The following is a 1,110,240-nucleotide window of genomic DNA, read 5'->3' on the forward strand; positions in this document are numbered from 1 at the left end:
TTAGAAAAAGATTGTACAGAGGAAGTTGACTGGTAGGAGAAAAGTAATGCATCTCTCAGAGGAACATGCATCGCAGAGGAAAGTCAAGATACACTCAGCGGCTATTTTGCAATCTATTGTGTTCCCACACCCTGTGATAGACACAGGCATTTAGCACGTAATCTCCCAAACCTCATGTCATTCTGGACTTAGGTTCTGGAGTTCCCAGTTAATCATAACAGTTCTAAGCTTCATATCCTATTGACTGCGTGACCCAAGTCTTCACAAGAGCTTTTTGAAGAAATTACCACCAGCATTTAACAAGTTTGAATGTTGAATCATGATTTACTCGGCGAGATCCCAGCCCAGACAAGTGACACTTCTATGTCCTATTAACGTGCCTGAGTGACAAGACGGTGCTTCCTCCCACTTTCCAGAGGAGCAGCCTGTTAAAAAAAGAGATTGTAACCATAAGCATACTTTACTGAATACTGAATAGCTTGGTTTTGCCTCTCGGGGGGAAAGATGTTGGGGGCGAAGGAGCACCATGCATGTATTCTTTTGCTTAATGTCTGTGGATGTCCCTGGAGCGCCTCAAGAACACTTGTATTATTGTGTGCTTATTAAATAACTTGCTACGCGGAGCAAGGAGCACTTTCTCACTGCCAGTGCAGGGGAATAGAAAGGGTATGCACAGATATGGGCCCTGTTATCCTTGTGATAAAATATGCGTAGAAACAGTGTGGTTTTCTTTCACACACGCACCTGGCCTTGCAAGCATTGGAGTAAAATGACCAGAACGAGAACAGGACTGTTCACAGAGAAGCCAAGTGGGTTCCGCTGATTTTGGGGGAGCAGAAACGAGGGCCAGAGCCCCGGAGGTGCGCCCCTGGGGAGCGGATTTAATCCCCGGAGCGAATTCGCTGTTGCTGCTCCCCGATAAAATGCCTCAGTCCTTCCTTGCCCCGCTCCCTTCCCTGGGGACTGCGAGGACCCTGGGGAAAGGGACGGGACAGGGTTTCTGCTGCAAAACACCCCGCGGCACCCTCGCTCCCGCACATCCTCTGCCCACCCCGGGGGCCCGGCCTCCCCCCCGGGAGGGGACACGGGGGGGGGGCGGAGGCTGTGCCAGGGCCACGCCGCTTTTTTGCGAGCAGCGGCGCAAAAGCACGCTCATGCCTTTGGCAGCTGCCGGGCAGAAGCCGCCGGGAAGCGGGGCATCCCCCCACCCACCCGAGCAAGGAGGGGCGGCTAAACTGCCTCCTCCCCACTCACCCCTCCTCTCACCCTATATCCCGGGACAGGTGGCGGGTCCGCCTCTTCCCCACCTGGGCGGGGAAGGCGCCGCCGGTTCCTCCTCCCCCCTCCTCCTTGCTCCCGCCCCATCCTCCTCCTCGGCGTCCCCAGAGGGAGCCCCTGCGCTCCGCGGTCGGGCGGAGAGCGTCGCCGGGCGCGCCCCGTCCCGCAGCCGGCTCCAGCCGCTCCGCAAGCCCCTGCGCACCCGCCGCCGCCTGCAGCAGGAGGAGCAGAGGGAGGAGGAGGAGGAAGGCAGCAGCCCGCCCGCAGCGGGGCACGCACGTGTGCGCGCAGCCCTCGACGGCCGCCCTCCAGCATGCTGCGCGGAGCCGCGCGGGGCAGAGCGGCGGAGAGGAGCTGATCGCGGCCGCGGGAGAAGAAGAGAAGAGCAGAGCAGAGGAGCGGCTCCGCGGAAACCTCCGTGCGTCCGTCCCGTCCGACCCCCTCACCCCTCCGAGGGAGCGGCGGTCCCGCAGCATGGGCGGCCGCAGCCCCCTCGCCGCCGCCGGGCCCCGCGGGGCCGCTGTCCTGGTGCTGCTCCTGGGGCGCGTCGCCCTCTGCTCCGCCGTGGAGGAAAAGAAAGGTAGGGGGGGCAAGGGGGGCGCGCCGGGCCGGGGCGCGGGGGTCCCGCCGCCGCTTTGCCGGCTGCGCCCCGTGGGACCGCGGGAGGTGGGCTGGGGGCGGCGGCGCGCCGCGGCCTCCCGTGGGGAGCGGCGGAGGGAAAGTCCCAACTACTTCTTTCCTTAAAAAAAAAAAAACAAAAACAAACCAAAAAACGGAGAGAGAGGAGAAAGGGAAAACACCCAAACCTATAGCAGCGATCACGCAGCTCTGACTTCCTGATTCTAGGCTTATTTTCTTTTGTGGGGGTGGAGGAAATAAAAGGGAATAAGCCTTGGCACATCTCATCGGTTGTGCTTCTCCCTTCGTGTCTTTTTTTTTTTTCCTTCTTTCCCGTCCTTCCCGCGTTGCCCAATCGCTCCCCGGAGCGCGTTCCCCGGCCGGGCGGAGGGCTCAGCCCCGCGGCGGCCGCCCGCCCCGCACCGCCGCTGCCGGCACCCCCGCCGTGGCGGCGGGGAAAAGCCGCGCAGCCCCCGAGTAAGCGCCGCTCAGGTAACCCCGCCTGTCGCCCTGACCCGGACACCTCCGCTTGTCCTGTTAATAACTAAATAAAATAATAAAATAAAATAAAATAAAAGTATACACCTGGGGAGGGGGGGGGAGGCGTGGAAAGAGGGGAAACTTCATGTGGGTTCTGGTTCCCCAGTAATTAAAAATAGGAGCGATTTATCCTCTCCTGACCCAGCGCGAAGAAGCCGTCCCGACCTCGCCGGCGCTGTCACCCCGGCAGTGACTGCCCGGCACGGCGGTGCGTGGGAACGGCGCGGAGCGGGCGCCTCCGGCTCGGGTTGTCTGCTGGGGCTGGTGGTTTGGGTTTTTGTTTGTTTGGGGTTTGTTTTTTTTTTTTGAGAAACTGGTTTAGAGGGTGAGAAAACGTTTCTCGCTGGTCAGATCCGTCGCTTTTTCTCTGTGTGTGGTGTTCTCTTTTGTGAGTTTCGAGAGCAGGCCCCGGCTGCTGTTCCAGGCAGAGTGCGGTCCTCTTTATCTTGGAAATCTGCCAACCAGGAAAAAATGCAGATTTGGGTGGGTTGTTTTTTTTTTTTATCCTGTCTTTCTTTTTAAAGAAAAAGCGGGAGACGAGGATTAATAGTTTTTAGAAGGGCTGATGCATGGCTTAAAGCAACTGAGTTAGTGTTTCGTGACTGCAGATGGTAAAACCGTCCTGAAAGGGACGTCCGAAAGAACTAGTTGCACAACCTTCAAAAAGCTGAGAGATTCTCTTGTTCCAGAAATCGAGTTCACACCTGTTGTTGATGTAACATGGGCAGTTTTCCTTTCCCGGTTCGTGCCTCCCCCCCCCCCCCCCCCCCCCCCCAAAATGATGAGAAGCAAGGTGAGTCCATCTGCTGTGCTTGTGTTAAAAGTCTTTTGAGCTGCAGTGTCAGGTGCACATGCCCTGTAGGATATATAAAGTGTGAGGAGAAATACCTTGTTTATAGTGTTTAATGCTGTGTCTCATAAACTTATGAGGGTGCCAGGTATTTGAGGATTACTAAATAATCAACAGCTAAGTGATAAAACCAATAGAGATTATTCTCTATGTTCTGTTAGCAAATAACTGTTCCTCTTAGGAGAGCTGGAGGCTCAGTGGCAGAGGTAGAGGCAGAAGAATTTCTTCAGGAAGTGTGAATCGATTGATTGGTCTTTGTTAGTTCCTCCCCACACTTGAGGATAAGCAAGAAAATAAGTCAGGGGTACAAAATGAAGTGGCTTTTGAGAGTTGTGAGATACTGGTTTGAAGCGACAGGTCCAATAGGTAATAGAGCGTCAGTGTATGTTGAGGACCTGCCTCCTTGGTCAAGTGATAGGACCCAGCACCAGAATTCAGAGTAATTCTGGAAATAAACGTGCCATAATAAATATATGCAACACTCTTAAGTTTTAAGACCAAATTCTGTGGATTTTAGAAGTTCAAATTGCATATGAAATTACACTTTTTAAAATTTAAACCTGATTTGCTCTATTACCAAAAAGAGACATCTCAAAAAAAACCCCAAAAACCCCACAAACCTGGGCAAATGTTGTTTTTGTTAGAAGAATGTCAGAATCCACCTATAAAATCTGATCAACATAATGTTTGAATGGAAATTTAAATACAATTGTGTCTTTTCCCAAAATTTTAGAATGAGTTCTTTGAATATAGATGAGACAAAACTGGCTTAGTTATAACACTGTAGTCATTAAGATACAACCCCCCCCCCCCAATTGTGCATATTCCAGAACCAAATGGGATTGCTGGAAACTGAAATACACTCCCAGGGATCAATACCTGCCTCTATCTCTATCTACCTGTTCTGATGTTGACCCAGATTAACCACAGTGGAACTAATCTGGATTTCCATTAATGCACCCCGGATGGCCTGTTCGGTGGTACCTGAGATAAATACCTGTGACAGCCGGCATGCCACATACACAGGATGCATTTGACCCAGTTTCGTGTGTCAGTGCTCGGTGACAGCACTACAGTTAAGCGAACTGCTTTTTGTTGCTATATGTTGGTTTTTATATCTCTAGTTTTGATCTGTAGCTACAGCCGTTATGGGATGGCAACATGCTGCTCTATGTTGGGAGCGTGCATGCAAGCATGCTGGGCAGCTTGGTAGCTGCAGAAGTTGGCTGCGATGACCTTGTGTACCTGATGTCTCGCCTGGCTTTCTGAAAAACAAAGGAAAACTGTTGAAGTAGTCATTTTCATGTGAAATGAAAAAGCTCCATCTAAAATCCTGTGCAGTGTTTACATGTGGGCTACGTGTGTACTGCTATTATGTATTGCTGCCCTTTACATTGTTTTGTAGGTTCTGCACTGTATATTACTCCATACCTACTTGCGACAGGTGTATCCACAATCTTTGTGGATTGTGTAGGGCTTTATCTGGTTATGCGCAGGCATCCAGTGCCTTTTCAGATGCCCTCTGGTGTAACCTGCCCGCTGCTCCGTGGGAGCAGAGATCTCTGTGAAATGTGCCTGCCGGTGGGGACTGCCGTGGGAGCGAGCGCGGGGGCCTCCCAGGAGCAGGCAGCTGCCCGCGCACCTGCAGCTTGGCTGAGGAGTGGGCAGTGTCCTCCGCCTGCCTGGTGCCAGGCACCGGGTCGCAGGTGAAGGACGTCTCGTGCTCCTGTTACAGTACCGGCGTTGCTGGTATGCTGTTTTGTCATTCCTGTATTTGTATTATCACTGATGCAAGCTGAGTTTTCTATGTGGAGACAGGAGCGGATATGTGTGTCTGTAGGTATTTGTTTATTATCGAAGGTCTTGTCGATGCACCCATTTATTTTTTTTCTCCTTGGTAAATGACCGAACTCTTTTGGATTTGGAAACTAAAATAAATCTGTGCAGGCTTGGCAGTGAATACAGTTAGAGATATGGAAATTTAGATACTGATACAGTCCAATTTGGTGAAATAATATCATTAAATAAGCAGTCTTGAGTATAGACCTGCTCTCACTCCAGTGCCTCAATGTGTGAATGATTAATCAAAAAACCCAAAGCCCATCATTAAGGGCAATTTCTGATAAGCAGGGAAGGGAAGGTACCAGCAGTCATCTCCTTAATTCGGGCAATCTGCAAAATACAGTGGCTGTGTGCAAAATGCTACAAAACAGATTGGCCTCTCAGCAAAGTGTGTGCGCGTGGTGAGCAAACTACACACAAAAGTGATAGTAGTAAATACAAATGTGTTATTTCTTGCATCAAGAGTATATTAAGAGATTTGCAGATAAATAAGAAATAAAGATCAATGCCCTGGAGACTTTACAATCGGAGTAGTCCGTTGTAATTCATTTGTTAATTTATAGAGAGAGACTTTCAGGGAGTGTCGCACAATGCCATTATGGTCCTCAGGGCTGACTTTTGCATTCGGGTATCCCTGTATCGCTGAAATCACTGGGATATGCTAGCTTTAGCAGCAAGATAGCTGACTAGCCAAACCAGTTCCTTAAGAAGGTGTCCTTATCTTCCTTGAGCACAAACTGCCTTTGCTTAATAGCTCTTCGGAAACAAGCCTAGTGAAAGGTTTACTTCATTTTAGGGAGGATGACAGTACCTTCATGGAATGGTTTTGCATAGAAACTGTTGATATTGCCACAAACTCCTGGATTAGTCCAAGTTTCCGTAGCATGTGTGCATCAGAAGGTACAATCACCCTGCGTATGAGTGGAGTATCCCAGGAAGAGCTAACGTACATTCAAAATTAGTAGTCAGCATGTTGTGTTATAAGCATTGGCATTTACAGGTATGAGAACTTGTGTCGAATCTCACATTAGACTCGGATCCGTATTGCAAAAGCGCTTGTGTAATGCAAACGGGGTTGTACTGTCAGAGAAATGCTTTGACTTGTAGAACTTTAATTGGGGAAGCCAGAATTGGCTGGCATCCTCTGGCCAGTCTACATGAGGAGCACTTGCTGGGGCGACCTGGCTGACAAACCTTTTTAACTTAGATGGTTCAAAATGGGGACGAGATCTTATTCTGTAAAAAGATGACCTGCTAGCTGGTGCAATTGTTATTTTGGAAGTGTGTGAATTGCATTAGGCACCTTCTGTTTGTGTTCATAATTTCTCAAAACCCCATTCTGCTATACTGCTCTCCTTGCACACCTACAAGGGAAGAATGCAGTTCTGTCAGTCGGGGCTCAGCTGGCACAGGAATCGCACTCAATCCAGCTAGGATTTTGCTAGTTTTAGCAGAAAGGGAAAGTTATTAGGAAAGGCAGCAGAGCTTTTATTTGCTCCTCAGTGGAAGGCACGTTCTCCCTTTTCATTTCTCGGATTTGCTCTGTAGCACTTGTAGAAGGTGTGTAGCCTCCAATGAATACTCAAGCAGCAGTTATTGCTGTGATGGGGATAGTCACCTGCCTTGCTCTCGCCTCAAGGTTAGCTTGAGCAACACTTCTTGCCTAAGTGCGGTTGGCAAAGTTAGTGCAGAATTTGCCTTTCTGGGTCCTAAGCAGCGCTTTAGCCAGCACCTGAGTTGGGGACAATGACTGAGCGGGAGCTGCTGCTTCTTGGAGCTAAGAGGTATGGCAGGAGAGCAGGAATAATGATCAGGGATTAGCAGACGGGCCCTCACCTCTGGGATGCACCTGTTGAATGAGGCTGATGCAATGCCACACGTCTCTGGGTCTGGGTGATGAGGGTGGGATAAAAGCTGCCTTGGATGTGACTCATGAGAAGTCCTCCGTTCCTGAGGACCACTGCTGTTCATACCTGTCAGCTCTGGAGAGCTTCTGAAATGCATGAGGACATCAGGAGTCTGCACTACAGATTTATCAGTGTTGTGTAGGTGGGGGTAGAAAGTGTTCAGGTGAATTTTTTTGCCAGGAGTTAATGGTACGCAGCGCGGGAATCCACCGCTTGGTGTTTTGTGTGGACTCTGAAAGTCGTTGTTCAGCTCGGTACAGTACACGCTGACCCTGTTAAATGCGTATCAATTTGACCTTCTCCTGTGCGCCTTAACTTCAAGGAACGCTTTATTAGTAGGGGCAGTATGAGATCTAGTATCGTTCCTGCCCATTTTGGTTTTTGATGTGTTACTTCTTGGCTTCCATCTACAGCAAACGGGACTGTAATACTTCTTTTTTAAGGGTTGAATTCTGCTGACCTAACAGTATTGAGTAATGGTGTATTTTTTTTTTCTTCAGAAATAGTTACAGAACATTTGGCATGAATATTGGCAGCAGAAGTCATTCCTAAAGGAAACGTGGAAAAAAAAGATGTACTCCTCTGTACAGAGAAGTTGTACCAAGAGAAATGTCTATTCCTGCTGAAGCAAGATGGTTATTTATTGGGAGCTATGACATGAGTTCGTAGTTTGTCTCAGAGGGTCTTTTGCTCTCTGTCCTTAATAATGTTACTGAGGGTTGCTCACAGGGAAGAAGGGTGAGAAACCTGCTTGTGAGATTGTGCATTTGAAGAGGAGAACTTTCTGATGATCAGAGTGAAAAGACGAGGCCACGTGGGTTGGCCATTGAGCTAAGAAGTACACTTGCACTTTGCACCTTTTTTTAAGAACAGAAGGCATTGCTAGGAGAGTGCAGCACTGGATTTATGTAGACCGTGAAGGCGTGTGAGCTTTCGTTTTGAAGTTTTAATGCAAAGTGCGTTTTGGCTGTTGACAGATCCATGCAAGGCAGATGCAAGGTTCCTCCTCCTGCCAGCGTGCCTTCTCCTGCCCAGTACATGAAAGTAAACAGCTACGTGTTCACATGCATGTCTTGCTATTAGAGTGCGTCAAATCATGGGTGGGTTTTGTTTGTTTCAGCAGTTGAAGAAACAAAAAAAAAAAACCTGGAAAAAAAAAATAGCTTCCAGTCAAACTGAAACAAATATGTCAGGGTCATTCTACTGAAGTGAAGGGGAAAAAAAACCCCCAACAACAAAACACCAACCAAGAACCCCTGTTTTAAGATAACCTGGAAGATTAAATTTGACCTGAGACCTTTTCTTTTCTTTTTAAGTTGGGTAAGAAGGAAAATGAAATGCAGTTTGAAATGAAAACCTGCAAATGCAGGTATATTTTGAAAATACCAGACCACCACTTAATTTTCTTACACCTCCCTCCCACTCTTTTTTTTTTTTGACCAAGGTGCGTTTGCTGAGTTTGGCTCAAATTAATGAACTTGCTTCAATTCCCTTCTTCCCCTCCTGAAAAACTTCAGGTTTTGGGGGTGGGGTAAGCTGTCATTTATATACATGCAAAAAGCACCACTCCAAATGTTAAGTAGAGAGATAAATGCATTCTGAAATGTTTGTGATCACTTTTCCACTTTCATCAAATAACAATAAAAGTAATAAAATAATAATGAAAAAAATAAAATAATAATAGAAGTAATAAGAGAATGAGAATTAATAATACAAATAATAATAAATAATAAAAAAGCACGGTATCCTTTACCTCCCTGACCTCCATATGTTTGGTGCCTTCACCATACCTTGCTAGCCTCCGACCGGAGGAGGAGCTGGAGGCTTGCAGCTCCTTGGTAGAGATGCACAAGCAGGTGGGCCCGGGCTTTGGGCGGGTGGGGTGAAAGCTGCCGAGCAGCAGCAATGCCCCAAGGGCCGGCAGCGCTGCTGTGTGGGTTAAAAGCCTTCTCCTCCGTCTAGCGGTTACTGCTCTGTGGTTCCTTTCTGTTACAAAGGTGCCGTGTGAAGGGCGGGTAGCCTCCCCGGGTGTACCCTCCAGCTCCCTGGAAAAGCGGTGGGTTTGCCAGCCCTCTCTATCCCAAACAGAAAAAAAAAAAAAAAAAAAAAAAAAAAAATATGCAGGACCAGCAAAGGCGGTTTTGCCAGAACCACCCTGCCGGGGTAGATGGCTCCTCCTGGGGCGTGGGGGCCAGTGGGGCTGGGCAAGTCGGCAGGGACCATGTCAGGCGGGATGTTTTCCGGGGAAGATGTGGAAGGAAGGAGGACAGGATATAAACCAGCTGTCTTGATGACAGGATAGTAGTATTTTAGCTCTGGCTTTTACGAGAAGAAAATTATCAGTTTGTGGGAATGGGGTTTGTGTGTGTTTGGTAATCAAAACGCAGTGGCATAATCCCTGCCTTCCCGTCACCAGATTCAGTAGTAAATGTGAAGATAACCAGAAAAGCCCTGGAAAACAGCTGCTCTTGGCACTGGGGCACTGCGAGCTCGCACAGCACTTCTCCTAGGTAGGGAAAAGTATTATTTTACCTATCGGGAGCCAGGGGATCGGAGCCACAGAGGCTTTGAACGGTTGCCTGAGGCAACACAGCTGGCCGCTGGTGAAGTTGCCTGCTAGGATTTTGGCCTCTCGCCCCATGCCCAAGCCAATGATAAACACTGCCTGCAGTTGAAGGTAACCAACATCCTGCTCAGGGCTTATTTGCTAGCTTTGAAACGATGTCTCACACAGAGCATCGTTTCCCCTGTTTTCTGAAGGCCCTTCTGCATGTCCTTCCCTGGGGACATGCCTCTTGATGGAGGTTGGCCGTAGCCTGGGATGAGGTGACCTATGGTGGCATGCATCTGGCTTGGCTCCTTGCGACCGAAGCGTGCTCATTCCCCGCCTGTGGTACAGCTCAGCATGCCTGGCCCCTTGCTCCACCACCCTGGGGAAGCCCCAGCACCTCCTGAAATAACAGTGGTGTGAGACAGTAGCTGCAAATCAAGGTTGGGTGTAAGCAGATGTAAAGTCTGAATTGTTTCCTAAATTATGCTTTCTACATAGCTGCAGCACAGTTGTGATGGTAGTTTTCGTATTTGCAAAGGCCTAACTTAAAAAAAACCAAAACAAAACAAAAAACCAAAAAAAGGCTACAGCTGCTTCTGTCTGGGGATATGTATTCACCCCCCATTAAGATCTGAGAGACATACGTACACTTCTGAAAGTTGAATTGATTCACATCTGAGGTAGTAAACATTTCTTTTTGAGAGCTGGGTACTTAAATTCTGCAAAGTGCAATTATGGCTGCATGTGCAGTTCCCTATTGCTAAGCAATTCTCTGATCTTGGAAATACCAATTTTTTTCATTGCATGTAATTGAGTCTCTTTTTTTTTAATTCTTAAGTTCAAAATGCTTTTGTAAAACAATCGTGTTTTCTGAAGTTCACTCAGGAGGTAAGACTAAGGAAGGAGGCAGGGTTCAAGGAAGAAGCTTGTTTTAGCAGTTGGGTCAGTTATTTCAACAATGCCTGTAGCAAAGAAGTAAGAGGCTGTTTGCACAAATCAGTAACTAGTTCCCATGATTCAGATTGAATCACGTAGTTCAAGTCATTTGAATAAATAAATGACTTCTAGTAAATGAGACAACCTCTGCAATTAGGATGGCATGCTGCATATTTCATGTTATTTATTATGTGGTTTTCAATAGATATGATTAAGTTGGGTTATACTTGGAATGCTAGGTGGCATTTCAACACAAGCCACTTAACCAAAGCTTACATTAAAATGAGATACACATTTGTTTTGTACAGGTGGCATTGTGCTGTATCATCTTCAACACTTATGTTTTCTTATTAATTTTCCACAAGCAGATACCTAACAGGGAAAAGGAGTCACCTTGCCAAGTGCACCTCCGTTTTCTTTAATTGTAGTGGGGAATTCTCAAGCAGGTGCTTCCCAAACATTTGCAATTTGCTGCAGTCATAGCTTTCCTTCATGTCTTCCTGGGCCATCAACTCCAATGGATGTGCCATAACCAGAGATGCAGAAAACTGCTTTTCTCACATGTGCTCATGGGTTACGTGCTATCCCTGGTGTTTCCAAGGGGACGTGCTTCATGGTTCACCTCCAACTTCTGCTGTTGGGTTTGGACTTGTGATGAGCGCATCATAATTTGGTGTAGAAGACAGGGAAGAAGAGGTTGTCTTGGCCTTTGTTTCCTAATGTTGTTATTTTGGAGTTTGTCTTAATTTTAAGTAGCTGTATTATGCAATCGAAAAATCCCATGTGGTTTTGGCATTGTGAAAGTAGTATTTTTTTTAAAAAAAAGGTCACTTTACTACTCTGTCATAACTGGTTATACCGTGTACAAAGCAATGTTGATTAATTTAAGTAAATACACCCTGAGCTATCAAAGGGAATAAGCAGCTCTGGCTGATGGTGCACTCTGGGGATATGGAGAATAGATAAGATTTGGGGACCTACTGGCCAGATGACCATCTGCTTTATTCAGGAGACAGTTTTGTTATCATGTTTCTTTCCAACCTTTTCACTTAATGTAACATAAAAGATACGTAAGACACTAGGAATACCTATTTGATAAAAGAGCCTTTCAAAGTAACGAAGATACCAGATCTTCAGTGCCAGATAAAAATACCATTTTGCATACGTGATCACCATTTCTTCTGCAAGTGGAAGTTACTGGTTCTCCTACCTGAAGGTGTTGGTGGTGAACTTTGCACAAACTATGGCTTTGGAAGCTGAAAAAAAAAAATCCTTCTTCATTCCCTTTAATCATTGGGAAGGGAAAGCTGTGGTAAGAGCAGATATGACCAATGTTTGACAAGCTTGTTTCTCATGTGTTAAATCTGGAGGTACAGAGATCATCTACTGGGCACGTGAAGACAAGGAAACCTTTCCCCACAAAAAAGTGAGGGGGACATGTCCTCAGGTCCCTGAGTGAGAGCCCATCACTGGTTGGCACGACGTTGTTGGGAACTGCTGAACAGAAAGTGCCTTTAGTCAAAAGCTGTTACATGTGTGGAGTGTTTTTTCTCCTCCATTTTTATTGCAGCCTATTTCTCATTAATGGAAACTTGACATTCTCACTTGTTGAACAGGATTCAATTTGTTTTGCTGCTCTTCAGACTAGTTTTGCACCAAGTCTATGCCTCCCCCCCATGAAAAACAAACAGAAAACCCCAAGCGAAAAACCGATGAAACCAGAACAAAACAAACCAATTTTTTGGAAACAGAAGTGTTAGTTGGCAAAATCCTGACTCTGGAAGCTGCTTTGTCAGAGCTAGACCATAATTTAAGCTGTAGGATTTCCACATGAACATGGGTTTTGCACCACAAAGCAGTGTGTAGTACGCGGGGCCCTTGATGTTTGCTGAGTGTTGGGAAGTGGTGGCAATGTGCCTGTTTTCAGAGCCAGCCTAAAGGAGAGAAGTCACTCCCTCAAAAACAAGCTGTCAGAAAACCTAGTAACAGCCCCATCTACCCTCCCTCAGGTACTGATCCAGGTCTTTCCCAATGGAGACCTGTGGTAATGTGAATAGAAGATGAATTATGCCCAGGAAGAGTGTATTTCCCTCTTCAGGTTCAGTATTTGAATTCTGACCGGTATCTGGTCGCTCACAGTGGGACTGTCCTTACCGAGGCACAGTAGCTGGTGGGGCATTGATCACCCATACAAATGGACCATTTAGTGTTTGGCTTTCTAATGAAAATTGTTCTAGCTTGTCCTTGTGTACACATACATGTTTGGGACAGAGCACAGCTTTCCATTTGAAGTTTCACTCGTGGAGCAGAGGAAAGCCACCATTAGAATTGAGCTGGTGTCTGTGCAGCAGACTGAAGGACGTGCATGAGGCTTGCAAGGTGGTGTCAGCTCCGCACTTTGCTTTTATTGTCGTGGTTGTAGCATCTAGGTAGATATTGATGCTGTTATCACTTCCGCAAAATTAATGGCAGAAGTTCAGTCTTTGGGAGTGGGAGCAGGGACAAGTATTTCACTGCAGATTCAGAAAGGGAAACATGCAAGTCATGTTTATGTTGCGTGCTCGGCTTCCACCTATCTGGAAAGGAGGAAAAGTAGTTGAGTTGCAGCAGTCTTAATTCGGTGTAAAAGGAAAAATGTGATCCCTTCCGTTTGTAATTACTAATTTAACCACTTGCAATGAGGATATCTGCAGTAGGAGGTGAAGTCAAAACTTCAGCATCTTCAGTTATCTGGTAGGACCTGATAATTTCTTAAAACATCTGTGTTAGGCTATATGTCCAATTACTGGATCAGTTTGATATTTTTCTTTTTGTTTGGGATTTGAAAGGATTATCATTGAAACGCTGTCTCATTTCCATCTGGTCTTCAAAAAGTAATTAAGTGTTGAGCAATTGTATTGTCAGTCTGTTTCCTACCTAATAAGCTCTGCAAGGTGCTCTTGTTAACGATTTTATTATTTCAGAGCTGCTCTTCTCTTTCCCTCCTTAATGAGGCAGATCCCCTAGGCAGCATCACTTTATCACAGTTGTCTATGGTAGATGAACTAATCCAGCACCATGGAAGTTTGTGTTCATCAGTGTGTAAGATGCTCCCATCAGTATGTGTGGATAATTCTCCCTGACACTTAAAAGATTTGTCAAGCACAAAAAAAGGAAGAACAGACCCTTTTTCCAAATGAGGGTCATCTTGATTTGAACAGCAGCAGTCTGGTTTGCATCAATAAGCACATGGTATTCAGTGAATTAAGAGTAAAAATAGCTAATTAACACCTTCTCTGTTTCTTTTGTGTCTGGTCATTAGTTACTATGAACCAAATTAATTCCTGATAGCATAGGGCATGGAAGGTGCCAATGCCAAGCTCAGGTCAAGAACTGAATTCTTTGAGGTTCTGGAGAGAAATATTCCCTTTTTTTACTGTATTGTCTGTTTCCCAGAGCTGCCTCCGCATATCATGGAATTTAATACCTGTATGCTTGTATGCTCAGCTAATGTCTGTATTTTGTATTGCATCATATGAAGAGAAAATCTGAATTGGTTATGAGCACTTGAAAGGGACTCGGGCTATTTTATCCTGATTTAGTATGGTACCGATGGGATCCTGTCTATGAACTAAACTCAAACACTGTTTCAAAGACTCGGATCATTTCCGAAGTAGCAAACATATGACTTCTGAGTAAACAGGCTAGTTATAATAGACAAGATTAGAAAATGGATTGTTCTGGGCCAACACTGTACTATTGAGAGTGATGATATTGTACTGGCAATCGCACTGTTGGGCTTAATGGCCCATAAACTTTGATAAAAGCTTTTGTAAAATTGTCAGCAATAATTCCCTCCATTGTTAGATTGCCAATGAACGTCTTCAGCCCCTGGAATAAATTGCTACCATCAATTGTGTTTATGTAATTATATAAAATAAGACTTTTTCACTCTGAAGGTGTAATAACTCAAATTAAAAAAAAAAATACTGTCAGCTGACAATTAATGGGTCAGATCCACAATTGCTGTAACTGCTGAGAACTGTCTCACCTGGGTTGGGCTGGGGTAGGTTTACACCTGAAGCTGTAGTCCCATGTGTGGAGCATAGGCGCCTTTTCATTACCTCTGCCAAGCACTTGCTAGGTCAGCAGAAAGGGGAAACATCATTGCGGGTTTTGTATGAGAATTGAAAAACGGTTGAAGTTTACTATAGTTCTACTCTGTTGTTAGTTTTTTCTGTGTTTTTTTTAAAGCATGACAGTTATTAGAACGTGAACATTAAAAAGGTGTAATTACTTTCATAGCCATTAATATGCCATTCTAAAAAAATGCAGAAGCACTTAAATTTTCTCCATAACTTACAAGTTGTGTTTATGTATGGTCAAATTGTTTTCACGGCTACTAACTTCCTACCTTTCCTTTTTCCCCCCTTCATCCCTTCCACATGATTGGTTAAATAACAAATTATCAGCCACAGCGGGATGCAAAACGGGCTATAATCCAAAGCGGGAAGAGAAGGAAGTTCTCTTGCAAGAAAATAAATAGCACGGGGTATTTAACAGTGCATTAAGCAACGTAGCCGTTAGACTGCACTCATAACACAGTGATGAGAGCAGGAAAATACTCTGTATGTCATTAGTTTAGTCAAGTGGTGAAATGCTCCGGCTCTGATGTTGTTGGTGATATTCAGCATATCTAATGCAGTGGCATTGATAATGCAAAGCGTAGTGAAGAGTTGAACATGGACTTTCCACCTCTGCAGCATGGGATGCGAAGGAGGAGCTGCCTTACCTGCCTGTAGGTGGAGTTTATGTGGATTTATACTCTAGGGAGGAGGGGAACAGAAATGTACCTATTGCTAAATAGACAAAGGGTCTGTCCTCCTAGAGCTACCGCTTGCCCACATTTATTTGCTTAATTTTCTTTAGGGGATGGCGGTAGAGGTAGGAACGTATCCTGGGGGAATATATTCTCCAATCTCCACCTATGCAGCTTCAGGAGTGCTTTACCCCAGAAAAATGTAATTCTTAAACTAATGATCTTGACTGGCCCACTAGCTGTGATAAAATTGCTTGCTCCATCTCCACCTTCCTGATGTATTTGGCAGCGAGTGGTAAAGTGGAATTCCAGGAGGGCCTCAAATTGAGTCTGGCTCCCCAGCTTCAGAGCGTGCAACTTTGGAGAAAAGCACTGCAGCTACGTGGAGGGACTTTATGGAAAAGGTAAAATTATGAAGAGCTGGAGGAGAAAGAAGAAAATCTGGAACGCTTGCTTCTCAATTACAGTAACGCTGCAGCAGGGACATGCATCTTCTATTGAGGCGCGATCCAGCAATCCTTAGGCATAATATTCCTTCGAAGTCTATGGATATTTTGCCTGTCAGGACTGCAGGATCAGGTTTTTTATTATTTTATTTGCCTAAGAAAACTCTTCTCATCTAGTTTAAAGGGAAAAACTGATATAGAATACCACGCTGTGTTATATGAAGGCTATGCCAAAAAGTAATTCTCCTGAAACAGAAGGTATTATAATCACATCACAAGGTATTGTGGTGTCAGTGTTATAACTTGAAATGAGTCTTTTGACTGGGTATGCTTAAAAGCAAGTCTAGTAAGTACGTGTTCTGGTAACTGTCCTTCCACTTTCTTTTCCTAAAAGATTATTTCTAGATATATTGTTGGATGGGATTAAGGTGGGTGAATTCTTTAGGTCATGTAAAGTGGTGTGGCTTCAGCATTGATTTCTGCCAGCCAGAGTGGTGGTCTGATGGTTTAGCAAAAGGGAGATGTCTCTCAACTTGCTGGAATGAACTTGACTGAGTTGAGTGGTATTTCACTCGTACACTGGATGTGTTGGACCCAAAACTTTTACATGGGAGTTCTTACAAAGAAGCGTGTGTGTGTATGTGTATACATGTCTCTCTCTTTCTCTCTCTGAAATAAAAGGAATTATTTACTATAGCCCTGAGACGTATGTTAATATGCAGTTCTTAGTTTATAGGGGCCTCTGGCACTCTTGCTTTATACTTAAGGAAAAAAATGGTGTTACCACAGCAACTGCTATACCACCCGGTACTGAAGCAGCTCCTGTCTATGTAGCACTTGTAAAAGTACATTAGACAGATTTTTAAAGTGCACGTAACTAAAGTGAGAGTAGGAACTTAACACTTGCTGAACGCTGCAGTCGAAAGAGGGCATGAATTTGTTCAGAAGTTGAGAAAAGTGGTTAATGGAAATAATTAGCAATAGCTCTGATTTAGCAAGCTGCTTTGGCAGATGCGTTATTTCAAGTCTATGTGCAATCCATTTGAGATCAGTGGAGTTGTGTGTAGGCCTAGAGTTTGTACAGGCTCAGGAGCCTTGTTTCACAGGGGACAAAAATTATATTGTTTAAGGGAGTGATGGTTTTGAGAGGCTCAAGTGATGACACTTTTGTAGGGCGTGACTGGCAAGGGCAGATACTTGGCATTTCTCGACAATGAGCTGCTGAAGATGATTGAAATGGAAGTCATGAGTAACTGGAAGTATCAGAAGTTTTGATTTATGGGTGTGAATTTGGACAATATTGCATTTGTGCATCACCTGTATTTGATAGCAAGGAAACGGTGTTGAGGTGTGTGCGTATAATGATGTTTTGCTGTCTATTAAACCTTAGAGTGGTACATTATAAATGTTTCTGTACAATAAAATGTAATTGTTGTAGGAGAGGCAAGAGACCTAGGAGAGACTAGGAAAGGTTTTAAGCTAGTCTGGACTCAGTAAGACTATACCTTATCATTGAAAACCTGGTAGTATAAGGTCAATATCCTATTTAGGAGTTTTCCTTTTAAGGCACTGTGGTATAGGAAGACCTTTTATGCTAATGAATTTACTACATTTCTTTGTATTCTTAATCCTTATCAACTCTTAGAAAGAGCTGAGTGTGTATTAATAAAACTATGTGCTTAGAAAAAGCATACTTGGGATTATGAGGAATTACTTATTACTCTCAGTAGCATTGTGTTTGCTTGCAAGACTATTATTGATTGCTGTTCTCTTATTGATTTTTTCCCCACAGCTACTGTTTTTATCAGATTGCATAAAACAAAAGCACAAAAGTAGTTTTCTAATTCTTGAAATAAAAACCAGAAAAACGCTATGCACGTATGCTGGTCGCTTTCCCTCTTGACAGGAATTTCTGGACAGCACCTTTAGTCTTTGAAAGTGTTTTGAAATCACCATATGGACAAAAATCTGTATAGATGCTAATTCAAAACTACATAAACATGAGTCCTGTGCTTTGCAGCCTGAATTTCAGTTTCTTCTACTAATGTTCACCAGTGAGCTGTTGCTAGTTGTGAGATAAATGACGTGCAGGGCTGGAGGGAGCAGCTCTTATAGTGGTGTCTCTGCTCCCGCAGGGTTACTGTGCTTTCCCTGGTACGCTCCAGGGCTGGTCCTAACGATCCACCTAAGGATAGGCAGCACTGGGGCTCGCATCCTTTCTCTTCCCCATGAGGGTCCTTAGTTGGATAACTTAGGAGGGAGCATTGCAGAAGTTTGTCTCATCTGCTGTAGCTGGATGTTCAGAGCTGAACCCAAGCCCTGGTAAAGCCAGGGTGCTGTTAAAATGCCTGTGAAAATTCACAATTTTTGCGTGAAAGCCGTATGGGTTTGGAAGGCAGCCGGCCCTTTCCCCTCCTAGACTGAGTCAGGTAGGCATGAACGCTTAAATATCACTTTTGGATGATTTCTGAACCTCTACTTTTTACACCTTTACTGTGGTATAACCTCCAGCGCTTGTGCTGATACTCCTTTGTAATCCCATTCTGATCTTCACAGATACTCTCCCTTGATTAAGTACCTTTATTGTGGCTTGTACTTTAGGACGGTGGAGCAGGTTTATACTCGATAACCGTCCTACAGCCTTGGTACATTTTGTTCGAACAAATGCCAAAAGCACTTTGAAGTTCACTAAGCTAAAGGCAGTGACAGTGGTTGTATCCTGGGACTGGAAACTTCGCATGGGGCACCTTTGCGGTGCTACCCAAAGGATAAGGAAAGCTGAGCGAGGTGGTCCCCAAGAAGTCTCTTCAGTAACTGAATTTAGTTAGGGGGCTCCAGTGCATGAAAGATTTTCCATGCATATTGCAGTACTGTATTAAATTAACAGATTTTTAGCAAAGGTGCTCAGACATGTAACATGTATGATAATTTGCCTGAAACATAACAAAAAAAGTCACTGTAGTCAAAAGTAGAATTTTTAAGAGACCTTTTGTTGTTTGCATTCAGTGTTTTGAATGCGGTACAGCAATAATTAGGCAGGCAGTGATTTATCTCAGAAATGTACATATACCTTTAAAAATGCAACCTCTGTCTGCCTGGTTTCTAATTAATCACTCACCTCTGATGATAAACTTGATGTTATGTGATGAATGCTTTCCAGCACTAGCAAGATTTTAAAAAAGCTGCTTTAGATGCATATTAAAAATGCTTTTGGAGGCAAAGAGACAGAAAAGCTTAGAAGTCTGATGACTGTTTATCTGAAAGGAGTTCCCAGTGGCAGAGGAACTGGTGATTTAACCAGGCAGGGAATTTATTTGGTCGTCTGCTCACAGAGACATTGAGGGGACGGTCTATTTTAAAATTCAAAATTAAAGGCAGTAAGATTATTCCAGTACATGAAGTTCAGGGCCTCGCTGCAAGGATGCGGTGGTAGCTAGGGTTGATATCTGAAGACGATGTTTTATCCATAACTCACAACCTATGCACAAAGTGAAAGCAAGTGACTGATGTCAGGAGGAGGAAGCTTCCCAAGGCTTAGAAAGTTATTTCGTAGGCTCCGTATTTCATTGCACCAAATTTATTTATAAAGTTTGGTGGTGCTTGTTTAAAATGCATGCGTTCCCTTGCTGTGTTTCCTGATTGTACGCGATGTGGTATGCTAAAAAGAGAGAGCTTGCTTTAGCTATGGATAAACACCAGAGGCTTCTGAAAGTCATGTAAGAAAGTCTTTAGTTTGATATGGTAGTTTCATTTATAGGGAGGAATAGCAAACATTTACCTGTGCAGCAGGCAGCTGCATGGGCAGCTGTTATCTAAAGCTAACACTACCTCTACGTGCGCAGGTATGGAAGGGGAGAGAGTATGTAAGTATCTGCAGCATCGTGGTATGAAAACACGAGGTCACATTCTGCCCTCAGGGAAACCTTCACAGCCCTGCTGAAGTACGGAGGTAGTGTACTTAGGACTGAAAGTAGACCTGGGTCTACAGTCAGGAAAGCAGTGCTCAAAAGTAGGGATGCAAGTCTTTCAGGTTTGCTCCCGGTCTGTGCTGCCTGGCGCAAAGGGCTTGTGGCAAAAAAAAAAAACCCAAAAGTTGTTTGCCCTTTATGAATCCAAGCCCTTGTAGAGAAGTCCTATGCAGTACTCTTTAAATTACTTTTTGATGTTTTGAGTATTTATTTCAGGCCACTGTATAACTGCAATAAAGAATTCTGCATGGAAATCATAATTAATCTGTTTCAGATAAAACAGGGGATTTTGGTTTAGTGTTTCAGAATAAGTGCTGGAAGAAGTATGGCCAAGAAAAAAATACAGCAAGGAGGAGCTAAAATTACCCGAATTCAAGTATCAAATCTTCAGCAGGCTCTGGATTTCGGGGAGGGGTCGGGGTTATTTTTTGTTGTGTTTGTGTGGGTTGGACTGACTGTATAGGGATCAGAATAATGAATTTCCCATGAGACAGTCAAAAGAGGATTATAAAATCAGGATCTGTGTATTATAACTGTCTGCACTGTTATATAGATTTGATATGGTCTAAAATCCGCCCTGCCCCCAACCTCAAGTAATTGTACGTAATCAAGACATTACGTGTTTCGATACAGGGCGCATGGGCTAAAGAAATTACATTTTTTTCCTCCGGCATTTATTTAGCCATAAAACAAAGGGTGGGTGAAGCCACAGCAAGATGTAAATGCTGGGGTCTTAAAAAGTGTCTGTGTGTGCATGTTTGGAAATTACCACGAAATCCGATGGTTTCGGGAAATGTGTCCATTGTTAATTGCCCCCGACTGTCCAAGGAGTGGGTAGGCACCAGCCGGGGCCAAGCACTTTTGCCGTTGGGTGTGAGATGCCCCCATGGGGGCCCCTCTCCGGGGATGCCGGGGAGGAAGGGCTCTGCTTGCCCCGCGGTTCCCGGCACCGCTCGCAGCCTTGCCTGCTGGCCCAGCTGCGCGTTCGCTCTTTGGCTCCGGCTTGTTGGCTGGAGTGGTTTGAGTCTCCTTGATAAGCTGGGAGGTTGTGTTTGCATTAAGCGTGGTTCACCGTGTTAAAACTCGGCTAGGGGAGGGATTGCATAACCTCTTCCTCAGGGTCCTCTTAATTTATCCATCAATAGCATCTTCTTGCAAAATCTGTCAGGGTTTGTAAGTTGTGGAGCAATAGAAAACAAAAAGGGGGGGGAAAAAAAAAGAAAATCTATTAAGCTTTGAACTACATGTTGTCTACAAACTGCCATTAGCCATGACTGCATATTTATTAGTTCACAGCTTTGGGATATTCTGCTTTCATTAATATTGAGAGTTAATCTGCGCTGTGTTTTTCTGCAGCATTAGCAGCAATCCTTCTGCTGAATACAAATTAGATTTTTTGCTGCAGTCCAAATTCAACTATGGGTAAAGGTTTAAAGAGGATATTTATGAGGCACCTGCATGGAGTAGTGGGTTCTGTTTTGGGTGTTTGGGGGGGTGGTATTTGTTTTGTTGTTGTTGTTGTTGTTGTTTTTTAAGTGACACTACTTTCTGCAGCATGCCAGGATAACAGGTGGGATATTTACATCTCCTTTCTTGCTTTCTTTTTTAAAGCGTTTGATGCCATAGAGGCTTATTTCCATCAAAAGAAAATTTGGTCCTTTTATACATTGGCAAAATCTCAGGACAATAGTTGGTTTGTAGATCTTACATGATTTCTGAAGACAAAAGGGCTCTGTAAGCAAAAACTAGCCCTGCAATATCTAGGAAGCCTGCAAGAGGTGCTGAACAACTTCTGCACTTAATTAATGTGTTACAAGGATACTTGCAAACTGGCCGGATTGAGCCCTGAAGAAGGGGGGTGGAGACTTCTCCCTGGCCAAGGAACCCAATGCCAGTCTTGGGCGTGTTGTGTTTGCTTGATTTTTCTCCCAAGCCAAGATGGGCGTATTCCTTTGCCCAGCCACTTGCCCCGTTGCCCTTGCCAGAAGTTTTTGGGTGGCTGAGCGCATGCAGGGCTGATCTGCGCCTCCGGACGAAGCTCCGTAGGAAGGAAAAGCAGCTTATAGCTGGGTGGTTTGGGCTTGCTCTCCCCCAGGCAGCAGTGCCAGTTAATTCGCTGCCCCCAGGGTATTTGTACCTGCAGCCTTTTTCTTTGGGGAGAGGAGTGGAGAAGAGTGCCATGTGATGGCTGTCCATCATGTGATTTGATTCAAAAGGCGCTCCCTCACCACAATTTTTATTTATTTTTAATTGATTTTTTTTTTTTTTAATTATGTGCATTGAACAGGCAAGACAAAATCCCCTTGATCTTCATAGCGTTTTGCAAATGAATGATGGAGGGAATGTTTGTTCTAAAAACTTTGTTTTGCATCTCAGTCCTGGGCCCCGTTCTATTGGCAATTTAAATCCATTAGAAAGAAACAAGTCTCCACAGATCCTGTTATGCGCAACAGCTTCCCATCTAAATTTGAAGCGTGATCATGCACAAACATTGACTTGACCAGTATTGCTAGTGGCGTTCATGTTAAGTGGATAGTTAAAGGCTTAATGACCCCTTTGAAACCAAGTGCTTGCTTTCTGTCACGTATTGACGGTACTGTGCGAGGCCGGCAATGGAATTTGTTTTTTCTTCTCGGTGATTTTTAGAAAACATTTCAACTGCTGGCACGGTTTGTCCGCTCCATTTCCCGTGCTGGTTAAGATCGAGCTGGACAGGGCACGTGGCCGTGTGCCATCAAAGCCTATCTGGTTCCTATAGCATCCTCGGGGTTTCTTCTCAAATTTGGTGAATGCTCATTAACTTGCTTTCCCAATCATTGTGGCAAGAAGAGAAGGTGCCAGTTGGATGAGAAATTTATATGATGCAAGGGAAAATCCCTCAGGCCGGGGACCTACATAGCATTGAATGTTCTCTTTGGTGAACCCAGTCACCAGGAGGTCTGCTTGTGGTGAGGTCTGAGAAGTAAAGGCAGGGAGGCCCTAACACTGAGTGTTCCCCCTTGACTTTTTCCGTAGTGGGCTTTTTGTGATATGGCTTGAGGGTGAGAGAGCAGAAATCGCTAAGTACCTGGTGTCTGAGTATCTGTGACAAATGAAAAAGTAGTGCACAGAGGTCTGAAATGCAATTGATCGAAAAAGCAGCTGCTTTGAGGTTTGGTAATGGAACAAATTGCTGGAAGCTTTGGGATGAAGGATGTAGGAACACTCATTTTTTATGGCACTTAGCAGCAGTTTAACACAGGAGAGTACGGCACAGGCCAGATGCTGCATGCTTTTTACATGCAATTGGCACTTTAATGCTTTTAGTCTCCTGCTTTTACCAGACAAACGTCTGCATCACCCACTGGCACCGACTGAGGCCTTGGGCTATTGGGTGAACATCTCCAGCTAAACACTGAGGAACCTGAACAAAAGCAAGTGAAGCTTTCACACCTTGCTATTTGTAGTTTCTCATCCCGTTACGAATTAGATTAATTTAATTAAGGCGGCTGGTAAAACCAAGAACATACTGAACTTGGTATTGGTCCTCTTATGCAAGTCTGGGACTCATAAAAGTCTTGGACACGGGATGAAGCACCTTCAGCAAGAGCCGCTGGCTGCTGCCCAGGACAGCTGCACGGACGCTGCAGCCTCCTCTGCCAAACAAGGGTGTTGCAATATGCAGCCACTCCTGAGCACAGGGGGTCTTTCCTGCTAGCTGCCCTCTTCCATGGAAAAACATACTCCCAAAAGCAAAGACCGAGAGCCGTTCTCCTGGGACCAGCCTGGGAGGTCAGATAGCATCTTTCGAGATGCCACCCTGCAGCCAAGAGATTGAATAAGCATTTAGATATGTCAGTCTGCTCTTTGGGACACTTAACGGTTGCAGCATTCGGCATTCCCCAAAGATGTGTGTGCGTAACCAAAGGCAAATGCGTGCTTGTGTAGACAGCAAACCTCTCCTGCAAAACCTTGCTTTGTTCATCCATCATGGTATTAAGGGAAACCGTGCTTCCAGATCAAGCACCATGCTGTGCTGTGTCTCGAGGAGATCATTCTGCCTCTCGCCAAAGTGTTTGCATGCCTCTTCTTCTGGAGGAGCACTAGGGAAAGTTGAAGGAATCCTTAGGAAAGGCGGGGAGGGTTATTGGGGTTTTGGCAGTCCTGTAACCAAGGAGGTTTCTGAAGTCCCGGTTCTACCTTTGGAAAGTTTGTCAAGTTATGCAGAAGAAGCTCTGCTTATGAAGGAATAACTTGCTGCCCTCGGTTTATGGAAATGTACAGTGGGTCTGTACCCTTGGATGGTTGATTCTAAGACCAGTAGAGCTACGGTTTCTTTAAAGTCCTAAATTAAAGGGTAACTTTTATTTTTCTTCTTAAGCTGTGCAATTTGGCTGTTTGCAGTATTCCGGAGAGGCAGCAAAATTACTGTTGGCTTTCCCACAATAAATCCTTGACATTCCCCACCATTTAAGCATTAGCAGATTCCCTGCACTGTATATGGGGGTGGAGAAAGGAGCTGTGGAGTTACATGCAGATACTGACACGCACATGTTTGTTAGTAGCTTCTAGCAAGCACTTGGCCTGCAATCTCAAGTCAGTGTTTGGGGTTTTGTTTCCTCCTCTGCACAATACTGGGTGTAAAACAGTTATGTTGCAAAACAATATTTTACAAATTATGTCAAAACTGTCACTCTATACAACTCGCATCACATTCGGCTCTTAAGTTCCCTGGGGGAGATGTGTAACATTTGTTGGTGTGCGTCTGTGCATCCTCCTGTGCCCAGCCCAAAGGGCTCTTGTGGTACTTGGCTTCTTCCTTCAAGGTCTCGGTGTTCACGCACTGATCCATCATCTGGCAATGGTCGCAGAAGTTGAAACCTCATCTGTGCGTGATGCCGATCACAGAGATGTAGTGTGAAATAGAGTTTTTCCCCCATACGTTTCCACAAGTCTCAGACTTCAGCAGCTTGTGAGCTTTATGTAAGCTGATGGATGTGAAAGGAGTGCTGAGCGCTGTAGGTGTAGGGTAGGGAGAGGGGCAGGGAGGATGGTTTCAGGGCTGCACACATCTGTTACCTTTGTGCCATGCTCGCAACAGAGCAGCGGGGGCTTTTTGACACTTCGGATTTTTTTCAGTTCAGTTGCTCAGTCCCCGCTTTTGTTTTGTACATTACTGTAGTTTCACATTTCACTGTAAATTATTCACTCACTGGGCCAGAAATGGGAAGTTTGGAGAGAATTCCGAGCCACCTGTGAGCAGGTTAAGGAAAGATGAGCAAATACTTGTGTCGGAGGTGATTAGCTCTGTGAGTTACGCTCCTGTTCAGACAGAGCAGATGAACCTTGCGTGGCACGTTGGAGTCAAGCGTGAAAATAACGGGTGTGAGTCGCATCCATGGCAGATCCCAAGCCGTTACCTTTGAGAATAAACCAGACAACACAGCGTCTGTACGCTTCTAATGGCTGAAAGACCTTATAAATTACAGAACACGTTTAAGACAGAGTAAAAATATACGGCGTATTACAAATCCAGAGAACTATTGCTAGTTACCCGGTTTGCTAGGCTAAGGTTACATCCAGGGATGGAAAATAAGAGGTTCTCCTTAGCCTGCATGTTCTGCAATAACATTTTATCAGCAGGCAAACTCTCATTAAATACACCCCATCGGCTGCGCTCAGGCTGCCAATTTTTGAGTGGAAACATTGTATTAACTTGGCTGTTCCCTGCAGGATATTACTCTTGGAAAATTATAACAAAGTGAACAATCCCCAAATCAGCATTTTTCATTTATAGCAGGCCATAATTTACAGTACGGTATGGATCTACGCCTGCCTGGAGAATTCCCTGTCTGCTGTTGCAGGGAACGATGTAAATTTCTGTATTTGCCCAGAGAAAGCATTTGTCTCTTTACTTAAATGTACATGGCAGTTTGGATCTACGCGGCCTCTGCGTTTCGCTGTATGTTACATGTAATGACTCCATTATCAACTGTCTAATCCCAGATTGCACGTCCTTTTTAGGGCTACAGCTTATCTCCTTCGTGTGAATGACATACACTTCCAGGTGCCAAAAGGAAAGGACATGGTTGTGTCCCTCAACCCATCAGATCCCAGCCTGCAATAACCCATTTGAGGTGAAGAATTTAGAAGAGAAGGGAAAAGAAGTTCTTCAAATGCTAAATAAAAATCCAGCACCAAACGTTTTAAAGAGGAGTTTCAGGGCATTCCAACTAAAAAATCTGTCTCTTTGCATTCTAGAAATTTCATACTTGTAGCTTCTATAATAGTTTACTTAACTGGATAAAGACAATGCAGTGGTTTCATTTAAATTTTGGAAGGTTTAAGTAAGGAATGTCCTGAATGTCTGTGAGAAGAGTAGCAAATTTTGCTAATACAGGAAAGGGAGAAGAAACCTTTTTTTTTTTCCTTGCCCTGTGAAGTTTTCTTTGTCAAAGTTAAGTGACTTACTGCGTGTTTGTAGGTACAGTCCTCAGAGTAGTTGTTCCCTTTTGTTTGCATAACAATTTGTATCAGCAAATGAAAACGCAGTTCAAGCTATTCACTTTGGCAGTTTCTTTTTAATGGAGGGAATGCAAATACTAAATTGTAGCGTGCTGGAAAAGTTCTGAGTCCTATGGGGGGAACCAACCCCTGGTGTCCACAGAGGTGTGGTTGTTGGTGCATTTCTGTATGTATTTACTTACATGTATCCATGGAAATGTATGTATATGTATATTCACATTTTCACACATTTGCTGCATAGAAACCTTGATTCTTTAAAAACATTACCCTGGTGTTTTTTTTTTTTCAAGTGGCCCTAGCCTAACTCGGTATCAGTGATTTCACGACAATGGGAGGAGAGCTATTCCCGTGCCAGTACTTCTGAGAGTGCCAGCCTTAGATACACAGTCTGCGGATATTGTTGTATGTTAAAAAATAAAATGAAATAAAATTTACTTGGGGAAGTATTGGTTTTTTCCATTCAAAACATTTTTTTTTTTCTTTCCTGCTGGAGCATTTTGCAGAGGCTAGATGGGATAGTATGCTTCCCTTAATAACATTATAGATGGGGAGAAGGGGGCAGATATGGTCTGCGTTAGCTTCGTTTGTTCCCATCGACTCCAGTATGGCCTCTCTCTTTCATATTCAATTTCATTTGACTTAATATTCCACTTCAAATGAGAGCAATTAAACAAAAGGTCTGCGCTTTGTGCCGGCGTTTTTGAAGCGAACCATGAGACTCCATTCCCAGAGGATGAAAGATAATTTCCAAGGAGGCCTAAAATTCCTAGTGCGTAAACGAAGTATGGTTGGTTTCCATCCAACCAATGGATGGTTTTACTAAATGGCTGTATTTATTAATAATTGTATTAACTGCCTGTTATGGGTCTACACCTGTTGATTTTTGCATTATTGTTCTGGTAACCAGCTCAGGCTTTTCCACACCGGGAGGTGTAGTGAGTGATGGCTGGTGCTGTTTCTGCCCGCCTTGTACTACTGCCTGGAGAACAGGATGGAAGTGAAGCTGCCAGATTTTTTTTTTCCCAAAATTTTTTTTAAGAAAGAAGGCAGCAGGAATAGTTAGATCTACCCTGCACCCTGGCAGGTAATGAAATTGTATGGAGTGACCTTTTGGGGACACTGGAAAGTCACATTACTTTCATTACTGTCCTGTGGTTGTGCCATTAGAGAGAAGGGACCTCTTTGGCTGCTTTATTTTTCTTTTTTTACATTAAAATACATTCAGCATTCCAAATTTGTTATTAAGAGTCAGCGTATTTGATGCCTTTGTGGGTGGGCTCATAAAAACCTGATCTTGCTTCACGTTCTTTGCATAATGAAGAAGAAAAAGTAAAAACACCTCTGGGGGATCGTGATAATTGAAACCTAATTCCCAGGTATGTCTTTAAAGACAAGGCCAGAAACTGATGGGAACATCCAAGGACTTTGTACATATTTGGGGGGGGGAGCTCATAGCCTTTACAATTTTTTTTTTAATCCCATCTTCTCAGTGTTTCTTGAAAACATAAGACAAACTGCTGGATTAAATAAGCAAAGGCAGCGTATAAAATACTGATTTTGATTTTCAGCCCTACCACTCACTGAGGGGAAAGTAGATGCTTCCTGTGCGATTGCATCTCCATTGGAATTCACTTTCAGCTTTGTGGTGTTGAGAAGAAGAGGTGCCTTTCCGTACTTCACAGGTGGAGATGCAATGACCTGAAAGGCCCACGCCAGAGCTCACCCCCTTAAGCTCATGGGCTATTCACAATTACGCTCTGCAAAGTTGTTCGTGCCCCTTAAAGATATGTGGGATTACTAAGTGAAGATAAGGTTGGTAACTAGCGCAGTGTAACCTGTTAGCCCGATTCGAGCCTGCTATGTAAAGAGAGAGGGTAGGAAGCTGAGGGAGGAGACAGTGGTGTGGCTAAATGGAAGGTAGATCTTGCTCGCTGCTTTTCAGCTTAAAGATATCTCTACTTTACACGTTCCAGAAGAGAAGATAGGTGTTTTGGTTAGTCACTGGATTCAAAACCTAAGCTTTGGCTGTAATGAAGTGTAATAAATAAATAAATAAATAAATAATGAGAGAGAACAATTGTTTCCCTAAGGCTAATTTGAGGAGGTTGATTAATCATCTTTCAAACATGCAGTGATACAATTCAAAAGACTCCCCCAGCAGTTTAATACCAGAAATTATTTTATAGTTAGTAGAATATGTATGCAAAATAGAGCAACTTGCTTGTAGCACCCGATTTTGACCTTTCTGGGGAACTTTTCCCTGCCAATAAAAGTGCTTTATGAAATTAAACTTTTTCATATACTCCTTTTCGATCCTAATCCTACATTTGCAACACAAAGCTCTGCCTCACTAAGCACAGTTAGGACCAGAGGTCAAGTTCAGACACGCGCTTCTGAGTCAGGCTGGACTGGTTGAAGGAGCCCCCTCTACCCGACACTGCCGACCGACCCCACCAGAGGGTCTGCAGAGGGAAAAGTGCCTCCATTTCTGGAGTGTGAATCTAACACCTTCATTTAAATCGTCAATGAGCTAACTCCAAACTGTGTACAACTGGCATCAGTATAATAAAAGCAAGCACTCAGAAAGCCTAGGAAAGCAATTCGGGTTCTTTAGGATAGAGATGCTCACTCTCAGCACAGACTCTGAAGTCTTATAGTAGGCTGTGTGAATTGTAAGTGATCGGCAGTGTTGACTTCTGTAGTGTTGACTTCTGTAGTGTTGACAGTTGCCTCCTGGGGTAGCAGTAGGATTAACAGGGCATCAAAGCTATGATTAAGCCGAAATGATCAATCTCTGCGAACAGTCTATGCAACCAGCAGTCAGAAGGCTGCGTGCGTGAGGGCTTTTGTTGTGATGTGGAAGAAATGGCCATGCTGATATGCAGGATTAGGTTTTAATTAATGAGAAATCAGGATGTGCTGTGTGTAGTGCCACACCTGAAAAGCGTAATCTGACTTTTAGAGCTGAACTGAGATTGAGTGGGTGATGCTGAAGAGAGTCCACTTTTATATAAATCTCTGGGGAGTGGCAGGATGGAGGAACTTCTTATCATGACTCATGTTTGCAGTGGATCTCTATCCTACGTTTGATAGAGAAGTCATTTGCTGGACTCACTGGCCCACAGGACTCTGTCTGCTAGCAGTTTTAAAAGCATGTAGGATTCCTGGATCACATAAGTATATTAGGATTTAAGGTGCTTCATCTCTTCCAGGAGAGAGGCAGAACATGGCAGCTGGAGAGCTATTGGACAGTTCCAAATGTGTATTGGCTGCTCTGCCTTTACGGGTCTTCTGGCCCACCCTTTAAAAAGGAAAATTGTTTGTATACCCCTGGCTTTGAAGTTGTTAATGGTTTCTCGCTGCCCTGGTGAGTTCTTGGGCTTCTGATCTTCTGTGTGGAAGCTGGATGCTTGCCAGCTGCACAGGTTGGCGTGAGCCATTCCCACAGGGCTCTTGCTGAAGCATCAGATATGTCAAGGCTGTTCTAACCTGTTGTTGGGATGTCTCCAAGTTCTTGTAGATAATGTGGTTGAATTCCGTAAGTTTGTCTTTGGGGAGACATTTCTGGGTCCCTTCCCACATTTCAAATTGGTACTTGCCTGCATACGGTTAAATGCCCGTGGCCAACACTGCAGACTGTTGAATCCTTTCTGCATAAGACACACAGAGGTCTAACGCTTAGACCTTTGTTGGGGGAGTAAAGCTATATGTTCTGCTTGTGTTGTCTCATTCCTCAGCATTTGGAAGGGCAAAGGGTTTTGAGGAGGGGGGGGGTCTTTTTGGTGTTCCTGATTTTTAAAATGCTGTTCCATGGGCAGCTGATGTGGAATATGGGATCTGTTAGACATCTCTTATACTAGCACTGCTTCTCTATCAGGGAGTTATCTTTAGGTTTTTCAAAATGTCTGCCCTGGGGTCACAGACTCCCTCTAAGGCTACCTGTGAAGAAAATTACTGTAACCAATCTTTTATGAACGGGAGACAATGAAGTCAGGAGAGAGAGACTCATAGTTACTGGCTTTTCCTACCTTTCTCTGGAAGATGTGCCTGTTGTAGAAGAACCATCTGGCCTCTTGTGCTGAGGTGGTAGATCTGATGAGTAACTTGCTACCTGGCAAGATCGTTATGTGCAATTAGGAGCTATAGTGCTACTGAGACTAATGCTGATTATCCTGTTTTGTACAGGCAATTGTATCATGTTTTGTATTTCATCTGAATATTGTTCTTGCATGTCATCCTGTTTCTGTTCCTTTAGTCCTTTACAGGTGACAGCATGCTCTGTTTGCATTACTAAGCAAGCATGAATTTTCCGTAGACCAAATCTTTGGCTTAAGCAGGGGGTGTCTGCTTAAATCTTTGGACTTTGTAGTCTGAACTAAAAGCCAGAAAACAACAAAGGCTTCAGACATTGCGGTGGAGGAACATTTTAGTGGAGACATTTCAGCCCAGCCAGTCATTAGTCATCCAAATTCAGTGGTTGCACTTAGCCCATGTGGGAGGGACACTGCAATCCCATACTGTAGACAGGAAGCACAAATAAGGGATATTGCCCCAGAAAGAAGTTTAGATTATTTTCACAGTGAAACCATGTGTGTGTGTGCTGTTGACCCTGTGGCCCTGATACCAGTGGAGGATGCAACTTTGACTGTTAACTTCAGCAGAATTTTGGTTAACAGTTCCTGTGCTTAGTTTTAAAATGAAACGATAAAACTGTAAAGAAGTGTTTCTGCAGCAGCTTCATGTCCTGAAGTCTCTGCTCCTTTTGCATGCAGAGATCTAACATCCATTCTGCTTCACCTGCACTTTGCTAAAGCTTTGGGATTTTAAAAACTTCTCAGGTTTGTTTAACATATGTGTTTTCTTGAAGCATTTAAAATAAGACAGTGTATTTTCAAGTATCTTAAGAGATGGAAGGAGGCATGGAAGTTAGAAGTATGAAATTATTAGGAGACCGAACAGACCCTTTTACACTGAAGCCGTGATGTATCTAGCAAATGGCTACAGGTAGGAATGACAGATTAATTAAAACTAAAATGGAAAAACTTCTATATTATTAAAAAAAAGAAGAAGAGTAAAAGCTATGATGGACATGTAGAGCAGACACTTCTTTTACTCTTAATGAAGAGCTCAGTCTGATTAATGTAGAAGGCTGGAGTGACTTTTCATCAGAGCTGTACGTGCCAGGCCATGTCTGAGCAGGAATATTTTCTCTCGGTTAATAAACATTTGTTCTTTGCCCGAGGTGCTAAACAACCCTGTTGTTCTGTTCCGCCATGTGGAACACCTCGGTGAGCTTTACAAAGGAGACAAAAAAATTTCAACTTGGCTGTGCAGAGCTCCTCGTGTTTATATCAAAAGCTGGAACACGCTCCCCCTCCTCTGCCTTGAACTTCTTGATTGGTGAAACTACTCCCTGCCCTCTCTGAAGAGCTTCAAGTTGAGACAGTTTCTCTGCAGCAGCAGCAGCCCTCACTGCCAACGTTTCGGCTCCAGGATCCCCTGCAGGAACGGTGGAAGCAGAAGCCAGCATTCCCTTCAGATGATCTGGTGGCAGAAGGATGATGGGGTCAGAGTAAAGGGTAGTGCCTGCAGCCTCCATGGGGAAGGGTCTCCAGAAGGAGCCCCTGGGCTTTCTGACCCCTGTATTTACGTTATATGCAGTTGCATCTCGCAAGCAAGCGCTAGCCTTGATAGAAGAGCTGTACCGGTGTAAGCAAAGGGGTGAATGTAAACTGATGTATCAGTGTAACTTCATGTGTGGTCAAATCCCCTCTGAGAAGTCAAAGCAGATTAGGAAAGCGGAAAGCTGTCTGTTTAACGGCGAGCAGATACTTCTGAAGAACACAATATGTGGGTGGTGGTGTAGCAGAGTAGCAGAATAGCAGTGTGTGTGTGCAAAGCTGAGCAAGAATTAACTCAGTCTTAAAGCAGCCCTGTCGATTAAAGGCTTCATATTAATGTATTTATTTCATGGCGCTTAGGAAGGGCTTCTTCTGTTATTGTGACCATGGCACTAAGAGAGCTGATACCACATACTGTGTTTTTATAATTTTTTAGCAGCACAATTTTCTCGCGAAATATTTTCTACTGGAAAGAAAAGAGAAGGAGAAATGATGCTACAAACCCTTTACTAATGCACTAACTTATTTTTTTTTCTGATACACTCGTGCCTTGCATGCTTTTTAAATGTGGCATGCAGTTTAATATCTGTTGTGGACTTGTATTTGTTCGTTTTCAGAAAATCCAAATTGGTTTGATCCTCACTTTTAATTCAGGAGGAAGGCTTGAAAAAATCACTGTTAGACAAAACCCAACCAAAATGGTAAAGTTAATGAACTTTATATATTGCACGGGCATAAAATGGAGAGCTATTCATACGCATCTAAAAATCAGTGAATCATGTCCACTTAAAGTAAATTGAATTGTATCTTCTGCTCTGGCCTCTAAGTAGCAGAAGTTTAGCACTGCTTTGTTGCAGTAATTCATATTCAGAACATCAGATAACAGCAGATATCACAGAACAGATAAAACAGTTCACTTGAGGGTGCAACTCAGTAATATATTGTGTCTACTAAGAGCACCTTAGCTTTGTTAGAATGAATAGCATCCTTTATCTAGGTATTTTTCATGCAAATTATAATAATGTACCCTATGCTGAGAAAGATGGTCTGATTTCATTTCTAATTGTAAGATGGCAATTATTCAAGCATTATTCTGGAAAATCTAAGAATGATGCAGTACAGCTTGGATTCTCATCAGACTCAAAAGGCCCAATTCGTTTCCCTGGTAAAGCTATCAAGCCCCAAATCAGAATTTCAATCAAAACCGTGTCCGCTGCAGGATGTTAAATGGCTGGTTGAGCCCCCTCTGCCTATCTTTTGCAGTGTTTAGCAGAGGCGATAAGGCATTCAGAGCGGTATTGCCCTTCCCCGCCTCATCAGCAGCAGATTTTTAGCGATTCACAGCTTGGAAGAGAATGTCCCCGAGGCTTCCCAGCAGGGTTTGAGAGCAGCATTCCCCAGCCCACAACCATTTCTCGACCTCTCTGGGAGACTCAGTTGCACGGGAACTGGGTAGAAGGTTTGGTGGGTTTTTCGCTTTAGTTTATTTATAGTGCATCTGGAAGCATTTGTAATCTAGCAAGGATTTTCCTGGTTGTGCCCCAAGCTCTCGGGAGCAGGGGAGCAGTGTGGCTGCAGAAAGCTGTTTCAGCCATCAGATGTAAATAGTTTTGCAGTGGGAGAAGGATTCCTCCTGCCTCCCATCCTCAGCACTCCCGTCGGAAGTTCACTCTGGGAATTGTGTTACTGTATTTGGCCAAGAGGACCACGCTTATTTTAAAAACATCCTGAAAACGAGCCTTACTGAAATTTTGTTGCTATCTGATACTTCTTTTTTATTATTATTATTTTATTTAATCTTCATTGCAGCTTCTTCTGAAATAAGATCGAGGTTTAAACTTTTGCCTTTGCTCCATCCCTGAGTTAAACATAACTAAAGTCCATGCCATCGGTTGAACGTTCAGCCATTAAGCAGAACTTAAGCTAATTGCTGTACTGATTAAACAGCAGTTGTCACCACTCCCCCAGGTGAGTTGCCTGGGAGATATTCTTGTACAGCAATAATAAAACAACCTCCGAGAAAGCAGAGGTAAATTGGTATGCATGGGTGTAATTAAATATAGTTATTATGGAATCTGTAACAGGACCACACTTGAATTTGTAATTTTACTAGAGTGTGTTTTTTCTAAGTGGAGCTTTTTCAGTATTTTCCTAAAAACACATGAATTTTATTTCTACAAATCAGTTTTGCAAATAGCATGTTTTCTTGATTGTTTGTTTGTTTAAAAGCAGATGAAATGAAACACGTAGCTGGATGTTCACACGTGCAAATGTTTGAACTGAACAAGCCCAGAAGGTGTTTGTTTGCAGTTGTACACATTCCTGAGCTAAAAAATCTGGCCTATAGTTCATAAATACCCCTTGGATCTCTCAGGATAAAAGATACTAGGTAAATAGAATTTGTATAATTGCTCTGCAGTGCAGCAAAAGTCATTATCTTCTAATCCTAAACAAGAGAATGTACTTAGAAAAGCCCCAAACAATCCCTTTTAAACCTTCTGCTTTCTTCTTTGCCCTGTATCGCTGCAGAACAGCTTCGTAAGCACCCCTGGAGAGCTCTTCTCTCTTCTGGGGAGCTTGAAACCCTGCATGAAGAAGCTGTTATTCAGGACTCAAGGTGGTCATCTTCCCTGTAGTTACATGCTCACAACAGCATTAAATTCATGCTGCTTTTCCACAGTTTACTTCTCAGGCCAGAGGAAGCGCCGGCAGCAGTGCTGGCATAGGCTTTGCTCCTCTGCCACCTTTCCCATCCTGGTGTATCCAAGACATTACCACTATGCTTTGAAATGAATTGCTGTGCTGGCCAAAGTCAAAAATGCTCCCTTACCAAGACGAACAGGCTGGTCCCGTGCTACTCCCCAAGGGTTGGATTGGCGTGGCTGGGAGGAGCGCTGCCGGGTGAGGACAGGAGCAAGCAGGCTGGCGGAGGTGTGCAACCACTCCTCTCAGCCAGTGTTTGCTGCCAATGCCCCTCTAGTGCAGAGCTAGAGCCTCAGTAATGTACTATTTAAAAAAAACAAGTGGGTAAGCTTTTTACATGGGCCATGTTGGAAGTGGGTAAGTGCTCTGATGCCCAAACCCCAGGGAGATGTGTCTCCCTACAGCTGTCCCACTGCTGCATCCTGGCTTGGGCCAGGGGTGCTGCACTCAGGCCCCTGGGTTTTTGTGGTGCTTTGTGGCACAGGGACTGCTGGGCCATACCTTGTGCTTGCTAAATGCCTGACCTGGCTTTGAGCTTCCTCCTGCCCCGCGAGCACATGGGGATCAGGGGGGAAGTGCCAGGGACGTGGTGCTCACGAGGAGGTCTTGCTGTAAAGGTTGTACCAGTCTGAGCTTCAGGCCATGTGTCTGGCAGACAAACTCTGGTTCATTAAACCACCTTGAGTGGCAAATGAGAGGTGTCTGTATGTGCATAGTGCTTGCATCAGGGGATAACACTGCATCTGTAATTCGGGACAGCTTTGCTGTTCCAGCAGTCTTTGGACGGTGGCTGGTTTTATACAATAGTGTTGTGTAGTACCATGTCCAGGGGCAGGGGAGTGAGGTAAGAGCCTGTCTCATGCTTGTTTTATTTTATTTTATTGTTATGACTAGAGGAAGAAAAACTATAGAATATTTTTAAAGACAGTATTTGGAAACGGTAAGCTTTTCCAGTGTACTGAGCTGTGTTTCTGAAACAACTGTGTATTGCCAGAGGCTTTTGATGCTGAAAGGGGCTCAGGTGACAGGCTCTGAACCAGGAGAGCGAAAGATGTGAATTCTTAGCATTTCGTTAACAGGTCTGTTCCCTTGACCTTCCTTTGATGCCGTCCACCTTGCTGTGGGATCCAAATTCTGCTGAATCCTTCTTTGAATAGGAATGTAACATCTCTTTGAGAGTCCCCAGGTTGCCCAAGGCAATAACAAATATTTGGTGCTCTTACAGTGTCAAACATTAGCAAAGGGGCATTCTTCAAACATTTACACACTTCCTTTGCTTTAAGCATGTGAGGAATCCCACTGAAACTGTGCTGGCATCTAAATGTTTGCAGGACAGGTCCTTTAATCATCCCTCGAGGCCATGCCTCGAGGGATGGTCACTAATGAGTTTCTTCCTGCAAAAGGGGTCGAGAGACAGGCCCATGCCTTCCCTTTTCAAAGCATACACTGATGCCTTTAGCTTTCCTGTGTTTGCTTTTTCATAAATACCACTATATTGCACCAGTACATTATAGTCTATGTCATGCATTTGACAGCTGTGTCAAGTTTTATTTAGTTTTTTTTTTTTAAACCCTTGAACTCATTACCACAGTGTTTACATGGGTTCAGAGAGCAAGCAGGGGAAATTTGTAGACAAAATATCTATCAAGTGCCATTAAAGACAACTACATCCCCTGGTTCCAGAATTTGTTTAGCAGCAGGCTGATGGAAAGACAGAAAACATCATGAGAGAGATCTTTTGTTCTTCACTGTGTGCCTGGCTGCTTTCCTTTGCTGCTGCTATTAGTGGAGCAGGGAACAAGATGGAGAGGCTTATGGTCCAAAAGATCAGAAGGCTCTTACGGTTCTGAGACACACCGAGCTTGATTTATTTGAATTCTGCACAAGTTAATGGGGATTCAAAAGGTATATAGAAGCATCCTTGGAGATGAACCTGGTACTGAATAAAATTGGCCTGGCCTGTTCTTCTCCATGAGTAGTTACCAACCCAGTTTTAGCATGGTAGTTCATTCAAACGCAGGTGGTTTCCTGCTATAAGTGATATTGTGGACATCAGGCTGGTATACAGTAGGGCGATTTGACATCAGGAAATGGATGATCAAAGCAAAGATTTTGAGGACTGGTAAAACTTGGTGATAAATTTCAGAGAATTTCCTTCTGCCCTCTCGCTATTTCCAGGAAAAGAACTTGGGTTAGTTGCCCATCCTAGAGCATTGCCCCATACAGCAATCTTTAAATTTCTAAACGTGATTTTGGATTTTTAAAAGGAAGCTCAATCCAAATGTGTGAATGCTGTTGTGAAGTTTCCACCACCAGCCTGATGCCTATATGATTTATAGGATTGTGCTTTTCTTATTCTGCTGATCTGTAAAGCCTTCCAAACAATTAGTCTGTTTTAAGATGTTTTATAGTTAACCAGGACATTGCTGAATGGGCTAGAGGCTATTAACCTGCAGTCCTTCAACTGGTTGAATGTGATTCCTGCTGATTTGCTGGTGCTGGCTAATGCAGTCTCCTGACCTCTAGATGCTTCTCATAGCTGCCATAAATGGCTTTCTAAAGCAGCTCCCTGAAGTTACTGGTATTCCCAGGAACAAAAATTCCTGAACCAGTTTCAGTTTTCCTCTTGACAGCCATATTCAGACAGGCAGAAGATGACCCTACTGTTGTTTCTGTGCTCTCTGCCTTTTAGCATTCACTGGTTGGAGCTCCAGGAGACCACCTGTAAGATGATCATTATGCTTCTTCCAGTTAAAGCCGCTTTCTTGGATGAAAATGTCCACCTTCCACACACTAAAAAAAAAAAAATCTCCAGAGTGCTCATATGCTGGTTGTTCAATTCAAATGTCTCTGCTCGTTTTTGAATCGGTGCTAGTTGCTCAGAGGAGCTGGGCAAATTGCCACTGTCTAGTTTGCAAAACTCAGCAAATGCCTCGAAGAACCAGCAGTACTGATTCAGAGAGAGTGTCCTCCTGTTTGACATCTAGGAACCTTCTCCGAATTGGAAGTAGACCCTGCGTTTTGCCTCTGTAGGTCTGGCGAACCACAGATTCATTCAGTTACCGGCGATAATAACTGATGATGCAGATACTGTGGAAATCCTGTGGATTTCAGCAGCACCAAAGCATCTGTGCTAAAGCTGCGTTCACTGAAAACCAAGCTTTAGTTGTAAAATTAACTTCCCTTTCAATAGCATAGAAATGGCGTTTATCATGGAAGTATTATCTGTTTATTTACTAACGGTATCCTGCCTGCAAATGCTTAAAGAACAGTTAAAAGTGCAAACACAGCTGTTTCTTAGGGCTTTTCTGGGGAGGCTTTGAATAACTTCAGCTCACACTGATTTGAAGACAGCAAGTCTATGCATGGGTGTGACTTTTAGGATCAGGCCCAGCGCTTTGTAAATCAGACATCTCCAGTATATTAATGAGTATTTACTTTAGCATAAGGAAATAATACATCTGTAGCATACTCTTTATCTCTGTAACAACTTTTTTTTTTCCTTAAAGCGTTTGATAAAGATGTAACTAATATGGGTCCAGAAGCCTGTGAGAAGCCTAAAGTGAGACTTGAAGCTCTGTTATGGTCAGATGAATGTTACACAGATTTTGTATGTCTCTGCTGGTGCCTGTTCCAAAAGCTTAATCTTTTTTCCTTTAAACAGTTAAAGTTCACAAACACTTTGCCTGTTCTATAGTGGTGGCATTATATGATGTTTGTTTGTGTGATGGATATGGTAGGAAAATCTGATCTGCTGGACAAGACATAATTGTGCAGTTGTGTGTTTTACCTGTTCACATATGTACTTGGGGGCACCCAAAAGCCAGAACAAGGAGCTGGACCTCAAGCACATGAAGCGTTCAGACACACTGTGTGTGGCTGAAGGCATGGTGCCCCTTGATAAGAGGTAGGAGGCAATCACATTCAGTCATCAATGACAGAAATGGCTGTTTTGTATAATGGCGGTAGAAGAATGTTATTGATGACTTGTGCAATCCAAACGTATGACGTCAATGCAGCTGCAGGGCTTTTGTTGTTGTTCTGTGTCCTGATTTCAATCTCGAGTACATGCTAGTTATGTTTGGTCACTGGAAGTGTTCCTGGACGCACATGATCTCTGTGTGACAAAAATGCCTCTTTTCTCAAAGGTGGGAGAGTACCTCCTTTGCTTTGGCACAGGAGGGCTGCCCTACCTGCCTTCCACTGACCTCCAAAATGGCAAGTGTCAGATAAACACCCCTTGGAGAGGGCTTTGCTATTTTTGCCAGTGTTCTGGGGATGCGGGGTTTCTCTGGTTCCCATTGTCTCCCCAGGCTCTTTGGAGATAAGTCCTTGCTTTTCTAGAATGCATTCCCAGAAACTGTCAAAAAAGCACAGTGGTCTCTGGTTATTGAGAGCTTTCAGATATTGGTTCATGCTGTGGCTGATCAGTTAATCTCAAGGACACTGACTCTTTGACTTGTTCAAGGCATTTCAACGCTGTGATGGTATCTGCTAAGTTTATCAAGAACCAAATAAATAGTGTTAAGTGAATAAGGGCTAATTTATTACTGCAGGAACACATTTGGGGCATTTGGACCCTCTAGTCTGAAAGCTGTCCTTCCTAATAGACAGACATGAGGTTGGATTTTCAGTCGTATCCCCAAACCAGTAAACCCATTTCATGGATCTACCTCAGAATTTATCAGAATGAGAAAATTGTTTACCTAAATTGGAAATAGTCTCAAATGTTGATGGGAATGAGTATGAGAGAAAGATGGCATTCACACTCAAGTAAGAGGTTTCCATACCAGAGCAGCAGAGGAATGCAGATCAAGATCAGGGTGTCATCAAGTTGTGACACAGCATTGCTGCATGTGGTGGAGCAAACACAGTTCGACTCTTAACAGTAGGCGCTTGGACATGCAGCGGTGGCAGTGGTTGGTGATACAGAAGGGTAAGTGTCTGCTAGGACCAGAGTCAAGTCATCTTAGCCTCTCTGATACATGAGTGCTCCTGGTGACTTAATGTCATGATGGCATCACTAACGTCCCTGCTTGGTTTTGACCTCGTGGTTCAGTCAGTGGCTGGATTAAATGATATTTGCAGTCATTAGGGATAGTGATTATCATGTTTAACCTTACTCCAAAGCAGCAAAAGTGAACCTTTCTCTCAATCTCTCTTTTGTCTGATTACAATGACTAATATTTTATCGCTATTTGACTTTCTGGGAAGCATGTTTTTGAGAATGGCTGTTTATAAAAGTGAAAAGGTGTGTACCCAAAGTTGTGCCTGCTGAGGGTGGGCAGATTTTGAAACCAGTAAGCGTGATTAGACGTGCAGGTGAGAACCTCTATATATCTTTAATAAACACTGTCTAGTGCAGCATGGTCTGTGTGGTTTTCTCACTGAATTAAGCAAAATGCAATGCTCTTGCATTTTTCTAAAAATTCCATGAATGGACCTGGAAAAAGATGTATAAGAGGAGACCTACGAAGGAAGAAGGCACATTAGTGGGAGGACTTATCCTGAACCAGGGCACTGTAAGGAACTGGTCAAACTGAGTTCTTTTCTCAGGTCAATCAAGATACCTCTTCCTTCCTCTCCTGGTCTCTGTAGCTGTCTTTCCCTCCAATATGTGTTTTTTCCTCTTTGGGAGCATCAACTGAAGTATCATAGATAAAGATATTTTTGTCTTGATGAAATACACTATTAAATCTCCAAACATTTTGCAGTGAAAGTGCTTTCTGTAATTACTTGTCTTGAAGAAGATCCACTGAGGAGTGAAGAATATAGAGAATTGCACTTGGAAATGCAATTGTATGGCAAAATATTTCTTTCTTTTGCTAATCTTCATCTTTCAAAGTATCAGCACGTTAGCACATGTGCAGTTCTGTGCTAGATACAATGGACAAGCTCTTAGCACTGTTTGAACAAGGTACAAATCTCAGCTCTAATGCACTGATGTATTTTGTCCTTGCCAACGAGATAAATACAAGCAATTTTTGTTCTAACGCTACTGAGCAAATAGTGCTGTCTAACTGTAAATTGCTTTAAGGGGGAATCAATAAGGTGCATCCACTTTTAATAACCCATTTGCCAATGTTTTCTTAAATCTATTATAAAGTTTGGGCATGGATGATCATTGTTCATTTTACGTCACAATATTGTGTATAACATGCTACAATTCAAGGGCACGGTGAGAAGGTCATGAGGTTTTAAAAGAAAATGACAACTGAGCATGGCAAAGGAAAGTTGATTGTTTTACAGTGTTTTGTAATTAATCTTAATAGAGATTTGCTCCGTATAAAATAGCCTTTCTTTTATTGAGTTGTTATGTAGTGGCTTTTACCTCTGAGGACTCAGAGCACCTCCTTTCTATCCTTCTTTTATAAAGGAAGTTTAGAGGAAAATGGGTTATTTGATCATGCTGCTTCCTCCTTGGTAACTGCGGATTTTTCCCACTCCTCCATTTCAGTGTACCCCTTTATTACATGCATTTCCATGGGAAATACAATATGTCAAAAGATTTTTCAGACTTGATTTCCTATCTTGGCTTTCTTTTATAACTAGCTGCATCCAACAATTGTTCCCAGAAAGTACCCAGAGAGTGTTGTTATTTCATCTCCATAAATTTTTGTGGACACATACAAGTCTCACTGAACCAAACTCCTCCTATTGTGTTTTTTTTATTTTGTTTTAGTAGAACTCGCCATTGACTTTGACACCCTATTGAAAGCAAGAATTTCTACTTAAAACTTGATTGCCTATATAGCAAAAGAATTTGTTTCTAACTGCAGGGCTGAGAGGGAATGCTCTGGAGGCATTTCTCTGCAGGGTGGACAGTGCTTGGCTGTTCTCAATTTACACATGCTTGAATTTTGTGTTTCCAAAAATATATTTTCCATCTATACTGACTGAAGTTTTTCTAATATCTGGGGGGTTTTGGAATCTAATGAAAAGTCATCTGATTTGTGTGGTTTCTGTTCTATTTTTTTATAAGATCTCTGCTTTCCCAGAAAAAATTTGAAATGGGATTTGTGTCTGTGTCCCAAAGCAGATGGATGCAGTTAGATAGGGGAACAGCTTTCCCAAGGACCTGGTGCCGAGTTGTTTTGATTACATCCCTCATGCTCAGAAGAGAAGGGCCACTGATCTCTAGGACTATGTGTTGGCACCTCTGCCTCTCAAAAAGTATGAGGGTATGTGCCACGGTGGCCAGTGCTAAAAAAGGGGCGAAGGCCCCTTACCTTTCCTCCTTTCTGCTTAATTCTTGCCTTTGCTTGTGGCCTTGTTTGTGTTTATGAGAACTGTACTTCAGAACAGATGTGATGGTCTTGACCAATTTCACCAGCGCATTAGAAACAAACAGATTTTTCCTACAACATCTGTGTTGCGCATGTGTTTTCTATTTTATTCCTCCCTTTCTTTCAAATGTTTTTATTATGAACTGGGTGATGAAAACTTCCTTTTTTGAGCCTGTTTTCAGAGCTGGGTACCTTTCTTAGAGTATCCCAGGGCAATAAATCACTTTGTGCTATATGATTGTAACCCCAAATTAGAACACCAGAGTAATGTGGAGGGCTGAATGCCTTAGTCCCAAAATGTGGGGGAGAAATATAAATGATAAATTTTTGTTTTTAAAGAAGAGGCTATTATAAATAAGTTGTGGACAGGACTTGCATCTAAAGCAAGTTCATAACGTCCATAATCAGTATTAGAAGGACTATAATGCAAATAACACGGTGGGACTATTCTGTCCACACCAAAGGTTTCGGTCGATATGCATGTAGCTGTTAAAAAGTCGTATTTTCAGTCTTTAACCCTGAAAGCTTGTACCCAAAGTTGACTGGTGTAAAAGCAGACTCTTACATGGGTTCCTGTGAAGTGGTGAAGAAATGTTTGCCTTTATTTGAATAAGGAGGATGGCCACCTCAGCCAGGCAGGGGCTCAGGTGGCTTTGATGGCACTCCTTAAGGGAGACCTGGTAGCATTTGGCCATTTATTAAAAGGAAATTCGAACATTATGTTGCAGAGTTGCCAAAAGATGGTTACAGATTTCCTGTTCCATAATGTTTAATTTGAAGACATTTCAAAGGAATGATCTAGAGAGACTTTTTCTACAATACAGTATCCTTGCTCTGTGACTTTCTCACAGTGTTACAAGGGCTCCATGGTTACCATCAAAATTCATGGCAGGAGTAGCAGTGGGAAAGTCCTCTCGCTGCTTGCAGCCATGCTAGAACTAGCCTTCACAATGTATGCTCTTTCTTTGGTCTTTAATGTTGGATTATATTTGTTTTGTTCTCCATTCTGCTGTCAGTTCACTCTTATCCTACATGTCTCTGCAAATGGATATTGCCTGTCATGTGGTACTTTTACGGTCTTTTGTGTTGTCCCTCCTTCTTCTACTTTTTGGAATGATGTATTGAGATGATGGTGAATTGCCATGTCTTGTGGGAACTTTGTTATTAAACTGTGGCCCATATTCTCCCTTCAGGGGTTGAATGAAAAAAAACAGATGGGGTCAACTGACGCATGAATAAAAAAATTAAGAAATAAATGAACAGGAAATAACCACTGTGCTTATATTGCCTTTTGCTCATTTCCGATTCTTTTCCTTTCACTATTACTCCCCTGTGATGTCAAGTCTGCTTGGAGTTATTTGGGTTTGGGGCTTTTTCCCCCCTTGCCATGTCCTCTCTGTTAAAGTTGCTGACTTTTGAGTCACTATAGGTACAGCTACCTATATAGACCATGCCACCTCCCTTTGCAGATGGATAGACAAGGTGTTTTGGACAGTCCTTGTAAAAGATGAGGGAGGTAGTCTGCAGGAGAAGACTATTATACAAAAACTCCTGAGATTCACTTCCATTCTCAAGCACTTGCTGGTGTGTTCCTACCTGGGTCACTCAGCTGTCACTACAACATTGCTACCCCTGGGGAGCTGAACCTCATAACCAGCACTATCAGCTGGATTGTCAGAAAAGAAATGGGGGACAAAAAGAACTGGTATATAAACTACATAAAAGAGCAGGGAGAAATCACAGGTTGGAAAACGCTTTTCCCTAACTACTATCTTGATTTTTCTACAACAACGCTCTCTTCTTGTAATGGTTTTAACCTCTGGTCTATAGTTTGCTTCCTGCTAACATCTGCCAGCAGGCTAAATGCACACTTGTGTTGGAAAACAGGGATAAACCAATGAGTTTAGGATTAACTCCATTTTCATAGAATCATAGAATAGTTTGTGTTGGAAGGGACCTTTAAAGGTCATCTAGTCCAACCCCCCTGCCACGGGCAGGGGCATCTTCAACTAGATCAGGTTGCTCAGAGCCCCGTCCAACCTGACCTTGAATGTTACCAGGGATGGGGCATCCACCACCTCTCTGGGCAACCTGTTCCAGTGCTTCACCACCCTCAGCGTGAAAAATTTCTTCCTCATATCTAGTCTAAATCTACCCCGCTTTAGTTTAAAGCCATTCCCCCTTGTCCTGTCGCAATAGGCCCTGCTAAGAAGTTTGCTGCCATCTTTTTTATAAGCCTCCTTTAAGTACTGATAGGCTGCAATGAGGTCTCCCCAAAGCCTTCTCTTCTCTGGGCTGAACAACCCCAACTCTCTCAGCCTTTCTTCATAGGAGAGGTGTTCCATCCCCCTGATCATTTTCGTGGCCCTCCTCTGGACCCGCTCCAATAGGTCCATGTCTTATGCTGAGGGCTCCAGAGCTGGAGGCAGTACTCCAGGTGGGGTCTCACCAGAGCAGAGTAGAGGGGCAGAATCACCTCCCTCGACCTGCTGGTCACGCTTCTTTTGATGCAGCCCAGGATACGATTGGCCTTCTGGGCTGCGAGCGCACATTGCCGGCTCATGTCCAGCTTTTCATCCACCAGTACCCCAAGTCCTTCTCGGCAGGGCTGTTCTCAATCCCTTCATCCCCCAGCCTGTATTGATACCAGGGGTTGCCCCGACCCAGGTGCAGGACCTTGCACTTGGCCTTGTTAAACCTCATGAGGTACACACAGGCCCACTTCTTAAGCTTGTCCAGGTCCCTCTGGATGGCATCCCGTCCCTCTGGCCTGTCAACCGCACCACTCAGCTTGGTGTCATCTGCAAACTTGCCGAGGGTGCACTCGATCCCACTGTCTATGTCATTGATGAAGATATTAAACAGTACCAGTCCCAATACGGACCCCTGCGGGACGCCGCTTGTCACCAACCTCCATATGGACATTGAGCCATTGACCACTACCCTCTGGATGCGACCAACCAACCAATTCCTCACCCACCGGACAGTCCACCCATCAAATCCATACCTCTCCAATTTAGAGAGAAGGATGTTGTGGGGGACTGTGTCAAAGGCCTTACAGAGGTCCAGATAGATGACATCTGTAGCCCTTCCCATGTCCCCTGATGTAGTCACTCCATCATAGAAGGCCACGAGGTCAGTCAGGCAGGACTTGCCCTTGGTGAAGCCATGCTGCCTGTCTCGAATCACCTCCCTGTCCTCCATGTGCCTTAGCATAGCTTCCAGGAGGATCTGTTCCATGATCTTCCCAGGCACAGACGTGAGACTGACTGGCCTGTAGTTCCCCGGGTCTTCCTTTTTTCCCTTTTTAGAAATGGGGGTTGTGTTTCCCCTTTTCCAGTCAGTGGGAACTTCACCAGTCTGCCACGACTTCCCAAATACAATGGATAGTGGCTTAGCAACTTCATCCACCAGTTCCTTCAGGACCCGCGGATGGATCTCATCGGGTCCCATGGACTTTTGCACCTTCAGGTGCCTTAGATGGTCTTGAACCTGATGTTCTCCCACAGTGGGAGGCTCTTCATTCTCCCAGTCCCCACCTTTGCCTTCTGTGGCTTGGGCAGTGAGGCTCGAGCACTTGCCGGTGAAGACCGAGGCAAAAAAGTCATTGAGTACCTCCGCCTTCTCTGTGTCCCGGGTAACGAGGCCCCCCTTTTCGTTCCAGAGAGGGCCCACATTTTCCCTTGTGTTCCTTTTATCCCCAAGGTACCTATAGAATCTTTTCTTGTTGCCCTTGCTGTCCCTGGCCAGATGTAATTCTATCAGGGCTTTAGCTTTCCTAACCTGATCCCTGGCTGCTTTGACAATTTCTCCGTATTCCTCCCAGGCTACCTGTCCTTGCTTCCACCCTCTGTAGGCTTCCTTTTTGTGTTTGAGTTTGTCCAGGAGCTCCCTGTTCATCCATGCAGGCCTCCTGGTGTTCTTGCCTGACTTCCTCTTTGTTGGGATGCATCACTCCTGAGCTTGAAGGAGGTGATCCTTGAATATTACCCAGCTTTCTTGGGCCCCTCTTCCGTCCAGGGCTTTGTCCCATGGCACTCTACCAAGCAGATCCCTGAAGAGGCCAAAGTCTGCTCTCCTGAAGTCCAGGGTAGTGAGCTTGCTGTGCACCCTCCTCGGTGCCCTAAGGATCTTGAACTCCACCATTTCATGGTCCCTGCAGCCCAGGCTGCCCTTGAGCTTCACATTCCCCACCAGCCCCTCCTTGTTGGTGAGAACAAGGTCCAGCATAGCACCTCTCCTCGTTGGTTCCTCTATCCCTTGGAGAAGGAATTAATCATTGACGCATTCCAGGAACCTCCTGGATTGCTTATGCCCTGCCGTGTTGTCCCTCCAACAGATGTCGGAGTGGTTGAAGTCCCCCATGAGGACCAGGGCTTGTGAGCGTGAGGCTGCTCCTATCTGTCTATAGAGGACCTCATCCGCTTGGTCTTCCTGGTCAGGTGGCCTGTAGCAGACCCCCACTGTAATGTCACCTGTCCCTGCCTTCCCTTTAATTCTGACCCATAAGCTCTCGGTCGGCTCCTCATCCATCCCCAGGCAGAGCTCCATGCATTCCAGCTGGTCACGGACATAGAGGGCGACACCCCCTCCTCGTCTCCCCTGCCTGTCCTTCCTAAAGAGCCTGTATCCCTCCATCCCAACACTCCAATCATAGGAGCCATCCCACCACGTCTCTGTGATGCCAATAAGGTCGTAGCCCTGCAGGCGTGCGCACGTCTCTAACTTCTCTTGTTTTTTCCCCATGCCACATGCGTTTGCGTAGAGGCATTGAAGTTGGGCCCTTTTAGTGCTTTCTGCTCAAAGAGAACCTTGCAGTACCTGAAAACATCTGAAGTTCATGCTAAAGCTCAGCTAATGACTTAAAGATTTTACTACTAAATTTAAGTGGGACTTAAATCTTTTCAGGTAATTGTGACTTTTTAAGCCCAAAATTCCAAATGAAAAAAGTAATTTTTATGTTACCTTAAATGTCTTTGCAGTGATGGTTTGCAGGTGAGGAAGACCACGAGGCTTCTTGAAGTTCCTTTGTTGGCACTATGTTTGTTTAGTGCTTTAAGGTAAAACGAGGAAACTCTTTAGGCCAGCAGTTCAGAAATACAAGGAGAAAAAAGGGGTAATTAGTATCAAGATTGATGTCTTTATTATAGTTCTCACAACTGGAGAGACATCTGCTGTGATTACAGAGGATCCTTTCATAAAATACAAGGTATTCCCAAACATTTACAAGTACTGTGCATGGAAATGCATATTCATTTCCCAATAAAGAGGCAGACCTGGACCAAAAACCTGGTTCAACCTCTGCAGTTTAGGCTCATCACAAATTCAGTTGTAGGAGGTGAAAAGCTTGACTCTAGCTCTTGTCCACTTGCTGCTTCAGGCATTCTTCAGCAGTGAGGTTGCAATTTGAGGATAGTTGGGTTTGGGGGCCAGAGGGGATTCTCCCAAGCTAAGTCTGCAAACTGCTCTGTGTATCTGCAGTAATCTACTTTTTAAAAACATGTACTTCCATTTCCTTGAGTCTAAACATCTTCTTTTAAAGATGCCTCAAAGAAATGACCGAGAATGTTTAAGAAAAGAAAAAATCTAGTTAATGTCTGTGTTGTGCCTTAGCTTTGAGACCCAGGAATAGGCAAATTATTAGGTATGGCTTTATTAATTAAACAGAATTGCTTAAGAGTTTAGGTTAAACTGAAGGAGATGTGAATGACCTTACTGCACCAGCTGAAATAGGAGTCTCTTGAGTGCCTACAGGAGAGCTTCTCTTCCTTGGCAAGACATTTTGCATGCTGACTAATTTTTCCAGAGCCCTTTGGACCAGAAACTGCACTGGAATAGCAGAGTCAGAGGTCTGAAAACACTGCGAATACGTTAGGGACACGGAGCCCTGTCTGGAGCTCCCTGCGAGTGCCATGCTCCTCTGGCTCTGTGCAGGGACATGCCATGCCAGTCCCACCCAGCCCCACGGCGGAGGGCGCATGGCACCCCGTGACTGCTACACACCCACCTCCACAGGAGGCATGGTAGGTGGCATGTCCTGGCATTGACAGGGAGGACTTTTGTCAGGGCATGTTCCTGTAGCTGCTCACAAGCCCTCAGCCTCAGGACTGAGGAGAGCCTCAGGCTCTCCTCCTGAGAGAGAGGAGAGCCTCACAGGAGCCTCATGCTCTTGTTAAGCCTTTTGGCAGGCTGGAAAAGTCATGTTTCTTGTGGGAAACTTTTGTAAGGTATGACTGGAAGGGTAGGGGTCAGGTATGTTATTAAATAGTGGCCAAGTCTGATGGGCAGTTCAGTCTATATTGTGTAGGCACCCCTCCCAGGCTTACTGTCTTTTGCTGTGATGGCTTCGTGATGAGGTAAATGCCAGTTCATTGCTCCTTGCACATCCAGTCTCAAGACTTCTATTTAAAAATAAAAAATAAGAAAAGAAAAGTTGAATTATCTAATTCAGTACCGGTTAGCTTGATGCCTGATCAGATACTAGCTGTTCTTCTACAGCTGGCGTGAAGATGGTATAAAGACACTTAGTCAAAATAATTGTCCTATCATGTGTCCCAGCTAACCCGCCAGAAGTGCTGTCATGTGCCCGTGGCTGATCTAAACTCCACGTGTCCTCCTTTGGGACGCTCACCATGGGCGATTGAGAAGCCATGGCTTTCCTGTCCTCTTGTTGAAACCAAAGAGGGAGGTGGGAGTGTGTCAGCATGACCCACCATGGCTCCAGCAGCACTTTCTTGAGGGGAAACCAGACATTGGACATGAGGGTAAGGGTCCTGCCCCTCTCCAGCTCCCCCTTCGTGCATTTGGCACTCGCCCTGTGCCTTCTGTGGGATGCCATTAGTGGACAATCCTCAATCCTCTAGTGTATTTTTAGCCTGATATCAACCTCTTTATATGCAACCAATAATGTATCTTTTCAGCGTTACCAACAGCTCATTTTTCCTTGTCGAACATCTGGCTTTGGCATCTCTTCTTTTTTAATGTGTTGAGAACAGGTATGCTGTGGTTCTGGAAGGAAAAAAAAGCCACTGAAAGTCTCTGCCTAGTTCCTGATCTGCAAGCCAGTGAAATTTTGTGGCAAGTTGGTTCTTGAGTGAAGGCTAGATAGCGAGACCTGGGTGGGGTTCACCTCTGCCTTCAGAAGTAATGTGAATTTTCTGTGAAGTGCCAAAGTGACTTTTCGTTCTTTGATGAAAGAACCAGCCAGTTCTGGACAGCCTTGACTCTTCCTGTGAAAAATGAATACAGCACTGGCCTTGTTATTAAAAAAAAATATATATATATAACCAGAGTTAGGGTTTGTTTCAGAGGTCATTATGCCCTTTTGTGATGTGAAGTATCTGGCTCTGGTAAAATAAACACAACCGGTGCCAACAAGACGAGCGGAAAAGAGGAGCCATTTGCCCTCTGCTTCCCGCTGGTGACCTTGCCTCCTGCCCTGATGAGGTTTCTTTCGGCCATCGTTCCCTGCTCAAAATGTGCCTGGTGTGGGTGCTGTGGCTTTCCTCTGGCACTGATGTGCACAGTCATAAAGCTGTCATCTGAGGTCGGCCCTCTTCATTACTCCTTCCAGTATTTTATCTGCACTAACTTGGACTTCAAAACAAGGATAGAAAACTCTCTCTTCAATCTGGATGATGAATATAGAGTTGCTATCTTCATCTGTGAATTGGAGAAGAAGAAACCGCGAGGCTTGCCTGAAAATTGCTCATCAGAAATGAGCAAAAATATCAAATTCTGAGAAAAAAACAGGGAAAAGCGGAGCTCCTTATGCCCGTGTGATAGTCTGCGTCGCCTGTATGGTACATATAATTTTGGCTCTTTAAATAAGATACAGAAACTGAAGCTGCTGTGAATTAAAGCCCAGGTGACTACATCCAAGTCTTGGAAGTTGGTGCTCAGGATAGGAAGGAAATGTAAACTGAGAGTGTGTCAGTGTTCAGGTGTAGGTCCGTCAGCCCTTGCTAGCAGAGCCAGGGCCAGGACAAGCCCAGGGCGGGAGGTGGGGGCATGCTAATTCACTTCAGCTGTTTGCTAAATGAGTGCATGTCTGTGGGTCTCTGCCACAGAGCAATGAAAGTGTGAAACATCTCAGTGAGTTACTGTCCACCTGAAGATTTTTTCCCCCTATGTTTTAGAGAACTGCGAACCAAGAAAGTTAAAACCCATGGTTAGGTTTTAACCCTGGCTCTCAGTTGATGACATATTATCCAACTGCAGTTCAGCCTAATGGTATGAAAAGCAAAGATAAATGAAGAGGAAAATCAAAGAGATGGAGAGGAGACCTGCAGTACTCATTTTTTTTTCCCAGCCTGTGAGCTGAGAAGACTGTAGGGGTAGGGGCCGGGTAGATATCCATCTTGCTCGTAGGCAAGAGCCACATCTCCTTTTAAGGACTCTGTTGTATGTGGGAGTAATGAATGGTGGGAGTTTTCTACTGGAAAAGACAAAAAAAATTGAGGTCATTCGTTCAGTTGAAAAGTAATATATTTTTCTGCTTTACTTAAGGAAAGCTAGTACCAAGATTTCAGTCTTCATTTAATTGGTTATTTCCATATGGACTGACTTTCTGTGCTCAACTAATATTAATCCAGCTGAAAACTAAGCAGCTCTTAATTCTCGTACTTCCCACTGCAGAAAATGCACTCTCTTTGCGTGCACGTTAATTGCATGTTAGTGCAGTGTCTGTCGTGTTTTTGGAGGAATTGCTATAACTGTGCTTAAGAACAAGTTACTGAAATCACTACTGGGCTGCTGCAGTGGAGTAGGGTCAGTACCAAACAGGAGCCTTTCCAGCATCCCAGCAAAATTCTCTGCATCTTGTTCATCGTTTAAAGATGTTTCCTTTTTTCTGTATTTAGGATACTAATGAAATTTAAACTAAACTAGGAAATTAATAGAAATATTTACAGTGCAGTTGAAATAATTTGTGGTGTTAATAAAAAAGTAAACATTCCCAAGAAAGGATCGGAAAGCAGGATTATATTAAAAAAATAAAAAAGCCAGCATATTCTTTTTGTCCCATCTCCCAACTTGTCACTTGTGTTTGTCTCTCCCAAATGCCGTGGACTCTTTGCATGTTTATTTAGATTAAATAAAACATACAGCTCTATATTTTTTTCAGATTGGGTCAGAGAGCATAACTGGCTCAATCTGTAAAGCATAAATGAAAAATATAAATATTTTAACAAGTGAGCAGCTGCTGCATTTTCACTTCTTACTGTGTGCGGCTATTCTTGAAGGGAATGGAGAGGGATATTGGGCTGCAGGGGAAGGAGGGAGGAGAGATGGTATGTAAAGAGAGACTGAGAAAACGTGTTAAAATGACACATCTTGAGAGAATCTGTTTGAACAGTGGAGATTTACAAAGTTTTGTTCTACTCCATGGCAACTTGGGTACACAGATCAAACATGTCATCAGAGTAACATCGGGCAGGTAAGCCCTGTGCCAAAAAATGAGAGGGAGCGTTGTGAGGGGGCGGGTGAAGCTGCAAGATTTGCGTGACCTCTGCTTGCTGAACGTCAGCAGCAGGCCTGACAGAGGAGGTAGGAGGAGTTTGATGCCCATCATGGGCTGCCATTAGCTACAGCTGGAGGTTTCGCTTCATTTTTAGAAGAGTAGGCAGTTACTGATTCTTCGGGGTTTTTTGGACAAAACCTTTATTTACCAGTCCCGTAACGCTGGATTGAAGAAAAATACACATTTATTTGCTTTGCTTTGCTTTAGAGATGGGGCTTGCTCTTCACTTTCCCATGGTCTGCCATGTATGACCAGAACACATTACTCCATGTTGCTGCTTATTTTCCAACATGTTCTAAGATTTGTCTTTCAATTTTGGGGCTTCTTTTCATTTATTTTTGCTTATGTGTCTTGATATGTTTATGCTGTGATAGTGCTGAACACCCCAACCATTGACGTAGTCTCTGTATGTCAGAAACTAAAATTGAAGCATTCGTGTAAATTTGGTGCTTTAAGACCTTTTTGAGCAACACCAAAAGTCTTAGATCATTTCTAATACATCTTGATTGACAGGGCCTCCCTTGAATGGAAATTACAGCATGAGATCACACTGAGACACCACAGATTTCTCATGGCAGCTTAGCGTATTTTCAGCTCAGTGTAATTCTTGAGCTTGTACCACTCAATATATGCCATTATCTTAGCTCAGTGGGTCTATCTCAATTGACAGATTAATGACAAATTGTCTGGTTTTGTTCAATTTCATAGTTGAGTTTGGGAATTAAAAAAAAAAAGAGAGAGAGAGATGAGCCGACTTCTTAAAATAGTCTTTATTGAAGCTTAGTGTCCCCTGCAGCTAGAGAATGTACATGAACTGAAATGGGAAAGCACGCCTCTCCATGACGTTATTGGAGTTAGTGGATTAGTGCAGCTGAAACAAGAATTTGATGCATGAAATTCTGCCTGTGTAAAACTGGGTCTCCACTACCTGCAAGTGTGATGGTCAGGAGGCGAGCTCCTGTTATGTTGATTTCTGGGGTGGGTTACCAGCGGTCCCAGACACGATCGGGGTGCCTTTAGAAAAGATACTGTATAGGCAGATAATTAAGTTCAGCCCTAAAGATCCTGTTCTAGGTCAACACATGGAAGTGCCTGTAAGGAAAGTAGGGATGAGACATGCTTTATTCCAGCATGGCCCATAGTGCTAGAGCAAGCGAAAGAGCTGCGTTTAGTTTCAGAGTCAACTTCCCAGGGTGAATGTCGGAAGCGTATTCCCCTCTCTGCACTTCTTCCTCTGGCCCATCGCATGTTGTTCAGATTGACTTGGTTTGAAGTGACCCAATAGCTAGGTCTGCCCTGTTTTATGTGACAGTTTGGTTTCTGATGGGAGATGGCTGTCTATTTTATCAGAGCTCCAGTGGGCTGGAAACAAAGCAAGTAATAAACAGGAGCGCAAATTCTCCCTATGCCATCCAACAAGGAGGGGAGAGGGGGACAATCGGGGAAAGTTATGGGACAGAAGGAGACGTCCTCCTCCCATTACTTCAAATTCTGATGATACTTGTGAAAAATGGGGTGCTTTTAACTATATTCTTCCGCTTATTTTCCTTGCTGCGTTTGTGTGCATTTCTGTCCTTTACCAAAACATGTTTGAAAATGATAGCTGGTCATGAGTTCCTCTCAAAGCTTTTCATTAGGTGCCATCAATACCCGACCCTAGCTAAGTTCCAAGGGGAAAAATACCCAAAGCAGCATTACTGCTTTAAAATATTAAGTAATTAATTACCAGTAACAACTCACTCTTTGCCCTAACAGAAGGCAGAGGAGGAGCAAGGTGGGCACCATAAGGACATCACATTATTTCACCAACCTCTCCAGCCCCTTCATCTGGGCAGTGCTAGTACTATGAGAGAGAACATTTGTCCACTCAGGGAGGACCAATTCAGGTGGAAACTGTCTTCATTTGTTCAGTTTGGTTTGTGGGTTTCTTTTCTTTCTTCTTGAAGGCATTGGAATTCAAACAAAGGATGAGAGAGAGCAAAAGACGGTTCCATCCTTCTCTGAGATAAACTGAGGTTTTTGGTTTGTGAGAGATGAAACATTCTTGCAGCTCCAGAGACTAAGGCAGTTTTTAGGCAGAGAGTGGTAAACAGGTGGCTGATGTTAAATAAAGAGAGCAAGGAGGAAGCCTGTGGTTAAAGAACGATGGGGTGAGGCTGGGACACTTCTGCCAGGTTCTGAAAGTGGACTATCATTGTTTAGTCTATGCTGTGTCCAAGAGGCTGGGTCATTCTTGTGTGACAGCCCAGCTGCTCAGCTCCTTCAAGTAGCAAAGTTAGCAACACAAATCCAGAATATTAAGGTTTTGTAAGACCAGTGCCTTGTTTATGTAAGTTTTTGTACTCTTTTTCATACACTTTGAACAAAATTCTTTTGGGCAGTGGACCAGCAGGGTGTTTGCTGCTGCTTTCCTAGCAGGCTCGCTTCTCGTGAATGAGTGGCATCATCTTTTTATAGTTACGCTGCACTTCTGAGCAGTTAATTTCTAGCTGAATGAACCTAAGAGGAGGCAAGAAAGCATCAGAAATTGATACAGCTTCCAAAACAAGGCACTTCCCTTACTATGCGGTTCATAGGAAAAACATTGTCCTTTTTTCCAAGACCTTTTTCAATAGTTTATCTATCCAAGAAATGAAACCAATCCTTTATTTTTTAATCTAAGACAGCATCTTTTGAATTCTCTTGAGCTTTGGTTAGTTTCCCTGGGATTTATGATGGCTTGAGTATTATAAATGCTAGGAACATTTCAAAAGATAGGTTGATTTCAGCCCCTTTACTTAATACTTGACCAGAGAGGACACCTTACTGTCCAGGCCACTGTTGACTCCACCCTGCTGCATGGTTGGAGAACTGTCCAGCATCTCCCTGCAGCTGCAGACGTATCAGGGCCGACCTAGGGATGGGGGCAAAAAATCAATAGTCCTCTTAACCATGACTGTGAAAACCAATTATTATGTCTGCCTCTTCCTGTTCTTGAGAATGAATGGGTTGGGAGACAGCACACGTGAGCTCATCTCCACAAGAAAACCCTCTAAGCTGGTCCCAGCTGCTGGTTCCACTGGTGCCCATTGACATGGCAGCCGGGGCAGGCTCAGCCCCGCAAATGAAAACTCGAGGGTGACTCAAGTTTAGGGAGGAAAGTGAGAGGCGTGGAGCTGATTGACTCAGAGGGATGGCTAGTATCGGTGTAGCGGACAGAGATACCGTCGGCTGCTCCACAGCCTGGTGTGACTGAGTGGGAACATCGGAGGATGATGGAGGCAAATGTGATCCATCATTGCTTGTGTTCTTCATAGGAATTGTAGTTGTCGCTAAAAGCAATTCATGGGACTGTGGATATATAGATTAGCTTTGAATTACTCTCTATGCTCTGCGCACTATATTGTTGTCCTGCATTGTAATGTGTTACTGGAGTCCTTTCTTCTTGTGCTTCCTTCAGTGAATGGAGAAAACTGTCAAAGTCTTAATACTAGTACTTGCAACAAAAGACAGCACACAAATACATTTGCATATATATTTAAGTGTGTTTTCTGGAGCATGTTTTTTGAGGGTAAACATTGTTTACTAGTTAGTACTGGTCAAAGCCAAATAGAAGATCCTGTATGTACTTGCAAACCCTTTTTTTTCCATTGTCAGCACTGTCAACTGATGACACTTGACATTTTCTTTAAAGCTCAGTGTCCTGGAAGCAAGTGATTAAATGACAAAATTATTTTAAAAAAGCCTCACAAACCCAAACAAGCCCACCCAAAATGCTGGGTTTAGTCTTCCTGCTTATAGAGAATGTTTTGAAATAAGACATCAATGCTTCCTAGGGCTTAAAATGTAAATAAATACAGCTATCTCCACATTTATTATCATACATTTATTTTTCTAAAACTCCTGTCTGGAAGCCTGTTTACTTTATGATTTCTGAAAAGATCTAGGTGATTGTAGTAGTCTATTCAAAGGCATAGGGGTTTTCTTCTGATTAAGCCTATCTTCTGTTAATAGTACATGTATGTATAATTCCAAAATGTTTCTTAATCCGTATAATAGCTGCAGGTTTCTTCTTAATAGGTTTGAAATTTCCCCATTTGAAATTAGGTTTATTTAATTATAGTTGGATTAGCCACAGGAGTGTGTATTGTGGAGCAGCCTTAAAGGCAAGATTTTTGTCATACTTGGTGGTGGTACCAAGCAGGATGGTGAACCAAGCCTGAGCACAATCTCCAGAACTGGTTATTTCAGTATTATAGGGTGTGCAAGCTCCTGTGTAGACTCACTTTTGTGTTGTGTTGCCTGACTCCTGATTTCTCCCAGCTTGCTCATGGCTTGATGTTTTTATCAGCCCTGAATATAAGCTCCGATTCCCTGTTACGCTCAGAAGAAGGTAAGCACACCAGGACCGAGATGGCTGGGAAGGGGGATTGTTACTGAGGGAGTCCAGCCTGGTGTTGGACTTTTTTTCCCCTATTTTTTGGCCAGCTCCAGCGCTGCATAAATGAGAGCAGGACTTGGCAGCCGTTCAAGGCTAATGTGCCAGACTGTATTTTCCTTTCCCAAATTAAGCATGCTGGTAGCGTGTCTGCGAGAGGTAGTGGCTCCTGGCTCCTAGCTCTTGCTGAGTTTGGAAATCGCTGGAAGCCAGGAGCTATTGCGTGCCAGTCAAAACTGGCCTTCGTACCGCAGCATGCCAGCTTGGTTTAGAGCATCCTGGAAATGATGAAGAGCCCTGTGTGAAGGCTCATTTTTAAGACATTTTTACCTTGCCTGTGCTCAGACTTTTCCTCCAGCATTCCCTGTGAACTTTTAAATAATTCCTGTATTTGCTCACTTAATGCTAGCATACTTTTTTCTGTCCAGATTTTTGCCTCTGAAATGAGGGTGCAGACATGATGTTATCTGTGTCTCAACCCACCCGACTGGCTAGTCAATGAGTGAGACCCACAGCTTCCACTAGGTCTGATAGCAGGCTGGCTCGCTTTCTGCAGGATGCTGAAGAGATGCTTTACTCCCAGCCATTTCCAAATCCAGGTCCTGGTCTTTCTAATTCTTATGTGCTTATACTTTCCAGCCTTTTTAAAACTTGTGGTCTCTAAAAAAGCTTTTTGTAGCAGAGGTGCAAGCTTCAGAAGTATTCTTCAGACTGCTGAGGCTTCATCTAGCTGTCCTTTCCTCCCATCCCTGTGGAGTGATACTTGCAGGCTGTGATGCACAAATCACAGAACCTGGAGTAGGAGCTCAGCAACTGGTTCAGCTGCTCCTGGGATTCCTGGGTGCTTAGAGATAAACAGTGGTCCTGGTATCTTAATCCCAGTCATCAGCCTAAACCTTTAATTACTTTGGCTCTGAGCTATGCCCCTTCACTTCTTCCATCCCTGTTAAACCCGTGGCAACTAGAAGCCGCTTGGCGAATGCTAATGCTGTTATAATACAGGGCGCATGTTTGGATTTATGTTGCTGTGTTGCTTGCCGTGCTCAGGCCAGTTGCGAATGCTGTGCCTGGCTGATGAAGCACGTTTCAGGCTCTGCTGCCTTGCCAGTTACATGGTGTAGCTAAAAGTCTTTTCTGCGCTTTTCTTTGCCTTTTGCTTTCGATTTACTGCTGCCATGGTATTGGTGTATGTCATTGATCTGCAGCTGGTTTCCTTTTATTCAAATTAGGTGTATAAATGAAAAGCAGTAGTAAGCGTTATAGTGAGGTCACGTGAATTCTCCCAGCATGGGAGCTCCCTGAGCACTTTTCAGGTTAACAAAGCACAGTTGCTAAGTCCAGTTGCTATTTTTGTAAGGATTCGTCCATCCGTTCCCATGTTCTGTCCTCAAACCCTCTGAAGTTTAGTCCAAGCAGAAGCTACCTCTGATGTTCTGGGTTATCTTTTTCCACACAGACTTGGTCAGCCTCTTCCGTAGCCATCCACAAATAAACACAGGAATCAAATTCTGCTCGATTTACAAGTAGGTCAACCTCATTGATTTCAGTGGGACTGCAGCAGACATAAGTCAGCGGAATATTTGCTCCATGTTTTGCTAAGTTGTTGGCAGAAGGCGGATTTGTATAAGCTCACCAGAGCAGAGATTGTCCTTACATGAGAAAAATAACACTTAGTACAACGGTCCCTAATTTGGTTTTCTCAGAGGTGCAGCAATAACAAATATACTAGCCCTGGCTACCAGCACTTAAAAGGATAACCTCATCCCTGTTTCTTCACCCAGATGTAAGGGGGAGATATATTTAGAATAAAGCCATTTCCCCCACTATCACCACATACAAACAAAGCTCTGCAGTTGTAGAAATACTTGAGGTGATATGTGCAACTCATTCCCACTGGGTTCGGTAACTGAGGAGAAGCATGGTGGGAACAGCTTGGAAGAAAATCTTCAAAGACTACTTAAGGACAGTAGGGCCTTTGCAGTGGGAGCCCTACCGCAAACTTTGGCTTTTATAAAACCATTCTGACACTTGCGATCTGAAGGAGAGAGAATCACCAGGTAGAAAGGAAAAACATATCAAAGACTTCCTTACTTTTCATTGTCCTCTGTGCCCAAGTTTCCATACTATCCTCCTGTAGACTAAGTCACCAAAAAATGAACGGGCTGTGGAAATTCGCAAGGTAAAATTCACAGTACTTCAGTTTTTCCCCTCTGCTTAGCCCTGTGAGAAAGCCTTAGAGATGCTCTCTGTGAGCTTGATAGCTGCCGAATATGCTTTGGGACACCGTAAGAGTGATGTGGACTCTGAACCAGCCCTTTCTCTTCCCTGAGACATCCTTCCAGGCAAGGGCAGCACAACTCTCTGAGATGCCAATGGATGCCCTCCTCTTGCAAACAGGCTGCAGATATTTGCACCATCGCCTCTTAAACAGCTTGGGCAGTACCAAAACATTGGTACAAGCCAGAAATATTCCTGTGAGCGGAGGATAAACCATCAAGGGCTGCTTGATTTCTTCCCATACATCTTCCCAAAACATAAACTGAAAATAGTAATTGATTATTTTTTCCCCTATTTATACCTCCCCTACAAGAACTATGCACAGAAAGCATATAGATGACACCTGCTCTCCAAGTAGCATCCAGGTAGGTGCATTGTACACCCACCCATCATCATGTTGGCAACCCTCCAAATCTGTCTTTATTTTGCGATCTTCTTCAAGGTGAGCGCTCCCCGGTATTACATGTAGTATCTCTGTGTGTGAGGAGCTGAGTGTGCGAGAGGAGATTAGGTCGTGGGCTTTCAGAAATACCCTCACATGCTTCAGCTCCCCTGCCCTGAAACTGCAAAATGTACTTTAGCATTGGAGTCTGCTCCCCCCAGCACAGTTCAGCTTCAAGCAATAGTGCTGGGTTAAACTCCCTGCAAATGAACCCACTGTCGAAAGCAGCTTTTGCTAGCTGAAAAGACCATTAAATGAGGTGCTTGGGGCTTTCAAACGCCTATGTTCTCAATACGCCGCTGCGTAGCCTCTCTTCAAAAGGCTGTAAGCGTATTACATTCTAATCCCAATTAAATTCAAAATATCCCTGGGTGTTTACTGCTGTTACCTTCTCTTTTTCATTCTTAATTGTATTGTAGCTGAATAACTCTGTATCCACATTGGGTTATTCATGAATAGCATATTGAGTTGTACTCTTTTTCGTTTCGCAACAGGGATCTGCTGTTACAGGATTGGTGTAGTCTGAAGCAAGAAACTAATCTATGCGTTTCAAATCATTAATCTTGTCATGAACCAAATAATAAGAGTTATTTGGGGTTTTTTTTTTCCTTTAGGTATGTGGTTTCCCAATGAGGTGTACAGCTTGTAGAATAAAACCATGGTAAACAAGATCTATGACAGATCAATATTGATTTTGGAGATTATTTGAACATCTACTTATATACATTTAAAACTTACATATGCTGATATTTTGGGAGGAAACAGTGAGACTGTGTAAAACAGCACCAGGTTCTTTGGCTGCAGTAACATTCATGTATGGTATGGGGGCAGAATATGGGGGGGAGGAAACCCACTCATTTTTGCTTGCTTTGTTAAACACCTAGACCACAAGTTCATCCCTATGCCATGTTACCACTGGCTGTTGGGCCTCTGCAAAATGAATGGTGGCTGCCCTTGGGATGGTGGTTGGCACTGCTCACTACAGCCGCTGCGCAGAGGCAGAGGAGTGGTCCTCGTTGCCGAAGACAGGGCCTCCTGGGGTAGCTACCTGGGGTAGCTTCTGCTACATCCCTTCCTTGTAGTTCTTCCGGAGATAAACCAAATTTCAGTTTCTGCAGCTATTGCAATCTGTCAGGTGCTGCATGGGGTTTTTTCTTTTTCTTTTTTTTTTCTTCTAAAAAGCCAGCTTGCTCATATGTTCTTTTAAGTTTTAAGGAAATATTTTAAAGTTTGTTTTATCATCTTTTTACCCTATGCAATGGGGAGGAGGTGCAAATACCGCCAGTGCTGAAAATAAATGCTGCGTGTATTTTCATCAGGTGGTTCATGTGGACATGTCTCCCAGAGATTTTAATGAGTGGCACACGTTGGACAAGGAGAATAAGCATATGCGCAAGTGGGGGGCAGGCTTTGAGGAAGAGAAAGAGCTGCTTTTGGGGTTAGTAATATTAAAACTGATCAGCTTTGCTTTTCGTTTATGGGTAAGAAGAACCTTTTCTCGTAAACAGGATGGAAATTGAAACTCCAAGAACCTTGCAAGTCACAGTGCGTTTTGGGGTTTGAGGGGGATTTTAGAGGAGAAGGATGGTTTTGTTTATTCTTGACTTTAAGTCCTCAGAGAGGTGGGGTCCTGCATGCAGCAAAGCCTGCAGAACAGATCTGCTTTCTGACCCGGTCACCTTCCCATACTGTCATGGGATCTACTTGAGCCTGTGTGAAGCAGCCGCTGGTGGATAGTGCTATGGAGAGGCTCTCAAGACAGGTTTTGCCACTTTTCCCCTTTGATTTGAGGGGCAGGGGGATGTTCCTCCTGACCTGCTCCAAAGTAAATACAGTACAATTAAAAGGACAAGGCCACACGTGCTGGCTCATGCTGTCATGTGTAACCTGGGATGCCCAAGCTGCTAAGCTCTTAGGGATATGGGTCACTTGGTAGAGGATGGAGGGACTGTGGGAGTCAAAGCTGCTTCAGCTGAGACTGAGGATTGGAAGAAAGGTACTGAGCAGGTTTGTGAGGTCAAGGTACACTGACTGTGTGCATAGATATAAAATCAAAAGTTCATGTCAGTGGTTTATTTGGATTCTGTTGACTTTTTTTGCTGAATGTTTAGCACTTCATCTAGATTTTTCTGGTTTTTCCTCTCTTCATCATTTCCATTAGCTAAGTCCCTTTCTGAAACGTTTCTTGCTGCTTTTCATTTTAAAAGCACTTTGAATTGAATGGAAGTTGTTTTCTCTTTCCCCTTTTGCCAACCATGGCTATGTTCCCCCTAACTGACTGGAGGAAACCGTTGCTTCCTACCCAAGCCGACCCTGGGTAACCCTGCCGCAGCTGCTCACACGAAAAGCCTGGGATTTTCTCAGTACAAACTGAAAGGCACATGCAGGAAAACTTACTTCCCCCCCCCTTTTCTTTTTGCTGACTAACAAAAACCCGCTGGGGAATGGGAAGATTTCCCATTTGGTTTAATTATGGAGGTCTAATGAATTGCAAAAGTTAAAGAGCAGGAAGAGTTCTTTAAACGAATCTCAACTCTGATTTTTTAAATTGGGGGGTTTCTGTAGCCTAAGCTGGCAGGAAGGGAGGAGACTCTCCAGTGAGAAATGTAGAAAGGCGTATCAATGTGTATTACTCTATTAAGCTTTAACCAAAATTAATCAGAAGCACCCAGGGGAAAGCATTTTATATGGAACAGACCCTTAGTTAAATAACCTCCATTACTTTATTTAAAACGTTTGTAAGTACAGTGTATGAGAAGTTGACATAGACAGTAGAGTAGAAGATACAGGCAGTGAATGAAATGCCAGTACAATTTATTGTATACATGTATTTAGGAAACTGCTTCCAAGACTTTTCCTCATCCACAAAGCTGGCTTAGGGAATACCTACTCTGCCCCCTCACTCATAGCCACCTACTGTAGTTTCCTACCTCCACCCCATGCCTGCACGACTGTTCGTAGGGCTGTGCTGGAAATCAGGTCTCTGGTTGTTTGGTCAGAGTAGTTAATTTGTGTTTAAAGTAATAAGAATAAGAATAAGAAGAATAAGAATGTTTTTCTTTTGGGAGTTTGGGGAGAGGCTAGAGGATAGTCCAGTGCATTTTTGTTACATGCTAGGGAAAATTATTGTAGAACTACACTGAAGTGGGAAATCTTGCCATGTCATGGGTGACACATGGGATGTTAAATCCCATCAGCTGCCCCCAAAATAAGCAAGAACTGAAAGCCTTGGATCCCTTTCAGAATCCGACAATGAGATGGTGGGGTATGGATTGGAATTGGGGCAAGGTTTGCTGGTAGTAGCCAAGTGCTTTTGCTCCCTTGGGAGCTCAGCACAGCTCCTTTCTCCTGCTTCTCGCTCCCTACGCTCCTCATATATACAAACATAGGCATATAACCTGCACTGCGTCTGTCTCTCCACATGCAAAGGGTACCAAGATGAGCATACCAACAAAACAAGGACAGCCTTTTTTTTTTTTTTTTTCCTTCCCACTTTCTTTGGTGTAGCTGCTGCATATACTGGTGCTGGATGGAAGGATTTGAATGTCCCAGTATCCCGTGACAGAGAATTGAAGTAGCTTATGGTTGCAGTTCATTAGAGAAAGGGATTTTAATATCTAGAAGAACATGATGGCTAATACAATGGAATTTATATAATAGCAGTCGTATAGATTTGCAGTACATCACTCTTGTCTGTACACCGGTGTTTCTGCAAAAGAGTGTATGTATGTCCTGCTCTCAATTTTGAGTACCCTTCGACAGCACTTAGTGTTTATCCAGTATCTTCTGCTTTCTGAGGAGATACAGCTCCATTTATGCATTGATAACACCTTTTTAGAAACACAGCCAGAAGCCTTTGATGTTAAGTGTATGATGCCTATAGAGAAAACTCATCTCTAATTGAGTTAGTTTTGTAAAAAGAGCTGCAGTTCAAATGGCTGCTCTTAAAACATGCCATTTGCCCTCCATAATTTCATGATTACTGTGGTATCCATAGCAGTTCCTGTAAAGAGCATTGAGTATAGCTAGATGATATGACAGTAAAATTAATTAAAGGCAACTGCAGCGTTTTCAGAAGGACTGACTGTATATATTGCATTTCTGGCAGAGCTTGCCATAAACTCTGCAGGTCTGCTTTGCTGTGCAGACTGCCAGCTAATGCCCTCTCTTGCTGAAAGCATGTTAGATCCAAATTTTCTTCTGTTTTTACTTCATTTCGTTGCTAGCAACAATTTCAGCAGCATTGAAAGAAGAAAGTGCTTAGAGAGGAGTTTCTTACAACAAAGCCAAGTAATCCCTTTTAGGCTTTGACCGTCATGAGTTTAGCCCTTGTGCCACTTGTCCACACTGCACCCTCAGTGGGATTGTTCTGATGCAAATCCTTTGAGTGTTATTTTTGGCATCTTCGTGGCATTTTTATTTAAAACAAATAAACAAAAGCCTCAGCTACACACCGGAATAGCCTCATCTTTGATCTTGGTTGTAGTTGAGAAGTGCAAGGGAGAAGGAAACAGAGAATTGATGAGAATGATGCGTTTTCCTTGTGTGTATTATTTGATATTATTCATGTCTCTGGTATGAAGGAATGCTGGTTTAGGCTGCAGCAGCTTACTGTTTTCCAGGCAGTAACTCGTGTACGCCGACACCTGCTTTTGTTTCAGATCATTTCAGCTCAACCGTTCCCGCTTTCCTTCCCCCTCCTTCGGAAGAGGCAAAGGTCAGACAGAATCACCCTTCCCCTTCACTTGGATTAAAATCTTGCGGCCTATTAGTTCACAGGGACTCTTTCCAAATCCTTAAAAGGGTTATTGGCAGAGCCTCAGTCAGTGCAAATCAGCACAGTACCATTGCATCTCGGTGGCCCTCTGCCAGGCTCTGCCAGCTGAAGGGCTGGCTGAGGAGCCCAAGTGATTTCTTATACCTCATTTCACCTTACTGTCAGGTCTGAAGAAGTCCGTAATTCGCAATGGAAAACCTCCTGGAAGAAGAGGGGGCCTAAGAATGGGTCTGTTCCATGCTGTATGTAACTCACAGCCTTTTCTTGATGAGAGCTAGGCTGGAGGCGTTGCTGCACGGAAAGCTAAGTGAGGCAGCAGCAGCAGCAAGCAACAGCAACTCAACTGCCAGACTTCTGGCTCTTCGGCCATATGTGGGGGATCAAGCGGTTTGCTGCTAACTTGCTCTAGTCCTGTTAGACACATTAAAAGGGAAAAAAAATAAAGCGAACAAAGAAAATCTTCTTACCCTGGGTTTAGATACACTGAGGGAATGATTCATACTCTTGTCCAAATTGAGCTGGGGTTACCCTCTGCCTTTGATGCCCTGGCTGCCCCTGGGGCTTTGTTTTCCCTGTCCTGGGGGTGTCAGAGGTGGCGGGCACTGGGCCTCCAGCCCCTACGGCTGGCCTGATCCATTCCAAGGTACTCATCAGTCAGCAAGCTACAGCCAGGCATCAGCCAGCCCGGCTGGCTCCACTGCGAGACAGGCTCGCAGGGAGGAAGGGCAAAGAGACCGTCGGGGCTTTAGTATAATAAACCATCCCAGCGAAGTCTTCCAGAAGATGGTGAGTGAGAGCCCGTTGCGGCTGTCTTTCCCACAGGAAAGGAGAAGGGAGGATACTAACCACCTTCAAGGAATGTGTTTAACAGATCGCAGGAGCCTGTGCTGCTGACAACTGCAGTTGCAGTTCTGGAATCAATACAGTCCCAGAAGTTCGGAGTGTCATGACAAATCGCTTGTGAATGAAAATCTCTCCTAGATAAAGTGATACATTTCAAGCAAGTACTGGGTTTAGGAAGAAAAATAGCTGTGAACAAAATCCCCCTGTGCTGCTTTGATAGCCTCGTCCTGTTCCCAGCAAGTTACAATCTGGCTGACATTATGAAAGCATTGAGTAAAAGTCTAGCTGTTCTCTGCTATCATCTTAACAGAACCAAGGTTTAGGGTTGTTTGGAGCTGAAGGTGACGTGGGGCTCCACCAGCATCCAGTGCCTGCTACATAGATGTCGAAAGCAGGCTGGAAGGTCCAGGTTGCTATTAGATTCTGCACTATTACTAAGCAAAAGTGACATGTTATTTTAATTACTCCAGCTCTGGTAGTGGGATGAATAGCCCATCTTTCTGGATATTCTTTTGAATGGGCTCATTTTGCACCACAGAATAATTCTGCTCCCTCAGTCTTCTGCTGCCATTTACATTTATGCTCTTCCTGGCATTATTTGCTTCCAGGCTGTTTGGAGAAAACCTTTGTCATTGTGAGTCATAGTATAAGATGTTTTCACTTTACTCCATCCCTACAAGTTGACTGCATGCAGCAGCAGAACAGCTGAAGGAAGAACTTGTAATGGTCTCCCGTGTTTGCAGAGCTCATTCTTCCCCCTTTGTATGTATAAAAACTAACAATGGGGGAAAAAATCACAGTGACACCAAATAAACTCTTTTAATTGACTCGGAGTTTCCATGCCGCTCAACATAAACACAGTGGAAGTAGAGATTTGTTGGCCCTTAAGTTCAACCACGCTGCATGGTGGGGAAATCCCACAAGGTGCAGGGATTTTTCTTTTGGGGAGTCGAAGTTTACGGAGCCGTGAGTAGCTCCTGATGTCACAGGAAGAGCTCCAGACAAGGGAGGCTGAGGAAGATAAAACTCATCAGTCAAGTAGTGTGGCTCCATACTTCAGTCAACGTGACGTAGGTTTTGGAAACCAGTTTTGGTTTAAATGTAGCAGGCAGTCAGCTTTGCAAAGTCTGGGCTTAAATTTTAGCCTCACTGAATTTCAGTTTAATAGGGCTGGGATATTGTTCTTTGAACCAAATATTGAAATCTTTAGCCAAAGGATATTTTTAAATGCTTCCATGAGGACTTTACCAGGAAGAGTAAAAGTTGAATGGGGACCCCTCTTTGTTACTCCAGGTTTTACAGTGGCATAAGCTACTGGAAGGCTTTATAGTGGCATTGAATATATGGTTGGGGAATATATGAATCAAGTAGGGATCCATATTTTAAAAGAATAACCTTTAGTCCTGAAGCACAAACCATCGCTGCATTAGAATTCAGTGTGTTACAGCACAAGAGCTTTAAATGGGAAAAATATTTTATTTAAAATCTAGGCTTCACATGAGGACAGATTTTGACCTTTATATTGAATGGAGGAACTTTTTGTTCTGAGCTCCATTTCAGGGTTGCTGGTTGACATTCAGATGGCATCCGGAGCACATGCAGGTGACTACTGCCTGTGTGTTTAATAGTGAATGTATATAGCATCCCACCTGCATCACCAGAAACCCATCTGTAATAGAGGGGGTATTTTAAATATCCATTATGAACTCTAACAGTAAACGCTTAGCAGCCCATCTACCTTGATGTGTAGCAAAGATGATAAATTACATTAGCAAAAAGCCAGTGAGACAACTCAGAATTTTTTCCTTCATGGATTTTGAAAATCGTTTCTGCTTCCAAAAAGCCTCACAAGCTTAATATACAAAGGATTTAGGTGATAGCTTCTTAATTTCTCCAACTAAAACTGCTTCCAGGGATGGTAGTGCCAGTTCATTTGCCTGTGTCTTTACTCTGTCCTTTGCCAAACACAGTGTCTTTTCCCAGGTACTTTCAGACAAAGTGATAATATAAATGATGGCTGTTCTATGCCTGACTAGCATTTGATGTAGTGCCTCCTGGTATAAATCCCTACCAAAGAAGACATTTAAAAAAAAAAACAAAACTTAAAATTCTGTGTCTGGTTGGCTTCCTTCCAAGAGTTGGTAGATTTGTTTAAATGTTTTCATGAGTCAAAATGTAGAAGTTTGAAGAAATTAGTAGTAATTTAAAATGCCTGTGCTAGCATAAAGGCTAATATGACTCCAAAATCAGGCCATCCTAAAAGTGACGACAGACAAAGCAGCAGCGTGAACTCTAATGGAGGAGAAAGTGAGGCCATACATTTCATTTGACAAAATCTTTCCTGATGCTACCTGCTAAGAGCATCCTCATTCTCCTCCTGCCCTTACTTTGTGCTAGTAAGTGCCACCCCCTCAGTCGTACCTGCCGTGTTGTGCAACATTGGAGAATTTAAAAATAGCTTGGCAATTAAAATGGTTTTGTTTTTTTTCTTTGGGAGCCAGACCTGTTAATCCAGTTCACAGAACATGGCTGCTGAAACAGTTGTGCTGGCGCAACAGAGGGGTGGCAGACATACAGTGTTGTGGGGACAGGCGGGGATGGAGGAGCAGCAAGACAGCAGTGAACCAGGACACATGGCTGGTGAAGAATTCACTTGGAAAGCCACAGCCTTAGCGCATTCTCGTTTTCTGCCTCTGCTCCTTCTGCCTTTGCATCCTGGTGGTCTCCATCTCTTTGTGTGAAGACCCCTTGCCACCCCTTCTGGGGCTACACGTCTGAGCATTTGTCTCTTTCTAGACTCTGTGCAGGCTGGTCTATAGGGGGTGATTAATTTTGAAATCTTCCCGAGGCCACTTACCTACCTACGGAGCATCTGAGGAGAGCTGTTTACAGGAACCACCATACCCATTTTCATACAAATTAGCCATCAGCCCGGCACTTGTGATGAATCTCAAACAGACTTCTCTTCGTCCTGTTGGATGGGTTTGAAAAGAAAATTTATGGGTTTTGAAGTTAGTGCAGCAAATTATCAGCCGCTTGTCCAGTTTCTGGTGCATAATATTGTTGTGTTGCAACAGGTTTGTGCTGGAGTCGAGAGGTACTGGTACTCAACCAGGCTTCGGCGATGCACAAATCCTTCCCGGCCACTTGTTCATCTGTAAGTGCGTGTATCGTAATGAGTGAAACCCCCCTTTCTCCCCTCCCCTTCCTGAGCTCCCTCCTTTGTAGCTCAAATGCCCCCAAAGCATGTTGAATTAGCATTGAATTTCTGGTATGCAAGCAGAAAGTTCTGAACAAAATACAATCCTACTGTAGGTAGCCTCTGCTCACTTTGTTGCATGTGTTGACGGAGTGTGGGAAAACAGATGGACTGAGCTTTACCAAATGCAATTTGAAAAGCATGTAAGCATGTAGGAACGAGCAGCATAGGCAGCTATTAATACTGTAAACACTGGAGTTGTAGTTAAATAAGACAACTTTTTTTTAAACAAATGCCAGGGGTTTTTTTTTCATAATACCACTAATTGTTAGAACACACTTAAAAGGTGTTTAACTTGCTCCAGCTACTTCATAATGGCATCTTTCCTACTACAAAACCTGGAAGGAATGAGGCAGACTTGCCCACACAAGCTCTTTTTAATTTACTAGTCTGTAGTTTGTTTTGATTTTTTTTTTCTTCAATAGCTCACCAGTCTTTTCACATGGCTCGCAGTTTGTGTGCTCTGTTGCAATCATGCACCACCACCGCGCTGATATGGGTTTGCACGGTTCTGTAGCAATTTGTTAACTTTTTGTAGCTGAGCCTGTTTAACAAGATGAAATGAGATTTCTGTCCCACAGTTCCCTCCCCCAGCATGGCAGTGCTAGAGCAGGTCTCACCGGAGGTTGATGAGGTTTTTAGGTCAGCTGGTTATTTCACAAACCCTCAGCCGTGGAGGAGAAGAAGTATATCTCTGCAGCGAAGCCGGTCATCTCTGTAATAAAGTATGAATAACAATTCCCAGCTATGATCAATGAGTGCTTTGCAAATACTAGCGAATCCAGTTTTGATTCGACTCTTCCATGCCTGGCTCTGCAAAGATACAGGGAGAGCGATTTGCTTACCCAACGCCATGCAGGAGATGTGTGATGGGGCCCAGGCTGGAGCACAGAGGTAATGTTTCCCTATACAGATCATTAGCTACAGCATTTTAGCTACTTTTCTCCTGAGGTTGCTTAGAAAGAGGTGTTTCTTAGCTGTAAGAACAGTAAGAGGTCCCATTGGCACATGATGAAAGTGGTGCTTGAGGAGATTAAAGTGTTGGGCATGGAACAAAAGCAATGCTTTGAGTTGGGCTAGGGATAAGAACAGGCTTGGAGAGAGAAGTGGAGAAGACAGGGTTGTCAAAGGGCTGGAGGTAACCATGCTCTGGCAGGCTAGAAAAAAATAATCCTGCTTTTTATATTGTGCAACATCCTTCTGTTGCAGAATTGGAAATGCTGGATGGGGCTATGGCTTTCCATGTTTTAGACTTCAAGTGACTTGTTTAGCATTCTGGTTGACACCAAGTGGCTTCAGTGGGAGAGCATTTACAGTGGGGAAAAAAAATAAACCCCATAATCTTAACCAAGCAACACCAGAGTCCTCACGTGGGCTAGTGGTAAGAAAACAGCGGAAGAGCATAAGAATTTATGTCTGATGGAGAACAGATCAGGCCTTGAAGATAGCGGGCATTCAAAGTGCCGCATTGCCACCATCTGAACAAGCAGTCGGTAGGTGTATAGACCATCTCTTTGCCAAAGCTGGTGGTCTTATGTCATTATAGCTGACAAACCATTATGTTCAACGTGGTTTGGGAAAGAAGTCATCTCCTTTGGAAACAGCAGCCTGAAAAGTCTCGTACCAGGAAAGCTTTAGATGGAGGGTGAGCTCCACCCACACTCCCCAAAATGTTTGGGGGTTGTTAGGAGCCTGCTGTGCCCCAGTGGCTGCATTCTTGTCCTGGAGGAGGAGAGATAGGCTGAGGTTTCCCATGCTACTGGCAGTGATGGAAATGGTGAGGGTTTTTTGACATGGGCAGGCATCAAAAGAGATGCTTTGCAAATCGCTCCTACCTCATATTCTTGCTATTTCATTGGGCATCCCTATCGTTTACCCTCAATAATCTGGAACATGTATTTTATTCAGCTTTACAAGGTATGAACTGTGTCCCAAGGGATTCTGGGCACTTATATCTCTCACTGAAAATTTCAGATGTATTAGTGTACATTATTTATCAATAACTGGGTCTGTGGTGTTCTCTTGGGGGTTTTTTGTTTGGTTGTTTTTTTGTTTGGTTTTTTTTAATGCTGTTTCCTAGAAGTAGATGTGCAAGACACAATTGTTGAAGCTTTTCTTAGTGGCTATCTCAGTTTGATGCTAAGAAGCAGAAGCATTTCAGATTTGTGCTCTCAACAATTTACAGGCATCACTCTGTGCTCACAGGAAGCCCCAGCACAGAGTGAATTAAGAGAGTGTGGTGACCTTCTGCAGCCCTTCCCCTTGTGATTTCATATTCAGAAACTTATTTCAGGTTTTACATTTCTGTCCTGTTTCTTATATTCCCTTTTTCATCATTCTGGTAATAGTATCACTTGGTGAAAAACTGGGATTGGGATTCAGCTTCATTTGGTAGAATTATCCAGGTAGAGTGACGATGATCCCTGTGAAAGAGGATAGCTTGCCACTGCTTCAGGGGGCTGAGGACAGGAAAAGGAAACGTGCTGATCAGATAGCTTGAAACAAGAAACTAGAGTAAAACTTAGGAATTTTTTTTTTTTCATTCATTCATTTTTGTCCAAGTTCCTTAGTTATCCAGACTAATAGGACTCGATGGAGTACTTTCTTTTCATTTAAATGAGCATAAAGGTAAATGCATTCAACCAGAAAAATTTTATTATTAGCCAGTTCAGACGTGTTTTCGTACTTTTTTCCCTTTTAAAGTTACTTAACTTTAACAGTGTGTTGTCAAGAATACTCCTCTTAATGCGCTTAAAAGACATTTCATTCCAAGTAATATGGATGCAAAGCTGCACAAAAAAATCCCCACCTTACTGATGTGCTGCTCCCACAAGCCTGGAGCGAGCATCCCTTGCTCAGGGAGGTCTGATAAAAATAGAACATGGAAAGTCTCTGTCTTCTTTTATTTTTCTTACATTGAAATGCTTGCATCAAGAAGGTATGAGTCTTGCTGCAAAGAACATCTCTTTCTGAGGTTATTTTTTCCAAATTTGCTTATGCCTTCTCTTTGTGGTGACACTCAATTCAAAACACCTAGTGCAGTTATGGGAATATTCTTTCCAGGCTTGAATAAATGGACAGCCACTGTCAAGGTAGCCCTTTCTGGTAATCATTTACCATGTGATAACAGACACCAACCCTTGCACTGCACACAGCCATGGTAAATGATTTCATCTTTATGGAGGATTTTCAACAGTTCCTTTTTCAGAGAAGACAGTCAGATACAATACTTGGTAATGGCATAGGCAAAAGTCAAGGTTAGCACTTAAGACAGCTTTGATATATGATTGCAGCTTCTCAGCCAAGACTGGTGACAACCAATTTCTAGTGTGTTTACTGGTCTGGACCCATCGTTTTTAGAGCAGTCGCTTTCTCAGAGCAGCCCTGATGAGCTCTGAGTAGCCCCAAAGGCTTCAATAGCAGCACAGGTCCTTGGTTTTCAATAAGCTACTGGAGCCCATAGGCGAGGCTTCACCAGTGTCAGGTGCACACAGGAGTTGGTAGAACAATCTTGTTTCTTAGAAGACTTTACCAGCCAGCTCTTAGGGGAGAAACTCAGCGCAGGCCAAAGACCAAAGCCAACGTGCTGTATTGGCTTGGTGCTATTCACCTTCACAGGGATGGGTCTCACCCCCTCCTGGGGACCCCGTGAATGCACTTGCAGTGTCCGGTCCTGCCTGTACCACTGAGATGTCACAAAAGGAGCCATTTAACAACTGTTGTAGCAGTTTAACACTACAACACGTGCTAGCCAAGCACTAAATGCTAGTTGGTGTCCTGCAGCTCACACAAGCACTTCTGGCTCCTCTATTTTACCCCCACCACAGGTCTGCGGCATATCAGCCAACTGCCTCACTGTAGGTACCCTACGAGGTCTTCCAAACCACAGGCCGTGTTGAGGCTTGATTCAAACCTGTGGGATGCAGCGACAGGGCTTCTCACGAGCAAGCCTTGGCTTCCTTTCTTTCCTCACCTATTTTGCATGTAACAACTTTGTTTTCTCTGGAAAGGTTCATTTCCCCTGTTGAGTCCCGGCTGAGGTCAGTCATTAGGGCTTGGAGGAGCATGTCAGACCTTGAGTCATATCCGACACCGTCCTCGTCTCTTGTTCAGTTGCTCATTTTAGGAGCTTTTGGAATTGCTTTCTCTTTGTTCAGGTTTGAAAGATGTCTGTCTTTTCGTACGTGAACCCTGTTGTTTATTTAATGACAGCCTTTCTGGGAACAAAAAAATTAAACAGCCACTAACCAGGAAAAAAATTGTTTAGGATCACAAGGGCTCCTGAATTGACTTTTCAGTGTTCCTAGGAGGATGCCGAAACTGGACGAAATGAGCTTAGACTTCTCTTAAAGTCACTTAAAAGTAAACTTAACATCACTTTTTCCAGTCCTGCAGAATGACTTTTCTACCTCTTAAGGTTTTGGATGAGCTCAAGGCTGGTGGATGTTTTATGTTGGAGGCTTACTAAAATACAAGTGCAAAATTTGCTTTCACTCCATTTTTTCTTCGTTTCTTTCTGGCTGTTCATTTCCCCATCCAGGGGCAGGTATTTTAGGAGGAACAATTTGGGGGAATATCAGAAAGGAGTTATGAAAAATTAAACCACGATTATTTGCACCAGAAATCTGTTTAAGCATTATTTTCATCTTGTCTGCCACAAGCTCAGTTTTACATTTTAGCAACCTGCTCTTCCCACTGTCTGTCTCTCTCACCTTCCCGGTGCCTTCATGTGGTCTCCTGGGTCTGGAACTTCTTTCCCTTCCTCTACGATTCTGTTTTTTAAACATACACCCTGCTCGAGTGAGAAGCATCATATTAAGGCCACTAGACCAAAACTGGAGCATTTAAGGGTTTGGTCTTTTCTTTTTGTTTGGTCTTTTTTTGTTTGTAATGTATGTGTCTGTGTTAGCTGCATATTTTCTGTTCAGTTCTCAGCACACAGAGATTGGAGGTCTCTGTCCGTAGAGGCTGTCCCCTTAGCTCCAGTTACAGACCAGTACTTTCCAGTTTGACATTCCTGTTCAGTGGTCGGCACCAGTCAACCTAGTGGCCAACCTGATGCTGCTCAAAACTCAGGAGCAGGTGTTAGGGTGCGAGGAGTCCTGCGCAGATCCAGCCCACCCTTCCTTTGCCAAAGAGATGGTTGTTTCCGGTGGGGTTTTATATTGAATGCTGCAGAAGAAAGGCTTTAAAGTGGATTTGTGGGGAAAGAATTGGAAATGCATGTACATGTAAAGAGAGTATGGAGCAGTGGGGAGCTGGGGAAGAACTGAAAACTTCTACGTAAGTGGGTGGCTTAGACAAGAGCATGAGCACAACAAGGACTGTGGAAATAAGTGGAGAATAACGGCATGATCTGACAGCGGTAGCAGAGCGCAATAGGTAGAAAGTTCACATTGGTACAAAAGCTGTTGAGCAGATTTGAAGAGGTGAGTAGCGTCGCCTGAGAGGCAGCGCAGTGAGGTGGTCTTAGTTGCTGCATTTTGTAGCAACATTTGTGTAGATGGAGCAAGCTGAGCAGCCAGAGCGGGAGCTCACAGCAGATGGGGAGTGCTTGATGGACCAGGGGAGGTGGAGAGGAAAGAAGTTTGTAACAGTTTGGGAGAGGAAGATCAGCTGGCACTCCAGATCTAAGACATACCATCTTCCAAATGTGGTGTTGAGTGATCTACTTCTCACTGCTTTCACCTTAAAAGAGAACAGCGGATATAAACAGCACAAGTTAGTGTTTTCGTGACAGTCTGGAGCATCTGGTTTGAGCCTGAGGAATTGTAATTATACATCACTGGTGTAGATGCTTTCCTAATGAGTCTAACAGCTTTAGCACACCAATATCATATATGCAATCAAAAGGTTAACAACAGTGAATATCCTTGACTGAGGTGACTTAAGTGAGCAAAAACCTTTTCAAAGTTCTGAAAGAATGAAATGTCTTTGTGCAGAGAGGTGATGTATTGGAGGGAAAAGGAAAGATACGGGAAGGGGCAGAGTTTTTGCACTTGCCAGCCAGTTGTTTTAGTATAAAATCTGGGGAGGGGGAACTAACCCTTCATAAAGCATGCATATTTTTAATTGCCTACTGTTAAAAATTATTATATTTCCTCAAAAAGCCATTTTCTTTCCTCCTATTTTTACCTTTTAGTTCTTGTAATTACCTGGGGTGCTCCTGTCTTTGCTCTGTTTGCTCTTGTCGCTGCTTCCCAGGTGCAGAGATGCTGCCAGGGAGCTGTGGCTGTTCCCTGCCAGCGCTGCCGGGGTGCTGCTGGCAGCACGGTGGGATACATCGCCTTGCAGCCTGAGCAGCTGGCAGCCTGCGCCCAGCGCCTGTGCAAAATGTGTGGGTTTTACGTCCCGCAATAGAAACTTAAAGGGTTGGGGGTGCATGAAAAGAGGGTCCTCCTGGCTTTGGCTAAGTATACAGCGTGGTTTTTAAGTAGGGAAAAAAAAAAGAACAAATAAAAATTAATGAAAAGAGAGAGAAAGAAGGAAGGAAGGAAGGAAACAACCAGAGTTTTCAGTTGACATACTGGGCACTGGTCCTTGTGTTTCCTTTCCTTCAGGCAGGAACAAGAACTGTCTCTGTTTTTTCTAGGCCATTCAGGAAGTCTTACAGAGCAATAATAGCCCTGTTATCTAATGGTCAAAGTTTATTTAGGCTTTCACTGCTTCCCCTGCCCACTTGAACCCTCCCCCTCACCCCCCCCATGCAGTTTGCTGGGCTGCTCTAGCCTGAGCTCAATTTGACAGCCAAATGGGGGAGGGAAGCTGTTGCCTGCTTGTCATTTCCATTACACTCACGCATATTTTCATCTGGAAACTTCCCCCCCCCCCCCCCCCCCCCAAGACAATAATAACAACAGGAAGAGAAGAAAAGCTATGGCAATAAAGCATCCCATTTATCTTCTCAGGCCAGCTCTGGGGACTCACCCGCATGAGAGACCCCCGAAGCGTTACGTGCATGCTTTAATCCAGCAGCACTGATAATTTTGTATGATGTTGATTGAAGAAGTCTTCACCATTAGGGCTTCCCAGAAGCTATAGATATTAAATGCTTATTTTACTTGGGTATATTTCATCAACAGGAGAATCAGATAAGAGCGCTTCTTTATTAATCATCGCAGAAACCCTTATCTTTTCCTTCCTTTCCTCTACTTTGAAGCATGCTGGCAATATTGTGATAAATTTGGATTAGGCAGTGAATGATAAACCCCAGAGGGTGTTTTGGTTGTTGTATTTGCTTAGAAGTTGTCATTCAAGTGTTTCTGATACTCGGAATTAATTGGGAAAATAGCTGATGTGGACTGTGCCATACAGTAATATATGCAGCAACACTGCACTGAGGGAGAAAGCAAACATTCAACTATTTTGCCAATTTCTCTTCAGACTCCACTTATTGAACTGGCAGGATGCATGGATCTGAGACAGCAAAGACCAAGTCAGAAATAATTTGAAGCCGGTTAGCCCTCAGCCCTCCTTCTTCCAAACAACACAGCAGGCAGGTTTGGCTCTGAAGGTCGAGGGGATATTGTATGCGATATTATATACAATATCATATACAATACTGAGAAGACCCTCTAAGTTTCAGGAGTGGGGCTTAAAATCTGATATCACTAATCTGGTTTTGATCGTTTTCTCATCGTCCATTTGATATCTTCACACACTTAGAAGGTGGGCCTCGGCCGGCGGATGATGCTCACCTTCCAGTGGGCAGCTCTCAGACAAGGTTATTCCCTTCCCAAGGTAATTCCCTCGTCTTCAGGCAATGAGCAGCTCAAACATGTGTGGCTAGTCACAGCATATGCACAAAATTTCAGTGCAATTTCTAAGTGAATTGCCAGGTCTTTTTAACTTTAAAAATAAAATCTGAGGGTGTTATTTTGTTAAGGTAGTACTACATTATAGAGCAAATTATAGTACAGTGGAACACCTATGGGCATGTGACATTTACAGTAAAGTCAAGTAAGTGCATTATAGTGTGAGCTATCCCTGTGATTACCACATCAATTGGCACTTGAAAGAAATCTTCCCTTATGTGACATATGTGAAAGAAAAGGTCCAGTCCACTCCTTTATGTTAAATCAGAGTCTTTGCAGAGCTACCGTTTCAACTCCTCTTCTGAAATGCTGACATTTGTTGCTGTATTTGGTTTATCGTGTGAAAGGACTATTTGGCAAGTCAAATATTTAAAGGCTTCTAGTTGTTCTTTCTCTTTCTATAGAGCCAGTGAGTTGTTTGGAAGCTTAAATTGCATTTCTGAGCAATCTTTTTAAAATAAAAAAAAAAAAAAGGCATGGGGTTCTGGCATCTGTTTTGCAGTGTTGCTATTACAAGTAGTAATCACCTTGTGACATTACTCAAGCCAAAGAATTAGATGTGTACTAAAAAAAAATATGCATAGGAATTATCCTTTTTATGTTTGTTCCTTCTCAGTTTTTGTTGAAGATGGTTAGGGCTGAGATTATCAACTGCAAAGTTTCACCAAGGGTTTTTCTCCTGGATTTCCATGTCCTGGCACCAAAGTGGGACCGCTGTGTCCAAACATGCAGACTGGTGGAGGTCTCAGGGTGGGCACAGGTACGCTCCCAGCAAAGGGGGGTGCTGGTGCAAGGCTGCTGCAGGCTGGCCCATCCTTTGCTATTGAGGGCCAGCTATGCTGCCAGCCAGCAGCCTGCGTGTGCAAATGCACACTCACTGGCTTCCATTGGTGCGTGCTAGGTTTAGCCTCATCCCAGTGATGCTGGCTGGCCTGGGGTGTGGGCACTGGCAGGACTTGGTGGGTTGTTCCCTCTTTGCCCTGGCTGGATTTGGAGCAGAATGCATGAATGCATATCCTCCATAAAAGCAAGTATATATATTTGAACCGGACTGTGTTGATAATGTATATTCTGCACTCCAAGCACACAGCTCCCCGAGTGATCTCAAGGCCCTTTGTGAACTTGTCCATCTGCAGTCGATAGCTGGATGCAGAAATTGCATTTGCATGTGACTGCCCCACCTGCACTCTACCCGCTTAATCCCCGGCGCCCCGCTCACATTCCTGACTGCTGAGCCGCCACCACCAGCTGCCCTTGGTTGTTGGCCCAGCCAGTCCCAGTGGGGATTGCACTGCTGTCTCGCTCCAGGGGCTGCGGCCGGGAGCCCACGGTTCCTGCTCCACTCCAGCAGCAAACTGGGGGTTTGGGGGGTGGGGAGTATTATAGTGCAAAGGAAGACTGAAAGGCTCCTCCTCTCCTTAATCTACTATTTACAAGATATCAGTGGGACATAAAATGACTATTATTATTATTATTATTATTATTATTATTATTATTATTATTAAAACTGCTTCAGAAGTTTGCCAAATTTGCAGCTTTAGCCTAATTATCCCCTTCTGTGGGTGCAGTTGCAGTGGGTCTTTAACATGTACTAATGGGAGAGTATGAAAGCTATTGCCAATAACATATTGTGAATCCTGAAGCAGGTTTTCTCGAGATTATGGAGCAAAATAATTTGGGGGGCTGCAAATCAAGACTTCCTTAGCATCCCTTTGGGATAACCTGTGGCTTTGGTTTTGCCATTTAAATATAATGGAGGTAATCCGGCCAACCTGTAGGTGAGCCACTGGAAAAATTGTTGTGCATGAGGCAAATCACAGGATCTGCTTTTTGTCAGGAACTTTGTGCTGCTTATTGTAGAAGAGGAAGGAAAAGGCATTAAGTTATCCGTGTTACGGCAAATGGGAAGGAGAAGATAGTTATGTGATCTTTGAACCCCAAATTTACATTCATGTTGTACAATTGATTTCTGTTGTTCTGAAAGCAGGTTCAGGATGAGCAGTGGGACGTTTTGGCCTGTAAAAGCATTGCGAGTACATGAGTGTGCACACATACCAGCTCTTACTGCATGTATGTGCTGTTGTGCCAACCATGCAAGTCTGCAAAGCTCTACTAGACAAATAGCATTTATTCTTTGTTTTTTTAAGCTAAAATGCCCCAAATAAAGCTAGTGACTGCTATAGTAGTTGAATGCTAATTAGATTAATATTTGCTTAAAATTATTTGAAGGGGCTTTGTAGAAGACGGGCAAGCAAGGGGTGAAAAAGAGCTCTCTCCCCTCCCCATGTGTGCTGCAAGTGAGTCTGGAGTATGTTTGTGACCAGGAAGAAGCTTATGCTGGGCCCCAGTGGGGTCTTCTTCTGGGCCATGGTCCTGAAGGAGAGGGGCTAGGCAGCACCGCTCCCGGGGTGGCCTGCCCCCTCATCATTGCTGTGCCCAAAACCCGAGTGAGTTGCTGGGCTCTGTCTTGTTAAGGCAGCTTTAATGGTCTTAAAAAGATATGTGTAAGCCATCTGTTACCTAAACTCTTAGTGAAAACATTTTGGAGGCTAGGATGGATGTGAGGGCATGCAGAAAGAGCCTTCCTGGATTTGCAGGATGCAAGAAACAGTTCTTGAACCTCCTCTTTCTCCTCTATAGCTTCCAAAACCATCTGAAGCACCAGTAGTAGAACCACTACAGTCATAGTTGCCAGTATGTTACTCTTAGAGCTGGTCTTGGCTTTTCTTAAGTGCATCCAGTTGCCGTAGTGAATCCTCTTGTGTTCATAAGTCATGCCTTAGGACTCTAATAGATGTCCTCTATGTGTACCCAAGGAGAATAAGGTGAGAGGCGTATTTTAGCAAATGCAAACTCTGTCATTTATTAAATATGTTTCTCAAGTTAACGAGAGAACATGCTGTCCACAACGCTCCCAGAGATGCCGCACGCTGAACAACTTTCCACATTGCAAGAGGAGAACATAATTCCTGAGGCTGCATCCCAGGGGATGACGTCTGGTGATAACATTTATTCCTCTGGAACTTTTGTTTCTGTGCAAATGGCAGTTGCCATTGATGGAAAAAAAATATGTTGGTACAGTATCAAACTGCACACCCACTTAGGACATAACTCATCCTCTCTATTACACAAGAATATTGTTAAGTTTCAGATGTCTCCTGGAAATGGCAGGCTTTAGACTTCAGGGAAGGTTTGGATTAATTTTGCTGAACCAGATGCAATGATGAAATGATATAAAAGTCATGTATTCTTTTCACTGTGGTCAAGTGATATTAGCCACAGCCATCTCCCAAGCATGAATTCTCAGCTCATTGTTTAGAGAACATGATTAAATTTTTTAAATTAATTAAGACTTCTAATGTAAGTAGTGTTGAGCTGCACGCAAGACATTCTAGTCCAGGGTAAAAACCCTGGGATATAACCAGTGTAGTGCTGTATGCTGTATTGAACTCTCTAAGAAAGACAATCCAGCACACTATTAACAAGATAGGTTAAATAAAACGTGTGCTGCTGCTCTTTAATAGAGTACTTGCCCTGTGCATTTGTTTCATAGCTGATAAAGTTAGAAGAGCATTGACAAATGTTTACTTTTGTCCATCTACTCAGAACATTTAAAAAAACACTAAAACTAAAATTTTCATGGAATGTTATATGGAAATAACTCATCAGATAGAAACTCTAGATTATCTAATGTTTGCTTAATACAAATAAAACCATGTTATTTACAAGGTGGCCTGGGTGACATTTGCCAGCACAGAACCCTTTCTGATGAATTGGGTGTTATTCCAGTTTCCATATGAGTCTCTTATTTTCATTTAATGGGCATCAGAGTCTCATCTCACAGCAATCGCATCTAAGCTGCAGTCCAAGAATCCAAGACATCTGATACACAGAGCAGAAAATGGTCCAGTGCTTTAACAAACTGATGGGAATTTAATTGTTGAGTCTAATCTTGTCCTTGGTTTAAGGCAACAGGAGATAAACCTGCAAAGCAAGGGCACAGATGGACACTTAAAAGTTTCTAAGGTGATAAACACTTTCTACTTTCTTTGATATCAGAGGGAGCTCTAAGGCCAGAGCTTACAAACCTTATCATCTATACTTCATTTCATTTACTCACTGATGCTCAGAGGACTATTTAAAGCTTCCAAGTCAGGTGAATAAGAGCGTTCATAGCTGAGAAGTAGAACATAAATTGCTTGAATAGTCCCTGAAAATTTGTTCAATGTAATTCCCTTTTCTTTCTGTAACCTGGTTCTCTTTTCTCATTCATCAGCCAATTACAAGTTTCTCTAAATTGTTTGGATGTTGAGGATTTTTCTTCACTTCCTTAACAAAAGAGCAGACTTACATTTTGAAATAAGATCTGAGATCAGTTATTCGTATTGTTTCTGTTGTCTACTTTGATTGCATATGTAAGCAGCCAGCATAACACAAATTGCAACCCTTATGACCATGCAATTACCCGAACAATCATATATTTAAATGTTACAGTGGTGTTCCTTTGATTCTCTCAGCTGTGAGCAGGATTGTCATCACTTGCCATAGTTGCGATAGTGTATTTATTATCTATCACGTGCCTGTGTAATATGCTTTGGCATGTGCCTCACAAAAATACTCCTTTTTAGAAATCCCACTGCATGTGTAACCGTGCAAGGACCATCACAAGGATGCTGTACTTTGGATGACTTTGCTGATATAACGCATTAAGTTACTTATTGTTCATATACATGCTTGCCTTGGCTTTGCTGATGCTTAGTACGAGGGTGGTGACAGGAGCATGATGTTATCCCCTCCCAGACAATACAGCCCTCACTGACCAACTGTTCCTGAAGAGGAGGATGGACGGACAGACCAGTGGAAGAGCGCTGCATGTGCCAGTCATAGGGAAATTCTTCTCATGCCCCTAGAAAACAAGGCTTTCACCTTAGTGGGTTTTCCCCTACACGGTTAATAATGAGATTAACATTTTTTCCCTTTCTTTAATTAAAATTCCACCTACTTATATGGGGACCTGGTACTAAAGCACTACTGAAGTGAATGGACAGGCCTCTGCTGATGCCCACGGGATTTGATGGAGCCCACCAGCAGCAGGAGAGCGTCTGATGTTGGACATGCTTCTTGGCATTTGGGGGACAGCAGTATCTGAGGGAGGACTCCCACCCAGGCGTCTGACCTTCTGACGGCTCTTAACTTTATGTGTCTTCTCCTCCCCCTCCGCGTATCAAACCGTCAACACTGGACTCTTCCAGCCCCTGAGGGAGTGGACGGGGAGTAACACCTTCTGTCTCCCTCCAGCTGGGCTGTGCAGCTGGAGTGACTTTGAAGCCAGTGGAGTTTCTTTTCTTTTGTTTTAAGTTAGTCTATCTGGAAGAGGGCTGGAATTTTAGAAAAGTGAAATGTTCTCATTAAGTGTGAGATTAAAACTGTTTTTGAAAACATTAAAAGAATCTTTTGGTGTCTGATCTTTATTAAAAATGCTTCGTTCAAGCTTATGTTTTATTAAAAAAATTATATTAGTGTGTGCAGTATCTTGGAATTACACACATACTTTTCATTTGAGGAGTTGCATTCATTTGCCTCCAAAATTTCCATGGATATGTTCATGCAGAAAGAGAAGCATCAGGGAAAGAGCACCTTGTCTTCCTAGAGTGCTACCCTTAGCTAAGGCTCACCAGATGCACACTGTTAGTAGGGGAACTAATAGAGACAGAAAGTGTTAGTCTGACAGCCATCCAAATAGAGTGTTTAGGTTTTTCTTTTAATTAAAATTGAAAGGATTTTCCTTTTTACTGCCTTTGACTGGTATTTCTGCTGCTACACTTCTTTGCTTATAAGGTTAGGGGGGTTTTTTGTTTGTTTAGTTTGGGTTTTTACCTGTAAACCAGCAGCAGAAATTGATACATACGTCATAGACTTTTTCAGGCTAAAAGTGACTCTTAACATCATCCAGAATAACATAGACCATTTAATTGCATCCAGTTGCTCCTGAAGTGTTACTTTTTGGGTTTTATCTTTCCCTTCTCAATATTACTTTTGAGCACCAAGGACTCTAGTGAGTAGTGAAATTAAAGGAGCTTCTTCTCTATTGATGTTTCCTGTCTCCTGGGTGTGGTACCTCATCACACTAACCCCAGTTGTCCTCCCTGTTGGGTTCTCATGACCTCCTCTTCCACCACTGGTGGCCTCCCCTTCCATGAACTGTAGCTTGCAGCTGGGCAGGAGATGGTTCATTCAACTTGCCCAGTGGTGGAGAAATGGAAGAGCCAACTTCATGCTGGTGCCCAGGGAGAGAGAGGTTAAAGTTTTGACCTACAGTGCACCAAGGTCAATGGAAGTTTTTTCTGTTTTGGCTCCCTAGAGCCTTTGTTAGCTAAATAAGGGGGCTGGCGGGAGAACTGAAAGATTGTCATGTGAAGCTGTACTTTTTTTTTAAGCCCATAAGTTTATATGTTTTGTTATTACAGTAATAGAAGTTATAGATGAGGTCACATGCAGCAAGGCTTGCACTCATGTTTGGTCTGTATGAGTGACTTTGAGTGGAGACTGGTTTCTCTGTCGTCTTCACTGCTTTTTTGCTTGTTCTGGGCAAAATACAGGCAAGTAAACAAAAGCATCATATTGGCAAGTGCTCTGTGGTTTTGAGCACTTTATTGGCCGAGAGCTCAGATGGAGATACTGAGGACTGCTGCCTTCAGGTGCTCTTTTACATCCCTCAGACTGTGATGTTTTTGGAAACAGGCACCTAGAAAAATTGAAAGAAAGGTGCCTCAAGTTGGGTGCCTAAAAAAGGAAACCTCCCAGATGGTGATTGCAGTTGAAAATTTAAGCAATAGAGGAGAGAGAAACGCAGAAAACTTATGACTAAAGATCTAGGAAAGAGCTCCAGGCTTAATTGTCGTTGGCTTTTCCAAACCTATGCGAATCAGAGTATGTGTTTATCCGTGTTCCTGGAAAGAAAACTTTGCCACAGCTGAAAAAGTGGTCTCTTGGTTTTATTTTTCTTCTGGACAATTCCTTTAAAAACAAACAAACCAACAAAAACTTCAGCTATTCAGGTTTTTATATTAATATCAGGTATTCTTTCTTTAAGATTATTCTCTAAATGCCATTATTTGATACACTGGAAATCTGAAACAGCAAGAAAATCCCTGGGCAAATAACCAGCTCTTTTTCATATTTATCTAGTAACTTTGATTTTTTTTAGGCTTTTGAGCCCTTTGGTAGGTTTGTATTTGTAGAGGACAGTGCAAAGAACAGTCAATATTTATTCTAGTCAACTGATAAATAACTGGGTGATTCAGGGAAACTTAGTCAGAATACCCTTGTCACGGTCATTGCTGACGTCTGAGACAACGACAAGTTTATTGCTCATTAGGTTTTTGCAGGAGTCTGTAATAAAAACCCTAAGCACAGATGAGAGCTCCTAATGTAGGGGCTGGGCGCATAGTAGATGTGGAGAGAGTTTGCAATTGCAGAAATGGAGGGAAGGGATCAGAGGTTCGCAATTAAGCTTAACCCCCAGCACTTCCACTCACCAGAAAGGATTTGTTGTTTATGAACTCCTCTGCTTTACAAGGACTGGGCACATAATTAACATCTTAGCTTTTTAATTCTTCATCTAAAAGACTCTCCCTCCCTTTTGTATGGGTTATTCTCTGTGTAGTCACGCAAGCAGAAAAGGTGGCGTATTTCGTATTTTCACTTAGCATACGCTTTGCAAAAGGAAGTTTGGGAAATATTGGTGGAGCTTTTCTTTTTAACTAGCTGAAGCTCTTCAACCAAGCTTTAACTGTTCCCTTGCCACCACCACAATCTCTTCCAGCCCTTTCCCGTTATCACCAACAGCCAGTACAGTACGGTCTGCTAGAGAAGCTGTTGCTATCTGAAAAGTCTCCTGCTCTGAAGCCGCTTTGATTTCAACAGCTGAGCTTCTAGCCTTTGTAGACCAAATGTTAGAAAGCTAAACAGGGCTCTGAAAATACAGAAAAATTAATTATAATGGAAGCTTTTCAGCTGCGTATTGAAACAGTATAATACAGTGCTAGAAGCTGGAATGGCCTCATTAGAATAGATCCATGTTTGAAATAAAGCTGCTAACAACTTTGGTGTGTAAGTTAAAGATGTGTGCCAGATGGTGTATGTTTAGTGTTTCTCTTCCCTAACAATATTTATGGTCCATACATTGACAAAATAAATCTGTGGCTTTTTAGTGCAAAGCGCTCTGGTTAATATTTCTATTTGTGGTATATTGCTCAGCTTCTAAATAGCTGTGTTTGGCAGAGGGAAACGTGATCCTGTTATTAAAGAGTGGTTCTGGTCCACTCAGATTGGTAAGCATTTATTTGTAAAAATCTCGTTGAAATGCTCTCGTGATATTTTTTGAAAGTTTTTCCGTATCTGCAGTAGAGAAGAAAATCGTGATACGCAAAATGACATCTCATTGCCTTCGGGAGAGCAAACAATTATGCTGGTGGCCACACCTTCTTCTCTGTCCTATTTATTACCTTCACATGTTCTTGATAAATGTAAACCTGAAGATCTGGCATGGGTTGTGTAGGGAGGTGTTTTGTTTTTAATAAAACTCTGCAGGGCTGCTAAGTGCTGTTAACAGAGCTTGTATCTCACCTTGCCTCACAGACAAGGGCCATCCAGATGGCATCCCACACTCAGATCCAGTCTACTATCAGTTTCCATTCTGCTTGTGAATGATTTTGGAGATGTCCATGTGCTCTTGGGCACCGGGGTCTGTCTGCTCCTGTTAGGTTTGAACGCTACCATACAAAATGGTGAATGTCCTCAGAGTTGGTGCAGAGGCACGGCTACGTCCTTCCACTGAAATGTTTGAGATCTTAAATCTGTCAGCCATAACGTGCCTCCATTTAAAGTAAATTGAGTTTAAATAAATTAAGAGCAGAGTTTCGTCACCAACAGAGAGCGCAACGTTCCTATCTGGAGAGGGTTTATAGTCAGAGGAGTAAGTTGTGAAGGCTTGTGCCCACATGCAGCTCAGTCAAGGGGAAGCATTGCTGCGGGGTTAAAATTGGTGGCTTCCCAATAGAGGCCATTACAGGGTGGCAGGAGGCTGATGCGGAGAGGCTGTCTAGGGAGTTGGGGACGGTGGTTTTCAAGAGAGAAGCCCGTGGTATAGGGAGAAAATCCCCCAGGGAAGGAGAGAAATGGGAATAGTTTTCACTCTTGGTTTGGTCTCTTTATGCTTGAATTCTGAATGAAAACTTAATGATTTAAAAGGTTTGGCCTCAAACTTTTGGGGAATAATAGGCTAGGGCTGTTAGAAAAGCAAAACATATGTATTTCCTAATGTATGCCAGAGCTGCTCATCTGTGGTCCTTCAGAGGAAACATTACTTTCTGCAGCGGAGGGGGAGACTGGTGCCGCTTGTTTCCCATCCCTCATCGTGCGAGTGTGCTCATTTCTCCTTCCAGCTTTAAGCCTTAGGAACAACACTGAAATTTTATCCAAATATATTACTAACGAGTACAGAAACATTCCTGGAAAATCACTCGCTGCCTATAAAATGTCACCTGACTTAATTCATCTGGTGAGGCATTTTCCTAAAGGTTAATGAATACAGTTGCTCTCAAAGATGGGTTTGGCAGTGGATTCAAAACTCCTGAGCGGTGGCGAGAAGGAAGAGGACTTGACTGGCTCCTGAGGGGTGGCAAGAAGAAAGATTATCCCCAATTGTCTTTCTCAGTGATCCCTTCAATGTTGCTATTGCACCAGCTCACTGATGAGATCGCGGGGACCATGGTTGCAAGCTATGGCTAAACCAAGTTATTAGAGCACAGCGGGTGCTTTCTCTTTCCAGGTCTTCTTCCACTTTCATGCTGATGCATCAGGCACATGTGAAGGCTGCTTTTGTGCCAGGGGACAGGTTCTTGTTCCCTGCGTAAACTGAGGGAGTTTGTTTTGTGGTTGGACTGATGATTTGCATGGGGATTTGGGAAGGGTTGCTCAACTTTGAGCCTAAAACATAATGCAAGGTGCTCAGCAACTAGATGGTCGCTCTGTTTTCTTCAAAGCTAAAATTCACTGTGTAGCTTGCGCAAGGCTCTGCAGCCTTTAAGTGCCATTGAAACCCTCAGGTTAGGCTTCTAGCATGCCTTGTACAAGACTGGCTTGTGGCTTACCCTACAAACAGAGTAGGGGGAAGGAGTTCAGTTAGATTTGAGGGTAGGTCGCATGTGTGTCCCGTCCCTTAAATGCTGCTTTTCCCTCTGGGTGGTGAGGAGAAGCCACCCTGGAGTCCTTTTGCCAGCCTCTTTGCTATTCATTCCCCATCATTATGCAACTGAGCTACAAAGTTTCCATCATTTTCCTATACAAATATTTGGCTAATTATATTATCTCTGTTGTAGTGCCTAAGTCAAAGCCTTATGCTGTCCTTTTTCATAGTTGTAGAATAACAGCAAGAAAAACCATCCCCCCAATCCGGAAGCTGATCAGTGGAGACTGAGCCATCAGAGGTAAAATAAGAGGATACGTTCTCTTTGGTTTCCTGGAAATACACCTTTTTTTCTTGCATCCAGCAGTCTTTGTACTCAGTACTTATTATATTTCTAGGCATCTCTCTCCTTCCCTCTTGAAGAAACTGCTCATGATGTTTCTCTTTGCCACGTTTTTTTGGACTTGTGTGACAAGAAGGAAAAACTGCAATATAAGAGTTTCCGGAGAAAGGCAGTAACACGCACATCTGGTTTATTATGGTACTGTTTAGAAGGAGGAAATCAGGGGGCATGGGGTGAGGTTTTGTTTGTGTTGCTTTTTCCTTTGGCTTCTCCTACCACATGCAGGCTCAATCCCTGCCACTTGAATTGACCCAGGTGCCTTCAGATTGTCCTTACACTGCTAATGCGGTGGGTGTTCAGCACCTGCATTACTGACTACTGCAACAGGGGAAAGCCTGGAGCCTTTTTTGTCCCTGAATTGTTGTGGAGGGAAGTCTAAGAGCATGGTATCCCCATGTTCCAACATGGTACCAAGGTGCAAAATTAATGAGATATTGGGATATGCCTCATTTCTGCTGATTGGCAGGAGATACAATGAGACTGGGGCCTCTGCCTGAGGCAGTGTGCACCCTGTGGAGTCGGTGCCAGGATCAGTCATCCATGCTGCACTTATAAAGCCCAAAGGAGCGCTGGGGAGGGGTGTGTGTTCGTGAACCAAAGAGACTTCTTCGCTTACCAGCACATCCCTTGCCTGACCTGAGGCACTAACATGGGCATGCTCTTCAGAGGGAGACCTGTCCCTCCCCAGCTGCTGCAGAGATTTGTGGATGTCTTGGTGGCTTATAAGGCCACAGAATGAGGTCTGTGGCTTTTCTATTAAAAAGGAATGTTATAAACGCTTTGGTCGGTTGGGGCCATGCTGGTGGCCCATGAGGTACGCTGAGGCAGGTGGCACCGCCTTCCAGTCCTGAAGCCTGACCTTCCCTTGGAAAGAGGATTTTCCCCTTTATCCCTCTGTAACGCTGAGTATTTTGTTGGTGTTTGTTGTCTAATACCACTGGCTTGTTTTTAAAGGTCAGGCTTTATGAAAAGCCACTGTACACGTGTTAGGTTTAATGGTGTGATGTTCAAATAAGGAGGGGCTGGTCCAGAGGCTTCTACATGGACTTAAGCGTAGGTCTCACTTTTTCCAGTAAAGTTACCGTGTCACTCCACAAGATAATGCTCCTTATGCTTAAAGCACTGCAGATGCTTCAGCCCTTTCTTTAAGCAACAGGCACGTTATCGCTGCTGTTATTGAAGCCTAATGCATTAATATAACAATCGCTTCCCCAGCTCAATCATGCCTGGTTAAGAACTGTGTGTACTAACCTTCCCCTCTCTTTTTTGGGGAGCGTCAGACCTCACAGCTTGTGGTGCTGGTGGTGGTTTGCTTGGAGAGTCCTGTTATGTTCTACCTGTAGTGCATGCAATTAAGCAGAAGTTCTCCCAAGCTGAAGGCCCCAAGCAACAAAGAAGCTTTTTTGCCTAATAAATCCTCAAGACTGATTTGGCCAGAAAATTTATCTTTTATTTTTCCTTTAGTTGTAAATTGAATTTTCATTACTTCAAGAACTTTGTATAGTTGTACATTTTCATTTGTGAATCATGACATCGTGGTCATGAGACTGTGCAATCTCAGCTGGCTTTTGCACACAGGGACTGTATTTGGTTGTACAGATGTTTTCAGCAAACAGTTGTATCAGAGATATCTTGTAAGAACATTTCTTGTAATTTGTATATCTGGGTGTTGGTGGTTTTTTTTTTTTTGCTTCCCAGCAAGATAAAAGAAGAACTGATTTGATGCATGAAAGGAATGTTGGTCCTAAACCAATTGTTTATTATTTTCTCCAGGCCAGTATGAGAGAGAAAATGCATTGGGTAACAGCAGTTGACTGATCTGCATTCTGTTTTTCTTCAGCATCCTCAAAGTCTCTGAACTTTCATCCAGTTCTTACTGAAAAAAAGGATAACACCTGTCTCATAGAATTAAGCTTTTTGGCTCTTCTGGTGAAGGGCCGAAGAAGAACAGAACATTTTTGTTTATAGTTAACATTTTGTTGCTCTTATGCTTTATCAGTACTACTGAGTGAAGTATGAAGTATCTTGAAAGAGTGTAAGGGATTTGCAGCAGCAATAGACATATTTAAATAGAAAATAGGGAATAAAATCAGCTGTGTGTGCAGATTTCATGGATGTTCTTTCAAATTACTATTTTAAATTTATTTTCTGTTTGTAGTCTGTTTTTAGGATAACTGCTTTAAGAACAGATGTGTAAGTACATGAGTTTTGTGCTAAGCCATTATGAAGAAGGCAACTTAGGAAAACAATTTGAAGCTGAAACTCATAACAGAAGTACATACTAGATGTACTTCTTACAACCAGCTACTTTATGGCAGAATTATTGGATTCTCTATGAATGCATTTTTCCAGATTAGTAGTATTAGAAGCTCGGGAAAGATGCTTAGCTTTTGTATATGGGTGTAACTTTGTTGCTCAGTATATATTAGGTGCCTAATTCTGCTCTTCTGAAGTCATTGGGATCTTGGCTGTATGTAAGATTAAGTGCAGCTATGAAGCTGTTGTGTGTATATTTAAATACATGTCTGATGAGCCTCTTGGAAGTTAATTCTACCCTTGTTATTTGGCATGAGAGAACCAGTTGTGCTCAGTATCTAATTCACGCATCGCAATAAAAGAGTCAAAATGACATGCCACTATCTGTAGAGCCCTAACCTTAAGGGAGCTCACATTTACTGTTTTCTTTTGTGCTAGGTCATGACAAACTCGAACAAGCATGTAGCATATAATATCAGTTCAGTCTAGTCTGCAAATAACATTAGCAGAGCTGGAAAAGATTGTTTTCTTTGGTGGCAGTTTTGGTTGTAGTTCTCGAATGGACATAGTGGCTTTTGTAGCTTATGAGGCCTTTTTCATGATGACGTCTCTATAGCTCAAACTTTGAGAAAGGATGAAAACAACCTTTGAAGATTTTTTTGTGTGTGCAGATTTTCAAAATATTTTAGTATTAAAGCCTTTTCTCCTTCTTTTGCAATTGTATTGTTTACAAAGAAATAAGATGATCATAAATTTTTGGCAAAGGAGTTTTCTGCGGGAAACTGCCTACAATTGAAATATAAGCAGATCTTCAACCCCAAAATTGTCACTACTGTGTCTGGGATCCAAAAGAGGTGCAGATCTCATTCTGGGCAGATTCTGCTATTTAGGATAATTGTGTTGATAACAGCAGTCTCATTGATTTGGGATTTTAATGGAATCTTTAAGTGTCTTTAACAATCTTTAACAGTAAGAATGTGCAACAGCTGGAACTGCACCATAGGTGCTTTTTAACTTATGTGGTCCCAAACCACAAAACGTAGTTGGAAAGCACAAAGAGGCACACTCTGTCCTCATACTACAACACCTTACCCTTTCGCTATCCCTGTTCCTATATGCTTTCTTGTTTCTTGTCTTTATATTAAATCCATCCAGGTTTAATATAAAGAGTATTAACGTAAAAGTCCTATCCAGTCTGGGAAACCAAACATATGAGAAAGCCTGGTGTATTCATTGTCACTTTCAGTGCCTTCCAAAAAGTTATTTGATAGTGAGTGGGGGGAAAAAGAGAGAAAGGATTTTTATTGTCCTGTATTTTTCATTAAGTTTAGGCAGAAAGGATTTCAGCTGAACTTCTAATATACAGGACAGAGGAGAATACTGTGAAGATCCTCTGGGTACTGCAGAGTGAAGTGAAAGGCAGGAGAATGGTAGAGGCAACTTCTGTTTTTCCTTGCAAACGAAAGGTCACATTTACCAACTTGGAAATGCTTTGGAAAAGTAAATGATTGCCTGTTCATCAATTCTAGGGCCATTTTGGGAGCTTTTTAATAGGCTTAGTCTTTTACTGCCTACAAGTCATTTTTGCATACCAATAGGATGTGAACTTTCTTTTCAAATACATATTTTAAACCGTGCCAGAAATGTACTTTTTTGTGTCATAATATGAGTGATGGGAAAGAGCCTGTGTTTCTGGTTTTGAAGGTAACCATCACAACCCTGCTAGAAATACTGTGTCTGGGAGCACACATTTCAGCAAAGTTGCTCCTCTGCCGAAACTCCGGAATTTCAAGCAGGTTTTCCAGCAAGCTATGGTTTGATCATCTCGGTTGGACACTAGGCAGACGTGGCCATTTTGATGCCGTGCCCCCTTCCAGAAGCAGAGATCTGCCAGAACCCTGGTTCAGGCAGGTCAAACCTGCGGAGCCTGGGAGAGGATGCTCACCTGGCAAGTCTGGAAAGGGCTTCTCTTCCTGGTCTAGCAGAAACTGGAGCCTGTTGATCTTCAGGCTGTGGTTTGAGCCTGTCTAGTAGCAGAGCGGATGCTATGAAGAGACTTGAGTATCATGGTTGGGGGAGGGATTTGAATCATTCAGCTTGTTGCTAGTTTTCTAAATTTATGATGCTGTTCTTTTATAACTGATGATACACGCTAAGCAATGACCATAAAGAGATGACAGCAATGTTCATTTGACAATCAGTTTGACAGCTTTTCAGGATTTCTTTTCAGTTGTTAGGCACTGAAGCCTCACTGACAGAAGGCAACATGCCATATTTGCTCACATAATGGTTGCCAGCATATAAAGGCTGTCCAGCAGGTGACCTGTCCCTCAAGACCAGGAGGAATGGATGTGTTTGGGTTTATCTCAGCTTTAGATGAGATGCCTGCAATGGCTGCTTCCTAGAGTTTGGGGGGCGGGGGGAAGGAAAGGATCGGAGGAGTTGCAGCCATGGTGTGAAGAGGTGCAGTGGTCCCAAGGTATCTCCTCCCAAGCCCTGTACAGAAGCGTGTCTCCTTCCAACTCATCTAAGCCCTGGGGCATGTCCCTGGCTCTGTTAGTCGAGGACTTGGTAGGTTACTAAAACAGGCCATATCCTTTCTGGTTGAGCAGTTTAACTGAATTAACAATAGCTGCGTGGAAGATAGCTCCAGCAGCAGTACATTAAAGAAATTTGGGATCCTATAGCCCAAGCTCTTTGATGCAGACTGTGTTTGTATTTTTTGTTTAGATACTTTGTTATAGGGGTTCTGGTTTTTATTTGTGCTATTCTGAGGACACCAGGATGAAAAGCTGGAAGTATAAACACATCTGGAACTAGGATTCCTTGGGGTCCTTGAGTCAACCTGTTAGAAAACAGGAGAAAAAAAATCTTGTCTTGACTGATGACTTACAAGAAGATTTAGAGCCTGCAGTGCAACGCCTCCATGCTTTTCTGGTACCCGACCATGTTCAATTCATTTCATCGGGATTTTAATTTCTTAAGCAGTAGCAAGTATTCAGGTCTTCGTTTTTCTAGGCAGAGAATAAAATCAGATGCTTGACTTCAGTATTGAAGCCCAATTTCTGTATTCACATTCATCATCTGAAAGATAATTTGAGCTTAGACATGAACATTTTGCATCTACATTGGCTTTTTACAAAGACAGGCAACACAATTACCCACAATCAATTTTTCTTATTAAGACAGAGGAGAGGGCAAGTTCATTTCTCACTAGTGTAATTCTGAGATTTTCTTTTAACAATAAAAGGACCCAGGAGGAAAGCACAGAAAATGAAATTTGTATCACCTTAGTGGGAAATTGATTCATGAGAGAAAGAGGAAAAAATTCATGTAGGTGTTTGCTTCTTTGGAAGTCATACAGGGCTGTGTTGTTTTTTTTTTCTGTTGGCTAATTAAATGCAATCTTTTAATAACACACTGAACACTGATTTCTCTCTAACAAGGTGAAACACTGTAAGATGGTCTCTCGGTCATCTCAAAGTCCAGCATGTTGCCATTGGAAATTATCATTGCAAATACGAAGTAAAGAGCTCCTGTTGGGCTGATCCCCGCTCTGTTAGCCCTTCTGAGCAAGCCACAGCCAAAACCTTGCTCACTTTAACCCATGCTCAGAGGTGGGATGTGAGCAGGCTTTGTCAGGGACAGAAAGCAGTGTCAAGAGGAGTAGAAGCATCGTTATAGCTTGGTTCTCTGTGTGTTTCTGCCACCTGAGAAGACAGTATCATTTAATGCTCTGCCCAGCAGTGTCCAAACAGTATTTTATTGTACCAAATGGACCTTGGCTAGGATTTAGAAAGCAGCTAAGAAACTATGATCAATCATATCCAACACCTTAATATAGCAAGGACAGTTTGTGTAGGAAAGAGGGGACAGGCGCGATCAAAGATACAGCCTTGCATGTAAAGCTTTGGCTATTAAGACGTGGCTGTGAAAAACTGGTTTATACCTCTCTGCCTGAATAGTGCAGATCAGCTGGAAGAAATAAAAAGGTGGAAGGTGGACTTGTTCCACCAGCGATAAAAGTCCATCAGTCAGTTTGGTGGAAGAATCTCTTCTCTGCCATAACTCTCCTCCGTGTGGGGAGGATTGGGGTTTTTTTTCTTAAACATCTGGTTCACTCAAGGCAGGGGAAGATCTCATTGTTTACACAGAGCGGTTCATATTGCGAACACAGACACTTTAAAGTAGTAGCTCTCTCTTTTGGTATGTTGTTCATGGAAAGGCTTGCTTTCTGGCATTAAATAAAAGGGAAAACTGTGAGAAGCAGCTAATTATTGGAAGAATATTAATACAGGAACGACAGCTTGGATCCCCCCTGCTAGGCTAGGTTGCTAAACTGAAAAAATGGAGCTGAATGTCTTTATTTGAAGTGTATTATCATTGCTAGTGAGTCACGAACTCCTATAGAGTTAAAACAGTACAAAGCCTGTTATTTCAGGTGGTTGTGTAAACTGCTTAGTTTCTGTGTAATTCTGCCACCCCTGGTAAACATGAGGCAGAGGGGAGAACGGGAATAACCACCCCTTGTACTCAAACCTTCCCCGGTGAAATTCTACTTTTATTTGAGGAGACCTAGCATGAGTGGTTTTGTTAGGAAAAAAGGTACAAAATGAAGTTCCCCCTTATGCCCACCAGACAGATCTGTGAGGCCCTGAAGCAAGTCACCGCCAGGCAGGATGGACTGTTTGGGAGCTAAGAAAAATATTTAAAGGCTGTGTAAATATACAGAGCATCAGTGCATAAACCCCTCCTGGTAACTAGATGCGGACTTTCTGTTCACTCCACAAAAGACTGAAAATGAGGCATCTGCCTGCAATTGAAAAAGAAGAAGAGGTGGAGACAGCTTGCTGTCCCTTTCCCTGCAATACCCACCCAGATGAATTAAAATGCTCTCACTAGGTCACCGACACAGCTTTGGCTGCCACCAAATTCCCATCCCATGTCGCTGTGGGCAGCTGTGTTGGATTTAAGCTGAAAGGCCGGGCTCTGCAAGGTCCGGCAGGGGCAATCTCTGCTGCAGAGAGCTGCAGGTGCTGCACAGAGGTGTGCCCTTCGCAATTAATGGGTCATGAATAATTTGCATTTTTGAAGGTATTTTCATTAATATGACATGTGTCATTGCAGACATATTCATGTGCTGGTGCCAACAGTGAGCTCTGATAATTTGCTAAAAGGAAAGGAAAAGTTGCTAAAAATTTGTAAATTTTTAGGAGAAGTCCCTGTGTCGTGTGTCGTCCCGTCCCGTCGTGTGTCGTCCCGTCCCGTCCCGTCCCCCCCCCGTCCCCCCCCCCCGATTCCAAGAATTTCTCAGGTTTTGGTTTCAATAAGTTTTCATCCATAAAATAACTTTTGAAAGCAGAAAGAATGGGGAAGCAGACAGGCTTATGCCAATGCTGAGAAGGAAAAAAAAGATTAATCTTGCCACAGCTCATGCAAAGCCCCTTCTGTGTGCAGAGATGGGCTCAGCTGTGTATCTTTGAGAAAAAAAAGCAGGTGATCTCAGATCACTTTAAAAAGGAAGGTGGGGTGGTACACACACATTATCTGTTGGTTAATAGTTGCTCTCTTCTTTACAAGTAATAAGCTGCAAAGCAAGAAGGGACAGGTACAAGAAAAATAATTGGGAGCTCTTGCTTTTTCCCAGATGAGTCAGTCTTCCTGAGAATATTACCTTTGCTATTTATGCAGATGATCAAGAAAAAGAGCGGAGATTTAAAGAAATACTCTCAAGTTCACATGTGGATCAACCATACTTTGAAACCTGCTTCACACTGCCCTTGCTCATGTTCCCTAATGCAGTTTTTTGCATTGCAAAAAAAGCTTAAGTTACCTAATTTTTTAAGGCAATCCTGAAATTGGGCCATAAAATGTGTACCTGGATAAGCACTACCTTGCATGTTTTAGGCTATGTCCAGAGACCTTGTTGCCAGGATCACTTGAGCATCCGTAGGGGAAACCCCTCCGGTGTTCTTGCCAGTGCTGCAGGCAAGAACACGATGTGAAACGCTGGGATGGTAGTTTGAACGAGGTAGTTTCCCATGGCAGGCAATTCAGGGAGATGTGTTTGCTTTGGGGCACAGGTAACTGCATTTATTGTTCCTGTTACTTACTGTGTGCTCTGGACTGTGTTCTGCCCTGCATCTTTTTCTCTGCAAGTCAGAGGATAGTGTTAAATGAGGGCAGAATTTGGTTTAATAACCCCAAGCACGTGGCCTGTGGCACCCCCCTCATGCTGTCATTCAGAGGCAGTATTAAGGAAATTATTCTATACGGAGTATTTTTCAAAATATTTCAACTTTCATTGTTGTAGCACTGGAAATTAGAAAGGGAACTGTAGCATACTCCGCAGGAAAATTCACATTATACCCAGTGTAATGTCAGCTACGCGTGTGTACATTAGAGCCCCTTTGACAATTAGCAGGCTTGATCAGCTATACAAATCAGCCCCACATGCTATAATTTGCTTTGTTTCTGAGGGAGAACAGAGATGGGTGGTGAGTCTGTGCAAGAGCTCTGTGGGATTTCTATGCTGTTATTCTCTTCTTGCCCTGCTTGGTGCATCTGCATCCTGGCTGGTACCGCCCTGGAGAGAAGGGATGGCAGGGTGGTGGAGATGGAGGTGGCGGAGGTGTTGGGCACCTAAATGGCTCTAGCATGTATTTCGGGGAGGCCTGAAGAAGCAATAACTTGCACTGACTTCAGACTTCCTCAGGCTTTGGCATCAAGTGGACCAAAGTGACCTGTGTTTCTTCATAGTAAAACAATGTGTCACACCAAATCCTATGAGTAGTCCCCGTTCGGCCTCGCATTGGCTGCCTGTGAGCTATACGTGAACGGTACCAGCAGCAATACAATCTTGGGTAATACCTGACATGTAGCTCCCTCGTCCCTCGCTGGGCGTAATTCTGATTCGTAATGAGACACAACATATTTACTGAGGACGGGTTTTGTCCTATCAAATTTCCAGTGCCGCCCTGGGTAGCAGCCAGCAACGTCAGAGCAGGAGTGTACCTGCAGGTGGGAAAGCCAATGCCATCCTGTGTTCCAGCTGGTGTTGTTACCCTGCTTTCCTCTCATCCCCCAATACGTAAAAAGCAGTCTTGAGCGGGTGACAGATCCAGTGAAAAATCCGTCTCCTGAGTGGGTGCCTGGACATTCTTCCTGCATGTATGGTTGGACTCGATGATCTTAGAGGTCTTTTCCAACCTTAATGATTCTATTCTATTCTATTCTATTCTATTCTAAATGTAATGTTTTGCTGCTTGTGGTTTGGATTTTTCTTTTTACAGCCCAGAAGCTGAGTCAGTGGCCGTGCAAACCCAGGCCCACGTTAGCGCGTGCTGGCGAGCAGCTGACTGCACCTACTCTGGCTGTTCGCTGCCCCCTCCCCATCTCTCTTCCCAAATCCCATGTACGTAACTCAGTATGTGAATTTAATTTTTTTTAATTATTATTTTTGATTTAACGAATCTGGGGGATGCACTGTATTGCAGCAGAATGCTGGCTTCTCTGCTCAGCCGGTCCGTGGCTTGGGATGGCAGGGCAAGAGCTCCTACAGCCCGCGGTAACCTTGACTTCAGCCAGCCATCACGCTCAGGCAAGTTTCGTCTTGCTCCGTGATGCTTACCTGGCCTTTTGTCACAGCGGCTGAGGCCCAGCACTGCCTGTCAGGAGCCTGACTACACCATGAACCACCAGACGGCAGGCAGGACAGCTCTCAGCACCCTGCGGCGGCTGAGAAACCTCCCAACATGTCCTTTTGGGGCTGGAAATGGAAATCCAGTAGAGCGGAGTGAGCTGGGTTTGCTTGGCTTGCTGCAGAGGGTCTTTAGTGGCCCCAGATAAATGTGAGCTATTATAAGAAAGCCAGGGCTGTAATGAAGGATAAAACCCAAGCATTTTAGTAATTGGAAAAGTACTTGCAACAATTTTTTCTTTCTTTTTTTTAACAATACCCACTCAGCATGACCGGTGTGTTGTTTAGAAAATAGCGATCCTGCTTTGCTCTGGGTAACTCTCTTACCGCCTGATGCTCAGCCAGCACCAGGAGCTGAGCCAGGCGCAGCCCCAGCAGCTCTGCCAGAGGCATGGGCAGCTCATGCTGCTTCAGACAGGAGCTGATGGACACAGCGTGAGGCAATTCAGATCCTTTGGGATCTGGCTCCTGGTTGTGCTCCCCAAGCAGAAGTGTCACCTCTCCCCTCTGCAACTCACTTGGTGTCCACGCATCGGGAGGCTGCGGTGCTGCTTCGCACATCCTTGCCATCACAGATGACTGCAGCACCTCTTTTTCCTATAGCTGCCATTAAGAAAACCATTGACCACTAAAAGTAAAATGCAGCCTAAAACATAGCTGTCTTGATTTTTGCATATTTTCCTGTTGTTATTTATAGTGGGGTTTATTTATTTATTTTTCATTTGGCTCAGAGAACTAAATAATCTAGTCTTTTTTTTTTTTGTATGTTCACAAGGGCGTTTTTGCTCATGGCTCCTGGAAATTGGCACTTCACTAATGCCTAGTACTTTGTAATATCAAATATTGGCAGGGATTCGCTATTAGTGGTCACAGAGGAGATTAAACACCTCCTGAAAGTGGATAAATACATGTAGACATTTTAATAAAGCGATAAGGCACAAGACCCCACACATTAACAAACAATAACTCCGCTGTTAGTTATTAAATTTACTCTGGGTAAATTTACTCTGAGCATGTCACAGCCCTGATTTTCAGCTTGCAAATGGTTTTGGATGGCACAGATAACAAGGCAAAGGATGTTGCTTTTGAGGGTTTCTGGATAATGATGTCAAGCAGTGGGAAAGGAAACAGTGTTGGCCCTGGAATGGGCACAAGGATGCAGGAGCGATGCCCCCCAGCCCATGCCAACCCACCCGGCTGCAGCCCATGGGCGTGCTCCTCACCACATAGTAAGCTCATGCCTTCTTCGCTCCTGGGCTTTGCTTTTCTAAAATGAGACCTTTCTTCTTTTTGCCTTTTTCTCTTTGCTATATTGAGAGAGGTTGGGGGAGAGCAACCTTCTGGTTCACTGCTTTCTGGCTGCTCGTTTGGAAGAAAGCAGACTGCAGAGGGTAGATGTTTAAAAGGAAAGAAAAAGCTGAATCTCAATGGGAAAACGCCAAGTGAAAAGATGAAATCAGGAAGAGCCCAGGACGAAGAAACATGTAGAGAAAGCCTTGGATGTGTTAGCAACAGACTGACGGTGACTGATCACAAGGAGAACAGCCCGGCTATTGATGACAGGAATATTTGTCTTTGCAGACTTTTGGCTCTTCAGTACTGTGTCCTAGTTTAGGCGGGGGTGGGGGTGGGTGGGTGGTGCATATCAAAACAAATGATGAACTAAGATTTGCAAGATCGTCATTCCTTTCTCTTGCTTTTGAGATGTTGATGCTCATTTGGCCTTCAGATTAGCACATTAGGACAGAGTTTATCCTTTCTGGTGTGCTTGTTTCTCTGCATGGCGCTGCCCAACTGTGAGTGGTACCCGAGTACATGATAAACTACAGGATAGTTTATGTTATGGGCAGTTTTATCACTTTTTTTACTCATTTGAGCATCCCTTTTGAGGAGGAAAGCAAAGATTAGAAAGCACTTTCTGATCATGTGGTTATTCTAAACAGTGCTGGCTGCTTTAAGCCCGGGTGTGTGTTTTTGGAGCAGGGAGGGAGAGGCACCAGGGCAAGGCACGGATGCTGGGACAGGTAGCTGGCAGCACTCCTCTCCCTCCCCTGCCCCCCTCATGTACCATGGATGCACGTCCTGATAATTGCATAAGCAGTCCTATATGATATCCTCCCTTTCTCCCAGCACTTAAACCAGGGCCCTGAGAGGTCTGCAAAAATAAGAAGGATTTCATTTCGATGGTGAAGACAGATGCTCTCACTTTCATCCAGGAGAGAACATAGTCCCAGATGCCTTCAGTGGGGATAAGAGTGGTAACACAGGCTGCGGAGTGCAGGAAGATACAACTGCCAAAGAAGTTGTTTTGACTGCAAAAGAGAAAATAAAATGTGAAAGCCATTAAGGAAATATGAGGGGGAATTCAAGGCTGTTGCCCTCTTAGAGGGTAACTTCTTACTGGAAGGACCGTTTAATCAAAACTCCAGATCAACCAATTATCTAAGTTAGGAAAGTTATTCTCCTTTCTGCCATAGCTTCGCTGCTACAATGTATGTGCACATTCATCTTGGATTTAGGGGGTTTTTATAATGCTTCATGGCAATGAGACTAACATGCTAAGACTAGTTTTTCTTCTTGCTCTTAACTTTTAGAAGTATGATGAATTTGGATTTAATTAACTGGATTGTCTTTAAACTGTTCTTACTCGGTGCTGTCCACGAGAGAGATGTAAATCTGGAATAATTTTGCCTCAGTCAGTGGCATTGCTTCTGTTTTGATGTGGATATAACTGAGAGCAAAATCTGACCATCCCTGAGAAAGCCATCATCTGCTAGTTTAAATGGAAGCTCAGTAGGTTATGGAGAATATTATTAACGGTCTGTCATGCAAATCTCACAAATTTGCTTTATTAAGAGGTAAGGCAGGGTTAATTCAGTTAATAAAAAGGACTTTTTATTTTGTAATTTTTTTCAATTCATTGAATTTGTCATGGATTATCAGAAAGCAGAAAAAGAAAAGCTCTGATTCTGGCAAGTCTGGGGCGTGTGGTTCATTTTATACATGTATATGAGCTTTCCTCCTCCCTCAGGGGAGTTAATATCTTCAAATGCACATTTTTTTCACATTCCCCTTTTAATGCAGCTTGATTCTACAGATAAATCACTACTCACCGTTTATGTTATCACCGTGGAAAAGTTTGTGAAATCACAAATTTGGCAGCATGGTTTCACAAACATCCTCGAATAGGAGAGCACCGTCTGGGAAAAGTGAAACGTTCTATTACAAGTTGAGCTCTCGGCTTAGATGTCTGCAATATCTGCTGAAACACCTCCGCCCCCTGAGAAAGATGGGAGTAAGACTGATCCGCCATATCATCTTAAAGTCTCTTTTACATTTTTTATTTCAGCTGTAGTCTGGGCTACTTTTGGCACCGTTAGTACAGAAGTTGGGTTTATCTCCTTTAATTTCTGGCGATTTTTAGACATGGGGAGATGAGAGTATTAACCACGCGTGACAGCAGTGTCTCGGAGCAATAAAGCTGTGTCACAGGTGTAGCCCTGCGGGTCTGTCCCAGGGACACCGCAAGGGGGACAGAAGCCATCACCCCCATTGTTAGAACAAGCGGAGGTGCCAGCAAGAGGTCTGTAAAGGATGTAGAAGTTGTTGGTAGGATGTGACATCCGTTGCGCTCCAGAAATATTTTGTGGCTTGCTGCTCAGAAGCAGCCAGTAGAAAAGAAAGAAACCAAAATTGGTCAGTAGCATTGCAGTGAATTTTAAAATGTTTTCATCAACCAGTCTTGAAAACAGCTTTTTTTCTCCCTGAAACATGGATTACATACCACCGTGCAAATAATACTTTTTAAGAAAGCCAATAATGAACAGAAAATTATGATTCTGATCTTCCACTCATCTCCCTCTAATTTGCAACCAGCAATAATGAACAAACTACTGCCTGTGGAAATAAAGCCTTATTGCTTCCCCTGACCTTGCTGACCTTGCCTGAGACAACATTTGCATTTGGCTTACTGAATAAGTTTTGGTTTTCTGATAAATACTTGGTTTGTTTGGAAAAAAACCCCATCAGTTTAATTGTGGTTAATAGTTAGCCAAACAGTGACAGGTAAGTAAACAGAGCTTTACAAACAAGGTGTACGGGAAGCAGCACTGAGTATTTTCTGAGGTATTGCAGACAGGTAATTTATCAGGTACAGCTCATAGAACCTCAGTGACACCGGTGTAACTGTCTGGGTTTTGTTTTTTTTAAAATCATATCTGCCCTTAGAAATTAACTTGGATTTAAAAGACCAACCTTCCTTATTTCTCTCCAAAGGGTGTGAACGCCAGAACATTGCATTGATTAAGAAGGAAATGAAACAGGTTAACTCAAAATTGCGTCAGGTTGGATTTTGCCACCATAAAATGTGTTATATGATACTGGAGACACACAGGATGTTTAAGTGTACAGTAAAAGGTGTATGGCCAGGAGAGTATCTGTAGGAAAGTAATTCTTGATGGAATTTCACAAGCTTAAATCTTCACTGAGAGAAATGTATCATCTCCAGTTTTCCCATCGCTCCCCAGTCACAGCATACCCGGGCCAAGCTCCTATTACGTATAGTTTAGAAGGAGTAATAAATACTTTATTTAAAAAGCAAGCAATTTAATCTGTCATCAGGCAATCATGATTCTACATGCCTATGCAATAAAACGAGGTCCCCATATTTTTGAGGAATGAAGAAAGCCACGCAGCTATAGAACCTTTATTCTGCCTTTGAGACCACACTCAGCTTCAGAAAGTGTTTTGAAGGAGAGGAAAATTAAAGTTAATAAAGAAATGGAAAATAGTCAAAAGCTTTAGTTGCGTTAGCAAAGATCAGTCCTACCAGGTTGTCTTTCTTGTTGAGATGGTTGGGGTTTTGCTTTTGTTTTATTTTAGGGAGATAATTACTTACTTGGACTTCAGTAACCCAAGTGAAATAATGAAACGGTGGAAGTTACTACGTATCTTGAAGGAGGTGAAGTTTAGTAGAAGAGTTTAGATTTGGATGAAGAGCTGATTAAAGAGAACACAACAGATTGTATCAGAAAAGCTCTGGAGACAGGTGTCTACTGGGTATCCTTAAGGATTGTTCTTGGGACATGTCTAATTAAATATTTTCATTAAGGATCTTGGCATAAGACGTAAGTTTGTCCCAGTGACGTTTCACGACGGAGAGCTGAGAGATATGGAGGAGGAAGAGGAAGGTCTGGATGGCATTTAAGTAGAATTGGAGGATGCTAAGAAATGGAATAAAAGCTAGATAAAGTTGCACAGAATACAAAAGTACATCCTGACTCTGCTTTAAGCTGGAATAACAGTGGAGCCCTTGTGTATATGCAGAAAATAAGGATACGCTGTACAGAATGTCCCAGTAGGGATAAAGCATTAATACCATTTACAATGCACTGCTAAGTCCTCTCCAGGAATACTGTGTACAGTTCTGGTCCCCAGCTTAATGGAAGATGGATATTAACTGGACAAGATATAATAAAAGGAAAATGAGGGAAAGTACACTGTTTTATGAGACAGGGCTAAGTGAGTCTGGCGAGTTGAATAAATCGAATTAATCTGGGACTTGGTATATGCATTGGAAAAGATAATAGCGGACTGGGGAACAAGCTACTTTAACATAAAGAACAGAGGGCCCCTCTGCCTCGCTGGAGCTCCGTGTGGCTCCAGAGGGGGGGTGGCATGGCACAGCTGAGCATTACACAGGGAACCTATAGGAATATTATATGACCCTATAGGTTCCAATGGATAAATAATTTGCTTATAGCTATCACTGGTGTCATTCATTCCTATTAATCTACGAGTTGTTTCTAAATTAATAAATCACAGGCAAGTTAGGTCTCATTATAACCCAGATGTTTGTAGTGAAATATGATTTATGTTGTGTCTCTATTGAAATCTTTAGCTTTCTGCAAAAAAGGGACACGGTATCCTGTGCAGAGGAGGTGAATAGTTCTCTGGGTTTCCTTATCTCTCCCCGTTGACTGCAAAGGGTCTAGCGACAGCTCATGTCGATGAGTCCTTTGAAAGCAACTGTGTCTGTTGCTTCCTTTTCCCCGGCGTGGGTGATTCAGCAGCACCCAGTCGGTAGGAGCGGTAAGCTTGGGGCGTGCCATGCATTTTCTGCCCTTGCAGAGACAGGGATTGAGCCCTACCGGCAGGGAATTGGTGGGGCTTGTGTATATTTGCAGTACAGTTGGACTTGATATTTGTTTGTCCTATGGCTGGCATAACAATGGGCGATCTCTTCTTCCATCTGCAGCACTTTGCATATAATATCACTGTTACAGTCCTTTTGGCCCTTCCAGGAGGGGAAATACCTCGATAGCTGTCCATGACCACATGAAGTACACATTCATTAAGGCCCTCTGTGCTAACGTGAGGTCAGAGGAAGCGTTGATTTTTTAAATCCCATGTGAGTGAATCACTTTGAGAAATACCTCAGAGTCTTCAGAAATATTTGTAAGATTGCGAAATCGAAATGTTTCCTGCAATTAGAAGGCACTCAGAAAGCATATGTTATATGTCAAAGCCATATCATAAGTTTACACTGTAACTTTTGACCTCTTAGCCCTCTTGAGCAAGAGATTCCTAGGCTATTAAATTGTCTTTATTGCTCTGTCATATATTTGTAGCATGTGTTCAGTAGGAAATATCTCAGAACTAAAGAAAATCCTGTGCTTTCTTCAAAAAAACCACAAACAAACAAACAAAACCCTTTTCTTTTTTCTTAATCAAGACAGGAGCATGACCCTAGAGGAAAAAATACTGGCTGAAGAATTCAAGCTTTGTTTTGAGTCGTGGTATTGGGCTACAGAGGATAAAGTACATTTTTAAGTCACTGATAAATATGCTGACTACTTTCATTTAGGGACACACTGTTACATACTAGTGCTGAGAAATAATTATTGCACTAGCTCTGGCATTTATCATAGGGGAACGTAAAAAAAACCCCTGTAATTTCCCCCCTCCTTTTCTTCCAAGCAATTGGTGAACAAGGACAGAAGCTTTTCATGTCATAGCAAGGAAATAGTTACAGTGTCTGGGTTATGTGATGATAAACTCCTGTGGAAATCAAGACAGCATTGGTTTTCACTTGCAGCCATGTGTGTGTTGGTATCATATATAGCTATAAAATACATTGAGTCTCTGTTCTTTCTGAAACTGTTCCAGAGCACTTCCTAGCCCACTGTGTCTTCACCATCGGGATTTTCATTATAAAATTAGAGGAGTGTTTATGCATCTGATCTGGAACTTTAATTGCTCTGTATAAATTAAAGCTGATGACATGCATTCGTTGAAAATAAAAGAGGAAGAAATGACAGCAGCTCTGTGGGGAGACTCATGTAAGCACGTGCATGATTGGGAGTATTTGCTTGCTAAGGGGTCTGCGCGTTAGCACCCGAGACTTTATGGGAGACCACTAGGCACTGTACATGCTCGGGGAGAGCTCAGAAATCAGTGTGAAATGCTTATACTGCCTGTCTGCCCAGGGGCAGCCCTGAGGAACATCCGCCCAGGCTGCTGGAGCACGGCTTTGGGTGAGCAGCACTGTGCTGAGAGCTGTATGACCTACCTGAGCCTGGGCTGGGGTGGGAGTCTCCAGGGAAGGGGCATGGCCCTTCGGGGTGTGCTGCCTGCCTCCCAAAACCAGGCTGTTGATAGCTGTGAGTTGTTACTGCTGGGATCAAGTAAGGTTTTGTGCATTCAGAACATGTCAGCTTCTTTATGTCGGTCAGGACATGAAGTTTCATGTTAGGAATGGGAGGCAAGATTAGGATATAGTTACTGCACTATTTCCTTTTTGGCACTGGGTTATTAGGGTGGGACAGAAACTTTTTTCCCCTTTAAGAACTGCAGCCCTTAAGAGAAAAAAAAAAAATATATATATAGATCAGCTCAAGAGGGTGTAAATAGCTTGTTCACGTATTGCTGATTTCTACTGTTGCAAGCTGAAGAGTCACCTTGCCTCTGCAGTCTGCTCATGCATGTGTTTCCTGAACAAGAGGTGTATTAAAATGGGATAAAGAGCATTTAGCAGCATCTGGCAAAGATAAAGTGCCTAACAATGCCTTTTTGATAATAAAACACACTTTCTCTCTGGCCAACCGAACTCCACAGGAGTGGAGGTACCGTGGTGGGAGTGGAACTGTCACGGTGTGGCAATGGTAGCTTTGCAGCCATGTGCCTTCATGGGGAGTACTGATGGGGTCAGCGAGCAGGGACGCCATGGGCTTGTGATGGTTAAATGGAGCAGAGCTGACGTTCTAGCAACTAAGTTATTTATTCCCTGCATTCACTTTTCTATTTTTAATCGTAATTAGGTATGTGCATTCTCTTTGTCTATGAAATGAGAATTTATACTTATCTTCCAAGCCCAAGAATTGCAAGTTTAGTCTCACTTTTAAGTACTTCAGGTAGACTTATAGTGGCTTCAAGAGGCCACTTATGATATTATATATATTAAAAAAATATATATATATGTATGTGTGCATATGCAATGCTGTGGGGGGGAAGGCAGCGGAAGGACTTGCTTTGAAGGAGTTCACAGTACATTTGGAATGGCAGTATGCATACCAGTGGTTTCCAGCATTGCTCAGTATGCAGGCACCTACAGCATTTCTAAGGGGGATGGAGTACAGACCTCTGTCTAGCGAGTGTAAGTCTGCTTTTCATTATTTACCTTTCAGGGGCATGAAAATAGTCCAGGGACTCCCAGGGAGATGCAGGGCACAGGTTGAAAATCACTGGTGAGGAAGCACTTTAAATGATGCCTTGGAATGAATGAGATAATACACTTTTGCAGTAATAACCACAGAGACCTAATAGCATCCATCTACTAAAATACAGGCAAAACATAAGTTTCCAGTCCTCCGTCTGGAAAAGATTTCACTGCTTCTGAAATCTTGTTGCCTCTCCGTAAGTTGTCACATAATGACCACGGTGAAAAGCTTTCCATCAAGAGATGGCCTTCCAGTTCTGTGGTACAGGGTTTGATTACTTATAGCCAAGTTGGGATCTAAAAAAGAGCTTAAAACCAAAAAAGAATGGAGTAAGGCTTTAAGGCAGAAGTTTCAAAAGCGGCAGTATTGCCATCAGAGCTTCAGCAACATCATCTTTACATGGTCACTGATCTAGGCCAACGCAGATTTTCCGCCTTATGAGTTTTTTATTCTTGAAGGTAAAATGTATTTTACCTTGCTGATGGAAAGCCAAATTTTGAAATAGACGCAATTAAATGGAAAAAGAAGAGCAGACAATTTTGCATGCTTGAAGACATGTATTATTAGGAGCAGGTATGAATGTGTTTGCTGTTTATGAGCATCCCCACAGTTCTGGGTAGGATTAATTCCTCCCGAGAACGTGAGCTCAATCCTGAGGTTTCAGAAAACCAGTATTTTGCTGTGTCCCAATGTCCTGCAGCGCATCAGTCACCTCATGCAAAGTGCAGTTGCAAGGGTTGTGGGACTCCTCCTTGGAACCGTCAACTCCAACATGTGGCAAGAAAAGCAACACCCTAAATACCACATTGGAGTTGCTATTGGACCCACATTTTCTTTTCTGGGTTGTGTTAGTAGCATATTATCTGGAATAGATGCACACTGACAGACCTTTTTCCCGCAAGGATAACCTTGTTGCCATTTATTGGGAGAGTTCAGTAGAGTATAGCAGAAACTTTCTATAGACTGTTTTGAGACTTTTAATGGAAACTTATTTTGGCAAAGCCCTGAAAGTACTCAATAATTTCCATTATGAGATCCAAGAGCTAAAACACAAAACCCTTTTATCGGAGGCTGCCTCATAAAAGCAAACCTGGTGACAGCAGAGACATCCCATAGCTGTATAACATATTCAGATCACAAGCTCGATTTTCCCATGGGTTTTCTCAACTCCTGTACCAGAACCTTTTGGGAGCTTGTAAGCTGCGTGAGGATGTAATGCATCTACCAGCAGCTGGTTTCTGTCTCTTCTAAGCCCATCTTTCTTTTTTTTTCCTTTGACCGCTATTATTTTTAAGGCTGTGTTGCATTCTGCTTAGTAACGAGGACACCGCTTCAAGGTACTGCAGCCCAGTGCAACTAAGTGAAGTCATTTTGGAGTGAGACAAGTTCTTGAAATGCCCTCATGCAGCACTGATATCAACACAGTAATTTGGTGTTTGGTGCAAAATTTGTGCTCTTGTTCCTTCAGAAAGTTCCTTCATGGAGGCATAGTAGGTTTGGAAACTTTACTTGTCGGTGGCAGAACTTCCATCCTTGTTTGAGCAGTACTGATCCATGTTAAAGAGGGAATTTTCAAAAGCCAGTGCTGATGGCCACCTCCCACTGGTGTGCCATATAATTTGCATGCTGAACTCCTATTCCTACTTCAGAAAATCTCCGCCTAAATGCTTTGCCATTGAGGTTTTGTAATGCAGACCTTTATTTCTAGTTTTGGGAAGAGGATTGTTCTGCTTTATTTTTCTGAGACTGGCCATACAATCCAATGTAGCACCACAGTCTGACATTCCACACTGCAAAATTTATTTCCTAGCCCATGGAAGAAATAGCTTGATTTGTTCAAGATGAGTATTTTTTTCTTTTGGAGGGTGAAGACGAAGGCAACACAAAGCTGCTGAAACACAAAGCTGCTCTGTTCTCCAGAGCTGGTAGTATTTCATCGCTTGCAGCTAGGTGGTTTACTGGGCTCACAAGAACTGCTGCAGCTCCTCCATGAACTGATAGATAGCAGTGGAAGACTGGTGAATGCATCAAAGGCAGACAAACAGACCTACGGCTTTAAAAACTTGCTAGGTGTCATTTTTCCCAGATAAGGTGGCTCTGGTTTTAGTAAGGCTTATCAGAAGATACTTAACACAGGGACCAGCTTCGCAATGGAGTGGGAGTGTTGGCTGTGTGACGTGCATATTTGCTCATGAGGCGACTGTTTTGCAATTTTGGAAACTTTCTGGGATGCAGTGGCCAAAGCCAGATCCTTCCGAAGTTAATGTCATGTTGTGGAAAACTAAGTGTGATTTATTTTTTTTCAGCTGAGGTTCATAAGTGCCTGCCTTGCATAATTTTTTTCTCTGATATTTTTAGTACTCAGTAAAAGTCCATAAAAGCTTAAAGATTCAAGCATGCAAATTCTTAGAGTGGTGGATCTCAAATCTTAACATTGCTTGCCTTTAATAACTTCCCAGCTTGCTACTCCACCAATTCTTTCTTTCTTTGAATTTCCACATAAGAAACGGGCTAGAGAAAAATGTGGCACCTCTGCAGGGTGTACCAAAAATATGCCAGAATGTGATTTTAATTCTCCTGCTAAAGAAACTTCTCACAACAAAAAATTGAAGGCAAGGAAATGCCAGGGACACGAAGTGCAGTGGGTTTCTTAGGCAGATGCAGTTGTATTTTGAAAGGTGGGAGGCATCCTAACAGTGCTTGAGTGATTAGTGTGTACACGGTGTATGCGCTTGGCAGATGAGCAGGGGCCATCCTCCTGCAACACGGCTGAGATGCCCCACAGCAGTAATCCTGGTGCTGGAGCTTACACTGGGGTATTCCCAGCTCTGTCCCCCTCCGTTTTCTTCTAGAAAACAAAAAAAACGCCTCTGGCTTTGTGGAGGACAGGACTAAGAACCGTTCTGCTGATCCCTGGCACGCCGTCGGTGCATGCAGGGGAAGGATGGGTGTGCAGCAGGACTTGCACAACCGCTCTTACCCTCTGGTTGCCCGCGGGTAGGCAGTCGCTTCGCTGCCCAGGGACCCAAACTCGTGTACAGCAGCGAGTTTCTGAAATGCTGTAATATAGTAAAAGACAAAAGGTGATTATTTCTAGTCAGAGAGTGGAAAAAACAAGAAAAAAAACCCCAAACCCAGCGGATTACCAAAAAACCTCCATCCATCAAAACACTTGAGTGCAATCTTTTGCAGAAGAAATGTTGCAGCGACAGAGGAGCAGATGGGAACAGGAATGAATGAGATCAGTTTTACAGTCAGGCTTTCATGTCTCTACATGCATTTTGCTGCACTAGTAAAAAGGTTCTTTTTTTTTCCCCCTCAAGACGTCTTTGGCAAAGATAAGCACAGTCCAACCGACTGCTACCGATAACATTTTTACATTTTGTGCTAGAGCTTAGGTTGTAGCTAATTTACCAGCTTTTTGTATACAAGGGGATATTTGCTGAACTGATGGAGCAGTTTCTTTCTGGCAATTTTTTCTGCAGGGAGTGGAATGCATTAAAGCAGGTTTGTGGTGCTTATGTAAGGGTGGATTTTTTTTAATCCTTATCTGCATGTCGTCTTCTGGATTTTCATATTTGCATGTAGGTGTTTTTTTGTGTTTGAGAAAGCTTCACAGCATTTTGCCTGCCTTGTTGCTTAGAACAGATCCATGAGGAAGACAAAAACAGTACCGTCCCTCAAACTTTGGGGACAAAGGAGTTGTAGAATCAAATTTAGCATCTGCAGTCATCTTCATAATGGTTTTAAACTGATCACAACTAAACAGCCACAAATTCTGAGTATATATGAAATAATAATTTGACCTAAAAAGACTGGTACGGGATGATGTATCGGCTTTTGACAAATCTGTATTTTCATTATTTTCAGGAAAGAAAATAATTCCATTTACCCATTTGTTAATATGTTTCTTTTATTAGTGTTTTCAAAGATGAGATAAATAAGGGGTCCTCAAAAGTCTGCCACAGTAACAGTTGCTTTACAGGCTTTTGTGCAGCCTTTGCATGTATGGTCCTCAAATACTTTACGCAGAAGCAGAAATGTTTCTTTTAAAGAACTGGAGAAAAAGAAGCAGGAGGAAGTGGAAGGGTTGGGATGTTTTGGCAAGGTCAGAGAGAAATAAAACCTGTGCCTGGGCCCTATTCTATAACCAATCAAAACAAAAGATAAACCCCATCATCTCATTTTCTGGGACCTGTGCAAATGGGCGTTAGGATGATACAAGTCTGAGAGTATTAGCAGAGGTTTATCCAGTATAACATTATATTTCTGGAGTTCAGATTGCAGAAGTTCTGGGCTCAGTACTAAGCCATAGAGCAGTTGCTTTGCTGAAGAGCGTGAAAGAGCGTGAGGAAGGCTGCCTGCCTTCCAGCTCAGGTTGCATGGCAGAGGTTAACTGTGCAAATCAAGAAACGGAGAAGGAACTTTTTCAGAGTTTGAACAGCATCTAACATACCATAATCATGCATTTCAAGTACCTTTTAAAATGTTCAGACTTGTTTACATTTCTTCACAGAACTAAACTCTGGCATTAAATGTGGCTGAGATACCCTGTTGCTAAATAAGACCAACTCTAAAAGCAGTCCACTTGCTGTAACATGCAACATTTATAGTACCAATGACTAAATTCAATGTTTTTTCTTCCCAGACTTTTGAAGATAAATTGGTCTCCATCTTCAAAACTTACCCAGGTGCTGTTAAATCACTTTGTGGCTTTTTAGCTGTGCTTTCAAAACGTAATTGTAGTTCTCCTCCTTCCAGAAAAAAGGGCGGTAGAAAGTCTATTTACCTCATTTATTGAATTTCACACAGTTAAATTAAGTGAAATAAGAGCTTGATTCAGATCCCATTGGTTTCAATGGCAGTCTTTCCATTGAGTTTTAGTTGAGGCTTGAATGAAGATCAGAAGGTGATCCAGAGCTCATTTACATTTAATATGCTCTTCAGCTATTCCTTTTAAACTTAAATATTATTGGAGGCTTTTCAAACCCAGTAGCGTGTATTAACTTGCTTGCTTGGCAACATGTGCAAATATCCAAATTTCGGCTGGAAGCCCTAATGTAAGTGTTAACCGTAGCATTCATTCCCATGAATATGTAGTAGCTGGAGACAAGCTTTTAAAGCTTTTTATCGGCTTTTACTTGTTCTTTGTAGTTAGTTGACGGGCCATTTGCTACGTTAGTATAGATAACTTAACAGTACCTTTATTGTTTGAAGCAGTAAATATTGTTTATCTTAGTCCTGTCTGCAGTTTTTGTCTTGTTTTAGCCTCACTGGAGAAGGCGATCTCATGCCTAAGGCGCAAGATGTCTCCTGGGGAATTTTGGCGCATAGGTCCTTCTTTCTGTAGCTTTCCAACTTGAATCCATAGGAGGCTGGAATTTGCTATAGTTCCTTGTTGTAGACCAGCTTCGGAGGAAGCATCGTGCAGTGATGTAGCTATACGGGCCCAGACACTTGATGCAGCATCCACTGTGGTTGCTGGCAGCACTTGCCGTGACTTCAGTGGGCAGAACCACGCACAGAAGTAGATGGGATTATCGTGGAGGTGGGCACACGTAGTTCAAGGCAGTGAATAAAACTTGCACAGTTGCTGTTGTGTTTTCAGCAGTTCTCCAGATATATTGCAGTCTCTAGAGATGTCAGTCTAGTCATCCGGGAGAGCTACATATATATGTGTATGTGTATATATGTATTTACTGGTAAAAAAATAAGAATGTGTTGCATTTGTAATAGCAAGCTTTTAGTCTTCTACTTGGAATCAGATGTAAGTGTTTTCTCTTGACCTTTTTGAGTCAGTGTGTGAGTGCTCACATAGAATTTACACCTCAAGGGATTCAGAAGTACATGTATGAGCACCACGACTTATTTCGACATAAGATTTGATTTAATATAAATAAAGAAAAACATGTGATTTCTTTTCATTAGAAGGCACAAATGAAAATATGCAATTGCAGTGTCTTAAGAAATCCCACGTGGTAAAATGTTCACAACATAGTTTAATGCTTTTAACTCTCATTTCTCAAATTAACTCATTTTGAAACAATTTTAAACAATTCAATGCTGATGTAACTAGAAACCGGTCCCACATTTTCATGGGCACACATCTTCAGTTTGTTTTTATTGTGCTATAAAATCCTGCTGCTCCATAGATGTTGCCAGAACAAACAGCAGCGAAGAATGTAATTTTTTTAGAGCACAGAGCACAGGCTCACATATCCGTTGTCATCCCCTTGTTTTCCCAAATATTCTGGTGTAGATCTTGAGATGCCACACCCCTGCCACACATCTCACCAGATTAAAGGCTCGGTGAGCCATGCCTGTTGTCAGAGGTCTCTCATCTGCTTGCTGCTGTGCTCTGCGCAGGCTTTTTACACCACTTGCAGCAACACGGTAATACAAAGTTCACCGTGGATGCCAAGAACCGTTGCGTTTCTCCAAGCCATTTCCCAGGGCCTGAATCTCACGTGGATGGGGCTGCGTGACGGCCCTTCTCCCGCTCCAGAGCTCTGCCTGGCAGATGCATACGGCTTTTTTGTAATGTGCATAGTAGCTATGCCAGTGCGCGAAGCTGGAGGGCTGCAGCCGTGGACTGTTAGCCAGAGGCTGTGCTACCTGGTGGGCCCATCCCTGGGGGAAACCATTGGAGGGCACAGAGCCTGCTGGGACTGACACCAGGGTCTTTTGCCCCTTGCATGGTCTTGTTTGGGGTTGTCTTCCACAGTACAAGACAAACTTATTTTGGTCAGTATGTGGGTTTCACACAGCATAAAGATCACTGCCCTGAAACACAGGCATGGGCAATGCTTTCTCTTGGAGGACCCAGCATAAGTGGGATGGCAATACTTCTATCCAGTGTTACCAACAATACCACCAGCTCTGCCTTTCCCCCCTTCCCGATTTCCTCCACAGTGGTTTCCAAAGTCTCGTTCCTCTCCGTAGCACTCGGTGGTGTTTCCCTGTGCTGTACGCTGCTTGGATGTCTGAGCTGCAGCTGGTGTTTTGACTTGAAGAGCTGCATTTTGCACCTTAAAGCATCCACCTTCAGTCGTTCTGCTGTATGTAGGGAACCACTGGCCTAAAAATGGCAAGCTATGGCATGAACTTATCACTTTGCGCATCCTGGTCGTGATAGATTTGTAGGGCCAAGCTCATCACCCTGCTCTGTCGGGCTCACATGGAGAAACTTCTGGGAGGGGACCTCAAAGTCAATGTTGACTTTAAATAACACAGTCAGTGTGGCCTGAGTTTCTATAAAGATGGTTAAAAAGGCGGGGGAGGTGCCTGTGTGGTTTTCTGTGCAAAATTTATTAAGTGGTGTGTATAAAATCTATAAACAGTTTGTTATCATTTGTGTATATATGTGTGCGTATGTTTGCATAGCGGTCAATAGATACGAAGTTTCCTTATTCTTGGGGTTTCCTCACTAATAAATCATAGAAACAGCTCATTATTTGAGTTCATTGGTGATTGCACTTGAGATAGTCCTGGCCATTAACCTTGAGCAACAGTTCAACAGAGAAAGCCCCACGCAAGCGCTTGGTTTCCTTTATAGCAGCCTCCCCAAAGGGTGCCAGTGGGAGCAACAACCCAGCAGTAGCACCCCAGCTGCTGGTGAGGACATCTTGGGAAGCTTGACTTTCCAGCCATCACTCTCGATAAATAGCCTGCAAAACTCAAGGCAAAGTCATACTGCACTAGCTGTTGGCCGTGTGGTGGGGACATGGGCTGAAATGCAGCTTGGAGAGGGCTTGAAGTCCAAGTGGAGAATCCCGGTGCCGTTGGGAGTGGGAGCTGCGCCCAGCGGCACCCGGTTTGCCAGGAGAGGAGAGCCCTCTAGTGCAGAGGCTGCCGCTCTTGGGCATGCTGGGGCACCGCTGGCGATTAATGCTGACTCCTGCCTCCTCCTGCTCAGCATTTTCCCACTGATGCATCCAGCAGCTGCGGTTTTCTGTTGCGTCAAGCGATGTGCTGGTCACCTCTTATTATCCCCAAGTCCTTTTCAGGGCGATTGCATCCCAGCACCCTGTTTTCTGTCTAGTACGTGTTCTGCAGTCTTTGATGTAAGACCTTGCCTTTGGCTATAGTTCAAATAATGTTGTTCAGAGGGCTTATTTTCCTAAATTATACAAACCAGCCTGTGCAGGTCATCTGTCCCTCTTTGTTATTTAGAACCCTGGCGATGTTTGTGTCATCTGCAGGCATCCTCAGCAGTGATTTGATGTTTTCTTACAGACCACTGACAAAGCCAAGTGAAGAAAACTGATCTAAACCCGGGTTATCTTTCACTACGCTGCTAGAAACACCCCCTCCAAAAATTCCCATCTATTATTCACCTTTAGAAATTGACCTTTTCCCAAACTGTAGAAAATTGCAAGGTGACAATTCCCATTTCTTTGAAATTCTGCTGGTATTTACAGAAAATATCTGTATCCCTCCCACAGTTGCATCCTAAGGCATTCGGAGAGGAAAGCTCAAACTCTGGGCTAGCCCACCCTGTCCTTGTAGTTGCTCCAAATTTACACTGGCGTCAGCAAGAGAAGAATTTAATCCCCCATCCAGTTCACATTGAAGCCAGTGGAAAGACTGATTTCAGCACATCCCGGTCTGGCCTTAATCTGGAGGATTAATGAAGATACATGCTGAATTAAATAATGGCAACAGGGAAGAAAAATAGAAATACTACTAAATGATATTGGGTAGGGGAAAAAAAGCACCCTAGGGAATTAATAAGGCTGAATCCCTTGTTGTCAGAAATGTTCTGACTTTGGAGAGGTCTTCATTCAGGAGCAAGTTGTTTTGTATATGATTATTTATTCTTTCAGGTGAAGGAGCTCATCAGCAATTGGGCCATCCAGCTGTCACTCTGCCTATGTCCCTTGCAATTCAGGACGTGACTTTTGCCATCAGAGGGCAGGTCTCCACTCCTAACCGGAGCAAGGGAAACTTAAAATCAGATTTAGCTGGAAAAGTTGCTTTCATCAAGTAAATAGAAATAAGAAACTGTCTGGGAAAGCTTTCCCTTAAGGCATATTCTTTTTCTCCACTATGGCATTAGTTTTGGGTCACTTTTGCAACTGCAGTTTCCATCTAAGTCTTTTTAAGAGCTCTGTCATTGTTTTTTTCCTAGTGTGTCTAAAAGTAGGAATTAATCTCAGTAACTGCATTACTCTAAACCACACTGTTTGAGGAGGGACTTAGTACAGCCACATGAGGCTATTTTTCATGATGTTTTAAATGAAAGTATTTGAATATGTGCAAAAATTATTATCTTCTGCGGCAGCGTTTCCAGTGCCCGAATGCTGCTGTCGTTAAGCTGAAACGGGACTTTTTAGGCATCATACGCATTTGCAACCACTGTTCTCAAGGGAAAACATCTGCCCATGTCTGAGCACTGTTTGTACTCCTCACCTGTTTTCTAGCTTTTCCTTTCCTTTTCATAACTTCCCACAGCACATCGCAGCAGATTTAGTTTTCTTTTTGTGTCACGTGGACTTTCCTCCCCCTTGAAATTCTTACTCAGTATGTGAAACACACTCAACCCAGTAATACCAAAATTTCTCCATCACATCTCTCTCTAGTGTTGAGGAACTGGTTAATAGAAGAAGTGTTTCTATTTAAATGTTTAATCACATATAATGTAATGTCGCTTTCTTTTTCCAACCTCTGACATTTCCTACCCTGTTTTCTTTAGGGAAAGCATTGCATGCTTCTTTCTCTTTCTATCAGAAATACGCATTAGACATGATAAGAAATGTCCTGTCTGCTCTAGGACTTCCTTGTGAGCTTAAATGCCATTATTTTGATCATTTGACAGCACTAGCTACACTTCTCTGGTTTCCACAGTAGTATGGAGAGGTTATGGGGATCTGTTCGATAGCTGTAAGGGAATGCTTTGAGGTCGGTTAAAAAAAAAACCCTGATATACAGGACCTGCCCTTATAGCTGATGTACAGATTTGTGCTTGAATGACACAAGGATTTTCATTTAATTTCTGAGGCCCCATTAGGTGAAGGTCAGTGCACCCTCAGTAAGTTTGCAGACGACACCAAGTTGGGCGGGAGTGTTGATCTGCTCGAGGGTAGGAAGGCTCTGCAGAGGGACCTGGACAGGCTGGATCGATGGGCCAAGGCCAACTGTATGAGGTTCAACAAGGCCAAGTGCCGGGTCCTGCACTTTGGCCACAACAACCCCATGCAGCGCTACAGGCTTGGGGAAGAGTGGCTGGAAAGCTGCCCAGCGGAAAAGGACCTGGGGGTGCTGGTTGACAGCCGGCTGAACATGAGCCGGCAGTGTGCCCAGGTGGCCAAGAAGGCCAATGGCATCCTGGCCTGTATCAGAAACAGTGTGGCCAGCAGGAGTAGGGAAGTGATCGTGCCCCTGTACTTGGCACTGGTGAGGCCGCACCTCGAATACTGTGTTCAGTTTTGGGCCCCTCACTACAAGAAGGACATCGAGGTGCTGGAGCGTGTCCAGAGAAGGGCAACGAGGCTGGTGAGGGGTCTGGAGAACAAGTCTTATGAGGAGCGGCTGAGGGAACTGGGGTTGTTTAGCCTGGAGAAAAGGAGGCTGAGGGGAGACCTCATCGCTCTCTACAACTACCTGAAAGGAGGTTGTAGCGAGGTGGGTGTCGGTCTCTTCTCCCAAGTAACAAGCGATAGGATGAGAGGAAACGGCCTCAAGTTGCGCCAGGGGAGGTTTAGATTGGACGTGAGGAAAAATTTCTTTACTGAAAGAGTGGTGAAACATTGGACCAGGCTGCCCAGGGAAGTGGTTGAGTCCCCATCCCTGGAGGTATTTAAAAGATGAGTAGATGCGGCACTTAGGGACATGGTTTAGTGGACATGGTGGTGTTGGGTCGATGGTTGGACTCGATGATCTTAGAGGTCTTTTCCAACCTCAATGATTCTATGATTCTATGATAAGTCAGTGGAAGCCCTCATAATGGGAAACAGTTTTTCTCCTAGAGAGGAGCGTGGAGGCTCAGGGCATGGCCAGGATTCCCCATGCGAGGGGCAGGGCTTTGGGATGGTGTGATTGCCCATACAGACGCATGTTGGGCAGTATTTCTTACAAAATTATTTCATTTCACTTGAAAGGGTTTTTTTCCCCATGCTCTGGTTAAGGTGAATTGGTTGTGGGTAGCGCTGATGGTGGGACACCAAGTGCCATTATCTCCCCTGGCCTTCACAGCCAGCTTTGTATCTGGACCAAGTGCCCGGGAAGGTACTGCTCTTCCATGAAATACCAAAAAAAAAATCAGAAGTGAAATTACCGCCAATGAGTGAGGAGAGAGGAATATTTACAAATGTGCTGGCAGATTAAACAAATATCTCTTGTCTGCAAGTTTTGTGTTGTTGTCAATAATGGCTGGAAAACATGCAGAAAAAGTATATAAATTTATTATGCTAGGTCGTATAGACTTATAAGTGATATATGAAGTGGGGAAATGGACTTGCGTGTCTCTGAAATTGCCTTTGTGAGTTATTATTTTGATATGTCTGTCAGAGCTGCAGGGAGACTAACAAAGGCTAAGCATGGACAGAAAACAGCTGATGATTTGGGGATTGGTGGCAATTTGGTTTCAAAGCATTCTCGGGTTTTTCTCAAGTCTGGGACAAATATGCATGACGGGATTGGGACTTCAGTAATCAGATTTTCTGAGGAAAAGATGAAAACAGATTTCACTTGTATCAGGGCAATTGCTGCAGAGACCGCTTAGTTTAATCTGAGCTTGTATGGATTTGGGAGAATACAGTCGCTTAGCATTACAGCTGGACGGAGGCATTCTCTCTCCCTACCATCACTCGTGGAAAATTTAGGAAATGCTTTGTTTTCACTCCGCTTCTTTGGGCTGCACAAGAAAAGAAAGGCCAAGGAGCAGAGGGTTGCAGAGAGTGAACCCTCAGAAACTGTCCCAGGAGATCCAGCAACTCAGAGAGGATAGGTCCTACTCCTCACCTGTACGGACCAGTATCTCGGCTATTAGGAGTCAGCGTTCTTTTGCTCAAGAGACAGAATATAAAGGGTACACACCACGGGGCACCCTATGGTTTTACCTGTGTGACCACGGAGAGGACATGAGGAAGTGGGATGGAAAACCTACCTCAGCCCTAGGGGCACGGGTACGTGAATTGCAAGGGAGAACAATCACAGAAAGGGGTTCTTCCAGGAAAATTGCTGCTCCAGTTTCCAGCAGGCAGTTCCCCAGACAGAGTAGAAGGGCTGATCTTACTTCTGATCTTAATGAAGAAACTTCTGACTCGTACGTACAAGAAATGAGAAATGAGTACTGTGATGAGGATTAGAGGGGCCCTGCCTCCAGCCAGGGGGAGGAAAGGGACAACCGGGTTTACTGGACTGTGTGGATTCAGTGGCCTGGCACGTCAGACCCACAGAAGTATAAGGCTCTAGTAGACACCAGTGCACAGTGTACCCTAATGCCATCAAGATATATAGGGACAGAACCCATCTGTATTTCTGGGGTGATGGGGGGATCCCAACAGTTAACTGTATTGGAAGCCGAAGTAAGTCTAACTGGGAATGGGTAGCAGAAGCACCCCATTGTGACTGGCCCAGACGCTCCGTGCATCACTTGCACATCACTTGCAGAGAGTGAACCCGTTTGCATCACTGAGAAATACCCCTTTAAGGCCAAGTTTGAGGCAGAGAAGGGGAGCAAGCATGTCTGTGGACAGAGGGAGGATTTTAGTATCCAGGGCAACCAACCCTGCACTTTTCATAAGCACTAAAATTCAGCAAGTTTGCATCTATCAGTAGCGTGCCTCTTTCTTCGGCTCTTTGATCGCTGCTGTCTTATATAGCACCTGTCATTTTGGCTCATTTCAGCAATATCTGCCTTTTTTTAGGCTGTCTGTTGAGGTAATACTGTAACTGATTCAAGATCAACATTACTTTGGCATTCAGGAAGCACAGCATGTGTGCTAAGAGCAATATCATATAGAAATAAAATGCTTCGCAGTGGTAATCCCATGCTGCTGCCCTGCAGACATTTTGGGTTGCCTCAGCGTCGCAAGGGTGATGGCTGGGGCTCTGGGGGTCCAGCAGGTCGCCTGGGCTGGGGCAGGAGAGCCTCGTGCTCCCAGTGGGCAGCCCCGCTCTCAGCGCTGCTGCAGACACTGGCCTCCTGGGACATCCTCTCTGTGTCAAAACTTTCCAGATTTTCCAGACTGGCTGTATTTTTATTATATTAACATCATAGATAAGAGCAAAGCTTTCGTCTTTTAGGGATCAGCCCATGCCCTGAAGTTCAGTTCTGGATCTCAGCTTTTGTACTGGTCAGGGACATTCTCACCCTGAATTTTCATCAGGAAACTTCTCTGGTTTTTTTACTCTTCTTTATAGCTAAAATGTGCTGCAGCCATGTGTGAGTGTCCACATGGGACATATATTGTGTGGTACATACTACCACCACCCCCAGCAGTAGCACATATACCCACCACTGACTCCTAAACCTGGATAGTGCTGGCTTTGCTACACGTTGAAACAAAAGTATATAATGCATGTATGTGGCATCAAAATCTGTCCTTTGGAGGGCAAATAGGTCAAGCTCAACAGAGGTTAAATCATAATATAATCCATCCACTCATGCATGCACGTCCCACTTAAAACTCTGTGGAGCGAGGCGAGCACCGCATTGTCTGTGCTTTTCCCTCTGGCCAGAATGGCATTCACACTGTAGTATTAGGTACAGATAATTATAGCATGTATCTTTTCAGAACACAGTTTTCGTAAGCAAAGAAATTGCAGGAATGGTATTATTCATCAGATGCAAGCAGGCCATTTTCTTTTCTTTCCAAATGTTCTAGCTGGAAAATTATTCAGCACCTTTGCCTGAGTTCAGTAATACTGCTGCAGGGGTTTAGCTTGTTTTGTTTGGTTTGGGTTTTATTTGCTCAGCATATACTGCTTATGACCCAGATTCTTATTTGGTAAATACTGCTGTGATGAAGTTCACTTTTTGGATGTACTTAGATCTCTTTGCAGCAAACAAGGATTTGGCCTTGTATCTCTTTGAACAAACAGAAAATTGTGCACGAGGAGGAAAGCTCCTATAGGGTGGTCTGACTGACGCTAGCCATATACTGTTGAGATCTTAACAGAAGCAACCCATTTTCTTTTGCTCTCCGGATCTTAACGAACATCTCATCTACATCTTCTGTTTACTGCGTAGAGGATGTGATGAGCCTGATGGAGGGGTCAAGTGGTTTTGCATGTGGCTTAAGACACCTTTGGTAGAGAGCCATCAAAGCGCTCTCTACTCACAGAACAGGGGAAGAAAGTAAGTCCTGGAGGACCAACCTGAAGCCTTTTCAGAGCTTGTTATGTCTGGGTTTCCCTCTGCAGCTTCACAAGCTAGCAAGCTCCTTCTCTTGACTATTTGCTCCTGCCTCCTCGCTGTCCTCGGAGCAGTTTCCAATGCAGCGGGTTCATGGGGCACCATGGTGAACCAAATCAGCGAGCTTTCCTGAGCTAAAAATACCCTCTGTCCATTTATGTATTTATTTATTGTTCTGCATTATTTGTAGCTTGGATCAACTCTTTGGCATGGTTCACTGAGCGGCCCTATGGGAGAGGGAGAGGGAGAAGTGCAAGAGTAACCATGCCCTCCACCCACTGCATCGGCCTTGACCTAGTAAGCAGTGAAAAAGTCTGTGTTTCTCGGGATGGCTGAGCCAAGTTCAGAGCTCCAGCGCTTGTCCGATCCCAAGGGAAACACGTTCAAGTGTGTGCAGTTTCTCCTAGAGCTTGTTTCAGTGAGCTGGACTGTGCAATCCAACCAGTGCCAAGCCGCGTAGGGTCGATGGTGGGTATGGGTGGCCAGGAGGACGCTGCCGCAGAAGGCTCCTCCTTCTATCCTTCCTTTGGTTCAGACGTAGCATAAACACTGCAGCTTTTGCACAGGGCCTGTCTTGAGTACCAGGGCAGATCTTTGCTGTTAACACCGGGGATGCAGTGAGAGCATCAGGCCATTTGTGGACCCCGAAGATCAGAACAGGCTGACTTACATGTCTTCGTCTCTCTGAGCAGTCTAAACTGCACCTGCTTCTGCATTGTATTTCAGTGTGTTTCAAAATCACACCATTTTATAGATCGGATCTGAGATGCCTAAACTGAGCATCAAAGCTGAGGTTTTGAACCATCTGAGAATCTTTGGTTACTGGCTTTTTCCTTTGTTGGAGGAACGCAAATGCTGATTTTAAGCACGAGCATATTGGAACAGTAAAGTTTGAAACTGGAACAGAAAATTCTGCTTAGGAATTTCTCGTCTGTTACAGAAATTCAAGGCAAATGTAAAAAGGATCATTTTCTACACTTGATGCTCATGTAGTAACAAGCGGCTTAGACAGTGTAATCACAGTCCCTGTTAAACTGTCCCCATTTATTAGCAGTTGCCACTCTGATCGCAAACACCATAATGTTTATCTAGACAATGAGAAATAACTGAGGAATGTGAGTGAATAGCCTTGCTTTAAACATGGACAAAGACTATTTAATGTGTTATCACTGCAGCTCCTTAATGGTGATGACTGTACTGAGAAGTAACACATGCTCAGTGAATGGTTTTGACGATTGATAAGTGTGTCTTTATCACTGCTTATTAAGTTATTTTTCCTACTAATAAAACATCAATTGTTCGGTAAATCTTCAACAGGTGTTGTCTTATGTTACTAGCTCTGAACCTTATTTCCAGCTTTGTCAAGAGTCTTTTGCTTTATAGCACCCCACACAATGGTGTTCCAGTTTGTGAGTGGTGCTTCTAGGAATTATGGCTCTACAGAAGTATCATTTCATTAATTTTTTTCTCTGAGTTAAAAAAATGCAATTCTTTCAGTGTCTTATGGAAAGCTATGAGGTCAGGCTTGGGTTGCATTACAGCAACGATGAGATAAAGGCCTCCTCGTGCTCCCACTGAAGAGCAAAGTTGGGCTGAAGCTTTCCACCTGGAAGGTGTTGTGAAGTCTTTTACCGCGTTGCCTTCTGTATCGTTCTCCTTTCCTCTGTATTGGCATAACTCAGAGATGTTTTAATTTTAGCCATGCAGGGATAGCCCGGGGAATGTCTGGAAGAGTACAGAGTTTCTGGGGCTTGTGTGTGGTGTTTTTTTCTTTAAAGCAGTTTGCATTTTGCTTTTTTATTGCAATCAAATATAGTGGTGATAACCTGACAGTTCCTCTAGGTTTGGTAAAGCCGAGTAATAGCATTTCAGGTGGGGACTAATTTTTCCACCATGCCATTACAAAAGTTTGTAATCTCAGTGGTGCTCTGTATGGCACCGCTTCCTTCCCCACCAGCAAAGCAGGCTTAGGTGGATTTGTGTGCCAAAGCTGAATATGCCAGGAAGTCTCCTGAATCTATCATCCTCCCATATGTCAGAGTGACAAGAGATGTGTGAGCCCTGGTGGTTCAGTTTGCCCTTAAAACCCAGACTTGTAGCTTGAGGAGTCCTGCAGGACTCCCTCCCACTGAGCTTACAAGGAGACCCAGCGCCTCCCAAAGTATTGTAAGTGGGTCTTCAGAGAAATCGCCTTTGGTGATACCTGGCAGTATACCACTTTCCGTAGTGTTTGATGGAATTGTATCAATGCCCTCTCCTCAGGGACTGAGTTATGTTTGTGGTGCAGAAAACTTAGTGCTACTTATGTACAAAAGCCTCATCTTGGAGTTTTTTTATGTAACAGGAAGTGATGAAGGGTTATTCCAGCTCTTAATTCTGGTACATCTCTGTGCCTGGGAAATGTCACATGCTCCCTACATTATTGCCATTAGGGTCATGCAAGATAACATTCTTGTTTCTTATGAATCTGTGCTGATGCTTCACTTACTGTGGTGCTTGTAAAGATAGGTGGGCAACAAGTCTTCACCCTGTACTTATTCTTGCTTTCCTTCATGGAGTTTTCTTCTTTCCTCCACAGTTTGTCAAGGGACAAATAACAAGCTGACCCAGCTGGGACATGTGGAAGACCATTTCACCAGCCTGCAGAGGATGTACAACAACTGCGAGGTGGTACTGAGCAACCTGGAGATTACATACGTGGAGCACAATCGTGACCTCTCTTTCCTGAAGGTTAGTGTTCTTGGCCAATGTGGCCTTCCCTGCTAAAGGAATCTTACTGCATTTTTTAAGTGCAAAGGATCACCTACCTATAAAATTCTATGGTCATCCAAAAACATAGCTAGCTAATGTCAGAGAAATTGCAGATCACAGTCTCGGCATACCTGTAGGCTGCAGGATATGCTCAACCCTACTATACTAAATCAGGTACTTTGAGAAATAGCTTTTCAAGTGCCTGCCAACCTGTGCTGGCTGCCATGCAGATGGGTTTCTTCTTATTTATAAATATCATTACATCCTTACCCATTGCCTCACTCCTCAGAGGGCAAAAGGCTTTGTGGTGCTGTTGGGCAAAGCAAATCGCAAAGTGAGTGGCAACCCACTGATGGCAGATTTTGAAGTGTGGAGGCCCTTCCCCTGCCCTCCAAGCTGGGACCCCTTCCCCTGCCGTGGTGGTGAGTGCCCCTCCGGCCTGCAGCGCCCGCACCCCAAGCAGGCAGGCAAGTCCTGTACAATAACTTCCCACGTGGACGCTTCAAGCAATCTTCAAGATAATCCTCTGTGGTTGACCCACGGGCTACTCCCATCTCAACATTTGTTTTGTGCACAAGTGCATAAGCGACCATGGCAAGCTGAGAGGGAAACAGACAGGGGATGGATGTTAAAACGCAACTGCAGCATGGGGAGGAGCATTGTCTGCCATGGGGACCTCCAGGCTCTCCACCAGCAGAGACTGGGCAAGGGGTACAGCTCTGCTGCCCTGCTGCCCCGCTGCCACCAGCAGCAATAGTGTCGTACCTTAGGTTATTATTTTTTTTTTGAAGAAGGTGTTTTAAATGCATTGCTTTTCACATGCCTGGTTATCAGATTAGGAGGTTTTCAAAGGAAGAGGCAGGAGAGGTAGCAGGTTTTTTGACATGATAAGTGTATGTCTAGTATCAAGTGCTCTTGTATGGTAGCTTTGAATAAACAGGTCAGTCCTCCAGTTTGAGAGGAGTAATCTCTTTGTGTGAGCTTTTCTTCTCAGGGAACAAAGAAAGGGAAAAAACCATTTCATTATAGTAACAAAAGAGAACATCAGAAAAGAGATGGTTCAGACATATGAGTTACAAATATGATGGTATTGCCGTTTTTCTTTCCCAAGCACAACTTGACCATGGAGCTCAGTGTTCCCAGGAACATAACAGGTCTCTTGAAAACTCACTGGTGGTCTTCATAGAATAGGAAAATATTCTAAGTGGTAGCCTGAGGGCTTTTCATTTATGGTGATCTTTGTATGAGATAGAAATGCACACATTTCACAGTACAAGGCAGGAATTAACCTACATCCAGGGACAGTGCCTCACTTGTCTTGTTGGCCTGTAACTACTTATTACTTAAGAGGGAGAAGGTTACCTGATCTTCTCCTCTGCTGGGCAATGGAGGATCCGCAAGGGAAGGGGCACAGAAGAGAGAGTGTAAAAGCCTCAATCAGATGGTATCTCTGTGCTGCCAATGGTTGGAGGCTGGGCAAGTATTCAGGGGAAGCATCACACTTGGTTGCCATATCATACATGCTTGCCCTGTTCTCCTGCATCCCCTAGGCAGCCCCACTTGCCCTTGCTTGGGGACAGAACAGGGGTAAGCTGGACCTTTGGAATGAGCCCCTGGTAGCTGCTCTAAGGGTCAGCTTATACCTGCTTAGACAGCAAAATTTTCCACATAGTCCCTTCTTGTTCTCAGATTTAATTTATTTTTTAATGAGATTAAGTGGCTTATCATTCCTTAAAATTGAAAGATGGTGGATTGGAGGGGTGGGAGGAGGAAAGAAACTCTGTCAAGAGTGGAAGAGTGCTATGGATTAAGCACCTTGTTTCTTCTGTTGTTCTCTCAGACAATACAGGAGGTTGCAGGCTACGTGCTCATCGCACTTAACATGGTGGATGTCATTCCCCTAGAAAACCTCCAGATCATCCGAGGCAATGTGCTGTATGACAACTCTTACGCCCTGGCAGTTTTATCGAATTACCACATGAATAAAACCCAGGGACTCCGAGAGCTGCCAATGAAACGGCTATCAGGTGAGACAAGGGCAAGAGGTGGAGGCACCTGTAAAGCAAACTTCAACTGTTAGGTTATTGGTATCAAGATCCAGTTGAAGATCTCCTCTCAAAGTCATATGCCATCAAATCCTGCTTTAAAAACAAGGATCTGAATGTAGTTTCCCAGTTTCCTAATTGCTTTCCTGCTAGCCAGCCTTCTTCAAGAGATGAAGAAAGTTCTTAATTTCCCATTGCAGAAAGATCCGGAAAATCCAAAACATCAACAGGGTGGTGAGATTTATTTGTGTCCCCCAAAATGGCAAAGAAGTATCCATTCATTATTTTGGATTATTTGATTCCAGTGCATGCACATCAGTATTTTCTGTTAAATTCCAGTAGGAGCTGGTGGTATGTGAGTTAAGGGTCTTACACGGTGTCTGGCTGATGGTCTCTGGCTGTGTACACCAGCAGTGCCATCTCTGCTGAGTGCAGTGGCCTCTGGAGGTGGCACCAGGCAGAAAGCCACATGTAGTGGCATCTTAGTGGCAGCCAAAAGCAGCTGACCCTCCAGAACCCGTCAGTCTGAGCCTGGTGTTAGTTGCACCATCAGGAGTGCTAGTGCCGTGCAGATTGTCCTTTTCTGTCAGCATAGTGTGGCTGAGGCGAAGAAATATGTTTTATTTCCTTTTCTTTAGATCAGAGACAGAAGACTTAGGCAGTTTGCTTGACTTACCAATTTTTTTCCTTTTCCTTCCATGGCAGAAATTCTCAATGGAGGTGTTAAAATCAGCAACAATCCCAAACTGTGCAACATGGGCAATGTTCTCTGGAATGACATCATTGACACAAGCAAGAAGCCTCTCATGGTGCTTGAATTTGCAAACAACCTGTCTTCTTGTGAGTATTGACTTACCAAAAATGCTGTGCACTCCCCCATTTCAGAGAGAAGAATGAACATCCCATCTTTCGTGCGGTGGGTTTCAGGTCCACCAATTCCTGCATGCAGGTCCACCAAGCCCTCTTCCAAGGGAAGGCCATTCATTTCTTCACCACTGGCCTAAGACATAATTTTTCATGGTGGTTAGGTCCTTGACGCATAGGTCAGCGAAGTTCTTGGGAAAGCTTCTCTTGATTTCAGACAGTACCCTATGTATGTGTTTCTTCAAAGACAGCTCAGAATAACGTGCACTCGTTTGTTTTCCAGCAATCTTCTGTTTACAATATAAGGCTCTGGTCTAGAAGACCCATATGGGTACCTTCATGGAGTTACTGGGGGACCTGAAGCCCTTTTAGCGCTAAGGCCAAAGCTGAGTGCCGTAAAACGCCGGTGCTTCGGGCTGCAAGGATTATCCTTGCAAAATTAATGATAAACAGGCAGATAGATCTGATGCTTTAGATCAGCAGGGAGATGAGCATATATTTAAGTTTGTGTAGCATATGCTTTGAGTGGGCTCAACCTAATCCTTCAGCCTTACCAATCCCTTGTAAAATCCCCAGTCATTTTGTAGAAAGGAGAGTTTATTTTCATTTCTGAGCATTTAATTTCTGGCACTGTAAATTGGCAGAAAAACATACTTTCTTTATCTTCTTCCAGTTGCATAATTGCCTGAGAGCTAATAGCCAACTTCCGTGTAGACATATTTTTCTGCAGAGCCCTAGCATAATCAAGGGGCTGCGAACAATACAAGTCAGCACAGGAGTTTGACTCTAAACACCACAGAAATGTTAACCTTTAACTTTTCAACTTTAAAAAAAAAAAAATAGTTCTTTGGTCCCGCACCAAATCAATCAACTCTTGGACAAGTATTGGCATTTGCTCAGCTATTTGTTGGCGGGGGGAGGGAGAATCACATGTTGTTAGCAGGAAGAATCACTTTAGTAGGAAATGCCTCTTAAATGTAGTGAATTCCAGATTAATCTGCTTAGGCAGCCATTTATGGTTTTAATAACGATCCTGTAATCTAAAATAAGTTGTTTCTCTGGGACTTTGCTTGTCATTAAGAGAAAGAAAAAGAAGAAAAAGGAAGAAAGGAGTAAGGAAGGAGGGATGGGAAAAAGCCTGGCACTGAACCTTCCAGGTCAGGCAGAGTGTCCATCCATCCTGCCGCCTCTCCATCAATTGTCCATCTGCCGTGTAGTCCTACGCTGAGGAGTATTTTTGGCAGAGGGCGGGAGGAGCGTGCGAAGCAGACAAGTCGAATTACTTTGTGGTCGGAGTAGCTGGCAGTTGCCTGTGAATCCAGTTGGGTTTGTTTTCTTTTTAGAACCGCGTTGTTCAGAAACATTGATTTACATGTGGCCTGTAGCGAGCAGCTGGCACATGCCCGGCCGCAAGCCAGCGATGACTTGCTGTTGCATGCAAACTCCAGCAGAAGGGCCAGCCAGGCAGTAGCCGAGATTCCTGTTCCTGGGAAAAATATGCCTCTTTCGTAAGCTGGACTGGCTGGGTATTGCACTTGCTTGCTCAAAGGTGTGGAGAACTGCACGTAGGAAACCAGATATGAACAAAGGATAGGGATTTAAGGTCCAGCTTTCGAAATTTTTGAGCACTGGTATATTGGTCCTTCCTCCCCTGATTTATTGAGAAGGAAAGCTCAAGTCCCTGTTTTCGGTGACTCACATGATGTTGTTGTTGTCCATGTTTATAGAATATAATACTCTGCTCTTGTGTTTTAGGTCCCAAATGCCATCCGAACTGCACAGAAGACCACTGCTGGGGCCCTGGCGAACAGAACTGCCAGACATGTAAGCCTGCAGATTAATTAAGAAATATCTCGTGTGCTCTGACATACTAAATTTCTATCTACCGAAAAACTAACCTGTCAAGTGCGAATTAGTGACACGTGCTTCACATCTGTCCTTCTCTGCATCCCGCTATGCTGGGGCTCCTTGAAGCACACCATGTCCCTCCGTGGCCTGCTTCCTGCTCTGCAAAAGCGCAGTCACAGGGAGGACGGCCGTGCCCACTCCCCCTGAGTAGCTCCATTTCTGGAGGGGAAACCTCGAGGTGGTTTGACTTGGGTCTGGGTTTCCCTGCAGATGTGCTGTTCCTCCAGAGGGAAGAGACTGCAGCCGCCTCCCGTCTTTTGTCTGTTGCCCACAACTTTTCCCCATCTGCACTTGAAAACATTTATTCTTTAAGTTATTTTACCATGTAAGAGAGAACGCAGTAGCTGTGTGGTGAATTGTTTGCCTTCCTGCTGTTTCCTGCAGAGTCATTCTACAGGCTAGTTAATGATACTTTGGATTAATTTCTACTATTAGAAGCAACAACACAACCCGATTTTTGCTGGCTTTAATTCCTCTTTTTGGAATCCCCGTAGGTTTCTTTTGTAAACACAAAAGATGTCACCTTCATGTGGGTAATCACACCACATACTGTACTCGGAGGACCTTTGGAAGGCTCTCAGAAAATGCATAGCCATTTTGTAATTTGTAAATGGAGGTATTTGGCATTGTGAGGTTGTTCAGTTTGGTTGCCTGTGCTTTACTGTAAACTTTTGCAGGTAGGATGCTTGATATTAAGAGAGATGCTGATATTAAGAGAGCGACACAAACATCCATTTAGAGTGCTTGAGATTTTGCAAGGCTTTCTTTCTCCTAAAGTAAAGGCTGAGGAGGAAGCCCATCTCAATTTGTTTTGATACTTCATTATTTCCTTTTTCTGTAATGAGTAGGGAAATGCACTGTTTCTGATTCTTCTTTCCTGCCAGTTTTGTGTAAAGTTCAGTGGAAAGACACTGATCTAGACATAACGCAAATGAAAGCAACGTCCTATCTTCAGTTTTCCATTGCAAATAATCACCTAAACCTAAGTTCCTTGCTTGCAAGTATCAGGCCAAATCTGTATGGCTTCTACAGCTTGAGGAAACAGGAACATACAGCTTCTCTCTTCTCATTTAGTACAAGCTTTAGGGTTTTTTTCAGTCAGCTCTGCAGTTTGGCTCATGCCTTGAACTGCTCTTGAGGTGGACAGTGGCTGCGCACACAAAGCCCTTCTCAGGTTGGTCCGGGCAGCTGAGACCACACAGCTGTCCTGGGGGCTTGCAAAACCTCAGGTCTCAGCCCTGCAAGTTTCCAGCATTTACAAACTCTTGCTAGCTTTGGGAGGATGACAAGGAAAAACGAAAACCGTTTGCAGGCTCTGGCTCTCCTCTCGAGGCATTTGAGAATCTGGCCAACTGAAAATGTATCCCACATTTCCATATGTGGGAAAGTTAGGGGTGATACATATCTTTCTCCTTCAACAAACGTGAGATATTCTGTATGAAATATAAACATTTGCTGTGATATATGTTTCCAGCAGGAAGCTCTAGTCAATAGCTATCAAAGTGATGAGCTGTTTTACTCCCCTGGTGATGCTTATGAAAAAAATGATATCAAAATGCTGTTCGTGTAGAACAATGTGCCTTTTATTCCCCTGTTTCTAGTTGAACGGACGAGTTGCTATCAGAGAAGCTAATGCATATTGTAGAAATAATCTGTTTCCTTGAAAATATAATATCTTGCTTACAGACCTACAAGAAGCATGAAATAATACAGGTTGGGTATAAAAGTGTGTAATGGAAAAAGATAGGAAATATGATTTAAACAAAAAATCAGTTATATATCCTGTAGTGGGCTACATCTTCCAATAATTTTCTGTTAATTAACAACCATGTTTTGACTTACAGGAATTCCTGATGATATTGTAACTCACTTGTGCCAACTGTGAAGCTGGTAACAGTTACTGTAGTGCACAGCCGAAATGCTCAGGGTGCTGTAATGCAAAGGATTAGCCATCAGGTTTCTCTGATGTCTAACGCCAGGGTCTGTGGATCAGTAATTTTTTTGTAGAGAACAATCACATTTTGGGTCTCTGGTACAAACACATGCTAGCCATTAATTTCTGGGTTTTTTTTTTAATTGTTCTGATTATCGTTTTCTCTGCTTTGATATTCAAATGGAGACAATTTCCTGATTCTCAACAAAATGTTGCAGGCAGTTTTTGCTTCCCTGCAAAAAGCTGACTCAGGGCCAGTTCTTACTCCGGGTTGCTGCACTGGTGCAAACCCTGTGGGAGTTGAGTAATGAAGATAAAATTTGGCCAAGGAATTGGAGCCTAAAGAAAAATAATATGATATGCATATGAAATCGGTTTGCTGAGTGGGTCTCCCCTCTCTCTGCAAATTTCAGAAATATTTTTAGAGCATTGAAGGGATCCTAACACCACACCAACAATGTGCGGTTTCCCGTTATAGTACAGAGTCCTGGCAGTTCTCCTGTTGTGTTGTTTTTCCCAAATCTAGCACCAATAATAGCAGATTTTCTCAACAAAATGGAGCCAGATCCTGCTCTATTGCTCACCTGTAAGATGCAATGACTCCACAGAGTTTTTCTTGGTTTAGGCATTGATGCCACAGGGACCTGGATGCTCTTTCTAAGCAGGACATGGTTTGCTGGCTGGGACCAGAGTGCTTAGCACCTCACAAGAGTCAAGATAATTACGGGCTAAACACAACCCCTTCTTGCCACCACCCACACCAGCTCTCACCCCTCCCGAGCTTTGGCCTTATGTGAGAAAAGAATACACATTCCATGGGGAAAATCTAGCACAGATCCCGCACCAGACCTTTTCTCCATATTTCTTGATCTCATTGCACCAAGTACAGCTTAAACGTTCTTCATTCCTGATGTTCTTCCTTTTTTCTTGTGTCTTCCAGTAACAAAAGTCATCTGTGCCCAGCAGTGCTCTGGCCGGTGCAGAGGAAAGGTGCCCAGCGACTGCTGCCACAACCAGTGTGCTGCGGGGTGCACGGGGCCTCGGGAGAGCGACTGCCTGGTAATGATGCTACACTACCACCGTAATTGCTTAAATCCCTGGGCATGGCGAGGCAGGCTTTCAGCTGCATGTCCTCTAGCCTTCTTTCATATGAGAAGGCCCCTGAGAGATGCTGACCTGGAAGGTGCCCCGGGGCTTCCCTGCACAGGTGTTCAGTGGGAGGGAAGAGGACATGAACTTCACAGCACCCTTAGCTGGTCTTTACTGACTCTGCAGGTGGACCTTCCTAATGCATGCCAAACTGGCATTAGTGCCTTCGAAAGCCCAGTGAGCTCAAAGCTGTTGCAGTCCAGCTAAGTGTTTGCTGTAGGGCAACTTCCCCACATAAGCAGGTCCCCAGGTCCCACCAGCTGCCCAGCTGCCACCATGGTGCAGTGCCATGCCAGCACAGCTTTGCCATGTGCTCCTTAATGCTAGTCAGTAATAATCTTAGTTTACCAAAGCAAGAACTTGTAAGGGGAATCAAATATGATGGATCTTCACTCTTTCTGCGTTTCATTGAACTTCAGACACAAAATCAAGGTTTCCCTTTCTGGTTTTCTCTTGCTGCAAAAGCACTGTGTTTGGGGGGCCCTGGGGCAGTGGAAGGAGAATGAGCAAATGGAGCTTTTTTAGGGAAAAAAAATCCTATTGCTTTTCTACAAGAGTTTCAGGGGGTTGGTGCACGCTGTGTTTTTAACTCTTCCCCATGTTTGCAGTACACTTCATTCTGAATTAAGTGACACTTGAGTAATTGCCACAGAAACCATCCAGTCTGGGTTTTGTTGTTGTTATCTGTATTCCCGGTCCCCTTACAAATTGCGTGGCTATGATGCCCTTACAGGCTCACAGAGAAGACAGTTATTCTCTCTCTGGAAAGCCAGGAAAGAAAAAAGGGGAGAAGAGAGTGATTATTAATTTAATGCAGAATTAGGTCAGAAGAACCAAAATGTCCTTCATAAATGCCTGCTAAATTGTTCATTACCTGCAGCCAAATATAATGGCTTCAGTTTAATATTTAGCCAGAAAAGTCAGTAATGGGCAGGAAAGGACTTGATTTGATTTAAGTTATTAAAAAGCAGCCAAGAAAAGTACCGTCTGTCTTGATCTGGTTACTGCTTGTAGGGAAAATTCTTCTGTCTAAGGCATGCAGATTTGCTCCTGTTCCCACGTGAATCCCAGCAGCTCTCCACCAGAGTGCCAAGGTTCCTTACTCAGAACAAGAAAACCTCATGTTCTCTCTTTTTTTCCAAATACTAAGCTCAATTGCCCAGCCTGAAGCAACCTTTCACCTTCAAAACATGAGGGACCATCCTGTAGGTGCTTGGGGTTTCCATTAGAGCTAAGCAGGGAACAGATGAGCCCATCAGAGTGTTATTAAAGAGCTAATGTAAAACCATTGTCGCTTTTTAAGGAGAAAATAGTTTAATGGGTGCTGTTGTTCAACGACAGGCATGTCGCAAGTTTCGAGATGATGCTACATGCAAGGACACGTGTCCCCCATTGGTCCTGTATAACCCCACCACCTATCAGATGGATGTCAACCCCGATGGAAAATACAGCTTTGGAGCCACTTGTGTGAGGGAATGTCCACGTAAGTTTATTTCAGGTCACAGCCACAGAGGAGGTGGGGGGTTGGAGGGAAGTGAGAAGGGACCTGTGTCATCCCTCTGCATTATGGCCAAGTGCAAAAGCACTTCTTGTTCTCCTCAGCTTCTGTGGGAACCGGGAACAGATGACAAAAATGAGAGGATAGCTGGTAAAGAAGACAGCCGCTTTAAACTGGCTGCATCCATCACCTTCCCTGATTTTTAACCATTAAATTTTGACCTCTGAAGATTTTTCTTTTGATGGGGGAAAAAAACATCTTATGAGAATCATCAAAACAACGGCCAAACAAGTCATATGGGATCAATCCTGTGGATTACCAAAGCATTATCAACTCTTAACTGGTTCTTAATTAGGACTGATAGAAAGTAATTGGTTCAAATACTCCCTCTCAAGGCCTGTGATCATTGCTTCCTCTACAGATGCTCGCTTTTTCTTTCATGCTATTCCATGTCCATGGTTTTTTAACCCATCAAGACATATGTAGGAGAGGGTTTAGCTTACAGAACTGATATCCCTTTCTGAGGTTGACCGTTGCCCTGCCTGACCCTTAGCCTGGAAGAGGGAGTGAAGGTGAGGGATCAGAGGTGCTGTGTATTGATCCCGATTATGGCACTGCTGCACAGCCTGACCTTGGCAATGTTGTTTTATCCTTCTGTGACCATTCCCCTCTCTGTACAATGGTGATACCATTGTATGTCTGTCAACCTTCAAAGGATGTTTGTGAGAATTAATAATTAATGCCTGTACTTTGCCAAGTATGCCAAAAGTTCAAAAACCCTTTTTCTTCCTAGTACTGAAGTGCCTGTGCAGCCCCCAATGCATCCGTCTTGTATTTCAATGACCTTTGTATTCTTGTTTTTCCAGACAACTACGTGGTGACGGACCACGGCTCATGCGTTCGCTCATGCAATACTGATACTTACGAAGTGGAAGAAAATGGTGTTCGAAAGTGTAAAAAGTGTGATGGGCTATGCAGCAAAGGTATAAAAAGCATGGAATAAACCAGTAAGGCTTTGAGATGATAGGTAACTTATTAGAAAAAGTACATGGAGTTCTGACCTTAATTAAGTGCAAATTCAATAATAAATAACCACTGATAGTTTGGAGATCTGACAAGTGGTTTGATCAGGAAACATGGCTGTGGAGCATGCTCTCCAACTGGGTTACACCACAAGTACAGTAGATAAACTGTGCGTCATGTGCATGTGTATCTTGCACATCAGCCGCCTTCTTCATTTGTCCTTCCCAGTGTATCATCAAGGGGAATAAAATGAAAATGAGACAAAGAGAGACAAGGGCATGTGCCAGAGCCTGTGTGCAGAGATGCTCAGACCAGAGCTGCACAGCTGGGCAAGCAGGAAGCGTTTGTCCTGTGGTGCTTTCTGAAAAGCAAAAGTAGGCAAAAGATCTATGAAACTCATCTTACAGTGATAGGTTTGACCATATGGGAGTGCTTTCTGGACTAATGGCATCTTCATGTTTGTTCCCTTCCATGTGATCGGGCTTCACTCTTCTCCCCCCTGACTTTTGTATCTCTCTTTTAACAGTGTGCAATGGCATTGGAATAGGTGAACTTAAAGGGATACTCTCCATAAACGCCACAAACATCGACTCTTTCAAAAACTGTACGAAGATCAACGGGGACGTCAGCATTCTCCCAGTTGCATTTCTAGGGTGAGTTGCACGCTGGTCATTTAGCACTGGAGGAGAAGGGCTAAGGAGAAATTCAGGCTGAGCCATTCTTTTCACGATTTCTCATTCTGTGTTTTTCAGCGATGCTTTCACGAAGACCCTACCCTTGGACCCCAAGAAGTTGGATGTCTTCAAAACAGTCAAAGAAATATCAGGTCAGCAATGGGTTTTAAGTTGAGATGGTCTCTGATCGGTACTGCCAAAAACACAAAGGGAGAGGAGGGAAATTTTTTAAGCACATGAAGAGAAGTACAAGCAAACGGTTTTTGTCTCTGAGCTACCAGGGGTCACTCTTCACAAAGGTGGTCAGCAGCGCCTTGCCAGCATTAACGCCCACGTAACCCATACTGGCCTCCCATCCAAGGTGTGTCGTTTGGCCAGACCATCCCTTCTGCTGAACTGTCAGCCCTAGCGAAGAGTAAAAGCAGAGGAGATCCTCAGCCACCCAAGAAGTATGTGGTGGTGCAGAGGCGTGCCACTCCGGCTAAAAAAAGCCAAGCATGTTTCTATTTGTGGAAAACCTTTCAGCAGCTCCTTAGGGAAGCGTGCTCAGTGGCTTGCATCATCCTTGCGGAGACACTCTCTCCAGCCTGAAGAGCTCTTCCTTGGGGTGAATGTGTCTCCACGAGCACAAAGTGGCCAGCGGAGCCAAGTCTTGCACCAAGTATCAATTAAGAGCAATTTTGTTCAGCCCATTATAAAATGAGCGTAACATCAGAGCTGGGTCCACAGATGTGACTCCAGTTCCCCTTTTCTTTCTGTCCTTTACCTTTCTGGTTCACGTCGGGGTAGCAATGACTAACCTCAGAGCTTCATACAGCACCCTGCAACTTCCCAAATTCTCCCCCTCCTCCCGAGCGCCTCAGCTGAGCAGGGTAATCTGCTTACCTTAGCAAATCCATTCCAAGTGGCTGTCTCTTCTGCTCCATTTCTGCTTTATTTTCAGTTTTTCTCTTCCCTGAGGGCAGCTCACAAATGGGACGGAGCAATGCCTTTCTCCTGCAGCCTCTCAGCCTGGGTATCTGCTGGCAAGAGACATCACCAAGTCATCACTGGCGGCTCGGTGTGGCAGGATGTGCGGCTTACCGACACACTCATCTCTTGCGCTCCTAAGCCCTCATGGTGGGCTAAGAAATAAACTGTTTATAAAACAGGGTTTAAAAATATCTCCCTGCTCCCTAAAATGTCATGTTTCACTTTGAGATTCTCAGATAAGCACAGATAAGCACAAGCACCTTCTTCCAGCGCAGGAGGAGCTTGAGAAGGAGGTTCTGCTGCCAATACTGACCACGGTTTTATTTTTATTATTATTATTTTTTAATCTTCTTCATTTCAGGATTTTTGTTGATTCAGGCCTGGCCCAATAATGCTACTGATCTCTATGCTTTCGAAAATCTGGAGATTATACGAGGCAGAACCAAGCAACAGTAAGTCAATCGTGTCAGAGCAACTGCAAAAGAAACTCTGTTTAGATTTGCGTTTGTCTGAGCGCATGTCGTGGTTTAATCTCAGTTGGCAACTAAGCACCACGCAGCCGCTCGCTCACTCCCCCCCCACCCCGGTGGGATGGGGGAGAGAATTGGAAGAGCACAAGTGAGACAAACTCGTGGGTTGAGATAAAAACAGTTTAAGAATTGAAATAAAATGATAATAATAATAATATGATAATAATAATAATACACAAAGCAAGTGATGCACAGTACAATTGCTCACCACCCGCTGACCGATGCCCAGCCAGTCCCCGAGCAGCGGCCCCCCCCGGCCAGCTTTCCCCAGTTTATGTACTGAGCGTGACGTCACATGGTATGGAATGTCCCTTGGGCCAGTTTGGCTGTGCCCCCTCCCAGCTTCTTGTGCACCTCCAGCCTTCTCAGTCAGAGCATGGGAAGCTGAGAAGTCCTTGACTAGTGTAAGCACTACCCAGCAACAACTAAAACATTGGTGCATTATCAACTTTGTTCTCATCCTAAATCCAAAACACAGCATTGTACCAGCTACTAGGAAGGAAATTAACTCTATCCCTGCTGAAACCAGGACAGCGCACCAAGGTACCAAGCGGTGAGACGCAGGTCCCCAGACTGATGCAAAATGGGAAAAAGCCTGTGAGGAGTCAAGCACCATCTTTGTAGCAGTAGATAATGTGCCCTCGGGGAATGAGACCCTCAGCTCTGTGCTGCATGTGGAGGGCTGCCCTGAGCCTGCTCTAGGACCAGGCTCTCCCCCACCAGCCTGGAAGCGCAAGCAGGACAGAGAGCACCCTTTGCAGTCCAGGGCAAGTTACGATGTGATCAGAAGCACTTTGGGATTTGAGGTAGCTGGGCAGTCGGGGATGGAGACTGTGGCTGCCAGGCAGTGGGGACATCGGCAGTGCATCCAGTGCCCACCTGGGCTTACCCCGAGAGGAAGGGTGGCTTGGGGGAAGAGCAAAAAATAATAGCTGCTCTACCTACAACCACTGTTGCACATCATTTACTTGACAGGGCGCACATGTCCTGCCAGTTTTAGCTTAAAATACCCGTGCAAAACCAGATATGAGTATTGAAGTTGTTTTATGACAGGTATGTCATGTACCAGGTGTTAAGCTTAGAGGGCTGAGCAATGTCTTGAGTTTGCAGCAACACGTTTGAAAACCAAAAGAAAAATGTTATGAGTTAAACCCTGCTTACTAATTCTCTTTCTTCTGTGTTTTTTTCTTTTTGCCCATCTCCATTTTAGTGGCCAGTATTCCCTTGCCGTTGTTAACTTGAAAATACAGTCATTGGGGCTGCGGTCCCTCAAGGAAATAAGTGACGGAGATGTTGCCATTATGAAGAACAAGAACCTCTGCTATGCTGACACCATGGACTGGCACAGCCTGTTTGCAACTCAGAGCCAGAAAACAAAGATTATACAGAACAGAAATAAAAATGAGTGTGGTAAGTCAATGCTGCCTTCCTGCCCCCTGTGGAAGCTTGTGCTAAAATGCAAGAGTTATTCGAGCAAGGCTTTTTTCTCTCTATTCCCCTGGCTGCAAAATTCATCAGTGATATTGCTTTAATGAAGGTGGTGAGGGAAAAGTGGGATTTTTTCCCACTGAGGATGTGAACTTCATGGTGTCCAGCAGACGGGAAGGAGCTGCTTCATCACGATGGGCATAGTGAAGCCACGTAGGTTGAAGGACACAGAAGCAAAGTCCAAACATTGGACTTTTTTGACAGGGTCGAAGCTGTTGTTCAACCATGCTGCTGTAGACTGCAGTGGTCCCTGGGCCAAAATCTAGTTATTTCTCTTTGCAGAATATGAATTTGTTGTATTTTGGAAGTTGATCATAGAATCACAGAATTGTTTGGGTTGGAAGGGACCTTCAAAGATCATCTAGTCCAACCCCCCTGCTGTGGGCAGGGACATCTTTCACTAGATCAGGTTGCTCAAAGCCCCGACCAACCTGACCTTGAACACTTCCAGGGATGGGGCATTCACAACTTCCCTGGGCAACCTGTTCCAGTGTCTCACCACCCTCATCGTAAAAAATTTCTTCCTTATGTCCAGTCTATACCTACCCTCTTTCAGTTTAAAACCATTGCCTTGTCCTGTCACTACAGACCTTGGTAAAAAGTCGTTATAAGCCCCCTTTAAGTACTGAAAAGCTGCAATGAGGTCTCCCCGGAGCCTTCTCTTCTCCAGGCTGAACAACCCCAACTCTCTCAGCCTGGTACTGGTTTAGCTTTATTACATGGCTGTTAAGCTGTCACAGAGGAGATTGTTTTTATTTTGAAAGGCCAGAAGTCACTCTTAACTTCAGGCTTTGGGAATTAAGAGAAGCATGCTTATTCCTCTTCCACACTGCGAGGACCATTCACGTCTGCTTTGGAACAGGTTGGAGAAACTGGCTGGTCAGGAGGGAGTCACTCGCAGTGCTGTGTTTGCCCTCTCTCCTGCCTTAACGTCCATGGCCTTTTTTCTTGTCTCTTTCTCTCCCAGCCGCTGCCAGGCATGTTTGTGACCCCCTGTGCTCAGACGTGGGCTGCTGGGGCCCTGGACCCTTCCACTGCTTCTCCTGCAGGTTTTTTGATCGCCAGAAGGAGTGCGTGAAACAGTGCAATATCCTGCAAGGGTAAGGTGTCTGGGGAGTGCTTGAGGTTTGGCGATGATTTGGGGGTTTGGGGTTTTAGAACATGTTGTAGCTAGGAAGAAAGGATTTCACCAGCTTTGCACAGATGTTGTGTGAGCACAGTATGTAAAAAGAGGGAAAAGCTGCGAGCTGAGGTAGCTCTCCTTCCCCATTCAGCATTGCTTAGGAGTTTGCTCCTGCCACGGTGACTGCCATGAAAACGTCCCCTCAAGGCCACGAGGAGACTATCTGAAGGCCCAAGGAGGCTAAGCCTTACACTTCCTTCCCCTAAGAAATAAAGGAGCTTAAAGCCCTCCATGAAAATCCAAGCTATGCCTGTCACGTCAAGCGCATCGGGCAAGAGCCGGAGCCAGTTGCAGTCACCAGGAGCTCAGTCACCCCCGGCGCCAGGGCTTTACTGCTCAGTAGGCTTCCTTACTGCAAAGGGACTCTTATATTTGCTCAAATGAGCGGCTCGCCCTTGCAATTTGCAAAGTTGCCGTCAAGGGACAAGGAGCTTTCATCCGAAAAGCACTGGGAGCAGCAATTTCAGGTAAAATTATTGCTTCAGCTTTGCTCAGGCCAAGGAAAATGTATTGCTGCCTGTGTGTCAGGACTGCAGCTCGGCTGGGCTTTTCAGTCAGTTCAACAGGTGATGTAGGCAGGAAAGGCACGGCTAGCACTGAAAATTACATGGATTTTTTAATAAATCTTTCAAAGTTTGACTTTTAAAAATCATGAGTGTTAAGCAAGTACTTGACAGGGTGCTGATGCCCCTGATGTTTGTATTTGTCTAGCAACTTGCAGTTCAGCAGCTGTCTTTTTCGTAAGTGAATTCCCTCCAGCAGCTATTATGACCTGAAGGGCAGATCTGGGCATTTTTTGTGTCAAATGATGAGTAGATTTAGTTTAATTAATAACACCATTACTTGAAGTGGAACAGCTTTATTGCTATTGAAACCATCTGTTCCCAACTTTCATATTTTAATGATTTATTATGTGTTGTAGGGAGGGCATGAATTTAATTATCAGTGCATTGCTGTTTAACTATCCTAATTATTATTTGGAGCCTTGGAATCACTTGAACTGTTTTTGCTGATCTCTTTGCATCACTACCATTTAAAAGCCTTTGGAAATCATTGCGAATATTCTGCGTTGTTAGCTTAAAAGGGAAAGTAAACTAATTTGTAGTGTGCAATCTGGAGTACCATGTGTTTCACCGTCAACCAAATTTCCCTTACTCTTACCTCTCCCTGGTTGCACTGAGCAAGTGCTACCGGTGTAACCAGGAGGGTCCCCCTGCACCTTCTCCTGTCTCAGTACCATCACCCCGATCTATTTAAACTGGAAAAGTCAGGAAAAAGAGAGACGACCACAATTTATCACTCGCTAATCAGCCTGTTTTTTAATTATTTCTCTTTTTTTTTTGTTTTCCAGGGAGCCGAGAGAGTTTGAAAGGGACTCCAAGTGCCTCCCCTGCCACCCTGAGTGCCTGGTGCAAAACTCCACTGCGTACAACGCAACCTGCACTGGACCTGTAAGAGCAGATTCAGCTTAGCAAACCTGTGCCTCAGACCGTGTATTTATGCGTATTTCCCGTGTTGAGATAATCCTGAGGTCTCATTTACCCTTCTCCGGGATGGAGTGGAGGTGGGGGGGTTAGAGGGCAAGATCTCGGAGCAGGGGAGCAGAAACAGGAGAGGGAACCTCAGGGTGTTATTTCTTTTTCATGTCACCCATCATATGTGTAATCCACAGTCACAGGCATTGCAGGGCCTTTCTTTTTTGTGTCTTTTTACAGAAAAAAATGTAAGGCTTACTTACATATGTGACGATATGGTAATTTGGTGAATATTTCAGGAACATGTAGTTACTGAACAGCCAAGTTGGTGTGAACAAATTATATTTCCTTATTCAGAGGGAAAGAACTGTTAAAAATAGTGGATTAAAACAGTAGCTTTTTGCCTTTTTGAAAAGCCATGATAAAATTGTCATCAAAACTAGATATTTACTGGAAAATATTCAGGAATCAGTTTTTACTTAAAACCATGTTCCCTCCTCTAACTAGATTACAGTAAACACATGTATTAAAGTAAATGCAGGTGTAAGTTATGTTCAAAGAAAGGCGATCAAAACAAAATGATTGGATTTTTAAACTTGTTTAAATATTCCAAATTCACACAAAAGCTCCTTCTGCAAAAGTCAATACAGTGTAGCCTTGCTAGTCATCCAGAGTCTTCCTCAATTTTGTTCTTCTTTAATTTTGAAAATACTCTTTTGCGTTAGGAAATGTCCAGTTTGGTAGCAGTGCAAAATTACTTCCCTTTAATCTGCTCAAACTCATATCTTAATTGTAAAACTCTAATTCTCTGGTTTTTTGAGTGGGTAATTGAAATCCAATCTCCTGGTTCCATCACAGATCCTCCTCTGTGTTCCTTACCCCAACTCTTTAAACACCTCTTGCCATCCCCTGCCGCCACTGAGCGTTCGAGCGCTGCCCATCATCAGTCTGCAGAGTCGCTGCTCAGTAATGTGAATCATTTCCATCCTCCCTTCTAGCTTAGACCACCATGACCTAAGGGATGTTATTAACATTATAATCTCCTTCAGGCAGTGACCACCCCTTTGTTCCATATTTGCCCAGCATCTAGTAATCAGTCTATTAGAGTGGCCCTTAGACATTACAGTAATTAAAATAATCTTCCTATAGCATGTCTTACTGTACTCCCACTGAAACCAGCACTGTGGATCTGGTCTGGTGTTTCTCCATAGTAGAATTTGACCCAGAATTGCTGGTTTCCCTGCTTTAAAATATTTAGGGCATTCCTGGTGCTGTTATAGTCTGAATAAAAGCAGTTCTGCCAAAAATGGCCAAAGGCAATGCCTTTAAACACAAACTAAGTGCTCTTCAAAGTAAAAAAAAACCACATGGACTCCTTGGGTTGCCTCCTAATCCCCTGCTTCTACCTAACAGAGGAAAGAATCTGTGCTGAGAAACAGGAAAATAATGATTTGAGGCCAGTACTTCAGGGAGGTGTCAGCAGGTCCAGCTCCATCGTTTTAAATCGTGTGATGGTAGATTGCACCAGGCAGCAGCCTGGCCCTTTGCTTTTGAGCTTACCCCTTATCAAGGTGCCATTAAATTATTCCCCATTTTAAATGAAAAATGAAAACTTTCCAAGCAGACAGAAGGCAGGGAAAAAAAGCAGCAACACTGAAACTCAAGAAAATATTAGCTTTAAACATCAGGTACTGCCTTTTGTACAGTCCATCCTACAAGAGCAAATACTTGCAAGAATATCAGATAGCAAGGTAATAAAACCAGATGATGCTGAAAACTTCCATCGGTGGAAGGCATTTAGATTTATATTCTGAATTTCCTCCTGAATAGGCTGATGTAAGGGCATTATAAACACGCTGTTTCTCTTTGCAGGGCCCCGACAATTGCATGAAGTGTGCCCATTTTATAGACGGCCCCCACTGCGTGAAATCCTGCCCGGCAGGGGTTCTGGGTGAGAATGACACCCTCGTCTGGAAATACGCCGACGGGAATGCTGTTTGCCAGCTCTGCCATCCAAACTGTACCCGGGGGTGAGTAAAGCCTCGGGCTGAATGGAAACAGCTGGGGGGGTGGGGGGGTGGGGGGCTCATCTCGAGCTCTTTCCCTTTCTAACGGTCCCATTTCAAACCACCGAGAAGAAAAAGCAGGGAGCGAGAGAGGTCAGGAGTACGCAGGTAACAAGCAGAGTGCAGTGGACTTTGTGAATAGGAAAAGTTCAGTGGCACTTCTTCTTTACACAAAAAAAAAAAAAAAAAAAGAGGAAAAATGTTTCAGGGGGTTTGAAACAGGTTTGTTTCTTGATTTAAATAGGAAACTTCCTGGAATTTTACAGAACTCACCCACCAGTGATGCACTTTCTGTTTTTTTCCCACCTGGCTTGGTGTTGGGTCCTCTGTTTTTTGGGAGGAACATCAGTGACATCTGGTGGATGCTGGGCTCCCAGGGCCCATTTTTCTCTGCACCTTTCATTTTTCAGGAGGGAAATCCCAGTGAGGTACCACAGTGATTTTCTTTCTTTCCTTCTTTCCATATGCTAGCACTTGGTCTGAGTTTCAAGCCTTGCTTGCCTCCTGAGTGTGGCTTTATTAATGGGTATCACGGTAAACCCAATCTGTATGAACCATTTTTGTCCTCGTTTGGGGGCACACTTAAACCACCACCTATATTGAGCTGTGAATTCAACTGTATTTAACCTACGTGACAATAAGTAACAGGGCTGCAGCTGTCTCCTCTCCTGGTTCCCGACCTGCAAAGGACACGGGATGTGCAGTAAGAGGTTTTAGGTTTTGAGACTTGATTGTTGGACTGTGATGCTTTCAGAGCAAAAAAACGACCCACATTTAGTATCTTTTTCTTCACAGGCTCCTACCCTGTACCCTGCAGGTCTGTCCAATCCAAAATCCTTCTGTAATATGCCTGTAATATGTGTTGCAAGAGAGAAGTTGTAACACTGGCCTCCAACTATATTGAGACCAACCATCATCCCATTGTATATTTAGCGAATTCAACTGTCAGGCCATTAAAGAGCAGAGTGCCCAGGCCCCTACCTTCATGGAGAAAAGGAGATGAAGGGTTAAAACAGCAAGTAACGGCCCTTCCTAGTGCTCGCAGCGAATTCAGTGCTCTGGTTTTCAGATGGTAGCTGCAACAGCCATGTGGGTTTGGCATGATTTACAGCGATGCACCCTATGTTTTGTTACAGTTGCAGGCAAGGCTTATCAGGGCTTCCCATCACACTCCTGAGAACAAATGATCTCAGTTGAAAAGGGATCTTAATAACTTTGCTCTTTATTAATGACCTCAATAGTCCCTACTGATACAAACTGGCCACAGGGATCCAACATCCTTCTTCTAACTGGCCACATGAAAACGCAGCTGATTATTGGAGCAGCATAATGGGTAACCACATCTGAATAAGGCTTTCAACTGCGCGGCCTCGGTAGCGAGATTAAACACTAGACTCGAATGCAAACGTGGAGAACATAACCTGCCAGACATGGATGTAGCTGCAAGCCACGCAGTGGCTCTTTGTGCACAAGCAAGTCCCCAGAGCAGAGTTCATCAGAAAAGTCCATTCCTGCCTGGCTTTAGCAGTGGGTGGGTATACCACAGGAGTATGGCAGGTGACGGAGGTAGGGTAAGGAGAGGTTTTTGAAAGTTAGGGGTACCCAACATATGGCTCAGTGTATTTGGCCCTGTCTTATGAAGGCAGAACATAAAAAGTAGTACCAATTTCATCTCTTACGTGAAAGAACTGGGCTAAGTTTGCCACAGTTATATTGTGGACATGCTCAATGGCCCTGTTCGAGTTGCTGCCCAAATGCAGCAGAAGAAATAGGCTGTATCCCTGAAGAGCTCAAGAGAGCTAAGAGATGGTAGTGTTACTATTTTTGCTTTACAGATGGGACATCTGAGGCTAATGGCATTGATGAGTAGGGAGCCAGTGTCAGAGGCATAATCTGGGAACGTGCAGTCTGGCGCAGCATTTTCCCTGTGAAGGCAATCAATCAGTAGTGCCACTTACTTCTCTTCACGCCTTTCCCTTGTTGTGCTGCGGGAATGGGATCTGTTCAGCAGTGGGTGGAAAACATCTGTCTCGCAAAGTTTTTGCATCCTTAGAAACCACAGTCTCAGCGATTTCTGCATGACAAGAAACAACAACTTTATTTCTGTCCCTGTCCAATTTCATGGCTAGAGCCCACAAAATCTTATCAGCATGATTAAGTGCACTGAATTCAGTAGTCATGTAAGTAACGGTTTCCAGGATCTGGCTCTATTTTCCTTATTTGAAGAAGCTGCAAGTAAAGACGACTTCTCTTGCCAGCTGAGCTTTGTCACGAATTTTGGTTTTTTACTTTAGGTGTGCTTACTGGTAGTGCATCGCTTCCTCTGTATCGCCATGAAGAATCCCATCTAGGCTAATTTTCTTTGCTGAGTCATTTGTTCAGCCTTCATTAGAAAACAGAAGGGAGGTAGCTTTCTCCTGCTCAGCCCAAAAGACCCCTTCTCTCCCATTTTCCCTGTAACTGCTTGGGGATTTTGTACACTAGCTTCCTTTTGCCTCTAGTACAGCTGAGAAAATACACTCCGATAAAGACAGCGACATCCCAAAAGCCCTGGAATTACCCCATTTATACCTCCAGCAACTAATGAAAGACACCAGCTTGATTAATCTGCTCAGCGTTGAAGGATTTGGTTTTCCCTTGCCACTTTCCCAGAGCACGGGAATTAAATTCAGCCACAGTGGGGTAGAAGAGCAAGAAGGAGAGAAGCCACAACTGTAGCTAATAGCATTGGCTGACGCGTCCTGCCTCCGCAGTCACTACCAACACTATGTGTCTCGCCAGTCTTCATGTTAAATGCCGGGGGATTTTAGGCAGGGGTGAGAAAGCGGCCGGGGGTCCAAGAGGGAAGATTGCAGCAGCTCAGTGCAAATGTGATGACTTTGTCACGCTCTGAAGGTTAATGAGAAAGAAAGGGCAGAGGAAAGTTCTTGTAAGGCTTTAAAAAGCCCAATGGCTTTCCATTTCTTTTATGACTGTGAAGTAACTTAAGGTGTTAAAGTGTGAGTTCCCTCTGAAAGGCCATAAATCATAGCAACTTGGCTGTATTGCATCAAATTAGGAGCTATGGGTTGAGGAGAAAGTTGTTAAAATCTTGATGGATTTGGGAATTAAATAGCTGTGTCTGCACTGGGACGAGTAATATTTACGTAGACAGATGAAATGCTGAGTTCAGGATGCAATAGTTTTCAGGGACTGTACACAGCACTAATTTTCCAATAAGTAGAGAAATATTTCAGAAACTACAACTGCTGCTAGATTCCATCTGATATATCCATAAGATCTTGAGGCAGTTCATAACACAAGGTCACATTTGTCATTTTGGTTTCTGTAAGCAGAATAAAAACGATTCAGGAATGGAAAAAATGATTGTTTAGATTCCATAAAACCTGGGTCACTTATATTGGGTGTCATCATAAAATTCCACATTAAGAAAGATGGTTATATTTAGTCCTGGATGGATATTTGTCATAGGCTTTTTTTCTCCTTTGACTTGTGAAATGAATCAGAAAATCACGTGGGATTTGAAAAGCACAAGCTGATCTGTCATTTTCTTCCCAAACACCTTTTTACTTTATCCCACTAGACTTGATATTGATGGATTTGTGTGGGAAATAATTTTAAAAAAGAAGGGGACAGATGAAAATCTACACCTCTCCTGCTTCTGCTTTCTGGTGTAGGAAAACAACTGGTTGGACATTCCTCAGACTGTAGATACTGTCCCCTCAGCCAATTTTTTTTGCTGTTAGGAAGCGCATGGAGGACTTGCCATCCTAAAGTAGCATGGCAAATTGGTATTTTTAGGAAGACATAATTTGAGGGACCACAGTCACATTCTGAAATGTGAGGTCTTTTATGTTCATAACTTTACCGGGAGAAGCTGCACATGTTTTGTTGCATTAGCATATAGAAATTCAGATCTGGGTGGTAGAGCATGATAGGATGAGGTCTTGGGTCCTAGATCCATTTTCTGTTGAGTTCCCAAAGAGAGAAGCCCAGTGCAAAGTGAGATACGTCTCCTGTGACCGTAAGCAAGCTGGTGGTTCCGCTCTGCACGTGCAGCCTCTCTGTGCTTACTTACACAACTGAGCAAACAAACCAAGCCGTAGGCAGACAGGGAACGCTAACAAAGCTGAGTGCCCCGGATCCAAGAACCGGTATGCACACAGCACTTCCAGCATGTCCAGGACACCGGGATGCACATTCTTGCATGGGAGCCCAGTGAACTCACAAGACCTTCCAGATGCTGGGTCTTGGAGCACTGTGTTGGCCCAGAAACAAGGCAAATACACGAGGGAAGATCAGAGTAATGAAAACAAACAAACAAGCAAACAAAAACCCAATAAAATGAGTAGTTGCTTCACCTCTTCCTCCCCCAGACCTAGATCAAGTTATGAGATAAGATCTGCAACTCCACCTGCCGTTTTGAAATTTTTCTGTTTCCTCCTCTCAGCGAGAGGGAATTCAGAGCAGTTTTCCTGGCACAGGCTCACTCCTTACCCCCTGCTTGACCTCCTCTGGAGTTGTTTTGGGATGATCCATTTTCTTTAGGTCAGTGCAGGGAGCAGATACCACAAACTGGACTTTTCTCCTTGCTGTGCTCTGTTTTTCAGAGGTGATGTAACCCTCTCTGTAATGCTCTCCTTCCTCAGTAGACACTACAAAGACCACAATTCCCATGAAGAGCATACATCTTGTAGCCCAGCAGCACTTAGGGAATGCACGTTGCCTCTCACACCCGTTAGACCATCAAGTTAATGCAGTCACTGTGTTTTCATCCATGTTGTTTTTTGCATTGGGCTGCCAAATTGAATTTCGGGCATTTTAAACTCAAATGGAGGGTGAATGACTTGCTAGTAGAGTTTCTGGCTCTCTGGATAACTGTCATAACCTGTTTACATTACCAGTAACATAAGACCTTAGATTCTGAAAAAAAAATGTCATGGACACATACCAACAGACTATAGCTGAAGGGAGTGCTGTCAAATCCTGTTTTCTGATGGGAGCGTGTATCTGCTACCCAAGTTTTCCATTGCAATAGAAAGTTTTGAAATTGGAATCTTTTACTTATCAGGAAACAAGGATTATGCAGGAGGGTCTGCAGTGACACGTTTCCATGTGGCTTTCTGCTCTTGTGCAGGGGAGAGGCTACTTCTGTCCTCCTCCACAGTCAGCCCTGAGCTTCTGTGCTAACACAGATGTCCACACAGAGCCAGGGAATCCAGGTCCATTTGAATTTTGTGTATCTATGTCCTCCCTCCATTCTACCACATGATAGAAAGTTGTTTTAAAATATTCTTTAAACTGAGTATGCAGCATAACTATGCCTCTAGATAAAAGATTTTGGAGCAAGGCCATTGACTGATATTTAATAGAGTGTATGACTATTATAAATTCCTATGTTAATACTTGGACTGCTCTGAAACACAAACTTTTCAATCAGTAGCACTCTTCTTAGTTGGAATTATGGAAGTATGTATGCCAGAGCTAATATGTTTGTAATGTTCACTTGTTTTTACAGGTGCAAAGGGCCAGGTCTTGAAGGCTGTCCAAACGGGTGAGTATTTCATCTGCTACAATTAACGACAGAGCTGGAAAGAATGCATGGGTGTTTACATTTCCACACTGGACACTGGAAGGCTGGGTCTAGAGTTAAGTCTTCAGCTCTGTACAGGGAAGTGACAGATTAGAGCAGGCTCCAACCTATAAAAATGATTTAAAGAACTAAGAAATATTCCTACTGGCACAAGACTCCAAAACCTTGTTCTGTTTAGCTCGTTTGTCAAGGTGAGACCTGGGATCTGTTACTGGAGAACAAAAGGAGGAGCTGGAAAAAGAAAGGATTAAGGGCTAGTGGCAGAGAGAGATATGTACAGGATTGATACGGTTACCTGCATTACAGGGGAGTCATCTCAGAGACCCAGGGGGTCTTTTCCAGCCCTGTGATCTGTACATCTCTAACTGCTCTGTGCACAGATGGGCATTCATTCTTCACACTAGACCTTATGTTGCACTGTTTGGCCTTATGACTTGCTCAAGGTCATGCAACTAAGCAGACAGGCTTCTCTGATTAAGAGAAAGGGATTTAGTTTCTGGCCACAAAGTCACGCTATGGCAAGACAAATTCAGCCTAGAGGTACTGTTAAAAAGTGACTCTATCTAATAGTAATCCCTGGGGCAACTTAGAAAGAGCTGTGATGGATTTCTAAGTACAGACCAAAAAACAACCTTGGAAAACAGGTTTTTCTTTTCAACTTAAATTTGAAATGACCCAGGCTCTAATAAAGAGGCAGCAATCTGTACGTACAACGTGGATGGTTCACACATTACCTGGCCTCAGACATTTGTACTTTGGGAGGAGGGCCGATGATCTGTTCATTGTAACCCTTACAGCATGCCCCCCCCCCCCCGCCCCCCGTAAAGGTGAGATGTCAGCTTCATTGCTGGTATCACAACTGCATATGCCATCTTGATATCACCTTCTCTCCACGTGCTTCGTGTATCTGATCACATGTGGGCTGCCCATGGCTGGCATATATAGACATCACAGATTTGATGCTCGTGGGTTTGTCAGAGAGAGGAGAAATCCCCTCGCTTAAGCTACGAGGATCAGCTCCAGTTACGAGTTTGAGAGAAGTGAAGACTTTGAGCAGGTTACTGGATGAGAAACTTAAAAATACAGATGCCCAAGATATCTGAAATGTCAAATAGGCTTAAGTGGATGTCCAAAGTGTGTGTTTGCTCAAAACCTAAGGCTTCATGGAACCTCTGTAGGGTTTTTTTAAAATCTTACACCTAAGCATTTTTTTCTCTTTCTGCATCCCCTCCTGTCTTGCAGCTCCAAAATCCCATCTATCGCAGCTGGCGTTGTCGGAGGTCTCCTGTGCCTGGTAGTGGTCGGCTTGGGCATCGGCCTTTACTTGCGGAGGCGCCACATCGTCAGAAAGCGGACCCTGCGCCGGCTGCTGCAGGAGAGGGAGGTGAGCACCGCCGACACAGCTGTAACACCGGCTGCTTTATTTGGGGCAATGGGTGCCACCTCCTCGTACCAGAGAATTAAAGCACTATGTGTCTGCCTTGTAACTCAACAAGCCCTTGGGTTGGCAAACACATCATCTGCCGCGCTAGTCGGAAAAGAGGCGGTGTGCACCTAACACCTTCTCACTTAATCTCGTCTGATCCCTCTGGATATAATTTTCAAAAGCTTTAGGGGATTTAGATGTCTAAATCTGAATGAAAATCATTGAGATTGTCTACTCTGAAAAAACTATGCCTTCAGGGTGAGGTGCAATGTGTTTGCTGATCCATACCACCTTGCTGTGTAGACCCTCAGCCTCGAATCATTTCTCCCTCCAGACAAGCCTTGAGGCTGCTGTGGCAACTTGGGCGCTTTTGAAAATTTTACCCCCTTGATCAGGCGTATGTCTGATCCCGTGGAAAAAAATGAGAGAGAAAGGAGAGGAGGGAAAGGAATTGAGGAAGTGTTTGTGTCTTGTGTTCGGTTTGGTTTTAGCACAAAAAACCCACAAAGCCATCAAAGTGAATGGTTCACCCTGTTGGGCATGAACAAGGTTTTTACACTGCTTTTTCTTTTCTTTATGGTTTTGTGTGCGTTACAGCATCACCTTCTGGGTACCTCACATATAAAATAGCAAAATTCATTATCTTGGATTAAAGCCGCTCTTTTATGATTAGCCCCCTTCTCTTTCTAGTCCAATCCTAGTAAATAATTAGCAAATTGTATTTAGCATTCTGCTAAAAGCCCAGTTGCAGCTTCCCTTTTTGCTTGCTGGCTTTGCAAAGTCAGCTGCTAAAATCCTTAGAAAAAAAGCTGTCCTGCTTTTTAATGCATTACCTAACAATATTTTGCATACCACTGTATTCTACAGTTGTGATAGTAGACTTCAGTTTGTGCTCAGCTCATATTGTACCCTCTGGACTCCTCAAAATGAGGATATTTCATAACAACAGAAAGATTGCTGGCCCGCTAAAATCAGATTGTATCTAACTAAATACAGTTTTATTCAAAGGAAAGGAAAAGAAAGAGCACTAAGGGAAAAAGCTGACTTATGCATCAAAAAAGTGTTAAATATCTTTATTTGGAGGGCATTACTGCTGTTTTCAATAAGGCTTGGATCAAATTTTGAAAACATCGATAGTCAGTTCAACATCTCCTTTTTTATTGAGAAAAGAATCACTCTCAGAGTTTCAATTGCTGCTTGTAAACCCTGTGGTCTGGGGGAGCCACTGGTACCATGGGAATTTCATCCAGTTAAACAGGAGCAGACCTGAAAGGTTGCAGGTGATTCTTGCCCATTATTTAAAACATTTTTATAATTTATTCACAAGTTCAAAAAAAAATCTTCTTTAGGATCTGTGGTAATTACATTGTTCTTCATGCCATGTGTGTTAAGGCTTTGAAGTCAAAGCCTTCATTTGAACAGTTAGTATTCCTTCATTCTCCTTCAAAATGGCAGTCGCCACTCTCTGATTGATTTTACCTCTGAAATTTGGAGCAACTCTAGATATTTATTGCTGCAAGTCAGAGTGGAGCTGTCCTCCCATAAAATTCACATGGAATAAAATGTTCATTATTTTAAAGGAAGGATTTATTTGCTTCTCCAAAGTGTGCTGCTTGCTGTCCTCCTAGACTGTATATCCTTCTAATGTCTTCTTTTCTCTGCACCAGCTTGTCGAACCACTGACACCCAGCGGGGAGGCACCGAACCAGGCTCATCTGAGAATTTTAAAGGAAACAGAATTTAAAAAAGTCAAAGTTTTAGGCTCTGGAGCTTTTGGCACTGTTTATAAGGTAAGATCACCATGTTTCTCTTCCCCTTTTCGTCTTGCTCCCTCATCCAGAAGCCACCCAAACAAAGCATGAACTGGGAGCTGCGATCATTGTGTAGATTTTTTTTTAAACTAGATTTTATAGTATGTATATATTGAATGGTAGGGAGATGACTCAATCATCATTAGTTGAGTTATGAATCGGGTAACGTGGGAAGTTTTACATAAGATGTTGCCAAAGCCATACTGCTGAACCTGGAGGACAAAGATCTTGACTTTAAAACTAACACAGCCAAATATACCCTGTTGTGAATATTAGGAAAAAAAGAAATGCACTTTGGTCAGCTCAGTGCTAAGCCATTTTTCTGTGTGGTCTGGAGTCTTGTTTTTATAATTGTCAATCACTCTTTCATTAGAACTGACTCAGATACGTGGAAGTGTCTACACACCTTCAGTTGTGTAGGTCCACAAGGTATTTTTTCTCTTGGTGTTTGTTTATCCTCTGTGTTTCTTCTTCACCAAGTTCCACTTTTCTGTGCTCCTCCTTTTATTCAGGATATGTGTTTCAGGCTTTGCCAGTAGTACTGAAATATAAACTGTAGATTCATATCTCTCTATATAAAGCTCTATATTCTGGAGCAGGCTTCCAGCTGTGGCTAGGAACTTCAGGGCACAAATCCCATTGACCGCTGAAAATGTGCACCTACATTGGTGGGTACTTCAGCAGAGTGTCCTCACAGTGCCACGCTGTTCACCTGCCACCTAAATGGCCTCCTGACACTATAGAAGTAGAGCACTGAACCAGTTGGACATAAACCTACCTGACACTGCATACGTTTAGGACTGGGTTATTTGTACAGTATAGATGCCATCTTGTTTTCCTGAGAAAATGCCAATTCTTTTCATTCCATGATTTATAAAGTGGAAGTGGCAAGGTTCTGCACATGCAGTTGCTGTAATGCGCCAATTAGTTAGATTTCCATCCGCAAAAGTTGCTTTTTATGCATCTCTTGGGCTATTTATACAGGGACAGTAATGAACGTGGTTTTTCAAAAAAATATGGTAGAGGTGACTGAAAGAGAAATACCACTCACTCCATTAACAGGATTTTGTTAATGCCCACAAGACACGTTTTTTGCATATTTTTGTTGTCTGCCATGTCTTCCCATTGCTCAGAATATTTAAGTCTACTCAGAAGATGTAAAATGTATATGTAATTGTGAGAATTAACCTGTTAGATATAAGACTGAGTAACTCTTGGTTCTTCTTTTTGGTAGGGACTTTGGATCCCAGAAGGGGAGAGGGTTAAAATTCCTGTTGCTATTAAAGAGTTGAGAGAGGCTACATCACCAAAAGCCAACAAGGAAATACTTGATGTAAGTTTTCATGTTTGTTTTGTCAAGTTGTCAGTGGTCTGTGGATTTTCCTCTGTAACAACTAAAGGGATTTCAGGATTTTGGGTGAGAAGAAATATTTTGCACCCCAAACTGTATTCTCCATCTAGAAGTACTGGGCTTTGCAGCCCAGTCTGTGAAGTGCTTTTGTGTCTCCTATGAACCCCTTGCTTGCAGTCCAAATACTGATGTTATACTCGTGGGGTAGCACTTGAGGAGAGGTCAGGACCATACATTTACAGCTAATTCTGTTTTCTTTATTCTGATGTTTCAGGCCTTAAACTGTGGCATTCATTGCCATTATGGCAGTAGAACTAAAACCAATAACAACATATCTAATGACTTTTGAATCCTGACATTGCAGATTGTCATAAGCTAGTTGCTTGGTTACATAGGATTAAATTAACTATAAATCCAAAAGAAAAAAAATACCCCAGCTGCCTGACTTCTCTGCCATGAACAGCAAGAAATTATCTCACTTCCCGAAAGAGGCATGGGAATTTTATTCTCTTGCTTGAATATAGCTCATCGCTTCAGAAAACAGGGGAAAAGGCTATGGGACATTGTTTCAGGAGTTTATAAATGTGTGAGTTTACAACGGGTGAGCCAGAGTCCTAAATACAAAGTTCCCTGAATTTGGAATAGCTAAAAATCTGAACTCTGTCACTAGGTCTGAAGCCATACAACATAAAGCACCAAGGATATATATTTATATATGAGGAAAGGAAAATGCTGAGCACAGAGAGGAGCACTCAGATGCTCAGTATATGTTCAGTTCAGCTTCCCTGTGCTGCGGTTCAGTCCTCAGCGACAAGAAACGCATTGCGTGTGTGTGTGTGTGTGTCCTGTCCAGCCCTTTGAGCCCTGAGCTGGAGCCTGCTGGGTCACTCTGGAGGACTGGTCAGCCCAGGGACTCCCCAAGCAACACAGTGTATTTGGTACAGATGAAGTCTTTAAGCTTCTCCTTGTTATACCTGCATGAGTGTGCGTCTAGAAAGCGTAGGTTGGAAGCCTGGATTTGGCAAGGGCTCATCTATCAAGTGCTTGTTTGCAGGGACAGGGCACACGTCCCTGGTACATCCCAAATGGACCTGTGAAGTGCAGGTCCACAGCTTGGGACAGCCTGTTTGCATGGAAGTAGTGGTCCTTCAGCCATGGGGAAAAATGTGGATTTTTTTTTTTTTTATTTTGGTAGGAACTGAAACACTTCAGCAGGAAATTTATCTTAAAAAAAATAATAATCCAGCTTTGGACAGCAAATGACACCTCAGGTAGGAAGGCTCATCTCAAATGGTTCAATCTGGCGAAGATCTTAACAAAAGGCCAAGTCTCATAGTGAGAAGTGTCAGGATGAATGGCTGTGAACAAACCTACCTGTGCTACTGATGGTGATAAAGCACACTGGATTTTTCCAATCACCCTGAATAAACAGCGTTATTCCAATACATTTCTTCAACAGATCGTGTGTTATGTACCATATGATTTGATACGTGTATTGCGGCAATGCAAAAGAATAGGTGGTCCATCTCAGAATCCATACACAAAGCAATTCCATCCTGATTTAATTTAGTTAGACTCCCGGCCAGTCTCAGCCCTTCCCCAGGTCTCCGACCCGTGTGACCCTGGTCCCTGCCCCTCGCCTGCCTGCGGGCAGGCTGCGGTCCCTCCCTTCGCTGGCATTCCCCACACTGAGGAGCTGGCAAAGATGCTGCTCAGCTGCCTGCCCTGAGCTCTGCTCCTCGTTTCCCTCTTCACAGTGATAAGAGGGAAACAGTCTTTGCAAAGGATGCTTTGGACTTAACTGCATTGAATTCCTGTATACTGAAGGAAGGGTTAATGAATAAGCCTACAGTACTGCATCCTGCCTTTAGCAGATCAAGATATTCACACGACTGAGCAGTAGATGCAGGGACCGTGCGCTCTTCGGTGGTATCAAAGTACTTTCTCTTTTCAAAGAAGTTTCTGTATCGTATCCCCACATTATCTTTTCTATTCCGTTGAATTAGGATGCTTAACAAAAAGCTCTTGATTTTTTTCAGTCCTGTTCATTTTTCAGATGATTTGGTTGGTGGAATTCATTCTATATTTCAGAGGAAAATTGAAAAAAATATAAAACCAGTGAAAGAAATCAGAGGGATGACTCCGAAAACTCCTCCCAAAACAGATTTTTGCTACACAACCAACTTTTCAAGGTCACTGAAACCTCAGAGATAATAATGTCCAATTAAAGATGATTCGTCTTACAGAAACATGCTAGGTATAGAACAAGCGCAGCAGCTTTAGCTCATATAATCCAGGCGAGCTCTCACTGGCTTTATTAAGGTAGGGCTAATTCAGAAGATTGTTGTTGAATACCAAGCATACTTGGAGCAGGTCAGAGCGTACCGCAGAGATTTCCAAGATAAACAGTTGAAACAAAGGCCTGCTTCAATGTCTTGGGCTACTTAGAGGGACCCACGACCGCAGAATAGCTCCCTTCTGCTCCCTGCAAGGAGGCAGTGGCCTATTTTACTTTGCAGTATCAAATGTAACAGGCAGCATCAACACTTGGACGCTCTCCGAAAGCTGTGTGGCCCGTACACCCACCCCGCTCTTCCAGCATCCCAGTTCTCAGCCCCCAGGTCAGTCCTGCGCGGGCTGTGCAGCAGATGGGCAGTGAGAACAGCTCCGACTCTGCAGATTCCACACACACCCCGTCCCCCGTCTCCCCCCGTCCCTGCTGAAATGAATACAATATGGTTCTGAATCCCAACAGGAAGCAAGGCAAGGAACAGGCCCGTCATTGGTACAATGGCTCGGTTTGGAAGCCTAGGGAGATTTAGCATGTTTTGGTCTCTACTTAATCTGAGCATCGTATAGTGGATTTGCAAGGTTCTCTAAAAAACACTGCCACAAGTATCTACATAATTGAATAGCACATTGTATTCTTGCTTTATCTTTCCTCGGGCTAGCCTACAGAATCAGTGTTAGCCTTGACAGAGGGTTGTTTTTCAATGCCTTGTTCACATCCTGCAGTAGGTTGAGGAGCTCTTACCCAGTTCTGCTGGAGATCTTCTTTAACCTGGCTGTCTGCAGACCACTTTAATCCCAGAGGCTCCAAAACAAGGACACCAAATGCAGAATTAGCACTGCAAAAAAACTGCATTACATCATGTTTTGCTTAGGCTGGCACGTCGAACAACAATACCAAGGCCAGAAAGTATTACTTAAGAATTGGGATTGCTTACTTCTTGAACATCATTGCTTTAATAACTTTGTTTAATAATAGTTCTTACCGGCTACACAGCTATGTGACGTCTGTGGAAAGCTTGTTAGATGATGAGTAAAGTGCTATGGTATTTCATTTCTTAAGCTCTTAGAAAGTGCAGATTTGGTCCTTTCCCTGCCACAATAGTGGCCTGACTATTAGTTTAGGCTTTGGGGGACTGCTAGCCTAATGTTGAATTACCAAGGGATGATTAGTTGGTGTCATTTCAGATGCTGAGTTAAGATGCTGACCTAAAAGCTCACTGCATGGAAAAATTCCCATTTATTTCCCATTGTGTTGGTTTTCAGTCAAACGGCTTTAAAAATGTCTGGAAGTGAAATACTGTAAATCAGACACAACAGTAATTTAAAAACCCACAACTTCTGCTGTAATTTTTTCCCCCTATTGGAATCCATTCTTTGAGCTTGCATTTGACACTGGATGTCAGTATAAATATAGATCTCAAATTTAAATCCGTAAGTAGTTTTTGCATGCAAGAAACATGAAGTCAGGGGTTTTTACCCTGTGACCATGTTAAAGGATGTATTCAGTGTGTCTGGAGCGTACTGCACCGGCCTCTGAAGGGGCCTCTCCCTTCCTACAGAAGAGCAAAGGAAGAGGAGGTACCTTGAGCACCTTAGATAGGTACCTAAAGCTACATAGGGTGAACCCAGGCTTGAAAGAAGAGTTTTTCACATATTTATGAAACTCAAACCCAAAATTCCAGTTGATGAAAGGGTTTATTATGGTTATTATGCTTAGGTTCCCACATTGTATCATTTGCATTGCTATATGGGTCTAAAACAGCTTTTCCAACTGGGGACAATATTTTCACCAGTGTTGCTTAAGGCAAAAGACATGTATTCAGACTTCTAAAGAGGCGAACTGATTATTAACCTGTTTGGTTTGACATGGACTGAAGAACAACATGGTCAAAGAAACCTTGTCTCTTAAAAAGTCAAACTGTCAGTCCCATCCTAGATGACAACTTTTGACTTCCTGGGTTAGTACTAACCCTGACAAAGGGACAGAGGTCTCAAAAGTACCGATTTCCAGTCAGTTTTGTGAAAAGATTTGTGGAGGAAAAAACGCCTTATGACACATGTTCACAAGATGTGTTGCCCTTGCAATTAGGTGCTCAAAATGATGAAATCCCATCAGCTTCCAGCTGATGTTCAATTTATTAATTCCTCCTAGGTCTATAAGTTTTGTCCCCAGGATTTTATGTCCCATGTTTGCTTGGTGTACCAGTTGTGGGAGACTGGTTCTTCTGTGGCATCTCAGTGACGCTTCAGTGTTCAAAATCTGGACCTTCCACCGAGTGGAAAAAACTTGGTCTACAGAGTGGGAAATAGAAGTATTTTGTATGTGAAGGGCACAGAGTTTACATATAGTATTTTAGCAACCTCTTGCATGACCAACTTATTTTATACTGCCTCCAGACATTTCTGTCATGCCAAAGGGAGTATTTCACATTGCTTTTTTTCCTTTCTTCTCAGGAAGCTTACGTGATGGCTAGTGTAGACAATCCTCATGTGTGCCGCTTGTTGGGAATCTGCCTCACTTCTACTGTTCAGCTCATCACACAGCTGATGCCTTACGGCTGCCTCCTTGATTACATCCGAGAGCACAAGGACAACATTGGCTCCCAGTACCTTCTCAACTGGTGTGTGCAGATTGCAAAGGTAAGCGGACCGGCACACCGCCAGATCAGCTAAAACTCTTAACTCTAACAAGGAGATCTGACAGCACGTAATGTATTTATTTACTTGTCTCTGTAAGTCTTTATGTTTCACCACATGGTTCCTATACCTTATACGTGACAGTAATCAGTTACTTTGTCTTAAACAATTTACCATTTTCAAGCTGCTGTGCAAACCTTAACTGTTCTTCAAAATACTCCTAGACAGCGTAATATTATCACCAAGGCATTTATGTCCAAATCAAAGACCCTGTAATGAAACGATAATGTGATGCAACAAAGCTGTGGCAGGGAAGGGAGCAGAAGCTGGCAATTGCCATACCGAAGTGCTGCTTCCATCAGTCAGTGGATTTCTTTGGGCTGTGCCATGGGGCAAACAGTGACGTTGTTGAATACACCTTCTGGTGTGCCTCGGATTCCGGCTGAAATCTCTGAAGCCTGGGGATCGAAACTGCTGATTAATAAATACCAGCTCTGTTCTAGCACAGGCTGGCTGTGACTGAAAGACATTCAGGCACCCAGGGCTGTTCTGTAATTTATATGCACTGAGTTGGTGCCTGTAATCTAATTGCAGTGGCCGTAGTGCCAAATAAAAGACTCATTATCACACCTGGCACTATTTGCCAAAGAGAAGAGCAGCAAAGGAGACTGAAGTACAGCCTCTAGCCCTTAGCAGCAATATGCTGTGTTTGGAAGGTGGTTAGCCATTTGCAAGCGTGGAAGAATGGAGCAAAACCAGCAAAAAAATAGCTGCAGTTTGTTGGAGATTTGTCGTATGAGACGGCAGTATCCGCAAAGCCCGGCTGCTTTAATGCTCTTATTTCAGGAATGACGGTCTGCAAGCTAACCACACACTTACAGCCTTATCGGTCCCTCGAGACCTTGTATACATCCCAGGCTTGCCCGGCCGTGGTTTACTTTCAGGAAACATGCTGAGGACCTCAGAAATGTATCCACCAAAAGTATACAGAGCACATTTTTCATCTCGGTGCGTCTACTTTTTTACAGTGCGCTCCACAGCAAGTGAATTTTAATTTATGCATCCCCCCGGGATGTGAACTGCCTTGTTCTGATTCTTTTGCTCTCTTGTTTAAAATCAATTACTGCTCTGTCCTGGTTTCAGTCCCTTTGGAAGATGAGCTGGAGGCCACATTTCCCTCCTCCTCCTCCTCCTTGTTAATTTTTAAGGTGGCAAAATCTGTCCCCAAATTGATCCTTGGGGCATCACTTGCCCGAAAGGTTGCCATTCACAATTGTTATCTCCTGTTTGATTTTTTTCATGTCAGTTCAACATTTGCCCATAGCAACCTCTACCCTCTCCAGCAATGCCTGACCTTCAGCATACTCCTTTGTACTGTTCCGCACTGAAGTTCTCCTCAAAGTGCTCATAAATCACACATACGGCTTTTTCCCACCAATGTGTCTGGTGTTACTACTCTGATAAAGTCATGCCAGATTTTTGGACTTTCTCTGACTCTTTAAAAATGTACTTTTGGAGGGAGGAAAAAATTGAAACATATATTTATGTCTGGTAACTACCCAGCAGGAGGCAAGTTCCCTGGGAAGCTTATTTTTGTTTCTGTTTTCACAGCTTTGAATTAAGTTTTCTTTGCATCTATAAACATTATCTTTCTCTGAGGAGAAAGACAGGAGTCCTGTCTTTCAGACAAGATGTTATGACAGAGCATAGACACTCCACATGCAGAAACACTGTGAAGTAACTCTTTGAACACATTGGTCTTATACTTAATGATGAAAAATGGCTTAAATCCCAGGCCTGCACACAATTATAGATCTGCTGAACTTTCTGGATGAGCAGTTCAACATCTTCAGTGTATGGTTATGCACGTGCACGAGTCTTTTAGCTATCAGCGTCTTAAACAGCTTAGTGTGAAACTGATATTCTGCCTTTCAGCAGCTTTGAGTCTTAATAAGTCCCTGCAGCAAGAAATGTTTAGCAGGAAATTTTTTGTCCTACTGGGGCTAGATTATGTGATTTTTTTTTAAGATAGTCTGCTTTCTGTCGGCAGCTCAAGATTTTTTGTTTCAAGAGCTCTGCTCACTAAAGATCTATTTGTGTAATTAAATGCACAGTCATAGTGGCATTGTGCCAGTTTGTTTGGGTGGTTTGTTTTGGCAACATTAGCAGTGCATGGGTGAAGTTCTGCTGGGGGACTTGGGTGGAGGATTCGATGGTGGTCCAGGTTAGCAGCGGGCTTAGGAAAGGGGTGGAGGCTGGAAGGGAATTATTCCCTCCAGTGCTCTGTCATCACATCAACATGATCATTTTGGTGTTAACTTTGTAGGTTAGAAGTACTTTCTTATTAATTCTCTCTTCATAAAAATACAAGCGCATAAGCTGCCGCCAGCAGAAACCTATCGACTGGGAATAATTGTGGTTTTTAGAAAGGATCTTGCAGGAAACTTAGAAATCATTAACTTTTTGATTCCATACACCAGGAGATTGGAGTTGAGGGAAAGGGGAATAATCTCTGTGGTCAGAAATGCAGCTGTTAGATTCATACCTTAAAAGTCAAACCGACACAATTAGTTGTATTCTTCCACGAGAGGCAGTTGTACAAAAAAAGCTATGGCGAACCCAGTCTAATGATGGGAGGCAGTGAAACTGGAAGAACTTGCCTTTTCAAAGAGGACTTGAAAATAGATGCAACTCTGAGCTCAGCCATGAAGTGAATTTTTTTATTTTATTTCTTTTTCTCACCTTTGCGGTGGGATGCCTCATTGTTATAGCAGGGAGAAGGCAGAGTACACTGTAATAAGATGCAGAATCAGCAACTTTGAGCGATTAATTTATATTTCTTGGACTCTCCCAGGCCATTAGTGTCTACATACTCTCTGTAGGGTTGGCCTGTATGTGTATGAATAATTAAATTCGGCACTGTGCTCTCCTGAAGCCACTGGTGTTGCACAAATGCAGCTGAAAGAAGGGTTTGCTCCCTTATTTGCAAGTCCTATCCCAATTTCCTATTTCTTGAACTAAATCACAAAGGAACCGCGTTCCCTGCTATAGCTGCTACTATCCCTTTTTTCTCAATGACTCCACTGGCACATGGACCCACAAGAAGATTCCTGGAGGGTAATAGTTACTTCTCCTTGTAACTTTGCAAGTGCATGTCCTCACCCTGCCATAAGCATCACATAAATCAAAACAGCGAACCTTTTTCTGAAGGAGGGATAGGTTACCACATGTTTATGTGGTGGTGTGCGTACAGTTACCGCAGAGCAGCTGATGTTTGGTAACTCGTTTCCACGTCCAAGCCGAAAGCGTGTGATGCCTACCCATGGTCTGTCGCACTGCAGGGAATGAACTATTTGGAGGAGCGTCGCCTGGTGCACCGTGACCTTGCTGCCAGGAACGTCCTCGTTAAGACTCCTCAACACGTGAAAATCACGGACTTTGGGCTGGCAAAGCTGCTCGGCGCCGATGAGAAGGAATATCACGCCGAGGGAGGCAAGGTAAAGCCCATCGGAGAAATGAACCACTGCATGTTCGTCAGTGTTTGTGCTCGCGCATGAGCCTTAAACACAGGGAAAAAAAAAGGAGAGTGGGTTTTTCAAAGCGCTCAGCTGCCGTCTCAGCATGCTGCCTTTGAAGCCTGTGGGAGTCCTCTGAAATCAGCCGAAGCAGCGTCAGGCCAGTGGGACTGCAGTGGGAGTGGAGGTAGCAGAGCAGCAAATGCTTTTGAAATTCCCACCCAGAATGTCTGGGAAAAAGCAAGATTATTAAAAAAACATTAAAAAAAAAAAGCATGGCTGAATTCATCAGTGTAGCCAACACCAATAACACTGTGCAGTTTATGAAGAGAAAGGGAATGCTGTATATTTATAGCAGAAGAAAGACCTGTCAGACTTGGTTCAACACGCCTTCGTGTTGTACTACGTGCTGATGGAGGGAATGTGTCCTGCTGAGAAATTAAAGAGAAGCTGCTTGCAAATAGTGCAGAGACCATAAATGGAAACCATATGAGCGCAGATCAGTCTTTGTCATACAGCCTGAGATTGGATTTGTGTCCTGTTATGATAGGAGAAGGTTAAAAAAATAGCAATTTGACTGTTAAAAATATTGTAAAACTAATTTGTAAGAGATAGTTCTAATATGCCTAATACTTCACAAGTTCCCAGGTTCAACATAATAAATGAAAATAATGATAAGGGACTCAAAAGTTGCCTGTTCCACCACTCGGGTAGTTGTATTGTTTGCTGGTTGGTTTTTTTTCCCTTCTGCAACCAACTATTGGTTTAAACACCACCTGGTGGTAAATATCACTGATAAATTTTGGGTCAGCCTCTAAGGCTTATTTGTGAATTTTCCTAGGTTCCTATTAAATGGATGGCCTTGGAGTCAATTTTACACCGGATTTACACTCATCAAAGTGATGTCTGGAGTTATGGTGAGTCTAAAACCAGTTATAATTATTGCAGATGGGTTGGAAAATTGCAGGATTTGCTAGTGACTCTACACAGACCTTTTTTCTTCCTATTATGAGAAGACTGAGAGATTAAACATAAACAATGGGCCCAAATCACCTATTCAGTAATGTAAAATTCCCATGAAATTGCATGCTGGTGAGGTATAAGATGTTTTGCAGAATAAGCTTTCAGATGATGAGCCCCCCCTGAAAGGGGCTGCAGGTAGGAGACTCTGCTCCATTTGTTGAAGTTCCGCTGATGCTTTTCTTCAGCAACTTCATGTGAAATATAACTGGGCTGACAATAAAGCCACGTAACTAGAGGGAGGACTTAAAACCACTTGCCACGCTGTCGGTCAGTGTCAATCAGTGTAACTCTGCTGTGGCCTAAAATGTTTGTGCTGTCCTGGTATTGAGAGGACAACACTAAAAGGGAAGCAAAGTGATAACCTCCTTAGAGAATTCATTTTATATTTGGTATAGTTCCTAAGCCAGCTTGAAAGAAAGAGGAGCAGAAAGGAAACTTTTCAAAGCAACTTATTTCAAAATTTCCACTCCAAGGCCTCTTATATTCCTAAAAAATATTTAATGCAGATGGTCAGATCCTGTGTCCTGTTAGAAAAAGTACAGCTTTTGGTCCTCTTAATCCATTTATGTATCTTGGCATCCAAAATCTTGTTTTGTATCCTAAGCTACCAGACAATCACAACAGCTACATCACAAGAGTACATGGACACTGAGGCAGCTGGTTTACACATCTTTCAAAAACTGCTTTTGCTCGTCTCCGAAGAGACTGTTTTGAAACAAAAATACAACTTCCATTTTTAAAGCCATTTGCTGGGTTGGAGTCAGGAGGCAGTAACCTGCATTACCTTTCTATGGGGCTGGGAAGTTTGTGGGATGTTTAACACTGAGATACTAGCTGAGAGTGAAAAAAAAACCCAGAATACCACAAAAAAAACCCAAAAAATTAAATCAGGATGATTTCAACCTGTTTTATTAATTTGTCTCTCTTCAAAATCATGGCAGAAAATGCTTTTCCTGGGTGGGCCTCTGGCAATGCAGTGCCTCTGGGAAAGCCCTCTCCACTCACCACCTCTCTGCACCCAGGCCAAGCATCCCGGCTCCTGGCAAAGCCTCTCACAGTCTTCTCTTCCCACCCTGCAGGTGTGACAGTTTGGGAGCTGATGACATTTGGGTCCAAGCCGTACGATGGGATCCCCGCCAGTGAAATCTCCTCTGTCTTGGAGAAGGGCGAGCGTTTGCCCCAGCCCCCCATCTGTACCATCGATGTGTACATGATCATGGTCAAATGTGAGTTCACATTTGGGGTTGTGGGCGCTCACCTAAGTCGAATAAGTAGCACAGTTGCCTTCGTTATGTCACATTTGTATATGCTGTCTTCTTGGTGATCGCACAGAAATAGGGTTATGTGAAAAGAGTGGTGACACCAGAGTGTGTTCCCACACCTTGAGCTTCAGCTAGGAGCATGGGATATGGTTTCATTAGTCGCTAATTCAGCCAACTAATGTTTTTTCACCATTCACACCACTGGCTGATATTGTCAGTTATTTTAAACGGATATTGTCAGGCAGTATAAATCAGCATAACACCACCCACTTTACTTGATACCCTGGTTTTGTATGTTTAGAAAATAAAATTAACACTGCCTTCTCCTCCAGGCTCCCCCTTAGTTCAGTAATACATCTCCCCCTGCAATCACACACACGGATTATGTGCTCCTTTTACTAAAGGACTGCTGTGAGCACAGGCACCACCATAATGGCAGATGCACATGAGGATACGGAGTTCCTCATCCGATTTCTTCCTCATTTTTGGATGGCTCCTTTTTGGCACACGGCTGTTGCTGTAAAGTAGCACAGGAGCTGGGGGTCTCTGAAGCACTTTTTGGTCATTGTTAGGGCACATCAAAGGGCTTCTGAAGCCCAAACCCCTTTTCCATCTATATCAGCTGCTAAAATGTCAGATTATTACCTGGCTTCCCATGCATCTCTAGACCATGACTGCCGCATCCCTGCTCACTACCAGTAGTGTCTGTGAGGATGCTGATAAGAAGCCCACTAGGTGGCATTTAAGACCTTCTCACTGGAGCAAAATGTACGTGTTCCTGAAATACGAGCCACACTACCATGAACACCCCATAGTGCAGCACTTTTGGGGAGCCCTGGAGTGCCCCAGTGTTGCTTTGTCAGGACAGGCACCGCACAGGGAGAGCCTGATCCTGTGCTCACCAGAGCGAGCAGGAACAGGATCCAGATGTGTGCACCTAGCCTGGGAGCTGCCCAGACCCGAAAGCAGTGTCCTGGAAACTCCTCCTCAGTGACGCTGAACCCTACTGACACCTCAGCCCTGCCTCTCCACTTGCAGCAGTCATGTCCCAGGTCTTTGAAAGCTCTGCACTAGAGCATGTGCTCAGGGACTGAGCCTTTGCAAAGCTCAGCAGCTCTATCCATTGCCCTTCCTTTGGGTCAGTCCAGATGTAGAAAGCAGGCATTTTTCCAGGCACCTAATCAGGTACCTGTTGCTTTTAAAACACCACCAGTGGAGTGTCCCCATCACCTTTCATACCATTACACTGAATTTAAACTCAAGAACATGAGGATCTGGGGTTTTAGCCTTCCTTCTGCCACAGGACTCGGTTGCACGTCTTTCACTGCTCTGATCACCCTGTGTTTGCAGGCTACAGCACGGGCCCTGTTGAAGCCGCGCCATTTTGTCTAAAGGATTTCAGGATTCCCAGTCATCTCTTTTATAAGCAGAGAGTATAAACTGAAATGTTCAAAGTTATTGCACAGCAATTTTTATTTTTTTTATTTAAGAGGTAGTATTTAAACATATGCAACTCAGAGATAAATTCAGAAATAGTAGATGCTACTTCTGCAACAGCAGCAAACTCCAAATGCTCCACTCTGTCTAAAAGCAAAAAGGATTTCTTCTTGAAGTAGCAGGGCATCATATTTCTAGCATGGTAAAAAGTCACTGGCAATGATGAGATTTTGTCTAATGCAGAATTTTCATATTATCACTTCATTTCTCCATTACTATGGATAGGCTGTTTCTTATGAGTTCCTCCAGACACACTAAGCTTGACCTTTATTATTTTTAATTTTAAACACAAGAGTCTCTACATCAGCTCATCTATATTTGAAATCTCTTCTAGCATTGATCCACACTAGGCTGCAGGACTTGTTTTTGTTAAAGTCCATTTACTAATTAAATACAGCTTAGATACGGTTAATCTTTCAAATCGTCCCCAGCGAGGATGTTTTGAATTTTAGAAGACATCTGGTACAGAGGGTAGCTTCTGCTTTAGGCTTCCCAGGATGTCACGAAGCAGTGCAGTGAGGACTACACGGTCAAATCACTGTACATCTTCAGGCAGCCGCTGAAGTTAGTTTGCTTCCCGTCCTTCAAGAGCTTTTTCAGAGCAGCCTAATTTGGAGTGATCCAGGCTGGCCACCCATTTGGTATCCTCAGGACTCATGCATTATTATCACTCAGGTGGGACCTGCCTGCCCAAGCGGAGATAGGCCAGCAGGAGAGGAGACAGGCTCAGCCTGGAGCTTTTCCAACATGGGGTTTTACTACCTCCTTCATTCTTCCCAAAACTGCCAAGATGTGCATTTTAAATGCTGAAATTCACAGCAGTGGCTGGTGAATGAACTTTTTGTGGTGGTCCCTTACGGGTAAATCCTTAACAGCATGTATGGTGCTGTTCTTTTCACTGTTACATTTTATTTTAAGCTCTGTGTTTGATCACCAAAACAACTTTATTTGTGCGTTGCTTTCCCTGTCGTCCCTCCAGGCTGGATGATCGATGCAGACAGCCGTCCCAAGTTTCGCGAACTGATAGCGGAGTTCTCAAAAATGGCCCGTGACCCCCCACGCTATCTTGTTATACAGGTACTAAACCCAATGGTAGGAAGATGTCTGATGGGCATTTAATATGAGGCCCAAAATGATTAGTAATGCATATGAAAACATATAATATGGATAATTTAAGGCCAGATTTACCTTTGCTTTCCAGCTCTTAACACATTCAGCTAGAACCAAAAACAGAATTTCAAGACCAGTCACTATTTTCTTAGTACTGGTCCCAGTCTAGGACCAGTAACAGTCCATACTGCAGTCCTGAGAGGAGAACAGAGTTTGATCCTCTTCAAAACGCAGATATTTTACAGCAGCATAGACAGAGGTTGCAGGCCCAAATTCCCCTAAACTCTAGGTAAATTTGGTTAAACACACAGATCAAGATTTTACATCTTGGACCTCTCACTAAATTACTTTGTCTCTCAGAGAAGGGGATAATGAGGGCTTGAAGGGAGTCTGCGAGTCCTCTCTCACACTGACTTGTCTCACAGGGAGACGATAGGATGCACCTGCCCAGCCCTACGGACTCCAAGTTTTATCGCACCCTGATGGAGGAGGAGGACATGGAAGATATAGTAGACGCGGATGAGTATCTCGTGCCACACCAGGGCTTCTTCAACAGCCCCTCAACATCCCGCACTCCTCTCTTGAGTTCATTGGTATGAAACCTTTCCTCTGTGGAAATATGACAAGCGATTTTAAGAGTGAACTGCTTCTCATAATGTCTGTATTTTCTTTCTCTCTCTTTTTAAAAGAGTGCCACTAGCAACAATTCTGCTACAACCTGCATTGACAGAAATGGGGTAAGTGGGATGACCTTTAAAGAAGGAGCAACTTCTCCTATGTGGAGCAACTTCTACAAAACAGTCCCTTTAATATTGATTTTCTCTACTTCAAACCTAGCAGGGGCACCCTGTGAGAGAAGACAGCTTTGTCCAGAGGTATAGCTCAGACCCAACGGGCACTTTCTTGGAGGACAGCATAGACGATGGCTTCCTGCCAGCCCCGGGTGAGTACCTCTCCCGTGTTTCCATCCCACAGCCACTCATTCACAAGCCATTTGGTTGTGAATATAATTGTTGCCCTTCCTTTTCTGTAGAAAGGAAGCAATCCTAATGCTTCCTACCTGCTTTGGTCGGTGAACGGGAGTGAAAATGTGTGCACATATCCTTTTCCTAGACTTTTTCTGGCTGCTTCTGTCAGTTTCTCATTTCAGTTCCTTCACCAGCCAGGTTCCTCATGTTTGCCATGTGTGCCATCTGGCTGGGGAGTTCGCATGCGTGGTTATACATTCAAAGCTTTCTACCACCCCTGCACTTCGGAAAATATCCTCTAAAAGCTGGGTTTCACCCCTTAAACCATTTCAACAATATAAACAGCTTTCTGGCAGTTTCACTGCTTTCACAGATACACAGATACACAGAAGGCAGCTCACGGTTTCACGTGGACTTACAGTGTGGGCGGTTGGAGAGCGAGCCAGCAGCACCGAGGGAGCTGGTGCTGGGTTATGCAGCCCTGATGCTTTGTGTCCTTAAAAAAACCCAACCAACCCTTCCAAGAATACACCACAGCTAAAAAGGGTGAAAGACCCTGCAATGGATGGCATTTAAGTGAGATGTGGAGTCTCTGTTTCTGCCAGTCCTTTATTTTCTAAGCACTTTTCTCATCTCTAAACATTTTTCTAGGGAAACAGCTTCTGGCAGCAAAGCTCCCTGACTGCAATTTCAGAACAGTATCTGGGACATAGCCATCCCCACGTCACTAAAATCAGCAGTAGCTATCTCTCTGTCTCGTGGTCCAAGCCATCTTTCTGCTGCTTTGCAAACCAAATTCCTGAAGGTGAACTTCAGGGCAGTGCGTTTGGTGCCATGGCACGGCAGTCCCTGCCTTTGGCTCTCTTCCACTCAGGAAGTTCAGTGAGATGCTGTGCGCAAAGAGCATGTGGCAGCTGGGTTGAAACTACACCTCGAGTGATGCAAATGGCTGCATTAGTTATATGTCTTCATAGAATCATAGAATAGTTTGGGTTGGAAGGGACCTCTAAACATCATCTAGTCCAACCCCCCTGCCGTGGGCAGGGGCATCTTCAACTAGATCAGGTTGCTCAGAGCCCCGTCCAACCTGACCTTAAATGTTACCAGGGATGGGGCATCCACCACCTCTCTGGGCAACCTGTGCCAGTGCTTCACCACCCTCAGTGTAAAAAATTTCTTCCTCATATCTAGTCTAAATCTACCCCGCTTTAGTTTAAAGCCATTCCCCCTTGTCCTGTCGCAACAGGCCCTGCTAAAAGCCAGCCATCTTTTTTATAAGCCCCCTTTAAGTACTGATAGGCTGCAATAAGATCTCCCTGAAGCCTTCTCTTCTCTAGGCTGAACAACCCCAACTCTCTCAGCCTTTCTTCATAGGAGAGGTGTTCCAGCCCCCTGATCATTTTCGTGGCCCTCTTCTGGACCTGCTCCAACAGGTCCATGTCTTTCTTATGCTGAGGGCTCCAGAGCTGGAGGCAGTACTCCAGGTGGGGTCTCCCCAGAGCAGAGTAGAGGGGCAGAACCACCTCCCTCGACCTGCTGGCCACGCTTCTTTTGATGCAGCCCAGGATACGATTGGCCTTCTGGGCTGCGAGCGCACATTGCTGGCTCATGTCCAGCTTTTCGTCCACCAGTACCCCCAAGTCCTTCTTGGCAGGGCTGCTCTCAATCCCTTCATCCCCCAGCCTGTAATGATACCAGTTCATTTTCATTCCTTCTCATTTTTATTTTCTTTTTATTCCAGAGTATGTAAACCAGTTGGTGCCCAAGAAAGCATCTGCCTCAGTGGTCCAGAATCCAATCTACAACAACTTCTCACTCACAGCAAATTCAAAGGTCCCCACGGACTGCAGCTACCAGAATTCACACAGCACAGCTGTGGACAACCCCGAGTATCTCAACACCAACCAGTCTCCGCTGGCCAAGACAGTCTTTGAGAGCTCTCCTTACTGGATCCAGGCGGGCAACCACCAAATAAATCTGGACAATCCTGACTACCAGCAGGACTTCTTGCCGAAGGAAACCAAACCTAACGGTCTCTTGAAAGTTCCCGCGGCAGAGAACCCGGAGTATTTGAGGGTAGCAGCACCAAAAAGTGAATACATTGAAGCCTCGGCATGACCATAGAGAATTACTTCTTGCAGCGAGGCAAGCCAGACTCTCGGTGAGCCACCTGGCTGCTGCAAGAATGGACTCTTGCTCATAGCGAACGGCGACCGCAGTGCATCAATAAGCACACCTTTCCTTTTCAGCATGGGGGCTGAAACTGCGAAGCCTATCTGATGGTAGTTTGGGTCTTTTCTTGCCCATTTCCATGTAATAACTGAGGCCCATAGCCTGTACTCAGATGCATGTTGGGATGGAGCAGGATATTCCTGGACAGAAGAGATACAGATGCATTCCTTTCATTTTCAAATGGTAGCATGGTAAGAAGCCACTCTGGGATGAACTTGAGAGCTGTACACATTGTACAGTCAAATTCCTTTCTACAGTCTGTATTTTTGTAAATGTTTCTAACAGAATTTTTGGATCTTTTACAAGATCAGATGCTTGTACTGCTGGTCTGCTATGTGGTGCTCAGATCACCAGCAGGAAAAAAAAAATGTTACGAAATAGTTTTCCAAAACTCCTGGAACAGAAACAGTTGTTCCAAACCACTGGATTTTTACAAATTGGCTCCATATACTGCTTCTTGGCACGAGGAGGAGAAGTGCATCTGGGGGACATATGGGAGATTCTGCCCAGGGCAGTATGGAGTGGATCACTCTGGGGAAAACTAGCACAAGGAGCAAAATGGCATGACGCATCACCTACTGACCACTACTGCTAAAACTGACAGGAGGAACTCACCTCAAAGTAATCTGTACATGGTTATAAAGTGCTCGCTAGTCTGCTTTCTGATGGTCAAATGCAAGACATTTTTTTTCTGATCCCTTATGCAGCTGTCGAGTTGTCAAAATGCCTTTCTTCTTCAACAAAACTGTTAAAGATGTTGCCATAACTGAAAAATGAAGTGTCAAATAATGTTTAACAGAGTTTAATTAAATGTCAAGGAAATGCAAATGATGGCAAATGGGAGCATTCATGAGACAGACTGGAAGAACTATACTAAATTAAACTTGACTAGGGCAAGAAACACAAGCAGCTCTAGCCAAGCAGTTTTATTTCCCTTCTTAAAGGGGCTCAGAGCAGAAATAATTTTCCCTTACACATTTGGCAAAGAAAAGGGGTATATCAGTGTTACGCTTTACTCACTTCAAGGCAGAATACTGCCAATTGCTGTACCACGCTGGGGCAGAGGCTGGGGCTCGTTGCCTGTCCCTTTGGGGTTACATATCCTGGCAATGCAGGAGGGGCAGCGAGAATGAATTAAGGAAAGGAAGAATAAACTGGAGTGATGGAAAATATTATCTCCCTCTTCTGAAACACGGGGCTGCCTAGTGCTTCTTTAAAATACCCAGCATCATCTTCTGTTATCATTGTGGAATAGGCAGACTAGGCAAGGCTAAGATTTTAGCTTCATAGTACAAATCAATCACAGCAGCAAAAGCAGCTACTCTTTCCAGGGGCCTGTGGTACAGAACTTCAGATTCTTCCATCATTAACATTTCTTACAAACATAGGAGGAGTAAAATGCCTAAAGTGTGAATTTAGTCGGTAATTTAGACGCATCCCACCAGCAGCTTGGCAGTGCTATTTTAATCAAACCACAAGATCAGAAAGCAAATGCACATTTGGTGATTTTGATACAAAGGCTCTTAACTAGTTGAACATTGGCAACTTGCTTGAGGGTAGCATAAGTAGCTGAGTTGCAGAGGATATGTAGTCTATATTAAGTAGCAAGAAATAGTCAAATTTATGCCACCACTGTGTTTTGAATATATCGGTATGTGTTTCAGTTTAAGTATTGCATCTGAAGTCCAAGATCAAGCAGCAAATGCTCAGAACATTATTTTTACAGATTTATTGAGGAACGAGGGAGAAGAATGGTCATGTGAAATGACTCCTTTTATAAGAAACACGGTGTAAAATGCATTAGCAGCTTGTGTGTGTGTGGTAGTTCATCGGCCATGCTGCAGTTTAGGGTAGAGCAGTGTATTGGGTCAAAATTCAAAGATTGTCCTGTTTGGTACATCTGTGTCACCACGACCAAGTCCCAGGCACAGCGGTATGGAGGATGCAGTGTTTGACTTTGATTATTACTGGCTTGTATTTAAAACACTAACCAAAATTCAGTTCCCACGTCCAATTAGTGGCAGATTTCTCCTTGCATTCCTGAGAGCAGATTTGTTGTGTTGCTCTCACAAGCGCGTAACATGTACGCACAGGCAGTGCTGCTTTTCTCCACCCACCGCCCCGGGAGGAATGTACATAAAACCAAAAAAAGATCTTAACAGAAATCACAGATAATTTTCAATTTGCTAAATCTGTTATGTCTCCAAGCAGAACACTAGAAAATCACATAGCGCACGTTCCCCTGCAGAATCTTTCTGACACTATTGCACAAAAGAATTTATTGATGTTTTGTTTTAATCTGTTAGCTAAAACAAGAAAGTGACTACGAAGTAGCAATATGTATCACCAGCATTATGTAGCATGAACATTATTTAATAGAGGTTAATATGCTTGCCCATAACAATTTAGGAAGGATTCAGTAGCGACTCATTGCTAGAAACAGGGAGATTCATCTAAAAATTCAGCAATGTAAGTTTGAAAGAGCATCGCTTTTTGAATGTATTCTTTTTGATGAGAAAAGTAGAAAAGAGGATGTAGGACCACAAACTCTCGATACAAATGTACAGATTCCAGATTGGTGGGATCAGCTGTATTGTAAAGTAGTTCTGGTACATAGGCATCCTGTAAGCCATGATTTGTACATCGGCAGCTCAGTAGTGATTCAAAAGCCAGCAAAAAATAAAAACTGGGCAGTGTGCTGTAGTCTGTGGGCAGTGCCCGCAGGAGCAGATAGAGCGGCAGTGGGAGTGGATGGGACCGTGCAGCTGCGTGGCTGTCGCTGGAGGCACAGGTGCTACGCGGGGTGATGCTCATACGGTAACAGACATTAGCAACGTACCAAATGATTTCCACTGAGATGGAAAAAAAAAAGCAGCTGAAATGGTCTGGTTTTCCCGCTGCAGCTCACTGACCATGTAACAGCAAGGAGCCCCGTGCAGATCGTAGGTGCTCATAAAGGCGAACACGGTTAGGCAGCATTTCATGGGACCTTGCTGATGCAGTGTTGCATGGAGTTTAGGCTACTGAATGGGACATAAAAGTTGTGTTTTTACAAATATTAGGAAAAAAAATACACTGCATCTTGAAAGCTTACATAAATCAGCATCCAAAAATAACTTGGAAGTTCTGTCTCTCAGGAGGTGTGGGTAGAAAATGCTGATTTTTAAAATGCAACTGAATAGGGAAATGTAGCAGGCCACAGCCGCTTTTAAAAGCTAACAGAGTCTTACCCGTCGAGAAAATAAAAATTTCCCTTTTTACTGTATTTCTCATGGAAGGCAAAATAAAACCACTCACAAGTTAGTTCTTAGCGTCTCTTAATCATAAAGCAGCAGTTAATATGGAACTGCTTTTGCCATAATAATTTAAGACTTTTAATAACTGCTAAGTATATGAAAATGTAAGTTAAGCCAAGAGTCTTCATCTTACTTTGATGTTTTCCAGTGATCTGTGTACAGTGTCAGTGCACTTGACTTCATTTGGGCCTTGGGTTATTTTCTTCCGCTGCAAAGGGAGTTGGCTTGGGAAATTTCCTTCATGTTGCAATTGGTCTTGTCGGGTAAATTCATCTGAGAGGCTGGGGGCTTGCTTTTGTTTCCAGCTGGCAGGCAACAATGCAGTGAGTTTTCTAGAGAGAGCAGCTGGAAATAGCGGTTTCTGGAACACCTCAGGGTGATGCCTTGTCCCACCAGCATCACTATCAGATGGCCACGTGAAGCCCCGGCGTTAGAAAACACGGTCCTGTGGTTTATTTGAAAGGAAGGGGGAGAGTAATGCCAGGGAAGGGGTGCAGCCAGCCAATCCATACCTGGGACAGCTGCCAAATTTGCCCAGGGACATCACCGAGGCCATTGACTGTTCCTGCAGGTACAGGTGGGAATAGACACGTGGCTCCTGTCCCTGCTACTGGCTTGAAGCGAAGCCCTCTTGCAGAGATTGCTTGTGTGAAAACCAATGTACGTGGCATTCTTACTATGGGGTGAATCTCTTCTCTTCCCTGGGAGACGCAGTTAGGGCTACAACAATGTCACAGGACCCCAAACAGCTTAAAGAGGTCCCATCACAAGGTGCCTGGGGTGTCCTCGGTCTGTCTGGGGGTGCTCCAGGGTGCCAAGGAGAAACTTTGCATTTCCAGACTAGCGCTCATTTTTCAGGTTCAGAGTTCAACACCTTCTGTTAGTACTACTGCTTCCTCTCCAAATGAGCCATTACGGTACTCTGGCTTTTGTTTCCCCCGCGTTTCTCTGTGAGAAAACATCTGAATCAGGACAAAGTATGAAAATGTACCTGTTTCCTCCTTCCTGATGGAAACCGTATACTCATGAAATGTCAAACTCTGTATATAACACTTGACAAGAATGCTTTGTAATGTTTTATCACCACTGGTTCAAATTTTTATATTGGGATCCCATTTTCTAGCTTTCTTTTTGTAAGTGTTATCTCTTTGTTCTGACATACAACTTTTAAGGAGCCTTTTTAAAATAATTAAAAAAATAGTTGAAAAAAAAAGTTTATACAAAAAAAAACCCACGACACCTTCAAGTAGCTTGTCAAATGGGCTGCATTAGGACCAAAGATGTAACGTCTTGTTTTCTTGCTTTAAAGGAATAGGGTATTAATCACCACTTCCACAGCCTCTCATTACAGGGAAAAGCTACAGATCTCCACTCTTCATTGGGGCTGGGCCAGACCTCCACTGAGCCAAGAGGACTTGACGGGAGGGTGAGGCCTGTCCATAGAAAACCAGACCAAATATCAGGACCAGGTATCACTTAAGGGCCAGACCTACAATCTCTACTCCATTTAGATTCATTTTCTACTCAACGCAATAGCTAAACAGGGACACAGTCAAGAAAAAAAAGAAACAAATACATGATGTTTTGGCTCAGTGTCAGGAAAAAATACAACAATGTGAAGATGAGACATGATGAGATAACTGCTTTTTATGTGAAGAAGTGTGTAGGCAGGCAGTGAGACTTTAAACCGATAACACTTTTGGTTATGCATTACTTTAATTATGCAGGGGACTTGAAATCACAGTGCTTCCATGATAGGCTTTCCTTTCTGCCACACGTCCTGCCTCCGTTCAACATCGTGTGTTTTGGCAGATGACCTCTATTACCATGGCCACGTAGACTGAGAATTGTAGGTTTGTCGGAGGTACTGCATGCAACCCCTCCTTCTTACACAGGGAGAGAAGAGTGTGGCAATAGTAGGCTGTACCACAGTTAGTGGTCAAGCAAACCCTCAGTAGCATCCAAAAAAAGGGTTTCCCGAGGAAAAATTCATAACTGGAGACCTAGCTGGCAAAAGACATGCCACTTGTTGCAGCGCTTGAAGTCAGCAAGCAAAATGCCTTCAGCCAAGATTCAGGGCTGGTGCTCCACCAACTTTGCTCTCATCCTCTTAGGTGGTGCAGATGGGGCTGTCTGGATGCACGACAGTGCGGGCCTTGTGGTCTCTCTGTACCTCTCACCTTGAAGTAATGAATTTTTCTGATTAATAAGTGAAAACCAGAAATCAAACCCACTGCATACCACTGGACTGGTTGAAGGTGTTGTTGCTATATAGCTGATACAGTACATAATTTCCAGTTGCGCTGGAATTTATTCAGACCCTTCTCCTTACCTCTCCCAAGCTAGCTGGAGAGTGTGCATTTGCAACCACCATCAATGTTATCCTCATATTTTATGAAAGGGAATAAGTAAAGTAGTTATCTACAATGGTAGGAGGCTTGGCTCACATACCTAGGTTGCTTTTTTAATCCTATGTTCCTAATATCGTTCCCCTAGAAATTAATGGGATGTTTAACTTTATTACACTGAGAGTATAAAACAAGGCTAATGTTGAGTGATTGTTTAAAATCCCTCGCAATAATCAGAGATCCTATGGATCCATTGCCCGTTTCAGGCTGCTTTGTATTGATGCAATCAACCAAGTATAAGGTATAATGTCCTGGTTTTAATAAACTGTCAAGCAATATATCCATAGATACAGACGGTACCCTCGCAGCATTGTAAAGTTACTGAACTATGGAAGAACTATTTGTACAATAAGAAACTTTTGACTTTTATATGGTTTAATGGTTTATACTGTTGATCAAAGATTGTTTGTATATTGAGCGATAAAAATGAGGTGTATATTATTCTTTTTAATTGTTTTTAATTTTTTGAGAACTTTTGTTGTAATATACTGTTGTATTTGGGGGGAAGAAAAAATCAGTGGCTAGCTTGTAGGGTTTGTAGCCAGAGAAGAACTCACATTGAGGGTTCTTTATTGATGGACCTAGATTTTTTTTCTGGTAAAAGTTGTCACCTTGGGGATTTATCCAGAGCTTAGTGAAGCTAATAGCAGGACCCTTTCTTCTCTCCAAGAGTCTTTGGCTCTCTGCATGCACTGTGCTGGAGTTTCATAATGTGAGCAATAACACAGCTAACACTTGTGACCATTGGAAGTGCAATATGAAAGCCCAGGTGCTGCTTATCAGGGCGCTAATAAAAGCTGCTCTTTGGAATTGCATGGCAGGTTCTCACTTCACTTTTACGATAATAGCAGAAGCAGAGTCAAAGCAATCCCTCAAAAGCTCATCCATGTGACATGTGGCATATGAAGCCATACTGCTAGCCATTTCCACATTGCATAGCTATGAGCTGTGCAACAGCAACGCAGGACTTCCTCGTAAGGAAAGGCAAAATAAAGTCTCGACCAGCGTCACGCTGGTGACAAATTGTACTACGCTAGGCAGAAAGAGGAATTCTGTTAGCAAAGCCAGTCAAATGAAGCCCCAGCGTCCCCTGAGTATTGGTGTTTAATTATCCAACTGGTGGAACATGTAGCAGACAAAGATTAAAGGAATTACAGGGTCCTCAACATAACAGAGCAAAATACACTGGGTTGACAAGACAGTAAAGAAGAGAGGAGCTGGAACTGTCAGTACACATTCAGCCTGGATAAGTCCCTGGTATCACGATTAGTAAATTAAACCATTTTTGTCTTTATAGATGAACTTTGTATACAGAAAAAAAAGCCACTACAGCACCTTTCTCATTTTCATCTTTCCATCCAGTCCCTTCCAACACGTAGGCTGCATGTTTTACCAGCTCAACCTATTTTATGCAGAAATGACATAGTCTTAATCTTCATATTACTGGTTCTCAGAAATGCCTGATGCGTATTAATGCATGATATTTTTATTTCAATAAAAGTAATTAAATAAATCTTTGCTCTTTTGGCACATGATTTTTCCCCCTCTCTTTAGTGATCAGCTGGCTTGGGAAGATTCTATATAAGTTAGTTTTGATATTATGAACAATAGTAGTTAGTATTAATATTGAGGAGGAAACTGAAATATATGGTGTACATCCATACACCTCCTCTGTGATGATCAGAAAACAGAGATTCAAAAGTCTTTATCAGATGGGAAACTGCTGTTCTCCGTATTTCATAGATAGATAGGATAACAGAGGCGGAGCAATGCCTCTGTACTTACCCCAGAGAGGTGGGGCCACTGATGGAGCTAAACCCCACTGCCAAAGCACTGAAAGAGAGGAACGTAAAATGAAGAATGGTGTAGGTATAGAAAGTGCAGGTATTTGGGAAGGACGAGCATTCAGAAATTCCAGTGAGCTCAGTGCGGCAAACTTCAAATAAACATAAAAAGTGACAAAGGGTGCAAGAGGAAAAGACAGCCAAAGAAACAGGGCTGCAGTTTAACCCACCTGACTGCCTGCACAGGATACGGTAGGTTAAGATAAAATAAAGAAAATTGCTATTTAAAAATAGGAGAGGAATACAAGTATCTTCCACATGCTCTGTCATTATCGGCAGCAGCGCTAATCGAGCCTCACCCTTTGGTGCTCCTGAGCTCGACCCAGGAAAGCAAAAAGCCAGCCTCTAGGGAACTACTCTGAATGCACAATAATTACATCAGATCATGTAAGAAATTTCCAAGGCAGCCAATTCCAAGGCCTCAGAGCTGACCTGCTCTGAGGAGGCCCACAGCCACAGTCGGACCACCTACCACGGCACCTGGGACAGACCTACATGCCTACTACAGCACTGAACATGGAAGGACTTCACCATTGCTCTTTGGGGCAGCCACGTTTCAGCAGTAACGTCAAGGTCACAGATGGCCTTGCTCTTTCCTGTCCTAAGGCTGCGAACTGGGGCAACACTTCTGCAGCAGCATTTGGCAAGGGGTATTTGTACCGGCCATGAATCTGGCAAGAAAGAGGGACCTTGCAATTACCAAAGGCAGGTGCTGGGAACTGCAGAGAAGGTGACTTAGCCTCCTTAAAGTTGCATTATGTTTGCTGGCAGAGACAGCTCCTACGTCAGTGCCCACCTGAGTCAGACCCATGGCAGACCCCAGGAGGGGTGTCACTGACACAGCAGGTGCCAAGGAACATGTCCTGCTCAGGGTGCTCAGCAGGGTGGCTGGTCTTGCTCCCCACATCCCTGCCCACAGGATGAGGTGGCCTGCTTGCAGCCCACCTGTAAGTATATATGGGGGAGTAAGCCCCCAGTCCCACAGTGTGTATTATCGTTGCTGTTTAGTTGAGAGAGGAGCTGGAATTACAGATCAGGTGGTGCTTTAAATTGTTTGTTGGGAATTGAAATCTCTCTAATAAGCATCATCTGTGTGAAGTTCAACACCAAAGTTCTTGTTGCAGAAAGCGTTTTACTTTAAAATCTGTTTTCTTTCTAAAGAGAGCAGAAGGAATGTTATTTAATGCATATGTTAACCCCAGAGACTGCTGCCTTCAGTGAGTTTCAGCCCTGTGAAACTGAACTAGCTCAGAAATAGCGCAGTAGGTGTTTGTCATCTTTATCCAGTATCATATGGGCTAGTTTGCACTTTTTTTTTTCCCTTTTCTTTTTTTGGGGGGCACAGACTTACGGATTGCACTAGACTCACTGGACACTGTCACTCTCAGATAGGAGGGATGATGATTTGAGAGATGGTTATTCTTGTCTCACAGACAGCTTTTATTGAGCAGTATTTGTACTGGCACTCATTTAACAAGCCAAAGTTCAGCTAATAAGGGTCACAGCTGGTTGTACAGGTTTCCATCTAGCTCTTGGAGCCTGTTAAGTCATCAAAAGCAGAGGACCTGTGTGTGAGTTTAATGCTTGTGGATAAGAAATACAGCAATGTGTGACCTCTATCACTGCCCGCGGAGACCAAGCCATGCTAGGTCAAACCAAGCTGGGCTAGGCATAAATGTAACTAGGATGCAGCTCTGGCACAGCACGGTGGTGAGGTTCTCCAAGCACAGCGCTCTCCCCTGCGGCCAGACCTGCCATGGGGCAATCGTAGAAAGCACAGGCAGCTATTTGAGATTTCCAAAAGGAAACCAAGCTTGCAAAATCTGTGTAGTTTCTGGTGCCTGTACCTCGAGCTTGGCGCTTAGGGCCCAGCCAATAAGACTACTACAATTACCCTTGCTTCTGAGAGCAGCAGAAGGAAAGCTAATAGTGCCCTCTCTTGGAAGAGAAAGAAGCTCTGTCCACAACATACATAGCTTCAAAACAGGTCTCCCAGCAAACAAAGCAGAAAAAACGAGCTTGCATAGGCGATTTATTTTCCAGTCCATTTGAAGTACAGGTTCATGGTACACTGAATCCAACCTAAGTACGGGCTGCTGCTGGAAAGGGTCGCCACGCTGATCTGATGGAAAATTAATCCTTCTCTATGGCGGTTTAGTTTCAGTAGACTTGCCATGCAATTGCACGCACGATAGAGCTGACGTCTGACATGGCAACGTGCATCCGAAGGACATAATTGTACCCCTTGGTGACAAGTGTACAAGTGACAAGATCATAACAAGAGTGACATCCTCCTGCCCTCAGAAGCTCTTGTGCATGTTACTGTGAAGCACTCCATTTCCCTAATGCTCAGTTGTTGGGTTTCTTTATGTCTTGCAAGAAAAGCAATATTGTGCAGCTGATGCTGTGAAGAGTCTTAAAATAATGCAAATAGGCTGTGTCAGGACAAAGAGATTTAAGGTCATTTTTGGTTTGTGATCATTAAACTGCTGGTGGGGAGTAGTCTTTGTCCAGCTTTTCTGTTTCATATGAGGAGGCTCCAGCATAGATTTATCCCACTGCAGAAATAAAAAAGGCTATTTTCAGTGAATGGCAGTTTTAGAAAAGCCACAGTCTTGCCTAATGCAAATAATGCCTCTGTATACTTTTAATAATTAGATTTTGGTCCCTGGGGCTTACTAATGCAAGATTATTTCTAGTACTTGTTTTATCGGTTCAGAATCCAATGGAGATCTGCCTAAAAAATCTGGCCACTCTATGTTTTGTTGTGAATAATGATGCTGGAATAGACTTGTAAACAGGTGAGGCTCTGAATTGCTCTCGGGTTTTGGGTGCTAAGCCAAGAAACCTAACTTCCATCAGACATCAGTTGTGTAGGTGGGCAAAAGTAACAAAATGCCTGTGTGCCAAAAACTGAGATCTTTGGGAGCTTAGCTTTCTTTTGTATTCGCAGAGGGTAACAGGCAGGCATCTGAGGCACACCTCCCTAAGTAATATATAACATTACAAGAGCACACGCAGCTGCCTTCCTCCTGAAAGTCGGGCTGCTTTCTCCCCAGTTTCATATCAAAGCAAAACCATGCTGATACCTCTGCCAAGGAAGTCTTTGTATACCAACTGGGTGTTACCCCACCGTGGGTAACACCGAGCGGCAAGGTACACCTTCACAGTTACTTGATGGTGAGGCTACCTCCAACGGGCACTTGAAACCAACACAGAAAGACAGGCAGGCACCAGGCAGTTCCTGGGACAAACAAACGTGATCTATACAAGATTAAACAAAATGTGATTAGGCAATAGTTATTAGAGGTAGTATTAGAAGGAATTCATCTTTGTAGGCATCCTTGTCAGCATGCTAATTGCATTGGCTTTTCTAATGCTTCCCTTCAATAGAAGCTGGTTCAGACCAGTAGGTCACTTCTCCCAGGGGGACAATGCTCACTGGGAAGCTTGAAATCATTATTTAGCCAGAGATGAGCCCATTCAAATGCTGGTAGCTGGGCCAGCTCGGAGGATTTCCACCAGGCTGGTTGCAGGGTGAAGCCGGTGGCAGAAGGCAGGAGGGTGGAAGTGGCACATTCAGACTACCCAAAGTAATCCTGAAGAGACCTCCACGGTGGCCCCAGCTGCTTCATGGCATGTGACACAAATTTTGCCTCACAAGGACCCCGGGAGGTAGGAAAGCATATTACACACAGGTAGGGAAGTGAGAAAGAGAAATGCAAACTGGGCTGGTGTGGGATGGCCTAGGGAGAGGGAGCAAATAGGTGTTGGTATGGCTGCACAAAGGGCTGTCAGGGTGGAAGAATAACATCTTTCTTAAGGACAGAAAGAAAACTTGGAGGAGGGATGAGCTAAGAAAAGACATGTCAGAGGCTTCTTGACTGGCTTGAGAAAACTGGCATTTTCTTTAAAATAAATCTGCATCAAAATTTGGTCACTGTTGTTAAATGTATTAATGCACCCACCCACCATTTTATTTCCTAAGTTATTAACTAAACCCCTTTATACATGTTGTTATTTTGTTTCATGACAAAGGTTTGAGCCCTCTGGAGATGTTTTGGACAGGATTAGGTGGATTTGCTCTTCGGATGGTCTTTTGGACTTGTTTTCTTCAGTGGAGGAGGATGTAGCAAGTGGCATTTTGGGAAGTGCCGCAGGAAGAGAAGTGCCTGTAGGTCCTACCTGGAAGTGGGGAGGAGAAGCACAGGATGTAGGAAGTGACATTTTGGAGGGAGTACCTATAGAAGTCTATTTTTGAGCCCATGTTTAAGACTTCAGCTGCAGTGATGGCAGCCTTTTATACAACTCCTTTAACAAAGGGTCAGTGCAATTTCACAAGCATTAGCTCTGTAGCTGAACTACATACAGCCTGCAGACTGTTTTGTGTACTGCATGTTTCTCAGCAAGGTTTCTTAGGTACCCAGCTCAGTTAGGTCCCTTTGAAATCGACCTGTTAGATTTTGCATGGAAAAGAAGACCCCTGTACCAAGCATGCCTTCTACAAAGAGATGCTGGATATGTGGTCTTCTGGTCTAACCTTTCCATGCAAAGAGGTTTGCTCAGCAGGTAGAACAGGGCACAGGCACATATATGTCCTCTTGCAGGATGCAATTTCCTATTTTGCAAGTCTGTCAGCTGCTTACATAGAGAAGGTACTACCTCAAAGAGTGTTTAATGGGCTCATAGGTGACATTTCATCCTGAATGCTGGGTTACTGAAGTATTGAGGTTATCATTCAAAATGTTTGCTCAGAAAACTTTCTTGGGTGAAAGACTGCTATTCTATTAACATCTATTTCAAACTAATTTAATGACCACAACTTAAATTTATGCTTTCTCACACAAAGAAACACCAAAAAATTACCCAGGAGCTATTGGGAAATGAATAAATAAGTTCATTACAAACTGAATTACGCCAAGAGGTAAATACGCCCTCTTTCTCGCGCATTTTCCTTGAGCACCTACTTTTAGCCACTGGGAGAGGAAAGATATTTTGCTATATAGACCTTTGGTCTGATGACACCCAGCCAGAATTTTAATAATACTGATGGAAACTAGAGGGCAAGACTGGCTCCAGCCACCCTTGAAACACTTTTGGCAGCCCACTCCCATTCACGAAGCAGAAGAGTTATTCCCTGGTGCTGGGGCTGCTTCAGCTCTCCGGTAAGTATAAAGCAATAGGGTCCAATTGGAGCCCTGCTGATTTACATCCATTGAGCCAGCGGTGCTTTGCATCAGTTTACAAATTTATGGCTTGTCCTCTATTATGTTGACTATGATTTTTGCCTTGAAATATGTAATAGGGACACTTTATATTGAAAACATAAATATATAGAGAGCGACTGCTTACCCATAGGTGGTGAGAAATTAGTGCTCGATAAACTTGTAGTGATAATTTATAATATAATTTCAAGAAAAAGAGGGAGAATTATTTATGTGGTATAAATGCCTTCCCTCCAACATCATTACTCTACAATAAATATTTTAACACAGGTTGGGCTAAAGAGCCTTCTTGGCTGTGAATTTGCTCTTTGCTGGGGAAATGCATTGTTTTTTCATTTTGCAGGGAGCTTGTACCTTTAGAAAATTCTCACTCTGCGCATTGTTCTTTCTCGATACAAACTCTCTCAGTAACACTGCTGGTTTGCTCTAATGATGGTTTTCCGTCATAGTGCTCTGGATGCTTTGTATAGGGAAGGTACATTTCACCATATGGAGAAGCAAAGCAGGCAAACAAAGCAACAAGCAATCAAGTAACCAGCAGTGGCTGAGATGAAGTCCAACAGTTGCTGTTTGCATCTTCTCAAGGTATCCTCATGTCTCAGCTATAAACACATTCAAATGTGTAAATGCCCCAAAACATATTTGTACCAATACAACCTGTTTCATAAACCTACTTCTATTAGGTATAAAATTTTCCAGTACTACAGTGGTCTATCTTAATGAAAGCTTAATAAATTAGGCACATCAAGATTGCTGGCAGAATAACATTAGTATATTTTCATATTCAATAAAATTACCAAACTTGGGTCATGAAGGAGACTGCTGTTTGCCTTGTTCCATGCTTCAGTTCCTGTGGAAGTGTATAGTAGATAAAGAACAACCTAATGAGTCTAATGAAGACAATGGGAAGTTTCTTTATTAAAACAGCAGAAAGGTCTGAGAGTTCGACTCAAAGCCTGTTGTTGCTGCTGAGCTCTTGTGTTTAAATGAATAAGATGCACTAGTGCAGACTGTTTAGCACTTGGCTCTTTACTCTAAATATTGTCATTTTGTATGGGATTTCAAGGAAAGAAGGTTTTGTCAAACTTGCTATTGGCAAAGCTGCTGTCACATCTTTTCTATCTTGCCAGGGTAGGATGTACTATGCTAAGCAAAACGTCAGTGTGGGTTGCCTTTGTAGATGAGAAGAGTTAGTCTCAGATCTTGTTCAATAAGCTTCATTTCCTGGGTTGCAAGGTTATGTTTCTGTTGCTTGTTGAAGTCAAGGAGAAACTCTGATGGACTTTAGTGTTACAAACAGGGAGGTTCTTCCATGTGGCCCACAGTGGTGGTGTGCAACCTGGCGCTTGAGCCCAGCCTCCTCCTGCACCAGCAGGCACCCTCGGCACTGCTGGTCCATGGGAGAGGCAGCAGCATAACAAAAGGCAGCGGCAGGTACACTGACAAAGCAGAGCGGGTAAACTTGCCACTGAAAATCTGGCAGCAAACTGGATTCATAGCAAACCACTTCAGTGCAGCGTGCAAAACAAAGAAGCTGTCAGAAATCCCACCTTCATAATCATCAGCACGTTTAGCATTTAAAATAAAAAAAAAAAAAGAAAAAAAAGAAAAAGCTTTTCATCTTCAAAGTCCTTTACAAACATTCGCTAATTAACCTTCCATGTCTCAGTATTGCAGCTATCGTGGGAAGGGCCTCAGGGGAAACGGTAATAAAGTTTCTAAATATCCCTTTAAGATGTTGGTTGAAGCACAGATTCCTTTTTTTTTTTCAACTCATCACTGAATGCAAAGCACTTCTATAAATACTTCAAATAGCACTAACAATGCTATTGAAATTTATATCTGTGTATACAACCTGTGTAAAAACTCATGCATCATTTATGTCCCTCTAAAGTCTTTAAAACATGACTAATGGCACATCGGCCCTCTTTGCTGGAGTGGGTCTGCAAAGACGTGCATACATGATTAACTTTGTAAAGTAGTCCCACAGAAGCTCAGTGAAGCTGTTCCTGGTGTAAAATAAGCATGCAACATTTGCATGAGCAAAGCCATAACGAGTATAAATTGGCAGTTTGGACCATTACTCTTGTTGGCATAGACAGGCCTTTATGCACAGGCAGGTCCTTCAGCCCTGCTGCAGTTACTACTCTCACTTGTTTTTTTCTAGGTATCCTTACATCCTGAGGAGGTAACTTTGTGGCTCACTTGGAGGCCCAAGCTAGAGTGTGCCCCAAGAAGCCTCACCACAGCAGAGTTTGCTGCCATGCCACTGATAAGAGCATCAATCATTTGTGCATGTTATAAAAGCTGAGTTCAACTCACTAGCTAATGATTGTAATCCAAAAAGGTAAAACTGTAGTAAAATATGTATTTTTAAATGACACAATTCTGTATATAGAATTTTAGATTTATGGACATCAAAAATACTGTATTGCATAATGTGAATCCCTTTATGAAAGCTCAGCAAAATAGACTTCTAAGTGGCTAGGTCTCTCTTACAATGGGATTTTGAATAACCAGATCACTTAGGACCCAATTCTTCAAAGTACACGTACACTTAGACATTTAGACAGTCTCCTAGCAGATGGATTGCCATCTGACTCCCTCTGCTTTCAAAATGTGGTCCTGATTCATTTACAGAAACTTTTCCTTACCCCCTCATAAAACTTAAGCTCTTTTAGGAAAGTGGCCATAAAGTTTAGTTTCCCATCATTGGCCACAGTAAGGTCTGAGAACCCACCTAAAACCAAATACTGAGTAATGTGTTCATAGGAGGCGTTTCATCTCTAGACAATTTATGACTTTCTTATGGATTTTGCAGTTGTGACTGCTTTAGCGCCACACAACTTTGCTGGAGACTGTATTACTCAGTTCATGTCAAATGCAAATTTTTAAAGGCTCTGCCATGATAGACTCCCTGCATGTCTTCACTATTTGGGCATCTGTGGTGACTACCATGACAGAGTGACAAAATTATCGTAAGCAGGCATCACTGACAATTATCAAGAGCAGCAGGATTTGCTATTTACTAGTCTCGTTGCAATTTTTACCAGTTTCAGCAGTTTCAGTCAGTCAAGGGAAACTCTGCAAGTGGAAAACTAGATCTGTAAAGTTGTAGGTGAGTAACTGCAAACATCAGAAACTTTTCTTCGAGAGTGGTTTGCTAAGAGTGTGGGAAGCAAAGCAGAGTTATCCAAATGGGGTATGACCTCTTCAGTTTTGTGGTGTGGAAATGGTTGCAAGACATACACTAAAACACCAAATGGGCTACTATAAACGGGATTTTTCTCTTTAAGTTTCCTGCGGGAAGAAGGGTACATCTGTTGATACAGATGAAAGCTTTTATGCAGGCCTGCACAGAGGGACCTCAAAGTTCATTATATTCACTTTCTGAAAAGTTTTCACTGAAGCTTTTGTCTCAGCTTCACACAAGGCAACCTTCACATCTTTTACTTCTTTGAGGCTTATAACTATCATTTGTTTGAATCATATAAAGGCTTTTCTCATCTTTCAGGGAAACTTTCATCACCAGGAAGTTCAAAGAGAGCTTGAGTTCACGTTGCACGGCTGAAGGGCACCTCCTTACCTCTTACAAACCCACACCATCCCTTCCTTCTGCAAAGCTCTGCGGGACTACCGAAGCTTCTAGACTACCAGCACATTTTCCTGTGACAGTTGTTTTCCACAGTAGGACTGTTTCGCCTGACTTACAGGAAGTTAGCAGTGCTAATGTATACTGGTTGGGAATCTGGGGATATTGGAGTTAAAATTCCTGTCCTTGATGTACTCTTTTTAAAACTTTCAGGCCTTGAATGAGTCCATGTAAGTTTTGATCCACTGTTTCAAAATTGTTTCAGAAAGTTCGGTACTGTACCAAAGATTATGTTGATTTCCCACTGTGCAACAAGGAGCAAAATACAGCAAAGTTCAGAGCCCCATCTTCACTCTTTCCTCTAAGCGATTAAGCATTTTGTTATCAGACATATGCTAGCACAAGCACTGTGTATTTCCTACTGTTTCATCAGCTTTCAGAATCTCACATTATCTACATTATCATTTTGGGGGCTTTTTGTTTAAAGCCTCTCCTTCCCTGTTCTGCCCCCTCCTCTTCCAGTCCTTGAAGTGGACGTACACTGTCCTCAGAGCTGCTACCCATTTATCAGCAGCAGGCACTGAAGCACACACTGTGCATTGCTACACATCGTAAAGGTAGCCCACTCAGGAAGCAAACAATTTCAGGAAAAAATCAAATCAGTCCTAATTCTAAAAAATAAAGGTTCAATAGTAGAAGATGAGGCTAGATAAGCTTCTTAAGAGCTTACTTCTTTAATCTATTGAGGACACTTTATCCAGGTATTTACCAATAGCTAGAAACCACACAGCATTCCCTTTTTATTTTTTCTAAACCCTCCATCTGTTTATATTCAAAACCAGAGATAGAAAGAAAGAGAAATATTCATAGAGAGATCTGGAAAACCCACGGAATTGGTAGGGGACTAGGATGAACTTCTAAATTAGCGGTACATGGCTGCTTTGAATTAGAGTTTGCTGAAAGCTGTCTTCTGACAACTGTTTGACGTACATGAAGCAGGTAGATGAATTCAGTTTAATTTTTGGAATAAAATGATAACTTCACCAAAATGCTGGATCTAATCATCATGAAGACAGACCTGCCCATTTGTCCTAGGAAGTAGCTCTAGGAGACCTTAGTACCACAGAAGCTTGCAATGTCTGATTGTGCCTGAACATAAAAGATTTCCGCCTCTGCAACTACCAGAATATAACTTTCTGTGAGCATTAAGATCAATACATGATCAAGAAAATATACCCATTATGCCCACATCTAGGCTGGGAATGGAAGCATCAATCCAATCTTTCCTTTTTCCCATCCTGCAACAGCTTTTGGCTCAGAAATATCCAAAGCGGTGTGAGGAAACACTTCTGGTGAGAAGAGCACACCTCTTCTCCCCATCCCACCTCACCAGGCTTGGGCTGCTAAATCTGTACCACTCATGCCAGCAACATGTCTGGTCCTCTCGTTCCACTTGACACCTCATCTGCCTCATCACATCTCAAACAGTTCAGTATAACCCTAAAAAACCACCTTCTTCATCCATTATCATATTCCTTGAGCAAGAAGCGCCTCTCTGGGAATTTCCCCCAGGCTTTTTCTTTTTCTCTCACTCCACTCTCACCACTCATTTGTGTTACATGACCAAAGAACTCCTCCTGGCCAAGACCAAGGAACTTTTCCTGGACAAAGCTAGGAAAAGGTTGGGGGGTTCCTTTCCTTTCCTTTCCTTTCCTTTCCTTTCCTTTCCTTTCCTTTCCTTTCCTTTCCTTTCCTTTCCTTTCCTTTCCTTTCCTTTCCTTTCCTTTCCTTTCCTTTCCTTTCCTTTCCTTTCCTTTCCTCTCCTCTCCTCTCCTCTCCTCTCCTCTCCTCTCCTCTCCTCTCCTCTCCTCTCCTCTCCTCTCCTCTCCTCTCCTCTCCTCTCCTCTCCTCTCCTCTCCTCTCCTCTCCTCTCCTCTCCTCTCCTCTCCTCTCCTCTCCTCTCCTCTCCTCTCCTCTCCTCTCCTCTCCTCTCCTCTCCTCTCCTCTCCTCTCCTCTCCTCCCCTCCCCTCCCCTCCCCTCCCCTCCCCTCCCCTCCCCTCCCCTCCCCTCCCCTCCCCTCCCCTCCCCTCCCCTCCCCTCCCCTCCCCTCCCCTCCCCTCCCCTCCCCTTCCCTTCCCTTCCCTTCCCTTCCCTTCCCTTCCCTTTCCCTCCCTTCCCTTCCCTTGCCTTTCCTTCCTTTCCTTTCCTCTCCTTTCCTTTTCTCCTTCACATCCTCAGTCTACTTGCTGTTTAGGCCACAATCATCATGTCCACCTTAAGGGACCCTGTACCCTCTGCCCACCTTTCCTTCACCCCCTCAAACCACCCTCCAGCTCTTCCGCTTCACATCACTTCCCGCCCTCCGACCTCAGGGCTGTGCTCTTTCGCATTAACCTGTAGCCCTGACTAGTGCCATATGCTCTTAGGGAGGCCAGATCTGACACACCTACAAGGAGTGTGCACCCTGCTGAGGAGGAAGATCTCATAACCAAAGCCTGTAGCTGTCTCCATCTTGTCAGCCACTGAATTTGTTACGCTGATGATGCCTTCTCCCCTCAGGGCTGCTTTGTTTGAAAGATTTTTTTTTTTCTTTATTTTTTTCCATGGAAAGCTGATAGCTTAACTTATTTAATGAAGCGCTCTGCAGCCTGATGACCGTGATTTCTTCTGCTTCCCAAATGGTTTAATTCTACATCAGTTATCCTTGATCTGTCAAAAAGGAACAGTGATTGGAACAGGAGTCACAGCGGCTGCTTTAGATCAAATTATGCAAGAATTCCCCACCGTCTTCAATGGGCCACAGTTTTTCTCTTTTCTGGCCGTATTTTTTTTTTTTCAGTGTCTGCCAAAAATGCTCATTTTTGTTGAAATTTCCAGCAGAAATAGCTCAGCAGTTTGCAACAGGAATGTTGCATCAGAGGTGAAGGGAAGGATGGAAGGCATCCTGTGAGTAAAAACAATCTCATGCTTTTAACAGCCCTGAAAAGCAAAGCAGTTAGCCACTGAACTAGGCTTTCCTCAGCAACTGTGCTTTTAGATATCACAAGAGAAACTGATTCTGAGTGAGCAGATTCTTCTGCTGTGTTAGTAGGCTGTGCACGTCAGAAACCGTTCACTGCACCAGACTGGATGCAACATTTACTGGGCTGTGAAGTCTGGCCAGATGCCGTCAGGACATGGAGGGCTGTTGGGAAACCTCCATCCCTTGCAAGGCAAAGAGATCCTCCCAGCATTTCATCAAGGTAGGTGCTGATTCGGAGATGTCCCCCGTGAACATCGCTGTGCAAAATCTAAAATAGGTCTTCCATCACACATTGTTGCTCAGACCAAGTCAAGTGAGACATCACTGCTCATTAGAGCCTGGACACCTTAGAGTGCTTTCTGATGGACTGACTCCAGTGTAAGTGAGATGAACTGGGCTATCAGAAAACTATTTTTGTTCAAGTTTGGTTGTTTCTCAAAGTAGAGCCCTAATTCTGTTCATGCTCAAATACTTGAAGATTGAGATGCATCCTGGTTTCAGCTGGGATGGAGTTAATGAGCGAGCAGCTGTGTGGTGCTTAGTTGCCGACTGGAGTTAAACCATGACAAGATGATGCAAGTCCAGTATTTCCTAGATGTCTAACATAGGAAGTAGCAATGTGGGTCAATATGCAACTTCTGACAACCATTGAATGCTTTCAATTGGGAAAATGCTGTAAGGAATTCAAGGTGGCTTATATACTGGATTTCTATATTGCCAGATTGCACTTGGCCTTTGCATGAATGGAAAGAAGGGAAGAACAATGAAAGGAGCATTTCCTCAGCTTTTCAAGTGGCACCTATAAGCAGCAGCTACACTGGGAGTAGCCTCAGTGCTTTGTGATCTAATAAGTTTATCAGTGCTGGCATGAAATGGTTTTGTTGCAAAGCCATCAATGTCCTATCTCATTTATTTGTAAGCCTCCAAAAACCATTTCCTGATGCTTCCCCAATCTGTAGACCTGTAGCTCCCCTAAACCTTGGCTCTTCTATGTGGGAGACTTCCTATCCCAGGATCTCACATCCTCAGCTCTGCCAAGCACCAAAGACAAAATTAATGGCTCTCCTAGCCTCCTTGGCTCCAGATACTCCCAATAACTCCGTCTATGTTCTAGTTCTCCCACGGTAGCCCAACACCAACCTTCACCTTTTTTAAAGTAAGGACTTGGTAGTATTCATGATAAGGAAATGAACGTGGCTGAAAAGCTCAAACGCTACAGCAAATGGCAGTGCAGGGATACGAGCACGTGAAATTTAGGAAAAATGAGAATTACTAGATGGGTATATTTGCACGTTGCAAAAACCAAGGTGTTAGTCTATGTTAAGATGTCTGTCTAGCACATGGTATCTTGGTAAGATTAACACCACAAGCTCAAACGGTAGCAACGCCTCCAAAAAGGGCATTTTCCTTCCCTATGACTAAGTGTTCCCAAGGATCCCTGTGAAATTGCACGGCTTCTGACCAATGCTATTATGGACTATGTCCAAGTAATCCAGTTGAGCTTTGGCAAGATTTGCAACCAAACTCAGATCCACTCATCTTTAGGTTAGAAAATGCTCAGAACAAAAGAAAACTGAACTACAAAATGTGCTGTGATCAGATACCTTTTACTAGTTTGAACATGATATTGCCATTCAGCGTGGTAATGGTAGAAAATATTAGGCATCAGAAAACATCCACTTGAATACTGGGTGTAAAAAAAAAAAAAAAAGAAAATTTGGCAAGCAGAACACATCTGACAATTCTGTTAAAACATAAATCTTAAGTTTTGCTGCTCCTGTACTTAAGCGAACTCCTGTCTTGAAGAAAGATGTAGTGACTATGTGTATTCCCTAGTACCCTATATAACCAGTAAGTCAATTCAGTCTGGGCTTGAACACAAAATCTATTCCCAGATGATGTGCCTGTGATTCTTTTGCATCCTGAGGCGCTTGGCAAGAATCCTGACAAACAAGGTTAAACCCAAAAGAGACTCAAAATACCTGAGGCAGTGGGTTTCTAAGCCTTGATCAACTGGAAAAGAGGGAAGCATTCCTTTTTTCAGGGAGAGAAAAAAGAACAAAGAAAGGTCATTCAAGAAATGCAAACTCAATACAGATACCAAGAATAACAAAAAAAAATAAATTGACAAACCAGGAGGCAGCAGGCAGAAAATATCACATCACTAATGTTGTTAGTAGAACCAAAATAGCACAGGAATTAATTTCCACTGAACACAAAGAAAAGTCTGGGGATGGTATAGACTGTAACCAGCTTTAGCAAGCAGTGAACTCTGATCAGTCACCGCCGATAGCTGTTTGGTGTCATTAAGAAATAATGGTTCCTCTAAAAGTAACGTGATATCTTTGATAAGGGAGGGATTACAACTAATGTCAATCTTTTCCACTGGAGGCAGATATTTTGGAGAATAAATATCCATTTTCCATATTTTACTTGATACTGTATATTCTGGAATTGTCACAAGCACAGCACATCCACAATATTTTTTTTATTAACATGTCTAATGACAGGCCAGGCCACAGCAAAACAAACTGCTTTTCTTGTTACAGCAATGCCCTTCAGCTTTGACCCTGGATGAGATGATAGCGTCACAAGGATGCCTGTGTGCCCATTTAGCTCTTTCTTGAGATTGCTACCGGGTTGCTACCAGGTATGGAGTTGATTAATACCATCAAGATACTATGTGTAAAATGCACAGCTTAACTATCATAAAGTTAATGTTTCTTTTATTTAGCAGAGGAGTAATACATATGCATTTCAATGAAAGATATTTCTGTTGGTATATTGAAGCACTGATAAAAGCCAAAATACCTACACATAAGGACTGAGGCAGTCGAACAGTATTTATAACAGAGAGAAAAGCAAGTCAGGATGTCTTTTTAAAATGTGCTGTAATTCAAAGTTAAGTTCTCCACTAGCTGCAGAAATTGCTGTGTGATGCTGTTTGGTTTGCATTACTTGGGAAGACTGATGCACCATTTTAGCCACAGAAATCTGAATCTCAGAGATTAATTGGTAAAACCTAGAAGCAAAGAAAGAAGTCATGAAAAAAAAAAATCTTACTACATCAAAATACATGAAAACTTCTGAGTCTTCCCAATTCCTTCTCACGATACTTTTACTGTCAGTGAAATCAGGAAAGTAGACATATATATATAAGGTGTTTCTTTATTATTTAGCTGGTCTTACACAGGCATCTATTCAGAATCTTCTGTGCTGATTTCAAGATAAAAATACTGTTGTTTGAATATTAGTCGTGTGAGCTACAAAAATGCTATACAGATAGGAAAGCACAAAGCAGATTCTAACTTGCTTTGCTTTTCATTGAGAGAATTGTTAATTAAATGCCAGCCAAAAAGATTCTACAAGTTATAGGCAAGTTTTAATCACTGGTGATGATGATTAAGCTAGGAAAAAAAAAAATCACACTCAGTTCTTAAATACCGTGTTGAGTTTTTCAGGATTTGCAAATTATCATCCTCTTGTTACAAACTCTTCCTCCCTTCTCTGCAGCACTCCTGTTACAAAAGATGCTCAATTTATTATTAGATAAATAGGGACGCTTACACTGTTTCAGTCTGCATTCTTAGAGTAGACATCTGTTCATTTCAATAGCTCCTGACATGAGGAAGATAAGCAGATCATGTTCTCTTGACAATGCGCTGCTGGGTATTGACCACATCTCCACCCATCTTTGAGAAAAATGTGAGCTTAACTAGCTGTAGCAGAGGCTACCTCATTGTCTGGAAGTGCAATAATAAGCACCCTTGATACAGAAAACAGAGATCGCATCATTGCATATTAACTTTTCTCTGTTGAGGTGCTTGAAGTTACAGATTAAAAGGCTTTTCTTAAATTTTAATCTTATTCATTAATGGGGAAGGGCTTGTTTGTAACACAGTAAGAATACCCAAAGTGTAAAGTAAGCACTGTGCACAAATCCTTCCCTTCGTAGAGAAATAAAATGTCCTATATATGTTAGGCCTTTGCCTATTTTAATGTTGATAGTCAGTGAGATCTTCTGAGGCATCACTAGCAGAAGAGCTAACCAACTCTGTCCTTTAGCTAATTAAGACACCATGTCTTCCTTCTTGACAGGAGCAAAGTTTTGCTGCTATTTCCTCTAAGCAAAAAACCCCTGCTGTTTAACTCCTCATAGGTACAAGATAAATTATTGCCTTGAATAACACGTCAAAGCCTCAGGCATTAGAAGGCAAAGATGCTGACCTTATGGCTGCTTCTGCCTCTTTTCAAAAATCAAGCAGACACATTTAAGACTTATAGGTCGCTGTGCCTCAGGGTCCAGTTCTATTTCATCCCCAAGCAGACACCCCATGGGATTCCTGAGTCCCTGTAAACTAGAGTAGACATACATCAGATATTTCAGGCATTTTGCTTGCCTCAGTTAGATGCAGAAAAATCACCATTTTTTTTTCCTTTCTCAGTAACAGCAGGAGTCTGCTTAAGAACAAAGAATTAACAAATCCCATCTGCTAAGGACGGTTACCTCCCTCACCCGACCCTTATTGCCCACTATCTATTGCCCCTCCTCCGAGGTGCAGGTCAATGGGTGTGTACACCCATACCTCTGCTCAGAAGGTTAAGAAGGGCATTTGCAGTCACTAGTGCTCTGAGGATAATGACTCCAGATTAATAGCCAGGAGATTAATGTGGAATAAAGCTAGAACTCATTCAAACTTAATTCCCTTTGCTTCTGAAGCTTTCTCAGAAAACACACTTTACTCGGAACAGCTTCCTTTCTAAACAGCATACTATAGCAGATGCCAGGGTTTCTGCTAAAGTGTGGAAACCTCATTGTAATGGGTCTTTTGCTATCAGCCATCAAGATTCAGGGTGCAGTGGGGACAGTATGCTGGTCACTGAGTGGGAAAGGGAAACCTTTTTGCCCCAGACTATGGGGCAGTTCCATTTGCATCCCTGACCCACTTCTTGTGTTGAGGGTCTGTCCTGGTTTCGGCAGGGATAGAGTTAATTTCCTTTCTAGTAGCTGGTACAATGCTGTGTTTTGGATTTAGGATGAGAACAAAGTTGATAACGCACCGATGTTTTAGTTGTTGCTAGGTAATGCTTACACTAGCCAAGGACTTTTTAGTTTCCCATGCTCTACCGACTGAGAAGGCTGGAGGTGCACAAGAAGCTGGGAGGGGGCACAGCCAAACTGGCCCAAGGGACATTCCATACCATGTGATGTCATGCTCAGTACATAAACTGGGGAAAGCTGGCCGGGGGGGCCGCTGCTCGGGGACTGGCTGGGCATCGGTCGGCGGGTGGTGAGCAATTGCACTGTGCATCACTTGCTTTGTGTATTATCATTATTATTATTACATTATTATTATCATAATTTTATTTCAATTATTAAACTGTTTTTATCTCAACCCATGAGTTTTTCTCACTTGTGCTCTTCCAATTCTCTCCCCCATCCCACCGGGGTGGGGGGGGAGTGAGCAAGCGGCTGTGTGGTGCTCAATTGCCAACTGAGGTTAAACCACAACAGGGTCTCCACCTGCCTTCCCCACGTGAAAGGAGGCATGGAGCCCAGGCTCAGCCCCAGGACTCGTGTTTGATGCAGAGATCCCAAGGCCCCTGTCCTTGGAGGAGTGCTGACACAGAAGAGGGGTTCAAACATATGTGGATGTTACAATGGGGAAGCATATGGGGGAAGGAAGAGCTGGCACTAAACCCGAAGGCTCCTGGTTGCTGTGTCCCTAGGGGGGAGAGAAGAACTCTGTCCTTTTTGCTGCTCCATCAGCTCATCTCTGGGATCAGTTTAGACTGGGGTGAGGCTGCAGTGCCTGGGGGAAGAGGAACTGGGAGGGGCGTTGTGTTTGCACAGACACTTGCCCTCTGCACTGCACATAAAGCACCCCTAAACTGGCTGGCAGAGGGCTGAGTTGGTGACACCAGCCAAAGCTTTGCCCTGTCAGTGGCAGCAGTCAGTAAAGCCTCCCTCCTTCAAGGCTGTCAGCTGCGTTCAGAGCCACTGAATGGTGTACGTGGATCCAGCAGCTAAGGAGAGCACTGCATTTCCTGGTTCATAGATAACTCCTGTATTACATCTCAGATCTGAGGCTCCACAACTGGCATTCAAAAACCCAGAGCTTTTCTGATGAATTCACAGTCTGTGGTAGCTATCAAGCAATGTCCTTGCTGCTGCTGCGTTAGAGACCTGATTGAAATCAGCACTGGCGCAGTCTTTACATACAGACCCTTTATTTGGGAGAGCTCTTACAAACAGAGCAGGACTGAAGTGAGAGTATGAAGTCAGGTTTTACACTCCCAGCTTCCCAAGAGGATTAGGGTCACATCTCTCAGCGACCACCATACTAGACCACATGGTTGGAGAATGCAAATGAGTAAATGACAACTGTGGGAGCCTTTATAATTTCTGCCCTGGTTAATAAACACAGAGCAGATTTTGGGCTTAAACATATTTCTCTGCTGTTGCTTCTGGTTCTTGAGGTCTTCAGGGTTCCTACAGCCTGCCCTCATCTCTTCTTGCCTTTCAGTTTCTTGTATGCTTAGTCTTTCACATTAAGATTATGGTCTGTCTTATCCTCCATTTTCTCTTCCACAATAATCCTAAGAATGGTCTTTCAGGGTACGCGCAATAAGCCTGATTTCTGCCAACCAGGCTACCAGCTCGACCAGCCTGCTGAATTTAATGGGATTTCATTATACACACCAGATTTAATTCTTTACAGGCCTCCCAGAGTTCTTTAATTACATCTTGTTCTCCGTGTATCATTATTCCTTAACTGGCCCCAAATTAGAGTCAGTTTAAAAAAAATATTTAATTGCATTCCTTTCTTACTTGTGGTTGTCTAACATCCATATAAAACAAAAGAGGCCTTATAATAGCCTTGTGTATTTGAAGCTTGGAACTGAAAATTACCTGGAAAGATAATAACAGTCAACTCTGCTATATTCCTGGTCTTAATTTAATAGAATCATGGCAATGCAAGCCTGGTAAGGACCTCCTGGGATCACACAGTCCTTTCTCCTCTCTGAAGGATAGAGCTATTATACCTAAACCATGTCTAATAATTTGTCTAGCTTGATCTTAAAACCCTTCCATAAACAGTCCTCCTCTGTGCAGCATATTTAGGCACTGCACCACAGATACTTCCTAATACCAAACCCCAAATTTGGATCTCCAATGCAAATTAATTGAGTTCATCACAGTCTATTTGCAAGGGTCTTTGAGAACAAATTACCACCTTTCTCTTTAACAGGCCTTTGAATACTGGATTATCATTACAATTTATCTCTAGTCTTCTCTTTCCTATACCAAACAAAGCTGTTTCCTTCAATCTTTTCTCAAAAGTCATGTCTTTGGGTCTTGTTTTCTGGCCATGTTTTCTGTACCTTCTACCTTTTTGATTTCCCTCCTCTGGACTCCTCCCAGTTTGGCAACACTTCAAAAAGTGTGGCGCCCAAAACCGTTCAGTGCCAATGTCAGCTTCCCAGGGCCAAGCAGAGAAGGATAATTACCTTGCATATGTTACCTACAGCACTTCTGTCAGCACCGCACAGCATGAGATTTGCTTAGTTTTGTAACAGTATCATACTATGACAATTTCATTTGTCATGGCTCCATGAGATGGCTCCATTAGAGCAATCACATCTCTTCATTCTCTATTTTATAATTTATTCTTTAATTTCCCTTTCCCAAGGATAAGTGTTTGTATTTGAGTACTGAATTTTCCCTTGTTGGTTTTGGGCCTTTGGTGCTGTTTCTCAATATGGTTCTGCATTTTGACCCTGTATCTCAAAGAGTTTGTAATCCCTCCTAGCCTCTTGTTCTTTGAAAACTTGTGTGTTTCATTATTCAAGTTGTTAATGAAAATCCTGAGTAGAAATATGATTTCTGCAGAGCCTTGCTTTTAATGCCTTCCCAGTTTAACATCAAACCATGTGAGTGTGTGCTCACTGTATCATGACTCTGGGTAAGTACACGTTTCTTTTGTTTCCTCAAGAGCATGTTAGGTGGGACCATGTCAAAAGCCTTAGCAGAGTCAAGATTCTTTATCCATGAGAACAATTATCCTGTCAAAGAAGGAAACAAGGTTGGTTTGACATGATTTATTCTCGACAAATCTACTCCCGCTGTTTTTAGTAGCTTATTATTCTGTAGGTGCTTTATACATTGATTCTTTAATAATTTAGTCTTGCGTATCTTTCAGGATAACACAGGCAGACTTGTTATCTCCCTGAACCTTCCTTTTCCTCTTTTGAAGGATGGGTTCTGTGGGTTTTCTTCTAGTTCGTAGAGAACCTTACCCTCTTTTGTTACCAATGAGTGTTAATGGTTCAGATACTGCTTCAGCTTCTTAGATATTCCAGGGTAAATTCCACCAGGCCACTCTAACTTTAATATACATAACACATCAAATATTTTCTAACTTCTTTTTCCCTACTCAGACTCATGCATCTGTGCTCTTGTAAACAACCTAATTGCTTTAGGCATTTGCTCACAATTTATGTCATGCCTGAAGCAAAGATGTCATTGAATATCTTGGCTTTCTCATCGCGGTCTATTATTTGCAATCCTCCCCTATTAAGGAATGGGCCTGAATTTTACTTTGCCTTTTTCTGCTCTTGTGGTGTTCATACAATCTTTTCACATTAATTTTTATCACCCTCAATAGTAGTAAGTCATTGTGTACTTTATCTTTCTAGGCTCAACCATACACTTCTGGTCTACTTTTTTCTACTCAGCTTTAGCCGGATGTCCTTGTTCCTAATTTGTAAATAAATCCTTTTTTAATATTCAAGACTTTAAAGAGCTTCTGCTGCAGCTATTCCTTCTTCTTACGCTGATTCTTTTCTCCTTCATAGCACAATAATTTGCTGTTGTGTCTTAAATACAGCTTCTTTCAGTAATTGCTCTCTCTCCTGCGCTTCTTTATCCTTAAATTATCTTCCCAAGAGAATCTACTTAGAAATTCCATGAGTTTATTAACGTCTGCTTTACCGAAGCCCATCATCTTTATTTTGCTTCTCCCATGATGTCCTTTTCTTAAAATAGTGAACTATGATCAATAGCTTTGCAACCATTTCCTCCCCCTTAGTCCCTGGAATCTACCATTTTTACAGAAGGTGGGCTGGTGTGTTAAGAAACCCCTGTGTCTGAAAGCTGCTGTAGTTTCTGGTCAAACAAAAGATGTGAAAAAGCCTGCAAAGCATGTCCTGCTTGAGCCTGGATACAAGAATACCTGTACTACTTGATAATGCCCAACATTACTCCAGAAATGTGCAAAGGTGATCCGCTTAATTCTGACGTGATGTGGCAACCGAGTTGCAACACACACACGGAGAAGTAACGTTAATCCATTTTGTTACTTAAGGAAATCTAAACCAGTCAATGCAGTTACCCCAGCAGAGTTTAGATTTTCTAAAAATGATGATGCCGGGGGAGGGGAACCTCAGTCCATCCCACTCCTACCAGTTTGATGCCAGGGCCAGCAATAGCTGCCCAGAGCCTGGAGAAGGATCACAGGTCAGCAGGAGAGCGCCTGAAGAGCAGCACAAAGGAACTCCAGCCACTAAGACAGCTTCATCGGGGGCCCAACTTCAATGCCTCTATGCAAACGCACGTAGCATGGGGAATAAACAAGAGGAGTTAGAGACGTGCGCACGCCTGCAGGGCTACGACCTTATTGGCATCACAGAGACATGGTGGGATGGCTCCTATGATTGGAGTGTTGGGATGGAGGGATACAGGCTCTTTAGGAAGGACAGGCAGGGAAGACGAGGAGGGGGTGTCGCCCTCTATGTCAATGACCAGCTGGAGGGCATGGAGCCCTGCCTGGGGATGGATGAGGAGCTGACTGAGAGCTTATGGGTCAGAATTAAAGGGAGGGCAGGGACAGGTGACATTACAGTGGGGGTCTGCTACAGGCCACCTGACCAGGAAGACCAAGCGGATGAGGCCCTCTATAGACAGATAGGAGCAGCCTCACGCTCACAAGCCCTGGTCCTCATGGGGGACTTCAACCACCCCGACATCTGTTGGAGGGACAACACGGCAGGGCATAAGCAATCCAGGAGGTTCCTGGAATGCGTCGATGATAAATTCCTTCTCCAAGTGGTAGAGGAACCAACGAGGAGAGGTGCTATGCTGGACCTTGTTCTCACCAACAAGGAGGGGCTGGTGGGGAATGTGAAGCTCAAGGGCAGCCTGGGCTGCAGGGACCACAAAAAGGTGGAGTTCAAGATCCTTAGGGCAGTGAGGAGGGTGCACAGCAAGCTCACTACCCTGGACTTCAGGAGAGCGGACTTTGGCCTCTTCAGGGATCTGCTTGGTAGAGTGCCATGGGACAAAGCCCTGGACGGAAGAGGGGCCCAAGAAAGCTGGGTAATATTCAAGGATCACCTCCTTCAAGCTCAGGAGTGATGCATCCCAACAAAGAGGAAGTCAGGCAAGAACACCAGGAGGCCTGCATGGATGAACAGGGAGCTCCTGGACAAACTCAAACACAAAAAGGAAGCCTACAGAGGATGGAAGCAAAGACAGGTAGCCTGGGAGGAATACGGAGAAATTGTCTGAGCAGCCAGGGATCAGGTTAGGAAAGCTAAAGCCCTGATAGAATTACATCTGGCCAGGGACAGCAAGGGCAACAAGAAACGATTCTATAGGTACATCAGGGATAAAAGGAAGACAAGGGAAAATGTGGGCCCTCTCTGGAACGAAACGGGAGACCCGGCTACCCGGGACACAGAGAAAGTGGAGGTACTTAATGACTTTTTTGCCTCGGTCTTCATCGGCAAGTGCTCGAGCCTCACTGCCCAAGCCGCAGAAGGCAAAGGTGGGGACTGGGAGAATGAAGAGCCGCCCACTGTGGGAGAACATCAGGTTCAAGACCATCTAAGGCACCTGAAGGTGCAAAAGTCCATGGGACCCGATGAGATCCATCCGCGGGTCCTGAGGGAACTGGTGGATGAAGTTGCTAAGCCACTATCCATCGTATTTGAGAAGTCGTGGCAGACTGGTGAAGTTCCCACTGACTGGAAAAGGGGAAACATAACCCCCATTTCTAAAAAGGGAAAAAAGGAAGACCTGGGGAACAACAGGCCAGTCAGTCTCACGTCTGTGCCTGGGAGGATCATGGAACAGATCCGCCTGGAAGCTATGCTAAGGCACATGGAGGACAGGGAGGTGATTCGAGACAGGCAGCATGGCTTCACCAAGGGCAAGTCCTGCCTGACTAACCTAGTGGCCTTCTATGATGGAGTGACTACATCAAGAGACACAGGAAGGGCTACAGATGTCATCTATCCGGACCTCTGTAAGGCCTTTGACACAGTCCCCCACAACATCCTTCTCTCTAAACTGGAGAGGTATGGATTTGATGGGTGGACTGTCCGGTGGGTGAGGAATTGGTTGGATGGTCACATCCAGAGGGTAGTGGTCAATGGCTCAATGTCCAGATGGAGGTTGGTGACAAGTGGCGTCCCGCAGGGGTCCGTATTGGGACCGGTACTGTTTAATATCTTCCTCAGTGACATAGACAGTGGGATCGAGTGCACCCTCAGCAAGTTTGCAGATGACACCAAGCTGAGTGGTGCGGTTGACAGGCCAGAGGGACGGGATGCCATCCAGAGGGACCTGGACAAGCTTGAGAAGTGGGCCTGTGTGAACCTCATGAGGTTTAACGAGGCCAAGTGCAAGGTCCTGCACCTGGGTCGGGTGGGGGATGAAGGGATTGAGAGCAGCCCTGCCAAGAAGGACTTGGGGGTACTGGTGGATGAAAAGCTGGACATGAGCCAGCAATGTGTGCTCGCAGCCCAGAAGGCCAATCCTGTCCTGGGCTGCATCAAAAGAAGCGTGGCCAGCAGGTCGAGGGAGGTGGTTCTGCCCCTCTACTCTGCTCTGAGGAGACCCCACCTGGAGTACTGCCTCCAGCTCTGGAGCCCTCAGCATAAGAAAGACATGGACCTGTTGGAACGGGTCCAGAGGAGGGCCACGAAAATGATCAGGGGGCTGGAACACCTCTCCTGTGAAGAAAGGCTGAGAGAGTTGGGGTTGTTCAGCCCAGAGAAGAGAAGGCTTCAGGGAGACCTTATTGCAGCCTATCAGTACTTAAAAGGGGCTTACAAAAGAGATGGCAGCAAACTTTTTAGCAGGGCCTGTTGCAACAGGACAAGGGGGAATGGCTTTAAACTAAAGGGGGGTAGATTTAGACTAGATATGAGGAAGAAATTTTTCATGCTGAGGGTGGTGAAGCACTGGAACAGGTTGCCCAGGGAGGTGGTGGATGCCCCATCCCTGGTAACATTCAAGGTCAGGTTGGACGGGGCTCTGAGCAACCTGATCTAGTTGAAGATGTCCCTGCCCATGGCAGGGGGGTTGGACTAGATGACCTTTAGAAGTCCCTTCCAACCCAAACTATTCTATGATTCTATGATTCTAAGGTGTTAGCAATCACCGCTCACATTATTCAAGCATACAAACTTCTGTACTGTATGACTTCTTCTTAGCATCTTCATAACTGCAGGGGGATATTCATATTGGTACCCTTCAGCCTTCTGGTGAACTGCATCCAGTCCAACAGTGAGGGAGGGACTATAAAAAAACTAAGTCATTCCTCTATTCTGTGACCCAAAATGCTCTTCAAAGCTAGAATATCTGAGGAAAAAAGGGGAGCACACCCCACATAAATTCCTTACCTGTTCAGGTTAGGAAAAATCTAAATATGGCACTATTAGTAGCCTCTTGTATGTCAGACTGACAGATTTCAAATGGCTTCCAGGAGGGCACCACTTTCATATTTCAGCTGTCTTCTCATTATTGTTAGACCTGGAAGCTCAGTGCTGGATGACAGAAATATTTGTACAGTTAAACACCAGGAGAGAGCTACGGAAATAAAAACACATGTCAGGAAACTGTCTGAATGGGGAGTTCACTTTAGACAGAAATCTCCCTTCAAGCCATAAAATGGAAAGCTGCCTAGATCCATCCATTTCTAACTTTCTCTTATCTGTCAGCCCAGTGATTTGGCTGGTCATTCCCCTGGCAGAATTTTAAGCAGGTTTAGATGCCTGCTCTCCATTGCCATGTAAACACATGTGCAGAACTGCTAATGACAATTAGATTTTAAAAGCCTGCTGTAGGAAATCTCACCCAGAAGCTCAGCGAATATTACAACCATCTCACTTGCTGATATACCTCCCTCAGCAGGAACTTTATGATAGGAAAAAACCCCTATGCTCTCTTAATCACTGGCAACCAGAAGCTGTCAACGAATAAGGAGAAGCTCTTTCATGTCCCCTGAGAGCAGTGTACTTCCCAGACGCACAGAATTACAAGCCTCTTGGTTTACTGGCTCACAACAACCACACTATAGCATTTTTTTCAAGACATTTATTGAGGTCTTTCTAAAAAGCCTCACTGAAAGGCTGCTTCAAAACCCTCCTCCTCTGATAGTTTTGTTTTTAGCCTGAATTTCATCATGGGCAACATATAACCATTTTGTTCAGTTGTGAGTATGGTCCTTAATCATTCTGCCTCCCCCCTAGTATAGATAAAGATCTATATTTATATCTTTCTCGTACTTATGAACAGCAACTATATACCATTTCAGCCTTCATTCTGCTAAAAAAGCCAGAGGGATCTAAGCTTTCCTTATAATGCAGACTCTTCATTCCCATTCTCCGCCTCCGCTCCAATTTTAATGGATCTTTTTTGAGCATGACTGACCAGCTCTACTGCAGGCAGAGTTATGATGACCTTGGACTGTGGTCAATACACCCTTACCTCTATTGAAACTACCAACCCCACATTCACAGCTGCCCATTTATATCACTTAGATCTTCTACTACAACATTCTGATCGTTCTCTGCAAAATTAACTGGGTTTTTTCTTATTTTCCGTACAAACATTGTTAATACAAATGTCCATTAGGACCAGTCCCCAATCCACTCCTTTATCTACTCCATTACCTTTCCTCTAGCTCCATGCATCCCCTTTGACAACAGCACATTATTGCCTCCCCTTCTGCTAGATCCTTGCTTACTGTATAATAATTGTATTAATCTGCTCTTGGGCTACATGGGAAATTACCAGTTATGCTGTTGCAGCTGTACAAATGAGTGACAGCTACTGTATGTCCTTTAGCTACAGAACTGCTTTTCTCATCAAAGAACAGTAGTGAGTTTTTCCAGTGTGAGTGATGTATTACAAACCCACATTGTATTTTTTCCATTTATCTCAATCTCCCTATTAATCTTTTCTTCAACATTTGTTCTAAATCTTTGCATCCTACTGAGGTCATACTAATGGTTGGTAACGGAGTGCTTCATTATTTCTCTATTCGTTAAACAGGTCCTATATATGCCGTTCTCCAGCGACACAGTATTGCCTAATTTGACAACGGCACAGATGAACATCATTGAGGGAATTGCAGTTTCATTTGCCAACTTTTATGATCTCAGTTAAACTGGGTAGTAAGTAATTTAAGTTTTGTTTCAACCCAAACCCAGAATGTGGTAATTTGTTCTTCTTCACTTGTTCCCATTACCCTGTTTCACTGCCACATTCTGTAACCGCTGTGTAACTGAAAACTGAGCCAAAATATTCCTTTTGCTTTTCACCAGACCTAGATTACCCTTAATCTCCTTAATACTTTTTAACCTTCTCCTTACCTTATTTAAAAAAAAAAAACAAACTTTTTCTTTGCTCTTTGTTACTTACATAGCTAAAGGGATTTTACTGTTGTCACAGCAGTTGTTGATTTCTTTTACAAGATCCTAGTCACCTTAATTTTGCAAACTCTGACTTTTTTCCTCATACTTTCTGACAAAACAGGGCTTTTTTTAGAGATGCAAATCAGAACTTGGAGACAGGTTATAAGAAGAATTCAAAAGATAGTATCACCTAGGCACACTTGGCAAAACGGGTTTTTGGTTAGCATGGACCATTTCAGTTACTAATGGAAAAAATGGAGCTGCTTGTTTTTCCGTCTCTCCCTCTTCCCAACCTCAACATGCAGAAACCATGGGAAGAGCGACGCTAATGGTGCAAACGGTGCACGCTGTAGGGGCACTGACTGGGAAGGGCTGGAAGGGATGAGCTTTACAGCCTTGTGCCGGTGACTCCATCTTATAACATGTGAGCAAGATTGCACCAGGCAACGATAATAAGGGGGCTGTGACTCCCTTGGTCATCATTGCTCTTCTGTAAAAACACACCAGCTCTCCATGTTGTTCCCCACAGGCTTAAAAGAGGGATGTGTTATACCTAAATCAAGAGACTGGTATCCACATGGAGTCTTTTCCTGTATGAAGGCTGTGTTAGGAACTTTTCCACATGAATGTAGTTCTCCTTTAGCCTTTCAGGTAAGGAGATAAAAATGCTTCTCCTTTTGTTGACCCCTGTCTATCTCCTTACGCTGTGATTTCAGTTCAGGCTTGGACCTAAAGCACCAGATGAGACAGTTCCTGCTTTTGTGACTAAGGCTGAGGCGTGGACTCCACAGAGAGGGATGAAAAGGGCACTGCCTGGTGCTCTCCACACCATCAGGCAATGCGCAGAATGTTTCCATTAGGAGAAGTCCATCTAGAAATTTTCTATTTCTAGTAAAATATGTGAGCAGTATACATGAGAAGGACAGAATCCTGCTGAGTACTGAATGCTCCAATAACATCTTAGTAAACTGGTTTCTGATCCAAGCTTCTGAAAATTATATGCTCATCAGAAAAGCTTTCCACAGCTTGCAGAAACACATCCATAACATACATGAGAAAATTAGTCTTTCTATGCTTGTACAAATGCTGCAGTCCCAAGGGTTCTCAGAGCAATTAGTGGTAATCAACTGACGTACACAAGTAGGTTTGGCTCTTCTTTCACCTTAAAGGCTTTTCTGATACAGGATTCCAGTTAAATGCATGACTCGTCAGACTTTTTACTGCTGGTGGCAAGCCAGGTATCTTGAGGGCCCTTCCGGAAGATAGGTGCAGAAAACAAAGGGAGTTGTAGCATGGTTATCTGGACAATCCAATAGCTATCAAATGCATGGCAGCCAAGGGATCCAAAATATCATGCTACAAAGGTGGGGGGCAGGGGGGAAAGAGCAGTGTGTTGTTCAGCCATTGGGCCCATTTCACTCCTTGCACCACAACCCACAAACCAACACCATATTGAGGTAGTTGTACCTGTGTGTGCTGGCCTTGGCTGGGACAGAGTTGATTTTCTTCACAGTAGCTGGTATGGGGCTGTGTTTTGGATTTGTGCTGGAAACAGTGTTGATAACACAGGGATGTTTTCGTTACTGCTGAGCAGCGCTTACACAGAGTCAAGGCCTTTTCTGCCTCTCACCCCACCCCACCAGCGAGTAGGCTGGGGGTGCACAAGAAGTTGGGAGGGGACACAGCCGGGACAGCTGACCCCAACTGACCAAAGGATATTCCACACCATATGACGTCATGCTCAGCACATAAAGCAGGAGGAAGAATAAGGAAGGGGCAGATGTTTAGAGTTATGGCGTTTGTCTTCCCAAGTAACCGTTACGCGTGATGGAGCCCTGCTTTCCTGGAGATGGCTGAACACCTGCCTACCGATGGGAAGCAGTGAATGAATTCCTTGTTTTGCTTTGCTTGTGTGCGTGCCTTTTGCTTTACCTATTAAACTGTTCTTATCTCAACCCACAAGTTTTCTCACTTTTACTGGTCTGATTCTCTCCCCCATCCCACCAGGGGGGAGTGAGCAAGCAGCTGTGTGGTGCTTAGTTGCTGTCTGTGGTTAAGCCACAACAGCTGTGCTAGTTCTGATTTATTAGCAAGGCTGCAAAGGCATGAATCAGTGTAAACTCTTCTCTATGTGGTCTAAAACTGCAGCAAAGAACTTCCAGGTTGGACACAGGGAATAATTTTCTCATGGGAACAACAGCAGAGATGGCAGCCTGCGGAGGTGACTCTTCTTGGTGGTGGTTTTTAAGATCTGGTCAGGCATATCTGCCAGGAACAGCCCTGACCTCTTGCAGCCAGAAGGTGGGTGAGAAGCTTGTTTGTCCTCCCTCTTGGCCCCGTGTTGCTGATTCTGAAGGCTGGTGACTACCCACAGCGACAGGCGGTGGATGGTACAGCCTGTGTTAGGAGACTTTCTTGCCATTTCACTACTATCATTATCCAGGTTGTACTATCTTGAGCAATACTTTCTGTATTTTTGCTTTATAAAGCTACTTTGCTTGAAGGTGCTTGTGTTTTGCATGTTCAGTTCCCCCAAAAAACATTATCCCACTCTGTCCTGATGTGGCGAAAACCACTGAAGACAGAACTCAAACCTGTGAACTTGTGAGCATGTTTTGAAGAACGCAAACCTCTCTAATCAAACCCTGAATGAACAAAACTGAGATCGTTCAGTGCATCGCAGCACCGTGCCCATTACTTCTGGGTCTGTCACCTATCCTTACCTCAAGGTAGTGACTACAGCTGCTTTTTAAGCCACACTAACATTGTGTATTTCAAAGGGTATCAGAAGAAATAAGAAAATAAGATGTAGCAGAGTTAGTGTCAAATCTGAACATCCAGCTTGCAACAGCTTCCTTAGGCAAAGGGAATCCTCTCATCCAACACTTGTTCTGTTACTCCTTTTTATAGATACTGGCCAGCCACAGGTATCCTAAAAGTACACATCTTTCACCTCTGTTCCTCCTGCTCCTTGCCTTTGGGAGAGTGTTATTTGTTTTCTACTAACTGAACTTTTCTTTCCCTGGGCTTACAAACCTTGTCAGGGTTGAAAATCCAACACTAGACCAAGGATTATTAAGGGTACATTTTAATAACAGTGAGCTGGTTTCATAGAATCATAGACAGTAAAGACCTATAAGAACATTTACAGGCATCTTTTCATGATTTCATTATTAGCTGTATTCCTCAGGATGCGCAAACTGAAAACCACTGGGATTAAGGGGATAAGGAAGGGAAATGTTTGATTATGACAAAATCCATTCTTTAAAAACAGGCTGAAGTGCAATAACTGCTGCTCAGGCTTATCATTTATTACTGTGCACTCATCAGAACAGAAGTGCAATAGATGTGACAACACTGCTTTTTCTGCTACAAGACCAAATATAAGAACAAGAAAATAAGAAGAGAACTGTATTAGATGGAGTTGTTATTAAAACATTTTTTTGGTGGTTGAGTAGCACAGTGTCTTATCAGATTCACAGAAATCTCGGAGATCTTAAATAGCAAGATTATGCTAAAATACAGATCAGTTACTTACAGCAGCCAGAGAAATCTGTTGCTACTGAAAAGCAGTATGATAATAACGTATCACACAAGCCCATTCGTTCTTACATTGGGTTATACTCCACCTGAAGCTGAATTGAAATGCAGGACTGAATTTGGTTCAAAATCTGTAAGTCTTTTGCAATTAAAATGCAAAACCTGATTCTGCAGATCTTATTTTGTAATATCATGTTTATTACTGAAGCAGTCCCCCATAGTTTATTAGGCCTAAACAGTTTTAAAGAATTTAGTTACACGGTGGTGGAGAAAAAAAGAAATTAGTAAGTACAGCTAAGGGGAGGGGATAGTAATGGTGAAAAGGGAATTAGGAAGTCCTTATAGGCTATTATAGGCCTATGGTAGTGCTAGAGGAGAAAGAGGCTTGCTGCAGAGCACAAAGAATGCAGCATAGACAAAGTACAGCCTGAAGAGGAGAGGACCAGAAAGAGAAAGAAAGCAAAAGTCAGGATGAAAGACTTCATTTATGTTGTATAAAGGTATGATCCTTGACTTGCAGCAGGTATAAACTGCCCCATCTCCACTGACCTGCTGTCCTAATTAACGCCAGCCGAGAAATTGCCATACCTTGTTTTTCCACAGGTAAATACTGAAGAAAGCAGTGTACAGCCTTGTTCTCCATTATGTATCACATTAGCAGGGTCCATTCCTGAAGCTCTCGCTTCTCTCAGTTAATTTCAGCTGAATCTCATAGATCTATACTTAGAAATAAAATGAGATTAATGCCAGCTGCTACACTGGTTTCCCAGAATTTACAAGGCACTTTACCATGGGTGCTGAAGTCACAGACTCATCATCCTGTCTCCACGGAACAAAACACAGATGGGGCTGTTGCTTGCACGTATCTGGAGCCATTGCGCACGAAAATAAATAAGCGCTATTATATTGTAATAGGAATGAACACAGCTGCTGAAGGAACCAGTAAACATGTCACAGCTAGAGCTTTGGAGATTCTTGATGGTTGCTCACACTCATTCTGCAAGCTGCATCACGTTGCAGTATGATGTAGCTCTTGCGGGGTATAGTGTGAAGGGCAGCTGCGTGCTAGCCCTGGGAGGGTTGGCTCTGTGATATACAACGCTCTTTCCCTCCTTGTTAGGATAATTTACTACGCATACTGGGAATCAAACAGCAAAATACATGGGGAAGCACGCGATCATTAATGGTTTATGCATGGATTCTGATTATTTAGTCCTGGCCCAAAAAGTAACAGATACTTTATTTTACTATTTTAAAAAATGGCACTAGTCCCATTGGGAGCGCAGCATCAGACACTGCAGGATGTAAAGAGGATTAGAGGGAAGGAAAGGCCAGAAGAAGTGAAAGAGAGGGGTTTATGAATTCCTCCTGTGTAAAGAATGAGTAGCCCAATGACCTGTTAAGCAAAACTTTTCATGAATTACATGAAGAAAATGACATCTAAGTAGGAATCACGCCTTGGTTAAACATTCTTTGCAATTTCAGCTACATCACAGAAAGGGAAAGGACAGCTTTTGGCTGGATCAGCTTGCTGCAGGGCTGCATGTTTGCCAATGCTGCAGAAGGCAGGTTACAGGAGCGCATAGCTGGAGTGGGAAGACAGGATGAGGACTCACTGCTTTCGGTAGCATTTAGACGTATTCTGGATGAAAGCACCCAGGAAATCGTGATTTCAGTAGGCAAGGCCTCCTGCTCCGTACTGTTACAGATGAGAGATGTGAATTTATTCTTGCTTAAAACTTATGTTAAAGGTTATCACCTCACTCAGCCCAACCTTTTTCCTCCTTCTTTATCCATGATTCCCATTCAGGCTGTGGGAGCTCTGTGTGTATTAAAGGTAAAGGAGCAAAAGGAAAGCCTAAAGTTCTTTTGAACTATATCCCACCTGTTAAGAACAAAAGAAGACCTTGTATGCTTGAGACTAAACATACCACGTTGCAACAAATGTGAAGAACAGTGAACACGGAGAGAAGTGCCTCAGAAATAGGTGTTTAACAGGATGTTAAACACAGCAGTGTGCAGATAACCAAACAGCGCAATGATGCACAGCACAAGAGATGCAAACCCACCACCCCCCAACCCACTGCTCCAGAGGAAGAGAAGAACCTGCTCCTGCAAGGTGCCAGGGAGCACCTTCACTCCTCATCTGTAGGCCCTGAGCAGGTACCCATTTGTATGATCTTGCTTTTATATTCCCACCATTTTGATTCAAGGAGAGTAGAAGGTGTAAGAAAACAGAAGCCACACACATTTGTATTAAAAGCTTAATTCTGATCTTTGTTATGGGGATGTAGTTACTTGCACTGATGCAGCTTGTGTTTGCTGAGGGCAGGAAACCATTCAAGATGAAAACATGTTCTTTGCATAGCAAAATGTCTACACAGAGACAGGAGATTGTTTTTTAAAAAGGTTCTGCGTTTACCCTTTCAGGCTCCGCAACACAGCACAAGAGACTTTCCCATTAAAGAGGAAATCATGCATAAAGCGATTTTTTAAAATAACAACAGAACAGGATATTTTATAGATGATTGTGTAATTTTTGAGTGGACGGTTATTTTCACTTCCAGAGCAAATATGAGGTACCTTTTGTCAGACAAGCTGTTTGGAATTTCTGCTTTGTCATCAGGTCAATTTCTAAAAGTACATAAAATGAAGAAAGTACTTCCTAAAATTAATATCCTGCCACAAGATAATGGACACGTCCCATTTATTCACATGTGTATTGCTACAAACAACCATAAACTGAAGCCAATGCTGGGAGAGGCGTCACCTATATTTAATCTTACACACTGAATATGTATTTTGATAGCAATAAAATTACTCAGCACAGAAAACTAAAGATCAATAAGTCTGCACAGTGTCCAGATCTTGAATTAATAGTTTACGGTCTGGCTGACTTACAATTACTAGCAAAAAGCAATGGCATAGTTGGGAGTAAATATTTAATGGAATAATGAGGTCTCCCGTGTCTGTATTTTTACACAATACTGTGCACTGTTTTTGGCTAGATTGCAGGCTTTTTGCAGCCTGTTTCTACACAAGGGTGTTTCAGTATGCGGTACAGATTCCTGAAGGCTACGACAATACTGACAGCATCTACCATGTGTGAATAGAAAACATTTATCCCTGATTATTGTACAGTGCCCTTCCACCTGGAGCTCTTCTCCTCGCTTTAGGTGGAGGCGTCCATAAAATGACGGGCTAAATTTATGCTGACACCGTGCCCAGGCATTCAGCCCCCCACCCCCCGGACTGGATCCCAAACAGAAACACTTGATCCACACGGGATCGAGCCACTGCTCCTCCCCAGGCGGGATGCCATCCCCCCTCACACCCAGCCGCCACTGCCGATCGCCGGGACCCTTCCTCACCCGCCCGCGCCCGGCCCCACGCGTGGAGGGGGGACACAGGCTGGGGACGACGAGCTGCCGCCGCCGGCCCCCTCCAGTGCTGTGGGGTTTTTTGGTGTTTTTTGCTTTTTTTAATGTGTTGGCTTTTGGGAGCGGGTTCGCCGTAGGCAGAGCGGTGCCTGCAGCCAGCGCGGCCACAGTAAGCCGCCAAGCCGACGTTACGACCCGAGGGCGGGACGAGGGAAGGAGGCCGCCCCCCACTTCTCCCCGGGGAGCTGCCTCCCCTCGCCGGCTGAGGGGCGGCCGCCGCCTCCCCCTTCCCCGCCGGGCGGCAGCCGAGGGCCGCCTCCCTCCCCTCAGTGCGGGCGTTGGGGCCGAGGCCGCCGCCTTCCTTCGGCCGGGGCTGGCCGAGGGTCGGCGCGCAGGGTCCGGGGGCTGCCGGCGGATGAGCGCGGCCCGGCGGAGGCTGCGGGTGACCCGGGCGAAGGAGCTGGTGGCGTACTGCCTGCTCCTGGGGCTGTCCTTCCCCCTCCTGCTGCTGCTGCCGTTCCTCTGAGATGCGCCGGGCGACAGCTCGTCCCCACCACGGGGGGACGGGCAGGAGGAGCCGGCGGGAGCCCCGCTCCGCCGCCCGGCGTGCGGTCGGCGGCAGCAGCAGCCCGACGCACTGACGCCCCGGCGGGGGACGATGAGGAGCTCTGGCGGGCTTTGCAGCGGTGCCACCCAGCCTGCGCGGGCGGGCGGGCTGCCTCTCCTCGCGGGGGAGCCCGGCCGCGGCCCCTGCCGCGCTCTGCCCCTGGGGGTGTGATGCCGCCGCCGCGCTCGCCGCTCCCCCTCCCCGGCTGACTGAGACGCCAGGCAGAGCCGCGGCGTCGCAGCTCCCCTTTCGCCTTCCCAAGTTGGGCTTCGGCGGTTCGGGGCCGGGGCCGGCGGCGCCTCTGCCCTGAGGCGGCCCAGATGGGCCAGCGGCCGCCGGCACTGCCACCGCAGCCCCCTCAGCGCGGGGCCGGTGGGCCACGCCTCGCCGCCCTCCCTGACCCAGCCCCTGCCCCAGGGCCGCGGGGCCGCCGCGGGCCCCTCGCCTCCGCGCCCGCCGGGCGACGGCTGTAGCCGGGGGCAGCTGCCGGCCGCGGCGCTCGCGTTGCTGCAAATCCGCCGCTCTGCAGGGCGGAGTGTGTCCCCGCCGGCTTGCCGTGCGGGGAGGCGGGCCGGGGGCCGGCTGAGATGGGAGAGAGCATGTCCAAGAGGCTGAAGCTGCAGCTGGGCGGCGAGGCGGAGATGGAGGAGCGGGCTTTCGCCAACCCCTACCCCGACTACCAGCCCCACGCAGCCGGAGCCGCGGCCGCCCCCAGCGCGGCAGACGCCCAGCGGGACAGGGCGCCGCTCCCGCCGGAGGAGGAGTCCCTCCCCTTCGGCGCCGATGGGAAGGTGAGTCCCGGGCGGCGGGCGGGCGCGCAGGCAGGCGCCGCGTCCCGGCCCCCCGGGCCCTGCTTCACCCGCGTGGCGCTCCCTCACCGCAGGGGCGGCCTGGCGGTGCCGAGGCCGCTGGCGCTGACCCGGGGCGGCCTCCGGCGGGGCCCTGGGCCCGGCCGCGGCCTCCGGCGGCGCGGTGGGGCGGCCCGCGGCCTGTCCGCGCCGCTGCGGAGCGCTGTGCCGCCCCCTGCCCGCCGGCCGAGCTCGGGGCGGGCAGCCGGGCCGTTCCCGCGCGGGCGGCGTGGCAGAGGCAGCGGCCTCGAGGGCTCCTGAGGGGAGAGGCGGGCGGGGTGAGCTGAGGGAAGGAGCGGGAGCTCGGCTCAGCCCGGCCGCACGGCTTGGAGTCGGTGGAAGTGACTGCCATAAGCTGTTTATTTTCCCCCTGAATGCGAATGAACACGGTGCCGGGCCTGGAGGTAGCGCTGCCTGTGCTGCAAGTACCACGGCGGTTCTGTCACAGCACTTACAAGTTGCTCGAGTTTCACCAAAGAAAGCACGTAGAGAAGGGAAAAGATGAACGTGCATCTAGAAAAGACGAGTTTCTCCTCAGGTGACAGCAACACTCAGGCTTTAGGTGATGCTGGACCATTCTCTCCAAGGCGTGTTTACTGACATACACACGTTTATAGATTCAGGTGCACCATGATAGGCACCTGGCAGTCGGTTCGGGCCAGCAGAGGGTCTATCTGGTGGCACTGATCACAGGAGGTTCGCAGTCTTTCTGCTCTGCTTATCTCCGTGATACCATGCTCTGTTGGTTGGGGAGCTGTGTGTGTTTTAGGCTTTAAGCACAGAACCTGCATGGTCCTGTTACCACGCAGGCTGGCTTACGCTGCAGAATAAGTACCAGAATATGGACCTTCTGTCATTTTAGCCCCTGAGCAGCCTCATCTTTAAATACTGTGCTGCTTCATCATCTTTCGGATGAAAAACACTGCATGGTGACATTGCTAGAAACGCAGGTGCGCTGGGTGTGAAGCTAACTTTCCGAACTCACTTGACTGTATGCTGGGGTGAATAAAGGAGAGCCTTTAATCTTGGCTCTGTATTTTCCTGCTTGTGGCAATAAGGAATTACCTTGATTTACTGATAGGGTGGGATGAGGATGGTGATGCCCAGCGGTGAGAGCAGCATTCTTCCTGAGCATTGTAAGAATGAGCAGGACAGCATCAGCTCACCATCAGTCCAAGGCAATGAAAGGTTTCACTATACTGCTACAGCTAATTGCAGGTGTCAAAAGCAGGACTTGGCACTTGAAAAGGGTTAAAAAGCAAGGGTAGTTTTGGAAGTGAAATCTAATTTGTTTTTACAAAAATCCCTAGTAGTATACTCAGTGCTGGTAAAACTATTTTTTTTTTGTGAAAGAGAACTGTGATTTCTTTGTTCTTTTGTATCTGGCTCAGTATATAAAAAACATCCAAGTATGACGAGTTGAAGTATGAAGGCAGAGAGGAGATGGCAGAACAGCTATAGCTATATATTGTTAAATTGGTAAAAAACACACCAAGAACTTTCTTCTGAGGCCTGTAGACCAGTCATCCTTCTTATGTACCTGCTTTAGATCCGACACTTCATGTCCATTTTTTTAAGGAGGAAAAAAAGCCTTCATTTACTGCTGATCTAGGCTGACTACAGCTTTCCAAAGTGAGAACTGATATCGGAGGAAGGTCAACTTCCTTAAAAATTTTTTTTAGAGAATACTAGCTATATTGCAGAATAGTTCAACTCTGATTTACTTCAGATTTAATTCTTGAATTAATCCAAATTCAGAGACATTCTTCTGTGGCAGAGCTGAAATGGCTTAGTCAATGAATTTGTAGCCCTAGATTTACCTTAGGAATGTCTGCTCTGCTGTAGATGAGTATGCTATTTTACAGTGGGTGCAAATGTTTTTTTCCCAGCATCAGTGGTGGATGACATTCCTTGTACTGTGTGGCAGTTGGCAGCTGTTTGTGCAGCTTTGTTTGGAAAATATCTTTGAGCACCTGTGTAGCTGTGTATTTGATAAAAGATGGTGTCTGGGCTTTGTTACATGCAAAAGTATGAAGCTCGTCTGGAAGAACAAATCATCTTCTGTACCACATTAAAGTGATGTAACTACAGCAACTTTCAGTGGTCTTTGACTTTTTTCAACTCTGTGCATTTCATAGGAGAGGGAAGATGTGAGTGTACATTTTCTCTTGTTTCTGCATCTGCAAAATCTGAGGAATTGTCCTACATATTCCTGGGCTAGAACGTAGCTATGAGTATATTTATGTGTATTTATATTCTTTGCAGCATTTGCAAATTGTCAATCCTAGTACTGTCCTGACTTTTATGAGACTTCCTGATGAGTATTTTGGGGGGGGGGTGGTGGTGGTGTTTGTGGGTTTTGGTTTGTGGGTTGGGGTTTTTTTTTTTTTGCATTTAACAGGCTCCAGTCCTGTCAGAGAAACATCTTTGCCTGCCTAAAGCCCCAGTGAAGACAAAAGGACTTTACACAGGTTAGGAAGTCTGTTCTGTAAACCACTGTACACAATAGCACAAGTTTCCTAAAAGTGAGAGCAGCTTTCAGAAGCCCTCAGTGCACTGCACTTCCTCCCATCTGCTGCTGTGTAGAGCGCTGAGCATTGAGTGACTCACGTAATGACAGCTAGAGGTGTGCGGGACTCTGCCGTTGTCATGGAAGGCAATGCATTATTAATCCCTCCATTTGATTTCATAAGCTGCCACGATTGCCATCTAAAATTCATCCGGCTGATAAAAGGACAAGAAGCTCTTCAAGTCATTGTCTGAAATGTGAGACAATTGGGACAAAGTGCTGTGTATGGAAGCATGTGTTTGTATGCATAAGGTACAGTTCAGGAAGCTAGAAGGTTTTCTCCTGGGAGCAGGAGAAGAGAAAACAAATTTTGGGGCTGCTGATTCACCTTCTTAAAAATAGTAACGATAAACACTGCAGTTTTCTAGGTGGGCTCTGCTCATGTAGTTGAAATTCACTTTTTCTTAACTAGATTTCATCACCATGAAAGTATCGTGGACTTGAATTGCTTCTGTAACTTGTCTGAGAAAGCTGAAGGTAATAATTCATCAGACAGCATTAATTCTAGATTAATAAGAAACATAATTTTAAATCTAAGTCTTTGTTTTAAAAATGACGAATCTTTCAATTAAGTATATATCCTGTAACCTTTTTCCTTTTGATATGGATCCCATAGTGATACCTTAGCCTGAAAAAGTACCTATAGATGTTATCTCAAAGTGGTCCAAAAGTTTTCAAAATGGAAAAGTAAATGGTCAGGGAGGCAGAGAAATGAATAGCTATAGATTCAGAACAAAGCATATTCCCTAATTCATGGGAAAATCCGTTTGTTAAGTTTCATTTAATTTTTAATTCACTGTAATTGTTTATTGGGGAAAGTATTAATATTTGAAAAGCAGATGTTCCTCTGATAGTTTCCCCTGCATTGCAGGCAACTGTAGTTATAAACTCAGCTATTCTTAAATGTGGCAATATCAGGCTATGGGCCTATGCAGGTTGGGAACCGAAGAGTAACTCATCTAAGCAGTATTGTGCTTCGCTTTCCCACCTGAACTGGAGCAGAGGCAACCTATAGCTGGAATTAACGTCAAGACTTGTTGGCATTGTGTTGCCCATTAGCTGTGGGTGGGGGACCGAGAATGGGGAGGTGTGCACAGGCTTGCATAAAGCAGGGGCAGCCAGTTATCCTGGCTCAGAAACTGTTTATCAAAACCTTCACGTGATAGAGAGCTACGAAGCTGTAATGGATTTCCTGGGAAAGGGAAGGGTGAGGAGAGCTTGCTGGTAAGGGTTGGCCATGGCTTATTCAAGGACCTGGCTCCGTGGATGACCCACCAATATCAACCTCAAATTGCCCACCGTCCTCAGAGCCACCACAGCTCTGTGGCTAAATCTATAGCATCGTCAGGTATGATTTGGGAGCCACCTTCCCACCATCTGCAAGCCAGTGACTTGGGAACCAAAGGCAGGCTCATCTCACCTGTTCATCCAGGGGAAGGTGGAAGCAACCCCATGCCTAGGCAATCTGATGTGGATTTTGTGTGTTTGCAAGAAAAGCACCCCTGGCATCAAGACGTTATCATGTCCCAGCCCTCGGTTTAAGATTGTCTGGATTTGTTGTGGAATCACAAGGGGGGTAGTCTTTGACAGCACTGAAATTGGATTCAAACTTTATGATAGGTCACTAGGATGCCCAAACAGTAACTTCTTTTTTAGGCCAGTTCTTTCTTGCCAAGTTGTTTCTGACTTGCGGTAATGTTTTAAGAGTATTAGCAAAAGGTGGTGTGTTCTGACAAATGTATACAATGTACTTAATTAGGCTTTGCAGGGGGCTCCTTACAGGGAACCTGTTTTAAAGCTAATGATGCTTATTGGCAAAGATTATCACTTAATGGGGATACAGAATATTTACTTAGATTATCTTTTGGATGGTTTAATGGTGTTTAGTTTCCTGGTGCTTTCTCAATCTCCTGTTAGTTCTGATAATTCCTTTATGTGGCTTTTCAGTCTTCCTCCTCCTTTAAAATGTATTTAAAAAAATATATCTAAAGTTCTTTGTCATTACCTCACTCTTCATTCCCCTCCCTGTGGTATTTTTATATTTGCTGGGTTGTCTCACTGGGCATTTCAGTTGTCTTGCTGAGAGCAGCAAGTTCTCTCTGTTCTGGGACTGATTCTGCAACCACTTACACTAGTGGGAATCATACCACTCATTGCACTGGAGGCAAAATTGAACCTCCAGAGCCAGTAAATATTTATTCCCACTTTTTTTGCCAGAGATGTGGGATGAGGTGGCTGTGTTTCTTGAGATTGCCACTTTTTTGGCCATTTCCTGGCACCCTGTCTCAGGTGCGTGCTATTTTAATAGAGGATTTTGAGTACTGCAAATCATGTTTCTGTTGAAGGAAAGTTTGTTTTGCTTTTTGTGAGTCTTGGTCAAAATTGAGTCTGAGAATGAGTTTATTGTACTTCATTGTCCATTACTAACTCATGGCAGTTAGTGTACACAGCCCGAGAGGAAGAACTACAGCTTCTTTCCTACAGCGCATATCAGCATCAAATGCTGCTTAGTGCTCTTCTGATGCTTCTATATTGAAAGCATCTCCTGTTACTCAGGACGACACTTCAACCACATGTTTAAGCCTATTTGGTTTTAGTCAATCAGTTCTGAATGAAGATACTTTTTAAAATCAAAACCCAAGTTCTGATTAAATTGTCTCACGTCCATCCACCCTTCGCTGGTTTCCAGTTTTATCTTGCAAACCTGTGTGTCAATGAGTTGTTACTCTGGCTAGTTGCCTGGGTGAGTGCAATAACAGGTACTCATTTTCTAGTGGAAGTAAATTATATTTGGGGTCTAACTGCATAACAGTGATATGCTGTCAAGTTCGATATGTGGAATATACCTGCTGTCTGTGCATCAAAATAATTTAGATGGTATTGGTAGAGGTTTTAGCTTTTTTAACAACTTGTGGACCACCTAAAAATGTCCCAGCTAGAGCGGAGACCTCTGTGTAGTGAGTGACTTTAAATCGTGCTCAAAACAGACTTTTATTTTCTTAGCTTTCTAGAAGTAGCATGCTGGTGTTAGGCTACCTGGAGGACCACTGATTTTCAGTATTGCTCTTTTGCTTTATCAGCCTCCATTTCCCAAAACATAGGATAATGTTCCTTGGTGTCTGTTAATCATGTTTATCTTTGTTACCAATAATCTGAAGCTTTTTGTTGACTCTTTAGGATGATCTAAATCTTTAGGTTTTGGTTTTTTGCAACCTAATCACCAATGAGACAAATAGCTCCTTTTACACACAAATGCATTAGAGGCAGTCTCACTATTTCTTACTTGCTTTAAACAATTCTTTCTGTAACTTGAATGGATTGCCTTTTAATACTATTTTTCACGCCCTCATCTCTGAGGTAGGGTGATGCCTGCATTTAAAGCCTATTCCTAAGTTGTCATTTGTAGCAGTGTAGTAGTTTGCCTACAGCTATTGATTTCTCTCTCTCTCTCCCTCCCTTCCCCCTTTTTTTCTTTTCTTCTTTTTTTCTTTTTTCCCCACTATCACACATATGGCACTAGGCACCAGATCACTGAAAATCAGAGCAATGTGTTCTACAGACAGCAGTGTTTCAAATCATTTATTAAGCATGTGGTTTTGCAGAACTAGCATTTGTTTCTGGAAGGACCTAACTGAGTAGTAGCAGAGAGCTGTGTTTAACTATTTCAGAGGCTGGGTGATGAGGTTTCTTAGTATCTGGTATTTTCAGAGAAGAAAAAAAAGCAGCTCTTGGAGCTGTAACAGTCTTTTGATTTAGGTAAAAACAAAGTAAAACTTGTTTTTCTGTACAAAAAGGCAGGTCACCTTCCCAGCTGACCTTGCTGAGTTCTGCATGTGGGATCCTACTGGTTGGCTCTTGCAGGAGCTCTGTGGAGGTAAGTGTTAAGACCTCATCCTGCTTCAATAAACCCATGCTCCAGCGCGTGGGTGTGAAACCTGGCCCCCTTACAGTCAGTGGCAAAGTTCCCAATGATTTCAGTACGGCCAGGATTTCTCATTTCAGTAGAGCTGTGAGACATCCCCCACCCTGTTCTCCCTTACCAGTGTCTTGTCATGTCCCTCATGCAGACTTCTATGCAAGTTTGGTTTTTGAATGACTCTTCGCTGCAGTGCCAACTTGAGCTGTATTTTTTTTTCTTCCATGAAATGAGCTTTGCCTGGAAGAAAACCCAGCACCATGTTATGTCTACACATCACCAACAATAAAGTCACTTCTCTCTGTAATCACTCTTCTTAACCTGATTCAAACTGAGGTAAAATAAAAGTGTTATTTTGCTTGTTCCATAGGTAGCACTCTGTGTATAGGCCATCTCCTTGCTGCTTCTGCGTAATCAGTTGCTTCCTTCTTCAGCCCCCCAAAAGGTGATGGGGTAAAATAGAATAGTGTAAGGGTAAAATAGGGTTAATAGCAAGATGGTTGTTTCGGGAGCTGGTGGTGGCAAGAAAGACTAGTATGTTAGCAACTCTTGAGGAAGCTGAGCTCAGGTCTCCATTGCCCTGCTGTCCTGCCATGAGTCTGCACAAGTTACTTGGCATAGATGTGTCAAGATGCAAATAAATGCTTTGAAAAACATCGATATCTAAGTGTCTTTGACAAAGGCTAATGATATAACTCACCCTGTGTCAGTCAAACCAGAGTATTACTTCTAACCACAAAAGGAGTGCCATAAGGTCTCACGGTTGCATTGTCAGACTTATGTAAGCACTGGTGATATCTGGTCCAAATGTGCATGCTTTATTTTAAAAGTTGCAAGACTTAAAGTTATAGGCTTCTCTTACCTACCAGAAGTCATCGTATAAAACACATACGTAGCAGCTGCTTATTGCCTCATGTGCTCCTGGTGCTGGTTTGTTGTAAAGCCACAGCTGTAAAGCTGGATATGGCTGTAATGGAGAGGTAGTTCAGTAAGAATTAGTGTTTTATTGTAATATCAACTGCAAGTGAAATGTGCATTTCTTTTAGGAGATTTTTATTTGCATCGTGGTGTATTTTTTGTAACGTGTGTGTGGTTTTAGTGCTGAGTTTACAGAAGAAGATGCTTTAAGTTCTTAAGAACCCTACAACTGAAAGAAAGCAGATAGGGGAAACAGGTATTGCTGACAAGGACAGTGTAATTTGGACACCATGTCATTAGTGCCAAAGGAGAGTGGTGTTACATATACGCTTACATTCCTTACCTTTTTGTTGGTTTTAAAAGGCTTTGGATTGGGATGTAGTTTTGCATACCGCCTCACTGCAATGGAAAAAGTGATATGGTTCAAATAATCACAAAACAATTAATTTGCAAAACCGACATATTTGTATTTTTATGCACTACTTTTGTTTCATGCTGATAATGAGCCTTTCTTGTTATCATAATCAATATGGTGCAGGGTTCTGTTGGGTATTATGGGGAAGGAGCTCTCATTTTTTGTGTTTTGCCAATCTAAAACTTGAGCAGTAGTTGGGATGATAGTGTTTGTTCTTCCTGCAGCAGCAGAGGAGTAATGCAGCAGTTGAATTCCTGGAGAGAGCCGTTTCTACTTGTTAAAGATACTCTTCAGCTCCTGTTATCACCCAGTCTGTTGTGAACTAGGAGTAAATGTGATACTGGATCTCAGAGGTCAGGCTTCCTGCTTTTTGTTTTTCCCTACAGGAATAACAAGAGTCACCTGCAGAAAAGGCTGAATGCCAGCTGGAATCATCCTCATGAAATGAATATGCTTCTCATGAAAATCAATCTGTGCTCAACACGAATTAGCGTGCTTTATGCTCAGCTGTAATGCTGCCATAAGATTCCTTGAAGGAGGTTTATAAATCTTCTAAAGCTACCTTTCAACATTCATTTCTTTATGTAATTAATTTATTCTAGTGCATGTAAGCATCTGTTAGAAGCTTATAGTGGAATCTTATCAAATGAACAGTGACGGTGTTCTGTTGTTAAAGCTTCAGAGCAATCAAAAAAAAAAAAAGGCAGTGGTGGAGGAGTAGGTAGGTAGCTGAAGAAAACTTTGTTGCCACTCATAACCTATTCAGACTGGCATAAGCTTGGGAGTACCTTTGTTTGAGCTGATAAATGATAATCATAATCATAATCAAAAATCCTTTCATCTATGCTTTTCCAAGCACTGAATCAAGATAGGTAAGCTACAATTCCTGTTTAGAGAGAGGGAAATGCCAATCTGAGCTAAATTACTTGTATGGGACTGAGGTTTCAAAGCAGAACCCAGGTGTCCTGATGTCCTAGTCCTCCCCTCCTGCTTCTAAGTAATTTGATCTGGTGTTTGATAAAAAATATCCAGATTTGGTAACAGCAGGTGTATTGTCAGAACAAAAAGATAACCAGCCTGCTTGTGATGTGCAGTAGGTAAACAAACCGGTAGTCTGAAACCTTAGTTCACTCTTGTCAGATAAACTGAGTGCTACGCCTGGATGCATCTGCATGGATATCCTCACGCTGTTTCCCCATATGCCTTAGCCTTGGCATAGCTGTCTTTTGAAGGAGAGAAGCTCTGCCCTTGGGAAAGGTTTTGCCTTGTGTTGAGACTTCACTCAACTAGTTAAAAGGGGAGGGTGTGAGTGTTGTGTGTGTATGGTACAGTTTTCCTACCAAAAAGGTGCTTAATGCCATATTAAGGCCAAAGAGTAGACATCAGATGCTTACTGTGTTTGGTTGCTACTTCTAGAGTTACTGAAGAAGGTTAAGGTAGCTCTAGCTCCTTCCTAGAGTGGTATGTGTGTGACATGAGATATAATGGCACAATTTCCTTTTTCCTCCCTATCCCACCATCATAAAATGGATTTGAGCCATTGACCTTGGAGACATCTGAGTATGTCAGAGGACTTGTGTGATTCCTATTCTCTTTCTGATTTCTGAATCCATTGAATGGATGTTTGAATCCACTGATTTTTATTTGAAGTTCTGCTCTGAACAAGAGTACAAAGTGTTTTGAGTAATCAGTTGTATGCTGGCATACATCTGATATAGGACCCATCATTTATCTGAACCCCCTCCCTTTTGGGGTGTGTTGTAATCAAACGAGACCTTGCCTTCCTAATGAGCTAATTTCTCCTTCTCCAGTAAAACATCATAAATGTAGATGTCTTTGGTGAAGGCTTAGTTTCAGTTAATCTGATTTGTTCTGGCTGTTATTTGGGAGCAGGTTGGGGAAGCAAGTGGTGGAAGGAGATCAAGCACTATTCAGGAAACTGTAGCTTATTCTCAGTGTAAGCTGACAGGTAGCCAAATTGCGTAATGCCCTTTTTCTGATGAGCACTGCGTTGTGACTCTTGGTTTTGGAGGTGGGGAAGCTCTGCTGGCTTCCATGTTCCTAGAGAGTTTCTCTTCTAGTTGTTCCTGGATAACTGAGATTTAGGTGACAAGTGATGTATGCTTGGGGCTTTCTGTAGGTGATGGAAAAAGCACATTCACGAAATATTTTTGGGTGGCATGATGTTTGTGTACATCACTATTTTGTCAGAGTGATGCAATTATCTGGTAATGGTAAAGCTTTTCCTATAGCCCAGAAAGGGAAGACGTTTTTTTGTTTCTCCTTCTCTGCCTCCGTAGTAGATAAATTGTTCTGTAAGTAAACCTAGACCTGAGGCTCTATTTAAATATATAAATTAGTTTTTAATAAATGTGTTAATAGGAAAAGCTGATCAATAAGTGATACCGTTTATATAACAAAAAAAAAAACATTTTTGAGTGTTGTTTCTGATGTTCCCACTCAAATGTAGACTCGTCCTGTGAAGGGATTTCCTGAATACTCTTTCCCATGGAAGTTAATAGGGCAGTAAATTCTAGTTAATGGACTATTTCCACATTCCATAGGCTTAAGGGAGTAATTAGTAATGTATCTTTCCATACAGTATGCTTCATGAGAGGGAAATGGTGGCAAGATTAAAGTATCCTGTGTTATATTTCATATATAGTATCTATGTAAACTTTTCTTGGTCAAAAGCAAGCAATGAATAAAATCAAAGGTTAGTTTCTTCAACTTCATGCATGACCTGAAGCTGCCAAGCTGCTTCTACTCAGCTTTGTGTCTAGCTCATTCTTTTAGGTAGTTATTCTTCAATAGTTCCACTGCATTTAACAACCTCCTCTCATGATAAAACATGTCAATCCTAATATTGTTTTGGGGAGAGGAGAGAGCAAGAAGCAAGAGGAAGGGCATTTTATGGCTCTAAGCGACTTGCCTTCCATGTGGTGATCACAAACGGGGACATGAAAAAGAGTCTTGGATTAAGGAGGAAAATGTGAATACATCATAGATGATGTGATTGAGCATATCATTGAAGATGATGGCTTGACTTTGACTTGGTTGTCTTAAATATGAACATTTATTTTCCTTTAGCTATTTCCTGCTCCATAGTACCACAAAAGATGTGCAGGGACCTTGTGATGAGAGCAACCACCTATTACACAGGGCTTGTAGGTTCACTGTGCTGTGTTTGTCCATAACGTGGTCTTGGTACCAGGACCCTGAATGAGTATTGGCTCATGGAGTAGCAGCAGATGGTTGTCTTCTGCTTGCTTCTATTCACCTTTTACTTAGCTCAGAGAAGCTTTGCTTACTGTATTAAGAGCCTGAGATAAGAGGCAGCATATAATTACATACTCTCACAGTGTCCATAGCTGCTCTTCATGTGACTTTAAAGCATCCCCAGATAATTTTTCTTTAATGTAGATACTAGTAACTTATTCTAATATGTAATCAGAATGCATTACATGAGACACACTTAAGATGAATCACCTTGACACTGCTGACTGCTGCATGTAGTATTTGTTCCCTAGTTATTTTTTGTTTTTTTCCAAACAAGAAAGTGGAGCAGCCAGCTTGCACTCTTGGATTCTTTCCTTCTCTGACTCGCTCCTTTTCTCCTGTCTCCTGTTCTCAGGTCAGTGCTCGGTTCTCAAAACGGATCCAGACAAAAATCAAGGACCTTCTGCAACAAATGGAGGAAGGGCTGAAGACAGCAGATCCACATGACTGCTCTGCCTATACTGGCTGGACTGGTGAGAAAGCTAGAATTTGAATGAAGTGTGTTTGTTAAATGGCATAATTGGGTTTATTCACAGGAGGAGGTTCTGGTATTCTCACAGGAGCAGCAGGAATACTCTGAGAGAGGCATTTGTGTGAGTTGGTTTCTTTTAACTTTGGACCCTTGGTCACTACTGTCTGGAATTATTTGCATTGATTTCAGTGGACAAAGGATCTGGTTACAGAGAGGTAATTGGCTTTTGTCTATGGAGATCTTTAACTTGCAAAGGGAGTGGATTTTCTAAGGCTACTCCTTTTGGCTTACCTCTAGTTTCTTTAATATTTTCTTAAGATCAGTTATTTTCACCTTTTTCTGTTCAACTGACTGATAGTTAGCAGTTGTCTGATGGTAACAGCATCTTCTGATCATTGAGAGGGGGTGTTCTGTGCCCAGGAGCGTGGAGCCTTAAAATCTAGAATATGAATAACTTGGCTCTGCTTGTTCTGTCTGTAGAAAAATGGTAAAATTAACGTGTGAGGAGGGGGAGTATGGAGGTGGGGTTGCAAGATTGTGAAGTGCATGAAGGTAAACAGGTGTGTGCAAGCGCTGGTTATTGCTAGGCACTGTCGTTCATTTAGCGCTGGTTATTGCTAGGCACTGTCGTTCATTTAGCATTGCATCACTGATGCTGTCCAAATGTGAATGATCCCTTCTGATTCTTTAGGCAGAGCCTGCAGTTGTCAAGCCTGATACGGCCACTGCTCTTCAAGCTGCCAAAACACTTCTCTGTCTAGGCCTCTTAAGTGCCACTTTGCTATTACAATGGCATGTTCTATTCCTGCTCTGTGTAGCTCACACTGCAGGCATACTTATGCTTTTAGCACAGCAAGTTTGAAATGTGCCCTGAGAAGATCCATTCTTTTATCTTTGTGTCGTGAGGGGGAGCAGCTTGGAAAAACTCTCCAAGGTTTGTCTGTGCTCAGGCTTAGTTCTGGCAATGAAAGGGTAAAATTTCTTTGCTTTCTTCTTGATGTTTCAGTACAGATGGTGCTGTGGGTGGATGGGTGGGGAAGTTTTAGGCAACTCAGACTTAAATGGTGGATGTGTTTCAAGGTCTGAAAGTGAGTGGCTTTCAGAAGTGAGCGCAGAAGATCTCCAGTGGTGGGCTTTCTCACGCTGACATTACAAAATGGCTCCCAGGGAGCTGTGTTCTGACACTGTGACTGACAACTCAAGTTATGGCTGATAAAACAGAGCATGCTGAAAATGAGTCATAAGCTAAAAGTAACACAGCCATCATTAGCTGAAACAAGAAGATAGATGAACAAGTAACAGAGTCTAATGAGAGTAGGGTTTTTCCATCCTGTAGAAGGATCGCCAACTACGTCTATTCCAAGTTATAAACTTCTTTCAAGGCTCCTGTGGAAATGACTCTGAATAAAAATATTTAAATGATTTGGCTTTTCAAATACTTTCTCCCCAAACTTGCTCCTTGCAGCTAGTGTGCAAATCAGAACGTAAAAGCAATGCTGAAAACAACTGCCCTGCTTGTTATATACCAAGTCTAGACAAATCTTATTGGCAGTGCAGTCCTGTGCGTTGGCTTGTACTTTGTGAAACATCTTTAAAATCTTGGAGCGCATACTGTTGGCATGTAACAATCATAGGACTCATGTTGTAGTCCATCTTGCTTATACAAGTACTCTTTGTATGAGCCAGATATCTTGGAGGAGCCATTTTAAGGGTGTTGCACAAGGAAGGATTGGATGAACTGGCACTCATGGCTACTTTTCTGATCATCCTTTGGTCAAGCCCAGATATCTACAAAATGTTGCAACATAAAAAAAGGGTTACAGAAATCCCAGTAAATAGCCCACAAGTTCCCCTGCCACTGAACTGGGCTAACCAAGCTCTGCAGCTCTCCTCTTGGACTCATCTCGAAAGGCTTGTTCAAAGCCAGTCCCGAGAACATCTGAGGATGTACCAGCACTCTTGTGGTGTTATTCTTCCTGTGGTGCTATTCTTCCTGTGGTGCTCAGCTGGCTCACTGCGGAGCTAAGTGGGCCTTGTGTGTACTCGGCTTTAGTTGTGGCTCAGGAGAGTGCTCTCACTGTTCAGAAACGAGTTTGAGATGCAGTATGGTCTGGAGGTAAATGTTTTGCTTCTGCACATGTATGCTTGCAATTGGCCAATAAACATCCACTCAGATGGATTTGTTTCGCTTTCATCAGTCTACATTGCTGCAATTTTTAAGGTTTTGTTTGGTTTTAATGGAAAACTATGTAATGGGTTTAGTGGAGTGAAGCTTGGTATTACCTTCCGCCGTTCTGGAAGGAGGACTTGTTTGCTTTCTGGCTTTTACAAACTAGCTTAACTTGTAGAAACTCATAATCTTGTTGTGAAATACATTTAAGGGTGATAAAGAACTTGGCAAGTTGAATCCAAAAACTCATCAAAAGATCCTTTTACAAATCAAATGGAAAATAAGTCACTTCTTGCATATAATAGATGAGTATTGTACAGTCAATGTACTTGGTCATACACATGCTTGTTAGCCCAAGTTTATGAGTCTTCAGTGATTTCTTCACCAAGCACTGGTGCCTGTGTCATGAATTTTCTTCATTCTCTGCAAATTGTGAGTCTACCGTTGGGCTTCAGTCTGATAATTTTTTTTTATTTTTGTCACAATCCAAATTGAAATGTAATCAAAATAGATGGCCTGATGCCTTCCCATTGCGTAAGCTAAAACCCTTCACTGACCTGTTTTAATTGCCCAAATACCTGTTTGCATTTGAGTTACTGGTTCAGAGGCACTAAAGAGGGGAATATGATATATTTAGAAGGAAAAGTAAATGAAACTCTTTTTCATGTGGTTGTTCCAGGTATTGCCCTCTTATATCTGCAACTGTACCGCGTCACGAAAAACCAGAGCCACTTGCAGCGATCTCTTGATTATGTGAAGAGAATCCTTCGCAATCTGAATGGCAGAAGAGTTACTTTCCTCTGCGGTGATGCTGGGCCACTGGCAGTGGGTGCAGTGGTTTATCACAAGCTGAAAAACGACAGTGAATCTAAAGAATGTGTTGCCAAGTAAGTGGTTGATGGTGGAAAAAGCCATGCCCTTCATTTGTAGAGATCATTGGTTCAGTAACATTAGCAAGTGGAGTTTTGGAGGACGGGATTAAAAAAATGGAGACACTTTCTCCCCTGATACATTTTCAGTAGAAGAATACAAAACAGGCTTTATCTTTATTGAAGTTGGCTTACACTTGATTCATATTTAGCAGGTTATCTTGAGTCCTCTATTGCTGTAAGGACAGGATGTCCTGGGCATATCTGTAGTGCGTGCATGTTTTGATTTTGTCACATTGAAGTGACATTTAACAAAAGTCGCACGCTTATCATCGGCAATATGTAGTGCTTGTGCAGTATGTGATGTTTCCTGTAAAGAGTGGGTCTTAATTGTAGATTCATTACAAAACATGTATGCTGCAGGGATCTGGAAACAGCCACACAGAAACAAGGTACATCGGATTGATATGTGACAAAGATTTAATAAAACAAAGAGGAGGTATTTGCTGAACCGTCAAATGCAAGGGCTTTAATTAGGTCGGAGCATATGAAGGGTAGCCTGAAAAAATTGCAGCCCCTTTTCAAAGTAATCTAAATGTAACAAATGTCTTGAGAAATCCCATTTAGATGTGGAGCTTCCTTGGAGAACTGACTGTCCCTTTGCTGGTACGGAGCTGATTGCTGTCCCAGCGAGGGCTGGAAGCACTGGAGCCCTGTGAGGTTTGCATTCGGCACCAGCAATCCACCTGCTAGCGGTCCAGCAGCATACCTTAGGCTGCCAGAATTTGCAGACTAGCCTTGTGTCCTCATCTCCATTCTGGTTTATATTTGGAAATATAATTGGTCTCTTTCTAATCTAGAATCCTAGTGTGATTAATCTCTGCTGCTGTTCCTGAATGAATATTTCAGTTTTGAAATGGGTGGTAGGTTTGGGGTTTTTTTTGCTCTTAGAACTGGCAGTAAAGTTGGGCATGTCATTTTGGATGCAGCTAGGAAAGCAGTGTTGCTGTAAGGCATGAAGGATGAGTATAGCAAAATGAGATTAGCAATAAATCTTTTAGTCTCGCCTCTCCTTGGAAAGTCATCTCTAGGAGGAGGACTGAAAAGGAGTTTAGTTTGATTATTTGTTTCTTTTCTTCCTTTTTTGTTTACAAATATATTCATGATGCCAGCTGAGTGGTACATTATAGATGTCAAAATGTTATCTGTGATTGCACTTTTAACTTTTACCTTGTAGCTGTCCAGTTGTATGATTTGAATAATAAAACTTAACAGTGGACAGTTTAAAAGAAAGTAATTCAATTCTAAGTCCAAAGCATAGTTCCAAGAAAGGAGTGATAATATAAAACTCCTTTTTTTGTGAGTGGCTTTTCCCTGGTATTAAGCAGTGACAGCATAAACAAGCCATTGGAGTCCGTGTTTTTGCTCCGGCATGATGTTAATGCTAACATTTCTGCCAAGTAATAGCAGCTGGAGGGATCTGGGAATTGAATTTGGTCTTAATCCAGATTGTTTTGCCCCCTCCCACAATTTAAAATGTGATCATCTCCGTGGTTTCATCTAATTGCCAATTTAATCACAAAAGATAGGAAGAGACAGGGAGGGAGTGGGCAGGAAGAAGAGATCTCTGTTCCACCTCAATTGTAATGCAGACTGGTGGAGTAATAGCCCGGAGTCTCTTTGGAGCAAATGAGAGTTGCAATGGCCGGCCCAAGGGGTTTTTTCCATTGCTAAAGGCAAGCAAAAGCTTGTGGATAACAACAGTGCCTTTTTCAAAATTGAGCTGCTAAACATTTGAGACAACGTGTTGCCTGGGGAGGGGGAGTGCTAAATGGTGGTATTGGTCTTTTTTGTTTGTTTCTGTTTTTTCCCTCTTACACATCTACAATTAAGGGTCCACACTTGGGTGAAATTCCCAGAGGCTCCAGGAGGCTTCTCTATTTGTTGGAGTAGCTCTCCAGCCTCCTCCAACCCCCTCCCTGCACCCGTACATCTGTTTCTGTCTGCACAAAAAACTGATAGTTGCACTAATACTAACCTGGCTCTGGCTCCGAGTTGCCTGTCTGTCAGGGATGGCAGGCACGCAGAGCTCCTGTGTGTAAACCTGGCAGCCAGCTGAACTGGGGGTGACTGAAGGGAAGTGGTGGGGCTTTGGCACTTGTTCTGCTTCTGGTTTGATTGATGGCTTGTACAATATGTAGTCCAGTATGGTCTCTAGAGAAGATGCTCTCTCTCCCCACCTTCCTTGTCTGATGCAGGTTGTTGCAACTCCAAAGGGCAGTCGTAAGCACAGATGCTGAACTGCCAGATGAGCTGCTTTATGGCAGAGCAGGTTACCTATATGCCTTGCTGTACCTGAATACTGAAATCGGTCCAGACACTGTCCCACAGTCTGTTATCAAAGAGGTAAGATACTTTTCTCTCTCCAGTGCCACAGCATCAGTGAGGTTGAACTGGAATCACTCCTTCACATAATTCAAGGGATTAAGAGAGGGATGCTGGAGAGGAGAGGGACCTAGAACTGGGAACTCAGTCTCATCTGTCCCCAATCTCTTCCCCCTTTCCCTGCTGCCCAGCTGGGACTGAGACAGGCCAGTGGGGGTGGGTCCATGGCCAGCCATGGAAATGGATCTAATATGTAACTAGTTTTGGAGCATTTGAGGATAACAAATTGTTACGAAAAACCTTAAGACAGAAGTGTTTAAGTGAAAAGAACGAGAATTCAGTGTGGGGAAGATGCATGACTGTTCTGCAGATACCAGAACCAGAGAAGGCAGGCCTGGAAAAAAGTGATTAGAAATATTTATATGTTAAATTTCTACTCTTAGAAATATGTGTGATTCCATCATTTAGGAAAAATTCCATTTCTACCTCAACACTCAAGTCCAAATGAATTGAATATTGTTGCCCTATCACTGTTTATCATAGCTTATTCTTTACTGTGGTTTTAGTCATGACAAAGCAAAACCCTCTGAATCAAAGCAAGCGAGACAGACGGAAGGGGTGTGTTCTCTTTCTTAGGTAGTAGATGCTATTATTGAATCGGGGAGAAACTTTTCGAAGGAGGAGCGGAAAACAGACCGTTGTCCTCTGTTGTACCAGTGGCACAGGAAGCAGTATGTTGGAGCGGCCCATGGAGTGGCTGGGATCTATTACATGCTCATGCAGGTAAGAGTGTCTTCTGTGGGCTGGGGTGAAACACCAGTGATTTCTTGTTTTGCATCAGAGGATCTTATCTTCAGCTTTCGTGCATGTGCAGTGTTGTGCAGGGTCAGGGTCTCACAGTTAGGAGTTAAGACTCTGCAGCACATAACTGTGCAGAATGCTAGGTCAGGTCCTGGTAGCAGAAGAAAACTGTGACTTGGGTATCCTCTCATTAGAGTGAATTAACCCTTGAGTTGTGGTTCAGAGCACCAGCGTTCCAGGAGCTGAAGTTCCTATCCTCAACAGAGACAGTGAGGTGCCCCTCGTGCTCATACTTACTCCTTCTGGTGCCTGCAGTTAGACCAGCTAAATATTCACTTACCATCCATCACTCTTCAATTTTTTGCTATTTTTAAATGAGTGTACTGCTGGTGTCTCCTGCCCTCCAAGCCCTTCCTCTCTTCCCCAGTGACTTTTTTTTTTCCCCACTGTCTTGAAGCTTTTGGAAGACTATCCTTAATCACACATTAGTCTTCATTGTGGTTTTATTCTTTAGATGTTCTTCCTCTTCCTTATCTCCCCCTCTCTCTCCCCCAAAAATCTGATGTTCCTTAGTGCATTTATGACCCCTGCTCTCTTCTTTCTGTTGTCCTGAGTAAGATTCCTCTCTTCTGTATACCTCCTCTTTCCCACACTTAAATCTATTCCCCGTTGACCTGAGATTCTCCAATAGGATTATGACGTTTTTTCAAAACAGACCTGTATATCTTATTTCTGTTGTACAATCTGGAAAAGAGCCTTAAGATTCATTATAGAAGATGGCCATAGAGTGGCAAAATTTGTATTTTACCTGTTTCTGATTTTTAAAGGTGCTGCCAGTCTGTGCATCTTTGTAAATGTTAATTTTCTTACCAGCTCATGCAGAATGACTTTCCTTCAGGCAAGTCATTGTATGTCCAAATGTGTACAAGAAGGATTGTACGTCCTCGCAGGGTGAAGCTGAATGCGTATAAATGTTCACTGCAGAAGTGACTGAGCTGGTACTTGGTGTTGCCACTGCTCAGCCATTCCTCATTTGCAAAAGATGCTGTGACTTCTCCATGTGTTTCAGATTAGCTCACATCACTTCCACCAGTAGCTGAGGCTAAAGCAGCTGACTTTGCTGTGGAAGTGGCTACTGCTCTGGTACCTGGGGGCGTGTCTTAACCTCACTACAGCCATTTTGTGTAGTGACCATCTCACTGGGGCCTCAGGCTGCTCTGATTTACTGTGCCCTTACCTTCACTTCCTGCTTTCTTCAACAAGGTGGTCCACCTCATTCTGGCTCCTTCATCTTCCTGGCTTCCATTTTTCCTTCCCTGGCTCTGCTAGATTTTCTGAGAAACTTCTGGTCCTTTAAAGAAGCCTCTTTAAAGGCTCCATCCTTCACTTACTATTCAAGGCTGATAGCAGAAACAATTCCACGGTGCTTTTTGGCTTAAGCAGAAGCTACTCTGTCTACATGTTAAAATTGTAACTATCTTTTCCTTTACATATAATTGCTGCTTTTAAGAATTACCACAAAGCCATTGTTTATGCAGCATTAGATTACTGTCTTTTCACTGTACATTAAATATTGTGAGTCATGCAGAGTTGAGTCATCCGCTGCAGAAGAAGACGGCATATCGGAGTCCCATCCTTTCTCCATCCCTCCCACGCCAAATGAGGAGAATTTTTCTGTATTTTCAGCAAAGAATTCAGGAGATAATTTGTTGAGTAGCTGTTTGATAACAAAAAAAGGGCGTCCAGCATAGCACCTGAGATGTGAAGGTCACTGATCATCATTTCTGTACACCACCTTTATGAGGAAACATGTATTGCTGGATTTATTTACAGAAGACTACTGGAAGAATAAGAGCTCAGCAGTGTTAAATAACTCATCCAGGAGGTAGAGGAGGAATTCTGAAGTGCTAGCTAGGGAATCTCTAATCCTAGCCCCTTTCACTAACCCTGGGGCAAAAATGTCTGTTTGCATATCATTGCTCTTGGCAAGAGGGTCAGGACACATACTTGTAGGTTACTTTTTTGCTGTTGGAAGTAGGTGCTGGGTACCTCAGCAGCTTGGGCAAAATACTTGTACTCAGACCTTCTCAGAAGCACAAAGTGAGAAGGAGGTTTGTAAAGAGCTCTGCTCTTCTTGGATTTACCTCCCAAGGACAGATGTGCTGGGCTGGGCTTGCCTTGCACGGATCAAGACTGTAGGCATTTATTGCTGTTGGCCATCTGCTTTGCCTTCTGCTGCAGGGGTGCAGCGTGAAATCAGAGCCCCAAAACAAAGCTTCCACCAGAACAAGAGCCTCCCTACCCCACAGGTCAGTGTCTGAGTGAGGGCTGATCAGATCTGGGGTGTTCTTCATGATAAGCTGATCTGTATTCAGGTGTACTTGTGATTAGCAGCGTGAAGGTTTCTGTTCCACTCAGAAAAGCGCAGAGGTGGAGTTTGCTTGAGGGACCTGGTAGGTAGAAGTCTGGCAAAGCTTTCCTGGCTGAGGTGAAATAGAGGCTTTTGGTTTTTTCAGGTTACTGAAAATACAGCTATTGAAAGTCTTCCTTCATTTGGCTGTAAGACTGTCAATTGTAGCAGTATGCTCACCTATGGAATGCAAATGTGCTGGAGCTGGTGGGAAACAGTGAAATTGTATGACATTGAGTCAGCAACAAAGACAAGCTATTTGAAAAAACAAGCTCAGTTATTAGGCTCCTGTAGGCTCCAATTTCTACAGTTGTTCCCACAGTTTGCAGGAATTCCAGAAGTCATGTAGGCTGTGTAAAAATAGAGCTCTGTTATGAAAATACTGTAAAATGGCCTGGTAGAGGAGGGAATGCCAACAAAGAACAACTGCAGACCCAACAGATACTCGGCTTCTAAACCTTTACTTACAAGGAGCATGCAGGTTGATGGATATGTTCTCCTTTTGGCAAGGATGTAAACTAAATAGAAGAAATGAGAAAGAAAATTCAGAAGAGCAATCTAAGGATGATTTTGTAGTACAAAGATGTTTAGCTACCTGGAGAAGTAGCTGTTGCTTCTGAAATTGGAAATGCAGATTTATAGCCCATAGCTTCAGGGAGTTTTGTTTATGATGGAAAACTTTAACCTTCGTAAACCTCTGCCAGGTATGCCACTACATACACTCCTCTTCATTTATTGGGAAACAGGACAGGTTTGTGAACGTTAGTTATTTTTAAAACGAAACGTGCAACCCATTGTGTTTTAAGTGTGTATTATGAGCAACGTAGCTATAAAATCATCTTTCTCCTGTAAGTCTTCTCTCTATTTTAAGGTATAAAGAGAGGCCTGGGAATCTTGAAATCCACATCCCGTTCTCAGTTCTTCCATAGTCTTTCTGTGTCACCTCCAGTAAGACAAGTAACAACTTGGTGCCCCAGTTTCTTTGTCTGTACAGTAGGTGTAAAAATGCTCTTCACAAGGGTATTGTAAGCAGACATTAATTAAATCTGTATGAAGTGATTCAAAGTATTTGGATCAAGGGCACGTATGTAGGATCCTTGAAAATAGAGCATAGAATTAAGTGTTGATGCACAATATGTTACTACTTCTGTTTATGGTTTTGGTGGTGTTTTTTGTTTTTTTTTTTAATGTTTTCTTTAGCCAGTTGCAAATGTGGACCAGGAGACCCTGGCAGAGCTGGTGAAGCCAAGCATTGACTATGTGCGTCATAAAAAATTCAGATCTGGGAATTACCCATCGTCACTGAGCAATGAGACTGACAGACTGGTGCACTGGTGCCATGGTGCCCCCGGAGTCATCCACATGCTCATGCAAGCTTATAAGGTGAATCATTCTGTGTTCATATAGACCTCTATTTTTATAGAGACACCTGTGTGCGGGCCTGTTAGATTGTAAGGCTTGCATTTTACGTCTTTCTAGATCTAGACTTTCAAACCAGAACCCTAGGCTACACACCTAAAAATCTCAAAATACTTACATATGTAAGTATGTTTATATGAGGAAATAAGTGGGTAAAATAGCTTCTCAGGGTGCTAGTAGTTACTAGACTTCAGGCTTTCTTGGAAAAGGGCCATGTATTTAAACAATTTGATATCAGAGTCCTGAGTGTGAGAAAATTGACCTAAATTCTTTGAATACTCATCCCAGGAGTTTTAAGGATTATGTTGGTTTTCAAAAGCGTAGGTTCATGTGTCTTGCCAAAGAATGTCTTCCATAAATTACTCCATTATTAAGATATAGCTCTTGAGAACTTAACATCAGAGCAAAGATCCCAGGCCCCTTCTAGGGCATAAATATAACTGCTGAGCTACCACAAGCCTACTGTTTCGTCTTGTCCATCCTTAACTAGGTTTGCCATCTCTCTTGTGTTGTGCACTTCTGATTTGCATAACATTTGAAAGTATGCCATTTAATTAAATTTATGCAAATTGATTCTTGCTTTTGACAGCCCTCCTTGGCAGATTCCCTGGTCGACCTCTGGGTGGGCTGATGAAAAGCAGGCATGGTTTATGGAATAATTACTCATGCTGCTACCTGAAATGTGAACTGTAAATCTCTTACAGCATTGCTGAATGTAGCAGCAGTCACAGTTGCTTTTTCTTTGGACTGTGGTAGGAGGTGGACTTAACACTGCAGACTTCCCCCCCTGCCCCCCCTCCCCCTTCTTTGTCAAGGTGATGCTTTTCCCAGCACAAAATGTTTTGCAGGAGGTAAGAGGGATACGACCAAGTTCTGTTTAGCAGTCTCCTTTCTGGCCTCTTCTTATGTTTAAGGTGATGGGGCATATGATGCTTTTCTTTTGCTCTTTATACTCTGCTTTTTGAAGAAGCGATAAGAAAAATTGGAGTATGTTTTGCCAGCTATGCTTTCACACCAAGCACAGGGACTTGCGGTAACAGATAGCAGTGTTTGTCCTGGAAATCATATGCTGTTGCCAGGCCTTAATTTGAAATGTTCCAGCTAAGTAGCTGACAAACCCTGTTCAGAGAGAGGGACTTTCTTTATCAAGCTTGTGGATTTAAGAATCTTGCATGTTAATTGCTTCTATTACCTTATTAAATAGCCTGGTAGTGGATGCCGTCTCTAAAGGACTAAGTCTACAGTAGTGCATCAGTTACTTTTTGGTTTTTTTTTTTTTTGTCTTGTTGATCTGTAGAGTGACTTAGGCAAAGGGGAGCAAAAAAGTAGCCTTATAAGGGTGGAAGTCTGGTGGTGTTCAGCTAAATTACTTGCTTTTGTTTTCTGCTCTCTTGATGGGCTCTCTGTGTCCAAAATGCACTTAAGTTGCAATAAACTTTGCAAAATTGGTCCTGTGCCCGAACTGGCTAGTGCTTCTGAGTATTTCCAATACAAATACTAATCAAGGTAGTGGAATGTTCCTACTTGTACTTGTGACAGAGAAAAGAGCCCTGTGCTATGCAAAGAGATATTCTTGTGCATTTTTGACATGGAATTGAAGGCAGACGGTGAGTAACCAGGAAGAATTACTCAGAAAGACCAGGACCTAGCCCTTTAGGACCAGATTTGATGGCCAGTATTCTGTGTTACATTTCTTGGAGGCAAGAATTACACTTCTGTATTTCAAATCAAATAATATTGTGGTTTGGGAATGGAGGGGAGAAGCAAAAAAGGACCACGTACCCTTCAAATAGATTATAGGTTGTAGAACCAAGGGCCTTGAACTTGAGTTTTTCCTTTGGGGTCCTGATGTCAGAAACAAAAACTTGAAAAGTTCTTTCTTTTTCCATGCAGGGAAAGGAGAAACAACTTAGTAAGAATAGAAAGGCAAGTCTGTAATGAATGGATTATTAAAATTCAAAATAAATTGTATATGGAAAAACCCCACACCAACAGTGAAACATCTCTCAGGTCCAGCTTCCTTTTGTTTTCATTAGTGCTTCAATTTATGTGTATTTATTCTCTTTTTATTCCACAGACTTTTAAAGAGGATAAATACTTGAAAGATGCTATGGATTGTAGCGATGTCATCTGGCAGAGAGGTTTATTGAGAAAAGGATATGGGATCTGCCATGGCACTGCTGGCAATGGCTACTCCTTCTTGTCTCTCTATAACCTAACTCAGGACAAAAAGTACCTCTACCGAGCTTGCAAGGTGAGCTCTGCAGCATCCCAACAAAATTACTGTTCCCTTTCATGTCATAACGCCCGTGCAAGAGTAAACTGTGAGTGGAGTAGGCTGTTGTGTGCTAGAGCTGGAGCTGGCTGGCTGGGTGGGACAACAGGGTCCCATCGCTTGCTCCGCTTTACTCACACTTTGACTGGACGACTTCAACTGTGTACGTGGGGCACACACCTTCTTAATACGCAGAGTGAAACGCACAAATGTTCTGTAAGGGGGGGAGGGAGGAACTAAACATGTATTCAGAAGAAGATAGAGTCTGAAAATCAGCCTGCCTGAACAATAACAGACTAATGTTATGTGGTGCTAATTATTCCATTGAGACATCCACTGTCGTCCTCAGCTCCTCAAGCGATATTGTTTGTAGTCTTTTGTAATTATTTGTTTTCAGACTAGTGTCTGTTTGGGGCTTTTAGAGCTCTGAATTGCAGTTATTAAATTGCTCACTTAGATGATTTTTTTTTTTCATTATTACAAATTGCAGAGAAAGACACGCTCAGAATTTTTCCACTGGAATTGTCCAGGTTCTGCTATCAGCTCTGACTACGCTAGCAGTTACCGAAGGAGAAGGCTTTCTCTGCCTCTGTTTCCTCATCTCATAAGACTTTGGTTTGGTTTGCTAGGGTCTTTTTCAGCTTGATTCACTGATATTAGGTTTCATATTGCATACGTAGCTATTTAGCTGAGGCCTTTTTAAAAATATTGCAATGGGAAATTTGATGAGTTGCTTCTTAGGTGCTTTTAGATGAGTACTGGCCATATGTAAAGCTATTGTATTTATCTCCACTGTCAGCCTGTCCTCCATCAGCAGAGCTTTAAAAAGTTACTGCTTGTCTCACATTTACCAAAGCATCACGCCATGAGGACACGTGTAAGCATACCTGCATCCCAGAGAATGTAATAAACCCCTAGCACTCCCACAGCAAATGTGTGACTTTGTTACATGTGGACTCACCCACTGCTGACGTGTGAGCCATGGCACCAAGCAGGCATTGCTGCCGGCCCAGCTATCGGGCTCTCCCTGTCACCCTTCATGCTAGTACATCTTCTGTGGCTCTGTGCAACATTGGCAACTCCTGTTGGTGCTGCATTTCTGGCCCAAGAGAGCCCTGACGTTCTTCCATACCAAGCTAGAGAAAAGCAAGCATATCTATTTCAAAGCCGAAAAAGGAAGGGACTCAGTTACGTACCTGAAATCCCTTTGAGAAGGAAGATGTGGCATAGTGGCCAAAGACTGACTGCTGGAGGTGCCCAGCATAGTCAGGTCCGGCAGCGTATTTGCAGCCATTCTGCATTTTAGCATCTCCAGCATTCAGTCAGGCCCTTCAGGCTCTTGCAGGGGAAATCTTGAAACAGGCAGAGGAATTTGCTTGTCTGGCATTCTTGAAATCTCTTCTTTTTGAGCCAAAGCATTCAGGGAAGCAAGCGCGCAGTTATGTTGGTACCTAAAGGCATGTAACTGAGAGGACTAGATGGCTCCCCTCCCAGGGGTGTTTGCTCACACCAAAAATATGAGGCACAGGGGAAGGAGTCTGGCCAGGAATCCCTGCTTACCTCTCGGGAGCCATGAAACTGTTTTCACAAATGAAACAGAAGAGCTTGAAAGGCCACGGCTCACAGAGACCCCTGGTTTGTGCTTCTCACTTACGGCTTCACAGCTTTTCTCCAGCATTATCAGACAGGCTCCCAGGAGGCTGAGCTGCTCCTAGCTGGCCTGCCCGTGGGAGGAGAGAGGGGCTGCAGCATCCTGGGCTCCAGGTAACAGAGAGCATTCGAGCCCGGTGCTGCTCAGCATTGTGATTAAACCACTGCTGATGGCAAGCATGCCCCGTCTATGTGACAAATAATGGCAGATGTCTTCCTGCTAGAAGATTTTTACACTCTCCCCTTGGTTTAACAAAGATATTAGTGTGGCTTACTGGATCTACGAGTTGTGCTGAAGCTACGAACTTGTAAATGATGGTTGTGCTTCAGTAGCCTGGGGTGCATTTTTTTAATTTCTGTTGCAGTTCCCAGGCTGGCAGTAATGATAAAGGCTAGTAATAAGATGTGGATGGTGGAAGAATTGATTGTAGTTTAGAAACATGCCATGAACATGTTCTGTCCTCACATATAAGACAAGATTACATGGAGAATTAAACCTCGGTTTGAAGATTTATACCTGGGGGGGGGCCCAAAAATGTTTCATCAGTTCTCAATAGCAGTGTGGACCACAGTGCTTGTGTTTGTGGGTTTTTTGCTGGGTTTCCTCAAGACATTCACACACATGCACACACCCCTACCAAGAGAAGAAAAATCCATCCCCCAATAAACATTTAAACAGAACAGAGTGGGGGGAAGGAGGGTGGAGATGCCACCCTTTATCCTCCTGTTGAACAGATTTGATGGCTCTGGGGGCATGCTCACACCCCATATAGCTCCAACTCTGGAGCCGGGGCACCCTCTAGTTAGTAGGATGATCTGTTTGCTAGCAGGTTGGCAAATTGCAGGGGGAGCAGAGAGAGACCTCTCAGTTCTTTGCTTTGCAGGAATCTTCACACTGTATTCTGAATAAGCAGTGGTTTGCTTCCAAGCACAGAAATGCCAGGGGAACTTGTGGCCCCCTGTATGCTCTGGTGAGCCATAAAGGAGAAATAGATGGTTGATATTAAATGTGGATATTAGATGTGGTTCACAAGTCATGTATGTCTAATGTAGCTACTGTAGCAGTGTTGATCAAACACAAGAAAGACACGTAACTCTCTCTAATCATATTCCATCTTCTGCAACAAAATATTCATGACGATAATTGTCTGACTGTATTTATAACAATTTTTCATAAGGCTTGGGGAGAGCAAATAAATAAAATTAAGTAATGGCAGCAGGAGAGTTAATACTTTAAATTGGTGCATGGAAGTGAAAGAAAACCAAAATGCAATTAGCAACCCAAAGTCCTGAGCACGTGGATAAATTAAGCACCAAGATAGATAAGAAACTGATATTACAGTATTAGAAAAAAATTTGCCCTTGAAACTGAATATATCTGTTCTCGCAGCATTTGTCATTGAGGTGTAGCAGGGTTGATTTACAGAAAACAGAAGTACAGCCCACCTAATTACATTGTTATGAAACGGAAACTTGTGCTGTGGAAATACGTATCCTAAAACCTAATTGCAGCCTTGTCACAGTTGAAGTGGGACAAATTGATCTCGGACAGTGATTTCTGTGTTGTGTCTCTGCTTACACTATTTTCCTGGTCTCAGCTGGGATAATTTTCTTCCTAGTAGCTGGTACAGTGCTGTGTTTTGGATTTAGGATGAGAACAAAGTTGATGACGCACCGATGTTTTAGTTGTTGCCAGGTAATGCTTACACTAGCCAAGGACTTTTTAGTTTTCCATGCTCTACCGACTGAGAAGGCTGGAGGTGCACAAGAAGCTGGGAGGGGGCACAGCCAAACTGGCCCAAGGGACATTCCATACCATGTGACGTCATGCTCAGTACATAAACTGGGGGGAAAACTAGCCGGGGGGGCCGCTGCTCAGGGACTGGCTGGGCATCGGTCAGCGGGTGGTGAGCAATTGCATTGTGCATCACTTGCTTTGTATATTCTTTTATCATTATTATTACTGTTACTATTTTATTTTATTTATCTCAACCCACGAGTTTTTTTCACTTTTACTCTTCCGATTCTCTCCCCCATCCTACCGGGAGGGGAAAGTGAGTGAGTGGCTGTGGTGCTCAGTTGCCGGCTGGGGTTAAACCATGACAATTATTTTACATTTAGTACCTATTAAAGATATGCAGATACTCAAGCTTGCATTTAACAGTCTTAAATAAAAAAAAAATTTTAAAAACCCACTTTTTTTTTTTTTATGTTTTCCCCAGTTTGCTGAATGGTGTTTGGAGTATGGTGCACATGGATGTCGTATTCCTGACCGACCTTATTCTCTCTTTGAAGGTAAAGTGATGGTGTTGCATATGGTATTATATTATACAGGGAGGGCGAGCAACCTTGCAGTTTTGGCACATGCTTAGGAGTTGAGAAATCTTTGGTGGGTTCCTCTACTATTAAAAATAGACCCACCCCCTACCACCACCTCTGCCTAAAAGAAGGAGGAGGGGGGAGAAAAAGACAAAAGAAAATCATTCACTATCACAACTTTCACTTTTGGTTGCGTTTCAGCATTTTCAAATGTAAAGCCAGTGCCACTGTCATTCTTGAATAAAATTCTGCTGTGCTGATGCCTCTTGGCTTAAAGCAAACAGAAGTCCGGGCAACAGTTTTGTCGCAGGTGGTATTGCAGAGGGACTGGGCAGAGGAGCAGCTGTGGGTAGGGGGTCTCAAAGCAGTTGCTGGCTTGTCAGAACTAGACCTTCTCTGGTGCAATACTAAGGCAAGGAAAAGCTAGTTTTAATATGAACCCAAATCGCTTGAACAGAAAAGAAATGCAGAGTTCTTAGGGGCTTTTCCATAAGTTCGAAGATCTTCCTAAATACTCTCCTAGAGCTTTGTATTTTTTTTATTTGTAGTTTATTTGCTATTCCCTATCTCATCCTTATGTTTTAGAAACACAGTAGGAAGGAATTGTAGCCCCAAGCAGGATTTAAAGTAGCGCTGCTTCTTCATGAACAGTGAGCCTAGTGTGCCACCTATCACAAATATGTGAAATTACAGCAGACCGAATAGGATTATTTTACAAATAAACCAATCCAAGGTGTGAACACAAGAGAGCAGTAGTTATATGCATCCCTTCTAAATACAGAGTTATTGTCTTAATGTTTAAGGGAGAAAAGTATAAGTGTTCTCATTCCTGAGAGCTCCCTTGCATGTGCTTGTAGAGGGGAAAAAGCAGGCATACAATCTGTTGTATAAAAGCTTTGAAATTTGTTGAGAAGGTGAAGTAATGCCAACAATAAGATGATTTGTTCTTTAATGCTGACATACAACTTTTATTTTAGTTTTTTAATGTCAGTGATTTTTTTTAGAAAAATCTAGAAGTCTCAAATTTGAGACAAAAAAGTCTTAATTGGGGGGGGTGTTCTAGCCAAAATTGTGCTTGAAGTTGTCCAATTCTGCATGTACATGCACACTTTCAGTGGAAGTTGGATGTGCATCTTATGGGATTGTCTTAATCATTTCATTTGCATCAGATGCTGTATTTCAGGAAGGTTCCTTTGTTTGTATGTGCTTAGCTATTGATAAAATAGGATTTTAGCTTGATCGTAAAACTGAGCTTGTATTTGTATGCTCCCCTGCTGTAGGGTGCCTCTGTTGTCTGTCACCTTAAGAGTTTTATTAGGTGATACTGGTGCTAGTGCTTCAGGCTCTTTATGAAGCTTTTCATGACCTCTTTATGAATAGCGAACAAATGAATCTGTACATCACAAGTATAATAAAGTTCTGCCTTTGTTTTTTCCCCAGTGAAATGACAAGCAAGAGCTGCTCAAATTCTGAGGGACAGTCCAAATTGGGATTTACTTTTTCTTAATTGAAGTAGCATTGAGGTTGTGCAGCTGAAAAGACGGTAGCAGAGAGATCTTGGTTCTTGCCTTTCATCTTTTCAAGTAAAACTTGGTTTCCTGGGCAAAGTACAGATGAACTTGCCTTTCTGTAGGCCCTAAGTTCACCTGTTCAAAAAAAGATCTAGTGAGGAGGTGTTCAAACAGGCGCTGTTGCCTTTGCTGTCAACTGTGCTATTTTAATGTCAAAGATGCACAAAGATCTCTTTCTCGTTATGTTTTAGGCATGGCTGGAGCTATTCACTTCCTCTCAGATATTTCAGTACCGGAGACTTCCCAGTTTCCAGCGTTTGAACTTGGACCTCAAAGGAGGGAAAACAAAGTGGGACAGGACAGCTAAAAGATCATTTTGAAAGGAAACTGATTCCAAAAGAGATGAGACTGTTTAGTGCCTCTGATACTGAACCAACTCGACCCTGAACCGACGGATGGATAAACCCCTTTTCTCCCCCACCCACCCCCCGCCCCAAATGACCATGAAATCATTAGAGCATGAACAGGAGAAGCCACATTTAAGTTCTGTTCAAGTGACACCTTCAGACGTAGGACAAGAGAAGTCAAGTTTTGAACTTTCTCTCTTCTGTTGTATTTGTCTTCTTCAGGTCTTTGACATGCTCTGCATGTTTATTGGTGTTGTCTGTTGATGCAAGTCTTTTGTTGTTAGCAAAAAGCTGGTCTCTGTGTGAATCTCTGTCCTGTACCTTCGCGCATGACTCACGACAGCAGTGTTGTTTTCTGCAGCGTGGTTACCCAGAGAGTTCCACCTTTGCCAGAGAGTTCACTGCAGGACAGTGCCCAGCTTCACTGGTGAGCTGGCAACTTTAAAAAGAGGTGAAAAAAGTTTTTATGTTAATATTTTTCTGCATTTTTCTCCACAGTCCCTAGAAGCTAAGGTGATGGAGATGAGCCTTTTTTGATGAAGAGGTATGAGGCTATCTCAGGTTTCAGAAACTTAGCAGGTTGGAAGGGATCTGACTTGTCTTTTGCTGGTGTTGTGGGAGGTTTTTTTGAAAGCCTGAAAGAGAGGCTCCCTTTGATACCTGCATCTGGTTAGTGTGTTAGGCACTTACAGCAGGGTGGAGATGCTTGTCCCCACCTCTGCAAAGCCCCATCCCATGGCACGAGCTTAACAAACTGAAGGTGGAGTCACCCATACTAACCTCCCGCTGCTGCCAAGAGCAGAGCAGGGACAGCATAACTGTGCTTCTCCTCTCCCGTACGTGGATTTGTAATAAACCTGTCCTGCAGCATCTAGTATACAAATGAGTAAGGGAGGGTGTCAGGGCAGTTTCTCATGCTGATAACTCGGGATGACTGTTGCTTCCAAACCAAGGCAGTGATTTGTTCTGGGCCCTTCCCTCCCTCTCCTAGCCCTGCTGCATTTAGCCCATATAGTTTGATAGGAGTGATAAACACCAGCTGCTTGTGGAGGCTGCAGAAGATTAGTGAGCAATATGAAACCATTGCTAGAGGCTGTAATTGAAGTTGATTTCATCTTAAAATCCAAACAGAAAAAGCCCTTTGCCTTTAGTTTTAACTGTGCTGCTAGTGCTTTGCTTCCCCTTGTAGTGTGGTGGGGTTGTGAAATACTAGACCTGCCTACAGGTGCGCTTGAGTATCAGGCTCTTGGTTTGGGAGAAGAGGGACATGCTGTAAGTACGCTTACAGCAGGCTTATGTGTTCCAGATAGTAAGTATGCTCACTGCTTGGGAAAAGTAAGTGTAGCGCACTCTCACTTGCTCAAGCTGTTCTCATCCTTCCCCCAGGTCTCCCTGTGCTCTATCATTCCAGGTGCTTATTTTAATTGATACCTTCTATCAGGTGGGAGTGTGACAGATGGCAGAGACTTTGACCTTTCAGGCGTGCATTGGGCTATATATGTGACCTGTGGGCCATCTGCTGAGCGCCAGTGTTTGCGGTCAGGCTTGGAGATGCATTGTTGCTCCTGCATAAATCTCTGAATGGTAGTGGGTGACTTCCTTGAACTTTATAGTATCTGTTGCCAGATCCATTGGGATGTTAATAATCTTCACATTCAGTTCTGCTGGGCAATAGCAGCAGTGCCAGTGCAGGGACAGCTTAATGTCACAGTGTAGCTCCTCTGCTGGTTTGTCAGGTAGGACTAAAACACGGGAGCAGCAGGAGAGACTTTTCCACCCCTCTGGGAAAGGGCAGAAGATGAGGTCGGCGGCACCAAACCCAGCTGCAGCTGTACAGCCTCAGCCAGGGCTGAGGGAAAATGCTGACAGGCAGTGGGAGCAAGGGATGCTGCATGGCAAGCAGCTGGGGCGAAGCAAACCGGAGCAGAGCGGCAGAAAGCGGAGGGATCAGTGAGGAATGGGGAGAGCTGATTACAGGAGGCAGTTCACAGAGTGTACCCGTAGAGGCCATCTTGAATGAAATGTTCCTCCGTGGCAAGTGTGCTGAAGTCTAACTCCGTGTTTCTTTCTGCAGCCTGTGGATCACTGATCCTGCCCATAGATAAGCCAGGGAGGAAGCTTGCCCAGGGTGAAGTCTCACAGAAATTCTAACAAAGGAGGTAGATGGCAGCTCTGATCCTGTTCCACATCACCCTTTTTTCCTTCCCTTCTGCTGTGACTGCAGAGCATGTGGGGTGGGTTAACAGGGAAGGGGCTTGCTAGGTTTGCAGGAACTGCCTGCAAACAGAACAGAAGCCACCGGCCTTCCCAGCAAATCCCAAGCATGTGTTGTACTGACTGCTTAACTAGGGGGTCAACAGGCAGGTTTTTTCATTCAGTGATTCTATACATATAGGCCTTCTTGGCTGCTGGGCTTGGAATGGCACCTGTGGGAGGTGATTTTGACTGGCTGGAGCCCAAGGGGAATTAAAACTTGCTGGTTTGAAAAATATATAGGTATATAGAAGCTTAGAACAGAGCTTAATACTGAGCAGATCTCCAAGATGCCTGAGTGCACCCGTCGAAATAATGAGCAAGTCAGCTACCAGCTCTTTCTGTACCGTAGCCAGCCTTCTGCTGCGGTGGGGCCCGGCACCGCCTTTCTCCGCAGAATCCTCTTGGAATTGAGCAAGACTGGAAACGTAACATATCAACTCGGAAAGCGTCTGGCAGTGCATCTGCCTCGTCTTCCTGACGTGACTTTCCCCGTTACAACTCCTTTCTGTTCATCACAGCGTTGTGGTATCTAGGTGGCCCATTAAGAAAGGATATCGTGTGAAGGTGAAAAAATGCATTTCATCAAGGCATTGTTTTCAGAAATCACATAAAACTGAAATGTGGAAAATGTCTTAATATTCCCTGGTTTGCTTTGTCCGTGTGTAATAGTCCATCTGTTGCAAAAAGCAGTAGTGTTAAAAATGGAGATGCTCTTTGGGCAGAAAAAGAGGAAAAAAAATGCTGATGTTTTGTTCTTTGGCTTTATTAGTAAAGATCAAGCTATGTGGTGGTAATGTGTGTGATTTCCCCCCTCCCCCCCCCCCCCCCCCCCCCCCCCCGTTGTACTCCTTCCTTCCCTCCACCACCACTGTGGTGATAGCTGTCCTACTGATCTGAGTGCTGAACCGCCTCCTGATCTTACAGTCCTGCAAGATGAAACACATGCCAGAGTGTGGGCAAATCGCTTTTTTTTAATCTTCACCTTTTACTAGCATTGAAGACCTTTTTACTGCTGCTTTTCCCAGGTGATTTTTTGGTGTATATTACTTAGAGCAAAGCACTGCTTTCCTCTCTAGTCACGTAGGTCCTGTTGAACAGTTTGCAGCTAAAGCCTGACTCATGACTAGCTGTTTTTTGAGAACACACGTAAGAAATTTCTCTGTCCATCTGACTAACGTCTGTTTTCCAGCTTTGAGAAAGCTTGGTGTTTTTCTCTAGCTAGGCTTTAACAGAAGAAAACTTCAAGTACGCTGCAAGCAAGGGGCAGTATTTCTGTTTCACAAAGCCCCATGTGCCAGTCGTGGCCCTCTGCCACCGAGAGCAATTGCTGCTTTTTCGAATTAATAGCATTATTTCTGGTCTGTAGGTAGGGACCTGAAGATAATCTGTACAAATTCAGCTGTAGCTAGATAAATGCGTTGGGGCACTTTTAGCACAATAGTTCTCTGTAACGCCAAAATAGGGTAGGATAGAGAGAGGAGTGGGAGGAAGCATGTGTGCTGCGTGTCAGGTAAGAGCTAGGCAGCAGCGTGCTGCCTGAGCCCTGTCCCATCAAGGTGTTTTGATGCAGCAGTCTTTTTCCTGGTGAAATCGTTCGCTTTCCCCCCATTTATTTTCATTGGTTTCACGTCGATTCACAGGCGCAGGAACCCAGTCTCTGCACAGCAGAGCAGCCGTGATTTGTACGCAGGGAGCAGTAGTGACCTGTCTTCAGCCACTGCTTCTCTTCAACAGCTACAAGAGGGCTGCTGTAAATCCAGCTGTAGCTATTAGATAAGCTAGGGTTAGGCCACAGGAGATAACTATATATAGAGAGACATAGATACAGACACATACACCTATCCTTCTGACTTCTCTCACTACATAAAGCCAAAATAAAACAGGTGCAGCTAAGGAGCTACCTCTGTCTGCAGGGGTTGGGGTGGGAGGGCTGCTTAGCTTGTCACTGTTCCCTCTGCTTTCTCTGCTGTCCCCTTCACTTTGCAGCACCCAGCAGCTTTGGACGGTGGCTGCCAGTTGCACCTCGCCTCTTTAATAGCATTATTATCTCGCAGTTGCTTTGTAGAAACTGTCTTATGCTGGACCTTCCCCTGTATGGTGTCTCTGTAGTAGTTTCCCTGTCAAAGAGTACAAACAACTGTAAGCTTCTGCAAGCTTCTTCCCAGGGCATCAGAGGGGAGAGCTCCCACAGCCACAGGGCCTGCAAAGACATCCTGGCCCATTTCTCTCGCCTACGACTGAATTAGCAGTGATGCATTAGTTAGACCAGAAAAAGAAAAATGAAAATGGAAAAAAAAAAAAAAAAAGTAAGGCTCTGCTATCTGACAAGGTGTTTTATCTTCTTGGCTGACCTGTGTGCCAAAAAGTGGCTTCTTGGTTATATGCATATAAAACTAACCCATCTGAGGGGTTTGGTTTTTTGTTTTTAGTAGGGAAGACAGAGCAATACCTCCTTTGCTTCTTCACATAGTCTGAAGAGCTTGCTGGAAAATGTAGTCCCAGCTGTTTGTTTTCACAGCAGTGTAAGCTGTCACAGGGCTTTAAAGAAAAGGGAAAAAAAAAAAACACCCACAAAACAAAAAAGCTTGTCACCGCATCTTTTCCCAAAGTGATAATGAAACACAGGTGCAGCTGCCTGGCAGCCCCAATCAGAAATGGCAGGGTTGGCACCCTCCTTGTCAATCTGGGGCCTATTTGCAGCACAGCTGATGCATCAGCCTGCTAATTACTGGGAGGCACGGAAGGCGCTGCAGGATGCTGCAAGTGCCGTTTGCCCCTCTCCTATGAGCCATGGGGCACCCAGTCACACCAGGGAGAAGGAGGTGGAGGAGAGACACAAGAACAAAAAAAATCTGTGAATAAGATTGTGCTACTTGAGTGGCTTCAGCCCAACAGCGCTGCCTTGACGGGCTCCCTCACCCACACCTTGACAGAGGTGTCTCGGGTGCCCTGGGCCTGACAGCGAGTGCCAGGGCTGCACGCTTGCTGGAAGGCTGAAGAAGCAGCAGCAAAAATTTATGAACCCTCAGACTGCAATGAACTTAATTCACCCATTAATATGGAGCCTTCCTTCAATAGCATGTAAGGCAGCACCTTGGAGGGAAGGCACCTTATGGGAAGAAAAACTTACTTTCCTGGGGAAAAAAACTTACTTTCCTGACCCCAGGAGATGCTCTGGCAACAGCCAGCCCTTGCCTTCAGTGTGGGCCTGAGGCAGTTAGAGCTCTGTCACCAGCGGCTGAAGGATGAGCTTTAGCCTGACTGCTCAAAGAGGCTTTACAGTCCTGCTGAAGAACAAAAAAGCAATCCCCATTGCTGCTTTTCTTCGGGGGGGGGGGGGGGATCATCTTGAATGAGACATCACTCTCCTGCTGCGGGGCTGAAAGGAGCTGTGTGGGGCTGCACACCTGACCTGTCATCACTGCCTGCTGGTGAGAAGTAACCCCGTCCTTTCCAGTGGTGCACCTGTAGCCTGTGTTTCACATCTGGCTTACTAAAGTGTTCCCGTCCTTTCCAGTGGTGCACCTGTAGCCTGTGTTTCACATCTGGCTTACTAAAGTGTTGTCAAGTACAAATCCCTCGGTCTGCCTTCTCTCCTCCTCTGCACACAAGAGGTCACACTCTTAACTCTGCTCAGTAATGTAAAGAACTTTAAACATACAGCTCAGGGAAGAGCAATGAAGAGGGCTAGAGGTACAGCGACAGCCAATCTTACTTTAATAAAATGCATTTCAAAAGAAAGCTTGCACAAGTTTTATGAGCAATAGACACCCCCGAGACTGTAGAAAGACCTACTTCTGCTCCATCCATCCATCCATCCTCCAACCCAACAACCTAACCTCGCAAAACATGCAATGTACACTCCCAATCAACTTCATATTGTTGATATCACCCTACCGAAAGTTACAGGGCTTCTCCCATCTTTCTCCCCACTTCTTTTTTTTTTAAACTAAGAGGGAAAAAAAATAAAAAAACCCTAAAAACTTCCAAAAGCAAGGCAACAAGAGGAAAGGCATGTAACAGTTTTTGCAAGTAATTCATATGGATGCCCACACAGGTGCTGTGTTTTCAAGAGAAGACCAAGCAAGTTTGCTAGCAGAGGAGTTGCATGTGTTTGTTGTAAGAGGTAGTGTCATCCATCAACACTAGCAAATAAACCAGCCAGACTTTAGGAAAACTTCACCAGAAGTTGAATTTCAATGTACAGCGTAAGAGTTCACTATAAAAGGCTTCTATTCAATGTGTCCAGGAAAGTGCCAGCTGTCATAGATACATTTCATAATATAAAAGGACTTAACAACATCTATCTACCAACATGAGGTCTGTTGTCATTTCTATTGACGGAAAAAGAAAGGTTGGATTTGCTGTTAAAAAATTATGTCATGTACACACAACCATATTTAGTGACATACGCGCCTTTAAACCTCAAGTGCACACTAATTTAGAAAATATGTACAGTTGTGGTGTGCAGATGGCCCCAGTAATCATATACAAAATGTACTTTTTTGTTAAGCGTCCACCAAGCCTACACTGCACACACAAAAGCACTTTGCTTTGTCCCTCATTATGATGCACAGTAAGGGAAAGCCTTAGTTACAATTTCACCCAAGTCAGGTCTGCGGGAATGAGCTCCTCAAAAGCTAGCTCCGCTCCAGATGACTAACTCCACCAGCAGCTTTGAGAAACAGTAACCCTTAATGATTTTTTCTGTTAGAGACTCACATTCATAATAAAAGGGATGCTCTTCCCTGCCAGTTCTGCAAATCCAGCTTGCCGCCTAGGAACAAGCTCTCACAAGCCACCGGCATGCATTAACAGCAAAATAAAGCTTTGGCTCCCTGTGCAACACAGGTCTTCAGACGATTACTCCAAACCACCTCGGTGACCTCTGTGCCCTGGCTGGAGTGACAGAGGAACAGTCGGTGTATTGGCAGTGAGTAAGCATTCACCCGGTACCCAAAGGACCATACTGGACTCCTAATCCTCAGCTATGCTGTTTCTGCAGGTCCTTCAGCAGTAGAAGGCGATGGCATCTTCTTTTTGTCACTTGTTAGTGACATGGCTCTGAATATGCACGAAGGGAGAAGGTCCCATTAGTCTGTGGTCATGTCTCAGAGCAGCTTCACATTTTTGCTAGACATAGATGGGTGCGAGAGCCCTCACAGGGAAAGGGGCTCTGTGTTTATTTGAAGGTGTTGACTTGCGGTCACTCAGAGTCAGCCACGAGCACGAGATGGTGAATTGGGAATCCTGGGGCCGCTCACAGGAAAACACGTGAAGAGCTAAGAGTCATTGAAAGCCAAACCATCTGCGCATCAGGTCAAGGAACTGCTATTAAGCACTAGTCCCAAAAAGTTATTTATTTGCCTCATCTAGAGAGGAGAGCAGTTTTACAGATCTGTCACCTGGAGATGACAGCTCTACTTGGTACTCTTCGTGGCAGCAGTAAGACCATAATGAAAGCTACTATTTCTCACGGACAAAACTCCCATCAATGTGAAAGGGAGCAAACCTGGAAGTGTGCTCCCATTCCTTCTTACTCTAATTATTTTACAATTCAGGGAAGAAAACTTACCTACGTATTTCAGTGTTTCTAACCGTTCTGTCAAGAGGCACAAGCACAAGCAGCTCTGAGGTTAGAACACCTCCCTCTCACTACCTGACATTTAGGTCATCGGCTGTTTCATACAATCTCACCCTTGGCAAAACAAGGGGAGTCAGGATGCCAATCACACAGGCAGAATCCAGGTGCTGGCCAAGAAACACTCAAGTCCCTGTCCTTTGCTTTTAGATGCATCATTTAAAGTAATGAATCCCTCTTTTCTAGGGCACTTGGCAAAGCCCCTGCCATGGCTCAGCCATCGCCGGTGCTCCAGTCACTCACAGGCTTCTATCACAGCACCTCTCTGCTGTGCAGCAGAACCAAGTTTTACAAGAAAAACTTGTACAAGTAAATGGAAAAGATGGTGGCCACCATTTCTGGTAAAAGCATTGCCCTGCCTCTTCTACCCAAAGAGGTAGTCATTTCTCTGTCATTTCCCTTAGATGCGGGCATTTCTGCTATGGGGTTTTTATGAGAGTGCACATCACTCTGGGGTTGCATAAAGAACTGCTATCAGTAGGCTGCCACAACGCAATTAAACCCATGATTGAAACGAACAATAAATAAAGAGAAAGACATAGAGGTTTTAAATACAGGTTTCCATTAAAAGCATTACAAAGACGACTTCTCTCATTTTGAAGACAAAGAAAAAATCCACTTCTACTAAAAAAAAAAAAAAAAAAAAGGAAAAAAATTTAAAAATCACCCCTTTGCAAGTAACTTTAATGAGGAAAGGTGCAGGGAAGGGAGGGAGAGAGGACTTGGAGTACTAGCAAGTGTTCAAAAGGGTGGACGCCCTTCATCTTGGTCATTTTGCAATGGCACCTTCTTCTCACACAGTCAGGTCAGAGAGCCAGAGTCCTCACGTGGAGGATTTCACCACCTGCTCGTAAGGGGGAGGTGGCGTGTTGCAGTAGGAAGGTGGGGGTGGGTAAACCGGGTTTCCTTGTGGGGAATTGGGCTGGACGTGGAAAGCCATAGCCATGGGATTCATCACAGGTCCACCTGGATCTGTGTAATACGGCACTCCAGGTTGTTGTGACCCTGAAAGAAAGAAAAGGAGAGAAAAGGTATCAGCAATGGCAGAAGCATCAGGCAGCGGTTGTGCTCTTCCAGGGCTTCTGCTCTGTACACTCGGACAAGTTTTCTCAAAGTGTTCATCAGAGCAAGGACAAGGAGCCACTTTTCTCCCATTCCAGAGAAAACCCAGACTTGCAGGACGACATTCACTTCTTGAGATTTCACCAAGAGGTTTCAATTTCACATGCAATGGAAATCATTTAGTAAAACAAAGGGCACCACTGCCCCAAGCGACTACGATTTGAAAGGGAAAACAGTGAGCCCTGCTCAGTTCCCCAGACAGAAAAGCTGCCGTGCCTGCAGAAAGGAGAGGCGTGGGTTCTCAGATGGACAAAGGGGTTTCCACTGCAGCCCTCACTCAGGTGTCAAGTCTTACGAGAGGACTTCACAGGTTATTTTGTAGTGTACTGGATCTGTTTGTATGCCAGAGTGCATCTCAAATAGATAATTTCCCTTCAAGGCACAATACGGCTAAGGAGTAAACGTGTACAAAGCAAAAACCCAAGTTGAAGCCAAGTATGGCTGGCTAACACAATGGGACAAGATTGCTTTCCACAGATTAAATTTAGGAAGTGATGTTGGAGCCTGCAGGGAGAAGGAAAGGAAACGTACAATCAAACGCAAAATTCCTTAGCTGTGACACATGGGGTGTAACAGAGACTGCTGCCATGAGGAATAGCAAAGGTGGCGCGTAACCCTCCTCAGATACCACAGTGAGTGGTGGAAGAAGACTTAATGCAATTCCAGCAATTAAAGTCACAGATTGTCTCTATCTATCTCAAAATGTATTTTAGTTTTCTTCTCTTTCTCTCTGTCTATGTAAATAAAGCTGGACTGAAAAAAAAAAAAAAATCACAGCTGAGCAACAGGTTTTCTTCTTTTGGTGCTAGTCTGTTTTCCCTATAATGACACAGCCTCTAATGGATTTTCCACTCAATCATTTCTTTCCGTGACTTAGTGTCACTAGGACTCAGTATTGCCACAAAAGGAATACAGGCTTCTTGAAGCTTTAAGCACCCTTTAGTACTTCAAGCATTCAGGAAGGAGCTAAATACCGAACCCAAAAATGTGTCCTCACAATATTAAATCAGATGGGTCGAGCCATAAGGCATGGGGATGCAAACTGTCCCAGAGCCTGGGGTGTCTGCCTAGGGAGCTTTGTTTGGACACTTGGGAGGCAAAGAGGATGGAAAGCAGATTGGGAACGCAGCTATTTCCTTCTTAACACAATAATTTTTAACACACCACCACAATAATTCTTCCTGCCTGAGCAAAGAGGGCTGCTCCGCAGTCTCTCTTCCTTTGCCGCGGCGACAAGAAGCCCTTGTTCTGCTTCCATGTATAGCATCAGCACGTGGCTGCGGGAGAGCCAGGCTGGGAACAGGAGCCGAGTCCTACCTCTCCAAAGTTTGGGCTAATACCCTCTTTCTGTAGCCTTTTTCTTAAGCATTTTTGTTTTAAAGTTAAATCCTGCCCAGCTCTGCATTTCTGCAGTTTCCATCTGCAGGGGGAAATGGGAGAGGTTGAGGTAGCTCACTGCATCTTGCTCCTTAGGAAAACAACTGTTTTCATTAAAACTTCCGTGTATTATTATTGAACCGGGTGGGGGGCAAGTGTGGACACCAATCTTCTGAGATATTTTTTCAGTTCATTAAACCCACCAGAAAACAACATCTGAATATCAACTTCCTTGTGGGATCAGCTCAGTAAGTATTTAAGTGCCTACAAAGGGACCAGACCTTTTCTAGCACCTGAACTGCCAGTTTGGGGCTATGTAGGCCAGACCTAAAGAGAAAGACACCACCAGGTCTGCAAACTGCTGTTTGTAGGTGAGGTGTTCAATCCATTTTCCTAGTCAGGCCCACAGAAAAAGCACTCCCACCTCCAGGCTGCTGCTGGGATGGCAGAAGATGCTGCCGTTACCACCACAGGGGAGGAGGGAGATGGGCAAGGAGCCCCGTTTCAGGGGCTCCACCTCAACCAAATCTGGAAGAGGAGCTAGAGGAAAATGTGAACTTGGTTGACTAGTAATTCCCATTGCTTTTGCTGTTGAATATTCCTAGAATAGTAGAAAAAGTAGAAAAAAAAAATTTTGGTGGGGTTAGCTCAGAGCCCAAAGCTTTAAGAAACAGTAATAACAGTCTGGAAGCAGGTGGCATAAGCAGGTCACCGAAGGGCTTGTGCTTATTTTATATTTGCCCACAATTTGCGTTCCATGAAAAACTAAAACCATGCTCTAAAATTAAATCCGGTATTCGCCAATCCAGCCAAAGATGCTCCCTGTTCACATAATCTTGAGATTATTTTTCAGGCTTAAAAATACGGTTTATTTAGTTTGGCTCCCTCCCCACCGTTGAAAAACAAATACTCTCTGTGGAAATGCTTGTTCAGTCAAGCAGAAAAAAAGATGCAGAATGGAAGCCCTAAGAAAACCCCTTAGGATTTAAAAAAAAAAAAAAAAAAAGGGTGAATAAAATGTTAGTTTGTGCCTGTAACATCTTTTTATCCATTTAGACCTATGAGAGAGAGAGGGGAGAAATGCACGTCTATGGGTACGTGCTTAAGGATGCAAGAAAAAGCATTTCCAAAGTCTGCACGAGGCGCGCAGGTGTGCAATAGCAGGCATGACAGGGGAGAGAGCCTGAATGCTGCATCTCTGCACAACGCTCGTAGTCACAGCTAGCTAGATGGGGGTTTAGGACACTTTTCTAAGGAGGCTGTCTTGATGCAGCCACAGCATCGCACAGAGACATAATGGTTCAGAAGATTTTTGATAGAGAGGTTTGAGGCACCAAATTTTCAGAGAGGTCCCCCTTCTCATTACAAAACATTCGGCTGTATTTCCACTTCCAAGGCAGTATGAAACAAGAACAAATTGCCAATTCAAAAAAAAAGTTGTCAGAAGAGGTAATTATCCTCTGGCTTTAGCTCTCTCTAATACAACATGCAATAAAATGACAGCCCGGGAGGAAAAGTGTCTGTGTACCAAGTGTGCCTGCGTATGTGTGTGTGTGTGCTTCCGCTGGCACAAATCAGCACTGGCTTATGCAATCTGGAGAGTGGTTAAAAACGTCTCAGTTTGGCCTTGCTGAGGCAGAGAGGAGGCAAGCACCTGAGCGCGCACTCAGATATAATCTCAGCACTGCAGGAGGTCTTCCAACTAGGGACAGCTGGATTCAAAATGCTCCCATAGGCACAAATACCTTCTGTTTACAGGTGAGTCTTATTTTGCAGGATTCTCCTAACTGGGACTATCTAACAGCCAGAGGGGAAGAAAAAACAAACTTAGAAAGCAGTATTGCCAGAGGAGCCATCACTAGGTAGATCCTCCGGATGCTCACAGCCATTAGTGACCAGAGAGAGAGCAATCAGTCTAACAAGGGGAGAAGGACCACTTTGCTGCAGAAAAACTGTAGCACAGAGCATAGAAGGCAAATCAAAAAGGGAAGACTTGCAAGATAGGCAGACCGTGGAAGAAAAATGTTAGGCTTTTCTTCACCTCTGCCAGATGTTATCAATTATATTTAAAACTCTCTCTTCATGTCACTGTTCATTTTGGATACCTATCATTTTGTCTTACGCTGCAAAGTGAGAACTTCCATGCATGGACACACAGATGTAAAAATATTAGGGAATATTTTATATTACTAAATTTTATATTACTAATATTACTATATATAAAATATAGTAATATATTACTACAACAGAAGGGAACTGAAAGTCCTGTCATCCTGGGTTTCAAAAACGCTTCTGTACACTGCAGCTGAATTATGCTGTTTGAAAGGCAGACGACTTCACTCATCACAGGAGGTGGCTGTGCAGTGCAGTGCACTCCCTTGTCCAAATCCCACAGTTTCCAAAAACCGAACAAAACCCCCAAACCCACCCTTTTTAAATGCCTTGACAAATGTAAGAAATTAGTGAAATTTGTTTAATGAGCAGTCTCTGACCTGATGCAGTGTTGACTGGTTGTCTGGTGTAAGACACGTTAAAAGTAGGTTCTTCTACTAGTGGAGGAGGGTACATTCGCCTTCGGATAAAGAAACCAGCTCCGCAACAGAACAAAACTCCCATCATCAAAAGGAACCTAGGCAAAGAGAAGAGGGAAGTCAAAACCCACCTGCATTCAGGCAGCTCTCAGACTCAGACTGTTCGCTGAGAGAAACAAGAGTATCACCTACCAATCATCAGCCTACGACTTTTATCGGGGTTTCTTAAATATGTTGTCTCTTGAGAGCAGGTCTATGTCATTTCAGGTAGCACTCATGGGGCACTTATGGATGTATTACGGACATCTTTAGTGGTTAGTACTATTGTCTGATGTTTTCTGGCATGTAAAATACAAATCTGAAACTAAAACGCCCTTGAACTTTTGGAACGTTCAGGTTCATACCTGACCTTTGCCACTGGGATGCTGAACTGAAATTCCGGGTTGGTACAGTTTCAAACTGCCTATCTTGGACACAAGCCTCATGCTTACAGCATCGAGGCTGGCCAGGTTTGTGGGGGACAAAGAGGAATACTATCCTGCAGTTGCCCTTAAAAGAAGATTCTTAGATGTTCTTGGATTACTCAACACTAATTTCGTCTCCCATGGGAAATATGGTAGCTGGCATTTAAGCTCAAGCCAGAAGACTGAAGCGTTCAGCACTGAAGATGACAAGGTTTGCTTTGTGCTTCCTAGACAGGATATACATGCTCAAGGAAAAGAACATCATTTTGCTTCAGTTCTCCTCTCAGCTCCTTTTCCCGACCTGACTAAACTGTCCTCATCATTCCCTTGCCCTGGTGCTGTAGAAACAGGCACATGCAGCAAGGGCATGTCAGATTTTGTTTTTCAGACAGTGGCTTTCACTGTGTTTCCTTGATTAGTTATCAGACATGCTAGTGACTGATGCAAGCTCCCGTAAACCCAAATGGTTCTTCTGCCTGTAATTGCCATCTCATTTCAGGGGCCTTTACTGGAAGACAATGACAACTCTGTTCTTTTGGAAGGGATGGAAGTTGGCCAGAGGCCACTGAAGCTGGCCAGAGGCAAGCCTACACACCATGCTTATCTCCTCCGGAGCATTCCCAGGTGCCCGAGAGGAAGAGTGTGACACTGGATGGCAGCGAGAGGTATTTCATGCAAAGGGTCAAATTCTGTTCTTGTTTCTATGGTAGAAACGAGAGCAGAAAGAGGTCCTGTTTCCCTGAGCCAAGATTAATACATTCCCTTTTGGCAGCGTTCCTGCAAGGGATTTGTTCTGAACAGAAAAACAGAGATTTACAACGTCACCCCAGGGACTGAGATGCAGAGCTCCTCAGTTATATCAGTAAGGATTGCACACTGAAATCCCACAGTCAGCTTCGGGAAATCTCTGTATTATAGTACATATCAGGCTTCTGGTTTTCAGTGTTTATTTGTTTCAATTTTGAAGGCTTTTTTTTTAAGCAGTCTTCAAATTCTACATAAAAATGCCTGAAATCAGGTTTTCTAGAAGAGCTTTTGCGTTCTCTCTACTGTAATGAGAAGGTTTTATTCAGGTGCTTTCTTAAATTCCTCTCCAAACCGAATTTACCTTGTTTTTTCATTATGCATATAACAGTGATTAGTTTAAGCTTTATCCAGATTACTGAGCTGCGGGTTTCACAAGCTCAAATCTTTCTGCCTTCTTTTCCCTTGCTGTCATCTCCAGTGAAATCCTCATAGTCATAAATGTACTTCTCTTCCTTTTTAATTGAAGCCTCAATTCGGCTGGCAAGAATGTCTTAAACCCTGCCTAAATGCACAATCCTCCTTATACAATCCTCTTTTAAAACTGAGTGCCCAACAAAAACGGACAAACGCTGCTGCTTGGTAGTAGCTGGGACAGGCATAAGGAATTCAGCAATTTTGGATGAAAGTGGGACCGCTGCCTGGTCCCACCCAGGAGGATGCAGAAGCAGGAAAGGTCAACCTGGCACAAGTAACCTGCTTTTCCAGTGTTTTCTCACTACATCGGGAGAATTTTATAAGCAAAAAACCAAAGTCCTTGCACTTATATGTACACATATACACTACTGCATACTTGTACCTACTTTACTTTAAAATACTAGGGCTGGCAATACCCTGATTTACAAACAAGTCCTACAAACAAGACAAGAACAGGACAAACATAAAATTCCCAAATGCCCTGACCTACCAAAAATACCATAGTCGCTGGATAGAGAGAGCTCTTACACAGCATCTTGAACCACAGCAATCCTCATAGGAGCGACATCTGCAGAGAAATAAAGAGAAAAGGGCATTAGGGGAGTGGTTGTCACTCAGATTAAAATGGCATCCCCAACTCTGCCGCTGTTCGCACCCCTGCTTGAGGCATTATTTACGACATCGCCATGAGCCTGGGAGGCAAAGCCTCCTGGAAGTGTCCAAGGTCAGGCTGGATGGGGCTTTGAGCAACCTGATCTAGTGAAAGATGTCCCCGCCCATGGCAGCGAGGTTGGACTAGATGATCTTTGAAGGACCTTTCCAACCCAAACCATTCTGTGGGTCTATAAATAAGAACAGACTACCCTTGGCTGGATAAAGTTGTCAATCACACGTACACATCCATGGCGCAGCTCTATCACTATTCAGGAACTTGTTGCATGTTATTGAAACTACCTTCCTATATACTTCTTTTAAAGCCACCTCAAAAAGACTGAACGTAGTGTTTAAGTCCATATAAAAGGACACGTTATAAAGAAAAGCAGTATTACTGTATTTTCTTTCACAGTAAATGAACACTGCAGACCTCAAACATGAGCCATTTGGGGTTTTATTCACTGCACCAAACAAGAACTGCAAGGTCAAAACTGCCAGATCACTCATTCTTTGCAAATCGGCAGCTTCCAAACAGAGAAACCACCGAGGGCAGAGAAAACTTCAAGCGTACCGTTATTTGCAAATTGAACGGCATTTTTTTGATTCTCAGAAGTTGCACTGGACTGCAACTGCCAACAACTCCCATTATTTAAGTAGGCTTTCCTCTAACCGCCCCCATTTAAAATTAGTATTTCATATGGAATAGAACTGTTTTAAAGGTATTATAGCAACAACCACTGTAAGCACAAGGTACCACTTCACTAAAAGCTAGCACATACATTAACAGCTAGCTCTGAACAATTTCTATGGTAACTGCCATTTTCCACACCAATGAAACATATTTAGTAGGAAAAAGGACAGAGGTAACACAGAAACTATGGTATGTGACAGACTCGGATGAAAACATTCAGATTAGCATATCCACGTGCCAAAAGAAAAGAGAAGGTTACCACAACTGGATCAATCTTTTTAAGGGTGTTCACACCTGTATGCTCAATGCACAGATTTAATTAAGCATCTGGTTTTGGAAAATTTGCCCAACTGCATGACTGTGCTCCCATATTTGTAGGTAAAGCTAAAAGAAAAATCAATTGGGTAATTGTACAGACAATTACACACTTACATGCTCAATTAACAAACCTTCACTCACAAAATATGTCAAGTCACATAGGCTTCAGCCTCTAATTGGGGCCAGAGGAGGATGCTCTATGGATACATAATCAGTTGTTTTGCAAGTGAAAACAGTTACACGCTCTTCTGATGACAAGTAGGCAGGATTTATTTAAGCAAGCTGGAGGACCTGACATGATCAGCACGGCAAGGTCCATTAATATACTCAGGCACCTGGTCTGAGACTCAAGCAGAGTTAAGTTGCTCATGCCAAAAGACAAAACACCCATTTTGCCATCCCTGAACCTGAAAGCATCCCAATCTCCAACCTTTCTTCTTTAAAGCTTACCAGGACCCTAACAACTGCTCCTACTCAAAGCTACCAGATCTCACAAAACTACTGACAAAACTTAGCATTAACTTCAGCCCCATTGGAACCAAGAAATTAAGCATCCCTCCATGCTCCCCAAGTGGATCAACCCAACAGGAGCTTTCAAGACATACATTAAATGCATGGACAGGATCAGACCCCTTACAAAATGGGGTGGCAGCCGCTGCCTTGTGTTAAAACAGTGGCCATGGTACCCTTTTTGCTCTTTAACACACTCGTGGTTGGAGCGCCTCATCCGTGTTGATGGGCACTTGCTCCTTTCGCTGATGCTGCACAGCAAGGACTTTTTAAGGCTTGTCAGGCCAGAAAAGCAGAGCCAGGGCCAGGAAACAGAGCCCGTAAATCTAGAAGGAAGGAGGTGGAGGTGGCAAATGAATGTCAATCCCTTCCTTTGCAGGCAACCTGTGCTAGCAAATAAAAAAGCTTCCCACCCATTCCTGCTGCTCCATGTTTTAGAAGAAAGAGCCACACTCACGAGTTCCCAACATCACTGGGGGACTGCCCTCTTGTAGCCTTTCTTGAAGCAAGTAAGGCCAAATTGTAGAAGGATTTTAGAGATGTGAGCAGTCTTTATCTCTGCCTCTACATGCTGGCTCTGTCAGCCCAGACACCTACACCTGACCACAAGCAGGACGGGGAGCGAATGCGCCAGGCAGGCCTCTGGTCCCAAAGCCATTTTCCAGATCAAGCCCCAAGAGCTGAACTTGTATTAAAAGTTAAACTAAAACAGAGAGCCCAGGGAGGCTGCCCGTACGCCTCCCTCACGCCCACATTTGCCTCACTTCTTTTGCATCTGTTTTCTCCAGAGCCAGAAGAGATGGGAAAAGGCTATTTTAAAATATATAATTATGGTCATTCAAACCACCAAAATTAAAACAGCATCTGTAAGGTGAGCACAGTACCTGAATTTACTTTTTATTTTTAATCTCCAAATTGTCTAGCCTGCAAGTCAGCACCATTTTTTAAGCCTCAGTGGCTTAGCTTTTCTTCCTGCAAAAGAGGACTAAAGTACCCACTGGAAGACAGTAAGGCTCAACTGCTGAATGTTTATGAAGCTCCTGAGACCACTGAATGGCAAACAAACAGGCCACCAAAGAGAAGTTTCGTCTCCTACATGGATGATTGCACATTTCAAACAGCTGAAAATGATGATGCAAAGGCTGGAGGAGTTTCTCACTACGGCTGTGTTTAGAGAAGCTCCATTCTACAACAGCCAGTAAGCTTTCCAAGGCAACTCATCCAAGGCTAAGCACTGCATTTGCTGGGTGGATCTGTGAAGCTAAATCAGTATCATGGATTGGAGGGAAATCCCTTTGAGATCTGACGCTAGTAACCCTTTCACTTTTTACCCATAAAACCAAATGGGCGCTTGATTTTGCCTGTCTGCAAGTATGGACACAAGTACCCGTATGTAGGAGTCTGGAATCAAGGATGATACCATGATAACAACCTGCTGTTTGTATTCCCCAGCAGCGCCAAAGACGACTGGAAGAACAAACAGCCCATTTGCTGATACTGCCATCGGGGTACCGCAGAAGCTCTGCTGATCTCTTGTTCTTGATTCAATGTGCTACGAAAAAACAACACAACTTCTGCCAACATCAATCCCAATTACAAGAAAATTAACTTACTTACAAAAGCCATATTTATTAGCAGGCAAAAGGCAACAATAAAATCAGCTTATTAATGGAGTAACATAAAAGCTTAAGTATAATCAGTCTTTGATGTACTATCTCTTATTGCCTGACAGCAAATCCCAGCAGAATTAAGACCCTGGTTCAGAAAAAACAATTAAGCACACACATCTATGTACTGAATTGATATGCATATCCTTTAAATTACACTTCTGCTTTGGCTTTGCTTAACAGCGAAGGACTGGTTGTGCCCAATGCCAGTTGAAGAAGAACGAGCCTTACTATTGATCTGAACTGGACTGAGCCCATCTCCTACAGAAGACATTTCTAAAACCGATTTCCCTCTTTCACACATCAATGATGATCCCGAGAACTGTATTTCCCTAGGGCAATGCTTGTTTCATAGATCAAAATTTAACCTATTATGTAGGATAAGACATGATTCATTAGTTACTTTGCTAATCTGCAACTTCACCAAGCATACGGTCTCTCTTTTGAAAACTGTCTGCAATGTGATTTATGATTTAGAAAGTACATCTTTTCATTCATAATTCAGTAGAGTGAAATGAATGCATCTGCATGTCCAAAGACTTGTACTGCTAGCACACCAAGGAACTGCTGTGTCAGAGATCAGTTACACCGCATGTCAGATCACAGCAACAAGCTTTTTGTCTGGGTTCGCACTTAAATCATGATGCTGAACTTCCTTCCTTAATGGAAAAGCAAAGCACATAGTTTCACATAAGGGTATACGGTATGACCCAAACCCCACAAACAAACCCCATACTTGCATGTGTTCTGTGGATAATAACTGCTCAATGAAATGGTCCAGAAGCTCTTTTCCATTTATACCTGCATCTACACAGCTGAACAAGTCTCTTCTTAGCAGAGCTGCCGCAGGAAAGAACTGCATCTAAAAATAATTCCCTGATTGGCACTTGCTGAAAACTGGAGAAATTAAAGAGGTAAAGCAAGGATTACAGTCTTCAGCAGACTGTATAGCCACAGTGGTCTGACAGCATTCCCTGTCCTCACCCAACATGGGTATTCCCCATCAACACCATCCCTTTGAAATGCACGCTGTAGTGTTCTTAGGTTTCCTCTCTAGACTGTTTGCATCGTATGTGCCAAAGCCTGATTTAACGTGGAAGATGTTTGATTAGCAATGTCTTTTGGAAGAGTAAAACAAAACATAAAAAGTTAATCCACATGTAGTGGCAGAAACCCTACTGCAGACAGAGGGACAGAGGATGGGAGGGTGAAAGAAAACCACAAAACCCCCACAACAACCAGATACAGTAAACTGCATGATTTCTAACCAGTGTCCTGTAGACAAGCATGACTTTAATTCCAAAAAAGGCTGCATGCCAGTGAGAGGTTAAATGATTACTGCATGCATATAAAGTCTATGAAGCAAACTGGGATTCAATGGAATACAAGAAGCACTGGCAGTTTTTTAAGGGGGGGGAACAAAAGGGAGCCAGGAAGTTCAGTAAAGGAGGGTGTAGCGACAGACCAAAACTAAGAACAGAAGAGAAAGATTTTGGGGGGTTGGCTAGTAGCATCAGATGAAGCTAAGGAAGTCCCAGCTATGGTCCTAATACTGGCACAGGCAAAAGACCAGGAGAACCACAAGTGCTCACAAGAACTGGAAGGGATGGACCACTGAAGACTGGGTCACCTCCAGGCAGACTCAATGCTGAGCCCTCAAAGCCAGAAGGCTCAGGTCTGCTACCATTGAACAGATGAAGGCAGACGGCTGAAGTGTGCATATGTATCTACTTGTTCTAGGATAAAAAAGTTTAAAAAAAAAAAAAAAAGAAAAAGAAGAAAGATTTAATCTGCTTGGAACTCAGCTGCCAGGATACAGTGATGCTGAACAGAGGGGGAAAAAAAAAATCAAACGAGCCATGAATAAAAAGAAAAACAAAGCAGGCGACCACCACAAAGTGACTGGCAGAAACGATTCTGATGAAGCTCAGTCTCGGCTGTGCTATGAATGTGGAGTAGTGCCACTGAGTTCAACAGGACTGCACTGCCACAAGACTCAGAATTAGACCTGAAGGATGAGGAATGAGGAAGAGGATCAACAGAAGGTGTACCAAGTAACTGAAAGCGAGGGAGTTATTTTTCTACCAAGTTTATTTCACCATTGATTAATTCATTTCAGACCATTCTGTATGCACATTTCCATCTTTCAATAAAAAAGCAATTTTCAGAGCAAAGTCATTGCCTGTACTGCTATGTAAAGAAAGACCCAGGTTATTGACTGCATACATGGGGAAGACCACCAGACAAGTGCAGGAGCTTAACACTACAAGCATGGTGGAGAGGTTATTCCAAGGAATCCATTTTGCTACAGCAGCCCACTGAACATGGAAATCAAAACAGAGTCCAACTCTGCACTCAGGAGTCCCACCTAAGTAACTATTTCTGAGTCCCAAAGTGGTTTAATCTCTCTCCAGAAAGAAACGCAAAGGCCACATCCCTCCACTGGCACTCACTTAAATGCTTGAGGAGCAGTAACACAGGCAAGGTCTTTGGCTAGTGGAGCAGAGTGATAGGCAACATCTGCCTTCCAGCCTTGGTCTTAGAGCTGGTTGTGTCTCCTTGGCATGCCTGCGTACACGGCCTAATTTTCAGCAGGGACACAACTCCACCACAGTTACCTGCAGTCACAGGTTCTCAGCACCGAAAAGCATTTCTCTTCTTTTCTTACACATAGCAGAGGTGATCCCTCAGCACATGCAATAACAGTGCCTTGTAAAATGTAGGTCTAATTTTGGCGAATATATAACTGTATATATAACAAATATAACTGCTTCATAGATGAACGCAGCCGTGACCTCAGTGGTACATCTGTATTTGAGAGTAAAACACTGCCGCTGGTACCCAGGAGAGCACTAGGGATATAGTTACCCAGGTACTTGATAAACCACTCAGCCCTTAACTACATAAGAAAACGTAAGGCGAAAAGGAGGGAAGGGGCTGTCAGGTCATTTTTTCTACAGAGTAGAAACAACAGAGACAGAAACAATATTTGCTCAGATTCAATTCCTGTCTGCTTTGACACAACTAAAATCTCCTACAATGAGACAAGATACTTGGCTCCTGTCCTTCACACAGACATGAAAAACAAGAGCAGGCAACAGCTGAAAAAAAGATTATTTCTCAGCTATTCTTTAGGTGAAGAGCCTATAAACACCGTCTCTGTGCAAGAACTCAGCAGAATATGGTAAATCCTCCTCCACTTCTGATGGGATGAGATGTATTTGCTCAGCTGCTCCTATCAAACCGACCCTTCTACAACCCTTCTGCTACCCAACGGCTTGCCATAACCCCAGCCCTCTCTTCTCAGACCCCAAGAGGAAAGCCGCCCTACAGAGGGACTCTTCTTGTCTGTAAAGGCAGCAAGTCTCACCACATGGCTTTCTGGCCAGAAATTTTCTCTGCTCCTCCCCTGGCAGAACCTAGCAAGAATTGCTGTGGTTTGGGCTTTGCCCAGTGGCAGTATACGGTACCTTAAATAGCCATTTTTCAACAAAGGCTGCAGGCCTGTCTTTCACAGAACAAAGCAGAGAAACAGCACAGCTTAAGGCTCTGGCAAAAGTAAGCCATAGATAACCTGTATGATGAGTTTTAATTTTCTGGAGGTGGAATTGTAAATTTCTTATACAAACAGGAATGAGGACTTCTAGTTAATCGTCAGGCCCTTTATTAAACACACGATTAGCTCTTCATATCTCAAGCTGCTCCCAGTGGGCAAGCAGTCCTACTGCATCCACTCGCTGCTTTGGGAGACTATAAGCAACCTGCTGGCAGGGGGCGACGGGTGTCCATGAATTTGCTATCTGCCTGAATTTAACATGCATAGCATTTAATGCATAGCAAATCTTTTTTTCTTCACCAAGCCAGTGCAGGATTATACACAGAGAAGGACATAGGTACTAATGGCCAACAGTTAGGTGCCACCAAGTCTTTCAAAATTTTAATTCAGGGTCTCCCCATCCAGAAAGGGTTAGAAGCTTCAAGATGACTTGGGGGTCAAGTGCTCCTTGATGCTGTCCACTGGAGCTCAAACCAGGTACAAGCCTTCGTGTCCCACTGACAGGAAGCCAGAAGAAAGTGCTTGTCAGCCTCACATTAGGGTTCTTGCCTGGGACACGGAAGGGTTAATGCTCTGATGAATATTTCAAGTCAAACAGCCCCAACAGGAAAAACTCATGATAAGCCACAACTGTGGTTATCGCATCTTCTGGAAATGAGAGGGGGGTGGGACTGGGTTCCCTCCTCCACCTCAGCCAGAGCAGAGTCTGGTTTCAGAGGAATACTCCACCGGAAGACAGAGACTGCCCCCCTTTCCTCCTTCCCCTCCTTTCTCAGAATAGGCTGCCTACGCCTGGTCAGCCTCCAACTCCAAAATCGTTCAGAGCTTCAAATCTCAAATTAGGTCAGTCACCTGCTTGGTTGCCTGTGAAGGCTGAGATATTAAATCCCTCTCCCCTCCTCAAGACTCACTCCTAGCAAGTTGAGTTCGTTGTTAATTTGATAACCTAATTCTCCCCAGGTTGTGCATCGGACAACCGATCCATCGAAGCAAATTCAAGTGCTTGGCAAGGCATCTAGTGGCTGGGTGATTACAGCAATCAGGACTACAACCTCAACAGATCCATCAATGTCAAGGGAATCTAGTCCCTTATTTGAAGCAAAGAATATACCACCTTAAGGGCACAGACTATTGAAGCTAGCTGTGATGTTTTGTACATCACAACTTTGTTTAAGGCCACAGAGGACTGAGCCATAGTGGTGGGGTTTTGTTGCTGCTTTTTTTTTTTTTTTTTTTTTTTTTTTACACAGATTGCCTGATAATTACTGCTGTCTTCCTTCACAATACAAACTGCGCGCTTACGTTCTTGCGTTGAACTACATATGCAAAGAGGCCCTCCCTGTGGCTGCTCACTGCTAAATTGGTGGCCCTGGCCTGAATCCCGGTCTCCGTTTCTGCACAGTGCCAGCCATTCAAGGTGCCTGGGAGCGTGCAAAACTACTACGCTGCCTTCCCTCTCCCTCCTCCATGCTGGCTTCAAATCAAATGGAAGAATAAATCAACAGCTAGATTACTGCCCTAAGCACACACCTGCTGACACTTCATGCGGCTGTAATTGCAATGGGAAAGCTAAGTGTATCATCAGGAAAGCCAACTTAATTAAAAGCAGTAAACATAACAGGATGTGGAGCACAGAAAGTAGCTCCCATCATGCAACATGCCCTGTGTCTAGGCTGGGGGGGTTTCCCAGCCTCTTGTACACGCATTGATGGAAGAAGTGCTCTCTAAGCTATCTGAATAACAGTGAGAGGAAAAAAAAAAAAAAAAAAATCACTTTTTTATTGTTTTCATCTGGAACATTTTGTAGGTTCTTGGTAATGCACAATATTATTATAGACTGACCACCAAGCACATAAGGGCTTACATTCAAAACCCAGATGAATACGACTGTGTGATAAATACAATAAAATTTAATCTGAAAAGGAAGAGAAGTGTGTGGAAATGCACAAGAAATTTATTTAAAAAACCATGAAAAACCACAAACAGAATACAATCAGCATTCTCCTCCAAAATAAGAGAAAGAATCGACTGTTCCCATGTAGGGCAGGAATATGTTTTAAAACATGAAGAATATTAGCAAACATTGCTTTTTTAGGTTTACATTCATGTTCTTATACTAATTCTAAATGAAAAATTAAACAGAATTAATCAACATAAAATAAATGTGTACATGTGCAGCTGTCTGCTGTATGCAGTAAACTACTTCCTCCGGCAGAAACATATTAGCCTAAAAATACAGCACTTCCATCTGCACGTGCTTTTAACATTAATTCAGGTCCTGCTTCAGATAACAAGAATTATAAGAAGTTACAAGATGGCACCCCCCCATGTTTCTTCTGTTCTTCACATATTTGCCAGCAACAATGGTAACATTTTCTTCCAGAGAAAGTTTCCATGTTTCTTTCTGGAGGTCTTTCACCTAGTAGCACAACAGTGACCAGTCAAAATATATTTATATAGGGAACCCATGGCTGAGCTCCAATGGAAAAAGTCATTCAGGAGGTGGAAGCAGGTACAAGCTACCAAGGAGGAGTTTAGAAGTCATCACGTACACAAGTAGGTGTGATGTTAAGAAAGCCAAACCTCACCTACAACTGATACTTCCAAGGGACACCAAGTGCAGCAAGAAGAGTTTCTACTGCTGCACTGGCAGTGGATGGTATCTGTGGACAAGCCAGAGAGCAGCAGATGTCATTTACCTCAACTTCAGCAAGGCTTTCCACACTGTCTTGCACAATATTCTTGTACCCAAGTTCGGACATTACAGTCCGGTCAGGCGGACAAACCTGGTTAGATGGTGGGGCTCAGAGGACAGTGGTCAATGGGTCACACTCTCCCTCAGAGAGCATGAAGTAATCGCTGGTAGTACCACAGAGGTCTGGACCTGTCCTGCTGACAAGTGTGTTGCTGAAATTGGTGATTGAGTACTCTCACCAAGTTTGGAGGTGGCACCAAACGGGGGATCAGTCAATGAGCTCAAGGGCAGGGATGCCACTCAAAGATCTAGACTGGTTGGAGGAATGGCCTGACAGGAACCTCATGAAATTGAACAAAACCAAATGCAAAGTCTTGCCTGTGGGAAGGATGAACACCTTGCTGGCTGTGGAGCAGCTCTGCTGAAAAGGCCCTAGGGGTCATGGCAGACAGCAAGCTGAACATGAGCCAGCTGTGTGCCATGAAAGCAATAAAGGCCAACAGCATCCTGGACTGTGTCAACAGAAGCCTAGCCAGTGGATCAAGGAAAGTAACTACCACCTTTCACTGAGCACTTGTTGGACCACATTTGGTTTTGCCATCCCCTGTAAAAAGAATGAAATTGATAAACTGGAGTGAGCTCAGCAAAGGGCCACCAAGATGGTCAGGGGCTGAGGCACTTGGCCTATGAGGAGAGGTTGAGGGACTTGGGCTTGTTCAGCCTAGGGAAGAAATGGCTTCAGAGGGACTCAAGAGCAGCCTACCAGTACCCAGGAGAAGGTTACTAAGAAGATGGAGCCAGGATCTTCCCAGTGGTGCAGGGTGGGAAGACAACAGACTACAGATGTAAACTGAAACAAAAAGAGGTTCTGACTTGGTATGTGGAAAAACTTATCCACCCTGAGGACAGCCAGGTAGCAGAGCACGTTGCCTGGAGAGGTTGTGCCAACTTCTTCCTTGGAGTTTTCCCAAGACCTAACTGATTAAAGCCCTGAGCAACCCGGTCTGACCTCATGGCTGACCCTGCTCTGAGCAGGAGGTTGGACTGGAGGTCTCCTGAGAACCCTTCCCACATGAGTTACTCTGATTCTCTAATCAGAGTTACTCTCTTTTCCTCACTACTTCTCTTAGAGTATCACATTATTAAAAAAAAAAAAAAAAAAAAAAAAAAAAAAATCAATACACAATAATCCAACAGGACGAGCTGAAATAATGTTAACTCAATACTGGGTAGCATCAAAACTCTTTTCTCCCTCTAAGTCAGCCAACCCCCTTCCTGTGGGTGACTACTTCACTGACCCAGTGACATCAGCCATGGTATTTCTACTGCTGTGGACACATGCTTACCACTCACTCAAAAACATTTGTGCTGCTTTATAAACATGCCATGGAGCCTGGAAAGAAGAGGATTAGAAACATGCAGGTTCTAGCATCTGGAATTTATCACCTCATTAAAAGCTCTGATGTGATGGTAGCTAACAACAGGAGGAAAAACAAACAGAAAAGACCTATGGGATTGGTCAGTCATACTGGGGAACATACTTCACCCTGCAGTGAGGGGGACATTCACAATCATTCTAATCAAACTACTCCTCATCAGCAAAATGTAAGGCAGCCTTCCCTCTACTGTTCATTCCCAATTCAGAAGTGGAAAAAACAACTGGAGTATCTTAAGTGCTGCTGGCGACTGCATACAGAGGAGGTGGTTTCGCAATCTAATGCATTCACTATGTCATTATTCACATTATTGCCAAGAAGAGAAGCATCTTGACCATCTCTTCCGCCAACCACAAGCACTTCAGGTGCATCTAGAATAAGACTGAGCTGGCTTATTTAAGTGAGAGTAGGATGAGGATCCTTGTAGAGGATCAGAGTCAAGTCTGTTGAAACAGCTTTAATTCTGAATTGCTTTCTGTGCATCCACACAAGGAGATGTATGGTCTAATTCTTTAAGCAAAGACAGGGATAACTTGGCTTCCTGCTTTTCCAAGGGATAAGAATTAGACTCCAATGATTAATTCCTTTCTCCGCTTTATATTTGTTTACTTATTTTTCCAGGCCACAAAAATAAACGTTTCGCTGAAGCAGGAGAAAAGTATCTAACTGACAATATCTTGTGGCTCAGGCAAGTAGGACACGGAGAAATGGTTTGGTTAGTGAAGTAAGTTAAGAGCAGTCTTTGAAATTCTCTGTATCAACAGTAGACCACCAATGTATGTCTCCCAGATTCCTGGGAAGCTTTCCATGATGGCTTCTGGTCTGAAATAAGCTATATCTTAAGCTAACAGATTCACACAGCAGAGGTAGAAAAGATTGGAAAATGATCAATTCCTCAGTCTAGCATTAACAAATGGAATTATATTTGGAAGAAACATGCTTGAAATAAACTAAAGCTTACTGATGATCTATGAAGGCTAGAACAATTATGTCCACTGGAAGAATAATTTTAAAAAGGTGCTAATACCATTAACTACTTGGACAAAGAGATGTATCATTAGTGTTGTAATAGAGACCTCCAACTTTTGCCCTAGCTGTTAATACAGAAAGCATAACCAACAAGTTTTAGGAAAGCTTTGAGCAACATCTCTAACAGCTTTTTCTTTTTTAAATAATTACACTGGAAGACAGATTGAATCAAAAACTAAAAAAACTTAAGCTCCAAAAAAAGAACAGTCATATCACTGCAAGTTTTACCCCCCAATCTAGCTGAATTTCCAGTACACTTAATTTGGCACGCTGATTTCTTACCCCATGTTCCTCTTGCTTAGCAGACACAGTCTTATCTCTGTCTTTGGATGGCTGAAGTTGAGCCTTTACAGGAAAGATTAACTCAGCTATCTTGCCTTTAGACTTCTGATAAAAGCAAAGAACCATTTTATGTGACAGTCCACCTTGGATGTCTATTACTCTGGGCAATTGAAAGAGAAGCAGGCACCTTCGAGGAGGATGTGCCTACCCAGAAGAGAGAAAAAGCATATGGACATGCCAGTCCAGGGATGCTTTGGTCCAAGCATGCCACGCTAGATCTGTGAATAGACATATGACTTGGTATTTCTGAGCTGACAAGCCTACCTTTTCATTATAATACAAAGTGTTTCCAAGAGAGACATGACATACTGTCAGCATGGGACTGAAATCACAGGGAAATCATTAAAAAGGATTGCACTGCTGGGTTTCGTAAGTCTCCAGAGATAGTCTCAAGACCAAAGGACAGACTACATATGTTAACTGGATAGAAAAAACCTCTGACAGAAAACCAGTGATAGAAAGGAATGGAAGCTATTGTGAACTCATTTGACTAAATATATCTGCTTCTTATGGACTGTTGCTTCAGAAATTGTAAGATAAAATAAAACCCGTTTCACTACAGCACATCCCGGATCTAGATTTGCACAGAGGAGACACTCTCAGGATGAAGTTACATATTATGCCTTTAGATGATTTAACATCTAACCATATGCAAATAGAGAAGGATCCTATTCATGCCTCCTCGCCCACAATATGCAGAGTACTCCCTTCCTCCCATTTCACCAGTGTTTGCCAAAAATGTACCAAGCTGATTCAACACAGACTTGAATGTGCTAAAATGAACAACTTTCTGTGGGATTAACAAATTGGATTACCTCAGTGAAGGGTCAAACAAGTGCCAAAGCAATGGGACTTTACCCTAAGATGCTGAGATTGGTGTTGTGCCTCTCCTCCACCATACAGGTGTGAAAAGACAGCACAGGTAGGAAGCAGCTGGGGATCCTAGACAACAGAAACTGAAACTGCAGAAGTAACAAAGTAGGAAAGCCCAGGCACCGCAGACATCAATGACCTTCCTATCACTTTGATGCATGCCCCCTATGCACTTTGATGCATGTGCTCCTATGCACTCAAATACCTTCTCCCCGCTCCCTTCCACATCTCTTCGCTTGTCACACGTTATCTATCCTCTGAGGTTTACCATCCCCAAATCCTTATTGTCTTTCCTTAGTGCTTCTTCTTCCCCACTTAAACTCATAATCACAATAACAACAATAGCATTAACGCGACACTCATCACCATCGCAACAATCACTGAGCACACACATCCCACCCCTTTCCCCTTCCTTTTTCCATTTACTTACACTATCCCTGAGACTGACAATCGCAACACGTTTATGCAATGACTCAGATAACAGGGTGCTGCAGTAACTACCACAAACACACACGACTACTAGTAACAGCCTTCTGATTGACCTGACATAGTCAATATACAACAGTTTTCCCTCCACATTAAAAGATCTCCCAAACCAACCAACAACCCACCAACACCACAGCCCCTCTCACAACTTCTTTCCTTCCAATGTTCAGAGCTGTGTGCAATTCCAATTAACCTCTTTGACGGACTGGAAAATAAACACACTGCTTTTCTACAAGATACTCCATTTCAGCACACAAAGAAAACAGTAAACTAGTTACCAAAAGGAAACCAATTAGAAAGCAACCCTGCGTGCATCAGATCTATTACAGATAGCGAGCCTCCCCTTTGTATCCTTTGCTTTTGCAGGACTCGGTATGTATTTACCTGTGGCACGAAGAGTCTGAGCTAGCACCCAATATCCAAGTAGTATCCCTTGTATCCAAGTATCCCTTTGTAGTACCAAGGGAGACAAACATTGGCTGTGAAAGCATGTGGGCAGTAACGTAAGCAGAACACCGAGGTGATGATGATTAATGCACTCCTGAATGTCAAGGTACAGTGGGATTTTCATAATTTCATAACATACCACCTTCTTTCCCACATTGCAGCAAAACAAAATAAAATGTAGGTGGAGCCAGAGTCCTGCTGTTATTAGCATGCAAAGAAAATTAACTTATTTAAATTCACCCATCTGTTCTGGCCAACCATTTATGAGTAATTCTCAACATTTCAGTCACCTGAAAAAAAGGCAGTGAGTTCTAGGCACAAACACTTCCTAAGCAGTTAATATTCAGGATCACAGATGATTAAACCATACAGTGTTTCATTCTTTCAATGAGCTTTGTTTCTTGCCTGGCTTCCTGGCTGCTTTTTGCCTCTAGCATTTCTCTCCTGTTTCTGGGAGATGAAGTGGAGGTGGAGAAGAAAAGGGAGAAAAGTTCTTGGGTAGCATAAGGATTACAGTAATTTCCAATCCTTCAGCAAGGAAGAGCTTGCTCAAGGAACAGATGACCTAATGCTGCTGCCTACTCCTCCACCTCACTTTATTTTTATTTTTTTTAAACTTATGTACAGGTATTTGCAATTACAGTTATACAACCCAGGGACAAAGTTTAGTACATTTATCTCCTTTCTGCCCCCAAATCCACAGGGAAGATACCTCCCACCCACACATTTCCTCTGCCTTTTTGTTGTTGCTGTGGGCAATTTAAAACAGAAAACTGCAATTCAGAGAAATCCTCAATCATGCACCTACAGGACATTGACATTTGGTTCACACCTAAGCCTGATGTGAATGTAGATGCCACTCATCAAAAGGACAGTTATGCCACGGTTAACAAATCATCCCAACTCCCTAAATTAAACAACAGTATTAGCACAGGGACAAACTCACTTTCAAAGCATTCTTGGTATTCTGCCTGATTACCTGCCCTTGTTCAAAACAAAGGGAGAACTGTCCTCGCATGGCTCTACTTACATTTCCTTTCAGTGTTCTGAAATAAGAGCTGTTTAAGATCTTGCATTTTGTTTTTAATTGGAAAGGTCGCCTGGATTGGGTGGCGAAATGAGTCTGTACACTTTTTTTAATAAGGAGAAAGGGAAAGAGATGGGACACGGGGAAGGAGGGAAAGGAAAGTTTATTCCATCTTCATTTTTAAATTAGAAAAAGTCTCAGAGAAGTTATGGAAAAAGTATAATTAGTGAAAGAACAACACTCTAAGAGCCTACAGCATCTAATTCTCTCTTGAGCACTAGAAAACACAAAAAGGAAAGCTATGACTACTTACATATAATATGTAGGATATAATCCTTCAAAGTACCAGCAATGCTTTTTGGCCTCCGTACACTACAAAGAAAGAAAAATACGGTATTAATATTTACGTAGGACAATGTACAATTATAAACACAAGCATAGACTATATATGAATACTGTGAGTTTGAGGAATTTGGAAAGGTTTATATTCCCAAAGATTTCCCAATCCCGATACACACAGCAACTGGGAAGTCAGTTCATGTGAATGGCAGCGTGCCCTGCCAGGGTTCAGATCCCTCACGCAGGGCTTTGTCTGTGGGGCCCCATAGCTTCCCACGATTCATGAGCAAAGTCAGTACACTCGGTGCAGGCACAGGATCCAGCTGCATGTGTTCCCTGGCAGAACTGCTGGCTTAAAAGGCCACAGAGAACTTAAGAGCCCCTTCGCGGTTATAGTCACTTAAGAGACCTCCAAGGCATAAGCAGTTTGATGACACTATGTGTATGGCTACACAGTAAATTCAATAATTGCAGGGAATTATTCATCTTTCCGGAAGTCTCTGGCGTGCGGAGCCAGGCTTGGAAAGGAGCAGAACAGAGAACCCATCCATCCTATCTCCTCTTCCTACGGCTTGGAAATATCTCAAGTGTTCATTAAAGTACCGGGGAAAGGAAACTGCTTTCTGCAGCCCAGGGGTATTGTTCTCTTTTGCAGATTGCCAGCGTATCCTTGTTAAAGGATGGCGACAGGCATTTTCTCAGCATGTGTGTGCAGGCAACGTGGGAAGCACACATCATTATGGGCACTGCCAGAATACAGACGGCAGCTCAGAACAATAGTGGCGCTTAAAAAAGAAAACCAGATGTCAAGCCCAAACTATATACAATGCACAAAATATTTCTGCGTATCCCACTGACATCACTAGCACAAAATGCCGTCTTCATTGCAGATGTAGCTCCAGGAGCTCCACCGCAAGCTGCGTTATCCGATCACACGCAGCCAGGGCGTTGTGGGACACCCTCCACAGAGCAGCGAGGAATATCTTGCTGGGGTTTTAGCAACAATTCCCTCTGCTGCTCACACCTGACACCCGCTGTCGGAGAGTGCTCAGCACACCGGCGGTGCTTGAATCATCCTTCATGTTCACTTGGCAGCTCACCTTTAAATAATAGCTCGTATAAGTTTATTAGTCTCCCCGAATCACAGAATACTAAATGAATCCCGTTAAGACAAAGTGGTTTTAGATCCCCAACTCTCACTCCTCATGAATAAGAAAGGCTGCAAGCTCTTTAATGAGCATCTGATGAGCTAAATCACAGGCAGATCAATTACAGCCCATGAAGAGAAACTGCTATGGATTAAATTGTTAAGAGTGGTACAGGAGGTGGGGGGAGGAGGAAGAGGAGGAGACGCTTTTGATGCATGTGATCAGGCCTTTCCACTAATACAACAGGCTCACACCAGTCTTCAAGATGTACAAGCTTTAGCTTCTGTTGAAAGGGCTGGAGCTTCTTCCTTGGGATAAACACAGCAGAAGCCTCGTTCCCCTCTCAAATCAATGCCGGGGTCTAAGCAGTATATGCAGGAGGGCTCCGTAGCTGCTGCTGGAGCAAGTGGTGTTCAAAGATCCATCTCTACATTTGCCCTATTCCCCTTCCCCCCGCACCTTCACAGTTTCTAACTCCTTAAACCTTCCTTCCGAATATTTTCATCAGCTGGCTGCTTCCTCTTACTCTAAAATTAGAAATATGCCAAGTTTCTCTCCGTAACACCCTGCAAAGACATATGCATTGTAAACCCAGCAGGTCTGCAGCCGAGTCAATGAAAAATACTTTGGCTCTTCACCTTTGAAGGCTGCAGATCAGCAGGTCCTGGCTAAAATCTCAGTGCCTTGCAGGTCAACCCCTTGGGAAAGCCTCATTTCAGAGCCCAGCTTGGGATGTACGCCGTTAAATGTTTTTCCTTCCTGCTTCTCAACCAATATGAGTCACCATTTACCTCAACGGTCTTAAAGCCTTCGTCAGTCTCGAGCATTTTAATTGATGCTTTCCTGGCAGTGTTTCTGAGCACGTGGAGCCTGCGTACCCTTTACAAGTGTAAAGGGGACATTTATATTCAGCACTCATTCTGCTCGCCCTCCTCCCCGTATTTTAATCCGCTTTACAAGTTCTAAAATGCGTTGGGAAGATTCCTCCTTCCCATATCTCCCAAGTTGCAAGATTTCTGTTTCTGCTGCTTAACAATTCTCTGTTTCAGACAGCCAATATGCCTACTGCTGTCACAAGAAAGGCTCCAGCCTGGGAAAGTTTTGCAAGTAACAGTTCCTTCTAGCTTACAGGGTTTAGATACCTGCACCAGAAATCCTTCGGTGCCCAGACTTTGCTTTTATATGGGCCCTGGAACAGCAGGTACCAATCCCGATTCTGCCTTTTTTTAATATCACAGTGCTATGAATACTGCGTGGCAGTTGCTCAGCTCTCCTACACGGGGATCAGGCAAATGAGCTAGTGGACCTCAAGTGTGAGCAGCACAGCCGAATCCGATACGCACGACATGCCAAACAGATTTACACACACAGGGCAAACCGCTGCGGTCCCTGCTCAGTTAAAACTCCTACTGATCTCCATGGCAACTTTACGCCAGTAAACCCCGACATAAAGCAGGCGGCTACTAACCACCGTCCCTACCGCTGGTTAGCGGACCTCGCAGGAATTCACTGCTAAGAATAAGACAAGAATGTCATTGCCTCTAATGATTTGAGCCTCTTTAGCACTGAGGTACCAGAGAGATGAACAGGGTAGTCAGGGCATGGATTAGTTTTTCCCTATAGGCTATGATCATCCATCTCTTGCAAGATCCAAATTATTCTTCTGAGTGGTACTGGCCTCTTAGTTAAGCTGGTGGAGAGCCATACAAGCGTGTGAGGGGATGTACGCCATCAGCAGCAGGCTCTCATCCTCACAGAGCCTTTGGAAGACAATGTCCTTGTAGTTGTTTGAGACTATTAAACCCTCAAGAAACTGCAGCTGGCAGCAACTCACTGCAGTCCGCAAAACAGACACAAAGGGAAGATTACTCATATTACTGCAATACAAAAGGACCTCAGACATCAGGGTTGGTGCCCGCTCCACTAGCTCCTGTACGAAGACAGGCCGTATCTCAGAGTTTCTAACAAGTGTTCGTTCTTGTCTTTAAAAAGCCATTTACCCATACACTAATAGCAAAAAAAAAAGTGTGTTTATGGTTTTAAACTAAGCTTAGGTACGGCCCTGCTGATGCTTTCAGCTTTTCTAGGAGAAGGACTTTGCACATTTTGCTTATAAATTCCTCCTTCTATGTCCTTTAATAATTTGGCACAGCTATAAAATATAAATACAAAAGTACGTTCATTTTTTAAATAAATGATGCAGGTCTAATTGGGTGTGCATATGTAATCTTTAGAGAATTAATGGTATGTGAATTAGCCAGATGCTCGAGTACATTCCTTAAGAGTGCGTATTTGGAAAGAGAAAAAATAAGAGACTTGGGTTTTTGTTTGTTTGTTTTTAAAGAAATCAGCATCTGTATTCTAGCCTGATTTCTTTGACAGACTGCAGCAACGCAAACTGCAAGCCGTCCTTTTCTGTGGCCTCTAAATTCATTCAGATTTCCTTTAAGAAAGGAAATGTGCTTCCTGCCACAGACTGAAATTGCAAATGTTACTGCTGCTAGTAAGAGCAATGAGAAAGAGAAGTTACTAAAACATTAACCAAAGACTGCTTTTGATCACACCATAAAACACAGAGCGTGAGTACATATGTATGCACATGGTGTGGGGGAAGACAGAGCAGGCAGCCTGCTCACTGAATGTCAGATGGTACTCTACAGATCATTAGTTATGTTTTGCAGGATTTGCAGAAATACTATCTCTAGCAGGAATATCCTCCACATTGCACATCATTATCTTTCAGTCCACAGGACAGTAAAAAGAAAACAGATCTGATCAATTAATTACTCTTTGCAATCAAGAGAGCGGTGGATTCTTGTCCAGTGCATTTATTGGAGGTTTGGAAAATAATAATAAAAAAGTAAAAACAATTACAGCCCCATCTGCAGATAGTAAATACTTTCCAGTATGAGTACAGTCCATTTTTGTTACGGGTACCAATGAAAAAAGCAGCCTGCTATGGACAGATGTGTTTGTGGAGGGCAGGGGGAGGGCAATTGCTATCTGTATGCTGAAGGGACATTCAGAGCGAGTTTGTGACATCTGCTCAAAGCCAGATTCTGTAGAAGGCACAGGTCTACTATCGATCACAAAGTTAATGAAACCCTATCAGTTATCAGCAACCAAGGGTGTGGCTCTTTCTTTTTAACCAGACAAAAAGCCAGATGCTACACACAACTTCCATTACGTATTACAGTTACAAGGATCCAAATAGGTAGATTCAGAAGGAAAAAAAGCAGGAATTTAACTGAGTGACCTGTCATACTGATATGACACAAATGGCTCCCAGTATTCTGGGATGACCCACTTACTGGCTGTCACCTCCCATTCAGCTGGGTGTATGCTATACATTAGCAGGGTGCAAGTTGATCCAAATGCCGTTCTTGTGGCTACAGCCTCTGAGGCTCTGCTAGGATTAATTCATAGGTGAACAGGAAGAAAGAGTTAAAAGTATCTAAGCCATGGAACAAGGCCTCATCTTTTCTGAGCATCACACAATCCTATTCCAACATACACCCAGAACTCTGCCTTCCACACAGCTAGATCAAACTAGTAATTGAGGAAATAGGAAGGACAACACCTTTCTGACCACATGGCTCCACAGCATCTGAGAAACAACTGGCTATGCCTGCTGCCTCTGTTACAGAAGGCCTCTTGCAAAACTCACCCAGCACAGATCTTTCCCAGTTTTATTGGTCACTGCACCTGGCAAGTACTCAATGGAACCCAGACAAAAGGATGGGACAGTCTACAGTGCAACTCCAGACTAAATAATCAGTTCCAGAAGGCACATTATTGGCTAGGAATCACAATGTTTTATAGGATCTGACCTTTAAAATTGTATCAGTTTTCAGAACACTATCCATTTCAAGTGCCTAGACAAGAGCTGAAAGCGTTATGAGATACTAGCTCCTCATTAGATACGGTGCGCTGAAATCAGAAGGACTTCTGCATGCTGCAAGTTTGAAAGATTGGATTTGCAGAGACAAGAATATGAGCATACTGCTCCTCCATAGCCAAGAAAAGGGCAAAATATCATCCATTAGAGTTAAGAGACAACATACACTGAAATTGAAAAGTGCAGCCTAAGGGTGAAAACAATTTACTACAGAAAATACATTTTGCTTTAGCCTTGCCTGAATCCATCAAAAATCATCCCCACTTCTTCCCTGGTGATGCTAACAGGTAAGGGTAAAAGTAGCCCATCTCCAAACTATTCCAAGAAACTGAGCTCGCAAACAACGTTACCAGTGATTTCAACAAATACAAAAGAGAGAAGCAACTCTTACTAAAAACCAGGACTACGTTAAGGTATTTTTATTTACTAAGGTAACGAGGAAACAGCAGGAAACTCTTGTATAATAGGATGCTGATCCTTTACCAAGCTTCCCTTCCCATGTAACAGTAAACAGAACAAATACCATTCCAGATATACAGTTGTTTCATCGAGACCAAGATTACAGAGTCATATAACTCATAGTATAAAGAATGATTTTCATATATTTTAGAAGTTGTTTCTGTCCAGTCTTTCTGGCTGTTCCCATATAGGATTCTTAAAAGAAGCAACTTTTCCGCCTCAAATTAATCAGTCTGTGTTTTGCAACAGTAAAAACATTCCAGCACAAGCAGCTAATTCTTATTAGTTCTTCTGGTGCTCAGAGCACATGCATTAATCATCATACTTTTATTTAGAATTAATCTGGGTTTAGCATTAGATAGCCTCCCATCACAAAGCATTACTTTACATTTAGATCGATTAACCCTTCCCACAAAAGAAACAAATATCCCTTCTGCGCAATTTCACTTCAGGACTCTTTTTTTTTTTTTTTTTTTTTGCCGTGTGCAGCAAATTGCAAATGCACTTCACTCCTAGAACAATACGATTTCAATTTAATATAATCCTTTCACCAGTCTCCGGGGGGGGGGGGGGGGGGGGGGGGGGGGGGGGGGAGTGAGAAGGAAAAGGGAAAAAGAAAGAGCGCCTCATTTTTCAGAGCCCACAGTAAGCAAGCCGCGAGGCTGGCCTCCCTCCCTCCCTCCCGCCCCGGCCCCGGCCCCGGCCCCGGCCCCGGCCCCGGCCCCGGCCCCGGCCCCGGCCCAGTCGGGCGGGCAGGCCCCGCCCGCCCGGGGCGCCCTCAGCACCGCGGACAGCGCCCTCCCTCCCTCCCTCCCTCCCGCCAGGCCCGCTCCCCCGGCGGCGGGCCGCCGCCACGCAGCGCCCCGCTGGGCGGAGCTACCCCCTCGGCTGTCCGTAGGCGCGGCGGGTCGTAAAGCGGTTTGGTGTAATGAATTGCCTGTGTAAAACCTCACCCACGTACATCACCTCACCCAGTTCTCACGTGCGCAGCGGTCGCACCTACTAAATAGCTGGCGGCACATGTGAGCACTAAGGCGAGGAATTAATAACAGCGATTGACTGCCTTGGATGGAACCACCACGTTCAATCTTCAGACTGTTTGGGAAACCACAGTCACGACAGTTATTGTTGTTATGTGAAATATCCAACCTGGAACTACGTCAGAATGTCAAGCCAGATGCTTATGAAAGTGCCAAGAGATCCTCAACACCAGAGAAGGTTACGACTTGCTTTATGTTCTTATTTCTACACCCATGAACTCGGCAACATTTGTACAGACATAAAAGCTGGGGGGGTTTAAACCTTCCTGGTGGAACTGACCTTACACTGAAAGTTCTAATGGCAGATCTGCAAGAAAGCATGAGGCATGCCACATATTGAAAGCATTTACACCCAAGAAAAGCAAAAAAGACTCAACATTCCACTGGAGTCTCTGCAGCTTCAAGGGGGTAGCGGTAGCCTTTTTTGTTCCAACTGGAAGGAAACAGATGTAACATTTTCCCAACTCCGCTAGAAGCGGTTGATCTATTCCAAATGGTACTGGGCAGGTTCCACAACTCCAAAACTGAATTTAGCTTCTGCAATTATTCTGTTTCCTTCTGTATGTGCATGAGAAATAAAAGCAAGGTTATTATTTGCATTCTTCAACGACAGAATAAGTCATAAGTCACCTTATAAAACAACCCATAAAGTAGGGTGTGTGGGGGAGAAGGGATCATTTGTCAGGAACTGAAAGGAAGACCATGCCAAGAGTGAGGATATTCACTACTTCCACCCTCAGTCTCTCTAAAAATGAAACAAACCAAATACTAGTTTTTACAGATAAAAGGATTTGGTGATACAATGATTTTATTTTTAAGCCTCTAATGAACGTAGGTAACACTTTCAGTGTCACCATCAAGACATAGATATCAAACTTCCTTTCCTTTGACTAAGAACTGGAAGCTTGGTCCCTCTCCAGCCCTAACCCTAGGCAGGCACTTACTCCTCACAGGAGCTGATACTATCTAGAGTACTATTAAGAGCAAAGTCTAGATTTGGGTTTCCCCTATTTTTATCTAAAGCCACGCCAGCATTCATTCCCTTCAGTTCATGCTGAACTGGCAAATTTGCCCGTTTCCTATGTACATTTCATTCTTCCGCTTTACCATTCCAAGAATGAAAACAGCCTTTAAATTACCTAGTAGTTAAATCCTCAGGGGCCATCTTTCATCTCCCATAATAATAAAACCAAAGCAAAGAAAGACTGAGCAAAGGAAGATGGATTCAGAACTCAATTTTCTCAGTCATTTGCAGCGCAGGCAAGATCGAGGCAGTAACAGCATTGTGCTACAGATGCTGGTTAGTTAAGCTACGACAGCCCATCAAAGGCTGCAGGAGGATAGATTTCTCTGATGGTCGCCAGGACTCAGGGCAGTTGCTTTGGGAGTTCCCGGGCTTTGTTCTGTTGATGTTATGCATCCCCCACACGCTCATTTGTCCCACAGAGAGAGAGAGAGAGAGAGCTGACAGGACAGAGCGCAGCTGCATAATCACAGCAACTCCTGCTCCCCTCCCTACTACCCTTATTTTTCATTCTTGACATTTAATCCAGTGATGCACACCTTCCTCAAACTGTTCTTATGAGGATTTATTGGAAAAAAAAATATTTGTTTATTCAACTACGACTTTTCCCTTTTCAGTTTTCTGAGATATTTATTCCAAAACTGCAAATACCGGATCAAAATCCTTTGTGTTTTGGTCCTGAAAACATCTGTAACACTGAAGGCAGTGACTCCTCAGTCTCAAGAAACAAGATGCAGTGTCCATGACCAATCACACACCCAGTGCAGGGAACAAAAGAAATCGATAATCATGAAATATCATCTAAGTGCTGTTCTCCTGTAAGGTATGCAAGGCCAAGGCAAGTTCTCACCTTCAAGAGCTTATTCTAGAAACCCATCCTGGTTAGTGTTAGATCATTGTTAGAAGCATCTGTTCATTTTAAATCAGATTACACACATCGTGTGTATTAAACAAGTGAGCATCTGAATATAGTGGAGATTAAAGAGGTTACCTTGGAAACATTCTGATATTTGAAAACCAGTTTCTAAAAAACCCCGGCAAGTCAGCATCCAGATACTGCTTTGAGAAGTATTTACTTCAACACTCTGCTGGGGGAAGCTTTGTTCTTGGTCAACTCCCACCTGCTTAACAGTGAATTGTAAGCCCTGCTGTCAGATGCCTACCTACAGATACTTCCATTAACAGCCATCATTACTGTGTTGTTCACATCCTCACAAGGCATCTCAACCTCTCAAGGGAAAAGCACAGATGTATAATTTATGGTACAGGTCCAATCTGGTTTAATGACCAAACTGGGACTGGAGAAACAGTTATAAAGGAAACTGTAGTTCATTTGGTCCAGCTACATTAGGCTAACCACCTTGAAGTAAACACTGAAACTCACATAGTAACACAGCAAAGGCGAGCATGGCCTGGTCTGCAAGGCTAGCTCATTGAACAGGGCTGCGTTAGTGTGAATATTAGAATGCTGAAATACAATCACCTCCATGATGCAGTCCAGAAAACCGTTTGCTTTGGGACTCAGTTCCTGGAACACTGGGAGGAGTTTATGGGTTTGGGTTCATCCAGGCTAATAATCAGGTTCTTCTATTCTTGCACACAGTCTATTAAAATTCCTACTGATTGGCAGCAAACACATCTCTTTCTCAGGCCAAAACTCTCCTCAAACAAAGAAACAGCAGAAGAGTTTAACCGAGTGTAATTTTTATTTGTTTAACAAGTCAGTTCAAGCTTTCAGGGAGATGCTCTGTTGTGGCTTTTGGGCAGACATTCACCAGGTAGACTGAAACATCAATGCCTTTTAAATTAAACTAAGAACCTAAACTGACTTCTACTCAGACAATCCAATCCACTGCCATAGTGATAGCATATGATTATTAAATTCCAGTGAGACAAATCCAACAGCTGTATCTCACAACTACTTATTGGAGCAGGAAGAAATACTAAGCATTTGTCCTTGGAGTATTTCCCATGAAAGGACTAGAACAGCAAATAAATAGTAAACCCTTTCTGGCAAGTAACAATGCCTACTAACGGCAAAGCATTTTTCCAAATGAAGTAACTTCCTACATAAGACCATAACATTTGCTTTTCTTCTATTAGGAGCCTGAATGTACCTAAATGATAATCTCCAATGTCCCAGTTTGTCAAATTTCAACATAATCCGCTAAGAGTGTTGACAAATCTCTTCATTTAAATCAAAAGCATACCAGCATTTGGCATTTTTCTAAAAGGATCATTTCCTTGGTTTGAGTGATCACCTGAGTTTTTCCACATTCAAAATAGCTTCCTGGAAGGAGAGGGGGGGGAAAAAAAAAAAAAAGAAAAAAAGAAGGACCTACTGCACGTTCCAAAGATGACTGTCTAGATAGAGATATTGGATACACATAACCAGACAAATTAAAATAATCTCTTGGTATAGGAGCCATGTCTTGGCTCATACTGCTTTTCACCCCTCAAACCACCCACTTCACAACTTGATGAAGGACATGCTGGATGTGGGTAGCTTTTTACATGCCTCCTCTCTTGTTCAATCAGTGCATGCTCCTTGCTCAAATATCCATCCATATACATGGACTTTCTTGGGACCCCATCAAGCTTTCAAATTCCTCTAATAACAGTTAGAGTGCAAGTTTCCTAGTTATCACTGTTGGACCTCTAGTTACCACTCTTGTGGTCTGTGGCTCATCTGATGTTATGATCTTCTTTATTCCTGCTTGCAGATGATAGATCTTAATTTGCGTGTGGGGAAGTTACTTGACAAGACAAAAAAAAAGTTGGGATGCTGCAATGAACTCCTCTCTTCCCTTTGACACAGACATCAAAAATCCCTTCACTAAGGTTATTTCCTCACAAAGAGTATCTGAGGTTACCTCAGGGACGTTCTGCAACTGAGAACTGCAAGAGTGAGATGAGGTATAAATGAAACATTCGCTCTCCATTAACACGTGGTCCACAGTCCAAAAAAGCTCAAGATCCCTGCCTGGAGGTATTGCTATAGATGGATAATAGCATGAGATATGGCCATAAATGTTTAATTTACCTAGCAGCTAGAAAATTATTCAACTAGACTGAAAGTGCTGAGGATTTTAATAGTGCCTGCCCACATTAACAGATGGAAATAGCACCAATAGCTCAGAAACGAGCACAGATGCACTCGCATATTTGGTCAGCATCGACAATGTTGCTTAAATCGAACTTTCAGAGAAAATTCAATCCCCGTGCAAGCAGTGGGCAACTCCAGAGGTATCAAGGTCATTGCTGCTGCTTCCACAGGACACAGCTTGGCTTGCTGCCCCTCTTTTCGCAGGCCTGCCAGCTGCTCTTCCAAGCACTACAGGGTTCATCTCAGAGGGGAAACAGCACCACGGAAGGAAGGCACTAAAGCAGCATCACAGTTCCTACATTTTTCCAGGGCAGTTCTGTGCAGGCAAAGGACCCTTTAGACTGTAACCACAAACGTAAACTCACAGATGGGAAAAAGAAATGGAATAGGAGCAGCAGGGCAGAGAAGCGAGCAAGAGAACGATGCGTCCAGGGCAACTGTCACAATGAGAAGTGGAATAAAATTTGGGGCTAATTCTTCTTTCACCAGGGTGCACGCCAGCTGGCGTTAACAGGTAAGAAGTGAAGAACCAAACCAGAATCATGCCGAGTCATCTCCTGTGACCACACAGGTGTAGTTTTCAGGATGTGGATTATCCAGAAGGACATCAGACCTCAGTCAGATCACCTCCCCTCCTCCCTTCTGCTCCTCAGAAACAAAACCATCAGGCAGCAGAAGAGGCTAACTGGAACAAACAGCACCAACTCTGAGCCACAGTCAAGGCTTCTTCCCAGCACTTTTCCAAACAGGCTTCAGAGGTCAGAAGCCAACAGGGTGGCAGCCAAAGAAATCACAGAGGCAGACTCTAAATGACAGGCCACCACAGAGGAATAACAACATCTTGCGAAGGCTATTGGTGAGGGGACAACTCCACTGGCTTTGTCATTTTTATACTGCAGACAGATGGCTGGTGCACCTCTCCTCCAAGCAAGGCCGCAGCTCCCATTTTTCACCTTCAACCGAGTTTCAAACGAGGAGCCCTTTCTGACACAGAAGCATGACACCATGAATTAGCCACAGTTCCTCACGCCAGTCCAGGGCGGAAATCTTGTTATCATCTTCCCACAGCGCAAGGCAGAAAAAAAAAAAACCAACCCTTTGTTTTGTAGTGTGCTTAGCCTCTAATTTGGGAAGGAAAAGCCTGGCACCTCACCATTGAGAGGCTGCTCGCCCTTGGCTCACGCTTGTCATGACATTGTTCTTTTTCAATGAAAAGATGAAGACTTCTAATGGTTTAAATGCAGCGGTACCAACTCATGTCAATAAAGCTATGTTTCTCTATAGCAGCAGAAATCTTTACCCCAGTTTATAGACTCCCAAATCAGACATAAGATATCAAATAAAGCCTCAGTCCTTCAAATATGTGAGTAGGACTCCATATACAAAGAGGACCCTGTGTTACTATTCTCAGTAGCGAAGTTAAGCACGTGCACAAGTGTTAGGGGGAACAGGTTTGGTTTTGCCCTTAAAGTTTTAGGTTACTGACAGCAAACCACCTCCCTTACCCGTTTCCACTCAAATCCAGAAATATACCAACACATTCTCAATGATTTTAAAGGAATGGCTATGAATTCCCACAGTGGTATGCATTTTTCTAAAATGATGTCCAGCCTAAGGAACGGATGTCTTGCCATGAGTTGGGTCACAAAAAAAAGACAAAAGAATTGGACCACCTCTCTCCTCAGTTAAAGGAAAAAAAAGCCTTCTTGCTAAATTTCTTGCTAAATTGCTTTTCAAATAAACAAACAAAGCACTTATGTCTGGTTCCTACAGTTGTTCAACGGCAAGGCTTCTAAGGAGCATCTTCTTGTACTTTCAGAAAGGGTAATGCTTCAGGATGGGCTTCCTCTCATTCACTCCTGCATTCACCAAGTGTTTAGTCAGAATATTAAAAAAGCCACAGATTAAGCAAAAACCTCATTTTTCCCCCTCAGTGACCCTTCCAGCTGCTGTTTCTCGCTACATTCCAAACTTCAAGACAACCTCCTAACTCCTTGTGAGTGATATTAATTCCAGGTGCTCCAAAAAGCACCAACAACTAACGCTGTGATACTCATTCTCCCCCAGTATCATCTCCCCATCTCCCCTCTGCACCCACAGAGCTGCCTGGCGCTGCAGGGGAACGAGCAGAGCAGGAGCCTGAACCCCTTTGGTGCCAGGGCAAGATGCCAATTCATGGATCCACACTGACCTTTCATTTTAAAACATAGACTCTGCCTTGTCATTCCTGACACATGATCATGTGATTTCTGGGAAGAAATCCCAGTCACTGGACTATTATAGGATACTTAAGAAATCCTGTTTTACAATCATTCTCTTACGCTTTCTTAGCTTGATTTTAGGGCCTCATCCAAAGACCACTGAACGGAGTGGCTGCCTTGGATTTTGGCTTATGTCTCTGGGTAGGACCGTAAAACATAAATAAAACAGAAAATTGCTTTGCTGCCACAAAGCTTTACTAAAGGCTAAGACAGATGCTACTAGCAGTAGGACTTTTAAAGGAGAAGGCTTAGCGTGGAAGGCGCCAGTTACCTCACCATGTGCCGAGGTGCCACTAAAACCCCCAGAAAGTCATACCAGCAACCAGACTAAGGGGCCCACGTAAACTGAATAAACTGGTAGGCTACGCTCGGTACTATTTGTTTTATGGATGCTTTTGTTCGGCAGGGCCTTTTTTTTTTTTTAATTAAAAACAAAAAGTCAGCCCCCAATAGATCCCTTGGGGGATCTATTTTCCTTTCCTCTTCTGACTTCAGCACAAACACGCTAGAAAAATTATAGCCACAGTACAAATAAAAATAGCTGAAGAACTTGCAGCTGTTGTTAATTTCCCAAGTATTCAACGTTGCCCATTTAATGATGGAACAATATGCTACAGTTTCAGTCCTGGCACAAGGCTATCTGAGCGGGAGGCAGATATTTTAGCTCGTGCGAATGCCAAAGGCAAGTCAACGACCATAGCAAGCAGAGAAAGGGCAGGAGGACAACATGAGGTAGACCACTGGATGTCCACACCAAACGTTTCCTCCTGCCTTTTCTTTCTCGTTCAAAATTATTAGTCGACTCACTGATTAGCTGATTAGATCAGGCTTGCAGACGTACTAACATGTACAGCAGGAAAAAGTGTGCTTAATAAAAATTCATGAAGTGGAAAACATTTTTACAGCTGAAGAGCTGATTTTTCTCTCTGTTTTAAGTATCGAGTGTTTCTGGTGTGAAATGCATTACACAGGGAGGTTTCGCTTGCTTTTCTCCCTGAATAAAATCTTTAACCAACTTGTCTATAGTCTGGATGAGTGGATTTCCCTAGTTTAGTACAGAACAAAGTACTTGGTATTTGTAGGGAACAGCAATGAAACAAAACATGCCTCTTAAGCTTGGCAAGGAGAATCTAAAAACCAAAACCACATCTAAATACTAAAAACACTTTTGAAGCACTGAAGTCAGATGCAGCAGAAGTGCTTATTTAATTACATCTCTTGCAGCTCTGTCTTCAGTTGCTAAGTATCTTCTCATGCTTACTCATTTACAAACTAGACTGAGCAGAATTAGTGGAGAGACAATGCTTATAAATTCACACACAACATCCATGAGTAGCGATGAAGTACAAAAGAAAAATTAAGACTTAGGTACAGGAGTAAAATTCAAAGGCTCAGAAGTGACAGGGAAATTGGGAAACTGTATAGTTGGAAATACAGAGCTTCTATCTCTGCTGGTCTTCATTTGCCTCATTTACACACATAAAGGCATAGTTAGAGGTCATAAAGCCAGAGCATTCAGCAGGTAATATTTAGTGAAAAAAATTCTGTTCTCTTGTTAAGGGTCTACTGGCAGAGCAAAATTTAAAACATGGTAAGTAAGTTTTAAAGAGGGGGAAAAAAGAAATTTTTGAAAAAGTCTAAGTTTGCAACACTGCCAAGACCCTTCTATTATGCTCAGATATAGTTTTAATCTACTCCAGGGAGAAGGAAGAAAAAAAAAAAAAGGCCCCAACAACCCAGCCTTTGGCAAGACTTCCCCACCGCTGGCTGAGGCAATCAGCGCTATCCCTCCTTGCAAAAGCAAAGGTTCAATCCAACACTCAACAGATCAGAGACTCGGGTTCAGATCATTCTATAACATCAAATAAACTGCCTGGCGAACATGATTGAGGTGGGGAAGAAGACAGGTTGCTTGGTTTGAAAACCAGACGTAAAGAATAGTTTCACACACAGCCCCGTGCCTTCCTGCAGGTAAAGAACGGGATGAGTTTAAATCAAAGGCAACCAACAGCACAGATGCAGCGAAGCACGCTGCTGCTGAGCACCTAAGGGCAGGCACAGCAGGCAGGCAGAGCCAACAGCAACAACAGCACTATGCTCCTGCCCTCAGCCCCGGGGTGGAGAAGAGCAGCCAGGTGAATCTGGGGAGATCTTCTGCAAAGGGACAAAGCAATGGTGAGAACCATGGAGAGAGAGAACAGCTCAGTCTCCAGAACAGCCTGTTCCTCAGGCTTTTGGGCTCTCCCTGACCTCATCCTGCTCGTAAAGGGTGTCTTGGGTCCTTTCTGCTCCCTTCCTCCTGCTGTTTAACAGAGCAAAGCTATATTCCTCCGGTGTCTACAGAGACAGCACTAATACAGCTGAACCCATTATTCATGTTAAATTAATTTTTCTGGCTGTCTGCAGCTTGCTCCCTGCATGCATGTCTGCTCCCGTGACAAAAGATGCTTGTGCATATTAGGTCACATCATGGGACAATACATATATCAAGGCATACAGGCACCTATCCAGCCAAGTAAAGACCTATAGGCTACAGTCCCCAGTGCTAAAAGACGGGGCCTTCATGGTTTGAAGCAGACGTGGTTGCTACTCAGCACTCTCAGACAAGATCCATTCAGTGCATATTTCTCTGAGAAGATACTGGCTAGCTGAAACATTTCATTTTCTCTCCGAAGAAAGAAACTAGACCATAGAAGTGATTTTATTCAGCTTTTGTATTTCGTATTAGAGCTACCAATAACATAAGCACTTGCCTGTGCCACAAGAGCAATTGCAGAACTAGGTAAAATGAGACAAACAAGGAAAACAGAGGAAACGTCTCCACAAACAGAGAATCGCACACCTGGCATCACAGCAACACGCCTGCGTGCACTGCAACATGAAGGTGATGCGTGGAAAGGGTGAAATGAGACCCTGATCATCGCTGAGCTCCAACCACCCACTTAATACAGAGGTTTCGGAAGGAGAGCTTAGCTGGTATTACAGATATGAACAGACCCTACACGTGCAAAAGCAGGCAGTATCTGCATCCGTCTGGACTAGCTCATGTGCCATCAGTGGTACTCGTATGACAGTTTGGAAACCTTTACACTAGAGGATGTTCTTCACACTTACAGCCCAGTCCAGCCAGAAGCTTTCAGCAAGACTTCAGGGCTTGCAACTACACTACCAGGTGATGCACCTAAAGGGCTAAGTACGTTTTCCTTTCATGGGGGGGTGGGGGGTAGAAAAAAAAACAACAACCCACACCATAAAGCTGTTTTACCATGGCCCCATGTTCACAAAGTATTTTGCAGGGAAAAAAAAAAAAACAAACCAAAACCCTACATGCAGAATGACTGCATCTGTGAGATGACTCGATGACTTCTTCCAGGCACATCCACATGGACTGCTCTTGGAATAGTACAATGTTCATTTAAATAAAAAGAAAAGAAAGGAAACATCATCGGGAAAAACTCTTCACTTTGAAACCGAAATTAGTAAGGTTTTGCAGCAGGACGCTGTTGGAATTCTTTACATGGTATGTTTTTGTGTTCACTTTTTATAATTCTGTTCAAAGAGAATGAAATGTCAAACTTTTTGTCTGCAACCACCAGGCTCTCTGTTCATTCGTGAAAGTAATCATAACCCCTTGACTCTAGCTGCTGATCTTGGCAGGGGAGGGAGATCACCAACGTGAAACTGACAACTAAATGGCAAAGAGTACTAAAAATAACTCCTCCACAATGCACTGAGAGTCTAAGGATGATCATTTGTAAATTCTTGTCCTATTTCAGAACAGCTCTACAAAAAAACCCACGCAACTTTAAAAGTCTAGCTACCATAGTAATGGCATTCTTGATAGGTTAGAAACATCTCCTTTAAACCAGAAATTATATCAGGAGACCAGAAACAACAGGATGAGCATTCTTCAAAGGTTTGCAACCAGAAAGGTCAGTCAAAAGAAGCAAGGAGAGAGAAGCACATAGGACCAGGACACCAGATCGTGAACTCTTACAGATTGTTGCCCATGACACTGCTGAACACAAATGAATCACAGAATAATATAAATTTAAAAAAATGTATACATGCAGCCACATCCACCTAGATGATTGCCAGATGTTCTGTAGGGACAGTGAAACAAATCTTAACAGAGAAACAAGATCTGGACAAGAGGGAAAGCTGATGATGCTGTGCTGTTCACCCAGTTCTGCAAAAGCAAAGAGATGGAAGAGAAGAGTCCATATGAACTTATTAAATGCTCTTCCAGGTTATAGGGGACAGGAAGAAGTCTCAGTTCCTTTATTTGTACCTAATGCACACCTAACTAAACTAGAGCACAACACACAATAGAGGCAAATTAATTCTTTTCCCAAGCTCTGTTTTGGGATAATTTCATCCTCTCACTCTCCCTGAGGTCATCTACATGTCTCTTCCAGCATCTGTCTTGTTCTAGCTGATACTGCATTTTTAAATTGCTCCACCTGACCAGCCGTTTTTGGGAACACCCATAACTCGGTGAATGTCTTAGGACAGTTTGAAATGCTGAAAAGCTTTTCCTGGAAAAGAGTGATCACGATATCTTTAAATTCGGCAAGTGAAATTAAAAAGGTGGGTTTTTTTCAGCTTGAAAGAAGGAAAACAAAGGAAGAGACAGGGAAGAGGGGACCAAATCTCTCAGAACCATGTATTGCCTTTGCAGAGGGCTTAGGCAAAGCCTAACCACAAACAATCCAAAAAAAAAAGGGTGTCAGCAGAGCTGAGGTCTTCTGACCTGCCCAGCTGGGAGCTTCACCATTCATGAGAAAGTACCAGGGTGCAACCATCCTGACAGGTAGCCATGTCTGAAACCAGACCACTGGCTGTCCATGCAGGTACCAAAACCCGAGCAGTGTTTTCATTTCTTAAACACAGCAAAACACTAGAGGATAATATATAAGCAGATGGTACTAGTTTATATTTGATGTGAGCTAGCAGGTAGTTTTACAGCTTCTGTGTACTTTGAAATACACAATATACTGATTGTATAGGCACACTTTGAGGCCACACTTAACAAACCTTAGACAAATAGAGGGCTCCCAGGATTTTTTTTTGTTGCCCAGTACAGAAAGCTCCATGTACTGGGTCCCGTGAGATGAGTACACTTCTTCTCTCACCTCCCCACAACCAGCGGGGGGCCTTGTAGCAGGGACATCTTGGGGCTCCTTTGGGCCTTACGGGGAGACTCCTGCTCTTCAAAGCCAACACGCTCTACCTGGCACGTGGGGTATAATGTTGCAAATACATTAGCTGCTAGTATTGCAGGGGGAGAGGATAAGAAGAGGCCAGATGAGCCAGTCTCATGCATAAAATGCAAAACCTGTCAGGTCTCCATGCATGCAAGTTAACTGGAAAAGCTCCTCAGGCTCTTGGGCAGTTGCCAGCATTGCTGGAAACACTGCAAAGGATGTTTACAGAAGACAAAGAAAAAGCCAGAATGTAGAACAAATTATGAGAAAGTGCCGACTTCTCAACCTCAAACAAAGAGCTCACGGCAGCCAGCAAGCATAAGAGTGGGTCTCTGGATCCACTGGCACTTGGTTGACTTCTTTTCGGAGCCAATTCTTGGTTTTGTCACTGCTGTTTTTCTTTGTCAAGAGCCAGTAATGTTGTTTTGCTAATGGCTTATGCAGGAGTACTGGAGCCAGCAGCTTGCACACTGGTTGCTTTTATTGGTCTATTAAAATGAAATGAAGCTGGTGCTAAAGCTTTTATAATCATTTAGGATATTTCATTATGAGTTCAGGGCAGAAAAGCAAGCAACGGCGTGTTATACAATTGTGCAGGCATAGCGCATCCGCCCCTAGGTCTAAGGAAAAATCCATATGGACTGAAGGGAAAACAAACAGTGAGAAAGTCAGTTTTCCTGAGTTTCTGCTTGGTAGGAGCAGCTGTTTGCTGTGCTTAGCACCACAGAAAGAAATAAAGGGGAAATAAATTCACCAAAAGTAGAGTTTGATAGACAGTATGTCAGGGTGACTATGATTTCGTATTTATCATTTGTTGCATCTGGAAGCTCTAATCAGGAACCAGGACACTGCTGCACAACTACACAGAAAGGGAGCAGGGACTATCAAAATACAAAACAAAAGAAGCAACAGAAAGCAAAATGCAAACAGAGGGTAAAAGCAAACAATGAAGTAATACTCCTTGTGACAGCAAATGGTCTCGATACAGCCGCTCAACTGCTGTCACGTTTTGCATTCATGGCACAGAGTCCGTGGGACCTGCAGAAAAGCAAGGAAGGAAATTGCTGAAAGCCTTTAGCAACGGTTAGGGGAAAAGGCAGCATGAAGGAAGCTTATGAGGACTTCATAGATTTATTTGAACATTAGGGTGGCTTTAGGAAGAAAGAACTAGGACCTGGACAACAGGACAGGGATGCAAAAAGTCTTATTCTGACTACTCTATTTACGTTTTCATCCAAGCAGCAGCAAAGCAAGAACATTTTGCAGCATCAGGAACATCAAGGAAACATCAGGAGCATCACGGAATCTCACGCCAGTTTCTTTTCTGATACTACATCCAAACTAAACACTACTGTTCACGTCCCTGTGTTTCTGTACAAATACCAAGTACTCACAGTGACTGCATTAGCCTTGCAAGCCTACAAATATTTTTGTTAGAGATCTAGTTTTCAACATGTCACCACTATTGGCATTCTTACAGAAATGGTGATTTTTTTTTTTTCTTTTTTCTTTTCAATCCCATCTGCACTGACAAGTTTGCTACCTGATTTTCTGGCCCCTTGTAAACAGACAAGACTTTATTTTGGCATTAGGCTGTCAATTAATCATTTCCCCTCGCTTTTTGTTTGTTTTGTTTTTTTTTTAATAGCCCTATCAAGTGACATTCTTGAATTTGTAGAACAATTTTGAAAAGACCTTGGAACTAAGTAGAGGATTGGTGGTATAGTACTATTCCCAATTCATCACAAAGAAAAAGAGTAAGTGTATCCAAGGTCCAAAGTCTCAGAAGAATTTAGAACTGGGATCAAACCAAGATTTCTATGATTGAATTTCACACGTCATTCATTCAACTAGGTCAGGTCTAAAGCATGGTAATAAACTATTTTTCATTTACATTACACAGAAACCATAGGTCTCTGGCTTTAAGTATCAGATGTGCTTAAAACAGCCCTTCTCCAAAAACCATGCCTAGCCACGCATCAGCAAAATGTAGATAAACCAAAGTCTACAAAGGCCTGCAGTGAAACAAGACTGCATGTATCTGAATTTAAAAGAATGAGGAAACAGGAGAAGCAGCATGTCTCTGAGCAAGCGGCACCTAAATTCTTGTGTTTTTTCCACAAGGAACATTAAAATCATGGGCATGTGATTTACGAAAAAACTCTATATTGATGAACAAACTTACAGTTACTACAGGCCCACACCTGGAGCTCATAAAAAAAAAAAAAACAAACAAAAAAGGAACCCACCACGTAAGATCCCTAGCAGTTGAACTTTGATTTACAATATTTAGATACACTCATAGAAGCATTACTTGTTAAGAACAGCCCAATTATGTAATCTGACTGTTTGATACAGCATAGATCAAAGCATATAATACAGTTCCTTCTCCAGCAGTTTGCGTCCAGATAACCAAATTAAGGCTCAAAAGGATCAATTTTCTTTATTTATAGCAATACTGAAATGGGTAAAAGTGACATGGATGAAAATGCTAACAATCTGCAGACGATTTTCAGTTCCACCTGTATCTCACCACTGTGACCACAGCGGTACCACTGTGGTGACAGGGTTAGATAAGGAAGGCAAAATGAGCAGCAGAATGTGTTTTGAGGATTTTCCAATCATCTCTGACTTGCCATGCACATCCACAAGTGGTTAAATTTGCCTGCAGTTTCAAGGGCAGAGCACAGCTAAGAGACCCCAACAGCTTGGAGGTCCCACTTCATTCTGCAGACTGTCTTGGCATGGGTGCCTTTGCCATCTCTCAGTTCAACTACAGCGCTAAGAGATGTATGTGATATACTGTAAAGGCATCAGTGCCTCAGAAAATCCAACAGGCACCAAGTATCAGAGTGCATTCCTTCAACAAGACAAGCTACAAAAAAAAAAATACCCACAACCCACAAACCTAAAAAAACCCACACTTGCTCTCCACTCTCTACAACAGAGTTTCATACAGTACAAAACTGATCTCAAGAAACTTTCCATGGTCTGTGCCTCTTATCTGGAAGATCACCTAGCTGGGTGATCTTCGCCCAGCTGACTCTGGGTCAGCATCTTCACCCACCTGGCACAAGGCTCTCTAGCAGATCATCTTAGCTCATCTTTGAGAAAGCAGGGGGAGACAAGTTTCTTCTCTGAGAGCAGCCCAAGTCTAAACTCTATGATATTTCAAGTCTTACTGAAAGAGGACAGACAGAAACCTTCACAAACACCACTGTTTTTCCTTCCAAATGCACAATGCATCTCTCTCTGCCTTTTCTAATAAAAGTGCACAATGATATGTACATTAGAAAACCAACACACCCAACCAAACCAAGAATTCCACCGCACAGCCTTCTCCCTTGAGGTGCACAAACACCATAGGACAGATGTTAGCCATGTTGCTTGGAAGATACTGGGACAGTACAGCCGTAAATGTGGTACAGCTATATAAAACAAAACTTATCCCTAACAATAGTGTGAGCTAGTGTAAGGGACGAGGCCCACGTGGCTATGCTGTAAGCACAGACAATGCCCCAGGAAAAGCTCCAGAAGCCAGCCACGGGGAGGGGCCCGGTGTCACTCTCCTTGACTGACTAATGTCTCAACCACTCCTGGAGCTGGGGTGAGAGAAGATACTAGAAACCTTGGGCTGGAGCCAATAAATAGGGGTGCACGTGAGCCGCCTTAGGGCACTCTCTACACTGACACCCTCCCCCCCCCCGTTGGCAGGTCCGACGCTGGATCCAGGATTGGTGATCTCTCTATCTCTCTCTACCTCTCTCCTGCTTCCCAGCTCGCTCGTTCTCTCCCCCCCCTGCCTTGCTCTCTGCTTTTGATATTGCTAAGTAATACAAGGCTTACCTCAATTCCTCACAAAGCTGCTTAGCTTGTGTTATATATTAAGACATAGAGGGTTGATGCTTATAGAAGTGTTCGTGACATTAAAGTTGGAGTTCGTGTTTGGACCTTGAGTGTTATTTCACCTTAATCCACACCGAGGGGATTTGCGGACCTTAGTCACTCTCCTCTTCCCGCAGGTGGGATGTGACAGCTAGAAATCACACGATAAAACTTCGATTTATGCAGTACAGCTCTTATGAGTCAGTCATGATGATAACAGCCTTCCTTCTGACGCTCACGCCACAGAAGGGAGCTGAGCATTTGCTGCAGAAGCAGTACGTGTATTCCAACCGTCTTCTGACAGCTACACTTATCTACAGTCCTTCAGGCTAAAATCTGTCCATCTCTTCCTACAGGCATGCTCAAGCAAGCCTCTCAGCACAGAGTTTTGAAAATTATGCTAGACTAGTTTCTCTCTTTCTCAGTGTTGGCACAGGAGGTGAACACATACTGATTTACCTCCTAGCCAGCCCTATCAAAAGCAATGAAGCTTCATGAGGCATGAGTCAATACATACTTTTCAAGGTAGGTTTCATGGTCTTTAGCGCTCTGTGTTGAAAAGTCCTTTACTCCACTAATAACCCCAGGCAGAGTAAATTACAACTAAAAGTCAGTAACACTACTGGAATCCAACTCAAACCAATGTTATTTTATTACAGTTCTTTAAAAGCTTAGAAATTAAAATTAGCTTAATTTTAAAGCTCCATTTGAGATCTTTTTCCATATAGGAGGGCAATCCCAAATTTTCAGTAGATACTAGTGACAAATTTCTCCCTTAGGAATTTCTGCTTTCCAAGAAGAGCTCGTAGCTAGGAGTCAAAAGTAGAGAGAAGGGCAACCACAATGAATAACGAAATGGAGCAGCTACCTTTCAAGAAAAGTCTAGAAGGTTTGGGAGCCTTCAATTTGGAAAACAGATGCACGGGTGATGGGCAAGAGCAAGGTTGAATGCACAGCTGAATGAGGCTGAATACAGACCTATTATTTGTCAAGCCCTGTAACATTAGTTTCGATAATGCCCCTTGTCCTAGCAGGAAATTAGTTTAAGAAGTACTTCTTTATGCAGCAGGTAGACAAAATCTAAAATCTGTTGCCACAGGAGACTGCAGAAGCAGACAGATTCAAAAGGGACTAGACAAATTGATGGAAGACAGATCCACAACAGTAACTAAAGGAAATAAAAAGGGAGCTACACCCTAATATCTCTGATACAAGTGCTGCATATGTTGGAGAAGTATGAAGAGAATGGACCTCAGACAGTGGGCAGCCTCATGGCCCTTCCTGGCACAGCACCTGCCACCATCCAAAACAGAGTACAGGTGCAGGCGGACTCTTGTCTCACCCATCTTCTTTCTTTCAGTCTTGCAGTCACATATATTTCTCAATGTGCAATTAGGAAGAGCTGAACTAATGAACAGTGTGAACAGAATATGACTTCCATCTGTATCCAAAGGTGACAAGGCAAAAAGCCTTTATAAAGGTGCCAGAAGCATCCTTATCAAGCAAGACAACACAATCCCTTTCAAAAAGTCCTCAAAGAAATATTTGTATTCTCCCAACAGAATAAATTTAGAAGACTGAACAGATTTTCAATGTGCTAGCCTTGACAAAGTCTTTTGAAATAAACCAGCATGGCAGCAATATATTTTATTTCCTATTTCAAACCAAATAAATGAAATATTCATCATTCAGTATAATCACTGCATAATCACCACTTAATTGAGTTTTAACCACTACCACATATCTCAGGGGCAAGCATAAAGTATTAATTACCTAAAACCCACACAACATGTATAAAATATTTCAGACATATGATCTCTGACCCTACAGAGAGTTTGAGAAACGAACCAACCAATACATCAAAACACCTTCTGCAAGTTCATACACGAAAAAGTAATGCAGTATTCAATACTCCATTAAATATTCAGGCTCTCCCTACATAGCTGCAGTCAAAGAATACAAACCCCATGATTATGCAGATTTAAAAATCCATAAACAACCACAAAGATGATCTTATGCCTGCAAGACACAGACCAACCAATTTAACACAACAGCTCTCCAAGTAGGAGGAGCATCTACTCTCACCCATGCAAAAGTCCCGTTGAACTTCATCGCCTGAGAACTGGCTAGATGAGGATTTAGAAAGATGTCTGATTTTGACCAACACCTCCCAAGCAGCAACATGACGTATGGATGGGTCTGCGTGGTACCTTATTGAGGCTGCTTTTCATGAAAGCATCATGATAAAGCCACAAAATGTGTTTTAGGTTTCAAGACAATCAAAATCTCTGGAAGACTTTTCTCATTTAAAGCATTTTCTGACAAACTTGGGCAAGCATCTGGAAAACCATGGGGAATCCATAATTTTGAGATAACTTTATGACTGAACTTTGCTTGGAGTTAGAATTCATTTGAAGACAAATCTCAAATCAAAGCTGCATGGATTTAAATAGGAAGAGTTTACTTTTTTCTTGCAAAATGAAGCATCCAACTTCCACAATCAAGATCCAACAGAAACAGGACAGCCCTGCTCTGACGAATGATGGAAGGGAGTTTAAGGCTACTCAATGGCAATGTCTCTAGCTCCTTAAGGCAGAACCCTAACTGTACCAGAAGTCAAGTACTGCCTAAGGCTTTTCCAGCCAAGAGGAAAGTTGATGTGACTGAGGCCATGAAACAAAGGGAAAAAGAGAACCCCAGAAAAGATACTCTCTCAACAAAGGGAATGAAACTGATATCTAGATTTTTTTTGCCCCCCCCCCCCTTTTTTTTTTTAAAGTTTCATTAAAGGCCTTTAAGCTTATTAGCAAAAAAATACAAATTATGAAAGAGAGGACCCACTGAGAGAGGACCCCCCCATCCCATAGTCAGAGTGTGCGTTGCTTGATGTGAGAACCAACACCACCACAAGTGATAATTCTGTGGTCCTCAGTTCTCCTCCTTAGTACTCAGTAAAAGGCTATCAGAAATCCCTCTTCCTCACCTCTGTTAATCATAGAATCTGCCCGATTTTATTTGAACCAGCTTTTAATTAAACCAGTTCAGTCAAACTTACCTCCGTCTTTTCTACAGCTTTTAATCCATAGTTTCCAAGACTACCTATGAATAGAAGTTGATCATTTCTTAAGCGCTGAAAGAAGAATACGGAACAGAGATCACAAAGAAATGTGCCCAGGTCTGGTGGCAGAGCCGACAGCAGTATCCCACTTTTCTAAGTGCCACTGCCCTAGCCATGGGGCCATAGTTTCATACTGCTCCCTGTGAAGTACAGTAGATCACACATAAAAACATGGTTGGAAAAATATCTTCAAATATGTGAAGAAATGAATGGGGTAGCTGCTTACTTAAGCTGAGCTCTAAAGAAATAACATGGATTTTTTAACTGTCATAGCACCATACTGCACTCTTCTGCACCCAACAAAAAAAAAAAAAGTCATCCCCATCATAAGGATTCCTTATCAACTTTGCCGACATCCTCAGCTGAGGGACAGAGCACTGAGGAGGTGGGAGGCTTGGGCTGTGCTTCCACCCATGGATGTAATCCCTCCAGGTCAGGTTTGAGGCATATTTGCAAGGCGTAAGTGTAGGCAGCTTGCTTCGACACTGCCTGCACTGTGTCTGCCTGATGGTAGAAGAGAGAAGTCTTCGGGGACGTTGTACAATCTAGCACTATTTATGCACATAAAATTGTGATCACAGGCTGAAGATAACAAAGATGCAGGGCTTCCTTCGAGCCTAAATCCACAGTGAGCAACAAGAAACCTGGAATGCCAATTCTACACGTTGGTACAAGGAACTTCAGGATTGATGTTGCTAATGTGCATACTTTCATTTGAAATGTTTATCTCTTAATTTCATTGCATAGAGCCCTTGAATGGTCCCTCTTGACAAAGAGCTGCCAGTGCTAAATCAATCCTGATTTACCAGCCCTATCACTGGCCACAGAAACATAAGATTGGAAAACTGGACTAGTTCAGAAAAAGTGTAAGTCATTGGATTATTTCAAAATATTAGGAAAAAAACCCAAACACAAAACCAATTAGAGCAGCAGACATAGAAGAGACTTACACAGGAGTGTATAAACTCGCCACTTTATGTATTAAACATCCAGTTCCAGGAACATTTCATCAGTTCATATAAATAAAATTTTTAAAAAAGTATCTAAGATTTTCCTTTAATGAAAATCTTAAGGCAAAGACAGCCCCAAAACCAGCCTCAGCATGAATCCCCTACCCCAGCCCCTATCAGACAGGCAGGAGCTGAGGAAGGTACCATGAACTGGCACAGCAAGGTCAGCAACACCACAGCCCGCAAAAATGTGGTGCTTAGAAAAGACAGTACCAATGCCCTAAGCCCAAATGTTATACAGATCTGTTTTACAACAGTCTTTAAGGTCGGGAAAGGCATATTAGGCATTGCCTTCTCCGCAGTCTTCACTGTACCACGTTCCCCATCCCCCTAGTTATTGAAAAGGAACAGTGAGTATTTGAAATAAGTCTCTCCAGTATTGCCACACTCCTTGCCTGGATGTGCAACAACATTCATCGCTACGAGACCCTCTCAACGTGAAAGGAGAAGGGGGAGACAGATTTTTATGAGCTATTTATTAAATATAAATATTTCATATCAGCACATGAATTAATTATGTAGCAGCAGGTAAAGTCCAGATTGTGCCAGCTTGATCTGAAACTTTAAACAGAAATCTTCTGAGAAACCCACTCATATTAGGGAATTGGGCATATAAATGTATTTTTGGGGGTTCTGAAACTAATTGTTTCCTGCATTCCTAAAACAAAAAGATATCTTTGTTTTCTTGGCATCTGTTAAGTGTCCCAACAGACATGTCTGCAGAACAGAGAGATAAGACAAAGGAGGTGGTAGTGATTGTCACTTTGCCGTCAAGATCCACCCAAACCAGTTAACGTGCTCTGCCAGGATATGGCAAATCTATGTTCAAGTCTCTGTCCCACCCAGAAGGACTCGGACCTCTCTCGCTCTCCTGGATGTGAACGAACATCAAGCTGCAGGTGATCGGAGGAGACATCTCAGATTTTTGTGCTGGCAGTGTTTCTACTTGAATGAAATGCATAAATATAGGAGCAAATGCCCATCTACACCAGCATCCTATCTCTACCAGGAGATAGTGTTACCGTAAATCGGCAGAAGAACTCTCTAAGACTCAATTTGGAGTTTTAGAAAGCAGGCATTCTTTATTGCAGCGCTGGGTGCAAGGTGGAATTTCCACAAATCAAGCACACCTCAGGTTAGATCACCGTTACATTTATACACAACAATTACAAGGTACCACACTCCCAATTACAATGATTGGTTAGTGATTTACATAAACTTATAATATCTGCTGTGTCATTCTCCTCCGTTAGTACGCTTGCGCAGGGGAAGGGTCTTCACCTGGGCAAGGGTCTTCTTGACCTGTGGGTGTGTTTTTTAGTATTATAATGAGGGCAGTTCACTTTAGGTTACTTTAAAAGTAAGTTTCGTTGCCAAGTTAGCTAGATATTCATCTACCTTGTCAAGTTGTCAAATAACTCATCCCATATACAATAAAGTCTAAGTGATCTGGTTACAGTCTAGAGAATTAAGACTAAGGCTAACATGGTCCAGTGAATAACACAGCAACCCCTACATAACACTAACATAAAGATTAATCAAAATATTCTTATAGTCGCTTATTCATTATCAAACACAAAATATAAAAAGATTCAATAGTAGCAAAATTTTGGGGATATCGCTTAAAAAACAGCAAGAACAGAATTACCTCCTTCTCCAACAGACCCAAGCAGATTCCCCAAATTCCCCACATAAGCACTTCCCAAGTCAAGGCCATGCTGTTTAATAGCAACCAAAAGACCTAACGTCTCATCCTTTTTTGTCTTTAATTTCTATGTTCTTCCATCTCTGAAGGGGTATAATTGGAACAGGCACTGCTAACACAGGTCTCCCGCTTCGAAGAGCATCTAAACCACTGAGCTATGGTGTAGCTTTCCACCTACATATTTCCTTTGTATTTTACACAGTGGAGAAGAGGGATAACGTCAACAATTGACATAGATTAATTCCAGTATACCCTATCTCCTGAAGGCTAGGAACTTTTCCAGGAGAAGAGTGACACACACTCAAATCATCCTGAGGACATAAAGGAGATAAAACCAGCCTCCCACACCCTGGGTGAATGCCAAGCTTTTCAGAAAAGAAGTTCCACTCTCCTCTGACCACATACTGTAAACCTATACTTTCAATTCCTTAGCTTTCAGAAGTATTTAAACAAAACCAGCCTTATAAAGTGCAGAAGCTGTTTTGATGTGCTGTTATTTCTATTTTGACTAAAAATACTCAATGGCATTGACCCAATTTCGCAAAACTTTAGATTGTCGTAGGACTGCATTTTTCAGCGAACGATTAATTAAAACAACAAAAACCCTCAAACCCAAGCATTAGGTCTTGTGGTATTTCAGTGTGTGTGAACGCAGCGCTAAAAAGACAACAATAAGTCAAACAGATTCTGTCAGCTATCTAAAGAGGTGGGATGCAGATGAAGACTTCTGTTAGTTCACATTCTACCCAAATAAATATTGCCATTGCTAACAGTCTGAGGCTAATTAGATCAACAGAAAGTCATTAAGTCAAGTATACAATCCCAATACAAGTATAGCTCAGTGATAAATGTCCGAATGCGTAAATTAAAAGACTAGGATAAAGATGCACATAGGGTAAGAGTCTGGATGTATCTATTGATCTCAGATTCACTACTAACAGGATGCACTGAACAAACATTAGGGTGACAATTTGATAATTCCACAAGGAGAGGAGTCCCAGTCCAAGAAATTTTCCTCCAGACCATTCACATGCCTGGATGGGTTCATCCCATCTACAAGATGTCTAGCATGGGACTTCCAAAAATGCCCATGTTTAGAAGTCCATGAGAAGGAAGGGCTCATTGCAAAGCATGCGCTTACCTAAGCCAAAGCAAGTTTTTACTGTGAAGTCAAAGCAGTTTCCTTGTACTGCACTGGACTGGCAAACCAGGAGTCAGAAACGCTAAGTTTCTAATTCTGCCACTCACACTTTGCATGACACTTTCTGCCCACTTACCCATCTGTGCAATGGCTATGCATCTGGCCTGGATGTGACTGGAACATGCTAGAGCACTTAATAAACATGAAATATGCCATGAAATCCTTCTGCGAGAGGTGCCAGATGAGCACACTTATTGTCATTACAAATAATTGCAAAATTCTGGTTTCCCATAAAAATCTACGTACTAACTGTCAGCGACTTCTGAAGCATAACAGCCCAATTTGTTCTTTATTTGATTACTTGTGTTTGAATAAAGCATGAAGAAATACCGTAAATGTACAGATAGGTTTAATCTAATTTGGAAGATGGATATTTGGAGAAGCCGTTACCATGAACACAGCAGATAAAGTCCAGGACATCATTAAGAAAGAGTTGCTCCTCCAGAACAACGTACAGCACTGAAGGAGAAAGGAACAGTGATTTTTTTTGCAGTTAAAGAGCCAGGTATTAAAGTCAGGTCCGTGATTTAGTTTTGCCGCCTTCAGTGCATGTTCTAGGAAGAAGCATCTGGGCGTGAGCACCACCTCTGTTCCCACAGGTCCTGGTACACCCTGAAGACAGAAGCTGTACACGGCACAGCGGCGGGACGCCAGCCCTGCCAGCTGTAACCATTACTCTGGCTCCACAGGCACTTCTGTGCCAAGCTGACACACGTACAGCTCCTGGGCACAAAGGTGGCGCATCCCTGCCATCGGCTGGCTGCAAAAACACCCGCCAGGCTGAGGGATGGCCAAGTCCAGACAAATCTGGCAAGTCTGCGTAGACAGGGAGATCAAACACCTTGGAAAGCTCATCTGTTCATGCAGACAGCTTCACAGTCAGGTCTCAGTCCCTCCTCAAGACCCACGTGTTTACAATCCTTATGAGCGAGGCACTCCCCTTTGAGGAGATGTCCAGGGAGACATCAGCAGCGCTCGAATAACACTTGCAAATGCCGACAATGAAATTACAAGTGCCATTCCTACCGCTGTGAATAAGGCTGCCGAGCTTTCTCTAGGTGGTATCAGGAAACCTAGTATTAATTGTCCCTTCATAACCTTGCTTCACATTGTGTTTAAACGTTCTTGCTTGAAGGAAAGTCTTTTTACAAAGGGTCCCTGTTTCCAAGCCTCTCTAGATCTTTAAAGGCTTGCTGCAGGAACATTTCAAAAGGAAACTTCTTAAAAGTTATTAATTCGGCTCCATCAGGTACTTCCAGACAGTGGGACGTTTGCAGACACCGCTCATTTTTTTCTCTGTCAGACTTGCTTTTGGAAATCTATTTAACTGAACTTGAACCTTTGTAAGAAATTTAATATCTTTACAGTCTATTTTCTTGGAAGGGAGCAAATCACCAATTAGGATCAGAGTTAAAACTCTAAAACACGTAACCCATTATCCTCCTCCCCACCAGTGAGAGTGCTGCCACCAAATCCAATACAACTGGTACATTCCAGCTGAACCCTGGGGTTTCTGCCATGGACTAGCAACTCGCATTATCAAAGCCTGCATCTGGAGGTCCCAGAACGTAGAAGAATATACACTCCTACTAAATTTAATCAGATTATACATGCTGTATCCGATATTGGCAACAGACAAAAGTAAAGCAAAATCTTGTACAGCGTCTCTGCTCCAGATCTGAAAATTGCCCTCATACCTGTTTATACCATATTTATATACCGTGAGCCCTCCTATCCATCTGAAACTAAGAAATAATGATTTTCTTTGATCCTAGGCAGGAGTTTACAGACATACCTCTCATTAATGTTGATGTAAATGAGATACCGTTTCAGTTTCACTGGTTTTAACAAGTTAATATAGTAGATGAATTTAGTCTTCCTCCTCTTTTCACTGCTTCACACTTGCCTATCAGTCCTGTTAGGATTATTTTTATTGTATCTGCACAGTTGCAAATTAAACAGTTTTCACGTTACAGAAGCTCCCACAACAGCTCTCTCGCATCCTTACATGCTCTTGCACAAAAACTCTCAACTTAACTCACATCTTTTTCCAGATGTGTAGTTTGAGACTGAAAAGTTAAGTCCATTAAACACCTGACTATTTACATGGTATCATAATAATTTCGTATTACCCACAGCGCGTGCCTGCCCATGTTCGCTACAGTTCACAGAATGCTTACCAGCTGCACACGCAGTCTCCTCTGCCTACTTTCCATCTACATTATGCAACAGCCATATGTTTATTAAAAACATTCCCCTAACACTCCTTTGCCCTGACAGCAACAGCAGCTTATTCCAGGGTTGATACCCTACTAAAAAGAGGAGGCGTAAATACGGAGGAGAAAGGGTCTGTACATGGGCAGCCTGCTGTAACAAAGGGTCACCCATGCTGCAAAGGGAATTCTAGGGAGCAGCAGCAAGCTGAACCCTCAGATCTTTATCCTAACATACAAAAAGGAAAAAAATGCAAGGAAACAGAAATTCAGGCAAAAGGGACAGGATGGAAATCTGTATTTCTTTCAAGTAAAAGGAATATAAATATAGATATATATACACACACACACACAGAGAAAAATATCTATTTTTTTAATCTGTATCAAACATTTAATTGCAACACATGAGAAATGGATTTACAGGGTACTTCTAAGTGCAGATGGTACGGCCTCAAGAACAGAGCTCTGCAAACAGGGGAAAGTAAAGAAATTATGGGAGAGGCAAAATCCATGCGGGAAGTGGATGTGCCAGGACTGAATCGTAGATGGGACTGAAGAAAGCTTAGAAAAGAAAGAGAAGAGGAAAGTACAGAAAAATTTAAAGCCTTTTAAAAAGAGAATGGGGACTCAGCAGCCAAGGAATTGGAAACCATTGCAAACCACCTCTCTGCTAATCATGAAATCAGTAATGTGCAAAGAGAGAAGAAAGCCACCCTTGGCCAAGATGGGCGGAATGACAGTCCAGAGCAAGGCCAGGAGAAGGAGGGAACAAGGTGAGAGCTGTAGGTGGAGAGAGGATTATGTGGCAGCTTGAAGATAAGGTTAAACTGCTTGAGCTTCAGGCAGCGAGAGATCAGGAGCCAATAAAGCAATTCAAGGTAGAAAAGATGATGTGACTGGAGCAACAAGAAAAGGTGACAACTATACTGTGAAGACAGTATACAAGGCGGGGAAAGAAAAAACCCACAACACCAAGAACAGGGGAAGCCAGAAAAACAAACAAAAAAAAACAAACGAAAAAAAACCCAGCAGCCACCCAGACTCCAGCAGTCGAGCCAAGAACTGCGGGAACATTTTCAGAGCCAGGACTGATGTTCCCAGATGCATCACTGGTGCTCAGAGAGCTCCTTTTGCTTGCTTCCTCTCCCTGACGCAGCCTCTTGCCCCCTTCCCACCTTCTCCTGAGCTATCCTTAGCTCACCCCTGCACCACCTTGTTGGGGCTAAGAGACTGCAAGGAACGTCACCCATCTCCTCACCCATCTCTCCCTGAAAACTTCAGTTAGCACTATGGGAGCTCTCGCTGGCTTTGGCTGCATCCGATTTTTCTGTGAGTCACCTTCCCCTCTGCAAGTGAGGGTTAAACCCACAAGCAGAGACACAGGTAGGAGCCGGGCTGAAGCACACACGGTCTTCTCAGTCATCTCAAAGCAGCCCCAGAGGCTCCTTGCTCCTCACTAGGATCCTGGAAATTGTCCAGCCCTGGAAATTGTCCAGCATTCCCCCAGATACCTCACGGGGCGGTACTGGCAACTTCAGCACAAAAAAGATACTCTGGGAAGCAAGAGAAAGCAAAACCAGCCCAAATTCATGGAGAAGCAACACATGTTCCCTCCTCCATCATCTGCTCTGCCTACGCATTTCGTGCCATCATAAGGATGCCACCAACAGCTAGCACAGGTTCATCAAGAGCCAAGACAACTTACAGTCAGAGCAGTTTTACACCTCCACCGTACCTGCGTAGCAGGTCACACCACGCTACGGGGCAAGGGAAACAGGAGCTGACATGTCTCGCCAGAGTGGCACAGGGGCCACAGAGCTGGGGAGTCTCAGTGCAAACATGCACACATCAGGTGCCAAGTATTTCACCCCGTGCCACGGCCCAGCACCCGCAGTTTCCAGCACTTAATCACTGTGGATGGCTATCCCAGAAATAAATGCATATTCGCAAGCTATTCTTAGCATTCACCGGAGAGGCGATTACCAAATTACCCGGTTACATAATCTCTTTTATATAATCACTACGATGCTCTTCTCCTTATGCAACACGGAGGGCGACTGCGGCCGGCTGAAGTAGCTCCCTTCCCCAAGGAGAGCTGCACCAGCAGCACCATGGGCAGACATGCTGGCTACTGCAGGTGCACGGATGAGCGATGGCAAGAGCCGACTTGAGGCAACCAAGCTTTTCAGAAGCAGCGATGTATAAACATCTGCCTTCAGCCTTCGGGGAAGACACGAGCATCCCTGCCCGCACTGCTCCAGAAGATGCACGGAGCAGAGATCACCTGCACCTCAAGCTGGTCAAGATGCCAAAGTCAAATGCCCAGCACCCTCCAGGCAGCCTGACCCAGCCCTCGCTAGAAGCAAGTGGGATGTCTTCATTGACTTTTAAAGGGCTTTGAATGGGGCCCAGGATTAGGGCTTTCATAAAAATAGGAGGTCAAGATTACTACAGAATTAAAACAAGCTTAATCCAAATGCCCCTGGCTTTGCACCATAGCCATGCCCGTGGTTTCCATGCACAGGGAAAGCCAGGTGAAGCTGCAACCAAAATGGGTTCCTGCAGGGCACTTCATGACAGGCGTGCACATGTGGGGAGCTGGCAGCGTGGGTCAGCATAGCCACCCCGGAAAGTTTCACCCACTGGAAGATTTTGGGCATACCCCAATGAATCTCCTAAAGCATCTTCAGGATCTCATCCAATGCCTTCTAGGAGCACTGTGGTCATCTACACAGACAATTGCCAGCTACAGGGTGTAATGAGACCCAATTTACTAACGTTCACCCAGTGCTTTAATAAGCCAACATCAAAAGTGTTACCTGCAGTAAGTGAGAAGCACACTAAGTCCTAGATTTCAGAAAATACAGCCTCTGAGATCTGCAGATCACCTGTGAATCCTGGGACACTTTTCCATTATCACGCTGCGAGTTCGGCGTTAAGCTCAGCTAGCTGCACGCTGCTGCCATTAAGGGAAAAACCCAAAACTGAAGCCCCTCAACAACAAGGCATTAACACTGCTAAAAAACCCAAGTCCGAATTCTGTAAATACCAAAGGAATGGAAGACAGAATAAAATAACGGCTTTGATCTCAATTCACGTCTTCCGAATGACACTCAAATCCAACGGCATCCGCCTTAGCTTTTTCTCAGGGTTACACAACTGGTAGTATTTGGCCACTATTTGGCACTTACTGCCTCCTTTGCTCCCTAGTTTCCCTAGAAATACAGGTCATCCCAAGCAATACGCAGGGAAACCCCCAGCCTTAGCGTGGCATGATACGCTTTATGCAGGGACACAAGTGCACGAGTTCGGGAATAGAGACTGCTATCTTTTCAGCTATAGAAAAAAATAATGAAGCAGCTTAATGTTATCTTACACTCTCTCAAACTACAGGATGACTCAGTTCTGAAGAGGTTTAATGCAATCCCGTATGCTATTATTACTTCTGTATGACAGGTGGGAGATGCGAGTTGCCTTAGTCAAAAAGCAGATCAGAGTTTTGCCAGTCCCTCATGCAGAACCCCACTGACACATGTTAGTGCCTGTTGTCACAGCACTGCTGACAGCTCGGGACCGGCAGGCGTCCTCAGCACTACTGCTGCTCAAACCATTGAAAATAGTGATTCTTGTTAGAGATATTTTTTTGGAATAGACAAGACAGCACTCAAGATAGGAGCAGCTCATGCCAGCCTTAAAAAGAAAAGCAAACCGTGTAAAAGTAGATTTAAGACTTCTCACACAGCCCTCCTCCCCCGGCCTTTTTTTTTTTTTTTTTTTTTAGGGTAGACAACTGGCTGACCGTTTGAAAGCAGCATTTTCAGAGAGGAAGGCTTCCTCCTCTGTTTTGGAATGAAATCCTGCCAAACTTAATGGCATTTTAACAAATGAAGGTGGACTTTTACACCCGTTACTCTTCCTGTGCCAGGTTGAACCCACTGCTCCAAATGTGGTGGGGAAGTAGTGCCCTGAGCTGGAAACTTGCACTGTAAGAGAGCCAGCAGTGAATTCCTGGATCCCACTTACACCAGTATTGCGATAATTATCTGTAGTGATGAGCAATACATTTTTCCCCCGAGAAGAAGAAATGAAAGAAAACACTTGCTTGACTCATCCTTGCCTGGTTCTTGCACCAAGAGGTGAAGCAAGCTTACAGTCACCTGCCACAGCAAGAAGCACTTGCACCAACTTTCCGCATTTACGGAGATATTGCGGGGAAAGCAGAAAGGAATTTGCCATGTTAACAGGTTTTCTATCCACTTCAGTGAAGAGACTTCATAAAATTGGGAGAAACAAAACACTGAGTTACACCTGGGCAATTCCCTAGGTAGAGACCAGTAGACTGTTATCATACCGTCATGCCCAAATAGGAGTCACTGTGCAGTACAACCACTTTAATATCAATCTGTTGTGTCAACACTAAAGGGATTGTACTAAAACCAGCGTGGTACAAACAACTAAACTTCTCTGGTTAGGCAAGGCATGTCTCCTGTCCAGAAAGGGAGAAATACAGACTCGGGCCAGGACACACAAGAGAATTTCGTTGGCCTACCTTTGTCCATCAGGTGTGCAAAAAGACAACTGTGCCAGCAAAAAAACAAGTTCGCAGCAACTTAAAACAAGACTGCCTTTGCTACTATAGCCATTGGCTTTTTTTTTTTTTTTGCTAGTATACATTCCCTGACAGAGCTCCTAATTTCTTGAAGGCTAAACCTTCTAGATCACAGGCACACTATCAGCTCTTAACCCCATGGTACCACAAGTCTGTCACTGCAGCTACGCTGCTGCCAACACTGAGCTAAGCAGAGTAGGTCTACAAACACATCACCCTCCCTTGGGTGGCAGTGCCGTTGAGCCCCAAGAAGATGATGAACATGTGCAACAAAATAATACTCTCACATCAAGTGTAAGACTCTTGAAACATGTGCTGCCTGTGGTCTTCAGTCTGCCGTCAATGAGACCCCTGCCACCCTCCCGCATGTTCACGTTCCTCTCATTAATTTCATTTCAGTGTTCTCCGGTTCTTCCTCCTCTGAGGGAGGATCCAAACAGACTGGAACGCATGTAACTAGAAAGGTATAAAAATACATTAAATGTACTTGCCTTAACTTAGTGTATTGGAAAGACAGATCTGTATAGATATGGGCTGCATACTTGGTGTCCACGATCCTTACCTCTAAATTCCACCAGCGCAAGACCTGAGAAGGAAGGATCCACCCTCAAAACTAGTGCCAGCTATTTAGCTGCATGATGCTCACCAACATCAGAGGCAGGAGACCAAGCCATCTGGCATGCCATCATTCCTACTCTGGCAGAAAAGGATCAAGCTGCTTACAGTGCAGCCAGGGCTGGAGTCAGGTCATGCTCCCACCACCCTGCTTCAGCACCCTGCAAAAACGGCCGCTTTCCACTGTCATTGAACTTCAAACGTAAGGCACAGATCACTTCATGGTCACTTCCAATGAAAGGGATGCAGCCAAGGTGGGGGCTATTTTTCAGACCTCCAAACAAGAGACAGAGGGAATGGTGTGCTGGAGGACTGCTGTGTTCACAGTTATCCACCAGCTGGCCTCGAGGACAATGGTCCCTCCCACACTGCAGCTGATGGTGGACCTTCCCTGGGGGTATGGTCTCCAGCCACAACCCTCTCCCACCCCATAGACAGGAAAGACTGGGGAGGTCATTAGCTTCAGGTTCAGAACTTCTGCTCTGACGGACACTTGGCAAGTGACGTGGGAAAACAACAGGACACCATCTGGAGAAGTTAGTCTTATCTAACAGCGTCTTTCAGGGGAAAACAAGAAACAGACTTGGCTAGTTTTCCCTTCTAGCATTGCATGGAAAAGTTCTGTAAGATTTTCTTTGTTACAAATGCAATATTGTCTGTCCTGTAACTCCCGTTAGGTGACATCTAACGTACAGAAACAAGAAGTGTGCTACCAAAATGGGCAGTCCCACTCCAAGCCATACATTCCCTCTCCTCCCTTGCAGGAAGTTTCATGATGCTACCACTGCACAAAACTCTGCTGAACCAATGGAAAACTATTCCCTCTCAATTTTTTCCCCCATCCTCTTTTTGGTGGCTTAGTCTTCCATAGCATCAGTGGGTTGATCCGATTCCTCCACAGCCACATGGTCACTAGACCTGTGGGAACACACAGCCAGCAGAATGAGGGGTTAGGGACCACCCTTGCCAGCAACAGCCCACCCCTGCATTGGATCAGACACAGATTAGAAACCACTTCTTGCTAATTCCTTTCCTTCTAAAAATCTACCAGACTGAAAGCTGAGTCATTGAGAAAGAGGAAGAGATTTTTAGTCGAGTTATTTAAAACATGGGTTAAGTTAACACCTATTTAGCACGAAGCCGAAGACACACTTGAGAAGAAAGACATTTTTAACTCAGCAGTGAAAACTTTTCCACTTATTATGTGAGAAACCTGTCAAGAAACATTGTTCTTAAAAAGAAAAAAGAAAAATAAAAGAAAAAGAAAAAAGAAAGCATTCAACAAACCCAGACTCCCCTCTCACACTCCCTCAAAACACCAGGCATGGTATTTCATCTCAGGTATTACCTTACTGATGTCAGGAAAGTGATAATATCCACTGTTTAAGACCTTATCTTTCCCTTGTCTTGGAAGTGCTGTTTAACGCCCATGATCCCAGGCCATGTCCCCAGCCTTCAGACAGACCTAAGATTTGTTGCCCAAAGGGCTCTATTCAAGCAAAGAAAAAAAGATCGTTTCAGAAAGGCGTTGCCTCTTGCTAGTCAGAAGAAAGTTTGTATTTGCCATAATAAACCCTAACAGGATTTCAACAAAGCCTTCAGCAATACACAAAGATTGTGGCAACAGCTGCATTGCTGAGGATACAAAACAATACAGCATCTTCAAAAATTAGGCTTAAAAAGTCAAAAATGCTACCTTTCTTAAGGTAGCAAAAAAAATAGTTCTTTTTTTATTTATATGGATTTTACTTTACAGCACAACAGATTTGAAGTACCTCAGTAGCCACCTTGTCTCAGCAAGAAATAAGAAATGTTAATTTTAAATTCTGTAGCGTAAGATCAGGCATTAATCTGTTCCTGCCTGTAAACTCAGTCTACACAGATGAGCAGAGCAAACCTGTATGTGGGCACGCTCATTCCAGTTTTCCTAAGCCTCTTCCTAGTGGAGTAAACTAAAATAAACTTGCATTAAACCAAAGAGAGTTTCCATTGAGCCTTTTATCACTGATTTTAGCTAAATCCATTTTCAAAGAGCAGCTAAAGTCTAAAGGCTTGCTTTGGTCAAGTTTAACACATCCTTCCAAGCCACCTGCATTAGCTGAGTGGGAAGTACCAAGATAAAAGAGTCAGAGGACTTCCCTTTTATAGATAAAGCATAACAGAAGGTGCTAAACATTTTTGACTGCTGTAAAAAAATAAACAGGTTTTATAGATGCTTTTTCCGATGAAAAAAAACCCAAGCCCAAAAAAACCCACCGCATAGCTGTTCGCACCTCCCCTTAGAGGATGCAAATGGCACTCGGCCACCGTTCCCTTCCCGCAGCGAACACAAATCCATCTCCTCCTCAGCAGGAGCAAAGTGAGAAAAGTGTGCAAGCTCAGTCCTCCTGCCTGGAAATCACAGCCCATCTCACTGCTGTCAAGAAGCAGGGAAGACTTGCCAGCACCAGTTGGATCCCCAAACTATAAATCATAAGTAAGCTCTTTCCTGCCCTCGCTCAGCAATGCAATAGCTGCTTTCCAACCAGCTGCAAGAGGGCACGAAAACACCAACCAAAAATTGTTTAACCTGCTAAGCCCCTACATAACTAAAATTAACAAGCAGGAGAGGGTTAGTGGACACATCTACACTAACAACTCCCTTGCAGAATTTTTGGGATAGACTTTTCCCCTTCAGTTTGGACAGGATTATTCCTCCCACCACCCACTGACGCAATGCCCACAAGAGTTAAAACATCAATAGGACAGTATCAGTGGGCTTCCAGAGAGGGACATCAGAGAGACAGCAACCCTGGTGTGCATGCACATTCATACATTCAAGGGTACGTACATTCCTGTAATTTGTACATAAAAGAAACCCTGACCGTTAATGGATAGAAAAAAGTATCAGAAACTAGGGGGGAGGCGTCACCATAATCCTCACAACTTCTTGAGCTCTACCTGTGCCTACTATGATCAAAATGTTGTCCATCTTAATGTGCTTGTACAAGGGTAAAAAAAAAAAAAAAAAAACCCACACCAAAAAAACCCCCCAACCTCTTCAGGTTAGAAGAGATTTTAGGACAGAGATTTTAGGTTTATCTTATTTGCTAAAATCTGTCCCGTTGAAGTCCACTTACAAAAATAATACTAAAAAGCTCCACACAGCAGTTACCCAAGTGGGAAGCAGCTAGCCAACTTTGCTTTTACTTAAATAAATCTTGTATGACAGACCGTCGGGAATGTTTTAATTTTATTTCAAGATAACGCATTTTGCTGTTCATATGACATGTCCATTCTTTCATTCTTTTAAAAAACGCACTTGACTATTTTTGTAGTATCTTTCATCTGACAAATTAACAAGACGACTATACTGATTGCTTTTTTCCAACCAACCAATTATCAGTATTTCTATCAGCATCCACATTATAATTTTTAGTAATGAGAAACTGAGTGTGTAGAAATATCAATGCTAGTATTTCCAAAAGTGATGATCTAAATTTTTTATAGCCACATGGAAACCTTCGTGGTGGGATTCTCACCCACATCTCACACCACCTACAGCGACTACCACAGGCCTCAGCTTACCCTAATTCAGAGCACTAAAAAGCTTGACTTAAATATTCAGGCAGTTGCATTAACTCCTAGGTTCCTCTGGACACACCATATGGGCCAACCAGAAGCTTAGGCACCTAAAATTATTCGACAGTTTTGAAAGTTGAAGCTATCCAGCAAGCTACTCAGCAGCAGTAACAATAAAACACCTTCTTTATTACCGCTGCAGCACAGGCAGGGTCCTCTACCAGGCTTAAACAGCTCTGCTGAGCCTCCCCATCCTTGAGCTGAGCCTCCCCATCCTTGAGCTGAGCCTCCCCATCCTTGAGCTGAGCCTCCCCATCCTTGAGCTGAGCCTCAGCCACCCAGCTCTCCTCCACCCAGCACTTCTGCAGCTTGCGGGAGAGAAAGCAAGCACTCAGTCTGAGAAGTAAGCCACACCAAGACACCCTGGTGCCCTCATTCAGGCTGAAAATAAGCTTGCTTCATCATCAAGGGGGTGGGGGAGCTGCTTGTTTAGTTTTATTTTTTCCCATCCCAAAGACAACACTATTCATTAAAGTCACGTTTAAGCTCAGACGGCCAAAGCCCTCGGGTTGTCTGATGAAATAAAAGCAGAAAATCTTGATATATACCCCAAACAGACATCACTCCTCAAAGCTTTCCATAAAACTGAGAGCCATCTCTTCATACAAAACTGAGACAAAATGCAGTCCTGTCAGTGAAACCACAAGCTGCGCTAGCGAGTGAGACCACTGGCTATTCGAGAATGTTGAAATCACATACCCCAATACTACACGTTTACCAGACATCCAGGTTCCTGGTGAAAAAAGGGTGTTTCAGGCAACTGCAGTTAATAACACACTGCTACCTCCAAGTAGCCAAATTAATTTGAAGAGACAGATGGATGAAGATTCAACAGTGTTCATTTCTTCCTGCAAGAACCAAAATTACCTGTCAAGTTATCCACCTTAAAAGTTCCTCATTTTAGCTTACGTGTTAAACTGTTCAATGATGACTAAGTTGTGAGCAAAACTCATGGCATCTTTGGCTTTTCTCCCTTAACATCAAGGTCTTCTCAGAGCAGAGTTACCTAGGTGCTGGGGTTGGAGATTTTTCTTCCACCATGGGAAGAAAATAAAGTCTTCGTGGTTATGGCAGAAAACCCTTGTCAAACAAGAAAACTCAGAATTAATCCCCCTTTCCTACCACCACACTAATTACAGAAATGGCCGGAGTGCTGTATCTCAAGCTCTTCTGGAGAAGGGACCGACATCCTAGCATCGAGAGCCAGCAGTTTCTTACATGTAAATACTGCTTCAATAGCGATGCCTTCAGTCGCCTTCATGAAACCACCCACGAGCACATGCAAGTGCCTTCCCCTGCCCCTCAGTCCCTCTTTTACATCTTCTGCCCTTACATCAGGATCGGCAAACCATCACTTCTCCACGGGAGTGTGGCACAGTCAGTTACTGACTAGGATTCAACCTGAAAGCCACAAAGAAGCATTCCCTGCATCCAAACTCACACCCACCTTGAACTGGATTTATGTTTACTTGTGAAGGAGTTTATATTCCTTTCATCCATACAACCAGAAATAGCGTTTTCGAATGCAGACAGACAGAAAATACATTAATATCTTGCAACAAGTATTTTGGGTAATTTCAGCAAGGAGAACTTTAAACATCAGTAAACTACTGCAAATTGCTCTGAAGGGCTAAATGGCTTCCCCCCCCATTGGGTAACAGTCAAAGCCTGAATGAATTCAGCCAAAATGCTGAATGAAAAATATATTTGTCAGCTCATGCTGTGTTAAATATTAACTAAGATCACGTCAAAGCTGCAAATAGATTTTAAAAAATTGTAACAATGCTATTTCAGATAATAGCCAGTATGGCAGTTAGTGCAGAAGACAGCAAAAGTTTCAAATACCAAAAACCTTCTAAACAACCAGCTGTCTCCGATTCAGTTATTTAAACCCCCAGCATTTTGTTTCTGGGCCTTTCTTTCCCTGTAGAGTACAACTTAAAACAATTTGTAATACTCCTTATTTACATAGCATCTCATTTAAAAAGGTATCCTAAGCACTTCCAAAAAAGAAAAAGCTCCACAAAACCAGATGGCAAAACAAACATTCTAGATTAAAAGAAAAAGGAAAAAAAACCCCACAATTAAAACCAGTATAAAAGCTTAAATAACAGCAACATGGGCTTACATCCAAAGAGGATTTATGCAAATTACTTTTTTCAGGCACGCAGGATCTTTTTCAGCGGAATACGCATTAGAAAGCGGAGACATCTAATCAAACAGATCCTGGAGGGGCGAAGCCTTTCACACTCTCAGATGAACAAACTCCCTCTGGGAAATGCCGGTGCCTGTTTCATTTAATTGACATTTTGCCATTCGTGCTTTCTGAAGAGCTTCTGCAGAGTCAAGGAGCAATCGCGGGCCAGGCTCTGGGCCAGGTTTACAGTCGGGGTAACGAGACGCAGCCCAATTAACTTGAAAAGAGTTACATTTATTTATATTAAATGGTGATTGTGATCTGAGCGTTTTAATGGGATGATGCTGGATGACATAGTGGGCAACATACCAGAAATTGTTCATCTACGTAGGTGGCATAAACATGTAGTAAGCATCATTTTCATGAATTATATCCACTACCGAAAACAATAATTACACAGCCAGCACTCCGGTGTCCATGTATGGGTTTGGTGGTATGGTTTTTAAAAAAAAAAATAATAATAATTCATTTTCTGTCTAAACTGCTCCATCAGAGGCAACATAGCTCTCCACCCCTCCGACACCTTCAGCTAGACCGCCTCCGGGCTTTATAAATGTAAAGACGTATCTAAGACAAGCCCATGGGCGTTTCAGAAGTCACCCCAGCACGCTGCCACCGCACGTGTCCCGGCGGTGACTCAAGCGTGGTGGCAAACCCGCCGCCAGGAGCTGCCACGGCAGCGTGCCCGCCATGAACCTGTCCCAGGGTGGTTACCAACGCCCCCCAGCCTGCCCCCAACCCAACCCCAAGGTTAAACCAAAGACCAAGGGACAGTTCCCCGCCAGAAAACATCTATGGATCTGCCTGCTAAAAAAGGAGCTGGTTTCCCAGCCCCATGAAATAACTGCGGGGCACAAATCCCCCCTCCAACTAAAGCAAGCTGCTAATTTTTCGTTTGTTTGTTGTAACTACTAAAGCTGCGCTACCGAGGCTTTCCGAGAAGTTTAACCACGCTGCTCGGTGCCGCCACGGCTCCTCCTGAGCTGATGCCGCCGCACCTCTACCTCGCAACGTACATTTTGTCCACGAAAGGATACTTAAAAACAAAAGATGCACCTTCCATTTAACCCTTACTGAAAGGCACACGTTTCGCGTCCCCTGGAGAGCCAGCCAGCCTATTAGGAAGAGGCAGCTTCCAACAGCTTGTGCCCCTGCCTACAGGTCCCGTGTTACTCTGCTCCAGCACAGCGCAGATAATCTTTTTCTGCTCCCGCAATAAAACATTAAAAAGAAAGCAAGCCAGGTCGCTGCTAACAGCCGTAACTACTGCTCCCCGGCAGCCTCCTAAGGTTTTGCCGGGTTTTGCCCAGCTCGGCCGGGCCCCGCATCGCCGCTCCCACGCACCCCTGACCGCGCACTGCCCAGGAGCTTGTGGAGCCAAGCCCGTTCCGGCAAGGACATTAACCCCAAAATAAATACGGTAACACCGCCTCCCACACCCCACCCCGGCTGGATACGGGCTGCCAGCTTCCCCTCCGCCGGCCGCGCAGCTCCAGGTCGCGACTGATGGCAGATCCCCCCGCCGCCCTCCAGGGGTGAACCATCCGCCCCGGGGCTGTCGGAGCCGCCGCAGGCAGGCAGAGCAGCGCTCCCCCCCCCCCCCGCCCCACCTCACCTCCCACAGCAGCGAGAGCAGCAGCGCGACCCCGGGCTGGAAGCGGTTCATCTCTCCTCCTCCTCCTCCCGCGGCGGCGGCGGGCTCGCCCCTGCCGGCTCAGGCGCGCACGGGCGCTGTCAGCGGCGCCATCCTCGGCGGCGGGGGAGTTCCGGGGGCGGCGGGGGGAGCACGGACACAGGCACGGCGGGGCAGCGAGCAGGGCGGGCTGACAGACAGCCCGGGGGAAGGGGCGGCGAGGAGCCCGCGCCGGGGGCAGAAGGACGAGGCGGGGTAAAGCGACGGCGGCAGGGCGGAGACGGAGGCGGGGAAGCCCCGCAGTAGGGCGAGGGCGCGCTGACCCGCTGGTCCCCTCAGCGGCGGCCGGAGCCGGGCGGGTAGCGCCGCGGCGAGGCGAGACGAAGGGCAGCGCGGTGCACGGGCGGGCGGCACAAAGAGGCCGGGCGCCGCCGCGGCTGAGGGCGGGGAGAGGAGTCGGCCCGCCCCGGCACCGCCCCGCGCCGTTGCCCGGCCGGGAGGGGGACGGCGGCGGCGGCAAGGGGTGGGGGGAGCGGGCTACCGCCCCCCTCCCCTGCCCCGCGCGGTCCGCCGGGCGCCCGTGATGGCGACCCCCCTCCGCGGGAGAGCGACACCCCCGCCGGCCGCGCTGACTTGCCCTGGCCCCACAGACCGGCGGCCTGCCCCGGCAGGGCTTGTGCGGATCCCGGGGGCGAGGCGATCAGCCGGTCGGGGTGCCTCGGGTGTCGGCCCCGAGAAGGAGGAGCGGGTCCACGTGAGCCTCGCGAAGTGCAACAAGGCCAAGTGCGGGTGGAGGGAGATGATCTTCCCCTTCTGCTCCACTCGTGAGACCCCACCCGAGTGCTGCATCCAGCTCTGGGGTCGCCAGCACACGAAAGACATGGACCTGTTGGAGCGGGTCCAGAGGAGGGCCACGAAAATGGGCAGAGGGCTGGAACGCCTCTCCTGTGAAGAAAGGCTGAGAGAGTTGGGGTTGTTCAGCCTGGAGAAGAGAAGGCTGCAGGGAGACCTTATTGCAGCCTTTCAATACTTAAAGGGGGCTTATAAGAAAAACGGAGAGAGACTTTTTACCTGTAGTGACAGGACAAGAGGCAGTAGTTTTAAACTGAAAGAGGGTGGGTGTAGATTGGACATAAGGAAGAAATTTTTTATAACGAGGGTGATGAGACACTGGAACAGGTTGCCCAGGGAAGCTGTGGATGCCCCATCCCTGGAAGTGTTCAAGGTCAGGTTGGTCAGGGCTTTGAGCATCCTGATCTAGTTGAAGATGTCCCTGCCCATGGCAGGGGGGTTGGACAGGATGATCTTTGAAGGTCCCTTCCAACCCAAACCATTCTGTGGTTCTGTGATTCTATGACGGCACTGCCTCCGTCAGCCTCGTGAGTGGGGACGAGCATGGTTGGGCTTAGGCCCCCCTGCCTACAGGGTGCACCTTTGGCACTTCAGAGGAAAGGCTGTGCTCCCGCCCTGGTCCTTCATTTCCTCAGCATGCTTAGCAACAGCCCTGGGTCATCTTCTTACAAAGGTCTCAGGACTAATCCTAGACCAGAGTCAAGGTGATCACCAACTTCAGCAGTGACCCCCATGACAGGTGGCTGGTGTAGTTATGTCCTGGGTGTTTCCTTCACCACCACCTTGTCCTGGTGCTTTGAGCTTCCTTTCCCACGCCCCTTTCACTCTTACCACAGCTGGACATGGCACTGTGTTCAGTGGGAGGGAGGCACAGCTGTTCTTTAAGTTTAGGAGGGACCAGAGTTTACCATGGTCTCCTGCCCTTCCTTTATAGGAGAGCTAGCTACGTAGTCCTCAGGAGAATATCAAAATAGATAAGGAGGGGAATTCTCTTACCCTCTCCTGTTTCCCTCTGAATGACAGACCTTTCCCAGCAGCATTTCTGAAGGATGTGTAGCCTTCCACCGTCCTTTTGTGGGCTGCCTGTTTAAAAATGATTAGCACATCCTTGCAACACACAGCTCCTTTGTTCAGCACTTCCCTGTTGTCATAGTCTTCAAGGAAGAAGCTTGCTGTCTGCTCATGCCAAGTTGCCCAGCGGAATGTCATCAGGTGGTTATTATTCCCATACAGTGAACTTTGGAGGAGTTTAGGAGCGGCTTCCAGCTGGCACCGTTAATCATACGTCCTCTCAGGCCCAGGTCATATGCTCTATGTAAGTGACTGTGAACTTGAACAAATTCCCCCACACTGCGTGACGTTGCGTACTCAGAGGTAGCCTGTACAAGTCCTTCCTGAATGACCACTGATTTTGATACCTCTTTTTGTCTCTATTTGATGCTAACCAATCTGAAGCTGTGAGGTGCATTTTTCAGATGAACACTCACATCTCTAACTGAATTTGCTAGAAGATGCCTAAGGAGGTGTCACGGCCATCACTTTGTCTGACAGTGAAGACTGAATGAGGCAACTGTACACACAAGTCTCTATATATAGTCTGAGTTCAGAAGTCATGCTTTCTTACATCTGGGGTATAAAGACACATCGTACACTGGGTATCATCTAAGATAGATCAGCTCACGTTGTCTCAACATACAAAGTCAGGAATCCCTTCAAAAAGGCCCCAATTCATAGAAGTTTGAAAAAGACAGTTTTCAGAGCCTGACATATTGCTTTAACACTAAACTCCCTTCCCATCCCTAATTTCTGTGTGGCGTGATCTAGGAGACAGCGTTTTGGAGACACACCGAGACACGATGACTCTTCATGGAGAAGCCAAACAGCCTGACCCATTTAGGGACACCAAATGAATCTGAATGTCAGCGCCAAGCATGGGTGCTCCATGCCACTGCTGTATCTCCTGGCAGGGGTGCTCTGACAGCCCGGAGACGGGCAGAAACCCTGATAGCACAAATTCTGGGAGGACCGAGAAAGCACTAAGGCATAAAGAAAAGGTAGGAGAGGAATCTGGAGTCTTGCAACCTAAGACACTACCACCCTTGAAGGCCAACGCTGCCTGTACTTTCAGCTGATGGCCCACTATCAAATATGCCTAGGCAAGAGCCAGCTATCAGATACATTTCAGTTAATTATTAACGCATACATCACTACTAAGTTTAGGTTGAGAACGAAGAAAGCATTAGATTTTTTTTTTTTCTCAAAGAAGGCTTCAGCTGGGGCAAGAAAGGAAAAGAAAAAAAAAAAGATTAACGCTGTTTTTTTCCAATAGGCAGATTAGGAAGAGTGAGATGGAGGTGGTGGTCTGGAGGAAGAGGAAGCCGCACAGTCTGGAAGTGTATGCTTCCCAGTGCATGGTTTATTATCCAGCCTAGATAAGGGTATGGATATCCTATGCTATAAAATTCTTTCTAGGCCAAGAGATAAGCTGAAAAAGAAAAACCAGCTCCTGACCCAGGAATAAACAGTTTCAGATTTCATTTCAGTCATATCTCGGCTCCCTTAAGTGATGTCTTCTTTCATTTCCACCTAGCTTCAAGGAACCATCTTCGTTCCTGGGGAAAGCCCATTAGCTTTAATGGAGTTAGAACACAAATGAACTTAGCCCAGCATGTGGCATTTTCTCAGCAAAAGTGCAAGTTGCAGCAGAGCCCCTTAGAGCTTGTCTAGGCGATAAATGAACATTTTCTATCCACCGTGCTGCAGCTCGTCAGCGAGGCGGGCAGGGCGCACGCATCGTGCCAGTTTGACACAACAGTGAAATGAGATAAGGCTTTTGTCGGAGGCAAGGTCCCTAGGTAAAAAAACAGCCCCTTCCTTCACATCCTGATTCCAGTCTTTCTTCAGATACAGTGTTCAAAGAGCTTAATACTCCAGAGCACCCAGAATCTGCGCATAGAAACAAATATATATTAAAAAAAAAAAAGTTCCAGGAGCAGTAGCGTTAATGAAGCTTTATTTTATCTGATCGCGGCTTGCACTGCAGCTGGAACATTGACAATATCCCTCTCCTCTGTGGATTCTTAGGTGCTCCTCAATAATATTGCCATCATTCTCTCAGTGGAGGTGCTAATATTAACATATTTCTTCTACTCAGCCATCTCTATTTCCTGAAACGTAAAAGCATATATTTTTGAAACTGCCACTCCTCTACCAAATTTTTCTTCAAATTGAGTAACAGGTACAGCAATGCCTAGGATGGACTCACGGTACATACATGAGTGTATCTTGTAGGCCTTATTTCTTTTGAACCCAGACTGGTGAATATTTTTAAAGAATATACTGCTTATAAACTGCTTTTTATTGAGCGTTTTCTTGTTTATGTTGAAACAGTTGTGTATAATACCATTGAGACATACTCAATTCCACAAGGGCTGTGTATGAAGCAGGTAACGATTTTATTATAAAGAAACAAATACAGTATTCTCATTTGCTTCTCTGCACGAACTGTAAATAATTATTTACATTCACTATTTTGTATTTATTAAGCTATGCCACTACCTCCTTCACATGTGCTATTAAAAATTAGTCAAATTCTTGTTTGTTTTCCAAACTCTGTATTTTAAGTGTAGGATCACCTTAAATACATTTTGAATTTTTTTTTTATAATTATGTAAATGACAATAGCCATTGTCAGTAAGTAAAAGAAAGCCCTTTTAAATTACATAAAATATTCAGTAAATATCTCAGCTTTCCAAAATCATCACTGATATCTGTTGAGAAACTACATTAGCATTATTCATTTAAAAACAGGTAGAAAAAATACCAATGAATGCAGCAATAGCCAGCCAAGGCAAACATAATGTCATATTTCTGCAGCTTCCTTATCTTGTTCAAAGCACTTTGTTTATCTATGGTGTGGTTTTTTAAAGATCCTATGCCTCTTTTAAGACGTGGGACATTTTCTGAAAAACCATGACCATTTTTTCTAATTCGCTAGCAGTTTACAAAAAGGTGTAGTCTCTTGGCAGAATAATAGTTAAATTATAATCCAACTTCCTAGAATAAAGACTAATTTTTTTCATCACTTGCACCAATAACTACCCATCATGACTGACTTTAAATGCAACTTTAAAGGAAATCTGACTCAGGACTTGCTTAAGTTTTAACAACCTACTCCAAATTCAGTAGCATATTACCACCAGTGCCTCCATCTTCAATAATTATTCAGTAAGAGTCTGTGGAGCTTTAGAGAGATAATCCAGGCATAGTAGCCCTCCTAATGTAAATGATAATGTAAATATTTATACCTCCTACAACTTAATTTTTGTATGGAAGGATATTATTGAGCTGAGTGGCACCAGTCAAAAGAAATGTACCTGATTTGTGTTTTAGTATTCCAATACATCCAGATATTAACTTTTTTTAATCTTCATTAATATCTGCAAAGCACATGAAAAGGTTGGTTTTCCATAACTACTGACATTAAATAAAAGTCCCTGAACTGAAACAGAATGACTGCTTACTGGATTGTACTCGGAGACCTGCAAATAAGAGTCCATAGTAGTCGTAGTCACTATATACTACCACACTGGAAATCTGTGGCCACTTCAGACACCATTTCCAAGAAAACATAACATATTTAACAGATATGCTAAGAAATGAATGATGGAGTGATTATCTATAAGCCACCCTGTCTGGGCTCCTAAAGAACAGCCCCACTGCTCACGCTCTGTGACTTTCAGGCTTTCTTGGTGCAGTCAGATATTTGTCCATCATATTAAACAAATAATTCGTAGCAAACAGTATTTTGAGAAGCAGCAAGTACAAGATAAGCATTAGTATTCTGAAAGACAAAGCTTATTGATTAAACATACTACCCAATGCAACCAGAATAGCCGTGTCAATCAGATCAAATGCTTTTTTGTTCCGTTTTCTCAATCAAGAATGAAGTTTTATCCTCTCAGCAAAGATACTAATGCTTTGTGTTAGAGAACTCAGGAGCTCAGAGGGATTATTTTTTTTCCTGCAAGATGGATCGTTTATAAATGCAAACTCTTTGTTTGCAGTCCACGGTGAAAGGTCAAACATTGGCTTTCTGGAAGGATTAAGGAAGGTTAAGTTCATTCAGAGTATTGTTATAGGACCAAAGCTCAGCGCCAAAGAAACATTTAGGCTCTGAATTCCTATTTGGGCTCCTATTACCGATTTCAATGGATATTTAGAAGTCTAAACACATGCTGTTGGAGCTAGCTGTAGTCTGCACTGCCTCAGACCTGAGCACGGTAAGTATGAAATGCTGTGAAATTAGAGCAATAACTTTCCAAGCTGCCTTCAAATGGTTTGTAAGGAGACAGAAGGAAAAGGTCTTCTGGGCAGATGATCACATCTGCTGAAGTGCATCTGTAGGAGATAGGGAGATCAGATGAAACAGCCTAACTTTGGCCAGACAGAACCAGGGTCAGAAATGAGTAAGATTTTGTCAGAAGGGTCTGGAAGCCACGAGAGGATGAGGAGACGGAGTGAGGTGGGACTCTGAAGACAAAAGGCACGGCACAACAGAGCACGGTGAACATAAGCAGTATGGTGCACAAGGGTGGAAATGAACTGAAACAGAGATTCCTAGTGGTGATAGGTGTACCGCTGATGGCCTGCAAGCTGTGGAGCGGTAGCAGCGTGGGGCAGATAAATGCAGTTTGCGTCCTCCCTTGGGAAAGTGACAGCCCGTGGTACAGAGGCAGGGTGGGGGATGAAGAGGTGGTAGTGCTTCTCCCCTTAGGGCCAAGCACAGAACCAACAGCTGCTGTCTGCCACCACTGAGTTTGAGTAATCTGGCTGTAATTTATATATAAATATGTAATATACCAAACCACTTTTTGTTCCAGAGTCTTTATTAAGCGGTACGGTAAACTGCAAATGGAAAAAAGGATGCTCTGGCTGAATGTCTATGCATCCCTGTCAGCGCTTGCTTGCTCTCTGTTTTGCTCACCACTAATTTCTGCAAAGCAGCCACTTGATTTAAAAACATGGTTATTCTCCCTAAGTGTTAAAAGAAAAGGGATGAGGAGAGGAAAGGGATGTTGGCAGAGACTAAGAACTAGAACTGGCGTTGTCAGGAGTATGTCGTGTGTCCGGACTCTGTCAGTGAGCTCTCTTAGCACTCTGGAGAAAATGCCTGGGGAATGCAATTCCAAGCACACGGTGGCATAATGGAAATGCAAAGCCATCCCCTGTGGCCTGTGATGACGAGCCCCCTGGAATGAAATAGTCTGAAGCACTTTATTTTTGCTTTGTCTTATCTCATCTTCCTGTCTGTGCTGTGAACAATCTCTCAACCCTTACAGCATCCTCCTAGCCAGAGAATAAAAAGCTCTACCAGGTCATTGGTTACACTCTGGAATAATGAGACCTTGGTGATCCAATTCTTCTCATACCAATGTAAATTAGGATTAATTCCACTGAAGTCAATGGGACAAATATAAAACCAGTGCAAGTGGAGAATCAGCTTTTAGATTTCAGCTTCAAACAAACAGATGAAGCAAGTTGCCTAATAGGGGTTTTCCTTCTTCATTAAAGTAGTAACCGTTTCCTGGTTTTTTTTTCTTCCAGTGTGAGTTTATCTGTAGCACACTGAGAATTTCTCCACTGCTATAGCCTGGATATTTCAATGTGAGAAATAACATCCCATTAAATAAAGATGGAAAAATGCATCAATTGTCTGGGCACTACAGGCAATGTGTTTATTAACTAACGTCCCCCCAGCAATCTCAATTTTCTCATATTGTAATGAGATGGGAAGAGGATTAAGCTGTTGCTGGACTGGAAAAAAATCAACAGTAGATGTATTCTAGAAATCACAAGGGATAAAATGCAACTGATGTCAGAATGACAAGAAATCATAACAATACTAATGGGGCATCTGATCTGTAAAAGAAACCATTTTCAATAATGGAAAATATGTAGGGCTGTTAAAAGAACTGTGCAACGATGCTGTTCACTCGGTCTATTGTAGCAGCCTTAGAGCGTCTCATGGGGTCCATTATGAAAAGGAAGATTATTTAACCTTTAATCAACCTTCTTGGAGATGTGCTGTCTCTGTCTACATTCACACACACGTAACACTTAGTCAGGGAATATTTGCCTTAATGATACCCCCAGTGGCATCTCCATCCACCTATTCTCCTATGTTTTACTGGTACTACTACAACCACCAACACTACCAGGGTTGCATGCAAAACCAAAAAAGGGGATCAAGCATATCTCCTGGCTTCCTGAAAATTCCACAGGGACTAAAACAAAGAACAGAAGATCAGCGGTGATAGGTGAGTAACCTTTCCTCCTCACTTGAGTGACGGTCTGCAAGTGTGCCCAGTGGGTGACCCCAAGCCCTTCAATAATACAAAGTCTACTTACCAGCCAAGGTTGTGAAGCAGTCTTCATGACATGGATACATAGCGTAGATAAAAGTACAGGGCGGGCAGAACTGCAAAGCTGGCTGGTATAGACAGCATGAGGCACAACTCATGTTGTTTAAACTCTGGAGAGGGTTGTCCGCCCTCATGTAAGGTAATGAACTGTCAGGCAAGGAAATTTTCAGGAGAGATGATGAGTCAAGGAAGGCAAACGGGGAATACAGGAGGTCGGATGTAGGTTTTGTCCCTTGGGCAGGGTTTCCAAACACTAGTCTCAGAGTTAAGTTTCATAGCGCTAAACCACTCAAGCACAAAATGCAGCATTGACATGAGTGCTGGCATCTGGATAGCTTTTGCTGTCTAAATGGATCCTGAGAGACTGTGGACAAGAAAGCTTTAGGTTTGCTGGAATATGAACAGTGAGGTGATTTTTATGTCAAGAGTGAAGAAAGAAGCCCAATGGATTGTAGATTCAATAGCTGTAAGATCTCTTCAGTGAAGATACTAGATAGTGGGTTTTTTCACCTTTAAAAGGACTATCTCCAACCACCTGCTATACCTTCTTCAGGAAATTTGAGGACCGGAGTCAAGAATTTCTCCCTGGCAATAGTGCAAAAGGGAGCGTGCATACAAGCACTGAAGCATGTAAGGCCCTGCATGAGGAAACTACCTTGATTTTCTTTAAGTGTGCATACTGCTTATCACATAGATCAAGCGAACTCCTTCAGCTGAGGAGTAGCAGTTCACCAACTCAAGACGCATTCTGGCAGTCCGGTCCACTGTGTAAATCTAAATGTAAGGACTTAGTAAACAGTAAAGTCTGTTGGAATCAGTGATGTATTATTCACTTGGCCTGAATAAGCTGCTATGCTATTCAGTGCAGACAAACATCTCACACCTACCTAAACTCCACTACAGCATTTATTATCCGAGGCACTCCTTCTCGGCTGTTCTGAACCACTGCAGTGTGCCATGCATTGTTAAATAACTTTCAAGCAGCTCTATTTTCAACTATACTAGATTTTCACCAGCACAACTTGCCTTATGTTAGCACATATTTGCCTGGCCCTCAGTCAATTTCAAGTCCGATCATTAAAATTTGTATTTGTGCTCCCATGCCTATTTCTTGTAATGCTCCCTCTTCCAGCTAGCCCAGCCTTGAGAAACCACACTGTAAGCACGCTCCAGGACATCCTTATGTTTTAGGAAAGAAGACTTGGATTTTCTAGGCTTGCTGATATTGAAGAAGAGGCACTGTGTGCCCAACTGTAGAATTAAAGCTGTTTCTTGAGCACAGGGGCCAGGATGTGCTGGGGGTAAATAACACTGCTGGGATACAGGGATGGAAACAAAACAGTCCTACTGAAAGCCAAGGGAAACTGCTAATCTTACACAGCACTCTGTAGCAACCACTGCTACACAATGCTGGATGCTATGAGGGGCAGGTATCTCATTAGTGCTTCTCTCTGATAGTAAGGACTACATGGCATTCAGACAAAGATATCCCAGGAGCATCAACTGTTGAAACATTTGAGGTAGAAACCTAAGATGATGCAGACCCCATGGAGAAGCAGAAACTTTCTGCTGCAGCCACTCAGAAGTGGTACAAACACAAGATGGGTTCCTCCAAAAGAAAAACCAAGACAAAAATGTTTCCCTGTTCATTGTCCCAAGTCTTTCCATCCTCAGTCACCCCATTCCTTTCTCCCTCCTCTCTTTTCAAAATAGCAACTGACTATGCACAAGGAAGGAAGAAAACAGCAGGTTTGAAGTGTCCCAATACCTTTAAGATGACAGCGATAATGCAGCTGTAGCCCAAAAAATAACAAAACCATTCTATAATCAATGCAAAAACCATTCCCAGGTGCAGTTTTTGACAGATAGGCTGAATTCTTACTAACAAACAGCAAAGCACACAAAAGAGCAGAAAATAGGTTTAAAACAATAACAGTTTCCACATTGAAAAATGGATCCAAAAGAGAGTCTCTTTGGGCTGCAGCTGTGTTAAAAATTGGCTTGAGAAGAAAGAGTAATGGTCTGATACAGAGTTGTGGGGAGTTGCGCCCACATATAGAAGTGTTGGTATCCTACAGCTCAGCGTAACAATCTTTACACACCCATGCATTAGGTAGTGGCGTGACGGACAGATGGATATCAACAAGTCAAAAAGCGATACAGCTTTTGCCAGTGGAGCCAACCATTCAGCTTACCGTGCACACAGCAGAGCTATACCCAGCAGCAAATGGCAATGTCAACATCAATTATTTACTAATTATTATCTATGTATTATTATTAATAGACCTTCCTTTGACATTTGCAGGGATTCTGCCTGCAAAGAGTGATGCAGTACCCAAGGTGAAGCGCTTCTGGACTCCATTCAGGATGAATATCTATTATCCTCTTGTCCTTTTTTAGTGGTGGTGAGAGGTATTTACGGGAACAATAGGACTGACAGGAGAAAATATCCTTCTTAAGAAGACATTAGTCCGCTTTTCATTGTACAAAAACCAACAGGTTTAAGGGCAAGCATAAGAAGACGGAGCCAGCCATTATTCCAGCAGTAGCTCAGTCTCAGAGTATTTGCACTGTGCCTAGAAAGGGTCAGACTTGAGATGTTTGTTGGCAGATGAGGCTGGTAACATGCATCGCCCTTCTTACGTCTGCTGTATTAGTACCTCATGAACGAGAGACCTTGGGCCTGTGCTAAAATACGGAGAGCAAGATATCCACGTCTTGCAATCTCCAAAGTTTGGGATAAGATACTCTTTTTATCTCAGACTTGAGAGGTTCACAATATAGATGGTCTTAAGAATGTAGAAGTATCTTCACTGTCAGCAAATTATATTACTTTATTACTAACTAGATTCACATGCATTTCAAATGGAATGTGAAATCTCGTAGCTAAAAATAAAACAGTGGAATTATTATATTTCTAATTGAAATAACCGATCACCTGGTCTTGTTGCATCCTAATAGGATACCATCAGAGCTGTAATTATAACAGTGTAAACCAAGTAGCTCTAATAGCAGCCTTTTCACCCAGCCATTCTTACTCATGGCGATAAAGACAAACACAGCATGTTACAGCGCTTTTTCAGATCATTAGACCAACCTAATCTAATTTATGCTGGCAACCTTTAATTTTAACTAGGTCAATTCACTCTGTGAAACCACAGAGAAAACTACCCTGACAATGCAAAATTATAAAGTATTGGAAACAATACAAGTCTGAAATTGCACATAGGAGAACAGCAGCGTACGAATGAAGGTAGCCACAATAGAAAATATTGTGCGAAGCTGCCACAGGAAAAAGAAACTCATTTTAGAAAAAAAATTGTCATTTACTCGCATTGGGTGAGATCCAGCAAGCTATTGAAGTCAGCGGGAGATCTTTGTCTTGGTTTTACCGGGCTTTGGCTCGGAGCCATTGTTTCTCACAGTTCAGAGAATCAATTTAGTTCTTTGACTCTCGAGACTGAATTGAACAAGTAATACTTACTTTGATAATGCGGAAACCCTGCTTGACTAATTCGAGGATGTTTTGAACGACTGTGTGCAGGCCATCTTTATTGCTGGCGTCGCTGAGCTTTACTGAGTCGGAACCCCAAGAACTCCTCGTGCCCGTCTGCTACCCCCCGCTCTCTGAGAAGCATGGCGCGTAGAGGGGTAAGGTACTGGGCGATGCTGCTTTCAGAGACCTTCCAGAGCTAATACACATTTTAATATTCCTAACTTACAGATTTTAATTAAATCAAATGTCAGTGGAATCATATTATTTTCTGCTGGTTAGATTTTAATGAAGTTTTAAACTGATCCTTCACTTTAATGAAATAATTATATAACGCAGGGATGTGTGCTACTATTCATCTGAATTAATAACGCGATCACTTTGTGTGCTGTCATTTTCTGCCGAGGAGGAAGAATACCAAGCAGTTTTCTCAGCCTGCAGATAAATGAAGCAGAATTCTCCCTGTTTGTATTTACTGATATAAGATACGCGCTCTCCTTTATAGACCATGTCTTACTTGCAGTGACTATTGTCCTTCACCCTCTCTTACTCCCCAAACTCATGGAGTCTATTTTGTTTCTGGCTGAAGAAGCCGAGTTAGCATTGTCGGGGCAGATGACCACTGCCTAGCTGCTTGAAGCAATGCAAGCAGAGTCCGGAAAGCTTACTCAGTTACAAGGAATGAAGCATTAAAGCCTTCTGTTTCAGGCAGTCAACAAAAATAAACAAGTTCAAGCAGCTTTGTGAATTAGGAGAGTTGGTTAGGATAAAAAGCTATTTAAAGGAAATGGGCACTTAATGCTGAGATGAAAGGACAGGTCAATAGGAAAGGAGGAGCAGATGGCAGCAGTGTTTGACCTGGTGGCATTTTTCAAGGGCCTCTGTACTTCATTTGGGCTTTCATCCTTCTTTTTCTATAATTATTCTGTATGCAGTGAAGTAATTAAAGAGATGTTTGGTGCTCTGGTGAGCCTTCGTAAGCCATTCATTTCCTGCAATAGTACTGTCTTTGTGAGGGACACAGACTCTTCAGAGAAACGATGTAGAAACCCCATGGGCACACCCCAGGGAAAATTACTCCCTGTCCTGGCAGCCGCACACAGTATGCGTTGCACTTTTTAAATTTTCATCTCTAACAAGGAAACAAAGTCATCAAAAAAGAGACAGTTTTACAATCTAGGTACACATGGAAAACACTGTTGCCTCATTTCACCTGAATGTGGTTAGCCACTTGCTATGTAGGTTCTCACAGGGATGTTCCTGAAGGGTAAGATTTCTACATGACACTGAGCAGATGAATTCTCAATCTAGTCTTGTCTTACTACAGTGCTCTATGCAAAGATTGCTTTCCTGAGCAAAGCAGGAAAGTGTAGTGTGCTCAGAGTCTCAACTGATTATCACTCCAGCAACGCTGAGTCCAAGAAATTCTCTCCGCTCCCTCTCGAGGTCATGCCTTCCTCACGCTTCATGCTCCTACACACTCACCTGCAGCCAGTCATCCTCAGCCCCGAGCAGCTTTGGTTTAGTCTGCTTTTAGCCTAATGCCCATATTCTCCCAGCCCCTGCTGTTTTTACTGCACAAAGGGGCTTGTTTGGACTGAAAGAGAAAGAGTTTGGCCTCTGGATCTAAGGTCTCCCATTGCCACCTCTCCATACAACGCCCCACATTAACCCCAAAGGAGGCTAATGAAGCTGCAGCTCTCACACTTTAAACATCAGCAGACCCACTGGCAGTCCTCACAGGTTTGCATGGAGTATCATCCACCCAAATGAAGGCGCTTTCAACACAACTCTCTGTCAGGTTTAGCATGGCTTCACACATCAGCCAGAAGTCATTTACCTATTTATATGCCATGGCTTATCAATATGTATGGGCTATACCCATTAACCTAAAAGGGATCTCCTGAGTCATCAAGCCTAGTTTCTTGCTATCTCAAGAATCTCACTCAATTCAACCATAAATTTACCAAAAGACATCTTTCCGCTAATCAAATTCTGTTGAAAACCAAGGAAAAATTAGCAATCTAAAAACCCTGTATGAACTCATTACTCGATGTTTGTCTGTTAGGAAAGTCATCTCAAATCTAAATTAGCTTCCAAATCAAATATCCTGCAACTTTTTTGCCATTTTGCCAGCCTGACTTTCAGCCAAGGTGAGGACTAATGGGCCATAGCCCACAGTCCAGCATGTGCCTGCATTAACACTACCCGGTATGCTACAGTAATACAGCAGTTGCATGTAACCTTGCTCAGATAACTGAGAGGAGATGCCTTTCTAGGGTTCCTCATACACATCCACTATTTTGGTGGGTTCTCTTGGGGTTCAAGGAAAGAATTCATTATTATCATGACTCCTTTCAACCCGAGCTGCCATCACTGCATTATCAGTTTTCAGTTGCAGGAGGCTGAAACATTTTCCCTTCCCATGTAGTATTTGTGCTCTTGCATCAAGACTTCCCGCAGTCTGTTAATTACTTTTTTTTTTCCTAAAAATCTTCCCCCAGAGGTTGGAAATGTGGCTAGGCTAAAATGGAAACAGTCTCAAGAGCGTTTTTTTTTGTACTCTGGTAAATTCTGGGTTCCCCTTTTTCATAAACTTTCACAATGGTTTTGCAATATTGGTAAAGCTCCTGTGATAAGATATGAGTCCTATGTGTATCTGCTGTGAGTATCTGGGGAGTTGGCCCAGTTTGCACAGTTTTGCATTTCTTTCTGATGGTGGAAATTCCCTCTTTACTGATTGTGTGTGATAGGCAACTTTTACTGTCACAACTCTCACATCTCTGATTTCATTTTCAGAAGAACACCTTTACTTTTTTCACAATGTGTAAATATATCTATTCCTACTCCCAGCTGTAGCACGTGCTAGGATAGGTAGAAAGAAAGATTTTTGGTTCTGCTGTGGAGCTGTTGGCAACGTCCCCTTAAGGACCATTCTTGGGTTTTTAGAAGTCCCTTCAAAGTGTTGAGCTTGGATCTTAGAGGAAGAACCAAAAACTTTTCTGGGTGCTGGAAGGAAGAAAAGACCCATGTGAAGTGCCAAAGCATGGGTGAATCAGGAGATGGCAGAGAGAAGTGGAGGAACTTGCAGAAGTTTCCTTAGAGGATGGAGAAAGGTGGATGAGCAATCAAGCAGGAGGCAGCCATGTTCCAGAAAGCCAAGAGTAGCCCTTGTAAGTGCATTTTGAATGTGTATATTGTACAGCCCCAGATGCGTATAACCATCAAACCATTGTAGTAGAGAATAAGTGCCAAGAATTCCCATTGCCTTTATTTCGACTTCTTATTTGACAATCATTTACTGTCTGCTTCTCAGCTGTCAGGCATTTATTCTCTCTCCCACATCTGTCCAGCAATGCTGTGAAATGAGAGGCATAACTAACCTAAGAGATTTTTAAAACTGACTTTTTCAGTCATTTCACTTTGGCTAACAAGAAAGAAATAGGCATATGCATGCAACAGTGTCTGGTAAGAATCTGAAACTGAACTGCATGACACCTGGGTTGGAAAGTAATAATAAAGTACTTTGCAGTTACATACATTTCAAGAAGTACTAACATCAGTCAAATAAGTCTCTAAAATTAAATCCCATTCTTTCTCTTTCAGTTCCTGATGACCAGAAGAAGCGGTGAGTAGCTACACAGATCATCCAGGCATCTGTCTGCCACACTTCTGACTGAGCAGCATTTTTGTTGGTTCAGCAATTTTGTGCCCTCAGCTTTAGGGAGTGGAGAAAGAGATTGACTTTAAAGGTTCAGCAGCTCCAGGGCCCTAGATATTGACTGTAGTGGTATATATTGGTACGCTCTGTGTTTGGGGTGCATAAAAAGAGCTACTGTGGGCATTTCTAAACAGCTTTCAGTTCACAGCTCTGCCTATTTCTGTTGATGCCTCCGTGAAAAAGCTGGTATGACACATTTCTGTCCTTAGCTGGAGATTTATGAACTTTCATTCACTTCAATTTGTATTCTAGAGTTAGCCTAAAACTGCCTCTTGATGGGGGGGTTTCCCCCTTTTAAAAGGCTGCAATATTATTCTTCCTCCCAGTGCTCTACATCGGGTTGCATGAAGAGAGGAATTCGTTATGTGGACAACTGGATGCCATTTCCCACGTGGTGTAAGAACTAGTGGTTTGAAAGTGCCGGAGGGCTTGACCGCCTCATTAGTTTTTTGAGTCACCCCACAAGTTAGTCCTTAAGCAGTTAATGTCATTGTATGTCATCCCTGGGTGATAATCCATAGTGAAGCAGGGCAGAGTAGCAAAGGAGAAAGACCGAGGGTCATCTGTCCACATAGAAATCGTATCTTAACAACTTTCTTAAGCACTTGTGTTTAAATTAATGGCAAATTTTAACTATAATTCATCTGAGACACCTCCAAGATGTTTTTGTCTCCTATTGTCGTCAGAGCAGATGATTAATGAACCTCTGCCTGTTATGTAAAAGTGAATAAGGCATTTGTTTCCTGATTTGTGTAAGGAGGAAGGGAGCTATCGTAACTTAACACAAACTGTGTGGTTCTCAAGCGCATTCCTATCTCATACATTTTTCACTTTTAACGAAGTCCAGATCAATTATTTGGCTATCAAATGTTCTTGCTCACTTGACACATGTCTACAGTTTTAGTGCAATTTCCTCCTTTTTAAACGGATGCAAAATCCCCAGTCACTCTTTCCCCTTGCAGATGAATAGACAGTTCATTTCTAGGTCTTTTAGTATTATCACATTAATCTATGCGTACAAGAGTCCAAAACTCCTGCACATTTCACAGTTGCAAGGGGTAGCCAGGTTGCTATCAAGTTTGTTAGCTGCCTCAGCCTATGCAAGACTCTACTTCCTGTCTCTGTCCCATTTTCCACATTATTTGAAGGACTTTTCCCTAAATGCTTGTGATGCTTATCCCAGGATTATCTTATATTTCAAATGATCCTCCTGACTGTGACTGATTTTGTCACAGTAGTAGTATTTACCTGAATTGCTTTTGTCTGCTTTTTCTGACTGCCAGCTTCCTGGTTTAACCCAAATTTAACACTTTTTTTTCCCAACCGCTTCGAGCACCATGAAGCAGATGAGAATCCCTCTTCTCCACCCAACTTGGCACAGTCCCACGCTTACAGCATTGACTGTGGCGGGGTCCCATTCTCCTTGCTTTCACAGGCATTTCCTCTTCTCTTGCCAGTGCAAGCACTGTGACGAATATCACAGGCTCCTAAAACCAGACTTCTCAAGACTCCCACGCTGAGCCCTACAGCCTGCCTCCGGCTACGTTTGCCTGTTAAACTACACTGCAATCCCTCTGTCACTCCCTGGCCCAATACACCAACGATCAGGCTGGCCTGATCCTGACCCGCTCATCCCTGTGCAGAAGAGAGCCGGCCATGTCGCTCTGTAACACGTAATGCTAAAGTCGCAGTCAAACACCCGAACAGGTCCCATCAGAGGACAAGCTCCCCAGCTCTTTCTCCCTGACTATGTGCTTGACATTGCCGGGCACGTGTGCTGCTGCTCAGTCAAGCTTTGCAAGAAGCATCCCTTGAACCTGAGCTGGCTCCTCACGGATCAGGAAAGAATATGCTGCTGATGCTCAAATCCAGCTGCGCATTTATTAATTGGTCCAATAAGAGATTCCCCATGTGGTCTATATATATATGGATACATGAAGAGCACAGGGCTGCTCACATCCTCTGTTGTTCTGGGTGGGTCACTTCTCTCTCCTCCAGCAATACACTGAAGCTGCTCAGCATCACAGGGACGTAACCAATCTATCCTACCTTTGACGTTCAGCCTGAACAGATGCGAATAAGAGAACACTTTCAAAGAATGAAAAGGAAGTGGCTTTGATTTTCAAATCCAGCATCGATTGCCTAATGTCACTAACATTGAACATAAGGGTGTGTTTTCAACGTTAAAGCATTCTTTCTTTTTCAAGCAGGCAGTTCTAGTCAATAGGTGAAAAAACAAGGAATGACAAGTTTATACCAGGAAAAAAATAAAAGACCATACCATGCATAGTCTGCTAAAAACTCTAATTTTTTTTTTCCCCTATAAGTGGGAATTCTACTTGAATAAGGATTTCAGATTTTGTGCCTGTATGAATTAGAATTGACTTTCTTACCCACAGAGCCCTTTCCACACAGGGTTAAATAACTAACAACATAATTTGTCTTTTCTTTGATCAAAGTTTAATCAAACAGTAACCATGGGGATGCAAAGATGTAAAGGCAGAAAAATCAAACACCATGCATAATACCTCTTAATAGAGGTTCAGCAGCCATGAAAATAAATAGACTGTCACTGTTTCTAGGTTCCTTGATCCAAATAGATGAAAACATGAGATTTTATCTGCATTGCTAATGTCACAAGATTGCAACTAGAAGAATACATGGACACGTGATGTTCTATAGAAATGATTATCTTTGACTAATTGCTGTGTTTTCCTGGAGGAGAGAAAGGCGCTTCCCATTTTTTATTTCATCCCCCGGGTCTGTCAAAAATAAATACAAACCTGTATTAAGGACAGAGGTTTGAGTTACACACTGAGGGCAAATCCTGCAGTCCTTATTCAAAGAAAAACTTCTCCTTACTGCTTTAGGAGTTGAGACTAATAAGCTGGCCTCACTTTTGCCACACAAACACACGTAGAAACACAGAAATCTGCAAGCTTCATACCAAAAACAGAACCACAGACTCAGCAAACAAACAACACATAATTATTTGCTCAATTACTCTTGGAGCAGAACATCCCATTACCCTTGAGCTGGCAAGGGAAGGACAGTGCTCAGTTCTGATTTTTTTTTTTAATTTTTTTTTTTTTCCCATAGGTTTATAATATTGCCAAATCTTGGCAGATCACCACGGGGACAGGAAATACCACCTTCCCACTTCAAAGTATTAAAAAAAAAATATGTTAAATTTTAGCATGGACAAAATAATGTATATTCCCCAGGTAACACCTAAAAAAAACCAAACCCAAACCCAAAAAAACTCAAACCACAAAGGCTTGGAAACTTTCCAAAACTACTCTGTCTGAGCCAGGTATCTGGTGTGGAAAATTGTAGTCCAAATGGTTAAGAATTGTTAGAAGTAATTGAAAACAGCTTTTCCCTAAGGAAAGTGTTGGGCAACCTTACTGCTGGGCAGTGCAAAAAGTTCTGCATGAAATAATGATAAAAAAGAATAGCAAGTAAATAGGGCTTTCATTAACATTGGTCCTGCCTCCTGCTGAGAAGATGAGTGGTAACTGCTTAATGACTTACTAGAGCCACTCAAGTAATAAGTCAGAATTGATGGCTTTCTCTCAGAGTAGGTTTTGAGATTTTGTTGGTCCCCACTGATGCAGCCCACCATCTCTTACTTCACCCTCCTCCGTCACAGCAGAGGGTACACTAAACATGCCACCGCGTAGCTCAGTCTCATTAGCAGCTGTAGCCTGACAGCAATTTAGACCCTTGCTTTTTGAGGCGGGGGGGAGAGGTAACAGCATCAGGCAATTTAGTTTAATTGCATGAGGCACATGGTCTAGCTGCACACTCCTGCCCCGGCTTTCACCTTCCCCTGCTCCCACCCCGCGCAGAAAGAGGCCGCTGCTCTGCGAAGATCTGACATGCATCACCCTCATCCAGCGCTCTGCCTTTTATTCTGCTATTTATTAACTGATGCCCACAGATAATTCCAATGTACTCTGGCCTCATTACGAGAAGGCAGACTCTCAGTTCAGTAATCTCCCAAGATAAAAGAAAACAAAGAAAGAAGAGGAGAAAGTCATTTATGTACTTCAGGCACTGCGCCAAGGTTCAAGAAACGGGGGCTCCTTTCGCAGCTACCACAAAAGACGACCATGTGCAGGAGGATGGCTAGCCTGCCTTGGTTAATGCCTTGGTGGTAGCACACATGTAGTTTTCTCTCTTTCCTTCCAAGCAGGGCACTGCCTCTTAGGTGTGCTTGGCCACCCCACTGCTGCAAAGGGATGCAAATTGTGACATCAACAATTACAAAGAGATAGGATTATTATTGATTCAAAAGCTGGAGTTTTACTTTTGCCTTTGTTTTCTCTTCCCCACCCTATAAGCCTCAAGCCCGGCCTCCCCTGGGCAGCTGGCCAGAAGTTCAGAGCACGGAAGGCCAGAAGTGACCATCATCATCTCCTTCTAACCCGGCCTCCTCCACTACCCCCATGGCAGGACTGCCTCCTCATAATTTCTAAGCTGAACTTGCCATTTCTCTGAGAGCTAAAACAACCTTGGGGGGAAGAAAAGAAGAAAAAATATTTTACACCTTTTCCCAACCTAGGAGTATTAAAAATAAAAAATAAAAGTAGGGATACTCTTCCTGGAAAAGCAGCAGCCTTTAACAGTTAACCTTTTCAGTTCAAATCCAGAACAATGACTTGTAAAAATAAAAACCCCAGAGCAGAGTGAGACCTGCCATGTTTCCAGAAGCTGAGCTCACAGCAGAAGCTAAAACCCAGGCCCCACAGACCCGCTTGAGGCAGCTGAGACCATACCCTGCCCTGCAGCGTGCTTCCCTCCCACTTGTGCCTTCTTGACTTTGTAAGGCTCTCCTGTTAAGCATGAATAATGAACAGATCTGGGTTAAAAATAACTTGCTTTTTCCCCTCAGCTATTTTTTTTTTTTTTTTTTTAAAACAGATCATCCTCACAAATCCAGTCCACAAAGTAGCTCTGCAAATCATTCATCTAGCAGAAGGGCTGCTGCCCAAGTGCAAGGGCAGAGTAAGCAGTCCTGGGCTTAACACAGCATTTGCTGGTGATCCTCTCTCAAGAAACCATTCCTGCATGCAAAAACTCACAGGTTAGCCTTATGGAAGAACTGTGGGGCACCTGGTCAGAGGAGAAACTGCTCTCCACTGCTTGTTGGTGCTTCTTTATTGAGGCCATTACTGCCAAGTATCCTTGTCTTCATCTAATTCTGCATCTAAAGTGAAAGCTAGACTCCATGCATGTGTTCAAACCCTCCTTGCATCCACATTATGAGAACATAGCTGCAGCTTTTGGGGAACGCCAGGTCCCACAGCCATCCTTAGGAAGGACCCAAGCCCATACCTTCCTGCATGGCACTGCCCAGCAGATGGTCTGGAGGTATTTCCCTGTCCAAGCTACTCATCTGCATCCCACCTGCACTTCCACATGCTGTAAGACCTTCCCTAGAAAGGCAGAGGGGATTTATTGGCAACCAGAGCCCCGCCTGCCCAGTGTGCCTGTGCCAAGTATAGAAATCTGCAGAGCTGCGCTGCGGGATGTGATAAGCATGAGCCTGCTTTCTGGCTCCTACGATCATTACAGACATGGCTCCTCATCTCTTCATGCTTATTACTTCCCAGTACCACCTCCTGGTTCCCTCTGACAGCTTAGGAAAGCTTGCAAATGTTTTTCATTAGTGTCAGGGCTCATATTCTATAACTATCCTTTGGTTTTATCTGCAGGCAATTATTAAACTGCCTCTTTCTTGTCATGTTACCCATACCAATATCTGCTTTACCATACTGGCTTACTACCTCTCTCCTTCCTTTCAGTCATGTGTTAGCACTACCTGCTCTGTGCAGCAAAACTAGGGGAGATCCAGACTATGGGGCTCTTTTTTTTTTTTTTTTTTTTTTTTTTTTTTGCTATTTGCCATTTTCACCTTGAGTCCTTTGCTAAGTCTACTTGCAGTAAATCAAACCCTTTCCCACTGTATAAGCATCTCTTTTCTGGAATAGCCTCTGGCACTGATGGTTTCCCTATTGCTTTTGCATAATGCCCTTCTCAGAGCCTGTACAAAGTACTTTGTTACCTGACATGAGGCCAATTTAAATATCTTCTGCCATAGAAGCATCTGTCCCACTTCAAAGCTATGTTGTAGACCTTCATCCAAAAGCAGCTGTGCTGGCAACCCATAACTGATACAGCTTCAGCTAATTTTGCAGGAGAGGTTGCTTTGTAATACGTACCATTTCTGGCCAGAAAGAATATCCAACAACCATCACCTGGTACAATTGCTTATTCTTCCCTACAACAGCACTGCTTCTTCAAAAATCCTGTTTTCCTTTTCTATCCACACACACTTTATATTTTCCTGAGATGAGGCAGAATGCAGGACTTCCATCTCAGTTTTATAAATGTTCCACTATTTTTTTTTTTTTTAATTCTTTACTCCTATGCCATAAAACACCAGGCAGCAACATTTATCCATCATTAATCCATTATTCTTAAATGTGCAGCAAATGCACCGACTATGCTGCAGGGTAATTGCTCACACCGAAATAGTCTTTCATGTACATCCATTGTTAGAAATTTATTCAGCTCTAGTTCCAATACTCACTCACTCCTAAGACACACAAAGCGAGCATAGTTTAGTAAGCTCTACCCAGCCTCCAAGTTTTGCAAATGAATAAGTTTAGGAACAAGATATTGATTCATTTCAGCTGGGATTTATGGTGGCTTTATTGCGCCCACAGCTCCTTAAGCTGCCATCACTCTTTGGAGTACCTGCAATTGGTGCAGCCCTTTTCATAAATTCAACAGATGAAATTATGCTCTGCTCTTACAATTTATCCAAGTGCTTTTTGCCAGGCTTCTGCAGCACATATACCACAGACCTAGATTTGAGGAATTCAGAAATGAGTTCATTGGTATGTGACTGTACTAAATACAGCTCAGCATTTTTCTTTTAAATGGTCCTCGCATCCAGCATGTTTGGATCCAATTTCTACCTAATTACCATTACCTCTAAATACCTTTGGACAAGTTACCCTAACAGGAAGGCTGCTTCAGCTTTGCTTTTTGCTGTGATGTTGTAAAAGCATGCTCATTTACCTTAAGCTTGGCCTAGGGCATTTTCATTGTCCACTGCCTCCTGGACCCTTGAAAGTCAAGACCTTTGCTGCTCCTACATCTACCTCCATTTTCAGTACCGTACTGTGAATCCTCACCTTAATGACATATAGGCATACTGTCCCTCTTTATACACATATGGTCCCAGGGAGCAACGCTTTACCTTCTTGGCCAAGAAACACTTTTCCACCAAGCATCTCTAGTTTTGCGTCTCGGCTGGGTGGCAAACAGGGTCACCCCAACCCTGGGCCAGCTGCTCTACACTGCAGCTTTTCCTAAAAGTGCTACCAAAACTCCTAAGTGCTAAGCTCTAACTCCTAAATAACATGGCTTCACCTGTTCTTCTGTAGCCCATAGAATAACCTGACCCATATTGGGCCCCACCACCAGCTTTTTTTTTTTTTTTTTTTTTTTGATTTTAAAGCCTCTCGCCGAGGCCTTCATGAAGCCACTGATGTTCCCGTGTTGGAGCCTTCTGTGGGTGGCTTCAGCCAGAGCTGTCTCCCCACCTCCTGCTAGGAACAGCTCCTTTTTCTACACAGGACACTTAATTCTCTCTCAATTCCAAGCATTTTAGCCCAAACCCCAAATGTTATCTTCCTTAAAAAAAAAAAAATCACCAGGCTACTAGCAGGCAGCTTGGTCAGCTTGTCAGAACTAATCCCTGTTTTGTGTTGTTTGTGACACTAATCTTAGGTTGCTCTGTTAAAAGCTGTAACAGGCACATAAAAAAAAGGAGTACATCTTTATACTTCATTCCCCTCCAAACTCACTGTTCTTGAGGAAGACATGTCTTTAGCTTGAGAAACCTACTTTTTCCACTCCATGACAAGCTAGCAGCTCTTTCTCTGGCAGTATCTTCCAAAGCAGGGGCTTCTTCCATCTGCATGCCAGGTCCACTCTCACAGCATTTAATCAATCAGCCACAATCACACCACATTCAATCAATAGATATCTGCCTCTCTTTAACCCCAGATATTGAATGTTCCCACCTCACCCTCTATCTTTCCAGCTTCTCCCACTGCAATACGAGCCCTACCTACATTACATGTGTATTTTCTTATCCTCTTCACACTCCTTGTCTTCTTATTGACAATTTTGTAAGTGTTTGTATAAGATGCTACAAAGAATTTGACAGGTATTTTGCTTGCATTAGAAGAGAAAGTATTTCTGGTAAGCAATATTATTATTACATTACGCCTAGTGGGATAATAATATAAGCATTTCAATCTTTTAAGCAATGCTTTTTCTTTTTTTTTTTTTTAAATCATCTTTTTTACTCAATAAAAGCAGGTGGAGTAAAGCCTTCAGTTTCTATACTGACTGCATCCCACATGGAAGCAAAAGTTTGGCTGAGCTTTTCCTCATATAGACTACATTTTGTGTGCAGGTTACGGCATTGACTGTGTCCCCCAAACCACGATCAGAAGAGACTGAAGCAACCCCCCCGGGTTCCCATAGCGAGGTATCCACTCTTTCCTTCCATCTTTTCCCTGCAAATACACACCTATATTTAAGAAGCTTGCTGTAGGCCCAGTTGCTACCTACCCATCAATATAATTGTTGTCAAAGAGGAAAAAGCAGGATTCTGAAATCACTACCACCATGATGGCAAGACAAAGTCCTGGGCTGAGCAGGAGGCTCTGCTGACCCCACCGCTGCTCCTCTTGTTCCAGCAGAAACAGGCACGACCTCTTCATTGAAACTAAACAACACAGATCACACCTGAAGAATTCAAAACTATGCCCAAAGTAATTTTTTTTTTTTTTTTTTTTTGCAATTGCAAATAGGATATACTTGCTTTTCTAGATGCTCAGCAGGTTACTCTCTCTGTATCGTTTAAGGCCATGTTAATTGTTATCAAAACTCAGGTGCTCACTCAGACTCCTTTGGTCAAAAAAGCCTTGCAGCTGCCCATGATAGAGCAGGCTCTGCTTTTATAAACTTCTGGCTAGTTATCAAGGAAAAAAAGCTGAAGGATCCAGGTTTAGGCATCACCTGATACAAAAAGGTCTTTAACGGGAATTGGCTGTGTTGTTGAAGACAACATGTGATGTAGGATGAACTTTTCAAAGCAGCCTAACTCCACTTCCCCAGCCTGACAGCCTTAACTTCAAAAGGACTGATGCCAATCAATCCCAAACACTTGGAAGATCTCTTCTATAGGATTCCTAGCTAAACTGTTTAATACAAAATGTCATATTGTCTTTTAGGAACCATAAGGAACAAACATCTTTTGATAAATAATTGCATAAATGGTGACACAAAGTTCCATATTTATTATGTTAGCAGTTTCTCAGTTAAACGTCTCCATTTACACCTAAAAATGTTTCCTTTGGCTGCCAGCATAACAAACGCAGTCTGTGATGCAAAAGCAAAGCTGGCTTTTGGTGATTCTCATGTCAGCAGAATAAAAATTTAGCAGATCAGACTCTGCCTCCAGATGAACTTGTGCATGAGGGAGCTTACTTTCATCCTGCAATTGGCTGTTAATTAGCTATGCTATACCAAGCAGAGCATAAGGCAGAAAAAAAAATCTTACAGAACTTTTTTAATTAATGAAAAAGTATATTTAAGTCCACAGCTTGAATTAAAACGTTATATAGGAGAAGGAAAATCTTTCTTTGATAAATTCCAAACTACTATGATAAGTATCTATTTTTAATGAGCTGAACCAAAGCATTTGAATGGTTAAGATCCGGATTTACATTTTGGGGCATAGATCCACCATTATTTATTATCTTTGGTAGTATCTAAATGATTGAAAAATATTTTTGCTGCTGTTATATAGTGCTCATAACAACAAGGAAGAGCCTGAAATGATTTCAAAATAGCACGCTGCAACCAAGTGAGAATGTTATACAAAATAAAACAACTTCAGAGAGCATGCCATGCGTCTCCAGCACAGTAGCACAGGATGGTCATGGGCTCTGAACAGTACCGTCGCTGTGGCTTGAGTAGCTTGTCATTTCTGCTTTCTACTGCAGGTCTGAAATGGGAACACTAAGTGAAATACGATTAATTTTTTTATCATCTAAAGTAGAGAAAAGGAAGAAGGACACTGATGAAATCTGTTCTGGAGTTTATGATAGACAACACGCTAGAAAGAAGGTACCTGCAAAGTATGGAGAGGCAAAAACAGAGCAAGAGTCAAAGAAAATGGATAAGACACAGAAGGAAGCAGAGTGGAGGGTCAATATCCTTTAAAAAAAAAAGCATTCATATGTTTTTAGTATATAAATATGTTCAACTCACAACCATGATCCCGTTGTTGTTCCATTGTAAAACAGGAGCATTATGGTTTCTGTTAGGGTCAAATACTGCAAGCAAGGAGCCTGATTTGTTTATAAGTGCCAGCTTAGCAGATGTAAGCTGAATATCCTGTATAATCTCCCACATCTTGTTCCTCACTAGTGAGGTTCTCTCTGCCATTACCAAGACACGCTCTCACTGGCTTGAGTGTGGTTGCACAGAGGCACAAGGTCAAACAGGCTGCCGGTGCCAAAGCAGCGGTAGGGCCCACCTTTCCAGCACAAATTTAGCTCAAGTCTAGCCCATTATTTTAGGAGGTAGAATAAAATCTTTAAAGAGGGTTATTTTTGAAGAGAAAAGTCTGTTTAATGTAATAGCTAGGTAGCATATGTATGAGACCAAAAAGAAAGCCCCGCTAAAATAAACATCCTAAATGTGTCATCTACATTGAAGTCAAGGTAAGGAATATATGGCAACTGGCCCACAGGATGAGAACATGTTATTGCAAGGCATTGCGGCTTCTCTTGCTGTGGTGGTTTATAAGAACGGTGTAAATAAACACCAAGAGAAAATAACTAAAGGTCCTTGATTTGGAGATTTCAGTACTTTACCAAAGACTCCGCAGGTGCCGAAGAGTTTTTACACTGCCTTTCAACTACATAAATAAGATATATTTTTCCTAGGATTATTTTTCCTGTGTGAGGAGTAAACTCAAATTCAAAACGATCACTTCAGAATTCCAGGAGGAGAGTGCTCTCGCTTTCTTGTTCATAAAAATGTCACACTTTGAGAAAAGAAAAAAAAAGGCAACTTGAAGTCTGGAAGTAATTCTCCAGCTATCTTCAAGGACATCAGCAGGCCAAGTGGATTTCAGCATACGTGGTTTGAAATGCTGAAATGCCACTTGCCCTTGTGACCTGGATTCTCAGAGATCCTAAACTTACCTTTAAGGATTTTAGGGAACTGTCTAGTGTGCGAAGAGATAGTAGACGAGATATTTAGCTTATTTGCTGGGTGTCCTGTTATTCAAGCTAATAGAAGCTTTGGATAGCCCACATTTAAAAAAAAATCTCAGTGGAAAGTGATTTCAACAACACAAAAGTTTCCATTTGTTTGTAAACGTGATAGCCCCTCACCAACACAATACACCAAAAATACCGTATTGATTTCCGCAAATCTTTCATACGGGCTTAGATTTTCAGGATACCAATTACTGCACCTATTGCTCCCTTCTTCATTGCTGTCTTCAGAGTGCTTTGTTCCAGGGTGGTGTTAAGGATTAGCTGGCACGCTTACATGATATATAATCCCATGGTTTATCTCTTATATATGTGACTCAGATTTAACTTGCCCAAGGGAAAGGTTTAGCAAAAAGATCTCTCCTACCACAGGGCTTTGATGCCTGACAGAAGTCAGACCCAACCTGGTGTTTTTCCTTTTATGAACATTTTACGTTGCCCACCCCTTCCAGCACTAGCAAAGCTCAGTGTCCGAGCTTTCATCTCCGCCTCCACAGCCTCCTGGCCCCTGGCAGTGGCACAGCTGCGTGGCCGGCTCCTGGCTGCCGGGAAGACCTGGGATTTATTCCCAGACAGGAAAACCCATGTAGTGACTGGAGAATTAATTATTTCCTTTTATTCTAATGTTAAGAGAAAATTATGGCTTTCAATCATGTAAGTTGATCATTTCTACCTGCACTGTTTCTCTGCCTGCCTTGTATTTACCACCTGGTCGATGCACCTCAAACTTCTTCTCAGGTGGCCTCTAATAGGATTGCAGAGATCGATCCTCAAAGTCCCTGGGAACTTATAAGCACTCTTGCTTATAAAAAGCCTTCTCATTTTTAAAAATTGTTTTGTGCTTCAGTCAAGTCATACTGAAGGCCACAATCTTCTGTCTCAGCTGCTTAAGCTGAATTTCTCCTCTGGCTTTAACAGAGCTCACTTGGTATCAGCGGCATACAGCTGATGCGGCCAGACTCCCTTCCCCTTCACTGTAGCCAGGTGCCAGGCTGCTAGAGAAGCCAGGACCGCGCCAGGCTGCTATTTTAAACCTCAGCCACCTAATTCACAGCTAGATCCTAAAACCCAACGTGAAGAAGCCAAGCATCACTGCAGTAACCCTATGTGAGATAAAGACTTCCCCGTTCCCATGAGAGCAAAACATTTTTCTGTTACCCGCCCTGTCCTGCCCCCGATTGTAATTCCCTTCTCTTGTCCTGTATTGTTTTGTGCTTTTTTATAGTAAATCAGCCAGATGAATTTATTTCCTTACAGATTGGTGAAACCCTATGACAGCCTCTGTCTTCTGCATCCTTCATTTTCACACTGAAACTTGTGCTAGAAGTAAAACATTATACTACCGATGTACCACCACAGCCACTTTCTCCTGCTCCAAAATCTGCAGGTGTTACTTATGCCTGAGGCCACCGAAAGGAGCCAGCAGCCCTGTCACTGGCCATGGCATTGACAGCTGCACCATGACTCCAAGTAACCTGTTAATATTCACAAAAAGAAGAAATGAGAGGGCAGCTGCTTACACTTCCCCACACTAAGCGCTGCTGGCATGTCTTCCCAAAAGCATTACAACCTAGAAAAATAAATTCAGAACATGTTAATTCTCTCTGGCTTAAAAAAAAAAAAACACTAAATTAACTGGTAGGTTTATTTTCCGTTTGATTTTTGTTATTTCCAGACAGTTGATTTTTTTTCCAAATGTGGTGGGTTGACCGTCGCTGGATTCCAGGTGCCCACCAAAGCCGCTCTATCACTCCCCCTCCTCAGCTGCACAAGGGAGAGAAAATACAACAAAAGGCTCGTGGGTCGAGTTAGGGACAGGGAAAGATCACTCACCAATTACTGTCATGGGCAAAAGAGTCTCGACTTGGGGAACTTAGTTTAATTTATTACCAATCAAATTGGAGTAGGATAATGAGAAATAAAACCGAATCTTAAAAACACCTTCTTCCCAGGCTCAACTTTACTCCCGATTTTCTCTACCTCCTCCCCACCAGTGGCACAGGGGAACGGAGAATGGGGGTTGTGGTCAGTTCATCACACGTTGTCTCTGCTGCTCCTTCCTCCTCAGGGGGAGGACTCCTCACACTCTTCCCCTGCTCCAGCATGGGGTCCCTCCCATGGGAGACAGTCCTCCATGAACTTCTCCAGCGCGAGTCCTTCCCACGGACTGCAGTTCTTCACAAACTGTTCCAGCGTGGGTCCCTTCCACGGGGTGCAGTCCTTCAGGAACAGACTGCTCCAGTGTGGGTCCCTGGCAGGGTCACAAGTCCTGTCAGCAAACCTGCTCCAGCATGGGCTCCTCTCTCCACGGGTCCACAGGTCCTGCCAGGAGCCTGCTCCAGCACAGGCTTCCCACAGGGCTACAGCCTCCTTTGGGCACACCTACCTGCTCCAGCACGGGCTCCAGGTCCTCCACGGGCTGCAGGTGGATATCTGCTCCACCGTTAACCTCCATGGGCTGCAGGGGGACAGCCTGCCTCACCATGGTCTTCACCATGGGCTGCAGGGGAATCTCTGCTCTGACGCCTGGAGCACCTCCTCCCCCTCCTTCTTCACTGACCTTGGTGTCTGCAGAGTTGTTTCTCTCACATATTCTCACTCCTCTCTCTGGCTGCAGTTGCTGTTGCACAGGTTCCTCCCCCCCCCCTCCCCCCCCCCCCCGCTCCTTAAATATGTTCTCACAGAGGCACTACCACCATCACTGATGGGCTCGGCCTTGGCCAGCGGTGGGTGCCTCTTGGAGCCGGCTGGCATTGGCTCTGTCGGACATGGGGGAAGCTTCTAGCAGCTTCTCACAGAAGCCACCCCTGTAGCCCCACCCCCACTACTAAAACCTTGCCATGCAAACCCAGTACACCAAATTAACATATGGCTCGTGTTTTTAGATTAATTTAAAACTCTGATCTTAATACTGAAATTTCACATCTGCTAAAAATTATGAGAGCGGCTTTAACCCTGCACATAGTTTTAATTCTGTATTAGAAAAAAAGTCTGAGCTAATGAGTATGCATGCCATCCTTGCTGTTATGAATGAAAACCCACATAGTTATTTGGGACATAAATAACCAGTCTTGTTATTTTCAACATGGCAGGAAAGTGACAACAATCTAGGGACAACTCCGAAGACCGTGGTACTGGGGCTTTTGCACCCCAGGACCTTTTACCCTTCTGGTGCAAATGGCTGCTGTAACTGGCTTCCATGCTTCGGACCCAACAAACCATCTAAGCATAGGGGTAGCTTTTCACGTGAAGCGGCACATGCAGCACCCTGCCGGTAGCTATGCTGAGGCACAGCAATCGTGTGTTGCTTCTTCAGCTCAGCCCCGCTGGGCAGGAGGCCACTGCCTTTGGGTTGGATGCCTGCTCCCATAATAATAAGCGCAGTCCATTGCAGTCTGCCAGATATGTTCCCAATCCAACTCTTTACACATTCTTCTCACACAAACACAAATGTTTATCCCACTTAGTTGCTATTCTTCTCCAGTTGGCAACTTCCTTCAAGAGGCCCAAATGTTCTCCTAGATTTCCACCGTAATGAGGAGAGCTGAGGAAGCTCCTTCTCTCACTGCTCATCGGTGCATACGTCAGGGCATACCCAGCCCTCTGCCTAACCATATTTCATCTCAGATGGTGCCAGTCTAGCACTTTTCACCAACAGTAGCGCTAATTTGATGAGGAATGTGCTCGTCTGGGGATGAGCCACTGCTTAGTGGTTCCTGGTAACCCTAATACTTTTGGAGGCCATTGACCCATTTCAATCACGTTTGAAAAGGAGAGGGAATTGTTTCAGACCTATCTGGAGTCCTACAAGTTTTTGAAAAAAACAGGGAGCTAGAGAGAGACACTGCAGATCACAGCACACTTGGACTCTCCGGTGGGAGGCATTTTACAACAGGCTTTCCATGTGGAAAAGGGAATTTAGGGACAAAAGGCACAAACAACATGGCAAAGCAGGCTTCATTAGCTCTTCCACTCACAGAACAACTTATATTTGACTCTGGGCAATTATCTGGCCAATAATGACATCTTCAACTCAGCATAAAGTCTTAGATGAAGACAGGGGAGCTTTAGAGGCTCTTCAGTTACATGCTGTCCTACACGTATAATCATGCTCTACAATAATTTAGTGTACTGGGAAATTTTTATTTTGCTGTTACATAAAAGGATCCAAAAGATAGCTTAGGTAAGGAAATCAACTGTGAAATTGAGGAAGATAATTGTCTTCCAAAGAGGCTGAAAGAGAAAAGTACTGTAGTTTAAACAGCTCGTATTGACCAGATGAGTTAGTATTTTATTTTCTCCTTTTTTTTTCCTGTCAAGAATACTCACAGAATATGCCATAAAGTTCTAATTCTCACAGCTTTCCTATTTTTAGGCCTCAACACTATTTTGTTTGTTTGCTTGGTTTTAAATTTGATGGAAATAATTAAGGAGGCCGTTAAAAGATCTCTAGTGCTTTTGGCTGGTTTCATCCGTAGGCTTGTGTTGATAGAAAGAAAAACTGATGCTTGTTAAAAGCTAATAAAGGCATTAGTTATTTCCAAAAACATGATTAAAAAAAAATAGAGAATGTTATAAGTTTAATCTTTTCTTTTGTGGTTGTTGTTAGAGGTCACTGGAAGTTTGTAAGAGTGCTACCACATGAATTGCCAGGCTGTTCTGCAGTGTGGTCCTCAGCTTGCTATGGGACACATTCCTCTGTCAACTCTCCTAGCACGAAACAGAGGAAAGCCAGGTGCAACGAAGAGCAACATCCATGCATGAGCTTTGGCAGACATATTGTTTACAATGAATTTGTGTGTTGGATCTATATGGAGCCTGTCCAAATGCCCAGAAGCAAGAAATGTCATATATATTCATATCCCAAAAAGGAGGAGAAAATTATTCCAAAAGAATTACAGGCTGCTGAGCATGGAAGAACGCCAGGCTTTCAGACGAAATCTGCGTTGCTGTGTGTAGGCACAAGACAGGTATTGCTCCTCTTTGGAAAGTCACTTATTTCTACATGGATGCTGTTTGTCATCAATACCCTTAGGTTTCAGGATGCTGCACTCCCATAGTATAATAACATTTTCCCATAGGATAAGCAATTACAATGAGACGCTGCAGGGCACAGGAGGAGGAATAACAGTCGGTACGCTATTGGCTTTTTCTTACTACATTCCTTAGCAACGGCCTTTGTCCTTACAGTCTGTTCTGGACCATCAGGTGGCTTTTCTGGCTGGTGCATCAACCAGTTCCTCCCGACTGCCTGCAGCTGTGGCACAGTGTCCCTGAGAGACCTGATGCAGAGCTAGGTCAGGCCTCAGCAAGCCCACTGCTCTCTCAACCTTCCTCTGGTCTCAACAGAGATCTCCTTACGTGTTCTTCAAAGATTAACATACCAGATCTGTTCTTTTGGCCTAAATCATTTATGATTTGCATTATGCATGTCTTTCTCTCCTCTGAGCTATGCTGTTTGCCTGCAGAGCCCTGAGTAACTGTGAGTAAGTGCTATCCTGCTGATAGGGTCTAGCGTATTTCATTTAAAACCTCTAAAAATACACACCTCACCACTGTAAAGGGTCCAGGATCGCCTTAATTTATACCAGGAAAGGGCACAGGCTGAGACAGACAGAAGTAAATCTCCAGCTGCACAGAAAAGTGAAGGCTTTGCATGCCGATATGAAATTGTCCAAATAACACCTTACTCAGCTGAGAGTTGAAGTCTTGGGCTTTGGCTGTCTCACAGAGGAACACAGAGAGAAGGCCACCGAGATCAGCCCTACCCTGCCTGGCACCTTCGGAGGTGCATGGAGAGCTGTGGACCACGTATATGATTCCCTGGCATTCAGGCTGGTGTTCTGAATCAGCAGGACACAGGGGGACAGGCCTACATGTGTGTGCAAGATTAGGACAAATAGGGACTTGTTTTGTTTGAGCGATGTTACCACCTTCTGTTAATTCCATTTTTCAAACCCTGCAAAATTGTCTCTGCTGTTCCTGCCACTTCTGGTCCCCCTTTCGCTGCTTTGGAGGAGCACCCAAGGTAATCTGTATGCCAGAAGCAAGCCACATTAGTGTGGGTATCTCTGAAGGGTACAGGTTACCCTCAGAGCCAAGAAACTGTAATTGATGGGATTTAGGAGACTTGCTCATTTCAGGCAATTAATGCAAATGCACAGCAAACCCTATTCAGCAATCCACAAACCCAAACCCTAGAAAACAAATAAGCAGTAATATGAAAATGCAATTGTTTGATTCTGCAATCAAGAGTTTGCCATAGACTATATATGCAAAGCAAGTTGAAAGACTTGGTTTTCTCTAATTAGTCATTTCCCACATTGCCACTTGCCAATGAGATTAAAGACGGATTTTGTTCTTTGCTGAGTTGTCTCAGTAATATTATCCTTCCTCTTATCCTTCCTTCCAGAAAGTAGGCACTGACCTGCAGGCATGACAAGCCTGGGAAAGCAAAGCCACCTTCTCTTCTTCCAAACATGCTGCTTCTCTCTAGCCTGACTGCATCAGTACATGGCAATACGCAGCAGAGAGAAAAGGGGACGAGAGAGGCAATGGAAGAGACGTGGGTAGCGGGAGCAGTAGGGGAAATGGAGACACCAGAGGACAAGGCAGGAGGGAGCTGGAAGGAGACCCTAGTTCAGCAGTCATCCTTCCCTGAACTAAATGCGGGAATTCCTGGCAAAAATTTTTTAAAAATTGGAGCAATTTAGCCTGGATGTTGAAGAAGCAACGATCATCATAGCTCAGTCTCATGGCTGCCAGAACCAGCCATAATTGCCTCTCTACACGCAGTGGGAAACACACAGCTTCGTGTCACCCTGGCTACAGGGACTGAAGGAAGGTGAAATCTGAGGACAGAGGATAATTCAGTGGCTGGGGCTAGCACAGAGACGATTCTCTCATCAGCCCAGTATTAGCTTCCCAAATTTCCAAGACCATTGCTGATTTCAAAGCAGGTGGCCACATTTTGAAATACAGCATTATATAGCCAAAAGCAAGGAAATACCTAAGCACTTCTTTGCATACAATTGGCTTTTCAAAAATGTTTTATCACCATTTCTGAGACTCAGCTACTGAGCACATTGAGAGAAGAAAAAATGCACCTGTGAAACCTTGCATATGACAGGAAAGAAGAAGCTGCTGGTTTTCTTGCATTGTCCAGTTCCTCTGATTCCCTCCCCCTTCCCTTCCCCTAGGAAAAAGTGGAAGAGAATAATCAAACTGGGGCAAGAGGGTCATATAAGCAGTGTCTGAAGTCAGCACCAATCCAAGGTACAGTCTGCTCTGTGTGTAAAGATACACAACATGTCTTGCTGAAACAACTAACTGAGCAGAACTGGCCCCCAGAGTTTTTAGTACTAATGAAAAGATTTCCATTAATCTCAACTGTAAGTTGAAGAGAGATGGAGCCAGCTGGGCTCCACACTGCAGCGCCTTTGTTTTGCTACACGTCAACTCAACAAGTGTCATCTGCCAACCATAAAATCGGTTTGTTATTGGTTTTTATCCATCATGATCTGTATTCTTGCAGGCTTAAGAGCAGATTCGGGGCCACGCTGGCCCACAGTCTCAACAGACGATGCACAGCACAAGGCAGTGGGAAAAAATCATGATTAAAGGGCGTTCCTATGTTCCCCGAGCCCTGACACTTCTCTTGGCATTGAACGCCAAAATGATACCATTCCACAGGCCAGAAATTGTGGGGGCTGGTAAACTGGTTGTTGCTTGTCTTTGCGAAGAGAAGTCAAGCCACTGGCACCGTCATTAGTCCAGGATTTGTGCTCTGTGGGAACTGCTAGATACCATGCTCCCGATTAATCATTTTCTTTCTACAGGGGTACCAAGCTGGTAAATTAGGCCCCAAGGGGAGCAAAATATCAACATTTTGCAGGTTCGTCTTTCAGCTGATCTTTGCCATAAATGCAGCCTCTCTGTCGAGTCCTTCATTCCCTATTCCCTATTCCCTACTCTTCCAGTCTCCCCTGACTCCAGGCCTTTGCCCCTCTGGCTTATTTTAAACCTCACTGATGCAGAATATCAGTCAGAAGGAGGGATGTTTGCCTGGGGAAAAGAGCCAAAGAAGACATTTCCATCTTTTTCACAAGGATTGATGAGTGGAAGGGAGAGTTCACAGCAGCTCCTCCAGCAACGGTCCTTTTTTCTGCCTCTCAGTAAAACAGGCATTAAGAAATAAACATCATAAGTTGGATCCCTTGCCTACCTAAATCTTCTTCCTAATACTTCAAAACCCTGGCTTACAGACAACAGAGTCAACAACAGCCTATTATTGCACCCATCGAGCAAGAACTGCCCCTGGTAAATTTTTACTCTTCTGTGTTTTTCTATATTTTCTGGGTAGATAAATAAGAGCAGAAGTTTCTTGAGATCAGGAAAGAAACAGGGCACCAACATACAACAAAACTGCTGTTTTAGTCAAACTGCTTTCTGTGGGAAAAAGAAACTGGCTACTGGAGCTACTTCTAAGCAACCAGAATGTCATGAGATTCAGAAATGCATGTCTGGGGAAAATATGCATCCCAAGCACAGCTGAATAGGAGATGTCCAGATGTCATTCTTTTTCCATTCCAGGGAAGGGGAAAAGGTTTTCTACAAAAACATATTTTTCCCCTGTCTCAGGAAAAGCTGTATTAATAAATAAGCATCACAATATGAATCTCTGCCCTGGATCCATCTGTTAAGCCACTACAGAACTCCAGAGAGAGTCTTCACACAAATAACACTAAATATAAATTTCAGGCTGGTCTTCATTTCTTTCTCAGAATGACGAAATCAGGAAGAACAGCTAAGTCCATGCTGCCAAGGAGAAAGATGTACCCTAAATGGTTACGTTTGCCTAAGTTCCTTCGTTGGTAGCTGCTAGTGTACAAATGGACCTTACTGAGCATTGGTCAGATTTTTTACCGATCAGGTCATGTTTTTCCCATTAATGAATGAACCACCAAGGAAATGCCAGGCAGTTTCTGCTTGTCCCAGAGGAGCAAAGAGGTTATCTTGAAACACGCTCGCCCCCTGGAATGTGGTTAACAACTTGCAGGACAGACAGCAATGAAGAGAACCAAGGCTGATAAAGCCTCTCTAGGGAAATTTCTCTCCAAACACTCTCCCAGCTATGTTTTCTGTAGCACTGCCCTGATGCACTAAGGTTTTGCATAGTTAGGTGTAAGCGTTGCAGTTACAGGATAGGAGGGTGATAAGGGATAATAAGCAGATACCAGCACACTGGACTTCTCTGGAGGTGAAACGGTCAGCTGCAAGTGGAGTATAAACTCGGGTGAACTTGGCCTTAGAGAGTAAACTATGCCTTGGCAAGGCTGTAGGTTGCTATTTCAAGAGCAGGAAGGGACAGTTTTTGGAATAAAGTTCACTACGTAAATGAGTTATGGGTAACATTTTAATTGATTATGTAAAGTAACCCTCAAGTACAAGTTGACAGCAGGAGCACAGTCCTCTGGGATCAATTCCAGGGACTCCCTCTGCGATCAATACCTCCTTGACATCCCAGCCCTTTGTTATATTAACAATACCTGTTTTCTTTAAATCCTTAATTTCCATAATTTTTCTACTCTTTTTTGTTAATAAAAATCCTTGCTAGTTCACATTAGTTTCAGCTAACTTTCCAAGTGTGCCTTTTCCTCCTGAGTTTTCTAACTTTTCTGCATCCTCACCTCTATGGTCCACTTTCTCTCCAGCCTTCTGAAACTTTGCTAACATTCATTTGTATTTCTTCATAACTGTCCAACAAGATCTCATAATAATTCTCAGTATTTTGGAACTTCCAAATCCTTTCCAGGGATTCAAGATCTGTGCTTCCCACACATTTCTTCAAGTTTCTTTCTAAGCCTTCAGCTTTGTGCATGAGAATGACCAGCATTATTATAATGTCATTTTATTAGAAAAAGCTCATTAAATTCCTGTGCACAGTAACTACTCTGATCACGTATGGGGTAGCTCTAACCAAGCAGAATTTCCTAGCAAATCTACGTCTCTGTGGAGACACGGACTCCTTAGGCAATCAATTCCTTTAGCTATCTGTTCATTAACTCGTCACATCTGACCAGAGAGGAAGGAGGACTCCGTTCTACTGACGCACAGCTTCCAGAGTAGCAATAGCAAAAGGTCAACAGCTGAATGTTGTGGGACTTGTGACCAAGGACTCAGTGTCTCCTGCTTGTGTTACTTGTTCGATTGCTAAATAAACCCCCCACCAGTCATGTCAGCGGGTTTGTGCCACACACTGGACATGCTCTATACCACACGTTACTTCATTCTTGCCTTCTTCAACCCTTGCAGCCTAGGCACCACCCTGCCTCCACCAGCTGCCTTAGCCGCAATGTGCAGTCCAGGGACTCTTCACCCAAGGAAAATCACTTGCCAGCAATGCACCCTCCAGTGCCTTAAAGCAGCATCTCCAGGTGCCACCTCTCTGTGAACACAGGGCTTCCCAAACTCCATCGTACATTCCTGCCCTTATCTGTGGAGGACACAGACCTGTATGACCCAGCCTGGCAAACACCTCCACAGTGTCTGCAAATATACAGACTATCCGGCACTGCCACAGGCATGGTGATGAGTGCTGTGGTCTTGAGCCCACCTTTCTCCTGAGCAGAGCAGACCCCTGAGGACTCCTTTTTCCTCCATCAGTTCACATTTATTATTTTGCCTTGTTCCAGCATCTTGTGGTTTATGAACCCAAATACTTTCCTCCCTCCCCATCCCCATGCTGGGCTTCTCTACATCCTGCTTGTAACCTTGGTACTAAGTAAGGTGCTATATAGTATGCAGGAACTTGTTTTTCATGTATTGGCCTGGCACACAATGCTCTTAACAGCTATTTTTATGCTTCTTAACTGGACGTCTTGCCACTCGCATTCTGAACAGCTTTTAAGTCTTTTTCTATGTCCTCCGACTGAGAACTATTAATGTCCACCAATAACCTCTGCTCCTGGGCCTTTGCTCACTGCTTCTCCTCCCACCATTCCCTCCAGCGCACAGAGGCCCCAGGCTGACATCCTCCCCAGCATCCCAAATCTCTCTTTCCCTCCGTTTTGTAACATTTTCCCTTTTGGGATGCCAGATTCCCTCCCTGCCCCCAATACCATCTCATCTACTGAATAGTTAAAATTCATGCATCACTTCTGACACCATTTCCATATAAAAGTGTACACAGTTTTTGTGACAAAGCTGTCATGGCAACTTGAAGTTTGTCAGGTTTTCACATTATACATAATCTGTAAAACTGCACATTATTAAACATGTTCTGATGCTCCCAATTACTTACAAATTATTCCATTGCCAGATCCCACTGCTATATTCAGTCAACATTTGTCATCCTGAAGAAAACTTCCAGATTAAGTTGCCGTCGCTTCAGGGCACTGAGGAGGGAGGGTGCTCTTCTGTCATGCCTGGAGCAGACTTAAAGGAGATCAAAGTCTCTAATACTTTTTTGGCTCAGCTGCTGGATGGACTTAAGAGCTGCAGTAGGATGGGCTGCTAGGGAACATGATTACTTCTGCACGCATCTGCTGAGCCTTACAAATGTGATACAATAGCTGTTGCCATCCCTTTTCGAGCACATTCCGTGCTAGCACTCACATTTTGGTCAACTAGCATAAAATAAATGTATGCTGATAGATCTAGACATAAGTTAGATAATCTATAACATTACGCTGAATCTCTAGTAGGTACTAACAAACAATCCTGCGCTCCCCTGCTTGGAGCCCTCAGAAGTGCTACGTGAGCCTGGCAGAGCCAGACATTTCACACACATCTGTGCTGCTGTAAAGACATTTCATTCACTAATTTCATTTCCCATTTCATTTGACTTACAAACACCTATTCTGGCTCAGCCTCCGGTTGGTGGTAGATGGATTCTCCTTATTTTTTATTAGGCAATGAGGCTTAGGTGTGGGGAGACCATTTTATTTGCTTTCTGATCTTAACTTAAGTGTAATTACATGCAAGTATTTTTCCATCTGTTACCTGATTTTCTTCTTCATAGGCTTCAGACATTACTGGAACCACTTCATCTCACAAAAAATTCTTGCTCTAAGAAAGAATACAAACACTACTAAGGTTTTTCCCTGTGAAAATCTAAAAGGTTCGACCAGGTAAAATGCGTTGACTGATTTCTAATTTTTAAATTCCCAATTTTTTAACTCCCAAGAAACTTTTTTTACTGTGCAAAGCCTATATTAATAAATTAATAATTAATGAATCAGTTATCAAGAATTAAAAAATTGTTTAATAAATAATTTAATAAAGTAATACATCAACGTGCTTTTCCCCCTCTATATGCAGAGTGACTTCTGGTTTACTCCTTTCTTTGAAGACAAATTACATTTGCTCCGCCTTCTCTGAACAGCCTTAGCCATTATATTTTATATTTGATCCCACTGGGACATCCTGGGATAAAAAGCTCATGAGGAGGTTTAAAAACTGTGTATTTGTCCCTGTTTCTGGAGTGAGAGCAGGCAGAATCACATACATTGCCTTTCCACAGACATTTATTCTTCACCAAGCTCAACAGCATCCTGAGGTCCTTCTTTGGCTTTACTGAGGAGGACACTATTACAGTTTTCTCCATCATTTCTCAGGAGATGCTACTATTTTGGAGTGCAGGATGGCCACTGTGATGTGCTACAAATTCATTCCCATGTTATTGGATTCTGAATGTAAGAGTGGCTATTGATAAATTATTTTCAAGTCAGGATTATCTGACTTGAAACCTACCCCTCTAATGAAGCTAGAAATTCAGTTTGTTCTCTGCACTCTATTGAAAAGACTCCAGGACACACTTCGTGGCCTCATCCCAGTGACAATACCCCTTCCTCCTCTATACAGTCCCTTTTCTCCCTCTCTGATTTTACCAAGTGAGCAGGAGAATAATGGTGTGAGTTCTGGCTTGCTACATAAAGGGATGCCTTTACCTTCTAGCATTTCTATCTTGTAGCAGCCTCTATGAACTTTCCATCCTCCACATACTCTCCAGTAACTACCAAATTACCCACCTGCTTCTTTGATATGTCACAGCATTTCTCAGCTTTTTCTGCCAGGGCATCAGAAGCTGTAGCATGCATCAGCTTTCAGTTCTGTGGTGATCTGCTCGAGTTTCTGATTTTCACCTTCATCTCTTTCTTTATCTGTACGTTGAACTTTTCACATCCTCTTTCAAGGCCTCATTTGGCTCTGTGATAGCTGTATTTGGTATCTGTCAGACCCTGAACAACTGCAGCTGTGCTCTATTCTTGTCAATATTCTGTTGTTAAAAAACCCAAACAAACCCAAAACACACACAGGCACACACACAAAAGATTTAGGGATTTCCAGCACCTGTTTCAAACACATTCTGATTCATTTGTATAACAACATTTTTGAGGGAGTCAATGCCAGGTGCTGCCAAATATTTACCTATGCATCTTCCCAGAACACCTAGTATCCCGTATCTCTTACCTACTGCTCCCAATAACTCTAATTCACGTTTTCAAGATCAGTAAGAGCCCAATCTGCAAACTGGCTGCAAATAGCACTGTATTTGTCCCTCTGGGATCATCAGATTCTTGACCTCCTTGAATCTTGCTAGCTTTATAAACTCTCTCAAAATCCCTTCCTACATCTACAGTACTAACTTCTAACTTTCTTTTTAACTCTTCCAATGTCATGATAGGTCGCATTAATTTTGGTCAGTTACAATTACTTTGCATTGCACAGGCTTTTCTAGCAAGAGATGTAGTAGGGTTTTCGAGTGTAAGTAGCATTCTCACTCAGTGGTCCACTTTAGCCTTTTCCCCATCTTTCATGATACACCATTTCCTTTCACTTGCTACAACTGAATTCAGATTTATTGATCCTTGTACACAAATGGTCTCTTTTTATTGCATTTCCCAGTGACCTATGAGGATTTCCCCAACACAGAAGGATTTCCAGCTGTTTGCAAATGTTGTAAAGAGCCGCTAACAAAAAGGCTTGAAGAATCCAGCATTGTTTGGAAGAGAAACAGCTGTCTCAGGTGAAGAGGCAAATCGAGACATTTCCCAGGAAGTAAACCATACAGTATGGTCAATAGGAAAGCAGAGCGCTTCATCTATAATTTACCAGAAGTCAATCCTGCAACTAACCCTCTGCCTAAAATATCTGCTGAATTCAATGTGAGGTCAACATGACACAGGGAAGGTGCCTTCTGAACTTCTTCCTGATGAGTGAGGATTGGATGGATGGATGGATGGATGGATGGATGGATGGATGGATAAAATGGCAAAAGGAGAAACAGACATGGAAGATGATAACAGGAAAAACAGGTATCAATAGGATGGTGGAAGAGAATAAAGTGCTAGTGAGAAGGAGTGTATCGTGTCCTCTCCCCTAAAAACTCATCTTTCTCTGAACTCTGCTACTTTGCTCTTCCTTTTATGCCTGGTTTGTTACCCCCTCAGGCTTTGCTCCTCCTATTCTGCTCCCTGGATGATCCTGTCTCTGCTGCAACACTCATATTCTGTCCTGCTATTCTGCAAGCCCATCTTGCCTCTGAGCTGTAAGCCCCTTCCTCCTTTACCTGTATTATTTTAATTCCCTAAAATTCCCTGTCTCTCATCAGCACTTCCAAGCCCATTACATTTCCCATTCTTTCCACGAGTCTCTCTCTTTCTCTCTGTATAAAAAGGTCTTCTTTTGAGGGCCACAAATACACTTCTTCCCAACCCCTTCTCTTCACCAAGACATGTAGTCTTTCCCATTTTTACCTGATGGCTACTTTTATGCAAACCACTCCAGCTTCAGTTCTTGTCTTAAAATTACTTGCTGTCTTCTTCCATTTCCCGAATACTTCACTCTCCTACCCAACCACCTCGCTCATACTTACCCTCCCTCAGGCTCCCTCTCCTCTTCCAAACCCAGCCCCAGATTCTCCTTCCTACAGGTCCCTTTCTCCTTTCTTCTCTGAGATCTCCTCCAAGGCCTGCTCTCACCAGCTTTTCTCCCAGCCATTTTTCTCACTGCCAAAACCCTAATTCCACCTGCAAATCTCATCTTGCTTTAGCTCGCTGAGCCCTTCCTCACTCACACTCAAGCTTTCTTCAAGCCTTGCTGGTGCAAGGCCAGCCAGGACATTTAGTAGCTCATAATGAGAAGCATCCACTTCATCAATCTCAAAAGGGTGTTGACAAAGGCTTCTCAAATGATAAGTGAGTCACTGTTTCTCTGCCACTATTTTATCCCTACTCACTCTAAAACAGCTCATTTAACAAACAAGCAACCATACCAGGGGATTTCCTCTACTGACACCAACAGCGAGCAGTAAGGCACAGCCAACAGAAAAAGAAGGTATTATGATGGTAGTATCAGCTCAGTGCAGCATTTTGCAGCCCTTTTCCTTTTGGTTTAGAAACTCCATATGTTCTAATAGTGTTGAATGTTTCATGTATTTTGTTTGTCTTGATTAATCTCTAAGCCCCTCCATTCAAACTGTAAACTTTGTGCTTCAACAAACCACACTAAGTGGGTTACTAAAAGTCAATTCTGCTTAAACTTACGTATTGCTACATCAATTACAAAGGATCTTGCACAAATTGAGTCAACAGACACTGAATTTTATGGTAGGACAAAAATAACAAGCAAAAAGACACCAGCAAGATGAGGCAATATGCCAATATAAGCTATGAAGGATGTTTGGAGGACTCGCTGTCTATATTCAAAAGAAACTGGATTCACAACTCAAAAAAATCTGGTAAAAATAATCCTAATTCAGTGGATTAAACCAGACTATTTCTTTATACTGATCTAATAGCATTCATATGTTGTTTCCATTCAACAATGAGGTTTAATCCAGTTGCGCTCCGTGTGTGTACAAATACAGGTATTACCTGTTTGAAGTGATGGAGCAGAATCTGGTGCCCACAGCACCTAACACTAGCAATTACTAGTCAAAACCCAGGATGATTACTGGATTTGCATACACGTTGAAATAGAATCAATAATTTCAGACTTACCCACTGCAGGGGAAGCTTCCTGGACTGCAAGAAAAATTTTCTTTTCATGTGACAAGTGCAACAAATTGAATATGCCAATCCATGATGTCCTTGTTTTGCATGGAGCTTTGAGATGCCGTTTTTACAGCCAGTCGGGGTCGAGATGAACCATAACTGTGTCTCTGAGGGTGGAAGATCACTCTGTGGGCTGCATTCCCCATAAGGTCAATATAGTCAACTCAAATTAAGGCAGGGGGCAGGAAACAAGGCTACCATACCTCAATTCTGACATTGGCTAAGGCCAAAATAGTACAGCTCAGGAGGCGAGGAGGGTTTAGTAACACTGGACACATCTCTTTTCTCAAGAAAAGTAACTTAGCACCATCTAGGTTTACCTAGCTTTGGACAGTGCTCTTCTTCCTAATGATTTCTGGTGACGTGCTGGTGATATCAGTCACAAGAACCACGCTTCAAGGGAAAATTAATTTTCTTCTGGTCTCTGCTGCTGGAGGCTGCATCTTTCCTGAGTCCTCATCATGTGGCTCCTTGCTTTTCTAATCTCTCCCCAGCCACGAGCTCTTCCAGTTTCTCTGAAGCTCTGCTGATTCGGAGTACCAATGCAGATGGAGGAATATCTCCCTGGGGAGAAGAGCCAGCTCCCAGTTTGGAAACAGAGCTAATTTTCAGATGTCCTTCTTTTTCCCACACGAGGAATGGATGCCATTCTGCCCCTTCCTCCTCCCTCCAAGAATACCATTTTTTTTCTGTGTCAGAAAATAAGCATTAATAAAGATAATCAAATTAATCCTTCTCCTAGCTGAACCTTCTTGCAAAACACACCTAACTGCTGCCTCTCAGGGAGTGAAATCAATGGCACACTTGTATTTCAAGTAATACTGTAAATGTTAATTCTCCTATGGGGTTTTTTATGTGTTGAGGGGTTTTTATTGTTATAAGAAGAAACAGAACAACCTTGAGATTTAGGAAGAAATATAACCTCTTGTTGGACTTTTATTTTCAAAAACAGCTTTCCCACAGAAACCCACCTGAGTGCCAGAGCTAACAATTAGAACAGTGTTTGAAGTCAGCAATATCTCTTTGGAGAAAAATTATATCCAAGTTGCTGTTGCACAGGGAGTTTATAGCTGTCATTCTTTTCTTTCTTTTTTTTTTTTTTTCCCCACTTAGGTCCTTCTCCAGCTTTCCCTGTTCTTCCACCTCCCCTTCTCAGGAAAACTGTGCTCATAAATGAACATCCTGAAGATCCTAATGTGAGCCTCTGTACCGAGTCTTGCTTCAAAACTAGGGACTCCTCCCATACAAAATAATTAGAGCTGAGGCTTCTTTTTTTAACCCAATTCAAAACCACAAGTATGAGGAACTACAGGTAAGCCAGCACCACTCCTCCATCTAAAACATCTCCTTACAAAACATCTGGAAGGTATTGCATAGCTCCAGCCAGCCCGAGTCTACAGAGGAAATTTTTTTCTCACAGGTCCCAGAGGACTTGCTTTCTGTGCTAAGTCTGCATCAGTTACAATCCTTGTCTACAAATTAAGCTGGATTTGCTAAAAAAAAAAAAAAAAAAGAGAGGAAAGAAAACCAAAACTAACAAACCCCCCCCCCATCTCATATCATGTCTTCACCTCTTGTCCTCACTTCACCTCATGCATTGGCTTTCTCAGGGTTGGAGAAAAGGGTATCGGTGTTGGTAAACAAGGGCACTGAGGCAGCTCCATGACCTGCTGCCTTTCTCTTCAGCACAGCTTCGGCACGAGAAACGCTCCTTCACCAAACAAGGGTTCAGAGAAAAGCACCCAAGCATTGCCTGGGCTGGGCTTGACTGTCTGAAGGGGTGACGAACCTTTCCTTCATCTCCCGAGCCCGCTTCTGGCTGCTGGGCCTTTGGAGGAAAAGGGGCCTCTGGCACAGCTGGCCCATGTTAGCCACGGGCAGAGGGCACAGCCGGACACAATCCCCAGGGCGATGTCTGGCAGTGGCAGGCCAGGAGGGAAGCACCCGGCAGATGGTGTGAAAAGAGGCAGAAGCCTGAATAAAAGGAGCAGACTTGATCTCGGAGAAGCAGAAGGGCAGAAAACTTAGAAATCCTTGATGCCACAGTCACTTTAGGAGTGGAAATACATTGTTAAGAGGAAATATATCTTTAGTCATGAATAAATACATAGGTCACGTATATATTTAAAAGCATGTAATGCCATTTTCCAAAACAGGACAAATGGTCCCCCTGTTTTCCACTTTTGTTTGGCCTGGGTGACACAGGCAGGAACCATTTTTACATCCCTTCCCGCTGCAAAATTCTAGCTTCCATTCTCTTGATTACCATCAGAGTCAGAAAGAGGTTGTGATGCCTCCTAAGAGCCTGTGCCTTCCCCGCATCCTGCCCACACTCACTGGTTGACTCCTCCTCTCCTCCCTCAGGTGAACAACAAGAAGGTTGTCATACTTCAAGAACAGCAATTCTTACAAAAAAGCTGGCTAAGTGCAGTTCCCAGTCTACAAAATTAAACCCCGCTACGTAAACCTGGACCACGACTGTAGTCAAAGCTAGCTACATAAACACCTCACTATCCAGATCCACACTCAGCTCCTCACCAGGACCAAATTAACGGTCATGTCCCAATTCTGCTTTGCATCAAGAAGACCTCCTTATGGTGCTGAAGGGCTCTTGGAGTAAGTGTCAGTGGTGGTTAGGAGGGGATAGAAGAAAGTTATGTTTCACCTGTGATGGTGCCTTTCTTGTGTGCCATGCTGCAGGGATGCACTCAATTTTTCTGGACGAGTATTTCCATGCGTTGGCTGTCAGTGTGTCCAGACACCTCGCACAGAACCTCCCAAGCTCTACAGCTTTTCCTCTGGAGGCAATGGAAATATTCCAAATACACCGGACCCCAAAACCTCGCTGTGGGGTTCAGGGACGCAGGGAACAACACGATGGGGTCAAAATTCAGAGTTCAGGCTATCCCTGAACAGACTCTTCTGAAGAGTTTTCCATCTTTTTGCATAGCTGGAAACTAACACATTTCAAATAGATACTAGACGCATCACTGGCTACTATAACGAACCAATTCCTCACTGCTTTATTCCCTGCACCATTTGTACCATCCAAAACATGTATAAAAATACTATTTTGCTGTTTACAAGTTTGTTCCTACTTCCCAAAACTGTGACAGACCAAGTGCTAAAGTACCAGAAAACAGTTTTCTGACTAAATTTATTATAGCAGAACTAAAAATCACATTTCCAGATAGGGTAGTTTGAAAATACTGGGGGAGTATTTATTTAAAATGAGAAAAAACAGAGCTCAGTGAAGTGCAAGTATTAAAAATAGAAGTCGGACTTTTAAACTATTTGACAAAATTATGTCAAGCAAACAGTGACCCCAGGAGCCACAAATATTGAAGGAAAAGCTCTTGGCAGTCCTGGCAAGATGAATTTGAGGACATTTATGGGGACAGAGGAACACACACACACAAACCCCCCCCCCAAAAAATAGAGCAGAGCAGAAATGAGTGTACAATTTCTATAAAAAACTTGATTTTTTTTTTAAACTCTGTTGCTGATGGTTCAGATAGGCTCCTTGTTGCACACAACAGGGCAGACTGTAAGTCCATCTAAGCTCATGGGAAATCAGGTACTAGTATTGCCTACCACAGCCACTGTCTTTCCACTGAACAGTGAAACATACCCTCCTGACAGTACTTCCTCTGCAATACTTTCCATCCCTTGCCCACAACCCCTGCTAGTAAGAGGATAATATCTATAATCTTCATTTTTCAAATACTGGTGGTCTCTTCATTACATTGATGAATGCATGTCGCACCCTGGATCAAACATCACAACGAGTAAATCTGGACTTGAAGTGCGGCTGAGCCTGGGTTATGTAATGGGCCCGCCCAAACCCAATTCTTCTCCAGAGGCTGCATCATTTCCTGCCCACCTCGTCGGGTCGCATGCCCAAGTCTCTCAGTGCTTTTATGCATTGGCTGCTGCTCAGTACAGGTAAATGGAGAAGTGGGAGGTTGCCTAAACGTGCCCTCCTAGCCCCTCTGCAAGACCTGAGGAGGGGTTGGTTGCAGGGGTTGGTTTCTGCCATGGCCTGAGAGAAGAGTAACAGCACTGGGTTTGTCCTTGGGAGCCGAGTGGCAGAGGACACGTCAGGGACACCCAGCAGCTGTGCCCAGTGCATGGCCACCGAGGGCAGGGACAGCCCCCTGGGCCTCCTGGGCACAGGGACTGCCTCGGGGCCAGCACCTCAACGGCCTTCCTCCAAAGGATGCTGGGCAGAGGGGCGCATGGAGGGCCCCGTCACCCTCATGTCACAGTGCCACCACCCGGCAACACAGTAGTCACAATGCACCAGGGCAGGATAAAAGGGAGCATCCTCCCATGTCCCGCTGCCAGAGCTGGCCATGGGACAGCCCGAAGACATCTGAGAGGAAGTTCTTGAGGAGCCGGTGGAATTACATGGAGAGGGCTGAGGGAGGAAGACTGGAGGCTAGCCAAGGCTGCTGGAAGTTCTCTGCTGCAAGGCCAGCTCCCAGCAGGGCCACCTTCAAAGCTCATCTGAGGGATGGAAATCCTTTTCAGCTGGATAGCCATGGCAAGACCAAGGGAATGGCTTCTTGAGGAGCACTGCAGAGCTCGCCGTCCTCATCCCCTGCAGAGACAGTGGCAGCAGCCGTAAGAAGACAGGGTACGTCTCAAAAGGGGAAAAGGATCTTTGCACAGGAGATAGCAGGGGTCATTGAACAAGCTTTAAATTAGATTTGAAGGGGGAAAGGGATAAAACGAGGCTTGCTGGAGATAAACCTGAGGGTGGCACACCAATGTTTGAGGGACGGTGTGCTAGCGAGGTCCTTCAGTCTGCCGTCTCAGTGGAGGTAGGGGATGGAGATCCATGTGGCATCAAAGACGCAAGGTTATTGATGTGTTAGAAACCATGGAAGCACCTGAGAATGGTTACATAGGAATTAGGGTTTCTTCCCCCAAAAAGGTGGCAGGATCAATAGCCCAACTGAAGTGCATCTACACCAACGCACGCAGCGTGGGCAACAAACAGGAGGAGCTGGAAGCCATTGTGCAGCAGGAAAACTATGATATAATTGCCATTGCGGAAACGTGGTGGGATGACTCGCACAACTGGAGTGCTGCAATGGATGGCTATAAACTTTTCAGAAGGGATAGGCAAGGAAGAAGAGGCGGTGGGGTAGTCCTGTATGTTAGGGAGTGTTTTGATTGTCTAGAGCTTAATGATGGTGATGATAGGGTTGAATGTTTATGGGTAAGAATCAGGGGGAAGGCCAACGAGGCAGATATCCTGCTGGGAGTCTGTTATAGACCACCCAACCAGGATGAAGAGGCAGATGAAATATTCTATAAGCAGCTGGAAGAAGTCTCACAATCACTAGCCCTTGTTCTCATGGGGGACTTCAACTTACCAGATGTCTGCTGGAAATACAATACAGCAGAGGGGAAACAGTCTAGGAGGTTCCTGGAGTGTGTGGAAGATGATAACTTCCTGACACAGCTGGTGAGTGAGCCAACTAGGGAAGGCACCCTGCTGGACCTGTTGTTTGCGAACAGAGAAGGACTTGTGGGTGATGTGATGGTTGGAGGCCGTCTTGGGCATAGTAATCACAAAATGATAGAGTTTTTGATTCTTGGAGAAGTAAGGAGGGGGGGGTCAGCAGAACTGCTACCTTGGACTTCCAGGGGACAGACTTTGGCCCGTTTAGGAGCCTGGTTGACAGAGTCCCTCGGGCAGCAGCCCTGAAGGGCAAAGGAGTACAGGAAGGCTGGACATTCTTCAAGAAAGAAATCTTAAAGGCACAGGAGCAGGCCATCCCCATCTGGCAAAAAAAGAGCCAGCGGGGAAGAAGACTGGCCTGGCTGAACAGAGAGCTTTGGCTGGAACGCAGGAAAAAAAGGAGGGTTTATGACCTTTGGAAGAAGGGGCAGGCAACTCAGGAGGACTACAAGGATGTTGTGAGGTTATGCAAGGAGAAAATTAGAAGGGCCAAAGCCCAGCTAGAACTTAATCTGGCTACTGCCGTAAAAGACAATAAAAAATGTTTCTATAAATACATTAGCAACAAAAGGAGGGCTAACGAGAATCTCCATCCTTTATTGGATGTGAGAAAAAACATAGTGACAAAAGATGAGGAAAGGCTGAGGTACTTAATGCCTTCTTTGCCTCAGTCTTTAATAGTAAGACCAGTTGTTCTCCGGGTACCCAGCCCCCTGAGCTGGAAGACAGGGACAGGGAGCAGAATAATCCAAGGGAAATGGTTAGCGACCTGCTACACCACTTAGACACACACAGGTCTATGGGGCTGGATGAGATCCACCCAAGGGTACTCAGGGAGCTGGCGGAAGTGCTCACCAAGCCACTTTCAATCCTTTATCAGCAGTCCTGGCTAACAGGGGAGGTCCCAGTTGACTGGAGGTTAGCAAATGTGACACCCATCTACAAGAAGGGCCGGAAGGAGGATCCGGGGAACTACAGGCCTGTCAGCCTGACCTCGGTGCCGGGGAAGATTATGGAGCAGATCATCTTGAGTGCCACCACATGGCATACACAGGACAACCAGGCAATCAGGCCCAGTCAGCATGGGTTTATGAAAGGCAGGTCCTGCTTGACTAACCTGATCTCCTTCTATGACAAGGTGACCCGCTTAGTGGATGAGGGAAAGGCTGTGAATGTTGTCTACCTAGACTTTAGTAAAGCCTTTGATATCATTTCCCACAGCATTCTCCTGGAGAAACTGGCTGCTCATGGCCTGGAAGGACATACTCTGCACTGGGTAAAAAACTGGCTGGACGGCCGGGCCCAAAGAGTTGTGGTGAATGGAGTTCAATCCAGTTGGCAGCTGGTCACAAGTCGTGTTCCCCAGGGCTCAGTTTTGGGGCCAGTCTTGTTCAATATCTTTATCAATGATCTGGATGAGGGGATCGCGTGCACCCTCAGTAAGTCTGCAGACGACACCAAGTTGGGCGGGAGTGTTGACCTGCTCGAGGGTAGGAAGGCTCTGCAGAGGGACCTGGACAGGCTGGATTGATGGGCCCAGGCCAACTGTATGAGATTCAACAAAGCCAAGTGCCGGGTCCTGCACTTCGGCCACAACAACCCCATGCAGCGCTACAGGCTTGGGGAAGAGTGGCTGGAAAGCTGCCTGGCGGAAAAGGACCTGGGGGTGTTGGTTGACAGCCAGCTGAATATGAGCCAGCAGTGTGCCCAGGTGGCCAAGAAGGCCAATGGCATCCTGGCCTGTATCAGAAACAGTGTGGCCAGCAGGAGTAGGGAAGTGATCGTGCCCCTGTACTCGGCACTGGTGAGGCCGCACCTCGAATACTGTGTTCAGTTTTGGGCCCCTCACTACAAGAAAGACATTGAGGTGCTGACACACGTCCAAAGAAGGGCAACAAAGCTGGTGAAGGGTCTAGAGCACAAGTCTTAAGAGGAGCTTAAGACTTGTTTAGCCTGGAGAAAAGGAGGCTGAGGGGAGACCTCATCGCTCTCTACAACTACCTGAAAGGAGGTTGTAGCGAGGTGGGTGTCAGTCCCTTCTCCCAAGTAACAAGCGATAGGACAAGAGGAAATGGCCTCAAGTTGCACCACGGGAGGTTTAGATTGGATATTGGGAAAAATGTCTTCACTGAAAGGGTTGTCAAGCATTGGAACAGGCTGCCCAGGGTAGTGGTTGAGTCACCATCGCTGGAGGTGTTTAAAAGTCGTATAGATGTGGTGCTGAGGGACGTGGTTTGGTGGTAGACTTGGCAGTGCTAGGTTAACAGTTGGACTTGATGATCTTAAAGATCTTTTCCAACTTAAACAGTTCTATGATTCTATGATTCTATTAAATAGGAGGCACAGATGTTGCAAGGGGTCCCAGTGCTTTGGAGCACTCACTGGTGCCTAGCCAGGCACAGGAAGGATTCTTGGCTCCAAGGTCGATGAGGCCAGGGGGGCATTTGGCCACTCTCGGAAGCCCGAGATGGCTCCAGGCTGAGGGAGAATAGGGCTTGGGCATCTCCTGGGAGGCATGACCAGCCTGTGGGACGAGGAGGCAGGTCTTGCTCACGTGCTCAGGGAACAGCCGATCGCCAGCGCTGGGGTCAGGAAGGAATTTTCCCCCAGGGCAGATTGGCACTGGTCCCCGGGGGTTTTTTGCCTTCCTCTGCAGCACTGAGCATGACCATTTGTCAGGGCTCCTCCAGTCCATTTTGGCGAGGTTACTGCCTGCTGCTCATGCACCAGGAAGATGGCCTCTTGTGCCCTGCAGCTGGGGGGAGGAAGGCTTTTTTTCCCCCACGGTGGGCTAGCAAGTGTCTCCGGGGGTTTTTTGCCTTCCTCTGCAGCACTGAGCACAGCCCCTTGCCAGGGCTCCTTTGGGCCATTTTGGCTAGGTGCCTGCTGCTCGTGCTTCACGAAGGTGGCCCTCATGCCCCGCGTCCGGGGGGAGGAAGCTTTCTAGACTCCCAGGGCAGCCCCCCAGGGTGGCCCCCAGGGGTTGCTTCTTTTCCTCTGTAGCATTGAGCACAGCCCCTTGTCAGGGCTCCTCTGGGCCCTTTCGGCTCGGTTCTTGCCTGCTGCTCTTGCACCTCCAAGGCGCCACTCGTGCCCTGGCTCTCTTTGGCTCTCTTGCCCATTGCAAGTTTGGAGCGGGAGCGAGCTCTGCTCTCCCCTTGGCTCCGTTTCCCCAGGGGTTCTTGCCTGTGCAAAACAGCCTGTGCTTGGAAGGGCTCCAGGCTTGCTGCACCATCCGGAGCTGCCACTTTCCAGCTCTCCCTGCGTGCAATACAAGCGCAGGGCAGGCACGAGAGCGCCTGGCCAAGAAGCACAGCGGCAGAGCAAGTTTTGGAAGGCAGAAAGTGTGCTTGTCATCGATACATGTCATACTTTGGAAAATAGCCCATGGCACCACACACCTCCTCCTCTTCTTTTCTGTGTGGTCGGTACCAATCCTCATTCTTCAAGTTCTCACTCTTCAGGAAGCAGGGACTGCTTGGCCTGTATTCCTGCTGCTATTTTCTGCAGGTCTGTGGCTTTCCTTTGCCAGACTGCAAGGGATGTTTTTTCAAGTTAAACTGAAGAATGCATCAGCCTGCTCCTGGCTACACATGCACATTGTGTTAATGCTTGTGAGCATTGAGATTCAGAAAATAAAAAAAAATATATATATATACACATATATAAAATCCTGTTCCCACTTGTAACCTTTGTGATATGTGTCCTTGAAAGTGGTTTTGGAGCTGAAAAACCCCTGGTATTTCAGGCAAGTAACAGTCTCATCATTATTCAACTCATGGTGAGAGCAGAGAATAGAATAGAATAGAACAGAACAGAACAGTTATGCTCTGTTATGCCTAGAGTTCTGCGTGACAAGCTATGACCTAGGCCTGAGGGCTCTATCCAGGAGAGCAGCTCTCTGCAGTGCAGGTCCCAGGCCCATCCAGGAGACAGGGGCAGAGACGGGCACACCTACAACATGGCTCAGGCAGGGACTGAAGGCCCCAGGCTGAGCTGAGACACGTCCCCTGGGCCCTTGGCAGGAGATGGTGGGGGTGGGGGTCCCGGGGGAGGCCGGTCCCAGCCATTGAGGCCTATGAGCACCCCCAGGACCCCGACAGAAGTGGACTTGCACTGCTCATATGCTCTCCTTCAGACATTGACGGTTGGCCACTTTGGAGACAGAGCATTGGGCCAGATGGACCTTTGTTCTGAGGGAGTACTGTTGTTCTCAGGCCCTTTAGTATGTTTTTCCAAGGGAAACAGCTCAGGCATTTCTAAAAATGAGTACAAGGAGAAAAAAAATCCACAGGGAATTGAACAGGTATTGCTCACCTCAAAAAGATTTGCAACCATTTAGTTGAGGAGCACGTCCTGCTTCAGACTGAGGGCTTGATCTTTGAGCCTCGCTAGTGCCAGAGATGTGGGGTTTTGCCATCCTGTGGAAACCCAGCTCAACTGGATGGACACAGAAGACTTTCAAAAACTGCACTTCACACCTGCTTTCTGCAGATTTGTTCAGATGGTCAAATGATTTCGAGATGATCCACAGCGCTCACCCCCATCAGAAGGTACATGCCTCCTTCCTACAACGTGACAGAGCCAATGCCTAGGATGGGACATGACTGCCCGTTCAATCCCTTCTGCTAGTGTGGGGCTGGGAAGAAATGTCATCAGAGATTTCCTCAGTGTGTACTGGTAGGGAAAGGAGGGGAGGGGAGGGAGAGGGAGAGGGAGAGGGAGAGGGAGAGGGAGAGGGAGAGGGAGAGGGATGGAAGGGGCCTACAATGACCATCTAGTCCAACTGCCTGACCACTTCAGGGTTCACCAAAAGTTAAAGCATGGTGTTAAGGGCGTTGTCCAAATGCCTCTTAAACACTGACAGGCTTGGGGCATCGACCACCTCTCCAGGAAGCCTCTTCCAGGGTTTGACCACCCTCTCGGTAAAGAAATGTTTCCTAATGTCAAGTCTGAACCTCCCCTGACTTTGAGCTTTGAGCCATTCCCACGCGCCCTGGCACTGGGTACCAGGGAGAGGAGATCAGCACCTCCCTCTCCACTTCCCCTCCTCAGGAAGCTGTAGAGAGCAGTGAGGTCGCCCCTCAGCCGCCTCCTCTCCAAACTAGACAAACCCCGTGTCCTCAGCTGCTCCTCAGAGGACATGCCTTCTAGCCCCTTCATCAGCTTTGGTGCCCTCCTCTGGGCGCATTCAAGTACCAAAATGATCATATTTTTATATATATTGAGCAAGTACCAAAGTAATCATATATGGATATCAAAGTGATTTAAAACTGAAAATTTGGAATTAAGTCAGCAAGGCAAATCAGCTCAATTTAAGTAGCAGGCTTTAATGCTGTTGAACATGTACTTTGTACTTATTTTTGAAACCACAATTGAGCTGCATCAGTGAATAACCACTGATAACAACACAAATAACTTTTGTGCAAAACTTGCATTTCACTTTTACTTATCTTCTGCTACTCAGGAAGATATAATACAAGGATGCAAATGCTCATATAACCTACAATGTATGCACTCAGATTCCCATTGGTAACATTTTATTACCTTATAAAAATGGCATTTCTTGTTTACTGAGCTATTAATACTTCACTCGTGATTTGCTTTGGATGGCAGATGGACTATTCTATTTTATAAGGGCAGTAATCTAAAACTATGTTGAATGTACTGATTAGAGAAGAAAAATAGTAAATTTACCCTTAAAATGTTCTGTATTGAAAAACTGGTTTACTACAAAGGAAGTATAATCTGGGGTTTGAGCCTGAAGATTTTAAAACCGTTAGATAGCCTCTCATACCTAGTTTGTAAGCACAGGCCCAAAGAACAAGGCAAGTATTTCTGCTTTTTAAACTTCCAGCCATTTTGTTTGTTATTGCTTAGTTATTCTTTGGAGGGAACTATACTGAAATAAATACAGTAAAATGAAAAAATCATTCTATGAGAAGTTAGGGCTATAGAAAGCTATTTTATCAATTCAGAAAACTCTGGCCCCAGTCATTCTGCTAAGAGCTTCCCATAGTTTCAGCAAAATTACCTTAAACTTAGGTGGAAAAGATGCATTGCTTTTTTTGTTGGTTTTATCACATTATTTTATTTTACTTATATAATAACTACAGGCATTGCATTTTAATTTCAAATGCAATTTTAACTAGATTTAGGTTTTAAGTTTTTATTAAGCTTTTGGGTTTTTTTTAAATTAAAATCTGATTTAACTCATTTAACTATTTTTTGTCTACCATCCCTGAAATACAAACATTGAGCTGGCTTGGAAAAATGAAGTCTTACATGATGTTGCTCAATCCTGGAAAAGCATCCTTCAATTTCCAGATGGAGCTGTTTCCCATTTTCTGTTTCATTAAATAAGAATATTTTCTCACAGAGTCATAGAGTCTGTGAGACACTGAAGGGCAAAAACACTGGCCTGTGAAATGTTCGCTCTGCATGACTTGGAGTGATCTGAGAAAAAGAAGAAAAAAACAGCTCTGTTCTGAATGAGGTAAAGCGTTACTTTGGGTTTTACAGACCTCGATCGCTATTCAAACTCACTGTCTGTGTCCACAAAAATTAGTCAGAAATTCTGCTTTCTCCCAGTCTGGATACAAATCAATTCTGGCACCACAAAATGGAATTACCCTCCCGCCAGCTCTGCCCCAGACGTGCTCAGGTTGGCCTTCATTCGTTGGGCATTTATTCTGTGACAGCCAGACAAACGACGTGGTTCTATTTCTGCATCCGCACACTTCCACTGAACACCTCCCTTGAATAGCTCCCACTCCTTCATGCTCCTGGGAGCAATTTTGTTGCATCTTCAATCAACAGGTGTCCCTCCAGCTTTGCTTTTCCCTTTTGCTGTGATGGGTTAGCGGTACAGCTTCTCGGAGAGGGTCTTAAATGCAATTCGAATAGACAAGTACCAAATCAAGAGGCTCTCTGTTGTTTTGCACTTTGAAGAAAGTGGGTGAGATGTGGTACATTTTGATGTGGTTGCCCTTTGTACTCTTTTGCACGGATAGGAATTACTACGTGAGGCTTAAGATATGAAGACTGTTTGCTTTAGTGTGAATTAACTGAACAGTGGAAAAGAAAACAGCTGCAAGACATCATTTAAAACAAATCCGTTCCCTGACGTGAATGGCTAAAAGCAGACAGGCAGTTTAAACTGTGATTATTTAATGCATTAAGAATCAGTGGAATATGTTCACGGGGTAGTCTGAGTTGTTGATATATCTTAGTTTGTGTCCTGAATTTCCAAAAGATCAGAGCTGCATTGATAGCAAGACATTACACTGCCAGTCATAACTACCTGACTATGATTTACTGCAGTTTTCTGCCTAATTAACAAGCCTTAACATACTCAGTGACCAAAGCATTGCGACATGACATCTTATTATAAGCTGTTGCAAAATGAATATCAATGCACAAAAAAATCCTTTCAGCTACATATGCAGAGGATACATCAACCCTGTAGAGTGTTTTACTGATGTGACTGAAAGTAGAGGTAAAAATTTCCCTACATTTTCTTGGAATGATTTAGTTTTCCCTCTTCTATCCTTTTCCCATGTACCTGTGTTGTAATAACTCCTCACCCTCCAGAACAACTGGTCACAACTTTGTACCGGGGCTGGCAACTTGAATCTGTACAAAACGCACATGAAGAGAAGAGAAAGGTCTACACATGGTGGAGTGAGAAAATAGTCAGGCTCACATTCAGTACTTTGTAGTATTTGTGGTGCTACAGATCAAGCTCTAATTTAAATTTTACTTGCAAAAACCAGATGCTTACCCAGAGTGTAGGACTTGCCTGACACAGCAGCATGGCCATCCAAACTCGCGTAGCCTGTCAAGGCACTGCTTCTTCCTTCAGAGGATGACTTTAGCAGAGCTGTCAGAAAGAGAAGGTACAAATCCTGCTGTTCTAAGGGTGATAAGCAGAAGTCAAAGTGACTGTGACCAGCCCAATCCCATATTGAGTCCAGAGCTTCACCCCACGTGGAAATTTCCAAGTTCTCCACTCCAAGGTTTCCAAAGCCAGAAGACAAGCCGTTACGACTGTAGATCACCTGATAGGAACTTAGCAGGCAGAAAAAGAGAGCACGGCATCCAGGTGAAACGCTGCTCCTGGGTGGGTTTCCACTACTCCCCTTGCTTTCACAGTGAGGCGTAACTCCCACTCACAGCACCGGAAAGCGGAGGTGGTACTGGGCCCCACGTTGCACCGCTCCTCCATCTCACCTCCTTTCCCAGAGCCAGATAGTGCTGTGGGCTGGCAAGGAGAAGCACCTTGAGGTGGCTGCTAAAATGAACGTGGCTTTTTGCTAAAATTCAAAAGAAAGCAAGGTACATCTGAGGAAGGTGTATATGAGGTAAGGGACAAAGGGAGCATTCCTCTGTCAGGTTTCCCTTCATGACTGATGTCAACCACCTTCATGGACACTTGCCCCCTTCAAAACCATCTCTGGTAGGACACTAAGGAGGAGATCAAGAGCTTGGGATGTAGGACTGGGTCCCTGAGCCCAGTCCCCCACAATGTCAGCTCACCATGTAATACATAGATGTCTAGTACAGAAGGATCCATGGTACATCCCCTGTGTAAGCCCTTGCCCACTTCAAAGTGCAGAAAGAGCCTCCCAATACCTGACAACAACCATAAAACCAGACATGACAACAACTCCTGAGAGAAAATGAGCTACCAGTCAAGGAAAGCAGGCGTGCCTGCAAGAGAAACTTGAGCTCATGAGCCTTTTTTGTCCTTTGTTTTTCTCTTGTTTTAAAACCCCTCCTGCTACTGACTCTTTCTCAGCACAAACAAAGGTGCCTCTGCATGGACAAAACCTATCAATGCAAAGCAGCCAAATTACAGTGGGACTTTTTACCCAGGGACATTTTACACATGAGAAACCCAGGTGTCACCTACAGAGAGATGCACTTGGTGGGATTTGGGTTCTAGCAACTCTTTTCAACAGAAAATTGGAGCAACTCTGGGCCTTTCATATACAAACACCAGGAAGAAAGGTTATCTGTGTTTTCTGAGTTATTTTCCACCAAAACATTTAATGCACCTTACTAGATTTTTTTCTTTTTCTCTTTCTTTCTTCCTTGACGTGAGAGTGCTGGTGAAGTGCTGACTGAGAGTGACAGCTCAGCCTCCTCCCTCCTCTCTCCACGCATCCTTCCAGCTGCTACCCAGATTTTGGGCAGAGAATTGCTGCTGCCTGTTCCTCCTCTCACAGCCCTCCCCAGCCCTGCGGCAGTCCCTCCGCTAATCACCTCAGGGACGCATCTTGAGGTATTGGAAAAGGGGCTGCAGCAACGGCAGCAGCACAGCACATCTAGAGGAACCTCAACAGGTAGGGCAGGAGGGCTAGAAGATGGAGGCGCCACAGTCGCATAGAGGCAGCTGAGCAGGGACAAGCCATGGGCGCTTGGTGGTCCTGCCCGAAGAAATGTCTGTCAAATTGCACCCTAAAACACCACGGCTAAGTTCTGCCAGGTACAGGGCTGAATTTCTGAGAGCATAGTACCTGTGAGGGGATTTGCAAACAACAAAAATAAGGAAAGCTTTTTGCTTTACCCTGTCCTTCCCTTCAAAATCCGTGATGTTAGAAGACACTAAAAGAGGGCTTTTCATGTGAAGCATTGGAAGAAACGTGCTGCCTGCCATGGTTTTTCAAACTGGAAGGACTGCAGAGAAACAGACTGCATACAAGCATTTAACAGACCTAATCATCTCAGGGCTGTCAGCAGATGTAGCCCACATAATGCTATGCACCAGGGAAAAACGTAGGGATATCTGCAGAGCCCCCCATCTCCAGTGACAAGTTCACTGAAGCAGAATAGAAAAAAAAAAACCACAACCTAGGTGCACTGCTTGAGATACACAAAACCTCATTATTTTCCAGTGAAAAGCGCCTCCGTGCAAAGAGCTTTTCTGATGAGTGAAATCAAGGACATTCCAAAATGATTCATGAGTGTGTAACCTGGCTACAGCTGCAGTAAGATGACTGTGCCTTGACAGGCTGGGATGACAGGCTGAAAGATGAGCTCCTAATGAAACCAAGCTCAAAAGCAAAAGTAGAGAAAGCTCTAATGGCTGATAAGTTAACATAGAAAAACTTAAGCTATAACAGCAGATGGGAGTGCTCTGGTGTGTAGTCATGACCTGCACGGTCATGTAATAAAACAGGTATCTGTAATAAAGCAGATATGAATAACAGTCTCATGAGCACACAGAGGTGAAGGTACAACAGCAGGACGCGGTATTACAAGAGAAGCAAATGTTAGAACACAGCATGTTTGCAGCAGAGGTGGATTGCACTGTGCAAAGCAAAAAGCATGCTCAGCGAGAGGCAAGATGTACATGAAAAACTACATATAAACCCATTCTGCCTGAGTTCACTGCAGCTACACTAGCAGACAAGATCAGGGTGTACAGGGTAGAAACAGTGATGTAGATGGTTTGGGTCTGGTTGGTTTTTACTATAGGGCAAAATAAAATAAAGATGGTGATAAGGCATTTGGAACTCCCCAGCTTAACAGGTCTTACAGAAATTTCCATAACATTCAAAATCTGGACACAAAGAGATTTCAGCATAGTAAAAGAAAAAGTCTAAACATGAACACTGTCTATGTGAACGAGACTAGGAATTTAAACAGTCACCATATGCAAAAATGCTATATTAAAATGCAGGTACAGTCAATGATAGGAAAATGTCAGCATCCAGGCCTTTTCTATAATAAATGTGTATTTTGCATCAGTACTAGAAAGAAAAGTCTTAAAACTGTTGAACTCAATAACAAATCCACTGGCAGTGGAATTCATAAAATGAAATCTCCCATCAGAGGAAACTGAGAAAAGGTGTCCTGATTCATTTAAAATCTTACCGAGACTTTGCAAAGCCATGTTATCAACAAGTACTGCTAATAATAAGGACCAGAATAAAGGAGAGATGTCAACTTAAAAGGGAATTGTATATTTTAGAAAAGGCGGAAGAGCCATTGGTGTAGGCAAGAAAGAGAGAAAGACACAGATATAAACAGCTCCTTAAGAACCATGCAGAACAAGGATACTGCTGCCTACCAAGCCAAGGACACCAGCTAGAAATCCTTGCATCAAAGACATCAAATACAAAACCCAAACGCTGCCAGTGTGCTGCTTCCTAAATCATGGGAAGAGACTATTTGAATTAGAGCTATATTTGAACTACAGACTGTATTTGAATTACACAAGAGAAAAAGAAGAGCTAATAGTTCACCCACTGCTTCCTACTAACATAGAGTTATCCCCATCCTATCTATTTGTTTCTGGACTGTTTTAGAAATCCTGAGTGACAGATTATTCACAAAGGGACGTTAATTATTATTATTATTATTATTATTCTTCCTCAGTTGAGCTTCTTTCTTGGCTTTCTGCTAATATTTAACCTAGCATTTTAAAATTATTTTTACTTGCCTGCTACTTGAATAACACCCATGCACAAAACATCAGAAAGCCCTATTTCAGTGAATTAGTTATTCACTACATTGAGGTAATCTAGCTGTCTTAGAGACATGTTACTGGGTTCTCTGTAAGTTAACCTTTGTCAGGGAGAAGGGATGACTCACTGGAGATCAGGCAGGATAGCACGATACACTAGGTGTGGCAGATAGGAACATCGGTAGGCAGGTTGTGATATTAACAGCAGCAGCAGCAAAATCAGAGAGTCAGCTCACACTAAATGTGATCTAGGATGCCCCGAGTATGACGTTTTAGAGAAGTTTTTTTAAGCAGTAACCTGGACTAAGTAAGTGAATTTTATTAGACCAGGATGCATTTATTCTTGTAAGAGCTAGCATGCGTACCTGCAGGCTATTATTCGGAGCTTCTGATGATGGTATTTTTTACTTAAACTATTGTTTTGAAGCTTCCCTCCTTATTTATCTGCATGCAGCTGGGACACAGTAAGGTATGTTTATTGCCAAGACGTGGAAGACAAGCGCTAAGCCTGGAGCTCTGCTAGCTGTAACACCGGGATGATTCCAGCAGCTTTGTGGGCATCACCATGCAGCAGCCCTGTACCTCCTGAGCCTTTTGTTTCTGTTCAAGGGTGAGAAAAAAGCCGTCCGTTTTAACCAGCTTGGGTCAGCAAGAAAGCAGAAGCTACAGGCTGGAAGCTGTGTTTGGGTTCCCTTTGCTGCCCAAGAGATAAGTGTAAACAGGAGAAAGATACTATCGATGCTGGCAGGCCAGGAGCTGAATGGACACTTTGGGCTGAGCTGCAGATATGTCTACGTGGCCTAACAAGTTAGCCCAGTGCTCCACGCGGGCTGGCTAGCTCTGCTGAGACACAGGGCACATCTGGCCAGATGAAATTACACCGCAAGCCAGCCCTCATGGTACCTGAGGTAGATCAGCCAGAGCTGGCTCCTGTGTTTTGTACAGCACCATGCTGCACTGCATGGACGTGTCCTGTCTTCCCATTGCACGGCTTGGTTCTTCTGGGTTAGGGCTGAAGCTTGCACTGATAATACCTGTGTTGCATCCCTTCTGTGAACAAAAACTCTAACAGGTCTCTCAACAGAGTCCTGTAACCTCATTTAATTCAGCCTCTACAGATACCAGCTTACAGCATTTAAGGCTAACCAAGTATCTTGCTATTTTTGTCAAAAGTCTGGAGCTATTATTTTGCTGGAATTCCTTGGCTTCCTGGTATTATGTTTTATTACTGTTGCACAGAGCATACCACATACCTTGGGGAGCAGTAAATGCTACTGCATGAAGCACATCAGCACACCGTTCTGCAAGTCTCACTGGAGACACCATTACAGAGCCAAACATCCAGCCAAGATCACCTTTGGTGGGTCACTCACCAGCAAACTGTGAGGGTGCCCAAAGCCCCAGATCATACTGCCTACCTGAAGGAATTGAACACCTTGAGTGACAGCTGAAAATATGTGTACAGTTCAGTCTTTACAACCTTGACCCCCTCTGCAGACTGCTGGAGGACCTGCAATCCCCAAAGTGCTTTCTGTAACTCAGCCCTGCAGTTTTACTCAGATGCCATACATACTATTAATTTTAAAAACACGTGGTTTTGACATATTCGGACCATTTAAAAAACAGCCCCGGTCTACACAGCTGCCACCCCTTGCCTTCCCCCTTCCTTGTCTGCTTGATCTGCTCTGGGGGCTCCAGTGACATCCTCCTCTTAAATAATGCCAGTTCAAGCAGCTCCTGCAGTGTCCCCTGGTCCTCTTCGCCTTTCCCCTCATCCCACTTCCCATGTTCCCATACTGTTCCTGACATTCCTCAGTAATCACACAATTAAATTAGACCCCATTCCCAGCCCCCACAGAACAGGCTCTCAGGTAAACACGTGATCCCAAAATCACATCCACCTTCTTTCCCTCTCAGCCAGAGCTTCCCACACAGTTTTGCAAGTCCTCATATCAATAGCTAGTTTCTTTGCTCTTTGGAAATTTTCCATTCCCTTGATCTCTAGCCCTCTGAAAAGGCCTTTGGATCAAACCACCTCTTCCAGGTTTCAGCTGGCGCGGGGCAGTTAGTGACTCCATGCCTCTCATCTGCCAGAGACAAGCTTCAGCCTGTGTCAGCAAACTGAGCATCCCTCCTTCAGGTAGGAGCATTTTGCATTACAGCACCTTCCGTAACAACTCCATAGCATCAGGCAGAGTTAATGAAGTGTACTGCAATAGACTTCCTACAGCATCCCACAGGAGCAGGGTGATTTCCAGCAGAAAGTGTAGAAAAGCAGCTACCTCCAAAGAACGTGATATACCAACCTGCCCATGTCACACCTTATACTTACCTTTTCATACCTCTGCATCTCGAAAACCGACTGGGTTCAGGCTATGCCAAATACTATCTGAAAAACTCTCCTGATAGTATTTCTGCTATGGTAAAGCAGTTTATTAAAACCACAAGAAAACCCATTTCAATACCTGTTTCAGATTCTACTTAGCAGATTCAAAAAGGTTGCCCAAATACACCAGTTGTTGAATGGGAAACTGGAAGCGTACAGCCAAGATTTAGACTTGCCAGTACTCCTGGGCAGGAGTCAGACGGGACCGGAAGGGCAGGAATTTTGCGGGAGGGCTCACGAGTTGAGGTAAGGTCACAAACCCCACCACACTTGTATTCAAAACTTTGAAACAGGAGAGGGAGACAGCTGAGAGCTTTAGGATAGGATCACAGCCTGCAGTCGCTGGCAGGATTCCGCAGGGCTCGAGGAGTGAAAGGGGGGAAAAGAACTGGTCGGGACAGAGCCACTTTCAGCACAGGCAATGGGAACTGCTAATGAAGGACAACAGGAACTAAAACGAATGATTAAGAGCGCCAATATTTTATTGGTGAGTTCGACATCTGGTTAAACAATACGTACGTTTGAAGCTTGGCATCCAGTAGCTCTCGTACACAAACCATCGCGGTACCTCAGCAAATTCACAGTGCTGAAGGAAAAGCCATTTGAATGCTGTAGGCTCCCAGGAGCAGGGCAGACAGCAGTAGGCAAGCAGGTTAGCTGGGAGGAATGGGAGGGGGATGGAGGAGAGCACGGGCTATCCAGCTCTAGGCACCTGCCTTCCCCAGCTCAAATTAACCAGCTAATTTCCCCAGGCGCTCTCTATAGAAACAAGCTTCTCCAGAGGGTGATTCACTGCACAATGTTATGCTGCTGCTCTACAGAGCTCCTGTGAATTTGTTCCCCATTTCTTAGAGGAATACTGCTCTCACCAGCAACTGCAGAGCGCCCAGGGAGATGTGGTGGCTAATTTTGATGCCTACAGATGGGGAGTGTGAATCTCCCTTCCCTTTGCCCTCCCTCCGCAGCTACCCGTTGTGAATTAGCGTGTAAACAAGTGGTATTCATCCCATATTCACAGCTGAGGAGTTTGTCAAGAAACAGGACCTCTCACGTGCTGTTACACATAGCAGATAGATATACACAGCAGATTCTCATTTCATTCTGATCCCAGATGGACTTTTTGCATTTTGCCACAAACCCACATTTTCCCCTCATACAGCATCAGATATGCCCAGGCAACGTTCATCACATTGGTAAAGAAATCCCTGTGAATGCTCAGTAAGGTGTCCATTTGGGTGGACAAGTGCATGATCTGCCTGCACAAATCTGCTGCCAACCCACATGGATTTCAATCCATTGAAGTCAATAGGAGGGTTTTCACTGATTTTAACAGATAGAGTAGATTTAAACAAATTTCACACGCAGAATTCATTCACATATCAAGCTCCAGTTGCTCCTAAAATCTGACTGATTTGGGAGAAAATACACAGTCTTTCCTTCCCTGTTGCCAACTAACTGAACTGTATCCAACTGGTGAATGAACATGATTTACCCAAAGGAAGACTTTTTTTCCATCAATATTGAGTGGCTGTAATTATGTATATGTTCACAACATGTATGCTCCCTTATTAAAAAATTGCCCAAGTGATAACGTGGAAAAGAAATGGTGGCTCTGTGTTTGAAAGAAAAACTGCACAGACTGAAGTTTGCTGCTATATTAATATAGCACTGACAGATGCTGTAATTAGAAAGTAAAAGGCAAACAGAGGAATTGTTAATAGTTTTGTGCACTGTTTATGCTTCTCCTAAAACTAAAATGCTTCTTTAGGGAAGTCATAATGTCTTCATACGTGACCCTGGGACTACTGTAAAATGCTAAAGACCCATCCGCACAGGTATCATATGCCATAACCGCATGGCTATATTTGCAAATTGCTCCATTTTCTACAGTTCTATTATAATTTTATCATTATTTCTAATGAATTTAACTGTTTCCAGGAGCACATTAGTTATTTTTTTCTTAAAGGCAGGATTTATATTATTTTTAGCAGTGATCCGTTCACATGCTGAATTAGATACAGAACACAAATGAAGGACAATAATATGCGGCTTCCAGTACAAAAAAAGAAAAATATTTAGATTCAGTAGAAAGCAGGCAGGCAACGCGTTAGTTTAATGTACTGTTCTAATCTCTGCTGGAAAAAGATTTCTATGTTGGCACAGGGCACCAGAGAAATTAAGTGAGTGAACTCAATATGGCATCTACCAAGAGACAAGATATTTCTTCTATTCTGGTTTGACACCAATATAGATTCTATTTGAAGGTAGATGATTTCCAATGTGGAAAAAAAACCAAACAAACAACAACAAAAAACCCCAAACAGGCACAACAACTAATTAGAGCAAACACACAGAACAATTCAGGGCATCTGGAAGAAAAGGTCAGGACTGTGGTGGCACAAGTTCTGCAGATCAAGTCAAGAGGTGGAAAACTCACCCAGAACTTCATTCTAGCTAATACTTCTTTCTAGATAATACTACATGAATACTACTGAATGAGACACATCTCATTGTCGGACGTATCTAGAGGGGAAAAAAACCTCAGGAGGAAAAATCGTATCTAGTATTTGCAGTCCTCCAGGATCTGCTCTCAGGGACATTTCCAGCTGAATCACAGGAAAGCTTGTTGCTGCTAGGTTCCTCTATGCCTGGAAGGACAGCAATGCATCAGAGCAGGGTAATATTGCTTTGTTCTAGCGCAAATCAGAAGGCACGGGGTATAGCGCAGGCTCTCCAGCCCACCCGGAGAGCCTAGGAATCGCAACTAGTCAAGAAGAAGGTAATGAAATAGAAATAGCAACTGCTTGATGGCAACAGTGAGCTCTAGCCCTACAGCTTTCCTGTCTGCCATGATGTTCCTCCTTCCCTAAGAGCAGTCTGAGGAACAGATTTTCTCTGGCTGCTCACAGTGCTGTTGGATCACCTCGGCAAGCTCAAGACACCGCAAAATTCGCCATTTCTCAGCAGCCAGCTCCTCCTTGGATACCTGGCCCAGCAGTTTTTTGGCAAAGAGGTTCTGATCCTGCATGAAAAGGCCCACAGCAGACCTTGGGACTTGAGGGAAGTTCTCCAAGCAACCAGTTGTGAAACAGAAGTTGATTTTCTTTTCACGTCTCATCCCTGGTCCCCTTTCTTCAATCCAAGTCAGAGGTCTAGCGTGGAGGAGCGGAGAAAAAGAAGAGTATTTATGAAGAAATGGAATCAATGTTCTAGTTTATGCTTTTTTCTCAGCATTTACAGAAAATGCCCTAATAAATGCACCATTTTTAAATTTCAGTCATTGCATACTCAGGTAACATGTTCTGACCAACATGCCTTGTGGTTACGAAGTTGAACACCAGGTAATAGTCTTAACCCTGCCACTGCTTAATGCCATGACTTTCAGCACGCCATCTAAGCTCTCTCCAGCTTTGTCTTCCCTATGCACAAAATGAAGCCAGCAATGTCTAGCCATCTCACAGGGAAGAGGGAAGTTTACTCTGTTTGTGGACTTGGATGAAAAGTGCAGTTAAACATCCAAATATTTTGTGCATGATTCAATAACAGCTAAACTCACAAGGCCCTCAATGTCTAGTCATTCCTCCAGCAAGAATAAATTTACATCACCCAGGTACACAATGATGACCCAGGTGCTACTGTGCAAGCCAAACACCACCCCTTTAGGATGAGCTGGACAGACAGCAAGTTCGCTCGTGCAGACACTAGCGTCTGTACCCTCTGACCTTTTCAAATGCTCTTCTTTCTCTTCACTGGGAGCACTGAGTTGATCCTACAGATTACACCAGAAGATGTCAATTTTGCCTGTTTCAGCTACATAGACTCTCAGGCAAGTCTTTCTTAATCAAAGTCCTGTCTTATGCCAACAGCCTCCAGGCCAAGCATTGGTGGTGTTGGCTATTGACTGGCATAGCTCACAGGTCCTCACACTTTCCTCCCCAACTTCCCAGTTTGGCTGAGGAAAGAGGAGCCATGGGACATGCTGCATCACTTCAGGGGTCATAACAGACTCCCTGGCCCAACACTGCAAATGTTTGCAAAGGCTTTGAGGAATGGTCCTCAACACCAGCCACAGCCACGATCCTCCCTTCCTGCTCTTTTGTCAACTGCCATTACCTTTCTCCAGCTCATTCATCAGCACTCGCTACTGCCTGTGTTTAGAGGATGCACATTATTTTTCTTACTTGGTTATTGATGGCCCTTCCACAGTCCTTTATGGCCCACTTTAGTCTGCCACTCACAAATTATGAGGGCATCAGTAGCATGGAAGAATAAATTCTATCTCCAAGTACTGCCCATTAAATCTTCAATATCATTAGATCTGGAAAGAAAGTCCGTGTCAGTCTACCCTGAATAAATTCCACAGAGCACTCAGCTTAATGATTCTGCACCTCTCATCTTTTATGCTTTAGGATCCAGTTTCTATATTCACACCATTATATCAATTATTCTTTGCTCACCTGTACTGCCACACACATCCCCTACAAATTAAGCATGGCCAGATGAACCTGACTGAACAGCATAAAACAACTGGGGGGGGGGGGGGGAAGGACTCAAATCACAGCCTGCAAGAATGCACCAAAAAAAATCCTCAGAGGACTAATAAATGCAAAGACACCATGCGTTTCAGGAAGTCCCAAGGCTATGTGTCACTGCAGGCCAGAAGGGTGCTTGAGGGCCATATCGCTTGGTGTTTTCTGCGTTCTCATCCTCCTTCCCCAAGGTGCCAGCTGTTGACCTCAGTCAGAGGCAGGCTGCTGAGCAAGCTGGGTTTTGCTCTGACTTGATAGAGACGGTTTCTTACGTTCTTATGATAGCAAACAGCCACAGAGGGTTCAGGCCACTGTTATTCAAAGCTGCTTTATCTCAGGTAGGCAGGTACGAAGAAACCACTGGGCAGGCATAGGCAAAGATCTCCACCATGTAGCAGGGAGTCCATGATATGATCCAAAACAGGCAGTGTCAATGCAGGGTCATCTCCCTGGGGTGATCTAGAGCAGATGCACACCAACGATCAGGCTCAAGCTTATGCCTTCTTCTGCTCTAGCTCGGGGAAGCCACTGAACCAGAAGCACAATCACGCAGAGTGGGCAGAATTTAATCAAAGTGATTAAAATGACTGATTTAGATCAGTGAGCAGGAAAATGTTGGGTTTACTAATAGATTTATCATCTTCTGCTACTGGATTTTTAGTTATTTTCCCAAAGAGAGGTTGATTCAACTTGATTGGTAACCAAAACGTATTAATTTTTAATTAACAACAACTTCTACACTAAAATTAGCCCCTTTTTTGCTATAAAGACATGTATGCTGCAAGTCTGCACATTATTTAAGCAATTTTGTAGCTTAAGAAACAGGTTTGTATTTTATGTCAGAAAATTGTGAAGGGCTGCTGTTTTTTTAATAGATATTTTATCCATTTGCATTAAAGATTTGTATCAAAGTATTATCTGGCTATGGATGTAGTCAGTTATTTAGAAGTGTTAGTAGTGTTATTTAGAAGCAACAAATCCAGCATTTTTGGTAGCTGAATAAAGCCACATTAAATATATTGGACAGTTAAAGAGGAAAAAGAAAGTTTAACCAAACACTAACAAACCACTTTTACACTGACTTTTTACAAAGCAAGCACTATCTGCAGTGAAGAAACCACCCTGACTTTCTATGGTCATTCTGTCTTTCCAGATTTCAGACTGGTAGAGCTCTCCTAGCTACATTTTATTCAGAGACTGGAAGTGACTTTCTGCTTTTCTGATTCCCTGTTTCCTCAAATAATGAGTGGTCTTAGTTGGACTGTGCTAGCTCAATAAACCAAAATGAAGCGAACGCTCTTTGTACCTGCAGAAGAATTAAGCCAATTTCATGCTTGAAAGAATTCTGGGTCCACTCAGCTTAACATTTTATGCAGCAACTTCTGCAGAAAGCATGTATTACATGATTTTTTATGGATGTTCAATTTGAAGCTATTTTATTAGACCTCCTAAGCTTAGATCTCAATAAAAAAAATATCATTTCAAATGTTTGTTGTCAGAATATGTGTTCAGAAAAGTCTTCAATTTTTTTTAAACATCTGCCTGTTCATGCTTTGAAAATGCTAATATTTTTTTATTTACAATGCAATCAAAAAGGGGCTACCTTACCTTGGATGGGAATCAGACAATTAGACCTTACCTCTAGTTAACATCAAAAGAGATGTTGCCCAAATCATTATCTCTCCAGCTCACACTAAAAATTCATTTTTGACATTTACTGAATCCAAGCTCTGCAATCCTGGGACAGGAACTGCAGTCCCAAACCAGCCGTGCTGTCAGTACCAGTTTGGCTTTTCCTGGATTGCTCAATGTTTTATCACAGAGAAGCTGTCAGCTCAACTGTCTTGGAAACACAACAGAGGCAGAGGTCATCTCTCAGATAGCTGGGCGTCAGGCATTAACACACACCTCCAAAATCCACCCAGAGACAGATGAGCAGCCAGTGCAGGCTGTGCAGCGGAGACAGACTATAGCCTTTGCACAAATCCCTGCTTAACAAGCAGAACACGGGCTCCTGCATTCTGCACCTGCTGTATTTTCCAAGGCAGAAAATAGGCTGAATTAACCTGATTTCTCAAGGTTAGTGTATTCATGTCTTTCGAAAAAGGATGGGATAGCTCTCAGGAAAGGTGCAGACCTTTCCCATCCTTCAGCAAAATAAAGGCTGGGCAAATTAGAGCCGTAACACCACCACCATTACTGCTGGGTCATACCTTCACTTGACAGAGAGTGGGCCAAATTCTCTACTGCTGTAACTCCACTGACGTCAATGGGGGAAGGTCAGCAGGAAATATGGCCCTGCCACCGAACAGAATACAGGAACGCTATGTAACTTTCCAGTTGGCGTAAATTATCCCAGAGGCATAAAGCTGACTGTCCCCGAGGTTATTAAAAAGCTCATGGTGACAAAACACTTACTGACCCATACAAATAGTTAGCAGTGGGCTAAGAAAAGTGGGTATTGGTTAGCGGTGTAGAGCAGGAAAAAAAGTAGAAATCCAGAAACAGTTTTGTATCTAGCAAATATCATACAAAGCAGCTAAGGGCTACCTAGGAGACAGGACAGCCAGGGAAATGTTTAAGCCACCCTCTAGTTCCACCTGCTGGAATTAATTCAAAATCTCACTCTATATAGATCTTTACAGCTACTCGTGTTACTGGCAAATTGGGTAAACAGAGCTTGTATACCGAGTTCTGTCCTCTCACAACTGCATTTTAAAAAGAATTGGAAATGATGTTTTATTTAAAGAGAGAGGAAGATTGCTAAGACAAGATGCTAATCCCATGATAAACTGCAGTGGGCTTTGTAGGACTGGCTGATAAAATGCTTAATTAGACCCGTGGTGAAACTAACAGTTCAAATGAGCCCTGATTATTCACTCCCCAAATAGCTAGTCCTTCAAGGTTATTACTTTTTTAACTAAACACTTATCTAAAATTCTTAAAGAAGCAAGCATTCATGTTTGGTGGTTTTTTCTTTTTTGTTGTCGTTGGGGTTTTTTTGTTTTAAGTGCTCTAGCAGTATAAGTGCAACAAAAAAGGATAATTTATTACAAGCGAAGAAAGGCCAGAATATTTTCCCATGGGGTCTTATTTTCCCCTACTCTCCCTAGTCTTCCCATCTTCCTCTTGTCATATGCCTATGAGGGGGTCATCTGTCTCTCAAAGGCAGAGCGTCCTATATGGAAAAACAGGAAAATAGGAGTGAAGGGAACGGAACAAATTGTTCCATCACCATTCCTACCTCCTAGGAAACATATAGTGCTTGGGTAACTTCTCTGTACCTTTTCATGTCAGACAATTCTCAAATCGCATCTATAGCATGCAGTAAACTGTCATTGTAAGTAACTTCAACCTATCTGAAAGGACATGACCTCCATACGGATGGCCCAGAATGACCAAACTGGAGAGTTTCCAGCAAACTACATCATCAGACATTGCACCAAGTTGAGTACTGAATCCACAGTATGAAACACTGATGACTTACTTCATGGTCATATAATATTTAAAAATATACTATTTTATAGCAAGGCCATTAAAAATATAATATTTGATAGCAAGGCTATTGTTACCATTAATAAAAGGGAGATCAAACTCATTATTATAAACCGCATCATCAAAAGAGTTTTCTGCAAGAAAGTCATAGTACAACGATTGGAAAAAATGACAAGTAATCCTGGCTGCGGGATTCTCACTCAGCCTGACACACTCATGCCACAAAAGCAAAAAGACAAGAAATGGGAAACAGACTGTTATCCTACTCAGGAAAAATCGAGGAAACTTCAGGACTGCAGATTAGACATTAGTCAAGAGGAAACTTTGCATGTTGGCCTTTCAGTAGTTTATTATTTAAAGGTCCCTTCCAACCCAAACTATTCTATGATTCTATGATTATACTTCAGCTCGAAATGTGTAATTTTCTCTTAACCTCCAGCTAGTACTACATATTAGCACAAGCATTATAGTGCTATAAGCTAAGTATTATAAATAGTGCATTACCTTTTCAAACGGTCATATATTTTCAACCTTTCAATGTACAGCTAGAATGTCTGATGCTAAACAAAAAATATCCTGCCTCTGAACAATTTTTCAGAGTGCAAGAGAAGGGTCTTTCAGTCTTGGGCATGGTAAAAGGCATTATGGGCCCATTCCTACATTGAGACACCAGAAAAGAGCTTTTAAACCTCCTTGTGCTCTTCAGCAGACATTGTTTGGTGGTGGCTCTTTTTACCGTGATTACTATAGGAAGCATTTTCAGGTCTGTTTCTCTTGTACACTTCAATGCCAGCATCCACCCATTCTGTTTCCACAAGAGGAAGAGAGGATGCAGGACTCCTGCAGACGATACCTGAGAAGCCTGGCTCACCTGCTGCCACGGCCATTACTCACTTCTTGTTTGCCGTCTGAAAGTGAACAGTCATTCTGGAATAATTCTTATCCTTCTGCTTTTCTCTGGTGGCAGAGGTAACAGTGAGGTCTCCAAAGAGGTCAATCAGCCAAGTCAGTCGGGCAATTCCACTGAAAGCTGGGAATCCTGTTTTGTTTTCATCAAGGACGCTACCTGATGCAACAGCAACAGAAAGTCTTGAGAAATGGGAAAGAGGATAATGCCTTCTGCATAGGAAAGGCTGCAGCAACTGCAGTGTTGCAGGCTTAGAGACCAGGGTGTAGACAGGCCATAGGTGGATGGATGGACTGAGTAGGAAAGTCAACAAACATGGTCAACCTTGAAATGGATCAGTTGATGAGCTATGACATAGAAGGCTGCACAAAGTACACATACAACAAACCCTTCAGGACATGTTGAGGACCGGAGGGTGTATGTGGATTCAACAAGGGAATAAAGTAAGGAGAAAACAACGGCTTAAAAATCTCTCCCAGCTCTTCTGGGGCCAAACACCAGTACGGAAGACTAAAGGTCCCCACTAGAAATTGGGACACTTCCTCAAAGCTCATCCTCCTCTCCGAGACCAATATGAATGAGAAATTGGTCACTACCACCAAAGTACAGAAAGGATGAAGAAGTGCTCTCTCCTCCATACAACAAGGCACGGGCTTGCATTCTTCACCAGATAGCAGAAAGAGATTAGCAAAGCAACAGCCCGTAGAAGACAACTGTTAAGGCAAAGGTGCTTTCCAGACAGTTCTGTAATTTCATGGAAATATCCAGAACTGATACCTGTGTCTAGTCAGTTTATAGACAGACTCTTGTCTAAAAGGACTGAATGAAGCCTGGAAGGACTGGCGTCCTTGTGGAGCAGACAGACAAATCCAGATGGACTTTGATTTCCTCACAGCTACTGACCTGTGAAATGCAATGTTCCCTTCACCAGGTCTTTCCCAGCCACCTCTTTTTTCAGCTGCTTGTACTCTTCAGTCAAAAGCTCAATGTGCTCCACATGGAGTACTTTATCTGCCATTAAAAAAAAAAAAGAAAACACACCAAAAATCAGGACAGATTAAGTAAGAGCTTTCTGTGTGAATCAAAGGCACATCTAAGCTGTAAAGGTTTCACCAGTCACCAGTGGGAACTCACTTAGAAGTGTTCTCACGCATGGCTGGCAAAACGATGTCAGGAAGAAAACCAAACACGGGCCCTGTGCTAAGGCATCCATCTGGGTTAAGGATTTCCAGGAGACAACAAATATAGAGACTGCAGGAACAGTAGCCACTATGTTTAACAGAAACTCTGTAATGAAACCCAATACCCAACTAAGGCTGAAACATGAGTCTTCAAAGTAAAAGACGGATTAACTCTTGGCCTCTTTCCCCTCACATTTCCTTGTTCTGCATTTTTCCTCCCAGGGTAGTAGGAAAGAAAAAGAAGGGGAAACAAATACTATAATACTCAGACCCAGATTGTAACAATATGTTAAGGAGTACCTCCCTCCATTGCAATTAATTGGGCTGCTTTGGAATAGAGGCTATCCAATACACGTTGAATGTGGCCCTCATTCAATATGTGTTTTTCTGGAAGGTTTCCAGAAGAGTCAATTTAGGCTGCTGACAGTAACTGCTGCTGCTTCAAGAGAAGAGCCATAAATTCTGCTCAAATGGGAAGCCATTTGGCGAGCAACAAGGCAGTAAGTGGTGTTGGTACAGGGAAACAGCAAAGCAGAAATCCTATACCTCCGGTGTTTTAGGATAAAAGTCACAAAGGAAATTTTTAAGAAGCAGTGGTATACATAGTGCAGCTTGTCCAAATGGTTTGCATTCTGCTCCTGCCCAGCACTGTTCTGTTCCTTGCAGCCCCATACATCCCCAGTGGCCTCAAGTGAACTGCCAGCTTCTGACACTTGGCACCACAGGGATGGGACCACACGCTTTCCAGAAATAAAGAGATTTTGCTTAGAGATAAGCTCTCTTTCAGACAGGGATACCTCGCTGGCCTACAATAGCATGAGCAGCTCTGTGTGACCAGCACATCACAAACACTAGAAGCTAGGAGAGCTGTTTCCAGTTTTATTTTCAGGGAGAGGACAGGGAAGTGCACAAGTCCAATGGCTATACTCATTAAGTGCTTTACTATCACTGTGACAGAAGTTTCCTTCTCTAACTGCATTCTTAGTGTCACAAGCAGAGACCAGTGCTTTTCTGAGGGCAAATGTACCTTACTCTTAGCCTTGACATTTGTGTGTTTATTTCCCCATTGGCACACGTCTTAAATCCTAGATTAACAAATCTCTGAGACAGGCATACTCCCTTGTATGTCATGATTAATAGTAGACTGGAGCCCTGCCTTTGAGTTTGATGCCTTTGGTGCTACCAAACAGGTAATACTGTTTACACCCTTGAGAACAAATGCCATTACCTCTCTGTTCAGCCATCTCCCAGAGCTCATGGGCCGCCTTAGCAGACAAAGCCATGGGGTACTCAACGAGGACATGTTTCCCAGCTTCTAAAAACATTCTGAAAGGGATACAAGATCAGTCTTTAAAAGGTATATCATTGTAATCATCTCTCTCCACTGTGCAAGCTGCTTCCCATTCCCACAGTCAGCCCCATATGGAGAAATGCACAACGTGGAGTAACAGAAATAAATGGCAAGTTTCCTAGCAACGATGGTGTGGTGGCTACATCACACATTTAAACACCAGGAGAGCTGGGTTTTAATTCTCCTTTTTCCACAGAAGTCCCTCACTCACCTACAGCAAGTCACTAAAATGCCGCAGCATTGAGCACTGCAATTTCTAACTTCCAGACACTTGAGTGGCTGGAGTGGGGCACTGCAGTGCCCTTCCTGTACATAATCTGTGAGGAAAAGCTTTGAATCCTGTTTTAAGCTGCCTGTCCATCAAACACAGGCCTAGAGGTACGCAATTGGAATTACTTGGGAAATGAATGCATCTTAAATCCTACTCTCTTCCAGGGCTTATTGGGTACTCCAGGAAACTCGCTATCATTCACTTCAGGCTTCTAGTTTGGCAGTCTCTCCTCCAGTATCCACATCCTCTCCTGCAACAGCTTTACACAGCTCCTCTATGCTTCTAAATTACAGGGGAAAGGGTGGGAAAAGGGAAGAAAAAACACCTCAAAATACCTGATGGTTTCTTCATGGCTTCTGTTCTCTGTGCTGATGAAGGCTGCATGGATCTCTTTGCTTCTTAGAGCATCCTCCAGGCTAATCTGCTTGGCCTCATTAACATTGCCAAAACTTCTCCTGCGTATTTAGCATAAATACAACCAGAGCGTAACCATCACAGTCCATTCTTCCCAACTGCATGCTGTGCAGCAGCACTTAGAAATTGTTCCCATGGACCACTGTCTCACTGAGTTCAACCAGGGCAGAAGAAGGCAGCTTGTAATCCAGGAAGGGCACGAGCACTTACAGACAGTAGTAGATTGCACAAAAGAAGAACACAGATGGGTCAGTGTATAGTTGGTGGTATCAGTACAGAAACTGTCCTGCTATTGAAGTGTAGAGTGCTTTTTAGTTTTGTTTGGTTTGTGTTTTGTTCTGTTTTTTAATAAGCATCATTATGAAAGAGCCATTTTAAAAGAGTGCCTTGAAAGAGGACAGTGCTCCTACGGGAGAACTTCCCACCATGCTGGACAACATGGGCAAAAGCACTTGAGGTGGGCAGGGCCACACACAACTACAACAAACATGGACAAGCAGGAGAGGGACAAAGCAGATGCTTGGCTATGATGGCTTATACCTTGCAACACACACACCATGTCAGTGCTAAGGGGAAGGCTCTCTTGGCCACCACCCTGAACACATCTCCAGCTGAAAATGAAACACGCATACCCCCTCCCAAAGCCCTTTGCATTAGTAAAGACTGGAGCAGACAGCTTGACAGAGTTAGGATAGGTGACAGACGGCAGGAGGGTCGGCCACAAGCAGGACTTGAAAGCAAAGACAGGTAATGTTTGTATGTGATTGGAATGCAAAGAGCAAGGCAACACATCCAAGCAAGCCGTCTGTGAACTGTGCATTTTGACAGCACTGTTTCTCTGCAGAAGTAGTGGAAACCCTATCTTCAGTGTTGTTCAAGGCTAGCTATAGCACTAGCAGAGGCATCAGGGAATCAAGAGTGTATATGGCAGGGAGATAAACTGGATGACCTAATAGGTTCTTTCAGTCTCAAACAACCCTGACTGCATCATTTAAATATAGCTGGAAAAATACATTCACAGTCTGAGATCCATACATGTACCACCTAACTATTTAAAACCTTTATGCTCTGGTGTTATGGGGCAGACAGTCTAGCAGGAATGCTCAGTGGGAGGTATATGCATAACACAGTCCTGCTAGATTTCCATGGCTCCAAGCTAGTGAGAAAAACCATAAAGTTGTTCTCTAAGAGGCAACCTTACTGTATGTACTAAATTATCAGATTTTCTTTAAAGACATCTACAATTTCGGTATTTGGTTTAAAAAAAAAATAAAATAAATAGAATTTTAGGATGAAGTTGCAGTGTTAGGAGCTTTACGTGTTTTTGTAGAATAAGTTTTTAAAAACTTTGTAAAACATCTATGGTTTTTTTAACATTTCTATAAATTTCATGCAGACATTAGCTCATTAGTGTAATTATTGTCTGTACCATTCTAAACCTACAGGAAATTTCAGTCAGACAGAATTGCATTTCTTTTTACCACACAGATCCTGCAGCGAGAACATCTCTCAGATTTTATTTTAGTCACAGAATTCTGCAAGGTATCTCACTAGGTAACCTATTTGCTCCCTCTTACAAAGCTTTCTGTGCTCATTTCCTAGCTGCCACTCAGAATGACAGGCATATTTGCATAAACTTTCCCTTTTCAAACAGCCTTAATTATAAGAGAAATATAAAACTTTGGATATTCATCCCCTGCCCCCCTCAAATAATGGAAAGGCATGTGCACCGGAAGAAAGAAACATTACAATAATCCATATTAAACATGCTAAGATGAAATTTCTAACCTGGATACAAATCCAAAGAGTTTCAGGTGCTCAGAAGGGCTGGAAGGCATCGGATTCATCAAGTCTCGGATCCGTGCTAAGCCAGCAATCCCGACTCCAACCACCACGGTCCCAAACATTTTGTTAATCTGACCAAAGGGGAAGAAAAAAAAAAAAAAGCGCAACGTTTTTTTCTTTTAGCAGGGAGAGGAGCAGCTGGGAGGGGAGGTGGGAGGATGGATTACTCTTGAACCCTGCCTTCATACAGCCAAACCTTATTCAGATGTCAGCAACCAGCTAACAGAGATGTGATGCTATAGGCTACTGAGCTCAGTCGCATCCCATTGAAATGTGGTCAAGCGGTTCAGCCTGTCATAGGACTGGTGTTGAGACTTGTATTTAACAGCTATTATATCACAGCTCCGGCACAAAGTTCTTCCTTTCCGTGAATAGAAGGCAGACTTCAAAAGTGAGACATTCTTCTATTTATATCGCCGCTTCCATGCTGGAAAGGAGCCAAAAGGTTCTGCAAACCTAGCAGAGCTTTATATAAACCCTGCTGACTTCCCGAGTGTCTGCAGCACAGCCTGCTCTGGACTGCCACACGGACATTCATAGTGCACAGCAGCATAGCCGGAATACTTTGGGACAGGAAGCAAAGAGCATCTTTTCTTCCCCTGTGTAACCACTGGCACGTCCTACAACGTCAAGATGCAACCAACCATCTGATAATTTGGTCAAGATGCTTGCTTGACATTTCCACGCACCAAGAAAGCTCTGCCATCTCTTTAATGACAAGCAGGAATGTCCTCAAGATTTACATCTCCCAAAAGCACATTCCCGCCACAATTGCATCATACGGAGGATGAGCCAGGTATTGCGCTCGCTGGCCGGGCTGCTGGGCCACTGGTAATAAATTCTTCTGTTGGTTTTATGATTTGCCATTGATTTGCAGAAGCACTGGGCAACCGGTGTAACCTTTCAAACCTGCACTGTTCCACCACCCTGAGGACTAGCAACACTTTGTAAAGTAATTTTAAGATTTACAAGAAAAACAGCCTAAAACCAAGCTAAGTCAGCCCCACTGCATTTTTTGTTCCTTCCATCCTACGACAGCATCCCTTCAAACTCTGTTTCTTCTGTTTCGGTGTTCTCCTTCCTACTGCTGCTGATCCCTTCACCCAAGTGAACACTTTCAATTGCTTCCACTACCCGGCTGCAGCCCTTCAAATCCTTCTGAGACTTAAATGGATAAATGGACAACCCCACTTCACTCCTCCTTGTGCCTCTTGTCTGACAGAATCACAGTGCAGCAGCACAGCCATAAGTGACTGTTCTGACAGTGCTAGAAATTACATCAACTGGCACAAAGGAAAAAAAAAAATAAAAGAAAGCCCCTCTCCAATCACGTCATGTCTGGATTTTGTTTTTCTGTAAGCTCCTGCCTATGTGTATATTCCTGTCAGCGCTGAACTCTGCTTACTTTATACATGCCAAATGTTAAAACACACAGCGGCATGTTTAATAGAAAAGAAGAAATGAGTGATATTGGAAGAGTTCTCTAGGGGGATTACAGTGACATGTCATTACCAAATATTTGAGGTATAACGTGATGACACTGCTCACCAGGGAAGAGAGATGTATAGGGCTGAGAGAGAGAGGGGAAAAGGAGGGTAACATAACCACTCAACCCATTTTCAGTTCCACCCACAGGCAGAGTCCTGATCTGGGCTCTCAGCTACACTTGCTTTTCTCTATGGCCAAAGAGAAAAGAGACTGAGACTTGCAGAATGATCTCGACTGGAAGGAGCCCCTGGAGGTCACCTGATCCAAACCCCACTCAGCCGCACCAGGGCTACGCCGAGTTCTGACTGCCCCACAGATGGGAATCCGGCAACCTCCCAGGGCCCCTGCTGCAGCATTTGACCACCCTCACAGCAAGAACAACTTCTTAGTATCTACTCAGTTTCCTGCGTTGCCTTTTGCCGTTTCACTGCACATCTCCCAAAAGAGTGTGGCTCCAGCTCCTCTACATCCTCCCATCAGAAAGCTGCAGGCAGCAATAATACCCCTCCTTACCCTTCTTTTCTGGGGGCTGGACAAACCCAGTTCCCTAAGTCTCTCCTTGTTCATCATTTGCTCCAGCCTCCTGACCACCTTGGTGGCTCTCCCCTGGACTCGCTCCTGTATTTAACTTATTTCTCGTACCAGGGTTCACAAAACTGGACACAGCACTGCAGGTGTAGCCAGGTCCTGTTGGCTACACGCTTGCTAATGCAGTCCAGGACACAGTTGACCTTCTTTGCCAGAAGAGCACGCTGTGGCCTGAGGTTCAACTTGTCCACCAGCATCTGCAGGGCACTTTCTGACTTTCCAGCCAGGCAGTCCCCAACCTGTACTAGTGCCCAGGGTTATTCCACCCTGGAGAAGGGACTCTACGTTTGCCTTTGCTGAACTTCATGATGTTCCTGTCTGCCGCTTCTCCAGCCTACCCAGGCCCCTCTGGTGTATTGACCACTCCCCCCAGTTTGATTTCATCCACAGACTTGCCAAAGCTGCTCTCCATCCTATCGTCCAGGTGGCTAATGAAGACATTTAACAATATTGAAGATGAGTGCAATACTTGCCCTTTTCCAGTCACCAGGAACCTCCCCTGATCACCAAGTAACTTCGCAGTGACATCAACCAAGTCCCTCAGCACCCTTGGATGTACCTTGCCTGGTGCCAGGGGCTGCTGTACATCCAATTAGCTCAAGAGCTATATCGCTGTTTTCCTCTACTGTGGGTAATGCTACATTTCCACAGACTGTCAGCAGACTCAAACCCGGGAGATCTGAGGACAGACCCTACTAGTGAAAGCCACAGCAAAAAAAGGCATCAGGTACCTTTAATTTCCTTCACCTTGGCCCCACTGAGCAGCAGGCTCATATTTTCTCAGCCTTCTTTTTGCCACCCAATGTACCCAGAGAAACCTTCCCATAGCTCGTTTCAGCTCCAGCTGAGCTTTGCCTTTTCCAGCTCTGTCCCTGCAAGCTTGGCCACTGTCTCTATGTCCCTCCTGGATAGTCCCTCCCAGCTTGTGCACTTTTTTTTTGTGTTTGAGCTCAGGCAGGAGGTCTTTCTGCCATGCTTGGCTCTGCTTGGGGCGCCTGTGCTCTGGGGAGGTCGTCTCTGTAGATCAACCTCAGCCCCTCTGCCCCCCAGGGCAGTCTTCCATAGGACCTTGCCAAGCAGAGCCATCAAAAAGCAAAAAAAATGCTCTTCCGAAGTGTATGGTTGTAATTCTTTAAAATTTAGATTCATAAAGAGCTCCAGTGCGAATCAGGACCAGGTCAGCAGAGGTTTAGAAGCAGTCCAGCTGGAGAGCAGCTGATCAGGGGCTTACTTTAAGTTCAGAAATTTTCAAGGTTACCGGAATGTTAAGCTGTTAATATTTGCCTACTGCCTTTAGCAGGATTGGGTGTGGGAGTCACACAGCAGACGAATTCCCCTGAAGCTCCCACAGTCACCTTGTTTCCAAGAACTGCTTTTTTTTCTGGTGAGCTGCTGACCTCCGCTTCAACGAAGTGGAGAAGGTGGGGGAGCCGACTACCTTCTTCCACTGTCATGAACAAAGAACATCTCTCAGCAGATGCTCAGGTTGCTGAACATCAACATTTTTGCCTCTCCTTTGAAAAACTTTCCCAGTTTCTTCTGACCTCCCCAAAAGTCACATTTAAGAAAGCAAGATGATTTCAACCTAGGAACAAAACCTGTTACTATGCAACCTGTTGCCATAGCAACCAGCCATTCGGTCCAGGTCAAGGTTTTGCAGGCTAATACAGTATCCACACAGAAAGAAACAGCTACTAAATGTACATTACAGAACCTTTGCTTATGCACGTAGCTAAGAGAAAAATCACTACATCTGCATCCCTCCTGCTGCTTTTTATTACCCTCATTTTGCTTACACAACAAATCCTGGAGCTGCTCAGGGAGAAAAGTAAATTAGATGTTTTTCAGAACTGTCATGAACCAGGTAAGAGCAGAATAGAGAATACTCATCTGAGAGTCCAGATGAATATATGAAAATTTACTCCTTAGTTCAAACCTTTACACTAGGATAACAGCTACAGTTATCTTTCAAGTACAAAAATGATGAAAGTACAAACCGTAAACTGCTGTGCCTGCCTTCCATGCCTTTTTCTTAAGATAGGTGACCTCAGTTAAAGTTTTGACAAAAAGATTTCAGAGGCATTTTCGAGGCTGCTGAACTTTGGCTCCTGTTGTACTGAAAAATTGTACAGTAAGTGATATAACAGTATATCAGCCAGCATCCAAAAGCATTTTTCTCCACCCCTCCCCAACTGGCTGTATGAAAGCAAAAGGGCTGGTGAGAAGATTAGGAAGGGATGTCCTTCAAGCTCATAGTTTGTGATTGAAGAGTGCCTCCCACTGCCCAGCAGCAACCGCCCTGGTCTGTTTGCAGGCAGCCCTGCCAGCCCCACCCAGGGTCCCCTCTGAACCAGGGCGGAGAGCATGGCGGCTGCCGACCGGTGCGGGAGCTCTTCCCCACAGACAGCCAGAACAAGTGGCTCCTCTTACTGAGGGAGATGAGCCCTGCATGACACTGAGAAGCAGACCCGAGAAAGGCATCTAGCTGAAGAAGATCATTTATCCTACACCAGTATATCATCGTCCTGTCACCCCTCTGCTCTCTGTTGAGTTTTCAGTGCTTGTGCTGCTTATTTCCCCCATTGAATAGACTACTCTGTAGCAAAAAAAGTGCTCTATACCGAAGTATTCTTGCAAAATTTAGCAGTAAACCAGGAATATTCAGCAGCAAAACAGGCAATGCCCAAAGGGATCAGTCACCCAGCAAATGTGTTCCTCCCCAGTGCAATCACAGTGGAACTTCAGTCCCTACATCTCAAAACTGCTAATGCTTACAGAGGTAAGCTTTAGGGAAGTGAGGCTTACCTCTGTTTTGTGCAACATCACTAAGGCCATGCAAAGCCAGTGCCAAGGCAAGATAAAAGGCAGAACGTAGGAATTATGTCCCCTTCAAGAAAATTTTTCATAGGATATCTAGACATTACAGGATGAGAACGGGTACCTTCTCTCATGATATATAGAGAATTTCAGTAAGCCTCGTGCATTCTCTCTGCAGTTTTCAAAGTCAAGTATGAATGAGTGACTCACATCTGAAATCAAAATATTTTGCAATTAATGTCACCTGCAATAGCATAACAGTGATGTGGGAGTCTTTCCTGAAGCACTCCCAGCCTGGTCTTTTTAAGTGTTCTACTTCAAATGACTACCACTTTACTGCCACGTGTATCTTAAAGAGTAGCAGAAACCTTGCAGATGAGTACTTAATCTGAAAATACTGCTGTCAAGGTTAGTTCAGTTTTGCATACTCAACAGTTGAACCATTTCATTCCCACAGTAATTCTTTGGCAATTTTCACTCTGTCCAGCGCCCCCTTCTATACCTGTCAGATCTTTGCTTACATTAAATCTATAAAACTCTACCAAACCTGAGTGCTGACATATGTTGTCATTTCCTTCCTGCCACTTAAAAAGACACAATACAATCCCTACTGACCTGGCAGCCACCTCCCACTGCTCCTAAGAGTAAAGGAGGACTCATATGGCCAGGGGCCAGCAACTGGGGAGACTGGGATTCAGGGGCAGCTACTGGGCAGACGGAGTGTCTGAGCCCAGCTGCTGGAGGGATTCACCTTGTACATATGTACATATATATAGAATGTTCTCACTAGAGGACCTCCATCCTGCTCAGCCAGAGAGGGGAAGAGGATGTGGCTGCTGGTGCTGTCCGTGTGAGTGTTCTGTTTGTGATCTGTGTGGCCGGCCACATACAAGTGTATACACATGGTGTATACGTGTGCTCTGTGTACATCTGCTGACTGGGAATACGTTTTCAGCCTCACTACTGGTCAGACCAGGGGCCATGGAGCTGTGCAGCCTCGCCCCTCTCAGACTGTCGGATTCAACCTGATATTTTCCCCTAACATAAACCATGCTGGACCAAGGAAGTTCTCCAGAGCTCCCTTTGCAGCGGACTTGTGGATTAGACAACATAGAAAATGTTTTCTCTGTTATGGCAGTGAAGCCCTGAGATGGGGGTTGCAGCATCTTCCTCAACAGAAGTTTTTAGGGGAACACTGGACTGACAGCAGCAGTCACTGTAAAATCAACAAGTTGAAACCTTGAAGTCCCTTCCAGCCCTACATCTCTGATTTCAAATACCCAGAGCCCTGGCAGATGCTGTACTCGGGGTGTTGGTATATGTTATAGCCTGTGCCACCACATCTTACTCTCATATTGCTACTCATAGCAAGATGCATCTGCCTGGAGCAGAGAAAGCAGAAGCTGAACAGTGTGGCATTTGTTAGTGTTGTTTTTTAATAGGGAAGAACTGCACAAATGCTTCAATTTAGCAGCCTAGTCAAAGGCACAAATATCCTTTGTTCTGCAGGAAACCACTTATGCACTTTAATCTCTGTATGTGCTGAAGTACCTTTGGGAAGCAGACTCAACACAGGCCTCACTAATCCTAACTAAAGGCAGAACTTGAAGAAAAAGGAAAAACAGAAATGGAGGCAAAGAGAATAATTGTTTGAATGCTAACATGCTGGAGCAGGAGTTTGTGTTTTTGCTCTTCCTTTGCTGCAACCTAGAGATAAAAGTAAAGTCCTTCTGCAAGAAAGAGGCAGTCAGGAAGGCAACCCCCAACACTCTTTGTTACTTCTCTTTAAAACATTAATTGGACATAGAATGAGAGTCAGAAATTTTCTCAAAAACCTGCCAAGACCATTTACAGTCTCCACATTTCAGAGGAAAACAACAGCACCTAGAAGTTATAGAGCAACCACATACATTTTCCTTGAGAGTTGTTTGTTATGGTCTTAAGTATCAACCCTCCCCAGCATCTCTCCCTCTCTCACACCCATCCCTCTGGCTATCACAACCCAGGCCACAGTTTCCTGGCAGGCACGCAGGCTCTGGTAGGTGAGTTATACCTTCAAGGCATCAACTCTAGCAGAGGTTTGCCGGCAGAAAACAGTCTCATCCTGACTGGCACCACTGTACCTTGGAAACAGCCAGAGTGGGCTTTTCTTCCTGGCTTTTAAATGACATTTGAACAATACATCTGCATTGGTTTACATGGATATGCAGGCTTATTTGCCCAGACTTTCTGATTAAATTCTGGTTTTCCAGCTGGCTGCCAAAGCTTAAGTTGCTATAGTTATATTGAGATACGGCCAGATGCTGTGTTACAGCTGCCAAACAAGCACCTTTACTATGTACAGTGATGGTCGATAATAAATGGCTGTACTTGTAACAGATATACTGTCTCCAGCATTAATACTTAAGTAGAAAGGAAAACTTTTATTAAAACATACTTCTGCAACTTAACTCTACTAAACTCCAGAGTCCACAACTGTCCAGACTCCTGTCACAGTGAGGTTGCTCTCCACAGCCTGCAACTCCATACTTGCAGCAAAAACATTTCACAAAACTAATATAAAACCGTGATAGGTACTGGAAGAATCTGAAGATCAGGTTTTAACACATGACATATTCCACCTTGTGGAGGACTGAATCAGAAGTGCTGTGACGTACGTGCGTGGGTACGAGTGACCATTTTGTCCTGTTCTCTGTCTGTAGTCACCCTTTGTGGTTCAGATTTGGTTGCTAGTCTGAAGAGGAAAAACAAAAGACAAATAACACTTTTGAGATGGCCTCCCAGAGATGTGTAGAGAAACTAAGTCCTCAGTCAGGCTCATTTTGTTTGAAACTGAGAGCCAAATTACATTTGGATATACCTACACTGCTAAGGCTGAAACTATCCAGGAAAGAACTGAGCCTGCTTGGGGGCACCTGAAAAAAAATTAAGAGGAAGACATGAAGGGCTCCACTTGTTATTTTATAAAAATATCCCTTTAAAAAAAAAAAAACACAACAAACCAAACCCTTACTTCTAATGTTAAGTTTCCAAGAACTACTCTGGAGTGAATTACAGAGAGCCTTGTGAAACTTCTGGTGGGTAAATAAACAATCCCACATAACTGCAGCCTCATCACAGGTATTCTTTAACCAAAAGGCTGCTTGTATGTGGCTAATTAGTATAGGACTAAAGCAGAGAGTGACAAACAGTCCCAAAAGTTTCTTTCAGGCCTTAATGTGCTATAACAATTTTTGAAAGTGAATTTGTCCATGGTGGTAGAAGAGAAGAGTGTTTTAACAAGCAACTGTCAACTACTTTGGAGTAAAGTCCAATTTTAGATGAGCACTCAGGAGAATGAGCTATGGTATGGAGCTATCAGCAGTTCACAGATCCTAATTTTCCATGGGATCGAACAATATTATTGCTACAATACCAGTCTGTGCCTGAACACAGGCTGGAGAAAATAACCCTAAGTAAAGCTAAAAATGGTACTAACTCAAACAAACAAATGGCACGAAACATGTCCTCCACCACTTTTTTGACTTAACACCCATGTAAACACTAAAGCTATCACAGAGTTGAACTCTGCCAGGTCTCTGTGGACCACGAACTGTGTCCTCTGGCTTCCCTGCAGAACAATAAAGCCACCAGAGTAAAGTGTCCGCATGGCTAATCAGCTGAACACTAACTACTGAGACTCTGCTTAAACATCTATTTCATACAAAGACATTGCTGTTTTGTGCTCTTACACTTTTTAAAATTGAGAGCTTTTCATGTTCCATTAAAAAAAAAAATATAGGAGGACTACTCATGCCTACCTGCATTTTTGGGGAAACTTTACTCAGAGCTAATCACAAGAGCTGTAGCTGACAGGGCAGAGAGCTGAGACATGCCAAATAATCTCAGGGCATTCCCTTCCCTCCCTGTGCTGCTCATTTTGTTTTCACTGTGTCACCTATGGAGAGAAAAGGCTTCTCCACCTCACTTGATAGATTCACAAGTGCTTTGCAGGTAAACTCCAATGCCAGAAGTGGCTTCCAAGCCTTTGTTGTAATACAAATGAAAGTGATGATGGACAATTACGGAAAAATGTTCTGAAATATTTTCTGAATTACTACATCTGCCTCTGAATTTGCCTGCCAATTACTGCAGTCCTTTTTACAAGCATTTTCTTCTTCAGAGGGCGTCACGAATGCAGAGCTGGGCTGGGCAGTAGCAGGGAATCTGTGTTTCCAGGCTGTATTCCTACTTTCTCCCAGAAATTTACTGGGTGACCTACAGCAAGCAAATCACATCCCCTTTCCCTGTCAGTCCTTCCAATTCCAGAACAGGGGAAATCTCTCTCTTCTGAAAAGCACTCTCAGACCTACTGATGATAAGCGCAATGTACGAAGTAGATATTATTACAACCTCTCTTCTTCGCTGTAGGAAATCCCACGCAGATCAGACATCTAGAAAAGGTGGCTATAACTAAGGTTTGTATTGAAATATCTATATAAAACAATGCCATATAACGCACGCCACAAAAATAGCTCTTTTCTTTCCCTTCTCTCGCTGTTAAATTCATCTGAAACCCAAACCCCACGAAGAATTATATGCACGCTTAGCTTTAATCACAAGTAATCCTATTGATATCAATGAGAATACTCCTACAAGTACATTAAGAACTATGAGCTTTTGCTGTTTATTGCAATATTAGTAGGCACAAGAACAAAACACATATCCAGCCACAAGTGTGGTCTTTTAATATCTTCATGGACTCAACCCAATAGAGGATACCTATCTTCCGGTCCACTAAGGGTCACTCCGTGACAGGCTGACCTATTTTGAGAATTCCCAAAACAAAAAAAGCATTCCTGCTACAGGCTGCAGTCACCATAAAGATACTGCTTACCATGGCTGGTGAAACCCTCTGCCTCCATCGCTAGCATGATGGCAAATCGTAACACCCGGGCCTGCCCCGTACTCTCTTCAGAGCAAACAATATACACATAAGTTGTAGCTGGTCAGACAAGTGTATTTTTTTTAGCTTTCTCTTCCCCTACCCCAGCAAAAATGTTTTCACCCTTCTAAAATAAATTGAGAAAGTTTTTTTAATAACTAGATTAAGATAACTTGGGAAGTAGACAAAGTTTTGCATAACGTTGTAATCTTAAAACTTTAAATGATGCATGCAATGGCTAACACCTCTGTCTCAGTCTACCACTCCTCAGTAGGGCCTGAAAAATGCAGTGGATGCTCTCCATTCCCATTAAATTTTGGAAATCTACCAATGGCAGCAATCGCTTGAGAGTAGGAAAAAAATAGCTCTTGAATGAAGATTAACAATTGAGGTTACTCAAATCCCTCCTAACTTTAGAGCTCAGTATTTTTCATGTGATTGGGCATCGCAACACTCAAGAATCGTACAGGCCAGCCACTAGCCTGCTCTCTCATAAAGAGATAGTCTGCAAATCAATGTGATTTAGCAGTCAAGTAGTCCTGACATGCTACTCATCTGTTAAAATTGTCCCAAGAAACTGAAAACACCTTTATCAAAGTATCAGCCACTAGAGGGGGCATTTGGTATCCTACTTAAATCATACTGATAAGAAAATTAATTTAAAAAAAATTAAAGAGGTTACAGGAATGCTGTAAAAGCATATTTCCCACAGTACTTCAACTGCACATTAGGTCCCCGTGCAAAGTTTTAGGAAGAACAATGCTTTCTTTGTATATAACCAGACACATTGCAAAAGCAAACTCCACGTCTCCCCTTCCAATTCCTAGGTCTATCCCCATCAAACCCTACGATTTCTACAAGCAGAGGGGTAGTTTTATATGCCAAGAAGATGGCTAAATTACTCACTAGTTTTGATTTGCCTGTACAGTCAGACAGCTCTGAGCATGCCTAAACCTGAACCTTCAAGTGTGCCAACCTAGAGCCTGACATACTCAGGCTCATGCTCAGGCTTGACAAACAAGTAAAACAATGACCTACAAAATAGTTCCTATTTACAACTGTCTGCCTCTTTACAGATCCGCCATCACCAGATTTAGTGTTCCAAAAAGTCTCCAAAAGGACCTAAAAAACAGCCATCGAGTTGGGTCCAACTGCAAGCAAAGCAGAAGATCCTACTTGGCTCAAGCCACTCCAACTACTACCAATATTAAAAACATGTCTAAAGAGAAACGAATACATATTGCAACTCCCAGATCAGGTATTCCCGTCTTGCACATGGATGCGTAATGAATACAGAACTCATTAAAAATTATAACCTGACTTGATGTTGGGTCCACACAGTAACATTAGCTAGAGAAGGACACAGGATGGATTGTGCCAGTGTATTAGGGCCACTGTAGGTTCTACATACTTTGTTAAATCTCATTGGTTTGGGACCGGTGAAGCTGCTGGCAGTGTCTACAAAACTCATGATCCCCACCAAAATCTCTGTAAAAATAACTGTAATTGGTGAATAGGCTTTAAAAAAGCCTTTACTCCTCATAATCTGCCTTCAAAGATGTGGAGTTTGAAGCTTTTAGTGAAGCTGAATGCCTGCTCAGAGGAATATTTTAAATACACAACCTATTCAGAACCAGCATGACCATGTAATTGAGACAAAACAACCAAGTACCACTCTTAATTTCCTCTGCCAAATGGATCTACTTAATGTGAACCAGTATTTTACTTACAACTGTGGCTGAACAAACGGATAATGTCCCGTCAAAGGCAGGATCAGCACAACCGCCTAACTTTGCAACAGCTAAAACAGCGACTGCAAAGGTTCAGGAGCAGACAATACTCAGTCCACTGGATTTCTTCTGCAATATTTTGGTGAAGTGATTTAACAGTTACTCGTATAAGATAAGAGCTCTGTCCTCTCCTCAAGTTCATGCCCCTAACTGCACCATCCCTTTAAGTGACCAAAGAGGTCACTGAGTTCTGAAAAGAAGAGAGGGGCTGTACTGAACCACCAACATCCTATGCTACCAATGGTAACATTAAAGATATTTTAAAATGTAACAGCAATCCTGCTCATTACTTTATTCAACCTTGCAACTTTTTAAAATCTCAGTCTAAATCCCTTCTTTCCTCCTTATCTTCCGCTAGCATAACTCAGCAAAGCATTTTGAGGTTCTGGGAAAGAAACTCACTGTGTAAGACTCATTTCTATTATTTAAGTCATTCAAATCTCAGGCATGACTGTGGCCTCTCCACAAACCGGGTTTCAGACAAATCATCTTTTTTATCATTAGAAATGGAAAACACAAGGCATCCTACATTAGTATCATAAACACAAACACTACACATAGATATTTGTAAGTTGTCACTGTTTTATAGATGCCTGCCTTTGCTATCGGACAATAAATCTCTGTTCTTCCCTCCTGTCGTGGTTTAACCTCAGTCGGCAACTAAGCACCACGCAGACGCTCGCTCACTCCCCCCCACCCGGTGGGATGGGGGAGAGAATTGGAAGAACACAAGTGAGAAAAACTGGTGGGTTGAGATAAAAACAGTTTAATAATTGAAATAAAATGATAATAATAATAAGATAATAATAATAATAATAATAATAATAATAATAATAATAATAATAATAATAAAATAATACACAAAGCAAGTGATGCACAGTACAATTGCTCACCACCCGCCGACCGATGCCCAGCCAGTCCCCGAGCAGCGGCCCCCCCGGCCAGCTTTCCCCAGTTTATGTACTGAGCATGACGTCACATGGTATGGAATGTCCCTTTGGCCAGTTTGGCTGTGCCCCCTCCCAGCTTCTTGTGCACCTCCAGCCTTCTCAGTCAGTAGAGCATGGGAAGCTGAAAAGTCCTTGGCTAGTGTAAGCATTACCTGGCAACAACTAAAACATCGGTGCGTTATCAACTTTGTTCTCATCCTAAATCCAAAACACAGCACTGTACCAGCTACTAGGAAGGAAATTAACTCTATCCCTGCCGAAACCAGGACAATATCCACCCCTTATTCTATACCATCTGCGTCATGCTCAAGTCTCATATTTTCCAGTACATTTTCATTAATCACCACCCCCTTTTTTTCAATATACACACACACACACAGAGATATCATTCCCTTAGTCTGTGGGCCATCCCTCTAAAACGTTCAGTGGGTTCATTTAGTCCATGACTTCTGGCTCCATCTGTCGTAAGAATCTTTCAGGGCAGGAAAGATGGAGATGGTATGTGGTGTTGGATTGTTTCATGTTGAAGTCAGTTCTGGTACCATCATCACTGTGCTTTGCTTGGTTTCACTGAAGTTATTCTTCATTAGTCTGGGTGATTCTTATTGTAATAACATTAGTATGGCATATAATATTACTAGTATTACTAGTATACCTGTGTATTATTAGTATAACTATTATAACTATAATTAGTACTTAACATCACATAATTCAGATCATTGGCTATTCTCACCCAAAATCAAATCCCCTTGAGGTACACATCGGACTTCCCCATCCTTCCGCATTATCCACCAAGTGCACCCAGGTCCTTGAGCAAAAGCAATCCCACGGATGGGTCTGCCTCTGCCTGAGGCAGGAATAACCCAAACTGTTTTCCCCAACATATTTCTTATGTGCACTACAGGAACTTTATTCCCATCTACAGTACGTAAAAGTTCTGACTGGGCAGGGCCTGCTCGATTGGCACATCCCTGAGTATTGACTAACCAGGTGGCCTTTGCTAAATGCGTATCCCAATGTTTGAACGTCCCGCCACCCATTGCGCTCAGTGTAGTCTTTAACAGTCCATTGTATCGTTCAATTTTCCCAGAGGCTGGTGCATGATGGGGGATGTGATACACCCACTCAATGCCGTGCTCTTTGGCCCAGGTGTCTATGAGGTTGTTTCGGAAATGAGTCCCGTTGTCTGACTCAATTCTTTCTGGGGTGCCGTGTCGCCATAGGACTTGCTTTTCAAGGCCCAGGATAGTGTTCCGGGCAGTGGCATGGGGCACGGGATATGTTTCCAGCCATCCGGTGGTTGCCTCCACCATTGTAAGCACGTGGCGCTTGCCTTGGCGGGTTTGTGGGAATGTGATATAATCGATCTGCCAGGCCTCCCCATATTTATATTTCAGCCATCATCCTCCATACCAGAGAGGCTTTAACCGCTTGGCTTGCTTGATTGCAGCGCATGTTTCGCATTCATGGATAACCTGCGCTATAGTGTCCATGGTCAAGTCCACCCCTCGATCACAAGCCCATCTGTGTGTTGCATCTCTTCCTTGGTGACCTGAGGTGTCATGGGCCCACCGAGCTAGAAATAATTCACCCTTATGTTGCCAGTCCAGATCCACCTGAGCCACTTCAACCTTAGCAGCCTGATCCACCTGCTGGTTGTTTTGATGTTCTTCAGTGGCCCGACTCTTGGTACGTGAGCATCTACATGACGGACTTTTACAACCAGGTTCTCCACCCAGGCAGCAATATCTTGCCACAATGCGGCAGCCCAGATGGGTTTGCCTCTGCGCTGCCAGTTGCTCTGCTTCCATTGCTGCAACCACCCCCCCAGGGCATTTGCCACCATCCATGAGTCAGTATGGAGAGAGAGCACTGGCCACTTTTCTTGGTCAGCAATGTCTAAAGCCAGCTGGATGGCCTTTACTTCTGCAAATTGGCTCGATTCACCTTCTCCTTCAGCAGTTTCTACAACTTGTCGTATAGGACTCCACACAGCAGCTTTCCACCTCCGATGCTTTCCCACAATACAACAGGACCCATCAGTGGACAGGGCATATTGCTTCTCATTTTCTGGTACATTCTCATTTTCTCATTATACATTGGGGCCTCCTCAGCGCACGTCACCTCCTCCTCTGGCGATATTCCAAAATCTTTGCCCTCTGGCCAATCCATGATCACTTCCAGGATTCCTGGGCGACTGGGGTTTCCTATTCGAGCCCGTTGTGTGATCAGTGCGACCCACTTACTCCATGTAGCATCAGTTGCATGATGTGTACAGGGGACCCTCCCTCTGAACATCCAGCCTAGCACCGGCAGTCGAGGTGCCAGGAGGAGCTGTGCTTCAGTGCCAATCACTTCCGAAGCAGCTCAGACCCCTTCATATGCTGCTAATATCTCTTTTTCAGTTGGAGTATAGCGGGCCTCGGATCCTCTGTATCCCCGACTCCAAAACCCTAGGGGTCGACCTCGAGTCTCCCCAGGTGCTTTCTGCCAGAGGCTCCAGGTAGGGCCGTTCTCCCTGGCTGCGGGGTAGAGCACATTTTTTACATCTTGTCCTGCCCGGACTGGCCCAAGGGCTACTGCGTGAACTATCTCCTCTTTAATTTGTTCAAAAGCTTGTCGTTGCTCAGGGCCCCACTTGAAATCGTTCTTCTTCCGGGTCACTTGATAGAGAGGGTTTACAATCAGACTGTAATTTGGAATGTGCATTCTCCAAAAACCCACGACGCCTAAGAAAGCTTGTGTTTCCTTTTTGCTAGTTGGTGGAGACATGGCTGTTATTTTGTTGATCACATCCATTGGGATCTGACGACGTCCATCTTGCCATTTTCTTCCTAAAAACTGGATCTCCTGTGCAGGTCCCTTGACCTTACTTTGTTTTATGGCAAAACCAGCCTTCAGCAGGATTTGGACTATTTCCTTCCCTTTTTCAAAAACTTCTCCTGCTGTGTTGCCCCACACGATGATGTCATCAATGTATTGCAGGTGTTCTGGAGCTCCACCCTGCTCCAGTGCAGTCTGGATCAGTCCATGGCAAATGGTGGGGCTGTGTTTCCACCCCTGGGGCAGTCGGTTCCAGGTGTACTGGACGGCCCTCCAAGTGAAAGCAAACTGTGGCCTGCACTCCGCTGCCAAAGGGATTGAGAAAAACACATTAGCAATATCAACTGTGGCATACCACTTGGCTGCCTTTGACTCCAGTTCGTATTGACGTTCTAGCACGTCCGGCACAGCAGCACTCAGCGGTGGCGTGACTTCATTTAGGCCACAATAGTCTACTGTCAGTCTCCACTCTCCATTAGACTTCCGCACTGGCCATATGGGACTGTTAAAGGGTGAGCGAGTCTTGCTGATCACTCCTTGGCTCTCCAGTCGACGAATCAGCTCATGAATGGGAATCAAGGAGTCTCGGTTGGTGCGATATTGCCGCCGGTGCACCGTGGTGGTAGCGATTGGCACCTGTTGGTCTTCGACCTTCAGCAACCCCACAACAGAGGGGTCCTCCGAGAGACCAGGCAAGGTGGACAGCTGTTTAATTTCTTCCGTCTCCAAGGCAGCTATACCAAAAGCCCACCGGTACCCTTTTGGGTCCTTGAAATACCCCCTCCTGAGGTAGTCTATGCCAAGGATGCACGGAGCATCTGGGCCAGTCACAATGGGGTGCTTCTGCCACTCATTCCCAGTTAGACTTACTTCGGCTTCCAATACAGTTAGCTGTTGGGATCCCCCCGTCACCCCAGAAATACAGATGGGTTCTGTCCCTATATATCTTGATGGCATTAGGGTACACTGTGCACTGGTGTCTACTAGAGCCTTATACTCCTGTGGGTCTGATGTGCCAGGCCACTGAATCCACACAGTCCAGTAAACCCGGTTGTCCCTTTCCTCCCCCTGGCTGGAGGCAGGGCCCCTCTAATCCTCATCACAGTACTCATTTCTCACTTCTTGTACGTACGAGTCAGAAGTTTCTTCATTAAGATCAGGAGTAAGATCAGCCCTTCTACTCTGTCTGGGGAACTGCCCGCTGGAAACTGGAGCAGCAATTTTCCTGGAAGAACCTCTTTCTGTGATTGTTTTCCCTTGCAATTCACGTACCCGTGCCCCTAGGGCTGCAGTAGGTTTTCCATCCCACTTCCTCATGTCCTCTCCGTGGTCACGCAGGTAAAACCATAGGGTGCCCCATGGTGTGTACCCTTTATATTCTCTCTCTTGAGCAAAAGAACGCTTACTTCTAATAGCCGAGATACTGGTCCGTACAGGTGAGGAGTAGGACCTATCCTCTCTGAGTTGCTGGATCTCCCGGGACAGTTTTTCCACAGCCGAGACGAGGGAGGAAGAGAGACTTTCCTCATATTGCCGGAGTTGACTAGCCAATTCATCCACTGTTTGTTCCTCTCCATCTTTCCAGGTCATCACTGCCAATGAATTGGCGTATGACGATGGTGAGCTCCTTATAAACTTCCGCCACATGGGTCGTGTGCACTTGACTTCATCTGGATCTTTGGGTAGTTGTTCATTGTTCAGGTCATCATAAATCACCTCCAGCACAGCTAATTCTCTCAGAAACTGGATACCCTTCTCCATGGTGGCCCACTTGCTTGGGCGACATATGACATCTTCCTTAAAGGGATACCTTTCCTTCACGCTTGACAAGAGTCGCCTCCAAAGGCTGAGGACTCGTGTCCCTTTTCCAATTGCTTTGTCAATGCCCCCTTCCCTAGAAAGGGATCCCAGCTGCTTGGCTTCCCTACCCTCTAATTCTAGGCTATTGGCCCCATTATCCCAGCATCGGAGCAGCCAGGTGACAATATGCTCACCTGGATGACGGCTGAAATCTTTTCGTATATCTCGCAGCTCACTCAGGGATAGAGATCGGGTGGTCACTGCCTCGTTTATGAGTTCTTCCTCTTCTTCCTCCCTGATCAGAGGCCGGCTCTCCTCCTCCCGTTCTCATGATGGCCCTTCTCCAGGGTAGTCGTACAGTTCTTCCTCCGCTTCCCTTTTAGAAGAAGCTTCTTCCTCCCTTACTAAACGAGCCGACTTTCGCTTCCAAGATTTCTTCTTGTGTACAGGGGCGACTGATACCGGCACAGGCTGGTTCTTTGGTTCAGCCACAGGGCGTTTCGCTGGGGTCTGAGTGGCTGCAGTGCATGTCGTTTTACTGTCAGAGCCAGAGACCTTCTCTTCCCTTTGAGGGTACTGAATGGTGTTGAACAGGGCTCGGTAGGCATGGGCTAGGCCCCAGCACGTTGCAATGATCTGCATCTCTCTGGAGTTGCCAGGGTGACAGCATACTTTGTCCAAATATTCTACTAACTCTTCAGGATTCCGCACTTGCTCAGGGGTGAAGTTCCAAAACACTGGGGGTGCCCATTGGCCTAGGTACTTGCCCATCTTGTCCCACACACCCTGCCACTCATAACTATTCAGCCTTGGGGCAGATCTCTGGATGATATTCTTAAATTGCTTATCAACTTTAGACAAAACCGAAACAATATTCCCAAGAAGTACCAACAGAAGTATCTTAACTGCCCAAGGCTGTTCAAAATACTGAAAAGTTACTGTAATGAAGGAGGAAACATCATAGAAGAAGGTAGTGACACTGCCATTCTGTATTTCCTCTGTAAAAAAACTCTCAGAAAAGTTACTGCAACTGCTAGTTGTCTCCATGAAATGGTATCTGTGGTACAGTAACGGCTTCATTGTGCAACCTACATACCACACTAACGTCAAGGTCAATGTTCTAAAAACAAACCTCACAAGCGAGACATCACTACTCACTGCAGACCACAGCAAACTGCAAAAACCAACACCAATCTTTAACATGTAGAGCAGGAAAAAGAGCACGATGCAGATTATACAAATCAATATCGAGAACAGAGAAACCAACATTGTGACCCACAACTATTAACAGATATAAGTTCCTTAATACACTCTGGTTAATCTGTTATTATCTCAAACCCTTCGTGCCCCATGTTGGGCGCCAAAAAGGACTGTCGTGGTTTAACCTCAGTCGGCAACTAAGCACCACGCAGCCGCTCGCTCACTCCCCCCCACCCGGTGGGATGGGGGAGAGAATTGGAAGAGCACAAGTGAGAAAAACTGGTGGGTTGAGATAAAAACAGTTTAATAATTGAAATAAAACGATAATAATAATAATAATAATAATAATATGATAATAATAATAATAATAATGTAATAATAATAATAATATAATAATACACAAAGCAAGTGATGCACAGTACAATTGCTCACCACCCGCCGACCGATGCCCAGCCAGTCCCCGAGCAGCGGCCCCCCCGGCCAGCTTTCCCCAGTTTATGTACTGAGCATGACGTCACATGGTATGGAATGTCCCTTTGGCCAGTTTGGCTGTGCCCCCTCCCAGCTTCTTGTGCACCTCCAGCCTTCTCAGTCGGTAGAGCATGGAAAACTAAAAAGTCCTTGGCTAGTGTAAGCATTACCTAGCAACAACTAAAACATCAGTGCGTCATCAACTTTGTTCTCATCCTAAATCCAAAACACAGCACTGTACCAGCTACTAGGAAGGAAATTAACTCTATCCCTGCCGAAACCAGGACACCTCCCATGGTGAGACTTGTGCAGATAAAGGCTGCAGTGGAGCCTCAGCAGCTCAGAATACGTAACTGACAACTGTCTGCAATGATTTGTCCTCCGAGTCCACTTGGATCCATTGGCTTTGGTAAGGATTAAATTGAGTCAGAGAAAGAGCGTAACAGTGTGGCCAGACAATGGCTTGTGAGCCAGACTTACAGGTCACAAGCCATTTGACTACACTTGTTTCCAGGCTGGATGTTTTTTCCTCCTGACCACATGGATTTTAGTTCTGCAGTCTGGAATAGGAAAGTTTATTCCAGATACGTATATAAGCAAAAATAAGGTGATATAGGAGCTGGAAATTAAAAATAATAGTAATGAGCACATTGTAAAGGAATGTACTTTGAAATTCTTTTTGTTAGAATGACAGAATGGTTTGGGTTGGAAGGGACCTTTAAAGATCATCTAGTCCAATCCCCCTGCTTGTGGGTGTGATGTTTCCCTTTTTCCAGTCACTGGGGACTTTGCCTGATTGCCATGACTTTTCAAATACGATGGAGAGTGACTTGGCAACTGCATCAGTTCTCCCTGCTCATGATGATTCTCTTCATGAAAAGGGCCATCTCTGTCAGCATGACAGTATGAGATTCCCAAAGGCAAAAAATGAAGAGTTGAAGCCTTATTTATTAGTCATTTAACCAAAAGAAACTTAATCTCCAGGGCGATCAGCACCTTCATGCTTCCTTAGGAGCTGATAACGTTGTAGCATCTAGGATAGGAGAACTTCCCCTCCCATGTTTTAGAAACAGGAACATTGTGTTTCTGATATTGCAGGACATTTGATGCTGGGAAGGTACCAGCCAATTGATGGGGATAGTGGTAAGCTGCAGTGGACCAGCAGTTTTTCTAAAAGGTGCTCTTTCAACCTGAGTACATGAACGTAAGAAAACTGCTGACCTTGCATTTGAAAAAAAAAAAAAAATGCATCATGCATTTCCCTGGTGCAAAATTAGGCCTTCTTCAGAGACAGCATGGAATAAAGACTGTGTTCTCCATCTCTGCCCTCCTAAGAAAGCAGCATCCTTTCCAGTGGAGTCTTAACAGAAAAACTGGACTCAGAGCAGCCAGAGAATGACATTGCCATATCCCCTGCTCAGAAGGCAAGAGGAGAAAGGATGTGAAGCTCTTCTCTCCCCTAAAACAGAGGACCAGCCGCCATCAATCCACTTTAAGCCCTGTTTATATTATCATAGAATACAGATATTTTTTATGGTTCTTTTGCTGTGTATTCATTGTGTCTATACTGCAAATATTACTAGATCAGGCTGGTTGTCACCAGGACCTATCCAGGAAGGACTGGGTTGGAAGCACCTGTCAGAATACTGTTATTTTTAAGTAGTAAGCAGAGTCAAGCAAATGACCTGTTGATTTTGAAAAGATTTATTCAACAGCCCTTAGTCTTAAGGCCTCGTTACAGATGCCAGACATATAGGAACAGACAGTATGTCTTATCTTTCTAAATACTGGGCTAAGTGCAAGGATAGCTATTCCACTTTACTGTGTAAGTAAGTAAATGTAAAATAGATTTCAAAATCAAAGGTTTGCTCAGCTGTTGCCATATGAGAAGATTACAGAGTCCAAATGAAAAACATGTTTCCCAGAGCAAACATTTCCAGCAGCCATTGGTACCGGTTATCCTGACTTCTGGATGAGGAACCTAAGACATCTAGGGGCTGTTTCTAACAGACTGCACTCCAGGCTACTCAGACTGCAAATTCAAGTACTCCATACTAATGTAAAAAACAGGCCTACTCCGTCTTACATTGGACACCAAGAATGAAAGCGGACAAAGCCTATGGTTACCTCCAATTCCAGAAGTGTACCACTTCATTTTATAGCCTCATCACTTAACAGTGAATTGTCAACTGTACAGAATCCACCTTTATCCTTTCCTGCGAGTTTCTCACAGATTTTTGCCACTAGAGAATCATAGCTTTAGAAGAAGACAGAAGTCAGGAGTTAATTTACCTTCTCCATCCAAATTTTATGAATCTGATTTAATGGGGACAAAAAAATCTCAGTCCTTTATATATTTGCATCTGTCACCAAGACTAAACCTAGAGAGATCTATACAAACATGCTGATCCACGCTGATTCCAGCTGCACACAGTTGTGCTATCCCTGAGAAAAATTAACAAATTACTCCAAAGACAAGTATGAGCAAGCCACCGCGGTCTCTAAATTCATCACCAAATAACAGACTAACCAGTCTTCTGTTGCTAATCTGGGTCAGAGCCTGCAAAAGACAGTAAATACTGACTAAGGGCTGTTCTCCCTAGCAACAGAAAGGTTCACAAAGCTTTATAGCTTCTAGCATGGTGTTTCAGCTAGAACGACTGTGGTCTCAACATTTTCCCTCACATCCTGTACCACTTCTTTCTCTTATTTAGGGATTATTTAATAATTTCATATTCTTTCTGGCAGCTTTCCTCTCCTCTCATTCACGGAACAAAGGTAACGACAAGGCAATAAAGATCCCTTTCTGCCCACGCATTTCATTAAGAAGGAAAGCTAATAAACACAGTAACATTACTTGAGCCATGAGAACGGCTTGCTTTATTAGCCAGTGTAGTGCAGCCTTTAATTTATAATTTAGGATAGTTACTGTAACAGGAATGCTAGTTGCCCCAAACAGGGTCTTTCTAACTGGTTTATAATGCTATACTGAGAAGAAAGAAGGAAAAAAAAAAGGAGAAACTTCTTTTATGCTAACTGTTGAACTCCTTGTTAAAGTGGTAGATTGCACTCATCTGGTGTAAGAGGATTAGCAAATGCATTTCATTATCTTTCCCAGTCAGGTATGCTTTCTGCAATGCTTTCTAAATAGCACAGTAGAGCTCTGTCTGGGTTGCAAACATTAGTCTAGGGAACGCTTAAGTTCAGTTAAACAAAAAGCCAAAGCTCTTTTTGCTCAGTAGAGAAGAAACAGGTCAAATGTAGATTTATATTTTTATTACAGTTGCACTTATTTTATAAAGTTTCAAGATGTAAACCCAACAGCTTGGTCTTACATGCGTAAGAACACTTTCCACGGTTCAAAGCTAACTCCAGAGGAGACGGACAGGCCCTCAGCAACCTTTGTTCTACTAAGTTACAACAGGACGTGTACATTCAGGTTTTGGGTTTTTTTACTACAGGATTAAGCTGCTAAGTGCCTTGGCTTTCAGACTGTTTTTCTTCCCTAAACCCCATTCCCTCCCCTCTCAGTGAAGTAACTTTTTTGACGCCTTACTTGATAAAGTGCAGTACAAGCATAATGTAAGTTCTTTTACTACACTGAGCACTACCCGCTAGCTTCAGAAAGATCTACGGTTGCCTGAAAATTAAAGGTGAATGAGTTGTCCCCAGTCCTGCATATGTTGATGTTGCTGTACCACTGTGTCAAACACAGGAACTCCTTCCCTGGGGAGTTACTCTCCCACTGCAAACACTGCTTTATCACATCTATCCAAGCTCTTTCTGTTAGTTTCTCCACTTCTTTCCAGTTTTGGTTTGTTTTTATCTCCTGTTGCCTGACTGGTGCTTAACCAGCCAAGGATAGCAGCACAGACAGAGCTTCAACGGACCACACCAGTGGTAATGAAAAACACCCACACCCATACAGTACAATATCCTCTCTACAAGCCATACAAAACTGAGGTGACTTCAGAATCATCATTAAAAAGCAAAAATGCCAATGCGCATTCCACTCCTGCATATTACTGAAGTCCTGAAGTCGCAAGACGGGAAGTGATTCCAGTTTTAATTCAAAAACTGGTCAGTTGATTTATTCATTCATCTGCACTTGTGTCATGGTTTAACCCCACCTGACAACTAAGCACTACACAGCCGCTCGCTCACTCCCCCCCGGTGGGATGGGGGGGAGAATTGGAAGAGTAGAAGTGAGAAAACTCGTGGGTTGATATAAAGACAGTTTAATAAGTAAAGCAAAAGCTGTGCACGCAAACAAAGCAAAATAAGGAATTAATTCACTACTTCATTCCCATCGGCAGGCAGGTGTTCAGCCATCTCCAGGAAAGCAGGGCTCCATCATGCATAACAGTTACTTGGGAATGAGGACTGATTGTCCTTCTTAGCTATACAAAATAAGCATTGCCATTCCTTTAAGGATACCACAAACCATACTTCATTGACTTAAACTCCAGTTGCTCACAGTTACTCAATTCACTGTCTAAAGAAACTGTGAGAGTATTAGAAAAAAAGTTTGTTGACCATGTGCATATAAACTCAAGAGGACAAGTCCAGAATCATCAGCCTTCCAGTATAAGGGAAGTTCCCTGATCCAATAGTAAGAATCATATCAATCCCAATAGTAAGAATCATATCAATCATTAATATTTTACTATCAATTATTGAATATCTTAAGTTGCATGCACTGCTTGTGACAATAGTTTTTAGTAAGCCTTTAACTAAAGCTTTCTTATATGTGCTGAAAATAATTTTAAGTATTTACCTATTGCTCTTTATTTTGTGAAGATTAAACTTCAAGTTGGATCTATACTATTGGAACATATTTGTCTTTATTTTCCCATTTATCGACAAAAATGACAGAAAGATGCTCAAACACCATGTTATTGATTTTTGGCACAGTGTCATTCTGTGTTCACATCTGTAATCAGAGAACCAACAGCTGAACGACTATCCTCATTCCAGAAAAATTAATTTGGCAAGCCAATGCAAGGAGTTTGATAAAAATGATTTCACAGAAAATCAGTTCAATAAACTGTTGCCCTAATTAACACTAGCTTGGTTTTTTCGAACAACCTCCAACACAGAAGTTCAGCACGATGCCAGGAGAGTTATATAAAGGCTGAGCCTGCCTTTTCTCTGTGTGTAGACTGAGCCTTGATGCATGTTTTTTTTTAAGACAGTTAGTGATTGGTGGCAGCTGTGACTAGAGCATAAAGTAATTATTAATAAAGTGTCAATATGTTTTACACATGGATTCTGTACAATATCCGAGAACATAAAAATCACCTTTCTCCCACCAAAGGCTGTCTGGAATATGGTCCCACCGTGTTCCTTTACAAAAGGAAAATATTCTCATCTCCCCTTTACACATAGGTAAACTGAGGTACAGCAAGGTTAATGGTCTGCTGTTTCAGAAGGGGGTGTCAAACACCTGCAGTAAACATGGATTTTAACAGGATTTGGAGGAAGCTCAGCACTTCTAAAAACAAGCCCAAAAGACACTTCGTAGGAGAGGTTTTAAATGATCTCTCGCACTCTCACCATGCGGTGCTCTGGCCACCCAATGATGCTACTTGGCTATTTTCACATCATTTACAAGCTAATACTCTGCTTCACTGCACCCTGGACATTCTTCCAAACAAAGGGCTTTTCTCTTTTTTCTTTCTCTTTGTTCCCCCCGCTCCCGGAGTGCTGGCCTGTCCCCTCCAGTGTGGTGGGTGCCTGGAGCAGCTAGGGCAACGTGATTTGCAGGACTCCCCCACTCCTTCACAAGCGAGGGGGAAACGCTGGTGGCAAGCAATCTTGGGAAGGGTGGAGGGGGGGTCAGAAGACGAAAGCGGTGCTTCCAAATCCTAATTACAGTTAGCAGGGATTAAGTAATGTCACTAACCTCTTCAGCTCACAGAGGAGAAACGTGATCCTGTTTAATTCTCCTCCGCTCCCTGCAGCTCCTTCTTATACAACACTCTGCAGCTCCAGCATATCAATGCACCGCTCGCCCTGTTGCTATCATTGCAGCAACACCCCCTTAGCCAGGAATCCAATAAGGACACTATAGGGGCGGGCTATAGCCGAAGCAGCTGCAGCAGCAGAAAGGCTGGTACAGGCACTGAACCGGGGAGCTTTCGCCTAGAAAACACCAAGAAAGCTGCACATGGCTAGCAAGGGGCTGACGCCTCCCCGGGGACCCCGGTTAAGCCCACGCAGCGGTCACCCCAGCCAGGCACTACCCAGAGCCCAGTCATGCAATGGCTTGCAGGCACTGGTACATCGGCAGTGCTCGTGTCCGCCCAGCTGCATCCCTAGGGTTCACGCTGCAGGCTGAGTCCATGCTCAGGAAACTGGGAGTTTCAGCAGTGCAAAGTGAAAAATCATTCTGTGCCTGGCTTCCCCCAAGCAGGCAGTATACAGAAAGCAGCCACTAGGACAGCCCAGGCCAGGTGTTACACAAGCTCTTACTCGAGACTGTCTCCCTTCCTACGGGGATTGCTTCCTGACCCACAACTTACTGTGCTTAAGCACTAGCTTTTCCTTGGAGAGCCGCTTTTTACCCAGATCTTACTCCCAGCCTCTTTACTTGTGGTTTCTTATCTATATGCAACAGGACTTTCAACTGCTTCATTCAGGGCTTGGAAGATAAAAGCCTGAGAGGGTGCAGCTATTTTCCCCCAGGCCAGTAGTTCTTGCAATAAACAGTGTATGAAATGAGGATGGTCTGAATTCCACAGATCATTCTATACCATGCTGACGTTGGGCATTCACAGACTATGATAGAACCTATAACTGTGTCACATTGGGACTACAGGTACAAAGGATCAAATTCTGTACTCATTCACCTCAGACGTAAAGTAGAAATAACTCTGGAGAAATCAGTAACTATTTTTTTTTGCACCCGAGTGTGTTCAATTCAACCTATTTCTGGCAAATCTTGGGGCATGCTATCTGTAAGTAGTAATACCTTAAGTAGTCTGTCTTCTTCCTATAAAACTTAAAAATTCAATGCAGCTAGCTCTAGATTCCTTAAATTCTTTATTCTGAAATTCTGCAGGTTGGGATTGTAAGAGTGATACACCCTTCTTTCCATCTTTTCCCACTCATTTCTTCTGACCAGTTAACTTCCTCACCGGCAAGACTTCAGGAACTCACTTGGCCTCCTCCCAGCTATATTTGCTTTTCCAGAGTCACATTTTCTGAGCCAGTTATGGAGTTTTAACTCATGTAAAACTTCCCTGGTCTAACATAACTTCAATCTGAACATGGGGTTTATACCGACGTTACTATGCTGGATGTTTCAAATATGTCACAGGACGTTTCAAAATTCTTTCCTTCCCCTCTCAAACAATACAATGTGTATTACCACATGCTAAAGCACAGAACTATGTATCAGCAGCTTTAATTACAGTCGTTACACAACTGCAATAAGGAGGAGCTCCAGAGAGTAACTGAAGAATTACATACAAGACTAACGAGCAGGACGTTTAAAATCCATCAGAGCATGAACGTAGGTCTGCAACGTATGTGTGGTATTGCATAAAGGAGGATTGGCAAACCTGGAGATACAGCATTTAAAGGTATACATCATAAGTTCAACATATGGGACTGCTAATGACTAGCATGTAACTGTATGCTTAGCATAAAGTAATGAATCAATTAGCACATGACAGGAAACCGTAACGAATAGCAGAACATATGAAAGAATGCATATGGGAGTGATTAGAGGCAGATGTAACTCAGAGCCTTTGGATTCAATAACAGTGCTCGCGTTTGTACAGCCACGTGTTCTACAGGATGCGGGACCTCTCCGATCTCATAATTAACCTTGTAAAAAAATCGAGAAAAACCTACTTTCCAGATGGATCAGCTCCTAAAACCTGATGGGAGTGGCAACACACAGCCAAACAGGAGGGCACAACTGCCTCTTTCCACCACACTGTGCAGTTAGGTTGGCTTAAACCAGTCAGGTAACTACTTGGTGGTGGATCCCTGTATACAGCCTAGAGCGCACTCTGCCATAGGTTCGTTTATAGGTCAGGTGGCTAGATAACAAACCCAACATTTAACTGAACTCCAGACCTGGACAAGATTCGGGGGGTGGGGAGAGTGGTTCCTCCAGAGGTGGAATGAGACATGGGCTCTGGAGGAGCCGTTTGTGGCCATGAGATGACGGGCCAGCATGGCAAGAGAAGCTAAGGTCCCCAGGGTGGTGACAGTGGGCAGGGGGAAACACTAACCTTGGAAGAAGCAGCAGCAAATAGCCCCCAGCGTGGACGTAGCTCTACTGGTGTATCGATGTCTTACACAGTCTGTTTCTTTTTCCATATGGAAATAGCAGAGAGAGTATCTATAAATAATGAGTAACTTTCAATACCAATAAAACTTCACCAAAATTGGATGGATATTGTATAGCTTTCATCATTGCAAAATTACAAGGAGAAGGCCTACAGGGGTAGTTAGGTCAACACAGGCATAACTGGGAACCATAGACAAGCTTTTGGCACAAAATCCTTCTTCAGGTCTGAAACATATGAAATAGATTTTTCAGAGAGTAATCAGGTATGTAGGAGTGAGACCACCGCTGAAGGTAAAGGCAACCGATTCCCACAAAGAAGAGATGTTAGTGGAAAGGCAGGAGAAGAGAAAGAGAGGTTAAAAAAACCTGCAACTTTGCATACAAAACAGCCTCTTAACAGGGCTTCTTAGGAGCGTAGGAAGAGTTCCCACTAGGCTGGGCCACACGCTCCCTTTTTTGTCCTGTATTTCTCATTGTCTATTTTTTGGTCATATCTGCACATTGTTTTGTTCTGCTGATTGTCTTTCCATGCCATGTTTCTCCCTGCTCTCACCTTCCACAGTCCCACAAGTGTTACAAGTTCTAGCAAGCAGATGTATTAATTAACTTCAGCTATAACCTAGCAACCTCTCACTTCTCAATTATTTTGTCAGGAACAACTAAGCAATGCAAAATAATGTAATCATCATTCTGACAGTAGGCGTTGACTGGCAACCACTAGAAGGCCTCCATGGGAAGTAACAGTTTTATTTGGGAGAATTCAATAGCAGGTAAGATTCCACTAAATCACAATGGTAAGCCAAAAAGTGTAAATAAGAAGCTGGAAACTACTTGGATAAGAGAACAAACTGACTTGGCAACAGCCCTGAGAAGAACGCCTGATTCAACTCCTCAGCCAGGAAGCACATACCATAAATATCAAAGCAGGTACGATGCACTAAGAAACAGCAGCGGAACACACTGAAATTATTGGTACACTTATCGTTTAATTTCAGATGAATCAAAACTGCGAGCCAAGGCTCAGGATCCTGTAATCTAGCAGCACTCACGCACACTTTATGAATGCTACAGCCTAAGTGCTGAGCTCAGTGACAGCTCTGGCCAGCCCGCTTAAATAAACTCTGACAGGGACATCAGCTTATGTGGTACAATGATGAGGGATAAATTTGGAATGAAAAAGATAAGCTAATAACAGCAGTAATTAAGTTAAATATCCATATCGGTGTATGGAATCAGATCATCAGATTAGATCCAAAGAGTTTTCTTTGGGAATTGCTGGAAAGATGCTTACAGAAATTCCGTTGGGTTTTTCAATTTTATTTTAATGCATAAGGGTGTTTTTATGGTGTCCCTTGGTTTGGGGCTTGGCCTGGAAAAATAGTAAAACACCACAAAAGAGAGCAGATCTCAGAACAAGGCGGCAAGTTCAGGTGTGTTTTGAATTACCAGTACGGAGCTGATGGGATTTGGGTTACGGGGAGGCCTGCGCTTCGGCACGGCAGCGGGCTGGGAACCGCAGCCGTCTCTTCACGGGTTTCCCCCACTTCATCCCCACAGTTGAGGCCACGACTGCGGGACACCCGCCACCTCCGACGAAAAGGGCGAGGCACAGACCGAGGGAACCCCCAACCCTGCCCCCGAGGAGAGACGAGAGGGACCCTCGGAAAATACCCCCTGGTTTAAACACAGGCGTGCCCGGCGCCGCCGCGACACCCTCCCCTTCCCTCCCCTCCGCCGCTCGCAGCGCCGCCCGGCAGCGCCCCCTGCCGCGCCCCGCCCGCATCGCAGGCCGTGGCAATGGCGGCCCCCACGGCCCACGCGTGAGCCCTTCCGCCGACCGCCGCTGCCGTGAGTAGGGAGGGGCAGCCGAGCCCGGGACGCGGTTACGGCCGTTAGGGCGGGGCCCCACCGCCCCCTCCCCGCGGGCGGCGCGGCACCCGAGTGAGACCCCCCGTCCGCCGGCGGGCTCGGCGCTGCACAAAATGGCGGCCGCGGCGCGGGAGGGGGCTGTGGGGTATTCAGGGCCCCGCCGGGGGTGGGTTTGCACCGGGGAAGATCTGACAGGGCTCCGGCGGCTCTGTGAGGGGAACAGTGGCTACGGAGAACGGCAGACACGTACAAAAGCGGTAGGGGTGAAAACGGGTACTAACAGGGTGGCACTGTGGTGACAGAAGCTGTGCAGCGAGGTGGCCGCAGGCCTGCTAAGCGAAGAGTCTTAGACCCGTAAGAGGATGAACGAGTGCAGTAATTATACACACATCATCTTGCAGTGTGATTACCAGGACCATGTTAACGGTAATTGCACTTTAGATACACCTCACCCGCTTTTAGAAGTGGGACGGGAGGCAAATTTATCAAGCAAGCTACAAAGCCTGATACACAGAAAATAGTCAAGCTGCTGTAAAGACCTGTTCCTCTAATGCTGGTTTCACCCACTTCAGTGTCATTTCCGGAGATGGTGCTGCCCGAGGGAGCACTGCCAGCTCCCACGCAGGTGGGTTTGAGGCGGAGGAGGCATGGGGTGCCATCGCTTCTGCCCCACGGCCAACAGCCACAGAGGGCTGTGGCAGATAACATCCCTTGGGCTGAGGTACAGTTTAAAACAGGCACAGGCCCACAGTACTCTGCACTGTGGAAAACCCGGTGGCAGAAGCACAGCTAGCAGAAATTTGAAGAAGTGGGGCAAGCGTAAAGCAAGTCAGTTGCAGTAACTCATCCACATAGCAAGAAAACTACAGTCAGATTTGCTTCATCATTCAGGTACAGCTTGAGAAGTGATCAAGTTGTCTTGAGCATGTTTAATATTCTGACACAGCAAAGAAAAGGAATTGCTATGTTTCTTTCTCTAAAAATTGAAACTGTCCAGTTTAAGACCACTCTCATCACTAAACCAGACAAGTTTTCCCCTATCCCTTCTTATTGGTGAGGCTAGTTCCTCCTGCCTCCCAGCCTAGTTGGTTTTGACTCAAATTCCGTTACTTTCTGCTGATTCACATGAGCTCTTAAAGTGCAAGAAGGGAGCATGTAGCATGAGGTATAAGAGTGGGCTGGATTGCCTCCTTTAGAGCCAGTTTTTGATAAACTGAAGTGTTGAAACAAAAAATGAGCCTCCCCCGTTAGGCCACCCTCACAGGCTGGAGTAATAGCAGGCTGTGACAGCAAGATGGCCCTGTTCCACTGCCCAGCTGTACATCGTGCTGTACCTCTTGTATCAGGTTTAGGGATCAGCTGGCTTTTTCAAAGCTGGTTTTCCAGTGCATCGCGGCTTTCTGGACATGGCATACGCTGCAGCTACACAGTCCAGCAGAAGGGAGGGAAAAGGGGCATGAGCATCCCTTCCAGCAGCAACTCACAGCTGCACTTAAGTGCAGTGTTAAACTGCACCTACTCTTTGTTTTGAGTCTACGCTTTGACTCAAATTTGAGCAGTAAACTGATGTTTCATATCATGCAGTAGCCCACGTTAAGGATTCTCAAACTTGACTGGGGGTGTGGTAGAGAAAGATGCATGCATGTTGACAGATAACAAAATACTGCCTTTCTGGCAGCTTAGTGCCTAGAGATCATTTTGTCTTAGATAAGACTTGACAAGAATTGCTGCCCTCACTATATCAACATTTTAAGGTGCTGAAATATCCAAAATCAGCCAAATTCCATTAAACACAAAGTGTAAAGAAAAGTTATCTTAAACAAGCAATGTAACAATTTTAAAGTTGTTGCATTTATCCCCTGAGGAGGAAAGGATTCTCATCAAGAAGGGGGTGAAGAGGTTAGTCAAACTTAATGTGTCATTTTTTTGTTAGATGAGCTTTAATTCAGACTACTGTAAATTGAATGAAAAAACATGGAGAATGGAGATAAGAAGCTTTTGGGATTAAAAGAAAAAAATAAAACCCAAACTCTTCATTTTATCTTACAGCTTTTTCTAAGTAGTACTTTGTTGTTGCAGTTCTGAAATTAATGAAGTGTGTATGGATTATTGCTGCATGTATTTTACTTCAAAGCTGTTTATTCCCAAGAAGTCAGAGGCTTTGCATGTCTGTTAATATAGTACTTTCCAGGCCATTTTTCTAATACAAACTTCTGGGGTTTGACTCAGTACCAGAGGAGCAAAAGAACATCCTTACCTTTGCAGCTGTGACCACAACATAAAATCGAGCAGGAGGAAGAGCTGATGCTGGGGGTTGTTTTCACTACACTTAAGGCACCTTGAGTGTTGGAGATCACACGTAAAGAGACAGACCCACGCATGTCCCCCCTAACAAGGTGGCTGTTTAGGGCACTTGACCTTTCTTTTATACCTGCCACAGTTTAGCCAGCACAGGTGAATGCAACTTATCTGTTAAACATAGCCCCATGTGAGCATTGTTATTGCACAGCAGTTTCTCTTACTTGCCTGTACTACCTTACCTAGTCTGCAGCACAGCCCTCAGAGCAGCTCTGAGGATGATTTGGTGGCAGCCCAACTTGTGGTTGTTCTGAGAATTAGGAAGGAGCTCTAGATACATATCTGAAGGCCACATCATCTCTAGCCTACTTTTGTGCAGACACCCCAGCGCTTGTCCAACTCCCAGCTGTACAAGTGCCACAGAAACAGAGGTCAACAACTGATGTGCTTGAACACTTGATCTTGAAATGCTTGCATATTCAAGTGAGGGGGAGGGGAGAGTGAAAAAAAGGGACTTAGCTGGATTTTTCTATTTGTCTATAATGCTGTGACTCAGTCTACAGTTTTGAGCTATGATTTTGCATAACTGGGGAGGTTGCAGAAAAAGGCTGTATTGTTTCTCAGTTTCTGGAAGTAAGCAGCAGTTACGTGACCATAAAGCTAGTGTGGGAGCTAACCTCTTGAAGATGCAGTCTTACTTTTTTCTACTCAGCATATCATCAGGAATAGAAACTATTTGAGAGTGTACTTCTGAAAAGTTACCTGATACACAAGAAAACTTGAAATTTTACTAACACAGTTCCAGTTGTCAGTTCAGCATTGCTTCTTTTCCCTGTTGTGAGCAATTTTAAAAGCATCACCAGCTACTTATACTCACATGTGCTTTTAAGCATGTTTCAGGGATGCTTTCTGTTACTAGAGTGTCTTTAGTTAAGTGATAGAATACTTTCATCTGGTGGGGTGGCAGTGGTGTTTTCTTGTTTAACAACTTCACAGCAGTAATAACAGTTGTATTTACACCCCCTCCTCTTCCCCCAGGGCAGAGTAATTTGCTTTTCTTGGTATTTACATATTTTCATTAAGTGATTGCACAGCATACCACCAGCTAAAATACACAGTCCCTGTTTCCAGAGCTGTCTCAGAGTATTCTGCATATCCTCAGTACACAGCAGATAATTTGGAGGGTTTTGCCTTGCCTTTCTCACGCCTCCCAACACCAAATAAAAAGTCATTCCTGCTACTAATTTGATCACTACACTAAATATAGTAAGCCCAATTATCCATTACCTAAAAATGGATTCTGCCATGTTACTAGACCTCTCATAGATCAAACTGGAGGCACGTGAACAGGGAATGTTTTCCTCTTTCATATCTGTAGCTATATCTGCTTTGAAGAATGGCTTTGTAAGCTTCTCCCATTAACTAACAGAGAGATAGAAATCTTTCACATCCCTGTGTTTCTTCTCCAGATGCGGATTAACTTCATTAATGACAGCAGTAATCTCCCAGTCTGTCTGGCAGGTGTTGATCTATGCTCCAGCACTAGTGTAGATTCTCACTTTGATGATGTTAAATGAGTTACAGCCAAGAGTGTGCTTCTGAAGCAGATTATCTCCACATACTGCACTTTGACTTGAACTTGACATTTTCAGATAGACCGCCAGAGGCTGCCCTGCACTGGGAGAATGCCCAACACCCTCCACAACTCATAGGTGGGAAAGTCCATGAGAGCAGGCAAGAGCGAGTCTAAACAAACCACACACACAAAACCCACATAGTGGGAGCACAGCCCTCAGCATCAGGTATTTTGATTTACAGACCTGTACTTATTCCTGATGTAGATGTAGCCAGCAGTAATTATAAGAGAGATCAGTCTAGCATTAAAATAATTAGAAATTGATGTATTGAACTCCCCCAGAAAGGCGACCCATAAAAAGTGGGAATATTCGTACGGAAGTTTGATCCAACAGAAGTCTAACGCAGTCCCAAAGACTGGTGCTTTCCAGTCTTTTAGCACTCTACAGGAGTCTCTACAACTGGTTGTACGGTGTTGATGAACACCACAAACTGAAGATGTAAACATGGGGTGGTACACAGAGATCTGGACTGCTTGAAAAGACATGCTCATCTGAACAACATTCATTTTAATGTAACATGAAAAATCATTCACCTGAGGCTGGGAAATGTCCGTAGGGTACTTAGGAGGTAGGAGAAAATAAGATACTCAGAATGCAGAGACATTTGTAGAACAGGGTGACTAGACTGCCTAACAAGAGCCGACTTTGGCAGGTTGTAGGCAGAAGGAATGCAAGTCTTGCCGGAGACACAGATAAACAGTAAAGCAGGGATTTGTGTTCCTGTTCATGGCATAAGAGAACCATGAAAGTAGTGTTAACATTAAAACCAGGCACAGAAACGTAAGTTAGAAGATTAGAGAAGTGCAAGAACCTACTTTGGAAAGCATGCTAGGTAAGAGTGATTGGCTTGATTAGATGCGCTTAGAGGCAATTCAGATGCTTTCCATATGATTGCTGCTGGGTTGCTTTTCAGCCTGCTGGGGAAAAAAGTATAAGCCAGTAGGAGAAAGCCAGACCTAGCCAGGTAAAAAGTCAAGGATGATGTAGATGGACACAGTGAGGAGAACAAGCCATGAAATACCTTACTTAGCAGCACTGTGTTTTTTCTGAAGTCTTAAAATGAGGAACAGTATTGTCTTAAAAAGTCCTTCAGGTCTTGTCAGCTCAATGCAGACATCACTAAGTAAATATCTTTGACTTACATACAGCCTTGCATACTCTGATCTCCTGTATCATTTTCTTCTGGCCCCTCCACAAAATTAGACCTCTCCAAAACACACAGTAAGCATCTTTTCAGTGGCCTTCCCTGAAAGCAGCCTTGCCAAACAGTAGACAGAATCATTTTTCCTCTGTGCTGCCTGCCCATCATTATCTCCAGCCATAATAAAGGCAGACTCTAAAGAAACATTTGCCATGTTTGATGGGACTGGTTGTCCAGTATGTTATTAATGAGTATTCAGAGGAAGGAGACACAGCCTATCTGTCTAAACAAGTGACACAGCACTGTTTTCACACGACTTCAAGTATGAGGCATTTAACTTTTAGTCAATAAAAGTTTTAGGCTTGAATTTTTGCCTTGGCCCATTAGCATCATCTTGCCTTGGGATCCAGAGAGCTGCAACGTGATGTAGGTCATACACCAACCCATTTTGACTACTGAGTTTAGATGGAAGAACGATATTGCTTATTCCACTAGGACTGGAAAGCAACTGTCAGCACTTAGAGCTGCAGCATGAGCTGCTGCAAGAAGTTTATGAAAATCCTCTGTTAAATAGAAAGCAGAGAACTGCACGTGAGTTATTAGAGCTGCAGCTATCTAAGCTTAATCCTGGCATCCAGGAACATTTCCTTGGGTTTTACTGGTTATGTACATTTGTGGACACAGCTGTACAAGCACCGAGAGAGAAAACTAAAAGCCTACATGCTTCAGAGCCTGCAGTACAGTTGGAAAGATACAGCATACTAGCACAAGTGAAGAGGCAATGTTGCTATGTGTAACTTTATCACTACATTTGGTCTAGGCAATAGCATAGACACAAAGCTGCTTTAGAAGTGCTGGTTTGCGGTAGTACAACATTTCTACATGTAGCATAGTTGGAAAGCCTACTTTTCAGAGATGGTTTACAATAAATAGTAACCTCTAAGATTCTCTGTGCTGTATAGGAGTACATTAAGAGATACTCAGTGGAAGCCATCACACACCACTTGGAAAAAGGCAACTAATAGTTTACGAAGAGCCCCATATACACCAAATAACAGGCTTCAATCCTTTTAAAAAAATAAAAATAAATCAAAACTTGTATCTTAGCACATTTTCACTTAGTTTCCTACCTAAAATAACTGTAGACTCCTGCTGTAAAATGACTCCTCTTAATACCAGAAGCTCCCAGGTACCTTCTCTCAAATTTTGATGCCTATCACCTGCTACTCTTTATATACTTTCTCCTTCGAGCCTCCCAGGTGCAAAGCTTCCAGTTGAAAAATGTGCTCTTTAACTCTGCCCTTACCCAGAAGTGGTGAGGAGCATGTTTCTCCCAATCTTTATCCTGCTGGGTATGGAGGACTAATTCTGAAAAAATAAGTTGTCTGAATTTCTGTTACTTCCTTTTTTTTCCAGCCAGGAATTAATTACAAATTCTACAGGCTTCTGAGTAAATGAATTGAACTCCAGGGGCGTATATGAGTTACAGCCACTGTTAAACACAGGGTGTTTTCTTCCCATCTTTATTACAAAATCTACAGTGATCTCCACACTGCTTCCATTTAATTGGAGTTTTGCCACCAACTTAAATAGGTAGCTCAGGTCCAAATTCATTAACAGAATGGAAAGATTTACTCCAAATGTGGGATGTAGTAGAAGGATGATTAGAAGCTGAGCTGTTGCTTTTACATGGTGAGCATGCTCCAGCTTGATGAGGTTATTTCCTGAACCTAAACTGTAAACAAGCAACCATGCAAAGCCACAAACCTGCGTATGGGATGCTGGATGCATCTCTTGGAAATTATGACAAAAGCTAACAATCTTTACCTCCCTGAAGTTGGTGAAATATTTCCATATACTTGACTGGAGCCAGGATTTTGCTGTAGGTGCTTACTCTCTGACTTTGCGGGAGTTAATGCACACTGCACAGTAAATTCCTCTGAAAACTGTTTTAGTTCTTCTCCTCCCAGTTCTCCTATTTCCTTTAGAATAACTGAGTTTTAAAATGCTTTCCTAAACCTTCTTCATCTCCATTCCCCTTTTTAAATGAGAAACTGAATAGATATCCTTCCAGCATTCTGCTTGAGCAACACCGTTGGCATCACTTTTATACTGTATTAGTCATAATACACACTAGTATGATGTCTTCCTTCAGAATTTCAAAGCACTTAACAAATATTAATTAAGTATTGCATCTCTGTGAGGTATGTAAGCAATTAAATTTTATAAGCCAACACCATATAAAGGAGAGAGAAGGGTGGATTCTCACATTAGTGCATAGCCTCTTACTTGTTTACAGTTATTTTCTTCACGGGTGTCTAGACCCGAAGTAAGTTCCTTATGCAGCTTTTGTAATGGCCACAGCAACAGGAACATTTGTGAAGCTGAACTGCAAGACACCTCTCATATTTCCATTATGTGAAAGCATGTCTTCTCAAATTCGTTGTAAAATGGAGTTACGGTAAATCAAGTCAGTAGTGAAGACAGGTGAAGAAGTTGAGACTTGAGCTCCAGCCCTGCCTTCAATTTATCAGAACAGGCGTTCCTAAACTTCTCTTGTCCTATGTTTGCTTTTCTACAGGTAGCGAAGGACTTTCTGGATGTTGCAGGCTTCTTTCTCCCAGACACATTTACTATTTCCGCCTGGAAATCACATTTAGGCAGATTTTGAGGACTTCATAAATTTGTCTGGGCTTTCCGGATGTCTGGTAGCTGTAGGGAGCAGACACTTCTGAACTAGTTGCTGCACGTCTGGAAACTCTGGACATTAGCACTGTGAGCATGCACTGCAGTTACAGAACATGAAGCAGCCTAGCAGGAGCAGCTCTGTGCATGTGCTGTGCTGTCCAGCCATGCATAGTAAGTGCAAAACTCTTCAGAAACAGCAGACTTGATGTAGACATATTGTGCAGCTACTAATACTCTGTGCAGTTTCCTGGGGAAACTATGCAGTTATTTGCATATAGATTATACATCCCCTGGCTCCTGGGTGTGCTGCAGCTGCTGCATATGCACATACTTTTTTCTACCCATGAAATCCTCTGCAGACATACGGGATTCCTACCCCTCTTGTTTGCATCCTTATATCCACATTCCTTCAAAGCAACAATGATCAGGACCCATACTTGTTCCACTTCTCCCTTCGATTCCCCCTTCCCTTCTCATGACAAGTCCTTGCACTAAGACAGTGCTTCCATGAGACACCCTGAGACAATTTCACAGTTTGCTGCTGCCAGAAGAGAGGTGGCAGTCCCCAGTCCTTTGCCCTCCCAGAAGTCCTTGCTCTTGGTCATCCTGCTGCTTACCTTGCGCTGGTTCTGGCATGCGTTGGATCCCTCCATTAGCCACTTTGACCTATTAGCCTGGAAGAAAAATAGCAGAAAGGTGGGTAGCTTTCTCTGGGATAGCGAGGTAAATCAGCTGACTAAATGACAGATATAAGGTAAAGGATCAGAGGAGTACCTGCGCTGCTGCAAGTGCAGCTGGGAGGCTGGGAGATTGAGAGACTTGACCTCGCACTTTTGCAACAGTGACTTGTTAGATCAGCTTAGCTGCCTGTGAAGTGGTAGTTTGATTTCTTTCTTTTACAGAGCAGAGGCCCTAGTTTGCCTCTTTTTCTCTCCCCCTTGTCATTTATAGCTATGTCATTCAATCTGAGGAAATTTGGGTGGATTCACAGTTTTTGTCACACCACCACGTAAGAATCATATTTTTGGAAGGATTATCAAGGATGTTCTACGTCATGGTCTTACGTGCAATCGCATATAAACTTTCTTTAATATGCTTCTGTGGCCTCAAACCATTTGGGTTATTTGTTTTTCCCCAGCTATTCATATGTTGGAGGCTGAAAGCATTGCTATCGTCATGTTCAGAAACCTCTATGCTTTTTAAACATGCTTATTCTGATTCTAAGGTATCCTCAAAAAAAGCTTTGAATCCCTTGTCTTGCTCCCTTGAACTAGTTTCGAAATTGTACCTAAAGCTCCCATATTGTGTGGAAACTGCTTTGAAATTAAACAGAAATTTGAGAAGCTTCTGTTGGCTGCCTCAGAGAGCATCAAGCACATGATAAATTCCTCCCAACACCCTGGAAAATTAATAAATGAAAAAAAATAATCATTTTTTTTCCCTACTGCATAACATCCAGCTAGATTTGAGCTGGAAGAGCAGAAAATCAAAAGGCGATGAAGTTCTGATTATTCCTTCAGTATTGTTTGAGAAATGATGGAAGACTTCAGTGCATTAATAAAGCAATTTAGACATCCGTCTGCCATAGTGGTGGAGTGCAGAAGATCAAAAGAACATTCTCATCTGCTTGACACACACACACCCAGTGTTCGTTCATTAATGGCATACTTTTAGCGTAGGTTATAACTGTACACATCGTACAACAAAGCAGTGCCATGAAGTCCCCTGTCCGTAGGGAACAGAAGGAGCAGGAAAAAAAGCCTGGTTGATTAAAGCATTCTCAGTGGCTGAGAACATCACTAACTCTGACACGGTTTGCTGTGAACTTTGAAAGGGTGGGAAGAATAACTGCGCACCACCATCTTTGTTTGATTGTATTGTTCAGAATCAATCCCCCACTGATAAAATAATTCCTGATAAAAGGCGTTCTAGCTTTCAGAAGTCGTGCACTCAAAGGATACACAGTGTGTGTTGAAGTATCAGTGCTCTGTAAAATATGCGCAAATTAGCGGTTTGGGGCTGCCCGTCTGTTTCGGTGACAGCAAGTGAAGATCTAAGTATATGTATTTTAAACCAAATATGACCCATTTCAGGTTCTGAAGAAGAAAGAGGGTCCATCCTTTCCTGACAGAGGAAAGAGACAAAACCCATTGTGTTTGTCCTGATATTCATTTCATAGGGGTCTCTCTAAAGACCTAAACTTCAAATGGAAAGCAGAAGGCATTTGCTTATTGTTTTTGCATTTTTAGAAAATAAATTTCCTCACTTCCAGTTTAGGAAAATCCCAGTTGTAATGAGGCTAACTGGGCAGATTCCAGATCAAATTTGTTCCTGGCATGGTGGCGTTGACTTAGTGGCAGCACACCAGAAACGAATCTGGCCCTTTCTCTCTGTGAAAGCGAAAGTGTGTTAGCCAGTTGTTTCAGAAGCATGCAGAGTAATATGCCTTTGGATTGTACACAGCTAATCCTCTTTATACTTTGCTGACTGTAACCTGCTTAGTCTTACATGAAATGTATTCGCCGTCTTTTCGTGAGCCTGATCCAAAGCCTGTTGAAGTCAGTGGAAAGATTCCAGATTTTTTTCAGTAGTTTTGGAGCCAACTCTATATGAACAGCTGGTCTAGCACTGAGTCTTCTAGTTGAAAGACAAGGAAAATAAGCAGCACCAAACCGCATTGGACTCAGCGCTGTATTAAAGATATAAATGAAAGTAATGTGAAACTTGTAAAACCAGACTGGACAAAACACTCTGAAACATGCTGCAGGGAGCAGTCTAGTACTAGCAGGGGAATAAGTTAGCTATTTAATGATTTCTTTTCCATAGCTTTTACTTTTCCACATATTCTGTAATGTAACAGTACTTTTTTTTTCCTTAGGCAAATAGCTGCCAGACAGCAGCACTGGAATGAGAACATACATAGTGTTTGCTTTTATCTTACATTACAAAATAAGTATGAATACCTTGTGTTATTCCAAGTATAAAATTACAGGTGTCAAATCATTTGGTGCTTTAAGTGCTGTGCCAGAAAAGTAATCCAGTAAAAATAGCTATGTCCTGTCAAAGCTGAGCAGTTAGTATTGTTATTGCAGTTCCTTACTTGCATGGCTCCAGCAGTGTAAGATGGCACAAAACAAGTGTAAGAGACCAGCAAGAAACTTGCCTGGAATCGCCCAGAGCATAGAAAGACAGGAGGATGGAAACCAGATAAACCTAAGGGCCCAAAGTGAGAATCTGCCTGGTTTGCTTTACGGTTGGTTTGAACTTTAAAAATGCTGTTAAACAAAAGCTGTTTAACATCTTAGGGGGTGACTTCTGTAAGGCCTTTGACACGGTCCCCCACGACATCCTTCTCTCTAAATTGGAGAGGTATGGATTTGATGGGTGCACTGTCTGGTGGGTGAGGAATTGGTTGGATGGTCGCATCCAGAAGGTAGTGGTCAACGGCTCAATGTCCAGATGGAGATTGATGATGAGTGCCGTCCTGCAGGGATCCGTACTGGGACCACTACTGTTTAATATCTTCATCAATGACATAGACAGTGGGATCGAGTGCACCCTCAGCAGGTTTGCAGATGACACCAAGCTGAGTGGTGCGGTTGACAGGCCAGAGGGATGGGATGCCATCCAGAGGGACCTGGACAAGCTTGAGAAGTGGGCCTGTGTGAACCTCATGAGGTTTAACGAGGCCAAGTGCAAGGTCCTGCACCTGGGTCGGGGCAACCCCTGGTATCAATACAGGCTGGGGGATGAAGGGATTGAGAGCAGCCCTGCCAAGAAGGACTTGGGGGTACTGGTGGATGAAAAGCTGGACATGAGCCAGCAATGTGTGCTCGCAGCCCAGAAGGCCAATCGTATCCTGGGCTGCATCAAAAGAAGCGTGGCCAGCAGGACGAGGGAGGTGGTTCTGCCCCTCTACTCTGCTCTGAGGAGACCCCACCTGGAGTACTGCGTCCAGCTCTGGAGCCCTCAGCATAAGAAGGACATGGACCTGCTGGAATGGGTCCAGAAGAGGGCCACGAAAATGATCAGGGGGCTGGAACACCTCTCCTATGAAGAAAGGCTGAGAGAGTTGGGATTGTTCAGCCTAGAGAAGAGAAGGCTTTGGGGAGACCTCATTGCAGCCTTTCAATACTTAAAAGGGGCTTATAAGAAAGATGGGGACAACTTTTTAGCAGGGCCTGTTGCAACAGGACAAGGGGTAATGGTTTTAAGCTAAAAGAGGGTAGATTTAGACTAGATATAAGAAAGAAATTTTTCACACTGAGGGTGGTGAAGCACTGGAACAGGTTGCCCAGGGAGGTGGTGGATGCCCCATCCCTGGAAACCTTCAAGGTCAGGTTGGTCGGGGCTCTGAGCAATCTGATCTAGTTGAAGATGTCCCTGCCCATGGCAGGGGGGTTGGACTAGATGACCTTTAGAGGTCCCTTCCAACCCAAACTATTCTATGATTCTTATCCAGAGATCCCAAAGAACTAAAGCAAAGGGTGATTTGTGCTTGGTTCTGGATAAGTATGTGGTCAATCCTCTGTTCTAAGGAGCGTACCATTTAAAAAGTAGAAAAATATTTAGCTGGAAAGGTGAAAGAATTATTTCATCTCCATGTTACAGGTGAGAGTGCAAAACAGGGATTAAGATGGCTTGGCTGGGTTAGACGGTCAGCAGCTGCGTTGCCTGTGGCAGAGAACCCCTAGCTGCTGTCAAGCAAGCCATCCTTACCGAGCTGAATAAGCCTTGAGGAAGAAGCTTGCTGTGGACCTGAACTAAAGTAGGAGGTATGAGAACAGGACATAGCAGAGCACAACACGGGTTTTTGGTGCATTAATTTCTCCTCAATAGAGCGTGAAGAGCCACACACACTTTGTGTGGCTCCTGGAAATTAAGTTAATACTTTTATTGTCCGTTTCACAAAAGCTGGGTCTGAAGAAAATCTATTTAGTAGATTATTTCCCTAAAGGGGGCAGAAGACTCACTGCATTTAATACTCTTTCCAGGCCTCCAGAGCTGCAGTGAAACCTGGACAGAGATAGCCTGGTTTGCTAAATTGGGGACATGCTGCTTCTGTCAGTATAGATGTTAAGAAGCTTATTAAAGGACATAGCAGCTGACAAGTGAATCTTTAATCCCTGTCAAATCCCTTAAGTTTATGATCAGTGTAAAGCAGTTCATGTAAAAAAGAAACTTTTACTCATCAATTCACGTGTTTCCAGATGAGATGTGTTTATTTGCATGATGATAATCAGAACACATTTTACTTGTAATTTTTAGGATGAATTTTGGTTGCCTTAGAAAACACTCCCAAAAAAACAGCTCTCTTCCCCTACTTCTTGAAAACCATGGGAGCCATATTCATTGTCCACACTGGTATTTTAAGTAAGTGGCACGTAGGACGTGGTGGGCTACATAGTATGCTACTGAACAGCAGGCCAAATCCTGATGCTGAGAGGCTGCAGTTGTGTTAAAAGGTCAGAAACGACAAGGGCATGTAGTGCACCAAAGCTTGCCTGTCCTGACAGAGATACGAGTAAGGGGTTAACAGTCACATGTGTCGATTTACAGAAAAACTTTTAATTTGGTTGCTCTTTTTTTCTTTGCAAACCGCATGCTCACGCTGAATGTAAATATCATTTACATACATACTGCAATGAGTCCATTTTAGGTTCCTTTTTCATACAAGTTTCGTTCCTATTAATCTGTGAAAAGACTGTACCAAAAACCAGAACCAGCTATGAAGGATAAATTGGAGTTTTTTCAATTTCTGAATAAAAGAACACTCCAGTAGGTCTGTCAGTCAGTAGATCAAAGGATGCATCTAGTGTACCTCGGTATGCTGTAACGTGAGCTATTTGTTCAGTAGTTAGCTCTAGTTAACTAACATGACTATTCATTCTAAAATAAGCACTCTGGCAGTGTTTGCTCCCAGGCAAATACTTGTTCTGCTACAGTTCTTTCTCAGCTCAGCTGCCTCTGATCCCCTTTGCAAGTGCCGAAGTTGGTAGCCTTTGTAGTCATGAGAGTTAATTACCACTCATTTTGTTCACTTTTCTGCATGGCCAAAAGCTTTTATGTCCTTTACATGGTTCGGGAGTGGAAAAACTAGCCTGTGTTAAGGGACTGTTTCTTATGCAATATATGACTAATAGTTGCCAAGAAGTGGTCTGCCACATGCGTACTGGCAGGTTGGTAGCTGTGCAGCTGCACTGCTAATTACATAGCTGGGCTGGCTGAGCGTGGCGCATCTGACAGTGGAGATAGGCTCCGGGGCCCAGCAGGAGATCGAGGTTAGGTAAGCTGGGCCACCTGGGAAGTGGTGGCTAGACGTGGCATCTGGGGACAGATGGGATGGATCTGCTGGGGGTGGAGGCTGGACATGTGGAGAGCACAGCTACTAGCTGTGATACAGGGCAGTGAGTAAGGAGCAGAGGAAGAAGTTAATAGCAGGCTAAAGCAATTCGTGTAGCAACCAGCTGTGCTCAGCATGGCCCTTTGGTATTGGGCTGGACTCCCTTAGCTTTGGGAGTGGTTTTGGTAGTAGGAGAGGAGCATATATTATTGTTTAGCTTTCATATCAGTCCAAGAAACTAGGTTTATCTCCCAGCCCAAAAGTGTTGTCCCCACCAAAGCGGATATTCAAACACAGTGCTTTTTAGAGCTTGTGGCCTGCAGTAGCAGGAAGCTCAGCAGAGATCACATACTTTTAGCATCTCTAATCTCTGGGTTTTTTTACTTGAATTGTGTTTTTCCTTTTCAGCTAAATAAACCATAGAGAAAAGTCTTTCATTGTGTGCTAAGATATTCTCAAGTGCTCTTGTTTCCAAGGGTGACTTTACTGGAGGTAGCGATACAGTCTCAGAACAGAGTTCTTAAGTGTCCCAGTTACAGATTTACTTCCCATGCTGCTGACAGCTCGATTTGTGAAAGAAAAAAGGACAAAATAGCAAAACAAAACTCAACCCACAGCCTATGCAAGAGAGAAAAACACAGACTTGCAGTGCTACAGAGGAAGTGTCAAACACAAACATTTCAAAGGAGAAAAGCTTCTAGTCTTCATGTACATGATAAAAATCCTTTTACAAGAGTAAGTCGCATAACTGTAACTATTTTTAAGTCTTAAAAGTTTCCTGTTTAATACCTGTGGGATAAGTCTGTGCAGCTAGCTGGAGGCCAATTTTAACCTTGGACCATTGAAATCTATTGACCTGTGGTTTGGTACAGAGCTGGCCATTGTTTTTTTTCCTGCTTTGAAATAAGGGATATCTGGGAAACCTCTAGCACCGCCCCCCGCCCCTCCCCCCAAAATCACATGACTGACTCTGCACTAGACCTGTTTTACTTAGCTTCCTGGTTTTGCAAAGTAGCCAGATATTGAAAATGTTGCTTAATTAAGCAGATGTCAGACTTAGAAACTCACCATGATGCTTTTATACTGAATTTGGTAGATACTAAGAAGGACATTAAGTGCATGTGTAATTCCAGAGCTCTTTCATTCTGGTTTGAGACCAAACAGCAGTTGTGGAAAGAGAAGGCTGAACTGGGGTGTTCTGCTGTTGAACAAACAATTTTATTTCTAAAGCAAAGTCTCATGGCAATGCACTGCAGGGCTCATGACTCATAAAGCCAGTTGAGTGCTGAAGGGAGCTCTGTCTTGATTTGCGACTTATAAAAACAAGAGTTTGGTAATAAATGTATTCTTCAGAATTACAGCCCAGCACATTCTTAAAAGTGGAGTTCATGGCTTTGTCTTGAACAGTAGCCTCCTATGATTACTGCATACTGTGCTTTTATGACAGGTGAGACAGCTTCCTCCTGGCCACTTAGTTATGTCACCATTAAATGGAGAAGAATTGGGATGACCCAGTCTAAAAGGGGTAAAGCAAACAGCAGAGCACTGCCATTGACGAAACAAACTTGCTTTAAGCACATTTTCTAGTTAGTCTGAGTCATCCGTCCTCAAATCTGTTTATTCTCTTCTTCCTCCTCCGTCTTTCCCTAAGCTGTATTACAAAGCAGTGCTTTGACTGGAAGCTGGGGTGCATTACAGGGGTGCTCCAGAAAGCAGGCAGGGATGGAGACTGTGGGGAGGGACTGAGCCAAGGTACTGAGAAGGATGACCGGAGCCCAGGTTACAAGAGCTGCTTGAGTCAAGTGTTGCTTCTTAAGGCGGGCTCTGGAAGAACATACCCAACCATGGGTAAGCCTTGCATTAGTTTGGCAACTCCCTTGGTGCCTGTTCCCTGTACTGCCTGTTCTACCTCCCATCCCTGGGGTTGCCCCTGTTGCTTCCTCCTGATGTAGGCTTTGGTCTTAGGGAATCCCAGGCTGGGTGTTCCTCTCCCTGTCATCTCCCCATCCTGAATGCTGGGAATTTCAGTTTTAAATCCAGAATCTTGAGAGGAAAAAAGTATTCCCCGGTTATGAAATGGAATGAGTCAAACATACCTTTAAATTGCCACGTGTATTTCTGGCAAGAGGATCTGAGACCTGCAGATCAGAGCCAAGTGCGGCGAATAGTGACCATCCACAGAAACCAAACTGAATTTGGCCACCCAAATGGTTATATTTTAAAACTACAGGTGAGCAGATGTATTTTGGTAAGGCTTAAGAGAGAAACAGAGGAATTGATTTTCCAGAAATACTGAACTAGGAAGCGTTGCTTAGTTGTTCACAGTGCATGATTTTTCCTAAAGCCAGCCAAATACACAGTTTTGGAGATGTACTTCTAGTATGTGTTGAGCTCAGGAATTTTCCTTTGCCAATTTAATTCCCTTATCAGAACACATCAGAAATGTTTTCTTCTCTCAGCATGTCTGTATATGCATGTGTGTTTGTATATGTATCCATGTGTGTGTATCCCATTATTAACAGTTAGCATTAACTGTAGGCATCAGGGATGAAATGGACTGTAAAATTTCCGTGCCATCTGCCCAAACAGCAGACTGGCTTCAAAAAGAATACTCAGATGTTTCTGAAAGCTAGACTGAATGATGACGATGATGATGAAGTCTCTGCGTGAGGGAAAAAACTCATTTCTCAACTGGCAAACTTTTTTGAAAATCAGAAATTTCTGCTATCTGATATGCTGTCTTTCAAGTGCAGGATTCCAGTTTTCTGCTTTGTAAGAACAGCGTTAGAACAGCACGTAGATTGAGCAAAACGAAGTTAATGGTATGACAAAATGTTTTGATATGTTGTCCTAATTCAAGAGAGGATTTCTCACCCTTCCATGGGAGAGAGCTGCTTGTCAGCATGGGCTGAGGCTGCAGTGAGCCCAGTTTCGGTGGCAGCAGCTCTGTCACTGGTTTTGCTCTTCCGCGAGAACCACGGGGCGACAGCAGCACCAGGGGCAGCGTTAGGGTGGCAAATTTATAGATGAAAGAATACAAATTTGATTACAATATTGGTTATGCTGTTAGTCAAGTTCAGCCAATTGCATTTATGTTGAGCAACACTCAGAGCCTGCTGGAGCCAGTGGGAGTTTTGCCATCAGCTTCCCTGGGGGTTAGGATTTTGCTCATTGTTTGTTAGCTGTATCTTCACGGGAGCATATGGAAGCGAATGCAAAGGTTTTGAATTGAAGGAGCCAGTAAGCAGCTTTATGCATTTACTTTGTTACACAGGTAAAAGCTGAGACAGCAAAACCCATCTGCTAGACCTTCAACACATCTCTGTAAAACCCGTGTTAGAGTCAGAGCATTCTTTTCTATTTTATTTATGGCCCTGGCTGCCTGAATGAGTGCATCTGGAGCTCAGATGCCTTATGCCCTTATTGTAAATTAGTTAACTTGAAAAACTGCACACACTGTCAGATCTTTGCTGTGGAAATGCCAGGCTCTGTAGTTGAGGTGCTTTTGTGTGTGCATATGTTTTTTACATGAAAAGGCTGTTGAACTTTATGCATAAACACTGTTCTCTGTCTCTTGTTTTTTTCCCTCTCTCTTTTGTTACAGACTGTGGACTAGCATTGAATATTCAGGGAAAGCTCCCCAGAGAGATTAGGGACATGGACAGATTTTAAACAGGGCCTTAATGCATGGACACGAAAGGACAAATGTTCTAGTGGGAATACTAATGCAAATGCCCTGCTTTTGGGTCAAAATGCATTAAACAGCTGCTTGCATGCTAAAGATGCTTTTAAAAATCAATACAGACCGGAAATTATAAAATTTATAAATAGACATCTTGCTATTTCCTCAGTGTAGTAGCCAAAGAGAGTAAAAGTACTTCACTGACCCCCTTTGTTATAAAGCATACAACACTGTCAAGTACCAGTGCTAGAGAGAAGCGCATCTATGACTCCCTTTCTGCAGGGCTCAGAATCCCACATCCTGCTGAAACTTACTTCAGACAGTTGTTGTCCGTGTCCTTCTTGGAGAGCTATGGGAACTGAGACTCAACAGCAGTAGGAATTAGATGCTTTGACGTGAGTAAACTGCCATTATCATCAGTTACCCTGATTACACCATTGTGGAAGATAGCCTATTGCTATTTTTAATAAATCTACATTAAAAGAAATCCAGTGAAGCCATTGCACAAACAAGCAGTAACTACATATATTTGGGCGAGCTATGCAGCAACTAAACTCAAGTGGAGTCCAACTGTAAAAACTGACAACCTAGCTGGGTCAGCATCTGAAACTGGGTTGCATAATAGCAACATGGCAATATCAAAGCTGCGGTGCAGCTTTAATCCCCACACGGTTGGTATTTATCATTAAGCTGTGTGTGTATTAAAGGAAGGCTTGGCAGATTTAAAATAAATGTAATGAAAAAATATTTCACGTACCTTATGTTTCTGAAATAAATATATTGCCCTACCATTGCTGTACATTTGCCTTATGTACTCCACGTCACTGCTGAGCCCCGGTCTCTGAAATGGAAACAAGTACATTTGCAGTATAGAAGCGCGGCAGTATCCGTATAATATACTTAGATCATTTAAGTTCCCATCATGGACCACATTTCATTACCTGTGCACTTCATATGACCCATTGCCTCTATTGCCACTGTCTCATGTTACGGTAATCCCTAAAAAAGCTGCCACTAAATTGAGGCCCTTTGTTTTAGATGCTGCATGCTTGCAGCTGCTGCAAGCATTTGACAGCTTCAAACTCCACATTTCTTCAGCTCCATCTTAGTTTGGAGCAGAAGAGCAAGTCTCCAGTGAAGAGCCCTTCAGAGCTGCGCTCTGCAGCCTGCAACTTTTCATTGCTGCCTGCCTTCTGCATCGTCCCCTTAGCTCTTCCTTTTGGCTCCTTTTTGCTTTCTACCAATTCAGACATTTCTTTCCAACCTCACAGCATTTCCTGGTCTGCCACTCATAATTGTGCTCTTTAAAGATTCCATTCCTTGGCGACATCTTCTCTGCGCTAAAAGTTGTTCCCAAGCTTATTCTGTGAGCCGGTTTTGAGGCTGTGTTGGGTGTATGCATCCTGTTTGCCACTTGGAAGACAGTGGTCGGGTCCCACTCTGCAGCTATAAGAAGTAGGTAGCACTGCAGCTGCTGTCCGCAGGAGATGATACAATTTTGGATTCTTTCAGAATGAGGTGGCCTCTCTAACCTTAGCCTTGCTCTCAGTAATGTCTGTGGTGTAACCACGCTCAACAGTTTGTGGTTTGGATGTTAAAGAGGACAATTCCCTTTGACAACACGACTGCCGTTGACATAAACGGCAAGACTTCATGATGTCTGCATTCACACATGGCCATTAAAGCTAATCGGACAGCAAGACCAATCAGACTCCTCTCCGCAGGCTAGTCCTTGCTGAAATTAATACTCTGAGCCCCTGAGATGGTGCCACTAGTGTTAACCAGGGTGCCTTTGCATGCCCCTGCTCTTCCTCCCTGGCCTAAATGCACAGATGTCTTTTAAGACGAGTGCCACTGTCTCGTCTCTACTTCTCCCATGCTTGGCTGTTTCTCAGAGATGCTTGGAGAAGAGGAAATGCTAAAGGGAGGGAGCATTTTTCCGAGGTTGCAGTACGTACTTTTCCACAGAAGGCGGGATGCACTGCGCATCCATCTTGGGGCCTGCTGCTGCCACCCTGCTGGGGCTGCTCCCCCCTGAGTTACGTGCTACATGAGGATGGATTAAAAAGCAGAGGGGAAACAAAAAAAGCAGGACTGGGGAGTGAAATGAAGACACTTTCCTTAGTGTGCTTCCTTCCCAAGGGGAAGGTGAATAATGCTTGCACATGTGTCCAGAAGGTGGCACCGGCAGCCCGAGCCTGCCGGCAGCTCTCCCTGCCCAGCTCCTGCCCGGCCCCAGCCAGGCGGGCACCACCACTCCGGCTCGAAACTGCCTCGCTAACCCGGGGTCTCAGCCTCCTTAAAGGCTCTCAGCCCTTTAAGCCTGCAACCAAGCCTGTGCTCTCCTTGCTTGGCTCCAGGCCTCTGAGCCCACGGGTGACCGGCATGGGGATGATCAATAATTGTAGGTGTGACTGGGATCTTGTGACTTGAATAAGCAACTGAGCCTCGGGAGGAGCAAAAGCTTTAAGCAGTGGGATCTTTACCCCCACATTACAAAATTAGTTTTGCTGCTGAAGTGGGGAAAAGCCTGTCTGAAGACACCATTCAGTTGTTTTTTTTTTAAAGGATGTCTTGCAGCAGCTGCTAGTGCTGTGTGGGCACTGCTGCTCTGTTAGTAGATGTGTGTGTATTGGTGCGAGCAGTTGAGTTATCACACATGCTGGCAAGCGTTTCTCAGGTGACACAATTCTAAATACTAAAAGAAGAGACGGTGCTTTATCTTCTCTGTTTTGGGGGAATCTCTGTGGCTGTGAAAGGTAGACTTGGAGCAGGGTTTTGGCACTGTAGTCCGAGGCTTTCAGCCAAAGTGTGGCGTGAGGAGACACCCTGGTGCTGGAGAGCCCTCAGCTCAGTGCCCCTTGGGCAGTGAAACCGTTTCGCTGCAAAGGAGAGTGGATAAAATTTTCAAGCACGCTTGAGGAGCCAGATGAGTTAGGCTTTTATGCAAGAGTGATTCTGGCTTTTACATTTCCTTTCTTGAGATGGAAGATAGCTTTCTTAATTTAGGCAATGGTTTTCCAACCTCAGAAACCACAGGGATCCATGCTGGGTTTTGGGGATATCCTGCTCTCCATGTTGGCCAGTCTATCCCCATTTTTCTTTACTAGCATTATTGCTCTTGGTTACAAAAAAATCTTTTTACCCTCTTTTATTCATCCCATCTCACCTCAGCAGGAGCCAAAGACAGGCTCCTGTGCCTGCCACACAGAGCCAGCTGCTGCAGTGGAAAGGGGAAGGCAGGCACCAGGCCAGCTGCCGGCTGCGGCACCACTGCCAGTCCTCATCCTCCAGCCGGTGCCCTCTGCTGCCGTGGCAGCCATTCAGTTGCGAACACTAGCAGGCAGGACAAGATACTTGAGGGAAAGCAGCGGGCTGTCTGCTGATCACGTTGATAATTTTTGCAAAAAAACTCCAACAAAACAACATCCAAAATAACCCCCAAACTCCCAAAGCTCTCTTCTGTGCTGGTTCTTAGGCACTATTAGTTTGCATCTAGTGGCATGAAATTGAAAAGCAGGCTGGAATAAACTCCTGATATCTGGGCACAGTGTGTTTATTGTGTGCCTTTAGTTTAACAATGTCCTGAAAGGACCGTTGCTCTTTATAGCTGTACACTGACTGGCTAAAAGTAACTGGTTTTAAAATACAGATAATTAAGTCCATTTAAATTTTAAAAAAGTTTTACCACTAAGGAGGAAACGTGTAGGTTGAAAATAAGGAGTAGAGAAGAAATTATTCTGAGTTGCGCAGTTGACTTTGTGCTGGAACAGCCTGCTTTTTCCCCAGTGCTTGTCTGCTGTTGATGACTCTTGGCGTTATGCACATCCAGGAAGGCAGAACATGCAGCTGGACAAGAGGGCTGCATATGGACAGAAGATTTTTGACCTTGCAGCAGCTTCAGATGTTGCTGCTCCTTCTTATTTCTGCCCACGTCCTTTGTTTCTTATATAGTCCCCTTGCTAGAAAATGTTAGGGGCTGGGCCTCTTGTTTTTTTCATGTTACTGGTTTACACCGCTTCTGATAGATTCTTTATCACCTGCTCCCTGCAAGGCAAACTGCAGGGCTGCTTCCCTTCTGTAGCAGCTGTGCTGGAGAACTGCTGATGAGGAACAAAATGAGAGCTACTGAGCAATCATTTGGAGACTGGCTATTAAAAAAAAAAAGCCAGCTAATTAGAGCTTAGAGGAAGAGGCAACACTTTGTGCAAAAACACCAGAAGGTAGGCCCTCCAAATCCCATACACTCCCTGTAAATAGCTATAATTAACCCCACAGTATTCAATTTATTAATTAAAATTTAATTAATATTTTCTGTCCTTGACAATCATCCTAGAGGCGGTCAGGAAAACATAGTGGCAGCTGGGTTTCCGTAGACCAGCAGTGACATTCAAGAGGGCAGAGGCACAGGAGACTCCTCTCAGTCTCCCAGTCATACCTGTGATAAAACAGAACTGAAACTGGTCACTGGATCGCTGGCAAAGAAGGGGAGGATGGGTAACAGTGCAAGCCCCAATCTTCTTCTGCACACTTTCAGACATCACCCTACAAAAGCAGCACACACTTGGGTTATTTGAAAGTGTGAGAGGGAGGAATAGTGAGAAAATGAATGTCGTTATTACTTATTTGACCACACCAACTGAGGGCTGCTGTACAGCACTGTGTTTCACTTGGTTTTGATGTTCTGCTTGGTGCTTTGTCCGAGTAGAGTGAGCTCAGCAGAGATACCTCTCCTGAACTTCATGGGCCCCATCAAAGTAGAACAGCTATTGCTTAAAAATGCTGTGTCTGTACTAGTAGCTTGGCGCACTCCTGTTTTGCTCCAGGGTTGGTTTTCCTGGTCATTCATACTACCCGTGGTCAGTATGTCAGACACCCGTCAGTGTCTGAGCTCTCTTCTGGAACAAATCTGTTGGTATCCCCAAGGGGAAATGTGAGTGTCGTCAACGATGTAGTTCACTCCAGGGTTTGCTCCAGACAGACAGGATAGATGTGGAAGACACCAAATGTATTTCCTTCAACAAGGACAGTGCTTCAGCATTATTCCAGGTTAGGCAATAGCATAATTTGTGCCCTCACCCATCCTTTTCCTAGGGCACGCCAACAATTTTTTCTGGCATTGTAATGTTTTTGATGCAGCACTGCTCTGCTGGCCTGCAGCATGCACCTGTTAGTATTCTCCATACTTTGAACTGAAAAAAAAACCACCAAGCCTATGCACAGAAGATAACAACTGTTAGCTACAGGGTCACAAGAGGAGACGTGAGCCGAGCACTATGCAGCGTGGCTGCAGCCAGCCCACTCAGTAGGGAGCAAACTCTTAACAGTATGGTCATGAGGAGTCCTGCAAAAACTGGCCTGTGGGCAAGGGTCTGCAGTACAGGCCTGGTGAGAATGGCCATGAGGTAAAGAAGGTCTTGTATTCCCCATTTAGCAGAAGAGTGCAGACTGACTCAGCATGAGAACATACTCGGAGTGTGTTGAAACCAGATCTCTCAGGTTACAGGGAAAAAGCTTTCAGTACAGAACTGTTAGATAGAAGCAAGTGGGGAGAGGAGATGGGACACAAGCACTATCATCACCTCCATCTTCTTGTCTTCTCTCTGCTCCTCTGGATGAGACATGATGGGTTAGGCAGGTTTTTGATACACCTAGTGGATCAGGCCCTTCTGGTAGTGAAGTGGCATGCGATTTCTCAATCCTAGGGAGGCAGGCACCAAGCTGTTCAGTGCTATGAGGTCAGAAGTGCTTCTGAGCACACCCAGAAGCAGAACTGGAGGTTCCTGGTGAACGTCAGCATTAGAAAAGATGAGTGTCACAATTCGGAGTCTCTTTGGCCTCTGGGCTTTGGTGCATAACTGCAACTTTAGGACCATTACAGACTCTGCTCTTACGGTCTCTCCTGTGGTCACACGAGAAACCGGCCTCAGGCCCACTAGACCATGAGTTACATCTCCCCATCAGTTGCGTGCTCCCAGACATGGCCAACACTGAGGAGTGATGGGGGGCTAGAATGAACAAGTTCTTTACCCTTGTGGGAAAGGAAGTGCCTCTGATGCCCTGCAAAGGTGCTCACGCAGGGCTGTCCCCAGTCTGCCAGCAGCAAGGCCAGAAGGACGGAGATGAAGATGCCATTGCTATTGCAATGGTTCTGTTGGCTTCAATCTGGGACACCCGATACGGCAATGTTGAGTCACAGGAGCATTTAATCTTGTGTTGCCACATGTGATGAAACAGGCCCGATCCATTGTTACACTGTTGGTAATTCCAGGTAGATTTCAGTAGAACTGAGGGAGGTGGAGATAGATGCCGAGAATCACTGCAGCCTTCATCCCAAAATGAAACTTCAAATAAGCACAGTAACTGTCCAAGAACTATTGCAACTATTGTCTGACTTTGCGTGCGTGATTTAGCCGTTTCTTTCTTTCTTTCTTCCAATCTAGTAAATGATTTTAACTGAATTTTTAGAAATGTACTTCCTGCACCTCTCTAAAATTCACCAGCTTCTCTGACTTTTACAAAAAGAAGAGTGGGGGAAAAAAAACAAACCCCAGGCAACTCACTGCTAAGATTTGAATTCGACATTCATAACAACAAATAATCCAAACGATTTTTGCTTTACTGTTAGTCATTTGTACTAACCTGCAATTAAAAGGCTCAGCATTTGTTCTCATCTCTTTCTGAAATTACATTTTCCACTTCCTAGGCCCTGGCCTCAGGCAGTGGATTTTTGAAGCAATCATGCCTTGATAATTAATGTTTAAAGATGAATGTTGCAACTTCTAACACAGTGTGTCGCTGAGTAAACATCCAGCAATGCCTGGTACCAAAAAAGAATACAAAAACTACAAGGCTTTTACTGGAAGCTGCAGGTTTTGCGGACATTATCCTTAGAGCTCCCAGCTGCAGTACGTTCGATTACCCCTTCCTCTATGCTTGTGGATGGGGGAGACTGCCATGCTTAAAAAAAGCAGAAGAAAATAAATACCACATCTAATCTGTCAGTTCTTTGTGCCACTGACTCATCACCCTGGAAAGCTTGCTGGGAACGATTAGCTCATACAGAGAGGGAGGAGACAGATCTTTGACAAGTGATGTGTAGTTGTAAGACGACCAGTGCCATTTTGGATTTTTGCAAAAGGGGAGGAGGACAAGGGATGGAGCGGGAGGAGGGGAAGGGGTAAAAATGGAAGATGGGGGGCCAAGGTATGGTCAGAAGTTCCTTATTTCATGTCCCTTCGTTTGTCCCGAGTCTGCCTTTTCTCTGTAGAAGCCACAGCTTCCAGTCTGTTACTAACCCAGTTGGTTTTACCTGTGATAGCAGCCCATCCTGCACAGGGCTTCTGTATGAGACACCAAGTGCTCCTCAGTAGCGTTATCTGAATCTCTCATTGCAGCATTTTTTGGTGCTTCAGAAATTAAGTTACTGTATCATCCCTTTCTAACAGAAATCCATAGCTACTGAAAAGGCAAGTGGGAAAATCAGCAACTTTGGCATTTCAGGAAGGGGAAAGGGTAGTCTGGATTGAGACTGCCTCCTTACTTTAGGCATCTGACTTGGGCATTGCAATCCTGATTCAGACCTTTTGGAAGACACACCTCATGCCTAACATTTCCCAATCAGTTGGCACGAGGCAGCTGCCTCTTCACCTGAGACTCCTAAGACAGGAAAAGTAGGGAAGTCGTCATGTGGTCTTGTGAGTGGTTTCTGTCAAAAGTGGCAGGGGGGTCACACTGTACCATGGGAGGGGTCTGGTCATGCCAGGGACCCCATACTGCATCCACTAGTTTGGTACGTCCCCTTCCAATCTGATCTCTTAGTGCTGTTTCTCATACACTGAAGCCTTTCCTGGTCTGGCAGAGGCCAGTGACAAAATCCTAAACAGATCAACTGGCGCAAGAACAGAATACTACTTTGGGCTAGTTTTCCTTTTTTTTTTGTTCCCTTCTTCTACCTTCCAGAAAAGAGAAGGAAATTCCCAATCCACACACAACTGTTGTGCAGGTCGGCAAACCAAGTTCAGAGCAGGTGCTTTGGGCTTTGTTACTCTTTGATGTTCTTTCTGCTCAGAAGAAACCAAAACCCAAAGAGCTCCTGGGAGAGCTCCATGTGTCTGATTCTGCAATTAAGTGTGAAAACGGAACCTCCCAAATAAGCTTGCCTTTCTGGAAGTGAAGTTCAGTCTCTAAGAAAGATTAGTAAGAGAAACATTCAGCACTAGTCATGCTCATTTGGGTAACAGGCAAGTTTCTGCCTGTGCTCACTTCTAGTATTCATTATGAATGTGTATTAGTGACTTCCTAAGCAGTAATCCCAGCTGAATAGTAAATGAAATATTGCCTTCTGCTTTAATAATTTCCTGTCCTTTTAGCATTGTTTATATACCATCAACAGCTTGCTGATACATTAACTGGGTACCCAGTGTGTGGCTATTTTATTATCCATTGCTTTAGTTATCTGCCCAGATTGCTGATCCTAAAAGGATTAAGCTAATTTTTAGACTATTGTGCTGTTGAAGCACAGTGGGTTTGAATTATTTTTGGGGGGTTTTTTGGCTCCTTTAAAAGTTTTCCAGTAAAGATGAGGACCTATTTGTACTAAACTTAAGCCTGCTCAAAATAGCTTGCTTGCGTTTTTTCTGTTGATTTTTCACAGATCCCTTAATAAACGGAGGTCCAGAGAGCACTACTGCAGGGTACAGGGTGCTTCAGTTACACTACATGTTAACATGACACAGGTCGTTCAGCATTTTGCAAAATTGAAGCATTACCAAGTCCCATGGAATGGAAAATGCTTCGGGAGTAAAAGCAGTGTGTTTTTCAAGAAATGCTAAATCCTAAACAGATCATTCAAATGCAGTGTAATAAAGACTCTACTACAGCTAATGAGAAGATTTTGTTCAACCTCAGTGGGCTCTCAAACAGGCGGAGATAATACGCTTGCCCTTGCTAACAGCGTTCACTTAGCTGTGTTTCCTTTCCTAGACTGGGAATTAGATTTCCTTCTCCATTTTTTGTAGAGAAAGATTCAAACTACTCAAGAAGATCATGTGGGAGCCACCGTGTTTAGAAGAAGGAGCTGCATTTGAATAGAAGATACCACCCAACTTCATGTTCAGCCATTTAGCTTTAGTCAAAATAAGCATCCTTACCGTGCTTTTGAGCTGATTCCCTACAACAGACCGTACCAGTCTACTGCATACACTGCCTTGCTGCAATGAGGGACTGTAAAAGAGCCCGCATAAACAAACAGCAAGCAGCCATCTCACGTGCCAGCTCACACACATGTGTGCATGTGTTCGCACTGGTGAGCATGTATATTAAGCCATCCAAGTTTCTACACCTAAGGTTGGAAATGTTTATCTTTTTTTTTCCTGGGCTCCATTCCCAGCTTACTCCAAATCCTGTCCCCAGACTTAACATACTTTGTTCTTACATTGCCTACTTTGAAGTCTACGGACCCGAATTGGGCAGGCTCCCAGCACCCTGAGTTGTCTCTGGACCAGACATTTTATCTAGAGGACATTTTGAAAGACGTATGAATCTTGACTTCAAAGGCCATTTCATAAGGACCAGGACTGGTAAAGAAGCAAGGCACAGAGCAATTTGATCAGGGGCACAGTCAGCCAAGTGTCAGGGATGAGGGTAAAATTTAGGGATCTGGCTTTCTACTTGCACCAGAACATAATTTGCTGTCTTTGTTTTGTTTTGCCTTTTGCTCTTTCTCCTCCTTACTTCTTCACTATTAGAATTAAAATCGTAATTTATGCTCCAAATTCCTTTTCTTGTTCTGAAACCAGCAATGAATGCTGTAGGTTTTTCTGAAGGAAAACCTTTCTCTAAAGGTGCCACAAGCTACAGTTTTCTCTCTAGGAGCATGGGATAGGGAGAAAAAAGCTCCATTAGTGACCCTTTTGCTATGTAACCTTTCCTTAAAATGCCAGCAACTGAGCTTCCACAGAGAGAACAACAAATATTGAGAGAGGAATGTGAAGGACATTATGAAAGAAGAAAGCAAGAAAAGGGATCTGCTCAGACAAGTTTATCAGGAAAGGTGATGTAATATGTACTGTAGAAAATCCTAGCGGTTGACATAACTTACTCTCTTTCTAAGTAGCTGTGGCTGCCAGCAGGCTGGGAGAAACAAAACCTACAGCTGGGAATACAGCTGAGCAGACTGTTTTGTCCAAAAGAAATATAGTAGGTGTAAAACTTGTTTTCTAAAGATGTCATTGAAGTTTAATTGAAAAGTGTCCTATTAATTAAGTCTGAGCGACCAATGGATGAAAGTCTCATTTCTGTTGGGGCTGTTCATGGTGATACTGTAACATTAACTCCTGCATGCTGGGAGTACTCAAGATGCTGCTGTTGGGATGCCGTGGTATGCAGTTCTGTTACAATCACACAGTCCCATTCCTAGAGTTTAGCAAATGTTTAACAAGCTTTTTAACAGCTGTCTTGAAAATTGCCTGGCTTTGTATTGACTGACTTGCACATATTCAGCCTGGTTTCCTACAAAAATGACTGTTCTCAGCATGCGTGTTGTGCGTGTGTCCGCATCCGTGTATATACAGTTTGGGAACCTCCCTCCATGTTACAACAGACCTGACAGAGAGGCACAGGGTCTTTGAGATATTGAAGATACTGGAATTTTGTGGAAGCAGGTGGCTGGATACTGAAGAGGGTCTGGATCTTCTCTGCAGGGGAGAGGCTGCAGGGAACTGTGCTCTCAGTCGGCCTTGGAGACTCCAAGAGGCCCAAATCTGGAGGATCCCAGGTTTTCTAATTCCACTTCTCACAGAGCTTACTAGTTTAAAGATCTTGGCTGCAGCCTGAAATGTTTCATCTTTAAAAACACTAACTCCTCTACTTTGTCCTTCCTGGTACATGTGCAGAGCAAAATGCTGCATGTGCAGAGACTGGTAAACACAAAGTGCCATTAGAAGAATGAATGTATCAGTTTTCAGGTTCATATGTAGGCTAGTTCATAAAAATTGGATAAACTGGTAAACAAAAAGTCCCAGCACATGGACTATTGTGGATTTATTCATTATTACCTACAGAGGAAGACCTGTACAGGAGGAATGTCTATTATGAAAATTATATTTAGTTGTAGGACTGAAATACGTGGTCGTTACCTCCTTTTTAGAAACAATACTAGGACTGTTCAGACAGCCAGCAGGCATGGTTTCATGCAAAAGAATGTGTGGTTATTTTCATACGTTTTTTGTGAATAAGGCCAGACAAAGCTGCAGGAGATCCCTAATGTTTTTGATGGGACTACTGTCATGTCAAAATGTCATGTGCTACCTTCTCGCTTTACTGTAAATTGGTTATAAGGAAAACAAAGGCAGTAGGACCGACAGTACTAGATGTTGTCTTGGAGTGGGAGGTCAAGGGACCCTGTTGAATCCTTAGGAATGTCTGAATATTCTTCCTCTCCCTCTGCTACATACCCACTCCTTTGCATTTTCTCTTTTGTTCTAGGTGGAGCCTGGATAAGAGCTGTCAAGGAGAGCTTTTTAGCTGGATTGAGGCTACCAAGTGATAGCGATCTTGCCACCACCATTTTAGAGGACTGCCACCAAAAAGCCTGTTGTTATGCCGAGTGTTTTACAGGACAAATAACACTCCCTGCTTCCTCAACTGCCTAAAATCAAGCCATAGATACTGAGCTTCTATCTGAATACGGTAAGTCAGGCCTCAGAAGCCTGCATTCATTGCACGATTGAGTTTAAAATAATTATAGCTGCCAGCCTATCATACAACTGTTTTAAACCAAGCCAGGGGAAAAATCACTAGAGCACAATGCTGTGTAGCTGACACTTATATTGCCAGATCTCTCCCTTTGTACTAAAACTACAGTAAATGGGGTCTTGTTAGTACACCCTAGCACTGTGTTGATGTTGAGTTGCATTTCAAGAACTCCCTCAGTTACAGCAGTGCTGAGGCCAGAAAACTGCAGTGGATCACTGGAAAAGCCCTGTCCACTGTCAAAAACAGTCTTGCTTCTTGGCCATGACAAAAGCTCAAGATTTCTCTGTGCAACTTCAGTTTAGTTCCTAAACTGGAAAGTGCAGAAGACATCTCCTAAGCTGGCCAGTTACTTAAGCGAATGAAGTGGCAGTCTACTTTTTTTACTAGGGTAGAAAAACAAGGATCAGAAAGTGATGTTACCAATCAAAGTGACAAATCTCTATCCCTAAAGATACAGTATGCCAAAGGTTACTGTATCACTAAAGAGACAGTAACCTTTCAAAAACCTCTATGCAGGATACAGTATCCCTGAAGTATCCCTTAAGGTTACTGTATCCCTAAAGATACAGCAGCCTTTCAAAAAGCTCATCTTGCCTTTTCCTTGCAATTTGCTGGGCTCTGTTTAGGAGAAAGTTTCCCCCAACTAAAACCTTGGTGGCTAGAGAGGTGGGGGAGGAAGGGCAGTGTAACTGGTTGCTCTCCTTTTGCATAGAGATGCAAACCAGCTGGTTGGCCTTTAGGCCAGCATTTGATAAAACTTTGTTCCTTTGCTATTCCCACTAAATCCTTTCTGGTGTCACACTCACATATGCAGCCCTTTCCCATTCCCGCATAACCCCCATGCATACTCTTGCTTCTTTATAAAAGTCCATTTGTGGTTTGAAAAGCTCGTATCAGAAACAAAGCTATTTAAATCTCTCGTGATTTCTTATGTTTTTTCTTTTGGTGTCTGAGCACAGTTGCTAAAAGTCTGAGAATTGTTGTTGCTCCCATTTGAATTTCTTCCCCTCCCCACCCCTAAACCGTGTGACATTTTTAGCTTCAAACTGTACAGCAGGGAGCACGTTAAACATCAAGTCTGAGAGAAATGGGAAACAACATGATGGGGCTGCAGCTTTAGGTGCTGCAAACAGCCCAACTCTCCATATTAAAAATCAACCACTTTTTTGGTTTAAAGTGTGAACGGTCCATCAAAAAGCTACATGAAATCCATTTTCTGGGTGATGGAATGTACGCCTGCCTAGTTTGCTTCCTATTAGGTTATTAACACTTACTGCATCTGTAACTGCTGGTTATTGGAGGAAGGACTTAACTTTCTACCAGAACCCTGGGACTAATTAAAACATTGCCATTAACATTTAATGAGAAAGTTGTTACTTTCACCAGTAAACTGGCTTAGACTCTTAGTCCCATAAAGCACAAATGGCACATACTGAATCATAGTTAACAAGCGGATTTGGGGAAAAACGCAGTCAGAGCAGTGCAGCTTGTTGCATAAGTTAAAAATGATTCGTTGCTTTCTTCTTACTTTCCCCACCAGTACTGGATATTATATATGCTAACTAATATTCATCTCTCAGCAAGGCATCGAGACCTTGTAGGACCAGTTCTTTCTTCCAGTAAGACCTTTGCATCATAAAACGGCCCAGACAAAACATCCCCAGGGGAAAATTCCATGCTTATAGGAACTTCCAAGCCAGGGTATAGCACCATTTGCTTGCCTAGCTGCTTGTCTTGGGTGTAGGAGAATGGCCTGTTACAAAGCAATGGCCAACACAAATGGAGAAGAACAAATAAGACACTTGAGTGTGTGTCTAATGGAGTATTGAGGGCAGGAAAGGAGGAAGTTTTGCTCCTCTTCTGTGCCAGCCTTGGGCAGAGGAGCAGATCTGGTAAATTTTAGCTCTGTATATCTATCAGCCAATTCTGCTGTCTTATTGTTTGTACATACACACAGTAAACTAGCCAATTCTATCTTCTCTGGTACCAAGTTATACTTCATTTAAAGTGGTTGGATTTACACTGAAGAAGTGTCACATGAGGAGAGTAACGTTTGGAGACTATGGGTCCTCATTACTAATGTTACAAAGGTTAAAAAAAAATACCGCAAGCCATTTCACAATGCATTTACAGAGAGAATGGTAAGAGCAGTGAATAGTGCATTTTATTCCAAATGTTTCATTTAATGAAGATTAAATACACATCTGAACACTGTCACTTTGGGGTACATTCCTAATCTGGCTTTGCTCTTGCTTATAGCGGTACAAATCAAGAATTACTCTGCTGAAGTCAGCAAAGTCATTACCCTGTATTAAACTCAAAAGAGAGTGAGTCTTGCTTTTTACCTCTACAGCAAATCCTGTTCAGTTCAGTATGAATACAGCAGTACGTTTAAGTGCAATGCAAGAACACAGACAATTGGTAAATCTGTGCCCTAAATTCAGTACAGAGTTCTTGAGCTGAATTTCCATCTGAGTACTCTTGAACACTGCAGCACTAAATCTCCTTTTCCTGCAGTGTAATCTAGTTTCTTTTCCCCAGAAAGAATTATATTTTACTTTTTGTAAACAGAGGCCACATGAAACACATGGCAAAAACCTCAAAGACTGTAGCTTATATATATTAAAAAAACAACAACCCACAAACTTCTGTTTTGAAGCTAAATGCAGTTTTTGAGTTTATCAGCATTTTTTATTCCATACCAGTTTTCTGCATAGTGGAAAATATACACCCTTAGGAGGGTAAGAACTATGATAACTCGTTAAAAAACAAATTATCTAGGAAAGTAATTTTTTCCATTATGAAGGTGGCTTGTCATATATTAGTAAAATGAATTAGTCACATAGCACACCTTTCACAACCTCAAAAGAATTAGATTATAGCCCATACGTTCCCATGTGTAACAGGAGCAGCTCTCCTCTTTGTACATACACCACTATCACTCCACAGTTTCTGATTATGTTTTATTCATATGTAATCATAAATCACTCACAAATCAGTCCAAAGCCTAAAACTAACCAAACCAGTTCATATTTCTGGCATGAGCTATTCTATTTGCACATCTTTCCAGATTAAAACATTTCTTGTTGTGATATGGAAAGACTCCAGGTACATGGTGTTCAACGGGAAAAGGTGACAGCATGACATTTAGGAGATGTATGCATGGGGAAGGGAGAAAAAGCAACAGGGAAAGAAAGGCACATTTGCTTTTGACCCACTCAGTAGAAGAAGGTCAAGTGAGCAATAGCTACCTAATTCATCCTTTGATTTAGCACTCTGCTTTCTGGGACTGTTCAGCGTAGAGAAGGCTCGAGGGGGATCTCATCAATGTATGTAAATACCTGAAGGGAAAGTGTGAAGAAGAGGGAGCAAGGCTCTTTCCAGCTATGCCCAGTGATGGGACCAGAGGCAATGGCCACAAACTGAAACACAGGAGGTGCAGTCTGAACATCAGGAAACACTTTTTCACTGTGAGGGTGACTGAGCACTGGCACAGGTTGCCCAGGGAGGTTGTGGAGTCTCCATCCCTGGAGATACTCAAAAACCGTCTGGACATTGTCCTGGACAACTGGCTGTAGGCAACCCTGTTTGAGCAGGAGGATTGGACAAAGTGACCTCCAGAGGTCCCTTCTGACCTCAACCCTTCTGTGATACTGTGATGCTGCTTTGGTCTCTTGTCAGTGAGAAGGTGAGGCACCTCATTTTCTTGGTGGCTCCCTTCAATCGTTCCTGCTTTTGAGCAAATTTTAGAAATGCAAAGGGTGCTCCAGCAGCCAGGAGCTCTGGAAGGGACCCCAACAAGCATGTAGAGTTTGCAGTGGGGTCAGGATGGGCAACCTGACGTCTGGCAAATTAATAGAAACAAAGCAGGAGTGCAAGAATTACATATTACTTCCACTTCAATCACTCTGAGTAACATTCCTGTCCTTTTTGTTTCAGGGAGGGAGAGCTGTGACATAACTAATAATACACTTCAAGTATCACCTGATGACTACAGCTTTGTGCCAGTGGCATCGGGAGCACAGGAGGGATGCTGAGAACTACTGTGAAAGGACTTGTTATGTGCAAAAGCAAAGCAGGGAAATCTGGGTGCCTGAATTTTATGACATTTAATTTCAGTGCAGACTACTGAGGCCTTGGTGGTTTCTGGGGTTATAATCATGTTTTTCAGACTGATTTACCATGTCATTCTCCTGCACAGGATGAAGATAAGCACATCAAGGGGTGCTTAGGTCCAGGAGCTTTACTGTGCCAGTTGCTGGTGCTGCAAGCTGCAACACTTAGTTCTGGCCATAGACAAGAATCCCAGACTTAGGGGCTGCAGTGTGATCACACTGGGGGAAGCACAGAAAAAAGGGTCACACACCTCCTCCATCTCCTGTGACTAGCTTGTCTTCTTGAATGCCAGCTCTCCTACATGCTAAGAAATAGCTGAGCTGGACTTAATGCAGTGGTGGGCAGCAGAAAAAGGTAGAAGGCAAGTTCAGTGCCAGGCTCAACACTGCCTTTTCTCAGAATGTCCCCTTCCTGGAATGGCTTCCCATCAGCATGGCAAGACAAGGTGGCAATTTCTCTTTCTTCCTTAAGTGCATTTAGCAAAAGGGCAGGCTAGAGGAGGCTGAAACTTTCACAAACATGAACTCTGTAATGCTAAGCTGAGTTCAAGCAAAGGTGCAGCACTTTCAAACCATACCTGGCACATTAGGGCAACCATGACAAGCAAGATACAGAAGTGCAATTGCAGCTTTAATGTAGAAGTAGCAAGTTTCTCTCATACTGAAAATATAACATCTTGGCAAGTTACAAAGAAGGCATTTTTTCATACTCTGCAGTAGACAACCCTGTTATCAAATAATAATGCCTTCATCTTCTGATGGTGCCGTTGGAAGTGGAGAAGGAGCTCTTTTCACATCTTGCTCTATTCTGCCTCTGCTTCTAATAAATACCAGTGCCTGCAGCTGAAAAGCTCCATGCTAAAGTGCCCGGGTTTCTCAAACAGAGACCTCAGAGAAGCACTGCTGGGGTTAACATACTGTTTTGCCCAGGCATATACAAGTGTATTGCAGAAGGCACTATGCAAATAGTGTTCACAGAGTTTATAATTTCCTGTTGGAACAGCAAAGAAAAGAAGGTCATTGATTTAAACCAGAGAATACAAATGATTTCCTGCCCAACAAAGCTGCCAAATGCTTGGAGTTATTGATTTTTTTTCCCTCCCTGCTGCTAACCAAACACTTCTGGTCCTGTCATGGGCATCATCAGCTTATTGACTAAGTAAACATAACCCATTAAGCTGAACATTTTAAAAATAATAGAAAATTACAGTGGCTATAGTAAAAAAAAATCTGCAGTCCAAAAAAATAAAAATAAAAAGGAGCGGAAAAACAGTTTCTGAACTTAATTAACTTTTATGTACATTCAACTTTCTGGAATTTAGGTTTGCATCCAAAAGAGAGAGAAAGGAATAAATTGAAAGAAGACTGGGGGGGAAAAAAAAAGCCCTTTCTTAAAGAAGCCAAAAAGGGGAGGGTGCAGGGAAGTGGGTACTTCAAATTTTAAGACCCTGAGGAAAAGAAAAAAATATTGCAAAATTGAGATTGAAAGGGTAAAAAGGTGTGGCAGCAGCATGGTAATGGCATGTTTTTATTTATTTTTTTACTTACTAGCAGCAGGAGGTCTGTGCTGTTGTCTGAATATTTTTCTTGAAGCCAGAGCCAAGCACAGCTGATGCCTGGCCTTGGAACATGTCAGTTTGAAGATAGCACGTACGGTATTAATAAATGTAGAACAATACTTGCTGTCAAGTTGGTTACAAGGCAGTAGTTCACTGAAGGGGGCCTGACAATGTCAAAAAGCATTAGACCAGAGCCAGCAAATGCTTTATACGCTACAGCTGATCCCAAAAGATGAATTGATGCCCTGGATCTGACTTTAAGGCATCTGTCTGCACTGGAGAGCGTGTGTTTGTCTGAAGAAGCAGGGAAACAAGTTGCTTTTCTCTTCTCCTCCAACCATCTGCCTACACATGGAAGGCAAGGAGCAAGACAAGGAGAGAGCAAATCATAGTATGTTGTAAAAGGACAGGGATGCCTTGCAGACAAAATATTCTTCAAAAGTAGGAGCACACGCTCAGGAGAGGTGTTTAAAGGCAACACTGAACAGCAAGGAGACAGCTACCAGGCTGGAACACCACAGAGGGGGCTGGCTGTCTCCTGGGACTGTCTGTTGCAGGTGCAGCTGCTGGCTTCACTGGCCAAGAGCCTTGCGGTCCTTTGGTGTGAGAGCTAGCAGCGAGAGAAGAGCCAGTCAGAAGAGACACCAGGAGGGAAGTAAACAAGCAGATTACAAAGTGATGAAAAATAAGGGTATCAGCCTTCTACAGTGACTTAGAAGAAGGTGTGACCATTTCCTCCTCACCCTCATGCCTGTCGACTGAAGAATACTATTAAGGCAGGTAGTCACAGATTATTAATGACCTGTTAACAGCTTCTTTAATTTTCTAATAAGTGCCAACTGTGGCTGCTGTAATTATTCTGCTGGTCCTACAACACGCCCTGTGCCAGGCTGCAAAATACTTTTTTTTTTCTGGAACACATTGTCGTGCCTCTTAACATGCGTGTACTGCACACGGGCAATTTCATACCTAAGTAAAATGACATCTTAGGCTGTCAGAGCATTTTGCAGCCATTAAATGTCGCTATCTTCCAGCGAAGTAGGAACCAGGAAGTGTTTAGTCACTTATTTTTACATGTGTGAATTGAGACACCCAAAGTTATGGTTTTAGCCACAGTGATACAGTAAGTCAGTCCCTGAGCTGCTTGTGAAACCTGGGAGCACCGTCTTCTGCTTTGCCTGCGCTGGTGTTGTATGAACTGCAAAAGCCACAGATAAATTAGAAATAACACTGAGCAGGGGCTTTTTCTATCTAAGCAGAGGTCCCTGGGAGTAACATCGTATAAAAGGGATGGTATCTCTTTATCACTCTTCCTAATTCCCACAAAGAGAGAGCCAAGTAGCATGCGATGAGAAAACAAAAACAAACGGAAAAATGTGTATGTTGTAGTCAAAGGCAGTGTCTTTCCATTGCACCCTTCAATTTAAGAAGTCTGTGGGCATGGATCACTGCCAGCGTCATTAGCAGCAGTGATTCCCCGCTAACTGGTCCTGTTTCCTTTTCTAATGGATCGCAGCACACCTATGTGTCTCATGTATGCCACGTTTGTCAAATTTCATTGTATTTAGCCCTTGGTAATCTAGCATTTGATCAACAAACCCCACGAACAAGTATTTGAAGATTACGGTAGCAATAAGTTTATGGGGAAATAATGTATGTTGTTAGCAGCCCTGTTTGAAAGCTACAAGTGAGGGTATGTCTTGAAAATGCCATAAAGCAGCCTAATTTTCAAAGATCCCAGCACTTTTAGGAAACAATGATCCTGTAAAGGTATTGCCTGTTGAGCACACACAAAGCACCCTATGTTTTGAAAAATCTCACCCATCAACAGTACATAAAAGTGTGGTTTGTGCTTTTGTCCGGCTCTTGGACTGTCACACCTCCTGTTGGGCAAAGCTCTACGCTGTAGCTCCATAGCAAAAGCTTGTCCCCGTATCCCTAAAGGTAGGTTCACTGTAGGAAACAGCCCTGGAGTTGTGCTGAACCTGTCTAGGCTGGTATGTTTTAGCCTAAGAGAGGGCATGGTGCATGGGCAGGGACACAGCCCAGGTCTCCAGAGACCAAGTGCCCGACCTGGCACAGGCTTCCTGTGAAGTTGTTCCGTGTTTTTCTGCCACAGCTCTGCAAAATGAAAAAAAAATCTCTGCCTTCCCTAACAGGAGCTATAGAAGGACCTAAGATTTAGTGAATGAAATAGAGACATCATTTAAAACATTAAACAGAGAGAGGATTTTTTCCCTCACATCTTTTCCCACACATGTTCTGAGGAGGAAAATATGGATTGCAGTCAGCTGTTCTCTGAAATTCCTCTTGCCCTGACTCATTTTTGGAAGAGACACTGGTTCATGTCCAACTGTCTTGTGAGCATCCAGCATATCTTTTCCTTTTTCAAAGGATGGATGGATAAATTGGTAGCTACTCCTCAGATCAAGTTAAAGGTCTGACTCCAGATGCTGCACCTGCAAATGGTGTGGCAGGTTCCACCACTTCCTTCATCCTTTTGCTATCTCCATCTCGCACAGCTCTGTGCGCAAGTTAACAAGCTGGATCTGTCTGAACAGAAACCTTCAAGTGTTATGGGAGTTTCTTTTCTTTCCTTTTTTTTTAATGGTTCCCATCATAACTTTTTTTTCCCTTTTTGTTTTTCTGAGAATAGAATGTTTCTAGGTCAGAATCCCTGTTGGTCTTGTGCTGGTTTTGGTGTTCAATGCTTATTAAAAAGTCACGAGTCTTTGAGGTTATTTTTTCCCCAGATCTTAATTTGTGTTAACAGATTTAGCTGATACTGAACCAGTTCTGCTCATATGCGCAAGGACCAACTTCTGGAAACGATCCAAGTGTCCAAGATGTTTGAAAGTAATTAGTTTTCCTCAAAGCCTTAGGCTTTAAGTGTTGATCTGATGTATTTCAAAGGGATTTGACTTTCAGAAGAAGGGTAGGGTCAGCATTTTCTGAAGGAGGGGCCCTTCTGGGGAGGGTGTAAAGATGGGCACTTGAAATAAACTTACCACGTCTCAGAATCTGGGGGGATTTAGGGTAGCATTTTATTTATTTTTGGTTTTCAGTATGAATAAGAGCAAGGTGTTTGTGAAGTGCCAAAAGTATGTACTGCTATAATACTATATAATAAAAGGCATTATATCAGCAAGATGTTTGGCCTTAAGGCTGCAAACCTTCCCGTCTCCGCTGATATTTTTAAAGGCTTTGTAAATCGGGCTCCATGCTGATCACAGCAGAGTAGATCACATCTTTTGCCCCCTCATTTCCGGAAGCAGACACATTACAAGGGAACAAGCATCATATGATTTACCCTGTGTTCCTGCCTTAAACATTTTTTCCCTGTGATTGCCTCCCCTGGCATTCAGTTCCTTGAGGTCACTGTCTACTGCGTGCCTATTTAATGCGTGCATGTGGATCGTATTATTGGTGTTAGTAAGACTACAGACAGGCATAAGCGTTATCAGGATTGGAGTTAGAGACTCTAAACTTCCAGGCAGGTGCTAACTTTTAACATAGCCACGTACAGTTCCTAGCCCAGTGACGTCTGAGATACTTCTATGAACTTTTGTGACCATTTTCTTTTCTCTTTACAAGGTAAAATGTGACCTATTAGCCAAGAAGGTTGTTACAGACTCCTTGTATTTCTTGATGTTTTTTCCCCATCTCAGGATTTAGTAAGTTGACTTAAAGCTAGATAGGTCATTGGTTTTGGCTTTGAGAACTTGTCAGTGTCTTTGGCATAATTAATGTATCTGACACAGATAAATGCCCACAGACTGGGAAGAGAGCTAAGTAGTTACCACTGCATAGAAAGCATTGCAAGCTCTTTGATCTTTCCATGAGAAATGGTTTGGTACTCTTCACTGGTCACTTACCTTGCAGGTTCAGTGAACCTATTCTAGGAAACTGTGTACAGAAAATACACATCACACTATGAAAACCTCCCTGGCTTGACAGTCCACTTCTGCTAAGCTCCTGCTAAGCACAGAGTGCTATTCCCTCTCATCCTGACAGCACGAGACAGTCAAAGGACTGTATTTGCTATTTCTTTATGTGATTCTTTTGTTTTAACGCGCCCATTTGGAAGCCAGGCTGTGACGCATGCTGTGGGGAGGCACGGGTACAGTGTAGAGCAATTCTTTTGAACCTTGGATTGCAGTGCTCATGACCTCACTCCCAGCGGCAGGGAAGCCAAGAAGCTGTCCTGTAGTTTTCTCAGGTAAACCTCTCGCTGTTAAAACCATAAACACCACTGACATTTTCCTCCTTGCACCTTGGATGCAACTTTTTCATTTCTCCTACTTATGAATTCTTACTCTTAAATCCTTTGCAATTCACCTCTAAAACACAAAAGGTGAACATTCACAACTTTCCTCCCCCCTCCATGGTGTCCAATTACAGAAACATACAATTAGGGATGTTAATGACAGATTATTAGGCATTAACCTATAACGCTGTGCTCCAATAACAGCAAAAATGGGTCACACTGTAGGTATAATTATCCTGCTTCTCCAATAACACGCCCCAGTTGTGCTTCTTTTCTGTGATACCCCTTGTATTTCAATACAAAGCATGGGCAGCTCTAGTTGTCTTGGAGGATGATCTGAAGTGGGTTGTTGAACTGGCTGGCACATGAGCCTGGCCTTCAAAAAGACTGAACAAACTAGGTTGTAGCATCTTTGCAACTTGGGAGAAAAGCAGAAAAGGATTTAGGCACCTGCCTTTGTTACCTGCAGTTAGGCAGACAGACTCCATTTCACAGAGGGATAAGCCAAGGGATGGCAGGAGAAGGCTCCTTGGACAACGGGAGCGGTGGCCCCACTGTTCCTGTCTGCCCGGCACTGGGGTGGTGCAATAGTCGCAGGGGAAGAGGGCATGTAGAGGGGTGAAGGTGGGCAGGCAGGAGGAAAAGCAATGCGGTACAGGTGAGCCCGCCGGATGAGACTGTGTAGCTTAAGAGCACATGGGGAAGTAGTCTGTGACAGTGGAGTACAGCAGATATATGAAGATATATAAATATATAGAAACATGCAAATGGGAGCACCCAAAAGAGGAGAAAAAGGAAATGAAACTAAAATATCTGTAGGCACCATGTCAGGCTTTGTACTAACTGAGCAAGCCACCTGCATTGTAGCGTGTGCCCCAGGAGACGTGATACAACTACAAGAATGAGGTGGCTGTTTAGAGTCCTTAATCATTCTATTGACTACTTTCTCTTTCCTTGTTAATTAGCTAGCAGCAAAGGCAGAAAATAAACTTAATGCGGTTTCCTGGCTTGCCAGTAATCTTCCTCATACATAGAGTTGTCCCTTCAAAGGATTTTAACCAGGGTAAGTTACACATTTCTAGGAACCATTCCACAAGGAGACCCTGGAAGGGACCATTTCAAAGCTGGATGAAAAGGTGTTTTACCTCCCTAAATGCCAAAATGTCTTTTCAGTGCATGTGGAGAAGAACCACTGAGAAAAAAAAAAAAACAAATTACTCCTACTTTGGTTTGACTGTGAATTAAGCAAACTTCTTCCCTACAAGTTGCTGAGGTTTTGATGAAGGCAGATTGTGCATGCAAAGTCTTTGGTATTTCTGAACATGGTGGCAGGGAGCACAATTTGTGCTGTTACTTCTCAGAAATGAGGTAAATAGTATGTTGAGACTATTTCTGTGAAAAAGGGGAAAATAATATGCTGAAATGATGATCCTGTCAAAACACTTCTGCTGTACTGTCCTCTCGTTGGTGACAGTACCGATGACGAAGGTATTTTGTAGGCAGTGAGTGTCAAGAAACTGTCTCTAAAATGTTGTCCTGGCATGTTATTAGCATATAAATTGGCTCACACCCAGATGCCTTATGGATCTTAAAAGATCAATGGCTGGGCAAGAGAGCAAGAATGTGAAATACAAGTGTGTGCTTGTGCGTGGTTTGCCTGACATTACCCTCATCTCCTGTGACTTCCATGACTACCTGGGTGGCTTGCAGAAAAGCTGGACCTGGGTCCAACTCAAATCCCACCAGCCCAAGGGAGAGTTTCGTTGAAGAATGGCTAGGCAACAGTTCCAGCCTTGAAGTTAGATGCTCAGGTCTGCGTTCAGGCCTATTGATAAGTTCTAATTTAATAGTAGTCTGTTGCCACACATATTTAGTGTGTCATGCCGACACCTCAGGACTACAGTGGTTCAAAGTGGTTTAAAGACTCCCAGCTGCTTGTATTGGTGGCCTGGCAGTATATTGTCTTGGCCAGGTGGGTAGGCAGTGGCCCAAATTGAGACAGCCAGCACTGATCACACTGAATTTGCATGGATCAAGTTGCTTCTCTCTGATTTCAGAGCAATATTATTCTTTACTGTTTGGTCTGCGATAGCACCCAGAAGCTGGAGGTGCTGGTGGAGCTTGGTAGTGCCAGGAGGAAGAGGAGAAGGAGGAGGAAATGCCTTCCCCAAAGAACCTGCAGCCCCAGCTCCCTCACTTGGGTCTGAGGCAAATAAAATGAATGTTTGTGGCTTGGTGAAAATGCCCTTGCTTTATCACTACCTGCCTTTGGTGGAGGTGCCCGAGACCAACCTCTACCACATGAATTTCAGAGACCAAAACAGAAAATCGGAATTGGCTGAAATAAGGGAGAATCTCTTAAGCCCAGCCTATTTTTAGAAGATCCTCTGTGGAGAAAACAAAGTCTAATTAAAAACAGACTTTATTGTTGCAGTAACCCACCATTTCACATGTGACCCTGGGAGTCTTCCACCTCTCTGGGTTTGTTAAATCTTGTTGTTAACTGCCTGAGTCCTGCTTAGTTTCAAAGTCGATACTGAATACTACCTTCTCCACCATATCTTACTATTTTCAAGGCACAAAATGAACATCGCCCTTATTAGGAAGCTCTGCTCTTTAATATTTATTTTTAGAGAACACTACTTATAATGATTTAATGTCTCTTCTTTTGGTAAATGTAGACTCAGTGGTTTTGTGTGTGCTAATCTCCACTTAATCTTTCTTACCGCTGCAAATAGCATAGGGGAAAAGATGTTTTTGCAGAATAGCATAGCTTGGAAATTGTGCTTTTTTAATTACCAGCTGTGAAGAAATCTTTTTCCACCAGTTGACTTGCATACTTTTTAGTGGTATAACAGGTTCTGAGGGGAGATCTCCACCACAGATAGCAACATGAACTTCCCTCCTTAGGAGGCAATTGCACGTTGTATCTATAAGATTCTCCTGAATACATTGTCTTACAGTTACTCCCTTTGTGGTGAATGAAGTCAAGGGGGTTTGGTCCTTCCCTTTAATAGCCTCTACGCTTTGCAGGCTGTAATTTTCAGAAAGGCTCAGGACAGGAGGCACGCCTCTGGGCATGTCTCTGCTTCCCTTCCCTAGCGAGCCACCTCCATGGCACTTCAGCAGAGCAGCAGATGGGAGCAGCAAACACAGTTGGCCAGAGGGCAGAAATCCTAGCAATGAGTCCTCACAGACAACAGCTCCTTACTCCGTTTTGGTCTTCCACAAGCTGACACCATTAGTATCCCCAGTGTCATCATTCAGAAGTCATCAGCAGCTGCATGCCAAAGGATGCTCAAGGATTTGGATGCAATATCCGGACATCCATGCCGCAAGGGACCATGATGGCAGGGAAGGGAGCAGCAGCCCCCCTGTGAGGGATGCACTGGGCTCCAAGGACACCTCTGTCCTTGCTTTTGGAAGCTAACAGGGAATTGTGGGATCAAAGAGAAGGTTTGCAAGGTCTTGAGAGGTTTGTTAAAGCGCGTAGCTCTGAACCTCCTCCCACAACGTGCTGTCATAGGACTGGCCTGGGAAAACAGCTGAGAAACAAGTAGGATGAGAGCATCAAGTGCTAGCCTGGGGATGGGGTGGTCCAGCCTGCGGGCTTCCCACTGCGACCAAAAGCAAGCAATGGAGATATTCTCCCTGTTACGGCAACGAGGACCTTCGCAGAGCCAGTGCGGGCTGTGCAACTTGGGTGCACCTCAGCCCCCCACATCCCTGCCTCACCAGGACCAGCAACAGGCAATGGCTGCAGGCAGGGGCAGCACATCAGGAGCAGCTGGGAGTGCTGCATGGGGCAGCAGTGCTTACCGGGATCACCATTTCTCAGCTGCCAAGCCCCCTTGCCAGATGGCACCGTCTCAGAACGGCACCATTGGGGCACCTGTGGCTGCTGACCTGCTGCGAATGGAGGTGGTGATGAGAGCGTGTGCAAGCACATGACTGATCAGCAACAAAGCTCCTCTTACTTTCCATCCCCCTTGTTTGGGTGCGAGCAGACCGTGAGACCTAACAAACCTCAAACCCACTGACAGCGAGTTGCAGAGCCTCTAATTTCCGCCCTTTGCTAGGCAGGTCCCCTGAGCCTCAGTCAAAACCTCCGTGCTCGTGCAAGAGCTCAGTATCTTCCCACTTTTACTCAGCAAACTGCTGGCAGCATGCCCCACCCCCAGACATTTGCGTTCAATTACCCTGAATTTCATCACAGAAAGCAAGTTTTGCCTGGCCACAACTTTGAAAGGGGCAAAAACAAATGCCGTGGGTCACAGCCTGTTATAGCTGATCCGCTCTCCAGACTTGCCACCTTTTTTTTTTTCTCCCTGTTACGTGGTTTTGGTGTCAGATCATCCTCCTGGCCGGACAGATCTAACAGGAAACTCAGTTATTAATCAGATTTTGCAGTTTGAGGGGGGAAAATAATGTTATAAATTGCGATTTAAGGAAAGTTGCAAACACAAATGGGTGAGCAGAAAGCTCTCACTGTCCTTCTGAAATGACTGCCACTGTTTCTCTGTAAAAACACACTCATACTTCCTCTGCTGCAACTTCTCACACCACTCAAGTTCCCCAGGGGAAGTGAAGAAGAAAACTCGTCAGAGAAACAGATCAGGAGTGAGAGAGATGATGACTGACTGTACCAATGGCACAATTTGGGGATTTTGGGGCATAAAATAGACATAATGCCCACGTGGTTCTCTGGGTTGCTACCATTACTAGCCATCCATATATTTGAAGTAAATTAAACAATAAACTTTAAGAGCTCTTAAAATCAAGGGAACTAGTTACCAAGGAAAGCCTTCGACTAAGGGATAGCATGCGTTACGATTGAACGCTAGTGCCGACAGGGCAGTAGATGAAAGTTGTACCTGGGTTGCATTCACGATTTCCCTCAGGCTAGAGGACGCAAAAGATAGTGTATGGGCATGTCTGCAGAGCAGTGAGAGGCTGCCCGTGTCACCCTGACCCAGCCATGATGGGAAGGAGTCCCGACATTTGCCTCTGCACCCTCTCTAAACTGTGGTTGTCAGCTGAGCAATACCTGACTAACGCATACCTGAGGGATGCTAGAGGTGGTTTTCACAACAGGACTCAAACGGCCTTGCCCAGGTCACATTTCTGTAACTGGTTTGGGCCTTGGTTTATTAACCAGCTCTCGCTGAGTGTAACACTTAAGTCACACCATCGTGGCACAAGGATCAAGGTGTGGAGCCTGTGGGATTAGAAATCCCATACAGCTTCCCCAAGTATTCAGGTGTCTATGTGCCTACATCAAAGAGGGCAGCCTTTTGCTAGTTTGTTTTTTTTTTTTTTTTTAAATTGCTCTCAAGAGCATTCCTCCCTACAATCGCAGCTGCGAGAGAAGCAAGAGCATAAGCCGATACTCGGATGCTCGGTCAAGTCCCATCCTGCCACAGCCTGAAGCAACGTGCTACACTCCTACTGACGACTCAGCTCGACTCCTGCTAACCTGCTGTGGGCAGGAGCATTAGCTCAGGCTCTTCAGGCCACGCAGTCCCCCTCTTACCCAAACAGTGGAAGCGTTTAGTAGATTGACTTTCTCAGAGGTGTTTCTTATTCTGCTGGGTCATTCATTCAAATGCCAAAATTGTGACTCATTAAAAGGGCAAGCTTGGGCCGGGGGGGTACAGGAAGAAAGAAAAATAGCTTGCAAGAGCCTTCCTGTTTATCCACGGCCTGGGAAAAAAACAACACAACAGAATACACACGCCCTTGGCTCCACTATCTTTGTTGGCACAGCGCTGGCTTGGCTCTGTCCCTTACCACTCCAGGCCAAATCCAGCCCTGCTGCGAGCATGTTTACTTTAGAGGAGTTTACTTGAGAGAGAAATCTGGCCCCCGGAGCCTGAATGCTCGCAGTGTGCGAGTGAGCGCACAGGCACTGGGAGCCCCCGTGACAATGCGCCGCGGCGCTGGCCCCCAGCCACACCGGGGAGGTCATTTTCTTCTCGGCAATTAGCGAAGTGGTGGCATCGCTAAAAGAAGTTGAATAAACACATTCAACCCGGCTGGGTCCCCGGTTTGCTCTGTTCTCACCACCCTTCCTTCTGGGCGCGCGGTGGGGCCCCATCGAGCGAGAGCCCGATGCCTGTGCACTACGCTTTCATTCAGGCCTGGTTGGAAAGGGCTCTTAGGAAAGAGGAGGAGGGGGGAAATAACCCTTTAGCTTTCTTCTTTTACAACAAATGTCTTCACTTTTTCTTTTCAGGGAGGAAAAATGCCAGCTTCTCTAAGAAAACTGCAGCAAATGGCTGTTTTCATGGGACTGTTCAGCGGCGGGGGATGCATCGTGATGTATAATCTTATGCAAAGTAAGTCTTGGTGCTGTTAGCAACCTTATTTCTCCTCTGCCCCTTTCATTTGCTTTTGTGTAGCGGGGAAAATAGCAGCATGCAAGATGTGAAAAGCAGATGAAGCGAAGGGAAGTGTGGCTGAGCCTCTGGGTTCTGCCTCTGTGGGCTCCGCTTTGTTCAGCCCCAGGGCTGCTGCTCTCCCAAGCGCTGCTGCACGCATTTCCAGAGGTTGGTATTGCATAGGAAGCAGGCTGCTGTGGTCAGGAGAAAGTCTGGTTTCTGGGGGGTTTCCTGAGGGTGAGGGCGAAGTGAAAGCTTAGGCAGTAGTGCAGGTTTCATTTCTTACTGAGATTTTACAACTGGGCAGGAAAGGAGGACCATCTGTGAGAAGGTATTAAAGTCTAGCGGGTTTTATCTGTAAATCTCTCTGTGGTGCTGGCCTTTAAACACAACATGCCTGTGAAGTGCTAAGATACCATTAGTTTCTCCTGAATGAAGGGCAGGTAAGAGCGCTCAGCATTGAGAAGACCAGGACAAGGAGAGAAAAGCTAAACAGGTGCCATTGCTGTTTATAGACAGCTCTAGTTGCTACGTATCTTTGGCTAAGAATCCAAATTATTAGTCCAAATGATAGATGTTTATTTTCTCTAAAATTACTTCTAGATATTTAGCATCAGACCAGAAATAGGCTTTGCCTCTCCCTCAGGGGGTGCTATAGGCCTCTTGGCTCTATGCTTCTCCCTTGCTGGTACTATCAAATGATACTGCTTTTCACCTACCCTTATATCAGAGGATGCTGCCAGAAAAGTGTAGCCAAGCCTGTTCCTCAAGCCCTCAGATAAGCTCTGAAACCTCCCCTTCATTTTAACAAATCAGACAAGGCTGGAAAGCAAGCTTTAATTTTAGGCAGCTCACGCCCTCGAGCTCTGGAGTACATGACAGATATATGATCCTCTTACGCTTTAAAATATTGAGTCTGGCTTTAACAAGGACATCAGCATTTTTTAATTTTCAGCTTCAGCATTGTTATCTAGAAATCTCGGGGGGGGGGGGGGGGGGGGGGGAAGTCACCCCCTGTGCTGTACAGAAAGTCAAAGGGCTCATTCCCCACATCACTTAGCTGTGCAATCAAGTGGCACAACGCAATGGCTACTTCTTGCTCTGTTGCAACATTGGTGGCCACCGAGCAGCTGTGACAAGCCAGCTGGGCTGTTGAAAGGACACTTTCTGCTGCAGAGTGTGTCTTTCTGTAGCCTCCAACAGGCAGCGGAGCCACACTGGGAGCCTTCCTTCCTTGGCCCACACCCAGGGTTATCCTAGTTCCTTCTGCTATCCCAGTGCACAGAACTGGCCCATACTGGGACCTGTGAGGAACAAGTGGCTTCCGTAGTGGTGGGAGCAGGGGGAGAAGGGGTGCTTCCCTCCCCTTCAGGCTGAAGGGAAGTTTGCATGCACGTGGTCTCTGTGAAAGCTTGTACACACACTCAGGTAATCCTATTTCTACTCACTCTCTTCACCTCCACACCCTCCTCACAGGAGCAGTCTCCCCAGCCAACCCCAGCACCCTGTCAGCTCTCCTACTGAGAGATGAAACATGCGGACAAACGGATTAGTCGGGCATTTTATGTCCAATACACGGGATGCTAACAAGGAACAGCTGAGAAGGAGCACCAGGAAACTCGAACCCGTTTCCCCTCCAACCTGCAGGATGAACACAACCTACTTTTAATGGGGTCTGGGTGGCTGCTTGCCATGATCCGTAGGCACTAAAGGGCTGGCATGCTGCAACCCCTTTTGCTGGGGCTCCTTAGGATGGCCCAGGGGGCCAGGGAGGACCAGCGCAGCCTGCAGCCTAGCAAAGCTGTTTCTATGCCAACTGGATGCTACCTGCTCACAGGAGATGCCTCTAATTAGGGAGAGGGGGCAGCATCCTTCTGCCTCACGCTCCAAGAGCAATACCGATAGGCAAGAGACCAGGAAACAAACCTTACACCTTGTTTTAAACTCTTTGGAAGGCAAGAGCATAGTTGCCAGAGTAGGATTTTCACATATGCACACTCTTAGCTTAACTCTGCCCTTCTTGATGTCAAGAGAGTGAAGTTAGGCTGGCGTGAAGCACATCTAGAAATCTCAGCAGGCAAGCCTCAAAACTGTTTATAAGCAAGTCTCTGCCTCCATAAGGAGAGTCGGCACATTTCCAGCCTCACAGCTCTGCATTGCACAGTGGTCACCAATGGACAGCATTTCCCAGCTATATATAGTAACCAGACATTGAAAAATAGCAATTTACTACAATTGCCCTCCATATGCCAACACTGCAGCATCCAGTCTACTGTGCTATTGTTGCTGCTTGACCATTAACTCTAATGGTGCTTCTTTGTGCCTCCCTTTTAATGCATCCATCAGTAGAGTTGCAGCTTCGTGGCTGCCACTTGAAAAGCTGTATCAAGACCACAGCAAGAGTTTCACAGCAGCAGCTGTTCCTGTCTCACACCAATGTCTGCGAAATATTCTCCATTGTTAAAGTATTTTCTGTACCTCCTATAAAAAAATAATTACATTCAGAACATTTTCAGATGTTCATCCTTATGCTTTTTTCCCCCCCGTTTTTTTTTTGGTCCTTTTAGATGACGTACAAACGTATGAAAAGCAGGGAGACACAGCCATAAGCGGAACTGTGTATCAGTATAGAACAGGCTATTTTCAGAGCCCTCTTCACTTATGTGAGCTGAGTAACATTACAGCTCAGCACTGCTGCTCTGATGTAAGGGTGTGTTTCCTCCTTTAGCCAGATTTCTCCTAATTAATAGTTTCAGAGTGTTTTTCAGGGAGGGTGTGGAGTCTGGAGGAAATGTCTTTTTTTTTTTTTTAACTTAAGTTTTGATTTTAAGTGGACAGTCTCCTCACTACCCTGTTTCTCTCACCTAGAGAGTTTTGCCAGGACCCAGTATTATCAGCAGGCTTTGGAGCAATTGAAGAACAATCCCAGTGCCCTGGAAGCCCTGGGTGCCCCCCCTCTTAAGGTTCACAACATCCGACTGACGGATGGGAGTAACCACGTGGACACAGAAAGAGCACAGGTAACACTGGGGAGGTGGTGTCACAGGGTGGCTTCCCAAGGCGCCGGGTGACAAGAGATCAGCTAGGGGATTTTCAGCAGGTCACGAGTGACCTGGGGGCACTGGAAGGCAGTAGGGTGGGATGCCAGTTGATTTGGAAGAGGAATGGATTTCCAGAGCATAAATCTGTGCTCTAATGCGAGGGACTAGAAACACCAAGAGCGGCATCTTCATGTTGTGCTATACGGGCACATCACAGAATGCAAAGGGATCTCCCAAGTCAGTCGATCCCCCTCCTGCTACTGTAAGCCACAAAATCATTTTCAGAAACGTATCAAGATCCATCTTTAAAATAGCAGCTGCATCCCTCTTCTCCCCAGATACATCACACTCTAGTTTTTAAAGCTTTATTCAGAACAGAGATTCATAGCTACTCACCAGCTACACTGTGGTACAGCACAAATGGTGTGGTTTTTAAAAGCACCTGTATGTCAGGACAGCTGCCTGGCACGGGGCTGAGTGCTGGGGTTACGCAGTGACTGGAGAATGCTGCGCTGGGTGCTGAAGTATTGCACAAGGCTGCCTTGCGTCAGCCCAGGGTTGGGGCGAGGCAAACCTTGCAAACACAAGTCCGCTTCCACTCTGGGTTGCTGCCTGAAGAGGGCTTTCCATCAGTGTTTTTACCCCTTAATCCAGGCTGCTCTTCCCTGGTTTTGCTGGTGACGCAAAATGTCCCTAGTGACCTCTCCGGGCAACTCACTGAGGGATCTCGTCACATTTGAATCATTTTGTTCCTCCTGGTGACTAGTTTTGAGTCCTGGGGACCAAACAAGGGCAGTAAGGAATGGGGCAGATGCTGCAGTGAAGGAGGGGAGCTGTCAGGGCAAGAAAAATCAACCTTTAACCAACTCATAAAATTTCCACTTTCCATCTCGCTCCAGCCAGGCTTCACCCACGTGATACCCTGGGCCAAAACGTTTCCCAATTTCCCAGGTTTTAGAGATTCTACAAGGCAACATATCTAAGACCAAAAATGTGGGAAAAAAGCACAACCTCTTATGCTGATTGAAAAGAAGAGAACCTGTCCCACTGATGTTTTCCTGCATCACCTTTTAAGAATGCTGGTTGCTCAGGTGACTCAGGGTGAAGTCAAACCCTGCCTTTTGCTGACCTCACCCAGGACACAAACCACCAACTTTCTTCTCCGCTTTTTCATGCTTATGAGCATTCATGTTCTCGTGAAATAAACTAGTTAATCATCATTAATGATTATACATCATAGATCAATTTACTGACTCCATCCATACTACTAACATCCCCAGCTGCTGCCTACTGGGCTGGTTGGAGAACCCCTGGCATTTTCCCTTTGTGATTGCAGTACCACCAGTAAACTCTACACTTGAAACATTTCTTTTATACAAACATTAGACCAAGTGCAATTAGCTGTGGTTGGTGCTGCAGCTCCTAGCTTTGTTTGTTAAACAACTGAGTGGTAGAATTTGTGACACTGAGAAAAATCATTGAACATCTCACTGCCATGATGCATGTTAATGGACTGATCTGTAGAGTATCTCAACCTACAGGCTTGTTATGGTTATGGGAAGCTAGTACAGTGCAGGTCACCTCTGGATCACCATGCGTTCTGGTAAGGAAAGGTGTTTGCTCATAAATATTTCAGAGAGTGAGTGGTTTTCCCTGGGGGTTGCAGCTGTAACACAGTACATTCTTTCAGCAGAGAGAGATTAATGTATGGCAGAACAGGCATACTTGTATAGCCATGCACACGTTAGCCATTTGAAAAGCTTAGTGAAACTCTGAAATACGTTAAAAAAAATAAAATTAGGGTTTACGTTAAAAGGGAGGGGTTGCACCTTTGACTATAGAAGGACTGAAGGCCCATTTCAGTTACATGCTTCACTGAATCTTTAACATACTTTTACATCTGCAGATAAAGTTACCGGTATCTGGAACAAAATCCGCGGGGTACCTCTATATTAACTCAGAGATGGACCACTCTCGTCAATGGTGCGTACTGGAAGAAACACATAGGCACAGGGAGAGACGTGGTAGGAGAAGAGAGCAGAGCAGGATATTTGCTTTAGTCATCCGTGTTGCTGAGATCACGCACACAAAGGAAGAGGAAATTCATGTCTGAAGGTCTTGGAAAGGTTATTACCGTCATTACGACAAGAATGTAAATTAGTTGAGAAATACTGAATTCATCCCTACAAATACAAACAGAACAACATGAGCCATTCGTGTGAAATGTGTTCTACAAACTAAAGCTCAGTATATACACAAATACTGTGAACCAAGATAACGTATTGTCCCCTCCCACCCCTCCTCCCCAAGAAGGTGCAAGGCCGTTGAATAGCAGTCCTAACTGTAGTCTAGCATCACGTATTGCAATAGGGGAATTATCTTACACATCACATCAGAGCCTATCAAGGTGAGCTAAAAATCATGCAGGATTTTTTTCAAGCTATCTAATAAACACGTCTTTATAGTTAAAAAAGTGCTAGACAGATATATTACAGTAGAAGGATGCTCTGACTCCACATCATATAGTAGTGACTTTACATTTTTGTAATACTGAAGCCTGAAAGCCTCTCTTGTCAAGGGTAAACTGATTCCTAGAGCTGAGCAAAGAATTACTACATGAATTCGAAGTCCGTCTTCCATTGCAAAAGAGGAAATTTCATTAGATGCAAACCTCCTCACATGTACTTGCTCTCAGAGTTTGTTAGGCACTTCTGTTAGCTCTATTTAGAAACCCAAGGCTACGTTTTTGCTCAGCTGCCACCAGCCACATGGTAATGTTTTCTTTTCATAGTTAGATGAGCACAACTTACTGTATTTCTCTCCTGAATAGCTATGGGAAGTAAGGTGATGGGAGGAAGGCACTAGACTGGGACTTGAGAGGCTCAGGGCCAGACCTGGCCTCCTCCCTAGTGACCAGAGATACCTTCAGAGGTCCCCAGCCACCTTTCTTGCACATCTACACTTCCCTGGGCACCTGGGCTCTAATCTCCTCACTCCTCCTCATCCCCTCCTCACAGATGGAGGGAAATAACAGTTCCCTCCTGTTTCACTGAGTTATGTGAGGATAACTGAAATTGCAAGATGTTAAACTACGGGAGTAATTGAAGTGCATACATCTCAGAGTTTTATTTTAAAATGAGCCCTCCATGCATTTTCATCTGCAAGCTTAAGAGGGGGGGCGGAAAAAAAGCATCTTCTGTAAAAGGGTTTGTGGCAGACAGATCTGTCAGACTCAACCGTCTTGGCTTACATGTGGGGTCCTGCACACAGCTCCACTTGGGGCTAGGCAGGACTCGGTGTCCTTGCACCCAGCTGAGGAACTAAGAGTAAAATGGCTTGTTGCCATCTGCTCCACAAAGAGGAGCTCCCGAAATCCCTGAGAGAAATAACAAACGTGTAAGCGGGCCATCCTGGTGGGGCTCTGCAGAGCGTGCACGTGGGTTCTTGCAGTGAAGATGTGGGAGGCAACCAGACCGATACAGACACACTAAAACAGCACTGGGAGGTGAGCTCTCTCTGCAAAAGTAGTTGAGGCTCCCAAGCCACTGAAATGCTTCAGACTCTGAAGGAGCAGTCTGTCCATCAGGGGCTATTTATTTATGTGGTTATTAAAAAAAGAGGGCAACTGAAAAGAAGGGAGATTGGGAGTGTGTGAGCTGGTTTGGACCTGGAAGGGAGCGTTCGCTCAGGTGCAGGCAGCGCAGGGATGGGGAGGGTGCCCAGAGGCGAGGGCGGCCAAGGCACCAGTCCTGTAAAGCGATGCTTGCCTGCCCTGAAGGGAGCAGAGGGAAGGGCTGAGACCCCAGGCCATGCTGAGGGGAGCAACCAGTTGCTCCTTCAAGCCCTGTTTTAAATGAGGTAGTTGCTTGTCCCGGGTCGGATAGAGGCGGAGGGCTGGTGAGGGAAGAGCCCTGCTGCAGACCCATTGCACAGAGGTGCAGCAGCCTAATTACCTAATTGTATGTACTCAGCACTGACTCCAGCTAAAGCAGAGCTGGGCGAGTGCCAGGAGCTTTTGAAAAAAATCCTATCTTAGTACCCCGAAATAATAGTCCTTCCCAGCTGGAAAAGCAGCATGAGCAGTCTCACAGAAGTGGGTTTGGAGCAGAGCTTAGAGGAAGGAAAAGGCTCCCCCTCAGCATCCAACAAACGCAGTTTCCCCTCTCCTTTGAGTAACCATCTTCATACCCCGTCAGGGTTTCAGCAGTCACATTGAGCGATCACACAGTGTTCAAACTCCTCCAAGCCAGGATAATTCCTTAGCAACATGGTCTGGCTCCAAGGCTGGAGAGGAGCGGAGTAAGGAATGCACCCGCAGGATGGAGAGGAAGAAAGGCACCGGGTTGCGGCGGGGGGAAGAATGTCCTGCCTAAAAATAGCTGGCAGGATTTTATTCGGGTTGCAACAAACAGGAACACACATCCCAGACCTTTAAATCTGGGCTGTGCTATTAGGGAAAACAGCTTTCAGAAGCTGGCAATCGCAAACCAAGTTTTAAAACACTTGAGAGAATTTTTAAGAGCAATGAACACGTGGAATGATTTGTTTCTCCATGCCAGCTGTTTCTACACCAACTTTACTACAATATTAGAAGTGATTGAAACAAGTTAAAAATCTCTTTTGGTTTGTGTCAGCTGGTGCCTTCAGGATGTCACCTTGAAACTGCGGGATGGTCAGAATATTCCAGTTTACCACTCCCCGGTGGAAAGCATCAGTGTGCAAGAAGGCTAAAAATCAAAGGCAGCTGCTTCTCCACCTCCCATCAAGCCGAAGGAGCCATTAATCGATTGCATCCCGCTGTGTATGTGAATGTACACAAGTGAATTTCACTTAAGTGGCTGCTCTCAAGACAATTTCCTTTCTAAGATTGACCTCATCATTGTCATAATTGTAATTTCTTTCTTTTGCTGGTTTATTCATGTGTTCAGCAGAAGCCTAAAATAAATATCTTGCAAAAGACTTGCTGTTTCAGAGAAGTCGTGTTATGCCCTGTGTGTGTTGGTATTATGAATTTGAAATAGATAAAAAAACTGCCAGGAAACTGAGCTTTTCTACAATTGCAGATCAAAGTCAGGACAGTTGGGCTGCTCCATCATGGCTAGAAGACTAAGTCAGCTTCTCAATGCGATTCCCTTGCTGCTTTGGTTTTCCTCCATTTCTCAACAAGGCGTTACCTAAAGCAGGAGGGACGAAGCAGCAAAGGTGAAGCTCAGCAGCAGCCCTCTCCACTGCTAACGAATAAGTCACTTATCAGGTAGATTTGCACCCTCACAGTTATCATTAAAAAGCTCATGAGATAGCAGAGGCCACTCATCGTACCTTATGAATTCCAGGAAGAGGCTTCCTACTCGCACTGCTCGTGCTGAAGGTCGATAAAACAGAAGAAGCCACAGTTTCACACGAGCACTGCCTGACACAAGTTTGGGAGAGCACCTTCACTCTCCCACTTCTGCTTAGGGAAGAAAACACTCAGGAGGTGCAGAACAGGTAAAACACTGCCACAGTTCAGTCAGACTACAACAAGAAATTTTGATTGTGCCCAGATTCTGTCAATGCGGCAGCTCAACCAACAGAGGTAGAGAATTGCCCGTCACCAGAAGCAAGTTGAGGAATAAGCAAAAAAACCCCAATTCACACACACACACCCCAAAACTGCACATTCTAACAAACTGCAAAGCCTAAGGCACAGTATGGGATGGTGAAGAGACACAAGTAACTGTCCTTTCTTCATGCCTTGAAGTAATATGCAAGCCACTAAGAACGTCCAGAAGAAGGAGTATCTTGGATTTATTGTAACAGAGCAGGTTAATCAAGATGCAGCTAGTGAAAGCCCAGAGCTTACATCACTCAATTCCCTTCCCCCCCTCCGCTCTCAAATCCATATTTGAATCCTAGAAATCCACCAAAGGCACAGGCAATGCAAAGCTTTTCAAGAGTAATGATTATTAGATAGAGAAGGGAGAGCTGGAGCAAAGAATCATTAAAAACCAGCGAGCATTTTCCTGCTCAACAATGACCCAGCAAACTGGGCGAGGTGGCTTTTGAACAAGTCTGAAGAGCAAATGCCAAAGCAAATGGAAGGAGATACTAAAGGACCACAGCAAAAGCATCTGTGACAAACTATTTTAGAAGGAAACAACACACATGAGCTTTAGTTTGGGATTCATGAAGAGCTGCCAGGATGAACAGCACCTGTGAGACCTCATCCAACCCCTATGAATGCCCACCATGCCAGGGGAAGGATTAGGATAAATCAGAGAGAGACAGTGTGTCCCAGCTTTAAGATTGAAATAATTGCTATCCGTTTTCACAAAACAGCATACAAACTGTGTGATTTTAAAAACATTAGCCTTGCACTACTGCAGCCCACCTAGCAAGAAAACCACCACCTGGATCTCCACCATGCAGATCTGGCCACCCGGTGTCTCAGAGCTTGGACAACTCTGGCTTTTGGTCACTGAAGAAGCTTGGTGGGGAATCAAACAGTTGACAAGGAAAAGCCAAATCAACCACTTCACATCCATCAGTTATCACTTCCCTGGCTGCAGGTTTGACTCATTACCAATCTCCAAAGAAGCTGTGGCTGTGGTGAGCAACCCCAGCCCATTCAGTCCCTCCCTATGTCTGTGCTAGGAGTATCTAGCACACACTGCCGTACACCTGCCTTTTGTCACTGCTGTGCGCTTTAGTAAGCCTGGGACCTGCAGTGGCTGCAAGGCATACAAGTGTCCAGGAAACCTGACCACAGCCATCCCAGCCTGCAACACAACGCTCGCTCACCACCCTCCTGTCTTTTGAGTCGGCATGCACAATATCCCTGGTCCGGCTTCACAGATTGCTGCACCACAATACCACCACTTGGCTTGGCTCTAACCCTGGTTATCCAAAGCCTGAGGGAGATACCCCCACACAAACCTTACCAGTAACACGGGAGATTTTATTACCTTGCCTGGGGGAAGCAGAGCTTGCAAAGAGGTTCCGTCTCTCACTTTCCCCCTAGAGACCTAGCAGAGCATCCCTTTAACTTCAGGCATGCCTGATCATCCTAACCAACCCATAGGTTCATCAAAGCTGTGAGAACGGGCAGTATCAGCATATCATACTAACGTTTCTTTAAGTCAAATCTTTAAACCTGGAGAAGGAAGAAAGCAATGGATGGAGCTGGAAGCCAGCAGATCACTGGAGTAGGACAAGAGAAAAGTCACGTTCAAATCCCTACTTTTGTTTTACTACTTAATAGTCAGTAAACACAGAATTTCTTACCTCTTGACCTTGAAGAGCCTCAGAAGCCACTTCTCTGTGTTTGAGCTCTTATAAGATGCACATATTCAAAGAGAGAAAAAAGCAGCAAGCTGGTGCATTCAGTGCTGAGCTACTTTGGCCATGTGGCTCCCATTAAATAGACCACAGGCCACAGCAGCTGCTTTTGGAGAGGACACAGGTGCAGCCAAGAGAGCTGGAGCATGCCAGGAAAACGGAGAATGCAAAGGTTTCAAAACCACCAGCAGCTGCTGAAAGCCCAAATAATGTCAAGAGGGCACCCCTCTTCCCCTTGCAGTCTTTTCCACTAAGGTATGCTGGAGCAGATTAGGTTGCATTTAACTTCATTAGATCATTGAAGCACTAATTAATTGTAATTATATTGTGTTGCATGTCACTAAATACCAGTCTGGACAATAATTTCATTTTTATTGAGGAAATATTCATCTTTTGATAAAAGACCCTAAAAAACCCAGTTAAACTCCTTTAGGAAGCCATTCTTTTCTAATCACGGAATGGTTAAGGTCAGGAGGAGCCTCTGGAGACCGTCTAGTCCAACTGCCTCACTCACAACAGGGTCAACTAGAGCGGATTGCCTGGGACTGCATCCAGGAAGGTTTTGAAGATCACCAAGGATGGAGACTCCACAACCTCTGGCCACGCTGTACAGGTGTTCAACCATTCTCAGAGTAAAAAAAGCTTTTTCTGTGTTTCAGAAATTTCCTGTGTTTCAGTGTGTGCCCATTGCCTCTTGTCCTGCCACTGGGCACCACTGAGAAGAACCTGGCTCCACCCTCTTTACTCTTCCCCCACAGGTATTTATACACACTGATAAGGTCCCTCCCAAGCCTTCTTTTCTCCAGGCTGACAGTCCCAGGTCTCTCAGCCTTGTTGACAGGTGCTGCGATCCTTTAATCACCTTAATAATTTTCAATATGTTAAATAATTTCTTTTAAATTGGCTTGAAAATTTGCATAGTTCCTTTTCCAGTTGTTGGTGTGGTTAAACCAACCATCATCTTCGTTACCTTTGCTGGATTGCATGTTTGTTTCTTACTCTCTAGCTTGATTTTAACAGCTTCTGCCAGGCAGTCATCAGCCTCAAGGAAACTATCAAGGCAGCAGGCTGTTCAGGGCAAGAACTTAATTTACAACTGAAGAACAACAAATGCTGCTTAGCAGACTGTTACAACACTTGCACCTATTTGAGTTAGCCCTGAGTAGCACACAGGGGCTATATAAAACCAGGTGTTTTAAAAGCACTAGCTTCATAAAGGCTAAGCGGGCTGATGCGGTCCCTTTTGAGTATGTTTCTGCAGGCAGTAATACGGTTTCGTCCAACTTACGGGCCTGTCAGTTCACTTCCTAGCTTGGGCAGATGGCTTGCATTGCACGGGGAACGTTAGTCATTGGGATTCACCTCCCATTTAGAAATGAGGATGCATCCAGTTCTTTCCTGCCATTTGCCTGCATCTTGTCTGCTTGTCAAAGCCAAATAGTTTTTCCGCATGTTTTCGGCAAAATTTGCTACAAAGTTCCCTGCAGCATGACCCAGGCAGTCCTGTGACACCAGCAGCGATGGAGACCTGTCACATTCTTGGTGTTACTTTGGAGGACACATGACACCTGGCTAAACACCTTTGGTTCATTTTATGTAGCACCAAGTATATAAAAATACTAGACTCGCGTCATTTCTTGACCAATCTAATGCAGTTTCTGTCAATTGGCTTTCCTAGAAGATTTAGAAGCAAGCACCTTTATTCAATAACTTCTGAGAGACGGCCTTTGCCTCTCTTTGCTTGGTAAGGCCCATGACAAAAACTTCCATCCAGCTGGATCTCACGGGGTGCTACTGGAAGGTGGCGGTCGGTAAGGTGATACCCCAACAGCTCAGGAGATTTTCCTGTAGGGATTAGTTAAAAGGCACCTCCGTAATTCAGTCTGTACACTGGGATTACAAATTAATTGAAGACATGGGGTACACCGATTTCAACGCATCACCAGCTTAGCTGTGATTCTGATTGCACGAGCAAGCAAAGACTCAATGCAATTAAGTTCTCTGTGTTTACAGGAAAAAAGATAATCCCTTCAATTAGTTAAGTTCCCTTTCCTCTCCTAATTTCGCAGTAACTGTCATGGTCCTAACACTCTGCTTCACTTTGACAAATCCTAACCTTTTCTTAATTAAGAGAGATTTTTATCACACCCATGTGGACTTAATTTTTTTTCTGTTTTATAAAGCTTTCAGGTTGTATTTTTACGGAACCAAAATATTTTACTTTTACAGAGCTATACAGTTGTCAGCTGTCTTAGAACAGGAACAATTAATGAAATTAAGCAGTATTGGAAGAAAAAAACAGCTTTGCACAGAAGAGGAAATACTTTTCTCACCCAGCATCTAGTCGATGTTCTGACTTTCCCCACAGGAAGTAACATCAGGCAAATAACACAGTTCTGGACACAGTGCACCTTGGAGGGGATGTTAAAGTTTCACTGCTTCAGAGCACACATTTCAGCATGATTTGTTAAACCTGGATTAATGCTGATTTGCATCTGCTCCACCCTGTCCTGGATACACAGCTGTTCTACATTGCACACCATTCATTGGCATTTAAATACCATCTCTTTCCAACCCCACATCTTCAGGCAGGTCATTTCCCACCTGTCAGACATCTATAACAACAGTCCTAAGTTTATTTGCAATATATTTCTAGGTTTAGTATACACCAAGAAAAAACCCAGGAAGATTTACATGGATAATGTGACTATTAATGGCAATGACAGCTTAATTCAACATCTGTAAATGCTGTATTGTGAAGATCTCTACAGTGCAAGCATATTGCTTTAGAGTGGAAAAGATTATTGGCGCATTTTATATTTGCTGTACCAATTGAACAAATGTGTAATTCGGAAAACTAAAATATCAGTAATCCTGCTATATGGGTGTTGAGAAAAATAACTTTACAGAAGTCCTTGGAGAAAAGCAAGGGCATTTGAACAGGAGACTCCATCTAGCATATTACAGCCTAGTTCCAGCAATATATTTCTAGCTGGTATTCAAAGCCAAGCGTGAAGGTGTACAGTCACCAACCACAGAAGAGTTCAAGTTGCAGTAGTTTGCGATGCCGCACTGTACTTGAGCTTTACTATTGATTCCAGTCCTCATGCAGTCATCCTGCACCACACAAACTAGCGTAAATTTTGGAATTCTGTTTCAAATCAGTAATGCTGTCTTGAAGAAAGATTATGGTTTCTTTTTTTAAAAAAGTTATTATGTTTTGAAGTGTTTCCCAATGTGTGAAGAACAAAAGAGCCATCAGCTGTTCAGAAAACAAAATTTCATTTATTGTAAAGTTCCTGAAACAGTAAACACCTTATCAGAAGTACAATGAACTGGCACTATTTCTTTAAAATGTTGAACTTGTCTTCCAGGAACAGCACCTGGAATATTCAAGAGAGATCTTAAGCCATGGAATAGCTTGGTGCAAGGCCCACCTTCCTCCCTGTCCCCTGCCAGCACCACCAGCAGAGAACGGGCAGTTAATTTTTATTTGCGTTTCCTACCTAACTGCTCTCAAGATTCACCTGGTGGATCGCAAGCTGGAATTCACCCTTTTGTATTTAGGGACCCTCAAACGAAAGGTGTAAGAAATGAGACAAATCACAATGCAAATTCAGCTTTGGACAAAAAAAAAAAAAGATTATTTTATAGAACATTTAGTTTAATGACTATAAAATCTATAGCCTCTTGCTTAAAGAGGTGAACGTAGCAACAAGAGGAGACGAGGCTTTGCTTTCAACTAGATGTTTGCTGTTTATTCCAACAACTGCAACGGAGGCATAGGCCTGGGCCTACCCCGTCTATAGACATAGTTCATGTCTCTTGCATCAGAACCATAGAAATAACCGTTCTCCAGCAATTTCTAAGAACACCTGCACTTCCATTCCTTTCAGCTTCCTGCGTTTAAGCAAACAGCAGCCATGCTCCCAGCGTTACGAAGGCAGCCAGCCGGTGCCCAGTCTGGATAGCATTGCCCACAGGGTCCAAGGAGCCGATTCCTTCTCCGCAACCACCCCCCTCCCCACAAACACTTTAAGGCATAAGCAGCTTTTTTTTTTCGGATGAACTGCGTGTGTACATGCAGTCCTCCGTATTCATGGAGCTGCAGAAAACCAGCTCTTCTTCACAAGCTAGCGATTTGTTCCCAGTCTAAATGTGTTACTTCACTAGTAACTAAGCCTCTCAGAAACATTAACCTCGATAGCCCCTTTCTACAGCATAGGGTAGGAATACCTCATTCTACAGCTTCACCCACACCCACAGTGGAACAGAAGTAGCTTCAAGTGTGTGGGACTGGCTGATAGTCCTGCAGTTAAATGTTATAGAAAATTTTTCCTATTATAGGGCCAATCCAAGATGCCTTGTTTATAACTTATACTATTAAACTTTCACAACTTTATACAAATTCTTAATGATGTTAAAAAACACTGTACAAAACCACCTTAAGGCACAAAAAGTTAAACAGAAATGCAGCCCACTTGAAGTCTCAAAGCAGCCAATTCAAGAGAAACTGGCCTTGTAATAAGTACATAGTTCATTTATACACGTTAAGCTTCATTGTCATACATTAAAAACAGTAAATACAGGACAAAACGTATGCTGCTCAGCATCTACTCTTTCTTTAGTACCAACTCCCATCTGAGACATGATCTGTGGTTACAAATAGGAATTGAAACAGCTTATAGGTCCCTCAAATGATTTGCTCTGGGCAACCATAAGCTATTACATTTAGATATGCAGATACAGCAACATAAATTTGTTTTGTAAGGGTAGGATTTGAACATGCTTCAACCTCAGTGCTTTGCTCAACTTCGCAAAAGCAAGGAAGTGTGGATGTGAAAAAAGTTAAAATGGCAGTGACAGAAGCTGGGAGAAGTTTTAATTTGCAGAAATGAATTTCATAAGTTAACGTCCCTCCCCCAAGCAAATTGTCTCGGGCAAATGACTGAACAGTCAAAGAAAGATGCCCATGAGAAGTACTGTTGTGCTTAAAAACTCTGAAACAGATCAGCATTGCAGGTAGGGTCAGCAAACATCCAGTAGTGCAGCTACTGTACACCCCCAGAAATGCCCAGATAACACAGTTACTCTGTTGGCTCAAAGATTCTTGTTTAACTTCTACTAATGGCCAGCCAGAGCTATCCAAGAAAGTCTTGCACGGTAGCTTCTCAGTAGGAGTCTGTAGGTTGCTGTCTACAGGAGGGGAAAAAACAGCAGATGACTCATTTCTCCAGAGTACGAAAGGCATCTCTGCATTACAATGTAAAACACATCCAAACTCAGTTATTCAAGTACTATTGGATGTTTTCTTATATGAAGGTCTTCAAGGAGTGAGAAGTTGCCCTACCTACATCAATGCTCAGTATGTAATTCCATAGGGGAAGAAGCCTGAAAGAACAGTTTAATTCAGGTGAAATTTTTCTGATGTGGCTTCAAGTGAAGGCAGCCAGACGACTGGCAATGAAGCCTTATGGAAGAACGCTCATTGCCCCACTCAGTGTCACACTGCTTTTCGTTCAGTTTTCTTCACTAGTGCTTTTTCCCCCTCCCTTACAGCAACGCTAATCAGATCACCCCAGTACTGCTTGTGTTATCAACAAGCCGTTTACCTTTTGTGTGAAGGAAAAACTGTAATGTTAGCACAGAGCACTGAACTCCTGTTCACTAAAAAGGGTAAGAACATTCTCAGTACATTTGAAACTAGGAAAGTCTGTAGCAACATGGAAAGAAGGAAAAACTAGCTGAAGAGTTTCTATTCATTGTTTTACAGCAAGAAAACTTTTGTCAGGGTTTATTATAAAGGAACAGCATAAGGAAACCAAATAAATAGTTGAATAGTTAACAGTATGCAATATAATAGTACTAAACTTCAATTACATAAAAATTAAACTTTGGAACAGCATCAATATGAAAGATTTCTTAGGAAACTAGGACTCAGTCCAAGATCCTCAGACCTGTACATTGCAAAAACCAGTCAATTTTGATGCCCAGTTGGTCCCAGCTTTGCCCTCTGAGAACTATGACCCATCCACACAGCTCCCTAATCCCTCTCTGCCCCATCATACACATGCTGTTTTTCCAAGTGTCTAAGGAAGAGTGAGTGGGAAGCACGAGGTACAAGTTGTGCTTCATTGTTTCAGAGGAAGCGGTATCTTCTTCCTCATCTGATCGCTATATTGAACAAGGTTATGCAATTTAGCCTAAGGGTGCTCCTTTCTTCCTTAAAGCAGCAGTTAGAGGAACAGAAAGAAGGCAGCAATGACCTCATGCTCCCAGAAAAACCCCAGCTGGGTTCTGGGGGAGGTGGAATTGAGGGTTGATTTATCATTAGTTGGACGAACTGTCTGATCTAACATGGTGAAGTCAGTGGAGAGAACTTCAATAACTTCAGCAGAGCTACATCAGACCCTCCGTCATTCATTTCTCCACTCACCAACACTGTGCAGTCACACTGAGCTGGATTCTATTAGCACATCTCGCCCAACGCAGGAGGAGAAGGGAGGGATCTCTGCTGGCTCTCAAGAGTGACTGACTTAAGCAAATTCATCACCCTCTGGAGCAGGACTTTTCTGTGCTCCCAAATAAAGAAGTATCACCACTGTGATCTGGAATCGTTCCCCGATACAGATTTCTTTACCTGTGGGACACATGCATCTCTTCCTAGAGAAGAGCAGCTCACTGTTTGGCTATACACCAGATGAGTCTGGGTCTTTGACTTGATGTAAACAAAGAAATATATACACAGTACAACTTTGAAATCTGTATGTCAAGCCAGTTGATCAAATTCTCTTCTCATACAATTTTTAGATCAGTAGATAGTTCCACTGAAGTCAGGAGTGCTAAAAGGTGTTTGAGGAAAACCCAGCATTATGTATTTGCATTAAACGCCAAAACATATCCTAAAATACTCCTCTTGACATCTGTCACTGAAACACTTCCAATGTCAACTTCTCCAGAACACTGAACAATTAACAAAAACTCCATTAAGCAACAAAAAAACCAATAAAAATTACAAACAAAAATAAGCTTTTTTATCTTTGTTAAATTCCTGTCAGCCACTTGAAAACTTGTTTATCTGTTCCATGAAATTAAAAACTTGGCACATTTTCCTTGGATGCCATTTATCAACATTTTCTTTTATCTAGAACATTTATTGCATATCAGAAATTCACTTGGCTAGGATATTTTTATTTAGTAGAAAACACTGCTTTCCAGTTATAGCTATGAAGCTCCACACAGTTCAGTAAATGAATTCTCCTGGTATTTCTTGCAGTAATGGTTCCTCAAATTTAAATCGTTTGGAAATGGCTTTCTGCTCCGTTACTTTTTCTTTTTCTGACTGCCTACATTGTCCCAGTGTATATGAAGCCACTACGATTAGTTCTTCTGTCAGTATTGATTCTTCCTCTTCAGTCTTCTCAGCATCTACTGATTTTTCAGAGGCAGAATCTGCATCTTTCTGGGTGACATCACTGGTCTCCCCTCCTGTGCTCTTATTCCAGGCCCTGCAAGCAGGATTATCGCTTTGTTCTAACCATGGATGTTGAAGACATTCTTCAGCAGTTGCCCGGTCCCTGCAGAGGAAGGAAAGTGTTAAAACAAATGTCCAAATGAATTTGAAATTCAGTATCTTGCAGAAGAGATCCATACAAATTATTCCAAGCATATCACTGTATTAAAGACAGGCTGATAGAACTTAAAAAAAAGTGCTGATAGCAGCTACATTTTACCAAAAAAGACCAACAGCAGCCCAAGGAGATGAACTGCTAACATTTAAAATAAAGGAGTTCACAGGTCCTTAAATATCACAGTTTACGCTCCCATGTTGCCAACCAACTTTCAAAGCTTATACAGATTTTTTTTTTTTTATATAGGAAAATTATCCAGTCCTTACATTCTTAAAGTATTCCCATAGACAAGCAGTAGGAAATTTCAATAGTTGACACGCCCTATGAAGAACTGGTGAGGTTCCACAGAAAACACCTCTTCTATTTTGAGACCTGGAATTTCCAATTTGCTGCCCATTGAGAAAAGCAGACTAATGAACCAGAAAAGAGTAAGGTACTCTACCAACTCATCAAGAATAAAAGGCTCAAAGCACAGTTCATTTAAAAGACATCAGCAAGGTACCTGTAAAGAAAGTCAGTATACTGTACCACATGCTACAATTCATATACAGTTTCCTGAAATGAATTTGAGTTTTAATTACTAACACTAGGACACATTCAGAATATGCAAGTTTGGAGGGAAATGGAGGACTTCTCTTTTCATATACATGAAAAGAATAGTACAAAGAAATATGAATAATCAAAGTTCCCTTATACTTTAAAAATGAAAATGCCAGCACTTGCTACATTTAAAACGAACCCAGTCAGACATATTAGCATATACAATTGTGTATTTTACTTACTCGGGTTTCTTAACCAGCAGAGTTTTGATGAAATCCACAGCAGACTCTGATATGAGGTCAAAGTCTTCTCCAGAGTAACTTATGTTCATTTGAGATATATTTAAGAATGTTTCTTGTTTATCATCCCCTAAGAAAGGTGATATCCCTGTTAGCATAACATATGCCAGTACTCCAATGCTCCTAAATTAAAAGTAAAAAACAGAAAAGCAGTTTTTTAGGGTTTTTTTTTGTTTTTTTAAGAAAAACCTTTTCAGTAAAATAAGTTATGATGACCATTAATTTGTTCAACTTACCACATGTCAGTTGCTGTACTGATCGGGTCATAACTCAGAATTTCAGGAGCTATTCAGGGAAAAAAACACGTTCTATTTTTTTGTCATATGCAGACATTATATTGTAGTCATATAGTGCAATAACGGGCATGTGGTAAAATTTAACATAAGCCATTTGAAGCATGACAGTCTTTTGAAATAGAGATATTTCTATTCAAGTTATTTAAGTGATTACTATCATTCATTGGTTTTAAGTAAAAACAATTGTTTTCCTTTTATTGTCCTCTTCAGAAGCCAGGCCAGTCTCCTTCCCAATTAAGGAAGCTGTATAGAAATTTCTTATGGAAAAATGAGAAATATCCAACATTCCATGTTCCAGCACTGAAACCCATACCCATAAAGATATACCATACAACTTGAAGATTTTTCAAGTACATTTTCAAGGCCTGGAATGATTTGCTTTTAAAAAGATGAAATGGATACAAACCTCCACAAGCTACAATATTATATTCAGAGACTGAATATGTTATTCTGAACTTTTAATCCAAGTAATACTTGTCATCACTGCTGGTAAGAATCATCTAAAGTCTGTACTCATCTTCAACACAAGCACACAATTATCACTCATTAGACTGGCAAAGCTTACCAGTTCTAGCTTTTATAGCAATACCGCGTCCAAGTAATAACCTGATCTTTCAACACAGTAACTACACAGCCAGCCTGGCATTCACCAAATTGAGGTAGTTTCTCTTTTCACTCCCGCAAAGCCTCGATAGTCCCCTCCTCAGGGCTACATCACTCAGAGTAACAACTTACCTACGTATTCTGGAGTTCCCATAATTTCTCTTAGTTCCTCACTGCTCTTCATTATTCTGGAAAGGCCAAAATCTACTATCTTAATGTCTCCCAGAGGGGACTTACTGGTTAGTAGAATATTTTGGGGCTGAAAAACAAAAGGAGGAGACTTTCAGGATCACCCAAATCTAATGTCTATGACACCATAATATTGCATAATTATTTTAGATCATGAGTAGCAATAATGCATTTCATAACAAGTGATACCCAGGATCGTTTATTTGGGGTTGTTCCCCCCCCAAGGTGAACTTGAAGAGACATGTAGGCTAAAAGGAGTGGCAGGATTTTCTGTTTATAACAGAATCAAACATCTACCTTTATTAGCTTAGAACACATACAAAAGACATGCCAGTAGCTATCATTTCACAATAGCATATAAATACCTTCACATTCGTACCTTTAGTCCTTCATGTCACCTTATTAACTCCCCTTCCCTCCCTGCTTCCTTCCAATAGATGGTGTAAAATAACTCCTGTCGAAGGGTGTCCACAACCACCCCATCATTTTAAATAACCTGAACACATAAAACTGTTTTGACTACACCTGTTTAAAGAAAGTCTGTTGCAACCGACATCAATCTTGTTCAAAGTACAAACAACTGTATTACAGAATACTAACTGAAGAACAGTTTAAAAAAAATACAGCACCCTGAAAAACAGGTTTTTAAGAGCATCACCTTTGGATAAACTTGTTTGGTCTGACATCACTAGATCTTGGCTGTCATCCTTCAAAGCAACTTTGTGGTCATTAAGAAGTTCCTTACTGTCTATTTTAAATTGTAGCTCAGTTAAAAAAAAATCTGAAAACTAACTTTAGACAACAGGACTTAGATTTTTTGCAACTCAAGCATAGCCTTGCCAAAAAAAAAAAAAAAAAATGGTGTGACCCTCCCTGCCCCCAGGCCAATGGTCACATTGGGTTCTATCACATTGACTTCTATGACATTGACTTCTCTGAATGGTAACACTGACAGTTGACACAACAGTCATGCCTCTGGTGAGCCCAAGTTCCATGAAAATGATGAAGCCTTTATTTACTGAGAACCTGGATCATCTTGCATCAGGGTGGTTGAAAAGGGAGGAGGGCAAAGAGTAAGAACACCAAAGCAACCACTGACTGATAATCCCAACTGGATTAACACCAACATTCATACTTTTTCCCTAATCACCGAGCCATTCTCTCGTTCATCCCCTTGTCAATCATGAAGGCATGCTTTCACATGAACAGCCTCGCTTTTGAACACAGACATAAAACTGGGCAAGAACATTTTAAAAGCCTTGAGCCAGTTCTCCTTGCTGCAGGACCTAAATATAGTCAAGTTCTTTCAGTCCTGCAAAGTTAAACCATGGTATTTCAAACTAGCTCCATGATGTTGTCAATCTATTTTCTGTTTGTAAATCTACGCATTAAGAACAGCTTATTTTTTTTGCTTACAAACTGGGATCTGGTGGCTGTACAAAGGCTTTTGGAGCTGCGCATTACCATATGCTTTATAGTTCACATTTGTTATTCTGTATTTGTATTAGAAAAGCAAACATCCAAAAAAGCTGACGACCATGCCTCCCTAATTAGCCTCTCAGATGTTCTTCCCAGTGGGAAATTTAGTTACTTTCTGAAGAGGCAAATAGAAAGCATGAGAAAAGCATTTGTTCTCTATATTTAAACGAGGAAAAGTTTTTAATGGAAACATTTCGTGAAACCCTTAAGCTTTGTATTATAATATTTTAGTAGACAATGTCGTTGCCAGAAGTTTATTATTGCTCTCCTGGTAGCCATTCTAAAACGGGCCTTTCACTCTTACCGCCAAGCAGTTTGTTAATAGGCAGGTATAGAGTATCCAGGTTCTACAGAACCTATTTTGATTATAGCCTTATTTCTTAATTTATGGGACTTGCATTGCTTATTTTGGGAAATAAAGTGTGATGCCAGTTTAATATGCCTACTCTTTTAGTGACTGTTGCATTTTTTTCCACCTCCCCCTCCACTGCAGTAAGGCTTAAAGGTTCCAATTTAGATCCTCTTATGTTGTGCACTGAACAAAAACATAAAAAGAAAAAAAATCCCTGACTAAATGGACAATCTGAATGGATGTACTTTACTACAAGATTGGCATGTGCACAGAAACCACATGATGTGGGCACATGAGTCTAGGCCAGAAACAGGTACCTTTGGAAAGATTATAAAAACAAGACAAGTAAAAGTTGTATTTTTCCAAGCATACTGTCAGCAATCAGAAACTTGGGCTTTAGGAATTTGAGAGGTTGGTTATACCTGTATCATCATATTACAGTAATAGCAGTGAAAAGCATCATTTGTCACTGCAAACATTAACCAGTCTTACATTTTTCACTTAAATTGGACTAAACTACTGTCACATGAAAGAGCATAGCTTTCTTGATGCTATGAACGTCAGTGCAAAGGCCAAACCAAGGCAACATATACAAAGATCTGGTCTCATCTAGAAACTTATTCTGTAAGTCGCACAAATTGTTTGTAATAAGTGTACTTAGTAAAACAGTATACCTTTCAACCCTACCCTGCCAGCAGGTTTTGGAATCTTGTAGGCTGACTATATAATGGCAAAATCCGTACATTGCAAATTTGCCATTATTCCAGAAGCTTCTATGAGCCTCTGGCCCTAATATTTCTTGTATCTTTAGTTGGTTTCAAGAAGAGTACGACTAAGGACACATAATAAAGGTCATGTTTTTAAACTAATCGATGCCTCACCTTAACCTGCAACGTTAATGAACTTAGGTATCTAACTTTATGATACTGTAAAAAAATCAGATCCCTAGAAGAAAAGACAGGAATTATCCAAGGAATAATGGGCAGAAACAGGAAAAACAGACTAGCTGGGATACCCCAGCTACATTGTGTGTAAAGACACTAGAGTAGGCTGATCAGTCTGCCCTAAAAAAAGTTAGAGGACTCCCATATCTTTAAGCAATCGAAATGGAAGAGCAGAATTTGCTTGGGGGTTGGGTTTTTTTTGTCAATGTGTACAAGTGGAAAAAAAAAATGCAAGAGTCACTAAAAGAGTAGACATATTAGACTGGCATCACACTTTATTTCCCAAAATATGCAATGCAAGTCCCATAAATTAAGAAATAAGGCTATAATCAAAATAGGTTCTGTAGAACCTGGGTACTCTATATACCCTGCCTATTAACAAATAAAAGCTTTGCTTTAATTGCTATAAAGGTTTGAACTCCAGACTAAACTGTTTGTTTGCCTTGAAAAATTGATATTTTAATTTTTAACTCTTTTCTTAGTTTCCTGGGTGTTCCTTTAGACAAGGAATACTACACCTCTATTAATACTACACTTCTGCGTAATAAACATTCCACCTTAATCCACCTGGAAAACTCAGTTGAGAAAATTAATCTGTAATGTTCTTGTAACAGGCCACTTCTTTTGTAATTGCATTAGTTTGCTTTCTGAATATTGGTGTAAAATGACACCCAAACCAATTTCAAATAATGATTTTGCTAGTTGTCCTCACTGAACACAACATCTTGAAAACAATACAGAAGAAGGAAGGGAAAAGTTGTCTGTTGGATAACCAGAGCAATACATATTATAGGAGAGTGCTGCTTGGAGCAGCCATTCTCCCAGACCCTGGGGCTGTGCAAGGCTCTTCACCTATCTCCGCTGTAGACAAGAGGCAGCTAGTCCTTCCTCAACCCCCATGCCTTTTTACATTCTCTTCCATTCCCAACTACTTTAAGCTTTTACCAAACACCAATTCAAGATCAAGTCAAACAGCAAATGAAAACACAGAGAAAGGACTCTTCCCTTACTCAGCAGCTTTTATGCACCATTAAGAGGAGATGAAAGACTCCTGACTACAATCTATGCACACCCTGCAAATTAAATAGCATCAACACAATACTGTCAAGTGATACTTAATTTGCACTCAGTAGCATTATATTTGCTCTTTCTCCAAGTCAAAACTGGATTACATGATTGTATTTTGCTATTATAAACAAGCCATATTTCAACCATCTTTCAGGAGAACCATGCTTTTGAAAAGAAACGATCAGGTGGCAACCTTGTTAAGCCACATCAAAATACCCCATTTTTTTCTGCAGTGTTCAGTCTCATAGGAAAAATCTTGCATCTAATAAGGGGGCAGACAGAAGTTAAAGCAAGCTAGCTGTCAGTGTCATAGATCTGGTTGATTAGATTTATAATATAAAACTACAACAACAAGCTGACAATCACATACTGACAACCATTTTGACTTAAATTCTTCTGGGCGTAGAGCCTGACTTTTTTTGAAGGTGCAACATACGGACAATTGGATAGACCTTTACAAAGGTATTTGTACCAGACAAATGGAAGGGAAACCTTTAGAGATCCAAAAGGTGAAACTAATAGCATAAGGAAAATATTTTAGCAAGATTTTGTAAACTTTTTGATGTTGGCAAACACCTTGCTTAACAGCAAGACACTTTGCACAAGTCTTCCAAATGTCACCCCACAAAACCAAGTATTTAGTAAATTCCATGGTGCTGTAAGCCACTAGGTAAAGCAGCATGAGCCATACTATACAACAGAAGACGGTTTGAGGCCAGTGGGTTAATAAACATGCAGCCAAACACAGCACCCAACTTCAATTGGAGTTCCTTGAAAAATGGACCTTTTTTTTAAAGTCTTGCAAGGCACATGGGTCAATCAATCTTCACAAGTGATGGTTTTTAATCCTACAGTTTCCATCATCTTTATTTGCCAATATTCTGAAGAATTCCCGAGACCTTATCTTGCAAAAGACTGATAGTCTTATATATCATGAAAGCAATCACACTGCAATTAGGACTCCTATTAAGATCCACTTTTCAAAAACACATTGCACCCTGCAGTAACGTATAAACATATTAAACTCAAACACCAGACAATTTACTCTGCTAATTAACCTTCATAAGCCAGCAAAGCAATGCTGGATCTTTCAGCGAGAACTGGATATGCTCAATTTTATAACATAAAAGTTTTCTGATCAGTTGGAAAGTTTTTAAGTAAGCTTTTTCTGAACTTTGAAAAAACTACCTATCCGCAAGCTGTAATCAACACCCCAGTCTACTTTTGCCATTGAGTACTGTAGTCAAATAAAGCACAGCACATTTCTGATTACAGATACCCAATTGATAGTGCTAAGGAACACCACAGCTTTAACTACAAACATGTATGAATATATACTGTCCACAAAAGACAGGTTTTAATTTTACACACTTTGCTTCAAGGAAATTCAATGGCCAGCCGTAGTAGAAACACTGAGTAACTTGTATAAGCGTACTGGAACTTTAAGGAATTCTAACTGCTCATTTTTAGTCCTTCTGAACACTTCTCACATCATTTGCTAAAAATTTTCCATTAATTATTTTAGTACAATTATTAATATTCTATGTGTATGACTAAATCAACAGGCTACAGAAAGTTTTAAAGGATTGCACAGATAATTTGAATAAATGGTTGGAAAACCAGGCAGGTGAGATATTTGTGTGCAAATATTACTCATTATCTGCTTTAGCTGATGTGCTAGGTTATATATTAAGTATGTACAGCTTGATACTGGAATCTACTGTTAGCTTTGTACTACTGCCAAAATGCAATTAAATACAAGTAAGGATCTCAGCAACAGAACAGAAGAAACAGGTAGTGTCTTACTACATACTTAGTAAATACGGGAATTGGAGGTGTAAAAAAGAATTCAGAGATTTTAAATACAAGATACTTTTTATACTGCCTTTATTAAGTAGTTCAACCTCAAAATGAGATAAAATTGCACCTTCCATATGAGCGTATGGATGGAAGCTAAAGAAAATTCATTGCAGCTTGCTGCCAACGGGAGACAATAGTTTTCTGGATCCCTGTTACAACTCCCTTCTTAACCATAAGCAATACTCCGGATTTCGTATGATGGCAACTGTACTTTTCTCTTGATTTGTGTCAAAACTATTTTTCAGTAAGAAAAAATATTTACTCCAGTAAATCATAATTGATATACCAATATGGTGGTGGCCAACTGGTTGGCAGTAAATGACAAACATTTAAATTAAGTTTTACAGTAATTAAAAAAATACTGAAGTGTTATAAATATATTTTACACGTTAATATACTGTTTACCAGTCCTGTGTGAACACTTCATTCTGAAACATTACACTTTATACTACCAGTGTCTCTGCCATCCTTCTGCTTCATTAAAACTCAAGTCAATACAAAAACCAACCTGTTTTTTAACAGCCATATAATACCCAGACATTTTTACTGCACTTTAAAAATGAGCCAGGTCTTACCCAAAGAACTAGTTCGCAATTTAAGGTGTAACACAAGTCCACTTTTGACTTCATTACATTTCACTTAATCAAATGAAGTTTATATGTGACATAATCATAGAAACTCCCCAAAAGGCTTGCAACCCTGGTGCCTACTGCATCTCAAAGGTTGAATTTTACCATTTGAGGAATAACTAGATAAAAATTGTGTTAATTACAAATTAGCATTAGTATGACATATAACCAATAAGAAAGTCAGCAGATAAGAAATTAATAAGAAAAATACAGCAATCTTACCTTTAAGTCAAGATGAACCACATTGTTTCTGTGCAAGAATGAAACTCCTTCTAAGATCTGCTTCATAAGTCGTTTAACATCTTTTTCTTTGAAGGCTTCCTCTCTTTCAGCCACACACTGGTCAAAGATTTCACCTCCAGCAGCGCTATGGAACAATATGAATTTTATTATTTCAAAGACTAAGTTAGAGCACCCATTTTGTTCTACTTGCACTATTTTATTTAGCGTAAGCAAGATCAGCAGGCAGTAGCATCCAGTAGTGATATTTTCAGTTCTTAAACATTTGGCAAGCTTTTATAGCCTAGGAAGACTTCTCTGCAGTATGGCAGCTTTGGAGAGAAGCAAAGATCTTAGTAATTTAGGTTAGAGAATATGAATACTACAGAAACTTTGGGGACTATTTTGGAAACACTACTGACTATGCTTTAAGATGAATGCCACATTTGTTTGAGGGCAGTGTTTACATAAAAGATGTGCCTTTTGCCATTCCTATGAAACTACATGGAAATTTGGCCAAGGTAAGCCTTTGTAAACACAAAACAAAACAGCCCCACCCCCAATCCTCCTCAAAACACTCTGCACATACTCAAAAGACTAAATGTGAAGTTTATAATTGAATTGTTTGTGAAGTCTCTGGTATACAGGGATGCATTAAGTTTCTAAATGGCTTTCATCTAAAAATACTTCTGAAAATTTTAGCTCTCAGCTTGCTTCCTTATCTTTTGTTTGTATATGTTTAAATAAATGACAGAGTAACAAACCAAATAAAAATAACTACAGATGAATGAATGTTTTTAAAGTACTCTGAAGCCACATGCAGCACCATCTCTGTATGACAGCGACTCTAGAGAACTAGAATTGTTTTACAACATAACCAGATAGCATCAAAAGTAAAACAAGCAGAGCAGAGGCTCCATCTTAAAACAAGAGTGGGCATAAGGACATTAGGATGGAACCATTTTGCATATGGATTGTTGAAATAGTACTTAGCAACGTATAAATGAAATCAACACATACACGCTTTGTTCTGCATGAAATTCTATAATCATCCCTTAGTGAAAGACGGTGAAACCCCCGAGGACAGTATCTTCTCCAGTTACCCCAAACTGTGACATGCCAAACCTGACTTTGCACAATGTTAATCTTTGCAGTGTTAATCTTTATTGATGCATAGCCATCTATTCTGCCTTTGCTCGCTCTTTTCCAATAAGTTACATTACCTAGGCAATCCAGAAGACAGACAGGCATATTCAACAAAGATGTAACAGCAAATGAGAGTTCTACAAAAATGGTGCATTTGGATTATGTACCCCCAGAAAAAGAACACAAATATACTCAGTCTTTCGTTTTGTCAATACTAACTTTGCTGCTACAGTCTTAGCACCTGAAAATGCCTCATGGTTTATAAAACTTTTTGCCTTCCCAGATATTCTCATTGCTGTTATTTAAAATTCTCCCTGTGGATTGTCTTAGAAGCAAAAATAATTTAAGAGGGTTATGTCTTAACATTTTCTAAAGAGTTTTATATTTCTGTTCTATATGCTGGTGTACTGGTACAGAAGTATAATTTGATTTATTAAACTAAGATTTTCTTTTAAAAAAGAAAAGTCCATTAAATAATTATTTTTCTTCATCCTTTATCAATGATGATAGAACAAGAATAAAATGAGTTTTCATCAAAGGAGTATTAGTACTTTAATTCCTCTAGAAAAATTGCATATGCCTGACACTATCACATCTTTCTTCAGCATATTTTTATTTAATTCAAGGAAAAAGTTAGTAATATTTCAACTTTGAACAGAACTCAGGTATTAATGACATGTTAAAAATTTACACTGGATAGTGCATTCTAATATTTTAAAACAAGTTCTTTTAAAAAGCAACATCAATTGGATCTTCAAGATAGGGATAGAAAAACATCTACTCTAACCAATAAATTAAACTTTCTACTTTATAAGAATGCCATAATATGTTGCTTGAAAGAATGATTTAATTCCTTGTAGCAGTAATTTATAATGCACATACAGTGATAAGATCTACTACCAAAATTAGTAACACGATGTGTTTTACAGCAACAACCCTAGGATTTTGCTGGTATAGCTCTGCCACCTAATATAAGCAAAACAGTACTTCTGCTATTTAATTTTACGTGAAACAGGATTTATACCTTAAAACTGCTGTTGTCAACCAGGGAACACAATTTAATAGACGCAGCTGAAAAATCAGCAACAGGGAGGGCCTTATAAAGCCCTGTTTGCTATATGTCTATTTGGTAGACATCTGTTACAATTAAGTCACACTAATACACAAATTAACATTGAAGTAGGCACCAAGCTAAAATGTAGGCTACCTAGAATTATAATAGTACACTTAAAGAACTTCAAATTAAATGTATTAAAAGTCAAGGCAATAAAAGTTGAAGCTCACAATGTCCCACCACTGAAATCAAGAGACAGCACTACCATATGCGGGGAGAAAACCCTCGATCCAGAAAACTTTTTTTTAAAAGGTATTTAAGTACCTCCCAGTACTTCTGAAGGTGCCTAGGTTCATCAGCATTTTTAAGAGTGAGACAAGCAAATACAGCCCTTGCACATACACACCCCACTTCATGACTTACGAAACAGCCGTTCTCAGCTACCATAGACAAATATACTTAGCTTTACAAAAAGTTTCACATGGAAAGGTGGTTTCACATGCAATGTTTCATTTTTCGGTCAACTTTGCTATTTAGGATGCAGATAGAACAACTTCTTCCAGACAATTCATTCTATCCAAAAATTACCACATTCAAGCAAGTAACTAGTGACCCTTTGCAAGATCAGGAGGAAATTTGTTACTGGAAGACTGTTTCATGTATTGTTGCTGGGGAGTGAGCTTAATTGATTCCCTTAAGCAAAACAGACAGCTAGCTGTGAGCCAACCCAGTCACAAGTGGTTGGAAGTACAATGTCAAAATGAACTCCAAAACAATTCTCCCGCATGTCTATGCCAAATTCTGCCAAGCTCCTTAACGATACTTTCAACTCAGTTATTTTGTATTCCCTAGCTAAAGTTCAGGGAAAAAAATTTAATCAAAACACAGAAGGAATTAAAATACCTGCTAGGAAAGTATTATGGGCATGTCATTGCTATGAGTTCTATATACATGCAGACCAGGAGTTCTCTGGTCTTTGTAACATTTACCCATTTCTCCTCTAAGAACACATCTTCCATTAAGCTGTAGCTTTTCTAATGGTCATTATGAAATAACAATTTTGCAAGCCACTAGGCACCCCCACCCACCTCCACAGAAAATGTTCCTAGGGGATAAAAGCAAGGAATTGTCCTTAGGACAAGAAAGTCTTTAGGAAAACAAGCCATCTTAATCTGAAAAAAATGGATAAGGAAATATTTAAGAGCACAACGTTTTGAAATCCAGTGTTACTTAGAATGTGTTATTTCTCTAGTACACACTCCCTTAGCTAAGCGTACGAAAAAACACAAGACATAGGAATTCTTTCCAAACTTAAAAGCTATGGCAGCCAGAATTCTTTAGCTATTTTAATTTGTTTATGAAAGCACTGTTGTGCTATTAACTTCTCTGTAGTTTCAAGTGAAATCCAACTGCTCTTAATCAATGAAAAGCATGCTAACATTTTATTACTGCTTATCAGCATAAATGACCTAAATGACTTCAGTTGGAAGTCTGGAGCAATAATCTTGGGTTACAATTATGTTGACTTTAAATTCAATGGAGACTGCATCCTTCAAACATATCTTAACAATGCACTGTATGGAATTCAGCATCCTACTTCTTTCAAGTGCACTTACAATACACTACCACAGTCATTTAGCGTATTATTAGAAAAAGATTGAACAAATCCTCAGAGTACAGATGTGTAGATAACAAGTTCCTAGAATACACTTAGTTTCAAATGCTGAGTGAGACCATATACAGTCTGCAAGGGCCAAAAATTTACTTCCTGAATCTTATGCTCTGTCAAAAGTCTTTCTTGAAAGGGTTAGCTTTGGAAGATAAATGGAAACTCATCTGCTTTCTGTACACAGAGCTTATATTACAAGAAGATCACACCGAGGTGGTTGTAACACTATCAGCAAAGGTTCACGTTCACTACTGCTGACAGTCATACGCCCTTTCCTTGGCTAGGCATACCATTAGATAGTAAGCAAGCAAGTGAACTTACTGAGAACTTTTCCAGTGTAAGGCTACCATAACATACCAGCGTCCCCAAAGGCTGAGAAAACTGTAAATCCGTATCTGATGAGAGGACATACGGGAAGAGAAGCATCCAAATGCATTAAGTTGTAGATACCGTTCTTTTCAGTTCTTGGCTCTCAGACAAATGCGTCTGTCTTTTTTTTTTTGCCTTAGCCTTTCCAATCAGGCAGCCCAAGAACTGAATGAAACACAAACAAAAGGTAACTAACTCCATTTGAGAAGTTTTCCTCTAAAACTTTTTGAAAAGCTCCAGTCTTGATTTGAGACTACCATCTAGAACAACTTTGTGAATTGCTCTAATAGACAAAATGCACACATTGGAGCAGCAGTTATTTCTGATTACAGTGGTTTTGCTTCAAGATCTGTTGAATCCCATGCTAAATGAATTGTTTCCTTCCAGCAGACTCCTACTTTAATCAGTCACACCTCCAGTAAGTAGGACAATAAGTAATGTCAAGACAATACAAGTAGTAACATTATCCAGGTCCAAATAACTATAGGTGAAAAAAGCACTTCATGCAGCATATCTAATAAACCCTGACCATGTCTTCAAGATGATAAAGACAACTTTTTTCTTTTTTAAATTAAGCGTAACAAAAGTCTACTATACCTACACAAGACTGTGGCAGGTAATTACTCAGTTCAGAAGCTCTTCACAGAAAAATACTTAACGGCTTAGATTTTGACGTTACACATACAGGTTTCTTTAATATCCGACCCACTAATGACCCACTAATATCATCTGTCCCTTCCACCGATGTGTAAACATATGGTGATGAACACTTATAAAAACACCAGTTCTTAAGCATCAGATGCTCTGTTGCTAGCTCTGTCAAAAGAAATTGGAAAAAGCCAGGTGGGTTGCATACAAATATTGAGCCCAAAAGTTATAAAAGAAAAAAGCAAATTTGATATCTGGTGTGTCAGGTTATCCAGATTGTATCTCTACCTTTTTCAGTAAAAGTCCAGTTTTCTTTTTCATTCATTCCATTTTCACTGATATATAGAAACATGACTGACCCGCAGATTAATTCCAGGCTTTACATACTACCCTTTCAGACTTACTTACCCTTCAACTCCTACTTAAATCCTCTGTTTGAGGTCTTATGCCAACAAAGAGAAGTCAGAGACTGTTGTCAGGGTAGATGCAGACAGCCACCAATTTGCTATCCTACAGCTGAAGCCAACACTGTAATGCCTCATTGCTTCCCATTGTTCAGAACTTAATATTAACAGTTAGTGGCTAATTTTAAGTTTGTTTTCTGTCAAAAATTGATGCTGCTTGAAAGACAACCCTCCACATAACATGAGTATTTCTCTTCATGAAGGCAAAGCACTAGTTGTCCCCCCCCCCCTTATGACAGATTCAACATCAAGACAAGAAACTTAAAAACCTTAGCAGATAAAGTTAGTGGCCAACAATTAAGTATTTGTTTTTCTCCTTCCCAAGATAAAGATCTGCCACACAGACCATCAAGCTTAATAGAAACTGAAATGCCCTAGAGAAGCTTGCAGTCTAGATACGTTCTTTAATCCTCTGCATACAGAATGTCAGAAATTTACTAACATTCATACCTGTTTTGTTGCAACATGTCTCTGGAACATGCTGACATTAAAGAAGCATCCAGATGTATTTGCTGAAGTCAGGGAAAGACTGTTTTTGTAATTTACAACTCTAACACACAGCTATTTATCTGAAATAAGGTATGACTGTTTGATGCATATAAAAACAATAATGGTGCTAATTACTGAACAACCTGGTGACTACTGAACAACCTAGTTAATACTTTGGATTAAAAATGTTTTGCAATTGTAAGAGAACTGAGTTCTAAAAGAAAACTAGCAATTTCGCATTAAAATTATCACAAAACCCATTGCTCATATCAAGCTTTGGATTCTACCACTCATGTTATATCTCTACGGGATCCAGAAATTTAAACTGCATTCTAGTTAGATCTGTGCTGCTAGTCTTTAAAGCATGTATTTATGAGTCTCCAATAACAGCAGTTAAAACTCCAGAAGCTCTGTCACACCTTTGCATTAGAACAGACAGGTCAATATTTCATAAATCATGAATTCCATAAGGGCACAATGAAGCTGAAAAAATGTATTCTAGAAGAAAGTTTGCCTTAGCAAACACAGTCTCATTCCATTTCACTGAACTTTACAGATACAGTTTCTTTTGACTTCTAAACAAGATCAGATTGGGACACAAGACTTCTCACCATTTCTTTTTGTTATCAAGCAAGGAAAGAACTGTACAAACTAGATTTATCTTAGCAGACAGGTTAAGTCACTTTTGAACTATCGAGCCTCACTGTTCCTCTCCTAATTATTTAAAATCTATAGAGCTTGAACAGGATCTTAACAGAGTTCAATAGCAACAAGCATTTGGCTGCCTCTTGGAACCTAGATGTCAAATATCTAAGCCACTGGCATATTAGATGAACAGTCACAACAGCTGCAGAAACGCCCACCTGGACAAACTCAAGGGGGAAAAAACACACAGACAAATGTAGAGTCACAAGTTAAACATCATTTGAAAGAAACTATTATAGGTCTGAATCCTCCTACTCTTTCTTCCCCAGAAAGATAATGATTTAGGGAGTTTTTCATTGTAGATCATAGGGGGTTTTGATAGCTGCTTTTTAACAATGACGTTGCTTTCAATACCTGTTTCATAACTGGTAAAAAAACCCAACAGATTTCACCCTGTCTTTGTCACAGTCAATGAAAAACTGCAGTTTTTGAACAGATACTCATTGCTTCTTTCCTCTTCCTCTTTTACAAGTAGGGAGTGTACACAGTTCATATTTCACTAAAGATTTTTAACTACATAAATTATAGTTCAGCTTTGAAGGATACTACATAATTGGAAAAATTTATTATAATCTGCAGTAGTTACAAGACTGCACATAACTTCTTGTAATACTGATTTTCTTAGCAATTCTTTCTGAACTCAAGCAAGCGTAACAGGTAATCAATAAAATCTTTTCACATTATTCATACTGACACACAGTACTTTCACATTATTAGTTTTAAGCAAATACTGCACAAGATTATTCAGGAATTATTACTAGTACTTACTATTCCAGGACTAAAATCATCTCTGTTGCAGTTTCATAAACTTCATGCAAGTTAATGACCCAAAGGTTGCATTGTGCCAGCTCAAGGACTGCAATTTCGTGGATTATTTCCATCCGACAGTCTTGGCCCTTTCTTCTTTTTCTCATGAATTTTGCTGCAAACTCTCTTTCAGTGTCTTTCTGGATACACTTCTTCACCACTGCAAATTTTCCTCTGAAATGAAAGAATAATTTTAAGTTAAAATTAAGTCCCTTAGTGACAACATTAGTATGGCCCTTACAAATTAACATTACAGGAAACTTGAACTAAATCACTATTAATGAATACATTTAAAATATGTTCTAAATTTAGAAAGATGCCTTGCTAAGTGACAATCCCTACACTTAAGTTAGGAACATCACAAGCCAGAATGTAATTTAACCTCCATTAAAAATAAGGACTTAAAAACCCTATCAATTCAAGGAACATGGACTTCAAAAATACAAAATAAACAAGCTGTGCTAGTTTGCAAGATTAAGGTATCCTCAAACCTTTCATTAAAAAAGCTGGGAGAAACCAAAGTGTACAAACAGGCAATTTATGCTTTCTGTGACTACATTACAAAAACCTACATAATTGCCCAGCTATTGTTTTCTAAAGCATCCCACTATATTCAAGGCAACAGCAACCAGCACTCTTACTGAATAACTGCTCAAAATCCTGCTCCATTTGCCATGCAATATCCAGACTCTGCTCTGCATTTTCAAAGATGGCACTTTGTATTTTCACCATAATATGTCTCAAATGATAACAGCCAGAGTTTTTTGACTGCTTAATAGTTCTCAAAAATCCCTTATTCTTAGTCTCAGTGTGTAAGTAAGGAACACGGATCATTTAAAAAAAAAAGCAGTTTGACCAACATAAAGCTTTCTAACAAAATTTTGGGACAATGATAATGTGAATACAAACACACACTGAGCAAACTGAGCATAGTGCTTAACCCACGTTAATGAGCGTCATTTCTGACAAAGCACACAACCGATGAGTTACACCAAGCCAGCAGGCTAGCTAAAACCACACTGAAGCACTTACGTCAGAAGACTTCCCCCCCAGCATTTTGGACGGAAGTGTCTGCTCTAAACTTCCTTGCAGTGGAGTCCCAGGCCACCTGCTCCACTCTGTTCCATTCATACAGTACAGATTTTTAGATTGAAAAGGTCTATTAGTTAATATCTGTCATCTAATGCAATGATGAATTCTCATACTTTGAAGTACAGCAATCTTTTTTTAGTTCTTACCATACAGGTATAATGTTCATAAAGCCTTTTTTATTTATATGTAAAAATTTTCTTATAAAGCTGCAGGAATAGCTTGGAGATCTTTATTTCGGTTCTTTGCTTAACTTACCGTAGGGTTGCTGAAACTGAAATAAGAGTCCTCATCTGGTTTGGAACACAATTACATGGGTTTTGCCTCTCCTACCTCCAAGCTGAAGTTTACAAAATTAACTAATTCAGCTCGCGTCAAACTTTTTACTCTCACAGCTCCTAACCTATTGGCAGACTTACATTTCCATGAAATGTAACTGCTAAAACCAAGCTGACCACAACTTCTTTTAATAGGCATTTGTTTCAAAATTACCCAGTCTAAGTGAATTAAGTCAAATAAGCACCCACAAAGTGGGTATTTGCCAGGCAATCTCACTAAAATAATCTGACTTCTAACCACTGATACCGCCACAGTTATTCTTCTAGGAATAATATTTTGTATAAGCACACATTATCTACAGCACAATAGGTATTAAGACTAGATCAGAGCACAGCCCAGATAGCTGTGAAGGTAGACAAACAGTAAGAATATGCTTTCAATGTCTTGAATCCAATTTTTGAGATAAAGTTCTTAATTATTTAAGTACTTAATTAAATACTTAATTACTAATATATACGTTAAGACAAATTTTGCTTTGCAAATGCATGAAAATAATATTATAGGATTTTGTAGCACTAGGAAGGTGTTGACAAAAGGTCACTATAAAATGCGTTAATCGCTATAGAGTTACCACAGGAGGAACAGACACCTAAAGCCTCGAATAAAGCCTAACAACCTGGTAGGTGCCTGGTACACATCTATCAAAAACCATGTTGGAAGTAATAACAAATGTGTATAGTAGAGACAACTCATCAGGAAACATAGGAATGTGCTCACGATGCCCCTGATCCCAACAATATTGGGAGGACAGTGTTTCTTTTAGGTAGATTTCTAGGAAGTTTGTGACATTAGTGTTGCAGCTACAGGTATAAACATCCCTCCAGCATTGCAATCCTAGCCACGACAGAGCACAACCTTCCTTATGTAGCCAGTGAAAAGGATTTTAAGTTATTCCAAACGAGGACACGCATCTGTATGATTCAGTGTACAATATAAAGCTATGCATTTATCCAAAGTGTTAAAATCCTTGCTTAAGGTTTTTAGCACCAAAACCAAAAACAGCACAGGAAAAAAAACCTAGCAACTATGCTGATAAGAAAAAAAACCCAACAGACAAAAATAAATTGTGAGACTAACAGATAAGCCCTTTAACAGCAACTTACTTTCATACCTGGTAGATACTAAGCCTTTATATCAAAACCCTAGACCCCTGGGTTCAGCCTTCTCTATTTTTCTTAAATAGTCTTTGAATGCAGAGTTTCCTTCTGGTTGAATGTCGCCTTAGCACAGAGTCAAAACTTTTAATTCTAGCACTGGTGAAGGACCTAGAGAAAGTAGTTTAGAAAAGTTTGAAACCTCTATAATACAGCTTTCAAGAAGCACGGTGTTGTTTTGCATTACATACAAAATCTATCTGGAAGCAAGTTAATTAGCCTAATGAGTAGCAATGTTGCCGATTCATCGCACATTAGTCACTATGGAAATAGAACAGTATTCACGGGGCAGCAAGAAACAGCAAGAGCCACCACTGTGTGTGGCCACACATGTCCTGTTTAGCTGAGCTGGCCAGAAGCCTGATAGGTGACGTAATTAAAAGGACAGGTTACACGGGAGTTCAGCCGGCTGACAAATACTAGTTCTTAGTTGTTTAAGACCAAGAATCCTGCCCAGATTCTTTATGGTTATACCTATAATTAGAGCTATTATAACTACAGTCTGTAGAACTCATCTTTTCTGAATACAATCCCAAAAAGATCAAACTTGACGAACCTGATGTTTATAGCTAATAGAACTAATTACTGTGCAGCAACCTAGATTCATGCCTGAAAATTTCAAAGCTAAGATCCAAAGATACCATCCACTGTATGGTTAAGCCAAAAGATAAATTCGTAAAGAATTTCTTTTTGATAGAGACAGAATAGTAGATAAGACAGATATAAACAAGCTTTCCCATAAAGTACACATTGCATACGCTTCATCTTCGCTTTTCTTAAAATCCTGCTTTTCAGAACTCCTTATAAAAAGATCTAAATAGCGAGAAGGGTATTAGATCAGAGCATTGCTAGTTTAGGTGTATTGAAAGGAGCTAGCAGAGAGAACACTGCACTGAAGGAAGAACAATTTTGAGAGGAAATACTTAACATGCATTTCCAAAGTTAAAAACTGACTACCAATCATCCAAACACAAACAAAAATGCTTTGAAGGGAGACATGAATAGGAAACTAGAAGTAGTTCTCAGTCCTCACAAGAGCCTCATTCAAGAATTATGATTTAAGATAAATCATATCTGATTACAAAGAAGCTCAATGTCATCTTTTCAGATTGCCAATAGAATTAGCATTGTTTCATCTGGCATACATTACGGCTAAAGCAAAAGCCTCAAATCACAAATCAAATGTCAAATCAGATAAGCAGGAACATTTATGTCACACCAGTTAATTTTGGTTGTCACAGGCTCAGAAGAACAGAAAACTAACCTTACTTTAACAATTATTTTTAAAGTGACCTATAAAACCCTGGCACTGTAACAAAGGCAGGAATAACAGCAATTCCTGTGAAGATATTTACTTTTTATAAAGTTCAGAAAACTTTTCTGATATCCACAAAACTATATGCAATTTATTACATAACTCATATAAAACATTTTTTCTGAAGCGTGGGGTTTTTTTTTCCCCCTACAAGTTTTGATTTCCAAACAGCAAGGTGTGGGGATTCCATTTCTGATGTTCACAAATAATTTACTCATAAATTTATTCTCAAATGGTGGAACCAACTACTTGCAACTCTTGATTTTCACCTCTTTTCTACTTTCACTTCATTCCACAACTGTTTCACCCTAGCTGTGCTACTGCAGAGAGCAGCTGAGGACAGAAGTGTAATAGCATGTACATTCTTACTGATGCACAAAATTGTACAAGTGTCAGGTACCACTAAGATGCACATTACTGAAAGCTACCTGAGAAATAAGCAAGTTCATGCCAGAGTTTGTGGGGAAAAAAAAAGAAATTCAAGACATGGGTTATCTGCACATGAAACTACAGCCAGGTCACTAGTTAGAAACAAAGAATATTTCCTTACTCTGTTCAGTCTCCTCAGATGATTAAAATACTTGCTATTCTTAGCTCTGGGTGGAGAATGACCTTGTCAGCTTTAACAAAGAAACAGGAATGAGGAGAATCAACTGAATTGCACTTGACATACATTCACATGTATGCGCTGCATACATTTCACTAGCAGAAGATTGCTTGTTTTAGAGCAATCATTTAAGGTGACTGTTACCTTCCAGTGAGAAGAAAGCAAGGCCAGTCATTTATGCCTTCGTTCAACCCAGCTCTAGCATCAGGACTATTATTTTCTGTACACAAATGATGATTTCCATTATGTATGTAGCTTGTTTTACATAAAAAAAAGAATGCAATAACCCATCAATGAGCTGAAGAATTAACTAATAGTCTAGTAATATTTTGTGTGCAATTAGTTAGGAGTTTTTCGTTGAGGAAAAAGAGCAAAGCAACTAAGTACAATTACACTAGACTCTTTAAAGAAGCTCTAGGTAATACGAAATACATTGTTCCCCATTTTACAGTACAGTTATGGCTTAAGCACAGATAGTAAGGGGAAGAAGAGTTAAGCATTTGGTGTCTTGTCCTCTGCAAAGGTTACACTACTTCAAACTAACCTAACTCAAGCCAGCACCATCTGAAAAGACTTGAGTCTGAGTGAGTTGATGAGAAGTGGCACCCTTAAAACATCCATCAGAGGTAAATTTGATTTTAAACATCATGCAGATGAAGATTTGTGTGAGAACATTCTGATCTTGGGACAGTAAAATTAATAAGGCTGTGAAGACTTGCCCAAAATTTCATTTATTAAAACATTTCATTAAAAAACCTGCCATTTCCATGTCATCTTAAGCAACTTAAAATAATTTCCTTTCCAGAGCAGCCATTATAACCAAGTTTTTGGTATTTTTCCTAGCAGCTGTATTTCGATAGACTTGCAAATGCCTGTTCAGCTACTGAATGAGGCAGCAGCCTTTTGAAGCACATAAGCTCTGCGTTCTCAAAGCAGGTTTTTTCCCCATGAGCAGAACCTCCGGTGACATTGTGACCAGGTTCCTCCCAGGCTCATCTACGACTTTCAGCAATACTTCCCCAGGACTTCCACCTCTAACATACCACCAGGGGCTAGCAGCCCCAGTACCTCCCTTCCCTACATTGCTAGAACTACACCACCTCAATGTTTTCCCATGTTTCCCCCTCTTCCCACCTCCTCCACACATAGGTGACAAGGGAACAGAGGACAGAAGCCCCAGGTGCCATGGTGAGTTCAGCATACATGCATTGGCTGACTGGATCCGAGGCCAAAGAGCACACAAACCTCCTGAGTTCATGCAGCAGCCTTACTCTCAGCAACGGTGCTAAATCTGCTTTTTCTCTCCCTGCTGTCAGTTTTAAACTCAATTTATACAAATGTTGTTATTCTCAAAACCTCTATCTAAAGTTCAGCTTTTAAATTTTTTCCCTAATTCTGGGAAGTGGGATGGACAAATACAGAGTGTATAAACATTTTTCATTAGCAAATTTAGATACCAAATTAGAATTAAAATAGACCATGTTGTGTGCACAAGGACTGCTTTTCATCCGAGACAAAAACCTGTCATACCTGGGTGCTAATTTGTCCGAGTCCTTTGTAAAGATAAGTCTCTACTTATGGGTAGAGTTTACACACTTTATGAACAGATAAAAGTGAAAACATTTCTGCTAAGCATACATTATCAATAAAATGACAGAGACAGTTACAAGTGGCAGAGACACTTTCCATTTACCACCTATGCTTTGTCACAATGAGTTAGCAAAAAATTGTTTTTAGTCTGAGTACTTGAGCTGAAGTATCCACTTTTTCTTTTAATCAAAATGTAGTAAAAAAGTAAGCATTTAAAATTGTTGAATAAAAAACCAAGCACATACATTCAAATGTATAGATTTCTATATTCTAAGAGAGAAGACAGTGAAAACATTTGTGAAGTAGAGGAGAGAAAAAGGTAGTCTGAACCAAAATATGTGCAACTGTTGCACATAATTTGACAAACAGAACAGTCACTTAACTCATTTTAACATAACTACAGGTGCGAAATCACAACCTTCATGCGAAGGTCACCTTTAAATGTAGTTCTGGTCAAAAATGACTCCACACAAAAAGCCATGTGTTAAACACATTTACGTGTTTAAACTGCAGACTAAGATTTACTGTAGTACTTAATTTTTGTTCACAATGTAAAGGTAGTAATTTCAGTTGTACTTTTGTGTGCCAGAAGGAAGCTTCATCTAGTCTGTTTTCTGATTAGGCCAATGAATATCACCCAGCTTTAAGAGAAGCTCTCACTCCATGGCAGAACGGCAAAATATTTTCTGAGAAGTCCTCTGATCTTCAAATAAAAAGTCTGAGCAGCAGTGATACCAGGACATCCTGTGCTACACTGCTCCTACGCCTTCTTGACTGTTGCTTACAATTTAGGCTGTTTCGTAGCCTGCATTTAGTTAGCTTCAGTTTCCAGGCCCTGGACATTTTGGTCACATCATGCTGAAAAAGCTTTCTCACTTTATGGGATATTTCTCCCACCTGCTTCCCACGTGAATGCTTTAGGCCACTGTGTTTGAACAGGTATTTTTCTATTAGTACATCAGAGCTACTAAGCGAGCATTAAGCTGACACCTAGGCAACCTAAAAATTTGTTAGAGGTACTTACAGCAGCTACATTTGCTTTGAAACGCCTCCTTCCTCTTTAGCTCCAAAGGGGCTGTTTTTGCTGCTGTATAAACTGAGCTACACAGCTAGCGTAACTTGCAAGATAACATATATTAAGGAACGTATCTCGCTGTATATCCTGTGGTATTTCACCTAATCTTTTTTATCTGAACTCTTTAGATAGAGCACCTGTGATTCTGAGTAAGAATACTGTCACTCTTTTCATAAGTGACAATTTCAGACAAAAATACTGGTTTAGTGGTGCTGAAATTCCATATATATAGTCCCTGAGATGCAAAAATCTTTTAATGAGACTTTCTGCCCCCAACCTTGCTTGCTATCAGTCAGGTGTTGAAATTATACATAGATTAAACCTTACATGTGGAGTCACTTTCAAAACCAAGTTTTTCAACCAGCTTTTTAATTCTTTGAAAAGTTCTACTATTACATTATTCTCAAGCATATGCTACCACAAACTAGTCTCCTCTAGACTTGTTTTTCCCCATGTCACAGCTTACAAAGCTCAAGGGAAAAAAAAAAAACCAACCAAACCAAAACGGGGCAGGTTTCCATCTCCAATGGAAATCTAGAGCAATACTCTCTGCTCCGCACCGGCTCCCAGGGAAGAGCGCAGTATCTTCCCAGCCAGCTTCACAAGGCTGAGGATGACTTGTTCGCTAGAAGGAGGGACAACCAGCCGCGGCCAGCAGCTGGGGTACAGCTGCGCTGACAGCTGCCTCCCAGCACCCCTTCCAGCCAAGCCAAACACTGCCCGGCCAGTGCGATGGGCACGTCCTCGGAGCTGACCCACAGCAGGGCGAGGCCAGCAAAGGATGCCACTAAAGGCGGCTCTAGCACTGACAGGGCAGTGATCCCCCTCGCTCCCCCCTCCCACTATCATCTGGTTCTGCGCAAACGGGGCAGCAGAGGAAGGGGCAGCAGGTGAATACGCCTGGTGACTGCCTGCCGGCAACTCACCGCGGCGGGCAGCGAGAGAGGAGACGCAGAGCGGAGGGAATGCACCGACTTCGCTCCCAGCCTCCCCCGGCAGCCGAGCGGCAGGCTCCGCCGCGGGCACATGCCTTGCACTCGGCGCTTCGGGCGAGTCGAGCCGGCGGGGACACGGGACGCCTCCGCCCTCCTGCCACCTCCGCGGGAGCACTCGCACCCCGGGGACGGGGCGGCAGCGCCAGCCGCCCCCCGCCCTTGCGCCTCCCGCAGCGCGCTCACCTGCCGAGCTCCCTGCCGGGGCTGAGGCTGTACCGCTCCTGGAAGGGCTCGGTGCGGATGGGCGTGCGGATCTCCGTCAGGAAGCCTCCTCGCCGCCGGCCTCGGCCGGGAGCAGGCTGAGGTGGCGGCGGCCGGTCATCGCGGGAGCGGCTGGGTGGCGGCTTCTCCTCGGGGCTCATGGCGCGGGGCTTCTCCCTCAGGAGGGGGACGCCTTCTCCTTCCCCTCTCGCTCTGCCTCTCCGCCGGGCTGGGCTGGGCTGGGCTCCCCTCGGGCTCCGGGGTGAGCTGCCAGCCGCTGCCGCTGCTCGAGAAGGGCGGTGGGCAGCACACGCCGCGCCGAGGGGATGGAGGGGCGGGGCGCAGGCGCGGGGCCCCGCCCTTTAACGCCTCACCTTGGTGGAAGGGCGGGAGGGGGAGGGGAGCGAGGGGCGGGGCGCCGCGCGGCGCCTGAGGGGACGGTTGGGCAGCGCCACCTGCTGGTGGCCGTTGGGAGCGGGGGGGGGAGGTGGGTGACAGAAGGCGGGTGGCGGGCGCGGTGGCGGCGGACCCTCCCGCAAAGTGACGAGATTTAACTACTAATAAAGCTGAGGTGAGTATCTGAGTGACGTGTTGTTGGCTGGCGAGGCACCACCGTTCGGACTTTTCTTCGTATCTGCGTGACCCAGGAACTCACTTTGCGGGCGCTCAGGCGTGCCCTGAGGGAGCGGTATGTCAGAAGGGCAAAGCCTGAGGTGAGACCGCAGGAGCTGGTCCTGAAGGGCATGCCCTTGTGGGGGAAACAGGGCTCAGGCCCGTAGTGGGGACACTGGGACGCAAGGCTGAAGGAAGGCGAGGACAAAAGGGGCAGCAGCAGCTCTGAAGGGGACAAGGACACCTGAGCCCCCCTAATGAAACCTTGGCCTCTGTGGTGTCAAGGCATAAGCTCCAATTAAGTCCTTCCCACAGCTGGGGCATACTTGGCTCCTCTGCTCCACGCATGCTTGAGCTCCAAATGTTTTTATGAGGTGTGTAGGAACTGCCTCCCAGACATCCGTTTGTCCAGGCCGGTGGAAATTGTCTCATGGATTGAGAAATGGCTGTACTCCTCTCACTTCACAAGCTCTTACTTAATGTACATGTTTAAGAGACCTGTTCTGCATGGCAGTCATTTATCGAGGCACTGCTGCGGCATTTGTCTCCATTAAGGGCGTAGAATCTCTCTGCCATTGCCTGCCAATATCCAGAGCACGAGGGAGAAGAGACTAATGAGGAAACAGGCCAACATACAGGAAAGGATTCAGCCCAAACCCCGGTCATTGATCAGGGATGGGAGCACGATTGCTGAAAAGGCATTTTTCTGGAATTTCCTCATTCACTCAACACCAAATCCAATTTGCAGAAATAAATAGTTTAGGAATAAATTCCAGAACCAGTATATACAGTAATGGAGAGTTCAAGACTTACAGTATCAATGTGCTTTCCACTCAGAGCATTGTTTATGCTGTAGCAGGGCCAGACTACCTGGCCTGTTGTTCGGTTGTTACTACTGAACAATAAAATTTGGATTAAACAAGGGTTAAGAAATTGTTACATCTGAAAGTACGTATCAGAGGCATTTACTACAGAGAAAAGGCTGTTGCCTGAAAAATAGATCGTATCTTAAAAGTATGTTAATCCTAAATGAAGGTTTCGGATACTTAATTCTTGTGATATTTTCTACTTCTTAACTTATTTTCACAATCACATTTTCCTAGGGGGGGGAAACCTGCAAAAAATTTATGGAAAGGAGTGCAATTACTGATTCTGGAATATGAACAGACCTTCCTCAAAATACTTTGGGATATTTAAGGTTCTCTGGCCATATTTTAAAAAAAAATTATAAGTTTTAGATTCTTAAATGCCTTTAAAAACCTAGCAGTTGGTTCTGTATAAAACAAAACATGGGCTTACATTTTTTTCAACATATGGTTATTCAGATAAATTTAAGATATATTTTTATCTAACTTATGGAGACTTTTGAGTATATCGCTTCTTACTATCTGGAAGGACTTCTACTTCATATAGCATGTAAGTTTATGTATTTTTCGCCCATAGGGTAGAAAATACCACCAAAGACATCAGAAGTTCAGTGTCTTAATATAACAGGAAGATGGATTTGTTGCATTCTTAAAAAGAATTATCCACAGAATAGGAAGACAATGACAAAAGGAAAAATTGTGCTTTACTGTCTTGAAAACTGACCGAAATAAAACCTTTTCCCACTTTACTATGCACTAGCAATAGCACAGGCTAGGATTTGCTCTGTTGTACCAGAATATTATGGAGCTGATATATGCTGTATTAAATTTTCCCTGTAGAAAGAATAAACATAAGTTTTATGACTCCCCTGTGTATTAAAGTAGCACTGATCTTGGTCTTAAATACTGCAGCATAAGCTTATATGTGCTATCCACACAGGGAGAAACATGCGGATATGAACAATGCTTGATTTATTTAGAGATAAGCTAACAGACATATCTAGGCTGGTTACTCTCATACGTTACCTACTGAAAAAATAGATGCACTTTTTTTCCGTTGTTTGGATATTTGGCTTCAATCACTGCAATATTATTAGCTGTTGTATGCTCAATTGCACTCAGATGGCATAACAAAAATTGTTTTCTGCTTGTACAGATAACATTAACTGTTTTATATTTCAATATATTTTTTTTTCTTTTCTGCCAGTAGCATCCAAGGAATTAATTCTCATGAGCTGTATTTGGCCTGCAAGCTAAGAAGCAGGAGGTGAGGCGGAAGACACTACCACAGGTACTCTGTTTAAAAGAATGTCCTTTTACAATTTATGTCTGCCTGCACCAGAGTGAAAGAGCGATTTCAATTCTGCCCTGAAGAGGTGGATCAAACCTGTTGCATAGGGACATAAGCTTTGCTCAGCTGTATCAGTCTGACTCTAGCTTGATCTTCACAGGACATTTCTCTTCCCAGTATGAATGTATTCAGGCAACTTGTACATGGTGGAAGAGTTACCCTAAATCATCATCATGATCATGGTCCATTTATAACAGAAATATGAAATCTAACCATCCGTAGCTCAGCACACATAACTTAAGATTGCTTTTCAGGTGCTAAATTCATCCTTTCAACTTCAATAACGATAGAAAAACATGATCATCTGTGGCTGGAATTTCTGCAGGCTGCTTAAGTTCCATATGAACCTATCTTTTTTGCACTGATGAGCTACTTATTTCTTGATGTGATTGTTTTAAATATGAGGCAGCAGGAAAAGACTACACATTCCTCACCTGAGGTGCTTCACTCCTGTATTCCTCAAATACTTCTTGTCATCACATAAAGGTGCTTACACAAGAGCTCCAAGTACTCAGCAGCACTGAAAAACAGTCCCATGCTACACTTTGTACAAACTGAGGTTTCTTACTAGCTACAACAAAAAAAATCTTCACTTTTCCAGTTTAAGGAAGGAAAGCACAGCTCCACTAAGTGGCAGCACTAGGCATCATTAGTGCCAGCTTCATTGAATTATTTTTATATTTGTGAGAGACTTAATATAAACTGCTGATCATGTGGCAATAATATGTATGCCTCTTTTTTGCTCAGTGTGTTTGATTTCATCATTTCTAGGACAGGTGAATAAACTTGTGCTCAGAGAATCTAAGAGTAACCTTTCCAAGTACTTTCACATGTTCACATTTTGCAGAAATTTCTATTTGAATATGAGTTTTACATATATTATAATAACATTATTTTACAAGTTGGCAAACACAACATATGGGTCCCCACACTTTCTTTTGGGTGCTCCTCAGATCACTTTCACAGCTTCTCTGCAGTACCAAGGCAGTCCCAAAGACTGATTCATCTTTCACAAATTAGGGAGACTACATTTTACAAAATCCAGGGTACATTGCTACTTATTTTATGTCTGTGTCCAGAGCATAAAGATAACCTGTTTTGTTTTGTACATTAGGAGGACTGAAATGTGTAGTTGAAGCACAATTATGATGTTTAAAAGCCGTGTTGTGTGCTTTACATAGTACAGTAGTAGGGGTTAAACTCTAAGGTCCCAGTTCTATTAATCAGTGCACGAATCACTAAAGCTGTTAACTTACATGCCAAAAGCAGGGAAGTTTATATTCAATTGCCAAAGATGCCAAAGCTCTCAGTAAACATATCCTCGCACATTGTAAGTATCATCTTATATAGTAATCTGTATTACTAATTTCAGTCATTCTCAAAAAGTCACTGATGGGATTTAATACTAAGACATACTTAAGAGGTACTGAAGTCAAATCACAGCTTGTAACAAAGTTCCTAAGCAGATTCCAGTGCTGCCCCAGCTGCATTCCTGAAAAGCTGTTGTCTAAAATGATGACTCCATGTGGCACGCTCGTTAGGTACCTATACTGCTTTGTCTACAGACTGAAGCATGTTAAGTGCTGAAAACAGAAAAATAGGAGCATGTGCAATTTATTTTTGCATGCTGTTTTGGTTCTGGAAAACCAGCATTAGGAAATCACACCCAACAATAGTTCTTCAACTGCTGTCTGTGGTCCATTTTGAAACTGACTGAACAGATTTTCAGTGTCACACCACAGAGTATTTACAGCATTTTTTTTCTTACAACTGATTAATTTTGTAACTGGGAAAGAAAATAACCAAACCAGTCTTTTATTTTCATACTGAAAAATTTAAAAGGTGAAGGTATGTCTCTAAAGCGTATTACTCTTCACAGAAGGAAAGGCAAGTGACCTTAGTATTACTATTGCTTATCATTGACACAGAAAACTTTCCTATGCAGCTCCACTATCTTCTTATACCATAGGAGTTAATTATATGAAATCCTACATGCCAGCAATTTAGGAAAAAACATCACTAGTTGCAGACTTTGTGTTCTTCAGTGACTTCTGTTCTATTCAACCTGAAACAGCTGTAACATAGCACTGTGGGGATGAGCTTCATTTACACTAGAGTTGAAACAATATAAATGTGCTTTACACCAAAGACTAATAAGAATCAGGGCTTGTGTTTCAGACAGAATAATGCACCATTTTTTTTCTTCAAAACTTAATTCCAAGAGGGTAGGAACTAAACAAACAAAGCCACACACTCTTCATTTTGATATATCCATGAAAGGTATTTTCAGGCAAAATTGATTCTGAAGGCTACCAGAATTAAATTAAAAAATAATAAAAGAGTGTGGCTTTGCCGCTCAAGGAGGATTTATGATTAGAGGAGACACAGTGGATCCTTTGTGGCTTTGTTCTCCATTGTTCTCCAGAAGTGACAGCTATTGTCCAGTCTGGCCTCTTATACAAGAATGAACGTCAGGCCACAAGTGGATTTATTGTCCATTGTAGCAAAAAACTATGACTCTGCTACCACAGGGTGGGAAGGGATTATTATTGATTTGTAATATCCTATAGGATTATGGAGTTTTGTTAGCATGCCAAGAAAGCCATCTGATGTACGTATGGAGGCTTCAGGCAGACTGCCGCTATATTTTAACAGAAATTCAGTAACATGTATTATAGAACAGGTTCCGGTAAAAGGCATAGTTCCAGCCACATAAACAGATCACTGCAGAAACTGACACCTCTGATGTACCCTAATGATCAGCAGCTCATTTCACTGCTTTTTTAGTAAATATTGATTTTTCCTTCCTTTATATGTGAAAAATTCAGAGAAATGTAGCTTAGTATCACAAATAACCTCTCCCCCCGCTTCCTCCTCACAAACATGCACAATCACGCAAATAAGTTTTGAATAAAGGCTGCACTGTGAGACCCAGATTTCTTGAGCACGTGCATGGGTGGGTGCTACTCTTGCCGCACCAACGTCCCTGCGGCAGGAGAGCCAGCACTGGCCTTGGGCTTGTGGACCTGTGCTCCTCCACACATCATGAAATGCAGTACCAACTGCAGAAGGACTCCTAAGAGTTGTCACAGTCCCAGAGTTTCACATTTGCTACTGATTTGTCTTGTGCAAGATATGCTTACCATTTCTGTTGGAGAGTCTTCCACCGGTTTATATTTTTCCTTATAAAAACTGCTCCTCATATTTAAGCTTGCCCATCCTTCATATTGTACCATGATCCCTCATGAGGTGCCATTTGTGTAAGAAAACAGGTATGGTCAGCAAGGTGTCTGCTGACTGTGTATCTGAGGCGTGTTAATCTAGCCTGGAATGTGCTAATGAAACATGCCTGAGATATTACAGTGACGAGCAGTAGAGAAATGGGTGTGACATACTGAGAATGCCAGAGCATCTTGCTCTTTATTTGCTGTCAACACTTAATGCGGACCCAGCATATGCTATTAAGAAATCATCTTTGCACTTGCGTTTCATACCTATAATGCAGTAATTATACCTAGAAGCGAGGTACGCATAAGTAGCATATACATCTCTTGTCCCTCTGTTTGTCCAGACATTTTCTATAGCAAGGAATAAGCTCATATGCTTTCAAGGCGGGGTTGGTCTTAGGGTAGTCTAGGATAGCATGGGGGCTTTGGTTACGCACACTTATGTGGAGAACCTCAAGCTTTAGACATGTACCCCAAGAAATTGAACAAAAGCAGTGGAAGGGCCTGAATGCAATGGTCCAAGGGGATAAGATCCTGAAAGAGCAATTCCTTAAATCAGTGGACTTTAACTAGTGCCAGTTTCCACCCACTCTAGTAAAATACATCCTCTACGAAATAAGTTATTTGTAATAGACAGTCCACACAATGCCATAACGAAGTGATTTTATTGACGTTCCTCTATAGTGATATGGTTGAATAGAAAGCACAGCCTGAGTATCATGTGACATTTTTCTGTCAATATAAGCAAAATCAGTCCAATAATGAGGACCTTTCCTGCCATTGACTTTACGTAGTCTTTAACAAAAACCGTAACAGACATTTCTGTTAGATAAATCGGAAGCTGCAGAGAATTTGGCTAATGGTACAATATTTACTATACCTAGTATCTACTATCTACAGGCATCTGTTTTTCTACTAGAACAAAGGAACTACATGACTCACTAGAGAGAAAGTAACAATCCAATCTTTTGGACCTTGTGATAACTGGAAAACCTATCCCAGATTTAGTATATTGCAGTCATTTTTTTCTTTTAATAACGAACACTGAGGTACAGCAAGAATAATAATAAAAAAGCACCGCATTTGTTGTAGAAAGATCTGTTGGTCTGCATTTGACTGAAAGTGTTTAAACTTGACTGGGAAGCCCTATTAATATTACTATGGAGACAGGGCAAATAATTATTATTTCAACAGAAATTAAACAAATCTCCAGTCAAATTTGTCCTTCTGGAATTCCATAGACTGTCACAGCATTAATAGCGAAGGATGAGTTTAACTTGTCCTCTGTGTGTGTGTATTTTAGCTTATTTCTTATTTGATTTTCATGTCCAAATTCAGTATCCTACTGTTTTCAGCTAGAGGTATGTCAACTATTTGTTACAGTGAAACTAGAACAACAAAACACAAACCCAACAAACACCCCCCCCTCCCCACAGGCTGTCTCTCAGACTAGACTACGAACTCAAACCTTAGCTACAGTTCACTGAAAAGTTCACGGGCACTTGAGCAAACTGGGTGAAAAAAGTCCTCTGTGCCAGACCTGTACAAAACTCATGATTTCTCCATTAGATGTAGTATGGATCACTCACTTCTTGCCTTGTGATAGCCACGGATCTCCCTAGAACATAAAAGTCAAGTTCTGAATATGCACAACCACATGATGAAACTGAACACTCATGTAACGTACTACAGACTGAAGTGACAGCATCTATCAGGTTTAGACCTGATGCAATTAACAGTAAGGTACGGTTGTTTGTACGGATCAAATCCTGCATAGCTTATGTGGTTGAACAGTCGGTGAGACTACAAGGTGGAAGACCTACTGATGATTTAAAATACCTATTTTCATTCTCATATCTTCAGCTTAATGGTAGTATGGCAACAGGATTTCATAAACAGAAACATTCCTTCCCCTCCCTCTACCGTTAACACCATCACAACAGTTACTTTGAGAAAGATATGGGCCCTCTGAAACCAAACGTACAAATTACCCATATTCATGGCTCTATCGAAAACTGCAATTCACAAAAGCTGTCAGATTGCCTATTCCTATTTTTCACTTGCACTTTAAAATCTAGTGATGTTGATGTCATATCTTAATCTAGCCACCACCATGTTTAAAGGGAACTGAGGTGAAGGAGCTGAACAGATTATTTCACTGTAAATCTGCCCTATGGAATATCTTCTAGTCTTTCCTGTGGGAAAACAATGAAACCAGAAATTCTGTAATTAATAGTCAGTGTTTTACAAATGAAAATGCAGACCTGGGGAGAGCACAGGTGATTGTATGAGCGAGTAACAGCATTTGAATCGAAAGGTGAACAAGGAAGGGCATATGCCTTGCATACACATAACTACAACAACAAAGTCAATTAATTACATAATGGGCAGGTTAAATAACAGGGCAAGGGAGATGGGTTACTCCCTCTCTCCTGTTAGCACCATTCACTGCCTCACTTACTCTTAACATTACGGTGCCGCTTAGATGCATGGCTTCCCCTTCACTCCAGACTGGGACCGGATTCAGCCCATGGTATGATGCAATGAATGGAGAAATGCACTGTGAAGTGTCGATCCGGATATCCTAGGGATGATGTCAGTGTTTAAAAACCTATTGGGGTAGGGCATTTAGGAAGAGAGAGGGATAGGACTGGAATGATAGAATGCAAGAAAAGCAGAGTATGGCATTTTCTTTCTCTTTCTTTTATGAAGATAGTCAACTGTCCTCCTTTATTCCTGGCTTTAGATCCAAAAAAACTTGCAAGGAAATCTGCACAACCTTGTTACTTCGATGTCATCACAGTCACCTAATAAAGCAACCTTTTAAAAATACTAGGCTGTGCACTTGAAAGACAGCTTGGACCAAGGATTTTGATGGGAAGTAGCTGGCTATGCTGCATGTTTCCCAGAGCAGGAACACACAAGGTGCTTGAGATGGCATCAGCCAAACATGGAGATGCCTAACACCTAATCTAGCTTAGTGTGTGGCGAGTGCCAGAACATGTTGTGAAGAAGAATTTCAGGAGAAAGCCTTCCTTGTTTCAATCAGTGGGGTTTGATACTGTCTCTGAAATACAAACATTTTTTATTATGCTACAAAAAATAGTTTCACTTTTTCTTAATAAAATATAGTTTTCAAATACTTAAAAAAATTTAACTATACAGTATTGTAAAGGTTGGATTTTTTTTTTTTTTTACTTTTTTACTATTTTAATGAGACAACTCTTAATGCACTATTTTCCTTGGCCAAACATGGATCAACCAGTTGGATACTTCTCTTTCTTTTCTGCTATTGTTAGAAAACATCCAACATTTGACATAGTGCAGGTAATTTTGTAACATCACCAGGAATAAAACAGGAACCATACAGGAATCGCTGGATTTTGGGGCCCAGTGGTGAAGAGGCAGAAATCACATACATTGGAAGATTTCATTGTTCAGTCTCTCCTGGTGTGACTCACTCTGATGTAATTTATGTGCACATGACAGATGCACTCGGAAAAAAGTTAAGATTTCCGCCTCTACTGTGCAGTGGGGCTGGTCATGTGGAATAGATGCCTGAGAGCTCATTTGTGGAAATACTAAGCATCATTTTCAGTGTCTGGTACAATGAAGCTGGCCTGTAGCTGCAGCCTCCATACGCAACTGTAATATGAGTACTCAATAAGAATAATCACATGTACTATAAAATAGATTCTCAGTAAAAGCCGTACAGTAAATTACTATAAAAGTGGCTGAAATGTCAGAGAAATTGAATGAATGGGGCAATTTAAATATCCCAAATATTTTATAAATCATTAACAAAAGCCATCATTTCTGCTTAGAAACATGTTTTTGGGTCCATCACCTTTCAAATACCTATTGACCCAAGAATCAAAGCAGGAAAATGTTCTAAAACTCTCAGAATGCAGTTTTTCAAGTGTGATGAGTTTCCATATAGTCACCATAAAAATACGTGAGAAAGCAGGGTCCAATTCTTTTCTCTGGAGAGAAAACTTACGGGAAGTAGATGCATCAGACATTGAACTGATCTCCTGATTTTCCAGTTTTCTGAAGCATAGCTAACCCAAAACTACTAGTAACAAGCCCCCAAGGGGGTGTGGTATTTCATGTGAGCTGCTAGACACTATGATGTTACCTTCTCACTTACCTTCACTCACCCTTCACAAGTCTCTCACTTCATATTTCATGCATCCTTTAACATATTTAGTGTCAGAAGTAAAGATACTTCGTATTTCCTTTTCCCAGTTAAGACAAACACTTTCAATCTGAGATTAGTCTTGAAAAACAAGGGCAGCAAAGATTAATAAATAGGAAACAATTAGAGCAGTGTGGTTGATTGTAACAGCCTCAGCAAAATCCATCCAAAGACAAGCCTACTGCTGTTTTCCTTTCGTTCCCCAGCTTCAGAGTTGGAATGCAAAGTGCACTAAACTGAAAAGGGTTATTTCTGCAGTAACAAGAGCTAGATCTTTAGTTTAGTGGTACCTAACATGACTGGAGGGCCTTTGGGCTTACTCCAAGAGGAAGTACAACAAATTCTTAACCCAGTTACAATCCCCTTCATCCCTGACAAGCACCCTCATTCACTGCAGCTTCTCATTTAATAGACCCTAGACTAAAACCTTCTGTCTACAGCCACTCTTGACGTTATGGAGATTTGCACTGAACAAGAAAAGAAAAATGACAGAACCGAAAACTGCCCCCAGCAACCAGATTAGCCCAGCCTGACAGAAAATAAATGGCTTCTGACACAGGGGATGGGATTGTCTAGACTCCTCATTTGGAAAGGAGCATTTTAAACATCAGAAAACAAAGATCTGGTAAACAGGACCCAAGGGTATTCATAAGAGTAGAACATTCTTCTTATTTCCCCTTTTCCTTGTCATATACAATACTAAGGTAAGGGAGCCTTGTCCTTTATGCTACATAAAACATCCTTCTTGAGTGTGCACAACCTTGTGCTTCTTGTGTGGTAAACATTACAATGGAGATGCCCCTCCCAATATCTCTGAAGTGCAAGTTCTCTCCAGTACTGGCAAGTAACAATCATAACAATCACTGTTATGCTTTGCATTGCGTTACAGGTTGGTTTTTTAGTTTTTGAAGGTCTTATCTGCACCATGTATCTGGGCCAGTTCCAGCTGATGCAACTGATGTGGATCATGAGTTCGTATATAAAAATTTCAGTTTTGCTCATAGGTGTCTCTCAGACGGACAATACATACAGGGAAAACAAGGATGGATGAAGATATATTTGACCAGCTCCTAGTACTGGATTCAATGGTTAAGTAGTAAGATGGGCTGTGAATTAATTTAGAAGATGTGGGCATATAAAAGCTTGGAATGCTTGATGAGGTTTTTTTATTTTTTAATCAACGTAGGTGGAAGTAAACATTTATTAACATTTGGTCAAGTGTAGTGTAACTTGCATTTGTATTTTCATTGTTATTAATGGAGGTATGTAGAGATATACAGAAACCTTGAGACAGTTGTTTTTCTATTGCATACAGACTAGCAGTCCATTGGAAACAGAAGATGAAAGCATGAAGGTTAGATCTTAGAGGGCAGCAGTTCTTCATGCACAGCTTTTGTCAATCTTGATTTTTTTTGTTTGTTTGTTTCTTTTGTTTTCAAAAATAAAAACATGGGAAACCAAGATCAAATGATGGTGGACAGGAAAGGTGACATCATCAGCCAGAAAAACACCAGAAGTGCCTGAACCCCCTTATTCAAGTCCAAAGGTGCTAGTTTCTTCAACAGCTGTCAGCAGCTTTTCATACAGCATAGAATATGAGGGGTAAGGTGGAAGATCCAAACGGTTGAAACATGTGTGTGCCCTGCAAAAGGAAAATATGCTACAGGTTAAGTTTAATCTAAATAACTTGAGAAAATAAGAATTGAGAAAACAAGTTCCTACTGAGACTCAAGATATTCAAGTTCACTCAAGAAAGATAAAAAGAAATTCTATTAAAGTAAAACTCTCAAATTCCACCAAAATATGAGGTACTGAAAAGTATATGCACATACACATGAATATTTCAAATAGAAGACAAGCTAAGTATCAACATAACATCATTCTCTGCTATCCCTGCATTAGATGTTGCAGGGATCTTGCAGGGAACTTCATGGAGAAGAACGCTGGAGGTCACTGAGGAGCTGGGGTCTAGGCCCCGATAGAGAGAAAACTCCACTACTATAATTTTGATTGCTTTGAGTTTTTCCAAAAAAATGCAACTCAGCTGTACATCCAGCATGAGCAGCTAGTAAGTTTTGCACCAGTGGACAAGCACAATGTGATGAACTATACGAACAGAATGGGCTCAGCATGTGTTTATAGTGAGGCAGGGCTGACTGGTGAAAGACCATTCAGGGATCTGCTAACTGAAGAACGAAGGTTGCTGAAAATGTTCCTGTAAGTCAGCTGTTGGCCATCTGCTGCAAGTCTGGCCTTTAACTGTTATTTATTTGTAGTAGCCAAGACAAAAGCAAAATATTTTGCGCAGAGCAAGCTGCCAACTTGACGACCCTCTCTTCCCCCAGTTCTATCATTATATTTACCCCCAGTTGGCAGCACCTTCAAAAGAAGCTGTGGAACGGGTTCCACGCATGCCTTCACCTTGTTGCAGCTTTTCTGGTAGCAGCAATTAGACCCAGATGCGGACGGCACTTCACTATGTGAGGTGCTATACAAATGTGGAGCAAAGAAACAGTCCCTGCCCCAACAGTTCATCCATTTCAACTGACTGAAAAAACGTAGAACTCATTCAACAAACGGGGGGGGGGGGTGGGGGGGTGGGTACATTTTCATTAAAATTGTTTCATTTTTTTCAGTCAGCTTGGAGTTTTACACGATGTTAGAAATATTTCTGTTTCCTCTTGCTCCCTCTGATAAATGTGAATTGACAAAACCCTACAGAAGGAAAAGTAGCCTCAACGGGTAACAATGTCTAAGGCTCCTGGCCTCTAGTATTTTTAGAAGCTGTGAAGTTGTTTTACTTTTAGCTTTTCTATGTCATAATTTAATTCAATATTGTTTCTTCAAAACTGAAGTAGAAGAGCTATCTTGGAGAAACTATTTGAAACCATGCTAGTCATCTCTTAGGCCACCCACAAAGTGAGAAAAACATGATACTGGTAGATGGGCTGGCCTGAGACTTGCAGATTCAGAAGGAGAGTTTTATCAAGCACCAATGGTGAATCATTAAAAGCAATCGGGCAACTGAAAAAGCCAGAAGCACGTAATTTTCACTGCATCACACAATTTCAATTTGGAGAGCTTTTACCATCCTTTTTCCCCTTCTGAATGAAGGTTTGTTAGCTGGTCACTCTCAGAGAGAGTGTACAATAAACACAGAATTTGCGGAAATGAGCTGGGAATACACGTGAGTTAGTAAAAAAGGAACATTAATAAAGCCATTATTTAATACATCTCTTGAAATTAAACATGGCAGCTCATGTGTATTATCCATGAGTAGCCCTGCACTGTTTATTGTTATCTCAGCAATCTTTGGCAGCCTAAGTTGTTTCTACAATCCATTGCCAGTATGTATCAACCACTGGGAGTTAATTAACTGAAAGATTCTTGTAGTTCATTCAGAACGTGTTTATCATAGGCAAGACAGCACCATTCAGAAACAGCCGGTCTTGAGGAGCTCAGCTGCCTGGCTCCAGAACTGAAGCAGCATAGTCACGGTGGCTCAGGTGTGGATTCTGCTAATGTAACTTTGCTGAACCTAAAGTAGTATCTCTGTATGGTACTTAACCGTGGCACATTTAACTGTATGAGACCATAGCATCTCAGACATTGCTGTCATGTATCCTATTGTGCAGTGCAGACATATCTACAGCCACTGACTCTGGTGTTTACTTTCTTGCAGACATTCATCTTGACTGATCATCATCCATCTCATTTCATACTGGTTATGAAACAACCTTGCAATGCTGTTGACTTTTAGTCATTCTTGACCTAGTCAAACTCAGAAAAAAGATCCATTCGTTTTCCTATTATGAGGTTTACAGAAGTGGACTCTTCTGTAGAAGGTCTCAAGGAATTTATTGTGGGAAGAAACTATTACAAAGAAAGGAAGAAAACATGTCTAGAAACACTGAAGCATTTTGCCAAGCAACACTCTTGTGTTCTCCAGTTCAACAACTTTATAGAAAAAAATCCTTTTGCTGCAAAAAATGCCATCAAATCAAAAATGGAAACTAATTTTCAGGAGTCCTGTGCTGGTTAGGTTTACACTTCTACCTACTTAAGGTGCAAAACACAATATATTGCTAAGGGCAAAACCTGAGTTCAAATTCTGGTCTGTGAAACTAATGTGGATCTACTGCAACTCCGATGATGCCAGTGAAGCCCACTCAATCTTACAACAAGATAATTATGTGCAAAATTGTCTGGTATACATTCAGCAATGGGTCTAATTGGTTCTTTGCTGCAAAGGTCAGACATAATGTCTACTTGTGTAACTGAACAACACATTCTGCCTCACCTGAAATAAGAGAGAGGGTTGACTGGGACTCCTTCTCATTCAGTGTTCCCTCTCTCCTCAGTATTGCTGTGCATAGCGCCTTTGCCTCTTGCAACTGAAAGCTGAAACCTTTATTTTCCAAACCAGACTAAAGACAAATTGCTCAGCCTCTAGTCTGTTATATCATATTGATGTGTGATACTGCAGTACACAGGGCAATTAAGCGGCAAGGATATTTTCCATAACATCCACTGTCGCCTAACTCTGTGCCTTGTCCTCCAGTGGGGTAAGTTCCTCCCAAATGGCATTGACCTCCTACTACTGATCCCAGCGAGAGTGACTACAGTAAGCATAATCCAGGGGACACTTGCTATTTTGTAGTACTGGGCTTGCTGCACATATTGGGGTGAAAACATTACATCAGCAGTGCAAGAAATAGTCATTGCAATAGAAAAGTCTGTCTTCCCTTGATTAAGCCTCCTACCACATAAGCCTACTGACATTTGAGAGGGTGTTCAGGGAGTGAGAAGTCTGGAATAAGAATTAGATTGGTAAGAGCTTTTATGGAAAGGATTCTGGCTTCTCTAGAAGAAAATGCAAGATAAAGTCATGTAAACCAACTCTGACCCTCATGTGCCCTCATCCTCCAGTAAGTAAAGTAGTAAATGGACCACTTAAGGTTTCATTCTTCCTGGCAGTCTGTCTTTATTGCTCAAAGTAGTTTTGGTGGGTCTGAACCTTTAATCTTGTTCACAGTGCTATGCTATTTCTTTTCTCTTAAGAATTCTCTCTAAAAATTACGAGTATAAGCTTTTAAGATTTTTGCATTCTTCTTTTCTTTGTCACTTCCTTTAATCCCCGTAACGATGAGAGTCCAAAGGCAGTAAGTGTGCACAGAACTCCCTCCTATCTTATTTACAGCTTGAACCTATCAACTAAAATAAGGCTTGCATTCTAACATAACCATGCCTGTCAGGCAGAAACTGGGCATTTCTCCTTTTCACCTTGCTTTCTGTAGATGAACCCACAACCCCCTCTTTGATCAATCTCAGGACCCACAGGTATCAACTTTTGTTCATTTTGTCTATAAGAAGGAACACTTTATATGCTGTCTGGGAACCACTGCTTAATAGATGAATGTAGATGTGTAGCTGGTATTTCTGTTGTATGTGAGAAAAGAGGAAAGAGAAGAGGGATGGGAGGTAGGGAATGATAAAGCAAAGCACACACACTCAGTCCACTGGGAAAGAAGGAAATTATGAGAACAAAGTTCTCTGTAATCATACACAATCTTTTTTTAATTGCTAAATGGGATTCTGGGGTGATTAAATATTTGATCATCTAATAGAGAGGGAGAGAATTCTCTTACAAAAGATCAGATATTTACCAGCACTGGTAATCTTTATCATACATAAACCACAGGCAGTATGGTGGTAATCACTAATGTTGCTCTGCTGAATGAAAATCTCTTTTGATGAAAGGGTAGTTGCAGCTCAGCACTGATGGGGAAAGTGACCTCATTGCATCAAATGTGATTATTTGAATCACTGGGATACATGCTGAGGTCCTTACTTAATTGATACGCAAACATAAATAACCTTGGAGCTGACAGAAGTTTTGGCCAGGTGGGGAGCGCAACCAGAAGATGGGGCACCGGCATTTGTAGGCACTGAATGCTTTTGCAGGCTGAGGTTTTAAGAATAGGGAACTGTTGTCTCCTATAGCTATAGTAGGAAACACTGCTAGTTCTTTGCACAGGTTTGTTTTGGGCCAGAAGTTCTGCTCCCACAGTATCAGATGAAGCTATGTTATTCCAGCTAGAAAGCCAGTGTCTGTTCATTAATGTTTGGTGGGGAACAAAGAATAAGTTCTTGCAAAACTACTGCTAAAATTGGTTCCGTGTTAAATATCTGCATGACCCAGGAAAGGTGAAGAGAGGCTTCCTGCTTCGGAAGAAGGTATAGCTGGAAGAATTCTCCATCCATCCCTACTCAGGCAACTGGTTACAAGAAGTAAAATACGTAACTCCTCTATTTTCGGAGAAAGTTTTGCATATGAAATAGGGAGAGTAAAACTTAACCTTGATGAACAAGTGGTCGAACCTGTTACCTATTCAGTGTTATTTCATATGACAAGCTACATCAGTTTGGAAGAAACCATGCTGTAGATTTACACTGACAGATCTGTAAATCTGGCAGTCCCTTTGGAACCTGCTTTAGGGTCATCGTCTAGAGATCTGGGATTAGAGCAGCATCTCTGAGCTGTATAGTACTTTGACTTTATAATGTGTGTGGACTCAAAGTAAATATAGATAGGAATAATGTGTCTGGTACACACGCACGCTCCAGAAATAAACCACTGGTGTAATCTAACTCTTATTTGTCTTATATGAACATATTACACCACCATTACCCTGTTCATGTAGGGGAACTGGTACTGATGAACAAGTGCACCAATTTAGAATGAAGTTACCGGATTCTCAACCTTCCTGAAAAAGTCTTGCTTATCCTCAGTGCTTTCAAGAAGCACTCTAGGCATTATGTATTAGTGGTTATTCTTTGAAAAGTGTTGCATTTTAGAAATTTACACCATGCCTCTTTTCTGGGAGTGCCATGTTGCTGTCACAAGTGCAAAAGCATGGCTGGTTTAGGTATTATCACACCTTTGCTCACTATAAGCCAATGACAGTTGCATGCTCCATTGCCAAAGTGTAAGAATAAGATGTAGGGGAGAGTCGCCTAACTACTTCAGCCATCTGGAGCAGGAGTGAGAGAACAGAGAGAGTGTCCTGGACTCTCCTGATAGAGCTAAAAGTTATCTCGATACTTTGTAAAGCAGCTGAAAACCCAAAGGCCAGACTAACCTATCCCCAGTGACCCACCATCTACCTGGATGTCAGGAAAGCCAAATGCATCAGCTTTATGCAAGCTTCCAGAACACCTCTCACAGCATCACGTTTATTGGGTCATGGCCTAAGAACTAAGGCCAGTAATTAAGAGGTGCAATCCACACTTGAGCACATGAACGACTAAATCTGATGATTGCTAAGACATGAGAAAGCTGTTTTTTTTTTCCTAGGACTTTGAAAATGTGGAGCAAGGGTAACTCTCACTGTGAAATTGTAGGAATTGTTAAAAGGACAAGGGAATTTGTTGTGGTTTATTTTAAACAGCTAAAGTTATTTACACTCATATCACAGGGGCCAAAAGGCCTACAGGATATGACATATGACATTTTTTTAGCCTCTAAGTCTGAGTAAATACATAAGTAAATCTAAATAAACATGAGCAATCCATAATCAGGCATTTAAAAAAGTTTAAAATAACATTTATTTAGTTGCTTAACTAAGGATTTAGGGAGCCTCCAGGTTTAGCCTTTGTGTTTTATGTATTTCTTAACACTGTGTATACTTGGCAGGACCCCATAATTTTATAAAAATGCAGGTAATAATTCACAGTGATCAAGCTGTGTTTATTCCCTATGAGCAAGTGTTGTTTCTCTTTCCCCTGGCTAAAATGAATGCCGAGCTCTAAGACTTCTAAAAGGTGCTAACAACTTTCACCTGGAAAAGAGGCCTCGTTCAGGGAGAGCAACAAGTTTGGTGATCAGCAGACAAACATAAAGTTGTTAATGTGAATATCTCGGGGCTAACTGAATCTAGGTCATAAGTAATGCCTAGGTTCACAAAGAAAGTTAAGCAGAGCAGAAAGAGGCCAATTACCTTTTCAGAACTTGATGGGTCAAGCCCAGGGCATTTTCTGTGCATGCGCCAAGGTCCACCCTCCCCTCTCGCCCCTTTCCATTCCAGAAGGAATGCAAAGAGAGCTCTGCAGAAATGCCGCACGAGTCTGTGACTTCCATTTGTTGCCTGTCTACAGGCAGGGATGCCCTTGGTCAGCTCTGAAACCCTTACATAGAACCAGACTATATATATGCTGCAAAAGGAGGATCAGGCCTACGCATAGCAAACAGTAGCTCTCAGGCTTTCTTTCCACGTTGCTGGCTGAAGCTCAGAAGGCATGAGTCATCCCACTGACCTTACATGTCTTCATCTGTTTTTAAATCTCAATGCCTACATCTAGCTTTCATGTAGGCTCTAGTTCTCCATATAGTCTCTGTAGAGTCTTTATGGTCAACGGACATAAATCAGAATGTACTAGGTGCAATTCAGCTGAGCTATTTTAAAAATCTGTGTTCAGGTGAGATGAATTGTGCCTTAAAAACACTTACTTCCCTTTTCCTGACTTTAGAGAGAGTCAGTGTAAGATGTCAGCTCAGAATATCTGCTGATATAGTGCCCTGGTCCAGCTCCTGTGTCTCCCCAATGCATAAGTGTGGACTTGAGCAGGCTTGTACTAAGAGGGTGACCGTATTTGGACTTTCCCTCTCCAGAGGACTCTGGAGGTCTGCTCAAGTCCATGTCTTATAGTATGCTTCTGGGTAAACAACATGGATGGCAAGTAACTAGAAAACTAGACCAGACCCATTGCTAATTGATTGTCTGAATATATCTGCAAGGTCTGTGAGAAGAGATTTTTTTCTCTGTGCCATAAAAGTAGCCTCCTTTGGACTGCAGCTGAAAGCTAATCAGAAGAGCAGGAAGAAACCACCCTTCAGAGGGCAAATGTTATGTAAAAGGGTCATGTAGGAAAAGTATCTCAGAGGTGCTGAGATGTGGCCCCATGAAAAATGCTCTGGAATCTCAATGGGGCAGAACTTCAGGCAACTGTAAGGACATTCAAGAAAAGGTGACTCACTTCAGTGAGGAAGGATGAGTGCTGGTCACAGATAAAGTGCTGGAGCAGAACTCAAAGCTGAATGTATCACTGGCTGTGCCACGGCTCTCTTGGGTGGCCTTAGGCAAGTCAGACCACCCCGCTGTGCCCCAGTCCCTTTATTCTGAAAAGGAAGATGACCCCTCCCCTTTCGGAAGCACTGTGAAGTCTGTTGACTCTGTATGACGTTATGGCTCATTTGCTCCTAGTTGGCTGACTGCACTAGATGTAACAAATTGGGTATTATCACCACACGGTCTGAAGTCCCTTCACTAAGCTTCCTTATGATGAAAAAGTGGAACCATCAGAGCAAATGAAGGGATTACACTCAGGTCTCTGGCCAAAACTCAGAGACAGATTCTGGCTTTCATGGCTCTGTAAACTCACAAGTATTTTTACTAGTATTTTGGAAGTAAAGGGAACAGAATCAGCTGACAGGCTCCTGCTGGTCTGGATCTGTTCCAGAATCAAAATAAGAGAACTAGGTTTGGACCTATGGAAATCTTTATCTTAACCATTTCCCAGGATTCAAAGTAGCTTAAATTGAGCCTGCAAATCAAAAAGGCAGCAAAAGAAAACACCTCTCTCTGAATGTAATTACAGAATAAACTGATAATTGTTTCTTTGCTGTTTTAAGATGTCCTTACTGTATTCATTATCTTTCACTGGCAGAGAGATGCAAAAAAGTACCAGGCTCACCTTTCTCACAGCACTTCTGTTTTTGTATCCTAGTTGGGACATACCTTGGGAGGGAGGTTATTTTACCCCATTTCTCTATACAGAAGCGCCGTAGGCCATTGCTCCCTCGGAGAGCTGCAAAGCCCTCGTATGGCACACTTGATGTTCCAGTGACGAATTGCAACAACCGGAGTCTCTGCTCATTGTTAAATCTCTCCACTGCTGCCCAGAACCACCGTATTACTATGTGTCCGTCATGGTAACCTAAACCAAGAAGCAAGAGGGAGAAATTAAAATCACCCCCTCTAAGTAGGAAGTGTAACATCGAAATATGTTCCCACTAGCATGCGGCAGTAGATCTCCTACTGAAAAGATCCTGACCTAACAATATATCTTGGTTTTGATGAGCAGTAGGTCCCAGCCCCCATCTTGTCCTGGCTGTGGATACTATAATATTACTAACTCATTTCAAACCCTGAAACTCAAATATATATATATATATATATATATATATATATATTTGCGGTACATTGGCCTCTCACAAATCCCTTGGCAAGAACTGGGGTTACCTGCAGGAGATATAAAAGACCAACTGCGATATGCCACACAGTGCAACTCCTAATGACTTAACAATTTCTGGTTCCCAAATAAATTCTCTTTTGGATTGCAGTAGTGTTCAACATATGGAGAGGAGTTTGCCGCTGCAAGCCCTTCCCTGGCAAACTTCCCACCTGAGGGGCTCCGTGCCTTGGTTTGTGCTGTGTCTGTATCTATATAAACTCAGGCTGTATCTGTTTCAATAGCTAAACAGAAAAAAGGAGGAGCAGAGTAACTTGGGGGACCAGCTGTGCTTGTGGTAAGCTGGGTATTTCAAGGTAACACAAAGGCTGGGCAGTGAGCAGCAAAGACTTAAACCTTGTATTTCAGGGGAGGATATGTGAACCTCAGGGACTTTCCTTTTGTAGTGCAGAACTGGTGGATTTCACATTTATCCATCATTCAAGACAGCCTGGATAAATCATGCTCAGCGTTTAAAGCAAATTTGGGCCAAGCATTAGAGGAGAAGGGAAAAAAATCCAGCTTGACATAGTTTAGGCTGAGGGGTTGGTTAAGCAAGATCTGTATTTTGTTGAAGTGTAATTGGGAACCGTGAAATTCAGCTCTTGAATTCAGCTCCCTGCTGAAGCCAAGAGGACTTGTGATATTACTTTCAGTGAGGCCAGGAGTTCATTCACAGTCATTTGAGTAAGTAACTTTTAGATCTAATACTGCAAATCCTTTTTGGTCCTTAATAGTGAAAACTCCTGTTAAGTCGGTAGGAATTGAGTGGGTAAAATCTGGATAGAAGTAGCAGAAGCAATTTCAGTATTATTACATCTGTTGATCCAAACCTGAGATCTTACTTATTTTATTTCATGAGTTATTCTTCACAAAAACTTCCTGAACAAAATAGGGCATTTCCCTCAGGAAAGACAGAAGGAAAAGATGGACTAAGTCTTTCATGTTTTAGACTGAAAACAATCAAGATATTAGCAAGCATCAGCAGGCAGTTTACCTCCACGATATTCTGTGTTGTTACGCCAGTCATTGAGATCTATTTCTGCAGTGCCAGCTATAACCAGCTCCAGTTCTCTGGCATCAAAAACAGAGACAAGCCTGGAGTCTACAACCTGGAACAAACAACACTTGTAAGCACAGTTTCAGACTGGAAATAAAGCAGATGCAACGTCTCATAAAACTATGGCTCTGATGGCCAGCTCTTTATTCTGATGAAGTCTGCACGCTGACAGCTAACTTCCACTCCTCTGCTGATAAATCTGTGCTCCTCTTCAGGGAGTCTGCTGATGTTTTGAGCTGCAAACAATGATGACGCATGAGATTTAACCAAAATGAAACAATACAAGCGACAGGACATAATCTGTGCAGAACATTCTTCATTGTTACATTCATTCTGACAAGCGATTTTGATAGTCAAAGACTAGATTTGTAATATGGACAATTTATATTTGTTTCACATTGGAATTTGATTACAATTGCGTAGGAGCGCCCTCAGGTCTTCATCCACTGAAGATGCAGCTGAGGTTCACTTTCTTCATTATGTGAAACCAAAAGCTTTTAATGGCCTGCAGTATTCACAGGGAGAAAAAGCTAGTGAACCGTACGCACACTTTAGTAAGCTGTATGGAGTCATTTAGCCAACCCCTTCCTACAGGAAAGGGCTGACCAAGTCTATTCAGCTACAAAGCCACCCTCACTGGCTTCCACCCCCAGTAAATGTCAGCACATGACTGCTTGGAGCTATCAGTTACCAGTACTATTCTGTGTGTCCATTATCTGCTGTTTCATTTTCCAGGGTTGCCATTCTTTCAGTTCATTTCCCTCTGCGAGATAGCCCTCAACTTCTACTTACATTATACAGGTGCCAGGGCAAGATACATGTTTGAATATGATTAGTAAGGGGGGCACATGGGAGGGTCAGCAAAGCCACAGGTTTTCATCCAGTCTTTGTATCCTGGTTTCGGTTGGGATAGAGTTAATTTTCTTCCTAGTAGCTGGTACAGTGCTGTTTTGGATTTAGTATGAGAATAATGTTGATAACACACCGATGTTTTAGCTGTTGCTAAGTAGTGCTTACACTAGTCAAGGACTCTTCAGCTTCCCATGCTCTACTGACTGAGAAGGCTGGGGGTGCACAAGAAGCTGGGAGGGGAACACAGCCAGGACAGCTGACCCAAACTGGCCAAAGGGACATTCCATACCATGTGACGTCATGCTCAGTACATAAACTGAGGGAAAACTAGCCAGGGGGGCTGCTGCTCGAGGACTGGCTGGGCATTGGTCGGCGGGTGGTGAGCAATTGCATTGTGCATCACTTGCTTTGTATATTCTTCTTATTACTATTATGATTTTATTCTATTTCAATTATTAAACTGTTTTTATCTCAACCCACGAGTTTTCTCACTTGTGCTCTTCCAATTCTCTTCCCCATCCCACTGGGGTGGGGGGGGAGTGAGCGAGCAGCTGTGTGGTGCTCAGTTGCCGACTGAGGTTAAACCACGACACTTTGGCAGTCCTTGTGGCAGCTCTGCCAGAAGGATGTTCTCAGATCCAGCTCTTCGGCAAAGATAAATTAGCAAAATCCAGGGACAACAATGTAGCAGCATCCATGAATACCAGTAAGATAATAGCTGACTGCATCCTAGGACCAACTTTACTGGAATGAGTCCCTAAAGACACAGTGTGTCATAGAATCATAAAATAGTTTGGGTTGGAAGGGACCTTTAAAGGTCATCTAGTCCAACCCCCCTGCCGTGGGCAGGGACATCTTCAACTAGATCAGGTTGCTCAGAGCCCCGTCCAACCTGACCTGGAATGTTTCCAGGGATGGGGCATCCACCACCTCTTTGGGCAACCTGCTCCAGTGTCTCACCACCCTCAGCGTGAAAAATTTCTTCCTTATGTCCAATCTAAATCTACCCTCTTTCAGTTTAAAACTGTTGCCCCTTGTCCTGTCACTACAGACCTTGGTAAAAAGGGCCTGTATCACAGCCAGCTCATCACTGAAGCGTAGAGTTCTTCACAATCTTTTGTATCACAGCAGGGTAAAACAAAATTTGCAAACGTCCACTTCTCTTACTATGTGAATGGAAAGCAGTATCTTCCTTAACCCTTGACCGTTATACTTTATCATATTCAGAATACATATTTCTTTCCTTTCTTCCTTAATGCTCAACATGCCATATCCAAGGTCCCTGTCTCTGCAGATCCAGGCACTCTAATTCCTTGCCATCTGTGTCTGTTTAGCTATTTCCTAGGGTACCGATGAAGCATAGTTTAACCATGGGGCCATGTCATTCAGATGAGGAATAGAAGACTGTGGGAGCATCGTTTTGTTACTTACTTCGTAGAAACCACGGACCAGGGCCTCTGTTTGCTGAACCACTCCTCGTTCCACTCGCCACTTAACCATTCTCTCGATGTACTCTTTTTTGTTTTTTTCTGTCACTGCTGTATTTGCCCCTCCAGATTTCAACTCTCTCTCTGTCACCTACAGAACAAAGATAAATAGTGGTGTAGCAATGTATGGATCACATTGTGTTTCAAATTTAAGTTGTACTTTGAAAATATAAGTGAAAAATATAACAGCCATATTTCTAGTTCTGGACTCCTGGCCTCTTGTCCATTTGCAGTAGAAACAAAAAGGATAATGAGGGACACCCCCTCAGCCCTAGCCCTAGCTTTATTATCCCCAGCTGAAGCTGGACCGACCTTTAGGTTACTCCAAACTGTACCAGCAAAGATTGATTTGGAGAGCACCAACTGTAAGCCATGTACAACGTGCCACTCTGGCCCATCTTTTCATCCTTCTCTCCTTTCCCCCACTAGAAGCTGCAGAGAGGGTGACAACCATACCAGCTTGCTACTTGCTGTAGATTATCCAAGCAATGGTATGGGAAACAACAGGATGGAGAGACAATCACAGTATTGGAATAGACAGACTGTTTCACCAACTGGAAGGGATATCTACTTGTCTCTTAGGCAACAAGTGTTAACCTTTCCCAAGTGCTAATAAAAGTGTTTACTCAGAAATGCCAACAGCCAAAAAAATTATCACAAAATGAATAGTCCTGATACGCTACCTAAACAAGACCTGTACAGCATCCTGCACAGATGACAACTACAGTCACTGTGGGATTCAGAGTTTTGTATCAGCCATCCAAACTTGAGAAGTGTTCGTACTGTAAATAACTTGTTTTTAAACCAAGAGCTACAGCATTTCATTGCAATTTAATGGTTAATTTAGTTGGCTTAGGTTACTAAGGCTTAAGATTGAGAAGGGATTTAAGGAATCAATCTAGATTCTACCCAGCAAGCACATACTCCACACGTGACAGAAAATATTTATCTTGCAATTATTTTCACATTCAGTCTAGTGAATTTAAAAGGAAGAATGTTTTGCTCTCCTCTTCAGTTTTCTGCTGCTGCTGTAACACTGATGTCTAGCGCAGATAGTAAATGAGCTGCATAAATACATATTCATTATTTGTATTATTTACATATTATTTATCTTATTATCTATTTATTAGCCCAGCAGACAGCACACAGCATATATAGTATTTAGGTCACTTTGTTTGAGGGACCTGTTGTAACAATTATGAATTATGGAAACACTCAATGAGTCATCTAATGTGTAGCTTTGTTGAGAAACAGCAAGAACAAGTAAGGCTGGATGTAATGAGTTAGGAATTCTTAGCTGGTTCAGGTTAAATTCCCAAATGGAAATCACTGCATCACCATTATACAAGCAATGCTGCATCATCCAGAGGGTAAGACTCTGGCCCAGCTGCCATGCTGTATTCTTCATGACCGTGCGGAATTAAGATATATCTGTCAAAACCAATGACTAAACGTTGTCTAGCTTTAAGCACGACCGTAAGTCCAGATGTTCTAAATCTCCTGCAAGACTTCCCACAAACACCTAGACGTGCTAGTGATTTCTTCAACTTCTCATTATCCATATAATTTCAAATACAATTAGTTATCTCGAATTAAAGGCAGGCAATACCATGACAATGTGTCCCTATTTTTTCTTTCTTGTTCATAGAGGCATTAACCACAGCTGCGAGCTAGAATTCAGAATCGGGTTTCTGAGTAGCGAGGAGACATTTCAACCACTCTAGCCCATTCCTTTTACCTGACTAGAGCAATTGCCAGGGCTCAGGAGACAGGCCCTACCCACATATAGAGATACAGAGCTCGGAGACAGGCCTGGAAGAACACTTTCTACCGGGTAAAAGCATGAGAAAGTACTTAGGGTCACAAGCAACTGACACCTCTCTCAGTCTTATAAGCAAAATTCTCAAATTGGCACCCAGTCCCCACCAGTAAAAATGTGTGACGCTTGGTTTAACAAGGTATCTTTGCTATTACAGTGGTGCTCCGGGCTCCAGCATGCAAGAAGGCTAGAGCTCCTCAGTAGCAAATTCTAATAAAAAAGGTACCAAGAAAGAGGATTTGAGCTGAAAGGTTTAAAAGCTAAATACATGTCAGAGATGAGACAAGAAAGAAAAAAGGAAACTAGTAGTGGCTGGTCCGTGATAAAGTCATTGTGGAAGCAGGACAAAAGGGCTGTAACCCATCTACCACACCGCTTCTCCAAGAGCCACTATTTCTTGTTTCCCTTACCTAACCCTTGAAATCCAGCTTCCCAAATATTAGCAGAGCTCCCACTGTGATCTATGCTTGCACGTGTATCCAGCAAAGCAATGTTCAGACGGCATTTAAGTGGTCAGATACTCTTGGCATGCAAGAATTTCCAACTGGGATCCATCTGTGAGCATAAAATGCGATTGCAATTTCTTCGTTATTTTGCTGTCAGCACTTAGCAAATTTCAGAAGGGGGAAAATCTTACTTTCACTTAGGACTCTTGGATTCTGACAGTCATAATTCACAGCGAGAACCTTTTTTGTCCCCATCACTAGATCTAGCAAGGTTAATGTCTAGTACATACAAAGCACTAGACAACATGTGAACTAGCATAAAAATCTGGCTTTTAGTGTTCTTTTGCTTTTATATCACAGTATCTACAACAGATTGTGATTTTTTTCTATTCTCTTTGGAGCCATCTCATATCTTCCACAACAGACTCCTACGTAATTGTCTAGCTCTTTTCTCTGGGGAGAGCACAACAGGTAATTAGCGTGCCAAATGTTACCTTCAGATGCATCAGGGCAATTCAGGCTGAGATTCTTATTCATCTTTGTAATCTTCCAATATAAATACAAACTTGTCTCACCTGTCTTTGTGAATATGTCTGTATGTTTCTGTTTGTCTTTGTGTATTAGTCTTATATAGCCATACCTTCCAGGGAAACCACTGTACTGTCAATTGAATGTCATGCAAGCTCTTGGCTCAAAGCCCGTGAAAACCCCCTGCATTTAAGTCTGTGGAAAAACAGTGTTACCTTTCCTACAGAGGCTTCTTACTTCAATTCTTCTGCCCCGTCCTTTTCATTTCATCCACCCTTGACTCTGCTCATCCGTCATGATCTTGTACTCTAAGCAGACTAAATCCAGTTTTGAAAATATCCCCTGAAGTCTTGCTTGCTTTCTGTTACTTTCAAGCTTATAGCGGAGCAGCCCTTTTACTCTCAGGGCTAGAATTCCTCCCCTCAGAAACTAGTCTAACTCTCCCCTAGCTCACAGAGCTACCCTAGGTCTGTGCAAACTGCTCCTGTCAACTTTATTTCCAAGGGCTAAGAGCCACTCTCTGTATATTCCACCTGATCTCTCTGCTCCCTTTGACACTGCATGTCTGCTCCTTACACGAGTTAACTTCCATCCCTTAGGCTTCTGCAGTACTTGGTGAGCTTGGTTCTTCAGCCTCTCTGGTTTTCAGTGTCTCCTTGGAGGTCCTTAACCTTGGTCTGAATATTGCTTTGGGTCCCTTCAAGGCTCTCCAGAGAGAGTTATAATCTAGCATGAGTTACAACAGCAAAGAGCACCAGGGCTTCAGTGCAAGCCAAAGAGTCCCACAGGAGACACTTGTTCTGGTTGCCAGTCTGTACTTAAGCCAGGGTTGCGCCCTATTTAAGGCTATAGTTATCCAGATCAGCTAGCTTAAAAAGAATTGTCTGACTAAGGCAGAGCTGAGTGGCAGAAAGCATAATAAATGGACACACATACCAAGTTGTTAAGTAGATGCAAGGTAAGTAAGAGACACAGAATCTAACAGGGAGGTATCAGACAAAATAATGGTGAGAGTAGCCAGGTCTTACACCACCTGCCAAACATTTTTCTTCCCTCCTAACCCGCCATCCTTTCAGTCACATCAGCTTTAAGTTACATTGCTTGCATTCACCGAATGCCACATCAGTGCGAACTACACCCTGGAGAGAAGAGCTGCACTCCACTTCAGAGAATTCCTCATGCTCATCAGTGTGTGGCTCAATAGGCCTGTAGGGGGGCTGGTATTTTATATTATACACCCTAAGAATAAACATCTGCATCGAAACAGGTGGCTTGAAAGAAACAGAAGGTAGGAGAAGAAAATGTTATTGAAAGGCTAAAGGATCTGTTCTGACAGAAAGATGTTCATCATGCTCAACTCTGTCAGCTTCAAATTTGCTTTTCAGATGTTTTGCATAGCTGTGCTCACCTGTCCAAACACCTCCTCGTTCACTGTGAAGGTGAGATCCAGGATATCTGTGATGTTATTATCCTTCATCCACTGCAAGCTCTGATGGAACTCTTCATCCAGGTACTCTAAGTCACTTAAATCACACGGCCTGATTGCGAGGCAAGAAAAAAGATGTAGCTGAATATATGACCCCATGACTACTGGCAGGATGACTTACTACTAAGAACGTGAACAAATTTATGCTGAAGATCCAACATAAAAAAGCTGGTGTTCGTTTGGTTTTGTTAACATCAAAGCCTGTTACACAGACCCTCTTAAAGCAGTTCTGCAACTGTCTGCTTTGCATGACTGGGCTCAAGGCCAAATCTGTTGGCTGCCTGCACTATTTGCTGTCGGAAGGCACCCCTGGGGCTCGATTTTATGTGAATCTTCAGGATGCCGTGCGCTTCAGAGCACATGCTTACCTTCAGTCCGGACGGGCCCCACCATGTTGTGCCTGGCTGCTTCCACGTATCTGTCATCCTCGAGGTGAACACACAAGACTAAAATAAGGCAGACCAGGCAGCCTAAATTTCTGCTAATAAGGAGTTGGCCTTGTTTGCTGAAAGGGCAGGTGGATGTTACGAGCGGTCTGGTTTCAGATCCCCTAAAGGGGCAATAAGGATGCAGGGAGCACTCTAGGTTTCAGGCTATTTCCAGACTAGCTCAGATACAATACAGATATGTGTTTGGACCCCAGCAATACTCATTGTTAAAAAAATAAAATTAAATACAGTTAAAGAACTTGAAAGACTGTTAAGACAAATATCTTTGCTGATTTGGAATCATCCTAAATGATAAACTATTTCAGCTAAGCTTTATTCTGCTCTTTGTCATTTAATTGCAGTCTTGACTTACTACTTATGGCTTTTCTTATTGCTGCAAATGTTATGTACCTTGTCTTATTGCAGTCTATTAATTAAAGAGGGACAGATTGTCAATTAAAGTTAACCTTATAAACTTGACATTGAAAGTAATATATTACTGGTAGCTTCTACTTACTAGCTTAAAAGACAGTAGAAGACCAACAAGAAACATTCACTGTTTATATCTATATTAACATTCCAAATTAACCCGAGATGTGTTTAGAATGAAAACCTACTCCACCAGTGAGGCATGAGAAAGAACGTATTTTTCTTAATATGATCCCCTCCTCCTTTTTTTGTTGTTTTGTTCTGTTCCATCAAAGATGCTTTTCAGTCTTCCACGTAGTTGAAGTTTGATAACTTTTCATCAGTAGTAAACTCTAGAATTATGGGTCAGTACTTCCAAATGTGTGTTCCTAAATATCATACTTATTATGCACTTTTATCAACATAGTCAATATTTATGAAGGGCAAGTTCTTGAAGAAAATAAAAAAAAATTAAAATGCATTTGTTTTCTATCACAGACCAATCAACCAACCAAGAGCGGAAAAGACTTGAAGGTCAGAGTGCTCGAAGCAACTCCACGAGGGTCTGCGTCTCTGTAGGACACTGCGGGATCACTGTTTCTGCATGGTTGCATGCTTATACTTACAGCCTTAGTAGTGCTTTGTAGAACGGCCTTGTGAAGAAAGCATCAAGAAGGTACTGATGAATGAGAGCAAGGCCAAGAATACGACCGCTGAACCTGAACCTGGGATGTAAAAATGCAGAGTAAACAAAGCGTAACTCAAGACATTCAGCATAGAAACTTACACAGGTAGCAACTGTTCTCTGTTTTTGACTTAGTTTCTTACATTTGTTCATTTATTTCTTTTTTTCCAAGCAGATACCTAACACCACCCCTCACATCTCTGATCAATAATGGATCTCTTCTTGATGCATCTGCTGTAGCACCCATACATGCAGCTAGCATGTTATATGCTTTCCTGTACCAAACCAATGAACGCTCCGAAGGCTCACCTTCTGTGATCTTTAGATGAATGTTCTGATACAGACTGACTCCATCAAACACAGTATTTAGCTAGTGAAATACTGTAATACTCCACCTCACCTCAGCAGAAAATATATTATCAAAACAGCTGCAAAGGATATTTGGTGAATTAGTGTATCCAGTTTCTGACTGGTTACAACCCTTTCAAAAGTAGGGCTTTAAAGTACTTTAAAAGGTTAACGAGTTGACTTCATAGGGGAGAAACTGAAGTTCAAATACGTTAACCGTTGTGACCAAGGACACATATTAAAATCAATATCTAAATCTCAGGCAAGCTATCCCCAGACCACTTTCTTATTGGTGATGCTCAGCTGTCTTCAGTATTTACATACTCTTGTCTGTGTTTGTTTTCTAAGAACAACTACCCCTAGTCCCCCTCCAAGTACACTCAAATAATGCCCTGCCCATTGCAATCTATGACTTACGATGACAAGCTGTTAAATTTTTCTGTGATTTCTTGTATGACTTATTAGATATTCTTCCATCAAATGTGGTTTTAAATCAGTAATCTCAGACAGAAAAAATACAGAACTGGTGTGAATCCAGGTAAGTTTGTTTTTTGTAAAAATAACCCTCATCACCCATCCAAAACTTGCTTATTTGTAAAAAAGGAAAAGAAAAAAGCGCAACATCCCAAGCGTGAGCACTCCAAGCCTGAGCTGACTGACATCACAGTAAAGTTTTATTGCACAAAACATGACAAACAGATCAAAAAGCCAAGAAACCATTCCTTCCGCTACAGGAACCAGTGCAAAGACCCCTCCTGCACATGAATGAAACATGAGTCTCATTGTAATAAAAGCGGTGCAGAATATCTGTTCAGTCAACTTCATCCTCAAGGGACAGAGCAACAAGTGCTTAGTATGTCAAATGGGGCACAAAATAGCATGCTATGGGCCCAGTTAGCTTTTACATCACCACAGGAGCTGCCTCCGGGTCCCCTGCATCCAGGAAAGGTGCTTATGATATGCAGCTGACTGGTAACAGAAGAGTGATTGTATTACCCCCTTACAGCTGTTTCCACAGCAGCAACAAAAGGCAGCTGTTGGGTCTAGTTAGGACCTGCTTCACTCCACTTTTGCTCCGGTGCAACGTTTCCAGCAAAAAGCAATGAAAAGAGAGGGAGCTGACACAATGGAAGCACAGTGGAAGCCAGACAGCTCAAATCCCAGAAGTGCCGAGCCTGTAATCCATCAGTTTTATAGCACCTTCAGGATTTATAATCAAGTCTGTTTGTCCTAAATAATGCATGTCGGCTTTTTTGGTTTTGTTCTTCGCCACCCTGCTCCCCCATCCATCCCTATACATTTTGAAAGCTAACGCTGAATGAAAATACTACGAGCACTGGGTGTTCCTCATCATAACGCTCACGCCATGGCTACTTGACTGTGCAGGGCTGGGCAGGCAGGAGCCATTTGGAATAAAGTAAAGCTGAAAGTACATTGCCAAGAAAAGTCTCACGGATTTGGGAGTGCTGTTTCTGCTAAGAAATGGCTTGAATGTGTGAACAGCATCAGTTTTCTCCTTGCTGCTTTGTATCACTTCTGTACCTCTACATGGCTTTGAGGGCATTAATGCAAAGCTGACATGAAAGGGTAGTGCACCTAGATCAAGGTGTTTACAATCATGAGCACACGTTATGGTAGCTGTTAATGGCGAGTTTAGTGTGAGTCAGTGCCTTATGGCAGAACTGTATCAAGCCATCCGAAGACCATAGGCAGCGTTTCTGTGTGAAAGGACTAAGTCCGGTGGGTCAGCCTAAGCAAACGTGGGCAGAGCCGCTCTAGGCTGCGTGGTCCGTCAGTCTGGCCTTGCACTTGCAGCCCCCTGGGACACACCAGGGCTCACTCAAGCTGGGGGCCTGACTGTGGTTCCACAGTCCCAGCCCTTGCAATGGTACTGTGTAGGAAAACAAGTCCAGTACTAACTGGTCTGGATAAAGGAGATGAAATAATAATTAACAAGACATTGCCACTCCTGGTGCCTGTCAATACAGTAGATAAAAAAAGCTATGTTGCAGACTGTATTTCTTGGCAGCAGACGCAGTGCTTTGTGGCCAGTGTGTGAGCTCTCTAGCCCACAAACTCTTCCTCCCCTGCACACAGTTTTGGTTACCTCTGCAGAGACTCCCTACACCTGACTCCCTGATCTGAAGAGTGGTATAAAAGAAGGTCCTCTGGCTCCTTGTCCATTCTGGACAGCACCTGGGATCATAGGTGACACCCCTGTGGTCCAGAAACATGGACTAAGGCAACAGATACCTATCAAAAGGGAGGCTTTGCTACTGTCCTCAGAGGACAACTATACAGTCTATCTGTGTGTGTGTCTTTACAGTCCATCCAGCTGCCACCACGATCAGCCAAGCATAACACTCCCGCTTAAAATATATCAAAACTTACAAAAAGCAACAAGAAACAAATTGCCCTCCTTACAAAAGCCAGTTAAAACAAAACCAGACTTTTGCGTTTATTTCTTCCTTTAGAGCATGGGTGAGACAGTCCCTTCAGAAAAAACAAGTTTTCTTGACCAGAATAAGCAGCACAAAGGTAAATCCTGGCTGGAGGGCACATACCTTCCTTAAACTTGACTTACATTTATCTTTCCGAGGAAGTGTAAAATGCTTGTTCGATTTCTTTCTAACAGGAAAGATAGCTTGGGAGAGGTGGGGAATGCGAGGTCTTGCTCTGGCTTTCTTTCAACACCCTTCCCCCTTTCAGTGACAATGATTGAGTCTGAGTAATGTGCTCCGGCAGAGAGGGGAAACGCAGGAGGGAGTTAATGAACAGGAAATGGTGGAATGAGAGACAGAATTAACGAGCAGGAGAGCTGCTCTGGTTTGCCTGCCTATTGACACCGTTCGTCCACTCAAAAAGGACATTGTGCGCACCTGCTTTCTGGCTTTTAACAACACTACTCTGACCCATTTGCAGAAGTTTCCACACTACCCAGCTAACTCCCTTTCCTTCTGGAGGCTGCAGGTGCCCCTGAAACAGCCTGTTTTCACAACAGCCTGTTGCCAAATAAGAGGCTCGTTCTCCTCAGTGGGACTCTCTGCATACTTAGTGCATGTCTGTGTACACAGGGAGAGACAAATCCATATGCTGTAGCAGCGACTAAGCAATAAATTTTCCTCCAATTGCAGGTGAGTCACAGGAAATGTAATTTACTCTGGTCCTTATCATGTAGCAGCAGAGTAAGGCAGGACCCATAATGACCCCTTGTTACAGGGCTCCCTCTTGACTGGTTGAACTAACGCAGCTCTACTTTATATGACAGTCCTTCCTTGGATTCAGATAGAGAATGATGTACCTCGACAAAACTGTAATCTATGCATACAGAAGGGAAGAATGGTTTTTATCATTCTATAGAGGATGCTTTGGTAACCATGCCTTGTGGGCTAAATTGGCTATGGTATGAGAAACTTTAAATCCTAAATAGAGGAAGCACCTGATGGGATTAAAAAGATTGAAAATCTTGCAAACCTTATCTCACTCAAACACATCAGCTAGGTTTAAGTGTACCCTTCTTGATGCAGTAGCTTGTGAAAAAACATTCAAAAAGGGCTCAAGAGAGATGAATATAATATGGTTCACATCAAATTTGAAAATGTCATTTTCCTTTCACAAGACTACTGAAAACTTGCTTTCATCTGTAAGAAAAATTCACACATTCTGTTGCACCAGTTTTAAAGCTTTTGGCTGTTTAATCGTGCAGATGAACTTTTGGTCACCTGAAAGACAAGCTGAACAAATGAGGCTGCACTGCAGTACAGGATTTCTGCCCTTGGCAGCTCTTCTAAGGGCGTATGATATTTGGCAGGTGGATGCAGCTGGAGAGCCTATTAGTCCTTCCACAGTGGGAGAGATCAGACCTAATCTCAACCATTATTAGATACCAGAGAATCTAAAAAGGGGAAGGTATTTAGAAGGGCCCAGTCATGGGAAAGACTTCACTCTGAACGTGCATCTTATTAGACAACAGAGAAGTCAGTCCTGAAACCCAAATTTGTAAGAAAGAAACCAGGCATCATGGATTCCAAAGGTTGTGGTACAGCTCATTTTAAAGGACAGTTAAAACCTCCATTGTTAGTGAAGACACTCATGAGCATCCTGAAAGCCAGAAACTACTAATTAAAGGAACTAAAAATCCATTCTTATAGCCTAAAATACTGTGATTTGCAATCTTGTGATTTTTTTTTTAGGGGGGGGGGGAGGGGGCAGACAACATGCAGAGGAAAAGGTACTGATTCATGATTTCTGAATTTTGGTGAAATCACCAGCACTAGCACTTTTTAAACGAAGAACAGGTTTTTTTGTTTTGTTTTGTTGCAAGAAAGTTCTAAGAACGTGTATTTTGCAAAAAAGCTGACCAGATGGTTACAGCAACTCTGCCTGGCTTCATACACTATGAATTTTAAGCAAAAGTGGCAGCGTGTCAGGCACATGCACCAGAGGCGTGTGTCTATATGCTAGTAGCACATATCCTTGTGTTGGCCCAGTGCAGGACATGATCAACACATCCTGTAATGAGCTACATCTACAGAGCAATAACCTAGCAGTAGATCAGATCATCTTTACAAGACCTTGGCAGTGGGTCAAATCCACACCTCTATCAGCCTTCATTAACAAATGCCTTTCTTTAGTTTGGTGTGCATACTTCACCCCTACTCACACAAGTGACAGAACATTTGAACGGATTAATGTGATGACGTGAAGCGATCTATTGTCAGAAGGGTTAGCCATGCGGGCTGGGATAGCTAACGCCATTCTGTTTATCCAACTCGCATCTGCAAACTTTGCAGACCGCCTCTTTGCCACCGCGTCATTTGGTGTTGTGGCAAATTTGCTCTGCATATCTGCAGGCTCAGAGGTGGACGCTGTGGCATTCCAGCACGATGCCTCTTCGGTTCAGGAATCTGATGAGCTCATGTGTCATTAATATGAGAGGAATGGCTCTTACAAAGGCCAGGAGACAAAAGTCCACAGAGTCTCAGCACATTAAAGAGAAAAGGTAAAATAATTCCTAAATTAGTCCTGGAGAAGAATTCCAATATAAGGAGTAATAAGATTATTGTTGGCTCGTTTTCTTTTCTTATATCCATCTCTAATATGAAGAATTCTCAGAGAGACAAAGATACAACGTTGGGTCACCTATACATGGCATCTTCCAATGTTGCGCTGAGGACTTATCCCACCTCTTCTGATATCTAACTACACTGGCATCCCACCTGAGAACTTACTCTGGATCCCCACACACTTCTGAAGGAATGGTAATGACCCACCTGACCAAGTTTTGTTGTTGTTTTCTTTTTAATGTCCTTTGAGTTACGTTCTAAATACTGAAATGCATCTTATCTCATATATGGTCAAAATTCATTCCAGGTTTTCAGACAGTTACTGAGTTTTTAAGGGGAATCTCCATACTTCCTTACTATGAAACCATAGAAAATTCTGTCAGATAAGCTTCATTTTCAGTCCATTTTCCGAATTAAAACTGAAAGGAAACATTTAGGAGTGCTGACACAGAGCAACTGTTTGTGCAGATTTCCAGCCTGGAAACTTACGGATGTTAAATAGTTATAGACTACAGGGATTTACCCCTGCAGCCCCTGCAAATGTTATTGGGACTTAATAGAGGATACATTCTACTCAGAGCCAAGGCATTTCGTTCAGGCATCGAAAGATGAAGGAGCATATTCCACGAGTCCCTCTGATAATACTGTCTGCTTACTATACCTGTAAAACTTATGAGATTTAATTATATTTTAAAGGAAATTTGTAACAGTCATTTAAGAAAGCACTGGCCTTTCTTAAGTAGCCCCGATTGTAAAGCGTATGGAAAGTGGAACAGTCCAGCAGGCCTGCTTGCAGATTGTCATAAAATACAAAGAGGGTGTTCAGAGATGTGTGAAATATATGGGTATCACCCAAGAACTGAAATTAAACAAGAAAAAAAAAAAGGATGAAAACTGATTTTCAGAGAGAAAAGCAACCTGGTATAAACAAACTTCCATTAGGCTTCAAATCCTGAACCGGTAATTCTCCTCAGGTGAAGATCTACAGGAGTGAGCCACCTTCTCTTGCTGGCCTTCCTTTAGGTGTTTTTTACTTTCGCTGGGCATCTGAGTTTCATATGATGGATGTGTTTATGTGAGTCAACCTCTCAGTTTATTGCTAAATTGTGGATAAATTTTCTGCTGCAAAAGGCCAGTGCAAGACTGACACTCCAATAAGTGCTTGCCCTACTTCTATTTTCTGGATCTATCTGCAAATGGAACACAACATTTCTGTTTCTCAGTACTAAAAAGTAACCACATGAAAAAGAGCTATTGCTTACACATGATGGAAACGTGAACTATCCATATCCTTCTAAATCTCTGGAGCTCATGTACTCTGAATTAGCAACTAAACCTCAAACCATTCCTGAAGCTTAATTTACCAGTAACTGAAAAACAATGAGATAATGCAATCCTTATTGCTTCTTTATTTAACCTAATCAAATCCTTCAAATCTTTTCCTTGTCTCTAACCTAGCTATGTTGCATTTTCACTCAAAATGTCTTTTCATCTTCCTTATATCCTGGCTATACCCACCACAAAAGAACCGTCAGGAAAGGTTAAAAGACTAATTGTGCCACAGAGAAAAAAGCATGCTTTTATCAGGAAAGCTGCAGGCTGTTCTGCTTTATCCAGAAAAATGAGGGGCAAAGATAGTGTAGGTAAGGGAAGTTCACAGCATCCCCTCAGGTTTCTCTAAACACAATCTATCAAGCAGCTGCTTTCAGGAGGACTGAACGCTTAGTTTAAGCACACAGTGGCTCCGTGTAAACGCTCACACAGAGAAACAGTTGCAGCTGCATTTGCACAGCACTGCATCCAAGTTAATAAGGCCCACGCCGAGGTAGCTGCATTGGCTCCTTGCACATCAGCTGAACTGTGTCAGAGGTTATTACTGCAGATACAGAAGTGAGAAAATCCAGCTCTGGGACTTCCACTGCGTGGAGGCATCGCAGGCCGGCCAGCCTCGGTGTCATGGGTTGTCTGAGCACCAGACTCCCAGGCACAGGAAATGGAGAATTGATTTCCAGTTCTGTCTTTAAACTCATAAGGAGATTAATAAAGTAGATGGTCTCTCTATAACAAGAAATCTGTGCTATGTGTCATTTTACCAATAACAAAGAAGTTCCATGAATGTAGTGTTTTGGAGGAGGAGAGGAGGAGCGTGGCCAAGTGCTGGAGTGGCCGTCTCTGCCTGCAGAGCTATCAGCCTCACGGACCATAATGTACAATCACCCTCCTCTGGGAGAACCCCTGGCAAAATACAGCAGGACAAACATGACTAACCTTCATCAGAAACCAGGCTGCTTGCAGGGTTTAGCTTCTCTTGCTGGACAATGGATAAAACACACTGGCCTGTAAGACTGTTGGCAAAGCCTCCTCCAGTTCTGCCCAGTAACTACAGAGGAGAGGCAGGCTGAGGTACGAACTACTGGCTAGAAGATTACGAACCTCTATATTTTGGGATTCCCAGATCCTAGACTGTATTTTTGACTGGCAGATCTCAAAGCAGCTTACAGAGGAGATCAGTGCCAATATTTCATTTGACAAATGAGAAAACTTAAGTCCAGAAGTAAAACGACTTACCTAATGTTATTCAGAAAACAGGTGGTAGAGACAGCAACGGAACCATAGTCCTCTGCGCCCCAGCTCCATTTTAGTGGTTTAGTCTATCTGACATTCTTACTTTCTTACCTTCTATAGAACGATATGTAATTTTGTGAATCAGCTCTAGTTTATGACCAGTTCCTCATGGATCAACTCAGTCTGATGCATATAGGTTGTTTTTTTAAGCCAGCAAAAGAGCGTTTTTATCAAGAGATTTTGATTTCTCAAACCTTTTGGAAAAGCTGGTGGTGGTGGGGCACTTTGTAAACCTATGAATTGGTAAAGTTTTATACGTTGCATGATTTATATTTGCTTTCCATACATTTGCCCTGCGTTGAAACAAACTAGTCAAGCTACAGGGGAAAATCCATAGATTGAGTCATCTGCCAGACAAGAGGGCCATAAAAGCACAAGCCAAATGACTGCACATTTTCCTTCAATGGCTAACTACGAACACTGAAGCCACAATAACTGGCTTACTCTCAAGTCAAAGGAGGCACATCCTTTCCAGCCTGTCCGGGGTATTTAAGCACGAGAGAGACTGCTCATCATAAACTCACTGGTAAGCACCCAGGAATGTTTACACCACGTGATGAAGCATGATGCAGATATCCTTGAGCTATGTGCAAACAGGTCGTCTGCAGTGCAGAGCCATGTGGACTTACCACCCCCCGTCCAGAAGCCGTACGCTTGGGTTTGCACCGTGCCGCAATTCAGCTAACGATCCCTGCCTCTCGGGATGAGGTTCCTCAATTGAGTAAACTCAGAAATCCGTGTGCTAAAATTCAGATGTGCTATTAATTGTTTTATAGTCTATTTTAGGTCTTGTTTCGCAAATCATTGAACACCTCCAACTTTTATTAATACCACTGCAAACTGACAGCTCCGATCCTCTCCTGGGAGCATGCAGAATGCAATGGACCTGGACCTTCGCGTTGCTGTTCTCAAGTCCAAGAAAATTTTTGACTTTTCCTTTATGACTCAAGAAAATTTTTGACTTTTCCTTTATAACTCTTTCCAATAAAATTAAATAATTCCAGTTTCTAGTCTGTCTTTTCCAGAATGCAAGTCATGAGTCACAATGTAAAAAGCTTCCTTTAATCAGACACAAGATACTGAATTTATGGTTCTGTATTCTTGTCATTAATAAATTTTTTTTCATAGAGGATGGACAGGTCAGGATTTTTCTCATCCTCCATAATTTTACTGAGATTTTGAAAAATATTCCTGTCCCAAGTTTGGGGCAAACTGACAAACTTGACATTGCCCTTCTCCCTTTAAATACATTCGAAAGAGATCAATTTAAATCTTTAATCTTCTCTTTTTCTGCATTTTAATGTAACATACTGAAATGAAGAATAATTTTCAACGGACAAATGAAACTTCTAACTTTCAAAATATCCCAGGGAGAAACCTACACAAAGACAAATGCCTTTTCTACTCCAAAATACCCAAAATGAATTTGGGTGATTTACTGAAAACAATTCTGCTCTGCAAGCAGTCTTTCTTTTGATGTATGAATTGGGTTTACTAGTCAAAGAAAGGTTAGCTTGGGAATTTCTGCACCTGCTCTAATTGACTTTTCTTTACCTTACCAAATAAAATGTAGTGAGAAATAAGGAGGGGCAAAGATGACTGAGCAATACTTCATAGTGACAGCTCAGCCTTGCCATTCCAGTGTGGCTGGAACAAGAGATACGAGGACATTCATCACTCCCTGGGAGTTTTTCACCCCTACAAATAAACACACAATCTCTGCCCACCCTGATGCTTCCCTGCAGGCCCACATGCTAAGAGACAGTGTGGATTTTACCCTTTTCTCCTCTACCACATGGCAAGGTGGAGACACGACAGAGATTTTCATGTGAAGTCTCCCATCTCCGGGCAAATTTAATCCGCAATGTTGCAAAAGACTAAATGGCCTTAAGCAAGGGAAAAAAACATAAAGATGACTTTTGTAAAAACACAACAAAACAGAACACCCGCCTTTCCCTCAAACCAAACTCTAATTATGGAAGCAGTGCTAGACACTATGAGATTCAGAGAAGGGGAAAGGAGGAGAGACTGAGAGAGACATCTCTTCTTTCAACCCATGTGACATCGCCATTCAGATCCTCAAAAGAACTTGGAAAAAATCCTCCAGTAAGAGACAGAAAGTCAAGAATAAGGTAAATATAAAGCAGAACCTTTTTTAAAAAAATGGTTGCTGTAGAAGCTCAGTTAGGGAGAATGGTTTTTTTCTCCTTCAGTTTGGTTTGCCTTTAATCTGCCAATTCCTCCTGACCCTTAATAAATAATTAACCAGCTGTTGAGGCAGGCTTTATGTGATATAGTCATATGTCAAACTTAATAGGAAAATCAAAGTTTGCTTAAGTACAGAAGGCATTGAGGGAGATCACAGTACAGCAGCAAGAAGGCATTACAGTAACGTACCCTTTTCACACAGTGAAAAGGTCTTATAAAATTATTTCAGCTGCCTATTTATTTTAATATCATTCTTGTACAGAGGATTTACAATACGGCTTGAAAATTTCTCATGCAAACATAATTTATTTAAAATAAGATATTGCTAGTAATTAAAATTTATAGTGTAATGTAACATTAAATGCTTTGGTTTTCTACGGTGCCTTTCATCTGAGAATTTCAAAGCAGTTCGGAGCGTTAGTGTACATCAAATGGATTTCAAGTTGATTACATACTAGGAAATCTCTTCAGATGGAAACTGAGGCAAGGAGGTAGTCATCGAATTTCAAAAGCAACTGGATGTTGCTGGATGCCCCACTCTGGGTTGCTATATCTGACCTGATTTTTAAGAGGATGATTTTTCAGTGTTTAGCATAAACAGGCCCCTTCAAGACGGCTGCAAAATTGGGTCTTCTGAATTCATTCCTCCCCCAAATGTAGACCCACACAACTGGCCCATTTGAGCCCCAAACCAAACTTAGTGTTTCTGACTCCCTTAATAAAACAGGTATAGGGCCATACGTAGGTTGCCTGCCACAACAGTTAAAAAATTAAAGAGATAAATGAGTAATTCAGGCCACATATTCCCCAGAGCTACTTTCAGTCAGTGGAGAGGAGTAATGGCTGTTTACAGACCTCCTGCTTAGATGCTGTGACGACATTTCTCCACTGTTTCTATAAAGAGCCATGGAATGTGCCTAAATCCATCCTATGAGCTGGTCAGCATCTGAATACAACCCATTAGGTCATGAGGCAATTTGTCACTTTCTTTAAAAACACTTCAATTGAAATAAGTCATTCTCCATGTAGCAGGATTAATGGAGCTTTGTTTTCTATAGATCTGTCTCTGATGGCCCTACATTACCACACCGCAATAGCTCCAGTTCCTCCTACACATCTCTGCTAGCACTTCCCACACTTTGGAGTATCTCCAGTTTCTCCCTTCTGCCTCCCCTCAGCTTTCACGGCTCTCCCTCACATCCTCAAGCTACTGAGCAAGGTGATATAGCTGGTTCACAGCCTGCACCTGTCAGCTTGCTCGTGCTAACTGGCCAGTCGAGAGGCCAAACAGAACAGATAACTTGAGCTCACCAGCCTGCCCTCACTGAGGCGGCACTCTTCTGCATATCTATCCTTTACCCAGCCACAAGTTTCGCAAAGCTTTTAGGAAATTAGTATCTCTGAGATGTTTACCTTCCTGTCAAATAGGTCTCAGACTGATTACGAAACTGTCTGAGGATGGGCAGGGTAATTGCACAAGGCACAACTCCTAAGGAGGTTGAGTTAAGAAAACCAACCAAGCTCTCTAAGGAGAAAGGACAGCTGAGCTTGCAACATTCTTGGTTCTTCTTGGGTTCATTAAAACAAAAAATGGGAAAAACAACACCCTGCATTCTTTGGCATGCTTGAGATGGACAGTGATGACTATGTGGTTTCTCGTTTACACAAAATAAATAAAAGGGAAGGTCAGAGTTTGGCTGGGGGTATACCCACACAGCACTGCGCGGGCAAAGGGAGCTTGCTCTACCCATGTGCCAGGCTTGCCAGAGCACGTAAAAGCAATCGAGGCAGTGCCAAGCCTAAAGTAATCAGCCCTGATGGGAGGCAGCATATATTTTCTCAGCTCAATGTTGCAGTAACCACGTCAGTTGGCTTGGAGCACAGGGAAAGCAAGTTCGTGTCTGCATGGAGAGTGGGCGCAACAGGCTTGCATCTGCCTGCAGAATACGATGTAGAAATACATGCAAGTTTTCTGTCTGACTCCGTTCAGCAGCATGGACTAGAATACGAGGGGTACTGCAGGGCAGAAAGAAAGGTTAACTATGGGAACTGAATGAAGAAACTCTTGCCCCAAAGCAGTTCTAAATGAACAGTAAGTTAACGGAGTTCATTAGGACACTGCAGCCAGGAATCAATCTACAGCTTCTGGGGACCTGGGCCACTGGGTCTGACTGTATCATCATCTTTGTGGTCTTCAGTAGGGTTCTGCACAAACACATTTTACTCACAAGTCTTCAACTTTCTAATAAGGTTCTGCTAAATAAATGTATTAAATTTCATTTAAAGAAAACCAACCAAACAAAAAACACAACAGGACTTTTCTGAGATGGATACAGAATGCTAAGTATGATTAGCAAACTGTAAATACCTCTAACTGTGACACTGGGGTGCTGCTCCCCGGCTGCATAAATGTCACAGCAAGGTCCGTAAACGCCTAATTGTTAAAAAAAAAAACATGCTGTCATTAATTCGCTATGAAAACACAGAAGAAGATGTTTCAAGTTAGCATCCCTCAGATCTCCAAATGAATGTCTGTGAATGATTTTATCTGTCTAGGCCATCTGGTCTTCTATGCAGAGACTGGGCTTCTTTTCACATTTCTGGCTGTGGTCCTACATTTACAAACATGCAATGAACAAAAAATGCAAAAGTAGATGATGTAAAATGGATTGCTGAGGCGAGTCAGATAAAAGACCAGGCAAGTGATCTGGGGACAAAAAGTCTGGTGCAGATGACGGTGCCATGAGTACAGTGCTGTCTCTTGAAGAAGGGTGCATTACATTATCTTGCTGGATTACTCCTGGGGGCAGGACTGCTGTGAAGGAAAACTCTGACCCACTCAAGACGTGAAAAAGAGAGACTGGAGTTCCACCTGACAGCAGATTGCGAACACAGCGTTTTGTGAACTGAAAAGACCACAGTACTTTTGTTGTCACTGTCAGATTAAGCACTCACAGCAGGGAGGGAAAGTTCATGAGAAAACACTGAGAATTGCTTTATTCTAAGTAGAACTCCTTATGCGATACTACGACGACAGCCAAATCATAACATCTGAAATTGGTAGCCACATGAACAATGAAACAGCACAGAGATAATAGTCTTCAGGTTTGGTGAAAATGATACAGAAATCACCACAGAAAAACATTCAGTTTCCCACTTTGCTTAGCTAGAGCCGAGTAGGGAAATACTATGGAAAATGATAGACAAAATAAAGACCTGAGGAAAACCACAATGTATCACAGCATGATTAGACAAATCATTTTGTTACAATACAGAGCGAATGAGATGCAGTGAAAAGACACCAGCAACTTTCTAGACCTCTTGAAAATGCACCATGAAGACGACAGGGAGAGTAACCAGTGACCCTCATGAAGATTCGAGACTATGCAAACTCTGGAACTAGGTATTTTGTTCCCAGAATTTAGAAACACATCTCCTCTCATCTATTATGCGTCAGGATTTTTTTTCCCTCAGGGTTGATTTACCCATCCAACCTTTTGTTATTTACTTATTTTTGGTGAAAAGAACTACAATATTCAATCAAACCTCAGTCATTCAAATCAGAGACAGACACCTTTTTCACCCCAGTGAAAAAGTATCTTTGTATACCCTCTAATATTGGGCATCCTGGATCCCAGTGCGTCAGTGCTGCAGGGAACTGAAAGTCAGCTGAAAATCTTTCAAAGGACTGTTAGCAGGGAGGAAAGTGAGAAGCTAAGGTGGCAAGCTATTAGGAGCCATTTATTAGTGTGTAAGAACTCAGCATTACGGAGCTGTACTGAATATTACACCTCTAACTTTGCATGAGGTTGTGATAGAACCATTTAATATTCCCCACCACTCTGTCTCCCACCATATTGAGCAAAACTTCAGAAGGATTCTTCAGTGACTCTCCCTATTTCAGTTGCCCAAAACACCTGACCAAGAGCAAAGACAAGAATATTATTTCTGGGCTAAACCATATTCTTTTCACTGAAATAATATCTAGCAGTTGCCACCACATTTTGCTCACTTATTTGGAGAAGGGCAAACTACCGTAAGTGGGGGTGTAAACAGTATTTTAGATGATGTTTTCAAATATCCAGGCAAAGAGCTAGACACGTTACCTAGATCAGACAGAATGGCTCATTACTGGCATGGATTAAAAGCAGCTCTTCTGGCTATGAGCTTCCTGTAGCGTGCAGATAAAGATGTGTACCATCAAACTCCTTAGGTCTAGAGAGACGTAACTGTGTCCTTTCAGGTACAGGGGGATTTAAAATAATTTTTTTAACTTTGAAAATGTGTGGTATCTTACATTTTGTGTGTTCAGCATGCACATACGTTAACTGAAGGAAAAAGTCTTATTCAATGGAAGCTTGCAGGAAAGGTGTTAAATCTCAGTTTCTCCATAAATGAGAAATATTTTCCAGTCATTATGTCTCTTTTTAAACTTGGCATACATACAACTACTCTGTGCTTTGATGTGCTCATTTTGGACTCAGAATGCTGTTTGTACAAAGAGCAAGGCATGAAATAAGCCATTAACAGGGGCAGAACTGTAACTTTTAGGCCAGGGGAAAAAGCAGTGTATTTCTCAATTCTGCCAATATGAACAAAACTTCACATCTTTGCATTTTGTTGTATTTATCTCAAACTCACTGCTGTTTGCTTAAGGAAGAGAAAATGTAAAATAATTTTGAGGGAATTTTTTTGCTCGCCCTGTTTCTCAATATAGCCCTGTCTGGATAGGTCTTGCAGAATTACTATACAGAAAAACATGTCAAGGGTAGATTCCACATAAAAGATAAGCCCCACAGCAACAAAAGGCATACAGTTCAAGAAATCTGCAAATCTAAACCAATTGTGGTTGTGTGGTTTTCATGACCAACACCAAACTTCAAGCTTTGAAAAGACTATGAATATTTATTATCTGTGACCCTGGGACTCTGAAAACTGATTCATTCATCTATGTTACCTGATGTCTCATAACAGATTTGGGAACAGGCAAATAATCTTTTTCTTGCATGTTAGAGGGAGGAGGCTCTGCCGGAATCACATCAACAAGTAAATCTGAGAAACAGAAGTTTTGGCAATTTGATGAGAAGAAAGTTGGAGAAAAGACTGAGAACTTCAGAAAACCCCATTTCCTCATGAACAAATAATGACAAGCAAGTTAGTACACTGCCCTCAGAGAAGTTAGCCTATAAAGTCTTTATGGGAGAATTGTACTCTGAGTTTTAAAAAGCTTGGTCCAAATCCTATCTTAGCTGGCCGCACAGACTTCTGAATACAGTACTCTAGGGTTACACATGAATAGCTGAGATCAGTCAACATAGACAGCATAAAAAAATTTAGAATATCTAGATATCTACAAGCCAATCATGAAACCTATCGGGCTAATTATAAACTGCTGGTCTCAGCCAGTTATTTCCATAACAGGTTCAAGAAGTATTTCCAAGCACTTACTGGATTGCTTATCTTTCCCTTGGGTTCTGCAGTCTTGCCCTCTTTACACTACTTTATGTACAAACCTCTTGGTTCATAGCATTTATTTCCTTCTGCAGGCCAAGGGACTTCATTTCTCTTCCCCAGAAAAAGAAAACCAAAAATACCCAAAGCCCAAATAACATTCTCTATACAAGAAGCCTGTATAGATATGTGTAGTTGGAGAAATATTATCCTAAGTGTCTAACTGCTAATGATTTCTGAGTTAAATGCTAACTGCTACAGAAAATCCTATTAGGTGTCTTTCTGCTGTTCCATATGCCCAGGGTACCTTTCAAAATCTGCCTCTTCCATGCAGAAATCTCTCAATGAACAGAACAACAAAATGAGGGGATCAAACAAAGTATATACTTTCTGCAGCAGAATTTATCACTTCAGAAAACTGCATTGAACTCTTCGCAACGACAGTATTTATAACAGAGAGGAGTCAGGGCCTATTTCAAATACCTCTGAGATAAAACGGCAACACCGTTTCTGGAGAGAGAGGCCTGCGTCCAGTTTGCTCACAGTGTGGGCAGAATGATCTTGGGTTTGCACCTAAGTAGTCCTGTGCCCTGAAATCAAAATGCATCTTCACAAATACAGCCTCCTAAATCAAAACTTTATCCATGCTGCCTGTTCAGCCGAACAAAGGACAGACTGTATTTCTTCTTGAAAACTAGGAAGCCACTGCATAATGTCTAAGGATTGCAGTGGGAGATGGACAAGCTGTAAGAACTAAGCTGCTTTCTTCCTGCTAATGTCAGCAGACAAACAGTCTGACGCAAGGATCATTGTTAGCATAATGCTCCACTGCTGGAAGTGATAATGCAAAAAAAAAAAAAAAAAAAAAAAAAAAAAATTCAGAGACACATGCCAGGTCCCAGCAAAATCCCTTTTTTTCCACTGCAACCTTAATAGAGGTGATGGTACAACCACTTAGTTGTTCTCGATCTCCTGCCCACTGTAAGCCAAAGCAAAGGAGGACCTGTTTACAAGAATAGAAAGGCATGTGCTATTTGCAATTTAAAAGGGGCCTGAACTGCCTTCCGTTTTAAAAAAGGATCTCTGAGAGGAGCCAGTGAGATTGGTTAGACAAAGAAAAACATCATAGGAACAAACCCATGTGGCAGTATTTCTTTGACACAATGAAATCCCACAAGGGATCAAACGACACCCAGGGCTGGCAGCCCATACTTCACTGAACCACATCTGAAACTATCAAAGGGAAAACAAGTCCCGAAGATGGACAGATCTGGAGGCAGAGAGAAAAATGAGGAGATCACAATATGCAATCAGAATTTTTGATAAAGAAACAAGATCAGCAATTTGTTTGCACGCATACTTGGTAAGGCGAAGTACCTGCTTGCTCTGCTGGCCTTGCCACACACAAGCAGGGACGCTCTGGCAGGGGAGAAAAGGGAAACTGCTTTCGCTGGGCCTTTTTTAAGGCCTGTAGTAGGTACAGAGCAGCAATGCACCTCTTGGAGAACACTCTGTAGCTTCCAAGCACAATGCTGCTTGACGTACAGAAAGACCACACTTGCTATTTCTTAGAGAGGGACCAAGGAGAGGAGGCCTGGATTAAGCAGAGCTCTTCCCCCTGTCCTTTTCACATTCACACAGAAGGACACAAACATGAAGTCCCAAGTAATGTGAGCAGGACATTTTAGTAGTAGTACCTCATCACAACTCCTTTTTCAGAGCCTGCTGTTGTATTTACACTTACGCCCTCTCTTCCTTCTCCCAGCCTACTTCCCACTTCTTCCCAGCAGAAGCAATGATATTTGTATGTAGTCTAGCCTAAACTGGCAGCTTTTGTGTTTTGCATTTCCATTTCTGTATTGCTCTAAAAGGATTGTTCAATTCTGCATAAAATGTCCTTACCATTCCAGGTGATTTTCAACAAAGGCAGACATGGGGCTGATCTGTACAGTGTAAGTGTCGTTGGCTGAATACTCAAACAGCCCGTAATAGGGATTGAAGAGCTCCTGAGACAGAAGGAAGAAGAATTCTCGGGAGGGGCCACTGTAGTCCAACCTGGAAAGGAAAAGATAAAAAAGATAAAAAAGATAAAATGATGCTCATTCCGATTTGAGTAAATTTCCTGGGTTTTGCCTACACTGGCTGCTGTCTAACACTTACCCCTGTGCAGTCAAGTGTTTCTGACATGGTGTATCTCCCCTCTCAAAACTTGATTCTGAGCCCTAAACAAGTCACAATGCTGAAACGTCACCAGCATCCAGGTTGATGCGGGAGGAATCATAACTTGGACACATCCCTTAAGCAGTTTCTTTTCCTTTGTTCCAAAGGCTTAGTAAATCGGAGGTACGAAGCTCAGCCTTGCCTTAGCTGGCTGGCTAGCAGAGGGCTAGCTTTTCAGTGAGTGGGTTTGAACTGCCTATGAACACCTGGCTTCACAGCCCAGACAGAAGTAGAAATCGCTCTTACTCTCCTACACTGAGATGTAACCAAAGATACAACCCAGCCCCAAGGATGCTTTCTTAGCTATAGGTATAACCTAAAGGTCAATGCTGAACAAGACCAAGTCCCAACAGAACTGTATCTCTTAAGATAGAATGGTGATTCCTCAGTTGTTCATCCAAGCTCTTCTACTTTTCTGATAGTTTCAAATACATGTGGTACACCTTAAGCTGTGCTTTGCTGTTGCATGATTTTGCTCTGTAGTCACCTTTTTTCCTTTTTTTTTTTAAACCCAACTTTTAAATCAAGCTGTTTCCAATTATCTCAACTTGAAAAAAAAACCCCAACAAAAAAGCTTCGTGAACGCATTAAACCCAACTGCGATGGATTTATTAAAACCAGATCATCCTCTAATAATGGTAGGTACATTTTTCAAGCTAAAATAAATCTACATGTAGCAATATGAACAAATGATTTGTAGCCATATATCACGTGTGCCAAAAGATTTTCTGAGGTGGGCACTGTTTCTCCTACTTAACAAACGTAAAGTAAGTGGAAAACTCTACAGCTGCATCAGAATGCTTTGTATTATGTTTGAAGTTATGGAAACATAACCGCAAGGGGTTGAATGATTGATTTGTGCAACTAGAAAGATGATAAAGGGCAGGCTGGCCCATCCTCCTCTGTTTTACATCTGGAGATGCAGTACTTTTCTCTTTGAGCGGCTTTAGCTCTAGGATTATGCGGTGAGACTAAAGCCACAACAGCAAAAGGGGATGGTAATAAGCCCACATGAACCACTAGTGCTAGCCATGTAACAGATCTGGTTCAATGGACATTAAAATACTGGGCTAAGCCTGATGATGGCTGGAGTAAAGAACTACAAGCAACACCTGTCTGTATTCAAAAACCTCCAAGGAGAGACTAGGTATTGCATTTCTGGGCAACACATTAACTCATCATAAAGCCTTCATAGTTCATTTTCAATGTCATTTTAGCTCTGAAATACTTGGGAAGCCGTGCTCATACAGCATCACGTGGCCATACAGCATCAACTCTTCTTTTCAGTAGGGAACCGGTATCTTGGAGTCGCTCCAGCAGAACCTATAATAGCATTAAACAGCAGAAACCCTGGGGGAACGTATCTTCAGATGTAAATGAATCGGTGAAGAATGAATGAATTTGCAAATCAAATTGGTTTGTAATTTCTCCTGAGGATACCGTGCCACACACAGTAAAAGTTATTAGAGATGTGGGGAAAACAACATGACTTTGGCCAGTGTTAGCATACTAGAACGCTATTCCAAAAACGCAAACTGAGGTATGCTGCATGTTTATGCTTTACTTGCAAGCCAGAGGCAAAACCAGCTGCGAAAGACGACCTCTGTTAAATAATACTGAATCCACGGAGTATAAAAAGTAAGAGTTAAGAAAACCCCTGATACTGAGGTCACTGAGTGACTCTCTTTGAGATTGGTGACTTCTGTTTTCCATTGGACCTAACATGTCCCAGACAAGCTCAGTTCAGCGGAAGCTCTTCACTTGACACGCCACCTCAGAGCTGATAGCGTCAGCAGTTGCTGGACATGCCGAGAGCTGCCCCAGAGCCTTACAGTTCTGGTACCTTTGGAACTGAAATCCTATCCATGTGGTTTTGTTTTTTTTTTTTTTAAAAAGAAACTTTATACACAAAGCTATTGAAATATGATTTCAAGCCTTTGTTATATGGAACACTGGAAATATGCACAATGGTCTTTCCATTATAAAAGCATGTGGATTAAGCCTCAATTACAACATAGCTTTTGAGGTGAGCCAGGGTGGCTTTGAAAGGTTCTGTTTAGATTTGGAAACAAAAGGTCAGGGGCTGGCTTTAATCATTCAAGAATGGCTCATGGATTTGTAAGGCTGGCAGAAAGTTTCCCGAGAAAAGGCCTTCTCAAGAGACTTCTATTACTTTCAGCTTCCAACTGGGTGAATTAAACTGTAAGGACTGAACAGCATTCATGTTTCTCGCTTCAGCCAGAAACAAGAAGTCCACATATGGATAACAAATGATCATTAGATGGCATGCAAAGCAAAAATTTTTGAAGCAAAACCAGATCCATTTTGAAGAGTTACAGTAACAAAAGGGATAAAGGTCTGGTCTCTAATTATAGCCCTGAGACTGATTCAGTGTGTAAACATGGGCCTGTAGTTCAGTTTTGCCTTCCAGCCAGTCAAAATACCTATGGCAACAAGATGACATTAGATTTAATCATTTAAATTGTCACTTTGAGACATCTAGATGGAAGGTGCTACAGGAAAGTGAAGCATTATTGCTATTGTTATTTTTAACAAATGTTTGAGCTGATTAAGATGAATCACTTACTCAGAGGTAAAACAAAACCAAAGAAACATTACATAACAAGAGAGGCTCAGCCGTAGTCAACTCTAAGTGTTTTGCAACATAACAGCTACTTCAAAACTGATAGCATTTAGTGGTTCCCTACCCTTCCTCGCCAACAAACGTGACGTAGAGTTTGTTCCGCTGGAGCTCCTTGCGTGAATATGCCATTACCTGGTTGAAGGTGCCTTCCAGCAAGTGGTCACGTCGTATAATTAACCTGCAAAGGGAGGCAGAAACAGAGATCTAATGATTGAGTTTCGTGTGAGCCTGTGAGGCTGAAGGTAAACAAGAGCTGGTAAAGACAGAGATTCATTCTCAGAGAAGTTAATAAAGTTGCATCCACGGGTGGATGTGCTACTTGACCATTACGGGTTTCGAGTGAGTTGTTTCATTAGGCTTTTCTATATGCCTCAAAGGTGAATTTCTTCACAATCCTGTGATTAGGTTCAAAGTGTTGCTCTACTTAAGACTCTCTGTAACACCCTCTATGTACAAATTTGTATGGTAGAGGGGGCTGTGAGTTTCCTGTGTACATGAGGTCACAGCTTTCTGGGATTGGCCCCAAACTCTTCCTGGATTTAATCCAGTGAATGTCCATGGAATTACTGCTTCTGTAGCCGGGTAAGCAAAGGGAGTATCAGCCTCTGTTTATACACACACCTCTCACTCCCCTGCCAGCCTCTAAAACAACTTAATGAATAGTACATTTAAACACCATCTGTGCAAGAAATCCTTTTTGTTCATATGTTCACGGACATTTTAAGACAGACCTTCAAAAATGTGTTTCGTGTCTGCCTTGGACCCACTTAGCAGGACACCAAAAGGGATAACCAACAGCTAGGACTCCCCAGCTCTGTAAGAAAATTTTGATGATGACGTTTGCCTGGAATAAACTGCTTGGCTTCATACTTTTTTTTTCCACAACAGATGTGATTTGGTGGAAAGCCAACCTGATGCATAAATTCAACCAGATGCCCAAGAAATACCTTAGAAACATAGTCCTTTGGCCAAGTTGGATAACTAGATCGAGCACAAATAGGTACAGACTCAAAAGCCAACTAACAAGATGTCTGGAAAGCAAACTCTACAACCAAGTGACAGAGATCCCCAAAATACACGAAGAAAGGCAGAAATCTCTGTAGTTCAAATCCAGGAGGGCTACCAAAACAAAGAACTACCGAAAGTTAAACCTGCATGTACGCTAACTTCCGTAGCGTCATACTCTGGTCCCGAGTTATACCGATATGTAGATCCAAAGGATTTGGAGTCGCTCCATTACTACAATGGCGTAGCTGTTAATAATCTCTGGTGGACATTTGCCTGAACAGATGATTTTCCTACTAGCAAATTATAGGTAGGAATACCAACATCCCTGTTAAATTGGTAGGGAATGGGAGTATAAGAAAATATGAATCTGTAAGAAATAAAACTTCCACACAAAAGCCTCTTGAAGGTCACTCTTTTGCAGGATATACTAGGACCTTATCTCGCCCTGATGGTTCATGTACAAAATGCAACCTCTGGTGTGTTTCCCACTCCCTATCAGTGTCTTCATTCGTGGGTAATGATAAAAGACAGAGCTAGACCATGTTAGACTATTTGAGTGACTTGTCATAATACTCACTTAATTTTACCTGGACCTTGTCCATACCCTTTGGCTTCAAGTTTTCGATAGAAATTGCGCAGCTTGGCTTCGAAGTCCCTCCTGTATGGAGAAGGTGCTCTTGCACTTGCTCGCTGCAGTCCTGGCGGGAACATGAACAGCATCCTAAAGTGTAAGGGGCTTTAAATTTTTTCCAAATCATGCAGCTGATGTTTCCAGACAGAACTGGCTAACGAATGCGTTAGGAACTTCTTACAGGTATACAGTGCACTCAGTATTATTTTTGTTCTACCTGGCATTAATGGAGTTGTAAGTTCCTATAATTCAGTGATTGCAACAACTTCCAGGGGCTATATCTTCTTCACTAAAAGAACCATTAAGCTCGCCTTGTGTGTGCCTTTGTGTTGCCTCGGCCTTTAACTGCGATTGATCTGAACGGAAATTCACGGATCAGAAAGGCATGAGAAAGACTGACATGCATAACTCCCACTCACGGTCATTGGTATTTTAGTTTTCTTTCCCCTTTGCATTTTTAAGAGATCTCTCTCCTCTGCACCGTATAGGAGATCTCCTTACTTGGCAGGATTAAACCTCTGGAGCTCAAAGCAACGCTTCTCACTGGAGCCTAGCACCCTAGCCAAGCTGGGAATCGGGTTTCTCTGTGTTAATCTGACTGTATATTAAACACTTCCAGCTATCAACACAAAACCCCTTTGTGGCATCAAGAAGGATTTCTGTCAGCAAGAAATGCTACATTTTCCTATTATGATTCACACATACAGCGGATTTTTAGCAATTTGGGACCTGCTTTGTTTTGAAGTCTGCATTCTCAAAGTAGCTGATTAGTCCTTTTGTATAAACAAGCACCATGCTGTAAAGGGTCAAAGAATGGATCCATGAAATCCCATTTCCCTATCTCATTACAGAAGACAATAAAAACAAGCCCTTTTATGAGAAATATGGCAGAAAATCCTCCACGGGAAGGCAAAAAACATATTTTAAAAAAATCATATTTAGTGGGAGCACAAAGTATCGTTGTTGCCAGGAGGGAAGGACATTACTAATTGCCTCTGCTGGTAAAACAGAGAGGCATATTTACATGCAGTGCAAAGAGAATCCCTTGTGACACTTATTTTCTTCTGTTAGACTTTTTTTCCCCCAGGACATAAGAGAATGTGTGTTCTCATGGGCTATGTAACCAGTGGCAGAAATAAGCAAGCAGACAGTATGTTGCCAGAAATGAGTATTTGCCCTTCTTGTGTTTTCACAAGAACAGGTAAAGACCAGTGCAGTTCTTTTAACATTCTCCTAAGTCACGCTGTCACCAAATACTTAGATTTTTGTCTTGCAGGAGACTTGTTTATGACCTGTGCTGATGGTAGAGGAGGGGATTATTGACAATGGTGTTAGAACTCATTAATGAAAACAGGACATTCTGACAAAACACTGTCCTCCTATAGACAAGGGTTCAGCATTTAACTTCTTCACATCAAAAAACCTTCCAATTTTCCACAGCCACCTCTGAGATTTGAATGTCTCTTGTCCATTAACTCTGTCTGAAACCAGATAATTTAAATGAATGTTTAAAAAGCTCAGCCAAAAATGGATTTCTTCAGATCGCATTTCTGTCGATTCTCTCAAAATGGCCACTGGACACAGCCATGTAAGTGAGACTGTGTGGGGGTTGTGTATCTTGGCAAAAGGGAGACATTAGCTCCTCAAATTTCTATAGCATAAACAATAACTACAGAGACATACCACAGCTGGAAATAACCTTCTCAGACAGCATGTCTTTCTGGAAAATATGTTTCCCGTCAAACCTAAGTTAATGGGCTCAACGCAGGAGGTCAGACTAGATGATCAAGATGATCCCCTCAGGTCTTAAAATAGATGACTCTTAGGAAGAAGAGAAGTCTTTGGAACACCAAGTGGAAGAGACTGAACTTTACAGGAGTACTGGAAGTATTGCAACACACCTTTGACTTGGAAGCTGCTCTTTGCTCCTGTCACATAACATGAATGTGCTTCCATGTCAGTGAGTTATGTTTGGAGTGCACCATTCTCTTATTCTAATCCTTTCCAACTATATAAAAAGCAGGAAAATACCTTCTTCCATATGGGCAATTTCTGATCTCTGTGCTTCATTTACGGTTAACATTTCAACAGATACATAACAGCAATGGCAACCGAACCAGCAAAAAAGCAGCTGGGGTCAGATTCGGAGTGGGCACTAGAATTAGCAGGCTGACAACTGATGCTGGCTCTGAATCTGCCCCTTTGTATTTATTAGGAGAAGTACCATAAATGCAAGATTTTGTATTGTTTTCCCCATCCCCTTACCTGGAGAATTTTGGGGTGATGAACAGGGTGAGCAGCGAGGAGAGAAACTGTAACCAGGATGGAAGGCAGCCTGCAGTGGTATGTAGGACATAATATCCTCTTCAAAAAGGCTGCATGGAAAAAGCGATAGGGAGAGGTTTGGTTCACATTCGTCACATGAAGGAATGTAAATATGCAGTATGGTGCAAGTCTGCTGTAGTCCTAAGATTGGGTACAGCTCTGAACTCATGGATTCATAAAATCCACAAGTTTCCCAAATCAGGCACGGTCACCAGTAACAAAGAAGAACAAAATGAATTTTATTAGACATTTCATGCTAACACAGTGCCTCAATCTACTAATAGAGTGTAAAGATCTGAGGCTATGTAGTAAACAGGGACAACTTCAACACCTTAGAAGCGAGAAGCAAAGATACATCTATCTCCCAGGTTGTTTTTCTTGGGTCATACGTTTTCATACAGCTCAGCCCTTTGACCATTTGGATTAAGTTGATGGGAGTAAGTTGTAAACTTCTTGCATTAGGCAGTGCTATATAGCATACCAAAACCACCTGGGTAATGCAATATTTTCCATGTAAGACCAAGACAATAAAGTCAGTCCTTATCTGTGCTAAACAAAAGTAGCTAGGGACCTAAAGACCAAGCTCCCTAATCCCAGTAAAAATTAAAAGCCTTATCTACGTTACCCAAAAAATGCTCACTGCACTGTACATCGAGGTTTCACTAGTGTGACATGGCCCCGCGTGTGTGGGGAGCACTGCTGCAGTAAAACTAGCAATTTAATGAGCAGTTACATTATTTACTTGTACTGAGAAAGACAAGGTTGGTTTTTTTTTTTAATTTAATTAAAAAAAAAAAAGGGGGGGGGAACAAGAATTTTTCCATTAAAAGGAAACATTTTGACCTGATTCTTTTTTATCTGCTACTTGATGGTAACAGCTATATTGATCGAGCTGGCTGGGGATGGAGTTCACTGCACTGATGGAGGCTGCCTTCCAGGAAGTAAGTTGACAGATATACTCTGGCTGAATTATTTTGGGTGACTATCAGTAACAATGAATCCTATTCTAATTACAAATGACCTGGAAGATTTAACAAAATCTTTTCAATTATGCTGAGGAAAAGCCAGCCAGCTTCTCTGGTACCATAAGTAATGACATTATCCTTTTGATCAAATTGATTACCTCAGCAGAATTACTAAATCTGCATCACAGGACAACTTTTCAAGCCCATGTGTACCCTCTGTCCGAATATAATGGATCTTCTCCCTGAAACATAAATGATATTATTGAGAAGAGAAAAAAGAAAAAAAAAAAAGACGAAAACATGCCATTATCAAGGCATGAACTATGCATAGAGTTGTTATTCCTTGGTATTTTGCCAATTCCTGTTTCTCTCCTTACAAAAATGGCAAACATCATAACTGCCCGATTAATTTTCTAATCTCACTAACAAACTTGCAAAAGAGAATCTATGTATATCACTCAGTTTCCTGATCCAAAAGCAAGAGATTTTATACCATATTTTAGAAAACAGAATGATTCTTAGTCCTCCAAGCTCACGTGTAGCGCTACAGCTAAGGTCACTGACAGATTTTTTTGTTTAAGGCTACAACTAATATACCACCTTCCATTAACAGAATTTCACATAATACCACTTCCTTCAACTCTATCAGTTCTATCTGGCAAATAACACTCTAACATATACTTGATATTAATTGATCACAGAGAGGTTATACAGTACATGTGTAAAATCATACATTTTGTTGTTTAAATGAATGCTAATAAGGAGTGGGAAACATAGGATAGGATCCTATCAGCAGATTAGGACCATGGAAGATACAGATCTACACCCCTATCTGTCAGTGTGTTTCTAAAGCATTGCAGCGTCCAAGAACATTTATTCTAGTATCAAGTCAAAGGATTCTACCTCAAGTCAAGGATGTGCTTTAGTACCTTGCTGGGTGGGGCTGCAATGTATTGCAGAATCAAGCCCTGTAAAAGACGGACGTTTGTCTCCTAGGTGTTTGCTTAATACCTGCTGTATGAGCATTAGACGGTAGCTTGGGATCACTCCTGACCTAAGGTATAATCAAAGCAATGACCTGGAGGCGAAGGGCTCAATATCCTGTTACAAATCTCATTACACACTGGCTAAGCTGTCTAGTCCCTATCACCAGTCAATTTTGTTCTCTGCTCAAAAGGAGATAAAAGCGTCATCTGTTCTCTGAGAAATGAGAATTCAAATTACAGCCGAGGAAGAAAAAATAGTCTGGAATAATTTGATGGTGAAGATAAAAAAAATTCTCAGTTACAGAAATGTACATCTTGAACACTGGGAACATTTTTCATCCTGTCTCCTTCGTTTTATTTGAATGTATTAATTGCTCCAGGAAGGAAGTCTAATCCTTACACCGAAAGAACTCTTTGTCTGGCCCTCACAGGTAAACGACGAGTCAGTAAGGCTATCAACAGAAACTGCACTGCAGGAACTTGAAGGTTCTTCCCTCCTTCGCCAGACCTGCAGCCGCACTTTTTACGGCACAGTACAAACTAAATTCTTGGTCAAACTCTTAGCTGGTGCACACTGGCATTGCTGAGACTGACTAACGCCAGCTTAGGTTCTTGGCCAAAATAATTAATTCAACCTTTGGAGTTAGAATGAGTTTAAATTGTACTAGCTTTTGGTTCTGTTTTTTCTTTTTTTTTTTTTAAACCTAGTAGGAAAGGAATGAGCATAAGAAAAAGAAAGATTCGATTTAATTACTTTGGAAAGGGCTGCCATTAAGTCATAAGTGAGAAAGATTCAAGACAGGAGTACAATCTGCTGCATAATGTTCCTATTTCTTTATAACATCTAGGGTGACTATGTACATGGCATGGGTGTAAATCCAACCATGAGGTAAGATACTGGTTCTGCTGAAGTTACTGGGGCTTTGCTGCTGACTTCCATCCAAACACAATTTTAACCCTATCTTCTGAAAAGCAAAGTGATAATTGTAGGTGAAGACAGAGTTTCTGCTATTCAGTAACACTTAGAATGGAAATTAGGTATGTCACTATTTGCCCATAGTTATTTTGGCTCTTCTTACCTCTTGGGTGTCTGTGGAAGATAACTATAGTAACTACATCAATTCTGGTGGTCCACACCTACTCTTTAATGGTGACAGTTCCATATGGGGCCCAAGTTCATCTTTTGTACTACAGTTACTAGAATTTGTTTTTCCCACTACAAGTCGTCCTTCCTGGACCTTGGTTTCAGCAGTCTGGAATAAAGCGGTACCTGAGTGCATGGTTTCTGGCCAAGCTGGGCTGACGCTCCTGCAGCATCTCAAAAATGTTGGGTTGGCGTAGAAATGCAACAATCTTGTCATTGTAAGCTGGAAAAGGAGAAAAAAAAAAATAGAGGCTTTTATTTACCATTGAGGGTGCCTGGTCACGTCACCGTGACTGACTGCACTGCTAGCGAGACACAGGGCAACATGAAGCAGTGCACGTGGTTGATGAGAAGTTCTAAAAAGCATTTTTGTGAGAACGGCTTTGAAAAGAAGAGAGAAACTTGGCTTACCCAGAGGTAATGTCTCATGATGGTGCTGGTTTCGAATAGCTGTTACGAGACTATTGCCTGGTCTGGCCAACAGAGTAACTCCTCTGTTTCGAGAGACTTCGGAGGCCTACAACATCAGAGAAAGGGAAGGAATGATCAAAACTGACCACTGTAGCACATCAGTCAGTAAAAAGGTTTCTCATCTTTACTTCTGTGACCTTCAGAATGGTCCATGATGCTGACTGACTGAAGGACAGAAAGCCTGCAGGAAAATTATAGCTTTATACTTCAGCCAACTTAAAAAAAGCAGGTAATTCTGTGCTTCCAAGTGGAGGGACACCATTATCCATAGCTATCACACCACTTTGAAGCTGCAGTGAAGGCACCAGAATCCAGAAGCAAATGCAAGTTAATAAAGGTACTGCAGTTATGGAGTTCTCTGGTTCAATGAAAATAAAATCTCTATAATATCATACAGTTTCTTGTTCTAGCGTAACTGCATTTACTTCCAAGGTTTTTACAGCAACGTTAATTTGAAAATAAGAAAAAACCCCACAACACTGCAACATGTTCACTCAGCATTGTTGAAGGGAAATTTAATATTGGAAATAACATGAGGAAGGTATATCTATGTAGATCACAGGACAGAAAAGGTCTATATCATCGCAAAAGGGGGTTGCCTAACTTGCATAACCAGAAATAGAAGTTGAATTGTATACATTGAAAGAAGAACATAATCCAAAGAGCTGATAAAAATAGTAGTAAGAAGGAAATTTATCACTACTACTTAACTGAGGCACGTAAAGAATGCCACTGTCCTAAACACGGTATCTAGTGAAGGGAATCATGTCAGGAAGGCAGATACATTAAAAGGTGGGAAAACACTTAGGTATGAGGATATTAAAAGCCATACAATGAGGTCTGGTAATCTGTCTTCACTAAGTCATTACTTGCTGGGTAACTCTTTGGGGACTTGCGCAAGCTGAGGGGAACCCACCTCTCTCTCATATGTGTTCCTCCAGAATATGGCCACGGTGAAGCCAACAGAGGAGCACTGCTACAAAATCAGTGTGAGGACACCCTGTATCGGGACAAGATGCATTAGGAATTCCAATTGCCATTTTACTGGGCTAATAGCTGCTCCTTTCTCACTGCACAAATTGTAGTACTTGGCAACCACTTCAGGAAGAAATCACCCCTACTCCAATATTTTAAATGCTTAGCTCTGCATCCAAGCAAATGGTGCCAACCCATTTTCAGTGGTACGGCCAAATGCCAGGACTTCCAACTGGATATAAATGAAAACCGAGAAGCTAAATGTGACTGGCAAGTTGCCTTTGGAGCACATAAAGCATAAAATGTTTATATGTAACAAGATACCAGTCAATGCACTTGATATGTGTCAATACACAGGTTAAACAATGAAAAATCTTAATGATTCTAATTAAACATACTGTAATCGAAAACACAAAACTGCTGTGAAAGTGCGTGGTGAATGGTTCGCTCCATCATTCAATTATGATTTCACTTGCACCCATTTTATACTGGTATGCATCTGCTGAGAGTTATCCCAGTGTCAGGGAGAACAGTCAAGCCTGCAGTATTTAATGGACTGATGTGCTAGCTAACAACACTTCTTACTTTTAAAGGCAGGAAGAACTTTCAAGCAGGTCATACACAATTCACTAAGTCCCTCTGTGCTGTGCCAAATCTTCCGCCTTTGTCTCCTCCTCACACCCCCGTGGGCCAACTGACACTGCAAGTTTAGCTCAGGCTTAGGCAGCTTTCCCCCCTGTGACCCAGGCATCCACCCTGACAGGCACCATGCGGCCTTTATGGCATTCACTCTGTGCTATGGAAGAAGGAGGAAGCTTAGGTGCAAGAGGTGCCCTATAACCCATTGCCACAGTGGGCACGAAGCCCTTCTGGGAACAGCCGTTTCTTGGGCTGTCTGTGGGTAGCATAGTCAAGGTCACACAGCGGCCTGTGATCGGTTGTATTAGCGAGGACGTGTGGGACGGTGCTAAGGCATTGTGCTGTGCTGAGCTTCTCCACTTCCAGGGAGCTCTGGAGATCAGGTGAGGATGCCTCTTCCCCAGCTCCTTGTAGAACAGACTTGTATAGGATTGCGGATGGTGGGTGAGCCTGTTTTTAAGGGTGGTCTCTGACTCATCGTTGACAAAGACAAATCCTATGCCCTTGTTGCTACACATAGATTTACTGACCAGAAGATAGGAAGGGGGAAAGGGAGGAGTAACAGAGGAGTTAAACACCCATCTCCCACAAAAATTAGCACCAGTTGGTATTTGCTCGTCACTTGGGAACTGCATGGTACTTCTGCCCAGCCTGGGGCTGGATCCTCCCCTTGCTCATGTCACCTGATTTCTGTTTTTTGTTTTCTTTTGGCTAGCTTTCCAGTGCTGCCGAGTTGTGTGCCTGAACATATTTCTCCTGAAGCAAGAATTCTGAAAGGAAATGTGTCTAGAGCCCGCAAAGAGAAACCTTCACTCCCCCCTTCCCTTCTTCCCAATTCTGGTTTAACAGCTAAAATCATCTAGATTGTAAGAATCCAGTTCTGTATGCACCTTAACATAATAAATTGCACACTCTGTGGTGCTGTACTTCTCTTCATCACCATCATTAGGCATCGCTAATGCTGTGTTTGGATCATGGTCTGTACACATTTACACCTCTAAACAATTTTTCTCTGGCAACACAACAGGAAAATTCCCAGCTGTCTAATTAACTTCCATTTTGCTAACTCTCCTTTTTCCAATCTTTTTGCTAATATAACACAATTGGTTGCTCCAGTACAGTGTTTAATCACAATTGCCTTGTCTACTTTGACTTTCTAATTGAATCATTTAATTTAGATTAGCACATTATTCTCTAATTAAAAAAAAAAAAAAAAAAGAGTGACCCCTCTAATTATTTAGTGACCTGGTTCATCTAGTGCAGGGTAATCTGACAGATTTATAGCAGGGTTTAACAGCTTTGCAATTGATACTGGGACGTTGCAACCAAAGTGGAGAGTCCAAACTATCGCAGGAGCCTCTCGATGATACAATACCCTTTTCCTGGGTTTTATATCACTGCTGGATTTGAGAGGCTCCTGCCTGTTTGAATCCTGCTACTCGCTTGTTGTGGTTTGGGTCAGTGAGGAGGATTTATATACGGCTATATTCCAGTACCTCCTCTGCTTTTCTTGCTAACCAGAAACTCCTGCCTCTCCATTATGGATGTCTGCTTATTTCTTCTTTTTGTCTTTAAAATCTCTACCCTGTAATCATACATGCTGATTTCCCTTGCAGACGGAAAGTCCCTTAGAGGGAATGGAAAGTGCTTCTGACCTGTTCTGTTTATAGCAGTGGCAGAAGGAAATGGAGCACGTAGTGACCTCTGTTCTTTTAGTTACTGATGGCCAGTACAGCTACCTAAACTTTTCTTTCAAAAATCAGGTAACCAAGAGTAGCATCAACCACCTTTTTCCTTTAAAAGATTGATACCCTTAAAGAAGTGCTTACTAAAGAATCTGTAGCATTTTTGTCAAATTTATATATAATACCCTTTAATATCAAGAATCTACTCAGGTGGACATTAAAAGTTTTTACAGAGGTCCTTCATTTAGGAGACTACTTCAACATGAAGAAAAGCATAAATATTACAGATTAATTTGTGAAATGGATGCTTTCTTTCTTGGAAGAGGGAAATGGAATACTATTATACGCACAGATAATTTTTTTTAAAAACACAGCCCACCATATAGAGATTAAGGGAAAAAGGGCAGTTTTAATCTCCGCTTGGCCTGTTAATAGTTGGGGTAGGCCTTGAGCAAAAGAACTTGGAAGCAACAGCCAGCCTTCTATAGAAGCTGTGCAATTGCTATTTCTATTCTCTACTGAGAATGAATTTTAAATGTCATAAAGCAAAGAAAACTGTCATATTTGAGAAAGCATATTTTTATGTTCCAATTTCATTAGGGAGTTTCAAAAGTTCATTTGAAATACTAAAATCAATTCTTTATTAGTTTTCCAAGGTATTTTGTTCAACACCACAGATTGTAAGGCAGGAATAAAGGCCACATTTTGATGAGCCAAAAGGATTTAGAAGATTCATGGATGTTATGGAAGGGAGGGCAGGAGATCACCATTTTTATTTCAACGCCACAGCCTATTCACTGCACTGCCCCAGGCCAGGGAGCTCAGAAACTTTTTGGTGACTAAGACAAAACTGGCTTTTGCACTATGTTTTGGCCTGAAAGTATGAAGAAATGGAGACCCAATGCCAAATCATTAGTTCCTATGGTTAACTATTCTCACTGAATTTCCACCCTGCCTTATTTTGATTAAATTGGTTTGGCTTTTACTAGCAAAACTTAGTTCTTGTAATGCCTAGATTGAACAGATCTTTCTATTATTTTTCTAAGAATTCCAGACATTACATTTGCTTTTTTGTCTGCTGTTGAGTACTGAGATCACAATTTCTTAGAACCATAATCATTTCTTTATGGTGACTCAGCTAAGAGCCATTGCTGAGTGTGTGAAGCTGGGGTATTTCTTTTTTCCCCACTTCGGGCTCATCTGCCTATGATTTTTGTCTGCTCTTTCCTCAACTGATCACTCAGTGTCACAAAGTCCCTGGGAAGTCCACATGACACACTCTGGCAACTTGTTTTGGCACTTGGGCAGGATGTCAGGTATGTGCGCTGAGGCAGGGGTAGAGTTTTTCCTCTCATTACCCTGGCTCTTTTCTATACCCTCTCTGGCACCCACAAGCAATCACGACTGAAGCTACACTGTTCTGCTCTCCTTCAGGCTTGTTTGACACCTGTACATAATGTTCAAAACTGGTGGTTGTCTTCCTTGGTCCTTCATGCCGTCCTGGTGACAGATTCCAGAGGCCGCACCACCTGCTCAGCAAAGAAACCAGCTGGACTGCAGACAGCTGACACATGGCCAGGACAAAGCCCCAAGTGTGTCCCTACAGATATGATTTATAGGACAAAAGCACATCCAAATATACTTGGAAGAAATGGCATGGAACATGCTGCTCTTAATAAACGGGCTGAGTTGCAAAGGGTTGAATCTTTTCCTTGTAAATGGTGGGCTTTTAGGCACCGATCCAAAGTCCTTGAAATCAATGGGAGTCCTTCCAGTGGAGAAGCAGATACTTCCAGAGGGAAAGCTACTGACTATGACAAGGGTGCAGAAGCATTGTGGGACCCGGGCCACCAAGACTGTGAGATGAAGGTGCCAGCACTGATGGCTCCCGAGACAGAAGGTCCCGTTTCGTTGGCTGATCATGCTGAATCAGTGGCCTCAATGAACAGTTTACAGTTTCCCCAGAGAATCATTACTCAAAAGTATTCAATGCTTTTCGCTCCCTTCCCTGTACTTGATATTTTGGGTTTATTGCAAATTGTTCTTTGCCACCCTTGCCAGCACTTGCAAAACCAAGTGTATTTTTTGGGCTATGTCATCTGAGTTGCTCAGTGGTGTTTCTGTCCCTGACACAGTGAATTTGTAAGCAAGCCCCAGGCAAGCATGGGCCCAAATATGAATCATCTGCTAAGTTAGTGGGAAGATATGATTGAGACAGATCCATTGATACACTTCTATCTTCATAAAATATGTTGCCGTATTCACCGAAGATGGGGAAAACCTACCCAAGCTACTCATGCCTGGTCTGCCTTTGGTCCCGAAGTACTGACCTCACACCCTAGTCAGCTCCTGATCCCAACCCCATTTGGCAGTGGGAGGTGTTCAGACTGGTCCTGCTGCAATAAATTTTAATGTTAATTTCACAAGCATTTCTCTGGATGTTTTTTCTAGAAGAGGAAGATCCTTTGGCCATAATTCACCTCTACGCCTATTCAGCTTCAATCTTTACAAATCTTAAACTGTATGGATTTGCTACATGAAGAATCTGATTGCTTTTTCCTCCTTAAATCCACAATACAAACCCATTATTTATGCTTCTATCAACCCTGCCCATGGCCCTCAGTAATAAAAATCATCCCCATGAAACACAGGAAAGATGTTTAGTGTGATTGAAAGCTAGGGAAGCAAACCTCAACATACAATACTATGCTACTGCTAGGGAGTATATATTTTCAGAGCACAGCATCACAGTGGGGAATGAAGAAACATATGAGGCTGCTGAAGTATCAGGCTATAAAAATAATGAATGACTTGACTTTACTAAAGCAAGACTAGGATGTCAAATATGGACTCTTCTTTTAAAATCTGTTTTGTCATCACTTCACTTTGGTTATTTAGTTTTACTTGTTTATTATTTTATTCTGAAAACGGTCAAAATATAAACCTTCATTACCTGCAAGCTCCGAGATAAACCCTTCAGAAAGAAAAAAATCCCTCATTTCCTTTGGAAGATAAAAATCCACAAGACAGTCTGTTTAAATGCATTTCAAAGATAAGAAGTGCTTTGAATTCTACACAAGATTGCTGTCAAAAGTAACTGTATTGATACTAGCACCGTTACCTCTCCAGCGCTGTAGCTACGAAGTCGCTGAAGATGTTGCCTGTGAGTCAGGTGATTAGGGAGACGACCATTCTGCAGCGGGATCCTGGGATCTATGAAAGTGGTAGCACGGCTATTGTGGTCAACGAAGAAAGACTGAAACACACAGGAACAACATTTTTTTTTGTAAGAAGACTGCCAACACTGTGATGGCATTGTGGGATCATAAAGTGAAAACCACTGGCAATTGTGTGTCAGAAATACCCTGTTTGGGTACAGTCCATGGAAGATATCTGCAAACAACAGGACTTTCTTAGTTGAAGCTAGAATAGCTCCTGGAAAATACCTGAAGCTACATAGGTCAAAATCATGTGTAATGGCCATGAAGTAAACAAGACAGAAGAGAATAAAATTACTAGGGAAAACTGCTTTAGCCTATTTGGTGGTTCCAGAAGTCACTCAGCAAAGCTTCACTGGAGGCAGAGACACTAAGCCAAATTTTGCAGTCATGACAGATCTAAACTCTGGCTTAAACTTTTTTGTTAGTCCAATGCTGCCTTGGCTATGGTGTGATATTCCACAGAAAGCTAGAGGGTCACCACTATGCTTCGAAACATTTGTTCCTGAAGCTTTTTTCTGCTTCTAAAATAACTCTGCTTGCTGCTTGTATTGTTTAAACCAAACCTTCACCGATTTTGAGTCAGGAAGGAAGGAACCTTTAGTAATCATGTAGCCTGATGTGCTGTGTTAAGCAAGTGATTAGTTTTGTTGGCACTCTTACCTTGCCCTGCTGGTCAGTTTTTATCTCCCAGCCACGAGGAAGCTCCAGTCGGGTATCAGCAAACATGTTGATAAAATTTACCAGGTCTCTGTTGTGCTGATAGCGCTCAAAATTACGAGCATCTCTACGGATCTTCAGAATCATATGCTTCAAGCAGGTACTGTTAGTGAAGACTCGATAGGCACTCTATGAGATGGAAAACAGAAGAGAGGAAAACCAGTTCTGACGCCAAAACAACACGTCTACATCTAAGCTTGCTACCTTATTTATGGTCACTTTAGAGCCACTGGACAGAAACAGACACTTTCAATTGTCTATTTTTGGAAAATATGAATCATTTCCTGGAACTGAATATTTGTTTCTGCAATGACTACAAAGCATGTCAGATGGAGACGTTTTTGTGAGTCTGATGAACTCCACCCCTCAGGCAGCTAGTTGTATCTCACAACGGGCATTAAATACACCTCTTAGAGGAACGTGCCCTGATGCAGTTCTGAGTGAGTTAGTGCTGGTCTGGTTCCAGAACAGGGGCCAAAGTGAACTATATTTGTTGCCACAGTGTATTCAATGATAGAGCACCACAAAATAGACTTGTGGCGACAACATTTTCTCATCCACAGGCTACTCTTGAGACCTTTTACTTCAGGGAAAAAGCTCCTGTAGACAGGGTAGGAAACTTTACGAAAATCTGCAACCCTTCTGAGCATTTCACTAGAGAGAAAGTGAGTGCATTGGTTCTGCTGGTCAGCCCAAGCAATTTAATTACTCACTAGAGTAATAAAGGATCACTGGAGGCCTCGTGTCTCCAGTGAAGTGAGCCCCAGTGTGCACACCTGTAATCTGTCCAGAAAATCTGACCCAACAGCTTTGAATTCTTAATTTCGGTGTACTTTTCATGCATTTTAACCACTACAATGCAATAAAACATTTACAAGTATTATCTTTATTATGTAAGGATTTATCGCGGTGGTAGTGCTGAGAAGAGAATACTCCCTGCAGCACAGGGTCCCTAATTATGGCGAGGGCTGGTAAATGTTACAAAATCACAGAGATATGATCTCTGCCCGGAAGATGTGACCTGGTTATAACCCAGGAAATCTTCGTGGTCACAAATTGCTAAGATCCCAGCCTACTCCATCACAGAAGTTGTATTCTGAGCATCTCTTAGCTGCACTAGGGAAACAAAAAAATGTATTCTAGTTTTATCCCTCCATGGGAATAAAATATCTGAAAAATGAGAGCCTTCTCTTTTTAATTCTAACTGCTAGATAATATTTTCCAATCCCAAACTTCATTGGCATAATTAATAGCTTGAAATTTTAATAGGGGCTTGTGGCTAAAATATTACACCTGTGTTAAGCCAAAAGTTATGTGGGCCATTATTTCTGTACAAATGGATTCTGTATGACCATTTGACAGATGTTTCAATAGATTATTCTGGCTCTCATATTAGAGACAACTTTATAAGCTCAAACTGAAGGCCTCTCTTGGCTTTTTTTATTTCAGTAAGAAATAAAATTGGGATTCAGTCTCGTGAGCTGTTCCTTACACCACTATGCAATCAGTTGCTCATTTTGCAAACAGCTATGCCGAATGAAAAGAATATTGCTCCCAGCTATAAATCATCATATATCACCCTGTCAATGGAAGAAATTACATGCACTCCATAGCCTAGTTCAGGTAATGTCAGATGAGTTAATATATCTCTTCCGCTGCAGGATTTCATGGGCAATAATCTCTGGCAGATGCTTGGAGATGGACAGCTGGCTTCAACCTACAAAGCACCACAGCCAAAGCTTGATGTCTGGAGTTAGCTAAAGACCTGTGCTGAGGCAATTCCTGAAGTGTTTTAATTTCTTTTCCTTTCAAAAAGAAAGGTTATCCCTACCCAGAAATGGATGACTTTCCAAATATTCAGAAGTGATGTGTAGATGCCTAGCGGAACTACATTCAAGATACGGAAAACTAGGACTGCATCTCCCTGTGAGATTTCCCTATCTGCTTCCTCCTGGTTGACCTATTGTTACATTTTTTTCCACTCCACACCATATTTTCAAGAAAACATGCAGATTTATTGCATTAATGAAAAAAAAGAAGTTATTTGAATTTTGAAAATTTGTTTTCATTCTTTTTTTTTCCAAAATAGCTACACTGACTCAAGTCAGTATTTCTTTCACTGCATTATGCCCACCTGCTTCTTGGGAGTGCAAATTGCATGAGTTAATAATTTTTTCCCCTCTGTTTCCCTGAGACTTGGTGGTATCTGAGTAAGATTTCTCAGGAACATGGCTTGAAAGGCAACAACCTCGTTCTCTGCAGCAACAGACAACAGAATCAACCAAGCCGAAAGCAAGGGTTCCTGCTTATTCTGGAAGGGTAACATTAATGAGCTTCTCTGTACCAGGGAATTCCTTGTGTGAGGCAGAATCCCAGCAAGAGCCTCCTTGGAGCAGCTTGCCTGTACTGTCCCCAACCTGGTCTGGTGCTCAGAAAGGACAACTGAGCCCCGAGTCACGCAATTCACATTCACTATGCGTTCTCCCCTAAGGCCTGGGGCACAGCATTTGGATTCAGAAATCAGTAGTGTGAGAGCGCAAATCATCATTACTCACATAGTTTGCATGCAGCACAGTGAAGAACTCAGGATTGGTGATGAACTTCACAGCTGGAGACTGCAGCAACAAGGTGATTTTTTGAGAATTCACAGGAGAAAGGGAACCTTCCCTCCTAATCTCTGGACAAAAAAAAAGCAGCAAAATCTTATTAACGCAGCGGCAAGCGCAGCCTATTATTTAACCTTTAATGAACGGCTGCAAAAGTGATGGTATAAAAAAGTCACCATCCTGCCCAACGCACCTACCTTTGCGTTTCCAAGACAAGCCTGCTGGCAAACCAGTAGATGTTCTCCTTATGGTTAGTGGTGCATTGCTTAGAGTAGCAGGGCAGGAGCTGGATGCTTTTCTGTACTGTATGTTATAAAACTCTGTGTCGTTACCTGCTGCTGTCTCTACATATCAATGTGACCACAACAGTTTTTACCAGCTGATGGTTTGGTTCAATACCATCACCCAGGTCCTGACTGGTTCCCCCCACTGCTGATTTTAGAGGGATCTGATTTCCCAATCCAGCCCAAGGGGTTCACCAGCACAAAGCATTTGGTAGCAAGACTGGGTTAAGAAAGACCCCTGCTTGGCCACTCACATCCATGTTGGTGCTGCAAAGCATTGCCTTTTACTTGTAATTGCATTGTTTTTGGCAAGCCCGTGGTTTTGGGGACTTGTACGGTAAAGAAAACACAAACAGACACAAAGGGATTATTTTTAATCTGTATCAATTCATGAAGCACAGGAGCAGAACCGAGCATTTGAGAATGTAAACTTTGTAGAGGTGGGAACCTCCTTGACCTTCTACAGCCACCAGAAAAGCGCTTCCTACCATGGAATTATGGTTTGAGTGTGCAGTTCTGGCGTTTTCAAATACAAGCCAACTTTTATTTGCAGTCCAAGGAAATTGGATGCAGACGTCATCAACAGAATAAATATAGCTACCCACTTTTTTCTTATCAACTATCACTTTTTTTTTTCTTCCTGCTAGACACATCGTATTATTCTCTCCACTTAAAACTGCAGACTGGATCCACTGCTGGAGCTAAATTGATTTATATTGGCTTAGAATCTGGATTAATGTGCCTAAATTGTATTCCTTCTAACATTTTTCATTTAAATTAAAAGGCAAATAGCAAATGTATCATACTGCAGCTTTCTCTTTTTCTAGTGTGGTTTACATCACCTTTGATTTTTTAATTCTTGGCATTTTATACAATATTGACTTTTTCTCCAAAAAGCAAAGCAATGATCTATAGCAGAAACCATTTCCTAATCACTTAAGATGACACATATTATACTCATCAGCTCTTTGGGGTTAAAAGAAAAAAAGTGAATGTTACATAATAAACTGACCTAAATATTTACTGGTAGCAATTCCTATTCAATTACTATTTTATTACATAGGCTATGATACAAAATGATTATACATATTACCAGTAACGACTACATTACTTACAATTTAAATACTAATAATACAATGTGTACCTCATTTCCATTTCAGCTGCTAACAGAGAGGACTGCGTTCTCCCTATAATATCCAGTGTAGGTAAAAGGCTCCCATAAATTGCGATACAAAGGATTGCAAAGGACCCTTGAATATCAAACATTCTTGGTCAAAATTGATTTTCAAGCTAAAAAGACCTAGTGGATCAGGAAAACAAACAGGCAAAATCGAGTATTTTTCTAAACTTATTAAGAAAAAAGTAAGTCCACTATTTCTCTGTGTAATTCTTCCTATTCAACATGGAACATTAAGAAAATCCAAGCAGACGTTGTGTTGGTTCTTCCCCTTTGCCAGTGCTATTTACAGAGGGATGGCAACAGGATGGCAAGAAGTCAGATTTACTTCCAGCAGACAACACAGAACACAACATTAGGTGGAGATGAGAATGATCCAAAGGAAGAGAACTGGCTGTTCATTTTGGTGGTGCAAGTTCTCAAACAAAGCAGATAGTTATTTTTGCGTGTCCAAGAGTTGTGTAGTGGGCACTAGTCTGATCGCTGGTGTTTCTTACCCAAAACAAACACTTAGGCTATGGTTTCACAAATGTTTTAAGAAAATATGAGTATGACCACTACCAAAAAGAGAAGAACAGCTCCCTGCCATCCCATCCTGCCCTGGGTACACATTCTCCTCTTCTCCTTTGTAGTGACACTCATTCTTGTCTGGTTATCTAATGAGCCAGATGAAAGAACCAATCTGGCTGCGAACAACATTAAGTACAAGAAACAAGGTTATTTTTCAGACAGATCAGTTCTCTGCTCTGGTTGGGGTGCTGTCACATGAGTTAGTGATGAGCAAAAAGACAGCTGTGCCTCCTTCAGTGGCAGCCCACACTTAGATCAGCTCATAGCTATCACAAAACTGCAGCTTTAAAAACACAAGTATTTCATGCTCGATGCCAGGGCCACTGCAGGTGTGACCACATGGGCAAATGTGGCAGCACAGAAGCCATGCCCAGAAAGAATAAACTGCAATGCCCCAAGATCAAAATCACACTGCAGCAAAAATAAGACAGCATCATTTTTGCAGCTACTAAGCTGAATAAAAACCAGATGCCTTTTCCATTTTAATTTCAAATAGCCCTTTACTAAAGTAAAAACGCTTTGTCTGTCTTAGTAGGTGTTAAAAAAAGAACGGAGGCCCTTTGTATCTAGCTTTGTACCTGCAGTTTCAGGTCTAAAACCTGTAGCTTCAAGTCTAAATCTCTCTTCTTTTAATTAGCTTTTGCACCCTGGTATAATGAAGTTCCAGCCTCCTGTGGAAACGCAGATTTCCCCAGAAATGAATGCAATCAGTGAGTAGCACTGAACATGCCACTCAGCCTTTTTTTCCCCATACCTGAGCTCGGCTGGGAAGGCTCTGCCTCAGAGTCACTTCCTCCTCCGGTGGGAACTCTCTCCACCCTGTTGTTTACTACAGCATCGTCTTCAGTCCGCTCTGTTGCAATAGTTCGCTGGATATTTTGGTATCTACATACATTCAGAGAAAGGAACAACATACTTTAGTTAACAGAAGAGCTTTCTGGTGCTTTCTACCTTAACAATCAGCACTGTTTTGGAACGATTCCAATACTTCTATCTTCAGCATACGTCAGAATAAGAGCACGCCCAACTCTTTTCCTTCAACTGATGCATCTACTCACACTTGGGCCAACCATTACTCTGCAAATACGGCATTTTGCACTGACTAAAAAATAGGTAGAGGGTGCAAAGCAAGGAAGACTCAAAGATCAAATTTAGACAGGTATTTAGGCTACAGGTTGCTACTAGGCTTCCCTTTAAAACATCTGGACGTCTGGAACCTAAACTACTGGTGGATCATGGTTCCCCCTCTCATTTAGTCTTATGGTAGCATAACCAATGAAGTAAGGATCAATCCTGTCATGCACTGAGTACCCTTCAGTCTTTCTTATTACAATATTGGATGCACATGCTCAACCCTAAAAAGGTAAAGGCTATTAAGAGTGTTCACAAGATGTCTATTATGGTACTGCATGGCCAGCAGTTGGGAACACTTCAATTTTGGTAGGCAATATGGAGTGTAAACTAGTAGGTAGCGTGATCTCAAAGAGCTACAATCTAATTGATATGACAGCCACAGAAAAGTAGAATAGGAGGTAACACATGAGCTGAGTGAACAGCGCGAGGATGCAAGTGTTACGTCCATTTTTGGAAATCAGTGGGATTGAGCGTTTAGCTTGGGTGGTGACTAGTTGTAGAACAAGGAAGAGGAAACAACATAGAGATAAGCAAACAACAGTGAGGAGGACGACAGAAGAAAATTCTGAATAAAAACCTGCGAATGCCTTAAAAAACCCTATAATGTCATTTCCATACTAATCACGGAACTAATTGCCACATAAGTTGGTATCAATGGGACTGATCATGGTCTTAGGGATAAGCCCAATCCTAAATACTTCACCAGATCAGGAACAAAGTATATATCTGGCTGTGGGAATAACTTGGAGTGTTTTGAATTCGCACTATGCAAAACAAATTCTAGTTAACTTGTTGACTCACATAGACAGATGAATAAGATGAGAGATCAAGACGTCTTTGGTTCTACTGGCAAACTATGAATATGTCTTATATATTGAATAAGAAAATATTTTATATGCAGAGAGAGAAAGAAAAAGAAAGGACAAGGAGAAAGAAAGAAAGAAGCAGAAAGAGAAAGAAAAGGAAAGAAAGAAAATAGGCTCTCTTAATTATTTGAATTAGCTTTTACTCCACCCCAATATTTTTAATCCTTATTTCTGGATTGCATTTCCACATGTATATAAACCAGGATGGCCTTACTGCCTGCATTTAATCTGATCCAGCATCGTTCGTCTCTCATTTTCCTGACTTACACTCTTTTTTCTCTCCTCAGCTCAAGTTCTGACTTACAAATTTTACTTACTTTCTCTCTCTCTATTTGTTAATGCACACTTTACTCCAAATTAGAAGTTAGTCAGGAGTTAGTTCCTCAAAGTGACACAGGATCATTAAAGACAAGCAGTTAGGATTTGGCTTTTGCATCTCTCAAAAGACATCATCTCCAGTAGCTCACTGCAACCCAATCTTGGGCAGAAGGGCTGGAGATAATTAAGAAAAAATAATTAAAGTTTTAATAGATTTATGCTAAACTGTCACAGTACTATGTGTCCCCCAGTACTCAAAATAATTTCAAACTACATTTAGTGTATATTTTGACAGCTCAATAAACAGCATCTTTAGAAGTTTTTTAAAAAATTGGGTATTCTGTGTTTAAGTAAACGTCCATCTTTACAAGGAAATTCTGATAGCAGGTTTTGCAACAGCATGAGTTTACTGCAGTTTTAAACCCTGTTTCAGACCCACATTTTACGTTTTTATTCACTTGACTGCAGGCAATTGAATGAACTTTCCATTCCAGTACCGAAGGAGTTTTACAACACTCACATGCAACAGAAAGGGGGGAAAGAGAAAAAAAAAAAATAGTTCATATAATCAAGGGATATAAGCACACATATAAAAAAGTCTTGTAGCTTCAATTTAAATAGATGGTAGAAAATCCCTATTGGCAAACCTTAAAGAGTAACACTAGCTGTATGCCAACAAAAGGCTACACTTTTCTTTTGGGTCTCAATACTATAAAATCATCTTATATAAATACCAGAAAATGCCAAAGTAATTAGAGAAGACATTGAAAGTGCAAAAGTTATGGGAATGCCTCTGGAAATTTCAGTCTCCTTTCAAAGTGATTTGTCAAAGAAATGGAGGTTTAGAAATACCACACTGTGGCTGTCTTAACTATTACGGTTGTAATTTCTTATGCTACTTACTACCTTTTAAATTAGTGCAAAGACAAGTCTAGATATACATATGCTACAAAGCATCTTTCCAACAGAGCTTGAACAACAAGGGCTGTTATCTGCTTTGCTAACAATTAAGCAAGTCAGGTAGTATTGTAGAAAACGAGCAAGAGTCTTTAAAATAAGAAGTATGGATGTCTGTCTGGAGTTTGCCCAACACCTGGCTTCCAGTTTTGCATTCCCTGTATCCTCAAGTGGCTAGTACAGCTAATGGGAAGCTTGGAGCACAGAAGGAAAGCAGGACTAGGCTCAATCACAGCTATAGGGTTCTTTTCATGCTGAATTTCCAAAGCTTTGTGGTTTTGGCTGGGCTGGAAATACCAAGCTTCCTTATAATATTTCGGTCTTTCCATTCCCTTCCACAAATGAAACCAGGAAGCTGAAAAGTGAGAAGATTGGTTTAAAAAGAAATGTCGCCAAGTTTTTTCAGACTGCTAAGTGATTTTGAGTCCAAATTTTGTTTGAGGTTAGAGCAAAAGTTCAGGCTGCTGCTAATTCTATCAGCAAGGTCTATGTTTGCTGTTGCCTCACCTAAAATGATTCTCAGGTGTTTGCTGAAGAACATTTCAAATAATGAAGTTCGAAATACCACATAACAGTATTTCTAAAATGACTGCTTAAAACAAAGCCTGATCCTCCACAGTGCTGATGATAACCATTTATGAAAAGTGGTTTTCCTCACAATCCTGAAATCTAGAGACATGAAATATTTTAAATTAGCTTTAGGACAACAATAATTTTAAAACTTATAACAGCCAGGTTGAAAATACAGAAATGACTTGCCACTGGACAAACGCTCAGAGATTTGGTATGAATCTCTTTTACTAGAATCTTAGGAAATGTTCCCAAACTTGGGAACAATAGGATACCTCCGTATTCAACTTCTCCAGTCAATAGAGATCTTTGGCAGAGAGTAGAGAATGATCAGTTTTTTTCCTCCGTCCCAAGAAGCCATGACAGTTCATGTTTAATAAGTTGCAAAGTGCTTAGTCTCCAATGGGACTCAGGTAAGGAGAGATATGCCACTGCTGAAAACCCTTTATACTTCTCACTTTGTAATTGGATATGTGAATACCAAAAATAGGGAGATTCAAAGAATGTCAGTCCTGTTAACTGTCAATTCCCAACCCAAACCAGTGATAATCAAGTCATAACCAAGAAAGCCAGGCAGTCTACATGAAAACATGGAATAATAAAGTTTGAAGCAAGGTCGTCACAAAGACAATGCCTATCCTTCAGTTTCTGCTGAGATAGCTGGTTTAATGATTAATCTGCGTTAACTAACAGAATGGTAAATTGCTACACAGACTCTCACAAGCACTTATTCCTTTCCTGGTTGTGCTGCACTTACATGAGTTTAATCTCAAAAAAAGAAAAAAAAAAGAAAAAAAAGAAAAAAAAAGAAAGAGAGGGGGGAGAGGGGGGAGAGGGGGGAGAGGGGGGAGAGGGGGGAGAGGGGGGAGAGGGGGGAGAGGGGGGAGAGGGGGGAGAGGGGGGAGAGGGGGGAGAGGGGGGAGAGGGGGGAGAGGGGGGAGAGGGGGGAGAGGGGGGAGAGGGGGGAGAGGGGGGAGAGGGGGGAGAGGGGGGAGAGGGGGGAGAGGGGGGAGAGGGGGGAGAGGGGGGAGAGGGGGGAGAGGGGGGAGAGGGGGGAGAGGGGGAAAAAAGGAAAGAAAAAAAAAAGAAAGAAAAAAAAAAGAAAGAAAAAAAAAAGAAAGAAAAAAAAAAGAAAGAAAAAAAAAAGAAAGAAAAAAAAAAGAAAGAAAAAAAAAAGAAAGAAAAAAAAAAGAAAAGAAGGAAAAAAAAAAAAGCTGATCTATGTCCACAACAGAGCTTTCTGTGGCAGATAACTTGCTAAGTGGCAGCCAAACAGTCTGAGCTTTGACATGGCCCAAATCCCTCTTAAAGACAAATGCTAAACGGCAGAGAAGTCATGTAAGTCCCTTGAAATAATCTACATTAAACATTCACTTTCTTTAGGTGTTTTTTTTTTTTTTTTTTAATATTAACGTGGTAGCTTGACACATTCTGAGGAAAGCTATAATGAAAACAGGCACCGAGCAGGTTCTTTCACCTCTGCAAGACATAACACATTTATGAAATGCCATCCAAAATAATGAATTTTGGCGAAAAAATGGAGAAATTCTTCAAGAGTGTATTGATGGTGTCAACTTATGTTGCAAAACAACCACTTTAAGAAGGCTGGTGTGCTCTCCACAAGTTACAGTAACTTTCTAGTCGTTATCATTCAGGGCCCAGTTCTCTTTACACAGAGTAACTCCCAAACTATTCTGCACTCTGAAAAGAGTACTTTAAACCTCTGCATCCTTCTCTCAGCTGCAGATCCTTCTCTTAGCACAGAAAAAAAGACCAAAAAACTTTTGTGGCATTTTGCATGCTATGATTAGAATATAATTTCAGTTTTGCATGTCTTTTTCTAGAAACCATATCATTACAGTAAGCAGGGAATTAAAAAAACCCCTTTTCTGAAGTAAAAAGGGAGGATTTTGACCAACTGTTTATTTTTTCTCTTTCCTCTTAAATTCAGTCCCAAAAGCAAGCATGAGAAGGAAATGATACACAAATCTATGTGTGGACTAGTCAAACAAAGGGAAAATGTGCACCATGTTAAGAGATATCTCAGCCAGCTCAGAATGAACTGACAGATTTACAGGGCCCAGTGCAACACTAAGCAGATCTGTCTACGTCTAGAAATGTGTACAGTCCTATTAGAGCAGTGCTCTGCCCTGGAAAAGGAGACAGACCTTTCAACAGGCCTAATTAGCTTGAGTAGAAATGCCACACTGATATGGCAACACTATTTCAATAACAGTCAGCTCAGAAACCTCTGCGGTGTAGCACTAGATGCCAGCCCATCGATACCGCTCTTACAGTTAAATAGCAAAAGTGACTCCATCTTTTGGAAAAACACTCCCTTCTCTTCTGAGGGTCATTTCAAAGAAGTTTTCCAAAAACCTCTTCTTGCTGTTTGAAACGTTTTGCAACATCTCTCACTCAAACAGCGCTTCTCGTGTGGGCAAGTTTGGGTACTGGACACCCACAGCAGGCACACCAGCAGGCTGAAAGACATCATCAGCAGGGACAGGAACACGTACATTGGACTTGGACAAGGAGGAAAAACAAATCCTTAGGGAGCCAACGCAATGCACTGGGGAAGGAAGGAAGCCGCTGGGGCCGTGTGGAAAAAAGGGAGCGCAGATCTCAAGGGAATATAGGTGCAAGTGCTCACCGCCGGTTCAGCTGCTCCATTTGCTGGATGGAGCCAGACCTGTGGATCCCATCCGGCGTTGCTGCGGCTGTGGGGCGCTGCCACGTAGTGGTTCGGTTGACATGATCAACGTAGAATACCCTCCCGTGGCTGTCTATCCGAGCTTCCCAATCTAGGGTTGGAAAAAAAGGAAGGGGTGATGCTGTCAGTGTGATGCCTTCCAGAAAACCTAAGTGCGGGAGATAGATATACACACACACATATACACAGACAGCGTATATACACACAAGAGATACCACATATATATAGTCTACATGCGTGCAATATATATTATGTGTATATATTCAAAGTATACATTCAAATGTGTATATATACTATGTGCTTGTCTCTATATATGCATATACATAAACATTTCACACACAGCACATAGGTAGCCTATGGAATTCACTACCATAGACTATGAAAAACAAGTGACATAGCGGCTCCATTTTTTAAAGGGCTGGATAATTTTACAATTAGTAATACTAATTGGCTGGATTCACTGCAGGTCGGGGTAGCCACATAGAACCGACCCTTACTAGAAAAGGATTACATCTGAAATAATATGGCAAATCCCATGTTTTCTTTTTTGTTATGTTTCAGAACAAACAAGTTTCAGTTCTCTCTTTTTTATAAAGTGGCTTCGAAGGATACCGTACAGCAATTAAAGGCTGCCCTGAAAACTGATCACAGCCTGGTTGGACATATCCTTAGAAATCTCTGTAAGTAGATTAGTATCATAAATCTATTGCTCTGATGAATGCCATCCAGATTGAAAGTCTGCAGCATAATATCGAGCCTTCCATCACTATTGTTTCCTACTAATGTTTAAGTTGTCCCATGATTGAAAACTAAAAGTTATTTGGTATATGATGGCTTGTGGAAAATGGTAATGTTGATAAAAAAAGTGTTTGGAACAGGAGAAATTCAGAAGTGAGTTAGCTAGCAAAGCCACATATCAAATTGGCTGGAATGTATGGAGTAGTGATATAAATTAGACTTGCTAGCTTCATATTTCTACATGATTCATCAGCTGATGACATATCTATGTAAATATATGCACATACTTTCTACTCGTGTTTATATACAAACCTCACTCACATTCACACACAAATCCACATATGGTGATTACCTTTGGGCGCAAACACTTCCTCTTATTCCCATACTCTTATTATGATACCCTCCTCCCTGACGAGTCCATTCCTTCTTCTATGGTTTTCTATGATCAAATTCAGGATCAGCTGGATTTCATACTTTATGTATTTTATCTCCTACTCTCTAAGAGCAGGACTGAAGTTGTACCTCTTCCTGCTGTCTCTGGAAACCTGTCCTTCATGACCAGTTCCCATCCCCTGAATGCTAGCCCTGGCTAAACTCAGTTCCCATACCTGGGCTGATCCCAGCCAAGTGTAGGCTGTCTTAAGTTTTTGGCTGGCTGCCCCGACACGTTAATCCCACAAACCTTAGAAGACGGGCACTGGGAGTCCTTGGAGAAATTTTCTGTAAGATTCCAAAACAACAAGAGCCATATGTACATGCATTATTTTTTTCAAAGCTGACTGGAAGTACCTCAGTCCTTATACATGCAAAACCTATAGTCACACTACAGGTACACACACAGTGTCTCTCACTGTGAACATCACTATATAATTTCAAGGAGAGGACTCTCTTCCTCCCACCAGGTAAAGTTTCCCAAGGATCTAGTAGCTGTTTCAAGAACAAGACCACAGCTTTGTGAAAACAATGTCTAAAACATAAGACAGTGAAAAAAAGCACATCAAGTACAACAGATGCACATTGAAGGAAATCAGACTGACACATAAGGCAGGCCAAAGGCTCTGGCCTTGCTGAGCATGCTGTCCCTGGTGGCAGGTGTACCACCGTGGGTGGGGAATGGTTCTTCTGGAGCTATGCACTATCTGCAATATCTTCAAGGAAATAATCTTGGCCAGATCAAAGGTGACATGATGTACCTTAACATCACTAAGATCTTCGTTTTCCTTGCTGCTGTCTGGCAAAGGACAAATCCTAGCCCTCACCCCACACTATTGTAGTATACATGTAACAAGTTGAGAATAATAAAGGTCAATGGATAATTAGAAGCTTATAGGCGATGCTGTAGACCCACGCTCTAGACAGCCTACAGAAGACACCAACTGGGCACATTGGTCTGAAGCCTGCTGATGGACACTTAGTAAGAATAATACTACCCAATTACCCAGTCAAACAAGGGCTTCTCATAATCCAGTCCTGTGCACTACTGGCTCTAGAGGCTATATCGCAGCGTCTCTCTAATTAAATACAACTCAGAGTTCCTAAGCTCCTAAGCATAATACTTAGAAATCTAGGAGCAACAAAACTTCTCCAGAGCTTGGAGGTCACAGTGAAAAAAACAGGTCAGGATCATGCAGACTGAATTACAATTTCAGGAAGGCTATCTCTGTTGGATGTATCAGACATCCAGCAGCAGTTTGTACAGAGATGAACTACACTTATCTGCAAGCACTGCTTTATTCATTGCTTTATAGGTTTATATACCTGAAACCACAGGCTGACACTTGCATTGGCATAGGATATACATACACATAAGAACTGCGTCCCCCATGGCTTTTGAGAAACCTGTAGCAGTACTGCTCCTTGCAACAGCATTTCTAATCAGCTGAATAGCTCTTCTTTTGGTCACCCGGGAAGGCTGTCAAAGGGTGGCAGGTGCCGATACTTTTGTTGTACACAGGTGGCAGGTGCACTTTCTGCCTTCCCACAAGACAACCTGTAAGTCACACAAGTCACTGAAGCTACATATGATACCAGATTTGTGGACAGATGGACGGATACCTGCACAGAGAGACGAACAGGCTGACGGGTAAACTGACAGACAGAACTCTGCTTCTGAGCTGTGCTCAAGTCCCTTCATGCTACTTCAGGGGCATAGGTGATCTAGGAAGCAGCCAAATCCCCTCAGGGTCTTTTGTTAGTTATTCAGGCAAAATAAGACTGTGACTACAACAGAGACTAACCTCCATCTAACCTTCACAGCAAGAGCATGCTGGAGCACAGGCTGGGGGACGGGACAGTACTGGTTCTGTTCTCCAGCGATCCCCCTCCATCAGCCGAGTCATATTTCACAGCAGCCTCTGAAACTGCTCTGATTTATACCAAAAGACGCAACTTTTTCTGGCAGGACCATAATCCTGGCAGGGCAAAGTAAATACACTGTCTTTTCCTTTCCAAGCTCAGCCACACCTTCAGCAAAGAGCAGCTCTGAACTGGGCACATGTATTTTTCTTGGCTTCAGTTCTGTAGGGTTTCCAGCAGTACTAGCAAACACATGCATAATAAGGGGTGACTATTAATGCCATCATGACGCCTTACAAACTCTGCAAATCTTCTGTCAATCTCGTATAGGCCTTAACATTCAGACTGGTCATTATGACATTTCTACATAAATAATGAACCTGTTCTACCTTACTTTCCTAAATAAAACTGTCTGAAATTAAATTTCTTCCCAGAGACCAACTGTTGTGGGGTTATGATGAAACAAAGTTATTCAGAGAACTATTCAAAAGAGAAAGATGACTGTCCAGAAGATTCTCCATGACTGAAGTAAAACCAGTCAATGCTGAACTTGCAGCACTGGCAATTTATCTTCAACTCTACTTATGGACGGAAGCTAATGCTGCATGTGAGAAGTAAGCCAGGTTTGATCATATAACTCAGGTTTAACACATAAAATTTCTTCCTTTCACATGATTGCAGAACTGTTTATCTAGGATTAAGAGGCATTAAAGGCATTGAGATAGTGATACTGAATGCTAAAAGAAGCATTTCTAGATTAAAACTATAGTTTTCATTTTGAAATTACCTTAAAATTTCATGGAGAGTTTTTGGAAGCAGGCTTCCTAAGTGATATTATCCAATTCAACTTTTCTCCCCCCAAAATTAACTTAGTACAGTCTATTCCTATTAAGATCAATATATTTAAGCCCACGGTATCAGCCTTTATTGTAAAAATGATGTTATATGCAAATGCTAAAATAAAATCCTACAAAGGGATATCACTTCTGTACTGTATCATCACACATTGCGTTTCATGTCCTTAAACACTGTTGTGAAAGCACTTGTGAAAACCAGTGGTAGAAATATTTGCCCTTTGAGGATAATAAGAAAGAGGAAAAATGTATTAATCGGTGATGGAAGAATATGGAACAGATTCACAGTATGTTTTGTTTACCTGAGCTGGTGTCAGTGTCCTATCATTAAGTCATCTAGTGGGGAACGTGCTCTATTCACAAAATGTTGAGGTAAGAGTGGGAGGAAGAAAAATATTTGCCTGTTACAGAGGTAACCGTTCCCATTTCATCATTCACTGGCAAGCCACCGTGGGACTCTAATAAGACCTTCACTGGGCTAAAGGCATTTGAATCATTCATGCTACTGTGCAGCTAATGCCAGCATCGGGGGCTATTTTCGGCTTAGGGAATACTGACAGCATGGTTGGTAAATGATGAATTATTTGTCAAGGGCACCATAGGCCAAATAACTGTGTTCCCTACTTGGGCTTTGAAAAAAATAAAATAAAATAGACTGCTTTGTTTATACACCTGGTTATTTTTTTGAGGCACTGCACATTTTAGGTTGTTAAATCGTGCTGGATCAGCAGCATGTTGCAGGGCACAGAGTGCGCTCTGCTGGGCACTTAACGCCAATGCAAAAAGCAGGGTAATCCTCCAGGAATACACAAAGGTAAAGGCTACAGAGAGAAGTGAAAACATTTCCAGCAGTTGATTCGGTGGCAAAAATCCCATTAATCGATCACACTACTTAAGACCCTCTCATTTTTATCCAACCCAACTGCAGACGCCATTACAGTCCATTATGAACATAAAATTCCAAAGACAGTACAAGACCACTCTATGCGAGCTGCCTTTTCCCAGCTTCTGCTGGTTTTGCTCAGGTTTGGACCTGTCTGTCCCAGAAGCGTCCTGACTGTGAAAGGGTTCCTGCTGGACCTGCAAGCGGAGCTGACAGACCACAGGGACTGCCATCCCAAATCATCTTTGAAGTTGGTTATAGAAAACTTGGAGACAAACGTTCTAGAAAAATCAGAGTACTTTGTTGATACACCACCCAGAAAGCTTTATAGTAAGGCTTCTGGAACACCTGACAGATACCCACTCGTTCCAGTCTAAACACACTGACTGGAAACAGGGCAGTATTATTATTTTCATTTCACAGTAGCTAAGGAAGAAGATGGACTAAGGCAGAGGGAGGTTATGGAGCTTGTCCAAAATAACACAACAACACTTGAAGTCAGGATCAAATAAAGGAAACAAAAGGGCATATTTGCTTGGGTTCTGGAGAATGTATATACAGAACAGATGGGGTTATTTAGAAAGACATACTGACCTCCACACTGTTTGAGTTAACAGGAAAAGCTGAAAAATGCAATAAATTAAAAAACTAAAGCTTACTTGGTGGAAGAGGCTCATCGATAGTTGGGTAGTGATGATGGTCAGGCCTCAGAGAAGGAAGCTGGCTGACTGGCTGAGAATTATGGAGTAAAGGACAATCACCTACGGACAAGATATTCAAGACATTGACAGTCATTCACTGTTTTCACAATGTGGTTCAAAAAATGTGCTACTGTAAAACAAGCGATTATTTTTTAAATAGGTTAGCCTGGTGTACTAGCAGCTCTGGTTATTCCTATTTTCAGGCACTATTTTAATAACAACTCATATGCCAAAGAATTATTAAAATAATGCAATCAAGGCTCTGATCTCAGGTTTGAGTCAACGCTAAACTATTATGGGCCAGATTCTGGACTCATAGACACACAAGTGCAAGCGAGAGAAGAATCAGGCTTGATCTCTGAGAAATACTGTGCATGTACAACCAAACTCAAGCTTCTGCAGAAATTGGCAGGAACATGCAAAATCCTGGTTCCAACTTTTAATTCATCCCATCAGTGGATGGATACGAGGCTAAAAGCTGCCTTGGATCTTTCTCTGCTTTTCCAAAAGATCAGTGGCTGTATAAGTGGACCGGAATGGCAGGATTTTGCAGTCCCCGCAAAGCAGAAGATCATCCCCTTCTATAGGTATTTTTCAAAATTCAAAGAGTCCATCTTGGGTAGAAGGAGGTAGAATGAGAGAAGGACCAGAAACAGGTAGTAGACAGGTGGTAGAAGAGGAGGACAAAAGATAGTGAGACATAGTCAGGATCTGAGATAAAGAAGGAAGACCTGAGATACAGAAAAGGGAAAGAAGAAGAAGAGAGACACACACAGTAGACAGTGCAGAGGAAGTTTTTAAACACTAACATTGTATATATGTCTATCCAAATATGAAATAAATGAAACCTAAGCAAATGTCCAAACTCATGTTCCGTTGAAAGGAACAAGTAACTTAAGATCTAGTCAATGTTTATAGAATCCTTTAAGAAACTAAGAAGTTATAGTAGGGATGAAAAAGCATTCCTTATCTTAGACTTAACTGTGAGAATAAGGAACCTGCACATTAGAACTTCACAGGTTCCAGAATTAAGATTCCTTCTTGGTCTGTCCTTAAAACCTTAGTAGGATAAATAGTTCTGGTTCCTAACGGACACATTTTCATATTGTGTAGTAACAGTTTTTCACTATAATCTCCAGCTCCAGGTGGGCCTGTTAATACAGATACAATCTGAATTGCATAAATATAACATTTACATGCATCAGAAAGATGCAGCTCAGGGAAAGAATATATTTAGCGTTTCCAACATCACCAGAAAATTACACAAGGATACTTCAAAATTAAAAATCAGACCATTCAGCTAAGCCAAACTCACTGTGTGCTGGCTGGTTTAGCTGTCTTTAATGTCAGAATCTTAATAGCCTAAGAATGAACGTTTTGTAAAGAAATCAAACATATAGCTATCAAATGTAAAAAAAATCTACCAGAAAATATGTTTTTTCTTTAAACAACCAACAGCTAGAAGGCAGAAGCCAATTTTGTATAAAACTGTAAAAAAATCTCACACCATCCAGAAGTGAGAAAAATCGCTTAGACAAAAATACTCCCTCTTCTAGGTGCTCTGATGATACCGTATGGCCTGTTAAATGTCTTCATTAAGCCGCTTGTGTATAGGCGTATCTCACAGTTGCATCTGCTGCATGTTTTGAACAGACAGCAGAGTTATGTAAGTTGTTACTCAGTGCTGAAACTCCATCTCTCATAGCCTTAAAAACTGTGCTGTTACTACAGGTGTTGTAGCACCAACTACCAGATCATCCATCTTTTTTTCTTTACTTACCTCACCATAATTGACTCTCCCCTAGTCAAGATAGTTACGCCAAGCCAGTGGAAGCATGGTAGTACCAGTCACCTGGAGTGGATGGAGGTGACCACATCTACTGTATTTGTAACAGCTGCCAAGTCATGAAGCAACATGCACATTTCCTGAAGCACCCCCGGTGATATCAAAAGAGTGCTAAGAGCCGGGCTGCCCTTCAGACATACTCTCTCTCAGCTAATCAAAGCAAAGCCACCGTGAACGCTGCAGTGCCCTTTATACAGGCTCAAGGGACGCAATCTTGGAGCTGTACTGAATCCATATGCAGAAGACACCCTCTCCCCCCACATCCCCTCTCAAAAGTACACACAGTCCAAAATAACCATCAAATCTGTAAGCATGGTCTCACACACACACGCTCGTGCCCTCTTAGGTATACTTGCACATAAATGCTGTCCACACGCAAAGACCCTCACCTGCAAGGAATGAAACTGTGGGTACACAGTACCTATGTGTACTTCTGAGAATTTAATTCTTTGGGCTAGATTCTGCTCTGCAGAGTGAATAATTGCTTAGGCCCAGCTGTCTAAAGTCTTTATACAGTCCAGCATGTAAGGCCACTCTTACACCTTTCCTTCTGTTGGGGCAGGGTCTGTGGCAGTGGGAAGGTTGGGGTAAATAAATTGGGAATAGAGAAGGAAAAGGTAGAAGGATGCTTTGGTTGGGTTTTCCCAGTGATCCCCAAATACGTTATCCTTTTGGTGCCATTTTAATTTGCTGTCACTTATAGTGGGAGACAGATGACTCAGGATTTGGGAATGCAAAGACTACCTCTTGACCTTTCTGCATACTCCTTAGCTGCTGCTGAGGCCTTTACTTCTTTAGCTGAAGAAAAATGATACACTAGCTGAAGAAAAGATGAGTAGTCAAACCCACCCTTCATGTAACTCCATACAACATAAAATGAGTTACCAAAGGGAGGAACTTAATGTAACGGTTTGGCGGGATTGGGAAAAACAGTACCTAAATTACAAAGACAAAAAATTACTTTCTTAAGTATGTTTTATCTCTAGAGGAGGATAAGGAGAGAATTTTGTTCAATGTAGTTCAATTTTCAAAGCATCTAAGAAAAAAAAAATCTCTGTTGAGTTGCCCTATGGTCTGTGAAATCTGAGGTAGATTTGTTTGATATTTGGAGAATTGGAACAAACAGGGCTAGAAAACTGGGTTTGTAAGAGACAAATATTTGCATTTCTCCATGCTTATGACTGTGCATGCCTACCAATCATATACAGACACTGGCCCAGATCTTTAGCTGGCTTAAATCAGCATATCTGCCCCTCAACAAGCACAAGCTCGTCCCCTCACCGACTCTCAGAGACATGGCAGCACATCAGATATGTGAAATGGAGCAATCCCAGGAAATAAGGAATGAGTTGGTGGATGTGATAATGCTGATCTGCCACATAACTACAGTAGCTAATCTTGATTTTATAATGATGCACGTATATCTACAGGAATCCATATATGCAGATCCCCATCTGATTTATCTGGTTTTGCTGGGATTTTTAAGGACAGGCTCAATTATCCAACCCTCCCTGATATCTGGCCCAGCTCACAGCCCCCAAATTTGTATGAAATAAACCATGAGCTATCTGAAACCTCAATTATCTGATGCCTTCTGTGACATCCAGATAATCAGGGTTGCTCAGCGCATCGATACTCAGGATCTAACCTTCTCTTCTGCTGCTTGGACCTGCTATTGGGGTGTCTAGACTCTCTGTGGCTCTTTGTGGATTCCCACCATGAGCTACTAGTTCATCTGGCCACTGGGAGGAGCCATCCACTTGCTCCCTGTCCAGCTCAGGGCTCTGTACTGAATCTGGCACTGACTCAAAAGCACTGTTCTCCTCATCATCATCATCCTGTGAGGAAAAGACCGTGCTCTCAGAAATCTTTGCACTGTCGACAGAGGAGAAGCGGGTATGGCTGGAGAAGCGATTGTTACTGTCATAACAGGAGGTGCTGTAACAAGAAGTGCTGTAGCAGGAGGTACTGTAGCAGGAAGTGCTATAGCAAGAGGGGCTGTAGCAAGAAGTGTCGCACGCCTCGCATTCGTTGTCACCATTGGGCCTGGAGCTCGACTCGCTCTCGCTTCCTGTCCTGGGGTGTTCCCCATCCAACAGCCCATCATTTAAGTTGGAGAGTTGCTCATCCAAGGTCCCAGGAGGCACCGTGTTCTGGCTGAAGTTCTCTTCAGCCTCATTTTCCAGAGGAGGCTCTGCTGCCACTGTCTCACTCTCACTGACCACCTCCTTCTCCAATGCCTCCTTGACTGTAGACTCCTCATCGTTCTCCCCACTGTTGCCACCATCTTGCTCTTCTTCCCCATCGCTGCTCATCTGTGCTGAGGGCAGGCTGTGGAGCAGGTTGTGGATCCGTATATAGTGCGTGCGAGGGGTCTCTGGCTCACCACAAGCTGAAGCTATGACTGTCTCAAGTTCAGACACAGGCAGGGAGCACGGCCTGTTTTTCCTCTTTGCTGTGGTCCTTAGTTGTAGCTTGTTGTCTTCCTCCTCCTGGGCTGAAGCCCCTTCTTCTTCCTGACTCTTCTCTAGGTCCTTGCCAGCATGCACATCTGCACTCACCTCATCAAGATCTAACGTTTCTATGCTGGTCAAGACTCCACCATCTCCCTGAGTACCAGAATTGACTTCGTTATTTTCCCTAACTTCAGTCTCAGGAGACATGCAAGCCAGCAGAGCCAGCTGCTCCGTGAGGTCCGTAGCACTCAAAGAAGGCAGCACTTCTGGGATGGATTCCAAGGGCTCAGGAACTGGCACCACATCAACCTCCCCATCTCCTGCTAGCTCTTCGTTTAAGCTTTTCTGGTTGACTTCCCCAGGTGGTTTGACAGCCCCTGGGCTATCGACACTGTTCACACTGTATCCATTTAGCTGTTCTGGAGCTGTACTTTCTGAGGTCACTGTGTTGATGCATGGAGGCTCACCGAGGCTTTCCTCTGTGGGGTTGTTCACAGGGCTTTCCTGGAGGTCAGCTGGCTCAGGATCTGCACTAATGGAGACCTCTTCATCATCTGTATAAGACAGAAAAAGAAATTAACTACTCCTTTAACAAGAAGCGTTGACTGAACCAGAAGCTTGGCTGTGGGGACACAGGCATCCACAGCAATCTGAGAGAATTAAAAGCACAAATTGTGTGAAATGAGTGGGCAACTGAGCAACTATCAAGAAATGCTGTATTTTTTTGCTAGGCAGTCTTTGTACAGTGGATTTAACAATCACGGGGCTTACTCATGGTGGTAATCTGTATGCAGCACCCTGCCTCCTTGCAACATAACCTGAAGGTAACACCTTGAAACTCCTCTTTGAGCCAACTGGTATTGGAGGGAGTATCATGGGAATGACAAGGAAGCCTTTCCCTGAGGTTTTAATAACATTTTTCTTGTCATGCTGAAGCTGACAGGACTCCACAACAGAGAACTTAAAAAAACTGTTTTTCACACCCCTGAAAGGTGGAAACTTTCCCTAAAACATCCTTTGATGTGATCTTCATCTGTACCACCTCCTCCCAGATGCCAGACAACCTGGGCTCTTTCACACCATCCAAATAGTCAAAAGACATAAGTCAAGGTTTTCCAGCAAGGCGCAGGTCACGATTTCCAGCCACTAATGCAGCTGCTGTTGGGCTTGACAAAGTGTACCTTGAGAGGGCACTACCATAGAGAGGCAAAAAGTCCCTGAGCGATGCTATTGAGACTTTGACATGAAAACCAAGGCTCAAACTTACACCATCATGACGGTGACTTCCTAATAACTACAAGAGAATGTGAACCAAAGCAAAACAAAAAGGGAGGGAAGGAGGGAGAACATTGAATTATTTTTTGTTTTACTTTTTTCATTAAAAATAATCAAAATGAGAAAGTTTCTAGTCAACTCTTCTATTACATTCTCCATTTTTACTTATTAAGTGCTCAAATGCAGATGACTACAGATAACTCTACAGATTTGAGAAGTCATGGCAGTCCGGTGAAGTTCCCATTGACTGGAAAGGGAAAAACATAACCTCCGTTTTTAAAAAGGGAAAAAAGGAAGACCTGGGGAACTACAGGCCAGTCAGTCTCACCCCTGTGCCTGGCAAGATCAGGGAGCTGATCCTCCTGGAAACTATGCTAAGGCACATGGAAAATAAGGAAGTGATTGGTGACAGCCAACATGGTTTCACTAAGGGCAAATTATGCGTGACAAATTTGGTGGCTTTCTACGATGGGGTTACAGCGTTGGTAGATAAGGGAAGAGCAACTGACATCGTCTACCTGGATTTGTGCAAAGCATTTGACACTGTCCCACACGACATCCTTGTCTCTAAATTTGAGACAGGGATTTGACAGCTGGACCACACGGTGGATAAGGAATTGACTGGATGGTCGCACTTAAAGAGTTGCGGTCAACAGCTCGATGTCCAAGTGGAGACCAGTGACGAGTGACGTTTCTCAGGGGTCAGTATTGGGACTGGCGCTGTTTAGCATCTTTGTCAGAGACATGGACAGTGGGATTGAGTGCACCCTCAGCAAGTTTGCCAGCAGCACCAAGCTGTGTGGTGTGGTCGACATGCTAGAGGGAAGGGATGCCATCCAGAGGGACCTTGACAGGCTCGAGAGGTAGGTCTGTGCAAACCTCATGAAGTTCAACAAGGCCAAGTGCAAGGTCCTACACCTGGGTCGGGGCAGTCCCAAGCACAAATACAGGCTGGGTGGAGAATGGATTGAGAGCAGCCCTGAGGAGAAAGATTTGGGGGTGTTGGTTGATGAGAAGCTCAACATGAGCCAGCAATATGTGCTTGCAGCCCAGAAAGCCAGCTGTATCCTGGGCTGCATCAAAAGAAGCATGACCAGCAGGTCGAGGGAGGTGATTCTCCCCCCTCTACTCCGCTCTTGTGAGACCTCACCTGGAGTACTGCGTCCAGCTCTGGGGCCCCCAACATAAGAAGGACGTGGACCTGTTGGAGCAAGTCCAGAGAAGGGCTACGAAAATGATCATAGGGCTGGAGAACCTCTCCCATGAAGACAGGCTGAGAGACTTGGGGTTGTTCAGCCTGGAAAAGAGAAGGCTGCAGGGAGACCTTATAGCAGCCTTCCAGTACCGGAAAGGGGCCTAACAAGAAAGCTGGACAGGGACGTTTTACAAGGGCGTGTAGTGATAGGACAAAGGGTAACAGCTTTAAACTGAAAGAGGGTAGATTTAGATTAGATATAAAGAAGAGATTCTTCACTATGAAGGTGGTGAGGCACTGAAACAGGTTACCCAGAGAAGTTGTGGATGCCCCATCCCTGGAGTGTTCAAGGCCAGGTTGGATGGGGCTCTGAGCAACCTGGTCTAGTGGAAGGTGTCCCTGCCCACGGCAGGTGGGTTGGAACTAGATGATCTTTAAGGTCCTTTCCAACCCAAACCATTCTATGATCCTATAACAGCCCATCTAGCACTTCCCCAGGACAGGTGATAGAGAAGCAGATGAGACTTTAGTTTTCTACCCTCTTCTCTCCCTGTGATGTGGCAAAATATTTGAAGCAGCCAAGAACAGGGGGATATAAGACACCAGTAGCTCTAAGCTAAGGGGAAACAGGGAATAAGTTGTGACTCACGATGCATCCTGTGACGGGGGACTTTATGCACTTTCCTTTGCTCATGACTGTACCTAAATTCCCAGAGCAGCCAGGAATGAATTCAGGTTTCTGAGGAGAAAGAATGTAAAGCAAAAAAAAAAAAAAAGAAAAAAAAAAGACCCAGATAAATGATGGGTTAAGACTGAGAATTACCTGGATGGATGGATGAAGTTATCTCAAATCGGAACTGCAGCTGGCCACTGACATGATCTGTAGGAAGCCTGCGACCCAGAGTGTAGCTTACAACCCTGTCCCTGAAAGAAAACAAATATCGTCACTATAGACTATAACCTACCCAATGTCTATCGTGCATAAAACTGCTGTGTCCTACAAAAATACATAATGGTTTTCAAAGGCTATTCAACCCAGCCATGAGGGCATGTTGACTTGCATACGAGAGAACGAATGGCAGAGGAGAGGACAATGTCTTCAATTACAATGGAACAGCTGAGTCAGTGATTAAGACAGGCTTCTGGGATACACAAGCACATATGTATATATAGAGAGAGAACGGTGGGAATGGAACTTCTGCAGTATGGGTATGAAAATATCAACATGGGAAGCAAACAACTCCCACTTCAGCTCTTGTAACAAGACTTCACGTCCCTGCTGATCTGACCATATCTACCCTCCTGTAGAACCTCGCATTTCTGTATTTCCTTCCCTTCACCATCTGCATAAAATTCACCTTTCCTGTCCTTTCTTTCAAAATCCTGTACAGGCCAGTCCCCGCTTACCACCTTCTCTTTTCAAACTGGCTGAATGACTGCTCTTCATCTCTTTCCACCCCTCTTACCTCTATGAAGCTGAAATATCAGAAGAACACCTTCCTGACAAGGTTGATCAATGACTCCATCCTGTCCTTGTGCAGGTCCCTCCCTTTGCCACACTTCATCCACCCCTCAGAACAGAATGAAACTATAGAAGAGATTAACTTCCCAGCTGCCCAAAATGAGGCTGGAGCAATGTTTGCAAAGCATTTTTTAAGTGTAAAGCGTTCACTAAATAGTAATATTTATACATCTTTTGAAGAAACATAGTTCACTTCAGCTGGGCCCAATATATTTGCTAGGATAGTTTCACATGCATCAGAAACTCATATAAATGAGACAATCTCAAGGTTCATGTTTGATCTTTCTGAGCTTGTGTGTATACTTCTCGTTGAGCTTGCCTGAGATTTAAAAGCCACTATAGTATAAAAACTAAGGCAGACCTAGGTGTAGGTTGGAGGCACTGCTCTTGGCAATGTATATTCTTAGATAGACAGTGTTTACAATAAGGAAGTAAAATAGGAAGATACAATCAGAAGATGGTGAGAAATCTTCTCATACAGAGGGAAGCCAATGATATCAGTTATAGGGCTCTACCTTCCCCAAGCTGTTCTTTTCCATCTGGTTTCTAAAAAGCTACTCAATCTTCCCTACTTGAGAAACAGGGAGGTAGCTTAGTCCCTTCTGGTAGATTCAGCTGTCAATACCACAGCCAGTTTCTGAACCAGCTGTTCAAAACCACTTCCAACAAGCTCAGCTTCCTGCTGTTCCGCTGAGTTGAGATCCAATTTTCAGAAATGCCTTCTTGGAAACTGCATTGCGTATGCCCTCCTCAGGAAATGACTCTTTCTCTCCCTGCTCCTCAAGGTCTGAACCCTAAAGTTTAGAGCCAACTTTTGGGCTTTATCTGAATACTATCCATCTTCCTCAAATTGGTTTGTGTTACTTTGAAGCATATACCTTCCCAGGACTTTCATGCAAAGGGGAAGCAGGGCAGGGCTAGTGAGCTCAAGTGAACTGGTTATTCCTTGGCAGCAGGGTAGGGTCAGAAAGATTTAGTTACAACATGCCATGTGTTTTTTTATAATATTTCCACTGTCCAGAAATTAAAGGGAGGAGGAACAGATCTGGCATGATTTTAGCCCATAGGTAATTCCCTGAAACATGAAAACAGCCTGTTGATAACATTAAAAGAACACTCAAATTGAAAATATTGCACTCTCCAGATTCGCAGCCATGATACACAAAACAGTTTTCTTTCCTAAATGCCAGCTCTCACTTTTCAAAATGCAATGGATAGGGTTATAGAGGAAATTCTTTGTCTGGCCCGCAGTCCTATAAATTCTAATTAAGACCAACATCATTCATCAGACGACTGTCAGTTTAATAACTCCCCCTCAACATCATTATATCACTGTAATGATATATCACCAGGGACTTCAAAACAGCAACACACTTGTTAAACAACAGGAAGTAGCATAAGCAGCAGATTTACCCTATGGCATGTCTTTCCAAGAGGCGTTGAACCGGCATAGAGAGTTTTCCCAGGAAACGCTTGATTATCGGTCGGCTCTTTGCAAATTTGTCTTTAACTTCTATTTCCAGGACATCCGTGGGCAGGGAGACAAAGCTGAATTGCTGCAATAAAGGAAGAGCACAGAACATGAAGCTGGTGGCCAGGCCACACCACCACACAGCTGCTAGCGGCTTATCAACTTCTGTAAGTCTCTGGATTTTTCACAGGACAGAAACAGTCCTTGAACTTCAAGGCATAGGCCTGCAAAAGAACCCCAAGAGCTTGGCCTCAAAGCAGGCAGGTGAAAGCACCCTACAGGTACTGTGTAATGCTGCAGAATCAGGCTTGGGGAACGCAGGAATTTCATTTATTCATGCCATGCTAGCATCCAAATACTCTAAACAAGGCTCTCCGATGGTAAGGACAATACACCTGCAGAAATGTAACGAACTCTGTCCTACCAATGATTATTGATCTAAATGTAATTGCACAGATTATGTTTTTTCCTCTCTGTGGGGTAGAGCATGCACACACACAGGTAAAGACTGAACTGTTCATAAGTGGAAAGTAAAACGTAGGTTAATGATCTGCACCTTCCTAGGTTATTAATGTTTTGTCTTGTGGTACAACTCTGAAGCAAATCAGAACCTGCATGGACATTTGTTTCCATAATATCAGGTGGAACCAAGCCTGACAGTTATTCTCTTGCACAAGAAACACAGTGACATTTTCCAGAGTAATTATCAGCACCTGAGCAGCAAGTATGGATGCATGGACCAAGGTCTGTTGGAATCAACCAAAAGAAATGTCCTTTCTTCCTTGAACAGCTGTGCCTCTCAGACGTACAAATGCTGGGATATTCCATACAATTTATAAACACCAAATTGTGTTCTGATTCCATCACCTGCCAACCACGTCGCGTTTGGGGATACACGAGACTGCCCTGGGACCAGCCCCTGGTCCATGATCACAGTTCCCAAATGCTTCTTCTAGGAGAATGTTCTGATGCATCAAAACACCAGCATCTTGGAAACACAATTAAGCCTTTAAGACCAGAAGCGTCCTGTGGCAGAGCTCAAAGGTTTTGCCATTTAGAAACAACTGCCGTTTGAGATCAAAAGTGAACTCAGTGAAATGGGTTTGGAGACAGGTTGTAAAATAGCGATAATTTTACATAAATCAGTTTTCCATTATCTAAGCACTTGCTCCTGCTGTTGCTTTCATCTAGTTTAATCCTTAATGGACAAGATTTTTCTAAGGCAATCCCTGACTGCGGATGCCTCGGGCTTAGGCCATCCACACTGAAAAGTGCAAAGGAATCCTTGTTTGCAGAACACACTGGCCTCTGGCCCTTTGAAAAATGGATCCCAGCAAAACACCTAGGTTTGAGAACTCAAATACTTATAAACTCATTCTCAAAAGTCACCAATCACTTTTGAAAACATGCAGGTTCTTGTGTTTTTTAAAGATGAGACTGTCGTCTTTGGATGCAGAAGCAAACCACCATCAAACACTAATTTCTCTCTCTTTACCTTTTTTTCTGACAAGTGCCGACCCCTGTACCTTAGCCACAAAACACTGGCTGCATTTACACCATTCAAGCCTTGGCCCTTGCTATCCTATCTATCTGGAAGAGAAAGGACCCTGTGTTTCATGGTCTTCTCCAATATAACTAGCATAACACATTAGTATTATATTACTGCTGTCAGAAATGACATCCTTTCCTTGCTTAATATTTGCTAATTGTCATGGAGCAATGGCCAGTTTGTGAAGATGACAGCGTAAGCTTCATATCTAAGTTGGGGGGGGGGGGGGGAAGACACCAATTATAAATTCTTCAGTACCCTTGGGTTCACACTCAGTGATGTTGTGATTAATAATTCATCCCAAGGAGGGGCAAGAAAAGGAGGCTGTAAGATCACAACAGAGATAAAAATAGACCCTCTTCAGGATGAGGAAAGCTTGGTGGGGCTTATTACATGTGCCCACAAACTACACCACTGATAACCAAAAGTGCTGCATTTTAAGAATGTCTGCTGCCATTTTTTGATGTTACTATCACAATTTTTACTGTAAGACTTCTGTTATTTGGAACTTTTCTTGTTATCACAACTCTTAGTATTACAGAATTAACTCAGAAATTAAGCTTTCACATTAAAAAGAACTATAAAGTCATGGTTGCAGAGAAAAACAAGAATACAAAAACTTTAGTACAATGAGCCCAAATATATTATTTTAAAAAGACTTCTGATTTTTCCTGACAGTCACTCCTTGAAGCCAGATTCTTGTATGTTTTACAGCTGGCATTGGCTACCATACATTTTCTTTCACAATCTAAGACAGCAATCTTTGAGCCGTATATTTTCACTGCGGCCACAGCTCATTTTGTGCACTTGTTCATTGGTTGGGGTTTTTTTTCCACAAAAACTTAAGTTCCTTGAACCACAACTGTTAGTGCAAACTCCACAAGACTGGTCAAGAACTTCATGGAACCTGCTGGAATCCAAAGATACTAAACTTTACACTGAGATTAACTGTAGAAGTGTGTACTGAAGTTTACATAAATGGGCTTTTTTCACAGTCAAAGAACAAGGTGAAAATATAATTTCTGGCAGTTTTTAAATTCTGATGTCCTGACTTAACTTTTTCAAAAGGTTTAGCCTCTCTAGCTGTCCAGAGGTCCACCAAACTTGACAATGGCTGCATGGATGTGGTTTGTGACTTCATCTGAGGCTTTCTTTGTACTTTAATAAAAAAAAGTCTCAAAGGAAGTAATGGATTTCAACACAGGTGCAAACTCATCTACCAAAACTGCTATAGTTTCAAGGCTAAAGCCCCAGCCAAAGAAAAGACTCTGTCTAATGACTGATTATGTATTTATCTGGATAACAGCAGAAAACAGGACACCTGGGAAGAACAATCCACAAAAATTGTAAGTGAGGGCTAGAACTTGATGTTTTTACTTGATCCCTAACCAAAATTCAAGTAAAATGCATTCTACAAAATGTGGGGAAAAAAACTCTTACAAGGTATCACTGGACCCAAAATTTATAGTTGATCTATAGCAGTCAGTGGATGAACAGATAACAAACAAGAAGTTAAATCTCTATTCTCTGATTAGCCCAAACCAGTAATTACCTATAATGTTGCATTAGTCACAGTGCATTACCCTGCATATCACATCCACCATTGCTTTGTACAAAATGACTCTTAGAACTTCAGACGATACGTGACACAGCACACTCCACAGAGGATATGGCAGATTGCCTCAACAAAACTGCCAAGAAATTACCGTCAGGAAGAACCTGTTTCTCACAGGGTGCCTGGTCCTAGAAACAGTCTCAGACCCCATCTTGTCCATGTAGCTGCTTATCAGCTGTCCCCTTGTCTGATCCTTACCGGCTAGGGATGAGAGGGCTCCTGCTTATAGGTTAGATGCAGATGAACAGAGATCACAGACACCCTCACAGTGAGGAGCACCACTGGAATGATGAGGTGGTCAACCAGCTGCCCCTGTGTCTGTCTAGAAGAATCCCAGACTGGAAAACCCCCAGAGTTAGGGGCTTTGGAAGAGAGTGCAGGGAAGCTCCGAGTGATGAGCTCCAGAGGGGAAGACGACCTTTTTATTTTCCTGTAGAAATCTATTAGGACTGTTACGAGAAATGGTTATCTGTCAGGTGTATTCCTAAAAGGAAGCTATGCACATAAAGTCTGAACACAACAAATGATTGAAGATCCTTGGCATACTGGGGAAAAATATCGTGTGTCATGAGCAGTGGTAAGGAGGCCTTGTGGAGACTGATGTTTCCTGATCCCTGGAATACATTGGCCATGTCTGCATTAGGAAGATGTGTGGTACAACAGAAGCAGATCTGGAGAGCAAAGCAGCTGGTGCTGTGCACCTGATGACCACATCCAGACAAGCTGCAAGGGTTTTACCAAAAATTTCTTTACTGAAAGAGTGGTGAAACATTGGAACAGGCTGCCCAGGGAAGTGGTTGAGTCCCCATCCCTGGAGGTATTTAAAAGACGTGTAGATGAGGCGTTTAGGGACACGGTTCAGTGGGCATGGTGGTGTTGGGTTGACTATTGGACTCAATGATCTTAGAGGTCTTTTCCAACCTTAATGATTCTATGATTCTATACCATGAAGTAACTCCAGGGGGGTGCCCTGGATTGAACTGCCATTATTGTCTGAAAAGTGTTAGGTGCACTCCTGAAGCACATCTCTTGGCTTACTTTCTGCTGAGAGTAATTCAGTTCATGCACTTTAAGATTGCCAAGCAGTGTCTTTAGTGGGGAGATCAGGAGATTTGCTTTGAAACTGCTCACTTGACCAGAATAAAAATACTACTGTAGATGGACCCACTGAATCGTTAAGAACCATAATGTATAGAACAAGTTAGTATTTGTATTATTTTCTCCGTGTCTTCTTCAATTATTTCCTTTTTAGGACGTTCTTGCACCCCTCTAGAATTATGATGGCTAGGGAGGAAACAGACTTGCTCTAGAAGCAAAGCCATTGTGTCTCTCTACTTTCCTGACTTCTTTAGCCATTTGTCAATGCCTGTCCCACTTGTTAGAGTGGCAGGAGATCCAACGACTGCTTTGTTCCTAAATGTTTAATGAAAAGAGGCAGTAGGATAGGAGAGAGAGACCCTATTAATTCCTCACTAAGAGAAAAGCTGCAGCATTATAGCACATCTTATTAGACACTGGAGAATCTGTACCAGGCACAGCCTTAAAATGCCCCAGCCAAAGGAAAAGCTTTAGTTGGTATTTTCTCAGACACCAAAAATCAACAAGCCATAATTAATTATTTCCACAGAAATACAGAGAAGGGAGGGAGAGGGAAGAGCAAAAGTGACATGATGGAGAGAACCACATCAACATATTAAGTCTTCTTGGGCTAAGCAGTTTATCATCAGCTTTTGGCTCTGGTCAGTAGTAATTCATTAGGATTCTCCTGTCATTTACACAGATTTTACACAGCCACCTCCTGCAGATTCACTCTGAGAGACACACAAATCAGAATCAAAGCTACCTAGGATCAGCTGACACATTCATACTCTCACACCATCTCAATGACCTAAATATAAATCTGATTTTACATTATTGCTGCCATCTTCAAGCAAGATCTGAAAACACTGTAGTAAACACCATCGAAGGAGTTTCAGACAGTAATCTACTTTTCAGTGCCTATTTGCTTCCAGACCCAACAATGGTTTTACATACACAGATGATTAATTTTCTTAACGTGAATAGATCTTGTGGGGGTTTAATGCATGACTGATACATGGTAAAGAATGAAGGCACATGCTAATGCTGACCTGGCAGAACACATCTCTATCCATTTATAAGATAACAGAACAATTTCCAGAGCTTGAGAATAGTTTTCATAGAAAGCCAACTAATGATGATGGTTAATTCCCATGTTTTATTTTTACCAATATTGTTTGCATCCCTGAATATGGATAGATCACAGTGATCAGCTCTCAATAACGCTATCAAGGAAGCTGTTGAAATGAACAGAATACGTCCATTAGTACCAAATAGAGAAGTTAAGTGCAAGTCAAGTTCTTTAAAAACAGTCAGTATAGTAACTGGTAAAAGGTAGGTAAATTAATACATTGGTGACAGGAAGAATTAGGCTCTTGATTTGGAGTTGAATAAGAAATATAATTAAAAAGAACATTTATTTGCAATATCCATCATGCCACAGGGATGATACAAGCAGAAGTAAATCTTAAAAGGCTGTAAATTACATTTGATGGATGAAGACAGATTTAGTCTTTCAGCTGAATATTTCATTAGTGGGTTTTTCGTTTCAAACACTCCAGTGAAACAATTACACTCTTAAAGCACTCACCACTCTCCACCTGTATTATTCTGCTCCCCATTCAAAAACTTCCTCTACATATCACTACTGTCCCGTACAACACTACTCATACTAACAACTGGGTAAGCTCATGGGGAATCCCAGTTTCTTAAACTTACTACAGTACTCCTCAATAACAATATAAAATATTGCAGAGTCAGTAGTGTCAAGCACAGAGCTCCACTGCTGCCAAAGGCTGGGACATGCCTACGTGTACTCCGAGAGAGTCCTGGAATTCAGCAGTGACCGCAGAGTGCCAGATCCAATGCAGTATCTTATTCTGGCATGGCACAATTTTTTTTTTTTTTCCTACAGTAAAAGGGGTGCACATAAATGTGTGTTGCTGTTCTAAGGTCTGATTCAATCCTTTCTACTGAACTCCTTCAAAGTTGGGTAAGGCCTTCAGCAAATTGGCTTCCTAGATTTCTCCCTCCGATTCACTACCTCTCTGTATTGGAAACAAGGAATAAAAAAAGTCCTTCCCATCTATTTCATGTATTCCACAACATTCAGAGCTACTAGTTAATAGGCTCATCATGAATTCTCTCTGATGGCTTAGATAGTTTTGCAAGATGTCTCTTTATTAATGGCAAATTTCAGCCCTAAGACATTAGAAATTTAAAAGAACTTCTGGATAAATCAAGTGCAAACACTGCTTAAAGAGTGAGGGTTTTTCTTCATCTCTCACACATTGTCTACAAATTTATTAGCACAGCATAGACTGAAAATATTTGAGGACTCATGAGCACTAATATACAGGATTAGCAAGACTGATAGTCTTCTAGATGCAGAAGTTGCAATTAAGATACGTTTCTAGGAGAATATTAAAAAAAAAATCTAGACAATTTTTTCACACCATAACCTACTCCTGAAGAAACTGAAGTTGTCTTGGGCTTTCACACTTCAATCATCACCAGATATTCAAAAAACTGCAGCTGTAAAATCACAGCTTTTCTGTGTAGTCAAACTATGTTTTACACTTTACCTGGCCATGTGTGCAGAAATGTTATACAGTGAAACGACCACCCACAAGGCTTTACTCAGTCCCAATGACACCTTTGGCAAAACTCACACTGAATTCAGGATCTGGATTTCACTGCACCTACATTGGCTTTACGCTGAGGTGTAAAGGCCTCCAAGTTTCTGCAGCAGATTCTTTTGTATTTGCCAGAAGAAGGGGGGGAAAAAAGGTTATCTAAGTTAAACAGTAAGTAAGTAGTTCAATCAGTGTGTTGTTCCTGTTGCTTTTTTCATTTTGGACTTCTGGTGAAACCATGCAATGATTCTGCGAGGCCATGGTAGGACTGTCAGCATCTACTGCTCTGAATATTAGATCAAAATCAGATCAAATATAACCTGCTTTAGTTTAAATTCATACTGTTGATTCAAATATATTAAAGCATCTTTAATGGTTTAACTTTGCTCTGGAAAGATTCACCCTCAATCAAGTATCCCTGCTTATATCACTCTAAGTTTGTGCTACATCAGGTAGCACCCATCATATCAGCCAACATAAAGCCTCAAGAGAAGCAGAGAGCTAACATAAACCCCATATTGCATGATCTGGCTACTTTGACAAAGCATCTTTCAGTCCCAGTACTGCTGGGTGGTCCATCATACACCAGTCTGGCATTCACGATCACTACAGTTATAAATCCGTATCATAAGAAAAGCAGTTACAAACCAGCATTCAGACAGTCAGTTGCATTCATGTCATCTTGGCATTCTTGCAGGCAGCATCCAAACCCCAACGTTTCTATCACTGATGATGGTCTGCACTACAGAAGCCCTCTCTCCCCAAACCACCTCCCTCTGGCGTTCAAGCCCTTGACTGTTTCCTTCTTCTGATTTTGTTAGTAATCTGAAGAGACAGGTTACATGAGAATTTATTCAATTGCAGTATTTTTGAAAGGTTGTGGGTTATCTGAGGTGCAGGGAGTGCAAGTTACACATGTGAAAATACCGTAATTCTGTTTATCAGATCTGACACAGTAACTACTATTTGTTAAATGCTCTTGCAACAGAGTACTGAACACCTCTGTGTTCAGTACATTAATTCAATTAATTAATTGAAATGCAGTGAAATGCAGCTATCTTCAGAGTGATAAAGCAACCACCCAACACACTATTTTGTGCCTCAGCTATAATTTAACAATATTTGTAAAGGCTGAGGCAAAGAAACAAAGAGCGAAGCTGCAGGGAGTTGAGATAGCTTTTATCCTAGTACTGGGCTCCCACTTTAAGGCAAACTACTCTTCCAGAGCTAGAATTATCAGAGTTGAAATTCAATGTGTCATTTAACAGATGATACTTGCTACTACTTTAAATATGCTGGATGGTTGCAACAGTCAATTTTTATAGTTGTCTCATTCCCCATTCCTTGAGGCTCTCTATTCACTCCCTAGTAAATGAACAAAAACTGAAGAAGCAATTAGCTCAAACTGCCACAGTTAAGAAAGAAATACCATAAATATGCCTAAGGGAAAGTCCAGGGGCCTGAAGTACCTTGTCTGCAAAACCATCGAGAGAATTTGCTAACCAGATGGAGGTACGTGAACTACTTTTTAAACCACTTTGCTTTGTTGCTTATGATCCCCAATGATCTCTATTGCTTGTCTGAACCATCTATCACTTCACTGCTTGCTGACAAATTAAATCTTCTTAAAGGAGCTTTTTCCAAAGAATGTGACAGCAGACATGTCTCAATATGAAACAATATGGGAATAGTGTCATTGTTTTTCTAATACCAATATTAGAACAGATATGGCCAACATTTACCCTTCTCAATTCCACTAGACTTATGGAAGATTTGGGAAGCGGCACTTCCTTCCGAGATTTCCTTTGCATTTTACCTCAAATCAGCATGGTAGGACAACTCACCCACTATGCTCTTGCAACTGTGTGGACTGCCAGCACAATGTCTGCTTAACCTAGGAGTTTACAGTCAATCTGTCCAGTGGCATGTGGTTTCCAGGAACTAACTCAATCTCATTTAACAGTTCAGATGCTGCTGAAGAATGCACTAGTTTGAAAGTAGAGCCAGGAGTAAGAAAACAAGCAGGACCATTAACCTTAATTCAGTAACAGGTTCCCTGTCTGAAGACAGCTGTTACTGTTTTCATTTTCTGCAGCTGCCTACTTCTCCTCATTGACCCTGTAGAGGCCTAGGCACCATCAGTAGCTCGTCTGGATCTCCCCCAAAGTACTTATCATCATTATTACACATGGCAATATTTAGCACTTTGGCTTAGCAGAATCTGATCTTATGCTTCTGTGAGCATGTGAAAACATAGAAACATCACAAAATGATCCGTTTCTACCAGCAGAAGATACCACCTGAGATTTAACCTGTCTCAGTGAACAATTGAGGGCTTTTTCACCTCACGCAGAGCCCTGCTGCAAGTGTCAAAACGTGCCATGCTACTCTTCTCTCTTAGTAAGAAATTTCCATTTCCTTATGTCCTCTTGTACAAAGTACTGCAAAACACAGCAATGGAAGAATAGCTTTAAGTCAGCATAACTCGTGCTGAACAGTGTTCGAATGGTCTGTGAAATGAAGATTATCATCAATATTACATGACACAGATGAAAAATTGCCTGAGGTATCACAGTGCTCCCAGAGTGTTCTTATAATGCAAGCAGTTACTATGCAAATAGAACAACCTGGTAAGTATATGAAGGGGAATACCAGAATGAATTAATATAAGTAAATGAATCATCTCAGTCTGTAGGACTTCATTTTGGTGTTGAGGCCTTATAAAACTGAGTCAACTCTTTTACTTCTGAACTTGCTCAAGGGTAATCAAGAACATATATAAAGATCCCAGGCTGCAGCTATTTCTATAGTTTTATTTCCCTATTCCAGATTTTTTTCAAGTTTAGCAGCCAAAACAAATTAGATATGTCATTCAACTGAAAAACAAAAACAAAACAAACATCTGGCTTCTATTTACATGTAGTGACAGAGAACCTTAGAAAAGAATCACCCTTCTGAAATAATATATTGCCTAAAATACTTTTTTGGGAAAACAGCTAGTGACTGATCCATTTAATGAAATGGCTGATTCCTCAATAATTTTCACTTCATATATTCACATCAATCAGTGAAAAGGGTGGACAGAAGAATGGCTACCACCATGATTCAGCAACAGTTTGCAGTCTTCCTTCTCTCCTTGTCCCATTAAAGGGACAAAGTTGAAGAAAATCAGGCCTAGGGTCTTCTGTGCAATAGAAACCAACATAGGTTTTCAGTACCAAAACCAAGACTTCAGCCCAGCTGATGTGCATAGACTGCAACACAAACGCATGCAGGTAAACATCGCAATATCAGCTGAAGCAAATGCAGAAGGAGAACATGCTGAATGACAGCTCTGCTGTTTTAGACTCCTTAGCCACTAACAGGCTAGCCACAGAAAAGGAGAAGCAGCGTGCCTGCATGCAATCAAGAAAACCAGGGGGCTGAACCGAGAAGCTGGAAGCCAGCTATGCTCTTTTGCTTTCCGATGTCCATAATTAGGCCATTTCATTGTTTCTCCTTTTCTCGCTGCCAAACTCCACTGGAAGAGAATGTCAGCCCACAAACTCAGCCATCCTGCATGTCCTGAGGAGAAGCCACCCTTGACATTTTATCAGGGCCACATTCTTACTCTCTGGTTATTTTATCCTCCAGCAGTGCAAAAGGACCTTGAAGTGAGAACAAATTAGATTGGCTGGGGGTTGCCTTTGCCAAGAGAAGACTTCTGACCAGTATTGAGTGCTTCTAAAAAGCCTATTTTCAGCCTCCATCAGCACAGCTGCTACATCCCTCTTTGGATAAGGACAGCCTGTGTGCCACCTCAGCAGTTAACTGACTGATACAGAATGGTGGGACCACATTCATATCCTGTGTCCTCCTTTGAGTGTCAACTCCTGGCATCCACACTTGCTGCCAGCTCCCACAATCACATGTACTGTGACACATACAGCAAATTTCCCCTTCATGCCTGCCCGCCTCTAGGTCTGTGTCTCATGCACTTTACTGACAGATCTCTGCCAAATCCCTGATCCTCTATGTTAGTTCCAGCTCCTCAGCTTGACCTGGGACCCTTCAGCCAGATACATCTGATGCTTGGAGCCACAGAGAAGTTACTGCTTGGTGGATGCCTCATGACAGGGCCTTCCACTTAATTAAGTCCTGTAAGAAGGCATTTTTCTCAGACTAGTTTTGAGGTCATCCCCCCTGCCCCTGCCATGTAACTTCCCCCACGCAGGCTCACCTGTCGCATAACCTAATGTGGTACCTAGTTTCTTGACTATCCTCCTCCAGGTAGGAGTATTCAGTGACATTTCTGCTGTCTTTTTACCCCACTCACACTTTCATGTCTATACAGTTTGACCTAATTATCCCTAAACTACTTTACAATTTGCATTTTAATTTGAATACATCTATTTAGTCTATTTATTTACTTTTACTCTTTCCTGTAGTGGAGATATTGGTCTGACAGGGAACACCAGTAAATCACACCCATTGTGTTAGGCTCCTTTAGGTCCAAAGAGATTCCTTATTCTTTGCTGTCTGTTGCCATTTCAGGTGTACTTTAAAAACAGCAGGCAGCAATTGAACTCTCAGATCTCATTAATACCTACCAAGCCCTTCCAACAAGCAGCAGCAGATTAGAGAGTATTTCTTCAAGGTGATGGGCAAATGTGCCAAAGTTGCCTTTAATTTATATTGCCACTGACACTTTTCAATCACATAGGTTTTTTATTTGCATGTTATACTTGTTCTGCTTTATATGATGTCTCATCTCTGTGTAAGAACATGACAATCTATGACAATCTAGCAGCAGCCTTTCATGCTATCCAAGTTTATATTTCCATTCTGGGTTATGCCTACCTTCAATGATTAACAACTTCATAAATTACATCCACAAAGTACAACCCATACTGAAAGTTTTAATGTGTCATTCATCTTTATAGCTAATTAAGCCTTTTGCATTAAGACAAGAAGTCATGAAATACATCAAAGCACAGTTAGGTCAACAACTATTTAGCCAAGAAAGGAATTTAAAAAAAAAAAAAAAGGAGGGATATTGCTAGAGTCATTTCCATGTTTTAAGAAAAGTCTCAGCTCAACGCTCAAACTGCTTACCTCTCCTTGCCAGATTGGGTTAACAGTATTACACATTATCTTAGATCTCTTCTCCTGTCCATGATGAGGAAGCGCAGGGAAGATGCTATGTTTTCCAGGCTGAATGGAAATCTTCAGGTAAGGATCTGGATTGAAGAACATTCCTTTCTTCAGACCAAAAGCCTGGAAATCTGAAAGAAGGTAAATAACCTGATTATTTTTCACATTCCAGGTGCTCTCTGGGATGTTAGGAGAAGCATACAGGAAACTGGTAAGGAATTCAAATAATATGGCAGGAATATGAAACAACTCACAATGTTTCTTGTGAGGTAATGTAAAGCCAAACCATAAAGATCTTGTGATTTAGGATTTACAAATGATTTGTAATCATTTGTAATGTAATGAAATTGCAAATTTTACAACCTGATTGTGCACAGTGATCTGGTTTCTAAATCAGTATTTATGCAACTTAAAGCAATCTGCTGTTTTTTCTAAGGAGCTAAGCACTTGCTCAGCCCGACTCCAGTGGCAGGGCTACTCTGAAAAAGAGATCCACTCATTTAATCACAGAGACATGGCATTCGGTACCCAACGTACGTCACTTCTCCTAGGTATCAATTTTATCTTTCTATGAATCTTAGCTTTTAGACCACTTTTTTTCTACACAAGAAGTCATTTTACATTTTTTCTATTTTAAAACATTTCCTTCCCTGCATGGGTTAACTTTACCTGTAGTAACTTAGGAAAACTCTTGTATATAATGTCCAAGTTTTAAGCAGGGCTTTCTAGCTGGCAGAACTACCAGGGAGTGTAATATGAGTCGTGCAGACAAAAAATCCCCAGGCACTTATTTCAAAATTTACTTATAACGTTCTGAAGAAAGACACAAAATCCATTATGATTTGTCCCTGTGAAGCCAATGAAATGCAAACCAATCTACAGATATATCATTAGTTTTGGCTCAACAGCTACAAACTAAAGCCTCTGGCCTTCTCTTTTTCCAGATACATTTCTAAGCTTTCTTTGGAAAATATAAGCACTTATTCCTATTAGCGAGTTCAGTAGCTAATTTATTTTCCACGGCTCTTTGCATGGAGATTCTCCTCCTCTGTTTAAAGCTTTATTTCACATAGGGCTATAAGCACTGAACTGCATTTTGGCTACTTTCTCTTGCTGTATTGAAGAGATACAAAGTATTAGTCAAGATAGTTTCCAAAACTGCTTCGATGTATACCTAAACATTCAATTTAAACACATTTTTTTCTTTTAGGCAGGTTTTGAAAACATTAATTTTCAAGTCTTTTAGTTCTCTTCTGATTAAAAACCCAATTATTCTGGCAGGTTGCAGGAGACCATGTAAAACCCTCCAGGCAGATATTTTGGATTAATCTGAAAATCATACACATTCCACACCAACATCAGCATTTTTTCCAGAAAACAGCTGTATCAAGAATTCACTCAGTTGTATTTTGCTTCCTTAACATATGGTAATAGCCAACGCAATAAAATGTGCAAGTTAAAAAGAACCGTTTTTGTTCAGGTTGGTTTTAGTCGTCTATTCCAGCACACAATCCATGTTGCAGATATTCAAAAGCTGTTGGACAGACGGTCCTGAAACAGACTGTATTTTAAGAATCTCATTCTTACGACGTTCTCTAACAATTAATAAAAAATACAGGATATCACTACTAATAGCCTATTTGAAAGTACTTTGCTGACAGTATGCACTGCTGTGGTCCTAGCAGCACTATTACACAAAGAAAATTATCTGGTTCAAACTGGTAACACTGATTTTTTTTTCTGAGCGTACAATCTCTATGTAACCAGCATGTATTTCATCTAAGCCCTGCTGAAATCCTACACGGCAAACTCTTTTCCTTTGGAAGTTGTACTGTTCGAAATACATTCCAGAAATAGAAACCAAGATTGCAAAAGCACTATGAATGACAAGGCCCAGCAGTGTAATAGTGTCAGGCTGCTAACATACGAGAGGAGAGAAAGACCTCTGGGATCTTACTTTCTTTCTCTCTGATGTTTCCTCAAAAGATTCTGAAACTGAAATATTTATTGCTATGTATGTTTCTGATTTGTTTCCTTCAAAGAGAGACCATGCTATCTTTGGGTACCACTGTGCAAAGAAATGGTCTATTGATAGACAGAAAAGAAAATAACTAGCACTCAATTATATATACTTATATATTATATATCATAAAGAACATACATATTATGATGACCTACCAGCCTCTTTCCAGTTATGGGAATTAAGCACAGTCATGAAGGTGAAGGTACTTCTAACCTTAGTTAGTAGTCTAATTTTTGTATTTGGATGAGAAAAAATAATTTAGCTAAGCACACAACAGAAAATTTCATTTGTGTCATTTTCTTGCTTAAATTGCATAACACAACAAATTCTGTAAAAATGTCAGTTAGAAACTTCAATTTTTAATGTCCAAAGCACACATACAGAGAGTGGAAATAGATTTCTCAAGGACAGATACCCTAGTTATACTTACATATCCCACTAAAAATTCTCAGCACTGTGAAAAACAGAGCATCAAAAATACAAAAGCTCTGAATAAAGCTACATGGGCATCTGCAGATATCCAGAAGTTGTCCATTTAATTTGAAGTGGAACCTATATGGATGCTGTAACTTTTTGTAATCAAAGGCTCAGGTACTCTCTTACCACTGCTGTGTAACATCCCAACAGAAGAATTCCAGCTATTCTGCTTCCCCAAATGAAAATATTTCTCTCTCATCTGTATTGTCTTCAGAAAAAGGTTCTGAAGATACTAAATGTTTTCGTGACGGTTTAAGGTTAACTGAATTTAAATCTTTGGTGAAACCAATGAATTCCATAAGGCTTAGATAAGTCTTGCTGTACACTGTAGTTTTACAATGTATTTCTTAGAGGCATACAAGGAAATGCTACCAAGATAACTCATCTATGCCTTTGCAAAGGTGTATTTTCATCCAGTCTCTTAAAAAAGTTATTAATATACCATATGTCAGTTTCTCATTTACTCATAAATCACACTTTAGCATGAAAGAGGTTATCTATATCTACCAGTTTAATAATGTCAGGCCATCTCTCATGAAAGATGACAGAAGGAAGGAATCCAGGTGGAGACACAGCAACCACAGACTCTTTCACTGCTGCAGACTTTCAGTTATTTTAAGTACATGCATCCTAACCCAGCTAGGCTCACTTTGTTGTACAAAAACGTCTTATAGTAACTGCTGCCTGCTGCTGCCCCCAAGTGAATTATGAATTTCTTCCAACTTCAGGGCTTCCCTTCCACATATGCTGATCTCTGGGTGTCTGGATGAGACCTAAGGAAGCTTTGCTCTAGGTCACTTGCATACAAGTAGCCTCTGTCCCTAAGGTAGGCCATAGACTTCCCTGTCTGCCTTCTAAAGGATCATTCTGCAAATCCATTTTCCACGCAGCATCACAAACTTTGGGGCACTGATGACTGGAGAGTGATGAAGACTATTTTTGTGGCAATCTGGAAACTAGCATGTATTTATTGGCAAAATGTGGAACCAGGTGGGGATTTCAATTCTGACGGACACAGCTCGAACACATCTGTGTTTGATTTTGCCTCAATAAAAGTAACTAAGCTTTCAAAAGGTCAGGGAAGAGGTACAATTTGGATTTGCAAGTCACATTTTGTCATGCTCAGCAAGGAGATTCTCTGATGGTAACGATCAGCAAAACTATTGTGAAGATGGTATTTCAGTTCCCTGCAGACATAGAAAGGGACTGGTCCAGACCCATGCTTGTAGAAGCATGACAGAAAAGGATGGAGAATCAGAGCGAGAACCAGAGTCTGGAGCAGTCTGGTTTCTAAATTAATTACTTTTAGTCTGATCATCAATCTAAGTTCTAAGTTAAAGAATTTAGAAGCTGTTCTCCCCAAGGGATGAGAAGCTTTCGCTAACAGCTTTGGAAGAACTTTCCTAGAAATAATAGACAAGGATATTCTGCACAGTTTATAAATGTGTCCCAAGAAGACTGAGTCCACCTAGTCTCTTGATGGTGCATAGTTTACTTCACCGAAGTAGACAGAGTCTACAAACCAGCAGAAGGGTCAAAGACCAAAACTAGTAGCTCCGCTGCTCATTGAGAAACTGATACTGATATTCTAATACAGTTGGCAAATTCATTCCAACAAAGGACAAGTACTTAATGTCCGTCATGTTTCCAAGCACCATCCAACTGATATCAACAGATGACTTGCAGCTAGCTATATTGACACTTGTGAGAGAGATCATTAAGCCCCAGCAATTCTATGGTCAACTCACTGAATTCACATTTTTCCTATTTAGCATACTAGCCATGTGTTTTCAGAACCAGGAAATAATACATATGCCTCATGAGTCATCTGACCCTCTGAGAAGATGAAGACATCTTGAGTTAGGCCAAACTTGCCCAGGAACATATCTAAAAGCATAACTAACGAGGGGTAACGGTTTATAAACTGAAGGAGGGTAGATTTAGATTAGACACTAGGAAAAAATTCTTTACTGTGAGGGTGGTGAGACACTGGAACAGGTTGCCCAAAGAAGCTGTGGATTCCCCCTCCCTGGACATGTTCAAGGCCAGGTTGGATGGGGCTTTGAGCAACCTGATCTAGTGGAAGGTGTCCCTGCCCATGGCAGGGGGGTTGGAACTAGAAGATCTTTAAGGTCCCTTCCAACCCAAACCGTTCTGTGGGTTTATGATTCTACTGCAAAGTTACCAGGACACTGGGAAGACCAAAGAGTCTCTGGAAAGACAACAGTCAATTTAGATTGTGATTTAGCCTGATGAATACCAAAATGGGATGTACTCTTTCTATGATCTGCTCATTAAGTTCATGCACAATAAACCATCTTCATGATCCGTCACCACAAGAGAGTTGCTAATTAGGATGTCAATGGACAGCTCCAACAATTCCCTTCAGTTTTCCTTTGTAAATTCCCAAAGAGCTATCAACTTGGGTTCTGGCACTGAATAAATGTACTTTAACAGGACTGGTATCTGGGTTGACTACCAATGAGGTAAGGTAATTGCCAGGGTGCTAATACATCAGTGTTTCTTTTGTAGAGTGCACTTTGCAGAGCTTAACCAGAACAAGTAGGACCTGTCTTAGGGGGTAGCAGTTCATATACTGAGCTGAGATACCTAAGACATAGTGATGGCTTCAAAGGAAGGAACAACAAAACTCTGCTTGCTCAAGATTCAACAGGAGGCACATAGGTATTGCCTCTCAGCTGTGTGCTTTTAAAGCAATAGAAATTATTTTAGTATTAGTAGTATAATAACCTTTCAGTAGTAAGAGCATAGCAATATTGCATTGGCTTGGAAATGCCAATTTGATTCATGCAGCAGTACATGATACTAAAATTTATTGTAAGGAAAGTGACCACAGATTCACAGAAGTATTGTATCTGGTATTAGATTTCAAGAAGCAAATATTAAGGGATTTTAGAAATCAAACAGTAATGTGCAGTGATATGATGTCTTAAAATCCAACACAGCAAAATAATGCAGGGGAATTGAGAAAGATACTACATAATGTACAATAGATTACTGACTTGATCAGCTACTGAATGAGGTTCTGCAACTGGTGATATGCAAGAGGTTAAAACAGACAATTGAAGTGGTTCTTTCTACTCTCAGAAATCTACAGATTTATAGACAGACTCCATTTTCCTTTTAAAATAGAACGTTAGAAAGAAAGAATTGGCTGGTGTAGTTGCACAAGGAGGTATTTAAAGATCTGAGATTTAAAAACAATTACTAAGTGGAGCAGATAAGCCAAAACATTTCTGTCACATGAGACTCCCAGGCAAAATATTAAAGACAGTGGAAAAGAGAAGAGAATTTTTCTAGCTGGAAACGCTACAAGGGAAAATGAAAGGGATTCTCATTTGTGTAAGGAAGGGGCAGCAGAGGTATCAGGAAGAAAACAAGTCTATTAATAAATGAAAAGGAGTGGAGAAATTAATTATTCAAAAATGGCTGAAACACAGGCTACATTTTAATTGTCTTCATCAAGAAGGAAAACACAGAAAGTCTGAACAGCTAACGTGAACAGCTTGACACAGCGAGGGGGAGTTTTTATCACTGCAAGCGATTAAACACTGGAGCAAAGTACCATCTCTTGGTACCCTCAGATCCAGACTACACGCCTGTCTGTAAGATATGTCTGAGCCAAACTCACACAAAGCTCGACATCATGGAGCAAAGTGGCCTGTGTTATATAGGATAATGGAGCAGTTGAACTCAAAGCCTTTTAGGGCCTTTAAATCTGTTAGTCTAGAGCACTGCAGTACTTTGAAGGCACAGGTGTACTGGAGGTGGTAGAAAGTCACCTCACCTTCGCACAACCTCTGACAGGCAAGAAAGTCGACTGATTAGCAACTCAGGTTTATAAAGAATACATCTGGGCAAGTTAGCGTGAGTTGGGGAGGGCTGAAGCAGCAGCAGGTTTATAGCAATATTAAACAAACAAAATTTAGTGGCTAGAACCCTGTTATAAAGTCAGTCACTAGGATCTCAAAAAATGGTTGGAAGGTAAAGCATATTATATATCTGCATTCTGATCAAGCATTTCATGGTAATGACTATTGTCAAAATGACCCTTAGTGGACCTAATACTATTTTCAGTTGTGATTTATACTCTGACTTCCATAAACCGACAACTGATGTTACCTGAATGTCTGGTCTGAAAGCCACACAAAAATAAGTAACAACATTTATGAGAGAGTTGTGATGAGGATAAATGCCTGAATGTTTGGGAAATACTTAGATCTTCTGGTCATTTGTTCCACAAGAACACTTGTACATAAAGAGTGTGCAAACACATGAGATATATGAAATATTAAAGCTTGAAAAAAGTTATTTGATGCGACATATAGCTAGGAGGCATATCATGCAAACCGCATGATAACACCTTCTAAATATACCAGCCAACAGAATGGTTTCAAGGGCTTTCAGTGAACGTGTTATACTGCTGCTAAACCATGAACCTTCAGTGAAGTGGCTGGTACATCTTGGGAGGCTTAGCACATTTCTTCTTTCTGTACTTCATGCGAGAGAGCTCTGACACTTTCAGCCACCTTATTAGAAGCATGACATTCACTGGTAATACCAGAAAAGTCATGTCGGAAAGTAAACGCAAAGTGGCTGCATAGCTTTCCTTAAACACTGTATTTAATCTAGCTAAATTAGGCTTACAATATTTCTCTTGGTATTTTAAATAATGAAAGCTGTAATAATACAGCCATCATATAAACGATTAAGAAGCTTAATCGTGGGAAATTATCTTCTTTGAGATCAGCGTTGCTAATGAACCTATTAACCTGAACTAGCCTTTTGTAGGACCAACTTCCAGTCTCCAAAGAAGCAAATACGAAGAAAACAAACCTACTGATGTAATGCAAACTCTCAGCTATTTCTGTTCTCAAGAAGCTAGCGATCTCCTCTTGCCCTGAAGCATCAGTTTACACTTTTTTCTTTGTTTGACATTTTTATTCAATCCAGAAATCTTTTCTCAAGCAAAACATCCAGTTAGATTTTGTCCAAGCAAATACTCAAAACTACAGAAATAAAGCACTTTGTCACCAAGTTTTAGAAAGAAGCTGTTTCTGCACAGTTCATTTTAACATAGGGTCTCACTGGAGCGTCTAGGCAGTAGAGCAAGCAATACAAGTCAGCCGAAATGGACCAATGTTGTTCAGCATTTCTAGGGATTTGGCCTACTTCGAGATTTTTCTCTCCCATTCTAATAATTTTTTCTTTTAAAAAATTGATATGGTAGAAGGCATAGCTCTTCTCGCATTCTTTAGATGATAAACTGCTTAGGATATGAGGACTCTGTGTTGGTGCTGTGCCTAACCCAATGGTCCCCAGTCAGACTAATGGTCCTATACTTTTTTTTTCTTAATTGCAACTAAATCAGTCATAATTTGGAAACCTAACTTTTAAGTAATGACACTGAAGGTGACAATATACCAAAATATAGATATCGAAAAGGAGAAGTCTGTATGAGCTGAAAGGGCTCATGAGAATAGAGAGGTTATTGCTGCGATAGTAGTGCAAACGGAAAGGAATCCCAGTTCGTTCCAATGCCTCTGGAAGACCTGGCTTGATTTGCATTGTATTAGCTAACATAACAGATATAGGAATAGCAATAATTTTACTTTGAGAGAGACATTTTTTTGTTGTTGTTGACTAAGTAAGAAGGTAATAAATAAATCCTTGTGATATGTTAATCTGTTAATATCAGAAAGACTGAAACTGAGCTATTTTGATACCAAAGATTTTTGATAAAATAATTGTGAGCTCAAAGCCTTTCAAATACCTGGCTGTGATAATGCTGATAATATGGATGTTCCTAGTTTGGAACAGCACTGACTTGCACACTTAATGTTAAAGAGATATAGAAGTACTAGTTGACTTTAACACAACTTAGAGGGAAGCTTCAAATAAATCATACAGCTGAACCAAACATGTAATGTGATGCTTGTCCAAGCGTAGGACTTTATATAGAAAGGCCTATACTTGTAAAAATTTTGAACGAGAGTAACTCTTTTTTCTCTGTACTGCTTCCTCAAAGAATTTCCAAGTCAAGTTCAGCATCTTTCTCTTTGTCTTCCAGGAGCTAAAAAACAGGGAAACCAAGTAGCAAGCATAAAACTCCAAAATGAGAACCTTGCTCACAACTACTCTTTTGACAAACTGGTTTTTTTCTACAGAAGTGATTTACAGATTGTTTTTACCAAAGCCAGATCAAATGGTCTGTAACTGCTTCATGGAACCATATTAAGCTTTTAAAACCTGCAGCGACATGCCAAGTAATGAGGCTGAACAGCCTTCAGAAAGTTTAGAGGAGCGAGAGCAGTCTTCTGGCTCAAGAAGTCCAAGAGTCACTGCTGAACAATACAGACAAGCTTGTGCACCATGGCGTGTGGATCTGCCTCAGGTCCAGACCAAGACTGTGGAACGTGCTCTCCAAGAAACAGAGGACTACCACAAATCACGTTTTGCTCTGTAAGTAAAGCACGTACCTTTGATCTTGCTTTCACTGACCTACATATATAGCACCACATTTAATCATCAACAGGAAAACCTAACATGGCCCCAAACTCTACTTGAACAAGACACTTCAGCGCATAATTCTCATTGAAAGAAGAGAGTGTAGTAATAATAATAGATATTAATTCTCTGCCTCAGCGTCACTTCTAGAGCAACAAGCAAAAAGCATGCATAAATGCATACGTACGGGCATATACATACACACATGTACATGAAAGGTTTTAGTAATTTCAGTTTCCCACTTTCTGGGCTTAAAACTTGCACATCAGCAGTGACCTACCTGACAATGAAAAACTTATCAGTCTGCGACTTCCTTGTCCCTGGATTGAATCTTCATTGGTGATGCTTTTAAAAATCTGTTGGAAGAAAAGTAATGGTGAGAGAGAGTAGTCTTCGGTAACTCTTGAACAGACAAATTGCTTAGTAACTGTCTTTTTTTACAGGTTCTTAGTTTTACAACTAAGAATTAGATGACCATTAATCAAAACAATGTTTTTATCCAGGTAATAATTTAACCACTAGTGGCCTAAGTCATCCCTTCCTAGAGGCTTCTCCTTAAGAAAACAGAATGATACAAAAATACTAATGTGATTTTAATATAGAAGTTTCTCACCCAAAAAAGAACTGCTTATTAGACAGGACATAAAACTAGCGCATAAGGATGGGAACGTGGTCTCACCTCTAAAAACAACTTCTGTCTTCATAACATCTTATTACTAGCGTAGAAAATCTTGTTCCAGAAAGTTTATTGCATGCATGTGGGAAAGACGTCTGAGAGCTTACTAATACCCTGTACAAAAAACAACTGTGAATTATGATAACGATAAGTATTGAAGGTGATCTGGAAAAAAAAAATAATTGGTAGTGACCCTTCATACTCCAGAGTTTAGGTTTTAATGTCAGTCTTTGGTTCAGAAAGTTTATTGGTGGGCTGCTGTTATGCAAATTAGGACCCAGGCTACCTTCTGGCCACAATCAGAGCTGAAAAGCAAGAATGCCTTTGAGCCAGGGTCTGGGGCATCAGCAGGAACCCACCAGCAGCAGTTTTCACCGCTGTTTCCCTGAGCAGAGCAGAGGAGATGCCATTGGCAGTCAGGCTCCAAGTTCAGCAGGGAGGTGCTGCTACTATTACTACCTCCCACCAACTTTGGAGTCAAACCAAGTGCTGCTCTGCTTCCGGGAAGCCGCAGCTCCTCACCGCTCTTAGCATTCGGCTTTCAGGCGAAAAAGAAAAAAAGCATTTATGCAGTGAAGTTCCAATTTCTGCCAGGAAACAGTAACCGAAGTCCCACTCAGATGTGACTCATTGCTCAGTATATTAAATATTGTGCATTTGAGCTTAACTTAGAAAACAAGCTGCTCTTTGCCCCCAGAGAGTTCAAAACCTGGGCAAGGGAGCACTGCAGCCCAGCTAGCAGGGATTAAACAACAAGCCCAGCTAGCAGGTCAAGACACAGATGAGGCCTGGATCATAAATATACAGGTTGAATTTAGATACCATCATAAAAAAAGGGGGCTCTGTTGGACTTGAATTTTTGTCATAATAATTTTGGTTTTTACAGACTATTTAAATAGGAAAAAGGGTACTGGGTAGAGCTGGACTATGAGCAAATTCCAGTAGAAATATCCCTGTTGGAACACAGCTAAGCAATTACAATCACACTTTTGGACTTCTCAGCTAAGCAGGTTTCAATCTATTTATTAAAGCCACCACTGATTTCTAGATAGACGCACATTTAGATCAGTTATGTGTGACTGAGAATTTTATAACAAGAGCTCAGTAACCTTTACCAGCCGAAGTTGTGATCCCACCAAGAAACAAATGATATTTCCTTGTCAAGATGTATTTTTCATACTGTTTCACTGCCTGGCATTTATTACACATTATCCTTTAATGCTTACTACTTATGGTCTTGTTCATGATTTTGTCCAGGACAGTAACTGGGCCAACTGACCTAGATATACGCACATTTGCAAAACGTGCTTTTTTCCAGTACTTAAACATTTCTCTGGGGTTTTTAGATCTGCAACGAATCAGTATGAATAGTTTAATGGTCTATGCTTTGAATAGACTGGGGTGGATCTCATGGGGTTCTGCAAATACTGGCCTGTTCAAAACTTAAAAATATGTTGCTATTAAATGACCCTTTTTAGGCCATATCTACGTTAGTGAAATCGTATCGAGACAGTTATACTAGGATATTACACTGGCAAAGCATCCCCAGCATAGCCAAACCTGTACTGGCAAAGCTTGGCATTATACAAAGAGTAATAACACATTCAGCCCCAATAAGTGAAACAACAATAAAAATTTATTTGCTCCTAAAGGATCCATCTATCCTGTGAAGTAGGTGTACCCCACATCATACTGTCAAGTGCTCACCCCTCAGTCACACAATCATGGGGCTGCTGGTAGTGCTCCCCCAGTTTCTACTTGCCCCATGCTTTCCCATGGAAATCAAGGCAGAGGGAGGCTGGAGTGGGGTGAAAAAGCAGGGTACATCCCAGATCTCAGCCCAGCGATAAGCTGAGAGGAGGTTGGGGTGCACATCTGCACCCGGGAGCTGGGAAGTTCTTTTACTCCATAGGCACAGCATTTGTGTGTTATATCAGGGCCAGGTTTTTAAATGACCTGATTGCTAATAAATGTTCCCCCTAGTTTTCAATGGAAAACAGCTCTTGTGATTTAGTACTTTGGCAATTTTGACATAATTTTCCTAATCTTAGATTCCCTGATCCCAATGCAGTCAGAGTTTTAAGGAGGGATGTGTCCACAGCTTCCCCTACAGTGATTGCCCCTGCGAAGACCAAAAGGCCGTTGGAGCCAGCTTATGTCCGGCATGGGGCAGCCCTGGCCTCTCCTCTTATCTAGCTCCTATTTTCATAAAAACCAGAGACTTACTTGCAAAACCCTTAAGGATTTTTTCAGATGCCAAAAAGTCAGACAGCGTCATAATGGCAAACCAAGCCTTACAAGCACCTCCTGGTGAGAGGAGTTTTGCCCCCCAGATTACCCCTGCGGACACCAGCGGGGTGCACCAGGCAGGCAGTTGCTTGCAGAAGCAGGCTCTTGCTGCATCAGCAAGGTCTGAAGTTGCAATACGAAAGTAAGGCCTAAAAACCAGCCTTGCTGCGTAAACAAATTATATGCTCCCTAGTTTATCCCAGCATAACTCTCCGAGATGCAACGTTACATCAAAACGCTAGGCATTTTGATAACGTCTAGCACTTAACCTTAGTAATCTGAAACACACCACAACACTTTCTTGAAGTTTTTCTGATTTTCTTTCTATCCAGGCAGCCAAGAAAGGGAACGCACAGCAGAAAGGCTGAAGGAGAGAGGTGCTTATCATTGGGCTGAGACCTGGGATGCACCATTAAAGACTTCATACAACCAAGCCAAATACCTCCTGTATAGCTCTCTCCCAAACTTGTGCTGGTCTGCCACTCTCCCCACACGTATGCTGCACCTTCTCACCCGCAATACAGGTCCTCAGGCACGGCAGGACACGTGCCAGAGGAGGTCACGAGCAGGTAGACGTCCTCTCTCAAAGGAAGGAGTGATTATGCATGGATGTACCCAGGGAAAAATATTAGGAAGGCTGAGAAAGTGATTTTACTTTAATATCGACGTTTCAAGGAGTCAGAAGGAACAGCAGGAGAGAAAGAGAAGCTCCATCAGGAGCACAGCATGATTTAGCTTACTGTGCCAAGCAAGCGGAGTACACGCAAGGCTTCTCCCCTCAGTGCCCTGACCAGCTGAGGTCAATTCCATTTGCCCTGCCATCCAGCTGAAGGGAAGTTTTCAGGACCAAACTTAACATCACAGGGACTTAAAAACAACGCGAAAAGCCTCTGACATTAAGTCTGATTTTCTGAAAAGAAAAAAGCTATCTGCTGCAGTTTGGATTCACCGTTTTCTAATACAATACCAGACTGTCCCCAGTAGTGAAGACAAGGCTAAGATCACTTGGTGCAGGGCAGGACAAAGAAGGACGCATGGTCACCAACACACCGACTGGGGTTCATTGTGTCTTGAGGCCTAGGATGGGGAAGTACATGGGTCATACTCTTCCTGCTTGCCATTTATCATTAAAGAAATCCAGACTGATTTTAGTGGCTACAATATAATTACATTGGGAGTTTTGTCACTGTAAGTAAACCTTGAATTTAGTCATCAGGAGGTAAAAAACCCTCTATCTTCTCAACTGCCACTTAAAACATAGTTAATTGGCAGAAAGACAACATTCATCTCATCACTTGACATCCTATGGACTTGAAGTCCTTGGTATGAAAAGGAACAAATGTGATTTTTCCCTCAATAACTTTGGTGCTCTTTTATGCCCTTGAAGTGAAAGCTCAGTCTGAATTAGTTTGATATCATGTTTGCACATTGTGCAACCCAGTCTAATTATTTTACAAGTCCTGCTGATACGAAACAGGATGAGTATGCTTTTATTACATGCTTCTATCATATCTTGACATGAAGAGATGGGATGTGAGCTGCAACTTGGAGCCTAGCTGAATCTCTCAGAAAACTGAAGGCTTCCTGAACCAGATTCAGACCTCTTTTTGCTTTCCTTGCTTGTAATCAGAGGCAGTGTCATTGCCACTGATGGGAGTGCATGCACTCAAGCAGTTAGAGAAGTATCGGTACTTCCTTTAAAATATTCTCCAGTAAACACACACTGTAAAATCTTCTGGTCTGCTACAGAGTTTCCCAACCTCTGAAGCATGGCAAAAGACAACCGCCAGAGCCTGTGATGGCTACCTGTAAAACACGGGCAGGTACTTGAGGCCAGATGCAAGCCTCTTGAGACTTGCTGAGCTCAGGAAAAGGTCCACGTTTGGTAGCGCTTTTCATTTTTTCAGTAGAGAGAAAAAAGAAGACAGGAGGAGATGACTGAAAGCTAAAAATAGTACAGTCTTGTCCTAGTATCACTTTTCCTTGTGAGTAGTTCCTGCAAATGCTGGAGGGAAGTTACGTGACCCTGAATGAGAAAGGACGCAGGCTTCACACTAGCAAATGGAGCCCTTGAGACTTCTTCTCCCTCTTTAGCCATGGTAAGTGTTATGAAAAGAAAAAAATCTTGAGATTTTGAAAAGAAAAAATCTTGAGAAATCCCAGAGTACTCAGGTCTTGCTGAGGCAAAATTCCAAGTCCATCACTAAAAATTTGTCTAAGCAAAAGCTAAGAAACGGAGACTCTCACAGCTATTTAAAAATATCTCCTAAAATACCTTAACTCTTCACCCATCCACCTAGATATGTGGAAGAGTAACAAGGACAACACTCTTGCTCCTGGAAGTAAAGTGGCCTACAGGGCACACCTCAGGCGCCCCTATTCAGCCTCCCTGTACCTCTGCGTTATGATGAGGCAAATACTTTTGGACACACGTACAGTGTGAACGCAGGTCTGGAAGAAGCTGTAACCCTGTTTGCCTGGTGCTGCATTAGAAAATCCGCTTTTGGGCACCACAGTGACCAGTAATAGTGGAGCATGCTGGTAAAGCGTGCTTTGCATCACTAAGTCACTTTTTAGCATGTTTATATATTGTACAGCCCAACTTAGTTATTTTAAAAGTCCTGCTGATATGAAACAAAATTAATATGATTTTATTACATGCTTCTACCACAGGCTAGACACGCCCAGCTGACAAATACAAGCACATACTCCTTTTCCCACACACCGCACAGAAAAAACACTGTTATGCCTTAGACTTTTCATTCTGTAACACACTTTCCTCTCCAGAAGGGCATTTTTGGCCCCCATGACCACACAAAGTGATTCAACAAAGCTAAGCAAGTTTTCTTCTCCCGTAAGTAGAAGACCATCCGGTTTAAGAAACCCTGCTCTTCACTGACAGCCAAAGCACTTTGTCACAGTAGCTTCTGCTGCAAAAGAATGATAACATTTATGATCATAACTGAGATAAATTATCTCACCTAGGCCAGTATTTCTTACATTTAAAACAGAGGAAACTACAGTGATGTTAGCAACAATGCTGCACTAGCTGTTTGTATGCATTGACTTTTTATATGGTGAACATTATAGACATGACCTAATACTCAATCCAATCAAGTTCCAATTTTAAAAGGTGCTAATTAAAACCTAGAATATTTTACACTGACAGCACAGATAACTACAGTAAAATTTAATGCAGATTAAATAGTCAGGTACTGTAAACTAGCAAAGCTCTAGCCTGGACCATACTATCTATTCACAAGAGCTTCTCTTTAAAAAAGCACATTTAGGAACTTATCAAAGTATTCAGAGGGACTCATGCTTCCAAGCAGTACTAAACTTGTATGGAAGATAGAAGTCTACAATGAAAGAAAACTAGAAACTACAAAAGTAAAGCAGCAAAGTATTTTATGTTTGTATACACAGGCTCTGAGAACAAAAAGCAGTAGACAAGAGCATTGCAAAAAGGGAAGGCTGTAACCTGTGCTTGATTCAAATCACAAGTGAAAAATAGTCTCAACTCAGTCCCAAATTGTGCATCGGCAAACAGAAAAAATACTGCTAGATGTGTCGGAGCTGAAGACATGGTGTTGCAGAGCTGGGGAGAAGACAGGCTGTCCAGTAACTGCCTGCACTATGCCGGCTTCAAGCTCCAGTTCTCTGTTCTCTGGCTTTTCAAGAGCACTAAACTTGCCCGCAGATTTAAAGCAAAATAAATAAGGTTAATAACCTTATTTATTTTTTATAGTCAGGAGCAAAAGAAGCAGCTGATGCTTTGTCCCCTGTCCATCTGTTTGTATCCCTTAGTTCATCTGAGATCCAAAACTCCCCAGCCCAATGCAGGGGCAGAGTACCAGTTTCCACTCTGCACAGCTTTGCTGATGTCAGTTTAAATCAGCTTGGAGCTATTGTTATAACAGATCTGTGTGTACATGGCACAGGTGTCAAGAAGAGTTCCTCAGAAAATTATTCTCCCCTAACCTAGTTCTGTTGGTTTTTACTGTTGCCCTCCTGATTTCACTGAACTCTTAACATTAGGACAACTCTCTAAGCAAGTGGAAAATAGTTTACATTTTCCACAGCTCAGCAGTGAAGGATCTTTCCACAGTAAAAGAATGTAAGACATTGTCCCAAGTTCATGCTTCATATTCTACCATCCTCTTTAGAGATGGTAGTCCTCAGGAGATCTGCAAATGGGTCAATACTCCCATTTCCTCCCAAGTGCTGAATTTAAAAAGAAATAATTTTGGAAAAAAATTGACTAAATAGAGACTGAATAAGTGCTTCCTTTCTCCCCGTCACTTGACTTCTTACACATCTTGGGAACACAGGGCGCACTGGGACATGAGGCAAATTGTGAAAGGAGCAAATGGAGACCTGAGCTCCATGACTGTCACTGACAGAATTACGTCTATAATCCCAGGCACCGCTTTGAAAACCTAGCCCTAACTAGTGGCAGTGCTTCAGCTACAACCCTCACTCTGTTAACAGAATTATCCAGCTCTTGAATGCAATATATTCCACTTATTCTGTTAGCTAGCTAAGCCACTGTGCTAGCACCATATTATTTTTCTATCAGGTGCTTCCAAACAGCAGCCAGTTTCTCCAGCAGCAGCCTAACTCCCTGCTGGGCTCTCTGCAGCCAGTTCACCTCCCTGAAGGACTGTGACCACACATGCGGAGTCTTCCCCATGTGTCACGGTCAGTACCATTCTAGCCTTGTAGCACACCACCATCTCAATGCCGTTCCCTAATTAAGAGGAGAATTTGCCCTTTGCAGGCATATGACAATTGACCTCTGTCTTTTGCAAGATGAGGCAAAAGAAAGCGCCTTTTGCCTCATCTTGCAGCAGTGTTTATCAATTACTTTATTTATTCCCAGGAAACAAGTTTTTTATTCCAAAAATTTCTCTCCTAGAAACCTTAAAAAAGGTAGCAAGGAAGCGAGTAAACATTTTTTTTCCCCATTGAAAATGTCACAAATTTTTTCAGCAGATTCTAGATAACGAACCCTGGAAGCCAAACTTAATTACCAGAAAAAAATGCTGTTTAGTATCATCAGTAAAGTCCTCAAGAAGGCAACTATCAACAGGCTTATGACAAGAGGACATTCAATGACAGCAAGTACCAAGCATATGAGGTCTCCACATTGGAGATATTCGTATTCCCCAATCTACCCTATGTGGGTAGAATGCTGTTTCAGCATAACCAGCAGCTAGAATAGGGATGTTAAGAGCAATCACTTTCAATTAAAACAAAATCGAGGATTGAGGGAACAAATCAGTATCTCCCACAGAGTTCAGTATCTTTTTCTTCCAAAATTTTATTAGATTCAGCTTTTTCATTGTTTCAACAGTTCTGCCTAATAAACTTCAGCTATCCTTTGGCAGCAGAGGAAGAGCTTTGATTAGAGATTCTGATCTTCCTTCACTCTTTGAAACTTCATTTAAATAAACTCTTAGATTTTCGGATACTTAAACACAATCATGCATGCATGCAGATGGGTTGTGCTTTCTGGGTCAACGGCTGGACTACATCTAAGCAGCTGCCGTTTTTTCTTTATACATAGCAAACTTCTTGGAGGACTGCCTTCTGCAGCGTCTCTCACCAACTGCTCATACGTTGGCTCTGAGGCTGCATGCTATTTGATGCCAGTGAACCTTTGAGCGCTAACAAGTCTATCAGCAAGTTTAAAGTGGTCCAAAGGATGACAGTAGTTTACAACCCCAATGTGCAAAACAAACTCTACTTGAGTCAGCAGGGAAGGCGGCTCCTTGCAGTTGCTAAACAGCTTTGTGCTTCCCAGAGCTACCATCATCCAGAAAAAAGCCTCTAAGAAAACCTGTGTTTATGACCAGATTTACATCTGGCAGCTGCCTAATGCAGGACGGGATCAGCCCTGTAAACCTGACAGGTCCATACACAGAATATTAATGCACTTAAGCACTCTGACAGCAAGAACTGCTTGTAAATATTGTCCTCTCAGGAACAGCTAAGCAAGACCCTACAACCCACTGAAATAACTGGGAGGTTCGCCATTGACAGGTGAGATAGGCCCATTGGGCACTGTTTGGATCCTGTAATTCTGCATAAAATTTACCCTCCAAATTCAAAAACTTATCAATGCTTTGTTTGTATGGAGCACTAAAAAATTGCTGCTAACACCTTTTCTCTTTGCACTACAAAATGACAAGAGTGATCAAAATGTAGGGCATATATAGTGGAAATACTCATCCACAATGTCTTTGGAAAGCAGGAAACTGCAGTAGACAGCAGTTTGTGCTTCCAGGCAGCCTTCATTAGCGCTTCCAAAAGTCCTCACTCTTCTAGTGTAGTTTGGTTGGGACAAGTACGTAGATGAGTAATGCTGACACGTGTGAGAGAGAACCATATCCTTCAGCTAAACTGTAGCTGAAGAACAGCTCAATACATTAGTCTTGCTGTCAGAGAGCCTGGACGAGGGACTCGAGTCAATGACCCTTTACACCATAAAAGAAGCAGCAAGGCAGTGAACAATGCCCATTCTTCTAAATCAATGCCCCAAATATCAATTCACTATGAATACCATTATTTCCACAAGTGAGTTACAGACCCTTTACTTTCAACCTTGGATCCTACTTTAGGCAGAAATGAGGCGACTGCAGAGATTTATAGCCTGATTTAAAAAACAGAGAAATATCTCTGCTACTTCAAATGTCCCTCAATCTTGCTGAATTACTAATAAAACATTTGCACTCAGAGCATTTTTCTAGTTATGATGGCACAAGAAAGGGTCAAGCTGAGAAAAAAAAAAACACAAGACCATCTCCTTTTACAGTATCTACATTCACTTAGTTAATGCAGTCTCATTCATACTCAGCGTTTTTTCCTGTGTATCTTTTGTGTGATCCATCACACCTAGCAGAAACTGCTTATCCTATCTCAGTAAACCCATAGGGTTTTTTTTTGTTTGCTTGTGTGGTTGGGTTTTTTTTTTATTTTTCTTTTTTAGAATTGCCTTCATCTTCTTATTTGGCTACTGCTGGCTACAGCATTCACAGTTTTGTTTTTCTTAGTTTGCTGCTTTCTAGAGCAGCAGGCTTTAAAAAGTCAACAGCTTCTTCCAGTGAAGTGGGCTTGTGGGAATACTGATTGTAATCAAACTGCCATAGAACAACCAGCATTGGAAGAGATCTCCTGAAGTCATCTGACCCTTCAGTCAAAGCAGGACTAACATAGAGCAGGCTACTCAGGGCCCTGTCCAGTTGAGCTTTGAGTCTCTCCAGGGATGGAGATCCCACAAGCTCTCTAGGCAAACTGTTCTAATGTTTGACTACTGTCTTGAGAAAAAAAAAAATATTCCTGAGGTCTAATCAGAATATCCCTTGTTGCAACTTGTGTCTATGGCCTGCTGTCATTTCACCATGCACTGTGAGGAGAGTCTGCCTCCTCCTTCCCTACAACCTCCCATTAGGTAAAGGCATCAGTAACATCCTACCTGAGACTCCTCTTAAGACTGAACAAATCCAGCTCTGTCTCTGCTAGTCCTCACGTGTAATATCAATAACCAACCTGAAGGATGAAGAAAACAGGGGCCAAACTCAGAATTTAAAAGCAGTAGGTTGTCTTTACTGAGAGAAAGATGGGTCTCCATAGCTTCCTGTCTTCCCAAAATGTTTTGTGATTGCCTGTCTCTGTAGAGACTGAAGTCATGCTTGCTCCACATCACCAAATTTGCCTCCTGGCTCTATCTGTGCAGTGTTTACAATCTTGGGCTGAAGTTCATCTTGAACCATAATAGTTCTGGTTAGCTTTCTCTTTTCTTACTCTACTCAAACTGCTGCAGTCGCTGCACCAGATACTCTCCCACCAGTTTGCTCATACATTCTCTATCCTGCTTACAACTACCTCTGTTCATGCATTTCACCTCTTTTTGTCTCATCTCCTCTCATCTCTTTTCTTCTTGAATCAATGTATCACTATCCCTGGAGGAATTTAAAAGACGTGTAGATGTGGCACTTAGGGACATGGTTTAGTGGCGGACTTGGCAGTGCTAGGTTAACGGTTAGACTTGATCTTAAAGGTCCTTCCCAACCTAAATGATTCTATGACTGTGGTGGGGTGTTACAGCAACCTTGAGGTATGGCAAAGACTTCTGGGGGGAAGCAGCATTTACAAAATCCGATCTCAATAACAGCCAAATTCACTACAGCAATTTGATCATCACAGAAAGCCTCGTGAAGGATTTGGCCTGCAAAAGGATGGATACAGTATTGGATGCAAAAGACTTCTGAACATAAAGTCATTAAATATGACAAGAGGGGAAAGGGATGTCAATTAAATCCCGAGAGTGCTGAGGGAGCTGGCAGAGGAGCTTGCCAAGCCACTCTCCATCATTTATCAGCAGTCCTGGTTAACGGGGGAGGTCCTGGACGACTGGAGGCTTGCCAGTGTGACGCCCATCTACAAGAAGGGCCGGAAGGAGGATCCGGGGAACTACAGACCTGTCAGCTTAACCACGGTGCCGGGGAAGATTATGGAACAGTTCATCTTGAGGGCGCTCACAAGGCATGTGCGGGACAACCAGGGCATGAGGCCCAGCCAGCACAGGTTCATGAAAGGCAGGTCCTGCTTGATCAACATGATCTCCTTCTATGACCAGGTGACCTGCCTAGTGGATGAGGGAAAGGCTGTGGATGTGGTCTACCTGGACTTCAGCAAGGCCTTTGACACCATCTCCCACAGCATTCTCTTAGAGAAGCTGGCGGCTCACGGCTTAGACAGGTGTACTCTGCGCTGGGTCAAAAACTGTCTGGACAGCCGGGCCCAGAGAGTTGTGGTGAATGGAGTTCAATCCAGGTGGCGGCCCGTCACGAGCTGTGTTCCCCAGGGCTCAGTTTTGGGGCCGGTCTTGTTCAATATCTTTATCAATGATCTGGATGAGGGGATTGAGTGCACCCTCAGTAAGTTTGCAGACGACACCAAGTTGGGTGGGAGTGTTGATCTGCTCGAGGGTAGGAAGGCTCTGCAGAGGGACCTGGACAGGCTGGATCAATGGGCCCAGGCCAACTATATGAGGTTCAACAAGGTCAAGTGCCGGGTCCTGCACTTCGGCCACAACAACCCCATGCAGCGCTACAGGCTTGGGGAAGAGTGGCTGGAAAGCTGCCTGGCGGAAAAGGACCTGGGGGTGCTGGTCGACAGCCGGCTGAACATGAGCGGGCAGTGTGCCCAGGTGGCCAAGAAGGCCAATGGCATCCTGGCCTGTATCAGAAACAGTGTGGCCAGCAGGAGTAGGGAAGTGATCGTGCCCCTGTACTCGGCACTGGTGAGGCCGCACCTCGAATACTGTGTTCAGTTTTGGGCCCCTCACTACAAGAAGGACATCGAGGTGCTGGAGCGTGTCCAGAGAAGGGCAACGAGGCTGGTGAAGGGTCTGGAGAACAAGTCTGATGAGGAGCGGCTGAGGGAACTGGGGTTGTTTAGCCTGGAGAAAAGGAGGCTGAGGGGAGACCTCATCGCTCTCTACAACTACCTGAAAGGAGGCTGTAGCGAGGTGGGTGTTGGTCTCTTCTCCCAAGCAACTAGCAATAGGACGAGAGGAAATGGCCTCAAGTTGCGCCAGGGGAGGTTTAGATTGGACGTGAGGAAAAATTTCTTTAGTGAAAGAGTGGTTAAACATTGGACCAGGCTGCCCAGGGAAGTGGTTGAGTCCCCATCCCTGGAGGTATTTAAAAGACATGTAGATGAGGCACTTAGGGACATGGTTTAGTGGGCATGGTGGTGTTGGGTTGATGGTTGGACTCGATCTTAGAGGTCTTTTCCAACCTCAGTGATTCTATGATTCTAAATGCAGGAGTGCTGTCGCTGCAGAGAAATCATTAACTTGAGTGTGTATAATAATATAATTCTTGTAGATCATGCAAACTCCGTGTCCCCCGCTCCCCAGACCCCTCCCCTTGCCAAACACACTCACGTGAAAGCAGGTGTCTTCACGTGATATTGCACAAAATATCTCCCCCTCATCCCCACCAGGAACATTTCTGCCCTCTGCCAGGCAAACAGCACATCCCTTCCTTCCTTACCTATGCAGGGAGCCCCCCGCGCTCACTTGTCTGCAGCTGTATGAACGGTGATGGGCAAGGAGAGGAGAGCAGAGCTGGCCTGTTGATGCTGCCATTGCTGGAGCTAGAAGCCATGGTGAGCAGAGGCTGGTTCTCTGCCACAAGGCTGCCCTTCCAGCAGCAGCTCTTGCTCTGCTGCTCTTCTCTTTCCTGCAGTAGCAGGACAAAACTTTCTTGGTCAGTGTCCAAAACTTCGGGCTACATGGAAGCAGGTCTGATCCAAGCCACCTCCTTGGACCATGCCCCCTTAACCAGTTGGAAAGAGGAGAACAAGAGACACAACTTTTCTCCTCCCATCTTGGGGCAGGCTGTGCTGCCAGTCTACAATGAGACAAAGGATGACTACTGAATCTGGAAGTCAATTTTGAGCGCTCTGAAAGCGGTAAGAGTTTGGCCACTGACTTCATGGCATTAATGTTTTATCCTCTTCTGCTGCAGCAGCATTATATATCCCTGAACTGCAGGACACTGAACCAGCCTGTGCTGACCCCCCGTCAATGATGCATCACTCACAGTAGAAAGTGAGGACATCACGAGACAGTCTTGGCAACTTCCCCCTCTGTTCCTCACCCTCAAAGGCACAACTGAAAAAGAAACATGCAAACCCTGAGCATCCTCTCAGTGGTAGCAGCTCCAAAGAGCATGAAGACTTACAGGGTGCTTCTGCACAGTGCAGGGAGGCAGCTGCAACACCAGCGGGCCTGTAAGCTGAGCCTCAGGCATAGCCACAGCTCACCCTCGCAGCAAAGCAGGAGGTCTCACATGCCTGGGTGCACCTGGCAGCTTCATTCACCCTACTTTGAGGCTTACACAGTGACTGCTATCGGCCAGCTGTGGCAGCCAAGTGGTCCTAAAGGCTGGTCAGGGCCAGAGCCCAGCATGCTTTTCAGGCAGCCTGGACCTCCTCGTCAAGAAGCTCTTCAAAACTGTGAAAGGAAGCAGCCAACAAAAACATGAAAGGAATGAACTAGAAAAGGAAAGAAAGTGTAAAAGGAAAAGAGAAAAAGAGAAAAGGCAAGGCTTTATAGAAGAAGAGTGGAAAACAAAACGGTAGTGGAGGATGCTATGAGGAAAGAAAACAATTTCTAAAATGCCAGATCTTCCACATCCTAAAAAATTACCTTCCTCCCTTTCAGACACATCTCAAAAAAATCAAACAACAACAAAAAACCACTCAACAATGATCAGTACAGCTTTGTTAGAACTCAAACCTGACAACAGCAACTTTCAAACTTGCCTGCTGGCGAGGCTAAGTTAGATCCTTTTGGGAACAACAAGAGAAATAAATAGGCTGCTACTAAAACCAGGGTTTCCTGACAACTAGTGGCACCCTCCAGACTTTTCCAATATTAGGCTTAACTATTCTCATATAGCTGAATCAGCTTTATGGTAACAGATATTGGTTGCCCTCAAATACTTCACCTCTGGAATCACAGTCCTAGTCTGCTGGACAAAAGCTCATAAATGTGTTGGTACCTGAAATAATATAGCCCGTTACACATTTTGTGAACTCAATTTTAACAATTGCCCAGAGTTAGTTAAGTAGCATGAGCGATGCTGGTGGTCCTTTGCTAAGAATATCAACATATGGTCTAATTAATGTGGTTCATACTTACATTCACCATAAAGTCCTACTGCATTGCCATAAGGGCAAAAAGGGCCTCACTGTAAATAAAAATCAGACCCGTTGAGTTAAAAAGGGAGCTGCGTAGGAACAATGTAGTTGCTTTCCATCAGACTTTACAGATCTAAGAATTTAAGCCTACTTTTAAACTGGAGATACTGAGTGGGGAGGGGCTGCATGCTTTCAGTATGGACAGAAACACGCGTGTCTGAAAACTCAGCTAGCTAGCTAGGAAAAAACCCAGATACTTAATTGAAGTGGAAAACATTTCTCAAGAGAATTAAGGATTAAAAACAAAGAATTCAAAATTCTATTAAAAAAACATTCTTACGCACATCTGCTGATCTATAACATACTGACCTACATCAATTTCCCCACCTGAACATCTTTCTTAATCTTTAATACAAGTAAAAACTACAGCAAAAATGATTTAGAAAAGTATGCAACATTATATAACTGTATTCCATCAGCAAAACTACGTTAAGGGAACATGATTATCCTGTCGAGCTCCTAGAAATCAGGAAATGTAAACCTCAGATAACTGTGAAGCATTAAGTCTGCCTCTTGATGAATAGAAATTGTAATGCTGCTTTCTTTTTTTAGCTGACTCTGATCATAACCTTTTCCCAATATAACATTATAGATATATTTTTGGATCACCTGGGTTTTGTGAGAAGTTAAGTACAGGCAATCCAAGCTATAATCAAGATTCAGATAAAACAAACCTAAACGCTGAATCATCAGCAGAAAAAAAAAATGGGAAATACACAACGGAAAAGTAATAGTAGAAAACATGAGAAGCAAAAAAAAAAAGCAGCTAGGTGGAAAGGATGACATGATCACGATAGGGCTTGCATGAATGTACATTCACATGCAAACACATACATGCACACTACACTCAAAGGGCAGATATCTGCAGGCACTGATGTGTGCTGGGTTGTTGAAAAGCTTTTTAGCTTTCAGTCACCACCTGGCTCTTCTCTTTCACCTACTTAGGGTATTTCCACTGAAATAACCTGTGAGTTATGCCACAAACATTCAAAGTGATCTACAAATCCACAAGTTATAAATGTGTGCAAGTTCACCTCAGAGTAATCTCCGCAGTCATGTCTGCTGATTTTATATAGGTTATCTGAGGGTATGGGTTATTTCAGGATAGATTTTTAAGAACTGGTTTGTGGTGGGTTGATCCTGCCTGGATACCAGGTGCCCACCAAAGCCACTCTATCACTCCCCCTCCTCAACTGGACAAGGGAGAGAAAATAGAATGAAAGGCTCATGGGTTGAGATAAGGACAGGGAGAGATCACTCACCAATTACCATCATGGGCAAAACAGACTCGACTGGGGGAAATTAATTTAATTTATTACCAATCAAATCAGAGTTAGGTAATGAGAAATAAAACCAAATCTTAAAAACACCTTCCCCCACTGCTCCCTCCTTCCTGGGCTCAACTACACTCCCAATTTTCCCTACCTCCTCCCCACCAGCAGCACAGGGGGACAGGGAATGGGAGTTGCAGTCAGTTCATCACACATTGTCTCTGCTGCTCCTTCCTCCTCAGGGGGAGGACTCCTCAACAGTCTGCCCCTGCTCCAGCATGGGGTCCCTCCCACAGGAAAGAATTCTCCATGAACTTCTCCAGCGTGAGTCCTTCCCACAGACTGCAGTTCTTCACGAACTGCTCCAGCGTGGGTCCCTTCCACGGGGTGCAGTCCTTCAGGAACAGACTGCTCCAGTGTGGGTCCCCCACGGAGTCACAAGTTCTGCCAGCAAACCTGCTCCAGCATGGGCTCCTCTCTCCATGGGTCCACAGGTCCTGCCAGGAGGCTGCTCCAGGGGCACATCCACAGGCTGCAGGTGGATATCTGCTCCACCATTATCCTCCATGGGCTGCATGGGGACAAGCCTGCCTCACCATGGTCTTCACCATGGGCTGCAGGGGAATCTCTGCTCCAACGCCTGGAGCACCTTCTCCACCAACCTTGGTGTCTGCAGAGTTATTTCTCTCACATATTCTCACTCCTCTCTCCAGCTGCAATTGCTGTTGCACAGGTGTTCCCCCCCCTTCTTAAATATGTTCTCACAGAGGTGCTACCACCATCACTGATTGGCTCAGCCTTGGCCAGCAGCAGGTCCATCTTGGAGCCAGCTGGCATTGGGTCTATCAGACACAGGGGAAGCTTCTAGCAACTTCTCACAGAAGCCAACCCTGTAGCCCCCCTGCTTCCAAAACCTTGCCCCACAAACCCAATACATAGTTACTTTTATAAAGGGTCACGCATTGTGAAATTACAATAATGTTCTTCTCTCCCCAAATCTTCCTACCATCCCCCTTTCTTCCCAGGACTAAGGAAAGCAGACAAGGAAACAAAAGGAAGATATTTCAAGAAAAATAAGTTATTTTTCTCCTTTATACTGGCTGCTGGAAAGTCCTTAGTTACTGAAAATCCAATCAGGACTAAAGTCGATGGCATCTATCAGCTCCAGTAGAGGTGAAGCTTCATGGCAGGATTGTGCACAGAGGTTCAGTGCAGGATCCAGATCTGGCTTTGGCAAATTTTACGACCTCTTTCTTTCCCTCTGCATGCCTGGCTGTTTGTCTGGCTGCTGCTCTGAGGTAAAGAAATCCTCCCAGTGCTTGAAACAGCCATGTTAGGGAACTGCTAGTTGCTGAAATTTGCTGAAAGATGTTGAGTGAAAGACTGGGCATGCAATCGCCCACCTCAGCTTAAGTTCGTACCTCAGCTTCCATTCAGATACAAGCAATACGGATGTACGGACACGAGAAGGGGACTTGTACCTATTCCCCTGTTTTCCTCCCACTGTGTCAGGTTTCCAGCTGACCACAGGGAATGTAGCACCCTTTAACTTAGGAATATGTGATTCCAATAAAACTTGTGTTTCATTTGTACGTGGTTCAGAGACTTTACAATCTGTGCATCTACCCAAGAATTCCTCAGTGTTCTCAACTATGCATCAAGCTTTGTAAAATTATACTTTGCATTTGCACAGCAAATTTGCCACTGATATATTCAGTTCATTCCTCATCTGTGCCCCCTAAACATTTCCCTCACATCTGTAAACCTGCAGGCTACAGCTCTGACTGCCACACAGACCAGCTTGGTCAGTGCATCAAGAGTCCCCAGAGACCCCATACAAGTCTCCACACTCTTTTCTGCAAAAAACACCACAAATTTTACCCAACTCTTCTAAGTTATTTGCATTATACTCCAAAGCCACTGTCCAAAGCGTCATGCCTTATAGCAAAATAAGTAATTTAAAATGGCCAGGCAAACAAACACAACTTAAATGACAAGCAAATTGTATCTAGCCTGTATTTGTGCAATAGTTCACCTAGGCTTTGAGAGAAAGACCCACTGAATAGGCAGGAAGATCTCTATTACTTCAGTGGATCTGGCTTTCACATTACCCTGATCTATACCAATAGACACTACAAAATCGTAGTGACACCTTTTTAAGCATCTCTCCCTGCAGATTAAGCTTCCTTTTCCCTTCACGTATCTGAGACCCAGCAGCAGATACTGTTACAGAAAACACCATCTTCAATAAGATAAGCCTCTGACATCCTAACATTGTTTTAGAAATCATTGATCTCTTACAAACGTCACAGATATTTTAAAAATAACCCATAAGCTGGTAATTCCACTGTATTTACTGAGTTTTCCTGATGTCCTATTCTCATATCATCACAGAGCTATCACAAGAGTTTTACAAAACAAGTTCCTTCACTGCCCCAGCTCCATCTGCTTATTTTGCCTTGTTCATTGTAAGCTCTTAAAGAGCCATTTAGGATTTTATTCATCGCTTTGAATAAGCACTGAGTTAATGTTTTTCCCTGTACACCTTTTAAAATTTATTCAACTTCTTTGGAAGGCTTATCCACACAAACAGTTGTGTCAGCTAATATTTGCATTCCTTCCTCAACATGAGTCATTTATTTATTCTAATCTAACAACCATGGCTTAGTATGCTAATTTTCCTGGATGGACAGGTCAGTCAGAAACCTGGCCACTGCGCTCTCCAGCATGGCTAATACTTGCTCTTAAGTCCTCTGCTTTGTCTCATCAGCTAACAGGCATTAATAGCAGATTAAAGACTATGACAACAACTTTCATTTGGAATTTCTAACCCTTTCAGAAAACATTAATACTTAGCATATACCTGAAAGGTAACACATTGCCACCCACATCCGAGATGAAACAAAGATGTCCAACAGCAGTGCTATATAACAAAGCTGGAGAAGACATGAAAAAAAGCTAACTAATTTAAAATTGCAGGTACTAAAGATGGATCATAATTACCCAAATTAGAACCTGAACAATTAGAATTCATGCATTAACTCAGCTAGTCTTGAAAAAGTGTCAGTATGATTTTAATGACCACCAGAACACAGACTTCTTATCTTGATGAAAACGCAATGACCTCCCAGAAACACTGGACCAGAAATTACTTCCTGGGTCATGGAGTCCAACAGATACAGCCATTGGTACATCTCATCCCAACTGATTCAGACTTCTTAGCTAATTAACGCTATTCCTGCTTCAAAAGTCTTCTACCTCAGTTGCAATTCTACACAAAAGCACATGGTTGTCATTCACACTCAAAATTTCCTCTCTTCTTACATTGTTATATAAACACACAAAGAACTTCCCAAACTCATGAGTACGGGAAGGTATCAGTGGTCCTGAAAGTACGTGCTTATGCCTTCAAAAAGAATCTAATTTTGTATTAAAAATTGTGCAAGAGAAGATGCAGATCAGAATCATGCATCACCTGATATACATGCTTTTAAAGCACCTTAGAAGAACTTGAGTAAAAGGAAACATGGTGAAGCTATAAGCAACGCTAACTAGTACACAGATGGGAGATCAAGAGCTTCTTATCTCCATCTTCACTAATTCTGGAACATGGGAGAAGACAACAAAATTGAACAATAGTTAATTCAAAATTGAGGAAAGCAAGGATTTTTTTCCTTGCAAGGCCTAGTTAAAGGGAAAATTTTGTTACTGTGTGGACACAGAAAGTATACAATTGATAAACCCAAAATTATTTCCCTGCTGCAATGACTTGCAGTCATCAAGCACCCCACTTGCAACAGGGACACAAGTTTTTCCAACAGCTAGTCCCTCTGCCTATCCAGTGCACACCAAGAAAGGGCAGCTAGTGAAAACATTATGGCTGGTAAAGTCATGATGTGGATAAGCAGTCCTGGAAACATACCAGAGCACAGAAAACCAAACTCTGGCCCCTTCCTCTTTATGCCTCATCAGGTAGCACTGCAGACATACTCAATTTGACCTAGAGGAATTCATGCCCAGGCACTGCAGGATTCTTGTAGCTTCCATGGTCCTGGGTGTTAGACTAGCTGGATACTGGAGAGGATTCATCCTGGCAGCATTCCTGTTCCTTTTTTTCCTGATTGAAAAGTGTATTTTTTAAAATCAAGACTGTGCCAAGTATAAACAGTGCTTTCACTAAATAATAGTCAAACACACACAAAAAATGGCTAGAACACTATGTTCTCTTTTTTAACCCATTAGCAGGCCTCGAGCACTCAGTAAGACTTATGTCAACGTGTACAAAATTGGCAATAACAAATCAAACTGATAAATGCAGGGAGAAAGGGCAGAAATAATCTATTTTGTAAAGCAACGTCAAAGCAAATCTTTTTGCAACTTCTGAACTGATACATGCTGGAAAGGTGTGTCATGTAGCCTAAACTACCTCCAGTAATTTATCTGGCGTTCACCCACGATCAGATTCATGTCCTATCACAGCATGTAACTCCTACAAGAGAGGAAGCAGGAGGTGCCTCATTCAGAAATCTATCACCTTCACCTCTGAAGTGTACTCCACAGGTCTAAAACCTTTCTTCCTTCTTCAACAAAACTAAAATATCTGCCCTCAGACCCACTGTATAATTTCAGGAACTGCACTGTTTTTCATGAATCTGACCAGATGCAAGAGGGAGTGTGGAAGAACATAAAAGGCCAAAGCATGGACTACATTATACTAGAGCAGTGTGCTGAACAGTCACTGATCTTTCCATAATTTACTAAACTACAGAAGGGAGTAATATGACGTGCAGACTATTAGTATGGCTATTATGTGACCGTAACAAGAGACATTCAGAAAGCAAGCGGCTAGGAAATAGCAGACACGTATTGAACCCATTAACAAATAAATGGCTTGTGTAATGATCTTGGGTGTTGCTGAAATAAATTCACTCCAGTTCCCATCTGTCATGCTTTTTATTTCTTCACTTCAACTCTGCTGCACTGCAAGTCTGCTAATTAAACCACTCTAAATCCGTATTTAGAACTTCATATAGGACCAGGTACCCAGTAAGGTTAAATTTGACCCAAGTCTTTTCTTTGAAACAATGTGTGCAAAAAAACTAGGGCAACAGGGAGAAGCCCAAAATTGGTGCAACTGATCTGCAACATGAAGATCAGTTGTGGCCAGTAATACCTAGTGATGGCTCAAGCAGCTCCAGAATTAGCACTGCTTAATTAGAGCCCACGAGATGACAAGAAGTTGACAACATTTTAATGGGATATGTGCAAATGGTGGCCTTAACCCTGCTTTTTGTTCTGTCCCTCCTCTGCTTTTCTGACTGCACAACCGCATGTTCAGGCTAGCACAGTAGGAAAGAGTCTGATGGATGAACACTTAAAGAATTATTTTGCTTAATAATTTAACAGATGCCAGCTTTTTCGTATGTCATCTCTTCCCTGTTTAAATCTATTGCAGGTATGCCTACAGCAGTGCATTATGTGAGAAGCTACCAGGCGCTTAAGCATGCCTGCACTGGTAAAGGAGAACCGAAGACAACAATGTCAGGACCTCTGGAACTTCCACTTCAGATCACTCACGTTCCACTCTTCAGTGCACTGAACAGAACAGGACACGCACCCCAGCCACCCTGCCTGTATAGGCACACAGCCTTTCTCTGCCTCAGGTGTCTGGTGCTGTGCCAGGGATACATTTGATATATAGGACTAGTTCTTTCATGCTCTAGTATATTACCTGGATTCACCACAGGATGCAAAAGGGCACTGGCTTTCAATGCATCAGCAATATGTGCAGAGTCGCTGCTTGACACAGCGCTCTGTGTCAATTGTTTAAAAGCGGCACAGCCAGTGTGCTGAACATCCTCCTCAGTGACAAGTACCACGTTCGAGAGAAGTGCTGTGCTGAGCCATGCTGACCCGCTGCCCTGCATTGCACTTATGCCACACAGCTGGCTCTTTTCCCCTCTCTCCTAGATGTGCAGTCCTTGAAGATGCGTGTGAAATATGCAGGTGATTTAGTGCAGAAAAAGCACTGAAGAGTATTTTGAGTGCATTTCTTGCATAAAGTCTTTTCCAATCCATTCTGATTTTTGGCACCAAGCCTAATTTTAGGTGCTTGTATTTGAAATTCCATTATGATGATCAAATACACTACACCTCCGTCTTTCATACAGACAGATCAGGAAATTATGAAGACTGCAAAATTAAGTAACATTTAAATATGCAAACAGCTGTGTGCTGGAAAGCAGAGACATTCCTCCTGGGTTGGAACAATAAAAAACAATCATACCTGTATGTTGAGAGTTACAGGCTGCTGCTCAGGAAATCAATGCTGATGTTCAACAAAGAAAATTGTTTGTACCTCCTCTGCTCAATTTGTGCTTGTTGGATAATAAATTCTGAGCACTTATCTCTCTTAAGTGGTGTAAATCTATGAACGGGTGGTGATAGCAGTTTGAACCACACCAAGCTGAAAAAGTCGATATCAAGATAGAGAAAAAAGCCACCAGGCGCACAGAACTGGATCATTTGTCATTTTAGCTATTGACATATCTGAAATCTGTCATAATGAAAATGCTGCTTGAAGTGACTCTACTTGCTAGTTTTATTCTGTTTTGAAAGATTCTGCCAATTTGGAAGAAAATCGTTAAACATTTCCAGTAAAGTCAGTGACTATAGTTATGCTGCAGTCCAATTACACCCTGGTTACGCTTTCCGACTCCACTAATTCATATAAATGGAGTGCTCGCTACATGACAGGGTAATTGCAGTGTAAATACAATAGTCTTTATGTATCTGGATACTGAAAAAGCGCCCGTGTTACTGAGGTGGCAATAAGAAATAATTTGGACATGTCATTAACCTTCAAATTCTTTGAATCGGTGCTAATTAGGATCTAGAAAAGCATAACCAAAAGTGTAATTATACTGAACTAAGGGCTCAACTGTGCAACTGTTAGGAGGCTGCTCATGTGAGTAAGTATGCTTGAACATAACTGAATATCACCAAGTCAGGCCGTAAAACACTACCATGGTTTTATAATGAAGCAAAATGGAAGTGAAAAAATGAATTAATGACTTTTTTCATCTGTAACAAACATACTGAGGGTTGTTCTCACACTAAAAATAATTCCCTTTTATTTTGTAGCTAGGACAGCCAAATTGTGCCAGGAAACCCACCCCTCCCTCCAAATGCGCATTAGCTGTAGCTCGTGTCATAGCTAGCGTATCCATTCAGCACATACTGCCCTGAAGTCCAATCTCAGATTAAGGCTTTAGGTAATACTACAATATGAAGTGTTGAAAACAATAGAGTATTAATGACAACCTTTCTGCATTACTCCTAATCCTTTCCTTGCTCTTTTTAACTTCACCTCTCTAGAACATTTCAAAACAAGCATACAATGAGTGCACACAGGACTTCATAACATGAAAGTGCTAATGTTTCCTATGCACATAGTAAAATCTTTGCCAATTCCCTACTAAGAGGTAGTACTACACTTCTTTCTCCTACCTCTGATGAGCCTACTGTGAGCCATTACACCTTAACTCCAGACACCATAACGTTCTTTTGTACACAAGTGACCAAATTGCTCCTTGCATGCTTACAGAAAACCGATGACATACAGAACTTTCTGTTAAAATGCTGAAGCAACTCCCCAGTCAATGTAATAGTTTCTTTAAATTCAAAGACTTACGTTCTCATGTTATACCACTTCATGATGTTTAGCCTACACTGGTAGCAACGTATGAGCACATAGGGCAGGTGGGACGTGGACAGCATTGCTGCTATTGTGAAAGAAACACCACATCAGGAGAAAAAAAATGGGCAGATATTTCCAACAGATCAGAAGCCTACATGGATCACCTTCCTCCCACAGTTTATGGATCAGCTACTTTTTTCAGAATTATTCATCTCGCATGGTTAATCAGTGGAATCCACTCTCTTTCAGCAATTGTTTCTTAGCATATATATTTTCTGTTAAATGCCCTTTTACATTAGCAAGGGACTGTACCTTGGCAGAGAGCACTTTGTATTTGACTGCTGGAGCCTACACTTCCTTCCAGCTGAGTATTTCCAGTCATTTTGCCTCGACTTTTTCATTCCTGAATGACTCCATCGCCTTTGCAAGTAATAGGAGGAGACGTATACAGGGATAGGTAGAATATAGGCGGTACTAACAATGCTACTCCTTGCTACTCCTTACCTTGCATTCGAAGGCAGCTGCAAGTTGGGGGAGCTCTGGCTACTTCTCATCTCAAGATAAGGAAAGGGGATTCTCTTGCTCACTCCTGACAAATACCCAGTCACCTAAGCATACCCATAGCTTCCAGAGAAGTGCTGCTTCCCTCCCTGGAAATGCTGAGCCTTTCAAGGTACACCACTTACACTTGTTAAAGATGTACCTGGCTTGCATTCTTTGCCATGATTAATTGCAGCAGTCTGATGTTGTGTTTTCCATAAACTTTTTTTTTTAACCTCAATTGCTGAACAGTGCAGAAGCCACTAGAAGTTTCTGCTCCCTCTTTATCCTCTGTTTCTTGAAGTATAATTATTCTTACACTCTCAAAATCAGACTGTTAGATTTATTACACAGCAATGTCCCAAAAACACAGTTTTAAAACTCACCTATCACAGAATAAGACATGAAGTGAAAAAGAACACCCAGCTGAGATTTTTAAATCCAGCCCTTGGAAAGAACGAGATACAGCTGCTCGTACGTGCACACTTTCATAAAATCCTGGCTTGCAGCACATACATGGAAATGAGGCAGAATGCTTCATTATCAAACACTCCTCAGCAGCCCGTGCTCTGCATTACATGACAGCACGTAATGCAAATATTTACAGCAGGAAGTCCTCAGGAATGATCAGTCACCACCAAATGGCAGCAGCTTATCAAGCAGTAATTCCTGCTGTGGGAAACCCAGCTGAGGCAGCATTTCCACACAAACACAACACAGAGAAGGTCTCTTTCAATAATTAGCTCCAATTTACATAGCTTTCCCCACGATGCTAAGTGTATTTGACAAGTGCCATCATGATCTATGAGACAGGAACTGTGGCACGAAAGCTCCAGAGGGTCGATCAGCCGTGGTTCTTTGCATCTAATACACAGCAAGTGAATGCGCCCAATTTAGTGAAGACATTTGTCCTGAGGCAACTGACATTGATTCTCCACTTACTGTCTTTTAATTGTGATGTATCCAATTTATCTTTTTAGGCTATAAACTCTTAGGGGAAAAGGTTCTCCTTTTTCATTCTGTATGCTGTTCTCACTCCAGCTTTATTTTACTGCAAAAGAGCCACGTTCAGGTTAAATCATTTTCACACTAGCAAGATAACACTTTCCTATTGCTATAATTAATTGCTGTAACTTGTATTGTTTTTCTATAACAATGTCTGATGTAAAGATGAATTAGTGGTGACAACATTATGAAGAAACGAAGAGTAACAAGTAGAGACATGTTCCAGATGATGTAAAAACATTCTTTTCTACTGAGAAAACTGTTTGCTCATCCATACCACGGTAATGCATATTCTTTAGTAGTATAAACTATTGTGCATAAGCAACACTGCTTTCAGGATGCCACTAGTCCAGAAGAAAAGCCAGCCAGGATGTTCCTTTTTTCCCGAATTGCAGGTGCTCCGTTTTACTGCCACTACCCCCAGGCCTATCCACTGCCCCGAATTCACATTTACACTCCTGCCATGTATGAATTGGCCAAAGTGCACAGCCCTTCATTTCCAGATATTCAAGCTTGACGATTCACAGGCAATAAAATGTGACAGGACTTTTCACTGACAAAGGAACTACAGGGCATCCTAATCAGCAGGCGAGGCAGCTCTAATAACTGGGTTACAGCGTAAGGAGATAAACTCAAATGGAGCAGAACATTCATAATACAAGAAACACGAGATGCTACTCAGCCTAAAGCACCATCGGTGCTATACAAAGACATCCAACTAACACAGCAACTTTTTTTCCCCTTTGGAAGAAGGATTCCTTTTAACTGCCAGTTAAAGACAGTCTGAGCAGTGTGTGAATGGCAACCGCTTACAGCCCCCAGCATGACTACTTCCAGCTTCTTTTGCCTTTTCAATTGCAGCAAACCACAGTCAGACAGACAATGAAGGGGGTTTTTATTGTTTTTTTTTTAAATTGTGATGTTAGGATACTGCTGGTTATGGGTGTTTGCAGGTCTTGTTGACAGACAGGACGGGACACACACCAAGCAGCCAATATGCCAGCTGCTGCCCCCACCACAGGAGGTGCCACGTGCCCAGAGGCTTGGACAGAATCTGCTTGGGTGGCTCTAGTATCAGCTGCAGATGAGTCTGTGCTAGCAGTGAAAACACTGTCCCCAGAAGGTCACCTGTCCCCAAAGGACACCTGCTCCTGATCTTTTTCCCAAGCTGTGCCAAACAAAAAGGTTTGCTTGTGTCAAATACACAAAGCCTCGTTCCCTCTGTCCCCCTACTGACAGCCTAAGCTTCAGGGTGAATTTGTGACACCATCACTACAATGGCAAAATTCCCTTTGGTTCAAGGCAACCAGCTTTTCAAAAAACTTCAGCCCCTATACCCACAGCAGGATCCCTATTGAGATTTTCTCCCTGCAAAGCTATTATTTCTAACACACTAAGGTCCCACAGCCACTGCTAAAACTCCTACTGACTGCAAAAGAGGGTAAACTTCCAAGCACAGACCACAGGATTCCCTCTTCCAGCAGAAAGGACATGCAAGAACCTGCCTCAGGATCTGAAGAAGGTTCCCTCTGAGCAGAGCCCCTCTCTGCACCCAGGCCACAGTGGTCGGAAGACTGTGGCGAAAGCTGGTACTGTAAGAAATGGCATGCCTGGGACCCTGGGGCAGTGCTCTGAATCACTGGAGCAATGAAAACAACTGAGGAGTTTGATGCATCCAATTTGATCACGGAGGGCCCTGTGTGTCAAGTCTCTCTAGGGTAAGAAGTCTCAGGGCCCTCAGATGAGCTATAGGCATGGCGCTAGACTGTCATGGCCCTTAACTGATCGCACAGAGGAATAGGAGAAAATAAAACAATCTCTCTTCTCTGCTCAGCCATGCTCAGATTGTGATTCAAGACACAGGAAAAAAAGATGGGGCTGCCCACTCAGTATACTTCTCTGTGAAGCAGCTGCAAAGGGATGGGGAGGGACCCAGCAACACGGATAAGGAAAGCTGTGCATTTACTCTCTGGCTGATGATGGATGCACATAGCAAAGTACAAACCAGAGTATCTGCTGCTTCTTTTGGACAAGAATTTTCTGATCATTGTTCCAAGCCATTACTTAGAAAAAATGTTTTAAATAGATATAGCAGTTTATTTTGGGATTTCTTTAACACTTTCTCACTCCCTCCTTCCACTAAAAAAAAAAAACACAAAAACAAACAGCAAACCAAGTCTGGAATTCACCATTAGTGAAATCACAATCAAAAGGTGAGTGCCTATGTGTGTTTGCAGTTCTAAGGATAATGTCTGCACTTTGCATGGCATTACCCGTGCCCCAGCAGCAGCCAGTGCAGAGGCACGCAAGAACCTGGGAAAAGGCTAGGGCTCAGAAAATCCCTCGTTATCCCCTTCCCCATCTGTGCAGTGAGGGTAACACCACTTTCCAATGGCACAGGATGCTGTGAAACATTCAACGACTTTAGGAAAGGTTGGACATGTACTGCAGAGAGGCAGATAGAGAAAGCCATCTGATGGCTTCAGCTGGGACTGGAGTTTGGAGGATCGTACTTAGCTGAAAGCCTTCACATAGGCAAGAACCAGCCCATTATTTTTCTCTAAACTCTAAAGGAATTTTCCAGTCTTTACCATTTTTTTCCTCCTGCACTCAATACAGGGGGGTCCATCCAGATTCATATTGCATAACCTTTCTTGCTATTCCTTTGCTTTTGTTGTCTTCACTGCTTAGTATTTGCCTTACAATGCACCAAATATGTACGTGACACAGCAAACAATGAAGAGAAGAAAACAGAGAAACCAATGCTGCACCTACAACACTGCTGGCCTCTCTGGTCTACAAAAGAAACTGGCAAAACCACACAGACTTACTCTAACCCAGAAAGGCAAGAAAAATTAGATGATGTGAAGAGAACGCTATTTCCAAGGACACTGGTTTGGCCCTCAAACTGAAAACTGTTATCTAATACCACTTTTTATTATATTTTAATTTTCAGCCATGTACAGTATACTCAGCTAAAGGTCATAATAGGTGTTCTTTTTCTCATCTGATCTCTACGAAGACCATGAGTACTGCATGAAGAGGACTTTCAGCTGAGCAGGACTCATGTTTAAAAGAAATTGAACAGCTGCTTAAGGCACTTTATTTCCCCATATATATATATATAAAGGCCTCAACTGAAGAACTTGGAGATTACATATTTGCATATTACAAAGGCACAGGTCCTCATACATTCTTCTATTAACTCAAAACATACTGCTGATACTTAATAATGATAAAGTAACCCTTCCACACTAGACCTGAAAAATTTGCTTAATTGGTTCAAACTCAGGTCTAAGACATGGATGTAAATCATGAAAAAAAAATTATTCTAATCTCTCAGCCTACTAGTATTTATTGCCTTGGTTGGCTAGCTTACCTTTCAGAGAAGACTGGGACTAAACCAGTGACATAGATTGTCCCCCGAAATTGATAACCAGGAAATGAACGGCAAGTCCTGAGTCAACAAGACACCACTCACTACAGGCTAAGAAGAACTTTTCAGCATCTTCATTTTGTAATGAAGATATCCAAGGCCACACCACAATGTTCCTCTGAAGACAGCTGAAGGAAGCTCTCCAGGCTTCCAAACCTGCAAATGGCTTCACCATGAGCATGTGAGAAAGGCCTATCAAGACACGAATCCCTTTTTTTCCTGAAAGACACACCATCAGCCCTTACCCAGCATCCAGTTTGCAGCTATTGTGTGCATCAAAACAAGGCAAAGAAAAACCACCAGAAGTCTCTACATGTGTTAAGGGTGAAAATATAATCCTTCCTGGCCCTGGTGCAACCAGACACAATTAACACACAGCATGTGAGATTTTTCAGTGTTTCTAGAAGTATCAACTTGGGACTGTTTTTAAAAACAAAACAAAACACAAAAACAAGAAAAACACCAAAATCCCATCACACACACACACCCCCCCCCCCCCCCCCCCGAAATTTCAAAATTAAAGCTTCAGTGATATCCCCTGAAACCTACAAACACCCACAGGTAAGAGAGACCTTTCCTGAACCCATCTTCCAGATGAAACAACATCTGAGCTAGTCTTTTTCTAATGCTGGTTGGACTAAACCTCCTCAGCTCATGCAGACCTCTGCCAAGATGAGCCTGGCAGGCAATGAAACTGTCAGCAAGGCCAGACAAGCTCTGGAGATCAGCAAGTCTCCCTGCAGGCTTCTACAAAAGTATTTCACTCTCAGGGTGACCAAATTTTTCCAAAACCATGCAAGATATATAGCTTTTTAGAGCCATTTGAGCCACAGAGCTTGCTAAGCTCTAACAAATCAAAATTGCTGTCAATGAAGCCTCAATCTGTCAAACACGATCCTTAGTACTTTGATGGATCAGGACCTGAACGCCCACTTCTTACCACTGATGGGAGCATGTCACAGCATTCCCAGAACTCAGAGGCACTGCCATAAAAATGTTCATGCCTTGATTTTGAAAAAAAAACACGTTAAAATAGGAAAATCTTGTTCCTTTTCTAGACATTTATTGTCTTTACAGCCCAAGAATCCCCAAATATCACCCAAGTCTTGCAACACCCAAGCAGAGAGAAGGTAACTTTACAGAATGGGATACAGCTAGGACATGGGACTTGCCCCAGATCAGAGAAGTTATTTGTGACAGATTGAAAGCTGAATCTACATTCCCTTGGCATACAGACCCACATCTTAACTGAAAGACCACCCATTTCTCTACCACAGTGCACTGAAGAGCAAATATTATGTTCAGTTTTCATATAAAAGTATATAAAGCTGGCAGGGAAAGCAGGGCATAGCACAGTGACAGCAGGGAACAAATATGTAAAAAATAAGAGGCCAGCATAACTTACGGGAGCTGCGTTGTTTTTCACTGTGACACTCGGAGTTGTGGCTCGTAGTGCCCCACTCACGCCATGGTAGTATTTGAAGCAGATCTTTGTTTCAGCTAAAAAAAAAGAATTATTTTAGGTTAGAAGAACTGCCAAGGAGAAGCTGCACGATTGGTTGCAGCTCACAGGCACAAGGCTGGCAAGCAGTTAAATTGTGAGTGGTTTGTCCCAGGTTGGTTGGCACAACAGGATATGTTCTGCCTCCAGATCGATCTTCAGAGTGAAATTTAGAGTTCGGTTCCTATGACTAAGAAGAGTTAAAACCCCAACATCTTCTGAGCAGCAGTTATGACAGACCTTAGAGTACCTGATCAGCATCCTTCAGCTATGTTAGGAAGAAGAAAAGTAGGGACAGAGAAACCCTCCCTGTTCAGACATACCAAACACTAATGTGCAAAGTGAGAAACTTCCTTAGGACAACGAGATTGCGTAGTTGCTCACTGACAGGTTTCACTGAGCCAATTTGTTCTGGCCTTGGTCAGGGCAAGGCTGTAGATCTACACAGATTAACTGCTCTGACAGTTACTACGTTAAAGCATTTTTCAGAAACAGCATCATACCACGAGACCCCATCTTAGTGTATTTCCACTGACTTCCAAAGATCTGGATTAGGTGAGGAACACAAGCAAGACCATGATTTTGCACTCACAGCGCTGCTTTTTGCCACATGCATTGATATTATGATAAATACATTAAGTGAGGGAAACCCTTTTCGATAACTGTATCAAGGCATAGAAGAAGTGAAATCAGCTTCTTGTTCAATCATCCCCTTACAACCCACCTTATTGTCTGCTGCAAGAAGGAAAGATACTTTCAGCCAGCTTCTCTGGTGGTTTGTAACTACAAGCAGATACAAATTGCTAGTATGTGCCATAATCCCACTCACTCGCCTGGACCTGGTGGACTTGCTGGGGCACATCCTATAGGCAGGAGTTTTCTTCCATAGTAAACTAGGATGTGAACTGGGTTGATACGTGCCTACACAGCAGGTATGCACTGTATGTAACAGGTATGTTTGTGGGATCTGAAAAATGCTTATTTAAATAAAAGCAGCATTCACATCTTGCAGTTTGAACTGGGTAACACCATGGAAATTTTCAGCTGCTCCATAATACACTTGAAAGTACTACTCATAATCAAGTTTTTCCTTAACACCTTGCTTTGCAGCTGCTGCTGAGGCCCAGAGAAAATGCCAACCTTTACCTGCAGAGCCACAATTCCGCTCACTGTAACTACAGTGCCTATGTAAGAAAATAATAAAGGAATGCCAGTGTTTTAACATACAAATTGCATTGCTGTTTTAACACCAGTAACAAATTAAATCAGTGCAGCTGCGACAAGATTATGCAACATTAAGAGCTGGGACCTTGGCCACAGATTATGGTGCTGTGATCTGCCTTTTGGTAGATCCAAAAAAACAACGATGCAGCGCCCCAGCTGGAAGCAAAACCTGGGGACATGAAAAGCAGTGGAGACCCTCAAAAACGCAGGCCTGAACTGCTTATGCTGACACCTACAGATACACAGGAACACAGGAGGAAAAATAAATCCCAATTTGTTTTTTGAAAGACAAAATAGCTTTAGGAGTATAAAGCCTTCCCAACTTTCAAATGTGACTTGGGAAATGAAAACCGAAGAGCTTATGTTCTCAAGTAGTTCAAGCACTTCTCATTTCCAGGTGGCTTCTCAGCACTCCTCCCTGAGGAGGCACCAGGCACATGTAGTCCATCGACGAGAAGCACAGTGCCAGCACAGTTAATCTGCCACCGTATTTTCCATCCCCACAGCTCGTTCTTCATCAGGCAACTAGGTGTACATTTCTGCTCACATGGTGAAAATACAAGCCCCTCCAACTATATGCACAGACACATACACGTCCCTTTTACTTCACAGCACTCCACAAGAAGTGGAACAGGCTACAGAGTCCTTCAGCACCTCCATGAGGGGCTTTGTTGCCCATCCTGGGGTATAATACTCAGCTATGCCCCAAACAACCTTCTGCATATTCAAGAAAATTACTTGAGGTGTCAGTGCAGCTAAGCAAGCGACCCCGTTGTTGCACCTGGGAGCAGCAGTTGTTTCTTTTGGCAGCAAAAAAGCTGGATGAGCCTGTGGGACTGAAAAACTGCAAGTCCAGATTGAATTTTCACACTGTAATTTTCTCTACAGGACTTTTAACAGCTCAGCAGCTAACTCATTTACTCACTGAGAAGACAGCAAAAGCTGAGGCTATCACAACAGCTAAAACATGCAGTTCTCACCAATTATTCAAATCTTAATTTTCTTCTCCCCTGGAGATTTTTAGCTACAGTTTGCATGGAACATTAAGAGCTAAAGAGAAGCTTTTTCTTTTTTTATTTTTATTAACTCATGTAGTTAAACTATAACTTCGGGTACTAGCCTATATAACAATGTTCAGACTTCACAGCAGGAAATGTCGCCATAGGTTGACAAGTAGCAAATCAGTTACCACATACATTGGGAAACTATGGTTTAAAAGAATCTGTTTAATTAAACAAAAAGTATTAGACAGAGAACAGAAGGAGGAAAGAATATATTCTTCTGTAGGTATTCTGGATATTAGTATTGCTTTCAAGGACAAAGGATTACTAAGATGATTGAATATGTATTTGGAAAGAACCATGTGGGTATTGAAGATTCCTCTCAGTTTCACACAACTACTATTACTAACTTAATTTTCAATCAAACTGCCCACATACAGATGCAAACTGGCAAGAAGGCAACCCAGAGAGATGCAGGTGTCACACCCAATTCAGAAGAGTGGCAGAGGTGGAGCCATTCATCAGGCAGTATTTGAGGCAGTGATTAATGAATGTCAAAGGTTTCATTCAGAGAGCAGATCTGATAGTAAAAAGTCTTATGGGGACCTTCACAGCTTGAGAAATTGCTCTTGAAACATCAGGGGAAGAACATTTTTTTCCTTGATTTCCCCCCTCCCCCCTTTTTCCCCAGATCTTTTTCAGATTGAAAATATTAGCAAATGGCTATTATCAATGGATAGATAAAACTTTAACAAGTATAAAGCTTGCAAAATTACATACGGTATCTTTATGTGCAAAAATGCCACTTAGACCCTAGTTGGACTTTTTTTGGCTGGGAGACATTCTTTCCAAATAACATTGTTGGTGCCGTGCTTTTCACTTCAAAAGTCCTAACATTTTAATCTGTCTGAAGATTGTTCTTGTATTCCTGAATCACCTGTGGGACATTTCCAAAACAGATGCAGACATTCACTGGCTTGGTATCACTGCCTCTGCAGATGAACAGAAAGCACTGTAAGTATAGGCAAGGCAGTGATATAAATTAACCTGAATATTATCCAGCTGGCATTCGTACATAATATGTAGTTATAAGGGCTGTTTGCATTGTAGTCTTGTAGATTAGCTTGTTGTGAAATAAAGGAGACCATTTAACTCTGTCCTGCTGCCCTAGCTACATGGCACAGTGCACAGGTCAGGAGCAGGTGTTGTCCAGTTAATCCCCAGTTATAAATAAACACATGCCATTGTTATTTTCATCTCGGCAATTATGAGTAGCAGCTCACTGGATCAGGTAATGAAGTTATGATGTTAAAGTCAGGAAGTAATGAGGTTAAATTCTCCTGTCAATTAGCATAAATGGCAGTTAGACTGGTCAATCTTCCAAGAGATGAGATGTCTAAAGATGCTCAGAAATACTCGTGCCCATGACAATTACCAAACTATTCAGCAATTTTCACGGATCAAGAACAAAACAGCATTGTATTCCCTTTACACCAGGCTTGGTAACTCCATTATACCACAGCTGTGTTACAGCCTTCCACTGCACTGATATAAATAAGACAGTTCCCAGCTGTATGCTCAGACCCACTGCTGTAACCATCACAGGTGCAGAAAATACAGCTGCACAAAAGCAAGGCCCCCAAGGCAGGCTAATCAGAGCCAGGCAACAGGAGAGGCAATTCTGTTTTGCTCCTTGCACCACAGCCCGCAAGCACCTCTGCAGGCCACATAGGATGCTCACAGGGAAGGGAGAGGAGCCGGGATGTAGCCCATCCCCAGGCACCACAGAGACCACTCGTCGTTCAGAGGAAAACTCTGAGAAAGTCTGAGTTTTGCCAGAGAACAACTCTGCCATGGAGCTTCATCCCTCTCACAAGAAAAAAAAAAAATCAGTCCACAGAAAATCAAAGCCCTGAGTTATCTCAATTACCAAATCAGTTTTGCAACTTAACTGGAAAATGAATTTACCAGCTGAACATTACTCTTCTTGGCAATATTCTATACTGCCTCCGCAATCACCCAGCCTTTGAAAACACCCTACCTCCTTACTAAACTGAAGGGAGAGGAGATAAAATCTAGTAGGGTCTCCTGATGAATTGCAGCTGGAGGTATTGAAGGTTGAAAGCCTCTAAGAGGTGTCCTAGTTTCCATCATCCACCCGTTCTTCTTTCCTGTCAGTGTTATTGCTCCTGTTGGTTTATTTGATACCCTTTTCCTTTAAAATACTTTCATTCCTACTCATCATTCTCATTCCTTCAGAGTTGTCAAAATTGCCCTAAATCTCTTCCCAAAAGTTCACTTGCTCTTATAATCCTCTGCTCCTCACTTACAAAGGCTAGTCTGGTCTCAGAGGCTTAGCTTTCACTAAAAGGTGGATTTATTCCCTCAAATATAAAAAGAAGCACTGCCAGGATTAAGCAGTTTCCCTTGTTAAACTAAAAAAAACCCCAACCATCCTAACAGGTATTTCAAGGAAAGACTAAATTATATTCTTTGGGGGAGGCAGGAAGCATCAGTTGGTGTTTGATAGGAGTGAGGCACTTCCACAATCTGGTTGTGATTTACTCCCATGATACTTTTTGTTTCAATTAAATAGCTGAGGTGACTAGGCATTAGCTAAGCATTTCTCAGCACTGAACAACCTCTCAGGGAAGTAATGCCAGTGTTAAAAACCTGAGTCATTTGTGATCAACTCAATCTATTACTAAAAGAGCTATTGTTGCTCTTTTGGGCAAACATTGTGCATGAAAAATGAGAGGTGTCAAAAACCAGTAATGAAAAGCTAGCTGTCTTTGGTAAGTGGGTGGGAACCAAGTGAGCCAAATCAGAGAGCGAAGCAATTAAGTAATGAGTCATAAAGCTTTCCCTACAGAGGACCCAGAAGTGGAATAAGCAAACATATGATACTGTGCTATAATCAGATCACTATGGGACCACCTTGAATTAAAGTAGCCACGGTGATCTCAAAGTAGAGACAGAGGGTGTCAAAGTGGAGATAGGGAGCACTGATTGGATGCAATGGGGAAACTGGGAGAGGCATATGAAAAAAAATAGGACAGGGAATTACAATGGGAAGCCAAAACAGAGAGAGATTAAAGGCAGTTTATATGAGGTGCTGCAGTACTGGAATTGAATAAGCAACAACACCGATGTTGAAGTTGAGGGAAGGAGAGGACTGAGATTAGAAGAGAATCACTGCACAGAGAGAGCGGGACAGGGGAGAAAGACTAGGACTGTCTAAATGAGAAGGCGGCAGGGAAAAAAGAAACAAGGCAAGGAAAGGCAGAAAGGGAGAGAGTAAGAAAGTCAAACCTGAAGAAAGAAAAAAGTGCCCCCTCACCGAGAGCTTCATGATACATGGAGCACAAGGTATGAGCTGTATCAGCAGCTACCTGCAAAACCCAGTGCGCAAGCGTACGTCCTGTCCACCTCTCACACCTGACCACCCTTCTCCACCTGCTGCTGCCTCCAGCACCCACCTGCTTTTGAATACCACTGGAAGTGTAGAGAGCAGGTAAACTGTGCAACCCAAAGAGTCGAAACCCAGTGCTCCTGCATCAGCGCAAGCCTTTTCCTAAGCATCAATAGTTTTTAGATAAATTTAGGTAGTTTCTCCCGATACTATACCTGCCCTGTCAGCAAAGAATTAAGACACACAATGAAGATTAAAAGGTAAGGTTATTACTGGCAGATATAATTTGTTCTTACAGCATCAATACATGGTACCTGTTTATTTCCATCATGTATGCCTGCTGCTGCTCCACGCAAACAACGGCTCTTATTTCTTGTACTGTATCAGAAAAACTGCCTGTTCCAGGAATTGCCTGTCCGATATGCACAGTGACACTACAGCTGTCAAGCTGGTCTGCTACTCAGCCACCTATGGACTGTGTATTTCCTTATGCTGTAAGCCACACCTGCTCACAGTATTTTAGTATCACAACCGCCTACGGTTTTCCATAAGGCACCTCAGTTTTTAGACCACTAACAGTTTAAAACCAAACGAGGCCTGAACAGATGTGTTTCTTCAATCCCAGTTGCAGAATTCCTTCCAATTTTGATTACTTTTTCCTTGTCCTGCTTGAAAACATGCATAAACACATGTGAACAGACCGTTAAAAGACTTTTGAGAAACCGCGAGACACGACATTTTAAAATCTCGCCTTTCAGATTATTACAATGCCTCCAGGCAAGAAAGAAAAAAGTACGTGGAGACAGAATTGAGGCTGACCAGTACATATCAACAATTTCAGGCACAAACCTTTGCAAGGAAACTGTAATAGCTCAAAACCAAGCAGTAGAACACCCGGAAAACTTCTAATTGAGATTAAATTTAAGCCACAAATCCAAACTTGTCAAGATGTAGAAATGCACAGTTAGAACATTCAAATAACCTTAACTCTGCAACAATAAACAGTGTATTTTAGTATTTGTAGTTGTAACCGATATTTGAAGAACAGATTAGATCTTAGTAATTTTATTTCATCTTCAGATGGTGTTGTCACAGACTTCTATTGCTTCACAAAGGTTGCACATTCAGGGCTGGAGCTACCTCCTTTGTAATAGGAAAGCTGATTATTATCATTTATTATATCATTGATTCTTTATTCTGTTATTTGTGATCTGCGGATACTCTCTACTATTGACTTTCACTTTTATTTCCTTTGCTTGATAATTTGATTCAGCAGCTACCTGCCTCCAATCACAAGAGTACTACGGTAAGTCAGTACACTAATAACTAACAGGTAGTAACAATCCTCAGTCAGTGGGCCAGTCTCCTCTGTCCTAGCTTCACTTGTTTGAGCTGTCAGTGGAGCATGCTCCATACTACATTGATTTTGGGTCTAGCTTTGTATAATCCACCTCTATTACTATGCTGTTCATATGAAGTGACATGAATCTGCTTACCTATGACTGCGCTGTGATTAATTATCATTATTCAGAAATTTTTCAGATGTAGATTCCTGAGAGTAAGACAGACAAAATCACACCATTTTTGCCTTATGAAAATAAAGGTATCCAGGAGTTCCTATTACAGGAGAGATACAACAAAGTGACTCTGTAAACTGCTACTCAGGAAGAACATATAGATCTAATTTCAATAGGCTGTTGCTTATGAGCTACCCTCACAAAAACTGTCCTATCAGCAAGACTCCTTACTGAAGAATGCTAGCAGCTGGAATGGATGTGTGCTTATACATTCACTTCCAGCGCTTGTATGTATTTCTCCATACAGGCAGGACATCTAGCATTGCTGATTACTAAAGTTGCTTGCCATTTTTCATTACAAACCTTGTTTTCAGTTGCTTATACATTTTCAAAGATACATACATTTAGAATAAAATTTTGCATGCTGGATGTCTGCCTCAGATCTACAGAGATGCAAAGCAAGAAAATTTCATCCAGAAATTTGTAGCTGTGAGGGTAAGGGAAAACCATGGGTTTTTACTCATTAAAGATTACTGAAGACCTCCCCTTTTATCCCTCATGTTAATATGGAGCAGAAATCACTATACTATGTATCTTTTGCTGTTCCTGTGAAAGTACATTAAAATTCAACTAACTTATAAGCCTCTCAAAAAAATTCAGTTTGATATGCTCATTTGAGACATCTTTGATTTTATCATCTAAATGCCCAGGAAATCCTATCTGTGCTGAGCATGTTCTAGACCGGCGCTAAGACAGACTTTTTCTGCAATACAGATCTAAGCTCCTCCTGGCTGTGCTACATCTGGGCACCTCTCCTGGGAGCCGGAGGACTGCATCCCTGGGTATCTCCCCGCTGTGCCAAGTAGCATGGAAGAGGAGAATATAAATCCACTGCCAATTTTTGCTCCTGTTGAAGGAAGAGATGAAGGCAGCTGGGGGGATTAGGAGCATGGGGTGGGGAAACAAGCTAGGACAAAACCAGGTAAGACGGTGAAGAAAAAAAACCTGTGATTTGTGGTGGTCATAAGCTTGAACAGAGAAGAATTTTGAGAGAACAGGTAGCAGAGCACTGTTTCAGTCCTGCTAAGACAGACGAGCACTGCCAGCTGCCTTTATGGTGGAAATGCAATACATGTACTGGGGGACTTGTATTCAAGCTCCCAATTTGGCAACCACAGGGAGATGGCAATGGGATTATGGTCAGTCTACTGGCTCAAATTCTGTCCAGACAGGCAGGGGTTGGAATGCATTAAAATCTACAGCCATCCAGTGGCCCTTGTGGAAGCCCAGTTCATCACAGACAAGGGTCTGTACCAAAGTGCCCAAAAGTTTGGCATTTAGATTGACAACTAGGGTAGAGCAAAGCAAAGCTTCTGCAGATACCCACCACAGGAAAGGTCAGTGGAAGGATGCCACTGCCCAGCCAGTAGCTAAAGATGCTAAATGTCTTTAGTAAAAAGGTGTTTTATAAAAAAGTGGTTTAGCCCTTACGTAGCTCGGAACAGAACCTGCAGTTTGCACTGGGGCACATTCTCCAACTATTACTCACTTCTTAAATTTTATTGTATAACATGAGTAATGGAATTGAAATTTGGTTTGCTCAGACAGCTCACATCCTTGAAAATAATAATTTCCTCCCAAAATTATCTTCAGAAACGTGAGATGGGGAAAAAAGAAAGAAGGACTCAGCCTTACCATTCCTGGCACCGAGTCATCTCTCATCCCATTGAAACCAACAGAACTATTTGCTCCATATTCATAAAGACAGCTGGATCCAGCCCAGAACAGGCAAGAATTTTATCTGTTTACTTACAGTCAAACCCAACAGTGCTATCTGCTCTGCCTTTATGGACTGTTGTAAAGAAAGGACTGATAGGCACCAATCTAAGTGAATGAGAGTTGGGGATGGGGGGGTGGGGGTGTAACAACTTACCTGTCTTTCATCAGGAGAAGGAAAAACTGTTTGAGACAGACATTTCAGTCATTGCAAACAGCAAATTATAAGGGCTGCACTAAGATTGAGACTTTAATGAAATTCCGGAGCCTACAGGCATATAATGTTTTTATGTAAATCAGCTTAACAATGGGTTTTTCACCATGAGCATTAGCAAGTAAGCAATTTGAGAAAAACTTGCAATCAAAGCATTTTTAACTGTGTGATAGTTGAGTCCATAATAACTGGAAACCATGCCTAAAGTTTGCTCTCTGTTCCTAAGCACTCATGCACATTGCAAGAAAAACAACATTGCAGGCAAAAATCAAACACATGGTTCATCTATTTGTGAGGGAGATGATCTAAAATAACTTCTGAAATGCAACAATTACATCAGACTAAGTTTTTAAATAACACTTCTGTTTTAAAACTGGTCATCATCTTGGTTACAATGGACTCAGCAGTTCTTTATCAAAATTGATTAGTAGAGAAAAAAATCTCTACACTTCCAGTACACTGGAAGTGAGCCTTGCCTCACATGCAGAAAGCCATCTGTTTCACTGCATTAGTGTCCCTTTAGCTACATTAGAGTCACTGACAATATTCAGGAAAAGAACTTGAACTGGAGATATAGTGCATGTGTCCTCAGTTACACCAATATATATTAAAACACAACATAAACAGATAGAAAATATACAGAGACACTGACATCCCTGAGCTTTGTTCTGAGCATCAACAGAGGCCCTGTGAAGGTGACTCAGAGACAACAGAGAAAGGTATAAGACTCAAGACTATACAATAGCTCACAGCTCCACAAAAGAGGAGGGACAGGCAGAGCTGGGGACCCCTCTTCCTCTTTACTGTGATGTGCAGCCACTGGGTTGTCCCAGATGAAGCAAGCTCTTCTCAACTGCCCCTGTCACAATAGATCCTTTAGGCTTCCAGTTATTGTGTCTGCCTCAAGTTAATTGTCTCCTAGAGCAGATGCCTGTGAACCATCAGCTCCTTGCTTTTTATCAGGGCAACAGTAGTTTAAAGTCTTAATTAAATACATACAACTGGATTATGCCTTCAGGCACAGCCTTGAGCTAGAGATAACACCAGTTATCAGAAGCCAAGTGCCTCAAAACACAGCCCTCTACATCACATGTTTTTATTCCCCTGTATTTAGGAAGGTGTAAGCAATAACTTTACCTGGTGCCTGCTTCGTGAAGGGAAAGGACAGCATGAAAAGGGACACTTTGCAACTCCAAACCCAACCAGGTAGTGAAATTAGGGAGGATTTGTGTTTTCATTTACAATAATAGCAGTTTAATTCAAGACACCTGCTACAGCACTTCTTGAGCCAGTCTTTAATCACATCCGATAAGCATAGTTGAATTCCATGTTAGAAACAAAACAGTCCCTTGAGCCAGTCTTTCATTTTTTTCCCCCAAGAAAGTTACCTTTGAAGACATTAGTGCCAAAACCAGCCATCACGGACCTCACCATCCCCCCAGCTCCTCTTACATGTTACGTCCTTTCTCTTGTTACTCTGCAAACTCTCCCAGTCAGAAGCCCTATCTATTCACATTTTCAAGTACTAAGCTCTCTTCAGTCACTACAAAAATGCTTTACAACAACAGTTTCTTTGTGTTTAGCAGCCAGACCGTGCAATATTAAAACTCAGTGTTCACTCTGATTGGGAGCTATTACAGTCATTCAAGCATGTGCCATGCAGTATACAAAGAGAGTCTTGCAATTAAGTCCTTGGGCAACAAGATGTGAATATTATCAAGACAAAAATCCTTCGCACTTGCATGTAAAAGAGAAGCCAAGAGCTTAGCACTATTACTCACAATACCATAATAAGGGCTGCCTTTTTAATACATTTATCACACTTCAGAATCAGTATGCACACATTCCTTGTCTCTACTGCATATCTAAAGATATTTTTAGCCTAATATTTCCATGACAACGAAGCAAGAAATGGTCAATTTGAGAAGACAGCTGAAAAAATCAAAATGCTTGTAGAAGCAGCTTCCTAGTGCTCAAATTGTTTCAGTTACCCACTACACTAAGCACATTGTTTGTTGCTGCTATTTCTAATCAAATTAAAAAACTAATTTTGAGTGATTAAGATAATTATGCATCATGTTATCATACAACAAAGACTGTTCATTGCTGTCATAGTACGACCACCCTAATACAAGTAAAAGACAACAGCAAAACGCTACTTTACATTGAAGTAAGAGCGCACAGAGAAGAGTGAGAAGAGATGTTGTGGTACTTGGGCAACTAGTAATAGGTTACACATACCAAGAATACGACGGCAAGTATGACAATTCAAAGTCTTGGCTTTCCTGACTTTACCACAGAGCAGAACTATCTGCAGACAATTTTGGAAGAGAATCATTTGCAAAATCTTGAAGACCAAAATGAAGTATTCCAGTATGCCAGGCAATGGCATTAAAGGCAAGGAAAACATACAAGGGAGCAACCCAAGGAAAGGCACACATCTCCCTTCACCTCAGGATTATTTGGTCTTATTTGCAAGGCACCTAACAGGTCTATACAGCATGAGGAGAAAATGAGGACAGTTGCACCTGTGTTTTGGCACTGTAACTCTACTGAAGGCAAAAGACAGTCACAGCACAGTGGAGACTGAGATCTCTGGCACACTGGTTCCTGGATTCACATCACCGTCTTGCAAACATTTTATTCCTTTCCACATTACTTTTTTTCCTTCTTTGCAGGAAGGAAAGGAACGGTGGTGAAAAATATGTAATTCTATCACTAAATACTTGTTACATTATTAAATACAAGTGTGAGATGAACAGCCTTGCACTGTAATTACCCAATGACCAAAATTCCCCAAAGTTCAGTTGTTCTGAAAAACAGCGTTCTTTGAGGTCTTTTCGTAGTACACCAAAGACTTACCTGGGTAGGTCTTGTAAGCATTAAATAAACAGAGAAAGAGACTTCTGTATCTTCACAACACAGAGCTGTTCTCTTGTTTACACATCCAAAGCATTTATAATTAATTGGGTTCGCCCACTTAGAACCATGAGCCTTGAATAAAAGCTGCATGCCAGCTATGCTGCTGAGGTATGGGTGGGGTTTTTTTTTTCCCCCCCTCTTCTCTCCTTTTAGTCTTACAAATGCTTTGCTTTACAACAGCAGGGCCTATCTTCCTTCCATTTGCTGAGAAACCACAGGCAAAGAGTGCACTCATGTCCTTTGGTTCTCGCAGAGACTTGTGAGCCTCACTGCTGGTTGGCAAAACCCCATTAGCGTGACACCTTTGCAAACACAGTGCTGCATCTGGGTATAATGGCTAAAAACTTGGCCTTATTCTTTTAAAACAATGCTGCCAGAGTTCATCTCCCATGTACCACTGCTAAGCTCAACAGGCATGGGAGTGTTTACTTTTTCCAGTGAGGACTGGTAAAAGAAAAATAAACTCAAAGCCCAGGTTAGCTGGGACACACAGCCCCTTTTTTAGGTCTCCTCTTTCTCTGCATCCATGCAATCTCTGCAGATCAGAGGATCTTGGATGCTGATCGCCAACATACAATACATTGCAAAGAGCAAAGCCCTTGGCATCTCAGCTTCGCACACTCTGATCAGCTTCGTTATTGTGGTTTCTATTCCAATATCAACTCACATACTGCCTGACTGTGGCCCACGCGCTGCAAGTTTCAAAATCACCACTGCTTTACATGGCGGTGTACATATTTGCCACCACCTCCACTTCGAGGGACAAAAAAGGGAAGAGGAACTGCAGCTGGCTCCAGGGAGACACATGCCCCGCAGCAGTGCCTCTGCGCCTGCTTTCACACATGGCATGGACCGTTCCTTCCTCAGAGCTGTTCAGGTCTCTGACAGTGAAGGGAAAGCAGCACATCCAACTCTTTTTTTTTTTTTAAGAACCGCGACTGTGCTTTAGGTATGTTTCCATATATTTGCATGCTGTTAATAACACCAGCACCTGTCTATTGCTGCTGATAGTATATGGACTGTGCACAGTAACAGGCTATGTATAAGCCATGAGCTTGATCCTACAAGACTCGGCATGTGGAACTCCTTTTCAGGAAAGGAATTCACAGGCAGTTCTGCCTAGAGAGATGACATCAAGTCACATCCAAAATCTCAAAGGGAGAGAAAGAACCTACCCACATCTCATGAGGGAGGCTCTGGAGGGCTCAGGATCAGATCAGCTGAGAAAGATTTACACCAGAATGAGAATTAAGGCTGGAGTTAATCAGATTTAGATCTACAACTCTGTACGATGCTTTCTGAAGATCAGTAAGAAGGAAAAACCTACTCATTAGAAAAAATACATTTTTAGGAGGAACCACAAACTGGACTTCTGCTTTTGACTGTAGTTCGATTCACAACCGTATGGGATGTTGGAACACAGCACTGAGCCTCTCTGCTCTCTTCTGCAAAGATGAGGACAGACCCATCAAACACTGCTGCTCTTCTGAAGCTTGCCCACAAAGTCATCTTCTACAGGAAGCACACTGAGACTTGTGATTCACTTTACAATTTTGACTGTAGAAGTAGAAAGCAGGTAACTTTGCTGCATTTGGTTAAGCTACTCTACAGTGAAGGGTTTCTTACATTTTGGCTTGAGATGGCCCGTATGTGGCTGCTCACCCATTCAGAAAACTCCTGTTCACAAGGGCATTTTGATTAGGTGCCACTATACGGTGCCTATTGTTAATTTCCCTGGTAATTTATAAGACAAAGCACAAGCTATCAAGAAGGAAAAGATCAAAAAGCTGCTAAGAAGGAGGTATTATACCTGTTATTAGTTCTCACCTCAGAGTTCCCTCTGCAATCTCCTATTGTGACAACTTTTTTTTCCCTCTTTTCTAAAATACCAGCTTTCTGTTCACCATTTATTTGCAATCTAACAATTAGGGAAGAAAATTGCTGTAATCACAAAATAAAACATAACTTTTTAAAACCCAGCAATTCCAAAAGTATCTTACTTGATACCAGTAAAAAGAAGGGGCTACAAATGTATTACATTAAGTTGAAAGGCAAGATAAAAAAAAAACTGACTGTAAAAAGACCAGTGAATCTAACGATGACAGCATTGGATGAGTATATTTGTTTTCAAGTGCAATAAAAATGTGGAACTGCAGGGAAAAAATTATTATGAATCTCCATTTGTGCAGGTTAAAAATTACTATATCATAAGATATACTGGAATAACAGTAACTGAAATACTACATTCAAACAAGCAAGAGGACAAAAAAATCACAGGCAGCCTGGACAAGATACTGCAGAGTGAGGTAGGTTAATTCTCTCACAAAATATATCAAGATGTACATTGGGAGCTTGTAAAAAATGGTCTTCAAATCATTGGTAGTTCCTATTGATTATAAGACCATATACAGATGCCAGTATGTCCGTCACCTGAAGACGTCTGCCAGGTGGCTGGCACATTCTTTCTGGCTTTGAACTTCACTGCTGGGACCCATGGTGCAAGCCGCAGATGTTCGCTTCATTGGCTGGGGCTGACATTTGCAAGCCTTCAGAGCTGCCATTCTGACAGCAGTAACTCCTGGCTTGCTCAAGCCCATCCAAGCTGAAAATGCTGCAGTCACATACACAGGTGACAGACAGGAAACATTATTATTTTATTTTTTTTATAGTAAAGGCTAAGGTCTCCAACCACAGCACACAACTCCCACGGGATTTGCTGCACTGTGAAAAGGAAACCCTAATGCAAATCATCGATAGCCTGAGCAAGATCTAACAGCTGTTATGTGACAACACACAGTGGGATGACTATACAGTCCAGACTGCAGATAACCTAGACTATTTTTAAAACACTTTTTCAGAAATAAGCTTGCAGAGAACCTAGACAAAATCAAAAGCAGAGACAAAGGGCATCTGAAAAAAGCAAGTAGTATTGGAGAAAAGATGTAAGAAAGTAAAGTCCCTTCGAATCACCTGCACATTTGTAATATGTACTATTACTAATTTAGACTTAAGAGTATATTACATATGTTTTTTTCCCCTAATTTTCCAGTTACATACATAAAAAGATGACACAATCCTAATCTTGATGCTCACATTCATGCCTCCTATAGCCCCAAGCAAGAGATTCTCAACCTTTTACTAACTACCCTATATGCGGCAACACCGAAAAAGGAAAATGCTGTCTCTCTTCCTTGCAGTCTGGACAACAGATGTCAGCTTCCCGTGCCTGGGGTAAGGCTGAAGACCTCAAGTGTCCTGCAGAACCTGGGCCACCGCTTTGCCATCTCTGGCAGAAACATGCTGAGCATTTAGATGAAATGCTTCAACGCCAGGAAAGCTGGGTTCTGTTTGAACCTCTGCCACTGACTTACTGTAGTAGTTTCACTCTTTCCTGACATAATTTCCTCCTCTATAAGATGAAGAAAATTATACTTCTGGCAACCCAACCCAAAGGAGAGAGGAATATGAGTGTTTGCTCATATGTTTTTGTAATAACAGGGCTGTTCTTCAGTCACAGGAGAAAAGTACTGTCTTCTGCAAAGCAATGCTCATGATGACATTCAGTAGGGACCCTAACAAAGCATATTAGCATCTGGCAGCATAGCAGCTCAGTAACAGTTAAATTCCCAGCAGGTATATGGTGCAGCTGGTCAATCTGCCTCTGTAGAGGTAAGGCACTACACGCATGCCTCTCTACTGACCTGAAGGGATTGGATTGAGCAGGTCATCACAGGATTTAGCTCTACTTATTACTTAAGCTGCAATCAGTCAGGTCACACTAGTATTGAAAAGTATATTCCAAATTTCTTTTAAAGTATTTGTTTGTTCATATCTACCCTACACCTATTTTCCCTTAAATCACAGACAGGTTTGCACTTTAAAAAACTCCTGGGCTGTAACCCTGTCACTCCCGGTATTATAAATCCCACCGAGAGAACACGGCATTCAGACAAGCACTATATTTGGCACCTTGCCCAGCAATCACAAAGGAAGAAGGAAGGAATGGAAAGTGAGACTGAAAGTTACTGGTCTAGCTGGCTGGCTATAGGTGCCTATAGCCAACACACAGAGGGAAAGGACCGTCTACTATGGAAGGAAAGCTCTTTTAGGATGCAAACGGTCACGTACAACTAATGTGATAACAGTAACAGGCACACTGCTACACAAACTGCCCTTTCCACATAATGTACAGCAGATGCATTAACCAAACAGTTCCTTTACATCTTCTGGTAGGGTTTCACCAACATCAGGGGAATTGTCCCCCTCTTACAGAAGCTGTAATAGCTTCTTGAAACCAAATCTCATTTGTTGAGATGCTCAAACACACGTCCAGGCCACCCTCCATCCAATCTTCACGATTCTGTAGCTTGTATGTTTTAAAATACAACTTGCAATGCCAAAAAGGTCATACAAAAGTATTTGCAGGTCAAAAAAGAACCTATAAAAAAATACTGTAAATGTGGGTTGTTTTTTTTTTTTTGCAAGTATCCTTCTTATTAACTATCATCAGTAAATGTCTTTTTTGGCAGTGTTGAGAGCTGAAAAAGAAGGCATCGAACAGAGCCATGAATGAGGTTTTGAGACCACAGGAGAGGAACAAGCTGTCCCTACTGGTTTGAGGTTTTCAATTCTAAGAGGAAAGAGGATTCCAGGATGAGTTTGCAATAGATTGGTTTGTAGGGTTTTTTTTCCTTCCTCTGCTACCTCTGGGAATTTCTAGTCTGAAAACCAAATACTTGAACTCTCTCACCTGCTGTGAACTGACATCACCTTACATAAACTAATGGATCCATCCTACTTCATGCACACAAAATACCCAGCCTCTTGTTTTTCAAATAAAGATCCTTTACTAGCACACATATATTCCAGATCTGAAGTCTGAAATAGGCTCTGAGCAATTTACCTCTTAGCAAAGGCCTGCATAAGATGTGCATTTTTACCAAGTCAATTTGGTCTGTCAAAGAAAGCATATGTGCACATACATTGTCCACTTGTATAATGCTGTCGTAGACATAGAATCATAGAATCATTGAGGTTGGAAAAGACCACTAAGATCGAGTCCAACCGTCGACCCAACACCACCATGCCCACTAAACCATGTCCCTAAGTGCCTCATCTACTCGTCTTTTAAATACTTCCAGGGATGAGGACTCAACCACTTCCCTGGGCAGCCTCTTCCAATGTTTAACCACTCTTTCAGTAAAGAAATTTTTCCTCACGTCCAATCTAAACCTCCCCTGCCGCAACTTGAGGCCATTTCCTCTCATCCTATCACTAGTTACTTGGGAGAAGAGACCAACACCCACCTCGCTACAACCTCCTTTCAGGTAGTTGTAGAGAGAGATGAGGTCTCCCCTCAGCCTCCTTTTCTCCAGGCTAAACAACCCCAGTTCCCTCAGCCGCTCCTCGTAAGACTTGCTCTCCAGACCCCTCACCAGCCTCGTTGCCCTTCTCTGGACACGCTCCAGCACCTCAACGTCCTTCTTGTAGTGAGGGGCCCAAAACTGAACACAGTATTCGAGGTGCGGCCTCACCAGTGCCGAGTACAGGGGCACGATCACTTCCCTACTCCTGCTGGCCACACTATTTCTGATACAGGCCAGGATGCCATTGGCCTTCTTGGCCGCCTGGGCACACTGCCGGCTCATGTTCAGCCGGCTGTCGACCAGCACCCCCAGGTCCTTTTCCACCAGGCAGCTTTCCAGCCACTCTTCCCCAAGCCTGTAGCGCTGCATGGGGTTGTTGTGGCCGAAGTGCAGGACCCGGCACTTGGCCTTGTTGAACCTCATACAGTTGGCCTCGGCCCATCGATCCAGCCTGTCCAGGTCCCTCTACAGAGCCTTCCTACCCTCGAGCAGATCAACACTCCCGCCCAACTTGGTGTCGTCTGCAAACTTACTGAGGGTGCACTTGATCCCCTCATCCAGATCATCGATAAAGATATTAAACAAGACCAGCCCCAGTACTGAGCCCTAGGGAACACCACTCATGACCGGCCACCAGCTGGATTTAACTCCATTCACCACAGCTCTCTGGGCCCGGCTGTCCAGACAGTTTTTGACCCAGTGAAGAGTACACCTGTCTAAGCCGTGAGCCACCAGCTTCTCTAGGAGAATGCTGTGGGAGACGGTGTCAAAGGCCTTGCTGAAGTCCAGGTAGACCACATCCACAGCCTTTCCCTCATCCACTAGGCAGGTCACCTGGTCATAGAAGGAGATCAGGTTGGTCAAGCAGGACCTGCCTCTCATGAGTCCGTGCTGGCTAGGCTGGATCCCCTGGTTGTCCCGCTCATGCCTTGTGAGCGCCCTCAAGATGAACCGCTCCATAATCTTCCCCGGCACCAAGGTCAGGCTGACAGGTCTGTAGTTCCCCGGATCCTCCTTCCGGCCCTTCTTGTAGATGGGCGTCACACTGGCAAGCCTCCAGTCGTCCGGGACCTCCCCCGTTAACCAGGACTGCTGATAAATGATGGAGAGTGGCTTGGCGACCTCCTCTGCCAGCTCCCTCAGCACTCTCGGGTGGATCCCATCCGGCCCCATAGACTTGTGAGCATCCAGGTGGCGTAGCAGGTCGTTGACTGCTTCCTCTTGGATTATGGGGGGTTCATCCTGCTCACCATCCCCGTCTTCCAGCTCGGGGGGCCGAGTACCCTGAGGATAACTGGTCTGCCTGTTAAAGACTGAGGCAAAGAAGGCATTGAGTACCTCAGCCTTTTCCTCATCCTCGGTGACAATGTTCCCCCCCCGCATCCAATAAAGGATGGAGATTCTCCTTGGCTCTCGTCTTGTCATTAATATATTTGTAAAAGCTTTTTTTGTTGTCTTTAACAACAGCAGCCAGATTGCATTCTAGCTGGGCTTTTGCCTTTCTCATTTCTTCTCTGCATGACCTGATGAGATCCCTGTACTCTTCTTGAGTCGCCTGCCCCTTCTTCCACAAGCGGTAAACTCTCCTTTTTTTCCTGAGTCCCAGCAAGAACTCCCCGTTCAGCCAGGCCGGTCGTCTTCCCCGCCCGTTCTTCTTACAGCGTATGGGGACAGCCTGCTCCTGCGCCTTTAAGACTTCCTTCTTGAAGATCGTCCAGCCTTCCTGGACCCCTTTGCCCTTCAGGACTGTCTCCCAAGGGACTCTCTCAACCAACGTCCTGAACAGGCCAAAGTCCGCCCTCCGGAAGTCCATGGTTGCGGTTTTGCTGCCCCCCCCCTCCTTACTTCACCAAGAATGGAGAATTCTATCATTTCATGGTCGCTAAGCCCAAGACGGCCTCCGACCACCACATCTCCCACCAGTCCTTCTCTGTTAGTAAACAGCAGGTCGAGCAAGGCACCTCCCCTGGTAGGCTCACTTACCAGCTGTGTCAGGAAGTTGTCTTCCACACACTCCAGAAACCTCCTAGGCTGCTTCCTCTCTGCCGTGTTGTATTTCCAGCAGATGTCCGGGAAGTTGAAGTCCCCCACGAGAACAAGGGCTAGCAATTGAGAGACTTCTGACATCCAACTGCCAAGTGCCACACTAAGACTCCAAAGGGGTAAATGTATTTCCAGTATTGTTGTTTTATAGTTTTGATGGTTCATTTTTCCACCTCCTTGCTGACTTGGAGAATATACCTACCATAATGTGACTGTCATGACCTGAGAGGCCTGGCAGATACTACTTTGAGTCAGCTGCCAACACGCAGGAATCCTTACGTCAGCCTTGACAAGTCGTGGCTTCTAAAATGAAAGTGTTTTGAAGGACTAAGTAACTTTTAGTCCAAGGCACAACAAAAACTGCTTACAAATTTTGTGTTTAATTTATCCTTTTAAATATTTTCCAACATCTAGACTAGATGCCTCTTTTCCACACTAGCTGTCAAAAGTCTGATTCATCTCATTAAAGCCAACAGAAAAGCTTCCACTGGTTTCGGTGGACACAGACCGCACCCACCTCTTCTCATTTTCCTTCCAAAAGAAATAGTTTCCTCAGCTGTAATCTGTTCCTTTCACACCCACGTCACTCAGTCCTGCTGCCCTTCTCCAAAATATTTCTAAAGCTCCTGCAATCTTTGTTTGAAAATAGCCAGGTAAAGAAAAAAAAATCTGCTAAATGCACTACCAACTGGATTTATATTCCACAGCCCATTACATGCATAGGTCAGCTAAATCATTTATGCATGTCACAGAAGTATTACTTAGCATTTCACTGCATCTCAAATGCAACAAATTTAGTAAAAGAAATAGACCTGCTAAAGCAAAACCAGGTTTTATTTTCCAAACTGCAAAAAAACCAAATGGGCTAGTTCAGAGGCAGAAACTTTATCTTTGCATGTATTATATATATTTAAAAGATTTCCACTGAGTCATTTTCTAACAGAAGAAAGCACAATATGAGATTTTTAATCCATTGTAGAAGCTCAGCACACTTTGTAGAGAAGCAGTAATTACAGAGGCGCCTGCTAGCAGTGCTATGTTAAGGCTGTATCGGGAGGTTCATTATTAACCCAGTTTTCATGGTTTCACAGCTCAGTCACAAGACACCCATGTACTGGCCTTAAGCCACCATAGAAAATTTCATCCCAGAAGCAATTTAGTTACTTTTTCTTCTTGTAAAAGTGCAAAGAGGAAAAGGGAATTATATCAAATTTTCATGCTTTTCTGTGAACATATACCAGGGAGAGAGTTAATAATTTTAAAACAGCAAATTCTGACACTTGGGTGAAATCCTTATCCTGTTTAAATTAACAGCTAGTTCTCTCAACTGCAGCAGTGACAGGATTTCAATCTCTGAGTTCTAGAGAAGTTCAGATCCTGCTGTCCACAGAGCTGCTCTGCAAGAGCAAGTGCCTTCTCCCATTTAATTTATGGCCTTCTTAGGCCTGTTCCAGTTGCAACATAACACAAATTAGCTCAAACCCCACTAAAAGACATCGTGTAGATTATTACACTCATGCACTGTCACACGTCTCCCTGTTTTGAGCATTGCTAAGTGTTTCTGATACAACCAGAGACAGGATCTTTTGAAAGAGATGTTCTAGACAACAACTGGAAGCCCCCTCCAGACAGCTGCTCGCAGCTCTTGAAAGACACACTTCACACAAATCAACACTGGCTTAATCTCCATGCCTTCCCCAGGCACAACCACCACTGACAGTGTAGTATAATATGCACAGTGCAGGCCACTACAGTTGTAAGAGCTCCGCTCTACTACTGAGTACAAGGGGGACTTTACAAACAGTACTGAGACTTTTGTCAATCTTTTTGAAAAAGGACCATCTTTCGCAGCAAGGTTGAAAGCTGGCATGAGTTTCCAGGATAAGGCTTTAAACTAAGCTTTTAGTTTGAATCGACTCTGCCTATGAATACTCTGCCTTTGTAAGGTAGAAATCATGGGAAACTGGTTGATCTGCTGAATTGCCACCTTCTCTTTGGTCAGAGAAATCAACATAGCTGCAGCTGAGATTTCTCCTGGCTAAGTTTCATTTTCTTTCTCTCAAAAGTCAAAGAGAAATTAGAATGGAAAAGCAGCATGAACCCACATGAAAATTCCCTCTGCACCAGAACATAATAAACAAAAAACACAAGTCAGATGCTTTCTGTTAAGGTCCCACAACTGAGCCCCACAGACTTCATCTGAAGTCTCTAGATAACATGAGCTGATTCAGCACCAAATGCTTGCTTACAGTAGCTAGCCTAGTAGGATGCTGAAGCCTTTAGAAATAGCACCTGGAGATGATCTAAACTACCAGGATTGGAGCAAGCAATCCAGTAATTACAATTGATTACAAGGCCAGTAATCAAACAGTCACTCCAAAAATGGTGTGGTGGTGAGAGATGACTTCTGGCAGAGAGCCAATACAGACAGCTAACTGAGGTAGCATCGTCTTAAACACCACAGATGACTGTCATGGCTGTCTCTGAACTGAGCCCCTACAATCCAAAATGTCACTACATGACTTTTCTTTTACATTCTCACCTTCATACAAAAAAGGTACACGATAGGTTCTCCGAAATCTAAAGAGTCGTCAGGGAAAAGAAGAAAAGAAAGAATAAAGCCAAAGTATACTGGTACCGAAATTTCTCATTTTTGTGACATGCCATGTATAGACTTCATGCAGTTCACAAACAGAAAGGAAAACGATGAATCTATTAGCTATGTAGGTTTAATATTCCTCACAGGCAGCTCAAAGCTTACCATAACATCCTGTAAACAGGAAAACATTTGAAAGCCTGAATCCAGAAGCATGCTGATTACAGAACATAACTTAAATGTAAATCAAGAAATCCTAGGCAAGCGGACAGAAGGAAATAGTTTTGTCTCTCCCCATGACCACAAGATGCCACAGTGACAAACCAAAAAGAAAAAAGTAGTCAGTGTTTTATAAGTGAGCAAGGCTGGCTCATTGCACCTCAGGCAAACACCTTTATCAATAAGAACAGGAAAAATGCACCTCTTGGAGGTCTCTAGGCTAACAGACTGTAGAGGTTCAGAAGTCAGAAATAAGCGTTAGCTACTATACCTGAGAAGCTAAGGAGAATTCCTTGTTGTAAAGCAAAATCTTAATAATGCACTTGTATTCTGTTTTAAAGAAATGTATTCTTTCATCCTTAAATCTTGTCTAGCAATTAAGCAGACTAATCTAATATACTGTAAATCTGCTGTTCAAGTGTTGCCTGACAATCTGGGGAGGTTAATCACACATCAGTTTGTGTGGGTTCCCAGGTATTTCTGGACTAAGCCAGAGCTGCCAGGTTATAAAGCGACTTTACCCTCAGGAAGCGCTGCTCAGCAGCTTGGATACACAGCAAGTTAGTAGGAAGACAAACCGAGACTCTGAAATGTCTACAAGCCCCTGAAAGACCTTGATGTGTTCCAACCATAGGCTTATTTTAATGGAGTAGAAAAGGCAAAGCAGAACTGCAGTCACATACCTGTAACACCTGTGCTAGACAACAGCAGCATTAAGAAACTTTTCTGTGCATAGACTGATTTTTGAAGCCAGAGGCAAGAGAGAGAGGTGTCCACGAGACATGGGCTGCACCAAAAGCTGTCTCCCTTCCCAGAATCTGCCTGCTGAGCTCAGAGGGACCCTCGGAAGCTAAGAGCCCTTACCCACGAGCTGCCTGGGAAAGCTCCCTGGTGCTCCTCTACTGCAAAAAGATTACACATTTATTCTGAGTGCTTTTTCTCCCCTTGTGTTTGCACTCTCTACTTTGCTGGTTTTGTACTTCTGCCACTCAGAAATCTCTGTCTGGGGGAACACTGCTGGCAAGTTACAACCACCACAGCTTAAATTCTGATACACGTGCATTGCCCATCTTATTTCTAACCCCAGCTACATCTCATGCTTGCAACATAACAGCAATACACTTCCTAATTTAAATGGATTTTGTTTCTTATGGTATAAATGATTTTCTTTAAAAAAAATAAATAAAATGCACAAAGATATCAGGAATGGATAAGATAACTTTTTTAAAATATCAGGGGAAAAAATAATTATCTTTAACATTTCCTTTTTGGATCTTCCAATGGATGGAAATCATTATTGAACTTGTAACGTATCCCAGTCATGCAAAAGAAATGGGTCAGGAAAAAAACCAAAACTGAGAGGCATAGAGAAAGATCGTCTGTGAAAAGGAAAGATGACTTGTTCCACTTTTATATTTGAGGCCTGAGACACATTTACATTTTGGTTACATCATTATTATTATTTTCTGATTAGGTGTAAGAAAACAAAAATCACAATGAGGGTAGTCAAACACTGGAACAGGTTGCCCAGAAGGAAACTCCATCCTTGAAGATAGTCAAAACTTGACTAGACGGGGTCTAGAGCAACCTGCTCTAACCAGACCTGCCTTGAGCTGGCGGTTGGACCAGACAACCCAAGATTATTGGAAGATCGTATTCATCTTTCTTAATAGTGTGAAGGGCCACTAAGAGGAAGCAAGATTATCAGCATACGCAATCTAATCATGGAAAGCTGCCTTAAAAGGGCCCCGGAGCGAGAAGCAATCAGACCAGTAGCTCTTACTCTCAGGAACAAGTCTAGAGCTGCAAGCGAGCTGTGACAGCTCACCCCAGGTAAGTAAACACGTCACCTCCCCACATCTCTGCCTCCTACCGCTTCAGAAGTGAACAAGTACCTGCCAGGCACACAGGCTCTCCGGCCAAGGAAAAGGGCGTGGAATAAACACTGCTGTCTACTCTTAGAGGTCTCACTGTAGCAGCTGCTTTTGGTAAAGGAGACTTGGAAAAAAATCCACAGGCAGGACAACTTTTAAAGAGAGAATGCATAATGAAATTAGTATAGATAATTTAATGAAAGGGGAAGGACAGAAAGAAGCATCATTACAGAAATTTAATTAATAAACAATTACAGCAAAAGTATCTATTTCAAGGTTGTTTGGGGTTTTTTTATTTATAAAAAGCTATTAGCACTAAGATATGGGAGGAAATTATACCTGCTACTAATGAGGTAAAGTGAACATCTAAAGTATTGAAAGGGTTGGAGGATAGCTTGGAAGTATAAAACACTTCATCTGAGGCTCTCAAGATCCTATTACCACTATCAAAGACCTTGCAGAAAGATAGTTCTGCTGGGCAAAAGTGTTTGAACCCTGCAGGAAGACAGTAATTCATCCCTGCTGACCTCCTGCTCTCTATTCCGGATATAAATAGTGTTCTTGACATCTGGCAGTCCTATAGCAGGAGACCCTGGACCAGGAGCAAGATGACAACAGGGTGAGATTTACTAGCTAGTTAGCAAGAAAAGCCAGTTATAAAAAGGCTTCCTGCATCATATGTGCACTTTTTCAGAAACAGGATGAGTCACTACAGCACTATACCACAGATATAATTCTGCCTTCCTCATGGAAGGTCAAATAAGTTTTTCTGTTTAACAAAATTCTCCAAACACCATTGTATGAGTTGGATAAATGTTGCCATAACCACTACAAGGCACGAGACACGGAGTGGCTGGCCGAAACCAGACAATGACATAGCAGGGTTACAACCAAACTTCTGTATTACGTGAAAGGATTTATCCCCCTTTATACTGAGATTTTCCTGTGCCATGTTGGACACCTAAGAAGAGCCCTTCAGATGCTTCACTACTGCAGAGAGGTGTAAAAGAGCCTTTCTTTTAGATGTGAAGCAAACTCACTGCCTCCATAAACTAAGAAAAATGTTATCTTTAATACATATGCTCCGAGTTCTGTTTTGAGTAGTTACTTGCACACTATGCTTTAACAGGTTTACAAAAAAATCCATAAAATTCTCCAACATTAGAAGGGGTAAGCTATTGACACTGATCTATTCTTTAGGACCTTTAAACTAGTGACGGGCTTGGTCAATAAACCTCCTGCTGAGTTTGCTCTCTGCCAGGCAAGCCCTTGATGCAACTTAGCCTTTGCTCAGAGACCCATGTCCTCGGGGACCCTATCCCCTCCATCATCAGAAATGTTCAAATTTGATGGTGCTGAGATCTGACACTGAAAAGACAGCCTCCTTGTCTCCTGAGTTGAGTTGAACTTATATCCTTAATTATAAAAACATGAATGCAGTACTTTTTTTTATTTAGTAAGAAAATAACTAAAACAAGGCTCAGTACCTTACTGCTCTTTTGGAGTAAATATGACCTTTTGATGCATGTGCTGATACCCTTCCAATCACAGCTGCTTCCCATTTCCACTGCATTTGTCTTCTGTTTTTCTACAAAGATAAAACCACTTGGGCCAAAGTCTGCACCTGGGCACTCTGTACATGGTTGTACATGAAAGGTGCTGGGCCTGATGGCACGCAGGGGCTGCATGCAAGCAATTCTTACTGAACTCAGTGGGGACTAACCTGGCTTGCAGCAGCTTCAGAAACATGCCCAATAGAAGTATCTAAGGGAAAGCACAGGGGCCCCTGGGCAACGGAGCAAGGAGGGGATCTATCTTACAGAGCAATTCCACCAAACCCCTAGACAGCATCATCTAAAACAAACTTTCCAAAAGCATTTAACAGTGGCAAAGACTAACTGATTTGAGAGTCAAAAATGACACTGTAATCTCCTACTGTCAATAGCAGAAAGATTATCAATCGCAAAACAACATTATGTCACCAAGAGGCTACCAAGCCTCGTACAGTCCACTGACTATATTATCCACTGCTGCTGTTTCACATGGGCACCAGTGACACAGCCAAGAGCAGTCTGAGGACTACCAAGAAGGACTACAGAGCCCTGGGAGCGCTGGTAAGGGACTCGGGAGCGCAGGTAGTTTTTTCATCAATCCTGCTGGTCAAAGGGAAGTGGTTTGAAAGGGCCAGTCGAATCTGGCGAGCCAACAAATGGTTACGGGACTGGTGCCACGGCCAGGGGTTTGGCTACTTAGACCATGGGACTCGCTTTGAGAAACCTGGTCTACTGGGGGCTGATGGGGTCCATCTGTCAGAGGAGGGGAAGAGCATCTTCAGTCATAGGCTTGCCAAGCTGGTGAAGAGGGCTTTAAACTAGAGATGTTGGGGGAGGGGAACCTCAGTCCATCCCACTCCTACCAGTTTGATGCCAGGGCCAGCAATAGCTACCCAGAGCCTGGAGAAGGATCACAGGTCAGCAGGAGAGCGCCTGAAGAGCAGCACAAAGGAACTCCAGCCAGTAAGACAGCTTCATCGGGGGCCCAACTTCAATGCCTCTATGCAAACGCACGTAGCATGGGGAATAAACAAGAGGAGTTAGAGACGTGCGCACGCCTGCAGGGCTACAACCTTATTGGCATCACAGAGACATGGTGGGATGGCTCCTATGATTGGAGTGTTGGGATGGAGGGATACAGGCTCTTTAGGAAGGACAGGCAGGGGAGACGAGGAGGGGGTGTCGCCCTCTATGTCAATGACCAGCTGGAGGGCATGGAGCTCTGCCTGGGAATGGATGAGGAGCTGACTGAGAGCTTATGGGTCAGAATTAAAGGGAAGGCAGGGACAGGTGACATTACAGTGGGGGTCTGCTACAGGCCACCTGACCAGGAAGACCAAGCGGATGAGGCCCTCTATAGACAGATAGGAGCAGCCTCACGCTCACAAGCCCTGGTCCTCATGGGGGACTTCAACCACCCCGACATCTGTTGGAGGGACAACACGGCAGGGCATAAGCAATCAGGGAGGTTGCTGGAATGCGTCGATGATTACTTCCTTCTCCAAGGGATAGAGGAACCAACGAGGAGAGGTGCTATGCTGGACCTTGTTCTCACCAACAAGGAGGGGCTGGTGGGGAATGTGAAGCTCAAGGGCAGCCTGGGCTGCAGGGACCACAAAAAGGTGGAGTTCAAGATCCTTAGGGCAGCAAGGGGGGTACACAGCAAGCTCACTACCCTGGACTTCAGGAGAGCGGACTTTGGCCTCTTCAGGGATCTGCTTGGTAGAGTGCCATGGGACAAAGCCCTGGAGGGAAGAGGGGCCCAAGAAAGCTGGGTAATATTCAAGGATCACCTCCTTCAAGCTCAGGAGCGATGCATCCCAACAAAGAGGAAGTCAGGCAAGAACACCAGGAGGCCTCCATGGATGAACAGGGAGCTCCTGGACAAACTCAAACACAAAAAGGAAGCCTACAGAGGGTGGAAGCAAGGACAGGTAGCCTGGGAGGAATACGGAGAAATTGTCAAAGCAGCCAGGGATCAGGTTAGGAAAGCCCTGATAGAATTAAATCCGGCCAGGGACATCAAGGACAACAAGAAAAGATTCTATAGGTACCTCGGGGATAAGAGGGAGACGAGGGAAAATGTGGGCCCTCTCCAGAACAAAACGGGAGACCCGGCTACCTGGGACACAGAGAAGGCGGAGGTACTCAATGACTTTTTTGCCTCAGTCTTCACCGGCAAGTGCTCGAGCCTCACTGCCCAAGCCGCAGAAGGCAAAGGCGGGGACTGGGAGAATGAAGAGCCACCCGCTGTGGGAGAACATCAGGTTCAAGACCATCTAAGGCACCTGAAGGTGCAAAAGTCCATGGGACCTGATGAGATCCATCCGCGGGTCCTGAGGGAACTGGCGGATGAAGTTGCTAAGCCACTATCCATCGTATTTGGGAAGTTGTGGCAGACTGGTGAAGTTCCCACTGACTGGAAAAGGGGAAACACAACCCCCATTTTTAAAAAGAGAAAAAAGGAAGACCCGGGGAACTACAGGCCAGTCAGTCTCATGTCTGTGCCTGGGAAGATCATGGAACAGATCCTCCTGGAAGCTATGCTAAGGCACATGGAGGACAGGGAGGTGATTCGAGACAGGCAGCATGGCTTCACCAAGGGCAAGTCCTGCCTGACTAACCTAGTGGCCTTCTATGATGGAGTGACTACATCAGGGGACATGGGAAGGGCTACAGATGTCGTCTATCTGGACCTCTGTAAGGCCTTTGACACAGTCCCCCACAACATCCTTCTCTCTAAACTGGAGAGGTATGGATTTGATGGACAGACTATTCGGTAGATAAGGAATTGGCTGGATGGTCACATCCAGAGGGTAGCGGTCAACAGCTCAATGTCCAGATGGAGGTTGCTGACGAGTGGCGTCCCGCAAGGGTCCGTATTGGGATCGGTACTGTTTAATATCTTCCTCAGTGACATAGACAGTGGGATCGAGTGCACCCTCAGCAAGTTTGCAGATGACACCAAGCTGAGTGGTGCGGTTGACAGGCCAGAGGGATGGGATGCCATCCAGAGGGACCTGGACAAGCTTGAGAAGTGGGCCTGTGTGAACCTCATGAGGTTTAACAAGGCCAAGTGCAAGGTCCTGCACCTGGGTCGGGGCAACCCCTGGTATCAATACAGGCTGGGGGATGAAGGGATTGAGAGCAGCCCTGCTGAGAAGGACCTGGGGTACTGGTGGATGAAAAGCTGGACATGAGCCAGCAATGGGCGCTCGCAGCCCAGAAGGCCAATCGTATCCTGGGCTGCATCAAAAGAAGCGTGGCCAGCAGGTCAAGGGAGGTGGTTCTGCCCCTCTACTCTGCTCTGAGGAGACCCCACCTGGAGTACTGCGTCCAGCTCTGGAGCCCTCAGCATAAGACAGACATGGACCTGTTGGAGCAGGTCCAGAAGAGGGCCATGAAAACGATCAGGGGGCTGGAACACCTCTCCTATGAAGAAAGGCTGAGAGAGTTGGGATTGTTCAGCCTAGAGAAGAGAAGGCTTCGGGGAGACCTCATTGCAGCCTATCAGTACTTCAAGGGGGCTTATAAAAAATATGGCAGCAAACTTTTTAGCAGGGCCTGTTGCGACAGGATAAGGGGGAATGGCTTTAAACTAAAGGGGGTGTAGATTTAGACTAGATATGAGGAAGAAATTTTTCACGCTGAGGGTAGTGAAGCACTGGAACAGATTGCCCAGAGAGGTGGTGGATGCCCCATCCCTGGTAACATTCAAGGTCAGGTTGGACGGGGCTCTGAGCAACCTGATTTAGTTCAAGATGTCCCTGCCCATGGCAGGGGGGTTGGACTACACGACCTTTAGAGGTCCGTTCCAACCCAAACTGTTCTATGATTATTTAAGTTATACTGATCCATTAAAATAAATTATGTGACTTCAGCACCCATTGTGCAGAATACTAACATCCAAATTTCAAAGCAGCAAAACAATAGGTATCTGTTTATGCATTTGTCAAACACTAGGTTAGATGAGAAATTCAAGCAGGAACTGCTGTAAGGACCACATAGCCTCTTTTCAACCTCCTGGCAGTGGCAGCACTACTGGCTGCTCCCCAGTCCTTACTTGTTTCTTGTAAAGGGTGTTAAGCCACAAGCTCCTGCTTGGAAAGTAAACTCTGTCAACTTTCCCCTTACCTTAAGATCAAACAAGCCTGAAAAGGCCAGTGTCCCCCAAAAAAGTCACAATTTTCTGTGTCCTCCCAAATCTCCCAAGTTAGGAGAATTAGTCAAATTAGGGACTGAGCGGATATGTGCAAGAAAAAACAGTAATGGGGATGAAGAAAACAATGTGATAAATGAAGGAGAACAGAACAGGAACACGCTGTGATTTTTTTTCCCCCCCCTTGTCAAGCATCTTCTTCCCAAGATACAAAATCACATGGTGTTGCATCTCACAACAGGAGGCATACCTGGTGCCTCAGGTACCACTTGGCACTAGCTTGCAGTGGACCTGGGGGCCGGGCATCCTCACCAGGCTGCACTCTTCTGCCACTCTAGGACACAAGACACCAGGCAAAGCTGGGGGTTGACTCTATGGTCTGTGTGTCCAGAACACGGGGTCACCCAGCAGCACTGGCACAACAGTGCCCTTCTGTCTCCACATGGGAAACAGGCCTAGCTGCAGGGAAACAACAAGGCTGGAACCAGTTGCATGTCTTATGTTCAGCCAGTAAGATGACTCCACAAATCTTTGTCTTTCCTAGGTAGAGGATCAGCCAGGCAAGAGTCGGGCTGTTAGACTGCAAGGAAAGTTACTGCTGTCCCTCAACCTGACAATGTCTGGGAAAAAAACAGCAAGCAGATCCAGCACACCCACAGCTGGCTTAAAAATAAAAAATGGAACAGAAAAGAGAGGAAAAATCCTGGTTCCTTCATTACCACCTTTTCTGAGGCCCACTCCAACTTGATAAAGCCATAACAGCCCTACACAAACCTCTTCCCTCTTTCCAGCAGAAGAGCTTTCAGAAACCGTTCCTTAAAGAACAAAAGGAAGAGGCACATACCATGCAGCAGGGCACATTTATTTTCAGGGTACAATTTTTAAGTAATTCCCAATAGTTCAGATTGCAGACTAGAGGTGGCCTAAAATTACCAGATGAGACACTAAGCAGGGAGTATGGAAACTGAAGTCTTATCTGCAGTTGTACCCATGCATTGGCAAGTCACTTCTTCACTCTGTGCCTCTGTTTCCACATCTCACCTTTTAATCTATCTTCCCTATCTCAGCTTTGAAGCCTAACTCTCAAACATTTGCATTGAACTAATACCTTTAAAAATCTGGCCTTAGCTCTTTAGAATAGAAACTATCTTAGTACATAGAAAAGAAGATCTACTCTTCGCAGGAGACACTAGACACTACTGTAATAAAAAAAAGCAACTAATAAAAATTTGAAAGTTAACAAACAAGAATATATCTGTGCATCCAAACCAGGTCCCAAATGCCCCAAGGCTCAGTGTAATTAGCACTAAAACTTCAGTTAACTGTTACCACAGCTTCTTGACCACTGCTTTGGGAATTAGGTGATGTCCAGTCTCTGATGCATTGATACAATGTCTATGCTTGTTTAGAGTTAAGTAGCTGAGATAAGAGACCATATAAGCTGTGGTCTCCATGACTGGGAACTATAGCTTACTGAAGAAAGACTTACTCTGACTTCAGCGTGCCTAAGATCAGGCATTATTTCTCATTTAAAGCTTTCCAGTTCACCTTGAGAGAGCTTTCTGAAACTCCTATTACCAACCTATCAGAGCTCTCACTTCAATCTCAGCTTTGTACAAGCAGAGATTTTGTGATTTCTTTAAGTGCTGCCATGAAAAACAGAGAGCAGGTAGCATGGGGACCAGCCAGGCTGTCCCAGCATGGTGTCACCAAGCACACATGCTGCAAACACAAGCATCTTCTTCCCTGCATGGGAACGAATAAACAAACAGCCCTGATCTCCACAGTACAAACAAAATATGTCCACAAGTGTCAAAACAAGTTATGGAAAGGGAGAGAAAGAGAAAAATTTGATTCGCAGACAAGTCTCTCAGTTAAGCTACTACAGTGCAACCATACAGGAAGCTGAGAAATAGCTGTCTAACGTCTTGTGTGGATTGACCTACATTTCCATTTTTAAGTTGCTGCCTACAATCCCAGCACAAAAAGACTTTGTAAGAGAAAAACTAACAGGAAATGCAACAACAGCGAAGATTAAAGGGCTGATCAAAGGATCCAAAGCAAAGGGTTCTTGAAGAACCTCAACAGCCCTGAACTGGGAAATGCCTTCATCAGGGCTCCGACTGTGCTCCTCTTTCCAAAGCTAAGCCTGACTCAAATATTAATATTAAACTACTATAAGGGTACCAGGCTGAGGAAAAGGAGGAATTTAAAAATTGTGTGTAGGGTGGAAGATAACCAAACAGCATCAATTAAGACTACTACATGTGCAAGGAGATGAAGAGAAAGAACCTCAAAACTATGGTATGTCTTCCCTGGGAGAGAGACAAGCAGTAGATGCACGTTTTGGGGTACAAGTCTCTCTTATTGCTTTGTATCTGTTTTTTCTGACACCTTTAACCATTCTGCTAAATAGTATTCACACTGTTGAAGATGCTTCTGTGTTGCTCCAGTTTTTACCATCTGTGGACTCCTGAAGGTTAAAGTCATGCAGCATATTCTAATTTGCTCAAAGGTATAGCAGGATGGACTTCAACAGCCTTATCTCTAATTTCTCCCCTGATACACTTTTTCATAAAGTGAAGCGCATGTGATTTGAGAGACATTGGGGTGATGAAAATGGAGACAGGAAGTTATTTTAGTGGGCTGGACTTGTCAGCCTGTCCAGAGAAAGGACAACTTTGCAAATACTCCAGCTTTGTTAAAGCTTTTGTTGATATGACTGTGCCTCATTTATTTGGAAACATTTGAAGCTACAACATCCTTCAGTTATTCATACTTTGAAAGTGGCCTTTGTATTGGCTTCCTAAAGCAATGCAAAAGATATATTTTCTAGAGAGAGCCCCAGACAAAAGGGCTGATTGTTTCAGTTTTGGGGACATTTCTGTACATATTCTTTAAACACACACATATGGCATATATTGACCGTGACCTAGAACATATGCTTTCTACCTGCAGACATACCAGGATTTCTGACACCTCTGACTTTAGTCGCATGGTTTTTTTACCATTATTTCCTTGCTAGTCAATAGGAATAAATAATTTCTGCTCTCTGCAAGGCCTATCATCCATCTCTGCTATTAGTAAAAATGCAGCAGCAACAACAGTAACAAATTTAAACAAACAACTGCTGTATAAGCTTCCGCATAAAAGTGCCACACAGATGACTGGTTACACTTGGAAATGGTTTTCTTAGTTGCCAGGTAGTAAAACAATCTACAGAAAGGCCAGTAGATTAACAGGGGTCCTAGGTATTTGGCTGTCTTCAGTGCAATTCTGGATAGTGTTAAAACTTTTCTCATCATTTTAAGGATATGCTAGTTTGATACTGTGCTTACGGGACAACGCTGCATTGCACTTCAGTGAAATGGTCTCTTGCACACTCTCTCTTTGTGTAGATGCGGCACTTAGGGACACAATTTAGTGGACATGGTGGCATTGGGTTGATGGTTGGACTCAATGGTCTTTTCCAACCTTAATGATTCTACGCTGTATAAGCCAAAAAACAGTGTGCCAGAAATTGCAGTGAGGCAGAGCACGTTTACTTTCCTGGAAAACCCATTATAGGCTGGTTCTTTCACTGCAGTGCCCTCCAAGCCTTAACACAAAGGATATATCCCTAGTGGTATGTAGCCTCTTTTCCCCTCCTCCTTCCTCTCCCCAAACCCCAACCATTTCATGGTTACAGTGGATGGTTACTGTTTATCACTGGCTGTCATAAAACCCCAAATTGCTAGACTTCTGCAGAAATGCAAAACTGGCCGTAGTGCAACATTGCCTCTGCAGCTGTTAAGGCTTTTTGTTTGCTGGGTATTAATAGGAGAGGAGTTCTGTTCTGCAGGCATTCGTGCTGTAATTTGGAAGCAATTCCCTCTCTGGCTCACACCAATTACATATCTGTCTGGCAACATTATGTTGCAAGTTTGTGATATGCAAAGCGGAAAGGCACGCGCTTCTCTGGAAAAGATCTTAGTTCAAGGTGAAAAAGTAAATCACTAAAACAAACACAAACTTTAAACATCTGTGGTATCTGAAAATGCCGTATGGGTACATGTTAAGAAATTACCTGTTTTGAAAAGTGATAGGGCTCTCTAGACGGTCTTAAACCAGGCTATCAGCAAATTTATGTATTTTGCCCAAATACCCCCAAAACATAGAAGCATGTTCCAAAAAGAAAACTATTTTGCATTGTCATTGACCTACCACACAAAAAGCATCTTCTTAACCTAGTAAGATCTTAAATATACCTGAAAAAGTAACCCTTAATGACTCAGACTGGGCAATCCACTGAGAATACTGTGAAAGTATAGCTTAAACAGAGAAGCATCTGAAGTGGCAGAATTTCAGTTTTATAAAAGTACAAAAAGTGCAGTTAAAAAACGGTTTCAATTTCTTGCCATGCTTTCCTTTGTGTTCTCCGCTCCTGATGCACTTCTACAAATCTCTCACAATATTGTTAGTTTCTTCTGCCCATAGTGGCAGCATGTGCACAATTTCTGTCTAGTATGGTCCTCCAGGTTGATGTTTTTTGCCAGTAATTATCATTACAACTGCATCCGATAAAAGATTTCTCTTGTGATAATCTGCCACCACAAAGTAACTTCCAGCCATTTTTGCCTTTACTCACTTCTATTCCAGGTCCCAGATCGTTGCATACAAATTACTATCTACAGTGATTAGATGTCAGTATTCTGTTAAGTACCTAAACAGTGGTTTTATGTATAAGGACTACAGGTTACATAGTTAGTGTCATACTTAATTTGTTTGTTAATTTTCAAAAATGCAGGAAAGAAAGGATAACTAAATGGGGAACATTAAGGCTTTTGAACAAAATACTCCCAAACACATTATATATGCCTCCAGATTCAAAATATAGAAAATGAGTAATAACTCGCTATTTACTTGACCTCATTCCTAACACTTCTTTTTTCAGATTAATGGGAATTTCACTGTTACAAATCAGCCAATGTTTAATACCTTTGATTTTTCAAGTTCCCTCATATTGCTTTTTAACAAAAAAAAAGTTCAAAAATGTCTTTTTAAGCTCTTTATGTTAAGTGGCTGGCTGATCACAGCATAACGGTAATTTCCTTAAATGTAGTACAAAACACACCATGAGGAATCCTAAAGTCTAACCATTGGCAAAAGAAACACTGACTTCTGAAGTTGGACAGGATGATCCCCATGGTCACCCTGATAATAAACCTATTTTACCTCACACAATAGCACCACCAAAAGTGTTAAACCTTTATACATTTCAAGAACAGGAACCAAACTAGTCTGCGTGGATTGCCTTAAATTCTTGGGAACTTTAAATTCTCTATGTAAGGCTGATTCTTTATTTGACTATACTGTGATTTCCCCTTTATCGTGGCTCCTGCCAGCTACGATGGGCCAAACACTGCAGCGTATACCATAACATTTTCTGAAGCACTGTGTGGTTGATAAATTACCAATATTGACTCATGTGGTGAACAGATACCAAGGTACAGATAGTTACAGGAAAAGCAAAAGCAGAAATTAAGGGCTGCCTTCGCAAGTGAGCTACTTTGTTCTATAGAGAATTAATGCTATAATCAGCAAGACTCCAATCAAAAGCAAGTTAAGGGAAGTATAACATAATGCTTAGAAAAACAATACAGATACCTTGAAAATAAATTACCACATCTTAGCTACCTACTATATGCCTTGACAACCACTAAATAAAAACACTACCATCTTGGGAAGTGCCTGAGCTACAGATTAACAGAAGCTAAGAACACTCCAGCTAGAAGACTCACTAACACTTGCTTACCTTTATACCCTCCTCAACTCTAAACTATTGGCCATTTTTGGAGGTTAGGTTAACCACCAGGTCAGGTTAACTTTGGACCAACATGGCAATTCTTATACCACATTACCACTGAACCCTTGCCCTGTCCTCCAGGTTCTCTCAGGTCTGTAGTGAATGGCAAGAAAAAGAAAATAGATTTCTTAGGTGAGTTTGATTTTGATGACCAGTATCTTTCAGATTCCTGCAAATGTCACCGTATTGTGTGCTATGCAACATAAAAGGAAGATGTGATCTCTGTCCAAAAAATGAAAGTCTGAAGGAAGGTGGTTTTCACTGTCCTCTTTGGATAGAAAATACACAAGGTTTTCAGACACTGCAGTTTTTAACGTGACATTTAATCAACTACAAAGCTGTGTACTTTCATGTAGACATCTCAACAATGAGTAGGAACAGTCAAATATTTTTAGATATATAAAATTCACATACATAACATTTTTCACTGCTTTAACTTCCCACTTCAGTAGTCAAGTGGCTCTAAGTATCCATATATGCTGTTATTTACTACTGCCTACTTCATTTTCTCCTATTTTAATTCTGGACAGGGCAATGATTTGTCCTTGATGAGTGCACTGGTACATAATCTCAGGACTGAGATTCACAAACTAATGATAGCAGCATAACAAATTACCAAGAAGCAGCAACTCATGAAGCATGGGCTGCCCAACTACAGTGTAGTACGACTTAGTTTTAAGCATCAGTGAAGGATGGTTATGCTAAGCTGCATTTTCTTACAGTAGGGCAAGTGAAGAACATACATGCAATCAATTAACAACAGCTACTATGTCTCAGCTAATGGGGACAACTTAATAAGCTGACATAAATCATTGTGCAGTTGAGCCCTTAATGAAACATGGCCCACCTGAAGAGGCTTTCTCCTAAGCATTTCTCACATTGCCTCTTTCTTTTCTGTTGTGGATTAGGCAGGAAAGCTACCAGCAGCCCGGTCCCACTTCCACTCTTCCTCAATAAACCAAGGTACTAAGGCCTCTTCAAAGCCCAGTTCTGGGATTTTAGATCTCCGTCCCACACTAACAGCTAAAAGAAAGCATGATCAGTCTCACAGATTAGTAACCACAGCTCAAAGAAGCAGCTGCAAATTAGAGTCTGCTTTAAAGTTTAGAACCTGTAATGTATTTCTGCCGCAAAACCAGGATAACTAAAACTCATGTTCTTACATATTAAACAATTTTCCATAAATGTATTTTTCAAAACACAGGATATAAGCATCCTGTATGTCCTGTAGACATTTCAGAAGCTCCCTTAATTCTTTAGAACAACATTCTCAACACTCGGAATTACAGGCCATCAGCAACGCTTCATACTGAAAAGAGATAACTTGTTTCTAGGACTGAGTATACATAAAATGTCTGCACATAGCATCCTTGCCGATACCAGATACTTAAGGTCAAAGTCATAGATTCATCTAATCAAGTATAACTCTCATCCTTTCCAAATCCTTTAGAATTTAGTTATATCAAAGATTCACTTGATTGCTCTCAAATTCAGACAGTCTTAAACAAATATACCCTAACTGTCATGCAATTTATATATGCTTTTACAAAACTTCTGAATTTTGCCCAGCAGGCTAAGGTAGATCATTGGGAACATTCAGTAGAATTGAAAAACAAATTGTTGCATGCTAGGCTTTTTCACGCTTAACTCCTCCTTAAGGATACATGTAGCTCTTTCACCACAGATGTTTCACTATAGATCTCAGTCCAGTCTTTTGAGTACCCTATTTCTGTTCTCTAAAGACGACCATGAATTCCATTTACGCTAGCACATAGTAACTCTTTGAAAAGAGGAAGGACTTGAATGGTCAAGGTTCACTTTGGTCAGGGATGTGGGACAGCCAAGCATGGAAATGTGAAATTGCTGTGCAAGTACTTTGCAGAAGCAAATTCAGTGTTTCTGTATTTTAATTGCTAATGGGGTGGAAAAGAGTTACACTGCATTGCATCAGATGCCCTGGGTAACATATGAATGATGAAGAACAATTTGAAATCAGTGTACCTTACGGCAACTACATATTGTTATACTTTTATTGGTCTAGATGATGATCAGAACTTGACCCTTTTTACCTCCAAATACACCTGAATCTGGTGTAAGCCAGATGCACCATGAAGTTTTCCAATTAAAAGTCAGTGTGAATCTTCCTGGAGTGAGATTATGCCCCTGAGTTCCTCTTTTCCTTAATACCATATTAAAGTTAATGCAGCTCATTACTAATGATATAGTCCAAATAACAAATGGATTAAAACACTTATTCATAACTGTATAAAAAATGATATGTAAATAAATCAATGTCTACAAGATTTATTTGCTTGCAGAAACTGTGGTTTTCTACTCCACAAAATGTTTCAATTCCTCTCAATACATTCAAAGATTTTGTTAACATTTTTGGCCTTTCCTAAAGGACATATTGGGCATAAAAACATCATAAGAACAACTTAAGCAGCTCAATTATCTTTCTGCAGTGAATGAATTATACTGTAGGAGGATTGGAAAAATACTTACGCTCCACAAAGTAAGAGCTGGCATCAATCTTCCAGATAATCTGACCACGGTGAGAGCCATTGACGCCACGGTTCTTGTAGTCCAAAAAGTTTTCGGACAAGACCTCATCTATAAACAAAGAAAATGGTCTCATCAAGCACCTGTTATGACAACATGCATAGCAGAGAGTCAGGCTAAAAATACAGCTTTGTGTCGACAGAATATACTAGAGCTGCTAGACAGCTTGGCACCACATGTTGAGAAATTAGCTTTTCCACTCATTTATATTTTTTAAAAGTGCAGCTCCTCTTAAAAATGACAGCTTTTCCTGAAATGTAATTTTAAAAAATACATCCCTACAAAATTCTCAAAAAATGAGAACATCTAGCTTAGCACGGATGAACCCCTACCTAATTAAACATAATTATCTAGCTGTAACAGAGAATGGTAGCAAAAAGTTATCCCCCCTTTGTACCAACTCTTCCCTTTACAAAACCCCACAGAAAATAGTTACATGTAGATATCTGTACTGCGCTCACTCATATCACAACAGATGTAGTTATTTCTTGCAGCATAAAGCAAAAGATACTTATTTTTGAAGAATCCCACTCACTGGGTGCCTTCACAGCTCTCGACCTCCAAAACCAAATGACTGATAACAAAACACTGTCCCATCGCAGTGTTGAGACACCTAGCAGTTGTCAGACAACCAAGCTGATCTTCAGAGAAGTCAAGGAGTAACCTATAAAAATGAATAACCTCTAAAAAGTTGCTGAAAACCAAGGCTGAGGAAGCAACTGCCTTGCACACACAGAGCTACATGTAAATAAGAGGCAGGAAGGTAGTGAGCCTGAGGAAGTGGCCTTCTGGTTGTCCACATGAATAAATTTTTAGTCTGCTTCCAAGTTTCATTTTAGACTGCTTCAACAAGCTCTTTTCCAGACCAATCTGCAAGCCCTACGTGGTGTAGATGCAAGCAAACACATCACAGCCTCCAGGCAAGGGCCTGGTTCTTGACCTTCTTTTATCTAACGGCTTAAAAACCAGCCAGCGAGACCGTGCTGCAGCCTCAGGGCCACACTCACCGACTTACTAGCTTACGCAGGGCTTTCAAGCAAGCAAAAAATGCACATATTGCCCCCATACTAGGCCAGCACTTACAGTTTGGATTGTCACTAAATACAAACAGCGCAGTAAAAATAAAATAGACATATGGAGACATTTACAGTGTGTCAGAGGGGAGCGAGGCTCACGGGCAGTGGCCTGTGGGAGCCCAAAATGGCTGCGAACTCAAGTGGCTGAAGCAGCAATCCAGGATGGGCCTGGCCATGGCCTCATTGCTCTGGCTGCAGGGGGATGAAATGTATTTCACATCTATGCCCCGCCAAAGCAAGAGGCCATAATCTCTACCTGTGGAGACCAGCCAGCAACCTCCTGGATTTTTTCTTTCAGCAATGAGGACAGTTTTAATTTTAACAGAGATTTGTACAAATACACTTTAACCAGCTCAGCCTTGCTACAGAAACAATCCTGGGTGGGTGCTGAGACTCAGTTCTGAAGACAATTACATTAATCATTAGTCACGCTAAAAGCTGAGGAAAAATGTGAACTGCTCAGAAATTAAAATACATCAATTGTAAATACTGCAAAGCACTCGCTTCGTTATCACGTAGGTCAACGAGAAAACAAAGATGATGCCATGCAACAAGGGACACCGTGCCTGAGGACACACTGACAGTGTGACCAACTGCAGAGCAGAAGAGGCAGCCCAACAGACAAAGCCAAGAAACTCAAAGACTAACGTATTATTAAAAGATATATATACACATGAACGTTAAACAAAGACTTTTAAATCGAAGGAAACTACACTTTCACTGAAAGAATAAAGCAGCAAGCAGATGCCAGTGTTTTCCCATCGGTTTTACATAGTTGTGCTCTCAAAGGAGGAAAGTGGGCTACCAACACCGAACGCTTTGGTGCCACTCTCTTGAGGGGTTTACAACAGAAATCCTTTTAAAGAGTTCGTTAATGATTGCAATGGATAATTATAAACAGCAATGCTATCACCAATACATTTTCCCTTTGCTGACTTGCTAATTGTCAGTAATTATTTCACTAGCTATGTTTCGTGCTCTGTATTGAAGTGGAAATCTTTTGGCACGTTCATATAGTATACCTCTGTGGTAACCCTTCAACCGTAAAAATCCTCTGGTATGATTTCTGTTCTGCCTCTGTACTTTATAGCTGATTGTGTCTTTTATATATATAATTTGGCATTTAAAAGAAAAGGGCAGACAAGTATACACCGTTGCCCTCAGAGCTTTGGCTTACTAATGACTACCTTCAGTAAAGGACCATCCTTGATACAGATTATCCAGAATTACCCACATCATTCTGTGGAAGTAGGAACACTCACATACACACGAGGAGATTGAAACTTATGAACTGTCCCTTTTGCTTTAGCAGGGAGAAAGCACTTTATACTTAAAAGTGAGCATATACTGAAACGTTGCACTGAGCTGGAGCCTGGGAACCCTGCCCAGCCCACATCCTGACAGGGGACAGAGAGCATCCATCAGCTCAAGACACATTGCTCTCTGGCTTCATCACTCATGACATTTATTTGTCATATTTAGTCTCTGTAAGCTGCTGGAGATGCTCCAATGCCTGCCACGTTAAGATGTATGGGTAATTACTGTTCCTCAAGATATATTTGTTATAAAATACCATGCTTGCTTAAGGAGGCTTAGCTGAGCTAGACTCAATGGCCTTGCTTAAGAAATTGCAGATATTTTAGGCCAGAGTTTAGTGGCACAAGAGATCCCAGAATTGGATTTAAAATGCTGTGTTCATACCTAATATCTGCAGGGGCCAGCTAGCACTTCCACTGCATCATCTGTTGCCTGCTTCCCACAGCTGGAACAAAGGCAGCATGAACTCTGCATCATGCAATCTCTCTAATTTGACAGACATGTCAACATATGCCCATACCCAAACCAAATCACATCCCTATTGAGAGCTGAGCCAGCGGGGATGACTGCAGAAAGCCCTTTCCTCCTTTTTGTTGGAAATGTCCAGGAAGCCTGAAAAACCAGGCTGAGAAAAAGGACTACTCGCCATTTGCACATCCAAGGTAGAAGACCCCCGAAGGGAAGGGATAAGCAAGCCGGTCTATGGTTACAGCTAACAGGTGAGACCACGGGAAAGCTGGAACAAGCTGCTCCCACAGAGTAGCATCTGCACACTGCCTCCTGCCACAGAGGCAAGACAGGGGTGTGCGGGAAGGACAGCGTCCAGAGCAAAAGGTCAAGTCACAAAGCACATCAGGGAAGGGATACACAAATATGGAGCTAGTCATGCACACACAGTTTATGGACAGTGGTCACTGATGAAATACAGGCTCAGGCAGTAGAAAAGATATTTTCATATGAGTTTATGGAGCTCTGCAATACGCAGGTCAACCTAAGTAGAAGCAGTGGAGCCTTTAAGTATAAAAACATTTTTTTAAATTAAACATATTTACAAATGTCATGATTTAGATATTCAGTATGTAGATCCTTCTCACAGCCAGATGCAAGCCCTGTCTCTTTTGAAAAGCTAGGTACTTCCCTCTTTCCAAAGAAATAAAACTTATTTTTAGTCCAGTGGAAATTTACATTAGTTGGGATTTTTAATCCAGACAGATTTTAGCTCTAGAAAGATACATGCAAGTCCAGAAGGGAAGCCTTTCTCTTTCAGTTTTTGAAGGTATGTACTTTTGCAAGGTGAAAGTAAGAAAGAAATATTCCCTAGCAAGTTAAAAATAGTAGTAGTTGAAACTGGTCAGGAGGTTGGAATGTATGAGTATGTCTGATCGACCTGTTTTAGTTGGCAGGTGGTGCTATCCCAGGCATGCTATTCCCTGAACATGGACATTATGTATGTAGCACATTGACAAGGAAAATTGTGCATGTGAAATACACAGCTGTTCAGTGCACTACATATATGTGCATGTGTGTACCTATATTTGTCAACATTCATGCCATATGTAAGTGAACAGACAATATGGTATGTTAAAAAGAAAGCATGTGCAAAGGAAAACAAGTTTTATTTCATATTTATACTGAGAATCCCTGTAACAGAGGAACTGACCTTAAAAACATGTTGCATCTTAATTCCCAAAGGTAAATGGTGAAGTGTTTCATTTCACCTCCACGCAAAATGAAGAGCAGAGTTAATGCTGCTCCCTTTCACATATTTCAGCCAGCAGCTAATGGCTTTTGACATTTTTTCCAATGAAACATTGTAATGCATCTCCCTCCCTCTATTTTTGAAATGAGATTAACCTTGAAACTAGCTCTCTGCTTAGCTGGCAATCCACTGCATAGCCTGGGTTTGGCCCCGCTTGACCAAAAAGCAAACACTTTGCGATCACTCTCAGATCTGCAGCTTCATTTCCCTGGATGGTATACAGCTAACTAATTAAGGAAAGCATCAAATGAGGGAGTATTCAGGATGTGCTGCCCTTTGAACATCAGCTGGTCCTGGAGCCGAAGACAAGGACAGTGAGGGCATCTAGACAGGGAGCCAGCAGACATTGCTCTCTGCCTCCCCTGCCTCTGGGACGCACAGAGGTGCCGGCTGCCTCTTGCTGGTGAGAGGGAAGGTGGCTGCAGACCTGCAAAGCTGTGCTAGGACAGGAGCAGCAGCAGTCAGACCTCCCGCATCTCGCACAGTCCCTAGAGGAAACGGAGAATGTGATGCACGACCAGGCACCAGGCAGCCAGGGCCTGAGCAACAGCCAGAGGACCAACGCACACTAGAAGCAAACGTTAGCAAGTGCTTTGGGAACCAGCAGCAATTCTGACAGACTGCTTGTCCTCACTGAACCGGATACCTCCAAGCACAGCCTTTTACTGCTAAAAATATTCTGTGCAGTCACTTCCATACTGAGCAATCCCAATATACTTTACAAGCACTATATATAGAGAGAGATAAAGAACGATGGCTACCAAAGAAAGATATCTTTCAGATGAAAGACAGTAACCAATTGACAAAAAGCACACTGTTCTTCAGAGGAATTAGGGAAAATGTTGATAAAGGCTACCCCTCAAAAAGATCTGTAAAAAAATGTAATGAGGACTTCAAGTGCTGTCAGCAGCCTACACTAAACAGACAGAGCCTTGGTATTTGAAAGCTTGCCTGAAATTCCCACAGAGGAGCAAACAGATACCTCTTCCTCAGAAGGACTGATGGAGTTCAAATTACAAATAGCTGACTGACCCTTTTGGTCAGTTTGGTTTTACTTAAGAGGCAGAAATGAAAAACCTACGCCCCTTTCTCAAACAGTATTTTGCTGGTTGATCAGCCTATCTTTCCACATTCTCCAAGAATAACTACAAGATTTAGAATAACCTGGGCTACCTTCAAAGACGCAAATAATTAACATGAGACAGGAAAACAATGTCAGTCAGGTGCCTGAACTTGGTACACTATTCGTCTCTTATCCACCACTAATTTGATTTAGTACTACATATGACAACACTTGCTTTCTATAAACTTAATGCAATTATGGCGTAAAAATAGAAGCTACACTTCATGTCTTGATCCCTTATGAATAAGAAATGCTGTACTCCTGAAGTTACAGAAGGACTTACAGTCTTCAGCTGCAGAAATTTGCTTTAGCTTGAAATTTAAGTGCTTTTGGCCAATATGTATGTCTGTGCTATAATGACATATGAAGATGGTTAGCAAAATGCTTTTAAAAATCATTTTCCATACAAAGAAGCTGAGCTCTGGTTGATATGTTTTGCAATTTGCATGGAAAGCTGCAGGAAAGGGACATTGTAAAGCATGGAATATCAATAAAATTATTTTGCAAGATAATACAAGTATAAGCCATGGATAAGCTTCCTATTTCTGATTTTTTTCCTCTTACCACCGAATTTATCACTTGAACATAAAACGATAACAGCCTCTACAATTCCTAAGTGCAGCTTGTAGTGAGTTGTATCAGGCCATGCCAGTGTTCCCTTTTGCAACCCTTTAGCATTGCAAAACCTAGCCCTTGGAAACCGTGCTGCCAAAGAGTTGTACAATACAAGTAGTCATCATTAATGAGAAATGTATGCAGAAGATGCAGATACCAATTTCTTATTTAAAAAGATACCACAGTAAAAAAAAAAAATCACAAATAATGGCTATCATTATAAGAGTCAACGGGAACATTTCCATTGACTTCAGCAGCTACAGATCCAGCTCTAATATGGATTGAAACTTCACTGTTAATTCATTTGCCAATTTCTGCTGCAGACAATGAACATACTGCAATTTACAGTTAGCATCCCTCCTTCTATAGCTTCTTAGGGAGAAGAGTTCTGGAAAACAAGGGCCTAATTTATCATTGGTGCTGAAAGCTCAGTCCTTGATCTAAGAGCTATGCATGTGCTTTGTTTCAAGTACACGAATGGTTCCATTTTAATCCCACAAAAATTAACCCCCTACCCACTCAAAGAAAAATGTGAACAGTAAGTGGAGAAGAGCAGTGAGAGGAAGACATGGTGAGAGGATGACATGGCAAGAGAAAGACCAAAGGAAAGTAGGGAGATAAAAGCATAAACTGTAATAAAACAGGGATAAAGTTCGCAAAGTTGCAACAGTTCTTGGTCACTGAGGGCAGAAGATGCTGTCCTAAGTAAAACTGCTCCAGACACAGAAAGGCAGGCATGGTAGGTTTAAATCCTGAACCACCTAGTCTGAAGCAGAAAGAATTACACATAAAACCCAAAGGACACCTGTCATCCACTCCCAAAATCAACGACTTACAGCTTTCAGCAAAACACTTTTACCTTTGAACATCTAGCTTACTTTCAGAGCCATATATGACATTATCCTTTACCACTTCAGCAGCCTCCAAATTACGGTTGGGAGATATCATTCTGATCTTTCACGACACCAATACCAATAAAAGAAGAAAAACAAGACTGCCAATTACAGAGACATTATTAAATCTTGGGGCTGATACGCCTATGGGTTTTCAGAAGGCTCTGGATGAACTGTGGATTCAGTCCTCCCTCACTGTCCTGCCCTTCTTGCGCTTGAGCTAACCACACAGAGTCTGAGCTCTGTCACTTGAGGGACTTCCCTCTCCTTCCCCGCAACACTGGAGCCTCTGGCTAAAAGCAGAGCTGATGGCAGTGGGCCCTATTCTTCTATGGTATCCTTGAGGTGTTTGGGGTCTGTGCTCCAGCACAACCCATCACTCATCTGTTTCTTTCCAGCAACCACAAGTCTTCTGCTGAAAAGGTAGACAAAATGAGGAAAGTGAAGAGCTGAGCTGGGGCTCAGCAATAACAGCTTGTGGGGGCTAAAAAACCCACAGCAGATATTAGGTTGCAGTGGGATGGGCATCTATCTAGTAATACTGGTGTCATTTGGTTCTGCATACACTTCGAAGTGTGATAGTATCCACATAGCTTTCATTGCTACTTCAGCTATGCCCGTCCCAGCTACAGACTTCTGCTTTAAAGCTCCTGCATGTCCAGATTTATTCTCACCACTGCAGCAGATGGACCACATTTGGGTTTTAGTTCAGCAACAGCTATACTTCAGCTATGCATTGCATAAACTTCTCCACAATTAACGACATCTAGCTTACACAAAGAACTGAAGATGGGAGGGAAGAATCCAAATAAAGATGATCATGACTGCCTCAGTGCATACTGAAAAAATGAAGATACACAGTGTGTGGTAAGGTACAACATGGAAGAGTTTTGTTGGCTTGTTTTTAATGTAACAACAGTTCCAAAGTTCTTGCAGTCAGTGGAAGCCTCCCCATTGATTACAGCACAATTTGGAAAATGAGGATTAGGAGAAAACAGTGCACCCATGAAATTTGCTAGAAGATATTAAAATAAGAGATGCTGCAGGCCCAAGGCAGGATAAAGACATGATATAAAGGGACATAGGAAGATCTGAAATGTGAACAAGGATGACACTTGTCCAGGTTAACAACGTTCATTAAATAGTGGGGAAATAATTTGCAGTATTTGAAAAATAGGCTTATAGCAATGTTGAAAGACATAATAGCAGACAGTAAATTAGGCATTTGTGATCTGACAGCAGCAAAAAACCCCAAACACAACTCAGATGCGTGCACTGAAGCACCACGGTGCAAAGAATCTCTCGAGAATCTGGAGTGACTTTATCTGAAAAATGGTATTCAGTTATAAGTTTATTACAAAGCAGAAGATCTTCAGTGAAGAAAAAATGTCTTCAGGGCTGGAGAGATCAATGGATGAGAAAGATTACAAAAGCTAAATACATACACAGTTATTACAGTAGTTGTGAAGGGCAGCATGGGAATATTCAAATGTTATGAACAGCATATTGAAGCATTATAAACACTAAGGAGTGGGAACGATTTAGTTTGGTTTAAAAAAACTAAGAAAAACATATGCTGAACCTTCAAAATCCACATGGCTAGCTTGACAACCTCTACAGAACAAAACTTTCTACTTTAAGCCTTATCCCTGCCAAGAATTTTATGTTTGTGCTGGCCACTGTTTGTGTCGTGATTGATTCTACCCAGTCCATGGACTGAACGTGCTGCACGTATTATGCTTCTTTTGCAGGATTAAGACCAAAACCTGGCTTTTGGTGCACCAATATCCGCCACTGACTGATTTCTTCAGAAACGCTTTAGTGGGTGATCATTACTGGCTTAATTATCAGTCTGGGCTATATAGCAACATGGGCCCTCCTTGCACAGCAGAGGCAGTTTTATCCACGGGCATAAGGGCCCTGGAAATCACTGAGAAGGCATAAGGCTGCTGTACTCCTGTCTGCATTATTTCCCCCTCCTGATATTCAGGATGACAGTTGAAGTAGAAAAAACTTTTGCACCTGTTCACCTAGAAAGAGGCTCATAATACCATAGCTGTTATTTTGTGGAGAAATACTAAATGAAAATGGGAATCTTTTGGTACATAGCTAACACCTCTACCACATACTGAAGATATTTAAGGAAAAGAACTGGCAACCGACAGGCTTCTTTACCATGACTTCCCTAAAAGACCATAGCACACCACCACTGCACTAACCCCTCTACAGAAGCTTTCTGGTGCATTGCTACTAACGTTGCCACCACACAAATGACAGAGGTGAACCTTGGAAGCACCGAAAGGGAGAATGGATCAGAAGCAGTACGTGCTGGGAATATTTAGAGACCCTTACATTTAAGTGTTGACTATATCTACTTGTAAAGGGATGAAACGGAGGCAAAAGCTAACTGTGTTCATGTCACACTGGGTGGGGTCTGGAAACAGCTTATCCCGGTTTCGTCCAGCTGAGGTGGTCCACCAGATACAGAACTGGGAAAGGCAAAAAGTGACTTGGCCTGATAGAGAAGTCACTCTAACTGGATCCAAGAGCAGCCAGGTGAAGGCAAGCCAGGTTGGAACAAGAACCGATATCACTGCACTAATATATCTGCCAAGGCCTACGATACCCAATACCTTCTCTGTTCAGCATTTGTGCAGGCTTTCTATTGTGTGGTTTTTTTCATGACAGATTTGCTCCTCTGACACTTTTTGTTCCCAAAATAAATAGTGCTATGCTTAGTGAAAGCTGTCTGGCCACTGGGCACCTCTGTTGATGTTTTACAGAAAGTAGAATTGCAGGTGTCGAACAAAACCTTAACCTGCTGAGGTGATCACAGCCAGCCACAGCCACCATCCACAGCCTGGCGAAAGACCCAACTACAAGATGACCTACTGAAGAGAAGCCCTCAGACCAGAGCAAGGTTCTCTTCCAAAGCCCATAAAAGGGCTAGGAAGATGGGTAACCCCAGGACACAAACCCAAACATCAACAAAATTCACTCTAAGCAGGCACATTGTGAAAAGCTTTGTTTTACAGATGGCTGTATCTGAAGTAGAGAGGTGGAGCAACCATCCAAATGCACAGAGAGAGCCTGAATCGGGGATTAGAGCTGTAACGCAGGAACCTGCAACTCCTAGCCTTATATGCACATCACTGTTTCTAACATTTTCCATCTCTGCTGGCAACATGTGACACTTTCTGCTTGTATGCGTTGGATGTTTGGTAAAATAGCTGTACAAACAAGTTCTGATCCAAGTCTGATAGCAGGAGAAAACGTAGATCTTTCCACTTGCCTCAAGTGGGCAATACAACAACACAAGCCCCTCTAAGCCTAAAATCAACCCGAAAAGTGTTTAAACAAATGTTTAAATGTTTATTAACCAATAGCTTTAAAAATTAGATTTGTCAGATTACGGTGAATTGCCTTGTAGGGAGACAAATAACATCAAAGGCTGAAACAGGAGGAAAACATGCTGTTTTAAAGCTAAACTTCAGTCACTAATTAGGTCAAAACATTCCTACTTATATAAATTTGAGAGGAACTACTCAGTCAAAAGCCAAATATGGACAGGAAATTAGACCCTACAAGATTTGTGTATGAAGAAACTTTTAATAAATAGCCTTTAATAATGTTTTGCTTTCCCATATGGAAATGCTGGAAGAAAAAAAGCCTACTGGCATATGGGTAAGGAGTATAATGTTAGCCCTGATAAATTCCCACCATCAGCATGCACAGACACTGGAGCAAACAATTCTTTCAAAAGTGTGGTTTAAACATTTCTTATTAGCTACTGTACATCAGACATGGAGGTGATGACAGAAGTGAAATCTAGTAGCAGCTAAAATGCTACTGCAGTAATTGTAAGACAGATCTACAGGCAGCTGACAGCAGTCCATTAGTTTATTTAAGAGGCTTCATGCTGTAGCAAATAGTAATAGTAAATGAGATAACAGAGAAAGGAAACTTTGAGATAAACAATTGCAAATATTCCATCTGTCTCACAGCAGCCACTAAATGAGTGTATATTTTTTTAAAAAAGAACACGCTATCTTCATTATTCATGTTTTAGTTTCACTTTTTTCCCCCCAATGTGCATTTTCTTTACACATAGCTCTTCTGCAAAGAAAACTCAAATTCCAGAGATTTTTCAATAGCAACAGAGCTGTGTCATGTTCAAATTTCTCAGAGAAGTCTGAGTGTTTACGTGTATTTTTGATTGTGGATATGTTTCTGAAAGACTTCTAATGTTCATAATACTATAGTTCTCTTGAGGGAAGGCAAATGCATATCTCAAGTGAGTTGTTACAGAATTCAGAGGTTCCTCTGCATAGCTCAGAGCTGATATATAGTATATACAAGGGGAAGTTAGAACATCTCTGGAGTTCAAGCTTAGCAGGAATGAAATGTAATTCCTACTCCTGAAGGCACAATGTGCCTTAAACACCCGGAAAGGCTTGTTCTTCCAATTCCCATTTTTTTTGTCATCTTTCCATGGCTTATCTTAAAATGCACTGAAGTAATAACATCTATATTTTACCAGAGTAAACATTTACTATTCTCCCTTCAACTAAGGAGTTTTTCTGTGGCCATTCATCAAAATCACATAGGTGTATACGGATATTTTCACACAGCTACAGAGTGGATATACTCAATACTATTTTTTGCCATGAGACATGACCACCATTTTTTACACTGTTTTACAAGAGATGGATTGGCTGCCTAGTCCATTTCCTGAGACCATGAGCAAAAGTTAACTCTAATAACCAGTTCTAAATCTTTTGTTAGTCCCTACCTGGGATACCCAGGAGCTCCCACAAGACAAAAAACAAATACCAACTCTAATGCTCCCACACCAGGTTTTAAAAGAAAATCCACAACACTGCCTGATGCCCCAAGGATGCAAATAATTTCTCATTATTCTCATGACTCACCACAATATTAAATATTGCTACATTCAAACCCTTCAGCTCAAATTTCACCAACCCAAACAATCACAAAAAGCATTGGGCTGTATCCACAAGCTGGCTTCGAGAAAAACACTAGAATGACCAGCAGCAACGCAATAGTTAACAGCGTTGCCATGCAAGTAGTAATACTAGGCTTCAACACTAATCCTCTATTGAGCAGACTGGGAAAAGCTCATAGTTTCTTTGGTTCTCTTGTTCCAGTTTGGCTGCTAATTCAAAAAACATAGTCATATATTAGTTTACATTGTGAAAGTCATACCCACGAGGCCAGGAACATTCCCTCTCTAAACAGGACTGCAGGCTCATAAAATCTGTGCAAATGCATACACAAATCTAAGCCATTAGGGATGTCTGGATCTCACACCCCTGTGGATTGGTCACAAACATTTAATACAGGATGCATCAGCATTTTATTTCAGGTCAGAAGCATGCTTTTGTAATGACCCTTTCAATTGTCCCCACTTTGTCACCACCAGACTGTGTGGTGCTCTTCAGGCACACAAACTCGATTCTGTCCTGATGAAGCTAAACTGAAAGATGCACTACAGCAACTCAAGGGCATTCAGTCTGCCCGACTGAGACTGTTCTAAAGCCAAGCCCCCAAAATGCATTCAGCAGATGTTTGCTTCTACAGACCCATTCCTACTGGTTCCTCCTGCTTTGTTAATGTGGATATAGCCATAGTGCCAGTTACCTTCCTAGATTGAGTTTTTTTCCACATCAAACTGACACCAAAACCCAAGTGATCTTCACAGTCTCCCATATTCTTTCTTTAAGGGAACCAAAACACCAAAGCTCACCTTACATTAGGTTTTGGGAAGGGAGGAGTGGGAAGAGGAAAAAAAAAAAAGGAATGAGGGGTGCTATTTCCTCAGTTATTTAGATTGGGAACCTAAGAGGCTGGAGACAAAACACCTTCAAAGACACCAAGGCTCAACTGTTGATTTCTTGGGGACTGGACACACTATTCATTTTTCATTTGGCAGCGGTGCTCCTTGGAACGAGCCATTGACTATTGCCATTAACACCAGGCATTCAGCCAGCAGGGGCAAGGATACACTTTACAATTTGCACTTCTAATTTACTGGGGTGTCTGGAGCAACATCCGGTTTGATACAGTAAGTTAAGCAGGAGTAGCAGGGTAGATTTTTCTTTTGCTCAGTTAAGCCTCTATGTATTCAGGTTACCTATCAAAAAAAAATTTAAGAATGTGTCTTTACAGCCCTTGATACCATGTCTGAGCTATGAAACCTGGCTGGGCAAGTTCATTGAATGTGAAACAGCTCCATACACTTTCTGTTGACTCCAGACCACCAGGAGGTACGCTTTGCCTCTTTTTACTGAAGCAATACAGTTCTTCATGAGTTGCTTGCTCTACTGCAGAATACACTTAGAGTATTTCTTAGTGCCTAGTACTGGGGGCTGCTGTGTCTTCTCATCTGTTCCAGTAAAATGCTCAACTGCAAGCTTAACTGTAAACACAAGTAATTCTGTCAAGGCCAAACTAGACTGCTTTCAGAGCATCTGTTTTTAAATCCAGTCTGGTTTTTTCCTAAGGTATTTTAAATTTCAGAAGCCTACTTTTATTTTCAAAGCAGGGTATTTTATGAGGTTACTCACAGGAAAAAGTACCGTAGTCTGGCTTACTGTAATCCCCACTCCTTTCCCTCCATGTCCTACATAGCCACCCTCACATTCCCCTTCTCACAGTCTCTCCAATACCCCAAACTCATTTTCCAATGCCTAACACTGTGCCACCAGGGTTCCTCTACATGCTCAGAGGTCACATCCAGTACCTTCTCACATCCCGTGTGTTGCCAACATCTGTGTTCCCAACATCCTCAGCACATGATGCCAAGCCTTCTGGTTTTATCCACTAAAGCACTTAAGTAACACCATAGCTCCCTATGATTGCTCCAAAAGCCCAACTCACAACATCATGTGCTTTACCTGGTTTTGGTTTGGTATCTGGGCAAGATGAAACAGTGCTACTGGAACTAAAATACCTGCTTAGTGCTAGGCACGCTTATCCAAACAGGTAAGGGCTACTTTTTACCAACATTTCCCTTTGTGGGGGCACCAATTTGAGTCTGTCTTCTTCACCAAGCCACTGGTTTTCAGGAAACTTTTAAGAACTTCACATTTTTAAGACCTCTAACCCATAGAGGAATTTGTCTGAAACTGATCCACCATGTTCAAAACTTACCAGAGGGCAAAGAGTTAACACAGACTTCAGTCTAGGCAGCAGGACTATTTCCATAGGAACTAAACCAGGTTAAAAAAATGCTAATTTTATACTGAAGTGAAACCATCAGGTAAAAGTGGATTGAAACCACTTCTTATCACTCTCATGAGGCTGGATTTACTAGATGGAGATGCCAAAAATATGCTAATGTACATATCTGAATACAGCTTCCAATACACCAAAAAAGGAAAAGCTTTCTGGGACAGCTCCAGATTGCCTCAGTCTAATTATTGTTCATATCAAAACATCCTTTGGCTATACAGAAAAAGGCATTCTGCTTCATGAGGTTTTTAAATTATTCATATTCTTGACTTGTAAAACCTCTCATCTGTCACAGATTACTCAAGGACTCGCAAGAGGAAACCCTGAAAATATTATGCTGTCTTTACACAGGAGGTATTTTTCCAAAATCCAAATGGCTTTAAAATGAAAGTAACTTGAAATTTCAAGAAACTGTCAACAGAAAACCTTCTCATATTTCTGCTGAAGAAAAGGTGAGCACCAGGACTGCAACCAGCAATTCAGGAGCAGAAAAAAAACTTTAATATATAAACCCACTTAAAGACTACACTCAATGGAGCTGTATGAGCTCATTATTACCATTAGCCCATATTACCCTAATGCTTACAACTAAAAAAAGCAGCAAAAAACCCAAAGGGGAAGGGGGACTTACCTATGAGATACATGCCAATCCAGTCCCCTGCATCCACTTCCTCCTTTATATCCCAGTATATCACTAGGTCCTGCGAATGCCCAATGGAGTAGTAGGAACTGCTGACCATCAGGGTAGACCGGCTGTCTGAAGTGACAAGGTCCGTGTCACTGGTAGACCTAGGAATGGTGACCGTCTCATGGGAATTGTTCCTGATGTCCATGTTATGGAACTGGTCAGGGTTATAGCTGTATCTGAGAGGCTCTTTGCACCGGCGCCGATTTTGTGAGTTCCTAGATGGAGACGCCATGGCTGCCAGGCCCAGGAACCTGTTTTGGTACAGATTCTGCAAAGAAAAAAAGAAAGGATAGTATTTACAGTATTATTCATTTTTCAGTGATGTCAAAGCTCAGGAAAAGTTGTACATCAGCATGAGAAAGTAGCAGATCTTTTTCCATTTGGCATTGCAAAAAAGAGGCATGAAAAGGTGTAGCAGGAACCAGTGCTAACTCAACTCCTACTCCGTAATTCTTACCATGAAAACAAGTGTAAGAGCAAGCCTTGTACCACCAAGCTCAGCCACAACTGGCAGTGTGTGAGAAAATTAATAGTAGCTGGCTTCCTCCACATTAACACATGCATCCAGACACAAACATCACAACTATCAAACTGCTAGAGATCCATTCTCTTTTAACATCAGGAGATAGTCTTCACATTTTTGATACCCAGAGTTAAGTCTTCTCACCAGTAATTCTTGTTACATTTGCAGAGGAATCTTTCTTAAAGCGCAGTCGCTCCAGAGATCATATCCCATCTGGAGAGACTGGTTAGCAATGAGTAAGAGCTCTTCCTCCCTGCTGGAGACCTGAAGTGTGAGCGCCATGAAAATAGAGTTATCCCTGTTACCAAAATAGTGATGTCTTCACTGAAGTATAAATACAAAGTCAGTGTTGCAGTGTCTCTCAGTACAGCTGATAGCTTCCGATGCTCTTGCTCTGCTCCGTTTTTTGCAGTAGACTGAGATACTATGGACACCTGCTCTGGTAGGAATTTGGGAACACGCTGGACAATTAATGGGAATCGAGAAGGTTACCGCAGAGTAGTCATCGTCCTAGCAGTTGAAAAAAATATTTAAATTCCAACCTACCCTCCTTCCTCAAGGCAAGCTGAGTGACTTGTACAAAATGCGTCATGGTGCATGAGTTAAGAGCTCTTGTGAGTTGGCAGATGGAGAATGCTTAAGTTATGACTGGGTTAAATTCTGATGTGAAGACATGCTCTAATACTGATCAAAATACTGGTCATTCCTTACTTCTGTGCCATTTGTTTTTTCCATTTTCCTTCCCAGCTTTCCCTCTTCTCTCCCTGCAGCTCTGCTATTTCAATCACTCAGCTTTTCATTATTCATTAGCCTTCCGTTATTCGTCTGTTGCCAACCATGCTGTCAAGTCCTTCAGATACAAAACCAGACAGCTTTCCAGTATGCTATGAAATGCTTTCCACATGATCAGAAGTCAAATCATCCTTTTGAACTCAAACAAATTAAGCGGAAGAAAAATCATAGCTCCCTTGTCCGGCCAAGCACTTATTTAACCCTGGCTTTATTAAGGCTATGGTAGCACGGAAGAACAGTAAGTCCTGAAAAAATATCTTGTTTATTAATACCAATTTTTGTGGAATAATTAAGGGAACTATTATAGCATCTTAGGATTCTGTCACACAAAAACTGTACAGAGAACAAAAAATTCAACTGACATGTTTGTACCCCTAGAATATGCTGTCACTTTGCAGACACTGCCCTACAACACTTATAATCCGTTGACCCAAATCCTCACTTGCTGCATTAAACAGGGTTAATAAGCAAAACCAGCTCCAGCAGGAATGCCACACCTTATAGTAAATGCTGGCAAGACTGAAGCTAACAATGCAAAAGGCTACGCTAGAGATACAGGAATAGAAGGAGGAAGGAAGCACGTGAGGGAACGAAGTACATGGTGTTGCAGTTGCTACGCATCTACTCATGTCTTTGCTGCTTCTTCTTTAACAGTTACATTTATTCACTGTTTGAGAAGAGAGTTCGCTTCATAGTATATAAAGACCAATATTCCCTGTAAACAGAAAATGCATTTTTTTTTTTTCCCCCCAAAAAACAGGGTCTCACATGCTGTGAACATTTTCTAAGCTGGGAAGCACTTGTGGACACGCACAACTACCACACTCTAGTAAGTAATTTAAAATCAATGGAAGTTTCTGTCACTTAGCAAAGACGACATCTGCTGTCACAACAGTACCTGAGATGACTACTATTGGTTTTATAATGGTGAGATAGCAACGCTAAGAACTTCAAGCCCACTCTTCTGGATTAGTCTATATCATTAACATGGTTTCCTTCGCTCATAGCATGCTACCCAAAAGCTACTTCAGTTCAAAGGCAGACATTTTATTTCTGGTGACAAATTACTCCAGGGAGTAGTGGTTCTGCAGATCCATTAATATTCAAAAATGAAAGTATGTAGAGTATTAATTAACTGCATACTGTCAAATTAAATTAGACTTAAACATTTAATTTTTTTCAGCTTCAGCATGACTTTAAGCAGTTTTAATGAAAACGCTAAATTCATCACCATGTTCTAATTCTGTAAGTTCCCATTTTCCTGTATGTTGATGCCAGTGGAACAAATGGCATAATCTGAAAACAAACCAGAAGGCCACATTCTCCAGAAATCTGAGTTTCTCCTATTTCCAGCATCGATTCTACACAAATACATTAATCTGCAAAAAAGAAAATCCCCAAACTGAAAAAATCCCAAGCAAATGGGACAATAGTCACACATAATTATCTGGATTAAATAATGGCATCAAAATACAAGCATGGCTGTATGATTAAGTAGAAAAGAGATTAGAAGAAATAGTTACTCCACATTTTATTACCAGCTTTGCATGTTTTCCATGCAACTGGCTAAAGCATGCACACAGCCCCCAAGCCCTGGTGATAGAGTTGTGGCCATAGTGAGACAGCTTAAAAAAATTGCAAAGACATCCTCTCCATGTCTTGTGGAAGCGATCTGATCCATCATAGATATCTAGTATATAAAAAAATATCTTTTTTAGGGGTTTGAGATTCATATTTATTCTCTCTATCCCTTTGCAGAGGTGTGTACACTATATACACTAAGCTATATTCTCATTTCTAATATACAGTGTAAATTATAAAGCAAGAACAACGAACAGCCAAATGTTGACCCAACAGCAAAACAGATCAAGCTTGGTTGTCAACAGAAACAAATCCCTCTTCATTCCTGGCTCAAAACAGTCACTCCATAGATGCTTCTACAGTCAGTCTTTCCAGGGGTGTTTCCACCCATGGGCTCTCTGTACCAAATGACCCCCAGGCTTCACTTTCCCACCCACTCCCCTCACCACCTATATGATGGTTAGCACTGAGGAGAGCCTTTGCTGATCAGGGCATCTATGCATGTAAGAGGAAAAGTGGTTTTCTCCTCATACCTTTTAACCTTTGTGTCTCGGATTATCAGATTCTGTCTTAAAAGGGCCTGTCTTGCCAAACATAAGTATGTCATGCATATGATATGTTCAACATGTAAGCTCAAGCTTGTCCTAAGTTGAGGGTGCCAATACTGCATTGGTGACTCATGCACTGCTTGGCTATTTCCTATGTCTGAACTTATCTAGGACAGGAGGAATGAAGTGACAAGAACGTACAATATTTCAGTTACATCAGCGATGTCCAGTTACTTTAGTTTTCGACACCTGAAGTAGCAGATGTAAAGGTCTTTTTCTTTACATTCCTCATTTAGACATACGCAATATGTAATAGAACATGCATAAGTAATTTTCAGTTTACCATAGAGTAGACAACTTTTAAATTAACATCTTGTCAAGAAATACAAATATCGCTACTGGACGAAAACACAGGTTTTCTACTGCTATCAGCTACTCTAGCATAAATAAGCATTTACTCCAATAAATTTAGTAGGGTTTTTTTATATCAGAAACAGCCCTTTTGTGTACAGACAGTTATGGCAACAAGTATTTAGCTATAAGATATTAGCATGCTGAGCAAAACTAGCTAAAGGGACATTTTTCCCCTCTCACTGGTGCTCCTTCTGATTTTCACAAAGTTCTAAGGCTTTGTCTCTAAAGATCTACCAGCCAATGAAAGTCCTGCTCAAAATGAGATTTTAAGAGGATTATCTGTGGGCAGAACTTGCCTTTTATGTCACTTAGTCCACCTAACGAAAACAAACATCAGAAAAATTAATTTAGGGTATTTCCCCCCCCCATTATAAATGCAACTGCAATCCCTAACAAGGGAAAGTAGGAAAGAGCAGCCAAAAGGAAATGACAGACGAGATCTGATTGTAAAGAAAACTGATCTCAAAAATGTACACATAGAAAACCTGTAATCAGTAAACACCAAGAAAAAATATTTCACAGGTTTCTTCCCATGTTCTTTTCCTTTCACGCTCACACTTCTCTCCTTGCCTGATTGTTGTCTGGCACTGGGACAACAGAGAGCTCATCACCACTGCCTTTTCCTTCACCACCTGAGAAAACCATACTACCTCCCTCTCTGAGACAAGAAGAATCCTCTGGCTGGAAGGCTTCACACTATTATTGCTATCTAGAGTTCACAAAAGGATTCAGAGCTGCCATGCAGCAACTTCCCCCGGAGAGCTCTAGGGCTTAATGTTAGAGGGGTTTTTTTTATTTGGGATTATTTTAAATCATGCCAGAAAGGTACGTGATGCTTTAGCAATACAGAGATAGATCTCAGCTAAGCATCTGCAAGGGTCCAGCCCAATTCTCTGTTCAGACAATTAAGAGCTGTCTTTTAGATACTTGGACTGACACTGGTTACCTCCTATCGCTGCTTTGTCAGAGAAGATGTATTTGTGCAGGTCAGGATGGTGGTACGACAGACTTTTACTGTCCATGCCAAAGATACCATATGACTGAAATACAACCCATCACTGGAGCATTGGCAGATGAAGAAGTTAAAGGAAACAAGGTGACAATATTAGCCAGCATGACAGTGGGCTCAAAGTAAGACATATGTAGTCATTCAGATATCTGCAAGCATCATCGCAACCAGAATTTCAAGGGCAAGTACCAAGAAAGACAGTGAGATAGCTTTGTATGACAGGAAGCTTGGGACACAGCACATTTATCCATCTGAAAATTTAATAAGCCAGTAGTCAAGTCTAATATCATAGGCAAATCAGATGTGGAGTCAGTCTCTTGGTTGCTCCACCAGAGATGAAGGTTCTCCTGATAAGCTTTTAGCCTTCATTTGCAAGGCTTATGTGTTTTGTAAAAGACAAGAAGGAGCCAAGACAGATTAAAAAAAATTAGGGTAGTCTAGTGAAAGTGGTAAGTTATGACAGCAAAAGTCTTCTGACCAGCTTTCAGGAACGTAACATCATGTATATCAAGCATATTGTACTAACAGAAATATAAGGTAGTAACAGCCTGTATGAAAGGTTTAATTGGCTGGATGAGAGACAACATTAAGAGATTTTTAAAACTTCACAGCCCAGGTGTGAACACGTAGAGCAAAATCCTGAGGCTGGGCCAGAAAGACAAACAGGAAAGCAACAGTGCCTGTAGTCATCAGAAGGTGATGTGATGGCACTCTGCAAGCCAGAGCTTTGAGGCAGACCTTTAACTTGAAGGCGAGCCTACCAAAAGGGCTTTCTGTATGTAAAACTTTTATTAGAGCATAAATTAGAATCAGGTAAGTTCTGAAAGACAGGAAACTCAGCTTTGTTAGGTAGAAGAGTAAAAAAGCTGGCTGAAAGCAAAAAGATACGAGAACAAATCTTGCTGCTGCTCCTTACAGAGCAGGACTTTCCCCTCCAGCCTTGCTCTCAACCCAGCAACATGAAGTCCTTCCCTCAGAGCAAACTCTCCTGCTTTTCATAGCCCTAAAAAACTTGTTGCAGGATCTGCTCCCTGTTCTTCCCAGCAACCTTCTCATCTCCACTCCCACTGCAGGCCTGCTGCTCTCAACCTTTTCCCCATCTGCTCCCCCCACCCCTAGCCCAGAGGGCCCCTTAGCTGCCACTCAGCGGCTTTCAGGGAAGGTACACTCTCTGCTCTGTCAGACTCTGAGCCAGGAAAAGGTGAATAAAGTACACAGATTTCCTCCTTTTTGCCTAGGGACGGTCCTCTTAACACAGCACATGGTACCTACGCAGCAAATTGTCAACCAAGAGAACAGTTGTAGTACAATTGACTATACAAAATGCAAGGCAATGCAGAGATGAGAAGAAATACAGTTCAAAAGTAAGCTATAATCAAAGTTACAGTTTTAGCTATCGTATCTGCCCCCATCAACCTACTCCCACCTACCACAGCTATTTATTTGTTTAGCATCACGTGAGAAAAATCCCTTTGCACATTTGAATTTTGGAAGAATTATTAGTATAACTCTTAGCACAAAAAGGACTTTTAAAGCATAGCTTATAGTACAGCCAAACCCAGTAAAAACAAGGCCTTATAGTACAAGAAGCTTTACAAAATCTTCTCCAAATGGTTCAGCATCTGACTCACTGAAAACATAAAACCACGGAGAACTTCATAGGATTGGGCCATTTATATTTGAGAGGTACAGGAATGGTTTCTCAGACCTCCAAAGGAATCATCTAATAGCACAAGGGAGTTGCAGACTTCCATGGTCTGACACCCTTTTCCCTGCAAGATATTGCAGAGCATATAGATGAAACTGCTGCTCTTGGGAAGACTGAAGTGAAGGCTGCAAATGTTTCAGAGGGATGCATACCATAGTAACACTGCAGAACTTTAAGTGCATTTGTCTCCATATTGCACATCTATGGCACAGTATCTGTTTATGCCTATAATAAACACTAATCAGAAATCGAAGCCATTATACATCAGCAATGGGGCAAATAGGTGTTATTAGGTAGTTCATTTTTCCATTTCCTGACCTTTAAGCATTTCCAGTCTAGCTGTACTACTATGTTAATGTATCCTCTTACATTTAACTTTGCTTCAGTGACATGCAGATCATTGCACAAATTAGAATCAAAATGAAAGAGTTGGCCTCAAGGTCAACACGGCAAGGTTCAGTGCCAGTAGATGGGATTGATTCCCGATGCAGGCCTATTAGTCATAAGGCAGCAAAAGCTGGCAGCACAGTTACCAGGGCTACTCTTAGCATCTACAAAGAAAAAGTCCAATTAAGAGCAGTCCATGTTTTCTGAAAGCACTTAAACAATCTCCTGGGCACAAGCAGATGGAAGCTGGAATATGGGGCAATGATCAGAGGCAAGTTCTTGGAGTTCAGAAAAAGAAAGGAAAAAGTTAACGATGCTTTTCTTCTCTTTCTGGAAGTAACAGTGCTAATGAACCCAAGAGAGCATGCTGAAAGATACACACATCACATTTCCAATTAAATGATTCCAAGAATTAAGATTTGTACTCCTGTAAGTATATAAACCAAGCAAGTTTCTGAAAAAAATGACATTTTACCAGTTTTAGATGAGATCACTCCAAGCTTCCCTACTGTAGACTACTCGTGTCTAACTAAAAGCAATTAACAATCTTACATTCAACACATTTGTATTGACACAGTGATAATTCACTCCCAGTTCACTACATAAAGCACTGGGAAGTTTCTACAACAGAATGCAGCTAAAAACAAAATTAATTTCTTAATTTCTCTTAAATCAGTAGCAGAAAAACAGTCTTGTCTCAGCAGTTTGGCACAGCAAGGGATAAGACACAGCCAGACTTACCCGTTGCAGAAAAGAGATCTGAAAACATTGCCTTTTTTTAAAGAACATATTCAGGCACACAAGAACAGGTAAACATGCAATATGGCCTGAATATAAAATCTCAAAAAGATAACTGTAAGGATATAATAAAAGGGTCAACATGGTAACATCTTAAACCAAGATAACACCGCACAGCTTCACTCTGTCCTTTCCACACTACAAGATTAAAGAAATAGCCTTAGGATCTGCTCATACGCTACTATGAAATACTCCAAAGTCCACAATACTCGTCTTCACTGGTGCTTTATTATGCATATAACAGGAAATTCATATTTTTGACTTGGTTGGTTTTAATCAGAAGCAGGCAGAGAAGTGCTCCTGCAGTATCAGAGGCAGGACAGTGACTACCTCTCAACAGGTGCAAGATGAAGCATTCATTGGTAGGACAACACATCCTCTCTTAACAAGCATCCTCACATCCATAAAGGCCAGTGTGCATCACACCAGCTTCACAGATACACAGTCCTAGCCGCTGTGGTGCCGAAGACTAAAAAAATCTTCATTCCTCATTTTTTCAGAACCAAGGACAATATTTATGAACAACCACCATTGCGAGAAGAAAAGCAATCATTCTGTACCAGGCACTGGTACCGGTTTAATTTGCTATTTAAAGTAGAAAAGCATCACTCTCAGCAGAGTCATCCCAGAAAGCCTGTATGCTCCACACTGGTCTATTTAAGAATCATCACTGCATTCATCAAGGTCCACTGCACAGCTGGACTGTGCTGATCTCCCAGTAACACTACTTACTCCGAAGGGGTTTTAGGAGAGAGGAGGTAAGAACAGGGACACTCTTCTCTGCAGGCTAAAAACATTGCTGCTCTTCTGTGAAGCAATCAGCTGATACTCCTACTGAGAAGCCCTGACCACATTGGATGCCCTGTTTCAGGTTCTGCACAGCACATAATAGACATCTCTTACCTGACAGATTTTTATAACCAGAGGCTTCAGTTCTTTGAGTACTTCATCCATGCAGAAGATCAATGTCTTTAATAGCAGTAACAGGGCCCAGGTTTATTCAACTCAAGCTTTGAGTACTTGAGTACACTCCCTGTGTACTCAGAAGGAAAGAGACAGGCTCGTCCTGAAAAAGACTGAAACCCAGGTAAGGCTTTCCCAGAGAGAATTCAGCTCCACCTCCCTCCATCACCTTTTAAAGGAGTCGATGACTGTTGAGATCCTAGGTTAGGTATGTTAGGTTAGATAGGAAGGAACCAGACCTGTGTATGAACTCTCAAGCTATAAGACTTTATATTATATAAAGATAAGTGGGCAAAGCACTCCTGAGGGTGGCAGAAAATGTGTATTGTAAGTACATGGCCTGTATCAGAAAGTGTGGCCAGCAGGAGTAGGGAAGTGATCGTGCCCCTGTACTCAGCACTGGTGAGGCCGCACCTCAAATACTGTGTTCAGTTTTGGGCCCCTCACTACAAGAAGGATGTTGAGGTGCTGGAGCGTGTCCAAAGGGCAACAAGGCTGGTGAGGGGTCTGGAGAACAAGTCTGATGAGGAGCGGCTGAGGGAACTGGGGTTGTTTAGCCTGGAGAAAAGGAGGCTGAGGGGAGACCTCATCTCTCCCTACAAAACTCCCTGAAAGGAGGTTGTAGCGAGGTGGGTGTCGGTCTCTTCTCCCAAGTAACAAGCAATAGGACAAGAAGAAATGGCCTCAGGTTGCGCCAGGGGAGGTTTAGATTGGACGTGAGGAAAAATTTCTTTACTGAAAGAGTGGTTAAACATTGCAACAGGCTGCCCAGGGAAGTGGTTGAGTCCCCATCCCTGGAGGTATTTAAAAGACTTATAGATGCGGCACTTAGGGACATGGTTTAGTGGGCATGGAGGTGTTGGGTTGATGGTTGGACTCGATCTTAGAGGTCTTTTCCAACCTTAATGATTCTGTGGTTCTACATTCAGGCATATGAAAGAGAAACAAGGCATATATTAAAAAATATATTAAACTACTACCTGATTATTTAAGAATAATCTGATTTTCTAGGCTTCTATAAAATTGCAAACTAGATGGTACATCCAGAGAAAGTCAAAGCAGAGAAAATAAAAGAAAATACTCAGTATGCAGTATACACTTTATGTACAGATCTCTTCAAAAGTGTAATACCAGTAAACATAAAAGGTTTACAGGAAAAGCTGTGAAAACATCTTGCAAAATTTGAGAGACTACTAACGAAATGATGTAGAGTAAATATGAGTTGCAGAAAGATATCCAGTAATGTACAATGTTTCCCAGAACTGTCAGGTACAGTCATTTCTCTGCTCAGAAGCAGTCCCACATTTCCCATATCTCTTCCCCTAGGTCCAAAGACTCCTCTTAAAACTTTTCGCAGAAACTCTAATTTCTTATGATACATGAGAGTTATAAAAATACCACCATTCTCTACCATCAAGAATGTATTATACCTTCCACCAGGACAACTGTTTTGCTAAAAAAGAAAGCTTGTGTGATGTCTGTAGTGTATATTGCTACCAGACAGAAGAGTTGTCTAATATATTGCATAGGTATCAGGCATAGCTTATTATGTATAAAACCCACACACACAAAAAAGGCAACAGAAAGCAACCAAGCACAGATGTCAAAAGTGAAGTGTTTAATATTAACCTCCCTTCAGACAAGAGTATGAATCTTTGCAAACAAAAGGTTCACATGCGTATATATCAAAGGATTTATCCCGCAGAGCTCAGATCTACCCATGTAGTATTCCTACCACCCACACTTCCCTCTCTGCCCAGACGCTCCCATGTGCAACCCAAACGGATCCATACACACACACCACAAGACATTCTTCACTACTATGACTTGCAAAATTTCTATCAACACCACAAGCGCCATACCCTACAACAGCTGTGTATGGTTTCCCTACCTCCCTCTATTCCAGGCTGTCAGCAAGGTCCCTGTTCCTCCATGCCATGTCCCTCGCATCACAGCCCATGCCATATTCCCAGGTGACCATGCATCTTCCTCTCCTCCCCATCTGTTTTTCTTCTCAGGGCATATCTCCTTTTCCTCACTCATCAAGATTACCACCCTCCCCTCACTCGTAGGTAGGAAGGGATAGGGCACAAGGCATCACTTGGTGTACCAGCCATAGGACAGGCACTGTATTAACACATGGGGACAATAAACACACAAAACCCAGGAGGGATGGAGGGAGGCTTTTTTCACTCATGGTTCCTTCCAGTTGCCCGTGGTAGCTGACCCCCACTCCACAGCAAAAAAAAACCATTTAAATCTCCTATTTCATTTCATTGCCCCTACACTCTGTCATGCTTCTTACTGCCATCTATATTTCTTTAAGAGAAAAGTGATTTGAAGTGTCAGTATCTTAACCTCCTCAGGCAGTGAGGCAGGTAGGTATTATTAGCAGGCTGTCGAGTATTAATGCCTACATCAACTGCTCCTTTGATCTACAAATAACAACAAACCATTGCAATAAACCAGTCTCTCAAGCAGACACCAGCTTCAGAGCATGCCCTCACAGCTCCGTCTTCTACCTTTCAACAAGGCCTAGAATATCCCCTGACATTTTAAAATTAATTGGCTACAGAGCTCCTATTATTTCCATATTACCTCCAGACAAATACAGAAATGCCATCCAATTGAGTGTGCTTGATCCTGCTTCCAATAAAATTAAAGGCAAAACTCCCCGACTTCAGTGTGGAACAAAGTGACTTTGTAAAGCAAAGGAAAACCCATATAGATGTCAACAGCTACAGTTAACAACAGTTAATCCAGACCTGGAAAATCAAGACTTCATATTTTAACTAAAACGCTTCAGATGTTTTCATCCATGCTACAACCTATTCTGCTGGAAAACACAGTAGACAAACATGTAGGGCAGCAAGTTGCATTTTAGGACACATATCACGGCAATTACTCTTAGAATGAGATCTCAAACCCTAGAAAGAAATCTGTCATTTGATGGGTTAGGATTAATTTAAAATATAATCATATTTTTAGACCATATCTGAATGTTTTTTCCTATGCAATTATAATAATAGAATCCAACGCATTTTTCATTTTTTCAAAAGAAAAGCAGCCCCTCGTGGATTTAAACTGGAACATCAGACACTGAAGCATATTCACCATTACTGCATGGTTTTTGTCTGATGTCACTGGAGGGCAGAATGAAAACTGCTTGCAAGTATTAAGAGTTCAACTGCCACATTTAAGCATACTTGTTCTCAACAGACTGACTTCTTATGTCTGTATACTCTTGGGGAGATTATGACAACATCCCTGTATTTCTCGTGATGAAATTTTAGATATAGATATCTAAAGTTCATTATGCATTGGTTTTATTTTAAAGAAAAATCTATTATAACAAAGATTTTGAGGATCAAGAGTTCTTATTTTGCACTGAAAAACAGTAAAGAAAAACTGATTTAATGCTTGGTAACGCCTCAGATCCAATATTTTATTCTTGAAAATAATCCTGACACCATTAAAAAACTTAATACTACTGATCGAACCCACAAAGCATAGTTTAAGAGGTGAGAGTTCTCTGTTCCTGGGCAGGTAAAACTAGCCTCAGATACGTTATCTCTAAACCAGATTGCTACTTACTGTTTCATCTTTATCAAAAGTTGTTTGTGTTTTGATTGTATAACTCATTATGAGTTGTTACTATAATTGTATTCATGAGAAAGCAAAGAAACTGGGCAAACTATGCTGAGAGAAAATGAGTAATTCTGGTGTTACAGTCTCTAGTTGAGGAACAAGATTCAGATTTTACAAAGAGAACATGTGGTGACTTATCTAGGGCACAAAAATAATCCTACATGAGAGAACAGAAGCTGCGTTCAGGGACTCTGTTTTCCTCTGGATCACTGTAAGACAATTCTGAGCTACATGTCAAAGGTTTTCTGTGGAACTGCTAGCCAAGATTAGATGAAAGGTAGGCCGGTAGTTTCCCCCTGGAAACCAAGTACAGGCATAAAGCAGATTTTCAAAGCAGAAACAGCCCAGAACAACTGGAGAACTAGATCAAGTAGATGAAGAAGAGCAACCTGGTGCAGGCTCCTCCAACCAAATATAAACGTGTAAGAGAGACAAGCCCCACTGACTACCATCACCAAGAGAAACTGGACCTGCACATAGAGATGAGCAAGTCCCATTGTGACAGTGATTTCTGAACTTCACCCATACTTACTTTACTGCTAGTACACCTCTAAAACAATAATTAGATATTACCAAATTGTATCACAAAAGTCATATGTACAGGCATGTATGTCTGCTCATGTTACTGCATGAGGCTGTATAATTTACTTTTTTCTCTTTTACTCTAGTTCAAAACAGTTTGTGGTCCTGTGTTCAAAAGGTCTCATGAGAGTTTTCAAAGAGTAAGAACATCTGCAAAGGTGACTGGAAAAGTTATATTATTTCACTCACGCACAGACAAAAGCACAAAAAAGGTTCTACGTGAAGGTTCAAGCCATAGCTTCATTTAATTTGCATGAGGACCATTCGTGAGACTTAACCCAATGCTTTTTTGCTGCCATTGAATCCTCACAGAAGAGAAGTAATTACATTTTTTTAATACTGCACTTAAAGTAAGGCTCAAAGGAGAAATTTCTTAACCTATTTTTCTGGTAACAACCCCTCTGTCAAGGAAGTGTCCTAAATCCATCAAGGATCAGGTTCTAGGGCATTGCAATGAGAGTCTACAGTTTAATTATTTAGTATTTATGGAAGCCTGCACAAGTAAGCAAGTTGGAAAGTTATTCAGTTCTGCAGGCATTAAACCCGAGTTCTGGAAGAAAGATCAAGACATACCATCACACAGCAAGGCTGCAGCCACAGGAGCGGCCATACCCTGCTTGGATGTCTTGGCATGGGACTCAGTTCTGTTCTCTTAAAGACAATGAGAACTACCTACTGTCCGATCCCGTGCACAAATCAGTGAAACATGCTTTAGTCCACGGATGCTACTTTTAAATTGACAGTATTACTTGCCAGATAAAATGCTATTCAACTTAACCTTAGGCAATAAAACTGGAATATCAATGAGATTGAAACTTTACTTTTGAACAGGTATTTCCATTAGGGGTTCTCAAGCACCACAAGAATTCATTTGTGTGTAAAACCTGCAAACAGAAAACACATTAATTTGACAAATTTACCTCAACACATTAGCTTAATGGCTACATACTAACATTTCTGGTACTTTTTTCTCTCAATATTAGTGATAAATTAACTTGATTGTTGTATTTTTCTAACCTTCAACCAGAAACTGAATATTTGTATTTTTAAAGACATCTAGGTCTGATTCAGAAAGCATTCCTGGAAACAAAAACAAACAGCCCTGTTCACAGTGAAATTAATGAAGCTGTTTTCCTGCAGAGCTCTACCCTTTATCACCACCAAACATCCGCTGAAGTCCCAGCTTTTTCCTGTCTGTCCCTCTGCAAAAAAACACCCAAAACAAAGGTACAGACAATCCCAGCAACTGTCCCGGCTACTGGAGCAGGTGACAGACAGGTTCTACCTGCCTTTCCCCCAGCCCCAATTTGGGTCTCTCTCCTGTCCCCAGCCTGTAGAAACTTAATTATCTCAGACAACTACTCCTCTCTGTTTCACTTGAAATTAGCCAACGGCTTCAAAAGTAACTAGGTAAGGGAGTGACAGATAGACAGACAGAAAGTGCAATTGGAGAAGTCTCATCAGCCCAGGAAGATAGGCTATAAAAAAAGTTATATACAGCCTCACCAATTTAATTGATTACTCACACAAAGGGATTTCCTCATGTGTACAGGTCTGCAGAAATAGGTGTTATGGTATTTCAAAAGCCATTACAAAAACCATAACAGAAATCTAATCACAGCAACTTCAGTGGGAACAGGACCTGATCTAATATATAGCAAAACACTATTCTCTTTCCAGCTCCATTCTTCCTAATTAGTATTTTGTCATACAGAGTCCAGTGTGTTCTCATCCTGGTGGAAAGTTTTAGTTACAAATGAAACAAAATACGTTTATATTTTCTGTATGGATTTTGTGACAGATTTCCAGCTTACTAGTAAATCTGTAAAATTTTTCTCCCATGTTAAAGGAGACAAAGTATATAATTTTTCTTCAAGAAGCAAAGAAATTCGTAGAGGTGAAAACTTAGTATCATGAAGAATGGACTAATTTAAATTGCAAAGTACAAAAAATCTCATTTATATTTTTCATTTTTAAATTCCCAATACAATTAAGGTATATATTCACATGAGTCAGAGAACATATTTGACAGAGCTTTCCCAGTGTATTGTAGAATAGTTTTTTCATTATGCAACTAGCTCTGCAAATTGTTTAATATTAATAAAATTAAACATTCATTGATTTTAATTAGTCTTTTATCATATAGACTTTCACAAAATAACGGATTTTTTCAGCCAGTTTCTCTCTTGGCTTTAAAGAGATGGGCCACATTTTGAGAACAGAGTTAAATTTCCCAGTAAAACCAAAATATCTGTGCATCTCAAAACCAAAGTATTTCCGCATGTCATGCAAGGCCAAAGCTGCAGAATACTATGGAAGCGATGTAGGTGCCCAGTATGGAAATCCTAAAAGTTAAAAGCATATTTGTATTTTACCAAAAGAAATTCTAAAGCCTTTTATCTCAGAATTTTTAAAGGCCCATCAGTTTCTAGCCACCAACAGCCAGTACAGTAACAAGAGATTTTAAAGCGGCATCAAAACTCCAAAGGCACACAGTGCAGACATTGTTTCCAATGTTATCAACATACCATTCTCCAGTATGGACAACGGCTTGCACACGCAGATATGGATCCGCGTAAAACTTCAGTTCCTCTGAAGCAAATTCAGCCTAGGCCTGATCTCGCACATCTTGGATGCAATGGAAAGACTCCTGTTGACTTCAGACTTTGAAGCAGATCCTGTCCCATTGGATCAATTGGGGTTCTTTTAAATTCCTAAATATTCAAGGTTAGATGGAAAGCATCATCTTCACAACCTTCCACTTCCATGATATACTGGGAAGAATGGCAAACTTATCAAATTTCCTTGCAAGTGCTCTTTTCCTAATAACTTGAATGATAGCATTACTCGGATGCGCCGATTTTTAATGCATGTCTTTGTTTCTGCTGATGCCCTTAAACACCCTTGTGCGATTTCCTAAATGTGTAGTTATTCCCTTACAAGGCTGGCAGATAATAAGCAAATACAGAGAATTGTTCCTTCAATTAAACTGGTGCTGAAAATAGGGACCGACATAAACAGGAAGAGGGAATTGTGCCAGAAATTAATCTATTTCTTAATTTCTCTATTAAGATACAACTATCATCCCAGCCAATATTTATATTACTCTAACTAAAAAGACATTAGGAGAGAAAGGGCTCCGGTTCGCAGCTCCGCCTCTCCTTCTACCACTGTCTCCCATCTGCTGACTTTGCCAGGACCACCAGCACCTAAGCTGAGGGTCTACAGGACAAGTGGGGGGGTTTCCTTCACACTTGCAGGTTGGCTAGCCACCATCCCTTTTGCACCCGAATGAATTTTGGTGGATCTGTTGGCTCTTCTACCTATCAGACAAACATATAAGAAGAGTTGCAAAGCTCAAAAGACACTCTTTACATCCTTTTGGTTATCATTAGCAAAAAGAAAGGCAATACAAGTACATAAGGTACAGTGTAAAACAAAGGGGTGGCAAAATGCTTTATTTCAGATATGTGGGAAGGCTTTTGGCTGGGAAATAGCTTTCAGTACAGGTTCTACCCATGTATGCTGTTCTATAAAAAATAATTCCTATAACTGATTTTTTTGTTTATTTTTGCTCAAGAACTACACTGCAAAAGAATGTTTGAAAGGTTTCTGTATGTTAAGCCTTAAATAAACCACAGGTAACAACTCTACACTAACCATGTTTGGCATAGGAACACCAATAAACCTTTTTTCCATATGTAACTTGTGTGATTAAAACCATGAATTCCACATGTGCTAAACTAAAGGCTTTTTTTAATAAAACATTTCTGTGTGTCTTAATGTAAATACACAGCATACTCAAAAAGCAGATGTGCTATAGTGACCATAGATAGACCAAATATAACAATGCTTACACAGAAGCTGATTTTTATAAGCGATTGTGCTGGTTTTGGCTGGGACAGAGTTGATTTTCTTCACAGTAGCTGGTATGGGGCTGTGTTCTGGATTTGTGCTGGAAACAGTGCTGATAACACAGGGATGTTTTCGTTGCTGCTGAGCAGCGCTTACACAGAGTCAAGGCCTTTTCTGCCTCTCACCCCACCCCACCAGCAAGTAGGCTGGGGGTGCACAAGAAGTTGGGAGGGGACACAGCCGGGACAGCTGACCCCAACTGACCAAAGGGATATTCCACACCATATGACGTCATGCTCAGCATATAAAGCTGGGGGAAGAAGAAGGAAGGGGGGGACGTTCGGAGTGATGGCGTTTTGTCTTCCCAAGTAACCATTACACGTGATGGAGCCCTGCTTTCCTGGAGATGGCTGAACACCTGCCTGCCGCATGGGAAGAGCAGTGAATGAATTCTTGTTTTGCTTTGCTTGTGTGCATGGCTTTTGCTTTACCTATTAAACTGCCTTTATCTCAACCCATGAGTTTTTTCACTTTTACTCTTCCGATTCTCTCCCCCATCCTCACTGGCAGGGAGCGAGCAAGTGGCTGTGTGGTGCTTAGTTACCGGCTGGGGTTAAACCACAACAGTAATGGATCAATGTAAGCTCTCTTCCCTAATGAAGGGCTAAGTCCAAAGTGAAAGGTTAACATGCTGTTCTTTGTCTCATCTAGAGAAAACCTTTTAAAAGCCAGAAATTACTTGCAGGAGGCCACCACATGCTAGAGCACTAACTCCTTTCTAAGCAAGACCTTATTTTGATTGTGCCATAACATTTCTTTTTTGGCTGCATTTCTACCTTTTCATTCCAGTCTTTCATAGCCTGCATTGAGATTTGGGAACTTGAATGAGGCTAACTTCTCTATATTGGTTATACAGTTACAAGAGAGAAAATGATGCTCTGAAATACCACTAGGAGCATGACTTTACTCTGTTGGCTATATAGGGTATATGTAGGGAAACTAAATTAGGTACTTAAACACAGGGCTGTGAATAGTGCTCAGACCTACCCAAGGATTTGGAAGGGTCCTGCACTCCCTGTGCCCAGCAAGTCTTCATACTGCTAACAGATACCGGCATTTATCTCAAATGTCTACATGCAACTTAAAAGACTTATCTGCAAGGTTAAGTAAGTGCCCTTGCAGGTACATAGTGTTCATTGCCATAGACTAAATCGCACACTTGGTTTGCGTGACTACTGTCCAAGCTAAAACTGAGAGGGAAAAATTTTTCTAATAATGACAATAAAGGAGAAAAAAGTGTCCAGTAACAGCTAGAAATATTGTTATAAACTTGTTTCAACGTGTTTTTCATAGGGGATGAGGAGAGGGGAGGTGGGGCAGGGGACTGAGGAATGACTTTCTTCAATTTAAAAAAAGTGTTTTGGTTCTTTCCTCCATACATAGAGGAGAGTGGTAGAAACAGAGCCAAAGCTGCATTTTCAGTTAATGAATTTTGTCAATAAAAAGTAGGTGATATATCTAGTAGACAGCACTTTGTGACAAGTACTTATGATTTGCATCACTTTGGTACATCTGAATACAGCTGTCCATGTAGACTGAGGACCAAACATCTTAAACAGAAGAGTCCCCTGAGAAAACAAAGCATCACAGCCAGTTGAATATGCTTGCAGCAGGTAGTTAATTTACTTTCTTCCTGCTGTCATGTCAGCTACCTATTTCTAGCATGATTCTTGGTGGGAGGTATGCAATACAACCTCCCAGATCTCCTGTGTGTTGTATGTAAGGGCCCACATTAGTTAAGACACTTAGGTAGCAGTGAGAGATGCACTTGTTTAAAACTTGAGAAGATTCATCACCGCAGATGAACTTGAAAATGCTGCAAAATGTATTATATGCTCTGCTTTACTAAAACAACCCTCTTCTCAATCCTTTTGATATCCCTTCTGCTATTAAACATATCCTTCCTTCTGAGACTCTTCACTTGAGAAAACAACATGCAATCCTACAGTGACCTGCATCATCTTTTTGGCAGGGGTATTTCATTTAGGTTTTGGATTGTGGCCTAGTTGAAATGCATATTTTTTTTTTCCCCCCAGAGTAATAAAAGAAACTGCCAAATACTTCTGGAAGGTGTACTTACCTCATGCAATAGCTGCAGAATTCAAATTACTGTCATGTGAAATGCCAGGTGGTGAACAGTTTCCATAAGCTAGAACATTCAAGGATTACTTTTCACCAGAGAGTCTTCCCATGACTCTTCACCACATTTTGTGAGACCATGCACTGTATATAGCACATACATCTGGGAAGGTTTCACGCTGCCTTTAGTGTAGAATACCACTGAATTTGCAGCTACAGAGAGGTGAAAGGAGAAGTGCTGTTGGACACGGTCACACAAATTCTCAGTTGGTATCATCAAGAGGCTGCATATACTTCCCCAGCAACTACAGCACTGTTTAATTTGCACAGAGGCTTAAAATACACCCCCAGCAAAACTGCCAGCATCTGAGGCTCTCACTGGATACTACAAAGTGCAAAACTTAACACAGAAAGGATACGTCCTCATGAAACTGGAAGAACATAATGGCCTATTACATATATGGCTGTTCACTGAATTCTTACTCTTCACAGAATTAAAGTTATTTGGATGATTAGTAACAAAGAAAAATGTAGAAGCAAACACACAAACAAAAGCCCCAACCATAACAACATTTCAGTGACAGAAATAACACTAGATAAGCTTTAATGCACATTCTGGCTCTCTTTGATAACACATGACAATTCAGAAGACTAAGCTGTGCAGGAAGATACATACAGCAGCAGTGTTATGCATGCACATCATCTCACAGGTTCCCCCTAGTAAGTGGTTAGTGCCAGTCATACATTCCTGCATCTCACACATTAGTGTCTACCGTGATGGTTGATTTATGTTGTGATGACTCAGAATTAATTCACAGTTAGAAGCTGCAAGCTTCAGAAAATGCCTTGTGGAGGTGAGTGGTTGATGCATTCTGTGCTTTGCCTGCACATGGATGCGTGCAACTGCCAAGTTACAGTTGCCTGCTGCTCCCAGGACCTCCTTGCTATGATCTTATAATTACCATGTCTTGATTCAATAAGAATTCTTGGGCAGGCCACACAAAACAAAACCAACACTGACATCAGATGGATGCTTAGCAGGTTACAAAAAAGAAAACAAAAACAAACAACAAAAAAATCACTTCAAATGAAGCTTGATTGGACATGTTGTTGAAAAGGTGCTCAAATTACCTGAACCACTTTGATCTTAAACATGGACCAGGGGCAGCTGCAATGAGCTCTGAGCTTTGGCACATTCCATTATATGAATGGTAGTGAATTTATAATGGAATGGTATGGATGGTTTTTATAATCAGAAAAACACACTGACCTTAACACTACACAGGTGGAGCAGCATAATGACCCGCCAATTGTAAGCGCATCAATTCCTGGGGAAAAGTTCAATGAGGTTAACTCAGCATGTATCCCATAACGAACATAAGTGACATTTTAAAACATTGTTTTTTCCACAAAAACCTGTTTGTCTTTGCCAACACTTGAGTTGCTTCACTATTCAGCACTGAGTATATATATCTTACCCGTGTTAACAGCATACTACATTATGCTCCAGTAGACCTGGATGTTGTCATACTTCAACACCGAAATACATGTGTTTAAAAAAATAAGAATGGTGTTAACTACAATAAACTTTTCAGACTGTATAAGATTAAGCATCCTATTAATTTAATTTAGAAATTGAAAGAAAACAAGAGGCCTGAATATAACAACAGACACCATCAGCGGATCTTCAGCTTCATTGTAAAATCCTCACACTGAGTGAGCTTAGATGGGTAGCAGCCCATCAGCATTTCTGCTTTTCATCAATTTATTGATACCCTTGGATACTCGTGGGGACCAGAAGCAAAAGGAAGTTAATTTCAGTGTACCATACTAGAGCTGACCAGGTATCCAACATAATTCTAATAGTCCAAGATCAGACCACAAAATACAGCGAATGAACCTAATCAACCTCAACCACTATGTCAAAACCCCACACGTTACAAAACTATACAGAGAAGCAATGAAACAAAGAGAAACTTCCATCTGAATCTGGGAGAACTAATGAGCAAGGACAGAAGGGTCTCCAAACATGCAATAAAACTCTAAATTAAAGAAGCTTACATCCACAATTCAGTCACAACAGCAACATTTACATCTGTATTTCAGCTCATTCTCCCTCCTCTTTTGTTACTGGGGCACGCCGACACTTTACAGCTTCTCCACAGCACTGGCAGGGAAGCACCTCAGCAACAGGACAGTCTGATACCCCCATCTCCTCACATCACACCACTCTGGAGACTGCTATCCCACCCTAACATTCCTTCCCATCATCAGTTTCTGCTGTGTACTCAGCAACAGCTGAGAAAGCAGAAAAAAAGTCTTATAAGAACATGATTGAAACCACTACTGAAATTGTCAATTCAACAAGAGCACAAAAATGAATAAGAGAACCAAAAGTGAAGGGCAAGGTAGAGGATTTTAGGAAGAAGTTCTACTGTTTGGAAATGCTCAGCTAAAAAAAGACTTACAAAACAGAACAATGCCATTTGTTCATACTCCCCTGAGATTAAGAGACTTTCAAAACACATCATAGTCATGAAATTACACAAAATAAGTACACATTGCTTTCTCATCTTCCTCTACCTTTCAAAAGCCACTAAATCTCACGGACATAGTCCATTTTAGTCCCAAATCTACCAATCTACAGTCTAGTAGCTCTTTGCTTTTATTCAAAAAGCATATTTCCATTGGAAATAAAACAGGGTGATCCCAAAATTGGGCAAAGAGCCACATAATCTTTGGAGACAAATACTCAGAGAAGTTAATCCACACAGTTTTTTCAGCTGTCCATTAGGAGCACACACAACAAGAACATTTCCAAGTAACCAGAACTGTAAAACCACTTCTCACAACCACAGTCACCACGAATTTTCTTCAGCCACACAGAAGCTGGTTTTAGACCTAATAGCTTCGCCCACAGCAAGAATTAATATATGGTAGCATTTTCCTTGACGTAGTCCAGGAGTTTTGTTTTCCTAACAAGAGGAGACAAAAAAAACCCACAGAACATTACCCGAGGCTGCTCATGCTTCGGTACCAAAAGCAACAGTATGGCAACCTAGTACAAGGTACATATGGTACTTTCCTGATCTCTGCCAGGATGTTCACAGCCTGACCCACAATGACACTTTTCAATAAAATTAAAGTTTCATTCTCCATAAGCAATTTGAAAAACCCACAGCCCCACTCCTACCTTCAAAGCCACTCAGACCGTACCACCAGGTTACACAGACCAGAGATACTGCATGACCAAACCAAAAGCTCTGGAGCTCCAGAGCTCCTGGACACGCACCCCGCTGCCTTCTGCTACACTGAGTTCAGCCACAGCAGACAACACAATCCTGAGGTGTTGTAATAAATTCATTCCCCCCACTGCCCTGTTCCTCAAAGCATCTCAGCATTACAGACTTCAAGTCATTTTGTGAATGGGAAGCAAGAGTAAACTGATATACGTCAACTGCCTGGCTCACACATCATACAAAATCTAAACTGAGTCACAGAAAGTTTTTTGCATGGAGATAGGATGTGTTGTGATGCCTTCGCACATTTAGTCCAGAAAGAACAACGCAACTCAGAGTTTATAGCAAGCCTGACAGAAGCCCCAGCTGCCATCACCCCGTCTGGCCACGAACACCCCATGGGGCAGGGGAGCTCCAGTGCCACACTGTGGCTGGGGCTCTGGCCATCTGCGGTGTATTTACACCCCTGCTCCAGGACAAGTGGCATATGTGCCTGTAGGTGTTCAAACTTTAATAGTTATAGATAGGAAAAGCGCTATCATACATATGATTAGATTTACTCAGGGGTACATTTATGTTAAATGAAGTGCTTCAGAAATGTAATTACAGTTGAAGTGCACTTCAGGTAAATTGGAGAGCCTGTGATCAGACAGACTATCATTCTGATGAACACTGTTTTCCGGATTTCTTTGTTGTCTGTCTGCCCACCTACGAACTCCTGTCTTTACGTTTAGATTGCACACTTCCCAGCACTTTTGTTTGGTTTTCATGTGGCACTCGTACAGCATTTGCCCTCCTCTTCTCAGTCCATGACCGGGTCTGCCAGTTGCTGTTGCAATGAAGGTCTAAAAAAGCACTTATTTTTAGTAAATGTGTACACAAACATACCATCTCAAGGACCAGGAAAATCAGTTGTATCATGTTTTGAGCCTGTATGATAAAGAAGTGAAAGGAACAGACTAAAGAATACTGGAGCTGTGCTGTTTGTGTTGAGACTACTCACAGCCTGAGTACCCATTGATCTTCTGGCTGAGAACAACAGAGGTTTTCAACAAAATTAGCCCTGCATCCACAGAAGATGAGTAGTTTCTTCTGAACTCTCTGTACAAGATTAGCATGATTCAGGAGGAAAGTAAGAAGGAGAGTCCCCTCAACAGTGGAGTTTTCCTAACCTATTTCTCCTTGTGAAAAAACAGGGGAATTCAAGTTGATTCAATTGATGTTTACTCTCTCTCCAGAGTTCTGTTTTTCTCTCTCTCGCATCTTCCAAAACCTTCTCTTTCATCACCTATCATTTAACATTAAGATTTCTTGTTTGCCACCCAGCTCTGACAAGCCCAGCTGTGCCTCCACACCTCTCCCTTCAGGTTTCTTGTCTCCATTTCTGCTATAATTCCATCTCCCCTTCTCCTCCTCCACTCTTCATTTCCTTCCGGTTTGTCCCTCTCCATGCAGAAGCCATTGCTAGTCTCTGCAGCTGATACTTGACCCCCCATCCTGCCTCTTAAGTAGTGTCTGAGTACCTTCTGGATTTTTCTGCTTATCATACAAGTATATAACATCATCTTTATGCATGCAATGTCCTGCCTGAAGCAATCCTAAGACTCATATCCTGCTGGTACCTGCCATCGTGCTTCAAAACCCTACTCAAAAACGCTTTTTGCAGTAAGCGTTTAGGTAAAAAAAATAAAACACTGATCATGGTAAAGCTGGCATGCAAACAGCTTAAATCAATGTGTTTCACACGTCTGCATACATGTGTACACACTTACTTGTACATGATTACATTTCTACAGTATCCTTGCCTCCTGCTGCTGCCCATGCTTTCTGTATTGCTTGCTCTTAGCCCGTGAACTGTTCAGTGCCTTGGGGTAGTTTGTATAGTAATTAGCCCAGGAGATCGAGTCATGATGTGCAGTACTGGTTAATAACAACTCAGACTTTGCAAGAAAACCCATCCAAGGCTGAAAAATTATTTCACTCAGTGGTCAACAGTTTGTTTCTAGAGCCACCAGTGAATACTTGGCACTCAGCTCCCTGAAGGCTTGATGCCACTTGTGTAGGGGTTGATCTTGTAGCACAGAGAATGGGCAACTGCCCAAATATTGAGCCACCACTTCAGACTGAGTACCACACACCCAGCCATGCTAACAGAAAAGATATGCTTTTCTATCAACAATAAACAATTTGTTAACAATAACAGAACAGCAGATATGCCTTTGTTTCTCCGTCACTCCCTTCTTCCTTCTCTCCTGCAAGCATCAGCCCCAATATACTGTTAATTAACAGTTGCCTGCTGCATGGTTTAAACATTGCCTTTGCATTGAAGGGATCAGAATGACTTTTTTTAAAAAAAAACCTTTCAAATCTCAGTCTGCAGAGGTTCAGTTTTTATAAATATCAGAGAAAAAAAGGTAGTACTGGTTATTTAGGCTAGAAGTGTTTGTTCCTTCTATCTCTACAAGTGAAAATATGTAAAAGAAACTCCTGTATTTTTCAATTTTGCTAGTTACTCCTGCTAAAGCCACTATTTTAACTTACCTAGCTATAGTAAGAAGTATATAAAATCCCTCAGAAAAAATGATGTTTTGTGACTGCAAGACGAATCTTGCAAATTCTCATGTGTAAATTAGCTAAATATCTCAAACCAGTATACAAATTAAACATTTCCTTTTCCCTTCAGACAAGAAGAAAGAATGTAATGTCATTAGGAAAAAGAATTAATATGTTAATTGAGGATTTTAGTTGCACAGAGACAAGCCTCAGTTGCCTTGAAATCTGGCTCAAAATCAGAGTTACATCTGCTGTGGAAAGCACTCTAGGTTTTTCAAGTAAAGGCACAAAATCTGTACATATTAAATTAAAATGAAACCTCTGATTGTTTTACACCAAAGGCAAATTAAAGAGATAGCAACATCTTCATGCCATTTTCAGGTGAGATCTTCCATTTGCTAATCTACAAATCTACCATTGTTCTCAATTTGCAGCCAAGTCTTGAAGGCAGCAGGTAGGAATATTAACAACAAATAGCTGACATTATTATAAATGTTATTGTATTATAAACTATATTATCTGGGGGTTGGACTAGATGACCTTTAAAGGTCCCTTCCAACTCAAACCATTCCATGATTAAATGCTGATACATTAAGATGAAGTTCAGAACTGGGGTCCTGAACCAAGACCCTCCATGAAGCAAGGGGGCATATGAGCGTAGAACAAACCCCATTATTTCTGCCCCCAACAAGGTGACATCTCAAACACACACCCACCACTAAGACCTTGAGATGAACAGAGACTGAAGAGAAAATGAGACAGTATTCACTACTGTGATAAGCTGTGGTCTCAGGACAAACAGACCCCAACTGTTCATCAGATTTTCTACAGGCACTGCAGAAAGGAGGAGTTTTAAAAAGAGGGGATGGAAACAGGATGATATAGTGTTTCCTTTGCCAGACAAGCAGGAAGAACAGCAAGGAAGAGCCTGTGAAGATTAACTAAAAAGGGGGAACAAGCGTTCAGGGATGTTGGCAACAAAGACTGACCAACAACAGTGCTAAACTCAGCGTGGAAGGAATGGTGGTCAGAAGGGTGTCCACAGGTCATTCATTCCTCTGAAAATGAATAAGCTTATGTTTGATATATTCTGCAGAAACAGGAGCCGCCAAAGCAAAGCCAGGGGGGCAGCAGGGAAGAGAGAAAATACAGTCAGAGGAACATTGGTCTTTTCTCTGAAGTAACAAGCGATAGGACGAGAGGAAATGGCCTCAAGTTGCGGCAGGGGAGGTTTAGATTGGATGTAAGGAAAAATTTCTTTACTGAAAGAGTGGTGAAACATTGGAACAGGCTGCCCAGGGAAGTGGTGGAGTCCCCATCCCTGGAGGTATTTAAAAGACGTGTAGATGAGGCGCTTAGGGACATGGTTTAGTGGGCATGGTGGTGTTGGGTTGACGGTTGGACTCGATGATCTTAGAGGTCTTTTCCAACCTCAATGATTCTATGATTCTATGCTCTGTAGGTAGAGGATGCTTCCAGCAGTACTATGGATAGACACAAAGTCAGGCACGTCCATTCCTACAAAGGATATTGCAGTAACTGAGGCCCCAGGGAATGAAACACTGGACAATGAGCTGGAGAGCTCCAGAAAGCCTCTTCTCCTGCAGAGCCCATCTCAACCAATCAATTTATTCCCAGCATCATTTCTTATCCTCAGAGGGATCAAGTTCTAAAAGAGCACAAAATTTTTCTTGCTCTGACAAGCCTCTGGGAAACTAGGCTTCTTAGCAACCTTCTCCCCTTCCTCCTCTGCATTTTGACAGGCTGTTCACCAAACTCCTTGGCTGTATACGTAATACTACAGCTACCAACAGCACACAATGAAAACTAAAGCAAGTTGGTATTATTGCACCAATAGGAAAGGTCTCAGAGTTGATGTTTCTGCATCATCAACATTAGTTATCCCCTTAAGTGGTGAAATGATGCATATGTCTGTTTCTACCTGATATTTTCATTAGCAATGACATTTTCCAGGAGAAGTGGTCCATAGATATTTTTGATTACTTGGTTCCACTTTTTTCTCATGAAGTAAATTTTACGCTGATGATAGGCATTGACAGTTCAACCACTGGGCACAAAAAAAACCACTTTTGCACATTGTAGGACAGTTGCTGGAACAGCAGCTGCCAAACTCCTCCTAGAGCTCTACCACTGGGACTCAGCACTGGCCTGAGTAGAAAACATTTTGCTTGACGAAGTGGAACTGTGTACACCACCACATCTTCAGATGGAGTAATTTCTCATCATTCCACTGGCTCCAATATACTACAATTAACAACTGGTTGAAGGGACTGGCTTCAAGTCTTCAGTCTCTCCCTGACAGTCACAATTTTCTTAGTGATGTGGATACTTGGCAGTACACTGACTTAAGTAGAAAAACAGTTTAACACAGTCCATTAGCTACTTGTGAAATGAAGTTGGATCTGAACTGCTGTCCTAAAGGGTCAGCGGAATACTAACATCTGCAGCTGAGTTAATGCTTACCAAATGAAGTTTACCACTGAACAAGCTGTAAACATGAAGCACAAGGAAACCAGACCTATCTCCCAAAGAACCAGGCACAAGTGAAGAGCCAGCGTTTGCATCCCTTATCCTGTCTCTATAACCCTGTACTCACAAATGCAATTTCAGTGTCTATTATCTAGAAGCATCCTTCTGCTAGAGCAGAAAGAGACAAGGAATAGAGCAGACTTGAACAAACAGCACATGACAGCGATGCAGTAAACTATTATGGTATTCTGTATTCGAGCAGGATGTTAAAGCTATTAGACCTACAGTGGGAAAATGTGCAAGACAGAAAACTTTCATTTAGCACTGTCTAAATGCCATTACTCCCCTCTGACTGCAACAAACCACTAAAGCCTGTGTCTGCAAAGCAGCATGCTTCAGGTGTAACACATTGCTGCTGGACCTCTCTGGAGCTGGCAATCTCCTCAACTTATCTCATGAACTGTGACACAGAAAATCCAACTATATTAGCAGCACCAGCAGCACCTTCCCCCAATTGCTCAGTGCAACAATCAATATCTGCAAACTACAGCTTACATTTAATTGGCAAAAAAAGAGGAAAAAAAAAGGCAAGCAGCAAGCCCAGCAACAACAAGCTTCTACTGTAAATGGTAAGTACCAGACCCTTTTACTCCCATTTCTAAACCAACACCGGAAATCTTAAGGCTACACTGCCACAATACTAACCCTCCTAACTGCTGTGCAGGCAGCAGACAAGGCTCAGCATCCTTATTATTTCAATGGAATTACCCTGCATCCCACTTTCATCCTCTTTTCACTACAGGTATAACCACATGCTAGAAAACAAACTGGCACTATCTATGCCAAAGTCATGAATTTATTACCATATTAAATACTGGGTTTGGATAGTTTAGTAAACATGGAAGTAACGGTAAAGAGATGTTTGAGATGTAAATCCACTATATAAAAGGATTTTGCAAGCTCTGGGCCAGGCTGCGATACACTAGACTTTTTATTTGCTTTCCCATAAACACACAGGCAAAGGTTAATGCAACAGCATCTCAGCAAGTCGTATTTAGAATTGCACCATTCACTTCTTCAAAGCAATATTCACAGACCAAGTTGTTAATGGAAGATATAAAAAGGAAAAAATTGAAAATCTTTTTTTCCACCTTGGAAAAAAGAATTCCCAAACCAGAAGCGTTATTTCTGCTAACTGGTTGGCCCCAGCTCACTCTGCATAAAACCTCTCGGGGAACACCTGCACCAAGTCTCAACAGGCATGTTTCTCAGGAGCCCAAAAAGTAGGTAACAAGTGGCATCTCTGAAATTACAAGCAAGCTAAATATTGAGACAGGCTGAAGTTTTCTACACAGAAAATGTAAAGCCACGATGATTACTGGATACTAGCAATCACTAATTATTTATCTAGCAGTCCACTTTCACAGCATTTCAAGCTGGCTATAAGGAAAAAAGATTTTTATACTCAGTAAAAGTGATAAATAGGGTAATCAATCAAGCAGATGAAGGACAACAATAGGCTTTATAAAAGGCCACTGAAGAAGGCAAGTGCTATTTCTCAAGTAGACAGACTTGAAAAGGACACATTGAGAGAGGAGGACACATTCACCAGAGGAAAAAAATCAGCTTATCTTCATAGAAACCTGCCCACAGGGACAACAGCCCAGTATGTCCTACCTAGACCGCTAACTTCCCACTACTCACCATGCACCATCTTCTAAATGGAAAGAGCAAGATGAAACAAACTTTTAAAATAGGCTGCCTAGGTAATTCCCATCTAAACAGGGTCAGATGAGCAATGTTCCTTCTTCTCTTGAAGTATCTCAGGCAGTCTTCAATACGTGACCTGGATGAAAGACAGTTACTTGCAATTATGTCTTTATTTTTAAAAAGACCTAGGAAATAACAGGGTGAAATTCCTGTAGTGCCGAAGTGGATTATAATTTGCTATTAACTTCTAGGGTGAAACATTGGCCCCATTAATTACACCTTGCTTCCCCATTAATTTTACCCTATAAAAAGGGGCAGTAGATTAAATAAACTTAAAAAGAAAATCAAAGCAAGGTCTTACTTCCATAAGTGTGACACTAGTTGATTTTTTTTTCTTTTAAGAATTGAAATTAAGTGACAAACTCTCTCAGAAAAACAGATATCAAAGATACGAATAAGAGAACATTTCTACCTCTGTCTTCCATATTGTTATTTCCCATACTGGACTAAGAACAAGGGGCTAAGTAAAAATAACTAACTTCGACTATAAACTTTTTCCAAAACAAGTTATTTACTTGACTACATTTCACCATTTCTGTAACCCTGAGAATTTAAAGGACAGTCTTACCCAAAGAGGTAAGCAAATATGTAATGAAATTAATTTTTTTTTGCAGAGGAACTGATTGATTCCCTCTTCTGCTCTCCCTGGACCTGCTTAAGATCACTTCTATATATAAAACACCTGCAGTGCCATGAGGAAGCCAGTAAGATTTTCTTATAAACTTATAGTTCATATGACCCCTGTGGATTACAGGCTCTTCAAGAGTTCACCAAGGCCCCTGAACTGACCACAGCTGAGCTAATTTCAAGAGTATCCATTTCTGTCTCTTCATGGATAACAGTCAGAGCAATCTAAACTCATGCAAAGCAGGAAAAAAATCAAATGCATCCTTTCAGAGAGAATTCTGTAGCCAGTAAGGAAAAGAAGAAATTCTTACCAGCTCCTTAACACCACCACTGTCAGGTGAAACTACCACTCCAGCTGAAAAAGTTCCCCTTAAGAATAAAGGAAGATTAAGCATTGAACTTGAAAGTAATTTTGCATGCATGTTTCCAGTGTCCAGTGATTGCTGTCCTAAAGAAATCTCTCTTGTATCGTTAAATTGGTATTTTCTGTTATTGGTTCTCTGCCTAGTTTGATCCTAACAGGCACGTGCACTTACATGTACAACTTCTCCCTGCTCATGCCCCTGTTCTCTACACTTAGTGCTTACAAAGGCTCCAAAGACTGACTTTCCTGGTGCAGTACCTTCTGTCTGCCTGCCTCAGACTATGCCTCTAATCATTCCACCTCAGTTGCATGGACATGATTTCAAAAACACAAGTTTGAAAGCCCTGTTAAACATCCTATTCATTTATAGTATTGTTCTATTACCTTGAAAATTAGGTTCCTCCACTATCCACAGAAATAATCAATGGTGGGCAACAAACAAGCCACCATCTGATATTTGTCTCATCACACAGATTTGACTATGTCTATAGTTTAAACAAAATACTGCTATTACAGTATTTTTATTGGATGCCATAGGCATACAATACTTTATGTTTGGCTTATTCATAATTGAAGACAATATATGAACAACCATCTTATTTAAACCATCTGATTAGAAAAAAAACCTCCAGTATACTCATTTTTGGGTTACACTAGTGGCTAAGATTAAAGGATCAGTATTCCATCTGATGCTAGGATTTCACACCACAGAGTCATCTGACCCTAAAGAACGTTAATTAGTGCATGATGAAAAATAAAAATCAGATTCACAAGTCTCATTCCTTTGATTCAAAACAAGGAGTTAATCCCCTCTTTCTTAATACAACTCATTACACCAAAACAAGGAAATGATCATGCGTATTCTTCTATTCTTTTGGTACTCCTTAGCTGTCCTAAAAAGATGATTTGCTACAGTAAAAGTGCTCTTTCCTCTTCTGACATTAAAAAAAAAAACTCTGAAATTGCACATGGTTGGATCCATAAGCACAGTTGGAACTGTCTTCCAGTAATAGAAAATGAAATTACACCACTGTCTTGTGTCGACGAGTCTGAGTCTAATCACCAGATTTGTTAAAACTAAGACTAGCTCCATCTCTAGAGACCACATCATTGTCTGACCACAAACAGTGGGGCCAGACAGGATTCTGCAGTTTGTTCCTGTGGCCTGTGACAGGAGACCACACTGGGTGCTGTATTAGTCTCAGCCAGGCCTCACCACTTATGAGGACACAGTACATAATCCTCTAAGAGCACAGCCAATGCATGTGGAACCATTAAGGGATGGATAACATTAGTGGGAATAGGGGATGGCAGACAGCACTACGCTGGGCTCTTATGAGCCTAACTCCTGTAGGAGTCGCTGTGCAGAGAGGGAGCGTGGAGAGATGGCGCAGGAGAAACTCTGTCCAAATCCTTGTCCACCCGACAGTCTGGGGCACCAAGGTGCAGAAGATGCTAAGTATGAAAGTGATGCAATATCCATTTAAAATCAGGAGACAGGTTTTTTTGTCCCCTCTCCCTCCAGCACTGCACTTCAAGCCTGGCCATTCAACTTGACACAAGACATCAGGCACGCTGTTGAATGTCATGCAGCACATCAAGATCCCATCCCCTGGGGCCCCGCAATGGCTGCCAGCTATTATTACTCTTAAAGCACATGCTATCATCTCAGGCGGTTTGAACTGAAGTGGCTGTCTCCTGGAAAGAGTCCATCTACCTCATTTGCACAGCCATTGCTCAAGCAGCATGGAGTGGAAGAGCTTGAAAAAGAAGAGGTGCTCGGGGTAGTCCTGTCTATTGCCTCTTACACAGCCTAGCCTGTTTCTTCACATTACACATGCACCAAATTTGTCGATGACAGTTCCACCTGATGTACCAGCCCCTTATCTACAACATGCATGTTTACCTGATGGCACACGATTGTTGCAGCTAGAACAGCCTCTGCAGAATGCAGCCTGCAGAGGTGGATATTTTTAATGTATATTACATCATTATAAATAGACTTCAGAGCTAAATCCTGGAACTAGCCCGTAGTATTAATTCTAATTTAGTTTGGGCCTGATTCCAAATGGGTGACTATGCATGCAAACATTTGTCTGAGTGTACAATTGGCTGTTATGAACACAAAATTATTTCTTGTGCTCATGCATGCATAATTTACACACTAATTTAGATACTAAAGTAATTCTCTAGCAGAATTCCAGTGATCAGATTTAACATGAACACTGCTGTTAAAAAAAACACATAAATCACAGTAGTATATTCTCCAGCCACATAAAAAGGAAGTAACTGAGAAATTCATTGCTGTTTCTGTAACTAAAAGACCCTCAGTATAAACCTATCATTTTTCAGCTGACTAGTTTTTTTCTTCCAAGTCTCCCAGTTAATTTCCTCCATACAATTTGATTTTTAATAACATATTATAGATTGTGGCATATAAGCATAGTCATCAATTTAACAGTATTAACGTCTTGCTGATTATTTTAAGTAGCACGTTTTCTATCAGGTGTATCTGAGTTTCATGCTTATATGCACAAAAAACAAAACCCCTCTCAGGAACCAATACTTGGCTTCTCAGTTTTGAACTGAAATACCAAACAAGTGAACAAGTGACCTATGAATCATAATCTAAGGAAGATCTAGCTTGTATTAAGGAAGTCAGGAAAAGGAGGTTAGGCAAATTGTGCTTATGAACAACAAGCAAAGTAGAATTCTTTCTTTCCAGGTAATTAATGATAAAGTTGTTTGTGTCCTTTCCAAAATAAACTAATAAACATTGATTAAACATACGTCAGATCAGCTGCCTAGAATATTGCATTTTGTAACAAGATCATATAGAAATCATGCAAAATCATCATCAAGCATGCAATTAGCACAGGAGTACCCTGGAAACAGGACCTATGCAAACAAAGACAGACTGATTTTTCCATACACTGTTGCCACACTGATTTTCCCTTTGTCACCTTTATTTAAAAGGGAAAGAGGGTATTTAAGGTACAAGAGATTATAAGAATTCTACACTTTGGAAGGTACGAGGCTTGTTTTTTTAATAACTTTTACCAGTCTGAGCATTTGCTTCCCTAAAAGGTGCTTGGAAAGTTAATTATTAAGTCACATACTCAAGATGTTCACTTGTAAAGTAGAATCCAAACACTGGTGTTCATTCACATCAAGTAAATTTGTTCCTGACTATAACTCAGGTAGAAACAGGCCTCGTACATGACAATAGATGTGTATGGGAAATGTTTTTGAAAATAACCTCACATGAAATGTGAGGCTTCCCAGAGCTACTGATTCCAAATACAAGCAGCAAAATATCATCTGGAATTTCCTCTGTCTCCTTCATTATTGTTCACTGTGATCAGAAGACACTTAGAAATGTGCTGACACTCTTTATATTCAATTAGCAGAGGTGGAAATTACCTTACCAAAACCAAAGATGTAGCAATTCCAATTCAGCAAATTATGGCATATTCTTAACTATATGAATAAGACTGTCAAAGCAATTATACATGCATTTGTAAATCAAGCTGACATTTAAGAATATAAGCAATATTACCTGTCAGAGTTCGTTACTTGTGAGGATTTGGGGAAATCTGTGCTGGAAGATTCATTCTGCATTTCAGCTTTTTTAAGGAAACAGAATCCAGCAGTAATAAATATTTGTTCAAATTGCAAAATGAGTATTGCCATGTTGCATGACCCTTGATTTATTTCTTATAAGTAAAAAACGTGTGTACATGCACATATACATGTATCCTTATTTGTCAGCATAACTTATACTTTTTTTTTTTAATTAAAAAGCACTGCATACCAGGAGAATAGCTTAAAGTGAGATTGTATTTATGGTAACTTAAAAGGTAAGGCACTGTTCATGAAATGAATTGAAAGGATGCATTTCTCCATCACAGAACACTTCTGAGCATTTCACCTTGCCTTGATTGATACATTACATCTGGCAGTTTCTCCAGCCAACATGGTGTTTTTCAGTCTAGTGGAAATAACACTCTTTAGGTCTTAATCAGAGGCAACAAAGGACAAGATCTGAGTTGCAAGCAAGAGCACTGTAAATATTTGGCCAAAACAAATGCTGTTATCTATTTTCATACATTCAAGGGGTTTTCAGGTGAGGGAATAAATAACAGAGTTAGTAACTAAAATTTAATTGCAGCTTTTACAATATTTGGTATCCTTAAAAAAACCAACCCTGGAGCTGTATGAACAAATAAAAATCTTTCCTTTCTATATTGTGAGTTTCTAGCTTTAATTTTTCAGAGAATCTGGAAAAGGTCAACCCTAAAAGCCTAAAAGTCACAAGTCAAATTTAAAAGAGGTTTTCCTTCCCACAAACCTCATTTTTTCATGAGACAATTTCTTGACTCATGTTTTTAAGCACTTGGGATGGCAATAAAGAATTAGAGATGAGAGACCAAGAGGCAAGTGGGGAGCTTGCAGAGGAAGAGATTTGTGCATTGGCTCGCACACTGCATGGCGCCATGCCGAACCACACACCAGCTTCATGTGGAGCTGCCTTGGCTGCCTCCCTTCCAACTCACAGCATAGATGCAGCTGAAAGCCAGGCAGATGAAGAACGTGAGCACATCCAGAAGTGGCTGAACAGGGCAGGCAGGAAGCCTTACAATGTTTGTAATTCATAGAAACACCCTTTCCCCAACCAATTCCTGTCTTACAAACAGCAGAAAGGACAGCATAGCATTTATTTCCTCATCTAACCACCAACCATAACTTCAACTGAAAACACACTGTATAAAATTAATAAAACCTGTGAGAAGCCCAGCCAAGAGCTTTTTCTTCAGGAGAGACAGGCTAACACGTACATTGGAAGAATACACAGCCAAGAAGATGCTTGAGGAACACAGATTTAGGTGATAGTTATTTTTAATATACTTGGGCCTAAGGTAATTCTCCTCCCTTTCACTCTTGGATTTTTTTGGCTTCTCGGAGATTGACAACTCTGTTGCAAAAGATTGCATCCCACTGAGACTTCTCAAATGCACTCAGCCTGGGAATAAATATTAGTCTGGGTCCTGCAAACATCTGTACAGGTGAATAACTTAGAGCATGCCTGAGTGCAAAGCTATTTACTTGCCAAAGTGTTTTTAGAATGGGGCAGTGGGTATGAAAAATATGGGAAGAAACAATTTTAACCTTAGTGGAATTTCATGTATGGCAAAGAAAAGACACTTTGTTACCTCAAGTGCCTTCTCCCTTCCAAACTAAAAAAGCTCCTTCAGAAAAAAAGAAGTGGTTTCACTGTCTCCAAAAAGGTTTCCAAAACATTCTTATAATGGCAAGTTTTAATAAAATAGAGATCACACAGCCAGTTCCTACAATTCTTTCTTCTGCAGTAAACATGCTACAAAAGCAACATAAATACATTGAAATTTACTGGCCATTTTATCCACTTTATCACACTAGTTTTACATCTACCTGTAGGGTTTCAATGAAAGCAATTACATTGGGTTAGCAGTGATGCAGTGAAGTAGAGAATTAGACCATTCACATTTATACATGTTCCACTCTAGCAGAAAGTAAAATGAGCACTACGTTTTCCAAAGGCTAAAACTCCATGTTTTTTCCTAATAACAGGTTTAATTATTCATTAATTATTAATAGCTATAAGCAGTGAAATTTTGAGATTCATTTGGTATACAGAGATCAAAAAAAAGAGTCCTTTTGGCAAAAAGTATCCAAACTTCCTCATTATGCAGCTTTTGCCTTTTCCCCACCAGTTATATTTTAAGAAACATGTGTCCATATGTGAACCAGGTTTAAGAATGAAAAGTGTCTGGAGAAAACTGGAAAAGCTTCCCATCAGATTTAATCAGACTGTGAAGATCTTGGGCTCCTTAATTCAAAAGCAGAATACTGTAGCAGTACCAGAAGCAATGGATAGGATCCGGACCCCATTGTAGCAGGAGTTACAAAGACACAGATGAAAAGAAAATAACTGCTCAAAAAAAGCTTAATTTAAAAAGAAGAGAGAAAATAAAAATGTGAATTATACTTACTTTGTGAATGGTTAAGTAGCATCCCTTCGCACACCATGTTAATCTGACATTCTGCAAGCACTCAGAAATAGATCCCTTGCCACTTAAGCATCAATCCACTGCCTTTGCTTTAAGGCCACTTTTCATATCTTTTGAAATATTTCTACCCTCTAAATTATGAGAGCTCTGACAATAGTAACTCAAAGCCTGTCAAAACCTAAGATATATTCAAAAGATATGTGATAAAGTGTGACAAAAACCCAATTCTCCTTGGAAAAAATCATCTAGGCATGTAAGTCATGGAAATTCCTGTTATCCTCCAAGTATTTTTATATTTGCAATGAAAGAAACCACAAGGTGTTTTCAAGACATTTACTCATCTTATTTTGAAAAGGTCATTTACTCATGCTATAAGCCAATAATGATGAAAAATGGTTTTGTTTCCCAATGCTTACTCCAAAAATCTCTTCTGACCACTTAGTAGTCAACCACCACCAATATATAGCTTTATCCCACCACACAGTTATTACTTCACCCCAGCTTGTTCTTGCTGTGCCAATAAACAAGAGTGGATTCTAGCTCCCAATATTCCCCATGAGAATCAACTATTTCACAACTGGCTAACTGAAGCCATGACAGATCCTTATATGTTACAAGTTATTATGAATTACAGCTAATTAAGATACTCTGAAAAATGACTTACTACTGGCAGACTCCAGCTCAGATATGGAAATCTCCTAATTTTGTCTTGGTGAAATCCAGTAAGTCAGACTCTCCTTGGAAGGTCACCTACAAGTTCCTTGATGGCTACCAATCATTCACTTGGGATTAGGGAAATAACTTTTTTTTTTAAAATAAGATCTTAATGGTTGCTTCTTCTTGAGGTTAAATGGATCTTAGAAGACACAGTACATGTCACAGCCCTTGGCCTACCCTCCAAGGTACCTACAATTCAGGTATAGGTTAACACCATACTGAGCTAGAGCAAACATGCCCTGCAATGAACTGTCTTCATTCTATCTACTTATGAAGAGTCATAAGGATACAGAGAAGCCAGATAAATAATGTAGCCCATTTACCAGCTTTTTTATGAATTGAGCACAAAGCACATGGAAGAGACACAGCTTTCATAGGGACTCTTCAGGACTGAAGGCAGCCTTCTGATCATATGCAGCTGGCAGGCCAACATCCCTCCTGTTGTGCATCAACACAAAGGCACTTGACTTTTACATGAAGCCTCCCCCCTCTTTGCATACAGTATCGATCTGGGGCTGGTTTTATTTAATTTTGTGCTGAATACTCACTAGGGTTTTTGCTTTTGTTTTGGGTGCCAGATCTTTTTTGCTTCTCAAGCAGATCTGGAGAATGCACTTGGGATTGGCAGCTCCTTGTCAAAATTCCTGGCTCAAATGCTCATCTCTTAAATTGCCTTTGACTAAACCAGTCTCTACCTATGGTGGCCTGAGAGCCACCGTTTGAGAAGGGAAAGAAACCAATTGTCCCATGTAAAATGAAACCAGGATTTCCACATATCTGTTTCCTGAGATAGAGGCTACAGGGTTCCTGAAAACTTCCTTTTTCCACAGAATAACACAAGTTGTACATACTTCTCCTTTACAAACAACAACACAGACAAGTTGGACATGAGGAAAATTTCTTTACTGAAAGAGTGGATAAACATTGAACAGGCTGCCCAGGGAAGTGGCTGAATCACCATCCCTGGAAGTACTTAAAAGACATGTAGATGAGGCGCTTAGGGACATGGTTTAGTGCGCATGGTGGTGTTGGGTTGATGGTTGGACTCGATGATCTTAGAGGTCTTTTCCAGCCTTAATGATTCTATGATTCTAAGTTAAAAATTAAGATATGATCATCAAAAAGAAGTAGGCCAGGGTGCCTCCTGGTAACTACTCTGAGGTTAAAGTTGTAGAAGTGAATTTGGCCCAAGCTCACCATGTATTTAAAGCCGATTACAAAAGTTAGGCTACCACCAATTTAAGTGTCAGTGGTTACAAATACTGAGCTTTCCTTTTTCTTAAAATTACAACTTGCAGATACCATAAAATTGCTTTCTCACATACATAAAACACATAGATTAGCTTCATTGCTATCCTTCTTTCCTTTAAAGCATAAGGCAGCAATTTGCATGTCTCCATGGAAAGGAGTAGCCCAAAAGTGAAAATATAAGCTGGTGATTTTACAAATTTCTCAGATTCAAAGTTCTGCAAAGCAACTCCAAACCAACAAGACCCCCAAGTTAGGAAGATATGAATAACCAGAAGTGATCAAGCCTTCTGACTTGCTTTTGTGACACCCTCATCTTTGTTGCTACCACAATGGCATTGGAGGAAGACAGAAATCGGAAGCTTTGCAAGCTGACCCCAACCCAACAATGCAGGCTGGATTAAAAAGCAGCCCCAGGAAACTGCCCAGGAAACAGCCCTCAGTATCTCACAGTAAATCAGTAAGTGCTGATTAAGAAACCACCCCGGTAAAGTTATTAATCTGGCATCCTTACAGAATCACTGAAGCCTGGAGCTGCAGTGTGTAGCATCGAGCAGCTTTAGCTTTGCTCCGGCCCCAGGCACACAGCCAAGATTCAGCTTTACCAGGTCATCCAAAGGCAAGGGGCTACATTTCTTCAGGGTTGATTCAAAGCCCTCAAATAAAACAAGCAACCAACAAGTTAGGGCCTAGAGAGACATTTCGTGCCTTATGACTCTGCTCGATTTCTGTTGTGCTTCATGTCAAAAGGCAGCGCACACAGGCTTGGATCCAGCTTTTTCTTTTCTCCTCACAGCACCTGTCAGCCTGACCAATGATTTTGCCCACACTTCTCTTGCACGGAAGAGATGGCAATACCTGGCACAGATTGCTCTGCCGGTCCAGACAGTGGGAGTAAAGGAACTATTTAATTGGTAATTGAGCCCTAAAGGACAGATCTGAAAGAAGATAGCCTAAGGCTAGGTAAAATTTAATTCAGTCTCTGAACTAGAGAGAACTTCCCTGATTATATTACTCCAGACACTAAACTCGCCTTCCACAACGATAAAGCATTTTTGTGCAAACCTCAAAGAAGTCGCTCAACATCACAGACAAGTCATTATTTTGAGGAATTGTCACAACAGGGGGCAAAAAAAAGTAATACGAGAACACTAATGTGAGCCTTTAAGTGCCTCCTACAAATCACAGACGCAGCAGAAATAGCAATAAAAAAAGATAAACCCAGATTTTATTTTAAGTTTGGATTTGAAAGCAAGTCATATTGAGATCCAGACAATTATTTTGTGATATGACAGAATGGAGCTTTTTTCTCCTCCTGTAGCCATCCTTGTTTTTCTTTCTCCCTATGCACACATCCAAGCTATGCCTGTGCTCTGAGAGCCGTAACTCCAGTGTGATCTCTGACAAACACACCTAAGAAATGCAGCAGCTTCTAGCACACATGGAACGAACAGGAACCCCTGTACCATCTCCCACTATCCCAGAGAGGATCACATGCTCTGCCCCCCATGGCCAGCCAGATCAGCTGGCTGGTGAGAAAAGATGACTAGAACCTAAGCCTCACACTGAACCAGCATTTGCCCAGACCCGTTCTCAACTCTAAAGAGCCTCCAGAAGAACAGATAAAACATGCTCTGCCCCTTGTTGTAATCATACCCCTTCTCGCTTTCTTCATCAAAAAAGTTAGTTTGAAAGCAACTTTAAAGGATCCGAGGAACAATCACGGTAACAGCAGCCACACCTCTGCTCTCCTGCCTCCTCACCAAGTTAGACTATATCCTTTGGACCTCCACTCAGAAGGTATAGCTTGGACATGACAGAAAACAGTTAATGAAGAACCACAGTTCAGCAATGTAGGACAGAGTGGCAAAATTTACTGCCTCTGCCCTCTTCTCCTCTCCAAAATTCACACCTTACACTGAGCTGAGAAGAAAGTACATAGTTCTACACCAAGCCCCATCCCAACATTGAAAAAGTACTGGTTAAGATCCTCCAAGGAAAAGCAGCAAAGACTAGCTATTTGGACTGTGATGATCTGTTAGTCGTAAATGACTATTTCTAAAGATGCTGCACACCAATTCCTCTTACCTCAGAGGTAAGAGTTGTAAAAGTATTGAGCTGGAGGTGCTCATCGTCTCTGCCGTCACTACTTAGCCTCCTTCAAGGACTGTTACACAGCAGGGCAGAGGGGGAATGACTGCTTTTTGCAGAGGTTTCTGGAAGTTCCAAAGTTCACAAAAAATAAAAACGTCCAAGGAAAAAAGACCCAGAGACAACTATTACAGGATCACAAATTACAGGGGAGGAATATCCTATAACATGGTTATAGGGTCAGGGTCATTAACCTCACATTTTCAGTGAAAGTGATAAAGTACTGCTTGCTGTGTGACACTGGAACAACGACCTGAATAAAACTGATACCCTCATATTTTGAGAGACCACAATTCTGTGAGAATCACAGAAAAGCTTATTCCCTCAGCATTAAATTAAGAGAAGCAGACATCATTGTTTTTCAGCTGTGCAGTGTCTCCAGTGTCATGTAAAATTCATCTTTTCCCATTTAGGTCATTTCACTGGATATCTTTTCCATAAGAAAGCTACATACATTATCTCCATAGCATTCTCTCAGCCTCAAACCTGTTCAAGGTGGCAGCTTGCTAGCTTGCATAATTTACCACATCTAGTTGTTCCTCAACAGATTTTAAGGTTTAATTACCTTCTGCAAGAGTTGAAACTTCCAGCCATTAGCACAGTGGCCTTGAGGCAGATTTATGTACTGTTGTCCATGCACACAGGTAAAACAATTCACAAATTGCTGCAGAAGATCTTGCTGCACATAACATGTACCAGTCAGTACCCAGACAATTGGACCTTTTCTTGGCATTGAATGGATCTTTTGCTCTACCAGGAAACCTGGATAGACAATTCCTGATTGCCAAAGTTCACTACTCCAAACTCTGCCTACAGCTCCCAGTAGAATCCACCGGCTTTTGGGCTAGCTGTTTTGTTCTCATGGTGAAGAGAGGAAGGATGAAGGGCTGGAGATTATAGCACTGACAGGGACTCAAAACCAGCCAGTTCAGATTTGGCTCTGCCAAAGAACATCCTGCACAGTCAGTTTAGTGTCTGTGCTGCAAAACTAGGATATAATCAGTGTTCCTGTGATACCACCACTTGTCTGGCATCTCACATATTTAGACAGTAAACTCTCATAGCAAGGGTTGTGCTTTATTTTGTGCAACATGCACAAAATACAAAGTGATTCTGCTCTCCACCAGCATCTCTGGAGGCACCTTCCATACAACCTCCATACATATTTTGAGAACACTAAGGTATTTCACGCAAGTGTTTCTTTAAACAACAAGATCATGCCACTGCTACCATTCTGCATCCAGCTGCTTTCCATAGTTTTGCTCTGTGGACTACAACTTCAGCAACTCAGTCTGATATTCAGAGCACCATATGAAGAGTAACATGAAGTTTAACTTACACAGATGAGTAAAAATGACAGGTGCCTAAAAATTGGAAGATATTTTTAAAGTTTTAGAATATCTGCTGCCTCTGTACAAAACAGTGTAGCAAGACATATTTGTGTCCAAGCAACCGAGTGTGGATATCAAAAATCACCAACTACAAAGTCAGTACTGGAACTAACATGGACAAACCGCTTCCAAACCAAGTTCACCCACTTACAGGAAACGGTTTTGCACCTACACGCATCATCCAGTTCTCCTGTTCAATCCAGTCTGGACCTCCAAGGCCTCATCAGAAATTGAGAAAGCCTGACCTGAAGCTGCTTGAACTATTACATGTATGGCTCCCAAGCGCGTTGTCCCAGGCAGTAAGCTATCTACATCATTTCAGTAAGAGTTAAAACTAAATTAAGCAGTTTAGCTGACCTCTTCAGATGAAATGATTATTTTAAAATTTATTTCTTGGCTTCTAAGGGAATTTAACCTCACCATGATCTGTTAAGAAAAAAAACACACACACCAAAACACTAGCAGCTCTCTAAGAACACATTTTTTCTGTGAAGAACAGCAAAGGCCACAAAGGACTGACGTGGCTGGAGTAAAACTATGAAGTCCATGGGTTGAGCACAACAATCGGCATTAAAGGATGAGGTAAAGAGGTTAAAGGGTGAAGACATCAAAAGTGTCTCATTACACTGAAACAGTGAAAATAGTTTTAACTAGTTCCTTACTTAAACCAGACAAGTAAGTTTGAGATCTAGATGTCAAGCACTTACAAACCATCCCTTACAGGTTCAGTTTCCTCTCCCAGGAACTTGTAGGAACAAAACCCTGGATTCTTCCCTCTGACCCCAAGTAAGAATCAGGCTCATGTTGGTCTCTTCCCTCCAGTACCATGATCTTGGGCTGCACAGTAGCTCCCATTCACCAAGAGGAATTTCTCTTGTCCAAGGGAGTTTTGTTGCCCAAACCTATTTCTAGTCTAATGGTTAGAAATTTCTCCGAGGAAATAGGAGACTAGAATAAAACACAAGAGGCAGGAAAGCAAAGGGCCTAACCTCACCCATTAATTAGGCCCCTTCAAAGCACCCAGGCAGACAAACGTGGTTTCTTGATCTTTATGATACAGGTGCTTTAGTGTTCTGCACAAGGCAGTTCTGAACAGGGACATAAGCATAAATCATTATAATTTCAAGGTCTCACTAAACTACTGAGCTTAGAAGCCTCCAGGCTTAGGGCAGCAGCCAGTCTGTTATTGTAAGCTTGGATATGGGCAACTCGACTCCAGATGGTCTCCTTCAACTAACTGAGTTTAACCTTTTCAGTTTGCAAGCTCAGCAAGTTTAACTAGTCTTCACTGAACTTAGCTCTAAGGCCCTGGTTCTGCGTAGCAGCTCAGGTTTACCTTTAGACATGCCACAGGCCAATTTAATTCAACTACTCATGCACCATTTATTGCTGGTTTGGCTGCAGTTCAAGACTGATCTTGTGAGCCACCCACCACGATCTTCACATGACCAAGAACTAAAACTCATAACACCCAAAAGAGCCAAGAGGCAGCAGCTCTGAGACTGGCTCAGCTCTGGAGTGGGGCAGGGATGGGAGCAAGCAGTAATTATGCAGAGGTCCCAGCGCTTCAGTAGAGGATAGAGCTGGGTACACTCAGCAGTCTCTTGAGCCAGGCCATAGCCTCATACTGCTTCCTGACTACATGTATCTCAGGGAGCACCAGCTGGCCACCCTTGCGCAAGTCTACCCTTAAAACAAGACATGTGTCCCAACACAGTAGAAGAGACCAGTTCCAGTCCCAGCAAGCCTCTGACAAACACAAAGTAGACATGTAGAAACAGACAAAGGAGAATAAAGGGACAGTGAAGCACACACTGACAGTGAAACTAACCATGGCTACTATGGACTAATTGCTGCTTATTTTTGGGTATGACACATAGCAAGGAGAAACATGGAGGACGATAAGAGTTGGCTTTGCAGTGCTTTTACAGGGGAGATTCTCCCCAGTACGAGGGCAGAATATACGAGGAGAAAGAAGAAAGGTCCTTGCTAAAAATGAGGCCACATAGCACCTTTTGGATCCTCAGAGGAAGCAACAATATAGAGTTTCTCCCATTTAGACTTCATTCTCTACTTCCTTCCTTCCACTCAGGGAGAGAAAGGGCAGGATATTGACAAACACAGTTACAGGAACAGTTAGTATCCTAAGAACCATATACCTTGAAGGAGAAATTCCAAGATCACTGGTAATAAAATAAATTTTAAGGGACACATACAATTTTTAAATTTAAAAAACCATTACTTTATCAATGGTGGGATTCTGTAGAGACACACTGGAACTCTGCCCAAAAAGTTTGAGAAACAAAACTTCAGTCCAGGTTTAAAATATATGTAAAATAAGATCTCAGTTATTGGGACTGGAATAATCAATCCTGATCTGGAACAAGCCTCATCACATTTAGGTAAGCCCTTGTAAAAGTTATTTACTACCTCTCTAAAAAAAATCCCCCCCAAAACCAAACCACATTGGAGCTCTGAACAGTGAAATAAAGATTTACTTGGGAGTAAACCCCAAAAGTCAGAGCTTCACAAATGAAACCGCAGGATCCCTCAATAAGAGATCACAATGGATTTCCCCCCCACCTTTTTTTGAAGAAATACTGAGGATTGCTGGAGGGTTAACCAGTCCCCCAAGAAAAGAATGACAGCAGCCAGTCAACCAGACTAAATCATTTCAGTAGATCCTAGTTTCCAAGTGACCTTGGCTGGCTAAGTTGACTATCACAGCTCATTTCCCCATCCTGCCCTCATTCATCTCCAAATGCCCCCAAAGCAATCCTCAAGGCCTATCTTCAAGCAATGGCACAAAGAAAATTGGTAAGATGAATGGAAAATAGCTCTGCTTTCTGCTCTTGTACCTCACACACAGCAGATGTTTTGATCATCACCTTACAGTGCACTATTATGTAGTGTAAGAAAAAAATTGTTCTGATGCTCTCCTATGCCCTTCCCATGACTTTGCATGCCAGGATATTTTTTGAAAAGGACAAATTGCCTTCATTTATCGAAGCTGTGCATCCTGCATTTTACAGGGAAGGTGCCACAACAAGCATGACCTCACTTTGCAAGGAATTACAAAGTTCCCACACAAAAGAAATGTAGCAAGGAAGAAACATAGGGACTAAACAAAAACACCCCAAGAACTCTACAAAGTTGATTAGAAAAGAACAAACCCTTCAGGATGGTTCTGAAGCAGCCGCTGCCATGTGGACACAGTTGTGAGAAAGTGTCCACAGGGATCCCAAAAAGGGGTACTCAGTTTTATTTAACATCCTTATTACAAATCCAGCTGAGAGGCAAAGTACATTCCTTCACTCTGCAGAAGTCTGTAATGGAGGCTCTCTAAGCCTTGGGTTGCTGATGCTGTGAAGTACACAAACCTAGCCTTGATAGTAGGCTTGCTCACATCGATGGCAAGCTTCTCAGAAATCCTAAATCCCTGTAGCCTTGTGAGGATCAGAGCTGTATATCAGTGGAGTTACTCAAGTGCTGGGGTTCACACGCATTTAGGTGTTCAACTCAAGAGTCTTAGGGAGCCTGATCTAAAGGCCCTTGAAAGCAACAGGAGTAAAGACATGATCCATGGTCTTTGGACAAGCCTCCAATAAAATTCACATGGGAAAGCTAGTACTTCAGATGGAAAATAAACCATACAGCAGAATATCCAACACTTCAGCTCTTTCAAGCTGGATAAAGCACTGTAGAACATGCCAAGGGTAATGGTAGGGAAACATCTTGGACTGGCTTTGAGATGGATGAGATCATCTGTTGGGTCATTTTCATCACCAATTTATTTGATTTTCAGCTTAAAATGAGTAAGTCTAGACAGCTCATCTTTGTACCTTTAAATAAATTGCCTTAAGATAAACATACAACAACTTCTCTACCTGGGGGTGTTGGTCGACAGCCGGCTGAACATGAGCCGGCAGCGTGCCCAGGCGGCCATCCTGGCCTGTATCAGAAACAGTGTGGCCAGCAGGAGTAGGGAAGTGATCGTGCCCCTGTACTCGGCACTGGTGAGGCCGCACCTCGAATACTGTGTTCAGTTTTGGGCCCCTCACTACAAGAAGGACGTCGAGGTGCTGGAGCGTGTCCAGAGAAGGGCAACGAGGCTGGTGAGGGGTCTGGAGAACAAGTCTTATGAGGAGCGGCTGAGGGAACTGGGGTTGTTTAGCCTGGAGAAAAGGAGGCTGAGGGGAGACCTCATTGCTCTCTACAACTACCTGAAAGGAGGCTGTAGCGAGGTGGGTGTTGGTCTCTTCTCCCAAGTAACAAGCAATAGGACGAGAGGAAATGGCCTCAAGTTGCACCAGGGGAGGTTTAGATTGGATATTAGGAAAAATTTCTTTACTGAAAGAGTGGTGAAACATTGGACCAGGCTGCCCAGGGAAGTGGTGGAGTCCCCATCCCTGGAGGTATTTAAAAGACGAGTAGATGAGGCACTTAGGGACATGGTTTAGTGGGCATGGTGGTGTTGGGTCGATGGTTGGACTTGATGATCTTAGAGGTCTTTTCCAACCTCAGTGATTCTATGATTCTATACGGGTAATGCTGCCAAAGCAGCAGTGTTTTCTTTATAATAAAAGCATGAATTGTAAAGTACCAGTTACAGCTTGCAAATACAGGAACAATGCTTTTATGAAGGAATTCCCTCAAATAACTAAAGCATCTTCAATAGATTCAGCCACACCTAATTTTCTTTTATATGTATGCTATATATAGATACATATACCTGTAGATATGGACATACACATGAGAGAAAGGAAAAAAAGCAAGCTTTAGGCAGACAGATAACAAGCTTCAAAAATCAGATCCAGTTCAAAACTTTCAAACACTGAGAACATTCAAGCTCTCATCCTTATGACCCATGCTCAGGCATGATGTATCTAAAGCAGAATCTAAAAGAAGCCTCACAAGACAACGTTATCTTCACTATTCATTCAATATTAAAATTGTGAGCCTCCGCAGGCTTCCTGCCCACCAGAGGGAAGCTGATATTAAGCAGTAGGCTAAGAATTGACTAGACATTTTCATATTGCCCCATGTCAAACACACAAAGGGTATCTTGTAAAACCACATAAGCGCAAATGCTAGAAGCCCGAGCAAATGCAGATGTCTTACTCCATTTTGAGCCTGAATAGCTGAGATGATTAGAATATTCAAACATCACATTCAGCCACCAGACACAGGTACGCTCCTAACCATGCAGGCGTACCGAACTGGGGTGGCACACCAGCATGGACAAAGCCATGGGAAAGTTTTTACTGACCAAATGATAACAGAAGTAGAAAGACAACATAATTAAGAACAGCAATGTTTTGGTAATCATTTATGGAGTATATCCTTGGCTGCTTTGTCTTGTTTCACATGACTGATTTGCCTGTCTCATTGGCTGCTGGTAGGACATGGTACAGCTTGTGTTAAAAGAAAAACACAAAACTACAGCCTTCTGCATGGAGACAGCTGTTTGTGCCACATAACCTCCTGCTTACTGACAGGGCTGTACAATGTACCAGCTCTAAGTTAGAAACCATCCGCTAGCCTAAAAATGTTGACTATCTGGTTGCTCTTTCTTCTCTTGCTGCAGTGAGGGAGGGAACATTTTTCTCCCTTCTCAACAACATGAAGTGCTGTCCTCTCTAAAGGCATGTTTGGCTGTGGCCATAGCTCTCATATGATACTCTCCTAATCCTTATCTGCACAAGGATGTTGAACCAGCCACTTCATTACCCTCTAATTTCAGAGGAAAGACCCCAGCCCTCAGCTGAGCAATCAAATTTAGACTATAAATCCCTTAGGTTCCTAAAGCCCAGCCAGCAAAGACACTTGTGGCTCTGAGTGTGACCAGCCTGAATAGCACTGCAGGAGACTTTTCTTGCACATGCACCCTTCCAGCCAGCTCTCCTACCCATTAAGTGACTCTCCTTCAACACCTTCAGAAATCTACTTCAAGACTTCAAAGAGTGGGAGAGCCAGGATTCTTTCCTAATAGTGCGAGACTGTATAGCTCACTGGGAGGACATGGAACAGCCCCACTGGTCGAAGTCATCTCTTTTCCCCAGTAAGAAATCCTTAAGCCTTTCTCTTTACTCTAGCCCACCCCATAACAAATTATGGAGTCTCTGTTGCCCTAGACCACTGCATTCTGCAGCCCAGCTGCTGACTGACAGAGAAATGACACAAGTGTGCAGACCTGCTCTGCTTTAGCTATACCACACTTTCAACCTGGCAAAAAAGGTAGATGTTCTGCACAGCTGGAAAATCTGCATTTGAATGGGATCTGTTAGAGCAGTAGGTTCACATTTCCTAAGAATTACTACTTTTACATTAACTGCAACTGGTAAGGAATTTCACTGTGATTTCTGGTAATTCTCACACCACTCATTTTACAAACAGTTTATAGCAAAACTGACAATTCCCAGTTGGTCAAAATCCTGTCAGCTCGCCTGGCCTAAGGCAGGTCTTCTCATATAGCATATCCTGTAACACAGCATAAGTGGGTGCTCTTAGACTGGTATATTCCAAAAATAAGCCAGATGCTCAGATGGCACAGACCAATAAAGATCTGCTGAAGTGAATACAGTTATTCCAAACTACACGTGCTAGTGATTTGGCCAACTGATATAACAAAGCAGACCCATCACTTAGAGATCTCCATAACAAAAATGCTGATGTGTGATCTGGGGAATCAGATATGCTTTTCTCTTCTTAATATCTTAAAAAATTAACGTCTATGATAAAGCATCCCTTTGAACAGAGGCCTTCGGTACATATTTAATTCATTTAATTTCTCCCTTAATACACCTCTCCAAGACAGAAGAATATAGCAGAACAATTATAAAATGACATCTCTACCAGCAGAGGAAGGCCTTTCATGGAGTACACTGGCTGGGTAAGAATCAGAATGAATGGTTTCTTTCTCCTCTGACCAGTAAGATTTCCTCTTAAGCCTCTAAAATATCACAATTTTTAAATTGAAGTTACAACAGAAACAATCAACATGTTTAGAAAATGAACCAATCCAGTTCATAACAAGTAACCAGGCTCGATAAAGAACAGACTAGAATAAGCACTGGAGGAGCTATGACTTACATAGAAGCTCAAACTGGATATCACATAGCACCCCTGCTGGTCTTAAAACTTCACATATTACATTTTGGGAAGACCTCTGCATTAGTTCCTTTCCAACTACCAAAACAGCTAGTTTTACTGTAACTTGTATGTCCTCTTAACAGCTCCTACTGCCTGCCGGCTCAACCTGTCTTGTTATTAAATGCAACACTGTAGGAGATCTGAGTAGCAATTAACATCCTTTTTGCTGCAAAAACCACTAACACATTACTAAAGTGACAGATATGTTTGCTCAGAAGAGCGAGGAACCCAAGATGGTTGGCTTTGACTCGTACGGTAACTTCTGAAGAATGCGTCCAAGAAGTACATCCCCCAGCACTACGTGAATCTGACCCACATCATTTCAGCAGCACTCTATTGGAACGGAAGAGGAAACCCTGACTTGCAAAACTGCTGATCATGGGTGTCTTCAGTTTGCCCAGTAACTCTCTAGCTCTGCCACTCGGTTATCAGGATTGAGTTCAACTCTCTCCTCCGTCCAAGTGGATACTCAGCCACCAATACCTACACTTCATACTACAGGACAGTTAACAGTCCCTCTCAGCCACTCTAGATGAAGCTGTTCCACTATAGATAAAATACTTAAATATCAATAGAAAGAAAAAGCAAGAGAATGAATCGGCTCTCAACATCACTGGTAAGGATGCTCACTTGTCAAGCGAGATGCTCATTCTTGGTTTCTGCTCCAATGAAAGTTTAATTTTTTTATATAAAATTTAAACAGAAGGTATTGTGAAGACTCCCCAGACTTTAACCACAAAGCTAAAGCTAGTCTGAAGTCACTAGTTGACATGCAAGTTTAAATAACCCCTCAGGAAATACACGAAGTGAATGCTAGTTTTCCACATCCTAGGTGGCAACACAAAGCAATAAACTCCAAGAAAAAAGGGGGCATGACCATTGGTGATTTTGTGAACACAGGAATTTCCTTCCTTTGTTTTCCAACCAGCTGCTGAAAATGGTGCTATATGTTTTGTTTTGGACTGAGTGAAAAAATGTTTTTTAGAGAAAAGGGAGAAACCTTATATTTGGCATAATCTGAACTGGGTTTTTTCTCTTTCCTGTTTAATTTTATTATTTTATTATTAAGTTCATTTGCCATACTTTAAAAAATCAATTGTCTAGACAGGCCAATTATGAACATTTGGCATACTGATACATCTACCCTCAGTCTTTGCATCAGACATGTACTAACATCAACAGATGTCATGCATGCAGATCAAAGGCAAATATTCATCTTGAGTATAGCCCTGAAGCAACTCTGAATCACTGTCTCTGCAAAAAGGCAAGAATCTTCTTTATTCTTGTAAACCCATCTGTCACATCAGAACACCTCAAATCTGCCATAAACATGAATCCACAAGTGAAAACATACATGAAACCGTACTTGAACAGATTATAGACAAAGAGTTGCTCCTCAGTTAGGGGGAAGGCTGCACATGAAAGAATAACCCATGTTAAAAATTCTGATGGATTCACACCAGGAATTATGCCCGTCTCCGCTAACACAACCATATTACTTTGTTTTTCCACCCAGAAGAGAATTCAATTCCCAAAACATAAGCACAACAGGATAAGCCAGCTCCTTTTCAGATAAGTCTTTGCAATGGCTATACTCCTAACTAGACTTGGTAAATCTGAGGTCACGATCCCAGCTCTGACTAGGTTCGCAATATTCCACACACCCCTCAGTAAGGCTCAAGTAGCACTGAATTATATACAGTGGATAGGTAAGCCCAAGCAGCCAACAGTTTTCTTGAAGCTTAACATACTCCCATTTGACACTGAAATTTTATATACCAAGCACATTTATGTACCCAAGTCATGAGACTCAGGTTTTACATACTAATATCTGCTACTCATGTTTTCTCACTTAGGAGTACAATCATTGGCTCTCCTGATTGTTTACAAGATGCAGTTGTATCTATTGTATGACTCAGTATTTTCATTGCCTCAGTAATAAGACATTCACTAACAGAACCTGAATGCAGTGCCTTTTTGTCACATGGCATATACATGTGAGTGGTCAGGAAAACAAGTATAAGGCTTTGATTGCACAACCTTAAATGAATTTAATACCCGATTCTTGAGAAAATGAATCTGCCATTTGTCTTGTGGTACTGACTCAAATTTCCTCCTAAGGCATCACGTACCACGTTGCAATCTCTAGATCATTCTAAGCTTTACAGCAAAATTTTTACCCTTTTTGTTTTGGATTGTTGTTTCACTTCTTTTAACCATCATTTCTCAGGTGCCTGACTTCCATGTCAGCAGATAAACAGCAGCTACATCAGGCAAGACAACTGCAAACATCACTTCTCCCAGCAGTGCAGAGAAAAGACTGGAAAGATCTCCAACTTGTATCTTGAACCACCTCCAGGACAGACTTCTCTTGCCTGTTGTTTTTTTAAATCTATTTTAAGCATCACTGCATGTTTTTATTTGGTATTTTAAAAGAAAATATTTGTTAAAAAGAAAACAGAACCTTTAAAAAAAACACAGAATAAGCATTTAAATGAGCAGTTTGGTTGCCAAATGTTGTGTGGGTAATAATTATGGGAAAACTAAAAGCCTGGGCAATGCAGTGAACACAGATCTGAAATACAGTACTTCTAAACATTGGCAGTCTCTATTATCACAGCCAGTGTTATTTCTAGGACTTGTAGAAGAAAAAGCCTTATATTACAGTCTGCTCTTGTCTCACTGCAGTGGACTAACTCAATTCTGATGCTGTGCAAATAACACTGATCTTTGTGAACAAGGGACCTCAGGTGGAGTTTTCTTCATCAGGAAAAACTTGGTGATGTCCCAGTGCTTCACAGCCTCCCCTTTACTGTTGGAATACAGGAAACCCAAACGTCCTTTTGACTTCCAACATCTGAAATCCTTCACTCCCCACTGCAAGAGGAAAGGTTGTTCTTCTAAAAGAGAAAGCTTTACTCTATTCTTTAAAATACATCTGAAAAGCCAGGCAGACCTCTCAAGAGGGCAAGGCTGCTACATAAACTCATATGGCCAATTATATTTCCAGCCCTTCAGCTCATTAAGAGAGTGTATCCCAGGTCACAATACATTACGACAACCCACATTTCTGACTATTACCATTTGACAACTGGGCTTAAGGTGTTCCAAACCAGCAGCATGGGTCCCAATGCAGCTTGCACATGCATTGGGCAAATCTTCCACCGAAAACAATAGCAGTGACACCTATGGGGAGGTGAATCCTGTGGTCTGCAATTCAGGCAGCTATCTTCTATTAAGCAGGAAGAAGGGCAGAAATTCAGATTTAATAAAAGACCTTAGGGAAGAGAAATTTGTGGCACAGGGACAGAGGGACTCAGTGTTATGATCTTAATGTCTGGTGCACAAAAACTGGGTGCTTAGTCCAGGCACTAATCACAAACAGTATTTTACAGTGTTTATTCCACTCTGAAGAACAAAACTTCTCTAAGTGCTTGGCTTAAGAAATAATTGGGACACCCAGATTATGGTTTAACAAAGTATCAATGATGGAACAATCCTTCCTAAATCTAAGAGTCAGTGGATGAAATTTCAATTCCTATACAATCACATACTTTCTAGCAATAACCGGGAGAGGCATATGAGTGTCTAACAGCTATATTTGTTACACCTCATAGGCTGAATGCAGCTTTCTTCTTTGCCTCCAGGTAACAGTCATACATTTACACAGCTATCTCATCTTCCATGGATCTTTGCCAGCCTCTTCCCAAGATATATTTTTCCTACCTTCATATCAGCTCAATAGATTCTCGGGGAGGGGAAAAGAGGGAGAAGTAGTCTGGGCACACCGAGCATTATCACATTCAAAATGATAAGGCACAAGCACAAATTTGGGTGGAAAGAGCTCTGTGTGTCAGATTGCTGCAAAACTGAAAGAACAAGTTATATAGAGGTATTGCCCACAGTGTTATCAGTTACCAGTCTCTCTACGTGACATTTACACTCAGTGAGAGTGAGACTCATGCTCAGGGCAAGATGTTTCAGGTTAAGATGTTTCAGGTTGATTACTTACTCAATTAGAGTGTACTGTAACCAGATAAAGGAGACTTGTATCCTTGATTACTTAGTATGGTTTTGTTCAAACCATTTATAAAGATTTGGGCAACTGAAGTGAAAATATTAAGTTTTCTGTTACTGTTTTCTTACTTCCAAAGAAATATCCCAAACTAATTGAAATCTTTTTCGAAAACAGAAAATCATAGCTGTTTGAATTAGAGCATGCAATAGCAGTATCATACCATCACATCTCTCTGGCAGCCAGAAACGAGTGTCAGTGTAGATATGCCTCAGAATGGAAACTTCATTTGTGAGAAATTTGGTGGTGAGAAGGGGAAAAGAGTTAAGAGGGACAAAGGGGAAAAATGCAACTGTATTTTAATAAATTAATAAAAATCCCTTAAGAGTTATTAGACAATACAGACTTGAAGTTCCTGAGCCACAGAGTACTGCAAGTTGGGAGACTACTGGCAAAGGACCATTACAAAGCCTGTGATGTTTCTACCTTTCATTAACTAAAGACACAATACTGGCTCACGAGACAGGAACTGCACAAGGGGGACCTTTCCTTCTGATTCAATAAAGCTGCTCTCACATTTTCACAAGGAACTTCATTACTACACACCATGCTGATCACAGTATGTGTTAAACTTACTCAAACCTCTTATCATACAGAGGGTTTTCGATTGCTCTAACCTTGAACAAAAGTAGGTAGGACTCATGAAAGCAAGCCCAGCTTGCTAGTTCTTCCCAACTTCAAATCCTTGAAGCATTTTTAGCAAATCAAGAAATAAATTGAAAATGTATTAATTTTGCTTACAGAGCCAGGCATCTCTTTGCCTGTAAATAGGACCACAAAGTTCTTGTTTTTCACCAGCTCTAGTATACAGCTATTATGCATACATTATATGAATACATCTACAAATACGTTTGTTGTCCCATTAAAACATGTTTTTCAAAAAGCACGCTGCATTTTACCAAAAATCTCCTCCCAGAGAAGTCAATGTATAAAATTTCTGACCTTGGTGACAGTGCTGTTAAGCCAGTCATTCAAAAAAACCCTACTTTGAAAAGCATACTTTGTACTGAACACTCAAAAACTCAGCAGAACTCTACCTTTGCAGTTTTCCCCTCTCAAACATGTGCACGCATAGACATCTGCTCTGCATTCTGACAGGACCATGAGAACATCAATTATTTTTGCCCAAATAAAAACACTACATTCAGGAAAATACAGTTCATTGGCAAATTAATATCATGCTCCATTAATTGGGACAATCACTGGGGAACAAGTGGAGAGGATGTTTAAGAAACCTTTAGAAAGTTACCTACATAACATACAGCCTGTGAAGCTCTATTTCTACCAAACAGATTTGAGGTACTGGACCCTGGCAGCCAACTGCCACATGACAAGTCCTCTTGGCTAACTTGCCAAAGAAATTGGAGTACTGTAGAGGAGATATGGAAGAGCAAAGATATTTCAGAGGTGGAAAAAGTAAGTCATGTGGGTAGAGAGAAGTTGGGGGTAAAAGAAAAACCTAGGAGGAACAGCAGGTGAGTTAGAAAACAGGGCATTGCAATCAGATTTTTACGTGACAGTGACAACAAGATACCCATTTATGTGCTCTACCTTAATACATGGTGCATCCTTGCCTCTAAATGGCACATTCTGCAAGTCAAGAGGAACTTCACAGTTACTAACAGCAGAATTCATACACTCCTCAGTGTACCCTTCTGCCTACTATTCATTACTTTGCTGTGACACTGCCCATCTGCGTAATACACTGCAATGCTTGTCCATCACCACAACTTATCTGTCTTCTTTCACATCTTACAAACCTTGCTGGCTTACATGATTACAACTTTTACCTTCTGGTACAGGCTGGGGATAGAGTCTCCAGAATTCAGGGCAGGATGGCACTCAGGAGAAAGGAAGGTGCACATCTTTTGCTGCATAACTGCAGGGGAGCAGGAGGGCAAAGGCGATTCCTGGCCAAAAGCATTTGTCCTTACAAGAAACCTACCATGCGCGCTGCTGCCAGTCAGAATGAAACCTCACATCACTCTCACAAACCCATTTAAGAGCCACTGGTTATCAACAGATTATTAGCTCCATCTTTCGTGGACACCAAGCAGTGTTTTCACCCCTTGCGGCTCCCTTCACCAGCTAGCACCACAGTGAAAAGTTGCTGTGTGGGCACTGCCTTTTAATTAAGAGACTTGTTATGCTCTGCACAATGCTTATTTTTAAAGCAGTGCATGAAATGAAAAAGGAATATCTCCCAGCACAATGTATTCCTAGGAGCCTCTGATAATTAGGGCAGTCACTTAATTTTCACATTTTGGTTTCTACTGGGGTATGTGCCAATTAGGAAGCTTCTGTGACTCCTGCCTCCCAAACTTCCCCCTCTTAAAAATTCATGCAGCTAGTGTACAGCTGCCTGCAAGCTCCATTTATGCTATAAGCAAGCATTAAAGATGAAAGTGCCCATGAAGAAGTATTATGTAAGCTATCACCAATTCACCAGCGCCTTTTTAACCCACTGATCCTGGTGCTTTATACCTCCCATTTGGTGCCCAGCTTACATATGATACAGGTTTAGGACACCCCCCCAGTGGGAGCTCAGCCATGCAGCCCAGGCTGCAGAGTTGAGGACATCTTCAGCTGCGCCCCTAGCATCAGCCCTGGGCACTGCCCAGGCCATTGCACCTGACAGCCTCTGGGCAGCACAGGCAGAGCATCTCCCTTGTTCCCACCAGGAACAGCCAGGACTCTCAACCTTACACAGCAAAAGAGATGCAGAAGGACCACCTCAGCCTCCTGAGCTGCTCACCCACTTTGTACCCTTTTACCTTCAGTGGTGAACAAGTCCAATGCCTTCAGTGTTACCTCGCACTCGTTGGGACTTTACCATCCAACATATGCTGTGCTCTCTTCTCAACATGCCACTACCTCACCTGTCCTCTCAGCCTTCTCACACATAGAATCATAGAACCATTTAGGTTGGAAAAGACCTTTAAGATCATTGAGTCCAACTGTTAACCTAGTGCTGCCAAGTCCACCACTACACCATGTCCCTAAGCACCACATCTACACGTCTTTTAAATACCTCCAGGGATGGTGACTCAACCACCTCCCTGGGCAGCCTCTTCCAATGGCTTGACAATCCTTTCAGTGAAGACACTTTTCCCAATATCCAATCCAAACCTCCCCTGGTGCAACTTGAGGCCATTTCCTCTCATCCTATCGCTTGTTACTTGGGAGAAGGGACCAACACCCACCTCACTACAACCTCCTTTCAGGTAGTTGTAAAGAGCAATAAGGTCTCCCCTCAGCCTCCTTTTCTCCAGGCCAAACAACCCCAGTTTCCCTCAGCCACTCCTCATAAGACTTGTATGCACACAAATAGGGCAGCAGCTCATTTTCTGAAATCAAGCCCAGTTCAGCACTGTGCTTAAGTATGTGCTTAATTTTAAGTAGCCCAACTGAAGCCTAGTGTTTAAAGACAGGTAGAAGCTCAACTGTCTTGAGGATTAAAAAAAAAAAAAAGAATGTTCTAGCTGTTAAGGTGAGATTTTCCGTAAAAATGAATAAAACGCAGAACTACCACTCCTCAGAACATCCTAGTTTTGACATTTGCTTTCATCTCTAATTAGGGCAGAAATTCAAAATATCAGCATTTTCAACAGAATAAAGCATTTAGAAAGCACTAATTTCAGATATTAAATATTTCACTATTCCCCAGCTGAATGTGTTAGTATCTTGGGCTAAATAGAAGTTTTAATTTAAACTGGTTTGACATTAAATTGAATTGGGTCTAAACTGGCCCTGAGGCCACACACCATGCCACAGAGCCTCCCAATAGCATCTCCTGACCTTATTCTCCCCCAAAGGGCTGATCTTCCCAGCCGCACTACATCTCACTGCACTCAGCATACAAGGAGAACGTGGTCTAGTGGGAGGCAGTTCAGCCAAGAACCTAGGGCTCACTGGGGGGAAATGGGGTTAGCTTCTCTCACCAAAAGGGATAATGGGGGGTTTTTTTTTTTTAAATTAATTCCTGTATGCCTCCCTGAGTGTACATTTTAGAAAAATATACAGAAAGGACTAAGATTTCAGATGTGGCAAAAGCCACACAAACCTTGAGGAATTATTTAAATTGTTAATTACAGCATAAATGAAAGATACCTGTTACAATCTCAGTCCTCAGAGTGTTATACCTTCGCTTCTGACTTCAAATTTGTTTCCTCTGTATGTATTTAAGACTATGATCAAGTTGCCACTTAAGTTCTCTTTGATAAAATAAACATATAAACAGATTAAAGGGACCCAGTATCTCCAGTTCATCACTCCTCCTTGTGGCTCTTCTCCAAATTCCTCTTTCAAAAACGTCTGACTTGTGGGCACAAGAGGGCACAGCACAGAAAGAAGTGGTAGCCTTCTTTATGTCAGCAATGTTTTTTTCCTATTTACCATTACATTTGGAGACCTCAGTTATACAGTTTTTTTTCTATTTAACACATGTTGAATCTGTATCAACCTAGTGTCTCAATCAAAATGTTGTACAGCAACAAGAGAAATGCCTCATAGTAGTCTTGGTGCATTAAATCAATTGTATAACTTTTCTTAACCAGGCTTAAAATGTCATAAAAAGAAAAAAGGCCAGTTTGACATGATTTTTTTTTTCTACAAGTCAACACCCACATGGGCTAGCTTTCCTGACACTACCCTTCCTTACAGCTGTATTAGTCACATCCCAGGCATTCCATCATTTCTGCTTGGCATAATAACAGATAACAGACAAACAAGTAGCTGGGTGTACCATTCAACCTTCTTAAATACCTACAAAACAGTTCCTTTTTCTAGTTCTCCTGAACCTCTCCAGGGCTCTGATATATATATTAAAACTGATATTAGTGCTCTGCAGAATACCTCGATAAGCTCTTTTAAAACTATCAAACACAAATCTCTGGATTTGTTGACTTCCTTAAATGTAAAAGTTTCTATTTTCTGTCCCCCATCTGGTAACATAAGCAATATGCTTAGGAGACATATACAAGACAGACTCAGCTCAATGCTGAGGTCAAAACGTTTTGATCTGGATGAAGTAAACTAAAGCAAACTATTTTGCCCTAATTGTGCAGGTCAGAAATCACATTACCCCCCCAATACTGAAATCTTGAGGAATATACGTTATAAATACTAAATTTTCTAAAAAATAAACTCAAATGAAAATTCCACATCTTTATTTCTAAATTAATGGTTGCATACAGATAATCTATGCAACCTTGCTAATTTCTTCCCTTATTTTACCTCCCTACCTTTTGTTATCTCTCATCTGTATTTAATTTTTAAATGGTCTCTTGCACATTTTGTGAGTGGATAGAACAGGAATCTCTACAAGGTCTTTTAGCCATTACAAATCTTTTTTTCTCCAGACATCTTCCCTTGACCTTAATGTCATTCTTTTTTCAATTATAAGAGATACAGATATATAAAAGATAGTCATGTCTGGTGCCCTGCAGAAAGGATTATCCTCTTGCTCTGGCCATGTCCCAGTACGTACCAGTGAAAACTCTTTAGGATGTTTTTAGTTGTAGAGAAAGGCTCCCATTGTGCATTCCTGTGGCTAAAAGTAAAAATTGCTGTCAAACACTAAAAGGTAGAATCAACGCAGATTTTCTTTTCTAACTACTCCTGCATTGCACAAATATGTGGACAGCCTGAACAAAACAAAAGAGCTGTATGTTCTGGGCTGGTCCAAGGGAAAGGAGCTCAGTCAAGGAGGAAGGTAAAAACACAGTAGATGTTCCAAAAATGCCTTGCCCTACCAGAACATCAGAAGCAAGTCAAAGATGACAGAATATGGGTCTGAGCTGTACAAACAGTAATAAATCCAGTTTCAGTGGTTAATCTTAAACATGTTTTCCATGAACAATGGGGGGGAAGAGTCCAGAGTTCATTTGGGGAGGACAGGAGTAGTAGCCCCAGGCTTCCTGCACAGGACAATAAGTCAGAAGATGACTTAGCTCCTCCTAGTTTTCCTGTGGCAAAGCTGAGCTCATGATCAAAAACTCTGCCTCAGAACCTGCCCAGAGCCTTACCCAGGGAAACAGAAAAGACAAGTGCATGAGCGGAAACCAACCCATTAATTTAAAGGCACAAGCAGCAGCATGATTCTTGCACAAAGGTACAGCAGCTAGAATAATCTCTACCATGATGATTTTTGTTCTCTTTTGGAAGACAGCAGAAAACCCACATTAAGAAGGGCTATCCAGTCCTTTCCCACCTCCTCCCTAGCCTATTCACCCCTTCTCACCCAAAAAGCTGTGCAAAACTCAACCTTTCACAGGACTATATGTTATCAGTCATGCACAGTGAAAGAGCGGTGTAAGTTTTCTGGACCAGAAGAGGACCAGATTTGCCTCTCCACCCATTAAAGCGTCGTTTATTTTGTGCAGTAAAATGGAAACAGACTCCTAAAGTGCGAAGATAAATTTATCATATTGCTTGAGCTCCTCAGGTGAAACCAGTATGGAATACACACAGCAGCCATACCTATACAATTCTTCTCATACTGATATAAATGGGGTTTGAACAACTCAAATCCCTGCAACACACCCAAGCAAGCTGCTACAGTATTAACTGAGTGCTATACCAGTGTTCACAGTGGGTCGCAGGGATTTAGCTAGTTGGGGGTTTTTCTTCATAATTTTAGTTAAGCTAGTGCAAAAAAAAAAAAACACACCCAAAACCCACAGGGTGGACAGGGGCAGGAACCAAACACACCACCACCCCCAGCTACAAGACTGAAGTGCACACTTTTCATCACTCTGTACCACCACTCTTGTCTCTGCTGTGGTAGACAGGACTTTGAACAGGTTCGCCACCTGAGCATGTGCCATTCCACCAGAGACTTCTGCAGCACTAGCTATGCCACTATGGTCACACTGCCAGCAGCACCTGGAGAAGTTAGATAAAACTTAACTCTTGTATCTTCATAAACCAGTCCCTGCAGTGACTATACAGACACAACTTTCATCACCAACTGAACTCCCTTGCTGTCACTTAAACTACGTCTTTCTCTCATCTAACTCCGACACTGAATTTTTCCATACTTTCAAAACCTTCTCTATACAATATCACTGTTTAGAGATCTCATTTATTGAAAACAACAATGCCTTTAGGGGTATATTGGCAAAAAAACCTGAAGTGACAATCACAGTATCTATTTTAGAAACCTTTAGAAAGCAGAGAAAGTAAATCCAATGTGTTTTGGGACCCACCACTTTGTGAATAAAAAAGGAAGTAAACTTGGAAAGTCAAGGGATCCCTTTGGTCTGCCTCTGCAAAAAAATTGAAATGTAAAACCACACAGTTCAGTTATATATGCACACACAAACTAGACCTGTGACAACTTGACCAGCCATCCACAAAATTCAGTTTGGTTCAAATTTTTCAGGAGAAAGAAATTAAATTGGAAGGTTTATTATTGCCAACATTGGTGTATAAGTTTTTACCACGATTGAAGTGTCTTTCCCTTAATCTGTTTGAATATAGCGCAGACATTTTGGAAGATGAAGGCGATTAGAATATGCTGCCTAGAGACTTCATGAGAAATGCAAGATAAATAGGTTAGTTATTCCCTTTGGTGTACTACTCATTAGTTCAAAAGAGGCAGGAAGGAGAAGCAGAAAAATAAAAATGTTAAAAAGTGATCTGTGAAGTCCAATGATAGCAAACAAGGTATGCAAATGTAGATTACTCAATAACCAGCCATTCCTAATTGCTATTTGACAATCAATGGAAAAAAACTGTATTGACTCATCACCGATGACCACATCTCTCTAATCATGAAACAGCCTTCTGTTTCAAGAGGTCTGGAACCAGTCACCTTATCAGTTACTAATTACTCCCTAGGGATAATTTATCTTCTCAACCAAGAATTCAGCTTTGCTGCCCACCTATTGGGTAAAGGACTCCAACTCTGGGAAGTTTTCTTAGTACCTGATGACCTTCATATATTCTGACACACATCTAGTTATCCTCCCTACAACATATGCAATACAATGGGGCCTAAGGCCCATACTTGGGAAGGCACACAGAATGACTGTCAGATGAGTCTTGGGACAATGACTTCCCATTCTGCAGTGACTTGATTGTATAGGTCTTTGGAGGAGGTGTAATTCAGCATCAGAGGCTTCTACTTGTTGAATCTCTAGGCCTTAGGCAGGAAAAAACAAATCCATTGGAACAGGAAAGCCAACCCAGAGGCCTTTTATTTTATAGTTCATTTAAGACAAAGATGACACACTGCTAGTTGTTCCCAAACTACATTTCTCCAATGACTGGCATGGGGTGGATGAGACTGGCTTTAATTCACTCATAGTCTAATGGGGTTTTCTCTTAAAAAGTTTGAGAAGAATCCAAGATGGTCCATGAGAAATTGAGACTTGACAGTCATCCACTTCCAAGAGGTTTCAGAATCACTGCTACATACTATGAGCAATACTAAGTATGATTACAGCCTCATGACTCTTGCTCACAGGTTCAGGACAAACTCGTTCAGTACTAGTGAAATCATTCCCTCCAAGTAACAGCCACATGTTGCTGCTGAATAGGAATCTAGCAGCTGCAGTACTAGCACCTATTAGAAACAAAGGTGTGCCTTTAACAACCATTTGGCCTCACGAACAAGTCTCATTCTCAAACTGTTTCACTTTGTATTATAAAGTGACTCTAATTTAATTTTGGCACCTCTAGTTCATGCTGTTGACATACTTCCTGACATCACCCTTGCTACTTCTTATCCCTTTGATATTCCTTCTCTACAGAGGCCAGCAGAGACAGCCCCAGAGCAGCATACTCTGGGGTTAAAGTGTTACACACACACTTTTATCTACTTGTGCAGTGGCAAGCAAATTCTGCAGGTTTACAGATGTGGTCCATGTGTCACATACAATACCCCAGAACTCAGGACAAAAACCACTGCAGAGAGGCATGTAGCAAAAGAGAAAGTCCTAGTCAAAACGACAAAAGTCTAAAATAAAAATGCCTTCATAAATTACCTTGTTGGATTCTGCCTGAGTCAGAGGCAAAACACACTTGTAAAACATTAACTCCTTTCCCTGTTAAACTTACACCACAGGAGTTGTATGGAGCAGAGTAATTTATTGTGTTTTGTTAATAAGGAAGCTTCCTGGTAAAACTGTAAATGATTTTTTTTTTTTAATAACAGCAAATAGAGCATCACAGAAATACACATCCTTTATGTGTCTATTGTAAGGTAGACAAGGAAGCCTGGCAGTTGCTCATTATTATTCCCCACACTGCTTCTAATGAACAGATCTATGCTCTCACTTTTCATTGGCTTAATCAAGGATTCTCTATGATATGCAATTAATCTTTAATATGAAAGTGATTAGGAAGACAGAAAATGCAGCTGAACATCCTGACCACTGAAAACCAGATTAAGGAATTATTCAAAATCCATTTCCTTTATATTGCATTTTACATTTGCAAATCCCTTGATACATGAAAGCTCAATGAAACAAGTTTATTTTTACAACCCATGGAACAGATTCACAGTTTTCATTCAGATGGATATGTTGGTAGTTCTTCAGCAGTGAGCCCACATTGCAATTTTAACACTGAGGCAAAGCAGAAGAAGAAAGCAAGACATTACCACAGTTCACAGAAAGGTATTGGGAATACATATTGAAATCATAATACTGGCAAACCATCCACATCAATCCTGTCCCAGTCAAACTTACAAAAAAAACCAGATGCAAGTCTAGTTTACCCTGCCTTGCTAAACCTTGGCTGGATCACAGGTCTTTGAATATAAGCTTCAAAACATGGAAGTCAGTAGCTGGAGAAGCTGCTTTTGATTGGGACAGGAAACCAGCTAAGACTCTTTAGAAGGATGGATGGGCTTGACCACCACTGAGCATCCAATTCAAACTTGAGAACCACTAATTAGGTCTGGGAAGTCTTAAGGGCAGGAAGAAGGCTGAAAGCCAAGCAGGAAGCAACCAAAGACAGGTTTTGTGGGTTGTCAGTCTGGAAGGGACTAAGCCCCCTGTGATGCCTAGGGAGGACACAACATAACCACCATGAAAGGGTGTTAAATAAGAATGTCTGACTTTCCACATCAAGCCTCCTAAGTGTTTTGAGATGGCATCTCAGCTACAGAAAAGTTTCAATATTGGTATTTTGGAAGCTTAGTAGTTTATCACAGGTATTACTTTTTTTAAATCAAAAACAGAAGCATAGCATAGGCTGATTATACAGTTAACACTGCTATAGGCAAGCCTTTTAACATGAGTAGCGTTTGCATACATCTTTGTTTCACCAGAAACTTCAGAGGACTTAATTTTCAGAACATGGAGGCCCCCTAAGAACTAGCTTCTGAAGAGATTTAGGGAAACAAAGATCCTTAAAAAAAAAATCACTAGTCACTTTTGAAAACAGTAATCAGGTAAAATGAAAAGGTAGTCAATAAATCATGACTATATACATCTTTGACCATTTCATTTAACTCTGTTCAGCAGACCATTTCCACCAGGATCATTTCCAAGAGTCAGAAAAACAAAACAATTCTGCAAGATGACTGTTTTCCTTTCCTTCTGAAGGAGTATCTTGCCACTTTAATACTTTGTACAGTAAGCAGAGGTCTGCAGGGGGTAAGTCACCTCTGAACAGTAACATATTAAAAGACCAGCCCTCTAGGACCCACTGGAGCTGGATCCCATTCACTGAGCAGGGCAATGCCCCCAGCCTCAAGCCACATCTCCAGAACCCGCCTCCACCCCAGCAGCTCCCCAGCCTAACACTGCCTTCCATTTGCCACACCATCACCTACAGCAATACTAGTGTGGGTTATCTGTATTTCTTTTAATCAAATGATATCTTTGATACTTGAGTTCCCTCGTGCATTTAAGCCTGTACAGTCACCTCTATAATGTAGCCTAATATTATTAAATAAAAAACTAGAAAATAAAAACCCTCCCATCTTCCCATAAAAGCTCACATGCAAGATAACATACCATACTGAGTTTGATGGGAATCACTTTAAAGTGACAAGAGTAATGTCGTAGCCTTGCACTTCTAAACCAGGGTCAACGTAAGTTTAAGCTACTTTCGCATTCCTTCCTTTTTTTTAAAACCATCTCCCCCAATGCAGCTGAGAAACAGACTACCAAAACACCACCACCTTTCCAGTGACATAAATGCAACCATGCAATTTCTCCCATGCATGTGGAACTGCATCTTTCAGAGACAGGGGAGATGTGCACAGGCCAAATAAACAGAGCAGACCACTGAATACACCGATTTATCCTTGCCCACACTCCAAAATCCTCTCATTACAAGTCCTCTGTCCCCCAGCTCCACCCTGTATTTTCACATTTGGTTGCCAGTAGCAGCCTGAGAAGCACATGGCAGGGGACAGGAATAACTGCATTTTAGCTTCCTGACCAGACAATGTGCAACACAAGCACAAAGCAACAAGCCTATTGCCTGCAATCTTTGCATTGTACAAACCTGAAGTTTAGATTATATTCAGTCTATAACTGAAAGCCCCTTCACACCTTGCAGTCCTTACGTACTTTCCCTCGTACCTTCCCAGTACCATTATCCTGAAAGAAGTAACCTTAACTGTTTCCAAGAGTATCAGCCTTTCATAGTTGCCTTACTTTGCAGTTTGGAAAAGTATCTCATGAGAAAGACACTAAGCACATACTTAAACATTTTCCTGAATTCAAACCAAAGGAACTAGACTTTATACATTGCTTATTATACCCATCCAGCTTAGATGCCTGTAATTCTCCAATTCTCAGTGCCCACAGCCTCCTTCCAGGGACTGAACAGGGAGCCAGAACCCAACTTTTCACAACACGGAAAGGAACTTAATTACCTCCTCAACTTTGGCCCCTCTGTCAAATTCAAATAATCTGATCAGTGGGGTCAAAAGCTATGGGGGGGTACAGTAAGAGAGAGACAAAGAGACAACCAGAACAGAGGATTGTTATTCCATAAGCCTCATTTCCTTCCAAAACCAGGCTAAAGAAGTATCTTGGGACAAAAGACTTGCGACAGCACATCACTTACCTACTCATGTGCAGGAATGCAGCTGGGTAGCACAATAATTATGGACTGGAGAATTTAGGTTTTTTTTCTTTAAATGATGTGCTTACCCTGGAGCAAAAGCTTTAAAAGGACAAATTACAAGAAGTCATTATCTCACCCAACCTCTTTCCATGTTTCCTCCCTTCCCCCTCTTTTTAATTTTAACCTTGATCAGAGCCTGTTCCAACAGTCAGGCTTCTCCTTTTGTTTGACACTGTAGTAAAGTTGTAGGCTTGTTTGTGAAATATGTTGCCATGGAAACTAATGTGTGCTGCCATGGAGATCATGTCAGATCCAGCCTCACATCTTCACCACTGACTCAAGAAAGGAGGAAGAGAAGCCGGGGAGGAGAAATTCTTCCTTGAAAAACCAAATGTTTTGAAATATTAGCAAATCCAACAAGAGAAGTGACAAAAATTGAGGTCATTCTTAAACCATCAACATTTACTAATAATTCACACAATGCTTTCCAAGATGTCACTTCTTTTAACAATGTTCTCAGAACCAGTGTAGTTAAGGGCTTCAAAATGTTGAACAACATATGTGAGAAATCTAAGATTCATTTTTAGACTATCTAGATACCAAAAAACCTTACTCAACAATTTTTTCAAGTCAATTTTTCCAAGTCAAACAATTTCAAAAAGCACAGAAGGAAGGAGAAAGTATTAGCTGTAAAAGCTGCATAAAATGCATATGGTTTAATAAGGTAAATGAATCAAACAATCCATGACACACATACATGGTCAGATTAAGACCTTGATTAAATAGACTAAGGAACTGAAGTTCATTCTAAAGAAAGTAACTAAAAAATCACCTAGGTGTCTTTTTAAAGTGAATGGTGGATACAGAAAACTTGCATTCATTTCCCTGCACTTTAAAACTCCAATTTGTTTTTCCTGCATTCTTTAAATGAGGAGGAGAAGCTATAACTAAAAGCCACCACTGAATAACTTTAAGGACTTATGAGGTATCTTAAATCCTCCCAGTAGCCAAATCCTAAGCATTCAGGCTCCCTGAGCAAAACCTGATAGACACAAACTCTGCTTTAGTCCATTTAAATTAATTTTAAGCAGTCTCTCTCTAATCAGCATGCATAGTCTTCTTGCTTCAAAATTAAAGATATGTCTAAATCTTTGCCAAATCAAGGGCAAAGTAAGTTCGTTGGTTCATGAAACAACTTGAATCACTGATAATAAAACCTCTGAATGAGGAAACATAAATGAATGTTTAAAGACCCATCATGAAAAGCAATCCCTTCCTGAATTAATGCTAAGTCTCATCAAATAAAATATCTATTATGTTTTATGCAAGATATATTGCATCTCCTAATATATCAGTTCTCCACACTTGATGGCTCCGCACCCAGCACTGAATTTGCAGCCTTTCATAACTCAAAACCAAAGATTTTTGTATTTTAGAAATGCATTTGAGTAAAGACTAAACTAGAGATTTAAAATTCATCCAGTTAATTTTCTGTGAAAGAAGCAGAAACAAACTAAAAATATGAAGAAATATGTCTTCTTCCTCAAGCTGATAGATTTCAGAAAAAAATGAAGAGCTAAATTCTTGACAAAAAATTTACAGCAGGGAAAACTTTGCAGATCCATCAGTCCAAAGGCTTTGTCAGAGATAAACAGTACAGATATAGCAGGATGGGTTTCAGGCACTTGGATAACTCCACATAGGCTGCAGAGACCCTCCTCTGAAATCTTAAGAGGTCCACACATTTTCTTGTATATAGAGGGTATTCCAACATGCTTTTCATAAAACTAGATATATAATCAACACTTCTGTACTTACAGTGTTAACATGCAGGCAGAAAACCTGCCTTACATCTGATAAATCAAGTTGTGAGGCATATAACACTATTTTCAGAGTTCCAGCAAGAAACAAACTGAATAAGGCAGCTAAGCTGCACTGTACAAAATGAGAAGGACCAGTAGAAGCTTTCTACAACTACACAGCAATAAAATAACTTTCAGTAAATAAAGTGTATTTTAGATAGAATAACACTCAGTAAATAAAGTATATTTTAGATCAGAATAAGTTTTGTGAGCTGAATCTATTAATCCTAAAAAAGTCTTTTAAAAATACACCTTAAACACAGATTAATATCCTTCAGTGCTCCTGCTCACTGAAAACAGCTGGGATCTAACATCCACCTTGATGTGGACAAGCTGAAGCCCTACAAAACACCCATACTAAGACTACCTGATTCACTGAGATGCTACAACATTAATTGTTTCTTTTTCACACATCTACTTTTACACTATAAACAGGTATCTAGAAAATGCTTTGAGACTTATCATCCTTAAAGATTTTTTCCCACACACACTGTAGGGGAAAAGGCAGATCATAAAACTACAGTCATTTCATTTTAACCATATCATGAATAAAAAAGTTTGCTATATATTGGATCTCACTTTCCTCCTATTGCATTCATTTGGCTAAAAATACATGAGGTATAAGGGGAAAAAAGATTCTGTTCATCTGCAGTAGCAGTGTTTCTTCTACTTGGGTGCAATCTAAATACAGAAAACATTCCAGGTAATAGTACCAAATACTTTTTCTAGCTGGCAACTGCTGCACAAATCATAGGACCAGCTGACATACTATGCACCTGGCCAGTTTATTAACTTTCCGGATCTCACAATAGTCCCCAGGGAGAGTAAAAAAAAAAAAACTGATTTTTTTATTCTCTTGACATTGAATTTGTACAATCTTACTATTTAGACTTTGTAATAGTCAAGGGCTCAAGATTTACCAGATACTTCTCCAGAACATGGAGGTAAACCCAGAGGCCTGCCCCAGAGACTGCAAAGTCTAGACAAAGAAGAATAAGCCTGGACTATAATCCCTCTAAGCAGGCATTTACTCTGATGAGAGATCCCAAGAGCTCTTTGAGTGGGCCAAATCCAAAAAGAGCATCAAGATATTGGGGATGGGAAGTAACAAGAAACAGATTCATCAAGAACAAGTCACCTCAAACCAATTTAATTTCCTTCTGCAGCAAAGTAAGTTTTTGTGGCTCAGGAAAAAGCAAATACCTTATTTAAAGTCAAGGTATAAAGTTTTTGATACAGTTTCACACAACATTCTCTTAATAAAGTTCAGAGAATATGATCTAGGTAAAGTTAATTCAGGCTGGATGGAAAACTTGGAGAGCTGTATCCAGCAGTTATCACTGGTTCTACATGGAAGTATAGCACATACCTGGATGAATTCTGTAGGCTAGTCCTGCTCCATTCTTTAACTGGATGACAGGAAAGAGTTGACTTATTAAATCTGTAGACCTTGGAACCAAGGAAGACTGCAAATGTGAAGGACGGGATTCAAATCCAATATTACTGTGACAAACTGGAGAAATTGGAAAAAACAGGAAAGAAACAAAGCTGTATGCAGGCAGAAATAACTGCATAAATACAGTAAGGAGAACTTCTAGCCAGGTAAGAGTCCTCAGAGAGGATCCATTGGTAAGAGGGGATGACAATCTGAACACGAGTCAGTCTCAAGCTATTGAGCACAAGACAAACAAGCAGGCTAGAACAGATAAACAGGACTGCAGCCTAACACATGGAGTTATTCTTTCACTCTACTGAGCATCAGCAAAGCTTCAGCTGCAGTACATCCTCAGCTGGGTGCTGCATTTGAAGAAAAAGATGAGCCAACAGGAGCAAGTCCAGAGAAGAGCCACAGGAAAGAGCAAAACTCGGGAAAACACAACCCATAGAGATGTACTTATAATTGAGACTGGTTAGCAAAAATGTGGAAAAATAGATGGGAGATGGAGTGGGAACAACAGTGCAAGTGACACCATTTAGTATTTAAGATGCTGCTGCAAAGAAGAAAAATATTCTCTCTTGTGCTGTCCCAGTTTCAGCAGGGGTAGAGTTAATTTTCTTCCTAGTAGCTGGTACAGTGCTGTGTTTTGGATTTAGCATACGAATAATGTTGGTGATACACTGATGTTTTAGCTGTTGCTAAGTAGTGCTTACACTAGTCAAGGACTTTTCAGCTTCCCATGCTCTACTGACTGAGAAGGCTGGAGGTATGCAAGAAGCTGGGAGGGGGCACAGCCAGGACAGCTGACCCAACCTGGCCAAAGGGACATTCCATACCATGTGACATCATGCTCAGCACATAAACTGGGGAAAGCTGGCTGGGGGGGCCACTGCTCAGGGACTAGGTCAGCAGGTGGTAAGCAATTGCATTGTGCATCAATCACTTTGTATATTTTTATCATTATTACTTTATTTCAATTATTAAACTGTTTTTATCTCAACCCACAAGTTTTCTTACTTTTACTCTTCCAACTCTCTCCCCCATCCCACCGGGGGGGAGTGAGGAAGCAGTTGCATGGTGCTCAGTTGCCAGCTGAGGTTAAACCACATGTGCCCACAATGGATGGGACTGATTATACCACAGCAAGAGTCAGCTTAAACATTACAAAAAACTTCCTAACAATAAAGAGAGCAGCACAGGTACATGCTTCAATGCAAGTCTGTGGACTCTCCATCCTGAGCAGCCTTTGAGAGCAGCTACACGAGCTCCTGGTGAGTGCTGCAGGTATCATTTCTCCTGCCTCTGCAGATCACTTCCAGCTCTATTTCTACACCCTCCCAGAACAGACATAGCAAGCAGTCATTTGTGCTCTTATTCCCCAAGAACAGAACTGGTAAGGACTCATCTATAGGCACTACATTTCAAAAAAAGATGGCCAACAGAAGGGTGCAATAGGATCAACCAAGGGAAAAAAAAATAGAGATGCTTATTTCTTGCAATGATGTTTTAAACCCAGAGAAGGTGAAGCAGGTCTGTAAAATCACTGTTACTTTGCAGTAAAAGACAGTAGGAGAGGTACCATACCTGTAAGCAAAATTTTTCTTCCTCTTTCATAAGGGATGGCTTGGAAATGGTCACTACTCCATTTTATCAAGTAGCTACTTTAAATATCACTTCTAACTGAAAGAAATAAAAACCAGGTAAAATGACTGCTTGTGATAAGAATCTGCTTTCTTGCAATTGAGGAATTACACATGGCAACAAAGTAATTGAATGTGGGGGTGTTTCTTTTTTCAGCTAGCATTTTCTATTATTTGCATACTTTTAGTAAGATTTGCAGAAGATTGTGGGACACAACAAAAATACTACAGTTGCTCTGATTTCTTGTCAAATTCACTATTTTCATCTGCAATAAAAGACAAATGGGACAAAAGCAATGACAGGTACCCTCCTCACTGCATGAGGAGGGGGAGAAAAATTGCATACACAAGTCAGCCATTAGTTTAATGCGAAAGAGATTATGGAAGCAGTAGTCACTCAAGAGCAAAGGGATAAGTGATGTTCTTGCTAGCCATTACACTAATGGTGAGAGTGAGGGAATGCCTGCGTAATTGCCAGAGAGCAGGCTGAGAGAGACCTCTGGGAATCCAGACACTGCGCAGGGCACAAGAGAAACTGCTCAGCCCTAACACAGGGATGACTGCTGATTTAAAGTCACACATGTTATTACAGACATCACCCATCCTTGCAGCCTTTATCTGTTAAGTGTCATTCCCTGGTTTGTTCAAGGCCCCATGAGTCAAATGTATTTCAAAAGTATCACCTAGGGGAGTAAAGGGTCAAGTGTTAGGTTCCCTACATCCCCTCCCCTCCTCAGTTCATATGCTCTTTCCACAGAGTTTCCTAATTCAACCTTCAGTTGCAAATCAGGAAGCTACCCTCACCTGTCAAGGCAAGAGCAGAACCTGGATACACAGCTGTGAGCTTTGCACACAGTCACACTGAAGGAAGAGGCAAGTTGCTTCCTTTCGTGCCTCCAGTAGACCTGGGGCAACAAGAGCCCATCTAAGAGAAACAGCCTTTGCTGCTTTCTTAATAGCTGTCATCACACATAGGTCTCCACTCCTCAGCTGATCTTCTGCCAAGCAGTTAACTGCCCTTGCACCTCCAGGGTTCAGTCAGTGCAAAACTGCTTCTGGCCAACATGCACAAAAAATTAACCCCATCAACTTAAAGCAAAACAAAGGTGCTGAAATCTTAGTGAACTTACCCACTCTGTTCCAGGTACAATTCACATGAGGTTTACATGGCTATTAAATAGTACTCTTCAACTGATGCCATGTACCAGACAGCAGCTCCTTTTTAGCCAGTGAAGGTTAGAAACAGTATCTCTGAACTGCAGGCGACTTATTAGTATGAAATCTAAGCAAGACATGAGTGGAGACCCATGCATGGCCACATGCCACGACCAGCCCTGATCTGCAGAACTTGCAAGCCATTTCACAGACTAGATACGTTCCCTGCAGTACTGAATTTAAAAAAAGACGACCTTAATCAGGTAATTAAACATTGCTTTAAGCCATTCTGTTGAGCATCGTATCTCACAGGCTCGGTACACTGTGCAAGCTCTTACTGATGGGCAGACACTGCTAACAAATTTCTCCCTCATCTGTTGGCTTTTGGGCAGTCCACAATGGGTCACTCTTAATGCAATTTCATTTTCTTAATTAAATCTTGCCTGAGGTATCATCACAGGGTATTACTTCCCTTTGATTCCTTTATTTAATATTTCAGAGTAGAGACAGTCTTACCCTGCTTTCATGGGTTGGAAAGTTTCTCCCTTGATTAACCCTCAAAGCAGATGAGAGGATTTTTCTTTAAGTTAATAACATTCATGTTTGTTAAATAAACAACATATAAAAGGCCATATAACAAGGCTTGGAGACTGTAAGGAAAGTGAAGCATAGCCAAGTTTAAAAAAATCAATATAAAGAAAAGCTTGTTTCTTGCTAACTCAAACTTTACAGAGCAGAGTTTGTTTGCAGAGAGGGGAGAAAGACCCCCAAATCTAACTGCCTTCCAGCAGGAACAGCACTTTTGTGAGTTTAATAAAAACCAATGCTTTTCCTAATGTACATAGTACCTGTAGTCAGAGGGTCAAGGGGAAAAAAAATCTCAGCTTTCCTTTCCAGAAACAAATCTCCAACCAGCATGTACTGAAAGTCTTCAAATCATGAACCCTGTAAGCACCCCGATCCCATAAGAGAGTCTCCAAACCAGAAGCCTTGAAAATTCCTACATTGGCAGGAAGTGCAACTCCTGATTTTTCAATACTTACGAAGAGAAATATTGGCTGGATACACGATTACCCTTTGTACTTTCCAAAAAGTACACTGCTCTACATAGTTACATGCTGGTGATTATGAGTTAACCATTACTACTTGTGACACCTTCCACTGAATGTAATGATATGCAGACCCTCTCTTAAAGCAAAACTAAACTCTCCAGGAAGACAGACATGACCGAAGTTAGCAACACACACTTCAAGAACACACTAATATGAATCAGCACAGAAACATTGATCAGTAATTCCAGTCCTCTGTTGCCACAGACAACCCTGTAGTAGATACAAGGTGATATTTACATTATCCAATTCTAGCTGTTTTGCTTAAGTTTGCATCAAGGCTCTCTTGATGGAGTATCACCACAGGAAAACCCAGCTTACCTTAAAATACAGAATGGTTCATCCCAAGCCCCTCTCCCTACTGAGTCCAGTTATTCCACTGACACAAGAGGGCTCAATTCTAGACAGCTGAAGTAAGGCGAGATATACATAATACAACAGGGGGAGAAAGGTGCTCAGAACATCCACCAAAAAGGACAGGACCCCTCAGCAGCCTCTAACAGCCATAACAATCCCACTAAGCAACTTGTGCATGAAAATCCCAAGCCAAACTCATTGAGGTCTTCTGCATTTTGGAAGATTTAAATACCATATCACCTACTAAAATAAGGCAAAGTCGAAAAGGTCCAAAACAGAAACAATTGTCTCAAATGGCCAGCATCAGACACAATTTTGTGAAATGCAAGATATAGTACGGAGCTGCAAGTCATCCAGTCAGTATCTGTACACCAAACACCTGATAACCTTATATAGACAAGATAAATACATAACAGCAGTTCACAAATATTATTGCAATAGCCATTCCGTAGTAGTAAATATTTAGGAAGGATCAGAAGGAAGAAAGTAATAAACTACTCAGGCAGCCTCTTAACCACTGGCTCCATGAGTAGAGAAAGTAGCATGAAGAGAGTTGCCATACCAATGGCAGAAACGGAGTACTTCAGTCATGTTAATTATCTAGCAAAAGAAGGGACAGAAGGCATAAGAACATGTATTTAAGAATCAGCAGTATTCAGCAGATCCATGAAGATAAAAATAAGATAGACAAAAAATTGACCTGGGATTCAAATAAAATGGAACAGAAGAGAAAAGCCCTCACAGCAAAATTTTAACCTGCAGAAAGCTGATGAGGTGAAGACTACAATAGAAAAGGATAAAAATGACCAAGTCATGGGCAAAAATTTTTGGCAATAGATATGAACAGAAAGTTATATTCAACAACAACATGAGAACAGAGCTGAATTTGGTCTAATAAAAAAACCCAAAGACTAAGACTAAGTCCATGACCAAAATATGGGTGGCAGGAAGAGAAAAAGGAGAGAAAGGGGTCACATACAAGAAACTCTGCTGGATCCAGATGAAATAGCAGTGGAACAGGACCACACAGGATGCACAGAGCTACAACAAGAGATGCACAATTGCACATTAGGGTGTTGGAGTTAGAAGAGAATTAGTTTGGGAGTTAACACAAAAGGAGTATCTGAAAAATAGGAGTGCATAGTATAATTGTAACAAATCAGGAGAGGAAGGGCATGCAGGTACCAAAGATGAAGGCAGGGGAGAAGATTAAAAGAAGATTCAGGGATGGGTAAAAAACAACTGAGGGGAGATATGACAGGGGTTCACAGAATCAGGAGTGGAAAAGAGAACAGAGGATCATTCACTTTCTCTTCAAATACAGGAAGGGAGACCACCAAGAAAAGGCACTATGAGTCAGGCTCACAACATAAAGGAGGTGGTTCTTAATGAGACAGTTAGTTGAGCTGTGAAATTCATTTTCAGATTACAACAAAAGTATAGATAGGTTCAAAGGAAAGCAGGGGAGGTTTCATGGAGCAGGTCTCTATCGAAGGGTACTAAATCCACAGAAACACAATCAGTTAAGAAAGTTCCTAAACATAAAATGGTTGGGGTGGGGGTAAAGAAATAATATAGAAAAATGATTTTTCTCATGGCAGACAAAAAGCCCTGCCAAAACACCATCTCCATTACCTTGGTTTCTTGATAAGTCTAGACCAAAGATTTTTACCCTTGGGTCTTCAGATCTGTTCACGTCCACACAGGTGACTACTGCCACAAACACTTTAAGCCAGCATAAACTGACACTTCATAAGGAGGAACACCTTGCCTTCCCTCCCACTCCTCATTGCCAGCCTTTGCTGGGTGTTTTCTTGCATTGCCATAGGCATTCACAGAACAGTCAAGTGGACCTCATGTAGGTTAAAACCACATGGAATAAAATAACAGGTTACTTCTAACCCAGGTCACTTCCCTGACACAGCTCTCCATGCAGCCACACAAATGCACATCCTGACCAAAGGAAATTACTAACATGCAGGAAAGAGTGGCTAGAGAAGCAGAAGGATGCACTGGGATTATTTAGCCTGGAAAAGAAAAGACTGAGGGGGAATCTCATCAATGTGCATAAATAGCTGGTGGGATAGAGCGAGGCAGACTGAGCAAGGCTCTTCTCAGTGGCGTACAGTGACAGGACCAGAGGCAATGGGCACAGGCTGAAATACAGAAAATTTGCCTTAAACATAAGGAAAAAAACCCTTTTTTTTTTAAGCTGCAAGGCCTGAAGAACACAGGTTACATAGATAGTTGAATGGCAGATATGACATGACATGTCTACAAGGGGGGTTCACATCCCTGCTAGAAGAGCATTTAAGGTCTGAAAATTTAGGGTCCACAAACTGAAAATGGCTAAGCATTCCAGGCAGAGCATGGCAAGGATCTCTGAAAGATTCCCATTTTCATCCATGGACAGCAGCACACCTTAAAGGAAAAAGGAGAGAACTTCTCAAAATATAATTGTTTTTCATATGTAATACTTGGCTATCTACTCAGCCTATAAAAACATTAGGCACAGTGATAAAGTTTCTGCTATTGCTCTTTTGCTTCATTCATGGCCAGACAAAAAAGTTTGACACCGCCAAGTTTTACCCCGATGACAGAGCACTTCAAAACTAGTTCTACCTCTAGCTGCATGGATACCTGGAGCCAGGGAACCAGTGACACAGCAGGGACCACCCCTCCCCCTCCAGCCGGAGGGGTACAGAGCCAGAGAAAGACCGAAGGATATCTGTATCAGGATGCAAGGCAAGTGCTAGCAAATACGCAGAAGAAATTGGTGAACTAAACAGACTGAGAAATAGTCTCAGGATAATAAAAAAAATCCACTAACCTTCTTTCTTCATTTTACTTAGGAGATAAAGCTGCTATGTTATTGCTGCACAGCATGCTCTGAACAAGGAACCACTCAGTTGTTGAACAAATGCACTGTTGAGTGTTCACACTAAGAAAAATACATTTTCCACATTCACATTTCAACAGACTAAGCAACTGAAGGATGGTCTTCAACACACCAGAGCAATCCACAGGGCAAAAGGGTGAGAAAAGGTCTTTGCAGGAACAAGACAAATCGCCACAAAAAGCGAGAAAGTCTTACCATTTCAAGAGCTTTTTTTAACTGAAGCCATTTTTCTGTCTATTGCACCAGTGCCTGGTTTGACTGCCACAGGAGAAGTGAAGCCAAAATGGGACATTTTTCTTTGAAGGTCACTTTTTAACAGTAACACTTTTCTGCTGCAGAGAGTTTACCTTTGCTGTACCCTAAGTAAGAGAGCCCAGCTGTGTCAAAGCACAGGCCTTTTTACAACCAAAAATAAGGCCCCAACACCACTGAAACCAGAAGGGCCTAAACACTATGCTTGGTTTGCACCATCTTAGGTTAGAAGCCCAAACATCTTACAGGCTTGCTACTGAGAATATAGACGTATTAGCCTCCAATGGCTATAAAAAGAGGTGTTTGTGAGGTGAAGGGAAGTAGAGACAGTGGTGGGAGGGAAAAAAATTGCTCCCACTAGCGTCAGGGGGAAGGAGAACCTTGCTAAAATAACATTATCTAAACTGGAAAAATTGAATTAAAAAAGGGAGCCAGGACCCCGTTCAAGGTGATCTTTTAAAGCCAAAAAGCAAGCGGGGAGGGGGGTTCCCTCACTGACATGCTTTTGTTTTCCAGTGCACAAGTATTACCAAAAGAGTCTGTGTGGTCTCTGTCCCGCATAAATACGCGGTGAATCTTTCCAGTTATTTTAAGACCTCACAGGCCAAATGCATCCCTAGTGCAAGATCAGTGATTTAGATGAACTCAGCGCAGCAATGAGATTGGCCCCAGGCTTCCACAAAGTAAATACAACAGTACAACACTATAATGATGTGCGCTGGAGACAGTAGATAGTTTTTAAGAAGCAGCTGTATGAAGCAGAGTAGGTCAAGTCTCATTTTCTGCACTGTGGGAAATTTAAGCATTTTGAAGTTTTCCTTAAAGCTGAAGCATAACAACAACCACCACCTTGCCACACCTCCATCTCTGAGCTCTCCCAACTGGATCTGATCATTAAACAAGGCTGCAGGGCTCTAGGTCCTCTGAACAGCTGCCAGCTGCAGTACAAACATTCTCATGAGGAACATTTTGATTCTGTTTAAAACAGCATTTTTTTTTTTTGACAGAAAACCATTTGACTGGCAAATTTTCATGCAGCTCCACTACTTAATATGCCTCCCCTCCTCCCACACATGCATGCACCAGAGCTACTTTGAGAAAATAATTATGCTGCATGTTTGCAGTGCATTGGATTTGCTCCTGCCAGGTCACCTGTCTTCACTGGGAGTGAAAGACTCCAAGGAAAGGAGTCATCAAAACACAGGTGATTCAATGTCTGCACATAAAAGTGACATGTATTCCAAAAAATATATGCAAGGAAAAAATATATGGATTTCTTTTTTTAAAAGGCTTGGTAGCCTCAGGGTGGCTTACATGGCAACAAATTCAGCTCTTTACCCAAGCAGCCAGCTATTTGAAAACGAACATCAATTATACCACCAAACAATCTCAATCAACAACTGAAGTGCATGTGATTTGCAGGGGTCCAGTTTTCAGCAAATAATCCACCAGTGCTGCACAGATCTGAGTAATGCTTGTGTCTCCAGCTCTTCCCTGTGACTCAGCATTCAACAGGGCTGACAAGGGCTGGTCCAAGCTCCTGAACCACACCTGAAGCTGGACTGCAAAGACAAGCCCAGCAGGACAGCACTGCAGGGACACAAAGTGCACACAGCAAGAGGAGGAACATCATACTCAGTTAGCAGTCTCTGAGAAAGTCTGCTCAACACCAACCATCTCTGATCTAAAATGGGATTTTTTTTCCTCTAAACAGTTACATAAATATGGTTCTTTATTAGACAGAAGACCTGCTACCTCCAGCAGATGCAGAATTTGCCTGCTGACTTAAGCACAAAAAGCTTTTTACCCCCTGCTTCCTTTAAAAACCGGGGAAAAACCTGAAAGGTCTGAGAAGGAGCTAACTTTTGATTCATTTATCATGAACTGCAATGTTAACTATGTTCCTCTGATGAGGAATCCTCGATTTGCATGAAGTCCAGCTGAGACCTCTATGGCTGCAAAATCTCCCTCCTGCCCTACCACCTATCAGAGACCATGAACACAGGATCAAGGGAAGTGGTTACGGAAAGACAATGGTTTTGGCTGAGCGGTGCAGCTGGAAAGCATTTTTCAGTAATCTCTTATCTACATCTCACTCTTAAACCTAGAGGTGAGCCCAACAGCTTTCTGAGCTCTGATCCGAGGTCCTCTGAGGCTTGAAGAACTGGTTACCACATAATCTGTTGCTTATCAAAGCTCTGACTGAATTATATTCGTATCCTATTACATGGGAATTTGTATCTGAAAGCTTTCACATTCACCACTAGCTACCAGGATTCAACTCAGAAAACTATACTGCATAAAACAAGCCAAACGAACATGCAGACTCCCACTGGACGCATCACTGAGGCATGAATAAAAAGAGTTCAGAAGACTAAGACTGAAGGTAGATCTTTTGGGCCAGATCAAAAGAATGGACATACGCAGACTTTAGGCATTGAAGTTGAAAATGGTACTCACTGCTACTGAGCCTTGCCTTCAACGTAACAGGATTCAGGGACCTAGTGTTCTGCTCCTGTGCATCCCAGAAACACCAGTCTTGACATCCCACTTGGTACTCTGCATATAAAACACGTGAACCCAGAAAATCCCCCTCTAACCATTAAATCAGAGTTACACTCCCTCTTGCTCTCCAGCTCAATGAATCTTCAAATCTTCTATGTAGAACATAATGACTTTGGCCAGATGCATGTAAATCATGTCCCATACTCACACACACACTTAGAGAAGCTCCCTGCCTGTTAGGGCACATTCCTGGAAAGTCACAGACCTAGATCTGATCTAAATCAGGTGCAAGAGAAGTAACACCCCTTCCTGGAGAGGGCAGCTCCTCCCTGAGCAACAGGCCCTACCCAACACACCATTTTTGGAGTATCTGCTTCTGAGGACCTGCCTCCCCTTCAGGCAGTATTAACCAGCTTTGCACCTAACCCAGGGCACAAGCACACCAAGGGGGCAGAGATGCAGCAAGCTGCTTTTGCCTGCATTAAAAATAATAAAAACCCCGGGGAGCACAGAGCAGGAACCCTATTGCTGCCCTGCACATAAACCAGTCGCAGGCAGCCAACTCAAGCTAATCTGTTATGCCTCTTTTTGGTGCAGTGCTGCACAAAACATGGCTATAGTGTCCTGGATATAAGCTAGTAAGCTCACAGTATGCCATGTACAGTTAGCAGCTTAGATCTTCATTTTCTTAAGGCCCTCATCACTTTTCATTTCAGCATGTGGGTGTCCCCTCTCATGATCCCACAGGGATTATTTGGATTAGCAGTACTGCATTTATATCCCTTTTGGTCCAGGTAGCTAAAGGAGATGAACTGGGTTTTCCAGTGAGTTATTAGAAGGCCATCAAGTAGATTGATCTCCTGTCCATCTCAGAGCTATTATGAGGAGGTCACAAGTCAGCCAAACATATTATTCACGATGACCCTTCCTGAGCTACTAGATGATACAGTGTTAAATCAGTAGACTCCTCCTCAAACATCCTATTCCATGTATTCCCCTTGCTGAGCTAGCCTGACAACCCATCTCATGCAAACCCTGAGCCTGCTACCACCACTTACATACCAGCTTTCCTAAGGTACGCTATCTTTCTAAAGTCAGTGGGACTCCCTAAGCAAGTAACATCATGTATGCACACAGAGCTGGCAGAATTAGGTTGGGAAAAAATAGGTCAGAACAGGCATATATTTAACTCGGGGTCCAAACCTCAATCTTATTTTACCAACAAATAATTCATACACACATGCACAAAATCCACATTTGATAACCGTTAGAAAGTCATTCTGATATGAACTAGGCAATCAAGATATTTTACAGAAGCAGAGGCTCTGCCAGAAACATTTCTATTCCTACTCAAAGTAGAGGTTTAAACATACAAACTCTCCCTCACAACCCTATATCCATCCTTTTATCTGTAATCAAGCAACTTCTTCCTGTACAGTCTTTTGGGAAATTGTTTCTTACTCATTTCCAACTAGAGCCTTAGATATTTTTTTTAAAGACTGAGGGTGAAGGGTTGAGACACCCCTGCAGGGAGCCTGGCCTGGACACCTACCCCTATTCCAAACTTCAAAAAGCCACCTTTGCAAGCAGGTCCAGGCAGACACAAAGAAAGGAGAGAGGGCACAAGGGCAGCCTGCCCCTTTCTAGAAGTTCTGCAGCAACTTCCCTGGGCTTGTGATGATCTTCCAAGCTGGAAGAGACAATATGGCTGACACCTAGAAGTTACCATGTGGCTCCAACGAGCAAATCAAGCAGCTGATCCTTAGATCAGACTTCTAGAAGGCACTGTCTGCTTCCACCCTCCTCTAGGATTCATCTCTAGCCAAACCTCAAGCAGCACAGTTGGCAAGTTGAACACACTCAGAACATTTTATCATACCTTTGCTACAATTTTGCTGTATTTCCTGCAGTATGGTTGCTTGTTATTTTGTTCTCATGTCCCAAACTTTTTCATTCCCTCCCCAGCAACAGTAAAATCTTTCTAACACCAGGTCTGTAAACTGCCCTAAGCACTTTAGGATAAGCAAGTACCCTCTCTGCACCTGCTCCTGATTTATACACAGTTGAGTGCAAAAGACACAAATATGTAAGAATTCAGACACTTACAATTAAGTGATAGATGTTTTTAGTTAGAAGTGTCCTAATACAATTGCTTAAATACAGACGCTAAGGTTTTAGCCTACATCATACTGCTGAGTACAAAGAATTCATCTGAGTTATTAACCCATGTTTTAATTGTCCAAGACATAAGATTGCATGGCCTAGGAACAGCTGTGTAGCTAAGTGCATTGGGAAGAACAGTACTTTGCTATCACCCAGTTCTCAGGGAGTGGGAAGGTTGAAGGGAGAAAGGAGACTATCAAAGAGAATGCACACTGATGTGCAGGGAGGGAGAGCCTTTGAAAATCTGCAAAGAGGATACTCTGAGAGTGACAGTTCTGAGGAGCATGGAGTAATAAAGTCAAATTTCAAGAGCAGGTAATGGTTCTACACCAGCATGCAGTTTCTTGACCAATATAAGAAATTCTGCCTTTAGTCAGATGGGAAATCTTATTCTTTAATGGAAGCTTCACTGATATGAAAAAAATGGGTAACTGCCTTTCAAACACAAAGCAAAATCCTTAAGGAACATTAAGAAGTAGAAACAAAAAAGAAGGTAAATCAGGTAGCCTAACTCTTTAAGCCATCATAGTGATGGGTCTTGGAAAGGAGTTCTACCACAGGACCAGGTGCTTCTATGTTGGAATCCTTTTCTAGCCTAAGAAGGAGGAGAAAATATAGTTCAGCTCATTAGCCTTTAATACCTGTCTGGGTAGTAACTCGTATGGTTGTTTCTGCTTTAGCCTGCTGCTAGAGCAATGAGAAAGAAATGTCAGTGCTTCACACTGGCACAGCAAACAGACAGCTTCCCTGTGATACTCAGCTCTAAAAAAAGTTAAAAAAAAGTCACAGAAGGCCAGACAGCACTGCCCTTCATCAAGCAAAGTTCCCAATAACTTTAGGAGGAGCATTGTTCATTTTTAGACCAAAGGGTTTGACTCAATAATACTTTATCTCAGCATCAGGTCTCTACTGTGACTCAGGATACACATGTAGTATTTCTGAATCATGGTACTGATCTCACATTGACTACCATTTGAGAGCATGGCGCAGTCAAGTTAAGCAACTTAAGTTCATGAAAAGATCTCACTCCAAATCTCTACATAGCTTCTATGGACCTGTAACCAAGGCAGCAGACAACTTAATGGCAAATGGGCCTTTCATGAATCTTGAACAGCATCATCTTGGAAACATGTGTTCTGACTCCAAGATTAAACATTTCCTCCACTTTCCCCCCTTTTCACATTAAGCATATAGCAACTGAACCTTGCTATTTAAATCAAGATGCTGCTTCAGAGAGTAAGTCTGTTGTCTTTGTCTTCTTCAGGCAACCATGCAGTTGCACACAAAAAATATAAACATATTTTTATATTAAAAACCCTAAGGCCTCTCCCATAGCTTTTTTTTTTTTTTACACATCATTAAAGACACTTGACAAATAACCCAACACTAGATGGATGTTCTGCATTAGAACGTGAATTCTAAGTTTAAATTTTCCTGATACAGGATTTTAAGATGTAGGCACAAGACACTATCTCCTACTTTAACAAGACTATCAGTCTTGACAGGGCCCAGATTTCAAAGGAAAGCATCTAGCTGCCCAGGGACCAGCTTGGGACATCAGATGATCCCATCCATCCCACTAGTTTGTCAAGCACTTGTAGGCATTCCCACAGATACCCAGGCAGGTAGCCCCACCAAATGGTTCAGGAAGTGCCTTACAACAGGCATCCAGCTCACAAGCAAAGTTGGATTATCCCCAACTTCATTGCTTCTTACCTAGCCTAGCAAAGTCTGTACAACATACGTTCTGCCAAAGAGAGACTTTGGCAGGATAGTTTGTTTTAGGGAAGAAGAGGAGCCACAGCAACACTTAAGATCCAGAGAACAACTCCTTGACCCATCTGCTCCATACAACCAGCACTCAGGTGTTTCACCAGCATACAGTAAAGAAAACTTGTTTGACCATCTCATCAAGTATTCCCCCCTCTCTTGCTCTCTTCTCCCCTTGGGAAAAGCAGACAGTTTCCTGCTCCTCCTCCTCCTCTGCTTACACATGTTTGGGAGGGGTATCCATCAGTCTTCTCCTCTGCAAAAAGTATGCAGTGAATAGCACAACATCAGATCTTCCCAAGCTTGCAGGATGCCATCCTAAATTTTACATGGAGACATGTGAAAGCACTTCGTTGGCACCAGAAGAACAGCATGCTCCTCCTTTCTCTAAAAGGATAGGCCTGCTGAACCACACATTTCAGGACCTGAGAAACCTGATTTGGTAATTGAAGATGCACATGGCACACATTTTCCTATGGTATGGAAAAATTAATTATACCACATGACAGATTTCAAGTCCTGGTGTTCAAGAGCTCATTAACAAAACTACTTTAAAAGGTGCTAATAGAAACAAATGCCTTTAACATCACAGACTTCCCAGATGACTCCTGCTATGGAGATGGATGACAAATCACTCTGTCAGTCATCTTTAAATTCCATATTGACTACACTGAAGCAATTACCCATTTATTTTTAGAGCATGTTCCATTTTAAACACAAGTGATTCAGTCCAAGAGACATTCTATACTGCATCACTATTTCATGGGTTAACAACTCAAGTTTAAATGGATTTTAGTTCTGGGACAAACACTTGGTTTTTTTTTTCCTTTTGCCTCTAGACATTGGTTGGGAGTTTTAATTCAGGCTTCAAACCAAACAAATGTTTGGTGTTCTACAAGCATCTGCAGAGAAATATAAAAATATCTGGAAAGTGTGAAAGAGTGAGCCTGTTTTGCTAAATGCATAAAATGAAACCTCAGCGAAGGTCTCAATCATAGCCTTCCTGACTGCTGTGCACACGCTCTCTCCCACAGACCTTCTGCTCTGCAGCAAGGGAACGCTGCCTGCACTGCTGCGTCCTCAAAGAACTTTGCAATACAATGGAGCACAGAGATTCCCTGGGGAGCACGGAGCTGATTTACTTCAATATTTCAAACAAGAGCACCAGGGTTTCCCCCTTCTTTAAGGTCTAAAAGGAACAGCACACCATCTCACTCCCCCACAGCCCCCAAGCCATCCCAAGGTTTATCTGCATCGTAGGCAACGTTCTGGACAAAAGGATGAGGGGCTGGGATCAAGCTTAGGCTGCTCCTAACTCACAGAAAAAGGAGAATGAGATGACAGAGTCAGGGAAGGAGAGTCCTGAGGAGCTAAGGTTTCTGTTGCTGCCACCACTGGAGGGAGAGGACAGATAGGAGCTGCAACAGGTACTGCAGCAGGGGAACCCCACTTCAGGCTCAGCTGCTGCCCTGCTTCAACCCAACTCCTCCCTCTTTCCAAAGCAAAAGCAGGCTGTGAGGCTACAGCCAGCCTCTTGCCCTCAGCAGTCTGCTGCTCATGACAACAGCCTATTTTGCCTGTAGCTTGGACCAGTCTTACCAGTCCATGTTCTGGTGAACCCACAAACTTCTGAGATGAGAACACCATCTTGCCAAGGGACAGTCCCAGCACCTCCTGAGGAGCACTGCCTGAAGAACCTAAACCTCCTACTTCAGAACTGACAATGGGATACCCTAGCCATGGCATAGCTGATCTAAAATTCCAAGACTGACTCACAAGTCCATTATACAGCTACCTAGCCACCATTCATTAACTGTAACAAAAATGACCCTGGGCTCCCTACATCAAAGGACCTTGCCATTTCTTCTTAATTAACTGTAAAGACCTTTTGCTGACCTCAAATCTCAGTTGGAAAACATCAACTGGAGTAGGTGGCATCTCAGCCTGCCCTTTGCTACTGGCTGTGCTTTTATTTTTCCTGTGTTGCATGCCCCCCACCCTCCTGAGATTATCAATAGAGACCAAAATATTGCTGTGTTTTAGGACAAACGCGTAAGTATAAGATCTAGCCTGTTTTAGACTTTATTAGAATTAATGTTCATGATATCTAAGGCCAATAAAAACGTATTTCTAAGGAATTAAACCAAACCCCTGCAGTGTTTGCCTATCAGCCACTGCAGAATCACAACAGCACATGAAATCTTTGAAGAGAAATGGGTAAAAAAGCCCTAAACAGAAGCAAAACTGACTCATCTCCTTATTGCCAAAACCGAGAAAGCCACTGAGCATAAACAAACAACAGACATTCTGAAGAAAAGGGGGCGTCACAACTCCTTTTCATGCTAATAGGCAGATACACAAACTGGTACGAGCAGGACCATCCTCCAGCTACTCCCACAGCCGATCCGAGGGAAACGGCTGACACTACAGCAACGTTCCTGGCAGCACGGGCGCCACTAGAGGCTGGAGAGCATCTGAGGTGCCGTTGACTCCCAGTACACTGATGGTTCCTAGTTATATACGCTGCAAAGTTGCGAGAGCTGCAGGTATGATCCACTCATGGAAGCCACACATATATTTGGACACCCAATGAAACTGTTGTGTAGTATTCATAAAGGCATAACTTTGGCTTAGGCTGGCAAGCATCTCCTCTACAGACAGGGGGGAAAGCGAGCCAGAGCACTTGTATAAGGCTCAAGCTCTCCTCCCTGTCTACAGGGGCCCACAAAGACTATGATCTATGCATGCTGAAGCCAAAACTTGCAGGTACCCCTAAGTTTGGAGGAAACTAAGTAGGTAAGACTTAGGACCAGAGACACGCTTCGGAAAAACGAAAGTCATTGTGAAGACAAGTTACATTGTCCAGCAAAGTCCTTCAAACTAAGATACTTTGGAATAATTGCTTTTTTTAATTACTGAAAGCCCTTCTGTTTGAACTTTGCAACATGCCTAACTGGTGGGGGAATGGGGAGGTTGTCTTGCAGGATTTTTTTTTTTTTTTTTTTTTTTTTTTTAAAAAGAGCACCTTTCAGAGTTGAAGCCACAAGGGCAACCTTAATGCCTGTGTCCACAAGACAGATTTCCAACAACTTCAAAAAACAGGTAACGCAACCTCTTCATTAGAGCAGCTCTTGGCCCAACACCAACTATTCAGCACCATCACCCTCCCCACTATGCCACAACCACATCTTTTGCAGTATTTAAAAAAGCAGCTAAAACTAAATTCCGCTCACACTATTTATTCAAGTAATTGCATTGTTTGTAAGAAGGCTATTCAAAAGGAGGCAAGGAGAAGGATTTAGCACTACCTTGAATGAACGCTACTTTGTGTCAGACATGGCACGTGCAAAACTCCACAAAGCTTCACAGGCATTATCTCATGATCACAAAGAATGCTAGATCATGTGCCACATACATGAAACAAAGCCGCAGAAAGATGCACTTTAGTAACAAGTCTTAGCCAGTTATTTATTGGAATACAATAAATACCACATTGTTTATTAGAATGCATTTAAAATACTGAGCATACGGATTTTGAATCAGTTCTTTGGGATGTTCTGAGCATGTGTACACAGTTTGCTTTCAAATAAGTCACTGCCACGTTCAGATATTGATAGTTCCTGATAAAGTCACCAAGTGCATCAGTTCATGCTGTGGCCTGCCCTGGTTTCAAACGAGTAAGCTGATGAGAAAGAGCTGATTGATACTAAAAAGGTTAGGAGCCCAAAGTTCAAGTCACATTAAGTAAGCAACACATTAGCATATGTATCACACAAGTGATACAACATGCCATCTACCACCAACTCACACACCACTCACTCCTCACAAGCACTGGCCATCTGACCAACCCCTCTTTGTTTTTGAGCTAACCCTCCTGAAACAACCAAGCAAATACACCAGCATTTCCTCTGTAAGGACAGATACTCTTCCCCCCCACATACTAGAGTGAGACTGCATTGACAGGATGAGTGTTGTGTTGAATAAACATGCACTGCTTTTTACTTCTGGTTCCAGCATAGAAATCAACATTGCACCTGTGTTGTCCAAATGGGTATGCATTTTAGAGACAGAAGTAGAGAGAACAGCCAGGATACATACAGTACTCTACTTCTTCGTAAAACACACATACTACATAGAGAAATGATAATCCCTTCTTAGTGGAAAATCCAAATTTTCAAAATGAATCCCTAAGCTAAAATGAATTACTGTAATAACTGCAATCCTCATATGAGCACTAATCAGAAACACACAGCTGACCACCTGCTACGTGGCACCACTGGCACAGCAGCACCCTGCCCCTAATTGCTGCTGTGTTCCAACAGGGCTAGGTGCCACACAAAATGAGACAGTAGTGCTGGTAAATACGTGGACAGGAGCACAGCCTGACTGACTGTTGTACAGTCTTACTACGCACTTCTGCTGAGTGCAGCATAAAAAAAAAGGCACTACTGCAGCTCCAAACAGCAGGATGCAAAAATCTAAACCCAGGCCAAGTCATTTCTTCTGCAACTACAGATAAAACACATGGGAAACGATGCAAGAGACATCAAGATGAATTGCATGTGCCTGTGACAGTACAAACCCACTATCTATGCAGGCTGCAAAATGAGAAAAGCAGTATTTGACAATGCTACAGGCTGGGGCAGTATTCTTAACATACTTAAGTTATTTTATTTAGTTGCTAATGAAAAAAATGCAATTACATAATAACACAAGGTAATAACCAAAACATGAAATAATAAGATTGGCTTACAGCAACAGAGCAGGGAAAAAAGGCAGTTTGTGCTTTAAATTTTGCTGCATTGTCAAGGAGCCAAGAACCAAATCTGGAGGCTGCTTCTTTTACAGGGAAGGGATATAACCACCTAAAATTCAGCACGGGACTCTTCATCACCGCCTGCGCATATCCACATCCCCAAATGATGTCAATCCCTGCCGGCACGTCGCTCATCATAATTCTACACTATTTGTTCGCTAGTGAAATTCAGCCGACAGGCCAACAGCTAAGTCCGTAACCCACAAGGGCCCATATGCTCCACGGAGAACAAACAGCCCCCCCCGCTACCCCCCACCCGCGGAGTGCCCACGGACACGGAGAGGGTCCCATTCCCGCACAGACTGGCCGGCTCCGAAGCACAAAGGAGGGCACCCGCGCAGCCGGGCACGGATGACAGCGCACACCCACGACCCACCACCGCATGTCGCCGGCCGGGCGGGGGCTGCCGGCCCCGGGAAGGGCCTCTCACGGCAGCGAGGCCGCTGACAGCCCCATCCCGCCTCGCACTTCTCCACCGGGAGGAAACACCAACACCCCACCCCCCCCGCCTCCACCACCCTCACCCGGGGCCGGGCGGCACCAGCCCCTCGTACCTGGACAATGCCGGCCTGGGCACAGCTCATGCTCCCCCGGCGAGGGCAGGTCTCACATCCCACACGTGCGGCTCAGGAAGGGCTCGCCGCCTGTCAGCCGATAGGGAGGGAGTGAGGACAGGGTGCCGGCGTGTCAGCCCCCGCCGAGCCGCACCATAGTCCAGCACCGGCTGATACGCCCGCAACGCCGCCGCGCTCCCGCCTCCTCCTCCGCCCCGCCAGCCTCCTCCCACCCCGCCGCCTGTCGCTGGGTACCGGCCGCCTGGAGCCACCCACACGCCGCGGCGGGCGCCCGGCAGCGCCGCCCGGCCCGGCCCACCCCTCAGCGCGCCGCCTCACACCCGGCCCCCGCCTCCCGCCCGGCCGCGTCCCAGGCCGCCTGGGCACGGGGCGGTGACCGCCGACCGCGGTGGGCCCGGCGGCCCGCCCGGAGCAGGCAGTGCCCCCGCCAGCTTGCCCGGCCCCTCAGCCTCTGGGCCGCCGCGCCGCCCTCACAGCGCTGCTGCCAGGCGGGCGCCGGCCGAGGCGCGACGCTGCCCACCCCGGGGGTCATCCGCCCCCTCCCAGAGCACCCCGGGCTCTCATCAGCAGATCTCGCAGGGACACCACTGTACACAAACCCCGCTCCCCGGCAGGTGCCCCGGCTCACCCCACACGGGGGGAAGCTACCCTGCTGCACATGGGCATGGAGGCAGAACAACTAACCTGTTCTCCCTTTTTGCCCCTTCACTCAGGCCTGCAGCCCTCCCAACGACTCTCCACCAGTGCCATAGCCTCCGGGGTGATCATTAACGCTTTTTCCTGAGACACACTGAGACAACAGCTTGGGGAGCACTGCTGCTCTAGCAGCTGTACCCCCTCCCCTGGGGAACATGCTCCCTTTGCTGAGGGGAGACCTCATCACTCTCTACAACTACCTGAAAGGAGGTTGTAGCGAGGTGGGTGTCGGTCTCTTCTCCGAAGTAACTAGTGATAGGATGAGAGGAAACGGCCTCAGGTTGCACCAGGGGAGGTTTAGATTGGATATTAGGAAAAATTTCTTCACTGAAAGGGTTGTCAAGCATTGGAACAGGCTGCCCAGGGAAGTGGTGGAGTCCCCATCCCTGGAGGTATTTAAAAGACGAGTTGATGAGGCGCTTAGGGACATGGTTTAGTGGGCATGGTGGTGTTGGGTCGATGGTTGGACTCGATGATCTTAGAGGTCTTTTCCAACCTCAATGATTCTACGATTCAACACCCTTATATCCCCTGCCTCTCCTCCTGGAGAGGGCTTTATGAACTGCACCCCTGGATAAAAAAAAGCCACAATACGACAACTGGGAAGAAAGCAAGTTTTAAAATGTTGTTAAGGATCTAGACAGAGGTGCTATACACCCATTTCTCCCACAGGTATTGCAGATTTGCCCAGGGATAGGTCAAATTGCTCACCAAAAATAGACCAGGAGTGCTGCTGGGGCTGTAGGGAGCAGCAGCTTCCACCAGCAACATGCTGCCTCTGCACGCACCTGTCAAAAGGGCTGAAGACCAGCTCTTCATGTCAGCTGGAAGAGGGAAAAGGCAGAACAACCCTGCAGAGGCCTGCTAGCCCCCTACCTCATTTTTCTAGATAGATGTTTTTAGATAATAGCATTTTTAACCATCCTGTTAGAGTAGACTCCCCCCCCCATGCTACTTAATATGTCAATTTTTCAAGAGTCTTCTAGATCTTAAGTTGTATCCTGAAGCAAAGGCATGTTGATAAAAAACAAATATGCCCAGCAACATATCACAATTGAAGCTAAGTTTGTTTCTAAAACCATCTTTGCATCCTTCACTCAAATTTCTTCGGAACCAAATATTTACTGTGCTTGGTATCAGTGCAAGAAATATTTTTTCTTCTAATTTTCTAATCAACGTACTCTGAAATATTTACAGAGACATTGTGACCTCTAGTTTCCACTTGATCATCTCATTTCCTTTCTTAAAGATGTGAAACAGGAAAAATTAGAACCTAGTGTCAGCAGAAGCCTTAGAAGAAAATCAAATTGAATTTGGAAAGGAGAACGGCTTGGTATTTTATTACATTAGTGAAAGAATACATCTTCAATCAGAATTACTGGCACGCAAGACCAGTGAGTGGGCTCATTCCCTGTGCAGTCAGAGTAGGAAGAAAGGGGGGCCCATCACAAAGCCACACCAGCTCTTCCCCTGGAATAAGGGGACATAAGACATACCAGGCCATGAAGGCCACACAAGCAAGTGAATGTGCCTCTCAGGATATGTCTGTATGCAAACATTCTTCTGCAGGTGTTTGAGAAATTCAGTTGATGTTGGACAAGCAGTCTCTCCTCATCCAGCAACGCCATCCACTGATCACAGATTGCAGATGATCATGCTAACAGATACCTACAGGAGGCCTCTAGCCAGATATTTGCCTCCTTGTTTTAAAGCTGTATATTAATGCTTACACTGAAACTGCTCATGGTAGGCACATACTTTTGCTCTTGCACTTTGAAAGTCTAAATAAAAAGGAATAAAATAAAGATGAGGGAGGGAGTCAGAGGAATGGAAAGGTGAAGTAGTTTGCCCAAAGGTCACACAGCAAGTTGCTGGAAGAGAGCAGAGAACTGACCCAAGCCTCCTCACTCTTGATTCATTGCCCTGTCTGAGCTTTTCCCCAACTCCTGCTTATGTGGGTTACTGGTATAATTCTACATCAGGTATTAATCTCATCTTCAAAGGTGGACACATGTTCATTCTATCAAAGACATTAAGTTAGCTAAAACAGGAAAAATTGCTAAATGCACATGCTCTAAGAAACAATCTAAATCCAGCAACTCAAACTGATTGTGAGTTGTAGAGGCAGCTTAACATCATGGTGTGCAAGGAGGAGCCAAAAATCCCCATCAGCACATTTCAGGACCATGAGACTTGAAGAACAAGGCCTTGCCACACTCTGTGGACCTGGGAGAGGAACCCCTTTAAAGAGGACTGGGCATGTGCTTTCCTTTTCACTAGCTACGACCCCTGCTTTCCTTTCACACTGAAGAGAACATTCTGGATCTCCTACAGGAGAAAGGAAGTTGAAAATTGTCCCCTGTTGGAATTTGAGTAAAACCAGGGAGATCAAAATTAAGATCAAGATGCAAACTGCATACCCACCTCCTGTAGATACACATTCAAATGTTGAGCAGAAGATGTGGCAAGTGATTCAGAAATGAACCAGGCTTTGAAGAGGACATTTTGCCCTCCTGTTCCTCCAAAGAAGGAAGTTACACACCTTGGAAATAAAGTGGTATTTTACTGAAAAGGAGGAGAGTTGCATAATGCATAAGGAGCTTTAAAATTAGACTAAACTTTGGCAGTTCAGAAGCTTATCTATATTACAAACCTCTGAATTTTATATGCCTACCTATTATACATTCCCCAACCGCCCACAGACTAAGCAAAACAGCAAGTTTTGCTGTCCCACAGGCCTGTCAACAACTTCTGGTATCTTCTCATCCATAAGCTAAGGCATACTCATGATAATTTGGGCAGCCAGTGACCAAGATGTATGTCTGTTTTGCATGGAATTTTGCAGAATTTTGGCACCCAGCAAGTAGTCCTGCAAAAGCAGGAAATGGGAGCAAGAAAGATTTGGCTTGGACAGGGTGGAAGAAGCAAGATGAAGCAACTGTATCTTTCCCTACCAAATATTTCTGAGGGACACAGACCTACAGTCTTGAGTTGGCACAGGACAGATTCCACTGCATTTCCAAAATCTGTCTTTCTGGTGGCTCATTCATGTCTGATATATACCAGAGGAACTTCTTAGTATAGCATAGTATTTTGAACAGTTTGTAGTTATTTTAAAATGCTTTGATCAAATAAGAATAACTAAAATTTCCCAGTTTTTTTTACTTAACAAGTGTAAGGTACACCTTCATCTGGAAAAACAGGCAAATATGGTGGTTGTCATGTTACAGCCAATAAAGAAAACCACTGATGTCCTTCTCTGCAGGACTCTTGCCTTGAGCTGATCTGGATGATGGGAGGACTGAGTAAGGCTCTCACAGGGTTTACTCATATCTTGCATTTGTAGGGGGCCAGGTGCAAACAGACCAAGCTTCCCCCAAAAGAGCTTTTCCAAAAGAAAAAATGGTCAGCCTTTAAATCCTTTACTAAGCATGCTCCCGCCTTAAAACTGTATAAAACTGAGTAACTTCAAGCTGCTTAACCTTCATATTGCCTTTTTATTCTGTCAAATACAGGACCACAGCTATTATCCTGCCACTGGCCCTGGGTTGCCATTGTATAATTAAAGACCAGATGACTGATAAATGGAAATCCACCACCTTGGCAGAACTGGCAGAAGACACTGTGTTGTGAGAGCCATTTAACAGTTCAGATGTACATTTGGGCATACCCTAAGTTTTTATGCTGGATTCATCTCCAGCTGAGCTAGGTGTCATGTAAGTACTTCTTTCCTGCAACATAGTATTCACTAAATTTTACCAACAGGCACAACTCTTGCCCGATAAGGAGACTGCCACCCAGATAATACAGGACAGCATTCCTAGATGCTAGACTCATTTATGTCCAAGTGATATTCTCATACCTGGCTCATGTGGCTTTTCACTTTGGATTATTCACTCTGTTGAGACTCAGAACTCCATTATGACTTTGACACACACAGACTGTCTTTAAAAAGGCACTTGGCTGATGCTGTCTAATGTCTTTTACTATATTTTGCCTTACACAGATGCGATTGCTCATATCTCAGCTGAATGCTATGCTTATGCATAGCAGTAGGTACTAGGAGTTCAGGCTCCAGAGTGCTTTCTTTAAGCAGCTTTTAGGCAGAAGCTGCCTTTTTCTTAGGCACTATATCCTTCCTGACAGCCCAGAGCTGAACATTTGGGGAGGCCATGACAGACACTCCTACAAGAGATGACCAAAGATTATAATTGCTGGGGGAATAACATGGGACAGGTCCAAGAGTGATTTCTACCCTAGCAGGACTGCAATCCCTATAGCTACCAACCTTCTTCCTTGCAGGAGCAGGCAGCATGCTATGCAACAGCCCAAACTCCATCCCAGTTTCATCATGGGTGTACAGAGGAGTATCTTTACACAGGTACTAATTACTGGAGCATTTACTCAACTTGATCAAAAGAATTCCAGCCCTTCAGCTGCAATCACTTGCATGGCCTGATTTTTGCAGTTTCACCTAATTGTTTTACATATAGATATACACTGGTTTGACATTTGTCGCTGTTAAGTTCATTTTCCTCTACCTTGATTCTCTTTCTGGAGCAAATGCTAACCAGCTTCAAAATAGGAGGTTAAATATTAGCATCCCCGGCAGAAGAGATACAGTGATTATGAAACATTATTCTACATGGGTAAACTTACTACATATTTTTTCCTGCATAAAGCCTATGATAATCCTACTAAAAGAGCAACTATTTTTACAACTAAGGCTCCACTGAAAGGAAAAACAATTCATAAAGCATTCAATGATGCAAAGATTGAGCCCATATCTCAACAAGTTGTTCTGTCAGCAATGAAATGATTTAGATGAGCATCCTTGTAGCTCCTTCGATATGTCCAGTGAATGGCAAGTTTGCATCAGCTTTTTCTCCCACACCAGGAGAGTGCGGGTAGGAATACACATTCTCAGGGTCTCTACCTGGCTGTCACAAAACTTATAAGAGCTTAGTATATTTGAGACTCCCCCATTTAATGTGCATGAGAGGTCTCAGCAAGTTTAAAGATTACATGGATTGCATATAGTCAGACACTCAAAGTAATTATGCAAGTCTCATTTTCTTAGGAATCCACACTAAAGGAGGGGAATAATTGTCTCATTGTCTATGAGAGAAATCAGTGGTCTACAGTGTAACTGCAACAATGAAGCCAGGAGAGAACAGGGAGACCACCAGAGAGTCACAGCACCAGACTGATTTGGCTTAATTAACATATATTTAGTTTTAATCTCAACTGGAGACCTCCTCTGGAGGGGCAAAGTGAGAAAAATCTCTAGTTACAGGAGTAGGTTTTGAAGGTACTCCAACAGGAATAATTCTGATAGAAATTAAGTTCACCTTTCACACAGGCAGCACTGCTATATTACAGACCAGACAACTATTCACGTGCTTAGACACACACTTTAACATTGTGCTAGAACAGAGCCAGAGAGGTTTTTTTTTCTCTCAATGGGAGTGGGTATTCAGAAGGGATGAATGAATCCCTACTGAAGGAGGATGCTTCTGGTTTTGCTCTACATCCGATTCTGATCTGGTGGTCCCACCCCTTCCTGCCAAGGCTTTTACCTGATCCTTTGGTACCCACTGTTTTGCTGGGTTAATTTTCTACTAGCTGAACCGGAGTCAGAGCAACACCTCCCACTGGTATATTGGAGAGGTGAAATCACTTGGACAGCAAAAAGAAAAAAAATTGAGATTTCCCCTTTATGGGGCAATTAAGCCTGTTGGATCAGTTCAGACTTCTCATGAGATCTCTTCCAGACTGAAATGGAAGAGGATCAAGCCCAAGACAAGCAGGAACCTTGTGAAAGCATACTAAGCCAAAATCACTGCATGCTCAGTAGGGTGGTGAAGATGAGATTGTTGCTGCCTGCATCTAGGCCTTGGAAATTTTTTTAAGTTGCCAAATGCTCAGTTGCTCTGGCCTCCCTCTCAAAGGTTTCCAGACAAATCATTAGTAATTTACATTTTTCTCAACACTGGCCCACCACTGAGTAGCAGGCCTGTTTTAACTAGGTTGGAGGGAATAGAGGAGCTCATCATCCACACTCATTTGGCTGATAAACAATTCAATAGTAACAGAGGGCTGAATTAACAGATGAAGGCAGATGGGTTTATAGAATAGGGAGGGACTGAGAGAGAGGTTATGTTGAGAGAGCAGAAGGATTGGAAAAAGATCAACTAAAAATGGGCCAGCATATTAAGCCATATGTCTCTTCTAAACATTTTTTCTGCTCTTGTTGTTTGATTGTCACAGTGCTTCATAACTATGTTTTGTTCTGAGATTTTCAGGGGTTTTTTATGCAGGCAATGCTTCCCAAGAGTCCAAACGAGCAACACCACACACTCCATTTTGTGTGGGGTGAATACCTTTGTTATTTTTTACAGATATGTATAATCACAATAACATGAATACAGCTATAGTAAGCACAGATCCACAGCCACCTTCAGTAGTTCTGCAATCCACCTCCCCATGCAAATACTGGGGAGATAGTTTGGCATGGGTTCAGTTGCCACTGTCTTCCCTCATCTGTCAATCTAACCTACTAATAAAAGGAAAAAGAAGTGGATATGCACTTAAACAGCATATCCCTTCCAATTGCAGCCAAAAGAACCTACTATGAAATGTCTTAATCACTCAGGACAGATGTCCTGAGTTTATACACAGCCCTCTGCAACATTCCTGACAGCCTTTGATTGATACCAACCACACCAGGTTTAAACTTCAGTGGCCAATAATAGAACACCAGTTTGAATCCCCACCCCAAAGGTGGCAAAATTAAACTGTCTGGTGCTCAAATGCTTATTTTTCCACACCTAAACCCATCAATTTTCTTAATAAATTGTTACTTTGCTGAATGGGAGAAAAGGACAACAGGAAGACAAAAGCAGTAAGATACAATACCTCTCCCAAAGTTGCATTATAATTGTTTACAACCTTCCTCCCTAGCACCCTGGTGTAGCCATCTGGCTGTTTCCCCATCTTTTGCACTATCACTCCCTTTTCAGTTTGCAGTCAGCAGATCCCAGGGCTTTGTCACCTGAACAGCAGGATAACAAGGCTTTATCCAAGCTGTCACTGGCCCTACAGCATTAGCTGCTCCTCCGGGCCACAAGCACTACCTGCTCTCCTGGTTGAACCCTGCACCCCATTTGAGCCCTGTCTGTTTCTCCAGCTCTGCTCTTGCCCATCTTGTTCTTGCCCTTGTTCTGCCAACTCTTCTAGCTAATCATGAAAGCCTTGCTTGTAGCTGCTGCTCTTTATCAGCATTTCAGCTCCAAGGTCTTCCTACCAAGGTCTCTGCAGACATAGCAATTCCTTTTAGTCCTCAGCCCCCAGACTGACACCTGAAATCATGTAGATAAACTTTAAATTATGCCACCACATCACTGTACCTGCTGGATACTGAGAAACTACTATTCCATATACATAAATTTGCCTCTCTTTGCCTTTGAACTACAAGTGACATGACTATGACAGCTCTCAGGTAGGAAGACGAGGGCCAGGTTTTCAAGAGTTAGTATACCAGCTTGCAGGGGCCTTTTGGCATCTACTAGGTTTACAGAGCACCTTTTCCCTCCTTTAAATGCTCAATTTCTAATCTCTAATTACAACCAACACATACATATACAAGGAATTTTTGCTGCAGAGAAGTCCCTGAAGTTTTCAAGCATAGCTCCCTTTTCTTGTAAGTTACACAAAATACACCAGGGATGTTCATTAGCCCCAACAAATATTTCAGCAGTTTTACACTTAGAGGTCAGCCCAAAAAAAAAGTCACAAGCAATGTTTTATGCTCAGTGAGCAGTACAACTAATTCCTTTGCTTTCAGCAGTTTGTCTTAAAAAGACGTTACCATTAGACATTAGCTGTCTTAGTAAAAGCTAATGACTAGGAAACACAGCAAAGATATCCATGCATAAGATAAGCATGTGCATTATGTACCACTGAAAAATACATCAATATGATAGAAACATGAGGTCTACTGAATGTACACAAATGAGTACAAATCCTGTCTTCTCATGAATACATGCAAAGTAGCAGCAAAATTTAGGCCTCGGCAGTTCCGTGCAACTTGAGTTACACCTGGGATTTCCTTCTATATTTATGCCGGGCATCTTTAATCCTATCTGTTCTCTGAGTACAGCACTGAAAGTCCACATTCATGACTAGTTCACATCTAAGGTAACCTTTAAGAGAAGCTGCTCCTTGCCCAGCAGCACTACAGCCAGCCCAGCATCAGGGAGTCAGCAAGGGTGCACATCTGGCTCACACAGTACTAGCAGAGACTATTCTCTGTGGGGAACTTGGCAAATGAGCTGTTAATAATGCACCAGCCTTGCAATTCAGCTGTATTGTCTCTGCAAAGCTAACAGGAGTAAAAAGCAATAAACTGTTTTGACACTGTTAGCAGATGTGACTGACTACACACTGTTCTATTAAGTAGGAGTTGCACATGTTACATCCTAGAGCTGAACTAGACAGTTTGAAGCAGTAGCAGGGACAGAATTATGGACAAGTCATATGCAGCAGCTGACATCCTCTGTGAGCCACATGTACAGGGCAAGCATCTAGGATTAATTTGAGCCCTGTAAGTCAGTATGAGTGGTGTACCAGCGTCTCTACAAACTACCAAGACACCTGGGAAGAGTCACCAAACATTATAAAGTAGCAGCCTTTCATGCTGTGCAGTTGTAAAGGGGCTGTTTCCCAGGTTCTCCTGTACCTGGATTTCTTCTTCCTTTTGCTGCATAAAGGGAAGGAATGGTCTATACTGCAGTCCCATCTCCCCCATCACAGTTCACTTTTGTGCAAGAAGGAAATTGCATTGCAGTGATTCTTTCTGTAAGACGAATGGTATAGAGTACTTGCATTTTCCTGCCAACATGAGTTTTTACAGCAGGGACAAGAGTAAGTGCCAGGAGCAGGGTCTGAATCCAAGATAAAAATGGCATCTGGTGGGAGAAGGAGACTTGATCCAGAAGTGATATTAGAGGACAATTGGCACATGAGCAGGAAGAATGTTCTAAGAGGCACTGAACACCCAGAGCTTGAGTACATTCATTAAAGTTTTTCTGCCTGTGATATCTTCCAGTCTTAAAAGCATTTTAACCTGCAGTTGAAATAAGCATTATCCCTGTAGGGCCAAATTCAGACATATCACACTGCTTTATATCTAGAATAATTCATTACTGAGACCAGAATCTGTCCCTAATTATTATGAAAAGTATCAGTATCAAAGTTTAGCATTACCTTGTTTGAGATACACAGAGAAATAGACTTCCTACATGAGCACCCATTCTAGTGTTCTTGCGCTTCCCAGCCAAGTAGTAAACTATTGCTGGTTTCAGTTTTAATATTTGAGATAAGCTGTAATGTAACCGTAATGTTTCTTAAATGTTTTTTTAATGCTTTTTAAAGAGTCTAAAAAAATTAATTTCTTTGTGATTAATATCTCCCAGGCTTTGGTACTTCAGAGCAGGGATAAGGAAGTAGCTGGAAGGAGGATGTCTGGCTTCACTATAATCCAATGATTTTCAATAGAGCTTGTACACATCTGGCTGTAGATGGATTAATGTTGTATATAATAAAAGTATTTAAAGAAAAGAGAGCAAGTAGTTTCCACCAGTTAACCAGAGCTGTCTGGATAACAACTATGTAGACTAGAGTTCCTTGTGGACTTCAGGACTCACTCATCTTTGGCCCATATCAAAACTCTGCAGGGTGTAGGGTGGCACACATGTTCTCAGCTGTGGTTTATTATAGCAAGAATTTATTCTACAACAATTTTTCAGCTGCAACCCATTGGCCTAGAGCACTACTCTTCCACACAAGTTTTCTTAGTTTACAAACTCTCACATTCCTTGCTGCCAGTGCAAGTTGCCACTCCCAGGAAGCCTAGGGCAGCTAATAGGAACACAACTTTTTCTGGTAAACTGTATCCCACTGGCAGGTTTTTTTTTTGCCAAGCTGATCAAATCTAAGTCTGACTTACCTACAGAAAGCTGCAATGTTTCTCTTGGAAATTGACTCCTACCAAAAATAACACACTACCAAAAATAAAATTCATAATGCAACATCCCTTTTACTCCTAAAGCTAGCTGAGACACCCTGCCTGATGTTCAGGCACTTCTGGGTAATAGTGCAAGAGCCTTAGGACAGGAGTTATTTTTTCTATAGCTGCTTTAAATAGCATGATGATATTTTTAGTTTTACTGTACTCTTATACTGTTTAAAATTGTATTCTTTTAAAATAACCTCTGCATTACCAGGTTCCATGCTGTGGAAGGAAAATTGAGTTAAACTTCACTCATTATTTGTATAAATCTGATGCTTTGTACAAAATATACTGTGCATCCAATTATTCTTCTCTCAAATTTCTCATTTGATCAAAGTGTTTCTAATAATTCTCAGCTTTTACCCAAAATAATGACTTATGACACCTAATATAGGTCAAAGCAAGCAAACTAAATACAATCAGGAATACATGGGAAAAAGATTCTTGCAAAAGAATCCCATAATGATTTTGGCCAGTACCTAGCATCAGTAATAAAATTATTCACTTTCTACAGCATTATATTTCGGTCCCATAGGAAAAGTGATTGTTTCACCCATTGTTGGAATACACTAGAAGATACTGCAAAAGCAGATGACAACAGATGTCTGGTGACCATGCTGCACCCTCCAGATACTGGCTCTTGTCACACTTCCCATATAGCCTTGGGTAAATACTTCAATCTACCTGCTATATCTGTTCCTTATGTGTAAAAGTGAAAATATAGCTTTACTCAGGGAAATATCACTAAGCAATAAAACAGAAAGGATTGTGAATGTCAGGTCAAATGCATGTTATGAACAGTGAGGATTATGGAAGTGTTTGGACAGACAGGACACAGACTGAAGTGCACAACAGTATAGGAAATTAACATTTTTTTCAAGGGTATAAGGCAAACAGTGTAATTAGTTTTGTGGGGCAGACCTTACCTTTCAAGGTCTGAAAATGAACAGATTAAAAGTCTTCAGTTGTAATAGTTTCCAGTATTCTTAAGGTAAAAATTTATGAAATACCACAGGAAAAGAGACTGCTTCATGACCTCTCATAATATTTCCAAGTATCTTTAAGAAAACAAATGACAGACAAGCTGCAGAATTGTAATTGGAAAATAAGCATTACTGAATTTCTCAGTTCTCCAGTGACAGACCCCTTGTCATTTAACTGGGTAGTTCCAATTTCACTAGCTTAAACCCCTCTTGATTTATTGGAGTTATCCCAGATATGCCCAGCTGTATTAGAGGACAAGAACGGGGAGTACATACAAATTCTTCAGGGAGAAGTAAACAATAGATTGAGCTATCCAATCCCTGTTTTTATTGCAGTATTTGAGCTCTTTCAATTGATAAAGATCTACAAATCCCAAAAAACCTCAAACCTGAATATAAGCAAGAGGGTCACTGATGTAGAGATATTGATTCTGAAAGTTTCCAGGGTGTTTTTATATTGGACAGAGCAGACAACTAGCACAACCTCACTAAGCTAGGCAAGTTAAATAATGGTGGAATTTTACTTTCTTCTGTTGGATCATTACCACCAGATAGGAGTCCTTCAGAAGCATAACTTCTTACAGTAAAGCAACTTATCACTGGCAGAGCATTTATTCCCTTTGCACTTTGGGTTTTTTTTGTTAGTCATGATGATACTTCTGCTCAGTGGTTATTTGTGATTATTATCCATATGGAAAATACAGCCAGAAAGGATCAGACCAAAGGCCAACTATTGTCAGGAGCAGATAGGCAAAAACAGAGCAAACAGGGTAAACGCTACATGCAGTGCAGATCATTGTACTTCATGACCCAGTGATGCAATTTCATTTTGTTTGTATAAAAACGCTGAAGTCTGTACATAGGTGTGCTTATTGCCCTCCGATCCCATCTCTGCAAGTATGTGCATCCCTCCTGCATGGACATGGGCATTGCCATAATTCCCTTCTTCCTTTAGACATTCTTTAATGTTTCATGGAGAACATACAAACAATATCCAAGGACTTACCCAAGGATGCTTTCCTAATATTCTTCTAAAAGTGTACAGAAGTGTTTCTAAAAAGAGAATAGCTAAAAATGCATCAGATTCTTGCCTTTCTTTCCACTGCTGAATTCCTGTCTCTGAGACAGGATCCCATTGAATTTCTAACAGGGAAAGCTTTACAGCAAAGATTTAATAGACACAAAATGTCAGGAATCATTTGGATTACAGGGATGTCTGGGACTGTCCTGGTTCAAGCTGGGATAGAGTTAATTTCCTTCCTAGTAGCTGGTACAGTGCTGTGTTGTGGATTTAGGATGAGAATAATGTTGATAACACACCAATGTTTTAGTTGTTGCTAAGTAGTGCTTACACCAAGTCAAGGATTTTTCGGCTTCCCACACTCTGCCAGGTGCACAAGAAGCTGGGAGGGGGCACAGCCAGGACAGCTGACCCAAACTGGCCAAAGGGATATTCCATACCATGTGACATCACACTCAGTATATAGCTAGGGGGAGTTGGCCAGGGTCAGCGATCACTGCTCAGGGACTGGCTGGGCATCAGTCAACAGTGGTGAGCAGTTGCATCACTTGTTTTTTCTGGCTTTTGTTCCTCTCTTGTTGTTTTCCTTTTCATTACAATTTATTACTATTTTATTTCAATTATTAAACTGTTCTTATCTCAACCCACGAGTTTTCTTTCTTTTGCTCTTCTGATTCTCTCCCCCATCCCACCACAGGCAGGAGGGCAAGCAAGCAGCTGTGTGGTGCTTGGTTGCCAATGGGGTTAAACCACAACAGGGATACATCACAAAACATTAGCAGAACAGGGCACAGTAGCAGAGCTATTTCTAGGAGACAACAGGGGGTGAGAGGGAGAAAACACTGTCAGTACAATCCTGCTCAATTTAATGCACCACATTCCAAATAGAAACCTAACTTGTCCATGTAGCAACTTACTTTTTGGTTTGCCTGTGTGTATATAGATTAAAATCTTTTCTTAGCTTAGGATATTACAGAATACATCTACAGATATCTAAAATCTTGAACTGCTGTTTACTGTGCAGGAATTTTATGTACATGTTCTTCCTAAACAGAGTCATTCTGTGTAATCCATTGTTGTCATTACTACCCAATCTGCTATGTCTCATAATACTTTCCTAATCAGGAAGTGTCCTATTTTATGATTAATCCACAGGAGATATTTGGAAGTGTTCTCTGAAATACATTTTTTCTAATCCTTTCTCAAAATGTTTTTTTAAAGTATATCACAAAATAAAGATATGGAAGTGAACAAACTTCAGATTCAAGACTAGCTTTTACAAACCTAACTTCTTCATAGCTTGACAACAGACTTGTTTTGTGTTATGATGTACATTTTGGATTATGCCATCTGATCACTTCAACACTTGTTTTGTAATTCTTAATCCCTTATGAAGAGATGTGCTAATAAAGTAGGGAAGTTGGAAGTATTTCTTTGTTTTTAAACAATTTGAAAGCTTTCTTCAGTCCTAAAGAAGATATCCAAGTTTGGGATAAGCTTATTGTTCAGTGGCTTAATTTTTATTTTAAAAAAGCTTTTGGCCTGGCTATTTACCTACACTTAACAGAAGTACTACATCTAAACATATGCTGTTAAATATAAAACATTAACATTTTATTGATTATGGATCTTTTCCTGATTTATTGATCCTCTTTTTATCTCCTTAGTTATCTCACATCATGGCTACAGCTCACATTTCAGTCTGTTTCAATAGGCTTGAATTCTGTCTAGACATTTCATTTATTGACAAATTCCAGATCACAGTAGAGGATGCCACTGCCATTTGCTACTTTCATATACCTACAACTCTTGCGCTTGAGCTGTTCTAGAAAACTCAAATTGAACCAAGCTAGCAATTGCTTTTTGTAAGAACTGTCCTTGAGATATGGCTGTCATGCAGAGTCAGTGACAGTAGAACAGCTGAGAAAGAAGATGTGTTATAACATGAATAGGATGTTTTTCTCTAAAGTTCAGAGCAACCCTTTGCCAAACAAGAACATAATTTTTTAAACAATCCTTGTTATTACTGACTCACTCAAGAACTAATCAATTTACCTCACCAAGGAAAGGTTAGAAAGGAATACAGTCTTGGGAAAAGACTCTGAAAGTCATAGCTACAGAGCAGCAACAGCTACTGCTCAGGCTGCATGAGAATGTTCAAGTGACCCTAGTCACTGCCTAGAAAGCCAGCATACTTTTATAGCAACCTTATGTAGGGTCAAGAAGCAATCTGTCAAAAGATAAAAGTACACTGTGAAATACCTAGTGGATGTTACAGTCATTGAGCCTTCTGACTCAGCAGCAATACATGCTGCTCTGTGCACTACAGAATTTCCTCTAGTATCTTAGTGGTTTAAATGAGTTTATCATGAAATACTGAATGAGTGTCACTGACACTCAATTTAAGCCAAGTAACAGCTTTGATGTAGTCCTGCATCTACTCTATTTCTCTCCTGAGCATTCCCTTCACAGATCCATTCCCTGTAAACAGCATATACATTCTGATTGTCCCAAGTGGACACTTCATAGTTGTAGTGTAGGAAAAAATACCACATGAGAGTGGGAGATTAGACGAGTTCTGGAATACCAAAAGAGTTTGTAAACTCAGATGGAAAATGGGGATGGTCTATTAGCACTGAAAGGTATCATCCTTTCAAGTACTGCATACAAGAGAAATGGAGAGCCAAAAGCAGAAGGTGAGATCTTGGTCAAAACCAGTCCAGGAACCAGAGGCAGAAAATGCATGTTAGTCCAGACTCAGATGTACACACATTAAGTGGCCTTGAGTTCTGTAAGGAGCAACTTTCAAACAAATTGTACTCACCTGCACATATGCAATAGAAAGCAGAGCCCATATAACTACAGGTCACAGTGAATCCCAGGTGCAGTACACTCTACTTATTTTTTCTGACCCTGTGGTACTTAAAGGCATGTCCAGATACACAACAGCCAGCTATTTGGTCAATCTGATGTCTGGTGGGACAGGAACAGTATATCCCACAAATAGCTAGTTATGCTTTAAAATCCATTAGAGTATTTCAGGAGCACAGATAAGATGAAAGTGTATAGCAGAACAGCAGAGCTGTGAGTGTCACCATTAACAAGCTCCCCACTAAGGCAGTTGAAGTTATGTACCTGTCCCAATTTCCTTTATACTTACATTTATGTTGCAGATAAGTATAAATATGCCAGAAGTAAACCCTTGACTCTAACTTCCAAAGTGTAAAGATTTCTACAAGCAACCAACAATTCAGTGGACTTGCCTGAAAATACTTAAAATTACTGGTTTTCTTAAAAAAGTGCAAACTTTGAAAGAATCCCCTCTCTACAATGTTTCAAGGTGAACACCCTCACATGGAAAAGCCCTGGAATTGCTTCCCATTAGCTTTGCATTTGCACCATCTCTGGTCCACTTCCATAAGAGCATTTTCTTTCCTCAGCTACTTCAAAACATCTTCTCTGCAAAGGTCTGTTCTACAATTTCATCTTTATGAAGATGGAATAATGAAAGAGCTTCAAACTTCCCCTCCTCAAGGTGTTAGATCACTTGAAGTATGTTATCTCCACAGGTGTCCCAGATTCAGGAAAAGAGAAAAAGAGCAAGAGTACTACAAGGAAAAACAAAGGAAAAAATCATGTCCTTACACAATTTTCTTCATCCCTTAATTAGGAGATACCCCTTCTTAGAGGTATTCAAGCAAAAATCTTTGTCACAATACATCAGCTTCCAATGAATATGGATAAGGAGGTCTCAATAGGAACCAACACATGGGGAAATAACACAATTGTAGAATTTAAGTCCTATCTTTTGGTCATTAGACTCACATCTCAGGATGAGGGTTGGGGGTAAAGAAGAATAAAAATGCTTGGGAACACCTGCTATTATCATCCTGTCAGCTAATCAATTGGGGGTTGGTTAGACTTTAGTAAGACAGTCAATCACACCAGGAACATGCATTTTCCTGCCAGAATGGCATTAGAATAATATGTAGGCAGGTGAATTGAGCTCTGCATCCCACACAAGTCTCACTACAGGAAGCAATCTCTCCCCAGCATCATGTTCTGCCATCCTTCAAACCAAGTAGAACTTTGTCACAATGCTGCCTGCCCTGTGCTGATGCAGAAGTAAGATTTTTCTAACCACTTTGACCTTCCTGACACTCTAAGTCTTTAGCCCTTTTCCTCTCACAAAATGGCCCAGATATCCTCTAGGTCCAAAACTTTCCTATTGTTGCTTTGATACACATCATCCTAAACTAAATGCCCCAAAAATGTAACATTAGGATTTTAATATTTCACTAGCTATTTAGGGCAGAGTAGTGAGCATTTTTGTACAAAGATACCAGTTTGTACAAGTTCATTCCAGCTGGATAAGAGAGAATATTGAGAATAGCATGCTAGCCAGTCCACAGAGCCTTAAGATAATGGATAGCTGTGAAGTGAGGGCAACAATGGTAATGTGAAGCTTGGTTATCATCTCAGTTTAAGTATCCTTCCTCTAAGTGACTGTGCTGAGGCACATACTGTAGCCAAGGTCATGCAGAAAGTTGGCAGAGAAGTTGGAACAAGAGCCCAGTAGTTCTCTCGGGAGAATAAAAATTAGATTTCTTTTTCCTCAGATAGCATTTTAAGTCAGAAAACTAAAAAGTTTTGAAAATATTGCCTATTCTTTTCAAGACACAAAAGCCAGACATATGTTTCCTCTCCTCTTCTCTTCCTTCAGCATATTCTTTGTGTCTCAAAATTTGGAGATTTGTTTAATTCTAGCTTGCAATGTAGTATTGCAAGAGGTCATAAAATTGTTGAAATCAAAACAAATCCTATACCAGTTTAGTGGGGCAAATCCTTCATGGACATCAGTGGTACTGCTGATGTGATTAAGGTGAGTGGGATTTAGCCCAGTATAGATACACTAAAGAACAGCACTGCTACAGCAGCCAGGACTTGAAAATACTAAACGAATGGATAACATTGGAAAAAACTATTTCAGGTTTGCATTTGTTTTTCAGGTTATAGTTAATAGGGAAGTCTCTTTAGAGATTTAAGATGTCCTAAGTACTGTTCATGGGAATCAATTTATAATTACAATTCTTAACTCTGCTAGTGAAAGATATGTATCAGACTCCCATAAATATTTGTTTTGCTGTCTCACTAGATTATCCAAGGCATAACAAAATATTTTGGTCCCTTCTGTAGCTCCATTTGATAAAAATGCAGTTTCCTTCCACCAGTCATAGTACTGACATAACAATAATGGCTCATAAGACTACTTTTTAATACATTTGTCATAACCTACACTATAACCGCTCAGCTCATTTGTCAGAAAATTATACAGACAGCCAATTTTAAAACCTCCAGTAGTTTCTGTGATTATCAGCTAGAAAAAATCCCAAGCTGTATTTTTAAGCTGTTTTCCACAATCTCCCTCCCTGTCATCCCAAAGACTTAATCTCAGCTTCTTCAGCCTTTATCTTAACTCTTCAGGAAACAAACCCAGAATTTGATTTTCTCTTCTCCTTACCCCTTTAAAAGCAGACTGGCATACTTGAAAGTACAGTCTACCACACATTTAGCTTTAGAGAGTTTGAGGACAATTATAGAGAGACCCCCCACATCCAGTACTTCATATGCAAGCTAAACTGAGGATGTCAGCATCTGCTTTGAAAACCCACAGCACATGGAATAGGGAGCACAGATTTGGATTCTCCTGCTCAGATTTGCCCTTCCTGAAGTCTGGCAGGGTGCTCAGAGGAGCAGGGCTGCCCAGACCAGTCCTTGCTCCACCCAGCTCCAAGCCAGAACAACACAAGCTCTGCCAAGGCACTGCAAAGAGCCTCTGGGAACACAGAGCCTTTGCATCAGTTTGGTATGTCCAGGTGGTTCAGAGCACAGGTAGAGCAGATCCTAGTCTGTCTGCAGATGGCTAAGCAGAGGGATTGTCCTATAGTGTAATCTAGTTTAAGCGTAGACTTCATTCAGACATAAGAGTCCAGTATTTGGGGCACAAGGTTGTTAGGGATACTCAGTCACAGCATTGGCTGATATAAAGGCAGCAGGTAAGTTTTGCCTATACCTCAACCTGAGTCCATTCCAGCTTTGGGCAATAGTGTCTAGTACACTTATGTTACTTTCTTGAAACCCTCTTTCATAGTCCACAAAAGCCACTGTATCAGGATGCATGAAAAGTATTACAACAATGCTACTTGAGTCTCTCCCCATCCTTCTGGAAATCCTCAAGTATGTTTCAAAAGGCTAAAACCATTTTTGATTAGAAATAATTCATGTCAGCATAACTCATGGGATGCATGAGAAGGTAATGCACAGTTTCAGGATACAAGACAAGTATAGACACAAGGTAGCTAGGTTATATGTACCAGCTACTATAGATACAGGGTTGAAAGAAAAGTGCTATTTGTGAGCCAGATCCTCTCTTCTCAAAGTCTTTAAGGGAAGGATTCCTGAGAAGCCAAATATTTCTACAGTCCTAGCATTTAATTTCTGATCTATTTATTCCATCAGTGTCCGAGAATGACAATCTTAAATCCATTTGCCCATACTATCTCAAAATGAACTGGTGCAAACAAAAGCCTGGGGTGAAAAGGGACATAGGTTACTTCAATCAGTGATATCTAGAAGCACAGAGAGCTTCTACCACCAGTCGGAGTGCACAAAGCCCAAAAGTCTCAGCTGTTTGACAGTCTCAGAACCTTTTCATTAAATGCCACAGCTCATCCCCAGTGGTGACACATTAGACAGCAGGCTTCTGTACAAGCCCTCCTCTAGACTGAGGAGTGTGGGAACAAAGCTATCCTTTCCACCTTGGAAAGGCTCCCTCTGGATCATGATGAAAACAACACATATGCAGCCTTCTTGGAAATGGGGATGGGATTAGGGGCTCCATACCACTGCATTATGTGAAGAATTGCTAGAGACCTGGATGGGTAACAGCTTTCAATGCTCTGAAGGTGCTCTGTCTAGTTTATGCCTGAATAAATCTGGATGCAGCTTTAACACTATAAGGTCTATTGTTCCCTACAGCAGTTCAAGTGAATTTTGCCCATTCACTGCCTACAGAAGGTATACCAACATTAGAGAGCCACAAGTAATCTATTTTGACAAGAGCTGCTGTAACAAGTCACAAGTTCTTATCACACCTTTGAGCCACACCAGTAGCTCAAAGGTACAATGTTTTCAGAGTGGTAAGATACAGCCTCTGCAGTCCTAGCTACCTTTCAGAAATAAAGAATGTTTCCTGTCCCTCTTTGGAAAGATGTTTACTTTAGAAACTGTCTCTGAAGACCTCCTCATGGTCAACTACATGAGTAAGATGTACAATCACTAATAGATGCTACCCCTCCCCTGCATATGTCTATACTTATACACTCCACAGGTATTGTTGAACTGGCACTAAAAAGCATGTGTCATGCTCTAACCTTTTAGACTATTCCTGTAGAAACCCTGCTCCAGCTTCTTGATGGATGCAGCATCACATCTTGATTTTATTTGATGGAATTGGCATTCTATTTTTTGAATAGCACTAGCTAGCTGAATAACAATATCTTGTCATTGTAACAATTTAGAAAGTTTTGGTTTTTTAGAAAAACCAATCCTCAGATCATTGTACATTAAGCCAGGGCCCAGCTTTCCAACTATCATTAGTGATTTTGAACACCCTGTGTGAGGCACTTTGAAGGATCCCTTTTAGCCAAACAGGAAAACATTAAACACTGAATACAAAATACAGAAGCAATAAAACAGATGCTTCTGGAAACAGAAGTCATCTGAAAAAGCCACCCACCATCTTAAAAACTTACTGTGATACATCATGTGATTTCTTTCTTTAGACAACTTTTCTTATCATTCAGCTTTACTTCTATATATTACTAATAGCTTTGCAATACTACTACATTGCCTGTAATAAGTCTTGCAGATCTCCCTGTAAGCCTACTGCTGGTAATAAAAATCATTCCACTTGTTTAGCTACATGGAAAGGTGGGATTAGACAGTTCCTTCCTTGGCATCACATACATAGCTTGGGTGGAAAAGCATGGTTTAGATATTCAGATTAGATTCTCACCTCCATTAGCGCAGCACTATCCTACATTACCTGTGGCAGGTTTGTAGCAGCTAAGGACCAGCCCACTGAATTTTAACAAAACATTTAATTAACCTGGGAGAGATTCATACACCTAGATCTCACCACTGATTAAAAACATGTAGCAGCAGTTAAGTGTTTAATAAGCATACAAATGTAAGGTTAAAGAAGCACATTAGTTTGACTACCATTTTGTCACTCATTACTGCAAGCTTGTTCTTTTCTATAGCACAAGGTCTTGTTTCTGGTCATGTCTAAAAATATGCAGCCCCAAAAGCATTGCTTCCTGGAAGAGAGTACAACTACGCAAGCCAGTAACCTTTTTGTGGCTTTCACAGCCGTGACAGTAGCTGTGAGCTTCCAAGTGGTTTTTTTTGTTCAAGAACTGTAATTCAGCTTTTAGGTACAAGAGGTTGATTAATAAAAAGCAAGAGTTTACATGGACACTTAAGCAATTGGTTCCTGGAGTTTTTATGCCAGAAGGTGTTTCATGTGAAAGGAAGAGATTTAGTCTGACATTTGCTGTCATGAGGGGGAATTAAGTGATGGGGTAGGCTGGTTCAGAACTCATTTATGCAGGAAACCTTGTCCTTTCAAAGGATGTAGTGGGACTTAGTCAGCAGGCCAAACAGAATTGCCACTAGAAAGAGAAGTCCCCTTTTAGGGCAGGAACAGACAGCTACTTTTCCACAACATGAAGAGAGTATAATCAGAATTCAAACTGCCCCTTACAAAAATAGTATCTTCAGATTTATTTGTCCACCCTCCCAGGTGGATTTTCCTTTCCTGAGAACTTCCTTTGTTCTAAACATCAGAAAAATGCCAATATACAGAAGAATTACTCTTGAGAATAGCAAAGATGGGGAGTGACTGGGCTGACCCAACCATGTGGGCAAAAGACAGGGAGCTGCCAGTACCAAAGGAGAATAAAGCATTTCAAAAGCAGGAGAAATTTAGTAAGACAAGAAATATTAGCAAGAAGTCCAGACAATTCACTTAGAAAACTACCATGATATTCTGTGCATGTTGGGCCAGTTCTGCAACTGGTTCATTAATGGAATTAATGACCAATATTAGCCAAGGATCTGTCCTTTTACTTTTCAATTTAATAGAAGAATCTCAAGGAAGGTGATTTCAGTTTGCATACAGACTGTGGATATATAATCTGCATATACAGCAGAGAATGCAGATCAAAATCCATTTTTAAGAACAATTAATTGCCTTTAAGAGTCACATGTGAAAAATCAGTTGTTCAGGAATGGTTTTTATTGGCAGAAGAAATATTTAACAGAAATATATATCCTATTTCAACATGAGGGTTTCTGGATATCACCCTTTTCCTGAAATAGTTCATACTGCATCTCTAGAAGAGGGGTCTGCTGCAGCTTCTTCTACTGGCAGAAGCTATTCTACATGACTGACATCACCCAGGCATGCTAGGAGCACATTTGTGCTGTCAAGATCCTGAGGACAATCACACTGGGTCAAACAAGATCCACCTGTATCCTGTTTTTCCAGCAGTGGCAGATGCTTAGGCAGGGCCACAGATACCCCCTTTAGACTTCAGAGCAAGGTATTATCTTCCACTGCTCCCTCTTCCCAGCTCCCTTCCCTTCATTGTGCTGCCTTCCCCTACTTTTTACTTCTCCCAGTAGCAGATTTCTTTTCACTGGGACTCAGCAAGAGCTGTATAAAGAGCTGCTCCTCCCTATCACTTGCCTCTTAAGACTCTCACTTAAGGAAAAATTAAAAGAAACATGTCAAATACACACTAACCCTTTTTCCAAGTGTACCCCCCCAAGGCAGTAAGGAGTCCAAGGACTTCTAGAGCTGAAAAAAATCTGTGTTGATACCATTATGTCCAACATCTGCAGGTGGTCTTGTTCTCTTACCACCTTTCCTTAGCCTTTCTGTACTTCTGGCCTTTACAGCATCCTCTACCAATGAGTTCTGCCCACTTCACTATGCCCTCCCTGGAAAAAGTACTTTTCCTTTTCAAAGCCACTCTCATCAGAAGAGCCTGATGATTAGACATTCACTGCTGACTCTCTCCAGTCCATCCAAGACTAAGTCTGTACCACATACTTTCTTCAGCTTGTGAGAGAACAGAAGAATCTCAGTTTGTACCTCCCTTGAATGGAAACAATTCTGTAGCAATCCCGGAGTGCCTTCCCCATACCTTTTCCAACAACTGTCTCCTCAGAGGAAAGGAGTGGCAAGATCTGCGCACAGCCTGCAGGCACACCAGTTTATCTAATGGCATGACTGTTTGCTGGGTTTGCTCACAGCTCCTTTCCTACCAATTCCTAACTTGATTTGATTTTTAACCACTTCCGACACTTCCAGAGAAGTCTCCAGGATAATACCTGAGCAGTAGTTACTGGGATCTTATTTTTCTTGCAATACATACACTATAGGGATTACTTCCTCCTGTTGTCTTCCCTATAAGTCAAATACTGTCAAGCATCAGTATTTTTATGCCTGACCATGAGCCCCAGACTGTTTATCTTCAAACCACTGACTCTACCTTGGTGTCCCCTCAGAGCATAGGAGGAGCCCTAAGAGAAAGGGGCTCAGTAGTAGGTCCAGCCTCCAGTGCAAGTTGAGTAGCTGCCACTGTGCAGCATGGATAAGCCAAACAGCTGAGAGGCAGGAAAACTAATAGCCTCTTAGACTGCTTTCAGCTGCTCCGAGCAGTGCCAGTTCCTTGTCCATCTTCCATGCAGTAGTGCTGAAGGTAGCTTCAAATAACTCAATCTACCTGCCAGTGAAATAGGTGAGGAATATTCACATGGTCAAAGTCAACATGTGCAGAGCTGTGCCTCTACATATATTGTAGGATCAGTTTTCTTAATTATCTCATCTGACCTCCTGCATAACAGGCCATGGGACTTCATTGAATTACTTCATGTTCAAATTAGAATTTAATCTTTCAGACAAGTCTTCATTCATTATTAAATGCCCAGAGAATTCACAAGTTGGCATCAGCAGTATTCAGACTCAGAATTGATGCAGCCTTTACTGTTGCTGCTGACATTTCCTATAGTCTTGTTTGCTAGACTTACAAGTCCTCTAATTCTAGTTTTGGTTGCTGTTAACCTTTGCTAATCTAAAGGGACTAAGCTCCAGGACTCACTATAAATCTTACTTTCTAGCCCTTCCATCATCTCATGGCTCATCTCATCTCCCAGTTTCTCAGCATCTTTTGGAAGGACATCCTATATTCTGACAAGCTTGAATGGCAGAACCACCCTTGCCAGCATAACAGCTACTCTATCCTCACAAAAAAGTCCTCGCTCTTACTCTTGTTTTTCAAGTAGAGCTGTAGAAGCTCTTGTGATAACAGCAGCTGGAGCCTGTATTCAGCTGATTGAACTTTCCTCATACTCTGCAGACCACCCTGATGGATAACTGATTCCCAGCAAGGAGTAAGAGACCCTGGCAGGCACATAACCATGCATTCCTAGGATGCTCTCTTCACTTCCACCAGCTTCCAGCTTAGGGATTACCAAAGCCAGTGCCTGCTTCTGCCAGCTTTGATGAACTACATGGCCAAGAGGCCAAGCTTCACCTTTTTTACTGTAGAAAGCAAGAGAAACCAAGATCTTTATTCTCCTCATTTTAAGACTAATTTACACATCTTAAGTGACATTTTAAGCAATAAGTAGAAATTAATATATACACACACCAGAGTGATATCGTGAAAGAATTAAATTGCATTTTAAAATTCTCTGAGGACAACTCCACAGCCTTCAAAAAGCAGCTAGATGAACCACAGGAGAACAATCATCATAGGAGTGCTACTAAAGAAAATGATTAAGTTGTCAATTTGTTTTAATCCAAGTTTTACAGTTTAGCAAGACTTCTTCAAAGCGTAACAAAACTTGAACAACTACATATTCTTGACATTTTACTAGATTTGCTATGTAAATTATACTGAAGCACTTGAATAAGATTAGGATGTTTCAGCATGAAGTTCCCTTTAGCCTTGGGCATACATGAAGTCCTGAGATAGTTCACTGTCAGGGGAAGAGTATACCAGCATATAGTAACTCTAAGCATGCTGTTTGACCTAAACCTGAAAGTAGGATTATTGTAAGGATTATATTACTGGAAATCAGTACATTTATCAAATGTTCAGAAATACCGTCTGTTTTATTTAAGAGAACAGATAACTGAAATACATGAAAAGAAAATGGAGTTCAGTTTACAGTAAACTTGAAGTCATCATAAGCAGTAGGAGTCCAGCCATGATACACTAGATCATACAGTGCTGTTGGTTCTGAGCACCATGAATTTCTCTTGCAGACTGCCTCAGCTATTGCAAGAGCCCTCTACAGAGATTTACCAAGTGTAGCTCTTAACATAAATGATTTTAAACCCTATGATTATCTCCAATTAAAAAGAGCATGCTGGTTTTTTTATCAGAAAGCCTTATCTACTTTTCTAGTTTTGAATCAGCAATTAGAAAATTAAACTCAAACCAAAACAGCAACTGAAAAATAAGTAGTGTTGGCCAATTTCAAGCAAGATTGACAATAGTACTATAATGTCCTTGAGGACATTATATGTGTCATAGGTTTCATGAGAGCAGGCAGCACTGGGGGAGAAGGGCATGCATTAATGACCTCCTAGAGCTAAAGGCTGCAGCAAGAGCTCACACCTACAAGGCAACAGCAAACCCCAGCAGGAGGAGAGGCTTCGTTTCCAAATCCCAGAGATTTTAATACAAGTTGCACAGGGTGATGTTCTTCATTGCTGTTTTTACATAGTTACGATCCCATTCCCAGTGCCTACATTTCTCACAAGACTCAAGAGTTTCAGCCATTCCGTAAGTTTGTTTCCTGGAGTCATGAGGTGGTAGGAAACATCTTTTTCACTTAAAGGGAATGTGAACTCTTGCTATTGACAGGAACCTATACCCACAAACCACTACAAAGCAAGTAAAACCCAGTCTTTCCCTTAATGTGGGAAATAACGGCCAATACCAGTTTCTCAGTCCCTCAATGTTGTCTTTCATAAAGTATAAGAGATATGCTAAAGGATTTTCTCTGAAATAGAAATAAATGAATATTTGCACATTTAAAGTGATTTTAGCTTATTTATTGCAGTCCTCATTCTTTTATCCAAATTGGAATAACCTAGGAAGTCATCTATTTCCTTATCACAAAATATTTTTCTTTAAGAGCGCAAATACAGCCCAGAAGACCCAGGGATTTGTCTTCAAGGAGATGTAGGCCCCCTGCCCCACCAGTACATTTATAACATTTGACTTTCATTTAATCTTACCCAAATAAGATGAGTTTTTAAACATTCAAATGTGGGCAATTTGTGGCATGCAACCTCTTTATGAACACTGGCAAGAAACATTACTAGTAACCACTCCAGAGAGGACATGACCAAGTATTACCAACCAGTTTGGCAAGCAGTACCAGCTTCTCTATAGGTGTATTACTTGCCAGATGTTGGTAGTGCCTTCCCACAAGCACTTCAGCATGGTACACTGCAAGTGTTATTTCTATTCTACCTGTAACTTTTTCTAATTAAATATTTAAATGGTGACAGATTTTTAGATTAGGGTATTTTCTTTTTAATTCATACATTAATAATTTAAATAATTCAAGTCAGGGTAGCTGGAGCCAACAGGTCAGCAAGAGATCTTGGCAACTCAGGCAAACCACAGGGCTGTAAACCAAAACACAGCTCAGCAGGAAGGGGAAAGGATGGCCCAGTACTGCTACAGTTTTTCTCTATCAGCAAATTCCTTCTAGTGCCTCCTAGGGCTACCTCAGATTTGCACCTTCTTTTACTACTGCCTTATTTACATGTTTCAGTTGAAGTGATCATAGAAGTCTAGTGAAAGTCAAAAAAGGATTTTTTTAATGCACACCAACAATAGATATCTATTTTAAAGCCAGATCTCAGTACAACTTGCTTGGCTATGACTCACATTAGTCACTTCAGTCCAGTGGAGAGTTATGATTATACGCCTTGGCTTTGACACTGCTTTATAAGAAACAAAAACTCTACCTAAAATCCAGTGCTATCACTGTAATGTGAACTGTGAGGCTTCCTAGCAATAGAAAACCATTTAGGACCCAATGCAAACAAGGCACACCACAGAAGCTTAGCAACAAAACCCAAAAATGGCCAATCCTGAAAGACTCACCCATGAAGTGCCTAACACCCATCAAAAGGATCTGGGGCCTCATAAGGAAAGCCTCAGATGCATTTCAGCAGCAGAGGCTGCTGCCTCCTGTAAAATACCCAGATGGCTACAGCATTTACCCTGGAAACAGATTATGTCCTTTTGACTTGCTTTTTTGCTGACAGCACTTCCAGCCACCTTGACACAAGCTTCAACTTAGCAGTATTGGGCAGGAGGGGACAAGGAGATGCTTCCTGCTCCTCCTAAGGAAGCTGCATTGCTGTGCAGTGAAGAGCGCAGAATCACTGGGCAGCAAAGGGCCAGCAACAGTGCAGTGAGAGCACTGAGCCTGAGGGGAAGACCTGTGTTGTAGCCTCAGCCAGGATCATGCTTTAGTTGATTTTAGTGCAAAATAAGTAGCTCTGGGAGCAGGGATGGGAACCCAAGCTTCCTGCTTGGTGGGTGTCATATCCAAGAGATTAGTCATGATTTCTCATTTGTATTTCCCTCCTACAAGCGTCTCTCCCTACCTTTCATAAGAGGGGGGAAAAAGCAGCTTTTAGAGAAAGGAGAGTTGTGGCTGTGATTACCCAGGGGATGCCAACCAATTAGGGTGAGAAGTAAGGCACCCAAGTTGCAGGATTCAGAGCTCAGCCCTACACTTAACACATCCTATTGGGTACCTCCAGACTGGTGCATATTGATTTTCAGTAGCTCCCAGCTCACCATGGTGGCAGTCACAAGCTCCTCCTTGCAGCACAGCCTTCCCTGTGCCAGACACATGCCAGGTCCCATTGCAGGGCTTTGAAGTACACTCCAGTATTTTGGGACTCCCCTCCTACAATGCATGCCACTTGCCCAAGGTGGACAAAGAATATGACAAGATCTTGTTGGAAGCCCTAGGGAACTGTTCCTCCTTATTCCTTCTGCTTGTTATGAAGTCTTCTCAAGCCTTTCTTCCTTGAGTTTTGTGCACTGTACACATGCTGCCAACACATGGCATATATACTTATTTTTGCCATCAGAATGGCAAGGCTGATAAGAAACTTTTCTAAAGTTGCCTCTTTGCCCATCTACCACATGTTCCTTTCCAGCCAGGAGCATTCCTGAGACCAGTCCTTAATCCCTGGCCAGAGGAAAACAATATTGTGCATAATTATCAGGCTGTAAGTCAAAGATGGACAACCTCCTACTGTTCATCTTTGTGCCCAACATGCAAACAGGAGGTGGCAATCTGCCCGCCTCGCACAGGCAGTAAACCTCAGTCTGCTACACTAACTCACCATCCAGTCTACCAGGCTAGCAAAGGCTTTTGCGTTCAAGAGGAAGAAAGATGTTCCTTCTTCCCTTTTAAAGGGACAGGAATTAAAGATCAAGGTTATATCCTCTGGGGTTTATTTCTTCTGTGAAGGACCATAGTAGGCTTTATCAAATAGACTGAAAGAGACCTTATAAAAAAATGACCAAAGCCTTGCAGTTGTCATAACAGTGAATGTAAGAACAAGTGTGCAGACTGTACTCCTATTTACTTAGCAGCACAAGGACAGATTGATAACAGGAAAAAGTTAAGTGGGAGAAAGAAATACATTTGTGTAGCTTGATGCATTTTAGAACTTAGAAGTGCACATTTTGACCCAAAAGAATTCCAGAAAGTTTAGCCAGATAAAGGGATCACAGGCAATAACCCCCACTATTTTGTATTTAAATAAAATAGAAGATCAAAGTATTTCCAAGTGAAACATTCACAAATACTGTCAAGATTTGAGAATTATGAATTTAATTCTGAAAATTTAGATTATAATTATCCACACACATGAATTTTAAGAGTAGTTCTTAACTGCAAGTATAACAGGCATAAATGATAGCCAGAAGTCTTTAAGAATAAAAGCCAGGCCCTTGGAACACAGTATAAGCTTTGGAAGTATCTGAATGAACAACTAAAAGAAAAGGAGCAGAGGTATTTAGGTACATGAAGCCCCAGAGGCATTTGAGATCTCCCTTCTTAAAGCTTAACTTTCTACCTAGACAACATAGTGTTTCCCATGGCCCAGCAGGGGTAGACATGTGGAGAGTGCCAGCAGCCTCAGAAAGTCTCTCCCATGCCCCAGAAGCATATGTGACTAGATGGCAAACAGCTCATAAGATACTAAGGAAAAAGCTTGTTTTAAAAATAGCTTATAAACCTCCTTGCCACTTCCCTTTAAGTAGATTTAAGATCTATTTTAAAAGCCTACCAAATGCAACTCCTACATATCATGTATTTCCAAAGGTAGCTAAAAAAATATACTGCCTTCTTTCAGCCCAACATTTTCTGCCTCAGATCTGAGATTTTTACATTTCTGTGGAATTTCACAGGCACAGAAGTCTAGGAAAGACTAGCCCTGTCCTGAACCATGCAGTTTGTGCCCATGCTGACTCACCTGGACAGCTTTCTCGTTCTAGACTTGAAGCAGTAGATATGAACTTAGGTGGACAGTTGATCTCTGTTCCTAGCTCTTACATGTTTGAAAGTCTTTAATATTTGCAGTTTTTTAGAGCTGCAGCTCTTGCTGTGAAGATATCAGCTTTCTAGTTTTAAGGGATTTTTTTTGCCCTTATTTGCAAGAGAAGGCAGGACAAGCCAGATGAACATGATTTATAGTTTGAAAACCAAAGTCAAAAAGGGGAAAAAGTATGTGTATTTTTAAACTCGCTCATGATTTCTGAGGCTGACTCAGTTTTCACAAATGCTTGATTTAGCAGTGAAATTGAAATATGATTATCAAAGTACTGTCTGAAAGGAAGCCAGAGAAACTACTACTGGTGAGCCTTTTGGTGTTTAATTAGATTTCCTGGAAGTGTTCCCCTTCCTTCTCAACTTAGACATTACACTTCTGTTTCATCAGAAAAAAAGCACAGCTTTCCTTCCCCCAAAGATTAGTAACTTCCTCACAGAAACATTTCATAAAGAACAAACACTAGGCTCTTTCCTACCCAGTTGCCATCTCCCTTTCCTACCCAGCCCCAGGGCTACTCCTGGCATTTCCTAATCTCTGCATCCTTGCTGGAAAGAAGGACAGCAGGAGCATTTCACAGCCTACTCAAAAAGCACTCAGTCCACTTCCAGATGCTTCCCTGCAAGCAGCAACTGAGATTTTCTGCCCTGAGTCAGCCCTTATGTTACCCACAGTGGACGTCCCTGGATTTTGAGGGGGACACTGGGATCCCCTCTATACCAACACTGGATGCTCTATCTCATCCCCATGCCTTTGAGGTGCAACAACTTCACTGGCAGAATTAGTCCTCACTGCAGCTGTGGAGGCTGCCCAAGTGAGCAAGGATAACCCACACGAATGAGCTTAGGCTGAAGCAGCTCCACTGAAACCAGTCTGCAACACTGCTTAATACAGCTGAGAAATAAGGCCCCAACTTCAAGTTTTGTACATGAATTATCCCAATAAATTCAGCTCTGATAAGTTACTGCTCCACAAGCTACTGTACAGGATTTAGCACATCTGATCTGAAACAGTACCTCTGGCTGCTGATACAATTGCTTTGTGAAGGAAAACAAATTAAAAATTTAAAGAGCCCTGAATCTGAAATGAGATAGAGGAATCTAAGTCAGAGCTGTTTTTCACTATTGAACTCTACTTGGGCAGAGACTCTCTCCTCTTATTTGTGCAAGTATTTAGAGAAAAAAACCACAGTATTACAGCATCTGCATGCCTTTCACTTATATAAAATAGGTATCTATGCACCTCACTTACTGGGGAGCAGTATTTTCTTCTGAGTAGATGAATATTCTTAAGTGAGAAAACTGAGAACAGTTTCAAACTGAAATAATCCAATGGCTTTCACAGGAATTAGCAGACTACTATAATACACAGGTACAGCAATATCTGTTTATTTTGAGGGTCCTGCAATAAGGAGCTGTCAAAACAGGAGAGAAAGTATCCAACAAGACTCAGTGATGTCCATAGAGGGGTGACCTCTACAGGTGATCCTTTGGGGTCACAGGGTCTCTGCCAGCACTTCCAAATAACATTACATTCAAATTACATATCAAATTACACTGCATCCATAAGCATCTGCCCATTCCTGATCACACCACTAAAGAGGGAAGCCTCTTCCCTTCCTAAAGGATGTTGGATTATTCTTTGAAATCTTTATTCATTTTTGAAGTCCCTCCTCCACAAACATACTTTTGCCAGTTTTCTTTCATCTTGGCCAAGTGCATCTTAACTGGTAAGTAGAGCAGAAGACCAAACCTGCTGTTTCAGAATAATTCAGTTATTAGAAATAAAGAAAGCCAGACCTACATGGGGTGGACAGGCAAGAGCTAGCAGGTTTTTCCTTGCCAAGTCAAAACAGAAATTGCTACAAGTTAACAGGACAGTTTTAGGTTTCCAGAAACCTGAGTATATTTAGCCTTTACCCACTCAATTCAAGTACTGAAAAGAGACTGATGCTAGGGATCTCCCCCCACCCCATTTTTATCTTGTTGTGCCTGTTTTCCTAATGCCCTCTTTGATTCAATTTTTAAACTGTGCTATTATCAGCTCGCCTGGGTATAAAGCTAATCATGTTCATATGTCTCTGAAGCTGGCATCTCCACAATCATAGGAGTTGTAGCAAAGTGTAAATTTTGAAACACACACGTTTTAAGTAATAAAGTTCTCTTCTCCCCACCCTTGTTCACCATTGCTTTCCTAGATTTCACAATAAGGTAGAGGTTGCCTGCTCAGTGTTATTCTGTTAAAGCCAAGAAATCATGCAATCCCCCTCAGTAATTACATTCTAAATGCATCTTAAGAGCCAACAACTTGTAATCTAAGTTACAATATCATTTTCCAATTGTACTATCACTGAAATTGCAATTTTTGTGGCTAAAACATCTTTAACTTTAACCAAAACACATCTATTCTCTGCCTTGCAGGTAGAAATGCAACACACCTGAGACAACTCAAATTAACATTGCTTGAGTTACAAGTTCAGGGAGACCCCGAGTTAGGCTCTTTCCCCTCCCCTGCTGCATGGTACAGATGTGCTGGTTTATGTTCTTGATTAGGAGACCTCTCCTCTGCTAACACTCTGCTTCATCAGTTCTCCCCTTGGTCCTTCCAACTTTGAAGACTAAGTTTTGGGGAGCTCTAAACTCATGCCAGAGTGCTGGCCAGCATGGAGTAGAACAGTGATCCTGTTCAGGAATATTGTCCTGTGGAAAGAAATCCCTCCAGTTTGCCAAGCACCCAGAAATCATCTTTAACACAAAGACATTGAAGTGAAGATAAGGACATTTTAACATAGTGCAAAACTTAACAAAACTCATTACTGTATTTAGAGACAGGTACCCAGAGAGAAATGATAAAGCATGTTATATTAGCTACCAGTACCATGCAGGAGTTTTGTGCCAGAAAATTCTTCCACTTAGCTGACAGAGTGCTTACATAGGTTTGCCAAGTGGTAATTGATCCAAGACCTAAGCCTCAAGTTACCCTTATTGGAAATCAAGCCTGAGCTGAGCACAGCAGCAGCATGTCCCCACAGTCCCCCCCCACATGCCACTTTAACAAAGCCTTCCCTCCTGCTCATCCCTCCTGGGCTTCCTATAACTCATTTAGATGATACTTTTAATGCTTGTACAAGAGAGTGACTTAAAGATAAAACAGACATCCATTGGGATAGGTATCATCTGGCCAGACAGTAAACAAACCATTTATTGAAGGTGAATGAAACTCCTAACCTGATACTCCACTGTAAAAAGAAAGCCATAGAAAGTTATACTCCAGCTCCAGACTGATGGGAGTACAAGTCTGTTTGGAATGTGGGTTTTAATATGATGCAGAAAGTAATAAGCTGCTTTTGTTGTGTTAAGACCTAAAGCCTATTTTAAGATAGAGAATTAACATCACAGCAGTCACAACAGTTCAAGGATGAAAGCATGCCTGATGTGAGCATCCTTTAAACATGGGCTGCAGGACACTGACTTTTCAAGTACAAGATATACTTTTGTTTTTCTCTTCCTGTATAACCTGGGTCACATATTGCTTATATGTAGAGTGCTGAGAAATGCTGCACTGGGATGCAGTCAGAGGATTCATTGTCTCCTGGTCTATCAGATTTTGTGTTATCAGAATACTTGGTCCTACAACCCATGTTGGCTAGATACAAGTCAGGAAAAAACAGAACAAAGTCAGGAAAAAACAGAACATACTTCATCTCATACCAATCTCTTTGCTAAAAAATACAGCTGATCTAGATAGATATAACTTTGAACCAAGAACTCTCCTAATACAGATCACACAGATAATGCACCTCCCTGAACACAAGAGTAAGAACTAAAGCTATGCAAATAACATGTGTCTATCCAGGCCCACCAGACTCCCCTCCTGCCAAGCAACCTAGTTATCACCATCTCTTGTTTTCAGATCCAGAGTGTCCCTGGCATGCTAACAGAGGAGTGAAGCCTACACTTACAGTCACAATTTCAGACTGATCACTTAGAGAAGTTAAGCAAGTACAAACCTCCCTATTTATAGATGGAGCAGTTAAATAATTTGATTGTGGCCTGCTCACGTCAGCAAGCATTTGCAGGATTAGACAACAAATGTTATGCTACAGAAAAGAAAAATAAAATGCAACCCTACAATCCATTTTTACTACTGTTACAAAAAAAGGAAGTTAGGGGCAGGGAAAAGTGCCTGGACTTGCTCCTGTTCCTCAGTGATAAGAGCGTCCAGTTTCTTGTTTCCATGGAGAAAGAACAAGCTATTCATCTTAGGACAGAAGATTGAGATCTGAACTCTGTTCACGGCCATCACTCTCTGCATGACCTCAGGCAACTCACTTATGTCTTTCCATGCTCACAAGTAAAATGAGATTTGATTTGAAATCCATGCTATCCCCTTTCTAACAAGGATAGGAACATACACACATAGAAAGTACTGAGCAACAGTTAACAGTTCTGGACAAAACCCAGGAAATGCTTACTTGAACTCAATGAGCAGAGCCTGCCCCTTTAGAGTATTTCAAGTTAATAAGCATCTTTCACTGCACTTTTCATATATCTTCCATCTGAGATTTCAGGAATACTTGTAACTCCTGGACAAAGTTCAGCTTTTACAAGACTTCCATGAACAAGGAGCTCAGTTTTCTCCTTGCAAGAAAGATACATTAAATCACTTGTAGGAGATCACAAAATAAGGTGATATAAGGCAGGAAGACGCTTCTTGTAGGCCAATCATGCCTGCAGTGAGGTGTCTAGCAGAGTTCCCACAGGTCTCAGGGACATCAGACCAGATTCTTAAAAGCTTTTGGATTCCATTTCAGTATTCAGCAAGTTATGGAGTTTACTACAGCCTGAGCAGTGCTTGATCTTTGAAAGAAGATGATCTACAGACACTTAATGTTTTGTATTCTCTTCAGAAACAGACATCAATGCAGGAGGCACTGTTGCCTGCTTCTGACATAGAAAGTGGAAGTTGTTTTGAAATGGTAAAGTGATTTCTTGAAAGTACTCAAGCTTGATTCTTTTAGATTAATTTAATTTTTATTTAAATCTCCCTTTTCAATGTGGTAATACATTGAAAAAAGCTTGCACTAAGTTATCTTTTACAATAGTCATTACCCAAGTTTGTTCTTAAAGATGACAGGTTTCTCAACTGAGCTCCAAGGAAAGCAGGCTGGCCCTATGTCCCAATCTAATTGTAGTTCTTTTAAATTAGTACTTGTAGCAGGAGAAGCAACTATGAAATTAATAAAGCCAGAAATTCATGAAATAACTATAGGCTTTCTGAAAAACAGCATGAATGATTCATTGCTTTAGTTAAACTACTTATCATTAGCTCAAGTGGCAAAAAATGAAGACAGCAGCTGGTGCTTTAAAATCTTAAGAAAAATGCAGAAGATAAGGCAGCATTTGGTCTCTTGGGAAAGGAACTTGACTGTGGTGTTCCCTCCCTCAAGGATTCAACTTCTAAAACCCCAAGAACAAGAAAACACATACTCTTCTGGGAATGTCTAACTCTGTATCCTTTTGATAACTTCTTTTGGGTTAAATTGGGGAGTTAAAAAACCACACATCATTTTTTCCACTCTCCTACTTTAAAATGCAGTCTGTAGGTTCAAAGAAGGGAAAGCAATCACTCAAAACCTTCTAAGACCTTTCAGAATAAAAAAAATATTAAAAAGTTACTAAATAGATGCTCAATATCCAAAGCAGCTTAGAGCACAAAAAATAGAGATTATAAAACCCAACTGAGATACTTATGTAGATTATCACAGTTCTGAAAACAAAGCCATTTTTCTCCTAATGAGCCTGAAGCAAGCTATCATTATTGTAGCTGTTCTTTCTACCTGTTGGTACTGGCCAATAGCTTGGGGGATCCAGTCCTCCTAGTATGCAACGCCCATCCTGCTGTACTAACTGTTCACATGATTGGACATTACATTTCATTATCCCAGCCAAGAAAGCCTTTACTTTGAGAGGTCTGACTTCTGAATAAAACAAAAAAGGAGCATTTGTACCATTGTTACATTGAAAGAAAATGCTTAAGTTGATAAATGCCTTCCTTCCTCCCTCTTTCCTCAATGAGGAGATAAAATATCCATTTCTGCAGGAAGATTCAGTTAAAAGGCACAAAGATAAAATTTGACTGAGACATCTAAGAAACATAAGCACAAGAAGTTAAAATGCATAAAACCAATTAATAGGTATCCACTGTTAGCCAAGTGCTTCACATTAAGCATTAGAGCTTGGTACCTTATTGTTATTAAAATACTTCCATCTCTATTTATTCTAGTCTAGTAGCAGAAGACATTTCTATTAACAAGCATCTAAGCAACTCTAGTAAAGTTACATAACTCATCATTTCCACATGCTTAGAAGCAGACCAAAGGAGGACCAGAAGCCAACAGTTGATTCATCCAGTTCTACCCCACCTAGTACTCATTCAAGTCCTATGTCATCTGGCCTGCCACTTGGCTAGGTTTGGTAACTCACAAATAGCTTGTAGAAACTTGTCCAAAATTATTACTTGTCTGCTAAGTTTAGTTACTTTTGTCAGATGTTTAAGTATTAATGAGAGCACTAAGCAGAGAGGAGATGAACACCTTGGAAAAACTGTCTGCTTGAGAAAATAGACCAAAGTTAGAAGTTAAGACCTCAGAAGATCTCTTCTTACATAAATAAGGAATAAGTCACATTCTCAAAGAAGTTGATAGAAGCACTGCACCAAAACAGAGAAATTTAAATGCATCCTATTTATTCCTTAAATATGGAGTTGAGGTAAAGCTTAGAAAACTCCAAAACACAAGACTGCTTGACCAAATGGTCTGATATGTCTACACCAAACATTCATCTCAGCCAGCATCCTGACTAACAGTGCACAGGTGTACACAGCCATGGAGAAACCCAAGAACCAGATAAGGATGTGGTAACATATCTCCAAACTACTCACCCAACTTCCCAGGTACAGTGAGCAGCAAGAAGCAGGCTGATCCATGAAGGAAGATGAGCCTGGAGCTGAGGACAACCACAGTGGGCAAGGCCAGGCTGGTGACAGGGTCCATCAACAGCAAAGACAAGACAAAATTATGCAAGCCAAGTCCAGCACCCAGGAGCAGCAGGAAACAGGGCTACCATGTAGGTCCTAGGTCTGTTCAGAATAGAGGACCAAAGGCAGGACTGGAGACAAGTTATTTGCAGCAAAAGGCCAAAGTCCACCAAGAAACACCATCCTCAGAGCAGGGATAAACAAAGCTTCACCCCTGGGCTTAAATAGGGCTCCTGGGCCAATGGGCGGAGGGTTTGTGGGAAGCTTGGGTGGAGCTTGTCTGGGCCGTTAACACTAATCGGTGCCTTCAGGGCCTCGCCTACAGTCAGTCCTAATTTGCTTTCTCTGTGTCTCTCTTGCTTTTGTAATAGTACAGATCTTTGTTGTCCTTTCCCACAGTCATCTCTTCTAATACCTAAAGACTCCTAGTCTACTTAATCATTCTTTCTATGGAAATTGTGTGATTATCCTTCTCACTGCTCTCTGAGCCCTCTCCAACTCTATATCCTCCTGAGGTGGAGGAAGAAGAGCAGAACTTCACATGATATTCTGGAGACAGAGGTATTACAAATTTATACAGGGCGTAATTATTACCTGATGTTTTGTTCTCCAAGCCTTTTTAATAATTCCAAAACATTTTGATTTTGCTGGTTTAGTCACTACTGGCACTGAACTGCCATTTTGATAGGGCTGTCTATTAAAATCACACCAATATCCTGAATAATAAAAATCTAGAACCCTTTTTTTATGCACAAAGTTAGGATTGCTTTGCTTTCCTTTGCATGGAATTTCCTCTGCCTTTCATTGCTGAGCTGGACAGTATTTTGAGGTCCTTCTGCCTGTCTTCTTAGCTAGCCCTCGTCTTCGCTACCTTGACTAACCGAGGGTCTTTGGCAAAATGGGTTCCCTGGCTCTCCACTCGCCTTTTCTGACCATAGGATATATATGCCTTTCAGACCATTTAGACTGGGAGGGACCTCATGGGAAACATGTTTGGCAGGATGGTTGCAAGAAGTCTCCAGCAGCAGACCTGACTCCTAGCCCCACATTGGGCTCTGTGGGCACCCAAGCATGCTGTGGATCTGGTAGCAAGGGATGCAGTGGGGACAGGAGTGATGTGATACAGAGCAGGTACAGACTGGGGTACTCATAAAAGGCCATAGTATCTTCACCCCTTACTGTGTTAATCCACCTCTGTATTGTCACTGTTTCAGTAGAAACGATGTGTCTGGCTGGCAGGCAGAGGTGTAGGAAGGAGACGTTTTTGAGCTCTGCTATATATAGCACAAGTCTGAGGAACTGTTGCTATTAATCTCTATCCCAGCAGCAGTTTTCCTGCAGCAGGGGAAAAGAAAAGCTTGGGGGCCATGCAATTCCTGGGATATAATACATACACACATACACCATACCTCCTTACTTGAAAAATTTGTTTGGCTTTAGGCTTTACCCTGGAGAAAGCCTGCTCCACATCTCCCGTTCTCACCTGTCAACCTTTCTCTCCTTTTGCCTATTTCTTTTGATCCTTGTTTCCATGGATCAGTCTCTTTGCTGTGTTATCTAACAGGCATTTAAAAGTTTTGGCTTGTGTAGGCAGCTCACCCTCTCCTCCAGCTATCGGTGTAAATGCACGAGGCCTCCCCTCTAAGCTTTCACATCTTCTCTTCCAGCTCAGGATTCACCCATGGATAGTCCCCTTCAACAGCAATGAAACACCTACAGCCCCAGCTCCCAGCCATTTCTGTTGTCCCTGCAGCACTCCAGGCTTCTTCAGTGCTCTTTTAGGAGTGATTATCGTCCCCCCCGGGTTTCCCATGTCTTTGAAGGTAGGCACAAGAAAAAGAACAAATCCTTCCATTCCCCCACAGCTCTCATTTGCTCTTGGGCTTCTTGGGGTTTTCATCCTTTTGCCTGGGTCAGCCCATTTTCTTCCTCAGTCCCAGCAAACAGTCTGCTGAATACTTCCTTTTCACCACAGGTTGCAAAATGCCTGCCCTGTTGAGGACCTGTAGTCTCCAAGCAGACTGCAGACTACAGCCCAAACCCTGTAATTTACAATTTGCAGTCAAACACACCACCAAGAAACAGACAAAATAGCATGTTACCCCTTGCCCTGCCCCACCAAACACTCACCCTTGTGGAGAAGGAAATACTCCTTCCTTACAAGAAGTCCCACCCAAACTTCTGACCTTGTTGGCTCTCCTGGTCACTGGGGTCTTCTCTGGAAAAGCGACTACCTAAAATTATTAATAGCACTGCAGAAATACACACACTGGCGTGGCTATCAGCAGCTAAGCCAAGGCACACAAAGACTTGCTAGGTATTTGGAGTATTTCTTTTACTCATGTCTAGTGCATTAGAAGTTCAAAGGCAAAAAAAATGCCACTTTTGCATCTGTTGAGAACAGCCAAGCAAAAAAGTGCTGGAAGCAGATCTCATACATGGAGAGCAGAAAGCTGTTTTGCAACATCACCCATAATCATGCTTCTCAGCTGATCCTACCCAAGCACTGGAAACTGATGTCCATAACATGAAGAGACATAGAATAAAAACAGTCAAGAAGTCATAGGCTGAAAAAAGAGAAAGTTAATATGCTCCTGCTCTCCTAGCTCTCAGGCAATGTACTCCTGCCATGAAGATGATCTGACAGTTCATTTCCTCAACAAATAATCACAGAGATCTCTCTTTACTGGTCATTTCTTTCCTAATCCTGGCAATGCTGATTTTTTTAATAGCGCGTATGCTCAGATACCAGGGTTTCTTTACTCTCTTTGAAAAGCTACTTCAGGATTAAGAAATCTTACAGAATCTCAATCTCCATTATCTTTTATTAATTTCTTTTCATTTTTCCAAGTTCTACATCACATACCAATTAAATAGAGTATCTCCCATCTAAACTGATACGATCTTCACATTACCTCTTTACCTCTCTTGCCAGAGCACTATGCTATACATATTGGATGCTTCCAATAGAAAAGTTTTTAAAGGAATTTATTCTCAAAAATGTGTTAGGTATTCAAAATTATGTTTTTCTCTTTCATAAACTGCCTGAAATTTAAGCAATATTTCCCAGTTGAAAAAAGTAGCTACTATTAATGCTGCAGGTTTGGTTTTGCTTTTCTATTCAGAAATTGCAGTATTGGACGGAGTGGGAACAGAACTCAAACATGACATCCACTGTTATCCTTACATCTGTTATCAGGAACAATGTCTTCGATGAATTAAATAAATCTTTTATTTTAAACACAAAACCACACAAAATTATCATCCATCTGCTTGAGAGATAGCACTGCAGTTTTCCTCTCTGAGACGGCAGCTTTTGGTCAGGCATTGTAACTTCTATTTTTGCTGTCCCATAAGCAATGTTATCCTTTGCTGACAGCATTCCCGAATAGCTGAGAAATGGCTTTACGCGCATCTTGTAGGCAGCCAACGCTAGCAGGAGCCACTACAAGAATGGAGAGGGCAATGTTTGAAGACCTGATTGTACACAGGACTTATGAATACAATTTCTATCCACACATCATCATGTTTATGACAAAGGCTTAAAGAAGACATGAAAAAGACATATCTTTCCTTCCATAAGCAAAAAGTGATATATCGCATAAAGCTAATTCAGCTGGACTGTCAAATAGTTCCTGGGACTACAGAAAAAATAGCCTGCAAAGTGACGCTCTCCAGACCTCCACTTTGTTCTCTGCTCTTTGCTGCAGCCACTTTCCCTTCAGTGTGGAAGCTGAGTTGCAGGATGGGTGCAGAGGAGAAGAGGAACATCCTCTTTATTTACTGCAAAACAATAAGGCAGTACCATCCCTGTGGAGCTTAATGTCCTCCATGAGAGATGCCCAAGCAGTAGACATTAACTCTCAACACATTACCTCTGAACAACCAACCAGGTGGTTATTTTCACCCCCCAAATAAAATTTGCTATATAATTCCAAGCAAATCACTTCACCTACCTCCTGCCTTCATCTCCTACCCCACTAAACCGTAACCACACCTGCATCTTCCTATCACGAGGTGCCACTGCAATCCTCGATGTATTTTTTTGTGTTTATTGGGCCCTACCTAAAATGCTTCCTAAAAAGCACAAAGGTTTTTAAGTTCTCTGACAAAAGGCCAGGAAATGGGAAATTATTGTTTGTAATTAAAGACCAATGTATAAATGTTTTATTTGCAACTATGAGCATGTGCAGTTACATTCCTCAACCTATTAACATACATTATTAATATAGGCATGCAATGCCATGGCAACTGACTGTGAGAACAACAGTGTTCACCAGTAAAACAAGAATGCGTGTGCGCATATATGAATATATGTATTTAATACTGGAGATCGTGTCATCAGTAATGGTATATGGTAATATGATAACTAGGTTCTCATTATTTATTAAAAATCATACAAAATGATACAGACATATAAAATCAATAAATTCCAAAGCATAAGGTATCAGCCATTTCCTTCAATAAAAGACCCTGTAATAGTCTCACATTCCCTCTTTCACACTCCTAAGTAGCACAACAGTTTTCCGGGGTAGGAACAAAATGCCTAGCACAGCATTTTACTTGGTGACCAATACACTTTGAAGGGGACTTCCATCAATTCACATGTACTTGCTATGTATTTGTATTTGCCTTTATGCTGAGGGAGAGGTTATCAGGAAAACAGCCAGAAAGGGAGGTGTGAAGGAAGGGTCTGTGCTCCATGCCCTGATCTCCTGAGTCTGGAAGGTGGTTTCTGTATAAATACCGTCAGCGGGCACATTGTCATTCTTCTGTGCAAAAGCAGAGGGGGATTTCTCCTGTCTTCCTCTCCCATTAAGCTGGAGTGAGCTTGTTTTCAGCCATCAGCAATACACCAAGGCAGACGTACCTACAAAGTGTCTGTGTGTTTTTGAGCTGCCACGTACAAGTTCATGGCCTGTGCTCTTAGCCTTCACTCTTCTGAGAAAGATACAGCCCCCACAGGGCCAGAGTGATAAGAGTAAAGACAAGCTCATTCAGCAGTGTCCTTGCACTCCTCCATCAGGATGAAGCAGCTCATACATCACAGCAAGCAATGGCAATAAACAGAGAGGAAACATCCTATCAGTACTTAAAGGGGGCTTATAAAAAAGATGGTGGCAAACTTTTTAGGAGGGCCTGTTGCAACAGGACAAAGGGGGAATGGCTTTAAACTAAAGGGGGGTAGATTTAGACTAGATATAAGGAAGAAATTTTTTACGCTGAGGGTGGTGAAGCACTGGCACAGGTTGCCCAGAGAGGTGGTGGATGCCCCATCCCTGGAAACATTCAAGGTCAGGTTGGACGGGGCTCTGAGCAACCTGATCTAGTTGAAGATGTCCCTGCCCACAGCAGGGGGGTTGGACTAGATGACCTTTAAAGGTCCCTTCCAACCCAAACTATTCTATGATTCTATGATTCTCTCTCCTCAGCATCTCAATTCGTCTCATGGCCCGAGGAAGGGTGTGAGGCTGCAGCTTGAGCAGGATCACATGAACAAGGATTATTTGTAGTTCACTGCAGCATGAAAGCCTGGCATTATCTCAATAGGTATGCCAAAGATTTTCATATTGCAGATTATTTTTTAATCGAAATGCCAAGTTCTTTTCCATCTCTGTCTCCTGGGAACGATTAGAATACCCATAAAAAGCAATATATTGACAGTCCTGGGGACCAGAGGTTTCTCACTTACTCCCCATATCAAGTACAGCATGATCAATCATATCTCGCAAACATGAATCTTACTAGGCTATCCATAATAATTGTCTTCATTCCCCTCCAATTCCTGTGCTACAAGGCTGCTATGTACAAAATTTTGCAGTGCACATTTTGGAGAAAGAGCATTTCACCACTGGAAATGAGAAGATGGTCTTCAAGTCCTCCTGGACTGGCCAGACATTAAATTTTTTTAACTCATGCCATCACGAGCTCCATTCAAAATGGCAGCCTCAAAGACCAAGTTTTATATTCTATTACCATGTTTAAAGCTCAGTAAGTCAAAATTTCAATTTTGTAGATTCAGAGACTTTTAATAGAGAAATTTGAAGATTTTTTCCCCTTCTGCCTCTCCTTTCATGGTTCATAATTTTGTGAGTGTTTTAATACAGTCATAAATGTATGGTATTACAGACTATTAAAAGAAAATATAACTTAGCTTCTATTTTACTTAGAAATGAGCGGATCTTCATAAGGTTTTACACTGTGACACAGGAGATTTGTTTTCAGTTCCTGCTACAAAAGCTTTCTGCATTATACTAGGCAAGACATTTGATTGCTCTGTCCCTTCCCTATTTGTCTAAATACGTCCCTTTCTTGTCTATTAACTTGTCTTGGCTATGAGCTGCGACAACGCCTAGCCCTCTTCTCTCTGTGTCCCCATACTCCGTTAGGAACACACAAACTTGTACAATACCTAACAGTAAACCCAATAACCTGGCAGAAACACAAAGCATGTATCCTTATCCTTATCCTTATCTTTATCCTTATCCTTCACCATTCTATTGACTTCTCCATATAAAACATACCTTGACATGAGCAGACTAAGCCCGCCTGCCTTGTTGTAATAAGGAGACTACTGTACCGTTTCTTAATAAAAATAAGTTGCCTTGAGCAGACATAACACAAGCAGATGCAACTGATTACAGGAAGTCTTGCCCACCGGTCTGTTAGATATGAAAGTAAGGAAGGTCCCCACCTTTCATGTTAGTCTGCACGGATGTGCTCATGTTTTCACATCCAGCCTTGTTGATTTTAAAGGGACTTCTTGCATGGGCAGGGTCTGCCCACACAGATTTCGCTGCAGCATCAAGAGCCAAATTCATGGAGAAATCTGAAAAGCAGATTCTTGTGAAATGCAAGAAAAATGCATGGGTGAGGGGAAGAAGTTGAGATGAGGAACGTGGAAGAGTCCCCACATCCATTTCTTGCGCAGGGATGAAAAGCAAAGAATTTCTTTCATTTGGGATTACTGTTAAATATATACAACTGCTTTGACTATTTAATTTCTGTGCAAGGAACAACTGGAACTGAAAAAAAAAAAAGGCTTAACAGAAGCTGATGAAAAACGATTTGCCTCTGAGAGAAAAGCTCTGAGATAAAACCATTTTTCTGTAGATAGCTACAGAAGCTGTTAAGACCATGAACTGCAGAGTTATGAAGCTGCATCTTTATGACCTGAACATACAGTCTGCCCTGGCACAGGTCACTGGAGCTTTTAAGGGATGTTGGGATAGTTGGTTTGTTCCCCTGGGGCAGCTCCAGATGCTGATCTGAAGCCCTGGGGCCTTGAACATCTGCTAGTAAACCCTGCTGGTCTTTACCAGACAGTGAGTTGTACCATATATGCTCTTGAGTTACAGCCAGCTCAGTCCCACCACCCAAATCTAGCTCATTTTTTGAGTATACATTGTATCTCAACATCCATGTGTTTAACCACTGGCGCTACTTTGGTGTATAAACACGAATTCTCACTAGCACGGAAGCTGCCAGTACAGAATTTATGAACAGAAAAGTGATGTGCAGACTATGGTGGATAAGAGCAGATTTTACATAAAAAGCATTGCAGGTACAAGGAGAGGATCTATTTCCTGACCACTTGCAATCCATGTACAGTAAAACTGGTGAGAAAGAGACAGAAAGGCTATACACACTTCTCCAAACTAGCTGCTGTCACAAGCTCTATATTTACAGTAGGTTATGTTGGCAACATAGCCTTTCATTTTGCATGATGTATAGGCCTTGAAAGAATGGACCGGGCATGAATACATATCCACATACAGGGATGCTCTGACTCTTCCCTTATGAATATACGATGCAAGTTATCTTTGTTACAAGCGCATTTGCAATGCAATGCAATGCACAGCTATGCTCCATCTCACCAGTTTTACAATATAACAAATGAGAGCTGACGGTAGTTCTCAGCAGCCCACCTTCCAACCAGAAATGAAGCAATAGCTTATTTCAGGTGCTTTAAAATGAAAACACTGTCTTTGATTAGTGACTGTGCACTCGAAGATGAGTGCCACTTTGAGTCAACAGAAATAAATGGAACTGTGAGACATTTGCAGGCGGTGTTTTTTTTCCTGAAATGAGACTTGTCAAGGTATTAAGCAGTACACCTGGTAGTGAATGATTGCTGGATTAGGTCCTAAAAAAGATGCTAATTTTAGAGTGTCTTTGTCATGGTTTAAACTGAGAATTACCATGAAACCAGGTGTACAGAAATACCAGCTGGGAGAGGAGGAGGAGGAGGAAAGTGTGCATCAGGTCCAGTTTAAGCCAATAGTGTCAGGCTTTAAAATAAGGATGCAGATTAGAGTGAAGGCAGACCTAACATTGTAAAATATCAGTACTGGTGCTGCATTTATCTAAAGGGAAGTCATTGCAGATTCACAGAAAGGTAGGAAGTTCAACTTTGTAAATACGCTACTGGGCTGGGACTTAGGCTAATACAATTCATGGCCCACAGATCTTCTGCGTGTACTTGGACAAGTCAGCTATGCGCTCTTTCTCTCAAAACCACACCTGTACAACAAGGATGCTACTTCTGTCTCACCGTTTGGGGAAGGGGACAGGGATTTTTGCACACATTGGAACTAAAGTCCCAGGGAGAAGGAGCCAGGAGAGCAGTGCTGGCAGGTCTGTGCTTGCGTGACTAGGTATGGGGAGAGGGAACTTGCCACCACACTGAACATAAATGACGTGGCTTCCAGGAAAAGGGAGAAGCTTGCCAGAGCTGTATTTAAACAGGTGGTTTAAAAACACCATCTGTGATTTCAACTGCCAGTGCTGAACCAGAATGAACTGCTTTGAAAGATGATATGAAGATGGAAAGCCATTTATGGTTCTCTGGGACTATGATAGCAAAGATCGGCCAAGATACTTTTAGACCTTGTTCTCCACATCAGTTGTGTTTTGACGTTGTGTCACCAAGCTGTGGCACAGGGGAAGGCAGCAATAGTAACACACGTGTTGTCGTAGCATCCATCATGGCAAAACTGGTGGTCTAAGCATATAGATAGGTGGGATTTGAAGGAGGAAGTCACACATTTTATTAGTCCAAGAGGTACAGTTGTGGGAGGAGAAACAAACAAACCAACTTCTGAACACTGAAATCCATGGCATAGGCCACCCCGTCAGAGTCCCCAGGACTGTGAAAATCATGCAGCAGGTCAGGGCTATGACATACAGACTGCAGTTTTATGACCACAACAGCAAAATCTAGGAGAGGTGGTCGGGAGTATTGATTTGCATGACCAAGGATCCAGTAATTTCTCTAAAAGCAGTTATAAATAAAAGATACAGCCCAAATTTGTGGAAGTCCTTTGATTTGGGTACAAGGGCAATGGCCTCTGTAACAGCAAATGTTGCACTGGGGGATGGGGGGAGGCTCTGTTGAAGCAAATGATGACTTTGCAATGAGTTTAGCAGCTGTGCATAAAAGTGATCTACTAAAATGCATCACCTCTAATTAGATTATCAGACTCTAGCGTGTGTATTCTATGAAAGCCTCCATCATTTTAGTTACTAAGGGTCACATGTCAGAGGATGATTCAGGGGAGAAGAGTATTCTAGGCACACAGAAACACAGAACCACAGAATGGTTTGGGTTGGAAGGGACCTTTAAAGATCATCTAGTCCAACCCCCCTGCTGTGGGCAGGGACATCTTTCACTAGATCAGGTTGCTGAAAGCGCTGTCCAACCTGACCTTGAACACTTCCAGGGATGGGGCATCCACAACTTCTCTGGGCAACCTGTTCCAGTGCCTCACCACCCTCACTGTAAAAAATTTCTTCCTTATGTCCAATCTAAATCTACCCTCTCTCAGTTTAAAACTGTTGCCCCTTGTCCTGTCACTACAGGCCTTGGTAAAAAGTCTCTCTCCGCCTTTCTTTTAAGCCTCCTTTATATATTGAAAGGCCCCAATAAGGTCTCCCCGGAGCCTTCTCTTCTCCAGGCTGGACGACCCCAAGTCTCTCAGCCTTTTTTTCACAGGAGAGGCGTTCCAGCCTTCTGACCATTTTCATAGCCCTCCTCTAGACCCGATCCAACAGACTCACGTTTTTCTTGTGCTGGGGATGCCAGAACTAGATGCAGTGCTCCAGGTGAGGTCTCACGAGATTTACTTGGTTTAAATGATTAATAAGCCAATAGTCTTGGCTCTAGTGTAAGAACCATATTAACAGAAAAAATACAATTAAACACTTTTCAGGAAGTCTGACTTGTGGCTGGATTTAACATTACTATTGAGTAAATATGGCTTTTTCTCTGTCATCTGAAAGTTCCTTATTTCGGTGGAGGGCAAGAAAACATACAAACAGTCTCTCTCCCTAACCTTGCATATAGTTTTCAGCAAGAGAAAGCTAAGTATTAAAACAGAAAATGTGTTATCACAGTAATAGGACCTCTCTTTCTTTCCACATTTATCTCTTCCTCAAAATAAATAGATCATAGAATCATAGAATCATAGAACCGTTTAGCTTGGAAAAGACCTTTAAGATCATTGAGTCCAACCATTAACGTAACACTGCCAAGTCCACCACTAAACCATGTCCCTAAGCACAACATCTACACGTCTTTTAAATACTTCCAGGGACGGGGACTCAACCACCTCCCTGGGCAGCCTGTTCCAATGCTTGACAACCCTTTCAGTGAAGAAATTTTTCCTAATATCAGATCTAAACCTCCCCTGGTGCAACCTGAGGCTCTTTCTTCTTGTCCTATCCCTTGTTACTTGGGAAAAGAGACCGACACCCACCTCGCTACAACCTCCTTTCAGGTAGTTGTAGAGAGCGATGAGGTCTCCCCTCAGCCTCCTTTTCTCCAGGCTAAACAACCCCAGTTCCCTCAGCCGCTCCTCATAAGACTTGTTCTCCAGACCCTTCACCAGCTTCATTGCCCTTCTCTGGACATGTGCCAGCACCTCAGTGTCTTTCTTGTAGCAAGGGCCTCAAAAGTGAACACAGGCAGGGGAAGGATGAATTCTCCCAGTTGGGGCTAAGAAGGTAGGCTTAAAGACAGATGTGTGAAAAAATTTTTAATAAATGAAAAGGTATGAGGTGCCAATTGCCTGCTCCTCTTGCAAGGCTTCATATAAAATGAAGGGAGGAGGGAATGAAATAACAAAACCCACTATGCACCATTAAGGATCATGCTGCGAACACTGGAAGAGTTATTAACCTGCTAACCAAACATGCGAGCTTTCATACAAGTGTCTAAGCAGAGGGAACAAAGTAATTGATCTAATTAAAACCTGAAACTTGACAACGTTTTCTTTTCTTGAAAGTCATGAGCACTCACAGCACCTCATACTCAGTTTCAGTAGCTAAATTGCCTCAGGAAATAAAAAGCTTTTAAAAAGTCACAGGCAGGATAGCTTTGAAATCTCAAGCTGCCCCTATAAAGTAAGAACAAAGCAGATATAAAGCATCATGGTTTTGCAGCTTTTAATTTATTTTTTCAGTTCAACTGGCATAATGTTAATCTCTTCTTCTTTGTACAATCCCCTAAAATCCTGAACTGTATGACATGGAAATTTATGTTTCTTCAAGCCTGTTCTTTTATAAAAAGCTTCTAGCATTGCCCAGTGAGGTTGACTGACACTTTGCATTATAGGACACAGTTGCTTCTGGCTTTGCCAAACATTATCCATTTGGAGTAATACTGCCTCTGCTGAATATTTGCCTCAGGCTGATTATCTTTAATAAAAAAAAAAAAATCAGTCAAAATGGTTCAACTGTTTCTAAATAAAATACTAGAAAAAATACTAGTTTGGACATTAGAAGAGTATTATTTTTTTTTCTTTGAAATGCTAAGGTGACTTGCTATTTTGAAAAAGTAAATTGAAGTTTGGCAGAGATGGCTTCTGAGTCAGGCAAAGAAGAGAACCTGGCCAGGTTTCAGACATAAAGAAAATAACATTTCAGAAATACAGATTGCTAAAAATTACACTCCTGACTGAGCACGCAGTGCCCCAGCGTACAGCCAAGCTGCCTGAGTGCCATCCTCCCAGAGGATTACCAGGGCAAAACTGGTCTTTCCCATAAGCCCACATCGGTGCGGAGGCAAGCAGTGGAGCAGAGCCGAGGCATGCTGCCTCTCTCCGGAGCGGGTGGCCGACGTCCCAGGAGCTGGGAGGAGGGAGCCATCTGGTCCAAATGCGGTTAACAAACCGGCTCAGGTGGGAAGCGGAGGAGTGCACTAAAATAAGGAGTGAAGTGAGGGCTAGGAAAGACAAACCATGGTTCAAAGCAGCAGGGAAAACTAGACTGTACAGGGCTATACAGGCTTAGGCCAGAAAGCACAGCAGATCCATGTGGTTGCAGTCGTTTGGCGGAGGGAGGGGAAGGAGGTGGGACCAGAAACTGCACTGAGACTGGGGCTAATGGTAATGAGAATGAGAGATTAGGACTCAAACAAGTCACTAGGTTTCTGCTGCTCATAATTTAACTGAGTTTGATGGATTTTCAGGGGTGGTGAAGGATGCGCCACTTCCTGACAAATCACACTTCCCTGCTCCAGAAGTCAGGTTCGCTGCAGCCGGCCAAAATGCCTGCAGCATCCTCACAGAGTATGGTTTGGGTTTGGTTTTGCTACATTATCAGCAGGTTTATTGTGACCCTAAAAGATAATGCTTTGAAAGCACATTAAGACTCCGCAGCTATGTTCCTCCATTTTCAAGGTCTACCAACCATTTTCTGGTTTACGTTCATATGGTAAATTATTAGAGGCAAGGGCTGTCTTAGATTATATGTTGAGAGCTGAATATGAAAAGTCCCACCTCTTGATTTCTAGGTACTACAATAATAAAAACTCTTAGGAATGCACCCATTTTTCTTGCCATACTGCTAATTTTAAGGTAAAGGAGTGGCAACAGGGCCACAATGCCAGCCCCTTCTAAGCACTGATCACCATAAAGATTTATTGCATCATGAATTATAGCTCACTTTTTCCATCTTCCAGCACCACTTTCAGGCATGATATGCCCAATATGCCCACTTACAGATTCCATACGCCACTTGTATTTTAGTTTGCTTTGCCTTTTTAAGAAGTTTTTCCACGCTGCACTTTAACAGCACAACCACAAAACTTGCATTGGAGAAGTCAATGAATCACTTTTTCCACCCCATATCAACTGCTCTGTAACTACGCTTCTCACTCCACAAAACCTTTTTAAATGTTACTTCTTAAACAGACAAATGGTTCATTCATACATGATGGCATGAGGTCAACTGAATGCTCTTGATCTGATGGTGGAGAAATGTGATTATTCTTGAAACTGTTTCTGTGAACTCCTTCATTTGAGCCACAGCACAAAGTTTTGCTGAAGTCTAATCAAATGGTTTCTTGCAACGACAAGCCCAGCCCATTAAAACTATTGTTCCTCCATCTCTGAGAATGAGGACCCTTTAATGTTACATTTTGTTGTGGTTTAACCCCAGCTGACAACTAAGCACCACACAGCCACTCGTTCACTCCCCCCAGGTGGGATGGGGGAGGGAATCAGAAGAGTAAAAGTGAGAAAACTCATGGATTGAGATAAAGACAGTTTAATAGGTAAAGCAAAAGCCGCGCACGCAAGCAAAGAAAAACAAGGGATTCATTCACTACTTCCCATCGGCAGGCAGGTGTTCAGCCATCTCCAGGAAAGCAGGGCTCCATCACGTGTAACGGTTACTTGGGAAGACAAACGCCATCACTCCAAATGTCCCCCCCTTCCTTCTTCTTCCCCCAGCTTTATATGCTGAGCATGACGTCATATGGTGTGGGATATCCCTTTGGTCAGTTGGGGTCAGCTGTCCCGGCTGTGTCCCCTCCCAACTTCTTGTGCACCCCCAGCCTACTCGCTGGTGGGGTGGGGTGAGAGGCAGAAAAGGCCTTGACTCTGTGTAAGCACTGCTCAGCAGCAACAAAAACATCCCTGTATTATCAACACTGTTTCCAGCACAAATCCAAAACACAGCCCCATACCAGCTACTGTGAAGAAAATCAACTCTATCCCAGCCAAAGCCAGCACATTCTCCACCCCTAGACAGTTTAATAGAACAGAAAAGGAACGGAAAATAATAACAACAACAACAACCATAAATAATAAAAGAGTATACAAAATAAGCGACGCACAATGCAGTTGCTCACCACCCGCCGACCGATGCCCAGCCAGTTTCTGAGCAGCAGTTGCTGCCCCCCACCCAACTCCCCCCAACGTGGGGCTCGAAGGGTTCGGGATAACGACAAGTTTGATTGGAATGTGCTAGATCAAATTTATAGCTGTTATTGCTGTTTAGCTATTAACTGGCAGGCTCCTGAGCTTGCCATGGGGCTTGCTTGCCTGACTGTATATTAAAGTCTAGTGCTCGTTAGTGGCTGTTTTTTTGCTTTTGCTGCTTGCTGTACTGCTGATCATCTGACTCTGCTGTGCCCGGGAACATTTTGATAACAGCAATGGCCATGCGCCTGGGCTGGTAGATGGCCAGGGCATCGCTGCTGTTTCTGTGCTGCTGTACTGGACAGGCTGGAACTCCAGTGTGAACTTGAATCAAAGGGACAGTGACCTGTGGATGAGTCCACATGGGAGCAGGACACCTTGAAGCATCTGTGGTCGTGAGTAAGTCCACACTGGAGAAGGTACAGCTTGAAGCATCAGTGGCTGTGCATGAGGTCATGCTGGAGCACCTCAAAGCGTGTGGCCATGGATAAGCCCATGATAGAGCAGGTACACCCCTGGAGGGACTGCAGCCATGGGTAAGGCCATGCTGGAGCAGGTATACCTCTGAAAGCATTGTGGCCCATGGAGAAGGCCATGCTGGAACAGGTGCACCTCAAAGTGACTGTGGCTGTGGATAAGTCTATGCTGCAGCAGGTATACCCCTGGAGAGACTGTGGCTCATAGATAAGGCTCCACTTGGAGCAGGTACTCCCCTAAGGGACTGCAGTCCGTGGATAAGTCCAAGGTGGAGCAGGGGCAAGGGGAGGAGTTCATTGCAATGTTAAACCCTATGGTCTGGTCCAAAGGGGCCAGGGGTGGAGATTGTAATGGAAATACCTTTAAATTGTTGTAACCCATGATTTGAGTTGCATGTTATAGGAATTACTGTAGCAGAAACCACCTGAACCAATGGAGGAGAAGCCTTACAAGAAGCAGTGCAAGTGCAGCAGTGGCCCGACCTGAGCTGGCTTTGGTGCCCAGTAACTCCACGCAACACACCACCTCTCCTGTCCTGAGTGACCACCATTACAGATGGAGCCCAAAGTCATGGACTAAATGAACTCAATGGACATTTTGTGGACATTCGTGGACATTTTACAGACATTTTACAGGGGTGGTCTATAGATTAGAGGAATGATATCTGTGAATTGTATCAAAGGATGGGAAGGGGGTTATGTATTGGATAGTGTGGGACCTGAGCATGATGTAAATGGTATGGAATAAGGGGTGGAGGATGTGCTGATTTTGGCTGGGATAGAGTTAATTTTCTTCACAGTAGCTGGTATGGGGCTGTGTTTTGGATTTGTGCTGGAAACAGTGTTGATAACACAGGGATGTTTTCGTTACTGCTGAGCAGTGCTTACACAGAGTCAAGGCCTTTTCTGCCTCTCACCCCACCCCACCAGCGAGTAGGCTGGGGGTGCACAAGAAGTTGGGAGGGGACACAGCCGGGACAGCTGACCCCAACTGACCAAAGGATATTCCACACCATATGACATCATGCTCAGCATATAAAGCTGGGGGAAGAAGAAGGAAGGAGGGGACATTCGGAGTGATGGTGTTTGTCTTCTCAAGTAACCGTTACATGTGATGGAGCTCTGCTTTCCTGGAGATGGCTGAACACCTGCCTGCCGATGGGAAGTAGTGAATGAATCCCTTGTTTTTCTTTGCTTGCGTGCACAGCTTTTGCTTTACCTATTAAACTGTCTTTATCTCAATCCATGAGTTTTCTCACTTTTACTCCTCTGATTCTCTCCCTGATCCCACCGCGGGGAGTGAGCAAGCGGCTGTGTGGTGCTTAGCTGCTGGCTAGGGTTAAACCATGACACATTTATATACAATAGTTTCACCCCAGCTAATCCACTATATAGCAAGTCCATAATTTTTGCAGTGCAAAAGAGTTCCCCTTCAAGTTATGATGATTATTGGAAAAAAGAGTCAGACAACTCAGTTTTAAAAAACAAAATGTGTGGTCATGCGCACAATCTGAAGTCATATGGTTGACATATGATAATTTCTGCCAGGAGTGCAGTGTGGTTTACTGTATCTTGGTTTCAACTGCCTTTGATTTCTTCTTCCCTAAAAACTCTGATATTTTTATGGGAAAAAAAGCAAAAATCTTATGTTACCTTTAGATACCATCTCATCACATTTGAAACCCTGAGACCACCTAACTAGCAGCTTATTTTGTCCCAAGTCCATTCATACCATGAATTTTTGACACTATTTTGTACTGTCTTTGAACAACTTTACATAATACGACCTTCCTGTCACTGTTTGTTCCCTTCAGAGCATTTGAGGTTTTAATAAAGACATACTTCAACAAAATGCATCAGATAGAAGCTTGAGGGTAGAAATGTTTTAAGGACAGAACAGATTAAAACAAAAAAACACACTCCATGACTAGCATAGATAGAAAAAGGAACAATATTTCAAATTTTCAGAAAACAGAGCTTGATAGCACAATTCCCAGATATCTTTGGGCAATTTCTCAACTTGAAAAAGATGCTGCTCCCCAGCCAAACACTTCCAGGAAGCTAAAATAAAAGAAGCTACTGATTTATTTTTCTACAAGGGCTCATGCAGAATAAATACGATTATGCTCCAAACTGCACAAAGAAGCAGGTGGGCTCAGAGGTCCATCTCTGTGGTTCTTGGCACCATGTGTTACAACGCTCTGCCAAATTTAACACCTTCCACATCCCCATCAGACAAAGATTATCTTCTAGGTGACAGTCAACAGCCAGCAGGCACCCAGGTTGTGCTGTCAGTATCTATCCCTCATTAACAGCCTCTGAACCGTTGGCCCAGAGGAATATGCATTTCCAAAGCAATTACATTCTTTTAAAAAAAATATTATGAAAAAGGACTAGCATCAGGATAAAGCTGAAAAAACAAATTTAGTGACCTGCTGAAGAGAAAGTGCAGAGTGTGCCTCTCCTTCACTCCCAGGGAAGTGAGCGTGGGGCATGGGGGCAACACAGAGCGTGCAGATGTCCCCTGGCTCCTGGTGGGGCACAGGAGACAGGGTGGCATTACTGGAATGGAGGAGAGGAAAGAGAGAACTTGAAGAGGAAGGCAAAGGACTGAAATCCACAGAAATTTGGGCTGCGTGAACTCCACAGCTGACAGAATTGCTTGTTTTTCAATACAGGCCAATAAAACTTATCTCCGTGTCTTCCCAAGCAAATGTAAAATATTTCTGGCCTTCAATGAGGTATTCTTGAAAGGACGCGCACTGTACACGAATGTGTGGCTTACAGAGACACAACGTGTTAGAAGTCTCTCTGAGGATCAGAAAACACTTGCTCTGGTTTTGGTACTTGCCTCTCATTAGCAACAATGCACTAAAAGAACCAGTAACTTGCCTAAATCCTTCATAAATATCTCAAACTAATCTGAAGTATGAAAATTCAATCCTTTCAAATCCTCCTGATGCCATTCATAACCAAGAACTCAAGTCCTGAGGAGGTATGCTGTACAAGATAGCCAAAGTCATTTAATAAGATTATTCTGGTGCCTCCTTTATGAACTCTTGTCTTTCGATAGCTTCATTAATATTGTCCTGACTTGTCTCCCTTGTAGACAAGCTAATTTTCAGCAATAAAAGCAGTGGATTATTTATTGACTGGTCTCCAAATTTATTTTTGTCTTTCATTTATTTTTAAAAGCAGCGCTTCAGCATGTTAATGCAAAGAAAAAAAGTATCTCCCTCCCTCCCCCCCTGCCCCATCAAACGTGACCACAACTTTGGATCTTCTTAGGTCCTTTCTAAAGTCAGGTAATGATGAACTCCAGTCACCTGCTAGGAGATATGACACAGGCTCCCCAGCTGGGTGCAAGGCTTTGCTTCAGTTGGTTTTACTCTGTAAGAAAAGGTCTACCAGACAGTCACTTTCAACCCCATAAAAATTTCTTAACCGAGCTTTACCTCCTCCTGGCCAAGCGCCTGGGTAATTCATACCATCACAATATATATACAGTCTCCGGTGAAACATACACTTCTCATTACAAAGATGATTTTGTTTGGATTTTCTTAAACTGTTTAGAGGTTTTGGTTATAAATACGTACAAGCAGGTCAAAGTGACAGTTTGCCAGACCCATGAATGAGACCGTGGATTAGCTCTTTTATTCCTGTGCTATAGTCATCTGGTGTAAGGTTTTCAAGAGGGATATTATTAACAACTGCTACCCAAACCCCAAATATTTTGTGGTACTGCAGTGTTATACAATAGTATGTTTATGTTAGGGGCACATACTGTATTTTCATTACGCATAGCTAAATGGGTATTTGAAACAACCAACCCTCTGCATTACAACCTTCCCCGCTGCTGAACAACATGTCAGCAAGGGTAACAACACAGGAGATGTTTGCTTTTGTCTCTCTTACTCTCAGTGCTCTCTGCTTTTCATCACGGTCAGAACATCCTCATTCCTTTATCTGTATGGGATTAACCAGAGCATGAGTTATTCCTGCAAAAGTATAGGGGTTTAATCCCACTGATCACCTTCCTCCATCTAGTAGTTGTCATTTACTTCTATATAAAAACTGTAAAACAAAATAAGTTTCACTGCACATAACGTTGTTCCGTTCCATCCATGAGAAAATATTTAGGACTCCCAAGACAAGTGCACATGACTTACCCACTTACATAGTCTGTTCAAAATAAAGATATGTATGTCCAGCAATATTCGTTACATTACCCTTTGGTCCATAGAGGACCAAAGACAGGAGGTAATCATTAAGAGGAAAATTTTCTCTATTTAAGAAAAAGTCAAAGAATGCTACTCCTTTTTAATAATTTTCAGATCCTTCCACAAAATCTCCATGACTTTGCAATTGGCACTATCCCAGTAAGCTCATCAACCAATTATCTTAAATCACCAATGATTTTTTTAAGTTTTAATTTTTTTGGCTGACCTTGAATTTCACAAAGTCTTACTCAAATCTGGTTCCTACTATGGTGAGACCAATTCAAGTTAGTGATTTAGAAAAAGGAGCACCTCCTCTGCAGAGACCATCCAGTTCCTGAAATATTTTACATATAGCTTAGTTCCTCTTGCATTATAATTAGTGCATGAGTTGTACAGCAGTGAAGGGAGTGAATCAGTTTTCCATGCCTGCAATTCTTCTTTAGAAGATCTTATCCAGGTATGACTTTTTGAAGTCATACCTCTCTGTCTACCCGTGGTGCAGACCTACAACGTTAGCAACTTGAGGACCCATCAGTGTAAAGCAGTCTCCAGGTTTTGTACCATCCAGTCAGCTATTAAGGACGGTGGTTACCAACGGTTTTGATTCAATGCCTCCTAAAAATTTTCCAGTGGAAAGAATGACCCTCTGCGGTGAACTTAAGCAGACTGAGACAGAAGGCTTAAAAATCAGTGAACTACCTTCTGCCAAATCTTTTAAGAGTATTCCATGGGACACATTTATTAACATTGATTTATACTTACTCCAGCCATGATCAGGTAACATGATGATACAGAGTATTAATGACAGTGATGCTTCAACTGCAGAGGGAAATTTATAGAGACAACCAGTGCAAACACATATTGGGAATTACACTTCCAGATTAGAATAAGATTTTGAAACTTCCATAACTTGGCTATTTATGGACATACTGTGTTTAAATGGGAGAATATTTAAATACTGTATTTAAACTGGAAATACATAAGTCACACTGTATTGTGATCAAGCCAGCTGCAGGAGGCGATTAAAAAGGTAATAGTGCTGGAAGTAATACCCTAGATCACTTTGCTTAAAAAAGCAGAGGGAGCAAGGTCTCCTGCTAGGAGCGGAAGTCCTCCTTGCAGCTGGCAAGCTGCAGGCACACTTTCTGTGAACAGACCGTGAATCCTATGGTAGAGAACGATGTACCCAAGTGTGTGAGCTCAGTCACGGATGCCAGGCCTTCAAGGCATTAATGTCTGTAAATAAAGGGAATGTCGCCAGGAGAAACACAGCATCGGCAGCCCTGCGGCCACACCTCAACCCAACAGATGCAAAATGTCCCTGCTGGCAGCCACATGTGTGCAAATTTTCTGCTGGCTTGTGTAGATGGACCATTTCTGGCATCCAAGAAAATGTCTAAATCCCATCTCCATTCCAAAGGGGTCGGTGCAGAAGAGCATTACTTCTGCATCAGAAAGGGAATGGTTGCACTAGCTTTGCTGCTGCAGAAAGGAGGGGAACCACGTGATTGCTTTGGCTGTGCTGGGCACAGGCCACGACCGTGGCTCTTGGCTAGCGTTGGTGTGATCCTGAAAGCGAACACAACATTAGGACAGCTTCTTTTGGCTCCTGCTGTTCAAACAGGTCGTGCAATTGAGGAGGTCTGTGTCCTGGCAGAGGAAGGGATGGGCTGGGCAGCAAAGAAGCAGGGAACCTCCTCCCCACCCCAGGCTACCCAGGCTAACGCACCTCCCTCCTCCAGTGTTGAGGAGAGAACTACAGGGCCACAAGTGCTCGTGGCATAAATTCAGCTAGATCACTTAATTCCTTCCCCTTTCCTTCCTCTCCCCTTTCTTCCCCAAATGCTTTAACAGCTATAATTAGGGCAGTGCCAGTGGGAAGTGGAAGGCTTAACATCTTAACATCATCTTAACGTAGGCCAAGTGCTATTACTTTGATGCCACAAACCCATAAAAGAATAGCAGCCCAGGGTTAAAAAGGAGTCACAAGATTAAGTAAACTCTCTAAAACACTATTCTAAAAACTATATAGAATAGCCTAATACTCAGGGAGTTTACGCTTCTCTCTTCTCTGGCACAGCCCTGCCGTATAAGCTAACTACATCCCCATATCCTATTAGAGTATGGGCCAGCTGAGTTAAAGACATTTTTTCAGAAGCACCGATTTACTAGTGTCTCCACTCTTCCAGCGTTCATCTCTCATGCAGCAAGATTTGTCTTGCATCTTTTTTAATTATCACTTTGATCATTAAGCTTCCTGAATGAAAAGCGAAGAGAGACATTCACAAACAGCAGATTCACAGTAACGTAATTCATGGAAAAAATATAATGTTCTTTAACGATACCATTTTCTCCTGCAGCTTTTAATAAATGTAACTACTTAAAGTAACTAATAAAGTATATAGTATAAAATATAAGTAAAGAATATAAAGTATATAATAAAGTGTATAATTAGTATGCACTAAAAGCATACCAATGTTAATATTACTGTCTCTGAAATAGAACCTCTCTGCTGATTTCTTGTATCTACATCTTCACTTGATTTTTTCCCCCTTTTTTTGTTTCCTCCTGGACACCCTATGATTCCCTGTCCTAGCAGGAATGTAACTCACCTGCCTTGATACCCCCTCTCTTTCGCCCCCATGCTGGCAGCACCACCCTCTCTCTCAAGCTTGAAAATTTTTTCTTTCCCTCATCTCACACAAAAAGGGTCATAATCAGGCAATATTTGGCTTTCTTTTCCAGTCTGTACCAGTAAGAGTTCTGGAACCTGAAGCTTGGTCTAGAAAGCATGTTTTCTGTTGTCCACTCAGTGTTTGGCCACTGCTGTTGTGAGGATCTTCAAAAGCATAGAGTTCATGTGCATCTCCAGAGATGCAGAAGGATGAGTTGACTCTTCTGTTCTTGTTTTACATATAAATTTGTCAATTTGTAAAAGAGCTGATCAGAGAGCCTCTGGTTTAAATCAGGCCTGTTTGCTTAGGGCTAGGAGCATAACGGTGACATCCCTAGATGCCCTGAGGACTGCAGGACACACATGCTGCAGACTGTTTTCGCAATTTGTCCAAGGAACTCTGTCAGTTACAGCTGAAAAATCCCATCTCTGCTGTTTGCTGTGCTTAATGCACGATGGCTGGCCAGCACTGCATGCAACGCAGTGTTTCATTAACACAGCCAAAAATGCAGTTTGGATTACAGCTTGTGGAGCAGTAGTTTTAACCTTAGTGCCTGACCCTTTTCTTTAGCCACAACAAAATGAACAGAGCTCCCTTAGAAAGAGGATAGAAAATATATCTGTAAGCATAATAATCAGCTCGGCCCCCCCTTTCCCCCGACTCCTGCAAACACAGCCTGACTGTGAAGTCTGTCGTGAAATCCGCGTGTGCTGCATTCTGGGAAGGGAGTGAAGGGAGAACATCCTTTTCATTTCCTAAATTAAAAACGGCGATTGAATTAGCCCCCTCGGCATCACCGCTGCCCCGCATAGCGTGTGACCGAGCTGGATGCATCTAAACAATAGGCCCATACAGATGATGCACAATAATTCTCTGGCTGAGTTGGGATCTGTCTTCTCGGCACCTGCTGCAGCTGAAGCCCCCATCTGTGCTCCCTGGAGAGCTATGGCATGTCAGTACTTAATGTGCTTGGTGTCACTGTGCTTCCTGAGCTCTTGTTTTATACAACTGAAAGAGAATTTGGGGAAAAAAGGGTTGGAGGGGGAAGAGGCTCACAAAGGCGCGCACAGACAAAAAGCACGAGTTTTAATTAGAAAACAGGTCGGGGGGCACTGACACTGTGGGCAAACACTTAGTGCAGTGCAGAAGTAATTAGCTGCACAAATCTCTGCTGTTAACAGACTCTTCAACACCTATTATCCCAAGCACTGCACAAAAAGCGGATCCCGTGCGTGAAAAGGGCTGGAAAGCTTCATTTTCATTTCTCTCTATTGAGGCAGATCAATGACAAGGAGGGAAGGAGAACTGGGAGGATACAACTCTGGGTGACCAGAGTATGGGTCCCCCTTCACCCTCCTCGCCCCACTCCCTCTCTCCACCTACCGCACCATCCTCCGTTCCCAATAAATTTGTTTGCTTCTCCCGAACTATGAGCTTATTTTGCTATGGGTCTGTCACATGTTTGGTTCTGTTTTTACCCCTGCTGCCATCACTTTATTATTACAAGTTTCAACATTCTCATTCATTACTGCAACTGTATCCCCAGGTTTTGCTGACAGGTAGGAGGATGAAGCCTACGTCTCTATTTAATTTCTCCACATATTCAGCTTGCTTGCAAATCTGGCCCAAATGTGAGGTGACCACTCTGCACTGGATATGCAAAACAACAATAAGAAACCCAGAAGCATCTCTTTGGCACCAATTATTTCCTGTCACTGTTAAAAAAAACTTTCCTAATATTTCCATCTCAGTGACTCTCAACCGCTTTACAAAAGGAGCTGTGAGGGCATTCTTGTTACGTTAAAACTTGCAATTGAGGGTAGCTAAGAATATAAGGTATACGCATTTTAAAACTGCCATAGCACTGAGAAATGGCATAGTGCAAATTAAGTTATCAATTACCAGATGTCACATTCTGCCCCCTTATTCACACTGAGTAAGCCACACCCCCAAATTAGGACCTTTCATATACTCTGACGATTCTGCTCTTTATATTCTGCCAGAATAAATCAGAAGCAAGTCCCCTGAAGGTACAAGACAATACCAGTTTCCATGAGATCAAACATACAAGCAAGTGGCAATCTGGATTCACATGATTAAATTCCACATCTCCCCCAGTACTTTAGATAATTTTTGTCTCTATTTTACTAAAAAGTATATAAAATCTCAAAGATTTTTTCTTGGATTTAGCTAATGGAAGTTAAGTGCCTGCATCTGCAGGTAGGCACGAAAATGAGTGTCCTGCTTTCTGTCTTCAGCTTGCACTTCAGAAATATCGATAAAAAAATCTGACTACTCACCCAGGATCTGCTCCACCACCTGCTGAACACATGGGAACTGTTTCTTTCATATCAGTAAGCCCTGACTCAGCTCCTGTTGGACCTAATTTCGGGCACGCAGGTTTGGAAATAATAGGGTGACCTAAAGGTCACAGAAATTGTCACTGGAAGAGTCAGGAAAAAAGCTGAACAGTCTGGTCTTCCAGTTCCTTGTCTCACCGTCGCAGAGCAATAGCTTGGTGTGCATAAGTGAATGAAACCTCCCCTTGACATTGTTCTGCTCTTTGGTTTTAAGTTATTTATTTATTTTGTAAGCAAATTCTCTTTCCTACGCTAAGAGTGGGGGTCCCATAAAAGAGGTAAGATACCACCTATGTAAGAGCTGACAGTAAAAATGTTTCTCAAACTGTAGAGATACTCGCATTGTTGCTGAGGCGAGTTCATATGCAATTGCACAATATGGTACACTAAGGTATGTTAGTGTTACACACAATGAGCTTCGCATTGCGGTGACCCTGAACACCGCTGTGATAGCTCTGTCCCTTGGTCACATATTGCAATCCTAACGCCTGTGCTCACCATCTTTAAATACAAGCGTGGAAGCCAATGACTTCTGTACGCCGTTGGGCTGAGAACTGCTCACGAATACCCTTCCCAACATGGCGAATACCACATCTAGGATTGAAAGTTTTAACAGAGACTGTTGCACCGCGCTGCAGCGGTTGCTTAATGCTGCCCCGGGAGTGCTACGCTGCAGTCCATGGGCAGCTTTGCCTCATGTGGGGGATGTTTTCCCAGCAGGAAATATTATTCCTTGATTCACTTGCAGACTATATTATTTCAATACTAGAAAAGCTGAGTTCATGCTATCAATTACATTTTCAAAGCCATTTTATGTTATTTGAGAGAAGTGCTAAGCACATAATGCAAAACCACAAGTGCTTTTTTGGCATTCTTTAACTTAGGAAGAAATGGCTATGCTAATTTAAGGTTGTTGTAACCGTCCTCAGGCTGAATTTCATCCCAGGGAAAAGTTATTATTGTTATGTGCCTTTTGAAAAAAAAAGGCCTTATTTTAAGAAGCTAAGATGACCTTCATCAGAAGTAATAGTCACTGTAACACCATCATTCTACAAATGGCAGACACAGAAGGGAGGTGCCTAGGGACTAGAAAATAGAAATAGGAAATCTGGACAATTCAGTCAGTCCTTTGCTCTGCTATTGACTTATTATTTGGCCTCAGGCAAGTCCAGGGAAGTTAGTGGAAGAATTTTCTTTGACTCAATTGTCTTTGGGTGAGACTCTTAAACACCCTCTACGCATGCTCAGTTGACCTCTCTGTAAAACTGAAATACTGAATACTCCCAGAAACTAATTGATTAAACTTTGCAAAACACTTTCTAATCCTTTGGCAAGACTACTTGATGATTATTGCACACATTAAGTGATATATATGGATATACAGATATCGATATCTATATATAGCGATAGGCATTCTTCTCTCTGTGAAATATTTCCAGATGAATTATTGATGTTGTTTCTTAATGGCATATATGCTTTTATTAATAAAAAGGCAAACATTTAAGCATGCTTTTATCTACAGGACCACTTTTAAGCTACACGGAGACAATGTAAAAGACAACTATATTGTCTCTCAGTGTGCCAGTTCCATAACCACTTTAAACTGGCTTAATGCAGGCTGCCACCACCAAAAAAAGTAGTTTCATCCTCTCCCTTACCATGTTTTCCTGCATGCACCCTTGTGCTGGCAGTGATGCCTGCACACTTAGAAATCTCTTTTTATTTCTTTCCCCTGCCCTGGATGGTTTTTGGCCAGATCTGTTCCTCTGCATGATTGTGTGGCTGCATGGCAGCAGGAGTGCTTGAAAGGTAAGGCTCCATGTCGACCCTAAGCCAACCTCTATCACGGATGGTGGCTTCGGGACTTGGAGAGAGGTTGTGCCTGAGAGCACAGGGGATCTGGAGTCACTGAAATAACACACCAACCATTTCCTAACCCTCCTCTGCTCACTAGCTTCTGAGCAGCACCAAGCCTGCCTGCCAGCTCAGTAGCAGCCCAGTCCACATTTCTCTATGGTGCGTGGGAGCTTTCAGCATTACTATGTGAAATCCATCTCTGAGTACAAATACCACATGGAGGAACAGCAACATGAGACTAGTGTAAAAGCTGTCTGTGCCGAGAGCCCAAATACACACACACAAGCCTTAATAATACAGATTTTAAAAGTAAAATAAAAAATGGCTCATTTTGCCAGACAAATGAAGAACAGTTATCCTGGCAGCATGTGTTTTATTTATAGTAACAGGTAATACCTCTGAGGACTGCCAAATACCGAGCAAAACGCAACTGAGTGCAGTGCGACTATTAATAATAAATTTTAACTCTTAGTTGGTCACTTCACTCAGATTCCTTTGCTTCTCCTGTCAAAGCAGCAGAGCAAAGCATGCTGACAGCTTCCATAAATAGCAGAGATTTAAATAATTCATCAGCAGGCAAACGGGATGCGCATTTATACAGAATGTGAGCATCCCCCTTGCTAGCTCTTAGAGCCCAAGTTAGCTGAATGCATTTCCTTGTAGGCATCAGTCAGCTCCAACATAAAAGAGCAATACAAGAGCACAGAATCAAAGGGAGTAGTTTTGTCTGCAGTTTTACACAAGGGACCAAAACTTTCCTGATTCTTAAAGCTGACTTTGGCAATCACTAAACTTCTTGCCTGTACAGTGCAAATAACTATACTTCTCACTTGAAGAGCTCTCCTGCATATTGAAAGAATGAATGAAAGGTGTTTAGAAGCAGGAAAACTGGCTTTCCAAGGGGCTTTGGATGCTTAGATACACTGCTGAGATGTCACTGACATTCACAAAGCCACCCCTCAAGACAACTAACCCTGTAGGTGCGTAATGGTATGCTATAGTAATGCCATATGCTATTTATAATAGCTATCTGTAAGTAAGGTAAGCTTGGAAATGGAAGATGCACAGCAAAGTGTGGGGACTCCCAGGCCAATATATGATGCTTCTCCAGAAGGCCAAAAAGAAGCAAAGTGAAATGCCACAATAACATGTCTAGGCTGCTTCCAAGACTGAGTTAATGTATTCAGCAATGGCTCAGATGTCTTCATGTAACACCACTGCTCAAGTGTTTGCACCGCTGTCCAAAAGCCCACAGCATCAAGTCACTAGGTATCTAGTACACCTCTAGGCCCCATCATGAGCCACAAAATACTGTGAATCTGCCTATTTCATCTGCCAGGCTCAAACCAGGGGGTGTGCTCTCCATGCACCGATCCCCCTGTGCTGCCAAGGAAGCGTGCAGAGGACATCACCACTTCCTTCTGCTCAGTGACTTAGGACATTCGCCTGGAAGGCTCCAGGAATTAGTGCAGTGTCTTGGGCTTTGGAAGATATAGGTCAAGTTTCTTAGACAGAGGAAGGTTTTGAACCGAGATCTCCTATATAGGTGAATGCATTAGCTAACAACCTGTTGGCTACAAGGAGAAGATGCAACGCTGATTCCTCCTCTGGCCAGCTACTGGAGTGAAGCTTACTCAGAGAGCAGACTCCTGACTTACGCTCAAGTGGAGCTAGTTGTTTACAGCGAACAAAAGAAAACAGATGCTGCAATACTAATTTGTACAAGGACCAAAATTTCCTCTATAATACACAGTCAAGCAGAACTGGCTCCACATAAAAAAACAATTCCAAGAATAAAAAAAAGTCCCTCTTAAATTAGTGAGCTTAATGTGCAAGGATCCAGCATAGCCCTTGAACATATACAAATATCTGTAAGGATCAATGGGACTTTGCTTGCGCTTAACGTTACGCAAATGCTTCTCAGGATCAGGGACTAAATTTTCCTCTTGCAAACAAATAACACCATGGTAATTAATAGAAACCAGAAAGAAATATAGGCTACAAGATTGGTCATGTCAACGAAATAACCCTACTATCTGAAAGCAAATGCCTGAATATTCAAGAAAAATGAGTTGAGCAGAATGTGCAATCGCATCAGGAAAATCTATTACTTATTCAGTAGCAAATGCATTAAGGATATCATCACAGGCAGTAGCACTGCCAAGTACTATTAAGAAGCTGTGCACTGAGTCAGGCTGCTCCTCATAATTTATTAAATGAATGCCTCTTTCTTCATTCCAGCAAAGACTGGCTTCCGAGATTGTGATGTTAAGAATGATTGGGTAAATTGTTTTCTGCAGGCCAGTTTTCCAAACAGCGATAATTTCTATTTGCTTCGCGCACTGTGGAAACCAGTGCCTGATATTGATGCAGTCCCCGTGGGCCTGGCCACTGCTCAGCAGCGTGGCCCCAGGCTCCAGCTGGGAGCTGGGGGCATTTCTCCTCTGTTGGGTGCTGCAGGAGCTGTAAACTCCTCCAGAAAAGCCAGCTGACATGCTGGTGGTCCCCTCACCTGCACTGCTAGAGAGCTGAAGGCTGGGGACTCCCAGGGAGCATCACATCAGAGCCAGGACTGTTCAGGTGCATGGCACAGCCCTAGATCCCCACACCAAGGCTAGAGAACGTAACAGTGTCTCTCCCAATCCCACTGTTCATTTTTTCTGAGTTTTTTCAGGCTATTTGGAACATACGCCATCCAGCAAGCCGGCACAGCGCTGGCACAGGAGTCGCTACAGCTGCTGTAACATATACTATATGAGGATTCCCCTCAGCTGGAGGAGTCCTTAGGCAGCTGCAACCCACTAAATTTACATTTCCTTTAGCATCAGCGAGCCTGTGCAAAACAGTGCCTGGGGATCAGAGAACACGGCCTTCCAAAGATGACTTCCTATTATTTCCAGTAACCACATACATTTTCACAAGTTCTGTTATTCATCTACACAGGAAAATGCCCCCAGGTCCCCATGGGAGAGGGAGCAAAATCTCAGAACCACAGAATGGTTTGGGTTGGAAGGGACCTTAAAGATCATCTAGTCCAACCCCCCTGCTGTGGGCAGGGACATCTTTCACTAGATCAGGTTGCTGAAAGCCCCGTCCAACCTCACCTTGAACACTTCCAGGGATGGGGCATCCACAACTCTCTGGGCAACCTGTTCCAGTGCCTCACCACCCTCACTGTAGAAAATTTCTTCCTTATGTCCAATCTAAATCTACCCTCTCTCAGTTTAAAACTGTTGCCCCTTGTCCTGTCACTACAGGCCTTGGTAAAAAGTCTCTCTCCGTCTTTCTTTTAAGCCTCCTTTATATATTGAAAGGCCCCAGTAAGGTCTCCCCGGAACCTTCTCTTCTCCAGGCTGGACGACCCCAAATGCAAAGCCCTATGTTGGCAGCTCCCCCTGTCTCTCCCAGCTGACTACAGACTAACCTCTGCTGTTCTAGGCCAATCCTTTAAAAAAATGCAAGACCGAGACAAAAGTCAGGAGTACCCTGCAAAAATGTGCAAATCCAGAAGCAGGTAACACGTGTCAATTCAGACCTTTTTAGGAGATCCACACTTAATAATGCCCTGCTGCTTACACCCTTTTACAATACTGTTTTCGGGCAACAGTAAACGCTTCTGGGTCTCAGGAATCATCTGCACTTTTATTTCAAATAATGTTATTATAGGAATCTGAAATTATAGATGTCCTGGGAACCCATTCTGTTTAGCCTCCACACAAGTAAACGCATCATCTTCAAAACTTTAATATATGTACATATAGTTAATTAATTTGGGGTGTTTTGAGTTTGAAGTCTCGCTATAAAAATCCCTTTGAAAAAAAGCTAAGCCCTGTGGATTTCCCATCTAGACTGCCACACCCAATTTTTGAGCAGTTGTAGAAATTCTGTAGGAACTCAAATCTGGGATTTCACCATTTTGGCTTAACCTGGCCCCCTTCCTGTGCAGCATTCTTGATAAGCAGGTCACTTCTTGGATAAATCTTAATGCTTTGGCAGTTCTATAGACAAACACAAGGCAGTCCTCTTGATGGACACCCACAGCTTCCCAAGTTCAGAACGGGATTTCCCTCCATTGCGGTAGCACGCATGCTGCCATCAATCTGTTCGCCTCCCTTGGAAGTTACCACGAATGCATCCAGCCGCTTCGGCAACAAGTCAATCACTTGAACGGGGGTAAGCTGCAAAGAAGCGGTGGTCTCTGTTATTTCCAAGCAGATCTGCTGTTACAACGCTAACTAGTGCTTCTGTTGGCTGCCTCAGTGCAGAGGCTACTGCCTGCGTGGCCTTGAAGATGAACTTGCTTCTCACCCCTCGAGGCACTGCCTCAAACCCAAGTTGAGGACTGTTACTGAGACCGGGAGGGACAAGCCTGCACCACCACTGTGTACTTACCTGGGATACATGGGAAACGGCAGTATAGAAGACCTCGTATAAATCCCATAATTAGCAGATATGCACACATTATTCTGTTTTTCCTCCTAGAAAAATTTTTGCTTTCCCAACACAAAACACAGCACAATAAATTATTAAACCAGAGATTCAGATGACCACATTATTTCCATGTCTTTGCACATCTGAAAATCTGACAACAAAATTTTCTAAAAGCAAAGATGTCTTTTTCTTTTTTTGTCCCCCAGCTTCATCTCCCCAACCCCTTCATCCTTCTTCCAAAGAAGGTCAATTTTTCATGCAAGCTGTACAAGTAACTGGCTCAGCTGTTTTGATTTTGCATTTCTGAGTTTTCTTGATGCTGGCACCTGTGGGAAAAGTTCACTGAATTTGGATAAGAGTTAAGAGATCTACCTTGGTGTATTGAAAGAGGGCTGGCTGGAAGCTGCATTTTGTTTTTCCTTTTTTCCATTTTTTAAAAATAGAATGAAACCTCAGTGGAGACCTAAGACTTGAAAATATTACTGCAAGAATGGGGGGAGCAGAGATGAAGGGATATGTTCTATATTCTCACTCATCGTATATCTTCATTGAGCAGGGTAAGAGGAGAGGGAGAAGGAGAAGAGGCAAATGTTTTCTTTTGGATTATTTCCTCTAGGAAAATAAAGTTTGGGTTTAAATTGGTTTGCACCCACAAAATGGACGCAGCAGAAAGACCACCCTGGATATTTGAAATCAAATTAAAAGAGTCTGCTTTCTTTCCTCATTCAAGGAGAGAATAATTTTAAAGTGGATGTTATTATCTTTGTCCCGAGCAACTGGTTTCTAGCAGATGTGAAAGTCACATTGGCTGTGGGATTTGTTTGTTTCTTTTTTTCCCCTGGGGGAGGGAGAGAGTATCCCCAAACTCTCAGACATTAGTTTGTAGCTTCAGGTAAAAAGTACTCACTTATCTAAACATGCTTTTTTGTTTGTTTTCTAACAGGTCACTAGAATGGACCTCTCTCAAGCCTGTGGGAGCCAGTGAAGGGACTTCTCCTCTTGCATCTGAGGTGGTCATCAACACCACATCTTACTCCATGGTCTGCGGAATGCAAAAGCAGCACTGAGGAGACACTGGGAGAGATGGAGACAAAAGCGGGCATCAAGTAGTATAACCTACAAAATCACATACAGTTACTACTAGCTTTTTCTGCCTAAAGGACAATTGGGCTAAGAGACTAAGGACAACCAAAGCTGAAAACCTAGCAAGTGTCTGCGTAAGTGTCTGCAAGAAGGGAAAACAGCTGGAGGCCTGCTGGCAGACTTTGCGATAGACAGAGTTCTCCATCTTAGAGGCACAGCACAAGAGAACAGAAGAGGCACAATGTGATCTGGAGCTGTGACTGCAGGGTTGTTGCAACCTGGATAAAAGGAAGAAGTTCTGAAGCTTTTCTCATTACAACTGGCAACAGTTTCATCAAGGGTTCAGCAACTTGCAAGGCTGGTGTGCCAGACCATATCTTTCTTTCCCAAATTAGCATGCTGACAAAAGCTCAGTGGGAGACGTGCTGCTAGTGTGATGTGCCTCTGTGGAGAACAGCACCTCTCCCTTCTGCCGAGTTTGTCTCTCAGTGGGAGCTGCTGCTTCTTATAAATGTCTCCCTCAAAATGCTGCAGGTCTCCTGCAAAATCTGCCAGTGCGCAGTTTGGCAACCGTGCTTGAGGCGCCTGCAACCCAGCCTGGATGACGGTAGAAGGGAACCTTCCCAGCCTCCACCGTCACACACCAGTAAAGCTCCTGGATGTGAGTTCCACTCAGTGGGAAGTGACTTGGGTCTCTATCAGTATCTGCCTTCAGCTCTTCTGTGTTCATTCTCCCCGTTTTGTTCAGCATCCTTTTTTGGCTTACCCATTCTTCATGATTCAACACAAGTTGTCTTATTCCCAGTGCTTGCTTTCCTCACAAGTCTGGCAGCCTTTGTGACCTGCAATATATTTGGCAGCTGGCTCAGTACAGACTCACACATGATTTTACTGAAGAAGTTTAGTCTAGTCTAGTTTTGAGCGGAAGGTCAGTAGTACAGTAACTAGCTGAAATATAACAAAGTACAGTGCCCTGTGTAAATGCAGCGTGCCTCTGTTTTATCTCAAGCTGGAGAGGTAAAGACCATAAGCTCATCACAAAAGAAGCAGGGAAGGAGACTTTTGGAAGAGAGTGAGTTGAGGAAATCAAATAGTTTATTTGGGAAACCTGTATAATTGCCTGAAGCATTGAGAATATTTGCTTGCAAGACTTTTGTGGGTCAGATTTCCTCTGCCAATTGGTCAGAAATGACCTAATGAATCTCATATGAGTTTAACTTTTCCACTTTACTCTCTGTTTAAAGAAGTTCCCAGAGCCCTTGCTAGCATAGACAATATGATGTTTGTCTTTATATACCTTGGGTGGGGTGGGGGGGAAGCTTAGCTTCTCCTCATGTCACCTGTCCCGTTCCTTACCAACTCACACAATCTGAAAATAAACTATATTTCACCTGCCTTTTAACTGTCTCTGGCAACACTAGTTTTTTCATTATCAAACTGTTTTACTGGCATATCTCAGGCCATGGGATAATTGCTCAATAAATTAAGTTCACCACTTTCCCAAGAGGATCTGGACTGGACATAAACAATCTGTTGGATGCTCAGTTGTCGTAAACTGTTCAAAAAAGTTAAGTCAGAACAAACAAAAAACCGAAACAGGCAACTGGAGAATATAAGTGAAATTTTCAAAGCAGTCTATGCCTATGAAGATACATTCCTGTTTATTTTAATGTGCTTAGACTGTTTTTGTGGGTTTTTTTTAATTCCAAAGTATTTTGTTTCATAAAGTTCTCTCAACTTCTTCACATCTTTTCACTTCTGCCTTCCTCCCATGACTACAGGTTTCCCCATGGGTTCTGCCCAACATAGAGGTTTCTTTGGCTATTAAATAAAACTAGGAGCTAGACTGTGACTTGGACCAGCCACACTATGATACCGGATCAAATGTTACTTGGACTCTGCTTCAATCACACTGGCAGAGAGAAGGCTACATCTGTACTGGAGCAAGTGGAGGCAGATTGGATGGTCCTCGTTCTGCTTCTCTGACCCAGTGCTTTGTGAAGGGAAGGTTATACCAACAGTACCTTATTAATACAATCTTTCTTCCTCTCCAGAGGAAAAAAGATGGCAAAACCAAAAAGATCCAACCCCAGATAAGCAGCAAAATATGATGTAGGGAAAAAAAGAAGTAATTCCCTGGAAAATGCCATCTCCTGTTAACTATAGCCATAAACTCAAATTTAAGGAGGCAAAGCAGGAAAAGATATGTTTTTTAGCTTAAGGTTTTGTCCCATAGGAGCTGGAATAACTTGAATGATAGAGACACCCATCACAACTTCGTCACAACATAGCTCTCAGCTGTGGAATGATTAAATCCCAGAATTAAAGCAAGCATTTACTAGACTAAATAAAATCCTGTCAAACCTGACTCCACAGCTGGATTATACCTTCTTAGGCTACAGCAAGACAGTCAAGATTAGCCAAAGTCTTTCAAAAAGGAAGCCCACCTAAAATAACCTTTGCTTCATTATCAGGCCTAATCTTACCGAGCTGAATTACATCTTTGTCACAACTAAAATCACAACCCTGAAGAACTCTGCTACACATAGGACAAAATTGTGAGCTCCTTATCTCACAATAAGGTAGCTTCCTCTCAGCTACCTTAGAGGAACTCCAGGCAACCAGGAAGCAGTTTCACTGTCTATATTAATCTTTGCAGTACAGAGGATGCTAAATTTTTCCATACAATAGCTCAATATTTACCCAAAGCTGTATGTAGGGGCATGACCCTGCCTTTAAACAGGAGCTCACCACTGCTACTACAGAAGATAAAGATGTGGAAGATGAGAGCTTTTTTTATCCTGTAGCATCCGAAGTCGGTCACCTTCCAAACAGCTGAGTGATTTTGCTGAAGACTCACTACCCATATTCACAACTACTGCACTGGTGCATCAGCTGTTTATCGGAGGGAGTGGGAGCAGGTTCTAGGGAGTAACTGAATTTAGCTGTGACATTTCAGTTCATAGTGAAACAGATTTTTTTTTTTGCTAAGAAAATGCTCACATGCTCCCCTCAACTCTTTCCAGTTTAATTACACCTTCAATAATTCAGTCAGGAGTTGCTCAATCTTCCTAGTTAAATTATTAAGTAGAAGAGTGGAAAAACCCACAACTGAGCATAAGATGGAGTGCTCTAGGAATGCAGCTAGGGTTGGGCACACATAACACCTGGGAGAGCGAGTCCTGGAGCAATTCTCCATCTGAGCCTAATCTCACATCTCCAAACACACAGGATTTCCCTTCTTCCCTGTCTGCTTCCCTCCGTCTCTGCCTTTGTGTTTTTCCTTCTTATTTACACTTGCCAACACCTTTCCTGAACAAAGCTTTTGGGTGTCCTTGTGGGTTCCCCGGTAAACTGACCGTCTTTTTATATGCTGAATGGAAATATCAGGTCCGAAACACACTTCAAGGTGAAACCTCAGAAGAACAAGGAAAGGTTTGTTTTCAGGAGCCAGGGAAGAGCATAAGGTATCTTGAACTTCAGTGGGGGTAAAGATTAAGTGTTTCATACAATAGCTAAAGATGAAAAAAAGAAATCCTTAGGCAAAAATATGGGAAGAAGGAACATCTAACAGATGGGTCAGAGATGTGGGAATAGTGAAACAAAGCTGATAGCTTCACTGAGACAAAGGAACGTGGAAAGCAAGAGGGAGAACAGATTTGGGATTATATATGAAATGGCGGAGAAAAAGTAAAATGGTACTTTTTAACGATATAATTAACTATCCTTATCGAAGCTTTCTTTCAGCTGCTAAATTTGCATGTATGCTTCCCATATTGATCCACATTTCTGGTTATTAACTTGTGACAAAGTCATCCACTTGAAAAGAATTTCTGAACAAGGCAATGAAGTAATTAATTTCTCTGTTAGAGAACTTGTTTAGCCAGTAACAGTTCTTAATATTTTAAGACAATTTTCCCCTACTTAGAATAATATATGGAATATGTGTGAGTAAGTAGCAGAAAAAACCTTATCCCTGAAGGAAAGTGGTGGGCTAATTAAAGCACTTCTTATATGCTGATACAATATTAAAAAACTAATTAATTACAAAATGTGGCTTTCTGCTGGCTTTGAGAAAACCAGTGCATAAATTAACTGAAAGGTATTGCAGCCAGATACACTACATGGCAAGCGAATCAAAACCAAGCTGATCATTATGGGATATAAAATCCGCAACTGGTGGTGGTCCACAACTAACAATCCGTGTTCTCTTTGCACGACCCTATGAGATCAACACGCTTACGACAAGATCTCGGCACTTACGATGAGATCGCTGCTTTCCCTATAGAGTACCAGCACTGAGTCCTCTCCAGCTGTTCATTCCCCTTCCCCCACCATACACATTTCCATACTGCTGCTTTTCTGATAATCCCCCATGGCCTTGGGACTTCCTCTGTAGCTAAAATAAGATATAAAGCCATATTAGTCTCAGCATAATGAGTGATGCATCAGACCTCTACTTCTATACGCTGCCACTGTCCTTCCAGATGATCAGAAATAGAAAAAATTGGATACACATTTCTCTGGGTGAGCAAATGGAGGATCCTCCTCAGTGCGAGCTCTTCATTTTTATTAGTGTTACGTATTGCTGCCGCTGGAGCTGTGCAGACACAAAGCCGCCTTTTGTAGGAGCCGAATTTCACAAAAGCACAATGTCTTTTTCTTTAAAGGAAAATACAAACTGGAAAGGAGAAGTCAACAAGGTACTGAGAGTCCTCCATGTTTATTGACTATCTTGGGGACTGAATGCTGAAAGTAATTTGCACCAGGTTGCTCACCAGTTCTTGAGCTTTGGCTCAGTATTTTGCTTTACTGGAAAATGACTGAGGAAGAGAGCAGGAATTGTGCCAGTCCAGGATTTCAAACTTAAAATGGAGGAAGCCTGAGAATACTGCTTAACTTCTGCCCTGCATGAATTCATTTATTGCAAAATCCAGAGGGACTAATGCAGAGCCCAGCAGTAGGTTGGCTGGAAATATGGAACCATGCTTATCCCCATGTACGCTGCTTAGATCAATAGTTTACCAAAGGTGAAATTAGCCCCAAGGCCATACGTAGAAAACAGGAGGAGGGTACTACGAAAGTTGGGCTGTATAAAGTTTAAGATCTTCTTTTAAGAAAGGTGTCCAGCAGTTAGTGTTTTCTTAAAATTTCAAATGGGGAAAATAAGTGATAAGGTTGGGAAATCACAAGACATGCCAAAGCTATGCATATTTTGGCAGTGGAGTAAGCAGCGCAGGGAAGTCCACCATGGCCAAATTATAATGCAAATGTCTAAATATTCAGGCACTGCAGCAAGAACTGCCTCGTGGATGGAGTCCAGGAAAGCAGAGCACCAAGCAGTCCATGGAAAATGATAGCTGGCAGTTCCTCCAGCAGGAACAAGACTAAAAGTTGATGCCTGGCCTGTCAAATATTCCCCATACTTCTGTCTATTTCATTGATGGAAGAACTATGGTACACTCCAAATAGCTTAAATTTAAAAATCTCAGCTCCATATTCTCTCCAGTAAGGGCAGAAAGAGTGGGTAAGGGAGAATTGCTTCCTGCTGCACTCCGTCCTGATCTCAGCACAGATCCAAGAATCTTTATGCCATGTGTAATCGAAGCCCGCTGTGGATGGTGGTGGTTGATGGGTGGAAAAGAGGCGCTGCAAGGTTCAACTGCCCTCAGCTAGGGACTGCCTCTGCTCCCTCCTGCCTCCTCAGGATCTGAAAAGGTCAGATAGTCCACGCTTCCTTTGACCACCAGGTATGGCAGTATCTGTCCCTTACCATTTAGGGGCCACAGTGCGTGGCACAGTCCGGAAAACACACAGACCACACACAGGCACAAGCCTGCTGCAGCTGGCTGCATACAACCAAACCAAGATGTGGTTTGTGCCGTCTCCATGAGGCTTTGTACTTGCTTGTTGTTCCCCAGCAATCAGCAAGAATGATTATTTTCCACTACTCCTCTGAGACTGTCAGTGCCGTTAGTGCTGTTAGCGCTTCTGCACAGGCCAGTGATGCTGTGTTGTGTAGTCTAGAGAGCGGGAAGAGATGCTTTTCTGTAATGGGCACACCGCATCTAGTGGCATGAGCGTGAAGAGCCTGAGAAATGGGCTGTAAGCATGGTTATTTCTACATAGGGGACCCCTCCAGCCTTTCTCTGAAGCTGAAGTGGGCACCAGTGCCCCAGGGGCCAACATTTTGAAAACGGGCTTTGCAAGCAATACCCAGTCCACCGGTAAGGTAGACTTCTGCTTGCCCCTGGCTTTTCTGTTGAATACGCCCATGTGTGCATTCTGGTGATCTTAAGAACGTAGATGGCTTAGGAAAAAAGACTCCTGACAGAGCTCCATGGGAACGTCATGAAATTGGTATTATCCCCATCTTGTAGATAGAAAAGAGACGCACAGAGAGACGGGGACAATTTTCTCCAATTATTGGCAACATACCCATTAAGGACCACGGCTTATGGTAACCACTCAAGGGAAGATGCTCAGTGGTGAAATGTTAATGTCTATTACTTGACTAAAGTAACTATGGATTTTACTGTTGAAGTAGGGGCTTTGTAACTCACATTTTTCCTACGGCTTTTTCTGCTGCTTGCTCTATTAATGAGATCTACTTGTGGTCATGATTAACACTGACTGCAGACATGTAAGAGGAATTCTGTTGGGACACAGATATAGTATGCACAAAAAGTAGCCTGCCTGACAACGCTCTCTACAGCTTTGAATTCAGCAAGGGACTTTCATCTTTTTATTTTTCACCTCCACAGGCTGGGAAAACTCGGTGAAACATATTTATCGCTGGTCATCGCTTTTTCATTTCAGCTTTATCTTTGGAAAGAAAGGAATCTTGCTTAAAGTCTCGGATTCTCCTTCATATTTCCCAGACCCAAATGTGGCTGTAAGATCTGTCAAAGAAGGATATGGAGTCCTTTTTTTTGCTCCTTCAAGTGCTATGTTCCTGATACAGATAGCATCTTGAAAATCATATCAACAAAGCCAATGTCTATGCTCTTGGGAAGATACAGTCATTGCAATCAGGGTCATTATAACGTCAATAAACTGAAGAGAATTAAATTACTTTTGATCAAGACTACCTATTCTCAATCAGTTGCCTGTTGAATCTGATAGTCATATAGCCTAAGCAACAGATTCAGGGATCCCAGCATCTGCCAAATCAGCAGGATGAGGAAGATACACTCTGGTGGCTTGAAAGCAAAGTACATCTCTCTCATCAGAAAGAAAAGGGAAAAAATGATCGCAAATTCTCTTCCTTCGTATTTTTCAGCATGAAGTGTCTCAGAGGAAAAATGTTTTATTTGAGAAGTGATCTAAACCAATTCTTTGCACATTGGTACTGCTGGTTTTGCTGGTGAATGATCTCTGGATCTTATGTTCTTGAGTTTTTTTCAAACAATTGAATTGCTCGTATTGTTTGGGTTGTTTTTTTTTTTCCTATTAGACAGAATGTCGTATATAGCAGATAAAGAAGGCACCTTACTCCTGGACCAAAGGAATCTAATCTGTGGGGGAGAAATCTTTTACTTCTAAGACTACACTTATTTTTAGATTCACACATTAAAAAATTCCTGGGGACAGATTCTGCCATTGTTGTCCAGCTGAGTCATACTCTTATAAATAACCCCACTGCACAGAATGACTTTTCTTTTAGGGTAAGACACTCTTCTGCAGGTGAGAAGTGATTGAGTCTGATCCTTGGAAGCTTCCTGCAAAAATCACACTGTTTTTCCTCCTGTTCTCAAGTGAAAGGAGAAAAAAATAAGGCATCATTTAGTAATAAACCAGATTTCCAGCTTATTTGAAGAGCTCTGGATAAAGGCCCTCATGGGCCTACATCCTAACAAATGTTTAGATATATAGTATCTTTGCAGCAGTTTACTGGATCAAAACACAAACCTAGCTAGATTAATGGCCACCGCAAGTGATAACTGTTATTATTCCCTAACCTGTGACACAGCAGAGAATACAACACACTGATAATCTGCAGATAGCTTCAGTTCCTTCCTCTACCACTGACTGAGGGAGCAATTCTGAGGAATTCACTTGCTCTTTCTGCACCTCAGTTTGCCACCTGTCAAGTAGGAATTGTGCCATTTAGCTTCCAATATAAATCGCTAACATGAAAGTGATGCATGATGGAGTGGTATTTGTTATGCCATCCGTTTCTGCAGTGCCACACACACACAAGTACTTTGCAGTTATTCACTCAGTTGCACAATATAGGTATGTTTCTTGCAGTAACTCCTATTGTACTCCTCATATTACATACACAGCAACAGGATGCCTCTTACTTCTACATACTTGCCAATGACTGTACCTCCTTGGTCTTCAACCCTTCCTCCATTCCTTTTTCATAGTAACTTTGTGGTAATATACTCTGTGCTGGACAAAAATATCTGAGAAGGATTCATCTGGGGCAAGAGAAATTCAAATGTCTCAGCATTCTCCTGAACTCCTAAAAGATTACATCTTTGTTCATAAATAACCTTATCCAAAGGACTATGGCAGAGCCGGACTCATGGGCTCAAGTGATGTATCATGATGGGTGTTGGCAACTGACAGGCTTAATTTTTATTTCCTTGTTTTCAATAAAAAAACACTTTCATTATCTCATTAAGTGACTTTGTAACACAACACCTTGATGCTTTACAGCCTGCCTCTCAGTCACTTGGAATTATAATTTCCTTTAAAAGAAATCCTACTGAAAACAATGGCTTCTTGAAGATCAAGGTATAATTTATCCTGTTTAAGAGTGACAGAATTACGTACGATATCTTTAACTGGACGGAATCCTGATGTTATTCTTCAAAACACCTTAGATGCTTTGCTTGATCTGATTATGACTGAGTAGGAACAGTCAAAAGATGAATGAGTAGGAACTTCCAAACCCAATATATTTAGAACAAACCTTTCCTACAGGACTGGTCCGTCAATTTTGAGCCTTAAGCTATTCAGTATAGCCCCTTTAAAACCACTATTCTTTGTATTTAATATTAATCCCAGATTATAAAATGAAACATACATCTTTCCAATAGCCTGTTCAAAATCCTTAGTTCCATTGGAAGTATTTCGCATAACGTGCTCTAGAGCTACACCATAATGGAAAACAGAGCTGTAAGCCATATTGCTAGACAAGGCGATGAGCCTGTGTGATGGGGCTGGGAATAGAAACAGCATTAGTATACCTTGGGAATGGATGTAAAAGCTATGTCAGCTGTGTAAGTAGGGACTGATTGTCCTTCCTACACCATGACACACACTGCATTTAATGTGCCTATTTCTCTTGAGCCTCGTGAGCTGGTCCCAAATTTAGGACATATAAAGGATTAATCAAGCTTATACCCAGGACGTGTCAGACAGAACATTTCTATATGCTTATGTGGTGAGAACAACTCCATCAGAACCACCTTGTATAGAGAAGAGTCTGTGTCCTTCCAAGAAACCAAGGGAAACAGTCAGATGCTTGTGTATTTGTATGATCAGAACACACTAAGTATATCCCAAATTTTCAAAATCATGGGATTGGTTTAAAAGGTATGACACTTAAGAAAATAATAATATAGGATTGGTTTTCTGCCTAGTGATTTTCCAAATCTTTGCTTCTTCATCTTTGACCCACCATCTTAGAACCAGGAAATCTGCTTTATTTAAAAAAAAAAATCACATGATCCAGGAAAATTAGAGAAATCCCTGCCAAATACTGTACATTGACAACTCCACAAAAGCTTTTGTTTTGGGTCTTCTGCTCCAGAGCAGTTTCAGTTTTGCTTTTCATATCTTTATCCAGCACATTCAATATGAAATGAATCCTATACCCCTTCTTCTAAATATGTATATTGTTCTCAACCAGGGGAAACTCAAATATAGGATGTTTGATAGAAATTCAAGTATCAACTGATTAGACTCAATTTACTACATCATCAAGTGCAATCTTAGTTTTCAGCTGTAAATCCAATCCTGTTGGTATCCAGCAGTAGTTTCACAGGTATATGCTCTGCATTAAAAATACATATACTTGCATACATCCATATGTCCAGGGTTTCAGTACACTGCACCCAATTCTGCCTTGAATTATACTCCACTGACTTCAATAGAATTTCCTAGGAATATACATAGAGCAGGCAAAACTAGATCCATCACTCTGCATAGCCTACTTCCTTTTCATTCCTTTCATTTATTTTCCTCCCATTTGGCCCCATTCTTAAAGTCTTTGGCAGGTTAAGAGTCAGGCAAATTATTTGGAAACAACTTGTAGTTACTGATCCTCATTCACTGTATAAATTACACAATGCAGTCATGTGAGGCAAAAGAAGGATTTTGCTAATATCTTATTTAAATACTAATTAACAAGTAAGTTCTAAAGATACAGGCACCTTTATCCTTGTGTGCTTCCAAAACATTTTAAAACTTTGATGGAGCGCACAATCTTCTATCCCCTTCTGAGCAACTCATATTCATTTAAATACCATATTGCTTTTCTTTTCTTTCCACTTTGTGTCTGCCATTTGCAAATTGATCCTTATGATCTACAAATTCAAGGCAGTTATACCTTGAAATTCATTGGAATGCTGCCAGACCTATTATTTGCAGGACTTTCTAGCTGCATAAATAAAATGTCAACTAACTGAATATAGTAGGCATACAAAGCAACATAGAAAGCCATCTAATTAAGAGGTGTAAAAAGAGCTCCGCTATCTTGTTAGTGAAAAATGATAGGTACAACTGCAATTTCAAATAATTCACCCAGCAAAAAGCAGAAGTGCATAAATACACACAAAAGCCAGCACATTAGTTCTCAGTATAGATCTAATTAAATTTAGTCGGACCAATGAATTACAATAGATTAGTTTATGTCTCATAACTACTGTATTTTTCTTCGTACTTCGCAAATTTAGTCTTTTTGCAGACCTTTGCTTACACAGGTGAAAATTTCTTGAATCCGACACTGTTTCCTATCTCCCTAGTGATCTTTGGCTTTTGTTTTGCACCTAACAGAAAGGTACACTCCTCTGCCACCTAGTGCTTTAAAGAAGTATGTTCTATATCCGCTGCCAGCTCTTGCTGGCATAGTGTGTTCAACAGAATAGATGAGGACTGTGCAGAAACCTTTTATTAAAATTTCCTTGCTAAATGGGAGATTAAAGAGAATCTTGGTTTATCAACCCCTATGGATATCGTAATTGATCACTGCCAGAGATCACCTCTATCTCTGCAGATCTTGGTATGATACAAAATCATTTAGCAACTTGCATGCTTGTATTTTAGGACACTACATCATCTTCCTGGTTCTTTCTAAAATGTAAAATAAAATAATTTTAACCTAAAATACTTACAGAAGAAAAACATAATCAAATATAACATGTATTTCATCATACGAAATTTTCAAACAAAAAAGAATGTCTTTTTTCAACTACTAGCAGGTTCCCAATGTAGCAAAGTGATTCCCCTGAGGCATACAACTTTTGTTTTTAAATGAATTCTGGGGTAGCATTTGTAAGAACCAGCTTGCTTTTTGTTTGTTTTAATTTACATTCTTTCAAAAAGCGTATGTTTATATATTAGCACTATTGCAATTTATATTTCTTTCAAAATTACATGCAAACAGGGTTTATTTCAAGTAACAGACTATGCTACATGTTTCAGAGGAATTCAGGAATTGTTTTTTTAATTTTTATTTTTTTTAAAAGTAATGGAGCTTCGTATTGTCAGTGTTAATAAAACAAAGCTATGAAAGTGAGCTTTCCTTTACTCTTCTTTTGAAGGAGAAGTCATTCAAACTAAACTGTTCTGACTCTCACTGAAGATAATTTCTTTCTCGGAAAATTAATTGGTACTATATCAATTGCATATACGAATCTTCAATATTTGTCAGTTGTTTCTAATTTTTATTTTAAAGACCATGAATACCAGATATTTTAATGACTTTTTCCCCCCACGTTACTCAGAAACCTCTATGAAACATTATCAAGCATCTCCTCTTGTCTGTATTGCACAAATGCAGTACTAACATAAGCAGTATGGCTGTGAAACGAATCATTACCTAACCGTGACGTGGCAAATATCTTAAAATGTCTAGTGTTGACACAGCCTAACTTCACTCACGTTTCGTAAGAACTCTATTTGTAAAGCATCTTCATTGCTTCACTGATACTATAATTCAATAAACTAATGCACTATGCTGCCAATTATAATTATTACTCCATTAGCAGAAACCACATCCTCTCTCATGTTTAGAGAAAAAGTCTTTTTTTTTTTTTTAAAATAACACCTCTGTGTTTCTGAGAAATTAACCCATGACTCTCAAAATCCCAGGCTAATTTAGCTTATTTCTCCACAGAACCTTGGCCAAAAATATAAATAAAAAGCAACTAAGACAGTAAGGTGTAATTGGTCCTATAACATGTGGACAAAAAAACCAAAAAACCCCACCTCTCCCTAAAATACATACGCACCTTTCCCTCCGGACAATATATCTGTCTAACTGCTTGGCTAATCTCACCTCCAACGTGTCAGTCTCATCCCATGCAGCTCTGTCAAAAGTAAGCCTTCCGCTCTGCATCATGCTTGCCACCTTTTGTTGGCTTCAGTTCTGAACAAGTGAAAAATAGATACAACTGGAATAAATCCTGTTTGGACAAATCGAAAAGAACTTCTGTTGTTTGCTTGGATACTGTCAACTAAATGGCATCAATTTACACTTACCCGCTTTCATTATTCCCTTAGACTATGGAGGAAATGTAACATCTCCGCTAACATCTGTTCCTACCACTTATGTTTCAGAACATGGAATCCAGAGCGAGGAAAGCAGAAGTGAAGTGTTACAGCACACACGAGCCCACTCCTTAATAATTAGCAGGCATAATTAGTTCAGCCACGTACAAACGAAGGCTCTTCTGGAAAACATGGTCCTGTGTCCTCCACTTTCATATTCCTACTGTCCACATTGCCACTTTTCTGACCCTGACACGAGCCAAACTACAGGGAGGTACCCACTAAAGACCAAGCTGTAGAAAGCCAGGGAACAGTTCTTTGTCAGCATAGCTCCCTGAACCAGGACAGCACCGGAACAGATACACTCAAGTGCCAAGGAAACACAGGGGCAAGCTAGCCAGGGTTAGGGGCAGGCTTGCATTTTTTGGCAGCAAATAGCTATTAGACTGGCTGAGCCGTAATATCAAACAGTACCATTTGTATATTGAAATCCCAACCTAAAATTGAAAACAGGCTTAATCTTAAATGCAATGGTGCTACTGCGTGGCTAAAACCGAAGTGAAAATCCACAGCTAGGTGCTCTAACTGCACCACTGACAAGTACCAACGGACAGTAGAGGGCAGAGCTACCGCCTCTCCGCAGAAGACTCAAGACAGGAAGGCACCGCTGTTGTTTGTGGTTTTCCAAGCACACTGACCACCCAGACTACTTCATGGCAATGGCTGCAGAGAATCAGCTTTGACCCTTGTCAAATTTACAGATTTCCAGTCATTACATTTCAATTCGTTACTTCACTCAAGAAATCAAGTGCACTTTGAGGGGAAAAAAAAAGGCTTTCCACATGCCTTTAAGACAGAAGATTATTTTGTATACTGACAACAGCAAGAACCACTTAACCTTCAGTCCGGTACAGAAAAAGTGCAAATACTACAGCCACTATTTTGCTCAAAAACAGGAATATCGCCAAGTATCTCAAACAGCAGCACTGTGGAGAGATCCAGACAGATTCTGTTAAGAGCCATGGAAATAACCAGTAACTGTATCTTTCCTTGTAAATATCCTTTGTATCCAATCAACACTGGTTTTGAACTTTTTTTTTCCCTTTTTTTTTCCCCCTCCAAAAGAGCAGCAGCCAAAAACAGAAGGCAGATTTCCGTGGGAAACTTAACATACTTTATTTTACATCTGTGAACGTTTTCCCTTTCTTAAAAAAATGTTATCTACAAAACAAGCATAGAACATTAGCATACAAATTATTCAGCGTACTGCACGCAGATGTCCAAACCCAAGGTAGATCCTGATTTCTCTTTAATTGTTGACTGCTATGATGTATCACTGGGAAGCATTTCCTACCGCATGCTACAGAAACAACACCTGACTGCAAAATCATATGGCATGACATGCAAGTCAAGCAGGCTTCCCAAAAGTTCATAGGTTTTCTGTATCAACGTTGAGCGAACAAAACGAGGAAAACATTCTTGAAAATCATGATCTTTCTTGCTGTAGCAACTGTTTTTGTTAGCATTAGTTCTCTAACATCAATTTTGAACAAACCAAGATGGACGCTTCCTGGCTCTTTCAATGATCCGCTTGCCTTCATCTTTTTCTGTGGGCTTTTCTCCATCATAAAGTACGACAGTCTCTACAGTTGGAGCATTAAATGGTCCTCCTTCCTTTTTATGTATTTCCATCCGTATCAGTCGAGTTTCTGCTTTGACCTTTGCATAACAATAGCCACAAAGGACGTGTTTCTGTTTCAAGTTTCCACACTCGGGACAAACATCTATGTTCCTCTAAAAAAGATAGTGGAAAATATGAAATTTTGTAATTTGAACACCACCAACAAAAGAAACGGGGAACAATCACAAACTACTAAAAATGTTAAATGAAATATCAGAGAAATTCAATTGCCTTTTCAAAATTTATTCTTCTATGTAAAGTAATTTTTCTGTAATGTATTGCTATGTCAAACGCTTACTACTAAAAATAGCCTGTGAAGTCAATACCTAAATCATTCTGCCTACTGATGTTTGGAAGACTAAAGACCTATCAACTCAACTAGAAGCACAGGAAGTATAGCCTTTTCCCTTTATACTAGCTGTTTAGCTAAAATTCGTATTTTGTTGGCTTGCACCTCAACTGTCACTGTTTATTTAACCACAGACTACTGTCACACACGATGAAGGTACCTGTAACAAAGTATTTTGAAGATTACAATGTCTTTTAAGCTTATTTTTAAACAAATTCCAGAAAGCTTTTCCAGTCAGTATTGACCACTATAATGATTCTCTAAAATAAGTGAGATGAAAAACGATTGCCATAAATCTTACTCCAGCACGCTTGTTTGCCATTAACAAAATTACTTGCAGTGAATAAGGTGGCAAGAAGCCCATGGAAATTTGGCGATTACCTTTACTTTTATAAGCTTATTGGGATTTCTTCGCCTACAGCGGTTTACTTCAATGGTGCGCCTTTTCTTTGGCGCCGCCATCCACAAGATGCTATCTAACAGGCCTGATGCCTCATTACTTTCGCTAGTGTTGTTTACCGGTTGTGGAAAAAAAGCTGGAGCTTGGACAGCTAGTGCTGGTCCTGAAGGAAAAAGGAAAGGTAATTCATTACACCCAGCCCCCATTTTCGCATGCAGCCGAGGAAACACGACACGGATGCTACTGACACCCCCAAAGCGAGGAGGTAAGAGCGAACAGCGGCGGCGCCTCCCGTCCCGTTCCCTCAGTGTCCCCAGGGCTACGCGCTCTCCTGCTCCAGCCCCCTCCCTCAGCCGATCAACGGTAAAAATGAGTCCCACAGCCCCGACGCCGCCCTCTCCTTCAGCCAAGAGGAGAACAGGCCGGTACCTACCCCAGGGCAGGCTGTGGCCCCCGGAGAAACCCGGCAAGAGGCCGCGCTCCAGCCGCCCCCAGCAGCGCTGAAGGAGACCGCGAAGCCTCGGGAGCGGAGAGAAGACCACCACCAGAGCCGCCATATCCCCACACAACCCGGCCAAGGCCTCAGAGGAGGGGAAGGCGGTCTCTCGCTCCAGGATGCACTGGGCATGCGCACCTGTCGCTGAGCCTTCTGGGAAACCGAGTGCCCCGAGTACTTCATGGCATGGGAGGGACGGAGACCAGGACTTCAAGTCCCAGCATTCCTCTCGCTACCAGGAGGGTGGGGCGGCCAGAGAGGCGCTCGAGGACTCCAACTCCCAGCATGCCTCACCGCGTGCCTCTTCGCCAATCGCGTCCCTCGCGGGCCCGGCGCTGCTTCCCGGCATGCTCCGCTATCCTCCACCTCCTTGCCAATCAGCGCGCTAGCTGTGTCCTCGTGCAGGAAGCGGGAGGAGCGACTGCGCAGAGGGAGCTGGTGAGGGGAGTGGAGGGGTTCGTTCCAAAATGGCGGAGCGCGGCTACAGCTTCTCCCTCACTACGTTCAGGTACTTGGAGGGAGAGGGCTGCAGGCCTGGGCTCTCGGCGGGCAGGCCGGCGGGCGAGGGGGAGGACGGCGCAGAGCCTACGCGGAGCGGTCTTCCGGCGGCGGGGCAGGACGGAGTGTGGACTTTGCAGAGTCATCGCGTCCCCGGCGGGTCCGCGGAGCCGGGCCCGGGAGCGCTGGGGGGCGGCGGTGGCTGGACCCGGGCAGGAGTGGCGGGACTGGGGAAAGCGACGGGGATCAGGCGGCTTCGCCTGAGGGGCGCACGTAGCTTGCCAGTGAGCTGAACGGCTGCAGGCGCAGCCGGGGATAGAGGCGGGGGCTGAGGTGAGAGTCCCGGGTCCCACCTGATGTCTGTCGCTGACCTCGGGCCAAGTGCAGTCGCTGCTTGTATCTTCTCTCGTTGCTGTAAGTCAGAGTCACTGTGGAGCCAACCTAAGGTCTGTCTCGTCACTGGTGGTGCCTTATAGTGAGTGCTTGGTGAAACGGTTAAGCAAACTTAAGATCCACACACACACGGTTTAGGCTGGGTAGTAATTCTGAGTTAATTGGAAATGCGTGATGGTAGCTGAGCTATGGTATCTTGAGAGCTTGCTTCAGAACAAACTTTGCAGATGTGGGAATGAAAGAAGCCTTCGGATGAGTTTTAAATAGTTTATTTCCCTTCCTGCTGCACTTTGCAGGCAGTGCTCTCCTTGCACTTTGTGTTGTGCACAGCCTAGATGTGGGATGATTGCATGCAGAGAATGAATATGCTGTTGGAGTGGTATCTATTAAAGTGTTGCTCTAATACATACGCTTAAGATAAATTCAGAGAAAATGAAATAACTTTCCATTCTTTTTTTGATGAAAATATTAAGCTATCTAGAATTATATTATACATCTAAAAAGAAAAACTGAATGCAAGAAGCTTTGTGATGTTTTTGGTAAAGTGCCCCCTTAATCTCAGAGGAGAGTAATGCTGTGTAATTGCAAAGTAGGTTACTAAAGGCTTGTTGCAGTTAAGCAAATGAAGCAGTTGACAATCTAAAACTAGGAAAAGAATCTTCTTCATGGATGGATGCAGCCAAACATGGTTGCTTTACCCAAGTGGGTTGAATTCTTTATTAGCTCTTGGAAATGGCTAAGGGAGTTACAAACTTTTTGTACTGTACAGAAGCACTACATGCTCTGAAACTTGAAGCCATTTGATTTTATACTCGTATGGAACAGAATACACCTATTTACGCTTTTCCTCGTTCACCTGTTCCTTGTAGTGAGAATTATTTATTTTAGTTTATGCTTACTTTTAAAATATTTTGCTAATGTTCTGTATATTTTAATTGCTGGCATAGGAAATGATTATTCTGGTTTGTTAGTTTTTTGCAGTGGAGAAGCTAGAATTATTACTTTGTCACCTTTATGCACTGTTTACTCAGTGTGTAAATAACTATACTAATTGGTTATTGCTTGCTTTGTTTTTTCTAACTCTTCTAAGCACTGAGTTACATAACTTTTTATTTTACTTCTGCATCTATTAAAACAGCAGTGTCTGAAATAGAGCCCAGAGAAGAGATCCCACTTGCAAAATCACTTGTCCAGTGAGTGACTGGCTCTGTGCTGTCCTTTTCCCTGGGGATCGACAATGGACCCCTTGATCCCCCTCATTCTGGATGAGTTACTTTGTCAGCCTGACACCTGCTGCTCTGTTCTGATGATTCTGCATCCATTACCAGAATGACATGGATCATTAAAACGAAATGCAGGAATACCTGGGGGTGGAATGGGAGCTGTTTCTATCTTGTGCCATTGACCTGATGTGTGCTTATCAGTCACAGAATCATAGAACGGTTTGGGTTGGAAGGGACCTCTAAAGGTCATCTAGCCCAACCCCCCTGCCGTGGGCAGGGACATCTTCAACTAGATCAGGTTGCTCAGAGCCCCGTCCAACCTGACCTTGAATGTTTCCAGGGATGGGGCATCCACCACCTCTCTGGGCAACCTGTTCCAGTGCTTCACCACCCTCAGCGTGAAAAATTTCTTCCTTATATCTAGTCTAAACCTACCCCCCTTTAGTTTAAAGCCATTCCCCTTTGTCCTGTTGCAACAGGTCCTGCTAAAAAGTTTGCTGCCATCTTTTTTATAAGCCCCCTTTAAGTACTGATAGGCTGCAATAAGGTCTCCCTGAAGCCTTCTCTTCTCTAGGCTGAACAACCCCAACTCTCTCAGCCTTTCTTCATAGGAGAGGTGTTCCATCCCCCTGATCATTCTTGTGGCCCTCTTCTGGACCTGCTCCAACAGGTCTGTGTCTTTCTTATGCTGAGGGCTCCAGAGCTGGAGGCAGTACTCCAGGTGGGGGTCTCCCCAGAGCAGAGTAGAGGGGCAGAACCACCTCCCTCGACCTGCTGGCCACGCTTCTTTTGATGCAGCCCAGGATATGATTGGCCTTCTGGGCTGTGAGCGCACATTGCTGGCTCATGTCCAGCTTTTCATCCACCAGTACCCGCAAGTCCTTCTCGGCAGGGCTGCTCTCAATCCCTTCATCCCCCAGCCTGTATTGATACCAGGGGTTGCCCCGACCCAGGTGCAGGACCTTGCACTTGGCCTTGTTGAACCTCATGAGGTACACACAGGCTCACTTCTCAAGCTTGTCCAGGTCCCTCTGGATGGCATCCCATCCCTCTGGCGTGTCGACGGTACCACTCAGCTTGGTGTCATCTGCAAACTTGCTGAGGGTGCACTCGATCCCACTGTCTATGTCATTGATGAAGATATTAAACAGTAGTGGTCCCAGTATGGACCCCTGAGGGACACCCACTCATGACTGGTCTCCATCTGGACATTGAGCGGTTGACCACTACTCTCTGGATGCGACCATCCAGCCAATTCCTTATCCACCGAATAGTCTGTCTATCAAATCCATACCTCTCCAATTTAGAGAGAAGGATGTTGTGGGGGACTGTGTCAAAGGCCTTACAGAGGTCCAGATAGAACACATCTGTAGCCCTTCCCGTATCCCCTGATGTAGTCACTCCATCATAGAAGGCCACTAGGTTAGTCAGGCAGGACTTGACCTTGGTGAAGCCATGCTGCCTGTCTCGAATCACCTCTCTGTCCTCCATGTGCCTTAGCATAGCTTCCAGGAGGATCTGTTCCATGATCTTCCCAGGCACAGAGGTGAGACTGACTGGCCTGTAGTTCCCCGGGTCTTCCTTATTTCCCTTTTTAGAAATGGGGGTTGTGTTTCCCCTTTTCCAGTCAGTGGGAACTTCACCAGTCTGCCACGACTTCTCAAATACAATGGATAGTGGCTTAGCAACTTCATCCGCCAGTTCCTTCAGGACCCGCAGATGGATCTCATCAGGTCCCATGGACTTTTGCACCTTCAGGTGCCTTAGCTGGTCTCAAACCTGATGTTCTCCCACAGTGGGCGGCTCTTCATTCTCCCAGTCCCCACCTTTGCCTTCTGCGGCTTGGGCGGTGAGGCTTGAGCACTTGCCAGTGAAGACTGAGGCAAAAAAGTCATTGAGCGCCTCCGCCTTCTCCATGTCTCGGATAACCAGGTCTCCCGTTTCGTTCCAGAGAGGGCCCATATTTTCCCTTGTCTTCCTTTCATCCCTGAGGTACCTATAGAATCTTTTCTTGTTGCCCTTGATGTCCCTGGCCGGATTTAATTCTATCAGGGCTTTAGCTTTCCTAACCTGATCCCTGGCTGCTTTGACAATTTCTCCGTATTCCTCCCAGGCTACCTGTCCTTGCTTCCACCCTCTGTAGGCTTCCTTTTTGTGTTTGAGTTTGTCCAGGAGCTCCTTGTTCATCCATGCAGGCCTCTGGCATTTTTGCCTGACTTCTTTGTTGGGATGCATCGCTCCTGAGCTTGAAGGAGGTGATCCTTGAACATTACCCAGCTTTCTTGGGCCCCTCTTCCCTCCAGGGCTTTGTCCCATGGCACTCTACCAAGCAGATCCCTGAAGAGGCCAAAGTCCGCTCTCCTGAAGTCCAGGGTAGTGAGCTTGCTGTGTGCCCTCCTCACTGCCCTAAGGATCTTGAACTCCACCTTTTTGTGGTCCCTGCAGCCCAGGCTGCCCTTGAGCTTCACATTCCCCACCAGCCCCTCCTTGTTGGTGAGAACAAGGTCCAGCATAGCACCTCTCCTCGTTGGTTCCTCTATCCCTTGGAGAAGGAAGTTATCATCGACGCATTCCAGCAACCTCCCTGATTGCTTATGCCCTGCCGTGTTGTCCCTCCAACAGATGTCGGGGTGGTTGAAGTCCCCCATGAGGACCAGGGCTTGTGAGCGTGAGGCTGCTCCTATCTGTCTATAGAGGGCCTCATCCGCTTGGTCTTCCTGGTCAGGTGGCCTGTAGTAGACCCCCCACCGTCAAAAAGAGTAGCCGTGTTTTCCTCATACTGATGTTCACTGCTGAAAGTGTCTTGAAAACTTTTGCAAACCACACTTATAATGCCATTTCAGTAGAAAGTCATGATGCACTCTGAAGATTTTTCCCACAAGAAAACTTGTTTAAAATGGTATACAGTTGGAGAACGGACTTGTCCTCCTTCAGCCTGCATCCCAGTCACTACTCCCTATCTGAGACACATTAGCTTTCATCAGGGTTGTAGGCAGGTGCTGCGTGAGTATCCCGGTAGCACTGTGCAGCAGTGAGTTCTGTGCTCTTTTAGAAGCTGTTATGACTCTTCAGACTTGTGTTTTTTTGTTGTTTGTTTTTTTTTTAATTCTGATTAGAATATGCTGCTGCTAGTTGTAAAGAGGCTTAAAAAAGCAAGTTAGCATCAGACTGTTGTAGGAAAGATTTGAGCATATCATAATTATGTTAGGCTTACTCTTGCATTTTCCTTTTTAGTCCTTCTGGAAAGCTTGTTCAGATTGAATATGCTTTGGCTGCAGTGGCTGCAGGAGCTCCATCGGTTGGGATTAAAGGTACGTTCAGAAAATAACTACTCTAGTGAAGGACTCAGGATTCTGAGTATCATTTGAGAGAACTAAAATAGTTTGGACTATGTGCTGGGTCTTTCTTCATCTTGCCTTCTGTTACATATTTTGTTTTTCTTTCAGTGGGTTTTCATATGTTTTAGTGGGTTTAATATTTCCTGGTTTTTTTTCTGCAACTCAATTTTTTATAAAGAAGGAAGGGAGCATAGAGCTCCATGGTAGGAGAAGAAAATTGCTTGGGTGATTTTGGAGACACTCAGCTGGTGGAAGTAGACAACTTTTTTTTTTTTGTGTTCCTGTTTCTTAAGTAAATAACTCCAGGTGTGTGTCCATATACATATAAATTACACAAAAAGTTAACTTCAACTGCTCAATTATTAATATGTGCTTCAGAATCTTTAGAATGCGATTATGGGAGCTGTATGAGTATTTAAAATGAGAAGCAATGTGTTGGGTGGATTCATTAAAGTATCTCTGTTTAACATGATTGTAAACTTGAAGGGTTTTTAAAAAAGGGAGGAGCAAAATTCTTTACAGTCCGATAAACTTGTTCTGTGTTTTGACTGCTTTCCATAATTTCAGTTTAATATATATATAAAAAATCTTGTTCTTTTCCAGCTGCAAATGGAGTGGTGTTGGCAACTGAGAAGAAGCAGAAATCCATTCTTTATGATGAAAGGAGTGTCCACAAAGTAGAACCAATTACCAAACATATAGGTTTAGTGTACAGTGGTATGGGTCCAGATTACAGGTATTAAAAAAATTTCATTTGGTTGCCATTTAGATGCATTTTCGTACAAGAAATGTAAGAAACAGAAACAGATAGCGATTAGCTGTTTCTTTCTAAGTGTATGGCATAATATTACGTTGTATTACACTGTACAGGAAATTCACTTTTAAGTTTTTCTTAATTTATTCAATACCTTGTCAAATAACCTTCTATCTAAAGAATGAGTAGGGAATGAACAGCAGTGTAATTCAACCTTAGTTACAGTTAAAGTATTTCAGAGATTATTCAGTTGATAAAGATAACCCAGCACAGTCTGTATTTTCTTACATTGGTGTTATGCTGGATGTATAACTCCTTAGCATAATATTTATTGAGTTTTCAGTTCTAGTTGTAACAACTAGTTGGAGTTTCTTTGACATAATAATTTTGTCTTCATTTTTAGAGTACTTGTGCACAGAGCTCGGAAGCTGGCCCAGCAATATTACTTGGTTTATCATGAGCCCATTCCAACAGCTCAGCTAGTACAGAGAATTGCTTCTGTGATGCAGGAATACACGCAATCTGGGTATGTGGTTTACTGAATTTTGAAGTTGCTTAGAAATATTATGTTGTTTAAATGTAAGGAATAACAACTACCTGGTGATTCAATTTTTTGCATCAAAAAGGCAGTTAGTTTTTCAGTGGAGAATGTCCACAGGAAGTGGGCCAGCGGGAGGAGCACTAACTGGCAGCGGGTGAGGTAGGGTCTTCATGTCTTGCAAACAAACATGTCAGACCAGGCAGCATACTTTTGGTTTTGTACTGTTGGTTGACTAGTCATTCCTGATCACAGCTCTGGGCTGGTGGGAAGCGTTTGGGGGAAGGTTAACACATCCAAAATAACTTAGTCACCTTTGGTTTTCACTGAATAAATTTCACATATCAACTGTGATTTTTGTTTTTTAGTTTTGGTTTGTTTTTTTTTTTTCCTGTAGTGGTGTTCGTCCGTTTGGTGTATCACTGCTAATATGTGGCTGGAATGAAGGGCGGCCCTATTTATTTCAGTCGGATCCATCTGTAAGTATCTTAGGTTTGTAAATTCTCCTGCTTTTATAAAACATCTAAAACTTTATATGTGCTCATGAAATACATTCTGTGATGAGAAGAAGAATGCAGAGCTAGAACAAAAGATCCCTTAACATAACTTCAGAAGTCAGAATGAGCCATTTCAGTAGGTGCTTGGAGCAAGCCTGGATCATTCTGTGCCTGCATGTTCCTGTACTGCTTGAGGGATGGCAGCTGTTTTTGAGGGAGATCACCATCCCTTTTCATGCCTTCCCACCTAGTTGGTAGCGCCAGCAAGAGTGGCATTCTGCAGCAGGTACCAGAAAAAAAAAAAAATTGACTGCTTATGCTGTTCAAATAGTTGTTCCCTAAACTGGATGGAAGTTAGGCCAAAATCTGTTGCATTGTGAAATGTAATGCATATGCTTTAGTATTTAATGACTGTGGTTAATTTAAGTGAGTTTATTTGCTGTATTTGCACTGCACTTCTGAAAAACTACCCTTTGATGCATGCGTGAGTTGTAACGCTTTACATAAAAAACACCCCCATGGTCACTGTAGTGATTGTTGATAAGCTTCAAAAGTTTGAATTACTACCTGATGATCAAATGTAAAAAGCAAAATGCAGATGCCTTGTGTAAGGCAGCTTGATTGAGGCATAGAACTGCTGATGGTCTTCATGCCGGAGGAGAGAATAGAAGTGATGGCTAAATATCGTATTAGTAGCTAAGATAAATCAGATGGCTGATTTGCAACAAGTTGTTTATGTTACTTAATCTTAAAAAAGAAGAATATATGGAGTGAACCTCAGGAAAGAGAATCGTAGAATAGTTTGGGTTGGAAGGGACTGTATTTGTTCTCAAGGGCAAACATACTATTTGTTTAAGGAATCCCAAGTCAAAACTATGCTAATGACTTACTAAATTCATCTTTCAAAGTAGTGGGAGGATGAAAATAGGTGGGGCCCTATACAATTGTTTTGTACATTTTCACAGCATATGTTTCTATATCAAATTAGTCTGAATGTGATCCAAAATAGTCTCCTATCTTCTCAGAACATTCAGTATTTTCATAATTGCTTCTGTACTTTTTACCAAGTAATGGAATATGTAATGTATGACTAAGTTAAACAAAACAATTTAATATGTTGCTTTTACAGGGAGCATACTTTGCGTGGAAAGCAACGGCAATGGGAAAAAATTATGTCAATGGGAAAACATTCCTTGAGAAAAGGTAATGTATTTGATAGTATCCTTTCAGACAAGTATCTGTTTTGTTCAGGTTCCATGTAAAACAGCCAGATAAAAAAAGCACACTTCTAGATTATCAGAACAAAGTTTTAAAATACTTAAGATATGATGCTTCCAGTTCTCTTATTTACGCAGGCACAGGAAATTTGCTTTATTTAAACTCCAGCTTTTGTGTTTATGGAGAATGATTTCAGTGCAATAAACATTATATTCAACATATTTGCAGAAATATTGTTCTATACAGTGTCAGTAGGAAAAGTAGTGGAAGTTTTTTTTTTTTTACAAATAACAACTTTGACTGTTAATATCACAGTGCTTACAAATAATATTTGTATGAGAAATAGGAAGATTTTAGTAGGTTTTGGGTTTTTAGACACTCGAGGATTATTAGGACTTGGAAGCATCTTTGTTCCATGCTGAAATACATGAACTTCTGTTTACAGATACAATGAAGATTTGGAGCTTGAAGATGCCATTCATACAGCTATCTTAACACTAAAGGTTAGCAAAATATTTTAGAAATAAGTTTCTTACTGTTACGACATCATTGATATGATTCACTGAACTATATTTTCTTTAATAGGAGAGCTTTGAAGGGCAAATGACAGAAGACAACATTGAAGTTGGCATCTGTAATGAAGCTGGTTTTAGGAGGCTCACTCCAACTGAGGTTAAGGACTACTTGGCTGCAATAGCCTAGTAGAAACCGAGCAAGACTGTGTGATTCACACAAAGGTCTTTTTAATTTTGGCTACTTAAATGTTTTTGTTTGCCGTTTTTGCATACTTATTTCTACATGGTTTGTCTGAGAGATTTTTTTAAATATCATGGGTGCAAATGCAACAGTCCTAATATTGTAATACATGGAATCTTATTACAGGTAATTCTTTCCCTTGATACATGGAATCTTTGTACACAAAATACTGTACAAAATGTAAAGTTATAATGACAGCTTGAAAAAGGCTAAAGAATAAAATTTGAAGGCCATTGTTTTGGGGGAAGGTGTCTGTGTGTCTCTTTAATCATAGCTTGTTCATCTGCATAAAGCTGAGATTTCATATCTTTATTGTCAAGGAAAGACAACTTTCGACATACATATCAGCCATGGTGAACTCACGTTAGACATTCTTTTAAAGAATTTAAATTTTGAGTAGACAGGATAATTTTTTCACTTTGGAATGTTTAATTGTTAAGTAACTTCCAAAAATGGTTTTACCTGGTGTAAAAGATCATTTACATTCACAAAGAGGCAGAACAGTCTTCCATTTCAGGGGTGAACTGTGATCTACTTGAGCATCTCGGTTCTTGACCCTCTTGGTCTTTGTGTCTCAAGAACCTGTTTTCTGTTACTTCGGTTATTTTCGTGGCCCTAGAAATTGCACTTTTTCAACCCTGAAATATTGTTAGAAAGAATGGAAGTAATAACTTACTGAAAACTAAACGCCTTTATCACCATCAATAAAAATCAACAGGATTTACAAAGCAAAATGAGAATATGTAATGTAATTACTTTATCCCTTGAATTGTGCTAAAGTATTTTCCAACTTGCAAGATAACTGTAAAGGTGCAGTAATGAAAAGAGCACTTAATTTATGCATCACAAATTTTACAGGTGCAGAACTAGATGCTTAAATATTAATGTGTGGGGGTGTATGTATCGGTACATTTGTTACATGTGTAGAGTCGTTCAGGTTATATAGAAACACAAAATTTACCGCCAAAGAAACAGGATAAATATATGTACTTTTTTTCAGCAGAAATAATCTGGTCTGCAGCCATTTAAGTTACTGTTTGCTGATTTTATTTTTTTATTAAAGCAGTCTGATTGTTAAAATGTTGATAATGAACTGGGAACAATAGCTGGATCACTCTGCTCGTACGTAAGGCTAAGCACATATGGGCGCTGTCTGACAGGTTACATGTTAGCCTGCCATAACTAATGAAGAAAATAAAAAGTATGAGTTCGTCTGCAGAAAGTAGTGTATAAGCTAATTGATCTGTTCTTTCCAATGTCTGTCTTCTGATGTTTTATGTTATCATTAGGTAAATAAGAATTTCTGAAGCATGCCATAAATGAAGTTTTATTTCCTAATGTCAGAAATAAAAGCTGTGTCCAAACGGTTCATTAAGACTTCCTCCAGATCACTTCGAGTATTTTACTCTGAAAACCAATCCATGCTCCGATTCTTCTTCTAGAGAAAATGAACAACTAGGAACTGAAACTGGAGACTTTATATTGCTATGTCTTCAATTTGGACTATTTATACACATTAATTCAGTTTTTTAATGCTATATAAATATTTAAAGGAGTTTTCTATATGAAAAAATGCAGGTAGGTACTTCAGAAAATGGTTAGCATGAACTGCAGTAGCTTAGTTGCCTCCTCTACTAGAAACAGTTGATTAGCAAAGAACACCCTATGAAGGGTAGTTGAAACCAAGCAAGTTTCAAGTAAGTCATGCTGTCTCACTCCCAAGTTGGTAACAATGGGACAAACAAACAAAAAAATGTTTTAAGGTTTTGGGGTGTGTGCTTTGGTTTTGTGTTTTTTTTTTTAAATAATTGAACAACTTCTATCTGTAGAATTTTCCTAATTTTACAGGTGGTGAAGGGAAGTGAAAAAACAGTATCTTCCATCTTTTCCTGTGGTTTAGTAATTTAAATGTAGTAACTGTTCTGTGCATTGTACGGAAACTATTGTGCTCTGAATAAGAAAGTGCTCTCCTTCAGATACCTGATAACTGATATAAATGTTGAGGGGGTTTTGCCCGCTTCCTCCCACCCCGTTAGGAGGACAGACAACCATTACCACATGGGGTATTTTTACTGAAGTGTATACTTCAGAAGCGGTGTTGGTTTTACTTCATGTTATGGACCAACATTGTAAATGGGTGGCAACATGAAGTTAGTACATTTGTCAGATGTTCTGAATGTCATCTTGTAGAAGGTTGCCTCAGTCAGTGCTTTTAGGAATGTAAACTGTTTGAATTGGTAAAATGCGTGATTTGATTATTATTAAATGGTGGCACCTTTTTCTTTTGAGAACAAACATAAGTGTGCCTTGAGAAAGATGAGAATGCTGTCACTAGGCTATCATAGCACCATACATTAGTACATAGTCTCCTTTTATGACAAAAATCTTCAGAATGATCAGTTGTAATTTTCCTTTGAGAGTGCTTTCCTCAGGCTGTCTCTCTGAGGGATGATTTCATAGCCCCTGTGATCGTTTCTGTGGTAATATTTAATTGCTCCATGCTTTGTGTGAAACGAGAAGGGTAGGTCTATACCATAGTCTAATGGTTTATTGTGATTCATTTTGATGAACCACCAAGTTGGTAGTTGAGAAAGACAGTTTTTACACTGTTAAGAACAGTTCTAAAGCTCCCTGATATACTTAAGCCCTACAGAGAATCAAAATCCATGGGACTTCGTGTAATTTGGAAAGAATACGCATAATATTTTGCACTCAGGCTTTATTTAGAGTATTAGATAATTTTCTTAGTGGTAGGTGGATAGACCTTGATATTACGCTGTTCTAATGGGGAAGGTGGTATGATTTGGAGTGTGGAGGTTTTTTTGAACTGCTTAATCCTACACTGAAGAAAATCATTGCCATACTCAGATGACTGCACGTCTAGAGTTTTAACTAAATTTTATCTAGTATTTAAAGGGAACCTTTAAGCTGCAGAGAACTAATTTACATCTTTTTCTATTCAAAATCCTTGGAATTTAAGGAAATAGTAATTTTGAGATGTATTTCTCAAATAATAAAATCACTTCAGTAGTGAGAGATACTAGTGCAATGGAGTAGCAAATTATATGGTGGTTGTGGTAACTTTCAAAAAGTGCGATTAATTTTTTTAGCTATATGATACTAGCTTTGTTTATATTTTGTAAAACAACTCACTGCATGAAGTGGGGTCAAGGGGGCATAAAGTGGACAAACACTGTTCATTTGTGAGAAACGACAAATTACAAGCTTGATTACTTAAGCTGCCCATGAAGTACAACTTTGCTTCATTTATCTTGTTAGTAATGCAGTCATCCGAAAGAAGAAAAAGAAACACTGGTAACTTAAAGTAGGTAATGTTCTTGATTTGCATGTCCTGGAAGATGAGCTGCTCTGAGGAACTCAGGATAGTGTGACACCTACAAGAACAGAGAATTTCCTTGGGCTTTATTTAACTAGTAGGATTGGGATCTGAGAACAGTATCACCATTTCATGAGGTTATGACTTTAAATAGGTTCCAATGGGATAGAAGATACAGGTGCAGTAAACCCCTCACAACCTGCTTTGGCTTACTGTTGCTTTGCAGAATCTTGTGAAATCATTTAGACAAGTAAAGACAATTACTCACTGTAGGAACCAGCTGTCAGTAGTAGGTGGAGAGAAGGCAAGTCTCTTCCATGCTGTTTGGGAGTATTGCTGCAGTGTAAAGAGAGGCTAGAGGCCACGGAGATGTCTACTGCATGAGTGGGCAGCAAGTCCAGGCAAGCAAGGAGGACACTTGCTCACATTTAGCACCAAGTGGTTTAGTAAGGCCCGGTTTTGTTACCCATTCATGGATCCGACATACACTGAGCCATGGTTGCTTCTTCCCCGATGAAGTTCAAGCCCAAGGCTCGCTTGTCTCTGGCATTTCTGACCTAATGTAACGTCTTTGCTCCTTAATAAAGGCTTTTCGGGATACAATACGTATTTATTTGAGGACCGCCGTGACTCTGGCTGCAGGCACGCCGGGGAGGAGAGCCAGGCCGGGAGGGCTGGGGGCCGGCGGCGAGGCGGATGCGGCGGTTGTCCCCGCCCGGCGGCCCCGGGGGAGGCGGTGGGCCGGGCCGGGCCGCCTCCTGTCGCTGCCCGGGGCGAAGGCTGTTGCCGCCGGGTTGTGAGTACGGGCTGCGGGCGTCGGGGGAAGGCGGCGGCGGGGAGGGAGGGAGGGTTGCCCGGGAGCGCCCGGAGAGTCGAGGCGGGCCCGGGGTTGTCGCGCCCCGATAGTGACTGGGGGGGCAAGGAGGGCAGGGGCCCACGTCTCGCAGCCACCCGAGTCCCGCCGCGCATCCTGCCGGGGAAGTGTGTCGGGTGAGGGCGAGGCAAGGGGAGGCGCGGCCGGGGCCGGCAGCCGGGGCTTCCCGGGGTCCGCCGGCGCCGCCGAGAGGGGCTGGGGGCAAGCGCCGAGGGCACCCTGCCCTCACCCAAGATGGTGCCGCGACCGCCCCGGCGCCGCACTCACGTGATCGCGGAGCGGCGCGAAGGTGGGGGCGGTGGGCGGACAGGACCGGGTCGGGGGCAGGCGAGACGTCCGTTCCGCAGCTCCCCGCCGAGGGGAGATGCGGGCCCTGAGGGGAAAGGGGTAAAGCGGCGTCTGCGCGGGGCTACGAGGGGAGGCGGGCGAGGGGGCGGGCTGCGGGGCGGGTCCTGACGGGCGCCCTCAAATGGCGGGCGTGGGGACGGCTGTCCCCGCTGGACCTGTCTGCGCATGCGTGACGGGCTTGGGCCGCGCTGGGTGAGGCGCGTCCGCCTCGGCCACCGGCTGCCCGGGCCCCCGTTTGTGTGAAGGGTTTTATTTTTTTCCCCACCTTATTTTAAGGAGTAGCTCTTTTTCTGAGACCCTGTGGTTGATAGTGTGGCCGCCTCGCAGTTGTTGTGCTGAAAAAGTAGTTGGGTTTGTGGGCTTACTTTCATTGAAAAAATTGAAGTAAGCTTCGTCTTGAAGCCTTTTTATGTTTGTAGAAGTTGAAGCTGCTGTGGTGAGAGGTGCCAAAGTATTAACTGGGGCGTTTTACTCATTGCTTTACATGTAAGAATAAACTTGTGGCAATGGTGAGGACTTTGGGGGGGAAGGACTGATTTCACTGGCCACCTCTGACCCTGAAGAAAGTCAGTAGGTCATGTTGGAAGACATTAGGCTTTTTGGTTGAGAAGAAGGGGGGATTTTGGTGGTGTTGGATATTGACTGGGCCTGTAGCAGTTAATGCTGACTGTATTTGAACTTGTGCATAATGCAAGGGTGACTTCAGCTGCTTAAAGTCAGGCTCCACAGTTGCACTGGCAGAGCCTGCTGTAGGACCCAGGCCGTATCCTGTTGCTTGTTTTCAGCTGAAGCTGCATTTGTCTTGCCCTTTAATACCAGTTTGCTTCAATGTGCAGCTTAGGTAAGAATTACAGGAGCGTGTGTTTATGCTTGTAATTGGGCATTAAAATAGATTAATTTCACTATTCATGGTGGTTATTTACTGCCTGTCATAAAAAATGGTATTGTTTGCTGTGGTATTGAAGCCTATGTTTCTGAAAGCCAGCCCACATTCAGTTAAGTAATTCCTATCATACTTTCTTCAGGGAGACATACTAAAGTGATATGGATACGAAGGAATAGACTTAGCGGATGCAACACAGTAAATGTTTAGTAGAACTAGAAAACATAGAGATTTCTAGATCTTCCTGGCTCCAGAATTATGAATTGTAGTCTGTCATGATGCTGTGTAATGTTGAAACTTTGCCAGGAGGTTGTTAGGGGCTCATTCACTGAGTTGTACAGTGTAAGTTGGAAGCTGGAGAGGACAGAGCTGTGCTACCCATAATTGTAAAATATAATGGGCTTCTTCTATGCTGTGTTAAAATACTTGCTGAGAGCCAGACTTCACAGTTTTTATGCACGTCTGTAAGCATGGTGGGTAGCTTTTATATTTTAATGGTAACTGTGCTGAGAGGGAGAGGCAAGATTTGCTTATGGCGTTAACAGGATTTCTAATTTTGCTCTGGATGGCAACTTTTGCAAATGAGCTGAGAGTTGAGATCTCTCTAAGTGACTAGCTCAGTGAAGGGCTCGTGTGCCGGGGGGGGAAACCACAAAGGTACACGGTGTGTGTAGAGACTTAAATGCTGCTGTTCTCCCTTGCTGAGAACTGAGATCTTCTGAGGATCTTCTGCAGCTGTAGGTTGGATCCCCAGAGGCGAAGGAAAGGAATTGAACTCTTTGGTGGGACTTGTGCTGAGGTTCCTGATGCTTGTGCTTTACAATACTGGTAGCTGTTGCACTAAATCTGCTGCAAAGCTCCAGTGTATACTGTTGCAAAGACCTCTTTTGACTGTCTTTATTCTTGGCCATGGAATAACAATATTCTCTTTTGCTTTCACTTGATAGGAATAATGTTTCCAACATGTCTGTGCAGTCACTGCTTTGTGAAAGAATTGCTGTTGCCAAAGAATTGATCAAGAGAGCAGAAGCCCTTTCCAAGTCCCAGAAAAGGAGAATAGAAGGTGGGGCAAAACTATGTGGCAAACTGAAGGCTGAGCTAAACTTCTTACACAAGGTGGAGGCAGGGAAGGTGGCCATTAAAGAATCCCATCTGCAGAGTACAAACCTTACCCATCTCCAAGCCATTATTCAGTCAGCAGAGAACCTGGAGGACATTGTCAGTGTCCTCCATGTCTTTGCTTATGAGGACAGGTTTGGAGACAAACAGACATTGGTGGTAGATGTTGTTGCAAACGGAGGCCACACGTGGGTGAAGGCCATCGGTCGGAAGGCTGAAGCCCTGCATAACATCTGGCTGGGGAGAGGCCAGTATGGTGACAAAAGTGTCATTGAGCAGGCAGAGGACTTCCTGCAAGCAAGCCGTCAGCAGCCAGTGGAGTACAGCAATCCCCACATAATCTTTGCGTTCTACAACAGCGTGTCCAGTCCTATGGCAGAGAGACTCAAGGAGATGGGAATATCTGTGCGAGGAGACATTGTTGCTGTGAACTTACTGGCAGAGTCATCTACAGAAAACGAGCACCTTAGCGCCAGTGAATCAGATGAAGAAGGCCCTGAATTCCTGCAGGTGACCAGAGTAGACCGGGAGAATTTAGTGGCCAGCATTGCTTTTCCCACCCAGATCAAAGTAAACGTGTGCAATAGAGTTAACTTGGACATCACTACCTTAATAACCTATGTCTCTGCTCTGAGCTACGGTGGCTGCTACTTCATCTTCAAAGAAAAAGTGCTAACAGAGCAAGCGGCTCAAGAAAGGAGGGAGAGAGTCTTGCCTCAGCTGGAGGAGTTCATGGAGGGGAAAGAGCTCTTTGCCTGTGAATCTGCTGTCAGAGATTTTCAGTCCATCTTGGAAACGCTGGGAGGACCTGGGGAGAAAGAACGAGCTGCGTTGCTTGTGAAAAGAATTAATGTGGTGCCAGATCAGCCGTCTGACCGTGCCTTAGGACTAGTGGCTAGTTCAAAAATCAACAGCCGTTCTCTAACCATTTTTGGGACAGGAGACACTTTAAAAGCCATCACCATGACCGCAAATAGTGGGTTTGTGAGGGCAGCGGCTAACCAAGGTGTCAGGTTCAGTGTGTTTGTCCACCAGCCACGAGCATTGACAGAAAGCAAAGAATCTGTTGCTACACCTTTACCAAAGAGCTGCCCACCTGATAATGGACTATAAGTCATTAAATGAGTTAGCCATTGAAATATTGCAGGTGCTGCAGTGGAGGCATTTGGAGAAACAGAAGAATCATAACAATACATTTTTGGGTGTGTATCAGTGAAAATGGTAACTGTAGCGGTGGAAGGGCTCCTCAAGGGATTTGCAATATCTTTACTCGGTCCTTGGGGTTTTTTTGTTCAGCTGACCATTAATTTATTTGCTAAGGTAATAAGATTTCAGTGAAAATTGTTAACTGGCTTACAGTGTATTAATTGTATCCATCCCTATTAAAAAGTTCAGTTAAAGCACAGTTGCCATTGTGCCCTGGTCGTTTTTGTCCTCTTCAGAGAGATTAAATTCAGCACTGTAGATGGACTTCAGACTTGAGTTCCGTGGAACTCAAATCTTTCTTTCACCTATCCTATTCAACTGAATTCTTTGTTGATTCAGAGGTACCTTGTGTAGAGACCTATGCCTTTTTGGGCGTACGCTGTTTCATGAAGACGTGACTAGTAGCCATGAATAGAAACCAACTTAAGCCTTCCTTCTTTTACTGAAAGGAACCTCTGTGTGTATACCATGTTAGACTGAATTGAGTAACAGCTTTAAAATCCCTGGAAAAATCAGTTGAAATTGGAGTTTATTGGCACTAATATGTGTTGACTCTTGGGCCAAAGTGGACGGCCAGTGGTAGCAGACCAAGGAGGCAAATCTGCTTCCCTTTTCTCTTAGTCTTTGCCCAAGTGCAAAGTTTTGCTGGGTGCAAAACCCAGCTTGAGGCTTCAGATAACAGAATCCTCCTAAACTGAGCCAGCACCCAGGTAATTTTTGATACTAGCAAGCTCTCTGCTGAGGACTCATGAGCTTGAATTTGGCTCTGTTGCTTGTGGATTACCTGAAACAAAGCCTCACTGAGGTCCTTTAGTGTTGGCGTAGTGGAGGAGGAGGTTTGTGGGCTATGTTGTTAATTGCTAGTTAGCCCTATAGTAGCGAGAAGCTTTTTCACTGGTGTTGTAATTGCTGGTTTTACTCGAAGTATAGAACAAATAACAGTTTCTTCTTTTTTTTTTTAGGACAGAGTTGCTGTTTTAGAAGTCTTTCTAATGTTTTTCTGTATGCTGTAATGATAGCACTTGCTGTTTGGTATTAATTTGCATCAGGTTCCTGGTGGAAAATTCTGAGACGTCAAAGTGAACCTCTTGGCCCTGAGCTATACATTTTATCAGGTCAATGAGAGAGATACGCCCTGAATATTTTATAGGCTGTTGTTCAACAAGATAGCATTATTATGCAGCTTATAGTTCAGGCAAAGAACATTCCCTTGCCTCTTGCCGCTCCACTCTAAATTTCTTCCTACGGTACAAAGTAGCTGCAGTGCTGCCCTTAGCCATAGTCTCTACCTATTTATTTCTGTCTCCAGTACTCTGGTGTACTCCAGCACTGGTGTAAAGATACTGGCATGCCAGCAAAACCACTCTGCATGCCTCTTCCAGCTGAGTAAGCTTAACTCCAAGGAGCGAGACCATACTTTTTGTCGGTATGACTCTTGCTCTGCTCTGTTCTTACTATGCCTGTAGAGTAACCTGTTAGGAGTTGTCACCAATATCCACATGCTGCATATCTTTACCTGTAACTTAACAATGTAGAGGGCAGTCTGCTCTTCACCTGCCCCTTGTTTCTGCTGGTCACTGAGGTAGTTCACAGCGTTTAGTTAAGATGGGTGGAACTGGATTTTGGTTTTTTGCTGCTTCAGCGTCCAGTCTTCTACCTGCCAGTTTCACAGGTCTCCCTTGGTGAGTTGTTCTAACGAAACATCTAGCTTGTTCCTACAGTCTTAATGCTGTGTAACAAAACCTCATGGCAGGATACATCCCCCAGTGTATCCATTAATTTTCCTGAAAGTTCTCTGAAGGGAAAGGAGGACCAACGCAGTGAAACGATATAAATAATATGTTGGCTGTACTGCAGAAATGCGAGTTTGCCTTAGTAGTTAACAGCGCAAGCTTCATCATACAGGAGCTTAGGGAGATAGTGCTTTATCACGGTATGATGGATTTACCAGAGCATGACCACAGATGTTCGTGAAATGTTACAGTGCTATAAACAGCTGGAAGGAAAGGTACCTTTCACTTCTGCCATGAGAGCTCTTACTCTGGACACCCGTGTGATGCCTTTCCTATGCAGTAGGTGTGGGAGTAGAGGTGGGAGAGGCTGTCTGTGGAGAATAAGACAGAACTGTGTGTCTCAAAACTGTGTTTCTGTTTGGTATCATAAGTCCTGAAAGAAGGTATGAGAAACATCCTAGTGAATAATTTATGAACAAACAACCTGGGAGAGAGGGCTTCTTTTTGTTTGCAGCTCGGAGCTTTAAAAGCTGAGGTCCCAACAGACAGCTTACTATTTATCACTGATCAATCTGTTTTACAATCTTACAGGATATACTTAAAGCTAGGTGCATGGTAACAGTGCACTTATGCATGGTAATTCATTATGGCCTTTTAAGAACTAATCCTTTGTATTTAAGTTACTTTTAATTTGCTTGCAGCCTGATCAGGGTTTTGAATGAGTAAATGGGAGAGAGCTGCTTCATTCCACTTCTTGCTGTGACTCTAAGAAGTGGGTTTCCATCACTTTCCTTGCTGTATCCCATTCACTACTCTTGAATATCCTCTTGGGCACTCTCTAAAGAGGTTTCTCCAAACCACAGATGAGAGGGCCGTGACCCGCATTCTTACATGGTAGGTGACCCAGAGAAAGTAGTGAAAAGCAAGTAACCTCTGTATTGTCTAGATTAGAAGTGGGTGAGCTCCATTTACTGTATTTCTTCACTCCTGCTGCTGCAGAGCTAGCTGACTTGTTTTGTAGTGATAGTTTTGTATGAACATTAAATCCAACTCCGTTTAAAAGCCTCTGTATCTGGAGCCATCGTGTGGTGATTTTCTTCATTACCAGTCATTTTTGCCCAACACAGTATTTGTTACTGAATCCATTTTCTTTCTCTTACCAATTTCTACCAATCATATGAGCAATATTTTAGGAATACGAAACTCTAGAAATTATCTGCGTGCCACTGTGTGACTTGAGGGTTTTTTGTTGTTGTTGTTGTGTCTCCCTGTTGCATGGTGTAATAAAAAGCTCAGAATGTGGGCGTTCTGTTTTGTTTTGTTTTTTTTAAAAGCTATTTCTACCTTCAGTGGTTTTCTGGCTTGGTCAAACAGAAGTGCAATGCTGGCAGACTGTAAGAATTGCTTTGTAAGATGAAACCTGAAACTGAATGCTGGCTTGGAGCCAAAATGTGTTTTGATTGTAATATTTGGTGGCTTTTGTATTGCCTTCCAAGATATTGGTGATTTACATATACAAATTGGTGTTTTGGTTTAGTGCATTTAGCTAGCTTCTACTTAATTTTACAAATGGGGGGATTAGATGTTGGACTTCCCTTATTTATGACTTTACAAATGAGTAAATTAGAAGATACCAAATTATGTTTGCAATTAAGTTGAAAAACATGGAAATCCAAGACTGCTTATCCTTTCTTTCAGTACCACACAGCTGCTTTGTCTACACTGTACCAGGCACTTGAGGATATGGAGACATCTCACTTGCTGCAATGGATTTTGTTTGATTATTTTTTTCATGAAATTGTTCAGCATTAAGTTCCTTGGGAAAGATGGATTCCTAAACTGCTTTGGAGACCCTTGTTCTTCTGGCGCTTTTAATTTATTTTACATGATCTCTGTACGGTTCCATAGTCTCCGAGGAGAGTCAGGATCTCTGTTCTGTGCAGCACTTGGCCTGCTCTCTTTGCTCCAACAGTAAGAATACCAAACAAGGAATGCTGCAATTGATGCCAGGCATTAGGAAGCACTTGGATATTATATGAGAAATAAATAGGTAAGTGAAGTTGCTAATACATTCATGTTTCTAATTTATCTTCTACAGTTTTGTCAGAAGCAAACTTATTTTTGGACACAGCTGTGTATGTTCTTTACTTACTGTTGTTCTGGCTGACAAAATTTGCAGATAAATGACTTGTTTGTCATTGTACCTGCAAGCCGTGAAAACACTCAGAGGTAGTTTTGTGTGTTGCAGCCACAGCTGTGTAAAAGTGTTATTCTTTGGTAGGTTAATGGGCTAAATAGTGGCTTGTGTTTCAAACTGTCCCCTTCCTCTGATGATGCCTTCAGCGGACTTAAAGCAGTCTGTTGAAGTCTTCTGGAGCCTGTCTGAAAATACTTTTACAACTCTGTTCCTAGTTCCTGAAACGGAACGTAGGCTTGGTCACAACAGTAATAAAACAAGAAAACACAAGCATCAGTTGTTTGAAATAAATTTGAGAGGAGACCTAGAAAAAAATACCCTAAAATATTTTTTGTTAAGGTGGAGCAAGGAAAGGATTTACAATAATGACAAAGTATGTAGTTGCAAGGACATTCTTTATTTCAGGTTATTATGCAAGCAAAACAGCACAGGTCACTTGTTATCTAATTAACCTGGTAAAGTAAGCAAGAATTAGACAGGGTTCTTGAACTGAAGGCTGTGGTTACAGTTTTCCTGCAAGCGGTAGTTTTAGGAACGGCTCTGCTGTCCAGCTTGCTGCAGGCACTGCGTGTGTGTGTTCTTTTGTGGTGAAATCGGCTCTGTAGCTACATGTGGCTGTTGCTTTTCCGTCAAGATTTAATGTTGCAGTTTATTCTGGAGTAAAAACAAAGAGAGTGAATGTAGAACTACTACACTGAGTGGCAGAACTGCTTGGAATTGCCACTTTGGGGCTTTGCAAATTGTTTCCTATGAACACCATGGAAATTAAGATTGTTCCTACATCAACTATTGTAAAGAACAAGAAAAAAACCAAACCAACCTCCTCAAGCCTTCATTGTTCAGAAGATCCCTCTGTCCATTTAAAAGATCCTCACTTACAATGTCTTACATAAGACATTCCTCTCTTTAAAAAAAAAAAACAAACCCACAACCCCCCCCCCCAAACCCCAAAAACAATAAAACAAACAAACAAAAAACCCAAACAAAAGAAAACCAAAAGAATTAACATCTGATCATGAAGCTGTGTCCCTTTGTTCATTAATGAGCCTGAGTGCATGACAAAGCAGCTCATGGGTAATGAGAAACACGGAGATACAGGGCACAGAAGTTTACACTACAGTGTAGGTACCAAAATCCAGGGGCTAGAGGAGTGAGTAGCATGAGTGCTTGATACTATTTTTTTGCTGAGGTTCATCATATCCATTTACTGAAGCATTTGAGGTCTCAACACTGCCCTGGTGGTAACAGTAGTGAAGGTGATAGTTTACAGCAAGCTCAGGAAATTCTACCGTAGTGCTTCCTTGTTACGTTGGTGGTAGTAGTGCTGACTAGTTTCAGGGGTTGCTCCATTTTCTGAAACCACACTGGACATGATAGTCTCATTTCCAGTTTTCCTAGCACAGACATAGTCCTAAATGCTGTTGAAGTAAGCGGGAGAAGCAAAGCAAAAACGTTTCGAAGGAAATGCTTTCAAGGGAAAACACTCAAAAGATGAGGCAGCTGATGTGAACAAGGGTAAAGGAATATGGAAGGCTAAGTGAGTTGCAGATTGTCTTGCTAGCCAGACTAGAAGCATGGCAGGAATTGGTGAGGATGGGGAAAAAGTAATTCTTCAGTGTATCCCCTTCCATGCTCTGTGCCCTGCTGTGAACTCTGGGGAAGCTGCTGATAGCTCTAAGGGACAAGGGGTAGAGCCTTCAAATGTAAGGCTTGTCTAATGTTCAAGACGAGATCTTTGGGTGATGTATCACACAACCTCCTTGCAGGTGAGAGCTCCATATGGATGAATAATATGACAGACCCTCTGCTGGTTTGCAGTCACTGAATTTCTGACTCCTCTTCAGGTTTTTCTTCTGTAGGGGATAATTTGGCCCATCTTTACAGAGATGAGGTTCACCAGAGTGAAATGTCACTCAGGCAGACCACAGGCCGCCATAACAATGAAACTCCAGCATATAAATCTGGTTTTGGGTTTGTTTCTCGCCCACCCACCCACACATTAAGAATGTGCATTATAAGTCAGCATTAACTAAATCCACAAGAGAAACCTCTTTCATGGAGAGGGGAGGTGCGAGCTCCTTACTTCACATACAGCTGTAAAATGCACTCATCCATAATAACACAATTTGTCTTAAGGAGTCTTCCCTTCCTCTCCATTACTGGCAATTTATTTATGTTTTTTTGGAAGGAGGAGAGGAGCAGAAGGTGGCTAGATCTCTGGCATGCCAGATACCCTGCCAGAAATAGACTACAAGGAAAAGCAGTATTTTTTACGTTTTGCCCCATTAGTGCAGGAAAGGTAGGAGCACTGGAGTAACAAAATTGAGTAACAATAACATGGACAATCAAAGACAAAATGGGTCTTACCAGATATTTCAGTGGTTGACTCCAGGGTTGGTTCTTTGCTTGGCTCTGTGCTAGGCTTAGGGGTAGATTCAGTACCTGGCTCTCCACTCAGCTCCCAAGTGGCCTGTTCGCCTTCTTGCACTCCAGTGTTCCCAACTTGCTCCGTGCCTTCCTCCTTGTATGGGTCTCTGCTGTAGTCCAGGGGGAGCTCTGTGCTTGGTTGCATGCTGGGCTCTCTGCTTTGCTCCACACTCGTTGCCTCAAGCACAGGGGGAACAGGGGTACCTACAAATAAAATGAAAGGAATGGATGAGGAGGATGGTTTGAAAAGCCAGGTTACTTCTAGGGGTATCTAAACATGTACATAGTTGCTTTTATGGATCAGAGAGCCCACGTAGGAGTTTGAGGAGGGAAAAAAATAAATCTGGGAATAAGTACACTCTGGAACATGAATCTTATTTCAAATTGACAAAGATTGATTTGCCAGTATGTTTTTGACTCACCTTGTGCCTTTAGCAGATCGACCAGAATCAGAGCCAGCAGTGCTGAAAGGATTGTCATCTTTTTCAGCATGGTTACCAAAATGCCGCGTTAAGCACGAGTGTTTGGAGTGAAACTTGAAGTACGTAGTGGACAGAAAGCCCTGGGTATTTAAAGGCAAGCTCATACCTCTGTGTGCTTTGGCATCTTCCTGAAAATAACAGGTTGCAAAAGCAATGTCCAAATTACATTCTCAAAATGAATTTAGGACCTGTCAGGAACTGTAATCAGTCAGTTCCTGCCCCTTGCTACAGGTTGAGATAACCTTTACTGCTTGCAGTAAAGGACATTGGCGACAGAGAGGTGGGGCAGTGGTGGCCCCAGACTGCAGTAGCACCGACAGTGGTGTCACTGTGTGCCTCTGGCAATGTTGGTTTCTCAACGCAATTGATCCTGTTGGTTTTGAATGAGGATCTTAAAAAATCCTTTGATATGCCACTTGACAAATTGAACGTGCCTCACAGTAACAGGTGAAAGGTGAGGTGTGACTTAAAATGTACAGTTGGCTTCTGTGTGGTAAGGAAATAATAACAGTGTGAAAGAACTGTGATGTTTTGGTCAAGGCTGGATGAGCATTTCATTGGGAAGCCTTCCTTTTTCATTGTTGAAAACTTGTGTGTTTGTGCATGTGTGTATCTAGCCTGTGATATCTCAGGCAGTATCTCAGCCCCAAAGTGATGCATGTGAAAGGTTTGGACAGAACCAGACAAATCTCCATAGAGGAGCCAGCTCTTTTGTGTGGTTTAATCAGCAAAGCACAATCGTTGTTCCAAGGGCCATTTCTGATAAAGAAAAGATGCTCTGTTTGCATGGATGCAGTTCCCCATCACCGCTCACCACTAACCAGGGAAGTGGGTCATGGCAAGGCGCTCGGAGGTTGTGGCATATGTAACTAGGTTAGTTATGTTTCGGAGTCTGCCGGGGGAACAGTGGACCTCAGGTCTGGGTGTTCAACTCTCTGTGATGCAGATAGAGAACTGTCGGCCTGGTTCTGTATATTACATTCGTATGAGTGAGTGGTGTAATTGCTATAACTAGCAATTCCGCAATAATTAGCAGAATTAGGTTAATGTCAAATCAACGTAAAGGAATTCAGAATCTGGTTCTCTAAGATCCCCCCCCCCCCCCCCCCCATTTCCCTGATTTCACTTGCTTAATATTGCATCAACTTAGTTTTTCAGCACAGTGTTTCTTTCAAGTTGCTTCTACCTCTAGGGTTTGCCTGAGGCATTATTCTTCTAATCAAGCTTTTTATGGTGCAACAGAAGGATTTTATTTTTTTCTTGAAGTGGAAAAGAAAAGCAGATGCCAATGAACACCTACAGATACATGGCTGCTGCAGTAGATTTCTCCTGTGTTACTAGCTTCCATTGAAGGTTGATGTGTAACATCATCTTTTTTTCAAATGTAGATGGAAGAATCTGTCACTGACTCACGTATAAGAGGTAACAGCGTGATGCACAGGTCAGAAATCTGCAGATAACTATCTGCAATGAGCAAGATTCCTCAGTATAGACTAAGAACTCTTTCTTTCTTGAAAACGTTCTTCTAACGCACAGTTGTTTTCATGAGGTGGTGGACCTGCTATTTGTGAAGGAAGAGCAAACAAATATGCTGCGGATTCTGTTACTCCTACTGAGTTATTACTGTGCAAGGAAAGAGGAATTACTGTGTTACTCCCTCAGTGGATCTCAAATTTATTTCTAAAGTATTTATCTTCCCTTCTCATGAGGCTCACTGAGCGGAGTTGCCCGTCTTGCTCTTCCCAGATCTCTTCTGTTTGTTTCATTGTTACAGCTTCTAACAAATTGGAAGCAGTGAATTTAAGCATTTTAAGGCAGGGTTGCAGGTTAGTTGTTTTTCTGGAGACAAAGTTAGGTTCACTGGTTTTTCACTGCTGCCAGACATATTGTTAAGACTTGTTAAGGAGAAATCTCGAAAACTAGTAATCAAGGGATAAATTTTGAGTAGGAGTTCTTCTTACTGTTTGGGGCGTTTTGTTTTTTGTGGTGGTTTTTTTTTTTTTTTTTTTTTTAGAATTAGTACAGAGCCTGTCACTATTTAACATCTTCAGTGATATGAAAGTGAATACGGTTAACGTTGCTGAAAGAATCAACAAATGAGATGAAATTCCTGAGGAATAAATAATGGTGAGGACAGAGGTATGTTACAGGTTTATTGCATTTAGCTACTTTTTTTTTTCAATAGGCCCCAGCCAACAAGGCAAGTTACGTGTACAGGATAAAGGAACAAAAGCCATACTTAAGCAATGGAGGCTGCATTCTGGAAAACAGTCTTCCTACAACTGTTTCTTTCCCCAAATTCTAGAACGTGGCCCTCAGTCCAAGTATTAACATCCATTATAGAATATAACCAAGTTAGAGTAAAGAACTAAACCATAAATGTTTATTGCTGGAAAAAATCCCTCCCTGTGAAGGGAGAAATCCTTTCAGATGCCAAATCTGTTTATTTTATCAAAAAGAAGGATATAGGAATGACTTATGGTTTGTAGTTTCATAGGAGGAAAAAAAAAAAGCTAGGTCCTAAAGCAGTCATTAATGGCATGGACAGAGGCATAACCTGAGACTGTGGCTTGATGGCAAAAAAAAATTAATGATTTAGGTACTAATCACTGGATTTATTATGAGGGAACTGAGTGGTATTTAAAAACTTGATGGATTAAAAAAGCCCTAGGTATGATTATTCAGTGGTTCCTCTTAGCCTTGTGGCCTTTTTGAGTCTCAGTTGTCCAGATTATGTATTGATACTGGACACCTAGGGAGAAGCAAATATGACTTTAATACTATGGAGATGGATCACCACCTTTCTCTGTGGGGTGGTGGAAGATATTTGGTCTCGCTGTTAAAATGCAGAAGGTTACAGCATACCAGGCACCTTTGTACAAACTGTTCATACGCTATGTTCGTCTCACTCGTGTGCAGAAGGTGGAAAGCTGTGCAAGTATCCACAGAGCATCTTTAGTCAGGAGAATAAAAGTGAACTCTGCCTTAACTGAGTTAGAGTTTTGAAGGATACCTGATAGTGACTGGAATGGTTTGCTAATCCCTGGAGCAGGATAGGTAGTGATGATACTGTCTTACACCATCTCTGTGGAGGGACAACTTCACTCATTCTCTGTACCCGTTCGGTCCAGGTGCCTTGATTGAGACTGAGACTGGCACCTGGAACTCCAGTAGGTGTGAGACAGGCAATTCTTCCTTCTTACACTTCTGTGCCTGGTCAGTGGCTGGAGGTGAAAACTTATTTTGCATTTTAACAATCCAGTGCAAGTATACCAAAGGTGTGCTGTGCAGGCAGGCACAGTGCTAAGAGGTTTTGACAGCAAGTAATGGTAACTGAAGCAAGTTGTGATACGTAGCCTCCCTTCCCCCCTCACCTCCAAATTGGGAACTGTAGTGCAGGGTATTTATTTAAAAGGGTTTTCATGTACTAAGAACACTATGAATAAATGATACTAAAATAATTTTTTAAAATGTATTTATTTTCTTGCCCAGCTGATATTTTTTATATTTCTTTCACCTGAAAGCAAGCCGGGGCCATGAAATGAAACTCAGTGGAGCTAGGATCAAAACAAGAGACGTGGTTTGTCAGATGGTGGAGGAACTAGTTGTCAGAAGTTTACACAGGCTCAAGAGAAGACTGCATATAAAAGTAAAATTGAGGGTAACTAAATATAAGGAAGCAACATCCAACCCAAAAGATCCTTAGATGAAAAATAGGATCATAGGATAATTCAGCTTGGAAGGGATCTCAGGAGATCTCTGGTCCAAAGCAGGGTCACCTAGCTCATACCAGTTTATTCGGAGCTTTATTCAGTCTTGTTTTGAAAGTCTCCAAGGACAGAGCCTGCACAACCTCTCTGGGCAACCCGCTCCAATGCTTGGCTGTCCTCATGGTGAAAAAACATTTCCTTATATTCAGTCTGAACTTTCCTTGTTTCAACTTACGCCTGTTGTCTCTCGTCCTCCCATTGGGTAACCACTGTCAAGCCTGGCTTTTGATAACCTTCATAAATAGCTGGAAAGTGAGAGAGTATTAGTTGGAGGCTGACATATTACATGTGTTTATGTGCATATAATATCAAGATTTCTTCTAAATCCTTACTTTTCTCTGGGCATCAGTTTAAGGCCACCTTTGCAAACAGGGCACTAGGCTAGGTGGATTCTTGGTCGGACTGGGTTATGTTAAACATACTGACTAGTATCCTTTGGACTAGTGTAGGAGGGAAAGATGTTGATCCTAATTTGGGTATCTGAAACAGCTGCAGAACACTTAAAACCAAATGTAGCTGGTTATTTTCATTGCTGTTTGAACAATAAGCAAATTCTTATACTGTTGTGTTTTGGGTTTTTTTAAGCTGTTGCAGAATACTTTTTAGGCAGAATAATTTTTAGTTTTACGATCTTACCAAAGGAGGTCATTTGGGAAATTGTTTAATTTACACGAGTAGACTCAGTGCTAAAGACCTGTGAGATTAGATTGCACAACGTGAGACAGAAACCACTGTTTTAAAAACAAGCTAATTTTTTGTTGGCAGCAAGGACCAGATTTTCTGGAAAGGTGAAGTATGCTAAGACTATTTCATTCTTTTCTTGTGAGCTGAGGGTTGTAAGTGCCCTAGGGCATCTTGTGTCAGATATAACTATTTATGTTTTGGGAAAAAGATCTGTGGCAGTGTCCCTTCAGGTACTTTATTTGTATTTTGCAAAGAATTTTCTTTTTCATGGACACTAGTTTGGGAGAAAAGGAAAGTCAAAGATTCTGTTTCTTCAGAGTCAAATTCCACGGGAAGGCGGCTTTGTGGACTGTATTTAGTGCTTAATGTTCCAGCAAGCTTCATGGAGCTAATTTCGTTTGTTTGTTTTGGTTTGTCAATAAGGCAAATCTTGACCTTTTCTGGAGAATCCGGGAAAAACTATAAAGTCAGGATCTTTTGCGTATAGATAAGGATAGGCTGAGTTACATAGCAGAAGCTCTGAATATAGCTGTTTGAAATAATGCTTTGTGATTCAGGCCAGACTTTCAGCACTACTTGGGACTCAGCCATTTTTTTTCCCCAGAAGTCCTATGTAATTTATAAAGGTGAATAAGTTTTTATCACTTCTCAGCTGGGGATACTGAGGCACAGACAAGACTACAAGGCTGGATGAATGATAACCTGCTGCCTCTCAGGGATGTCTCAAAATAAAGTATTTATCTCGGTTTTTCCAGACATGGGCTGGGGGGGTGGGAGCCATGAAGAGGAGGTGAAGGAGGTCGTGAGAGAGAAAGATGTTATGGAAAGTTAAGATACCTGTGGTAGGTCAGAAGGAATTGGTGTTTTGCGTGTGTGTGCTTTGTAGGCCATGCCTACAGTTCGGTGTAGAATGACTCGGGAATGGTAAAGTTGAAACAGGTCCTGCTGTCCTCACTTGAGCCCTGTGCAAAGTTGAGGTCCATTTTTATCACAGGGAGGGTGAAGAAGCCATGTAGTAAGTTGTTATTGGACAATTTGCCCACAGAGAGCCCTTCTTTCCAGCTGTCATTAATGAGGTGTTTGGGAAGGCCCAAATCCCATGTTTGTTTCTGATAGTTGTAGGCGTTATTTGGGTTGTTTCATTCTCTCCAATAGCATTAAGTGCTTTTGGAATTCTGTTACATTTTTGGCCTTATTAAAATCTGATGACAGTGATTTCCGTGAGCTAATGATGGAAAAATGCATGAAATAGTTGAGAAATTGTCCTGGTTTTGGCTGGGATAGGGTTAATTTTCTTCCTAGTAGCTGGTACAGTGCTGTGTTTTGGATTTAGGATGAGAATAATGTTGATAACACACCGATGTTTTAGTTGTTGCTAAGTGGTGCTTACACTAGTCAAGGACTCTTCAGCTTCCCATGCTGAAAAGGCATGGAGGTGCACAAGAAGCTGGGAGGGGGCACAGCCAGGACAGCTGACCCAAACTGGCCAAAGGGACATTCCATACCATGTGATGTCATACTCAGTACATAAACTGGGGGAAAGCTGGCCGGGGGGGCCGCTGCTCAGGGACTGGGTGGGCATCGGTCAGCGGGTGGTGAGCAATTGCATTGTGCATCACTCGCTTTGTATATTCTTCTTCTTATTACTATTAGTATTATTAGTATTTTATTTTATTTCAATTATTAAACTGTTTTTATCTCAACCCATGAGTTTTCTCACTTGTGCTCTTCCAATTCTCTCCCCCATCCCACGGGGGGGGACGGGGGAGGAGTGAGCGAGCGGCTCTGTGGTGCTCAGTTGCCAACTGAGGTTAAACCATGACAGAAATTAACCCATGATGCATGGCCAATAGCAAGGTGGAGAGCTGATCTTTGCAGAAAAGCTGTCAGAAGTCACCTGTTTTATGTGTCTTCATTTCCAAAGACATTTCAGAGCTGGCTTTAATGCTTGGCTAAATCAACCCAGAGGTCCACTGTGTAAGGACAATATCCAACTGTCAAGTAAGACAGCTTTAAGCTACTTCAATGTGTAGAAGAGAGTGATCTGATTCTGTTTTACTTAAATGGTCATCTTCTAGGAGCGGTTCATGCAACTTCCAAAGAGAATTGTGTGCTATCTATTTAACAGCCAGGTACTGCAACACCTAGTCATTAATGTAATGTTATTAGACAAATGTAATGAAAATACTGTAGATAAATAAGAGGCAGCTTCTCTAAAGCTGTAAAGACAGAGAAGATGGTTTATACCTTGCATTTTCTGTTCAGTCTTTCAGTTCATAAGAACATGGTAAGCTGGGAGCTGTATGAAGCTGTGTAGCCCTTGATTCCTCTGTAGAAAGCTTCCACATTGCTTAAGCACTTCACTTTGATTTCCTGTTAATTATACCAACTGAAGGAGTGAAGAAAAGTAGAAGACTGAGCATGTGATTCTTTACTTTTCCTGCCCTTTATTGGGGGGTATTCTAATTTTGGCGATGTAAATTTGAATTCTTACATCTGAATTGATATAAAACCTTTACAGAAGCTCCTATTTAATGTTGAGAGGTGTAGTTTGATACCATTTAAATTGGATTGGGTTGCAACTTCCATGGATTGAGCCTGCGTAAAATAATGAAAGATCATTCAACCAGCTTAACTAACAAAACAGAGATGCCACCCAAAAAGACAGTCTTGATTCCCTCTCCCTTCTGCTCTGTGCCCCTGTGCTTTCTTTTCTGTTACCCATGGTGCTTAACTGCCTTCTGGGGAGCTGATTCAACTTGCTGATGTGGCAGAAAACTTCCTTTTCCTGCTAGACTGAAGAATTAAAACACCTCGGTAGAGGTCAGATGAACACTGGAGCTGATGTAGGGAAGCAGTGGGAGCACACGGCCGAGAACAGAGTCACGTCAGTGGCAGTGAGCTGCCTGGTCACCTCAGCTGATCTCATCTGGTTGCTCCATAACTCACTGGAAACACATAAATTGAAATGATGGGTTGTAGTTACTCTTTTCTTTGTCTGTGTAAGGACAAATTGGCAGTAATTAGTCCAAATGGAGCTGATGGTGGCGGTTTTAGGCCAGACGCAATAATGCTGTCTCAGAAGAGCCCCTGTGCAGGTTCTGGCAGTAGTGGGCTTGGCAGCACCAGGGCAAGCTGTGCATTGCAGGGTTACAGCTCAGAATTGCACTCCGGGCTTCCCCCTAAGCCTCGTTGTTTTAGTGGAAACTCTCATGCCACCTCAGCCTTGTGCATAGTTACTGACAGTGCCAGGGACGGGCATTCGAGAGCAGGCAGGAAAGTACGAGCCAGCAAAGCAGATGTGCAGTTGGCAGTGGTATTCTGCTGGGGAAGGACGGACAAATGGGATTAGCTGATGCATTGATTTGGTAGTGTGTTTAGTAGGAGATGCAGGCTTGGGTATTTTTTCTGCTTTTATCAACACGGTAATTTCCGTGCTCTTCTTTGTATTCTTGTTCCATGTCCTTTCATGTCCCAACAGCATCATGTCCTTTCGGCCTTTCCTTTCTGTGTCTGTTTCTACTGTCACTGTTTTCTAAATGCATGTTTGTCACTGTTTCATAAGACAGCTTTAGTCTCCCTTCTATGGAGAGTCATCTGAAAGAGGTCAGGAGGGAAGTTGCTCACCTGAACTTTGCCAGGATGGAGTGGATAGAAGTATTTTCTTATCTGTAAAACTTCAGGCTCTCAGCTTTCTGCCAGAGGGCAAAAATGCTTACTTGGAGATAATGTGACCCTACTCAACCGTTGAGATCTTTGGCTTACCGAGCAGCATATTTGCCCCCATAATGTCATGGCTTCCCACTGCCTTTGGGAGCTTTTCTGAAATGGAATGCTTTGTGTAGGGAAGGATCTATGGAAAAACAAGTGCCATAGCAGCAGAGATACCAGAACTTGCCTTGCTTTGTAAAGGCTGTTCACTGTAGTATCCTAATTCCAGCAGGTTCTGAGAAAATGGGAGAGTGCTTAGCAGAGGCACATCAGCTCTTCTGCAGGAGCCATGGAGAACACATCTCAGTCAAATGTGGAAGAGGCAATGCAAAATGATTTTATTATTCTGTCACTTTTTTCAAAATGTTTCAAGATTCTGTAGCGCTCTCAATAATTTTTAAGCTTTTGTATGACATACCAAGTGCTGGCAATATTAATACAGCACAGCAACATTGCCTGTAAGAATATCACTTCCACTCATGAGAGGAACAAACAGAAATGTTGCTCAGAAGTACACTGTATGCTTTAAAAATGGTTTGTGAGCAGCATAATATAGTCATAGATTTCATGTACAGGAGGATCTTTCTTGTACCAGGGAAGCGTGGTCTATTAGGAATTGTTTTCCCTTTTTTAGGAATCAGTATTACTAAAGCTAGTGGAAGCCACGTTATCAACTTCAATAAGAGCAGCTGTGAGGACTGCCAGAGCTCATATTTTCTGCCTTTTTTAATCTTACGTGAGCAAAGAAGTCTTCTTCCTCCCCTTCTAGAATGCTCCTCTTGAGGTAAATATCACACCAGTAAATCGGGTTCATCCAGCATTTTTTGTTCTCCATGAATATGTTTTTGGTATGTGCCTTTGCTCCAACTTCATAACGTCATTGTTGGTATCACTCTTGATAAATTTTCCATATCAACAGCCCTTGAGCACAGCAGCTGTTGGATCAAGCAAGAGCTTTCTTTAGCATCTTGATTATTTTCATAGAGGTGGGCTTGGATATCTGTGGATCCTGCTCAGTTTGCAGTTATGGTAAGAGCTGTTTATCTTTGTGAATGCAGGTCTGGATGGGTATGAAGGATGTTTAACCAGTCAAAGGGATAGCTTGCACGCATTCATCATGTGTTTTGTGAAACCTTGTTAATCCATGGTGAGCCCATCGGAAGAATAGGGTTACTTTAAACCTTTGCCACTGTCAGCACATGAGTGAGACCTTCTCATCAGGGCGTTCTTGTAAGGTGCAGGTCATGCATCTTCAAATCACTGCCCTGATTTGTACTATATTTCAAGAAATATTTTTTTTTATTTGGGGAGAGGAGTGATGTTCCACTAAAGAAGTCAATGATCATCTCTTTTGGGATGTTTACGAAAAAGGCCATGCTAAGGCAATAATAGGTTCTGTACAGTGTTGAGGTCTATCTGTTTCACTCTGTCTTTGGTCTGGATAGGCATAAGGCTTTCAATGGGATTGCTGTTGCTTGTTCCTGCCTTAAGTGCAGGTATTGGTTGTGTCAGTCTTGATTCTTTAAATGCTTCTGTTACTATTTGCCTACAATCAGTAGAGAGGTGGATTGTAGAGCTCATAAATTTCACTCCCTCTTACCTGACTTCCCTTCAGGATTAAGACGTTTTTAAATTTTTGTGGGGCCAGTTGAATTTTCGGGTGGAACACTTTCCTGCTGGAAAATACTAATTTGGCAGCACTGAAACATTCAACGTTGCTGTATTACTGTGTCAAAATGTTTGATAGGAACCAGGGAGAGAGGCTGGGCAGCCCACGTGTTTTCCTGCCAGCCTGCACCCCGTTGGCCCCCTGGAAAAGCCTTTCTGCCTAAGCGCTCAGATAACCCACTGCTGACTTACAGCCTGCCTAGACCAGCTCCCTCAGTTCCTGATTGTCCTGGTAAATCATGGGGCTGAAGACTCCATCTTGTGAGAACGGACTAGGAGAGGTTGGCTTGTTCAGCCTAACAAATACAGGGTAGGAGGTGACCTGTTTTGCCAGTCATGAACAAGTCAGGAGGGTAAATGTTGCAGTTGAAGAGCTGTTTTAGGTGTTGGCACAGGGACAAAAAGCTTTGAGTACATTTAGACTGGAAAAGGGAAAAGGAGGACAATTTTGCAAGAGCTTTCAGAGGGGAATAGTGAACCAAAGGAACAAATGTTTTTTTATGATGAGACATGCTAGGCCTATGAAAGGGATTATGTGATCTGATGGGGATAACTGGGGGCTTGGATGCAGTGATCCAAAAAATATGTTCTAGGTATATCTCTCGGGACTTCTCCGCGCCTCCCCCCCCCTGCCCCCAGGACAGAGCAAGCTGGGCAAAAATAAGTATTTCAGAATTTCTTCCTCTTGTAATTTTTACTATTTATGTCCTGTCTTCAGATGATTTCCCTTTCTCATTCTGCCCACAGAGGAAGAGAAACGGAGTTTTCACAGAGGCAGGATTACATTTTACAGCCTGATCTAAACTCCAGTGACACTGAGAAGGGTCTGTCTCTCTCTAGGCCCTTCTTCTCCATTGTTCGGTTGCGTCCAGTTTTCCTATTTAACAGTACGAGACCAGGAATGGAAATAATGGGCAGATTTGCACCGCAGTGCAACCTCTAGGTGGTTAATATTCCTAAGTAATGTATATTCCTCCACATCCCAACTTCCTTTAGGCTCTTAGAAGCTTCGATATCAAATTCTATTATACCTGTATTTTAGTCTGTGGTTATGCAGTTACTTTTTAAATCCAACATAAATTCATAGTGCTGCGAATAGCTCTCCAGCACATCCCTATGCCTGACTTCTTGTTCCCACCCTCTAACTTTTGCCTCTGTAACATGTCTGGCTATGCAGACAAGCCAGGGGAACTATTTTGCTGAAAAAGGACTCAAAACAAAAAGGTTGATTCTGCTGGATTTGTTTCCCATCCTGGCTCATTGGGCAGCTGTGTGAATGCCCAAAGGGAAAGGGTAGTAATGACTGTAGGAAGGCAGAGGTGTTGAGGATGGACTACACCGTTCAGCGGCGATCTGAGTTTACCTTGTGACCTTAAAAGCGACTGAGTTGCAGCGAAGATCGAGGCAGACAAAGCAGAAGGGATGCCAGAAATGGAGGCAGAGCTCGCCTTTCCCTTATCAACAAAGGGGATAAGGGAATAAATCTTGCTATTTGTAACGCGAGATGCTGACTCCCACCGGGTGGACGGGAAATTCTGGCCCTACACAGTACGCCTGCTACTTAGTAGGTAAAGCTGTTGTGATTTATGGCTAACCAGAAAGGCACTGTTAGCACAGCAATCAGGATTTCTGCTGAGGGACCGTTAAGGGACTATATTAAGGAAGAAATATTCTTTGACTTAAAAGTAGGTGTCAGATGATCAGCTAGCAGAGCTGTGTTTATCTGCTTCTTTTCTTGGGACTAGAAACTGAGCCCCTGTAATGCAGTATTTGCCTAATGCAGGTATAAGTACTTTATAAGGAAATCCTCATGGATTCCTCAGTTTGTGTGGTACTGAAAGAGTTAAGAGGAAACTCTTCATGTCTGCTCAGCCTAGCAGCATCCAGTTCAAAAGATGAAAGCAGCCCTTAGCGTGAACAGGCTGCGAAATGTATTTGAAAATAAATTCTTTAATGCCAATTGTCATTACAAATTTATTTTCAAATACGTTTTGCAGCTTGCTCATGCTGAGAGGTCCTTTTATCTTTGTAACTTCCAGACTGTGGGGCTGAACAAAATAGGTAGCTTTCCTTTTAAATAAAGTGGAAAATATTGGAGCAAGATTATATCTGTCACAGATTATAATATTTATATGTATTTCTCATCAAACCCGAGTTCCCCAGGGACTCTCGGATTCGCATGAGGTCTCAGTCCCGGATTTTGCATCTGGGTATGCGATTGCTGTAATGGAAGACTGTGCTGTTTGCATTTGCTCTACTGACACTCCATTAAACTTGGTCACATGTACTTAAAAGACAGTCTAAAGCTGTTTATAAGGATGATACTGTAGGTAACACGATGAGTCAACGTGTCATGGCTCAGCCCTGACACTTAGGTTCAAACTTGGCAGTCCTGGCTACATCTGTTACGATTTGTTAGCAACCTCTTGATTAGGAACTAAGTACTGTAGCTAGCTGTAGCTTGCACTCGGAGGTGGAGTGTAGTTTATGTATTTCCCCGACTTCTACCATTTTTTGGACAGTGTCAATTACTTAACGTGCTTAAAATCCTGTGAATCCTGTCTGTGCTGGAAAACTATGAATCCCTTTTTTCTTCCTCAGAAGTACCAGGGGAAATGTAAAACTCCAGACATTTTTCAACAAATTTGTAGAACACATGAATACTGAAGCAAAAACTGTGCACAGCATTGGCTTCTGGAGGGTCCCAGCCTAGCAGCCTTGCCTGCTTCACTGACATCGGTGGGAGATCTGGAGTCCTCCATGAAGTCACGTTTGTCACGCAAATGTTTAATCGGCTAAACTCTTAGATTTTTTTTTTTTATTTTTTCCTTGCAGCTCTACAGGAAGGCTTTCTTGTCTATACTTAGACCTGTTCTTTTTGGGCCAAAACATGGATACTCGTCTAGTTTTACTGAATCTTTTCCTAACATGGCTAGAGGGGAATTTGTTACATAACTTGCCGCAATTATGCTCAAACAAAATTCTTGGAACTTGAAAAATTCATTGGGAAATATCCCTGAATGTGAACAAAACAAAGGGGAATAAGGGCTTCAGGATCTGACTCCTTGACAGGTCCTGGTTATGTGTTAATGGCACGAGTATTTTAACAGAAAAGGAGGCTGAAGTTGGGCAAACAGGACAGTATAGGCACTATTAATTCGTGTCTACGAACAAATGCTTTACAAATGTCACTTCCTCCACAATATCATATAGTGGGAATTATGACACCAACCCTTCAATCTTTTTCATATTACCTAAAACAAACTATGTATTTTTTTCTCTGAAAATTTACCAACAATAAGGTTGTTCCAGCATTTCTCAATGAATTCCACCATATACATAGAACAGTCAAACAAGGATTTTTTTTTTTTTCTTCTTATTTCTGATACTGTGCTGACCTCTAGAGAGGCTAAGCTTGGTAACCGTTTAGGAAGTGGAACTGAAGGTTTGGACCTAGGGCTTCTTGGGGGGTGTGTGTGTGTATTTAGTCAGTTTAAACAGTTGGCATTCTAGTAGAGCTCTAAAAGCCCCATTTTAAATCTCCATAAAATATAGTTTGAAATAATCCTATGTTATTGGTTTCACAAAATGTATCCCAAGCACTCAGACACTGTAATGGAACTCAGGGTTTGGTCTGATAGCATGCAGATGCAACAAAAAGGTGCTCCCAAAAGGGGCAGCCCTGCTTCCCCTGTTTCCCATCATCACAGGCATGTTTCTACCCTTGCCTTAGTGCAAGGCTGTCTGATCCTCTATTGAAACTGTTCAGGGTACTAAACAGACAGAAGACTGTCAGTGCCAACGCGATGGTGGGAGCACACAGGTAGGACATAGAGACTGTATCTGCCAAAAGGGGCAGCAGCCAGCCGTGAAGTTGCTGTAGCTGCACTGTCAAATTGCACACTCCATCAAGCAAATATGAGCGAGGGTTAGGTTTCAGGATAAGACGGTTTTCTTGCTCTTGTTGGTTTGCATTCAACACCATAGACATGCTGCTTGCTTAGAGCTGCCCTTTACAAACAGCTGCTCTAGACCCATGTGGATCAGAGGCCTTGTATATGGGGAAGTAGTTTTTAGGGGCTTTCTGGAGACAAATTCTGTAATTAATATCTAAAAAAAGATAAATGGTCTCCAGTTCATTCCCTGTTTGGCTCTCCAGAAGGTGCCCAAATCCCAGGCTTTACCCTTGCTGTTGCTCTCCTTTTGAAAGACTATCTCATGGTTATGTGGGCAGAACTAAGCAATGTGAATCAGTTGAACTTTAATCTGTTCTCAAGTCGGAGATTAACTGATATGTCTTTTGTATCCATCTTTTGATTTCACCTGCTGGAGGTCCAGGGAAGTGAACTGAGAGCAATTGGCTGAGGGTTTGGAGGAGAAATTTGTATCAGAATTGGGAAAAATGTCAAAGAAAAGGGTATGGATTGGCAAAGAAAAGACCTGCACCCCCAGAAAAATAATCTGTGTCCCCCATCTCAGTAAGGACTGAGGCAGGGACAGGTTGGATGTAACCCTGTGGAAGAGCCGAACTGGGTGGTGGGAGACCCCAGGTAGGAGGTCTGTGAACTCTTGGATTAGCACCCAGGGCAGAACCCAGAACTCCTACCTTTGACTTTTGGAAACGGCTGAGAAACTCACATTCTCATCCTCCTGTAGCACTAGCAGGAGGTGATTCCTTACTGCTGCTCTCTCCCTTGCATAGCTCAAGTGAGACTGGCTAGTGGGGCATCTGAATGTCGTGCCCTTATAGGAACTGGTATGATGCTGCATACGGAAGCTTTGGCGTTTTTGGCTTACTCCTTTTGTAGGAAACTTATAAACAGAAAACTGTTCATAGAACATTAATATGTTTGCAAAGTCAAAAGTTATGAGATGTCAGAATTTATCCTTGCAACTTTACTTTGACTCCTGATTGTAATGCTATCATTTAAATACATGATACATGTTATTTTTACTGTGGGCTATCGACCTCATTTGTTGCATGATGTGAAGGGGAGGGGTGTGAATAATTTTGTGGTTTGCAACCTGTATGAAATTTGTTTAATTTGTTGCAGCAATTGTCAGGAACATGAGGAAGACAAAGATTTGGTGTCATGACTGCGCAGCTGAATCTGTCTCGAAAACTAAGGTTCTTTCCTTGCCTCTGCCAAAGGTACCTTTGAGGGCTGATCCGCAGAAAGCCCTAAAATGCACAGAAAGTGCATTTAAAGAAGCGCTTGAATTGAAAGGGGTCTCTGCTTTGTATCCAGTACTCACAACTCTGGATCTCTGTGATTACTTGTACATTTTCAACACCTCCCTATTTCTCAGCTGTGGAACTGAGAGATGAATATGCATGTTGCAAGTATTTTAGGTAAGTTCACGATGTGCTGGAGGACTCCTACAAAGGAGCGATGAGTACTATAGAAAAGCCTGTTAGGATTCATAATTCTGTGCTTAGATCAGCAGGGGGAAAGGTTTACTTTTAATAGTACAAACTGAATAATAATGGTAAAACCAAATAGCTGTTCTCTAGTTCAGCAGTCCATCATGGGCTCTGGATGAAGCAGGAGACTTATGTTATATAGTCGTGTGGCTCAGAGGACCTGTATAAACGTCGCACAGGAAAATTGTAGATCTGCCACTTCCTAAAGATGGAGTAGTTGACTATGCAATGTCCACAGTAATATTTGAATGTAATTTTATGTGTATGATAGACATGATAGATGTCCATATGTATGACAGATGTCCAGAAGCATTCCCATAAGCCTGTTTTAAAGCTGAAAGGCACAAAACACAGAGATGATGAAGAAAAATGGAAGTTGGAGAGCTTTTCTGCTTCGTTATTTACTATACCATGTACTGTTGAAGTGACTTCCTCATTTCACCCATTAGGAAAAAAGCTTTCTATTGAAATGAGTAGATAACTGCCTACGGGGGAAATAAGAGATGGTAAAGAGTGAATATCTATTCTAAGTGCTAAGTCATACTCCCACCTCAAAGCCTGACTCTGTGAGGTGACCAGTGATACTGAAACATAGCTCAGAGGAGATGGCCTGGCCTGGGTGTCCCAAAGAGCTTTCAGCAGGGAGGCAGAAAGCAGCAGAGTGGCTAGGAACAGTTTCAGGGACCGAGTCTCAAGATTTTGCATGGTTAGTAGAATTGATGCAGGCCACCTTAAGGGAATTAAGGGTGACTACAGGTGACTAATGTTCTGGTGAACCTTCTCCATTTCCCACCTTGCCTAGGAAATTTTGCTTTTTCTCCATTATAATGGGAATTAAAGTGTAGCACCATCAGCCTTGCCACCAGGCAAGAGTTGAAAACAGTAAGTCCAGTCTTATTAGCTACTATAGAGCATGCTGAGGTCCCTGGCTGAACTCGTTCTTAATGTACACAAATACGAGCAAAGGGCAGTTCAGTAAGGGAAACTTCTCATGCCGGGTGTTTTTTTGGTTGTGGGTTTTGTGTGGTTTTTTTTTTTTTTTTGAAACTAGTTCAATTGCTGCAAGCAGCAGCAGGGTTTTGCAGAGCCAAGATCACAACAGGGATGAAAGAGCTAGCCCTTAACTCCAGAATTAGAGGTACTCATCTGAGAGAAATGAAAGCACATTTCCATATTCTACCCTGCTATTGAGATTTCTCTCAGTGCTTTCTAATGCTGATGTCTGAAATGCATGTGTCTCCAAAACGTTATGTTTTGTGACTCTGGATATTTCTCCTGTGCTTGGGTTTTGTCCATGGAGTGAATGTGCATTCTTTGTTTCAAGTTCCTAAAACTTGAAGAATTTCTCTTAGGAATCTTAACAAATCTCATTGCTTTTTTGTGTGCCTTTATTTTCCCCGCCCTGGAGATCATACAATACTCCATGGCCTTTTGTCTTTCAGTTTTCTTTGCTGTGTTGGAGGCGAATTGCTGAGAGAGTTCTGTGTTGGCTGAGGTCCAACGAAAGATGGTGGGGAAAGTCGGGTTGATGCTGACCCCTTGATCACAAAGGAATCTGTTAACTAAAACCAATCCTATTTTCATGATACCTTGTAACATGTGGATACCTGATCTAGTGAGGATGGTATGTGTAGTACATGACTGTAGGACTGCTAATTTTCTGTGTCCAGAGATCGTAACTCAGACCTTCAAAAATCCCAAGATGTTGTAAAACACATATTTTTGCCTTGTTTTTAATATTTTTTTTTTTAGGGGTGGAGGCTCTCAGGGTTACACTCAAGCCTCACATACACTTTCTAGCATGCAGCTGTTGTGCTGGCTGCTTACTGTTTCCACCTCCCACCCCATTTGATTCCCATATCCCCATTAAATTCACCTCCTGTTCTCCAGTGTCCTGATATCCCTGCACTCTACCATTTTGCAGGGTCAGGATTGTTCCCATCAGTTTCTGTGTCCCACCTATGTCCTAGGTGTGCTTCTGGACTATAAAATAGCAGCCATGTTGCTGGCTGTAGGATTGCAGTAAGTGAGAGTCAGTTTTATTTCCTCTTGTGAATAATTTGAAGCAACTCTTCAGCTCCTGTGGCATTGGCATCCATTTTGAATAAGGAAAAAAACCCTACAAATTGGCTACTATTTTGTCGTATTTTATAAAACAGATTAGAAAAAAATTTCCAAGTCACTACCTTTGTCACAAAGTTGAAGCAATGACATTACTATGATGCTCTGGGGCCACAACAGCCCTTGTGCTGTGGACACAGATGGTTGTAGATGCTACTTGATGGCTTGGCCTGTGTCTTTTGATGATGCTGGGTATATAGGGCATAAAAGATGGCAAAGTCTTCCCAGGCCTCTGGCTTTCTGTTGTCCTAGTGCCATGCTCTACCCTGCTGAAGTAAATAAGGAAAGAGCAGAAAGGGCTCTTGACAGCTCAGCAGCTCTTCTTGTGGCTAATAGGGCCTTTTTGCCAGCCTGGAGCTTTTTGCCAGCAAAACCTCCATACTGTATTCTTGAATGAGGTTTTTATGGGTGCGACAGAATGGAGCTCCTGTGTTTCCCTTAGGAATAACGATGATGATAACCCTGTGTGGTAACAATTTAATGGATATGGTATGGGATTTTCCCAGGTCAGTGCCTTGGCCATTTGTGGGGTAGGGCAGGAGGAAGGCAGCACAATAGCTTCCCAGAGAGGTGATGTGGAATGGGTATTATTGTTGAAAACCTTGTTTCTTGTCCGTCTGTTCAGAAGTAGGAGTTACCAGAAGAGAGGACTACTGAATATTAGTATTTGCCTTGATTCCTATTGCGAGGTGCAAATTACCAGGCATTGCCAAGCAAACAGGCTGACCTGAGATACAGACAGAGGCAGACGTCCTGAGAGAAAGCAAATGCAGATAGTCCTCTCAGATTTTCTCTGTGGGAGAGTTAAACATGAGACTGATGCCCGTTTAGTTTGTTCTATTGTTTTTAATAGGGTTTTTTAAAAATACTGTGTGTCACAGAGCTTGTCAAATGCTTAAAGCTGTCATTGCTCCGGAGGGAGCCAACTGCAGGGTCCACATATCCCAGGCAGATACTCTTAAGCACGGGAGGACTGCAGCCCAAAGCCCTAGTGAAGGTTGGTAGCATTGTGCATCTCTGCTCCAAGAAAAGATAAACACAAAGCCTTACTAAAGATAAATTAGGGTGCACTGAAAAGGACTAAAAGCTTTTTTTTTTGTTTCTTAAAAACACTCTGTTGTAACACCACCAAGGTATATGAGTCTGAAAATGAGCTTATTTCTTTAATATATTACAAAGTTTGCAGCACTGTAGTAAGAAAACAGTAGGGCTTTTTATTTGTTTAATTATTCTCTCAGAATCAAGAGCCTTGTGCTTATAACGCTGGTCAAATTTGCGGTGTTCTTTCTCCTGGCAAAGCTAAATAATAGGAATTTAGTATACAGCACAACTTTTCTCCTTCTTCCACATTATTATGACAATAGCATTAAAAAAGCAAACATCCTCCTCCCCCCATGCCGCCCCCCCCCTCCCCCCCTCCCCAATCTACTGGGCAATTCCTTCCAGAGTTATAGCTGTTCAGTTCAGCAGAAGGGGAAAAAATAAGCCAGCTTGGCTGCATTTTTTTCATAGTGCTGGAAATTGTGGGGACCTCTTACCCCAAACATCAATTTCTGCATAAGCTTGAAGTAGCTGTGTTCCAATGGATGCCTTTTTATGACCCTTTCTGTGACTGTGGCCTCAATTTAAGGGCTGTGGCTCTGTGCAGAGGACGCTGAGCTTGTTCCCAAGAAGCCTGTGCTCCGTTCCTGGCTTTCCATCCAGTCTGCTGCTTGGCATTAAGCAGCTCACTTTCCTTCTCTTTTTCCTCATACCCTTTATACCTCCCATCTCTTTGAATGACAAACCTGTTGGGACTGGCACTCTTTCTTTTGATGTTGCTGCGAGGCATCTGGGGCAAGCTGGGGCTTTGTGGGTCAGTGGTTCCCCAACTGAGGTCTGAGGGCCTGCAGGTGGGTCTGGGAGCTCACTGTAAATGGCCTGTAGATCTCATTGGCCCAAATGTTGACAGGGCTGATGGGTATTTGCTAATCTGCAGGAAAAAAAGCGAAGGAATAGTTGGTCTAGGTGGATGCTCTCTTGTGGGCGGTAACAACATGAGAAGGCAAAGGCTTGCCGTGTTATATCTGGAAGAAGTGTGTATGATTCTCTCTTAAAGGGATGTATAGCTTTTGTCACATCCTTTATTATAGCGTCCGTAGTTGCTAAATTTAAACTATTTCCTTCAAATTGGATTGTTATTCTATTGAAACAAAATGCAGTTGCATTCATTCTCTAAAATCAGAGAGATGTGACTCCTTTTCAGGCCACAGAGCAATATAGATTATTATTACTTCTGTTTCATTTTCAGCAAAACTCAGAGTTTTGCTTGCATTCCTGTCCTATTCTGAAATAATGAATTCCCCTCTGGCCATGGTAACAATCTGTAGCCGTAGTCTTACAGATGTATTTGCACAGGGGTAGTAAACTCTGGCTGTATTAAAGGAAAATGTTCATTGAAGCAGGTTTCCGCCTGAAAACGTTGTTCTCCTTAAGAAATGTAAATTACTCAAAGATGCAGTTTCAGTTTCTAGCAGTCCCACCTGCCGTTCAGGAAGTGTCTGTTTTCAGAAGGAATTCCTATGGTGCAGGAAATTCCCCCCAGATTAGGGAGGATTTTTTGTGTAAGACTATTTTGATTTGTATATGGGACTAAAAGGCTATTTTTCATGTCACTGGAGAACTTCCAGCCAAACAGATATTTTTCTTTTTGAGCTGCTTAACTTGAAGGCATTCTTGTCCAGAAGTAGAATTCCCAGGAATTGTCACAACTAAGGCTATTTCTTAATGATGTAATTCTCCAAAACTTGCATTTAGAAAGCAAGAAAAATAAAGAATCTTAAGCTAGAGTAAACCCTCACCCTTGTGCCTGCGACATCTATTAACTTAAATATGCAAATTAAAAACTAAAAACTCAGTGGCAGCTCCCGTTACCTCTAGCAGGTCTGTGGGGCAGATGCAGTCGGACGTGCTGCCCAAAGCCCAGATCCCCACAGTGTATGCGGCAGAGGGACTGTTGGACTATGAGAGCACATAGAGGCTCTCTCACTGATCAGTTTTCTAGTTGAAAGCACCTTTCAATTGCATTGGAAAAAATAAACCGGTTTGGACTTTGGGAAATATGCTTCAATCAAAATCCAGAAGAGGGAGCCCTCCATCAAAATAAGGCTCTGAACTGGATCCCGACCAAGATTCACAGAAGTTTCCACTTTCTCTTCCACCTGCTTATAAATCACTCGGTGGAATTTCTTGCCTGTCTGCCTATTCTTTAAAGACTAACAGCTCACAGTTTCTAGCTTTAAACAATATCATTCAATAGCTGACATGCATGTGTGAGATTTTTTTTTTAAAACTCTGGCTGTGGATGTATCAGATATGGAACTCGGTCCCTATAAAAGAAGGGCTTCCATTATCCTGCAAAGCAAAACATCTTTTTGTCCCATGCTCAGTATATCATACAGCAAGTTGTGATTTTCACTCGCAGCAAAGCCTTCCTATGCTTTAAGGAAGCCTGCAGCTATCAACCTTCTTCTTGCTTGGCTGAAGTCAGTGAAGTTTGCTGTTGTCTTTGATGGGACAAGGAGCAGGCCCTTTAGTGTAACAGGCCATGTTTATACAGGAATCTCCCTCAGATCCACCTGATGAGTAATTAGTACTGAGCAAGACCAATCTGTAGTATACTGAAGCCAAATGACCTTTTCAGATACTGTGTGTGCTATTTATAATGCCTGCTGTGCTCACTTTTTACCTACCCATAACAACCCCAAATGGCCAGAAGCGCTGATTTGCCCTAGTTGCATCAATTTCCAGCTGCTGAGATTTTGGTGCTCGGCTGATATTCATTTACAGATCTCCAGAGTTTACTGCTTGTCCTATCACCCTGGGTGTACTGTTCAAGTTAGTGTAGGTTTGGGATCCATCCCTCTGGCAACCAACTAGGAGTCCTCTGTCAGGTGTTTTTACTTCTTCCCTGCCCCAAAATGTCAAGGATAATCTGCCTCGTTGCTTTTTCACTTGACGGGGGTCTCAGATTTTGGTTATGAGTTTCATATGCCTTCTGCCCCTTTACTTAGCTAAAGTAACATCTCATTAAAAAAAAAAGTCATTCAAAACCAAGGCAAACAGGTCTTCAATTTCTGATCTAACAGGTCTCTCTTCTGTCCTTTCTGACCCTCTCCACTGCCTCCCAGAGTCCAGGGTAAAATCTAGACTTCAAAATCCCTTTATTTTTTAAACATCTAGGCATAGCTGAGAATAGCTCCAGGGTTTGTATAGTTCTCCCACATTACTACAGTGCTCCTCCAGACTCAGCTCCAGGGTGACTCAAAGGCATGAGTTTTGCTTAGGAACTAAATCCCTTTAGCTTCCTTGAATGCTACTGAGAGAAGATGTGACAGTGACACTGCCTGATAGGACAGGATTTGAGAAAGCAGCACCGAAAGGTGCATTGTATTAGGCAGGAGCAAAAAGATCCATGACTGTGGATTCAGTGGCTAAACTCCCTGTTAAAGAGACCCTGGGCAACTTTGCCTTTCCCCCCCCCCCTTCTTTTTTTCTCTTTTTCCTCTTCTCTCTTTTTCTTCTTCTCTTTCTCTTTATGGGTTTGAGCAAAGCATTCAGCTTTTCTGTACCTTCCCAGGGCTGTTACTCTACTTATCTGGACTATGTCCTCATCTTAATTTGTCCCTTGATGTACGGTTGAATTAATACAGCTCAACATTGAATAGCCACTCTAGTCATAACTGTAAAGTGAATTTATTGAGATAGCATACATTATATGGAAAAGTCTAATTAAAAAAGGAAGGAATAGGCTAGGTTCTTGGAAATTAAGCTTTCAATATATTTGTTATCCTGTATATAGCAGCTTGTTCGTGCTGTCTTGAAGAAGACAGTAATGTAAACATACTTAGAGCACAGTATATGTGTGTTTCCTTGAGCTTTAGAAAAATGCATGTGTTTTTACTCCTGAGCTGTGTGCTGTGATCATCCATTTCAGAAAAGTCTTCGGAGTATATTTTGAGGATGGCAGGCACTGTGGCTAATTGGGTAAGTTATGGCCATCCTGAGGTCTGTACGTTATCAGTGGGAAGGCAGTAGTGGACAGGTTACTTCCCTTCCTGTCCCCCTGCCAAAACACAAGGTTAGACAGTCAAATTGCCTTCCCCTTGGGTCTGAGTGCTGGGAGGTGAGATCAGGCTGTCAGATTTCTTTCTGTTGGAAGGTGAAAGTGTATTGGTAAATTAGATACCTTCCTGCTGCTGGAAGGAGAGCTTGAATGGGAACGCCAGCACCCTGAACCTCTGTTCCTGTTGGGTACGTTTGCTGCTAGCCAGGAGGCAGATGGGCAGCGGACAACGTGATGGCGTACAAGCCAGTCCACAAGCAGTGCTCTGCCTTCCAGGCCAGAGCAGTGTAATAAGAAAGTCTACAGATCCAGTATTTTCACACTGACATTTGTTTTGTTTTTTTTTTAAATAAAACACAGTGTAATTAAAAAAAATCCTAAATCAAATCAGTTCTGTAACAGAGCTCATGGGCTGACTGCAGTTAATGCCCTTAAAATAACCCAGTAATAAATGAAAAAGTCTCCTACTGCCCAAAGACAACCAGTTAACTTCCTTTTATGAAACTGTAGGTCTTTTTATTAGGCTACAAAACTGTTTCAAACAAATGAAAACCAAATGTGTAAAAAAATGTGTTTTTCTTTAAACTCATACCAAAATAGCGTAAGCCACAGGGCTCTTCAAGCGAAGCTCTGCCTCAGTCTCTCCTACAGGCTGGCTTGTGCTTTTGAGCGTGAATACAGGGCTCATCTATTGAGCAAAGCGCTGCATCGTGCTGTTAGATAGAGGATCTTTACAGTAACTGTACCGGAGAGATTAAGCAGCCATTCAGTATGGAACTATTCAGAGTAGCGAACCCCAAGATATGCAAAGCATTATGCGGCTCAGATTGGCACGTTGTGTTCTCTAGCCCAAAATAGTTGCTATTGTGGAGATGGGCTGTTTTAATATTCACATGCAAAAGCTTTCAACACATACTGAACCTATGCCCTGTCTTGTAATATTATTCATTCTAGTACTAAACAGACATGACGCCAAAACCAGCTCCGCTATAAATGAGTGCATCTCCTATTGAGATCAATAAGAACTGCACTTGCTTACACCAGGGCTGAATTTTTGCCTATAAATTACAAACAGTTCCGCTGTGCATGGAAAATATATTAACCTTCTGTGAACATAAAACTCAGTGTGTCATCTGTAGGATTTTGTTTTTCAGTGATTACTTCCTAACTGGAGAACAATTACATTTCAAGTGGGAAATGTTTTAGCGACAGATCTTTGTGTACTGCCTGAACATGCTCATGTCTTGGCCTCGGTGAAAACAATTCATGTATAATGATCATGGTCTGGGCACTTTAGGTCTTGAATTCTGGTAAACTCCTTGTAAAGACAGCAGTAAATGAGACTGCAATAAGACATGTTATTACATGGAGCAAACCTTAATAAGGAAAATACATGGCTTGTTTTATTTCATGTATCAGTGAGTCTTGTCTGGTGAGTTACTGAGTCTTCCCATTAAATATTGTCTCATCTGGCTCATATTTCAGTCAAAGGCTAAATCCCTACTCGTGTATTTACCTGACCATGCAGATAGTACCTGATGCCAAGACCCATTAAGATATGTAGGTTGTCATATCTCCCTGTGAAATGAAGGAGAATAGGACTCCTAAATGTTCTTGATGCCTTTGGGCCGCACTGGATTTAGGAACATGTTAAGTTACCAACTTTTAAATTTCTGTCTGTGCCACTGCTGCCTGTGAAATTTGTGCTATGTGCTCCATAGGGAGAGAGCTCTTGGAGGGTGAATAGCCAAATGGGTCTAGGACGTGGAAATTCTAAAGGAAACCATCTAATTCGTTACAGATATCGGGCAAGAGTCACACAGCATGCAAAAGGTCCACAGAAACATTTTGGGTTTTTTTGGCTCCCCTTATACTATACGTGTAAACAAGCTTTGTGAGGTCCACGGCAAAAGTAAGTTGACGCACAGAAGATAACGTACTCTATCTTAAAAATGAAAGTAATTAGAGAAGGTGATACTGCATTTGAGAAAAAACTGTGATCTTGCAGTTAAATTGTGTAAAACAATGTACATCTTTAAGAGGTTGCACACAGATCCTTAATTTGAAATGTTTTCTGAATATTAACTGTTTAATTGTGTACTCTCTCAATGCAGTTGCTTCTTAAGGGAGCATAGATTATATATTCCATCTAGTTTTCTATGGAATGATGTATGACATTTGGTCAAACGCATTGTGCTCTCAGGATAAATTATAAAGTACTTAAATGTATTTCATTACGCATTATACTTCATCTTCAGGCAAAAATGTGTTTTGTCAAAGTATTGATTTGTATTATCAGGGCACGTTGTATAAAATCCAAGACTGAATTTCATTTTAGGGAACGGTGCAATTTGTCTAACCATTCCAAGGAAAAGGACATCAAATACATATGAGCAACTGTGTTGGTGAAATGAATTTTAATCATGTTTATCATCCTTCCAGATACACTGTACAATGGGTTTTGATAAATTTCACTCCCTAGACCTTAGTCTGATCGCTGATGAGATAGGAATGTTACAACGTCCCAGTGGCATCCAGCTGGATTCCTGCTCTTAATACGGTGCTGATAATATAGACACTAGTAATTTATCTGTTACTTAAGAAAAATTAAATCTGATTCCATGAAAGGAGGAAAAACAAATAGATGAATATAGGTGAGAATTAATGTAGACATAGCCTGCAGTACATAATTGGTGTCTAGAGGTTTTAAGGACTAAATGTAAGTCTTTGTGGGATTGTTTTTTCTTTCAATCTTGTAGTTAAAACTTGGGAGTCATGAAACATGGATCCTCTTTTTTTTTTTTTTTTTTTCTTTTTATTTAACTTTCCTACAGATTTTCTACATGACCTTGGAAAAGTTGGATGGGGCTGATTCTGGACCGGAAGTCGATGGGCCGTATTCTACAAAGAGATGAGGACTGAAACTGCATCCTTCCTGTACCTCCTGTCTCTTCACTTGTAAAAAGAGGCTAACAGTGTACTCCTTCCTCCTTGGGGTGTGGCAAAGCTAAATCACCTGGTATTTGCAAAGATTCTAGTATCCAAAAATGTGGGCTGCTTCTGCTTGAATCTGCTGAGACTCTCAAGAGCAAGGGCTTTGCTCTGGTTGTGGGTTACCCAGCAGAGGGCAACATCACTCTCGCACGTGAAAACGATACATACGCTACTTGATCCAAAACTTGCCAAAAGCAAGAGGAATCTTTTCTTTGGCCTTTATAGCTCCGTATAAATGCAGATTTTTACTATATATCACTATTAGCGTTGAAATGAAATGGCAGTGTGTTAGCGCTCCCATGGCACTGTTGGCAGCTAGCCTTAGAAAAAAGCTCCAAAACCTTCCAGTGCTGGCCAGAAACACAATAGCAATTTTTATTTTGTTAGTGGTTGATATAGTGCTAATATCCTTAATAGTTGTGGCTATGCGGTGCTTTGAGTGTTGCATGGCTTTGGTTAACTTTTATCACTCTTATCTATTTATTTGATATGTGACTCAAGGGCATTTTAGGTGCATGTCACAGGGCCTGGAAAAGAAAGAGATTGGGTGGATTCTGACCTCCTGGAAGTCAGTGGCATAATTTTCTTTCATTTTCATGGGGTCAGGACTGTGCCCGGGCTTTCCCCCAAAGCCTATGGCTCTCAGGGTCCTTAGGGCGCTAACAAGCCTTACTGGCCCTGACCAGCTTCTACCCTGTGCCCAGGAGCCCTGTTTCAGCTCAGGGCTCGGCACCCAGTCCTTGCCTGAGCTATGCTGTGGGCATGTCTATCTCTGACCTTGTCTTCTGGACGGACCCATGTTGTAGTCCTGTCTCCAGTCCTACCCCTCACCCTTGTCTGCTGGATGGACCTTGGAACTGGCTGATTACTTTGCCTTGTCTGAGGCTGTTGATGGGATTCATGGCTATGACCGCCTGGCTCTGCCCTATGTTCAGACCCTGCGGGACTGCACCCTGTCGGTGAGGGCACGGCCTGTGCTGGGTCACCCGTGGCTCCTGACTCGTCTCCACTCATGGAACAGTCCTGCTCACGCTGCTCCCTGACACTGCTCCCGCCGAGACTGAATTTATGGCCTGTGAGAAATCCCCAATGAGAAATTCAGTCAAACCATTTAAAGTGCTTGAAGTGAACATGGGGTTATAATAAATCTTTGCAGGATCACAGGTCTCTGTAATGCAAAAATGTGCAACCCTGGAAGTAGAAATAGTTGTATACAGCTTAACTGAGTGGTAATGCAGCTCTTGCACCCATAGGAAGCAGGCCTTTTAGACATCCAGATTTACTAAAGAAATGGTTAGTCCTCAGCCTTGCGGAGAACAACTTGAAAATTGAAGAACTCTAGAGGTCAAAAGAACAAGAATTGAAAATAGAAATATCCAGATAATCCCACTTACCTTTATTGTGCTTGGAATTTAGGAAATCAGGTGGATTTTAAGCCAACTTTATGATTTATTACAGTTTATTTCCTGATGCTTGGATGCCTGTGACTAGCCAGACATGGAAGATGACAGGCAGTGATACTTTTTGTTCACTGTGAGGCAAAATGGGCAAACTTCAGTCAGTTTTCTGTTAAGCTTTCCCCTCCAAGCATCCAAACAACAAATGCATAGAAACACTGGTATTTAAATTTGAAATTCTGTTGGTGGGGAAACAGCTCTCCCCAGGGTACTTACCTGTAGGCTAACAATTGCTTCACATTTTATATTCTCTTTCTTCTTCTCCATTTTTTGTTTAAGAAACACAACACTCAGAATGATTGGGAATTTCTTTTGGGTGTTGTTAATATGAGATGCAAATACATGCCTAAAAATTCTGGACCGAGTAGTTGATATTTCCTTTGTAAGCCTCTGGGTCCCGTATCCGAAAGGTGTCAGGGAAGGGGCTTTGTGGAGTTCAAGTGTGCTTCTGGGCGATCCCTGCACCGGCTTTGTTTTTTGAGTTGAAGTGGGAGAAGTGTCATTGTTTAGTAGCTAGTTGCAGGGAGAAACATGTCCAGCCCCAGATGGCAATTGCACCATTTAACAGGAACTTCACGCTGAAATGGAGGGGATGTAAAATGCCCAAGGCTCGTCTGTTTGGTTTAAATAATGCTTCTTTCAGCTTCGATCGATGCAAGGAGGCAACAGGTTTTGTGTGGAACATGTACCACTCTGAAGTGAAAACAGGGAATTGTTCTTAAACTGGGATTTGGAGAAAATAGGTATAACAAAGTTTTAAATTCCCCACTGGCACACTTCTTCTGAGCATGCTGGGATCTACCAGTCCAGGTCCAGGAGCAGAATTTGCCCTGTGAGGTGTAGGGGATGCCCTGGGTGTGCTTGCACTGTATAACATACTGCAGTGCCAGGAGGGTGCAGGAAGACCTACCATAATTACCGAGTTCAGATGAGCATAACAGCCTGTGTCAGATCTCAGGTAACGTGGCCATGCACTTCTGGAAGAAGGTGTGAGTGCAAACTAGCTTGTGCAAGGGACTGCACCGTATCCCTTCAATGTGACTATATGAATAGCAAGCAAGACTGCTAAAAAGAGGTATTCTTTCTCTTCCGTTTAGTAGAAACTCTCTAAGGTTGTGCTAATACTTCAGACAGTTATTTGGTTATATTTGGCTGGGTGGCTTTGAAAAAGAGACTTTTTAGCAAGGAAGGTATTATTTATTGCTACTCTTAGGGTTGTTCCTGTAGATCGCCTTTGAGACAGGCAGGTCCATGGTGCTCTACAGCATAGATGCTCAGTGGGTAAAGAGGAGAGTCAATGCCAGGAGCACTCCTGGTGTAACCGCTGTGACACGTGGACTAAAGCCAGCAAAAACTTAGGGTTAGGGAAGGGGGCAGGAGATCAAGCTAACAAAATAGCTGCAGTTTAATAAAATAACAAACTTGAGAGATCACAATTCACCTAATGAATGAAATGGGAATGCTGCTTCCTTGAAGCACATGTGCTTCAAGGCTCCTACTGCTTTTTTTTTTCTCTTGCTACCTTCCTCCCCAGTTCTGATAGCAGCTGAGATTTGGTCAGAGAGGACATCCTCTATGGGACATTGCCTTTCATTGTCATTTTGTCTCTCTTCCCCATTTCCTGTTATCCTGTTCTCATGTAGTATTAACGCACAAGATGGTGATTCTGGAATGACTTGGAGGCTGCACTGCCTGTTTTACCGATAAACTATCACTGATGTGGCAGGGACTAATGTGATTGCATTGATTTGTAAGTTGTACTAACACTTCCAGTTGATGGAATATATCAGTAGGTTTTACTCTTTTGGTTATCAGATTCACACGTTTCCTATTATAAACTTTTGCATACATAGATTGCTGAGTAGCACATATGAAATAACTTCTTTTAGTCAGCTGTCTTGGACCTCATAGAGTATAAGTCCATCAAGCACAGACTGAAAGCCCTTGATTTAAAACAAAAGTGCCTTCAGAGTAAGGTCTCTAACCTTCACAGAGTGGATTAATTCATGGAAATGTTTTTTAAAAAAAGGTACTATTTTACCGGAAGGTAAGTATATTTTTCTAGTAGATTTAATTGTCAAGATGTTTTTAGAGAAAATGAGCCCTTGCTACTACAAGGAACAAGGCAGCTGAAATTCCTCTATATCCATGACCTAAATTAATGTTCAGCTTCTCAAAGGGTTATGGCAGTCATAGTGTGCAAAGCATTTCTGTAAATTGTAGGAGGGTTAGAGAGTAAATTGTTCAGGCCTGCCAGTCTGTGGAGACGTTGTAAATATATCAGTGGTGAACAAAAAAAATTATCTGTCATAAGGGGGACTGTTTTCTGCTTCTGAAGTTGTTGCTATCAAAAAAACCATCCGGTATGGATGCCACATGCTACTAAGGCTCTCTATCAATATTTTGTATGGTTGATGTCTGTAAAACATCTAAGAGAGGCTTTCTGGTGATGATATCCTGAACACAAACCAGCACAGCACCCAGCCATAAGATTGTGGGTAGCCCACAATCTTTAGTTCTCTGGAGTGAAAACTGGTCAGTAAAATTTTTCTGAAACTTAATGCTGTGAGTTAAAGTCAGTGTTATCAACTGCATCGTATCTACTTGGTATTTCTGTCATATGCATGAAGTCCATTATCCAGGACTGTTGTGCTCAGCTATCACAGTAGTCAAGTCCGTCTGGCATAACACATGGATTTCCTTTAATCAATTCTATCTGAGTAAGAGCACTACCTCCTTCCTCAGTATGTTTTTATAAACCACATATTTTCATTTTCCCATTAGGAGATTGTTTCCAGCAAGTGTTGATAGTGTCAGTAAGGCTGTAGTTATAAATGAACAAGTCTTTCTTGTCTGTCTTTTTTCCTTCTTTTTTCTTTTTTTTTTTTCTTTTTATGGTGTTTTACTGTAGAGGCCGGCATCATGCAGATGAAATTATTTTATACCCTTTTCACATTTTGATGTTTTGACTAACATGGTTCAAACCCATGATTTTTGGGTCTGTTCTGTTACCTTTGCCTTTTGTTTAGTTGAATGGGTCATTCTGTCCAGAGGAAGTATGATATTCTTCCTGTTTCATAAAATCTTCAACCTTACAGCTCCTTTCTAGTTTGTAGCTGACTCTTCAGGTATTTCTGCCTTCTGTTGTCTTCTGCTTGCAGTACCAAAATGGTTTCTGAGAAGGTCAGATGAATACTGCTCTTCTTTAGTGTCTGTCCAGCTCTCCTAACATTGTCCACTGTGTGAAGCACATAGAAATTTCATCTAGAGGAAAGTGCCAGAATGCTAATACATATTGTCAGAGACATTTTTCCAGTACTCAGAAATAGACTCTGATATGCCATTCAAGACTGCTATAGCATAAAGCTTGGGGCAGAGATAAAGAGAGATCCTCATCTAAGAGACTGGGAGGAAAAGAAAGAAAGAAAAAACAAACTTGGGGGAAAAAAAAAAAGTGGCAGATCCTGAGGCAGCTTGAATAATATTTGAGATGGAGATAGATTTTATCAGTGTGGTAAAATAAGTCAGTGTTAAAATTAATCCGTGAAGAAGCAAATTATTTATTATAACACGTATTAGGCTTTTAATGAATTTTTAATAAGTATACTTGAATTTTTTTCAAATAGTCTAGAAAGATTCAAAGACGTGGATACAAAACGTCCACAGAGCTGGGCAGTATTTCCAACAGGGTGCCAGTTATATTAATTATGAGGTTGTTAGTGATGTTTTGCAACTAACATACTTCTGTGGTTCCTGTAGTCAGATATGTAAATCATTTATAACACGTGGATGCAATTTACAGTTTATTGCTATGTTTGATTGTCAGTCTTTAATTCTACCTTACATTAAAGCCATTTCAAGCAATTGGCAACACCAAAGTTTTCCCTGATATGAGGAATAGTTTTTGCAGGCATTAGATGTTTCTGAATCAAAGACTGACGTTTCTCAAATACATACTGTGTTATTGGGCCAAATGCTTGGATCTTAAGAACCCTAGATTTTGGGTGTGTTTGCAGCTGAAATTCTGTTCTGCGTATATGGTTTGAAGGATTATTTGTACTTTTTCAGAATATGTCCCATTTGTTGCACAAAACTTCTGTACTGTAAACCCTGTTAAAAATGATGTCAGTGAAGATATCCAATTCAATCAGTTTACTCAAAGGACTTCAGCAAAGTATAGTTCTTCTAATTCTATTTCTTTTTATTTATTATTTAAATACAAATTTATTATTTTCTATTTATTTATTATTGAATAAATAAATGATATCTATTTATTTACTATTTAATTTTATTTTAACTTATTTCTGCCTGGGATTCCTATCGTACTGCCTGCTTAAGCATGTCCTGCCATTTCATACCTGATGGGAAGGTAAAACCTAACGTAGAATTAAACTGGTAAAGCTCCTCTGTAAAGTTCTTTCCTCGACAGTGAGTGTGCTGTGTGTTTCCAGAGACTTCACAGCCATTGAGAAATGCAGCTTTTTGACAGCAGAATGGGTAAAAGGTCTGTAAATGTGAAACATAAGTGTGTCTGAATGCTGCTGGGCTCATTACCTTTTTACATTACTCACATGTGGTGCACTGCATATGGACAGGACTGCGCAGCAGGGCAGCAAGGTCCACAGAGCAGAGCAGCCACTGTCCCCCATGGGTAGGGTGCATTGCGGTGCTGCGAGGGAAGCAGGGAGTGGGGACCCTCCTTTTACTCAGCCCCTCTGTGGCTCATTTCCCCACCAGCACCCCGTGTGCCCATGTAGTGGGGGTGCGTGGTGCTGAATCCACGTCACGGCTGAACCCTTTCCTCTCTAAGCCTGGAGATTCCTGTGCCTGACGCAGAGGCGCGTCCTTTCATTTCCAGGTGATTCGTGCTTGGGGAAACAGGATGAAGCGAGTCCTTTACACAGCCTCTCCCATCTCCTCAGCTCTGCTGGAGAGGTTCATACAGACTGGCGCTTCTCAAAATCCCCAGACCTCTTGAAAAGTGTGCCTCTCATGCCTCCCTCCCGTTATCTGGCTAACATTTTGCCTCTGTTGCTCATGCCCTCTGAGCTATTGTAACCCCGAACAGTCTGCACAGCAGAAAGCAGGGTAGCTTTGCTTTGTGTTGCCCTCGGCTGCCTTGTGGGTGTTGCCACTGAGCCCTCCTGTGCTTCCCTGCCTGCCTTACGCCTGCTCAGTTTGCTGTGAAAACTGCGCAGAGTAAACAATAAAACCGTCACAACTTTTGTCATCTTGTGAGTGATTGGGGTTTAGCCCCGAGCATGTAAAGCAGAATATGACTTCCAGCAAGGCGGAAAGAGGAAACAGAATGGAGTCCTGGCAGGACACGAGGGCTGGGCTTAACTCCTCAGCCTTGTGGTGAAGTGGAGGCTGATGTGCAGGCAGGGGCTGAGGATGTACACAGATACAGGTGTATCCCCCTGCCTTACCCAATGAAAGGGTATTTTGTTCTCCAGGACTTTTCCTGAAGGATTTCTTTCCCAGCAGCAGACATCAGCTCAGAGTTATGCAAAATTGAGGGGGAAATAATGCAGCAAGGTTTGAGGCACAGCTGGAGCTTCAAAACATCTGCGTGCATAACTTCAGACCTCTCTGAAGAACTGGACCCCTGCTTTGGAAAAAAATTCTCTCTTTTAAACATGCCTGTAGAGAGGTAGTCATTGCTCATATTTGCTGCTGAAGCACCCCTGCATTTTGCATTAGGAGGACATTTACAAGGACTAAGAGGCAAGATGTACAGGAGAAAATTGACACCCAAGAAAAGAATAACTATTGTGTTTTGAAGCTTGCAGAGGAACAAGTGTTAGATAAATGCATATGACAAACAGACCCTGTTTGATCTCTCTAAGAAGATTTGATAAGTCAGACACACAGGAGCCATAAATTACCTGTAATGGCAAAAATTACATCCGTTATAACCTTTTAAGCAGTTGTGCCTCATACAGCATCAATTCAGAGATAGTAATCTAAGGAGAACCAGTCTCTCTATACACGTTTCCCTTGTAATATACAGCTACAAGAGTAAGCTGCGTATGATTTTCATAAGACGTGATAAAAATCTAATGGTCCTAGGCTGCATACCGTAAACCTGTGCAGATAACTGGCTCAGACTCTAACTGATAAACATACTGGGCCAGGAAAACCATTTTTTACTTTAAAAAAGAAATGGAAGTATGATTGAGATGTCATGGTGTGGGGGTACTGTATGGGGAAGATTCCCATAATCAGTCATCAGCCCGTTTCAAAGACAAGCTGTGGAGCTGGAGGGGGGTGGGGGCTGCTAAACGCTGCAGAGCAGCCTGCAAAGGGTTGTGCTCTTTGCACCCGTGAGACCTCCTGTGCCTTTTTTACAGGATTTCCCCAGGGGAGTTGCCTTTGCTTTGATGCCTGGCTTGCAAATTGTTAACAAAGGTGGGGTGGGAGGGCAGGGAGACACCTCCAGCAGGTGCTGCAGTTAGCACCTGGGTGCCATGCTGACTGCCGGCACCTGAGGAGCTGGCTGGCACAGGGCAGAGCTGCGTATGGCATCCATGCCAGCAGTACATGACAGCGCAGGTCCTATAGCAACGACCTCTCCTAGGGGCTTGTTTCTCCCCTAATGGCAGAACTTGATTTCCCCTGGAGCCCAGGAAGAGCATGTAGGAAAGACTATTTCCACCCTCCGCGTGGCCTTGCTTGTGCTCAAGCGGCTGCTCTTGGGGCTGGTGGAGAGACTTCCAGGCCTGGCTTCGCTTTTAAGCAGTCTCTGTGCACATCTCCTGCTTGCACGGCATGAACTCGGCACGTTGCCTCGGCTGGGAAGGGAGGCGATTTGGCAGTCAGAGGGATGAAGATGAGCCGATTTCGGTGCCGGTACCAGGCAGCCTTGCAGACCCAGTAGAGAGGACTGCTGGTGTCGTGGTTCGGAGCGTCTCCTTTTAGCTTGATGGTCATTTTAATTCACTTTTGATTGTGGCCTGTTACTTCAGTCCCAAAGGCCAAAATTCTTGCAAGGCCACTTTCCCAGAAACTTCCCCAATGAGTTGAATCACACTGGGGAAAGCTGCCACATGGGTTTTTTCCCCAGAATTAATTTGTTTATATGGTATGGAAGGCTCTGTTTGTACTGCCTTTTTGGGCAGGAAAGGAGGGAAATATACGCTGATTCTAAGAACTGTAATTTCTGTCTCTGTGCTGCTTTCTGTCAGCATGCTAACCACATCTTCCAGAAACCAGCCTGGGTGCTGGCAGGCTGCAGGCTGCCTCTGGCAGGAGCGGCCTGCCTTTGCCCAGGGCCGCCAGGCCCCCCCCCCCCCCCCCCCCCGTGCTCCCGAGGTTTTGTTGCTAATGGCCTGATGATACCACGATCCCCGAAAAGATGCGGGCTGTCATGCTGCTCTTCAGCATGGCCCTGGATTGGGTCCAGGTGCTGCTGGGGGGCTGCAGAGGTCTCTGTGAGGAGAGGCCAGGGCTGCCCTGTGCCGGACTCAGCCGGCTCCAGCGGCCCCACTGCAGGGCACAGCTGAGCCCCTCGGCCATGGGCGGGTACCTTGAGGAAAGCGCAGCTAAGAAAGGGCAGAACGCTGCCCGGCAGCGAGGGGCGAGGGAAAAAGGGTGAGAAACAGCCCTGCGAGCCCTGAGGGGAGAGTGGGAGGAGGGCAGGAGGGGGTCCAGACGCCCCTGCAGAGATTCCCCTGGAAAGCCCCCGCCAGAGCAGGTGGATATCTCCTGAGGGAGCTGCGGCCTGTGGACAGGCCACGCTGGGGCAGGAGAACAGCACGAGAGGGCAGGGGTGGCAGAGAGGAGCTGGTATGGACCGACCACAGCACTCCATTCCCCATCCCCCTGCCCCCCTTGGGGGTGGGGGGGGTAGAGGAGTCGGGAGTGAAGGAGTGAAGGTGAGCCTGAGAAAAAGGAGAGGGTGGGAGGAAGGCGGTGTTTTAATTTTTATCTCACCATCCAACTCTATTTTAATTGGCAATAAATTACATTAATTTTCCCCAAGTCGAGTCTCCTTTTGCCCATAAGTGATCTCCTTGACCCACAAACTTTTCCATCTTATTTTCTCCCCCTGTCCTGTTGAGGAGGAGGAGTGAGGGAGCGGCTGGGTGGGAGCCTAGCAGCCAGCCAAGGTCAACCCACCAGAGGTCCCAGCAGGGGAATGAAGCCACGACTGTGCTGTGTCCCACGCGGCTGATACGTGGGCCTGGTGAGTCAGGGATCGGGACTGGGATGTGTTGCTGTAGCTGCTGCACAGGGCTTGCCAGGTCTGCCGTCGGGAAAGGGATACTGCAGCAGTCATTCCTCCTAGGGAATCACTTTGAGGTCAGGGTTGAGGTGCTTTTGGGGTCCTGGTGAAGAAACAGCTGCCTGGTCTGTAACTTAGGTGAATAAATGGGAATTTTCTCTCTGCAGGTCATTTCACCCCATGCCTTTCACAGGCACCAGGTCACTTCAAATAGCAGTGCTCTCTCCATCTTGCTTTCTGCCTGAAATGCTTAAATGATACTATGTGAGTAAAATATCTGGTAAATAAATGCTGCGAGGGGTGCTGGCAGGTCAGCCACCCTCCTGCACTGGCTGCTGTGTGAACAGGTGCTGGGGACCCCATGCCCTGCTGCCGATGCTGGGTGCCCAAGGTGGGGCTCCAGAGCCAACACGTATGCAAAGCACGTGCTTCATCCAAGGGATGCCCGGCAGCATCCTGGCTGTTTGCTGTAAACTCACGGGCTCAGCTGCAACAAACCTGGAGGAATGCGATTTTAACACTATCCTGTGGTCTGGCAGCTTTTTTGCAAAGGAGAGTTTTGTCCAGTAATTCTTAGGAGGTTACAACACCTTGAGTTTGTAACGTATGGCCGATGCTAAAAAGGGAGAGGGGAGAAATAAGGCAGGAATCAAAAATGCAGGTAGTTTTATACACTGAATTAGACCATTGGAAAAATTAATTAAATGTTACCTGCATTGTAGGCTGTGGTCAGGCAGGGATTGAGGAGAAGAGAAAAAACACTTGAGTATTAGAGGTGTGGTTGTATATTTAATCTGGTCGGCACTGCACATAGAAACCTCAGTCACAGCTGCTTGTACCTTAGCTAGTTGTTGATTAGAAGAGCAGGATAAATGATTCACTTCATTGTAGCTGAGAAAGGAGGTGGCCTGTACAGTGGACGTTAATTTCTCTCTGTCACTCGTGGAAGGTATGAAGAGAGACCTTGTACTGAACACAGTGAATTTGATTCTCTCCAATATATACAGGTGTAAAGGAGTATAACACAGGGCCAGTAGCTTCTAAGAGAAAGCTTACTCAAACTATCACTTACTTGAAGCATTAATACTATCCCCAGCTGCCCTAAGACGACTGCTCCAGCTACCCTATGCAGAAATAAATGGGTCAGCTCTAAAACTGGCTGGCTGGCAAAATTCTGTGCACCAGTAGGGGTGGGCCATTGACCATGTGCTAATCCTTGATATACTATTGGGGCTTTTTCTTTCATCTGACAGTACCAAGAGGGTGGTAGCTGCCCCTATAGCTCAGGGTCTTCTGAGCTGTGGGGCGGGAGAAGTGGTTGTATTGCTGCCCTGGCCCCTCATTAGTCCAAATTATTCTTCTGGTACAAAGGAAATCAAGAAGAGATTAATCTTAGGTCACTTTCTGTGGATACGTACAGCTGAACAGCATGAAGGTGATGAGACTTGGCTTTCTGGGAATGTTCAAATATAGCTTCTGATTTGAAGCCCACAGTGGAACATCTCTTTTTTTTTTTTTTTTTTAGCATTTTATTTGACTGTGATCAGGCCGTGAAATAGATGTGAACAAATTTCTTCAATGTGCAACAAAATGCGTAAGGATATCTTACTTTTAGGTAGCTTTCTTAACTAAATGTGTCATATCCAAAGCACACGTCTGCCTGTACTTTCACAGAGACTTTTAGGGTCTCTGTGCAGCTTCTTCTAGACCTGGAAGAGCAGCAGAAGTCTCAAAAGCTCTGACAAATTTCATGAAAGAAGCCTGGAGAGAGGGGAGAGCCCCCAGATGAGAGCAAATGTTGAGGGAAAGATGGGAACACAGCTGCTACGTATTCTGGTTGGTAACTACCTGGCCACCCCATGCAGGTGTCCTGCATGGCTAATTGGAGTGCAGGGAGGTGTTGGCTAGGCCAAGTGTATCCTTCCTTTTGCTGACAGTGGTATTGAGAGGGCAGAAGAGTGGAGTTTGGGAGAAGGTATGAGTCTATAGGAAGCAAAGCTTTGTTGCTTCTGCTTTTATGAAAGAACTTAAATTTCTCCTAGTGCCTCAGAAAATGGCTACAAGTTTGTTTATTTTTAGCAGCATGCATTTCACTGCAGTTTGCAGATGGCAAGGGTCGGGGTTCTGTGTGTCTGCCCTTAATTCTTTTCTTTTGAACTCACCATGACTTGCAGTAGAAGCCTCTGTATTTGCTGATATAAATGGATGCAACAGTTAATCTTTAGTGTAAATATTACTTATTTTATTAGCAATAATAAAAGCATCATATCTTTCACTGGGATTTTTTTTTTTTTTTTGAGTTATCAGAAAACTGAACTCTTGCTATCCCAGAAATTTGAGCCTAGGGAGTTCAGTGGTTAGTATATGACTACTCTAGGGGAACAAAAGGTACCTTTCCAATTAAAGTTAATAGAGGGATAACTTCAGACACACAAAAGGAAAAAAAGACACCTGTAAGTCATGGTGAGTTCAAAAGGAAAGAATTAAGGTAGGCACACAAAGCATCATGGGAAGTGCTATTCAAGCTACCATGTCAAAAAGGCTGATTAACAGCAGTTCCAAGTCTACCTGATCACCAGGGAGTCTTACTGATAAAAATTATTTCCCCTCCAGAGAGAAGAATCTCCCTGAACTGAACAAATGTGTCACTTTTGAATAAGGATTCATGAAAAGGCAGAAAAGGAGAAGAAAAAAGAATAAAGGTACGCATTCACCAAAAGATCTGAAATTTGTAACTTGTGACTGTTTATCATTCTTTAAGTTCTGAATGAAACTGCAAGTCATACGTCAGTAAGCGGGATTCAGATCATTAGCTTTGCATTTCTTTTTTCTTTAAAAGTGGCTGTTTGCAGATATAATTCACTGGCGTTGGTTGTAATTGCAATCAGGGAAATCTAATGGATTTGTTTGATGTGTTGCTTAGACCTTCCAGGCTTTAAGGCTTTCCGTGGAGTCCTTTAAAGATATTGATTAAATTTTGGAGCTAGTGTGTGAAATTTGGTGGTCTGTACTGTGTGTAGAAGTCAGACTAGATCAGTGTAATGGTAAAGTCTAGACATAAAATCAAATTATTTCACATCACTAATGAATTTTGATGCCCCCCCATTTTATTTCTGTGGGTTGTTTTCAACACTTTGAACTGTACAGGAGAAGAGAGACATGAAAGAAAATGCTTTTGGAATGTCTTTTTGTGAGCACGATGTTATACAAATGCCAGATTTCTTTCATTTGACCTTTTAGAATTCTCCTGTACGTTTACATGATATTTTGGAGGAATTTCTCTTTGAATTGCCTTTTTATGTTTGAATAGCTCAATTGTCTTCATTCCCATGGTTTGTTCCTCCATTTGCAGTGATGTGGAATGGGTTAGAGAACAGGATTGCCACAAGTGGGGCCAATTCAATATGAAAATGTAGGCACTTGAGATATGTTGGGCAGGGTGGTGTTTGGAAGAATTACAGTGGACTATGTGTTTGAGCTGCTTTCTCTGGGCTACCAGAGAAACACGTCTCTGTGTTTTAGACATGTCCAATGCTTTGACATTAACTGATGAAATTTAGGAAGAGTTTTGCAGTGACTGTAGTAGGCTTTGTTGAACTGCAGCAGGCAATTTGAGATATAGCAGGGATGAAACAAACAGGAGCAGTGGGTTCTTTAGCTGCAGCTGGACAGCAGAAGATGAGCAAGGCCAGGCTGTGCTATCTGGGCAGAAATGGGACGACTTTTTGAATGTCAGCCAAGTTGTGAGGAGCTTCACTCAGTACCAGAAAGAAATTCATGCTGTTTACCTACAAAGTGGAGGTAGAAGGGAACTTCAGGTAGCGAACTACTAAGTGAGCGATATTCTCTCTCATAAGGGGAAATGAAGATTTTGCCTAGACTGTTGTATATTCTAGCTAAAATATTGCCTTCTGAGAAATCATCGAGTGTTTTCCCTCTATTTGTTTGGCTCAGCATTTTCAAAACCAGTGGGGAGTGAGTTTCACATTACATTGGTGATGTTTCATGAAACACAAGTTCTAAAACTGTTCATGTGGTTCTATTTTTTTATTTTCTAGATGAGTTATTACTTATGTTCTCATATTTGTTTTTACTTGAAGTTTTTAATGTTATGTGCTGCTATTACTAGAATTTAAATGTTAGAGTGGGCTTTTGTTAGCTCATTTCCTGACTCTGCTGTTCTTATCACCTTAGGGAGCTGTAGAGTATGAACTTTTTCACTCAGTCTTTCAGCATCTCATTGTTTATTCATAATGACATTGTAGAAATGCAGAAAATTATGCAAAGAGCAGTCTAAATGTAGTACAAATTTCTCCTAAAAAGTGTATTTGTAGGTATAGAAATATGTGCACCTGTATAAAAGATTAAATTAAATAACATTTACATTTATATGTTATATTACATTGCACATTATATTCTATGGACTATTTCATTAATCCTAGGAAAAATTCTGTGTAGAATTAAAATATATAAATTGGTATCTTAAAACAGATGCATATTGCACACAATTATCTGAAATGTATATTCATTTCATCTATATATGCACTTGCTATTGTCCCATCCAAACGAGTGAGTTTAACACTTAGTAACAGAAAAGGAAGATTATTGTAATTTTCTTTATTTGACTGTAGAAGACTACTACCCAGAAAGCAATTTATATGCATTAAGTGTTGAGCTCATAATCACCAGACAAGTTACCCAAAAGGGAAAAAGAAGCAATGTTGTTTCTGTTCTGTTTCCGTTTGTTTCCACTCTTGGTATTAATATTTCTTTGACCGAGAATCGGTTATTCTTTGGGGAGACAACAGAACCATCTCTTTGCAGCCAATGTGACTACATCACTGTAGCAAGCTGTACCATGGTAAGAGCTTGGATGCATCTCTGAGCTCTCCAGTGTTCAGCTGGAAGACTGGGGCCCCATAGCAGCCAGGGGACTCCTGGGTTATTTGTCTGCTATTTAGTTGAGAAAGCTTTGTAGGCCTCTGGTGCTGTTGGCTTTCGTGCAGAAGTCTCTCTGCCATTGTTCTAGTATGCAGTTTTAACACATGAGTATGTTTTGGGAATTCTGCTTAAAAGAAAATGACAAGCATATTTAGTAAATCAGAGCTTTTTTGGTAGGTGAGCTGACAGCACGCTTCAAATGTAATTGATTGGTGGTCAATTTAACATCAGTAATTTCAGCACACTGTAATATGTTTGACACCCATTTTATAAGGCATTGTATGGTGGGCATAGTTTCTGCTGAATGAAGAATTTCTTTGTTACAATAGGAAGAGGTCAGGAGAAGGTAGGTTAGCTGTGAAGAAAAAAAAAATTGCTTTTTGTGGAGGTGAGAAGAAATTATATCATTATTTGCTTTAACATGTCATTGGTTTCCTCTCCCTCTCCCCCTTGAAAATTTCTGTTCCCAAAAGTTTCTCAAGTCAAGAGTTTTCTTGTGAATCCAGATTTTCTTCAATTTCTTTCTTAACAGATTTAATTTCTATCTTTTTCTCTTGGACCTTAAAATTTAAGATACTTTTTAATCTTCTGTATGTTGCTTTAACAGCACGAATCTGCCCCCTCCTTGGTGAGGAGATCCCCCCTCCTTGGACCTTCCCGGATTCAGTTGTCTTCTCCTCCCAACACATTTCATTACAAATGTGTTTTTGCTAGAAATAATCATTGTCTTTGTCATTTAGATTATGTCATACCTTTCTTTCAGCTTGCTGTGTTTTAGCAGTGTTTAGTTCAAACTCTCCCTTCTCACTTAAAATCCATGTATCTTTGCTCCTCCCTACTTGCCTTTGCCTATTTTCTTCACTTTCTTTGGTCTTTTTTGTTCTATCAGGTAATCAAATTAATTTGTTGGTTTGTTATCTTCTTGCACAAACTTGGCCATGCCGTCTTTCATGCTGCCTGTTATGGAGTATCCTTCTTGAACGTTTAAGCAACTCTGTTCTTTATCCCACTGAAGCCTGTCTTGTTACGTTCACCTCTACTGTGCTGCCTTAGGGGAAAATTGCTGTCGGTTTCCCATTAAAGCAGTGATGTAATTATGCTGGTGGTAGCTCTGCGTCTTCTCCCAACTTCAATTTACTCATCTGGCTTTCTAACAGACTTGAAAAGTACCTAGGGCAGGTTGGACCTGGTGCTCAGAATAAGTATTCATTTTTTTTAATTATTTGTTAATTATGTTCTGGGCAGTTCACCCTGGGGAACTGCTTCTGCCTAATTCTTTAATCAAGGACACAAAGCTGGGACTCATCAGCAGTATAAAGGGAGTTTGGGATAGTGCACAGAAAGAGCTGGATGACGTTGAGGACTACAAATGGGATAAAACTTATGAGTGCAGAAGATAACGTTGTGCATTTGGGGGCTCTTGCTGAAACCCACTGCTCTAAGCTGGGAGGTCATCAGCTGGAAACGACTGAGAAACAGACTGGAGTTACTCAGTCACAAGCTGACAGTAAGCTGCAAAGATATGAAAGAGGTAAATGCAACCCGAGGATGTCTCAGGAAAGATAATTCCAGATAGAGAAGTATTACTGGCTGCATACAAGGATCATTAATGAGACCTTGTTTAAGATACCACATATGGTTTTGACTAATTGTTCAAGAAAGATGACCTGAAACTGAAGCTTGCATAGACAAGGCTGTAGGGATGATCAGAGGAATGGAGAGTTTGCTTTACAAACAGAGGCTAGAAAAGTTTGGCTTGTTTAACTTAGCAAGCCAAAACCTGAGAGAGTATACAATTTTTTGTTTTTAAACACATCATGGCAGAAAATAACTTTTTAAGCTGAAGGGCAATGTTGGCAGAGGAACAGAGGGGTATAAACTGGCTAGGAGTACATTTCCGTTGGGGTTAAGAAACAAGTTCCTAACTATTAAAGTGGCCAAGCTCTGAACAGACACTCCACAGGAGCAATTGGGGTGCACAATATAAGAGAAGTGAAGATGAAGCTCAGTAAATTTATAAAAGGGATTATCTGTAACAAGGCCGCTCCTGAGAGCCAGGGATTAGAATCCCTGAGCCAGGTGATCATCCTAGGCCTATGGCCCTTAGAACCTACAGAGTTCTTTTTTTTTTTTTTTTTATTTTGTAGAGAAGCCATTTGCACTTGAGCCATTGTTTCAAATAAATGGGCCATTTGCAGATAGCAGGATGTGTTTACCTTCCAGAAGTAAACAAAGCTTCCATCCTTATCTTGATGTGGATTTGGAGCAGATGCTTTTTAAATCATGTTAGCTCAGCTCGGCTAACTGAACTTGACTGAAACTCTGCTTTTCTGAAACTGAGCCATAGGTGTTGAAGTGTTTCTACTGAAACAGTCTGTGTAAGCTAATTCAGTCAGTTGAACTGGTTTGGTTAAATAAAGCAGTTTTATGTTACTGACACACATTTTCAGACCTTTGAGGATCTTCCGCCACCTGATAGGAGCTAAATAAAAACTACTGAAAAAACTTACGTTAGACAACAAACTGTATTTCAGAAAAAAACAAACCAAAACCTCTAATGATTTATAGATTTGCCTAAAACAAGCTGCTGGACTTATCTATATAAGGTTCTAACTCCTCTTTAAAATAAAGGATTAATAGTGTCGACTTCACTGTTGGACAAATCTCTTGCAAGTGAAAGGAGATTGGGATGCAAGACAATTTCCAGTTACTTCTATCAGAGGACCTAATGAAAGGAGAAAACCATAATAAAAGTCATAAAAATATTCTGCTCCCATGTGCTTGAAAAGGACGAGTTTGGCATTTGATGGGATGCCAATGTGCTGCAAGTGTTGACTGCTGTTCTTTAAAGCCTTATAAAGAAACAAAACTAACAGAAGACACTACAGACAATATTGCAGCAATGAGTGTTTCTTGGATGTCAAACACCCTCCAGCCCACAGCACTTTGATCTTGGGAAAAAACCATAAAGAACAAATAGAGTAATTTTTCTTACATGCTAACATTTAACAGTGAGGTTGATGAACTTCTGGAAAGCTCGCATAATGGGCATGCCTTTTCCATTTGTTAAATTGTTTTGACAGGGGTATATTTCATTTAAAGAGGCTGTTTTCTATTCCGTCCCTTTTTGGTCTCTGAAAAAATATGAGAGGAACCAATATAGAACTTCACAGCACAGATCAGCTCACCTTCCACATGAGCGAAGTGGAAAAAATATCACCAAAAATGCCTTTTTTGTGTGTGTGTGTGCAGGGGGGGTAGTAGGGCAGGGGGAAATAAGAGAAAAGAGTGTGTGGACAGTGTAGCTGGGTATTTGTGAGTTTTGGCTCAGTCAGCCTTTTCATTGAAAGCCTCTGTTTCCATTAAACTTGCCAAAGAAAATGTATGAAATATATTAATACACACTGTACACATTAGGGATGGGAGCAGTGACTTGGAGGCTATCAAACCCCCTCTAGCGTGTTCTCTGTAACTAGACACAAGTGTATCTGTGGGCTCTACCGTGGTCGGTTAATATTTCCTATCTGCAAAAGAGGTGCTGCTTTTAAATTTTTGTATCTTTGTCCTTCCATGTTTCCTTAGGAACTGAAATTGCTAAAGTGGAGGAGGTTCTTTACTGCGTTGCTAGTCCAACTCCCATGACAGGGTGTTACAGTCCCCAAATTCTGCTTTTCCAGGATCCCCTTTTCTCAATTTGCAGACTTAGGGCTTTGCTCTGTTTGGTAGGCATATAAACTTTTGGTATGTTAAAGCTCAGGCTATATTTACAGATTCTTCTGAGATTCGTTTTGCCAGTGTGTCTCTACCTTCTTAGACACTAAATAATTTTTTTTCAGGGATAGCTTAACATACTAGAGTAAGAGACTCTTCGAGTCTTGACTTCTTGGAGTCATGAGTTCAAATTGTGACTAGATTTAGCCCAAGCCTTTCACTGTGAGGAGATGCTGATTTAGATGATTTCTGGTGGAAAACCTTAGCATGTCCAGGGCTTGTCTGCTCTAACGGTCTCTGGGCATAAGAGTCTGGCTTTGTTCCACCAGTCTCATTCTTTCCTGCTGTTTGCAGTGTAATGTCTGCATTTCAGCAGTGCTGTGAGAGACCCTATCTATCTAGATAGACCTTACCTAATTGCCTGAAAGATTTCATCCTCTTCTTGTTACATAGGCAAATTAATCCACCAGTTTCTGCTCTTCATGGTTTTCCTTTTCAGAGAAGACGGTGATGACCAGAACCATTGCGGAGACACGACCGTATCCTTAGCCTTTTCCAGGGCAGAAACCACCCCCTCGCTGACAGAAACGCTGGTGGATCTTTGCATTTGATTTTAAGTCCTTATTCAGCTATGTCCTGCAACACACTAAAAATGAAGCTCAGGATGCCTAGTAGATGTTTCTCAGATTCTGCCCTGACCATTCGCAGAAGGAGTAGTGTTTATACTATTCAACTTCAGGAATCTGACATGGGCTATGAACTGCTTTGTCTCCTGGATCTATTTGTGCTGCTGGACAGGATTAATATATGTGTGAGCTTGCGTCTCATTCAGATCTGTGAGCAGAACTGCTATCTGGAGCAAAATGACCCATTCTGCAAAGATTTTCTACTTACACAGTATAAGCTAGCAAGACTCATTTTTCCCGGTTTGGCACACCATTTCACAGTTATAATAAAACTTAATTGCAAGTGGTTGCATGTTTGCAGTTGCATGTTTTGTTGCAAATGTTTCAACACTTCTGACTTGTCTGCCTAAGGGAAGTGGTAACTGAGGTAGGAAAAAAGATAGTTCTGCTAGAGGCAAACCTTCTCAAATTACTGGTTTTTTCTGTCTTCTGAAACTGCTTTCTGTCTCATGGCAGTTAACAGATGATCTCAGTGGAGCATGGCATCTGCACATAAACCTCTTACCTTCCATTTCTCATGCAAACAGAATACAGAAATGACTGGTTAGGAAACAAGTACTAAAAATATCTGTAGTTAATTTCCTTTTATGCTTTGACTTGACTTAGCTTTTGGGCAAGTAAAGAGAAATTATGCACAACATGATAAATTTCCTGATTTTTTTTTTTTTAATGTGATTGACTGAAATAGTTTCTGGAAATCACTTAAGGTAGGAGGCTTCCAAAGTTACTTCAGCTGTTAAAATCCTGTCACATTAGCCAAAGGACCTAAACTCTATCAGAAAGTCAATTTTGCTTAAAGATTTATCCTGTGGTTTCTTTCCAGTAGCAAGTATTTTATGTCTTTAAGATTTTTGCAATGTGGTTCTTTAATGAAAGCATGGTAAACCTTGTGAAACTTTACTTCAGTCACGTTCATATGAAACAGATATAGGCTTACCTGTGCCTTTAGGTACAGAAGGAGTATTCAGAGGTAATGAGCAAGAGGCACAGATGGCATATGAAAGATTTCCAGGAAACATCCACAATTTGATATGATGTCTTATCCTAACTCTGGATGCACTGGAGCACCACCTCTGCCTGGGAAGCTGTGTGCTGATGCCTTTACCTTCACTTCTCATGAAGAACAACTCAAAAACCAAGAGAACAAGTCTCCAGCAGATACAGATCTGTACAGCTACACTGATTTGCCCCTGCACTAATAATCTGTTTCAGTTATTTACTAATGGTAGAATTGACAGCTTCCATAAACTTCGTAATGAAAACTGCTTTGCACTTAAATATGTCAAAACACTACTAACAGCATACCCCCGAGAGTGTGCTGTTGAACATTTCAGTGAACAAACTGTGGGGACCTTTCAATTTCCTCAGCTCATGACTATTTAGACGATATGTGAGGTGTGTCACTGGGGCAGCACAAGATGTCTTGCAGTGCTGCTGAGCTGCTACTGCTCTGTGAGAGAGCAGGGCAGCCTCAGCCACCTCAAACAGAAAGCAACTTGCCCTGTATAAAACTGCACTCAGAGTGAAACTTACCCTTTGATCAAAATGTTCCTTTTGTGAAAATCTCTGGGTAGGTGAACCTGTGGAGAGGGAATTCCCATTTTGTGGCCAAAATTGCCCCCACAGCTGGGGCAGAGGGGTGTTGCTGGGGTTAGTTGGTATCTCTGCATCGCTTGTTGGCTAGCTGACCCTGGACTGCCGTGGCCACCATCCACACCCAGCATGAGGGCCTGTCGCCAAGCTACGTGGCAGCATACCCCAGTGTACAGCCTGCAATAACAGACTCGCTGCCTTTTGCTTGGGGATTTCTGGACGGGGATCTTAGTGTGAATCCATTGGCTCTTTCACTTGGCCTGGGCCGAGCGTTCTCTTCGTGCCCGTTTTGTATGTATCTCCTCGGGTGATGACTCTCCCTACCTGCCCGCCACTGTCATCAGTCTCTTTCCTATACATTTTCTCTGAGAGGCAGGTTAGCAGTGTGCAAGGTGCTTGGAGCTCTGTGCAGAAGGCTCAGTTACGGATTTGCTGACTCCTTTCCCGGTAAAAGGCTTCCAGTCTCCTCCGTGGAGGACCTGTGGGTAGCAGCTGTGGGCTTTGCAGAGGACTTTAATTAGGAATATTGCTGCTTGGGTGTGTGTCTTCTTCAAAACACAATAATTTCTTTTAAATGCAATTTTAACTTTTGATGTTGTGGGCTTGTAATGCTTGTTTTGGGGACAATCTTTCTACTGTGGTGGTGTTAGTGGGTTATCTCCTCCCCCCCCTCAGTTACTAAAATATTCTGAATGCTAATGTATGCGGCTGTTTTTTGGTCTGTCTGTATCTGTTTAAACTGTGTATGCATTGCTGAAGACCAATCTTTCCTCCAGTGAGCAAGGTTAATTATACGTTAAAGTAACAGTGGTAAATAGTTCAGTACCATGTTGAATTGCGTTCCTCCTTGGTAGATTTTCTCCAGAATTTTGCATACTCACTCACTGGGAGCATATGACTCTTCCATGTAACATGGGTGAGCAACAGCTAAACTGATCAGAACATCACATATTTTGGGATCTGCTGTCTTTGTGCATTATGTAAAGTCTTCATCCTTCCAGAGGGAGGGTGAATCTCAATCTTCCTTTGATGGGTAAGCGTGCTGGTTTTGGCTGGGACAGAGTTGATTTTCTTCACAGTAGCTGGTATGGGGCTGTGTTTTGGATTTGTGCTGGAAACAGTGTTGATAACACAGGGATGTTTTCGTTACTGCTGAGCAGTGCTTACACAGAGTCAAGGCCTTTTCTGCCTCTCACCCCACCCCACCAGCGAGTAGGCTGGGGGTGCACAAGAAGTTGGGAGGGGACACAGCCGGGACAGCTGACCCCAACTGACCAAGGGATATTCCACACCATATGACGTCATGCTCAGCATATAAAGCTGGGGGAAGAAGAAGGAAGGGGGGGATGTTCAGAGTGATGGCGTTTGTCTTCCCAAGTAACCATTACATGTGATGGAGCTCTGCTTTCCTGGAGATGGCTGAACACCTGCCTGCCCATGGGAAGCAGTGAATGAATTCCTTATTTTGCTTTGCTTTGTTTGTGCGCACAGCTTTTGCTTTACCTATTAAACTGTCTTTATCTCAATCCATGAGTTTTCTCACTTTTACTCTTCTGATTCTCTCCCCCATCCCACCGGAGGGGAGTGAACGAGTGGCTGTGTGGTGCTTAGTTGCCAGCTGGGGTTAAACCAGATTGAGATCTTACCTCGCTGTGGTAGGCATCAAGCAAGTGAGATATGATAAAGTTAATTTCCCTGCTTTTCTTCAATGACTTTTCCACTCTCTTCAGAGACTGTAGTACCCCTTAGACTTCAGAATCACTGGAATGAAAATTTCTCTGAAGTACAGAAGTGTGCATGTTTTCTTCTCCCTACACGTGACATTTGGCAATATTTCCATTTGCCAAGGTGTCCTTGTGAGTGCATGAAAAGGTATTATTTCAGCCTGATGTTCACAATTGAGATTCAGATTTCTGAAAGAACTCATCAATTTAGTAACCTCATCCCGGACTGGAAATGTTAAACTAGATGCAAAGTCCTGCAAAGCCTTGGGCTCATGCAGTATTTCTAGAGGATTCTGGATGTGCAGTTTGCTGGATTCTGGATGTGCATCAGGATGAACTATCTTTTCAGTGGGGGGCTGTAGCTTGTCATTTTGAGCTTGTCAGTTGGTAGTCATATTACTTTTTCCAGAGTGTTAGGATCATTAGTATTCTTACTTAACTGCCTATCCCCGTATCATGAGAAAAGGGTAAGTAATATTATTTACCCCTGTGCTACTTTCCGTCTTAACAATGAAAGTGTTAGATGCATTCTTTGCGTCATGCAAGATCTGTTTGCAAAGGAGTAAACTGAAATAAAGAGGGGCTAAATAACTTTTCAGTTAACATGATTCAAGAAGACTGTAAGAAACTGAAGAGTAAGTCTTACCTTGTGACTGAAATTGAGCTTTTTCCATAGAATTACTTTGGCTTTTTTAAAAATCATACTAGCTGATGAAAGTGAAAGTAAGAAGAGTAAGAAAATTATATGTACTTTTGAGCAAAGCCATAGCAAAAAAACCAATCGTCCATTTGCTGGCAGGCCTGTAGGTGGTATTTGGCAGGGTATGTGAGTTGTGGCTTTTCTTCTAGACAAGCTGAGATTATCTATCGATAACATCAGCTGCAATCAGCATCGCAGGCACACCACCTCCATGGCTTCTCCAAGGGAAAGACAGTTCCCTTGGTGAGGCTCAGCATCATGTCTGCAGAGACCTGGGCTCAGGTCTGCATGGGTGAGGCACAGATCAATTCTGCAGTATGCCTTCCTACACCTCCTGTAAATGTGGATTATACTTGTCTTCTGCCTTTTGTCTGTCTTCTCTCTGACTGCAAGTACCTGAGGACGGGAATGATTTTTTGCACTATTTATGAATGATGCCACTGCAGGGTTTGAAGTCGTCGCTGTAACAATGTAGGTCCCATAAAGTGGCAATAATTACCTAGAAAAGCTATGCTAAAAAAAAAAAAGCTAAATTGCTGTGAACTCTTGATTTGCATGGCTGAATTTTGGCGCACTCCAAGGAAATACAGCATTTAAAGCTCCAAAAAAGAGGTACCTCTTCTGCCTCTGATATACTGTCTTGAGTAGGAAGAACAGCTTTCTCATGAAAAGGTTTGACACTTTCCCTTGCCCCACCTCATTTTACATCAGCCTTGCTTTGTGTCCTTCCCCTTGATTTTGAAAAGGCAAGTGTGCTGAATCCTGTTGCAGGTGATGGTTTCTAATCACCATTAGGAGCACGAGCATCCTCAGCCCTCGGAGGTGCCGTCACACTTGCCACTGGAGCACTGCGCGCCAAGGTCGGGAGGGAGCCGTCTGGGAGAAGAACAATGCAGTGCCCTGACAAAGTGTCACAGTCAGCTTGAACGTGACTTACTGTGTCAGGAAGAGAGAGCAAGAAAAAAGCGTGCGGCATTCTAATAAAAGCACCAGTACAGTCAAGATTCATTTTTCTTAGAAAGAATCTTAAGAAGTTCTTTTTTTTTTTTCTTTTTTTCCACCATCTGCATTATCAAGTCCCTACCCGCTGTGTCTGTCTCTCTTTCTCTATTACTTTCAATATGCATTGCAACTCCTATCTTCTCCTTTGTTCACGTTAGCAGGATGGGTCTTTCTAGACGAAGAAAAGGGGACCTTTTGCTGGCCTACATATCAAATAATTTCTTACCTTGTGAATAGTGGAGGAGGCAATCCAAATCCCTTCGTTCTGAATCTTTCTTTTCTCTCTCTTGGATCGTACTTCGAAGCAGGGATAGGGTGCTGTTGGCTTTGCTGCTGCGTGTCGTTTGATAGATGTACACAAATCCAGGAAGTGATCCAAATCCTGTATGACTTCTTTTATCCCCAAAGGGACTTCCTGCAGAGGAAACAATTAGGGTGGTTTTTGTTGGTTTTGGGTTAAGGAGAAGGCTGCTATCAGATTTTATTTCCACTGGCATCTAACAAGCAAGTCCTTTAAGATTTCATTTCCTGAGCTGATTTGTGAAGAAAGCTTGACTGATCAGACTTTTTCAGGGGATGAAGAAGCCGCTCACCCTCAGGTGGCTACAGGTTAGCCTGGAGCAGTTGCAGCAAGCTTGCCGTGGCAGTAGAGGAACCTATACAACCTACCATAGGCTTCCGCTTTCTGCACAGACATCTCCTGATGTAACTGCAGCAATCTGAAGTGCCATATTGTCTTACCGCCCTTTTGCAGGGGAAACTTCCCGACTTCCTTCAGAGCTGCTGTTCTCTATGCCATTGTAATGTTCTTAAACTTGGAAATCGTTTTGGGCAGGGGTTACAGAACATCAGGAGTGGGGATCAGAGACCTCCTGAGAGCCCTTCCCACCTGAGGGACTCTGTGAATCTCTGATGGTCTGCACTGATCACTGGCACCAAATGACTGTTGCACTTAACATGTAGTGAGTGTGCACAGAATTGTGGAAGTGCTGTCATGGAAAGTTAGAAGTACTGTTTATGAAGGTATATGAACTGCAGAATCAAAAGTATTAATTGCAGCTTAAATATTTATTTAGCCTGAGAATTAGATTAGGTGATCATAGTAGTATAAAATTGAGCGGCCTGCTGTGACTATGTTCTAGGGAAAACCTGTGTGGTTTTTTTGGAATTAGAGGGAAGGTGCAAGTGATCCTTCCCACCTGCCTGTGCTGTAAGACAGAGGCTTGGCTCAGCCTTCTGCCTAAAGCGGTGCCGGGAAGTGTACTTGAAGACCCAGTTTTGACTCTGGCCAAAGAGGGAGGAGGACATGAGGAACTGTGGCAATATCAAGATTTCAGGCTGGTATTTAAAATCAAACAAACTAAATTTAGGAACAGGTTAAAAAAAAAATAAAATCAGATCCATCTATCAATGTTAAGTGTGGCAAAGTTGTAGGAACTTAACAGCCAGGAGTTGAATTCTACTTAATGTTAAGGTGGTTCATTTCCAAAAGACTGGTTTGTATTTGAATTATGAATGTCCTCAAAGCTCAGGGACAATCACGTTCAGGATTTGAACCGGTGTAAGGAGGTCTCTCAGGCCTTGGATGCGGATACTTCCTGCTCCTTGTAGCTGTTTTCATTGCAGCAGTTGCGTAAAGGTTGAGGGAGGATAGACTCAAACTTTCCTGTTGAGTTATACCTGAAACCTCTGAATTAGAGTGCAGACTGTCATGGGATGCTTTCAGTTTCTCACTGAAATAGTATTAACCCCTGTCATACCACCAAGGACCACAGAACAAATGCATCCACAGACTTTAACGCTGTTCGTTGACATCGTCACACAGAAAACAGATGCAGAAGGCTTGCACAAACCTAAGGAAAGTGTTGCTCTGGCAGGGAGAGTGTAGTGTGAGGCCAAAAGTGAATTCCTACAAGGCAGAACTGAATGCTGTAGCCATGTGATAGATGGAGGAGACCAGTATAAATCACAGGATAAAATAACTGCTGTAAAGAATGCTCCTTGTCCTGCAAATGTTGTGTAGTTATGCTCCCTCCTAGGATTTATAAACTATTTCAGTCATTTTTTTGCAGAACCTTTCAACAGTCCTGAATTCTCTGAATCAACTGCTCAGGAGAGAATTGAAAATGGCAGTGCACTGATGCTATAAAGGAAACCAGAAGACTTAGGGATGCATTCATCTCTGATTTAACCCAGTGCAATATACTCTGAAATTAGTAAGGTTGGACTGGTGTTATTGTGAGCAGAACTTGCCCTTTGCAGTTTAAGATGTGGGGCTCAGGCCCGCAGTGCTGTAAGTTACACCCCAGGCAGAAGCATGTAAAGTGGTGTAGTGAGCACAGGTGTGATGTTTTGTGGGTGTGCCATGCTGGTTACAAGAGGCAGCAGCATGCCATGGCAATAACGTATGTTGATACATTCCTCTGAGGAGATCTGATTTGCTTTTGCATACATGGCTGCAACCCCTAGGGCAGCTAAGGGGGCTTCCTGACTGAGAGCAGCCCGTGTTTGGTCACGGGAGCATTAGTAAGGATGTGAGCACACGCTCATGTTAGGCTTTGCTTGAACTGACACACAGGAGCAAAGGTCTGGTAACTTGCAGCCAGTTTGGACTTTTATGAAAGGCATCATGAACACATGATTTTATCATTTTCATGTGCATTTTGTTTTTCAGTAACGTGTATCAGGAGTTTACTGTTAGTAAACCACCTAGATTACCAGATTTGCCCCAGGTACTCATCCAGGCTGTGCAGGCCTGGAAAGCTCGTGGCATTGACCCACAAATGACTTACACAGTTTCAGTGTCTGGGCCTAAATTAGCAATATTGCCTGCCATTGGCATGTATTTGTGTTGGCATTTCACCCTCTTTATTCCTCTTTTTTGGAATTTCTCCTGCCTGAGCTTGATGTAAATGCTATGAATTGGGTCTTGCCATAGTCTCTTTATTTTTAAATCAAATTCTGCCAGTGACCCTGCGTCACTGCTCTGTCATCCTGCATTTGTGGTGGCAAAGCACAAACATTCCTGGTAATGCTGCAGGCAGGCAGGCAAAAGTGGTGAGAGCCAGGCTCTCACCATGATTAGAGCTGAAGGTGGAAAGTCAGCTCATGCGATGGCATGAAACTCGTAGAAAGATTTGGCAGGCGAGCTGGAACTCTCGTTTGTCATTTTACCTTAAAATACGAACCGAGCAAAAAGCAAAGGTGCATGTGACTTCAAGTATTTGAACACACTTATTCTCCATCATCCCTGAAATTAAGGCTCATTTGTGCTTGGACCTATTTTCTAATGATAATGGAAAATAGCATTCATCTTGGTGATTTGTGCAGGGAAAAATGAATCCAACTGTTTCACAAATGACCAAAAAAATTGAGGATAGGTTCAAGCCAGTTCTGGCTCTACTCAAATAAATTAGTGTACCGTTAACACACACTGCTATAGAATGACTGACACGAGTATTTGGAAAACTATATGTTTCTAGAGCTTATAAACTATTAAATGGTAAATTTTTTAGCAAGCAACGATATGGCACATATAGGAAAAACTCTGAGTAGTCCAAACCAAACAAAACTATCTGTTTATCCTGATAACTTGTCAAGTGCACATTACTTTTGTGCTTTACTCGCCATACAGGCTTCCTGCTCTTCAAGTATCTAGTTCACCACCTCTGTTCCTGGTACTGAGAACTCTTCTTGGGGTGGTCAGTAGTGACCTGAGATTTTGTCTGCATTCAAGGAAGTCTAGCTGAACTGAACAAAGTTATGAAATTAAACCTCATCAAACCTGTGTGTGGCTCCTACTCAGCAGTGCTGCTGCCCCAGGTGCTTGCAATCTCCATGTGCTCTAACCAGCATTCTTGGATTAAATAATTTTTTCTGAAAAATGGTTCATCAGCGAATTTTTTTTCTGGCTTTCCTTCTTCAATCCTAAACATTTCTTTGAAAATTGAACCAGTGGAAAGTGCGGACGATTGGGAGAAACACTTAATGGGTAAATTCCTGACAAGGATGGGATGGATTATAGCACTTCTGTAAAAGGCAAAAAAAGCCCCAAACTAAAACAATTACTTTCAGAATTAAAATGCAATGCAATGTTCTTCTCTTAGACTTTCCTTCAATGATTTTCTCACACAAAGACTCATGCAATAGTCACTGCTTTAATTTAAATTTAAGCTATTTCTCCTCAGTGTGGGAAAGATGAAAGAGTTTCCAATTTGTAAATACTAGTGGAAAACTTGTAGAATTTTTATTGCTGAATTTATATTTTAATTAAAAAGGCCTTTATGGAGTGAAAAGAAAAAGAGGGGCTTGGCAGAAAATTTTCATTATTTTTAAAGTTTCTGGCTTTTTTTTATGGAAAAAGGAATCCAAGCATGAAAATTTGTTCTCCTGATGGTTTATTTTTGTTAGTAATATTTTTTGGTTTTAAAAAGTGATTTTTTTGAAACTGGAAATGGTCATTTAAAACCAGGACATTTTTCCTTTTTTGATCTGTTTAAAAAAAAAACAAACAACAAAAACAAAACAAAAAAATCCCCAAACCAACACCCATCCCCCTCAAACCCCAAAATACAACAGACTCATTAGTGCTTACACGGGAAATTTTGATGTTTATTTTTTTAAATAAAGATATCATTTTCACTTTAAAAAGATGGCATTTCTCCCTCTGCTTCACTTGAGACATTTTCAGATATCACAGCGATATGGATGATAAAAATGTTTATCAAAGAAACAAAACTTGTTATCTTAGCTGTTACCCTGTTACTGGCATCAGTTCCAAAACTTCTGCTAAATTCGCTAGTCCACATCTGTGAGTTTCCTCCATCTCATGCATTAAGAAGCATGCTTAACCTGTGCTTATGTTGTAGAGGATAGTTCCCTTAAACATGTTTGTAAAGGAAAATTGTGTTTGGTAGCCCTTCTTTCTGTCCTCCAGAGTGTTCTTAAACACTTCAATGTTTTGTCATAGGAAAAAAATCGAGATAAATTTTTATAGGTAGATATCCTTCAGATTTACATGTGTGTCTGTTCTCTGTGAGCACTGTGGAATTTTAATTTACTTCCATCCACCCAGCTGGGTGCCTGACTTATAGCCATAGCTCAGAGAAGTGGTTGAAAGAAGTAAAAAGTATAGAGCATAAATAATACCTGTATCAGTAAACTACAATCTAGGGGTGCAGGTCTCTGCTGTCCAGCCATGCCTGGCTGTTTCAGAGCTCGTCAATGGATGAAATGAGAAATTCTCCTCTAAAATAAGCACTTAATTTATTTTTGGCATGCTAATGTCTAATGAGCAATTCTTTAGAGACATGTAGGAAGTGATTGGCCTGCCAGCCAACTACTTATAGAAAATGAATATATTTTTGGTTAAGAAGGTACTCCAAAAATTGAAAATCTACCTGAGATTTAATTTTTGTATGCCGTGGCTCTCCATTTTTAAAGCTAGGACGATAAAACATCCCCGTTTTTGTTGAGAAAAGCAAGAACATAGACATCAACGATTGAGAAAGTTACCAACATTACAATGGCCACGATATTAGATAAGTAGTTGAGAAGTGCTTTAAGTATCTGTTAACGACCAAAAAAATTAATAGCTAGCAGAAAATATGGTTAATTTAAAATATAGAGTGAGAGGATATGTTTTCCTGAGTGCCTGGAGGTACCTTCCTGTGTTGCATGTAAGTGTTGCTGCTTTCATCAAGAGTAACAGCAAAATCCCACCCCCTGCATTTTGTTGAAGGTTTAATTTTCCAGCAGGTAAAGGCAGAGCAGAAGTGCCTGCGTTGGCAGAGCGAGCAAGGGCTAGAGCTTGTGAAGGACCTGCATGGGCCATTCTTTGGTACGGGGCATGTACAGGAGTCTGTAGATTGAGCAAGTCTTTGAAGAGCTCAGATTTGAGTTTAAATTTATCTTCCGTCACAGAAGCTGAGTTTTTCAAATATTTTTCTTCCTATGCAGAAACAAAGTTGCTCAAAGGTAATTTACTCTGTGATATTTTTGGCCTGTTCTAGTCCAGTAGATATTTTGATCTTGTATTTTAAAAGAAGACTTATTAAATATTAAATTAGCATTTTTGCAATTATTTTCCTGAAAGAAAAATAATAGTTACTTTTCAAGGAAATACTTACATTTGCTTTGATATGGCTCAATTGGCTGTAGTTATTACAGGGAAGTCAAACCAGATGCGGCTGGAGTCCTCATCTGCTTCCACTAAGGCTGACATGGACTTAATGTTGGAGTATAGCTTTGATGACAATTTGAATGGGAACTTGGAGACTGTATTTCAGGGTTTGAAGGCTTCAGTACTGATGGAGCCTTAAACTAGGTGGTTTTGTAATTTGAGATTTGAATTGTTCTCCAGAGCTGCATGAGACCAATAAAGTGTTGTAGATAAAATGAATTTAGCTGACGGATATGCAACATGTGCAATATATTTTTATTATTTCTTCACAAAGGTAAAGCCAAATGCTGAAATCTTTATTCATTTGTGTCTCCGTCCGTACCCAGACTAAACTCCCATTGGCTCTAACCTGTCTCTGATTCATTGAAATCAGTGGAAATGTATCTCCATAAAGACTTTAGGATGTGATCTACTTTGCTTCAGCCTCGCAGGCCAGCATCACTCAGATTTCCATCATAACGCTGTCACAGCAGCATGGCAGCTGCATGAGCAACACAGCATTCTTGGGAGGACGTTTGCCCTATTTTGTTAGCTCTCACATCAACATTGTCAAAAGTTCCTGTTTTAACAGTTTCAGTCACTGATTAGTTCTGCAGCTATTACTATATGAAGATTTAAAAAAAAATTTCTGCATGTATTGTAAGTTGTGTTTCTGCCACTGACTTGCTGGGTCACGTTGGCTATGTCACACTACCTGGTTATGATCCTGTTTCCTTTCTCATCCATGCTTTTATCTAGTTTTCAGGGACTATTCTGAATTTCACATATTTCTAGGTGATTCTTTGGATCAGAAGAAGGTGAAATAACTTGAGTATGTATTTTGATCAGTGTTTCAGTCAGTTATGAGTAATTTGTTTCTGTATTTCATAGCAAATGCTATAAGTGTCTCATATCAGTCACAAGATATGGAAGCAATGTTTGACATGCAGGTAGTGTCTATTCTTTGGTAGTCTCTTGCATCATGGTTTTCAGGATGCCACTTCTGAGCAAAATTTTTAACAGTGATATTCCCAGCACAGTCAAATGCAAACCAAGGTACCTTGGAAGATTCAATGTTTTCAAATGTTTAATATAACTTAACCTTTTATATTTGCTGTAGGTTACTATGTTGTCATGTCAGACTGATTTTGAGTTTTAGCTATCTATGTAAGTAAAACTCCTCCCTCAAGTTTTCCAATTTGATGCTGCAGTTGAACTCCTAACACTTTCAAATTGTTTTTGAGAATCTTTTTTTCATCTCTGTGGTCATGTAAGATTGTTGGATGTAGTGGAATTCTTACTTGTTTTCAATAGTGTAAAACAAGAGTAGGATTTGGATCTTGATTTGAAATAGGTTTGGTGTTTTTTGTTTTTTTTTTAATAAGACCAAATTACAATTTGACCACTTTCATTATAGATGATCAAACAGAACTGCAAACACAATTTTCAGATTAACATCCATTACAGCATAAAGTATTCACTGGCAGCCTTTGCCAAGAGCTGTCCAGAACCTAATTATTCATCATTAAACTGCAGCCTGAAGACACAAAACCAGACCAGAGGTCTGCTGTGTAACATTGCCATACATGCACATAATAAAACAGAGGGTTGGATCCACAGGGGACTTGGGTCTCCATTTCTGCTTCCTGCTCTTCACGCTACACACCCAGCAGTTAAAATATATACAGTGTTCGAAGGGCCTCGAGCCACTGCTGGCCACCTGCTTCCCCTCCAGGTGACGGCCCTGACTGCCAGGCTGCAGTCATGCTCCCTGCCTTGCTCTCCTTAGCCATACCACTCGGGAAGCCGTGCGAGGGGTAACAGCTTTGGTGGGACATAAGGAAAACGCTCCTGCAGGCTCTCCTGAAAGGTGGGAGGTGTGGGGATGAGCTGCCCCTTAGCAGGGGAAAGTTAATGCCAGTCCTCTCACATGCTATGTGACTTTCCGAATTCAGTACTCTGGGATGCCATTGCCGCAGCCAGGCACCAGGGAAATTCCCTGGTAGAAACTTGAGAGCCTGGAGGTTGTGTGGAGGATGGGGGACGAACCACTTAGGGAAGGCACCTATTTTCCCATTTTGTGGATGCCCCCCCAGTTATAAACCCCAGCAGTGGGCAGTGTGAAGGGCCAGGACAGACGAATGGTGGAGAGGGGAGGAAGGAGGAGCACGGAGGCAGCAAGCACTCTGCCTGGGCTTGTGCAGCAGGATGGGGCAGAGGCAGGCAGGCAGCGCAGGTTTCCCCACCCTGCTGCAAGGTCCCATCTCCTCAAAAATATTGCCCCTCTTATGACCTGGTGTCACGTGGACATCTTATTTGGCATTTGAGATTCCGGAGTGCAGAAGTGAGCCACAACGTACCAAGGGTTTTTTTTCTGTTTGTGTGTTAGAGAATACTCTGAGCGGTGGAGGGAGCACATGGGCAGCCTGGAAGCTGACTCAGTGCGCTGGTTTACGTTTGGACAGATATCTCCACAACAAAAAGAGTTGATCACTTACTGTCTGCCTTTTAAGAGGGGCTGAGCACCAGCAAATTCAGCATGATAAATGAGAGCTTCGAAAACTCAGCAACTCTGAAAATCAGATCCTCAACAGTTCCAGCTTTCCACATAGTATTAAAAGTAAATATGTACAAACTGATGCCTCTGCTACTTGACCTGACCAAAGACAGCTTCCTACTTCCCATTTATGCCACACACTTGTACATTTTGCTGGAAATGATTCCTCATAATGAGAAACATGAAAATGTGTTAGGCTGTTCTTCCTTTCAAGGATGGTATGTGATGAATTGGAAATAAGCACAGAAATTAAAACACTCAACTTCTCCATAACACCGCATTCAGTAAGCCTCTAAACTAATCACAGTTTGAAATTGTAATGCCTGGAGCTAAAACAATTGTGTTTAACGCAACAAGGCAGACCCACAGTATAAACTTCTATCAAGATGTTGAGCCTGTACTTGTTTTCTGTTTGCTTTCTCTTCTCTTTTAAGCCTTAATCTTCAATAAAAGCTGTGGAATAGGGCCAAGTAACATGGAAAAGCCTATGTGCTGCTACAGAAGTGAAATCCATAGCAGAAGGAAAAATATCCTTGATAAACTGTTCAACTGCCTCTGCTAGATGGTGATGGTTCCTGCTGTTATTATAGGGGTAGTAGGTTGCAAAATTTCATGTCTCACTTTTTTTTCCCCTCCTGGCATTAAAGACTCAAATTCAACAGTTTCTTTCTTCTCTCCTCTTTTCTTTTTGGGTAGATCTGGAGGAAATATGAACTCTCTCTCACCTTTCTATATCCTCTGCTTTCTTTCTTTAGAGTACTGTATTGCCTTTTTCAGAATTATCTCCTTTTCTTTAAATCTTAAAAGTTTGATTATTACAGCCCAACAAGATTCCTCAGCCAATGGACCTGGGCCTAGAGACCTATATGCCCTTTCCATTTCAAAAGCGTCAATATCTTCACAGTCCAAAACAGCTTTCAACTTTCCTTTCTTCCTTTTTTTATTTAATAAAATGATGTCAGTAAAAGTAAGCTCCAGAAATTTCTCCCACCATCTCTTCTGCCAAATACACATAGATAATTTACATGACTGTGGGATTCCAACTGCATGCAGCCCTCTTGAAATTCTGTAATTTGTTGTTTAGAAATCAAATCTGCAATAAAAACGGACCTGAAATGCTGCTTTCAACATTAGATGCTTCCACTAAAATTATTGTATGATGACTGAAATGCTCATGCTCTGGAAGACATCAGAAAAACATAAGTGATACAGATACCTGACCTTATTCTCTTTCACCTCAGAATGCGTTTATGGCAGGATTGAATGCCTCTTCTCCCATTCCTTCTTTTCGGTCAAGACCTCTTTTCATTTGGGAAGCTACTTCAGGACTGGAAAACCATTGCTTTTCAGCTGTCTGTCTCCCATTAATCACCGATTTTTTAAAAATCCTGCATCTTTCTCTTTGTCCATAGATACTTGGATTGTCTCCTCACCATCTTGTCCTGCTGTATGCTGACGGATCACGGCTGGTGCCTCTTTCAGATTTTTGATTTTTGGAACCCAACTCAAAATGACCTGGGAGGGTCTGACTTTTAAAGGGCAGGCCCTCAACCTCGCTTGAAACTCATCTTGTATGTGTTGAGTGGCCAATCTGTGGCTCTCATCATGGCTAGTGACAGAAGTGGCTCATGGGTCTCCTCGAGACTAAAGATGAATTTGGCCCCACTGGAACCAATTGCTATGTCCTCAAAGCACTTTTAAGTGATACATATTTATGGGCACTGGTGTTGTAGTCCTCCCCCACAATAAAACTACCTTTCACTTCTTGCTAGGGTTGCATCCAAGAAAGGAATAGAGGATTAAGCACACAATTCCTGCTAGCAGCAAGAAACTCTGGCAGACAAGGGAGCAAGCAGGCTTCTTTGACCCTCAAGATGAAACCCTAGGGGCTTGCTTACTTACTGAATACTAGTTTTTGGCCTGTTTCATAAAGGTTGTTGTCCTAGCACATATTCATGTCTCTCTCTGATAATGCTCAAGGGTACAATATGAAGTACATGATTCAAATCTCAAAATCATAATCACTTTCTGGTTTAAAAGGTAAGCCTTAGTTTCGTTGTTATCAGTGGTAGATCCTCTTTCCTCCTTGAAGGTAAAGTCAAGCTAAACAAAATAGCATACATATTTGTTGCTGATCTGAATTGAGCAGGAAATTGATGCAATAGGTGGAAAGATCTTTATTAAGGGATGAAAACATTTTTTTCAAAGTTCTTTTTCCTGCTTTCTAGTACACTTTAAAAGGAAGTTGAAGCTTCTAATTCTCTTTTCTGAAGGCAAGGAGGGCTTTGGCTTAATTACATTGAACTGATTACATCTTGAGGTGAACTTGAGCTGTTCCAGTGATGTTATGTGGTTTGCATCCATCAGGAAACCTGAGTGTAGCATGGTTAGAAACTGTTCACACAGAGCTAATGAAATCAAGTCTTGTATATATACAGTGTTCAGCAATAGCTACCTTGCATGGTAGTCTGAAAGGTATCTGTATACATAAATTATATTGCTTTAATCACACTGATATAGCTGAAGTGATACAATAACTCCTAATTTTTCTCTTGTGTCAATATAATTATCTCGGGCCAAAGTGTAATGGCGCTTTATATATTTTATCAATGGCTGTATTTCAGTGAAGGGGAAGGAGAACTAGTTGCGGGTCTGTAAATACTCTCTAAACTGGCAGTGCTGCATCTAGAAAAATAGTTGTACTAGATGCCTTGTCTGTATTTCTCTTTTTTTGGTATAAGGCCATAGTCAGGAGTGATCTTGGGGAAGAAAGTTAGCAAAGTTAGCTAAACAATCTTTTTGTGCTGAGCTCTTCACCACTGTCCCCGCAGCTGAGGAATGGTTACTGGCTGCGCGAGTGTTCCTAGTTTGTTTCAAAGCCAATAAACTAGGTTAGATTAGATCGCCATCATAAGAGCTGGGTAAATTAGCCCATGCTGGGCCCAGGCCTTTTATACCTGGCCTGTGTCCAGGTCCAGAAGTGCCTTGTTAAAAGCTGAGCTTGAATGGCTCTGCATTCCAGGCGCTTCTGTGACTGGTGTGCACACATGCCCCACGATGGTTTTACCGATTGGACAATGCTCATTTTTGTATTTAATCACCTAGAAAGTTTTTCCTGCTAGGGTTCTTGCTGAGTACGCATGTTTCCATTCCTTTCTCTGATTTTATTTTATCTTTTGGATTGTCTATAAAAGATTGACCTTCCACTCTCTCAAATATTCTTGCCATTAGATACAAAGCATATGTATTGGCATAAAACCTACTGTATATGGAATGAAAATTACTGGCAGTTCTTGAAACACATTCTGTGCATGAAAGCCTAATTGTATGTTGGACAGTGGCGATCGTAAAAAAAATAATCTTGAATACTTGCGGTTTAAATCAATGACCTTTACTTCTGTGAGTGGTTGCATTGATACTGAGGTTGTCAAGTGCTAAGCCAAGCTGAAACTGTATATTGTGTGAAAACAAAGGTGCATGCCAACACTCCGTGCCAACAAACAGCATGCCCTAAGTGAGGGTGAATGAGGAGACTGGTGAGGAGATTAGCAGGTTAAGGTGCAAGAGTAAGAGGTTGTTCATGTGAGTAAGGCTTGATTCCTACAACCTTGAAGGAAATAGTTTGCTAAGATGCATTTGATTCATCTGAAAGGCTTGAGGAATTCCCTTGATAACTAAAGTATCTGAAAACTTCTCCATCCAACTTCCACAAGCTGGAAATGCTTTTAGGATACAAATGTTAGAAACTGGGCCAAATTCAGTTTCCAGGATATTGATGACATAGCCGTTGATCTAAACGGAGTTTCCTTGGGGTTTTTGTAATGCCACAATGAACAGAATTGATCCCTCAGATACTACTAAGCATTAAATGAAAAGTCTGTGTCTTTCTTGTTTTGGGTTCAGAGCAAAGTCAGGGTGACTTTCACAAGTAGGGTGTAAATTCACATTAGCTGCCCTGCAATCGCTTTCTGTCTGGCTTCTCTTGGTCACCTTGCATCACAGGGACACCTTGAAAGGGAGACCTAGTCAGGGTGGTGTAGGCAGTGTGCAAGTAATGTGCACCCAAGAACTGTTGCACTCATCTTACCTCTGCAGACAAGCCTGCATGCAAGTGCAGATGAGGAATTAATTTAATCTAAATAGTTAATTTAGATAGGGCCATACGTGGAAAGAGGATCAGACTAGCGTTGCTTTGCAGATGAGTGTTGTTTTTCCTGCCTTGTGTAGTTTGTCCAGAAAATAGAGTAACAAACCCAGTGCAATAAAGCCTGGTTCACTTCTGTAGTTTTGTGTGTTCCCTAGTACTAATGAGAGTTTGTTCACTGGTGTTAGGAAGATGTGTTAACAGATTCTGAAAACTGAAGTCCTGTGTTTGTCTCCCCTGTGTTTGTCTCCTGCCTGGGCACAGGTGTTCCCAGCTCACCCTACACTGCTTCAAGCAAGACACTAGAGGGAGGAGGAAGTGCTGCTCCAGGAGTCTCTCTGTGCCCCTTAACTATTCATCCCTCTTCTGAGAGCAGAAGCAAGCATGGTAATTAGCAGCATCCATGCTGTGGGTTTTCCGATGCTGCTGTCTGTCTCTCCAGAACAGGACTGGTAACACCTATTGCTTTGCACCTGTACCCCACAACAGCAATCACAAGGCAACATCTTACTCTTCCCACCAAGCCGCCTGGGTTGTCACCAGCAAAGCAGAGGCAGAGAATGGATAGCCTAGTTAGTGAGCCGAATTTATACACACATAGCAATAGAGTATGCAGTTCATGGGCAACAAAATAGTGCTTTCTAAAGTGAGAATGAATGGGAAACTCAGGAGACAAACAATGTGGTTAGTCCAGATTGAGAGTGCTGGGCTCGCTTGAGTACACAGAAAGACCTCTGCACCATCAAATCACCTGTGTTTTGTTTTCATTTGCACCAGTGTAGCCCCTGACTACTGCAGATTTAAATCAATGAGAGATGGCTCAAGGCCGAAGTCAATTTTGCTTTAAAGTTTCTTCTGCCAAAATTTGGCCCTGGAAGCTTGTACTTGGAGTTGTACAAAGTTTCATTTTATTACGGTATGTTTCTCCCTCCGTCCCCAAATTGGCGACCGCTTATATGAATTTTGGCAGGGGACGAATGATCCTTCACACTCAGCCTGTAATTTACAGCTACGTTTGGTTTTACATAATGTACAATTTCAACGCTGTCTAACATTTCTTCATGTATTGCGGAAGACTTTCAGGTTTTATTAAACTGGCATATATAAATTGATTTTCCAGCTGGATGCAGTCACTTGGCAAACTCTGCACATTCTAACTACATATGAGCTAAATTACACACTTTAATAGTGTGTTTGAATTATTTTATGTGCAACATATAGTTGCAGGAGCATGTGGCAGTTTCCCAGTGCTTTGCCTAACTAGAGTTTTGCTCCTAGCTAAAGGAACTGTTACAGAGACAGATATAAATATTTTAGTGAGAGAACAAGCAGGCTGTGCCTTTTGGTAGGAGAGACTCTTGCTAATTTGCACTTGCTGAGAAGAGGTATTACTGTCTCCCCATGACATGAAGAAGTGTTACTTAGGGCAAGTCAAAGTCTGCAAAATTACCACTTGAGTTAGAGGGCTTTATGGATATGAAGAAGGATAGAGCTAGACTGGGGCATCTTCAAGTGTCAAGGGGATTTCTTATACAAATAGATGATCCATGAGAGGCAGAAGACTTCTGCAGTCTGGCTCGCAACTGTTTCATGACTGAATTCTGGAAAACTTGAGCATATTGATTGAATTTCCTCTTTGCTAAAATGAGTCAAGATGCCAAGTGAGACACTGTTCACCTCTGATATGCTCACTTCCCAATTTTGCCATTCTTGCTCATTGAGAGTAGCCTTTAATCCCTGTGTAGCCCCATGTTTGCGTTACTCTTCGTGAAGGATCAGAGTAGGCCTTAACCTCAAACCAGTTACCCAAAAAAAAGGACTGGGGAGAGGACTGTGTTGAACATTTGCTCATTGAAGACAGGCAGATGACTTCAGTCAACATGAACCCCGGTGTGTGTGGCCTGAGATTTATGGCTGAGTTTTGAAGTCATTTGGTGCCACCTGTGTGCTACCTAGAAGGCTTGTCCTGTCATGGGGGATAGCCACTAGAGTTGGGATTTTTTTAATGATGTTCACGTTTACCAGAAAGCTTCAAATATCTCTGTCCAGAAGGTTATCCTACTCCAGGGTGTAATGTTCAACTAAATAACAGATACCTCTGTCTCATAATGGCAGTAGTCTTGCTCTTAGGATGCTTTCGTGGAAAGTAGCTACTGATGGTCACGCCTTGTTCTGTTGGAGTCTGCTCCTAGGGTCACCCAGGCCACAGGCAGATGCAGTAACTCAGAGGGATGGTGCTGGACTTTGCATTGCGAGTTTTCTCTCTTGAAAAGGTTTCATTCTGCATCAGAGACAATGTCGCAGCCTCAACCTTTTTGTAAAATGGAATGTCTAGTTTTGAGCCTCTTTTGAGTTGAGATGCTGCAACAGTTTTATGCCAGGCTGGGACTTCTCTAATGCACGTCCTCCTCTCCTACAAAAGGTAGGGGGAAGAAAAGCAGTATCGTAATGTTGTCACCAATAAGCTCTTAATTCACCAGTTATTTGAATTTTACTGGAGAGTAACGTGTTTCCTTGTTTCCTGAGAGATGGAATTAGCAATAAATTCTGCCACTACCTCTCAGAGTTCTGATTTTGTAGCCATTGCTCCTCTTACAGTGCTTCAGGTGTCAATTGTGCTATCTATTTACCACATGGATAAACACATAGCAAGCATTATATCACTTTATTAGGCCACTAATATCTAAGAGCTTTGTCTTATGACATGGTATAAACTCTAAATCATATGCAGTTATTCTTTACGTCAAGTCTTATTTCTACATCCCAGGCAGAATAAAGTGTTCGGTACAGTTTTCTTCTTATGTCTTTCCGCCTCCTCTGCTGTTATTAATAGACAGTGTGCCTGATTATTCTGCCAGGGAAGGCAATACGGGATAAATCGTGGGCTCGGATGAGGGAATCAGAAAGAAATGTCTCAGTTCTTACACGGTATTGATGACTCTGATTTTCTTTGGGAGAGCTGGGTGAAACCAGTGCACTAAGGACCAGATAGTCGAAGTTCAGCCAAAACTGCTTAGCCTAGTACTTCCTATTGAAAAGGGCACTCAAGAGCCCAGAGAGTGGAGGTCATGTGTAGTGTTCAGGACATGTAAATATGGTCCAAGGTGTCACACTGGTAAGAGGTCCTTATCAAAGACTTGTTGTGGTAAGTGATCATCTGTCGATCAATTTCCTAAGCTAAAAGCATGCTGTACGGTCCCAGACTGTGTATTTCTGGTAGAATCATTAGGAAAAAGAACAGATTTGTATTTTAATGAAGAGGTGTATTAATTTTACCACAAAAGAAAGAAGAAGTATTTTATGTCATCACAACCACAGCCATCTGCCGTGCAGCATCTACAATTGCTGTCCATCAGAGCTTTCACCTTTGGTTTCCTGGTGCCGGGCAAGACCACAACAGCTTGCTTAGCTGCAGCATGTTGTTTTGTTGGCATCTGTTTTATTCTTTTAGGAGAAGTAGCAAGCAGCCTGTACTTTCCCTTTCTCCTCTTCCACTGGAGCAGAAGGGGGGGAGAAACACAGAGACGTCAGCTGTGGGGATCCAGAATGCCTTCAGCCTGTCCTTTCACCTACAGTGGGTTTAATCCAGGCTGTGAAGAGCACAGTTCTTGCCTGCCCAAGCTGTCCAGGGCCTTCTGCATGATATTCCAGAAGAGTCATTTCAGCCAAGTATTATAACAAAAGTGACATTGACTATATCAGCCAGTTCCTTGAGAGAAAACTCCCATGACTGAGATTTCTTACCATAGTCATGGCCAAGCATACAAAACTTTCCTAAACAGGATTTACTGTAAGCCTTGAATGCCTGCCTTTTCAGTTATGGACACTCTGCTATGGAGTAACCATACCATCTTGCATATCTCCCAAGACCTATTTCTTGATTGCTATCATACCTATCAGATGATTGTCCAATGGGTAGCTTTAACCACAGAGGACTATAGATATTCCTGGGGACTTGAAGGAATGTTTCATAATAACAAGCAGATGCCAAGGATCCCAGGATCTTTCTTGGAAAGATGAACTCATTTTTGCAGGTCTTACAAGAAGCCATCAGCTCGTCTTGCTGTCCAAAGCCATGACATCCTACAAAAAAACCCAACCAATAAAACCAACCCAACATGGTATAATCTGAATGTCATAGAGCATTAAAAAGCTATGTCAAAATCTATCTCTCTATATATATTTTCTGCTCAAGTTTCTTGTTTGTCATCTTTTACATGAAGCTAGTTCAGTACCTGAACTGTTTCTGGCCAAGTGGATTAATGTGTGTGTCAGATAGAAAATGCTGTACCTGATAGAACCAACACATATTTCCACAGAGCGTAGACAGAGCTTTTGCTTACATGATACAGATCTGCAAGGCAGCAACACAGTTCTTCATCTACATATTTATTCTACACTATGGGTTGTTTTTCAAGAAGAATACTCTGCCCTACAATGACCCTCTAGTAGATTTCTGTTGCACTAAGGATTTTGCAAGGATAGGAGAAGTGGGATGAATTCTTCTCTGTTTCTGTTGGCGGGTTACAATTTTGCATATGCATCTGGAATAGGACCCTAAACTCCGTCATTTCTTCTTTGCTGGCAGCATCTCTTCCAGTTTTGTGTCTGGATGGTTGTTTGGCCAAGGGACAAAGTACGATTGTGTAAATGCCTGAACTGAGCTATCTGGTTGGTACTAAAGTTATTCTGACTAGTCATAAGCTCATCTCTCTCTCATCACTGTTCTGGAGTGAAGAAATGGAAAAGGAGGAAGGCTGAGCACTCCGTTACATTGTTGAACTAATTGGAGGCTGCTCACAAGACAAGATTTGCCTGACTCTATCAGGACTGTAAGAGGTACAGGTTACTATTTGGGAGAGTTTTACTGTTGCCTTCTCTTATGTCTGTGTGGAACAGCGGTGGGGAGAAGGAAGAGAGAGGCTTCTCTTCAGAGTACCATCTCCTGCATGAGCCTAAAATTGGGATTGCCTATCCAGTCTTGCAACTTGAAGGAAAGTAAGAACCACGCTATCTAGTATGTAGATCTTGTTAGGGCATTACAATATTTGTTCCCTAATTCAGGCCTCTATTCTCTTTGCAAATCACTCAGAAAGACATCCTGTTTTCAGCAGATTTTTGCCAGACCATTTGGGGGAATGTGATTTCAACCTCTGCTTTGTTTGCAGACACTCACTCCATCTGTTAGTTGTTTGGTGTTTGTGACAAGTGGTTTGTGGCCTAAATTGCATAAAGTCTTGTTCTGAGCAGGAATGAATCAATACGCAGCTACACTCTTTTACTCTTCAAAAAAAAAAATCTGGCACGTTGTTTTGCTTCCAGTCCTTGATTGGTTGCCTGAAATTTTTTGAGAAGAGAATAATAACCAATGAATAGTGAACAGTGACTGATATATAAATGCAATTGTTTTCCAAATAAAATCATCATTCAAACAATTTTTACCATGAAGAGGAGGGAGCATAGTGGTATTGGGTAACTAGTGAGTGTCCATAAACACATCAGGATAACGTGGTTTTCCTGAAGCCAGTAGCATATCTAGACTTCTTTTCCATAAGGCATGGTTCTATCCCACCCTTTTTGTGGGATTTAGGAGCTCTGGACCCAACAGCCAGAAGGGCAAGAGTTAAGCTGTAGTGGGAGATGTGTACAAAGTGAAAGCTCTTCAGTGAGGATCACTGTAAATAAGAACAGAAGTTCTGTTCAGTTGCGGTTACAAGCAGAAGAGAAAGTCCAGTATGCGGCAGAGTAGGTTTGGGAGCAGCAGCTTGCTCACTGGAAGAAAAGGATAAAGAGAGTTTGAAGGCGATGCCAGTTTGGTGAAATGTGTTCGCTAGAAGGTGGCTTAGACCTTTGTCATCTTCCAGAAATGTGGACCCGTTATGGGCTGTAGGGGCGATAGGCTGAAAACGAGCATGTGGGATCATTAAAGGCCACAACTGTCCAGTTTTGCAGCTGCTTCTAGTCCAAGCACCATTTCCCCTCTTCCCTTCCTCACCCTGCGTCAAGGTGCCTTGTGCCTCCCTTGCACTGCAGGGAGATGCTGACAATGTGGTATAGATCAGAAGACGCACTGGGAAAGGAAAAATTTGACATTGACTAATGCCCGATTAAATCATATGTTTGGGATCTCCTGGGTCACGAACTGTGAGAACTTTCCATGAAAATTATGAGCCATAACTCAAGCAGGCAGCTCTGGGACAGTTGCACAGCTGCACAAGGCATGTAAGCTACCCTTTTGCACTTGAGATTGATTTTCTCCCCCCCCCCCCCCCCCCCCCCGTAACCCCCCCCCGTAACCCTATCTCTGACTTGCAGGTAAAGCTGAAGTTTGTCCTCCGGTACCCCCTCTCGCACGCAGCCGGTAGCTGGGCTGACCCCAGAGGGAGGGCGCAGGCAGGCGGGCCGAGCCCGGGCGCAGAAGCGGAGCCCTGCGGGGGAGCTGCCGGCTCGGTGCCTGCAGCCCTGGCTGCCGAGCCCAGCAAAGCCCGGAGCCTGCGCTCACGCTGGGAGGTGCGTGGGCCCCTAGAGGGTGCTGACAGCACAACGGAGAGAGGCTTTGCCTGCACAGCTCCGGCTGCAGGGCAGGGAATTGACTTTATCATTCCTTTCAGATCTTTACCCTGTATCGTTCCCCAAACATCCTTAAATTGGATAGTCAGCGCTGCTTGCAGATTGCTTGTCAGCATCGTGCCTCCCGCATCAGGCAGAGAGCGGCATCAGCCAGCTCCGCTGCCTGCTGCCACCCGGAGAGATCATTGCGCCCAGGGCTGGCGCAAAGGGTGGTGTTTTGGGGGGACTGTGGGGAGAGCCCTCCTTCCTGCAGCAGATGGAGGTCAGTGGCAAACTTGGGGTGGGGTGACAAGTTTTTGCCACGCACCCCTTCTCCAAGCGGGCAGCTGGACAATAAAAGCGCCTGACTGCGTATGCCTGTGCCAAGGATTACTTCAGTGGGGGGGAGAGCTGGAAGAGCAATGGGGTGCTCCGCGGGCACCCTGTGACGCTGTCGTGCTTGCTCTGTGTTGCAAAGGAATGCAAGATGTACAGAGCTGCAACAAATGTGTTTAAATAATTTATTAATCAAGGGGACTTAGCTGCAGAAATGTGGTTTCGAAAATCTCAAAGGGTTTTCTCATCGAGACTTTCTGAGGTAAAATGAAAAAATACTATCAGGGATCAAACAAGACACTTTCTTTGTGTCTCGCTTCTCCCACACTGTTTATGAAGGGAAGGAGAAGCATAGGAAATGGGCAAACACACATTAATCCCTTCCTGCCAAAATTTCTGTTAGAAAACATCTCCGTCTCCTACCTTTACCATTAGACTGTTTGGCCGCTTTGCGGGATTGATTTGATACATTGATTCTATTATGGCAGAGCTTGCAAAGAGTGAAAGAACATGAAATATAGTTCCCTGAAGAGCAGATTTCTTGGTCAAGAAAGATTCTTGGAGACTAGCAACAGAAAGAGAGCGCTAGCAAGTATGCTAAATAAAAGCAGATACCAATCATAAACAATTACATATGTGCTTAAAAATTCTCCTCCTGACATCTTTACATTTGCTGGTGGAAGTCACCTTATGAATATCAGCAGATGAATTATTCTATATTGGTAAGGAGTTGAAAAAGCAAAGGACATCTCACTTTTTCCTTTAACCTTGGGGAATAGAAAAGATCTGGCTCTTGCATCTCTTTTGAGAATACAGTCACTGCAAGGGGAAAACCCGTATGCATTGGAAGGCTTCTGAATACATCTAAATAACAGGCATATCAATGAAATGCCAGACTTCGGCTGAACGATAACCCGTATATAAATCACACGTGCTGTTTACCTCGGATTTACGCTGAACTGCAAATCTAGCTCTACTGGGAAGTTTGCACAGATGGACCAAACCAGACTGGCTAAGAAGTACATCTGCCTCATCCATTTGTATAAGCAGAGCTAAACTGGCGGTCTTAAATCTGCAATGGAAACTAGGGATCTTTTTATATTCTCGCTGGAAGAGCATCCCTGTTTATTTGTTTGTAGTTAGAACTAATATCTTGTGGTCATCCAAATATTAATTTTAAATAATATTTGTTACGAATGTAATTGCCTTTCTGTGATAGATACTCTCTTGCAATTGGTCTGGCTTTTTGAGGAGGTATTAATTATTCTCACTTCTTAGCTAAATAGTTTCGGTGCATAACTTTCAACCTGCTGTTTGACTGCAGACTTTCTCCTTTGAATATTTGTTATGTGTCTTGGATGTCTAAACATACAGCATGGTATTGTTTCTGGCTGCTGATTGTGTGACTCAGATTTTTAAACAGTAGATGGATAATTGGCAGGTAACAAACTTTCAATACAAATTAATCATTCTGGCATTATGGAAAATGCAGGATTCTCAAGGATTTCCAGAAATACCTACTGGCTATGTGAATATTCTGAAATAATGAATAGTATTATTCACAGCCAACTGAAGTTTGGCAGTCATGCCTGCAAAATATTTTTGAATAAGGTTTATGCCTGTTTGTTTTTTGCTATTCAGCTAGAACAAGCGCTATCACTTCCTAACTCGTGATTAATTCAGCGTTGCCAAATCCTGTGATTTTTATTGCAAGTCTCGTGATACTTGATGTTTTTTTCCCTATAAGTTCCCGTTCTCAGAGACACTTAATTAGGTGAGAATCTCAGTTTTCATTTTTCTATAAGTAAGTTTCTACTCCTCGGACTGTGAAGAAGTTTGAAAATATGACCCAGGGGCATCTTAAAGACAGCCACAAAACCCAGAAAAAATACAAATGAATCTAAATTTTTTCTTTTTTTTTTTGTTTCGTGATCTTCAGATAGTTCCTCAAACATCCGATTCCTGATTCATGACTTCTGAATATTTAGGGATGGGACTACCCTTAACGAATTTTCCCCTTTCCCTCCCTAAATTTAAAACACTGACACATTTTCTTCAAAGGGGAAGGGCCGATGGTTGTGGAGCCGCAGTGAGGCCACACGGACAACGTTCAAAGCGCTCCCTCACCACCTGTACTCTTAGCTCAACCTAACTGCGATCTGAACGCATTTTTTACTTCATGTTATTTTGCTCAAAGGTCAAATTCTTTGGTTCCCAGGCGCAATGAAACCCATTACACACTATGCTATTACAAGGCGACCCTCCCTACGGCCTGAAATAGGAGACACATTGCCTTCTCAGGATAACCTGCCATGAACAGTAAAAAGTGAAGCTTTGCATGACAAACCTCGTATGATGTGTGCGAACGTGCAGACATTCGTAAGAATTTTTTTCAGTTACAGGAACAGAGGAGATTGTCAGGCTTTTCACAGATGAATATTCCTTGAATATTCCACACACACACCCCCCGGATACTCCCCTCTCATCCCACTTTTTACTCAGTCATGCATGAACCAGTCCTGGTTTCTGTGAATGTACTTGCTGTTTATAAGTGTTTCCAATAGGAAAAGTGTGTATACTGCTAGAGTAAATAACGTACAGTTGATGGGTTGTTCAAACTGTTTGATTAGGGTTTTTCAGAGCTGGCTGAAAAGCAGGATTTCCAATTTGTGAGGATTTTTTATTTTTTAGAAATTTGACTTTGGTCCAATTGGCCTGAAAACTTGTTTTTTTATTTTTATTTCCTATGAACTGAAAAACTGTGCTCTGGAGACATTGGCAAGGGATGTCTCATGCAGCAGTCAAACTGAGGAGAAAGTTGGTCTGATTTTTCAGTCTCTTTCCCCCCAAAATGTTTTGCTGCTCTGTTTCCCTGCTGCCGAGCTGTAATGCCACCATCCCTGTAATGCAGCCCAGGCTTGCTCTGGCCTGGGCAGTCCTGCCCTTCCTCTTCCTCCTGCACCTTCATCATCCTCGCTACTGCACCTCTGCTAGAGGGCATGAGGGGAACCATCTAGAAACAGAAAATTCACCGCGTGACCCCTCCACAACTGGTGGCCACTCAGGCAAGAGGGCAGCACCCAAGCAGAGGGAGAGACAGCTCCTACCCTGGCCTGCAAGAAGACATTTTTAGCCGGGAATGAGGCTTTTCCTTCCTCCGCGACAGGCACATTCTAAGAAAATTGATGATGAAATGGGTGATTGCTACTGCTCCTGCTGTTTATGCCTAATCTGAAGGAAAGACTCCCATCTATTTGGTTTTGGATTAAGGCTTTTGCTAGTGGGGCAGAGTTAAAATGGATAATTAAGACAAGAAAGTGATTTTGTCATGGAGCACAAGGCTGAAAAGTGGTCTGGCTAAACTAAATGTGAAGGGCAAACACATTTATTGCCCTGACCTGCATCTCTTTTTTGACCTGTGTGACATTTTCTGCCTACAGACTCTCCCTTAAACTTGTGAGAAGTTTTGATCCTGATCTGGCCATTGCAGCTGAAATGGGAAGGGAAAAAAAAAAAAGTTGCCAGCAAAGGAAAGGCACCATAAAATAGACTATAGTGGAAGAAAATTAAAGATAAGGAGAGCTATGAGAAACTCACTGTTGAAATGCGCGTTTCACTGACAGGGCACTCACAACAAGGAATGATAAAAAGGAGGAGGGGACATATCCTGCGCATATGGGAAGTCGGAGAGCTTTCTTCTAGGTGCAGGTAAAAGCACTGTACGTGACAGAAGGCCTGGAGCCCTGTCTCCTGCTAAACTGTCCAAAAACGTGGATGGTCTCGTCTCAGATGGCTTTGCCTGAGACCTTTTCCCTGCCAGCAAGCCGGTGTGTGTGGCAGGGCTGTGTGATGATGGAGGGGTGCCCACTCCCTCTTACCGTGGTGTCACCGTGTGACAACCACCTGCGTGCTGGCATACACATGCCTGCATCCTCACTTGATGAGTCAGGAAATCCTCCCCTGTCCTCCGTGCATAGGTTAAAAAAGTGCTGATTTAATGTCTTTTTGGATTTGTCTGGGGTATTTGGGAGGTTTCTTTCCAGTCAAAACAAAACAAAAAACCTAAACCACATTGCCAGATGCTATACTGCTAGTATATCATAAAACAAAGAAAGCAGTAATTTTGTCACAGATACATATGGTACAGGGCTGACGGAGTCAGGCTGAGGAATCAGAGGCTTCAAAGAGGCCAGGAAACAGGCCGTGCAATAAGCCTATTTTTTAATATGATTAGAGATGGTTAAGAATGTGAATTTGTATCATAAAAAAAGTTCTGGAGTTCTCTTCCTGATCAGGGACAAAAAGCAATTTTTAAATGGGAAATGTTGAAAGTTACTGGCCTGATCTTCTGTGTCCCATGCATCTACCGCAGTGACTCATGGAAGCTGTGGTTCTCGTGACCTGCTCTCCTCCAGGGCTGGCGCTCCCCGTTCAGATGACTCTTTCCATCATGAGCTGCGGGAGTCCAAATAAAAAGAATACTGTGGTGCACTGTGGAAAATGTGCTCAAGCCCAAGAGCCAAAGAGGAAGGAGAAGGGGGGCTCACAGCACTTGAATTACCCCTCCCATGAGACAATAGGACTAAGAAGATGACTGGAAAGTGAGGCTGAAAAGAGACACTATGATTTTTGTTACGACCACTTTTCATGATTTGGGTTAGCACATCCTGGAGCTAAGAATTTTACTTTTTGTGATGGGAAATCAAAAACTTCTGAGAAAATCAGAACTTTCTCATGGAAAATGCATTTGGCAGAATTCATGTTTTCTTTTAGCAAAAGCGGTAACGCTTCAATGGGCTTTCTGATCCGTTCTGCTTCCCATATTTAGCCCTGTTTCAAGTTGGACTGAGCATGGGGTGCAGTTACTACATCCACAACTACACTTATGCAGGTGCCTAATTAACCAGTTAGATCAGCTGTCACCAGGCTTCTATCCGCAAATGTGCTTGCAATTCTTTTTGAAAATGCTGCTTTAAAATACTAGCTCCCAAGAGACTGAATGGTAAGAATAGAACAATATTTCAAGTGATGACATATGGTGTCCCTTCTCTTCCCTCTAGCTGGAGTTCTGAGCCAGCATACTTGGCAGCCTGATGCAGCAAACCAGAAGAGGTCTAGTGGAACAGATTTGCTAGAATTTCAGGCTTTTGTGTGCAAGCTCCCGTGCCGAAATATATAACTTGAGTGTTCGGTAGTCACAACAAAGCTCGTTTTGGAGTTGCGTAGCTTCTAGAGTGAGACGTATGCGCAGTGTGTAAAAATAGGTCCCTTTATGAGTTCCTGGTCTAGTGGACTCATAAAAATAATTAATAGGGTATCCACCATGCTGTACCTCTCTGCTTGGTCTGTGAGACATGCCAGCTCTTGCAGTTTTGTCAAGCCAGGTGGGATCTAGGGATTTTCCATAAGCCCCAACTCAGAAACTTTGTGGGAGTCTCCAATCTCATTTTGAGAAAAAACACACCTGACCCTTATAGAGATATTTTTGAAGGCAACTCAGGTGAACTTGAAGATTCAGAGTATTCAAAGTATTTCCCTCTCTCTTCCCTGTGGGCAGTAGCAGAAAGAGTGAGTAGAGCCTTTCTGTAATAGGTGGCACAAAGTCCACTGACTGCAGCATCCTATGCCCTTCCCTCTCTGTAAGTGGAACTCCCCTCTATATGGCTCCTTCTATTATGAGCGGCACCAGTTCAACCATATAGGAGAATGGTGTGCTGTGGAAAATGGAGTTCTGCTACAGAACCAAGTGTTTTTAGGGGGGGAAAAAGCAATCTATTAAGTACGTACCCTGCTTAGCCACAGAAAGCAATGTACAATCCTGCCTTTGCTAAAAGTGTGGAGGGAGTAACTCCTCATGTAATCATGTTGGCCTTTTTCTTGTGAAATTTATTGTGTTGGGTGTTACACAGTATCTTCTCTTCCTTGGGCCATAGCATTTTAAATATAAATGACATTAAAGAGCAGAACACCATTGGACAGACAAGATCACTTTGTTCTTCTGAAAGCAGGAGAAGCTGCTGAAAGCAGCTGTATGCTGCCCTGTAACATGTCTGATACACAGTGCGTGTGCCACCAACAGTCATGGGAGGCTACTAAACCTACCCTTCCTTACAGTTACTCCATTGTCTTCCAAATCTAACATTATATTTTCATATTTGACACAGTCCCAGAGCTTCTTCAAGAGCTTTATAAAATTTCAAGGAGAAAGTGCCCGCAGTGTAAAATTAGAAACAGGAAATGACCAATTCAATCATTTGGCTTTTGACCAAGAGCTCAGCTTTCCCAGTGACCAGAGAAGGCAGACAGGGCAAAGCAGATCATTTGCATTGACCAACTACTCTGAGTGACTAGGAACACAGGCTGAAATGGCAGTTTGCTTGTTTTATAGATATATGAATTACTTAGTGTAAATAATAGTAGCATCTTAATGTTTTTTCTCTGCTGCACTGAGTAACAATGGAGAACAGAAACATGGATGACAGGCAAAACAAAATAAATTTGCAAATAAGAGGGAGAGATTTGAAGTGGCTTATAAGTGGGTTTTGTCCTTCTAAAGGAAAGAAGAGTGGCTTTTAGAGTTGTGACTTTGGAGGTTTGTATTCTGTTCTTTACACTGAAACTGTGAGTCTTATTTGGACCACAAAACTCCTAAGGAAACAGTGAAATGCTACCACAAGAATAAAGGTAATAAAAACTGAAGGGCAGAGAGGGAAAGAACGTATTTTCTAGACTTTGTTTCATATAAATGAGTGACTAAAACTTGGAAAATGTAACTTGCTTAGCATTTCCATCTCTTCAGTTCACAATGAACATCCTCAAGCTCTCCATAACTCTTTTAGATAAATTAGGACACATCCAAGTTAACCATGCAGATATTTCTAATGTGGAAAAATTTCAAGAGTTCAATGCAAGTAGGAGGAATCAGGAAACTGAACTGGGAAGATGCAGGGATTTGCAGCTCAGGAGGCAGGGTAGGGGAGAGGCAAATGGCTTGGAAGGAGGCGTGTGACACCACAAACATTTTCTATGCTTGATCCGGTACTAGAGGTGAAGTGTTCCTCATCCCTTTTTTGTCAGGTAACTGGATTTTTCAGCTGTAGGGTGGAAAAGCTTCTGAGTGAGTGAGAGCAGTCTTTGGGAATCACTAGTATTGGGTAGCCCAAGAATATTGAACAATGTCCATGTATTTTTCCTGTTCAGGAGTGATTTCATCTGGCCATTCCTTAGTTTGTTAAGCCATTCAGCATTTTCTCTGCAGAGTTGCCTGTATTATTTTATCCAGGGGTTTGTTTAATGTTGCAGAGATATAAGGTACCACTGAGGAAGGGAAAGTATGAAAAAGTTACATATCCCTTTCAAAAATAGCTCTGTTTTATCAGGCTTTTGTTTTAGAACTGGAGGTTTGATGAGGTGTGAATATGCCAGTTCTGGAAGGGACCCGGAGCCCCCATATTTTGGTGGCAAATGGTAAAGGCCAGGGTCCTGGGCTTGGTTGTTATGTGGGGTCTGTTGCCTTTATGCACACAATCGCTCACATCATCTGGAAGAAAACAGAGCCATGACTCAATCAGCAAAATTAACTACGTGACCAGCAGCAAAACTCACAGAGTTTCCCCCTGCCCTTCCCCTGGTACGTGAGTTTCCATGTTTTGGGGAGGAAAGGAAAAAGAATAGCTAATTACCTTGAATGGTTCGTTCTGCAGCAGAGAATGGAAATTAAGTCTGTATGAGAGTTTGGCTCTGGGAGAACAGAGGATGCAAAGGTGGTTGGAAAGCAGCTCTGAAGTTAGGTTTCTTTTGATTCAAAACCTGTGAGGAGCGGATACTCTCATTTGTGTCATTATTTTTGTTGTTTGCAGGGGAAAAATAGGCTAGGCTCAGAGACCTCTCTGAGTTGTCTTACACCGAGAGCCTGGGGAGTCCCATAGAACAGGGCTTACCCTTGCTACCTCCTCTCTGTCACCCACAGCTGCTCTTTCACACCACTCTGCTCCCTTTTCTGGAGGGAAGGGGAAACTGCTGGAGACTCCTCAAGGGACGTTGGACCTTCTTTCCTCGTATTTGGAGAATAGGGGGTTAAAGACATTGGGCTGCTTTTCTCGTTCTTTCTCCAGTCCCAAAGAGAGAGAAGTAGGTGGGGGTCTTTGCCCTTCCTCTCCTTCAGCGTAAGGTGGAAGCTGGGAGCACAACCTGTGCCTCTGGCTTGCTGGTGAACACAGTTCACAGTGCTTAGAGGAGGTTTCCTTCGTTATCCCTGCAGAGAGTGCTGGGGACAAGGGGAACGCAGCTACAGCTCCCACCGGGTGGTGGTCCTGGCTCCAGTGTTAGCTGAACACCACTGGAGGAGTGCTGCACAGGGACCAGTCTGCATGTGGCCAGGTAGGGATGCAGGGAACCCAGCCACCAAGTTAACTGCTGTTCATGTACTTCAATTCACATGTTCGACAGTCCTGAAAAGTACAGAAACAGCCTCAGTTCCAAGCTGTCCCTTTTTGTGTCAAGTAATTTAATTTCTTCCTGGAGGGACCAATGTTCAGATGATGAAAAGCCTTTGTCTTTGCATGGGGCTGTGTGAGATGGCAGCAGATGAAATCTCCCAGAATCAAAGAAAACATGACCACCAACTAGGTCCAAGTTACCATCCTTTGGATTTCCGTGCAGACTGCAGCTGTCCTGCTGGTGCCCTTTCCAAAATCAAAGCCCTCCACTCTGACAGCCCGTTAGCGGGACTACAGCTGCCTCTTGGACAGGAGTGAAACAAGCTGGCACGAGTTATCTTGCGTTCTCTCAATGGAAAGTTACGTTTTCCTTCTATGACAGCATCCACTTGGGATACTAAAATAACTTTCCAGTGCCTAATTAAGCTTCCACTTCCTTATTGGGTATAGATGATGGTACAGAAAGATTGTGATCTGCCCAATGCAAATAAATGGGTAGTCAGGGGATATGAACTATAAATCCTGACTCCAAGGTCCCCCCAGGCTAATACCAGACAACCCCAATTCACCTGGATGTAGGAACAGACACCTGTAGTGGACTGACATTTATTCAGGGATTGAGGCACCAATCTAAGGAAAGCTAACTGAAATGCTTTAAATCTTTTTGGTCAGTAGTAGCCTTTCTAAAAACAAAAAATAAATAAAAAATGCTCCCCACAATTGTTTCTATAATTTCTATCCCAGATTTTTCCATATTTTTAATCAAACAAGTAATTTTAAAATTTTTCTTTCCTTTTCTTTTTGATGCAGTCACCTGTCCTGGGAATAGAGAAGGGGCAGGAAAAGCATGACAGTGTTCCAGAAAAAAGAGTTCCTTTCCAGAGACTGTGGGAAAAATTCTGCAAAGTCTGTAGCAATTCTTCTCTATGGTTCTAGTCAATGTACAGGAGATGATGACAAAGTTCAGCCCTATATACTGAATTGACACTTCTACTCTGATGAGTCAAGTGGTTCAAAATAGTCATTCCCTCCTCCAGCTAACCCTCCCCACTTCCATTCCAGTGCTGTCTTTAGTTGCCATTTTCAGAAACCGTGCAATGACTGTTTAATTGACCAGACCAATCATTGCCTGCAACAGAACTTGTAATGGAGAACTTCTCTCTGGTTTTGTCTATGAATAGATTGAAAAGAGACCAAATATATAATCTGGGATTTGCTGTTGGTCGCTGTAAGCTCTGTGTTGTTATTCATAATACATACAACAGTTACGCTCAGACTTGTTCTGTGAGAGTATGAATATAGTGGCACTCCAAGTGTAATCTCCAAAAAGTTAATTTTTCAGGCATATTTATCTATCTGTAGAAAAGCTCTTATGTATAACTCTTTTGTCATATACTTGGCTTTTACAGAAATGTTTCTTCACTGAAGTTGATGGAGTTACTCTTGATAGATATCAGTACATGTTAGGAACCCCTAGTTTAAGTGGCCCTGAAATACTGGTTTTGTGGAGCTAACCAGCTGATCACACAGTTGTATCAAGACTACAGGTAACTTCTTAAATTGTGAAGGTAACTTCTTAAATTGTGAGCACCATGAGACTCCTGAACTGAACCTTGGGGGAACGTTCATTTCAGAGGTGTGGAACTAGTTATATTTATGGGTAGAAAAGATAAGCATGGAGATATGTGACCCTGCAAAAGCAGCATTTAAGTTAAATAAAATCACTCAAACCAGGCTTCCCTCTCAAGGAATTTCATCTTACCTCTCTCTTAAAAAATAAAATTAAAACAAAATACATAAAAATTCAAAGCTATGTTAACAGAAGCCCTGACTAGAAATGCATTGCAGGCTGCTAATTCATCAAAATAGGTTTGTTGTTGGTTTATTGTTTGTGGGGTTTTTGTTTGTTCTTTTTTTTTTTTTTTAATTTTAGCATTTTAAAGCTTGTCTGTCCTTTGTACCAAATGTACTAAATAAAATTAAATACGGGGTGGGGTATCTGTTCTGGCTATTGATGGAATTATTCTGTGCTTGAGTGAGCCTAATTTCTTACTGACTTAAGAAATTCAGCTGTCAAAAGCTAAGAAAGGGGTATATTTTTCTAAAGATGAACTGCAAATCAAATAGCAAGGAAGTTGAATCACTTTGCTGAACAAGATTTTAATTTCTCCTAAGTGGTTTCCTTGAGTTGGGTATCACTTTGGAGGAGAAATTTTCATCTTGCCAGGAGGTGTTTCCAGTGTATTACATCAGACAGGAATTTAGGTGGCAATGAAATTAAACCTTATGAATAAGTAAGTCCTGTATTTCCTTTCTAACAAAGGTAACAAATCAGTATTGAATACACTCTAACTGTTTTTAAAGGACTGATTGTCTACTGATTAGGATGTAGGGCTAAAAGCTAGGAAATCGGGGATGATGCTCTGGGCTCAGTGATTTTGTCAGAAAGCTGCCATTGGTTTTTAGGATTTACACCTCAGGATTTATTTGCCTGACCCCTTGTGTCTGGACTTTGTGAAGGCTGGGAGAGAGTCTCGAGCTGTGGGATCTAATTCTGATACCAGTATCCTGGGCAAAGGATGCCAAAGGGAAGTGAGGTGTCTTAAACCTTCCTCCTTTCTGTGGATCAAGCACAGGCTGACATGGAAGGACCTATGTCAGGTTGGGATTTACTGCCCTGCAGCCTTTTCTGGAGTTCAGCATCTGTGTTGTTCCTTCCCAAAACGGAAGCAAAATCACTCTTTTATGTTTTTAAAGTGTTTGTTTTAAATAGAGCAGGAGCTTCAGCTGGTCCCATGCTCTCACCCCTTCATATAGACCACTAGCAGTTGGGTCTCTTACCAAAAGCTTCCCACCACGAACATCTCCCATTTTCCAGGAAACCACCTAACTGCCTGGCTATCTCTGCTGGGAAGGGCACGCTCCAGCTCTCCTGCCAGATATCCAGCCAGGCAGGACTGGGTTCAAATCCACAGGGAAGGAGAGGGAGAAGGGGAAAATAGGGAAGAAGAGCAAGTGTGACTATAGCTTAGTGGGTAGGACATGCCTCTGGGGTGACTGTTCTATCGTGGTGAAATTCCTGAGGAAAGCATTGGATTTGGGTCAAGTGCTCAAATCCTACTTTTCTATTCTGACTAATAGGCTGAGGTATAAAAGGCAGGCACTGCCTTTGGCTGTGCTTTTAACCGTTGGAAATGCTGTAGGTTTGCTCTGATTGCACCTGTGGGATGGAACTTTACATGGGAAATCAGCAGAGCAATGCCTAGGAGAAGGGTGTTGATGGGGCTGGGAGACCCACCACTCTGGAGCTAGCCCCAGATGTGTGCAGAGGCAGCAGGTGCCTAAGAAAACTCTACTGGCAGAAATATCATCATCTACAGACTTGGGAAGTCTGTGGTCTAGACATGGGCTTGGAGACTCAACCTACTGTCTCTGGGTAGATAAACTCAGTGTGGGTGCTTAGTTTCATTCGTGGATCTGGCCTTAACCTGTGTATGCCTCTGGTTTTGTATCTGTAAAATTTGGAAACTGCTATACCTAAAATATGAGGATAAATAAATATGATTTAAACCAGACCTTCATGAAGTTAATGTAAAGATACTTGTGAGTTTGCACAGGCCTTGGAGCAGCTCTTGTAAATAATTGCAAAAGCCCTCCAGGATCCTTCCAATGGAATGTGCTAGATACTCATGGTGAGTATCTAAAATATTTATTCTAATAAAAAATCCATTCTAAATTTTGGTGGGTAGCCTATTTTACTAGTGGTAAGAAAATACTTGCACGAGCTTAATCAAAATAGCATGAGAAACAGATACAACAATACTACTTGTCTGCTTTCAGAGTTGTGGTGGTGGCTACAGCATCTACCAAATATGTATGCGTTTATGTGAACTCAAGTGGTGTTATTACAGAAGCAGTCACTTTCTTTAGAATAGGACCCAGTTGCTACTGCTGCTTAGTGAACCCAGCGCTACGCCAGAATCCAGGATGGTTGCGCTCTGGTGCCAGCTCTGTCACAGGGTTGCTGAATGGTCTCAGTCCTGTCACTTCTCCTTGCCTGTCCAACCTTCTGTGAAATGAAATTGTATTTAATATTTTTTTCAAAGTGCTTTTCCAGGGCTCTCTGTAAGAGCAAACGGTTTGACTTGTTTGCAAGAGAAGAAGCTCTCCCAATCCAGGCACTGCAGGAAGCCTTGGGGTGTGTTAGAAATGTGGTGCAATGTAGCCCCGGTCCAACAGAGCATGGGGGCGTGGGTACAGCCCTGACTCCTGTGAGTGGTATCACTGATTCAGTGCATCATGTTTCACTGCTGCTGGAGACCTGTCTTCACCTAGGGCCTCAAACAGCAGAAATAAGAGCAGGCATCTGCTCAGATCAAAAAGAGGGAGAGAGTAACTTTTCACCAGTGAGAGCTGTTATGAGGCATTTTACAAACCCATGCAAAGACCCATGCAAAGGGTCTGTGGTCTGGGTAGCTCAAAGGTAGGCAACAGCCAGAAAGTGGAATAAAGTTAGTTTGGAAGAAAAGTCAGGAAAATGTAGGACTCGTACCAACAACTCATTTGCTTTCTTTCGGCTGCTTTCATGGGGTATATTAGACTTTCTCTTCAATTTTTGTGTATGTTAGTACCTGCAGAGGCTGGATGGAAACTTTTTGGGTGCAATAGTGACTGGGGAGGAAAGGGTTACCTCAGGTTGAAAAAACATATAATATTTCTTGTTATTGTATCCTGCTGTATCAAAAATATCTTTGAATTCTTCTGGTTTCTTATTGTCTGTTTAGATCATACACAGCACCCATTGTATGTTCTAACCAGTCTTAATTCTTTGCAAATGTTCAGCCCTAAAACTGCCTGTATTTCCAGTCCCACTGTCATAAAAGTAATTGACTTCATAGGGTTATTATGCATTTGCCTAATTATTGATATTTCTCTCCACTGTATGATGCTAATTTAACTTTTACTTTTTCCATCTTGGATTTATTCCTGATTTTCTTGTATACTTTTTTTTTTTGTCCTGGCAGTATGTTGGCTTAGGCTCCAAGTATCAAATTTAACTGTGACAGGGTCTCTATTCAATTCCAAAGTTATTTTCCATTCTTTATTTTCCTCAGTATTGACATGGGACACAGTTCCAATAAACAGTTCGTATAGCATAGTATCTCTGACTACATGTGCATTTCTGCAAGCTGAGTTTTGTTCTTTTCCCATCTCTGCATATATTCCCATATGCAGAAATTGCATTTGTGGGATATTTAGTAATATATCTTCCATAAACCAAATTTTGCCCGAGTTTATTGCTCACTGGTTGCACAATTGTTCCTTATTAAAAAAACTCCTTCTAGTTTTTAAATAACATTCTGTGCACCTCACCTTCACTTAGTTTTACTATATGACCTTGCATAATGAAACCCCTCCAGAACCTCAGATAAATAGCAGTGTGCAACTGCTCAACTACCAGAAAGGTGCTGGGAGATTTAATGCACTAGTTTTGGGATATGCAAACAGCCCTGCTTAGCTCAAAGATAAGATGGCCCAAATAATTCAAAGATAAGGAAATAAAAAAAGGAGGTTCTTACTAGCAACACAGGGTTGTGAATTAAAAAGTGGATCTTGGGTTTTGTTTTTAAATCTGCTACCTAGAAAATTTCACTTGGACGAAATTATGCAGCTTTTTTGTCTGATTGCAAAAATACATGTGAATATTAGTCATCTGAACATTCGTACTTGACATGCTTGGTAGCCATTGCTAAGGTTTACACTGGCTCTAAAATTAATGTATTCAGGAGCTTGTGAATTCTGTGTCCAGTCTCACAGAGGTAAAATTGAGTATTGCGCATTTAAATTTTGTATTTTGAAGGTGTAAGCAGGACTTAACTGATGCAAGAGCCCTGTGTTGGACCTCTGCACAGGGACTGGGTAGAGAGTAGTAAATATCTGAAGCTGGCGTCAAGAATATCTTCTGAACGATGTCACCTTCTCAGTGAATATGATCATTTATGTCATTTACTTGCTGCTTTTGAACAAGGGGAAAAATCCCTAGTAAAAAATACGAGTCTGTTCATGAACAATTCATAAATAGAGAAGGGAGGTAATATCTTATTTAATAAGTGACACCAAATAATTTGCTCCATCCAGATTTTTCCAGAAACATGGTTAACTCAGTCAAATTGTATTTCCTGACATTTAATGAGTAATTTCTGGTATATACATTTAACCAGGAAAAACAGGAAATTCACCTCTATGGAGAAAGCCAACAAAAGACCTGCATGTTGTGACAAAGTTAAAACTGCAGTAGGAACTTTAACATATTCATTTCCTGGTTTCTTGTTATATTAATTATGCATCCTTTGCCTGCTATTAATTGAAGCCCGAGGCTTTCACAACAGGTATGTGAAGTTAGGCTTATGTCCTTGTCAGACAGACACTCAATTAAATAGTCTGATTTTTCAGAAATACTGGATATACTTCAGCTCCCTTTTGCTGAAAAGCTGCACTTTCAAAAATCACATCATAGGTATTGAATTTAATTTCCCAAATGGCAGCTGGTTTTAAACACTGGGACTGAAAAAAAAAAAGAAAAAAGTTAGTTGAGGTTATTTTGTGAGAACAGAATGTGCTGCTTTTCTTCAGTTTATTAATGCATCTGTGGTCAACCTGGTAGCAGAGCTTGTCGTTGTGCATGGGTACCATTGCATGCTTCGGAGATGGGGGCAACAATAAAGGCAACAAGGTAGGTAACAATAAAATAACTTCTTCCCTTGCTAGTTTCTGTATCTAACTGCTCTCGGGCAGCGATGAGTGCGTACCACGTAGCATATGGGCTATAGCCCCTCCAAAATGAGGTTTGGTTATTGGTTTTGATTTTAGCGTACAACACTGTGAAAACATTTTTCATCCACCCGGTCCCTGGGCTTCATGGCAATGAGCTACATCTGGGACGTCAGACAGGTCATCACCAAATCCCCATGAAACACCTCCCAGATTGTTTTCTCAGGGTGTTCTCTGTGCGTAGCAGCTTTGTGAGCTGTAAAATCAGTGGTCCACAACAGGAAGAATGATTTGTGACTTTTAATGTACAACTACAAAGGAATTTCATTTATGTGAAGGGCTGGTGTTACCTGCTAGTGTTGCTGTATGCTTCTGGCATCAAAGGCCAGAATGTTACCAGGCAGACAATGAGGAATCTGTACCCATGAATGTCTCTGTGAAATAGAGAGAAGAGGTCAAAAACCACATCCTCAGCCCTCAATAGCTAAAAAAAGCGCTCTGATTTGCTGATAGCATTCATGAGGCAGACACTGAACAGCCCTTGGTACTGGCTGCAAGCACAACTTGCTTGGTAAGGTATGACGGATTTAGTGCTCTCAGGAAATGGTACAAATACCAAGAGATTTAAGCAAAACAAGAGCTATAATAAACAAAATTATTAAACTAAGTGGTACAAGTTCAAAGGGGTCTCAGCAGTTCCTGTTTCAGGGTGGAACTGCGGAGATTTTTAAGCATTGGAAGAGTGAAGTCCTCAAACAGCCTCTTGATGCAGGTATTGGGGCGAGGAAGCAAAGTTATCTTTCCACCAGTCTTGGTAAACTTGTGATAGGAATTATTTAACAGAGATGGAGTGATCCTGGATATTTTTTAATTTTTTTTTTTTTAACGTGTTGCTATCCCTCAAAGGATGCTGAAATGAAACTTGGGCACTCCCTGCTTCTTAAGTTGTCAAATCGTATTGGTATTATAAGAGTTGTCTTGGTTGGTCTTACTAAGAGCCAAAAAGATGTTTCTCTCCTTAAAGCATAACTTGTGTGAAGCCTCTTAGCATTCCTCTGAGGAACTGCCAAAGATTGTGGTAGGAAAGGGCAGGTCACTCCTGGTGATGCTGGGAAACCTCTAAGGTTCTTGGTTGCACGACTCACCCCATTGGGCAGAGATGGTCAGCTTGGCAGTTGTATGGCCAAGTCATATGGAGAGGAGCTGCTGAGATGTTTTCGCCTTCCTTATTAGTATGGGACACTGTTTGTTGCCTTTGTTTGTCCAGGCACTTTCACTCCACAGATCTCCTGCTTCTGCAGGGAGCCTGCACATGGGTGGTTTTGCCCTATAGGTGTTGGGGGCACCTGTGTGAATTACGGTGCGCATAAAAGGAGACTTCTGTATCCTTGTGGGCAGTTACATGGTTGCTTGTGACTTCAGGAGACTGAATGTGATGATCCACCCATTCTCTGCCCATCACATACATACTTCTAAATTAGAAAAGCATTCGTACCCGTTCAACAAGTCAAAGAATGGGGTGAAGATTTTCCTTGAATAACTACAAAAAAATCTCACCATTGTTTCTCTTTTTTAAAAAAGTCAGTCCCCCTCGGTTTTGTCAAATGAAATTAAAGCGTCATATAATTTTTTTAAAGTTAGAGGGCAGATATGCTAGAATTAATAACATGAGATTTAGTAAAAGGAAGATGTTAAGTGGTTATAGAAAAAACCCAGACATGTCATCTGTAGAAAATGAGTAGATTATGCATCTGGAACAGAAAAAAGTTAGTATCTTTACACCAACTAGATGTGGTAGATTTGAGTCATCTACACAAGACTTGATTAAACTAATTAGAATTCCCCAAAGAACCGTAATTCCATACATTGAGTTGTACAAATGGGAATATCTCAATCTTCCATAGTCCTTGGCAGCAAAAAAGATTTGTTCATTTTGGAGTAGCACAATCCTTTTAAAAGGATATATAGCAGAAAAAAATAGTAGAGCATGAACAACTAGAATGACAGGTTTGAAGGTAAGAACTAGAAAAGTGATTAAAACCAGGCAAGGTTCAATGCAGAAAACAGAAGTCTGGGAGGAGACATGCAAATGCCTCCTCAAACAGGAATGAGTGTATTAGGGAGATTAGGACTCAGTTGTTTGTTACCCTCAGGTAATGAGGGTAGAAGACATTAATCAACATTTGGTCAGGGATGCTGTAGCAGTAACAAGCTGAATTCATGCCACTTTCCATGGCTTCAGTAGAGCTGTCCCCACTATGCTTACCAATGAGTTCGGTGCCATGAACACTTGAGCAGGGAAAGGGTAGGGAGGCGCAGAGGAGCCAGAGCTGGGGATTTTCAGCGGTGGTGGGCAGGGAGATTTGCATATGCCAAATCAGTCAGGTTTAAAATGCTCTTCCTAAATTCATCAGTGGTCCCTTCTGTCCCAGGTGACCCTTCTGTTGAGACATGCCTTCTCTTCTAATACGTATAAAAAGTCTCCTAAAATATCCTGATGGAGAGGCATGGTTGTCCATAGACAAAGTCTGGGCTGCAAACAGTCTGAGGCAGGGTTATCATTGCATTTTTAACATTAAGCTTTGGGGACCCAAGTTAAATGTTCCAACTGCATATGCCACAATTGGGATAAGATGCTCTCTCTTTCCTCCTTCTGTTCCTTTGTTCTCCTTCTCTTCTTTGTTTCAATAAAAGCTACTGCAGCATACGCATATCAAAAACCTGAAAGTTGTCTGGCACTTCAGATCAAGGAATGGATTCAAATTCACTGCCTCAGGATATGTGTCAAGTCACTGCGCTTATCTTGCTCTTATATTACTGACTTTCTAGTTTTCACTGGGGGTAGCTTTCTGCTCACTCTTATTGGTGTTCAAACCACAAGCAAGAGAAGCCAGTGGAGGATAGCACCTCCATGCTGAAATTGGGCAGGGTTCCCTCTTTCCTTTGAGATGCAAGGAGAGAAAAAAAGGAGATTGGGAGCCCTGGCAGGTAAGAGTGAAATTGGCCTGATGTCTGCCTGGTAGTAGTAGTCCATTATTACTATAATTGTTATTATTTCTGTTTGCAATTATAAATGAGGGGTACTGTAGATTCCTTTAAATTTCTACTGAAACCAACAATAATATGAAAACCACAGGACAGTGTGTGAGGGTGCATGCTGATGCCAATATTTTCCCAAGAGTTAATTTTTCTGCCTAAATGTAAATGCATTATCTGACTTCCAGTATTTATTCCTGCAGTCTACCAAATTACATTTTTAGCCTCTTTCTCCGGAGTTACTTTGATAAGTTTTCAGAGCCCCATTGGAAGATCTGACAAAACAGAATAATGTAGGATACATCTAAATCCAGCAGACCTTTAGAAACAGAAAATAATGCTCTGAAAATCCTTCTACCAGCCCAGCAAAACATGTTGGCTAACAAAATATTTAATCAGACATATTACATGCACAGGGGATATGCATGTCTGTGTTTACACTGTGATTCAGGTCTGGTTAGAGGCAGTGGGTAGGCAGCTGTTTTTGACATAGTCTGTATTTTTTTTCTATATACATATATGTGTGTGTGTGTGTGCGCGCGCATGTAGGTTTTGGAAGATTCCACCTGTATCTCCTTGTAAGTCTAGGAAATTATTTTTTCAAAGTGGGTTTATTTTTAACGTGTGCTTATAAGCTTATGTGTATAAATTAGTAGGAAGTATTAAGAAAAAAACAGTAAAAATTATGAGGAATCGAGGTTTCATGAGAAGTTGCAATACTGCTCTGTCTGTAAAAGGCCAGATTCTGGATTTGGAGGGTAAATTGACACAGCACTGCACTCCAGGCTCCAAAAGTCATTTTCAATGCTGCAGGTATCCCCGCCTGCATGGATTTGCCAGAACCAAGGACAGAAGTACTGGCTTTGGGGTCCGAAGCCAGGTAGCGAAACCCTGGCTCCACGCTAAGGTGCCTATCCCTGACGTAGGGACCTTGTTAGTGTCTCTGCGTGGCTGTGTGTTGTGCTGTGTTGGTGGACCAGCTCATCTGGAGGTGGCTTGAAGGTCTGAGTGTAGCGCTTTTTTTGCGCAGTGTAGATGTGCACTTCAGCTCTGGTGGAACACTGTGGCGGTACCAATGCCAGCTTGGGCTTTAGGGTCATTGCGAGGTCTGCCCTGGAAGCAAGGAGTCAACTTCTCCTTTACCCATGAGATGTACAGTGCACACTCGCACAACATCAACACTTTTTGCATGCTGAGCGAAGATACAGTGGGTTCAAACATAGATCAGTTAGTAATTTGGGATGTAAAATGAAACACATGAAATGAAATACATAAAATGAAACACAGCACATTCTGGAAAATGAGCAAAGAGTTAAAAGTCTGGAGTTAGAAGTCAGGAGACTTCTGACCCTGCCATGATCTCTCTGTGAGACCTTGCACAACTCCTGTTACCTTTCTGCCTCTGTTTCTCCATTTATAAATCATTTCCTGCTCTGTGTCATATGAACCAGTTCATGCTTGGGCAGTTTTGAACATTAAACACTCTTAAAAAGGCTAAGTAGTATTATATAATAATACCTTTTTCCCTGGTGTGATGAAGCCTGCGTCTGTTCTCTGACTTGACGGCAGGAAGGAAGGCTCACTCTGAACAGACCAAAGTACATGAGGGATTGATTAAGAAAAAGAAGTGGGGGAAGGAGGGAGGAGAAAGGCAGTTGATGGGGAGAGGCAAGCAGTGGAGAAATGTCGATTAGTTGACACATCTTAACACAGTGGAAAGCTGAATATGACCTTAAGTAAGGTAACATGAGGCTCATATATAGCAGGAAATCCTAAAAGCAGTTTATTTCAGGAGTTATCCTGAGGCTTGGGTAACAGAGAAGCAGCAGGAGGAAGCAGATCCCAGTATGCTGAGGTTCATCAACCACTGACCTAACTAGCTGCTGTTACAAAAATGGACCAGAACTGCTATATGGAAGATGCTCTTTAAAGCAAATGTGCACCTCCTCTGGCAAGTCATGCACTGTTCTTAGTTTTACCAGATCTCACGGCCGAACAACAACTAGGTACACAAGCGGTCGCTTGTACGTGCAGGCTGGCTCTAGGAGCTACGTCAGACTCTAACATGCTAAGGCTTTTTGCCGTGCACCTTCCCCAGGAGATTTTCTCATGTCAGAAAAAGGGTATGCTTCTCTTTGGCATATTTTAGAAGAAAATATGATCTGTGTTAACGTGTAGGAATTGCAAAAATCATTTAAATATAATAAATAAGAAGGGATCTTGAGGCATATTTTCATCCTTTCAATTTAAAACTGTGGGACATCTGTTCAGAAATATGTGACCAGGACTAGCAGTGTAAGCTGTGTATATCTAGGATTGGAGACACACACACACACACACACACGCACACTTTCTATACATGAAAAGGCAGTGGTTTAAGATCCGTGTCTGAGGGTGGAAGGGGTTACAACAAGTTAGCAACCTAGCGTAGGTAACTGGGAGAGCTGTGAATCACTTTGAAGATCAAGACTGAAAGGTTGAACCTGATGCTGTGGAAAAAGGGCAGTCAGTGAAAGTATCTAAAGAAAGTGATTGTATTTAGGGTAACAGGCAAAGACAGTAATGTTTCCAATTCTGTTTTACATGGACGTCGCCCAGGCAAGAGGGGAGGAAGTTGTGGCTGTCAGGAGAAAAATTGCTGAAGTTCTGGATAGGTGAATGGACACAAAGAAATCAGGTTTTAGTATTATGGAAGGAGTAACGGGAAGATATAAGATGCAGTAAACACACTCACACATTACAGGCCCTATGCAGATGGAAAAGGGAAGAGCCGGGAGCCTTTCACCTATTTAAGTGGGGGTTTGCTAAATTTGGGTTGATGGTGAGATGACAACGACAGGAAAGCATGATGGCTCTGGAAGATAGGGAAACTTACTTGGACATTTTATGGTTGTTGAAATAGATGAAACTTGAGATTACTTGAAGTAGCCACTGGTTTACTGTGTCTTGCTTCAGGAAATTACCAGCAAAAGGAAATAGCCAGGTCTAAGTAAATATAGCAAATGAAAGCGTGAGGAAAAATATGGAACTTCAGGTCTAAATGTAATGTGTGAGAAGTTATTTTGGAGGAAGAAAGTTTAATCTGACCCTAACCCAAACCATCTGTGCCTGTCTTTACTTTCACTACTCTTATCTCTGATCAGAGAGTACTATCACAACACAAAAATTCGGGATCTGAATCAAAAGTTCAATTAACGCTGACTTCACATTCTATGTAATGACTTAAATTCCAGGTTTTTTATCTTCACCTGTGTATACATCCTCCCTTCCCCCTCTGCAAACCCAAGCCGTGTGTGCATACCTGGCGGATTTCCATCCACGGGATTCAAATAAATTTTGGCTTGTTTTGCTTTCCTTGCTGTTACTAGATACCAGTGAGGCAGAGTTTCTTAAAGGTCAGCCCTTGCTGCTCTCCAGCTTCAAGAAAGGGGAGGAAATTATGCATCTTCAGCTGAGACTCAGTTGTGACAGTAGTGGCCCAAGCTGGGCAGAGTGACACCACTTACACACTGTAGTAGCAAATAGGTTGCTGTAGCAATGAGCAAGAAGTTGTCGTTCCATTTTCAGGTGACATTTTGCAGTTACAAACTTATAACAGGCTAGCATAGTTTCCCTGCACAGATACCACCAGCCTGTTAAAAGCTGATCACATGGGAGATCTGGTGCCCCTCTAGACCTCATGGGACTGCAAAGAGACACTATTTCTAGCTCCAACTCCGTACGGCATGTCTGGCTAGGGCAAAAGAGCTTCTCTGGGCTTTTTCTGTGCACTTTGGACCATAGTCTCAGAGCTCCTGAACACCCCAGCCACCACCCTCAGGGGCCATCTGAGGTTGTGGGTATACAGAACTCCTTGCCTGGTGGTGCCATGCTAAATGTGAAAGATATGTATTGCAGGAGTGCTACCGTAGCCAAATAAACTCTTAACCACAACCATTATACTCTTAGTGTATTGAAGCACTACAGGCCTATGGAACGCTCATGGCTTCAGAAAGCTCCTAGTCCCATCTTCCTCCTGGGTGAGTCTGAAGTTTATGAAGCCAGACAGGGCCACCTTGCTCTTCTGTCTTCTGCTTGTCCCACTGGCTTGGGAATACTGAAAGCAGCAACACATGCTGAAGTAGTCTCTGCCAAGCACTGCTTTCACAAGTGTTGGCCTCCTCCCTAGTCATACTGGCATTTCCTCTGTGGAAAACCATTTCTCTACAGGATTCAGAAGTGTAATCATTCAAAGTTGATAGCTACAGACTGCTGCTTCAATAGGTTCTCAGTCGTAGTCCTTCACTGGAGTGTCAAGCAGCTTTTCTGGACAGATTTGTTCTCTGGCACATAATTTAAAACGTTTATGTTTCTGTTATGTTTGGACATGTGTTCAGTAAAACACGAGGCAGATTTGCCAGTTTAACACAGACATAGCTTGCCCTGTCACACCACCTTCTGAGGGCATGTCAGCAGGGACGTGCAGATAGAGCAGTGAAAGGGACCCCAGGTTGCTTTTTATTCCCGGTTCTTGCTGCTGACCCGGTTGCGTAACTCTATAAAATCACTTTAGTTTCCACTGCCACTCTATGCATTTGCTTTCCTCACCCATTGGGCCTATCGTGCTTTATGTAATGTGTACAACATCCTGCATTGCAACTGATCCTAGTACCTTGACCGGGATCTCCAAGTCCCTGTGACACTACTGCAAACAATAGTCCTCTCTGTCACTGGTCCTTGTAAGTGCTAACAGGCTGAGTATGAGCATGTGTGAGAGAAGAGTGTTGCACAACTATACGCATGGCCTCTCCCATACCTTATACCTCAAGGCTTGAATGTGGGGGTACTTACGTGTCCTTCACGTCCGCATTTTTCGGTAGTGCTATCATTGTCTAATACTAAATAAAGGCTATAGGATGTTTGTAAATATACTGTTTACTCAGAGGGAACTTAGAGTAGAAAATAAGAGAGAAACACATAAAGCCCTAGTGATTTTCAAGTGAAATGAAGAAAATGGAGGCACAACCTGGAAGCCATCCTCTCTTGCCTACACTACCTTCCTGTGTCATCATCTGCTCCCAAGGCATCAGCTCTCCTCTACGTTTCATGTACCTTTCCTGCCACATGCCCTTGTGACAGCCCCATTTAAAGTCTGTCCCTTGAAATGTGACAGAAGGAGAAAAGCTGTAACTCTAAATGGCTGGCTCTTGCTTACTTCACCTTCGTCTCTGAATGACAGGGAACATTCTTAAATTGTGGTGTGTTTTCCCTATCTTATTTTGAAGGAGGTAAAACACTCTCTTACTGTGATTTGCTTTGATAGAGAGTCTTGTTTCATCCTACTCACTTCTCTGTGCTTGCTTACTTCAGCCAAAATGCAATGTGCTTGATTTTGGTAAGGTTGAACAACACGTTTGCAAGCAACTTGCAGATAGTGAGATCTCCCTCAAGTGCCTTCCTGATTAAGGTATCATCATCTCATGTTACTGCCTTGTCTTTATCTTCCTTTGCTTTATAAGAGAGTGAAGGATTTTAATGTTCATGAAGGATGCTGGTTTACTTAACTTCAGAGAGATGAACGAAGCACGGTCCTTGAAGAGGCCCTTGGGCAAGAATGAAAGCCCAGCCTTACAGGAGGGGCAATAGTTTGAAATTAAAAGCTCCCTCTAGCCATCATTTGTATCGTTCTCCAGCTGTAATAAGAATAGTAGCTTCAGAGTGCAAATTTCTAGCACAGAGAGCATAGTATATTTTGCACATTTGTTCAAGCCTAATCTTTTCCACATCTCCCTGCTTCTATTTTCTGGGCATGTGGGTTGGGTTTAACTGAACACTTTTTTATGCATCTTTTCGGCCCTTCAGAATGGGGTCCAGCACTGGGAAGCTTTTGGTGCCAAAATAGTCTAGCAGCTACAATAATTGAACGCATGGGGATCAGGAATGGTTTTTAGAACTGTTTGCTTGATTCAAGGTCCAAGGAAATCAATTGGAAGACTTAATTGATGTTTGTTCAGGCACTCTGACAACGCACTTTTTTTCACCATCATTTCCCCCTCTGTCAGTTCTGTCTGGAACATGGGGTCTGTCCCAGGCCCCACATAACATCAACTGCAATATAAAAGTGGAGAAATTATTCATACTTCACACGTGAGAATGTGCCCTCATTTTACAGCCCATCTATCAAACATAAACATGCTCCAGCTCGGGTGTGGATGCAGACCAGGAGGATTTATGATCCCAATTCCCTGAACACAGTTTTAATAAGTGCTACTACAAATATTGCAATAATATAATACATTTTAATGTGTTGGAATGCAGTCCTTGGGGTTCTGTGGGCATTTAAAAAACCCAGTCCAAATACTAAAGCCAATGTTTTAATAAAGCAGCTAAAAACCCTTGGACCGGGAGCATCTAACAGCACTGAACTCAGCATTCATACAGGAATGGTTTGTTGATTTAGGGTTCTAGAGGAGCTGTTCACAGGTGGACAGGTTTGTACGGAGGTTGAAACTGTTCCAGCCACATGCAAGGTGAAGGGATATGAAAGCTTTGGCAGAAGTAATGTGGGTCTCCTTTATCATTTGCTATATTTGAGTGTAAAGTTCTGTTGAGTAAAGCAGTTACAAGTAGATGGAGAGGACCTCTCTTGCTATAAATTGTTGGGTTTTTTTAAATGAACTTGTGAAACAGAAAATACAAGTGTGAGGATTAGCAAAGACTATTTTTAGGAGTTGTGGAGGAATTGCTCCTAGGACCTCATGAGCTACCATGGTCCCCACAGCTGAGCACCACTCACTAACCAGTGCACTGCAGTGGGGCTTGAAATGCTGATGGCCAAGCCTGCCGTGCAGCTGGCAGTAGTGTTGCTTTATCTATGTGGCATTGAGCGGAAGCTTGGTTTATTGGGTTTACATGGCAAAGTTTTGGTAACAGGGGGGACTGTAGGGGTGGCTTCTGTGAGAAGATGCCGGAAGCTGCCCCCATGTTGGACAGAGCTAGTTCCAGCCTGCTCCAAGACGGACCTGCCGCTAGCCAAAGCTGAGCCCATCAGCAACCTTGCTAGTGCCTCTATATGATAACATATTTAAGAAAGGATAAAAAAATGCTGCACAACAGCAGCTGGAAGAGAGGAGTGAGAATATGTGAGAGAAACAGCTACAAGGTCAGTGAAGAAGGAGCGGGAGGAGGTGCTCCAGGCGCCGGAGCAGAGATTCCCCTGCAGCCCATGGTGAAGACCATAGTGGCGCAGGTTGTCCCCCTGCAGCCCATGGAGGATAATGGTGGAGCAGATATCCACCCTGCAGCCTGTGGAGGACCCCACGCTGGAGCAGGTGCATGTGCCCTGAAGGAAGTTGAGACCCAATGGAGACCCTGTGCTGGAGCAGGCTCCTGGCCTGCAGCCAGGAGCTGCAGCCCTGTGGAGAGGAGCCCACGCTGGAGCAGGTATTCTAGCAGAACCTGTAGCTGTGTGAGGGACCCACACTAGAGCAATCTGTTCCTGAAGGACTGCACCCCCTGGAAAGGACCCATGCTGGAGCAGTTCATGAAGAACTGCAGCCCGTGAGAAGGACCCACATTGGGGAAGATAATGAAGGACTGTTTCCCGTGGGAGTGACCCCACGCTGGAGCAGGGAGGAGGAAGGAGCATCAGAGACAACATGTAATGAACTGACCACAACCCCCATTCCCCATCCCCCTGCACTGCATGGGGGGAGGAGATAGAAAAGTCGGGAGTGAATTTGACCCTGGGAAGAAGGGAGGGGTGGGAGGAAGGTGTTTTTAGATATGTTCTTATTTCTCATTATCCTACTCTGATTTGATTGGCAATAAATTAAATTAATTTCCCCAAGTCGAGTCTGTTTTGCCCATGATGGTAATTGGTGAGTGATGTCCCTGTCCTTATCTCAACCCATGAGCCTTTCATTGTATTTTCTCTCCCTGTTCTGTTGAGGAGGGGGAGTGATAGAGCAGCTTGGTGGGCACCTGGCAGCCAGCCAAGGTCAACCCACCATAATGCACTTCAGCCATGGGGTAAAACTTTCGCAGCTCATTTGTGTCTTCAACCTTTCTGAGAGTTACTTGCCTACCTCACTTTATGGGAAGATGTTCAGATCTTATCTTAAACCCTGGCAAATGTCTTTTTCCTTTAAGATTAGTACTTTGAGTACTGAAAGAATACGGAAGGTACTATTCTTGTGATTTTATATGTTGGTGCCAAAATTCATATGTACATTCAGACTATGTAAATAAGGGGATTTATACAATATACATTCATTTGGTTGTGGTGATGCCAGAGGTGAAAGGCAAGGGTTTGGTTCCCTTTGCATGAACTTTGCAGAGATGTAGAAAGCATGCATGATTTCCTCACCATTCCTTAACAATGCACCAAGAGATATTTGTTACTACACTGTTTATGGTGAGGTCTTCTTGGAAAGAAGTCCTGAATTGTTTTGTGTTCTTGACTATATCTTTCCTTGCACTTCAATAGCTTTTCTTCCTTTGGCCTTCATCCTTGATACCTTTCTTGAAAGTGATGGCAGCCCTCTCAGCCTTTGTCTTGCTCCTTCTAGTCGTCATCTTCTTCTGTAAGCCCTCCATGCCCCTAATCAACTGCTTAGTCTTTGTTTGCCTTCATCCCAGATGGAATTTGTCTTTCTTGAACCCGAGGAATGAGAAATGTCCCTAGTGGTACAGGTGAGTTCTCACCAGGGCTTTGCACAATGTTTGCCTTCCTCACCTGACACACAAGAACGCATTTGCCTGTATCACATTCGTGGCTCATAGTCACCCTGTGATCTACTCATGCCTCCAGGAACATTTGCCTACTCCAATGTTTTCAGACTGAAGCAGAAACTCACGGCGCTCCACCTGACGTTGTGTTACCTATTTCTACCCTGCAGTTCTTCACGCAGGGTTTATTGATGTAGGGGATATCTCTTCTGTCAGAGCTCCAGCTGGTAGGGAGGATGGGGGCCGTAGAACTATACCATGAGACAGAGCTTTTTCTGTCTCAAGGATGCCATGAAATCCAGAATATGATGTGGATAAGGAAACCTACATTTCTTGAACGATGGTTTTCTGCAATCTAAATTCAAAAGACCTGACCATGAACTTCACTCTTTCATACATTTGATGACAGCAAAGCATGAATGTGGAGCCTGAGATGTGTTAAGGGGGCTTTCACCCATCAGCAGCCTGCTGGAGTCCAGCTCCATGCAGTCACAACCAGCAGATCCAGCCCTCCACCAAAAAGCTACAAGAGGCGAAACACTGGTGGGTCAGTGCGATGCAGTTCATGGCACTGCTGTCTGTGGGGAGATGCTTTGCTCTCCAGGAGTGTAAGTAAAGGTTGCTGATGATTTTTTTTAAATTAATTCTGCTGGCATTTAGTGAAGAGGAAGGTTGTTGCTGGTAATGCTGATATGGGTAAGGAGGTGGCTGGCCAGGTGGCCGTCTGACACTAAAAAGCAACTGCCTCTCTTTAAGCATCCCTACACGCCTGTAAGACAGCTGCAAAGAAGGACTGAAGATTTTGCTTTTTATATGCCCACCTGAAACCACCTGAGAATGTCAGTATGATGAAATCAGTAATTGATGACATCATTCAGATACAAAGGAATTTCTTTTTTTTTTTTAAATTAATAAAAGAAACTATGAAAACCAATCTTCTAGCACACGCTTGGTAATTAGTTTGCAAAACTGGTCCAATTAGTGCAGAAAGCTGCCAGACTGTGTCCGCTCAGTTAAAGAATCTCAACATTTTGATGCAAGCTCAGTGTGTCGAGACAGGCTCTTGCATGTGTCCAAACGTGGATCTGAGGGATCAGCAGGCAGAGGGAGGCTAGAGAAGAATTCCCTTGCCAGGAGGGCCCCCTGTCCAGAGGGCTTTGAGGAAAAAGACAGTATTTAAGTAGCAAGAATTTCAAACGACATGGGATTTATGAGCTAAAACCTGTGTTTTGTGTTATGCTTGAAAATGAACTGGTAGCCCGTGCATTTTAAGACTATGCTTTCCTGTTTGCAAAGGACTGCGCAAGGCAAATGAATGCTGAAATAGCACATCCTGAAATAATTAGCTACAGCCATACTAATTGCATTCCCATACTGTGGGAGATTGAGCTCCACAATTTAAAAAGGCTGTTAAGGTACTTGAATGCGTCCAGAGGAGGGCACCAAAGCTGATGAAGGGGCTGGAAGGCATGTCCTCTGAGGAGTGGCTGAGGACACAGGGTTTGTCTAGTTTGGAGAGGAGGCGGCTGAGGGGCGACCTCACTGCTCCCTACGGCTTCCTGAGGAGGGGAAGTGGAGAGGGAGGTGCTGATCTCTTCTCCCTGGCACCCAGTGCCAGGGCGTGTGGGAATGGCTCAAAGCTGCGTCCGTCAGGGGAGGTTCAGACTTGACATGAGGAAACATTTCTTTACCAAGAGGGTGGTCAAACCCTGGAAGAGGCTTCCTGGAGAGGTGGTCGATGCCCCAAGCCTGTCAGTGTTTAAGAGGCATTTGGACAACGCCCTTAACACCATGCTTTAACTTTTGGTCAGCCCTGAAGTGGACAGGCAGTTGGACTACATGGTGGTTGTAGGTCCCTTCCAGCTGAACTATATTATGCTATGCTATGCTATGCTATGCTATGCTATGCTATTCTCCTTCCTACCTCCTTCTTTCCCTACCAGTACACACTGAGGAGATCTCTGATGACATTTCTTCCCAGTCCTGCACTAGCAGAAGGGATTGAACGGGCAGTCATGTCCCATCCTAGGCATTGGCTCCGTCACGTTGTGGGAAGGAGGCATGTACCTTCTGATGGGGGTGAGAGCTGTGGATCGTCTCAAAATCATTTGACCATCTGAACAAATTTGCAGAAAGCAAGTGTGAAGTGAGGGTTTTGAAAGTCTTCTGTGTCCATCCAGTTGAGCTGGGTTTCCACAGGATGGCAAAACCCCACATCTCTGGCACTAGCGAGGCTCAAAGATCAAGCCCTCAGTCTGAAGCAGGACATGCTCCTCAACTAAATGGTTGCAAATCTTTTTGAGGTGAGCAATACCTGTTCAATTCCCTATGGATTTCTTTTTCTCCTTGTACTCATTTTTAGAAATGCCTGAGCTGTTTTTCTTGGAAAAACATACTAAAACACGAGGGCCTGAGAACAACAGTACTCCCTCAGAACAAAGGTCCATCTGGCCCAATGCTCTGTCTCCAAAGTGGCCAACCGTCAATGTCTGAAGGAGAGCATATGAGTAGTGCAAGTCCACTTCTGTCGGGGTCCTGGGGGTGCTCATAGGCCTCAATGGCTGGGACCGGCCTCCCCTGGGACCCCCACCGTCTCCTGCCAAGGGCCCAGGGGACGTGTCTCAGCTCAGCCTGGGGCCTTCAGTCCCTGCCTGAGCCATGTTGTAGGTGTGCCCGTCTCTGCCCCTGTCTCCTGGATGGGCCTGGGACCTGCGCTGCAGAGAGCTGCTCTCCTGGATGGAGCCCTCAGGCCTAGGTCATACCTTGTCACGCAGAACTCTAGGCATAACATAGCATAACTGTTCTGTTCTGTTCTATTCTATTCTATTCTGCTCTGCTCTGCTCTATTCTATTCTCTGCACTCACCATGAGTTGAATAATGATGAGACTGTTATTTGCCTGAAATGCCAGCTCCAAATTTTCAGCTCCAAAACCACTTTCAAGGACACATATCACAAAGGTTACAAGTGGAAGCGGGATTTTATTTTATTTTTATTTTATTTTATTTATTTTATTTTATTTTATTTTCTAAATCTCAATGCTCACAAGCATTAACACAATGTGCGTGTGTAGCCAGGAGCAGGCTGATGCATTCTTCTGTTTAGCTTGAAAAACATCCCTTGCAGTCTGGCAAAGGAAAGCCACAGAGCTGCAGAAAGTAGCAGCAGGAATACAGGCCAAGCAGTCCCTGCTTCCTGAAGAGTGAGAACCTGAAGAATGAGGATCAGTACCGACCACACACAAAAGAAGAGGAGGAGGAGGAGGTGTGTGGTACCATGGGGAATTTTCCAAACTGTGACACGTATCGATGACAAGCACACTTTTTGCCTCCCAAAACTTGCTCCGCCACTGTGCTTCTTGTCCAGTGATGCATGAAAAGCGCTCTCGTGCCTGCCCTGCACTTGTATTGCACGCAGGGAGAGCTGGAAAGTGGCAGCTCCGGATGGTGCAGCAAGCCTGGAGCCCTTCCAAGCACAGGCTGTTTTGCACAAGCAGGAACCCCTGGGGAAATGGAGCCAAGGGAAGAGCAGAGCTCGCTCCCGCTCCAAACGTGCAGTGGGCAAGAGAGCCAGAGAGAGCCAGGGCACGAGTGGCGCCTTGGAGGTGCAAGAGCAGCAGGCAAGAACCGAGCTGAAAGGGCCCAGAGGAGCCCTGACAAGGGGCTGTACTCAGTGCTACAGAGGAAAAGAAGCAACCCCCGGGGGTCACCCTGGGGGCCCGCCCTAGGAGTCTAGAAAGCTTCCTCCCCCCGGATGCGGGGCATGAGAGGCCACCTTTGCAGAGCATGAGCAGCAGGCACCTAGCCAAAATGACCCAAAGGAGCCCTGGCAAGGGGCTGTGCTCAGTGCTGCAGAGGAAGGCAAAAAAACCCCCGGGGACACTTGCTAGCCCGCCATGGGGAAAAAAAAAAGCCTTTCTCCCCCCAGCTGCAGGGCACAAGAGGCCATCTTCATGTTGCAGGAGCAGCAGGCAGGAACCTCGCCAAAATGGACCAGAGGAGCCCTGGCAAGTGGTCATGCTCAGTGCTGCAGAGGAAGGCAAAAAACCCCCGGGGACCAGTGCCAATCTGCCCCGGGGGAAAATTCCTTCCTGACCCCAGCGCTGGCGATCGGCTATTCCCTGAACACGTGAGCAAGACCTGCCTCCTCGTCCCACAGGCTGGTCATGCCTCCCAGGAGATGCCCAACTCCTCTTCTCAACCTGGAGCCATCTCAAGGGCTTCCAAGAGTGGCCAAATGCCCCCGGCCTTACCAACCTTGGGGGCAAAAATCCTTCCTGTGCCTGGCAGGACACCAGTGAGTGCTCCAAAGCACTGGGACCCCTTGCAACATCTCTGCATCCCATTTCTTATGGCTGCTGCGCCTGGCTCCACAGGGGATGAGGACGATGAGCTCCACAGTGCTCCTCAAGAAGCCATTCCCTTGGTCTGGCCACGGCTATCCAGCTGAAAAGGATTTCCGTCCATCAGATTAGCTTTGAAGGTGGCCCTGCTGGGAGTTGGCCTTGCAGCAGAGAACCTCCAGCAGCCTCATCCAGCCTCTGGTCTTCCTCCCTCAGCCCCCTCCAAGTAATTCCATCGACTCCTCAAGGACTTCCTCTTGGATGTCTTCGGGCTGCCCCAGGCCATCTCTGGCAATGGGACATGGGAGGATGCCCCCTTTTATCCTGCCCCGGGGCATTGTGACTACTGTGTTGCCGGGTGATGGCACTGTGACATGGGAATGATGGGGCCCCCCATGCACAGCCCCGCCCACTGCCCCTCCTCCCAGCATCCTTCAGAGGAAGGCCTTTGGTGTTTGATGAACTGTAGTTACGTCCCTTAAAATGAGGCTCTTGAGTGATGGGATTGTAAACTGTCATGTCCCAACCTTCCCTCTGAGCTCCACCACACCTTAGGAAATATGTGCTTTCAGAAAGGAGGAGATGATAAAATTTGATTCCTGTTGGGAAGAGTAAAGCACTCTAAAGCATTTTTACAGGACTTTGAAGAGACTCATTTAATGTTATTCTGCCCCTTACTTGAAAGCACGAATATGCAGAAGTTGGTCAAACTGGCGGTAACCTCTCTTCATGTGTCAGGGAACACCAGAGGGCTATAAAGTTGCGCTGTGTGGAAAATTCAATTCTAGCAGAAATTACATGGGTATAGCCAGCAACACTAGTGAGATTGGACACTGATCAAAATATTAGAAAAACAAGTGACCACAAACCACAGAGAATTCTCAGACCCACAGCACACCAAAAAGTGCTCCAAAGCAGAATTTATTAAAGCCATACGCTCTTGGATATGAATAAAGTGCACAACTACTTTGAAGGACTTGCAGTACATTTAGTGCTTTACAGAGTATCAGGCCAAACAAGCCCGCATTGGGCTTGCCCAAACACATCCTGATGCTGTAGACTCTTCTTTCCCTGCAATATCACTGAGTGGTTTAGCAAAGACACTAAATGAATGGAGCAGAGAGGCTCCACAGAACTCAGTAAGGTCTGGAGAAGCAGGAGAGGTGGTAAGTAGGAAAGGATGCTCTGGTGCTATCCTTATTTGTCCTTACTTGTTAAGAGCCTGATTCTGCAATTAGCTATGTGTTTTTTCTGGTGCTACAGGGGCATTTGTGTGAACCAATTACTCAGCAGTATAAATCTCCTGCACTGCTGCCTTCACGGACAAGTATCGCTTTCCTGTCCAGAGTGAATAATTTGATAAGAGCAGCCCTCTGCCATGGCTTCTTCCACTGACTGCTCCTCTTGATGAGAACTAGGCTGTTTTCATTTTCTTTTTGCTCATTGCGTGTCCACTTGCCTCAGAGAGCTCTCCCAGCACCTTATGATGTGCTGCACCGATGGTTGTTGGTTGCAGCGGGGCTCTGAACCACGCTGTTGTCATGGCTCTATGTATAGGATCTCAGCCTCTTGCTTGCTCTCCCCCTGGGGTGTTTTCAGTTGCTGTGGTCTAAAGTAGCAGCCGTGGCTTCCAAATTCGGAGCGAGGATATTGGAATCATGTGTGTGTGCCTGCCTGGAGCGAAAGGCTTTGCTTTGTATGCTGCTGAACAGCGCATACAAAGCCAGCGCTCCCTGGCTTCTTATAAACGGGCAGGGAGCAGCACAAACTCCCTTCCCTTGGAAAGGTGCCTTACCGAAAATGAGCAATGGTAAAGATTTCTATACTTAACAAACTGCTGCTAAATGTGCATATTCCAAACAGGGCTGGAGCAATGCCAAACATGGCCCAGCTTATCTGAAACACAAACTGCCTGTTTCTAAGAGAGAGGGTTAGGGTTGCAGTATTGAAAAGCTTCTTTTGATACGTGCTGCTCTGGGGTTGGGGGAAGGGAAGACATTTTTAAAAGGCATTTTTGGAGGCTCTTTTGAAAGAGGCCTCAAACCTATTTGTATAATAGGGGTGGGATGATAGAGAACTTTGTGGGTATGGCCTTGCCTGTATTAGCATGTTAATCAGTGAAAAAATCCAGCTCAGCATGAAGTGTGTGATAGAAGGCACAGAAATCACTGATTCTATGGCTTGTATTTATTGGGTCACCCCAGCTCAATGACCATAACATGCTTTCCAGTCCTGTAAGTGTTAATTCTGAAGCTATGTCTTGTGGCCACAGAGTTTTGCTGAGGATTCTTGACAGTAAGTCATGGGCTACCCGTTGCCTTGCTCATAATATTGCTACATCACAGCCTCAATGCCATTGCTACAGGGGTTGTGTCGGTGTTTCAGTCAAGAATCCCCATGTTCAGTTTTATACAGCTGGGGAAAAATTAGCTCTGAAATTAATCATGGCCGACAAAACTTGGGGAATTAATTTTTATTTCTCATTATTATTTTGGTAACATGTTTAATAGAATCATCTGCAGCCTAGTAGTTAAGCAAGGATTTCTCTTGCTTATCGCAGTTTTTTACTCTGGGTGGTGTCTGCAGAAGGATGATGATTAAGTGATAGAAACTGGGAAAGGAGTATCTTAGTTTGGGTGTGCTGAGAAAGTTCTTCCAAGTATAGGCACTGGGCCAAGTGATATTGCATGAGTTTTGATTTCCAAGGCTCTGTGTCTGCCTAGGATAAGTGAAAGGCATGTCTTAAGCACTTCTAAATAAATAAATGTCATTTAGGTATGCAGTTGCCACCCTCAAAAACTTTCCAGTGCTTCTCTTCGCAATTAGATGTTATCTAAACTTCCCTGCACTTAATATAGAGACTACTTAAGCAACCTGTGAATAATGAAGTATCGTTATTTAGTTACCTCAGGCAATTGAAAAGATTTTAGAGGTGGCTGCTGTAGTACAATGGCTGCTGTATCTTAATGAAATAACTTGTCATTATTACAAGCCTTTTCTGAGGTCAAGGAGCAGATACTTCCACTCCTGAGCATAAAATGTCAGGAGTTTCAAAAATGAATTGTAAGAGTAATTGTAACATAGTAAGATTTTTAAAAGTATTTATTTCATTTCTTTGTGTTGGATACTGTGTTTGGAGCCCCTAGATACCACATTTGGAGGACTTTTCTGCACCTACCAGGGCTAGAAATTTTTTCTTTTAAAATGAAAACTGAGATCCTCATGTAATGAGATGACTTCAGGGGTCAGGGCTTTCAGGAAAACATCACCCATCTCAGTAATCATTCAGTGATCATTAGCAATGGTCAGTAGCGTTCAGGACCTCAAAGTCCTAGAAGTCCATGAAAAACATTTCAGCACGCCCATGGAGGTAGGTAAGTAAGTTCATCAGCCTCATCTGTGGGCTGATGGCATGAGATGAGGGTGCTCATGAGTGATCAAAAGGCTTTCTCCTCTCTATTGCTGCTCCATGGGTGAGGGGCATTTCAGTGGGGGATGGACATGTGTTTACAGCAACGCCAGTCACCTAGCATAGGCACAGCAGATACACCATGAGGCATACTGTGTTTTCCGTGAACAGATGAGGAAGAGCCTGGGCATGGAGGGAGGTCACAAGTACTCCCCACCTGTCAACACAGATGCAGGCTTTTGGAGTTTACCAAATGGCTGCTCAGTTCCCATCATTTAGACTGGACTGTGTCCTCCCTTACATGTTCTGGTTTGTAAAATGACATCGGAAACACAGATATTTTGTCCCTCAGCATGGCAGTTGATAGTGGAAACCACTGATTTATCATCCCATCTTCTCATCTCTACAAGACAGTTTGATTATCAGAGGCTGCAACAGTTTGTCCTCCTAAATCTCCGTAGCCTGTAAAAATTTCAGTGTTCCTACAGGCTACCATCTAACTTGACAAAATGTTTGCAGCAAAGGTTTTCTCAAGTGAAATAGGCCTGATTTCATATTTGTGAAATGAAACAGGACATATGTTGTGAAAAGAAATGATTAGCAATGGCAAACAGGTTCATGAGTACATTCGTCTCTTTACCTGGTAGGTGACTGACAATGGCTGCAGTATTTAATAATTTCCCTTTTGATTCTGACCTTGTCTGATAAGTGGGAGTTGTTTCATCAGTATCTCTCATATACCCTGCTTCTCTGACTGGCTGGGCATGCTTCTTGTCATGGTGAGTATCACTGGAAGATAGCTGACTGATCTTTTTGAGCGTGGCCGCATTGTGGGTGCCCAACCAAAGTTGCCTTAAAACCTGTTGGTAAGAAAAAGAATGTGTGCTGCTCCTTGTAATTTGTTAAGGGGGGTGGTATGTCCACTTCCTCCCTGAAGGTCCATACAGGAGGTCCATGGGAAGGACAGAATGTGCATTTGGGCTGAATGCCAAAAAAAAAAAGGGCAGGCAAGGCTTTCCTCAGAAAGCAGGAGTAGGGATTATTAGAAGCATGGACTTTCCTTCAGTGCCTATAGTTTGGCTAACCTTATAGAGTTCCCCATCAAAAAGTCAAAGATATGTTGAGGCAAGTTTCATGGGGAATATATCAATGAAATTTTGAGCTTTCAGAACTTTGAAAAATAAATTGAGGGCTTATAAATTACACAGAATGAATTATAGTACGCTGGAAATGTCAGGAAACCACACTGCTTTCATTACGTTTTTGTTATAGGATCCTCAAGTTTTCCCAATCAGCAGCTAACCTTCAGAACCATTTTATTACCTACATATACATTCTGGATTCCTTTTATGCAATTCAGAATTGGAAAGTACTTACAATATCTAGGAGAAAAACTGTTGAAAAATTTGGATTTTTTTGAAAAACAAATAGCTAATACTTCTTTCTAGCCTGTCTCGTGTACTCCTGAATTTGGGATTTCTGTCTCAACACAGTTGAGGTGGGACTGCTGTAAATTTGCACTGTGGTAGAGCCATGACAGCCAAATTACAATTGTGAGTTGAGGCACCATCAGATTTTTGGAATCCACAGCCCGAACTCAGCCTATGGGGCTCCCTTGAAGATAAAAGTCAGAAAAGTTTGAGAAAAGGGTTTGGTTTGAACTCAATTTTCTGACACCTACTCAGCCTGAGATACTTGAAACCACACAGCTTAGGGGTATCTCATACTCTGCTTGTGCTCAAACACTTGACAACACACAAGAGTTGCCAGGAGAGAGCTCCAGCACTGATGTTTTTGTTCCCAAGTCCAACTGCTTGGGTAGGGCTATGAAGATCTCTCATGGGGAAGTTGCATCAAGGTGATGGATTGAGACACAGAGATTAGGCAAAACAGGATGCTTGAAACCTAGCCTAGTAAAGGCCAGACAGGATTTGAACTTTAAACAAATGGTTCTCATTTTCTCTTAGTAACTTAAATTTACACATAATCTGGATAGAGTCAGAAAGATCTTCCTAAAATATTCTTCCTTTTGGCAGGGTGCTGTCTTCTGAACCTTGTTTTCTTCTTTACATCTTCAGAAACATGATCTGGGAGGGATGACTTGTAACCGAAGTTCCCCCCTGCTGGTATTAATAACAAAAAGCCCGATGCGTAGCCTCTCCAAATCCCACCCGCCTCTGACAGGATCAGGCCCTAACACAGCTTAGAGACATATGTTCTAGGAAGTCTCAAGTTGCTTAATATTATTTGTTCACACATCCCAGCTGATGCTAAATCTTGTTAGGGAGGTGTTAAATGTCTGAAGACGACAGAGGCACTATCCATTCCCAGAATGAGTCACCGGGACAGGAGAGCTGAGTCCAACTATTACCACCCGCCAGGGCTTCCGAGACTTCCCCCATTACTCCCCCTTTTTCATTTTAATGGAGATATTAATTCCATTCTTATGAATTGGAATTTGGACACAATCCCTGATTTTCTTATGACATATTAATAGCAAAATTGGAAAGGCACGAGATTGAAAAAAAAAATAATCTGGTGCATGGTCATAAATGTATAATAAGAACAAAAATCTCAATTTTTCTTAAAGAGAGGGAGCTATTCTTATTCTAATTAAAAACTCTTCTAAAAATATATGACAGCTCCTTGTATACAAAGAAGTGGTTCTGTGTGGGGAGCTCAAAACACTTTCTGAACTCTATATACCTTCCCTGAGGAAAGGGTACCGAATTTGTTTATTCTCCGCATTTCACAGATGGGGAAGCAGAAGCGCAGAAGTGAAGAGACTTGCCCGTTGTCAGCTGTGGTCAGGCATCAATCCAAGCAGTCCTCATTTCCAGGCTCTGCTTTAACCCGTCAAGTAGACTCTGGTTCTTCCTCCTCCTCCTCGGCAGCGTCCTTAGTGGTTTTGCTGCCTCCCTCCATGCAATCTCTTTCTTAGGTTTAAAATGGGGCCAAATGTCTATCCAGTGCTGTGCCTAAGGGAGCAGCATACCATACAGCTTCCCGGCACAGGAAGTAAACACGAAAATGCCGTTGTCCCAGACCTCAGCCTTACGCACACATGGTGCGCAGCCCCTCTGAAACCCATTTAATGTGTTTAATATGCATCATCCATGACTTATAGGTTGGATGCAGGAAAAGAAAAACAAAACATCACTGTAAAACAAACTATGATTTCAGAGAGTTGCTGAAAACGAAAAGCAGGAACAGGCACCAAAGATCTTTCAACAAATGTAATTTAAAGAGCTCACTTTCAGCTCTCTGGGCACTTTGACAAGCATTTAGTGGGATCCAAGCAACTACTGAGTAGTAACGGGCAGCTGTCTGTGCAGCATGTCCGTGCTGGGGTGGGAGGGAGCGGGACACATGGGAGGGAGAAGTGGGGGCGACGGGAGGGAGCAGGGCTGAGCAATGTGTGCTGGGGTCCTGTGTGAACCCCAGCCCGGAGCGCATACGGCCGCCTGTTGTGACTTTCACGAGTCAGGGACTGAACACCCTCCTTGGTAATGAGTCTGATAGTAAAACTGCCCTCGCCAAGCCAAACAGCACGCCATTTCCAAGGCTGGGGAGGACCCCAAGGGAAGGGCTGCAGCTCCAGGTGGCTGAAGTACAGGAGAAAGTGGGGAGGGGGGAGGCAGGACTGGGCCGACAGGAGGGAGCAGCTTGGCAACAGTTGAGGTTCTCCCAGAGCTGCAAAATTTCTCTCGGCTGCTCGTTCCTTGCAGGAAAACTGCTCCTTTCTGCCTGCCAGAAGGGATTTCTTCCCGACAGCCAGCACTGGGCTGTGCCAGCCCCCCGGGCAGCCATTTGCAGCTTCACTAGAATGATTTGTGTGCACTGGGGACACCTTTGTGAAGACTGTCCTACTCACACCTTTATTTGCCACCTCTGCAGAGTCAGTGGTTATGCTGGGCCAGACTTCCTTCACCTTCTTATCCTTCCCAGCACCTCACGGCATCAACAGGGGAGATCCTTCCTTTGCTAAGCTCTGCATGGCTTGCGTTTCCACCTACCTCCACACATAGTCCTTAAAATCAGGCATTGAACACAAGTCCAGTTTTCTTTGATGGCTCTTTCACAGAATCACAGAGGTCAGAAGGGGCCTCTGGAGGTTGCCTAGTTCAACCCCTCTGCTCAAAGCAGGGTCATCTGCAGCGGGTGGCTCAGGGCTGTGCCTGGTTTTGGTTTTGAGTATCTCCAAGAGTGGAGACTTCACAACTTCCCTGGGAAACCTGTCCCAGTGTTCAACCACCCTCCGTTTCTCGGGTGCTCCCAGGTACTTCTCTATTTGCTCTACAGCACGAGCTGTGCAAATGCTGTTGTGGATTTTTCCTGGGACCGGGTACTTTGGTGGCATAGGGGTCCTCCTTCTTTATGTCTTGATAGTTGATATCCCCTTCACCCCCATCTCCTCTCCGCCAAATCTGGGTTGTGCATTTTAGGCCCACTTGGGGCTAGAAATGGACAGCACTGAATATTATTACAGTATATCAGGTATGCATCTGCGATTGTGATACATGTGTGTGATACATACATGACTTTTTATTTATTTTTGTCTTCCTATAGAGATTTTACGTGGCACACTCAGACATCAGTGGCTTTTGGCTGGTTATACTCTACTTCCCCATGTGCTTTTAATGTTTCTGTATCATAAACAAGATTGAAGTTTTTGTAAAAGATTATTCATGTCTCATAACAGTTCAAACTTTTCTTAGGAGAAAAATGCTCTCCTTCATTATCTAAGTAATAAGACAATCAGATGGCATTTGATTAGGTGATAATCAAGTTCCTGAGCAAGTAAACTTTGAAAACAAAGAAATCAAATGGTTTATGCCACTGGCTGAACAAGACCATTTCCTAGTAAACTGAAGCTCTCCTTCCTGTTTCTGTTGCATCAAGAAAAGGGCTCAGTGGTGTAAATCTTGCTGTGGAGTTAAACTACCCCATGGTTGGCTCCATTTGGCACAAACACCAGCGCACCCCTCCAGCCACTGGTCTGGAACAGCTTCCCTTTTCTATCTCTCCAAGGCAGGAAAAATCCCCACGCACCGGCTTCACTCCCTGAGCTATTTCCCGGGACAGGGATCCTTCCCACCCTTCGGGAGGAGATACTTCTTTCAGGAACAGGCTGGGAGTGCCAAAAACCACCCACTCAGCCAGCCAGCAGGAGAACTCGGTTACTGGCCTCGTTGCCTCCAAGCCCCGTTTGGGTTTGTTTCCTCCGAGTTCGGAGCGGCGGGGGGCAGTCGGGCGGTTTTAACCTTTTGTGCCAGCACAGCAATCTGATGATGACACACTGTCCCCCGGGGTATTGGCCAGCTGAGGTCACTGCCTTGCAAAAAAAAAACAAGTAGCTCGTGAGTTTTGAGCATAATTTCCGTGAACCAAACCCATGCTCGGCACGGTCAGAGTTTGACTCTATCTCTGACGGGGGGACAGCCTCACCGGGCCAAATGGTGTAACAGTGCAATGTTGCTAAGAGGGACACTAGTCCTTGTTTTGCTGTACCACCTTTGTATTTCTGCGTTTGCATCATGGCATCGCCCACTGTTGCCAAGGGAGTCGTAATTCAGAAGCTGGAATAGGTAGAGGTAAAGTAGGCGTAGGCTAAATGATGTTTGGCAGGTTTTTTCCCCATCGCTCTGCCTTGGTATGTAAAGCAGCTCAGCACTTCTGCTGCTTTGGTATGGCTTTCCACCAGGCAGAGGTCTAACCACTTCGTGTTTTAAAATAAATGCCTGTGGGTGATGGAAATAAAGATGTGGGGCACCAAGCATGCCAGGTAGGAGAGATCTTCCTGGGCTCGTGTCTCCAGTACAGACACAGGGCAGGTGGAAATTAGTCTCAGCCAAAGGCAGATCAGAGGATCTGTGCTTGTGTCCAAGAGATGTCTTAGTTTTTAGCCCTTGTTTTTGACCCTTCTGATTAAAAGAAGGAGCCAGATCCTTTTGAGAATGTGCTGAGTAGATGAGTAGTATTAAATGACATGGAGAAAGAGATGAAAGTGGCCCAAAGACTGTGTTCAAAACTTGGTGTGAACTTGGGCCAGGCCAGCACTACAGGGACAGTAGCCTTGAGAGAACCATGCAGCCAACGTGCTGCTTGTTTTGTGATGAGGAGGGCCAAAATCAAAACATTTTGAGGGGCATTACCAGGAGAAGCATGGGTTACATGCACAGGATCATTTAGTACCTAAGCTGTGCTGAAAACACTTGGAGTGATTAACTCAAAGTGTCTCAGACTTTGAGTGATTAACCAAACTTAGGGAAATGCATTAATTGAACTCCCTGCCTGTGAAAATAGGTATGGACATGGCCCTCCTAGGTATGTAAATTAATTCAGTGAGAAAATACATGCTATGGGGATTGTATACATGTATGTGCATACATCAAGATATTTAAAGAGACATGACAGATTTTCCACATGTGCAAAGTACTGCATGTCGAATATCATTAAAATGTCATCTTTGGAAAATAATGCTTGTGTGGGACATTCTGAAAATACATTAGTCATGTTTATAGCCATATATTAGGTTGAATGTGTTATATATTTTTCCTGCTTAGCATGTGAGGTAATCAATGCCAGATTTGTAAGTTTTCCATTGCTTGATTCGATTAAATAATCATCAGAATATATTGATTTTATAGATACGAGGTTTGCAGTAACATTTCTTACATTGGCTAGGAAATAAGCTCTGCGATTATTCTGCAATTATTCTTTGAATTAAAAATCCAAAGATATACCAAGATAGTTTATGCACAAAATCAGTGAATTAAATTCAATTTAGCTTCATAAATGAAACACATAGAACCACTCCCATTCAATTTGTAAGCCAAAATCTCTTAGCATATGGAATTTTAATGGTGGATAACTTCAGGTAATGAATAAATCTTTTTAAAAGTGTAAAATGTGGAAAAAAAGGGAAAAAGAAAAAAAATGAAGTATTGGCTATGAATTATTGCTTTGTTACTGCACCTGCATTACCATGTTTAGTAATGTTACCTTTTGGTATTAAGGTGCTCACTCCAGCTTTATATCAAGTAATACTTAAATCAAGTAATCAAGTGGAGGTTGCAGGTGGTTTGAGGAAGTATCTTTCATTTACTGTAAAAGAGTAAATCAGCTCTGAAATTATTTCTATTCATTGAAAAGTTGGCTTTGGTTTCAGCTTTAGGAAGGAAGGGGACCAATTAGTGATAGCCCAAAGAAGAAAAATCATGAATATTCAGAGGCCTAGAAAGCATGACCTCCTGAGGAAAGACTGAAAGATTTGGGTTTGTTTAGTCTATAGAGGAGAAGACTTAGAGAGAAAGATGATCACAGCCTTCGAGTACGTTAAAAGTTGCTCTGGAAGAGGATGGGAATAAACAGCTGTCCTCTCTGGGTAAACAGTGTCCCCTCTGGACAGAGCAAGAAGTGATGGGCTGATGATGGGCTGATGGGCAAGAACAGTTTGGTTACGACTTGGGAGGAGGTGCCAATGCTGGTCTCTGGGATGGCGATGGTGGAATTACATGTTTTAGGAACAGGTTAGAAAATGTCAGGGATGATACAGATATTTCTTGTTCCTGCTTTAATCGTGATCCTTCTGGTTGGAATAGGTAATCTCATAAAATCCCGTTCTCAAAAAAATATTCCTGTTTTTGAAATCCTTATTTTCTAAGATCCTAATTCTTTGTAATGAAGTAGGAGGTGGATGTATCCATATAAATTCTTACCTGTATGTTGTGCAGTATTATGCTGGGAAGTCATGTATTTTAAGGTTTTCTGGACACAAACAGAAAAACTATAAATGTGAGCTCTAAGGCTATATTAATCATAGACATTCAGGTACTGTTAAGTATTGACTAAAGCAGGTTAAGATGGAGACAGTACACAGAACAGAGCTGGAAGGGGCAGAAGCCTGTTCTGGAAGAAAGTTTCAAAGGAGGGAAGCGGTGCTAGTTTTTGGGGGGGGCACACTAGGGAAGATTATTTTTCTGCAGAATGCAGGGTAACAGGGAGAGCAAAAGACAAGCAGTCAGGAAGGCCAGAGAGGAAAGTGTTACATTAGGGTGAGTGAGAGAGAACAGGGACACAAACCAGGCTGTCAGTAAAGGCGGCCAGTTTCAATACATTAACTGGAAAAGACCAGAATAGAGCAAGAAAACGAATGTAAGGAAGAAAGGAGGAATCCAAACTAACACACAGACTGGAAGTAGATTGAAGGAGAGATTAACATAAGCTACCACGGAAAGGGAGTAAATAGAGAGGAACTAGGCGAACAAAGGAGATGCTTTGTATTTACCATGTTTATGGAAGCGTTGGGATTTCCAAGCACATACGTCAGTAGCTAGAGAAATATATGAGCCTTAATAGCATAAGAGTCTTGACAAGATGTGATGACCATGCACACAAACATAAGATCATTTGTTCTAACTAAAACGTAGAGAAATACTTTCATGAGCTAATTTTAATCAAAAATCTGTTTTCGCATTAAGACGGTGTCTTGTAGCATATGGGCAGATGCTAGCTGTGTAAGACCAAGCAAACAGACCGTACTGTCTGTTAATTAATTATTTTTTTGCCACATTCATTGATAGATTTCAGAAGACTTGTAATGTACCTTTTACTCGTGGCCTGAAGTTCAGATTGCTAAGGAAACATGAGTCCACAGAGTAATGGAATCCACAGCCTAACCCCAACAAAGCGTTTGTTTATAAATAAGGAGAGAATATCCTAATAACAGGAGGCAGATGTTAAACATCTTGATTCATTTCAAATCTACTCAGTCTAACTCAATGAGCCCAAAGTCAGGCAACAGTGGACAAACACAGCTTTATTTTTATCCTAGTGGGCATATTAAAATATATGTTGTCTTTTCTGCAGCTTGTGAGCTGACTACGAAACAGTTTGAACATATTTTGGAGAAAAATTTTCAGGATTGGTTGTTAGAACTATTTAATCATATCCTGATTTTCACTATTATTGTTTGTTTAATATTTTAAACATTCTGTGTATTAAAATCCTTGGGAGAGCCTTGGGGTTTGTTAGTTTGTTGATTATATTGTGCAGAGTTTCTCCACCACCATCCCTATTAAAGCCAGTGTTACAACATCATAAATAATAGTCGAATTTTTATATTGTAAGTGGTTTTGGTGACGGCAATTTAAAAATATTCCTAAGTGTTCTTCTTCTGCTTGGCCATGTGTACACTTTCAGTGCTGTTCGTATACAAATAAACAATTGGGATAATGCTGTAAAGTTATTTTTGAACTGCTGCCTGGGCTTGAAAAAGCTCAATGCACAAAACTCACCGAGGTGAATGGAAACATTCCAGCATATTTCAGTGAGCTCTGGATCAGACTCCTGAGCACAGTGCCATTTCAAAGCCTATTTTTTTAACATATTGTAATAGGCAATGTTTACTGAACTTATCTAAGGTTTCCAGTGATTAATATACATTAGCTCCAACGTGTTTTGACTGGCTGATGATTAGGTATCACAGGGCAATTTCTTAGGGGTTTTTTATTCTGCACTTCACAGGCATTACACAACACTGCTCCAGCTGTCCCAATGTCCAGATGTTGGCTGTAAAGGTCTCTGAATTTAATATCGTATGCAATCCCCCCCTTTTTATTATTTTTTCCCCAAACTGGTTGAAGCTGCAATGTCTGTGTTAGCTCTGTTTTCTTACAAGGACTGTTTTGAGGCAGCTATTACTCCAATGTGGTTTGGAGGGAGCTCAGATTTCATCAAAACCTATGCACAATCACTTCATTTGTTTGAAGCTATCTTTCTCATTCAAGGTGAAAGAGCCTTCTGAACACGCAGGACATTCTGCTCCTATATCGGCTGGAGAGCCTTATATTTGTTTTTAGTCCTGCATCCTTGCCACAGTCCCTAATTAACTTTAGTATTACTAAACAAACCCCCTACAAAGCTTCTGCTTGGGACCCTACACAAGAAAGGCACCGTCTTTGTTTTAACAATTTCTGTCACATTAGGGTGAACGATTTCTTCCGCTTGGATATTTCGCAGCTTATCATACATCCTTTCTATGCTTTCCCTGATACTTTCTTTTGCATGCCTGTAATGCCTGCCAGTTAAACATCTCGGAGACCATTAGAGGTGCTAATCAATCTTCACAACTGCTGTGTAAAATAGGTAGGTCTCCTCATTCCCGTTTGGCCCTCGTTTGAAAGCTGAAGAATGTATAGATGTGCACCCGTGAAAGCATGTGGCATAAAAAGCAATTTCTTCCTTTCAGTTAGTGTCTCTTAACTATACTTGCAAGCTGTTTGCTAAAAAATGTATCTGTTTGGGAGGAAAGCAGTTAATTGTCCCCAGATATTTGACAATGCTTTTTGGTGTTGGCAAGGGGCATGTACTTTCAGTCACTGTATACCACTTATTGCTTTGCAGGTCTCTTGAGAACTCAAAGAGGGTTGAAAAATGTTGCTAATTCCCCTAATCTTTCAGCATAGAGCTGAGATGGGGCATGAAGTATGTCATTCAAAGGATACTTGAGCAATATGATTGGCTAATGGGGAGTCCTAGCAGCAGGTACAACATTTTAAATATGCACTACCAGAACACAGGCTTTTAAAAAGCATTTCTTGTCGCCCTCACCTCAATGTTTGCAACACTGTAGATAGCTTTTCTAATTGTAATAAGTCACAACAGGGCATGCCTTGTTGGGCCATAATCATACTTCTCAGGCTGCTGATAGCACTCCTCCTTCGGGTTCGTGGCTGGCATACACCTGAGGAGTGCAATTATGGTACAACAATGATTGCCCTGTTGTGCCTTATTATTCAAGCAAGGCGCTGAAGCAAGTGTTTGTGTGCGTGCACATGCAGAGACAAAGTACATTTGAGCAGGTCCTTACCAGATAATTAACAAACTTGTATTAACCCTATCCCAACATTTCTTCAATTTGAATGTTCCTTTTATAGTTGCCATTTTATCCTACTTGCCAGGTAGCTCCCAGGAAGCCCACCAAGGACTCCCTTTTCCTTCACTCTTTGCCATTATTTTTTTGTTTTGTTTTGTTTTAGCGTGAATTTCAGTCCTGACAAGGGTGGCATCCTGCCAGCCTTGGAGTAGGAAGATGCCTGTTCCGCTATAGGGCACGTAAATCACAACCTGTGGTAGTAGGAGGTCCCCTCACATCAGGTGGAAGGCTTGAGCTGAGCTCTTGTGTCCTGATGGCCCATTGAGGCTATGTTTGCCCAGATCACTAAGTGTGTCTTGATAGTGCTAATAACCATGGCAGGTCTTAAGAAGAGCCCCCTGCTCTGCTCAGACCCAGACCAGAAGAGCCAAGATGTCATTTCACAGAAATCCCACTGCTTTTTGATGGGTGGACCTGAACCAACAACATGAAAATGAAACGTGCGGCTACTCTACCAAACCCTTGAGTTATCCAGTCCCCTTTAAAATTTTTTGGTGTTATTCTTTAGCTTTAGGTATATTTGGATATGCAGAATATGAAATGTATTCATGACATATAGAAGTGTGACATACAACAAGTGACGCTCTTCTCCTGCAATAACATCTGTAGCAGTGTAGCTGCACAGGGCTGGAGGACACCCTAGGGTCAGCACACCATCATTTGTCACTGCAATTTGGAATTGAGGAAGCTGCTTAAACAACAAACAGGGAAGAGGCACTTCTCTCATTTTTGTAGGCTTATGCTGTCAAATTTTTAAGTCATAAGAACAGAATGAGTTCTATGATCCACATGTTTTTTTGGAAGATCTCTTCCAACTCTGAGCATTTTTAATTGCAGATGTTGTTAAGATGTCATTTTTAATGGCCTTATAAAAAAGCTCTGCCATTTCCACATTCTTGAGCTTTGAGCAGCGTGCATTCTTCAGCTGCTTAACAACAACAGCCCGTCTCCCTTGGTCCCGAGGATGCTGAGAATGGGAACACTCTATCTTTGCAGACGAGCTAGTGTTTGTCATTGCACCGCGGCACATACCCAGTTCAGGGGCTGTAAATTTTCCTTGAGAGGTGCAGCTTTGTGAGAGTTGGTCACAAGTGAGATTCTGTGAAAGCTAATGCAATGTTTCCTGAGATTACAGATTGCTAGGCTGGGGTCAGTGTTAGGACCACAAACATAAGGTGTTTGAACTAAAAATATTTTACGGCATCTGCCAAACTGGTGAAATTTTCCATGTTTGCTGCTGTGTTCAGTTCTTGTAATGGTTACAGAGGATCTTGGCTCCCTCTTTATCCTCCCTCGATAGCAAAAGTTAATCACTTGCACATGGACTCCCTTGAAAAAAATATTTAATGTTTACTTGTTTTCCTCTCTCGTGTTAAATTTCATTTCCTCTGCTCCTACCATTTCTCCATGCTGTGAACCTATTGCTCATTGGGGTATAACACACAGAGCTGTTTTTCCTGAACAAAACAGTGATGCTGTTCATTTCTTTTGGAAAGGCCACTCTGCCCATCCGAAGGCAGAATCCATGCCCTGATCCCTGCAGCTCTCCCGGATTCTCTCAGTTTCAGTCAAGGGGAGTAAAATTTGAAGAGAGCAAAAATAACGGTGTGAAGCTGCATGGGTGTTACACCTGTAAGCCATTTCTGCAGAGAGGTACAGAAGGACTGGGGGCTGGGATGCCAGATTCACTGAGCACCACTTTTGCATTCACGGGAAACAGGGTAATGACCTAGTCTGGCTCTTGGGATTTACATCCAGCTGCAGAAAACTACCAGGAGGGACCCTGGTGATGGGGAGACCCGGAGTGTTTTGGCCTGACTGTTGTTGATCCTGGCTGCAGAGTGGCAGCCCAAGGGAGAGAGACATGGCATCCCTGTGCCCCCGTCGGTCCCAAAGGAGCCCTTCTCACCCTCAGAAGCCCAGTTTCAGGTAGCCTCCTTTCCCTCTGTGTGCTTCCAGCGGTGTAGGGTTCCCCCTGACTTTCCTCTAATTCCCTAATGTGGTGTTTCAAAACGTTTTGGCTCTTCCTAACTGTGTTTATAAGTCTTCATAACTGTGTTATGAGGTATCGCTCCAGTTCTTCAAGGGCGAGCACCTCTGATCTGCATGCTTTTCATGCCCAATTATAGGATTTCAGGGCTCAGTCTGGCATACACCATTCAGGATGGTCTCTTAAATGAAATCTCTATCTATCACATATACATCCACATCAAATTAGTCTCCCCTCCCCTCTGGATCTGCATGCCGACCCTGCTGCTTTGATGTTACAGCACTGAGGAATTTATAAGACATGGTATTTTTTCCCAGCAAGAAAACATGAGCAAACCATCTATTATGATAATTACTGAAACTGATTTACATCTTGTGAAAAGATTAGGCGGTGGCTGCTGCTGCTGCCTTGGAAATGTCCCATAATGATATCAAACTTCAGGCCTAAAGGAGAAGTACAAAAAGGCAGCTTGAAAACCTCTGGATGTATATCTTCTGATAAGTCTCCATGGATTTTTTGATAAGGCTGCCCCGGAAGGATTCTTCCTTCTGGTTCTCTTACCAGGCAGAGGGATTTTCCCTTCCTTGCAGTTGTGCTTCCAATGACCATTTGAATTTGGTAGGACTTTAAAGAATGACAACCAGAGAAAAATTAGATTCAGACACAACTAACGTTTCAGCTGGTTTTACAGCATTAGCCAGCAAGTCACACTGAGAGCTCTTCCACAAACAAATCTGGAAAACGTGGTTTCAGGGACAAGTCTGTCTAATGGGTCCTTCAGTATCTCCTCTTCTCTCTCCGCCAGCTTTTGGAACCTCATCTTGCAGACACGTTTATGCAAAAAAATAGCTTCACATGAATAATTTTCTATGACTGTGTAAATTCTTGAAGCATCTTGAGCCTCTGCCATAGATATTAAGGGGAATTTTGTCTCTGGCTCCAGTTTGTGTATAAAGACAGCTCAGGTACATAGTTTGCTTCTTCCCCCTCTTTTTAGACACCTGTCAAGTAAGGTATATGTAGAGTTGGGTGACTTATGCAAAATATTTAGGGCCCGTGCACTAATTCTTGCTGTTGTTAGCCTGCTGAGGTTTCACAAGCAAATGATTTGTACTTTCAAAAAAACTGAATTTCAAACTTGAAGGGATGAGCATCTTTTGAAAATTACATTATTGCTAAGAAAGCCAAATTCATCCAATCTAAAAGAAAATCAATACCACGTGAGTTGGTTTGGGGCTGTTATTAGATGGAGAAGACAAATATATCAAGAGATTATAAAAAACTCTACGATGAAGTACAGTGTTAGGGCTTTTTTTATATTCTGATAGTTTAAAACATTATGAACAGAAGACATTCAATGAAACCAAAGGGCCTTTCAACATCTTCGCATATGAAACTCACAGTCATATAATACTGAGGTTCATTCCAGTGACGGGAGTCTAGCAGGGTTCAAACAATAGTATGAAAATTTAGCTGGACTATGATAGGATCACCAAACCGCAATACTATGCATTAAGCAAACTCACTAGTTTGCTTCCCACCCTCGCCATCCCCCCTGATTAACAAAAATAGTTTTTGTATGGAACAGTACTTTGCCATGGACATATGCCACTGTCTGGGTCAGAGTGGTTTGGTGCAAAGCTTTGATGTGTTCAAATGTTAGCGTAAGCACTGGTGGGTTTTGTGTTCGGTCTTTTAAGCTATGAGGCACTGTCAGGCTGTGCAGACTGAAGGACGTGAGCAGCAGTTTTTCAAGTTCCGATGAGTGACGAGAGGTAGATTTCAGGATATTTAGGATGGCTTTGCTGAGGGGGAAATGTGCAGTATGTATTTAGTAATTTTAAACACCACTAAACTGAAGGCAATGGAACACACAAAATGGATCTTCCATGGGCAAAAAGAGGTAAATTAATCATGTATTTTACTGTATGTGTAGTTTACTGTGTAATGATGTTTTATAGGGGTGCTGTAACCCAAAATAGTTTGTCCACTGTTCTTATAATGGCTCAAGATAGGGCTATGAACATGGATACTTTTCATAAGGTACCTAATTCAACACACTTAAAATGCTTAAGCCAGTACACATGTATTATTCTGTGAGAAAAATAAATCTGAAACAAAAGCTGTGGCCAAAGGTAGCATTTTGAAGGCAGTGGTTAGTGCCCTCATGCCTCAGAGGCTGCTTTCCAGAGGGTGTCCCAGCCACTGGTATCCCTAGATACTTTGTCCTACTTGATGTACTATGTTTGTTATCATATCTCAGTCCCAAAATGAAGGTTATTCTTTGTGTTTAGATATTACATCTGTACATCCCTGTAAGGTACAGTCAGTGCAAAGAGGAAAGGTTGTTTTATGTGGTGATGACCACATGCTACTGGGGCACCAGAACGGAAAGTCTCTTCCAAAGCCCCAGTTTCCCTGAGCCGTTTCTAATCTCATAGAGGCTCATGGAGCTGCTGCAGAGCTCGGTCTAATGTAGATTATCAGAATTACTGGACTTGTTTGCTTAGGAGCTCACTGGCACCAGGTTTTCCCTGATGGCTGCTATGATCCGTGTGGAAAAGCCCTACAGGATGTAATAGGAATCTTTGCAGAAACATTAAAAGGCCCTATTTAAACTGCTCTGAAACCTATAGAGTTTAATAGAGAGTAATATCCTTTCTATTGTTGTTTTTAACTGTCCTATATAATTCTATATTAAATTCTTGAGAAAGGCTGTAATTTTCTATTAAATTCTTTCAGGCTTTTCCACAAGGGTTCAGTAACATTTTTCATCTTTCCCAGAAGTCAATCACTTCAAGCTGCTAGCCATATGTACACATTTTATATATATATATACACACACACACACACACGTATGTACGTGTGTTACTCATCTGGAGTCCCTTACTCAGAGCCAGGTTCAGTTCCCTGAGAAGTGATTGCCCCAAAGAGCTCCCCCCTCGCTGCCTGTGAGCGGTCAGCCCTGGGGAGAACATTACACACTCATGCTCTGGGTCAAAACCACCCTTGCTGGGCAGGCCCCCTTTCTCTGCTCGCCAGCGACAGACCCTCTGCATCTGCCTCCATTAGCTATGGAGTAAAGGCTGGTAGGTCATTGCCCAGCGCCTGCACCACGAGTGTGCCCGATGGGGACACTTGCCTTCTCACCAGGGAAAGTCTTTTGCAGGGGAAGGAAAAGCACGCTCATAGGAGACAGGCAGCCGAAGCCGGCAGCCGAGCAGCAGTTCCAGCTGAGCTGCCTGGCTCACATGAATTAATCTACCCCTTTTAAAACATTCACACGCTGATCTGATTTTGACTGCTCCCTGCACCCAAGCATCTTTACAGCTTGGTGTGATTTAAAGGGAAATTCCGATGGCACTTTCTCTGCAGATTCAGTTTATCCCAGCGCTGGCACTCAGACCACCTGATGTGCATGTTATGTTTGTTTATTTTGCCGATACCCTGAGAAGGTCGTTGGCAGTCTGTTTCCTGCTCTTTGGGTACATATGCCGCTGCAATCGCTCTGCTCAATGTACAGTATGCAGGAAATGTAAAGTTCAGTAATCAAAACAAACACACACAATTTGTGAATTGGAGAATATTTTGTTCTTCCTTCTGGATTGCAGTTCTACTCCCATGTGGCGGGTGTAAAAGGGCCATCAAGCTTCCCTGTGAGAAGCCTAGCCTGACCCAACTGCAGTGCTTGTGGCAGCAATCTCTTCCACCCAGGGTCTGACACACAGCTCTGAAGCTGCGTGTTTGACAGGGTTTGATCGCGCTGAGGTCCTGACCTGAATCCCCAGCTGTAGAATCACTCCTTCTCCAGTATGGCTTTGCAGCTTGGCTTTGGGTCCACTGCCTACTTCCATTGCAAAATGTCCGAGCGTGAATTATCAAAAGACTTACCAGCCAGGCTTGCAGTGATGCGCTTTTTGGTTTTGTGCTTCTGCATATGGAGCTGAGGAAAGAAAACACATGTGAAAATTGCTCACGAGGGCAAACTGTTCATCCGTGGGAACCCTCAGCTTGGCACGTTATTCCCTCCCTTATAGTATGGCACAGCCAAACAGGTACTTTTATCTTGGGTATGGGGATCATTCTGCCATGGTGCCGTGGGAACCTAACCTCTGGGGCACACAGAAGACCTTGGGCCCAAGCCTGCAGCCTGCCTGTGCAGCACCCATGCGTGCTCAGGAGGTCAGAGGGGTATGTCGTTCTTATATATCCTTTTTAGTTAGCTCTCACATAGCCATAGCCCAGGTGGTGATTTTGAAGCATGTGAGAGAAAGCATGTCTCATGGTAAGAGGCTGGATTCAGGGAGCTTCAGCTGGGAACATGAATATTTTAGCTGGAGGAATTAGCTTTCTGTAGTAATTTTGGGGGTGATTAGGTTTGGGGTGAATACCTAGGCTGTTTTACTGCAAAGAGAAGCCATTTGGCTTGCTACAGCTGTTCTCATCTCGGCTTCATTATGTGACTAATCTGCTAGGGTGCCTAGGCTCTCGACTAGGAACTCTTTTAATGTCTGGATGTCCAAATCAAAGTGTATAAACAACAGTGAGTAAATAAAAATATAAGGGTATTTGTATATCTATAAATAAATAGGGTGTTTAATATGGGCTTGTATATCGAGCTGTCCATGCATAGCCATCTGCTGGGATCGTGCCTGCCAGAGTTGGAGAGTAAAGTACGTGAGATATGGAGCAGCTGGGAATATACACACTAAGATACACTTATCAAGCCCCCTGACAGCTATTCCAGAGAAATTCCCAGACCTGTGGAGTGTGAATGTCTTGAAATTGGGGGGAGCAAGGAATAGAGTACCAAAGTTTACCCATCGGAAAGTGCTGCTCCAGCAGTGGTGAAAGTCTGTGGTGACTCCAGTAAAATTAATGGAGTTGCAGTAATGCAAAACTGTTGTGAGATCGGCATCAAGCACTTTGCTTTTCTAGGAGATATTAATCAAAGTTCTGACCTTTTCCCTGGGAAGTTTTATTTCTTTTTAACTCTGTGCATAGGGTTACCAGATGTGCTGTGTTACTGGGATTGTCTTAGCTGTGCAAGGCATTCTTTGGGTCCCAGCTGATTTGCTGAAACTGGGATCTGTCTTGATTTCCGTAAAACGCTGGGATTTCCCAAGGGCTTTCCCGACTATCTCCTCTGTTCTAGCAGCACGTCTATGTGGCCGAGCATATCTTCTCCTTCTCCAGTAACCTCAAACCCCAGCTGCTGGTCAGCTGAAAGCCTGAGACAGACAATCATATTGCTGCCTTTACAGTGGAAAGGTGTGTACTGTAACAGCAGGAGCTCAGCAACAGCAACAGTTTCAAGCCTGACATGTAGGGGAAAATGTCTTCATCCTTGCTTGCAGGCAGTCACAGCAGGGCCGTGAAAGGGGCAGACCGAGTACACTGACTGTGGAAAGGATAAAGAAAAGAGAAGAACCAGAAAACCCAGCAGAAGCGAAGCTAGCAGGATAGAAAATTTAGTAGGACTGGGAAGTGAAGGGTAAAAGGAATTACAAATTGCATTTTGGGGGCTTTTTCTCTGCAGAGACATGGTAAGGTTTGAAACAGATAAAGATCATTTACATAAATGATCTGAACTGGCAACACAGGTTTAAAAGCTAAGTCCAGGATCTTCTGACAAATCAAGGGAACTGATCTTTAGGCTTGATATGAGACTCAGACCAGGAATGTTTGGCATGATTTCGCATTTCCTAGTAAAAGCTCACAGTGCCTGACATAGCATCCTACTCTTGTTAAAACAGCAGTAGAATTTTTAATGAGCAAGCGTTCAAGAAATTGCTTTAATGTCCTCTTCAAAAAACAGCCCCTCATATCACAGCACTCCTTAACACCGTACACAGGACTGTAACTTTACAGCCTCCCTTGAGCAATGCATGGTGCTTAGCTGTCCCAGATCTGTGCAAGCAATGAGCTGCAACTTGGTCATAGACCCTGTGCCCCACCGCCTCCCCCCTGGGGTCTAGCAGAAAGTAAGTACCTCTTACCCCTTTAAGTGAAATAAGCTATCGCACCTAATTTTGCATTCTGTCTGAGAAGGAGAACGCTCCAAGCTCAGAATATTAAACAGGCTTGAAACCCTTTACCTGTGAGATGCCGCAGGTGCAGGCAGCGCTCTGGCCAGGTGCAGACAGACTGGCTTCCAGGTGCTCCCCATGAGCTCCTCCAGGTGACAACTCCCACCCCTCCGTTCCACCTCCATGCAGGTTGCTACATATAATCCGAAAATTAGGCCTGGTAGACAACTCCTGTGGTCACCTTTTCCAGCTTCTGGAGCCTTCTTTCTTCCAACTGTGTTTTGTTGTTTTTTTCCCTAGCTGTTAGCTGTTGGGGCAAAGAACGATGTGGCCTGCCTATGTCATGTACCACTGCAGCTGATGGGTGCTCAGGTGGCTGAAGCAGCTTCACATCAGAGCTGCTGGCAGGGGACTCGCTCCCCTCGTGTTGCCAGCTTGTCTCTCTTGAGTCATGACTTGCCAGTCTGAAATGCTGTGACATAAACCTATTTTTCTGAATCCAGTGTTGTAGGCTGAGGCTCATCCCATGTCCTCTGGCCTTGGTTTTATTTGTCCTCCTGTGCTGGATGTCTTCTATTTGCGGTTGCTTTTTGTCTTACCATCCTGGATCTGTAGCTAACTCATATAACAAGTATTCCAGTGCAACTTGGACGTTGCCTTTTGCCCTTATTTTATGTAGCTATTTGACAGCAAGGTAAAAATCCATTTGCACTGTGATCCCAGGTCTTTCGCTTTTTTGTGACAAGCAGGCTGCTGGCGCTCACTCCATTCCCTTTCCCTGTGTGCCTTGCACTGCTCCTTCTCTTCATGGGAAGCTATCATGTTTCCCTGTCCCTTCAGTCAATGCTGAGTAACTATCTAGTCCTTGGGAAAATGCTTCATGTTGGCATGTGATGGTCCATGCTGTCTGATAAGCAACATACTTCTGTCTTCTGTGTCTTTGACATCAATCTCTGGGCTGTCTCTACTGTTGATGTTACTTTTGCAGGCATCCAAGGGAAGATGCATTGCACTTGGATTCCCTTTTGGCACTGAATTACATGAACGCTGCTGCAGGGCACAGTGGGTGGTTGGCTGAGCAAAGGGTGTTAGGTTATGACCCCCTACAGAATACAGCATCAGGTCCCTGAGCTTGCCTCCTGCCCTTGTGCCCCCCAGAATACCTTCCTCGTGGGGATGAGAGCAGCGATATGCTGTGACCATATAGTCCTGGTTACTGACAGCGAAAAGCCGCCTGTCAGCACTTCCCTAGGTTTAGGTTTGAGTTTTTTGAAGCTGTAGAATCTGAAAATCAGAAAATATGGCATTATACTCTAAATTCCGTTTTCATGAACAGCATACTGCAAACTTTTTTTGGATCACCTCACATGGGACTCCAGCCCCAGGTGTGAAACACGTACCAGTCTCATGAGATAATTTCCAACCTCCTGGGATGACTGCCAGTCACCCTGAGGCAATGTTACTTTTCCCAATTCAGCTGGAAGCAGGGGGTTACCTCTTGTATGAGTTGCTTCATGTGATCTGATCAGCCCTGGGATTTGCCTCCGTTGTGTCCCCTGGGGACTTTTAGCAAAGAAGCGAAGATGTTGCTGCCCCCTCATGCCATGGCGCACAGCAGCTTTGACCCTCAATGGAGAAATGCCTCAATGCTGTTCTCAGAAAGGTTTGGGAAGATCAGAGCCAGGAGGGGTGTTTCTAGGGGATATTGATATCTCATGTGCTAAAGCTGGATTCTCTGTCCCATGCGTTGTGGACACATGCATGGCTCCTAAGTCTCGGTCTGAAACCCCGTGCAGTAGTTTCCCATGTGTGCTGACTTCAGGTCAGTGCCTGCTTACTATTTCTCTTAACGTTTCCCGCAGGATGAGGTTCTGCACCTACTCTGACTACACCGCTGCCCCATGTCTCTCAGTCTTCTGTCTATTGTGCAGCCTCTGAAAAGATGGCTGCCTCTTTCTATGTCCCAGGATTTCTTTCATAACCCCTGCTCTGGTGATTTCCTTAATGCTTTCCGGTTTCTCAGGATGTTTTGATATCATAATCCTGAATTGCTTCTCTGTTGTCAGCTCCTTCTGTAATAGCAATGTCATTAGTTACAGCCTTGGTGGCTGGGAGTTGCTCTCATGAATGGTTCGGTTTACCCAGCAGGCTGGGCTGATGCCAGAGGTATTTGTGACCAGCCAGAGGTACTTGTGCACTTGCCAAAAGGTACAGCAGAGGTTTTCAGGAGAGTTCCTCTAACACGGTATGTCTGGGTTCACTTTTTGGCATCGCTAGCAGGAATGCTTTGCCCCAAAGACCCCCTGGAGTACATTTATAATGACACTGCTTTTCAAACTGTGTAATGGTGCGAGTCTGGCATACCTGAAGTCTTCCTTGTCACTGCTAGGCTGGAAGTTACAGTGGGAATAAAGATGTAGCTTTGCCAGCTCTTTCCTTAGAGACTCCATCATCGGTAATGGAGCTCCACATTTCAGCAGGCTTAGGTTGCCAACAGGGATCTGTTTTTAACCTTAGTTTATTCAATGTGTCTGTCCTTGACATACGTCTGTATATTCAACAGCAAAGCTGCACAAGGGACCCTTTTCCCTTCCCTTTCATGCTGAGAATATCTGGCAGGAAACTACAGTCCTATCCAAGGCTTGTCCTGTTCTGCCTACATCTCTTTCTGTAAACCCCAAGTGATAACATCTCCTGCTTGGTGGGTTTCTAACAACAGCCAGAATTTGCCCACCAGCCTTTCAGTGTTTTCCCTGTACATGGATAAGGTATGGTTATGTGTCTTCTGTCAGCTATTGTTGCTCCTCCGTGTTCATAGGATTGCATTGCAGCTGATTCCACTTTCCAGCTGGAAGCAAATTGGTTTAACAGCACACTTGCAAATATGGAAAGTTAAATGCTTAGCTACCTCCTTCTGCAATGTGTGTGTACTGATTGTCTGTAACGTCTGCTAAGATCTTGCTGCAATTATCAGCAAAGCTCCTAACAACATATCTACCCAGAAAATGAGAGGATGACTATGTAAAGATTGCACAAGAAACAATACCAGTGAAGGCCTGGGCACACGAAATTCAGCATAAGTGAATGCAAGGTGTGCAGTAGCTTATACAGCCCTTTGGAAGTCTATGCCGTGCATGTTTGTATGGCTAGCAAAATTAGAGGTGGCATGAAACCATGAGTTGCTGTATGCAACCTACGGTGACATCTCTTTTTTTTGCTGAACAGATATATAGTAAGTGTCCCCCCCTCTTCTTCCCCGCCCCCCCTCCCCCAATGTAGCATTTTGCCCTTACATCCTTGGTTGGTTTGGTTATTTCTCATTTCTTTCAGCTGTCCTTGCTAGCTGGAAGCGTTTCTCTGGATTAGACCCTTTTTCCTCAATAGCCTCCTCGGGATTTTTGAATCTCATGTTTCACACAAAACCACGGTCTTCATGAGGGAATCCAGATTCACGTGTGGATACCATTATTCTCAATCTGTAATAGCAGTATCTATTCACTCCCTGTTGTCTTGATGAGTAGGAAGAGGATTGGTAGGAGGGGGATGAGAGAGGACCACTGTCTTTGCATGGTCTCATTCCTCCTGAGGTGAGAGCCTGCTAATGCCTTTCCCAGCTGCCACAGGGCTCTCAGGATTGCTCAGCAGTGTCTCACCTCTGTCTTGTTCTTTTTCAGAAAGGAGACAGTCAGATGCTTTGCTTTCTCTTTCTTATCTTCCATGATCCAACATGTTTACAGATTCAGGTTACTCTTCTTCAGGGCTTGTACAGTGATACCTGGCTAGAAATTTATCTCTTTGGTGATCTGTGTCTCCATGCTATCTGCTTGCCTCCTTTTTATGTACTGTATCATTTACCTTGTAAACACATATTTTTATTTACTATTGGACTCACTGAAATAACCACTGCCACAATATTTAATATACTTCATTTATGGTGGGAAACTAGAGTGAATTAAAAACTTGCAGAAGAAAAGCAATTGGAATTTGCAAAAGTCTGTGGCTTTGATAATGCTTTTCTCTGAAAAAAACCTATCTACAATATGTAAAATGAAATAGGCTTTTATTAAAACAGTTGATCACAGAAGTAGTAGGCCTGAACAGACACAGACTGGTTTCCAAGTGCTTTCTCTGACCCCTTCCCATGCGCACTCCATGCGCCTTCCTCCAGCTTCCAGGAGGGTTGTGACTGTCTTGTTGAATCACCAGCTGCCTACACCCTCGGTGGGATGGAAGAGGACTGCTTTCTACATCATCCATGGGAAGGAGAGGAGGGAGAGCTCCTTCCTCTCCCTGCTGCTTTGCTCAGGCCTGCCAAGGGAAGAGCCCGGGCTCGCTGGAGCGCGCCAGGGCAATATAGGCAAGGTGGAGCACTAGCGTAAGTGTAATGGGAGGTTGAGGACTTCTCTGTCCCATTTTCTCCTTTAGGCCTGGAGATATAAAGAGGCTGAAAGTTTAGCCTTATAATGCAGTGACATATTCAGTTTTGCTGCGTGCTCCTGATACTGAGAGACATGTAAACCCCACAAATCTTTTCTCTTTTAGCTGTTTGTCACAATAACTCCTACGTAAGCTTTCTGTAGAACTGATCAGTGAAACCCTAAGTCCCCTGGAAAGCTCTTGATTTCCTGGCTGGTGCAGGGCAAGACCACTAGCACGGCTGTAACAGTGACACATTTTCCTTGTATATGTTACAACATTGAATGTAGATTAATTTTTACTCTGTGTTCAGTCCCTTCCAATGTATTATTGTTAAAGACACAGTATCTGATTATCCTGAGTGCACAATAACTGCAAGTAGAATAGCATTAACTGCTCTGAACGAAAGTAATTTGATAGCTAATTACACAGGAGGGAAATGAACAAACCCTGAGTTAGCTAGAATATTCTGCTAAAAAGCAGGTATTTTGAATGGATTTAGATATAGAATTTTGCTTATTTGACACAACAATGCATCATGCTGCATTTATAGCCTGCATTATAAGACTACAGCTGGCTGGGGGATAATGAGTCTCCAAATTTATGATTTCCACTTTAATTACACTTTAGATTAATATTTGTTACTTGGAATTTGGGGGCTTGGGGCAATTTTTGGGGAGAATCTTAAGGAAACAAACCTTATCAGTAGAAAGACCATCCTTTATACAGACACTTTGATAAAGACCCACCTAGAGAATCACTTTATTGTTTCAGCCTTTCTTCTCTGATGGAGTTTCTTGCTTTCTTGCTTCTGGGATACAATCGTCCTTCATAGTTTATACTAAAAATGGTAATAAGCGACTGGCCCATGTGGAATCAAGTTTAGCGAGTAGACGTGAGTAGATTTGGGACATGATCTTCCCTTGGCTGGGGCCATTCAAAGCTTTTTCTGGAAAGGGTGAATTGTTGTTAATGCCGAAGTTCTTCAGTGATCAAAACATCTAACACATGGCCACTTTTTCAAACTGTCTCAATATGGATCCAAACTTTATGTTTCAGTCACCTTGAAGTTTGCATGAATTTTCACACCAAGCCCGGAAACAGAAAAATCTTACAATAATCACAACATTTGTCCAGATAGGTCAGAGTGGATACAGTATCTTGAAGGTTTCTGTTGATAGTGTCTCCTAATTTTTGCAAACAGATGATGCATTTTTAGATAGACTTTTAGAGGTCTTTGAGCTACACACCCAAGTTGGAAAAGGGCCTGAGTACAAGAAAACAACCTTGAATGGGAATATTTTCAAGGCTTACAAAGCTGACATCTGGCTATAAACTCCAGGCAGTACTCCGGCCCCTTGCTGTGAGGCTGAAGACAGACTTCAGGCCTGTTGTGGGGTTTATGTTTGCGAAAGTGCTGGATGATTCAAGGCTGTGTGCATTTCACCAAGGTTTCCAGAGCTGCGTCCCCAGGGAAGGGTGGTGGACGTGACGACAGACTGAGTGCCACCCCTGCCTCTCCCCTCTGAGCTCCTTGTCACCCTCCTTGCCCTCGTCACTGCCAGAGGCACCAAGTCAGCTTTAGCTGAGTGCAGCCCGTCAGGGCCAGGGAACTCATTGCACTTTCTCAAGTATTGGGTCAGGCCTGTTTGTTTCACTTTTTTAATGGGATCCTGCAGTGCCATCCAGGGCACTGCTTTTTTACACTGTTGTCTCAGACCCATCCAGCCTGATGGAAGAACCTTTGATTGACACATTGTCAGAGCAGCCTTTGGACCAAATCCGCTCTTGTACTGGTTTTCATACTGGTGTGAAACTTGACTTCCTTGGAGTTACTCTGGAGTTGCAGCAGTGTAATTGAAAGTGGAATCAGGCATCAGAGCCCCCTTTATTCCCCTGGCTGAGGAGAACTGAGTTATCAGTGTGAACATTTGAATGTGAATGAAGCTGAAGAAATGGAATTCTGTAGCCAAAGGCTTCAGCGAAACGCCTTCACCAGCGTTTAATGCAGGCTGGCGAGCCTCTTTTATTCATAAATTCAATACCGAGGAGGAGTACACCCTGTCACTTAGTGTATAAAATCACAATTAACGTACTATAATGGAATTTTAAGGGGAAACCCTGTAGAACTGATTTATATCTCATAAAATATTACATTAAACCCTTCTCTTTCTCCTGATACTTCTGTTTTATTCTTGCCTATGTTTTAAATGCAACTCTATTTCTTGTTTTATGCTTGTGCAAAGGTGCAGGACAGTGAAAACAATGTAGGAAAAGGAGAATTTGGGCAAAACAGCCATTTTGCAGTGACCATGATCCTGTTGATGTAGCACATATTTTTCTATTTGCAACCAGTTTTTAAAGAAAACTAATACCGTGAGGGAAGGAGGACAAAAGATAAAGCAGTAAGTTGGGATCTCTCAGTCTTTTGCTTGCTCTTTCCTTCTTTCTTTGGCAGATATAGGAGTAAAATCCCAGTGTTCACAAACTCTTGCAATTCCTATCAGAGGCCCAGTCTGTGGTTGTTAGACCTGTGAAATCCCACAATGTCTGGCAGCCAAACAATGTGCAGTGATAAGTCAGCAGGGCCAACCGGGTTGAAAGGGATGGCAAAAGTAGCAGTTCATAATTTACCTACCTCAGCATCATCTACGTAGGTCCACAAAGGGGCTCTGACATTTAGTGCAATGCAAATGTACATCTAACTGGAGTGTATTTGCCCCAGTTGTAAGGAGAATTTCTTCTAATGGTGTATTCACTGGTAATTTATGATGTCAACCTGGAGTTTTTACCTGCATCTTTGATACAGATTAAGTGGTTGAGGCTTTTGCATTCAGGAGCACAGGAGAATCAGTCAATCATCAGGAACAATCGACTTCCGTCAAATATTATCATGTGATTAGATATAGATATGGTCTTGAGTTGTGCTTGCACATCGTTCAGTTGCAAGATGCTTGGAAAAAATGGGCACAGCTTCTCACTGAAGTAAACTGGCACAATTCTACTGACTTAAGATGAAGCTACCCCAGTTTGAAGCACATAAGGATTTAGCCTGTCGTGAAATTCTGTTCTTTCCCCCCCCAAAAAAAAACTCCACTAGATTTCCTGGTTTTACAACAGCTACTCAAAGTCTGGTGACCTAAAGGAAACACAAAAGTAGAGGACTGCATCAGTGGATGAATGTGTAAGGACCCCTGGCTTGCACTACTCCCAACATAGTGAAGAAGGAAGGTCAGGCAAACACTGTTGAAATCTTGATGTTTTCTCATGTGGTCATACTAAAACATGTCTGCTATCAATGTTTTAGGGATGCTCCAAAACCTGATTATTTCTGCTTGCTCTGTCTTTATCATATATGAATAATGCTTATTTGTTGCTAACCCCCTTATTGGATAAGAGCTGTAGACACAATGAATTGATATTTAAAACTGTTGCTCCATTGTAAAGAAGGGTATCTGCATTTAGGAGCAGGAGCTGCATGTCAAAGAGTGGGAGCTCTGATGACTCTGTTATTAAATGAAAATCGTGTCCCATTTTAAGTCTACTGTTCAGCTTTAAAGGACTGAACAAATTAAAATGAATTTTGATCTAAATAAATGAGAATCCCAGCTGAGAGAGTTAAACAAATTCCTCTCAGGCCTTTCTAGACAGGATCAAGGCCATCTTCCACTCTCCTGGTTCTTTAAACAGGAATATTCATAGCTCTTAGAGATCTTCTTGCTGTGTATGTGCATATGAGCATATATGTTTTGACATTACAAACAGAAAGGGGAAAGAGAACAATATAACCTGATGTGAAATTTAGGGTTGAGAGGAGGAAGGGAGAGCACTGGTTCAGGAAGTTTTTTTTTCTCCTCCAGCAGTCAGTATATCGTAGCTGAAATCAAAACCCTATAGCAAACTCCCTGAAGGAAGCAGCATAATAAATAGGTCTTTAAGGTCCTTTCTGAATGACATGGAATGAATGCCCCTCTCTTTCCCCCTCTCCCCTCCCAAGGTAGAATTAGAAAATGATTCTCCACATAGAGATACGTGATCCGTGCTAATGGCAGCAAATGAGAATGCCAGCTGCTGTTTCACCTTCTCTCGCACCCCTGCCCTGCTCCCACCTCCCCACAGTCACTCTGGCAGTAGTTTCATGCTTTATTTCAGGCTTACTGTTTGAATAATGATAATAATGTCTTGCACTCCTGTAGCGTCTTTCATCTGAGGACTACAAAGCGGTTTTACAAACGTTAGCTCTATAGGGGTTCATTCTGCAATGTACTAAAGATGATCACAGAACAGACATATAGTCATATAATCACACAGTTGATTATTTACCCCTTGCAAATCTATATGTCATCTACATCTATATCCATCCCAGAGTAAAAACATCATGACTGTCTTTATAAGGTACAATGCATATATGCATGTATTATGCATAGAAGAAAATTCAAAAGAAAACTTACTGCAGTGTTCCCAGGAGGAGGAGACATATTATATTTATTCACTCCCTCCTATACTATGAAAAGTGGAAAATACTAAGGTATTTGTGCTTCATTATCTAAGACAGGTTTGTATCAGTTCCATCAGGAAGCTGTATTCTCTCCACTGAATTAAAATTTCCGTGGCCTTGTTGCAAAGTACCAGGTCCAAATACTCTGAATCATGTGACACAGGAGAGGTTGAACGCACAATACAGAGAGGTCCTCTGTATTCTTGGAAAGTTTGAGATTCCTGATATGAGCTATGCAGCTTGCAGCTCCCATCTAATCTGAACTTAGCGTGATGGGTTTTGTTGTGTTTTCCTGTTATTTTCTTGCAGGGTAAGGCCAAATTCTGCCCTTTTTGCTGTTGATAAGCAAATTTCACTACTTGCAGTTCCCATAAACAAATACAAGTCTGCTCGTTATCTTTACCTCCCAAAGCTTCCAATTTTTGCTGGAAAATTCCAGAACTGGGCTTTTTCTAATCAATTTTACATCAGCATAACAGGATCTCTCATGGTATGTCAGAATTTTAATTTCTCCTGTCTCCATCTTGGTAGTGAAGGAGCTGAGTAGAAATGAGAAATAGGCTAGCCAGACGTTTTGAATTCAAATTCAAAAAGCAGTATCTGAGCTAGAAATAAAAGTCTATAACCCAGCAGCATATCTTTTTTACAGCTTAGCTATTGACTCACTTGATTTTGACCAAGTCACTTAGGTCAGGCTTTTCAAAACAATCTGTGAATTTTGGCTCCCTCCATGTTTAGTGCCCAACTGAAAACACACCAAACCTGATTTTCATTGTCAATGTCCCAGGTTATTATGTGCTCAACATCCATAACTGGGCACTGTGTTTTGACAAGATCCTGTGCCCACTTAGTCACCTAAATAAAGCCCAGATAAAACATATGGGCCCTAAGATAAGTCTCATTCAAGTATTTTGATTTCTCAATCAAGTATTTTGATTCCTCAGGGAAAAAACCAGTTCCATAGAGAATTCCGCCATCTTAATGTGTTTTGAGACAGGCCATGCCTTTTGCTTGGATTATTGAGCTGTATTTTGTTAAGACCATTGGTAAAAGTTTTCTGGAAAAAGCAGACATAAGGAGAACTGTTCTACCATAAGCCACTCCTGAAAGACGAGAGGTCTTAGGAGACAGTCACTGGCCTTGAAGACTGTCATTCAGCCTGGGATTGCAGTTTGACCAGAAGAGTGAATCCCAGATATGCAGGAGAACTCAGCATGGCTCATGGGAGATGCTTTCTCAAGAAATACCTGACAGTTGCCAGGAGGAAGCAAAACTGAGCCAAAGGAGCTGCAGGGATGCTTCAAGCTTCACCAGGTTGTCCCCTGGAGATGGTAATTTTCTAGACAGATGGACATGTATGTAGATTATTTGTTACTTTAAAATCTATTTCTTTAAAAGTTTAGTTTTTTCAATATACTTTTACTTGTAGGGTGACGGCTGGGCCACGTTATGCCTGTGATCACACTTAGGCCAGTAGTCACAGGGACTCAGATTTGGTCTGCCCTTACAGAGGGCACCACAGTTAGATCCCAGCCTAGGAAAGAAAGCAGTCCTACCCAAGGGGAGGTGCAGACTTGGCATCTAGAAGAGGACAAGGTAAAATGTGGCAAAAAAGAAAAGGAACAGAGCTTCAGCTAGCCTGTAACCAAGCAAATCTAACACCAGTTATATGTAGGACATTGTTACGATGAAACGTAAAGATTTTTAATTGAATGGTCAAAACAGGATTGGTACCTGGAGTTGACAAACAAGGACATACTAGTGAGATGCTGTCTGTTTTTGTCAAAAACGTCTTGATTTCTGTTTCTGTCTGTCGAATTTATTCGGTATGTTTTCTGTTCCTCCCCCAAAAACTCCCAAAACAAGGCCCCAAAAAGCCCTCCAGAGTTAGCAGTAAATCTCTATTGATCCAGCCAGGAAAACCATTTCAGGCTTCTCTCCACTGGATTTGAATCAGCCTAACCTACCTTTTCAGTGTTACGTTACTTGTGACAGCCCCCAGGAAAAAGGGTCATATTCAAAACACAGACAATTCCTACAGCCATGGCTTAAACAGAGAACAAACTGGGATTTCTTTCTTTGAAAAGGTCTAGTAGTCCTTTTCAAAAGACAAATTTTCATAGAAAAGACCTCCAAAATTCCCACTTGGAAACATGTCTTGCGGCTGTGTGACAGTTGAAAACACCTGCCTGGGATGTCCTCCCACCACCCGTCTCCAAATGTTTGCCTCCAGCAAACTTTGATTTGTGGACCTGTAGAAAATTTCCCATGTAGGTGTGGGCCCCTGTGTAGGGTCATTGAGCCTGGTGACAGCGGCTTTCCAAAAAGCATATTTATATTTCATGCAGGTGTTCCCCAGGGGTTGTAATTTCCAGCTTGTCCATGCTTCATACACATCTGAAGCTGCGTTGCACCCTTAGGTTCGTTAAATGATTCCCTGGCCGGGGAGACCGGGTACAAAGTAGGAAGGTAGTGTGCACTGGGGTCTGGTCCCTACACCCATACAGAGGTAAGATAGGCTGTTTTGCTTGAGCAGGGATCTTCAGGGGACTCAGCTGCATAGGTGAAACCTGAGTTACCTTTTGGACACCCCTAGGACTCTTCCACAAGGTTGGAAGCCATCCCCCACGGGCCTTGCAAAGCACTTGTTAAAAGTCACTGAATTGCATTGAATGACACCAAACACAAGAGTTAGACATATGGAAGTAAAAGCTGAGTACGGGCGTCTAATGACAGAAGCTAAAGGCAATGAGATTCACTGAAGGACATACTGGTGCAATGCTGGAGGAGAATGCACTTCGTGCGGGAGCTGTGAAGTTTCATTTTTCCATTACCTTCAGGAAGGCCCCACAGTCCTTGCTGGAAAGGCATGAGAGCAATGCAAAATGTTGTAAGTGGCTGAGCTGTGTGGTAATCAAAGCCACCCTTGATATATCAGGATATATATCTGAAAAATTACTTTGCTCCAAGGTCACACTTCCATCCACAGGGCAGTCTCCAGGATGCTGGGGAAGATTACTAAAATGAATCTCCATATCACCACAATGTTCTGGGACCATCACTAGCTTCTCAGTATTTTAGATGTGCCACTACAGGGAGGTTGGGTGATGCCCGCACATAATAGCTGCGCAGATGCATTGAATTACTCTAAATGCCTGAGTTGGCTGGAAGGCCTCGGGTGGAAATGGGAGGTTCAGTACCTAAATCGCCTCAAGGTGCCTGCTGGCATCCTCCTTGCATAAGTAACAGCATTTAATATGGTCACAGACAGAGGTGTGCACTTAAGCACGCATCTCTCAGGCAAAGAAGTAGTTCTCAGATGCGTGCCTTTACATACTAACCATGTCCAGCGCAAAATGTATTTCAAGATGTTAATTTCCTTAGCTACTGCTACCCTGCAAATAACATGATAGCACCAGTATTTTCTAGTATATTTTCCCTACGGGGGAAACAAAATAGTTTGGACTCAGGGCAAAACGTTGCCTTCAAACATACATGCACAACTGACGTGGATTTCCATGGCACCTTGCCCTGAATGTATAATTGCATTTGGTTTTGAACAGCTTTGTTTATTTGTGTATTTTGTTAATGTGTTTTGCACCTCAGGCGTGTACTTTACAAATGCAAATTCCTTGGCTTACTGTGGTAATTTACGGCTTTTAAAGGCTAATTTTGGACCATTTTGCAATGGTAAAAAGCGCACTCATGAGATCCTTTGCCAGGGGGCCCTTCTGTGTCTTTTCAAAAAGGTGCAAGGCATTCCCACCTCCCAGTGAAATCAGCAGGGCTCAGACAGCCAGAGGGAAGCCCAGGAAGCCCTGAGCCCGGCAGGTAGGAGAGAAATCAACCATCCTCCTCCTTATAAATCATTATATAGCAAGAATACCCAGGGGCCCAGGGCAGAGAGCAAAGCCCAGTGCTCTATCCGCTGTCCAAACACAGAGGGAGGGGAGAGGATACTCCTGCGCAAGGGAGATGAGAAGACAGTGGTTGGTTTAGGACAAGCTGAGAAGATTCGGGAGGGTTTTCAAGCAGGAGTTAGCTTTCTTTTTCCCATCACTAGCAAAAACCTGACGTGGGACTGACAAGAAAGGACATACGGGCCACAGCTTTGGTGTTAACAGATAACTCGGGGGTTACTAGTGCGTTGTCCTGCAATGGTGCAGGACTGGTGCAATGCAGGAGAATTAACTCCAAGTTGCAGATGGGTAAATAAGACAAAGAATAATCTCCAGATTTCTTCAGAGATGTGACATGAAGCCTAAATCAGATCTCTGACTTTCTCTCATGTTTCTTAAACATGCAGCAGCTTTCCAGCTGCTATTCAATGGCAGTTCTCACTGGGGAAGGAGCAGGCAGGTTTCTGGCCTGAAAACCTGTTAGAAGTGCTTTGTAACTCTATGGAATTGAGGGCATTTGCCCAAGTGTTATACTATAACAAAACTGGGCCCAAGCTTGCTGCGTTGCAAAATGTTTCTTTCTATTTGTATAACTGCTTCTTGAGACAAAAACATTCAATTTTAAATTGCAAGTACTTAAGAAATAGGGAATTTTTGTTTAATAGTTTAAGAAAGAAGAAACGGGAAAAGAAGGGCTGCTTAGTTTTTAAAAGAGCCACTGAGGTTTTAGAGCTTGGGGTTAATTTTCAATATGAAGTCTTTGAGAAAATAGCTTCCTAATAAAATTTTAAAATTTGGAAGCCTCCTTTCTCTGGAGTTTTTAGGGAACTTGGTTTGTTAAGGAATTTTACCACTAATATTTCTCAGCAATGACTGTGCTGACATATGAAAAGGGCCTTGCAATGACAATGGAGTGTACTGGTCCCCTCTGCAGCTAAGGACCAGAGGGTCAGAGAAAGTGCTTTAGTTGCTTTGTTTATCCATTCCATTTTGTGATGAGAAAGTTGCTTTAAGCCAGCTCTGCTCAGCCCAAAGCCCTGTTTAGACATGAGAGTCATATCTCACTGATCCAGCTACTCCTTGCTTGCATCAGCTTTACCTTACACTGGTGTCTTGTGCTTGTGAAATGAATCGCTGAGGCTCATGCCGTTTTGACAGAGAGCTTAAAGCAGCTCAGCAAGTCAGTTAGACTAAGTGTGTTAGGGCAGATGGGGTCTGATCTGTTAAACTTTTGGCCGTGCAGCTCAGCATAATTGTGTTCTTTCTCTTTACAAGCCGCTAGATTCCTAGAATGGGTTGTTTATATAGACTTTTTTCTCCCTATCTGACTAATAAGGTTTTTCAAGGCTCAAAAGCCACACAGCCTTGAAAGAAATCCTTTCTTAGTTGCTTAACAAAGATACGTCTGGATTTTTTGCAGTGAATGTAGGTAGCTGTCACATTAACCTCTGAAGCTGTTCTCAGGGTTCCTGGTTTATTCTAGAGGAGGGCAGAGAAAAATAATGCTTTGCCCTTATAAGAACAACACTCATTTGAAGATGGAGTGAAATGTTAAAATTACAACTGATTATATTTGTAAGGCTTAGGGGCTTTTTCACCTCAGAGGGCCTCTCAGCTGGTATCATCTTTTTGTTTCACCTGGAGGAAAATGAAAGGCAGGAGATGCATTCTGCAATTCACTGATGAGTGCACAGCACTGTGGTATGAATCTGATCTCTTGAAGCTGGCACCCAACCCAGGTCACTGCCTCCCAGCCGTGCTCGAGGCTCGGGGCTGTGCTTCCCCCACTTCAAGGCTCACAAAATGGTTATGTTTCATTTCCTCCCATTTGGGGTTGAGTACACAAACAGAAATAATCTGCGAGATTACACAGTAAGGCTTCGGTCCTCCCTGGAGACCTGTAGGGATCCTGTAGAGGCAGTGCTTTTGAGAAAAAGATCACAGCAGTCTCCACGCTTGCTACATTTCTCCAGCTCTCTAAGCCTCGGTGAAATAGGTGAATAAAATATGAAATGTTAAGTGGTAAACTTTTAAGGTTGCACTGTTCCTGCAGGAGACCCATAGCATGTTGCCAGTGGCATCCCATATCCAGCAGAAAGTTATTTCTAATCGTCAGGGGTTTATTCCTACATGTAAAAGCAAATGCTGACCTTGATGATGTGGGAGCGGAATGCCACTGCAGGAGTAAGGAGCTGTAATAGTGGTTAATACTTAAGGGATAGATTTTTCTTTAAATGTCAATGCAAAACCATTCTTTTTTTTTTTTCCTTTTCTTTCTTTTTCATTGGAAACTACTAGAAGAAACTAAATAGGTAAACGTCCTTAAATATGGACAAAATGCAAGTGAAAACAGTTGCAGAAGCTAGCCTAGGGCCTGGTTGCCCACATGCCTTATAAAGTTCAGTATATCCAGAATCAAGTCTCCTAAAGCTTCAAGTGTAACTCTTGTCATAGTACAGTTTGTGGATCTGCAGAATAATAAACTCAGAGATAACAAGCCACCCTTATCCCAGCTTTGAACAGCAGTAGTAGATGCTGACAGTGTTCACCAGCGCATGATGCTGATCCAGACTTCTTAAATTTCTAGCTTTACTCACGTTCAGCCTTCCAAAGGGGATCATCGTAAAGCCACACTGCTGACATTTACCTTGCAAACTCTGCCTAAGACTGAGAATCAGACATACACACAGCCTACTGAGTTAACTCTAGTGCTCCGCAAAGGCAAAAAGATCTAAGAAATTCAGTGTTAAGGCTCAACCTCTGTCTTTAACCCTGTCCTTTGGACACTATGCTTTCTGCTTCTGGTAGGTGACATCTGTAGTGATTCTGAGGATCCCTGATAATATGGGAGTGTTTGCTAACTCTTTTCACCCAGGCTGAGCTTGCTGATAAAGGATACGTGGTAGTCTCTGCTGTGAAAAAGTTAATGACAAAAATTCAGGGCAATAATCTTATATGCATTAGAAGTTTCTAGTAATTTTGATTTCCTGTTCTTTGAAGGGTGAGGGAGTAGAGGAACTAATTTGGCTACTCCCTAATATTTAAAGATCGGTTTGGAGTGGGGTTTTTTTGTCAAAAATAATAGCATGAAATCGTTATTGAAAAAGTATTTAATCAGAATACTGACATCATTGTGAATTTTTTTCTTCTGTACCAAGATTGTATTTTAGCAGATTGTTGTAAGTGAAATAACAGTGTAGGCATGATGGAATAATTTATCATGTAGAAGACTTTGGAAGCAATTTCCGTTCAAGGATATTGTACTGTTTTAAACTGTGTGGTATCTGCTTTGCATATTCAAGCCCGGAATTGTGACTTTCCCTCTCTCCTCCTCCCCAGTGTGCCGAGGGTAGGTGTTCAGCTGTGGTGTACATGGTCATAAGGGATGGGTTGATCTGGGTCATTTCACACAGACTAAGAATCTGTTACAGTCTCTCTTTGTGTGCTTTGCATCATCGTTACTCAGTAGATCATGAATCTCCAGGCTCAGCACTGGGAAAGCCCTAATATTTCTAGCCCATATCTCCACCAATGCAGACTGTTGTTCCCGCTGTGCTTTTACCTCCCTTTTACAGTCCAAAACATCCCAGTTATTGGCATCTTTGCTCTGGTGGCCATTCTACAGCCTAACATATCCCACTGTCAGCAAACTCCTCTGTAACTTTTATCTCATGGTTGTTTGCAACATTTTTTTGTCTTTCGTGGTACAGCACCGTGCTCTCTGCTGTCTCCTCTCAGCTTGGCGTTTGCATCTTGCAGATAGCTGTGCTCTCTCCCCTCATGCAGTCTGTGCCTCCGCTCGCATTGCACAGCCAGGATGTGCTATTAGCAACTGGTCTCTCTTTCCGCGGTAGTTTTGCTGCCCTTCTCAGTATTCATTCCAGTTAGTCTTTCAGGTAACGACATGCCCAGAAATTAAGGCTACATTCCAGCGTCTGAAACAAAGCTTCTGGTGACTCAACCCAAAAGGGCTTTGGCCTGTTTCACTACTGTATTACTCTTTACTGCATGTCCAAGTTGCTGCACACTATTACTATTAAATCTCTGTTGACATTACAGCTTTCCAGGTTTCTCCCTCCCATTGTGTGCCTATTTCCCATCTGGGCTTTTCTCATGTGGGAAATATTCACACAAATTCAAGACTTCAGCAGAGCTTCCCAGCTGCATTAGGCATTTCACCAATAAATCACTGTTTCAGAGAAAACTGACTGAAACGGCCTTTCAAATCCCACATGCAGTGATAGCTCACCCTTCCCTATTCCCTTACTCCCAAATCCTGTGTAATATCACAAGCAAAATTTTAAACAGAAAATTGAATCAGGCAGGATTTCAGGGAGGATTCAAAGTTGCAGTGGGTGAGGATCCACACGCTACCTCTGAAAGACATTAAAAAACTAACTGCAAAAACAACGCTGAGTTTATTTTTGCTGTGTTAACCCACGGTTATGACCTACTGTGCAGCCACCAGGATCGTTTCCCTGTTCCTTAAGTTTTGGCTAAGTTGGTACTGTAATTTAATGTTGTTTAGATGTGGTAGAGTTAATTTAGACACCTGGCTACCCTGCAGTGTAACTGCAAGTGATATGGGGTACTCAGGAGGGACAGCCTCTTCCCAGTGCGGTGCAAGGCCAGGACACTTCAGAAAACAGCAATTCCCATAGGGACGTTGTCAGTGTGATTTCAGCCCCGATGATGAAGAGAGAATATTTCGTCCAGAGTCCATCTGTGTCACCAGTGAGGATGTAAAAATGGCCAAGGTGGTTCAGATCCCTTGGATCATCTAGCCCAGTGCTCTGTTCCCAGTAGTGCCCCTAAGAAGGCAAGGGTGAGAGCAGGGTAAGCATACGTGATAATTTCTTCTTTCAGCCTCCAACTATTTTCAGCTCAGGGGATTTCCTGGCCCTGGTGAAGTTTGTCTGTTTTGTAACCCAGGGGATTTCTATTTCAAGCACTTGTGCAGTCTCCCCTCAAGCCTATGTAAACTTTTTGCGTCCACGTAGCTCTTTGGTAAAAGCTCTACAGGCTCTCTAACTGCTGGGTGAAAAAACATTTCTTCATGCGGCAAACCCAGCTCCATTTAACTTCACCTGGTGGCTCTGGTTCTTGCATTGGAAGAGGGAGTGAGCAGTCATTCGCAATCCAGCCACTCCTTGCCTCTCTGGGTTTTATAGACCTTCATCATACCCCCACCAAGTCCAGGCAGAAGAGTCCAAGACTACTGAGCGATTCCTCATATGAAAGCCATTTTGCACCTTTGATCATTCCTGTTTCCTTTCTTTGAGTCCCCCTTTCAGTTCAAGTTGGGTAAAGTATTGAAGGTAGGGGGAATGAAGGAATTGTACAGTGGTGCAGTGATGTTCCCTGCTTTGCTTTTTATTAATTTTCCAGACTTTCACTGACTTGAATTGCCTTTGGGTTGGGCGTGCAGAGCCTTTTGGCATGCTGATAACACGCAACAGCCTGTGTTGCAGGAGAAAAAAGATTTTACTGTATGGTCACTGCTAGAATTAAGTTTATTAGCAATAGATCAGATCTAAGATGAAAGATTACTAATACAATTCAGACCAGTTCCTGGATTTCTTAGCTCAGGAATAGCTGTAAATTAAGCAGTGCCAAGGCCTGAGTGCTGGAGCTCAGTCATTGGCACAGTTGTTAGTGTGCTTCTGGGTATGGTTTTGGCCTGCACCAACCTGCCCTCTCCCAAACAACTCCTGAGCATGCTTCAGGAATTAGCATGGGCCAGGGATGGTTCCCAAAGCAGTCTGGCTGCAACTCGGATGCTTCTAGTTGCTTTAACTGTGATTTAGAGGATGAAAGAGATTAATACTATAAACATGGCCAAACCATGCCAGCTGGACTCAGAGTCAGGGAACGGGCCCTGGCTATACCTAAAATCTTCCTTGTGGGGATGGAATGGTGGTGTTCACAGCAGCAAGGGCATAGAAATGGCTAGACCTGACTGTGGGATACTGAGAAGTTAATACCAACATTGGTCATGCTCTCTGTGTTCGGGAGTAACAATGAACTTCTGTCTCCAGAACTTTCCAGCAGCCCACTTTCCTCAAGCATCCAAAATTGGAGATTATTGAATTATTCTAGATGAGAAGATTTATACATTTATTTTACCATAGGGCATGAAAGAATCCATGCTGGGGGGACATGTTGATTAAATTGATTTGGTTGCTAAGCCAGTTTAAGGAAATCCATACATAACCTGTGTGGAAAGCAGTCCTAAGTGTTGGTTGCTTTTGACTATGAAGAAAGCCTATTCATGCACTTTACAAAGGTTGGATGTAGAAAGGTGCAAACCTTCTCCGCTTGCCTCAGTGGTGTGTTACCTAGAAGCATTTCAACTGCTTTAGCTGTTGCCACTGTCATACTCGCTTTGCTGATCTATCCTAATGTATCTCTTCTCTTTCACTTGCAGGAGCACTGGCAGCATAAAAACACATTTCCATTTAATTTTTTTTTACCATCTGCAGTAACGAATAATACATAAGTTAACTGTAATGGAAAGTGATGAGGGACAGGAAATTTCTCATTTATTGCAGTTAATTTACACTGCATCAAAAGCATTTACATACAGTTAATGCACTGTTGGCAGTGGTTCCCCTGTTGTTTGTGTGGATCTTTTACACAGCAACAGGCAGAAGAGAACATTTGAACAGATAAAAGAAATTAGGCACAGGGAGCAGAGATTCAGGTCCAGTAAGTAAAACTTCAAGTGCTGGCAGAGACTAAGATAAGTCTTCTGGAGGAGGATTGCATTGGATGTTTTATGAAGAGTTGTTTTTATGAAAACTGGTGAAATAACGACCATATTTATTTATTGATACCGGTTCAGTGAGGAGAGGCCAACATTCCCAGTGAATGATTTGCATTAGTCATCAGTCATTTGTTTTATAGCTATGATGTAGAAAGAAGCTAAAAGAATTTTAAAGACCTAATATCAAGAACTCAGCAGTTGGGAAATGCCAAAATTAAGGTTATTGATTGGAAACGTGGATAAAATGGAACAATTTGGGAGTGGTAGAGGCAATGTGCACCGGGGAAACAGTAAGAAGTGGACGTTTCATCCTCTTGTAAGGTGTTGCTTGCCTTTCTACAGCTTCAAAATGTTAATCATATAATCCACACTCTTCCGTCAGTCTGAGTCTAAAAAATTAGTCCTTTTATGTTAATATTTTAATGATGAAATCTGGAGACTACTGAATGTTGACTGTAGCTGAAACTCATCTTGACTCTACCTGAAACACGTGCTGCACAGTTTTCTGTTACCTTTAGACCTTTGCCAAAATCCAGAAGCCCTCATCACGTCCTTTCAGTCCTCCCTTTCCAAGGGACTGGAGTTCTTGTCTTCATCTTTTTCACTTATCCCCAGTGAACTGCAGATTGTATCTGTATTCCTCAGACACATCTCTGGCTGCACCAACGAGCTATTCCTGGGGATGCTTTTACGAGTCACAGAGCACCTTGGCTGACTAGGACTGGTCACACTGTGATTTTCCTGATCCGTCCTGTCCTGGGGCTTTTGTTTTCTGTGCTCTGCCTGTTGCTCTGAGCAACGCCTATCTCCTCCTGATGTCTACCAAGTTATTACGGATAGCTGAAATCAGCTAGCCCCAGATCTCCTTTTCTGAAAGCGACCAGTGATTGTACAGTGTCCTCAACATCCCTGGCAGCATACATGTATAATATCTCCTCTGAGGCCTTCCAGGACCAGAAAGAAAATGAAGTCACAAAAATTTGTGAAAGAAATTGGTTTCTGGGGAAAAAAACACGTAGTAATTTCATTCAGTGATGTGTGAAGCATTGTATTCCCAAAGAAAGGACTCGTGTATGTAAAGGCTTTCACCTGCAGGAGGCTGAATTTGGAGCCTGCAAGGGTGGGGACATCGTATGCTTGACTATGTGGCAGGACTGGGAATGGCATACACACCAAGGAGACCATGAGACAAACCCATCTCCTTGCCTGTAAGGGAAAAAGAAGAAAGGAAAAAAACGGCTTGATTGTTTTATCTGGGAAAAAAAGGAGGGATTATGTGGTGCATGAAGAAACTTATTTGGAGGGACCCTGGTTGACCTTGTGAAGATGAAAGCAGACTCATCTTCTGCCGAAGCTTTGTGTCAGTTTAGCTTTCAGGTCTCCTATTGCTGTGAAAGTCAGTGCACTAAGCCACTCCGGAGTTAGCCGGAGGAGAGGTACTCTCATATCCTTCACTGGAGAGCCAAGTCGAGCACACGGACCACCGGTGAATTGCCGTGTGAAGCAGGCAGGTTGTGACATATCCCCCAGTTAGAAGTTGTGCAGGGCGCAAAGCCCTGCTCTGCTTATATTGCCATAGCAGCACCTAAATCATACGGATGTGTCTGGCACTTTCCTACCCATTTCTTGAATGATTTCTAGTGATGGGGTACCCTGACACGCTGCACTCAGCAACGTGCCTGTGCAGGTGAATGGTAGTTTAGGGGCCAATTTATTTGATTGTCATACGAGTGAAGTTCTTTGTTCTTTCCTTTCCATTCTTTCTGTTTGATCATCTGTGAGCTCTGTGGAAGCCAAATGGGCTCTGAAAAGTAAAGGTATCTTCATTTGCAAGGAGTTTTTTAGCTGTAAGATGTAGCATATCTAGCCTTATGCATTTAGAAATGATACTTGAAGCCCTAAAAATTCATGTGATTAACTTTTTTTAAAATCATGTTTTTTAAAGTAATGCCTTTTAAAGTACTTTTTATTTTCTGTCTTTTTTTTTTTCCCAGGCCTTAAGTTCATGTTTTCAGACTTGTCTCTGCAGGCACAAAACCTACTTTTTCTTTTAATGAAAGCTGAGATTTTCACAACTTCAGAACCTGGACCTCTGAGCAAAACAAACATTAATTACAATTATGAGAACTGGCAGTACTGAGAAGGCAAAGCCTTCAAAATGCCTTCTTGTCTCTACTAGCAAAACCTTTCTCTTGCTGGATTCAGCTAAAACTAGCCACTCTTTACCTAGATGATCATTTAAGTTACACCAAGACAGCTGGAAGGGGATGCAGAGGGTGGCTGATGGTGAGATGTGGACATTGGCACTGTTTCTGTGTTGGTGGCTGTGCTGCTTCCCCGTGACCATACACAGCCCCCAGAGCACGTGTGGATACCTGTGCCTGGGCATGGGCAGAGGAGGAAGAGAGCCTTGAGATGTTTTAGAAAAGAGCAATTCTGGTCTGTAAGAACTCATCCTGATACTTTCTGAAATCTGGTCCATCCTTTCATCCACTTGAAACAGAGTATTCATACTGAGCCAGCAGATATCGTAGAAAGTTTTAGAAAGAAAAGCATACATATCTTTCTTCAGTGGTTGTTGCTTTTCTGATTTTTGTACTGCAGATGTACTTATAAAGTGCAGTCCAGATCCAAACCACCCTTGGGCTAAATACTGGGCAGGCATATAACAAGTACATACTCTGAGTATATGTCTGTGGAAAAAAGGTGGTTACCCACTAGAATAAAGACCAGTCACCCATTTCCTTAGTCTTCTAGAAACCCTTACTTGTGCTTTTATGAAAGTCACATAATTTGTTATCCAATTATGCATCTATGACCTTCTCCAGCTGGCTGTAATATACGAAGAAATCAGAAGGAAAAAAGGATCTTGTTTAAAAATCTAGGCTTATTCAAATACAGTTTTCATTCAGCCCAGAATACTTAAAGAATTTGTTTGCAAAGTTAATTCTAAAATTTCACCCATGTTCAGAGGTGCAACAGTTCAGTGGAGACTAGTCTTTTCAGAAACATGATTACTGATAAAAACCTATATCCTGCACTACAGCTGTTACTTATGAGTGACACAATTAGAGGTTTTTGTCTTACAAAATAAAGAGTGTAATAAATTTGTAAGATCCTCGATGTAGCCTCTGCAAATTTCTCTAGGGGGATATTCCACCCCACAGAAACAGTCCTTCATTGTGTGTTTATGCAGGGTTTATGTCTGAGAAATTAATTGAGTCACAGGTGGTAACTGCAATTATCAGTCAGTATCCTATTTATCTCCTATAGTGGTACTAATGTTTCTGTCAGTGTAAGATGTTTTTCTTTTCGTTTCAGAGGCAGTAAGTAAAGGACTGTGAGCATTAAAAATATGCATATATACACACAAATACACATATATATGTGTGTATACACCCATATATTAAATATATATATATTAAAATATATATATCGATATATAATATCTCTCCCTCTCTCAAAAATTTCTCAGTTTCTCTTATAAAGCTTGAATAAATTGGTGACCTTGGCTGGCTTTTCTGGTGTCTTCCCAAGCCTAAAGCATGCGTGGAAAGTACCAGGATTGCCAGTCTAAAAATGTAAGTTAACCTCATCTTCCTGCATGCACCCATATGTGCAGATTCACCCCCCAACCCATGCATCCCACTTCCTTTTGTAGTTGCGGTCCCCGTTGAGCAGGTGCCGTCCCCACTCCAGTGACAAGCACATTCCTCTGGAGACACGGAGTTCCAAACCTTTTTTAGAAAGACCCGGCTTGTAATTCTTCCAGCTGTAAATACACGATAGATGGATACCAGGCACCTGTTGCCTAATTCCTTGCCAAGTTTTTCAATTTTAAATTGCATTAGATACTTGTTCAGGGAATCTTTGTAACTTATTAGCTGTCGAATGTGTGGGAAAGTACCGGCCATGTATGGGAATGGCAGAAAACTGCTTTCTGAGGTATCAGAGAAAAGCAATAGCCACACACTTACAGTATAGATATGAAGCACCATCTGGTCTTAATTGCTGTTGAGGAACGTATGTATATCATGCATGGAAATTATATCCATCAGAGGAAATTCCTCTGAGTTATGTATCGATGTAATTCAACTGAATCCAAGGGGTTTAGTAGAGTCACCTTGCTGTAACTAAGAGTAGAGCTTGGTCCATCGACTAACTGCTATGATCCTGTGTAAGGAAGAACATACAATGAAAATATGTGGCATACAATTAAACTGGCCATTGCCGAGCTTATACCTCAGCAGAAAAATACATATGAGACAGGGACAAGCACATCGGGGACCTACTTCAATAATATTTAACTGTCTGAAATGATCACTTTAACTCTTAGGAAGGGTTATTAATATTTATTATTTGCATTTTAGTTGTGTCTGTAGGTCTCAGCTGAGAAAGATAACTACGAGATGTAAATCCCTGTGTTCCTGCAATATCCATTAGAGGATCCCCATAGCAATGACTGAACATTTTAAAAGCTCTGTGGATGGCCAGTATTCAAAGGAAAAAGTCCAAGATGGCAATCACAGGGAGCTACAGCTTGCCTTGCACAAGACTTTTCAAAGAAATTCTGTAGAAATGCTTGGTATCAGACCCTGTACTTCCTAAATGATAATCCTTTTAAAAACACATATAGTTTGCCTTCTCTTATTTAATTGTTCCATTTGTATATGCTGTCAAAACCAAGGCCACCTGCTTGTATCCTGTAGTGAAGAAGAGAGTTAATTCGTATGCTATACATTTTACATATAATAGTACAAATATATGCATAATTTTTTTAATTAACTAATTTGACAAACTCAGTCTGCAGTCTGATCCTCTGTAATATTCCTCACAGATGGATGGATTTTTCCACTGCTGCATTAATGCAATTTGTATACATACCAAAAGCTTGTAAGGCTGATTATTCTATCAGTGTAGCTCACTGATACACAAGAAACCAGAGTTTATCATTTTCCCATTGTTTCTTCCTTGTGATTTTGTCTATGGCAGAACATACTTAACTGCTGTTAAAATCCCTCTGTTATGCTCCAAAAGTGCTTTCTAACTGTATGTCTAAATCAGCTTCGTTATTTTCAGCTTCCTAAAAACAGTCTGTATAATCACTTGATAGTCTGCGTATTTCTAAGCCGTGCTAAGTTGGCATATAGGTCACCTGCAGGCAATGCCAGCTTTGATTAGCCAGTATGGAATCCCAAACAGATTCCACTTTCACCGATCCCTGGGTAAGTTTACATTTCACAGTAACATAACACACTTTACATATTATTTATAAATCCTTTTTCCAAAGGACAATATTTATAAAAACAAAGAGGGTCTTTCTACACTGCCTTAGCTGCAACCTATTGCTAACCCAGTGATTTGACAGATGAACACTGCATGGTCTTCACCAGTCAAAATAAAGCAAGTATTGCTGATGCTTGATGGTGAGTTCCCCTCTGCTTCTCAGAGACGTGACACAACTTTTGTAGGGTTTTTCAGATTAGAGAAAGTAATATTTTCTTTCAAATCGGTAGCATGAAGCTGAGCAGGAAAAAGTCTAGAGATACTCTTTTTTTAATGTTGTAGCTAGTATGACGTAGAGGCATTTCATCTAGTCTAATAAGGCTGCTCCATCAGTTTTAGAAGAAAATTTGTCTTCTTCTGACTCCTTATGGTTAGTACATGACTAATAATGTGTCATACGATGAGTGAGACTGTTGCTGTAGGTAGAAGTCAGCATTGTAGGAATGCAAAGGTATCGACCTACCGGTGAATATTTAATTTCTTAGTCCTCTTCACATCAGAGAGCAGTCTCAATACATCCTCCCTATCTCTGTGCTAACTAGCAGCCAAGCACATTTTTGGTTTTCCTCTTCCAATAAGCAACACTGAAAACACTTTGCTAATTTCTTTGCCTTTGCCTAAGGAGATTTGAGAAACTGGCATGATCTCTACCATGCTTTCTACCAAACATCAGAGTTCTTGAATCTCACTACGCCTCCATCCCCCATTCTTCATCATGATGCTGAAAGTTGTTATTTTTGTCCTTCTAATTAAATCCATGCATCTTAAAGAAGCCAAGAGTACAAATTATATCCAAACAGACCTTCTAGTGAAGAAAGCCTTGTGTGTGACTTCCTTTCAGCAAAGCACTCCACAACAACAGTAGTGGAAGGGTTCCCATGCATTTTTGAAGGAGGCCTGTGAAACTGCTTTGAGCTTTTTTCTATGTTTGCTCCTGAGCAGACATTCCCATCCCCTCTAATGCTTTTTTTAGCAGAAATGTGGCAGAATGGGATGTCCCAGTAAGCATAAATTCCTTTTGAATTTTGCATGGAGTATTTTCCTCCCATAGGGATGGCTCACTGTGTTCTGCATCTCACTATGAATCAACCTTTTTCTGCAGTGATGTCTGAGACCTACATCTTGCTGCAAAGAAGGAACTGTAAAAGGGAAATCTTGTAAATTGTGGGGTTTTGGACCTCTATCTGACAAGCTGAGCTTATGACAGAAGACCGTCTTGTCCCTGGGATCATTTCTGCCTATCATCAGATAATTTAGAAAAAAAAGGACCAGGTCCCTTCAGAAAATCCGTAAGTTTCACTTAAAGGGTCTGCTGCAAGTAGTTTGAGATGAATAACACTTTGAAACTTGCAGGTGGCTAGAATATTTATCTTCTGAAGCATACATATTGAGTTCATCCCAAGGATCTAGCCTCTCTCCTGTGGCCACAGAGATAGGGAAGGTTGACTGTGGAGGGTGCTATGAAGAAAATACATATGAAAATTCCCCTTCTCAGGCACCATGGTTGGGCAACTGCTGCTAACTGTGAACATCTCAAAAATGGAAACTGGTTCCACAGACTGGAATAATTGTCAGTCAAAGGGGTTTATGGTTGGCTTTGCCAGTTTTTACAACCAAGTCTACTCATAATTTGCAATTTTAGGAAAAGTAATCTATACTATGTCCCCCAAATTCTATTGACTTTTGTCCCTGAGCTGTATCGTATTCTAAAAATCAGACAGTTGGAAAAATACAGTGAGTCAATAAAAAGAGTATGTTAATGAAAAGAAAATGTATACAGTTGTTATATTTAGGGTACAAAACATTACATGGTAACTGATTTCTATTACTGCAAAAGAAATCTATAACTGTGTTAACTGTGCTTAGCATATGTTTAATTTCTTAATTCTGTTTTCACTTACGGCACATTTCAATTCCCAACCTGTGATTTTCCCCTAAATATAGTCTGCTTTATGGAAAAATTAGGACCTTTACTCTAGAAACTATGAGTGGTTTGTTCCAGTAATGAAGAGTCCCTTGTTTCCTGTCCCACACAACTCCTGGTGTATAGCTGTCTGAAGTCTTTGCCTCCTTTAGCAGGAATTAAAGGGGAACTCTGTTTATTTATTTATATGAGTATGTTGTTTCTAATGATGCGGCAGTTACTGGGCCTTTTAATCTTTCTGAGCAAATGCAAAATTGACTGTGCTAACAAAGAATGCAAGTTGTCTTTGGTAATCAGTTGAAATATCTACTGCTCAGATTCCAGGTTTGCTTTGATTTATCAATGTCACATTTCACATTAAGGCACCCCACTGTCCATTTTCTTAATTTCCTTTCTAATTGCAGCTCCTCAGCTCAGTAATTTGCAGTTGCACCTTTTCTGAAGTCTTGTTTTTAGTTTATTCAGCAAAGTGCGAAAGTAACATGATGGCTAGCCTTTCTGATAGCAAAGTAGTACAAAAAGCTTTCTCCTTCATCTTGCGGTTGCGGATCAGTGGTGAAAAGACGGTTTAGTTCTGCACATGGTAAGAGGGGTTAGCCTGTATTTGTGTGTGGCTGTTGGTTCTTCCATTAATATCTTGCAAGCTAAAAATTATGGCAGTAAAAGCAGCATGTGAGCAGTCATGTGAACAGACAAGCAATGCTTTCATTCAGGGAGGTTTAAACAGGCTAAAAATTGGACTGGACATGAACGTTTTGCACTGATAACATCAGTTGGGCTCTGCTGCAATTTCATTACAGCGTTTCTAATATCATTTCATGTTTTTCGTTAATCTGAGGTACAGTAATCAAGTCCAATGTTTCAGCTATGTAAGGAAAACATGAACTGCCTATCTAAGCCCATTGACAATATCCCTACATGCACTATGGAAACATACACCTTCATAAACAAAGTGTACGTGTTTCTCTGATGCTTAATCATGTTCCTCAGAAATAAAATGACGGTTGCCATATATAATTCTTAAATGATATATATAGAAGCAAGCTGTTCCATGCAATGTAAGTAATGAAGCCTGGTTTCCTTAAGATTTGTGTTCTTTGTCCTCAAATCCTCAAATTCAGTTCCCTCTGAGTTTACAGTAGCAACGACTCACCCATTGTGGATAATATTAGAAGTAAGTCAGGGCTTAAAGAAAGCTATGTTCCTACAGCATAGCATAGCAATGTTTGTTAAATCTCTGCAGGAAATTTCTACTTAATCATCCTACTTGCAGAACTGGGTAGTATTGTTTAAAATCAGAAGAGTCCAAACTCCATCTGCAAACTTACACATGAATGACGTCAAGCGTGCAAAGCAGTTACTCCAAGCCCAGGCAAAGGGCACCCCTTGTATCATGCAGGGGGTGAACTAGTGCTGTCAAGTGACATCTCCAAAAGAGCTCCTAGGGCTTCAGCGCTTACCTGGGAGATCTACAGCTTTGCACAAGAAGGATGGCAGATACATAAATGAAGAAAATGGGGAAAGATGAGCCCATTTAGGAATGCTGTGTCATTTGTGCATTTTGTGCTTGAGTAATTCCATGTTATGGAATTTCCATATCATGTAACTACTGTTGATTTACATGCAGGTGCTGAGATCACAGCTGGGTTCGGTCTTATAACTGGCAATACGCCTGCCATCCTTCGATGCAGACCTGTCTAGTCATAGATGCAAATAGAGATTTGCTGTCTTTAAGGTCATGTTAGAAGACCTCTGACAAGGGATGAGTCTCAAAGAGATCCTCTGTGAAGCTCCTAGCAAAAGCCATCAAAATAGTTAAAAGAAAGAAAGGAGAAAAAAAAAAAAAGAAAAGGGAGCTAAGCACGGCAACACTGGGGTTTGTAATGCTTAGTTTTCAGGAGCCCATCCTCTTCAGGGCTGTTGTCCTTTCCTGCATGGGAAGAATTAGGTTGTGATCCCATGCAGCCCCTGTTGTGAGCAGGCAGTGTGCTTGGAGCTAGCCCCAAGGAAAAGTAGAGGATGTGGGTGTTTGCTCATCTCTGGAGCTTGTTCAAAGATGCTAGATGGCATATGAGTCAGGCTGCAGAATCTGAAATCTTTCTCTTCTGGGAGATATTAAAACTCTTTCTTTCAAAACTGAAGGAGAGATCCCTCCCCATCGTGATCCAAGGGTCCCTTTCTGTCAGCATCTTATCTTACAGCTCCCTAGCAGATACAGCATTGACCTACTGAGTGGAGGTCCTCAGTTCAAGTGTCTCCTTTTCCTTTTGGCATCACCCCCAGCCAAATATAAAGAACTTTGGCCACTGAATTAGAGACTGTTTTGGGTGACATACTCTTTATTCTTCACTCTTCCCAGTACAGCTGTAGACCTTTGCAAAAATTGATTAAGACTCCTTGGCCCAGCAGGAGAGACAGCAAGCACTTGGATGCTCTGCAGCGCACCCTGGTGCTATGGCCCTGGGCTGAAAACTGGAAGAACTCAGTTCTGGAGCATGGTCCTGGGACTGTGTCCGTGTGCTGTGGAAGGGCTATTCCCTGTAAGACAATTGCATCCAGGAGAGGAGGCAATTGTGAGTTTGCACCTCATTGGGCAGGGGAGGGAATTGAACGTGGGTCCCTGAGAACTAGCAGAAAATGGGGAGGAAGAGAAAGAGGGTGGGAGCACAGGCTTGGTCACCACGTACTTCCCACAGGCTGTGTCATCAGCGTGAGCGCTGATACACCTGGGAGGAGTGGGGAGCCCAGGCCTGTTCTCAGTCACAGAAGTCTGCACTGCTGCCCAGGTGAACCCTGCAAGGTAGATGCACATGGAAATGCACATCCTGGAGCTCAGCCAGGCTCAGACATGAGTTATGTACCCACCTGCTCTTCCCTGGCAAGACAGGTACCCTGGAGGCTGTGCAAAAACACAGTTTTAAGGAGCAAGCCTGGATTTAAAACTCAAGACTTAGGGACTTGCAGGGTACAGGCACCAGGGTTAGATAGCAGCTGAGCAGACCTGTGAACACTGCTTATATTAAGGCTAATCCTAATCCTTAATGAAATAACTTCCATCTTGGTACAACTCCCTCTTCTCTGGCCATGGAAAGAGAGCAACCTGCTTATCAAAACCACGTTCAAACTTGATGTTGGCTTGATAATGGTATGTGCATGCGCCAAGCTTACCTGCTGCAACTGAAGTAGCGGAGGACCAGGAGAGGTTGGAAATTATACCTGTTGGGAAGCAGGAGAAACAAACGAGACACTCTTTAGACACAAGTTAGAGACAAGTCTATCCTGTAGTTTCTTCTCTTTCTTTCCTCATTTATTCTTCCTCGTCTGGAGTTGCCGTTCCTCTGGGGGAGATGGAAACACTAACGGATGTCTGAGATCCCGTCTCACATCATGTCTCCTCACGTTGCCCTCTCAGTAATACTAATAATGAGTCTGGCCTCAACACCCCATTTATTTCCAGCTCACACTCCTGTCTCCATTAGTTTTCCCTTCATGACTTTGTGTGTGTTTCCAGAGCACCTAGCAAATGGTCCACAGATCCTGATTACGGATCTTCGCACTAACTCATTAATAACAGCAGTACTCAAAAGAAATGAGTGTATTAATCAAGTATTTTAAAAGCTACCAATCCCCATCTCTGAGTTTCCTGGTGTGTTCTGTCCTTCATGTGTCTGGTTTTTAGATTGCCATCCTTCATGATAGAAACTACCTTTACTTAGTGTGTAACCCACTGCCAAGAATGGCACTGATGATACGAAACGAAAAGGTAATAATCTGTAGTTTTGATTAATACCAATGGTAATAAAAATAAATAATACATTTAGCAGTTTGCAAATCCTGGCTGCCAGATGGTTTCTTCTGCCATTGTGGATCTTTTTGTGATCTTTGGCATTATATATGTCCCATGAAGTTTGTGTGTGCTTTATTACATCTTTGCTTTTTAACCGCTGTTAGTATAAGGATGAACTAATTGGAAGGCTCTGAATGCTAGTCTAATAAAACTGGACGAAGATGGATCATGAGAATGACCTGAATGCATAGGGGATTTATTATATGACTATGAGAAAACATGTTGGACTATTTGTGACTAATATTTTTGTTTGATTTATGGATTTGGTCATCTTTTATAATCTTCAAATTAATAGAAGTCACAAGACTTTTAGGCTCTGCTAAAACAAAAAGACTTTTGCCATTGGCAAACTTTATCTACATGAACTTTTCAAGCATTTAAAAAATGCAAACTTCCTGAAATTTTTGAGCTAGGTTATGATTTACTAAAATAATAAGGGATCCTATGGGAAAACTGATTTTTTCTTCTATTTATTTCATTTGCCCTAATATGCTTGCTTTTTTTTTTAGTTTGTTTGTAAATTCTGGGCCTGAAACAATACAAATTCTCCCTGCAAAATGTAAACATTTATGTTCTTTTTCAAAAATATCAAAGAAAATGCTTTTTTTGACAAGTGTTTTGATTAACTAACTGTAGTATGATACAAATCCGCAAGATGGGTTTCACAGGAATAGCTTAATCATTTCCAGTTAGAAATAATTTTAAAAACATAGAGGTAAGAAAAGTACTCTATTCAGGGAGAACTCCCAGAATAACTAAAGAAGGAGATGAAGAAAGGGGAGGGGAACTAAAATCCATAACTGAAGGAAAAACTGTTATTTAACACCTAAACATATGTGTGCATATAAAAGCATACCTTATAAAATGCTTAGTTTTTAGAACTATATAAAAATTTTTTACATTTTTCGCCTGAAAGAATGTGCAAAAGATGCAAGATCATGTACCCCAACTGGCTCCTCTCTGTCTGGGAGGTGAGTTGTTTGGGATGTCTGTGAATAATGGGGTTGCTGCAGAGAGCTAGGATGGGCTCTGGTGTTGCACCATAGTGAGCTCTTCGGTAGATAATTACGGCCTGGTTGAAGCCCAAGGGACTGCTGGTCAGATCCATCTGTCTTCGATTCTTTCTCATGGTTTTCTCCAATAAGGATCTTTTTATTTTGCTTTCTGCTGCCTACCACATTTCCTGTAATGAGAGATCTCTTAGGATGCAATGCTCAGAAGTGAATATGCTGATTGTGCACAGATAAACATATAGTGAAATACAAAGCTAACTGCACGTTGCTAACTGCAACTTACTCTGCTGGGCCAGTACTTGACTTTTGTCAAAGGTTTTGTAGGCTTCCAAAGAAGCTAAAAAAGGAATTGGATTGTTTTCAAGTGATTTAAAAAGTTTGTGGATAAGATGAAAATCCACCATGTTTTCACATGGGAATAAAAAAATACAAGAGATAGATACTCTTTCATGTCAGCATTTATTCAGTGTTAGGAAGACATTCATCCTATGAAGAGACAACTCTACCTTTACCTATTGTTGGGGTTCTTCCATGTTCATCTGAAGGTCTTACTACAACAACCTGTGGAGATTGGACACTGCTGTTCTCCTGGTAGTATCTTGTAATTTCCAAATTCCTATGATACAACAAGCTTGAGACAACCGTACAATTAGCTGGTCCTGAAACTCATAGCAAAATGTTGAAGTGCAAAATAATGCTCCTTCGAAGAACAATTTTGTACAGCAGCTACTGTTGACTATTGAACTAGTAACAAGTGGCTGATTACCATAAAACCTCCTTTGGAAAAGGCTTTCATCACATTAAAAATTAATTTTGATTCAGCCTGTCTTCATCCCTTTATTATGTGCCATTGAGGCACATCAGTAAGGGAAGAATTTTGATTGTGCAAACATTCATAGATATTTCAGAGTCGAGTGCAAGAATGAAATTCCTTTGAGGCAGAAACTTTTTATGAATCTCAATCAGCAAACAGATACAGCATCCCACGGGTTAAGTGCCCAACACTGTATCTAAGATGTGGTGTTCAATTCATTGATTATCCTTGGGTTGTCATTAGTTCTTACACCTGCGTTGAAAAATGAATTATAATTTGTTTGGGGAAATATTCAGGAATTACTAGATATTTTGCTGTCTTTATTTACAGAAGTGTTACGTATTTTTGTGCTTGATGTAGTTTCTTTTAGAAAAAAATCAATAGCTTTAATGTCAGCACATCAGTAATGACATCTGCTAAATAGGAAATGGTAGTTCAAAATGAAAACAAAACCAGTAACAGGGAATAATTTTGCTTCAGGAACAGAGGGAAAAATAACATGGAAAATATTAGTAGACCATTATGTAATTAACTATGTGGTATGTGTTCACTTAGCATGTGATAATGGGCCCATATGCGGTGACTGCAGACCAATCAGGACCCAATGAAAGCAGGACAAATTCAGGGAAGGGAAATACTAATAGCATATGGAGGAAGCAGCAGCAGCATCTTCTATGGGGAGGGAATACAGAACCTGGTTGTTGTGTGAGGTTCTTCCAGTTATCCGAAGGGAAAGGACACAGCTAAGGACCTTCATCTCTCCATAGCCCCATCATGAACGTGACTGCCTGGAAACTACTGGGTTTTCTGAAGAACGGTGCCCCAGGAGGGCCCACTGGCAAAGGCAGTCTCAGATTTGCCATCTACTGAGGGCTCAGCTTCTGTACCTCCGCTAAGCCAGAGGGTTGATTTAACAGGAAAAAAAGAGAGTCTGGTCTCTGAGGGAAGTATACAAAATAGTGGTGAGGTGCATCTGTTTGTCCTTTTTCAGCAATAAAAAGCAGAAGACAGTGAAGTCAAGAGGAAAGCTGTGAGCCCTGTTGTCAGGCGATAGGCAGACCTCAGCTGAGTTCAATGACCGTTTGGCTCAGTGACTTACACCAGTTAAGAATATAACCCAAGAGACATAAAATGAGTAAGTCAGTCCTTAGTGAATGATTATGCTCTGGAAGCTTTTCTGCATTTCAAAGTTGGATATGGTAGTAAAAAGCACAAGGGTTTTAGTTCTTTTCTACCCTGAAGAACTGAAATAGCGTGGAAAATTATGACAGAGCAGGGCAGTTTGTCTCAGCCACTGTTTTTTGGTTGTTTTTTTTTTTTTGCGAAGCAGAGGAGACTCTGACTCAGAACGTGTAATACAGAGAAGATCATAGACTCTACTTCTGCTATGGCCCCTGAGAACTCCTGCTGCAGCCTTTTGTTGTTGTTCTGGTCTGGTAGCAGTCTACACTCACTCTGCATGGGTAAAAATGACAAGATGACGTATAGGTACTGGAAGATCAAACTTTAGAAGTTCTTTCCAATTTTTAGGGTGTTACTGGCTCCAGCAATATTTCCTACAGTTAATATTGGAAATAGTTCTACAAAAGGTTATTCTATCTTAAGAGTACATTTTGCAGTAAAGAACAAAACAGATCAAAACCACATAGTATAGACAGAACATTGCAAAACATTGTGAAAATAATATTTAAAATTACTTTAAGGTCTCATGCTTCATGGATTCATTTGTGGCAGTGAATTGTATGTGTTATTGTCAGTAGTGCCCTTCATTTGGGGTTCTGCATGCCAGGGGCTGCACCTGTGTATAGTGAAATGACTGCTCCTACTGCAGAGATCCTTCAGCCTCAGTGCTGAGCTAAAAAGGAAGTAATTTCCATTTCCTATCCCAGGGCAGGTATAGCAATGAAAAAGGCTGAGGATGACAAGTGATTCTAAGCTCTCCTTTAAAATAAGGTTCATCAAGCCTTAGTTCAAAGGAATTTGGGGGGGACTTGTAAGAGCCAATGAAAGATGTGCAAAAATGGGCTACGCTTAGATATTGCAATACTATGTGCCTTGCAAACATATCCCATTCTTTGCATACATCTAAGAGGAGGTGCATGAGGCTGTTCTTCACATACCTAGTGACACATTTACTACAGACTCAGACATCCCATCCTGAAGTGACCAGCACTGATCACTGCCATGGAGAAGACCCAGGACAAGGTGAACCTCTGGGGTCACCTCACATGCATCAGGTAAAATTTAATAGGTTTTTTGTTGCTTAACTGTAATTTATAAATCAGCTTCTGACCCCAGCTTAATTCCTCTAACTTCATCTCCACTGTTTTATCTTAATTTGTATTTCTCCAGCACCTCATTTAGGCAATGAAAGATTTGCCTGGTGACTAATTTGAAGAAGGTGTAGGAAAGCATTGGTTGGAGAGAGAGCAGCATGTGCCACTCTCCAGGTTCCAGCCTGACCGGGACTTGACCCTTTTGTGCTTTCCTGTGTTTTTGTTTTTGATTTCAGAAAGTTTTGATGATGATGCTGTTCAGGAAACAGAGCAAAAGCCCATTGTTTTCCCAGATTATCTCCTCAGATGCACTCCTGAAGTATATTGCTTGGTCTGACTGCAGATCAACCACAAATGCTAAAGCAAATAATACTGTGGGAGCCTGAAAGTGCAAATGCCATTCAGAGTAGTCACACATACTTTGATGTGGGCACTCGCTTTATATTTCCTGCATTTTTTTACTCTAAACATAGTTTTGGCTTTAACTGTTTTCACCCAGTCCCTCAGGTCAGATTTCTGTGCCGTTGAATGACAGTGTATAGATGCTGTGCACCTGATGATTTGGTGTGTACTGTACCGTAACTTAGGGCACCAGTACCCAAAACGAAAGCACGGATTTGGGAGGATTCAAATGTCAAATGCATACGTGGGTCACTAGGGAATTTGAAGCTCTGGGATTAATTTGTTTGGTTATAGAGACAGGTATCCCAGTAATCCAAACCTCCAAACTAAAAAAATTAAGTACTTGACTCTGGATTTTGAGTCTGGCACATCTGCACTTTCAGCCAACGCAAGAGGCTTGTTATGGAAGAGAAGCTAGGGATAAAGGAGTGGGAAATGCCTTGTTTTGAGGATATTATTATGCCTTTGTAGCAGAGGAATTGGAAGTATTTGCCTTCCCTCATGCTGTACCATTTTCTTCATCTCTTTACTGAGCTGGTTAAAAACATACTGCAAACCTATTTGTGCAGCAAAAAGGATGATATCTAAAAAGTTATTAATAGCATATGTGCACCAATTCTTGGCATGTTCTTGCCAGCACTACAGTATTCATTAATATCTCCCATACCTTAGGTATTATTCTTTTTCTTTCTCTGAAGGAACAATTTCTTTTCTTATTTCATGCACCATGAACATTTACCATCCTTATACTTATTTCTTCCTTTTGGCAACCTTACTTCCAAGTTGCTCCAGCCACAGGGATTGGGATGGTCTTTAAAAATACTGTGCAGGACATAAGAGAATTGAAAAATCCATAGCTCAAAGACCATGCCAAAAACTTGCAGAGCCTTCCTTTTTGATTTCATTAATTTTGTCTTTCTTACTACCTATGTGAAAGCAAGAATAAAGCTTGTGTGGAAAATGGATGAGTACTGTTCCAGCTCTGTGTGCAATCCTACCACAGCCAGACGTTTCTACCTGAGTGGTCAGCAGTGCAAAGGTTGATATATAGCATTTAAACTGTCTCCTTCTTGTCAGCCTTCCCCTCCTAAATCTGCCTCCTGCCTGGTGTCCTAACCAGACTAATTCTTGCCTGCCACAGTGCCAGTGTCAGTGTGCCCACCTGCACGCCCAGCAGCTCTGTGTTTGGAAGCTCTTCTCTCCAGCTACAGAGGCAACAAATCAAGGTTGTTTTGGGTAAATAGTAGGATTCATGAAAGCCTAAAACTGGGAGGAAGTGGAAGGACCATCAGAAGACTGTAAGAAGGACCCAGCAGAGTCATTCTGGCTCAAGCCCAACCGTGTGGCAAACCTCCTTGATTACTCTGAAAACCCCTAGCAAATATCATTTTTGAGTAAAGCATGGCTGACAGATAGTTTGGTGGGAATGTAGTGTGAAGTAGGATGTGAAGCGAGACAATAGCCTGGGAGACAATCCAATTAGCAAGTGGACATACAGGTAGGAGAAGAGGACCATAGTCCATGGTGGAGGGAAAAAGTTACAAGTAGACTCAATATGTGGAAAACAATGCAGAATATGAAGAAAAAAAATTCATGAAGGGAGAGAGGGAAATAGGGGCACAGTGGATACCCTAGCATAAGAAGCTTGGTGTAAGTCAGGGTGAAATAGAAAGTACTTCCTCTGCTTTGCTTTAAACCTGTTTTTTCATCGGGTGTCTTCACTGGCCAATTTTGGTGGGTGACTCTTACTTTTTACTGTAATAACCAGAGAACAGCAGTTAATAAACATACCATCTGTTACTTTATTGATTTCCATCATACCCTGTCACAGTTGTCTCCCCTCAGAGATGAAGAATCCTAGTCTATTGAATCCCTTTTTGTCTGGAAGCCACTCCATATTTCTCACCGTCCTCATCTTTCTTTGTTTTCTGGCTCCTTTTTTGAATGGAGGGCCAAGGAGAGGAAAGGACAGACAGACCAGAACTGCATTCTGTGTTATGAATATTCATTGCCATATTGATTCCCTCTATTCCTTTCCTAATCCTTCTCAATTACTGAGAAGTCAATTATACCCTCACCTCTTCTAGTAATGCCAAAGAAAAATTTTTGACTGAGTCAAAAAACTCCCGCCAAACCCCAAACCCAAAAAACACAACCCATGAAAAACTATTGGTTTGACTCTGGAAAAAATATTATGTGTTCAAACCCATGCAACCATTTCCTACAAGAATGTTGATCACACATCCGTTTTCTTGAAAAAGAAAAAAGAAAGGAAAAAAAACAGCAGGGTCTCGAGTTAATTAAATGGCATTATGTCAGCAGCACACAGAAAAGATGCATAGCAACAAGGAGAGGAGAATCTGATACAGAACTTACCACATTAGTTGTCTGCTTTGTCCATCCGAGACTTGGACAGAAATTAAAGCACCTGTATGGCAGCTAATAATGAAGGATAGACTTCATAGCAGTGGAAATGGGCCTAAACTATTTAGTTCCTAGTGTTTCAGGGACTGTTTGGATGTAGATTTTTGGCTGAGGTGTGGTTTGGAACAGTTTCCAGCTTTGGCTTTTTTCTTGTGTTTCAAGGCATTTGGGTTCTATTTTGCTGTAGACTTGGTAGACAAGCATATACTATAAGGACAAGCAAAATACATATAAATATATATATAGAGAGATTGTATATAATGAAGATTTGACGGTGATCTTAAATTCATAGTAAATATCTCAAAGTATATACTCCATATTTTTTCCTGAGCTACAAAAATATTATAATAGTTTCCTCTCCCTTTAAGGAAGGACATGCAAAAAAGCAATCCCAGTAAATATGTAGTACTTCATAAAACTTTCCTAAAGTTGGGGGGGGGGGGGGTTCCTTTATATAACCATGTGCAACTTTTACAAAATCCATAATAATGCAGAGGAAGTACTCTAGTTATTATTATTTATACTGAAATAGTATTTGCCTGTGTATTCTGGCACCCGGGTTATCTATGCTCTTCTTCTAGTTCTTTGAACATATGCAACTATTTTGGTCAGCCACGTGTTAGGTAAGTATCTTCTCCTGTGATGTGTTCGGAGAACTATGTTCTTCTTGCTACTTACCCCAAAACTGCTGCAAGTCTGTCTCCCAGGAGACACAATACAGTCCAGATTCATTGGATATCTTCTGGGATGCGGTGCCCAGAACATAGCATCTGATTGGATTTGAAGTGTGTCAAGATCACCACTGGAAGTGAAGACATTCTTACTCTCCCAAACTCTATCAATAGAATAAAAATCTGATACTGTGTTCCCAGTAGTAAAAATGAGATGGGGAGTAGGTACCGGACAGTCAGGGGCATGTGTATTTGTTTCCGTGCATTTGTGTGTGAGAAAGAGAAGATGGGAAGAAGGAAAGTTAGTTCTTTTCCCTTCAGAAAGATGACTGTGATTAAAAATGCCTATGTGGACAGATCATTCCTTCATTATCGTCCCATCCAATAACCAAATATCCTCCTTTCTTTTCACCAACTCCAACTCTTCCAAACCCCATCCTCAAACCTCCAAGTTCTCTGCCATCCAAGCCCTAATCCATCTTAAAATCCCCTCCTAGATCTCCCATTCCTCCTCATATAGAAACTTTCTCTGGATCTGCAGCTTTGCATCTAGACACTTCCTTGGCAGATGCTGTAGTCCTCTTGTCTGTTCCTGTGCCTGCTTTTTCTCTTGTTCTTGGGGTGATTTCTATAAGCTGAACACCAGTTGTGCATATCAAAACAAAACTCAGCAAAAAAGAGACGACAACAGGGACATGTGCAGAATAAAATATATGTGCTGTAGCTCAGTGTTGTGAAAAATGGCTTCCTCCTCATGGGGCTCAACTTTGCATTCAACATCTGCTAGGCTACTTAGCTCTTTAGTGGACACCATGTCATTGCTTCACCAAAAAGGGTATCTTCGCATATAAACAGGGCTATCTTACAGTCATACTTGCCCAATATTTCTACCTCCTTTTTGGCAATCTGCAGCCTAGGCACTTTTTAAACTAGACGTTATTTCTGTATGTTCCTGTTTAATGGCCCCTTGTGGACTTCCATTAATTTGTTTCATTGTACTTTAAAGCCCTTTGATATTTTAACCCCTACAGCGTGCTGCAGGAGGGAGTTCCACAGTTTTTCCCAAGCAAAAAAGCCACTTCAGTAAGGTGTGCAAACTTGGCTTCTGTCATGACACTAGAACCGGGCTGCGATGAATGTATGAGGGGAAGCCGAGTTCAGTTTTGGCAATTTGTGGGCCAAGCGGTAGACTATGAAATCAAACTCACAGGATACAGAACTAATAAGTGCCAGGATATCTGTCAAAGGAGAGACACGGGTCACAATCTTTTATTAAAAAATTACACTGTGGCTTAACAATATTTATTGTGCTGTCTCCCAGCTACACTCTGCTGACTCCAAAAGCTAGCTGTTGAAGGAAAGCAAATATTTCTCTTCCCAAAAAAGTGAGATTGGGAAAAGGAAATGTCAGGTCAAGGCATGGCTCAAAAAGCTCCTCTCTGGTGGGGTAACACAGTCATGCAGCCACATAAGTTGCTTCTTAAATAATGGTATAAAAGTAGCTTTTGTCAGTCACTTGGAGAATGTAGCTGCCTCATCAAGCACTGGTGAAGATAATAAAAAGGGAGGGGTGGGGAGGCTGGGATTCCTCAAAAATCCCTGCAAATATTTGTTTTATTGCATTTCGGATGAATTCCTTTTAAAGTTCCCTGCTTGACCGCCCAGAGCGTTTCTGTCCTCTAGCCCCTCAAATAACGGTTCAGATAGGAAACTCAGTCCTTGAAAGTCCTTTCCTTTTTTTCTGAGGGAAAATGTGAAGACAAACAACTGCCTAGGATAAGCTTCTTCTTATCTTCATCTTGTAAAACTCCTCCAGGAAAGCTAATTAGAATATGTAAGACAAGGCAAAGAAGCACCAGAAAAGGAAAGGAAAAAGAGGCCTTGAAACCCACAGGCAGTCAGAGGAAAGTCCTGGCCTGTATAGTTCCCGTCAACAGCAGGAGAAGCCTGGAAAAGGTTGCACAGCGAAATACGTGGCTCTGTGATTCATTACTTTGAGGGGAGGTTTAACATAGCGCAGGAGGCTGAGCGGCCCCAGCATCTCTGTGCCTGGGATAGAGCCGCTTGGTCTCGCGGCGGTTGGACGGCGCTCCAGGATCACGGTCTTTCCCAGGGGACAGTTCTGGGCTTTAGGCACCCAGACTTTTCTGCAAAAAAACCCCACTGGCAGGGTCGCAGCCTCCCTCCTGCACCTACCCCCAGGCATGGCTCCCAGAGCTGGGGTCCATGCGGCAGCAGCTGGGAATCATGGCATTCGGTGACAGCAGAAAGTTACTAATAAAACAAAAAGGGTTTTTATTATTAGTGCTGTCAGCAATACGGTGATAACAGCAATACGTGTTTGTGGGCTTTCCTCCAGGACATTTTTGTGTGGCGTGAGTAGCTTTCAGTTGAGTTTCCTGACTGGCAATTAGGTGAGGTACAGTTGCACTGTGGCATTATTTCCATCTGCATCTTTGAAACCTCGGGTGGATATGATATGTTTCTATCAGGAGATAAAGGGCAGTGATTTTTGAAAATCATCTTGCTGCCAGGGTGACCCTGGAAGAAGTCACAGCGAATGTCCCTCGGGTGCCCGAGAGCTCCCAGCACTGGGGATCTCACCAGGGAGGGCAGAGGGTAGGCTTCAATGGACAAATACCCAGAGAGAATCAATCAGCATCATTCCCTCGTCTCACAAGATCTGCACCCCAAATTTGAAGCATGTTTATTTTAAAACAAGGTATTGAAAAGATGTTTTCCCTTTTACTTACCTGCCAGGATCCTACTCCCAGGTTTTGCCTTTCTCCTGCGAACACTGCTGACATCCCAAACATCTGAAGTAGGAGGTGTGAGCTTGGGCAAGCCATTAATATTGTGGTGCTTCTGTTTTCCCTCTTGTATAAAAAGGCCATAGCAATCCTTACCTAACTTGCAGTGCATTGAGGGGATTATTATTTGCCAGCGACTTTGAAATCCTTGGCAACGTGGTGCTATCCCATATCACTGCAGAGTGTTGTGAAGAAAGTGATGTGGTGACCTTGGTCACCGTCTGCTGAATCAATAACAAGTCTTCCTCTCTCTTTTTTTTTTTTTTTTTTTTTTTTAATTTAGTCAAGCCAGCTCAAGTTCCTGCAGTGCTTTGTAGCCCTCTTTTTCTTTTCACGTTTAAAATTTTCCATTTTAGGTCATCTTTTGTAGTGTCTCCTTTGGCCAATACTCAGTCCGAATGTGCTGAGTCTTCTCCAATTCCATAAACTCCGTGCCTTGCCCATTAATTACCACTGTGGAGCTTGTCAGATTGCTTTGAGAAACGCCCAGCCCTGGCGATGGTGCGCTGTAGCCTCTTGCCTAGCCCAGCAGTAACATCCGCTAAGAATTCCCCTCTGCTAGTGAGCCATGGTGACCTTCCCTTCCTGAAGCCACGCTGGCTATTTTCAGTTAATCTGCGCTTTTCCAAATGTTCTCCCTTTTGACTCTTAAAAGAGTTTCAAAGACTTGCTCACAACTCATGTCAAACTGACTAGTGTGTAGTTTCCTACTATGTCTCCATAGGTTCACTTTTAAAGTTATGGCATTATGTATTAGTCATCCTTTTTCCTCAGAGACCGCTCCTGAACTCAGTATACTTATAAAAACATCTACCAGTCTTTCCAGTTCCTACTGCTATTCTGTTCAGTATCCTCTGATGTCCTCGGCACCAGAGACCCAAAACCTGGTCCTGTGGAAAGTCCCTGGGCACGTGTCTCACTTTGTTACACCCATGGAGTTCAAAGAGTACATGTAGGGGTGCCAGAGGAGTTACTTTGGCTTTGCACAACTATTAGAGACCTCAAAGTCTGGCCAGATAACATTTGAAATAAAGTTTCTGATATTATGAACAACAGCAGCCTCCAGAGAGGTGCTGCAATTTACTCTAGTAAAGATACTCCTGTATCTTCAGCTATATCACAAGGCAATAGCTAAATATCAGTTCCTTAGCAGGACTCCAATGTTACTTTTTCTGTCTAAGTAATTAATTTACCATCTTCTTTTGTAATTCTTTACATCCCTGACGATTTGAATTCTGCCCTTTGGTGACATCAAAAAGAGGAAAAAAAGAGGCAACGTCATTGTCCCCTGAGATCATTGTCAGGTTGTTTGATTTCTCTACCTCCGCACTTTTCTATAGCCTGTTCCCATATTCACTATGAATTTCCTGAGTTTATTACATGTGGTTTTGAAATAATCACCATTCCTATAATATGTTTTGCCTTATGCTACTGAGATGTTCTCCTGTCCTTCATTCAAATGTACTTGCTGTGTGGGATTTCCATATCAACATCGTTGCCTATCACAGCATTTACATTTCTGTTTTCACAGATAAATGTTTATATTCTACAAAAGATATATTCCCCCAATATTTTCAAATCTGAATTTATTTAATAGATGAACCTATGCAACAATAAGGAGGTATAAATACAATTGTAAAATTTATAGTCATGGATGAGTTTTGGAAGAATGCATTTTAAATTTGGGATCAACAGGAGAAATGAAGAGAAGCAGAAGATACTACTGTAAAGACTGATAATGAAAAACTACTTTGAAGGTGTGTTTTTTTACTGAAGGATTAACAAGGAGGCATACGGGATGTTTAAGGAATCTGATTTTCCATCTATAGTCCAATAACCTCTTTTCATTGCTTAACGTGGATAAACAAAATCTTGACGTAATTCCTTATAATTCTTCAGAACTTGAAAAAAGGCCAATATTTTCCAGACCAAGTACTAGCATAGTCTTAGGCCTTCATGGGATCATTTGAGAATCAGTGGATGTTCATAAGCCTTACCTGTAACCTGTCCCAACACCATTTTTAGCAGAAAATATTTTGAAATTATTTCTGCTCTGTCACTCTGTTTATCTTTTGCTAAGCCAGCAATGATCGCATGGTCTTTGAGGACTTTTTCTAATTTTGGATACATTTCTGTACTGCTAGGTGGTTAGGGAAGGCAGGATGTTTGTCTTTTTTTGCTTCTGTTTTTGGTAAAAGTCAGTTTGAGTTCAAGGGCAGACTGAACATGTTCTTGGAAGAGAAAACCAGTGAGGATTATTAAATACACAGGCACCACATCTTCATCAAGAAGTCCCAAACTGAAAATATTTGGAAAATGGGAGATTACTAATGGGAAGTTTCATGTATGCCTGTCTTGTTCTTTCTCTTCTTTAAGCATCCATTTAACTACCATAGTTGGGGCAAGCTTAGTGCGTTCAATGGACCTTTGCTCTGATATGTTATGTCTTACAGTCTTTCTTCTAATGCAAAATTTGTTCGATAAAACAAAATGGATTCAGTTTTACCTGGTAATTGCTCCCCAACTAGGGGAGCAATTCAGGTGCCTGGCACCACTGTGCATGTGCCCAGAGGTATTCAGGACAGTTGGACAGGATTGACAAATGTAACGAAAATCCTCCTTTAAAAGACAGAGCCCGAGCAGATGATCTACAAGAGACTTGTGCCCTGCTGGGGAGGCAGTAAGATGCCAGGTGGGACACCCTAGGGTGCCTACAATGATGTGATGTGTCTGTTTAGGCACTCAAATCTCACCTAAAGGCTAGGTGTTCAAGCACTCAGTGTAGTCAAGAAAAACATGTACCCTAAAAGGTGGGATTTACCCGATGTGTCTTAGCCATATCTTAAGATGGAGTGACTCACCCAGTTCATTTGTCTGCCTCTCAGTGTTAGGGGGAATAGAGGGCTCCAGGATAACTATCTAGATATCCAAAGTTGTGGGACATGAATACCACACACCATCGCTTTTGACTTCTGTCAGTGTTGAATCTGTTAAGAAAAGAGAAACAGGATCTGACTCCCAGGCCAGGCTCATACGTTGCCTCCCTGACATAGCTGTCCCAGCTGGTCACTCTAACCCCGCTCCGGCTGGCCAGATGTGTGACCACTCCTTCCCATTAAATTGTGAAGGTGTGAAATCCCACCAGGTAGCATCAGTCAGTAGAAAATGCTTGTTTTGGCAGCATATATAACCAATATACTCACTGAGTCTTTCCCAAAAACATTGAATTTGAACTCTGCTCCAGGTTCCTGCTTGCAGTGATACGTGTTCCTATTTATTAAGCTGACTTCTGTGTTGTCAGTGTCTTCTTCAAAATCTCCTATATATATGCATTCAGAATAGATTTTTCCTCCTTCTTTTCAGAAGCTGAATGGAGACAAATAATAGAACAGAGACCTTAAAGCACTTCTAATGCACTGCACGCTACCCTCAGCCACCTCTTCAATAAAAGTGAGATCTGCTTCTGGATTGTATCCTTATGTGGAGTTGCAGTTTCCAAATCCTCCTTTCAGAGACTCCCTGAACCTGGGATGGTCGCATTTTCTGCTGCTAACTGTTCCAAATTCACCATCTGGCACTTCTCAGCGCTGGAGAGTGAAGATAGTTGTCAGCAGCAATGCAAATCATTGTTGTTTTCTTAAACTAACCTATAGTACATCCCCTCTTTTTTTCTCTTGCTTCCAGAGAGTATAAATAATAATGTTTAAAAATGAATAAACACACATGCAAAGACATATAATATCTCAACCACATTCCAAAGTCCTTGCTCAGGTTTTTCATTCACTTCCAATGCCAATAAAACACTAACTGAGTGGAATATGATTTTGGTAGACTAAAAATTGAGTAAAATTTGCAGAAGAAATTTGGCAGAAATTTGCAACAGCAGCAGTGGCAATTCAACTCAGAATGCTTATTAAAAGGAAAGCTGAGCTGCCATTTGTGGCTTGGAAAAAATGTCTATTTTGAGGACTTGGCTTCCCCCCCCCCCCCCCCCCCCAATATTCTTTCTCAGTAGCGGTGTAATTATTAACGCTTATGGATGAAATTCTGAAAATCTTCCCATATCTGCTACCTTTCACAGCAAAAATAAGAAATCCATCTCTGGCAGAGTACTAAGTTCCCTAGCATAAGACATACAGGGAGCCTAACAGTATCTTTGCTTTTAGTCATTTTGATCAGTGAGTGGGCTGTTTTATTAATTGCTTGGTTTAGTTAAACAGCAGTCATTCAGAATACTGTGTTCGTAAACTCCCTTCCTCGGCAAGGTTGTTCAGGAAAGTGTGTCGAGGACAGGCTCAGCCACAAAGCGCCCAGAAGAGGTTGTATTTAGCACCTGTGGGTTCCTGCTGCCAGTGACACTGTGAATTAGCTTGATGAGACGCTGTGGAGCGGCGGAGCTGCCACCCTTTGTCCCCTGGGACCGTCACTGTGCAAAGTTTTGATCTCCTCCTACCTAACAGGCAAATGAGATAGTTTTCTCAGATATGCATCTTTGTTAATTATTGGCAGAGATATTTTTTAAAAATTAAATAACAAAACATAATCTTGAAGAAGGGAGCACCGTTAACTGCCACAGAAGCAGTTAAGGATCTGTCTGGAGATCTTTGAAATTTCCCGTTAGTGGGATTTCCACGCTGATATAATCTAACACTTTTTGGGGACTGTGTATTTCTGTTCTGCTAAGATATCCAAATTATCAATCTCTTGATTATAATATTCATGATACTCAAACAGACCAGAAAGAGCACTAAAATAATTTAACCATTTCCACTTTTGTATTTCCAAAGTTGCTGATACATTATCCTGGTGCAGTATATCCTCTCATTATCTCTTTTTGTTTAGAAACACTCCATTCTGCCATCACATACTGCTCTGTGCATATTTTTCCCTTTCTACCCTTTTCAGACCTGTGGGTCTCATTCTGATCTAAGGTCAACCACTACAAATTCAAAGTACTGGCATTCGTTTGCCATTACATGGCTCTAGATTGCACTGATACAAATCACAGCAGCATCTGACCCTTTGCATGGGGTGTATTCTTCCTGGTGGACGGCATATTGGCTGGTCTAATTCGGCAGGGTTCACAAAGAGGAACTGCCCTTCGCTTTATCTGTCCTAGCACTGGTACTGAAGAGGACCTGGGTGACTTTCCTGTTACGATCTCGGTGTACCCTGTGCACGACTGATCACTGCAGCTCAGTCCTGCCAGATCCTCAGGTTCCTGCACTCAGATTGTCCTCTGATGACATTCCTGCTAACAAGGGTGGATGTGGCAGACTGCCTTCCTCCTGTGCCTCTCCCCCATCCTCCTCCCACTCCCCGAAAGGGAAACCTCGAGAAGGAATACAATAAAAAGCAGGGGAGACACAGAGAGGCAGAGAGTGCCTGAGGTTCAACAGCACCAAACTAATCCGTCAACAAAATCTCATTACAGTAATATATGGTAAGTCTTTCATTGTACTACCAAGGCAAGCCCATCCTTGCCCCGCATTGTTTTGTTTCCAGAACTTTTTTCCCTGATCCCACCACCTAGTGCTGGATGGTCACAGCCTCTCCCTGTCCGCTTGGGGAGGGGCGGGGAGCGAGAGGGGGGCCTGGTAACCCCATGCCTAACTCTAATGGGTTTGTGGCTCTAGCCAGGAAAGAGGAGTGAAGCAAGGGTTAATTACTGTGGCAGTTTTTAGAGCTGAGTATGATGCACACCGTTGCTATTGGCTTTTGTTCATGTAGCTCTCAGTGCTGAGTAATACCCAAAGTTTCATGTCACTGCAGCTACAGACTTAGCAGCTGCCCTTGCAGCTTCAGACGACAAGTTATGGACTGACTGACAACTAGTAAAGGAAAGGACTCAGCTGCTTTTCAGTGGCATAATATCTTTGGCACCAAATATATTTTCTGTTCCACATTGTCACATATCTTATCCAAAATGATTGCCAGGCTCTGTGAAAGCCAAGGTCTGCACCAGAAGATCTTGAAGCTAACAGGAAAAATTTCCCTGCCTGTTGAGGTGCCCTGGTCATTGCTCTGTGGGGCAGTAACGGGGCAAACGCTGCAAGGGAAACCTCCCGGGGGGCAGCAAGGTCTTCTGAGGGGGTCCACCTGCTTTACTGAGACCAAAAGTGCAAATGTAAACCTGATGAGCTAAGGGGTTTCTCCCTTTCCCTGCAAGTCACACTGACTCTCTGATATCTGATAGTGGATTTTTTCACCCAGCAAAACCTATGGGTATCAGACGGCAAGCCATAATAGATCCAATATATTTTTCTCATTTAAAGTTCAAAAAAATTAATGAGATTTTAAACACTAGTGAACCCCAAAAAGGAGTGAGCTGAACAATTTTTTAAAAAGTTAATTTGGCTCATCATGCTCATGATCCAAATGACCTTTGAGGAGGAAGGCAAGAAATGGATGAAAATAGCTGTTGAGTTTTGTGTTCAGCCTGAGCATCTACCTCCTAACTTCCTAAAGAGAAGACACGTGCTGATCCAGTCATTGAATACAAGAATTTATTAAACTTTTATTTCTTGGGTTCTGCATCCATGAAATACATGAATGCACTATTCAGTTGAAGGTTTATGAATTGGGTTTATGAAAGAGGTAATGGTTTTTGAATCTTGCATTACCTAATGGTTAAAGCTAATCCAGAACATTGCTGAATATGTCTGAAGCCACAAATAAAGTTGTTTTTATGTCTGGCCCTTTTGGGAAGGTAGACTGACTTGGTTTTTAGACTAAACTATATAGAAAAACCTGTTTTCACATGTGAGATTTGGACAGACATTTCTCCTTTTTCTTTTACTGCTGTTGTCTTAGGTTACATATAGATTTAAAAAAAACCAACAACTTTAGATCCTGCAATACACACAAAAGAGCCTAAAGGATGTTCAGAGTGTCATATCGTGATTTATTGTTCCCTGTCATTTATAATTTTAGTATTCTTACTGGCTCATCTATGAAGATAGTACATTAATGTCTTTTAAGAAGATTGCCACATAAGCTGTGGCAATAAGTGTATACACATAAATATTATTTGACTTTTAAACGCAAGGGTATGGAAAAGCTAAGATGCTGCTGAGATAAGACATCAGTGCTGTACCTGGAAGAAACTTGTGCAGACCAAACTTGGCCCAGTTTCCAGTTTTATTGAAACCAGATGCCTTTGCAGTATTTAGCTCCCAAATCTGCAGTGCTCCGTCCAAGTCGTGACCCCCAGGAGCTGCTGTCACCCAAGGCACTCCATGGGAGGGTGTCCCAGTGGCTGCTACCACAGCGGTGCAGAAATAGTGGGCTCAGTGCAAAGGTCTCGCTTTTGGTGTAATTTGTAAAAGTGTTTAACTCCGTGGGCTGGGTTAACCGTGGTGAGGATCTGAGCAGGGCCAGGCTCAAGGGGAGATTTCTCCAGAGGAGGCTGGGGCTGTAGTCACTCTGGATATTGGAGGTTGTGCCTGGACAGATGTTTGGAGGCAGATTAGCAGTAAGCCCTTTGCAGTCCACTTAAGATAACTTGCAGGACCTGGGGCTGGAGCTACACAGGGCTTGGGAGGTGTCCCCATGGGGCCAGAGCTTCCCTCCCACCACTGCAAAGGGTATCCCAGGGCAGGGGAAGGCAATGGCCTGACTTGGCTTCTCCCAGCTGCCATATGGTGCCTCGATGACCGTGTCCAGCTGCCACAAATTAAGGCTGTCCCTTGGCCTCAGACTGCTGGAGGCTACACTGGAACTGGGCAGGGAATCAAAGGAGTGCGTCCGACTGACGCCCCGACTGTACTCCACCACAGCCACTCTGCCTAAGCCCCTGTGATGTGCACATTTGGATGCAACAGAGGTGTCCACTGCCCAGCAGTACTTTTGAGGCTCAAAGAATGTTGGTTAACTTTTTTCCCCCTCCTGATCTGTCCCAATTCTACATCCTCACCTGTCTCTGGAAACAGATACTTTCAACTTACCACAGAAAGCTGTTCTTGAGGTGTCTTGGTTTGCCAACGGAAACTTTAACAAAACAGTTTTCTCTCATGGGATTTCCCTCTCAAGGTTTGGCCCTTCTGGTTCTTGTTGGTTTTGTTTTTTTTCCCCTTGTGAGTAATGGGACTACTCATAGGCAGCTTTCACATGAGAAAGGGCTGCTGTGTGATGGCCTCATTTTGCAAATACAAGGAATGAGATAACCGGTATGTAAGTTATACTGGTTGTCATGTCTGTAAGCACAGATTGAATGGATCCTACACTTACACTAATACAAATATACCGAGGCAAAGGGGTAAAATTCCTCGTCAGAGCCGTGGAATAATCACAGGAAAAATAGCATTTAGGGAAAAGAAGACTTGTATAAAGGAAAAGTGTGATGGTGTATGGCCTGAAAGCAACCTGCAACATGAGATCAGAGCATAGGGCTGCAACGTGGCTTCCTTTCAGTGGATATAGTCCGAATTTCTGGAAGGGAACATCGTTGAACCAACTCTGAAACTCTCAGGATCCTTGCCCCACTGTGCCTTAAAAGCCACTTACCCTCTGAATAGTAGTATAGAGGACCAACACATACCCCTATTGCTGCCTTCAAATCTGAGACAGTTGCCTCAGTGGTATAGATCAAGTATCTAGGGTTTTGTACACTGCATTTCAGTAAAGGGAAGCATTTAAGGGGAAAACAGTAATAGGATGCATAGCTTGAGACACCAAGGCCAACAGGATGGATGTTTAGATGTATTTATTTACATTTAAGATATTGTCTGCGAGACAGGAGAGAAAACAGTCCACAAAACTTGGGGGAAGACTGAATATTTCAGTCACAAAATCGGACACATTATGTTTTTCAACATTCAGACTCTATATTCATGCATTCTTGTGCCTCTAAAACATCTCAAGTCTTTCCCAACAAAAAAATACATCTTTTAGCCTTTCCCTATCAAATGCTATAATAGTAAGGTGAATTTCACCCCTGTTGGTCAAAATTTCCATTTCCAAAAGTGCTTATTTATCTTCCTATTTGTTCTGCTTCCCCTGGCTGAGTTTCTCTGAGGGAGGAAAAAAAAAATGGTTTTTATGGGTTACATTACTTATGCAGCAGGCATGAAGCTGCAAACACCTGGTAGAGTTTCCCTTGTGTGAGCTGCAGCCTACCTCAGAGTACTCTGCAAACATCTGAAACTCATTCTGTGCATCTCAAAGGCCCTCTCCATCACTGATTGAATATTTTTATGAGATTCATTATGGAACAGCTGTGATTGATGCTGGTGATCACACAATAGAGGCTATTAATGTTTGAGATGTGGTCACTGTCATTCAGAAGACTAATTATTAAATTAAGGTAAACACAACATGTACCCCTATTCCACACGTATTACGCCTGGCTCTTGGCAGGGAACATCTGAATGAGGTGATGCTTGCTGTAGGCATGGGGATGGCTGGAGTGTTGGCTCACAAGGATGTTAATTTTGGCTAGTGAACTGAGAAGTAAAATATCTGAAAGAATTGCTAAATTAATATCAGATTTAAAATAGCTAAACAAGAACTGAATAGACAACAGAGTATTCTGTAACTGTGCTTCTGCCTTTCTCCGTATTTCCTGAAATATTTTCTGTTTGGTACCAAGGAAACCCCAAATTTTTCCCATGCCAAGTAGTCTGTAGTGTCTGTGGCATCATCTCATACTTGGATACCCCATGCCACTATCACTACGGAAAATAATGAGATTTTTTTGGATGCAACATGCATGTCTCTTTCATGGATGAAAATCCTGTACAAATTCAGACCTGGTATAAGTACTTGCCTGGGTGTGTGTGTGTGTTTGCACACACATATGTGTATGTAGCATTGTGTGTAGGGGTGTGCATGTGCATGCATGTGCATGTGTACTGCAGAATCTATTTTAATTGAATAAGACTGTCACACAAGAGCAACATTTAAGGAGCCTATCTTCATATGGGGGGAATCAGCAAGCGAGCTACTTCATAACTTAAAAATTATCTCTGGGACCTGGAGCACAGCCACTAACAGTTGAACGGTGCTAGACATAACAACAGATTCATATGAGGGGCACTCTTCGGCAGTAGCACCCTTTGAAGGAGCCCATCAAAACGTATATTGAAAAGAAGAGAAAACAAGAACTTAATTTTTTTTCTTGCTGACTTGCACCTTCAGTAGTTCTTGATATTTAGTCTCAGTTCTTAGTAAGCACTATGGTTTGCATAGGGTTTATATACTGACCAAGAAAACCTCAGCCTAGTCACAGGCCGTTTAAACTACTTCATTGATCATGAACTGGCTGTATATTAGGGATCTAAAAATCACCACTGTAATGAACTTTATTGCTTCTGCCTGTATCATGCTTCACAGTATTGCCCATTTAAAAGAAACTTGTCCAGATTGTTTCATCTCAATGGAATTATGTTGTTTCATATCTGGTGGATCATACGACTCTAAGTAGGACAGAGGACAGAAATGTCTTTTTAATTTTGACTGCTTTGATCCTTTGTTGATAGTTTTCCTCCAATCTTTTTTCTGTCTAATCAAGTGGATATCGTTAAAAGACTAAGATGCAATCCCAGAAATTATTAAAAAGGGAAAGCAGCTACTTTTATTCAGTTTTTTATAGGCAGGCTCTGCTCGTTTTCTTGTTTCCTACATTTTTTGTTCTTTAAAGTCAATGGCAATAAGATCTGTAGTTATAAAAACACCCAGTGTTTCTTTACTTTTTATCTTGCTAAGAAGTAATAACTCAAATAGAATCTTTCTAGGTTTATCGTTTCTACAAGTGGCCAAATTCTCCTTTCAGTTATACCTGTGTGACTGTATTGAATTCAGGGCTGCTCACTGGTAGAGACAAGAATTTAGCTCATATTTTAAAAATGAATGAAGTATTTTACCAGGTTCTCCTTTTCTTCCTGTGTGAGTCAGTTACACAATACATTCAGAGACTTGCTCCAGCTGGGACTTTACACAGTAATCCACAGTACTCATATGCCAATCTCAAGTTTATACTAGAAAGAATCTTTAAACAGTTGTAGGTTCAACAAAACAGAAATTCAGGGTTTGGTGTCAGGGAATTAATCTTTTTCCAGATGCAACAGAATCTTGTCATCATAGATGATCTCAGTTTATGCAGCTGAAAACTGCATTTCTTTAAAGTGCAATTATGCTTACATTTTACATTTGGCTAAATGAAGGATCCAGTACTTCATATCTCTTTTCTGCAAGTCACACTACTAGAGGTGACTACAAATCAACATATGGGTTTTTTCTAATGTAGAGAAAGCCCAATTATGGCAAGGCTGAGCGGTTATTTGACATTAATATAAAGTACACATATCCTAAAGGCCTGGAAAATTACCATTATTTTCAGATGGGAAATACCTGGCAGAGTATTGAACAATGCCTGTGAGAACCTTTCTTGCACAACGCAACATTCAACTTTGTGTTTTGCGTTGCTTGCAAGCATGAGTGTTAGAAGACAAACTCAGAGAGGAAAAGCCTTCTGTGTGTTTTTTTGACACAATCAAAATTGCATTCTGTGCATTCTACAGTGCTTTGAATTTGCAAAATCCTTCCATACAGGTGATTGTATCCATCAGCATTTGAGTTTTGGTGGTAAGAGCCCAGTCACCTTGGCAAGTGTACTCATGCAAAGTTGTACATATTATGATCTTAATATCCAAAATATTTCTTCTTAGCTTCATTATCTCCAAGGCTTTTCTAATATCCTAGAATAATGTAGTTCTAAATGGAGGATGGATAGGGTATTTTCTGTAGTACTTTTCTGCTGGGACCTTGGAGGAGATGATTAACAGCTGCTGAAAGAAACCCAGCGGAATGTTGTCTCTTGCCAGACGTGTATAGGCAGCTATCGCCAGCTAGCCAAGCACAGCTTCCAGCTTACAAAGGAGTCATCCACCCCGATGGAAGTACTGGTGTTAGCACCTTCTATGTTTTGAGGTATAAACTGAAGGACCTTGCTTTTCAAGGTGCTCAGCCTTGAAAAAAATAGTTGTTCTTATACCCTGAAGTCCTCATGAAGGCAATGGGAGTTGGCTGGCCAAAACCAGAGGTCCACCTCTGGAGGTCTGTAGTTTTGGTGGGTATTGTCCTTTGAGTCAAGTCCTGTTAGTACCACTGTGATTCTTGGTTGCAGTTGCCTTTGGGAAAGGTGTGAGTGAGTTAGAAATACAAGCTGTGTGAATAGAAGGGACATGAGAGAGGTAGCCCAAAGGCTGTCCCTGAAGAGCGCATCCTGATAGGTAGCAAGCAAGGCTGCAGTCCCTGGGTGCTTACAGCTACTCAGGTCCCATGCTGGCTTCCCATGTGTCTTAAGACACCTCCACATCACCAGATAAGGAATGTGATGTTGCCTCTGCATTTTCCAGCCATGCTCCACCGGAAAACCAAGCCGTGCTTCCAAAACCTCCAGATTTGAGTGTGCGTGTTTTTCTAACCTAATTACATTTCAGAGACGATTTCTTAAACCACCTGAGATGAGATCATATCCACAGCAAATGGACAGGGAGAACTTGCTTTTTATCATAGCAACCAGATGCTTGAAAAGAGTTCTCTTTCAGTTATCCTTTCAAAAATCCTACATGATCTCATACATTTGTGTCCCTTCATCTTAGCTGCGTGATTTTTTTAACGTTTCATTCATTTTTTCTTATAGTATATGATTCAAAGGGAAAAGCAGCACAGAGGAGTTGCAGATAACCTAGTGAGGCCTGATGGTATGCACTGCAGTATGCCTCAGAGGGTCATGTTGAGTTTGAAGTGAGATTCGCGCTCCTCACAGCAGAGATGAAATTCTGTAACAGCAAAACCTTTTCGTTCCAATGGGCCTAAGATAAGGATGCCCAGAGTTAAGCATGCAAATCAGCTTTATCCGAAGCTTGACCTTAAGAGAAGATGACTCAGGGAGAAGGGAAGGAGAGTGCATACCAGCACGTATGAAAATTTTGATCATATCAGTCCGGATTTTTGCTCTGGCTTTCTGTTTCTCTAATTCTAAGGCAGAGAGCTGTGCTGCTTCCTTATGTGTATTTACTGTGTCCTGCAGCACAGGAATGTGGTGGGTGCTGTAGGTAAACACCCCCCAACACAGTAGTACATCCCCATACTACGGCTCAAAACCTGAAACCTAATAATAAGACCAGTACCGATGACCTCTCTCCACCCCATATTTAGAGGGACGAATATTGGTGGTATTTTGCTCTTGGTAGCAATCAGCTGGCTTTTTTAAAAATCAGGAGGAGGTGAGACTATATAAATAGAGCTTTTTTTTCCTGTATTTACTTGTATACTGGTGTTCAGCCAAGGACTATCTTAGATATAATTCCTCTCAAGTTCTTCCTACTTGGCCTGCATTCTAAAAGCCATAACATAGTGCAGAAGAAGACAGAAAACATATGTAAATGGGTATATGCACAAATATGTGATATTATGTGCAGTGCACTATGTTTAATACCGGAATTTAAAAGGTCGGTTTGCCTGCCTGCTATTCTAGTCTTCTCCTAGTGTCACTCCTCTGTGATGCCTCACAATTCAGAGAAGCATCCATTATTTATTTTTATTCCCCCAGGTGACATGGGACCCTGGGCCTTATTTAATATATATCATCAGGCCCTGCAGTGAGTACAGAATTGTTAATTTCATTGTAGGCTCATTGTGAGCTGTTACGAAAGCAAGAGTTGGGTGAACATTTTACAAATGTTGAGACTGATATTTGAAATATGAGATGTGGTGGTACTGTTATCTCCATTTTACAGCTGAGGAAAGGAGGACGGGGATAAAAAAACCCACTCAATCAAAGGCATCCACTAATTTGGGACAGTGAGCTTTAAGAGGACTTAGCAACTTAATACAAGTTTGAATATTTAATGCCCAACTCTGGTTTGTTTTGTTTTCTTCTGTGGAAGGTCAGACCTCCACTAACATGACCCCAGTGCAGACTTTGTCACATCCTACTTAGGTGCTCACCATGACTACTTGAGCTGGTAGCACTTCTGGCGTCCTTGTCTGGACTCTCCAGATAACTTAGAGAGAGGCAGGCTCTTCCAAGGTGGGTTTCATCAGGTCTGTGTAAGGTGTCCACCTTAGGAAGAGATGAAGGATGTACTACATGTATTTCTCTCCTTGGACTATAAATGGAGTAAGGACTAGTACTTCAAAGCTGAGGCCCCCGGTCAACTGAGGTGAATTCCTCTCAGGGGTCTAACGTTAGCAATGCCAAAATGAAGACTCCAGTTCTTTCTGGATAGTTTTTTGGATGTCACATTAGATACAGGTAGCAGTGTTGTATTATAGACAGAGTTTGTTATAATAAATACTTATCAGTTTATCACGTGTTTATTAGATACATACACACATACACACAGATTTTGCAGCCATCCACACGTTTTTTATGTATGGACGTTGAAACATAAAGGCATTTCTGAGAAAATGAAGGGCAACTAATGCAGAGCAGAACTATGTTGCTCTTAAATTGAACTTTAGATGTTCTTCAAAAGGATTTTATAAGGAGCAGGTAGAGTTTCATGTTAACCATTTGGGAAAACACAGCAAAGATCTTTATTACTGGCTGATTGCAGGAACTTACTGGATATAAACCTAGGAATGTCTGCACCACAATAGGATGGCTACATTTATGTATTGCTTTGTACAAATATTTTTAGTGCCTTTGCACTCATTACTGGTGGTGTTGCCTTTTGTATGTCAGACATGAAATTTAATTCTGCTCCTTCTTCCTTGATTTACTTTACAACAACAAAAGTTTTACTCAAATAATTGCCTGCATGGGTTGTAAACAACTAGTTGAGCAACTTACCAGAAGATTATCTGATTTCTTGATTGACACATACTGCTTGCAATTCTCTCCATGTCCAGGGGTCTAAGATGCTGTCTTTTTTTCCAGCCACACAAGCAGAGAAAGTGCTAATCAGTTATGTTCTGTTATGTCATTTACTTTTTGTAGTAGGTTGGATTGCATTCCTTGACCTTGTGAAATTTAAATCTCCTCAACTTTCAGGCAACAGAATTGCACCTATTGCTGCTTTACCCATGGCATTGTTGCTTTGTTTTTTCTCCCTCTGCCCCTCCTTCTCCCCACCCCCCTTCTTTTTTTCTACCTAACACATTGTCTTGCTGAGTGGGCTGTACATAGTTTGTCTTATACAACCTGCTGGTTGAGTGAATTCATTTAACTAATCCATAAATCCATTGTTCTGATTGCAATTTATACATTCATAAGGAAGAAGGGAACAAACTGGACAGCGAAGGGGTGATGCTTCCTGTTATACTGCAAATGAGGTGGCACGTCTGTAGCAAAGTATCTTAACAAAGAACTTAAGAGTGAGAAAGTGAGTGTTTGCTTCCCCCTCCTGCTCCTGGGAGGAGGACTGGGAGTGGAAATGATAGTACTGGCATGCCTCAAGAACAATCTTGGTGAATGTAACTTAACAGCAGATAAGTAAAATTTAAAGAGAAATAAACTTGTAGCTGTATCATCAGCAATTACCTTCCACCATGCCAATCCAAGTGCTGCCTTCAAGTCTATTATGCTTCAGTTTCTGACTCCTTTTCATTCCCAGATTATCTCCTTCAGGCTTAGACATAAGATTTATTCCAGCTCTGCCCTTTGTTAAGCCTTTTAAAGAAAATTAAGGAGATTCCGTATGACTTCCAGGAAGATATTTCATACCATCTTTTCAAGGAGTTTACTAGTGTTGTGTTTACAGTCTGGTTTGTTTGATCCAGAATAACTTGAGGGAATATGGTGAAGCCTCTTCAGTCAATGTTGACCTGTCAAAATGTAAAACCACAATTTTTTTTTAGAGCTAGTATACTAGTATACAGATTAATTTAGTGTTTTCTGGGACAGCTGAGAAGATGCAGGCAATGTTTCTGAGGTTGCCTGCAGAATAATCTAAGCATTGGGGGAGTTTACTCAGATCTAAGAATTAGCTGTTTGTTTATGACCACATGAATTGTAGGTACATGCTTCCCCAATTCTTGGTTTTACTTTAAATATCCTTAATCAGGAATCCAGAAACTCTTGCCATTCATAGCAATGACCAAATGACAAAATTGCTCATTGCTTTGCTTTCTTACCATTCTGAGGGCACGAGTTCCATAATCAAATGAGCTTCCTACAGAAAAGGTGTTTCTATGTTGGTTTTCCTTCTGACACTTTTCCAAATCATGGCATGTTCCCTGTTTCACTGAATATTCTAAAAAGGCTGAATATAAATTCCCAGACTATCTACTCTCATGGGTTTTAATTAATCTATTTTTAAATCATAGCAACTCTTGCTAATCTTTTATTGAGGTAAAGGAATGATCTGTTAAAAATACCTTTTTAAAGCATTTATCTGAAAGCATTATAAAACTCCATAGGATTAAAGCACGCTCAGGAAAACACTGAGTGCTTTGAACACCAAAATGAGTCCTTCTACCTGAAGTGTGTAACATCTCTAGTTCATTGGTATTTGTGGTAAAAAGAATTACCTCTTAGCAAAGAGCTTTATTAATTTGCATTGTCCAAACAGAGAAGACAAAGCCCACATTCTTAAATTATTTATCAATACATTACAATTTTTAAATTATTAATTAATTTAATAATAACTATCTGCTACATTGATTAAGCAAAGCAAAAGCAAAGTGCTTCTCTTGGATCCAAACAGGAGCAGAACTTCTGAATGTGCTTAATGCTGCCCTCTCCCATGATGCCTACCCGTTGCATTCAGTGGGGCAAACCACATGAGCAAAACCTATAGCACCGAGCGCTCTTACAACTGATTTAATAACAATTATAGCTAACAATGGTAAAACTGCTTATGCAAGGAGGGGAAGATGTCAGAACTGAGAACTAGGATAGGAGAACACAATTCTGCTCTCAGGTCTCCAAAACTTTCTACAAAGTTTACATATATTGTATGTGTGGCCAGTGCATCCTTTCCAAAATCCATGGAATTAAAAAAAAAAAAGAAAATACTTTTAATGATTCCAGTGGGTTATGGAGCCAGCTCTGTATTATCGGAGCACTACTAGTTGTTAAAATCGTCCATGGGAAACAGAAAGTGCTCATTTAGAAATCATTTTCCTTTACAGAATTCTCAGGCTGTCACCTTAAATGCAAATTTCATTAACATAGATAATAAAATAATACAATAAGATACCTTTTTTCTCCAGAATTCTCAGAATAATAAAAAGAACAGTGGGCAAAAGTGCTTTAAATATATTAACATTTTTTTTAACTCTGCAAGCCTTTGTTCTCAAGAAAGAAAACTGCTGTTTCACTTCCCTGAAGCCATTGGTAATATGATGCAAAAACATCAGAGAAAATCTAATCCAAGATAGGTGCAGTCCCCAAGGGAACATGCTCTTCTTTGTTTTATATTTCCATTGGAAATCTGGGAGATTTTGCATGCAAACATCTTATTTCATGGGGCTGCTTCTCAAATTGAGAGATTAAATCTAGCACGGTATAAAGGGCTTTTCAATAAAGTGGGTTGCACAGTCTTCTGTTTACAGAAAATTGATGCATCATCTGATACGTCTGAAATTGCTAACTTCTGTTTCAGTAAAGCTGAAGGAATTTCAACCAGCCCATTATCTAATCAAGAAAAATACTCTCTTAGCATCTTGTCTTAAGGTAGCTGGCTGGCAAGCAGTGTTTGGACTACTATATATCACGATTCATTACAGCCGCAAAATGGACTGATTTTCTTGGGAAAGTCATATCTGCAGAACTATCCATCATCCACAAAGTGTTCACAAATGCCTCAAAAGCTGCAAAACAGCTATTAAATCCTAACTTCATTTTGTTTTTTCTCCTCCCCCCCTCATTTCATACACAATCAAAATCTAAATATTTAAGATAAACGATCATTATTGTTGAGTGAATGTTGACCGAACTCACTGCAGTAGAGACACTTGATATGAGCCACAGCCGATTTCTCAGTCGTCAGAGCTTTATGGGCCCCCGTGCCCCTGACACTTCCCGCTATTAACATACCTTCCACCAAGGCAAAAGCCAGCTGAGTTTGCTCAGTCCTCAGCATACCAATGTGACCGAATACGTCACTTGCTTTCAAGAAGAATTTCAAGCCAAATAGTGCCTTAGCACATGCGTTTCTCTGTGTTGGCTCGTGTGGCAGTGGGTGTATGCATGTACAGGCCCCCGTGCCGGGGACGCAGGGGGAGGAAAAGGGACCAGGTGGGAAATCTGCCTGCTGGTGAGATCCTACAAGTGTGGACCCAGCAGTGCAGGACCAGCACTTCTCTCCCGCTCCTTGGTGATGCCCTGTCGGACATGCAGAGTTCAGGTCCCACCACCTGGTTGTGCCCAGCAGCTGGAGCAGGAGGCCACCAACAGCTTTCCCTGGCAAATGAGGCAGGGCGCGAGCGACCGGAGAGGCCCATGCCATGTAATGTGTGGATATGCTTCACCAGGTCTGCACACCTTGGGCAATCTTTTGTTGTCCCCCGGCTGCTCTCAGGCAAGTGACACTATTTAAAACAAGCGCCACAGAAACTTTTCAACGCAGAATAAGGAAACGAAAGCTGACGTGAGCATGGTTGAGAAGCAGGGCAGGTAGCAATGAGTACAGGACCAGGGTCGTGACCCAACATCTTTACAGCTATTGGGACAGCAAACACTGACAGACAGCTGCATTTCATCTCCTACCAAGTAAGAAAGATATGAAAGCTTTAATTAACAATGCCAACTTTTTCTGCGGGACTTTCCATGAGTAGATCTCAAAGGGCTTCACTAATGAGTTAAGAAAAAAAGTGCACATCTCCTGGGTTCCCATCCACCCCTCCTAGCACTGCTTCTTCCTTCCTCGCCATTCTTCCTCTCTGTGGTTTCGTGGAGAAGAGCAGGTCTCGTACACTTGCAGGGCAGGACTGTTGACACTCCCCCATGCCTGGAAGGGGCTCCACCATCCACTGAGGCAAGTGGAACAGGGGATGTTTTTCTGAATTTAGCTTTAAGAAATGAAAAGCTGATCCCTATTCCCAGGAGGTGCAAAGAGAAATGTATCTGAAGCAGAATCTGCTTCCACATACCTTCTACTACCATTTTCATCTCAAGGTTACTTATATAAGAAAAAGTACATTCCTTGGCAGAGGAGCCAATTAATACATGGATTTTGAATTTAGATTTTAGATATTTGTTTTAACCAGCAAACCAAGCAATCACAAATTCCTGTGATTTCGAACAATTGTTATTTTGCATCTTATAGCAATACTTCTAGGTACCAAACTCACACTCAGGCCTTAATGTACTAGGCACAGCACAAATATACAAAAACAGATAAGCTCTTCCCTGATGAGTTTCTGAACTAAATAGATATACTGAGGTAAAGGGAGCATAAAATTATACATCATGTGCAAGACAGGGCCAGGTCACCTAGCTGACAGTCCGCGTGCCGACTCACACTGCTTCATCTCCCGGGAGGACGTTTGCTTTCAACTAACAAGCCATTATTTCTGCTAACTGTACAATATGAAAAGTATTTGATACAACAGAAATAAGTTAGTCAAGTATCCATAATAAAAGCAATTAGAGCTAACGACAGCGATGAGGGTGGGCTGTCCTGGATGCGGCAGGGGCAGGGTGGGAGCGCCCCATGTCCTGCGCTTTCTGCATGAGTCCCTCAGAGGAGCAGATGCACAAGCAGCGGCAAGAGTAGCCACACTGGAAAACCCCCGGTCCAGAACAAAGCTCCTCTGTCAGCCTTGCGCCAGCACGCACAGACAGACTGACTGTACCAGCGGTGTGGGGAGGCACTGAAATGCTGGCTGGGACGGCAGGACTACAGCATCCAGGATATCTGATCTCCTCTCCGTGATTCAGAGGCACTGGAAATCCACCCCAGGCCCTTCCTGGCCCTTTCTCTTCTCTCTCTCCCCTCACCTTTCCCACCCAAAAAGATTTTTTCATGGCTGCTGAAGAGGTTAGGGAAAAATCTGAAGATGCAGGTAGTATGAGGGGTTTCAGGTGTCAACTCAGGTAAATACCAAGACAACTGGGAAACCAGCTTCAAACCCTGATCCCATCTGAATAGTGCTCTGGAAGTCATCCATGCCAGCTACTCCTCTGAGGCTGATGGTGAAGGACTCCAGGCTGCCCTCTTCTCCTGCCAGCACCAGTGGCAGCCCCTTTCCCATCCCACTGAAGGCTACTGATGCTTCATTCACTGAAGGAGAAGGGCAAAGACAGACTTTTTTTTTTTCAGTGCAACACCACCAGTACACTCTTGAAAAGTTTCATCAGTGAAAGGATTTTTGGGTAAATAAATGGATACAGGAAGCATTTTGGTAGATTATCTATTTGTATTTGGTAGGGGGAGAAGGGGTTAGGAACTGATTACTGCCAGGATCCTTGTCCCAGTCAGCTCTACGGGGAGCATCATCCAGGCCCTGGAGCCAGTGCCATGGGCTACCCAGCAAGGCCAAACCTCACACTAGGTTATGCAGTCGGGCTCAGTTTTATTCAATTGGAAATCTTTGCTGAGGCAGAACTGAAGCAGAGGCTTAACCCGTTGTCATTGGGCATCACAGCAAACCCCCGTAGGGTGAGGAGAGAAAATCCCAGACGTGTCCCTCACCGGCAGGTCCCTGTTTCAGTGACTGTTAACTTACTGCATTTATTTATTTTTTCCTTTGTTGCTGAAAGTGTCAGTGATGTAAGAAAGGGTTGTGGCCACTTCCACCTCACACGCTGTGGGGTTTGATCCTTGAAGGATGTGGAAGTGTTCCATGAAGAGGTGCCTCAGAGGCCGTTGCTGCTGCAAGGGGGAGGCTCCCTCGCCAACTGGGAGGTAGCGCTGGGAGAGCTCACGGGCTGGAAATGGAGGATAAGATAGGAATGAGAGCCTGCAGCTGGAGAGCAGAGGGTAGAGATTACTTTTTTATTATTTTATTTTAAACATATGTATTAATCATGGCTCAAAGTGGGGATGGCAGTGGGAAACTGCAGCTGGAATGGGTAAGGCAGGAGGAGGAGATGATTTTTATTTGAGACATAAATTATGTATTAATTGTAGCTTGAAGGAGGGGTCAGTGTGGGAATCTGTAGCACGGGGAGGACAAAAAGGAAAGATGATTTCAATTGCAAGTATATTTATTAAAGTGTAACTCAAAACAGGGACTGGGTGGGAATCTGCAGCTGGAAATGATAGGGCAAAGGGAAATATTGCTTGGGTGGAGGGGTGTTATTTTAAACACATGAATAAGTCCTTAGCTCAAAGCAGGCACAAGGGTGGGAATCTGCAGTTTGAGGATGTCAGGTAACACTTGTGGGAGAGAGGATCTTTATGCCTTCTCAGGTGCATTCAGAGCTGGTGAGGGTTTCAGGTGCATTCAGAGCTGGTGAAGGTTGCTGAGCTGACTTTCCTGTCAGACCCCCATCTGTTCCCAGAGCTGGGTAATTCAGGATTCCCCAGCAGCCCTCCACTGCCCTGCTGGCTCTCGAGAGCCTGCTCTGCCTGACAGACGCAGACATGCCTACGTGACTGCCGCAGCAGAGCTCTCAACCAGCGAGCAAGGCAGCTCGCTCTAAATGCAGTTTGCAGCTCCACTCAGCGTGGCCAGTTTTGCTTGGGGACAGCTGCAGCCATCATTAAGCCACAATTCAGTGCAGTCTTCCTGCAGGACAGCAGCAGTGTGGGCTGTCGTGGCCCGTCTGCCCCTCCCCTGGCCCGCGGGCAGTGGGTTATCCCCCACCGCCTTGGTAGGTCACCATCCCTCGTGCTGGTGATAAGTGACCTCCGGGCCACGGACTTTCTCTGCAGGCGCTGCCAATGTGCAGGCAGTCAGATGGGGCCAACTGGGAGTGGGGCTGTGTGCTGCTTGTGCCCGCTCTTGTCTGGGCAACAGGAACAGTCATTTCCCAGGAATTAGCCTAAAGGAGCTGGCTGGCGTGTTCTGGAAAGCCCTTTTGTAGGAGAAGGCAGATCTTTGATTCAAACAGTGCACGGCGGTGGTTAGAAAGAGAATGCTGATCGCATGGAAACGTCGCCAAAGTGCTCACGCCAATTCATATTCACATGTCCTAGAGACAACAGGCCTTTCCTGTCTGAAGCTCTGGTCTGAAGTCTTGCATCTGGCCAGTATGTTTTGTATTACAGCCCCGAGCAGGAACATTACAGCTTCCACAGGTTGATGTATACGAGAGCCACTAAACACCATGGATTTTTTTCAGTGCGTCATTGCAAAACCACCTGTGCTGAGTAACTTCACTAACAAACTGTGAAGACTGTTAGAGTACTCAGTGTGCTTCATAACATAATTATTATTTTTAGATAGTTAGCTTTAGTGATTGCTTCTTTGCTCCGAAGAGTAAAAAATACAGAAATACTTGATTGCAGGCTTTGCTCCGCATGCTTTTCATGAGGCATACCAGTGCCTGTTTCTCTCCCGGCTCTACAAAACATGCTGCTGTAGCTCTGCTGCTGCTTTCTTTTGAAATTCCCACAAGTGCAAACCCTCTTTACGCATACTGTGTCAGTATGTGCATATTTGTGTACATATGTATAGTATATAATTAAGCTTTTGATCCATAAAAGTGCGTGGCTTCCCAGTTTCTAGCGCACTCAGGAAAAGTTATTCCTGAAGGAGATTCAAAGTGCCTGAACCATCATGATATAAAACTTCCCGGTAGGCTCCAGAGCTTTTTGGTTACCTTGTCCAGCTCATGCACGACATGATGCTAAATGGTAAAGGAGACAGGAGTCCTCGCCACTTTGAGCATGATCAGTGCTGTGCTCATCAGTTGTACCTAACTTTACATGACACATAATTGACCAACACTGACTGATGAGCTGCAAATGAGAAATTGCTCAGAAGGTTTAGCATTAGCCTGGTTTTGCTGTTGACCAGTTGTTGTTCTTGAGGTACGCAAGTTTTGAGGTAAATATTAAATTTACCTTAGTTCATGACAGTTGTGGGCACTCTGAAGAGAGACCTTAAAACGTCTATTTTCCTCTGAGTGAGTTAGCAGATCTTTGCTGCTTTTCTTGGGCTAAGCAGAGTTGATATCCATCTTGCTCCCTGTCCTCTAGGTCTCAGATCTGCTCACGTCCCAGTGCATGGGCTCGTTCTTTGCCTGAGTTAGTCTGTGAGCTCAAAGCAGGATGAACTAGCCACAGGTTTTGGGCAAGGTACTGTGCCAAACTCACAGCCCAGACCGCGATCCAGTGTCAGCCACCTTGAAAAGCTCATCCTGCCTTTCTCTGCCTCACCGAGCAGCGGGACCCAGACAACCTAATAAACTCAGGATGAGGCAAAGGCCTCGCTGTTATCTCACAGTATCTGAGTCCCTATTTCAAGCGTCAAAACCTTCCCAAAATTGACAAAGTTGCCATAAACTCATAACAGTTTAAGCCAAAATTTCTGAAGCTATTCTATGTCTTGCAAATTAGTAGGTATTTCCAAAAATTATAACCAAACTGGCTTTCTCGTATACTGTTCTTTCCTTGTTCTTCTTAAAAAATGAGGTAGAGTAGGTTTTTTCTTATTTTAGTTTTCAACTACAAGCTTGTTTTTCTGCCTCTTTGCAAACTGAGACAAACGGGGGAAAAAAAATAACTTTTTTAGTTTAGTTGAGAATGTGTCAGCTGTGAAAACTCAAGAAAATTAAGCGAGTATTTCTTGAATTTCAGACCTTAGTAATGTCTACTTTCTATTGCAGATTCTCTGATAGTACTGTTTTTACTCATTCTACCATCAGACAATTTTCCTACCTTTATGTTATTCACTTTTTGTTTCATGGACCAATGGCGATCAGATGCTAGGCCACAAAGTAATTTTAAATTCCCACCTCCTCCAAAACAACATGACTGTTCTCCGATACTCGCACATGGAAGTCAGCAGGCAAACAATGTAAAAGAAAATAAATGAAAAAACATTCAGACCTAATTTTTGCATGGTTGTAAACATAAACTGTCACAGTTGATTGTGGAAGTTTTTAAAAGGTTGAGGAGTCCATGGATGATTTTAAAAAGCTTAAGAACATTTTCAATTAAAAATGGTCAAGAAACACTTCCCTATATTATTGCTTAATAAAAAAGCAAAGTCGAGCACTTCTGACTGAGATGTATTAATGGTTTACTATTTGAGTATTGCTTGGAGATGTCCCAGGGGTGGCTCCTTTTTCATTCATGTCTGCTGTGTAGCTCTGAGTCAGGATGCTTCTGCTTCAAAAGTTTTATAACTGATGATATTTAAGAGACAAATTTAAAGGGGATGTATTTTCACTTGTGATTCCATGGTATCAGGTGTTTAGAAGACAGTTCAAACAGCTGGAGTTGGCTCAAATCAGTGAATGTCCATATGGGACAGATAAGTAAATCGACTGCTGCTGAAATAGATACCAACCACTGTGGGTGGGTTGGAAATAATGTTCTTATCCTCTGAAAATTTCTGAGATTTTGAGAAAAACTCTCAAATCACACTGAGATGAAAAATCTCAAATATTGTATTTGATGCCTCAAAATGTTCAAATCAGCAAAATTTTACACTGAAAAGGGCAGTTTTCTTTAAAACTGTCAAAATACAGTATTTTGAGATCTCTAAAACTTTTTTCCAGATTTTGTCAAAATGAGAAATGTTCAGAACTGATCTCTTCCCATAAAACATTGGTTTTTGTGTAATGAATGTGCATATGCTAACGAAGTTTCCTAAATTCCTGCTAGCCAGTACTTTCTTAAGTCCACATTTTGAGGATGCTCAGGATGCTAATATAAAGAGACAGCTCATCCAGATTTAATTTTTTTTCTTGGCACTCTGATAGACTTTCTCAGTAAAAGCAAGGGTTTACAGTGAATACTACATCTTTCTCTTGAATTTTATATATACCTTCAGTTCTTTTCCCATTTTCAAATAGAATGCCAAGCTAAGACTTTTTTTCTCTTTTGTAAGACAGCAAGCATTGTGCAAATATATGATTTTAACTGTACTAACCCCTCCATTTCAAGAAACAATTAACCTTTAATTCCCAGAAGCTAAATCAGGACACAACATAGCTCATATTGGTGCAATTTATACCTTCTCCAATCTTCCCTTGGTTCTCTTTATCATCCTTTTTCAGTTCAGTCAAGTTGTGTGTTGAATCTCCCGTTACCTGGGTTCCCAGGCTTTGAAGTCTTACTGTCCTCCAGTTCTTGGTTCTGCAGTACTCATCCTCAAACCTTTGCTGGTCATACTCTCTGTATGATACTTCCCCGGGGCTTCAGACTGCCTATTGATAGTTTCTCTTTCAGATCCTCTTCTCAGCTTCTGCTGTATTTCTCTCAAGCTTGAATTCATTCATGTCTAAGTTTCTCCAACTCAAAGATTTTAGAGACGTAAGGAACTAGAACGTAATTTTTTTAGACTAGGGTAGTCATGTAAAACATAACATTCAAAGCATAAGGAAAGCAAATCATGGCAAAAATTACATTCCCCCCCACCTCCCCCCGAACAGAAGCATTATAGCTTTGCAGCACTGGAGTATATATGAGAACTAGGCTTCCAAATAATAGTAAGACTCAGACCAGCAAATGACATTAGACATGGGAAATAATGGGGAAGATGAAGCATACACTTCTGAAGTGTTAGCAATGCACACATTTCTTTCATGGTGATGCTAAGAGGCAAACAACCCTGGAGAGAGCGCACTGTGAGCGTAATGCAAAGCTCATGTAGGACTAACGCACTAAAATATTAGCTTCCTATCCCTAGAACTGCACAAGGCAAGCACTGTGCTTATCGCCTCTGTATCTCATAGAAGTTTGCCAGATTGCCAGCACAAACAGCAACACAGGAAAAGCTAGGTGTACACAAGAAACTCTTGGTGTACATCCAAACAAAAGAAGGAATCCAGGGCAAAGAAGCATGAATGTTAATAATCTTGCCAGAGATCCTTTCTTCAAGGCTAATAGTTCAGTAACCTCCTTTGATGTATGACTTGAATATATCACAGCATCTGTATGCCTCCAGCACCTCCCCTAATCCACGGCTGCAGCCAGAATTAATTAGTAAGCAGGAGCAGGAAGGAGCAAATGACCCTGTATATTGCCGATCAGTTTGTTCTTACTGGTAATGCAGCGCTACCAATAATTTAAGCAGAATTTTAATAAAGCACACATAGTGGCTGGTTCCCAGTAGCCAAGAGTCTGTGGTAGACTTCACACCCTATAGCCTTTAATTATTCATCTCTATGAACAACAAAAAACAGAGATGCCTAAGGTACTGGACAAATCCCTTGACCTGCTCAGACAAGAGATAAATGTCCATTGGATTCATTCTTCTATTTACCAGTCGGTTCATTATTCCAATTCTAATTAATTTTGTTTGCATTGAGGGATAACACTGTCCAGCAAGTGATCACATCAGCAATGCAGGGAATTCAGCTGGGTTTAATCTAAATGGTTTCGAGGGAGAAGTTTAATTCCTCTTGCACTGCTAGAATTAGTGAAAGCCGAAGTGTAACAGCCTTCGCCCACCCTCGGCTGCAAGCTCTGTAACCATGAGCTGGGATCTAAAATCAAGCCTAGTTCTCGGTGCCTGTTGTGTTTTCTGCCTGTGAATGGGATGTAACCAGCAGTTTGGTTGACTATGTAAGAGAGAAAAAAGTCCTCTTCACAGTTTTATAATTTTCCTACTCTGGGGATGACAGAAAGATACCCAACATAGAGAGAAGATAGTTGGAAGGGAAAGGCAATTTTTCTGAGCACACAGTCTTGCCATTAAGATCCTTTGCAACAGCCTCAGTGGTCTTTTATGGGGACATCAAGTATTCTCTTCACCATACTTCCTTTTCCATTAAAAACTTTTCTTCTTTTCCCCATGCTACCCTGTTGAGAAAAAGTACGAAACTTCTCTTCCTTCACTTCCTTTCTTAAGGCTTAGGTTTGTGCTGATCCTGGCCAAACATAGCCTGCTGGCCATATAAAGACCAGTGGTGACTCTTCCCCTTTTTTCTCCTTTTCTGCATGTGTTCCCCTTGATTGTAACCTTAATTAAAACCAAAGAACGCTTTAACTCTATGAAGCATGTAGCTAGCACAACCCATACTTATTTGTCACAGTATGTTGCTATCTGTTTCCCTATATTTGTCTGTGGAGAAGGATTCCCTATTCTGACATTATGATAAATACAAAGAAGCCCCAGTCCAACTGCAGCCTTTGAATAATATTATAAATAACAACAATAATTATTCCTAACAATTATACAAGGAATCACTTTTGTGCCTAAGAAAAAATTCCAAATCTTATATTCTGCCTATTTAATCCTTATGTGATCAGCAAGATTGCTGTGGACGACATTTGTATTTACAGAAGTGGAATCACCACCTTGTAGAGACGAACAGGAGAACAATTGTATACCCTTAAACTCAGTTTTCCCAGTCTAAAGCAGGCTAAGGAAAAAATATTTGAGGTCAAAGCTATCATTGAAGCAATAAAACTAATTCCCCAGGCTAAACTCAGTGACTTAATTCAGTGGGGTTATACTGGGGTGAGTTTGGCCCATTATTTTTTAATTGTTTCCAAATGTGTCTCTGCCTAGTGAACTATCCTGATAAAAATAAAGGACTCTTATGAACTCCTCAGGCAGCAGCAATATCCAAGGTATGGCTAAAATGTGTCTACTGGTGAAACCTCATCTTTCCGTCTCTATGAACACAAAAATGTATAAGCAAAAGGCTGACCCAGAGGGAATATCTGAAGACAAGACACTGGCCAGAGAGTGGTGTTGCAATCACATGGCTAATCCCATGATTGCCATGGAGCAGCCACAATGCACAGCCAGGTTAGCCCTCTCACCAGCTGGACTTTCTCTCCTGCCTTGCTTGGCCCAACACCCTTCAGAGCTGGAGTCATACACTGGTCTTTTGTAGGATTATAGGTTTAAAAGGCATACTCACCTCTATTGTCTCTGGAGCTCAAATCACCATTACCAAACTTCATTTCCTTCCTCCACTTAATTTTTTGTTATTGTTAAGTTCTGTGGTGTGGTAGCTACTATCATGATGACATAAGAAAACCAGTTGCTTAAGCAAAGCTGGTTGCAGCTGCAAACTGTCCTTTAACTCTAATGAACTCTTCGATGATCAGTCTCCATATTGCACCTGCCCCACTGCTAGCTGGCTGGATGCAAAGTGGAAAAAGGCTTGTAAGGCAATCCCAGTAACACCTCCAGTGGAAGGCCCCACATGGATTAATTCTCTCAAAATTTGTTCATGGAATAGGGTGAAAGAGGCTTGGGGCTATAAGCAGCAAGGCTTAGGAAAGCATCAACCCCAGGCAGAATCTGTACACAATCGTGCCCGAGATCTCTGGGTTGTGATTTGGTTTCTTCTAAGTTGGAGATCTCTTGACTATGCCTGAGCCAAGGCGTGGCTGACCTTTCCACCTAGTATTTTGTTGCATTGTGCCATGGAATCCTCTCTAGGCCTGTCTGAACACAAAGCAGGCTCCCTTCTTTCCTACAAATCACAGGAGAAAAAACAAGGTGTTGGATTGCACCGAAAAGGATGCAGTAGGATACCCCTGTCCTCATCAATCCCAAACAGAGTTTGACAACCTCAGATGGCCCTTATTTGAATTTCTTTTAAACCAAGTCAGAGAAAATGCCTTGTGGCATGCACGCCATATGTGTTAGACACGTGGAGCAGAAACAGGAATTGTTGTTTTGTTCTAACTAAATGTAATTCCTGGTCTCACGGGTCTCCGGAATGCTCTTCTGATAGTGCAAACTCTCACGTGGTTTGAAAGCCTGTAGGCCCAAGCAAGAATGGACGTTTTTCTCCTAGTTTGCAAAGTTTCATACTGGTAAAAAGGAGATAGGTAGATATGATAATTTTAGACTTTTAAGAACACTAAAGGGATTTAAGATGTGGGGCTTTTTAATGACTTTTTTTACAGTATTTTATAAATGAATAATGTATTTCTAAAGCAAACAGTCCAAAAGCCTGTCTATTGTTTTTTGTGTCACAAACTCCAATGACATAGAAATACTTCCTTGATGTCAGTTTTGTTCCCTAAATGCTTGACAGCATCTGCAAGACAAAGTTGGCTTAATCTCAACTCAAATAAAAATGAGAAAGTGCCTGTGGGTCCAGGGAAGCTGCACCGAACATCACTGAAGGGGTTTAAGAGACAGGTCTGTGATATACATATTACTACTACCACTGCCCTGAAAATGCCAGCCTTCTCTCAAAGAACTGTGGCAACAGACATTCACACCTTCATCACCTTTGTGCTGGATAATTAGGACTTCAAGCTAGGGTGCTACTGCAACGGTGAAACATGGATAGCCATTTCCCTTTGGAATCAGAGCAGTGGATTCAACAATTTCTTTCCTCTAATATCAGTCCAGGTGATCAATAAGTCAAGATTAATTTAATGAAATCTCTGTAGAAGCTTGGCCATGCAGGCCCTGAGCAACGGTGCAGCCCCTCGAGGCAGCTGTCATGGGGGCTGGCTGGGGTCAGCAGCCTCCACTCCCTGCTCAGGTTTCCATTTGAATTCAGCGTTGGTCTGAGACATGGTGCTGTGAAATGAGGATGCTGCATCTACCCAGCCAGCCTACTGCACGGACACCTATCAGCTGGTGTGTATGCAGGCAGACTGCTTTGAGATGGTACGCGGGGCTGCAGGCACAGGGAATACCGGACTTGCGTCAGAAGCAGACTGAGACCAGTTCTAGCCTTGCCTGCATGACTCTAGTCTTACTGTGTGGCTAACGCGGGTGTACTGCATGTGTATGCACCCAAATGCCTAAGGTCATCTTGTCTGAGTTAGTTGGGCGGCAGGGTCATCTCTGCTGGCAAATCCTATTTTAGGGAGTCACTTCTGAAAGCATCCTTTGGAAATATTTGTCTCCATTATTTAAATTCACGCTTGACCATCATATCTTTCTTCTTCTCACATGCTCTTCCATTTCTATTCCCTGTTTCCATTGCTGATGGGAGGATTGAGTCTTTTCATGTTGGCCATTTTGGCCCCATTCAAGTTCCTGAGTATTGTAAGTATATTGGGGTTAGAGCTACAGGAGCCAGTGAATGCTATTACATGATTATAACACACAGAGTTACCGGTATCTAACGGAATGCTTTTTAAAGTATTGGGATAAAATTTGGGAGCCAAAAGTGATGTGTTTACTCTCAACTTCTCTTCCTTTTGTCAGTGGTATGGAACGAATGTAAAGACTGAACGGGGGAAAGTGTAGTAGCATCAATACCGATTCCAGATGTTCTGCTAAAAGGTGCTATTTATGAGAGGATATTATTGGGAACAGTCCTGACCTAATACCTAAAGGATTTCACTAACTGTACATTACACACACACACACTCACATATATGCATACATATTCCCACCAGCAATGTGAGAATTCTCCAAGTTTGAAGGGGAAAAAGTGAAAAACACCGGATCATTGAAAATGGAATTGTAGAAATATCTTTCCTCAAGTTTAAAGCAGAAATGTAAAGGCTTAGGTTCCCTAGCTAAGTGCCTCAAATTTCTAAAAGAACACTTGACATTTCTTAGTTCTTACCAAAATTAGTGGAGAGAAGATCTGAACCTCAACTTCAGTTCTGTTCAGTCTACAGATTAGAAAAGCTGAGCGTTTATCTGAAAGTTTCTATCCAATCTGCAAAACCACATTGGATATTGCAAAGCTTCTGAGGTTGCTTCTAGGGCTTGAAAGAGAATTATCTTGAGAACAGATGTCGTGCTGGAGCTTGGACACCCCCAATTCTAATCTCAAGTGAAACAAAGACCAAAAATGGAGACAAAAAATGGAAGCGAAGATAAACATTTCCAAACCCTGAATGAGATTTGCTCAACTTCTAGGTGAGTTCAGGACTGAGTGGAATCTGTAGAATTCAAATGTAATTAAAACTGTGTCATCCATTTTTAATAGATAAAGAGCAACTTAAAACTATTTAAAGATTATAGGTGAGAAAGTTCAGGAAAACCCTGACAAAACAGTCAGAGGCAGGTGGCCTCTTCACTTTCATATTCCACACTTCCATCTCCTTATTAGATATATGAGAACAAAAGCGTGCCTGATGCTCTACAGCCACGTAGGAAGACGCTGTCGCTAACTAAAATTTCTCTTAGACTCCTGAGGGTAATGGGACTCCACGTGTGTCTGGGCTGCCTGCACAGCACTCATTAAAGATTGCCTTTTTTCCTGAACAGCTTGTACCTATTCACGTGTCATAGGATAATCTTCCAATTACCCTGGAATGAAAGAGTGAAACAATGTTGGGAGATGCACAGTTTCAAACTAAATCACACAGGATTTGGAGATTAGATAGAGAAACTGGGGGATATGTGTTTCAGATAAATCCTCATGTATTAAGGAGTGTGTTTGTTTTAATGGCAACTTGAATACTGCATCACCTTCTCTAATAGGGAAGCAATTAAACCTTCAGATATGTCAATTAGCTACTGATGGGCTGATTTCCTGTTTGTTAGTGTACCATTAGAGAGTCATACGGCTCTGGAAAGTTTCAAGACTGCTGTCTGGGGCTTTTTGCACTTCAGGGACATTTCTTGCAGACATTAAAACCCTGCTTGATTCCTGATCATTAAATATCAGCTAAAGTCCGGGAGCAGAGGAGAACTTCAGCCTTGAAACCAGGAAAACTGCAGAAAGTGAGCTGCTACCTCATTATGATCATAGAGTCAATAAAGTCACCTGATGGCAGATTTAGAGGAACTCATTAGGAGATGGAATTTGGTTGTGCAGACAAGCTGCTGTGATTCTGGAACCAGGCCCTTTCATTAAGGTCTTCAAATAGGATACAAGGCAGAGGGAGGGGGAGCCTGCAGGGCATTGCAACTTAAAAGCACAGCAATAAGGATTCTATATGCATACAGCACTCTGAGTTGCAAGGCAAAGGAGGTAAGCTGTTAGGTGAAATTTAAAAGAAAAGAAATGAAAAAGGAATTTAAGACACCTATATCCCCTTAAAAGTGATATTTTGTAATTCTGACTTGGAGTGCAAGCTATGACATCCAATGAGAATACAGCGCAACAGACCTTTTATTACCTAATCTCTATGTAAATTTACTTATTTCTCCTTCTTGGGACTTAACTTTTTTTAAGCATAATTTAATTAATCTAAGTCAAAACAAAACCAAAGCTTTTCACGTGGCCAATCCATTTTTCCCTTGTTTCTCCAGTCTGACTGCTGCTAAAGGCAAACATCTAGTACCCAGCTTCTAATCAGTGGGCTCCATTCCTGCAGCACTTGGCTTTACCTCAGAAAGGTGAAAAGATGAAGCTCCTGCAAAGCACAGGTCTAAGGTACACAGGTCATAGAGATGTCCTGGGAAGCCAGCCCAGAGCAGGAGAAACGCTGTCTTGTAAGCAGCGTGCACCCTAGCGAGCTGGTGAGCTGTGCGTACAGAAGTAGAAATAGGTGCTATGATTTTGAGCCAGAGGGAAAACCACCACTAACAACTCTCCTTTTGAGAATCACCGATGTAGCAAAAGTCTAGCTATAATGAAAGAGAATAAAGCTCCTGAATTCTTTCACTGTGGACACTGCAATTTTGGTTACAGTGAACTTAGAAAGAAAGTGAATGGAGGGGAGTGGCTTAATTATAAGAGGGCTCGTTGTGGTTGCTTTAAAATCTTGGATACGGTGTAGGGTACTTTTTCTCCCAGCCATCTCTTTAAAATTAAGGAAGGCCAGGAGTGTTCTGGACAGTCCCCCAGAAAGCACACAGTCAGTGCAGTGTGTACTTGAGTTGCTATTTTTTTCAGTCTCCTACATCTGCCTTCAAAAAATTTAGCATAAAACTTTGCTCAACAGCATTGCGATGGAAAGAAACACTGAACAATTTAGCTCTGCTAGTGAGATGGGTGCTTGAAAACAGCAGGCAAATAACAATTATTGTACTACTGACTGGTTTGAAATAATTATCAATCCCAGCCCTGTTTGGGGCGGGGGGGGAAGAGAAACCTGGAGAAAGAAAGTATGCATCTTTTTACGTGCTGGAAGGTCAAACCAACTTAAACTGTCTGATACTCTGTTTGCTGTAACTGACCTGGCTGTGTGAGCATTTCCAAAGCCATGTTTCTAGAAAATACAGTCTGTGTTTAGCTTATAGCCATGAATATGTAAAGGTCTTTACTCGTGTGTTATTTGTCTGCCATGCTCCTGCTCCTGTGCCTGGCTGTGCAAACCAGAACAGGCAGTCTAGTCTTCCTTTCTGCACCGAGTGAAGCCAGCAGGAAGTTTCTTGCAAATGTTCATACAAAATGTTAAAAGAAATCACTCTGCGCTGCTTGCTCGTCTGCTTCTCGGAGGTAGCCTCGTGAACGAGTCTGCTGCTTTTCTTTATACTGACTTTTTTCCCCATTTGTGTTACCGCAGCACCTTGCAGTCCAAACTGTGGGCTAGAACCACTGCGCACTAAGTGCTGCAGAAACATAAAACAGCCAGCCTCTGTCCCAAAGGGCTTATAATAATGTAATCGAAATATAAGACCAGTGACCACAGATGGATAAGAATAAGGGAATAACAAGATCATACTAGGGGGTGCTTTCCATGCGCCTGTAAGCTAACCATTTTCAAGTTTTTGGCAAAGGAGAATTTTAATAAGGGATTCAAAGGAGGATAACAGTTGGTTTTATGAATGCACATGCAGGCTCTTCTCAAGCCTGAGGGGCAGCAAGGGAGAAAGCACAAAAGATGCTTGTTGGAAAATTTAACAAATTGATCAATTGAAGCTGGCATCTGGGGCCGACTGATGCTGGGCATTTATATTTTGATAGTGAATAAAAAGTGACAAGTTGGGAGTAAGCCATGAAGGGCTTTGAAAGTTAAGAGAGTCACAATAAGCTTGATGTCCCAGAGGAAAAAGGAATCATTGAAAGGGTTCAAAGATAATGGGTATAGTCAGAACAACGGGCCAGGAAAATGATTTATATAGCTGGGGCCCGAAATGAGCGGGGCAAGAGTGCTTTTGTGAAGGCCAGAGAAAAGGGCATTGCGCTAATCGAGATGAGCGGCAGGACAAGAACTTCAGCAGTAAGTAGAGACAATAAAGACTATTGTTTAGAGGTAGCATGTGGAAACATGATGCGGACTGAATCAGAACACAGATGGGAGACTCAGCGAGAAGACAGGATCTCGTGTTTCTGCATGTGAACATCCACGGCTGGAAGCGGTGTTGCTCACCACGATCAAACATGAAGATAAGGGAAAGGACTTATGAACATTCAGGGCTTTTAGTCACCCTAAGTGTGATATCCAGAGACTGACCAAGACTCTGGATACATGAAAGAGACATGTTTGGAATAACTTGATATGGAACAGAGCTCTGAATCTGTACTATGGAAATTGTGATTTGTTTGCATGGGTGTATGAGATTACCCACAGACAATGTATAGAAGAGGAAGAGAAGGGAATCCTGTGGAATGCCTACAGAAAGCAGGAGAAGGGAAGATACTTTGAGGAAAAGGGGAAGGGGAATATTGGGAATCGAGAAAGGAGAGGTGTTGAAGAGGAGTCTGTTCGATAGTGTTAGTGATGCTGACAGGTCCAGGAAGGTGAGGGTGGGGTAGGAGTGCTGAGATTTAGCTAGGGAACTGCCATTATGGTTTCTGCAAGGTGAAAGGGGAAGAGAGCATGTTGGGGAATATAAGGTAGAACCAGAAGGGAGGAATTCAGGGAGTTATTGTAAGCATCTTCAGTCTGCTTAGAGAGAAAAGAGAGATGGGATGGAAATTATAGATGTAAGTGGGTGAAAGGTGGGAGATTTTAGATAGAAGAAACAAGGCATATGTGTAGTGTGAGGAGAGAAAAGAACCAAATGAGGATGAGAAGTGAAGGAAAGAGGAAGGGAGCAGATAAGAGGCAACACTGAGACTGGAAGAAAGGGTAGGATGAGGTCACCGTGACAAGTGAAAGGTCAGCTAGAAAGAATGTTAAACAAAATATCTGATTTTTAAATATATCTTACAGGCTATTTGTGGGAAATGCATTTGGGAATTAGATATCCACAAGAATTTGCCCTGAAGATCTGCTTTGAAGACCTAAGCACTTGCCGTCAAGGAACAGAAACATAGACAAATAAGACATGCTAATTGAAGCAGCTCAGTTTTCAGTGCAGGTTTCCAAAGCAGGACATTTGTAAAGAAAAATACAACATCTTTTGACAGTGGAAGACTGTAGAAAACAAACCAAAAAAAGAAGTTCTGAAGGCATATGGGTTTCTGGGTTGGCACTGACCTATTTCAAAGGTAGGAGAACATTGGAGAATACAGAACCAGAAATAAGTGGGTTCATTTTTCATCAGAATAGTACTTAAGGCCACATTGTGTTCACGGCGATATTCTTCACTAATACATGTCTTCATGGTTTGGATTTTAAAATCTCAAGCACATCATGGTCTCGTCCTTGCTTAAAGTGACACCCCATTGAATTGCTTCTACAACTTGCTTCAGCAGAGAATTCCTGAAAATCCATCAGAAGAAGCTAATGTTTTTAAAATAAAATATTTTCCAGAAGACTACCCATTTCTAAAGCCTTCTGACAACGCACTAATGACATCCTGATGAAATCTTACCTGTTTTCCAAACATCTTGCCTGAGTTCCTGCTCAGGGAGCCAGGTCCCCAGCACCTCTTGCTCTGTGAGAGCAATTCTTTGCTGAAAGGGAGGCAGGAGACTCGGGGTTTAACCTTCCAAGTTTCATCGAGGTTTGAAAGCGACGGTTTAAAATACCTTCAAATAGTTTTCTTTTCCCTCTTTGGGAGACTTCTGATGTTTATTCAAAGGTGAAATTAATTATTTTTCTCTGGCACTTCTGAACACGCTGTGGAACACAAATACCAGCTTTCGAACAGCATAAATGCTAAACACCAAAGTGAAAAATCAACACATGCCTTTCAGCCATTAAGAAACAGTATGAAATGAGACAAGTTTTTCTTGCACATTGTCAAATGTGTGCATTTTGGGGAAAATGTCAGTAAATTAATGAATGTGTTGAATTCACATTAAAATTTCCATCGAATAGTGCCTGTATTACGATACTTAACAAATGTTGCCTGTGTTATATGGAGCAGAAGAAAATTAGCTGCAGTTTGGGGTGAGAGGAATGTATAATTTGGTATTGGCAGTGCTTTTCAGGGAATGGCACAGACATCGGATTTCTTTATTTTATTGTTGGATCTGTGGATGAATCAATTGATAGGGACATGTAGCCCTATTAAAATTGCAACTTAGTATTTTATCTTTGCAGATCACGTTTTGTTACATCGTCTTATAAACACATGATATTTTAAAGAGAATGCTTGCTGTCTAAACTGCACGAGATAGGGTATAGAAAGATATGGAAAAAAAGCTCACTGACAACAAAGTAAACTACACTGAAATAGGTGAATTAGGAGAATTTTAAGAACAGAGATTGAAATCAATCCTGTAAACCTAGACAGGTCAGGCAGCTGTGTTGGACCTCTAATACAGAGTAACAGCTTCATGTGGCAGTCACTGACCTGTATTTCAAGGAACAAAAGCGCGCTGTAAGAATAAGCTATTGGGACAACATCCTACTGTTACTATAGTAAAGGTATCCTACACTACACAAAATCATAATATTGTATGATTGCTTATGAGTTAAGTGCATACAGGACAAAAAGGCTGAGCGATCACAGTAACTTCTAGTTTAGAAACTGGAGAGGAACAAACAGATGATTGTCATCGTACAAATTTATATTTCATTTATTTTAAGGTAAGCTGATCCTAAAGTAAACTAATTTCAAAGTAGCCTGGAAAGGCTATTTCAGTTTTTGAAATAAATTCTGAAGAAAGCAGGTCACTGGAAGGGCAACATCATGGAGATGGAAACAGCTTGAGAACCACCGAGAGCATGCAGCATCTCTTCCCAGCACCCCCATTTGCTGCATGGAAATCGCAGTGTACTACCTATTATCCATCTGCAACCAACTTCGAATGAGTCGGCACCTAACTTAATAGGACCTTGCCCCAAATACTCACTTCTGCTTCCCTCATGATAGTCTCTGCCATGGCTGAACATCTTTTTTAAGTTGCCTCGTAAAGTCAGTGTGTATATTTGTGAAGGGATATATTCCTTAATGTTGAAATGAATTGGAAAGGGAATTGGGAAATGCTTCTAGTTGTTGGATGATTAGAATACTGTGATGTTTAGCATGGCGTGTGTGTATAAGTGTGACATTGCTCAGCTTTTATTAAAGTGTGTGCTAATTGTTTTGTATTTAAATAAAATAGCAGAACTGCACAAATATAGTATTTACTGCAGGTTGACACCACTGTGCAGCAAAGGTCTTTTTCCTTTCCTGCACAATGTCAAAACTTCCAAAGTTGCAGTAAAGACAATTTTCTTAATATACTCTGCTTCCTTTCACAAAAATCACAGCATTTGATTCTTCAGGAAATGTAAAGATAGAGTGTTTTCCTCAGATATACACACCGGGATAATGTTTGCTTATCGGTATCTTTTCAGGTTGTTTTTTTCTGTATATTCGACATAATTAACTAACTCATTTCATTTCTCCAAATAGGATTGCAGTTTGTAAATGGATTCAGAAAGTCAGAAAAGAAGCCAAAAAAAGATGAGGAAATGAAATGGGGGAAAAAAATCAAGATGGAAATATAGACATGGAATAGAAAAAGAAAAGGATCCTTCTTCTGGAGTGAAAATCCCATCAGCTGATGTACTTTTCATGGGAAGAATGGTAGGAATAATATATCTGTATATAATGTTAGAGGAAAAGTAAATCATACATAAGTTTAATGAAAACAAAAATTACTGGGCAAAATTGTGTACTAGATGGTGCTATCTAACTGTTCCCAGGGATCTCAAAGAAATGTTGCCTCTTTAGCATGAGTTCAACTTATCTTTATTTCTAAAAAGTTGCTGCTAACCATGAAAACTGGTGGATGCTTCAAACAGCGTATGGGCAAAGATAAAATTGAATATTTGCATTTTGTAGTTTTTGCAAGCTGTAAAGTAACCTATAGCAAAAGACCAAGTGCCAATCTGTTGCAAAGTGATGCAGACTCTACAGAGATCTTGGTGAAATTCCATGACACCTGCAATAACACCTGAATAGCATAGTCATAACTATTTATTACATTATATGTGCACATTTTTGGCTTTACACAAAAGCTTCCATAATGTCAACAGTGTTAAGCTGCTTTCTGTATGGAACAAAATGTGAACTATTTAGTATGCACAGTTCTGACACTATGGGAAGAAAGATACCTTGATAATAAAAGATATTTGTCTTTCACAGTTTATGCAGACCTAAAGATTCCTTGGGGACAGGAAGAAATCCAGAACTAAAATCTCCTTTGACACCAGTATAACCGTCTCTTCTGTTAATCTTCACCTTTTACTTCTAAGACTAACTGTGAGAAATGTGGTTCTCTCTTCAACAGAAACAGCATTATTTTACTCTAACTATATAAAAACTTTTAGTGATTTCTAAGATGTAGCTAGCAGAGTTGTGTGGGACCTTATTTAATATTTTTCTTAATGAATGCCATGATTAGATTTTTGTTAAGAAAGTTTTCTAGACCTTCCAAATTGGAAGGCATTGCCAATATGTGGGAGGATCAGAACACCCTGCAGAAAGAATTGCATGAATGATTTTGAGAAGTGAGCTAGTAGTAATGGGATGATGGTTAACAGTAGAAAATGTTAATTTGGGGTCTAATAACTAGCATTTCTGCCCCAGGCCAGGAGCTCTTTACTTGCCGACAACTGTGGGAAAAGGCTGATGGATACATGGCCACAGCAGTAACACGCCGTGCCAATGGCACTGGTGAGGCATTGCCAGTAGAGATAGGGAACTTGTGATAGTGTTGTGTAAGGTATGAGTAAGAGGCAGCTAGAATTACTGTGTGTGTAGTTGTGTCCTCGCATATTAGGAAACATTAACTGAATCTAGAAGAGGTACAAAAAAGAACTGGTAGGACGATCTGGGAGTGGCAAGTTCGATGGATGAGATGAAAGCAGGATGGCTTGGCAAAGCAAAGTCTGGGAGGAGAAGTATGTCATTCTGTGGAGGTAGGGAGGATAAAGAGCAGGTAGGGAAAGCAGTATTTCAGCATTATTCAGGTCAATGTTGATACAAAAACAAAGGAATACTGCTGACCACGTATATATCTGTATTTAAAACTAGAAGCTGTTGAACCATCAGAGTGGTAAAGATCCAGAATAGCTCTCCTGCAAGAGTTTTTGAAGGCAAGTAACCAGCTAGTTTTACAGTAAGTTCGGGGTCAGTTCTAAGAAGTTTGGGAAGAGGGCCTAGGGAAAACATTCCGTTGGTTTTGTTTTGACACTAATTAAAATGTTCTTAACATATCGCTGGTTGGTTGAGACAATAAAGATCTGCACTTACATCACCAGGAGATCTCTGTCAGTCTGTGTTTCTATATAAAAGGATATAAATTTTACATTTATGTAATTTGTCAACACAACAGTGAGGTATTCACTCCTCATGGTAAAAGACATGGTCCTGGAGACTAGTCAGAGTAACGGAAGAGAAGAATGCTAGGAAAACACCACCAACACTGTGAGGAGTTACTTTTATGTTAGTTTTAAGAATTAGTTTACTGTTCCAGACAATTTGGTAGGATAAAATTTGGCCCTCCAAGCACACATATATAAATGGGCACTTAATTTCATTTTTTCTTCCTTCTTTATGATCTTACATGGGAGACACCCTGAGTATCTCCTAAGGATTGCAACAGCAGAACACTGAACACTAAACTTAGGTGGCGGCATTTTGATCCCTCTCTTTCCTATAGTATCACTGGCAGGCCAGGTCATCAGATTATCCGAAAAAGCACGAGGCATCCTTTCCAAGGTGCTTCTCCATATTGTTCCCTGGTGCATCCATTTTGGACTGCCACGGGCCTCTTCCACTAGTAATAATGCATAATGAAAGCAAATATAGCAGTGTCTGTAAATTGTAGTCTCTGGTGTGGGAATTGTAACAATGTGAGAGAAGTTGTTCAATTCCCTCTTCTTCACCCCCCTTTAATGGTCACTGAAATGTGCTTAAAATTTTTAAAGCTGTTGCTGTTATGATAATGTTTTATGAAACCTCTTTCTTTTTCTTTTCTCTAAACCTAAATTTTGGGCCTATTCTAAATTAACAGTGTCCCTTTGACATTCATGGGATTTATGGGCATGCATGGAGGGAAAATACATCCCTTCACTGGATTTGAGTCAGGAGGATCCCAGAGGCATATACTGTACTTCTGAATTTCCTTCCGCTTTTCATAACTGTAATTCTTGTGTCCTCTTTTGCATACATAATTGATTAATCTGTATTTTTAAAGGTTTAATACGTTTCCTCTTTTTAATCTGGAGGCACATGATTTCATTTTCATTATACTCCCAAGGTCTCTGACTTCAGTTTTCGATTTCCCTACCCTGCCATCTGTGGGAACAAATTAGAGAGAAAATAACACTTTTGGATTATTGGGGTAAGGAGAGAATAATACAAGCAGCAAAGGAAAAAGGAGAATTAAATGAAAATTCAAAGATATAGACATGGTTTCCCTGAAACAGGAGCAGGGAAATTTAAATTACACTTTGTTATGCCAGCATCTCTCTTGAACTGCGAGGGAAGACAACCCATATTACCGTTGGTGCCCTATTGCCACAATTCCCACTGGGACAGCTGAATCCAGCATCCTGCGAATTTCCCTCTGATGGAAGTCACTTAATCAACAAATTCCTCAGATTCCCTGGCCCTACCTCCCTACCTTTTTAAGGCTTAAGAGAAGATCCATTAAGAGACTTAAGGGCTTTTCAGATGCCTAAGTGCTGCTGGGCCTGTGCTAATCTGCGTAGACGTTGTGGTGTCCTAAGCACCCTCCACTTTCACCCCTAGGACATGTTTTGCAGGGAAACATGACAACTTTGCCCTGCATCATGACCCACAAAGCTTCTCTCAGTAGGCTGCCTGACTTGCATATTGCATGGCTGAGCACCAAAACCCCAAATCTCTTTATGGAATATGCCCCTGGCAACTCCCGATACCCCCGGTATGGAGAAAAGCCTATCTTTGTGCCTTGACACGGCAGCACTCTCTTCTGGTGAATTCTCAGCCTGTGGGCTTCTGCTCTTGCAAATCACCGTGAACCCAGAGTGAGTCTAGTCTGTTCAACAGATCTGACCTAGTATTCTTCCAGCTTTCAGCCCCCACTATTCAAAGGAAAATAAATGGAATGAGGTATGAGGGAGCAGAGATTGGGGAGGTTTCATCTTCTCCCCATGAATGTACCGTGAGTCAGATTGCTAAGAATCAACTTTATCATTAGCCAAGATGCATTTTTACTTATAACTCAAAGTAAGAATTAAAAATGTATATTTACTGTAATGTAAAATTACAGAAATTTAAAAGAACAAAAATGCATTTAGCAGGACTGTGCGTAGTCTTAATAAACATCTAACAGTAATGTTCAAGTCATCACAGTGTTTCAACTGACTTATATGGCTGGCTATATGGACTCCATAACCTGTTCAAGGACTAGCCTGCCTCGGACAGTCTTCAGCCTACATCTTTCCTCACCTCTTAAAGATAAGTGCAGTAGCTGCTCCAAAAAGCTGCCCCGAGAAGCTTCTCTAGCCAAAGGTGTAATGACCTCCGCCTTCCTCTCTTTTCCTGTTTACCTGCCCTCGGTCTCCATGACTGGGCACTGAGCATTTGGAAATTAGCTCATTTCCTTCCCCCATTGCTTAAGGTTGCTCGATTATTATTTCTATTGTGTTTGCACCTTCCTTCTACCTTCTGAAAACATGCTGGTACAGCTTTATGTGGGATGTCATGAGACATATTGAATACATGATCTTCTTACCAGAACTGTAACTATCCTCACTCACTATCCACACTGTAGATGCGATACAGGAATGGTGATGGTGGAATGGGGACCCTTGAACATCTGTTCCCAGTGGGAATTTGGGGGGGGGGGGGGAGGGTGACTCTGTACTTGCCTAATTTGTTAAGGTGCTGATGGAGTAAATTTTTTTGCCATACCAAGTTGTAAACTGCTCTTATGGTTGACAACCTTGAGTCTGATTAGCAGTGTGCAGGATTGAGATAGCAAAGGGGTTTGTTGGAGCGGACTTGCCTCAACACAGGAGGAGTGAATCCTGCTTCCTGCCCCAAGGATGAATTACACGTTTTCCATTTGGATCATTGAATGATGTGTCTAGACAGGGCTGGGAGCAGGAGGAGTCCCCGTTTTCCTGACTCAGGGAGGAAAGCCTTTTGTTTTGCTTTGTTCCTCTCCCTCTCCAACTCATATTCCTTCACCACCATGGGCCAGCCTCACCAGGAGAAAAGAGTGATCCACCCTTCACTGTTTCATAGTCTGAGCAATGTTACTGTGTGTGAGGAGTGGTCATCCTCCCTTCCTGTTCCTGGTGCTGCTTGTATCTTCACCCAATGACTTCTAAATACAAATGTATTGGTAGTCCTTGGCAGATGAGCAGAGAGTAGGACATGGTACGATCAGGGATACCACGGTGTCACACCAGTGTAAACACCTGTAGCGTGTCTGGTTTTATCTTATCTCCTTATCTCCTTATCGAGGTGTGTGAAAGGAATTAGTCAGTAATTTGTATTGTCAACAATGCTGTCTGGCCTGTTAGCCAAACTGCTGAGCTTGAGAAGAGAGACCTGAGCTGAGAAGAGAGACAGGCTTTATATTATGCATTAAGCTCAACTAATGAAGACATTGGTGTTTTTCTAACATGGATTTATTTTAACTGTTCAGCTGCAAATACACATGCAGGCTCCAAGGCAGTTTAAAATAGTTCCAGGAACTACTTCTTCATCACATTTCTCAGGCAGATTATCAAGTTACAAATATTACATCATCAACAAAAAGTCTCTTTGGCTGACCACTCTGTAAAACCCAGTCCTTTAGGTTTCGCTATGTAGGCATTTCTGAGTGTTGTGCACGCTCTGTTAGCTCATTTTCTCAGAGTCTTTGTAATTCTCCATTGCACAACTCGGGGGGCTGAATTCTGGAAAAGCTCTTCTCAGTAGTTTTTCCCAAGTCTACCTACGTGAGCCTCCTTTAGTGCTGGCATCTGTCTGATTTCTGTGGTCTGCTGGAGGGTGGCTGCTGTTTTTTGCTGGATGCGTTCCATTTCCCTTATCTAAATGTAAAAGGAATATGGTTCCTGCTTTAAAAGAAAGATAAATGATTACCTAGTCACTTCAGAGGTGAAAGCAGGAGGTCGTTTCCCCATCATCTTTTAGCTGACTTGAGTTGTCTTCACCAAAAGCAGATGTCATTCCTGATGATTAAGGAAAAGGTTTTTTGGAAGGAGATGCTATAACCGCCATTCATGAGAACAGGCAACATATCCTGCATTTCCTACGTGCGCCTCCTCAGTGGCACCAGTGGGAGGTTTGGGCATGAATCATGAGACAGGCAGGGCCTGCATTTTAAGCCATTTACAGCTTCAGGTTGAAATATGTCCACTGGAGAAATGCAGCATGAAAGGGGCTACACACTGGTTTTGTTCTGCGTGTCAGTCCCACAAGCCAGTATCAGTGGGGTCCCATGCACGCAGATGAATGGCATATGACCCAAAGCCTTAACGAAGAACAGATTTTCCCAGGGTTTGGGGCTCCAGTAGGGACTGTATAAGCCTGTACTTAAAAACTGACTGGTTTTGAACATGGCAAGTAGAATTACTGTTTCTCGCTGGTTTCAGGGTAACAACATCTCACTCCTAATGAGAAAGAGAGGATGATTTTTGGGTCCCATAAAACAGTGTTGCTGCTCTTGTAAACTATTAAACTGGGTAGGGGCTTTAAAGCTGGTAAGTGTTAGTCCTGGGCTCTCTCAGACCCCAGAGTCCTCAGCTCGCACTGCCTGAGCTGGCTGGTTCTCCTCATGCTCATCCTCATGTGAAGTCACTGTCCATCCTCACGCAGCCTGAAGAAGAGCAGTCCTTTTCCTGCTGCATCTGCAGAGCAGGGGGGTGAGGAGGGATATGAAAGGAGTGTCGTCTTTACTGGCCGCAGGAGGTCACCTCGCATAGATGCTATCTATCTCGAATGGTTCTGGGCAGATCGGCAGCGTGTTATTGTCCACCTACAACAAAGGAGGCCCTGAGGAACGAAACTGCCTAGGAAGGTGGCGTAACATTATTTTCTGTTCAAGACATAATGCAGCCCTAAACATTTTATACTCTAGTCACATCAATTCTCTATTGCAAGAATTCCTCTTGATTTTGCACCCCTAAAGAGTTCATCAGATATTTTTTAGAAAAATGTTTTGTTTGCTGTTTTTGACAAAATGGGGCTGGCTATGGGGGGAAAAGAAGTGTCTTTATATTAAAAAAAAAGAAGAAGTTTTTAAAAATTACCGTGGGAAATAAAATATTTTTGCAAGCAGCTCAGCTCCAGAGTGATTCCACTAGGCCCCATTCTCCTTTTATTGATGAAACTCGGCTGATTTAAAGTGGGCTGCTTTCCTCTCACGGGGAAGTCACACAAGATCCTTCAACTAACTTTGAAAAACCCTTTCTTCTGCATCTCACTATTTCCATTGAAAAGTTATCCTAATTGAATCAGTTTACCTTTTGAAACATTAATTAAATTAAAAAGATCTGGTGTTACCAACAAAATAGAAAAATGCTTTTATAATGTACAGCGGAAATCAATTATCCAGTATCTGTGGATATAACTGAAAGAATATTATTGTAGTTTCATTTTGTTTTCTTGGGGGGAAGGAAGACTAATTGTTTTTTAAATGAAATGTTAAGTAGCATAGTTTACCAAGAAGTATAACCACAGACTGGTTTGATGTGTGTTGCACAGCTGGAATTAGAAACACACACAAAAAGAAAAAAAAACAGAAACCACAGAGCTATTAAGCTGAGACAGTAAAGAAGCAGTGAAATTGGCCTGGCTTTTCTTTTTCCACTTAAAGGTACTATTCACTTGGATAAACAGTATAGTCTTTGCAAATAAATAAACTTTTAGATTTTTTAACAACAACAAAACAAAAAAAGAAACAGAAGAAGGAAATAGGAAAAACCTAAACCAAACAAAGAGTGAGAACATAGGGATCATTAAGTATGTGATTTCAAACAAAAATGCTGTTAATTAAGGGCAACGCCCAGCAGCAGGAATCTGGGAAAGAGGTTGAAACAAGAAACAAATATCATGTCCTTCAAGTTTAATTAATTTCTTTGGACAATCTCCAAACATGTAGGGGAAAAAAAAAGGAACATAAAATAGCCAAAAGAAGAAAAATATTAAAAGTGAGAGTTCCTGAAATTTGAAATTGTAACATTTACAGAAATGCAAAAGTCAGTGTGTTTTCCTCCCGGAAAGCTGTAACCAGAACCTGGCAGGTTAGGAAAATGAAGTTTAAACTCTTACATGTCTAAACAAACGGGCTCTTTCGAAGTGTTTGTAGCAGCTGGATGCCACGGCAGCCTCTTCATGCGGCACAAAGTCGTTTTGTGGCAGAACACTCAGAAAAGCGGTTCCTGCTTGTAGAAAATACATGCTGCTTCCACGCATTTTAATTGCCCGGGTCATCACTGTCTGCAGTCCTGACCATACCTCCAGCAAGGCTCTTCCCGTTGGGTCAGCAATGCCCCCAAGTCAGTCTGTGGCTGGAAATGGGACCAGTGCAACCAGAGAGGAGCAGCACAGTGAAGTGCCCCTGGCAGAGCAAATCCCTGCCAGGTCTTACTGAAAAAAAACAAAGGCAAAAGAAATGAGTCAAAGCAAAGGAATATGTATTCCTTTCCCACTGCATTTGCTTTTTTTTTTTTTTTGATACCAAAGTCTTCCTGTTCTTCACGTATTAGCCAGCTCCTTCATCCCAAATTCATCCTGCTGCTATAACTAACTCATGAAAGTGTGCCAGTCATGGACTGATGTATTTCTAACCCCCTTTTTTTTTTCTTTAACATTTCCTGAGTTTTCCAGTCAGATATCTGACTCCCTTCCACTCCTATGCCTTCTCTCCTCCTTCCACCCCTAACACGTCCCATCGCTGTCTAAAGAATCCCTCCCATTGCTAGTCACTTCCCTATCTCTGCGCTTGGAGCTGAATTTCCTTGCCTGGCTCCAGCAGCCCTGTTATTCCCCGCAAGGTTTTAAGAGCTTTTCCCACTGTAAGTGACGGGGAAAAGCCTGCCAGGGCAGTAAGTAGCCAGAGGGTGGAAAATAAATAGATTCAGAAGCTCCAGGTATATCAGTGGTGCTGCAGATTGCAGGAGGAAGGAAAGAGATAGGCAGTGTGAACAGATACAGTGAACTTGTTTATGGTGAGCACTCATGGGACTGACAAAGATCAGTTGCTTAATGGAAGTGAGTTTCCTATAAACACTGAACAGATTCCTACTGAGTGTCCTGTGCGGATATTTTGGGCAGAATTGCATTATGCCTATTAAAATATTCATAAATAAGCAAAAATCTTTTCAAAAGACATCTTTTAAAGATGTAAAAAGAGTGACTTGGACAATTTATGTCACTGTATTCTGTCTAATTGTGTACAACCCATCCCTTGGATAGGTTAACTGCATAAATGTTGGCTGAATCTACAAGTAGCTGAGGATGCTAAATGAGTGGCCAGCTTGGTCATCAGCCCTCCAAGGCGCTCCCTGTCTCCTGCGAGACTTGAGGATACTTAGCTTTGAGGATCATTTGATAAAAATACGAAGTGCATGGCAATGAAGAAGCAGGAATGCAAATAGAATTTCCTTGCCTTAAAAAAATAATAGTTTGATAAGTTGCTCTGAAGAATGTTAACCAGATTTTTTTAAAGCGTTTATTTGTATTTATTATTGTGCAGTCTAAGGGGGGAATTAAGCATCTGGTTAATGACATGTTTACAGTTTAAAGAACATCCGAACGGTCATATTCCTTCCTCTGTAGAAATGCTCGCACACATCTAAAGAAGATACTTGTTTATCTGTGTTGTTTATTGATCTACTGCCTGGCTAATACACCACTTGAAAAGATTCTGAGCCAAATGTACCGTTAATGTAAGCAGATGCAATGACATTGAAATTGGTTGCGAGTCTGGCCCTCTGAGTTCGCTCATGAAAAACATTAACTTGACAACGACCGGTCCAAAATATCTATTATTTGTTTTAGTTCAAGTCTGTCTCACTGAAACCAGATTTACATAGAGATAATTTCAATGAGCTCAGCAGAATTGCTCTGAATGTGCTCTAGTATGATGAAAACCAAGCGTACTTGTTTTTAAAGAATCTCTTCCCAATGCCAACACTTTAGAGAATTAAAAAACGTTTGTTCTCTTTTTTTTATGTCACTCACGTTTGAAAGCAAAATGAGAGCAGCCTATTTATACTGAGGTTCTCCTGGTTTGTAAGCAGTAACACAATTACAGCAAGGAAAAGTCTGAGCACTATAAAGGAGAGTTTAGGCTTTTTCAGTCAGATGAGAAAGGAAACCTAGAAACGTATTCACAAAGAGATTAAGGCTGACATTCTCAGAGCCAGCTTGGGTGTTTAGATACTCACCTTGCACTAAAATTAACAAGATTTGTTTGTGCAAATACTCTGTCTTTGAAAATTTTAACTTTTTAAGCACTTTTTTCCCCCCTCCTAAATTTGGACTCTGGCCTAGCCGCAAATATATCTGGAGTCTCCTAGTATTAGATTAGAAATACTGCGTATGTGTGTGTGCGCAAATGTGAGTCTGCGTACCGTTGTATGTTTGAATCTTCAGTAACAGATGTAACATTTCTATACGATAAGAAAAACCTTAGCAAATAATGTGAGAAGGTGGGTGTCAGTCAGGTGGTTTACTCTACCTGCATTTCAAAGGCCATCCATTTGAAATATGATGAAAGGTGGACCATGTCCAGCCTGACACTGTTTGAAAAGCTTTTCCCTACTCCCATCTTTAAATAGCATGAGGGAGATGATGCTTTCAAAGCAATCCTTGTCTCAGAGGTCAGTGTTGTGGGGAAGGATAACGTTGTTTCAGAGAAATACATATTTATTTTATTTTTCTTGGCAGCCCATTGGTTGCCATCAGGGTTGGCTTGGTGGAAATATTTTTTTTTCTTTTAGTTAAGAGAAACAAACTGAAATCTTGAGCTTTTTGAAAGGTGAGGCAAAGTAAGACTGGCATTGAAATAGACTAAATGGTATAAGCTTCAGCTTCGTGAGTATTGCGTCTAGCAGAGTGGTACACTAAGACACTGTACACTGGTACACCAGACATCTGGTCTCGGTTGTACACTAAAGAAATAACTCCAGAAGTAACAAAGATTGAGATTTTGTTGTATGAATCCCATAATTCTACATCCTGTATCAGGAAAACATTGCTGTTTAATATATTTTATCCAGGATGGTGAAAATCACTATGGGTCTATTGTACAAGCCAGAACATGTTCAGGCACCTTTGATGTTCTGAAAGAAGGGAAAAGGGGGAAAAAAAAAAAAAAAAAAGAGGCATTATCCCCTATAGAAAGGAGGGGTTTCTCAGCCCATGGAATGGAGTCTAAGTAGAAGCAGCTTCACAACTGACCTGGGAATAA

General features: G+C 42.6%; 10 protein-coding genes and 1 long non-coding RNA gene across 22 annotated transcripts; 6 read left to right on the forward strand and 5 right to left on the reverse strand.

The window, feature by feature from the left end:
• Window positions 1-1,439: 1,439 nt before the first annotated feature.
• EGFR (epidermal growth factor receptor) lies at window positions 1,440-174,313 on the forward strand. 3 transcript variants are annotated; one of them, XM_076330752.1, is made up of 28 exons: window positions 1,440-1,858; window positions 121,399-121,550; window positions 123,412-123,598; window positions 124,322-124,456; window positions 126,236-126,304; window positions 129,262-129,380; window positions 130,812-130,953; window positions 131,835-131,951; window positions 132,518-132,644; window positions 132,744-132,817; window positions 133,999-134,089; window positions 135,378-135,577; window positions 136,623-136,755; window positions 138,190-138,289; window positions 140,186-140,343; window positions 145,898-145,933; window positions 147,215-147,356; window positions 149,066-149,188; window positions 150,444-150,542; window positions 155,307-155,492; window positions 158,831-158,986; window positions 159,846-159,921; window positions 161,107-161,253; window positions 163,766-163,863; window positions 164,322-164,489; window positions 164,586-164,633; window positions 164,734-164,839; window positions 166,606-174,313. In XM_076330752.1, the coding sequence occupies exons 1-28, from the start codon at window positions 1,753-1,755 to the stop codon at window positions 166,980-166,982; spliced, it is 3,672 nt and encodes a 1,223-aa protein (XP_076186867.1). In that variant the 5' UTR covers window positions 1,440-1,752; the 3' UTR covers window positions 166,983-174,313. The 3 variants fall into 3 exon arrangements, with proteins under 3 accessions (XP_076186867.1, XP_076186868.1, XP_076186869.1); XM_076330753.1 differs by having other exon boundaries at window positions 164,737-164,839; XM_076330754.1 differs by lacking the exons at window positions 155,307-155,492; window positions 158,831-158,986; window positions 159,846-159,921; ... (4 more) ...; window positions 164,734-164,839; window positions 166,606-174,313 and adding an exon at window positions 151,756-152,011.
• A 34,870-nt stretch (window positions 174,314-209,183) lies between these two features.
• LANCL2 (LanC like glutathione S-transferase 2) lies at window positions 209,184-242,396 on the forward strand. The gene is made up of 9 exons (XM_076330755.1): window positions 209,184-209,508; window positions 221,018-221,135; window positions 223,984-224,191; window positions 226,432-226,579; window positions 227,195-227,341; window positions 230,970-231,152; window positions 233,266-233,442; window positions 237,336-237,408; window positions 239,195-242,396. Exons 1-9 carry the CDS (start codon window positions 209,305-209,307, stop codon window positions 239,308-239,310), a joined length of 1,374 nt encoding a protein of 457 aa, XP_076186870.1. The 5' UTR covers window positions 209,184-209,304; the 3' UTR covers window positions 239,311-242,396.
• Window positions 242,397-245,300: 2,904 nt separating this feature from the next.
• VOPP1 (VOPP1 WW domain binding protein) lies at window positions 245,301-370,246 on the reverse strand. Of its 2 annotated transcripts, none has more exons than XM_076330759.1 (5): window positions 370,168-370,246; window positions 270,007-270,065; window positions 254,453-254,530; window positions 252,239-252,375; window positions 245,301-248,252 (listed from the first exon to the last, which is right to left on the reverse strand). In XM_076330759.1, exons 1-5 carry the CDS (start codon window positions 370,204-370,206, stop codon window positions 248,071-248,073), a joined length of 495 nt encoding a protein of 164 aa, XP_076186874.1. In that variant the 5' UTR covers window positions 370,207-370,246; the 3' UTR covers window positions 245,301-248,070. The 2 variants fall into 2 exon arrangements, with proteins under 2 accessions (XP_076186874.1, XP_076186873.1); XM_076330758.1 differs by lacking the exon at window positions 370,168-370,246 and adding an exon at window positions 313,965-314,348.
• A 6,456-nt stretch (window positions 370,247-376,702) lies between these two features.
• Window positions 376,703-415,082, reverse strand: BLVRA (biliverdin reductase A). Of its 2 annotated transcripts, none has more exons than XM_076330756.1 (7): window positions 414,993-415,082; window positions 390,180-390,307; window positions 388,313-388,432; window positions 387,584-387,681; window positions 386,078-386,185; window positions 385,162-385,333; window positions 376,703-379,395 (listed from the first exon to the last, which is right to left on the reverse strand). In XM_076330756.1, the coding sequence occupies exons 2-7, from the start codon at window positions 390,296-390,298 to the stop codon at window positions 379,110-379,112; spliced, it is 903 nt and encodes a 300-aa protein (XP_076186871.1). In that variant the 5' UTR covers window positions 390,299-390,307; window positions 414,993-415,082; the 3' UTR covers window positions 376,703-379,109. The 2 variants fall into 2 exon arrangements, with proteins under 2 accessions (XP_076186871.1, XP_076186872.1); XM_076330757.1 differs by lacking the exon at window positions 414,993-415,082 and adding an exon at window positions 397,787-397,848.
• A 4,097-nt stretch (window positions 415,083-419,179) lies between these two features.
• Window positions 419,180-473,139, forward strand: COA1 (cytochrome c oxidase assembly factor 1). 2 transcript variants are annotated; one of them, XM_076330760.1, is made up of 6 exons: window positions 419,180-419,240; window positions 448,538-448,741; window positions 464,984-465,086; window positions 467,997-468,148; window positions 470,076-470,152; window positions 472,804-473,139. In XM_076330760.1, exons 3-6 carry the CDS (start codon window positions 464,993-464,995, stop codon window positions 472,898-472,900), a joined length of 420 nt encoding a protein of 139 aa, XP_076186875.1. In that variant the 5' UTR covers window positions 419,180-419,240; window positions 448,538-448,741; window positions 464,984-464,992; the 3' UTR covers window positions 472,901-473,139. The 2 variants fall into 2 exon arrangements, with proteins under 2 accessions (XP_076186875.1, XP_076186876.1); XM_076330761.1 differs by lacking the exons at window positions 419,180-419,240; window positions 448,538-448,741 and adding an exon at window positions 464,655-464,794.
• Window positions 473,140-478,749: 5,610 nt separating this feature from the next.
• Window positions 478,750-507,603, reverse strand: STK17A (serine/threonine kinase 17a). The gene is made up of 7 exons (XM_076330768.1): window positions 507,294-507,603; window positions 498,908-499,120; window positions 491,599-491,743; window positions 484,988-485,114; window positions 484,193-484,241; window positions 483,900-484,079; window positions 478,750-483,063 (listed from the first exon to the last, which is right to left on the reverse strand). The coding sequence occupies exons 1-7, from the start codon at window positions 507,470-507,472 to the stop codon at window positions 482,730-482,732; spliced, it is 1,227 nt and encodes a 408-aa protein (XP_076186883.1). The 5' UTR covers window positions 507,473-507,603; the 3' UTR covers window positions 478,750-482,729.
• Window positions 507,604-518,721: 11,118 nt separating this feature from the next.
• On the reverse strand, window positions 518,722-790,540 carry HECW1 (HECT, C2 and WW domain containing E3 ubiquitin protein ligase 1). Of its 5 annotated transcripts, none has more exons than XM_076330764.1 (29): window positions 790,383-790,540; window positions 723,273-723,330; window positions 702,999-703,323; window positions 688,274-688,381; window positions 649,952-650,046; window positions 620,133-620,208; window positions 610,786-610,955; window positions 598,757-598,899; window positions 596,645-596,745; window positions 592,544-593,905; window positions 589,008-589,109; window positions 583,519-583,669; window positions 577,775-577,905; window positions 574,939-575,060; window positions 572,327-572,512; window positions 571,567-571,701; window positions 565,087-565,192; window positions 564,802-564,898; window positions 562,704-562,787; window positions 561,521-561,630; window positions 559,202-559,322; window positions 557,681-557,794; window positions 554,655-554,807; window positions 536,996-537,094; window positions 535,456-535,585; window positions 531,199-531,345; window positions 528,853-528,967; window positions 527,319-527,561; window positions 518,722-519,207 (listed from the first exon to the last, which is right to left on the reverse strand). In XM_076330764.1, exons 2-29 carry the CDS (start codon window positions 723,297-723,299, stop codon window positions 519,134-519,136), a joined length of 4,827 nt encoding a protein of 1,608 aa, XP_076186879.1. In that variant the 5' UTR covers window positions 723,300-723,330; window positions 790,383-790,540; the 3' UTR covers window positions 518,722-519,133. The 5 variants fall into 5 exon arrangements, with proteins under 5 accessions (XP_076186879.1, XP_076186880.1, XP_076186881.1 ...); XM_076330765.1 differs by lacking the exon at window positions 790,383-790,540 and adding an exon at window positions 771,094-771,168; XM_076330766.1 differs by lacking the exon at window positions 723,273-723,330 and having other exon boundaries at window positions 527,363-527,561.
• An 81,594-nt stretch (window positions 790,541-872,134) lies between these two features.
• Window positions 872,135-874,008, reverse strand: MRPL32 (mitochondrial ribosomal protein L32). The gene is made up of 3 exons (XM_076330769.1): window positions 873,847-874,008; window positions 873,395-873,576; window positions 872,135-872,777 (listed from the first exon to the last, which is right to left on the reverse strand). Exons 1-3 carry the CDS (start codon window positions 873,968-873,970, stop codon window positions 872,523-872,525), a joined length of 561 nt encoding a protein of 186 aa, XP_076186884.1. The 5' UTR covers window positions 873,971-874,008; the 3' UTR covers window positions 872,135-872,522.
• A 301-nt stretch (window positions 874,009-874,309) lies between these two features.
• On the forward strand, window positions 874,310-883,371 carry PSMA2 (proteasome 20S subunit alpha 2). The gene is made up of 8 exons (XM_076330770.1): window positions 874,310-874,417; window positions 879,258-879,334; window positions 879,965-880,097; window positions 880,519-880,641; window positions 881,051-881,132; window positions 882,280-882,353; window positions 882,814-882,871; window positions 882,954-883,371. Exons 1-8 carry the CDS (start codon window positions 874,377-874,379, stop codon window positions 883,068-883,070), a joined length of 705 nt encoding a protein of 234 aa, XP_076186885.1. The 5' UTR covers window positions 874,310-874,376; the 3' UTR covers window positions 883,071-883,371.
• A 3,834-nt stretch (window positions 883,372-887,205) lies between these two features.
• Window positions 887,206-891,090, forward strand: C2H7orf25 (chromosome 2 C7orf25 homolog). 3 transcript variants are annotated; one of them, XM_076332281.1, is made up of 2 exons: window positions 887,206-887,257; window positions 889,514-891,090. In XM_076332281.1, exon 2 carries the CDS (start codon window positions 889,530-889,532, stop codon window positions 890,796-890,798), a length of 1,269 nt encoding a protein of 422 aa, XP_076188396.1. In that variant the 5' UTR covers window positions 887,206-887,257; window positions 889,514-889,529; the 3' UTR covers window positions 890,799-891,090. The 3 variants fall into 3 exon arrangements, with proteins under 3 accessions (XP_076188396.1, XP_076188394.1, XP_076188395.1); XM_076332279.1 differs by having other exon boundaries at window positions 887,231-887,261; XM_076332280.1 differs by lacking the exon at window positions 887,206-887,257 and adding an exon at window positions 887,704-887,722.
• Window positions 891,091-999,397: 108,307 nt separating this feature from the next.
• Window positions 999,398-1,100,053, forward strand: LOC143157459 (uncharacterized). The gene is made up of 3 exons (XR_012994801.1): window positions 999,398-999,455; window positions 1,099,230-1,099,403; window positions 1,099,965-1,100,053. It is a non-coding gene; the product is annotated as an uncharacterized LOC143157459 (long non-coding RNA).
• The last annotated feature ends 10,187 nt before the right edge of the window (window positions 1,100,054-1,110,240 follow it).

Source organism: Aptenodytes patagonicus, chromosome 2 (assembly GCF_965638725.1).
Source record: "Aptenodytes patagonicus chromosome 2, bAptPat1.pri.cur, whole genome shotgun sequence".
In the NCBI taxonomy this organism is placed as follows: domain Eukaryota; kingdom Metazoa; phylum Chordata; class Aves; order Sphenisciformes; family Spheniscidae; genus Aptenodytes; species Aptenodytes patagonicus.

Bases quoted from the DNA above. Each gene is read 5' to 3' on its own strand.
- EGFR (XM_076330752.1), top strand. From the start codon at position 1,753: ATGGGCGGCCGCAGCCCCCTCGCCGCCGCCGGGCCCCGCGGGGCCGCT. The intron at 134,090-135,377 runs GTAAGTCAATCG...TCTCCATTTTAG, and splicing joins CGAGGCAGAACCAAGCAACA to TGGCCAGTATTCCCTTGCCG. The intron at 159,922-161,106 runs GTGAGTCTAAAA...CCCACCCTGCAG, and splicing joins AAGTGATGTCTGGAGTTATG to GTGTGACAGTTTGGGAGCTG.
- LANCL2 (XM_076330755.1), top strand. From the start codon at position 209,305: ATGGGAGAGAGCATGTCCAAGAGGCTGAAGCTGCAGCTGGGCGGCGAG. The intron at 227,342-230,969 runs GTAAGAGTGTCT...TGTTTTCTTTAG, and splicing joins TCTATTACATGCTCATGCAG to CCAGTTGCAAATGTGGACCA. The intron at 233,443-237,335 runs GTGAGCTCTGCA...TGTTTTCCCCAG, and splicing joins ACCTCTACCGAGCTTGCAAG to TTTGCTGAATGGTGTTTGGA.
- VOPP1 (XM_076330758.1), bottom strand. From the start codon at position 314,015: ATGAACCGCTTCCAGCCCGGGGTCGCGCTGCTGCTCTCGCTGCTGTGG. The intron at 270,066-313,964 runs GTGAGGTGGGGC...CTTTCTTTGTAG, and splicing joins TGCTCTCGCTGCTGTGGGAG to TGTACGGAGGCCAAAAAGCA. The intron at 252,376-254,452 runs GTAGGTCAGGGC...CTCTTTGCCTAG, and splicing joins CAGCGACTATGGTATTTTTG to GTTCCTTTTGATGATGGGAG.
- BLVRA (XM_076330756.1), bottom strand. From the start codon at position 390,298: ATGTTTGGGACCGTGGTGGTTGGAGTCGGGATTGCTGGCTTAGCACGG. The intron at 386,186-387,583 runs GTAATGGCATTT...TTTTAATGGCAG, and splicing joins GGAGATGGCTGAACAGAGAG to ATAAAGTACTCCATGTGGAG. The intron at 379,396-385,161 runs GTGAGTAATGGC...CCTCCACGCTAG, and splicing joins TTTCAGACGGCAAACAAGAA to ACCTCTGACTTGGATTGAAG.
- COA1 (XM_076330760.1), top strand. From the start codon at position 464,993: ATGCCAGCTTCTCTAAGAAAACTGCAGCAAATGGCTGTTTTCATGGGA. The intron at 465,087-467,996 runs GTAAGTCTTGGT...TCTCTCACCTAG, and splicing joins GATGTATAATCTTATGCAAA to AGAGTTTTGCCAGGACCCAG. The intron at 470,153-472,803 runs GTGCGTACTGGA...GGTTTGTGTCAG, and splicing joins ATGGACCACTCTCGTCAATG to CTGGTGCCTTCAGGATGTCA.
- STK17A (XM_076330768.1), bottom strand. From the start codon at position 507,472: ATGAGCCCCGAGGAGAAGCCGCCACCCAGCCGCTCCCGCGATGACCGG. The intron at 499,121-507,293 runs GTGAGCGCGCTG...CTTTCATTTCAG, and splicing joins CCCGGCAGGGAGCTCGGCAG to AGGAAAATTTGCAGTGGTGA. The intron at 485,115-491,598 runs GTAAGATTGCTG...TTTGTTTTTCAG, and splicing joins TGGTTCATCTTGACTTAAAG to CCCCAAAATATTCTACTAAC.
- HECW1 (XM_076330763.1), bottom strand. From the start codon at position 790,412: ATGAGCTGTGCCCAGGCCGGCATTGTCCAG. The intron at 610,956-620,132 runs GTAGGTCACTGC...ACCTTCTTTCAG, and splicing joins GATAAGTTTTTCATTGTCAG to ATTTCCAGGCTTTTGGTCTG. The intron at 596,746-598,756 runs GTAAATCTGCTG...GTTTTCTTTCAG, and splicing joins TTGGAAAGACATGCCATAGG to GGACAGGGTTGTAAGCTACA.
- MRPL32 (XM_076330769.1), bottom strand. From the start codon at position 873,970: ATGGCGGCTCTGGTGGTGGTCTTCTCTCCGCTCCCGAGGCTTCGCGGT. The intron at 873,577-873,846 runs GTAGGTACCGGC...TTTTTCCTTCAG, and splicing joins GGGCCACAGCCTGCCCTGGG to GACCAGCACTAGCTGTCCAA. The intron at 872,778-873,394 runs GTAATCGCCAAA...TATCTTTTTTAG, and splicing joins ATAAGCTTATAAAAGTAAAG to AGGAACATAGATGTTTGTCC.
- PSMA2 (XM_076330770.1), top strand. From the start codon at position 874,377: ATGGCGGAGCGCGGCTACAGCTTCTCCCTCACTACGTTCAG. The intron at 881,133-882,279 runs GTAAGTATCTTA...TTGCTTTTACAG, and splicing joins TATTTCAGTCGGATCCATCT to GGAGCATACTTTGCGTGGAA. The intron at 882,354-882,813 runs GTAATGTATTTG...TTCTGTTTACAG, and splicing joins AAAACATTCCTTGAGAAAAG to ATACAATGAAGATTTGGAGC.
- C2H7orf25 (XM_076332281.1), top strand. From the start codon at position 889,530: ATGTCTGTGCAGTCACTGCTTTGTGAAAGAATTGCTGTTGCCAAAGAA.